The sequence below is a fragment of the Melospiza georgiana genome, chromosome 1 (genome assembly GCF_028018845.1).
Source record: "Melospiza georgiana isolate bMelGeo1 chromosome 1, bMelGeo1.pri, whole genome shotgun sequence".
Lineage (NCBI taxonomy): Eukaryota > Metazoa > Chordata > Aves > Passeriformes > Passerellidae > Melospiza > Melospiza georgiana.
In genome coordinates, this window is record NC_080430.1 from 9,482,592 (window position 1) to 10,599,569 (window position 1,116,978).

Here is a 1,116,978-nt window from a genome sequence, read left to right on the forward strand (position 1 = left end):
GTAATGGAACTCTAACTATCCAAGCCAACTAGTGTGGTAAAAAGACGCTGCAAAATCTCAAGAATCCAGGGCAAAAGGAGGAATGTTTAAAAAGACCCTTAAAGCAGCTATCTTTAATGGAATTAGATATCTTAGCTAAATAAATAAGAAGCTATTGCTTGTAAAAAACCTCAAAACCTCAGTGATTTCCCTTGAGGTAAAATCAGTAGAGCAAAAGAAGGAAAAAAAATGGACTAAAAAAAAAATCCCTCACCATAAACCCCAAAGGGACTTGTCAGCTCTACAGCAGAAATTGGAGAGACTACTCAAGCAAGAAGAGGATTAGGCTATCTCCTATCAAAGCACCCAGGGACTGGATTTTTACAGCAACTTAAACAAAAAGTGGAGTTTTGGGTTTGGATTTTTTTATCATTTCCAGCTGTTGCAAAGACTGGAGGAAAAAAAATACATAATATTACCCCTAAAGTGATGTCTTTCCAGCAGGACCGGTGCCTGTGTCGTCCTTCCAGGTCCACTTTAACCATTTTAAAAGTGCTTTGCACAGTGACCAAAGGCAGTGTGAAACATCTGACATCTTTGGGTAAATCTCTTAGGACCCACATCCCATGCTGCTGAACACCAGAGTGAGCTGGCCTGGCTGTGAGGACAGGACACAGTTGGTGACAAAGGCTCCCAGATGCTGTTTCAGCAGGAGAACTGGAAGCAGCCACCAATCCTTCCTCCTAATCCTCTCTGACCTGGGCTCCTGATCCCAGACACATCAGTGTTCAGCTATTTGAACCTGCTCAGGCTTCCACAGACACCAGGCATGGCCTGAGCAGAGCCCTCTGGCTCAGCTCTGCTGGGAGAACATGACCTGAGCTCTGTGCAGAGCCCCAGGCTCAACCCCGGGCACCTCCCTGTCCCACAGACACCATCACTGCTTTACAGCAGCAGAAATTGGGCAAATTATCACTGCAGTGACAGAAATTATTCCTTATTGAAAGTCAGCACTTTTTCACTAAGCCCTCAATTTGAGACTGTGCCTGTGCTCACGTGTGTCCTTGGGTCCAAGCACCGAGGGGAGGGCATTGGTTACATTGCTGCTCTGCACTCCTGCTCTGGCACAAATCCCCCCTTGCTCTGGTCCTCTCCTTCTTCACAAGGCGCTTCCAGGGACCATCTCCTCTAGGCTCAGCCCAGCTCCAGCCCTCTCTTCTTCATCTCTGCAACTTCTCAGGCTGGGCTTGGTGGCACCTTCCAGGGACACAGAGAAGTTGGTGCATCCCTTGTCTGTCTTGTTGTATGGCTTCTGCTGTCATTGGACAGTGAGCTGTGCCAGGGCTGTGTTACTGAGCATCTTCACCTGCCCATCTTCAGACCTGTGTGTTCAGTGACTGGTCCTTCACTGTCCCTCTGTGAGTCAGTCCTTTAATCAGTTTTCCCCCAAAGAGTGAACAGATAGGGTTTTAATTTGTAGTCTACTGGGCTTTCAGCTTGCTCTTCTCAAAGTTATTAATTCCAGGACAAACACAATTTTCTCTCTCTTTTTCAGCCCAGATTCTGGTGCTGTTGAGGTAATGTGTCTCTGTCTGTCTAGCTTTATATAACTGTCTCCCTTTCTCTTTCTTTTTTCCTTTTTTTTTTTTTTTTAATTTTCTTTGCCACTTTATCAACAGCTGGAGAAAAACCTGTTATCTCCTTCCTACGGGCAGGGCAAGAAAGAGATAAAAAAGTAATTCCAAAGCCAAAGCTCAAAGTCTACCTGCCTAGCCTTCAGCCACCAACCCTCCTTGGCTAAATCTGACAGTGTCCAAAGCCTGGGGCCTCACCAGGTTCTCCTTGGAGATTTCCTTTAACACTCTGTGTTAAAGAAAACTGTGTGTTCTGCATTCACACAGCCACCAAGTCTGGGCAGCAGCCTGAGCTCCTGCTGGGGGTCACCACCAAGGTGCTCCATGCCCATTCTCACCCCCAGAGCCAGCCCTGAAAAGGCCCCGTGCCTGAAGGGGGTCTGGATTTATGCTCAGGGGGTGAAACCTCCTGCTGGGGTGGAGTAGCTGCAAGTTCACCTCCCTCAGCTGCCTGAAGGTTTCAGCAGCATCATCTGCTGCCCACAAGGCTCTGCAGCTGTAGGGAGAAGAGTAACTGGGTATACCTCAGACAGCAATTCCAGGATTTCATAAATGTGGGAAATCTTGACCTTAACATTTGGCATCAGCGGAGTCCTCTCCATAGGAGATCTTCATATGGAAGTTGTGGTTTTAGCCCCTTACCCTATAACACTTTGTGAGCACAGTTTACCTTATCCTGATGCCATTCCTTAAGGTGTTTGACTTGCAACAGTGCTTTTTAGGCATTGGAGTGCTCAAGTTCTGCTTATAAATCTAAGCAACTCGTCCAAGTTAAAATAGGAATTTATTCTGAAGCTATCAATCCGGTTTGAATTTACATCACTTCTTTTTAACCTCAAGACTTGTAGAAACAATTGCCTCAGGATATGAATATTATGTTATCAAATAATTTTGAAGGATGCTATTGGTCTAGATAGGGCTGGATTGAGGCAAACTGTATCAAAGAATCCATTGCTCATTGCTCAATATGTGATTACAATAGATTCCATATCTTTACAAGTTTACATGTTTAGCTCCAGGCATTTTATTATGACTGGCACTAATGATAACCTTTCAAAATAAACATATCTGTATTGTTCCATATTGTTATTAAAGTGATTCTAACCCCTACTACTCCTAGTTTTCCTGTTTTAAAAATTCTTCTACCTGGGATTTGGCAGACCACTACTGTCATCCTTGAATTATTTCAGATTAATAATTTTGATGCCAGGGAAATATTTTACTGGTAACTCCCTCCCTCCCTGGAAAACCTATTCATATTTTAAAATCTTAGAAAGAAACCAGAAATTTGCAAGTTCCCAGCTGTCATTTGCTCATTATAGCCTACTTTTGGAGTGTTGCCAGAAACTCTCACCAGTCTGATGGTGATGTATATGTGGCACTTTCAGCATCATGTATAGCTGGGAACAAGAAATGGGCACATGGAAATCATGGCTGCTAATTTCACTATGAAAATGCTCTTTGACCTTGACCCCTGCCTGGAAACCACAATATTGTTAAGTTTCATGTTTTCTCTTCTCTTTACTTCTAATCTGTGCAGGTTTTATTACTAAATACACTTTACAGATTTCACAGACTTGGAATAAAATCATGCTGTTAGCAGGACACCCCCAAAGTCTGTCTGCCAGGGGTCCCATGGGAGTTACTTACTCTTTGCATGGCCTCAGAACCTTCCTACCGACCAAGCACAGGAGCAGAATTAATATTAGAAAGCCTAAACTCACTTTTAGTGTAGAATAATTGTATTTAAAACCATTAACCTAAATCCCAATTGAATTCATTTGGCAAAACTTGAGCCCTTGGAGTAGCACAGATACCATTTTTGTGTGTGTGTGATAGCACAGATCCTTGCTTAGGAAGATTTATCTGATATAATGACATAGGTGCATTTAGATTGTGTGAAGCAGTATGTGTCATAAACTGCTTGAACACTCGTTGCACGTGATGAATGAAATAACCCTCCTGGGCTGGAGAGAGATGTTGCTGTTACAGATTATGATACATCATATATCACATCTGGTTGTTATTGTTCTACCCAGGTTATTTGATGTGTAAAAGGGATAGCAGCAGCAGGAAAAAGTCCTTATTTTGGAAGAAACAGATGCTCTGCAAACAGGAGACAGAGCAAAAAGCTTAGAAATTGGGAAATCTGCTGGGAATTGGGAAATCTGCTGGGAATTGGGAAATCTGCTGGAAATCTCTCTGACAGTCAGAGGAAGTGCAGGAAGACTTGATTGTGTGGAGAAAACCTGAGGAATATTATTATAGATCAGTAACCATATTGTGGGTTGATTTTTTTTTCCCTGAAGTACACCAACTCGTATTCTGATTTTAATTCCTTTTGTTCTGAGTGCTCCTCTGGAAATATTGCCACAGAGGCTGCTTATCCCTTGCTTGGGTCTCTCAGGTTGGAGTCTGGTACTCAGTGCTACTGATATGTGTCTCTCCTTCCAGGGTGCACTAGACTGGGGCTCAGATCTGCATTTCAGGGCTCTTACACTCTCTAATTCTTGGGGAAAGGAAATCCTCCTAAAATTGCAGCCCAAGCACTGTTCTCTTAGTGTAATCTGTATAAAGTCATATTTTTTATTAAGTGGTAGCACAAATCCTCCAGTTCTCAGGTTTACACTTTTGGTTGGCCATGTATCTGTTGGCAGGCAGGGAGCAGCTTCTTTCAGCCAGAGCCAATTCCCCGTGGAGTCAACGGGTTCTGAGCCAGGCCAGCTGCCCTTGGCTGTGAACTGTAAAATAAATATTGCTCTTAAACACTGAGCATCTTGACTATTCCAAGAATGTCTCAAAAGCCAATCTAGGCTATGTCAGCTCTTCTTCATATGCAAAGGGGAAAAATCCCTTCAGAACTGAGGCATGGGAAGTATGTGACACTGAGATGTGTCATTGTCTAAACTCTGGGCAGGGTGGGATGTTAGGGAAGGTTTCCAGGGAACCAGAAAAACTTTCACAAACTTATTGGCTGACATCCATGGCAAATGTCATTCCAGATATGGCAGAGAATTAAGCAGCTCTAGAGCAAAGTGAAAGCACATCCAAAAATAAAAATCATAACACTTATATTTTAATGTTAAATGATAAAAAATCAAGTGCTGTAAAAGTCAGTGAGCGTAGAGAAGAGACTTATAATCCCTGGTAGTATTTAAATGAGTAATTTTCTCTGATTATGATTAAAAACAAGTCTTTAGATGCATTCAAATGTGTGAATTGTTTCCTGGCTTCCAGAGGGACCAGTCTTTAAGCTGCATGTAGTGTGCTGTGCTTTGCTAAACTGTGGTCAAAATTTCTCTCACCTGGCCAGTGATGTGAAAACAGTGTTTCTAGATTAAAGTGCCTATTTAAAATCTAATAAATAGATTAAAAGTGAGAAAAAAACCCAAAAACTACCTTTCAAATAACTCCACCTAGGACTCAAAACCTTCTCACTCAGGCTACATAAAATTTTAGAACTAAACATTGTCCCTTACTGATTCTCCTGTTTTACCTCCATTTGCTCTCTTTCCAATCTTCTCTGGGGCATCACTGGTTTTGATCCCAGTGTCCTCCCAATGCTGACAACATCTGGATTACTGGGTTCCTAGGGTGGAAAGTACCCATAGGTAGCTGTGTCCTTGGAGCACCTACAGCAGACAGTGGAGCTCTGGTCAGGGCAATCTATTGACTCACAGGAATATTGGAGATCATCCTGAAGTTCTGACCTGCCTTTGGCCACATGATCCCCGCTGGGCTCCAGAGCTCACCCTGACAGTGAATGTAACAGGGCCCTATCCACAGCCACCCTGGCAGATCCCTCGGATTCTGTGTCCTAAGCAGGATTTGGATCCTACCTTTGCTGTCCAGACTAAAACCCTGGCACAGCTTTGTGATTGGTCAGTTGCTTTTTGTTCCGTTTTTAATCTTTCCTCACAGTGTTTCCTCCTTTCCACATCCTTTCCTACTCATGGCAGGCGATAAGGCTGTTGTGCCTGTCACTCAGGCTCCCAGCCCAGCCATTGTATGAGCTGGGATTTGGCTGAGCTGCGATTACTGAAATCTCAATGCTTCTTCATTTCTGACTTCTCTATCAGCCAACCCTTCCCAGCACTGCCCACAGGTAAACCACTCCTCCAGGCACCCATTTGCATGCTTTAAGATCCTTGCAGGTTTCTTTCTGTTATCCCTGAGAAATTCAATCTTACCCTGCTCCTACCCATGGCCTACAAAATTCCAGTGATTCTCCAGCCTGGATTGCCTCTCACCTTTCTTTTTCCACACTGACACCTCTTTCTCAGACACTGGACATCAGCCTCTTGCCTTGGCTGTCTGGGCACAGCCTGGCCAGCTCCCACCCTTCTGCCTCAGCTTCCCCTGCCTGTCAAGGCCCTTCTCCCAGAGTGCCATCATTCCTGGTTCACTTTTCCAACAACAACCTGGATACTTTCTTCCATAGGCCCTAGGGCTTGGGAGAGACATCTTGCAAGCAGCCACAACATGACATCATCATCTGCCTTCAGAGCTCTTACTTTAATTATACTTTGCCATAAGGCTTAAAAAAAGCCCCTCATCTTTGACATAGTATATTATACAAATATTTTGTAATACAGAATAAATGTAGTTGTTAATGATTTCTTTTATTTCCTGTATATTTTTTATTTTTGATTATAAGCTCCTTGGGGTATGAACTGCATTCAGGAGTTTGTTATTAGAGAAAGCCAAAGTACATCATTAGGATAAATTAAGGAGGGTAATAACTTTTTCATTCAACAGAAGGACAGGCCTACATTTCCTGTTGTTTGGATATTGTGATCTCCCCTAGGACCCGTGAATGTGGACATCAGTTTACCTCATTCATTGGCTTTTTCCTAGGGTAACAGAGCATGGGGTGAGCTTTGGGAGATGTGAGAGCACCTCATTTCATTCAGTCTTATTTCAGCATAAAACCCCAGCTGCTTCTTCAACGCTGCACTTTTTGGAGAAGCCACTGGAGGGAAACCTCCACTATAAAACCAAACTCAGCTGCAACCGGCTCCAGCACTTCCAGCCCCGTCTCTCCTGCTCCCCCTCGGATGGAACACTCCCAACACGGTTGTTGTTTTTCCACTTACAGATTACTTCTGGTTTAAAATCAGAGAACTAACATGACATAAAGTTATTGGTTCTATAGGCATAGGAGGAAAAGAAGAAAGGAAAAATGTTTGTGTCATTTTAGACCAGAGTTAAAGCTCTCAACTTTAACAATGGGGAAACAATGCTGGAATTCCTGCTCTGGCAAAGCCCGGCTTGCAGGCACCTGTGCTGGCACAGGAAAAGAACCCAAGACTGACTGGGGAACAGCCACAGCTCGAGTCTGCAGCCACCAGACACATTTAGGCAGCCAAACAATCTCTGATGGCCAGGCTGCTCCTGCTGCTGCTGAGGGTTTTGTGAGTTATAGCCACAACAGAAGTGAAATTATCTCATTCTGGGTCCCTGGAAGCTGCAGATTTTCCCTTTTCCACACCAGGTCTACTCCTGCTATTGCAATCACGTTTCTCGAATCTAAATGAAGTAATATTTATGGCTATCTGCTACTTTTCCAGAAAAAAATAATAGTCACCAAGAAAGTGGCAATCTGGTGAAAATATGCCAAACGTATCTAAAACATATCTTTGTGCAAACATGATTCTATTTTTGTCTGAAACAGAAGGCAGGAAGCATTTATGATCCTGAGTACCTAAATTTATCTTGAAAAGAATATTTATTGAAGTCACCATAGAAACAGAAATTTGGAAGTATTAGACTTATTCCAGTTGTTGCAATTACTATTTCCTCCACAGCAGGATCTGTTATATTACAAATAATGAACAGCTCAAGATCTGTTATAATCTTATTCTAGATATTTTTGCTCTTTAATGGAAAACTCCCAACTTTTGTGGCATGAAAAACTTTCCTTTCACATCCTTGCTTTAATTCACTGATCAAAAAGAGAAAAAACGTTTGAAATATTTACTTGGAAGTAAAGATATAAAGAAGAAGTTTGCACATGCTGTGCATAATTTTTGGGCAGTATCCAGGAGCCTTTGTCAGATTTAAAAATGCTGTTTTATTTTCTGATTGATAAGCAAGGTCCATGACTTGGTACACAGAACAAAGTTACACAGAACAAAGAATCTGCTCAGCCTGGTGGCCCAGCGGTCACTCTGGATTGTGTCATCAGCTGGCACAGCTGCTGCTTGCAAAGCCATTTTAAAAATGACTCCATTGCTGGCTTGCAAAGACCATTTTTGTAGCTTGACTTCTTTAACCACAGCATCCCTCAGCTGACCCAGCCATGAGCTGCAGCCCACGCTCTGGCCAGCTCAGGACATTCCCTCTGGTTTTCCAAGGGGATTACACACCCCATGTTCCTGCTGGATTGCCTCAGGCTGACCACATCTGAGCTCCATTCCAGAACTACTGATAAAGAAGCATCTTACAAATGCCAAACTCTGAAACAGCTGGTTCTGTGTGCTAAAAAACAACTTAAACCATGAAAGCACAAAGCAGTCTCTGCTCTCATCCTTACTTTGTACAGCCTTTCACACCAGCTCCTCAGTGCAGGGGCTACTCCAGAGTTTCACTGTTTCCAGTGTGGATAACACAAATGTCCTATCATGGAAGCTTCACCTTTTCTCACTGGATGTATTTTCTGAAAGCCACAATGTAATCCTGTATGCACAGGTTATATTTATCACAGCTGGCTTAGGCAGCGACAGAATTAATTAGGAAGTGTCTCAAATGTCAGATCATTAAATGAAATTGTAAAAAGGTAAATTGTAGTCTTCAGCAAGCAGAGATCTCAGAAAATGATCCTTGAAACAAATTGCAATTGCTGTAAAATATTCATTTCTTCTTTAAAACAGGGACAGTGTGTATGGTTCCACATAAACACTATAACTTTCTAATTTGATGTGAAGGTCAGTATAGAGGTCGTGATGAAGAATTTCTTTTAGTCTCTGAGGAATGACTAAACACTGAACAAATATTTAATTTGCATTTTACATTACGATTGAATAGACTTTGCTTCTTCAAAAAATCCCTGTAGAGCTTATTTCAGTTCCTGTCAAAAATTTACTGGATTAAAATGGAAAAAAGACAAGATATACAACAGCTAACAGTTGACAAATTCTTCCTTTTTTACTATTTTAACAACAAAAAAAGTAATGTAATAGTCAAAAATGGGAAAATGCAGCATATTCTCTCTTTCTATTCTAACATGCAAAATTTTCTGGCCTGAAATAAATATTTAGTCTCGGTAGTAGAAATACATTTTAAACAGAGAAACTCTTGTTATATAGTTTTAAAACCATGGAGGTGAGGTCTGTTATTTAATGCTCTCTTTGATTCCAGGGACTAACAGGAGATTTCTGTATCAGGATGCCAATTCTCACCCACACTGCAAGAGGTAGCAAATTAAGACAGAAAACAGCATGTGGGGAACAACACATTATTTTCCTCCTTTCTCCCTCTTCCCTCTCCAAGTCAATCTGTTTGGACTGTGCCAGCTGTGGTGTCAGAGCAGTGTGTTATGAAAAGGAATGCTTTGAAGGGGCAGCTGATTAAATTTAAACACAGCTCCTGTAAAGCAGGGGTCTGAAATATGGCAGGATTTATTAAAGGGTCTTGTTTCTTAAGGTTACCCCCAAACCCACAGTTTCTGTGTGGACACCCATCTGCCTGGCCTCACTGTGTTAAAATCTGTGGCTCTTACACCTCCCACACTAAAAACTGATTAGAGGGTCTTGAGATTGGCCACCTTCATGGGAATTGTGCCCTGGAATTTCAACTCAATGTATGGCTGCAGAGATGGTTTCTACCCTCTCTGCTCTGCAGAACAGTTTAGACAACCTGTTCCTGAACTTAGTGAGTGCTTGCAAATTGAAGCCACTTTAGTGGAAGGCCTCCAATATTTTTTCCCTATAAAACATTTTTGACAGCAATGTTGCTGATCCCTCCTACAGTCCCAGAAGACTTTGGAACAAGGGAGTTCTCAGCAGAATAGTGAACACAGATACCTGTGCTGCTGTCCCTGTTTCCTCTGCACAGTGCTGGAAAGGAGAGCTCTTTCCCATCTCTTTTTCCAGCCCTAAATTCAGTAAGGAAGATGTGAACATGGCCTGGAGCACAGATGTGCCTCTCTACTCCCTGGGACTGTGCTGGAGATGGCAAGGGACAAAAGTGGTGACACTTGCAGATATGGAGCAGGATAACTTTGAAATTCAGGTTTCAACACTGCCCTTGTGACTCATCTTTGTTGAACTGTGTCAGCACATGGACCTGAGGGAGCAAGTGCAGGGGAGGGTGATGAAGATGATCAGAGGGTTGGAGCACCTCTTCCATGGAGACAGGCTGAGACAGCTGGGGTTGATCAGTCTGGAGAAAAGAAGACTCCAGGGAGTCCTCAGAGCACCTTCCAGTTCCTAAAGGGCTACAAGAGAGCTGGAGAGGGACTTCTGACAAGGACATGAAGTGACAGAACAAGGGGGAACAGCTTCAGACTGAGAGAGTAGGTTAAAAAGAGGTAATAGGAAGAAATTCTTTACTGTGATGGTGGTGAGGCACTGGCACAACTTGCCCAGGGAAGGTGTGGATTCCCCACCTTTGGAAGTATTTGAGGCTGGGTTGTATGGGCCTCTGAACACCCTGGTCTGAGTGGAAGGTGGCCCAGCCCATGGCAAGGGCTTCAGAACTAGGTGGTCTTCAGGGTCCCCTCCAGCTCAAACCATTCTATGCTCCTGTGATCCTGGTCCCCACAATTGCTATGGCAGCTCCACCCAAGCCATGATACATCCTCAACCTGCTGTAACAGAGCAAGTGTTCCCACCTAGAACCTGGCAATTCTCCAGTGCACCACCAGACTCACAGCGCTCAATGGGACTGGCAGAACATGGCAGTCAAAATGTCCCTAAAGGACCCAAAAGTGACTGATCATTGGTCTCTAATCCTCCACCAGTCTTGCAGAATTGCTTTCATTCAATCTTCCTTGTTTTTGTACCTGGTATCACATGGAGTCCTTCATGCATGCTTGTCCTATTGAAAGCACAAGCCTTGGTCACCTCTTAGGAGGGCACAGTGAATGTTACATGAGTGAAGTCTTGGATTGTTTTTCTTTGTGAACTGTTAAAGTTTCTTCAGGAGGACATAAATGCCTTTTCTGATGCTTCCACTCCTCTGTCTTCATTTTTGATGCTGAGGACATTCAAGAAGTGCAGGTCATGTTGCATGGGATGTAGGAAGCTTAATGCACAAATCACAGACCTTTGTTTCATTCATAAACAAATAAGAGGAGATTTTGTTTTCTCTTAAATAAATCTTTTGATTAAAAGGATGATGATGGGCTTTTTTAAAAGGAGATAGCAGTAATAATAAAAGGGTCTGTTTGCTTTTAGTTTCATATTATACAATGATTTGCCTGAAAGAGATATCAATTATATTTGTATAAGAACATTTTCCCCTCACTGGTTTTAGCCCCGTGTGTTGCACTGATGAAGGGGAATTGATCTTTGCTGCCCCACGGAAATGGGAAAACAAACATGAGCTCAGTGGTTGTATAAGATGTGCTCAAGGGCCATAATTTGAGCCAAGAGGAACACTTTGTGGCTCAGACCATGCAGACAAGTCTATCAAATGTACAACGTGTCATACACAGATTTCTGTTTAGTGGACCTTTCTGTCCCAGCCTCCACATTTATCACTGTCTCCCTGACAGGAGCTCTGCCCTGTTATCCTGACTTGTATGTCATTTATCAGTGTTAAATACAACAAAAGAGTATCTCTTTAAACCCCCTTTACCCTTTCACATGCTTCTACCCTTGAATAATGATATCTGTCTCTGCAGCCACAAATATTCCATTTCATCCTTTCCTTTGTATTACATTAGTTGCTCAAAAAATGATTAAAATGGCATTAGTGCACTTTAAAATGAAAATTATTATATTATTGTTGGAGTCATGTGTAAGAGAAGAGATAAAAGCCTTTGGGTGCTTTTGCCCCCTTTTTAGGCCTGTCAAGGCAAAAGAATTTTGTCTATATATGTATATACAAAAAGGCCCCATCCACGAAGTCAAAATTTGCAATGCCCCTTCAGCCCAAATCACACAGCCCCAAGCCCAAAGCTGAATTTTCAGCTGTGGGTATAAATAGCTGTGTCCAAAGGAAACAGTGTAAATTATGACATAAACACAGGCATTAAAATAACATTATTGATCTTTGAATATACTTACTTATACGACTATTGCATTTATTTTATTCAAGAACAAATAGGAAAAAAGTAAAATGGGCCACAGAAACCTTACAAAGGCTACACAAAAGGTGTAGCAACACTGAAAATAGTTGCTAGAAGAGATGTTTCCAAGCAGCATTTCATGACCATGCCTGCTGCCATGCTTTATAAAAACAGACTGCTTTTATAGGAAGTTGGTAACATGCTGGGAATCATAAGCTTCACAGAATTTATGTTTAGCTACTGCCTTGCTAGACATTTTATAGAGATGTGTTAGCAACTCTCTATAACAGGTATGGTTCAGGCTCAGGTTATTAATTATAGCTTGCAGATTCAATTTATAATCAATAAAAAACCCAAATGAATTGTCAGTTTGAAACTTTGCTTCTCATTTTCTCGTGTGTACATACACATAAATCATCCAGTTCTCACACCTCCTGCTCTATTTCCCAGACCTATTTCCCAGTTCTCTTTCTGAAAAGCAGAAAACACCTCATCCTTCATGTTTTCCCCAGCCTCCTCATGCTCCTGCACTGGTTGGATGTGTTCCCTGGCACTCCTCATCACTGTGCTGGATCCTTTCAGACACCACTTCCAGGATGCTGGGACCTGCATTCCTGGGCACAGCAGTGAAGGAATATCTGCAGGAGGAGAGAGCACTGCATGGCACAGCTCCTGCAAAATGCTGGCATGGGAAAGGATGAAAGGATCCCTCTCATAGTCCAGATCTGGATCCTGAGACAGACATCATTTGTGCAATATGTGTCAAAGCCTCTGTGACAAAGAGAGGTGAGATTCTGTATGGTGAAAGTATCTGATGCTGAAGGAATGCCCAGGAAAGGATTATTGGATAAAAACAGCTCACCTGCTCCTGAAGCTGGCACAGCACCAGGAATAGAAGGATAAATGGAAATGGGGGAGAAATTTGGAAGATAGGGTGTCTCCAGCAGCTCCTGATTCCCAGGTCTGGTAGCTGAAAAGGCTCTTGGGTGTCTAGGAGCTGGAGGATCGTTGCTATCCCTGAGCATATTTGTCTTTTGTATTTGTATCCTTGTGACCATTTGCTTTCAATGTGGTAATTAAGAGCTTGGCCATATATCCTGCTAATTGCCTTCTCTTGTTTTGCCATTGAGTTTACTTGATCCCCCTGCATACCCTGGTCTTAAATACACTTAGCTGAAAATCACTACATTTCTACTGAGTTGAGGAGGCAGGTTCTGGACCAGGTTTTCAGCTGAGGGCAAAAAACCCTACCAGGCTTACAAAGAGGACCATGTAATGGTGTTTGCAGCACTTGTGTGCTGGCATGGCACACTCTGGAATCTGCTTTTCATTGACAAATTGCTATCACAAACTGGAGATCTGGGAACAAGCCTCTCACTGAGGCTGCCAACTGGCACAATATATTTTCCAACTTGGGCAGGCAACTCCCAACCCTGACTGTCACAAGAGTATTTCTGGAGGGCAGTGAGGCAGTTTGAACCTCCTTTCTCGGGCTGTGCTGCAAAGACACCACCAAAAGACCCATCTTGGTGTGACCATCACATGTGTGCAATGCTTTGGATGACCTCCTCTCAGATAAAGCCTTACTCAAACCCACTATGGCAAGAGTTTTCCCAAAATGGGATAAACTGACCTGACAGCCACTTGCCAGTAGAATCAGTGCTTACTCCTTTCCCTTTCCCCCATCTCTGCTGTCTGTTACACACTCTTGCCATTAACCATATGGTAGGTGTGTAGCTCTCTGAATCCCTCTGCAAATGGATGCAGCTCATTCACTCAGAAAAACACCATTTTTTGTTCCTTGGTTACCAAAAAATTGCAGGAGATTGGACTGACAGGCAGCAGAAGACCATGAGAAGGGATTGAGGAGAACAGAGATGGTGCACAGGAGATAGTGGGAGCCATCTCTGAGTGTAGGAAAAGGGCACAAGACTCACATCTGTTTTTAAGGCAGGAGTGAGCCATTAGACCAGCTCAGAAGACCATGACTCTTACCTTGATATGTCCTTAGCTCTCCTAGGAATTTCACTCTTGGTACAGCTGAAGGCAGAACTGCTTCTCAGACCTGCCCTAGGGCTGGTGGCTCACAGCTGCACACAATCAGCTCATGACCTTTCACTCATTTCCATTGATGAGCTCCCATCTTATGGGGAGCTATTTTTTGGGTGTTAGTTCAAATATATCTTTGAATATTTTGCACCTTGAATGGATTTTACCCTGTTTCCATCACTTCGGTCCAATGCACCATGCAACCCCTCCTTGTTCCCCATATCAGCTCTTCTCTGTTGGGAACACCTCCCAGCTTTCTGCCATCAACAGAGAACATCAAATACTCCTGGCATTTGTGCCAACTCAGTGTTTGCATTTAGGATACATTTTCAACAATCCATATGGTACTTCACGTACCCTGATGGAGTATGGCTCAACCCCAGGCTGTCACTTAGTGAAGCCTTGGATGTTAAACAAGATTGGCAAGATTGTTATAACTTCCACTGAAACCACAAGGGGTCTTGGCAGGGATGAGAGTGTGTCAGGCCACTGCGCAGAACAAGTTTGGGACCAATAAGTCTAAGTTGTGAAGAAAATAGTTTGAATATGCCAGTGTTTTTTTAGGGTAAATTTTGTAGCTTTTTATTGATCAATACAATAGAACTCCCCCCCTGCCCCCCCCCCCCATCCTGTGTTTAAACAAAATTACAGTGAATTGCTCAAAGGCAAAACAAAATTCTCTGCTCAGCTGTTTGGCTCACATTCATCTCCCTTTCCTCCTATACAAGTGACATTTTAATTAACTGCGTCAGGTGGATGTGTAACATCTCTGCTGAAAAGCCTGTATCTGCTCAGCTGTGTGTCATAGCTTCTATACCACCAAGATCTACTAGAGGTCACGCTTTTGTGGCAGGAGTATCCAAATTCTAAACAAATACTTCCTAATACATAATCTGTCTAAGCTTTTCTTCTCCTTGAACAAATGTATGGAAAGTAGTGATTTACATTCACAATTTTTTCTAAAAGCAAGCAAAAAATTTTCTATAGCAGGATCAAAAATCAGTTCTTTGTGAGCAATAAACAGTTTTGCATGGGACTGGCTGGGTAAATGGTAGTGATTTTGTTCCTCGAGTGAGTGCTTTTAGCTATGAATACCTAAGTGTGCAAATGTAAACCGCTGCTTCTGCAAATATATGTGCAGCTCTGAGGTTCACTTTCTGTGAATGTTAATGGACACAGAATTCAATCACATGAATATTCAAAGAAAGTGAACACAAAAGCAGCACAAGGGTGGTTGAAGTGAACAGATGTAAAAACGTAAGCCCAGAATCACGGTTCCCCCCCTCACCACCGTGAGTGCCTTCAACTTTGAGAGCTTTACAGTATTGATCAGATTCTGAATTTTTCAGGTAAATGTAATGCAGTACAAGCCATGACACTCCACAGAGTCCTGTGAGGAACATATCAGTTGTGTCAGAAAGTCTGATTTGGATCTGAAGCCTTCCTAGTCAACTGTCAGCTTAGACCTACATGGGAACGCTGGAGCAGATAATACTTCTGCTGGGATGACAAGGATATGGTCAAAGAAGAGGATCCCTGGCTTTGTGAGAGTCTCTTGTCAACCAGGAGTGAGGGAAATGATGATGTGAAATTCTGTGAAAGGGAAGGGATGAAGGTGAGCAATATTTTTATTACTTTACAAAACAACAATGTATGGTGGGGTTTAAATTGCAAGTGTGTGACTTTAACGTCAGTGAACAGGAGGAAGAAACAAAGGAGGAATAGAAGTCTATATATATGCACTTATACATGTACTCGAACATACATTCTCAATCTCTCACCTTTAGACGTGCCCACTTAGCTGCAGCTGTGAGTGGGAACCTCTGAAAGAGTCACTGGAGCAGGAGTGGGCATACAAATAGAGTAAAACTCCAGGTGGCTGGAGTGCTGCATTTTGTTATTCAGGAACTTTCCTGATGCATTTGAATTTTACCCATAAAGAAATCACACAGACACAATCTACAGGGAAAGAACATTGGAGGCTACGAACAAAACCAGCTAAAATTAAAGAGAGGCAATTCAGACCTTTGGAAAAGTGAGTGGCATTTTCCCAAGCACATCATGAACACACAGTCAGTAGGAGCTCACCACACATCAGTAATGTGAGTAAATGGCAGCTCCTCTGAGGAAACTGAGGGGAAACTGAGGCACATAGGTGACTGACTGGAACTCTGATTCTGCAAAGCAGTTAAAGATATCCTTCAAACATGGGACATCCTCACTGACAACAAACATTATTTTCCTGAACTCAGTAACTGTTTGTCTCAAATCCCTTCTCCTTAAAAGAGATGTGATGGTTGTGCTTAGAATCATTCTATGGTTAGAAGTATGCATCAATTTAGTTTGGTGAGTAAAAAGCTACACATATGGCTGAAGGCCAGGAGAGACTCAGAGATGGGTTGAGACAGAAATATTGTTGAGAACATCAGGCACAACCATCACTGGGGTTTGATGGCAGTAGGAAGTGAGGAAGAGCAAGAACTGAGACTGGAGGTGACAGATGAAATACAAAAGTATGTAGGAAGCCTCAGGAAGATGCACCGTTGAATCTGTGTTGCTGTTTCAATGGAAATGAAATGCAGCATGCTTATTTACCATGCAGAGTACACAGGGACCAGCCTGGAGCTTCCCAGACAGCCTTGTGCTGCATCAGCAGCAGTGAGGGATACTGGGGAAAGGCTCATCTCCCCTCATTCACTTTGGAAGATGGGCAAGACTTGGCAGGGCAGAAATCAGCACATTCCTTTTCAGTATATTTCCTTTTAATCCTTTTGTTCTTAAAAACTAAGACAAACCTGTGCAGTGATTTGTGCAAGCTCTATGCTCAGAATCTTCATTTCTTCACGACACCTTCATTTCTGTCACACACCAACTTGTTTTTTAATAGCTACAGAGGAATACAGATTACTTATTTAGCTAAAAGGAAAGGTTTGGGTTATGTAGTCAATCTAGTAGGTCTTGAAGCCTGTTCTAGCAGCTTAACAGCTGATGAACAGACCCTCAAAAATCAAATCTAAATTAATTTTCAAGGAAATTAAATACTACCTCTCATTATACTGTCTTATTGGCACCATGTCAATGGCTATTTAACTGACACTCCTCCAGAAAAATGAGATCTGATAAAAATTCGCATTTCAGTTTACATTTTTTATCAGAATTTTAGTTTAGACTTCATAAATGTCTCATAATGATAACTGCAACTCTCTGCACAGTTGCAAGAAGACCTACCAAAGCTGTAGCACACAGCATCACTTATTCTCTGTGTGGCTCCAACACAGAGTAACTCCCTCTCTACTCCATCTGATGTCAGCACCTCCTGCCTCTTCTGGAAAAGCCACCAAATGATTTGGAGATGGTATAAACATGACTGAAATCAATTTAATCAAAGAGATTGTGCCCACTGATATATGAGGAGAGCCACTGGGGCAGCTTAGAGAAAATTGTGGGAAAGGCTGGTGCTGCCTGAGTGCTTTTCCTTATTCTTCAACGAGACAATGTGGTGAAAAAGCAGAATTTAAGCAGGTTGCAACTCCCCGAACTGGAGTAATTTAGGAAGCAGGCACATAGTCTGCACCAGCCACGTGGGGTCCCTCTACATTCAGTGAAGAGGACAGACACCTTCATCCCTCTTATTGTGGCTTCTCAGAGCTTATGCTGAGGGGCCACTGTGATTTTGGCAATCCTTCCTCAGGAAGACTTAATTTTCTTGGCTGGGAATTGCCAAAAATGCTGTCTTAAAAGAAAAAAATCTCTTTGAGTGTATTTTTCACAAAACCCCGTGTTCTTTGAAAATTTTCTGATCCTTCACTTTGAACAGTATCCAAACTGAAATGAAACCTAAACAATACCTAAACAATATTTTCCATATTCCACTACCCTCTGCCTTCTCTCCATTTTTCTTTTTATTTCCTTTGCTTTTCCAATGGAAGGAAAGTAGAACAGAAAACAGAGAGTGTGAGGATGATTAAGGCTATTTAATTAACCTGTTAAAGGCTTTCTAAACATTCAGCCAGGGATCTGCTCAGGATTCTCAGGGCAAGTATGGCTTCACCATAGGATATTCTCTGCAGGGCTGTATGGGATTAAGTGAGCAGGGTTACCTCTTCACTTTCTCCTCAGCCATTAGCCTGCAGCAATCTGCTCTCCACACTCTCAGGCTGCTCAGAGTTGAAGGGACACGAGAGAATTTACAGTAATGGCTCATTTCTGCCAGGTCTGTACCCTGGTAGCAGATAGTCCCTCTCTCCATCAACCTGGTGGCTCAAAGCAGGCAGGATGCTGCAAGGCAAACAGAGCAGCCTGGTTGATTATTCTGCAAATATTTTGCTTTTTCAAATTTGCTTACATACCAAAATATGGGTTTAGCTGATAAAAGCCAACAGCTCCATCAGAGTCCATTAAAATCTATCAGACAAATACTCAGTAATTTCCAAATTAGTCCATGGACTACAATACATTCAAGTCATCTTCATAATCTCTCTTGTAGAAAAGGCCCACTGCTATAAGAATTACCTAAACATGGATTTACCAGACAGATAGCTTGCAATGTAAATGACTTGTGTTTGCATAGGTAGAATGCATATCAAAATGCATGCTCAAATGAGAGACCATACTGACTGTCTCTGAGTTGTTATGGTCTATTAGATAAATATTATCTTGGTTCAGGATAGTGGTAGTTTTCTATATGCACAGTTTCCTAATAAGCCATATGGACTCTCAGATAAAATTGTGCCTTCAGATTTCAAAAGTGATATGGCTGAATAGCTGTAATGAGTACGAGGAGGCTCCTGTTAACCAATTAATCAGGATGTGTCACGGAATGCCCCCTCCCTGCTTTGTGTTGGGATGTGTTACAATACCTACCCAGCAAACATGCACTGCTCAGTGGTATTTTGGCAAAAAACACATGCCAGGGCAGGGCAGCCAATCCCTTTACAAGAATGCTGGTTGTATTAGAATCCCTGCACTTCCGTGATTCCAGTCATCTTTTTATTATTTTTCATCCTGTTCACACAAATGCACACAGATTTACAACCATTGCTCAACAATATTAACAGAAGAATTTTAATGGTGTAAAAGACACGGATTTCCATCACACATTGCTTTTTCTCACTTAATAATAATGTACTAAACACATTTTTCATCATCAGTAGCAAAAACTCAGTGGATTTACATTTCATCCACAGGGAATGTGAGCTCCAGGGATTCCTGAATAACCTGTAAAGTTGAACTAAACAAGCATAGGACACAAACCAGGAGAAAAACCATTTGTTGAAGCCAAGTCTGAGCTATGTAGGTGACAGCCCAAGAAATTTCTCCCTACTTAATGAACATGGGGATCTGTCCAGTGCATTTGTACACCACATTGATGTAGAAAAATATGTGGTGAATTCTAGTTTATTTCAAGTGACTGTTTCTTAGAGCTGACTGTTTTTCTCCTGGCTACACCTTGTGAATGAGGCCTCTTGCTACCACATAAAAAACTGTGACTTCAAGAGGACAAAAAAGGGCATTATTTCTGGATAAATCAAGTTTTGTTCAGCTTTTCCTCATCATTATGGAGTAAATTTTCTCCTGAAGAGCAACACAAAGATGTGCCTACACAGGATGGTTCAGCATTATGTAGAGATAACCAAGGCAACCTTAGGGTACCACAGGCTTTACGAATGACATCTGGTTTGCCTTCCCATTACTGTCCCCCAGACTGGGCAGCACACCAACCTGGTAAAAGGTTTTTTTACAAGATGTAAAATGATCTCCCAGCAGAAAAAGTGCTACATGGCTGCTGTATTGGATGCTCCCAGAGAGCTGCAGAGGATGAGTCTCACTTTGGGAAAGGGATAGTCCACATACAGGCAAGGCCACGAGCGCCATGACATTATTCCTCACAAATGGGCTTTGTAACTTTTGGTTTAGACCCTTGTTTTACATGGAGACCTCAGAAACTAAGGCAGCAGACAGCCTGTTATAAAAGTAATTTTAACAGGTGAGAAATGTAACTTCATTTGGTCCTCTGTTCCACGACTTCCTTGTTATCTTAATATTATTTAAAAGTAGCTCTGCTTGAATGACTAAATTTGTTCTCTGAAGCATGCTGCTGAAATGTAAACATCATACAACTTTGATTTCCTCTGAATAGAGAACTCATGCTGTTCCTGCAAAGAACATACAAGATTGCTTTTAGAAATCAAATGTTAATTATGACTGGGGATTGGAGGACACAATAAGCTTTTGCCCGTTCATTGTGGCCAAAGATAATTTCTAAGCCTCTACAAAAATTGTATTTTGCAGGTCTGTTTGGACTCCTGTATTTTATTAGGAGAGAAGTACTTCCAGCCCCTGGTCCTGGCAGAGGAAGCTGAGGCTGCAGGCACTGTCTAATGCTCTTGCCCACCTTTGCAAAGAGGACATCAGCATCTTGTCTGTTCTTGTGTTTACAGCCATCCTCCCATGAAGGAGTGTTAATATTTTCAGCTCTAAACAGCTCTGCTGTGCTGTAAACGTGCTGTTGAAGCTTTTATAGGCCAAGTTACACAATGATGTTTTTCTTTCTGCGTACATTAGTCTGTATGTCAAACTTCCAATGTGAAAATAATACTGTTGTAAGCCTGAAGCATTAAGAGGTGTCAAAAGAAAACCAATCGTAATCAAAGTTGCTTTATCTTCCCAAAAATTTGACCACAGGCAAATGAAGATGTGGCCTGGGTTTCCACTAAAACATGTAACTTAGCAAACCAAAGTTGCACACTTGGTAGAAGTTTTGGATTCCCTTTGCTTTTTCAGGCTTTAATAGTTAATGCAGCTTATTTTAACAATAAAAGAAATAAAGTGTGAAAGAGCTGAGCATTGACAGTATTTCAAAAGTTTGTTTCTGCACCCTTTGTTTCAGTGCACCTTTGGCACTGCCAGACTCTGAAGCCAGCAGAGCACTCTGTGGCCAGCCCTTCTGAAGGCAGCCCTCCCTTCCATTCTCTAAGGAGAGCAGCTCTCAGGAGATTTCCAGCACAGCCCAGGCTCTGTTCAAAAGGCTCAGATAGGCTTGAATAAACATCTGACCTTCTTGAGGAAGAAAATGTAAACTTCCCTCCCCTCCCTCCCAAGCTGGGATTCTTCTGACGTTCTTTTCTACTATTTGTCTTTATTTACCAAGCAAAGAAAATATGTTTGACCCTATATAAGAACAGAAGATTTTCAAACTTGAAGAAGTTTTCAGCTATAATGGAAACAAGCAAAGAGTTCACAATTGTGAATAAATATAAAGTTTGTGGGAAGGAAGTTTTAAAGTTTTTTATGCTGGGAAGAGTAAAAAGAGTAAATAAACCCCCAGGTACACAGCACATGATGAGCCCCATGCCCAGCTCTGGGTGACAATCGTGCTTGTAATTATATTGCAGGTTTTGGGGAAAAAGTGCAGAACTGTGTGGCTTGATCAGCCATGATTTCATGTTTTTATATTATTAGAGCACTGCTATTTTCAGTGAATTTTAATGTGTGCCATCAAACCCCAAAAGTAACTTAAGCAGATGTCAGTTTTCTTTTTTATTAAATGCATACCTTTTTTCTTGTTTTTCACTGAACACTTCATGTCCTCCTCCAAATTGTTCTAGGTTCAGCCTCCAAGAGAGTAGTGAGGGAAAATCAGGCCATTTAAAAATAAAATAGATTACTTCTGCACAACTTTCTTTAATCAAAACCATTATAACTGAAGGCTCAGAGCCTTGATTACACCTCTTCAGAGGGCACCCCTTGATTTTTGCACGACATCCCTGATTATTTTATTTACTTATTTATTTATTTATCAGCTTTTACTTTTGGCATTGATTTCTAGGTCACCGAGTTGAGGCTTTTTCTTGCTTTAAATGGACTTGCTTGTTTCTCACTGGCAGGTTATTTTTCTTGCAGGGGCTGTGAAGTAAACATGCCTCTTTTTCAGAAGACGACAGAAATTCCCGTGATCACATATTCTTGGAGTTCTTTCTCTTTTGCCTTCCCCTAGCCCCTGTGGTGAGCAAGATTGGACCAAGAGTCATTCCTCCCGACCTCTCCCGAGCCCCTGCAGAGCTGAGGGCCAAAAGGTCATTTTCTCAGGTTCCCTCTGGAGGGAGAATCCAAAGGTCATTCCCTCCCTCCCCAACCTACCCCAAGTGCATCTGAGAGACATTTAAAACTCTTTTGAAGAGGGAGGGAAGAGACCAAGTCCATGTGCTTTACCTACTGTCCCTCAACAGCCAGGAGATGTGTACCAGAGCTGCACATGAAATGTTTACCATAGAATCTCAGAACTGTTTAGGTTGGAAAAGACATTCACACCATCAAGCCCAACCATTTGCCCAGCACTGTCAAGTCCACCACTAAACCATGTACATGTCTTATAAATACCTACAGGGATGATGACTACACCACATCCCTGGGCGGCCTGTGCCAATGCCTGATAACCCTTTCATTGAAGAAAATTTTTCCTAATATTCAATCTAAACCTCCCCTGGCAAACTTGAGGCCATTTCCTCTTGTCCTACCACTTTTTGCTTGGGAGTTGAGACCAACCTCCATCTGGCTACAAGCTCTCCTGCTGTAGAAATCTATAAGGCCCCCCTATTCTTCAGGCTGAACACTCCCAGCTGCCCCTCAGAGGATCCTGATGCTCAAACCTACCCAGGACCGGCCTTGGTTTCTAAGTTTGGCACTGTGAACTTCAGCAGGGATGAGCAGAGATTGATCACACAGCTGTGACATGGGCCTAACCATTTCTGCCTCCTTTCCCCCAAATCAGTCTTTTCCTTTTCACAGTCCCCAGAATCCTTCTTGTCCTCCCAGATCTGGCTTTCACTTGGAATTAACCAGATGCCATTGGGGAGTTGTGTTAAACAGCTCTGAACATCCTGATGTTCCTGGTTCTTGGGAATGGGGCCGCAGGGATCATTTTATGAGTCCCCTTAGAAAACAACCCCCGACAGACTCCCACAGCCACACCCAGAGCTCCTGCTGCTGCTGCCTGCTGCCCTGTCATCCGTGAACCCTGTGGACCAGTTTTGGATTTCCCAAGACAGAAGTAAATAGTTAAGACTAGCTCCTCTACACTTCCTCCTCACCCCTTTCAAGGAAAAGTCTCTTCATTGCTTGCTCTTTGAATGATGAAGTAAAAGCGAGTGATTTCTCATCGTTAAATTCTTTGAGCTGCCTGAGGAAGGAAGGAAGGAAGAGAAGAGCAACACTTATTTCACAAGGTCCCCTGCAGAAGGGGGGCACCAAGGGTCACTTCCTCTCAATCTGTCCCCTCCAAAGGAGAGCAGTCAGGCTGTGTCAATGCCATGGTTCCTTTGTGGCGGGTAGGCAGCCGGAGGTCATCCTGTGCCCCAGCCCCGCTCTCGCTGGGACGCACACACGCTGCTGAGCCCCGGCTTTCTCTCGCACACGGGGGGCAGGGGAGATTAGTTCTTTTTTCCTCTCTCTGCTTTGTGTACAGGGAACTCACAAGTCACTACCTGGGCCCCTTTTGGAAAGAGACAATAGCAAAAGGGGAGTCCCTAGGGTTTTTTTTTTTCCTGGGGATTTCCAGGCTGCTGGGACACAGTAGGATTAGCTGAGCAAAGCTTTAAAATCCAAATAAAAGTGAAGTGCTGAAGTACAGGTTTCAAGCCACTTGGAGGTTTTGGTGACACTCTTTGCAAATCCACAGCAAATCCACTGACCTCTACCTATACATCAGCCTGAAATTTGGGGAAACACTGAGCTTCCATGAAGTACTTTAAGAAAGCAAGGATCACATGAAATACACTGGAAAATTCAGGTTCTGTGTTGTCAGACAGGAAACAGTAAACAAAATCACCTATCCTACTTGTTTGGGGTTTGAATTGTTGTAGTTGCCTCCTTCAGAGCCTGATCTCAATCTTTTGAAATAACTTATATGTTCTGGCTGAATTTTACGGGCTTTGGGTCAGGCCATGACTGGGCTTCTGTCCTTACATTAGTCTCTGGACAGATCTTTAAGGAGCTAATGTGGAATTTAGAGTCAAGAGCTATCTTTTCATAGGTATCATCTGTTCTTTCAAGTCTTTGGGTCATATTTTGTTCAGATAGAGATTGCAGTTCCCACTGAACTCACTGAGCAAGATTTTGTTGCTTCCAAAGCAGATCCCAGGGAAATAAGCATGGTTTAGCTGCTTACTTTGGAACAAGAATTTGGACCTAAGATGTAACTAGTAAATGCTTTTACCTTGTTAAGGTACCCTACAATTTCAGCCTTCACTATTTTAAATTACACAAACAGCAAACTGCTCAAAAGAGATGTGCTCTCTATGTACTCCTAAGACAAGAGCAGAGAAAACAATTCTCCACTTTCTGAGCAGAGAAACTAATTCAGCAGCATGAGTTAACATATGTGCAGAATCTCCATGTGAACTCATTGGCGAGATTGAAAATTCCTTTTGAAACACTCCAAGACCATGTACAGCCTTGACTACAAAATTGTAGTCAAGGCTTTCTTTCCTTTCTTCTTTCTTTTCCCCTTCCCCTTCCCCTTCCCCTTCCCCTTCCCCTTCCCCTTCCCCTTCCCCTTCCCCTTCCCCTTCCCCTTCCCCTTCCCCTTCCCCTTCCCCTTCCCCTTCCCTTCCTTCCCTCCCTTCCTTGCCTGCCTTCCTTCCTGCCTTCCTTTCTTAAGGCACCCCTGGCCTTCAGACTGCAGCCTGCACATCAGAGTCTGCACTGAAATAATTCAGGACTTTTCCTTTCAGCTCTTGACATTACACAGAGTTTCTATAGGAGCAGCAGCACTTAAATGTGGAACAACACAGTTTTTATGGTCTAGGTGAAATATCTCTGTGATGCTGTGAGGTGTGAGCAGTAAATGGTTACAAAATGCTTCCAGATCCCTGTCTAAGTGTGCAGTATTGTTACTTTACAGCATCTCACTACTGTGAAGCTCGGGACTGATGTTGTTCATTGGTGCATCAGAAAACCCCCTTACAAATGAAGATTTTAGCCTTTGCACATGAAGTGACAGATTATTCCACACACTGTGTTGCAGTGACACAGGTGGGGGTCCTCTGCCAGCACTGAGCCTTCCTCCCCACACACGGAGTCATTCAAGGATGTGAGGGGGACAGGGTCCTCTCTCCTGCACAGACTCACTTGACTCATTCAAGCATGAGTTCCTATTTCCACCTGTGCCTGTGGATCCATGTCTCTGCCCTGCGGCATTCCACACTTCAAATGGAGCATGTGAAGATTCTTTATGAATCGGGATGGTTTCGTTATTGCCACACAGTGCTGTTTGTTAAGAAGAATACAATGAATTTCCCTCATTGCAGTATCCTTTCCTCCTCTCCCTCCTCAAATGCAAATACAAATCCACTTAAAATGCAGACATCTTTTGACTTCTAACAGGAACTTTTATCCACATAAGAGGATAAGAAATTCATTAGCTTAAGTTGTGTGATTGTAACAGCTCATTAGAGAGCACTGTGCCTTTCACACTGAGCATGCCTTCCGTCCCACACAGAACCTGTCAAAGTAAAGGATAAAGGTATGGGACAACTTCACCATCTTGGAAGGCAATTTCTGATTTTTAACTATGCAGACCACAAGGTTCATTAAATGATTTTAATGAACAGTCACAGGCCTGATGTTCAAATCTTCATTTGTGTCTAATTACAAGCAAAATATAAAATTGGTAAATTGATCGTTCTTGACATGGGAAAAAAATTATGGTCATTAATTATGTTTTCAGACTATTTGTTATTAGGGTTTTGTTAAGCTAAAATAAATATTTTGATCTCAGGTTTGTCTGCTGCAAAATGCTGCTGTGAAAATCCTAACACAGCTTCTCTTCAAACAAGGGGGAAGCTGCCACTTCTGAACAGAAAAAATAGTAATTAGTCATACTAATTTGTTGAAAGAAAGGAAAGATAAAGAAGAGTTCTCAGCCATTTATTAGATCAAAAAAGTTAGTGATACAGTATTTTTTCATCTCTGGCATCTCAGAAGGCATGGCCTTGAAAAGGCAGGTAGTTTGCAACATTTTATAAAATATATGAGGGGAGATTGGAATGTATTTTTCAATCTTCCCCTGGCAGCCTTCATGGCTTTATTCAATTTATGCATCATCTCTTGAAGTTCAATACAGGGCACTGGGTCCCAAAATGTACTTTGAAGCATCCATAGCAAATCTTCTGATCTCTGCTCTCACTATCTGAGCAACATATGCATTAGAGTGGAATGTGAGATCAGCTTTTAGGTTGAGGGGTGAAGCGCTTACTTAGATAACCCACAGTATCTCAGCTTCAAGAGCAGTGCTCAGGTTTGGATAAATGATTGCTTTTCATTTTCCCTGAAGATAAAAGATACAGTTCTATACCAGGATTTACAAACCTCTCTACCCACATGGACATCAAGCATTTCTTTTAAAAGGTATGTTAAATACAAATATTCAAAGGCAACGATTTCCTTACGCCATTCTGAGAGAAATGATACTTTACAGAATGGGATGGTTGCAGTAAGGTACCATCGTGTGCCTTCAGTGAGCTTTTCTGCCTTCACTGCTCTTATTTAATCGAAACAAAGCTCAATCCCTTTCCTCCCCCTCAAAGAAGGGAAATTACACATTTTTCGTGTGTGGCAGTAGTACAACAAGAGTTCACAGAACTCCACAAAGGAATTGCACACAATGTGGCTCAATGCTTTCAGCACTTTTTGTTTCCAGGTACAACTTCTACTACAGCAAATTTTTGGGTTGTTTCCGCCACTGTTCTGTCACTTGTATTTCTGCTTTGTTCTCCTGTATGTCACCCGAGAGCAATGACTGTGTCGTGTGATAAGACAAGCCACGGGCTTGGAAGGGCAAAGCCGCAACGCAATGATTACTGCTGGAGGGTGCAGTGGAGGAAGAAATAATCTGATTTTTAAGCTGATTCTCTAAAAGTGATGCGTCATTCACGGAGCAGTACAGCACACTCTCAAGCAGCATTTCTGCATCGCGAAGATCAAATTAAAAAATCCTGAAATTCCTAAAAATAAACAAACAAGGAGATAAATAATCCGCTTCCTAGTGCCTGAACCCCTCAAGTTTCCCTCAGCATCATGCAGCACTCACAGTCAAGGATTGTACAGACACATTCCCAAACCACACAATCCCCTCACATCAGTTCAGGATTGCGCGGACACACTTCCCAAACATGCAGTCCCCTCACAACAGTCAAGGATTGCACGGACGCACTTCCCAAACCATGCAATCCCCTCATAACAGTTCAGGATTGTACAGACACGCTTCCCAAACACGCAATCCCCTCACAACAGTCGAGGATTGTAGGGACACGCTTCCCAAGCACTCAATTCCCTCACAACAGTCAAGGATTGTACAGACACACTTCCCAAACACGCAATCCCCTCATAACAGTTCAGGATTGTACAGACACACTTCCCAAACACGCAATCCCCTCACAACAGTCAAGGATTGTACGGACACACTTCCCAAACACGCAACCCCCTCACAACAGTCAAGGATTGTACGGACACACTTCCCAAACACGCAATCCCCTCACAACCCGCCCTCCCTTTGTGTCGCGCTTCCTGATTGGCCCGGCTGCGGCTGTAAGGAGCGCGCGGATTGGCCGGGCGGCACGCGCTGTTGCCATGGCTCTGTTGCTAGGGAGGCTCTGCCGTCTCCAGGCCCTGCAGGAAACATGTAATGAATTATGGATGCTTGGTTTGCTCAAAGAGGGCCTGATCTGTAATGCAGATGAGCTGCCAGGCCTCCCCCCCCACCTCGTCCCCCACCCCCCTTTTCTTCTAGGGTCTTAAAAAAAAATAGTTTAAAAAAAAATCGGGGCGGGTGTGTGGGGGAAATCAGTTTTAAATCAGAATCTGCCGTTTGCGCGTCCCCCGCCGCAGCAGCGGCTCCCGAAGCTGATGGCAATTCTCATGCAAAGGCAGGGCCAGAGGTCACTATCTGTTATTTGTTCAGGAAAAGCTTGTAGGATTTTTCACTGAACTCCATGACCTGCTGGGGTATTATTTTTCCCCCCTCTTTGGTTTGGAGACAAAATAGGATACAAACACCAGAAGTGGCATTTTCTGACAGTTGGAGAGGAAATTGTCCCCTCGGTGCGCGAGGAACGCTGCAGCCAGGCTGGCTTTTCTGGCCTCCTGAAGGATGCCTTTGCCCAGACGTGACCCAAGCCCTTCCATCACTGTGGCTGAGTGGCTCAGGTCTCTGAAAATGGTGCCAGGATCCCTTGGCTGTGGAGATTCCCAGCAAGTGCCACAGCTGTAACATGTCTGCTTCACTTCCAGCAAAACTGGACCTTGTTCCCCACAGATTGCTCCCCAGCTGGAACCCCCTGGCCCCGCTTGAACAAAGCCTCTGGTGCTTCATACCTGAACACACAGGTTACTACAAAGCATTTATTTCCCCTAATCTTGTTTGAATAAGAAGTAAGGTGGGTGTTATGCTCCAGAAATGATAATATTTTCCGATATGTAATGAATACTGATGTCAGAAGAGACACCTCTCTTGTGCTCATGCAGAGTTTAGTCTTGGTTGGGGTTTTTTTTCAAACTAGTGACAAATCATTTCAACCTTTTCTGTGTCAAGCCTACATGGACAAATGTGACTTGAAGAATTCCTAATTATAGCAAAAATAATGAACCTGATTCTTGTTTTGAATCACATTGTGTAATTTTTGCCAGACTCAGCTGAGAGTGGGCACCCTTAGCTGTCTAAATATTGACCTCAGCAGAGGTCTCTTTGTACCCTGAAGGTTTATCACTGATGTGAGAGATGAGATACCCCTGCTTCTCCTCAGAGCCCTGTTTTTCAGAGAATTCCACACTAAACAGTTTGCTCAGCAAGGAAATTACTGAGCAATTAGATGAATTTCTACATATTTTGTATTGTGGAATTTTATGCCTTTTGTACCTCAGATCCTGATTGGTTCGTGGTTCTTCCTCTGGGCGAAGTAAATTCTCCAGTAAGAGCTCTGAGATGAAGACAAAATGTATCCAACCCTCCTGTGATTCAGAGTAGAGTGATGCCTTGTTTCTAGGATTGTTAAACAAAATGTTCTGTTGTGTAAAAACCAACGAGCACTTAAAAAATAAGAAAGTCTATAAAACACTGCATACAGAAGAAGAAAACACTTATGGTGAGCTCTGGCCATCAGGCAGTCCCTAAGAGCTTCAGCTGTAAGGGGCCTTATGTTTTATTATTTTCTATTATTAAAATGTTTTCTATTGAAGAAAATTATTAAGGCAAAACTGCATTGTCTACCCCACCCAGTTTTGAAAGAGCTTTCATCAAATTCCATTTTAAAAAAAATCCAGACTATAGAATTAGAGAACCCATGGGGCTTAAAGTTGAGAAATATCTGAGGTATGTTTTACTGAAAAGACAGTATTAAAATTTGTATATATGGATGTATTAATTTTGTTCATTTTTAAATTTTTTTGTGTCAGTTGTTCCCTGCAACATGCACTAAAACAAAAGATATGTTAACAGTTTGCACTTGCAGGGAATGTAGGTCATGATTTTTGTGAACCAAATAACTGTGGCTTACACTGTTCATTTATTGATCTTCATTTTTGTATACAATACTTTAAGGCATCGGAAGATGATTATTCCCACACCCATTCAAATACATACTGCACGTACCATGAGATTTGGGGTAGCTTAAATAGTCAGCAGAGAGCCTGCAAACAACTTCTTAAGCACATAAGCAATTTAAACAAATCCATATTTCTAGTGCTTTAAATGGCCTTAGCATCTCTCCCATGCTTTCTATTGAGGAATCACAAGAAATTCAAGCAGCAGCAGCCAAGCTCTTTCTGTAAGTGTGCTGTCAGATTGTGGAGAGCTCTTGTAATGATGTTTGCAGCACAGCTTTTGCCTTCCTCCATCAGTCCAAACTTCACCAAAACAGTGCCTGAACCTTCAGGGCAGAAACACCTCAACTCCAGCAAGCTTTGCACCTTCCCCAGGACATTTTGCAGGCAGCTCCTCAGGAGGAACCTTGCTGAGTTCTCCTGATTAAGATTTTATAATTCCCTTTGCTGTGTTTGTGCGCTGAGGGGTGAAGGAGGGGCTGGAGGCCCTTGGGGTATGGACCTAACAACCTGACTCAAATGAATACAATACATGCTGGACAATAGTTCAAGTGTGAGAAGGTCTGGAGTCACCAACAGGGAGAAAAATGATGCAGGAAGCTTTCACAAAAGAAGCAGCTCTTAAAGAAAGAGCTGAATGAGGAAAGGGAACATTTTGGTGCATGATGAGAGGGAGGTTGGTGTGTGGCCAGGGTGGAGCAAGAGGGAATCTTCAGAAAGCAGGAGCAGCTAGGAGAAACAAAGGAAAAATATTAAACTTTTTTTTTCTTCATTCCTGTGGCATCCAATTGAAAAAAAAATCAATTTTATTTTATTGGAAAATAACAAAGTTATATTTTCCTCTAAATTTGAAATGTTATTGTTGTTATTGTTCCAGTGGAAGTGTCTTTCTTTTAGAAACAAAGGGCTTCTTTCAATTTGCTTTAAAAAATGCAAACTTTCTAATGCTCCTTTTCTATTTGGATTGTATAAACAAAAAAGCTTTGCATTTTTATCAATAATAGCTTTAAAATAGTGCTTTAGTACAAACATATTCTTCACAAAGATTCTTCTGTAATTTAAAACATTTTTTTTTAAGTAATTTCAACCAGTTTATGCTATCAGTAATCTTCATAGAGTTTACATTAATCCACAAACATTGTATAGTGTGATGAAGTTGATGAGAATCAACAAAGGATAAAGTAGAGTATTGCAGCCCAGATAAAGAAACCCTCTGTTTAATGCCAGCTGCTCAGGAAATGTCAAAAGTAAAGTGAGTTTCAGGTCAAGGGCACTGGGAACAGTCTGTTAGCAAACCCTAAGACAGGCAGCTCTTGTTATTAGTATGAACAAGGATATGGTGAGTTAATTTTAATCCACCCCTGGGCCTCCTTCTGGCTTCCCAGGCATGAATTCGTCCCATTTGGGCTCACCTCTCTGGGATTGCTGGGAGTTTTTCAAAACATACCCTCTTTGCTCTCTCTAATGTTCCCCATCAGGTTTGCTAAAGGCCAGGATTTCAGTGAAAATCCCCCTCCTAGGAGATCTGTGGGCTCACTGCCAGACCTTGAAAGTGAACAAAATTGTGGGCAACTGCTCTTTTTGTTCACTTGTCTTGACAGCAAGGATTTTCTTCACCCCTGTTTTTTTATGCCATATACCTGTGAGTGTACCTTGTTTATCACCACCTTAGGGAGTTTTACCTCTTGATACAACACTAAGCTGACCAGTGGAACATCTGAGGAAATAGGACCAAAGTGTGGGCTGGGTAATAACTGGATGAACCTCTCTATTGGTAGCCCTTTCATGAAGAATGGAGCACTCTTTCATGTGACTGGGAAGAAGAGGAGCTGGTGTGGGAGAATGAACATTGTATATGCTGATACTGCTTGAGAAAATGTCCCCAGCAAAATAAGAACACTGTTGACAGCCACTCTGGAATGAACAGCAAAGCAGCTTGGCTCTGGGAATTCAGAGCCATAAGAGGCACTTTGCTCTAGATGTCCCATGGATGTGCACCAAAAATACAAGGAATTTTACAATGATTGTTCAGAATTGTTCAGGTTAATGGCACAGTATGATTCTTTTCTTGCTGATGTTCTTTAATCTCTTCAAATTTTCAGGGATCCTTTAAATGCATCGTTGAAGGCTGTGTTTTGGACCAGAGGGAAAAATCCCTGTACAAAACTCTGCAATGTATTTTGTAACATGCAAACTGTAAATGTTCTGTGGGATATGACTTGTGCACCTTTTTGATAAAGCATTAGGTGAAAAACTTCTTCAGTACAAAGCATATAAGCTCAGCCAGAGCATTAGTCAATCTGATAAGGCCTCATTTAGAAATTGTCATAATATGCAAATATGTTCTCACATTTTATTGTTTGAATAGTGGGTATTGGGAGATAGAGATTGGGAAGAAACAGATGAGTGACTCAGAGGCTGCTGGTGCCATAATACTTTATGGTTATTAGAGCCAGACAGTCTTTCAGATTTGGTACTGTTTGCAGAGTAATTGTCCTGTGAGAAAGAACAGCCAATGTGATGCAATCTACCGTGGATCCAAACCCTTCTCTCCACAGTGACAGCATTTATTTCATCATATGTTAGATATTTAGAGAGGAGAAATTTACAGCAGATCTAATGAGCCCAGGCACTGGAGATAAACATTATTTGGCACATAATTTGCTTGATCTATTTAATTCTATCTTCCTTGGACTGAGACAAGCCCATGTCCTGGAAGTAGGTGTGTTGGGGTCACAGGGCCAAAATGAGGAATTTGTCAGTGTGTTATGGTAATCCAGGCTCTTCAGGAAACTCACTTTATATCTGTTTCAAAAGATCTCTGTACAGAGCAGCCAGGGGATCAGGCCCAGCTGGTAAGGGTTTGAGAAATGCAGGCCTAGCTTGACCAAGCTCATCTCCTCCTATGACAAGGTGACCTGAGTGGTGAGGGAAAGGCTGGAGATGTTTGCCTGGACTATAGTAAAGCCTTTGACACCATTTCCCATAGCATTCTCCTCCAGAAACTGTCTGCTTAAATCTTGAATAGGTGCTCTGTTTACGGGATAAAAACTGGCTGGATGGCCAGGCCCAGAGAGTGGTGGGGAATGGAATTACATCCAACTGGTGGCAGGTCACAAGTGTGCTCCCAGGGCTCAGTACTGGGGTCAATTCTTCTTAATATCTTTATCAGTGATCTAGGTGTGTGGATTAAGTGTGCCCTCAGTCCATTTGCAGGTGACACCAAGTTGGGTGAGAGTGTTGATCTGCTGGAGGGCAGGAAGGGTCTGCAGAGGGATCTGGACAGGCTGGACTGATGGACAAAGACCAGAGGTTTGAGGTTCAACAAGGCCAAGTGCTGGGTCCTGCATTGGGGTCACAACAACCTCAGGCAGGGCTACAGCCTGGGGACAGAGTGGCTGGAAAGTGGCCCTGGGGAAAGGACCTGGGGGTGCTGGTTGGTTGACAGCAGCTGAACATGAGCCAGGTGTGCCCAGGTGGCCAAGAAAGCCAAAGGCATCCTGGCCTGGATCAGAAATGGTGTGGCCAGCAGGACCAGGGAGTGATTGTCCCCTGTCCTGGTCACTGGTGAGGCTGCACTTCTAACCCTGGATTCTGTTTTGGGCTCCTCACTACAAGATAGACATTGTCCAGAGAAGGGCAACAAAGCTGGAAAAGGGTCTGGAGCACAAATATTATGAGTAGCAGCTGAGGGAACTGAGGTTGTTTAGCCTGGATAAATGGAAGCTCAGGAGAGACCTTATCACTCTTTACAACTGCCTGAAGGAAGGGTGCAGCCAGGTGGGGTCGGTCTGTCCTCCTAAGGAATAAGCAACAGGACAAGAGGACACAGCCTCAACTTGCACCGGGGGAGGATTTGACCAGGTATTAAGAGAAACATTTTTTCTTCAAGGGTTGTCAAGCACTGGAACAAGCAAGGAAGTGGTGGAATCACCATCCCTAGAGGTATTTAAAAGATGTGTAGACGTGGCACTTAAGGACTGATTCAGTGGTGGACTTGGCAGTGCTGGGTTAAGGGTTCGACTCAATGATCTTAAAGGTCTTTTGCAGCCTAAAAGATTCTGTGAAACATCTCATCCCTGCTACTCTGCTGTCTGCCACACAATCCTCTTTCACACAAAACTTGTTTACGAGACTGGAAAGAGCCTTTTTCTGAATGAGCCAGGAACAGTTACTCCAAAGCAACTGGTTACTGGCCTCCCCACTATTTGAGCAGCAGCTGTTGGTAGGATCATGGCAAGTGGAGCCACAGAATCTGCTTCAACAGCAGCTTGGTAGCTGCTTCAGCTTTCCAAGACAGGTGGCAACTGAGTTGTGAAACTGCAGCCAGCCAGCAGTGAGATGTCTAATATATCTCCAGAAATCACTGTGTGTTTGCCATGATTACCATAGTGACATGTCCCACTGTTTTGTCCATGCTCTGTGATCAAATAGAATCAGTCAAGATGTTGCCACTTATCCAAAACTGAAATAAAACAGTGAGATAAGAGGAGTAACAGCACTTTGGATGTGGATCCCGCATGCCATAATTCTACTAGATTACAAACAGCTACTGTTATGTATGGCCTGGGAAGAAAAGGTACCATGATGGATAGGTTCCTCCTGGAGAAAGGACTATGGTACCAGAATTATGGATGTTTCATAGAGAATAAGTGCCTGTGTTGCAGAGATGCTGATATGGTAACAGGTTGTGTGAATAAAAGCAGCATAGATAATTGGAGTGTAATAGTTAAAACATTACTCAGCTTATTTGCAAGCAAAAGCTCCAATTTACCTTCAGCAATCCCTGTGTGATGCAGTGGGCTGCTACATTGTGTATTGTTTGAGCTTTTTAATCAGATCTTGAACTTAAAGCTGCTAGCAAAGGTGGCAGGTTTGAATATCCCTGTGCATATATAGGAATTTTGTTGGCATTGTATCAAAACTCATATTGTGATAAAGGAAAACAACATCAATCCTTGACTTTTTAAGAGTAATTCTTCTAAACTAGGAAAACACCATAAGATCCTGTAGTTTGATTTCCTGTATAATATGGTCTATTCAGTTTTAGTTGATACACAAATATTTTCATGGTTTAAATGAAGTTTTTAGTTAGATTAAAGAATGTAAGTCTTTGGGGGTAGCAGTTGCATGCCACAGGCATAACACAGGTAGAACAAGCTGTAGTGCCAGGTATCTGTGAAGCCTCAGTGATGATGGAAGTTTATTAAATGGGATATGCCTAATTGATCACAATTACTAAAAGTAGTGCTTTCTCCCATCTTTGAGAGACCTGAGAAATTATTTCCAGCTCTAATCAATATGGTTCTGTGCATTTAAGCCAGAAATACATACATACTATCTAGGAACATTTGTCTCTGTCTGGTTAGAAGCCAGATCTTTGGTGCCTTTGTGTCAGTTACAGCAAGTTTGTAATTTTGAAAGCAAACCACAACCCCCAGACAGTCAAATAAATAAAAAAACCCCCCAATCTCCAAATGCCCAGTCATCTCCTTCTGACCAGTTGAGCACGAGAGGGAGAGGGGGAGGGGATCCTCTGAGCCCAGGCTTGCTCTTGGGTTGTATTGAAACCACATCTTTTAGGAAGGTGTGTGGTATTGCTTGCAACCTCCAGTCAGTCGTGAGACCCTCACCTTTACTGGTAATCTTTTAGTGTTTAATTACCCTGTCAGCCAGAAAGTTACATCTTGTTTCAAGGTTGGATTTGTCTAACTTCCAGCCATTCAATCTTGTTCAAGCTTTTGTCAACAAAGATTGAAAGCCCTTTATTAGGTATCTCTTCCACCAGGGAATACCTATATAAACTGATAGACTCATTGTATAACTTATCTGACGTTCTGCCTCTAAAAAATCACTTCCCAACACTTGCTTTCCCCACATCTTCCTGCCAGGGATTTCTTCATACTATATGCTGGATGGTGAGAAATGCTGTCTTCTAATACTGTCTTCTAATAAGAGAGGAGGAAAGATGAAGTAATTATCTAAGAAAAGAAGAGGAGAGGTTCAAAAGGAATTTCTTGGAAGTGGCATTTTCTCTTGATTGCAACTCATTTCTGCAATACTGATAAGCAGTGCCATGTCCTAGACCACAACTGGCATAAACCAGCCAACCTTCAGCAGTGGGGTCAGATACTTTCTGAGGACCTGTTGCTCTTTATAGCACTTGAGGATGTAGAAAGTGCTTTAAAGAGAAGCACATGGATTAGGTTCAGGAACACTGGCTAAAGCAGGGATAACCTGTGTGGTGCTCTGCAGAGTCACTGTGAAATCACAGAAAACCCCAACCACTTAATTTAGCAAGTCATGTTAAACACAAAGGAACAGTTACAATTTCACTACCAATTTGCTGTCAAGAAGTCGTGGGTCACCCTACCCCTCCAGTTATTAATTTATATAATCAGCATTTACCTTTCACATGATGAAAACCTTAGGACAGACTTGCCATTGTAGAGCATCACTAGATCAGGACAAAAATGTGATGCAGTCCCCATAACATCAAAATGTTGATCTGTAATATTAGCTATTTATACTGTAATATTCACTACTTGTAGCTGACCAGGGCTAAGTATTTAGTGTAAAAGGAGAAAGGAATTCAAAATAAGAAGGTGAATGCAGCTCTCCCCCAAGGAGGAGCCATGATTAGAATTCAACCTTTGCTGGTGGTGTAGTTTCTGTGTGTACCCTACGGGTGTAAGTTCTGCAGCAGTGCTTTGTTTCAAACATCTTCATTTTTCCTCTCAGGATGAAGCAAATGTTTTAAATTACAGCTGCAGCATGGAAGAGAGAATTCAACTGAAGCACAAATATGAGTCATGAAAGTGTTTGTGCCTTATTTTCAGGGTAATCACTAAACACCTGCTAAATTACATTTTAAAAAATTACCCAGTATTTCACAGTGGGTTTTATCCTCTTGCTTATTATTTTCTCTCTTAAGCCCCACTCTCAATCCTTGATCTGCGTGGGAAGATTGTCTCATCCATGCAGAGCTCCCAAAACTCAGCAGAGCTCTGCATGTACTGATGCTCTGCCCAGGCAGGGCTGATTACAGGACAAGGACTGAGGTTTGTGCTACAGGGACAGACCTTGGGGCCTTTAGGCAGAGCCATGGCACAGCACTGGGTACACCAGCACAGCATGAGAGAGGAAATCACTACCCAGAAAAAAACCATAGACTTTTTCTGAAAGCTAGTGCAGCAGAAATAAAAAACCAAAAGTGACTCATCCACACTGATTGTGTCTAAACTTTACTTTCCCACATGTTGCTGTTTCTTCTGTTAGCAACTTTAGTGTTGTAAAAGTACATCATGGAGAAGAATGCTGTAGATGGGCACTCTCCTCCCTGAGATGTGTGGTGCATACTCAGTTACTGAGACTCCTGGGAACATGGTGGAGAGCACATGCTCAGTTGTCTGGTTTGCTTTTCATGTTTTCTTTAGTTGTTTTTCAGTCTGGCACTGAGTGGGCAGACAAGACTTGAACAATCTGTAATTACATTGTGTCACAGTTGATGAGGTTACAAAGGAGTAAATATCTAGTTGGTTTTAGAGAGGATATTTTTAACAATACTCACTCTACATCTAATAGAGTGCATCTGTGTCCTCTGTGGGCACTTTGCCTTAGATAATGTAAAAGGAGAGCAATGGGGAAAAGAGCAGCATAATTATATCTGCATAGTCTTCAGCAGAATCAGTTTCTGCAAATACACACTTGACATTTCAACTATTTCATACCAGTGCTGCTCCTATTGATGCCAGTGGCATCTCTGCCCTTGAATAGAAATAGGATTGAATTCTGACTGTTGAATCTCCTATGACAAGAGAGGTGGAAGTTTCCCAGCATGACCTGATTGCCATAGGGAAAGAGAAAAGTTTTATTAGACCAACATGTCAGTAATTCTTGACCTGGGGTTGTGACTGTGTCTTGACAACCTTCCCTGCATTTGGATCACAAGGAGAGACCAGCAATCCAATATATTTTCCTGTTATAACATGGGTCACAGCACAGAATAAAATAGTTCCATCAGCCTGCCTCTGCTGGATTGTTACCTGCTGTGTTTCCACTTCTGCTAGCCAAATGTTGGCATCTCAGTGATACAGAGCAGCCTGCTCTGGACAGTATCACATGTCTAAAGTCATATGAAATCATCTTGCATTTATACCACTCAGAGCTGAGGGGAAAAATCCTTTTAAAAAGTCAAGGGCCACTTTCACTTTATAGTGGCAATGTAGAAAGTTTTGTTTGAAAGGCTGTTGGATACTGATGCTTGAGGTTCTTTGGTGAAGCAGTTACTGGACACACTCATGGTCATATTTGTTAATTATTTGTTCTCCAATGGCATCTACTAGTGCATATGTCTAGTGCAAACATCCAGGGTGACATTGCTTGAAAGCCCATCATTTCCAGCCTTCAGGGCAGGTGTGGGAACAGCCAGACTGGCTTCCATGAAGCAGCATCAGCTCACTTCAGCTGTTGCTCTACCTTTGCAACCTGAGGATGAGATTCAGGCTATTGGGAACATCCCCTGCCTCTCAGCTTCAACACTCAAGGTTTTGCAAGTAGATTGACCTTGAGCAACAACAGACTTCCCTCTGCATATTGTAATGAAATGGCAGAACTCCCTCAATAGAGGGATATTATTCCCTGGTTTATAGGAGAAATAACTGTTAAAAATACCTATCAGAAAATAAGACAAAATTGAGAAAAGGCGATAGTACACTTAATTTGCTAAAACTTGGACATAAGTGCAGACCTATTTTCTAGAGTTACTTGCTGAATTTTTGAAGAGATTACTAATAATTTGTTTTTGTTTTCCTAGCCTTGCTCTGTCTCTCTTCAGCATCTGACAATAGAACCACCTATACAATACAGCAGAAATGATCAAGAAATCAGGGGAATGGTTAGGTGATCTGCCTCTTGAGCAGCCTGCTAACAAACATCTTCTGAATGAGAAAATTCAGATGCAGTGTAGGAGAAATCTATCAGAGTTTGCTTGCTTTTTTCCTCCTCTTTCCTCTAGCCACAGGAGACCAAAGCAATCTCTATCCCCAGAGCCTGTTGTCCTATGGAAGGATTATCCCTTCCTCCAGCATGAAGGGTTATTTGTGTCTTCTTTTTATCTACTATTTACTCTATTTTCCTTGTCTTGAAGTTTTTCCCTCTCTTATTTAAACAGTGTTGCTCTGTTTTTGGCAGTAAGGAGAGCAGCACACAACAGAGCCAGGCCTGCCTTCATCTAAAAGGCAGAAAGAAAAGAGTCCTTTTCCTTCTGGCTTTAACACACTTTGTGAGATCTCTGCCTAATCCTCACCATTCCCTTTCTCTGCTTCTGCTCCTCCTTTGGGCTGCCCACTCAAACACTCCTCCTGCTACTCTTCCCCCTCCTTGTGCTGTAAAACCTCGACATCCAAGTAATGAATGCTGTCTCACCTCTTTCTTCTCACTCATCTGCCTGCAAGGTGAATGAACGCCCTCACAATGGAAGGAGGAGATAAGAAATTCCCCATGGAAATAGCACAGATACTTAAAATAATTTGGAGCAAAAATCCTTGCAGGTTTATTGAAAACACCCCCCTCGACACACAGAGATTTATTTATCTGCTTTACTGCATTTTGCTTACGTCAAGAGCTGGATTGCTCATGTACAGCCCCCTCGCCAGGCAGATAATTGCTACATATTCTTTTGTACTGCTGCCACCACCTCCACCATCGGGCGTTTTCCCAAACAATTGCCTGAGCAGCCTCGGAGCAATCCATCTCCCTGCCGACACTGCTTTGGTATTAGGGGTCTCCCAGGAGCAGGTGAGAGTCTTGCCTCTTTTCTTGAAAATCAAATGAAGTAAATGCACTGCATTTCTCCTTCGTTTTGCAGATAATTAGCAAAGATGTGAAATAAAGCCAGGGTAGCTCTCTGACAGCTCCAGCCTCTCCTCGATGGTATCTCGTTGGCCATCATTTCCATGCAGGCACACCAACCTGATGTAGTGTCATTTATCTTTACCTTTTGTTTACAGCCACTCAGCCACTTGTCACTCTGTGTGACAGTGCCTGTATTCAAGCCAATATGAATTTCTTTTTCAAGAAAGACTTATTGAGAGCAAAACTGATGCCTCACTAAGGATCCAACTAAACTGCCTTGCTGGCAAGACCTTTTCCTTCCCCATCATCCATTATATTCATGATTAAACAAATGATAGTGTAACCTGGCCTTTCTTTTTTTTTTGTTATTTCCTGCTCAGAGTTTCTTCCACGTGCTGATACTTATTTTTTCAGCTGAATTGTCATTAAAATCTATTGCTATGCATTATGGCAATAACAATTTATAGGTTTTCATTGATTTCCTTCCCCTGTCTCCAGCTCCTCAAGACTGGTTTCCTTCTCAGCTCCCTGAACATGGGACTGTTGGACTCCATTGCTGTAGTCAGCTGGAGATCCCAAGAGTGCCAGGACTAACCATGGTCCCATGATTTATCCTAGAAGGATGTCTGACAAATGTGACATCAGTGTGTGTGAGGCAGGGCATAAACAGCTTTTTGTATGTTGCTGTAGTCACAGCAGTGAGTTTTGGTTTTGAGCCTCTTCCTTTTCTTCCCTTCCCTTTTCCATGGCTGCACAGTGAAGATGAGAGGAGAAGAGCTGGATGCAGGGACAGCATCCCAGGCAGAGCTGGGCCACATCAGTTTATCCTCCTCTTACCTGCACTCTGTGGCAGTGTGCAGGCAGCAGCCTCTTTGCCATGCCCTTGGACAGAGGCAGGAGGATGCACTCACTCCCTGGGTTTCCTGCATTGTTTCCTTCTGGACAAGGGCAAAGCTGGAGGGAGACAAAGTGCAGGAACTTGTTTTCCATGGTGTGTACCAGAAGCAGGTTCAGCAAAGGAGTTTGCTACATTGTAGACAAGTAATGACTCTCTTTTCCCTTTTTACTGTTAATATATTCATTGCCAAAGTAAATATTTCACTTCCCAGTACTAATGCAGCTCAAGAACCAAGGACATATGTATTCCTTTCCCTAATGTCTCATACCCTAACAGCATATAATATCTAATTTCACAAAAAAGGCTGGAGGACTAAGGACATACCTTAAACTGCTTCCAGTCTGTCTACAACTTCAAAACCAAGAGCCATGTGCAGGGCCCAAATATATAACTGGATGAACTATTTTATGCAAAACTTCTGATGTACCAAGAAGTTTCCATGATATTAAATATTTACATGTAAAAAAAAAAGTCATCTCACTGTGAATTTTGCTTTCTAATTTCATAGGAAGTGTGCTTCTTTGTAATACTGTCAGGGTGCTATATTTCATTTTTTTTTTAATCGGAAAGTACATTTTAGCTAAAAATGGCACGAAAATTTATTCCAAAAAAGTTCTAAATTCTTAACATCAGATGAAAAATAAAATATTTTCATAGATGAAGCATTTTGTTTTACCTGATGTAATGGTTTTAAAATATTTTTCTGTTTGCAGATAAGTAACAAAGTAGTTTGAAATGAGACAGTCATTTCAACATCATTTTTTCAGAATCACTGGTGAGATAAAAAACCCATTATCTGTAAAGCTCACACTAGAAAATCTAATTCATGAGAGTTATGTTGAAAGCATCTTGTGATCTTTAGATGGTAGATGCTGGCACGTGTATTTAGTAAATATATGTGTATGTGTGTTTATATATGCACCCATGTGAAAGCATGAGCAGATTTTTATAAACAAGGGCATTGTGCCACAGGGGTTTGCCCTCAGATGTAGTGGCTTCATATAGCTCATGGAGAGGCATGCAGTCAGCATTATTGTGGATATTATTTCTTTACAGCTTTGGACTCAGGCCAAGACTTAAGCACACAGTTATATTTGAGTACATCAGTGCTTGCACTGAGCTTTGTGTGGAAGTTTTCCTTAAGTCTTTCCCAAAAATCTCCTATGAATACACAGTGTGGATTTTGTTACTGACCCTTTTAAGAGTCCCCCAATCCCCAAATTGTCTTTTGCTTTGGCAGCCATGGTGATGTAATACTTGTGTGTGCTGGCAGTGGTACATAGGATGCTGAAGGCAGTGGTTCCAAGCCTCTTGGAAAAGGTGTTCTTGCTGCCATCCCTGGCAATATCAGCAGAGATAAATTCAGTTCCAAGCCTTCTGTGGTGGGCATGAATCCAGCAACATGGCCCTGGGGCTGTATCTCAGTTTTGCCTGCCTCCTGGGTCAGGTTGGGCTGCCTTTGCCTTCATCCATGGACTTGATCCAGGGTGTATGGAGTGAGAGGTGCAGCAGGAGCAGCACAGCCTGCCCAGCGATGCCCAGCGTGAGCGCTCCTGGGGCGCAGGTGCCACCTCGAGCTGTAGGTGAAAGGAAAGGCAGGGAAAACAAGCAGAGCAGCCTTTGGCTGCACAGAGCTGCAGATCAGGTCCCCAGTGCCCTGCTCCCTGCTGATGGACAGCAGAGTGTTGTGGAGGCAGTGTAGCATAGCTTGTTTAATGCTGCATTATGGTAATGAATACCGGGGAGCCATTAACACGGGAATCTCGGATTGCAAATATAACAAACCACACACTTCAATGTTTTCTAGCAGTGTTCTCTTTGGAGCTGTAAGCACATGATTTTATTTTTTAATCAACTTTCATCCCAAAGCAAATTTTCCCAGTTAAATACCTCTTTAATCAATCTATTCACAAATGTATATATATTTATTTTTAATAACATTTTAAAATATTTGCTAGAAACATAATGACAGTTATTTTTACCCATGGTATGTTCTTTACCTATTTAATGTTATACAACCTTTCTAAAACCAAATTAAGCAAAAACATTAGCATCAATCCATTGAATTCAGGTGCTATTAAAATAAAGTAGATGTTTTCAAACACTAGAATGAATGGAAAAATATTGCCTTGACTGTCAGATTGCATTTCTTTCCCGTTGAAGCTAAGTGGGTTAAATTAAGTGACTAATTAACTATGCATCTGCACAATTAGGTGGGCATTTTTATTTTGTTTAACTTATACATTTATTTCCAACTTGTGAAAAAAGAACTGTAACAAGACAGAGGGAAAACATTCCCCATAGCACTACTGTAGTGTGGTTTTTACTATCATTTCCATTGAAGTGCTGCTGTTAATTACTTAGGCTTATAACTCAGGCATAAAAATTTGCACAATGGTGGAATTTATCAGAGAAGATTTTGCTAAGTTTTATTAACTGTTGTTTTTAGGTTAGGAAAGCTGAAACAACATCCAACAACAATAACCACATTTGTTGCAGGTGTTCTGAGTCTCTTTTTGTTGTGAACTGATTTGGTCCAGTCTGGCATTGGGATAAAATTTCCAAAACCATCTCTGGAGCTGCTGCCTGGACCTTTGCCTGTGGTTTGCATGAGGGCAAGGCAGGTGCTGCTTTGCATTTGAGGAGCTTCCCAGGTGCCCAAGCCAGTCTGGAGCAAAAGCAGCAATCACAGTTTCAGTTTTTTCAGTTCCCCTTCTGAAGTGCAGGTGGAGGTTCACAAACCTCCAGCAAACATTCAGTGGAAGAAGGGCACCTAAGGCTTCTCCACTTGGAATGAAGCTCTTGCTTCCCATTCTTTACACTGCTCCCCCAAAACTGCATCTGGCTGCAGCATTGTGCTGGATTTCTCACTGAATTTTCTCTTGCACAGAAAAACCAGAAGTGCTTTTTAGTGCTGCCATTCACCAAACCTCCTTTCCAAGATGGTTTTTATCTTGGTTCTTGCCAGAATTCCTGTCGCTGGATGGTACAAATGCTGTAAATGGACTAATATGGGCCCAGCAAGTGCTGGGACTGCTGCTTTGAGCTGAGCTTTTGAAAATAATGAGCTGGATTGTCAGAGTCCTTGGTCAGCAAGCAAGAGAATGAGAACCCTGCTGCTCCCCTGCTCAGTTTGCAACTCCAGCTGCTGGCAGTGGCAACAATTCAACTGAAATTCCCTCCAGAGAGAAAGGTCTTTGGCAAGATGGAAATGTTGAGATGTTTTTTCTCCTCCCCTGTAATTTTGTGCCTCTTTTGGCATCAGATGCCTTGTGTCTTCATACAAAAGTTCTTTTCTTTTTCTTTTTTCCTTTATTTTAAGCTGACATTTTGATTCAGCCTTAATTAAACCACTTTGGAAGCAGCATGACTCTGTTTTGGAATGAGTTGCACTGGTACAAGTTTTGTGCAGAGGCATCTTTGTTTCAGAGTGACTACATCCCTTCTGACAGTCCTCCCACAGCTAGCCCACCTTGCCTTGCTTCAGGCCTGCATCAGGATAGGTTTTTTTACCTGCATGAATCCTACTGCTCCACAAACATCTGAACAGATGTCACAGGGCACTTTTCATGCCAAGAGAAAATCTTTTTTGCTTTTTCTCCTCTACTTTTCTGCTTGCCTGACAATCCTCTTGCTCCTTTTCCCCCTCCTCCCCTCTTCCATTCAATTACTGACCCAGTGTGGATGTCGTGCCTCAGGATTTCTCAGGGCTTTTTTCTCTCCCAGGAAAAGAGCATGTCCAGTCCTCACTGGATCCATTCTTTGCTGTGACCTCCCAGTGTCTGGGGCAGAACATGCAAGAGGAAAACACTTGTGGGGACAAGGGCCAGCACCCCACTGCATCCAAGGAGCACGTGTGGCTTTACTGTGATACAAAGATGCTCTCTTGCTACTCCCTCCACCCAAAGTTGTGCACATGATTTTTCCAAGTTTTAAATAGTTATAAGTAGTGGTTGTTAAAAGATAAGTGATTGTTTTTTTTGGTGTTGCCCTTCAAACCCACCCTCCTCCTGCCCTGCTCATATGGTGCTCCTACAGCTTTATACTTTAAACAGCTTTGTTTTGTTCCAAGTGTCTAATTTTGCAGCAACTGGCCAAATATCCCACCTCTCCCTTCATGCCCATGTGCTTTATTTTTCTCTGTCTTGCCTCTTCAAAAAGCATTGTAGACATTCAAGTATTTTTGCTTAGCAGATTAAAAAAAAAAACAAACAACTGGTTCAGAAAAGCCATGAGTGAATTGCCTTTTAGGTTTTTAAACTGTATTTATAGTAGAGGAGGTAAATTGCCAAAATTAAACCATGATAACATGACAAAAACCCATGGAGATGATAAAGCAGAAATTCCTAGACATCCTCTCTTACAACTCCACTTCCAAGCCATGAACTCATTCCCACCAGCTTGGGATGTATTTCTGAGACTGGAAAGCACCTTCATGAGGAATTATTGGTTATTTTTAGGAAAATCCTTGGAAATTTTAACAATTGAGATTCAAATGGTTTATTATTAAGCCTAGTTATTTTAAGGTACACTTTTATAATCAAAAACCATATGGGAGAGCATTTAAAGAAAGAAAATTAGTGCTCAGTTTCTGGGCCAGTCTTTGGAATAATGGACAGCCTCTTCATAGGGCTGAACACTGTTGATTCAGTGTTTCCTTCATACCCCAGCAAGGCCTTTCTGACCACCAGCCTGGTATGTGGGCATTGATCCATTTTCCAGGCTTATGGAACCTTTTAAAGCAATATCCATTTCTGTTCTGCAGCCCAACATTTCAAGAAGTGAAAAGAAATCCATGGAGGTTAAGAAATAATTACAAATCAACTATTAGAATTACAAATATTTTTACCCTGTGCTGTTGCTTAGTGGATTGAAAACTGAGCCCACTTGGACGAATTAAATGAAATGTGGAAAGAAGAATGTTGGGAAGTGATTAGCTGATCCCTCTGTCCTGGAAGTCTGGTTAGTCACTGCTAGGAAATTCATAGCACCCCTAAAGCCAAGTAACCAAATACTGGATGCACAGGATGTCTTCCTAGAGCCTGCACAGCTACTTTGAAAAAAATCCAGCTGGACAGTAAGCATGAAAATGCTCTTAAACTGGCATTAAAAATATCCCTGAATGTGTTAAATAAAAATCTTCTATCAAATGCATTCTTTTAGGAGTGGGACAGAACTGAGTAAAGACATGTCAGGCAGAACTAGGTAATTTCTGGAATTCTGGCTCTGTGATCCCTCTCTTGAAAGAGAGACAACAGAAGCAGTTTAATTCCAGGAAAGGAGGCAGAGCAAATGTTTCTCCTTTGAGCAAGCAAAGAGAAGAGGGAAGCTGTGATCATTGCCTGCTCTGCCTGGGCTGCAGGGCAGCTCCAAGCTGTCTCCTGTGCAGGGCAGGCAGTGGAATTACAGCCAGCATAGTCCAGTGGGCTGCTCGCTGCCCTACCAGCTATCTTTAGTGGTGGGTATTTTCAGCAGCAGGATTTTGTCTTGTAATCCACGTCACACAGCACCTGACTGGCAGATGTCCGGGTACACAGGGAGGCTGGGGGGAATCAGTAGCTGGGGAGTGCTGGAGTTTTTTTGGATGTGACTATTTTGATCACATTTTCTTTATTCCAAGAGTGAACTACACCCACAGTTCTGGATGAATAAAAAGCCAGACCTTGCATAAAAACAATCAGTTTTCTAAAGTTGTTGAAATGGCAAGATCTTTAAAAATCTGTCAGTTCATTAATATATAATAAACCTATGCCAGCTTGCCCTGAAATAATTTAGTAGATAAGATCTCATTTTGCTGATAACTAAATGAGTTTTAGAACATTCCGGGTTTTTTTTTTTTTAAAATCTTGTTTACATTTACAATTCCTCATAATTGTTTATGTCCATTTAATGACTAAAAAAGCATGTCCACAATCTGTCCCTGGCTGAATTCCTCTGAATAGTTCACTCATTCAGAGCAGCATTGGCTTAGTGCGTTGGTTCAGTGACCATCGTGATTTTTGAATCAATGTAACACAGAGGAGGGTTTACATTACTGCTGCCACAAAATGTAATCAACTTCCTAGCATACTTGTCTGAAGAATTATTAAAGCATAGAATGCAAAGTGGCAGAAATAGAAGTATAATTCTAGTAAAATCATCAAAGGATGCAATAACCGAGTTAGAAAATGCAGTGACAGATCTAATTAACGAACTAAATTACAATTCAGTCCAAAAATAATTGTCATTAGAAGTAAAATCACATTTCTGTCTGAAGTGTCTCAGCATGTTTGCCATAGTGATTGCTAAAACTAGAAAGAAACCCACTCTCATTATTTTTTTAATGCAATTATTACACACAAAAATCAGTCATGAAATCGAATATGCCAGTTTAGCAAACAATTCTCAGCTAAGAGCCTTCCCTCTCACACCACAAGGTACAGATTTAGGCTGGCATTGCTGGCTTCCAGCACTTTGTTTTTGTGCTCATGTTGGAGTCAACATTATTTTTGGACTGACTCCTTCCTCCCCAAGACCTCTTTGTATTCTGACTTAAAACAACAGACCGTTTAATTTTAATATTGACCTAATTGCACATCTGAATCCATTGGAAGCTGTCTAACAAAGCAAAAATACTAACAGGACATGTGCCAAGTGCAGTTTAAGTTGGGTTGCTTTTAATATAAGCTGAAGAGCTTTTGTATTAAGCTCTAACAATGGCTAATACAGCTGCTGAGCTGATTACTTAAGCAACTTCTGGGTATATTCACATGTCAAATTTGAATTCCAAGTATTTTGCATACTGTTTCCACCTATATAATTGTCCACTGGCCCTTATCATTATTTATTATGCAAAACTGATTTTTTTTTTGAAGCATGAAGAATGAAGTAATTTAGTATGCAAACAGTTAAAACTCTCATGTGGATTCTGATTTCATATGTGTTGATAAATTCACTTACGATGACTGACAGTGTGAGATTTTTTGGGGTCATATCGGTCACTCTTTCCATGACACTGATGAAAATGATAAACTAAATGCCAGAAGTGTCCCTGGCGCATCATAGGATGAAATGTGTAAAATGTCAGTGTCTAGCCTGTGTCTATTAATAACTAAATATGATTGTGTGTAATGAGCAGAGATTTTCATGTTGATTGAAGTATGATTTCTTTTGATCTTCCAGATGTTGCTGCTTAGAAATTCATATTGCTCTTTTGCTGCTAAATGCATAATGACCTTTTAAAACCTTTTAACTGTTAAAACCCCCATTATTTTCAACAACATAGTCAAGTTTCCATCTTTTTTTTTTAATATTGATTGGAAGTTTCTCTCTCTTTCCATCCTCACCTTCCCTTTTGCTTTCTCTTCCTCTCTCTTTTTTAAACCCTTCTTTTCCTCTAATACATTTCTCCAGCAAAGTTCCTGACATCACACAGACTCCTGTGCTCAGGAGGGGCAGACAGCATAAGAGGGCAGGACCCTGTTGTCCCTTGTGTCACTTCTACCCCCTAAATGTCCCAGGCTGTTACCCAGCATTGCTGGAAAATTTGTCCTGAGCAACCATTTCAGGCAAACACCCAGGTCACCTCACTCCTGAGGTAGAAAAGGAACAAAGGCAGGTGTCAGAAATGAAGAATCGTGTAGCTGACATTGATAGTGGAGTGATCTGCTCTGAAGAAAGGAATTGTGGAGCATTGTAAGCTTTCTGCATGAATAATGCATTTGTGTCGCTCATTTTTGGGCTTAGTCACACCCTGCCTTCCACATTTGGCCCCTTTATGGTTGCACCTGTGCATGAATGGTGAGTGCCTGAGAGCCTGCAAGAATAAAACCAGTCCCTGAGTAAAGGCAGCAGCAGCAGCAGCAGCAGCAGCAGCGTAAACATCTCTTCATTATTCAGCTTTTGTGCCAATCCCACGTTGGCACAAGGCTGTCTCTGGCCTGTGTGACTCAGCCATGGGAATGCAGGAGCTGTTCTGCACCCTGAAGGTGTTTCAGGCACTTGACTGATTCGGTCAGCAAAGAAAGGAATCTCTACTCCTTGCACTTCTGCCAGTATGAATTTAGGATGCTTCATGGGCTCTGAAGGGGCTTCCCAGTGCCCAGGTTTCCTCCTCATCACTGCACCACTCCAGCACTGTTCACACCAAAAGGGCCTTGGGACATTACCCAGGCAAAACTCCCATTTCAAGCAGGGCCAGCACTGGCTTGAGACCTATTTCACCCAACCCATTTCCAGTATTTAGGAGAGGTCTGGAAGGAGAGCTGCACCTGGCTTGTTATGTTTGGAAAGGTGAATACTTATCAAGGGTCAAATCCTCTTTATAGCCTCACTCGGGGCAAATGCAGTGTCTTTGAGCTGGACTCCTATAAATCAATGTGAGGATAAATCTACTTGAAACAGTTTCACCAATTCACTGTAAAATGACTGTTCTAAATAAATACTTCCAAACCCTCCTTTGGGCCCACTAGGAGTTGGTTCAGCTCTTCTCATTACCTGGATGTTAGCACAGGGCCATGCCTCAGGTGTTTTGTGGCCTCTGAAATGGGGAGGTGGCTCATGGATCTATTTAAGCTGTTGTGTAACAGCTTAAGTGTACCACTTCTGCTTGGGCAGTACATAGGTGGAAGAGGCAAGAAAGCAAAGTAAAGCATCTAGCAAAAGAAATCCCACTTCACCAAGATTTTTACACCTTGTTCCTAGAAGTATTCAACATAGAAAACAAATTATTTTGGTTTGAATTACAAGTTCTGTGGCAAATATGATGCACAGAGCCAAATCCAGGAAGATCTAGACCCTTGGAGGCCCAGACCAAGTCTACCATGACAGGTAAAGAGTGCCTGTAGGAGATGATTATTTAGTGATTAAAAATGCTGTCTGTCATATGGCATCTTTGCAATGTCATTGTGAAGAAAGATGCATTTTTACTGGTGTCCCTGTGGTTTTGTTTGTCACTAATGCAATAGTGACAGTCCTGGGGCCTTATTGCTCTCAGCTACCTCTGGTTCCTGTGCAATGTACTGTGTCCTTCATTATATATTCTGGTCCCATCTGGTCTGACAAGCCTTCTCCATCCTCAGAAGCGATTACAAATAATAATGATGACAAAACCCAGAGAATTTTTGCTTTACTTTGAAAATGATTGTTTTGTGTTGTATGGTAGTGCTTCCTGCCTCTCTCTGGGGTCGCCTGGCAACCATTTGCAAGGCTCCTGCCATCAGCTCCATATCGAGCAAGGGCATCTGGAAGCTCGTTTGGGATGGAAACTGCTCCCTTTCACCACCCCTGCTGGCCTTCTGTGGGCAGAGGTGAGGTTACTGGGCATGCAGTGGATTCATGACCATCACTCTGATAGAGGCTATTTAAGCACATTGTAGCAGCTTCATTTGAGTGTTGCCAAAATATTAAAAGAAAAGCTGGTGATAATACAGTATCAACCACCAACACTGCATAATTAAGCATGCATTATTTGCAGTTGATGTTTGTCTGTTTAATAGAATTAAGGATAATTAAGAGGAAACAGTGAGGAGATATCTCTGCACAATATAGCAATCTACCAAAGCAAGTGAAACAGGGAAAGCAATGTCTCTGAGTAGGTTTGCTTACCCTGTATGGTGTTTGCTTCTTTGTTTCTTCAATGGGTCTCTTGCATATTAAAATTATATATTTGTATGTGTACATGTATACATACATGGGTTAAATGAGAAAGGGACAGATCATGCCTAAGACACATTAAGATTTTATAAGGTCATGCTCAAATTTTGAGAGTAGAGGCATTTGCTACATAGGGCTAAGAGGGACACATCCCAACTTTCTCTCATCCAGCATCCTTTCCTTTGTTTTCACAGAGATGCCCTGTGACTGCTCCTGTCTGATCACATTCCCCACTCTCCTCACCCTGAAGTTAACATCTCTGCACTGGCTGGAGTAAGTCCAAAGGCTGTTAAACACTGGTCTGGCCACTGGCTTTTACTGCAGGAGTGAAAGTGGATGAATGCCTTGTGCCCATCCATACCTTGCTATGAGCTCCTTCTCCTGACATCCCACCTCGGGGCTAAGCCTCCTCCCCTGGCTGTGGTGCTACAGATATAAATCACCTTCTGTAGCTGGGTAACTCTTTACTTTAAGGATCTGTTCCTTTAAGCAAAAGCAGTAGGAGCAGTGGAGGGAGTGTGGCTAAAGATGTATTTACTTGAAACATCCAGAGCTCTGAATATATCACTAGCATGGGCCAGAATGGCCTGGGGAACATCTGTGCTTCAGCTTTGCTCAACAAAGACAAATACGTCTCACCCAGTGCTTTGTTCTTATATAAGTTTCCATATTGGTAGAAATAATTCAATGTATCTTGGTAATTCTGTTAAGGCAGGCTCACCAGTTTCCCCACTTCAGATTCAATAGTAATTGTGTTGATATTACCTGCAGGTATCTTTGTAGGGTAATGCTGTTAATGTCACTCCTCCAGAAGCTTTATCAATACATTAATTGGTGCAGGAAAGTTGACAGCCTGCCCTTACAAGTGCCTGGCTTTGAGCAACCTGAAACTGAAATGATTATTTGAAATTATTTTCATTTTTGAGGCTAGTGCTCTGCAGAGGGACAGCAAGAAGCAGCATCCTTAAAAGGCAGACAGGTTTTCTTAGTGGGTAACTAATGCAATCACTATTTTTGTTTGTTCCTGTAGTGAACACATGCCCAAGGGCTTTGGTGAGGATTAGGGTGTCTGTGCTCAGTACCATGTTACAAACAGCTTGCAATCAAATGTGGATTCATATATAAGAAAATGTATGAATAAACTACTCCCTTTCAGAAAAATTGAATTCCTTTCCCAACACATCAATAAGTGTCCTCAGACAGAGGTGGTTGAAAAGAAGAGACAGTTGCCATGGTGTGCAGCAGAGCTTCCTGACAAGGATCCTACATCCTAAAAGACTCCAGCAAGGTGAGTAACACAGAGCTTTGGAGGAAAAATGTGCTCCAAGATAGAAACTTACTGCTGTGGCTTCATTCCTCCAGCACTGCCTTTGCAGACAGGCAGAGCTGGTGGTTCCCTGTGGCAGCAGTGGCTGGCAGACTGCCTTGCTTGGACCAGGCACGTGACAAAGTGCCTTGTCCCCAGTCCCTGCCTGGCCAGTCTCTATTGCACAGAGGCTGGCAGATACTGTCACAGACAATGATTACTCTCCTTCCCAGGCTTGTCCTGTCCCTTTCTCACCTCATCTCTTGTTCCCACTCACAAAGTTTTCAGGTAGATGGCTCAGAGGCAACTTAGAAATGCAATCTTCCCCCAAACTGGTGTCTCCCAGCTTTTCCTGTAGTGAACACATACCTCTAAATACTCTAAATATATGTATATTTTTCTTTTGGCTTTGCAGAATTGAATTTTACCTGTAGTAAGGATCAGCCTTGAGCTGACTTTGCACTCTTAAGCTCTGCTGAGAGCTGATCCTGAATTGTAGATTTTGCCTGGATTTTGCAGAGTTCTCTGAGGTCTAGACCTCCTGACACTGCACAAAAAGCCCTGAAGAGGTACCACAAAGGGGTAATGAGCACTACTGCATGGAAATGTGGTAGAGGCCCCATCCCTGGAAATAGGAATGCTGACAGGGCTCTGAGCAAACCTGATTTAGTGGAAGATATCCTTTCTCATTCCAAGGGGATTGGATTAGATGAACTTTAAAGGTTCCTTCTAATCCAAACTATTCTGTGATTTTATGAATCTATGAAAGAGGCCTGAATCCAGCTGCTCTAGCTTGCATGTATGGTTGAAATTTTAGGGGCCTGGGTAGAAGGAAGAAGAGATGGGTGCAGCTACCCAAATCCTTTTTAGATTTTTTTTTTTTTTTAGATTGCAGTCAATGCAAAGGCATAAGCAACAATAAAGACTTCCAGAGGTTGCTCCTGACCCCCATACTGGTGATGTGTGAGGAAGGAAGAGGAGACTCACTGGAAATGTTAGTTGTCTTTGTGCCTTTAAAATCTGCTCCATCACCCCTTTCTAGAAAGGCAGGATTCTAGTACTAGATATGGTGCCATTTGTTATGTTATAAACTATGTGGCAGACGTTAGAGCACTGATTTAAAATGGGGATTATCTAGCTCTCAGCTTTCTCCTGATGCAGGAAAAAATGTCCTAAATGTCCTCCCATTTCCCAGATCTCCAGCCCTGATTTACTGTATCCTGGGTGAGAGCAATCACCAACTCTTCTTTCCAAGCCACACCATGGTCTGTCATCAGGCATGCACAAGTTGTGCCATGGCTTTCTCCTAGTTTTTATCCAGTCACTCTGAACTCCCCCATGGTGCAGCCACAACAGCAACAGGGAAATGGCTGCACCACCCTGGTGCAGGTGTGAGAAGTTCTGGCCCATGTGGAAGCTGAGAGAGGGTGCAGGTGCCTGCTGGTCTGTGCTTGGGCTGCTTTAGGATCAGTAATCTCAACCATGCTGCCTGCACCAGCCACTGCAGCAAAGGCTGTGGGCAAAACTGAGGCTAAACCTGTGTGGATTTAGCTGTCATCATCCAAATATGAAACTGTTGAAAAGGAGCAGTTTTGACAAACTGGACCAGTGTCTGATATTTGTAAACCAGCATGTGTCTGTGTTCATATTTATTCACACCATTCTTCAATGCTCCAGTTCCTAGATTGGTGTGAGGATAGCTCCTTGGAAATTAATAACTGTTAGAGCTTTGTGGCTCAGTGAGTTGTTTACTTCCTTACATCATTAATACTATCCTTGTAGGGAGGAGGAGTGTTCAAAATAATAAAACACTCTTTCCTTCATTAACATGCTGAAGGCTGTGGAAGCAAAAGCAAGACACGACTGCTAGTTACTGTGGGGCCTCAAAATACACAGCTCCCAGCTGGTGCTTCAGTCCACACTCAGGTCTTTTCTCCTTGCTGTCATAAAAAAGTGATATAATCACACAAGCCCAAGTTTGCATCTTTTCTGGCATATTGACTGTTCTGCTGTTTGCCTGTCTGTCTGTATATGTATTGTATACACATCACTTAGAAAATATGCTGGATTTTACATATTTGGTGTGGGTATCACTCCTTGCAGGAATTCACCCTGAGCACTGGTCCTTGGTGGGGTGCTGCCTCAGTAGATGGCACTATTTCCTCTGGATTTAGGACCAAATCTGAGTCCAGCACCATTTGTGGGAGCCCTGAGGCCCAGTTTGAGTCAGTTATCAGGGCTGGTTGCTTCTGTGCAGGACATGAAGCAGCACTTCTGGCCCTGGGTGAGAGGGGTCTTGACTTTGACATCGTAGTCAAAATTAACTTCTGTAGTTTCATTCTGATTCTATAAATGTGTTTTGAAAATTCAGCTGGGTATTGCATTGGTCTTTTACTTTGCAGTCTAAAAAGTGTTGTCTGGTATTGAATATGTTGTAGTAACTCTCTTAAACTAGTTATTGCTAGCTACCCCAGAAATGGCTGCATTCCTACAGTAGAAATGTGTCCCTATACATTCCTCCCCTGATAATGTTGAATCTTAATTAATTGCTGCTTATAAAGTGCTTTCAGATCCCCAGAGGAAAAAAAATTGTATGGAAGTGCAAAGTATTGTTAATTGTTATTTTAGCACTTTAAAAGCATGAACCTGGCCCTGAAAACTAGCCACAAAATAATACACTAATTCCAAATTCTGCATGAGAAAACTAAAGGCCACAAGGGAATTTGAAAGGTTCCTAATTAGGCAAAACTCACAAGGCAGACAAAAACTGGAAGACAAAGGTTAAACAAAAGAGGCAAGAATATATTTCACAGGAATCCAAAACACAAGCAGAGAAATGCAGTGAGGGACAGACACTCTGTGTGGACCCGAGGCCAGGTGCAGATGCCCAGGGGAGATGCCTGCACATTAGCATACATCACTCTGCTAAAGGTGCTGGGCAAACCCAGGCCTCAGGGAGCTCAGCAACTTGCTGGAGTGACACCAGGGATTTGCTTGGCCCCTCTTGTTTTGCTGATATCACAAGAGTGGAGACAGAGAATTCGGCTGGCACTGATAACTGCCTGCCATGTACTCAGGGGAGAGGGTGATCATTTGTGTGCTGTTGGCTCTGCCCCTTACGGTCTTTGGATTTTGTGGTTTTTTCCACCCATATTGTTATCCTTGCTATTTTTAGAAAATTCTGTAGAGAAGGAACAAGTTGTTATAAATACTAACTTAAAATAAAAAAGTGAGTAAAAGCTTTGGGGCCGGATTTACAAGGACAGATCAGGATACTACCAGCCATTTTATGCTCTAAGTCTAAATGTAAATTTTTTAATGCTCTCCTCTTCCCTTTAATTAAATTTATTTAAACAGGAAATGTTTAATTCCCTAAATACAAAAGTTTCCACTGGACAGTTTTTCCAGGTGCTATGGCACTATGCTTGCACTGATAGACCTTCACTTGCAATTTGATGACTCTTGAGGTGCTTGACATCTGTTTCACTGACAAATTTTCTCTCTTTCCCAGAGTACCAAATCCTGAAGCCATCCTTTTCCTCCATATCCCTGCATCTTTTCACAAAACACAGCCAAACGCTGCTCCCTGCTACACATGCAAACCCCAGCTCTTCTGAGTATCCCTGAGACAAAATCCCTTTGTGTGTTTTGGGACAGAAACTCACAGCCAGTTTATGGAAACTTTCTGTCGTGGGGTGCTGACAGAGATAGAATGTGGCTGTCCCAGTCAACCCATAAATTATTCTCAATGTAATTTTCCTTTGCATTTGCAACTCAGTATGTAGAGACTAAGGCAGCCAGCCCTGCTTCTCCTCCAGTGCAGGTAAGGATCCAACCCTCAAGGCTGCAGAATCAACTCTTTACAGCTTCTTGTTCCTGTGCCTTAATGAATATGTATGTTTTTATTGCAGCATGGAATAGCTCAGGTCCCATGAGCACAGCAAGCAGGGAAATGTTTGATTTGTGAGCCTGAGATAGGGAGCAGCAGTAGTTGAAATTCAGGTGCCACAGGGATTTCTGTACAGGAGGAGAGCCATGGTATCTATATAATTTAGGTGCCAAGGAGGTCTGGAAGGTGGCTGGTTTGGAAGTTAGCACATAGACCAGCAGTTAGACACCTCCAGCACCCCAGTGAATCAAGCCCCAGAGGCTTCAGCACAGTATGCAATCCATATTCACATATTTTCATTATTCAAAAAGGTTTTTACCTTGCCTGGAAATTACGCACAAAGGGCCTAATTCTGGATGTTGCATGGATATAACCCTTGGCAACTATCACTGAAGCTGATCAGTAAAACAGTGTTTCACTTTTGCCTCTTTGAGAATGGGATTTGTTCCTCACCTAACCAGATAATTGTCATCAGACTATCATACACCTGCATAAGAAAGTGTCTCTTGTTTTACCATTGCCACAGCATTTCCTCTTTAGACATTCAATGCATATCTGAAGGCTCCACAGTTTACACAAAAAATAAAAAGCTACTCTTTCCTTGCTAGTCTCTTACTGATGTTACCTGTGCTCAGGATGCAAAAGTCAGTGTTCATTTCACATCCCTGGAAGTTGTTCAGGCCATGTTGGATGAAGCTCAGGGCAACCAGGTCTAGAGAAAGGTGTCCCAGCCTAGAGCAGGATTTGGAACTAGATGGTCTTTAAGGTCCTTCCCAACCAGACTATCCTGTGATTCTGTGATGAGTCTATGATTTTCTTGACATAAAATATGGCATATAAGTGTAGCACCCTTAAGCAAATGCCACAAATACTTTATGGAGAGGTATAGCATCTCTCTCTTGAGCTGATCTTTGCTTAGTACATGCACATTTTTAATGCTAAATATTCCCAAGAAAAGGTTAAGACCAGAGTTGGTTTTAATTTTTTTTCCTCCAATCAATCAAGCCCAGGTACTTAGAATAAGATTTTGTGAGGCAGCTTAGCCTTCAGTTCACATTCTGCAGAAATGTTATGTCCTCCCATACTGTGGTCTAACTGCTTCCCTTGCATTTACTCTGGTCTTTGGACCTTGTAGCAACCAGCCTGTATCACTACAGAGAAAAAACCCATTCACATACAGGAAGAAAAGCAGAAATGGATGTTTACTGCCCTAGCTCAGCCTGTGTGAGGGACATGGTGGGCCAGCACTGCCAGCAGCAGGGGATGCACAGGGATAGGGGCTGTACCCCAGAGAAATGAGCTGTGAACTTGCCCTCCCTGCCTGTGGAACTTTTCCCTTAGAGGTGGACAAGTGTAATTCCTCTGTAAGATCCACCTCACAAGCCTTCCAGCACAGCTCCCCATCTAGCATGCATTAATTAGAGCGTGCTGCCATTACACACACCACACAGCAGTCTGGGAGGGGAGTGGGAGAGAGGACCTAAGACGTGATGCTAGCTGTGACAGGAGGAAATGGATTGCTTTTCTTCTATGTTTCAGCCTAATTATTGTACTGAGAATCTGGCTTCTTTGGTGTCTTAGAGCTTTAGGGCTCAGTGCTGAAAGCAGGATAAGTGCCAGTAGCCAGGGAATGGGGTACTTGGTACAAAACAACAAAAACATCTTCATGAAGGCAGTGACCTGCAGGACTCTAATTAGCTCTGGTAGCAGCAGGGCCCAGCTGTGATGCTGAGCACAGATCTGAAGCTTGAAGGGACTGGCCAGCCACAAGCAGGCTCCATAGCTGTGCCAGAAAAGAAGGGAACAGAGGAAAATTCTGCCACAGTGACATGAAAGAATGCTCAGAAGGTGTCTTGGGCTCCTGTGCCAGCTGGCTGAGTGGCTGCAGAGCCTGCGTATAAAGACCACTTTCTGGGAAATGGAAAGACATCTATGTTTAATATTAGAGCTTGTGACTCATTTTCTCTATTTGCTACCCCAACTGCATAACCAAACAGAGTCTCCAATCTTCCTTCCTATGACCTTCAATCATCTGTTGGGAAGACACGTCACTCGGATGAAATGGAGAGAATTTATTCAGAAATTTCACTAACCGAGCTGAAGCAACCTCTGTGCTGCATTTGTCCATCTCTCCTTGAAGACCAAAGATGAGGTGGGTCACACAAAAGGCAGATTTTTCCATCAGTCTGACCTCACAGTACAGTCTCTATATTTTGTTGAATGCAGGAAGCTGATAGCCTTATCCTTGTCATGTTTTCACAGATCTGTGCCTCTTTTCATCATATTCCTCCAGGCAATTCCATGTCTATTTTGTACTTAACCTCATAGTTTTGATTTGCATAGCAGGTTGCCTATTCCTTTGCTTTTGCACAATTCTTTTGTTTAAGAAAGAATCCCATCCTAATCCCTTGAATTTGTCTGTGATTCTGCCAATAATCCCACAAAGAAAAAAAGGTGCAAAATATACAAAATCTCTCAGAACCCAGAGAAAAGAGTATCCCAAAGAACATCAGTGTTAAATACTGTTGTTTACCCATGCACTCCAAATGCATTAATAGGTTAGAAAATGGAGATGAGTCTAGGTTAAACAGACAGCTTTGTCACTTTGCAGATGACAGGCCTTTAGACTTACAAGATAAATAAGACAATTCAAGCATGCCTTTACCACTCAACATACTCCTCCTTATGTTCTTACAAAAGCTTATGCAATTGTGTACTGTTGTAAAAGGCACTTTCCTGCCTGCGATTATTTATGCAATCAGTAAGAAAAAAATTCATGATGAACTAGACTCTGTGGGTCAGCCTCTGATCATTCTAATTTGAATGCTGGATGAAGAAAAAATGTCACAGGCAGCCAGTATGCTGGAGAAGAGAAGATCTGCAGGGTCACTGACAGCAGACTGGCAGTGGGTTGTCACAGTAGACTTTGCTGGTTATTTGCTGTCTTTCTGTGAATCATCTGGTCTTTTGCTTCTTGATCACAGGCTTAGGCTCCCCTGCATGCAAGGCAGATGCCTCATTTGTGGGTACCAACAGGAGTCATGTCTTAGATGAGTGTTGAACTGCTCAGATCTGTTAAAACTGAGAAACTTCTGGGCACAGCTGAAAATACAACATGAATTGCCTCAGGAATACTGGTGTTCGAGGCTGTGGTGCCTGCAGATTTTTAGGTGCCCCTTGATCTCATGAAGAGATGGGGAGAAATGAGTGGTTTGATGTCTGGCTGATAGCTGGCAGTGAACAGAGTGCTGGGCTCTCATGAAATCCAGTCTATGATTTTGTGTCTGGTTTGGGCTCCAACTGAAGAAGGATAGGAAGAAACTGCAGCAGATGTAATGGAGGGCTACCAAAATGGCACAAGGTTGGGAGCTCTGGCTCACAAGAAGAGGCCAAGAGAGTTGGGTCTGTCCTGCCTTTGTAGAGACAAGGCTAAGGGACACCCTTGTAACTAAAAGGACTTGATGGGCAGCTGCAAAGACAGAAACCCAAACCCTTCTTAGTAGTTCCAGGCACTATAAGAAGGGCCAAGACCACAAAATGAGATTTGGGGTTTCAGTCTGAACATTAAGAAAAGATTTCAGCAGGAGGCACAGCAGTGGAAGAGCTCACCAGAAAGGTTGTTCAACCTCCATACTTTGAAGTTGGCACATCTTAGCTACAAAAAGCCACAGGCTGATCCCTTGTGGAGGATGAATAGAATGATGGAGACTAGAGATCTCCAGATGTCCATTGCAACCAGCATTTCTGTGATTCTGTGGCCTAGAAGATTTTTAGCACATTTTATAGCTGAAATGCAGTTCCAGACTTCTCAAGTGAGACTAAGTCAGAGCAGGAGACTAGAACACAAAGAAAAGAGAGCAAAAGTTTTGCTCTAAAAACCAATGCAGCAGAAAATTGAAGGAATTGTACCCATATGCTATGGGTGCTTGCCATTACATTGAATGGGCTGACTGTGAGTTTCTCATCATGATGTGAACTTCAGAAGGAGCCTGCTGGAAGGAAACTCTGCTTGCTGGAGTGGTGAAAATCTACCTCACCTGACAGCAGAACAAAGTCTTTCTACGCTCTAAAATGATTCTCACAGAGACCAAGGGGTGAGTGTGTGTGTGTGGCCCCTTCTATCTCTTGACAGTGGTTGTGCTCTGGAATAAAATATTGGCGAGAGAGAAGGAAATACCTTGAGGAGAGAAGTCAGCATTTATTTTACTGTGACTCTGTTCTGGAGGGAGCAATACTGAAATCTTAGGCTTGCAGATGTGGTGATAGCCCCCAGTTTAGTCTGCAACGAAGCAGTCTGCTGTCCACACACACACACACACACACACACACACACACACACACTCGTTCAAATACCCTCTAGCACCACTCACCACATACTTCCTATGTGATGAACACATTCCTCATGAGTGGGCAAAAGTAGCATTTCCAGGTTTTGCTGTGCTCCAAGTCTTTGCCCATCTGACACTCCGTGTCACCTAATCCCATGTGTCAAACTGAAGAACGGAATTGCAGCTATGGCAGGCACACAGCAGTGTGCATGAGTATGAAACCTAAAAAAGAAATAAACTTGTAGATCTCCATGGGTCTATTTAAATACAATATTTTATTCCATTCTGTGTAGCTTTTTATACAGTTCTCATCACCATAGCAACAGAGGTCCAGCTCTTCAAATGGAATTTAGGTATCCTTCAGCACCCAAATCTGTCAGCTGGGTGCTATTGCAGTCACAAAAAGGTTATTAAGCTTCCACACACTCTTGTGTTTATTCAAAGTTCCTGGATACAGGTGCTGCCCATAGATGAGAATATGCTAAGTGTTCCAGCTCAAGCTGAAACAAGACTTAAAGATCCCCAAATGCAGAATTTCCTCACTTCACTATCCAGTACCTTTGAAACCCTGGGAAGATGATTAAATGAGCTGTGGTTCACCCAGTGGACAGCCTAGGGACAAATATGGCCCTATATTCATTTTTACCTCTGCCACTCTTGCCACCCTGGCAGCCCCCTCCAGCTTGCTGGTTAAAGAACTGATGTGTGACAGGTGAGTTCAAATTTTGCTCTGAATCATTTGATGCAGAGAAATATGAGTCCTCTCCCACATCCTACTATAACCCTCCTGCCAGCTCTCCCTGTTTGAATGAACATGCTCAAGCAAAAAAATTTCCTCAGCAGAACACCTTCCCCTCAGGGGAATGGTTCAAATTTTGCCTCAAATGAAGCAAAACCAGGGAACTGAGCTGGAGTTTCCTGCAGCACAAGATTAACAATCATCTGTCATGGTTTGGTTCCATTATCTTTTTGTAAAGGGAGATATGTACGCAGGGGGATTTTTAAAATATACATATTTCTGTGCATATAAATTGTGTCCCTCTTTGTGTTCTTCTACTTGGATGAATGGTGTGTGTATACTTAGCAGCATTGCACAGACTTTGCATGCATAAATATTGTTGTGTACATTTTTTATTTCCCCTCCCTAAATAGCTCCATGTATGTGGAGTGCAGTGACGTTTGTGCTCAGGCAGTGAGCAAGGCTGTGCCCTGTGTGAGGGGGGAAGGGGATCTCCTTGACACAACACTTATTAGTATCATCAATCACTGGGGATGTCATTTCCAAATTCCCTTTCCCTTACCTAATTTGCTAAACCTAATTCTTTATCACACTAAAAAACACAGCATGAGAGATGGAAGTGATAATAAGAGATGGCTTGCTCTGCTGTACAGGGGCAACGTCAGCCTGGCACCTTCTAGAGGGATTTCCCATTTTCTCTCTCTTTCCATGTAGGGTGCTCTGTATCTGCTCAGCCCAGAGCAATTAGAAGCCCATTGCATCCCTCTTTTACTGTGGCTTTATTTACTTCTGGCTCCTCAGTGAGCTCTTTAGTTGCTGGAGTCCCTAAGTCAAGCATTTTGCTTGATTTGTCTGCTGCTGCTTTCTTGGCTTATTTGCTAATGCATCCAGTTCAGGACACCTCCAAAATGCACTTCATTAATCTCAACAACCTAAGGCTATATTTTTTTTCCAAGTCTGGCACTAAATTAGCCAAAGACCTTTATAAAAAACTTGCCTTATTGAATTTGCCAGTCCCGTCCTACTTGTGCAAATAATTGCATGTCTGTAAAATTTGGAGGGAGGAAAACAGCAAGCCATGTATGGAATCTAAACTACTGACTCAAAACTCCCATCCCTGCCATGGACAGTGCCAGGATCTCATCCTATATGTGCTGTCACTTCCATTCCATTTGCAAGTCCTCTTCCTGTCAATGAATTTAACTCATCAGAAATCATTGATTTCCCTGGGTTTGTTCACAGGATTGTCCTACACACAGACTCCTAATGGAATTAATGGATGTGGATCCTGCCCATATAGATTATAGCACTGGATTTGGGCTCAATTATTCATGGACGTGACTTTGTTTCACCAGCACACCTTAAAAAGACCCAGTGTCTTCTCTCAGTTGTTATAAAGAGGATGCCAGAGAAAGAGAACAGAAACATATGAAAACTGTAATAGTGAGGCAGGTTCAGAAGCCTTAGGAGGAGATGACCTTCAAAATTTCATGGACATTAAGAGAAAAAAACTCAAACCAGCTCTGTTTTTCATAAAGCAGGCAAGGTGCATCCAGTGTGTAAAGCTTTTAACACCAGCATAAAGAATCAGTGAAGCCTGACTCTTACATTTGATGAGAAATGAGTAAGACTCAGAATACAAAGTTGTCACCAATTAGCAGCATCTCAGCTAAAAGACTGAATATTTTTAGAAAACTGAAAGGATTCAAGACTTATTTTTAAACAAAGAAGGGGTTTTAATCAGATGAAGAGATGGATATTAGGAGGGATGCTTTACAAAAATCCTTTGGGAATTTGGTTGCTTAGTGCCAGGAGGAATGGTACTTAACTGGTTTTTTTTTTGTCTTTTTTTTTTTTTTTTTTTTTTCACTTTGAACATCTGTAATTCCCCCAGTGACTACACAGTCCCTTGAGCTAGACCATTGGGACTCCCTGCTCAGATGCTGTCATGATGACATCAATCTTGGTGGGAGCCCAGGAAATGTGGATCAAGGCACACCAGGCTGGAGATTCACCAAAACCAGAGTGTTTGTATGAGTCCAGTAAAACTGACCACACTGGGAAGGTCCTTCTCCCAGGGAAAAAATCTGAAATCTGAAAAAAAGCTGAAAAATCACCAACTCAGGCTGAGAGCAGTCAGGATTCACTGGAAAACTGGGAGAGAATGTTTGTGACACAGGAGCTGCCCTAACAGGAGATGTGCAAGGAAGGGTATCTACTTTGATACCTGGATTTGTGGTGCTGCACCTCACTCACCTTGAGCCCCTCCCAGGCAGTCAGGCACCAAAAGCTTTGTTACTTGAATGCTCCAGGGGCAGCAGCAAGAATTCCAGCCATGAACTCTGCTATTTGCCCAGCGGTTCTGAGACCCCCAAAACTGCTGTTCCTTTACGGAGAAGGTACCTGTTTGCTCAGCTTCCTCACTGAAAGCCATGTTCAAACAGCAACAGCTGAAAAAAAAAGGCTTAAACAAGGTATTTGAAATTGCAAAAGCTCTTCTGAGCAGGGATTGACTACTGCACTTACCCAGAGCTCTGTACTCAGTTCTTGGTTAGCTTTCAGGCAGCTCTGTAAAATTTATTCTCCAAGGAAAATATAAAATCTTTAAAGGCTAGAAAATTTCAGTATTTCTATGTGAGAAGTATCTAACATAAGAAAAAAACCTCTGCTTGCTACAACCCAGATATTTATGGTAAATGTGCTCTGATCTTGTGATTTCACACCAAAAGGGATTCATGCCACTGCCAAATGTCCAAGGAAAGGCACCATAAATCTCCTTGTGTCCCACTGAATATCCATAAAAAACCCTACCAGATTAAGTCTTCTTTTCTTCTAGCTGTAAATACCTAATGGAAATGCCTTTCAGCATAGGGAGGCTACAAGGAATCCAGCAAAACTTTGGCATTGAAGCTGCAAGTTTCTTTTCAATGGGTGTTTGCCTCCCCAGATCCAGAACTACAACTCCTCCCTACAGGAATGCTCCAATATTCAGATTGTCTGAGGAACATGGGTTTTGTTTTATTGTTTCTTTTGTAGAAGAGCTAAAGAGTAAAATATTTAAATAAATTGTAAGTGTAAAATTATATGTGATTACACACAGATAGTAAACCTCAATTCCTGCATATTTTGTGAAGGTTGAGAGAATTATTTTTTTGCATAAAATCTGCTATGAGGAAACATTTAAAAACATTTCACAAGTAATGTGGCCATATCAGCCAGAGGCAAAGGAGCAAACCCTATGCAGATGATGAATTTGAGAGCCATTTATCTTAGCTAGACCATAACAACTAACTGCAAAGATGGACAAAGCTCTTGCCCCCAATGTCTGGGTTTCCATTCCTCCAGGGCAGGTAGAATTTAGCCAGGTCTCTGTGGTTTTTTTAATCTGTAGAATATTAAAGAAGATGAAAAATTGTTGCAAAGATACAACTTTCTTGCATACTTTGAAATTAAATAATATTATACTCCATGATATAGAATCTTTTTGGCAGTTAAGTATCTTATTATTCACAGTTGGCCTTCATCAATAACTGTACTTCTGTTAGACCATTTAATGCTGTGCCTGGTAAATTTTCTCAACAAGTCTGGAAGATTTGTTGTATTCAGATCAATACCACAGCCATTTGTTTGGCATGCACTAAGAAAAATATTACTTTTGCAAATCCACCAAGCCATGTACTGAGGTGCCATTCAGGTAGGAAGGTTATGCAGGCAATTGTCCCAGTCTTCCTGCTGCTCAAAGGGCTGTGCAATAATTTTGGCCCAGGAGCCAGCTGTAGGCTTATTTAAAATATCAGCAGCTTTCACCTTGGTGCAAGGTTTAGTGAAACTCATTGCTTTTAATTTGCAGCTTTGAGAAGTGTAACCATCTATGTTTTATAGATTTTTCTTTTCCTGTGAGGAAACTCATCAACTTTGATGTCTGTAACTATTGATTCTCTGCATTAAGGGATTGGTAAAACAGATTAACCACAATAGCGTGTTAATTAAGACCATGTTTCAGCTTTCCAAAATTACTCTCTTTTTGCAGAAAGCTGATGAATTGACTGGCATTAGAGACCATCCAGCCCAAGGAGCCAGAAGGTACAGGTCACAGGGGAAATCATTCACATACCCAAGAGAAGGTTTGGAGAGAGTGCAATCCCATTTTCACAATGTCCTGTGTGGGTCTGTTGGATCCAAACCTTCAGTGATGCTAACAGGATATTCTGCATATGCACAGCCTGTCAGATCTTCAGCCAGCCTGAGACAGGATTTGCCATGCATGTAAATTCCAGGATGAGGGGTCAAGGCTAGAAACAGGACCTTGTCCCACAGAAAGATGTTCTGCCACTCAAAGCCAGTCTATCAGCCCAGGAACCTCTTCAGGTTTTCTATATTACCTTAACTAAAGCAATGATTTGCCTCCTTCCATTGTTAGCTCTCATGCTTCTTGTGCAGTCAGGCTTTACTCTTTGGAGAAGGTTTGTGTTGGGTTTGTCCCTGCTCCAGAGGGTGCTAATCTGAGGTGGGACACCATCATGGGTGCCCCTGGGTAAATACCTCTGCTCTGCTCTGGTGAGATTCCCCTTGGAGTGCTGTGTCCAGTTTGGGGGTCCCCAGCCTTGGAAGGACATGGACCTGTTGGAGTCAGTCCAGAGGAGGCCACAAAAATGATCAGAGGGTTGGAGCAGCTCTCCTACAAAGAGAGGCTGAGGGAGCTGGGGTTGTTCAACCTGGAGAAGAGAAAGCTTCAGGAGGACTTCTGGGGTCCTTTCAGTACCTAAAGGGGTGTGCAAGAAAGATGAGGACAGAGGTTTATCAGGGTTTGCAGTGACAGGACAAGAGGTAATGATTTTAAAAAGCAAGGGTAGATTTTAATTTGATATAAGGAATAATTTTTTAATGGTAAGTGTGGAGAAACACTGGCACAAGCTGCTCAGAGATGTGGTAGATGCCCCATGCCTGGAAACATTAAAGGTCAGGTTGTACAGGCTTTCAGAGCTACCTGATCCAGTTGAAGTTATCCCTGCTTACTGCAGTGGGGATGGGCTTTTAAAGGCTCTTTCCAACCAGAGTGTTTGACAAGCCAGTGATTCTGATGCAGGCTGGTAGTTAGTGCTGCTATTCATTCAAGTTTCACTTGCCTTGAAGTGTTAGTTCTGCAAATGCCCAATGCTCTCTTGATGTATTCAGTCAGAGAAAATGATGAGAGTTTGCTTTTGATGCCATGATGTGGATTGCTTTTTAAGCTATTCTGTCTGGGAGCGAGAGAAAGTGGAATCAATGTCCGAGGGGTGTCTCTGGTGGTTGATCAGGCTGGTCTGATCCACTGCCAGGCAGTGCCATGTGGACAGAGTCACCTCCAGCAGCAAAACCCCCTCTCCATTTCTTCCCCACCCTCACTACCTTGTGCAAGGATATCCAGCAGACTCTTGCCCCTCTTAATGTCATGCAAGCTGGAATGTCTTTTGTCCAAAAATCAAATATTGTTAGCACAGTACTTCAAGGTCATGTACTTTGCTGTGCCCAGTTAATTTCATTTTCATTTGGGTATTTAAAAAATGAAGGAACATAAGCTATACTGCTTTTGAATATTGTTTAAAAATACATTTTTCCTGGGTAGATGGGAGTGTACTGAGTGTGTGTATCTTTTAGAAAAAGCCTCAATTTTATCATTGCTATGATTTCCCACTTTCACTATTTTCTGGAAGGAACAGGGTTGTTTTGTTCAGAGATTATTTTAGCTGCTTCTATCCATTTTCCTTCCCCCCTCCCCAGAAAGCTTTCTTTTAATAACAGTTGTTTTTTTCTTTGCAACAGCTGGGAAGAGGAGTCCAATAAACCCCTCCTTAGGTTCCTTCCAGAAATAAAATAAAAACCCCATCTTGGCTGTCATTCAGGCCTGCCTTTTCATTAATTCTATTTCAATGTATTTTATGTGACCGTGTGCCTGCCTTTGCAACAGCAAGGAATCTCAGTGGGATGGAGCAGCTTAATCGATCAGCAATCCTGGTCACCCAGAAAGAGTGTTAATTGGCCTCAGTACTTGAAGCATGTGACACTGCCTGACCTAATCATCAGAGCTGGAGAAGTCAATAAATTAGAGGAGAAAATGCAGATGGATAAAATAAAGACCCAGCTCCATACAACACGCTGTGAACATCGTTCCTGAATAGTGCTATATGGAAAAGCCAAGTTAAGCATTTTCTGGATAAGGCCCAGGGGAGCCAAGAGCAAGAATAATTTCATGTTTTCAGAGTTTCACCTTTTAGTCTTCCATCACGTACACTTGATATGTCTCAGCAATTTGTCTGAAATCTCCTAACTGAACCTGTGAAAATGATTCATTCTCCCACTCTAATAACCAGCAGTGGAGCTTGCCTGCCTCCTGCACTCCCTTGGGGCTGGCCAAGCCAATATGAACTGGTCAGGGGTTTGGCAGGGACATGCCCAGGCTCACCTCCCTCTCAGAGAGAAGCAGCATTCCCACAAAATTTGATGTCTGGGTTAAATGCTGCAGGTGAGATCTCAGCTCCCTCTGCCACCGTGGGAGCAGGTGGGCTTTGTCACAGGGTCCAGCATTTCACTACTGATGGGTGAATAACTTCAGGCTGCTACTTTAGACCCAGAAAGAAGCTGGTGGGAACACCTCCCACAGAACAGCCAGAGAAGGAGAGCACCTTGTTCTTGGAGATAGGGCAATCCACTGTCAGGGCAGTGTCCTGTCAGCCTTATTGAAAGGCTGCAGGAGGAGGACTTTGCTCCCTGGAGCCAGCAGGGGTGACTTTCCAAGTGTTGGCTGCAAAGGAAGTAGCATGTGCAAGCCCAGGCTGTCCCAGTAAATATGGAAAGGACTGCCCTGGTGGCTGAAGCATGTGGGATGTTGGCCCACGCAGAAGCTGGTGGGACAGAAGAGTTCAGGGTCCCAAACCTGCTCTCCTATGTGGAATGGCTGTGTGGGGATAGAACCCTTAACCACCCTTCTGTGGGGCCTGGCAGTGTCAGGGTTGGATGTGGAATAATAAAACCCTTTGTCCTGCCTGCTCCAAAGGCAGTGAGTACTGCAGTGAGACCCAAACCTTCCCTTAAATGTTCAGAAAAAGAAGAAAATCAAAATAAATGCCCAGTAAATGCATCTGTCAGGCGATGAGTTTAAGGGAGGATGGTGTAAGGTGTGTATCACTGTGCTGGTTTTGTCTGGGATAGAGTTAATTTTCTTCACAGTTTCTAGTGTGAGGCAGTGTTTTGGATTTGTGCTGAAAGCAGCTTTGATAATGTGGAGCTGTTTTTGTCATTGCTGAGCAGGGCCAAACACAGAGCCAAGGCCTTTCCTGCTTCTCACATCACCCTGCCAGCAAAGGAGGCTGAGGTGCACAAGGCATTGAAGGAAGCACAGCCAGGACAGCTGACCCCAGCTGGGCCAGGGGTATCCCACACCATATGGCATCAAGCTCAGTACAGACGGGGGGGAACAGGAGGGAGAGGAGAACATTTGGAGGGATGGTGTTTTTCTTCCCAAGTCACTGCTATGTGTGATGGAGCCCTGCTTTCCTGGGAATGGCTGAACACCTGCCTGCCCATGGGAAGTGGTAAATGCATTCTTTGATTTGCTTTGCACATGGTGTGGCTTTTGCTTTGCCAGTTGAAATGTCTTTATCTCAACCCATGACTTTGCCAGCTTTTACCCTCCTATCAGATTTTCAGTTTCCTACCAGTAAGAACCACCTTGTGTTGGTGGAATCACTGTGGTGGGAGAGGCACTGCTGCCAGCCAGGTGTGGGGATGCCAGCAGATCCAGAATAACTCCCAGATCCCAGCAGAGCCAATGTGATAGTGAAGGGTTGGATGTCTCCTACATCAAAAATTACAGATGTCCTACCATGAGTAAGTGAACATGTGCCTGGTAGGAGTTCTGTGATGCTATTTTATCCAGCTATTTTCTGTGCTATTTTATCCAAATGTCTGGAGGGACATTTATCCATCTGTTGGCTGTCCACATAGCTGTGCTCTTATTTATTCTCCCTTTTTTTTTTCTTCTGTTGTTTATTTATGTCTAGACCTGCAAGAGATATATATCTCTCTAAAACAGCTCCAGAGATAGTTGCACAGATAAACATCTGTTGCAAGGTATGGTCCATAGAGAGAAAACACTGTGTTAGCAGAGAAACCAACACAAAATAGGCACAGGCCTATTATTTGCAACTGGTGAACTGAATGCATTTCCAAAAATAAACAAAGGTTAGGGAAAAAATGTCAGAGAGAAAGTTAGCAAGGCACTACAAACTCATTTGGTTGCCCTTCAAGTGCCAGAAGATGCTCAGAGACAGCAGAGCTTCTGATGTTAAGTCAAATATGAACGGAAGGTAGACTGGATTATTGTAGCCTGGCAGACTTGGAGGAGCTTAAGGAATAGGAGTAATAAAGTCTCCAGACCAGCCACGTGAAAAGTGCAAACCTGCCCTGTCCCCTCTGTCCATAGCTCACTTTTTCCCAGAGCCAACAAAAAATATCTGTACCATGTTCTTTACCTGCTGGCCTTTCATTGGGGCAGACAGGATTTTTAAATAATAACAATAAAGTTTTCCATTTGTATTTTAATAAGGAAACATTTCTTTTTATCAGATTACCAGGCCTGTCATGATTTACCTCTGAGCCCTTTGCTTGGCTAATGAATTTATGCCTCTGTCTCTGGGGGAAGAAGATCTTGTCATTTACAAAATGCTGCCATTGTCAGCATTTCTCATGCTGAGGTGAGGCAGGGAAAGAAATCCCAGCTCAGCTTCCTTGGTGCTGGTCTCTCCCTCCTCCTGTGTTTGGTGCTGTAAGACATCAGACCATTGTTCAGCTCCAACCCTCTTCTGCTCAAGGGCTGCTGTCTGGTCTCAGAGCCTTTGGGGTGAGGAGAGGCCTCAGTGTGCAATGGAAAACCTCACCCCTTTGTCCCTTCTCACACCAGGAGCTGCTTATTCTGTTACTACACAAAAGCTCCTTCATTGCTCAGCTTGGGCATGGAGTGAGTGGAACACACTCCCCTATCCTTCAGCAAAAGGTTGAAGAAGAGTGAAATTTGGGCCAAAACACAGTGAAAAGAAGGCTGGACTGTGGGCCAGGAGGTGATTCTGCATCTCTGGCATGGACACAGTGCATACCCATATGGCAACAAAATCCCCCAGATGGCTTCAAACTTTGCTGAAGACAGTTTGCCTTCCATCCCCATCTATTCCTGAGCCACTTCACACCATGCCAGGGCAGCTTCTCTGCTCTGGTTCAGGATCCAGAGTTGCTGTCTACCACCTTCACCCTCATTGTGGGTACCTGGTGAATTTCAGGGTGAAGGTGGCTGAGGAGCAAACCTGTGTCACAGTACAGGGGGCAGACCTAAGTCCTGGAGCACTATTTGGTACTGGTTTTATAGTCTCTAGCTAAAAAAGAAAAACAGATGTCGTTTTCCCCCTAAATTCAAAGTGCCAGTTATCCATAATCCTCACACAGATCTGGCCTGTGCAGGGGCAATCCTCCCTCTCAGCTTTGTGCTGCAGTCCTGCTGGCACACAGTGAGGATTTGTGGGAGCTGGTCTAGCAGCTGCCTTTGGCAGTGCCTCATTCCCAAAAGAGATGAGTGTCCCTGCTCAGAGCCCTGAACACACTGGGGAATGGCAGATTTCAGGGGAGACTTACAGCCCCTGGCCAGCTGGGAGTCCTTCCACATCTCATGATGCTTTCCTTCTGCAAGGGAGGCTATTCAGGTACATCCTGCCTGCCTGCCCAGCCTGTATTTTCCACTGGGAATACTATTTTTCTGCTCTTAGTCCACAGGTAATTCTGGGCTAAGTAATTTACCACTGTTTCTTTCTCTCTGCTGATTTGGAAGAAAGCTGAAAGGATTATCTGGGACTACTACTTAATTTTTAGCTGTTTGGATTAGAGGAAGCAAATCCCACCTTCTACACTTACATTACTTACTGAAGGGTAGGGGAGCAGATGGTGTGGGGAGAGGAAAGTGTGTAAGTAAATACTTATTAGAGGGTTTAGGAAAATATCTGTTAGTGGTGCACTGCTGTACCTCTTGTCTCCTGGAAGGTCTAACCTGCCAGGGCATTCCCTGACCCTGGATATGGGCAGGAAGAGTTTATCAAGTTTATCCTTATGCTTCCTTTCCTTCTTGCCCAACCCTCTATATCTCACTGTGCATTAAGGGGAAACTCAGACAAGTAATTAAATTACTTTTCCCTGACTTAAAATACTTAATAATATTAAATGAGCTTTCACGGAAGCCAAAAGTAAAAGCTATAATGGCATTTTCAGCCAGCATCAAATTGTTAATTAATTGACCTACATTAGAAATAGTGTAACTCGTGCAGCATCAGCCATCCATTCTGAAGAAACATTTAAAATGGGATGATCTCAGTGACTCACACTGGTCAGATGCAGCCAGACTTGTATATATAGCTACAGGAGTCTGCTCTAGGAGGGGGGACCAGCATTGGTTGTGTATGGCAGGGCTGCTTGTGTCTGCCATTTACATAAATCCTGCTTTTACAGGACTGGAAATCACCAGAAAGAATTGAGTAAGCTTTTCCAGGCCAGCATTCTGCTAAAAAAAGAACTTTTGTGGACATTTACATGGTTCTGTTCACATTAGATGTTGTGTGTCTTACAGAAAAGAAAGTTAGATGCAGAAAAAGAAGATCTGTGAAGATCTCCCAGGATAAATACCTACAACAAAAAAGGTGTTCTTTTTTTTACTGAGAAGAGCAAGGTTATTAGAGACTGGCACTTGCTCAGCAATGAGATGACAGCTCTGGCAGATCACTCCAATGTCCACCCATTCCATTCCTTGGTGAATGTGATGATACAGGAACCTCTGATGTAAGTTCTCTGCATCTCTCAGAGCATCTTTCCTTCAAGATTCTATTCTTGTGCCTCACATCCTTATGTCAGAGGGGGAGCAGCCTACAAAGCACATCCATCTCCATCTGGCCTCTTGGACACGGAGGATAAAGGAGGTGGAAGTTGAGCAGGGCAAGAATTTGGCACAATGGAGAATCTAACAAAGGTCTGGTTCAGCAAACAGAGACATAACAAAATCTTCCAGAACAAAATACCTGGATGTCTATGAGCCATCAAGAAATGTTTTATTTCCCAAGTCAGTTCATTAGCTCATCATGTTGTCACAATGTCTTTATTCTCTGAACTGCAGAGAAAAAATAAAGAAGGTAATTTAACTTTACAAACATAATCAAAGTGTTTCTTCAAAAAGCTCAGCATTTAGTGCTATAACCATAAGGAAAGCCAAATCCTACCTAACTGCTTAGGAACACAGTTTGGCTTGGTTGCCTGTCTTGAGGGTCTTTGTAATGGAAATATATGGCATGGGCAGAAAGGTAATTAATTTCAGATTAACCCTAACAGATCCCAGCTTGTTACTCCAGCTTCTATATTACCATATTTAAATAAAATATAATGAAAATGTCTTAGAATGAAGAGTAGAACAGATGAGAAAGTCAATGCTAAAGACCTTCTGTTCTGCAAGGAACATCTCACTGAGTGAGGTCACTTACCCAGCTCCTTCAACCAGGTGCAGCTAGACACACCAGATGTTAAATCAATCTCCCTTTTCAAAAAGCAAAAAGTATTCTTGCTTATGGAAATGATGTTTAAAGAATCAAAAGGTTTTTCTGGAAAAAGTGGAAGTTTGTTTTTCCCATTCAGCCACTTTCCAGAGCTCTGGTTTCCTTTCAGCCTTGGCAATGCTTTTATCAGGATCACAAAGCTGTGGGTCCACTCTGGCGTCTGCTCAAAAGCTCAGGTGCAGCATCAGGAACACTTCAAGAACTGCTCTTGCTGATGCTCTCTATTGTAATATCCACCTTCAGGAACAAACATTTCTAACTTGGACAATACAAATGAAACCTGTTGGAAATCAGGGCAGACTTCCTGCATGAAGGAAATGGATGCCACATTTAGAAACAAGTGCTAATGGAACACTGCTGTACACTAGGTTTTATTTTATGTGAACTCATGCTTTTGGCCAGTTTTCCCTTTTTTGCCCTCTTGTGTTGGAAAGCAACAGAGCCTGTGATCCCACACACCGCTGTCACTGCTGTGAGGTACACAAAGCCTTTTAGTGCTGCCCAGCACAAGGGCAGCTCTCCAGCTGTGCCCTGCTGTGGTCATTGCAGCACCTCGTGCCTGGGCTTGGCACACGCTCAGGTAAAGCTGCTGGAGTCACAGCCCTGCCCTGAATCCAGTTCTGACAGCAAAATTAGTATTTTCAGAAGCTGCTGCCTCTTTTGGAGCTGTGGGTTATCTGGGAAGCTGCTGTCCTGTCAAATTCCCTCTCATACCTTCAATTTGGGTAGAAAATGCAGAATCCAACTGCTAGACACATGATGTGGGACTCAGATCCCTGAATGTAAGCATCCAACATGATTTGAGGCACTTCAGGAGATTTCAGCCACCAGCACAGGGCTGGCAAACGCAGCACAAGACCTCAGATTGAGCCATTTGGCAGGAGAGCTGCAGGCTGGGCAGGGGACCCACAGCATCTGCAGTGACATCAACCACTCACCAGCAGGCACTGAATCCTGCCCAGAGGGTGGGATTCAGCTCACAGATTAAGAATTTATTTATGAATTCTTCCATGTGTGCTGCTTGCCTGGGTGTGCTCTGCAATGACAACCTTGGTGGTGGAACCCAGAGAGGGATTTGTCTGCACAAGGCATCTCCTTTTGGGGAGCTGGTTGGCAGTCAATCAGCATCAAAGGAAATTTCAATGAGATCTTCAAAGGATATTTTTTACAAAGAGGACCCAGAGGAGCTTGCATCTCTGGAGACACTAAAAGTGTGCCTGGGAACGACCCTGAGCTGTGTGCTCCAAGGGCTGTGTTGAGTGGGGGTTGCACTATCTGACCTCCACAGCTCCATTTTTAGCCCATCCAGTAGCTCTCCACTGACTCCATAAGGATACCAAAGCTATTTTATGGTGTCCTACTCTATAAGCACCATCCACAACCCTGTGTCTAGATCCTGCATGACTGATGGTGTAAAGAGGAGGAAGCAACAAGGCTTTTGCAGGGTCAAGTTGTGTTGCAAAAGCATCCTAAGAGACTTTGAAAAAATCAGTGAGTTTGATGATGTATGTGATCATTTTGTATTTGGCTTTCCTAAAAGCATTTTGCAAAAGCTGTATCATGAAAGGTTCTTACAGAAACTGAGTTGCCATTGCATTAAGGGTTAGATTTTTTATGGGTTAATGAAGGATTAAAAGTTAAGAAACACGTTGTGAAGAAAGGGACAATTTTTGTAGTGATGGTGATTCCCCACTTTAAACAATAGGAAAAAGGAAGAGGTGATACCGAGGTGGCAGAGTGTGAATGCCACACTGTTCCCTACCATTACAAAAACAAAATTAGCTGTGAAGTGTCATGGAGAGACCTTGTGATACTGTAGGACTGTGAGGATGGCAGATGAAATTACTGGTGATAAAGTAATTCATATAATGAAATACATCTTAACAATAAAGATATAAAGATGACCTGAAGAAAAGCATTTGGTATTGCTGTGATTGAGTGTCTGAGAGCAGAACCTCAATGGTCAGCAATGGAGAAGGGCAACAAAATGTTAGACATTCCAAAGAAGAGGAAAATATCTAAAATATCTAAAAACATCACAGTGACACTGGACTACAGCCTGGCCCCTGTGTACCTCGGAGTGTAGTACAAATAGAATTGGACAAGTTAAGGTGAAGGGTAGCAAAGGTGATCAAAGGCACAGGACAGCTTCTGTAAGAGGGGACATGAGTCATCTGTATGGATCAGGAGAAACTAAGGAGGAATGGGATAAGGATGTCTATAAATTCAAGGTCTATAAAACCAGAAATCACTTCACTTTTTCTGACAAGTGATCCAATGCAGTTTTGAGGGAATAGGTTTACAGTATAGAACGGAAATGCTTTTGTACTTAGCACATAGTAAAATTTTGATGTTCCCTGTTTCAGGGTATGGGGTGAATAGGATGAATCACCTCATGGTGAAGTGGAAGCCAAACCAGGTAATTCCCACTCTAAAAATGCTCTGTTTTCCTTTATTGACCACAGAGGAAGCTTATGATGAGTGGGTGGTTTGTGGAAGTCCATGAAATGCTGCTCAGTGGCTGGTTAAGATGAATCCCACCTGTACTATATGCTGGAAATTATGGGAGCAACACATTCCTGTATCTTTGAGAAGTGTGACCAAAGCTACTGCAGGAAAACTCTGGGGCAGTGCAATGTAACATTAACAGAATATCAGCCAAATAGCCCAAGCCTTACAAAGTCTGAATTCCCAGACTGGTCAGCCACACTGAATCTTTATCTGTATTGCTGATTTCCTGCATGTGGGGGGTTAACTGGTGCACTCTCAAGGGGAGAAATTAACTTTTGACTTAAGAAGAGTTTGCCCAAGGACTCAGTTGTTTCAAGTACACATAAACCCAGCCTAGATACCCCTCCCTTTGGCTGTGCAGTTCTTTGCTCAGCATCCAAAAGCAGGAATATCAGTCCCATCCCACTTGTTTTTACAGCTGTGTGCACCTGTGCAGTGTGAGGCCAGCACAGCACTGCCTGCATGAATGAAAGATGCACAACTGGTGGCTTTGGTTTCATCTAGAAGATTCCCAATGCTCCAGTATTTATACAGTTAAACACATTTCTCTTTTTGTCCTCCATTGGATGTTACTGGAGTTTTCAGAAAGCTGTCTTGGAGATGAAAGACCTCCTAAATTACACCAACAGGAAAATAGCTGTAATGGTGCATATATTTTGCTTCCAAGATGAAAGTCACCTTCTTACACTGAGAAAGGCATAGATATTAAAACATGCAACTACATAAACAAGGTTAAAGAATGTAAAATGTGATTATTCTAATGGGAAGGAAGCATGCTGGACCAGGACCACTTTAGGTTTCTGTTTACATTTTTCTAGTGATTTCCAGAAAGTGGAAAGCATATTTTAAGTCTTCTTCAAAACACAAGTGAAATTTCAACACATAACACAGGACCATGGAAACTGCCATATCAGGGCTGTCCAAACCCAAAGACTGCTCTGACAGCTGACAGTAAGTATTTAATGGGAAGATCCAAAACCTTCATATCATGAACAGTGCTTATGGGAAAATTACTTCCTTTACCCCAGGAAAAAGACCCTTTATTGAATGCTGTGTTTGTGTGGCAACCTTATACTTTATTTCTCATAACCTTATTTGATGTAACAGTGAGAAGTTTCCATTACCTGTTCAAATACTCCTATGAACTTCTACTATTTTAAAACTATAAATCCTTGGCCATTTTCTGATGGTCTGATCCACCAGCTTCCCCAAAACATTTTCCTGCCTTTAATTTTCCTGAAAGCAGGTTCCATTTAATTTCCTTGTTAACTTGTACACTTTGTGGCACAAGTTCTAGGTGATTTTTTTTTCCACTTCCTGGCAGTACAAGGAGGGTCCCTGTAACTTTGTGATTCTTTTTGGCCTGAACACAGAAACCCATCTCAATCAAAATCCTGTAAGGTGCAGTACTAAGGGCCATACACCTGAGCCAGAGCTGGCTGCAATCTCTGTTCAGAGCAGATGAAATGTGCATATCCAAGCCACCAGCAGGGCCTTTGTGCCCCTCCCTGTGAGCCTCCTGTTCCCACCTTGGATAGTCAGACCCCCCCCTCCAGCAGGAGACATCAGCACCACTCCCACCCCCAAATAAAAGCAAAGCACCAGCTTTTAATGCTGTATTCACAATACCATACTGCACAGACAACGTGACTTTATTCACAAATATGATCTTTACAGAGGTAGAACAAAATACTTTGTATAATCTTTTTTTTTAACTATATACATATAAAGAATATAATAGAATGATGAGAAAGAAAAGGTTGTAAACAAAACAATATTATGCCATCAAATACAGTACAAACAGCATGCATGAACAGCTTCAAATGAAATCTTGCTGGTGTAACTATTTTTTTTCTCATGTGGTAAATGAAAAGTAGTAAAGAGTCATGCTCTAATTGGACTGAGTATGCCACAGCTCTGCAATTTTGTTTTAATTATTTTTTTTTCTTTTACAATAAACCAACAGGATCACTTTCTTTTCACTGTGGTGGGGAATGCTTTTGTAATGCCCAATGTAATATTAACAGAAAAATATAATAATCAAATCTACAAAGTGTACTCTCATTTAAAAAGCAAAACCATAGAAACTGTACAGTTTTAAAAAGCGAATTATCTCAAATGCTTCTTAAGAGAATTTTCTAAAGAAAGAATAAAATATGCAGAATAAAAATGAGGAGAGCTATTGTTCTGTAACAAAGCTAATCAAATTCTTGTTTTCTGTTCCAATAAACAGGTTTTTTTAATTAATGACTATTCTGGAAATTATGAAGTGGGCCAGGTTTTATTAATGTTCCACTTGACTAATAAAGCATTAACTCCTTACAGGTACTATAGCTGTCATTCCCCTGGGAATGGATGGGGATTGGTTCTGCATGCATGCTGGAGACAGGGACAAGGTTTAGTCATGGGTGTAGATTCTAAAAATATTTTGAAATGTGTTAAACATTTAGTAGCTTCTATAAAAATAATCTGGCTTGTTTTGCTACTGGGTTGAGATCTGGATTTGTGATTTTCTGCTGAAATTCATTCCTGGCCAGGGACTTCCACTGGGATGGGACTTACCTGGGCTGCAGCAGGTCCCATGGCAGTGGCCAACAGCAATGGTTACAGGTCACACCTGAACGCCTGAAGCCAACAGCAAACCCCACACTGCTGTTCAGCCCTGTGCCTCAGGCTGAACCTTAGGGATCTGGGATCTGGGGAATGGGGCTGTCCTGCCTTTCCATTCCTCTAAGTCCCAGCCTGTGTCATGGCAAGGGCAAAGGCTGGAGGGAGCAACTGTGCTTTTACTCCTGTGAAATATCAACTCTGGTATCATCCACCTTTCTGTCCCTCCTGTCTGGACACACTGCATCAGCAGGGCTCTGCTCAGGTCCCTGCTCAGGGACAGCAGCTCTGTGTGCTGCCTGTGGGACAACAGGGATTTCTGCCTCTGACCAGTGAGGAACAGTGGGGTTAAATTGCCCTCCCTCAGGTTGCCCCCTAAAATGTAATTTAAAGGCTCAAGCACACAAACAGAACCTGTACACTCCGTTTGTCTAGAATGTGAGTGTGTCCAATATTAAACACATGCTGTTTGTGGCCAAGTCAGGCACCAGCCCCAGCTCCAATGGCAATGAGTTTGCTAAAGATTAGCAGAAAATTGAACAGAGAAGGGTGGTGGGTCTCATTGACTTTGAGCTCTCAGGTGATCCTGGTCTTCAGGCAGAAGCTCAGCTCACCCTGACAGTGAACATGGGGAGCATCCCACGTCTAGTGCAAGTGACTGGGGGCTGGCCTGAATAACATCCTTCACCAGCTCACAAGGATTAAGTTAACTTCAGTGAAAATAAATACCTGCCCTGCATGGCAAATCCATCTCTGTGGCTTCATCCATGGCTTTGGCATCTTCCTGGGAAATGGATAGTCAGATCCCTCCAGATTGCCCTGGTGCACCTGAAACCTGCGTTTCACTAATTGACCCTGCAGCAGATTATCACCCCCAGAAGCAGGGCATTTATTGAGAGGTGTGAACAGTGTGCTATGCACAGATGAAATATTCTGTGTGGTTGTTTACAGTCAACAGAATAAGCCTTGCACCTCTTTGTGGAAGAACTGTACAAAACATGGCTGAAATAACAGGATTGTCGATGACAGTCAGTGGGAGATACTCTAACCCTCTGAGTAAAACTGCATCTTTCTGTTGTGTAAACTGCTCTACAAGGATGAGTAAAACAATACATTCCTGCCCCATTAGCCTTGGGGAAGATTAATGCCCTCTAATCTACGCTAAATAAACTCTGAAGCATGAAGTCCCACACTCAGCTGCTTGTGAATTAATAGGGATCACCCTGAAATTGCTATTATGAAATGCAAATATTTGCAAAAGAACAATTAAAAAATATTCCTGAAGTGCAACGAAAGGCTCGTCAGTCATGTTGGTGGTATGCACAGGGACAGTCAGGAGGCAAACACTAATGAATCCCAGGGCAGAAATCTGTGGTAAAACCCCCTTAGCCCATTGACAGTGGGAGGTGGCACAGCATCTAACTCTGGAAAATAATTCCACCCAGTAATCAGAGAGAGGGCTTGGCTTAGGATGCCCCAGTTTTGATTCTTTGGACAGTTTGTTTGCATACACCTGTATTTTCAGAAAGCTGCAGTACGTGGCTCACAGTAAATCTACTTCAAACACTTGCTGATACAGCTCAAACTGATCTCATCTGCCCTGATCTGAAATTTTGTGTTAGCTAAAGTAATAAAAGAATCCCGGTAAACCTAAATTATCAAATGAAAAAGGCAATTTTCTCATTTATACTCCATTAGTTTTTTTAGTTATTGCTAGGAAAGCTCTAAAATGCTTAGGCCATAAAATAAACATGTGGCTTAATGTACAGTATGTGTACTTAAGAGGATGATGGCATCTGCAGTAACTGCTCTGCACTGCTGTAGTAATGGGATGCACAAATTAGGCAACAGTATATATCAAGTAAAGCATACAAAAATGTATGGCAAAAAGTAACAAGCCTTCTGCTTTTTTTTTTTTTTTTTTTTTTTTTTTTTTTTTTTTTTTTTTTTTAGGACCTCTTTAATTGCTAAAAAGAAGAAATCACCAATATCCACACCTACAACACAAAATTGCAACGTGGTTGATTTTGATTGATGCTCATCACCTCTGTGCCAGCAAAACTGTATGATACTGTTATTTTTAACATTTCACTGATTAGAAGTTTATGAAAGCTCCCCTTCCCAAATTAAATTCAATGATATATTTTCCAGTGTTGAAGTTAAACAATTAGCCTAATATGGTTTCAAGCACACAATACTCATAAGATTTTGGGAAAAAAGCACCCCAGATTCTTACATCATGGAGATGTAGGATAGCAGATGAAAAAGCATCCACATATTCACTTTTGAAAATGAAATTAATAGCCTAGATCACTTAGGTACCTTCAATAATTTTACTCTCAGACCCTTCATTCAAACATATCAGAGTACTTTCTATCAATAATGTAAATTCCTTTAGAAAAGTGCCACAACTGAACCTGTGAAATCACAGAAGCAAGATTGCATATCCAAACCATTTACAGACATATTTTACCATTACTTTGCAACAGTAGGCATTAGGCTTTTGAGAACACATGAATCTCTGAAATTCAATCTTTGTGCTGCTTTACCCCTTCGTGCTCAGTTCAAATAGGTGTCCTGCAGAACAAGGAGTGAGCAAAGCCTCTGCAGAAAGCTGCAACAAATGCCTGGATCAGACAGACTCGATGAGAGTCATAAAATGCAGATTGGAGATTTCTTCTTCAGCCAGGCTTTTACAGAAATACACTTTCCTAGCTACAAAGGATGGCACAGCGGAGCTTTACAGAGGGAAATGCAAAGGTATAAAGGGGAGAATCCCATTTTCTTCCTCAGTAATCCCATAAAACCAACAATCTCTTTCCATAACAGCTCCAGACAATTACCTGACTGCTGACAGGACCTTTCCCATCATTTGAGGGGAGCCTGTGCTCTCCTTTTCTGTGCTGTCAGTGCCAGGTACATGGCCAGAGTTGTGCTCATTATCCCTGGCATTCCATAAATGTGACCAACATGTTTTCTCCCCAGTTGCAACAACCATGCAAGCCTCTTTTATTCAAAGTTCAGACTTTCTTCCTCTCATGGCACAAAGCTGAAAAGTAAACAACAGTTAAGAAAACATTTGCTTGCCAAAGTCTGGCATGAGAAGGTGCAAGCTCTCCTTGCCAGAGCCTGGACCTGTGTTTGCTCACACCCACAGCAGTTTCATGCTCCAGCTTGGCACTGTATGGGAACAATCACCATCCTCTTTAGGCCCCCACTCTTTTTCAGCCTTTGAGAAGTTACAAAATATAACAGAACACTGTTTTCTGAGACTATATTGACTGCACTAATTACCCACAATATTGTATATTTGCTATTAAGAACATTAATGTGTGCTTTTGAAGTGTGACATTCAGGGCTTTGAGGATGTAGGAGGAATTAGATGGATTGTTCTGTCACTTAATCCGAGGCTTTGATGTACTTTAAAAAATTTGTTTAAACCCCAAAAAAACAGAATACACATTTTAACTGTTGAACTTTTACCAGCTAAAGCAGTTTGTAAGGACCCTATCACTATGTGGTTACAACAGAAGGTACACAGTTAAGGTCAGGTCACGGTTTCCAAGAACATTCACAGGAACTGAGGATGAGGAAAACGAGGGATGGATTCTGCAGGAACCTTCAGGAGACCGAGCTGCTCACTGGGGAAGGGCCTTGAGTATTGCATTCACTTCCTCTGCCACCGCTGTCAGAGCAAACTCAAACTGCTCCTGCGGAGAGAACAAACGCACACCCTGAATAATAAAACAAAACACTTCCCACAAAGCCTGGTGCTCTGTTCTGCAGCTGAACCTCCTCAAGACATTGTTAAAAATATGAATATGCAGGATGAACTGTACACTGCAATGGAAAGGAACAAAATGTTCTTGGATTATTGATGTCATATGTTTGACAGCATCTTGAAGCTGGAGTCATTTTAATGGAGGAAAATGTTAGTGGCAGAACCCAAGCTATTGGGACATGATGATTTATTGCCATTGCATGGTCAGAAGGGTTTGGGAGTAGCTGATCACCAGCCATTTCCTTCTGACACAGAGATGGGAACTCAGTACATACTGAAATATGAAGTAAGTGAGATGCTGTAAAGCACAGACTTTGGCTTTTCTCAGGACTGTTTCTAGTTGAAAGAATCTAAAATAAATATCTTCTCCCCTGATATCTATTATACAGAACAATATCTGGTTTTTGGCATACCTGTCATTGATCTTTTTAAACCTCTCTTTTTAATGTCCTTTCCACACTCACAAATTACTAAATTTTTTTAAGACCACTCCTACATAAGACATACTTGGGAAGGCTTTTCTCTGCTATTATTTGACTGTAACCTCAACACCCAAATGATTTACCAGCTTCTGTGCTGGGTTGGCAGAGGTGTGAAGGACACAGCCACGAATGGCTACTTCTTCAGAGTGCAACCCTAACATACTCCTGAACTGTGCAGTCCTACAGAAGGACAAAGCAGTTTTAAATCCTCAAGGTTAACAGGTGTTATATTTTCCAAGCAAGTGATTTTTTTTCTCAGTAATTTAGCTTACTGAAATAACTGACTGGCTGATTTGGAGTTTGAAACTTTCCAGTGGAAAGTTTTCTCGAAATATAGGCAAATCAAAGACACCTGATAAGGACTGTGGAGAAATTAATGGATTTTCTGGAAGTACTCCAGAGGTTTAAGCCAGCTGGGGTCAAGAGCTGCTGAAGAATCAACTCTGAGGATGCAGGTTTGAGATACACCCTGCAAAGCATCCCAAGATCACTGCTGGGATACTGTCTGTGTGTCCCATTAGAAAACTGGAGGTCTGTACCTCTGGCATCTCAGTTGGTGCTGCCAGGGCCTGTGTGGGATGGTTACAGAACACAGCCACCCCCAAAAGTGATCATTGAACCAATAACATTAATTTTCCACAGTGTTTCATTTTACTGCAGAAATGTGCAGGGAGGATGAGAGAACAAACTACAGATGTACAACTCAAAGTTCAGAAAGGCAGCTGACTCTTAATTCCTGCAATCCAGTGCCAGTCTTCTCTGCCTTGTCTTACCCAACTGCAGTCAGCTCCCATGTGGAGATGCTCCAGAGAACCAATGATGGGCACAGTGCCAGAGCAGAAAAAGCAGAATAAAACTCAGAATAATTTCTCAGCGACACTGCCATTCAAGAATTTTGCTGTCTGCTTGGCGCTGTCAAAGTGGCATCCATGTACACTTGCTGGACTGCAGCCAACAGCTTTTAATCAGACATCAATTCACCCTAAAGAGAAGGACTCATCCTCAGTAGGCACTGAAAATGGTGGGCATGATTGCCTAAGGCTCCCTGCACTGTCTAAGGGCTCTGCAATTAAAGGAAACACTGGGAATGCTGGGGGCCATCCAGGAGCATCAGTTGTATTTACCTGGAGCACAATGAGTGTGAGAGAAGCTGGAGAGCAGCAGGCTCAGAGAGGGCAAATTTGGGCCATTTTGGGGCAGAACCAAACTGGGTGCTTGTAGCAGCTCAAAAAGCCTGAGGAAGAGTGTCTGCCTCACCCAGGGACTGAACAACAGGCAGGGTGACCTCAATGACTGAGCAAAACAATTCACAGGGTGTGATCTGCACAGCCAGAGCTCAGAACTGACTGCAGTGAAGGGGCAGGAGAGCAGACACGAGCTGTGTGGGGACATGGCCTGTCAGGGATGGCCAGCTGAGCTCTTGCCCTGCATCCTTCTGCATGACACACCCAGGTGAAAGGCAGGGAGGGCAGCTTCCACTGGTGGGCATCCCCACCCTCCCAGGAAAAGCCTTCCCACACCTTCCACACTTCTCCATGAGGACAACTGCAGTTAGAGCAAATTAATGTCAGTAATTTTTAAAGGAGATCAGTTTGTTGTTTTGTACAGCTACACTGCCATTCACATATTCTATTTGCATATACAATTCATCTCTGCCTGGAGATGAATTTTAACATCTAGTTTTGCCTAGAAAACAGAGCTGGACAGGCATTCTGTGGTGTCAGTTTACCTATAATGCAGAGGTGACAATATACTTAATAAATAGAATATAAGTATTAAAAAATATATTCTAAAAATTCTGCTCTAAAAATAGAATATACTTAATAAAAAGTTACTATGGCTATGTTTCATTAAGTCTACAGATAAAAATTCCCAGGAAAACAGTGAGTTCATGTAGCATATATAACACAGTAAGGAATCTATCTGCTATTATAGATTGTGAGAGGATAGAGGAGACAGGAAAAATAAGAAATATATCTTTTTCCCATCACAGACAATACACTTCCTCCTTCATTACTTTTTCCTCTCATATGTGACATATCAATTCTATTTTACAATTCCCCTGCAAAAAAAAAAAAAAAAAAAATCCAAAAAAACCACAAACCCTCCATTATGCTTCTCAGAAATGCAGAATGTGGTTATGATAATTTCATTACAATTTATTATATACAGTGCTTCTGAATTAAAGATCCCTTCCAGAAGACAAAATGCTGCAAAGAAATCTTTGCCATGCCTGTTGGAAAGGTGGAGCGCTGCCTGCTGGAAACAAAATAACATTGCTGAAGGAAGTTGGTGTTTATTTTGCCTAGGGATATTCTGTAATTGGCATTTCTAACCTGACTTTTAATCCATCGTTTTAAATTACTCCAAGAGTCTAATATTCCTCATTTGTATTCAGTTGGGAAAGCACAGGGGTTTGTTTAAATCCATCAGAAAAATTCTCTGGGGATCATGCATTGCTAGCATGTAACCAGATATTTATAATTTGCAAGACATTAGCTTGAATAAGTGATTTGGGTGGTTTTGAGAAAATGACAATGATGGAAGAAGGAGCAAGAGGAGAGATAAGCAATATCCTGAGAAAATTTTTCATCCTGGATGGAAAACACAAGGTACATTTGTTTTCTGAAGCTCTTCCAGACAAACGTTTGGAGGGAAAAAACATGTCTTGAGGGAGATTTTCATGGAACTCAGGTAACTACTGCTGAGCTAAGTAGGAGAAGTTGTTCACATAACCTCATTCTTTCCTTCAGGAGCGATGATTTTCCTTCTGTTGAAGGCAACAAGCCATAATTTCTCTGCCCTGAAAAGGAAACTGGAATCTGAGCTCTATGTTGCCACAGAGCTGCTACATATTTTGAATGCATTTGCAGAGTAGTCCAGGATTTGCATCTTACCTCAGAGTAAATATATATGGCATTGGACACTGTGTGCTATTTGCCTTTTGTTCCAGTTGAACAATCAAAGCAGAAGAAAGACTTGTGCAATTTTATGTCTTCCTTGCAGATAAAGATTAGTTAGTTTTGACTGGCTCATCTTTATTTTTCAAGCATTTACTTAATTGGTAAATAATAATTAACACTCCCCAAGCTGTTCTTCAGCAGTGCTTTCCCCTAATATTAGTGGGAAATAACATAATTGGGAAGAGATTCAGGAAAAATGATGAACCAATGATTCCTGCAACACATATTTATTTCACCTTTGCCCCTCAGCCTTTTCAACTCCCTAAACACTGCAGAATTTCCTATCAGCTCCAGCCTGGCCAAGACCCAGTGCTGTCACATTGCTCTTGTTGCTCAGTTTGGGACTATAACTATCATTTGATATTTTATAAGGCCATAAACTGATTTATTTCACCTTCATACCAGGAAAGAGTTTTTTACTGTCATATTTGCAGCTCTTAACTTGCAGCACATATCCCACAATATCATTCCATACATCACTGGAATTGTTAATAACAGAAAGCTTCATTTCTAATTTAAGGGACTAGAATTGCACAATCAGCTACTATGTTTAAAAGTTTTACATTGTAGAAAAATGTCAAAACTATTACAACTGACAGGAATTTGAGAGTAAGGCATTCATCTCACCAAAGTGTGAAAATATAGTTGCCATGTTACATCCATAAAGGCTGATGCAAGCTCCTTCATTCAAAGATACTAAAAATTACTTGATTCCCTGCAAAACTTTATTTCCTTTAATTCAACATTTTTGAGTTCTTTTTTTTTTCAGAAAAAAATATCAAATGCAGCACTTACATTCTCTTTAATGAGTAGAAGCTTTAAAAAAATATTACAAGCACAGTTAAGCACAGATACTCTAAGAAAATAATCCATAGTTCAGGATGAAAGCAAGAACATTCTTTCAAATGCACATTTTCTTTAGCAGGCTATAGATTGTTGTCTTGACTGCCCTTCATATATGGTAATCAAGATAGATGCTGGAGATGTTACAAGAAAGAACAGTAAACACCAAAGAAAGTAACCTAGATAAATCTTCAGCATAAATAAACCTCAGTTGGGAGGGAGCCAAACAGAGTAATCAGCAAGCGACCTGCGTTAAATTAGGTCATACCCTTTCTCTTCTGTCATGAAAACAACTACTGTGAAAGACCTTTAATGTATTTAAAATCCCAGTGGATTTATTGACAGTACCTTTGTCTGGACCATGCCTGGTCTCTGGTCCCTCAAGTGCTCCAGGGTAGCAGCAATATCAATCTCTTTAGCACCTGCAACAAACCACAAATTGGGCTGAGTTCAGAGCACAAGATAATCCATGCTGCATCTGTCAATCTCTTGCTATCGGGTTCCCTTTGGGCTAACAGTCCAATTGAAAATTATTACATCCATCTCTCAGCAGACTTGGCAGGCAGCTGCAATTTTTGTCTTCATATAGAAAAATAAGAGGTTGGGGTACCTTTTACTAACATTAATTCAAGAGAAGCCAGAGAAAAACAAATTCTTAAAAATGTCTCTGCACCAGAGCAGAATATATTTTGTGGAACCTGAGGGTCTGTCATGGCAATACCACTGAGCATCCCCTTTGTCACTTCTAAGAGCATGCACTGAATTAAGGGCCTGAACCACACAAAGATTAATGCTGTAAAACCAAGATTTAGGTGACCTTTAGTCACCTGCAGCTGACATCCAGAAAACCTGTCTGTGGTTCCTAGCTCAGGACCTGTCAGACCACCTTGCTGTGTGGTCACTGTTTCACCTGGCCAGTCTGTGGCATTTGGGCTCCACTCTGGGTGTCTGGACACAGCTGCCCTGCAGCCATGGGTAGCACAGGGCAGGTGAAACAGGCACAGACAGCCTGGCTGGGGCTGGCTCCCTGCCCCACACACATGGAGGAGCTTCTCTTCAATACAAGAACTATGGAGATCAAAGCAAGTACTTGAGCCCCTTCCCTTTCTTATAATCCACAAAGATTACAGAACTGAAGGGGATAGGGAGATGCTGATTTTCTCCTCAATCTCCTCCAGTGCTGATATTTCAAGACCACCCTTCTCATTTTCCTTAAGTGCCTAAAGGGATTGAGAGGGAATCAGTATTTTGGTCCTTTCTGTATGAGCTTCAAGAATAGAAGCCTGGCTGGAAATCCTTTGAGGTGAAAAGGTCACATGCAGAATTTGGCTTTCTTGTATCTTCTCCCTTCTGCATCTTGCAAGAACATCTCATGGTGCCAAAGCACCAGGCAGATGGGCAGAGGGTCATCCTAATGCAAGTGTGGATCCTGCTCCATCCCTGCTCCCCTGTGTCCTACTGCCCTGGGTGGCTGTTCATCCTCCTGGGGCTGATGTGGGCCCACAGCTACAGGAGCTTGGAAATGTGTTGACCTGAGGTCCCTCCTTTTCTGTACATTCACTTTTGCCATTGGATGGTTTATCAAGGGCAGGGATTGGCCACAATTCTGGAATCTGCTCTGTTTTAAGGGATACTCAGTGGTGGGCTCTGAAGAAGATTTGTCAACTGCTTCCAGTTGCCTGGTCCTAAAAACTTCCCGAGCCACCCCCTGCCAATCTAGGACTTCCTCCTGGAGGCATTTAAATATCCCCAAATATTCACAGGGGTTTCAGTGGCCAACCTGGGCCATGCACTAGAGCACTGCTGCTGCAATGTAACTTCTGCACATCTAGAACACACACTTGTTGAGTTCCCTTGACTGGATCTGGACCCAACACTTACCACTTTTTCTACAACTCTTGTAATTTAAGGGCTTGTCTACCTGTAGTTGGGCTCATATCAATGCAAACATCATGCACCTCCTCATTTACCCAACTCAACTTTATAGCTCAGCACCATCTTTTAAAAAAATTCAGAAAAGCAATGAATAGTGAATGATTTCATTTGTTTTCCCTGATAAAATATATGAAATTATATTTAAAAATAGCATAAAGTCTACAGGAATAATTTATTTGGAGTATGTTCTTCAAATAAATGAAAATATGTTCTTCAGTTGTATTAGAAAATGAATGAATTATTTCAGTAAATATAATAGTGACAACTAAGAAATGGTGTCTTACAGACAGTTTTGCTAATTACCATGGGTTGGGGCATTGCATGCCTTTTGCTCCCCACCCCTCCCCAGGATTTACAGGGATGAGCTTTGAAAAAAAATAGAAGGTTTTATTTGAAAATTAAAACCCCTCAAATCTCCTTACAACAGAGCAAAGCAATACTTACACACTCTGTAAAGTCTGATAACACTGACAGTAATTATACCTTAAATCTGTTGCAGGTTTTGCAGTGGCAATTCACCTGGAAAGCATCACTAAAGGTACCCTCTTCACAAACCCTAACAATGGTAAAACACAGTAGCTCTCTTCAGTGTTTAATCTCACACACACATGTGCAATTTTGTGGGGTTTTCCTGTTCCACCACAGCTGTGGATGGAAGCAGAGCTATGTGAGTGCTGCACATGCTTTACAGCCTCACTTGATTTCCAGGAAACAAAACATTCCAGCAGCATCTTGGTTCAAAGTAAGAGGAATTCTCCTTTCAGAAATTAAAATTTGAGAAATATTTAAGACACTGCTGTCCATGAACAAGGCTGTCCACAGTTCTGAGCTTCCCAGGTGTATGCTGCAAAGATGAACCCAGAAATCCTCCACTGCAGCTGCCAGGCTCAAGTACCCATGAGTGTAACATCTCTGTCCCCCCACCACTGAGGGATGATCTTTATTTGAAAATACTCAACCCTCAGAACAAAAAGAGAAAATTGTTACACTCTTTAGTGGCCAGACAGGCTTCTTAGTTTTTGAAAGAGTTAATTCCTCCATTTCTGTGATGCAGACTGCAGCATTTACTAGTGAACTGACGTTTGCTTTTTTGTCATCATTAAGGGAATGACATGACTAATAGTATGAACAACACTTGATTAAAAAATCCTGGTTTAGCAAAACACCAAAGCATATGCATGCACTGGAACATGAGAACAGTCCTAGTGGGCTGGTGTGCTTAAGGGGAAGCTTGTTTTGAAGTGTTTTGTCAGTAAAGTCCCTAAAACATCAGTCTTTACTCGCTAGTGTCCCTAGCCCATGTGTTGTGATCAGCAGCTCACCCAAAAGCATTTCAGATGTCCTCAGCCATAGGTAATTTAAGGAAAAGCAGAGCAAATCAAGTGTCTTGTTGAGATACCAAGGCATTAGAGGCAATCCAAAGCAGAGACAAGGATTGGTTTGCTACATTGGTTTGTTTCCACCTCTGAATGCCTTGGATACTATGGTGATGGGAAATATGTGAGTGCCTGGAGAGAATGATCAATGAAACTTAGGGCTGCAAAGACAGGACACTGTTTCAGAAGAAAAACACCTTGGAACAAGAAAATTCACAGGACAGGAGATGAAATCAATGGTATAGGAAAAAGCCAGCATGACTTGTTCTCTCTCTGCATGTGTAAGCCTCTCTTCCTCCTCTGCATCTACATACTCTGCATCTATTCCCTTATTGTGGCTAAAACAAATGAGTTTAAATATATATTGCTAGTCCTCTATTAAATCTCATTTTGTGATGAGGGCTTTTTTCTATTCAAGCTTAGGATACTCTGCTGCTGGATTATGTAAATTCAGCTCACTAACACTGGCGTGTGCAATAGTCTGTAAAAAGTTTTCTGGTGACAGACACAGACAGAGATTTTCAAGGCACAAAGGGAAGGCTGAACCCAACCTGCCTTCACAGGTGAGAAGAGCTCAGTGTTTAAGTGCAGCATGAACCTTCAACTCTCTTTGGAATTATTTTGCTGAAATCTGACACAAATTCAACAATTTCTTTGCCATGCTGAGGCTTCCTCTTTCATTTGGGAATATGACAATATGGCATTAGATTGTACAGTACCCAATAACAATTTATTTATGCTTTTGAGCCAGTTAAGGTGACAAAAAAATACAGCACATGCTACATGACATCAGGAAAGAGGAATATTGCATCTAAGGACATTAGGGTCAAATCATGCTCTAATTGAGATGGCTGCAAAATATCCACACACTGCTAAGGCATTTGAAACACTGCTTATCTGGAAAACCCACACAAACTAAATTTGATGCAGTGGTTTAGAGCAAAAGCTAGAAGAGCTTGATCCACTGATTCCAATGATATCCAATTATTAGAAGTGTTTCGCTTAGGCTTCTAAACTATTAAGTTCAGTAATAGATGCAGATGTCAATTTATTGTCATATAACAATCTACAGGAAGAGTTAAAAATACTAGACTGGACAGCAAGTGACATTTGGAAAAGAAAACAAAATATGTCAAAAATACAGTATTTTCTATCTTTTCTTCCCACCAATATTTATGTGTCTGCCACTGGTTTCAGAAGTTAAAGAAAGTGATAAAAGAAGCATTTAAAAAATAAGGAATGGTCTTTTCACCTTTTGACTGTATTTTACTTTGCAAGAAATAAATTTGGGTTGTGTTTGTGACAGGCTTTTTCACAATGGATTTCATTGTTTTTTTTAAATGAACATACAAATGTAACTTAGTGTGAGACTGAGCTAATATTGTACCAACAGTATTGGGAAAAATGACTGTGCAATGTGCTATTTTTTTTTTAAACAGAACATACATTTTCAGTAATTCACTGTGAGCCAGATACTGCCAGCCTTCCCCTGCCCCTAGCAGCTCAGTGAGCTGGCTGAGTAAATACCTCTGAAAGCACTTCCACACCAGTGCAAGCCAGATTTTAACTTCAGTAATTAACTATCATCTTCCTAAAGGCTTGAAGCATTCACAGTGAGTGCACAACAACCCACATCAGGAACATTAACTGGATAAACTAAAAGAAAAGAGGAGAAGATGCAAGCTGAATGATATTTTGCCCCCAAGGAGAGAAGAGGTTTCTGAAGTTTAGGGTCATATCCTCTGCAAGCCTTTCTCTCCCCGCAGGCATGAATGCTGGATGCACGCTGGCACTTAACAGCTGGTGCTCCTGATTAGCAGATCTCAAGGGGTTAAAGTGTTTGCCCTTAAACAGTTGTGTAAGTGGAGGATCCAGCATGTCATAAAAACATGGGTAAATTCCCCTTTTCTTTCTTTTCTATGCAATAAATAACGACCCAGCCTAATTCTGCTGCAATAGGCTCCATGAGGTGACCAGCCGCTCACAATATTTAAAATCACCCTGAATTACCTAATGTTAGTTTTATGACTATAATAATGAAAGCTTCCCTCCTCTTCTCATTCCCCTAGACATGGCAGGGGTCCTATTTTGCTAAGCAAAGACACATGAGAAACACTCTGTGGAGGATGGTCCCTTCCACATTGTAGCAGTACTGCTGTCACTGTGATGGCACAGGAATATGACAATGTTTGTCAAGAGAATAGCATCTTTAAATGGATCAGCTGGGAAGAAAAAATGAAGACATATCATTAAAAAGTTTTTTTCAGGTTCAGCAAACTATAGAGTTTGTGTATCTGAAAATGTGCTGGGTTGTTTTTTTTCAGTTATAAGAACAATCACCATTTTTACATAAATGCATGAAAGTTTTAGCTTAATTGAGGTAATCTTTGAGATTTTTATGTAACAGGCTTCAGCATACACTGAAAGCAAGTTCAAATGTTCTATTTTATTCAGTACTAATGAAGTGTAGTGTAGATTCTGTGAGGCTGATAGAATTTTATATTAAAGCTCTGTCTTAAAAGGAATATTTTAGATTCTAGATGCTCTGAATTTCCTGTGTATTTATAAAAATAAAATGATGTTTAAATACTTCATCAAAGCAGTTATTTGTGGGGGGTTTCCTTTTAAATAGCCCAAACTGAAGAATTTTCTTTGTGAATGTTTCACAAATGCATTTTGCTCATAAATATTTAATTAAAAAGGATTTTTCTAGCTGGGAAAAACTTCCAGATATACCTCAAAAAGATATGATTATAACTCTGTAGAATGGCTATAAATTTGTTAGTGTGATTCCTAAAGGATGGCTTGGTCATTAGGGGCTATGCTTAGATAGATTTCAGTTCTCTTGCAGACTGAGATTTTGACTTCCTGCTAAATGATTTAGCCACTTGGGCTCAATCATTAAATTCACCCTATGTTTCACACCATCATTTATAAAATGAACCCTTTCCCCCCGTACCTAATGAGTTGTTATGAAAGCAAATCCATTAATGATTATAAGGTACTTGGACACTAGAGAGGTGAACACCTAGATAGATCCTTTTTCTTTTTTTTTCTTTTTCAATACCTTTTGCACCTTTCTCAGTTCTCTTTCTGTTCTCCTTGACCATAAAGTGATCACAATACTGAATATATGAGGTAGGAGTTGTGCTGAGCAGCTCTAAAGGAGGGGTTATTAGCACCTTTACCATTTCTCCTTCAGGAAATTATGATGATCAGTGTGGGGATAAACATTTATCCCAACAGAAAAAAAGAGAGTACTTAGAGTAATACAGAAATGAACTGTCAAACACCTTTCTTTTCGTAGCAGAAAGTATTCAGCTTCATTCTAGTCAGATATTACCTGCCTAATGCATCTTTTTATATTTATTATATTGTATAGATTTTGAATTAGGCCTTGAAGGGCAAAGGGACTTGTTAGCTAAGATTAAAAACTAGCTTGTTAAAATCTTGAAGGAACAGTGCCTACTACACTTCTTTATGCTGCTGTTGCTAGAAGGTGAAAAAGAGCCAATTAGTGTTTGCAGGATGCTGCTGATCGCAGCCTTTAGCCTCGGATCCTGCACGGCTCAGTATTCCCAGGCACCGCAAGATACACGTGTCATAATGTGAAACAGCAAAAACACACTTGAGAAAGAAAATAAGGGGAAACAACACAGTGCCAGTGAGGACACTAAGCTGTCTCATCACAGTGTGCCTGTGTTTAGGAAGAACACAAGTGTTTGTCATGTTTGGGTGATGGCTGCATGACTCATGTCTAACGCGGCGCGTCACGGTCAGAGCAAACGCGCAGCGGCTTTGGGCTGCCTTCCTTCCCTCCCCATCTGAAACTCACAAAGAGGCTTTCTTTGGCACTGCATTTTCTGGCCCTGTTCTGCATTCAGCTTTGCCACAGCAAGGGGATAGTGAACTAAGAGAGACCACAGGACAGACAGTAAATAGATCCCAGTATGTCAGGCACCTAACACACAAACATACCCATCTACACTTCTGTCTGCCATAGATATAGTGTATAGAGACAGAAGTGGGCTCTCTGGGGAGTTAGGGGGGTAAATCAGCACTCATGGACTATTACACTGTCACAGCCATGCTGTTTCCAATCTCTAATGTAGCTGGACATAGCACAGATATGCTGAAGATTTGCAAATCTCCTAAAGCCCTACATGCCTCCAGCTTCCCACTGAGAGCTTCTAAAGGAAGGCTCATGTAGCTGCCCCAGCAAGTGTTTGCCCCATTGAGTACTTAATGTTGCAGCAAAACATTTAATCACACCATATGAGGGGCAAACTCAATCTGATTAAAGAGAAAAGGCTCATAACTAGGGGGAGTGTAACACCACTTCTTCACTGACCATTAGTTTTAATAGCAAACTGGTAATATTTACTAACTAGCTTGGTCTCAAAGGCCCAACCTCATCTCATCTACTCCAGCCATCCTTGAAGTTGGAATTGGAGTTAGTCATCTCCTCTCTCAACAGCTAAGAGAGAGAGGGTAAGCTCAGATGGGCAATTCATTTGCCTGAGAATTATCCTCCAGAGGTGTGTATCATTCTCCTTGATGACAGAGGAGACCCAGACAACTAGGTTAGGTGAGATGCTTAACACTGGATGTTTTATGTGCCTAAAGTTAGCTGGAATGAACCTGGGCTGAAAAGAGCTGAGTTTCTGCTCTTCACTTCTGGCCTCATGAATGCTAGAATCTGCTAAAGCTTACGGTGTTTGAGATCTGTGCTTTGTGTCTGTAGCCTTCCCTATTTTCCTTACCTCCACACTGGTGATTTTGAGGGAAATGACAGAAGAAAGACAACATGGAACCACAATGAAAAGATAAACCAGCAGTACAGTATAGTGAAGGCCATGGAAGTGAAAAATGTGTCCTGTGAGTAACTGCTGTTTGTAAAGTGCTCTGCTGCAAAGAAGCAAGAGTATTTTCTTCCTTCAACTTGCACTGTCTAAGAGCCCACTAAATAAAAAATACTTGTAAGTATTAGAGATAAAAAAGAGGTCTGACCATCAGCTAGAAACTACAAAAATAAAAGCAATTTTCATTTGTAGCTATCCAGATGTCTGCTGATGCAGCTCTGCTCTTGGCCAGGAGGATCATTTGACACTTTTTGTGGAAAGAGAAAAACGTCAGCAAAATCCTAGTGAGGGGTACACTTTTAAAGATAACAAAAAAGATTAATGTATTCAGGTTGGCATTTTCATTATAAGCTTATTCACTCTCTGAGATGAAAAAAATCTGTGTGCATGTGTGTGTAGCTAGGGATGGACCCAGCCTATGCCTGAGTCAGTGAACTGTCTGTAATTTCAGACAAAATATGTTTGTGCTTCTATGCACCTAACAACCCAAATTAAAAATTCATTACCTTTATTAAAAAGAAAACCAAACCAAAACAACTTCAACAAAAGTACCCAATGGGCAAAGCAAGCATGTAAGTGGAGAAGGGAGTGCTTAAAGTAATAAAAGTGAAGTAATTAAAATGATAGTGACAGTCATGCACATAGAGTACACATTACATATATGCATTACATAACATGTTACTGTTTACACATTTTGTATTAATACTTTAAGACTGCATGTAATAAATGTACAAATGTGATATGGCTTTGTCAGTACACAATCCAAAGGAAGGTGACACTGCAGATGGAAGACATAGGTACAATCTAATATTTTAAAAAATTATACAGGGAAATAATGCTTCTAAGTTTTACACTGATTTTAACAGCCTTGCAGGGATAGAAATTCACTGCTGACATGTCAGTTTTTAAGTTAATATCCTTTGTCAATGCAGAAAAAAACATGCAGAAACCACTCACTGTAACTGAATGCAAATGGATGCTAATTTGAGGACCAATCCTTCCTCACTTCCACTGTGTGTGAGAATTGTCACATCACATTCTATACACGATAGGAATTGTTTCTCTTTTACAATTAGATTTCCTCCACCCTCTCCAGAAGTTAAAAGTAAAATGAATATGCCTAAATTACTACACAAGAACTGCTATAGAAATGGATGCTAATGCATTTTATTCCATATGGGGTAAAACATCCCATAATCACCTATTGTCACTGTAGAAAATACCAGTGCATGCATCTAAATTCAACTTACATGTGCATGTGCAGACGCACACATATAGACAAAGCACATACAGAGCAAGTATTGTGAATGTTCTGTTGCTTCCTGCTAATAGATGCTGCCCAGGATCAGCTCCCATGGAGTTTTACACAATTTGCTGCTTTTAGCATCTCTTCCAGAAACTCTTGGTACATTACCTGAAAGGCATTCGATCTCCATGTGATGAATCAAACACAAACAAAGTTAAGATGCTTATTGCAAAAATGACATTTTTGAGTACATGTCTCACTTGGCCTTAAAAAAAATCTTGAAGTCCCCTTTGGAAAATATGCATTTTCTTTCCAGGAGACACAGAAGTAGCTCGCCTACATAAATCTATTAAATTGTAAGAACTCCATTTTGCCTTAGATTCATTTTACGTTGCACGTAGGTGGTAAAGCTCTCACAAGACAGTACATGGAGTGACCTGAATAAAAGATGCAACTGTTATGGATTCACTCTTTAAACAGAGTTTATCCTTAAAAGTGACTAAACTGATCCAGCTCTAGAAACTGTGGAATAACCACACTTTAGCCACCAAATTGTACCCTTTACAGCCAGAAGACCACCACTGGTCAATTGAACAATCCTCTGCTGCATGAGATTAGCTACTGAAAAAGAAACAGTTTTACTCTCTGCATATAAACTTCCTTTTCCAAACATGTGCCCAGCTGCTTTCAAAGCAGCAGCACAGTGCTTCTACAACCCAGCTTTTTCACTTTTCCATATCCTAACCTACCCATGGTGGGAAAAACGCCACACAAATTCCTTATCTGCTTGTCTCCTCCTTAGTTTCAGTCAATGACCTCTTGTTTTCAAATTAGTCACTATCTCAAGCTGCTTACTGACATCAATACATTTCTTTCAGGGTCTTCCAGCACTCTATGGGGACCCCCCTTCGTGCTCCCTCTCCTAGGGAATAGCCCATGCCTGATCAGTCTTTCTTCACAATTCATTTGCCCCTAACCCTGGATAATTAGGATTGCTTTCTACCTTCCCTAATCCCAAGTAGTTTCCAATAAAATCTTCAGAATAGCAAGTAACTAAAGAAATATGGCTCTTTTAGGGTAATCCCTGACCAATTATATATATGTGTGTATATATATATATATATAAACAGCTAAAGAAATTGTATCAATAAAATGTTTGTTTTTTGCTTGAAATTTTTATATTCTGTAAAGGAAACCACCTAAAAATTCAGACCATACAACATACAGTGGGAAACATCAAACAAGAACACCTTCTCCATGGTCACTAATTCATTTCAGACAGAAGCTTGTAGAACATGCTACATTTTAATCTTCTTTTTATGAACTATTAATCGATGACTCCATACAGGCAATAACATGCAAAAAGCTTTAAAGCATCAGATGCCCAAATGTGTTTTTCAAAGGAAATAAACCCTATATTAAGCATCTTTTTCTAAATAGTAAGAGTTTGCTGAGCACCTCAGGCTGGACCGTGAAAAACTATCCTATACATTCCCTATACACTTGTGCATGTAGCTGGGGGCCCAGCTCTCATAGTGATTAATTATCTGCTGGGAAAGGCTGCAAGAACGAGCACTATTTGCCTAATTGTGTTTCCAGGGTAACTCATTACATAAAAGTTACAATACATAAATGCAACTCATTGGAAAAACCAGCCCTATAACATACGATATGTTTACATGGACACGAGCATCTTCTTTTGGAAACTGAAACAGCAGCATTTCACATTTACATGGCTGGCAGTACTGCTGCTGAGAACTGAGGCAGTCTTGTGGACAGCACAACGGTAAACAAAACAAACCCCAATTTTTTGGCTCTGTATTTTTTCTTCTGTGTTCCTAGAGATAATAATCTGTCTCACCCAAATCTCAAAGACCAGCCATGTAATTAATTCAAACTTAGACCCTGAAAACAATTATTATGTCCTGAATTTTTCTGCTGTAATTTTTTTTCCAGAATACCACTATTTCTAATCCCACTTTTTGACCTTCTAACCATTTTTACCTTAAAAAAAAAGGAAAGAAGAAATCTCCCATTTACACTATATATTCTCTCAACCTCCGAAGGAAAGCAGTATGTTAAATTTTGTTGTCATGGGAGAAGCTTGATCCTGGCTGAAGAAATATTTTCTCATTCACCAAAAGCATGTCAGAAATAGTCAGCTCTAGACTTGTATCAGAACAACAGAACAATAGAATTTTCTCAGACTTTGCATAAGGACTCAAAAATAAGCAGATTGAATCCATTTTAACACGAGTATGGGCAAGCATTTCCTTTCATAAAATCCTTTCAGAGAGGAGCTAACCCCACAACTTCATTATGATTGTTAAATCCAAACAGCAGATAAGCAAAACCTCAGCAAGGGTTCAGATTAGCCCAAATCATTTGATCACGATGAGTCAGAAGGCGAATTAAGGAATCTTTTGTTTTGCCTTAAAATGTCACGGTATAAACTGCATCTGCTCAGGAGCTGACTCACAAGACCCTCAGACAATAGGGTAGCAGGGGCAAGGAAAGGACTTGGGGAGATAACCTCCAGAGCCAGCCCTGGCCAGAGTGTGTGTGCTCATCAATTATAATCCAAGCTTTTGAATGCAGGAGAATAAACCGTTGGTTCGGCTTTGCTAAATCGAATCTTTTTTGCTGGGTTTTAGAATTTGGAAATCAATACTTTAAAAGGATTTTAAAATTCATATTCGCCTTCCCTTTGACTCATCTCATTTCAGCTAGTTCAAACACAAGAAAATGGATGGTCAGCAAACCCTAAGCAGCTGCTGGCTGAATGAATATCTAAAAATCAAACTATTATCTACACTATCCAAGCCTCACAGTTCAGAAAAATGGAAGTGGGAAGACTCATAATCTCTCTTTTTTTTTTTTTTTTTTTTTTTTTTTTTTTTTTTTTTTGTGTGTGTGTGTGTTTGTGTGCCAAAAACACTCAATAAAAATGTCTTGCAATATATCACACTTTTAGTCACTACAATAAGCCTGCGGGAAAGACACGAAATGAGAAAATTCTCAACTTTTCTCTAGATCACACAAAAAGAAAAAAAATCTGATCAGCTCAGCATTAGTGTGAGTTTGAGGTGAGGAAGAAATATCAAGTAGACTAAATCTAAATCATCTTATCTTCCCTAGTAACAAAGGATAAAACTTGTAAATACATCAGGAACATTGAAATTCTCAGCAGAAATCAGCCTCAGAGAAACAGACCCTATGAAAAATCCAGCTAGCATTGTTATCTACAAAAACAATCCATTATCATTTTCTGTATTTATTTAAATCATGAAAATGCACATGGGCTGAACGAAATCACTTCTCAGCTTTTAACTCAAAACTAAAGCTTGTCCTAAGATGGCTGTCACTGAAATGAGAGGTGATTTGTTAACTGTCTTAAAACTTCAACACCCATGTACAATTAGTTATCATAGTTAAATAGGTACCATAGTTGAAACATGGTAAATGGCATTAAAATGTGTTACTATAAGGCCAGATTTAACACTGTTTCATTTTTCTTATTGCCTTGATGGATACAGGATCATCGTCTCTGCATATCACAGAATCACAGAACACCAGGTTGGAATGGGACTTCAAGGATCAACTTGTCTAAACTTTCTAGGCAACAGCATATGAAGTTAGGAAGAAAAAAAATATAATAATAAACGACATGATAAATAGCTACATTAATTATTGGAACAATGAAACAAAAGGACCTACTTTGCATTGAAACTCCCAGCTGACATGACACAGGATACACACTGCTGCTCTCTGCCTATTCCAGTATCTCAGATTATTTCATGTGGATGTTGGGAATAAATGCACAGATACAGTCATTGCATTTACTGCACTGAGGACAGTGAAATTCATTAAGAACCTCCCCCAACAGCAAATCTGTCCCAGTGCCCCTATGAGGTCCTGCACATCCTTCCACCAGCTCAATTCATCCCCCAAGTACACCATGGGAGCATTTCTGCCCTCATTACCAACTTTTACTGTCCTGCAAGTGCCCTGAGATGAGATGCTTTGCTTCTTTAAATTTTCATTCCTCAAAATTCCCTTCCTCAAAGGGGTTGGGGTCGTCAAATTGATGTGGCACATGTCAAACACAAAATCCTCCCCAACTTGATTTCTTTTCCCCTGCTTTAGCTTTTAGGAGCAGGTCCCTTGTTGGTGGTTTTCAGCATCTAAAATAATATGAGGGTTGGCAACAGCAGGGTAGTAGAAGATATGAATTTATAACGCGTTTAATAGACTAAGTGTTAGCACTAATTCAATGAGCAGTAGAAGAAATTGTAAATGACAAAGGCATTTACAGTTAACTGTCTAAGAGAATGCAGGGAAGTAAATCATTACATGAAAAAGGAGCTCCTTTGCCCAACCTATTAAAGACCCCACTAAAGAGCCAAGGTATTTATTGATTGCTTTCTACTTTCCCACTGCTGAAACTAAGTACCCCTCTATTTACTTTGATTTAAAAATGCATTATTGTCTACTTTCTAATAAACCAGACCATAGAACAAGAAACTCAAATTATTCTAAGTTTATTCTCAAAAGTCCATGGTGGTTTTTTTTTTTGGTTGGGTTTTTTTTTTCCTTTTTTTTTTTTTTTGAAAGACTGAAGGCCTTAATCCTTAAAAGCCTTTTTGAAAGAAGGGTTCCTCGATGCTGGCCCTGCAGCTGGGCCCAGATTGAAAGTGCACTTACATTTTTATGTTCAGCGCTGAAGGACTCTGAAGTTAGCCCTCGCACTGCACATAAAAGCTTTGGAAAGGGCATTCTTTGCCACTCGTGCAATTCATTCTCTAAGAAAAGGAAATGGAAAGAAAGATTTCATGTCCAGGGCTTCAGGCCTTTGATCATTTGATGAACATTGGATCCTCAACCTGGGCCTCCAGCTTCTCAGGCCAGACAAAGAGGGCCCCGGCCGCACAGGCTGGGCCGCGGCTCCCGCCCGAACAAAACCTTTGGCGGCCGCACAGTGTGACAGCCTGGGAAAGGCCCACCTCAGCAGGGCTGAGATGCCCGCTCTGCCCTTTGATCTTTCATTTAAACTCCAGCCAAAGCACCAGGTCAGGGGATTTCGCGTCGCACACCCCCACGGGCAGAGGGGAGCAGGTCAAGAACAAAATGGGGGTGACCGATCTCCAAAAAGCCCTGTGACGCCTTTCTCTGGCCAGTTTCACATGACTTGTCTGGCATTGTGCAGCGCTAAGCCCACACTTAAAATGGAATTTGACATTACATGGTACAATGGAGTCAATAAATGGCATTCTTCAGTGCTTTTACAACAAAGTCAACCCTCCCTTAAGTGGCTGAAAGCCTCGAGCTAGAAAATACTCCTCATTTACTTCTATATGCCAATAAATTGCATATAGTTTAAATCTAGTTTTCATTATGGCTTCTCACTGCTGATAGCCAAAATGAGTGAACAAACACTTAACAAAGGTCCACATTAATTTTACGATGCACCATTGCTTCTATTTTTAAGGTCTAGATTGTCACGTGGCAAGTAACAAGCATTGGAAATATCTCCATATTCCTTCACAGAGCAAAAACCTATTTTCCAACGAGCATGAAAAACTAATCTCATCCCACTGAAAAATTTATTTTCAGTACAGCGCAAAGGAGAAGGCAAACATACAACTTCTTTTAGCATCAGTGGCAAGTTCCACATGATGCTTGCGGGCAGAAAATTCAGTCCATGTTTGATGAGACATGTTAACAAAATCTGGGGAGAAAAAAAAAGCTAAAATCTTCTTTCTAAAGAGACCGGATACCACCATGTCCCAGAGGACTGGAATATTCAGGATGCAGCAGCAGATGACTGCAAAGCATGGAGAGTATTTTTAAACTACATATAAAAATATGTGTGTGTTAGAAGATATTAAAAAAATGCAGTAAAGTGATTAGAATTCAAAGAACTAAATATTGTTTCTCTCTTTAAATTAGTATGTTTTTACATTTAATCCTTTTTCATTAAATACACGTGTGTGCATAATGCCAGATGCAGCTTAAGAACTCAGGTTAAGAATCAATAAAGGCAAATTTCTTTTTGTTTATTTGGTCAGTTTTACATGCTCACTCTCACCTTCCTTCCTTCTGAAGTGAGTATCAGCATTAAAATTTTGTTCAGTTCGAACAAAGATTATTTCCGAGTATTTCAAGTACTACCCATCAAGAAAAAAAAGGAATGGCCCCAATCTCTAGAGTGTCTATAGAGTGTTCATTTTAACAAACAAGTTTATGTTTAGTTGACAGATTATTTCCCATGTCATAAAATTACATATCACAGATGAGACTTCTAAGAAACAGGAAAGTTAAATACATTGTTCAATGTCGAATAGATAGTGCCAGAACTGGCAATGGAGATTTATTTTCAGTTCTCTGTCCTTTTCACTACAGTCTTTTTCCTTGTAAGAAACAAATCTGTGCCAGATACGAGGTCCTGTCTGGCACCACCACTTCTACACGTGTTGGTGGCAATGGGCAGCTCCAAAAAGGAAAATAATCACATCTGACTGTCATGGTGGGGCAGGTAACACCCATGTGGGCAACAGCCATGACACAGCCCAGGACCTAGCTCCTGTAACCACTAAATTAGGGCTGTACAGCCCCAAGGCATCTCTTGTAAAAACTGCAATAACTATTTTAAATGATAAATTTAAAAATTCAACTACTTCTCAACAGCACAAACACACCTCTCATTCACAAAGCATTTGCGTTTGGTATGAAAACAAAAATACAGAACATTCAGGAAAGAGTACAATTTGCCTCTAATTTATGCTCAGATTTTCTGTGAATATTGCTCCCCCACTGTTGTCATGGCAACACAAGCACATATTTCAGTAGTGAGGAAGTAACAAGCCTTTCGATTCTCACCTTTGGCCATTTTATTGAGAACCATGTCAATTAGAATGTAGGTTCCACTTCTTCCCGCACCATCGCTGCCAACAGAAAAGGAAAAAGAAAAAATAAAGCCTATCAGTGTGCATCTAGACTCAACATGAAGGTACCTGCCCTTAGTGTTACAGCGTTACACATGGTGGGAGAGGAGAGAATGAGGGGTTAAAGGAGGGTACTGAGAGAGGAGAAAAAGCTTGCACTGAATAAACACAAGCTGGTTGTGGAAGATTAACTACTACCCTGCATGGATAGCAGGGCTTTGTTTTGATTTTTTTAAGCCAAGTTGTGTTCATGCAAGAGAAACATTTTGAACAACACTGGAAAACCCTAACCCAGGATACCATTTCAATTAAAAAAGTGTACATCTAGTGACCTTGCAGTCACTTATATATGAGATGAAGAACTCAAGAGTAAGTTTGACTAGAACATTATCCAGAAAAGTCAAAAATGCTGCAGATTGCATTTGAGCACAGTGGTGACAGGGAATGCAGAGATCTGCTCAAGGACAAATATTTAATTACTGAGGACTGCAATCTTTCTTCACTACATATGAGTGGTTTGTTTTTTCTCTGTCCCTTTCCCTTCAATTCTTCCCTAGAAACAATGACCAGAAAGAAATATTATCTTGTAATTTTAAGAAATAGCTTTACTTTTGTATATCCACAGCCCTTCCTCAGAGATGTGAGACCAAGCCTCGGGAGGGGCAAAGCTCCCTAATCTGAATGCAGCTTGTGTCCCTTTCAGAGAGCAACGTGTAATTGCCAGCGTGATGCTCTTTTAGAGCTGCTGTTAGCAAACATAATTAAGACTTTAAGTAAAAGCTTTTTTTCTTTCCCTCCCCAAAATTTTTACAAAGGTGCATGTGTGACCCATTAGGCTGGTATGTAGTTTTATTAATTAAGCCATTATTTTTATTGATAGCTCAATTTGTGTAAAAGAATTAATGAAAGAAAAAAAAATAATAGAACAGCATGAAGCACGTTATTGCATTCTGTTTACAGTCAGGCTATGAAACTTAATTTCTGTAGACAGATTTTTTTCTTTCAGTTACTAGATCACTGTTTAGAGAAAAGGAGCTAGTGATAATAAATTTTTTCCTCTGTCTATGAAGGGAACAAAGACACAATCTTATTAGTTAAGCTGAATAATGAGAGACAAGACAGCAATCAGGCCCAATAAAAAACAAAAACTCCTGAGCTCATGGTAGATATTTCCATCCATCACAGTAAGGAAATAGCAAGAAATTTGAAGGCTCTTCATTGTGCATCAAATTGTTCCTTTCTCGCATTTCCTGAAGGCAATGCAGAGCAGCCCCCTCTGGAGCATTCAGCTCCTTGCATCCTCACTTGGCTGAGCCACACGTGAGAGACACATCCCCTCCCTCCTCACCCCCATCCACAGTGAAGTGCCACATGGCAAACATTCTGCCACTTAGCAGGGCTCTTTTTCTGTCTTCATGATCTACAAGGATATTTTTGATAAATAAGTCAGAACCCCCAATGGCAAACCCCAACATTAATGTTATTATGGTAAACTTTTCCACTGAACTGTCTGACAGCTTTCGTGTGCATCTATCACATTGTCAGGCCTAAAAATAGTCTGTGCTTAAAGAATTATTCAATCTCTGGGCAGGTTTCCACTCCCTGACATTGCCCTCTTCCTGCCCTGATTGCTAAAAACAAGTAAAGAAGAAATAAAACATAATTGAGTGTTAATAATATAAAGCAGACTAAATTGGGACGGCATGCAAAGAACATCTATAATTTTGAACGAGATGTATGTAATTGAAGTGCTGCTTATACTAGAAAGTGTGGCCATCCATTGTTAACTCATGGCTCAACATCTAAAACATCATATGGAAGAACAATTTTATGATAAAAACACATCCTAAGTATTAAATAGCATTAAAACTCAATTGAATTACACTTAAAACTTTTAGCCTACCACACTGTTTAGTGATTCATGTAAAGCTTCAATTTGCCCACTTTGTTTATATCTATATTAAATTCTTACACATACAGATATGTCTAAAGCTATTTTAGAAATTGTACTTGCCTGCAATGAACAACTACTGGACAAGAGCGACCCCTGTAGCACTTGTTTACTTTTCTGAAATAAAACAGACACAAGAAATTAATTAAGCATATTATTTACTTTTTCTTTCACCAACTGTCAAAAATAAGCAATAAGAAAATGCAAATATTACTGTCTTTGAAGGAATACTCAGGTTGATAGTTTCCTAATATAACAAGCAATTAGGTAGACAATCTTCTCTAAAGTTTGATTCTGGTTTGCTGCCTAAGAAATCCCAGAAAACATTCCATTATTACTGTTGTTTGGGCAAAACAAATGAGCTATTTTCTCAAATGGTTCATTTCTTAGCTCCAAAACTAATATTATCTTGAGATGCCTTGATTTTGAGGCAAACTTTGAGTTCATGAGCTTGCTCAAGGAAATATCAAGGGTCATCAAACTGAATATAAAATTAAAAAAGGCTATTCCACTACACTTTGTACAATGTGTGCTGATCTGTAACACCACTTCTTCCCAGAAAGGCAAATGCCAAATCTCCTGAAATGCTTCTTAAAAATTCTAAAATGTAATCTTATAATAGTAAAAATAACTAAATCCATCAGTAAGCTTTGGTTCTAGTGCTTCAGTTCTATTGCAAAAGTGTTATATATTTAATATTTACACATTGTTGTCTTCAACAGCTTCCTGGTTAAACATTTTCAGTGGCAAGAGAATATAGGTGGAATCAATCAATAGAATATAACCACAGAACAGGTTAGCTGATGTGCAAATTCAATGAAGGAATTAACTAGTGCTGAAGCAAACCAAGATACTCAGTCTAAGAATAGAGCCCACAAAACTGGTTTAAATCTATTTAAATTGCCTTACAAACACCAAAATCCCAAGCCCTCTCTTTTGCTCTAGGATATATTTTGCATGTCAAGAACGTTACAGGCCAAAAATCCATAAAATATGCACACATATGTTAACAAGGCAAGATGAATAAAGGCTAAAATGGGAAAGCATTGCTGCAAGAAATCAAAACCTTTCATTCAAATTATTTGATGAGTTTGAGTTTACTGGAGCTAGAAGGTCTTCTATAAAATAATTTCATAAGGCAGCTTCCAAAGGGTGCTCTAATAGTCCCCAGCTCAGTGTAAGTGTTACACAGGATCCTGATAACTAAACTAAAGGGAGCTGCTAAAATTTAACAGTGGTGTGATGTTATTATGAATTTTAAAGCATAACTAACCTACTGAATCATTTAGTTCTTGGCTGTTCATCTATTCACTAACATCTGTGCTGTGAAAACATGCACATATCTTTAAACACTGCTTACAGTATAGCCTGAAGATGCCCAAACTTCTGACAGGGTGTTGGGATACCTGGAACTCAACCCAAATGGTCTATGGAGGTATTGATGATATCACATGAAACTATGTTTTCATATTCTTATTTTTGTGACTTAAGATTCTAACCAAACTTGAGACCAATATTAAGTTCTTGTTGGGATTCCCTTTAAACATTTGAATTCAGAGACTTTTCACAATTCTTACTCTCTTGCTTAATTATGTAAATCATACTTGCAGAGACATTCTGTCTCTATTTATATTCCCTGGATATAAGTAATTAATGCAGTAGAACAATGTTCTCATTAAATGAGTGGTAAGTCATTGATAAGCACATGACCTCAGAAGTTAAATGGACCATTTATATGTCCATAAATATATCTATATGCAGGCAGTACCAAACAAAACTTCAACAACTTGGGCTACAGAAGAATTTTCACATGAATGAACCATTCAATTCCTGATGGTCATATCCTGGGAATCAGGTCCTTCTACATGATATCAAGCCTGGTTTGGTGGGGCTTTTTTTGTTTTTTAAAAATGTATACAGTAAATTATATTTGAAATGTCTGTACCAACATCTGATAAAGTCAGCCTGCATTCCCCAACTCGCATCTGGTCACTCTCCCCCCACCCCCATCAAGTGCATTAGTAAAGAGTTGTTTTTCCATTTCAAGTATTAAATAAAAGCTAATCACTACAGAGGGGTATTTACCGTTTCTCTTTCTGCTTGTGTGGTTCCTTTGTTCCTTGCGTGGCACCACTAACATGATATTTGCATGTTGTGACTAGCCCTCTACCAAAGTCCTAATATAATTTCAATGGCAAACTGGATCTAAATCTATCAGACCTCTCAGTAAATCAGACAGCCAGAGACACATGTTAGGGAAAGACACCTTATGTTTGTCAGTTTTATTGAAGGCGTTTCAAACATTTTCATTATCACACAATTCAGAAAACACATTAAAACAAAGGGTTTCAATCCAGCTGGTTCATAGCTTAGTCTATATATAGCTTTTGAAAATATTTAGAAGTGCAGCAACATCTCATTTCATTCTTAGTTCTGGCTAATGAGAGTGAGCTGAAAATTCATCAGTAAGCAAAGTTCTTGAATGTTGAAGAAAATATATATTATATATATAAATATATACATATACAGGAAGAATTAACTTAGAAAGAATGATTAGTAATACAAACCAACCCTTGGCTCATTGAGTGAAAAAGAAATCATCATGCAAACCATCAGCAAGCAAAGGTCAGAGGTCGTTAGAGGCTCAGAAAAGGGGTTTCCCACATTGTCCCTGCAGCAGAGTCACAGTTTCCAATGATCACTTTTGTGACTATGCAACTGGGCTCATATTACTAGCTGCAACATCACAAAAATGACACTGGCAACCGCTAATTAGCTGGCAAAATAAGAATTTGTCCATTTTTAAAGTGAGCAGTGTTAGTAAATGCCATTGCACACAGCGAGAAGTGATAGCATAATAGATATATATTTTAAGCAAAGCCCTCACATGTGATGCTAATTATCTTTTAGCTTAGCAGTCCCTCTTTAAAGTGTAAATGTGCTCCCTCTGGGCTTAAGAAATATTTAATGACACATATCAGTGCATGACTAACAAGCTAGTCCAGAGCAATAATGATTGGTCTATTGTTCAAAATGAAATTAGGACTCCAGAAGCATTTAAAACTGACCAGTGGTTTCCGTAGTAGCCTCACCTCTCAGGGACTGTCTTTTGTACAGATTTGTAAAATATATAGAATAATGTCTTTTTGACAATTGATTCCTACATTATGGAAGTATGATAGATTATTCAGCAAGGTTTAATGTATCTGCTAGATGCAAAATCATCTAAATCACTGTCTGATACAGAGTAAGAGAAATGTAAGCTTTCAGTTTTCAAAGAGACTTGCAAAATTTACTTCAATAAAAATGTTTAGGTCCATATTTCCACAGACTCTGGGCAAGGTAATTTTGGGAATCCAATTTTTCTTGGTGATGAATTATAACAAAATAGAGGGTTGGTTATGTATATGCTTAATTTCATATATGTATGTGAATATATAAATATACACACATATCCATATATATATACAAACACACTGAATGCACATAAAAACCATAGATAAGATTAAAAGAAATGAGAGCAGCCCCTTCCTAGCACTACCCTACTAAGAGTATGGTAGCACTGTCAGACATTTTTCTGGGGGCTTTATGACTCAGCTGTTGTAATCCAGCAGAGTCTGTACTTTCAATAGAAAGCTTCAGGTGCAAAACATGGATTGTATAAATGAATTCCAAATACATTATTTTAGCGATAGTGCATTAGTTTTTTTGTCATTAAAAAAGAACGAAAAAGAAAAAACAACCCAAAGATCAGATGACCAAGAAAACTGAGATTCATAGACCAGGCTATTGTGCATGCCAAAATTCCTTTTCAGGCGGAATTTTACTATGCATTCAGTACTATGAGTTCATTGTACAAAATCTGCACGTAGCAAATGATTACAGTACCCTACACTGGACTGTGAATACATGTGAAATGAACACTCAGAATTCAATTAAATCTTAACAGGTTCATTCCCATACTGGCTTAAAATACAAAGAATGGCAGCTCTGCTACTTTTCTCATCTAGTTATCATTTTTCTTTTTCAAAGTATTGCACAACACTTCTTCCACACGGCTATTTAACCCTTACACAATGTCACTCTAAGAGGCTCTTTCCTGGCAGTGTGAACTGTGACTTACTGCAGATCTAATCCTCTAGCTCATGCAGGGACCTCAATCCTTACTGAAACAAGTCAGAGGCGAGGTGCTCTGAGCTTCAGATGTCCCGGCTGTACAGGCTCATTTATGCTCTAGTTAGAATTGCTAGCAGATTTCCCACTAACTTTGAAAAGAGCAAAGCTGGATGCTGCACTGGCTCTGTGCTGCAGCCTCACACAGCTTAATGGAACCGAGTCACAATTGTCACTGCAAAAATTCACTACAGGCAACTTCCTCGGTACCACAAGCAAAGGGAAATCAACCTATAAAAATCATATTAAAGTTGAACCCAGAGAAGAAAACCTTGAAAATTCAATTACAATTTCAGCTCCATCGCATGGCTGTGCTTCTTTGCTCCACTACTGCTTTTGTGTTGTGACTCTGTAGTATATCCTACATCCTCACCTAGCCATACCTCCAAGTGACTCAGAGCAGCTGCACTCCATTACCTGACCTGCACCGTGTGAGATGTCTCTCTGCTTTGAAAAGCCTTGCAATATGTACAAGAATACTGAGTAGATGAAGGGTGGCATTTAGCCCTAAATTTTTAAGGGTAGGATTTTGCCAACAGACAACTGTGCAACCAGCTCCTGTTGGCTGTATGCCAGCTCCTCCCCTCGGGTGCAGATGCACGACTTCGACTGGCATCAGTCAAAGCTCCCAGCACTCCTTGAAAGAAAAAACTTTGGATCTTTGAGCGCTGAGCCCCGTATAATCACTTTGGGGGGTTGTAGATAATATTGTAGAGCAGAGAGAACAACATGTGATCCCACAGGCCGCTGGTGGATGGAGCACCAACTCCCCAAACCTCATGGAGATTCTTTTCATTAGTCATAAGCGCGTCGCTGCGGATTAGCTGGTACACGCTAACACCTACACGTGATGCACTGGGCACGGTTTGCAATCAAATGAAGATTATTTCGCTCCAGTATTTATCATGCATGGCTTTAATTTTCAAATTAAAATTTAGATAGGCACAGCAAACATTAGAAAAGGTGGCGAGGACTTTCACAGCTTTTGCCTTTGTATATTTGTATTTTAAAGGCACACTGACTTTCTTTAAAGTTCCAAAGGGTATTCTATGTCAACATTTTCATCTGCTTCCTCAAGCTTCCACCTTCCTGCAGCCAAAGGTCTGCAGACCTCGCTGTTGGATCCTTATGAGCAAATGGTACCATGGGAATGATGCTATCACCATATGACTCCATTGTGATTCTTTTTTTAAAGCTCACAGTTCCTAATTTACTTGTGAGAGTCCTGATATAAGGATCTTGGGGGAGCTACACAAAAAGCCTGGAAGTTGCACAAATGAATAAATACTTGAAAAACAAAGAAATACAGAAACACTGAGATTATACAAAGGGAGGAAAGGTATTGATCTCTAAATGTGAAATGAATATGTCTTAAACCCAGGCACCATCTCTGCGTAAGGCAACACTAAAAACATCAACCTATTGAAGATATTTCTCTTAGTCTAGCATTGTGGCATCACAGGCTGAGGAGCCCCCTTTCAACCCAAAATTCTTTAAAGGAAGAAAAAAAGCCCTAGTTCCCCAGATCTGTGTCATCTTAGAAGAAGTGCCATACTTTGTGCTTTACCTGCGGAAATCCAGAAGGGATCTGGTGGAAGCAGGAGCCCTCTGGTCGTTCCAGCTGAGGAAGTGGAACTGGGTCACTGTGCGGGTCTCATTGGTCTGCAGGTTCTTCAGGTAGAAGCTCCTCACGAGGAAATCCTCGCACCAGATGTGCTCAGAGACAAGATTTACCTACACACCCACAGGAGGGAACAAACGGAGATCAGCAATTCTGGTTGCAAGTCACGTCTCCGGGATTGCACGTGTAAGATTTCTGGGATGAAGGAATTGCATGAAAATTTTATTTTTATTAGCAAATTGGCCAGTATGAAGGGAAAAAAAAAATTAATTTAGCAATCAATGTAGCTGTCAGAAAGGGGTTAGCTGCCATTGCTCTTCCATTGAAAACATAAGAAAAATCTTGACAATTTTCATGCAAAAGAAAAATTCACTGAATTAAATTTTTATAACATTATGAGAATACAAAAGATATTTTGTATTGAAAATGTGTTAGACTGGCAGTTCCTTTCTTTTCAAAAATGTCCACAAATGCATTGCCCAGCCCACTCTCAGAGGTCTTAAAAATCTGAGTTGAATTCACATGAGAAGTAAAAATTCAGTTTCTTTTGCTATGAAGAAAAATAAGAATTAAAAAATGCAGTTTATTTGCAGAGCTCATCTTTTCAGAAAATTACTTTATTCCCATTTTAGTTTAAATAACAGCATTTCTTCACAGTTTCTCCACATTTCTTTGTGTTTGGCATTGTGGTATTAATTTCTTCCTCTACACAGCTGGACCACTGGAAAAATCTGACAGTTGTTGTCAATGTTGCATTGCAACATAACTTCTGATATGATATTTTGGGCTAGAAATGCAAAGCAGAAAATAAAAATATATATTTGTTGTTGTGACTGAGGCATGAGATAAATATAGATAAGATTAATTACTACAGCAATATAGAGGTTTTTTCTACAAAGATTTACATATGGCTATCCTAAGGCAAAATCCACTAGTTCCAAAAATACTATTTTCCTATAAAACATAAATACACGCTTTCATATATCAAACACTTGCAAAACCATTCAAAATGCAAACATTATTGTCCTTTTTAATACTGCAATATTTTACTCATTATTTTCTATGCTTGGTGGAAACCACCTTGCTGTTAAAGCTGCACTCCAATTTTTTTTGCAAACGCAGAACTACCCGAAGGCACACCAGGAGAATTTGAGTCCGCAGCTCGACCTCTGGGTTAAAACATCTCCAGCATCCTTCTGCCCTGGATGGAATCAGCACTTACTGTCACGTTTGCAAGCAGAATTTTTGTGCAGGTACCTCGTAGATGTGGTAGAGGTTTGACCCTTCGTCCGGCCAATAGTGGTAGCACTGCTTGACTCCGTTTTCCACGAGGGGTGTCAGCATGACAATAACGACACAGCCGTTCTCCCAGACCATCTGCAGACAAAGAAAGACACCGTGGCCACATTGTGACTGCCTAATTACTGCGTGACATGTATAATTACTGCACTCAGACACACAATCAAAATTTATTCCATTCACAGGAAATTTATTTCATTTTCATTAGACACTTTTACTCTGCAGCTGCTTTCAAATCCCTGAATAAACTGGCACCATATTTTGCAGGCGCCCATGAAATATTAAAGAATTTCCTGCGATTTCAATTCAGGTCATCCCCAAAATCTCTCCTTGCTCCCGGTACCATGTTCAACTGCTTTTGTGGCAAACTTCTAGATCCACTGACGGAACACTGAGTGGTGCTTGCAGAACACCCATCCATTTAAGATTTGATATTTAACACTGAAGCAGCACAGACCTACTAAAGTCACATATACTGAAACCTGTTTGTGTTCTCAACCCCATGGCTTTTTTCACTTTGCCAAGTAGCTAAAGCCATTAAAGCACAGCATTGCTGAAACAATCATGAAAGTTGCATCTGAACAACAGTAATGAAGAAAAGGCAGGGAAAATCTGTTTTTCCAGGAACATTTTGGATGGAGAAGTCGTCCCTCCAAATGCAGACTTATAAAAGCTTCGTTGCAAATGTGCATTACTTTCTTTTTCCTTCTTTCTTTCCTTCCAGCTTTCCTTTGTCTTCTTTCTTCCCTTTTCCTTTTTTTTAAATTTTGTTTTTATTTTCCATTCTCTTTCCCTCTTTTCTATTTCATTTTTCCTTCACCTTTTTTTTTCCACTCCCCTTCTCCTTCCTCTTTTTCTAGTTCTGTTTTCTCCTTTTATTTTTTTTCCTGGAGGTAGAATGCAAGTCCAACCTGTGCTGCAGACAGTCCAGTCACAGAGCACAGGTACAGAAACAGAGGAAAACAGAGTATCTTCACTGTCAGCATGATCACTTCATAATTTAGACCAGCCACAGAGTAGGATACAAGAATCAAACACATCCTCAACTAAAGGATTTGTGGATGTCTCTCACAAACAGCAGACAAGCAGAGAAGCTCTGGTCTGGCATATCTCTGTTCCAAACACAGCCCATGACTGAACAAAAAGGCTCCTATGAATTAATACCAAGCAGTATAATCACTAAAAACTGTTATTATTATGCTGTACATTGATGTTATATTTGCATACAACTTTCATTGTCTTTTTGCTAGCATATAAAATTACTAAATGAAGAGTAAACTGCTCTTTTTGTGAAGGGTTATGTTTATTTCACAGAAATATTTATAAGCAACTGTATTGACATGTAAATTTTGTCAACAAAAAAGGCCTTTGTCTAAACTGTGCAAAGATGAGATGATACATTCAATTCAAGGATTATTTTTTAAATTACATATCAAATAAAAAGGTTTCCCATTCATGGATAATGATGTTGTCTTCTCTTTTAAGAATAGCTTGCATATAGAGAAACAAATAACGTTTTTCTTCCCCTTTTTCATTTTGCAACATAATTAAAACTACTTTTAAAACCGGCTTAGAATTATTTAGAGAAATGAATCTAGGGTATACACAGAATAGGGTTATTTATCATTTTGAAAAGAAGTGGGGTAAAAAAATTATAGCGGAATTTAAGAATAATCTTTTTTTTTAACCCCTTCAAAAATGTTTTTTAAATAAAAATGTCTGTAATTTCCTCCTCCTCACTTTAAAATCTCACAATGCCACAAAACCATTTAAACATACTTTAAAATTATAGACACTTTACAGACAGATGTATATTTATCATTGGTATCTTTTTTGTACTGCATTTGTTTCAGGCCACAGCTGGAAACCTTCTTGATATGTACGGAGGATGATACAGATTTCTTTCATTCTAAAATAGTTTCACCTTTTTCAGCCAGCAATCAGACTAAGATAAGAATTCAAAACATGCATCTTACTTTAAAACTAGCCCCACTAAATCAGTACTTTCATCACATAACGATTTAATGTGCCTCTAGAAGGTATAGAAGCTCATTGAAGCCATTACGAAAATGAGGAGAAACACAGTTTTTATGAGTGTAATAAAAATACAATGATCTAGACCATAAACTAATCATCGAGCACTCTGCTTGTGCCACCCAAGTGTAACATTATAAAAGCCCACTCATTTAGAGAGGAATCCTTACAGTTTGGCAACCCTGTTCATTGGTTCAAAGACAGAGCATTTCATTAGAGAGGGGCTGTCTGCATCTCTGAAGATTTCATTAAGCATAAATCCAAATGAAAGTTAATTTAAACAAACAATTTCAAAGTTACACTGGGGTGTAATATTTCTTTTAGGTCATTGTGTGAAAAGTAGAAGTCAAATCTACTAAATCAAGAAGGCAATACAGTCTAGTGCCTTCCTTCCTGTTACAAGCAACTGTCCCTGCACGTTCTGTGCTTACCATTGAGATGGGATTTTCACTAAGGCTCACCACCTGTGACTGGAGGACTACAGCATTTTCATTGTTTCCTTGCTAATTTAAATATAAGGCCATCAGCCTGATATTTATTACCATATATTTCCAAGTAACTTGGAAGCAGGATGAGTCAAAGGCAGTTCACAGAGTTTTACATTGTCATCTGTTTACATCCCCATCTTTAAGCAATTATTGGGGTTTTCAGAAGCTGCATCTCCCAGCAGTTCAAACTTGGCTGTGCTCAGTGTCCAGGCACACCCATAAACTACAAAGTGGCCCCAAGAATGTGTCTTGGTAAAGAAAGAACAGGTAGCCCAGACCTGGTCTGCACAATCCCAGCACAGCCTCCGAAGAAGTGCCAAAGGGACATTTGAGCTGGCCTTGGAGAATGGAGGAAGTAGTTCAACTGCAAATATGCACTAATTCACATATTTCTGAACTTTGTATGCTTGCACAATGTGATAGAAGAATAAAGAGAACTTCAGGTCCTCAGGGCTGAGGTTTTTCTTTTTATGTAGAGCCCTGCAAAATTAAGTTTCTACAAAAACTAAATATATATATATACAACACATAATATACACATGTATATATTTGCAATATATAAATCTAATTTTATTTCCATCACTTAGCACAGGAAGGCTCATGTTTGTAATTCATGGTAATACTTTCAGCAGAAGAAGAAATGTTGAATGGGAGCAATAAAGCCTGAGTTCTGTACAGGAGCTCACTGCAGAGCCTTGCTGAAAAGGGAGGACACTGCATGATTTTGTGTGGCATCTCCACCTTCAGCCTGCAGGCCTAGAGAGTAACATGTTAATGATCTTTAATGAGGTTCTGCTGTATGCATCACTCTCAGAACACTTCTTGGACAAGAATAACACCACCCTGTTCCATTTGCTGCAAATTAAAGGCTGAATCCTGCAAGCCAAAATGAGCAGAGCATTGTGATCCTCAGAATTCCCTGTTGATGAAATCCACCAAGTGTAGAGACCTCATGCTGTGGTTATCCAGCATTGCCAGCCCCACATAAAGGGCTTCCACATTGGGATGAATTATATTTAGTAGAATTACTTGAAAAGGAGTACAGAATTGGTTTTTCACATAATGAGAAAAACAAAGTCACAAATAGCAGAACCAGTGTTACAACAATGCCATAAATCTGATAAAACATCAGTTTTTGATAGCTTATACTTTAAAATGTCCTTGTTTACTAGCTTGTAAATAAAATGGTTAATATGAGCGCCCTTTTTTTTTCAGACACTTCATCACTTTGAAGCTTCTTTTTATAATAAACGATTCTCCCCAAACTCCTTTTCCAGCCATTTCTGTCATTTTGGTGATGGGGAAATGACAAGATAGGAGCTCTGCCCAGACACACTTCTTTTAATGGGGACTAGTGGAGAAGTTTCTAAAATGCAATGATTTAAAAGTAGGAAATAGATGGGAAAATCAGTCAAATCCAGTCATTTCACTAAATATAACCTGCAAATCACACCAGCTGCTCTCTGGGAGTGACCTCCAGAAAACGACAGAATTTACCTTTTCAGTCTTTTTGGCTCCCCATACAATTGGTATAATTGGTAAATGCAAAGACTTGGAAAAGCAGGTGAACCAGCTAAGACAACGCAAATAATTTCTGAGGACAACAAAAACTCAATATGAATAAACAGGACTCCTAAAAAAACAACAAAGCGAGGTACTAACCCTTGCTGCATGAGATAATATTAATCCCATTAGATATTGTGAAAATAATTAACTCAACTGATGCCTTTCAAGCTTAAAAAGAAAAAGAGGATCTTTTAACTGAAGGAAAAATTTGAGTTGAATTTAGATTTTTGTTACCAACTACAGCTTTACAATGCATGCCAATCAGAAAGTCATACAAACATTTTTGTGAAATATTTTGTTTGTAAATGACATAACTTTAATATGAAATGGGTCAAATCTGGCAAGGTGAGAATGGCCATCTGCAAAATCATAACTGTGCCTGCCAGTTAAGCAAATCTATAAGTTGGATGATTAACGGTCAACAATCTGTATTTCATTAAAAAAGTATCTAACAGAAACTGGAAAAATGTCTTCAGAGAGAATCATATATAAGTAGACAGTTGTACTGTGTCCCCTGCTGTTTTAGCAACACTTGTTTGGAAGTCATAGGAAAAGGCAAATGCAAGATGTCTGTATGTGTTGCAATAATTTCTCTTTCTGCTTTCTCATAGAGACATAAACTGCTCTTATTCTTCTCAGTAGACTCCTAACGAGCCTTATTATTAAATAATTTAAATATGAGCTCTGTTTAGAGTTGCACTGCTGACAAAACCACATTAAGGAGCAAAAGTCCACCAAAATAATCAGAAATTAGGTTTTCCTTTAGTATTGAAAATGTGGAAACTAAACAATAAAGGGATACAAATTTTAAGGGACCATTTCTAAGTACCTTCTCCAACCAGAGCCATAATTAGAGGGAGTGTGGTAAAAGCAGACTCCTTCACTGAACGCTTATGGAATTTCTAATGCTATATTTATTTCTCATGGCTTGACAAGTTACTAGAGCTCTAGGGGCTACTGTTCTGTGCCTATGTCTCCCTTGCTGTTTTTCCTTTATTAAATTAAAATATGCATATTTTACACATTGAATTGCTTTCTGTTGGTTTTCATCTGCTCTTCTTTCTGAAGGTGAGAACTGATTAGACATGCAGGAAGTCCCATTCCAGGCAAAGAAAATAAAACTTGGGAATCACAACTGCTTGAAAGCACTGTGTCTGCACAGAACAAAATGCAGAAGAATAATTTAGTTTGTAAATTAATTTCAGCACTCAAAAACGTGCTGAACTGGGAGCACAGAAACCAGCATTTAGAGCAGACAAGGGTTTAGTACAATTGTTCCTACTCAGCCCATGGGCTTGGAACACTGATTTTGCTGGAAGACTCATTCAGCTATGGGGACATGGTCTCCTGCTACTGGGATTTGCCCTTGGAGACTACTGATTACTAATCCTTTTTACAGAGGACACAGTCAACTGACAGTATTCTGTATTTCTTTTGCTGAATTCCAAAACTGGAAGAGAGAAGCAAATGTTGGTGATTAGACATGCAGAGATTTATCATGTCCTGTAGATTGTGATTCAGGAATCAATTCTTAATATGCCATTGTGATCTGGGAGGAAACCAACAGTCAGTTCTTCTGACTGATGCTGATAACTTACTCCTGAACAGGGGTAGAGAAAAGTAAAAATAGTTTTAGATTAAGAAATGCAGGACTGGGGCAACAAAAAGCAAATGGTAGTTGAACTGCCTGGCTCATATTAGGGCTATGGACTTTTCTCTTGGGACCTCTTCTGCACTTTACATTTAACAGTCTGGCAATAAAAGTAAAAAATAATCAAGGGAACAGACATGAGGTTTCCCCAGTCACTACAGCCACCACAGTGCAAACCTCCACTCCAGTGAGGTCTCTCTCTGTTTGCCAGCAAGAGACAGGCAGCATTAACAAGAAGGCTGAAGAGGACTTCCAGTTTTGAGACTATTTCATGTACTGACAAGTAGTGGAGGCAAGACGAGGTAAAGAAAAGCATGGGTTTGACTCAGAATGTGGAGGATGATGAAGCTTTTCCTTGCTTCCTAGAGGAGCACCCCAGCCACAAAGGGGCAGCGCTTGAAGTCTGCCTTCCACCTCCTGTCTGACTTGGTGCTGCTCATGAGTGGTGTCAGCTCTGTCGCCATTGCCAGACTGAGGCATTGGGGGATCTATTTAGCCTGAGCTACAGATGTGTTTAGGCAAAACCCATGGGGTTTTCTGGTCTAAACTACGAGTGTGTCCACTACAAATGTGGACTGTATTTAACTTACTCTCATGACTTAGGTCACCAGGTGACTTTAATGCACTGTACCTTACCCAGCATTTGCAAAATGAGGAAAATCCTATTTCTCTACCCCTTCTGCACAACTTCTCTAATGTTCAGATAATGTTCAGATTAATTATGTTCTTCATGGAGGGAGGACATCACAGGAGCACAACAAATGCTTACAGAAGTATATATATCACATATTATTTCATTTTCCAAGGCAAATAAAGCATGGTAGGAAGTGCTTGTTCCCTCCCCCTATTTCACTTAATGTGGTAAAATAAAAAAAACATGAAAAAGTACTTCCCTCCAAAAAGGAGGGGAAAGAAGAGCAAACGTGGGTAGGTTTATGAAAGAAAGACATGATATTTTTCAGAGGGGTATTTTTCAGAGGGAAAATTTATGGCCTCCTACAGAAATGCCCATTTGGAGATGATGAACCTTAGCAGACATGCAATTTATAAAACCAGAATAATTAAGAACAATTTTTCAGTGAAAGGACAGTTGGTTCTAAGTATCCTGACTCTTAGAAATAGTTTCTTGCATATTATCATCCCTTGCTTCTTAGAATACTTTGCAAGTTAAGACATGTACTTCATGTCAAATATTTTGTGGAATTATAACCCAGCACATACTGAAAATAATAAAATTTTATGCCTCCAGAATTATTCACAACATGGAACTCCTGCTGCGAAAACTTGTTATAGATCAGAAATGTTCCACATCCTCTTTCTTTTGAATTATGTTCAAAGAGATGTTGAATTTTAATAGCGCTATGTGAAAGAGCTGAGTGAAATCTCACTGAAGCTGCTGGACAAAATCATCACCTTTCATTCAAGATAAATGTAAGAAACAAGCAAACTCTTTTATGAAGCCTGATAACTGAAATTACAGAAGTTATCATCAAAAACAAGAGAAACATGAAGTATATGGACCCGCGAGTTTCTCTAGAAACTGATATGCTTAATGCAGAGAGAGAGCATTAATCAAGGCAAGATGATTAATCCTGATAAGCAGCATAAATGTGTAAAAGGAATAAAGAAACCACCAGCACAGCTCAACAAACTAGCATTGTGATCCTGGTAGAAGAAAAGCTGAAAGAGAGGTTGGGGGTAAAACACTGGGTGAATGAGGTTTGGAAAATAGAAGTTATTGACTGTTATTTGATTCTGCCTTTGTTCAAGGAAATAAAACTCAGTTCTTTCTTTGTAAATAAAATGGAACTCTATCAAAGCAAAACCCTGTCCTGAGGATGAGTTTTCTTTCCAGCTGAGAAGAAAACAACCCACAGACCTGACAAATTGTTTAACCACTCAGGTAAAAATGGATTAATACCATGTGAGAACAGTCTTCCAGTTTTTGAGAAAGGGAATTGTGAGGTGGAATTCCCACTGAACAAGAATAGAATCAATGAAGGATGCATTTCTCAGAAATAGTAATTGGTAAAAGATGAAAACAAGACCAGATAAAATTAAAAGAAGACTTAAATCAGCTGGAGGCTTTTCAAAATTAATTAAAGTAGTGGCTGGAAAATTTCCAGAGTGGTCCAAGAGATGACAAGCGGGTAGAGATGAAATCTCTGCTTGAGCCGCAAACACAGAGCATCCAGACAGATTAAGAAGCCCCGTGGCAAAACAGATCAATGAGATGACTGACAACACAACTCCTGCAGGCTAGAAAGTTTTCAAAGAAATAGGTAAGCCAGGAAAGTTGGAACTAACTTGGCACTTGCTGACTTAGAGAATCTATGCCAAGAATCTAAGGAGCTGGAGAAGTAAACCAGAGGGACACAGATAACTGTGGAGGTTTTTTGCCATTAGAAGAGTCAGTATAAGACTATTTCCTTTTTATCATTATTTTTCTTACAACACATACAAATTCAAACACCATTTGAAAATAACCAATACCCAGGCATTTGGACCATCTCCAGCTCAAACACTGTGCCTTTGAAAGAAAAACTTCTCTCAAGCTGATCTCTCAGGTCAGCTTGGAAACCCAAATGAATAGAAAGTTTTAAAGAAAATTTTGAGACTGATGGCCAACTCTAGTGGCTCAAGTTAAATGGTACTGAAGAATGATACCTGCTCTTCTCCACCCTACCAAAAAGACTTATCTTCCAAGAAGTGGTCACGAGTGAGATCAGTGGAGCTGGTGCCTCTCAATCCCATAGTGGTAGTAGGCTTGGATCACACAGAATTCACAGAATCAGCAGGTTGGAAGAGACCTTAAAGATCTTCAAGTCCAACCCAGCCCTAACACCTCAACAAAACCACAGCATTGAATGCCACATCCAGGCTTTTTATAAACACACCCAGGGATGGTGACTCCACCACATCTCTAGGCAAACCATTCCAGTAATTTATAATCCTTTCTGTAAAAAACTTTTTCCTAATATCCAATCTATATTTCTCTTGGTGCAGCTTAAGATCTTGCCTGTACTAAGAATGCTGAACTACATGAGGTTGGACCAAGCACCATCAATGTTGTATGAAAAAGCTCTGCCTAGTATGAGAAAGCAAAGGCACTGAGCTAACCATGATCTTTGCTTGGATCTGGGCAACTTGAATACAGTAAATGGGAATTTGTTTGCTAAGTGTCTAACAGCACTTGCACTAAAATACTGGGCACTGGATCAACATAACAGGTTTTAGAGGGGCCTGTCAGTAAAACTAGAAAAAAAGATTGCCCAAAACTAAATTATCTGTTTGGTAAAACCTACAAAGTATTGTGACATTCCACAAATCCATTCATAGCAGGCCAGACTGCTTCCTACTGTAGAGGTAGTCACTGACTGGTGGCAGAATATAATGAAAGCTTAAGAGAAAGCTAGTTTAGAAACTATATCTGGAATAAGAGCATGAAATGCAGACAATCAGCAGAGATCAGAAGCAGTTTGGATTTCATTGTGGGTATCAGCTGTCTTGTGAATGCCAAGAAAGTTGCCTTACATTTGCAAGTAAAACAAATGCTCTGTGGAGAAGAGTTTTCTAGAAGTCAGCTTGAAAAGCCTTCAGGAATGGAAACAATTACAACAGGTTCTTGCTGGGGCAACCTTTCAGCCAAGACACAATGCAGTGGCTGATGCCCACTGTGCACTCTGACTGTTGGGAATCTCAGCAGCCAAATCTCTGCAAAAATAGGAAGCAATACATCCAGTAAATATTGCCATGAAGGTGATGTCAAGCTCCAAGAGTTTCTGATGGACTTGCTAAAGCATGACATTGTGCATTTAGACAAGGAACAGCAGAACAGTCCCAGATCTCTCTGGAGTCAGTTGCTCTTCTCACTATCAGTCAGAAAACTGCTTCACTGAGCACAAAAAGGGAAAAACAGCAATGCAACTCTGCAACAGCTGGCATTAAGTGGAGGAGGGAGAGGGAGGAGAACCACTGAGAAGATGTATCAGGGATGAATAATTGAATCATTAAACAATCCCTGGTGGCAGCATCATGGAAGCACCATAAACTACAGAAAACTGTACTCAAGTAAATATCAACTGATTGTGCCCTGACAGCAGTTAAGATTATTTTCCACAGCAAGTTTAGATTTCCTATGCTTTACATTAAAATAGGCACAATTAGGTGAAAATAGAAATTAACTTTTCTCCCGCAACTGGGCATAAACTGCAAAACCTTCAAGCCATGGCTTTTGACTTGTACACTGGATCTTCATTTCTGTGGTCGTGGATGCAGTGTTCGGCAAGGAGCTCCTCTCTCTTGGCCTGTTTATTATATCTGGTTGATACCCTGGGCTGTGTAAAAGGTTTGGAACAAGAACTGGCACACTGAATTGAGATCAGCAGGAAGTTTAAGAAAAGTGGGTCATGGACCAAACCAGGACACTGGCACAGGTAGATTGTTATGTTGAAGTGACAGACATCATCAAAACAAATGTCAAAAAACACCTTTTCTATGGAACCTAACAGAAGAAATAGTAAAAGAGCATCACACCAGAAATGCACACAACCATGCTCAAACCAAAGCTAAACCATGGCTCCCAAACATCTTTTGAGAAGATGTTTACAGCAAATCTGGTGGGGAGCTGGAGTGAACTTCCACTGATGGAACACTGGAAGAGAAATAGCAAAAAGAGCAGAAGGAAAGTGAAGACTCTTCCACACAACATAAAATGAGGAAAGAAAGTAAAGAAAGAGATTTTTTAAGTATGAAGTAGAATGAAGAAGATTGCACCACAGAACAAAGAAACAAAGTTGTAGTCTCTGTGACCATGCAAACAGGGTGCCTAACTTCAAACTGATGTGGGAGAAGAACAAAAGATATCCTTCATTCTATGCTTGAATTAATTCTGATTTCTGCAAGGCTTACTCAAAGTGGGCTTCTTAAATGCCATATTTAAAAATGAGAACTTATATTCTTCAACGTGTAAAGGGGAATTTTCCAGTCAAAGTACACACAATGTAGATGTACAAATATGAAAAAAATAATTAAAAACCTATGCCATAAAAATCATAAAATGTAATTAAAGAAGAGCTAACATACTATTTGATTTTGCATATGTAACTAAAAAAATACATTTTCAAGTATTATGCCTGCTAGAATGAACCCATGTGCCAAGCAAAAAAGATCAGTCTTCTCAATTCTAGCTAATTACCAAACAATGAGGACAAAAATCACAAGCTCCTTGAAAATTTAAGCCAGACCAAAAGCTCACCTGACTTCAAGAAGAAAGCATTTGCTCTGCCCTTCTAGAAAACAGTCCCAAAATATCTTGGACTGAGCACTTCAATATCCACGCACCCAAAATTCAACAACTTTTTTGACAATGTCCTGATTACTCATCAGAAAAATTGTGACATGAAAAGAGTCTTCAATAGGGATCAGTTAATAATTTCTAAGGATAGGTCAAGTGATGCAGATGAAGAGCTGATTTCAACAGATGCAAGCTCCTAAAATACAATGACACTTCTGAAATTGTCACACAGACAGTCCCTTATCTTCAGAACAAAAACTTCTAAATTCATAATGCAAAACAAAAAATAAAAGCATATGTTCCTGTTGATAATAAGCCCCAGCTGGCCTCCTCCCCAGGCAGCTTCTGTAAACTTTCAGACACAGTTCTGTACTTCCAAAGGAATATCTAACACTTGTATCCATCACACCATCACACACATCTACCCTGACAGTGTGTGTTGGTCCAAACCTGAGAGCTGCACCAGCACTGAAACACCTGCATGTAAAGTAAAATCCTAATTGTGCCTCAAGAACTGCTCCATTTAGCCCCAGTCCTGCAAAGAATTCTGCCCCTGCTTAAATTTATGCAGCTGGGTCCTAACTGCCTGTGGCAGGGGAAATGCATAAGGATTGAGGCATATTGGAGAACTGGGACATGTGTGGAATAGATTTCAATGGAAAATTCATGGCACTTGGTGTTAGGTCCTTTCTGATCTCAAAAATGACAATGAATTCTGGCTACACTCTTCAGGCCTTCTGAAAATCACTGAATCCCTGGCAGTAATTTAGTTACAGAGACCAGGCACTAAAATATGAATACTTTGCCCAGAGGTTCTCAGTATAATTCTCAGATAAACCATTCCTTAGCAGGGCTTGTATTACATATAAATGTCTTGAATATCCATGTACTAGACTTTAAAAAGGCATTTGAATTGAGGTTATTCCACCTGCAGTGACTCAAGCACAACATACTTTTACACAAATTACATTTCAAGAAGCACAGGAAAACTTGTGACATAAATTCAGTTTTCAAAAAGATCTTTAACTTACCTGCCAGAAGTCAGCAACAGTAGCAGGGAGAGGGCCCTGGGTGGCAATATATGCAGGGTTTCGGGGGTCATGGTCCATCTGGAATAAGGAAGAAGAACACAGACTGGATTTATTTAAAGGAAATCCCTTGTAGTTTTAGAGACAGAAAGTATGTGAGGGCAGAATAAGGGACTTCCTGAAGGACTGTCATGTCCCTCCACCCTTTATTGGCAAGCAAAGTGTTTTATTTCTATTTGTAAGCTCAGAGAATTTTCCCCCAAAAGACTGATGACACCAGAGGTGATGAGCAATGTCCCATGTCCTCAACATGCAGAGAAAGATCATTTATGGTGGCTGACAAAGGCATTTATTTGAGATCAGTACTTGTGGTTTCATAGCAACCTAGGAGCCTTTTGAAACATTTTTCTACACTGAATGTTAAGAATGCTCCACACATCTAAATATGTTCTCCATTTCCACCATGCCAGTCAAGGGCACATGTAACTAAAAACCAGCAAAAATGGGGAACAAATTCAGTTTCTGGCTTTTTTCTGGTTAGCTGATTTATCTAAATGCATGGATTTGGCCTCAATGGAGGAAGTTCTGCTTAAAGACCTTAATTATTACATTTAATTCAAGGAGCAGAAAATTCACTGAGCAGAAAAAATAAAGAATCTAAGAAACAAAGCCATCAGGAGTAAATAGGATTAGTGTGTTACAATGAATGTTTTCGAACTGATGGGTGGTTTTCTTGGTTCTAAATCTTAGGACCCATTCTGCTGAAAAAGAAGATCTGCTGATAGGATTAAAAAACAAACAAACTCATTCTAACCCTGAACTGGGCAGGACAAAACTTTGAACATAAAGAAAAGAGACCCATTTCAGCTCTGAGATGTGTGGGTGTGACTCGGTGACACTGAAGTCGGTGAGAGTTAACTTATACCCATGTAGCTGAAGGCAGAATTTGTCTCAATACACAGTTCTGTCCTATAAGTAAAGATCTGAATAAGAATGAATGTGAGTCACATTTGCATTAACAGGCATCTCCTGAATTTATTCATAGCCTATCAAAATCTTCAGTGATGGTACATGTCAGCGTAAAAAAGGCACCTCATAATTATGTGCAACATAAAAGAGGGAAGAACCATAAAAGAACAGATGTAAGTTATTCTAACAGAACAACAATATGATGAATGTTGCAAAAAGGAAGAGAACACTTTTATGTTTCTAATTTTCTGATGTATAATTAAGCTGGACTTAATATTAAAATTCTCCATGACAACACAACACAGGTAAAAGTCACTGAATCAATTTAGACTAAAAGCTTACTTATGATTCACCACCCATAGTTACACAAAAAACTTGACCAGGATGTCTATAAGCGCATCATTTTATTCCAAGTTTCATTGGGATGCTTCTCTTATCAGCCAGTAAACCTTCCCAACAAGCAACTGCTCACAAGAAATTTCAACCTTACTTTCTTTGCCTTTTGAAAAAAGCAATTCTGATAGCAGGACATTTACTGTTGTGGGTATTTTGAGACCAAGGAAAACTAGCTTTCTTCAAAAATCAGTATTAACAAAAAAGCCCTTAGGAAACATTTCAAAAGGAGCAACTTTTTTTTGGTTTCGTTTTGCTTTGTTTTGTAAGAATTGAGATACTGAACTGAACACAGCTGAAAACAACAGCAAATGTGATCAAGCAAAGTCAAGCTTAAAAGCAGAGGTTTTTTTTATTCTCCATTACAGTTGAAATGATTTCTTGTTGCTGTTTGTTTTTCTTTCTTTTTTTTTTTTTTTTTTTTTTGCATCCCAAAGATCTACAAGATTTAAATTTGTGGTGAAATGATTTCCTATGCTGGAACTAAAAATCTTAACTTAGAAAAACTGACCTACACCAAGGAGGATGTGCTACTCTCAGTGGAAATTTTTGTGGGCTGCATCCACTCAAAAATGATGTCATTTCTCCACAGGCTAGAGCTTTGCTTGGAAATGTAACCAACAGTAAATACACCAAACTTTAGAAAAAATATAATTCACTTTGAATTCTTCTAAATGATTTTTTTTTCTTATGTAGATATGCCAGAAAACAAAGGCAGAAGAAATCAAGGATGATGCAAATAGTGCTGTCATGGAGGAAATACATCTCAACATTCAGCTGATAAATCAGGAATAGGCCAATCTTGGCATTTCAGCATTAATCAACCTCTGTCACAAAGGTGCTGTTGGAACGTGGCAAACATTACAATAAGCACAGAGTGGTGAAGTATATCAGCAGTTTAACAATAATTCAAAAGACAATTACAATTATTACATTCCAAGCACATTGTGTTGCACAAAAAACAATTATGAGCAGAAACTCTTCTTGCTTGGAGCAAATAGAAAATGGCAGAAAATGCTATCACACTATTAAATGATCTTTAACTGAACAAAAATAAGAACAAAGTTTAAACTAATTAAATGAAATTCCTGGTTTCATCAATTTTGTATTACATGCACTGTTTAAAAGACCATGTATTTCAAGAAAAGTGTGAAAAATCCCTAGTCTGGTCACATTCAATTTAATATGAGTAGGTGATGGCAAGGGACAGTTCGTGAATGTTTTTGCTTTGTTCTTTACTATTCTCTCAAGGTCAGCAAGACCACCAAGGGCATCTTAATCTATCAAAGTTAACAGAAGTTTGAATAAAGAAATAAAGTCAGTAATGGGTTTTAAACTAACTAATCAAGGATCCAGTAAAAGACTTTTTTTTTAATGTCAGTAGTCATTATCTTCTTTCAAGGATCCCTCAGATTTCTCACTCCATGAAAATAAAATAGAAAATGTATTCTCCAGAGAAGAATGGAGAACTCCAGACTCCATACAATCAAGCATTAAAACAAAAATTGATTGTTTGCTAACATTTTACATCAGAACAACCTTCAGAAATCACCCTAATAGTAATTGTTCAAAAAGAACATGATTTTTCCCTCTATTTCCCCATCAAAGCACCAAGTTCACAAGGCTTACATCAGAATGGGATCGAACAGCCATTGTTGGAAAGAAAAACCTACAATTATTGCAGCTGTTCTACTATGGTGGAATTCTCATTTTCTGCTGCAGTACAGCAAAGGCAAGTCTGGTGATAATGTTTCAATCTATTTTTCCATGATTTTATATTAGGGGTCAAGGATTTCTATAATGGGCCATGCAATTGATTGTACTGATTTGCATCACTACCAGTATCAAAAGCAAAAGAAAAGAAAAATGAGGAGCACTGAGATTTCTTCTTGAAAAAGAAAAACTAGAGAAAACTTTAGTGGCACAACTTTTGTTTTCCTACAGGGTTTTGTAGTATAAGCTGACTTATAGTACCCTAAAGTAGGAAAATATATGAAGAACATTATCACAACTGGTTGCATCTTGGTAACATCAGACAAGGATTCCACCTTTGCTTTACTGCAGAATAAAAGCTGTTTTTTCCCCTCAAGAATTCTATTATCCAGCTGTCTTATTCTAAGACTTTGCAAGAATTCCCTGAAGAATGCTGAGTTTTGTTGAGTTTGTGATAGAGATTGTGCTGCTGCACGATTTCACTGATAATGCTGATGAAATACAGAAAAGTCAATACATTGTGGAAGTAAATCCTTGAGAGTGGTACATGTAGATTCTTGTTAAGCAGTCTTGTAAAACTGCAAATTGAAGTAAAAGCGCCAATAGGCATCAATGGCCATTTTGAAATTTCATGTAAATGATAATACTGATGAATTCCTTCCCTTTACCTTCCCTTTCAGCTTGTCAGATCTTCAATTTCCACAGAGAAGGATGCTGGGTGAGATGTGGTCTCAGTCACACCATATTTACCATATTTACCTTCACTTAAAACCTCTGAGTCCATCTGATATATTCCTAAATCATGAGATCAGAATGAAATCCAGTGTAGACCAAATACAACAGACAGGAAGTTGAAATCTGATTAACACCTTAAAAATTTGTATGGATTCAAGCTTCTGTGTGGTTTCCAGACTTGATGTGTTTACAACACCAAGAAAATCTACTTCCATACATATATTTATTACACAAAATATAGACAGTCTTCAAAGAAGAAGTGTATTTGTTTTTGCAAAAGAAAGCATATCCAGCAAATGCAGATGAACTTTGTAATCATTCACCTCAGCATTAAAATTAAAAAGGTAGACTAGTCCTCATCTTCATGTTTGAATTAAAATTTAAAACAATTTTTTAAATCCTTCCTTTTAAGCCCCTAATGGAATGAAAGAAGCAAATCTGGTTGCCTATGCCATTATGAATTTCAGAGTCTATTCTTGCTGATGAAATTTGTATGCTGTATTTGAACAAACTGTCATGCTAATGACATTCCTCAGTCTGGTGTCTTCAATAATAAGCAAACTGAGTTTTTAAATGTAGTTGATGGGATTTTTTCCCTCTCAGACACCCTATGAGGAAAAACAGAATTTCCCATTTACTTTCATGACCTCTGATTTAAAAGCAAAGATTGCACATTATTTACTACTGGATGATTTTCCTGAAATTTAATGAGGACTAAGTACAAATATGACAGAAGTAATTATCACAGTTTTATTCTGCACAGTCAGGGTCTCCTTGTGCTGTAATTGCAAGCCTTTCATTCAGCTGCCGATACCAGAGTTATTATCATAGTACTTTATGTTATTTCAGAGAGGAGGGAAACAGATTTCTACCTCACTTTTACCCTGCAAATTTATCCCAAGGACTCATTTTGCCTGGCCTCATGCTACAGCTAAATAAAAGACATATGGGAAGAATTTGGACTAAATCTTTCCTGATTCTCTTCACCCAGCTGCAGTGGGGCCACCAATATAACCCCAGTTTTCACATCCTACTGTGAAGTATTGAGGTATTGAGGGGGGGCAGCATTTTTTCAAAGGAAGAAACATGTGGGCAGGTGGCCAGCTCATTGTCTAGCACGGGGATTTTTTTTACGGTGTGCTGCTGCACTCATTTAGACTTCAGTGAAGGTTGAGTGAGCCCCAGCTGGAGACTGGACCACTGACCCAGAAGCTGGAGATACCCAGCAACACGTATGGCACTGGCAGCCTCCCTCTCTGAAGCTCAAAGAGAATTACTTTATTTTCCACTCTTCCTGCACCAGACAGCTCCCACACACAGGGAGGAAAAAGCCTCTTGCAGTCAGTTCATCCTGTACTGATCCTGTGCTATCAATGCCCATCTCACAACACTGCTCACTCCTCACCCAGGCTCTGCAAGGAGCAAATGCACCAGGAGCATCACTGTATTGACAGGATAATTAGTGAGGTTATTTAAGTTGAAAGAGTCTGAAGGAAAGAAATGGTAGGATTTTTGCAAGAGTGAGTGAAAGCAGTTGTGCCGATACTCCACATCCACTGTGTGCTCTCACAGACGCTCACTAAATGTGTGCCTGCTACCAGGAAAGATCCCGAGTAAACAGCAGCAGAAATAGCACAAATGTCCAACTTAGGCTTCACTGGCTCTATAAACATAGCAAATATTGCAGAATCAAGTGCCCAATTCAATATTGCAGTAACCATTTGAAGTGGGGAGAACAGAAACTAAATATCTCTGCCACTTCTATAATAAACCTCATTGTACCGAAACTACACCAGATTAACAAATATGTTAACACTAATCTGAAGATATTTAATTTGGCTCAAAATTCAGCAGTTTGCAGGGAATCCTTCCAGACCATGGGCTTGCAAAGCAGGGATTTCCTCCTATCAGCCCCCCACTTTATCACCCCCAGGAAACACATTTTGACCTATTGCTTTCAAAACAGCAAATTGACTACTGGCTTAGTGGAACAAACTCACGTAACTAACTGGAGCATCTCTTTCCTTGGAATAGCAGGTCTACACAAATGTCAGTTGTGGCACTCTCCTCACACTAGGGTCTCTATCCTACCAGAAAGAAGAGGAACTTGAAATTTTTTCTTGGCAGTTTTTCTTGGCTACGCAAGTTACTGGGCACTAATCCCAATCTAATGAAACACTTGTGAGCCCACTTATTTCTGGACATAGAAGTATTTCTGTAAGAGATACAAAGGCAGCCATAAGAATTTTTGGTTCATCAGTGTGACTTGTTGTATTGAACAGAACTCTTGAGTCTGGGAAAGCAACAAAAAAATAAATATGGTTCTAACCCTGCAGAAGGACCCTTATTAACAGCTGGATGGAAAGGCAAGATTACAACCCTTTGTAAAAACACAAGAGCTAAAGCTGTGGGAGCAGGGACCCTGTGCTTGCATGAGCCTTGGGAATCCTGAGAGAGCAAGCCTCTTCCCAGTTTTGTTAGTGGGATATCTTAGTCCTGTTTCTTCACTTACAACACTACTAAATCTAATACTTTACTCTTCAGTGTTATTAAAGAAACAGTTACACTATAATCCAAAACTACAACTGCGACAGACATATACACACATGCAAGAATCTACCCCCCTCTCCAGCTGAAATTGTGTACTAAAATAGTTAAACTGTGTCTACACAGACTTTTGGGCAGGTTGCAGAAGCCCAGTTTTTCAGTAAATACCCAGCAGTTGTACTGGTGTCAACACTGAACTCGCCTTAGCACTGTCTACAGATGCTGTAATTCCACTTTGCTAGCACGTTGTTGCCATGTGAGTTACAACCAAGCTCCTACAAGAATACAATATCTCACTTCCAGTTATCACCTCCCACTCCCGTCCTTCCCACAAAATCTCTCAGTTTCTACTATCAGATGAAGGGTTGACCAAACATAACTCACCAGCTGGGTCCTGAAGACACAGGCAGAGCACTGAGGCCCTGGAGCTGGACCTCTGTGTGCGATTTTACAAGCAGGATGGATATTCCTTGGAACATGACCTACTGTGATCCCCAGATCCTGCTACCCAACAGAGCTTGGTCTAGTCAGAGACACACCTAAAAACAGCCTAAAAGCTCCAATCTGTGCCTATCTACCCTTGTCCTCTGAAATGGAACTGGCAATCCCTCAACATGCAGGTGCTTTGGTTTCCCCTCTAACCTAAGGCAAAGACAAAAATATCCCAAAGGTGTTTTTTGGCTTCTGTGTGTTTTTTGACTCTTTGAATAAAGTGCTTTTATGTGTTGAAGGAAATGAAGCTTTGAACTCTGCTGAAACAAAGATCAGGGAACACTTTTTATGTAGCTGTTGGGTTTTTTTAAAAGAAAAAAGTATTGTCAACAACATGGGAAGGATGCAGCCTGTAATTTCATGCTGTTGCAAATTGTCAGCTGCCTTGCCCACACAAAGTCATTTAACTGGGGGAGTGATACTCCCCAGGAAAATGAGCCAGTAATGGCAAATACAGCCCACTGCAGTGAGATCTTATTCTCCATCCTAAGCTCTTTCTCACAGTTGCCCTATAATAACTTTTTGGTGGCTAATTAATGTGAATAAGAACTGTGAGAAAAAGTGACTGCCATACCAGCAGTCCCACAAGGTCAAGGACACAGTGTCTTTTCTCCCCTTCACTTGGAGATCCTGACACTTCCTTGAGATGCTATGACAGGGCAATGCCACTGGAATGACTGTACCTGTTCAGTGTCTGCAAATAGAGATCTTTTCTCCCTATCACCTTTCATGGACAAGAAAAGGATTCACATTCAGCTCACACAGTCATGGGGACATGGCAGCTGGGCAACCCTGGAGCATCTGGACCCAAAACCAGGACTGACCTACTTTGCAGTTGGAATTAATGTACAGGGGCTAGGGGATCCTGTTCTTGCTTTCCAAACAGAAAGCTCCTGGAAGAACAAAGAGAGCTACAGAACCACCTGACTGTGCTTCACTAGGGTCAACAGAATAAGAAAGTAAGAGGAAATGTCACTTCCTAATGCAGAAGAAGCTCAAAAGTCTGTGGAACTCAGCCCTCCATGCCTACAGAAACCTTTCCTCCTACTGTAGCTGGCAGGACAATGCAAAAAAGAACAAGCTATTTTTTCCTCTCAGGAGAAGGAAAAGCTCTAGTAAAATAAAGCATTGAATTTTATAATCTGTAAATTAATAAAATCTAATATCAAGTACAGAAAACTGACAGCATTACAAGGTGGAATGAGGGTTATCTAGTGACTTTTTCTTAGTAAATAAACATCAAGGGTATTGCATGCATATACATTTCTCTTCAGTTTAAAGGACAGGCTGAAGCACCAGTGTTCTGAGGTTCTCATAACCTGAGATTAGCAGTGAGGTCCCTGGAGTGACCCTATTTTGACAACAAGGAATGACAAGGATCAACTGTTTGGAATACTTCTCATAGGTTACCATACTTACAATGGGACTGGCGTTGATGTAGTCTGAATTGTCATGGCTACTTTCACCCTTCAGACATATCCTGGAATGGTCATCTGCAAAGGACAAAACAAGAGAAGTTTCTATACCAGTATTCCACCCATTTTATGTTAGACAATTCAGAGTCACATTAATGTGCTTTCCAAGACAGGAAGATAGCAAAAAGGATATTTCCTTCTGACTCCCAACTTAGCCATAGGGTTGATACAGCCACAGCACCACAGCCTGACTCAGGCATGAAAAAATGGGATATTCCACAAGCTCAGTATCATAAAACCTGTCTTCATGTGATGCTCTCTGGTGTGCTACAACCTCTCATAAGAAAAAAAGAGAATCTCTTCTGTTCAGGAAGTTTAAGATTTAAACTAGGCAAACCACTAAAATTAGTAAGACCCCCCAGTATTATAACAAACACTCCTGAGCTTGCCAGGTCATGGAAGAAGGAAGCTAATGGGACTTTGTCCACCTGGCTTCTCTAAAATATGAGCAGCAAGGACATGGAAGTACAGCTGACAGCTGGACAGTAAATTAATCTGTCCTGGTCAAAGACCAGTGCTGTGTGGTGTTCCACTAGTGATGTGGGGAGACAATCTGACTTGGAGATGACCATGGAAGAGACAAAATGCCAACAATTTGACTTAAAGTACAACTGGAGCACACAGAAACATCTTACACTTCAGACACCAGTAAAGAAAACAGCAGCTCTGGACATAGGAGACTCACTCCTGTTGTTTGCCCATGTTCACAATTACTTTATCACTTTTTAACTTGTAATTTTACTGGTGCTAGCTCAATTATATTTAAAGCTGGTATGCCCCAAACTCTAGTCTTTTTAGTCTTTTTTTTTTAATTATTTCTATATCAGAACACATATAATGGATGGGTTTTATTTGTCTGTACTCAGGCAGAGACAATGCAGATATCTGCATCTCTTCCCATCATCCAGACTCGCTTTCTGTTATGAGAAAAGAAATATTTCTATGTGATGAATCATTTCATCCTGATTTAGCTGTCACAAACAGGCCAAATTGTGTTCAAGAAATGCCATTTCTTTCCACTGACTAAAGAAAGAAAGCCCAGACCCAGCTGAGATAATTTTAGAGATGTCTAAGTCTACATATGAATCCCAAACAACTTGTACCTGATATATAACCAGCACAATTTATACTCCTCAGGAAACGTACCCTGCACAGTATATGGTAGAAACAGGTTGTGGAACTGTCCTTTCTAACCCTCTACAGCTGGACACAGACAATGATGTTTTGAGAGGACTGAGGATCTTTCCACTGATTTTTCAAATAGACAAAGTAAGAGCACATTGTCTGGTGGCCTGAGACACCACTCAACACCAGGATTCCAGGTTGGCTGTTAAGTACCAATCATTATTTTCATCATGAGGAATAAGAAATGAATTATCAAACATTCTAAGGACCATACAGGAAGGTAGAGACAGAGAGTTTGGGCTCTGCTTAGGCTTATTTAACAGCAATGCCATGGCAGTTCAGTAGATGAGCAAGACAAAGGGATGTTTGTAAGAGTGTTGTTTATAGTCACTCAATCTCACCCAACAGCATCAGCAATCTTCTCCTGGAATAAGATTAGTGATGAACAAGTCATGTCAAATAACTGAAGAGATATTCTTTACTATTCACATAAAATTCCTTTCCCTGCTAAGGTTTGAGGATGAAGAAGAGAAGAAAGGGAACACACCCATGAACATTATTCATTTCCACCTCACTTTGGCACCATTGCACAAAAAAATCCAAAACATCAATATGAACCTCTGACACTGAGATCTTGGGCTACCTGATATTTTTTATAGGAGGCTTTGCAACGAGCAATGTCACAGAGTGCTTGAAGAATTGCAGCTCTGAAGCCTTCTGGCTTTGCAGGAGGAACACAGGTTACATGCAATAAATGTGGTGTCATAAACCTTAAGCTAAGCAAGCACTCAGGATAAGCCCTGTTCATTGAATAGCAAAAGTGTTTGAACTAATCACCAAAGGAAACGTGTGAAATGTTTTCAGAGGGATGAAGGAGAGAGAGCAGACAGTGATTCATCAGTACTTAGCAAACAGATGTCAGGGTGACTCTCCAATAAGAGTCAGGTGTGAGATCAGTAACTAATAGATCTTTTTTTTTTTTTTTAAACACAGAGTTTTATCCAGACCCTCTGATTTAGTGTGCTATGTCATTATCTTGCAGTCTTGGAGGGTTTATTAGAGGGCAAAACACGTCAAGGCTTAGTGAAAAGGTGTTGAGACTTTGTATTTGCTCTTAGAAAAAGGAAGTGTGCAAAAAAGGTTGGACATGTTTTTCTGCATATATCAGGAGTTTGCACCCATGTGTGCTTCAGTTGTAGCATCAAACATTCATATTGACAATGAACAGATTGTGCTTGTCTATGCCTGTTATCACCTCAAAGCTTCTAGGAACTGGCATAATAGTTCTTCTGAAACAGGCAGGGGAAGAAGAAAAGAAAAAAGAAACCAAAAGAATACCGTGGACACCAGATTGTTATGTTAACAGTGAGCAACTATGGGGAAAATGCTGAATGTACAGCATTTTGTTTTTGGCAAACTGCATATTGATTAGGTGAGAAGAAGGAAATGCCGGAAATACAAGGAAGGAAGGTATGTCAGAAAAGGAAGATACACAAGATCAATCTAAATAACGAGAAGGAAAGATGAATGAAGAAATAGGAGAGGAGAGGGGTGGTAATAAGGAAGTGAGAGAAAAGACAAACAAATGCTGTTACTAGCTACTGCAATCTGGCCAAGCTACAGCATCATTTTAAGTATCTACAATAGCTGCTGCTGAATGCTGAGCTGCTTTGTATTTGCTATTGCTTCAGCCAAGCTACAGCTGAAAGAAAAGCAAAATGTACAGACGGATACATGTGACAGAGGGAGGCTTCCTAAATAAAAAGGTTAATATTAACCTGTAGCTTCAGAGAAACACAGCACAATGTTGGATTTTATATACATGTACAATATAAATCATAAAATATAGAGGACAGAGCATCAAGGACATGATATAAGCAAACACACATGAGTTTGCAGTATGTAAATCTCATTTACAGACTGTAAAAGCTACATTTTAGTGTCTACACATAGATATATTCATGTGAATTGCTTAATGGAGCTTGATATAGGTTGTTAAACTAGAACATGGACTGTTTGAGAAACTGTAGGGTAGATGAGACATTGCACAAGGAAAACAGACAGGACACAAGACCCCAAGACTTTTACCCTATTAGACCAGCATCTGAAGCTCACACAGGATAAACAGTGGCATCTCAAAGCTATTAATTTCACTATAAACCAAATACCAGCTGCAGCCATTGCACAGCTCTCCTGATGTCCCTGCACTGATTGGGTCCTCACTGGCTCTATCAAGGGCTTTGACACCTGGCTCACATGGAGACACTTAAATTCAGGCATCCTGATCTACAATCTCTCAGACTCATGCCCAGAAACTTGGTTTCAATGCCTCAATGTAGGTTTCCACTGATATTTGAGAGTCCTAAAGACGCTTGGTTAGCAGGCAGGAGGGTCACAAGTCTCCCACAGAGCTGGTGTTACACCTACTAGCTCTGCCTGGGTACCTTGAGTACTTTGGGCATCTCAAACAACACTGGATTCCTGTGCTTAAATGACTTAGTCAAGCACAAAATGCCATTACTATCTGAATTATTATCTGAATAATTATTATTTATTATTATTGACCAATACTACAGTAGTATGTCATCTCAATCTTTTACTTCTCTCACAGTGGCCCTGCAATTTAATGAAGATTATTTTTGTTGTTAGATGGAGATTGAAAGCTTGTAAAAATAAGACTTACATTCTCCCTCTGCCTTTTGCTTCCTTTTTATCAGATACTTCTGAAGAAATAGAACCAACAAATATAAGGTTGAAAAAGAAGGAAATATGGGCAAATTTGGGTTGTCTCAATCTGGGCATCACAGAATAAGGCAAATCTTACAGCAATCAACCTGGCACATCCTGCCTGGATCATAATTTTCTTCCTTCTAGATTTAGACTGATTTTTGGGGTTTTTTAAATACAAAGCACTACACAGGACTCCACTCAATTAAGGAAGTGAACTACTGAGAAATGAAATTGGTGCAGCCTGAAGACTATGAAGAACCATAATCTGCTGATTATCATTATTTTGTTCATAGATGATCGGCAGAAAATGGAACTTTTCTTTGCTCTGAACTTCCTTTATTTCAGAGCACTATTTGCACATGCATTCATAATATGGATAATGTACACAACCCTCTGCTCAGGTGTTCCCATCTCTGGTGCACAATCCCAGGCTGTGCCCTTAAGGCAAACAAGGCTCAAATCGGGGTGCATGTTCTGCCCCTAAATGCTTTGCTCTCCTTTAGAGGAAAGGCAAAGCACAGAGATAACCAGGTTGCTTAAATATACGCCACATCCCATGGATATGGTGGACAGCTTTTGATAGATGTTCACAGCAAAAAGTTGTTTTCCAAATGTTTAAAATACCTGTATATATTAATGGTGTACATAAATAAAAACATACAGTATTGACTCTGTTGAGATGGGTTCACTTTTCAGTGATGCAAAAAGAGAAAAAAAAATTGGAAAGCTTTTTTGGATCTGCTCATGTATTCATAAAAAAAATAGGCATCACTAAATTATAGAACTAAATATAAACACCGTGTGTCCTAAATTATAGCAATCTGCTTCTTGATTGGATAAAAGGATGCAGTTTTGTTAATCTAGAAGGTCCAGGTAACTTGAATTGTTAGCGTTTTTTAACTAGCAATTAATTAAGTGCAGTGTCAAGGTGTTCTGCTATCAAGTATTTTAGAAGTTTGTATAGAAAATAGGAAAGTTAGGCACAAGAATAAACTATGATAAAATAGTGATAATAACTAGATCAGTTATATAATCACTAAAAATAATATTGTATTGGTTCAGAAAGAAAAACACAAAGCAAATACAACATATTAAAGCTTATTTGAAGCCTTTCTAAGAGGAAATCTTCTATGTGAATTGGCAATCTTGTTCTACCTTGTCAAGGTGATTATGAATATGAAAGGGGTGAGGAAACACTAACAAGGCATTACTTGCTCTGTGAGAATACACTGAATATAACATAACAGCTCTGCAGAATATCAAAAGCATATCAGGTTTGCTTCTTCACACATTATGAAGAAAATCTATGGCTTTTTTGCTATAGTTTTAATGTCTAAACACAGTTTAAAAAAATGGGCAAACTGGGCCCTCTCATCTCAGTCTAATCTTAGAGTCTAAAATAACCAACACCTTATCAAAATTTAATATTGTTTAAACTCTATGCCATACTTTCCACTCATCAACAAAGTAGTAAGTAATTTAAACATATATAATATGACAGCTGTTTACCAGTGCACAGTAACCTCAGAAAGAGAAGGCAGGTAACTTTGTGCAATTCAGTCAAAAAGGAAAATTCCCAGTGCACTAATATTTGTAATAGAAGTTTCCACATTGAGGAAACAAAGCACATTTATCATTTTACCCTTTTAAATGTACTAAAACACTTATAGTTAAAACTTCAGATAAATTGCAGTCACCCTGTCCATGTCCAAATACCTTCACCAAATCACTTCAATGGCATAACAACGTGCCATGAAAGAAGCAATGGCTGAGAAACAAAGCCTGGTCAGGGTGGCTGACACATCCAGGAGGTACAATATGATGAAAAGAGAGAGACTAGCTGTCACCATCCCTAAGAGTATTTAAAAGACTTGTACATGTGGTATTCAGAGATGTGGTTTGGTGGTGACCTGGCAGTGCTGGGTTAATGACTCAGTGATGATCTCAGATGTCTTTCCCAACCCAAATGATTCTATGACACCTAAGTTAAAAATCTCTGCTCTTTAGCACTGTCACAGCCATGATACGTCTGGATTTGGAGGTAGAAAAGTCTAGTCTGAAGGTTTCTATCTTACAGCTCATTGAATCATGAAGACAGAGTTTCTACATCAGTCAAATAACCAGCACCAATTTCTGGCAACATCCATAGCTCCCATGCTGTCTCTGTGGCAGCAACCAAAACCAGTCTAGCTTAATTTATGAGCAGGAACTTGAAATATCTTAAGATGGTCTGACTGTAAGTCCATATTGATGGAACACTTTAAACAGGAAGATTAACTTGGATCAATACATATTTTCATGGAAAATTTTCACTGCCTATCGTGTCAGTTAAGTGCTGTTTTTTTTCAGGATGTAAAAGAGCACAGGAGGCTTGCACCACTTCAACTTTTGTGGTGACTTCTTTAGAACTTCTTCACAAGCCTGATCCCAAGCCACATGAAAGTCAGCAAACTGCTGCTGCTGCCCCAAAAGGCTTTTGACCAGCACTATATTTACTCAGGAGAATTAATACTGCTAAGTTGCTGTAATCCTCTCCTGAGTGGAAAAGTATTGCAGAAAGAGCCACTACATAAACAAAAGAGACAAACCCCGCTGAAGCAAATATGCAGGGACTGATGGGCTCAGTTAAATTACCATATCCTTCCAAAGAATCTTCACTCTAAATCTGGCTATGACATTTACTTAACGTGTTACCTGTCATTTCTCCATCCCTAAAGGAGGAATACTACTTACTCAAGACTCTTTTAGGGAAAATTAATGTTTTTGGGCACCTTAAAAATTAAACCAGCTATATATGTTTGCCAAGCTATCCAGCTGGATTGTGGGCACGCTGATTGAGAGCATTTTGGTTGCTGTGGACTGTGTATATATTCTCAGTTATATTCTCAGTTTCATTTTTGTTTCATTGGTTGCCTAATGAAATATGTGTCCATACATTACCAATGTAATCTATGAGATATATATATTTTATATATATATATATATGTATGTTTGCATAACAAAATTATGTTACTTTTATTTCAAGCTCAAAAGGCGGCTGCTTACAGGAAAGAGCAGATTTTGGGAATATAAACATCGGTTCCTTTTTTTATAATTATTTTTATTTTTGTGTGTTTAGAGAAGCCTTGCAGAGAGAAGCCAGTTAGCAAGTTTATCCACTGAAGCCTAAAGGAGCTCCTTCAGTACAGCTGAGTATTTGATAAACAGATTATCTGGCTCTGCCTACAGACTGCTGGTGTTACTGCTGGATGGACAAGAGACCAACTTGTCTTGGTCAGAAGGAGAAGAGACTTCTACTGAATAGCTACAGATGCCACTCTTGTACAGACAGTATATTCCAGCACTGACAATCACTCTGTCTATGGAATTTGGTGAGACAGCACAGCTGCAGCAGCAGTGTTATGTGGCACAGTTGTGTATTTTTGTAACATATATGCAAATTACAAGGAGATAAACAGGGTCTGATAAGACAACAGGACATGCACCCAGCCCATAGTTGTAGCCACAGCTTCCAGTACACACAGAAACCACTCCACATTGTTTACCTGCCTTCTGCAGCTTTCACACCACTGTGCAAAAATACTGGGGAGTGTATGCAGAACCAAAAAACCAAGATGCAAAGGGAAGTGTACATACATGGCACCACGGCCCGGGAGCGGTTCTTCGGCACGTTCTCCTCCTGCTGTGCCACGCTGCTCTCGTTGGGCTCAGCCTGGTAAGCACACAGAGCTTCCCATTCCTTCTCCAGACGGTTCTTGTTCTTCAGGTGATCTTCCATGTAGGACTGGAATGAAAAGAATATTGCATTAAGCAATGGCTTAGCTAGGCTGCAAGCTAAGCTTAAAGGATGTTTCTCAAAGCGTGGGAATCCTGAGCTTTGGGGAAAAAAAACTGGCTCAGTTTTAAGGTTCATTTATTTACTTAATAGAGAGTTGACTTCAAGCTTATTTGTGCTATAAAAAATGAGAATGATATAATGTACCAGTGCTAACAGAGAGGAAATTTATGAAACATCCAGTCACTGAGCTTTAGGAGAAAATTGTTTCTTCTTCAGTACCTAGAGAACATAAGCCCAAATGTCTTTTTCATCAGGCAATGGAAAAGAAACGAAATTCCATTACCAAAAATTACTGCAAACAACAATTTCTGTCAAAACAAAGGATTTTACAACCAAATTTCAAGCACATATGCATGTCACAACAGTGATAGAAATATTGAAAAGAATCAAAAAAGTTGCCAGGCTGAACTATTGTGGCCAAGCACTGGGTCATCAGAAACTCATCTTGCAGATGAACAGGCACAGAGAGGGCCTTCAGCTGAGGAGGTGTTGTTAATTAATATTAATAGTTGTTGTTAAGGATTGTACATTGCATTCAGTTAACAGTATTGGGAAAAGCATCACCAAAGAAAACTGTGGCAGGATTATGGGCCTCAAAGTATCTTGGTGCTGATCTTAAGCTTTTGCAGATCTCCCCTGGCTAGAGCTCCAGCAGTGGATAGGAATTCAGCTCCAAAGATTTGAGAAAAGTGAACCAAAACCCTTTTCCTTCACCCTATGGATCAGAAATAATCCAAGTAGGTGAGGGGAGGAGAGCAGAAAGGAGGAGGAGTGGGGAAACACAGAAATCTTCCTTTCCCTTTAACATGAAAATTAAGATAGTGACCACCTGGTACTTTAAGCCTGCTTATACAGGCTCATCATCTTACAGAGCCTTCCATCTTCTACTGCAAGCAAGAAACATCTTACTTTACACCCTGTTCATATTTGTAAATTAAACTCCAAATTGCCTGTACTAGGTAGGTTGAAATTAACATTCCTAAACAGATTTAAAAAGGACAGACTGTTCAGGAGACAGGCTCAGGGTGGGGTCAATAGCAAAGCTTCTTGCCCAAACATCAAGTATTGCTGGAACTAATACAGCCCAATCTATAGCAAACCTTGTCTAGAAAAAGCTCCCAGAAAGGATTCACTGCAAAGTACAAAAAGGACTTTAATTGCTTAGAAAACCCTTTCCATGGACAATCTTTCTGATGTTGAATTGTTCTTCCTAAATGTGCTTTAAAGAAGAAAGGCTCTCGTGCCCTCTCTACAGGTTTAACAGAAGGTGTAAAAAGCTTGCAGCTTGTCCTCTGCCAAACAGGAGCTCTGCAAATCTGTTGTGCCACTGTGCTTCCCACCTGGCTGCCAGGGCAGGATACAGCTCCCTGTTGCAGCTTGAACAGTTTTTTGATGACAAAGAGCCCCTGACACACAGCTTTGTTTGGTGCAGCGTTTGTCGGGCGCTGTCTTTGCACGAGGTTTGTAAATCAAACCTGGTACTGAAAAACCAATTCAAGAAGTGATGCTTCAGAAGGGATGTCTTTAAGGACACGGAAAGATATTGCATTAGAAGAAAGGTTTCTAAAGGAGGCAAAAAATAGTGGTGGCCTAGATACAATCAAAACACCTACTGTGTGATTGCTTTTCCTCTATAATGGAGGCAGAAGCATTGCAGTGGACAGAGCTGTGACCTGACCCGGTGTGTGTCAGGGTGTGGGTCTGGGAACACGTTCCCAGCATTAACTTGCAAGTTAACAGGAGGAAACCATCCTCTAATAGTTTATTTATCCTTGTCAAAAGGCTGTTGCTACTGGCAAAGGAGGGAGGCTAAAGATCCTATTCTTTTCTCCTAGTAATTCTGTGCCTGGCTATGTATACTGAAGCCATAGGGGAAAAAGAAAAAAAAAAAAAAAAAAAAGAATAATCCCTCCAGAGCAGAGACTTGCTGGTATATAAGAATTTTTATGAGGCAAAGGGAAAAAATAGCAAAATCTTACAATACCACAGAGCCAAGACTGCTGGCTTCAGAGCAGCTGTTTAGCATGCAGCAGAGATCAGGCAGTCAAGGACCAGCCTGTAGCATCTTCCCATTTTAAACCACAGTTTTATAATCTGATTCATTTTGACATGTCCATCACCAATGTCCCACAGACTTCAGGGACATTTTATGCAGATATACAGATCTGCCAACACTGAATCTCTCCAAAATCCTGGTAGACCCACAAAGGAAAGGAAAAGGGCCATGAACATTTGATTCCTAAGGCAGAACTGAATGTAGTAAGGAGCTTTCTGTTGACTCCAGCTTGTCTCTCTGATGATTTCAAGGATTGTATTTTAAAAAGAAATTTAATTTCCTTTTAAAATCATCAAATCTGTCACAGTTAAGGTAAAGTTTACAGTTAAGGTAAATTGACTGCTTTTATTGCACATGAACTTTCAAATAACTCAATGTTCTTTAAAAGTTATTACTTTTACCTTCATTTTTCAGGTAATCTTGAGTGTAAAGATACATGAATTTTCAAATGGAAACACACGGAAATCTTTACTTTAGCCAACCATTTCTTGTGTGGTTTCAATTCCTACATCACACGGATCAGATTCACAGAGCACTTCCTGACAGACCTTGAGGAGGGGTTTGACTACTTGAATGGACCCATGGAAGGCTCTGCCCAATATGGACATCTGCTTTACACACTTTTTTTAAAAGCTGCTGAGGAAGAAGCTTGCTTTAAAACATTCAGGAGCCAGACAATTCCCTCAGAGTTAAGTAATCTTTCATTTACAGTCCTTCAGAGCCCCAACGCTCATCCCCACTTTGCTAAACAGAAGCTTAGTGATTTTGAAACATTCCCTTGGGAGCTGCTAGATGTACATTAAATTGAGTGGAACTTCTGATATTTTAGAGATTGTATGTCTACTCAAATCCACTCCTTAATTAGGATGTTTTGATGAGACATTCTGCAATGTTTGCCTGGTGCAAAAGAAATTCATTACCAACGTGTCAAACACGCACATGATTGTCCTTGTCCCAGAGCAGCAGGTAAAATAAATAGAGGTTGTCACCACTGTTATTGCAATGCTCCTCAAGCCTGCTGAAAAAAGCAGAGGTCTAGCCTCACCAATATGGGCACAACAAGGCAAATCCTGTAATCCCAAGTATATGCTATTATTTAAACAAACACCATCTGCTTGCACAGGTCTTCTGATGCACCTTAAATTCCATTAACCTTAATTTTCCTTCCACAGGGCCTGACCTGTGAGGACAACTGGTAGCCCAGTCCCTACTTTCTCTTGTTTAGACAGAGGAGATACTCTTGCTGCCAAAGATGCTGTGGGGATGAGGAGGATGTGCTGATGTAATGAGGACAGAGTGGATGTATTATAAAATCCATTATTACTGTGTGAGACCTGCCAGTTGTAAGGCAAAAGGGGAGCTTTCAGCAAGAGGATGAAAAGCTGTCCCAGGGACAATGAATGGGCTGAAGAGTCACTGCCAGTGGCACATATTAAGACAGATTTTATGTGCCTGAACACAGGCACAAAGACAGAGCATAGTGGGCTGGTTTGGCTTTGGTAGAACATGGCTTTGTTAGAACTTCCTGTGTGCTCAGCTGATGTTGTAATAGGGTGTCAAACTACTTTGGTTTTCCTTATTTTTTTCACTACTCTTTTATCAAGAACGGTGTCCAACACATGCCCTGTGACTAAATAAGGTTAAAAATAAAACTATTAAATTCGAATTGACTGGTTAATCTTTAAATCATAGAATCACTTAGGTTGGAAAAGTCTCTCAGATCATCAAGTCCAACTGCCAAGTCCATCACTAAGCCATGTTCATCAGGACCACATCTATATGTCTTTTAAATACCTCCAGAGATAGTGGTGACCCTACCACTGCCCTAGGTAGCCTGGTCCTGTGCTTGCCAGGCCTTTTGGTGGGGAAATTTTCCTTAATATCCAATCTAAACCTCCTCTGGCACAACTTGAGGCCACTTCCTCTTCTCCCATCACTTTTTACTTGGTTGAAGAGACACAGTACTTTCTTCAGAGATAGTATGGTTTGCATCTGCGAAGATATTTGTTTTAAAAATTCCTATTTTATTAGCTGACATTCAATTGCCACAATTATTTCTGACAACATACTTCCAATACAGTACTTGAGTAGAAACCCTTCCCATGACTGAGGATGCATCTTTCAGTGCAAACACGAGCAGTTCTCAAATTGACAGACCTTGACAGGTCTAATCGAATTTCAAATGTCAGCTGAAGATGTGGATGTGAAATTATCTTAATCCTTGTGAATGGTGACTGCTCAAACCCACACTGTTCACCCAACAGTGTGGGAACCACTGCTTTCAAACTGCTGCTGCTTTTTCCAGAGATGCAGAGGGCCAGGCAGTGCTGTTGAGCTTCCCAGGCTTCCTCAGAAGGAGGAGAGGAAATTCTAGAGGAATTTGTCTTAGCTATTATATAGCAAATTGTGCAGAAAAAGACTATACTTGAAAACATTTGTTTTGTATTCTTGTCAGTTAATTTAAATAATGTGGTTTTTTGCCTTTGTTCCCTGCCAACTCATGGGTTGTATCACTCTGGCCCAGGATGCCCCAGAATTCTTGTTACTCTGCTTGAACTTCTTTGTGTTCTTTAGTACACATTGCATTGACTACATGTAAGAGCAATACTTTTCTGCATAAATCCAATTTGCTTTTAACAACACATATGGTTTTGTCCTTCCATTTTCTGGCTTAATACCTTATCATTAGTGGCTTCACAGTAAATTTCTCTGTTCCCACTCATATTACTCACAGTGCTATAGAATTCAGAGACAGAAGCAGCCTATCTGATTACTTGCTTCCAGGTCTTCAAATAATGTCATTTCTTGTACTTCACTAGGATTTTTCTAACATTTGGCTGTTCTGTATCTAAAGCAGAAGCCCAAAGCACAGTTCATTACTATTTCTTTGGACTCTGACTGTTCTGAACTATACATTGTATACCTGAAAATACACAAATATTTTTAATAAGGAACACTAGTTCTCATTTGAGATTTTTTTAATAGGGATGTCAACAACATTGCTTTTCTATTTCAAACTTAATTTGCTACTCATTTTCAGCAAGCCATGTATTTAAACTTTAGTCTGTTTGCTCAGAATATTCCTGTTCTCCACAATTTCTGCTTGTATATATTCCAGTGTCTTCACAGATCATGAATTAATGGATCTATGCAAATTATAGATATGTCTTCTTGTGACTCTTCTTCAAAGATAATTTCTTTGTTGTATGTGTTTTCAGGCTTAACACTTTCAAACTTTTGAATTACTCCTCTGTCATCACATCTGTGCAGAACTTTAGACTGTGATGAAAGTCATTGTCACTTCCACTCATTTCCACATCATTATTTAAAAAGTTAAATATAACTGGATCTAAGAGCAATTCCTGTGCTCTGCCAGACACTCCTAGACATAGCTTTCAATCATTACTTTTTGTATATCAACCTTTTGCCTCATTTCAATCCACATAATTGTCCTCTAAAAAACTGGCATTAATTTTTCAATTAACTATTCATGAGACAGTGTCACGACTTTATTAAAATTTGTAGTATAGCATCCATCGTTTTCACTTCAACTACTGGGTTTTGTAGTTTTACTTAAATAAAAAGCAATCAGGTTTGTCCAGGCAAGAATTGCTCTTTAGAAAATTATGCATATTCTTACTCATTGTTCAACTATCCAATGGAAAGGGTGAAGGAGATTAGCAAACACACAAAGGAAAGACTCCAGCCTTCCCCATCCTCTTAAATGACACCCTTACATTTATTTTCCTTTTATGCCCTTGAAAAATCTCTCTCTAGATAATCAGCAACTCCTTTTTAGTATGTGCTCCATTATTTTCTATGGCTGGAGTCTAGACTCGGAATAGCAACAGAAAAGTTCATTTCTATTCTCTGTTCCTGCTCCCCATTCTTCTTTTACAAAATTATTAATTTATTCTTCTATTTTGGCGCACACAAACTTGCCCAGAGCCGATCAAATAAAACTCCCTGAGATCAGAGTCACTATTACAACTCTGAGCCATATTCAGATCCTGCAGAGCACCACAATGTTTTTTCTACGCTTTTTAAGCATTTCTCACTTCCCACCAGTTTCAGCGTAACACTGAAGTTACTCTGGGGTCTTCTGCATCTTCTTGATGCAGAAGATCCGTCTTTCTCCCTGAGCTGCCCTGGTGCACAGACAAAAGGCTGGGATCTCACCCCACATTTCCACGAAGAAACTTCCAGTGGTGCTGAAACGTGGGAGCAGAGCCAAACTATGCCCATGCTCTCCTACTTTTCTTCCTAGCAAAGCAAACCTTAAATAAATAGACGATGCACTATCTCAATCAATTTCAGTCTTTGCATCAACTAGCATGTTAAAAAAATAATTTTTTGCCAATAGTTAGCTGTTCCATGGAAGTCCCACAGTTGTTTCTGGTGCTCTAATCCAACCAACCCCCAATAATGCAGAGCCTGTAACTGGTACCAAGACCAGCTCCATCTCTGAAGTTTCAATTTATAAATGTTAGTAACACCAGCTTTAATCTTAAACATCAAGTTCTCAATATTAACTGCAAAGAAGTGTGACTTTATAGGGGTAGTTATATTTGGCTTATACAGACATATAACATGAAAAGTTCTGTTGTGGCAGCTCATTGTCAGTATCTTACAGAACTTGTATCTGGAAGAAATCTCTGTAAATTACCATCTGGCTATAAAGTCTCACATGCTCTCAGTCCTGGGGAGTGTTCTGCATCCCTACTTCACTGGAACCAGGATTTCATCACCTGATTAGTCAGTCATTTCAGGCTAAAAGCTCCTTTCTCTCTTCTAACTTGTCCTGGGCTATCTCAGATCTCCTGCTTACAGTAACCACAAATGAAAAAATATGGGAAATAAAAACTTGGGAATTTGTATTTTCTCTTGCAAAAGACACTGAGAAATTATTTTTCCTCCTCCATTTGCAGCCATATTACTACCATGATGTATTTTGATCTAATAGTTCTTGTATTTCTCAGGACATGATTGCATCAGTGAAAAAAATAGTTTTGAAGCTTTTCAGTTAGGTACTGAAAAATACTATGGAGCTCTCTTGTAATTTGGCATGAAACACTACTAATATCATACATAATGTGGTAGGTGATGAAGGAAAACTTAAAAAAAAAAGCCAGAGTGAGGCAATTCACTGACAAAGCAACTATTCAGTGTGGTTGAGAATAATATCCCTAGATTGCTTCAAATAGGTTGTATTATTCAGAAATAATTTAACTTCCATGGTGATACCAGCCAACAATAAAAATGACATTCCATAGTTTCAGTTTCATATTTTTAGATGTAAAGCTCATTGTAGACACCTAAGCATGCACACAGAGAGCAGCTGTATTTTCAGCATGCCATCTTAAATAATGTTAAATTTTTGTCCCTGGTTTGCTAGAGAAGTATCACCTCTGCACAAGCAAGTGTGTGCAGAAGTATCACCTCTGCACAAAGAAAGTGCAAGGCATTTTCTACCAGACTGGACCAGTGTCCAACTATGGCAAGAAAGGCTGTAATTCACAAGCATGTTAGATGGCAACCTATGTTCTGTTTGCCTAAATTAATATACCCTTGATGCAGTGTACATCACCATCTCTCCTTCTCCTAATGCTCTGATAATAGAGTTTTGTAACTTGTAAAAGGATTACTTCAATCCAATCAGCAGGTGCTGGGATCAGTGTGTGTCACACAAACACTTGCTAATCCCTTTTCTTACAGCTCCCAGCTGCCAAAGGTGTTCAATGAAATCCCAGTGAAATGGATGGATACAACCTGGCCTGGACTGACACAGGTTGTCATCTCTGGAGGAGATCTTGGCAAATACATGTGCTGCTAAGAATTGCTTCAGCTGGAATGGTGGAGGCAGGTATATTTTAAAAAGAAATGCAGCTATGAAGTTAAACATTTAAAAAATTGAATGCTTAATTATGAAATATTTACTCTACCTGGCTCTCTAAATATAGCAAAAGATAAAGAAATTCACTCCACAAGGAATCCCTTCTTAAGGAATATCAGCTACTTAATGGTGTCTTCTAGGTCTTAAAATACAACCACCCTCATCTCCTCCTCCTTACCCCCTTTTTGAAATCTAAATTATGCCTCTGAATTTTCACCTCTGCAATTACTTTGCTTTAAATAAACCTCCACAAAAAAGGGAAGATGATTGCCATAAAAGGAATATAATTTGCTCCCTTACAATCCCTGTATTTCTATAGCTCCTTCTTGTCCAACTGTCTGAAAGTGCTCACATTACTCCTGCAGGGGAGGCAAGTATCACTGCTGCTTCACAGATGGGAAATGGAAGGGCTCAAACATTGAAATGAATTTCCCAGGGTCACAGAATATGCTCCTGAAACACTAATTTTTGCAGGAATATTCTTGACAGCTGTTTTTTAACCCCATGACCATGTTTATAGACATGGCTGAAAGTCAGGGCACCTTAATGAATCCATATCTGAGAATATTTTTGTAATTACAAGTATACCAAAATGTTCTGACTGTGATGGAATTAATACAGATTTTAGGTTGGGGATTTTGTTTAGAAGTACATGGTTTAAGTGTCTGGTGAGTAGGTAAATTTATTCCCATGCTGAATGCTGTTTATGCAAAGACATGCCAAGGTAAATAATATATATGTAGAAGATGAATTATCCAAAAGCAGTTTCTAAAATTTCTGTACTTCTTATAGTAGATTTCACTACAAAAATCTTAAATAATAAATAGCCTTCACAAAAAGGAATAATATTACTTTAAAAAATTAAGGTCTAAACCTCTTAGCCAATTACTGCTATTTCACAGCATGGGATATGTTGTGACATTTTGTAAAACCAAAAATAAATCCAAAACAAGAAAAAACTCAGTCCAAACCTCCCCATTAAAGACAGCTCTGCAGTACAGGAACTGGCACCAAGAAGAGTGTCAGCTGAATTCATCAACTGAGACATTTTGGGAAGCATTTCTGGTAGCTTTGTTAAAATGTAAAAGCACAAGCATGTAAAAACTAGCTGGAAAACTGAACAAAAATATACAAATCAAGTCCTTTGACTCTTTGTGATAAATATTGACACCCAACACCATTCTCACAGAAAACTGCTATTTTCTTCTTACACATTAAATAAATTTTTCTAATGATCCCTTCTCACTTCATTTTTTACTAATATTTTAACACCATACTACAATCCAAGACATATTTGTGATTCATTTATACGTCTGTTGTGTGTCTGAAATGAAAACTTTAAAAATATATTACTGCACACTAATTACCTGGCTGAAAACACAAAACCAAATTCCCTGGCTTCGTCTCACAGCTCTGCTAACTCAATTAAGCATCTAAATTTGGGTTCCCTGTTGGATACTGTATTTCCAAATTTAAATTTTAATGAATTACGGTCTGTGTTTCTTTTCAGAGCACTTGTATAGTCATCTTCCTTTACTATATATATAAAAATTACCAAGAGATAAATAAAGAATTCTGAAAACATCATGTTTAAAAATAATCCTCTCTTCAAGCGTGGTCAAGTTCTACAGAGATAATGAGACCAGTAAAACCCAGGCAACCATGACCAAGTATATCCGAGTGATACAGAACATGATGTGATTTATAGATAGTCTGGAAAAATATCACTATGTTAAACACTGGCCATCTTGAGGACAGACAGGAAAATATTTCTTTTACAGATATAATACCCCTGCTAAAGCAAAGGGATAAGTACTTACTTACTGCTACTCTTAAAAGTGTGAATAAAAGTCAAAAAGGGCTTCTCCAGGAAAAAATAATAACTCATAAAGGAAAGCCCATCTGCTCTTCTGGGGTTTTTTTTGGGTGGTGGGTCAAGGTAAGATACTGAAGTAATAGAGTTTGTACCTAAACACACACAGAAGTTGTAGAAAATTGAGAACATGCAATATGAAATCCAAGAAGTCTTGCAATTCATGCTACACCCACAGCCTAGAGGCAGACTGTGCACATAAGCACAAGTGACCATCAGGTTACCTGGGAGAAAAAGCAGGAAGGGAACAGACTGGATAATCAGCCTTTTCATTGGAAATCTCCTGTAACAGAGACCAGACACTTCAAACTCCATAAACATCTTCAATGATCACATCCTTGCACTAAGGACCATTTTGGAACCGTAGAAATTCCATGTTTGCACACAGAGAAGCAACACAATTAGTGAGCTGCCAGTCCCATGGATGCAGAGCAAACCCAGTGCAATAGTAGAAACAACAAGCTTGACTATAGAAGAGAGCTCAGAAAGCAGATGGAATGAAAAACTGATTTTTAAATGGTTGGACTTGATATTGGAGGTCTCTTCCAACCTAAATTATTTGATAACAGTAGGAAATGAAGACACTCTTTTTTCACAGAAGTCCTTTCAGGCCTTAAAAGAGATGACTGTGGGAGAAGACACTTCTGCCCTACACCTTCCATGTCACACTCACAGCCATGTTGAAACAACATGCAGTAGGAGAGTAAGCAATGCTGGCTGTGAGCAAGATGCAGCTGGCATCTGCCCAGCTCCCAAATCTGGAGGAAGTGTCCCATTTTTCAGGTAACCTTTTATCTATGCACCATGGGATTTCCAACCGACGCTGGCCTAGCTTAGTGATTCTCAAATATTTTTCTCATAAAAGCATTCAAAAGGGATTGTGAAGTGATGGTAGAAAAGCTTTAGAAGTGCACAAGCTGAAGACATCCTGCCTACTCCTGGGACTCTTGGGTTTCCATGGAAGCCAGTAAAGAATAACACTTTAAAGAAGTTTGAGGAACACTGGTCTAATCCACAGATGAAAACATTTGAAGTGACAGAGGGCAAAATAAGAACAAAGGAAAAACAATGTGAAAGAGGACAGAAGAAGAAGCCAAGAACATACTCTAGAGGTCAATAAAGAAGTGAAATGATGAAAGAAGACCCTATACTGCAAAGGAAGAAAGTCAGAAAAACAAAAACCAGAACACGGCTAAATGCTATGGGAAGAAGCAAATTTTGGTCATAACGATAGGTCCCAACATTTCTTTGCATGCTGTTTCTTTTCCTTGGAACCTTTCCCTTCAACTGCTGAACAAGGACAATACATTGAGGGAGTGACAGCAGTAGTTTTGAGTAGACAGTAAAAGTACAGCTGACTCTAAAACAGAAAGAAAAAGAACCTAAAATGTGGTGCATGCGCATGATTGCTTAAGATTTAGCAGATTGGGTTTGAAGAAAACGGTAATCAATTCAGAAGAGACTCCAAAAATGTGTGGAAGGCATCCTTTTCCATCATACTGTTATTTACTATAGACTGCACATCCTCTGGTTTTCTCAAGCTTTTTCAAGATGTATTTAATATTTTTTGGTCAGCTCTCCAAATATGGGATATTTTGCTCTTAGATAATAAGGTGAAAACTAAACTTGGCAGAATGAAATCTGACAAAGTCAAGTCCAGAATTCCTTTATACTCTCATGTCTTAAAAAAGTGTAATGAGTGGGAAAAAAAGGGCAAAAATACTGTCCTTTAACACAATCCTTTTTCTGTTAAAGCCAATAGGATGAATTGTGAGAGCTCAGCACAGGGACACCAGGGAATGGGGGTCTACTCCTGGCTCTGTTTCCAACCTTAAGGTTTGTCTTGGTCAACATGCTTCCCTGTCAGTGCCTGAGTTTCCTGACAAAAAATGACAGGATAATGATAGCAACCTTTAAAAAGAGCTTTAAATCTACTGATCTGAAGTAGTATATAATCATTGGCTTATTATTATTTTGGTTATTAAAGTGAGTTGAAAGGATCCTGGTGGCTTTAATCAGCATTTCTTTTATCAGGCCCCAGAATCCTACCTGAAGGACAATGTTTTTCAAAATTCAGTTATGAGGACACATATATGCTAAGTCAAATGCTGGTGGATACCCTCAGATACCACAGAGTATTCTTGATACTTGAACTTCTTGGTTCTTTAACTTTAAATGAAACAAAAGTCATTTATGGACTTCCAGAAGAAGTACTGTATTAGGCACCATTAGTACATTTACTACAGCAACTAGACACTACCATGATGTTTTCAATCAAAATGGTCCAATGCAAACCAAGACACCAAAAGGTGAAAGGAAGCAATGAAAAATGAAGAAAGCACTTTTCTCAGGCAGGCATTACACACACACACACACCTGAGAAGCAGCAGGACACCCAACTGCCTGTGAGCCAGCACTGCCTTGGGCATCTTAGCTTGCTGTGGTTAATAAACCCAACCCTTTCAGGTGCCTTCCCCAGCAGCAGATAAAGCAGTAGATAAACTGCTGCATCAGAAATACTCCTGCATTTAGAAAAGCTTTGGGTTTGGATTCTGCATTAGCTTCATTCTTGAAAAATTCCATCTTTTAAGTACACCACAGCCTACCACACTGTGGCTGTCTCTTAATGCCAAAGTCTACACAGTTTGTTATGATTCTCACAGGTTAAGAAGCACCCTTGATGCCTTTGGCCTAACACATAATACATACAAAACATGATTTTATATGAAAGTACTTCTATGGCTATCATCACTGCATGCTGTTTACCAACTGCTACGTTCAAGCTAAAGCTCCTTTGGAATTGTCTGACGAATGACATGAATGACCACTTTAGGACATGTCCTGCTGCAACAGTACTCCCTCTGCAAGACTGCTCCAAGGAATCTTGTAGGCCTACAGATAAAAGGGTAGTTCTGCAACCTGCAGTTTTTGGGGTGAGCCCACTGAAGTTTCATGTGCTCTACACAGAGGTAAAGCTTGGAGTAATCTCATGGTAGAGCAGGTACATGAGAGTTTGTTGTGTTGATGGTACTTCTACACACAGTCCATCTACTCATGCAAATAATGTCTTAAAGCATTTAAATGATCTCTATCAATTCTGCTGGTAAAATTTGTCACTGGCAAAGACATGTGACATCTTTTCCATTAGCTTTTCTCTGTAATGTGACACAGGCAGATTAAAAGGGTTCTTTAACACACATCTCCTCCAGTACTGATGTGGCTGAGACCACTGCAAATTAAATTTTATAAATTATCACTGCTGTGCTTTTCACCATTTATGTCACTATATATTCACAATTTCCTCATCCCAAGGAGCACAAACAGCCTTGTCAGCTTCACTTATTCACTGCTGTAAGAGACAAAAATTGCAAATATTGCAAGGAAAAGTTTTAAAATTTAAAATGCTAAAAAATTTTCCATTAACACAAAACAGTTGTATATATTGTATGTCTGCTCCCAAATATTTATCTATACCTATAGAGGATACTATTGCAGTTCATGGTATTTGTATACAAGCACACATGTGGGTATGAAGCACCCACCACTGAAGAGTCATCTCAAGGCACATGATACTAGAACCAATATACAAACCCTAAAAATATACCAGTATTTAAAGGCATAAGAAGGCCTAAATAAACATGAAGTAACACTGTGTCATAAATATAACACCAAGATCTAGGGCCTGATTCTGCCTGGGCTCCCACCCGCTAATCACTCGTCTGCAGACACAGCCGTGGGTGCAATTTCAGCTCTCAGATTTTCCTGCTGTAGCTTTTCTCCCCTTGTTATCTCAGCAGACATCTTCACTTTGCTGAGATGGATATTGAGCTACCATCCTGCTACACATTCTAGGAATATGCACACAGCAAGCAGCTCGGCATCAGCTCACACATGAACAGCCTTAGCTCCCATAAAATATTCATTCATTTAAAAAATATTTGCACCCTGCTGTCAAACTTAGACAAATTCATACTGAGCCTCAGAAAATAGCTGTTTTAATGGTAAATGATGTTCCAGAAACCTCTTTCAGGCTAAACACTCTCGTCAAAATTATTTTAATAAGAAAGATTAACAATTTCAACATTAGCTGCTAATCCCCTTTCATTTGAAACTGTGCTGATAAAATTCTTTGCTTGTCATTCAAATAGTAAGTAATAATTATAGATTTGGGGCCTCCATCTCTTGCTTCATTAATAGTAAATTGCATGGAAGTCTGAAGCATAAAGTCAGCTTTGATACATCTCAAAATGCAATTTCCATAGCTTTCCTTAGCTATGTACAATTAATTACAGAGTTAATAAGGGGAATATGTTAATGAAAGGGAAATTATTCACTCAGACCACCTGGTCTTATCAAATTTCTTTAATATGTTTCCTTCTTTCTGTGAATTTGCATGACAGCAAGAACACAAATCATGGTGTGCATTGCTAGTCCTTTAGTATTTTTATTTGCAACCAGCTAAAGTCCACTTAAATTAAATACAGAAAGAATGAAAGAAGTAGTCAGTGGTAAATAACTGACTGCATTTGTTTTCTCAAGTTCATTACCTTTATAATTTTAAAATAAAATTGCTTAAACAGCTTTATAATTACCAGACTCTCTTCAATGCTGAAGTACAAATATAATGCATCCAAAAAGGAGACATTGTCATCTTTTATTTTCCTTAAAGAAATGTGCTGCATGTGCATATATTTAATAAAACATGTACAGAAATGTGCTTCAATTCACTGCAGTCTGACAGCTACTAGAGCTTAGTTGCTATGTGCAGTGGAGTTTTTGTATGTTCATGGGAATATTTTAGTTGCTCCAAACAGCCCAGTCAGAAGGTGGCAAACCTTCACATAAATCATCTTAAAAATAACACTGTTGTGATACATAGAGAAATATTTTTTTAAAGATGGGTCAAATCCAGAAACCAACCATCTTTAATAAACCTTGATGGATTTACTACTGAGCAGACAGAGGACAAAAACATTTGAGGACCTGGACATCAACCCTCATAATGATTCCAGGAAGAAAAAGGCCAGAGAATAATTCCTAGAGCAATGGCAGGTTGTGTTTGGAGGAGGTGATGCTTGTGAGCAGTTTATCACCCCTCCCTCCTATTCTTAGTTCAATGCAAAGGTCCAGCATACAGCCAGCAACAAGAGGCAGCTCATAATTCTCCCTTGCTATGAATAGGGTTTTCTTGGCCAGCTTGGCAACCTAAAGCAGCATTAGCTCATGAGTTTAGGAGAAGAGGATAAGGGAGACATGACAGCATTGAGGGAGAGCTGCCAACTAAAAAAAAAAAAAAAAAAAAAAAAAGTAAGATATTACTCTGGTCTGAAACAAAAGGACAGTTACATAAAGAAGACAAACTCAGTAAAATTATTCTTTTATAAAGACATACCAGAGGGGTAAGGATGTAATATTTGAGGGTGGAATACTTTACCTGGTTTTGATCACAAAGTAAACCAGTCCTCTTTTATTGAACAGCAAATACTATGTCATCCACTTCCAAGCAAACTTCACAGATTATTTTAATGTTTATCTCCTTATTTAAAAATGTTTCCACAGCTGCGTCGTGGGTGCATATGCAAAATTTGATCATCACAGGAGCATTTTGTCTGTGTCCTACACATCAAATTTTCCAAATACCACCCAAATTCTGTTACCTTACTCAGAAAACACTGCCAAATTATGGTCTAATCCCAGAAGGAGTTGCAGAAAGAAAAGTACAAGTTTTTTTAATCTTGCCCTGAAGAACTTTGTTGAGTCAGTGGAGGGACTGAATTGTCTTCATAACAAATAACCAGGCCATGTTCAATAACTTTTGCTGGCATGGCCCACACAAAGAGAAAGAGCTCTCCAAAATTTTAATGTGAGTTCTGGGCATCCTAAACTGCAACTGGCACAGCAGTGCAAAAACACAGTGCCAATATTATGTCTCTTTGGAAGTTATGAAGCAAGTCCCACTTTCACCCTGAACTCTTTACACATTTTGAGGAGCTCTGAAGCTGGAGTCCCATTTACCACATGTCATTTGATCTTAGCAGTGTGCCATGTCTAGCAACCCATGTGAGTAATTTCTTTACCTCACAGTGAGTCAAAACTCACCACCTGCTCATATCTGAACTCTGCCACCAGCTCAGAAATACTCTGTAACATATATTATCATCTTGGGTCTCCTGTCTGAGAAGTCTTTCTGAATTGCCCTCTTTCTAGTATCCTTCTAAACAGGCATTTCCACCTGCTAAATCCAAAATATTATTAACTGCTGTATCTGCTACAATGAGCTATCAAGGATTTAATGCATGATGTGAGCGTGCCCAATAGGAAAAATACAGCAAGAGCACTTCATCTCTGAGGATGCATTTGAAGCCAAAAGACAAGATGTCCCAGATAAATATTCATCTCCAGGAGACCCCACAGTTCATGAGACTCTCAGAAGCAGATGAGTGTGCAGTAACATTCCTTGTCTTCAATCTGATCTATCAAAACTCAGATAATTTTCATTAAATCCCCATCTATTGCTACTTGCTACAGCTGATACTTGTCTTGCCTTGACATTACGTGGATGTCCTCTAGAAATGCAAGAAAGCTGGGTGAAACAGAAAAAAGTCCAGATAGCCACCAAGATTTGTTTCAGCCAAGAAAATGATCCTTACTTTTTCCTTGGTGCACACAGTTGCATAACCTAGTTTCGTGTCACATATTTCTCCCAATGTAACACTTTTAAAATCAGTAATCTAGAATATTAAATGTTTTCTTCATCTTTCTACTAAAAGCCCTAGGGAATGATGTAAGTTGGATAAAAGTGTTCAACCAAAGCAGCTTAAACAAAGCTGGAATAAACACTTTAGAGTCAAATGACAGAGTAAGATGTAGTCACAGAAATTTGGTGAGTTATTTCTAATAATGAATACATTAGGGGAAAACAACTGGCATGGAAGAATTTAGGGAAAAAATGTTATGAAATCAATTTCATATCATGTTCAAGAGGAATGTTTTTCTCAATTTAATACTGACTCTGCAATTGTCATTATTTCATAAGGCCCATATAACAAAATTAATACAGAAAATGGGGAGCAACTTATTATGAAACAAATAAAATGGAAGAATCAAAGGGTAACGTGTTCATGAATATTTTTTCTGAGTTTTATTGATATAATCTATGTGGTACATACATCCATTTATTAGATTTATGGCTCTATTAGTAGAGCTGTTTCCATATGCCACGAGATTTTTTTCCCTTTTCTTTGCAGCTTTTCTCTGCTCTTGTATCTCAAGTCCCAGCTTTAGACAAACACAGGCAAATGTTTCAAAACAACTTAAACATTTAGGGAGGGAAAAAAAGATGTAAAATGAAGGAATAAACCCTACATCAGTAGAAGATCTTTCAGGAGGCAGCCAGCTCTGCTTGTCCCTAAAAGCATGTCAACTCAGGGAGAGATGGGTAAAGATTTTCCCATCCACAGTGTTTATGTCTTTTTGGGATATTGGCTATCCTGTCACAGAGTAACATAATTTATAACGACCCTTTCCCTTGTGACTCCTCCTGTCCAACTGTTCATGATGAAATGGCCTTTAGGGCCAAAGCTTTCTTGGGACTTCATTTTGTGAGACTTCTACAGCTATTTATACTGGCACAGCTGAAAGATAAGTTGGGATTTAGACCCACTTAGCACATGTGTAAGGAGTTTATGCTTTTAGCTTAACTTTGCCACTGACTTTTTTCCCTTCCCATGTGAGGGAGGATTTTTTTCTGCATTTTCTCAGTGGCAAGCTTTTTTTAAACAGGGTATTTATATTCTTGAGATGCATGAAGAGGTATTAATGCTGGCAGAAGGAGACAGTGGGAAAAAGAAAAAAATATTAGAATCCATTTAATAACCAAACAAATGATTGTGACAAAGACCTTGTTTTCCATACCTGCACTCCTCACCTTTGTCCCTGCCAGCATTAATCACCTCTGCAGCATCTGTGTCCCCAGGCAGTGCACTGCATGCTATTTCACTCAGGAGATGCTCAGTGTGTATATGGATTAAGGTCAAGGTGGAAAGTACACCTGCTTGTAGCTCAGTGCTATATGTCCTTACATGCTGGAGCTTTTCTCTTCATTTAGAGAAGTGTTTAGTTGCCTTTTGCTCCCAATTTTATTGCCGCTTTAGGGATAAAATGAAGGAATTTCAGCAAGATGTAGTACAGGACCTGCAGATACCTTTTCTTGTTGCAATGTGTCTTCAGTCACTCAGTTCTACACTCTTCCATATTCAATTAAAAAGAATCTATAGCTGCTACCCCACAGAGCTTATCTAAAAAAGAATTCACTTCAAAAAATAAGAGTGAGGGGGAAATTGCTAAGAAACCATCAAAAAGTTACTATTCAGAGAGTACAGCATACCAATATCATCAAAAACCCCCAGGTTCAATCTTGGAAACTATTCTCTCCCTGCTACCCTTCCCAGTCCTACAGCAATCCTGCCAGTGATTCAGCATCAAAATTAAGTGGATGCAAAATTCAGCACCTGGGGTTTGCCCATTTTAGCAGCACCAGGCCCCCACCCCATGTCCCCAGCTAAGATTCTGTCACCTTCTGGGACACAGCCTGTCCCAGGACTTTGACAGAAAGTTATCACCTGAGGCCATCCTTCACTCCTCTGTGGTGAATGTCCTCCTGGTTTTACAGGCATATTGCCAAAGACAAGGGGATTAAGCAGACTTATATCTCTTAGATAAAAGGCTGTAGATTTCAGGCTCAGTTCATCTGTTCCCATCACCTCATTCAGCCCAAGTATGAAAATTTCTTCTCCTTCTGAAAAGTACAGCATCACAAACAATCACATATTATTATTGCTTTCAATACATAAAGCAGTTTCATACCCTCTGGGAGAGGACACCTAAGATTTCAGCTTGCAAAAAATACTGAAAAACACCTTTCGCAAATTCACACTTTCTGAAATTCTAATTTATGCATAATGCTCCAAATTTTGCACATCTGTCTTTACAAGGAAAAAACCTGCAAAACACAGAAAATCCTGCAAAACACAGAAAATCACTTCTGCTTCTGCAAATACCCTCTCTTATATGGTATTCAGATAACAAGCTCATAATGTTATCACCAAAGGCATACATTCCCTTATTGCAGGACTCTTCTTCATTTAAAACCTCATAAAAGATTACATTTTTTTTAACCAAAAAAAAGCATGGTAACACATGAAGCAGGTGTAGGATCCATCCCACCTTGGTGCTGAGCTTGTGCTACAGCACAAACAAGAGAGACTCCTTCATGTAAGCAGCAAACATCAAGGTCTCCTAATTCTCAGGAGACCTTTACAGCCACCTACTCATTTCATCAAGGGGGAATTTATGGACTCAAGTCAACACCAACACTTCATTAAATGCCTAAAACACAGGAGCCCAAGTTAGGGAGACTAAATCTCTCCTGATTACTTTAAAACCCCCGCTGGTTTTCTTGCTGGACTACAAAAGGAATTGTTGCCCTTTATTGGAACTTCTCTTGTCAGCCGCAATATAGACACACACATGAGAATAAAATGGGTGGAAATTTAAGTTCCTATTTTTTCCCTGGTTGTGACCTTCTGAATGATGCTTTCTTGCAAAACCAGCGGTGACCAAAATGAGGGTACACATCCTGAGCTGTTGCTCATGCTGAAACCAGCCAGTCAGTGCCACAACCATGACTGCATTAAACATGCTCCTCTAATTACACTTCCCAAAGTGCTTGGATTTTTTAGAAAGACAGAATCAAAATGTGCCATATGCGCCACCCTCCTGTTAGAAATGTGATGAAAAAGACAGTGAAAAGGAAAAAAAAAAAACAAACCCTCTGAATGTTGTTATCACTGTCCTTCTGGGCCTCCTGAGCCCTCCCTGCCTCCTCCTGCCAACAGCTCAAACCACCTCACGCTGCTGGCAGCAGTGCAGAGGCACTGCCTGGCTGCACAGGGAAGTGGCAGAAATGCAGGATTTTTCCCTTGGAAGGCTGGTTTCAGTCTAAGTGAGGAGATTGCCCCACAGCCACAGGGCTTGGAAGATTCCTGCTTTCTGCACACCTTGAGCACTATAAACAATGGGCTAACAAATGGAAAGTACTCCAAGAAAACAGTACCTGTGGCCAACCCAAGCTCCAACAAACCCTAAGCTGAGCTGACTTAGATATGACTGCAGGTATGACTGATAGCATTTTCCAGCAAATTCAACAGCTTTATAGAAGTATTTCTGACCAATGCTACCTCTGAATACGATTACATGGAATCATTCAGCAGTCACACACTTCTAAGCTATTTTCATTAAAGTTTTATTCTGTTTATGAATCAAAAGAAATTATTTCCTGCTGCCACTTTATACAGTAATCCATTGTTTTACTTTCTCTAGGGAGATTCTTACACCTATGAGCAATAAGGACTGAGAAGCCTTAGCTCAGCTAACTACCCCTTCACAGCACATTGTGGAGCTCAAAACCACATTTGCAGACTTATAAGTGCATTTACCCTGCAAAGCAAAGGGTATTTGCCATTCTTACTAGGCCCCTTGCTAATATTTGTCATGGCTTTTTTGGGCACTGAGATATTTTTCAAAGAAAATACCTAAAAAATTTAAAATGAAGAAGATTTTGGCAGAGGGAAATTAGAAGAACTGAAAAATGTCTTTTATTGAATGGCATAAAAGTTGCAAACTGTCTCCTCACTCTCCTCCACTGGTATCTGCAAGGCAAAGAGAGGAAGAGTTCACCTCTGCTGAGCTGCTTCTGTTGCTGAGGTCCAACAAGTTACAGGATCCCCAGAAGGAGAGAAATTCAGGTAAATAAGGCATTACAGAGCTGTGCATTTAATTTTGAGCAGAACATAAACTGGGTCAGCTCTCTGGTTTCATTGTGACCCACAGTGACACAAAACATGAGCATTTCTGATCAAGCCCAATCATCTGCTTCTGTGCAGTAGCTGAGGGATGCTGATCCTTCCATGTAAACCTAACCCAGCTTTGCCTTCAGCAAATCTTGTATTTATGGTTTAACTGCTTCCTTAAGTAAACACCCCACTGCCTGCCTGACCCTCCTATTAGGCTTGCCCTGATAGCAAAGATAAATGCATATTTTGATGCTGACACATATTTTCTCCCTAATTGTATCATCTGAGTCCATTAAGAACAATTTTTCCCCATCCTGTATGTCACAGCACATAGGCAGACTCCCCTGAATCACGGATTTTTGTTTGTTCAGGTTAGACTTAATAAATTAACTGTTTTTACTCTTTCTGTGTGGCTTGCACTCTTAAAACCCTACAGCATTTCTTTACCCTTCTTTGAACCCTCACCATGTAAGATATAACATCTGCTGTTAGATAGTTACCATATGCATGAGCTCATCCAGGGTTAAACAGGATTGACTGAATTATGGACACTGAACACCACAACAGTGATCTTGACCAATCTGACTATTTTTTGAAGTTTATTTACTGCCATATGAAGACAATTCCTTATTGCAATTTTGCAGAAATTTGCAGAGCCAGAATAAGTGGTACCCCTAGGCAACTTGATCTCCCTTAAGCATGATTTTGAGATGACTTTTTATGTTCCCCAATAATATCACTGAAAATGATTTTGCTCAATTTGAAGTAGTTGAAACTGTTTGCAAATGTTAAATGAGTATTTCCAACTACATAGGAGATCTTGCTCTAATTTCCATACAAATATATTACCTAGATCTTTCTGAACCTTTTTTGCCTCAAAATTTGTATTTATTTTGAGATTGGGCAACTGGAAATGTTTGGGGTTCCCAATCCTCCCACCCCCAGGCCCCAAGTATTTTACTTAACTATGAAAGGAAATCAAGTGAAGTTTAATTATAGTTTGGCAATAGTGGAACAGTCAAAACCGTAACAAATTGTTTTTCTGTCATGGTAACAACCCTTTCAAACTGCACTTGTCTACCGGATATTAACATAATAATTAATTAATTACTTTTGGAGGAGGATGGCAGCAATGTATTTACCCAGGATCATAAACTCTGAGGAAGCATCTGTTTAAAACCCTACCCTGCTTTTGCTCAGTTTTATAGCTGACTGGATCAAGGCTAAAGAAGGTCAGCAACTTGGCTGAGGTCAAATTTGGTTTTTGGGTTTTGCTGCCTTTATTCCTTCCACCATTACATGAGGTTGTCTTGTAAGAACTTGGAAAATACCTCAGAAGATAATACCTTCAAATATAAGTCCAGAAAAAGAAAGAAATTAAAAAATTATGACCTAAAAGTATGGCATGATGGAGAGAGGTTTCCAAAAACATGGCAAACTATCAACTGGAAAGGATGCTTACTTTAGGTAAAAACAGAAGTCAAATATACAAGCAAAATAACACAACTTTTGGTCAAATTCTTCACCACAACCTAACTTCTACTCAGAAAATGTCAATGCACTCTAGAGAGACAGTAAATATTTAAAGAAAGATGAAAATAAGGCACAAAAAGTAGAGGATTACTCTACAGCTCTCCCAGCAGGACAGAAACAAGCTCCACCAGTCCCAACCACTGGACTCTGACTCTTACACACAAAAAACTCCTAATGTGTCCATCTTCTACACTGATACTGGTGTCAAGCTGTGCTTGGAAGTAACCCAAGATTTCCAACATAGACTCCATCAATAGAATATATTTGGATCATTTCAAACACGAGAAATCCAGCTTGGAAGAAATTCATCCAAGGACAAAACAAAAAAATCCAGGCAAGACTTAAAATTCAGATCCCTTTTCTAAGGTGACAGAAATAAATTGCTCCATATCACTAATCTTCTGTTGCCTTCTCAGCTCAGATACCTCCACACACTGGAAAGACATGAGAGAAAGCAGTGAGCTGATCAGAAATTTGGCAGCTTTCTTCAGTTGTCCAAGCTGAGCTAAACATAACAGGACAAGAGGACACCACAGGGCTTTTTTTTCTTAAAAGCAAGCATGCAAACAATTCATATGTTCACGTTAAAAGAATGTTCCCAAGAGAAGAAAAACAAAAATATAATGAAAAACAAAAAGGAAATAAAAATGCCTGTTTTAATTGTACAAAGTTGATTATCAGTGAAGCTCAGGAATATTTTCCACCTGTGAAAACGCATCTTCCCTGTCATTTAAACCTCTCTTTTTCCAAAAGCTGAGCAGGTGCCTGAAATTCTGTCAAAATTTCTGGTGCCACGAAGATGAAAGTGCCTTACCAGGATCATGTGACCGGTGGAGATGTCCATGTTGGACTGGGCTGGCTCCTCACACCAGGATGAGGTGCTGCTGCGGGCTGAGGGGCTGGGGATGGGCCCATCACTGAACTGGGAGGAGACGCTGTTGATTCGGGAGGAGTGCAGGGGCTCGGGGCGGTCAGAGCTCTTCACTGCCATGCGCTGCCGGCATAGCTCCTAGAGAGAGAGAGAGGAGCAAACAACCCACAGTTAAGAGTAATTACAGGACAGAGTCTACTAAAGACATATGATTTACAATATGTTCCCAGGGCTGGAAGTGTTTCCCCCCTCACTGCAGTAATTTTTGGGTGGCTGTCTGTTCTGTTAAGCACAGCTACAAAGGGACGCTCAATGAAATTACTGCACGATCACTGCCCTAACCTTTCAAAAGTGCAATTATGACTGCATGCACATCTCCATATAGATAACCAAAAATCATATTTTAGAGCTTGACTCCTCCAGCAAATATATATTTTCTTTTCTCCCCCATATTCTGCAAAGCCACTTTTGAACCACACAACCTCCTGAAGTTAATGGGGTTGCACGGGAGTAATTGAGAGCACTGCTTGGCCCTGGATATGCAAACTCAGCAAGCTCAAGGCAACTGAATTGATGTGCTCTCCAATGTAAATCCTCCTTGATAGATGCCTCATTTCTCTTCATTAAAATAGCAAACTCGCAACACTTCCTCCCTGATGTGGGGCAGAGAGGATGAAGAATGACATTAACGAAGAATAAAAGCAGAAATCTGTCATTGTATTGTTTAAGCAGCTTTGGCGAAGAAAGAAAATTCAAGCTATCACACACACTAATGCAAGTCATGTTGAAACACCAAAATAGATAGCACTGGGAATACGTATTTTCAGTTGCTCTTATGCATAGAATTCGTGCAAATATACAGAATTCTGGTTAGGTAGCAGAAAATCCTGCTGGTAAAACCAACTCCTGATAATATAAAATTCTGATTCTTATAGGATGAGCAGACCCACAGTCACACTGTCATGTTGTAATGCTGTTCAAATCAGTTGTGGTGGTGAGATCACAGATATTGTAATAAAATGATCATTTTTAACATATGACTACTGTCCATGAGGGGTCCTTGGCTGCGAGGCCCCTTGGCAAGTCTATAAGATGTGGCCAAATTGCACACCCAGTGTGGGTACACATTTGTCTCAGATTACTCATTCTGCACAGATGAGTACTAACAGCTCAATCTTTTGCCACAGGCTAACAAAATAATACAGGCTGAAAAATTCATACCATTGGAATGCTATGGCTTTTGTTTTCTTATTCATTGATAATTTAATTGCAGCCCAAGTGCCATCAGTAGGACGATCTGAAAACCATTATTTATCAACTGCAATAAAATCTTTTTTTCAGACAGGAGTTTGAAATATAACTTAAGACTATGTCTGGGGCTTTTTATAACCTTGCAAACTCTAGGAGACTGAAGGGGGATCCCAATCCATGCAGCAGCAAGCATTCAAACAAACTCCCTGAAACCATTGTACAGAGTGTCCTCCTGTCACCACATGACAATGATTAAAGACCCCTTCAAATATTCTTTTCTACCAAAATTTCTGTCTTATTTTCCATTAGAGATGCTTATGTCGACTTTTACTATTTGATAGCATCTAATACAGGATGTATATGCATATATACATACACGTATGCATGCATGTACAAATTAAGATACACTGAGATAAAATTTGTATCATTTATAGACAGGATATATTTCACTGTCTATTACAAAAATACAGTCAACAGAAGCTTGGGAAGCAAAGATTACTAATTCTATGTGGTGTCAGTTGTTGGAATAACTGTACAGAAGACTGTCACAAGTGAAACTGCTACCTGACTCCATCATTGTGTTTTTGTATATTTATTGATTTTGTCTAGGCCATGAAAGAGTTTTTCTAATTTTTACCAAAAGTAGGTGTTTTCCACACTTGAGTGGTATCTATTCTGTCACTTGGTACTTTTTAGCTTCCTACTAACCTTAACATGAAAAATATTAGAAAAATAAATTAAACTTCAAAAATATGCTGAATTGAGTCACAATATATTGGTGTTAGATAGGTCAGTTAAACTATCAGTATTAAACCAAAGACTTTACTTTTTAATAAAGGAAAAAATGTCAGTGTGTCTCTTATTTTTATATATAGGAACAAAGGAAAAACCTCTTTTCCTCCTTTTCTCTGGAGGATCACACACTTTATAAGAAAGGCTAGCAATAGTCCTCAATGTCTATTACTAACCTCAGAATGACCCTGCAGTAGTGTAATTTCAAATCCCTGCTTTTAGCAGATTTTGGGGAAAAGTATAACAGAGCGGAAGCTTTTTAGACAGGAAAATAAACTGACAAAAAAACCAAAAAGCTGCTCAGATGTTTAGACATCAGCCATTCCTAGAGGGAATGGTTTATTGGACTAAGCAAAAGTATAATAAGTAAAGGTATAAAAAAAAGAAGTCTGTCACATAATTGCTAGAAGGATCTGTCTTCTGGCTAGCATGCCATGTGGCGTTGATATGAATTTATTATATTCTAATAGACATCCTGCCACTTGACTCACCCCAACTCTGTGCTAACAATAGCATTTGTACTCAAACAGGATCTTTGTTTTTAAGTTGATCTGTTCCTGCTGTTCATATCCTGCCTCAAGTCATAATCCTCTGCTTTTACAAGTGGTTGCTGTGGAAAGGATTATAGACCTCTGTTAACAAAAAAGAATTGAGATCAAGTGATCTCTAAGAAATTAATGTACCATTTGTACATGAATTATAATGACAAAAGAAACAATATTATAGACAATTGGTTCTAGAACAGATTAACCTCTAACCAAAAGATCTTTGTGTACATAAACTATTTAATATGTTACTAAGAAATGTTGTTTTATAATGAAGTTTAACATGTTCATGGACCTTGTGGAAGAAGGTGAAGTTGAGAATCATAACAAATTTAAATATGTTTAAAAAACATATACCTTATCTCAAATATTAACGTATTTCTTTCCTGACATAGATAGAGCCAAAACAATAATTCCCAGAACTGCTGTAACTGTCAAATACCTCAAACAAAGCAACCACGTCACTGCACTCTGCTGCAAAAAATGTTAAATGTAAACAGGAAGGTCAAATCATAACTGAAGCAAAAACGCTCCTGAATTTCTTGATTGGAGTTTTAAATCTCCATGACAATGGGTTTTCCCCTGCCTGTAAACAGAGGTTTTTGGTTTGAATTTATTTCCAGATCAGTCTGACAGCCCTCAACAGCTCTTCCTTCCCCCTCTCCCAGCCAGCCCAGCCCTGGCTGAGGAACCTGTCCCATCCCCACACACACATCAGCCACCTCAGCACAGCTCCAGCTTCTGCGTCTCCAAAGCCACCTCTCTGCCAGCCCAGCCATTCCAGCTCCCACTTGGGTTTCTAGCCTGGCACTGCAGGGATAACATGTTCAAGACCACCACATGTAAAAGCTTTGGTGCACAGGGTGTTCTGGGGAGCCACATGGGTTCCCCCAGGACATGCGGACGAGGGACATCCAGCTCAAAGCAGGGAAATGTCTTTATGTGGAATCTGGCCTTGAGATGGGTCATCAGCGTTCCCCTCCTACAAAAGGCATTGGGAACAGTGGGGTCTCACAGTGTGGGGCGTTTCACACCATCCCATGGAACTTTCTGAGCGGGCATCTCTTCACAAATGCACAAAGCCCTGGATGGTTCAGACCCTCGTAAGTACAATATCTGTCACCTGTGCACTTCTCTGCATGCTCAGGTATGCTTTGCCTTCCTCTCCAAAATATTTACTCTCACAAGCATTTTGCAAATCAGCCATTTACCAAACCACAACTAGAACTCAAACTTGACTAAAATGTCAAAGCTTCATACTGTGAGAATGACACAAACTGTATTTCTGTATTGTCTCAGCCATTAAAAATATTTTCTAAGAATGAATTCAATTTACTGCTGCATTTCTATATTTAGCAGAGTGGCTGAGGCTATTTCTGCCATGCTGAGACTCAGTAATGTCTAGCCATTGTTTGTGTATAGTTTGAGTGCCATTCTTCATTTAAAAACATCATTTACACCTAAAAAAGCAACCATAATGCATACAGTGAAAGATGAAGAAACGATCCTCCTGACCTTCAGGCTATGATCTAATGGATGGGTTGGACATAAACATTTATTTAAAAGGTAATTTGAAGTTTATGACATTATTTCCCATCACATGGGAATTGCTATCATACTGAGGCACTTACTCTGTTTTTTATTTCCCAACATTTATTATCAAACTTATATGGCGGTCACATGCAGTATATAATGGAGAAGTAATATCGCTGCATGACAAAAACTGCCATAACCAAGATAAATATTCTGTAAATAATGTTGAGTTAAATGAGTTCAAAGTACTGCACCATGATCATCCGCAGTGAGCTTTTTATTTGACACACAATTGATAACCTTAAACAAACCATAAACAGTATTCTTGGAAACCCCTCAATCCTCTTCACAATGAGGTTCTAAAATATTCCTAATACTTGGCTGTCCACACAGAGACAGGGAGAAGCATGAAGTGCAACTATTTCCTCAGGTACAACAAATAGATTTTCAAATCCATGCACTCCATTTGTGAATGAAGCACTGTGCAGCATAAACGCAGCTTATCCACATTTAAAGAAGGGCATGAAGAGACTTGCTGCATTTCTTTAATTGACAAAACTGAGAGCCAGTCTTGCCATCATGTTTTGTTAGGTGAGTCTCTGAACCTGAAGAGGTAAAAAACTCTCCTCTCAAACAAGGAGGCATCGAGTCTGTCCAGAAATGGAGCCCACAGATACCTGTCCAGGCTGGTTTGGAGGTGTGCCTTGCTTACCAGCAGAAGTGTTAGGCCACGTCACCAGCCAGTGACAGGCGCTGTGATTTCTGCCACGTGGCTTTGTGATACTCAGCACCCATTGGTGTCACAGAAGGGCAAGGCAGCAAAAGAGAGCTCAGAGAAATCTTCATCTGTCATCTACTGGAAAATCCACTTAAGGAAATTGGAAAATCCATTGAAGCTACAGTGTTTACTGAAATGTTTTAGAGAAAAATATATGTATATGCCCTGGTAAGGATTATGAGTATAGGTAACCATAGAACTAAAATCAGATGTAACAGAGGCTAATGAGTAATATTGAATCTTTTCTCTTGATTTACTTGCAAAAATGGAATTTGAGAAGCTCAGGTGACACAGTACAGGCAGAAGAGCTGACTGGAGCATCCCACTTAAGAACATGGCTAGTGCTCACCTGAGCTCTGCAGTCATTAAACACGAGCAATTCCCTCTCAAAGCTGCCTCCAGAGAGGATGCTGCAAATACTTAATGCAAATTCTCTAAGCAATGCCTTCAGGTATTCCAAGTCCAGCCAGTGATGATGGCACATGAATCATTCTCTTCTAGCTGGTACCAGGAGCATGAAAAATGTTCAGTCCAAAGCAAACAAAAATAATTTCATATCTAAAACACTGCTCTTCTTTCCTAGCCACTGTCACCTCAGATCTGACTAACAGGAGATCTAGGATCTGAGGGAAATGTCAACTTTTCAGTTTATTTAGAAAAAGAAACATAATTTCATGACTATATATTAATGAAAATAGATTTTGCAACTGATCCCCAAATTTGCACCAAACCAAAAATTAAGTCCAGGAAACAGGGCTAATATTTCCACATTTTAAAGAATTTTTTGTTTAGCAAATTAAAATAGAAACCACTTGAGTTAGTCCAGAAATAAGTGTGACAAAATTATTCTAGAATTAGCAAAATATAAGAAAGAATAAAGCTTTCCATGGATAATTATTAAGAAAATGCAGAGACACTAAACAAAGAAATTACTGTTTATTAAAAGTGATAGCTGAGTGTACACCAAACCCTTCCAACCTGACCTGCCTAATATTCTATCAATCAAGAAACAAATCTGCTTAAGCAGGCATGATCACAAGAACACTGTGTTAATTTTTTTGTGAAATGAACATATTTCTCAGATATTTTAAATTAAAATGCTGACAATTCTAAATTATTCAAGACTACACTTTTTAATAAAATGCATAATGAAGATTAAGAATATATGTAATCTATATGCTAGGTATGGAGGAATAAGACCTTTAAAACACCTTTTTTTTCCTCAACGTTAGTACATTTAATTCAACAGAAGTCTCATTCTCCTTTTCAAGAGGTATTATTCACAGGATGAGCTGAGGTCTGCACATGAAATCTGGATTTCACTGTTCTGCAATGGATGCAGGCATAAGACAATGAGATTTAAAAAATGAAAAAAATAAGATAACCTCTTTTTTTAAACAAATGGATCTAGGACTATAAACATCATTATTCTCTAACTAAATTTGCTTAGTGTTACTACAGGGTGAAGCTAAAGTCATTTGGCTGCCTTTGTTTTGCTTTTGCATACTTGATAAGCTTTCAGGTTTATAAATTTAACTTTAACTTATTTACTGTATTTGTAGCTTTGGGGATAATTACAGCTTTATTATCATTTATTTTTGAGTTATTGAAACATATTTTCAAGCTTTAGCTTGATTTTAGCATACTTTTTGTCCAGGAATAAAAGAGCTCCTTACATACAGGGAATATTTGCATGTATATTTTCTATCCTTCTCAGAAAAAGCAACTATATCTGATATCTGTGTCCCTTCAGAAAAGGGATAAAGGGATATATTGAAAAAATGACTGAGAGTAAGATTTTGAAAGACACAGCATCAAACATAACATTACACATCCACACTCTGGACAATTCGTTTTTATCTAGACTTGAATGTGATAGATCTTGGGAGGAACAGAAACAAAAAAAAAAAAAAAAAAAAAAAGAAAGAAAAAAGAAGAAAGCAAAATAAATTTCTTTGACTGTCAATGCAGCCTTCATGTGTCCAGTTCAGTTCACTATCTGCCCTCTTGTACCACATTCTCTATATCTGACTATAACTCTGAACCTTGGGACAGGGGGGATTACTTTGCTTGATTTTTAAATGATCTAAAACCCAGGGATGCTGTTTCTTTTTGAGAGCATCACAGCCAAATACAGGCTTGAGAATCATTCTCCTAACAAAACCTCAATTTTGATTGTGGCCTGTGAAACCTAAAATTTCAATTATTTTAGCATCGTGTGCACATTTGCACAGTCTTATCCTACCAAATTGAATGAGAAGCCATCGTGGTCTTGTACACATCTCCAGGTGTCCAGCAGACATAAAAACTGCACAGAACCAAAGATCCTGCCTATGCAATACAGCTTGAGAAAATAGTTTTACTTTTATTCTTTCAGCAACCTCTCATCAATGAAGAAGCAAACTGAATAGTCCAGAAGCTCCCGAAGGAGGCAGATATCTCCTACAAGGCTCACATTGCCAAGGAAGACATGACAGCATAGGTCTAATGACATTTCTCTGAAATAATGATAATATTGCCCTGCTATCCATGCCAGGAAAGCATAGGTATCTTTGGGGATAATACTGCTTTCCAGAGGGCCAGTAAAATTGAAGACCATGTTTAGGTTACTCAGCTGGGGAATGTTTTTCTATACAAAACCACAAAAGACCACTGAGTGGGACTGCATGAGTATAACAGTTTAGAGCCCTTATTTCTAAAAGTTTTGTGAAAACAGGACTCCAGCATCCTGGTCTTCACAAACAGGAGATAGACAATGAAAGGCTGTGATTCTTTAGGCTGATTTGGAAGAGTATCTTCTCTGCATGATGACATCATGGTAGCTTCCCAAAGAATTTAAAATTTCCTGGATGACTCCAAGGAAATCAGTGTGTGCTTAGAATAGGATATATCTGTAAAATGTGCACCTGAAGTCACCTGAGATCTACTGGTGTAAAAGCACCCAATTTTTTTTTTCTCAGGTTGTCAGAGTTTTACTGGCCTTGCAGTTCAGACAACTGCAATTCTGGAAGTGATGGTATATCACACTTACCTACCTGCCACAAAAAAAGTGATTTCAACCAGTGCTGGTTTCTAAATTGCATTTCCCACATTTCAGCTGTGCCTGCATGTAATGTTTTACAAGTATATGAGTATATGGCAAGTATAAATCTGGAAGAGGAAAGATTTCTTAAAGGAGTAACCAGAGAGATAAAAAATAACAAACTTCACCTTTGCCATGTTTTGTGCATCTTAACTAACTCCAATACATGCTCATGAGGGCACAGCTGCTCCTTAATATGAATTGGCACAGAAAATTCCCCACTAGCACAGTAGAGCCACAGAGCCCAGTATGGGTTACAAATAAACCATAGCAACAATTGAATTAACCATTGAAAGGCCATGCAGAACCACATGTAAATCCATCGTGTGTTTTGCCTTTGTCTAACCCACCCAAAGCCTGACCAGCTTCCAGCAGATGCCAGTGCTCTTAAAGATAACTGCCACAAATGTTTCCTTTCTCACTCCCAGCATTTATAGTTGCCTGGGGCCCAAAGTAGGCAAAAAATGCAGTCCCAAGACAGCTGTAGTTTCTCAGCAAAGCTATACATTAAGGCTGTGTAGTCCACTATTTTATTGCCCTGCAGGACTGAAAATGGAAGATCATTTCTGCTAGAAATAAGAATTCCCAGCAGCCAGTAGGACTCAGTGAGCACTTCCAGCCTGGAGAGAAACAAAATAGCCACTAGTTTATGTCTAAAAATGTTATTCTACCCCACTGCAAAGACTAATATTGCTTCTCCCTAAATCTGTGTAACTGCATTCATGGTAACAGAGTTTCTAAAAGCAGTCAGTGAAATCCTAAAAGAAAAAAAAGAAAAGAAATCTTAAAACTTCTAAAAATCCCCAAATGCTTTATTTTTTTTCTCCACAGAAGGCAGACATACACCAGAGGCGATGCAAGGATAAAGGAAGTATTTACCAAAGATGGCCATCAGTGACAAACTTTTTTTAATAATATCATCTATCATGATAGTCAAAATTGCCAGTCATTACCCCCTCCTGATATGAAAACTAAACTCACTGCTTTTCACCCACTCTCTACTGAAAAAAAATTAAAATCCCTCATCAGCTCTGCTGGGAAGACCAAATGCAAATTTAGTGCACAAGTGTTAAAAAAGGATCTATAAAGAACAAAGTTGTTACTAAGTCACAGTAGTTCATTAAGAGCCAAATCTTTGGTAATACAGAGAAACCCTATTAAACTATGGGAACAAATAGTATGTATGAGTTTCCTCACATCTCTGAGTACAGACATTTTTTCTGTCACACATCACAAAAGTTTCTTCAAGGATTAAAAAATGGTCAATATTTCTACACTTTCACTGTATTGGTGTCAGAGAAAATACTGGACAAACTAACAGGGATTTAATGTGGTACCGATGGTCAGACATACAGAAACCTCATATTTTGGAGAGGACAGCAACAGCAGCAAAAATGCACAATTTTTCTTGGGCTCTGCCATGTCTCTCTGTACAGCTGTGTACAGCTGGATCAGGGCTGTGCCCTGAGAGTGCCTGGACAGAAGAGACCTGCAGCCCTCTCCACTGTCCCTGACCTGTCCCATGGCACCTAAATATCCTAAATATTTAGTTCCACTAAATACCCTGCAGCAGCAGCAAGGGTTTAACGTGTGTGTTCATTCAAATAAAAGGATTTCCATGGCCATTACTGAGGTTCCTGCATTTTCTTTTCCCAAGCCATGCAAACACAGGGGGTCACTTCTCTCCCTTGGACCTCTCCACCAAGCACCAGTTTGTCTGCAAGATGTGCCACAGGAACAGCACAAGGGGACAAGTTCTAAGTAGGCCCATTTCTTAAATGGTCACACTCATATTTGGATTATCTTAAGACCTGCATGAAGCTACAGGCATCTTCTAAAACATTATTAGTTCTTTTATCACAGAATTTTTTTTCTCACGTGGCTCCTTTGGTTTTTGATATTCCTGCTAACAACTTGTGCATCAGCAACATTCTGTAGAAAGTGTTGCTTGCTGCAGTTGTATTCTGCTGATAGCTTTTCTTCTATTAGTCTTTTATTTTACATACTTAATGTAACTGAAAATCTTTGTCCTGGTGGCCAAAGACAATAAAAGTTTCACTCTTTTCTTCAGTTTCTCATTTTATATATTTATTTTCTTTTCTATACTACTTCTTGTTACTGTTTTAGAAGAAATAATCTGTCTTTTCAATCTCTCTTCATATGAATTTTCCATGCCCTTAATCATTCTTGTCACCTTTTCCTTGCTCCCTCCATTTCTGCATTGTCCCTTTGGCGATGGAGTGACCAGCACTCACAGAAGGCTCAAGCATTGATTTATCCTTAATTAACTTCTAAAGCCCTCAAAGAAGCAAACAAAATTCTTAGTTAACAATGCCTGCAGAGCAATGGGGTTGACTCAGACCTCCAAAAAGAAGCTGAAATTTGGAAGAGCTTGCTAGGCAACCCTTATGTATGTTTTAGCTTCACACCCAAGTGCTTTCCAGTGAGGTTAACTAGGAGCTGCAGTTCTTTATTTTGTTCTTGGGGGTCACAATACACAGAATTTCCATGCTCAAATTCCCATGTTACTATACATACTGCTATCACACAGTACAGAGGGAGATGTATGAAATAATTTCCCTATATAAGATAAATTTTTATGTGTACATTGTTTTGCTTCCAAAAATACATTCAGCCCCATCACATTTCTCCTTCTATTGGATGTAAATAGCCAGCCATTGGCACCTTGTGCTGTGAGCCACTGCAGCAAAACCTCTTCCAGCAAATCACTCCATTTGAGGCATTTTTCCTCCCCAGAAAGCCAGAATGAACTCCACTTGAGAAGCTGAAAAATGGTAAAATCCAAGTTTCTTTTGCCCATGCTGTCAGAAAGGCACCAACATAGCAAATTTTACCTTTTCATCTTTCCCTTGTTCTTTTCTAAGCAGTGGGGAAGATCAGTATGTCTCCAACATGGGAATATTCTCCCCAGTGTACTGCTGAAGACGAGGGGGGTGTTGAGAGCAGCAGTACCAGAAAATGGGGGGTGCTGGTCCTTAGGGCTCCAGTGCAGCCCACCTCAAACCAGCACCTCTGCTGCTCTCAGTGGGACCAAGGAAAAGCCCCCAACCTGCATGGAGGCTCCTTGGCTCCCCAAGCCAGGCAACTCTTGATGGGGGGAAAAACAGTGATTGTCATCAGCCAAGCTAAGCATGTAATCCCAATACCAAAAGTGAGTTTTATCAGGATGATGTTGAGCTGTTCTCACTTTGTAGAGCAAGATCAGCCCTTTCTGAGATCTCTTGAGTGGCTGCCAGAATGTGGTTCTGCAAAACAACAGCCATCCTATATAAAAGGAAAATGCTGGAATCATCAAGAAGCCTGCAACTATGTCAGCTGGACAGGAAAACAGAAAATAAAAACTGCACTGAAATTCAGCAGGATTTTATCTGTATGAAAGATTAAAAATTTAAAAAAACTATTGCCCTGGTCAAAATCTGTGCTTGTTCAGAATGCAGCCATCCCAAAGAACCGTCAATAAAACATCACTTGTTTGTCTTTAGTAAGAAGTACAGAAACTGGTCAACAAAGCTAGAGAAGACCTCATGGATTTTCTCCTTTGGATAAGCCACTTACACTAAATTTGATTTTCTCCCATTCAAAAGCTATTGTCTCTCATCCTCCAAATTAATTTTGTTTCTTTGAGGGATTTAACTTTTAGGAATATCCTTTTACAGTCTCCCTTCTTTAGTCTTGGTTTGGTTGCTTGCTAAGAATACAAGTGATAAAAACTGAAAGCTGCAAACCTGAACTGGAAGGAGAAGAGCTGCAGGAATGCCCCAACTGAATTTAAGTAGAGGAGCAACACTGACAGCTTAGAACATATCACAGCAAAAAAAAAACACAGAACAAAGAAGTCAGGTAAGCTGTCTCAGTCCTTTATCATGCCTTGCTGGTGTGCATTAAATCACTCAGATTGTCTTTTTCTAGTGGTTTAGAGAACTGTAAAAATTTAGATCTCTGTTGTGCATGAAATTACAAGAGAAAGAAAATATCTTGGATAGAAGGCTCCCATCCCTGGAGCCAGAGCTTTTTCTCTGTTGAGAGAAATGAAATTGGGCCTCTTGTCCAGCCAATCCAAATCACATTCTCAATGTCTGACTTGCTGCAGCTCAGCACACAGGCCTTCCATGGATCTCCTTGCCCTCACATGTCACACACACCCACGAGGCTGTTTGGTGTGACACCTCTCACTTGTGCCCTTAAGAAAACTGGAGCAGCACAGCCCTAGGAGAGCTCCAGCCTGCTCTACCCAAACTTGTCTTATAGTTTATATCACAATAGAATAAGCAAAACTATCAGTCCAATCTGAATATTCCTACTAGCAACATCCCTACAAGGGTCCCCACAGGGCTACAGGCAGAGGAAAGAGGATTTGAGACTTTTTGTCCATCTGTCCCAAGCAAAGCAAATCTGTCCTGTCTCAAAGCAGCCAAGTCTGTGTGGGCTTGCCAGGGAAAAACCTCAGATGGCTGCAGTCAGCCTCAAACCCTTCCCAAAGGTGAAGCACAAACACACAGTGCAGGAGGAACAGAGATCTTGGAGGTAAGATGTTGGTGGTTTGGGCAGGACACAGCCCTGCTCTGCCCACAGAGCCAAGCACAGCACAGCTTCCCTGCACACACAGAGGAGAAAGGAAGCAACACAGCATCCCTGTCCCTCTTCCCTTCCCCATCCTGTGAGACTGGTGTGCAGGAGGAACAGATGTGCTAACAAGAAAGCAGTAGGAAGAATGCTTTTATATACCTTACAGACTTCAGAGAATAAACTGCAACCTGTTCCTGCTCACAGGCAACATGGTCCTACAAGAACTGACAAACATCATCTACCACAGTTGCTTATTTACACAAAATTTCTAATCCCTTTCAGAGGCCTTGGTATAAGATTTATCCTGCAAAAAAAACCCCCAAAACTTTCCAGTTAAAAACTTTTAAAAATGTATTTTTTTCCTTCCAGTGCAGCACTCTGGAGGAAAATGAAAGGATCAGCAAGCCAGATTGCAGTGTTAGCTGCTGAGCATTCAGAGAACACACAATAGAAGAATGTGTCAAATCTGAAACGTGATAACAGAGATGCTGCAAAAGAAAAAGGAAAATCTTAAAACAGAAAAAAGGGTAGAAGTGTGTAGGAAAGACAGGCCTGATTATCCTCTACATTACATGGGGGAAAAAAAAAAGCCATTGAAGACAGTATAGTTATTCCAGAAAGAAATCGGGACACTTGAGATGATGTACGGCCTGGGACTGCAAATCAAATACTCTCCAGCCCATTAGGCAAGGCTGTGGTTATCTTTGGCTTCTTTATAACATACAGGCTCTGGGACATAATCAATTTACCAGGGGGAGACAATCCATTGTACTTATCCAGAACCAGCCCACGCTCAGCTGGCAAACAGCCTGTGGCACCACAGGGATGGGTGAAAGGGGCTCTGAAGCAGGAGCAGAATGCTCAGGAGCTGGATCCTGGGAGCAGGAGCCTGGACCTTGGTGGTCCAGGACAGGAAGTTAGGGTAGATAAAGCAGAAGGAATTCTCACCCTCTAAAACCAGGTGGCTACAGTCAAATTATTAATAAAACTGCCTATTGAGTGAATTTATTAATTTTTCTTTGTTTGTGCTTACTCTGCTAAGAAACTGGGGAAAGTTGGGTGGCATGACCTGAAATGGTGCCAGGACCATTCAAAATATTTACTGGTTTAATTTACCAGGCAAGATGCAGCCTGCAAGTCCAGAGCACCTCCAGCACATTTTCTAAGAAATGCCTGTTTGGGTAAGGACTCTGGATTTCCCAGTAATTCAAATGAGTCACTAACTTAATTTTGCCTCCTACTATTTTTACTTAGCATTTTCTTACATCCTAGATACACAGAAATTTTTCTGTGGGATGCTTGGGGCACGTTTGTCCTTGTTTCACTAAACACCAAGCTCAAGCATCATACTTTTGAAAAATAAAGTTGGCTAAGAAGAGAGGGTCAGCATCACCTTCACTCTGCCACTTTGAATGAGTCCTATGCAGAAAAATGGACAACTACTTGAAAAAGATAGTTTTTAAATGAAATTGTAGACCTGCATGGCATCATCTCATCCAAGCACTCCAGGATTTGCATATATGCTTATTTTCCTTCCACACCTGCAAAAAGCCCTTTCTCTCACCTGCCTACTCTAATGTAAGGAGTATTTCACTCCGAGGTGTTGCTGCACTGCCACTGCTGCAGCAGCCTAGGGTCTGGGCTGTGGAAGTGAAATCTCCTCTGGTAAGAGCAAGTCCATTTGTCCAACACTGAGTAATTCACAGAAGTTATTCATGCAGACAGGAAAAGGCTGGAGGAGAGGCATCAGTAAAAGCCCAGCAAGCCCCACTCCTACAGCCTGTGTGGTTCCCCCAGGGCTGCCCCTTGGCCAGGCTGGGTGTGCTGGAGCAGAGGGGCAGAGCAGGGACAGGAGGTGACAGGAGAGCCCTGCTCCTCCAGATACACACCACAGGCTCAAATAAAGACTTCCAGAAGTGCCCTCTGAAATCCCTACCATCAAGCTCCAGCCCTTAAGATGGGCATTTCTCATTGAGCAGTATTTTTCAAAGTTGATTTTAAATGCTGTTACCAAATAAACCCCTATTTATTTGTATCCTGTTTTATTGACCAAGCAAGTTTGATAAATTTCTACTGCTTTATAGATTCATGCAGTATTTTGGAATGCCATTTAGAGCACTGCTACCATTTAACTCAATTTTATGACTACCACAGGAAGCAAGGTCAGGGAAACGGCAGAGTCCACTGCACCAGAGGAATGGAGGATAGCTCTGAACACTAATCAGATAAAAAATTGACTAAAAGTTAAATCCAGATTTGTACACATCCTGTTTTGCTTCATTCTGTTTTGACTTGTCTGACTTCAAGGAAGTGTTTAAACATAAGGCAAACTCTTCTTCTAATCACCTTGAAACACTCCCCCTTCTCCTCTCCCAGAATCGCTGTGTGTGACTACTGTGAATTCTGTGTAGTCACACATATTTTGTACACTGTGAAAACTGTCTCACCTTAAAGTACAGTGGTTTATGTAACTACTCTATGTACAAAGTATCTGCAGGTTCCTGAGAACTTATTCTGAGACAAAATGCCAATCAAAGATAGACAAAATTGTTCATATAATACACAATAAGCAGACTTAAATGGACAAGAACAACTCTTCTAATTCATATACCATGCCATATATGCTTTATCACAAAAAATTACAGCTTATCCTGTAGCTTTACGTAGTCATGAGATGATATCGTTTTGCTTCTTTAAATAAGGACACAGGAAAAGAAAAGATTAAAAATGCATTATGCCCTTTGTTTTCCCAGTAGAGAACACAAGCAAGCCTTCACAGCATTCTGCCTTAAGGCAAAATTTTCATCTATCCAAAATCCTTACAAAATGTATTCCTTCTGAAATGTTTACTAAATACTCATGTACTGAATAACTTCATCCTCAGTGATATCTTTTGTGCTTAAGTGTAGGAGGGTCCTTGAAAATTAGGTGATATAAAGGTAGAAGGTAATACTTTATAGTACAAATTATCCTCAGTTTACCAGCTTCCCTTGGTAATAAAGGTGATGTTAATTGGAGTATTACTGACAACTTGATAAATAAGAACAGCAAAATTTTCCTTTCCCCCTCCCCCCCATGTCACTTAGCCCACAATTTCTAAGGAGCTGATATACAGTATTACTATAACATTAAGGTCTAATATTATAATAACAAGTTTGCTTTTGAAATTCCGTCTGGAGTGTAAAATATTAAGCCATATTAGAGGTAATGAGTTATCTGTATTTAAACACACAAACCATGCATGATGGTTAAATAGAGGGTTTTTTTCCAGCAGATTCTTTCAGTTGGAGTCTTTTAAAATATTTGCAGCAAAATATTTATTGTAATTGTTGCAAATAGTGTGTTCTTAACATCTCTAATAAAAAATACCAGCGGGATCAAATCGGTAAGAGCATGGAGAAGTTCTTAGGGGCTTTGAATCCAGCAGGATAATGTAATTAATAAGACTGTATTTGACAAAGGAATATATAATTTATACATAATACAATACATGTAATAATGTAGAATTTAACATATAATTTACAACTATATGCCTGCCAAATCAAGTTAATTGGACAAGTTTTTAAAACAGTTGATGATGTAATCCATCTGCATGTAACCTTGAATACTTCAGGCAGTTTGAGAAAGAACTTAATTGTAAACTGTTTGGTCTTTTCCTCCTCACTTTTGAAAGGAAGTTCTTTTGAGATGAAGGAAAATTAAAAAGAATGTTATTGACATGAAATATTAAAAGGCAAGCTTGCTGAAGCCAGCTTCAGAGCATTTTAACTTTTGCCTTTTAATTCCATTATGGGCAAGGTTTTGCTGAGCATTATCAGTGATGCAGAAGACCATGCTCATAGGAAAGTTCTGCAGTGCAAAGTATAAAATATGTTGATGATTTAACATGCACACCCCCAGCGTTCCCCACACAGGGGTCAAAAGCCAGGGTTCAGCTGGACTCACAAATACATCACCCTGAATCAAACAGAGCATCCCTAAATCGTAGCAGTCACTACCACACACTCATTACATTAATAAATTGCTCACTAATGGGAGCAGTGACAAGTAAGATGTGCACTTAGTGGCCCTGTTTGCTGCCTGCTCCTGATGCCTGAATGCCCGCTTTTCTCTGGGTTATGTTCTAAAGTCTTCAAAGTGCATGAAGAAAATCTGCTCAGTGTTGTGAAATAAATCAAAGAGCGTCTGCTGAAAATTCCTAAAACGCTTCTGCCCTAATCTCCTGGACCAGAGAGTGGGCTTGCAGAATGCTAAACTTGCTTTTCAAAGAAGATCAAAGCAATGCCAGCAACAATTAAAAGCAGGGGTGCAGGTGCGCGCATGCGCGGGGGCTCCGCGGAGGCACCAAGAGCCTCTTTTTAGTCATCCTTGAATGCTAACGCTGACTTATCTAATCATTCCACGTGTGCTTTGAAAGGACAGGAGATGTGTTTGTGAGAGACACAAAAACTGTCCGCCTTTAGGGATAAAACGTAACATTTTACAAGACACACTATTTCCATTAATTTTGAAAAGCTCCTCAGCTACTGTCTAATTAAACCAGCCTGTAATTTTGTTGTTTAGTGATTCAAAGATAAATGAAGTTTCAATTGTGTATCTATCCTTCCTCCTGTTACTTAGTCTTTCAATAGGCTTTCCCTACCTCAACACTTCGAGGGCCAGCTGCTTGCCTTACCCCAACACCTGAATAACCAGGTTTGGCAGCTTATCAGGAGCACTGCAGCAGTTTAATTTGCCTGCTTCAACTTTTATCCAGTACTGGTTGTCCTGCCCTCTTCACACAGTTACACAAGAAATACTTGTGTTAGTAGCTAAGTGGAAGGAGTGCTCGTGCCTGAGGGAGGGTGATGTTACATGACAAGTGCTACGCCTCCAGAACGGGGGGAGACTTAGCAGCCAACCTGCTGTTTCCCTGATAATATGGTTTGTCTGTTTTTCCCCTTCTCAAGATGGCATTTCACTGCACAAACCAGAAAGGGAATGAAAAAACCCCCAAGGACCGCCAATAAACAGCCATGGGAAAAAACTCTTCCAAGTTCACAGGATAAGTAAGGAAGGAGTAAAACCCTGAATGAACTCCCCTGGCTAAACTGGGTTAGGATGAAAAATGCTTCTACTAAATGCTGAAAATTTAGGTCAGTCTTGTTTATGTGAAGATATAAACAACTGACATTTTGAGAAGCATGTGAATCGAAGTGATATTTCTGTGTTCTCTCTGAATCACATTGGGCCACCAGGCCCTTTTATACCAACCAATTTCTTCCCCTTCAAATAAAAAAATAAATCTGAATTGTCATGTCAGCTGTAAGCAGCAACACTTTGGAGTACTGTGCTTCAAAGCCTAGTGGCAGCAGCCCTGATATATTTCATATTTTTAAAAAACATTGAGTTAACTGAGTGGCTACTTGGGAAACATATAACAGAACCAAGTAGGTACAGTTTTGAAAGCTGCTTGCCTCTTTCCTACCCCCATATTACAGAGGTTATATTATTCCCCTATAAGTATCAAGAGAAGATGAGGAAAAAGATAGCAGATGCCCTTCTGAGACCTAATTGATGTTATCCAAAACATGCATTACATCAGATATCCATTACACTTAACACAGCTCAACGTAAGGTGATTCTGACAATGTGAACAGGGCTCAATCCTATTTCTCTTCAAATCCACGCTAATAGTTTATTATATGCAGACCAGGCACAGCGATTCATTTTGATAAAATGCTACTTAGCAGCATCAAAACTGCCTGAGCATTTTGTCAGTAGGAAGTAGGGCTTCCTACTGCTGCCATTGAAACAAATGGCAGAATTCCCATTTACTTCCATGGGTGGAGAGCCAAGCTCTTATAAACCTTTGTTTTTAAGGAAAAACATTTTTCCTCCCACTCATGAGTACAGTTCTCCTGAAAACCCAGTGGAACTGTTTAAGAAGTCAGGTGGTTAGGACCAGGCCTAGAGGTCAGGAACAAAGAATATTAATACAGTCTTGCTTTTGAAAAACTGAGCAGCAACCTCGAAGCATTGCTGTTGTTTTCAAAACAGAAAATGTCACTCTCAGATTTAAATATGAAGATTTTAAAACACATATAAATCTGTGAAGAAAAAAGGAAGCATATATTTCATTTAATGTCTGGATTACAGATTCTTATTAAACAAACCGAGCTCATTATAAAATCAATATCAACCACTACACTCCCAGGAGAAATGGCAAAAAAGGTCACTCCAAGAAATTCAAACAATTTTCCTGCTGGAAGGGCACGATTTTAATTACAGATACTATTAATTAGAGCTGTCAGTAGGAAGATTGTCCTGTTAATTATCAGAAATTCAGTTTCAAGTGTGGTTTTGGAACCTGGAGGGCTTTTCAAAAAAATTAAGAATTCCTGTATTCACAATTAATGGAAGAGAAAGCCTACCTATTGCTTCTGTGCTTTAAATAAGCCAACAGCAAGTCACCTATTAAAATCAAACAAAAATATTTATGGGCACAATCTCACTGGCCAACAAAACTGATAAACTGCTGTTTTGTTCACACTTAATCCCAGAGAACACTCCTTTTTTTTGTCTACAGGAAATGCTCTTGCTCTCACTCTGTCTTGCTTTGGAAGTCATTAAATGCAAAGATGTGATCCAATGATTTTTTTTAAAAGTAAACATGTCTTTAAAAGTGTAAACCAAAACCATTCCTGAAGATACTAATTGTTACAGAAACATTCATATTTATTATTCTGTACTTAATTCTCTCTAGACCCACCCTGTGGAAATATACTTAATGCATTACATCTTTAATATCTAAGAGGTACAGACAGATCCAAACTTTGTGAGGAAATATGAGTTTATTCCCATAATACTCTCAACTGCCAATTTAAATCTATCTCAGCTCCAGGATACAGAAAGGCTAGAATGTCTGATCCTAAGCAGAACAAGAAAGTAAAATAAAACTTGACAAAAAAGCGCCGTTAGCGAGGCCCCATGGGTGCACAATAGACAGAGATACTACAGAGACAATGTTTACACATTCTCAGATTCTTTTTCCTGGTCACACTCCAAATATCTTGGGTAGACCAGGGCTGTCTGGTTTATGACTATAACACATGCACTACCACACCAATAACACACCAAGAAATAAGTGCCATATGATCTAAAACAAACTTCAGGAAGATACAGTGTCTCTCCACCCAACACTTTTGAAACTGAAAGAGAAAGCTGGAGATTTCTGATTTATTTCTGAGAAGCTGAGTGCAGTCCTCCAGCATTACTGGGTACACATCTGCTATCATTGTTCTCCTAGAACCAGTCCTGGTTTACCTCCCATCTATCAGCATTAGATTTCATTTTATCTGAATAATGGCAGAAGGTGGCAACAGATCGGGTCAAAGGCTCTTTTCATATCAGACCCTGAAGAAGTCGATTACTCAAAAAGAGAGACATCTTCAGATAACCGTGCAATCCATTCCTCATAAATGTTAAAGATTTTTCGTTATTAATAGTGGCAGGGGTGACAGATTATGGATATTAATGTTATTTTTCTGAGAATTTCAATGGCAAGGGCTGGGATTTTATTTTTTTTATGCTTCTAATTAGGCACGAATTTACAGCAGCTACCAGAATAGCCAAGATTAATACCCAGTAGTAAAAAGCTGCCACACCGAATCCGCGGGACTATGAATGGAACGGGGGCGGGGGGGAAGCGTCGGAAACAAACCCACCCCCACGACTCCCAAGGCGAGAGGGGCCCCCCCGGGGGTCTGCGGGCAGCGGGGCAGGGCCGGCGGAGGAGAGCTCGCTCTTACCTGGTAAGCAGCGGGCGCATCGGAGCCGGCGTCAGCCCCCAGGGCCGAGAGCTTCTCCTTCAGGCGGTGGTGGGCGCGGTGGCGGAGGCAGTAGGCGACCCCCGACGCCGCCAGGACCCCGGCGATGCAGGCGAGGGAGAGGAGGGTGAGGAGGAGGAATTTCGCGGACTGCGCCTCCTCCCCGCGCTGAGCGAGCGGCGGGACGTTGCTTTTCTGCAGGGAAGGAGAGAGAGGCAGCGCCTGAGTTGCGCGGTCGCGGAGCAGCGCGGAGCGGGGATCCCGTCGGGGGGAGCACCCGGCAGCCCTAACTTTCGGCCGGGGAGGGAGGCAAACGGAGGGACAGGGACAGGGACAGGACGGCTGCCGTGCCCCGCTCCGTGCCCTCCCCTCCGGCGGCTCGCACTCAACTACCGAGAGGCGGAGGCGGACCCGCGGGATGCGCGCAAGCACCGCCGAGCGCCCCGCGGCTCCGCTCGCACCGCACCGAGGGCCAGGGGCTGCGAGGGGCGCAGCAAGGGAAAATCCGGTATTGTTTTTTTCTTAGTGAAAAATAAAACACAGGAAAAAAAAAAAAAGAAAAACAAAACAAAACAAGTAGGTGGCGATCCTTCCTTTTGTCTGTTGTAGAGGGAAGCGGTTTAAAAAAAAACCCGATAGTTCCAAACTCCTCCAGATTACTATTATTTTTGCAGCAATAGGAGAGAATCCTTCTAGTGCATTTCACTTGTCTCCATGTGCTAAAAAGTTGTACAATAATTTCCCCTCATTAGCTTCATTATAACCTATATTAGCAACAATTAAAAACGCAACATGAAAATGAAAAGACCAGGCGCGCAAATTGCAGCAAGACTCATTTGGCCTGCATTCCCCCTTTCACAATTACCAAGGAAATGAATTGAAAAGCACGCCCCTGCCTCAGTCCTGGTTGCTACAAGACGAGAACAATTAGCAAACTCCTTTCCACCACCTAATTTCGCGTGGTAACAAAATGGATTTTTCCCCATGAATGCCTAGCCGGCCTATTCATTATCTCTCCTCTATTAGTAATTTTCTGCTCCGTATTCAGCTAGCCAGCTCTTAATTTCCTCCTGTCTTGCAGTGTACACAGTGGCTCTTATGTCAGGCCCGGTCCATTTTTATCTTGTAATCATAAAGGCCACCAAAGCAATTATCGCTGGTCTTGACTGGAAAAGCTTGTCATTAATTAGCCTCCTTGCCTTCAGTGCTGCGGATTAGCCGGGGCTGAGGCTGAGTTAATGGAAATGCAGGTTCAGTCAGACTCCCGGATTTTCCTGCCTGGATGCGCCGCGCGGAGGAGGATCGCGGCTCCGTGCGCCCCGGCGGGGCGGCGGGGGGCGGGCACAGGGCTGGCCGCGGCCACGGGCCATGTGCCGTCCGTCCGTCCGTCCGTCCGCGCGGCCACCGCCGCGCCCGCCGCCTCCCCTCCCCTGCACGGCCCCTCCCCCAAATCCCAACAGCCACCAGGAGGAGGGGGCTGCACCCCCCCCCGGGGGCTCCGGGGCCGCCCCCTCGCCACCGCCCCCGCGGCCCCAGCCGGGCACCGGCCCCGGGGGAGCGCGCCCGGGGCCCGCGGCGGGCGGGGGCACCGGGAGGGGCAGCACCGACGGCAGCCGCCTCGGCCCCGGGGGGGTGAAGGGCTGCTGCGCTCCGCCGTTAGCATCTCCCTGAAAGGCCCCGTCCCCCCGGGGCCAAGGGTCGCGATCTGCATCTCAATAGGCGGCTCCCGCCGAAGTGCCGGCGCCCCCTCGCCGAGCGCTGCGCCCCGGGACGTTAATCCTTGTCGCCGCGGTGTTTGCCCCCCGTCAGCCGGGCAGGGACAAGCCCCGCACCCCCGGAGTCCCCCGCGGGCCGGCCCCGCTCATCGGGCGGCCCCCGGCTGGGCTCCGGGGCACCGACGGGAGGAAAGAGGCTGGCGGGCACCTTCGGGCACTGCTCCTGAGCCTTACGTCTCTGCTATCTCTACCACGGTTTTAAACGATTCCTTTCCTTCGGGTGCCGTGTGACAGAGCCGCACCAAGCACACAGGGAAAGGGCTATGCGAGAGATACGATGACAATGATGCTGACAAAGTGCTGTCAAAAGCTCCGAGTAACATGCAGAAGAGAAAGGGCGGCAGGCTCTTTCTCCCACTGGAGTTAGAGCTATTTTAGATGTTGCTTCCAACTTCGCCAGACAGTTTTCCCCGCAAATCCAGGGCTGCCGTCCTCGGAGCTAGCTGCCCTTGACAAAAGAATTGCTCGAAGAGCCCCCCCCCCCTACATATTCTCAGCGTACAGCTGCACTCGGGAGCCTGAAGCACAGGGAAGAATTAGAAACCTTCCGTGGGGCGTTCGGCGTTGCTTACACCTTGCCAAGAGTCTGCCCCGGGAGAGTCTGTGCAGCCCTGTCCCTTGTGACAGGCTTCAGCCAGCGAGGGCTTGCAAAGCCGCTGCACGTCCAGGGGGAGCGGCGCCCACGCCCGGCCCGACCCCCGTGCCCCGGGAGGGGATGGAGGCCCCGCGGCGGGAGGGCAGGGCCAAGGGCCGGGGGCACGGCCGCTCCCCGCTGCCCGCCGGCGCCCAGCGAAGGGGAAGGGAGAGGGGAAAGGGAGAGGGGCTCTGCCGGGAGCCGCCGGCCCTTCTCCCATCCCTTTCCTCCCTCCCGCCTCACGGGGAGCAGCTCCAGAGCCACTGCCGTCGGGGCCCGGACGACTCCGCTCTCCCCTCCCTGCCTGCGGGGTCTGGTGCTCCGGGCCACCTCGGCCAGCCCCCATGCCGCCGCCGGGAGGGACCAGCGGCTGATCCTGCTGTCCCAGCGGCTGATCCTGCTGTCCCAGCGGCTCATCCCCCTGTCCCAGCGGCTCATCCCCCTGTCCCAGCGGCTGATCCCCCCGCGCCGTCCCGCAGGAAGCGCCGGGTGCGGCCGACGGCAAAGCCCCATCGCCCGGCTCCGGCTCCAACCCCGGGCCGCGCATCGGCGGCGTCCCTGGACCCCGAACCGCAGAGGGTAGCCCGGTCCCCAAGCACGCCCCATCAGGACACAGCCCCCACTGTCCCCAAGGCAGCTGGAGGAACCCGCTGCCCTTTCATCCTGCTCGATGACCAAACATCACATTATGAAACGGGTAAAAATTAATCCGACGTGTTAGTTACCAGCTCCTTCCCTCCTCCCACCTCTCCCCCCAGCCGCCCCGCTGCCTCTAACCAAGAGCACAGATTTCCCCACCTCGCCTAACCCCCTGATTCTTCCCTGCAAGAAGGCCCCAGCCTGAAATGGAGCCCAGGGTTAATTAGAGGCGTCCTGTCAGCCTTGACTTGAAATTGAAAGAAAAGTGTTTAAATATTTATGAATTTGACATTTACAGTCGGATGTCTTTTAAAGCAGAACACCTCTCCCTGTGCTGGTTGGGGCTGCCGTGGTGCGTGTGCCTGGGGTGGAAGGGGAACAATGGCTATTGCATAACAAGAAAAACAAATTACCTCCCCACCCAAGGCTTAACAAATAAATAGACCACATAAATTACACGCAATTAAATATTAAACTCAGCTACATGTAAGTATGCATTTTTAAAACTTCACATAAGAGATTATATTGACATTCCTCTGAATGATTTTCTCCTTCGAAAAGTGTGGAGTATCAATGAAGTCCCAATGAAGGAAAAACAACTAATTCCTAAATGAATGGCTTAGAAAGTGAATCTGAATGAAGAGGCTTTGGAGGTGTTCATCCAGCCTTGCTTTGAAACAGCCCGACCTAGCTTAAATGCTAGAAAGCAAAGAACAACAGCACACCTAACACACACAGCGTTTACTTGAAGTGCACTGATTCTGTGAGGGTCTGTGGGTTTTTTAAGAGGAAAGAAAATTCTTAGTGTCTGATCTCATGTAGGCTTTCCCGGTCCCTCGACAGAACACATTTTATATACACCCAAAAGTGAGTCATTAACTAGAGCAGCCATAACACTGGAGTCACAAATCACTGTTCTAATCAAAGCGCAGCGTCCCGTTCCGCGGTGTCATCCCATGATGCAGCAGAACAGTCGACATTTCAAACGAATTCCAGGCAAATGTCAGTAAATATTTAATGTACGCTTTCATGTAAATAAGTTCTCACACCTATGCTGGAAGTGTTGGAGAAAGTCTTTGTAAGAGCAGAGAGGAGCTCCCCATGCAGCGATGTGGAAACTCACCATCCAGATGCCTCAGCAGAATTACACTTCATTATTTACTTTAGGACATAGGGCATGATTCTGGTCCTTGCAAAATTCTAACTAAAGTTGAGGTTTTGTTTTGCTTCATAAATTTAAAAAGATTTCAAACCCAATCTGCCAGTTACTGCACCTGACCACTCTTCCAGTTAGCAATGGAAAAAATCACTACAATTAATTTTTAAAAAACTCATCATCTTTTTTTTGCAATTTTTTCATGCTTCGATTTTTACATTTATATTACACAGCTTTGTTTCCGAACAATAATAAAAAAATTGAAGATTTCTTAGTAAATATGGGCAAAAAGAGGAACTTCAGATTATGATTTGTTTCAAAATATTAGAACGTTAAGAAACTCAAGAGGTGCTATTTTTAATTTGGAATTCACTATAGAATCTAATAAATGAGAGAAGTGAGGCGGAAATAATCATGTATTAATTCTGTGCATTACAAAATCTTTTCAGAAGCTATTATCAGAGCAAGAGGCATTGTGGTTTGGATTCAGGGTGGGAGAAATCCTTTGTGCAACTGAAAGCTATTGTTCCTCTGTGCAGATGAAATTGTACTTGCAAATATGCCATTCAAGGAGGGAAAAAAGTACCTAGGCAGAAAAAAAAGAATTCTACAAGAAAATCATTAGTCTTAAAAATAAACTTCTCTAAAATAAGTTTTGGTTCATTGTTTGTTTGTTTTCTAAGGAATATCTTGTGATAACAGTTGCAGCCACTGACATTACATGAAAATATAAAGGATATGCATATTATTTCCTTATATAGAAAGCATGAAGAAAGGGATGGATGTGTGTGGGTGTGTATATATATAATGTGTGTGTGCGTGTTCATATCTATGTACACACACATCCCTGTATGTCTGCTCATTTATATAAATCTAAACTTAAATTCACTTCTAGTAATTTCCCTCTCCCAGAGGTTATCTGAGACATAGGTTGATACACTCTGCTGGTTAAGTTTTGATAGGTTACTAGAAAACCAGAGAAACACTTTACGTCAGGAGGAGGCTGGCTACCATAATCTGTCCCCAGGAAAGCTACAGAGAAGATTTTTTTACCTTTCATAAAGTAAGAAAACAAAACAGGAGGGACAGCAGCATCTCTCCCAGCTTTGGTAGCTGTGCCTCCTCCCCTGCTGTGCTCCCAGTCAGGTTAGGCTGGGGCAGCAGGGCCTGGGGATGATCACCTTTTGTGCTGTAACACCCCTTGTGTTCAGCACTGCACTCCCAAGCTGTTTGGCCCAAGCTACTTGTTGGTGTTTTAAATACTATCTTTGTAGTTACTGAGAGATTTCTAGGGCCGCTACCTTCTGACTCCCTGCTCACACACCCTCCTTCTCTCCCCGGAAAGCTCACCTGATGCCAGGATCACTTTCAGCAAATGTCAGTTCATCACCTGAAACGAGGTCAATTTAATGCTTTTACTCGGGAGGATGAAATCGGATGGGAAGGTACTTTTTGCTTCTTTTAGGGGTCGGAAAGATTAGACAAATCGACAAACACAAAAGGCAGATGGATTTCTGGGAACTGCAGCTTATTCAAATCACTGAGAAAGGTCACTGCAAAAGCCACAGATCTATTCATCTGTAGGGGTACAATGATCTTTCCACAACCTTCAACACCACAAAGCACTCTGGAGCGTCTCTACACCTTTTAGTAGGATTAATACCATGAACAATGACTGAATACAATCAAGAATTCACTGAGTTCAAAGATCCCTTGATCAATGGTAGATATTTTCTTCTGGCTTCCTAAAGGCAAACAGAAGTGAAGTTTCTGGTTAGAGTTACAAGAAATAAGAGCTATTATTCTGAATCCCACTACAAGGCGGTATTGAAATGCCAGAATGTCCAAGTACCCCGAAGAAGTTTGTGGCATGGAAGGAGTAAGGTTGTGAAAGAGGAAATTCAATGAGCTTCAAGATGTTCATGAGCATCTGGGTATTTTTTGAAGTCAGCAGTTAGGTAAAGAGTAAAGCACAAAAGCCTACAGCATCACTGAGACAGCGCAGGGGTAACACACAACTCAGGAAACCGGACAGCCACATCCATGCCTGTGGAAGAGGCAGGTGAGTCGGAGACGGAGGAGCACGGCCCATCCTGTCCGAAGCCGCACAGTGCACCTCTGAGGTGGCAGCAAGAAGAGGAGGGCGCGGAGACGGCGAAGGAACCACGGTGAAGAAACTTCGATCCCCGTCTCTAAGGACTCGGGGGCAGTTAGGGCAAAGCAGCAGAGTGGGTGCACCAGGAACCAGGCTTTCCTCCGCAGCCCAGGCTTTGTTAGCCGGAGTAAAACCGCGAAAGAGAGGGACTCGGCGGGTCTAAGTCACAGAGTGTCAGAGCCCGAGCCAAGAGGTCGGTCAGCGATAGCCGAGTTTAATCAAATATCTTCAGCTAGCAAGGGAAACACGAACCGCAGCGCCAGCGCTGATCTAATGCTGATGCTGAAGGCACATAATTCAGGGATTAGATAAGGCGACCTTACAGCCGAGTGCCAGCAAACGAGCCAGCTCTCGGTTATGTTGCAAGCACCGGCGGGTCCGTCGACGGAGCAGCCGCCCCGTCTCGCAGGGAGCCGGGCCGGGTCCCTCGGCCGTCCCCGCCCGGGGCCGGGGCTCCGCGGCCGCACGCCCACACCCCCGCGGGGTCCCGTCGTCGGGCCCCGAGCCGTGAACGCGTCCTCGCCCCGCCGGGCCCGCTGCCCCCTCCGCCCGCGCCTGTTCGACGGCCCCGGGCCGGGAGCATCCCCGGGGCTGCGCTCGGCCGGGGGCGTGCAGGGAGGCGAAGCGAGCCCTCCGTCCGCCCGCGCTGCTCCGCGGACACCCGGCCCGGCCCCGCCCGGCGGCAGCGGCTGCCCCATCCCTCCCGGCCGCCCCCGCTGCCCACAAGGCTCCCCCGAGTCCCGGCCGGGCCGCCTCGGGAGCCGCGGGCGCTCCCCCCAGCCCGTCCCCGCCGCATGTACCTGCTGCCGGCGTGCCGGGACGGGCCCCGCTCTGCGAGGGGTCGGCGGGCTCTAGCAATCCTCCTCCGGTGCCAAAACTTCCCCCTCTCCCCCCCGCCCCTCCTCAGCGCAGACAAAGGCGGCGGCCAGCGCAATTGCCCCTCGCAGCCCGCAGCCGCCTCCCGGCTCGGTGCGGCGGGGGCAGCGGCGGCCTCGGGCGGCCCGGTGGTCCCCGCGGGGCGCGGGCGGAGGATGCCGGCGCGCCCCGGCGCTGCCCTCCTTATATCGGGCTGCTCGCAGCCCCTGCCGGCTGCCGCACATGGCCCATCCACCGGTTGCTATAGCGATGCCTCCCCTCCACATGTTGCTGGCAGCAATTGGCTAAGGAGGTCTGGGCTGTGCAGAAACCCTTCGCCGGAGTGCGGCGATGAATGGACACGGGCTGTGTCACTCATTTGGAAAAGCTGTTTGGGGTTTCTGTTGTGGATGTGCGTTTTTTTTTTTTTTTTTTTTTTTTTGGTTTTTTTTTTTTTTGTGGTTTTTTTTTTCCTTTTGGTTGATTTTTTACGTGTACCCTCCCCCATCTTCTTCTTTTTATTTTCCTTTTTTTTTTCTTTTCCTTGGTGTCTCTCTTGCAAGATGGAAGTGGAGGGTAGAACAATGACAGAAAGCCAAAAATAAAATCAAACAAGGACACCAGGGAAAAGCTACAAATCATTTGCATCACAATACGGCAAAGGAGCCCACAACGCTTCTTCCTGAAAAGACTTTCCTCAAAAAAACCCCACAAATCTACACATTGCCGAGCAAAGAAGACCCAAACTTTCTCCCCTCTCCTCCTCGTTCTCCAAATGACACAAGAAATTAGGAAGGAGGAGTGTGTTCCGACCAGCCCCGGGACAGTAACGAAGTCCAGCTCGATAAATAGCGACGGGCGAGCGGGGCCGTGCCGTGCCCGCGCTGCGCACCCGTAACTCCTCGGCAGAGCCACGCTCCCGCGCAGGGGCCCGGGGCAGCACCGACCCTTGGATCGAAACGGACCCTGCAGTCTTCCCCATCTCCTCAAATTCCCTCATGCCGCCGGCAAACACGCTGAGCCCCCCCCCCTCCCCCCATCCAGCATCTGCCCACGGAGTGCCCCGGCTGCGGGAGCGGGACAGGAGCGGGCGGGGAGCGCCAGGGTGGCAGGTCCCTTCCATCCCCCTTCCCCCGCCGGTGGACAGCGCTCCCGCTTCCCTGTCCCCATTGTTTCCCGCTGTCACTGCGGCTGGGGATGGCAGCCAGGGCAGAGCCGGCTCTCCTCTGTCCGTGGAGGGGGCAGTCCTTTCCCTTTCCCCTTTCCCTTCCCCTTCTCCTCCCCAGCCGTCCCGCCCCCACGCCGCCGCGGCCGCTGTGCCCCGGCTCGCCCCGGCCCGAGCGGCGGCGGCTGCTCCCGGGCAGGACCGTCCCGAGCCGGGCACTGCACACACCGGACCCCCAGGCGGGCACTGCACATACCGGACCCCCAGGCGGGCACTGCACACAGCTCCCCTCGGCAGGGACCCCCAGCCGGGCACTGCACACACCATCCCTCGGCAGGGACCCCCAGGCGGGCACTGCACACAGCTCCCCTCGGCAGAGACCCCCAGCCCCGCCCGACCCTTCCCAGCCGCGGAGCGACCCCCACGGTGGGGCGGTGCGGAGGAGGCAGTGTGAGGGACGGGACGACCATGGCACGGCATGGCATGGCATGGAACGGGCATGGCCACCCGTACCCCACACCCCTGCTGTCCCGGGGCTCGGTCACTCGGTCGCCTGCCCGGCCCCGGCGGGCTTTGCCTTCTCGGCTGGCCCTGGCTCCCCGCGGCTGTCCCGGGCACACTGCATTAGCGCCCTGTAGCAATTCCTTTGCCCCCTTTTCCTCCTTCCTCCTTCCAGCCACCCTCGGCAGCCGGCACCTGGGTAAGGGACCAAGGAAGGGCAAGGGCCGCCTGAGTTCCCAGAGCATCCCTGCCCGCACCAGAGTGACACTTCATTTAAACTGCAGGACAGCACCGAAATGTCCTCACCATCCCCTGTACAGCGTCCTCCTGCCGGGTCCTGAAAGTGCAGAGTGGTTTTGCCATGGGCTCACCCCCACTAACATCTCGCCCACACCCAGCCTTCCCATTCCAGGGTGAGGAAGATGCTCTTTACATCACCACCGTTTCTGAAAAGAAGGTTTCCAGGCAGGAGAGGTTCTCCTCACCTGGCTGCTGTTCATACAAAATCCTTCACGTTCCCACAGATTAACACAAATTTGGCTTCTCCAAACATTTCCTCAGCCACGTTTGTATTGCTTGGACTGAAAGCATTGCTTTGTCAGTCTGTCATGCTGAGAGGACCCTCTCAGTCTGATGTTCTCCTGCCCCTGGAAGCCAGAGCATACAAAAGCTGCTCACTAACCTGCATTGCTTAGGTTGAAAGATAAATGAACCCGCCAAGTGATTTCATTAAAAGGACACGTGTGTTTGCATATTGATCCTTCTAATGAACTGTCTGAAACTGATAAATACTTCCATTATCTTTGCAGTTTGTATTTAGTATTTAAAAATATATTAATTAACATTTCCTGGAATAATATTGGATTTTTTAGAACTATCATGTGTTGAATGGGTTGAACATGAATTTGGCTGGCCAGGTGTCAAGAGACAGCAAAATATTAGTTAAATACTATTGTTTTTTAACAGTGAGATTTTGAGAAATTTGTGGTGAAATTTAAAAAACTTTTCACGTTTATATAATTTTCATTACTTTTATCCCATTCTAAATATGACCTTTGAAGCAATGATAGATACTTGTGAGGGTTATGTCACAGGGAGAAATTATTTAAACATAGATTGTTTAATGTGTTATTCATTAAAAATCTAGAAGGTGTTGAGAAATAGAAGAAATAATTTTCAATTGTTTACTCATTTTAAATTTAAAATCGGTTTTAAAGTATCTATAAAACTGTTGGTCACATATCTGTGAATTGACTTACTGATAAATTTTCTTATATGACTTAATTAATTAAAAAATGGGAAAACAAAACCCCCCCTGTTATAAGCAGCATTCCATTATAAAATTTCTAGAAAGTTTCATGTCTTTTTCTCAGAAAAAAAAGTTGACATTGAAAGTATAAATGACTTTGAGACAGTTTCTTTGGGTTTAGCGCATCTAAAAATACCGGTATTTTGAAGATTCACATTAACATTCATCCAAATTCAAGAGCTGTGTTTGAACTATGCCTAAACTCAAAATATTCTAAATCTTGCAATTTCAGTGAGAATGATGCTGAAACGTATTCCCATTTTTGCACAGAACAAAACTCTTGCCTGAGAACCACCAATGTTTGTCAGGACTCCCTAAAAATCTGTTCTTCATAACTGGACATTGAAAACCACACTGACCATTTTGCCTTGATTTCTGACTACAGATCTGTCTGCACTTCTAAGTTCAGCCACTTCATTCTGCAAAGCATGCAGAATGCACAGCATGAAATAGATTTCCATTCTTTTAAAGCATGTATGACAAAGCTAAAACACCATTTAATCTCATTTGTTGTTTTGTTTATCAGTTATCCTTTGGAGCCTTGCTCATTAAATACAGATCCAAATATGTTGCAGAGGATTTTCCATAGATTTTCTGTTCATGTGGATATTGAAATCAAAGTTGAATTTCCTTCATTCTGATAACCAAAACATTTTTTCCAAATATTAACTTCCTATACCACATGCATTTAAATTACTTTAACTTTAGGAATACATGTATTAAGAAAGAGGCAGAACTCTCATGTCTTGAAAACATCACACCTTTCTTATAAATAAAACCAATATCTCTAGGACCATAATTTAAAAACAGAGTTAGCAGAATTTTAACCTCTAGACTCCACTGAGTTTTATGTCTTATCTTCTCATGCTCATCTGTGAAGATCAACAACAGACACATTCTACTAGCAAATTCTAGAGCTCTTAGCTTTATTAAGAAAATTATTTCATTCTGGCTAAGATTTGAATCTAATTAATCTGTCTTGCAGTTTAAAAATGATAACTAAATTCAAGCTGCATACTATTCTTCAGAGACAGCTTAAAATATTAATTAAGTAAAGAGTGCATTTTCCATTTATTTTAATTACATTAATACAGTTTCAATAAATAAAATAGTTCTATGCTTCATCAAAACAAACTCAGATGCAAATTTTCCTGTTGATTACTTCTCTGTTCACATTGGCCCTCTTGACTGTTTATTTTTAAATAGGAAAGAGATGCAGAAATGTTTGGGGGTTCCCATTAGCAAAGTGAGGTCCAACAGTCTGAAAAGGTCAGTTCAGTCCTCCAGGGGGCTGATGTAGCCCTGTAAAAGTGGCATCCTGATAATGTATTGCTTATTAAGGTAATTAGTAAGATAAAACTGAATGAATTTATAGACATTTTTAAACAAATGAAAATCTTACTGTATTACATTTTTCTAGGAAACTTGAAAAAACCCCAAAGCTGTTGGATTGCTCTGATCCACTTGCCTTGCTTCCTGATCCACTAACAAAATATTACAAGACTAGTGGATAAATTGCATTTTAAATAATCAATTTAATTAAAGTTGACGTGTTCTAGATTTGCAGGTGCACATCTTTCTTGAGATAAAGCACAGGACAAGGCAGAGGAGTCTGATTAGTAGCTACATCAAAAAATAAGTGTAATTCTACCTAATTCAGTAATAATTTTATCCTTCAAATATTTGAGCAGCAGCATCAGATGAAGGAAAACTAAATATTGAAGACAAAGTTTCAAAATACCTTAGGAGTTACAGCAGGAGTTTTGAAACCTGCCCTTTATACAGAACATTTTGAGTGTCTTTGTAGGGCCCAATCCTGCACCCTTCATTTTAAGAAATCAAATACAAATCAACAGAACCAAACAGAATAGCACCTGGAACACAGCAGCAAATGTTTTCAGAGTGAGGATTTATGTAAATTGGTATTTCACAAAAAAAAAAAAAAAAAAAGCACTATTGAAACTTTAATTCCATTGTGATTAGGTTTATATTCACAGAATATAGATAAAAATATTAATCTGTTTTAACATGAGACTAAATACTATTATTATGAAAGCCTGGTTAAGAAGCTTCTATAAAAATGCCAATTTAAAACATGTTTAATGGCAAAACGAGATGAGAAATGCATGATTTTACATTGTGATCTTGTTATAACAAAATGTGGCTATCATTGAAATGCTGGACTCCTTTTATGCATCAGTACTGTATGTGCCAAGAATTCAGAGAACTGGGAGGTATCAGTTTTCTCCACTGAAACATCAGCAGATGAGTTTGTTAAAGTGCTATTTTAATATCATAATGGAAAGGGAGTTTGTTTCTTCTTTCCTGAGATGAAAACAAATGAGTACAGTTTAACTACGAAAAAGTATTTTCAGAACAGTAGCTAGTACTGCAAATCTGAAGGAGATCTGAAATCAAGATGTGTTTTTTCTGCCTTTGACACAGATATTGCTCTTTCTATCTTATCTCCTAATACTGGTAGCCTCAGGAAAAACATAGATTATGTTAGAAAATTGTCCTTCATTATATTGATCCAAATTCACTTCCAACCTGCCTCAATCTGATGTTAGAACATTTTTATTAGCTTTAAATTGTTTGCATTATAAATTTAAATTAATAAAATGCTTTTATAAATAGTTTAAGGTTCTGAAGCAGACTGTTTACAAAGTTCTTATGTGCTTCATACAGTCCTACTGAGTTTCTTTTGGCACTGACCTTCCATTTCTGACTGCAGAGAACAACCATCTCTGTGGAATATTCAGCAATGTCTTCTATGAAAACGGATGGAGACAGCATATAAACTGGTATATAAAGTTTTGAGAAAAGTCACAATTGCAGAGCACTGTCTGAAGTTCATGTACTGGTAGAACTCCACTTTATTTTAATTTCTAATTGCTGCTACCATTGGTTTAGGGTCCCTGATAAAAGCCTTGATTTCATGTTGTGACGCACAGAAACAGTAGAAGTCTGAGCAGCATTAGAAATATCACCAGGAATACTGGTCCTGGAGCTGGGCTTCAATGGATGATTTGGCAAAGATGGCAGACACCCAATAAAATCCTAAATGTACTTTCACTACCTAATAAAGACACCACCTCCACTCACACCCCACTTCTCTATTTTAGAAAGCAATTTACCAGGGTTTTCCTCTTTTTCTCCTCCTACTGAAGAAATGACAAAATGTCCCTTCTTCGTTGGAAGCAGGCCCTTAGCCAATGAAGCAAGTGGGCACTGTATCTGTGGCATTTGTAATATAACTAGAATCCTGAAAATATTAACACTTACCAAAAAGAGAAGGAAGATCCTGACACTTATAGGAAGGAGGATAGAGACTACATAACTTTCAGAAAGTCCCTTTCTTTTCTGAGTCATACAAGCATTTGAGAACATTGAAAAATTTTGCCTTTCCTGACTCCAGATAAAAAGAAGGTGACAGCATCAGTTTATGCAACCACAAGCTATAAAACCTAGAAAAACAATCATGTGTGATAGCATGCTAATGATAGTGTGCTACCATGAATGGGTCACATAGTCATTTTAAAATATGTGATTTAAATATGTAGCTTCAGATTACATATGAAATCAGAAAGGCTGATGAAAAAGCACCTATCCTATGTTTTCCACTTAATGAGACACACACACACCCAGAAGAGTTTTTCAATTGATTTCAAAACAGAGTTCAAATTCAAAATTCCATTTAATCCCCAGTAGATGCAGGTATGGTCCCTGAGCTTTTACCTGGACTCAGACACTTGGTGCTTGAAGTGATTATCATGAAGTCTCCTTTTTTTAAGTGGAAGAAGAAGAACAATGGTGCAATTTATATTAAGAGAAGCTTTCATTTTCAGCTGTGGTCTTAAAAGTGACACCAAGAGCTGCATCACTGTATTCCCATAACTTTGTCAGAGTTTCAGAAGGGCTGAGAGTGGAGGGGTCATGTCAAAGCTTGCGTAGACATGCACTGACAAGCCTCTCATGCAACACTAATTGCAGAGGGAAAGCCAGAACTTCTGAGAAGATGTTCTGTTTATCACCTTTTTTTTTTGTGATTTGCTCGGTCCTTTGAAAGAAAGACCTTCTTGCCTCTTCCCTCCTTTTAATCACTCTGTGTATGATAACTTTGTACAAAAAGTTTTTCAATAATTTTTAAAGATTTCTCTTAATTCAATGTCAAAGTTTAAATTGTCAATAATACATATGAAGCAGCCATTTCAGATGCAGAGCTCAGGAAAATTCAGGGGTTTACCATCCAAAACTATGTACAGCATTTAGTTTTTCACAATGGAATAGACAGTCTCCAACACAGCTGCTCCTAGGTTTTATGTGTTACATTTTCTTTTAAAATCAAGAAAATTAATGGGGAACGGTACTTATGGAAAATTTTCATCTGGAAATCCTTCCAGCCTCCCTCTGGTCCTGGCCTCAGAGCTCCCAAAGGCACCAGGGAGATCTCAGGATAGATATTAAATATACCCACGGAAGAGCTACAGGCTTGGTGTCTGGATCAATTATTTGGTGCATGAAAGTGTAACTCCCGCAGAGGCACTCAGAGGCCAGGAAATGTGTGCCACAACCAAAACTTGCACCTTTTCCTACTACCTAGCCCTGCTGATAGGAAAAAAGCATTGTAGGGTCTGACTTCACAGGAAAAAGGAAACTAAGCCTGAAAGTATTGCACTGTTTAAAAACATACACCTACAGGAAGTTTTAAGAGTTGTAGCTTAATTATTAATTAATTAAATCAATTAAAAAATTCTACTGTTCAGCCCTTCAAGGAAATTGAGAAGATGCTTTTGATGAAAGGGTGTGTGAAGATGCTCTTTATCTCTAATTCACTAGTTTTAATAGTTTTGTTTCTCTAGCTACTTTGGGATTGATTATCCTGTCTTCACTAAGCTTCACTGGCACTACTGGGGATTTCTTGGCTGTAACCCCACTATCTATGTTCCCCAAAACATGCTTGTGCCCTTCACCCTGCCCCCAAAACCCCAAGTCAAGTCCATGAAGCACAGAAAGCTCTTTAGGCCCCCAGCTGAAGGTTTAAGTGAGGTGCAACCACTCCCTTGGTCTCCTGCTGGTCTGAAAGGGCTTACAACAAATATAATTTCTTTTCTTTTATGTTCAATATTTTAGTTACTCTACTGCTGATCACAATTAAAAATCAAATGAAAAAATGTCATCCCCTTAGAAAAGTTACCATAGAAACAACACCAGAGAATTCCCTTTAAAAATGTCAAGATTTCCCTCACATTTAAATACAGACTCCCAGGCATTACTCATGCCCCATTAAAATGGCAACACATCCAGTGAGTCATTAGTTTAAAAATACATCTACAAACATACACTCTTTTAGGATAGAGATGTTTTTGTCTCAGTAAATGTATATCATGACATGACCCAACTTTTGATTTTATCTTTTCTACCTTACATCCCCAGAGAAAACTTGAACACTGTTGTCTCTTGTTCAAACACCTGATTGAGGAAGGAGAGAACAAAAATGAAGAGTGACAAAACACACAGAATGTAAGCAATGCCAGAAAAAGCTACCTGGAAAGGAAGAATAACTTTGAGAACATATTTACATGGTAGTAGACAAGTTTAATGGAAAGAAAATTGTCTGAAATGAGGCACAGTGCAGACAGAAAGAATTTTAATGTTGTACCTTAAAGTAAGAAAATTTTCAATTGAAAAATGTCCTAATTTAATGTAATCCAGGCCATGCTACTGGGCTTTATAACTTAGTGTTCATTTCTTTGTACCAATCTGTAGCATAAAATTAATCTCACATATGATGCTGCTCCATCCTCCTTCCATGGCATAGCTGGCAAACTCTGACATATTCTGGCAGAGCACAAGAAGGTCCTTCTGCATTAGACACTTTGATCATATGGAAGCAGAAGAAAATAAGCTGTAGTCAAAGTGGAAGGTGCTTCACAAGCAATAATAATGTAAATTTAAAGAAAATTCAGAGCTGGTCACAAAGAAAGCTGATAAATAGTTTATTCATAAACTCTTGCATATTTAGAGGAGATAATAATATAAAGGCATTGTGCCTTCCCTTTGCATTACTGGGTCTGCTGTAGATAAACAGCATGGCTGAATGGAACCAGATTAATGATAATAATGACAGTTTTCTCATTTTCTTTGTAGTAGAGCCAACCTGAAAATGAGGAAAAACAACAAAATTGAACTATTTTTTTGTTCTTCAGGCTCTTATAAAAATGTTCCATTTCTTTTTCTTAATGCAGGGAGTCTCAGAAATTTGCTTCTGAATTTTTAGTGCTAAAAGTCTTCCCATTTTTGCTTAGCCCTATTTCCTCCTTTCTTTCTACTGCTTTCTCTATTTTTTCCTCCCTTAATAAAAGAGAGAAAAAACCCATCAGAGGACAGCTATAAGGAAAACAATAAACCCAGTTAAAAAAAAGCACCAAACCAAACTATTTTTTTTCCTTTCAATATTTAGCTTCCACTGAGCACATAGATTTGCCAAAAATGCTGCAAAAATTCTCCAAATTAAAGAGAAATTTCAATTGAACTATTTTATTATTTTGTTTGTTTGGTTTTTGTTTGTTTGTTTGATTTTTTTTTACACAGAATCACAACATGGGGATGGTTGGAAGGGACCAATAGAGGTCATTTAGTCCAACCTCCTGCTCAGGCAGGTTGTGCTACAGCAATTACTCAGGATTATGTTCAGACATCTTTTGAATATCTCCACTGAAGGAGACTCTACAAACTCTCTGGGCAACCTCCTTCAGTGCTCAGCCACCCTCACACAAAAGTTCTTCCTCATGTGCAGGGGGAACTTGCCACTACCCACTTGTTAATTTATATAATCAGCATACTCTGATTGTTACAATATAGCTTCAGGTTTTCTGCTATCAGAATTGGGTTTTGTGTTCCCACTTCAACTGTATGACATGGAAAAAGAAAACGAACCCAAGGAATTACAGAGATTATTTGAAGGTGAGGAGCATTATCTTATCAGGACACCACCAGAGAAACATATTCTGGAAGAGATCCCACTCTTTAAATTAACTTAAAGATTTTGATTATAAATTTTCTGCCACTCAGAAAGATAAATTTTCATCCTAAAACCAGGAAGGGCAGTGCACACAGCAGCTGTAACCAAGGTATCCTTGGTATCTGGCTTCTGATTTAATTTATTACTATTTCTAAAATGAAAGAACAGGTTTTGGAAATATTTAGATATCATTTATATACTTGGATATAATTTTTCACCAGCACCATTCTCATGAAGGGTTATATTCTTCATTTTGCCCCAAATTGTAGCCCAGCCATGCTGCTAACAGGCTTAGCTCATTTGGCATTATCAAGAGGCAGAAATTTGCCACTGCCAGCATGGACTGAGGGAAAGGTTTAGTTATGAAACACAAGCATATTGTGGCAGGTTTTCAGCTGGAAGTTGATTTCAAATCTTTGGTAATTATGCTTCTATTCAGTGCCACAGAAGGAGTTTCACATAGCAATAGATCTGTTTGTTTCAAAACGCAGTTGTTCAACATTGTCTGGAACAGCAAAACACATTTTTTGGTTCATAGACTCAGTACCATAACATTCTGGGGTTCCTATGAGAGCTGGACTTCATATCTGGATGTCAAAGGGAGCTGATTTAAGTGCTGAAGCTGCCCTGGCAGAGAGCTTCCCACTGACCACACACCTGAGCTTGGGCTATTTTTACATGAAGTGAGAAATTTGCTAGAGGGAGGTGCTAGTTTCTTCAGCAGCCCTCCTCACCTTGTTTCTTCAGCAGGATGCATTTAATTTCCCCATTGTGAGAATTTCTCTGTGTTTACCTCGTCATTCATATGCCTTTAGATAGATACAAAATGGGATTAACTCAAAGCTTCAGCCCTGAAGCCCTTTCTGCGTGGTCCCATACCTCTGCCATGTATGAATAACAAACCTTGCCCTAAAACATGACAAAAATCTCTATGCCACTTCTCTTGTCTCCTCTCTGAGACACAAATCTCTGGAGCTGTAACAGTTTACACTGGGGAAGGTCTGTCCTCATCTATTTTTATTCACACGTATGAATCACACTTCCATGCACCACAGCTAGGAATAAAACAGTAGTCCACCTCAAAGCTTTAAATTACTTAGGGCTTAATTAAGAGGATGATAGAACAGATATGAAATTTAGGAAGCAGTCAAGTGGGTAAATTAATGTAGACACAAGCTCATGTGTCTGCTGTATACCTTAATCTGGCAGTTTCACACAGAACAAATTTCCTATCCTTTTTTCCCCCTAGACATAACACAGTGTAACAACCATGATTACCATTATATGAAAATTACACAATTTTGAAATTGCAGGGTTTGGAAACATGACTATCATACGTATGGCAAAGAAAAATGGTATCTTTCTTTATCAGTTTATCTCATCCATGAGTGGGTGTTGGATCTTGGCCCACTCCAGTTGCTTTGTGACACTGCAGTTTTCAACCAGCTGCAGGACTGGAGTAGGCAGGTCCTCGAGGATCCCCCTCCATCAGAGAGGCAGAAGAGTGGCTGTGTATGGATTCCTCCCAGCCTTTATAGAAAAGCCAATCCTCCAGGACAGGAACATAACATGAGGGCCTTAAAACCAGAACATCGAACTTCTTTGTAGAGACCCCCATTCTCAATTTGAGTGGTCCTCAAAATGGGAAATGTGTCAGGAAGAAGACCAGAACTCTCCTGTCTTATCCATGAATCCTACGAATCCTGCATACTCCTAATGAGTTAGAGCATTCATCCACATGGAAACAAGAGGTGGGATAAGCTTGCAAATGACTTCTCATCCCAACCACTTCACCTGGCTCTTCAATGAGTCGGACTCCATGTACAATTGAGTTTTTTACAAGAAATTTCCCCACTGCACTTGGTTATTTGCAATAAATGCAGAGTTGGGCTAAATTACAGCATATTACCCAGTTTCCTTTGTAGGACTTTGGTTCTGTCAAAGCTTTTACTCTGAAGCCCAGGTTACTTCAGCTGATGGAGCAGTAGAGGGGAGATGCTTTGGAACAAGCTCTGACTCTTTGCCCTATCAGACAATTTCTAGTAGAATACCAGACCAGTTTCTAATTTCTCTTGGCATTCCATCTCACCATTTATATCTTTGAAACAACCTCTCCATACCACTTTAGATTTTAAAAGGCAAATCATACGCCTGAAGGAAAATGAGCAGAAAGCCTAACAACCAGATCATCAAGGTCATTATTTATTTTCAAGCTGCTGTCCTTCTGTGGGTTTCCTACAGAGCCCTGGCTTTTGCTTTCTGTTGTGCAGAACAGAATTTAAGGAGAAGACTATGGATCCAAGACTATGAAGGCTCTGTTGCTTTATACCCTATTACAACACTGAATTAAGAGATCCAAAGTTAGGCTTTAGTCCTGGTTTTGTGTCAAACTAATGATGTACTAAGGAGGGGAAGAGAATTTCCCAAGAGTGTATTAACAAAATAAAGTTTTGATTGCAATTTTGTTAACACATTTATCAAAATGGATGTTAAACAAAATAAACTCTACATTTGGCCAGAGAGCTGCACCTCATTGTACTCAAGAGCTAGAAAACAATAATGTTATAAATTGCTTCCCAGTGGCTAAGAAAGGGAATAAATCCAAAGGGCTTTTTAAAGGAGAAGAAATCAGACAACTGTACTGTCTCACAGATATGGTGTATGGTTTAGAGCAACAATTACAAATGATAATTTTCAAGGGTGTATTCCCTGAAGGGTGAATACAGGCTCAGCTACTGTGTCTCAGGCTCATGCTGAGGAAACCTGGACTGCCAGCGTTGCTCCATCGGCTGCTGTGGCTGCATCAGCAGGTCACTGCTAATTGCAGGCTGCAGGGATGCTGCAGCTCCTCTCCTGCTGCTCAGAGCTGGGGACATTCCTTCCTTCCCACTCCCTCATGGTGTTTCCTTGGGGGAGGGCTCCTTAGGCACTCTGCTGTGCCTTTTTTCAGGAGAGAGGGAATGCTGCTGGGAGCAGACGTGATGCTGGTGCTGCTCGGAGGGAGGGCAGTCACGACTTGCCAGGAACTCGCACAGCCGAGATGAGCACGGCGCTGAGCAGCAGGGCAGGAGGCAGCTCTGCAGCTCCAGCACACCAAGGCACTTGGAGCAGGGAAGCAAAGCATCACCTCAGAACCATCCTCTGTGCCTCTAAAAGCTACTCTCAGCCCATGCTCAGACCCAGAAGTGACTTTTTGTCACAAGCTGAGTGTCATGCATCAGAAAACTGTGTAAGGGTGGAGTGGGGAGAGCTCGTGCTTGAGCACAGCTTTGGTGTCACTCAGAGTTGGGTGCTGGAGCCCATCACCACCTCTGAGCAGAAACACTGCATGGCCACCACGGGGAAAACTGGGCAGCCAGACTCACTGCCAGAGAGACCTGATGTGGATAACACAAATAATTGCAGATGCAGTTTAAAAAGTGGATATTTTCCTATACATACACAGATTCAGACTGGAAGCTGTGCTCTCTTGTGCTGCAGACAAACTTTCCCAAAGGCACTGGGCTGCCCTCACCAGGCACTGACTGTGTGTGACCACTGAAGAAACCAAACACAAATGCTGCAAGACCTTCATGATCACACAGAGATGGATATAACTGAGGGAGAGAGAAGTGAGGGCAGCTGCACTACAGTTTTGGATGCAGGCTCCTAAATCCTGCACTGAATTCAGTCCCAGGTTTTGGGGCAGCAGCTGCATTATGCATTTTCCTCAGAGTGCCAGCTCTCAAGCTTCTCTGAGTAGGGACATTCATCATCTACTGAACTGCTGGATTATTTATCATTGAGAAAAATCAAGGACTCTTAGTTATACATTAATTTAAAATATTAATATAAATCTATTTGTCAGTAAAACTCTCTAAATGGTTATGAAATATGTGTGGTGCAAACAGATTTTACTTAGAGGAACACCAAACCATTCCTTAATATCTCTTTTGTTGGAATTCAGCTTTAAACCCTGTGACTAAGATGTGCTATGTTTTTAACACCTCTCCAGTGGCTTGCTGCTTCTCTTTATTAAAAAGGATCCCAGCAGAGAATTTTTTCTTGCTGTAGATCACTATTGCCCCTCACAGTAGAAAATGTGTGCTCACACTAATTTCTCTACAGCAGATTATTATTATTTTATTGTGATGATCAGTTCTGAACAACTTGTCCTGGCAGAATGATTTATGCACCTCATTTCAATAAGAATAGGCCTCCATTTGATTTTAAAGAAAAGATGGGATTTTTTTTAACAACTGAAGTTAAAGAGGATTACAGAGACCTCTGGAAAAATAAAAGATGCAAACTTTTTATTTATTTCCTTAAATGTGCCTAATAATATTGTCAGCACAACAACTACAGGTTTATTTTAAAGCCTCGAGGTTGATATCACAGGCTTTTATTGGCAGGTATAGGCTAAAGCTGGGGGTATTTAGGCAGATAGGAGGGAAATAGTGGATTTTATGGACTGATTGGGAAGGAGAAGGAGGATTTCTCCTTTCTCTGGAAGGAGAAATCGAGATGCCTGCCTGGGGTCAGGACAAGGCACCTTCATGGAGAGCCCTGCTCATCCTCCTGTGGCCTGTCCAAAAAGGCAAATCACACTGACCTAAAACCATCACAGAGCTGGACCAATAAATCCACAGCTGGGGTTGGTACCAGGACACCTACTCCAGATGAGGGGGAAAATCAGTACCTTTCTTAAGTACAGGGTTTATCAGTCCTTTCTGAGTCCTCCAAGGTGCTCATCCCCAAATTAAAATATTTAATTTCATATATTATCCTCTCCTTTTCAAACTAAAGTATTTTGTTGGCACACAGTGGGTCAGATGGAGATGAAAGGATGAATGGGAAGAGGACAGGCTGATTTCCATCTTCAGATTCAAGCCAGATCTCATCAAAGCAGCATGAAAAGCCCTCCAGAGCTAGCAATGTCAGCAAAGTGATTTTTTTTCCACAGATTTCCATATGGTTTTGGACCTTGGGAAGGTAAAGTGATAAGTGGGCATTGAGTTTCTAGCTTTCTTCCCATGTCTGCCCATGACACTTAGTATAATCTTTCTTGTTATTACATTTATCAGTTCCTTGGTTTTCTTATTTGTAAAATGGACATGGCAGAACTTCAATCCCTTACAAGGTTGTTGTAGAGATCAAGTCATTAAAATTTATAAGATGCAGTCAAGCTTTTAGCCAAAAGTTACCATATAAATGGTGAAGATTGTAACAGAAGGAAAAATAAAAATTACATGTACAGGTTTTCTTGTGCTACCATAGCCATTTTCTACATTTTTCTTTGTGGCCCAAGCAGAAAAGTTATGGGTGGGTATTGGAAACTGGCACATCCTTTTTGAAGAAAGTGTAACTCCCCTTTGGGACCACCAAAGAGAGCTGTCTCTGGTCTGCATGGATTTCTAACAACACAAGTAACATGAGCTCACTGAATGTAAGGTCAGATCTCCAAGCTTACTGCAAGACTTTGATAGGATACTACCAACAAGAATTTCAAATTAGGACCAGGCACAGAAAAAGTAAAATTAAATTAAGCAAGATGTGCAAGTATTCTCCAAGTATTTTTACCCTGGATGAGCAATAAGCAAGAAGGACACAATGCAGTTAATTTAAATATCACAGCTGATAGACAGATGTTCAGACAGACTCCTGTAACAAATGCCACAAAGCAGGAATAAACAAAGGTGTCTTTGTGAAATATACCAAACCCAAAACACTAAGGGACAAAAATGATTTTTGTTTTTTTTTTGGTGGGGGATGTTTGTTTTGTGTCTGAGGATTCCAATAGGTCTTCAGGATGGCTGAATGGTTCCTTGTATCACTGCAGTGCCAACATTGCAATTTCATAATCTTCCTCAGATCTTACAATATGTCATGGATATGCAAAGTCAACTCCACCCAGAAGACGAAAAATGTAAAGTTTAATGAGATGGCTACTAAGGGATAGTTCCATTAAAAAATGACCAAAAGAAACTTCTGTTTTCTGTTTCTGTTTCAATGCAGCTTTGGGGAGAAAAAAAAAATAGAGAGATAATGGCTTGGCAAACCCCAAACATATGAATGTCTGTACAATGGATTTGTTACCTTCAGGTGGGTCAGAGGGAGGAACTGCTGCTCTAGCTAGGAAAGCCTGATATCTAATGACTCTTACATTCCAGCACCACAACAAAAAACCCAGCCCCAAAACAGAGGAGACACCAGATACAATGAGTAGCAAATTTAAGTTGGGATCAGCTCTATTTAAAGCTCTTGACTTCTCCTGGGAATGCAATTTAACCTCCCAGTGAAAGATTTTTCATAAGCACCCGAGGGATTCAGAAGGGCAACTCTCATTAATTTTTATTAGACTTGTGGAACCCTCACCCCTTGGGTACTTTGAAAATCTCCCTCCCTGTGTTTTTAAGTTGACTCCCCTGTTAAATAGGGATAATAATTACAACTGATCAACCTGTTTAAATAATACAGTTTTAATATCACTATTATTTTCATAGGTTATACTCAGCACTGAAATAAATGCATCATAATAAATAATGCAGAACTTTAACATCTGTTCTGGTTAGTAAATAATTCACAAGTCAATAATTAATTTTCTAGCTGTTCATTTATAATTCATAAATATTTTCCAAATATTCAGAGTCTGAAAATTTTTATCTGAACTATTTTATGAACTTTTCCTTTTAATTATTACATACTCACAATTTGTGTCATTTAGTTGGGCATTTAATTAACACAGTATTATGTTCCTTATCCTGAATGAGTAAAATTTTTCAAAGGTTGGAAAGAAAGTCACTGTCAACACCAAATCATGAATATTCACTTAGCATGACTTTTCAGTGCCCACAAAAGCTCACAATGCTTTGAGGACTCACCAGCATTTTCATGAACAGAATGATTTAGGGAGTCATCTTGGTGCAGTTACCCATGTCATGTAAACTTGTACTATGAGACTTCATCAGCCAACTCTCCTACTTCCCAGTTGTTCCATTAGCTGGTTCTCCAGTTTACTACCAGTGCTTACCTACTTCAACTATTTAACATCTGCATGATAATTTGGAGCTTGAGAATCAAAATTTAGTTTGCAATATTTTTTCTTTAAAAAGTAACAGTTTTTACAGGGGAATAAAAGCCCTTTAAAACATTTATTTAATAATTCTCCAAGAACTTAAATGCCTTTTATATCCTTTCCCATTAGGAAATGGGACAAAAGTAGCTTTGGCACATCAGACCCCAAAACTCAACCACTGCTTTTTATTCTGCAAAACATGCAGTGCTAAATACTGCAGACAATCATCTCCATCAGTGTGCATTTGCAATGAAGTTTAGCAGCAAAAGACTTGAAAGATTGAGATTATCCAACCTGAGGCACCTTCCCTGACCGGTTAAATTGGGGAACTGGTTTCTGTAGGCTTCTTGGGCTATGGAAAATAATGAATCTGCCCTGGCTGTGGGCTAAAGTGTTTTGAGGATACATATCTTGTTCTTTCTCCAGTGGCTCCACATGGGGCCAGAGCAACTTTGCACTTTGATCACTTCATGGAGAAACTGAGTCCTTAACTGCTGCCTAAAGAAGGCCTTGTTTCAAAAGCAGAACAAATAAATATTCACTTGAATATTTACTTTCCCCTTGAAAGGGATCTCTGCATTCACCAAATGGTTCTGATTAGGCTGCTGAAATATTCTAGAATCAAAATTGACATTTTTTGTCCGGTTCTCCAGAGGATGCAAACTATGAATCTATTTTACATCTGGATTTAAATGCTTGTTCAGAATAACATTCTGCATGCAGCTTGTGCCTGTGTGGGTGCATGGATAGAGGTACAAGGGTTAAAAATGTGTCTGGAAGACAGGCTCAGGGCACAGCCTTCTGTCTGCAGCCCCAGTGGCTGCACTTCTTTCACTAATTAGACCTTGATCAGACTAATCATGTATGCAGTCCTACTGAATGCAATGGGACTACTGCTGGGGACAAAAGTAAAAAGCAAGTTTAAGTGCTGCAGGTGGTTAGATCATCAATAACCAGAGCCAGAACCTTTCATATAGCAACTCAGGGAGAAGCTATCTTCTACCCAGCATTTCCATACCTATTGCTTCACCAGAACCATTAGGATTGTTATACAGTGAATATCCCTGAAACAGCAAAGTATCATTATAATGGATTTTTTGTTAAGAGTTCATAGCATCCATAAGCCTATTCACACAGCAATGTGCAGCCAGAAAGCTTTGAAGAGTGAGGTTTAGAGAGTGGAAAAGTAGCACAAAGGTAATTCAATAAGATGTTGGTCTCACAAACAGTATCAAAAGACTAACTTTTACATAGATCATGACATTTACTTTTAAAGTTAAGAAGATTTTTTTCTTATTCATATTATTTTCATTAGGCAGCTACACTTGTTACAGATTTTTTCCCACTTGGGCACAGATGAATGAGACAAAAAGCCATATATTTTAAACATTAATATAATGGCCTAGTACTCTGTAAATAAAGCTTTGTTGATTATCCATTTGCTTTAAGTGTCTCTTTTGTTAAGCCACCAGTTTGTAGGTCATCTCTGCCATTTAATCCAAAGTAGCTGTACCAGGTACTGGCCCTTGAACAGAAGCATCACCTACAGACGTAGGAAGCAGATAGCAGGTGTGTTCATTGTGCTCTGCCAGGAGGATCCTTGCAACTTTTAAAAGGGATTTGGTGACACCCAGGATAGGGTCTATACTGTCGTCCATGCTAAAATGAATTTTGAAATAACAAAAACACTCAGGGAGATGCCACTATAAAGGCTGTCAAAGGCAGTGCCACAGTTTCCTACCTTATCTTGTTATAGCCACATGTATATTTGTTTAGCAATGGACACATATGGATCGGAGGGTAGAGTTCCTCTCCTATGAGGAAAGCCTGAGAGAGTTGGGGTTTTCAGCCTGGAGAATAGAAAGCTTTGGGAAGATTTTACTGTGGCCTTTCAGTTCTTAAAGGGGCACTTAAACTAGATGAAAAAATTCTAATAAAAGGAGAAGGGGTAACAGCTTTAAATTAAAAAAGGATAGATTTAGATACAATATAAGAGAGAAATTCTTTATGATGAAGTTGATGAGACACAAGAATGAGTTACCCAGAGAAGCTGTGGATGCCCCATGCTGGGAAATGTTCAAGGTCAGGTTGGATGGGGCTTTGAGCAGCCTGATCTAGTGGAAGGTGCCCCCTCTGTGCCTGCCCATGGCAGGAGGTTTGGAACTAGGTAATCTTTAAGATGCCTTCCAACCCAAATCAGTCCATGAATATATGATTTTATGATGTTGGCCCCCTGTAGCCCAACAATCATTTAATTACTCCATGTACAATGGAACAACTTCAACAGGACAGCTTGAAAGAAAGAATGAGAACATGCTGGTGGAGTTACAAACTCTCAGGAGACCAGACATGTCAGTACATTTCTCAAAGCATGGAAATTAAATCTGTAGATCACCAAGGACTTGTCCCATGTCCTTGGTGATCTACAGGTCAGAAGATAAGGCACTGTCCATGGACAATGTCTCCAACTACTATTGTTTTCTTTTTCTTGAGATCTGTCTGATAGATAAAAATCTACAAATAGAATAAGGGTCAAGGTTTTAATTCCCATCTTCATCTCCTGATTTGTTTGTGTTTCCTTAAATATATGTGACTTAATCCTCTTTGGCTTCCTTATGCAGTTCCTGGTCAGTTTTATGGTTCATCTGCTGGATCTGCAAACCCTACACACTGAATGAGTAACCTGCATGGTGAACTTCTCACATATAGGCTTGGTTAATAACTAGTTGTCATTACTGAGAGTTTTCTTAACTAACAACACATAGAAGAAAGTTACTGTCAGAAATGGTGCTTATGAATTGTGTTGCTGTTATTCTGACCACATTGGTGAGAAATTAAAGCTGCATTATATCTAAAGGAATAATCTAAGTCACAAAGAGGTAATTTATTCCAGTGGCTAAAGAATCAGGAGTTTTGTGATAGATCCTGAAAGTAGGCAAACTTGGACAGAGAAGCCCATTCCAGGCAAAACTATAGGCAGGCTGACTGGGAGTGAAGGAATCCATGACAGTTTGCCCAACCTTTTCCTCTTGATTCTCAAATAATGTGTGGTTTGAAGTGAGAGCAAGTCAACGTCTCATTATATGCTGGGCCCTCCTCTTACAAGTCACATCAGCATGCAGATTCCCAAAGTGCTGATTCTCAAAGGCGCAGCAGACTTGTCCAAGCTGTTCTGAACATCAAGATGCATTTTATATAACATGATATTGGAAATAACTTCACCCAAAATGTCAAGTTTATCCTAAGTATATTTGATGACAAAGAGTTCCTAATAAATTGTAAGACTAGAGAAGCCTAAGGAGAAGGAAGCTTTGTAAGTCCTTTGTTGCAAAGGGACTAGCTTTAAATTTTTTTTTTCTGAAGTTATGACATTTTGCCTTTGGGTGATTTTCTTGGCAAATACTATAGACCAGTGTCAGAAGGGGAGGAGAAATAGAGAAACTGTACAATACTTTCTATTGTATGCATCACACAGTGCCTTTTGGTTCAGTAGACATAAACAGCTTTAAATTTCAAGGCTAATTCAAATTGGATTTTAGAAACACAAAGTCTTAAAATATTTGCACCAAACTAAGGGATTATACCCTTATCTTATCCTTAGAAAAGCTTTTGAAAAATATATGGTATCTCAGATTTTAAATTGGGTCTTCAAAACCCACTTGTCTGTAGCTGTGTCATCTGCTTGGTTGCCTATTGTCAAAAGGTAAAATGTTGTATAGAGAAAAGGATTTGCATAAATTGCTATCACCTGCTGGCCATCCAGGTTAATGAAAGGCAAGGAGAAAAATAAGGCAGGAAGCCTTTGAGCCTAATCTTTCTTGACTGTTTCTGTGCCAAAACAGATGAGCAAAATATTACTGTAGTGTTCTTAACTTGCATTCACAACCTGGGCCTGGCCTTTCCTATTGCTATCACTGAAATCTTTATCTCCACCTACTGAAAGCAGTTATCAGAGGGTGGAGGAACCTTTTGATTGCACAGATGCTTTTAGCCTTGTGCTCCCCACAGGCACCAGAAAAGATGTAGTACAGGAAACTGTGGGAACAAGCTGTACCAAGAGAAAATTCCCCTTAGTGGCTTGAGCAGAGCATACACAGCAATTGAACAGTCAGGCCAGAAACAACAACATGAACAAAAAGCACATTAGGAATGCTTGTACTCCTAAATTAATTGAAAACTTGGTAAAGATGGGTTAAAAGGGCAATCTATAGCACCCTGCAGCTACCTAAGGGTTAATGACAGAGGTGGCAAAGCCACACTCTGCAGCAGTGGTAGATGACCTATGGGGACAGTGGTCACCAGCTATGGCCTGGGAGATTAGGACAGCCCAAAAGAGGCTGTGGAATTTCCACCCTTGGTGTTTTCAAGATTTAGGAGGACCAAACCAGGACTGACCTGACAATGCATTAGCAGTAGCTGCAGTTTGAACTGGAGTTTGGCCAAGGACTGCTCATGTCCCTTCCAATCACCATTTCTGTGATCCCAAATCATGTTAAGTGAAAGTTAACATGGGGAATATAAGTATTTACACCAAAGATAATAAAAAGTATAGCTATTGTGAAAGCAGTAATTTTGTTCTAAGGGATAAAGAATGGTTCTGACAAATTACTACAGCATAAGGAATTTTACCAGTCATGTCAAATGAATTGATTTTTGTAGTGTCTGTTCTTTCCTGTTTAGACAATTCTCAAGAAACTACCATTAATATTCATGGGGATTTTATATTTACATCAGAAGAGCAGATAAAATAATAGACAATGCTCATCTACAGGTGAATATCATTTCAAACAGAGCCTCCGCACCACACTCTATTATCTAACATAGTTTGCCACATATGACTTTCCAAAGTACACGCTTTTGGGGGTGCAGCAGAAGAAAAGGAGAGTTGTTTTATTGCTGAGAATTTTTAAACAGCTGGTGAGATTGACCAAAACATAGCCTGGAAATCTGAGAGAAAAACTAACTGCACACCTATCAGGCTATTCTGGTTTATGTGCTATGACAAATACATTACCACATAAATTGAAACACATTTAACTAAGAATGATTATAGTAGTGAAGCCCTGGATTAGGCCCTGTAAGATGATCTATACATGGAAAAGGTGTTTGAGGTACATGTGCATTATTGTTCATGGGAAGATCAACTCTGCTGCGCTGGGACTGCTGCTCAGTTTGCCTCAGCTGCACCCAGCTCACTGCACAGGCTGTGCAATGCAATACTTGGATTTCTTTCAGGGAAATCTCTGATTGATCTGCAGGAGACTTACACCTGGGTGTATGAACAAGTACAAAAAGCAGTGCAAGGGATGCCCACAGAAGGTTAATCCATTCTTAGAAGTTGCTAAGTAACAGTACCTGGAGCTCAGGATCACCCATTACTTGACAGCTCATCCCTAAGACTTTGACATGTGATATTTTTTTTGGCTGAAAGCTGCTATTTCCTGGTAGTCCATTTGGGCAGTACAGGTTGAGGGGGGAAAGAGAAAGCCCTCAGTTGATTTAGATCAGCAGAGAATCTGACTTGTCTCACAATTGTGACGTTTGAACTCACATCTCTGTAAAAGCTCCCTGGTCATGAGAAAACACAGCGGCTTCTGGACTGGTATATGCTAATATACCAAATGTTACTCACTCTGGCTACAATAGCACTATCTCTTTAGAATGCAGAAAAATTCATTAGAAGGCAGGTGAAGTAAATTTGATTTTGTGAAGCTATCATGTGAGTGCATACAGAATGGAGCACACTTATGTTTTGCATACCCTAAGTATGTAATTTCTCTTTGCTGGAGGTTTTTTCTGTCTGCCAGGGATTTTTCCTCCACAGTTTTAAAGAAATAATCAATCAAGTCCCCTCCTAGCACACAGGTAAATAAATGTACCAGCAACTGGATTAAGGTCAAAATCATAACCAATGTTCTGTAAATACCCAAGATTAAAAAATGTATTTTTATTATTTCTGTTAGAAATTTCTCCAGTATTTGAATGCTGTGACATTTGAACAATAATAATCTTTTGGCTCTCACTGACATGTGCATTTTTATCAGCAAATACAGTGATACATGGCTTTCAGATTCAAAATATAGTTTTAGCAAACCTTTAAGTATATTAAGAACAAGGCCAAAGCCAAAGAGTCTACATTTGGTTCACAGCTGGCATTCTAATATTAGTGAATAATGATGTACAAAATAGAATATTAGCTAAAGATTATTTGATGTAAACAAAATGGCTATTTCAAAAGCATTTAAAACAATATAAAATACATCAATTAATGTAAAACACAATGAACATGCAATTCCTTGTAGTGAAAACATATTTTACAGGACTTTGGCAGACAGTGTGCATGTAACTGAAATAAAAATCAATATAATTTGTTGTATAACTTAGACATAGCTTTATCCTCTTCTACACAAATTAATATTTGGGTTAGCAATTCATATGCCAAGTCTCAGTTCTCAGGGATTAGAAACAGCTGAGATATACTGCAACACTGAGGTTTATGATGTGAAAATGCTGACAGACTCAAATAAAACAGCACTGCTGCTACGGCAGGTTGGAAACGTGATCCATGAACTATTGCTGGTTGAGTGTAAATGCCTGAACCTCCAGCTTCAGTCTAAAGGGTTCATGTTTGCCCAGAGGATGTTGCCTAGCCTATACCTTTTTGTTTACAACACTCTTCAAAGTGATACTGTACAGTAAGTGAGCTTCAAATCAGCTACTTGTGGAAATAGGCTGTAGTGGATCACCAGCACAAGGCTTGCATGACAGCTGAGCCTGCTTAACACCTTAAAGAAGGGATTAACAGATGTATTTTCTCAAGCTCTGTGAGCGAGCCTCCTTCCCTCTCCTATCCTTCTGTCTCTGGCTTTGCAGCACTGTGGTCCCTGCCCTGCTCTGATACCCCAGTGCCCAACACACCTGGTTACTGCAACCAGTTTTCCAATTCAAAAGCACCCCAATGGAAAAGGACATACTTTCTAAATATATTTTTTTCTGTGGCCTTACCCTGCAGCTGAAATGCCTAGATTATGCAGAAGCTCACAGCCAGACCTCAGGCTAATCCCTCTGGAAGAGGGGATGTTGTGGCTTTCACCCTGTAAAGCTTTTTGTCAAAGTCATTTTACAGTGCAGCATGTCCCTCTCACTGAGGAGCTCTTCTCACAAGTCCTGGTCATCCTAGGCAGTTACAAGGGATAACTCAGCCTCAGTCACTGCATTTGATCCCCACAGAGATCATTATGTTTTACTGGTTCCTCAGGACATGGCTAAACAGGGCTCAGAGTGCCTTGGGAGTATAAAGATGCATTTTTCTTTCAAGGCACATCTCTGCTCTGCTTTCTACAATACTTCTCCAAAGTACAAAAAAAGTAACAAAATAAAAACAAAATAGCAGGAAGTAGACTCTGTAATGCTGTACTAAGCATGAAGTTCCTCGAGGTGTGAGGTAATTGCAGCACCTGGCTGTCATGGTAACAGGCATGACTGCAATTAATACAATTTAAAGTGCACTATATGTGGAAGATGGTCGGTAAAATCTCCACCTGTTTGTTTATAGCTACTGCAGCCTTCCTGCTTATCCTATGTAAAAACTTTCCTGATACATCTCAGCTGGGCATCAGATTTCCTTAAGGGATTTCAAGCCTTTGTGCAAAGCTGCTGCCAGCCGTTCATAAACAGAATGACACTGAATTTCTGTGCCCTGAGGAATAACCCCAAACACTTAGAATTTGAAGAACTGAAAAAACCTTTGGTTTTCTGTAATGTGTGCTCTTGAATACCAGGAACTAATCTAACACTGCCTAAACCTCCTTTCAGCTCGGCAGCCACCCCATCAGCATGGCTCTCCAGCCAATGTCATGCTGCCCTGGAACTGTGAAAATCAATGAAGGTTAAAATCACACACATGAAGGCATTGTGTTGATCTGCACTGCCACTAATTTAAACCATTTGGGGAGGCTAAAAAAGCAACCAAATTATTTTCTATTTGCAATTCTAGTGTAGGGCTAATACACAGAGCAATACCTAGTATATAAAGAAATGTAAACCTGTCAGTTTGCTGCTAAGTGACCCAGCTTATACAGATGTAATTAGAAAGTTATTAAACCAGAGTCCCTTTAGCCATGGCTTCAGCTGAACAGCTCTGCTACTAATACTATCCATTAAATTGCATCCATTTAGAGCTGGAGCACTATCACTTTTTAATAGCACTACTCCTAACAAACAGCTAGCATATGCTGCTTTAAGCATTAATCTTTGCATGCCATTGACTACTTACAAACACAAAATACGTTAAAATTAAAAGAACTGCAGTAGCACTACCCTTGCAGGTTGTGATTAGGCGGTACTCCCTCTCTTTGAGGTGTACAGGTGCCAAGAGCCAGACCTGATCTCTCCTGGTCAGACCTGAAGAGGCTAGAGGGGCTACATCTTGTCCCTGGCTGCGGAAGCTCACCTGGGGTGATGGCCCACCTGAGCACAGAACTGTGCTGTGTCACCTGCAAGTGACCCTGCCAGCCTGGTGGTGCCACTGAGGCCTTTCTATGATGCCTTCACAGTTCCTTTATAGAGTCTGTGACCAAGAGAAGGCAAAGTTTAGCAAAAAACAGCCAGGTAAGACTTATGTCAAGGTGCAGCTGATTTATTTCCTGGGAAAGGTTTTGCCCCATACCCATCCCTTCAGAGAATAGCCCATGAGATCCCAGAAGAACCTGATTCCAAGTGGTAGTAAAACATGGAGATTTGTGGCATGAAATCAGATACCAGGTCTCCTCTGTCTAGTCCTTGAGAAAGGTTGAATCCTATCCCTAGGAAAGATGTTCTCATTCCACTGAGCCCTCTGGACATTTCTGAAGTCCACACTTCTACACAGGTCAATACAAGAGTTCATTAGATTCACAGAAAAAGATCTTCAAAACAGGTTCAATTGGAATGCAAATAAAGGCATGTGGCAAGACAACAAACTTCCTCTTTTTGAGTTGACCTTTTCTATTTCCATCCATTCTGACTGATCTGTATTAGCATGAAACACAGCATAATTTCAGTTGCAGCCCTTTTTGAAATCAGGTATTTTCCCAGCTCCCTGCTCTATCAGTGGAAGGTACATTTACTAGAGGTTGAATCTAGAAGCATCCAGGCTTCTGAGGTTGTACTGTGTGAAATAGTTTAATTAGGTAATGGTACATCAGTATTTTTAGGAGAACTTTAATTTATTACATGGAAGTGATCATAAAAGTTGAATGAGTTCTGAAAATAACTTGTTCTTTTCTGAGACTATTCAAAAACCTCATCTTTATTTTTGGATTTAAAATCTGTCTTAATTTTAAACTGTATAGATACAGTGCACTTAGAACATATATAATTAGAAAGAAGAAGTCTAGATTGCTCTAGATCAGGAGCAGTAAAATTTTCCTTAAGCTTGGTAGAGGCACTGAGTGTGGTTTAGCATTGGAGAAAAAAAAATATTTCCTTATCATAAACTGCCTTGCTTCTCATATTCTTTCAGGTATAATCTTCTGTCAGCTGGGTCTGCTGGATCTAACCTCAGTTCTGTAGATATCAAGACTAACAGAAAAGGAGGAATTCTCACCTTTAATAGCCTCTATGTAGTCTTTTCTCTCCATCTTCTCTTCTGCATTGGGTGTGATATTGAACTCTAAGCCCAAAGGTTAGAGCAAGTGACAGTGCCCACAGGTCCAATGCACTGACAGTCTCACACTTGCCATGCAGCTGTGGGGGGAATTTCACTTCCCCGGACAGTGCAGGAACTCTGTTTCTGATCATGTAGCTTTCCATATGGATTCCATCAGAAAGTTCCCTCATTTTGAACAAAAGCATCTTTAAAATGAAAGTGTTCAGCTCCTGTACTCCGAAAGTATGAAACACTAAGTGGCAAAGAGAGGGCCTGGGTTTCAAGCATTTCTAAGAAAGACCATGAGTTCCAGCAGGTAAAGCTACCTGGCATTGGACAGTAGAAGATCTTAGAAGTAACAACTCAAAGAACTTATGTGGTGCTAGGATACTAATAACTGCACAGGAACCATAGGTTCTGAAGCACTAAGAAGTCTATGTGCACTTCTCCATCAGAAACCTGTGTACTGAAAATATAAATGTGGAAAGAATCAGTACAGACAAACCTCAGCATAATGGAATAGGCTGTCTTTAACAGTGGAGAGGAACAATCCTTAATCACAGGTGAGCAATCTTAATTGCCCTGATCTTTGAAATAGCAGAAAACTACAGCACAGAGCACAATATGGCATGATTTTAGATAAGCTGCACAAAATTCTTTCACTGTTGACTCACCAGTACATGCTCTAGATGAGGCACGTATTACAAAAGAAAATTTTACAAGGAGGAAAGTCTCTTCTTCAATTTCTATTTGTTGAACAGTGATTGTATGATTGAACAGAAGATGCTACTTTTCCTGCTGAATTAGATGTTTTATGGTTCCTCATTATAGCAGTTGACTACATAAATCTATATGTTTTACAAGTAAAGGGCACAAAGGGTCCCATCCAAAGAGAACTCCTGAGCCTGCATATTACCCCATTATAATCCATATAACCAGCTCTGACCCAGTGTGGCAGCTTGCTGATATATTGCAGGAACAGCCACGTATACACATTGTAATACAGTCCAGGCTATTACCAATAAAAGTCAGTTATTTGGCCTCTGACATTTATACAAGCCATGAATATCCAGAAATAAGAAAGCTAGATCCTGCTTTCCTACTTCTTGTCTTCCTAATGATGCAGTTTTTTTCAAACTTGTTAACAACCCTGTGTCCAAGAGCTGTTCAACTCTATGCACTCATTGTGCACAATTCCATTTGCCTAAATAAATGCAAAACTTTCACTGAAGCTCTTTCAGCAAAAATTTTTTCCTCTGTGCTTTTGACACCTCAGTTATATTCTCTCTACACTGTAAAATGAAAAATCTTAGATGCTCTGACAAATAGTCCAGTTTTGATGTTTGTATTGTGATGTGCTTCCCTCCCAGGAATCATTTATAGTATAAAGCAAAAGCTGGTAGATCAGACCAAAATTATTTTTTTATATATACTGCAGCTAAACCATTTCAAAATAAAAAAAAATAAATGTAAAACAAAAATACATTTTCTTAAATTTTGCAAAGTAGAAACACAAGACTTTTTTTTTTTAAACCCAAATGTCCTCTATACCAGGCACGCTTAAGACATATTTTGTTTTACACTGACTTCAGCCACTGCAAATGTCTTCTACCAGGCATCTATGAAAATTTTAAATACTTCATTCAGCCTTGGCACAGGAGCTCCTAGATGCACTTGGAGGGTTTGATACCTTTACTAAAACATCTAAAGTCACTTGGTTCAGATAAAACCTGTGTAAATGGAGAGAAGCCTTATGCCATACTCAAACTGTCCAATCTCAGCAGTCTGATCTCCGCACCAAAATCACTCAAATTTAGCTGATTTCTGATTTAAAAAGCTGGTGGGACCACACAACTCATCTAACTTTAGACATGGGGTAATGAGCACTTGGAGAATTATGCCTATTTTAACACTTAAATGCAAGCCTTGCTGCCCAACCTGATTGCCACAGTTAAAAATGTGGGCTTGTAACTGTAAATCCCACTGACCAGGCCTAAAAAATACACAGCCCTAATGTCAAAATTGCATTCCAGAACAATGGGAGCTTGACCTAAGCCTAAAGACTGTAGGGATGGTGAGCAACAACCCAGCTGTGTTGTTGTACAGACCAGCTGGGCCTGACCCATCTTTCCAAGTGGGTAGGGAGCATGTAAGACAAGCACAATCCTAAGACAAACACAGAACAAGTATCTATGGGACAAACACCCTAAGAATCTGAAATCTGAAAGGTCCTTGACTACCAGCTTCAGGCCCTAGTATGTTTCTCCTGTAATGCCAGCATTTGTTCCCAGGCCCCCTCGTATCTTGCTGATATCTGAACCACTCACCTCCTACCACACTCCTGCCTTGCCTTTGTCTTTCAGACTTCTCCATTTCTGGGTCTTGTTTGTCAACATTTGTCTTTCACTCTGATTCAGCTGAGTTTAACCAACAGGCAGGACCACCTGTGCCCCAGTCAACATAAACTGAATCAAACAGCTTGATTTCCACCAAGTTTGAGAGCCCTGACTGCTGTAAATGTAAAATATAAGAAATTTGTTGAGACTGGGAGCATCTACACTCCGCTCTGCGGCGGTTTTTTTAAATTGAATGTAACATGATGAATTTTGGGAATGGTACATCTACTCTTTCCACAATATCAAGGGGAATGTTGGGGATGAGTTGAAGGGAGGAAAAAAATGTATTAAAGGCTATTAAATACAAAGATACCGTCTCTGGTGCAGGAAGTCCCTGGACCTCAAATCACCAGAAGATGGGGAAATATATCAGCAAAGTGTCACTGGCCCTACTCTATCCTGCTGCTGCCTGCAGTTGGACACAGACTTCCACAGTCCAAGGAAGATGTTCTTATGTGCCCAGGTAGCCAGGGGGCAAATCATTACCATCAATATAATTAAATGCATTTTTTGCTAGAGTGGGGTTGGAGTGTGTGTGGGGGAAGAAACTGGGAGGGCTGTAGGTGGGACTCCTACCATCTGCTTCATAAAATCACTGCTTGAGGTACCTGGCCTCAATGGCAAAGAACTGATTGATGGCACCAGCAGATATCTTCCAGAACAGTACTATCCCTGCAGGGGTGTCTCCCCATGAAGTTTAAGGTAATACCTTTCCAAATGACTGCCTCCTAGCCAGAGAGAAGATGGTGGTGCTGGGAAGAGGGGGTAACACCAAGCACCCTCTCAAAGGGAAGGCAACAGGGGGTCTACAGAATCCACTGAGTTAACTGAAGGGGGGCAAAAAGGGGACAAATTGGAACAGCACCCCCATCCCTGCCAACAGAATACACGTCTTTTGTTAGAGGCACCACAGAGCAAACAAAGTCCCAGGAACAAAGGGAAAGCTGAACTTTTAAGGCCTTTGTTAGCAGAGAAGACCTGAAAGTACTGAGCAGGGACATGAGTTTGGATGGCAGATGCTCCAACAGAGAGGAGCCTCCTGATAGAGGCTATATGCAGGGTATAAACCCCTGCTTTCAGGAGATGTCACTCCTTGGAGTCCCCCTAGCAGGGGGTGCAGAGTTAAAAAACACGTGGAAACTTGCTAAAAGGCTAAAGAAGATCACTCCATTTCTGAACAACCTGCAAAATACAGAGCCAGACTGTGCACTGACAGAGCAGCGGAGCCTGTTTCAGCTTTTCACAAAGAAGGACAGGATCAGTCATCATTTGAGCTGGGGTAGCACAAACCTGAGCCCTAACACTGTTGTTTCAGAAAGCAGATGCGTTTCTTTTACGCCCTGAACGTGCTTGCTCCTCATCTCAGACCCCAAGGGCTGGGGACAGGAGGGTGCCACCAGGCCCAGACGTGGGCAGGAGGTGCCTGAGGCAGGTGTGGAGACACCACAGCACGGGCGGCTGACACGTACCATAGCCTGGGGCTGCCTGGGGATAACCTGAGCATCTGGCAAGTCTATCTGCTGCAATGTTCTACACCATTTGTCCAGGATATTCTCCTCTCTCCCTCTGTGCCACTCTGTGCAGTGACCTGGTGGACCCCCAGGAAGAGTCCAGCTCCAATGCAATTAGCAGGAACATCAGAAAACGTCTCCCTGCTGCACAACTCCATACAGCCAGGGCACAGCTTGAACATGTTCATTCTGTGCAAAGCTTATGAAGAATTTGCATTAGAAAACAGAGACAAATGGAAATTTTGGCTTTCACTGCTGCTTTTAAAGGAAGTGCCACCCGAAGAGCTATTTACCTATTATCTAGATTCTGTTGTTGATAGTGCTAGCTTTGCAATATGAATTTTTAAAATTTATTTAAGGCAATATTAGGAAATTCACTTGACACCATGTAATTATATTAATAAAGAAATTTGTTTGATGTTAAATATTTATTCTTCTCTCCCTGTAATCATACTTTTGATGCTGCATACATTTAAAATGAAAAAATGCAATTTCAAATGTCTTCAACCTAGTTTTATGATTGTTTGTCAATCACAATCTATTAAACCATTTAGGTTCTGAGTGGAGAGTTTGGGTTTTGGTGTTTTTGTTTCCTGGTGTTTTGATTTTTTTAGTGGTCTGTTTCACTTTGGTTGGCAGAGCGAAAAAAGTAATTTGGATTTAGCATGTAGAATTTAACTAAGCTTTATTTATTTTACTGTCAAAAGTAATAATAAAGAGCAATTTAAGTACTTTGAAGATGTGCATTTAGTGGTCTTTGAAGCATAATCCCATTAAGATTAATAATGAATTGCATCTGAGTAAGACCATGTCCCTTAATGCTAATGTCTATTGCAAGGTGGATAAATCACTCAATTTAACAGCAAAGACAAATGTGCTGAAGAGCTGTAGTTACACTGGTTTACTTGCTGTTGGGAGGGTCTAATTTTGGTTTTTGTCTGTTTGTTTTGTTTTTGTGTAGCAGTGACTCCTGATCATTGAAAACAATGAAGTGCAACAGGCCCAGCATCTCCAGCCAGGCAAAGGAGGGGATTGTCCTGCTCTGGGCTGGGGCGGTGTCACCTCGAGTGCTGGGGCAGCTTTGGGCACCTCAGCATGAGATGGCTGTAAAGGTGTTTGAGATCACCCAAAGGAGAGCTATGAAGATGAAGAAGGGCTATAGGGGAAGCCATGTGAGGAGTAGCTGAGATGTCTTGGCTTGTTCAGCCTGGAGAAGAGGAGACTGAGGGGAGACCTCACTGCAGGCTTCAGCTTCCTCATGCAGAGAAGCAGAGGGGCAGGCACTGATCTCTCCCCTCTGATGAACAGTAACAGAACCTGAGGGAATGGCCTGAAGTTCGTGTCAGGGGAGATTCAGGTCAGATGCTAGAAAAAGGTTTTGTGCCCAGAGGGTGGTTGGGCACTGGAAGAGGCTCCCCAGGGCAGTGGTCACAGCACTAAGGCTGAGAGAGCTCAAGGAGCATTTGGACAATGCTCTCAGGCACACAGTGTGACTCTGGGGTTGTCCTGTGTAGAGCTGAACTGGAGTGGATGATCCTTGTTGGTCCTTTCCAACTCAGGAAATTCTGTGACTAGGTGGTTTGCATAAAGCAATTCCTAGAGATCACCAGCTACCTCAAATAATCATCATTCATGTCCCATGACTGCAAACCTCACGGGAAGAGTTTCACCATTACCAAGATTTCCCATCAAGTCTTGGTCATGGTCTGCACAGAAAGCTTGAAGCAGCCAAGATGGGCTGAAGAGCTAAATATGAAGAGAATGTAGCAGCCCTAGTTCTAATTTGGCTCAATAAACTGTGCTCCTGAGCAACCCATGGGGTCTTTCACAGACACCAGCATTCAGGATACCAACGTCAAACTTCAATCAGAGCTGCTGCAGGGCCCCAGAAGAGAGAGATTTTGCTTCTTTGCCAGGAATGGCAGCATGTTTGGTGATGTGCAATAGCTATTAAGTAAGAGTTAGATCAATATTAAGCATGGTTTGGCTATTCTAAGGACAAGAGGAAGGGCTGAGGAAGGACCCAAGGACAGACATGGACTCTACAAAGGAAAGCCCTAAGTTATAGCTCCGACTAGCCTGAGGAAGAATCCATTTCCCTCTGGCATCCTTTCAAGTCCCTGTAGCAGAGACCTGGTGGGACAGCTCTCCATTGCCACTCAGGGAGGATAAATATCACTGGCAGGACACCAGGCAGCAGCTCCTCCTGTGCCCTGGCATTACATTTGTGTCAGTCAGCTAAGCCTTCATCCTGCTTAATACATAAGACTAAAGAGATCACATTATGCACTGGTACAGCCACAAAATCAGTGCAGCTTTGCCCAGCAAATAATGGTATATGTCACTTCTGATTACAATTGGTTCAAGGGGGCAACAAACCACACAGTGTGTGCAGCCTTCAAAGCACCTATTAAAAATACACTTTTATGTTGTAATTGCTCACTAAAAAAGATGCATCGATTTCTTTCCCTCACATCTGAGAAGCAATTGCACAGACCTATTCAGAAGAATGCACATAATATACTTGAAAAACTAAGCGTGAAAAATCAGTTTAGATTTCACTGAGTGTGAATTTGGGGAGAAAAATTATCCCTCCACCTTCTCACTACTAATGCAGTAGGGTTTATTTTTGAATGAAGGCAATATGAGCTTAAATTAAATGTCAAATATAATTTAACATTAAAGCATGAAGTGGCTGAGCATGTGCGTGTCAAAGCTAGCAGCTCTTCTGAGTGGTTAATTGCTATCTACAAAATAATAACCTATAAAAAGATCTCTCATTTTCAGTAGTGAGGCTTAAATTTACTGTACTGGAATAATTCTAACAAAATAGAGCTTAGAAGCCTTTTTAGTCACCCATGCCACATGAAGACACACAATGACAAATAAAAACATCTGCAATCTGGCTGCCTACTTCTCCCAGAGATGTCTAGACTCCTTTTATAATCAGCAATGAGAAATAGACACTTCTAGGCTGTAGCTCATCTTGTCCTAAACTAGATATCTAAAATAGGCCAGAAGAATCACATCTGAAAAATGCCCGTTTCTCTCACTGACTGTAAAGGGAGCCAGCGGTGATTAATTCAGAGGTAGAAAGCTACAAGGCAATGGGTAGTTTTGATTATTTTCTGCCAAAATGATCAACTGACCAATTCTGCAATTACAATTTTTTCCCCCCTGACATCTGATAGGTAACTCTTATTAATGCTAGAAAGTGACTATTTTATGTGACATGCTGCCCACTTTAGAAAGTAGTCAAATCCTTGCCAAAAGAAACTCCCAGTCTGAGACTTTAGCTTTGGGGCAGAACTCCAGAAAGACATTACAGCAGCCAAAACAGCTAAAACTGAACAAAACATTCCCAAGGGATCTAACCTTCCATGCAGTTGCTTAATTCTAGCTATACAAATAGTCCCATGGGGCAGATAAAGAAAACTTATTAAATGAAGCGTTGGCTACCAGTGGGCAGAGTTCTGTGTTCTGCTGTACAATGGACTGGCTGGAAACCACCACTAAACCAGCTGAGTTCTACTTGAAAGAAGGGGCAGTTCCAGTAGAGGAGAAAAAAACCAAGAGGACAACACATTTTTTATGTTGGTACATTTCTTTCTCAAGATTAAGTTATGAACTAAGTTTCCCTTTAATTTTTTTTTGTGTGGTGGTATTCCTAAATATGCAAAAATAAATAATGCAGAATACAACTAGACAACATCCTGATGTGTGAAGTTAACAGCAAAAGCTGTCACTGACTTCAGTTGATTCAATCTTCAGTGTTCAATCAAAACAACTTCAATCTTTCAGTGTTTAGAACAATTAAAAATCTAATATTTCCAGAATGTGAAATAAAAATATGTTGTTATAATATCGCTATGCAACTATTTCTGCAAGAAGGAGGAGGAAGAAATTTGAGATAAGGAAAACAATAAATGATTTTTGCAAAGGCATTATCACTGGGGCCAATGAATATGAAAACAATATACTATAATTTTCATCATGATTTCTTGTTTGTTTCCAAAGTGTTATATCCACCAATACAGAAGTTTTGATATAAAAGTTGAGAAGGGTCATGCAAGTTACATGATGGAGAGTGTTGGGAATTAGCATAGAAATCTGAGCACTAAATACACCTTAAATAGCAAGAATTATGATATAATCATAAAACATGGAGTTAGGGTTCTAAATGCTGGACATAATAAGGAGCAAGTAATATAGATGAAAGGAATGGAGGGTAAGCAAGAATTACAGGGGAATGAGTACACAATTCTTGTCCAAAACAGGTGCCTCTAAGTGCTACAGCACTGCTTTTTTACTTCATGACTAAAAACTTTGAAACCTAAGCAAGGCCTAAGTGTCACTGAAAATCGCAGTGTTTGCTCTCCAGTGTCCAAAGTCAGCACAGACAGCGGGCAGGAGCCCAACACAGGACAAGGCCAAGGCAGCTCGTGCCCTGGTGCTACAGCCACGCTCTGCACAGCCATTGCCAAATGTGCAAATCTACAGGAGGCTTTGACACAGTGGCACCAGCCTCGGGCACGGCGCTGACATCCTGCACTGCTGCCAGCTTGGCCAGCGCTCGCCATCTCCGCGGATGCTTGGGCACCAGCCATGAGCTCCTCCTGCCCGCTGGCTCTGGCCTCAGGGCTGCCACGTTGGCAGGGCAGTTCTGAGCCCCCCACCTGCAGCAGAGGGCACAAACCTTGGTGTGCCCAAGCAACAGGGGCTGTGTACAGCTGGGGAAGGACAGCAGCCATGGCAGTGAGCCCTCAGCCCTGTGATCTCTGCCTAATAAAGACACTGAGGCCCAGATCTCTGGCTGATAAAGACACTGAGGCCCAGAGTGCTATTTCCAGCCCTGGCACAGTGTGTGCAGGACAATCCTCCTCTGCTGCCATCCTTCCCTTTGACATCCCATGAACAAGTACAGGGTTATTTTATGCTCCCAGCTAAGGTCCAAGTTGGTGTGGGCCTGGAAGAGACTGAAGGGAGACCTCATTGCAGTTCCAACTTCCCTGTAAAGGGGAAGAGGAGGGACAAACACTAATCTTTGTGGTGGCCAGTGACAGGGCCCAAACCTGAAGTTGTGTCAGGGGAGGTCTAGGTTGGATATTAGAAAAAAGCTGTAGAACCAGAGAGTGGTTGGGCTGTGGAGCAAGCTCCCCAGGGAAATGGTCACAGCACTGTTGTCATCATATTGCAAAAGTGGTGATTTCCTCATAGTCAGCTCCTCACAGCACTAACTCCCTCTACCTCACAGCACAGCCAACAAACTCCAACTCTCTTCTCAACCCACTAACCCACTCTTTTATAGCACTCATCCTTATTGGACACAGCTGTGGCCTGTTAAGGGCAGGCTTGTTCCTAAGCTTTGGTAATTAGTACAGCTTCAACTCCTCAGAAGTGAGATTACCTTCTCCCCTCTGTTTTCTTACATTCTATTCCCCCACACAGCACTTAGGCTGACAGAGCTCAAGGAGCCTTTGGATAGTGCTCTTGGGCACGTGGTGGGACTCTTGTCCCCTCCTGTGCAGGGCCTGGAGTTGGACTTGATGATTCTTGTGAGACCTTTCTAACACACACTAATTCTGTGATGCTTTGTATTCATGATTTCCAGTTTGATGACTGCTAGGAGCTTGCTGATATGGCTTCTCCTCCACATGTAGCTTGTGTTAAGCTGTTCACAACCTCGGTGCCTTTCCTGCTCTGTGACTTCTGGCAACCTTCTGCTGTATGGGGTCACAAAGGGACAAGGGACTATTTGCCCTGGTAACAGGAACAGGTGCACACCACAGAAAACAGAAAGTTGTGATAATCATATCTTCCTCATTTCAGAGGTACCCTGTATTTTGATATCTTTTGCCAGGTCAAGACAGGAAAAAACAAGGAAGACTGGCACTTTACTGGGTGTAAAAAAAAAACCAACTCAGTTTACTAAAAAAGACAGTATAACATCCAGGGGATGTTATACTGTGAGACAGCTTGACTCTGTGGAGTGACTTGCATTGACCTTGCATTTCAAGAGGGACAGGAACATCCCTGTGCAGTGATTCAATGATTACATGACGAGAACAGAAAGTGGGTCAGAAGAAAAGGCCTGTGTGGAAACAATGGCAGCAAAACTTGGGCAGGGCAAATGTTACTTAACCTGGCACAAGGTCTGCTAACAGCAGTCCAGCCAGGAATATTATCTATTTAACTGTTAGTAATTCAGAACTGGTGCAGTGTGATGTAGAGTAATCACTGATTTATATAATCTGGTTGCTCCTTTTTAGCTTTGGTTCTCAGCCTACTCTACAGATCTAGAGATCTCTACACCTGCTACCTGAAGTCTGGTAAACATCAGTGCCATGATACTTCATTAACATCACCAACAACTCTGTCTTCTGATTACCTGAGGTCATAATGAATATTTTAAAATAAGAAGTAAATACTTTGTCTGGCAAGAGAGTATCTGAATACCTTTACTGGTCATCATATTAAAAATCTACCTGCAGTATTTGGTGTATGGTCTCCTAGTCTTACACAAGTTTAACTCCATCATAAATAATTAAGAACTTTGAAACATCAAGATTTGCTGATTTAACAGAAAAGATATGTTGTAGCAGATAAAGTTCAGCAAATTTTGCTGAGGTGGTTTAGATATTACTGCTCTCAGTTATTTTTCCCATCTTTCTGCCAAAGTTACTGCCCCTGGACAGAAGGACAAACTAAAACCTGGGCCTGTATCTCAGACAGCCCCTTCAAACTGATGAGACATCAGTGTGCAAAAGGATGTCCTTGAAGTACAGATGTCCAGTCTTTTTCTGTTGACCTTGACGCAGGGCAGAGTTGAAATAAATACCACCATCAAAAGCCTTAATAACAAAATATATAACCCCAAAAATATATAAAAATGACCTCACTTTTCTTTCCCACTTGTTCTCAATGAATTCAAGTCATAGCCTTGTATCTGTGCAACTGTCCTGTCTCTGCTAGCTGCTAATTTTAGCCAGGGTACTCCATTATAGGGCAAGATGAAAAGCAAGTTATGAAAGGATGTGAAGCATAGCTTTCATAAAATTTATATATTTTTAAGTTCCTAACTCAGCTCCCAAATACCTTTTCTAGTTCTCTCACAATTCTAGCACACAGAGTGGAAACACAAAGTGCCAAACAGATGCAGCTATTTGTAAGAAAAAGCCAAAACCTTCTGTCCTCTCTCAATGATCTCTGACTTTCAGAATCTTGCCTTAACATTCATCAAATATTCCCTTTGTCTGCTGTCATCCCTCTTAAATACATAAAGAGCTCATTCATGAATGTATAAACTTTTGTCAGTCTCTAAAGTAAATGGAGTTTTCTTTTAAAATGCTTTAAATCAAACTCACTCAGTGCATGGTGCTCTGTACTGTTATTCTCCTTTCTTCAGAGACTGTGTCTGCTTTTGATCCTTTATTCCTGACTTTTCCCTAGCACTGATTTCTCTGTCAATTTGTGAGCTGTGCCCTGTGTTAATGTTTAGGCAGAGTATTTTGATGTTTTTCTTGTCTCATTTTTCAAAAAATTCTCTCCTAAAACTGGTGCTGATAAAGGTTAAAGATACTCAAGGAAAATGTAATTCAGACTTTTGTTCTCCCCCTCCATCAGCACCCTGATTTATTCTTTTATGAAGAAATAATCAAGTAAATGTTGAAGGTCCAGAGATTCCATTTGAGATGCATCAACCTCTTCACCTGCACAGATAACTATCTTTGGTTCATGCCACTACAATAATTAGGGCCCAAAGTCACAAAGGACCAAAGACCACAGTCCAGGAAGAAGTTTCTCTTTAGGAAGCAGTACTCCATTTCTAAATTTCCTACTTGAACCTATTGCATGCTGAGGGAAATATGATCTTGCATGGCTAAGCCATTTCTGTCATTCTGTGCAAGAATTCCACCACTTTGGATTCAAGAGTCAGGCCATCTCTTCCCAAAAAACCCATTCAGTATTCTTTAGACATTGCTTTGTGTAATACCTTTCTCTAATGGTTAAATCCTCTCTATTCTTCTAGTGACAAGACTGGCAACAAAGCAGCAGACACTGAATCAACTTTAAGACAGAACAGCTGAAAGAGCAAAGAAATCTTTCTTCAGTGTATGTGTGCATATATATATATATACACACACACATTTATTTTTGTATAAACTTTTGCATTACACTCGCAGAGATAGAGACGTCTCTGTTAAGAAGCAATGGAGAACTCCGAGATAGAGTAATTGGAAATGTGTCCTTCTGCAGCTCCTATTCACTGCTGGTGTTCAGCAATAAAAAGAGAATTGCAACCATGAATCACAAACACTACTGTGCTGTCTTAATACTGCCTTTCAAGAACTGAAAAGACAAATACCACTTAGTCAAGGAGAAACCCTCATATATCTGATACACCTCCAAATGCTCTGTGATTAATCTTTTTCTTAAAACCAAACAAAACAAAACAAACAGTGATTGAACAAAAAAATCCCACATCCGACAATCTAGATTTCTAAAGCTTTGATGGAATGAGGCCACTGGTGAGCAACAGTAGAACTTTACATAGAAAAAAACCCCAAACACTTTACTAAAGCGATCAAAAGAGCTATTCTTTTAGGTAGTTTTGGGGTAAATAAAACAACACTTACTCCTTTAAGTGATTTGTTTGCATTAATGATTCATTTGCATTTATTTGTCTAATCCCAGAGAGGTTATTGTGCTGTAGCATACTCACACATTCAATTGGGCTATTCTTTAAAGCCAAGTGGTGTGGCTTCTAAAGTGGGAGTGTGGATGCTGGATTGCAGCAGAATTGGAATCCACTACATAAATTGAAAGAGTTGGCTATTCTTTATTGTCTGTATCACACTTTCTTGTTGAAAGAACATCAACCTTTCAGCAGTGGGAAGTGGGTGGCCTGGGGAGCAGGAGGGATTCCTGAGGTGCCATGTGGCCCTTTGGGAATCCCTCTGAGATGTGCTTGCAAAAGCTCTGGTGGCTGCCTCTATTCTTGCTGTGAGCACTTTTTGAACAGCTTCCATAAGCCTCTTCAGGATTATAGTCTCATAGTGCTTAACTGGAAGGCAATGAGAGTTTGTAGTGCAGATCCTTCCATAACAACATGAACAGCCCTCATGCTTCAAGGTAGGATGGGAAGGTTTTGGTTAGGCTGGCTGCCACTGCCACTTCTGCCTAAATGCTCTTGCTGCTTCTCTTGCCCTGTATTGGGCCCTCATCTGTTATCAGGGAGCTGAACCAACAGACCACAAAGAGTATGAGGTTTTGTGCATTTAGCATCCTGGACTGGGTCAGCATGATTGATCAGAGGTTTAATGTAAGAAGGAAAAAGGATGCAGATAGCTGGGATAGGTCAGAAGAAAGTTTTTACAATGGTTTAACTATATTCTTAAAACATACTGTCAGTCTGTCTGTCTGCCTATCTATCTATCTATCTATCTATCTATCTATCTATCTATCTATCTATCTATCTATCTATCTATCTATCCTCCCCCATGTGGCAGGATTTAGGAGCTGTGGTTGAAAGAGACACTTACGTAAGTGCTAATGCAATCTGAATAAATGGCGGCATTTAGGCAGGGGCAATGTGGGGGTGAGACAGCCATTACATAATGTAATTGGAGATTTATCCACCAAAGCTTCACACTTGGAGTGGGACAAACTGGGTGTCCCAGAAACCAGCAGTTAAACAAACACTGAATTTGTAAACCCATTCAGAATTTGTAAAAAGTATTGTTGTTTTATTACAGTTATTTATCTTGATCGCGTTTGTTCTGCTTAGAAGAAATAAAACACAGGCGCTCTTTGCCTTAATTGCTGGGTCTATTCTTTAGTAAACAATGAAAAGTGATTAGAGATGTTTTTTGGCATGCATGGTCCAAAACCACCTAGTGAGAGTTCAAAGAACAAAGCAAATGCTTATTGAAAGAAATTACTCAGCTAACTAAACTTGTATATCTTCGAGTCAGACATTTTTTCGGCATCTTTACCCCATTTATCAATGCACAATTACTGTCACTATTGTGTTGTGTCATTAGGCGTAAGGTTACAAGTGCCAGTCGGAATAAAAAAATTGCAGTAATGTTGGCATAATTTTTCATTATCATCTTCATTAACCACAGCTAGTGGGAGTAAGAGTTTATCCTTGCTGTTGTCATTGTCATGACAACGCTTCCAAAGCTTGTCTGCCGAGAGTTCACCAGATACAAAAAACTGAATGTCCTCATTATTCCACTTCTCACACTCTCACCCATGCCAAGGGTGATCTGAGATGCACAGGGCCCTTGATTTATCCCCTGTGATTTCTCTTGACAGCCTGGTATGGTGTCTCAGCTTAAGGCAATCGGTCTGATTTCACAGTTTAATTACTGCTAATCTGAAGGAGCGTGGCCAATGCTAATGAGCCAGCAGCAATCAAAGCAGTAATGGCTAAACTCACCCTGTTTCATTTTTTTTTTATTAAAACATTCTTGTCCAGAAATAAGCAAGTAATTTCTCCTTTTCTGCACAACTGCAGAGAAAGAACAGATGAGCTTCATGTATAATTTGGTGTTATTTCAGAAGCAGACTATAAGATTCCTTTATATTTTTCACTTAAACCTCTGTTTAATGTTAGTTTCCAAACAGCTTTGAGTCAAGAAAAGGATCAATAATTAGAAAAAACTCATTAGCAGATCACTAGCTCAACTGCAGAACATCCATGCTGGCACACTGGGCCCAAATTTTGGATGGATGTCTCCTTGATTTTTGCAGCTGGGCATCACTGAATTATGCAGCAAATAGAAATATCTCCAATGGCACTGCAAAAGAGAACCTAGAATACCCAGAAAGGGAGTTATTGTAATTACAAATCTGGATAACAATCCACCCTGCAAAATGACCCGTGCCTTCAGTTAGCACCATCTGATAGCAGCGACTTGCACATTCTCCCATTTCTTGATCTTGTCTCCTATTGCTGAAATAAAGCTGAAGAAAAGCATGGAAAAAATCTTCAGAACTGATTTTTTGTCAATCATGCCACTCAAATACCTGGAATAACTGTAGGAAAATAAAAACTATTGGGTGGGCCTTACGTCTTCTTTTCCATACATCCTGCAGGTTCTGAAATTTCTTCTGAAATTTTCCTTGGTTTTTTTCTTCCTCAGTAGACCTTAAATTTAAAATATTTACCAAACTTCACTCTGATGATTTGATTTTGATACAAAACCTTTCACTCTCTAATGACTCTCCAAACAGAAAGTCACCTATTAGAAGCAAGAGCCCCAGCACGAGTGTAAATCCAGGCTACTTCAGCCACCTTCATGGAGATATTCCATGTTTACTCTGGTGAGCCATATGTGACTTATTTGGAATAGAACTCTTACTCTTTGGAATGAAGAAGGAAAGCTGTGTTTCGGTGCTACTGTGTGTGATACATGATATATGAATAGAAGGTTAGGCAATATTTTGCTTGTTACATGACATGGGAAGATGATGTATAGGGAAATCCTCCATAAAGAAAAGGGTTTAGAGCAAATTTTGAAGAATATGAACTGCTTGTCTTGTGCTTATCTCAAGCTTATCTGCCATTACTTGAAATTTGGTATTGCTCAGTTAACCTGAGGGAAAATAGTTTTTCACAATTTTGTGGCACCTAGGAATACCTGACTAGTGCACAAAACCACATCATTTTTGCAGAAAAAGATGTTTAATAAAACAGTAAATATTAGGATGTAGGATTTGCCTTTTACAGCAGCATCATTTAAATGCGTAATATAGCAAGACAATGGTCCTTTGTAAGATTAAGTCTATTATAAATCATTTAATCTTATCCATTCATTAAAAAGGTCTTCCATCCATGATTGTTTCACACTCACAATGTTGTATTCAAAATTACAAAAGTCCAGATTGTAATGCTACAGAGATCTGTTATTTTGCACTCTTCTAAAAATAGATATATAACTTCTTTTTTCCCTTTTTTTTTTACTCTGTCTCAGTACAAGGAAAATAATGCTATGGGTACTCACAAAATATGGCCATTTCCATAAGATATATGAAGAAAGAGAGTGTCACAAGAGGGGAACATCATTCTAATAATATTTTGTACTTCATCATAGCACTGTCAGAAGATGCCAATGGAGACTCTAAGTCATTTTAAAGAACCACTTCATTTACAGGGAAGGAGTTCACTCCTAATTAAGTTGGAAAGCCTCCAGGGCTTTCTTCAGCCTTTGCAATTCTGATTTCCTCAGAGAACTCTTGGTAAATCTAAGAGATCCAGAGATTTCAGTGTGATTAAGACCCTACAGACACAGACATTAAAATGGCAGTAGTCAAACTATGCCATAAACCTTACACTAAAAAAAAAACAAAACAAAACAAACATCCTGTCAACAAGAGCTCAGGTAAACAGAACTAGAAGTCTGTTGGAATGACTATAATACAGCATAGTTATGGAGAACAAATGGCAAAAAAGAAAAGAAGGAAAAAAGTCTAGGTCCAAATCACTTGTCTCCCATAGCACAGCTCCTAGGAGCAAAATTCAAACTGCTATGAAGGAATTACAATTCTCTTATCTTCTCCCTTAGAATGGTTCTATATGGCAAGAATTTAATCAGATGCCACCAAACTGATGTTGTATAGCTACATGAAAGATCGGAAGCCCTGTAAATAAAACTAACATTTCCATATAAGGCTAAATTCTGTGGTCTGTTTCACTGAGAAACTCCCCAAATCTATCAGTAAAACAGGCAGAGGAGAGAAAGAGCATAATAATAATAGTAATAACAACAACAACAACAACAACATACAACTCTAAGATGAGAATCAAACAACCCGATTTCCACTTACACCCCTATTACCTCATTCTGAACTAAACTATTTATGTCTAGCATGCAGTGGACTGTCCGTATATACCCACTCTGACACAGAAGGCAAGGAAATATGCATTCTTATTTGTAGTTTGTCCTTTTTTATTGAATATCCTTCAGAAGGTCTAGGTTGATAAGGAGTTGTCAGTCAAGAGTAAGTAGCAAACACAGGGACTTAGGCAAAATTGAGGCCTTGTAAATTTGGGTCAAAGAGAGCAAGCTGCACTGAAAAGAAGTAATTTTATGTCATTCTGAATAATGGAAAGTACCACAGCCATTGAATTATCCTTCTCTTCCCATAAATGGGAATTACTAGCAGAAGTGGAAAGCCTTTTTGTTACAAAAGCGATAGAAGCATCAAGTTAGAGATGTCATTAACAAATGTAGGGTATTTTAGTGAAGAGTGGTGTGATGGAGCCCGTGACAAAGGAAACACAATGATGAGAAAAGACTTCTAAAAAATGATGCAGGGACACATTAATCACATGGAGGCAATGAAAACCAAAGAACAGACTGTCAAGAAATCTCAGCTGATTTCCTTCCGGATGTGGTGAATTAGGAGGTCATCTGCTTCAGACAGCTATGGACTGGCATCCTGGTACTCTCCTCCAAAAAGGAACTGCTCAGATAATAATCTACCATAGAGGCCAGACCCAGAGCTGCTGAGACTGCACTTCTTGCACAGATAGAACTGCTTGATTTTTAAGTTACAATAAAGCAACTGCCTTCTATTATTCTAAAATAATGTTACTGCTGAGGTTTTTTACTGCAAGACAGGAGTGAGACTGCAGTATCAGGTCACTGCTGTGGAAAAGAAGGGATCTGAGTAATCACACAGAAGAGTCAGGAGAGGGGGCATTTGAAGTGAACACAAAGGAAGAAAATGAAAATGAATAAAATTGGAGTGATCTTCAAACAGAAACAAACGTCAGAGGCAAAGGAAAATAAAAGAAAGCAAACTTGGTTTGTTTAGCCACCAAGACTAATTCCCCTTCCTGTTAGAAAAGACCTTCATAGATCAAAGTATTAGAGTGCTCTGAATTTCACTTGGGCTACCAGTGATATCCTGATTAGATTTGTATTTAAACAGAATTCTCATACATTTCAATTATCAGAATCATTGGCGCCAAGTGCTCTTTCAAGTTAGACCTAAATTATCCATTCTCTAACAAAAAGTGAAAAGGCATACAATATTGATACCCAACATTGCTCTGCAGAGCCATATATTCTTTTAGCAGTCATGAGCATAAAGAGAAGTGTTCTGTATTCATACAGTTCCACTGGCAAACTTAACACTTGCTACAGCAAGCAAAAGCAAGCTCATTCTTGGCTTTTAATTTCTTTAATATCTAAAGGCTAGGCTTTCATCCTAGTCCTCAAAATTATTCTTTGGAATAATTCCTCCTGTGTGCCCAAAATGATAAAAGAAAATAATTAAAAGATACTACAAAAGGTACTGATTTTCATGTATTTGGGCTAGGCACCTTCTAAAAACAAGTGCCCTTGATGGTGTGCCATTTGAGGGGTAAAACCAGAGGCATCCCAAGCCAGGGCTCTCTTTAAACAATGATGTGTGATCTAGGGAGTTGCACATTTCCATATTCCTAGCAGTGAACAGGAATCTAATATCTATTGATACAGCCCTGAAAGATAAACTTGTTCAGTGCTACTGACAAACACTGCAAAACCACCCAAACACAACAAAGAGAAATGAAAGAGAACTCCATAGCAGGTCTGGCACCAATGGGAATTGTAGCTGTTACTAAAATGCACATGGACATATATAATGTGGGAACATTAATTTTTCACTTAAAACTCATCAGATTATGAGTTTTGTAAATATGTGCTATTCTGAACTTTACACCTACATTTTAACTCTAGGATTTTAAAATTACAAAGACTTTTTTGGTTTTTTCCAAGGTGGTTGCATATTGTCTCAAATTTTACTTGCTGTTATTTTGTATACCCTAGGGGTCATGGTGTTACTATGTCTGTAAAATTATGAAGAGCATGCAGGATAATAGGAAGAATTCATCAATGCAGTTTTTCAGCAAATAATCTTTCAGATTATACCAGAATTTTACTGCTCAAAGATGATTCTGAATCACAATACAGTGAGAAAAAATTCATCACTTCTTGATGCTATTGTCAACCTTTGACTCTTTTGTGCTGCTCTCATCCTCCCTACTCTGCTGAAAGCTGCCTCTTTGCACTGTGTGTTTTCTCCCAAATGCCTTCTAGAGTATCTGCACAAGATCCTATATCTACTCTCAGACACTTTCTTTATTATAGCAATTTTCTCTAAAGGATGATGCTGTCTACCTCATCTGCAAGACACAGTAGAAAGTAAAGATGCTTTAAAATGTCATCCAGATATATCCTTCTCACAGTCTCCTGCCCAGTGTCATCTGGAAGTTCTAGTTTCTGTGTGGGATCACATGCAGTTACCTGGGATAGAGATCAGCTATTTCCCCATCTCATAAGATGCACCTTTGAAACAACAACAACAACAACAACAACAACAACAACACACTATAATAACAATTAAATACCAAAGACTGCTTGCAGCTTTTTCTTTATCTTGATGAAGTTACAAGTGAAACAAATCTACAATATATTTCTAACACCACACCACCAACATCTCTGAATTATAGTTTTATCTTGTTTGATAGTTTAAATAATTTTAGAAAAATGTTAGTTGAAATGTTAGGTGCACACCTGCTGTTTCCACTGAATACTTTGTTTGGAAGGCAGGATAACCATAACCACAATTCACAGCTCTCTTGCACAGAAAAATAAACAGAAATTATAGTGTGAATTTATTGGTCAGGTTCAGGTCTTATTTCAAGTAAGTAAAATGTGTGGGCTGGAAAATTTAGATATAATTCATATGTGCAGTGCATCCTCCTGGGATCCTATAGGGTGTAACTGTCCATTACCCAGTTCTACCTCACCAGGTGCAATTCCAGAGTCAGAACCTCACTTTGCTTCTCATCAGTGAGAAGGAAGAAGATCAAAGGACCTTCCACTTCTAGAGAGAAGCAAGGTCATCATCATTATCAGTGACAACAACTCTAAATGGATGTACAAAACTTTTGCAGAGTTGGAAATGTGGCACAAAGTATCTCAGATGCAAACTGTTTTGTGTTATCCGAAGCCTCTGTGCACAATTTTTCCTTTTTAACCCTTCTGTACCAAACAGCAGCTCTTGAAAAGGATTCCAGCAGCCTCCCTGCCATTTTTGTGGCAATATTTAGTATTCACAAAGTCACGTTTTGAGGTGTCAGTAGCTGCATCTGTCCTTATTTGTGTGGTCCCAAAAATAAGGTTTGAATAAGACTTCTACTTACATGGCCTGGTGAGTCTGTCAGCCTGCAGCCCCAACATTTAGCAGATGGCCATGCTTAGCCAGTGAGCCACAGGAATGACAAAGAGCAGGAGCCATCTCTCCTAACACCATTCAGAAGGCACTGAAGCACAATTCTGAGAAGAGGCTCCAGGGTATTTATATATATAAAGCAGAAAAAAAATTATTCTTAATTCTAAACTGTTTAATCACTTCAGTTGAAATGATGAGCCAAGTCAGGCCATTCTACCTGCCCCTACTATTTAGTTGTCTCACATGACAGCCAGTGTCATCATCCTCTACAATAATCTCTGTAGGACAGAAAGAAAACCAAACACACACCTTCCATTTCAAATTATTTTTAGTATGTTGTCTGAGTCATCTTTGTCAATACAATCTAGAGGATAATGAACACCTTCAGAAAAGCTAACTCAGGTTACTCTTTCCATCACACCATTAAGCATATCTAGAATTCTTTAAGTCATGCCCTGTAATTTTTAAATGTTAAGCTTTGAACCCACGTTCCTCAAATAAGAAGGGATCTGATTTTTCTTATACATGTTACTTGCAAACATGAAAAAGAAATGTGCATGAGCAATCTTTAGGCTCCCTGTTTGGTATCTTCATTTGATTCAGTACATAGCTAGAGATGTAACATATGTTTAGACCTAGCTTAATTGCTATCAAGGAATTATTTTTGCATTGTTTTGTCTTTACTCTTTCCCAGAAATGCTAAAACAACACCAGTGGATGGTAACAGGCAGTGTCATAAACATTTTATACTTTATATACTGTGCATTAATATTCTTTGCTTGTTTCCTTTAAAATCTTCCTTAGCAGTAAAAGAGGCAATATCATCCTAGCTGGACATCAAGTAACTCATTAGTGCAATGAAGGCAGTCTGCTTCTCTCTTGTTTTAGACCATCCTGTGACTCAGACAATCTCATCTCGTTGGTTTACACTTAATTTGCCTCATTATCTTTTCAAGCATAAAAAGATGATAACTTCTTTGCTACATAAATAGAGACTCTGGACACAAAACCCTCCCCGCAGACAAAAAAAAATAATCTCCTGGTTAAGATGCTTTTAGTCTGTCTTTGCCTGTGTAAACCACACACACACACACACTCACACACACAAAAAATCTAGACCACACTGTAAGGATATTTCTCCTTTCTCCTTTGCCTTAGGCCAAAGGCACCTGGGCTACTGGACAAGTAAATTGCCCCTCACCAATGACCACTTTTAGAGTTGTGCCTCTTTGTGGCTGTTACTTGAGCCACTTTAACTGCTCTTTAGCTCTAGCTGGAGGATATGCCTGTTCCTGCCTCCAGTCTTCCTCCAAGAATCCTCAGCTTAACAATAAGAAAGCAAGGGAGTGTGATGGACCAAAACAAAAAGAAAAAACTCCCCAAAACAACTATCTGGGAAGCCTGAAAGATGGGGAGAGGGAGAACCAGTTTGTGTTTCTTGAGGTACCAGCAGAGCACACACTGAAAGTAGAGTGGGATGGGAACTTCTTCCCTTGAGAAAGATGGGAAAGGTACTAAAAGAAGGGTAATACTATTTTCCTGGCTTGCGCCAGGCTGGTCCATTCTCATCAAAGAAAGCATGTAAAATATCCAGACAATGGAAGATAGCTGAAAAAAGGATTCTTTTACTAATATGTCCTCATTTAGCCCAAAGCTGCCAGATCATATTCCCCTAACATAAACTTCTAGTTTCCATCAGTTAAAGATTTTGTATTTTTCTGCGCTGGAAGTTGTAACCAGACCATTGTATTTATCAACCTTTGCTGCACCTTTCTGTCTTGAATTTGTCCAATCTTTTCTTAAAGCTCTTTAAACATGTGGTATCCAAAGCATCCTGTATCAATGAAATCCTCAATTTATTTTGCATTAGGAATTAAAAGTGCTTTCCTGCTGCCTAGAAATTTCATGGTGCCCCTGCTTCTTATTCTGTGGTAGGAGGGGAAGAACAACTCCTTCCTATATGCTCTGGATCATGTATAATGTCGTACCTGCCTTTACATCTTTGCTGTTCACACCATCACACACATCATAAAACTCCTTTTTCCACAGGATGAAGAGATTTGGTGCATTCAGTCTCTACCTGTACAGAAACTGCTCAATTCCCCTGTTCAGGCTGGCACCTTCTCTGTAGCTCTTCCAGTTCTGTCACATCCAGCTGGAGACAGGGTAACAAAAGCTGCACATAGCTGATGAAGCACAGGAACATCACAAGGTAGAGCTGGAAGGTATTTTCTTTTCTGTTCTGTTCCTTTTCCGGCAACTCCTTTTTTGTCTGATGAAGTTGCATTTTTACAAGCTTCTGGGCTGTGTGCCAGCTTGATGTGAGATGACTTGATGTTTTTAGTATTATTCTTCTAAACCCTGACTTCTCAGCAGTCATGTGTCCTGTGGGATAGCTTCCAGGGAAAGAAATGAATTGGCCATGACTGAAGCGTCACTGCTACCTGTGTACCAGCCACCTCTGCTACAGATACCATCTCAAAGCAAGTGTTGCTGCTCTGGAAAGGTCCCTGTGGGAGAAGGCAGGTCCACACCATGGCTGAGCAGCTGCATTAGACACCACAGTATTCTAATGTAATTAGAAAACAGCTGGGAAGGAATAGTCAATTGTTTTTTGGCAGTCACGGCCAATTTTGCACCAATGCAAATGATGAATCAAATCCTGCAAGTTTACAATATCTGCTGAGAGCATAACAGCAGAAGCCATGCTAATGATTTTAAATCTTGTTTATGCCATTTTTGGCTGATGGACTAGTCCCCTGTCCCCAAGAGGCCTCCAGTGTGAAGGAATTCCCACACACTGCACCATAACACCTATGGGCAGGGGAGAGGAGAGCCAATCAGTAGGGTGTGAAAATCAGGCAGCCACCTTTCAGCCACAACTAAACATAGTGTGTTCTTCTTTTCTGGAGCAAAACCCATGCTGCTGAGCCATGCATAACCCAGCCTTGGCAAATAAACATAAAATTTTCAAGAGAGATACACAAAGTATCCCTTACAACCAGGCTGCTCCTCCCTGGTTATCCAACCCAGTCCACCCACTATAGAGCAATGCATCAGAAACAGCCATGCAGGAGAAGAGTGTTATTCCTTTAAATATGTTCCACATACCAGTTCTTTTAACAAATATTTACTTCTTTTAAGGCTATCAGACACAGCCTGTAAACTATCAACCTCTCCTAAAATATGTGCAACTTTACTATCTCAGTGAGGATGATAATCCCTAGGGCCACATCCTCTTGCTGTGGCCCCTCACATGATCTTTCCAAATTATTGCATGTGTCAGCTGGGATTGAAAATGCTTCATAGGAGGATAACTGCTAAAAATATATTTTTGTGTTTGTAGCAGTTCCTGTTAACATGAACAAATGGAAACCACTTAGCAATGTTTGCATAAGTGCAAACTTTGAGATAAAGATGTTAGAAACAACATTTCAAAATGGCCCTTTGCCCTTCTTGTTCTGGCCCAAAAATAGCTGCATGTAAGTCTTGAGAAGGCAGTACTTTTGGCCAGATAGTCAATAATTTTAATAGAACTAGCATGGGACAGAACTGCCATCCAAAAATGGATTCATGTTTAATCTGGTAATCTGATCCCATATGGCACTTTAAAGAGTGGGAGGAATTAGTGTTTGCTGCTTAAAGAAATTACCCAGAAACTGACTGCTGAAGACAGACCAAATAGTACCTCACCAGCATTCAGTGTGAAAAAGGCAAACAACACAGGAACAAGAGAAGTTAAAAGGTGAGCCAGCAAAGAAAGCCAAAATTTGTTTCTGCATGGCTGAGAAAGGGATAACAATCAGATTTTAAAGGCAATCTCACAAAGTACTGGATATAAATAAAGAGGAATTAGAATATATTGCACAAGAGGATAGAAGACAGTTTTAAAACCAAAGATAACAATAAGGCAAGCACATCTGTAAATGCCCATTTACCTTCTCTGCAGTTCTGAGGTGTTAAGAATGTGGGATTTTGTCCCATAGTTATTCCTAATCATGCAAATTCCTAATCACAAACTTGGTTCTGACACTTAACTGGGCTTTATGTCACAGTTTCAGGACACATTTCTGGGAGGCAAAATAGGCCAATGTGGCTCTTTCTCTTTGTCCCTCAGTCCTGCAGTTGTTTGTCTGTGTGACCTTGTGATGAACTACATCAAGAAACCGAACTTACAACCATTCCTGTTAAAGAACCACAAGAAAAGGCTGAATATAGTTTTAATATAGCTGAGGTCAACCAGTTCATCTATAGCCCTGCAAAAAGTGGCAATGGCACAACTGAGGAGCCACCCCTGGAGTGAACAGTTGGAGCTAAATGGAATAAACAGATGGAGTTGAAGAGGAGAAAAGCGGGAACAGCTCACGCTGCCTCTGATGCCAAGAGCGACGTCCGCAGAAACACAGCCTCAGAGCTCCCAGTTTGTGCTGTCTCTGGAAGTGTGTTCATATCTGCATAAACACAGTAAATACAGCCTTTGTGCTAAAAAAGAATTGTAATGGCCAGAGAATAAAAATAGCTGAGGGATGAAATGTGATGAACATCCAGAACACTTCAGATTTGGGCAGGCAGAAGAATAATGTCATGATGCCTTTTCTGTTCTTCGTCTATCAGGAGGCTCAGCTAGCCTGACCTGCCCCATGTTGGCAAACCTCCTTTCATGACTTCCACCTTTCACTTGGCCCATCCCCAAAAATCCTACAAGATATGAGGAGCCCTTCTGTTTTACTGAAATTAAGGAAACTGAAAGGCACCAAAACAATGGCTAGCAAAGTTTCAGATAAACCAGCGCATGGTTTGTGGCTTGCAAAAGTATTGGGTGTTTCTATAACTTGACATGGACATGTAGCATAGGTTAAAAACCAAAGAAAAGCTATTTTCACCCTTCACACCTCTCTGGAAAAGAAAGCATTTAGCAGAACAAAATGGTTGTTGTAAAATGAAATAAGATGTGACTGTTCCCATATGGGGATTACACAAAATAGACCCCTAAAGAATTATTCTGATGCTTACTTCTGGGGCAAGAATGCAGGATTTATCTGTAAAACCAGCTCAGACCAGGGCAGTGCAGTGGCTAATGAAACCCATGCCAATATATGTCCAAATCCTTTCCTTTGTGTCACCAGTTCAAGCACACCAATTTGTGACAGAGCTCTGAAATGAAAAATCACAGCCCAGTGCACAGAGATAATATAGACAATAACTAAGCTTTTGCTGCGTGCTTATGCACACATGCAACACCCAGCATTCAGCTCAGGCAGAGCTTGGCTGGCTCACCAAAGGCAAAAGCCCTGAAATAAAGAATCCAAATTGGGGGGAGAAAAAAAAATAAATCTCTTATGTGCAAGCTATAAATAAAAAAACTCACAATACTTTTCAAGTTTTATCCTGTGGTTCTGAACAGTCACAGGCTCTGGGTTCTGCACCAATGTCCAACAGCAGGATTAGTGCTATGGTATTATATCCTTAATGGATACACTTTTCTATTTATATATATTCTCTCTTTAGATAATATTTTCTTTATCTATTTGGTCTCTTTTCTCCTTATTTTATAAAAATAATTTGCAGAATAAAGCATTCTTTGTTTTGTTTAGGTGGTAGTTGAGTGAGAGGGAGGACAATATCCCTTTTTCTTTAAAAAATTAAAAATCCTTGAGTGAGATTCCCTAAAATTAAATATAACATAAGTGCCATAGCAACTTAAGTGTCCTCACTTAATCACACAAGTTTTCACAGTCCATGGCTAGTCTGGGTGTCAGAGCAGCATCCAGCAGCTCTGCACATTTTAGAAACTTCTTTGATGAATGAAAAAACCCCAAACCCTAGCACATTTATGAGAACAGTATTTACTCCCCAAGGGGGTAAATCAATACAGGTGTCTGTGCATGTTCAGCCTTGCCTGCCCCTTAATACATTTTTCTATCTGTGAGATGCAAAAGTGCAACAAATTCTCAGGGTCCCTTTCACTAAGGACTGGCCACTTCTGGCAGTTCCCCACTCTCATGCCACACCAGACACATTTACAGGATTTTACATGGATATAGATTCAGGCAGAAAGGTTATGATTTGCCAGGCTGGATTGAGCCAGGCTAGAGGCCTTTTCTAATTAAAAGCACCCAGGTATCACCAGGGACCTCTTCCAGGCTGTACTCGATTGTCCTTCTTCCATTTCCCCTTTCCCTCCTCTAAAGGCCTTGTTTAACTCTTTGCAGAAAAATGACAATAGGTGAACTGAGCTGACATAAAGGCAATTTCCCTACACTCACATTCTTTGTGCTCAGTTCAGCCAAGATTTCCTTATTTCACCCAAGAGAAAGGCAAAGAACACGTTCCTAAAGCCAGCATTTCATTTGCCCAGCAGTCTATTGGGTTCTGCCACTATTAGAATGTCCAGCTCACTAACAGCAGCGTTCACTTTCCATCAGATTTTGCAATAAAGTGTTTATTGACAGGTCAGAAAGGAAAAATGGCTGATTAAATAAACCAGAGCAACTGTAACCATAATCCTTTGCTGAACATACCCCAGAAGTGTCCTTCACATTCTGCAGTGTGATCAAGAATGTTAATAAATTACGGTTTTTATTTCAGGATTTGGCTAAAATAAGGATGATATCCTGCCTTTTTTTGACTGCAGTATTATTTTTTTATAGTCCTTATATTGTGTCCCTTGTTTGTGTTCTTTCCTGTTCAGGAGTTCAAGTTCTAATGACTTTCTAAGTGTCAAATAGAAATATCACCACTTTGCATCCCTGAAAGGAATCACATCAAGAAATCAAAAGGTTAAACTCTATTATCGGGAAAGATCAAGTTCCACTTGTATCTCTGCAAGCTGACTGCTTTTATGCAAGTTCACATTATTACTTAATATGAAAAGCACAGCCTAGAGATGGGACAGGAGATGTGCAAGACGTGTCATGAAAAAGTTGGAATTAATGGATGGGTCTCATCAATCTCATCTTGTATTTGTGATGAAGACAGTGCAAAGTGAATATACACCTTTAATAAGAAAGAGAATGTCAAAAACATGACAGTTATAAATCCAAGGTCAACTGTAGCCTTCAAGGAGTTTTCTTAAGCAGTAGTGATGGATTCTCAAATTGCTAAAAGTTTTACATAAACCAGCTTGACACAATATTACATGTTCCACAGCATAAGAATTTCAAGGCTTTCAGCACAGACATCTGAAGGAGATTATAGAACCTTGGCCTCATTATTGGCAGCCATATTAGTGAAGCCATGAAAGGTTTCCCAAAACCAGGAATGCTAAATTTTGCCAAACAGTGGCCATCATTTTCTTTTATAAACAACAGCTTAGTCTAAGCCAAAGCCCATAAAACTCTTGACAACATTACCAATGACTTTCAGAGAAAATCCATAATGTCCTTTTCGTATTGGAGGCCATGTAAGCATCCCACACCTCCATACACTGGCAAAGTTCAGCAGCTTTCAGGCTAGTATACAGCAACTATTTAACAATTTAGAGCAAACCTACACTTTTCTTTAAAAGCAAATGCAAAGTCTACTCTAAAACAGCATTTCCAGGGTTATTTTAGGTGGGTACAATATAATCACTTTCACAGTTCAACAGCATATGTTTTGCCTTCAATCTCTATATAGTCCCTCTGAGAACATAGCCTTACATAACTCTTTTTAAAAATTATTATTTTAAAGATGGTCCCTGAAAAAGCTTTACCTTGTTCTCCCACAGCTCTCTCAGTAAATCCCAAAGTCTCTAAAATCCATGTAAAGTCTCCAGCTTTCAGGGAATGACACAGCAGTTCAGAATAGGTTTTCCAGAAAAGAAACCTTCATGCTGCTGGCATTAAGCACTGCTCTTTGCTTCAGGTCCTGTAACTTCCCAGTTTCATCTTCCTCCCCAAATCAGCCATCATTATTTCTACACTGTTAACACTGCAGCTCATTAGTTGCAGTAGTGGGCAACCTAGATCTGTATTTTCCTCCTTCTACTGGTTTTCCATTATTCTCTGCCCATCCAAGTGTGTTTGTTCATTTCTGGCTCTTCTACAGGAGTTCATTCATGGCAAATCAGAGGACAGATGTTAGACACCAGAGCAGACAGATATAAATATATGTAGGATTCCTCCCAGTTTCCTTTATGAGAGATTCTTTTCCCCAGCATATATTGGGAACTAAATGAGGAAAGCAAAAATACAAATATTAATTCTGCAGAATTACCAGAACAGAGCATTAACACTTGTACCATGCCTTATACTGGCATCATTTATAGAACAGCACATCCAAGAACTGCAGCATGTGTCATGGTCTTATTTCTAGCCACAGATTCCAAATTTTAAATCTAGTCTGAAAGACAATTTCTGTGGGCAACCCATCTTCTACTCAAAGGAGTCCAACTTTTGGTGCAGTCTCTTTTCAGGGGACCTGACCCTTGGCTGCCTTGCCACAATATCGATACTTTTGCACAAAAGGTAAAATGTGCTACTCTTCCTGCTGTAGCACTCACTCCACTCTCCCCTCCTGCTGAGCAGGTGAAAATGAACAAAGAAGCTGCAAGGCTGCAGTGCTATAAATCCTTACACTTGCATTTCCAAATTGTTTCTATCAGAAACATAGCATTTAAAAGTCCTAGAAGAGAAGAGGTTATTTTTAAAGACAAAAAAATTAAAATTTTCTGTCAACACTTCAAAAATTCAAAGAGTCCTGTATAATTTTAATAGTATTTTTTACATTTGATGAAATTCTGAAAATAATAGTTACACTTTGAAAAAACCCAATATTATTAGCCTTAATAAAGTTTTTCAAGCATTTCCTTTCTTGGAAATATATTTTAGAGTTTTGGTTGAAGGAATAAAAAAAGTACCCTTTCCTTGTTTGACTTTTGTCTTGAATGAATTTGATCCTCATTCCACCCACTGTGTCCCCTCTGCTTCTCCTTGAAGCTCCTAAATGAGCTCTGGAGTGATCATGGCAAGGGGCTTGCCAGGTAATGGCAGCCAGAGGCAGCAGGGGGGGCTCACACATAGGGTTACTTTGCTGGCCTTGCATATTTTCATCTTCATTTTCACTCTTTACTGATGGTGATGGCAGAAGACAGAATTTCCATAGCAGTATTAAACTTTGGAACCTAAATTTTCTGATAATTTTCCTTGGAATTTCTGTACATGAATGCTTTTGATGATAATTTATATCTATTTCTTGCATCGAGACATTCATCAGTAAATCTCAAAGCACTTTAGAAAGGAGATCAATGTCATTATCATCATTTTGAAATTAGCTTACCAAGAGATTATTATTTCTGGTACAACGTGATTGCTGTATAAAAGCAGTATGAGTGCAATGGCATTTGCCTTTGTGCCATAATCTTAACACTGCTATCTAAAGATTTCTTCAGCCAAATCAGAATAAGACTGACTTAGTCTTTTCTTCTATCTTGGAAAAAAAAAAACCCTCACAAAAACAACAAAGGAAGGATTGAAAGAAATATGAGCCTTTTGACTAAAGGAAGAAATACAAGTTAACATTACTATATATTTTACTTAAATCCAGACATATAATTCCGAAAAGACTGACAGACATCAAAAAGAACCACATTCACTAAAGGAAAGCTTTCCTGCTTGAAGGCTTGCTGAGCCCCGTCCTTCACAGAAAGGGCTTCACTGATACCTTGTGGGAAAACTGGCCCAATCTTGAACAACACTGTGCTTTCTCTCTCTAAAGAGAAAATCCAGAGGCCTTCAGAGAATTTCATGCTAAAATGCCATATAGAGAAGTGTTTGCTGTTTGCCATTCTGCTGCAATGCATCCATGTCACGGCTTAAATGTTACCCTCACAGTGCAATGCAAAACTCAGGCAAGCCCCAAGACCTCCTTGCAAGACAGGGAAGAGGAAAGGAAAACAAAAAAGTAACAGCAGCCAAAGGATCTCTGAGCAGTATGTTCTTTTATGAACCCCCTTAGTACAGCACAGTTCTACTCTGAATTTTTGCATATTTTTTGCAATAAGTGCATGAGAAAAAACGTTAAAGAGAAACCTATAATGGTTAGTCAGAAATCACAAATTTTGCACTGCCAAAAGAAAAAATGTGGACAAATATGTGCTTAGAAATGAAGAAATATGTATTGTAAATAAAAATGAAAGGTGTGGGGTTTAATAACTTGACTGTTTCTACCATTCAAGCATCAGCCTCAAAACAAAAAGCACACAGAGCAAGAGAAAGTTCTGTAAATTTTTCAATATTCTTCATTAGACTCCATCACTCACAGCCCCCAGAGTGAACTGCATCATCAAATCAATTGCACCAAAGCCTCCTCTGATTTATGAAAGGCCTCACCATGGAGTTTTCATATAGTGGTTATTTAAGCACTGAAAAGTCTTACCTATAGATCCTCAAGTAATTACACACTGAGAAAGCTCAGGCAAAGCAGACTTTCAGCAAAGGGAGGCCACTGTAGGAACAAAAGCCTTTTTACAGCTGAAATCAGGCATGTATTACAGGTTTGTGTTTTTATAGGGCTGCATTAAGAGCTGAGCCCCAAGACTAGCACAAAATGACAGCAAAGGGACTTTTCCAGTGATAAATCTGAAGAGATATAAAGGCATTTCCAGGACCATCACTACGACAAAATCCAGGTACAGGTTTTTCCTTTACAACTCTGTTTAAATAATCATTTGGTAACCCGTGATGGCAAACATACTTTTGCATATAGTAGGTGCTACAAACATCACCTTTCTACTGTTCAGTTGGAATTTTTATTTTTAACGTTCTCATCTCCTTTATTTCCCACCCCCGCCAGCACAGTCAAAAAGAACAGCCAAGTTTTTGCTTACAGGATTAGGATCTGCTGCACTCCTGCTTACAGCATTTGGGATTTCAGGGGAGGTGCTCAGCCTCCACACTCATGGACCACTGTGTCGTAATGGCCTGGGTAAAAAGAATGCTCATCCCTTTTCTCTGAAACCTGTCCTGCAAACACAGCAGAAATGGAGCTTTACCCACTCTGCAACAGAGTAAAAACAGCATCAGCATCCTTGTCTTCACCAGTGGAAACTATTTTCCCCCTTCCCTTCCCTCTGTCCAAAGTCTCTCTAAAAAATGAGTTGGAAAAGTGAATCAGCCCTCACCCCTTCAGAGAATGGAAAAAGACCATGTTTATATGCTTTATACCCTTTTAAAAAATTTATACACAGTTTATAAGCGTCAACACATGTTTACACTCATTTTTAGGAGGGTGGGCAAACAGAAATTTGCAGGATCTTTGCACCAAACTCAAACAAACATAACCCCTCTGGTCAGCTTCAATCAGCTTGGATGGCTGCTGTACACTCACTGATATTTTGGAAAAATTGCTGTATTTTGTGACTCCCAGAGAAATCCACACCCTCTCAACAGCAACACCTAAATTGATCTACTATGCTTCAGAGCTAGCTGAAAAATAGTTGCACATCATCAAGTTATATAGAAACATATTTAATATATATGTTAAATCTCTACCAAAATGCAAAATTTAACACAGAAGAGTGAACTATTGCATCTCTGTGATGCACCTCAGGGGGCAACTCATGTGAGTCACAAGGCATTATGAAGGCACTGGTTTAGTTCTTACCTCTGCTGCTTATACACAGGGATATATTAATAAAATTACCATTTCATTGATGTCCCAGGACCTACAGCTACTTATAGGTGTCCTATTGTCTACAATTATTCCAAGTAATTAAATATCAGAGACTGTGTGTTCAAAGATTTATCTCTGGTTAAAATCTACCAAAACAAAGTCCCCCAGCTGCTGCATCCTAGCCATTGTCAAAGAAAATCTTAACCAAGGCCCCATTTGATTAGAAAGCACAAACTAGTGCATTATGGAGAGATTGGGAGGAAGACGAGGTACTCAACAGGAAAAAAAAAAGCTAATAAGATCTAAAACTGTCTGCAGGTGGGCTTAATAAAACATCCTTGAGTTTTAACCTGCATCAAGGCTAAGAACTAGCATGCAGCCAACCTGATTTAAGTTAGCAGAACACTTTTATTTTAAAATATTTTTTGAGTAAAACATTTTAAATGAGATTTTTTAGTCAAAAGTAAGAGAAAGCCAGAATAAATGTTGCTATTCTGAACAAAACCTTCTTGCAAACTGAAAAGGAAAGGTATTTTGAAATGGTAGTCCACATGAATTTGCACTGTACTTGTGTTTATACAGACCACTGTCTTCTGTCTTCTCCTGGGTCACCTAGCAGATGCTCTGAATGTTTATGAACACATTGTCCTTTGGAAGCTGAAACCTCATGAAGTCTTAAGATAGGATTTTCAAAAGATTGAATCTCTAACTCCATTTAGGATCTTTCCTATAAACCCTAATCCTAACTGCTTGATGGGGCTTTTCTCTGGATACCCTATCTTTACTATTTTTAAAATATAAAGGCAGCAGAGCTGAGGTTTGGCCTCATCTAATAGAACTCAGAATAAAAATGCAGCATCTGGTCACCAAGATTTTGCTCTCAAAAGTGACTGATTTGTCACAGATCAACCTGCAATTTGTTTTGGGGAAATCAAAATGCCACAGTGCTTTCCAGCAGGTGTGACTCACTCACTGCTTTCTCCCAGTGAACTTCCAGTGGCAAAATCACCATCAGGGTTGGCACTGGGTGTACTGGCTTCCCTGCAGCTGCTACTCCCGCACTGTTAATGACCTGTGCTGGTGTTGTATCACACAGAATGGCTGTGCCACGAGGCTCCCTGTGGCCTGAGGGATGCTGTAGCTCTCCAGCAGCACATCCATTACCTGATGTCAGACAGCACTGTCTCCAAGAGCAGCAGCATCCATCAGCAGCCATGAGTTAGGGAAAAAAGCAGCTGTTTCCAAATCTTTTTGATATGATGTGCAATACACTCAAGCGAACCTCCCTTCCTCCCCCCTGGGATATATTATAAATATTATGAATTTGTATTATTAATACTGTATGAGTGTTGGAATATTTACTGTAAGTGTGGGGCCTTAACATTTGTACAACTCAAGTGTGTCTAGGGAATCTCTCACTAAGTGCTGATATGCAACTGCTTCTAGATAAGTGTAAATATCACAGGACAAGATTTCATAACAGTTTAAGACAGAAAGTAAAAATATGTTGCATTATCCTACAGGGCTGATTCTGGAAAGTATGCAGCTGTATGACAGGCAGCTGAGGGGAAATTTTGACAGGGCATTAGGCAGCCAGTGTAGCAGAAGTGTAATAAGATCGTTAACGAACAAGAGATCAATAGGCTTTTAATTTCTGCACCTGAAATACTGTAAAATGCTCTCTCTAACGCGAGGTTTTTCAGGGAAGGATGTCAACTACTCACTAATCAAAGCTACTTTCTGCAGCAGTGCCGTGCCTCACAAACCACCCTTTAAGAAAGTGTTCCTGATTTACTTGTGAATCAAATTGCTCTCACAGTCCAATGTGGGATCTCTGTAATGGGAGAAAGCAACAAGGGAGGACACCTACTGATACATTACTTTTCTATTTTATTAGCAGGAACCGTGTTAAAGCCAATTAAATTTCATAGAACTGAGATCAGTTGCTCTCTTCTGGAGATTCCTGTGAAGGTTTAAAGCTAAAATGAAGAGTCTCCCACAGAAATCGTTAATTATAATTGTTCTTAATAAAGAGGGAGCACAAATGCAACCAGAATTTGAAACTAGTGCTGCTGATTTGGCAGGTCTGCTAACAAAGTTTTGTCTGCAAAGTCTGTTCTCAAAACTGACTTTAATAGTCCAGTAACATCAAAGCTGCTCATCACAAGCAAGACTATTTTCTGATTTCCAGTGCACATAAATGTACAACATTTTTAGTTAACTAGAAATTTCTGTCAAAACTTGGTATTTCATATTTCCAGCTACCAAGACCAGGAAATGGCCATTGAAATGCATTTTTCTCTTTTTGATGCAACGCCCAGACTGTTCTACTGGACCTTTCATAATTACTTGTGAAACAGGTATATTCTCAATTGTTTGTAGTTTAAAACATTCAAGAAAATTAACCTAGAAGAAAGTTTAAACTAAATTCCTAAATATATATATAGTTCATTCTTTTGGAAATAACAACCTTTTGGTTTTATTAATAATTAAACACCCCCTTTAGTCAAATTTACTCCCCTGCTCCCTTCCCCCCAAAATGAAAAATTGCATTTGCCAATTTTTTGTTTGTCATTCTTGAGAAAACATGATCAGCTGTTGCTCCAGTAAAGAACAGCCATACTTGTAAAGCTGCAAGTGTTTCATGGTTCACTCAAAATAATGCTCAGGAGAGGGAAAAGCCAGACTACACCAATGTACTATCACCAAGCTGCCTGCAACAGCTGCAAAATTCTTTCTAACCTCAGCATGCTCCAGCTTTTAGCTTTTGGGAGCTGCCACCCACCTTCTCACACATGCCAAGTCATCACTTCAAACTCTCCTATAGTTTCAAAAAATCAGTCTAAAAAATCCTCTCTTTTTAAAAATAATTTTAAAAATTGTGTGGAAATTTGCTTCTATCACCACCACAGTCTCCCTCTCTTCCCCTGTTTATTTCCCACTTTGTTCTGATAATTTTTGATCACTGGGCATATTTCTGCTCTGCGGCACAAGTTCTACAGCCTTACACTGGACTCTTTCAACCCAAACCTAACTGCCACATCAGCCTCCTCTTTGGATTTCACTCCCTTGGACCTACCCCACCCTGCTTTGTCTTTGTCTGCTTCCCTCTGCAGACTTTTTGCTTTTTACATTTATACTTATGTGTGTGTATATATATGCATAGAAAAATGAACATATAGAGATATCTTAAATAAATATACATAGATATCTTAAATAGTTTGATTTTTTTTTCTTGTGGGAAAAAAACATTCATACCATTAGAAGAGTTCAGAACAAGATTCTGATGCAATTCCCAGTCCAAAAATGTGAGTGGTGGTGAGTAGAGGTGTAGTGTCCCCTTTCTGCTCTGTCATAATCTTATTTCCCCTACACAAAGGGTTCACACTGTATTAGTCTGAATGTACCATGCAGTAGTATGAGCTCCCTAGCTGCCACCTTCTGGAAGAACACGTGCCACAAACTGCTTTGAAATTATTTTCTACTTATTCATACATTTGGCACTTTAAAGCTGTGATATATAATTTAATACAAAAATATAAAATCAATACTGATTTAGTTCCAACTATAAAGCAAGTTGAGCACAGATCAATTTTCATAACATGCTTATAATCATTTAAACACCAACTGATGCCTGATACAAAAATCAGAGAAGCATTTTGCTGGTTGCTGACTTATGGAAATAGATTATTTCTGTGAGATTAGGACTCTACATTCAGTAAAACAGAGCCTTCACCTTACAATCCTCTTCCTCCCCAACACTGCTCTGTTAGGGTCACTGTACAAGAAGCACTGGATAAGGACTTCACAAAGAACTATTAATATCCAGCATTTTATGCAGGATTAGCAATTTTTCAGTTCCAGAAGCTTCCACAGAGCTGTCGACCTGAAATTACATAATCCCAAAAAGGCTGGATTAGGTGGGCCATACAAAATTTACTTTTTAGGGCTGCCAGGGACAATATGGGTCAGCCTCTGCAAGCACTGCCAAGGCTCAGTGACCACAGGCCTTGCACTGTTGAGTATGAATCAATAGAATGGAGACAACTGGGCTGCTTTCTGGGCACAGGGACCCATTTTCATGGGGTTCCCAGTGAGTTCTTGTAAAAGAAACAATCTGAGTACTAACAGAAACGCATTCCATCACAATTGAGAAAGCCTTGTAAATTGTTAGTCCAGAGTCAGCTCCCATGGGGAACACCTCATTCTCAAACACAGCCTCTAACTTGCTGTATCTGCTGCTGTTAAACAGAGTCCTGGGCTTCTGGGACATCCCCGTGCCCTTTGGGCTGGAGCCTCCCTCCAGCTGACCTGGGACATGGAACCAATCAAATCCACAAGGGAATGTGTGAAGGAAGCTGCCCAGAGGTAGCTCATCACCTCTTGCTGCAAAAGTCAGATGTTTGCACCTCTGAGCTAGGTGACTTAGACTTAAAATTCACCCTGGATGTGAATGTGATAGAATGTTCCTGGGCAGCCAGAGCCTTGTGAGGAAAAGGACCACATGTTCACCAAGATGAGAAGAGACAGCAAAAGGTTCCAATTCTTCAGGATTGATTTCTATGACAGTGCTAAATACTAACCTCAGTGCAGTAACCACTCATTCAGTGAACTCTCAGCAATGGTGAGACCAAGATTTTTGGAAAGGGTGACTTTCAGGGCCTTACTGGGTCAACCCAGCCCTGACACACAGCTCTGGATACAAATCTCTACAGCTCAGTGTCCTTGCAGCAGGCAGGTCTCCTCCTCTTCCCAAGCATCTCCCTTCTCTACCCTTGCAGCAGACCTCTGACCCCTGCTACACCTGGAGTCCCTGACCTGGTGTCCTGATTTCTGCCACTGGAAAGGGGAACAGCCTTTCTGAAGAGATCAGCCAAGATGAAGATCTACAAATTTTCATTCATATTTTAACTAAAGCATGCAACACAACACAGCCTGCAAACAAATAAACCAGCTAATTGTAACTTTGCCAGGGTGAGACAAATTTCAGATCCTTTCTTCAGCAACGTTTCATTTTGAGCTAATATAATAAAGGATTTGTTGCCAGAGGAGTTGCCATTCAGTTTTGGGTAAACTTGGATAAGTGACAGCTAACTGAAGTCTACAGCTGCCTCAGACATTATGATATACAATTAATCAGACATCCTGATAAAAAGTCTTCCATTTCAGACCAAACTGACATGATCAGGGAAAGGAAAGGTTTTGCATAAGCAAAGTCTTTGCTGGAAACCAGCATTCCTCCATGAAGAGGTGTAAGCTGTGTGGAATGGAGCAGTTCATGAGCCTCTTCTCCCACTGTTTCCTAAAGCTTTAAGTGTGACTCCCTATATTTTAATTAAAAAGTTGGAAAAGCTCCCCATACCCTCAAATCCATTATATTTATCTTTTCCTAGTAAACTGTGTTTTGATTTACTCTGAGGACAGAAACATGATCAAGACTAGCAATCATTTCCCTATTGCATTTTTTTATTTTGATCTTATTTCAGATTAAAATAAGAAACACCTTCTTTAAACCAAGAATTTCAATAAAGAGATGTCACTGCTGCAGTGATATCTACTGACATAGACATTTCTTTACATTGAATTGTATTTATAGACCAAAAATTACTATCCCACTAATGCACAACTGGCCTAAAGAGGCAGCTCAGCAGAAGATTTTGTTAGTGCTGACAATTTACAAGCTCCTCATATTAACACATGAAGTCGTGTGGGATTGTGTGAAAGCATTTTTAGGGTCTATTCTGCTTATCTGCATAATAAAACTCAATTTTATAAATTTCATATCATCTAAAAGATGTCAGTCCCTCACAAATTAAACTAATATTCCAGCTGGAGAGACAAGAACTAATTCCTTACTGAAAGTCAGCATTGGTTTAACAACACACACCACTAAACAAGAAATCATCTTGTACTCTCATACCTGCTTCTGCAAAACATAATAAACCCCTAATGAATGGAAAAAGATGAGTTTGTTAGAGTGCAAGGGAAGCAGTTAAGATAGTCTGTTGAAAATATGAAATAAATTGAGACATCAACGCCAGTAAAAATAAAACACTTCAGTCATTGATGACTTACCAGGACCAACATCCCCTTCTAAGAGCGATAGTTTTCCAGCTTTGATGGAAAATGGATGAAAACTCGACCTTTTGTGGGATTTATTCTCCCACTGATAGTGGGGTATCCCAATGACAGCCTGTGATGGGTCCCATTTGGAAGAAGGAGGCAGCCCCATGAACCTTTCCCAAGTGGAGGCAGCTGGGGCAGAGCAGGTGAATTGGAGCAGAGCCTTGGCTGGCAGAGGGGTGTGAGTTATTCTGATCAAAATGGGAATTGTCCTTTCCTGGGTTTACAAACAAAGGACAATCCAGGACCTAAATTTGTATCTGAGACCTTGCTCCTTATGGTCTGCAGGATTCATGTTCCCAGACCCAGAGTTTTCAGTTCAAGTCTTGCTTGTTCCATTCTTTTGGAATAATTTCTGAACTTTGTAATTCTTTTCACTATATTTGAACAGACCTGCAGTCTTTGTTGAGAGTGCATTTACAATGTGGGGTTTTTTTGAATAGAAGCATCAATCTCCCAGAGGATGACTACTTGCTACAGCAAGCTAGATAATTCCTGGTAACACTTACATATTTTAAAGATTTTCATCCTTAAATAGTTATTTGTAAATACATTTTGTTCTCTATTGACTGTTTTCAGTTACATTCAGAAATATTAAAATCAGATTTTTTTCCAATGTTTCTTGCCCTTTTGCAAAATTAAAATTTTGGAAAAGAATGAAAAAGAAAACTCTTAAAAGTTTGTTTTAAATGAATTAAATCCATACCAATCATAAGGAAGGCATTTGATTAATGCCATAATCATTCTCAGAATGTCTTTGTTTCACTTAAAGTGCACCACACAGAACTTAAACATTTAAATGCAGAGCAAATATTGTCATATAATTTCATTTCCTAAGCATCAGTGTGACATTTTTCACCTCTAAATAATACAAATGAATCCGGGAACAATCTGCTTATAAATAAGCATGAACCTCTGGAAGCCCTGAATGATGAGCTACCACTACAGGCAGTGGATGTGTTTTCACTCTCAGCACTAGGGGCCTGACCCAGACCCTTGATGAGCATTGTAATTCCCTGTGTACACAAAACAAAACAGAAGATGAGTTAGTGACTGGAATCAAGTTCTATGTCATAGGTTGTCTTAGGAAATGGCATTTTTCAGTTCCCTCTCTTTTTGGGTGTTCAAGCCATACCTCTCTTTCCTTGTTCCTTTTATCTCCCTCTTGAAATGTATTTCAGAATCAGAAATGTTTTGTTCAGTCTACTTGAAAAAGAGTCATCTCTCACAGCTAAAGTTGTCTCCCACAGCTACAAATCCACATTTGACCTTCACACTGCATTTCAGTACTGCACTGCTTCATTTTTCACACATAATCTGATTTTATTATACAGGTCAGAATTACTCATAATGAAAAGTTGAACTAATAACAAGGGGCACAATTGATGCCTCTTGTCTCCTCATTAAAGCACAAGACTTTAGTTTATGATAAATGGAACCATAGCCAAATATACATGCATAGGTACCACCTATGATTTTTGCCTTTTTATATTTTTTTCCATTGTATTCTAATTTTCTGCATAGAAAGTAACCAAATGGATTTATTTAGTTTTATTTAGATTGCAAAGACTTTCATTTATCTGCTTGTGTAAGATGCTCCACTCCCAATACAATAGCAGCAGCACATTTTTTAATGCACAGCTCTGCATGAAAACAGAACACAAATCCCCAGCTCTCCACCCACTGTGCTGTGGAATCTGTGGGTGACAAAGTGCAGTCAGAAAAGCACATTTGCAGCCTGTAACAAAACAAATGTTATGATGGAGAAGAGAGGAAAAAAGGAAGCAATTTTTAGAAAAGGTTTAAACCATCATTTACCCTAGCAGGAGGATGTGACTGACTTGCCACTTTAAGGCTTTATTGATTAATAAGATTTGAGGATACAGCATAGTAAGAAAAGTTTCCTTCCTTTTTTTAAAATAAAAATAACTTCAAAAGATGGTACACAGCTATTCAAAGTCGCTCATATTTGCTTTGGGATTGAAATGAAGCCTTTGAGCATCAGGAATCCATTCCAGAGGGAATGAATGATGTATTTTGATTTTTAGACTTGCTATTGTACTTTTAACACATCTTTTGGCAATAATTCAAGTTCTTATTAGTTAAAGTTGGAATGACTTGCTTATCTGTGGTTGAACAGACCAAAGCTGAGGGGCCAGTGTTCCTATATGCTGCTGTGGAAAATGGGATGCTTACTGTTTTGAAAATACAAAACAAGGCTCCAGACCTGCAGTTGACTCAAGCCTGGAGCCAGCATAGATTGTTGTCAGTCCCATGATCAGAGGTTACATATTATTTAAAAGCTATGGGGTTTTTTTATTAAACTGAAAGAAAAAAGAATTGTAAGAGTGTGTAAATTGTAAATTATTTTCACATGAAACTCCTGATCTTTATTGTCAATGTACATCTTTGTCTGAGAGATGGCTTGACTGACAAATCTAAGACCTCCGTCTCTAACAAATAGCTCTAGAAAAAAAAATTAATTAATTGGTATAGAAGAAAAATGTGTAGTTAAATTTTATACTAGTTGAAATAACAAGTGTTTTCACAAATGGATTTAGGAAAAGCAAATTCTAATGTGACTGACATTGCCCAGCCTAAGCTAGAGACTTGCCCTGATGGAAAGCTGAAGCCAGAGAAATCTAAGACCAAAAGAGTTTTCATTTCTTCCAGCTATATTCTGTTTCACTTATTATTTCTTTTATGTCATGTACTAGAAAGGACTCCCTTTTTTTCCCCCACAACACTTTCATTAAAAGAGAAATAAAAAAACCCAACCCAACAACAGTAATTCAAAGCTCAGACAAAAAAAAGAAAGGATGCCAGATATCAAGAATGAAAGAATTTTTTTCCTTCTTTCCCTCTTAAAATGTCCTGGTTAAGAGTTCAAAGCCATTTTTTTTTCCTTATAGGCTAAACTGGAATGAAATGCCATGCCCAAGATTTGAAGTACAATTTTGAAAGTACATGTAGAATTCTAATTAGCAACAGCAGGAGAGACTGCATACCTAAGAAAAAGTATCATTTTCCTTCAGAGTCACTAGCCTTTGCAATTTTCATTCTTTAAAGAATGTGGATCAGAATTGAAACCACAATAACTAAGCTGCATTTTTCACCCATTTAATGTAAAGACACTGACCTAGACTATTGTTTCCACCAAGGATGCAGCCACATGCAGATGCATCCTTGTCATGTGGTCACAAGCAGGGCAGTAACAGACCTGGGAAGTTCAACAAAATCCTGTGCCACAAAATACAGCACTCATTAGGCAGGACAGCCCTCCCATTTGTAAGCAGACCCTTGTGATGCTTCCAGTGTTGCATAAGAAATGGAGGGCAACCAATGTATCTTAAAAACCTGAAGATTCTCTCTGCATTGAAATGAAAATGGAAGAAATAACAAAAAACTGTCAAAGAATAACTAGTGATGTGCAGAATTTTCTTTGTATTAAACTGAGATGGCATAAACCCATCATGATGGCTGTCTCTTTGCTATAAGATTTTCACTTACTAAACCTGATCACTCTATATAGAATTTGATATTTTCTCTCTGACATTTAAAGTAGTCCAGCCTCTTACTAAAGGTCTACACCAATTTTTAAATCATAATACTTCCACATGCCACAGGAAAGGGGCACATTCTAAATTCAGGAATCTCTGAAGTGATGATCTGTGATTCTAAGGTTGTTTGCTGCACTATGGACTTTACAAGGGCCATTATTTGTACAAGCCCCCCATGACCAGCATTCAAATTTCAGCTATCGATCAGTATTGAGTCCCTGGGGAAACATAATAAACAGCAGAGTTAAATAGAGGTTTTTAAGAGCCTGGGATTTGGGTTATGCCCTAATTATGAAGTTTGAATTTGTTTCTGTGTCTGGCTGTGAAAACAAAGCCCCATGCAGGCTATACTATTACAATCCCCACCAGCAGCAGAATGAGCAATCTGCACATTTGCTGTGACTCTGTGAGTGTTGTATCACTTCATAAAGATGCCTGTCATTTCTCAAAAGATACAAGAACATACTACAAGAAACCTCCACCACTCTAATTCAGATTTTTTTCTCTTCTGGAATGTACTAGAACCTCACATATTCCTCTATACAGACATGCTTTGGGTGACAACATACATTCAAGAATGGTTACGGTTTGCATCCCCAGCTTGGGGGGTCAGTGATTCAAAACCATTTATAGATTCAAAAAAGAACTGTTTGCACTGAAAATGCTGGTGAGCAGCCCATATGAAGGACTGCTCTTCAAGATTTTCATAACCTCTCTCATTTGTAGGGTTTGTTTTACTCCTTTGAATATTTTCGCTGTTGTGCTATTAGCTTTCTGTTAACACATGAAGTAAATTGCTGCTGTGCATTAAAGCAACCAAATTTGGCTATTTGAATGCTAAAATGACCAGTAGTTTCTGTTTATTTCATAGCTGATTAGAAATCTGCCTTTTGCACCAAAGCAGTATTTACAGGGTATTCATGTAGCAGACACACAGTGTAATCTTCTTTCTCTGCAGCTGACAGCACACAGAGATGTTCAATGTAAAACTCAATGATGTACAAAGAATTTGACTGCTATGAGATAACTGGTCCTTTTCTTAACCCTCTCCTGATGGATTATGGGAGGCAGACAAAATAGGGATCTGCCACCAGGCTGATAAGTCATTTCTGTCCTCTAAAATAGGAAAGCTGGGCCATATTAAAGGTGAAGCCATTTATAAATATAGTCCTGTGGGGAAGGAGATGGACAAAAGGTTGTATGTGATGTCTGAGTACCTATTAAAAGAAGCAGGAACACAAAAACTGAACAGATCAAAATATGCCTGTTTGCATATGCCTATTAATTCTGAAACAAACTTTTGAAGAACACTATATTCCAGCCTTAGAAACAGAATTGGGCTAACTTCACAGCAAAGCACTTAAATAAATTACTAGATTTTCGGAGGATATTTGAAACTCAAGTACAAAATATAATTGCCTACCTTTAGGCATAAAATAATGAAACTGATGACAAAATTACAAACTCTCAGCACCCATGAGTTCAAGGAAGGTCAAAGATTGAAACCAAACATTCACACACAAGTGATAATTATTTTTTCTTCCCCCTCCACCCCCATGTTTCTATACAATGTCATATGTGATCCAAACTTTTGCAAATGCAAAATATTGTCTTAGGCACAGCCATACCTGACACTTAGTGAATCTGATGGAAAAGTTCACTGTAACTGCTACTGCCTCTGACTTTAATCCTTCTATTGGTGGAGGTTGTCACAATAATATACATTTTCTCCTTTAAATAAATCTGCAACACTGGCATGTGTTCATCTCTCTAGGATTTAAGAGAGTTAATGAGATGGTATCTCCCCAGAAGGCTTTATATATGTGTTTACACTCATGATATGCACTCACAAGCATAGGCACATGGGAAAGTTCTGATATATTTTATAAGATTTTACCTTGAAATTGTCGTTGCTTAAAAACATGTAATCCTCTGAAAAAGCCCTTATGATGTTTATTTCAACTCAATAAACCACTGATGAAACAGGAAGTTGATTTTGGGTGCTCTGTTTGGAGGCCCACATCTAGCAGTTATAGCCAGTTTTTCATTCATTTATTTTCTACAGTTTTACAGAGGATAAAAGTGCCACAACAACCACAGAAACTGGGGCAGGCCCTATTTCTAAGTGAAAATTTAATAAAATTATTGACAAAATATTTTTATAAAAATAGTATGAAGAAAGTTACATGGGTATGTATTGTGATTCTGCATTTCTCTTATCTTCAGTTAAACAGCTAATCTCCTTACTGCTCTGTCCAGGATGGAAAAATTGAGAGACCTTGAAAATCTTATTTTTCAATGTAAATCTTATTTTAAAAATGCAGAAAAAATTCTCTGTCTTGATTTTTTTTTATAGAAGCCTCTTCTGACAAAACCTTTATATTTTAGATCTAACACTTTCTCTTAGGTGCTCTGATTAAAAAGGACAAACTTTGTCGACACATTTTCTTCTCCACAGGAGCCAGGGTTTGTTTCAGTTTCAAACTTCACTTGAAGCATCAGACATCAAACCTTTGCCCTAGAAATTACAGGCTGCACAGACAGTTTCTGAAGGACGTGCAGGAATTGTATTTGCATGTTTTTTCTGTTTCTAGTACTTTGCCTTTACTACAACTGAAATAACCACTGTGCAGAGAATGTGTAAGCATAAATAAAGGGAGTTGGAGTGATTAAGATCTAAGGTGATACTTATTAGATATTTAAATCCATTCAGTTTATTAATTAAAATAAATCTGATGACAGCCACCCCAAATTTCTTTTTAAAATGCTCTAGTTAGTCCCTTTCAATTCTGATTTCTGATTTCTTAACATCACCTACATCTGTAAGATAACTTGCATGCGAGTGGGAAGAGACAAATTTCTGTGAGTTGGATCATGGGGTAAACAATCCATAAAACTCTTCCCTCTGCCTTCTATCAGCAAGGATAGTCCTCATGGACTGACTCCTCTGTTGGAGAGGCAAAAAGGTGGTTTGGATGTTACTTTGTAGCCTAAAAGCCAGGTAGGCTCTTAGAAGGAGCAGGTTTGGGAGCCAGTCATGCCTTCTGTTGCCCACACTGACTGACATGCTACACACGCAGAAGAAATGTTTTAAATATTAAGATTACAGTGACAAGTGCTCAAAAATTAGGAAACACCAAAATCCATCTAGCTCATAAATATGTATTTTGCTCCTGTTGTTAATTACATGATCACAGACCCCTTTTTCAAAAAGTCCTCAGCTGGTGCTCTCTGAATGAGCAACTGCTGAATATTTTATCTTCACAATGTAGTTTTTGCACTAAGCCTTGGGGATAAAGCAAGAGAAGGTAACCTGCATTACCCATGAAGTTAAAATACTTGAGGAAATGACTGCTGTGAAGTAACTGAGCATGCTTTTGGTTTGCTCAGTTGGAGTAACTCTCCTGTAACCTACCCAATTAATTGCATTCTTGGAAAGTATCAGCTGGTCCCCAAAGGGGTTTCCTGGGACTGATACTGGGACTGATACTGATGCTGCCCCATCTTCCTAAGCAAACTGGCTGATGGGACTGAAAGCACCAATTTTGCTGGTGACACCGGCCCAGGTGGTGCCATGAACATGGCAGAAGGGTCACTCACCTTACAGACAGCCTGGACAGGGCTGGGAGAGTGGGTGAGGGAGAACACCATGAAGCTTAACAAAGGTAAGTCCAAAGTCTTGCACTTGGGCTGACATAACTGATGAGCCCAGCACACACCAGGTTCTGGGGATGGGGAGCAGCCTTGCTGAAGGGGGCTGGAGATCCTGGTGGGTCACACCCCAGCCAGGAGTCAGCAGGGCACCTCTGCAGCAACAAAGGCAAAGCAGATGTGAGCTGCATCCCCAGGTCAGCACTGACAGAGACAAGAGCTGTCATCGTCCCACTCTGCTCAGTGCGCCTGGAGCACAGCCCAGTTCTGGTCCCCACAGTTCAAGAAAGACACAGATAGACTGGAGACAGCCCAAAGGAGGGCCACAAAGGTGGTCAAAGGGCTGGAGAGCCTGCCCTACATGGACAGATTTAAGGAGCTATTTCTTTTGTCTATGGCGAAGAGAAGGCTCAGGGAGCACCCTGTCACAGTATTCCAGCACTTATGGAGTCTTTCTCTTCAGAAGGAGCCACATGGAGAAGACAAAGGCAATGGGTAAAAGTTCCAGGGGAAAGGTTTCATGTCAATATAAGAAAGAAATTGTTTACAGTAAGAGCAGTAATTAACTGCAACAACCTCCCAGGGATGTGGTGGAGTCTCCATTGCTGGAGGTTTTCAATCTGTGGTTGGACAGGGGGCCAGATAATCTCATCTGGTTCCCTTTCCCATGGAAGGATAGACCAGATGATCCTTCCAGGTCCTTTCCAATCCGGGCATTTTAGGCAACTTCAGTGGTAGACAGTGCTGCCATTTCTCCCTATGCATTAAATGTCTTGAATATTTTGCCTATATTTATTCCCTAGAATTAAATCCAATTGAAAAAATAAAGACAGAGGCCTATATAGAGGCAGGTAAATTAAATTAATTTGGGGGAAAAGAGTAATTAATGAATCTATTTTAATCTGAAATGTTAAGACTTTTCAAACGAAAACACATTGCTGTTCAATGTTCAATGAACACAGAAAGGAGTTTTTATGGGGAGACATAATTGTATAAAAGTAATTCAAAAGCAAAAAAAATAAAACAAAACCAGCTTCAAACTTGCAAATACAGATTGCCAGTTTTTGAAGACTTAGAGCTGTCTTTATGAATACAAAAGTGTTATCTATATGTAATTGAGATTATTACTGCTGAACCATGCATAAGAGTGATTACAACAATGTTTCACTGGCCTGGTTAGCTGGGGTGAAATACTGCTCCCATTATGGTTGCTAGAAATTTACAGGTTTCACTTCAGCATTACTGAATTTCTAAAGAAAATTTAGGAGTAGGGTGACTCACATGGTGTTCAGGCTTGATTTGCAGTGAAGATGCCATTAGTGAGAAAAAAGATAGAGCCCTAAATTGCTTTAACTCTTTTCAGTACTTGATTCTTCACTACATGACACACAAACCAGCAGAACTGAGCTGGAAACAGTCTTTTCTGCCTGGTGAAAAATTAAGGGGTTTCAAAAACCAAATTGTATTCATTAATTCCAACATAATAATCTGCATTTTGCCCTACAGCAAATTTTAATAAATTATTTGAATTACACTAAGCACTTCATTCAAATAAGGTACTGTTTTGGCAATTTTGAAGTTCTAGATTAGAATTATTATAAAATTTCAGAAAAAAGTTCATGCAGCTATGAAAACATACCCATGTGTGCATCTCAAAATTCCAAAGCTTATTTTTTAAAAAAAGCTTGAATTAAAATAATTCTTTGAAATTGTCTTCCATAGAAAACTTTTAAAACCACTCTCTAAAACAATTTAAAAAAAGTTTGACTAGTCCTGTGAAGTGTACCACACATGGTGCACAAACCTAAGTATTAATTCTACTTTTTTTTTTACCAAGCTTGGAAAGTAAAATTCTGACTGTTTTATGGCTGCATTTATTTTATTTTTACTATCATTTGGTTTGGGTTAAACATCCAGAAGTGCCTGGCTGGGACCTCAGGTCTATATAAATATCCACATCCAAGTCCTGCCTTCCTGGCAAACTGGAAGTCATGTGAAGAGCACCTGACTGTGCATCACTCCAACAAAAATCTTAGTTACTAATAGAAGCATTCCTTGCCATAAGATCTGGTGGTTTCCTAACCTGCCATGAGCCTTCCCAGCTCAATTCTCAGCTTCCCAGTGACTGTACCACAGGACTTGTGGTAAAATTAAGTGGAACAGATCTTAAAGAATAAGTTCTGTTGGTCACATCATTGAAGTGGTAAGATCTTCATTCTGCATGTAGCTCTGTTATAGGCCAGTTGAAGCACAAGGAAATATGTCCAGTTTGGGGAAACTATTGAAATGCAGAGAAATTGTTCTCCCAGCATGAATAAATGTTATTGGTTTTGGCTTATCTGAGTTTTCATTAATAAAGGTTAACAGATTTAGGGTGTGTTGTAACTCACAATTTTAGACATTGCACTATTTATTGCCAGTCTCTTTCTTCTTATTTTTAATTGCAAAGCTAGAGTTAAGGTAATGAACAAGAGCATTTGCATACCAAGGACAAGGGTGGGGACTTCCCTTGTTGCTGTGCCGCTGCAGCCTGCAGCTGATCTCCTTCCAGCACCAACCACCCAGACAATGCCACCTCCCTCTCACACACCAACACCTCACAACCTGTTGATATTCAACAGAGAAATTAGAGCAGACCATTTCATTTGCAGCTGTAAATCAGTGCTGGGGAAGCAATTAGAAGTGCCCTAAAGTCTGATTTAGTTAAGACCATAGGAATTACCCAAGAGACCAAAAATCATCTTGATTAGCACAGATCTGTTCCAGCAGAGACCTCCAGCAAGCATGGATTCATCACTGCCTTTAGCAAGAGGACTTGCAAACACAGTGTAGAGTGTCACATATAGATGATTGCTTTTGTTTACAAATAATCCTGTGTGCAAGATCTGAACTGTGCTAGCCCAGCACACAAAATCCTCCCCCAAAAAACAACAGAAATAACTCTGTACTGTAGCACTGCAGCTTTGGATGCAGTCTCAGCTTAATTAACAATCAACCCTTACACTTTGGAGGGCCACCTCTCAGAGCTGTCACACATTTCCTTCAGCACGCTTGCTTGCTTTTGGAGAAATAGCTGCAAGATTGACAAGTGCATGAAACAAAATTACCCCCCTCAAGCCAGAAAGAAGGTGTCCTCTCAAGGTCATGCTCAGACAAATGGCATGAGCTGTGTGCTAAATCTCCAGCAATTTACCTGGGCTCGGGTAAACAGAATCCTTCAGTATCCTGTGAAGCTCTAACGCCAACTCCTTCTCCTCCTCCTCCTCTGTCTCCCATATCAAATTCATTGTGAAGTTTCAAGGGGGAAAAGTACTCACAAAGGTTATTCTAAAGCTCAAATCTAAATGCATTTTTAAACACTGCTGAACTCACTGCAGATGCCACACACCAGACAAAGAGCTGCAGAAGGCCCACAATAATGCGCTAATTCCTTTGCTAGAAGAAAGGCAGAAGACTTCAATCAATCTCGAAATTAACTTTGCATTTAAAAATGTAACAGCCTCTGCACTGCATAGAGTGTCAATTCTTTTATCATGATTACTTGTTATGTGTCAAACCATTTAGTCTCACCTCCTATTGTGCTGTGATTGAGTTCATGACAGCAAACATACCGGCCATAAAAACAATGGAAGCTTGAATGCTGTCTGAGATATTTGTTTCATCGAAGCTGAATAATCAAATGCACATTATGATTTTTTGTCAACAACTTTAATTTAGTTCTGTTTAATTGATTGCCTGTGCCTTACCCATTTTTTTTCTCCATAAAGGAGGCCTGTAGGACAAACAAGAAGCAAGACAGCTAGCTAAAGCTCATATTGGCTCCCACTCTGTCTCAATGTAAATAAAGAAATGGCTGAAAATATTTTTGTGTATTTGTTTCACAAATCCTCCTCTTCTAGTATCCCTTTTGTCCATTTAAATCTTCTGTATCTGGCTGGTGGCTTCAAACTTTATGACCTGGATGCCCAAAACATTTTTAGTGAGCTACAAACCATTACTTGGATGGCCTGTAACATCTATAAGCTTGTTTCCTTTAGACATATTTTGGTGGTCCTAAGTCTGAAAATGTCTGGACTTGCTGGAGCTTACTACTCAGTGAGTGTGCAGGATGTGTGAGATGGGCAAATGTTCCCCTCAGAGGGGCTGGAATAGGAATGGAGGCAAAGCTCTCTCATCTGCTGTGCTGATGAGCACCGATGGGCCTGGTGGAGAGGATGTCAGAGCCTGAGGGTCACTGAGCTGCCTGGGGACAGAGCTTGTGAGCACCTCAGTGCTTCTGACATCTGCTGTAGGACTGCCCCAGTCCCACTCTGCGCCTCTGTGAGTGCAGAAGGTGTAAAAGCATATAACAGGCAGAGAGGAAAGTTTATAAGTGAAGTGGCCAAGGAGGGAAATGCAACATCTTCCAGCACAGTCGACCATGTTATTGGTTTTCTGACAATTACTGTTGGCCACAGCAGCAGTAGACATGGGATCCTATGAACTGAAGTTATCTTAGGCTTACTTGTTTGTTCTACTCTTTTAAATCATTTGTTTTCAAGATGTGGAAAGTTCTGAAATTCATATTGCAACCTTTTTATGAAATCCCTTTACTTGGAATCTTGTGTATAAAATCATTAAAGTTTGATTTTTCTAACAACTAAAGAAAGGCCATGTCCTGTAGCATACTTTTTATCAAATTCCAGATTGATAAAAAAATGTTTTACTTCTTCTTTGAAGTTAGGTGCAAATCTTACCTTCCCTGTTTATTGCAAAGACATTTTCACCTAGAGAATGAAAATGATACTTTAGCCTTGTGGTCCCAGCGTGAATATTTGAATACAATACAACTAGATGAAGAAATATGACAAGGTGAATATGTATAGAGTAAAAAAAAAAAAGGAGAATGGCCTGTTTTGGCTGTGGTTAAAAGCAGAAAACAGGGGGCAACACAGTGATGGAAGACATGAATTGTTATTCACTGTGAATTTTGCAGATCATTTTCTCTGCTTCACAACCTTTAAGTGCTAGTCCACTTTTTAACCTGCTCTGTAGATCTGAGAGCACTGCAGATCTGCCCACAATACTACTTTATTAACTGCAGATAATGAGGTATGTAGCACTTCAAATAACAATACATCAGTCAGCAGAACAGGGAGCCAAATGCCTGGATTGGTTTGGCTTGCTGTTTACCTTCGCTCCAGCAATTATAATGGCTTGAGGCTGAGGCTGGGAAAATAAGAGAGACACTATCATTTATCTTCTTTTTTTTTCCCCAAAGAAAACCTTTGTAAAAAAGAAAGGTAATGTTATTTTAAAATTGAATTCATGTTTCTTGTTTATTCTTTATTGTGAGTACATTTTTGTCCTACAGGCAAAGCCAGCTAAGTCAACCACTGCCAGAGATAATCAAAGGACTTTGGTTCTGCTGCCCACTTTGGCCATGGCATCAGCACTGACCATCCAGAAAGGGAAAATTTAGTATGTGACTCCTGCTGGAGGGAAGGTTGGAGGACACTATTTCCACTGTGTCCATATCTGTTCCTCACATCTCAGCAGCAAGGGCTTCACCCTCTCTCTCCATCTCTTTGCCACACTTGGACTGTCCCCTGGACTCTGGATTAGCAAAATTAAATTTTTTATTTTTAAAAAAACTTCAAAAATTTTTGACTAAATGGTGGCTCCATTTTTGATGTATTAACCTCTGAAGGATAGGATAGAAGGAACTATACCATCTAATTTTCCCAGTTAGACAATCAGGCCCCTAACTTGCTGTGAGAGAGTAAAAAGTGAGAAATATTGGGAAGATGAGTTTAAGAATAGAGAACAACTACACTGAACATTGTTCTACTTTGAAAAACTATAATGAAAGTATATTTTCATGTGTTTACTAGCTCATTTTTGAAAATAGATATTAAATTAAATCAGAATTGTCCCCACTCATATTGTCCAAAACTGAAACACTCACACAACAGCCATTCCAAAAATAAAGTATCAGTTGTGTACAGATATTTCTAAGGTCTTAGAAACAGTGTAAACAAATAAGTGTCATTCAGTTCATGCCATATTCCTGATGAAGACTGAGAATATGGTCAGCAAAAAGACAATTAGTTCTTCGAGATTTTATTTATTTTTGTGACATCAATATTTTCTGTCCATCTACATTTGTAAATATTTTAGACTAAATTCAGACATTATATAAGTGAGGGGATTATTTTAATACCTTCACAATTTAGTTACAAAATACCTCAAATTGCCTCACTGAAGAAAACTATTTCCCATTTTTGAAAGGGAAAATGAAAAAAAAAACCATCACTCCACCCTGCCTGTGGTAATTTTTCTCTGTTTTTGTCCACATTTGCTGTCTTACTCACAAAACCCATGATTAGTGAGAAAAGAATCCTCTGTTTTGCTATGATTTTCCATTCAGAAATCATGGCATAATCTGGACTGTGTTTGCTTTATAAGCACATATGGATGAGTGAAAATGGTTCCAAGACTGGGACTGTTTCAGGGGGAAATCTGAGGATAAGCTAGAAATAATCATTATATTACTGGGATTAGTTACAGAACCAGAGAGCTGTTTGCCCACAAGTAAGACATGCTGACACTCCTCCACAGAGGGGCTGGGAAGGGGCAGTGGGTCCCTGCAGGGATGAGGGATGCTGGTGTCCTCCTCACCTGACAGTACCAATGCCTGAGTCACTGATCTCCTTTGTGATCACAGCACAGGTCTTTCAACATTCTGCATGCAAAATCCCACAATTAGAAGGGCAGAACATCCCTCTTAAGGAAGATTCAACTCCTAATTCTGCAAATCTGGTCTCAGAGGTCAGACATGCACCCACCAATGCAAGAGTGCTGGGATTCCTTCCTTACTCCTCCTGTTGCAGCCATGTCTTGCTGTCAGAAACACTTCAATAAAAGAAGTCCCAATGTCAAAACCACACCAGTTGCAAAAAATGGTGGTTCAAAAGTCCAACCTAATGTGCCAGGTTGTCAGTGCTTCTACAAGCAGCACACTTTATAAACCTGTCTGAGAGGCCAGAGAATGTCTGAGAGCTGTCTGTTTGCCATCATCTTCATATTAATCTAATACTTATCCAGTGGTCACTAGCTGAGATTGGCAGTTTTCTGTCAAAGGTGTCGTAGTTTCAGATTCCAAATCAATTTAAATAGCAACCACAAAAAGACTGGCTGGAACTGATATAAGGAATGGCTTGTAGCATCAAGGTCTGAGGCTAAAAAAAGTTACTTTCTGCCTGTATTGAAATGGAAAAATCTTTTTGTATTGATATGGAAAACTCCTCTTGAGCACCTAAAAGCAGCTAGGGAGGAACAATAACTTCAGATTGCAAACACCAAGATCAATGGCAAATGAAACTTATGGTAAAAAGGGACAGTTATGGTCTCCTTTAGAGGAACACTGAGCTTGGCTTATTTCCATTGAATTGGCTATTGTGTTTAGAATTCACACTAGGGAATTGCAACTGTCTTTTTTGCAACTGTCTTCAAACCTCCTCTGTTTCAGTTCCCCAGCTGGAGCTCAAACCCAGAGATCAACCTCCTGGTTCATAAAAGGGTGCTGAGAGCAAGAAGGGAAATAGCCAAACACCTACCTGACACGAGCAATCCTTCGTAGCCATGAACTGGCAAAATAACGTCTCTTTGGAAAAAGAAGGGAAGTCAAGGAGACTTTGGACTTCAAAGATATTTTGTGATTAAATATGTGGGAAACTAATTTTGCATGGAGCTTTATCCCAGTTAACTTCAGGACTATGAGACCTGAGGGCAAGGTATCTCCAAATGTGTGTATAAATTAAAGAATTTAAATAGTCATCTGATTTTCAATTTCTAGATAGTTGTAATTCTCATCCACAAATTACTACTGGCTAACTGTTGACATTTACTGAAGTCTTGTAAATTAAAACAGGTCAAATTGAAAATACTTGCCTAAGCACTTAGCAAAATTCAGACTCACAAACTTATGTCCATAGGAAGGAGCATTCATTGAGAGTTAATAATGATAAAAGGAAGGGCTAAAACCTCCTTTCCTCCAATAAATGCATTATTGTGTTGTGCTGCATCAAACCAGCTGTTGGTGACATTTTCCAGTAAGCTGCTGCAAAGCTAAAACTAATTATGGAGGCAGAAAATACTGACTGAGAAAAAGGACAGGTAAGAAAGAAAACACCAAGGCAAACTTCTCACAAAATTCATCTTTCACATAGTCACGACCTTTCTTGAAAAGCTCCATCTCTGCTCTTTATATACCTAGAAAATTAGCATATCATTTGATAATCCTATGCTTTGATTACAAGCAGCTGCTTTTGATTACAATCAATGAATCACTAATTTGTGCTCAACCACATAACAGTTGGACTCCATCTATTATTCATTCTTGAAGTGGAGATCCTATTTAGAACTGGATTCTGAATTTGACTAGAGCTTTTTACCCCCTTGGCTATTAATAATTTTGTTTTGAAGTTAGGTCTCTAAGGTTTCATGATGGCCTCTTTTGTTATGATTAAACTCTGGAATAATATGCTCAGCTGTTACCCAGATCTATACACCTTTCTCCTTGACTGTATGAGTGGAATGGGCTGATTTAAGTTTTCCAACAATCACATGATACTCCTTTGAATTTCAAAATCTTTGGCTTTTATTTCCAGTACAGACTGAGCTATATTCACAAGGGATTCATGTGATATTTATTGCCAGTGGTTGCATAACATGAGATCTGTAGATCTCTGGATTTCTTTACAATGAAAAGAAAAAAACCTATATATATGTATGACATGATGAAAAGACATGCAAATGTCACAGGGCTTCTCAGTTTGAGGTGTTTAGCCTGAACATATTAGCCTGGGATATAATCCACCTTTGTCATTATATTCTATGTACATAAACAACCACATTCTCAGATAATTCCAAAACTTTCAAGCTCCCAGATGTCATGTTCAACAGCTTGATTATATTACTGCTAGTTCAAGATAAGGAACAGTATGTTTTTTTCTTAGATTACTGATGATATTGTTCATAAGAGTGTGTGAATGACTTCCACTGTGGAAAAAAACCTCTCTGATCTTAGCTGCTGCAAAATTGTAAGAGTAAAACTGTCTGGCCCACAAATCTGTGTGACTCCATCAACCAACACAAAGCGACACCTCATTTGATAAATGAATGATGATTAGACTCAAAATGAAACTAACGCTCAATGTGTTCTGTTTTCTATCAAACTCAAAATAAAAATAATTCACCATCAAGCAAGTCAATTAATTTATGAGCCTAGAATGTCAAAAAATGCCCTGTCATTCTGTTTGGGTGGTGGGACTGATAGATGGATGCCTGTAATTTAAAAGGTTCTATTCTAACTGTTAAACACGTTCAATTTATGCAGAAATACTTCATAAAGAAGCTCATACCTCAGAGCCTGAATATTGTCCTTAGTCTAAATGTGAGGAAGGCAGCTCAGGATTTGGGCTGAGCCTTGAAGAGCATCACCAGTGCTTGGTGGGGGTGAACAAAACCTTGATTCCCAGTCATGGGTTCTCTTACTTCTCAAACCCCTTATGAAATGTAGCAGAAACTGTGACCCTGAAATGCAGCTGAAAACCAGTCCCAAGTACCCTGGGATGATTTACCAAACCGTAAACCTGAGGAAAGAAAATATTAATATCTTGCTTATAGTGGAGGAGCATAGAGAAAAAAAAATCAGTTTTCACAAGACAGTCTGCTTGGAAAACAATATTCTTTCTTAGATTTACTCCTAAATTGCACTCTACTTCTGTGTGTGAGATTAACCACCCACAATAAAAAGCTGAGTGAACGTGAGATACCTTTTCAGTTCAAAATTATGGGCATGAGTAGTTGCAAGTGTAAAGTGGCACCCACAAACCAAAGATGCAATTAAAAAATCCCAGCTCAAGCTTGACACACACAGGCTCCCAGAGACCCCGGTGTAGTCCATATCTGTAATGATTGTTTCCTGCTCCTCCAGCCTCTGCCCATTGACTTCAATATGAATCATGCCTCGTGATTTTTTAAACAGTCAACAGAATGCTGTAATCTGTAACTCTTGCTCATGTTAATAAGTACTTAATCATCTCAACAGGATCTGGATACACATTGGGACTGCTCCTGAGAATAAATTACTTCCCATTGAACATAAGGACTCAGGCCCATTTTTATTTACACATTGTATGTGAGATTCACAAAAAGCCTGTGAAAATTCAGCCCGAGGTCTCATTGCAAGAGTTGCTGGGGGCTAAGTGCCTCTGAATAGCTGGCACTAGCACCAAACAGCTGACAATCAGTCAATCCATCAGACAAATTTTGCCCTCAGATGGATGTTGCTTCCACTGAAGTCAGCAAGTTGCACATACTTCACCAGGGAATTTGATCATAAAATAGCTGCTAAAGCAGACTGGCATTTTAGAGCTCCTTTTTAAGCAAGGTGCTTTGTTAGAAAAGTTGCCATGTAACTAAATGTTTAACCACAACCACATAGATTTGAAATGTCAGGGAGGAATAAGTCTTTGCAAGCCTTTTTGCTTCCCAGGGAAAACTACACAACTCACTAGGCCTTTTCCAAACCAACAAACAAACAAACAAAAGAAAAAGAAAAGAAATGGCTGCCTGCTCAAGAAAAACCTCTGTGAAAGAGAATGGCTGAGTGGAGCCATACAGCAATTCAGCTACAATGGCCAGTAGCTTCAAACAATACAAAGCCTGCACAAATGTCATATTTCCATTACTGGTAGACTGAAATCTTTCCAATAGAGTTGTTTCTATTAAGACTCAACATCACCACATGCTCTATTTGCTGTTAAAATGAAGTTTATCATGTCTGAAATCTTTCAATTTATAAACACATCCACAGGGCACAGGTGGATCACACACTGAAATTACTATCAGCAAACAAAAAATCCTTGCCAAAATGACAGAGTTTTGGTGGTCAGTGCCCTCTGTGTGGGACCAGACCCCAGGCAAAATCACAGCCTCTGCTTTGTAAGATAGCCCCTAGAAAGTCAAGTTGAACCTCTTTGGCTCATTGCACAGACCTAGGCTGAGGAAATCAGGTTAATGACATCTTTGTGTTGAACACAAAATGCTCTTCTAAGTTTTCTGGTTTAGCTGAATTTGCCTGAATGCAAGTGGAAATCAACTTGAGACCATGTAAAACTGAACTCAAGGATTCCTGAGTGGCTCATGCTGCTTCAAACATATGAAATAAAAAAGGTATAAAATTTTGGTGTGATTATAAAGGTACTTTCCTATGGAGACAAAACATAAGATGAACACAATTTTCATTGATGTGAGAGAAGCGCTATGAATTATCATTATTTGCTATGAACTATATACATATATATGTACTCAATGCTAGAAAATACAATAAATACAACAACTGTAATATAAAAAATACTCTATAGTGTATATATATCCATATACTCTCTCTTTCTCTCTCTCTCTCTCTCTCACTCTCTCTCTCTCTCTATGTATATATATACAGTGCTAGAAAATTGGTAACCCCATGAGGCAACCAGGATCAAGTTAATTCACCTAAAACCAGGTTCCTTTCTGGTTTACAGGGGCACAAAAGAGCTCTGGTAGTTTGCAGTTTGGGGTTCTGCTGTCAAAATGTGCTACCAAATGATGCAATACAGAAAATACATTTGTGGAAGAAATGTATTTCCCTATCAGGATTTTGGATTATGGTGAATCATACCCTAAATTTCTAGAAGCATGGTGTTGGTGAGATGTGGATGTCTCTTGAAATTTATTTTTGTTCATTTAAACTTCAGTTTCTTTAAATGAAAGGCAGACACAGAAATATCTACACACAAGATCCATGTGCTCTTTCATTCAAAGTTAATTTTTTTCTCCTAGTTTTATTTAGCATAAGCAAAGAATTTAAAGACAGTGAAAAAAAAGAAGATCATGTAATTAAAAATTCAGTAATTGCTAAGTTTTGAGTGCTGCTTTAGTACATGAGTGGGGCGGTATTTTAATGCAACTATTAATGAAATAAGTCCTCCAAGTTGGATGAATATGATACACAGCACTGAAAGACAGATATTTTCCAGTAGGAGCAATTATCTTGCATGAGATTTAAAAAACATTGGTGAAACATATGTGACTTGACTTTCACATGAGAGGTAATTGCACCTTCTCTAAAGTTCACTGTGATTCCTGGTGTTCTGGTGCTTTCCTCTGAAAATTGACTTCATCAAACTAACGATGTGAAAGACAAAACCTTTTATTTAATAGCTTTCCATTAACTATCATTTTGTCATCTTACTATAATCTTTGGTAACATATCTGACCAATCTGCCATGGGAATAAGACATTGTGAATTGGGAGAGGCTACTGAGAGGAGTAAATAAGTTTCAGAACCTATAGGCATCTCCATAAGATATTCCCCAGTCTGTTGTATGCCAAGAGACTTCATCCCTTTGTTTCCCTTATACCCTCACTTCTATTTAGAGCTTCCTTCTGAAGCTGAAGATCTAGGGGTAAACCAAGCTGTGCATATCATCAGATATTTCATAAGAATGAAAAAGAGGACAGGATAAAGGCTGTGTATGACAAACGGCATAAAAGCACAAAGCAAAATGGCAGGTACCTTCAGAAAACAGAATTATTCCCAGAAAAGCACTTCCCTGCACCCTAATGAACATCAGTCTTTCTGCCATCTTGCAGCCTAGTGCTGGCTGGTTTTCATGGTGGTGTATTTCTGGAGGCTTCTGAAGGAGACGCACTGCCAGAGCACAACTATGGCACCATTCTGATTTTTAAAAGCCCCAACACTATTGTTCCCTGATATCCAGCTGGATTGGACTGATTGTGAGTGAAAAGGATATAAATTAAAGTTGAATTTTTAAATATTAAGCCTGCAGTGATCTGAAAAACTGGACAGCAGGTACCATCAAAATGGACAGACATAAACTCTTCAGGGGTATATTCCCAGGGGTGGAATGCTGCTTTTCCTACTGATTTGCATGTCTGGAAGCACTTAAAAAACATCAGTAAGAGTTCTTGCTAGAACTGTCAATATTCACTGCCTGCTTCTCAGGGAGCAAAGTGAGTATAGCTGCATGGGCAAAAAACTGGTTGTGACCTTCATTTTCCAAAGTTTAAACCTGCAAAGAAACACAGTCACCATTTTGTTTCACCTTTGTAGAAGCATAGATCAGAGACAGCCTTTCAAATCCAGCTATGGTAAAAGTTTAATTAATATAATGTCAGTATTTCATATTGCCTTTCCTGTAAAAAATAAGATGCACCAACTAGGAATCTTGAATAACCCAACAGATATTTTTTTTAATCAGCTTATATTCTGATGCTTGAATTGGTCACAGAATCATCTCCCTTTTATTATAATTTTCTTTAACTGAGGGAAAAGAATAGCAGAAGACAGGGGTTTTGAGAGAAAAACAAACAGCAGAGACTAAACTTAAGTCTACATATTCCACCTGTGATGCCAAAACAAGCTATCAGATTACTGCATAAAAGGAACTAAAGGCATGACCTATACATTTATTTTTGCTCATGGCTTTCACTGTTCTGTTGGTTTTTATTGCAAGACTTAATTAAAATTAATAGCAAGTCAGACTGGCTTCAGATTGTTTGGAAACACTACAGAACAATTGGATTGTATCTCCACCTACTGTTAGTACTCAGCTTGAGAGGGGTGTAACTATGGCATTTAAAGCACGGGCACAAATGATGCTCTGGGATACAAGCAGGGCAGCTCCTGAGCAAAAAAGCAGCAGACAGAAATAATGGAGAAAGTTGAGTTTTGGCTAAACCCCATATTTTATTATTATTGTAAAAGGGCTGCAACTGGGAGCTTTGAACTTCTGTCTGCTGTTTCCTTTCTTGTGTCAAAATCTGGTGCATTCATGCAAAAGGAGCAAACAGCCTTTCCTCTTATTTCCGTACATTACTTTGGAGATTTTCTCCTTCTTTGTATCTATGGCAAAGTTTCTTGTGAAGCCAGGGCTCACAGAAGCACCAGCAGGCTTTGAAGTGCATAGTTTAAACACACTTCAGAAAAGGTTTCTCTGAAGCAACCTTGTATTTTACATTAATGAAAATCTTTCCTTTGAGATTATGCATATTTCCCTGCAGATGCTACCTAAGAATGTCTGGACTTCATCTTGCCATCCCTAAATATCCTTCTTTTTCTCTTGGGCTGAAGTAGCCCAAGGGCATTTGGTAAATTCACTGCAACAACTGCCTCCTAGATACTGTCCTGCCAAGCTCTAAATTTGGCATTTTGGGGTAAGAAAAAGGGTGCACATCACTGGATCTGCCCAGCCTGGCCAGTAGAAGATGGATATGACTTCAGCCTTCCTCATTCAGGGCCTCACTTACACAGAGGCACTCAGCTGCAATCAGGGCTCAGGCAGCTAAACTGATTCTCCAGGCGAGCAAAGGAGATCTGGGATTCTCCAAAGAAAAGATGATAGCACCCATTTTCATCCAGCAGATCAGTTTTTGAAGCATCTGACCATATGATGTGGGTCCCTGCCTTGATCAAACATGGAAACATGGATCAAACATCCTCCACCTCAGGGATCCCTCCTGCCACACAGCTGAAGCCTCCAGAGCTGGAGTGTCCCATGGAAGCTCCTCTTGGTCCATTCTGTTGGAACTCTTCTGCAGCCACATTTCTCCTCACAGAGAAAAGCAAGACAATCTTTCCAAGAATATTTCTGGGATTCACATTCTCTGAACCTCAGAGAATGATCAAAACAATTCTTATCTCATTTGCTGTGCCTGTGTTGTGCAAAAGTAGAATGCAATATGGACATTGTTTACCCAAAGTGATCGTGTTTTGTTTCCTTGGCCTGTCAGGGCCAAGTGTGTGTGTTGGGACTGTTGGCTGACAGTCATGAGTTCTGTGCAGTGTGTGCAGCTGAGTGCTTGGCAGATTCAGTTTAGATGTAATGTAATGTAGTGTAATATAATACAGAACAATATAGTATAATAAAGTAATTAATTAGCCTTCTGATAAGATGGAGTCCTCCTCATCATTCTTCTCCCCTCATTGGGGCATTCCTTGCAAATTACATACTCTTCCACTTTGTATGGCCCAATTAAATATTCATTGGGCCAGAGAGCAGTGAGCATCCCACTGTAGGTCAGTAGTTCTGTCAGTCCCAGGGGACAGAGTCCCATCTCTGCTTACATAGATGTTGATGCATTTTCTATGATGGATTTCCCAACACAGTCAGGTCAACGCACACCCAGGAGGGCCAAGCAGGTGGGTCAGATGCTGTGACGGGGAGGGAAATTTGGGCTCTGCATCCTGGATCTGGGGTGCAGGTTGAATCAATTTGCATGCCCAAGGAATGAGGGTTTTTATAGATTTACCCGCTCTTCTTGCTTGGACCAAAGAATCCTGGGAAGCTTTTCTTTAATTACTGGACTAAGTTTGGAAAATAAAGTTTCAGGAAAAGCCAGGATTATGGTTGCCTCATCAACTCTCTCTTGTGCTCTACATGTATTTTGAAATGATGGTTTATAAGTGCTCCTCTTTGCTCAGGGCATAGTATTTTTTGCACCTATATTTGCATTTAGCCACTGGCATTATTTAGCTCACATTACACAATGCCCTCTGTGATGACAGATCTCAGCTCTAAGGATAGACTAATAATTTTCAATATTTTCATTTCATTCTTTGGTACTCATTTTTCCAGTATACAAACACTACATAATTTTAATGAATTTCATATCCTGCTAGTACATGTGGGTATTATTCCCTCTGTACAAAGTGGATTTGAAGCACAGAGAGATTTATGTCAAAAGGTTCTCATAAATTTTGGGTACAGTCTGAGCTGTCTCTATATTTTTTAATACTTCATATATTCACATACACTCTTCAGTTCATACATTTGTTGTGCCAGTGCTCACCAAAACCTTGGGTCAAGCCCTATATGGAAGGTCTTGTACATCTAGAAAATGAGAAAAAATTGACAAAACTGGTGTAAGAAAATTGCCTACTGTCATAAAAGTTTCTCTGGTGAAAACAAAATTAATTTTTTAACCAAGAGACTATCCTCTCTCATTCACTCTACACTTTCTGATTTACTTAACAAAGGAGGTGGGGGACTATTAATCATTTGCTTTACTGCAAAGTCCTAGTTCACTGCCAGACCTGACTCTTCCTGCATATGAATGAAGCATGATTCTTTAATTAAATATGCTAGCTTAATATACATGGAAAAATGAGACAAATTAAGGATCTTCAAAAAAATGTAAGTCAGGCATAAAATTTTGAGGGCTCAACTTTGAATTCTTTTTCCAAAGAAAGTATTCTTTTTGGAATAAAAAATTATATCCACAAGATTTTGATTCTGAGAAAAAAGTACTCTCCCCTTTGTAGTTTAAATCTTTGTCTTCATACCAACTCAAATATAGCTTTTGTCACTTGACTTAATATCCATCATCCAGACCTATGTCATTTAGGCTACTGGAATCAAATAAAGAATCAAAGAATCATAGAGTCCTTTAGGCTGGAAAATACTCTAAGAGCATTGAGTCCAGCACTTCCAAATCCAATACTAAAACATGTCCCTGAATTCCACTTCTACACATCTTCTAAGTACCTCCTGAGATGGTGACTTCAGCACTTCCCTGAAGGAGAGTCACTGTGTAACCATTGGTTCCACATCTCTCTGCTGATGCAGGGAGTCTCAAACAAAAACCAGTAACTTTGCCTCCCTGGGGCCCGGGTACAAAATATTACTGAGAGACTTCCTGGACTGATTCAGCCCTCTGATTATTATCCACTGCTGATAATTCAGGCTGGCAGTGATGAGATTGAGAAGAGGAGCATTAAGGTAATCAGGAAGGACTTCAGGGTACTAGGTCAGGTAATTGACAACCAGGAGCACAGGTAGTGATGTGCTCAGTCCCTTTGGTGGCGGAGGATAAAGATGGAAGAAATAGGAAAATTCGTATCATTAACAAGTGGCTTAAGGGTTGGTGTCATCGACATAATTTTGGATTTTATGACCATGGCGAAACTTTTACAGCATCTTCTTTGCTGGAATCAGATGGGGTACACCTCTCCATTAAGGGCAAAAGGATTTTAGCTCATGAACTGGCAGACCTCATTGAGCGAGCTTTAAACTAAGCTCGAAGGGGGAATGGGAACCAGCTGAGCTAATTGGAAGCAGGCCCAAGAATTGTAAACGTAAGATAGGGGTGAACTCAGTTGCCCAGATGAAGTGCATGTATACAAATGCACGAAGTTTGGGCAACAAACAAGAAGAGCTGGAGGCCATGGTACAACTGCAAAGCTATGATGTAGTTGCCATCACGGAAACGTGGTGGGATGACTCATATAACTGGAGTACTACATTGGCTGGATACAGACTCTTCAGGAGAGATAGAAAAGGAAGAAGAGGAGGTGGCGTAGCTCTTTATGTTAAGCAAACCTTCGATGCCATTGAAATTGAAACAAAGGAAGAAGGTGTCGAATGTTTATGGATAAGAATTAAGGGGAAGGCCAACTACGCCGACATCACATTGGGAGTCTGTTATCGTCGACCTGATCAAGAAGAAGAAGTCGACGATCTATTCTATAAGCAGTTGTGCAACGTTTCAAGAGCATCAACCCTTGTTCTTGTTGGTGACTTTAATCTACCAGATATCTGCTGGGAATTTAACACAGCAGTCAAGAGGCAATCAAGAAAATTCTTAGAAACTATGGAAGATAACTTTTTGTTACAGCTGGTAGATGAACCCACCAGGGAAGGGACTACATTAGATTTGTTATTTACAAACAGGGATGGGCTGGTGGGGGATGTGATGGTTGGAGGTCGTCTAGGGCAGAGTGATCATGAAATAATAGAGTTTTCAATACTTGGCGATATTAGGAGGAGCACGAGTAAAACTCGTACATTGGACTTCCGGAGGGCGGACTTTGGCCTGTTTAAGAGATTAATTCAGAGTGTCCCTTGGGAAGCCGCCCTTAAAAATAAAGGAGTTCAGGAAGGGTGGGCTTACTTCAAGGCAGAGATCTTGAAGGCGCAGGAACAAACCATTCCTGTATCCCGAAAGATCAGTCAACGGGCCAAACGTCCAGCCTGGCTGGGTAAGGAGATCTTGGAAGAGCTTAGGAATAAAAAGAGGACGTATCAGAGTTGGAAAAAGGGTCAGGTCTCCAAGGATGTATTCAAGAGGGCTGCTAGAGTATGCAGGAAAAAAATTAGGGAGGCCAAAGCCCAGTTTGAACTCAGGATTGCGACCGCTGTTAAGGATAACAAAAAATGTTTTTATAAATATATTAATAGTAGGAAAAAAGGTAGGACCAGCCTTTGTTCCTTAATGGACACAGGTGGGAATTTAGTATTTACAGACGAGGAGAAGGCAGAAGTGTTCAATGCCTATTTTACCTCGGTTTTTAAAGAGAAGATGACTTGCCCTCAAGACTCCCGTCCGTCTGGACTGGTAGATGATTTTAGGGAACAGAATGGTCCCCACATTATCCAAGAAGAGGCAGTTATAGAACTACTGAAATGCTTGGACATTCACAAATCTATGGGACCAGACGGGATCCACCCCAGGGTGATGAGAGAGTTGGCAAATGAGATTGCAAAGCCACTCTCTATCATTTACCAACAGTCATGGATTACTGGTGAGGTTCCGGATGACTGGAAGCTGGCCAATGTGATACCCATTCACAAAAAGGGCGCAAAGGATGATCCTGGCAATTATAGACCAGTCAGTCTAACATCTATACCTGGCAAAATAATGGAACAGTTCATATTACGTGCCATCATGCAAAATTTGCAGGATGGCCAGGGTATCAGACCCAGCCAGCACGGATTTAGGAGGGGTAGATCATGTCTAACTAACCTGATCACTTTTTATGACCAGGTAACCCGGCTAGTGGATGCAGGGAAGGCTGTAGATGTTGTTTTTCTGGATTTCAGCAAGGCCTTCGACACTGTATCCCATAGCATACTCCTACACAAGCTAGCTGGCCGTGGTCTGGATAGGAATACCCTTTGCTGGGTTAGGAACTGGCTGGATGGCCGGGCCCAGAGAGTGCTGGTGAATGGTGTCACATCTAGCTGGCAACCAGTCACCAGTGGTGTCCCTCAGGGGTCTGTGTTGGGACCAGTTTTGTTCAATATTTTTATTGATGATATGGATGAGGGCTTAGAGTCTTTTATTAGTAGTTTCGCTGACGATACCAAATTGGGAATGAGTGTAGATCAATTAGAGGGGTGTAGGGTTCTTCAGAGAGACTTGGAAAGGCTGGACATATGGACAGAATCAAACGGGATGAGCTTCAATAAGTCCAAGTGCCGAGTATTGCACTTCGGCCATAATAATCCCCTGTACCGATACAAGCTGGGGATGGAGTGGCTGGATAGTGCCCAGGTGGAAAGGGACCTGGGGGTGCTGGTTGACAGTCGATTGAATATGAGCCAGCAGTGTGCCCAGGTAGCCAAGAGGGCCAATGCCATCCTGGCCAGTATCAGAAATGGAGTGGCCAGCAGGAACAGAGAGGTCATTCTTCCCCTGTACTCGGCACTGGTGAGACCTCACTTGGAGTATTGTATCCAGTTCTGGGCCCCTCACTTTAGGAGGGACGTCGAGTTACTTGAGTGTGTCCAGAGGAGGGCAACGAAACTAATAAAGGGCTTGGAACACAAGCCATATGAAGAATGACTGAGGGAGCTGGGGTTGTTCAGCCTGGAGAAAAGGAGACTAAGGGGTGACCTCATCACTCTCTACAACTTCCTGAAGGGTGGCTGTAGTGAGCTGGGGGTCGGCCTCTTTCTCCGGGCGACAACGGATAGAACAAGAGGACACAGTCTCAAGTTGCGTCAAGCTAGATGTAAGTTAGAAGTAAGAAGGAAATACTTCACAGAAAGAGTGGTCAGAAACTGGAATCATTTACCCAGTGAGGTGGTGGAGGCATCATCCCTTGAAGAATTTAAAAAAAGACTGGATGTGGCACTTGCTGCCATGATCTAGTTGAACAGTTAGAACATCGGCTGGACTAGATGATCTTATAGGTCTCTTCCAGTCTTGAAAATTCTGTGTGATTCTGTGTGAACTTCAGAACTCACTGTGAAGGAAGGTACTCTACATAATGTCTTCCAAATCTGAACCCATCTTTTTCCCAGACCCTTGGCTCTTTGCCTGCCCAGTTCCCCAGTATTAAAGTTTCTCTCCATGGTTGTCTTGGTTGTGCCTTTCCTGGCCAATTCTCCTGCAGACCAAGGTGTTTATTATCCCTGGTGGCCTTGGTACATTTCTTGTTACAAGATGTCATCCCTGACACCTTTGCAAAATCTTCTTAACGACTGTGTCCTGTGGAATTGCTGAAGCAGCAGGGAGGGAGGTCAAGGTCCACTTTAATAACCAGGTCTGTGTTACAGAAACGTCCTTTATTTATTTAGAAAAGATTTCTTCTATTTCTCACCCTGATCATGCAGGATCATGGTCCACAAGCCCTCAACAAGCTTTTGGCTACCCTACGAAATGGGATGGGATGTATTGCCAGGTGAATTCAGATGCTAAAATGCCACAAACTTCTTCGGGGCATGTGCAAAACACAGATATACACAGATTTATAACTACTTTGGAAAGGATTTCCTGGATTTCCATTGAAAAGGGGCAAAAGAGAAATCCTTGTCACATGGCTTCCCCTACCCATCTGCATCTATCAAAGGTGAAATGGATGAATCACTGGGACAGTTAAAAGACAAAAGCACCCTAACTTTTTCATACTGGCTTAGGTTCAGTTTTCAACAGTGCAATTTCAGAAATGACTGAGTTGTTTTTGTTGTAATTTTCCTAAGAAAATTCAGCCAGAGGCAGAGAGTACGTTAGGTACTTTCAAATTATTAAAGTTTGCAGCTGAAATTTCTAACAAGAAGTGCCAAGAAACTTTAATGGTTGGTAATTTTGTCCAAGGTATAAGCTATAAACAAAATAACTAAGAAAGAAATTTCAGTATGCTTGTATGTGGCATCTTTTCACCATATCCTGAAAGTTACCATGAACAGAGACAGTCTGTACCTCCATCAAAAGTGCCTTTTATCTTCCAGAGAAAACACACAGCATACAAATGTATCCTCTGTTCTGCTTCCAAAAGCAGAAGAACTTAAAAAACAGATTAAAAAAAAAAAAAAAGAGCAAATACTCAGTAGAATTGCACAGTTTTGAGCTCATGTGCTGCACTGTTTCAGATTCAAGTGAATTCATTTAGCAAGTGCAGTTGTCACAATTTTCTGTTAAGCTCTCAGGACTGGTGGGGACAGCCAGCTCAAAGACTTGTGCATGTGTAACAACCAACCTGTACTTCTGTCAGTCCCAAAATGAAAAAGAAAACTTCATGAATTTTGTGGGGCCCTCATATCAGACTGGTCTTGAGTACAATTATGATAATGGATGTAGGATTTTGATTCCAAATGGGTGCACACCTTGATTTTTATTTATTGGTTATGCTTTCTGGGTTATGTGTTTTAAATTAAGTCTGTGATTAACTTTGATGTGTCTATCAACACTAGATCATAGGCTTGCTCATCTAATACTGCTGGGAAGCTGAAATATTTTAATGACAATCTAGAAATGAGAAAAACATTAAAGAAAAAAAAATTACTAAGGCTCCAAGAAGGTAACATTACACTAAAGCCAACTCCTGAGATGTCCATGTACAACTCAAACATGCATCCAAAGACAGAGATGAACTTTAGTATTGCTACTGAGTCTATCAGTTATGGACTATCATTGGTATAATGAAAAAAATGTGAATTGAATTACTAACAGTCCAAAAATTTGATCTTTGCTACAATAACACCAGATCACTACAGAATTAGTCAATTATGAAGGTACAACACAACTATCACATCACTTACATTTTCAGATCTTATCCAAGCAGCAGTGTATAACTTTAAATAATTTTTGTGAGAAAGTCAAACAAGTTGACTGGATCCACTGAAGTGTCCTGGAACATGTATTCCTCATTGACTACAGCATAACATGAACTATCCTCACAAAGAATTATTTTAATAGTCCCAGGAGTCAATTTTATCTGTGTAGCACTTTAAAAGAAAACTGAAAAAGCATATGACAGTAGGAAAATGTGTTTTGTGTCTCAAAAGCGATGCAAAGATAATTATACAATTATTAACAGGTTTTGCTTTGTTTTTATTTTATACTGTATCTTTAAATTGAGCATTTGGTATCTCCCAATGTGTGAGGCAGGACTTCCTCCTCCTGCAGCCTCCTGCTCCAAAGCTGATTCAGAGTTATGTGCTGGAGCCAGGAGTCTGTAGGAAATGCAAGTCCTTAAGAAAATTAGCCTTGTTCTCAGGAAAAAAGTTCTGACTTAAAAGAGCCCCTCCCATGATATTGTAATTGTAATTTCAAATGTGTATGGGATATCTCCTTTTATGTTTTTCACTGATTGTGCTGATAGAGCAAGATAAAGAGGAATGTTGGGTTATTGCAAACAACTATAATTTTGATGTATATAATTCATTTTTAATAAGGACAACTTATTAAAATTTCCCCACATATTTCCCCTTAGAAATGTATTTAAAAGAGCCTGCAATAAACTACATTCTACAAAGCAAGGCTATTTATAGGCAAAAAACTGAAACCCAAGTATGCTGGTTTCAAAGAAATTGCTTAAGGAGGTGCATACTAAAAAGCTGAGCTTGTTTGTGCACAAAAGCTCAAACAAAGATTTTTACTGGTAATTCAGAAACTTGGTGTGCATGTAGGTGGGCTAAAAAATAGCAAGTATACAGTATTTCCATATCAAACAAATTTTGATATCAAAGATTGCTCCTGCAAAATGTAAAAAAGCAACAACTTTCCCTATAAATAGATATACTGTGTTCTGAAACAAGTTTTCAGGACTATTTTACTGGAAAAGGAGGAAGGGGCAAAGGATCTCAAATGAGATGTCCGGCCAGAGCAGCTTAGTGTGGCGTTTCAGTCCTGACCCTCTGAAAGCTGCCCCTGTGCTTTCCAAATCTGAATTCTCTTTCCTCTCCAGAGTACCTGACAAGAACTGTATTTCTCCTGTTCAGAGCTTCCACAGAAGATGTAGAATACAGTGTTTGATGTCATGCAATGATGTCCTTTCACTCTGACTGATAACATCAATAAACTCTCTTTACTGACACTTGAACAATCAGGGGGATTAGGACTGGATGTTAACACAGACAGAAATCAGGTGTTGCTGTACATCTATCTGCCTTTCCACCCCCTGCTCCTCAGCACTGCTTAGGATTTCATCCTCTGAGTGTGAAAAATTGAGGAAATCCATCAAGGAAAAACAGCCCTTTTCAGCAAATCCATGCAGCCTGGGCTGGGGTGACTTTCTCAGTGGTCCATTCCTTGCAGCAAATGAACATTGCAGCAAAGACAGAAAGGACAATGTTGCAAGAACCAGGAAGGTGTCTATTTCACCCCTTCTCATGATTGAAGAAATGAGAAATGTCATATTGAGATTCTAGTTCAGACATCCCCCTTATAACAAATGTACAGTATACTCCAGGATTGCTTCCTCTCTGAGTCCTGTTTCCAATGCCTGCACTGGGCACCTGCATGCCATGCTTGTGTGCAATTAATGGACAGGAGGTCAGGATGTGATAGGCAGGGCCAGCCAGCAAAAGTACATTAAGTTCCTTGGATGCTTCAAGGAAGAGAAATGGATGAGGCATCCATTGTGGCCTTCAGTATCCATTAAAATTGGGATGATATCAAGAATAACAGAATAATAGAAATTTAAGAATGAATGAATGATGACTCATATGGGTTAAACTCAACTTCTAAAAAATATATACTTGAAATATCTGGCCTGTAGCCTGCTGTGCATTTTTACATTGTGTTTTCAGAAATAAGAGGATTTTTTGGGGTTGATCAGAGGGAGCTGTACTTTTTGAAATGGCTTATACTGTATCTGTACTTTACATTACACTAATGGACTTCTCTGATGCAGCAATCCTAATCCATTTGGGCTGCTATGGATGGCTACATTTCTGTAAACTGCAGATAGTTTTGTTCCCAATTTAAACATGGATTTGAATGAACATTAGTGATGGGCAAACTGAAATTCTGGAGCTGCAGTTCAGTTTGAAAAGGACTGGCATATTTGTTTATCCAAACTTCCTGGCTTTACACAACACACAACTGCAAATGACCTCAGGAAGAGAAAAGCCTCTCGTGACACTTTCAGCAATTCATGTATTCGGTGAAAACTAAACCCACAGATGAAGAAAGTGCAAAAGGATGAAAATATGTAGTTCAAATTACTATTTGCTAAAGTTTTGTTAAAGTTTTGGGCTACACCAGTCTGCCAAACTGGAATTGTTACTGGTTTATTTATTCATACTTCTATTAAAATGTGAAGCCTGGAGGTTACCTGAAAGCGTGCTGACAGTATTTTCCTGCTGCTTGGCTGTACTTTCTAGTTTCAAGGGTGTGCTATATTGTTCTGAAAGCACCTTGTCAGATATACCAACAAAACTTCTGAAACTCATAGCATTCTCTGAGGGCAATAAGTCATTTTCTCAGCACTAAACACTTTCAGCACAGCAGTATTATAACAGAACCAGAGAATATTCTGAGTTGGAAGGGATCCACAAGGATCACTGAGTCCAACTCCTGGCCTTGCCCAGGACACCCCAAGAGTCACACCCTGTGCCTGAGAGCATTGTCCAAAGGCTCCTTGAGCTCTGCCAGGCTGCTGCTGTTACCACTGCCCTAGGGACCCTGTTCCACAGCCCAACCACGCTCTGGGGGAAGAACCTTTTCCTAATATCCAACCTAAACCTGCCCTAACTCAACTTCAGGCCATTCCCTCAGTCCCTGTCACCACAGAGAAGACACCAGTGCCTGCTCCTCCTCTTCCTCTCACAAGGAGTTGTATCTGCAACTATAAATAACAATAAAATGATATATAAAATAATAAATAGTATAGGACAATATAAATATACACTATTAAATATATAAATATATTTATTGTATTGATTGATTTGTATATTGGGTTTTGGTGTTTCTACAATTTTTATTTGGAGATGGTCCATGATACCCAGGATCATATCTCCATGCAGTGCTCTAAATTTTTAAGTGGGATCAGCATTTGATCCTATAGTAGTTGATTGGAATCCTGACATGCTATAAATGAAGTAGATCTATTGACTTCTAACCTCCTTACTCTAGGAATGGAGGCAAGAATTCTTCTCAGAGTGCCAGAAGAGAAGGAAGGCTAGCCTGTAGGCACTGTCTTCCTACAGAGAAAGCATGTACATGTCACGGACTGAGCCTTCAGAAAGACTAATGACAATTTGGACACTTGTGGAAAGAAGAAACAGAATTAAAAAAAAAAAAAAAAAAAAAAAAAAAGAGAATTTCTAAACATCTTTTGGGAAAAATGTTGAATGTGTTTTCAAGAGAATCCTTCTTGCCTTGTCACCAATAGAAACTTTATACAAGAACAAGCCTAAATTATGGCTTCTCCCCTCTGCCTTTTTCTCCACATCTCTCAAAGTTTTTCTTGCTTCAAAAACAGCAGTCAAGTAACTTTTGCCAAAGAGAAAGAACCAAAGATCTCTATGCTGCTACTTCTTTTTCTTTAAGTTAGGTACAACATTTGGTCCTATCTCACAGCCTCCTGTGTCTATCACTTTTTATGAATGGCTAAAAGCAGAAGTGTGCAATTCAAAAAAACAAAGCAGCAATTAGAAGGAAATATTTATAGTTTGATTATTGAGTTTGACAAAGCCTGGAAAGCAGACATGTGGCATAAATACAGATTCCTCTTTTTGGGTAATGGAAAATATTTAAAACAATTTATACTGGTTATTAAATAGAAAACATGATTGCAATAGAGAGATTTATGCCTAAAAAAAACTTCTAAAGACATCAAAGCTAACTGCACCTGGTGAGTGAAGTATTGAAGGTACTATCAGTTGTAACCAAGGTGATTGCAACCTCTGGACATTTCAACTCTGTTCCTGACCCTGTCAGGCAGTGCCCTGGAGTCCTCTGCTTTCTGGCCTGACAGAGTCACTTGCTATCTTCTGTATTATACAATACAAAGTGGGAACAAATGAAACAGATTTAAAACATCTCTTAAAAACAAAAACCATGACAGAAAAAAAAGGTTAATGAGAAAATCAGATTTTTCCCCGATAATTTATTTAAAAATTGCATTTTTCATAGAGTTGGAGATGCCCTTACTTATTACAGGAACACCTTCAACTTTGCACATTTCTAAATGCTGACTTGCTGTCCACAGGGTACTTGCAGAAAAACATATGGTGCACTCTGGACAATTTTCCCCCCTACTAGAGAACCACAGTACAGCTTTGGCAAGTAAGCATTTTAAGGATCAACACAAAAGTTAGGAGTTTATTTTCTGTGTTGGTCCAATTAGAGTTACCCTGCAACTCCCAATGTCTTTCTATTCTCTCACCTGCCATAGCTGTCAGGAATTTGGAAGTGTGTGCTCATTTAAATCCCTACCAGATTGCCTTAAAACCCCTCACACAATATGCTCTAGACTGTATTATTCTCTTCAAGAAGGTCTATGAGTCAGTTCCCTGTTTCCTTTCTCAATTAAATTCCATTTAGGCATCTTATCTGGTGCTGATTATTAAATGAAATTGCTTTTACACAACAAAGATGATGAAGAATATGTATATGAATCCCACACGAATAACTGGCAAACCAAGCACACAAGTACATACACAGAAAGAAACACATACCAAGATGAATATTTGTCCATGTATGTGCAATATAGAGAGGAAAACCCATTTTTAGCATCTGGTTTTGTATTTCCCTGGTTTGTGCAATAGTCTCATCTGTAAATCCCCCAAAGCACCTCCAGGATCTTCACCTAATGTGTACAGGCATTAGCATATTGCCACTGCAGCTGATAGGAGCCCTGTTTGCTGAAAGTCAAATGTGTTGAATGAAATGAAAGTCAAAAAGTTGAGACTTCTCAGCATCTGAAGGATGCAGGCTACAAGATAATTGGGATGCAGTTAAACTGGGATTTGGAAATTCAGCTCTATTCAGACTTGTACTCCTACTGATCAATTTTTTTCCCCCTGAGTCTTAGACAGGCTTGTGCCTGTGTATCTGATTTATGGTGTATGGGAGGTTACACAGACCCAGAGAACTCTATACAAGAAATTAGACTAATATAATCGAAGACCAGCTGGCAATACATGTTGGGCAAAAAAGGAAGATGTGACAACTTCAGCTAAACCAACAGACAGAATCACTTGATTTGGTCTCTGCACATCTTTAAAATCATGCTCTGTGAACATTGTTATGACAGGGAAAAACAAGATTTTTTTCCTTGTAAAATTAAATGTCACTCTTGATAGCATAATATCTGAAACATCATCCTTCCAAGTCCATAGCAATACTTTACACAGAAAATTAAACTCTCTCTCTGTTTATTGAGTGGATAATGCTGTCTTCGAATGTGTGAGAACCCCTGCTAGGTGAGAAATTAAAAAAGAAGCACTATAAAGTCTAATGGTATGTATGAAATACAAAAAAGAGAGAAAAAGGTAACTTAATTGGTACTCAGAAGAAATCATAAAACTAATCATGCAATTAATGTCTTAAAAAGCTGGCATATGAGGTGTGTATAATTACCAGAAAACAATGCAGTGATGGTTTCAAGGATTAATGAATTAATGATTGTTGGGGGAGGAGGATTGGATCTGCAATTTTAGATGTTAGCTTTAAATCTATGCTTAAACTATTACTTTACTTTGTTTACAGGAAATACCGTCACCATACACACATAGAGAATTTATCTCTGAAATTAGTATTTTTTTCAATATTACATTGGCAACGTTTTCCTCAAGAAAGATGTAGATGTGTTCCCTTTTCCTTGGTAAAGCTCCCCATCCTCCTCTCTTGTTCATGAAAATTGAGGACTCTTGGCAGGGAGAAGAGTTTGGGCAGCACATACATCAAAATGACACAAAGCCTAGAGAAATTCACCAATTGCAGGTGCCAGAATAAATTAAAAATATCTTGACATATATAAATATTTTAATTTTCTCTTTAAAATGTAAAGTGCTACACCACATATTATCAATTGTCCTTTGTTTTGTACACACATTAAAAATAAATTTGTGTTCTGGTGCTGATTGCTAATTTACTGATGATCTTATATATCAAGATGTTAATTTGTTGATAAAATGAGGTGATAGAAAATTACAAATGATTTAAGACTGCTGTACATCAAAACATAAGCATTCCTTTGATTTGGTTGCCAACTACAAAGATTTCAAACCATGGTATGTAAACATTGGTCTTTGTTCCTTTTTTTTTTTGCTGTCATGGGGTTCAAATGTGTGCATCTGCTGCTAGACGTGATAGCAATGCACGACGGATGGAGGGATGGATGAAAGGATTCCTTTCTTTAGGACAACAGAGTCCCAGAATTCAAAAACCTTCAAGGAAGGGCTGAGAGGATGGTCCAGAGAAGAGGATGCTGGCTTAGGACTGAGGAGATCCAGGATAACAAATGCATCCCCAGGGCCAATAGCCCATCCCTGACTTGGCTCATCATTGGTAATTGAAGGATGCAGATTACTGCCCTACCTTCGTGAACCCTTACAAAAGTAAATGCATTCAAGCTGCCAGGCAGATGGATGCTATAAAATAAGCAGAAAGGTGAGTAGTACAGATAGAAGCTTTAAAAGCTGTATGGCTAATAAGGTAGAGATTTTTAAATTTAAAAATGGGTGAATCCTTTTAAAACATGCCACTGTTAGAAATGTGAGCCCTTTCTGTGACAAGTTTGGCAGAGGCTGGGTTCCCACAATGTCTGTGGTGCTCCAGGACTTGATCTGCTTGTGGGTAGTTCAGGTCTCAGCTCAGCTCCTCTCTTCACCTCCAGATAATGCTCTCAGTTGGGGAAAGGAGGGAAAAAGAACAAGACAGAACAAAGCAAAGAAGGTACGGAAATGAGACTGAGAAGGTATCAAGCCCATTCTCTAGTCTGTTGCTGCCTTTCCACATGGGTTATGGACACTCACAGATCATTTCTATGTTCCAGCTCCCAGCTGTAGCAGTGGTTATGATACTGGCTGTACCTCAGAAGGGCTCCATCACCTCTCCTTTAATGGCTGGAGCAGTCACTCAGTGGCAGTGATGGGGCTTTGAGATAAACAGAATAAACATCACAGGTGAAAACTGTGTTTGCACATGTAGTGTCTGTGTGTGAAGGACTGAGGTGCAGCTGGGCAACAACAGCTCCTTCCTGTGAACAGTCACCTACATTGAATAATCTCTGAAATCTGTAAATCCAGATTGATCCAGCCTCTGCTTGAAGCAGCCTCCTTCTCATGTGTCTGCAGGAAGGCATCAAAGGGAACAGGATCATCATTTCTTGGTTGAGGCCTCAGGGCTGTCAGCTGCCCCAGAGAGGATCCAAATTTTTCTTTTAAAAGTGTGGTTTTGTTTTCAGTGCATTTTCTTCCTTCAGTGAGTTTGGGACTGGTTTGGTGCAAGCTAGAGAGTCTTACAGTAGTTTTGGTATTTCTAGATCACTAATTTTCTATTTTGGTTTTGCTGAAGCTCTGTGACCCCTCTCTGTGACGCTGACTACCCTGTCATCCCATTGAAGTTAGTGGCACAAGGCTGCTGGGAGGGCTGGGCAGGATCATATCTTGTTTTGGCAGAGCAATGACTTCACTAAACTTCACTACTGAGGGCAAATATATGCGTTTGTCAGATTTTGCATAGAGCTGGACTTCTGCTGACCTTTGAAATCACAGTTTGTGCTGTCCAAATAAGATTTATTATTGCTCTTTCTGCTGGACACAGGCAGAAGAGATATTTGGAGACAAAAACTACATAGTCTAAACCATATACATCATTATCAGCTTTCTCTTTTGCATTCTGCTAGATAAGCCCCGTCTTTCCATTTTTGCACCAATAATATAAACACTGATCTACAATACTAGGATCTGACCAACAAGAGAAACTATTTTTTAATAGCCACAAAACACCTGAGATGTGGATTTCTGAGTCTTTAAAAACGTAGAAGTGATCTAACCAAGTTAGACAAAAAGTGCTCATATTGAATATTCTTCTTGTGGCAGTAACCAGAGGTGGGTGCTTGGAGAAGAGTAAGAACAGGTGAACAGGTGGAGAAGTAAATCAGGACATTTGCACTCAACACTGGCCATGTGGTGATCCTCTCTCAGTCTCCACTCTGTAACATGGTGGGGTTTAATTTGGATGCCTCAGGATCTTGAGCTCGTCTGTGGATACCACCTGATCTGAAACTTCCTGTGATGTGAAAGCCTCCATTTCTGCCTCTAAGCGGAGAGAAGAGGAAGGGCATTCCTGAATCTCACATTCTAGAGGCATACCATTTAAATTGTCTTCATGCACTGAAATTTTGGAATCTCTTGACAAGTCAGAACCATCCCAACTCTTTCCAAACTTAAGATGTCAAGAGACTTAAAGCAAGTTCTAATGCATTCACTTTTATCTTGCCTAATAAAATGTCCAGGAAAATCTGAATTTTTTTACTGATGGAAATTTGGTTGCTATGCTTTACCAAGGGGAGCTGGAATTCAATATTTAACACCCAAGCATAATTGTGCGTTTCCTTGAGATGAGAAAGCAGGACAAGGAAAGGCTGAACCAACAAATCAATGGCTCCTGCAGTTCTGCAGGCTGTCTCCTCATCCATATTATCCTGCAATATGACACAAAGGTATTCAAGAAATTTGACAGAGTTCTGCTTTGCTCTGACAATCCATAAGATCAATAAAAATTAACTCACTCATCTTGATGAATTTCCCTTGACAAATATACAACATCAGGAAAATTCTACTTGTAGCACCAAAAGAAAATTACTCAGTAAAAATCTTTTCTAGACATCAAAGCCACTGACAACACTCAGAAATAATCAGAATGACTAATTTTCCTTTCCATAAAAGTTATTAAAGTCTCAAAATTTCTAACTGTCTATTTTATTATCTCAAATGTTAGCACTTCATCTCGATGTAACTTTAAAAAATCCTGATCAATTTAAGTAAATTTATTCTTAAAAGTTAAACATGAAAATACATGTTTTGATTAATATGACTAGGTAATGCATGAGTTAGAAAAATAGATTACTGGAATTTCTACCCTAAACCCACAGTTTACTGTATAAAAAATTTATGCTGTAAAGTTCCAAAAATGAAGCCTCGTTTTCAAAATTGCCTGGCATTTTGGATCTCATCTGACTCAAACTGTAGCTTTGAGTACTGACTAGCTTTGAAAATCAAATGACATTGACACATGCTAAACACTGAGCCCTGAATCTAAATAATTCAAAATTAAAAAGTACTTTTGAAACTCTAGTAAGAGCCTCGATAAAAGTGAAATAAAGTTTTCAGCACAGTGCAGAAAAATTTCTGAGTCTTCTAACTAGAAATACTCAATCATGACTGGGGGGTAAGACTGCTCTTACCCCCCAGTCATGATCTGCTTTAGTTTATGCTAATTTCTTTCACCCAAGCTGTTCCTTAAACCCATCTTTCCTGATTGTTTTTTTTCCTCACAAAGCAATTCAGCATTATTTAATCTTACATGACACACAGACAGTGACTTACTAATTAATAAGCCAAGTAAAGCAGGTAAACTAAATCACCTCTTAAATTAAGAAACCAGATCCTTTCTATTAGAGCATAAACATAATTTAAAACATTGATCTTAATAACTCATGCACTATTAAGGAAAAAGCAGGTGGCTTAGCGTTGCTAATGCTGAATTGATATTTCAGAAAAATATGAGAATCTTAGGTTGGTGTATTATGTACTTGAGTTGCTTTCTAGCTGTACCATCAGCATTTAAATCATGAAATTAGATTCCTATTCATGAGACACACTCTTCTGAATGTTAAGATGATATTATAATTATTTTTAGAAATTAAAGGATAATGTTTATTCCTGGTGGATACTATTTATTTTATTTTATTATTAAAATAGCATGTTTTTAAACATTAACTACCAAACTGCAGGAAGCAGGGCAGGTATCTCCCTGATAATCAGCAATCAAACATGCTCTTTCCATTAGCAGGTTGGGTGAAAACAGAGGCTAAGCTGGAGTCAGTGCACACTGAGTGCCCCAGCATTACAAGTTCAGGAAGGGTCACTGGTGAGACTGCAGGCAGTTTTGTTCAGCTCTGTTTTGCAATGCCCATTTAAAGTTTTTTTGTTGTTATTTGGGGTTTTGTTTTTTTTTTTTTTTTGGTTTTATTTTGGAGTGGGTATTTTTTGTTTTTGTTTGGTTGGGTTTTTTTGCTTTGTTTTTTCTTTTTTTTGTTTAATGCTTACAGACCTGCACTATAAAGCTCTTGTGCCCAATTTACAGCTGCTCAGGATCCCTTCCAGGCAGAAACAGAGGAGTTTGTCTCCTGCCTGCTCCCCAGACCAGAATTCACCCCTAATTTCTGCAGAGTAACATCATACATCCTACACTGAGAGCCAGCAGCTTCCACTCTGATACATTCAAAGAGCTGAAAATAGGGACACGCTGTCTCCTGCTGCACTATGTGCCAATTTTGCAGTGGTTTTTGCACTTTGATTGTGAAGATGTAGCATTTAAATACATATTGCAGAGCAAGGCTGAAAGCAGATGCCTAAATGGTGGTATACAGAATCCACTGTCACATTTTCATAAATTATGAAGGCAAATTTGTCCCAATGGTCACTTACTCAGAGAATTTTCCTAATTACCTCTCCTGTATTTTGAACCTTTGGATATTCATTCATCTTCCTCCTAGCCAAACAAAACCTTTGTTAAAATACTGGTAGTATTTGCACCTTGATCTCTTTTTCACACTGGGCACATTTAAATGATGGATTTAGTTACACAACAACAGAATGAAAATATCAGGGAAAAGAAATGCCACAGGAGGAAGAATTCTTTACACTGTGATCTGCAAAACATGATTATTAATTTAGATAACTAGTGTTTAAAATGCCTTACTGTAAGATCTGCAAGGACCCTGTAAGAAATAAACTCCAGACCTGAATGCAAATTCAGTCATCTTTTATGTCAACAGAAATACCAGTTCAAAGTTTACTCTTTTAGATTAAAAATAAGAAGAAAAATTAAAAAGCTCTACAAGCAGGGATATGCCCAGTACCAGCAGGAATTCTCTAGTTGATAAGTTAGTGGTATGGTCCAGGGCTGTATTCTGGCTCATCATCACCTGTGCCAAAATGATGTGGTTTTCCTACTGTAAGAGTTTTATTAAACGTCCTTGTTGATACTGAGGGTTGACAGAAATTGTTATGAATTTAACACTAGGATGGAGGCAGAGTTAGTGATCTCACAGATAATTTAACTTTTGACAAGTCCTTTCACAGGGAATACAATTTTCAAAAGGAGACCACAAAGAGTTCATGAGTGCATGTGAAGCAAAGTTGTCAGGGGCAGGTGCTGCTCACACCTGCCAGACAAGCATTTGTGTCAGAGCACACAGCACAGACTTCAGATAAACCACTTGCTATTTAGATGACATTTGTATCTACAGCAGTTCAGGTTTTGGAGGGATTTGGATATACAGGATCTATTCTTAAAATTATTCACTTAGGTGCTGTAAAACAGGTGTGTAAAAGAAGGGAATGAAACCTGCTGTTACCTAATGCCAATGGATGCAGAGGCTCTCAGTTCAAAGCTTTTGTTGAGTGTGAAATGTGGCAATAAAAGAGGATCAAACATGCAGTAAAATACACTTCTGGGAGCTAAAAAACCCTTAGTGCAATCAGTGTTAACTAATATGCTCACATCAAATTGAGAAACAATATGACCAGTGCCAGACAAGCTGTGCATGTGATGTCACTTCACCAACGAGAGAGTGTTCCACCAGTTCATGCCTGTGTGCACTCTCCTGAGGATGACAGGGAGGCTCCATTCAGAATGTCATTAGTAACTCCAAATCTGCCTGCTAGGACTTGAACTTATTTGAAAAGAATAACCACTTATTTGAAAAGAATAACCAAGGGTATCTGAACATGGGAATGAGAGACAGGAGTCTTTGGTCCCAGTTTTGGTCTTATTAGCTCAATTAACAAATAATTTCCCATATCTTTATGCTGCTGCTTGAAAGCTGCTTTTGATGAAACCAGAAGCAAAACACCTTGCTGTACTTTCAAGCAGGGCTCACATACAACGCAGTCAGTTAAAAAGCTAATGAGGCAGGGATGTAGCAACAGCTCCTTCCACTACACTGATCATCCACTTTACAAATGAACATGGTGCTTCTTTAAGAGACCCAAACATGCTGAAATGGTCCTTCAGTCAATCTCCAGCTATATTTGCCCCTCAAAACAGAAAGCAAGAGATTAATGATTTAAAGATGCTGTAGAGCTGACTGAGAGAAAGAGCTAGACACATGAAAAATGTTATTTTTGTGGAGAACGGCAGCTGCCATGGTGCAGCACCACTTTGTGGTCTGGGGCTGCTGCTTAATAAATGACAGCACAAATCCTGTTGCAATCCTTTAGGAAAACTTCTGCAAGACAAAACATCCTGTATAATGCAGTGATAACCACACATTAGAGAATGAAGCATAAATGGATTGTAGGGTAAAAGCCATCTGTTGTACCTGCAGTTTGTATTTACTACTGTATGATAAAATATCTCCAAAGTCACATAAATCATTGTGATATTCAAACCCAACCTCTATGATCTCTATTCAGAAACTGCAGCAGCTATCTTTAAAAGGGTCCTGCCCAACAATAACAAAATCTGACCATATTAATGAGATCAAAGCTTAAAATTACTAGATACTAAGTGATGGAAATTATTGTGCTGTTACCATTAATAAAATTCAAACCTTGCACCCATAAAACACTTCGAATTTTACTAAGTTATAAAAGGATTGGGTTTTATCTTCTGCTAACATGTGAATAGGAATTTGGCTTATGTGATGCAGATATATGTAGTCCACGGAATAGGATTTACAATAGGAGCATAAAACTTATAATAAACATGTAATATATTTTTGTCTTCAGTTCCCAGTAGAAATAAATTCATTTTGTACATTTATCTCTTTGTGAATTCTCCTAGACCTTATAACCATTAGTAGCAGATTTAAGTCCCATTAAAAGAGACAAACAGAACAAAACTCTGCCTGCTGTTCCCTGTGCTTGTAAGAATAACTTGCACAGGTCTGTGAGACACCAACTGCAATTTGTTGAAGCTTTAAGGAAGCCCTGAACCTGAAGCAAGTTATATGAAAGCTGGTCTGTGCTTTTAAGACTAGCAAAATCTCTGTGGTGGGTGTTTGGAACTCAGACTAAGGTTGTACTCAAGGAGTCCACACCAACAAAATCCCAGGGGGATCTCTGAAGAGACCACAGCAATGCCATGGGCAGCTACACCACAGCTTCCAAAGGGGACAGCTCTTAGTAGGGCATTGGCAAGCAAGGCTGTGCCCTTCCTTTTGGGATAGCTGCCAAGTGGGGTTAATGACATGGAATTAGACCAAGAAAGTGAACTCAAGGACTATAGGAAAGCTTCTTAATTTTCCTTCTTTTCCTTGCATGCAGAAACAAATGGGTGTAGTTGACTTTGTACTATTGGTGCTTTATCTTCCATCCTAATGATTCTAATGTATTTGTTTGAGACCTAATCAAAGCATTTCCTCCATTTCTTCCTCAGCATTTTCAATCACAACTGCTGTAGGCAGATGGTCCTGAGCTCCTTCAGAGCTGGAAGCAGGAACAGGGGAATAAGCTCTGTCACTGACTGTGTCCAGAACATTTCTAGTCAATTCTAAAAGTTTCTCTAGGACCAAACAAGATTGCACCCTCATGCAAAGCCTCTGGTTATATATAAAAGGAAAATAGCTGCAGAGAACTTTAAGTTTGTGTGTCAAGCTAGTTCAACCAGCCAGTCCACAAGGTATAGAGAAAGCCATGAAAATGATGGCGTCCCTCACCCTGTCCAGGCCTGGCAGGACAGGGAATGTGATTATGGGTGATTGTCACCCCAAAGACATCTGTGGCAGATACATTTATTACATGTAGAGTGTTTGATGCATGGTTTTGAGCAGGTGAAGGAAGGCAAAGAGAAATCATCGTTATTTATCATGTGCCAGATGGCAGGAACGCCAGAACCAAGATGGCTCTCCTAGGGACACACCAATATCACCATCAACAAAAAATTAAAAGGATAGAAAACAAATCCTTGGAAAAGGCATGAGACCAGATTGCACAAGCAAGTTAGTAGCACCCAAAGGAGGATATTTCCTTACAGCTAATGGGGTAAGTCCTGCCTTTTCTTTCTGCCTTCAAAAACTTGTTCTCATTTTCTAATAATGGCACTCAAAGTGCCAATGTGGAAAGGAAATCTGATATAGGGTTGGCAACCACCCCGTTTTGAGCAGGAGATGAGACAAGATGGATCCAGGGTTCCTTCAGACAATGTTTTCAAGACTGTTTTTGTTTCTTTAGATGCTCGTAGAAGCAGACAGGCTTTGAAATATGACAGCAATATGAGGAAACTTGACCATAAAAAGAGAAACAACCTTGCAGTCAGCATGGATGGGTATTACAGTCATGGTCATTCGGGACACAGGAAGAATAAAGTGCAGCTGACAGTTCACCTCTGTCCCTCTCTGGAGCTTCATACAGAACCAAATGTTGCATGCCTGAAGGATGGCTGGCTCACCTGGGCAGTACAGACATGTGTTTTTAATCTAGAGAATGCACTGCTCCAAATTTCACGAATGCATCATACAGAAAAGAGGGAGGATTTACAGGATTTTAGAGAGAACTGATCTTTGAAAAAAAAAAAAAGAACTGATCTTTGAAAAAAAAAAAAAAAAGAAAAAAGAGAAAATGGCAGAGTTTTAGTAGAAAGTTAAAAGGTCAAAAAAAATGGTAAAAAAAGTACCCCAAGGAAAAATATCATGTGAAGGGTTGTACCAAAACACTCAAGCACTGCTGAAGGCTTGAGAAAAGTGTGTGTGGCAGTCAAGTCCCACCTACACCATGTTGTAATATCTGAAATAGTGGGTCATGAATGTGCCCTATGATGCTGCTGCATTTGAAAGATCTTTTCTCTTGCCCAGTCCTAGTATGACTTGGGAGAAGCAAACAGTCAGTTCATTATGCAATTCACAGTTAAAATTTAAATCATAAAAAGTTCCAGAAAATTCCACAGATGTCTTTTTGACCCTTCATAATTTTCCCTTGGCAATGTACTTAAGTTGTAACAATCATCTGAAAGACATAAAATATGATGGGGAAGGTGGAGGAAAGGAAGCACTTACTGCTAACTCTATACTGGCGAGATAAACGCCAGTCATAATCTGACCTGATATTAATTTCTGCATGAGAAAGGGTTTTCAAAAGAAATAAAATGCTAAATACTTCTATGTAATTGTAATGAAAGTAACCTGTGAAGTCATGGGCTATTAACTAATCACTATACTTCAACTAACAGCAGCATACAGTTGCTAGGTAACCCCTGATAAGATGTGTGCATTGGCTGGCTGAGAATTGCTGGAGAAAAGTGATTCCCACTGCCAGCACCACCACCCAAACCATCACTGAGTCAAACTGATTACAAAGGAGTTTCTGTTTTGACTGATTTTATAGGAGATAAATGGTGACTACGTTGTGTTTAGACAGACGCAATCTGCACGCTGGTTGATAAAATCTAAAAAAATGCAATCAATGAAGTGCATTTGTTGCTTTTTCAATGGGTTCATTTACTCTTGACATCATAATGCTGCATGCTGCAATCCAGATGATTTATTTTTATATATTGCATTATATTTCATAAGATGTAAAGAGTCAGATGACTGGAAGCTGACTCTGAAAATCAATGAGGAACAGATACCTACTGGCATATATGAGCAGTGCTTCCCTTCTACAATTTTTTAACACTTTTTACTCTATTTCACACTATCACATTTATGTGTTTGATAGAAACCTGAAATTCAATTCCATTTGAGCTTTTTTTTTCTTTATTTTCATTCACCAAGTTGATATTAAATAAAAATGAATGCTAAGTCAATTCAGTAAATAGCTTTTGAGGAAATATTACACTGACTTGTTCTGAATAGAATAGAAATGAAAACAAGTTTCAAATCAAAACAGAGAAGACATCCCCAATATCAAGAACCACATGGAAACTACTGGCAGAAAGGAACAGGTTGAATTTTTTTATCCAACTGCTTAGCATTCAACGTAGTATCCATAAACTGCAAACTATTTTGGCAAAAAGACTTGATGACTTCTAACAGGGACCTGTAATGCCTAACCTGCCCTGGAAAATCATACACTCTCACGTAAATTATTTCAAAGCAATAAAGATAAATTCAAAGGTATTTCATCCTTCGAAACGTCTGAATTTTACAGTGTGGGAGAGTTGTCTCCCTCTTCTGGAGGGAGGGAGGAAGCACTGGAAAGAAAGTACAAAAACAAGAGATGACAACATTATTATCTTTTTCTTCTGAGCTAGCTTTGAGATTCAAGGACCCACCAGGGGTTTCTACACTACCAGAAGAGAACCACAGTTGTTTGCATACACTTTGAGTGGCACCACTATCTTTGTATCCCCATCATACACCTCCTGTGCTGGCACCAGCCAGGGCTCTTTCCATGGCAGACATTGCTCACAGCTTGATGCAACAAACTGCCCGACAACTATATTGAGAAACAGCTTGTTTGGTTTTTCTAATTTGGAAAACAAAGGCGCACTGCAAGCTGCGCTGACTGGGAAGTCATACATCTTTAACACAAAGTAAAAAGGAAAAGAAAAGAAGAAAACATCCTTTAGATATTGCAAATGCCTTCCTCTTCCCTTGCAAAGTGCCTTGTCAGCATGGCTGACCTCATACCACTTCTCAACATCAGCCAAAAAAGAATGAACTCTTTATTCTCTTTGTGTTCAAAAGTTGATATTAGAGAACTTGCCAGTAAAGAGAGGGTTTCAAACTACTAGAAAAGACTCTTGATCAGCTATGAAACTAATGCAGACTACAAACTATTCACTGCTTACTTAAGGCAGCAGTTGTCAGAGGGTTAGAGGGTTGCTCTGAAAGGTAAATCACCCACTGGGCCATCAGTGCATATGCTACATGAAGTGTAGGACAGAGGTTGGGAGACCTGCTGGGCTTTGAGATCTGACTGCTCAAGCTGAGTGTGCTCATACACTCTGTGGACACAGCCTCAGTGCTCTGTCAAAGATAGCCACAAATGGTTAAAGATCAATCAGGAATCCCCGGGACAGGCTTATCAGACTGACATGGAGTTTGGTGAACATTATTTGCATCATTTGCATCTGCAGCCAACACTGAAGACTGTGATATCCTAGTTTACTTGGTTATTTATATGACAGAATCATCTTGACACCTTAGATGTAACAGAGACCTATTCAGTCTTAGCTTTTAAACTAAATTCCATTTAACTATGCAGCCCCAGCTTTTGACTTTCCCTTTAATCAGTGATGGGAAATAAAAGGCAATTCCAATCATAGCTGGACTCTGCTGATTATAGAGCTCAGCTGACTACACTCCTATCACAGATGATTTAGTTAAGTGTCTGTACAGCTAAGTTTGGGGGGGATAATGTCACTTTTCTAATCAGTGGGCTCATATCTCACTGGAGGGTAAGGGTGCAGGAAACTGTGAGCCAGTCTTTCAAAGCCCTGGGAAAAGCCAGAGCCAGTCTTAGGGCTGAGATCCTGGAAACCATGGATCTGCCACTGCCCACTCCTCCAGTGTCCCATGCAACAAGAGCTGGGGTAAAGTTTCTGTAAATGAGCAGGACTGCACCCAAGAAATAACATGCATGTACCATTTACCTTCTCAGGAAATGATCCAACAAACCCCTGAGCATCTGCTGATCTGTCAGGTATTTAGCATGAGGGAATGCACCCTGGTGGTTCCCTGTACCTGCTACATCAAGGTAATTAATAATAAGCATTTAAAGAGACCTGGCATGAAGCAAGGAAAGGATCTTCCTCTGAAATCTGTACATCCTCTGCACAGCTGAGCAGGAATACTGAATTCAAATCCTGCGAATAAACCATTTCACTACAGAGGAATGGTTTATTTGTTCCTGTTCCTGTTCTCCTGAGCCAGAAAAGCCACACTTGACACAATTTTTCATTCTGCTCTCCTGACCTGTGGTCTGCTGGCAGTTGTTTTAGACTATGTTCTAAATTAAAGGCAGGTACCAATACATTATATTGTTGTGACATACAGCTATATTAAAGATGGCTTCCTTCTTCTGTTTCTTTTGGCTATTTGCTATTTCTTAATCAGAGACAGAATTTGGCTGAGAATCTGGGAGTCCCAAGAATGAAGCAGAAAATTCAGCAGAAATTTAATTGCTCAAAATGTATCAAGTTGCCATATTTTGTTTATTTCCTGAGATTCAATTACGAAAATTACCAGTCTGCAACTCAAAATTGCATGACAACTGTTGAACTTACAGTCTCACAAGGATATTCACCCCAGAGCACAACACCACACACATTGCTCCAATACCATCAATTAATAAAAGCTACCAGTAATTGGAAAGGGCAGAATAAACCCCACCCTTCCTTTATTCCCTGACTGGTTTAATGAGGATGCCATTCTATTGTCTCCTGGGTGGGATCTTTTGGTACCTCTGTTGTCACTGTTTTTTCTAAGGCACAGTGAGTACAAACATGGTTTCACTTCACAAAATGTCTCATTGCCCTCACCAGTCTGTTCATCCTTGTCAAATCAGAATTTCACACATTGTTTTCTGCACAGTCCCTAATCTTAGCAAAAGTTTCATTTCCCCAGTCCATTGCCACCGGCTATTAGTCTGGCACAAAACTCAAGCTCAAAATGAAAAAGATAAAACAGAGAAAAGACAGCAGACACAGCCACTATTGCTCTGTTTTGTCTTGTCAGACCTAACAAAATATGGTTAATAGCACTGTTGTGTTATTGGTGAGCCAGAGGGACAAGCAGGTGTCTTGTCATGTCCTGTGAACATTACCTATTCCTGAAATATTCTGTATCTGCCCATTAGAGTTTCCAAAGTTCAACATGTCAATAGACAGAGGAACAGTTCATTGTCACATGGGTAAACACCAGCAATAACAACATGGTATTAGCCACTGTGGACAGTACTGACCAACAGGGTCACAAACAACACCTGGATCTACTCCAAGCTTTGACTGTTGAAACCAAAATAGTAAAGTATTAAAATGCCAATTTAAAATTTCACACATTAATAATACATTTTTTAATATTATGGCATCCTGATATGATCTTATCTGACAGACTTTTAGCATTTTTGCCTACTTGGTACCAGCAAAGTAGAGAAATTGAACTTGTTTAGAAAGGAGACACAATTATTTTTATTTTATATATTTATTATATATTTAAAGATGTAATAAAACACCATCAGTATGTTCAAAAAATTATCTGCAGATTCTGGCTTATCTGAGTGAAAAACTCTCTTCTCTGGTTTAGAAAAGAATGATTTTCTTTCAGCATTCAAATTTGCATGCCAATATACTTTGCATATAATTTACATAACATAGAGTATCACAACCACTTTGCTTCTTATTGTAAAATCCAAGATCAGCTCCTAGCATTTCACAGCTAGGATTATTAAAACATATAGTTAAGTCAAGTCTGAAGATAAGCTTCCATCCTGATGATTTTGGAATTGCACATTCATGGGCAGGAAATGTGAGTGTCTGGTTCTGACACTGGATAGGACTTTGGGTCCTAAAAATTTCTCATGGGCTTGTTTTTAAATCTGGGTAATTTCATTTAGTATCTTTATAGCTTATATACTTTATTTTAAAATGAGAAAGGTGATAATTTTTATTCCCTTTCTTTCCTAATCTTGTATTTTTTCAGTGATTATCTTAATCACTCAAAGACACAGCTTTCCTGTCACTTTATGTGTGGGCAGGTACCCAGTGCGATTCCAATCCTGTCTAGAAAGCATTACTGTAATGCTTCTGTTAATCAAAACTACTCAGCCTTTTTTCAATTAAATGATTTATACAAAGAAATATAATTTGCTGCAGAATTATTTTTAATAGGTCCACATAATTTTTAGGGAAACTTAGAACAGGGAATTTCTTTTCATGTGAAAAGCATGATTTTTTTATTAATGTTCAGTTTACAGAAAGCTTTACCACCATCTATAGTTTAGTGTCAAAGCACTCCTATGGGAACCCAAAGTCCAAGCCTTCACCCATCTGACTCCAAACAAGAATCTCGATATAAACCAGGAGCTATGTTGAACAAATACCTGGGGTCATACCCAGGGTCTCATAAGCTATCTGGAATATTAAAACAGCTTAAAAAGAGAAACAATTCCAGGAGGCTAATACTCAGTGTAGCTAATGAGGTTCAGGTCACAGAAAAGAGCCAAGCAGAAAATCAGGGTGTCCTTCCTTCTACATGAGGGCCTACACCTCCCCTCAAGTCTGAGACCCAAATCTGGGTCTCTCTTGTGTTTCTGTCATGAAAAAATTCATCCAAATGGGAAAGCAGTAGTGCTCCACACTATCAACAAGCTCTGCAGCACACAGAACTGTCTCCTGCTGAGCACTGCCAAGTGTGCATGTGGGTCCTTTTGTGGGGAAGATCAGAGTGCACATCCATAAGGTGCCTGTGATACCTCAGCAGTGTGCAGCAGCAGCTCCCTGCATGAAGGTGACTGGAAATGGGACCCAGGACCACAGCTGAGGTCCATGTAGCACCTTAATACACAGCCACCTTAAAAAGTTAAAATTGGCTGCACGCTGGTGTGAGTGCTCAAATGATGTTGGATATATTGCTTACAGGTAGCACTGCATTGCTTATCTCCAGACACTGCTTTGAGATGAATTATGCCTTAATATAGATCTGTGGCTTAAATATATAAGACCAGGTTGGATGAGGCTTTCAGCCACCTGGTCTAGTGGAAGGTGTCCCATCCATGGCAGGAGGGTTGGAACTGGAGGATCTTTAAGGTTCCTTCCAACCCAAACCATTCCATGATTCCCTGATTCTACGATTGATGCTTCTCCAATCCATGTAAGAAGGCAAAGCAAATAAAGAAGAACTTGGTTCAAATGATGCTGCCTAACCTCAATGCAGGCTGCTGCTGTTCTGCTGCAGAAACTGATGAACTTCAGAGTCAATTCAGGGTCTTAGGAAAATGCAAAGACCAAAGGCAGCTCTCTAAGAACCCCTCTGATCAAATGGGAAAGAGTTAAGAGGGGTCATTCACACTCCTGGGGGTGCATGTTGCTGCAGCAGGTAGCACTAGAAGAATGGATGACTCTCTCTTTTTGGAAAAAGTAATGGAATTTCTCAGAAAATATCTAACTACCTTGCATTATCTGGCATCTGCACACCAGACACCTGTACAGCTGAACACCCATCTGCTATATATGCTGCATGCATTTCCTTTCTCTTTTTTTAGCTTGGCAAAGGAGTTGATTAGGAAGATAAGGTCTCTGAAAAACATTTTGGACAAAGATGCCAGCACAGATTGTACAGTTAAAGATATCAGGTCTGCCAATACATGCACACCACATTCTGCAGGCTGCTTATACTTGCTTCACAACAATTTACTGCACAAATTACTGGAATTCTGAAATATGCCATATCTTCATATTCCTATTTAGTATAGAGTTCATAAAGAAAGGGTGCAATCTCTGTAACAAGCAATATTTCTATTCTGACTATTCTCTTTTTTTGGTCAGTAGGAATATCCTTTCTTTTTGCTTACCTTTCTGCTCTCCTCTGCTACAGGCAATATAGCTGAAAGCTGCTGATATATTTTTGCTCAGTTCCAAATCTTAAAAAATATGCTTTTTGTATGGCAATTTCTCCAGGAATTCAATAAACTCAGTGCAGGTATTTCGAGTTTTGAGAGGACCGAGTCACACATTCCTGGTGTCTGCACAACAATCAGGAGCTGAATGGAACATCCCTGCATGTGTTTAAAAAAAGCCTGGATGTGGCACTGGGTGCCAGGGTTTAGTTGAGGTGTTGGGGCTGGGTTGGACTCGATGATCTTGAAGGTCTCTTCCAACCCAGAGATTCTGTGAATTCTGTGTGTGTGATTCTGTGTGATTCTGTGTGATTCTGTGGGTGTGAATTGCCCAGTGTCCAGTAGCACCCACAGGTCTGCCAGGTAAATGTGGGTGTCAGAAAACACAAGACCCTTCCACAAAAGGATGTCCTTCTTTATACACACACACAAATACATGTATGTATGTGTGTATATATATATAAATCTATATGGGTTTATTTGTAGCTTCTTAATGATGTGTCTATTTTTTTAAACAGGTCATAAAACCCCTGAGAAGCACAATGAAGAACAAGATTCAGTGTGCAACTAATGAGTATAATAATAATAACAGTAATATTAATAGTAATAGTAAATAGTAAGTATTTTAAGGCAAATACTTCTTTTAGGACAAACCAGATTTTCATGCTAGTAAACACACAAAGAAGTATGAAGAAATATTTTAAACTGAATATTTTACCATGCAAGTCTATTAGTTGAACAAATTACCTGATATAGCAAATACCCACTCTCACTTTTGGAAAATTATAATTTTTTTTCACATTATATGCTTTTTTATATGTTGGCAGTCAGTAACTGCCTGACTATTCTGTTCAGGGCACAGCACACAAAATACAAGTCACCTCTTCAGGCTGTTCATGTGCACACACAGATACAGAGATACACACACACAAAATCCTGAAGCAGCAAACTGCACTTATCTTCTTCCCATTTTTATATCATACATATTTCATTAAGCTTCATGCAGAGTGTCTTCTGATTTATGGTAATTGTCAACAAAAGCAAAAAATGCCGACAATTTTAACCCTGCAGTACTGAGGATTTAACTGGGATAAAATTAAAATGTTTGGGGGGGGAAAACCCCCCACAACACCCTTAACCACTGGGAGCTTGACCCTTGAGATGTTGTCAATTTTTTATTTAATTTTATTGTGTTTGTTGTCTGTGGAAGCAGATGCCAGCAGCAACATCTGATGTACCGGACACCTCCAGTGTTATCCCAGCATGCTCATGGCCTGGAGGACTTGGAGTAAGACTAATTTCCATATCAAACCCAATTTAGATGAAACATCTTGGTTTAAAAAAAAAAAAAAAAAAAAAAAAGAGAAAAAGAAAAAAAAAAGCCAGCGCATCAATAGCCCCTTGATTAGATTTTCATCTCCTGAGCAGACAAATATGAATATTTATTACCATGAATGCAGATTTCCCTCTTTCCATTGCTCTGATCTTGAATATTACCCACTGCTAATTTTTATGAAAATTTGGGCAACATAATGTTTTCACATAAACTGACAGTTCTTGAGATAATCCCATTATTGTTTGGTGGGAAATGACAGTTTCCGCTTATTCATGTGTTAACGAGGGATTAAATATTGTTTTTCATCACCATAATCTAAGATGGACTGGAAATTAAAATTCAAACATTGTGCATTAGCAGAGCTTTGAGGACTAGAATTTGTTTGCATTCACTTAGTAAAGATCTGTAAATGAACAGTTTAACAATCAAGTGAAATCCATATCATAAAAGCAGCATTGGCATTTTAAAAATGAAGTCATTACTCTACCTGCTAAAGGTAAAGAACCAGACAGACAGACAGTTTGCAGAATGCCATCCCTTTGGGAGAGCAGAGTGCACAGAGAGCTGTTGTGGTTCCTGGGCATTCCTGGACTGGGTCACTTTTCTCTGGCACAGGGACTTCATGCAGTTCAGAAGCCACTATATTGTTGTTTCTACAGAAACTTTGATTTAGTAATTCAGTGAAGTATGTTTGCATTCTTATTACAAAAAAAATACCCCCAACATTTCGCTTTGATACCAGTCAAAGTGCGCACAAAAATAAAACTATGCTTAGTCAAAACAACCCCAACACTTTTCTTAAAACTATCTCATCAGGATAAATCTGCTGATTAATGGAAAAAGAAACAAAAGCAAGCTCCAGCAAGCTTATTTAATACGAATCATCATGTTTAAATTTAGAAACTTGCCAAAAGTTTTCTGACAAAAATTTGCTTTAATATGTATAACAGATAAAGCCTTGCATTCTGAAGGAGTCTGAAGTGATGGACACTACAGCCATGTTGCCTTTGAGGGTGGAAACTTAGTGATGTACAAGTGCAAAGCAGTTCTGGGAAGGATGAATCAGAATGTGCTATCAGGCTTTCCCAGAAAGCAAAGACCTTAAGTTTTACTTAAGTACTTAAAGCTTAGTACTAAAAAACCTATAATAAATGACACAATTCTTTTAACCCACAGCTGAAGTTTTAATTCTATTATTTTTAAATTTTAACATGCCTTTACACCCATGCTCCAAAGGTGACCACACCGAAACTGCCTGCTGTGAATGGTCCCCGGCCAGGATCTTGCTTAGGTGGAGAAGCAAACAGCCCAAGAGTCCTCACTGGCACAGGACACAATGTGAGTGACTGACAACACCTTGGCAGGGCAGACAAGTGTTGGACCATGACAGGGTCTGGGTCCTGGTCCTGTTCATTTTACCAGCTCTGGGCCCCTGGTGTCAAGGATTCCTATAGGAAAGTTGGATACCTCAAGAGCTTGAATCTTAGAACCAGACCCTTATTCTCCTATGCTTTCAGACCCAGAGCAAAGGTCCTGACAAAGGTGTTTCCATGTTGACCTATGTAGGAACATTTCCAGCCCAGAGTCTGCTAGAGAGAGGGCTGAGAGACTGGGAACTGCCACGTCTTCCTCTCCTTAAATAGTTAAATGCGATTGAGATTGTTTGAAATCCACGTGTTCCTGCCAGGATCAAGCTCCTGTATGTGGATATGGAAGAATCTCCCTTTTCTTACAATTTCTGACCATCTAGGTCCCTCAAACTTTAGACACTTTAAAAGAATTTAATCTGCAGCCTCCCCAGCTGACCCATTACACCACTCAAGATTTTCTTTTCCTTTGAGTCATAATAACCTGGCTGCTCATAGAAGGAGGCTGCTGAATTTCATGAATCAGTAAGATATCTAGTACAAACAATCATGTTCTCCTATTTAAAGATTCTCTATTAATATATTGAGTGCAGGCTGCCAAATCACAGTTAAGGTGAATAATAACATGGATTCTTAAACAGAATTACCCTGCAGTTTGTTCTATGTAGCCAGTACTAGTGTCTAAATCTCCTCTCTGCAGATTTATAATGGTTTGTAAGGAAAACTCTGCTTTAAAAACAATGGCATGACACAGCCTAAACCCAAGATAAATCCTTAAAACAAACACATGCTTCTTTTTAACCAGTACAATGTTAAAAAAGACAAAAAGGAACAACACTGGTAGATGCATAAGTTCCTGAAGCCACAAGGCAAACTGTATCTTGTTTCATTTTACATGATACTGAATAAAAATTGAATTGCTGTAGTTGCCATGGCAACTGCCACATCACTTGGCACTTCTGCTCCTTTAAATCACACAGTGCTACTGTAAAGGAACTCATGAACCAATGTGACACTTGAATACTTGTGCTTTATATACTGTTTCAGGAGGAAAACATAAATCAATATAGACTGATAGGTGTCTCTGAAAATCAGGTTTGCTGTATTTTTCTTTACATTATAATCTCCTCATTTCCTTGTCGTGTTCTTTAAAAATTTGTAAAGAAGATGGAGGGCGTTGTCACAATCAGAGAACAAGAAAAGAAATTACTACTGACACATGATTTCCAAACTGAAGCTGTGACCTGTCATTCAGATGTCAAAATACCTCTGCTATGCAATATTCAAATCAAATACAGGAGATAAACATTGGAACTTTGCCCCTCCACAACCAGAGACGGTGTGATATGTGACAGAAGACAGTCTCAGGAGCATCCAGGCATCTTTTTAACTCTAAACTTAGCAGCAGCTTAAAAGGAATAACAATATACTTAAAGCTAAGCATATTCTAAATGTTTGTAGAATTGGGGCCATGACTTATATTGTCTTAGTATGCTCTGTATATAACATGCAGTAGCAGAAAATAATTGACAAAATAATGTGGTAAAATGCTACACATATTTCTGCTGCATATTTTTTGTTTTTAAACATTTAACACTTTTATTAACACTCTGGATGCAATTTACTTGAAAAGCAGCCCTCTAGTGGGCTATGTACTGTAATGAATAGTTAATAAATAGCATTAACATTATATCTAAATATTAGCTAGAATGCATTTTTTAAAAGCATACAAGGTCTTAAATAAATGAGCCATAGATCTTCATCATTCTCTTTGGAGAAATTTAATGTTCTGTTTAGCTTTATTCCTAAAATTTATTGAAGTGTTACTTCTAAATGCTACTGTGTGACTAAGTTCTGATTAGCATAACTTTACTATTCATGTGTACTTACAAACTGTAATAGTGAGATATTATTCACTGTTAGTAAAATTTCACATAAGTAGTATATTTCTAGTAGAATTCTATGGAAAATATAATCTACTATTTTTTAAAGGTTACACAGCTTTAGAATCTGTAACTTGTGTATGTGGAACAAGGTAAGTCTTTCCCATTATGCCTTCACCCAGAATATTTCAAGGACTGTACTCCTTAAAGCTTTTTATTTCATATCATTGCTCATATTTCTATATATAAATTTGCATGCCTTAAGGCAAAGAACCCCTCAGTGACCTGATCCATGCCTTGCCCACAACATCTCATGTGTCTCCAAACACTGCTCCTCCTGGAAATGTTTGTCTGCTGATCAACACAGCCCCAGTGATCAGCAAAAGCCAACAGCAAGAGCTGTCTGTGGGAACTCCAATCTCACATAACAGGAAAAAATAAACTTGTTGATCTCTAAGCCATGGGGTTTGTAAGAAAAAAAGCTGAAGGCAGGCATAGAGACAAAGCCCTGGTCTAAGAACAGTTCCCCTGTAGTGCAGAGGTGTCTGCCCTCACATGTGCCTGTGCCTGGCTTCGGGCTCATGAGTCTTGGTCAAAGAAGGATGGGTTTCAGTGGAAGATGAAAAACTTAGCTGTGTCTTGGGCTAAAACTTGAGTATTTGGACATGCACAGCTGCTGTTCATACACCATGGTCAGTCTCAGACATACCTCATCTAAGTGATCTTGGGTACAGCATCCCTACCAGTCCTGGGTACCCCTGGGCAGTGCCTGCTCCAGGTCAGGAGCTTGGCTTGCCAAGGTGTAGCTGTAACAGAGACAGCTGGAGCAGATCCCAGGCTGATTTGGTCTTTATAACCCAAAAGCCAACACGTAGCACTTTACCTAGTACTCAAAGATCAGAAATTCTTATTCTGATCAACAACTGAAAATGATTTGTCAAGTTCTGAACTCCAATTTTTTTTATGGATGTCCAATCTAATATCATTCTAGGTAAAATCTGGATGTATAGGGACAAAATCTGGCAACATTAAGGAAGGTAAGAAGCTAGAAACCTGCCTCAGAAGCCTGTACATCTCTGGAAAGTCTGTCTTATGATGTCCTCTAGCTTCACTAGAATTTTTAAACACAGATTTCTTTATTGTAGTAACATCACTTTATGCAACATCAACATAATTCTACACCTATCAAAATATCTATAAATGAGAATATCCTGAAACATGTCAAAATATCACTGCTCTATTTTAGGATATCTAGAGGTATGGTGAAGCATTCATTTTGCATACATTTTGGGTTATTTCCATTTGCTTTAGAAAACTGTTCTAATTTATATGTCTGCCATATGAGAGCCATGATTCAAATCCTACAAATGAAGTTATGATTCCAATGATTAGTTTCTTCTGCGCATTCTTACTGGGAAATTGAAAGAGGTAATTTAATATAACTTATTCTGAAGTGGGTGCTGTTTTGTCACTTCAAGACAGGAACAGTGCCATTCCCTGGGTTTGTTTCAGGCCTCATTAATTGATTATTCAAATCACAGACTCTTATACCCCAAAACTGGATTACACTTTCTTGAGCCACTGGAGATCCTGACTTGTTATTCTGAAACTGTGGTTGAAAACAAATTGCAGCCAAAAGCTGAATAAACATTTATTCATGTCACAGTAATTCTGGTCACAGCCAACCTGTGCATGGGATTGAACTTAAAAATACTGTGTTCCTGTAATAACTCAATGGTGCTTATGTGACGAGATAGAAGTAGTTCCTAAAGTTCATCCTAGGTTCCTAAATGATGCTGAAGGGATACCTGACATGGTGACCCCTGTGCAGGGCTGTGGCTCGTGGTGTCTGCTGAGCTCCTTGGGCTGGAAAGAAACTCCTGGGAACAAATCCAGTTACAATAATTTTGGTGTGGGATGGGGGCTTGTGCAGATTCCTGAACTCAGGAGGAGTCAGGTGGAGCTGTGCAGCTGCTAAGGAGGCTTTCCCTTCATGTGAGACAAAGAGATCCCCAAGATCTTGCAGGAGTGCTCAGCCATTCAAAGCAGCAAGTTCAACTCGAGTAGTGCTTCACATCAAGTTGGGGCAGAGGAGAAAAGTTATGGGTCCTGCTTAAATGCTGTTCAGCTCTCCAGTTTTTACCAGTATTGTGTCTTTCATGGTATTATGCAAATAGACATCTAAATAACACAGCACATGCAGTCATACTCTCAAAGACACAGCAGAACAGCTGAAGATGACCTCAGGACTTCAGAGATTTATTTCATGTGTAGGAGATCAAAAGAAAATACCTCAAAGCTTCATTGTATCTGAATAAACAAGAAGGTGTGAAATGCTCATGAAGGATTTGTCTGGCACAAACATGCATGACAATGAGTCCAACAAATCTCACATGGATACTGTAGAGGAGTTCTACTGGCTTTTTAGTTTTAGTTTTTTTCCAGCTCCTGTTATAGGTGCTGGAAAGCTGCAAATAAAAAAAAACACATCTTGGCAAATATAATTCCAGAGATAGTACTAAAGCAATGCACAGATCCTCAAGATTACAAGCTCAGCACTCGTTTTCTCTACAGCAGAGTTATTCTGGTTTTCTGGAATAATTGCCTTCTTGCAAACAAGATAAAATGAGATAAAATAATTCTCACTTTAAGAGTGTTGCACATCATATCAAACTCTAATCTAACTCTCTGGATCCCTGTACTGTTGAATATTCTGTTACAAATATTCAATGCTGAGGTGCATGTATGGTGGAAATACTGGTGAAATCTGTTCTGTAATGGCCTGAAAGAAACTCTGGTGAAATCTGTTCTGTAATGGCCTGAAAGAAACTCTGCTTGCCCAGAGTCCAAACAGTGCTTTGCATTTTATCATTCACGTTTGCCCTGAAATGTACAAAACTTTTAACTCAACATCCTGAAACATGAGCAGCTTCTGAAGTTGCAGCTTAAGAACTCATTTTTAATGCAGCTAAAGCAGAGCCTACCCTCCGCTGACACAACACAGCTAACTCAGGCCTAGCTGGGAGAATCACAAGCTGTGGAAATCTTTTACATGACATAAAGATGATGAACTGGATTGCAGCTGTGGTAGACTCCAGACCCATGTTGTTAATGACTATATAGCACATGTTTATGCAGTGACATAAAAGCAATTCATCAGCTCTCCCTGGACTTGACTGAATGGCTCAGTAAATTTGGTGTGAATTTCATAGTCTGTTGTTGCTTTTGAAATGTTTTTTCTTGAGATAGGGGAAAGAAAGTGATAGATTGAGGAGCTCTGAGAAGCGTTTCTCATCTCCACAGAGGAAGACACAGTTTCCTTCCAGCACAGCCAAGACCTGGGAAGTCACTAGTGTCCACACATTCCTTACTGAGACACAAATCCTGTTATCACAGATCGACTCCTAAAACAGATTCCACCATCCAGAGGCGCACATGAATTACTGCTGAGCTTAGGAGAGCTCCTGCATTTGTTTGGACAGTAGCTCCATTTGCCACCACCATCTGGGCTATATTCTCTTGAGGTATTTCAGATATGAAAATTGCCTTGCAAAATCAATCCTTTTTATTTTACAGGCCTGCATATGAAGATTATATGTCCATTAAGTTTGTCATGCATATCACCTGGTGTCCAAACAAAAAGGCCATTTCTCATTTTCTACTAAAGTTTTCATAAGTACTTTTGTTTAGAGCATCTTGACTTTGATTTACTGTCACCATTACATATAATTCCATTCCTAATTCCAGTATGAAGTAAAAAGAAACCCTATTCAACATAAAGCTCTTCCATTATCTTTAAATACATACCTTCTATTATTTCAATAATAATTATTCACTAGGGTGAATAAAACACAAACTGCAAAACTTGATTACCATAGTTAAATTTGACCTGAAATAGCCTGAATCTGATACTGTATCAACAGAAAAAATGCTTGGTCACAGCACTCCTCTATTTTTCATTTATGTGAGACCACAGAAATGTATTAATTATGTACACAATCATATCTGATAAGACTTAGAAAGGGGAATGTATACAGCTGGGAGAATTCACACCCAACAAAATACATAAGCAGCTGAATAAATGTTCTTTCATCACGTTACTTGGTCCAAACCACTTGGTTCTTTCTCTGCTGATCATCTTTTTTCAGAAATAACTTGGATTATATTTAGGCCAAAATGTCTGCTTCACTTGGGTTAATCAATTTTCACTTTTTGCCTCATAATAATACATATTTGGTAGAGTGTAAAGCACAAAATTCTGTCAAAATCTTCATTAATCCAAGTTGTATCAGTGTTTTTGTATAAAAAAATTATGACAGCCTAAATATATGGAAGGTGAGTTCTACAGTGACTTTTTCTAAACCAAACACAAGAATCAGGCTGGTGAGGTCTCTGGCCTAAGAACTCTTCAATTTTTCATGCTCTAGGAAATCCTTAAAGCTATAGCTCCAGCATATCCCTTATCTAACCATGGTTACAGCAAGGCTATTGCTACAATGGGCATTAATCATACGTTTAGCAGGTGAAAACTTCCTGCATTCCAACTATCTAAAAGGGAATTTTTCCTCCATTGACCACATATAATACAAAAACTGATTTAACAGTAAGCATCAGAAGTGGGCTTTCATTCTCCAACTGATTTTGCAGCAAACTAGAATCCATTCAATGACTGGAATTGGACAAAATACATGGAGGTATTTTATTAGCATGGATGAGTCCCATTGGGTAAAATTATACTGAGTGGCTTCCACAGCCTGTACCCCAATCCTGGTTCTCCTGCTATTAAATAGAAACCAGAGGCTGCAGACAGCACAGCCACAAACTTCAGCCTGGCCTGAAGTCAGGACACAGCCTGAGGTGCACAGCTATGCCCCGGGATGTTCTTCACAGTTCCTAAGGTTATGCACCCATAAGAAACATTCCTAGCTAAATCAGTTAAGGAGAGATGATGGCTTTCATCTTCTGATGATTTCACCTATCTTTGTTTCCAGTTCCAATTCTTTCAGCTTTGGCCCTCAGCATCACAGCAGGTCTCACTGTTATTACCCCTCCAAGACCAAGTCTTTCAGTAATGTGAATGAACTTGCACTGTGAACCTCACAAATCTCATCAAGTTCTTAGGCATGAACTGATAAAAATCAGAAATACAACTCCCAAAAATTGGTAAAGAAAGAAAGCAACCTATTCCTTGAGTATATTAGAAGTTAGTAATTCATTATTTTTAATACTGAGAATAATGCAATCATGAGAAAAAGACATTTGCCTAGCCCTGTAAGCATTCACCACTAGCAAAATTACTTAAATGAAAAAAAAAAAAAAGAGGTAACTGTGTACACAAAATTAGCACGAGAATTAGCAATCAACTGTAGTTCATACAAGGTTCTTAGCAGATAGCATCATGTTTATTAATAAATGATGAACTGCTTAGTGGAGTTTTTGCTTAGTGATATCACTATAATAACAGACACATGTTTTATTTATGTTTCAAGTTACATCCAAAATAAGCGAGACATTCAGATGTCAGATTCTTTCTAATATCTAAAGATTCTTTACCCCAAATTTAAACTTCCCCTGTTCTAGATGAGATAGCACTCCATCAAAACCAAGGGGAATAATATGACGACTTCAGTCACTGTGCTCATCTTTGGGGGATTTTTTTCCTGTGATACAACAAAGCAAAAACTGCATTTCTTAAAGCTGGCTGCACTTTTCTCATAAGGATGGTATTTTTTTTTCTCTGTGGGATACAGTGCTATTTGTGCAGCAGATTGTATTTTGACAGATGCAACTGTATCATAAAAAGGCCCTTAGCACCATGAGACTGGTAGCTCACAAACATTCATGAGCTCCAGAATTTCTTTAAAAATCCCAATAACGAAAATATTTTTGAGAATGTAAAATGCCTGAAAGCCACTTACCTCCCCCACACCAGTCTGCAGAATTTTCAGTCCAGTTGTTTTTTCAAGCCTCTCTTTGTTTATGGCTGTAAGGAAAAATGAAGATTGAGAGAGTTAAAGGACAGCTGGAATATGTATGATTTTACAGCATTTCCCACCAACCTTCTTTCCTTCATCAATATATTCACTACAGTTCATTCCTATTCTATCTATGGAATATCTTTCCCTGAGAGCAGCTCTGCTATTCAGTTTTTTTGAATGCATATTTATGCTATTAATTGCTCATTATTATGTGAAAAAGAAAGCCAAGCTAATTCTATTTTCCACAATATTACACACATTTAACTCAGATACAGAATTTGTTTGGCAAGTTCTTTTCTGAGGATACTTCCCACTTGCTTGCATTGAAGAGCAGAGCAGTAATTTACCATGAGAACAGCACTGTCACTGTGTAGGACTTTTCACAACAGATACAGACTCTTATCTCACAGGTAAAATAAAGAGTTTATTTCACACCACCAGGATGCAATGCACAATTTTTTTTTTTTATTTCATTTTTTCTCTTTATCAAGCATCTATATCACTAAAAGCATTAAAAACTACAATAAAGCAACCCGTCATAAAGCAGTTAAATAAAAGTGATAATCACTAAGGCTACAATTATACTTGCAACCCAAACAAGCTCAGTGCATGGGCTTGAGCACTGCTGTACAATTGCCCATTCCCTTAATCCCATGGTCTGAAATGGTTTGGACTGTGACTGTCAGCACAGGCCAAAAAAGTGTTCAAAAAACAGTGTTCAACCACAGTTCTGGGAACAACACAAGGATTAGATTGTTCCTAGCTGGGTGTATGGGTACTGCCCTCCCATTCTGGATGGGGAGATTTTAACCTTCTAGATGCAAACTTAGTCAGTTGGACTCGTGGCCAAAACCCAGGCACCTGGCTTGATTTATTTATGAGTAGCAATGAAGCCTTGCAGCCCTGTTAACCTCTCCCTCCTTTAGCTGCCTGTAATCCAAGTGAGTCATCTGGGTTCTCTCTGCTGTCTTTGGAAAGGGATGCACATTTAATGTGGTGAGTCACCCCACACATCTTACACTATCTGCAGGCATCTATCTCTTCTTTGATTATGAACAAAATTTGATAGATGCAGCTTCTCACTTTTGGTTGCCTGAAGCAAGCCTTCCAATCAGAAAGGTCAAGAAGTGCTAGGAACATACTGCACACTGTAAATTTACATGAAGATACTTAAGGGAATTAACTTTTTTTTTAAATTTGTGAAAGATTCCCTTTAATTGTTGCCACTTGAAACACTTAAAACAGCTCAGATTTCAGCAGACTTGAAGATTATCCTGAACGGATACATTATTGAGTTTGTCCAAAGCGCAACACAAATGACTTACTTTATTCCAGAGGTAAGTCTGATCATTAAGCTCCATCTCACCCCTTATGGCAAGATTTCTGTAAGAGTTTTTACATGCAAAGACTCAAGAAGTTACACCTCTAGCAATTCCAACACAGAAAAACTTTTCTGACTGCCTTCTGCAAGGGGTGAATATTGCTCTCAATTAAAAAAAAAGAAGAAATCTCTGCACACACTTTAGACCCACACTTTTATTTTTGCATCTTTTTAATATGCTGACTAAGCAGAGAGGAACCTGCTAAGTCCCAAGCTAAGAAAGCTTAAATGCATGTGTTGCTGAATGACAACCTAAACCCTGCATGCAATACTCACATACTTAACACCTGTGCCATGCTTTTTACATTCACAAACATATTTATTCCACACAGAGCCAAAGGGACCATGAGAAGGCAAATTGACAGAAACATGAAATACGAGACCATGTTTTGCAGTGTTGTATTTTTTGTGCAGTATGAATTTCCAAAAAAACAAGTAAATCTTTGAAAAGATATGCCATGCTACCACACTGACCGTCCTTGCACCCAAAACCGCATTAAAGGTAGATTTCTACCAAGTGCAAAAATTGAAGATTTATTAAATGAGAAAGTTCCACAGGCTCCTTCAAAGAGACTGAATGGTCCAACAAAGGATTCTTTGGCAGCTTAGGACAAAGAAAACTGCACAGCAGAGTGGCTGCAAAATAAATGGTTATAAGTAAACAACAAAGCTTAAATCCCACTGTGTAATTTCTTACCACATGAACAGTAAATAGAAAATATTGGGTGTGCTGAATCGCTGAATTTTATAATTACTATTACAGATTTGACCTCCTTTTCATAGGTTTCCTGCAGACATTAATTATTGAAGCTTTGATATTAAAAAACAACAACAAAAAATGTTTATTTAATAGCCCTGCTTTCCCCCTTGATATTGGCTGAAACACAAAGGACAGGTCTGACAGCCATGCTAACACAAACCCTGCCAAAATTAGGAGGCATGGAAGGCACGAGGTGTTATTGATTAAATCATAACTGGAAAATGGTCAAGCCCAGGCTCTGTCAGACTGTGGAGATAGACACGGCCGACAGTCTCAGGCGTGTACAGCTGAGAATTTTAGCTAACCTTGAACTCCACAAGTTGCCCAGGAAGGTCAAGAAATTCTGTCAAAAATGGTGCTGAAGCTGAAGCAGTAACCACGTATCAAGCAGCTGCTTCAGGCTGTGGAATGGTGAATACAAGCACTTAACCTTTTCTACACAGGACTATAATGGAGAACTTAAAACAAGAAGACACAGTCAATAGAGATAGATGGAAGAAGTGGTGGGAATATGTATTCAGATATTAAGAACATGCTACTAATTCTCTGAAAATTGGCCCAAATGTTTGAAAATATCTTAATATACTAACTGCTAGCTTTTACTCAAATGCCAGTATATAGCAGCAATGTACTGATGTTTCAGTAGCAAATTTTATGAAAGTAAAAATTACAATTCTGGGTAACACAGTATATTGGACATTTCATCAAAGTTATTTTTTTATGGTCACAGTTTAAAGTCCTATAATACTAATGGAGAACTGACAAACTCATCAGCAAAGAGGCACAAAAAAAAAGCTATTCAAAATAGAAAAAAAAAAGAAAAAGAAAAATACCCCAAGCAAATCCCTCTCAAACCAGTTAGCAACACAAAAATCCATTTTTTAATCTTCCACTGAAACAAAAACGGCTTCCAAACACACAAAAACGGAGGCCTTTAAATTAAATTCACTAGATGAAGGATATGCAAATTACCTGAAGAAGCGGAGCCCTATAATGTTCTCAAAATTCTGCAATAGCCTATTTAATTAGTATTTTAATTTATCAGAATAATTCTTTGCACTTGACAATTTATGCAGTATTCCATATAATTAAGCACGTAGCTACAGTGGAATAATTTTGCCTACTCTCTGTATACCAGTTATTTTAACCTGAAAGAATCTGTGGAAGTCTCTTCTGTGATCTAAATTACAATGGGGACAACTTAATGGCTTTGCTCTATTAGAGAGCATGATGAGGGTGTTACTGAGTGTTTAAGGGTAGGGATTGTCACTGCTCAGTCTCCACCAACCTGAGGGAGGTCTGATGTGTTTTCCGAGGGCAAACGTTTATTTCTTTAGCAAAGTTATCTGTCAGCGGCACAGGCAGGAATTGGAGTGCGTAGGTTTGGCAGGTTTAACCTCAGAGCCCATCAGTTATTAGAAGGAGCAAGTTATGGAGGGCTCTGAGCAGAGCTCCAGCCTCATTACTGCACTTCTGGAAGGAGGTTTTTTATCAAGCAGGCTGCCAAGCACAGCTGCACCCTCCAGGTGACTCATGGGAGCACAAACTGGCACCAGTGGGGGAAAGGGAACCAGGTTCAGCAGAATTTCAGCAGGAAGCCTCCCCAGTTTGTCTCCCAGGCTCTTGCAGGATTTACCTGCCCCAAAGAAGCAACCACCCTTAAATATGAAAAATGTTTCTGGGAAGATGGCATCACTCACAAAGAAAACTTGATTGTTGGTGTGTATCTGACTTTGAGTGTGTGCTGTATTTAATTGAATGTAGGGTAAAAAGGACTTATGGGCATATGATTCCCCTGTCTGCTATTACCTGCCCATTTTAGGATGAGCCAATTCCTGCTCTAGACTCACTAACTATATTGACTGAACCTCCAGTCAATAAATTGAGGGCAACTAATTCAGATTTACTGTAGGCTGTCAGATGAATTCTACAATCACTGTTTTCTTCCCATGAGCTTGTTGCAAAGTTCTGTTCAAAGAGCCAGCCACATTTAGAAGAATTTCATTTAATTTCCTCTCTGAGGAAAGGAGGAAGGGATTTCCAGAGAGACGGTGCTTATTACAGTTTTTAGCTTTTTAACAAGTATCTCTAAGACAAGCAAATGTTACATTTATTTACATGAAGTTGGATATTCTTTCTCCTCCCCTACAAGGAACCCTTGAATATTTGGAAAGCTTCTTCATAGCATGGTTCAGAGAGAGTGGCTTTGTCTTTGGCAGGGCCACACACTGTGCCATGCATGTACACAGCAAGTCAAAGCACAACATGGAATATTCAAAATGCATCAGCTCAGAAAAAGAATGACCAAATCAAGTGGGCAGATAAAGTGAGAAGAAAGGTGCCTGTCCTAGATTTTACAATGTCATTAGTGAGGAACAAGTACACAAGCTGCAGGCAGAAGGTATTTTGTCCTCCAGTCTTTACAGGATGATGGCATGAGATTGCTGCTTCATGTGTAATTTCTATTTAACTGGCAGCCAGGCCTGGAATGGAAATGGTTGCAGAAAAGTCAAAGCCACGTCGCTGTGCTAGCAACAGCCTGCTAAATACTATGTCATATTCAATTTTCAAGTCATTTTTCAAGTGATTTTAATTAGATATTGTTTCAATCTCATGTGCATTAATTTAATTTCTGATATCAACATTTCAGCTTTCAATCTGTTCAGATGCAGTACCTTGCTGCCTGGAGTAATTTAAAATATTGTTTGCATCTCCAGCAATTTTGAGAGCACGCATCCTTTACAACCTGCTGTAGCAAATAAAACCAGCAGATGGAAATTCAGACCATGCTCACCACTCCCTGAGCACCTTTGCGTTCTCACAGATTTTGGTATGAGGCAGCTAAATCTCCATGCTCACAATCAAGGAATTTTCCATCTCTGTTTGTATTTAATTCTGTACAAAAAATACACACAGAATCCCTTTCTCAGGGAAATAGCAACACTGCATGTTTTTCTAAGATGGAAATGGGGCCACACTTGAATATCTGTCAAGACCTGTATATTTTTAAAACTTATTCACTGAAACGATGTCACTTTCCCCACTCTAAACCATCTACCTCCTACATCCATGGCCAGGTAATATTCAAGGATAGAGTAGCAATGATTTTATACAGCAGGACCTCAGGTACCTAAGTCTTTGCATGGATCAGGGATGCATTTTAAACACATTCTTTCTGCATGACTGCTTGTGTTGACTTATTTCCACTTCTTCAATAAATAAGTGCTCAATTGTACATCTTCCTTTAACTTTCCTTTAAAATGAGCACGCTGCTATTCTAAAATCTGATATTTAAATTGCAATAAAGGAGTTTGGGATGTGTGAAATGACAATTTTTTATTTTTCTGGAGTTTTTTCTGCTTCATGATGGGATCCATCTCTACAAACTTTGCTGTCTCATCTAGGAAGTCAGTCAAATTCCCTGCCTTGTCAAGAGAAGTAAATAGATATCACCTGAGATTTACTTATCCCATCCTGAGATCAGTACAGTTTATTATTTTTTTACACACACACACAAACACACACACATATATATACTATATATATATATATATATATATATATGCCTGGAAATGCCTGCTGCATCAACCAATCCTATTTTTTTTTGTTTGTTTACACAGGCATTTCCTTGTAAGAAATACATGTACACAACCTCCAAAATACTTCAGCAGTAAAACATTTCAACAGACAATGCCATGGCTACAGAGATTTTTAAGGTGTGGTGTAAGGATGATTCTGTTTCTGAAGTATGAACAAACCCAGTTTAATTGAATTAGAACTGTGGAAATGAAAAACCTTTATCTATCCTAAATACTTCTTTTTGGAAGAACTTAAGGAACACAATATCAAAAATATTCTGTTAAATAATATGAGCAGACTGGTGCCCATCAAAAGAAGAGTTTTGAGTAATAACAAAAATAACCATGCTCTGGATATGTGTCCTTTGCTATATGTTGTATATATGCATATATGTGTGGATATATGTATATATATGTTGTTATATGTTGTATATGCTTTAGAAACACAAAATATATTTCAATGACTGCTTAACAGTGACAATTTTTAACACTACTGGCCATTTTAGCTGTGACAATTCAATGCTGCATATTATTTGACAGAGTGCAATGCATGTATGTATAACAACTTGCTTGCATACTTAAAACACTTATCCATTATTTATAGCAAAAGTTGTACCAGTTCAGCCAGTGTTAGCAGAAAATGAAAAAAAGAAGTGTCATTCCACTTTTCACATCAAAATTTGTTCACATAAATATTCCTTGACAAGTATCAGCTCTGAACAGCAAATTCAGATGAAACAACCTGCAGGGTGTTGAGCTGAAACTGGAGCTGGTTCAGGTAGACCAAGGTGTGACTACCAGTGCAGTGCTTCTCTGCAGAGAGTAATTTCTGGGTGATTGCTAATGATAAACTATTAATAAACTATTAATTGTCATTTCAAAGTCTCCCTTAGCTTAATGTCAAAGTTCACCATCATATGTCCAACCTTAACATTTAAAAACCAGAAAGCAAGATCTGTGGTCCCAGGGGATGGACGGGCAAAAAAACCACCTGGGCCTTTCTTGGCCCTTCCCATGCAGAGCACTCTTGGCCTCCAAGACAAGCTTAAGGCTACAGTTTTTTTCCTTTTAAATAGAAAAGTTTTTGGGATAACAATATAAAGGAACATGTTTTCTGCCTTTTTTTATTTATAGTCAAGAATTCAACAGATTGCTTTAATTTTCTTGGGCTGAAAATACTACCCAAAAAAATCAAGCAGAGAATAGCAATAACTCAGCTTTTCAAGAGTAGCTAATATTCTGGTTTCGTATCTGCTTTTTTCTTCTATTTAAATAGTCTCTCTTTCCATAAAACTCATTTTGATCTCTCAGGATATCCATTGCAGCTCCTCTTTGTGATTACTTAGTGTTAAATAAGCAGAAAGAACCACTGAAGTCATCCAGAGGTTGATCCTTACGGTTGTACCTTGTAGAAATTCAGGAAACCCTGTTATCTAAAACTAAACTGACCTTCTGTGATTTCTTTAGAATAGATGATGTGTTACTGGGGCAAAGGAAAGGACCAAACCATCTCTCCAGAAATCTACAAGATACTTTTTTGAGAGTTTCCATTATTTCTTAACACAAAAGAAACAGGCAGACTCAGGAAAAGAAATCCAAGAATACTTGCTGCATTTTTAAAGAAGCAATCCACACCTCCCCTAGGGTCTACCTGGAAAGTACACTGACCCCCTTTCATATACATAATATTTAAAATACTCATATTAGCATCTAATTATTAATCTTCATGTCCATTATGCTCTACTTTTTTATCATTCTCCAGCTTGCATCATTTTGAGTCTTAGCCTGAAACAGTAAGAAATGTATGAATTATTCTTACACTTATTTAAAATTTGTCAAAACCTTTGGATGGACACTGCAGTGCATTTGCGCTGGTTTATGAAAAATTTAACGGACACTATCACTAATTCTCAGCATGCCAAATGTTGTTTTTAATAAATACACATTCAAGAACTGTCATTTTTTTCCCAGTCATTTCCTCAGTTAATAAACAGCACCCTGTAGGTTCATTTCTTTAATGATCCAAAACACAACTTCGAGACACGTTATTTGTTATTCATCTACGACTACACTTAATGTCATCCTCGTGGCACAAATGTAACAAGACTGAGTCATAAAAACATTAGCAATATTTCAACTGAGTGGCTCACTAAATCATGAATAGCACAGCTAATGCACAAGGTCATTCACTAACAAAATCTATTTGCTGTGCCTCAGAATAAAATGAAAATATTTATTACCAAGGATGCCACTAGTAACAAGAGTCACAATAAAGCTTTCACATGAGAGTGAATAGGGACAATGTTAACTTGCCCATTGTTTCTCAGAACAGTTTTTCATAATTCTGCTTTCATGAAAATTCTGGAGGTTACTTCACTACATTTAAAAGGAATTCTTCAAAATCAGCAAGAATGGAAAAACCTTTATATTTCAGAAATATAAGCCAAATATTTTTTGAAGAATATAAATTTAATCATGCCATAAAAATCCATTATTTTTATCCTTGGGTGGGTGAAGTGCAAAATAAGGAAGATAAATGCTTGCCTACAGAGATAACTGTGTCCTAAATGCATTTACAGGATTTGAATGTGCCTGTGTCTGCAGGTATGCACATTTGATGGGAATGAGAAGGATATAACAGGAAGGATCTGAGTCTGTGAAGGATGGCTGCTTTGCAGTACTCAAAATATTATGATTATTACAACCTTCCCTACAATGCTTTTCATGGCCAGAATCACTGTGCCAAAGGCACTGTGCAAACATGCTATTAAAAGGTGGTTCCTGTGCAAAAGAGCTTATATCCACCAAACAAGTGGAGACAGTAATTGGTGGCGGAGGGGTAGAGATAACAAGGAATGGATATTGGGCAAGAGAACAGCAGAATGCCAAGGCTGCCTCCATCCACACAACATTCTTTCTCTTATTTTTTGGCATGGGAAGTGATGTGTTCAGCTAAGCCTTATAAATCCTTTAAAAGCTGCAGCACTTTCACCATTTCGCTGTTAGGGGCAGAAAAGACTTATTGGCAGGGTTTAAAATAAGGAGAAATGGCAGGAAAGGAGACTGATCAGCTCTCCCAGAAGTGTGAAAGCAAAGGCAAAGCTTTCCCATTCTGTAAATGGTGTGAAGGAGAGGTGCCTCCTTTGTGGTAGGTTTAACCCAGTGCTCACTGGAATGAGTTTCTGCTGGCATCATCCCTCTCCTTTCCTCCTTTATGGAAACATTTACTAGGACTTTCCTTCAATGTGTAGAAAAGGCTACCTGGGCTGTGCCACTCCCCCACGGTGCCAGTTCCATCTGAGCATGTTAAAAATCCAATTATAAACCTCTCATTGGGCAAAATACTGTTCTGCATCCCAGACCTGTGTGCTTTGTGTGAGAATCCTACATCCCAAAAGCAAAGCATTTTGTCATGCTACATTTTAAAAAAGATATCATAAGCAACTGCAGAAATATTCAAGCTAAAGAAGACAGGTGAATTGACAGTGAGAGGCTGTGGACTAATGCTGTGAATCAGGAGTCTGCCCTGCTGATGAAACTGTCCATCAAAATGCCAGCTACACCCTCTCATGAGTAGCCCCTTATCCTTTGTATTTTCCAAATGTGCATCATTAGTAAAAACTCCATTATTTAAACTAGTTGAGCCTACTTGGTCAATTTTGACTGACATGGTTTAGAGAGTGACCACAAGAGCAGTTCCATCAGCCAACACACGACAGCAGTAACCTCTCTCAAGGGTATGATAACCCCTTTCATTGGCACTGACTCATTCAGAAGGAGACATTGGCCCACAGCCTTTATAAGGCTGTCAGACTTGTATGGATTATGCAATTTAACACATAAGAATCATTACTGCATACAATTTTTGAGAAATGTAAATGAAATGTCTATCTGCTTTATGCATACATGGGCACAGGTCACTATTAGAGTGCCAGCAATTTCAAGCCATTTCTGCATGCTATTTTCAGGAAAAAAATCAGCACAATAGCATTCTTATGGCGTGAAAATCTATAGGAGAGTTAAAATCTCAGTGAAACATTTTCTGACTTCTGTCTGACTGCTGTGTTTGTCAGGCAGACACTGTCCCACCAAGACAGGCTGTAAAGTATCCCTAAAACTGTGAATAAAGCCCTGCTTTCTCCTCCCTGACACTATGGCCATAGCACAGATTTGTTTCTAGGGTTTCCTCTTCATGGAAATATATGGAAACTAGCCTTAAAAGAAATATTTGCCACTGAAAAAGAAAGGTGGCTATCGCAAGAGCAGTTTAGATAATGACTTCCTCGGGAAATAATTTTGCGAGAAAGTGGTTTGCATATTTCCTGACCCTCTTGCTTTTGTAGACTGCTGGATCCAGGTCTGATTTCTAAAGGACAGCATGCAGTTTTGAAGGTATTTTAAAATTCCTTTACATATCTATATCCCTATAGATCTATATTACACACCAGAGCCCGATACTTTATAAATACCCACAATAATCTACACACACACAAAACATGTGTGCCTCAATATAAGATGCATGCATATAGCTTATTCCACACTCTGCTCTTCAAAAAGGAATGCAGAACTGTAGTATAAACATAAATTAAGTATGAGGTATACATTTCCACCCATCAAGATTAATGTATATTATTATCCCTTGACCCCTTCTTAATGTTCCATTTTACCACGTTTCTAAAATATTTATATCATACAGGGTGTTAAATTATAGCAATTAAGACCATAGTATGGTTTTATTAATATTTCATCAAGAATGTTTCATAATTTGAATTTCCTTGGTGCCCTTCTGTTGCTTTGCTGAACACTGGGAATGAAGGGCATTTCTGTCTTTTTCTTCTTCATCTTTGCAGAACTTTACCAGCATTTTGCTTTTTCTAGCCAGATGGAGAGCTTTGCAGCTACTGCCTTTTTACCTGGTGACTGATTAATGAAACAGTTTCAGGTTTGTTATGGCCAGTTCTGTGTCTCCAACAAAATAAAGACATCAGCAAACCAGAGATGGTCCAGAGAAGGGCCAATAAAGGGACTAAAACAGGAATTCAAGCAGCGGCTCAGCCTGGGGTTTGTCTAGCAAAGACTTCACAGAAATCTAAATGGAAATTTAACTGCTGCTGGCTGCTGCTTGGGCAGGATTATAAAAAGGAGCCAGAATTTTGCAGAGACTCACACCAAAAGGACTTGAGACAAATTTCTACAAAGGAAATTCTCACTGGACAGAAGGAAAAAATTATTTTCTTAGTAAGTGATGACTAAGCACTGGGACAGGCTGCCACAAGAAGCTGTAGAATTCATTGATATTTTCACAATTCAAGTGGAGCAGGGCCCCAAGAACACAAATTTCAAATTTGGCACTGCTTTAGAATGGTTCTGGACCCAATGACCTCCAGAGGTCCCTTCTGATTTCAAATTTTCTCTGATTATAAATATATACATATAAAAAAACATTTAATACAATGATCTTCACAAGAAACCATTATTTCATCCCAACATTTCTAAAGTACTGAAATAGGTACTACATGTTTTTATGACGAAAGGCTGCTGTTCTCAGAAGTACCATCATGTGTCAGATCCAGCAGTTTTATTTCTGGATCAGTTTGTTCTTATGCAGCCAAGCACTTTAGGACACATTCAGCTGATGAATCACAACCCAAAAGCACTGGAGTGAAGAAGAGAAAGTGAAAAATTTGAGAAAATTCAAAACCAACTAACATTTGGGGCATACAAATCTTCATGGACATCACAGCAGAGCTGAACTAGGCTATGACAGCAAAACTGGAGATGCTGCAAGGACTAAACACAGGAACATTATGTGAATAGTGAAAAAAATAAAAGGAAAGTTTTTTTGAGAAAAGAAAGGTCTCTTCTTGAAGCAGGGTGATGTCACTGCATAAATGGCAGGTGGTTAAAGGACACAGTGAGTTTTATCTCAGCCAAAGCACGAGACAAACAGACACCAAGGGAAAGGAGAAAGAGAGAAGGAGCCATGGAAACACAGAGGGATGGGGGTAAGAAAAAAAACTACTCAGGACTTCAGGTTAGGTCTGGCCACTCCCTACACTTTCCAATCTGTAATTCAATGGCAGTTTCCAAATGTAGTTTTAGATATCCAAAAATCAGGCATTTAGTTAAAGTTGCTTTGCTACTTCTCTTATAGCTGATAGAGAGAGGTATTTCCAGACAGTGCTTCATCCTCTCCAATTCACATACAGTGTCACCATCCATTTGACATGCAGCCATGATACCCCAAAAGCAGCTGGGGGTTGATGCAAAGACTCCAGGAACTGATTTTCATGATACAGAAGTAGGTAGGTGATCCTTCCAGGAAACGGGATATCAAATTAATGAGTAGAAAATCAACATGGAAAAAAGGGGAAATCTCTCCTAACCACAGGCTGAGTCACCTAGACTACAACAAAAACCTCTAACATTTCAGAGTGGTGATTTCCTATGATTCTGAAAGTGCAATTTCAAATGCAAAAGTAATGTTGGATTTTCTCCTAAAAAAACCCCAAACTAGTATTTTTTCTCCATTTATATATTTTTTTAAATTTTATACAGTCTAAAATATAACACAGTAGTGAGTAAAACTAACAGAGACAGAGAGTGATAAAATCGACCTAGAAAAATTCAAAGTGAGAGAATAAAAGACTTAAATTGACAGTTGTAAAATATTTAATTAATTTTAAAATATTGAGTATGGTTTTTACTAAGTACAGACTACAGCATCTTACTTTTGTTTTCTGAATAATTAAAATGCTTTTTTGTACTGCAATTATGCTACAAAATACTTTAATAGATGAATTGTTTCACTCATTACTTGCAACCTGTTTCAAAACTAATTGAATGTTAAAGTTTTTTGTATTTCCACCAGAGGTCAAAAAAAAAAAAAAAAAAAAAAAAAAAGCAGAATTATCTGTACTACAAGAATCAATTTTGATTGATAAGATGTACAAAAAACTTCCTACCCCATAAAATTTGCTGAACAAAGTTGACAAATCATCAGGAGGAACAAGTACCTCTAGGGTCATGCTGAAAGGATTTGGTTGTTGTGGGAATTCATATAAATGGGGGCCCCAGCAAAGGAGTAATCTCTATATTACATTGTCACATCACAGGAAGGCTTGATGCTCCTTCAGGTAACAGGGTGACAAATATAAAAAATGAGCAATTTCAAGCATTTAGTTGCACCAAAGGTTGGATGAGAAATTGGATGTCCTGCTGCCTTACAAGTGAGGATAGGAAGAAGAAAGGAGGGTTCTTTTCCAGGTGTAGGATGGCTGAGGAGATGCAGGCAAGATAATTTACAGGTTTCCCCATCTCTTTGTGATGGCTAACTTAATTAGATGTTCTGTAATTTTGTATCTGGATAATTCCTTGGGTCAAGTTAGAAATGCAAATCCTACAAAAATACATCTTAAATGGATAAAAACACCAAGGTCCTGAAAATACAGATAAATGTAGGATGGAATTATATGCAAGGTGTATGTGTTTTGTGTGTATGATGTATGCTGCTGCAGTAGGACTTGCATATATTTGAATATTCATTAGATCTTCAATATTGTGAAACAAAATGCAATAAAGGCAGAAAGAGAAACACAGATAACAGGGAGAAGATGCATCTCTTTCATTTCCCTAATTTCACAGTGTATAATGATCTACCCATCTATTTTCTTATTTAAAAATACTAACAAGATGTTTGGTATTATAAATTACATTAAATAATAGACATTAATAATGCATTATATTCTTTAATCAATTACAGTCTTTAAATTAAATCCAAATATATTAATACTTAAATAATAATTAATATAAAATTAACTTTTAAATATAGCATTGTATTACTTGGTGGGAATTCCATTAGTAGTTAGAATACTTTAAGGACATAAGCTTATCTAAATCAAATTACAGGCACTGCTGACAATTTATTAAAAGGAATTACAATATACCATCTATTAGATAACTGCAACACATAATTCCATTATTATATAGATCATATTATGGCACCTACCTCATTCTTTTAAACTGCCACACTACTACTTGTGCATTTTTACTATGTACTATGCCACACTTTAAAATTATTTCAACAGCAGTAGTGCTAAAGGAAAACAGCAATTTTATAAAGCCTAATACATCTGAAGGGGAAAGCACTCAGAGTATCTAAATATGTTTTCTATGCACAGTTTGAAGTGCAGTTGTTCAAAGTGAAGCCCTGCCTTTGGTGTGGAACATGAAGTACTTGGGAGAGAAGAGCAGAGCAGCATCAAAGGAGGCCCCACCATCTGATGCCACAGAATGCCTGTATTGATTTTGGATTTTGAAAGGCTTCCTTTACCTTGAATTGTTTGCAGATCCAATGAAAGTCTGAACAGACCCCAATGAATTTAAATGCTGCTGTAACTAAAATGTAGTATTTGAGAAGGACATACAAGTTATTCTATTATTAGGCTTGTTATCAGCAAGCATGGTAGTAATTCAGAGACAAATATATGACACATTTGGACCAGAGAGATTAGAAAAACTACAACTATTACTTGTATTTACAATTGGGAAGAAGAAGCTACTTTGAAGTATGTTTCATAAAGTAGGCAGAGGTTGCTTTTTAACAACAATTAAATTAAAATAGCCTATTTTAAATTACTTAAATAGCCTATTTTTCTGACAAGTTAATATTATACAACATATTTTCAGCCTTCAACAAGTTACAAAGCAATTAAAGTGACTTTTGGATTTGACTTTGTCTTTTTCACACTTGCAGATTTTAACTTCATATACTGTTTAGTTTAATTAATTAATATTGACTTTCAAAAGGACCATGATTATTATTTTTTTACTTGTAGCAGAACCAAGAGATTCTTGTCGTATTCAAGATGCTGATCCCTTTTTAAACCTGATTGCTAGATAATACCACATGTGAAGACACTCCCAGTATTCCCTCCCAAGTGTTCCCTCCCAAGGGGGGGAAACATAGCACATATGTTAAACAAAATTTTTTGGAGAACCAGGGAAAGTGGTTTTATGAAAGGTAAAAACAAAATAAGTAGATAACTGTCTTTTCCTTCCATTATTAGATTTTGCTTCAGATTTATTTTAAAGTACCTATTTCTAATGAACACAATTCTTCCCACTGTGCATGTAATCAGCATCTGACCCAAATTCAAGCTCCCTGGCACAGTCTAGAGCACATACTTGGGGGAACCTAAGATGTTGCTAATAAAAGTTGCAGCTGGTACTCCTCTCACAGAAATTACTACCTTAGAGCAGAATCTGTGTTTGTGTCTGAGCTGCCAAGGTGGAATTCTGCATCTTGGCAGGCTCTGCCCTCCCTGGGCCTGGCAGTGACAAGGGACAGCTGGACATATGCCCCAGCCTGTTGAGCTGCCATGGCAATGATAGCCCTTGGCAAAATGAACAAGTAAGAGCCATATATAACATTTCCCATTTTGCAGCCAAAGCTATCAGAGCATGTCTGCCTCAGTCCCATAGCTGAAGCCATCCCTGTGCATCCCTGCATCTCAATACAGCCCAATTAATCTCAATTTATTAAGAATTCAACACTGAAAAAAGTGTATTTTCCCTGCTGAGCTTGCATTTTTTTTTCCTGTTTTGCAGTTCTATTTGAGCACTCATGAACTAGGCACAGTTTTGGTTACTTGGCTGATGATAGCAAAGGTGTCTGAGCTATTTTTTGGCTCTAGCCATAGTACAAAACAGTCACAGTATAAAATATATAAATATGAATTCATACAAAATTCTTTTATGCATTTGCAAGTTGTATCCAACATCTTGATCCTATGGCTTTGTCAGAGTTAATTTGAAGAACAGTTTTCTGTGCATAACTCTCAGGCCATAACTCAGAAGTTCACCCAGGGCTGGAGTGAGCTCGTAACCACCTCACTGATTTCACTGCCATGCTCCATATAGGTGCTGTCAAGGGGGAACCATGTCCTGTTGATTTTATATGGTCACACTTTCATGGGCAGTTGGTTCAACTCTCTCAAAATATAACTGCAGTGCATTACTTTCAGCTAGACATAAAAGTCATATCATGCTGCTTCTGCTTGGTGATTGGAAAGAGATTGCATAATATAGACACATCCCCTTTATACAGTAATACCTGCATCAGTAAAAGCCTTTGTCTTTCATAAAAGACAGGAAAGTTGCGAAAAAGTGAGATAAAAGTGATTTGTGTAAGTCACCAAGCAGCCTGCTGCCAAAACCAGAACCCCTCAGTGTCATGTCAGCTGTGAAAAAATATTTCTAAAAATACTCATTGTTTAACATGTCCACTCCAGTAGAGAACCTGTAATCAAACACTACCAGGGATGCAGGATAAAAATGATTAAGTGAAAGTAAAATGAAAATACACAGCTAAAGAAATCAGCTGGGCTAAAAATTTTCTCTTTTTTATGTTCAGCCTTTTCCCAAAGAAAAGTAAGGAAATTTTCTGTGGGAAAAAGAGAAACCGCCACTGGGAAAACAGCAGCAATCAGTGCACAATAAAATAGCATATTATGTGAAAGATTATTATAAATACATCTAAAAATTCATTGTACTTGATACTTTGGCCCATTTAAAAATGAGCTGATAAAGCAACATTGTTTCTTAGACTGATAACCAGCTTATTGGATTTCAGAGGGGTCAGAGGCTTCCTTGTTTATTTAGCTGAAGTAGTCTTTTAGCTCTCTGATCTCCTCAGTCTGTCGTTATTATTAGTCTTCCCTGAATTCTGCTTTTCAAATACCTTGTCTCCAGCTCACTTTGCATTTCCTATTCAGCAATTTAACCCTACAGACAGCTTATAAAACAAGATAAAAATCCATAAATTAGGCGTCCATGGGTGCCTGTGCCCTATATCTTTGTCAAGGATGATCACAATCAAACGCTTGTTTCTCGAGACAGCCTGCCAGCAAGCACAATTACAGGTTTTCAACTTGTCCTGCCATAGCACAAGGCAGGAGTCTCATGTAGGGAAACAGCTTCATATCATTCTTCACCTGTCTCTTTTCTTATTTCTACTTATTTTCTTTACAGATTGTCATTAATACTTTTTTGAGAAACCAAGACTTTATTAACAATGCAGTATTATTTATTTATATTCCTATATGGGCACAGTTATTTCAGAGACAGTGTAAGAAAATGGAGATTTTAACCCAGGGAGTTTGGCAGCTCTGCCATGTCACCACAACAATGAGAGGCAAGGTCCAAGGTGCCACAGCTAAACTGTGAGCATCCCCCCCAGTAGTGTAAACCTTTTGAAACACTGACTTTGTCAGAATCCTTTATTTCTAGAGCTGAAGGGAAAATCCTCACACCATTTTGTAGAGCAGAAATTTTGCCATGGGCTTCACTGAAAGTGAACGGTGTTGGGGCTTTTTCTTTCTTTTATAGTTCAGGAAGATATGCTAAGGACTGAGAATGTGACTTACAACCACAACTCCTAGCCCTCAGACAGTAGGAACAGTGTATTCAGAGACATCCTTCCTGTGAGTAGTAGCAATTTTTGGATTAATGCTGTGGACTACTCACCATCAGAAACAGCACCTATCACAACAGCCTCCAAATTGTGCTCTGTTGAGCAAGGAAAGATAACAATGATGTATTAAAAGTCTGTACACCTGCAATGGCTTTGGAACTCTCTGGTTTAGTGCTCCCACCAAAACTGTGCTGCCAGTTGCTCGCTTCCCCCTTCCTGTTGTCTTCATAGTGCAAAAGTTCTATTGTCATTACATTGCAGGGGTTCCATATTGCTGGAGTTTCACACCTCCTTGATGTTTCTCATAGGCAGCTCCTCTAGGCACTGACTCTTCCTTGTCCCCACAGCAGCCACTGACTCCAGTTCCCTCAACCAACCCATCCACTCTTTTATAACACTCTTCTTGTTGGCTACAGCTGTGGCCTGTTAAAATCAGGCCTGTTCCCAATGTCTAATAATTAACCCAGCTCCAACTCCTTAATGGGGTAAGATTAATTTCTATACTACCTTTATTTTCTTATATTCTAACCCCTACACCTTCCCTTCTCTCTGCCCCCTGCAGCGGGATGGAGAGGAGAGTTGGAGGCACAAAAGATAAAGGTCATGGGTTGAATAATGACAATTTACTAGAAACAGCAATGAGATAAGAAAAAACAAACAGCAACAACAGCAATACTAATAACAAAAGTCGAGAGAGTGGGTGTGTGTGGGAGTGGGTTGGTGGGTGTGTGTGTACAAAAATTAAACCTGCCCTGGCCAGAACCAGGACAGCACCACAGGTTGTTATGATGGACTTTAGTGTTGAGAGAGAAGATTTTCAGATTTTGGAGATAAAATGGATACATATTTAAAGATTCATCCTGAAGAGAGCCTTGGTACATTGCTGTAAGGAAAAATAAGATGCTGTATTAGTTTAGTGACTTTTTCTCTTAATTTCCTTTAATAGCCATGATATATTAGGAAATTCTGCCATGGTCTGAGGGCTTCCCTTTGCCTCAGAGCATCCTCCAGGATGGTTCTGTCTTGCAGCTCCACCAGGAGTACCCACATCACATCACATTTTACTTTGCTCCCATCCCTGATGCATCTGTCTCATCACCTCATCCTAATATGGTTGCTAATATGGTCCCCACTCACAGGCCAGGCTTGAGAGTCTCCCATCAGAGTCATCATGCCAAGAGTCTCTAGGTACAGCTGCATATTTAAGACACCTTAACTTCTCTCTCTGCATGCTGCAAAGAACTCAATATTGCAGTAAGACTCCCACCGTAATTTTCTATTTCTTTCCTAGAGGAATCAGATCTATTCTAAATATGAGCAAGCCTCTGGACAGCCAGGCAGAGCACTGACACAGTGGTACATCTCAGCCAGTAATTCCAATGCTGTCTCCTGGCTGACACATTTTCTGCTTTTCTAGCAAATATTGCCACTTGCACAAATGTTATTCCACTCATAACAGGCCTCCAGGCAGATTACAAACAATTAATTATTTCCCTTTGATTCCAACAATTCAGGCAGCTTTTCACTTTTGTACTAATGCACTCATTGAGACTGAAATGTCTGAACTTAAATCCATGGAAGCTACAGGAGATCACATCAAAAGTATTGTTTAGGTCAAAGTAGATAACAGCTCCTCTTTTCTGGTTATCCACAGAGCTTGTCATTTCCTTGCAGAAGGCAATGAGGCTGGTCAGACATGGTTAGCCCATGATTAATTCATGCTATCTAGTCCCAGTCATCATCCTGTCCTTCATGTGCACAGTAATAGCTTCCAAGAGAACACACTCCATAATTTTCTCAGGGTTCAAAGTGAAGCTGACCAGCCTCTGAATCCTGGAGTGCTCCTTCTTGCTTTTCCTGAAGATGTGTGCGACGCTGGCTTTCCTGCAGCCTTAAACCCCAGTTTTCACAATTTTCAAAGAGTACAGAGTGACATTAGCCACCTTTTTGAGCATCATTGTGTGCATCTGTCCTGACCCATGAACTTTCTTGTGTTAAGATTTCATAAGAGCTCTTTGACTCAGCTGTCTTTCATTATTGCAGATTGCAGTTTCTCTCCTTAAAAACTCTGTCTGCATGTATTGACTTGGGAGAACTTATTTTTGCTGCAGGTCACGATGATACTGAAAATTTCTGTCTATTCTGCATTTGCCTATTTGTACCACCTGCCCCATTCAGAAGCAGGCCTTTTTTATTTTCTTTTTTTCCTTTTCTTTTTCTGTTATTTCTAACACAGTGGTAGAAGCTCTGCTTGTTAACATGTGCTTCCTGTATACACCCTTTTCGCTCTGGAACTCAGTCCTTACCTCCCAAGCCACTTTCCTGGTACATCTCATTCTCCAGAGTACCAGGGAAGGTCATTCTTGAGCTTTCTGTCTTAGATACCCACCAGCTCTCCTGAGCTGGTTTTTTTTTAGAGTTCCCTCACAGGATCTTGCCTACCAGTGTCCTGAGAAGCCAAAGCCTGACCTCCTGAACTCCAGGGCCTGGTACATATTTTCCTCATTCCCCTCAGTCTTGAACTCCCTTTTTTCTAGGTCACTAATTAGCATAAGTTTAATACAATTCTATATGTTGAGTGCAGGAACATGATTTATTGCATTCTGTATGGATTTTCACTTTTACTTCTCAATTCAAATTGTGTTTGGACTGGATTCAGGGAACCTGTGCCTAGGAAGCACCATGAGTTTTAGGCATGAGGTTCCCCATGTAACTTATTTATATTGTACAACTTATTTACATTGTACAGGTCTGGGATAGCCTCCTTAAAACCACCACTTGTGAACATATTCCATAACTCTGAACTCCCTCTTTGGTTCAACATTCAATGTTTGGGCTCATTCACTGCAGTAGTCCACACCTTGGCACCACATGGTGTCATTTACAGTTTCTGCAAGGTATTTGCCTTTAAATCATACCAGCTGCACAGCTATAAATTAATTAGATGTGAGGCAGGAGAGGAGCATATCAATGAAACATAATGCTATCACAACTGCTGGTGACTACATTTCAGAAAGTCTGTCTTTCCCTGGTGAGGCTGAATCTATCCAGAACTGCTCACTGTTTCACTGCTTTAGTGATTTTCCTTGCCTTTCTAAAGAGCTTTAAATAAATTTCTGTAGTTCACCATAGCTGAGTTACTATGGACTCTATTCTCCCCAACTTAAAGTTATCCCTTGTGAGGATTTTAAGATTTTTAAGTTCATCATCCTCTAAATTAATCCAGGCCAATAACCCAAAGAAAGCAAAGGCAGCAATGTCTGGGGTCTCAGAGCTCTTGTGGCCTTAAAGCATTGTATCATCTCACAGAATTTCAAAGTCTTCAAACAAGTATTCAGTCCAACTGAAAAATCACTTGGTTTTCAGGACCCAAAGCTCTAGGGTTTTTCATCTCAACTCTTTAAATCCTTAATCTTAAAGGCTTTAGATTTGGAAACTCCTTCTCTTTTGATGGACCTTATTACTAGAACATGCAGGGTCAGAATCTAAGATTACTTTTTCTCATTTTGAATAACTTTATCTGCTTATTTATTTATTACAATTACTTATGTGGTTTTTTTTTTGTTCTGAGGACATCAAGGAACTGCAGAAGTGTTACTCCTTTGGTCTTTCATTACATGAAGCTTGCCAAGAGTTCATTAAAGCATTTCAAATAAATAAATGTCTCATTAGAGTTATCAGCATGTGACCCTTGATGCTCTAGCAGTTGCTGTAGCCTTTTCATCAGATAGGCAAAAATACTTTGAGAACTGTTGTATAAGGAGCTGCTCAAAAAAGCCAGATAAATGACCTTTAAGACAAGTTCAGTGGTTTGGTTCTGTTTTTGTTTTAATTAAAAAATTAAAATCTGTAAAATAAACAGGAATTCCAATCTCCTGAATGTAAAGCATCAAAGAGGGAAAATATATGGACCCCTCCCTATAGATCAAGCAGGAATTGTCCTATGTTGATCTTCTGCTTTGACTTTACTTTATTAACACAAATCCCCTTCAGAGCTTGCTCCCATCCCACAATGCTCCTGACTAATGGATCTGTTCCTGACTGGATGAGCCAGAAGGGGAAGAAGCAAAAGGCACAATTTCAAGCTGCCAATGAAGGACCATGAGGTTGGTTTGGGAAAAAAGAACCTTTGCTAGTGATCTGAAAGATACAAGTAAGTATGAAGAGAAATTATCCAAAGAAATCCATAGAGATTTATATACAGTCTTGGGGTGGAATTCAGATAAGAAGCATTAAGTTAAAGAAAAAAAATAATTCCTAAAGGTGAGATCTATCAGGCTGTGGAACAGTCTCCTGCTAAAAGTAGTGAGTGCAAAATGGTTTGAGTTACATCATTCAAATGCTTCACATGGTATCATATTCACACTGTCAACAGAAAGCATTTCCATTAAAAAAAAAAAATCACTATTATATATGTGTGTCAAGCACTCTACACTTAGAAAAGCAAAAGACTCTATTCACTTTTTCACTTGTTCTACATTATTATTTTCTTACTATTGGGAACACTTGTATTGCTTTTCGTATGTTTATTTGTTGTGTTTTGTTTTTATGCAGGTGGCAGACAGAAGAATTGGAAAATGCAGAGTGTTCATAATGTGGAGTTTCACAGGTGGTTTTTTTCATCTTTCAGAGAGTAAAGATCACAATGAAATTGTCTTCAGCAATTTGAATGTTTTATTTTTCCTGAATGGAAGAACACCTGAAGTGCTGAGGTGTAATTTGGTGCAGAATATGCACTGTTACAGTGCCAGGAATATATTTCTCATGGAACTATTCTCCTCTTATGGCAGTCAGAAGGACACTAATGACAACAGAAATTACACGTCTGCCATAGGAAACTGATAATGCTTCTTGCCCTGACATGGCCATTTGGCTACACTGGTATTTCAAACACTCTCAATCCTGTACTAAACATGGGACATTTCATAAACACAGTTTTTACTCACCAAAAATATACACATGTGGAAACACAGACATTTAACATTGTTGCATACCAATGCCTAGACTTTAGTAGCCTAATTCCTAGGGGAAAAAATGACTCTGTGTATATATAAAAACATACTTAACATAAAATTGGACAGAAAATCAACGGGCCCTTCAAAGAACACATCTGTTTAAGCAGGGATGTGTCATTCCCAGTATGCAGCTCCTGGACAGCTGAGGCCTTTGGTGACCAGAAGGGTTCCAGAGAAACCAAGAAGAGAAAACCAAGGGTAGCTCAGTTCCCTCTGCCAGCTTGGCTCCCCGTGGCTGCTCAAGGGCTACAGCAGCACTTTGATGGTACCTGGTAGCCCAGAAGATTTCTCACAGTAAATCTGTCAGCAGATATATGGTATCTTTTAACAGGCTACATTTTGTAGCCAAACCATTTAACCTGGCACTTTGCCTGGGCTAATTAGTCCTGCAGAGAAGATGGGCAAACCAGTTCATGATACCATAATGCAACAAGCCTGTTCCTTGAACCTGAGCTGGCCATGAAATGCTACCTGAGGCTTCTGTTCAGGGTGGAGCAATGATGGGATATTAGTTAGTGATGTATCCAAAGTCATCAGCCCACAGATTATGGGGCAAATGAAATGAGCTAATGGGAATGCACAAAAAAAAGTAAGAAACTAATTTTCTTTCCTTGTGTTTAGTCTCTCAAAAATACCACTCTCTCTAAGTGGATTCTCCTGACAGGACAACCCTATTTTCAAATCTTAGGGTTATGTGAAGGCAAAATCATGCAGGAAGTTCTATGAATACTTATCATGGTCATGTAAATTATTTGTCCCAGAAAATCACTAGAGCTATTTCAAAAATATCCATAGGTCATATATTTTCAGGTACATGAATCTTGCCTCAGCACCATTGCTAACTTCTCTTGGATTGTAATGCTGCATTTTTTCAAATTCACACAGAAAGCTGGCCAGAAAATGGAGAAAAATATTGTAGAAATTGAAAAAATTGTAAATCTCTTTTAGCTAATTCACTTTCTACCAATGGAATTCAATTCTACTATAAGAGAATAGGCAGGACATAAATGATTTTGAAGTCACAGTGAAGTCAATGATGAGCACAGAACAGAAAAGATATCACTTTAAAGTTAAAAAACACAGTTAGTACCATAAATACTAACTCTGGTTCTAAAACCATAGAAGGGAAGAGGCACAAAAAGCATACTTCTAGGATATTAACTTAGTTTTATAAAATATCAACTTAGTTTTGAGTCCTATGTGATACTGCCAGGAGAGAAACATGCAATTGGAGATGGCTGCAAATGGTAAAGTTGTCCTGCTCGAATCTTATGCTAAATTATCCCAGTAATTATTTACTTTCCTTCTGCATTTGCCATAATAACTATTAATTCCTTCAAAAAATAATGGAACTTGTAAGATTCTTTGATTTAACTTAATGTTTGATTCATAGAAAATATCAACTTAGAATGCAGGGTCGCTCAGAAATTTGTAACAACAAGATGACTTACACATGACAAAATTATTATTTCTAGTGGTTATTTTGGTATCTTTTCAGTATTTAAAAAATACAACTACTCTAGTAATTTCTCCACATTTTTTCAGTTGTATGGATGAAACTTGTCTTGCAGAGATCATCTAACACTTCCTAAATGCTTTCATTGTTTTACTGCTGCTACTCCCACTCAAAATGCAACAAATTGCTTGGAACAGTATTTAATCTGTTCACAGTCTTTAATTCTTTGCTTCAAAGAATGTTCTTGTATCAGAAGATAAATCCTACGGCTCTCTAAAGGATTCCCCTGAAACAAAGCTTTATACCTCAAACAACCAGGTCTCATAGTAGCACTTCCCTTACTAGCACAAGCACGCATGCTCACTCATGAGAACCAATGTGTTGTGCTCTCCAAACACAGAGAAGATGGAAATGCCAAGAAATCTTTGGCACATCAGAGATTAGGGCTTTCCATGGATCACCTTTGACTCAAACTTTTGCATGAGTTACGATTTGGACTACCCAAAACTGAGCAGAGTAATTGTGGCATGGCAGAAGGAGAAACCTCACAGTGATCAAGGCAAGCACACTTGTGTCCTGATCGCAAGTTTCCTGCCAAGGAGGGGGACATGAAAGATCACATGTGAAAACCGGCCCTAACTAATAATTATGGCTCACATTTTAAATGTAGTTGTTTTCTACTGTTTCATCTCTTTCTTAGAAAAAAGATACTGCCACTACCATCTATTTCTACTACACTCAGATCCAACATTCCATTGTGCCAAGTTATACAAAGACAAAAACCCCCAAACCTCTAACTTTAAAATCTGGATTCACAATAAACCACAGTTCAAAAGATGGATGTTCAAGCCCACACTTTATCATCTGTGTAAAGACATATGTAGATCTAGAAGGAAAAGCTCTGAAATATCCTGGATACCTATCAGAAAAGAAAACAGAGGCATCTACCTCTCTGCCTCTCTGTACAGACTACAAGAGTATATAAAATGACTAACTCCAACTTACAGGTCTAACTTTTGATGTGTAGATTAGGGCAGATAAATGCGCTCCATACTGTGAAAGAAAAAAGTGACTTAGAAGAATGGAGCAGAGTACAATCAAATATATGCATCATTATTTTTTATTACTATATAAGAAGAATTGTAAACACCATCTATATTCATCTCTCTCCAACCTGCCCACTGGTAAGTGATTTATGTTGACACATATTATAAGACAAGATTTGTAAAAGAAGGCAACAGCTTTAATTCAATAGATCATATAGTTGGGGGTTTTGCAGCTACAAGAGTGGGCCCAAAAAAAGTATTTTCATCATTAGAATCCTTCCTCCTCTCACATCCCTAAGGATCAGAACTGTAGGAATATTACCACACAGAGAAGATGTATGATGGCAGAAAAATCATTTGAAGAAGAAAATACTAGCTAGCAGGTTAGTTCTAGGAGACCCATCTCAAGTTAGCAAAGGAAAGGAGTTATTTTTATAAAAAATTAGAAAATTATACAGTCAGAGTCACTATGAAATAACAGGCCAGGATAAATACTGATTATACAACCTTGTGAGAATGATTTGCATTCCAGCACATGCACACAGTAAATTAGAGATTGGGGTACTATCAAACACAAACTCCTAAGAGGAATCATTGCATTTGCTGGTTCTCATCAAGTATTCAATCAGTGCAGAGTTCAAACCAAGCCAGGTCTTGACACAAAAATATATTGTTAGTCCATTACTGAACCGGCTCAAGTGAAAGTTGACCTTCTGGGAGTTGCATCTCCAGTCATCCTGGCAATCTCAGCTGGAATCAGAGTTAACCAGACAAATCATAACATCCACTCTGAATAGTCATGCACCACTTCCCTATCTCTGCAATCAACAGAGCAATCCCTTCTGTATTCCTTCCTATGGGACATGTGAAAAAATGCATTTCTGCATGCCCTTGTAACAACCTGCATTTGTTAGAACTGCAGAGTCCAATAAGCTTCACTGCAGACGAAAAAGCCAATAAAAATACTGATTAAAGTGAAAGAAATGGCTTCGCCAGTAAAGCACACAGGAGAACCAGCACTTCAGTCCTTGTGTGCTGATTGCCACATGTCTGATAGAATCGTGCTTCATCATTGGCTTCTTTATTGTAAAAACATAGAGGAAGGATAAGAGAAAACAGCTGGGACTTTGATAAGAAATCTAATATGTAAGAAAAATTGGAGCACAAAATCAAAAATAGTGACATTCAGAAAAAAACTCTCTGAACCTGCTTTAAAGGGGAATGTACTGGGTTGTGGGGTTTTTGGCTCCCAGAGTAAACTGAAAAGAAGAGGATAAATTCATCTGCTTTAGAACAGAAAGATGTTTGTGAAAAATGGAGATGACAATAAAAAGGTCCTTCAGCATTTCCTGGAGAAGGAGTGTATTGGGTTTGCAGGGCCAGGTTTTGGTAGAGGGGGGCCACAGGGGTGGCTTCTTGAGAACCTGCTGGAAGCTTCCTCCCCCCACACCCAGCAGGGACAATCCCAGCCAGCTCCAGGATGGACACACCACTGGCAAAGGCTGGACCAATCAGAAATTGTGGTAATACCTCTGTGCCAACATATTTAAGAGGAAAAAAATTAATTACTGCACAGATGTATTTGCAGACAGAGAGACAGAGAAGAGCAGAGTGAGAGCATGTGAGAGTATCAATACTTCAGATACCAAGGTCACTGGAGAAGGAGGGGCAGGAGGTACTCCAGGTACCAGAGCTGAAGTTCCTCTGGAGCCTGTAGTGCAGACCATGGTAAGGCAGCTGTGCCCCTGCAGCCCATGGAGGTCCCTGGAAATGCAGAGATCCACCTGCAGCCCGTCAAGGAGACCATGGAGTGGCTGTGCCAGAAGAACTGCACCCCATGGAAGAGTTGGAACTGCACCCCATGGAAGAGTGACCCACATTGGAGCAGTTCATGGAGATCTGTCTCCTGTGGGAGGCACACACACCAGAGCAGCAGCAGAAACAACTTGTGATGAATTGGCTGTAACCCCCATTCCCCATTTCCTGAGGACTGGCACAGGGAATGGAGAGCCCAGGCTGGAGGGAGGAGTGGGGAGAAGGTGTTTGAAAGATTTATTTTACTTCTCATTATTGCACTCTGATTTTGTTAGAAATAAATTCAAGTAATATCCCCAAGCTGAGTCTGTTTTTCCTGTGATGGTATGTGGTGAGTGACCTCTCCCAGTCCTTATCTCAACCCATGAACCCTTTGTTGTATCATCTCTTTCCAGTCCAGCTGCAGAGGGGAGTGATAGAACAGCTTTGGTCAGTGCCTGGCCAAGTCAGGAACCTGGAAGAGCAGACCAGTGATGGTGTGGGAATCACAGTGACCAGAAGCAGCAGTGGTGGCTGTGCTCTGCTGGCTGTTGGTGGCCCAAGGGACACCTCCATCACCATCACCTGGCTACCAGGCACCTGTTTTTCAATGACTTGCACTAGTGGTGCTGAGGAACAGAACTTTCTGCACTCTCCAATGGGTTATACAATTTTATGCTTCATCCCCCTACCACACGTCTCAGGAATGACATTCCCCAGAGAACACAAAAGCAGATACATGTGAAAAAAGTTACTGTGTGAGGTTTGGGAGAAGAGTTTTTTCCACTAGTGTCAAGTTAAAAGATGTTCCAGGTGAGAGGAAGCCAGCTGCGGCTGCCAGGATAAAAAGGCAGCTATTTGAACCTAATTTGATATTTTAATTCCAGCAGCCTAAAAAGCTTTCAGTTAACTAAAGGCCAAGTGATTCTCAGCAGAGGAAAATTAAAAAAAAAATCTGTACAGAGAGAAGGGCGCTTTTTAGTCCCTCTAAAGTGAAATGCTGTGAACCATACAATTCCAATTTCAACCTCCCACTTAAGTATTCATGTGGATATCCTTTGCACTGCAGTGGGAGTAAAGGCACTCCCAAAGTCACAGTACTACAGCTCTTTTTCATGGCAATATACTTCAAAGGAATAGGTTTACAGATCTACTTACAGCTGCTTAGGATCTATTTGAAAATGTGTGAGGCATCAAGGCTCATCTGACCTCACAGATTAAACATGATTTGTCATTTCTACAATAACTTGCAAAACCATCCCATGGATGCTCTTGTCCCCATAAATCTTGGGGTTAGCTAACTAAAGAGTGAATAGGAACTTTTGTCAGCCAGTGTCTCTGTAGCATGTTGGAACATCAGGGGTCTGATGTTCACAAAACCATTATAACAATTGCCAGCAATGCAAAAGAAGAGAACAAATATGGAAACTCGAACTGAGGAAGCACTGTCTTGTTTTTTGTGTTTGTTTTTGTTTTTTTTTTTTTTTTTTTTTTTTTAAAATTTTATGAAATCAGATCTATTAAAAATATATATTTGTGATGTAAGAGAATGAGGTTAGGAAAGATGGATAGAATAGGAAAGAAAGGTTATAATGTTTTGTTCTAGAGTTTATGACATTATTTCTCACAGGTAAGTAGAAGGTAAAAATGTTTACACAATCTAGAATTTAAAATGACTTCAAATATTTACTTTAACAATATGAAAAGTATTACTCTGTAACATTATTAGTCCTCTTGAAACATGTTTTTAGGCATATGAAGAAGAAGGATATGGATAAGTCAAGAGGAATTCACCAAAATTATTCACCAAACATACCTCACCAAGGTCGCTGCCTTCTACAATAAAATAAATGTATTTGTGTATGCGTTTCTCATTTTTAAGTGCATCATGACCAATAAAGTGAATACACTTAGAAATAATAGATATCTTCAAATAATTGGGCATAATTTATCTTCAGGTTTCAGCATCTGTGAGATATTGTAGCAAGAAGCTCTGCTTCAGGGCACCCATGTAGCAATCCAAAACTTTAATATATGTCACCAGCTATTGCTCAAAAGTACATTTTGTTCTGAAACACAAAACCCTGTTTATATTTTTCCTTTCATGAACACAAATATTAGGGAACTGTGATGGTTGGACTGGATGATCCTGAAGGTCTCTTTCAAAATCAATAATTCTATGATTCATGACTCCATGAATGTGAGTGGCTCATCCCTCCACTTAAGGAAGGCCCTCCTTTTCCCTGAGCTGTGCAAAACTTTAGGTATTACCTCATCACTCTCCAAAATGTGATTTTGGATTGTAGGAAACATATTATTCAATCATTTATAGCCTTGAAGGATTGTCATTTCATCCTAGACAAGGCATTAGTCATATATATGAGCCCATTGAGTTAGTCACCTCTTGGCTTGGCTGGTTTGATTTCCTGGGTCTGAAAGAGAACGTGCACATACAACACTGCTCTTTGAGAAGTAGAAAGGTATTCCACCACACACCAGCTTGTATAGTATTATTTTAAATACAGAGTATTTATAGGATAAAAAAACCCCAGTAACTGAAGGAATAGAATGGAATCACCAAGAAATGCTGATGATTTTGCACTGGGAGGGTGAAGCAAAACATCCACCATTTAAACACCTTTGTCTTCTGCAGAACAATATGGTGCAGGAACTCTGACAGAAACGCAAATGTTTAATTTACATAAATGTTAATTTACCCAGTGTAGATGATATTATTTTTTTAGAGATACACAAGATAACACAAATTAAGAAAGCAATTTTTATTCTACATTTGTCAAAATTCCTCACTATTATTGTAACACATGCTGACCTTGTAAAGACTAAAAACTGTGAAGAGCAGCTTTGCTGAAGTAACAAGAGCTACAATATTGTGAAAATTAACTGAATGGAAGGTAAAAAAATAGTCTCAAACTATCAGCATGAGAATATACTCTTTCTGGTGATAAGGAAAATAAAATTTAAAGGAACAAATAACTCTGACTTCCTGTCACTATTAATGAAATTTCATTTACCTTTTCTATTTAGCAGCTATCAGTCTTCATATATCAAATTTAATTTTGCAGTTATACATTATTTTTCAGTTGTATCAAGAAATTAACCTCATGGATTGTAAAGCCAGATGGGACCACTATGAGCATCTAATCTGACCTAATAAACCAAAGAACATTTTTCTTGATTAAGTTCAAGCTGAGAGTGTGTGTTCGCACACATACATATATATGCCTATTTTTTTTAATTGAGTGTCTGCAATTATAACAACTCAAGTCCTAATCTAAACCTAAGTCTGCTTAAACCCACTGGATTATGGATAAGAGCCTTAAGACTGACACTTCCAAAAAATAAAAATGGGTTTCCTTTTCTTTTTTTTGGTTATTTGATTGCCAGATTGGAAAGACAGTGTCCCTTGCCTTTTAGCATTCAACAAATGTATTTCAGTGTGGGAAAATAATCAACGTTTTAAAATTAAAATTCATCGTTACCTTTTACTTACAGCACCTGAATAATTGTTAAAAACAAGTAATTACCTGCATACCAGAAAGCACATTTAATTAGCTGCTCATAAACAGAATACATTTCGAAAGCCCTCCAGGGGGATAGGTGCAGAAATTCCATTAACCAAAGTTGCGCGTGAATTTGAGCACTTCAAAAATATACTCTGGAGACCACTTTTATGCATATTAGTTTTTCTGTTCAAAGTGCTTTCCCCTCTTCCATGTGTGCATGAATGAGAAGTTCTGTCCACCTACAGGGGTATGGGGTTTTATGAATGAAGGAACAGTGGGGCTTTTGCCTTTTTTAACTGAAGGAAACAAAACCATTGTCAAGGGTCTTTTCTTTTATAGACTCAAGGAAAAGTTATGGAAATTGCATCAATAGAAAATGGGAAATTTATATGCAAGAAATGAGTTTCATTCAGAGAGGGGCAGAGTTGGCAGTCACTGGGTGTCTGGCTTTGCCAGGCAGCTCTGTCATGGAGCATGAGTCACTCAGAACCTTCTCTTCAGTTTTGCTATAATATTAAGACAATAGCAGCACAGTGGAAAAACACATCACCTCCCTCTTGCCCTAACAATATTACAGCCACTGGGAGACACACACAGACACACACCCCCGCACCAGTTCTCACATGCATTCACTCCATCCAATTTTCCCTTCTCTCCAGCCCAAAACAAAGCTGCAGCCAACTTATTGAAGCTAACAAATGCGTGGTCTCTTTCTCTTTTAAAAGGAACAAGTTATCTGGGTTCCCTCTTGATGAGGTAATGTCAATCCTTGTCTAACTTATTTCTTTACTGCAGAAATTGTCACCTTCAAAATTAATGGTCCTTTTCAGAGAAGAGTGCCTATCGCAAAGCATTTATCTGATTGAGCTGGCAACATTTTCCCCAAGTACCATCCTCCATCAGGAAACTCTTTTTCATTGAAATCGAAAGTTTTACATGTATATGTTGAGTTTTATAGCATTTGCCAAAAAAATTTTAATGCCTCAAATAAAACTGGAACATTGAGCTTTCTTACTAGATTTTGTTGTGATCATACAGTCTTGTCCTATTTCTATTTGCACTTGTTTTGGAACTTAACTTCTAAATAACGCAATATTGTTTCCTATAATTCAATATTATATTCTAATGTTCTGAGATTGCCAGGCTGAACTCTTTTGACACTGCTGAAATGGAAGTTCTAGTAAGTTACATAGATGTCTAGAAATATGTTTACTTCAAAGTTTCTTGGTTCTTCAGTTGCAGTGGTTTTATTCAGTGTTAAAATATTGATATTTCACTGAAGAAGGAATTTATTTTTTGATCAAATGTCTAATAATTATGTAAGTAGGTAAGTGCATGCAGACAGTTGTATACATAATGGGATTTTTTTTCTCTTGGCACAGAGAGTTCAATGTCTTCTGAAATACATACAACACATGGAAAATTTTCACATACACATGTTCAGATATGAATTACCTGAAGGCTACACACATTACTGGTTTCCTTGCTTAAAGAAGAATTTCAAAGTGTATCTATTTGTACTGGTTGTAGCAAATTGTTTAAACCTATATATTTGCATTTGTGTGTGAGTCTCTGTGTATGTATTCATAGTCATCCAAACCCTTATAGTTAGGAATTTTCATTATACATTTATTTACTTTAGTAAATATTTAAATATTTTCCTCACAGTTTTATACATCATGTAATGATTTGTGAACTGTGATGACTTAGGAAAAATTAGGCAATCCCATATAGAAAGTCTTGCAGTTTGACTCTAAATGATATTTCAGAAGCTGAAGCCAAATTTCTTCTAGTATTATTGATTTGCTGGAGCCAAAGCAGCTGCACCTACAGGATCACGTATGTAGTTTGTCTCTTGTGATTTCTGCATTAATACACAATTTTATGGTAGTCTTAGACACTGCTTATATTGCAATAACAGTGTCAAATAGCCTAATCATAAGGTGATTGATTCCCTGGTAAGAAGAGGTGAAAAAGATGTCGAGTAGGCAAGATGATGAAGGGATCAGACCTCACCATGTGCCTGGAAATACCAAATCCCTCAGCAGACTCCTGTTTTATCCTAGGTAGCAAATGGTGATAACATTTGGAGAAAGGAACGCATTTAAGGCACGATTTTGCCAAGTTTCAGACACCCACTGATGGTGCTGTGGCCCAGTCTCCCAGTAGGTGCAATGTAAACAGAGACAGCTCTGTCTCCTCCTTTACTTTGCCTTTGAAACATTAAGCTCTACACATATGAAGCCAAACCTTCTCATCCTTCAGAGGAGAGATTTGTTTTTCTGTCTTTATTGAGCCAAAATTCATGTTCCTAATCCTTAGAAATAAAAAATGAAAAAAAAAATAAAAAGAAGAAAAGAAGAAAAGAGGAAAAGAAAAAAAAAAAGAAAAAAGAAAAAAAAGGAAAAAAGATAAAAAAGATAAAAAAAGAAAAAAAAATAAAAGAAAAAAAAAAAGAAAGGATGGGTCAGCCCAAATATGTCTCTGGCCATGAATTTAAAAATTCATCTTTCTATCACATTCTAGATAGAGCTGGTGAGCACTCACAGTCTCCAAACTGAGTAGAAATTTTATTTGAAAAGCTTTACTGTTTCTTTTGTACAAAAGACAAAATACTGTAGAACACAGAAAAAATGTTTCTTGTCCTTTTTGAGCATACATACTAAAAATAATGAGCTTTTCTTTTTTATTTTAAAAGTGCTTTGAAATTAAGAAAATAATTTCTAGTATTTCTTTTGATAGCAATAGTCATGATGAAATCATTTATGGCAAACACGGAGTTCCTTATGAATACCTTAATGGTATTTCCATCATTTCCACAGTATTTCAGTATTAAGTGACTGTAAAGTATCAGAATTTTCAGCATCAGCTGAGAGACAGTACATTTCACATCTGCATTAAGATACATGGATTAAGAAAAAAAAAAAAAAAGAAAAAGGTGTTTCATCGTTGTAAGAAAGCCTGTGGTAAAACAGCAAGGCTTTTCTTGCCTCAGGCTACAATAGCTACTAGTTTAACTCAATGGTCAGAGCACTCCCTGGAGAAACAAAAAGCCTTAATTCTATTGCTGGCAGTAACTTTCCCTTTGTTAGTGGCACATGTACAAAATTATTTTTAAAATAACACCACATGTATTAAACAGTCACTCCAAGATGACTTATAAAAACAATGTTCCATATGTGCAAATGAGATTTTGGCAAGCACAAAATTATATGCAGAAATTACATTTGGGCATGGAAAAGACTCTTTTCACTAACCCAGATAGATATTTAATTTCTATGGGATAAATTGCATGCTACCTATTCACTAACATAATTTTCCCGCTGATGATTGACATTTAGATATCAAAGAGGAAAAAAGATAGCATAACATTAGATTGCACATCTCGGAGGAGTAAAAGGTATTCATTAGACTAGGTATGCCAGCAAATGGCATGCTAAAGTCTTGACAAAAATCATGTCAAAAGTCATGTCAATCTTTTTTTTTTGCTACTTCAAAAGCACATCTGTCTGCGGATGACAATCACTCATTCTGGCACCTGAAATATAACAAATAATATCCACAGTGGAAAAAATGAAAGCTGGAATCAATGTGCGATAGCCGGCATTGCTGACCGGTATTCAAGGACATGAAAATGCAAATAGAGAGGGCTTGCTGTTCCCAGGGGGAAGGTGTGCAGCTGAGGGGCAGCGTGGAAGGGAGGAAACCGTGGCAAAGGAACTCAGGCCTTCACAGGCTGTTTAAATCCCCAGAAGGGGGGTGATGCACAAACAGCAGCAAAGCCCTGGAGCAGGGGGCAATTGGCACACCCTCCTCCACAGGGCATCTTTCAGCCTGTTCAGAAATTGTGTATCCTGGCTCCAGAGAGAACTCCAGCCAGTGCCTGCAGCTGAAATAAAGATGGTGCCTCTGATGAAACACAGTATTTGTGGAAGGGTTAATGCAGAGGGGAAAATGAGGAATCATTTTTTTAGACTTTTTTACACAGATGGAAAAAAAAAAAGAAGTCAGATTTCCTAGTGGGAGAAAGCCAGGACCTGCATTGAGAAAAAAGAGAGCTACATTGCATAATAACTGGACAAAAATTACTTTCTCCCACTAGATTAAACTATTTAGAAGAGATGCACTACATATGAGAATGTGTACCCTGCATTTGGGTCTAGTTTTGCTTCCCTTGAAAAGAATAATGCTAACAATAGAACAATAGCAAAATAAGGGAAGGAGGAAGATTTGCATTATCTGTGTTCATTAACCTAAACTATAATGCTTCTCTTAAATATTAAATACCTTTCTATGATTAGAAATACATTGTGAAAGGCTAAAGAAATAGATGGTGGATTTTTTTTAAAAGAATATTTCTCCACGAGACAATGAGAAATGCAACACAGCTCCTTTAATCCTGTAATCTCTCTGGTAGCAATCAGCTTGGGGTACATTTCAGTTTGTTCACTTGTCATCTACATTAAGAGTCCTTCAATGAGCTTTTCTTTTAAAGTAAATACAGAATGACACATTTATAATTAGATCTCCCTGACCATTTCTTTCTAGGTTTGAAGGATATGAGGTGTGGACATGTCATGCAGACCCTGCTCCTGATCAGTGTGCTAAGGAGCTTAGAGTTTCACCGTTGATTAGTGAATTGTAAAACAACCAACAAAATACACCATGGGTGCTGTTGGTTCAGATATTGTAACCTCAGTTATTCCCTGCATTCAGGAGCAGTCAGACACTCAAGAAATGTTTTGAACCACACTGAAAAACAAAAGGAGTTCAAACCATTCCTGAATTTCAAGTAAAGATTATTCAATCATTTAAGAACATAAGCCTCTGTGAACACAGCAGCAAGTAAACCCCCTGTGTCTGTTGAGCCTAAGAGCAATAAATATGTTTTAAGACTATTAAGAATACAGTATATTATTATAGGTTACTGTTTGTAATTCCTCTTGATATTAAAAAAATTTATTTAAATTCCTGACCATTCAAAATGTCCATAACATTATTTCTTACTAAGGCATAAAATGAGATTGTCTTGTTTGTTCCCTCTAGTTTTTAATCATTCATGTCTTTGGTATCTATGTGAAAAATTTTCAACAAATGTGTTGTATAATTTTCTTTCTAGTAATAGCCTAATGAAGCTAAATTTTCATTAGCGTTTCAAAATAAGAACTGTGTTCCAATATAGGGATCTATGTTTGCATGCTTTCTTTCTTAATATATATATGATAAAGAGGCTTTTTTTTTACAGCCTTAGAAGAAGAACCAGAGATAATTACCCCACATATGTTCCTTGGTTGTATGTATTCACTGATTAGAGGAAAAGACAAGAATCACTCCTCAGTATTTCATCTGTGCAACACTAACTTTACTAATGGAAGACAACTTTGGGGATTTAGTGAATCAGCAATGTTCTTGAGCTTTCTCATTTTTAACATGACTACTCAGCACAAATGTGGATCTCCTGGAGCTCCAACTCTTCCACTTCCATCATGATTATAATGTTAAAACAGACATTTGCCACTGTTCTAATCTCCCTCCCTGTACTAGGAAAACAGTAGATAACTTCTCACCTTATTCTTCACAAAGTCAAGCTTTCCATCCCAATTTTCTGCAGTTTTATTTTGTTCTGCTGTGTATACTTCATCACAGTTTTACATGAAGTGAATCACTTTACTAAATCCTCACCCAGTATCACCTAGTATTTAAACATCTATGTTCTGTTTGTGACTCAAACTGACTACTTACTACATCTTTTTGAACAAACCACTCTTCAAACAATAATACTCTTGCAAATTCTAAGAACTCTAATCCTTCTGTTATTGTAACTATGGGTACTCCAACCGTACTAAATAAAACATGGCCAGTGACTGAGCTTTAGCCTTGAGGCACCACCCAATCTCCTCCACACTTGGCCATGGGCCTCCTTTTGGCCATTGCACTACTCTGTGACCATAAGATGCAACTATTTAATATTTGTAGGGAAGTTTTGAGATATTTGGAAAAAGGAATGTGTTGTAGCTCACCAGAGCTTTAGCTGAAATATCTCAGTTGGCACCAATTCTCTCTCACACTAATCAAACCCTGGAAAGAATGATTACACCATCATTACATAGATTAGATGTCATCTAATCTTTGGGATTCTGAGAATGCTGCAGTCCAGTCACTGGCTACAACACATATTGTCAACTATTCTTAATCTAGCATTATGCTGCAAAATTAATTCTCAAGCAAGTAAATTTTACCACAATTAAATATTTTACTCCTAGTACACAAGAAGCAAGAGAAAATTGTTCACCGGTCTTGTGTAGTATTGATTTCCTTGGGCATTCTAAATGCAGAGTTTAAGAGAAAGATTTGTTTAAGATGTGGATCTAAATATGGATTTGGAGCTTGATTTCAGACATTAGCTCTACAATAGGGAGACTAAAATTCTTAGGAATATTACAAAAGTTAAAAAAAGTAAGAACCATTGTCAGGAAAGTTGTAAGGGTTCTAATATGACATAGAGAAAAAGACACAATCAGGTAAACAGGAAAGACAAGATCAAGAAGTATACTTGTGTAATGGAACAAAGGAAGTCTGTAGAGTTACTTAAAGAGAAGAGTGAACTGCTCAAACCACAAGCTACAAAAATAAACCTAACAGATACACTTGGTAAACATTGGAGCTATGGGGCTAGGTCTGAGAGAAGATGCAAAGAGAAAATGTTTGAGAGTTAGCAAAACTTCTGCACAAAGTAGACAAAATAAAAAGAACAAGAGAAAATAAAGGAAAACGGGACCCAAGTTTATTGGGAAGATGCCTTAGCTACCAACACATATCAATTCCCTGGAAGCTATAGGCCATCATCCAAGAGAAGAGGTTCACTATATTTTAATTTTTCTGTTCAGTTTTTAACTCAACTCTGGGGTACAATCTGCATAAATTAAATACAATAACTGAGCCAGAAGATTTCCAGCAAATACTGAGGAGTCATTCCATGCGAAAAGTATATTTAATAGTTCAAGTGAAATCTAAGACTGCAGCATTTGTCAGCAGGACACAGTCTGATTACACTGGGCAAGGCTCTGTGTTAGCAAATGTGATAGTTCTTTCAAAACCAAAGCAGTAATTAAAGTTATAATACAAGAATCAGAAAAACAAAAATCAGAAAACAAAAAATGAGAGTCCAGTGACAATGCATGGCATGTAAAAAAAAGCAGCTATTTTCTCTTCAATGTCTTATTACTAGTAAAAACAATAATAAATTTCAAAGGACACTGATTTTCTAAATTAATGGAATTACAGATGAGAAAACATGGGATTTTATTTCACCTTCATAGCATTTAATATGAGATCAGAACATCTCATACTGTTATAGCTCCATTGATTTCAATTAATTTAGCTTTCTGGCTAACTATAAATCAGAGACCAGAATCAGGACCAATTATCCTCAATGAGCACAAGTATTGCAAGGAGCCAGAAAAACTCTCAGGACTACTTGTGAGGAAAGAGCTTTCAATCTAGGGAATATTTCATGTGTCTCAGTGGAAGTCACCTAGCAGTGAGTGTAATCTTTGCATGGATTTTTATAAGACCATGTACTAGGAAAAAAAACCACCTTAATTGAGCTAATTTAGAAATGTTCTTTCTGATCAATGTATTGATTTAGTTATAATTTGATTCTCAGCCTCGTGATCATCTTTATGTAGCTCTCTAAGTGTATTGTGAATTTGAAATGGACACAAACATGTAATGAAATCCATTAACTAATAAAACAGTGATCAGTCAATTCATGAGAAATGGTGCAGATTTTTAAGATGAATGGCTAGTTTTACATAAGCATTGCATAATCTGTTGCTACAGCATTGTCTTGTTTAATAATGAGAGAATGATGGTGCTGTAAAGGACATGAATTTTATATTTATCACTACTTTTGGAGAAAAATACAGTAGCAGGGGATTCCTGTCAAAGCCACAAGAAGAACTGAATTTGTTCTTTTGTACTGAACTCTAAGCACTCACCAAAATACTCAATTTCTAAATATATATTCTCTCTTCACCGGACCTTTAATCAAAAAAAAGTGTTGCTTTGAAGCACTGATTCTATATTTTGACTCACTCATGATTGCTTTCATGTCTGTGAATCTGGTTCCAAATCTTAAAGCCTGGTCTTCTGCACCAGACAGTATCTTTGTAAGATGTGCCACAGAAATCCTGTTCTTAGAATCCATAAAGTTACTCAACGGATATGATGAAAACGAATGAATACCCTGTGGATGTATTCTCATCTCTTACGTCACTGTAATTCAAATCCTTCACAGTCTCTGGAATGAATCCAATTTAAATTAGATAATATTGCTGTCCTGATTTAAATTAGATGATATTGCTGTCCTGATCAGTGTTCCTGATTCATTTCTGCATGGTGGACAACCAATGTCCTGGGAACACCACGGTGACTGCAGATCTGATACTAGTTCTTTCCTCTCTTGGGAAATTTACAAACAACCAGTTTTCTGTTACATACCAAAAGCAGAAATACTTACGGTTTTTTTTTAATGACCTTCACATTGTGTATATTCTATGTATACAAATATATCGTATATATTTATATAAAATATATATTGTAACAAACAGTGGAACTCACTATAATTAGAGAACTTTTACCTTCCTGCACTGTTTTCCAAAATCTTAGTTCAGCTTGAGCTGGAGGCAAAGATTTTCATTCAGCCTCATCTTTAGGACTCTTATTATTTCCTTGCTGGCATGTGTTTGTCTATTGTCAGTTAGAATCTCCATTTTTTTACATTTATAAAGAAAAGTTAAACAATTCAACCAAACCCATAAACTTTTTTTTTTTTTCTTTTTCCTAGGGACCAAAGTGGCAGCTTTCTCATTACATATCAATTTACAGCTCAAAATCAGGAAGAGATCAATGCAAACCATCTGCCCCTTGCAAGTTTTAGCAGATCTCCTTTTCGTCACTCTGAGTAAAACAGAGGAAGTTATGCAGAGCATGTGGTCTGCTTTCACAAATAATTTCTATGGAAAACAGCAGTCAGACAGTAATACAGGCCCAAGGTGACCTCATTACTGAAATTTGTTCTAGCTGTCATTAGACATATCACACTGTGTCACTCAAATCGGGAAAGGAATAAGAGATACTGACACGCAGCACCGGTGATTAGAGATGAAAAATACTGTTACGCCATAAGAATCCCTTGGTGGAAAAGAAATATGTACAGTGTTTAAGATTCATTCACCCCCCCGATCTGTCACTACTACCTTCATGGCTGTATTCTTTTTCTACTTGTTAGTTCTCCTTCACAAGGGACAGCACCTTTTTTTGAAGGATATTTCAAAGGCCAATGTTCACTGGCTGGCAATCTTGCATAAAACATTGATGAATTTTGGTAGTGACACACTCATGTTGAGTAAGGATATTTGCTGTTGCAGCAGAACAACTTGGACAGCTCCTTTTTGAATTCATCAGTGCAGACTCTTGTGCCTGCCAAACTGCAGTCATGGGCTCATTGCTCAAAGTTGCAAATTCTGGTTAGATCAGGCTAAATTTTGCCATGATCCTCTGTAAATTGATAAGCTACAAGGAATGATACCAGAGACTCAGAGGATGATATCTCCTGACCAGAAGCCAAGTATGGTTGCCAAAGACCCTCGTGCTCCTACACAGTTCTGATTTCCAGCTTTCCCAGCTGGTGATCAAAGATCTTGATCAGTCTGGCTTTGGGGCCCTCTTACCCAAAGGATGCACTTCCACCCTGGAGAAATATTCTGCTGCTGTGGGTCCCCACAGGGACAGCATCCCTTGGGAGTTTCAGGACACACCTCCTGAAGCACAGAAGTTTGGATGAGATTAGTGACACATGCTAAAGTTTAGTGAATCAGAGGAAGAAAAAATAAAATTTTCACCTAAGTTACTCAGTTTTAAAAGTTTGATCTTCTGTGGCCCAAATATATATTTAATTATTTTGTATCATGCTTCCCATTTATGTCCTGTTAAATTGTTACTTCCTTTCCAATGCACTTTGCACTTTCTTAAATCTATAGTGAAGAAAAATGCTGAGCCTGAGTCAGCTATTTCCTTACAGAAATTAAAATATTTGCTTCTTCATTCTCTCTTGAAAATATTTATTTTGCCATTCAGACATTTTCCACAGGTGCATGTTTTCTTAAAACAATGGCTTTATGGTTAACAACTTCTCTCTGAAGTCCAACATTTTAATTGCTGTTCAATCATAACTGTTTAATCCCTTAAAACTGAAGTCTTAATCACCATCTTCACAAGGACCACAACTAGATTTTCAGTCAAATATAAATACAATCTCTCTCAAGCTTGTCATATTGCAGAATATGACATAATACAATATTGTCATACTCCCCTTTCACTAAAATTCCTTTCAGTGCTAACAGTACTTACTGCAGAGTGTGGAAATGTGTAATTGCATTCAATCACAATGTTGATAGGTTCATTTTTTTCTCAAGATGTATACTTTTTACCCGTATACTTTCAGTTTGTTGCCTCCTACATTTATTAGTCCTTTCTGGAATAGTGGCAGTCCTATTCTACTATTAACTTTACCGATAAAAGAAATAGGGCAATCTAAAAATGAGAAGTCCAGCCTGTGACAGCCCATCATACATTATAAACCAGCCTCAGCACATCTGTGGGTAAATTGTCTCTTGTGAACTGTTCTACAGCTGTTAGGGTTCATGTTGTTCCCTTATAAACCAGAAATAGGAATTTTTATTACCTCTGGCCATAATTTAAATTACATGAGGCCAACTCCATGATGTAGATTAGTGTACTGTCATGCAGTTCAGCTTTTATTTTGGCACGCTACAATGCAGCTCACACATGAACTCTACTGTCAGTGGACATGTGATGGGAACAGAAAGGATAAACACACACCCAGAGTATTAAAAATGCTAGAACAAAACCTTAGGTCTATAAAGAATTATTACTGTACTTGCACTGATTCTCATAGGTTATATTCTTGGCAGCTTTACATCACCAGACTGAATGGTTTGAGACTTCACTCGTACTCGACAAACACTCTAAAGGTCAGTGCTGTCACCCTTTCACTAAACATCACCAAAAATAGCTACATAGATGTTCCAGGAGCTCTTACTTTATTTATTAAATAAAATTTGAGCTATAAGGTTTTTTCCCAAGCCTTACATTGCAAAAAATGAACCTAGTTTTTTTAACAATGGTTAAAATTTATTATTTTCGAGTAATCTGTCCAAATAAGAAATGTATTCCACTACAATATTTTAAAAAATAAATTTACTTTTCAAATTCAAAATACATCACATCAGAACTAAGAATTGCTTTGCTTGTTATAAAAAATGTCACACACTCTCCCTCCTCCCTACATAATTTTTTTTTTAACTAGAAAAAGGGCTATTTTAAGAAATATGGAGATGTTGCAAAAGAAATAAAAAATTACACACCCCAAAATGAAGAGTTAGAAGAGGGAAAAAGAAGAAAATAATGTCTCAAGTTCCAGCAAGAAGCTGAAGCTGTCCCTGACTAGATGTAACCAGAAACTTGTACTTTCCCAAAAATTTGCAAGCAGATAAATTCATTTGGCACATTATACTTAATGGAAGAAAAACATATGTTATGATCTGAAATTTTATGTAAAAAGTCATATTCATTCATTCTTCTGTTAAGCCCTACACTTCAATATACCTTAGAGTGAGCTGCAGTTTATAAATTGCCAGGATGCAAAAGAACATGAATGTTACTCTAAGCCTGTTCCTGCAACTTTCTTTAGAAAGTCATAAACATTATGGCTAATTAACAACCTAATGGAATGCTGAGAAGGAAGGTCTTGCTTCTCTGTGCACTTCTGGGCTTGCCTTTAATTGGTAAGAAATTTCCAGGGCTATAAACAGAACATGAACTCTAAGCAACACTCAAAATTTACTTCTGGCTTCTCAACTCAAATAAAAATAATAATTATCATTAGCTTTCTGATTAATTTTCATAAATCATCATGGCTTGAATAGAGACATGCTCAAACCCAAGACAGATGAAGGATTTTTGCATGTCTCCTCTTTGATTTTATTCAGTTTGTCATTGTAGGAAACAGTCTCTAAATAAGTAATTAATCTTTCATTTTGATTGCAGCACAAAATGCATCAGACAATCATGGTATCACATCAGGGATCTGTGATGGTTAAGATGTGGGCCTATATTCAGGAGCTCTCAGAAGTCTCCTTTCCTGCTATGCCCCAGATTGAACCACATAACCTTGAGCTAACAGCTCAGTATCTCTACCTGCAAGAAGCATTTCCATCCTTAGTTTCTAGACACTGTGAGCCCAAGAAAAGTGGTGGTGGTGGCATCAAGCCTAGATTTGCATAGAGCTCTGGACAGCCCAGCCAGCATATACTAATTTTACTAAACCATTCCTTACTCTCACCCTCTCTATGAATAGTGAATTAATTCAAAAACTTAGTCCATGAGAAATATCTCTCACAGTTTTTAATCTTTCAAGATGTGACATACAACAGAAATAAGCTATGATTATTTTTGGGACTGAATAAACAGGAATATAGCTCCAACCAATCAATTCCTCCAAGGATTGAAAATAAAATACTGTTTTCATTTTGGTTTGGGGGCTTTTGTTGGACCTGTTTGTTTATTTTTCCCCCACAAAGAGGAACACAACTAGCTACTCCAGATGTGAGCATCCCCAATACTTGTTTATTAAGTGTGAGGCCTTGCTCCAGCAATTAAAACCTCTGGGACTGTATGCAAACCAGAACATTTGCATTTGGCCTTGAGCAATATACCTCCTGCACGACAGCGTGCTCCCCACAGTTTTGAACATGCTGACAGACTAAAGTAACCAAACCACCAGAGAGCCAAGGACTGCAACCTGCAATAATCCAATGGGAAGGGTTACAGGCTTTATAAATAATAACACGGTAAACTAGCACAAAGTCTGTGAAAGAATCAGGCTGTGAGGTGACCATTACTGTAAAGTTGGAAAGGTTTTGCAATGGATACCAGCCAGCCAAAGGTAGAATATTTAAAACAGGGGGAAACTCATTATTTTGAAGCTGATGAATATGATTTCTGTGATTGACCTTTCAGGGCCAGATTCTGATCTTGAGGGAATAGGCTGAGTGTTATCAACAGCATGGGCTCATGGAGATCTAATGATAACATGCCCCCATGACCTGTCTGGCCAGCTGCTGTCCCTAGTCTTGTACTTTATAATCTCTTGAAATTAAAATACAATTAAACATCTTTAGAAAAAATCTAAATAATTTCTAAACAAAGAGGCATGCGTCATCCTGTACAGAATCATAACAATAGTTTGCAATTAAATACAAATAAAAAGTAGGAAAAACTTTGAATCTGTAGTTATTGTAATTTCTACTTATTTACATGCCAGAAAAATTGCTTTATTTTCTTTTCTTTTTTTCAATCTGTGGACCTCAAATGGATATATTCTACTCCTAGATAAGACTAATTTTATTCCTGCAAAATCAATCAGAACATCATCTTCCTCTTTTCACAGAATCTTCAAAATAGGACTTGAGTGGACACAAGTGCTGGGGGCTGTGCTAGAGGCTTATTCTCATATCTGTGTAAACCACGTCTCTGGGGGACAGAATTAATTTCTATGCAAACCATTCATTTTCCTCATGATTTACCAAGAATTTTATACTACATATCCTAAAGTGAAATTTAAAAAGAAAAGAAAAAAAAAAAGGAAAAGAAAATAAATTAAAAGAAAAAAAAAAACAGAAAAAATAGAAAAAAAATATTGGACCAGGATAAATCTGTAAAAGAGGTTTGAATCTAGAATATTTTTTAAATGATACAATAAATTTTTGCTTATTTCTAAAAATTATATAACTGGATTACAGACAAAGAAACAGGTGTCAAAAGCAGAAATCAAGATCAATTTGGTTTGCATCCCTGAGCACAAAACAGAAGAAACTCTGTTTAAAAAGGCCAGTAAGGTTATTAAGAGTTACCAGAAAACACAAAAGACGTCCTCTTTGCATGTGAGCTACAGCTGCAGTAGTCAAATGGAGAATCCTGGCTAAGTTTGAGGGGAAATATGCAATATGCAAACAAGCCATAGCTTCTTTTCGATCTGCCATGCACTAATAGCTAACAAATGAGAGGCTCTTTCAAATGAGCTGGTCCTGCACGGCTGAATTATGATAGGCAAATGGGATAGGAATGAATTAAAGAGCAACACTCCCTGTCACAATATGCCTTTGCAAAAGCTACTTCCCTTCAGAAGTTATCGGCACCTGCCAAAGCCACAGGGATTACCCTTCCAGGATACAACAGGAGAGGAAATTTTGGCTCCTGACCAAGAAGCCAGAAACTGAAAAATGTCCTAACAAGTGAAGTGAGAAAGCTAAGCAAAAATTCTTTAAGGAAAGTAATAGATTTATCCCTGCCCAACCCTGACTCTTCATTGACATTTAGCCCCTGCACTGCAGCATTAGAACTTCTCACAGAGGACTAAAGAAAATGGCAAACAAATCCAGGCCTAACAGGGTATGCTTCATCACCCAGCCATGATTCACTGAAAACCAGCAAATGCATAGGGAAATCTGACCCACCAGTATACTCTGTCCCACTGGCAAAAATTGTCGACGTATATGTGTATGTCACATGGCCCAGAAAGCCAAGAGCCAAAGCCTGGAAGGAACTCCATGCCATGGGAGTACAGGGTTACAGTGGGCTGCTGCAGATTGCACCTGAACTGCTGCCTTGAGTTGAACAAAATACCCTTACACAGCTTGGGACACGTGTCCAGGGAATAACTGATTTGCTGGTCAAGAAATAGAGACTTTGGCTCCCTTTGGCAAGAATAACAGTGGGAATCCCCACCTGGTTGCCCAATTCCATTTACACTCCCCTATGTTCCAGCCTTCTGAAGGTCCTGAAAAACCTTAAAGCTCTTCAGATCCATGCAATGCTTTTCCTAATGTCCAAATATGGTTATTACTTGTAATGTCTAGATAGGGAACTCTTTGTACCCTCTATCTTCACCAGCTCTTTTAACTTGCTCACAAATAAATACAGCCACAGAAAAATATTCTGCTCTGAATTGTGTGTTGGCAAAAAAAAAAAAAACAAACAGTGAATAAGGGGCTGAACACGCACAGGACAAAGGGACAAACATATACAAAAATAGAGCCTTGACATACAAGAGAATTGATGGGTCTGATCTATATAAATACACCAAGGTCCTCCCTAGACCTGTATTTGATAGTATAGATTTAGTACTTGATGGGGTTTTTTTGTGAAAATAAGGTGAACTTTGTTTTTACTCTAGTGATTGATTCTCATAAAAGTTAAGTAGCCACCTATGAATAATGTTTACTTTAAGACCTCAGGTGCTAGTTGTCTCTACTATAAAGATGAAGATATAAATTCTGATCATCTAAGCTCAAGGTCAGTATTGTTCATCACAGTAGAAATTCTGTTTTACTATTTATTTTCAAAGTCTTGGAAATAATACCTGTAGTCACCACTCAAATTCACATATTCAAGAGGTGGGAAATGTCAGATTAAAACTGCTTATGGAACTCAGTTTGGACCCCTTGAACATACAGACTACTTTTCCATGGTAGCTGCAGTGCTTTTTATGCACACTGTGCATGGTATTCTGAGAAATGGTATTTGGGGAATGAATCAGGTTTATCTAGTGGATGAGGCTTTCATTTCTGTCTGCCTCATTTGTTTCAGGAACTGGAAGGTATATAATGAACCAACAAGGGACTACAGAATGGGAAAATAAGATTTAATGGTTAAGGCAGCTGCCACTGAAGAAGTGAATTCCATTTCTGGATCTGCCACAGAGCTCCTATGTGATGTTGGACAAATTACTTCACATTTCCCAGAGATGACCATTAATTTGATGTTCCTCGTTTTCTGGTCTTTATACAAGGCAACTGAGCTGAGCTATGGAACACTTATAGCTGCAATAGATACAGATTAAACTGTATTCACATACACATACAGATTGATTAAAATTATACAGACTATGAAAGAAATGCTATTTAGAAAGTAGCTGATACACTGTTAACTATTTTCCTCTGCCACCTGTAGGGATAAAAAACCCATGAATGGCCAGGGTATTATGCAAGTAATTTCATTACTGTGAGTGAAGCATTCAGGTATGATAGCTGTGAGAACAATGAAGCAAACAATAATTTTATATTCAGTGCAGGTCTTGAATGATGTGGTGGTGAGGAAAGCCCTGGGGCCACATCCTACATGAAGAGGATGGAAGCTAACTGCTGATGAAGCAGGGTCATGTGGAAACAAAAGGTATTAATTTTTAAAAGTATGTCAGAGTTCCTGCACTCCAAGGGGCTAAGTTCAGTTTCACAAGAGCAACCTTAGACCTGGTAGCATGTAGTTTCTGTATGGACTTGATTTTGCTCTTTTCATGTAGATATAGAGTTGTGTTGTTGAATATATATTATAGGTTTTATGTGAGAAGAGAAGAATCCAGGCACCTGCCCCCTCTCCCATATCTAACATAGACAAATGGCAGCTTGAATCTAAATCCATATCTCAAAGAGGTGTAGAAAAGGTGACAAATGTGATAAAGATTAATGTCTTAGATTTGGGAATGAACCTCCAGATTGACATGGCTTGAAATGAGAATGCAGATGGATGTGGCCCCACTGTCTGAAAAGGCTGCATGCAAGCTTGTCCTCAGAAACTGACTGCAAAAACACATGTTCCAGCAGGGAGAGAACCACCACTTGTTATCTGGACAGGACCCACTGTCTCAGCCCTTTCATTCAGGAAGAGCACTCAGGCTGAGCAGCAATGCCTGAAGCCACCAGTGGATATTCCCTGCTCAGTTCATGAGGATGTTAAACCTTAGCTGGTCCATGGGAGATGGGATGGGCAAGCTGAGGTGTGCCCTGGAGCTTGGCTTTTACCTCACTGCTCATCTGACCTGGGCAACTCCACCACTCTGTGTGCCCACTCTGGGACAGGACCTGTGGCCAGGTGACCCTGAGGTGTGACCTGGCTCACTTCTGTACATGCACTGAGGCAGTTCTTGTACACACTGAAAACATGGGGAGAATTGTTCTTTCCTCTTAACACAAACAGATTCTGCTGGAAGAAAAAAAGAACTGGAGATACTTTGACAATTTACTAAAACTTGCAGTTATGATAAGGAAATCAGAGTGCAGGGAAGTTCTATCTTGTTACCACCTTCCCTATTATATGAAAGGCATGAAAGAAATGAATATTGTGACAGGGTCATGACTTTGCTTATAAAACCTGCATATTAAGTGGTGGAAACGATTACTGCCAAATGCCTTGTTTTACTGTTCACTCTCTCTTGCAGTCTCCTATTTTCTGATACTTGCTATAGCTGACACTCACTTTGCCAAAATATATTACAGGCCACATGGAAGATCATATATCAGCAAATAATGGAATCAAGTTAAAATGCAAGTTTCCTATAATGAGCTGAGCCAGCCCATTTCAGCACTATGTTCAGGTGTTACACTGGGAGAGAAGATAGGCTTTGAGGTACATTTTAAATTTGATTGCCTGTGAGAAAAAAAAAATGCGACTTCAAAATTTCATGACAACATGCCTGCTTTTTAAAGCTTAAAGCAGTTTCATTCACGAGGTTTATAATTTGTCAATGTTTTTTCACTAGATTTGCATGCAAATTATGAAATACAAAACCAATTTAGTACAGCAAAGAAAATGATTTCAATCACTAAGGGAAATAAAAGTAACTTTTACTTAGAGCATGAGAAGAAAAGAAAAGCAAACAAGAGATTAAAAATATCGTCTCCTGATGAATTCCATTGTTTGGCCTAGAGAAGATTAGCCAGAAGAGTAAAAAATATTTAAGAATCTATTCATAAATATTATCAACCTTAAATCCACATGCTGAATAAATTAAACATTCCTAATATTTCATATCTTCATTCTAAGCTTTCCTGATCAGAGCAGACTAGAAGTTATGACCTGGACCTTAGGACAAAGCAAGGGCGAAATTTCCCCATTCCAAACTCCAGATGGCATAAATTTTCATGGACTCATTGAAGTAATTTCCTTTCTGGTAGTTTCCACAGTGTTAGGATTGAGTTCCACATTATTGCTACTATAAAGTACTTTATGAATGCTTTATATTTTGGATCTCACCAAACCAATAGATATAAGTTTAAAAAGCAGTGAGTAAACACAGCCATGATACTCCTAGATTATCAGGAAGCCATCACATGCATCAATTCATAATTGAGGGCAAAAAAAACCATTAAGCAGATCTACATCTGGTCCCCTGTATCTTAGCCAATGAAGTCCTTTGGTGTTCATGCCTCAATCAGAACAGCATTTCAATACCAAGGGTGTAGGAGAACCCACTGAGATGATCAGTGTAACATTCCACCGAAGTCCTTCACCCAAGCATGCATCTCCACATGCAATGTAAGTTTCTCACCTGGTATCTTACTGATATGATGAAGAAAACACAATTCCCACTTTAAAAGTAGGTCTAGAATCATAGAATAACCTGAGCTGAAAAGGACCCACAAGGATCATTGAGTTCAATTCCTGGCCCTGTATGTGACACCCCAAAAATCACACCATGTGCCTGAGAGCACTGTCCAAATGCTTCTTGAATTCTTGTCAGGCTGGGTACTGTGACCACTGCCCTGTTCAGTGCCCAGCCACCCTCTGGGTGTTTCCAATGCACAAACACCTACATGAGACCTCTGAGCACAGCAGAACCCAGTGAGGGAACTGAACAACAGCAAAGAGACACCTCCTGTCTTAGAACTCTAGTGAGATACTTCAGAAACAAGTATTTTTAGATATTTAGTAGGATCTTTCCTTCTTAAGAAAGACATACTGTGACCCACTACTTAAGGCAATACCTTGTGAAATGATGCAGAGGTACTTGCAGACACAGCAAACCATCACCCCACCTCAGAAAAGTAATTAATTTTTGTTTCACCAAAGCAGTTTCTTAAGATATGCTCCCCAGAATAGTCCTATCATCTGATAAATGTCTGGAGTGATAAACTCCTGATGAGCAAGTGTCCAAGCTCCTTAACACAAACTGTCAAATTGTTTTGGATCCATGTGAAAACACGGCACTGGGGACATTTGACTTCATTTGATAGAGCCATGACATTCACCAGCTCACAAGGATGTTTTCATGTCTAGGTGAAAAACTCATAAAATTGTTTCAGAGAACAGCTGTCATACATTCAGGCTGCAACTCAGATCTAAAAACCTGGGGTAGGAGCTACCTACCCTTGCACTACCTACTTTGAAGTTTAGACCAAGCCTCTGTATAACTCTGCTTTCCAGAAGCAGAGTGCAGATGTTTTTTGTTGTGTTTGTCTGCCAACTTCTTGTTTTTTTTTTTCTGGTTAAGAAACAAAAGCTCCTGAATTCAAGGACTAGCATCATCCCAGATAGCTGCAGCTCTCAGCCCCACCATGCTGCAGCCTTGGACTGCTGGCATACAAAAAGCAATGTTTTGTATTGCAGTGGAGGGTTAGACAGCATCACAAGGATCTCAATATGCATATAGTCCTACAACACAAACATGCACAGTTATTTCATGCATGAATTAAGCCTGCATGACAATAAGAAGTTCAGTTGTTCACTGCTTTTAATACTAATGCTGATCCTCAGTGCAAAATGACCACAGTTTTCTTTTTTCATGTGAAATTTACAGTGGAATGTTTAGCAGCAATTCATAATGTGGTGTATGGTGTGGATGTATTGAAACATTTTTAAATGCTCATTACTGCAAAGTGGAATCGAAGGGAGAATTTTGTATTCATTGTTTTGCAGTAACTTTTGTGTACTTTTCATTGTTAATATTTAACCACACTGTTGACAAATAGGGCTATATTTCCCTGAGATGTATTAGGCCAAGCCTTTTACCTACAGCTCAAGTGGTAAAATATTAGGAAAAAAAATAGCAATTCCTACTATGGAACTTTAATATAACTGCAGAATGATTCAATTTGCAATTTGTTTTAAATGTACAGCAACTTCTAGACCTACAAAATTAATACCAAGGTGAGCAGTTTACTTCCTTCTGAGTAGAAACTGAAAATAGATGTCTTCAGATAAGAAGGCACTGAAGTGGGACTTGAGTGGTATAACTTAAAAAAAACCATAAAATGTTGCCAGAAATAACAGATAACTGTCCCTGAAGTCAATGCCTCAGGAAAGTACTAATGAAGAGTTCATCAATGGAAGTGCCATTTTTCATACAAGGTATAAAATCTTCTGATCATTGTGTAGACATGAATGACCTTGGGTATTTTTGTTAATGCTGGAGACCTTGGCCCCTGAATTTGTGCCAAACTAATTTGATTTAATTGCACTCTGCACACACAATTCTTCCACAAACTTCTAAACTATTCTAGAGTGCTACCTTTTTCTTCCCAAATTCCACTTACCCTCCACTCTAAAAAATTCTAAATTTCTCTGCCTGTATTTCTTGGTTTGATTAAGTTGATTTCCTATATTTTGAGGGAGGGGGGAGGAAGGGTTCTTTTGAAACAACAGTTTTTCAAAATGTAAGATTTTAAGAAAAGAACTGTGAGATTATCAAACTAAATACAAACAGAATACAAAATACTCATAACACAATATGTGTGCAAGGATTTTAAATTCAAATTTGTTTAACATTCTCCTTTTGTGTTGGCTGTTTCTTCAAAAGTAAACGGTACCATCTGTATAGACCATCTGAACTGAACTGACCCTGAACAGGAACATGAACAGAATGAACCCACAGATAATCCACAGCACTTTGTTAAGCCCAAGGATGGCTAATTTACTTCCAGAAAATATGGACAGCAATTATTACCAGAAAACTTCAATAAAAAAAAATTGAGAAGAATTATTTTAATTTTGCAAACATTACTTTCCACAGGAGTTTGTTCTGTGGCATACTTTTCAGCAGTTCCAAATTATAAAGAACCAAGTCATTGGGGCTGGTTCTGAAACCAGCATCTGTTTTCCTACTCCTGTCAAAACCATTTACCTTTATTTAGTGTGAAGTTTGGCTTCTACATGAGCAAAGCCTCCAACACAGGGTATCACTACACGCCTGTGAGAATTGTGTGTGCTGCTCAGCATCTCTGGTGAGCTGCCTGTCCAGTCCCACATATGCTGCTGCTTCCACATATGCTACGAACAGCAGCAAATAACAATCAAAGAGTGGAGATGAAGAATAATTAAGTTCACGGAACAAGGCAAAACACTAAAGAAAATCAGAACACATCAGGATATCCTTGAGGAGATATTGGCTTCCCAACCTTGCTTTTGTGCCTGCTTGGTCCTCAACAGCTCCATCCCCACCTCCCCTCTCCCAGCATCCTGCCCTTGGGCACTGGTCCCAGCAGCACTGGAGACACCATGGAAATCACTGGTACAACTCGACATCCTCATCTGCTCCAAGTGCTCAGCTGCTCTGCAAGACCAGCCCCTGCTCTTCTGGAGCTTGTCTCCCCCGCAGGGAAGGCAGGATAACTCGATTTGCTGCTGTCAAGGAAAGGGGTGCCAAGCCAAGAGATCTGCTTCTGCTGAGCCCTTGGCACTGAAATCAAGCCTGTGGTTCTGTCATGCCCTTTTTGTTGCTTGGATTCATGAGGAACTGCTTCCTCTCCCTGCACAGCTAAACTGTACCACCGTGGGAGGCTTGAACTGTGTTTTTAAACAGGCTCCCTGCTGTTCTGTCACATTCTTTCTTCTTCTCTTTCCACAGCAATTTCATATATATTACATTCTAAAACAGAGGGCAAACTCCAGAAACAAGCATCCTGCACACAATTTTCCAACGTTCATGGCCAATTTGCTGCATTCTGCTGTGAATTTCATGACAAGGAATTCAGAAACTATTAATATTGCATTTGATCCTTCCTCCTTTTTCCCTTGGACCCACTGATGCTTGTCTATTCACAGTATGTGAAACAAAGGGGGGGAGGGAAATCTTCAAATTCCAAAATCTTCCTCCTTACTCAGTTTTACATCAATTAGATTAACCCTGACTTCTTGAAAATGCTGACTTCAAGGAAAAAAAAATTACAATTTGAGGATATAACTGACAGCACTACAATGGAAACACCAATTAATGTATTTAGTCATGTCCAAGGGTTGATCTATTGAAGAATTCAGATTATTTATGTTACATTCCCATTTTCAGTTTTCAATCATTTGGGTAATGCAAAATAAATGATGTGTTAGATTAGTTATTGGCTTGCATTTTCTTATAGTGAAGTGTTCTGAAAGAAGCACTAATGATAATCATTAAAGATAGGAAAAAGTTAAAATTCAAAGGAATCTCTCTAAGTCCCTCATTCTTTGCCAAATGCACACATACCTTTATATACATATATATATTTTTTTATATCAAAATCAGAGGCAGTGAAATAAAGAATGTCTTTGATTTCATTTCAAGAAAAATGTCAAATGCAGAGATGCATCCACTATCCTTTCCTAGATATCAAAGCTATTTTCAACAGAAGGGTCTCTCTGCTCAGCCAAAAATATAGTCTGTTTCCATACTGCAGATGAAGTCTGCAAAAGCTCAGAGAAAAGAGGGGGAAAAAAATCAGTTTTCATGGCCGTGTACCAATTTCTACAGGATGAAAGATGAAAGCATTTTTGGTTGAATCAGTCGGTATCTTTTAATTAGAAGAAGCATTTCCAGAAGTGTCTAGCTGTCTCTAGGAACACAAGTCTTGGTCACTGACTTCAATTTTGCTACAAAAAATATACTATGGCTTAGTGACATCTTTCACAAAAATGGATCGATTTTTCTTTCATAAAAAATGCAAGAAAACCTGACTTTCAAGTCATTTGGCCTTTTATTATAATATATTACATCCCATGCACTGTCTTGATGACATTTACTGTTTCCTATGCAGGATCCCACAGTATGTGTGAGTAGTCCGAAGTTCAAAGAGGGCAATCATTAAAATTTGACATTTATGTCAATGTGTGCACAGGGAGTTTACCTTTTCATTAGCTGCAAATATATATATATATATTTTTTTTTCTGGTGGAAAAAGCTGATTATGAAGTCATGAAAGACTTGGAGTGATTTTGTGTGATCCCAGTTGAGACTAATGGGTAATTCTTTATGATCACAACTGAGATTACTGGGTAAAGGAATTGATTAAGGATAGGTTTTTTTGTTGTTATTTGCTGAGTTGTCAGGAGGTGTTGAGTCATGCTGTGAGAAGTTCGAGTGCTGAATCTTCTGCTGTCATATACAGAAATGTCACGTTATATTACACAGCATGCTGAACTAAGTTTAAAAAAATCTCTGTACATCATATGGTAGTTTGGTAAACAAAACCTAGCAACTTCACAAATCTGGTTCCCCATCCAATTGTATCTTCTTTTTCATGCCTGATAGGCTCACATTTTTTCAGTGCACAAGTCCCAACATTTGTCTTTCTCCAGATGAACAAGTTGATTTAAATGCTGTAAGGATAGGACTGTTGACAGCCAAACTGTAATAGGTCTTTGTTTTGGTGCAGAAGTGTTTATCAAACTCCTCCTGATAACAAATTTCATCTGTTACATCTTTTCCTTGTTTAACCAGGGTACAACAGTCCAGAAAATTGTGCCTCTCAACTCATCCCAAAATGCTTTCTCTAATTGCATTGTGAAATTACTGAGAAGACAGAAAGATGATGTGATAGCCAAAACCAGTTTACAGACTCAAGGGAGTTTTATGCTTGGTCATGGCATGAAGTCAACATGAGGAGGCAAGAATGGATTTTTGTGCTGGGTTCTAATTTTAATCAGTTTAGCTGTGTTGCAGTGCAGCCCAAATCCCATGCACGTGGGTCTTGGCTGCCATACAGCCATGGTCCTGAACACGTGGGAGAGAAAAGGAGAAACACTCCAAGGGATAAAACTGCCTCTGAAAAAAAAGCATCCTGACCACTTCCCTTCCAAAGCCTGGCTTGAAGGAAACCAAGGACAGATGAGGACAAGGCCATCAACATTCCACTTACAAACTCTTCCTGAAGGGTTCCAGAAGGAAGAGGCAGTGGGACCATTGCCCAGCAATATCAAGCCAAAATTTTGGCTTAAGTTCTTATTTGGTTTTGCTATGATCTTGTTGCTCTTTAATCCTATGATTAAAAGACAGGCTAGACTCTCCAGGCCTTTAGGAGAAGTTTGCTACAATTATCTCTACACCCAGTGGAGGCAGTGAGCATTAAACTCATGTGGTATTTCCTCAGCACCGCAGCTACCACCAGCTATCTCATATTCTGTTAAAAGCAAGACCACACCATGACAGAAGTGGCCACACATTTATGAGGAGTAGGACAGACAGAGGTCTCAGTCTTGTTCTTCAGGAGCCTGCATTTAGTTACTCTTATTCAGGCTCATTAAAGTTGAATTTGCATTAGAAAAGTGGATCTAAAGGTCTTTGCAGACAACATGAGAAGGGAAAGACTACTCAGGTGAAAATAAAGAGGAAATTCCTACCTTCTAAAATCTTCAAAAAAGGAGATTTTCCCCAATTACAGCTGTAAAAGTGTCTTCTAGATCTCCATTCTGAACTTCAACATTTGCTAATCATTTGGGTGCTTAGTTAAAACAAAAAAAGTACTTTATTTTTCTCTTAATTTTTATTGATCTAATTTACCTCAGGAATGACAGGCCCTTGATAAGACTATTTCATTCCACAATGCAATGTCATTAAGGTATAAACTGGGCCAGCCCATAACACCCTTATGTGTTTTCCCATCTGTCTCTTTAGCAATATACAATGTAATGTTAGTTATGATATTTACCTAAAGACTTCTATTGCATCTCTGTTGAAAAAAATATTCTGAAAGTTCTTTTATACAGCATTTACACATAATTATTTCTGTAAATATTTTAAAAGCTGCCCAAAACAGGGAGGAGTTTTAAAAGGTTTGTGTCTGCAGGAAAAGGTTTTGCTTTGTTCAGCTTCCCACTGCCCTTTTTACTAACCAGCCTGCAGCTTCTAATGTGCTGCTGACAGCCACCTTTCAGATTTCTATATGTCTTGTAAAGACAATTACTGAATTTACCCAATGAGCCAGACTAGGAACATCCTAATAGGTGTGTGAAAGGCTAACAAGCTGGAAGCCTTTGAGGTGGTGTCAGTGTCTCACATCCCTTGATGTCAGTGAGTTGATAAAATTGTTACTAGCTCAGGAAGGCACGCACCCAGGGTTTCTCCTTTCAGTCATTCCCTTCAGCCAAGGCTACATAGTTAGGGGTTTGTATCTCAGATGTGGTAAGTGGGCTGAAAGGCCAGAATTCACTCCTCAGGAACTTCACAAACAAGGGAGTTTGTGTTACAAGGAGGACTGAGCTGTTAACAGGGGGAGAAACTGTCTCGCTTCCAACTCACCTATTTAATATTATTATTTTTGATAAAGGGAATGCCATCTTTAGCCCTCCTTCTACCTATAACCTGAGCAAGATGTTAATGAAAAGATAAGGCTTCTTTAAAGATTATTCTTTCTTGGAAGCACCAAGCACGATGCAGCTGTTACTGCATCACAGATGGTCTGACAAAGTTCATCTGTGGGCAGAGATATCCCATTCCTGTTCAGCCCAGCAAACTGCTCAAGCCTGGGTGAAAAGTTTAGGATTTAACTTCTCAGAGGTGACAGCCTCCTAGCAGTGAGTGGAATCAGCCATTCTCATTTCCCACCAGGTTGAACCATACCTAGGCTGAATGGGATGATTTCAGCTACAGGTTGCACCTGGTGTGAGCCCAAACAGCAGAACTCACCCAGAGCTCTCATCAGTAATCATTACAGCAGCAGTAATAAACTCACCAACCTTTATGTTCATAAAGCTGTGTGTGTGTACTCATTATCACAAAAGAAATAATGCAGCCATAAATATCACCACCGCTACAAGCCTTTAAGAGTTCAGGAGAACACAGCACTACAGAGTAGTAATCCAGGACAGCATGTAGAGATTAAACAGTTGAGTCTAAAAGTATCATTTGCATAGAGGCTGCCTACTGAAATTGAGCGTAAACAAAGATACCAGTTCTGGTATCTGTATAGAAAACCACTTGCACTGTGTAAAGGCCTGGGCTCAGACAGATGCAGAGCAAAGAGTGCCACCTACAGAACTGCTGGGAGCAGTCACTTCAATGTGTTAGGTCCCCTTTCCATCTGCAGACCATCTATGATGATGTTTAGTTAGCAGTGCTAACTAATCCAAGCTGCAGTGCTCTCAGAGCCAATAAATTAAATGTAAAGTGAAGCAACATAAGAGCAAAGCTGCTAAACAAAAGAGATGTTTGAAAAACTTTCTAATACTGCAGCTATAAGAAATCATCTTGCCAGCTCAGAACAAGCCTGCTTTGAATGTGCACTTCCCCCACGTGTTTGACATCCTAGTACAGCTCATTTAATACTTGCACAGAATCCATAACACACAAGAAAACCTCAGAAATGCTACTGCTGCCATATTGCTTTCATAAGGGTGCCCTCAATGAAAAGAAGCACAGAAGTTAAAATCTGTGCATTTCTTCCTGCTTTGCTTCCATCAGTCGAAGTCCAGGAATGTGCTGCTCGCTGGGGTTAATGGGATGACAGCTTTTTTGGTAACCAGGGGCTAGTTGGCAGCTCAGAAACAGATGGCAGGTTAAATAGTCTCAGCTGGAAGGAATTTTTGCTTTGGCCTTTTCCACCTCTCTTTAGACTAACACGTGACCATATTGCGACAGGAAGATTTTAGGTGGGGGTCAAAAAGTACAACAGACTTTCCTTATCCACGTGCAAATATTTCCCTGTCCAGCCTATAAACTGCTCTCATGCATTTAATGATGACCATGCAGTTGAATATAAAAATATGGCTGGACTGTGAACTCCCATTTCTATTAAGAAATATGCTTGTTCTGGGAGTGTTAGTACTCAGGTACTGGGTGTACAATAAAAAATTAAAAGAGGCTGCTGTAGCAGTGGAGAGAGTAAAAACATTTTTTTCTTTTCACACCTGATATTTGTAAAAAGTTTTAAAACCCTTGGGTTTTGTGTGTCAGATGGCTTGCATATCCTGAAAAATCAGACTATTTGGGGCTGAAGCTGGTCAGTCTGCTCAGCTCCTGTGTGTCTGCCAAGGTTTGAGCCAATAACATATTGCAAGAGCCAATGCAGTAATTATACAATCTGATGTCTGCATGCCACCAAAATAAACTCATAGCTAATGAGTGCTGCCATCATTTAGCAGGTTGAAGAAGTGTGCCATATTTAATGCTTTCTCCTGAGATTGCCCTCCTAATCTGAAAGAGATTTAAGACACTTAGAAATGTGCAGCTTCTCCTTTCTGCTGCTTTCCTGGTCACATTGGGCCTCTCTGCTCCATCCCTCAAATAAACAGAAAAGCTGCTTTCACAGCTCATCTCCAGATATGAAATTACTTTCACGGTGGCTGAGTGCTCTCTGCTATCCAAATTTCTCACAAAAAACATTGCTTTCATTTTCTTGTGCTACTGAGCTGAACAAAGATAAAAGAAGTCAAATAAAGATTATTGATTTATTGTTATCATTTCTCATCCCTTCTCCTCCTTAGGAGCATCACTGTGTATTTTACACCAACATATGCAGCAGCAGCAGCAATGCCACAAACGAGTCAGCTTTGTGACTCTCTGCAAGCTTGAGTTATCAGCAGCCACCTGTGCCATACGCCGTACTGAGGAATTAGTGATTTGGAAAATTATCCAATCCATACTATCAAATCAAGGGAAAGATCTCTTGTTTGCAATTACTCCCTCAGAGCTTGCTGCTGCTCCTTCCTGCATTTGATAAAATTCAGGTAGTGGAACTACAGCACTGGACCTTTACAGTGACAGTTCACTGGGCTTTATAAGTATATTCTCAATGCCACAAAAGATGATAGAATTATTACCAGAGGGTAATTATATTGATTTTTTTTTCCTCTCGGGTTGAAGGTAGGTTGTATAACTGGGAACTTACAGTTAAATTCCCATTCCTACCATACATACAGCCCAAAAGGAAGGGATGTTTGAAATCCAGTGTAGCAGAACCTAACACCCCCTGCCATGGCAAAAAGTACAAAATAGCAGATTTCTCACATCTCCTGTAGATGTATCATGAGGCAACTTCTCCAGAACCAGAAAGGGAACAGACATGAGGCCTTACAGGTGCCTTTTCAAAAGAGCAATTAACATGGATCCATTAAATATTTCTGTGAAGGGCAGTAAAATCAGGCCCCATCCCCAGCTCAAATTTCTTTTTCTTCTCTTTTTAGACACAGAAATTTGAAAAAGCCCCTGGAATAGCTGATGGGTCAGCATCTAAAATCTGTGCAATTCAAAAGAAACTCAACCAACAAACAAAAAAATGCTGCAAAATTATCACAGAGCAACAAGACTTTGAGAGAAATCCCACCAATAAAAGGCACCATCTGTACTTCATGAATGCAGAATTCAACATCAACATCTTGGAAACAACTAGATACACTTGTTTTCAGAACAACAGAGTTTACATTGCAGTAACTAAGTACACAACTTATCCTGCAGGATGTCTTTTATGACAGACTGGGAATAGAAACAGGCTAACACAGCTCCCCGGTTAGGACAGACACCTCAGGCTGTGGTAAAACATGACCTTTATAGATATCTAGCAAAAAAACATTTAAGAAACAGATATAACATCATGACCTTTTTAGATACGTAGCATAAAACATCTAAGGGAGAGTCCTGCCCCTCTTCCTCCTGCCACTGAAGCCATGGACACAGCAGGGGCTGCCCAGGGGCCAGTGGTGGCACTGGGAGCTGCAGGTTTTACTGAAGCCTGAGATGACAGCAATGGTGGCACTAATTACACTGAACTCTGCCACCTATGTGCCTGTTATTCTGGCTCTCCCTACAGCTGCTGGAGGGCAGGCAGGCAGCTCCAGAAGTGGGGTTTAAAATAAATGTCTCAGGCAGAATACAGGAATTCTAAAACATACTTTGTGAATTCTTCTTTGGGGACACTTCCATTGCTTTGACTACAAAGGGGCTGCTAATTACTAATGAGAGTTCACTTGGATGAATGGCACCTCAAGGGATGACACACACCCTCTGGGGTGACAAGGGACTGCTTCTGTGGCTCCAGCACACAGAAAAGATCACATTTTAGTGGAATTAGTGCAGGGTGTGGGATTTCCTCTATCAAACAGAAGCCAAGGCTTAACACTACTGCCCTGCACTTTTGCTTCTAAATGAAAAAATATCTTGTAAAACTAGAATTACTTCTCTGACAGACATTTGTTTTTCTCACATGAAAATAAGCCAACATAAAAAGCAAAGATTTGTTTTCATTAAGACTGAGCAATTGAAGACTTAGCACTGCCAATAACAGTGTTTTGCTGCTCCTACAGTCCTACCACAGTAAATCCCATTCCAGATACAGTCTGTAGAGTACTTTTAACAAAACAATGACATGTTAGTGAACTTTCAAAGGAGAAATTTTGAAGAAATGATAGCCCAAAGGCTAATCAGAACTGGAAAAACAGAAGTTAAATAAAATCTCCAGGAAGGAACCAGTGCATTGAAGAAATAAGGAAGAAAATAATTGTTTTGTAATGGCAAGATTCAAGACGCCAGTTAAGTCAAATAAAAGGTAATTAAACTCTGGGAAAAAAGTGTAGAGCCCCAATGGAAGTCAAGAGCCATGGCAAATACCCTAAAAGAGGAAAATCTGAGAGTCTAAAACTCTTATCTTTCAGTGAAAACCAAGTAAGAAATACTCAGAGGACACCGGAACGAGGAGAATGAGAACAATTTGCTGAAGACTATCACAGGTTAATGAAGCAGTTAAGGAAGAGAAAGGTCCATCTGAGAAGGCAAATGATCCTTTGCCTCAGTGAAACAGGAGACCCTTGCTCCTTTCCACTAATTAAGAATAAATTCTATCAAAAGAGAGGTGCCAGAAATTCTGGAACAAATATCAAGCTTCTGAAAAAGCACCTTAAAGTCATCTGAAGTGTATAAAATACACTCTCTGTGCTTCTCTCATGTGTACAGCACAGTGCAGCTGTATTTAAAATCAGTGCAGAGATTCAGAATCACTCCAGGGGATTGCTGACCAGTGAATGTAAATGGCAGCCCAAATGACTAAAACAAAACACTTGGAAGATGATGATACAGGGGCTAATCAGTGCTGGTTTTCTGAAGAAACACCATATCTTTTCTCAACACTGTATCTTTATGTATTATTTTCTAGAAAAACCATCTGAAATGCCCCAAACCACTGTTTCCACTCCCCTCACAAGTATTGTAATGTCCTTACCAACAATTGTGCCATTGTAATTGCTGGAGGACCTCAAATAGATTACAAGTACAATAAATTTTCCTTAAAAATATATTTCTATTTAATAACAAAAACTGTATAGCCCAGCTGCCATAATGTTTACTATGGAGGAGGCAGCAATAGGGGCACAACAGAAAAAACAAGATTTTCAAGTTCAGTTTAATGCCAAAGAAAACATGTCTTAGAGTTACAATCTTAGAAACCTTATGATATGTTGATAAAATAATGAAGAAAGAAAAACCTTTTGACAAACCTTATCTGGACTGCCAAAATTATTTTTCAAGGTCTGTTATAATAGATGAGTAAGAAACTAGAAAGTAAAGAAGAAAACTCTGCCCCAGAGAACAAATGACCAGAGGAGGAAAAAGCCAAAAGATATGAGTAAATGGTGCATTTTTATCATGGTGAAAGGCTAATGACAGGCCATCCTGTGGTTACTTTCTAGGTCACTGGCTATTTAATAGATTCATTAATAATCTAGAAAGGGATGGTGTGTAGGTAGCCAGAAAAAAAGGCACAATGCAATTTTTCAGGTTATCATGACACAGAGGACTGAGAAGCGAGTTCAGAGTTTTGCCAGAATATAAGTTTTCAGTTTTTGGACAATTTTGTTTTCAGTTGTCACCAACTAATACAGTATTAAAACCACAGGCCTGCTCCATATAGAATACAACAGTTTTAGCATCACTTTATTCTTCATGAGTTAGATGTTATTTTTATTTTACCAGATAAGGCCACAAATTACACATATTTTTTATTTCCTTTTCTTGCCTTTTTTTTTTCTTTTAGAAAATCTCACAGAAAAGAATGTCAAGTTTAGCAGTAAGACTAATAAAATAACAAGAAACTCCAGAAATCAAGCTTAATCCAATACTGTAAATTCATCAATGCTGAGATTAGACTTATTTGTCTGAGCTCATCTTCTGTCATATCCTCATCTGTCATATCCTTCTCTCAATGGAAGGGAAAGAAAATAATATATTTTTAAATTAATTTTTATTCTTTCAAAAAATAAAAATCAACAATCCTATTTTTAATTAAATTAAACACAAAAATGAAGCTTTTATTCTTATTATCACCTAGAAGTTGATTTTGTAAAGAAATACTCACACAAAGTTATTTTTACAATATAAGATTTGAGAGATTCACCATCATTCCATTTTGTGCAAATGCACAGGTACTAAAGTATACCTAATTTCTTTTTCCCTCAAAGCCCTAAGAAGAGAAAAACTGTCAAGGTCTTGAAATCCGCACAGCAGCCGTACCCTGTATACAAGTGTGGAATCATAAGACTGCTTCTTAAGGTCAGTGCAGCTTATGGTAATGAATATGGAAAGGTTACTATTGTTGTCTTTTGTTGATTTCTCCTCAAAAAATGCAAAGAACAAAAAGGTCACTAAGCAATGTTTCTAAGCTACTTTGGAATTTACTAATCTATCACTGAAGAAAATAAAAAAAAAGGGTTAATAAAATATACTCTAGACACAGAAAAGCAGATTAGAAGTGGCATTTAACTGTGAAACCGTCTTTAGACAGAGAAAAAATAACCCCAAAATCAGAAAGGAAAGCTACTTTCAGACTTTGATCACTAAATAAATATTTACAAACTGAATAAAGCTTTTTAAAGTACAAGGCTGGAGCCCCATAACACGTCACTGAGGAATACATCTGTGACAGTGGAGCTGACATCTCTCAGTGTAATGAGTGCTAGATGGAACGGTCCTATGGAAACTGTGCTTGTCCAGACCAGTGACAGAAATTACTGTGCTTGAGTTTTGCAGCCAAGCCTGTGCTGGAAGTGATTGAAAAAGCCAACAGGGTGACACTGCAATGGTGAGAAGAGACCCCAGCATGGTGCACTGAATTACCAAATTGTGAGATATCCAGCAGGGATACAAACCTGCATTTTTGAGCTTGGATAGCAAAGTGTTTGAATTAGGAGAGCTCAGAGGAGAAGCCCTGTCAAAGGCAGCCTGGATTGGGAAAGGGATAAAGGAACCAGGACTGCAAAATGCATCCAAAGGCACTGCTCAGTCTTGGGTCCAGGCTGGGAAAACTTAGATGTAAATTTAAAACAAAATCTCTGCCCTCTGACATGCTTCAGTTCTAAACAAATTATAAATGGGTTACAAGCCATTTTTTGGGTGCCACCAGTGTCTCCAAGTGGAGGGTTTGCAAGGCAGATCCACTGTGGAAACCCCTGGTGATGACTAGGAGCTATAGGGTCAGGAGATTACCTGAGAGAGGGATAAACTTCTAATTTGATCCCAATATATGGAGCTAGGGATAGAGAAGCAGAAGTGTACTTTGAGACGTACATTTGAAACAGCATGAATAAAAGAATAAAAGATTTTTTTCTAAGAAAAATTAGTAAGAAATTAATGGTGGCTTTATATGGATATTCCAATGTATCTGTCAACAGGATACACACATCATAGATTCTGAATTATTGCACATACTTGTATTTCTGTGGTTTTCACGTGTTGTGTGGCCCTTTAGCTTGGCAGTAACTTGTCTGCAGTGTTTGTGCAGTGTGATGACAGAGTGGAAGAAGCAGCATAATCTTGACATTTTGGCATTACTCTTCATCTATCTTGCCTTTTGTGGAGGTTAGTATATTATTTAAAATGCCAAATGCTCAGAACAATATAGATAAGCCAAATTCTATGAATTTTAATGGGAATATTTGATACTTCAAATTCAAAATAGGCTTCTTGTTTGAGAGGAGGATCAGCTTTGAAGGTAACTGTGCAAACAGCGACATCATCACACTGAGCTGGTTGGTAGAGTAAGTTTTAAATGAACAAGAACACTTAAGAAGTATTTTTGTGAAACAGTCCTTTCACTGATAGGGGATAGGTTAATCTATTTTAGAAATTCAGAAGTCACAAAGCAATGGATGGTTCCTATGTAATGGATTATGCTGATGGATTTATGTGATCATTTATTTGTACTTTTATAAAAATAGAGATTACAGAATTAAGGGACATAATTACACATGTTACAGAGGAAATAAGCACAACTAATTTATCTGTTTTCTGTTATAGAGAATGACATCTTTAACAAAAGAAGATTTAAATAGAATTTTAAAACTGTAGGGCTATTTTCTCATGCCGAGTATATTCTTTTGTGTGGGCACATATATAGGCAAAGGTTTGAGTCTGAATTTGCTTCTCAAGCCAATTTTACATTGAAACCACACATGATGTTATGTTCAAATGGAATGCAGAGAGAAGAAAAGAATTTCAGATTTCATCTGCATTTTCATTTCAGTATATATGTCAAATGCTTTGCCTTCTTTAAATAAAGGTCATGAAAACACAGAGATTCTCTTTTTATCCTAAGAGATTCTGTAAAACCAGGAAGATGTGGGTGGGATGATTTGGAAATTAATTCTTTTTGAAATTCTCTACTGCAGTCAATTCAGGATTGATGTCCTGAAAAGACAGTTTAACTCTCGGAAAGTTAAGCACACAATTAAGAATGAGATTTTGGAGAAAGTCAGCCCTGCATATCATTAAACAGTATCCAAAAATATGGGAATTATTTATTGAATAATTCACAAGGCATTGTTTTTGGCAAAATAAAAGGTATCTTAAATTTTTTTTGATAAGTTATTAGAGGACAAATGTGTAAGAACACAGCTGAAGGTCAGCCACATTCTGAAGACAAATTCTCTTCATTTTAACTTCTTCATCTCTCTGAAATGACAAGAGGTCATTTCACTTTTTCCTAAAACAAATCTAAGGTTGGTACCTGTGGCTGTGGTTACTCGGAGGGTGCTGTAATGATTGGCTCTCTCAGCCTTGCACAGGAAGGCAGAACAGCCATGCAAGAGCTGGACAAAATCAGTAAAGCACTGCAAAAGTGATGATGGCAATGACTCAGCAGTGATTCACCACCACAGCAGCCAACAAGGTATGAACAAGGAATGAACAAACTACTCCAGTACTGCTCCTGAATGTAACCATATGTTTTCACTCAATATGGGTAAAACAAAATTAAAAAAAAAAAAAAAAGTTTGGGGTCTTTGTAAAAAAAATAAGCCCCACAGTGTATAAAATATAGAAAAACACCTAAACCTCTTTTACAGATTTTTTTTTCTCTACAGATAAACTTATATGGAAAGGTTTAACTAAAGAGTAACTAGTAAGATTTCTAGAAATAATTATCCCCAAACAAAGTGAACACCAAATCAAACAGATGACTCAATTTCAATGATAGCTAACACAAACCAAAAAATTGTTCAAATTCTTTCCACACTTTAAATAGGCGAGGCAATTTCTAGAACAGACTATTCAGGTGGACTAGAAACAGATCTTTTTCTTTCCCTTCCCAGATATTAGAGAATCTATAAAAAACTTGAACTACTAGAAGAGTGAAATCAGTTGTATCAACAAGTACATGCTCAAGAATAAGAATACATGACAAATTTGACATAAATTCTTCCGCAGAAATGTTTCGTTATTTCTTGCATTAGACGGTAAAAAAGGAAAAAAATTTGAAAAATGGCACTTTTTTCCTCATCAGCCTGAAAACTGAAAATGCTTGGAATGCTTTGTTAAAGTGACCTTAATAAAATATTTTATATCAAATGAAAGAGTTAATTATGTTTTCATTCCAATCAAATTTATGAATTTTCTATTAAAACACAAGACTATAACTTTCATTGCATCTTGATGAAAGTATCCTTATGTTTGAAAAATGGTTAGACTGTGGTCTGTTCAATTAATATCAGTAAAAATATTTACAGCAGTAGAGACATGGAACACATATATTTTAGAATCAGATATGTAGGAAAGATTTTTTACTGAAACATAATATACACTTTTGCAAGCTGTAAAAAGCAGTAGTACTCACATATATCCTTTTTTCATTCAGGGGACAAAACTCAGTTTTCCATTTCTGCTCCCTTATGGCTTTTAAAGTGCAAATACATTTCCTGTAACCATGCTTTTCAAGCAGAAAACAGCCAATGGATTGTTTTTTTTAAAAAGGAGCTTTTTCAGAGAGAACCCTAACTGAAAGAAATGGGACAATTTAGAACTTTGTCCTTCTGCACTGAGGATTTGCAATTGACTTCACTTGCATTGGGATTGGGGCTCTAAAGGAGATGTAGAAATTAGCTTTGAACAGCTTACTAAGTAAGGAGCCCTAACTGCACTCCTTACTGATCATTAATAACTTGGTAATTTAGGGGAATAAATCAGGGTTTTCAAGCACCTTTCAGAAGCAGACTGGAGGACTGCATTCAAGGAATAATGATAGAAATGAAAGAATAAAATTGCAACCGTCTTTATTCCACTTAAAAAAAAAAAAAAAGAAAAAAAAGAAAATCAATTTCTGGATAAGCCCAGGGTCTTGGATACTCTTCACACAGCAGAACAGAAAGCAGTGTCATTATTTTTCTGAACATACATGAAGATAAATGCCTTAATCGGGGAAAAAGAAGCACATGATGGTGATTTGAAGATTTTTGGTTTTGTGAACAGAAGTAAGCTTTTGTAAAGAAATTCAGCAAAACTTCAAAGAGATAAAAAAAACCCAAACCACTCTAGCCTTTACTTTATGCATTTTTCTATCTCATCAAGAGAAGAATCAAACTCCTGCATGAAAATACCTGCTTTGTTCCAATAACAGGTAGCAGCTCCCTTCCTGAAGCCCTGGCACAAACAAACAGCTCAGAACTGCCTCCACGGCTAAGTTAGCTCACGGCTCTGCTCGACTGGAGCAGCTGCAGCCAGCAGCTCAAATCAAATTCATAAAATGCAGGGACTGATATTTTCAAAAGAAAATAACAGCTAATATAGATGAAAATAAAAGAAGGCTTGATATTAATCTCCAAGTTATTTAATTTTTAAAGATCAAAGCTTGGAATGGGGAGAGGGTCAAGCCTAGAAATGAAGCTTTCTGAGGACAAGGAGATTTGATGACATACTCAACAACCAAATTTTATCAGAGACAAGTAGGAGGGGAATGAACAGCAGGGATGGAAAGCTCCTTTCTGAAAATGTCTAAAAAGAAATCTTTGCAGTACCTCAGTTTGAAGATCTGACATAAACATGATTGCAGCTCAGCTAAAGAAACACCTGGAATCCTAGCATGAAGACCATTTTTACCCCTTTTTCCCAAAAAGGTGCTGTTTTGGGAGAGGTACAGCAGAAGCCTGATGTCTGCAGGACCATAGGTTCAGGCTGGTGCTGCTTGGTAAGATTTGCAGATGTCAAGACCTCACCACTAGGAAGGTTTGCAGGTCTGTGGTGTTTCCACTGTCCTAAGCTCTGACAATATGACAGATGAGATCACAATAACAGAGATGTAGCCCCAGTATGCTAATTATCTTATGTCCTCATTAATGACTGGGATCAAAACTTTGGAATCAAAGATTTTAAAGTGAGGAAATCAAACTTCAAACATCCTGGTAGGCAAAACAATTCAGACAGTTCCCTCATTTAATAGCAGTTATCTTTGAGCCTCTTATATAAATTTTCCTCTGCTTCAAGAACTTTCCTTCTTTCTTTTTGGTGGTCTTCACCATTCACACTCATTGAATGTAGGTGGATGAAGGTAGCTTAATCATTTCTGAATTTTTGACATTTCTTGCCTGTTTTCATATACTGTGTTCCTTAAATTTCCTTTTTTCTTATGTCTTAAATCCTCAGATGTTGCTCTGTTGAATCTCTCTACCTTTGGAGTCTCCATCTTCCCCTTGGGAATTCTGGGATTGGCCTGCAGGCCACTCACAGAGAAGGAGAAGCATGGCAATAGATTTATCTCTTCTTGTCTGGGCAAAAAGCAAAAACCTCAAGGGCTGGCAGTAGCCCAGAGCAGCAGCCAGCCCATCTCCTGTATCTCCAGCTCTCCCACAAGCTCCATGCCACGCATCCCCCCCATCCAGGAGGGAAGAGATGCACACCTTAACAAAGCTCCTCTGGCACCTTCCCATTCACCACAAAGCTGAGGATTTTTCTAGGTTAATCCTTAATTCCTAAAGGTCAAAATTATACCTGGTGGAGGTTGAGCTGAACAATGTGCACAAGGCCAAGGTGTCATTTTGGCTGCAGGATTTGAAAACAAACCCACAATCCTTCTCTGTATGACAGCTCCTCTATTAATTGGCTATCGTACAGCACCCATGCATGCAGTGCTGGTAATTACGGCAGAGTCAACACCCCCAGATTTAAAGAAAGATTGCTTGGTTAATTAGGATACAATTTGTTTTTGTATGCTTCTAGAAATTGCTCCAATAATAAGTTTGTGTACTATTACTACAAAATTAAAAACTGTCAGGAAAGCTGCTATAATTAATGTCTCTGACTTAAAGGCATAACTCTTGAATTTTGAGACTTACCTTTTCTAATGCTGGGAGAAAAAAAATTGCTTAGGTTTAAAATATTGAGTTTAAATCTGTTTCTTTATCAGGAAGATGAATATCACGTTTCTCCCTATTCTCCCAGGATAACACATCCTATTAAATATATCTTTTTCTAACTTTTTTTTTTAGAATCACTGCTATTTTGAAGTAACCCATTATTTAGAGACAAAAAAGTGACAAATTCCCTCAGCTCAGCAATACAAGAATTTCCAGCTTAAAGACCTCACCCTAAAAACTTTACATCCTCTATCTGACACATGGTATCTGCTACCAAAGCTGTGTATCTAAGCACTGCAAATTGTCATTTTTGGGGCAATGCATAGCAGGGAACAACAATAACGAAGGGGAAAAAAACCCCAACCCACCTGACAACAGTAGAAGCTACAATAATAGAGTTTAGGATGTAATCACTTAGCTGCTGTCTCTGACCACAGTGGTAGAATACTACTTTCCAGCTGAGTTTAGGCTCTGAAGGTCATTAGAGATGTGTACCAATAAACATACACTCTGCTATCAGATTAGCAGACAAAACAGTTTCCATGGCAACCCTTGGACCAGAGAGCTTGCCTGCATTCAGCATTCATTTAAAATATTTTTTTTTCCTCCCTCAGTCTCCTTGGAGTCAGTCCTGTGAAACACAAGTGCTTGCAAGCTCTCTAATCTGCGGCTGCCTTTGAAAACCCATCCAACGGGTGTTGAAGCTGAGCCAATTAACAGGACGAGAATTGGGTGAATTGCAGAGAATCTGGCAAGGCTGTGTTTACCAATTAGGGTTTTTTTTATGATGCAAATGCTGCACACCATGCAGCAGGAATAAAAGCCAGCTATGCTGAATATGAAACTGTTAATTGCATTTTTCAGAGACACGGCTACAAGGTGAAACTAATCATACAAATGATAACTGGGTTTTACCACCTACAGTGCTTTGGTATTGCACTTGCACTAATCTGTATTAAAATAGCCCATAAATTTTTACAGCAAAAGAAAAAGCAGGCCTTAGTATACCCTCCCGAATTTTGGGGGACATAAGGAATCAGGGAAATTAGAAACAGGTAATAAGGAAAGCAAACAAATTATTGCTAACAAAAAAATAAAGCAAGCAACTTTTTTTTAATTTTTAAGAAAAAATGCCTTTGTTACAAAACAAAGAGAAGTATAATCTAATCAGCTCAACTGAAAATCCTCCTGTTAAAAGAGACTGGTAAAGATGTCAATGAATAGGAAGATTTCTGAGGGAATCACTCCAATGGAAAATTTGGGATGAGGATGGAAAATGCTTGAATCAAAAGTCCTTAAGAAAAATAGATAGAGTATATTTATGGAGAGATTTATTAGATACTTTAAAAACAGCAGGGGAGTCCAATATATAAAAACCCGGACTGCTGACAGGATTTGGAAACATCCTAGTCTGAATAGGGACTTATGAGGAGGACATCATATTTAACTGGCTCAAGTTTAAATGCAATAATTCAGTATAGGAAATGGCAAATGAAATTTTTCATCTAGACTTCCCCATAAGTTAAGCCTTATTTCTCCAAGGGTAAAACCCACCCCAGTTATGGGAGCCCTCAATGTGAAATACTTAGAAAAAGTAGTTAAATTAAATCCTTTAATAAAATATTTGATGAAACAATGAAATTTGATTTTATCCTCGGGGATTTCTCAGGATGGAAAAATAAACCTAACAAATTTTCTACCATTTTCTCCAGTAAATGGGATGCTGAAGTTTTATCATTAGACAAAATTACGAGATTACATTTCTGATATGCACCTGGTGAATATTTAGACAGTAAATCTTGCCATTAATAACACTAAACCACAAACACTGCTACTACCATTACCTCATCCCATTGGAAGTTCAAGGTACTTTGAGCTTACTTGGCTGATTTTTTCCTGTGACAAGTTAAATTTAAACAGTGATGAGAAATAAAATGAGGTCTTAACAACATCTGAATAAGTATGTGCAGCTGTCTTAAGGTAGGATAAAAACCACAATAATTTTGGGATCCATATTCCCACAATGCTCTAGAAAATTTAATCATTTCTTCATTGAATGCTTATGAGAAAAAAAAAATTATGATCTTTCTCATTACTTAGATAATTTCTGTCAGTCACAGAGAGTCAGAGACACAAAACCTCCTCTCATCAATTAGTTTGTCATAAAATTATCTCTATGCCTGTACCTTTGTATCTTAGAACACAAAGCATGCAGCACAGCAAACAATTGGAAAGCACAAATATTTGCTAAACTAATGTATTTTGTGGTCAGCAATCACATGTACATGACACTTAGAGAGAAAAGAAAAGCATCAGGCAGAGAGGGTTTTCAAATGTTGCATTTGAAGAAGAGGATCAAAGTAAACACTGCAAAGAATAACCACAACTAGAGTAATACACTAGACAACTTCAATTGAAAGTGGCATGGCTTAAAGTAAGATAATAGGGTTGAATAATGCAAATGACCATATCCCATGTGGGTTTGCACAAGAGATCCTAAAACCACAGAAAATTAGGAAAAAGGCATTGAAGAGCAGATTCTTGACGAGATTTTCCTAAAAGAATAGAGAAAATGAGGACAGCTGGGAACCTTGAATGCACAGCAGGATGAGGGGCAAGGGAATGATTTGCTCTGTAATAAGAACTGAGGGAAACAGTGACAATTGTAGAAAGTGCATGAAGAAAACTAGCCAGGAATGAATGGCCCATGTGTTTCTGAACTGCACTGGCAATCAATCATCTGTTTTCCAGCAAAAGACAAAATAGAAATTTGAATCGCAACTGCTGCCAGGGTGTGCTTAGCCCACATCAGTCCAGCATTAAGACAGCAAGAGAAACTCTGTCAGACATGATAAAATGGTTATTAGAAGGGACATGTTTTCATGAGCTCCAGAAGACAGATGGGTCATGTCAGAAACGAACTGCATCTAAATGACATGCTTCTCTCCATTCCTTTGTGTATTTATTTACCTGAGCTTCTCATATTCGTGGGTTGATTCACAGGATGCTAGACATCCAATACCACTGGCATACACACATCTGATAGCTGAACATCTGAATTCTCTTCAGAACTTTCTTCTAACCAGGAATTTACCGCAGGTTTGTTCACTTCCACTGTCCATAATGTTAAACGACACAGATTTGTAAAATCTGTTTTGCAAGAATTTAGCAGCTATTCAAATGTGGCCAGAAATCCTTTTGATTTCAATTGTTGAAACGCATAAATTCAAAGACCTTGGATCTTGGGATTAAAGTGAAAGAGAAAAAAATAAAGTAATTGAGATAATGATCAAAGGATAACAAAACACAATTGTTACTGAAGATTATAAAGTGCTGAAAAATCTGACTGATTATCTCTGCAAACAAGCTATCAGATTGCTGGAAATTGTTGGAAGCATGGAGGCTATTAGTAAAAAAAAGATAGCTTAGCAATGAATGACAAAATTAGGATCTGCCTTGTAATCCTGAAGTTGTAGATAGATGAGCAGCACATCCTCTGATTCCTGAGAAAGAAACATTATTTTAAAATTACTGCATGAACAGCAGTTCAGTATCACAGTATGAGGAACCTCATAATTTTTGAATAAATCTTCCTGGCCATAGAAGGCAACTGTGAGGGTTAGGAGCAAGAGCAAGTATTTCAAGTTATGGTTTTAGAGATAGAATAAGTGAGATGTAGGAGAATTCCCAAGGCTTAATTGACCAGTTGGGAATAATTAATATGCTCAGGTTAATAAACTCAAGGAAACAATTTAGGATGGAAGATCTCAGAGAATAAAACTGGAATCTTTCAAAATTATCTTTTTTTTCAGGCATGACTTTTGTTTGCTTAATTTATTCTCTTTTTTTTTTTATTTTTGAAAATAGGAAAATTCTGGTTTTCACATTTAAAATCCTATCTTTTAAAGCTATAATGTAGAAATAAAAAGTTGCTACCACATTTAGAATACATGTGCTCAAAAATATTCTCTTCCTTGAAGACTGATATTATAAAGACAATAGAGGAGAGAAAGGGTGAGAATGAAACATGAAAGTCACTAAAATGGGTAACTGGACAAGGTTTTGTCATACTGTTGCTTACCCTTGAACATACTTGGCTTATCCACCTGCCTGGGGATATACTGCTCCTAATTCTTGCTATGAGTTAGTGGGGCTTTTAATATAAAGGATTCCAAACCAGAAAATAATTCACATTAGTGACCTGAATTAGGAAGAGATGTTCATCCATCTGAAGAAGTCTAAGAAAAGTGTGGCTACAATAACATCTATGACATGCATAAATCAAATAACACCAACATTGTCTATTGGTGGAACTCTTATGCTCCTCCATGTTGCTCCAGGTTTGCAATCCCATCATAATGAAGTAGGTATATACACAACAGCTAAGTATCCTGAGTATAGAGGAAATCTGATTGTTTATTATTTTCTTCTCAATATTGCTACTTTTAAGATGTAATATCAAAGGTAACAATCTTTACTATGTCAACAGGGAACTTCTCCAAGTTGGTATCATACAGAAATGTTTCCTTTCTCCCAGGCACCATGGTGACTGCAGCACTAAGAATAAGCACTGTCTAAAGAGAGATGAATGAAAATCTGAGTGTGGCATCCTGCAAGTCACAGCCAATAAAACCAATGAAATTTGGATTCAAATTATGTGGAAAGAATACTCACTGTAATTTTTTCAACAAGCATCTTATATGCAAGTATCACAGAGCTGGAGCCACAGCAGCATGAGTCAGGAATATCCTTCCTGTCCTTCAACCAACTGGGACACTTCCAACAGACTTCCACAGACAGTTGACATAACTGTGCTTGGCTCAAAGTCCAAATGCTGTGCTAGCCCTGGGGGTTGTAGTATTCTAAGGCTACAAGGTTTACCACAATATAATCATGATAAACCTGGTGAGTAAAACACCTAGACGCACTGCTGGCCCAAGGTGAACCCCATTGCTGTGATACATCTGCTTCTGAATTCTGATTGACTTGAAGAAAAATTTGCATTTTCTGAATTACAATGTTATGTCCAATATGTGTTGGAGTAATTCATCTGATGATTTACATAACTCCAAACACCTACTGGATGTCAAATTAGAAAGAAAAGCTGAAGACTGCATACCTTGAGAAACATTTTAATCAGGAAGTATTTGAATTTTTAATCTGACCCATGGTTTACTACATGTTTCTTTAAAAAGTTTTCATAATCCTAATGTGAAAGGAACAGTTCTTCCTCTATGGATCATTGAGACTCCAGAGAGAGTAAACTCAAAGTCCAGCATAAGTCTAAGTAGTATCATTTACAATAAAAAGCAGTAAAGTATTTCTTAGACTTACAAAATAATTGTCTATACCAATGTGATGTAATAGAGGAAAATAAAGTCCTGGTTAATCCTTGCAAGGTTTCCACAAGTAGAGTTTACCACACTCACCCCTAATGGATAGAATTGGATAGAATACTTTTATTTCTCTCACAAAATAGAAAAAAAAAATCCCTTCTAGGTTAAAAGTAAATGAAAAGAAGGGATGCAAGAGCATCTTTTAGTCTGTGTTCCTAGACCTGGGTTAACATTATGCCTTTCATTCCTTCAAATGATATGGTTGCCATGTCAAAAGCAAGCCAGTGTGCACAATACCTGAAGACCATGACATTTATCAAGAGTCTGAAAGGCAGAATCTTTAGCGAATGACATTATTTCACATCCTAGGTATACAAAACTTTACACAAAGTAATGCAGTGCTGGCTTGCAGTTTTGGAGTGATTGAGGGGACAGGGGCAGCCAGCTCAGACATCCCTGTGAATGTGAAGATTTAGGAGCAAAACAGCTCTGAGCAGGGGAGGGCAAACCAAATGAATGACCTGAGGCTCACCACAGCATTTGTGACAAGCTTGGTGATTTGGTTGTGTGGACTCACTGTGAACAAATGAATTCATTCAGTTGAGACCATCTGGTGAGATTATAAAGATAAAATAAACCAGGCTTTACAATAGGGAACACAGGTAAACTCAGTAATCAAGTTGGAAATATGTTTTTGAGGTGTTGGTACTGAAGATTTAAATTTGCATTGAAAAGCTTTGACCTAATTTTAGAATCTATATATAATTTAATCTATTTTATAATAGATTCAGTTAAAATACATTGGTTAAATGTAATTGTAGCTATTGAACCTGCACATAACTTAGATAACATCATGTAGCACCTTTTAGACTTAGCAAAATATATGACCTATAAATAAAGAATTTTTAGAGTAGATTTCTCTAGTTAGCAATCTACAATGTTAATTACGCAAATAAACAATACATCTTCATTTTAGTCTTCCCAAAGCAACCAGTGAAAAGAATGAAAGAATGGAAATGCGTAAGGTTTAAATAGAAAATTGAAAACAGATACAGAAACTAAAAAGAAAGCCAAAAGGGCAAACAATTCCCTTTGACCATTTCCTTTCCTTTTTCTAATTCTTTTTCAAAAAAATATCTTCTCAAATAACAGCAGAGTGAGCAGTCATGATTGCTAGAGCGGTTGCTCAAAAGTTGCAAAAGTATTTTCCGGCAACGGTCATGAGATTTTGAAAGTAAAAACAAGAGATGTACGGTGCATTTCATGTATTGATTGACCTTTGTATATGACAGAAAAGTACCTTCACTTTGTGAGCACAAATTACAAGAAGGAAGTTTAAGGCAGCACTTCTACCTTTGTACTCACAGACCTCAATTTTCTTTTCAAGACTATAATAAAGTCCAACCTGCAGTTCCACTACCCTAGTGTAAGCACAAATTGGCTGGAGTTTGACATTTCCTAGAGCTTCCCAGATTTTGGGAAGAAATGCATACTGACAAAAGTGTTATCACCTCCCACATGTTCCACTATATCCCAGCCCAGGTAGAAGTGGAGATCACAGCCCTCCTCAGGGAAATAAGAGCAGAAGAAAATTGTATCCAGGGCACTGGAGCCATACATTGACTGCAGCCAAGACTGAAAGATGAAATTTGCCCTCTTCAAGACATAGAAGAGGATACTTTCTTAATAGGCAAGGCAGGTTTTTTGAAATCTGGATCACAGGAAACAAGTTGTTCTAATTCACAAGTTTGTAACTGGAACATGAGGTTATATACAAAAAACATATCCTTTAAAAGTAGAGAAATACAGGATCAGAGAATCATAGGATGGTTGGGCTGGAAGAAGCCCTAAAGACCATCTAGTGCCATGGGCAGGGAAACCTCCCAGCAGTCCAGGTTGCCCAGAGCCCCATCCAGCCTGGCTTTGGACAGTTCCAGAGATGGGGGATCCACAGCTTCTCTGGGCGACCTGTGCCAGGGCCTCACCGCTCGTAACAGGTGAGTGGTTCTTTAAGGAATGCTCTGAGATTTAATGCCTACTTGTTCAGCCACATCAGGATGTCTTAGAGAGGAGGAAACAGACCTAGTTCACCTTTTATAAAGCTTCTACCCAGAAACACTTTTTCCTCAGCAATAAAACTACTTTGCTAGAGAGAACATTTTCAGGCTCATTCTGTCGCCCATACATTTTCAGCCCTGGCTGAAATAAGCATAACTGCATATCAGTTAGGAAATCCTCATCAATCCTTGAATTTCAGACAGAGCTAATTCTTTTATTGCACCATCTTGGAAGACGTGCCACTAGTCATTACATTTTATTTCTCTGTTTTCATTTCTAGTACTGCAAACAGTAATTCAAATTTCCTCATATTTCCAGGAATGCAGTCAGGTAAGGAATGGATCTGTAACCATACTTTTAATGATTGGCTCAAAATCAAATTGTTGCTGTAGATATGGATATTTTCTCAATATATTGCTAAAAAGGGGAGGGGAGGGGAAAAAAGCAAACCAAAGCCGGGGACTAAAATAATTCCAGAGATCAAGTACACTTATTTCTAGAAGGGATGCAGTATGATGTGAAAAAACCTTTATACAGTAAAGACCAGAAAGAAATGTAAATAAATAAAGAAGCATATATTAGCAAAGTCTAGCTTTATGGATTAGTGAAAGAGAAACCCCTCTATGGGTCCAGAATAAAAATTACCTTTCAGTTTATTTTCTGTTGTATAGGTTACTTTTCCATTTCAGTGACTTCAGTAACAGAGGCAATTGGTTGTTATTGACCATTTGTATGGGGTTTCATTGGCAGTAGCATTTTGAGGGAAAAAGTGCCTTTCCAAAAGATCCTATGTTGCTTTAAAGCATGTAACAGTTTCAGTATGCCAAATGCAGGTCGTGCTGTGAGCCATCACAGCAGTACACAGATATTGATTTAGATAGAGACTAGAGAGCTGGGGAAGATAGAAAGGGCACAGTGTGCTTTCTGATGTGTATGCATTATTTAGCTTTCATAGTTTCATCTGAAGTTAGTGCCTATTTAGATAAAATTATAGAATCGGTATCACTGCGCTCAATACAGGTACATCAAATTACCTCTGAACCAAAGAGATACAAATGATATGGCTTATTTCTCCTTGGAGCTACTACAAAAATGGCTTTTAGTGATGATCCATTTTTTTTCAGCCTGAAAAATATACCTGGAAAAAGTACCATGTTGTGACAAACAAAGAAAAATAGCATCTTACCTGCTTGGTTCCCAGAGAGTCAAACTAGAGAAATCTACCACGCAAATTCCACTGATTCTATTACTTATGAATGTCAAATAATTGACTTGACACAACTAATTGACAAATTCTCCAATACTGAAACACGCTAATTTTCACAGAGCAAGGAAGACAAAGGCAAAAGAAGAAAGTAAGGAAGAAGTATTCCACTAATAACACTCACAAGAGATCATAATATTTACGGCTTGGATTAAAGTTCCAATGTTTTATTTTTACTTCCATACTGTCTTACGATGTCTTAAACTGGGACAGAAAAATAGCAGACTCAAATCACCATAAATCATAATTTTGGGGGTCCATATCTTGTACTTGAAAATGAAATTACAATAAATTTTGCAAGATTTTCCACAAGCAGAAATAACCATGAGAAAAAGCTGAGACCCACATATGCCACTAAGAAATATTTTTAATAGTTTTCTGTTTAGAGTTTCATATTTTGCAATTCTTTCCAAACTTCTGTACTATAAGAGGGCCATGTGGAAATGACTGACAAATTCTAAAGTTTCAGAAGATGGCCTTTATCCTTATATTCATCCATTCATTCTGGCCCTGACCAACCAGCCATTTGCACAGGAGCATCCCTAATTAGCAGTATTAGCATCAGAAGGATTATTGTGTGAATAAGCACTTTCAGACCAAACTGAAACACACACCGGCTCTGATAACAAGCTTACAAATAAATATATTCACATAGAAACACTTATTTGACTTAGCAGGGCAGAAACATTTACTTCCAGTCACACACAAGCAGAGGATTCTTACACCGGAACCTCTGAGAGCTGAAACCTTCTAACAACAACAAGCCATTTTCTAATAAACAAATTAAATGTTTCCTGTTGTATTTTTCTACCAGAACATTAGATATTCACTTGATGTTAAAAATTACCTTACACTTCACTTGACAAGTGAGTTCATCTTTTAAGGATAAATAACCCAACTATATCTGTCACAAGCACCATCATCAACTGTATTGCACATATATATTTAGTAGAGGTTAAAAATCCCAACACACTAATTCCACCAAAAATGTGTGTAATGGCAGGTGATTTTTTCACTGACAATGATTTATTTTTCAACATGATAACAGTAAGAAATATTATCATTTTCTGAATACAAAAAACTCAATTACATATGGCATAAGGACTAGCCTATTTTAATAAAAAAATAAAAGTTTCCAATTATAATTAATATTGGTAATTATATTTTATAATTTAGAAAATAACTCAGAAACACAATATCGTTCTGGGCACATTTAAGGTTTTATCTTTAAAGTTACTATTCTGTACTTACTAGAGGTGGTTCTGACACAGAAGTAGACAAATAAATTACATTTTGCTGTGGAACTGCATGCAAAAATGTTGCTGTAGTGGCTTCTTTTCTATTTTCCATTGCTTAATTTAAAACTCCCTTGAAGATTTCAAGGATTGCTTGACATTAATTAATCCATTTCAATTCTTTAATTGATATCAAGCAAAACTTCAAAAGGGCATTTAAAATATTAAATATCCAGTACTTTATTATTTAAATGTGGGTTAAATCCTATTTTGTCTAAAAAGGTACCACCAAACCAACCTCCTGTGTGCTACACACAAATAACCCCACACTGGATCATAGGAAAAATTTATTGGGAGAATATTTCTGATAGCAAGCCAAAGTTCTGAATGTAGTGCTCTAAACCAAAACTAAGGAGATGGACATGTCAGGAGTGGAAGAACAGTCTTTCTCATCTTTAGACCTTGAAGAAAACACTACAATTATGATGCTGCAGTTCAGCAGCATCATAATTTGGAGCCCAGGTCCTGCTGGTCTTTTCTGCACACTTTTCCTGCTGAAAACATCACAAGGACAGCTGCTTTCACAGGATTTTTCATGAAGTCTCAGGAGATCTTCTTGTTATGTTACCACAGTACTTTGAATGACAGTCAGACAGCAAAAACAACAAGAACAAGATCCAAAGAGAGGAAGGAGTGAGGATTGGGATTGTAAAGAGGCAGGGAAGTATAAAGAAAGATAAGGGAAAATGGATTATGAAAAGGGAAGGATCATAAAAAATCAGCACAAAGAGGGAGCTGGGAAACCAGAAAACTAGATAAAAATAGAAATTAAGTGAAAATGTTTACAGTAAAGAAGTTTTTCAGATAAGAGAAAGGAAAAGGTGATGGAGGGGAAGGGGAAGGGGAAGGGCCTTAACATAGAAGAATTAAAATGGATGGTTTGATTAAGTCCTGACTGCAACTTGCAGTAAGAAGTAAGAGATGAATAGAAACCAGATGCTGTGCAACTATGAAGACAGACTAGACAAAATGTGAGTAAATGGCATTTACAAAGCAAACCCAGCTTTGAGTGTATGCGTTATTTTATTTTCCATTAGTAACAGAAACATGTGTTGAGTTTTTAGTATCCATTTATAACTTCACTGAAACCTTGCAGGAGCAGGTAGGACTAACAAGAGCTTGCCTGACACCTGACACAAGCCTGGTAAACAATGACTGATTTTTCTGTATTCACACGTTGTATTTTTGGTATGTGTTTCTTCCCTTCTCTGCTATAATGTTGACATCAAGCTAAAAATCACTCTCTACATGCACATACAAACACAGAAAGTCAAGATGCAAAAGTGTTTACTTTTCTTCACAACTAAAAATATTCATATTATATAAATTATACTCATGGGAGCCTGTTTCTCCAATGAGAGTGCATTTAAAATTTGATACTCTTCCTTTCCAGGCACTGGGGACTCTGGCATTTACGTGTGCAGTGACCATAATGGTGGATATTCAGATAGGAGAGGGAAGAGATGAGTCATGATTTGAAAAGAGGACTTAAAAAGGAATTAAAGGTAGCAGCAATCATTGTGTGCTTTAAGCCTGAACCGAGGGCCAGGGATGTCAAAAGGAATGCTTTCATTAGCTTCAGTGCCCTCTGACTCAAGTTCTTTTACCTTCTAGAGGGCAGGAAGGATTATGTTTTGGAAGGATGTGAGATTGAAATCATACACAGGCATTAAAAATGCCTATTCTCTGCCTCAAGTGTGGCACAGTAACAATTGTGGGATGGAGACTGAAATAAGACCGGCAACTCACAGTCATGAGAGCACAATCACACTCAGATCACTTACCAGAGTTTAAAAACATTATTATGTTTTTCCTCACGTTACCTTGCTACTTATTTTCCCTATTCTTTTCATTTTTAGGGATTAAGCACAGAGAAAAAAAAATACTAAAATTTTTAGTATTGTGATATTTCTATAAAACAATCACTTCATATAGACTCTTACAGTTAAGTAATGTTAACTACAAGGCAGTGTTTTGACTAATTGGCAAAATGACATTTCCTCAATATTACAGTCTTCCTTTTCCCCTCAAAATTGCAGAAGAAATATATGATTTTAATAGATAAAACTTCTCAAGTCTCCACAGACAAAAACAGCTTAATAAGATGCAAAATGTTATACTTCTTCCAGTCTGCCTCTCTTCTCTTTCTCCCCATGTCCAAATCCCCAGAATACATGTGAAAAAAATTAGTGACAGCATGAACAAAATAGGATGCCTACAAGTATGCAGATGTGTAATTTTCACACTTTTTTTTCTCATGTAGTTTTCTAGAATTAGCTTTCTAAAGAAAAAAAAGGAGAGGCATTAAAATTTCTAAATCTCTCTTTTCCATCTTAAAATATTAAAATATTGCTAGTACATGAACTGAGAGGGTTATGTCTATTTTTACTTTAGAGAACATAGATAAAAGGCAGGCAAAACATCTTTTTTTTTTTTTTTTCTGGACTGCTTCACATGCACATACACCCCTTTCCAGTGTTGTTTTAATCTCAACTGGAGGTGACTACTCATTTGTAAAAGAAAAGAGGTTAAGAGGCACTAAATAAAGATGACAGATAGCTTCATAAAATAATTTAAATTACTCTGAAAAAGAACTGGGTAGAAAACAAAGATGACGCTGTTTACAGTAACAATATTTAAAATGTATTAATTAAACCCAGAGCAGAACTACAAAAGGGAGAGGTGCTTTGAAGATGGAAAGCTCTGAATGCCACAGAAAGCTTTGAAGTTTCTCAGTTTCCTTTGTTTCTCACTCATAATACATGAGGACACTCTGCAGTAGCTAAGCTTTAACTTTCAAGGGACCTTTTTCTGTTTGTTCCACCATTAATGAGAAAAAAAAAAAAAAAAAGAATCATACCCTGCTCTTGCTCTTCATCTTTAGAATTCAAGGCGCAGCAATCCACTGCTGCCATGAGAGTTTCTGGTTCCTGTTTGGGAAGTCTGATTTAATCTGCTGAAGGTTACACTGCCATCAGTTGTGCCAAACCTGTGCCAGCCTCTAGCACAAATTAATCAAAGCAGTCACTCAGTACAACTTCTACTACACAGCAGAGGCAGAGGCAGCAGAGCCACAGCTTCACACTTGATCTTAAAACCAAGTCTAAAAGTTTTAGTTTCATGTTCTATTACTTTCCTTGCTGTTCCTCTCCAAAATGTTTTCTCTGACAGTCATTTTAGCAGAAAGTTAGATCAATAGTAGGATGAATTTTCTACTGCTACCTTACTCATGAATGAGGATATACAAATCAAGGGAAAGGAAAAGTTTGAGGAGTTTTTCATTTGGTGTACCTGGAAGCTGTCCTTGAGTTCAATATTTGAATATATTGAATAAAAACGATAATTCACACACATCTATAAGTTTCTTGACCTTCCAAGAGGAAAAAATAACTTAATTTCTTGCTCATGATTCCTGCAGCAACAGAGGTGATTCCCCTTCCCCTTCGTCCATCACACTTTATAGATGTAGGTACAGCAGTTCCACTATGTATAGTATGTGCATTATCTCCTGAGATAACATGATCACATTGTCATGCAAACATGCAAATCACCCCTTCTAGTTGCCATGGTTTTAAATTGAAACCCTGGCATCCTTTTATCATGGCCCAGCATAGCTTACTGTAAAAAAAAAAGGCAGCAAGGCAGCATCTACAGGCCCATCCTGCATTACACCAGAGGAATTCAGATAGCTTTAACCCACCTACTATTTAGAGGACTAAATCCTAGGTATATTTTTAAAAATTCCTCTAGAACTTCTGATGCTGCATCTGGGTCCTGTTAATTAAAGCATTTTTACATAAACTGGCTCACATTGCCTCTAATTTAAAACTAAATGAAAGGAATGAATGTCAGGTTCCCAGCCACAACACAATACCACTGGGAATGTGCAACCTTCCAGTTTTAGCACTCATAAAATACTGCATTAATGTGGTCAGAGCAGATTTATGTTAAAAAGGAAATTTAAAAAAGCCCGTTTTGTAAGTCTATTCATTGATTGCTTTTTCAAAGGCTTAGGAATGAAATACCACAGAAGAGGCGAAGTCCAAGGCGGGGCAGCACAAAATTCTGTGTCTCCTTGCTTGAAGTGCTCCTGTAACCCCCATGTATGAGCCAGAAACAGCACTCTGAGGTTCACTGCTCTAACTTATGCCAGTCCTGTATGAATGGCTGGAGAGATGTGAACACATCTGTTGGAAACAATATGAAGACCTTAAATTTTCCTGTATAAAATTCCCTAACAGCTGCTAAAAGTTTTGAGTGTCTATTAGCAAAAAATAGGTTCAAAAGAAGAAAGTAAGTGCTGTCCCATGTCTCAACAACCTGCATTTCACTGCTGGACAACTCATTATTGATTGGGTAGATTAACTCATTAATCTAACTTGTGGTGTGTTTATGAGAAGGTTAAATTTCCAAAGACCTCTGCAAGAGAATGGAGAGAAAGAACCTCCTACACAGGGTGAGTCAGAGCAGCATCTTAACTTAGATGCTCTCTATTGCCCTCTGGGAAATCCTCCCTCAGCTTGAGATCTGTGTAAGGTGATTGTGCTTCTAATTTAGCCCTATGAACAGTTTGGCCTGAATTATGGGATCGTAAACACCTTCCCCAAAGCTCACTAATACCTGCCTGAACAGGAACCAACATGCAGAATCAGCCAACAGAGAAATAAAATATGAAGGCCAGGTCAGACAAGACAATACTGCTTGTAGTAAGCCTCAAGAATGAAACCTGAGAGCCCTGGCTGTTCCCTTCTCAGAATAAGGGAGCCTGGATTTGATCCTCTGCATTAGTGAGCATGGAGGAGCTGCTGTTACTCACATGGATGTGAATGTGGAGGGATGATGCCTTGATCATTCTGCCTGTCCCAGAGCAGTATTTTCTACAGGTGTGTGCCTCAAACTCCAAAGGTGTAGGAGTTGTTGTTGGTTTGTATTTCACCCAAGACAAGAAAAAATAATATCAGCCAGGTGAGTCAATAAACCCCAAATGTTCCATGTCTAAAAACAAAGAAAACTAAGATTTAAAGTATTTGCTACACCAGAATGCTCACTGTTCTCTCCCCAGTATTAATATTTATCATACTTAATTAAGCTCTCTTTCACATCCATGTATACTCCAAGCCTATAATACTAGATCTTACTAATAACTATGGCTAGTACACTGACTCATGCAAACACAAGTCACACATCTCTAGAGTCCAGAAAGGTGGTCAGTTTTCATGACTGGAATTCCCAAGACACGAGCTCTGGCACTCCAGATTTTATGAAGTTTTCTGTGTTTGTGACTTCTTTCAGTAAGTTAAAAATGAATGTAACTTCACCTTGAATCCTCTGTAGCTTATCTACAGTAGCTTTAAGGTAACCTTTCCACTGCCTGTGGCACCCTCATGTCAGTGCTAAAGAATGGTTGTTGTTTTTGCTGTTGTTTTAGTTTGTGATTTTTAGAGAAATGTGATCTCTTTGTTCACTATTAAGACCACAGAGCATAGTCCAGAAGTGAGTATTCCACCATTTATTTCAGGACAAACCATTTGCTCCCAGTGCAAGAAGGCTTCCAGTGGTCTTTCTATACTTTTAAAATTAGGAATTGAAATTAGGAAAGATACTAGAAAAATGCTTTTCCACCCATAAGCACTCAGTCACAGGTATATGTATGTCTCAAACAAGAATTTTGACACTTTCAAAACAACCTATATCAAGTGCTATTCTTACCAAAATCTATAACATAGCATAATCTATAGCTCAGAAAGTCATAAATCTGTTACAAATATCATTATTATTTTTAAATAAAATTTCAGAAATTAATATTCATGGCTGTGAAATCACAGAAACCCAGCTACACCTGGGGCTTTTTATTACTCCCTTTGACTACTATCCAGTTACTTTCAGTTGTCATCTCTCTCTCCTCTGTAAATACCTTGGTTGATAGACAAATTAAACCAAGTACTTCATGGGCCCCAAAAGAAATTCTGATTTATGGAGGCTGGGCCTGGTGCACTCAAGAAGCCTCAAAATCCCTTTAAAGAAAAGTTAATGAATTTTTCACACCCAGGAAACACACATGTAAAACCCATATATCCAAATACTAATTTATTCTACTTTTACTTCAACATATGATACTTTCCCTGGGGGAAAAAAAAAAAAAAAAAGAAAAAAAGATAGCATATGACTTGTCTTAAGTAGGAAAAGCAGTATAATTTTAATGTCTATTTTCGTATTAGTCTCCTAAGACAAATGTTCTGCCCATCTGCCAGCATAAACTGAAAGGCTCCAAAGTCCCTTCCTCTCCATTTCTCACTGATGTTTATCCTCCTATGTTACTCTTTCTCTGAAAATTGTGCAGGTCCAATGATTTGGAAATATGTAACTGCCTTGTGGCTACTTTGTTTGAAGTAGCTTTGACATTCACATCCCTGTAACATCTTAGTCTTTGAAATCAATGGAGGAAAAAAATCATAAAGGAGACTTTATTACCACTGTTACTTCACTGATTTCAGACAAATTCAAGTAGAAATAAATCAAGACAAAGCATCCAAGACAGCATTATTCTGTTAGGAGCACTTAAGAATGTACTAATTAGTCCAAATTATTATTATGATATCAAGCTGCAAATGCAAACATTCCTTAAACACAGAGACCCAAATGCAATAATACAGTGCTAAAAAGCCAAAAGCAGGAAAAATACAAAAAGTCTGCCACCTGATAAAATATCTGATGTCATAAATAATTTGCTTAAAACCCTATCCCCAACAGTGACTAATCCTAAATGCTAAGGAAAGCCTATGCAGAAAAAAGGCCCAGTAGAAATAATTTCCAGAACAGTGCTGCAAAACAAGTCAGGAAATTTCTAAGTCAGAGGTGGTGTTTTACCTTTTGTCAATGAATATCTTTTTCTTCCACTAACTTGCCCATCAGGGTTTTTAAATCAACATAAACTTTAGTGTTAAAAAAATTTGGCAAGGTCTTTGGTTGCTTGATAGCCCACTGTTTGCGAAGCTCCTTCTTTCTGCTTGGTAACAGCTTGGTTCCACACAGTTATCAATGAGGATGCTGAATATACAATGTTAGTTCTGTTTACTATATAAAACATAACAAAACTGATGGTCCTTGGTTCCTTTTCTGAAGACAGAAGAAATATTCAAACCCTACACAATGACTCCATACCAGTCACGATTTCACAGGCCTCTAGCATATCTTTCCATCAGTCATATCACTCTTAGCAGGCTCCTCTTCTATTAAATCTTTCCCTGCACACCAGATGTTCCATACCTTTGATCTTCCTTGTCACGCCTCTCTATATCTCTGCCCATAATAACATACTTTTTGGAGGGGAGGGGAACAGAGTTTCATGCATTTAGGAACTCAGGCACAGCATGGTTTTGTATGATCTCTTATCTTTTTTCCTCTCTTTCCTTCCCTAACAAAGAATTTGCTTTTGTTGCTGCTATTGAGCACTGAACTGGTATTTTCATAGAACTATACATTAAAAGCAGAAATGTCATTCCCAAGTACTTATAGTTAGCTCACTGTCCATCGCTGTATATGCAAAGTTAACACTGAGGGGTTTTTCACCCCTAAGTATCCTACAATATTTATGAATTTCATTGGCTAATTTATTGCCCAGTCACTCATATGTCCTTCTTCAATGTTAAACAGTCTTGAATAGCTTGAATACCTCAACATCCTCCACAAGTTATTCTGTCCTTTTCACAGATCACTTCTGAATCTGCTGAAGAGCACAAACCTCTGTGGAATTCAGCCAGTGACACCTCTGCATTGTGAAAATGGAACATTTATTCTTACCCTCATCTGCCTCTCTTTTCACAGACTATTTATCCATGTGAAGACCTCCCTATTATCCCTGAGCAACTTAGCTGCTTTGTTGAGAGATATTGCTGAAAGCATTTGGAATTCCATGGGACTCATTATCAATAGTATCTAACACACAATTGTTACTGAATTCAAAAGCCTGAAGCTGGGAGGCAGGACTTTTCTTTTTAAAAGTTTAGCCATTCCTAATGTGCCATACACACCCACGTGCCCACTGATTTAGTATTTGGAATCATTTATTCAAATTTATAAAAATACAGATATTTGGTTCAGTGATTTGTCATTTCTGTCAATCTTCTCTGTGGCCTTTTCTACAAACTATCGTTATATTTAGTGTGTTCCAGTCTGTACCAATGGGGCTTCCCCATGTCACCTACTGACTCAGATGCTTCATTCTGGAGAATTTGAATTATTTTGAGCAACTATAATCTGGCAAAGGTGACCTATTATTCCTAATTTTGTCTATTTGTTCCATAGATTCAATTTCAGACATTGTCTGGGAAGTTTCCCATAAAGAAACATTAGTTCCTAAAAACCTTGATAAATACTTAAATAGTGAGCATAGCCTTATCAAATTAACATTTTTCTTTTTTTATTTATTTATGGTGTCATTCTCTTAGAGCTACTTTTCAAAACCTTTGGTCCAATGGAATCTGTGAAAGGCTTTCTGTCCCCAATGAGTTTGAAAATTGTTTACTATTGGTTTCTAAGAATCTGCAACTTGCTTGTTTGATCTTTTTTGCCTACTTTACTACATTTTCATACTTCATTTGTAATTAACATTCTTTCTAATTTTTCGCTTGAACATATCTCAGATTTCTTGATATATGTTTAAGTGACTTGCATTTTCATTCTGTTTTACCATGTTGTCTGGATTTCGGTCTTCTTGAAGTATTTTTACTACGTAGTAAGAATTTTTCTTGAATTCCTAATCTGATTTCTTTAAATAATCTCTGTAGAACTGGAACCCATTTAATATTTTTCACAGCTCCTTTTGTATATTTTTAGCTATGTTAATATATATTATTTATTTACACTTAAAGGGCTTTCTGTTTCTGAAATTAAGCACAGGAATAGCAGATTTTTTTTCATTTGCTGGCATGTTGAATCTAAGTACAACATGGTTTCTCTTACAGAGCAGTTCATTGAGAGAAACATTATCAGTCAAGTCTTTCACCAGTGCTCAGGACCAAGTTGAATTGCTCACAGATTCCCTGGCTGCCTACTTCTATCAAACAGTCATTAATGGGGTCACAAAACACAGATATGGCAATTACTCCAGACAGGACAGAGCATTTATAATCTCATTCAGCACATCACTGTATCCATTGCAATTCTATCACATTCCCCCTACTATCTTTCTTATTTTCTTGCTTGTTTATGTATTTTTAATTTTTATTTTTATTCTGTCTTCTATATTCATTTTCATAAGTAGAATAGCATTTCAGTCATAACTATTGACATGGCTTTTCATGATGTGCTAATCTGATTTGATTATGAGCTTCCTTTAATGTAAAAACTTGAAACTAGAACTCCACAAAACTCAACAAGGGTTGTTCTGTCCTTTGCACATTTTTTATCCCGGAGTCTTAGAATCATAGAATTCTTTTCACCAGATCAGGCTGCTCAGGGCCCCATCCAGCTTGGCCTGGGACACTTCCAGACAAGGGGCATCCACAACTTCTCTAAGCAGCCTGTGCTAGGGTCTCATCAAGCACACAATAAAGAATTTCTTCCTGATATTTAACCTAAAACTTCCCTCTCTCATCTTAAAACCCTTGTTCTATCACTATCTGCCTGCACAAAAACTTCCTCTCCCTCATTTTTATTAGCTCCCTTAAGGCTGCAATGAGGTGTCCCCAAAGCCTTCTCTCCTCCAGGCTGAACAACCCCAACTCTCTCAACTCATCTTCCTGGGAGAGGTGCTCCAGCCCTCTGATAATCCCAATGATCAATGCCATATATCTAGACACAATCCACCAACAGAAACATTGAGAATACTATTACAGTTCAGAAAACTATACTGTGATATGTAGAGATTTTAATGAGATTGCAGTCAGGCAACAAATATGCAGAAACTGAGGCAGAGGTCTTTAATACAAAGAAGCCTGAGCAATTTTTTGCTGTTGCCATGCTATGGAAATCTCAGGAAGATCCAAATGGTAAAATATATTTTTCATACATTATACATGCATACAAAATGTACAATTTCCCATAACTTGAGCATCCTTACTTTTCAAGGGAAAAAAAATGAACACATGTTCTGGCTTTACCTATGTTGAAGGAGATCCAGAATGTTCACCTCAAAACATTAAATTGTGCAGCAAACCCTCCCCACACTTCATGGCATGCAGAGGAGGTGCTCACTTTCCTGCCACCTTAGAAGGCTGACTCACACTGCTGGGAGTAAAGGAATGTAACTATTTACTAACTTTGTTCAGAGATAGTGAGGAATAGGAAATAAAAGCCAGTTACTGGTGGATATTAAGCATCTGGGCAACCAGAGATGTGTTTTTCATCACCCCATATTACAGTTTCTGCTTCAGAACTCCTCTCCTCTGTGGGCTGCACAGCACTTTGAAATCTTTATTAAGGCTCAGAAAACTTTCTGTGTTAGGCCTTCTTTTATTTTTTCCACTCAAAAAAACATCTAGGGGACGTTTCTAAGGCCACAGAAATTACACTGGTTACATTAAAGGTGTTTGTGACAAAATTGAGTTTAATATGTGGAAGACTGTGACAACCACCAAACATTTACTGTCTTCTCAGCTTCTGTCCTCAGCCACAAAGCAAAGAAAGCTACTGTAAACAAAATAATAATGTCTACAGCAAAATCCACATCTTAACTAGGTAATTTCCAAAATACTTCATCCTAATTATTTAAGTCAATTACTTCCTTATTCTATATTTCATATAGTCTTTTACTTTCCTGACACATGTATTACTAAAGAGTAAATTAAGGCAAAAACAAGAAAATTAAAATTATATATGATTATAATTTAATATTATATTATAATAGCACAACATATTAGTGTTATTACCAGAAAGTACTGGAGCTCTCCAAACCTAAAAAGCACTAATATACCAACTCTCTTCCTCCTTCTATCTTAGTAGTATATAAGGAAAAGCTCCTTCCTAACAGTCCTCTAATTATAATTAGGGTGATTAATACAAAAGCTACGTATACATTCACCTGAACTGTCTGATCCAACATATACATAAATAAATTACTCACAACATGAATGTTAGACTGAATGTGGGAGGAACTATAGGTATAGTCAAATATTTGGCAGTTAGGGCAGCCAACAGTAAAGAAAAAGCATTCCTTTCTCCTAGAGTCTCTATATATAGTTATGCTCCATCATCACTGAGAGGTACAAAACCAGTACACACAATAATCAAATTTCTGAGTTTTTTCCTATTCCACTTTGCCAGCCCCAAGCCCCAGGCCAGCATCTGGCTGAGCACCTCTGGAGCCAGTATTGCTCAGCTCCCAGATGGGTGGGGCAGGATTTACAGTGTGGAAAGAAAAGATGCTTTCTCTTCCCCTTTTTCCCCTGTAAATTCCCAGTAGTCTACTCTCCAGAGTCAGCTTCAAGGCTGGGAAACTGAGGTTCCCAGTCTCCCCAAGGTGAGATATCTGCAGACTCTTGAGGAACCCACTTTTTGGGGAAGACTCATTATGTTTTTTTCCTTTCCATTTATTTTCAGAAAGAGCTCAGTTCTCAGGATTGTCAGTAAAACATATTTCAGCTCTATCCATGTAACTAAACTCTACTGAGGTAAGAAAACTGAGATAACCTATTTATCCATTTTCCCCCACCAGCTAGTGCTGGTGGCTTCCAGCCCATTATTTAAAAGCTTTGCATAATTTTTCACTGCTTCCTCTCTATTGGACTGAATTCAGGTAAAATGCTTCCTTTCCTTGCAAGGTAAATCCCTGAATTTGGGAGATCCTGTGGCCTTACCTGTGTCTGTAATTGTCTGGGATTTGTGCAGTCAAATCTAAGTAAAATATTGGAAATTAAGATTACTTTCAGTAAAGGCCAGAAATGAGTAGTTGAATCAGTCTGGGAATCTATGTGTTCTAAACTTATGCTGTGTTATGCTAGAAATTATGCAGGTATAGTGATCCACAAGAGAGAAATTAGAATGAGTCTGATGTGATCAGAATAGATCCAGGGATACATTTAATAAAAAACTGATAAAGACTATCACCTTTAAAACTTTAATTACCAGGGAAATTCAGGTACATAAATAGAAGAGAAATGGGAGGGTACTGTAGGCTCATACATGCAGATATGGAGTAGCTAGTTTACACTGGCACATCTTGCTTTTGCTTGAAAGTGAACCACTGTCACCTGAAAAAGTCAGAGCTACTTATAAAAATATATATTTAAAAACTATATTCAAAATGCTTGAGCAAATCCCTAGGGCAGACAGAGCTGAAGTCTAAATGTCAGTGCTCTTTTGGAGACAAGATCAACCTATAACCTTATCAGAACACAAATTATGTCAGTGAAAAACATCCAAAACCTGCAGAGGCATTTGAGAGATTTTTGGCATTCTAATTTATGGATTTCAGTTGCTGTTTTCTAACTTTCAGGCTGCTCAGAAAAAGACTGTTTTTTCTTTTTTTTTCTTTTTTTTTAATTGGTTACAAAAGTCCTGGAAATCTACCACTTTTATCCTTGTGCATTTTGATGATGCATATTACTGATTAGGAAGTGTCTCAGCTGGTAATAAGTTCCCTTCATAATTTTTTTTCAAATGCTGTTTTTATGCAGTTCATACAGGAATCCAATTAGCATATCATTGTGACTGATTAAATATGCCTCATGTAAATTTACATGTCAAAATACATACTGTACTTAAACAAACAGACAAGGATGCCAGTCTTCTGTAAACAGCTTTGCATTCATAAGCTAACTCAGGAACACAAAAGCTTATATTTAAATTCTCAATGACTACCTGAATAGAGTGAAAGGAAGATAGAAAGGTAATGTTACTCATGCATGAAGTGAGAGAATGAATATAGACATTTGTTTCTCTTTGTCTCTGAAGAAAACTATTGACAAGAGATTCCCCATCTGCATATGAGGCTGTCACGTCAGATTAGCTCATCAGGTAATGGAAATTTGGCCTCTGATCCAGAAAAGGTCCCTATGCACTAGGAATCAAGACTGTTTCAAAGAGATTGTATTATCTTAGACAGCAGGATTAAATTAATATGGGAATGACTTCTACTGGAGGAAATTTTTTGTTAAACATGTGCTAATGTTTATTATGCAGAGCATCCACTTCTCATAAGTGATCTTTCTTGACATTTATTCATTACTTGTTGACCTTCCTTGCAACTGAAAAACAAACAAGTAAGTGGACCCCCTCTGAAGCACGGAGCCAAGACCTCTACAGATGCATTCATGCTAGCACAGATTATGAAACACTAGAAGAAACGACACTGTTGTCAGATAGATCATAATGATCCCTCAAAAGAGGAAAAATTCTTGGGGTCAATCAATAAGGACTGGGCTCACAAGTGGATGTTGTAGCTACTCTCCTTAAACAGCAAAGAGAAAAATTCAGTTTCAACACTTTTTTCAATGAAAATTCACCAATTTACATTAAATATGCAACAAAAGGAAGGACTTGGAGATGACTCATCAAACTGCTACAGTGCAATGTTCCCCTTGCTCTCCTGCACTCCAGGTCAGTGAATGTTCAATTATTCCATGCAAAGCCTAACAACTTCTATAGGAAAGGCTGAGAATCTCCTCCCAGAACTTTACTAGCATTGTGATTAAAGGTTCAAACTTGCTAAGGCCCAGGAAAATGGTGAATTCATATATTCATTCAAGTGAATTTCTGATAACAGACTGAGACTTCATCCATAGAAATTAATCAGGAAGAACTGATTATATAGATTTGCATCATGATTTGTTGTACAGGCCAGAGGGAATAAACACACAAGGAAGAGAATCAATTAGTTGTAGAGCAAAAGTCTGCGTATATGACTAGAGATATTCAGCAAACAATTCAAGTTGAAGTCCAGTGTTTTCTATGAAAATCAGATTAGGGTACCACTGAGCATTGCAGGAAAAAAAAAAGTCACCTTAGCCCTGACTTTAATGAGGTCTCACATGTAAATAAAATGTGGGTAATTGATCCATATAATCTCCTTCTGATTTCACACAAAACAGAAAAGGGAAGGAAAGAACAAAAAGCACAGAGATATTTTCTGTACAGCAATGGTGTGTCTCTGCCAGAGAGATAATCTACCCAATTGCATGTGCTTATTACTCCATCTTATGTGTATTGTAGCACAGAGAGATGAACTACATAAATCACTTCAGAGTCTGAAATAAGAAATATAAGTGAGAGGCACTTCAAAATAAATGTAGGATGTTGAAATAGTGAAATAATAGAAATATCTGGACAATGAAATAACATCTTGATATTGAAATTACAAAAAGGACAGGTCTTATATAGTATAAAATAACTATGTGCCCATGGTTGTTATTGATTCCATAAACTGTTTCTGTCACTTCATTATATATATATATATATATATATATATATATATATATATATATAAATTAGAACAGATTTCTACATATTCTAGTACCTAAAATCAGAAATTTAGAATAGTTTTTTGACAGATTTACTATTGACAGAATTAAATTCAGTTTATTTTTAAACCCAAATGTGAAAAATCTTTTTAACAAGTCTTAATCTACATCACAAGCTTTAGTCTATATTAATGGGAATCTAAATTGTGAATGTACTAAAATCCATTGAAAACAGGAATTTGTTGATTAGCTCTAACTGCCATCAAAAGGATAACATTATAACATTAATAGCAATAAGTGATGTAAAATTTTCAAATATGGCAAGAAGAAAACTGTTATTTTACTAGACTCAAATCAACTATCTAACAATTTATTTTATCCTTGCTGGAAACGTGGTACAGATGCTTAATAAAAGTACAAACCACTGTTGCTGGAAAACAACAGGAAAAAAATCACCAGAAGAAAAATTTTCTTCTTTTACCTTCCTAAAATTTAAGGATATCCCTTTATGAAACTTTATCACTATTTAACATCAAGGAACTATCAATGTTTTAATTACTGACAGAAAGCCCTAAATGAGCTCTTATTTAGATAATAATTTTCACTCTCCAAGCCTTAAGACTAACTTGGCATCTGAAATGTGCCTCTTATAGTTTGTGCAGAAAAGCCAAGGAAGACCTACACTTAATAAAAATGGCCCCAGGTTTTGGTGCTTATAACTGACAAGCATTAAAATGCCAGGGCATCAAATTCAGGGGAAGGTATGGGTGGAATTCAGTTCTCAAATTGAGACATCTAAACCTGAGTGTCTGAAGAGACATGCTGACATATCAGCTGGTTGCATAAGCTCCCAATGTAGTTAATAAAAGGCAGAAAAAATGGGGAATATTATCAGTAAATATTCTTAACAAAATGAGATTTTTGCTTTTGTTTATTGAGAGAAAAATTCCACTATTGCCCAAATATGCTGTGAAAAAGAATCATACATCATAGACAATTTTCTAGAGGGGTTTTCTCTTTCACAGCAGTGTGAAATTGCATATCACGTGAATAAAAAATAAGTAATTTCAGTTTATCTACATTTATGATTTACCTTACTGTATGAAAAAGAGAAATTAAAAAAAATACAAAACCCAGCTTCATTGGAGGAAAAATCTTTCACAAGTTAACAGAGCTGTATAAGTTGAATAAGTTTCAACTCTCGGTGCCATACGTGTCATACTGTGTACTTTTCAGAGAATGTATAACTTTTCAGCTGGTGACTTTGAGACTCTATTTTCCTGTAACAGGGAGATGATTCAGTCACAGTTCAACCAACAATGCATGTAATATTGTCTCTATTAAAGCTGAGAAAAATCACAAGAAAATACTGAAAAATTGAAAAGCACTTTGAGTAAAAGTGACAAATATCACATCTGTGATTTAGTAGCATATGGCTTTTTCCTTATTTTTTAAAGGCAATGACATTTAAAGCTGCTAATTAAGATATGTCCAAAATGGCATTCCTTGAATTTTTTTTTTTCACAACACAACTAAAATTGAAATCATTCTTAAAATAATGAAAAATATTGTTTAATAACACAGTAGCTATATTAGGAAGTGGCACAAACAAAAAGACCTTGCATACTTGATGAGGTTAATGGTCTAAGTTTAGCAGCTGACAGAATTACATTCACTGAAATATTTGTTCTCTTCAAGTAGAACATCACTTTCCCTCACTCTCCAAATTTAATGTTGTTGTGTTTTGGGTTTTTTTTTAACAAAGCATACACCAGAAGGTGTCACAGAAGGTCTGCTAACCTCCAAATATCTCCCTAACAGAGGCTGAGCTCGACACACTCCTCCAACTGGTTTGTAATGATGTAAGAATGGTTTCCCTTGGCTGCTGCTTTGTGCCTAAGTTTTCTTCAATATCCAGGAAAGGCGATAGACACACCAAAGTTTCTCCTAAAAGGACAAACAAACACGATGGGAATGCTATGGTGTGATGCTGAGCAGAGACTCGAGTTACAGTTTAGCCAATTCCTGAAGGGCTCTCCTTGCCTCTATTGCTACAAATATTGTCAGGAAATAATGAAGTGAGGATTATTTATCTTTTGAAATCACAAAAGCCTTTTCCAAGAATCAGGAGAAAGTTGAGAGGAGACTTTTAGAATGCATGCACTTTGGATTTCAAGTTTCACTGTTGTGTTCTGCTGTTCTTGTCAGTAATTTAGACAGAGATTTGCTTATACATATGCAGTTTGTGCAGCAAACAGCATTGCTTATCTATATTGGATAATTTTGTAAAATCAGATGCTCCTAGAAGAACACTCAGAGATGCTCCAGGCCACAATAATGCAAAGCACTTCTGCAGAGGTGGAAGGAAAACAGGTTGGGAGAGAAAGGTAAGAATAAGTGACAGTTTATATCAAAACTAATGTAGCCTTTAAATAAATCAATTTAAATATCAGTTGCAACCTACCAGAAAACATTTTTCAAAAAGACCTGCTGTTCCCACACATTGATGTGCAAACTGGTGACATTACTTCCATCACAAAATTCACTTGCCAAAAAATGGCAGCCTGTTTGGAGAGGAGTCAAAGGCAATGAGTGCTGCAGAACTGAAACTGCTACAGTCATTTCTGTAAGAGGGTTATTAAGTGCCCTACTTAATTTTTTTTAAGTGAATGGAGTTTGCTTTTAGCTGATGCTAGATGTGCACTGAAGTAGAATAAACCATTTGAAAATTACTTTTAAAAGCCACTGGCAAAAAAATATTACCCTTTGCCCTTTTCCCCCACTTATTTATTGTTGACTAAACACAGCAGCACATGCCCTTTGAGGTGACCCAAGCACCTAAGATATCAGTATGGGGTGGCCAAAGGTGACTGAGGGCCATGAGAAAACACTACTTTTCTGAAAGAGATTCTGGCAGCCAAAATATTGCTCAGTGCCCAGAATGCTACCAGACCATGCTGGGTTTGGTGAGGTACAACCCATCCTCTTTGCACAACAGAAAGTGGAAATTCCTTGCTTCAAAAAATGCTGCCCTTCCCTTAGCAAAAGATTTCCATGGCCATATTAATTCAGAAATGTGCTCTAAGGGTGCTTGAAAGAGATCTGAGGGATTTGCTTTCACTGGGAGACGTTGTTTAGTCCAAAATCTAAGCAAGACTCCTGTTGTACTTAATGGAGAACAACAGGATCCTCAGGGGGATGGTATACACTTGACCTGTCTTAGACACCAATCATAAGTGTGATAGACATGTATGAGATAGATGAGACAGAGGAGTTCCAGATGAGACAGACACCTCTCATGGGATGAAATGTATTAGCCTCTGGAAGCACTTATTACACTGCACTGATTGGAACAGGAGCCAAGGTTGACTGGCTTATACTTAAAGCAGCTCAAACGAAAGACACCTGAGTTAGAGGAGACGAAATCCACTCTTACATTTAAATTTGATTACAAAGAATTGAGTTAGCTGACACAATGCTGACCATGACTGATTGGGTCCGTGCTCAGAAGGACAAGTCCAATTCAGCACTGAGCTGCAAGGTAGCCACTGCAATTAGTTACCACAGTGCTAAACACACTTGGTTTTTTCCAAGGCATTCAGTCAACTCATTTTTAGCATGAGCAGGATAATCTACCAGTGAAAGGATGCAGTCTCAGAAATATGGGACAGTTACAAATGATCCACCTGAGGTATTTATGGAAAAAAATTACAATTCTATTCTGAACATTTCAAAATATTCAATGGCAATGAAGAGAAGATATTAATTTCCATTTTAAAATAGGAAATTACAAATGTTCTGATGAACCTATGAATTAGTTTGAAATAAAAATTAGAATTCTGCATTGCTAAACTGAAAGCTTTTTTAAAAAAGTATAAGTGTATGACTGAAAAAATCAACACATTCTGCCAATGTAAACTGACAATATTTGAAAGTGTTTTCTTTAAAATAAAATGTAAAATTAGCCTTTATACTGTCATAAGTTGAGTGAAGCTATCTTGATTTACACCACCAAAATTTATGTTGCCATAAGCACAGAGAAGGGAGTTTATGCATGTATTGAAACTTTTAAATTCCAGTACCCCTTACACATGTGAAGATATTTATGTAAAATAACTGGCATATAATTATAAAGAGAAACAAGTGACAGCAATAACGCATGAATGGTATTTTATGTTTTGCTAAAGATGACTAATGAACTAAATTTCTATGGAAATATAGTGTGCCTGACATTCTCATACCTACCCAATGAGTTCATAATGATTACTGCTATTACAATGAATACAAAATTAATGAATAATAAATTAAATCCTTACACTAAATTGATATTAGGAGCCTCTTTAAGTCATTTTTTGTAACAGTCGAGTCACAATCCATAATAACCTTCTGAGAATAACAAGTTATGGATTTAATTACAGATAAAAAGAAATATCTTCTATTAAAATGTGGGAAATTATGCCCTAAAAATTAAAAATGGAGCAGATTTTGGAAAGCAGCAAAGAATCTTAATAAACTAAAATAATAATATTAATGAAAAAGGAAATTAGAATGTCATGTTTTTATATGCAGTGTTTTCAAAAGAAATATGCCAGGGTTAGGATAAAAGATGTACTAGCCAAGCATACTTTTGAAAATTTGAAAAGGTTTATAACATACAAATTTAAAGGAACTCTCTCATTTCTATATACAAAAATCCTGTCAGGAGAATTTAGCTAACAATCAAAATAAGTGTCATGTCTAAATGTGGTAATCATCAGTCAGGATTCATCAGAAATCTAAAACATTGAAGGGAATTTTTGTTCTAACAATCTTCCCAGAAATCTTCTGGAGAAAAGATAAATGTCAGCTCCACAGATATATAGCATTTTGAAAGTTTAAAGACTCTTGGAAATAAAAGATGGATGATATTTTAAGGGGGCACAACCTTCCTCTGTGTCCTACCCCACGTAGTGTTAGAGGTTCTGTATAGCTGTATTTCATTAATCTGGACATCTCTCAGAATTAAAAATAATTATTTCACCACAAATCATAAACATTTTGATTTACCATGATAAATACCAGCCTCCAGAAGTGATTCTGACAAAGTCACTGTGATATCTTGGTCTCCCTGGCATGCTGCTGGAAACTTGTGGCTTCCACCTGCCTTGGCACAAGGGCAGAACCCATCTGCACATTTTGGAACACATTCAAGAACTCCTGAAGGTCTTGACAAACAGAAGATGCACTCAAGTGCATTTCCATCAGGTACAACAGTTCTGAACAGAATGGTGAAGAGTGGAAATCCCTCCTATAACTGAAGTTTCAGACATGAAAAATAATTTCAAGAAAGAATTCTGTGTCTCAACACAGAGAAGGACAGAGTCCATTTAAAATCATTTAAAGTGATTTTGCCCTGGAGTTGGTTTCTATATGAATGGCTGTATCTGGTTCCTTCAGCCATGTATCATATCTCCAGCAGTGCACAGAAGGAAGAGTATGGAAATCAAATACAACTGGTTTCACCTTTTTCAAAAAATATGTACACTGACTTCTAGGAATTCTCTCTTTAATGTGATAAAGGTGTCAAAAGAATGCAGAGTATCTTTAAATATGAAGGGTATAAATGTGCTATCTAACTTCAGCACATCTCTCCCACATAAGTGCCTGGGAGAGGGTAGGGCTTGAGCAACAACAGATTTCATATTCCTGCAGGGATCTACCCCAAACTCAGTTTTACCTCTTATGATACCACTGTTCATTAAACCAATAATGGTGATTTAATGAACAAGTGTGACTTGCAAGTTTTTATCCAGAACAGGCACTAGGAGCATGAAGGATGCTCATCAGTGGCACCAGTGATAGATGGTGCATTACTAGATGCATACTGAAAGCCCCATTGAAGCCTGTTCCCAAGGGTGTCAGAACTTGAAGGTGTCCATGGGGTAGTGAAAACCTGCTGTGACTCTCTGCTGTGTTACTGACCATTCTGTCATGACAGCTCCCATTTCCGCTTTTTCTCAGTGAAGAAATCAGAGATGTAAAGGCATTTTGAAATGAGGATTCTTAGATGCTAACTGCCTTCTGTCTAAAGCAAAGATTTATTTAACTGTATGGCAATATTCCACTAAGTTTGTTTAAAACTCTTAAGGGCAAGTTATAATTCATTTTGGTACATACGCCTCTACACAGAAGTATCTGCCAACTGCAACATTTTTGGTTGTTAGCTGCATAACAGATATCAGTTAATAATGGATATCAGTTTAACAGTTTAACCAAATTAGAACTCTTAAACTCTCTGATGCTCCTTACCTACATCTAACACAGCAAGAAACCAATATTAAGTGAAAGATGAATGCACTTATTCATACTGGCAAAGAGTATCACAGAAGCAGAAGCAATATATAGAAAAATATGTAATAAACATCCAAACACTGCCTCATCACCACTTTAATAATCAGAGAAGAGAATCAGCTTCCTTGTCCATACTGTCACTTAGGCAAACATCTACCCAAACCTGTTTTTCTAGCCTTATCACATTTCCCAGCTTCCATCTCTTTTTTGTCCCCAGTACTGATTTCAGATATTTAGTTATTCTATGAGAGCTTTGCTTCCAGCAGGAAAAAAAGCCTTGGATAGAATGAGAGGAAAAGGAACCTGACAAAAAAGCAGAATTGCAGGAGGATTGACAAAACCATTGCAAATGTTTGGATCCATAAATCTTTACATCAGAAAACGTGAGAGGGACATCTGATTCTTCAACATAAAGTTAAAAAGATATTAACTTACCAACAAACAACAGTTATTAACATGATTTACTAAATCTTAAAGAAAGCAGAGTATTTGGAGCTGCCAAGTGAAAAAAATTTTCTTGCCTAAATTGTGACTTATCTTCAAAAACACTAAGTTGCAACATAAAATAACAGGTTCTATATCAGGTGGATTTCTCAATCTGAAACACATTAAAAAATGTTAAAATACTCTTAATTTAATATAAAATAACGTAATAACCTCTCTGACTTCCCAGTCCTCAAGTGGAAATGATTTCCTATGCAAACCCATTTTACAGCCCAGTGCAGTAACCAGACCCAGTGTGGTTGATTTTCACTGCACATTTCCCATTAATGTTAATATGAGATTCACAGCCAAATTGTTGCATATGGGTGCAGGATATACCCTCAAGTTGTTAAATGAATGAAGAGAATGAATACATGGGGATACCCATAAAGAGGAAAAATGCCAAGGAAACAAATATCAGAATGAATACTATAATGCACAAAATCCATTCTGAGAAGGAAGGATGGGGAGGAAAAAAAGGAAGCATTTTCTGATCTCTTTCCAAAATGAGTTGTGTTGTGGGTTCCCTGAAATGATGTAACATTTAAAAAAGGCTTAACCATTTCCTATTAAACCTCAATCATGAAATCCAGAAGAAAAAAATTAACTTTTTCTCAGTTAAAGTCTTTGTTTCAGATTAACCTACCATTCTTTAGACCTAGGTTTAAAGCTTTATCTATTTTTGCTCTGGATTATATGCAAAGGCAAAAATGGTCAGAGGAGTATTTTCCTCAGTGCTACAGCCCCATGGCTCCTGATTGGTAACAGTTCAATAGTTTGTGTGGCAGAGCTGATCAAGGTTAAAAACTACTCAGCAAAACACCAGTATGTTTTGACTGCTACCAATGAAGTTCTACTCCAGCTCTGACTGCAACCACTGAAATATTGCAACTTTCTCTCATTGGGTTTAGGTGTAAGATTCGGCCATCAAATCCTTTCTTTCATTTCCACAGTACACACTAATCAGTCCCAAACCATTACTTTTTGATGGGCTGCATTCTTTCTCCATGTACAGTCAGAATTTCATGGTCACCAAATATCGATATTGGGTATTTTAGTTCATGAAGCAAAATCAGAGGGAACGAACACTTAATTGTGTGTGAAATCACTGCAGACCTGAGGGGCTGTCTGGACTTCAGGAGCCCAGCTGAACACCTTGAACTCCACTGAAACCTTCCCTATTTCTGTCTTTTATATGTATATATATATATATATATATATATATATATATATATATATATACACACAATACAGACACTTTCAGGAGCACAAAGAACACCATGATAAGCGAGAACAATAATTTTTAGTTTAGTCTGATAAAGACATAAATATAACACCAGGAAAAGACAATCAACATTATAAAACAAATGACACATATTATAAAAATCTCCATTGTTTTCATAATTGTATCAATACAATTACTTGTTTGGGTTTTTTCTTTCATATTTTCTCATACCTTGTAAAAGAATTTTAGCAGCTTAAAACTCCTCTCAGTTAAACAAATCCACTCACAGAGTAGCGCTGGATAAAGTGAAAATGCCCACAAGAAAAATGGGAATATTTTGCATGCGCTGAATTAAAGTTTTGCATTCATATATTTGAAATTTCCAGCAATTTTTTTATTTCCAGCACCTTTTTAAAGTAGAATAAGCGCATCCTTTCCCTTTCCTTTCCTTTTTATTAATATTTTTCAATGTAAATTAAAGATATTATCATTATTTATGTCTGTGTACATATATAGCCAAATACACACGTGTTATAAACATGTCTGATAAATACACCTGTATACACACATATCTATATAATAATACCACACACATATATATAGAATACCACATATAAATACACACAAATATAAATTTACTCTGCACCACAGATTTCCCATATTTCTCCATTTTCATATTGTATCTTTACTCCTAAGCACCCATTTAGCTAATTTTTGTGAACTCTGATAAATGAAATTACTCTGCTTTATTAGTTCACTTATGCTCAGTGCAAAACTACAGTGAAAACTGGTTTCCACAACTTCTAATTACAAAACATTAGCTACCTGAGACTTCTCCAGCTGAGCAGATTAGCATAGATCTTCTCTGCTGACAGCTTTGACCTTCACTCCAGCAAACACTTGTCAAAATGCCAAAAGTAATTACCTGGCTGTTTAGGAAGGAGTAATGGGGTGCAGCTACCTACCCTTTCTTGTTACTGATCTAAAATGTCTATAAAACTTTGCCAAGAGGCACCCTCTGGATTTTGGCATATACATTTTTTTCTCATCTGTCTTTTTTTTGGTCTTTTTTTTTTCAACAGACTATCAAATATTTGCTATATGATCTCCTGCCAGCCACTCCCATCACAATTCTGGGGGACAGTCTAAATAACCTACGAGATGGATCTTTCAACCAAAACCATTTTATCACTGTTGTCATCCTGATTTTGTTTCACTGATGCAACCAGGAAAAAATATATTTAAAAGCAGCAGAAGTAACACAGAGAAAAATTATCATAATTATCCTACGGTGATTGTACTGCCTATCCTCTGAATTAACTTATACATTATAGCTTTTTTTTTTATAAAAAGCCTTTTACTGTTGATATTTCAGATTTACAATTTAGAAAACTGAGAAAAGAGGATTTACAGGTACTACTTGAAAAATCTATGGCTAGATTAAATCTAGAGATGTCTTTTGACTTCAGCCAACATAAATTCATACAGTTTTTCTTAATCTGAAAAGTTCAAATTTATGGAAAATATCTTTTAAACATAACAAAGGGGTTTAACATTTTCCTGAGGACTAGGCAATTCTAGAAAGATTTAAGTATTTGCAGATTATTCAATGGTCAATTATCTCTAAATCCTGAAAACTACTTTTGTCAAACAATGGAAAACATCATCCCCAGATAAGAACAAGATCAAATGTGATAAATTTGACTCAATCTTATCTTGCATGTCAGAATGGATATGTGGAGCTCAGGAAAACTCAAGGAGGAAAAAAAAATGCTTCTTTAGCCATGGATAGTCCAGAAAACAAACAATTCATGCAAATCAAGTCCCTTGCTTTGTAGTCCCAACATTCCCTAACAACTGTGCACAGTATCAGGCAGGAGCAGCAGCTGCTGAAGGATCCTTCAGTCTGTAGGAAAAAAAGACTGCTTAAAATGAAGGCAATGTTAACACACAGGTCTGAACACTGCTGACAAGTGTGCCCTTGTGAGCACTGCCAAAAAACTTCTCTTATCTTCAAAAAGTCTCCCAAAGCTCTCAAATAATTCCTAGTCCCACTATCAAGAGCTCATTACTTCCCCTCTCAGATACATCCTTCCATGAGCTATCAGCAGCAGAAGGTCGTGCAAGTGCCTATTTTCAAGACAGATGATATGTGAATCCCCTGGACCTTCCAACTAAGCCTTTTTCAGCCAGAAACCCCCACCTGCCCCTTCATCCAGGGTCACATTTGTGCCTCCTTCCCAAGATGTCAACCTGTAAATCATGTTTTAGCAAGAGAACAAATTGCTCCCAAGTTCAGGGCAGCTGTCCTTACACTCTGTACCAAAACACCACACTTCTGGAGAAGGGCCTTTTCATGTTATTACTTTTCTCCAAGTAAAAGGGAAAACAGCCTGATTCTCAGATGAGTATATTGATTTTCTGTTTTTTCTCTTGTGCTTTAAATAACAACTATTTTTCATAGACTCCTGAAGTAGCACTGCTCTCACTCACAATTTTTATTCTTTGGCTCATATGAAAGCTATCAGCTAAAATCACAAGACTTCTAATCATCCAATTTCATATATTAAAAATAGGATATTTAGTTACATCAGATAAAGTCTATTTTCCTGTTTGTACCAACTGAAATAGAACACTATCCGTTCCACATTATCCCTGTTCCACATGGTGCCTAGTGTTTATTTGCATGCACAGTTAAAAATCGTTAGGTTAATCTTGTTGTTCCACATTTTGAGAAGTTATAATCAATCTGTCTAATGGGAAGGAAAAAAAGGTACTGACTGTTCTTTTCAGGGTAAAGATGAGGTTACAATGCTATCTGACCTAAATCAGAGTTTCTACAATTCCCTTCTTTATGGTTACCTTGAAAGTTACGTAATCATCGAAAAATATTACATAGCCAAACTATTCTTTATATAAAATCTGCCTTTCAATGCATTCAAAGATCAATGCATGATCTTGCATTACCAGATTTCTTCTGTTGCATTCCTAAATAATTTGTTGTCATATTCTTGGGATCTGCTATAAACAGAGAGAGCATCTTATGTGTACTGCACAAAAATGCATAAAACTTTATTAAAGGACTATAACATTTAGAGATGTCTGGAATTGTATTTATTATTGCTGTATATGTCATAATGCATATATATTTCAATTTTCCTGGAAAATGTGATGTTTATCATGAAAATGTGAAAGAGAAGAAATTTGGCTAAATAATATGGTGAAATACAACATTAAGCAATTGTCTTGGAGTCTGGGGATTTCTGCTTGCTTTAAGTCAGAAATAAAATTAGTTCTCAAATATTTTAGTGTGGGGACTTTTTGATGCTATGGACACAGTGGGACCCCCAGTACTGCTGCTATACAAAAACACAGAAGTATTTTGTTTCAGTCACACATTCTCTGTGCCATGGATTTTAGAGCAGCTATTTGTTGATTTGCACCAACTGAAAACTTTCCTACGCCTAAAATGTACAGGTCAAAAATCTGTGCATGGAAATCTGCAGCAAGTCTAAATGGAAAAAGACTTTCCACTACAATAGTCAAAAATGTATTGGGAGATTTCTTTGGCTTGAAAAAAAAGCACCTTGCACTCCAACTATAGGGCAGTTTCATCCTGGATTATCAGATCTGTAGGTGTGAAGAAGCCAGCTGCAAGAATTCAGTTATTTAATAGTATCACACATGGTAATATTTATCAAAATTTAAATGCTTGTATTTTTACTTGCTCTTAAATTAATTTTGAATTATTAAAGAGCTTTAAAATATTTTAGCAAAGGACAATGTGAATAAAGGAGACTTATGCGGAAGAAATCAGGATTTGCACCAGAACACTTTAAGAGATCTATCAATAGGAAAAAAATATATTTTTGAGTTTGTTACCAAGCAGCAAATACAGGAAGAAGCTTTCCAGTGTACTAAATTCTACTATCCTGACTTCCACCAATTTCCCCAGATTTACACGCAGGACCTATGTATGGCAGCTCTATCATCAACAACGTCTCAGTGATTCTGTGGACATCAGTGATGATTTCTCTCTCAAACTTTTACCCACCTATGACAAATATCACTTCATATAATCTATCATTTCTCTTTTAATGTAGAGGCAATCTAGGCAACTATTTTTGAATAAATGCCTAACATTTCAACAGCTGCAACAGATTTAGATATATTCTATTTCCACTATTAAAATGCATTTAGATATATTACCAGAGGGCTCTTAAAAAAATCAGCCTAAAAATCTCTATTAACCTCTAAACCATGACATAAATTACTTAAATGGAAGACTTATTTTACCAGTCTCCATAGGCTTGCTTATAGTTTTCAGAAAAAAAACACCTAACAAAATACGTGACTTTCAATCTAAGCTTCCATTCTGGTATTTCCATTGAACCTTTGGTACACTATTTTTCAGCTATTAATTATTGTATTCCACAATATTCTAATATCTACTCTACACCAATAGTGTGTTTCTCCTTATTTTAGTTTAATTGACAGTTTTCTATTAATAGGTCTAAATAAGAGGCATGAGAATGCAACAGCATAAACTATCATTGCTTTAAATTAAAGACTATTAACCACATAATGCTAATTAGCTCTTTTTGTTTTCCTCCCCAGTTCTACAAAATTAAGTAGCTTTACAATTCCCAATAAGCAGCTGGATTTAAGAGTTTATGCTGGAATAGATGACACGACTTTATAAGTTGAACAGGAGGAAGTTCTGCAATTTTCTATTAAAATAGAAAATGATTTTAAAGACAAGAAATATTTCACTCTAAAATTAGATACGTCACAGTTATTCTTAGAGGAGAGGGGTGTATGTTCAAGTGAATTCTACCCCTAGTTATCACAGAAATGAATACCATAATTAGAAGGAAGTCCACGGAGAAAAGTCATAACCAAAGGTACTTGTTATTCTTCAAGATTGAGACACATTTTCTGAATGGCAGCGCTTCTCACTTGTTCTATTTTTCAACAGAAGAACAAGGTGGGAAAGAAATGCCATCTTGAAAACTCATTAATCATTGCATCAGACATTTGGTACTGCAGAAGACAGTTCAGTTTCTGAATAATCTTCAAAACCATAATGATATCCTTTATTCAGCAATGGATGGATTTGAGGAAAATAATTCAGACAGATTTGATGATCCAGTAGGTGAAAGGAAATCAATCCAGTACAGAGAGCTCAGGAGGTGAAAAAGGACAATGTGAACTAAGGAGGCTTGAGTAGAAGAAATCAGGGTTTACACCACAAGACTTAAGAGAGGTAGGAACAGAAAAAGACTTGTCAAATCTTTACGTTTCACATTATAGACCAAAGAATTGTAATCCTACTTAAACCAGGGACATGGCAAGTGAAATCAGATGAACCTCACAGCCTCCTGGCTATGCTGTTCAAAGTTTCTGACACAGAAACTGTCAATTCTCTTCAAAGAAGAACTTCAAATTATTCACAGACACATTTTTTGTTACCATCTCAGAGAGCAAGATATCTTATTGCACAGTCTACAAAAATCTAGATAGAGAGAAGGAATTCACCTGAAGACTTTAAACTTGTTCTGTTTACTTCATCACAGCTGAATTGTGATCTGACAGTGACTGACCAACGAATACTTTCAAAACAACCATCACTGCTCACAGCTGTGGGGTAGAAAAATGAACCAAGACACTCTGCCAGGATGGACATATTGGTGCCTGAAGCAAGAGTTCATCTTGCTGAGACTTCTCACAAGACTTGCAAAGCTTACGCCAAGAATCAACAAGAAAACCAAGGCTGGCTACAGTGATTTTGCTTTTTGAAATTGAAATTTCCGCCTTTTGATGACACAGAATTCATATCTCCTGCACTGACAGATACCATGAAAAACAAGTTGGATGTTATTAGCAAACCAGCAGAAAAAATTTCATTATGTCAGCAAGAGAAGCAGTACACTGGAGACAGAATAAGGCATAAATACCTTCTTTACCAACTGGATGCAGACTCACAAAGAGCTCGGCCATTTAGTCATCCTAATTAAGAGCAGAACTATGATATCTTGGACCACCTTGGGCCATATGATATCTTGGACCATATCCAAACCAATCACTCACCAGCAGCTGGAAACACTACACAGGGTAAGTTAACTCTAAGGGGTTGAAAGTATTCATTTAACTCAAAAGGACTGTTTAAGGCTAAAAGCTAAGGATGGTGTTTTGTGTGTTTAAAGCCGCCAACTTCAACAAAAATATTCACATACACAATAGAACTTTTTGACAGTGAAGTTTTTTGTCATGGAAATTTCAGCTCAGCTGAGACATGACCAAAATTTGTAGATGTTAAATCTCAAAATCTGTAAGATTGCAGATTTAATCATTTGCAGTAATTTAAAACTGCTGAGAAATTCTATATGTTTTTAATATATTCCAGTAACTTTGAGGCAGTGTTTTTATTCAAATCAGCTTGCTGTATTGCATAATACAGTAAAATTTGAATAATAATACATTATGTTTTGCATTTTTGTGTTTCAGCAGAATTAATTTTGTGATGCTTTATTTTCAGAAGTAAATCCCTCACAGAGAAATGATTTTTAGACAAGAAGTTCATATGATTCAACAACCTATTCTCTAAGTCAGGTTAATAGTCCTATTCAGACCATACACAGTGTGAAAATGTGCATTTCACCAACAGGGCAACACAAAAGTAAAAAAGGCTCCGCCCCAAAAGAAAAAAAATAAAGCTAACCACAAAACCATCCAAACCAATGGTTTAGTTAAAAGTTATGGAAATTAAAATTGAAAACTTTTCTGTTCCCATATATACAATAAATAAATCTAAATTTCTGACCTTCCATATTGGTGCGTATCACAAGATATCTTAGGCACAAGAACATGCACACAAGACCTGTTAATTCCCTAATATCTGGTTATGCACAGCCTTTAATTCTGCCTGTCCCCATCACAACCACACCTACACTATGCCCACAGTCCTTTGCTTTTCAGTCTTCACCTGAACACCTAAAATGTTGCACTTCAATACAATACAAAAAGAAAAGTGAGCATGACTCTAACACTAAAAGGCATTTCAGCAGTGCTGTGCATCTGTGCCCAAAACTCTCCTACATCTCTTTTTCATGTGCTCAGAATATATATGACCATTACAGGCACCTGATGCCAAAATTCTGTGCTTGGAAACTTCAGAAGTTTCCACTTCTCTAATTATCACTGTCCTTGCCTAAATGATAGGATTCTAGACTACATATAAAGTAATTTCATTCCTCATTTCTACATCAAAAATATTACAATTTTTTCTATACAGTTGTCTTACTGATAATTGTTCTCTGCTAGGTTTCTCCTGACCTTTAAACTGAAGAGAAAAGAAATACACGTTTGTCTAAATGATGTCATGCCAACTGTAATTACTCCTAAAGCAGGTAACTTATGTCCTGAGAAATTTTATTTCTTCAAAACATTGAGATTAAATTACATTGCACCACTGAACCTGACTTATTAAACAGAAATAGGCCAGAGGACAGCTACTTGATGAAAGATGTATTCTATCATTTGAATGTCAAAGAGTGTGAAGCTGGCAACATGTTGGGTGTCCTGCTTTAGAACAAATAAAGTTATTGTTAATGTGAGAAAACAAGCTATTCACAATTTTAAATTACTCTGTTGTCAACTTCTCCATATAATTATATAGCCCTAGAAACTGAAAAAAAAAACCCAACCAAAAGTAATCAAAACATGTACACAGAATCGGAACCGTGAATTGCTGGGAAAAAAAAAAAAGTTTTATCAGTAAGAGTGTCTCTAAAGGATTTTAGAGAGTTTATTTTGCCTCAAGACATATGTCATGTGTGCACCAAGAAGAATAAATCTCAAACTCCAAGTCAACAGAGACAACCATTTTTATTATCATACTTCCATATCTCTGGTTTTTAGTGGATATTTTAAGTCCTTCACCTCCCTGCATAGCTGCTAAATAGTCCCATGTCTTCTCTAACCTGCACATTTTTCAAAATCCACAGAAGAGGATGGAAAACTTAGGCCTTAAATAGTGCAAGGAAAATATGAAATGTATCCATTTTGGTTACAAAAATATATGCTACATGAATAATGAGACCAAACTGCTGCACAGAAATTGTTCTTGTGGCTATCAGTGAGACTTGCATGTACATAACACCTGCACAAATAGATTCCTTTTTGCAAATCTGAATAATTTACATTCCTATATTTATTATGGCATCTGATTACCTCAATTTCCAAATTCTTTTCATTTCTAAGGATGTGACAGACTGTGAAATTCTTCTGTCCATTTGGTCTGTTCATTTTCTGTAAACAAGATCTGCTTTCCAAGCTCCTGGAGGGATGTCAAGTTCCCTAATAGCAGTACAGCATGGAACTATGCATTCACCTGTGCCTGCCTTGGAAGTATGCATTGATTTATTCTCCTTTGGCTTCCCTTGGTAAATTAAGTACTTGGAATGCTTTTCTTCAAGACACTGTTGACTTTAAAAATTTATAATTACAACTAGAGCCTGAAAAAACTTCTTATGTAAGTATATACTGCTGTTGATTTTTTAAGAGAATTTATTTTTGGTCTAGAGATCTGGAAGTAAGATGTCTGCTTAAAATAAATGAACTGATTAGTGAGTACATTGACAAGCACTGCAACTTCATGAGTTAGAAAGGAAAAATAAGATACTTTTTAAATTTAAAATATTTGAGGGATGGATAAAATTGTCAGTTCTTTTTATATTTTTTTATGTAAAAGACAAACACAAGGTTTAGTTATGACAATAGTATGACCACACTGAAATACCAAGAGGAACTTACGTAAAACTCCCATAAACCTCTTTCTGCAGTCATCAAATCCTGTAAGTTTTAATTTACTAAGCAAACAGAAGTCAAAAAATGCTTGATATATTAATGGAATAAAGAGTAGATAAAATACTAATTTAAATTGGTGAATCTGCAGCAATTCTTAGAATCATAGAACATTATGGTTGGAGAAGACCTCCAGACCATTAAGTCCAATGTTAACCAAATACCACCATGCCCTCTGAACCATATCCCAAAGGGCCATGTCTGTTTGGTTTTGAACACTTCCATTACTTCCCTGCACAGCCTGTTCCAGTGCTTAACCACCCTTTCAGTGACATTTTTCCTAACATCCAACCTGCACCTCCTTTGGGACAGCTTGAGGCCATTTCCCCTTGTCCTGTTGGTTGCCTGGGAGAAGAGACTGACCCTCACCTGGCTACAGCCTCCTTTCAGGCAGTTGTAGGGAGTGATGAGGTCTCCCCTGAGCCTCCTTTTCTCCAGGTTAACACCTCCAGCTCTCTCATCCACTCCTCACAGGGTTTATGTTCCAGATCATTCACCACTTTGTTGCCCTTTCTCTGGGGTGGCATTATTTTGTCCACAGAACCTCCTCACTTTTTCATTAGCATTTAAGTTAAGGAAGTTGAAAACAACTACTTTGATTCCAGTGGTAAGCAAAACCAGAATGTTGCATCTTGAGTTTTGCTGAAATAAACAAGTCACAGCATTCTTTACTTTTCAGAGTAGCTTGTTAGGAACAGGCCAAGGCACATCAGGAACTTTCTGGACTTGATAATGTTTCCACAGCCTTGCTAAAATTCAGTGGATGTCAATTCCATTAATTTTCTTACGTGTAAATTTTGAATACATGTAAGCCTCATTATCCTCAGCTGGAAAAACTATAAACTGCATTCTGATTTATTTTAAACCTGCTTTCTGCCAGTTTCATCTGTTCTTGCACTGCAAAAGCAATTATACCATCCTGTCCATATTCACTATGCAACTCTAGAGCTGACAGACCTTTCTCATACCATACTCTTATTCTTTTTTTCAAAATAAAGTTTCCTTTCTTACTGCACCACTGGTTATATGGACGACATTCCATACTTACAGCCATGCCTTCTGCCTTTCCCTGAATCTTTCCATTTCAACCAGAATTTCAAATCCATCTGTGGTATGAGAAGCAGTACTATATGTGGTATTTAAATAAAGGCAAAGGACATATTTACGAAAGAACAAATTATATTATTCTGTTTTCTATTCCATTTCAAATAATCCTTAAAAAAACTTTTACTCATTCAACTGATAATGGAGACTGAACTGTCATTTTCATTAAATTACCCATTATTACACTAACTACATTACTATGTAGACCTTGTATGCAAAGCTACTTTTTCTCCATATGAAATTTTTACAGTAATTTACAATGAAATTCATCTGCCATTTTGAGTCCATTCACTCAGCTTTATTCTACATTTCTAAGATCAACTTACACCTTTATTACTGTGAATAATTCAGTATTAGCAGGATTTCTCACCATGCTGCTCGCTCTCTTTTCTAATTCACTTATAACTATGTTGAATGTTACACTCTGAGCAGAGATCCTTCCACCTTTTTTTTCACTGTCTTAGCCTTTTAGAAAACTAATACTTTTTTCCTAATCTCCGTTTCTTGCCTCCTAACCAATTAGTGATTCACCATTTTTCTGTTCCATATTCCACATTCTAAGAAACAATTCATTTCCTTAGAAATTTCTGGGAAGACCTTGCCAAAAGCCTCTGGCAATCCAGCAGGCTCTACCAACAGCATTGTATTTGTTGGTCCTTTCAGAGAGATTCAAGAAGTTTACAAGACAGGGAAGATCATTGTTATGAAAAAGCCATATTAATTTTTCCCAGGAAAAAAAAATCATACCCATTGATGAGTCACATAATTCAGTGCTTATTGTAAATTAGTAGTTCTGACATTACACCTCTAGGGTTTTTGGACCCTGCTATTCTTTAATCACCAGTTAACAAGACCCTTCTGCAATGCAAAGGGTTCTGCAAAGGAAAATTCTGGCCTAGGAGCTACCTTTGTTTTTTCTGTAACTACATTCATCCATGGTGAAGCAAAAGTAGAATTTAATAAACAGATTGGAACTCCCAGTGTTTATTTACATGAACTTTACTTGTTTCTGTTTTCAAGCAATATTGCAACTTGTTTACTTCTGATTTTTAAAGTCTATCAATTGAGTAATTTGGAAACAAATCAGTCATAAATTCAGATACCTTGCGAAAATTGTTTTTTTCAGTCAACAACTCCATAATACAGTTAACAGCCAAGCTGAAAAGGAGCCAACAGGAGTCCTTAGAACAGTGGTACTTACTCAGAAGCAGCTTAATTCTAGAAATGCAATCTTTACTTCCAAGATTAACTTGTCATTGAAATAGTTGAAACAGCACAACAAAAAAGGCATATCTTTTCATTTTTTGTTCCAGAAATTAAGGCTAAGGTGTAATAACACTTTTGTTCTCTGAAAAAAAGTATCAGAAAAGTGATAATCTTTTACAAATGACTAATGTGTTTTTATGAGGTTTTGACAACACTGAAGCGTTTTTCACCACACTGGAACTTGATGACAAGCCTCTATTTAGTTTTCTTGACAAACAAGGAAGTCTCAAACAGTTTTAATGGACTTAAAGATGTTAAACTTCAATTTTTCACATGCCACTCACCTCTCAACTCTCTCCCCCTTTAAATGTCAGTCTTCTGGGAGAACAGGACGTGTCTGTGCTGTTTGCAGTGGTACTGACTGCTAAACAGACATGTGGGAGGTCACAGTCTGGGAAAGGAGGACAGGGACTTACCTGCTTCTCTGGCAACATCTGCAGTTGAAATATTTTGGAGGTTTGAGTGCACTCGGAAGGTCACAGCTGGTCCCAGCACGCTGAAAGAGATTATTAAAAAAATGTAAGATTCATAATCAAGAGACATGGCATAATATCCCTTATCAAAATAGGTTTTTAAAGAGAACCTATTAAGACACCATTTAGCCCTCTTCCTTTTGCTTCATTAGCTACATTTGCATACATTTTTATACCTCTTGTGGTTTCCTGTGTGTATTTTGTGCCCGTCTGAAAGAATTTCAAAGACATTAACTAAACTTCAGAACACTTCTGTAAATACTGTTCTTATTATGAAGATGGAAAAATGGAGGCACTGAAATTGCTATTCAGTGAAGTACAGCATAGCTCATCACTGGAATTCAGCATCCAAAGAAGATTACATGTACTTTCACATTTATATTCCCAATATCAACACAACTTCAGTTCCTGTTGTCACAACTGCAAGTCAGAGGGACAATATAAAAACTCAGAATATTTATCTTAATCATATTCTGCAAGAATATGTGTGGAGAAGGGATTCTGGACATATCTGATCCAATAGCTGGCTTTGACCAGAAAAATACCACAAAGTATTTATCATTTAACAACAGAGGGGATAACAACTTTTGAGAGGAAACAATTTGACTCTGTGAAGACCTTTCTGCATGTAGCCTGATGATCCTCTATGGCACTAAAATCTATAAGATGTTTACAGAGGAAGGAACTGATTAGCCAGATATAGAATGGCAATGTACTCAGGGCTTCACCGAAAAATATCACTGTAATTTTAAGGAAAAATAAATCTATATTTGTAATGTTGCATTCATTCTCCATCCATCCCAATAAACATCCTACATGTACATCTGATGAAAGGAAAGAAGAAATTTCAGGTTCATGTCCTTAAAACTATACTTAAATACTTAGCTACAAAACACATAAGAAAAATACACATAAAAATATAGTGAATGTATTATTGAATAAAAATTTCTGGGGAACAAGAGACTATACTAATTATAATGCAATCATTTACAGAGGAGAAGAGCATAGGGTCTGAAAAAAACCCAAAAATTGACACTATTTTATAAAATTTACTTACATAATACGTATTATGCAAGTTCCTAACTTTTTTAAACTCATATTATCAGAGAAAAGAATTATATTTATACTATGAAGAGCAACCCTTCTTAAAAGGTGAAGTGCATGGGCTGTAACAGCTTTTGACTTCCTATGGCAGTGCCTTAGGAGAGAATGAAATCTGAAAAATTTTTGCGTAAAAGAAATAAATTGAAAAATATTTTGTTGCAGGGCTTGAAATAAAGTATTAAGTTATTCTTTTAGTAACATCTTCTTCTTCTACAATCACAGAATGGAGAGCACTTAATGAAGTGTGCTTAATTGGATCACATATATCCTAGACAGAAATACCTTTAAACTTTTTCCATTTTACATAGTAAAAACTCTTTCTTAAGTATAAGACTTTGCTTTGAGGTTACAAAGGGAATCGGAGGAAGAATAAGAATAAGAAATATCCTTTCATCTTTTACTAGCAAAGCATGCACTGCACACATTTTATTCTGGACTTATCAGAGACTGCCATTAATCAATCATTTTTCTTGAAGTACTCCCGGGGGGAGGGGAGAAAAAGAAAACAGATTTTATTGTTAATGGACACTCTAAAAGCCTGGTCACTAATGGTCAAGAAACACTTTTAATAATGTCAGGCAAGTATAAAACATTTTTCAACATCATATCAATATTATAGATTAAAATACTCAACAATTGCAAAGTACTTTTTATTTGAGATAACTGCTGTAAAAAGTCCAGGCTGTTCTGTCACTAACCCTGAGATAATCAACCATAAAATGCACCTGTTTTAGGATATCAAACACTGACTCTAAGTAATCTTGCACTGTCCTTCTTTTTGTGCTGTCAGCCTAAGAGAAATGCTGATTCCTCTCAGGTGCTCAGATATTTACAGTGCCAGTAGCAGTCTGCTTTAAATAAAAGCAGCATCACCCCAGTATGCAGCTCTTGCATCACCAAGACAGGAAGGAAAGAAAAACCAATTTCAGGTATTCCCCCCAAATCTTCACTGCATGGTCCATTATAGCTGAGAACCTAGAACCAGCACAAAATTTAAACTACAAGGTAGTTATACGTCAGCTCTATCAGCAAACACAAAAATTTTCCTGCCCTCTTTCCCTCACTGGGATGTTTTACTTTTCCCTCTCAGCCACTCCCCACTTCCTCCCACTCGTCCTGCCCTGCTGCACTCCCAGCAGCCTTGCTCTTCCTGGCATCAGTAAAATCACACATTAAAACTGGATCATTTCAGATCATTTCAGTGACCCAGCCCAGGCAGTGAGAGACAGGCATTCCCAAGGAGTGGAGCCTGTCAGCAACCATCCCACTATTCTCTACTGACTCCACCTGGATAACCCAGGAACACGGGAAGATCTGAGTCATGCCCACATCAGTGCTGCCACAAGGACTGTAGTTCCTTCCTCACTGCTCAAGGAAAACAAGAACAAAAACAGAGCAAGGAAAATAATTCCTCATGCAAGTGGGATGCCACTGAGTTAAGACCATTCTTTTGCAGGAAAGAATAAATCTCAGAATCATTTGAAACACCCACTCATATGTTGCTCTGTGGGACATTGCTTTCCTCTACTGTAGCAATTGAATTCTTGTATGTTAGAAATCACCCGAGCACCAGATCAGCATGGCTTCGCTAGGAATATTTGCAAAATACAAAAAAACAAAGCAGCTTTTGTCACAACTTTTTGCACATTGGCATTCTGTTTATTTAAAAGCAAACAAAAGACCTTGAGATTACTTGGTCAAAATTGCATTTCTGCTTGATGTTTTGGGAACTGACTGCTTCAGGAGCTCATAAAATGAGATTTTTCTCATGGGGGCTTCTGGCAAAAGCACTCAATAAATAAACATTTCAATAACAAAAGATGCCCTTTAGGGAATTCCTCACTGTTCATTATGTGTTGGATGAGAACATTTAAACAAAACCAGTAATTATATGACTGCAAAATATTTTTAAAAGACTTTTTAACAAGAGGTCAACCAGCCTGAAAAAAGGTTTCAAGATGTATAGAATGCAACTCTGATAGGAAATTTGAGTTGGGTAGATGAGACTGTGTCAGACCCTCTGAAACCTGGCTACCATTAATGGCAATTGTCTTGAAACTGCTCTAAATACAGGAGCTCACTGTAGTGCACACATTTGGTTATGGGCTGATGAATTGCAAGCAAACCATTCCCACAGACCAGGGAGGTGCTGGGGGAGCAGAGGCATCACTCCTGCTGGTACCCTACCCCAGCCAGCACTCACCCAGCTGGGCAGGACAAAAGTCACACAGAAACCATTGACCAGGCTGAAACCTCACCCCCATCTGACGTCTGCTGCAACTGGGGTTAAAAATGCCAGACAGGAGTTTTTGTCTATCCCTGCCCAGAGCTGCATGCTACTACAATCACCCCCAGGTAAAACTGTAGTAATGTTATTCTGACACAAATGAACTTATACTCAAGTAAGTGAAGATTGTGAATTTTAGAAGGTATCTGGACTATACAATGTAATTGCACTTATCACTTTTTCCTTATACTTTCTTACATTTTTTTTTTTTAATAAAGGTAAGCAGTTCTGGCTTCAAGGATAATAAATAGTGACTTCGCCCCACACAAAATGTAATGTCTGTTGCAATGACCTGCTAAATTTATTGTTTGAACTTTACCAACTAATTACCCACCCTGTTGGCTGTCACAACTTCTGCCTTTTTTTTTACTTACAATAATGGTGCCTTCAGTCATAATAAGGGTTTTTTAAACAAAGACATTCTAAGCATATTGCAAATTGTCACCCTTATGTGCTGTTGTCTTTTATTCTGTTTACTAGAGATGAAATAATTACAGTGTTTATACCAAAATGACTTGAAGGTTGATTGCTGATTTAATAAAATCCCCTCCCCTTGGGTTTGTATTTCCCATCTGAAGGTAGGAGGGTGCACAGCACACACAGAAACAAAGAATATTCTTTGTGTAAAATAGAAATATTTCCTTTTGTTAATTGTTTTACAACTAACAGCATTCTTCTTATATTTTCCCTGTCAACAAATGAATGATGTGAATAAACAGAGCTGGAGCGTGATCAATATGGCAAGGTCCATATCACTTTCAAGCCGTGGGTTATAATTATATTTATGAATGACAGGATTTAAATCTCCATAAATTATGTGCCAGGCTTTGCACGCCTGTTCCTCTCCCTCGTGTGCGCGTCCTCCAGCGCTGCAGGATCTCACCGTGCGTTCACTGAGAGATGCACTCACAGTCTATCATACCCCCTAGTGGAAAAGGATCTCAGAAACAAGTGCCAACATGGCTCTCTGCACCCCTGAAGATGAGACATAGAGCTGATGCCAGATGGAAATGATTTGAGGTGGCATCTCATTTTTAAGACACAGGCAGAGTGCAATGTCTCAAGACTGGAGGAAAATGGGGAGATTAGGATTGGCTATTTCCAACATGAAACATTCTCTTAATGACCCTATTTAATAAAACAGGGCTTGCCTTAATAAAGCTCAGATTTGAAATTAAAGTCACCACTTGTCTATATGTTCATTTCAAAATCCTTTAATCTCTGGAGGTTAAGAAAAGCAATTAGTAACGCTCCAGAGGACTATGCAAAGCAAATTTTATAGCAGTGAAGGTAATTGTCTCAGGAAACGTTTGGTGGGCTTGAACTAATGACTTGCAATGTGTACACATTTCTATGCCTTCTGTGTTTAGGAATTTGAAGCTTTTGTCCATTGTTTATATTGCACTGAAACCTCCTTTTCACCTTCTCAATTTTGGAAAAATTAAGATGCTCATGTTGCTGTAAATGTTTTATATATTACATATAGAGGTATATAAACATTGTTAATGTCAAATCAAATCAATGGGGAAAAGCACATAATTAGCAGAGGCATTTTTGTACTACATTATGTTTCTACAGCATGAATTACAGAGGAAAGCAAAGGCAGAAAATTTCGGCTGGACATTGACACACAATACATGAATGGATTAAGAGATGTACAATGGCTATTTTTTTTCTCCTTCTGATATTCAGAGTAGTTGTAAATCAGTTGACCACTTGATTCGAGTTTGACCAACATTTTTGACCAGAATTGTTGACCAGAGTTTATTTTGTGAAGCATTGCATCATACTGTAGTTAAATTGCACAAGCAGGTACCTGACTGAGCTTCAAAGATTCAGGAAAACTTGCAAAGGATGTGTTGTGCTGATCTGCTACAAAATAACATCCCTGAACTGTCGAGTAGAGAATTATTGATCATCACTCAGACTTAATACTAAAAAGACACACATCTCTCACTCTTTAATATCTTTACTGTTCAAAGACTTGCTTCACTTTGCACCTGGACTGCAGAAATATCAATGTGGAGCTGTATGTCTTCTCACATTCCTATTGACAGGTATGTATGCACAGCCAGTGATCAATTTAAAAAATCTTTTTCAGTTTTAGCAAAATGAGTTTTTTGAGCCCTTCTCACGAAACTCTCAACATGCTCCCTAAAGTGCAGAATGATGCACAGTGTTCCAGAACACCCTGCAATACAGCAAGTAATATATTATCTATTATATTTATATCCTTCATATACACTAAGCAGGAACAGTTTGCACCATTCTCTGAAGTGTACTTGCACTAAACACAGCATAGACAGAGAAAGTTAAAGACTTGTTGTCCTGGCATTCCACCTGGTCTGACAGTGACCAGGAACTAAAGATGGAAAAGCAAAATCCCTGCTAAGGGAAAGACACTAATTGCACTGCTCACCAGGTAGTCCCTGATTTCCTATCACCACTTGAATTTCATTGCAGGGGTTTTCACCAGGCAGCTGGGAGGCTTAACAGGTAGACCACAAAGATTAGAAAGGTTGACAGTTTCAGAGCAATCACATCTTACAAATGCAGCTATATGGAAACAAAACTTAGGTCTGGATTTGATGGTTGCAGCCCAGATTTACTTCTGAAAGTTACATTCTTCATAAATCAGGTATGAATTATGGTGCATTATCAGGTGACTTATGGTGAATTATCAGGTATGAATTATTAGGTGTCCAAGTCTTGGATACCTTATTGTGCCCTCTTCTCTCCCCCTGACATAAGCACTGAGGAGTGACTGCACAGAGCAGCATTTCAGGGACAGAGAAGAGGCCACGACAAGGTGCTCAAATAATGAAATGCCTGACACACTACTGTCATTAGAATAATTTCCAGACTGAAGTCACAGGAAAGGGATGACTGGTCCAGAAAGGGACACTTTCCAATAACAGCAATCCTTGTCTGGTGGGTCTCTGATACTGATACTAAAAGATGGAGCTTTAATTATTTTACATTAATCATTAATTTTGTATTAATAATTTAATCTATATGCATCAAAATTGTGCTAAGTACACTGATCCTAATTTACATTGCAAAAGATGATGAAAGAGTATTTTAAAGATTTTACAACTTGCTTCATCTGAGGTGAAGATTATTTTGCTAAGCCTACAATTTAAATGATTTAAAAAAGAGACAACGCTTAATTTAGAGATTGATGCTACACTCAGTTTGCCCTATTTTTATTCTTCACAAAATGCAACTTTTGATGATTACTCAATATCTATGAATAATTTGCAGAGTTTTAAAATAGTTTTTCTATTAATCTGTCACAAGCCATGAAACTTGACATTTTCACCACACTGAGTACATGAAAGTTGCCAGCTTTGCCTGCCATGCAAATAAGGCTCTTAATTACAGTATTTAAAAGAACAAACCATACAAGTGCTATAATTTCTTACAGTAAAGAAAAACCTGTTTGGACCCTGTGAGGGTGGAAGAATGGTCTCAAAAAGCTTCTTAAATGTACAGTGATTCTTCCACTCCCCAAGGATTAAGCTAAAGTATAAAATTTGTGTCATAAAAAAGGAAAAAAAAAGCATTCTATTTATATTTCCATTCTCCTTCTTTATACCTTTGTATCTACAAACAACAGACATTTTTTATATTCATCCAGTAAGCCTTCAGTGCATTTTACTGGCCTCAGCCCTACTCACCCTGTACACACCTGTGTTGTTAATGGAACTGGCTGAAAGCACATATAAAATTTCTCTGCTGGGATGAGTCACCTTTTGCTCTGCTTGCACAAGTGACTTTCAATCCTTAATGAGGAGCATGACTCACATGTTAGGGCTGTTACAGAGGGACAGGTTCAGAATGTTCAGAGCTTTGATAGGATCCATGTAGGACACAAATTTCTTGCATCAGTATTAGGCAGCACAACCAAAGGAAAAAAAAAAAAAAACAAAACTTTGCTGCAGTCTTAGTTCAAAAGGCCACAAAATTCTGAGTGCTACAACCAGAGCTCTCCTGCTTGTCCTCATAAGGACCTGTTGGCTTCTCCCTTAGCTCTGAGAGCAACAATGAGAAGATTTTTTTCTTGAGGCTCCCCTGCCAGCTGTGAGGTAGAGATATTTCCTCGGCAATGGAGACACTGCAGGTAGAATTCATTGGGCTTTTTCAGTTGCACCTACAAATGCCTATTTGCTCTGTCTTTATGGCTCTTAAGGAATACAAACCCTTCCACAGGCAGGTTGTAATTCAACTTATTGACCTGTTTATGCAATATTTACTGGCTAGGCTGTAACAAAAATGCAAAACAATCCTTTATCTTTTTTGGCTGGGTCAGCAGGTCTGTAATGCTCATGCAATCCAGCCATCCAGGTCACAAAATGAGAGGAAAAAAAGTGTGTTTGTACTTCTAGGAGAATCAGGCAGGCAAGGGCAGGAGGATCAAGATAGACATAGATATAAAATTCTTTTTATATTTCTTCTAAGTGGTTATTCTTTTAAACAAATCCCTACATGAAAACCTTTTTTTCATTTCTAATATTAGTAATCTATTTGTGGTTGAAGCTTTAGTTCAAGAGTGAGAATCACAGTTCTCTGTTTCTATTCTCATATCTGTCATCAAGCCCTGTGCCATTTTAGGGAAAATGAAGCAAACTGCCTTGGGTTTCAATCTACCCATCTGCAGAATGGGAATTATTACCTGTCAATAATATGTGAAGTGTTATATAAATCAAATGCATTGGCACACACTCAATGACTTGCTTGAAAGAAAGGAGTATACCCTGCCTACCCTATAATGTTATGAACTTTGATTTTATTAAAAAAGGAATATGATGGCATTCTCAGTCACACAGAGAGATGAGTAGCAGAGAAATATGAAGTTAAAAAAGCTTAGACTTCAGAAGTTCACATATCTGTAAAACCTACTCTTGAGCAGGGACCTAGGAGCTCATGGAAATATATCAATAATAGTGGATTCATTCTGCTTTTGATTACAAAGGTGCAAATCCTCTGTTTTAATGAGATGAAATGTTGTAATGGAAAGCCAAGCACCATACATATTATTTATAAGAATCTCCTTAGATTTTTATGGTCTTTCTCTTTGCAACCTAGAATTCATAAAATGTTGCAGGCCAAAAACCTTCCTGTTACTTTAATGATTTTTATATTTTTCTAGGAGGAAAGTTACAGTGGAGAAGGCAAAATTATCTTGGTTATATGCACATTCACTTAAGAAAAGAACACAAAATGTATTGTACCTCAGGGGGAAAAGCCACAAGACTAATGTAATGTTAAGGTTGTGGAATAACTCATTTTTAAGTAAGGAAATGCATAGTTTAAATTTTCACCTTTTTTTTTTCCCTATCATCATTCCTCTAAAAAGTGATGAATTTTTATATTATAAATTAGTTGTCAAATAAGACAATATGTACCAGAAAACACAATGTAATTTCTTATAAATGCCTGCATGCAATGATTTACAGCAACACATTTTTCACATAATTTGTTTCCCAGACTCATTAAATCTGTGGGAGAAGTCAAGTTTGAATAAAAGGGGTTCCATTATTCCTGAGCTATGCTTTTATAACACTTTAAACAAGATTATGTCAAATAACCACAGTTATTTGTTTGCTTTTAAAGATCAGAGAGCAGATGAAAAATACTGCACAATTTTCTTGAAAGGTCTACCTTTTTATTGAGACTAAGCATGGTATAGTTCAAATTGAAATATGAATCCTGCTTAATAACTGGACAATAAATGGAGTTAAAAAAAAATATTTCTAGTTAATTTAGAGCATCTTTAGGAGTGCAGGATGAGTTATAGAACATTCCTCTTAGTAAATCTAAATGACAGACACAACAGAATCCAGAATCTGTCAATCTGGAAAAAAAAAAAACTTTGCAAGAATATCAATCCACAGATGTTCAACATTCAACACAAGAAAAGATTAATCACACCAAATAACGGAGAATCTGTACAATAGAGGGAATTTTTCAAACACAAACCTAACAAGACCCTGGTACCTGTCCTACCACTGCTCAGTGGTTAAATAATCCTCCCTCACACTGTCCTGCACCTCAATAATTTCCTGAGTTGTTCACATTTAGAGCATACACACACCACATGTCATAACCCATCAGCACAATGGAGTGAAAATGCCAAGTATTGTTCCAGTGTTTAGGTTCTGGATGACTGAATATGATTAACTGGTTGATTGAATTTTTCAGGTGTTACAAAAGTACCATGACAAACAATGAACAAAACCTGGAGTGCATGATTAGGACACTACGGCCAATGCACATGTTTATAATAGGTGAGGCTGGGAGATCCACTCACCACTCTGCCTGCCCAACACTTCCAATTTGGAAGTGTTTTAAGCTGCTCCAAACTTTCACCACTTGGTTTGATTTTCCTCAGTTCAGGTTCTTTTCACTGGGATGGTTGGCTGGCTTTTCTAATTGTATTTATTCCAGCCCAACCGTTCCAGCTCTTCCTAAGAGCAGGGATAATGGTAGGCAGGGTTTGGTTGTGTAAGGCCTGTTCTTTGAAAAGGAGGTGCAAAATGTCTCTAACCCCAGTTCTTGGAAACAAGAGATTTGAAGTATGAAAAGAATGTGCTTGTAACTATCCTCATGAAAAGCCTTCCAAATTCAAGCTTTTGTTAAAATCACCATTTACACATAACTGTTAAAAAACTATGGACATGCTACTGTATAACAGGAAAAGTCTATGACACTTCAAACACAGAAATGCAACCTTTCTTTATCAAATGTTTTTTTAATAGGATCCTTGAAATCCAAAGATAAATGGTGGCCAAGTAGTAGAGAAGACCTTCATTTCAATTTTATCAGACTTCAGGAGGTATGTTGCAAATGAAGTATGGAATAATAAAGATTTAAAGGTCCTCCTGTTACTTTAAATTCTGCTGGAATCATTCACTTCAGACTTAGACTCATTCTCAGTTCATTTGAGGAAAAATAATTTCAGGAATTTATTTATTTATTTATTTCTGTTAAAGGCCCTTGCCTGAATGGAGAGCTGATTGCTGGGACTGCTGAATGCTCAGGTAATGGAATGCTCAGCAGATTGGAGCCAATGGGATTCTGTCTCAGGGTAAGTTTGTTTCAGAAGAGGCTGAGTAAGCCCTGCAGTGAGACATCACACTGGACACCTGGTAGTGGTAGAAGCTTTGACACTAATCTTTTCATGCATAACTCCAGCTCTGGATGGTCCTAATAAAACCCCATATTTCATATGAGTTAAATATATCAATTCATGTTTGCCAAGCATTTTGATAGTGCAGTGAAGAGCACTACAGGAAAAGAAATACAAACCAAAACAGAAGGAAATGGGGTTTCTGACCTCAAAAAGCAGAATTTGAATGAAGTGCAATAAATAAAACCTGAAGTCACACATTGAACAATGAAAATAAAATGAAACATTGAAGAGTTACTCATTCACTGAGGATTTCTTTTCTGCTCATGAAAGGAAACATTTGGCTATAGAAAAATATATAGATGTGATTCAATATTTCAGAAGTCTATCATAATTAGTGTTATTCAAAAGATTTGCCACCTGAACAAAACAAAACAAGAAAATGGCTTGAGTTCAGTCCAAAGTCAATTTTTTGTTTATTCTCATCACCTAAATAAGTCAAGCTTAGTTAAATTTTGAAACGAGTTATTACTTCAAATTTATAGTATTTTCTTTTCAAAATGTGAAATCACATTGCTGTGTCTGCTACAAAATTTGAAAGATATTTATCAGCTGAAGTCTTCATATGGTTTCCTTGTATAGCTTCAGTTAGCCTGAATTTTTCATTTTTCATATAATGAAGTATTTAAGTAAACCTGAATTCACCTGTAGTCCCAGTGGGGGTAGGGAGCACTGTGAGGGGAAAGCTGAACACCCAGCCTGAATCCTGGGTGTTGGAGATTCAGACTCTGAAAGATGCAAGATTTGGTCTTTTAACTTAGTTTTGGATTCACAATATAAATCCATCAATTCACGATAGGGGAATAGTGGTTAAATGAAATGGCTTTGCAACCCAGGATGTTATATTAGATAATCAAAATCAGCCTTTTCAACTTAAAAAAAATCTATTTATATTAGCATTTCATATTTAGCCTAAGTGTTCTGCTCACTCTTAACATTATATATATAGATTATATGGTTATATAGTGAATTGTTACACTTCAAAACAACAGCAGCAGATTGAGATTAATGTAGTTTTATGGAATGAATAAAGAATGCTCTGCTAGAGGTTTTCTGCTGAAAAAATATATAGGAAAATGGAAATGCTGGCCAAGTTAGCACATCTCCTGGAAGTTCAGTTCTTTGAGTACTGAGTTTTGGTATATCAGAAAGCAAAAATGAGGAAACTGCCATTAAGATAAATGGGTGGGGGAAGCTAAAGCAGAACAAAATGGGAAAAAAAGAGACACCTAGAGCAAAAGATCTTCAATAGCAATTGGGAAAATCATATCAGTCTAGAGAGAATGTAATATTCAGCTGAAAATCTCACTTTTAACCGGAGGCTGAGAATGGTAGGATATAAGGCCTGAAATACTATGAAATCAGAATAATTTGTTTTCTTTCCATACAAAGGTATTCTCCTAAGTTCGGAGCTGATGTTGGCAGAAAATACCCCAAATGTGAGAACATTAAATACATATGCAAAAATTATTTGAATTCTCATCAGAAACCAGTTAAGTAATTTCCACACTAATCAATGACTTTGACTATTAATTCTGTGTCCTTTCCTCTACTTTCAAAGTTGAGCTTGGAGGTTTTGGTATTTTTATTATATTTGGATGTTTCTTGATAAAATATCATGTTGTGAATAACTCAATTATATGAAGAAAACCAATGTTGCAGATTGCAAAGTCATATTTTTTAAAAGAAAATAGATATAAACCCTCCTAAACAAAAGTACCCATCTGACTTCAATCCCTGATACCAGTCCAACAATCAATCACCAGGGGCATTGGACACTCATAATTAGATTATAAAAATCATAACTATAGTAATTTTACGTCTGCTTGCATAATTACATCAGCATGCTAATATCCTTTTAATGGTCTCTAATGATGTAATAAGAAATAATGGAATTTATTTGACAGCTACATAACCATTAACAAAACATATTAAGCATAACTATTACTTCCATAAAGATTCAGGCTGTATCCAAAAGTGACAACTAACATGTTGGATCTTATTTTCAATGTTGAAATATTTCTAATTATGAATTCCCTAAATCTATTCCCACTCATCTGCTTCACAGGGCGAGCAAAGTTTATGTCAATGTGAACTTGACAACAAATCAGCTGCAGAGATGGCCTGAATGCTCTGGAAGACAAGCCTGGGGATATCCTGTGAACTGAAGTCTATCCTTAAAGTTGGCAGGATTGTGAAAGACAATTTTATCTTCATAGAATAAGCTGATTACTACCAAGCACCAGCTAATCAAGAGCTAATATAGGGTGTTGGATTCCTATCCATGGCAATTGTTCACTTACTTTACTTCAAAGCACAGGGAAAAACTAAAAATGTAGGCAAGAGGGAAAGATATTTTGCAGAGAAAACTAACTAAAAGCAGTAATTTAGTAGTGAAGCAGTTCCTTTAAATTCTCTTTGTTTATTTTTGTTTCCTTTTTTGTGGTTTGTTTTTTTGGGGGGGAGGGTTTTTGTTTTTTTGTTTTTTTTTTGTTTTGTTTTTTTGTTTTTTTTTTTTCCCCCAGAGAAAAGGACTATAAACTGGTAACTGAGAATTTAAAGAAATTTAAAATAACTCACCACTTACCCTCTCTCCTCAGTTATTGCACTATTCCTATTTGACTTTCTCCATACTCTCAAATTTAGCCTGTGATTCTCATAAACATGTTATTACTCTGAAATCTTTGCAATTATCTAACAAGTCCAAGTCTACACTGTTACTTTCTAACCATTGTGAATTGTTGGGCAGAAAAGAGAGAATTGAGAATTCCAGACCAAGCAAATACTCAGGTCAGAGTTAAAGGAGGCTAGTATGACAAATTCTCACCCCTTTTATAACTCCTCTTTCTCCAGGCTGACTGAAAGTTTTTTCTACATAACTTCCCCATTCTTACAAAAAAATTAAAAAGAATCTTTAAGGAAAAGGGTACTTTTAGCTGCCAGTGAAATAAAATAAATCACCCATGATGCCTTATTCCAAGTAAGAAGCAGATTTCCTGAGAAATATTTCTTGATATGTCAGTGGTGACTTTGACATGACGTCAGGTTTTTCATGGAACTCCTCTCCATGAGATCACAGAGAAGCTAACCAGAGTATTCAAATTTTTACTGTTTTCCACTGATAGTGGTGCAATGTCAAGAAAATCACAAATCCAAAAAGTGTTTACTCTTTTCTTGGCAAGGTCTTTGTCTAAAGCTTCTACTACTGGTTTACCTACTGGTCAGCTCCACCTTCCTTTAGCACTTTATGGGTTTAACCTGAGTCAAAGCATCTCATTCTCTTGAACAAAAATAAATTAATTATGGATGAATTCTTCATTGATTTGAGATTTAGGATAAGCCTTACCAGATTTATAGATTTTTAAAAAGGCACAGACTGATAAAAACATTGTATGGATAGAAAGAATGCCCAGTCCTGTTTGGACTTCCTGTAATTCATGCCACAATTTTAAGGTACTGACCATACAAATATTTTCAGTACAGTCATGTGACTGCATATTAATAAATGCAAAATATGTAGCTAATTCTGCTCATTAAAAGAAAGGTCCATCACAGCTGGCTATACCACCAGAAAGATATTTTTATCATTATCATTAAAGAGCAAGTCTACAGCCTATCAACTGCAAAGTGTTGTGATTTATCAAATGATAAAAAATAACCAAAAGGATTCGTATTAAAAATTAGAAAGGTAGGTGAAAGTGTTCTTGTACTGTAAATAAATGAAGCTAATGAAGCTGAACCTCCTGATTCAGCAGAGAAATTTTCCATGGGATTTCTCCTTTAAATGTGCAGTAGACTTTATCTGCTAGTGTCCAAAGTCAAGGCTACAAAGTCTCCTTACAAGAAAGATAATAGAATATCATATTTTTTTCAATTTATAAACTCAGTATTCATGAAATACAAGCAAAAGACATTAATCAAAGCAAACAAAATATAGGAATATTGTCCTTCTCAATAACTAAAGCCAATATGCCTGGTATTTTCCAGGTTTCTGAAAAAATTTTCTCAACAGTAGTCCATTTCTCCATCCAAATATAGATATAGAAGGGGTACAATTTTATTGGTTTTTACAATCAAGAATAAACACTTCCACTAAAGGCAAAGCATTATCAGTCTATGGTTTTAAAAAGAGTATTAAACAATTAATTCCATTCTGTAAATTAAAACCAAACACTAGTTGATGGCAGCAGGTGGGGCTGAGACAGATGCTGCACTTCAGCTACCCAGACATCAGGTATTTACCTGTGTGCCCAAGATGTGACTTCCTTTCACAAAACCCTCCCACAGCTGACCCTTCTTTTCAATTACCTTTACATCAAACTCCTTGTGTTTTATACAGAGAGGATGAAGTTTTGTGAAGTACTTGTTTCTTCCAAAATGCCTTCAGAAAAACCTCAGTCTAAAACCCTTTACTAGACATGGCAGATCATAACCTCCTAGTTCATGACATTAACATGCAGAGCATTCATCAGTATGAATCATAGGAGTAAAACCAGTGCTCAGCATAGCTGAACTCCCTGTGACTTGTTAAATAATAGCTGACCAAAAAGCATGACCTAGTGTGCCATGTGCCAGACTCAAAGCCAGGCACCCAAGTTTTATCCATCTCTGATGTTTTTTTTCCCCCTGGCAATGCTGGGTAAAACTACCTTTCAGAATACTTTCCTTGTCTAGAAACTTAAATAAAGTTGGTAATATTTGTATAGCATTTGAAACAGATTATTTTTTCCCTATGAAAGAAGAAAAAAAATTAATTCTTTATAATTTTCTCAAAATAATTTGTTCCCATGTGTAGGGAATGTTACAAAGATCATCAATATTTTTTTCCCCTCTTGCCTGTTCTCCTTAATTTTGACAGTAAAGAGCAGATATTTCCTTGTAAGACAAACTATTCAAAAATAATGAGACATCCAATAAAATAAAAAAGGAGAAAATCCCATGTACATACTTGACATCATCGAAGACACTCATCTGCAGCTTCAGGAGATCTGCCACTTCCTTTATTAACTCCAAGCCCTTTTCCACACTCAGGGGGCTGTTGAAAGGGAGCAAGAAAACAGAGCATTAAAAAAATGGAACTCATCAATACTTGAGAGGCTAAAGGTCCCAAAAGAGTTATCACCTTGGCCTCTTTGAGTCTGAAAGCCACCACTAACTGTATTCCTGTCACATAGTGATCGTGATATCAAGGGAATTGGGATCAGGTGCTTCTTCAGGCATGATGAATCACCTGAATTTTCCAGCAATAAGACAAACAATAAGGTGCAAATGGAATTGTTAGGAAGTGTAATGGGCCCATGATGCAGCTACCAGTTCATCTCAGTCCTCAATAAAAATGTAATAAAGTAAAAGGACAGAAAGAAAGAAAAGGATTGACGAGACAAGGAGGGAAACAAACAATGAAAGTCAAATTGCAGGCTCGGTATCAAATGGACAAGTGAAAAGCATATTTTTAAACTCATTAGATTTTAAAATGAATCTTTGCCCAGTGAAAAGATACAAAATTATTATGGATTTGAAATTAAACAATGGAGCAAGACACACAGTCCAGAGGATACTGATTAGATACATAGGATTTAGCTTGGTGTGTGCATTCACTGCTAACAGAGACCCCTTTAAATCTTTTTAACCTTTGTCAATGCCACATTTACATTTTTTAATTTAGAAAACAGGTTGCAATCAAGCCTAACACAATATGACTGCTATCATTTTAAAAAGCACTTATCCAGATGCAAAATTTGTATTTGCAAAAATTTCAGGTTATTAGAGCTGATACAACTCTAAAGATGTATTTAGAGCATTCCATCCCTAATATACAGATCCTACCTTGCTTAGTTGTTCAGTACTGTGGAACCAAATAAAAAAGTATTAGGAAAGAAAAAAGATGCAGAAATGATATAACAGTGTCCAGTGAAAACAACAGAGACAACATTCTCTATCTAAATTGTGATCATAGATTTATTCTCAATATTGTTAAAGCCCCAAAGACCAAAAATTATACCTTACAAGCATGTCTAACTTATGCCATGGTAAAGCAGAAACAACTTTCCTGAGATTAACTCACAGGAAAAAAGGTTCTGTATTTGTTCCTCTGAGGATTTAAAATAAATAGAAGAAGGTGCCAAAAAAGCATGTAGTATTAGACACAATCTTTTCAACTGGACTAAGATTTTTCTCAAAGCTTTTTTCAAAGGTCACTATTTCTACCTCAGAGTTGAAGCTTTTTTATCGAATTTTACATCATGGTAATTCATTGCCACTATTTTATTTATTGTCTGCAATGAACACTGGGGGTTTGGGTTTTGTTTTTCGTTGCTTTTCTTTTTTGGTTGTGAATTTTTTTTTCCCTGGTTTCTGCATGCACTGCCCTAAGGGCACCTCTATTCAAATAATGGGATATCTCATGTGGATCTTGGTTAGCATGGAATTGCTCAGCCTCCCTTCATGCTACTAGCCCAAAATGCTCAGGAGACCTCCTGTCACACAACCAGAGGTAGCCCCTCTAGGCACCAGATAAATATAGAGATTTTCTAGATTTCTAAGACAGAAATGTTCTTCTGTGAAAGTAACAAAAGAATCTGATTGATTGTGTAAGGAAAAAAAATGTACTATAGATTATTCATAAAACTGTTATATTTCAAGGACTGACAGTGGACAGAAATGTGATTATTCTCATCACTATGAAAGCAGATTTTCATAGTTACTCTGGGGTTTATGTGTTAATTAAATCTTTTCTCCCAAAGAGGCTGGCTTAAATTTTACAGAAATGATTGGTGTCAGCAAGTGGGCTTTTACTGTAATAGCAAGCCTGATGCAGGCAAGGCTGCTGTGTCCATTGGTGCTGCTTTTAAACCAAGGGAGCCTCAGCCTCCTACTCCCAGCTCACCCCTCCCTACTGCCCTGAAAAAGCATTCCCCAGCTTCAAAAACAAGATATGGTGCAACAAGCCAATGCAGCAGCAGTAAATGGGGAGTGTAATCAGAGCATTTGAATGCTACAAACCAGCAATAATGCTGGAGGGGAAATGGGTGAGAAAATGGTGCAGGAAGGCCATTGTTTTGCAAACCTGAGCATCCAAGAGCAGTCTTAGTAACTCTCATGCAATATCAAACTCAAAGACAAAGGCTCACAAACTCAGATGCAGTTTGATAGGCTAAAAAATTATCATTCATAATAGCACAGGAAAGCTGCAGGATGAGTATTCTATGGAACCAATACTATTGCTGATCCCACAGTCACTTTTGAGGATTCCCATTAAGAATTATTACAATCATGATATTTACCAATGCAATTTTTCCAACTTCCCAACAGTGGAACATACAATCTAGTACTGTTTATTACAGTTCTGTGACAGCTATGTTGTAGCACAGTAGAATATTCAAAACCTTTCTCTAAAAATGCCCAGCCATGATTTTCCATGCTCAATTAAAGCTTTGCTTTTGTTTAGTGTTTCACTTTGCTCATTCTTGCATGGTTTGCATGGTGATTGCCTTTAACTTTGTTTGCATGGAGAGAACCACACCATTCCCACCAGCACAGTGCTAACCAAACTGACCTTGTAACAGCACTCTTCACCCACATCACCCATCTGACTTCAGGCTTTCACAAGGACAATCTTTCAAACATCACCTGCTCTCCCACCATGACCCTCCACTCGTCCTCAGTGCAAGAACTCAATACAACAGATAATATTTGTGATCTTTTACAGATTATCCTTAGTGCTCAGCCTGCTCAATTCAGTTTCTGTATTAGAGACTAGTGTTTTTCTTAGAAATATGTTTTGCCTATTGACTGTAAGGGTTCAACAACTATGGAATTAATTCAATAGGAAGTGTTAGGCAAACCAAGAAAGAAAGACAAAAATAAGTGTTGAGATAAGTGTCTCACAAATAGTGAGACACTAAACTGAAGTTGTAACAGTAGAAAGAAGGCTATTTAGACAACCCTGACAACTGAAATATTTTATCAAGGCCAAAGACTTGGAGAAAACTTGTGAGTAGTGTTCACGCTGCTTTATCTGATCTGTAAAAATGGTCAGCGCAGTTCCCAGTGGGGGATCTGGGAACTCTTTTGGTGCTGGGCCTTGCTGGCACTCCAAGCAGTGCAGTACAGCACAGAGGGAATCCCTGGGCTGTGGCCCCACACATTCCAGGGCCAAGGCAGGTCCAATTCAAAGCATTTTCTTCCAGGAGTGTGTGATAAGGTAGTTCAGAACACCAGTAACAGTGAATCCTTAAGAGAGAAATCACAATTTAGATATGCCTCAGAGATTCAAAGCATGAGCTGGTAAAAAAACAAAAGCACAAAAAGGACCTCTCATGGATGCTATTTACATTTTCCAAGCTCTCCTGAGGAACCCTTTCTATGTCCAGGAAAACAAATGGTTTCTGCAGCGCCTTTAACACCCTGCTGGATGGCCACTGGAACAGGCTCCCAGGTCACAGCACTCTCAGCAGAGCTCAAGTAGTGTTTGGACAATATCCTTGGGCACATGGTGTGATTTTTGGGGTGTCCTGTGCAGGTGCAGGAATTGGACTTCTGTGATCCTCATGGGTCCCTTCCCACTCAGGATATCCTAAGATTCTATGATCTGATTTTATCATTACTTTTTTTTATTGCCTTGAAGGTTTCTGATCACCTTCAGGCTAGATTTTGGCCTTAAGAAGAGTCAACTGCTGGATGGCAAAGCACCTTTTTACAGATGATATAGATGTTGCCAGCTGACATCTTGAGACAGTGCTTACTTCGGGTTTCCTACCTTTGCTGTCATTCCATTTGCTGTAGATTTCTCTTTTCCACCTTCTTTCAAGGTAACTGTAATAACAGCAGCTAAAAGAAAATGTGATACATCTCACTGTTTAAAATAATTCTTTTGAGGTCCTTTTTAAGTTTCCATCTCCAGCTCTCTTGGAAGATGAAAAGAGAGTCAGAAGGTATATAAAATTCATGTATAATGTACTTCCTTCCATTGCTTGATCTTCTAAAACATCTCTACCTGTAAGTGCTACCCTAATTGTTATTTTTTTAGTTGATAGATTCAGACCCTACTGCATCAGGAGCAGAACTCTGGCTCACTCAGATGCCAATTTCTATCTCATATTATTGGTAGAATAACTTTGACACACTAATGACAATGAATAAATAAGTGGGGAACGAAATATAAATATTTCCTTTGGGTTTTTTTAAGATACATAGATTGATAGATATAGTTTCAAAGTCTTTCAGAGTGTCATCTGCAAAATATTTCACTACTGTTTTTGTTTGATCTCACTTTTCAGGGCAGGGCTCTTGCACCGTTATACCTTCTGGAGAATATGGCTTATACCTCTGCTAAAAACAGACAATATTATATGGTAGTACTGTATTATCCCTCCAGATGAAATGACTCCCCAGCTCAGTTCAAGACTGATTTCATGATTTAACATCATGAGATAGTAGTGAAAACTTCTGAATCCATTTTAATAATGTAAAAAAAAAAAATTCATCCAATTGAGATCTACTAGATTAACCTAAAATAATCCTGAGCCAATCAGCTCCCTCTAAGTTCATACGGAGTTTTGTCTAATACACAAAAAAACCTCAAAAACCCAAACCAAACCACCAAATCAAATAAGGCAGGATCTAGCCTATAAAGCTGTTTTATTGAGAGATGAGTCTGAAATGAAAGCACAGGAATAAATATCTCTTAACTTTAATGCGAGCAGCTGAGCACTTCTGAAAATTAGTGCAATCCATTTAAATGCTCAGGAGTGGATTTGGAAACCCAACTTTATGTAATTGTCAAAGTGTCTCCACAAAGTGTACAGGACATTGAATACCAGAAAATTAGATTGTCTGGTGAAAATAAGATTTTGTATCTTCCAGTGTCTAGGTCCCTCCCAGTGAGAAAGCTGAAAACAGAAATATTTTAAGGAACAATCCACTTACAGAGGTAATTTAAATAATAGAACACTGAATGATAATCTTCCTCTGCTATTGACTATTAAGATTTAACTTTTCAATTTAAAAGAAAAATGCAGTGATGAGAAGTAATTTTTAAAATCTGCTCCCAGGAAGTTAGCACAACTTGGAACAATCCCATTAAGTGAGTTTCTCCTCAGTTCCAGATAAAAATGTATAGTAATGCTAGCCTTTTTTTTAAATTATTATTATTTTTAGTCTGTCTAAACAATCCCACTGTCTTCTGTGGTTTTATACATAAATGAGAGAATACCTGTAGCTAAACAAGTAACTAATGAGGAACAGAATATGTTTTCATCTGGGAGAGGTCTACCAAGTTACCCCAGTCAAGGCATCCTCCTGATCTGCAATTCCACTGTCCATAAAATGAAGGCAATTACACCAAATTTCCTTGTCATCTGCCTAGCATTGTTATATAAAAGACAATGTTATTATTTGACTTGCATCCATTCTGGATCTAACAGCAGAGGCAGCAACACTATTGGATCTGTATACCACTCCCTACCAAATATGAAGATGTAGTAGCAAATACTATGCCACCTAAATTAACTTAAAAACTTCACTTATTCCCCTACCAAAGATTTTGTTCCAAACTATGTTAGCACAGGGCCTCTGACTGATTTTAGAGCACATCTTGCTGATTTAGAGTATCTTTGGTGCACCTTGATCCCAGTGAAGTTAAGCTCTGCCTCACTGGTGAGCTGGAAGTCTTGCTGAAGTCCTGCTGTGGGCAATTAGAGTAGGAGACCAGTCTAATGGACCAGACTTGCTTCATGAATGGCCAGTTAGACAACTTTAACAGAAAAGTAGTGCTGAATATTGGATGCTCATCTCATAACCAGTTTAGCTTCATGTTCCAATTCTCTGAACAATGTTACAAATGGATTCCACGTTTTCAAGAAATTCCCAAGATTAAGTACAAATCTGATGAGCAAGAACATTTTGAATAATGGCCTATTTTTGACCTGGACCTAATGATTTATGCATTCAAGGCTTTAAGTTTCCCCTTCTGGTTAAAGAACAAAAAGGAAGCATGTAAATGAAGGCACAGGAGGAGTTCTGTGGGGACACTGGCAGCACGGCCAGCTCTGCATGCTGAGCTAAATGGAGCTCAAACTCTAATATGAGCCAGTGGGCAATGTCAAAGGGAACAAGAGGAAAAACAGAAGTAAACAATGATGAAAACTATATGTTCTGTATTTCCCAACATGCCTGTCAAAGCAATCCCATAAATTGAACCATTTTGGTAGCAAGAAATCTGATGCAGTTATACAGATGGCTTGATTGCTGGCGTTTGCCAAGCCTGCTCTCAGCCCAAGAAGAACAACATGTAGCTCAGTGTTATGCTGAGGTTATGTCAGTCTCACAAGCAGTTGCTCTCACTTGCTCTTCCTCCTCCCAATTGCCAAGGGCCATTGGAAACCCACTTATTGAACTCTGAAATGCTCCCCTAGTGCAGTTATTCAAATTATGTATTGTCTTTACCAGACTGTACCTAGTGCCCTTCCAATACTCTGTTTAGAAATTGTAATGCCGCACTGTGATGGACATCCAGTCAGCCCTGTCAGATTAATTCAATTGAATCATTTTCTGCAAAAATGAAGAATAATATACAGTACAGAAATGGGCCTGACATTGGGAATTGCACTCTTTAAACCTAAATGTCAGTCTAATCCCCCGTAAAATCTCAAGAAAGGTAGGGTTCAATACACCTAAAATTTGCTTAGATCAGAACACAGGCAATGATGGCCAGTTTGCCCATTTTCAAGAGTGATGAGCACTACAATAAAATTGCAAGGCATTTCCCTGCAAACTCAAAGTTGCCTGAATGCTTAACTACAGTATCCTCCCAGTAGTAAGTGTATTTTCAGGGCAGGTAAATGCCACTCACATCCAGCCTCTTTTGCTGTCCAAACCCAAGCACAGTGGCACGGACACTGCCATTTGTCTCCCATGGAGAATATTCAGAAGTTTGGCTACACCTGAGCTCAGCTTGAATAGTATTTAATACACATCTTAATCAGAGAATGAAGCAGAGCTTGAAACCAGCATCTAGGACTTTTGGGGAGGAGACATTTTATTCAGACATGCTGACTTTAAAACCATTTTCAATTCACACATGCTCAAAAAACTGTTTAGACCAGCAGTCTTCCTTACTTCTGAGTGCTGCAAGACTAAGGTCCTCTTCTGTCCATTATTTGTCCTTCTCTGATGCTTTTAGGTCTGAAGACAAACCACTGGGCCATCAAGAGGATGATGGACAGTGTTACCTCGCATTTCTGGTACACAGAGCACTCTTCCAGCATGTGGAAGTTTAAACTGCCCAGACCAGCTTCATTAAGGTCTCTTCCATCTCCTGCTTCACCTTCCAAGCCCCACAGTAATAAGCAGAAGACAGACAGAAGATGCTAGACCCAGTGCCTGTCAGCAGAGCAGCACTAGGCACACTGGATCCCTGAACATCTTACTTGTTTGGCATGTCTCAGTGAAACAGGGAGATGTTTTGCAGTCTGGGCTGTCTTCCGGAGTCTTCAAAGGTCTCTTCTAATCAGTGGAGGAAAGAAGGTGTCTAACCTCCCCGTGTGGGTATGTCTTCACCTGTCTCTCAAGAAGTTCAGTGATGTGAAATGAAGTGGATGACATCCCTGGGGAATATGTGCAGCATTATCCAGCAGGTTGGTACCTAAATGAGTCAGTCTGGCTTTCACTCTAAATTCTGAAATAACCACATTTCAGCTTTACACCTAGAAATGTGCCTTAAAGGGAAAAGATATTAAACACATGGGTAACAAAGCACATATCCAAAGCTCTTGAAAACAGAAGCTGAATGGATGAAATCTGTTGAAGAATTTAATTTCAGTAATCAGCTTTTATTAAACAATGAGAGCTGCACACAGATTGTGCCCTGCAGGCCAAAGTGTTGGGTTAGAATTCTAAGATTCTTTCTCATTTGGTTCTTTACTCCACGGGTTCACTTGTTAGCAAAAAAAATAGTCTAACCAGAAGACCTGCCTGGATGAGTTCACCAAAGATTATGGCTTCTTGTGGTGGCACTTTACTATAGGAGCTAATCTGAGTTTTGATCTGAAAAACATAATTTTGTTGGTCCTGCCTACCACTATATTTATTCTGAGTGTTTATATTTAAGATTTTTTAACAATCATTCTCTTAGTGGACCCAAATAGGAATGTTTTTCACACTGAAGATATTTTTAATAGTGATCTGAGAACTGAGAGTAATTTTTACACAGTAAAATTACTGAGAGTAATTTTTTTCCCCTCTAGTCTTTTTAAATATTGAATTTTAAGAAAGATGAATTTAAAAGTTTAAAACATTTACTTAAAGAAGTTCCACCTGGCCATTTCTCTTTGTTTTGATTGACATCAAATCAGCTTCCTGTCACTGAGAGAGCAACAGGCTATAACGGTATCACTTTCTTAATATGCAGCACAGTCTCCTTAGTACTGAAGATAAAAAGATAAACCTAAAAAAAGAAAAATCAAAGTTCAGAAATATGAGTCTGGAATACCATATGGAATGCATTAGAGAGTCAAATAAGGAGTCTGTCTTTAGGATGAATAATGTTGAGAACCAGTTTTCTCTGGCTGCTAACACCATTTGGCAGCAGTATGGACTTTGACTGGTGCAGGCAAAATTCCTGCTGGTGGGAAGCAGGAAGGGGCAGCCTGACCAGCTCCAGCCAAGCTGCCATCCTTCCTCCATGCCTGGAAAAGAGCATGTCATGGGGCTGAGGCTGAGTGATGAAACTCTGACGTGTGTGGAGGTATTTCAGAGCTTCAGTAAAATGTCTTACAGGTGTGCTAGGAACTGTCTATTTGCTTATTACTTGCTCTAATGAATACAAAATATTAAATATTAAAGAGGGGCAATGTTGAAACAGGTGACTCCTGCATTTTTAACCACCCACTTTCATGGGCCAGTGTCAGGCTTGATTTCTTTCCCATCCTACCTCCCCTCTCAGTGCACTGCTTGGCAAGGAAAAGTGGAGGATCTGGAATGCCAGGACCTGGGCACTGCCTGTCATGGGCAAGGGGCTGGTGCACACCAGCCATGACTGCTCTGCCTGCTAAAAGCAGTCAGGACAAATGGATAAAGAGCAGGAAAGCAATTTCTAGTTCCTGCTGCTGGGATTAAGAAGGAGTGAGAAGAGTCAAGCTGAAGGAAACACATTCCCAGCAGTACATGCTCACCCCAGACCCTGAGTCAGCTCTCAGCAGCAGCCACCAGCACAAGGCTGGAGGTTTTTTAGACCACCTTGAACATGCTACTGCCTGATTTTCTAAAACTAGCACTAAATACAAGATAGCCCAAAAGCAAGTGTTAAGAAATAAAGTCCAAGATAATTCTGCAAAAATTCTGAGGGAGGGTAAGAAGTGATCAGCTGGCATCCACCTCAGTAAGGACCACCTAAAAATCCTGGGAAAAACAGTGCTTGGACAGACAATAAACTTTAGTTTCTAATGAACATTAGTTCTTCTGTTTTCTTTTTATTTGGCTTGGGCATTATTGTATTTACAGCACTAACAATCAAGAAAGAAAGATTAAAAGACCCAAAGAGAGTTATTCGGTAATAGTATTCAAAAAATAGTATTTCCTCAGTTCCCTGAGGGAAAACTTAAATGGTGAAAGGGTGTCTATGAAATTGCCATTATTCAGGCACTTGCCCAAAACCCAGTCAAAAAGTAGCAAAATACAGATATTCTATCCCTGGACTACTAGGAACACCTGACCAAATAAATGAGAATATTATACATGAAAGAATCAGTTAGTGATTCTTTCTCTGACTCCAGAGGTCAGGAACGGTGCCACATTTTCCTTACATGATCCTCACGAAACACGTGAACCTTGTGTTTAAAAAGAGTATCAGTCAAGCCCTTTCCATGTGTAACATGTGCACTATAGGCCTAGTGCCAAGAACAGACAGATATCAGAAGTGAATTCCTCTCGCTTCATACCCTGCAGCAAGAGTATTCCTTCTGAAAATAAATAAGATTATGGTTATAATTCTAGAAACAATTAGTTAATGTGATCATGTATCTGCTTAAAAGTTAGAAAAATCTCTCTTCTAAAAAAGATCTCCTCCTGAGCTCTTGACCTCAGTGATCTGTTGTTGCCACTATATCGCAAGAGTTCTTTCTCATTACATTGCAAGGGTTCCATATTGCTGGAGTTTCGTACCTCCTTGATGTTTCTCATAGGCAGCTCCTCCAGGCACTGACTCTTCCCTGTCCCCACAGCAGCCAACTAACTCCAGTTCATCTCAACCAACCCATCCACTCTTTTATAACACTCTTCTTGTTGGCTACAGCTGTGGCCTGTTAACATCAGGCCTGCTCCTAATCTTTAACAATTAACCCAGCTGCAACTCTTTAGGGGGTGTAAGATTACTTTCTATACTACCTTTGTTTACTCATGTTCTATCTCCCTGCAATATGTATTACACAACTTTGTGTTTTAGAAATGTTGGGAAATGGGCCACTGCCTTCAGGATTTGCATGCTTTCTTTTAGATTTTCAAGTCTGAAAATATGTGCCATCATATGAAGAGCAGGATTCATGTATAGAGATACAACAAATCTTTTCTTCAGATTTTCCACAGCCTCAGAGCACACGCTATGAGGAGTTTAAAGAATACCTTTGCTTTTTCTTTTCTTTTTTTCCCCAAAGTATTATTTTTATTAATGTCTATTATTCTGTCACACTTATTCCAGCTGAATCTCATCTACCATTGTATTCCTTAATCCCTCAATGTATTTAAATCCATCTGGAATTTTTCTAAATCCTCCATAGTTCTTCCTAACAGAGACAATTTGCCGATGGGGTACCACTAATCTCTGTACACGCTGAGGAGCAGCAGCTCATGACAAATCTTTCTCTTCTATCTCATAACCAGCTCTTAATCCTCAGTGACACCCTGCCCCTTGCTCTGTGACTCACTCTCCTTAAAGTCAGTGTGAAGAGCATCCCATTTATGTCCTGTTGATTTGAAGGGTAGGTACAACTTCTGGTTTTGCTGTGACAGGAGCTTTTCTCTGGCAGAAGTCTGATGTATCTCAGCAGAAGGTGCTGAGGACCTGAGGGTCTTCCATGTGAGGTGATGCCACCAAGGAGAAGAGAGGGTCCCTGGCACTGCCTCCTGGAGGCCCAGGCTCAGTGGCCCTCACATACAAATAGTCAGGACTTAAATTGTGTAGCTTTAAATAGCAGCTTATCATCAATGTGGTCTCAAGTCTGTGACCACAGCACTTCTCCATCTCTGAGAAGCTGTAAACAACATAGGGAATCTTTTATTTTAAGGACACAGTTTAGTTCTTTTGAATTTCCCTTTTCTTTTCCTCTGCTAAGATTAGTAAATATTTTAACAAGCAAAATAATGGGAAACTCAGCTACTGATGTATGAAATAGATTGATGTGAAACTCCTTGTGTGAGAATTTCAGTAGTAATTGAGGCATGGGAGGGCTGCTGATGGTCCTGCAACAAACAGATACAGCTTTACCAAGGTTCCACGAGAGATTTTCACTCCCCTCTTCCCTCTGACTCCTGCCTCCTGAGAATTGGCTTCATGGTACTTTTTAGTACACCAACACCACTGTTTTCTGATGTGAAAGGTCATTTACCAAGCCTGGCAATGGCCAGCTTCTGAGCCACACACCTTACAATCCAAAGGAAGGATGCCACATTTGCCTGAGGAGGGAATAAATGGAGAAGGGTGTCATCTACTCCTGCCCCAAGGATGGAGCAAGTGCTTCTGCCATCTCAGGTTGCACACAGCCTGTAGGAAAAGACAGGGCAACACAGTGCCATGACTGCTGTTCTCATCAGGCTGGTAACCACCAGTATAAAGCTATCAAATCCAGCCTTCCCCAGCTCCTACTCCTCTTTTTCTAGACACAAAGGAAGTCTCAGTCATCACAAGAACAATGCCTATTATCCATACAATGGAGAAGAAATGGAGACCTTAGAGGGGTTTGCTGCAGGCCATAGAGGAGGTGAGTGCCATGGAAAGGACTACTGGGAACAGTTTTAATACCAATTTTATAGTGTTGCCATTAAATTCTTTCTGAGCCTACCAAGACTAAAAAGAATTTAGACACTGAAATTTTATTTATTTCTCTTGTCTGGAAGTGCCCTGAGAGTAACTCATCTGATAATCTATAATAAAAGTCCTGGGCACTGATGCTTTAAGTCCATGGTGTTAGAACAGCCTGCCTTGTGTGTCCAAGGTTTTTGTCCATGCTTCAATGTAACTTCATATATCTTGAAACACACATCTAAACACACATCTTCAGTAAAGACTTTGGGAGAGAATGCATTTCATGGATTCATTTTGATTTGAACACAGTCTGCATCTTACATTAAGTTAAATAATGATTAATTTTGTAATGGTTCACATTGATCCAGAATTCATGACAACAACTAAATAACTTCCAAGCACAGAGCTATTCACTGGATTGTTTGAGAGCTGCCTGACTTCACAGCACTGTTATTGTAATCATTTTAAGGACACTGCAATTTTATTGCATTGGGCTGCACTTTCATTTTTTCATGCTTGTTTCCTCAAAGGCTATATTAGCCATAAAACCTTTTTAAGCTTACTTCTGTTTTGACAGCTCAGCAAATTCCCACTTTCTGTAATTTTTTTCCCTCTTTTCCCACCATCAGTAAGTGTGAATCTAAACCTCTTAATACAGACAGATTCAAGTCCAGACCAATTTGTAACACAAATGACACTCGCTAAAAATCAATGGCAGTGGTTGGGCTATGAAGGTCAGAGGAGATAACAGCATCCTGGAAACAGGAGAATGAGAGAGAAGTTGAGAAGGTCCAACTCTCTGGAGTTATAATCAAAGTGTGACACTGTGCCAGCCTGTGCTTGCATTACTTCAAACATTCAGTACCTCCAGCTGTGTTAATAGTAACAAATTCATACAGATGCTTTGTCGCCTGCAGAAGCACAGAAATAATGGCAATAATCTGTGCCATGATTGTGTTGCCCTCCCTTCTGAGGCTGAAATGGACCCCACCAAAGCACTCTCTAATGCATTGTAAGCTGAATGCTGGAAACAGCTACAGGGTTCACTTGTCATGCACCCTGAATCTCTGATAAAAAAAAGCCTTGAAAATGTAAACCTGTTCTTTCATATCAAATTACTTCTTCATACAAGTAATTAGTAAATGAGATTGAGGAAAAATGATGATACACATTTTAATGCACTTTTGACTTTTAAATTCTTTCCCTTGCTTCATATCTTCTATCTTTCTTCAAGGCAGCATAAAGCCCAGACCATTTTATAATGCAAAATGACAAAGAATATCCAACAATACAGTGTTCAAAAAAAGGAGTTGGATAAATAAATACTGGCTCATAAAGGGACTAAAGCCTCTCCACTATGAGGACAGGCTGAGGAGGTTGGGTTTATTCAACCTGGAGATTGTGTGGGAACCTCAAGGCAGCCTTCCAGGTCTGAAGGGGCCTACAGGGAAATCAGAGGAGGCTCTTCACCTGGAGGTGTAGTGAAGGGATAAGGGAGAATGGATTAAAACTAAAAGAGAATAGGTTTAGGTTAGATGTTAGGAGGAGATTCTTTACTGGGACTCTGGCACAGGCTGCCCAGTGAACTTCTGCTTAAATTTATTCACTGATTTTCTATTTATGAAATTACTTCATTCTAATTTTTAGTGGTTGAGCATTTACATTTTGTACACAAAATGTGAGTTAAGAAATAATAATAAAAAAAAAGGATGAAACTTAAATTATGGCATTTTTACATCTCAGGACTGGGCAGAACAGCACTGATGAAAAAGTACTGTCAGATAATAGACTGCACTATGATCCAGTATGCTGCATTCCCAGGAATCTTGATCTTTGGCTTTCTTGTTCTCATTAATTTCAAAAGTTTAAAATTCATTACTTTTTCATAATGACCTGAATGGTACTTACCCAAAAAGCACTGTGATATCATAGAAGAACTGACCATATGTTATTGTGAGATTTTGCAGCATCTCAGGGTTTTAAGGACTCCCAATGTTTATAAAAACAAAGCACAGTCCCCAGCCCCATCCTTAATTTGGGCATATTTCATGATCAGTTCTATAGCCTGGAGTCAGCAGGGTGACCTGAACCTGCTCACTGAGAGGTGGTGGAGCACCTGAAGCAGCCGCTCTTCCAAAGACCTGGCATGGAAGACCCAAAGATAGGATGCTAGAGGCATGGAAAGGGGAATGAGAGAGTCTGGGGATGCCTGGCCTGGGAAAGCAGGCCAGCAGCCATTCCTGTTCAGCTAAGTGGAATAATACAGATCCAAGGGAGTCCTTGTGGTGCTAGAGGGCTCCAGGCACATTCCCAAAATTGCACCCTGCATCAGGACCAGGGTGAATGCTTGCCATCAGTCATTAGTGCAGCACATTGGCTGGTCACCAGGTACATTAATTAGAAAATTTTCTCTATATGTTCATCTAGAGGTAAGAATGCAGAGCTGGTCCCAAAGAAATGAGAGGAAAGCATGGGTGAAAGGAAAGCCCTTCGAGGAGGGAAAGATGGACACTGGGAAGGACTCTTCTCTCATAAAATGATCTACATCAGCAGGTGAGAATCATGTTCTGCTATGATATATTTCAACAGATTGTGAAAGCACAAAAGTTAAGGGCAGCTGAAGTAGAACAGATTATCACATCTCTGTGCAGATAACAGATAATAAAAATATACAAAGCTGAACACAGACATTAAAAAAAAAGGCATTATTTATTGCTCCCTGTGACAAAGCCAGATTGACTACTGCTTCTGTTATTTTCTTGTGGATGAATAAGAAGCATGAAGTATCATTTTCCTATGGGAATATATAATATCAAAATTGAGGCAGTGAAGCAGTAATATGGGGGATATGATCTCTGTCACTTTCTAAGAATCACAAGGAAACTGGAGAATTATAGATGGAAGAAAGATTTCATGTCTAGAAAACTCTAGGGACCGTAAATAATTATGCATGAAGAGTTGGCAACAGAAAATTCTAAAATTATGTCTCTCTACAGGTTTTGGTGCTGAGACACAAAGACCAAATTGTACCTACTGGATAATTTCACAGGAAAGGATTTTCTACATGTATTTTTCAGATAAGGGGTCAAGCTATGTTGTCAGAAGCAAAACCTTCAGCTTTAAAATCAATTATGGACATTTATGGAACTTATTTATACAAGGGAAGAGTTATATAAGAGAAGTAAAAAATCAGAGATAAAAATTTTAGTTTTTTCCCCTAATGTCAGCAATGCTGTTCTTTGGTGATTTTAACAGACTTCAGTAGCAACAGATTTTCTGGTTTGTGTGTATTTATAATTTCTCTTTGTTTTTAAAGCCAGTTGTAGATATTAAGTGAAGAATATGAACAAATCTCTTTCCCTTAATAAAATGCACTTTTAAGTAGAATAATGATTTCTAAAAGGACAGTGAGATGTACAGAGAGGATCAAATCAGTTTTTCTTTTTGAATAGATGTATTAAAAACAAGAACATTCTGTTATTATTTTCTAGAAAGAGCTGCAAAGCCTCATGGAATATAAATGCTCAGCTTCTAAGAAATATCAAGATCCAGTAACTGAAAATTATATCACCCCTGTTTCATTGCTGTAGATATTGTGATTAATTTTTCCTATTTATTTTAAATTTAATTTTTAAATGCAATTAAAATGTTTCCACCTGGTAGGGGAAAAAATAATGAAGATCATAAAAATACAATTATTTAATGATATGCCTAGGAAAACAGAAAACTTGAGGAATAAACCAAGACTTCTGCACAACCCAGCTTCAGGGTCCTAACCCGAATGCCATCCTGAGGAAAGTAATCATTATATGCAAAGCAGTACCATTTATCACATTTGTAAAGGTGGAGAAATAACATCAAGCATTTGCAATTAACCCAACCCTTCAGCACGTTAAATGGGTCAGACTAATCATATTCCATAGCAACTTCACACTATGAACACAAACCCCCTTTCTTCCCAGCACCTGAGCAGAATTGCAGCCACCTCCAATGAAATGCAGAGCCGTGCATGCAGCATCCAGCTCAGTCATCGTGGTGTGAACAGATTTACAACCTATGCAATCTTACACAGACAGTCTGCATTGAGAGCTAACATATGACAAAACATGAACTATCCTGGAAATGCATAACACAACAATGCCAGGAGTTGGCTCACAAGCTGAGAGAGCTGCCATGAGCTGTCTGTGATCTCGTTTTTGAATGAAAAACTTCAAGCACAAGCCCTCTGATAAATCACAAAACAGGATGGGTTGCTCTGCATTATGTGTCCAAGCATGGCTTCAGACAAGCATGACTTGATTTTGAAGCTTGAAAAACTCTGTGATAAGCAGTGGAAAGAGATGAACTTTCAAACTAGGATTTTTCTTAGTGCCTTTAAGTCTAGCTCCTCAATCTCATATTTGAGAAATTGCACGCCAGCTTGGCTGAGCATGCAGCAGCTTACATTTAGATTTACTGGAGGTGGCAAGAACTACATTTTCTGGAAAGTCAGGCTTTGGGTTTCCTCATGAGACACCCAGGAGGCTAAACACTGTGTAAATGTTTTGATTGTGGGATCTAGGCCCTCATTATAGAGCACATACTGCCAAACAAATGGGAGAATTGGCATGGTTTTTAACAAAAAAAAAAAGTTTCCCAACTGTGAAGAACTTCAACTTCAGAAAATAGAAAAAGTCCAAAGGCAAGACTTCTCTGACTAGAGAGCTCACACTGATGTATCCCAGCTATAACAGAGATACTTTATAACTATGGCAAAAGTAGAACAAAAATGAAAATAATATCCCATAGATTACTTTTTAAAAATAAGATTACTTTGGAATTTTAGAGTTAAAATTAATAAAACACTTCAAAGCAATTACACTGAAAAAGAAAAAAATCTTACACAAAGATTTGTGTAGAATAGCCATTTTTTGAAAGAGAAGAGAGTAAACAAAGTAAATCACCAACTTGATTGGTTTCTCAGAATAACAAAGTACTGAAGCAGCACAGTGGAGGATTTGCTGGGCAATTTTCTACACTGAAAGTGTCAATTCATTCCAAAGCTTAGCACTGATGGATAATATGGATTGGTATGGATTGCAGTGCTGCAACCATCTGAAAGGTCACTTGACAAACACAGCAGGAGTGACCCACTGTTCTTGCATTGACAATCAGACTGCCATTTTGACGAGTCTTTAAAGTATCACAAATCTTTACTTCACGTATTAGATGGAAATATTTATCTTTGATTTGTGGCACAATTAAATGCTGGCATCTTCTTAGCATTTCATGGAGTTCAGTGCAGCAGTGCTAATACCTCCTTGGATCATGCTTGCAAAACCTCAGAAGCCAACAGGGAATGGATCTCCCCATAAATGTCAGCTATAGCACTGAGCAGAATCATAGAATTATTTAGGTTGGAAAAAACTTCTAAGAACATTGGGTCCAACTGTTAACCCAGCCCTGCCAAGTCCCCCACTAAATTGTGTCCCTAAGTGACATAGGGACACAGCCTTTTAAATACCTCCAGCCATGGTGACTTCCCAGGGCAGCCTGTTTCAAATCTTGACAACCCTTCTGTGAAGTTTTTCCTAATATACTTATAGTCCTAATATAATTTGAACATCCCTGGTGTAAGTCGAGGCTTTTCTCTCTCAGAGACTTCCTGCCCTCCAGAAGATCAAAGCTCCCTCCTAAATTGGTTTCCACCTGAAAATTGACCGATGACACACTTGATCCCTTCATCCAGATCATCAACAAAGATGTTAAACAGAACTGGCTTCAGTACTGAGCCCTGGGGAGCACACTGGAGTCCACCCAGAGTTATAAATCTCATGGATGTAACTCCATTTCCCAACCACTCTCTGGTCCTGGCCATCCACCCAGTTAAAAGCCATTAAAAACGGTAAAGAAGGTAAATTATATTTGTGTATATGAACTCCTCAAGAACCAAGAATTTTTGGACAAATGACCTTCTTCAGCAAGTTTCATTGAATAATAACAGACATGATTCAGGAAAAAGCCATCAGTGGGAGAGTAGCTAGGAAGAAAACTAGGTAAGATGATACAGTGAGGAATCTCCAGGTTGTGAACACTGAAATTCAGAATGTCTCCCATTTCCCAGAGCTCTGGCAGTTCTTTACTGCATTTACGAGCCAAATAAATCTGAATAGTCAAAGGAGATGGTGTCATGAAACTCTTTGGAATAAAGGAGTCTTCCAGACTGATATGAGTTAAACGAGCTGGGGGAAGTAGGGAAGTAGTGTTGAGCTGGGGAAAAACTGTCTTGTACTGCTTCACATAGCATTCCTAGGCAGGAATGAAGAGGTGCAGTTAAAGGGTATTCCACCAGTTTCTGGTCTGTTTCTAATGTGCAGCCACATGCATTTCAATGCAACACAGTATAATAAAAACAAGAATCCTCCACAATCCTATTTCCTTCAATCCTATTAATAAGTTTAAGACAGTCAAAAGAATTAATACATGCTGAAGAAATTTCTGCCTCAGTTTCTCTGTGATGCTGGACAGTGATTTGAAAGCTCATCCTAGAAATTCCCAGTTTCTCACAGAAGAGGAATCACTATCAGTAATTAAATATAACATTGTTCTACAGAGGGGAAAAGGATGTTAAAGTGCCTACACGGTTCTATAATCCCAAATCCTGTAATGAACTGTGCATCATTAGGGAGCTAAAGTTGCCTTTTTGAAAGTCTAGTATTAAATGTCAAATTCATTAGTGGCATGACCTGAAAGCATGAGGTCTTTCTTTCCAAACTAGCTGCATGTGTGATGTTTGGAGTCCTATATGTGTTATTTTCAGATCAAAACAAAACCACAGAGAAAATACTGTGCTGTATTATTGTGTGTTGTTTTTCTGAAAGAATGACTCAGGCATTGATATTTAGACTACTTTCAAGTCAAATATTTAAAGCTCTCATCCTAACCATATGCACACTTACTGACATATTGGAAGGTCACTAGAACATGAGAAGATAGAGAGAGGTCTAAGTGAAAGACCTACAAATTTAATGTCTCCTGCAAGGGAGGAAAGGCAACTGTAAGAAAACTGAACTGTTTGCTCGTATTTTCATCAAAGTACTGAACAGCTTCCAAACAGTTTCAGATGTATTAAAAATTAGGCCTGTGGCATTTTCCTCTTGTACATTCATATTTCACTAGGTGGAATGATTTTATCTTTTCCCCAGTTAAAAATGCCATTCAAATTGGCTGTTGTACTTACTCTTTCACTGTCACAATATAGCCATATTCTTCCTCCTGAGAAGATTTCGCTTCAAGTTGTAAGCCTTGTCCTGTGTTCTTCTGAGGCTTTTCATTGGAGTTTCCTTCCTGCATTAAAGTATTCTTGATCCAGTAGCTGGTCTGGCTTGGGTCTTTGGAGTCAGATTCACTGTTCTTTGCAGTTGTCAGCTCCCTTGAGAAAGTCTCACTTTTTACATTTTCCACACCAGCACTTGTTTCTTCTGAGGAAGATGGGTCAGTTTCTTCAGATTTCTTAGTTTCTGTCTTTGCACGTTCTTCAGGAATAAGGTCTTTATGCATCTTTTCAGCTAATGCATTCTCATTCAAGAATCTAATCAGTTTTGCAGTGTTCTCCTGTATTAAAAGAATAATATTATTTTTAAAATTAAACACAGGAAGGTTATAGTCACCAAACCTGGATATAATTTATAATTTTTCAAACTCTTATTGCTATAGTAGAGTCTACTCATCCAACTGTTGCATGGTCATTTTCTTAATTTCTCTAAGCTGCTAGATTATGTTAAGAACATGCTGTTTCTTCAGTAATAATAAAAGAGCATTAAATTATGCCACTATATTTTTTCCAGTAGTTTCCATGTGTCTGTGTGTTTAAGTATTGACAAAAATGAAACTTTGTTATCAGCTAAGTTAATGAAAAGGAGAAAACACAGGAATGTCCATCAATATTCCTGGGTTGGGTCTGGAAACTCATAACTCTTTCATCTCACAAGCTATAACACTAGAAAAGGAACAGATATTATATGACCAATTCTGTTTCCCTTCTTCATCTCTAGAAATGGTGACAAATTGTATGTGAGTGATCCAACAAGCTAAAAATATGATCACAGAAAACCAGAATCTGTCTAATAAATCAACAATAAGCAAATGAGCCAAAGTCAAAACAGGTGCCTGGAAAAATTCATTAGCTAGTTTCATTACATAACTTTATTGCAGCCAAGCATTTGGGAGGAAATGATGGCTAATGGGCACTTTGTGCTCTGTGTCACAATAAATTCTATTCAAACATTCCCTATTCAAACTGTCACTAAGAAATTTATACATGAGATCCTCTGTAAGTCTGTTGTGACTACTGCACTTCATTCCTTGTTGATTTTCATGTGGGTGTTTAAAGCTCCTGCCACTCTATCTACGTGTGTTTCCCTTGCTTGGTAGAAGGACCAGAGAGATTTTATTGTGAACACAAGAGGATTTGCCCATTTATGAGTCATGCAGTATTAGCTTTTGATAGAGTACATAGTAGGGGAAGTTTCACACAGTTTTTGAAAAATATTTGTTTGAAATTTTTCTGCTGCATGAAACTGAGAAAAAGAAAGATGAATATACCTCAAAAATGGCTAAATATTGGACAGCAGTCCATAGGAGGCAAACAAATCAGTACATGCTAAAGAAATTCCTGCCTCAGTTTCTCTGTGATGCTGGACAGTGATTTGAAAGCTCATCCTAGAAATTCCCAATTTCTCACAGAAGAGGAATCAGGATCACTATATATATATACAAAAAACATTGTTTTACAGAGGGGAAAAGGATGTTAAAGTGCCTACATGGTTCTATAATCCCAAATCCTGTAATGAACTGTGCATCATTAGGGGGCTAAAGTTGCCTTTTTGAAAGTCTAGTATTAAATGTCAAATTAATTAGTGGCATGACCTAAAAGCATGAGGTCTTTCTTTCCAAACTAGCTGCATGTGTGATGTTTGGAGTCCTATATGTGTTATTTTCAGATCAAAATGAAACCACAAAAAAATACTGTGCTGTATTATTGTGTGTTGTTATCTGAAAGAATGACTCAGGAGGAATATTGTAAAAGTAATCTGGATTAAAATGCTAATTTTGATGTTACTAGCTAGGGTACGAGATGTAATGCCTAGAGATTTTGAAATACCTAATGTTCCCCAGAACTAAGAGCCAAAGGACAGGGGGGAACAGCATTTTCAAGAACAGCTCACTGCTCAAAATCTACGGATTTGAGGAAAAGCCTGAATTTTTCTGAACTTTGTGAATCTGTTTTGAATTCTGTCTATTTAAAAATTGGAGAAAGAGGGAAAAAAAGGACTTGATTTTGATTTTTGAACATCAAAACCCATTTTGCTTAAGGTTTAAATAAATGCTCAATTAATATTTCAATGCATCAAAACAACATGTGTGTTATTGCATCATAGCCACACAAAACTTAGAACAACTCTTATATTTCAGAGGTGTGAAATATATCAGGTTTCAGTGCACAGAAACCTGATATTCTGAGATGGAACATTTGTTTTGTTAAAATACTGGTACTCTACCTCTTTATCACTTCTCACACTGGCTTCATGCACTCCATTGTCTGTAGGATATGAAAAGCACAAACATATAGTTATGAAGGGCAAACATCATATACAAAACAAAGACTTCTCATAGGCTGCTTCTTAGCAGTGGTTTAAACATTGAGACATCAAAGCTGAAAGGGCAGAGTAAGGAGCACTGGATAATTTGTTATTGTTATTCTAACCCCACTTTGATAGCGAATTAATGTGAGATCAATAAACAGAGTACTTCAAGAGCCAATGTAATAGTGTTGTTTTGCTAATTAAGTGTCAAATCATCATATCAGTTTACCAATATCTGAGAAAAAAACCTAGAATAAAATGGCTCTAGCTTGCTGAATGGACATTTATGGTAAAGGAAAATGAAACATTTATTTTCCTCATACCTATTTTGGTGGGAGAAAATGATAGACTTCAAAAGATATCATTCACCAAAATCACGTTACAGTTTAACTACACTGATAATATTCAGCCATATCCTTAACCTCAGTCAAATAGCACTGGTTTTTTGCTTTATGAACTGAATGTCATTCATCTTTCTCAGCATGATTCAAGATAAATCCTCAAGTTTACTCCTTTTAGTTTACAACAAAATCTGGCAATAAGAATAACCAGAATATCCCTAACTAGTAAGGATTTCAGTATATCACCATGAAAACAGTGAAAATAATTTTTTATGACTTACAGTTCACATTTCTGGTATACTAGATATTATAACATTCCTAAAATAGAAAATAGATGAGCAGCAACTTATGTTCCACTGTGGCATTCACTCATTAATGGCAATTACTGTGGCTCCTGAATCTGCATCACCAGGAAAATATGTGTGCAGACAGAAACAAATAACCATAATAACTCTTCTTATTCCCTAAGAAGGAAAGGGAATGAGCAGGTTTGTACCTGTAACTTGTCACAGATTTTCTTTTGCAAGTAACTGTGGCACGTTAAAAATTATTATCGGTAAAACATATCTTTTTTCTCTAAATATTTTGAAATACATCTTATAATATAGTAATTTCCATTATCATTTTGCTTAAACATCTCATTTTCAAGAATAGGAAATTAGACCACACAGCATAAAGCAATTCTTATTTCAATATAATTGGGTGTGTAGGTTTATCTTGTTTGTGAAGCTTGAAGAGCAAGTGTTCATAAACAGTTGGTTTTTTTTTTTTTTTGGTAAATGAAGAACCTGCTGTAAAAAGCAAACAACAATCTAAAATTCCACAGCCTTTTGGGAAATACAGAAACTTTCCCTCACACCTTCTTTCAAACTGTTTTTTAGAAGGCTAGCACTAAGGTGAAGCAACAGAGAAAAAACAGGGAAGCTGTCTTTTGCTGCACTTCTAAAATAAATACCTGGTATATTAACACTGTTTTCCATTAATCCAGTCTGAAGCTCTGCCCTTCCTTGAGCATCTCCTTTCTTCATTTGTGCTTCTGTTTTGTCTTCTCTAGTTGTTCCAGCATTTTTTTCTGTTTCTTGCTGAATGTCAACACTTTGGATTGCAGTGGCGATAGCATCGGCGATTTCATCCAGTTCTGTCGAGCTGAGATTCTCCACCTTCACTTGGTGTTTCTCCAGGTCCTTCAATACATTTTTAATCAGTGCCTCTGGATCAGAAAACAACATAAACACATTAACTGCATACATGAAACACATGTGCTTATATTTTTAATTTTTCCTAAAAGATTTAGATAGCTTTCCGTTCTTGGAGAGCATCTGCTTTTTAAAGAAAGGTGCTGCATTCCTTACAGAAAACACAGGATTCTTAATGGATGTTAAAGTTTATGACCAGGTGAATCTGTGCCAGGACAGGGGGATGTATGCTATTATAACCCAGCAAGTTCTCCTAGAGAGAGGACATGAAATTATCACTTTTTCTTTACAAGAAAACAGTCCTCCTAGTCTAAATTGACACAAAATACTGAAAGCAAGTGTTAAAGTAGCCTAATTTCTTTTCTTTTTAGCTGCAAAACAGTACAAACAACATTACTGTTTCCTAGAGATCAGTTTTCTTTGGTAATTTGCTTTCACGAGATAAGTATATCTATATAATTTGTCCAGAGTTCTGGGAAAAAATGAGTCAGATATTTTTTCTTTCAATCAAAAAGCTCCTCGTCAATTAGAAGGGGATATAAATAAATGCACATTATATATATGGGTATGTCAAGGACAAAATTTCTAAATTTTATCAATTTCTCTTGGAACATATATATTTTTTCAAATACATATTTACATATATAGATGATATATAGAGATTATACAGAGATATATAGAACCTGTTTTGGTTTGCCAGCTATGAATGTTTTACCAGTCACATTGAGAAAAAAACAACACAGCCAAAGAGCAAAACACCTTTGATGTGATAAAAGTTTTGAAGGTAAGGAAATTCAAGGACAATGGGTATTAAAGGTGAGTCAGAAGATGAAGCATAACATCTCCCCAGGGAGGGCACTTTTCTGACTGCATTTATTGCATCTCCACTATCAGTCTGTAGAACTCTGAAAAATTCAGCCTAATGTAGTGCTTACTGCAGCACACCAAAACTATTTCCAATCATGCCTCTGTTCTGCTTATTCATGTTGATAAGAAATTTAACATATTTATGCATATGCATGCAAGAAAGAAAAATCTTTCACATAGTATTGTGTAGGAAGAGGAAAATAAGGGGGGCTTTTAAATCTGTGTTGAATGTATGAATTTGTATAGAAGCAGTTTGAAGGTGCCCTCCAACCTTTTTTCTCAACAATAACACCATCCATATCAACCCAGTAGTTGGACATCATCATCTGTAAGCAGGACTTTGGGATCATCCTGTCAGCTTTCAGGCTTACATAAAAGTGAATTTAAAAGTAGGGAAGCAAGGAAAACAATGTCATAAGAAGGGCTAAAAATAAGGATTTTTCTTTTTCCTCACAGCAAAGGAGGAAGAAGTACATAGAGACTAGAAAAGAAGTAAAAGTAGTTAACAAATTTCTACTTCAGGGAAGAGGCAGTGGAACATCTGTGATTTTGCAGGGAGACAAGCATTAAGGATTATTTTTCATTGGGAATAAGAGGCCAAGACCTTGGATACATCTGTCATTTTTGAACCCCTCAGTTTTAACTGAAGAGCTCACCATCAGCATCTCACCATCAGATTCCCAATTCCATCTCAAGGCAAAGACTAATTTCTCCTGACCTGACCCAAAATTCACCAAACAAAATAATGCCATTTTCCCTTAACTAATTAGGCCATAAAAAGCAAAAGAGCTTAAACAGCTTAAATAATAGATTTACTGTGAGTCTGAGAGGGTGTTGACACACAAGGAAGGTGTTTCTGTGATGTACTTTCTTTTTCAGGTAAAAAGGAAACATCTTTCCAATCCACCATGATGTCATTACAAAATTCTACTAATTTAATTATAAAATTCAGTAATACAAAACACAAGCTAATCTTGTAAAATGTTAACTTTTTAGGTTTCCTTTAAAAAACACAGTTATAAGTATACTTAATTGTGACTATCAATAAAAAAAGACAGGTTATATCTGTGATGTTACTTCAAACTGACAGCTGACAAAGATTTTGGTACCATACTGGAATAGCAGAGAGCTTTGTGCAGGAAAGCAAGTGCTCAGAAATGAGAATCAAAGATGTAAACTCAATCTGTGCCAAACTCTCTGGGCCAAGATTTGTGGAGGCAGCAAAATTAATACTGAAGTTTGATGGAAGCTTAGCAATACTTCAGAGAAAACTTTGAAAAGTTTCCCTCCATTTTACTGTATCCATCACTTGCTATGAATTTAATAATTTAGTAAAAGCATAGACCAAATGGTTTAGTTTAGGAAGGCAATTTACAAGAGCAAATTAATCCAAACTGCAACAAAATTTTTAAATACACTTGATCAACCTGAGTTCAAGACACTTTTTCAAGAAGCACAAGAGCTACCTGGCAGAGGGATCGAGAGGTTGTTACGCAGAGCAGCAATGCAGAAAACTAAGCTGTAGGAAGAAAACATTACTGTTGCATTACCACAGGAGCCTTGTGTCTGCTTAGGTACATTTGTGAACTTATCTTTTATAGAACTATTGGACAATATCTTGACAGAAAAGCCTAAATTATTGAAGCAGAACTAATAAAGTCAGCAACGAAAAGACAGAATATAGGTCAGATCCTAATCAAAACTAAAATTTCACAAATAAAACATCATTTGAAGACAAATCTTAAAAGAGAATTGTATTTCAGGACATATATCATTAAAAGAGTTATATTATTGTAACACAACTAGATTTTTGTTTATTTCATTTGATTCACAGCCAGCTGTCAAGATCAACTACTGAGCTACTCAACAACATGCAGGCAATGTACCCTTGTCATTTCCATTCCATTTTTTCCAAACTAGCTTTTTCTCTTTACCTATATTCTTAGCCCAGTCTTACCTCTCCAGTCCATCTTCAGACTCATCTTTAATATCCATTGTCAACAAAAAAGGCAATCTTATTCTCAAACAAATAGGAATGGGGAAACAGGACAAGGAAGGACATGAAAAAAGAATGGCCAAAGGCCCTATTCCAGATAATACTGACAGGCTCAGTGCAGGTTCCTCTGGCTCACTAAAACCTCAATATTATGTGGAGGAGCATCCTGCTCCTCTAATACTGGCATTCCTGCCCTGGTCATTGCCACCTGGGCACAGTTCATCAAACAGACCCCTAAACACTGCATTGACATGAGTAAAACTTTGGCATAATATCTACTTTTTCTGAACAGCTGCAATGTGACTTAAAACATCAAGGACCAAAGGCAATAACCAAAGCCAGTAAATATGAGGAACATCATGTTTTTAGTACCCCAGGAGGGACAGTCACCAAAGTGTCTGAAACAGCCTGGTGGAATGCAGGTCTGCATAAAGAGTCTTGCTAAATTCACGTGGCTACTGATATGGTATTAATCCTTGTCCATGGTAAATATGGATATTTACACTTCTTGTTATGGCACTTGGCCATGTTTGCAATGATTTGTAAATTACTGGATAACATTGATAAACAGATAAATATCATTGCATCTGTTTACAAACACCTTTGATTAATATGATGTATTTATTAAAATCAGAAAATATTGTTGGAGAAAGACCAAAAAGCAGATGGATACTGCAATGGCACAGCACTTAAGCAGCACATGTACTTGAACATGCATTTACCTGAGCACAGCTTTTATAGTCTCCCACTGACTCCCTCCTAAGTAGACTGAGCAATGCTCAGTCATGTTTCACAGGGCTTGCAAACTGCAAACCAGATTTCTCCCTTAGCTCCAGCTTTGCAACTGATGAATGCAAACTGCCTTTTATAGTTACCCTGGAACCATAATGGCAGTAAAAGCATACATGTCCTAGAAGATGTAATTTTTAATATAAGCTCCACCAGTAGAATTCCCTAGTAGGTAACAACAGCACCTTATGCAGGGAAAACAGCTTTATATTGTACAGCATATAAATGATGCCTCATATTCTGCTGGCACAAGAGTCAAAGCCAGCTTGGCTGACAACCTCATGGAATGGGAGCAGTGACTTTGTTAGAAATTCCACAGTGTGGTCTGTCTTCCTCAACCCCATCACCCTACTGACCACATGTTAGCTGCCTCAGCAGCTGAGCACCATATGGAATGGTGATCCCAGCTTTGCCAGAGCGAGGATGTATAAAAAAATATTTTTGTTCCATAAACACGGAAGTTTGCTATTTTTTAAAGACATCTGAATTACTAATTCTGTGACCTTTTCAAAGGAACAGAGAGACATGTTCTGTAATATTTAACATATAAAAAAATCAGTAGACTAGAACAAACCACACAAAACTGAGCCAAATTCTAAATATGGCTGGTGCAGAGGAGAGATTAACAATTCCAGTATTGCACAGTGACTACAAAGGCAGTGCCCACGCACATCATGCTACTCCTAGAGGTAACAACTTCCAAATCTGATAGAAAAATAACTCCACATTTCCTTCTTTTGTATTTCTCCCTCAGGGTGCCTTGTTAGAGAATTTACCTGCCACTGTTTTGCAGCAATTCTCAGTACTAATCTGCTCAGTACCTTCTGGATTGTTCTCCCAGTCCAGTGCCTTTGTCTAATCCTCTGTCAGATGGATCAGAGAACTGAGTACCCCATCCTTCCAGTTTTTTACAGTTCTGTAGTTCACAGAGTGCAAAAGAAAAACAACCCACAAGCCTAAAATAATCCATAAACACAAGAGAGACTGGAGAAAGGTTAAAAGCAGAAAGAGGTTGTGTGGTTAGCCTGGGAAACCTGAATCCAAACCACCTTCATTCCAATGGATAGCATTTTAAGCAATGAATATGCCAGGGTCTGTCCTTACCACTTTCTTGTGAGATTATTAAGTGGCTCAAAAATACAAAGGAAACCACATTATTTCCTACTCAAACAATTCATAATGCCTTGTCTATGCAACATTTAAAAGCAAATGCAATGGCAGAAGTTCCTATAGGGCATATTATGTATGAGAAGTCAAAGTAGTACAACCCAATGAATTGTGAAACATGTTATTCCCTGTAAGTGCTAAGCATTTTTTTCCCAGTTGGCTCCTACCAGGAAAGGTGAAGTGGAACAGCTGGAGGATAATGAAACCAGCATGTGCCTAGTTTGTTTTGAGTCTAGCAACAAAATTGTCTAACCTGTGCAAGAGACTTACAGTGCCACCTGGATTTGATTTTACATTATAGTTCATTCCTTGAAACCTATTATCTCTGGGCACCATACCAAGAATGCTTTCACTTCTGAGCATCCTTTAGGCTGCAAGCATTATCTTTCCTCTGCTGAAACTCTGACATTTCTGTGTGTTTGTGTGTGTTCTGGTTTTGGAGGATATTATTAAAAAAAAAAAAACAAAAAAAAAAAAAGAAATCAAAGAACACTGAACTTTATGGATGATAAAGAGGGATTCAAAGGAACCCTTTTACATATCACCAAAATCCATTGGGGAAGTGCTGACTTCAGTGTAACAGATACAAGTGCTTGACAATGGTTTGGGATCAACTCTTTCATTTTTCAGGCATCCTGAACCACTGGAACAACATCTATAGTTAGATAAGTTTAAAGAAACAACAAAATGAATCAGAATTATAAAGTCTACATGATCCCCAAGATTCATCTTATAAAGCAGTGCTTTGAGTGCAGCACAGCATGGGGATGTTACCCTCCATTTTAATTCAAATATTTGTTGAATTGTCATGTACAGAAAAACTGTGATACAATCATTGTTAAACAGCATTATCACAAAAAAAAAGATGAAAATCCAGGAAATGGGTTCCTTTTTACAGAATGTCCAGACAAAACTAGATGCAACCCCACCTTCTTGTTCACCTATCCATGGAATTGACAGACTCCTCCCCTGTCCTCCCGTCTTCCTCCTCTCCCTCTGGTTCTGCACCAGAATTCATCTCACAGTTAATTTCTGTGCTTAACTTTGAATTTTACCCATGGTCCTTGGATTTCTAGTTAAATAAAGAGACGTGGAACAAAACCAGGCATTTCTGTATCATCTATATATATAGTGTTGGATGAATGCATAAAAACAGATTTGAGAGCAAAGATATACCCATAATTATGCGTTGTTTGTAAAATGCTTCGAAAATATAATAAATTACATAAATGCTATGTCTTACTAAGTGCCATACATTTCTGCACGCATATGGAAGGTGGGCTGAAGAATGTGGGTAGATGTTTGCAGGGAAAGAGTAGCTGGAATGGTGAATATTATTACTTTTTTATGGCAGATATAAATATGCCAATACTAGGAGATGGATCAAATGTCTAATTTTATTTTCTTTTTCTCAAAAAAAACTCAGTAAACGTGAGGGAAACTTCAGGTAAGCAAAAAATTGTAGTGGTGTTTGCAGGGGACCCAGGATGAGGGAAGAGATGAGAATCTTGACTCAATGTTTCAGAAGGCTGATTTATTATTTTATGATATATATTATATTTAAAAAAATATATATTGAAACTATACTAAAAGAATAGAAGAAAGGATTTCATCAGAAGGCTAGCAAAGGAAAGAAATGGAATGATAATAAAATCTTGTGACTGCTCACACCTCGACGCAGGTGGCTGTCATTGGTCACCAAGTAAAAACAATTTCACATGCTGGGTAAACAACTCTCCAAACCACATTCCAAAGCAGGAAAACATGGCGAAGCTGAAGCTTCTCAAGAGAAAAGACCCTAATGAAAGGACTTTTTATAAAATATGTCTGTGACAAAAAATAAGTAAATATCAACTTTACCATCCACGATGCTCAGAGGGTCCTTTGGCTCATCCTGGGGAGCAGATTTGTGACTCAGCACCTCGGGGGTCGGCCTCAGCGCTCCAGGCCCAGGCCTCGGCTGGAGCAGCTTCCTCATCTTGAAATCTTCTGCTTTCCCTTTGGCCAAAGTTCCATGGAAAGGACTGCCCTGTGTGGAGTACAAGCTCTCAGCATACACCGGAGAGCCTTTAGTCCTGCTGGGAGGGCTGTCCTCGCTGCTGTGTGCAGACAGGTTCTGGGTGATGTACGAGTGCAGCGCGGCCATCAGGCTCCTCTGGCCCGCTCGCGGCTCCGGCGGGAGCTGGTCCGGCTGGCGCTGGCGGAGCGTCCTGCCACGGGCACCCTCAGGGAATTCCTGCTGGGATTGGGATGCAGGGGATGGATCTTTGGGGTTCTGCCTCCTGTAGTACCTGGCAGGGTCATTGTAGATGTAGCTCTAGAGAGAGCAGAAGGTGGGCAAGAGGAAAGGAGTCAGAATTGCTTTGTGATTATTGTTGTGCCGGGATCTGAGGTGGAACCCTCAGTGCTTTACCAGCCAGGAGAACAATAACTGGAACTTGTCATGCAAATGGAAACTGCAAACCTCAAACTGTTAAGTGTGCCTCAAAGAGGCACTGCTACTTATTGTGCAAAAATCCAATTCATCAAATTATTAGAAAGCAAGAGCAAGAGATTAGAGAGAGAATAACATAACTCAGTGTTGACTACATGTGAACTATTTGTATTCAGACAGACAAAGGAAATTTATTAAATCTACTTTCTCTTTGGTTTTACTTAACCTGTGAGAATTACTATTTTTCAGATTACTTACCAAAAACTAGCTTGTCAAATTAAAAATGTCATTTTTAAAGGAACATCAAGCAAGTAAAGCAATTTTTTTGCATATATTAAGTACTTTGTTCTATTTTAAATGAAATATTTTCCACTAAATTAAATCTTTAATAAATATATAATCTGACACTGTGGCAAAACAATGTTTAATTTTTTTTTAATTAAATTATTATTTTCAGGGAAAAGACCACAGCAAATTAAACAACAATGTTAAAAACATGTCAATCAAGCTCAAACTACATTTTTACTGAAAAAGTGCTGGGGAATAAAAAGTGGAAAGGTGGGTTTGCAATACAGTTTTCTATTTTCAGTTTCTATTCTCATGGAAACACCAGATGGACATTCTTTTTACTATCACTTAATCCTAGGGACATTTTTGCTATGATCACAACCTGAAGGCAGGCCTTTTAATTTTTTAACAAACCAGATCCATTCTCCTAAATAATTTCAAAAATAATTTTTCTTCAGTTTTTGCTAAATACAACTTTGAACTGAGAGGTTTACTTATATCCAGAATAATTCCAGTTAGATTGTTTATGATTAAATGAGGCTACATCCAATCCTGTATGTGTGCTGCAGGATGGGTCCTGCTTCTCAGCTGTGTTTTCTTGGTTAAACTGTCACACAAACTCCATCACAATGTGGCATCCTTAGGACAGGGACTACTTCAGCACTCACTGCTATAAATTATTGTGAATCACTGGTGTCCCTGTGCACTGATGACACAATGATTTAGGACAGAGGGAGCTGCAAAATACAGAGGGAGTGAAGACACTATACACTCCAGGGGACAGCAATTAGAAGGATTCAGACAGAAAAATCATTATTTATGTATTTGCTAATGTACTTTGTAAAAGCAAAATAAGATTGATAAACTCCTCCAGAGATGAAGAATTACTTTTAGATTTTATCTAGGTCCTAATTTCTGGACAATAATTTTGCTTTCCATCTGAACAATTTTATTTCTTCTGATGACAGCCAGTGGATTTTACAACACATGTTCATACCCATTTCTTTCCAAGAGGGTTTTCTTCCCCTTAAGAAATGATTGAAGAGATTCATTTCATGATTCCATATCATGATTTAAATAGAATTATGGTATAGGCAATTTTATTACAGAGACAAAAGGCACTTTGGCCACTTTGGCTTGTGACCTGCTAAGGCAAGGACTTGGATTTCTGCAGTTGGTCTTTAACACAGAAATGTGCTTTGTGAAAGCCAAGAAATTGGGCTGCAGTGAAGCAGTGTCAAAAAATACAGAGCTAGAGATCAAGCAGCTTTGTGTATGAAATATTTCAATGTCCCCTGGGAACTGTATCAAACAGCAGCAGTGCAGCTCTGGTTCAGTGCTCCAGCTGCAGGGTAGGCATTGCTCTGATCAGCTCCAAGGGGGAGCCAGTTGTCAAAATGCAAGTTGAACACTGTTTACATGCTTAATAGCAAAGCCTAAATGTGAAAAACTTCCAGTCAGATGCATTTATCTCCCTATTTGAACGGGTCTTTGCCTGGGGTAATTAACTCTCTAATGATACTGACTCCAGAGTGAGGAAAGCTGCAGAGGATGACACAAAGCAGCCCAGGACACCCCGAGCAGTTCACTGAGAATTCACATAAGCTGCCATCTGCCTTCCCCACTCCTGTTCTCTCTGCCTTGCAGCCTTCCAGAGGATCTCCTGGGCTCGAGGGAAGGAAGAACAGGGAGCTGGGAAAGGGAGAAATGCAACAGGGGGAAAAGGACATTCCCCATTCAGCCATGGAAAGACAAGAAATCACTCAATCTTGATAACTGCACCCCAGTTTGGATTATGTCCTATATCCAGCTCTCTATTTTGCCTCTTAACCTTTACTAGTAAGTGTTAGAGGGGAAGAAACTGCTGGGCACTCCCAAACCATGTGAAAGATTAGGGTTAGGAGATGTGGGCTGGCTTTTGATGAGCTATTTAACAAGTCCAAGTACCCTTTAGCATGAACAGATCAGTGATTTACTGTTCTTGCAGACAAGGAGCACATCAACAAGGAAAAGACCACCAACTCACCAAGTGATCATGCACAAACTGGATTTAAGTGTGTGCCCATCCTGGGCTCAGAGCTGCACCCCTGTCAGGAGGGGGCAGCCTCTCAGCAGCTTGACGGGTCACACTTTGGGCAGTAAGGGATGAAATATTAACAGTTCTAATTAAAGCAGAGCACTGGTAGCTCAGCTGTCTTCACTGAGGCAGCAGCCCTTCTGATGTAGTTTACTCTGACTTTAATTAAAGGGGTCTCACAGCTGTATGGCAATCTCCCACCTGCAGGAGAAAAAAATCCCCTCCCTTGCTGTTCCTATCTCAAACAAAACACCAGAAGTACATGTGACATGCAAGATAAAATTCAAGTAAAATTGCAGCACTGATAAATATAATCCGAAACTATGGATTTGTCTAAGTGGTATGGGGAAAAAAAATTAATTTTTACAGAAAAATATAGAAGAAAAATATCAGTAATATGTAATTTAGAATCCAGAGACAATTTACATCTCAAGTTATTAATAACAATTGCAGAGCACTGTGATTATCTCATTTGAAGTGGGTTTTGCAAAACCCACTCCTGAACATGGACATTGCTAGTTTGATTAATGTCGAAGTTAAATGGCATAGTCCATGTTCAGTGAAAAGAATGTAAATTCCCATATTGGTGCCTTTGGAGAATCTTCTGACATTATGGGGAAGCAGAGGGAAACATAAAGCTGGAATTTTTTGAAAGAAAATACATTTCTGGATTGATTACACATGACTCATAGGAAGTACTGTCAGTAATAGAACTAAAAAACCCCACCCCAAACAAACATTAAGTGAAATGCACAAGAATAAAAAATGCACTAGTTATCATATAGATGGTTTGTACTGAGAAGGGTTGAAATACAAGCCCTGGTTGCTATGAGGAACATTTCATTTTTTAATAAGTAAAATACTGTTCAATTATCTCATGTCACTGATACAAAGCCCTTGAAAAGTACTCTGAATTGATAAACCCCTCAGTTTAAAAAAATCTTATTTCTCCATCTGCACAGGATTTCCCTCTCCTTCACCACCTTTCAAATAAGCTATCTCAATAATTCACACATTACAGAAAATCCACACACACTAATCTTTCTGAAGATGGAATTGTTAGGGCAATGTCTTGTATGGTTTAGGTATGTAAGTACCTGACATTTTCTACATGAGAATTCACAGAAGGGCACACTAAATTACATTATGCAGACACACTATGCAAAAGTCTATGAACAACATGTTTTATTTAAAAAAATACAAATTAAAAGAGTTGTGCAGGACTAGATACATAAAACATAATGCTCTTCAATTTATCCACTAAAGGGCAGATTGACTTGAGTGTTTTGCCCATGTGCAGAAAGAATGGAATCAAATTGATAACAAAATACTTCCTTTCTTGCACATAAATTTACTAAATCTAGAAGGCATATAGAGCTAACAAAAATCCTTTCGAAATGCATCACGAAGAAATCTTCTGCCCTCAATTTAATTTATGTTTTTCTGTTTGATGCATTTGAGATATTAACCCATGTTTGCTACCACCTAAATTTGGTTGAAGCATGATTCCACCTACAACTCTTATTTACTTTGCCTATTTGAGATACTGACATTATGATCTCTGAAATTAGAAGATAAAACCACAACAAACACTGGAAGGCCCATCTTTATGGTGGGATAAAATAACATTTTCCAAAGACTACTAGAAATGAAATTACCTCAGAGCTTAACTCACTGTGTGGATTGAGAGAAGTTTAGGTTTTTGTACCAGACACAGTCTAGATGCTCTGTGACTCACACAAACTTGCCTCATGCAAACTCACTCACATGGGATCTACCTGTACTCATGTGAACCCCCAAAATAAACACCAGCACAAGGGCCACCACCTGATTGCTGAATCAAAGGGAAGCCTGGGAATTTGTACTGCTCAATTCACCTTTAAATTTACAGAAATCCACCCAACAATGAAACCTGAGTGCCAAACGGGTGTCATGGAGTGGATGGAGCATGAAAGTCCCTGGGGTAGGGCTGAGCAGGCAGCACAGCTCTGTCCCCAGAGCATCACAGCTAAAGCAGCAAGTCCTGTGACAACAAAGCCTTAATTCTTGCAGCTGGTGAGCTGCTGTGCCCACACAGTGCTGTCCTGTCAGGATATCTCAGCAGCTCCCAGCCACGTTCAGGCTGAAAGGGAGGAATTCCCTTGACAAGTTCTGCGTGCTGTAGATGTGACCTTACATGCTCTGCACCAAATCCAGTGGCAGCTTTATCCGAAAATAATAATTACAGCCAATAAACATTTTCAATTGTCTGAGTAATAATAAAGCAAAGGCTTTTTCTACCAGCTGCTAATGATTTTTTCACTAACTATAATATTATAATACTAGAATATTATAATATTCAAGAATTTGGAAAACTAATTCAGAATCCAGAAACTGGAAAAGAAGCCCAACCAGTACTTCCTGCAGTGATGGGACAACATCAGGCCATGGCCTTTCCACAGATTCACAGCTTTAAGGCAACAGGCAACACTACAGTCATCTCACTCGACCTACTGTTTCATTGATAATTTTCTGTAACTATCTTCTATTTTCTTTCTGAAAAATACAGTAGCTTTGAAACCTTTTAAGAACTACATCAGAGAAGGTGGCAGAGATTGTTAATTAACATCCTGTACTTCAGAGTGTCAAAAACTAGATCAAGCAACAGGAGACTTCAGAGTCTGCTTTGATGGAAACTATTCATGACTTTACTTCCTAATCCTTCTTGTGAAACCACAGTGCAACAGGACAGTCCAGAATCTGACTCTACAGCATTCAATAATCTCTACTGCTTTAATTTCAGTTGATTTCAGAATTTCAGAGATTTGGCTTCCACTCTTAAACAAAAAAAACTTCAAAAAAGAAAAAAGGGGGGAAAAAAAAGAAAAGAAAGGACAATACACTGGATTCTTTTATGTATAAGTTACTACTTAATAAAATAGCTTTTTAGTTTCAGATGTTCCCAGCCATTCCTGATCTCCTTTGGAATGATCATATCCACTTGCTTACCCTTCAACTATCTACAACAGAGTCTCCTACATGGATAATTTTATTGTCAATTGATGTAACTTATTGACTTCAGTTTTCATAAATAAATGCTGTTTTTTCTCCTTCCTTCTGACACATCTCCATCCTAGAGGTCAAAACATTTCCTTTGGTGTAGAAGGAGTTCTGGGTGGTCTTTCCTCAGCATTCACAATTGGTTCGTCATAAACAAAAAAATGTCAGCTCTACACACTGGGATACATGGCTTGTCTCCACAGATAAAGGATAAAACACCTGGGAAAAATGAAGGGTGGATGACCCCCAATAACTTGATTGATGGCAAGGGACCCCTGCCCTAGCTCCATGCAGGGCCATCACAGTGAGCCATCAGCCATCAGGTCCAGGAGTGGCACCCACCAGATGATTGATGAGAAAAGCTCTCTGGATCACCCTGAAAGGGGTTAACATCTGCAGGGGTGGGGGACTCCTTAAGGGATGCAGGACTCCTTCTGGGTGCCATCTTGTCATTGTCTGAAGTCCACTATGGGATGTTTAGGAAAAAGGAGCAGTCTGGAATGGCAGCATGTAACCAGCTGACCAATACACCTGTCTGACCATGTCTCATGCCTTTCCTGTCTTCTCAACAAACTCCATTTCTAACAATTCTCCTGGGTGGGAAGCTCTGTTCTGTACCTTGTGTCCTGTGGTGCTTCCTGGCAGTAGCTGCTCCACTCGGCCACTGCCTGGACATGGGGACACCAGACTTGGGGCATCTTTACCTCTGCCAGGCCACTGCACTCAGGAGCTCCCTGACACCACCAGCAGAGACCAAAGAGTGACAGTGAAGCCACAGTGATGGTAGAAATTGTGCAGCCGGTGATCAGTGCTGACAGATCTACCAGGGTGTATCAGCCTCCCTTGCCTGAGAACATTTTGCTCATATGCCAATAAGTCTGTTACTCAAGGTTTCAGTGAATGATGTTTAAACACATTTTCTGTAGGCATATGCTGGTATATTGAACTATCTCATTATCTAAAGATGAATTTCATAGAAACATGATGATCTTCATCTGCCAAAAGTTGAGCACATTAACACCAATTCAATATATTTATAACTCCAACACGTGAATCTGGAAAATACTTTTATCCTAAGAAATGCAAGTGAATAGAGATCTGCAGGATTGATGTCCACAACATTGCTTTACAGCCCCATTAAAAGCAACCTTCCATTTGCTGGACAACTGCTTGAGGTCAGCGGAGGTCTTTTTCCACACTAAAAATAAAGAAATTGTTGTTCCACTGTCCTGAAATGTCTACACCAACATGCTCACACAGAGGTAGATAAAGTAAGTTTAAATTTCTGTGAGCTCTACCCTTCCATTTGATAATTATAATGGAAAAAAAATAGAATGCACTTGAAAATTTGTATCAGCTCCATCATCTTCTATTTACTAATTACAATGTACTGAAGCAAATATTTGGAAGACAAACAGTAAACTTGCAGGAAAAATCACAGAAATGAACTCCAAACACATGGTATTTGGAAAAAAAAAAGAGTTGATTTTGAAGGGAAAGGTCTGAAAAAGAACTAAATCTTATTATCCAGTGAGTATTTGAGATTTTAAAAATATCAATCTATGTTTCATCTGGGAATTACTAGAAATTAATTAACTGCCCTTTTAAATAAGACTCCAGACTTGACACAGATCATTTATAATAACATTTCTATGGCACTTGCATCTTCTAATAATTGAAAAAATAATTAATCCTTTCCAGATACCTGTGTGATAAGGGAAATGGTGGTTTCTATGTTAGATGTTGAAATTCTGTCATTATATTCTGCATAAACTGATGGGTTGAGGGTAAAAGTACATGTTGGATCTAAGACTTGAGTAGGATACTAGTGCTAGAATGCTCCCTTGCTAAATTATTTGTTTAAAAAACAAATCACAAGTCACATTAGATCACCAGACTGTGTACACATGCCACACACAATATGATTGCAATTTTACTAGGCTTTGTAGCCATGATCCTATTTGAGCTTTAAATATGTCCTTCCAGAAAAAATTGCAATCTACACCAGATTCCTGCAGAACGGCCAAGAGGATGGAAATTACAGCATTTCATTTTATATACTTAAATTAAAACAGATGAATCACAACTTGAAAACTCTCTTTTCCCCTCCATTGATCATGGAATGAGTTTAGGCTGATGTGCACCAATACAGACATCTTTATATGGTCAAATGATTTCTGCTCCAGTGCTTATGGGGCTTTGTTTGTTGGGTTTTGGGGTTATTTTGGTTTGGTTTTGGATTTTGTGGGGTTTCTCATTGGTTAGTTTGGGGTTTTTTTGTGTACATGTTTGCTGGCCTTTTAAAGGAGGATTTATTGTTTCTATTTTGCTATAAAGAGCCATGAAGAGGAGAATGATCTGAAAGATGAAATACTTTTCTGGGATCTGAGGCTTAGCTTTTAGTGTATGCTTTACAAAAATTATTGCATGACCTCAGAAAATCTGTCTTACCTGTCTGTGAAGCAGGGGCATTAACTCTTCCATACTTTGTAATGGCTGCAGGTAAATGAATACACCAATGCTTGGGAAATGCTCAGATATCATTGCATAAGTATGCCAATAGAGAAGGCAATTCAGTAGCTTCAAGGAGACATTCCTTTATCAATTATTCCAGAAATATTTTTATGAAAGTGTTCATGCAGAACTGAATTACATTTTTATACATAGTCTCTTATATATGAAATATTAAATTTTACCTTTATACAAATAGAGTTTAAATGTATACACTGCAGGGAGCTTTTTTACTTTTTGTCAAAATTTTGATGAACTTCTTTCAGTCCTGTATTTAAATCAATGTTAGATAAACAAAGGTGCTGCTTTTTTGAATTAAATTTCAAGGTTAAAATGTGCAATGTATTTTCTTTCTAGTTAATCACAGTAATAATTATTTGCAGATAAGCTCAAAGTACATCTTTCAGCACTCGTGCACTCAGATTTTCTAAAATTAAAAATAATTATTTTAAATAATGATCACACATCTTAGTTCTTTTGGTGATGAATTACAAAGATTCAAACAATTGATTTTTTTAGGCCAGCAAATATATGAATTTTTAGTTTATATAATTGATATGATTTTTACTTGCAGCTTCTCCCCTTTCAGCACCATTGCACTGCTGAGCCACGACTCTCTGGCATTAACCTGTCCCTTCACCTCCTTGTTTTGCCTCTCATAATTCTGAAAAGGCCTTTAAATTTATAAGCCCCTTCTTTGATGTAAAGATCCTGAGGGTTTTTTTCCCCAGAAATCTTTGCTTTAAAATTTACATAAATATCTAAGATGTGGAGAATTCTGTAATCACAATACCTGCACAAGAAGTCTACCATGAAAATGAATGTAATTAAACACAAAGAAACAGTAACAAGAGAAAGTTAATTAAATTCCCTAATGTATCTGACATAATTTTCTTTCTCCCCCATCCTACCCACAAGGACCTGAATGTCACATTGGTCTGACAAAGATCTTAGCCCAAGGTAGGACCAACCCTATCTGAAGCCCTCCGAGGCCAAGTCAGGAGGAAGGAGAAAAAGCAATTCCACGAATCTTCAAGCCTGAAGATTCATGAAATTTCTGCAATCTTCATGAGATTTCTGCAACAAGAAATACAGCCACAGCACGGGTGTGATGGGAACTTCCTAATTCCTGCAGCCTGTCCAGCAGGAAGTACATTTGCGTTAGGTTTCAAATAAATTTTCTTTCTGTGATGAGTAAAAATTTTTCTCAGTCAGATGAAAGCAGCACAATTAAAATCTCCCATAACTATTCAAACACAGGCACACAGACCAGCAGCAAAGGCAGCAAGTTTTCCTTTACAGCCTCTGAGCTTTAGCAATACCAGCCATGTGCTGTCTTCCAAATCCAACAAAACCCTGAGCCTCAGTTTCTGTAGGAATGCCAACAGTGCAGTGGGTTTGTCAGGGGGTTGGGTGCTTTGATATGAGAGGAGTTTGTTCCAGCTGCAGTGGGGAAGGACAGGGCAATTCACACATGATTTGAAGCCTCTGCATTTCTCACCTCTGTAACTAAGATAAACCAATTCTCCTTAAAATATGTGCCTGGCTATTTGCTATTTTCCATACTGCATCCAGATTTGGTAGAAAGGAATCACAAAGACTGATAACTCAGTATTTTGTGAATGGTAAAACTTTCATAAAGCCCTTCCATAAAGTATGTGTAGGGAAGACTAAAACCAAACATAAAATCCCACTAGCTAATGCTTAAGTAACAAATGCCACCAAGTGCCCATTTCCTGAACAACTCTTTTCAGCTGAACTAAAGTGAAATGCTCTTTACAGCTGTAACCCTCAGGAAACAGACACACCAAATTTCAGATTTTCTATTTATTTCCTGGCAGAGTCACTGTGAGCTGGCTAGATTACAGCCTGCAGTAGTTACTGTCTGTATACTGAGAAATAATTCTAAGTCAGTGATGAACTTCAAGTGCTTCAAAAATCACCCAAAGAAGCTCTTGCACTAAATGGTAGACACCATAGGAATTTTGGTCAATCACATGATTTAAGTTTACTGGTGTTATTTCTGTCACTGTTGTATCAAGCCTCGAGCTGACAGTTGTTTGAGCAAGGGAAATAGGAAAAGAATTACCTGCTTTAAGTTTTGTGATGTTTTATTTTACAATTTTCTGCATAACTGTGTGAGGTGTCTATTCACTAATTTTGAAGCTCTGTAGTTTTAGTCTGATAATGCAAGTGGAAAAGAGTAGGGCAACTGAAGACTGAAAGTTTGTAAAATATATTAATGTGAATATACAAAATAACACTTTCAGAGTATAAGGAATATTTTAAAACCTCTTTATCTTTTATCTTCCTTTGTTTTACATTTGGCCAGAGACCTCTGATGTCAGGCTTGGATCCTGAATCCATGCAGGAAATCTGTCAAGAAGCACTAAATTTCTGCAAGACTCAGCTACATTTCACAGCATGCAAGGTATCAAAGCAACCAAAGCAGTGTTACCTCTCCTGCTTCCCAAAAGCAGGAATGAAGTGACAGAGGTAAATATATACTTGGAAGAAAATTATTTTTAAGAAGGGCAAAGCCCAAAAGCTGCAGTTCTAGGTAGGGTGAACTACCTCTGTCTTGTGCTTATTCCAATTAGAAAAGGACAAGAAAGTTTAAAAGATCAGATCTTGCTACAAATATTTAATGTGGGTTTGTAATCTACATATTAAGTAAAAAGATAAGGTACCAATATTTTGTGGAAGCTTGCAATTAAAGTGCACTAGGTAGCTATCTCCAATTTCAAGTGGCACAACCATGTCAGAGGTAGCTCATTCAGTTACTTTTCTGCCTTCTCTTTTCCAATTTTCAAATTTTATGAGTTTTTTTCTGCTTCTTGGAGCAGCAAAAATTCTGGTTTTGTCTCTTGTTTAATTGCTCCTTCACTAACAAAACAATGAATCCAGATAAAAATACTATGTCCCTCTGGCTTTTTCAAGAAGAGCAGTTGCGTTTTATTTGCTTAGGATAGGGAAATATCTCCAGGATCAGTTAAAATTCATGGCTGATCCCTAGTTTTAAAAATAATTTTCCTTTTTTTCTTCTTTTTTTTTTTTTTACTTTCAATTATAGGTAACACGTCTGACTCAGTGTCTGTTGTTTCAAAACGCTCCTTAGTAAATAGAAGTGTACAGTTTGCTCCTCTACGTGCTTCACTTCCAGATTTTCTCCTCTTTATCCCACTCCCCCAGGCTTCAGAGTACCCATCTCCATGGCAACACTCGATAAGGTTGGTGGGTGGTGTTATCACAGCAGGCTTCCCCACAGAAGGTCTCAGCCATATGGATTATTTATGAACTTGCATGACAACACCAGACCCACTGAAATACTTCTTGAGCAAGTTTTTGTTGAAAGCCACTGATTCAAAACAGAGCATCCTCACTGCAGCCAGGAGGGAAGAGAGGAGGAAAAGCAGCACCAAGGTGGTCCCTGGTCCCTCCTCAGAGCTGTCTGAAAGCTCCTCTTGCCCCAGATAAGATTTATGTGCCATAAATCACAGTTAGTATATCTAATAAGTCAGTCAGAATCTGGGAAGTTGTGCTTCTGACAAGAATAACAACCATGAGTAAATGGTTGCTACAACTGGTGCTGTTGCCAGGAGCTGTTGCAGATTTGGTGCCCCGACTTATTCTCTGAACTAAACAAAAGCAGTTTGGCTTTGCACTTTGGTTTCTTCACCTGATACTTTTCCTAAAACTTCAGTATATTTTTTGGCAGACTTTGTATTTATACTGAATTCATTGAAATAACACAGACAATTTCTTGTAAAGGATTTCTGCAACAGCAGCCTAGCTCTTTAAAATCAAAGTGTGCACTCTTTGCTTTTTGAGCAAAAGATATAGGGCCATAAAGGCTGTTGTATGGAACACCTTTGTGCAATAATTTTAATAAATTTATCAAGTTGCACCTTAGAGTGAGACAGATTTTCTCTAGGAAGGGGGAAAATGCTTTATTTCCCAAATAGGCATGTTTGTAGTTTTTGACATAGTCAATACTCAAAATTCAATGGTTGTGATTTATCTTGCCAGCTATCTGTACATCTCTAAAGTATACATATGAACCTTAACTGGTCACAGTAGGATTTCCTTATGATCAATAAGTAGGAAATGTTGAGGCACAATTTATCAGACCCATTATTAAAATCTGCTCAAAGATTTTATGAATTGCACCCTCAGCAACATAAACACCAGCAAGAACTCAAACTAGTTCAGCCAGGTTTTTGGAGCATAGTTCAGATGCAGAGTTTCAGATCTGCCAATCAAAACATTACTGGCTTTATCCCACTCTTCCTTCTTCATCACATGCAATCCATCCCTAATTAGGGTAAAATGCTCCAGATTTGATGAGCTGAAGCATTTACAATGCTGAAGGTGATTAATTTTGAGAAAACTTAGTGCACTTATGATAATCAGTTGGAGGAGGCAGTAAAAAACAATGTCTGGTCTTCAGGCAGAGGGGAAATTTTAAAAAATGAGAACTCAGAGACCAAAATCACAGAATGTAAGAACCACATTAAAAATACTACCTTGACAGAAGCTTTTTCACTTGTCTTCCTTGGATACAAATTTTTTGATGCAGACTGGGAGAGAATTCTGAGATATTTAAGGTATTGCTGAAGAGACTTGGCCAAGTTCACATTATTTTCCACATCATAATTTCTTTCATTATCTTCATTCTGTCCCAAGGTCCTGCACAGCAAAAGCAAGGAAAAGAAAGTTACCAGCCTGTCCAATGTACAAAGTGGCCAACTAAAAAGGCACTGCACACCACTGTAGTTCAATACATAACAGGAAAGTCACTCAAAAGCTTAGCAACCAGAAACGTATAGAAAATTCAATGTTTCAGCAAAAGCAGTCAAAAAATCTTGCACTATTAACAATTTATTTCATGCATTTTAGTTAATGATTCTAGAGTAAATCAAATAAAATGTCACATCAAGGCAAAGCCATATTCAAAAGCAAAGAAAATGCCTGTAAAAAGAAAATGCACATGATTAGATTGCACCCCAAAGAAATATGAGATGGTTCTAAGATTTAAAAAACTTGCTGAATGATGATGAGATTCAATGCCAATTTGGCCCTGCACCAATGTAAAGAATAGAAGAAAGACTACTAGATATGCAGAAATAATGGAGCCAGTAAACTCCAGTGAAAAGCTTGAAAAGGGAATAATGAGATGGAACAAATATCTCTTCTGATCTTCTCATGTGCCTGGGATTCACAGAATAGTGGTGTTTCCTGAGTGGTTTAGACAGATTTTGGTGACATTTGCAAAGAAAAGCTAGAAATGAGATTAAATGATGGCAGTGTGGAGGTGTTTATATGGGATTCAGAGTGCTGTGTGCAATGAATCTGAATTATTACCAGCTGTCCTCATCTATCTCAACAACACATAAATGGTGATGACAATTTAAATGTCAGCATCAGTAACTATTTCATTCCTTGTGCAAGAAAGCAGAGAGAAAGTTCCCAGCCCTCTTCCTTCCCTGTGAGTGAAGCTGCTTGAGGGAAATCACCTTTTGGTGTCACCATTTCCTACTCACATGCCCACGCACTTCTCCACTGAAGAAGAATTCCAGGTGGAAGAGCTTTACAGCTCAGTGAATGAATTTGTCTTTCAACATCTCTGTGCCACTGTAAATAAAATTTTATTCTACCAGCCCACATCTTGGCACTAATGCAGAGGCACAGCCTGAGAGAGCACCATTATATCATTTTCCAAAGCTGGGGATTAATTATATTACTTTAATCAAAAATTAACAGACTTCCTTCCTTGCTCACAGTTGAACCAAATGTGTGTCCCTACTAATTTAACACTAATAAATGTAATTAATAATCTAATTTACTGTGGTGGCACTGCAACCAACAGTGCTCACAGGTTTGCTCATTTTGAAACACCAGAAAAATCCTCTATTTCTCCCCAGTGTATAACAGCAGGTTCCCATCAGGGACACAAACTCTGGGAAAAAAAGAAGGGTTACTGCACAGAGCACTACAGCAAACCTGATATAATTTACCATCAGTCTTGCTTCCTTCTCATTCTATTTGCATTTTTTTCTTATTCCAGAGCTCTAAATTCTGCCTTCTGATGGAGTGTGGATATGCAGGTAACATTATCCACCTTCTGTTCAGCTTAAAGCCAGACCAAAACTATTCTGCAGTTTCAGGAAAACCTGGGCACTGTGCTTTCTGCTTCAGTAGAGATGAACTAATCCAAACAGGCTCTCTTCATAGGAAGGATCCCAGTCGCCAACACTCACCTTTCATTCATTGAATAATTCCAACACCTATCTTCTGCTTTCTTCACTAATTTTAAAAGGAAGGGGAAATGAAAAGAAAAACCAGACCAAATTCTGCCCCAAGGATTTCCACTGGAAATGGGAACTGAATGCACAGACAAAGGACAGGATTTAAGTTGGCCTTTCAAACCATTATTTACAATATATAGTCACTGTCACTGGTGGTAGAAGCAAAATCTGGGATCTAAGGTTTCTCATTTTTCATATGCAGACAATAATTGCACTCATATTTACATTCCACATTAGATGCAATATTTTATGCTATAAACATTTAAACAATTAAAATGTAAAAGACTACAAAGCTTTAAGTTTCATTTGATGACAACTTTATTGAGATACTATAAATACATCTGAAAGATTTAAAAAAAATTTTTCAGTTCACCACTATATCACCTTGTTAACTCAGGAATGAAAATGCATTAGCAAACCAATTATTGCTACTAAATTAAAATATTTCTTTTAAATATGACAAAGTCATGCTGGAAAATGGATGAAAGACAAATATATAAAAGCACTTGGTGAGTAGGAGAAATGACTGTCAGTTGAGTTCTTTTTGTGCACTTATTTGGAAGTATTTTCAGTTTTCATTTGCTCTGAAAGATGACTTTGCACACAATGAACTTAAGAGTATAAAGAAAATACCACATATAATTATTTATATACAGAAATAATTATGTATTTCCTACAAACTAGCATTTTAGAAGCTTTTTTTGTGGAAATATCTAAATCACTGCACCTCTGCTATTTCTGGAATGTTCCCAATTAATAGAAACCACACATTTTAGAATAAATTCCTCCCTTTTAAATGCTGAGAGTATCTTATTACTGCCTTAATGATGGTTTTATTACAGAAATAATACTATACCCCATCTCATACATTGAAGTTTGCTGGAAACGTTTGTGGTTTTGCCTAATTGCACCAATGAACACAACTGACATTTATTCCCTCTGTGCAGAGTGGACTTTTTTCCTTTATCTTGAGCCCTCTTTCATGAGAGGGTTTTTTGAAATTTAATAAGGACCCAGGAAATACCACGTACACTCCAGTTAGCCAACAAAGAAAGAACTTTCATCTTGAAATCAAACTCCCAGTTTCAGCATTTTTTTTTTGAGATGAAATCCATGTCGTCTGTTTCATCAGATTGTATATGCACTAATTTAGCCTAAGTCAATTTACCTTTCAAGTGTCTGAGTCTATTTTCTTGCTCTCACCAGCTCTGTAGGGATTAATGACTCATTAGTATGACTTCATATTGTCTTATTACACACGTTACCCTTAATAAAAGGTCTTCCTGACATAATGTTTCTTTGATAATTAGATACCTACTCTAAGTTGCTTTTTAAATTATTTAATTATTATCTGATAAGATTTTAGCAAGCACACTGAGCACACTGAACATATAACACACTTGATCAGAATCTACAAGACACCAGATTTCCTACTGTTCTCTGACCTACAAAACAGGTTGCAAATGGACAACCAGAAAAATCAATTAGTGCTTTAAACTGTTGGCACATAAGATAATGCTTTCAGAAGCACAGCTTGGTGACTGCAGAAAATCTATCCACAATAGGAACTGCTTTACGTGAACACATTTGAAATTCTGATGTTCTTGAAGTATCAATATACAAAATGTTGCAGTTTTTCCTAAAACGTAGTTATAGTTAAAAATTATATTAAAATTTATAAATTATATATAGTTAAAAATTGTAGTCGAAAACTTTTAAAACCAGGAATTCCTAAAAGTGAGCATTTGCTTTCAATCTAAACCTTAAATAACTGTTTATGTCTTCTTATATTTTTTATTTTTATATAACTGCAAATTGAGAACACTGCAGAATATGGCCTTGATATCATGAAAATCTGGCCTATTTTGTCTTACTCTCATGAATAAAAATTTTAGGTACTCTCTTAAAAAAAATCCCCAGAAGATATTGAAGATGATTTCTGATACCATCTACTGAGAGTAATCCATTCAATACTGACATTTTGTGTATCTAAGCAGTGAAAACATGTTTATGGATTCAACCACATGTTGTTATCACCTTCATGGTAATCTTTAGATCACTATCTTCTTTAGACATTAAGTTTCTACCTTACTGCACTTCTGAATGGTGCTGTGATTTTAAGAAATGCTTTTGAATCAGCAAACATGTGAAATACAGGGTCAAAGTCTCTGAATAAAATAAAAAAAAAAGTGAGGCAAATGCAGTTGAAGACACTGGGAAGTATCAATTACACCGCATCTTATTTCCAGAAAAAAGCAATCTAGAAAAGAAATGGTTCTGCAGTATACAGAAACCATATATTGCAGTACATGAAGATCTGAATTCCAACATCCAATATTTTGCCCATCAAGGCTAGAAGCTCAAATTTATCCCACTATATGAAAGTTTTTTTAACAAAAAGCCCTTTCTTTCCATTTCACTAGTTTTGAGAATGTATTTCTTAAAATCACATAAGAGAAAGCAAAATTTCTAATTTTTAATTGTTTTAAAACTTCATTCTGGGGTTTGTGTGGTTGGGTTGCATTTAAAAGCCTGTAGAACAGAACAGACCAGGTAAAAGTCTCTTTATTTTTGTAACTGTATATGAAGGTGATACAATTGCAGGTTCAACCATATCACTCTACAAAATTACTGATGTGTCTGGCAACCAATTACTGCAAAGTCAACCCTCAATACCTTTCAAGCCATGTCCCAAGACTACCACTAAGAATCTATGGACTGCAATTCAATTATAGATATATTTTGGAAGAATTTGACTTTGAAAATACAATTAGTCACTCAGAATGTCATTCAATACTTAGTCCAGAATAAAATATCTACTGTAGTTGAGCTTTTATAAGTTTGCCTTTTTGAGCCAGTCATAGGTAGGGATGGTTGAACCGACACTAGATAGTGCATAAATTGAATGAAAGGCATGATGTTTTGAATTCTGACACCTTAAATAAGAGAAATTGTATTTCCTTAACTTGATGATAAACAAAAGAACAAGGTCCAGGGTTTTAATTCATTCTGTCCCCTTAACACCGGTGGATGCCTTTACCATGCAGACAGTGGCTTTTTAAAAATTTTTAAAATTCTGCTTCTGGGCCAACCTCTTTCTTATCATTTGCAAACCTTTCCAAAACCCAAGAAAAACCACTACAGAAGACTTACCTTGCTGTGTCAGATCCTTCAGATGCAAATACATCAGGGCGTCGGCTGTGGATTTTGTGAATGGTTGAGAGTTCCTGACCAATAACATGCTGGGTGTAATCATCTCGCCAGGTAAAACCTGATAAATAATGAAACAAACAAAAATAGAGTGGAAAATAATCACTATTTAACAACTTGGAAGTTTGGCAAAAATGTGTCCCAAATAAACAACATTAAAAAAGAAAAAAGGAAAAAAGAAGCCTCACTTGGTTGGAACCCATGAGTGAACTGCAGATTCTTCTCTTCTGTATGAAATTCTTTTAATGAAATTTTGCTAATGAAACTTCCTTGCAATGGAAGGGAGACAGTAAATCATGCAAGGACATTTGGAAAGCCTTTGTTCTTAGCAGAATCTTAGCTAGGTGCAAACCAGTTTTAATAGATAAAAAAGGGTTATTTTGGACAGCTATGGAAATTATCCCAACAGCTGGTGTCTGTTGAAAAGTTACTTCATGTCCTTCCCATTCACAGCACACTGCCCCCTCTCTGTTTTCCCCATGAAACATTAAGGTTTCAAACACTGAGGACCAAGGACTGCAAATTTTAGCATAACACACCTAAAGGTCAATTTAAGTTATATTTAAAAGTTGTAACAAAGAACTTTTTAACTTTAAGGGATAAGCACAACTATGTAGGCAAATTACAGTGATGACTCGTTAAGTACACGAACTTCCAATCTCTCAATATTACACCTGAAATAATGATATAATCCCAAACATAATTGTTACCTGATTTGTAATGTTACAAATTTTTTACTTTGTTACCTGATTTTTTATGTTACAGTAACACTTTAGAGCATAGAGCTTTCTGATGCAATTCTCTGTAAATATCTAATAACTAAATATCTCACAACTGAAGGGAATCTCTGCTGTTATGCCCTGTGCAGCCCAATACCACAAAATCTCTTAATGAATATTGATAGAAGTTCCAGATATGGTTATCCTGATAATATCTTCCTGTAAGAAACCACCTAAAGAAAAATCCTCTCTAGCACCAGATGCAGTCAGATCTGGTTGGTAGAAGCATGAAGGGAAGTTGCTAGAACTTGGAAGGAGGATTTCTGGATCAGCCCCTATTCTGTGTACAAATTATAAGCTTCACCACCATCTGGAGTCATCATGAGGTTTTTTGGTGGAGGCAGACCCTTGGGATGAAGATGAAGCATCCTCGGCCTCAGCAGAACTCAGAACTTGGCCACTTCTCTACCTGGGATGGGTGCTTTATCCATTGGGCTCTTCAGATTTTTCCACTGCATCAAAGCAGAATTATTCATCTATTTACTAAATTCTAAAATTAAAAAAGAAGCCTAGGTAGGAGGCTGTTCTCTGTTTCTCTGTTCTGCCAAAGGAGACAATTCTGAGCGTGCAGAAGTAAAAATGACTTTAATAAATATCAAATTTTCATCCTAGAGAGGACATACTTAAATAAGTTCACTATATGTTTAGACAGGGCTAAGAAGCATTAAAACTATTCTGTTGTCTTAGATTTAGACAAGATTTGGGGGGGGAATAAAGAAAGGCCCCATTTGAGCATTAGTTAAGTGGGCTGCATCCCAAACTTTTGTTTTCATTAGTGAAAATAATAATAATAAAAAATTTGAACCAATGTAAGTATGCATGAAGGCTTTAACAAACAAAAAAAGCTTTCTAACATTCCACTTGTGATCTTCTTTTCTCCTTTCTTTAAATAAAAATGTTACTCAAGTTTATTGAGGAAACACTTCACCTGAAGCCATATTAGATGTTAATGGCTACAGTAAATGACTCTAGACACTCAGGAGGGGAAAGAATATCTGTCTCTCTCTAATCTGGTTTTATTTCTGATTCATCCTTTTCAAATGCAAATATCACCTTTTCAAAGGTGCCATGTAAGAAGATGGATTCAAATAGTTTCAAAAATCTGAATCTAAGGCTGCTCAGAACATGTTTTTATGTGAACACACATAAATGAGTCACCATGCACTTATGATTACTTTGATGTAGTGTAATTAAAATGATTTTTAAAACAAAGCTGAGATACATGCCATACCTATTTATATATATGTATATATATATATGTTCAACTTTGCTTCTCTGTTGTCTAGCACTACACATTTCTGTTTGTTTTATAATCTCATGAAGGAGAAAAAACTAAAATAACTTTCAATTTTAGGAGAATGTGCAACATAGAAAGTTCAGCTAGAATACATATATAGTAAAAACATTAGCATAGCCTTAAAACTACTAATTCATGAACCATGAGTCCAAAATTACTACAGTTTTTACTCTCTAAGCCAATACCAACCCTATTAAAGGCTAAAGAATATACAATAAAGAACATAAACTCTGAAGAAAAATACATTTAATTATTCTGAAGAGCTTTTTTCAAATTAAAGCAAGAAGAGTTCATCCATGGTACTTGCATACAAATAAGAAATTAATCTCTGAATTTTGAGAAATACAGAGTTTTGTGCCTACAAACCCCAATATTTTCAGTAAAAGAGCATACAAAACCATTGAGATGCCTGTTCTCACTAGTCAAGAGAATGGTATGTCTGTTATCTTCAATGCATTTTTTTCCTACTGCACTATTTTAACATCTTTTTCTAATGCATTTCAAACCAGTATAGATGCGCTATCATCCTTAATGTTGTAAAAAATGCAGCTATGGCACTAAAAAAGAGTAAATAGATGAAAGAAAAACAGACTAGTTGTTATAGAGCTAGAAAGAGCTAGAGTTAAGGGAATATGCCCTCTCAGCTGTATCTCCAGCACTTTTAACTCACTTCAGTGTCAGGACAAGACAAGGAAGAAAAACACAAATTTCAACTAATTCAAAAATCCCCTTTGCCAGTAATTCAATATTTCTGTCTCTTATGCAACAATCTCAGGAACTGCAGCCTGCCTAAAGTTAACCTCATGCCAATCATTTTCCAGCATTGTTTCACTTTCAAAAAAACATCTCCCTCACACTGAGCCGAATAAAACCGCGCATTCAAGAGCCATAATGCCAGGCTGACAGCTGCAATCAGAATTAGGGTTGAGAAGGAGCATATGACGCCGTATGGCGATTTCCTGTTCCCTTTGTCCTTTGTCCCTGTGCCGTCACAGTCCCGGCCTGGCCACCCAATTACTGCGATTTGTGTCCAGCGGCTGAGCAGGATCACAGCGGAGCTGGGCAGGGTCACAGCGGAGCCCTTGTGCGCGCGTTACTTCCATGTCACTGCCGGGGAGCGATGTGGGGGATGCCCAGCTCCTGATTATCCATCCCCCCCATGGCTGCAAGGCCCAGGCCCTGCTCTCCCAGCCCAAATTCCCACAGAGGGACAATGTCAAGGGAAGAGAAGGAGTCCGGCGGACACCGGAATGACGCAAACACCGTGGCAACAGCAGCGGACACAAAACTTCTCCCAGTCATTGAAGGTCATTGATAGGAGTGAGACCCCACTGTGAAAAAACGCCAATCACTTGTTTGTAAAATTTTAGAACTTTAATAGTAATAAAATGGTTATAAAAATAGTAATACAATTAGAGTAATAATAATTTGGACAATCTGTATTAGGACAATATGAGACAATAGAAACAAAGAGTTACAGACGTCCCAGTACCTATTTCTGGGCAGCATAAGCCCAGAAAAGGACACACATTAACAGAGGATTAACCCTTAAAAACAATAACCTGTTGCATATTCAAACACCTCATACATGATGCATAAATTCCATCCAAACACAGGATTCTGTCTGGTCATCCTCAATTCTTCCTCTTAATCCTGATGGTGTCTCCAATCTCGAGTGAGACAGGAAGAAGTTCATTTCTCCTGATAATGGTGCAATAAGTTCTCTTTCTCTGAAAGATTTAGGTGTCCTGTAACTGCTATCTCAGTGCAAGTCCTTTCTTTAGAAAGTATCCTACATAGCATAGCTCCTATTATAACATTTTGTTATAACCTAAAACTATATTTAACACACTACTTAAGAGAATTAATACAGCATAGCTTTCTAACACAACACATATATTATTAATTTTAATATTTGCGAAAAGCCAATCATAAAATAGGCATTTTTCACACCACAAAAAACAGCCATTGGTACAAGTTTTCCCTAAATTCCCTACACCATCTTCATTGCTGTCAGCCCAATGTTTAATTTTTTAGAAAATTTAATTGTAACTCCATAATTTAAATGTACATGAAAAGGGAATGCCAGTATAAAGACAGTGAAGACATTAATACCTTTATCAAACCCAACTGGAAGGTCAAATCTAATGGAGGTCATCTGGATATAACACAGTCTTTCATATCATCAGGTATCTCTCCAGGTCTTTTATTTCCACATGACAGTCTATTATTATTATTGTCATTATTATTAGTAGTAGTAGTAGCAGCAATAGTAATATTATTACCCACAACTACAAAAAAAAATAAAATTGTTTAGGTCCCCATTATATTCCCATTATTATACATAATGGCTGTGTCACCAGCAAGTACTCTTCTAAGAATTATTAGCTGAAATCAAATCAAAAGTAAGCATTTCTAATAGTGAAGAAAACAGTTTCAGAGGTTCAGAGTGGTGAAGAGGTTAGCTTCTGTCTACAAAACTTAAATAAAAATTATTTTCAAATTCAACATAAAATGTCACTTAACCTGCTTAATTGCCTTTGCTGCTATAGCAGTTACAGAGAATTATTGAAAAATACTTAAAATTCGAATATGTATTTCCTTCCCCCAACTGATCCATTTTTCTCGGCAATTGCATTTTTTGTGTGGTTTTGATTCTGTTTTCCATCTTAGAGAAAGTTGATGTCTCTCCAAATATACCTGACAACATCTTTAATGCACATAAATTAAAACAGCAGCTTCTGAAAACATTTATCTGCTACTTCTCTGTTAAACTTATTCTATTCAGACTCATACAAATTAATTTCCTTCCCTCTGAAGGCCTAAGCAAGAAAAACCAAAAGTTTTTTTTACAATTTGGAGGAGCTCTGGTGCGAATCAGAAGAGCTCAAAATAAGTCCTTTAAAGAAACAACAGTTCTCACTGCCCTGAGATTTGGCTGTTCCAATCTTCCTGCTGCTGCCCCTGACCCTTTTCCTGACCAGCATGGCTGATGTTGAACAGGGCTCTGCAGAAAAGTCCAGCAGAACCTTTGTCTGACTCCTCCAGCTCTTGTACCAATCAAAATCTAAAATTATTAGTTCTTCATCAATATATTATCAACAAAATTATTTTTACGTACCAAATTCATTGAAAATGACAGGAGATTATTCTAAATTTGCAGAAACCTATATACGGAAACTTGAATCTTCTTTGTCAGGAAATTCCCCTTTATAAAAGTCCAAAATCCTCAGAATTATTCAGAATTAAAAACAGGATATGCACTATTTCTGAGTTGTGACATTATTTTTTCTCTAGTTTTTGGTAACATTAGGCATTTTGTCCCTATATGGTATATTAATTTTTTTTTTTCTCTAAGCTACCTTCAACTGCTACTTCATTTCAGCCAGAAAACTCTCAGCTGTAGAGCTCAGAGACTTTCATCCCCCATGCCATGTGTTGCAAATTGTTAATGCCTGCTTTAGCTGTCAGAACGTCTGCAGAATTGGGAATGATTTGCTTTCTTCCCTATTTTCACAACAGACAGGTCAGGGTAACTTCTAGACAACAGCCTTCCTGCAGGCTGCCTTTGCACATTCTCCAGAGGAGCTGCTCTGTTCTCATTCCACACCGCCCCTTTCAGAGCTCAAGGACATACCCAGTAATGTGCACCTATTTCAGCTCTGCCTAAGTCAAAATTGCAGATTTAATGCTGAGGTTGCTGTGTACAACAAAATTAAGTCTTTCAATTGCTATTGCTGTATTTCCTATCTAAGATCCCAGCCAAAAGATAAAATCCTGGCGTTGGCTCTTGAAATAAAACTTCACCCAAAAGTGAATTTGTAATACAACTTGAAATGACAAGTTAATGGCAAAAAGAGAAATAGGGAAGTTATACCCAGCTCTTACACCACAACCTTTTAATTTTCCCATTTCTTTGTATTGGAATACTCATTTTTAGTGAAAATTTTGACTAAGACATTTTCCACAGAACTGGAAGAAATTCTGCCCAAACACTTTGTATTACACTTCCAGAAAAACTTATTTTAATTATTTTTTTTGCTCTGGTCTGACTTTCTGTTTGCCTTCTAGCGGACAACAAAATGTGGTTCAGAATTTATTTGAAGAAATGACTGGGGGTTATAAGCAGTTATCATAACTCTTGTCCAGTCCATCTCAGCTGGAGCTGTGGTCATCCTCTCCTGAAAGTCCTCCGAAGATTTTTTTGTTTCATTCCCTTTTCCACTGCCAGATACCAGGTTTGCATTGGTGACTTTTTTGCCTTCTTTTGGCGTTTCTAATGAGACCTTTCTTATATGGAAGAATTTCATTTGCTGCACTCAGCAGCAATTCACTCACAGGCAAAGAGCTTCTGTTTGAATGAACAGATGAAAGGGCTGCCTAAGGATTACAGCTTCAACTTTTCATATATTGTTTTATTATACATAAAAGTGATAATCTCCATAGAATTAAATTACAACCATGATCTGCTTACAGTCCTGATTTTAATTTACTCTAAGCAACTCTCCCAGAAGGTAGAGGGAAGGCTTTTCTCTTCAGTTTTTGAAATTTTTCTATTATTTGAAAAAGCCAAATGAGTGCTTCATTTGCCAAGGAGATTATAAAATGCTCTCACAGGACTCAGTATGTAATGTTTCCTTACCTTTATTTCAGCTCTTGCAGAGAGCTACAAATAATTGGGTTTCTACTAGAGAAAGTTTCTAAGTGTTACATAAGACTTTCCTGCCGCTGGAGCTGATAGCAATAATGGACTAATATGATAATGCAAAATATATTTCCAGACTTCCACACAGAGCAGGTTACTTTCCAAAGACTACAACAGAATGGATACATGATTCCCAAATCCTTGAGATGAATCCCATGCTATTCACCATGTCATATAAACCTTCCCACAAACTACTGACCCTCAATCCAAAAACACACACAGAAATGCTTTCTACGAAGGGAAGTTATCTTGCATTGCTACAACTACACATTAATGCTCAACTTTAATTTAACTCATGGCCAATCCCATCTTTGACTTGAATATCCTTATGTCCTGCCTGGGCTGTGACATAAGAACAATCAACTCTAATACATGGTGAGAAAAGGTGCACCCCATTTCCTTCTGTCCCTGGACTATGCACAGACATTTCCTCTGTGCTGTCAGCCCAAGGAGTTTTCATCAACATGAGGAAATATTCACATGCACTAAAAATAGTGACACTAAAATAAATATGAGATTACTTTCCTTGTTTCACCAAGCTTTGAACCCAAATGCAGTAGCTGGCACTCACACCAAGATGTGTGTAACTATTCCAAATTTAACACAAAAAGGTCTGATGTTATTTTGACACTGCAAAACTCTTTAATACATTAATCCTCTGCAATCTCCTTTTAGAGTAAGAAGTGATGATACTTTTTTCCTGTCGAAATTACCTTCATTTTTCTGTTCCTTTCTCTTTCCATCTTATTATTTCCTTCCAAGATGTCCTACACTACACTTTCATTCAAACTTGAAGTTTTTCTCAAACTCAGGATCTCTTAAAGTATGCATAAATTGGTTGTAATGCTACACTGTACAATGCTAAGAATGGAGATTTTGTCCAAATAGTAGTTATCAATGAATTTAAAACCAGCAGGTTTTCCTTCTCATTTTATTTTATGCAATTCATTTCATGCTATCAGTAGGATGACAGCCTTATTGTCAAAAAAATATAGTTCCTGGGAAAGTGTCTTCAGCCTGGGAATTAAAACATCACCTGTAACAAGGTAAAATTGGTTGAAAATGTGCTGGCACTTAAATCAGTACAGAAAATTAAGTGGATATACATGTTACACTTACTCTGGCAAATTCATCTCAGACCTACAGTTCGTCATGTATTTTTAAATGCTTATGAGCAGAACTGTTCTTTCAGCTCCACACAGTGGTTCTCAGCCCTGTTTTATGTAACTGTTGGACTCTCTTTGATGTTTGTGAAAAATCAATTTTGGGCTGTCAGAGCAGAGCTCTCAGCTGCACGTGCAGAGCCAATCCCAGGGGTGCCACCCCAGGCTGGACAGTGAGAGCTGGATCTTCCAGGGCACCTCCACCTTTGCTTCTGAACAAAATTCCCTCTGACCAAAGTCCAGAGCCAATACCAGGGGTGCCACCCCAGGCTGGACACTGAGGCTGCATCTTCCAGGGCACTTCCACCTCTGGTTTTGAACAAAATTCCCTCTGACCACAGTACAGACAATGCACCAGCAGCACAGAGGGAGGGTTACAGTGAGGCAGAGCAAAGGCTTCTCCAGGACACTCCCAGTCCATCTCATCAGGAAACTCAATACTCCTGAAACCCTTGCCCTAGGAAGGGCCTTAGGTCTGCCACTCATCACACTCTGTGCTGCATTATGACAAATACAAATTAAAGCAGGTAAAAGGTAATTTGTTTATACTAAAGGACTGGAAGAAACTCTACACAGTTTGTGTAGAACCATATCTTCCATTTTCCACTTTTAAGCCATTTCTCTGAGACTGCAAATTCCTCCTGGGAGAGGCCATATATTGCATACATTTGCAGAGTCTCTTTCTGCAGCAATAACAATAATTGTTATTGTTGCTATTATTATTAATAAAAGCCCAGCAGCTGCAGAAGAGAGGGCTCCCTTAGGAACTTTGTGAGGATCTTGGTGGCTGAAAGCTCAGAGTTTTCCAGGGAACTGAGCTAGCCAAGTCAGTTTGCCTGCAGCAAAGATGAACAATCTGCAGGTCATGCTGTTCCCCAAAATCTGATTAGAGCTCCTCAGGTTTCATTTTGAATTCACCCTGTGTAGAGAAAATACACACACTGCATTTGTGCAACCCTGAAAGGCATTTTCAGCCAGAGGAGTATTTGAATTATTTTCTTTTTTTTTTTCTTGTGCACATACAATTTTTGGGTATTGATCCTCTAAGCAGCTGCAATGGAGGGTGCAATTACTGTACATTGAATGACAGATAAGTTTTTAATTAAAGCCCTTTTAGTCTTTGCATCTCAGAGCTCTGATTTACATCTCAATTCCAATTAAAAAAATACTGTACCACTTGTAAGCCAAGGTAAAGTGTCTGCCCATATATTAAGCTGTTGTCTATGGGTAAAAATTCTATAATTTGATTATTTTAGCCAACAATGAAAAGGATTTCAGGAGGGAATCTCTGACTGACATGATTTCCAACATGGTGTTCATTTTCCCTCCCTTCTTTCATGCAGTTAGTACCTCAGTAAGCTTTAATAACATTTTTAGACAATTCATATAGTGCTGATTCATGGATTCCCACTGATGCTTTGTCAGCTGCACACACTATTGTTTCTTTACTGCTTTCTGGGTTTGATCTCTCTGAACACGTAAAATATGAGCTGTGACTCAGTTTTACCACAGTATACCACAATGCTGCTAAAAAAGTTTTTTTGAAAAAGACTATCAATGAATTAAAATATTTGGACTAGAAGAGCTGGCACAAGCTCATCAGATATGAACATAAAACCCCCTAAAATCTAAGTCTTTATGTGGACAGTATTTGGTGCCATCAAGTCATAACACACCACTCCATTCAAAAAGATTTGTCAGGTTTCTTGCTCATAACTCTAAAGAGCAGCTAGGTTTAAATGTAATTTACTGGAAACCCTGACATTAACAAAATGCCTCCAAAAGAGAAGCAGTGACACAACACTGAAATAAGGCATACAGAGGGACATAAAATTCCTATCAGTCCTGGGAGAAATTTTTTCCTTGTGAGTTTTATGCTCAGCTAAAATCCAAATATTCTAAAACCAAAGCTCTGCTAATTTCATGCCACTAAGGTCTAACGCTAATTACACAGACCTGCTATTCCCAGTGTGCTCACTATGAACCAAGAGAACTTTCTCTGGGCACAAATCATGGTTTGGGGTGCAGGCTGGACCTGCAGGCTGAGCCGCAGGAGGGGGAAGCAGAAGCACTCATGCCTTGTCTTGGATCTGCCCTTCCCCTTGTAATGCAACACCAGCTCCGTGGCTCATTTCTCTATCTGCATCACAGATATAAAAAAAACACACTTCCAGGGGTTAAAGTGCTACTGCATTTCATGAGACATTTGAATATTGTAGAACTGGGCAGGCATAAACAAGGAACAGTGGTAAAACCAGAATTCAGCAGGAGCTACTGCAGCGTGGCACAAAGTGGCAGGTACTTGGATTTTTTATGAACTTCGGTGTATTTTTACTATTTAAGGACTAATAACTAATATCAAGGAATTTAATATATTTTCAAAACCACCATTTATTCTAGAAATTTGTTCATCAGCAGCTCTGAATGCTGTAAAAAGCAGCAAACCTCCTTTAAAGCAATACTGAAGTGAAGCAGCAATGATGTTACAGCATTACAAAAACACTGGTGGATGCAGCTCCTATGTCTCACTGTTAGTATTGTTGCAGAGGATAAGTCTTCTGATCAGTGGCTCCCAGCTTTAAGAAATAATGATATATTTCTAGATAATCGACTGCTACCTATTACCATACTTTTGATGTGGTGGAACAGTCATGTGCCTTATTTTCCACGTCCTCAGGGTATCCTGGTTAAATGTCACATGCATTTTTCTCCCATGTTAAGAAAACAAAACCTGCATATTAATTCTTTTTAAGGGAGACACAAAATGCAATAAGAAAGGAACATTGATTATTCTATTCATCTATAAACTACTCCAATAGACATATAAATAATACTGGAAAATGTAATGTAGCTTTAATTAACAGCAGTGCTCCCCCCATATTATAACAGTCTTGATAGATGAAACCTGCTGCAATCAATCTGATTGCTCTGAGAGCAGTTTAAGCTAATTCACAACAAAAGGCATAAAGTTAAAAAGCCAGAATATCACATAATTTTTACAAGTATTTTGTTATTTAAATTAAGATCTCTGTGTCACTGACCAGATTTCTTAGTAGAGAAATTATAAGCAATCCTCACTGTAAATGTAACCAAGAGCTGAAGTGTCCAAGATCTCCACACACTCCTCCATGGTTGTTCCAAATATCAGAATAAAATAACAAAGAACTGCCCTCCTCTAACTGCAAAATATTTGTAGTCCAGCTGTCCAAATCTGTAGTTCACTAAAGCAATCCACCTACAAAATGTTTGCTATCATGGCCCCAAAAGGCACAAATCTTAGAAAGGAAAGAGCAATGAGTGAATTTCACATAGTGTTAGCAGTGTCAAAAAGCAAAAAAAATACTTTATCTAAAGAAATTATCAGTTTATTTTTACACTTCAAGACTATTTGTTGAAAGGAGGAAACTAGGATTAACTTGTTTCATTTACTATGACAAATAAAAGAGAAGCACGGGGCATTGCAAATTCAATGATTTATTGCTAATTTGCTGTTCCTACTCACCATTTATTTCTATGTCTATACATAAAGATAAACTGTATTTGTATATATTAATTTGCATGCATTATATGACATTAAAGAAAATATTTCCTTCTCTCAATTACTTCTCAGCCAAATGCCAAAGGTTCAAACATATGAACCGAGCATGTCTATCTTGACAGTCAGATAAGACTGAGCTTTTGTACTTTACATTATATTTAGCAGTGAGTCAGGTTTGGTTCATTTTGCTCTATGCAGTACCAAGCTATGCCCTTAAATCTATAATACTTCTAGAAACCAAATATATCCAATGTTACTTAGATAATTTTTGATCAACCTGCTTGCTTGAAAGTACATTAGAATTGGTCAAGATTTCCAAGATTACAGCAAAGATAGTCTTATTGATATGTCAGAAAAAAAAACCACAATTAAGTCTTTTTCACATCTGTTGTGTATTTAGTAAAACAAAATCTGTTTAGCTGACTGTGATGTTGATATTCTTTGTAGATGTAATGTTTTGGTTTGGGGTTTTTTTTTTGCTTGTTGGTTGGTTTTTAGGGTTTTTTTATGGGTTTTTTTTTCTGTGATCCCCATTACAACGAGGCTAAATAAGACTGTGCAACCATTCCAGATAACAACTGTGCAGGTGCCACCACTGCAAGGCAGGATGCACCCCCCATGTGTCCCTGTTCCCACAGCTCCTCTCCTGCACACTCAAAGTCCCCTGGGATGCTCCCAGCAGCACAGGGGCAGGGCCATTTATTTCCCAAGGCTCTCCCAGAGACTGGGCAGGTTATGCTGTGTGGATAAACACACTCCAAAAACACTTTATCTCCTCCAGTGCAGAAGTTGAGCTGGAAGTGTTGCCCAGAACAGGTCCTGCCCCAGTTTTGGTGCAGCCTTGGATGGTGTGGGCCTTTGCCACAAGTGGTGGGATGAATGGGGGCAAGGCAATACTCCTGTATGGGAACTTGTGCAAATATTATACTGAAAAAGTTAAACTAGACTCCATCTCTCCCCACATTATGGCCTTACATTGATAACAGGAATAGGAAGCAGAAAGTACTTTTTTATTATTTTCATTATCATTCACATTAATGGCATATCAACAGATCCGGTCCAAATCATGATCATAATGGTTGTAAATCCTGTTTACTTTTGCAGCAAGCTCTTCAAATGGCATTGAAGAATGCAAGGCATTTTTCATAAAACAGAAGTCAGCTCCTAGTCAGGTGTTTAGGACCCAGTTATCCCTAGCTATTAAACAAATCACCCTCATATATATAAGCTGGATATATTCCTTCTCCTACTATACTTTGCATTATTTTTGTTGGCCAGGGAAAATTTCCCTGGCACAGTTTTTACAACCCCACAATTAATTTGTCTTCATTTCATTGTTTCCTTAATACCACTATGTAGGCAACAGATTTCAAGCCTTTCCAAGTGGAATGAAGCAGAAGTGAGCTCACATCCCTAATAAATTGTTTATTGAATATTTATTTTTACTTGGATGACGCAGCGCTTGTGAATCCGCTGGTGGTAAAGCCCATGCTTACATGCTACAGCACAACATTTATTGAAGCAGATATTCCTGCCAAATCTATATTGCATTTATAAATCTTCAAAACAAGCTGGTAAATGTCACTTCTTCTTAAATGCTTGGCAGAATCAATGACAAGTGATGCTGCCTTTGCCCTTGAAGAATTCATGTGTTTGGATCTGAGTCCAAATTCTAGAAACCTGTTCAGAAACACACGCAACATAAATGCACATGCAATGCTCAAGAGGCACTGAGGAAAGGAAGGAAAAGTTACTCTAAATGCAAAAGTTCAAGACAAACAGGAAATCTTTTCTATAGCTTTTTAAGATTTTCATTGTAAGCTCTGTGAAATTCACAACTTGAAGTCCACTGCCTTCTTTCCATTCTGCATTGTAATATTTTGCAGTGGTCATCCATACACTACCCAAAAGCAACCAGCTCATTTGGATGTGGCTTTAGTACCTCATTAGACACCTCCTGCAATAAGTATATATAAACTAAAAATCCAAATATAGACTTCTAATATCTAATTCTCAAAACATGTAGAAACTATCCTGGCATAACATCAGGCAAATGCTAAGTACTGCATATTTGTGTTTCCTAAGCATGTATTCTTCTTTTTATGAATGACAATTCTGATTTTTTTAAACTATATCTCCAACTTCCAAGAGAAAGAAAATGCAAAAACTGAGCAGTACAGTAAGAAAATGTTCTATGTCCTCTCACTCCTTGCATGCTGCCAGAGAATTGTGGAACAGTCTGCTCAGTGTCAGTGGGATGCCCATCTCCAGAGTGGAGCTGCTCTGTTAGCAGCACAGTCCAGATTTGCTGTCATGCCTGACATGGCACAGCCCAAATGCTTTTCCAAGGAAAGCACTGCAGCGTCCTCGTTTTCCATCTGGTTTTGTACCAGCAATGGTTTAAAAGGCTATGGGGTAGTCAAGTCAGGGCTCTGAATTATACAGCAAATAGTATTCTTCAAGAGCACATCAGCTGGCTTAGGCTAATGACATGTTTCTGTGGAAGAGCTGCAACTATAACGTCTTTTTTGCCCATGGTGGATTTCTCAGAGTTAGGGGAAATTCCCTGAGGAGAAATGCTGTCAGCACAGGGCAAGGGAAGAGACTAGATAAAGAGAATCCATGGAGATCCAGCAGAGAAAAGTCTCTCTCCTTCCGAGTTATAATCCCCACTGCACCTTATACCCTCCAGCCACACAGAGTCTCCCTCCTTTCATAAGAATATTTTCTTCTGGGGAGAAACTGGATATGTGATTCTCCTGACTTGACCCACAGCTATCTTCAGGGCACCTCCCTCACTAGCCAGCAGGAGCATCTCTTTTCTTTTTAGCAAAACCTACATTTGCTTCACTCTCTAATGGTGCTGAATGTGTTAATTAAACAGAAAATAATTGGCAGAGCTTGTCATAGAAGTGACACTGCAATGACACATGAGATCTTGGGGCAATATTAATTGATAAAATACAAAGGGAAATGGAAAAAAGATTGCCTCAAATCAAGACTTTCTGTTTATTGGTAGAAGCCATCAGAGTTTTAAAAAATTAGTCTCCATCTTTTGACGGCTGTCAGGCTTCTAATTGCTTCAGATTGGAAAACTGGCTTTGAAATGGGAGTAGTTCAACAGGAAACAAAAAACCCAGAACCTAGATGGTGATGATGAGCAAAAATGACTTCTCAAGCATGCATCCAGGAAAATGAAGGACAAAAAAAGATTACGAGATACTTGCTACTTTTAATTTCCAACTTAAACAAAGCACATTCCCTCTCAAAACCCTACCTCCCATGAAAAAAATAAAAGGATAAATAACCTACAGAAATTTTACCCTATTCAGCAAAATCCCTGGGGATGGCATCTTGTAGTAGGTACGAAGAGGTTTCTTGGGCTACATGAGACTTTAGGAAATGTGATTATTACATTAATGCATCATTTTACTCTAAATAAAAGACAAACCCATTGCTTTTACAATTTCGACTTATGTTTGATGTCTGCACACAGTGATTTGTAAAGCTTATAAAAATTGCTTAAGCACACACTTCTTTTTCTCTAATTCCTGTATGCTTTGTTAAATAGTTGTCTTAATGCAACAACAGCAGGATATTTTGGATCTTTACAGGAGAGATGGATTACATGGCAGCCACTAAATATTGGCAAAAGCATCGCACATTGTACAAAGTTTTCAAATGTGTAATGCAAAGACTCTTTCATTTCATCCACCAACCCTGAAGATATCTCAACTGATAAAAAGAAATATTCCAGCTCCCTCTTTGAAAATTACTGAAAGCCAGGTGTCAAGATGCTGGAAAGCTGCCCTTTCATCAGCTCTCTTTGGCTATGTGACAGGGAAATGAGAACCTGTTGGAAGAAGGAAATTATTCTCTGTAAGTTCCTTCCCAGTCTGTGGCATTGACTCCATACAACTTGTATGTAACTGACAACCTTGACTTGGAATAATTTGGGGAAATATTTAATGTTTCCCAAGTACAATTAATTAAAGGGTTAGAATAAAATGGGAGAGAAGAAACACAACCTGTTTGTGGTATGGATTACAATGAAATCTAAATCTGATACAATTTCTTATTACACAAGAATGTGTTTACTCATCTCATGTTCTTCACAGTGCTTCCTGTATGTCCTTAAAAATGTTTAGGGTTGTATGACAGCAACAAAGTGTGACAGGTTCCTAATCTGCAAAACAACTGAAAAATGATGTTTTTTACAGAGGCAATCCCACATTTGCCTGCTCCCTGATTTAGAGTTTCCATCTGGGCAGTTGGCAGTCATTCCCTACAGCTCAGGCTACCTCGAAACACAGCACAGAGGCTTTGGGCAAACTCTGAGCTAAATACTCAGTAAGAGAAGATTTTTCTCCCGAAAATCACTTCCATCTTCAGATATTTTAATCAAATGAACAGCAGTTCAATTTCCATTATTCCAAAAGAGTAATCTAGAAAACCACTTGAAAGCTGAAATTATCATCAGAAGTTTGTTGTGTCCTAAATCATTAGATACAATTTGAAACAGACAGGTTTTGTCCATTCTTTTCTCTCTATCCTTTCTTCATCTAGAAACAGATTTTATTAGGAGAGTTGAAAAAAAAAAAACCCAAGAAATCTGTGTAACGAACAGAAAAAGCTCTTATTTCTAGAAACATTATTTCATTAGCAGCATTCTTTGAACATCACTGTTCTCTGCATTACACAAAAAAAAAAAAAAAAAAGGAAATGCAGTTGCCTTTTCCCCTTCCTACTTCTGCTACCATGTTGTTAATTCCAACTGCAAAGCCACTGACCCTTGAAATTATTTTCACATGCCTGGAAAACACATGTGCCTTTTCCTTACCTTTATGTTTCTACAATTGTTCCTTCAAAATTTAGTGTGTCCCCTAGAAAATACTGATTCACACAGGTGAATTAACAAATATCAAAACTTGGCCTTTGTTTTAGCCTTAGAGACCTAAAACCCCTTATGATGGAATTCTGAGTTCAGCTTGCATTATTCCTCACTAGAAACATAAAAACAGATTCAGCACATGTAACACTGCTGCAGCTTAAGCACAGCAAGATACACCCTGAACCTGCAAATCCCTTCTTCTTATTTGTACAAGCCAGGCTATGAAAACAGACCCCTCTAATGAATTCACTGAGAAATCCTCAGTAGAAGTAGCAACAGCAGACTTAGAGCTATAATATTTAAAGCAACTGCAAAATTGTGCTTTCATCAGGGAAGGAACAAAAGCTTTGTTAGTTTTGAAGCTTACATTTATATTCAGCATAATAATTCAAAGTATCATTGCCTGCCACTATTAGGACACAGAGGTCAAATATGGCAAGTAAAAAAAAGATTACATTCACAAGCTATACAAAAGAGAAAATAGGCTCAAATTGTATGAAGTGCAGTGACATTATTTAAATGTCTTTGTTAATCAGGGTCCTGACATAAGAGATGGTGCTGAGAAGAATTTGCTCTTCAGACTCTTCTCAGCATGGATCAAATCTGCTTAATATTCCAAACGCTGAGTCTAGCTGAACTGCGTTACCCCTTTATGATCTCTCATCTATTTTTTTTTCCTCCTTTGAATTCAAGATGCACTGGTATTTTCAGTTTTCATCACTGCTAAAGGGCAGGCAAGTTATAGTATAAACAATGAAGCTCCTTTCATGCCTTGTTTATAATGATTTATACATTATATAGCTGTTAGACCTGCAGAAAATTTTGTAGAAATTCAGAACATACGCCAAAAAAAAAAAAAAAAAAAAAAAAAAAAAAAAAAGTTTGGGAATGTTTACCTTCAACCTTATGTATTTTTTTTTTCAGTTGCTGGATGAGAGACAAAGAATAGGGCTATCTGCTGATTCACACATGAGAATATAAGAGTAATCCAGTTTCCATCCTACAGAGCCACAAGAGTGTGGAGCCCATGCAAAGCAAAAAACAGTGGGGCCCACAGAGCACTTAAAGTACAGATGCTGCTGTTTACTTATCTACACCAGCATCCCACTTGAAGTACACACATGAGGGCTGTGAAGGATGTTTCAGGTGGTCAATTTTCACTCTTACATGGAAGAATAGAAAATAAATAAAAATAGCAAAGTCAAGCCAGTGGTACATCTTAGCCAGTAAACTGGTCTCCCCATTCACCAGCACTGTTTGTGGGAAGCAAAATATGATTCCTAAAAATAAAAATTAGCCCTGGTCCTCCTGTTGGCCCCATACTGAAGAGGATGTGCTCTGCAATCACAGGAACAAGACCTTGTGCTCTTCTATCATTCCTTTTTCCCCCAGCCATCCACAAGCTTTATCCCTGCCAGCTGCTTTCCCATCACCCAGACTTGCTACCTGAGGGCTCTGGAGGCTTTTTTTGTTTCCCTGCCAAAACACTCAATCCATAAAAGACTTTCTCCCATTTCAAACAAGACATACAGCACACTGAGGGGACATGAAAGAGCAGCTGGCCAGTTTATTTTGATTTATTGGAAACATTATAGGATTGCCCAAAGGCCTTGGTCCGAGTCCAGTTGTGATCAGAGCTGTTCCAGCCTGTCTGCAGCAGTGCAAAGCAGGAAGATGGATGAGGCTGCTCGAGACAAGATGAGATCCAGCCCACCCAGGACAACTCTTCTCACAGTGGGGATTTAGGAAGGACACATTACTGTAAAGACCAACTGCACAGTTGTTGAAGATTTTGATAGCCTGACCTAACTGCAAGAATTGAGGAAGAGCAATGACACAAATCAGACTGTCTGATACCACCCTTTCAGGTGTTCAGATAAACAAAGTTTTCACACTACTGACCAACATTTGTTAAAAGCTGGGTTCCAAAATGTTCCTATTCAGAATCAAAACCAATTCAATAGTAACTGTTCGCTGCCTAGATTACCATATCCTGTATTTACACTTAATGGTTATTTTTTAAATTGCAGCGGGAGTGGAGAATACCACTTCAGCTTTGAGACAAGTTTCACCAAACCAATGTAGGTCACAATGGTCTCCTCCCATGATGCAGAGACAGTGGCATATTGATCAAGTGGCTTGGGTTAGACAACAGAATATTTTCCATGTTTTCAAGAGGTTTAATAGATATTTCATTATTTCCTGTCGTGGCTCTGATCCCTGATGCAGACATCAGCCCCAGTGAGAGCTTAGGGGCTATAATCAGAGCTTTGCAGGTTAGAAGGAGACACAAAAAGTTTTGGAAAGGCTGAATATGCCTTAATACCTTCTTCCATGACCAAAACAGATGGCAACAGCCAGGTGCTGAAGCTGATACACTTCTGGGAAGGAGAAGGGTGCCCTACATGGTCTATATGCAACATAATATAAATTTGCTGTGTTTTATTAGAGATTAGATATTTGCACTTCATTTATTTTAAAAGCCCTCAGAAGAACAAAGTAAAATATAAAGAATAGATCACAATGAGAAGAGGGAGATAACAGTAGGAAGGATTTTGAAATAGCAAGAGGGAAAAGAGGTTTAAACATATTTCTTTCTCTCCTTACAATTTTCTTCATGGTGGTTTTACCTTTTTCAGGACCAGCTTCAGATGGGGAGTATTTAAGTATCAAAAAAGAACTCTTCACTTCAGAGAACCAGTTTCACTAAATGTAATGTTGACAGGCACTGTACAGCTACGGTGTGTATTTGGGAAGACATAATAAATACGATCTGAAAAGGTCACATCTCACACAGGCACCTTTGACGACTCATGCAGACTCTCAAAATACAGCTCAGAAGTAGATACAGTAACACATTCCTTCCCTCCAGCGTTCACAGTAAGCAGGGCTTCAAAACCACTTAAATTTCTATTAAAAAAATCTCAATTCAGGAATATACCCCTTTGATTTAACACATTCCTAGAAAGGCAGTCATGCTCCTGTATTCCATGCAGCAGTCCACATTCAATATGGAATTATTTCTTTTCATAACAAAAAATAAAAATTACCATTTCCAAAGGAAGAAACAAATAGGCAGCAATATATTTATGACAACTTACTCCTTCTTGCTCACACCCATTGCTATCAAATATTTAAAAGATTAATGACACTTCAAATTATAAAAAAAAAATAAAGGACTGCAGTGCTTTTAAATAAAAATCATGTCCAACTTGATTTCTGTTCTTCTTTCTCAGCTATTGGGATTGAAGGGGTTAATTTATTCCCTGAGACAGAAGACCTTAGATAAGCTTGCTGGTTATGTAGGCATGTCTGGGTTGCTAGGAGTTTAAACTATCAGCTTGCAAATGGAGCTATTTCAGATCCCAGGTGATCCAAAGAATAGGTCTCCTCCTGCACTAAACGATGCAGGGATTATGTGGAAAAAAAATTGTATGTGATCCTGATCAGACAATACACTGTAACACATAAGCAGAAAGATGCTGAATTAAGGCAGTGTAGGCAATGGCAGAATTACATTTGTCTACCTTCTAAATGCTTGATTTGCAGTCTCAGGAGGTTTTTATAATATTATTTTTAATATTCAAACTATTGTGCATAACACACAGGAAATATGATACAATTCTGGGTAATAATGACACCTCTGGTGTGCAGCTCCTGCTTGTTAACTGCCCCAGCATTTTTCTTATTCGGACGTGGATATTGCAGTGGTTAATAATATAATATCTTCTGTATATCAGCTCACTCATGCATATGACCACTTGATTGCCTCACACACACTGTTTAACCTAATTATCATGAACACTGATGTCTCAAGAATTTTCTGTGCCTCCAAGATCTGCAATGTGGCAAACAGGCATTACTCTCTAAGCAATTTCTGAGCTTGGTCACAACACAGTAAACCTGTGCCACTTGGCTAAGCCTGATGCATCCTTGATAAACACTGCTGAACCACTGCCAGCAATGTTCTGTGCCCTATGATACAGCTTGCATTAAAGCAAAGGCTAAAGCATCTATAGAATAAGAAGAGCAGGAGCTTTGGGGGAAATGGAATTGTTGCTGTGGGGTTTTTCTAGTAATTTATACAAGCATGAGAAACACCAAAACTACTTAGCGGGGGGGGGGGGGGGGGGGGGGGAATGTAGGCTTGAGTTTAGCTGACAATGAAAGTAATCAGAACCTGCCACACAGTATATAAAATATGTGCAAACACATAGTTGACTTTAATTTATTGGTGCTAAAGCTCCCAGTGAATTAAACTGGAGTTCAGGGTGCTAAGCACCCCTGTAAATCAGGAGCTTCGTGCACGTGCAATTGTGGTCCTGGGCTGCCTGCTCAACAGGAAATCACTTTTATCATCACAGTGACTCGAGGAGAGAAGGCCATCATGACCAGAATGCTTTTCTTATCTTCTGAATCTGTGACTCTGTGTAAACTATTTCTACAGGAAATAAATCTGTAAAGGTGGCATCAATTATTACAGTTTCAATTAAGGTATTGAATGGCAGGAGGTGCCATGTGTAACAGAAAGGACTAATTTGAAAAGGGAATAATGTACATTTTTTAGATAAAGCTAAAGTAATTTTTTTAAATAATTTACCCAGGATATTTATTATCTTTTCAACAAAGGAGATGACAGTATCCATACACGATAAAAATCTTCTCTCCTCCTCTTCTAGACAAAGGTAGAGACACAAGGCTGGTTTGCGTATTCATCAGTTATTAGTTTTGCTACATCCCCAGCTCTTGCCAAAAGCCTCAGCTTTCCCCTTTTCCTTGAAAATCCATGTAAAAATCCTTAATCTGTGATTCTGCACTGAGAAACCACACAGAGATTGACAATCTGCCTGTGCTTGCACAAGTGTTTAGACCACCAGAAACTAATAGCTTGTGCACAATTATGCTAAATCATCTTCAGGTTTGCTCCCATGATACACCATTGTTGGGTTTTACATGAATCAAAAAAACAAGCTATAACAAACTATCTCAGTTGTAATGTTCTGGGTTAATACAGGAGTTTGAGGAAAAAAAAGCAATGACAGCAAAATTAATTTGCAGGAATTACACAGGAACTGGTCCAGTTTTCACTGAATGCAGCAAAACTACTCCATGTGCTCTATGCACTGCATTTAACCAACCTCCCAGAATCACCAGCAAAGTTGTTGGCAATGCAGGGCACTCTTTGCAAATGAGTAGTTGAAGTGACAGGGCTGCTAATAACACAATGTTTTACCTTTATATGGTGCCTGCCACCCCCAAGAATGCTGGAATATCTGGATCCCTGGCATAAGGAGTAAAAGTCACGCAAAGAGGGCGGCCCACTCATGTCCCTAGCACTGACTTCGGTCCAGGACAGCAGACTATTTCTCTCAAAAACCTGCATGAAGTTTTCCACTTCGACAAAAAGGAATCTCGCTGGTCTCTCAAGACATGAAAGAGCAGACCACATTTAACTTCATACAACTCAGATTCCCCTCATGCCCAAGTCTCTTTCCTGCCTATATTTCTTTGCTTTAACTTTTCTTTCCCTCCAGTCAACTGTGAACATATATATGAAGATTAGATTTTTGGGAAGCACCTTCAACTCGATTCACTTCAGTTGAATCTTCAAATGTTCAGCCTCTTCGACTATCAGGCCATAAATATGAAAGAAGTAAATATCTGTACCCTGCAAACCCTCTCCTTCTCTCTTTGTAACAGTGCTGCTCATGGCTCCCCCAGGGACTGATTTATCCACAAGACTGGCATTTTAAATTCAACAATGTGTGATTTATTTCATGGCCCTCAAAGATAACAAATACTCAGTTTTAAATTACTGAATCATTCACTTAACTTAGTATGCCTGAAAAATATCATTTTTATGGAAAGTAATAAATTGTAATTGCAAGTAATAAAATTGTAAGTAAAGAGAATGCCTGGATATGCCACAGAGAAAATACCTCATTCTGTAAATGAATGTCTTTAATTAATGATGATTTCTAATTGTAACACATTATTTACAGGATTAACACTTTTTGTATCTCTCTGTTAACCCCAATTTTAAAAGTTATTTCAGCTGTGAATGATAATACTCATTTCTGAGTCCAGCTTTCCAGAAGTAGCAGGAAGCAGAGAGGCTCTGGCTGCCAGAGCCCCTGCCCAGAGCATTTCCAAGTGGGCACAGAACTGCACTTGTGCCAAGGTTCACACACAGACCTTGCACTGTGAGGTGATGCAGGGACTCCTGAACACCACACAGGAAGAAAATGTGTCTGTTGAAGGGGCAGCTGAAGTTGCACCAGTGTAATCCAGCTCAGCATCCTGTGGGTGCTGCAGTGCCCATCACCGGCCAGCTCACCTGGGTGAAGCTGCAGTGCTGGACTCGTGCTGGAGCACTGGCCCTGTTGTAAGGACACAGGCATCTCTCCAGGACAATAAAAGCCTTTCCTAACTCCCCAAAATGGTCTTATTCAAAGGCCGTATCCTGCTTAAGAGACCAGCAAAGCTCCAGTTGTAGCTGGTAAGCTGTTCACACTGGTTGTTGCCACACTGCCTGTACAAAACAATGAAGTATCAAATTCATCAATGCTGGTGGCTGCTAGTCTGGTATGATTTATTAAGGTGAGATTCAAAACCAGAGCCTATATAGTCTCAAAATTTACTGGTGATGATATTCTCTCAATGTAAAATAATCCTTTGCACTGTTTATTTCCCATGTTTGGCAATAATGATACTGTCTCATTAAAAATAAAACAGCATCTTGACTTTCATTTTTCATGAAGTATTATTCTGTGATTAAGGCTACTTTTTTTTTTTTATTTGTTTCTACTCTCCCATTTGAATTTATCTGGATTCAGCTTCCAGCCTACTTCAGCCAAATCCTGTCTTTCTCTACTAGATTATAGAGGTAACCAATATTTTCAACACATTAAGGCCCTTCTGAGCTGTAAACAAATTGTCTCTCTTTCCTTGAGAAGGGCAGAACAGATGGAGCTCTAAATTCCTCACTAGAAGCATTCTCTCAAAACTATTTTTCTTGCCCATTTTTTTCTACCTTCTTCAGTTTGTCAATATAATTTTAAAAAATGTGGACACAAGACTAAAAGGATATTCCATTAGTTGCCTATCACAACATATATAGACAAAAATCACTTCCCTCTCCCTAAACCACTGTTTTAATCTGTGTATCCATGACCCACATCAGCCTTCTTTGCCCCAGCTCTCACAGAAAGCCCCAGTGAGCTGCTGGCCTGCTTTGACACTTTTCCCAACAGAGCAGATATCCTCATTGCAACTCCAGCCTCCTTTCTCCTTATTTATTTATCTTTTTCTTTTTGAATGGCCCAAGTTGGCAACAATTCTAAATTCTCTGGTAGAATTCTCAATTACTATTCACCATTCCAATATTAGTCATCTGGAAGTTTCTTTACTGGCAGCTAGAGGATGTATGTCTCCAATTTATTGACAAAATTGTGGATGAGAATTGAGCCAGCATCTATCTCTAGGGAATTTCACTACAACAATCCTATTTAGGTCTCATTATTATTTTGGGAGTGGAAAGCATTGTTCTATCCAAATAAAGAGTAAAAAAAAAAATCTAAAAAATATTTTAAAAATATGCAAAGCTTTTCTTTTCAAGGCATAGGAAATGAAAGGCTTAATTATGTAAAAATGTAAAGGCTGGGTATGAAAATACAACTTGTGAATCAAAAACGGTCCTTAAAATCAGGGAGAAAAAATCTTTTTCAGAAAAAAAGTCTTGTCTTTTTCACAATTCAATGGGCATAAGAACACAACATAATTCTGTACAAACAAAAAAAGAGAATGCTTATGTTTATACTCATTGGGACCACAAATACAAGAATCAACAAAGAATTTCAAGTAACTGCAATACAGTATGGTAGGCATAGTAGATGGAAATACACTGGTGCTCCATAATATGGATATTTTTTTTCAACATGGGCTCTGTCAAGGATATAAATCCTTTCTGCCTGTCTCCAGGGTCCCCAGGCTCAAAATAGCATAAGATTAACCTTCATAAAAGGCTTTTTATTTTGAGGAGGGGGGAAAAAACAGAGGGAAAAATGCTGTGTCACTGTGACAGAAGAAATCTGAAAACAGATATGAGTTCATAACAGGAAAAGAAGTCAAAATATTTACTAATTTTCAGATTACTAGAACTGCATGATTCAGGAAAGCACTGAAACATGAAGCCCATTCATTCCTCTCAATGTAACAAATTCAATTTACAGCAATACTAAAATATTTCTTGGAGAGAAAAATCTTCTAAGGGGTATTCATGTTACTCTCCTGACTCCTCACTTCCTCCTCCTTTGCTCTCTGCTAACCTAGAGAGGGGGCCAAGGCAGGACATCTCTGGGTGAAATTTGTCGTATAATCAGTAAGATGCCACAAAGCTGAATATTTGATGCTGGCTTATTATTCCCATTGTGCTTCTGCAGGTTATGTCTCCCTCCCCCCAGCCTGCTCTCTTCCCTCTCTTCCCCCTCCAGAGGCACAAACAATTTTAGCTCAAAAGCTGCATTACCTCTCATTTTATGAAATTTCTGCTAGGAATAACCTTTAACCCATACTTTGCCTCCTCCCCTTCCCTGCCAAAAGCTTTATTCATTCAATCCTTTTTCAACCTCAATTACTTCCCATGTAACAAATGGATGGTGTAGCAGTGAAGCACTACAGTAAGAACAAAGGTTGGTGCTCCATTGCAATCTCTTCAGGGTAGAATTAAAGGCAAATTCTCTATCAGAGAAAGCCACCTCTCCTCGATTTTTCTGTCACCACATTATTATTATACAGCTTGTCTCTGAAAAGGAGGCTCTCAGGGTGTCATGAACTCTCAGAGAATTTCTAGTCTACAATGCCTTTCAGTAAAAAAGAGAATGCTCCAGAGAGAAAATAACCTTTGTGCAAGGAAAGGTTTGTTCTGCAATATTGTCTGAGCATTGGCTTTACAGGGGAAGAAATGAATCTTTGCATTTGCATTAGCAGAGCGTAGGAGCTGCTCCAAAGGAGCAGGAGTGTGCCCAGCCTGAGCTGTGCTGCTCCCTTCCCTCTGTCTGAGGGATGGGGAGGCTTGAGCAGGGTTAGGCAGCACATGCAACCCCTCCTACTGATACCTGTCCACAGCAGAACACACAGAGATTAAGTCAGAAAACAGGAATCCTTTTCACTTCAAATGGTGTTCCTTAATTACACAAAAACGCCATGTCACTTACATCTCTTTCCTGATCTCATTTGAAGGATAAGGAATGAAAACATTCCTATTCCTTGTCCCTCATTCCTAAATTATTCTCCTATTTCCCCCCCTGATTTTAAATACTTTAAATGCAGGCATAAATTCCTGCCTCTTGCGAGCATGCCTGCAGCAGCAGTTTATGTTGTAACAGGACAGCAGCATCCTCATGGAGACAAATTAGTGATACTCCAAAAGAATCCTAAGGTGTCTTGTCTAGAAATAATAAAGACAGCTTATGGCAAGTGTCATTCATACAAATACACACAGCACAGACAGAAGTGAGAAATATTCTTAAAAGACAGAGGAAAGCAGGAGACAGATTCCAAGCTGTGCAAATTGTTCAATGCCCTTTGGAAAAAAAAGGAACTCCAGTAATTAATTTCAGCTAAAGATCTGCCCCTGAGAAATAAAAAGCACCTCTCAACCTGCTGAGAACCTCCTTTCATGAGTTATTTTAATTATACAAAAAACTTAGGAGGGCTATTATTTTTATTTCATATAACTTAATGTATTCCAGTGGTCAGTTTAAAGAATTTTGGTTTTCTATTTTGGTTTAGAGTAGAGTTTTCTTCACCCAAATAAGAACAAAAATGTTGAAAGGTAAAAGGAAGGTGAAATGGTTAATAGAATAAATGACTTATAAATACATAGGAAAAAGTAAATAACAGAAAAAGAAAATTAAATTTTGTAGTATTCAGGTTCAAGCTCAACAAGAAGTGTGATCAAAATGCATCCTCCCTTGAGAGTTACAGATTACTGAAGACAGTGGCACTTCATATGCTTTTCTTAATACTGTTTACAAATCACATCCTTCTGGGAGTTGTATAAAAAAAAATTATACTTCAAAGGCATGCAAGTGGGTTATTAGCTAAAGTTAATGGCCACCATTCCCACATATCTGAAAGGCTCCTTTTCCCCCTGAAAGAAAAATAAACCAAAGAAAAATGGTATCATGCTTGATGTTCTGCAAACATTTTAATAATACATAAGGCTGAGTTAGAAAGGAAAACAACTCAAAACCAAATCAATAAAGTCTGCAAAACTAAAAAATTTCAATTTAGCCTCCAGTTACTCTATGTCAGTGTTTACTGCATGTTTTACAGGCTACTCCACGTACCTGCATGCCTAGGATATTCTTAGTGCTGTAAATCCTTTAGATGCATCCCAAATGCTGAGATAACTCTATTTAAACCTCTGGAATAATAAACAATTAAAAAAGCCCCACTACTGCTGTCATTCAGTGATACCTTAAAAATAGCACAGCTAAGCAGGTGGTGAGTAGTGATTACTGCGCTCGCTGTCACCGACGACTGCAGATTGTGCACACAGCACATCTCCACCAAGATATCCAGTTATTTTTGTTACTCATCTTCTCCACTCCTACTCATCAACTTTACCTAAATGTGTTTTTCAGCTGTAAAAGGCTGAGTTTTTAACTGGAGCCTCCTCAAGGCAGGGATTATCATGCTAAACTTGGCTGCTACCTCTAGGATGTGTTTTAGACTGTAAACTAAAGTTTCAGCCTATGACATTGGTAAATCACTGCATGGCATCTTCAGAGTCAGATTGACCCTTAAGGGTAAATAGAGCAGTAAAGAGTTAAGCTCTTTCATTTCAGAAGATTTCTTGACAGTCATAAGTGCTGAAAAAACAAGGAAACTGGATTTGGTATGCAGTGAAAGGAGCAACCTGCAGGTTGTAAAATTTTAGGTTAATCATTTGTTAAATTACCATCTATTTTTTAAATTATTTCAAGTTCAAGTGGGATGAAAGATGAAGATAGACATAAATTAAGTACACTGCAGTTACCTGCAGCACTTCACAGTTCATTTCCAGAATATTTTGGGTCTTGTACTCTGTGGCTCTTTTTTATAAATGGTTCATACACTTGGCCAGCTCATCATGACAGTACTTCTCCACTATGAGGCAGGAGAAATCATAAAAGGCTTTTAAAAAGAAAGAAAAAAAAGAAAAAAAAAGAAAAGAAAAAAAGAAAAGGTTTTCAAAACCATTGTCAAAATGAGGGTCCAGAAATCAATTTGTAATTATCTGCCAACACATATCTAAAGGCTTTTCTGTGATAAGGGTGGTAATACATAGGGCTGTAATGTGAATTATTTCAAAGAATAAAAGACTGATTGTCTTCATGACCTATATAGCTTTTAGTGAGCTTTAAAACAAAATTACATTTTATACTACTCATGAATGGTTTTCTCCCTCCTCTTTCTCCCTTTAAAAATGCAGGGGTTTTGTCCCATCTAGGAGGCTTTCAGCTTTAAATAGGACCTGGCTTCTTCCAATGTTGATATATTTCGTTCCACTGAAAGTGAAGGCTCTGGATTTGCAAAAGAGTTGAAGCTTCCCCTGCACAAAGGCAATCCTTTCCAGTGTTTTAAAAGCAAATTAGAAACCATATGATCATCTTATTTTTACACAGATGCTCAGGGCTAAAAATCTTTTTTCTTTCCTAGAAAATTTTGAGCATGAAAATATGATAAAATAAATATCTCACAAAGTGCAAAACCACCAGGAAATAGCTCCTTTTAGGTAAAAAAAAAAAAAAAAAAAAAGTCAAATGAATATGGGAGAAAAAATACAGGTCTGAGTATTTGCAAAAAATTAATAGAAAAAGACAAAGCGCAACATTTTCAGAGCATGAGGGTCATGCTCAGATTGCTGTCCTTAATCACCTCTGCTCGTGGGCCCTGCTGTCACAGGGTGATTCCAGCTGCAGGAGCCTCCAGGGCTGGCTTTGGGTCAGCAGCACTCAGTGTGCAGTGCAGTCCTGCAGAGCCAAACCCTGAGAAGCTCTGTGTGCATCACCAGTTACAACATTCCTATGCAAAGTTGCCCCCACATGGTTTTACTTGTGCCTGTTGCCTGCTTGGAAAATGCTTTCCAGGAAGTCCTCATGGTACTTTCAGTGATTCATTATATTAAGAAAATCAAATATCTTACACAATTCATTTTGTAGAGGGTATGTCTCTACTAAATGACCTATTTTTTTTGAACGAATATTTGGTTTTGTTCCATTGGCTTACCCAGAGATGTAAAAATTCAATTATTACGTCACTGTATCAGTCTGAATTTTTTTTCAGTCTTAGGAAATAAGAGCTCCCTGGGATGAATACCCACATCCCACTCTTATTAACAATAAGCCAGATTCTTAACTCAAGTACCTGCTGTTGTGTATGTTGGGATTCCTTTGCACTAACAGCTAGGTTCTATTTTGAAAATGTGATTAATTTCTTTACCAATCTATGATTCTTAAAACTGTGCCAAAATTCATAATTATAGATCTTTAACAACTGTTCCTAACAAAATAAAAAATAATTCCACTGCCTGTTTGGTTATTTTTTCTGCTAATAGACCAACTTTGTACAGTAACTACCAGAAAATATTACAGAATCTTCTCTGCTTTGACTTCAAACAAGGAATTCTTTATTTTTACTAGTTTTAATCTTTAGGAAATCTTTTTCTAATCTATTAGGGTGAGGTCTTGTCATTGCAATATCTACTGATTTTTCCAGAGAGGATTTTTCATAATATCATTCCTGCTCCATTTTGTAATCTCTTCCTGCTTGTAACACAGCACATAATTTGTGCATTGACCCTCTATGTTCACAAACTGCCTTGAATTTTAAGGCCATATTCAGAAGCTCTGCATGAGGCCTTTTAAATAATAAATAAAAACTACAGTGCCAAGGCATCCCTGCCAACTTTTCTGCCATTGGCAGGCTCTGCTCATTTAATAACTTTGCTTTTCACTAGAGAGTAAACCTGTCCCCATAAGCCATATGTCTTTTTCCAACTTTTTTTTCAGCTGAACCTAAATTCTAAAGGGACAGTAAAGTACATAATGTTACACCAACTTGCTGATATATTTTCTAATGCTGCAAGCAAGGTTATGCAGCCTTTTCTCAAGCTCCAAATAGTTTCTATTGGGTCAAAAAGGTGGAAAGAAAGCAAGGAGGAGATTAAAAGTGCTTGCTTCCTTCTTATTTCTGACCCTAGTGAATTAATGTTGGGTTAAAAACATAATAAAAGCACAGACTGGACAGTTCATTCAATCTGATGCAAAACTACCCAGGAGACTTTGACCATTTCTCTTCTGTGTTACGACTCTTCAGGAAATGTTATCTCCTGAACACAAACAGGGACAGCTCAGAGGCTTTTCTAAGCTACAGCACAGTGAAAGGAAGATGTATATAATCAGCTGGCACAAACATAAGGACACAGAATTACCTTCAGCACTTTATCCCTCTCCCTGTCGTTCAATCTGACCATGGCATCTGGTCTGTGAACCAGCCAAATGTGGCTGAAGGGAAGAGACAAGTCCACAAAACTTCTCAAACAAACTTTGGAAACTCAGAAGGAAAACTCACTGCGCTGTTAATCAACTCTTATCTTTTAGGGAGAAAAAATGCAAATGTAACATCATTAAAAAAATGAAAACTTTTAATGAAAACAAGAATTACTCATACTGTTCCACAGAGGATAAAAGATCTCTCTTTGGATTCCACTCTAATCTACTTTCAGGGTAATTGTTAAAATGTTTGAAATATCTTATCTCTCCCTCCTCCCTGTTTATATTCTCAACTTCTTTAACACACAGATTGCTTTTAATTTGGTTGCTTGGGATGTCAGTTCTGTATGAGGCTCTCATTTAAATTCCAGTTATATGAGCATTTCTCAAGAAATAACCTTCTGTTCCTTTTTCTTTCCAAAGCCTTCAGCCCAAAATGCCCACCCCAGCTCTCATGTCAAAGGAAATTTTATTGTCTTCTCCTCATTCCATCTTGTAGGTTCCCTCCCACAGGTGTGCAAGGGAGTGGGTGCTGTGCTCAGACCCCAATCCTCTGCTCATGGCATGATTCTGTTCAGAGGAGCCATCTGGCTCCAAACCATGGGGTTAGATCCTGGTTTACTTTTCCATATTTCCGATTCTCAATGACATTTCTGTGCTAAGTAGTTCAGATTTTCTCTTGATTAGAAGTGTTTACCCTGAAGAGTGAATCATATGGCCTTTATGTAATTGTAGAGAATGTACACAGTAAACTTCATATCCTGTAAGGATTTATCACTATGAAATCTACTGTAGAGCCCTGTTCACTTCAGTTACTTTCCTGAAGTTGTCACTCTCTGTGCCTTTCAATAGTCCTGTATTATTGCATTATTCTTCTGACTGCCCTGAACCAGAGATCAGGGGAACTGAAACTTTCATGTCCCAGCAAGAGATCAGTGAAAGTTTCTCACCTTATCAACAATTTCCTCTAAGCAGTCACCCCAGTGCATAGGAGAAACAATAAGAGCACTGTAAACTACTTGAAAACATTCCCTCTTTTCTCTGGCTGTATCTACCTCAGTGGGAAATGATCCCAACGATACAGAACAGAAAAATGTGTTAGGCCTGACAATGTATCCTGTAGTTTGGGGTCAAAGCCTTTTTGGCTTTCTTTTCCTTCAATGAGATGCTGGGCAGCATGTGGTGGCTCAGCATGTTTGTCACCAACTTGTCACCTCCAATTCCCCAGCTTGTAGCAAGATGAGAGCTGAGGAGCACTAAGGAAGATTCTGTCACATGGATCATGGAGCAAGACCATGTTCATGCCCTCTGTACACAAAAAAACCTTATGGATGCTGGCACTATGTTCAGTTTCTCTCCCCTTTTTTCAGGCCCTGAAGTATTGATTGGTAAAAGGGCTAAAAAGAAGTTCATTCAGAAATGAAACTTTGAATGACAACAGGAGAAAACTGCTGATAATCAAGAGAGAAGCTGCAATAATTACCAACATTTAACTGAGACTCAAGTATGCAGGAATACTTGAAGAATCCACTGATACCAAGGTGGATTTTAAAACTACCCAACCTCTGCTGCACACTCAGAGGACAAGGCAATCCACATTATTCACATAAATTATAAACTCACAGTGATTCAACCCACCATAATCCTAATTTTTTTTCCACTGAACAATTTAAAAACAGCGTTTCTCTCCAAGTCCCATTTGAAGCTAAGAAGTTTTATCCTCCTATGTTTTCATTAATATTGACCCAAACCCAGTCATCCTCTCTAACTTTCTCTCTCTCAGCAATCCAGCCTGGCCCTCCAGTGCACTGAAGTCACCATTAGCACACAGCAACAGCTGAGAGGAACTCCAAGATCAGAGGTCACTCTGTGCTAAGATGATTCCCAGAATCCTTAGAAAGGAGAAAATAGCAAATACCTTTACTCAACTGTCCTCTCACTTTTAGCCTTCATCACCTCTCCCTTCTCCACTAAAACAGGTTTCTTTATGTGTGTTTCATTGCCAGCATCACCAACTTATGATTATTTAAAGCTTTATATTCTTCTTCCAACAATCCTAACAGCATGTTTTGACAACTTGAACTCCATGAATATTATCCTGATATTCCTAATGATAGGAGCATCCTATCATTAGCCGGGAACATAAGCCTGCAAAAGTGCAATACCAGGATTGCCATCAATGTTGGGGTTTTTTTATGAAATGTCTGACTGAGATCTCAAAGAAGCACTAACAGGAGGGACACTGCTGTTCACTGAACAAGTGCTGCTGACGTGCTCAGTGTGTCTGGCAGCACCACTGAGTATCTGGGTTTTGGAACATCACTATTATGATGCCTCCCATGAGTTGTTATAGAGTTTCCTTAGATTCAGTCAATGGGGGAGAATCAATCTCTCATTAAGTATTTGTACCATATTTGACACAAGGAGGTCCCATCTTCATGCTAAAATTAACACTATTTACATCAGCAGGTAAACCATTGACACAAAAGGGGCTCCTGCTTCCTTCATTATCTAGTAAACACATTTTTTGCAAGGTTCTGATTATCTTCTCCATCTCAGTAGGAAAATTGATCAAATTGGTAAGAATCACTATAAAACAAGAGCTAATTTTTCAATTCTTTTTATTTTAAGTATCTTAGACTCTGAAACCACACTCTAGAATCACTGTTGCTTCAATGGGGATTGGGAAATCTTTCTATTGGTGAAAAAATCACCATAAAACCACAGAATGGTTTGGTCTGGAAAGGACCTAAAACATCATCCAGTTCTAATCCCCTGCTGTAAGCAGGGACACCTTCCACCAGACCAGGTTGCCCAAAGCCCCAGCCTTGAACACTGCCAGAAATGAGGTTAAAGTGCTAAATTGCAGGGAGAAACATGAAAATTGTAACAGGACAGGAAGACATTCCTCCTGCTAGAAGACAGCAGAGAGGAACCCCAGTGGTTCACAGCACCGACATTTCTGCTGTCAGATAATGCCAAGTAAGAGTAACTCAGATTATGCAAACAGCCCCTGGGACAGGGCCCACACTCAGGTCACTGAAAATTTAACTGCACTGCATCAAATTTACCAGAAAATCACAAGGGCAATCACCAGATGATCACTGGCCATTACTAGAGCATGATCATTCTTTCTAATGACATCCCCAAGCCATGCAGGATGTTATCTGTTTTGGTCAATTGCCAGACAAAATAGTTTAACCAATATTAATGCAATTTAGAGTTTAATGCTCCCTCACCCAAATGCTTTCTCTCTCCACTCCAACAATCAACAATCTCTTCTTTCCATCTCATTTGAGGCAGTGATTTTCTATCAGAGAGGTACACATACCTGGGGTGATTCCTCAGCTCTACTGAAGGATATTTCAGCTTTAGGTCTGTAAGATGCCTAATGAGACAATTCCATGTACTGAGAAAAAATGTTGGAAAAGCAAAGCACAGAGCTTTACTGTAGTGCTGCTGGTTTTGAACAGGTAACAGTGACTACTCAAAAAGAAGCATGATTTGAATGCTGTAATAGCTTAGATGTTTACAGACACAGAGGTTCTGTTTAGAAAACATTCTGGAAATTACCTGACAGCAACCTGCTTTGCTATCCTTTCACCTAGGAAGAAAAGCTGTATAAGAAGTTCTGGGAGCTCCAGCCTGTCAGCTGAAAGACAGGAAATCCTGACAATTCTTCAGTTCCCAGGAGCTGAAACTCTGAGGACTTCCAAGTAGATGGTGCTTCTCAAGCCTCTGAGAGCTCTAAAATAATGACTTCTATGCAATTTATTTCAGAATTATCAAAGTTTCCCCCCAAGCATCAATCCATATTCCCCCAAGACAATGTCTTTGAGATGTGAGGATTTCTCAGAGATGAAAATCTCCAATATTTGATTAGTTCTACTCTAAATCCATTGTCCTGCAATTTGCTCTGGCTCAATACTGCTACAATGACATTGCTGGTTTCATTTATTCCAAGTTAGGATAAACAAGTGGAACATTTTTTCACATTACTCAAAATTTAAGAAAACAGACAACATAATGGAATTATAACTTCCTTTCCAGTGCATCTCACAGGTTACTTAAATATGAAAGTTGCACAATATGTTTGAGGGAAAGTACTTTCAAAGACAATTTAAACAATGACCAATGTGTAGCTAAACCTCTATCAGACTCTCTCATTAAAGTTTACAAAAATAAACCACATACACTCATTTTTCTTAGAAAATAATTCCTATTCTCAGCTTTTACCCTGTCCCCATTTCACAGAATGTCAATTCCTTTTGGAACAATGTTTTCTTGGTTTGGGGTTCTAAGATTACTCCTTTTTCTTTCTTAAAAAGAATTTCAGTACCCTAATTGACATTTCAACAGAAGGCCAAAATCCCACCATTACTTTTATATGCATACTTGGCTCACTGGAATGGCACTAAAAATGAAAGAATGAGGTCTGAAAATAGAAAATAAGCCAAAAAATGATCCATCATGCTATCTTGTGCTGAAAGAAATTTGGTTTTAGATTTGATCTTGCTAGTAATTCTTTGGAAAAAAAACAAACAAACAAACCAAAACTGGCATTGAGCAGTTCTTTCATCTAACAATGCATCATCTTGCAGAAAAGTCTGTGGAATGTTTCAAAGAACTTGTTTAGATATATTTACTTTATTGCCATGCCCATGAGAGAAGAGAGCTTTCTTCCCTGACACAGATTTCTATAATTCAGTTTCAGGCACAGCAGCTTCTCCTGCAAAATGACAAGCAGTTTCTGCTGGGAGCTGATGCTCTCTGCTCTCACTGGAGTTATCCTGGGCCTTCCAGAAACAAGCTCCTGCTCAGCCCCAGTCATCTTCATCACCCCTAACCTTTCAGGTGAGGGAATCAATGTCCAGTTCTGAATTAAGACCGTAAAATAGTAAAAATTTAAATGTGTTCACGCGGTTAAAAACATTACTATGCAAGCATATGAACATGACATCCATGCTGGCAGTGCCTGATGGAATGAATGTGATGTTTTACAGGTGATGGAATGTTGTGGTGGTGTGGTCCTTCCCCTCCCCTTCCTTTCCTGCTAAAGCAATAGCCACCAGTGGCCACCATGCATCTGGCTTGAGCTGAACTCTGGGAAGACAGAAAAAAACCAAAATATCTGAAGGCCAAACATCTTACGTGACAGCTGAGGGCTAGCTGAGCACATGCCAGCTGAAGTACATCCAGAATGAGAATCTGACTGCAAATCAATCATCTTATCCCACAGACAGGGACAGCCCAGGGCCCACTGAGCCCTGCACAGCAGTGGCCTCCATGCCAGGATTTGCCCTTGAGTGGGGACACCTCTCAAGGCCACACATGGAAACTGAGGGAATGCTTATCACACCAGGTACTCAGCAAGTGAAGTGGAAATAAGAGTGAGACTTTGGAGTCTTAGCTAAGTGATATAAAGGGTTAATGTGCACAAATAATCCTTTAGAATAAACCAATAATCAAGTCTGTGACTAAGTCTTGGACCAGCCACACCTAAACTCCCCTCAGAAAGCAGTTTAGAAGGGAGTTCTTTATAAGCCTCCTTACTCAGTGGTAGGGTCTTCCTGGGAGTTTTCTCTGACCCTGTCCTCCATGCAGTAAATAATCAAGTGTGCTTTGCCATTGAATCTCGTTAAACCACTGTAGCATTTACTATCAAACTTTGTTAAATCACTGGTTTATATCAATAAACATTATGCTACTTGTCCTACAAGTGAAGTGTGTCACTGCATCCATGACAATGTTCATTTGTTACTCTTATTGTGAGGCCAATCATTTTTCCCACAACACATTTTTTTTCCTCAAAATGTATTTATAAAAACTGTGGAGAAATAATGTATATTGTACAATCATTTATCTGAGACTACTTCCACAAAATTCCCTTGTGTCCCTTAAGGCAGATTAGATGAACTACCATTTAGTGGTATTGATGATGGATGCAGTAAACAGCTTTAGGCCTAGGAATATAATTTATGACTCCTAGAGAATGCTAGTGTAGCAAGGAGCTCATTTGCAGCATTTAGACAGCACTAACTATCAGTCTATGCCATGTAAATGGGAGGAAATAGGTTGTGTTTTGGGATGCAGAATGCTGTAAAAAAGTAAAAGGGCTGTGGCTCCAACCACAGCCTCTCCCTGGTGAGCACTTCCCAGCCACCATGGGCAGGGCAAAGGCTTGGACCAATTAGATAGCAATAACAATATAATCCTTGGAGACATAGACAGAAGAACATCTATCACTGGAAAAGCTTATTTTTCATCACTCTTAAAAAAATAAAAACAAACAAAACCCCATCTTTATATTTTCCTCTCAGTTTAATTTCTCCTAGGCAAAATTCCTGCCTGTGCACAGGGTGATACAAGACTAATTTCCCCCTCATTTCCCATTTTAAGACCATCCATGGGGAAGCACCCAATGATAGCCCAATTATTTATAGCTGGAATGGCAAGAAAAGTTGTTTTAGAGGGCATCTAAACCTTGAATTATCTATTCACTAGAGATAGAAGAAGAAGACTCAACCAAAGTACTGATTCACTAACTTTGAAAAAAGAGTGAATTCAACCGTTCATCATTCAGTCCAGGGACTGTTCATGCACCAGCTTCTCTACCAAAAACAGCTGCAAAGATTTAGGTAGGGAGGTTTTTAGAAGTTAGATAGTCCATCTGGAACTGGATGACAAATTTTAAAGCCCAAAAAACTGCTAGTAAATAAAAGGCAAATAACTCTCTTGTGGGTAAACTCACTATCACACTAAACAAAAAAATTTCCTCAGAGAAATGCCAGACAAAATAAGCATATAGTGCATTTGAAGACACAGGTCTGGGTTCATTGTATGCAGACTAAATTTTATCATAAGAGTTTAGATTCCCATGGTAAATTAGCAATAAATTCAAAATATTTCCTCTGTGGAAAGAAAAGAAAACCAGCAAACTGGATAAGGCTTTCACATTGTAAGGTAGTTTAGAACAGGAAGTCAATAGGTGTAAGCCTTATTTAGAAATCTATTTAAGCAATAATACTCAACCCACTCTACTTCTAATGATCAATACAATGAAATCACTAGAAGTAAGCAAAGCTCCAGGAAATAAAAAAAAAACATGATAAGCAGAAAGCTGATAACCTGAAAAATCAGATAGAAATTTAAGGTAAGGACTTAGCATTCGTAACACCAAGAGAGATTAAAATTGACCATAAATAGCATATCTACTCAATAAATGCACTACCACAAAGAGATACTTAAGGTGGCACTGTGAAAGCTATAATGTGTACAAAACAAAGCAGTGCAGAACTTAGCAGGGCTAATTAACCCAGGAACAGCACTGTGCTGACACAGTTATGCTGAACCCCATCCAGTCCCATCTATTGTTCAGTGGATAACCAGGATGCAAAGACATAAAAGCATACTCTGCTTCTCTAACAAAGACAAAAACATCTTGGACATTTTAACTAATTATTTTAACATTAAAATTTCAACCTAGATTCACTCACTTGAAGTGGCTGAGCACATTAAAAGATGAACCTGATGACCTGTTAATAAAATATTGGTGTACTCCCCTCTGTAGCAGTAAGGGGAAGAAAAATCAGGTACGAGATGGAAGAGGCGAACAGAGACTTCATTTAGAGTGCTCTGAGCTCATCCCATCAGCCTTGCAGCCTTACTGCAATCACAGTGAGATTTCATACAGCTGCCTGCTGCTTCTCACCTTGTTCTTCCAAATCTTGTGCAGGTGAGCCTGCCAATTAAACCTAAACTGAGATCAGGTGAAGGGGATCAGGTGCTTTGCAGCTCTCATTTTATCATATTTCCCTTTCCTAGTTAAAAGCATAATATGTCAATCTCTTCCCTTTACATATCTCTGCTCTGCCAGTACCAGACTTGGATTTGTTTCTTCTCAAAGAACAAAACATTTGCTAGAACTGCAACAGGATTTTGTTACAAAACCCACCAATGAGGCCTTGGGAAGAAGCTTTGTTCATTAACTCCAATAACAATTATAACTTCTTTGTACAGCTCCACAATTACCTCTTTGCCTGCAATAACCACACAGTGCCCTCAGTCCCAAATCCCTGGGCCCCACCTAAAACCAGAAATTTGTATAATGCAGCACCTCTCCTTAGACAAGACAGGTTTTATTCTTTGTTTGAGACTCTGTTTCTGTAACAGAATAGGGCTTTAAAAGCAAAATCCATGTTGGGACCATTCTGTAATGGCAATAGTATTGTTTTATTTCCAAAAATTATTCTATATTAAATAAAAAAATGCACATTTCATTTAAAAATTTTAGAGACGTGGTTTTCCCCCCAGTTTTTCCATACAGGAACTTATACAGACTTTAGCACAGACAGGTTTCTTTCAGAGCAGCACAATGCTCTTTACCACTTCCCTTTGGCAATGACAGGTCATTTTGAGCACTTGCCCATCCCTGCCTGGATCTGATGCTCTTGACACCAGACACACACATTTTAACAGAATTTCTAAAAGGGCTGTTTGAAAGACAGGTAACCTGACAGTAAAAAAAAAGTTACTAAAAATCTTTCACAGTACTTTTCACATGAAAATCTGTTGTGCAGTCACATTGAAGCTATGCATACTGTTAGAGCTTCAGCAAAAATGAAAAACAGAAGAGGGAAAAAAAAAAGAAAAATCACTTATGGGGAAGTTTAAAGAATCCTGGAGGATAATATAACATTTATCTAAGAAAGCAATCACATTCTTTGGTATTGAATATGTTATTGTACATAATGTAAAATAGTTTCCAGTGAAAATATTTTGAAATAACAAGTATGCTATTTGGTTTCATTTTAGATATATCTTAGTGTTAAAAAATAAAAGGAATAAAGAATTTTCTATGGATAATGTGGGAATGAAAAATAAGCTGCTAGTTGGACCTTCAAAATATTACTAAATCAAGCAGTATTAAGCATAAAATAATTTTTATTACTGTTACCAACAAATTTTAGTGTGAAAGCACTGGAAAATTATAGCATGCTTTTTTCTTTCGCTGAGATTAATATATTGCCCTCTGAGGGCTGGAATACAGTGCTTGTGTGATAGCATAAAACAAACCTGAACAGCTGATAAGGGCAAAGATTAAATAAATATAATGGATTTTACACGGGTGTGGGAGGAATTTGGTAAAGAAAATTGTCCAAATTAAGTTTGTGACAGTCACTGAAATTTATGTGCTGCTTCTTGCAAAAGGTGTCTATCATCTTTAAAATCCAGAGGCGATCAAGGCATTATGTTCTGCAGTGGCATCTGTGTCTGAAACAGCACATTCCTCTTTAGGGCCATGCTGTATTATGGATTTAATATTAAATAGACTCAGAAAGAAGAAAAAAGATAAAATGGAACAGCAGCAAGACAACTGCTTTGTACATCATCTTCAGTTTATCACTGGTGGTCTCCATTCAAGAGTTGACTGAACTCAGTTTCAATAATTAACTCCTGCATTGGTCTGACCTATTCAGAATTATATCAAAACTCCAACCCACCAGAATAATTATATTTCCTTTTCCAAATTGAAAAAAATAACAAGCAGAGCCATTGAATCTCTTCCTATCAGTACAGGTGATTTTTAATATTCCATACCATTTGGGGATTTCTCCTTTCCCCCCCTTTATGAAATGATGACACTTTTTGGTTTTGACATATTGCTCAATACCTAACGAGAATCTCACCAGAAAATAAATCCATAGTTGTTTTCATGACAGCAAATTACATGCCATAGTGTGACATTTAAATGTTGAATTTTAATAGCTTGTCAGCAGAAGTGAAATGCATTTAAAAAAATTAATATGTGAGAGAACAATGTGTCTGTCTATAAAATAATTCTGTTCGCAGTAGACATGAATGGTAAATACAGTGTCAAATGCATTCTATTTCTCAAAGAACATCTTCATTTAGTGAGAAAGGAGCTGCACGAATAGGGGTTAAATTCACCTCTCCTGCAGCTGCCCTGGATCTCTGCTGCAGTGATGCAGGTCGGGAAACTCCTACCAATATCCATGTCCAGGGCTCTCATGTGCAGGATCATTTCAGCAGAGGCAGTAAATGGTGAACTGGGCAGCTCAGTGAGGGAGGGATGCCCCCCTCAGCTGTGCCTGCCACACTCTTGTTGCCTCTCTTTTTCCTTGGACTGAAGAAATGATTGGCCAAATGTATTCTAATCACATTTAGTCACATGCAAGTGTTTCCTCCTTGCTATTTATTTTAAACATTTCTATCAATAAATTTTTCACTTGCTACTTGTGTTATGGAATATGTTGATATTTAACTTAAAACAGCACTAAGAAGAATTCCATTTTCATCCTGCATTTACAATTACATAAGTTTTGATTCCATTTCATTTCTCTTGCTTACATAAAAGGTCCTTTAGACTCTTAGGATTATTTAATATTGGTGTACAAAGGCGCTGTGACAGGTGGTATGGCCATCTTCACAGGTTGGTATATACCCTGACATTAAAGAAAATCTGACAACATTGTCAAAAATCAACTTCTTGATAACATGTGGGAATCTGAGAAAACAAAGTTAACTGCTGAAAAATGGAAATTTGTATACATTGGACAAAATAAGCTATAGCTATACTTTGCCGGGAACAAATTTAATCCTCTTCTTTTTGGGGGAAATCAATGGAAAGCTTCACTATGCACAGCTATGGGCACAGGAGCACAGGAAGGCTGTTACCAGTCCTAAAATATTGAAATATCTGAATGTGCCCACTAAAAACTCTGAGCAGTGCTGGCCTGTTTATCCAAAACCAAACAAGGAACAGATTGAACATCAGACAATGAGAATGGCTAAAGAAATAGAAAAAAGCTGACTTCTTTATTCCTTAAGGTTTATATCCCACCTCCATGGAAATAGCAACTCTCTCCAAGTATCCTCTGCTGCTTTCTCCTGCAATTATCCCATTCTCCTTAAGTCACCACAGGTCCTACACCAGAATCTGTATTTCTCACCTTTATTTACCCTTCTCATTCTTCTAAAATGTTCTTTGTCTTTCATATGCTCCCCTGCATCTTGTGGCTGGTTTCAAAATATCTGTATCACCCAGCCAAGCACATCAAGGAAATCCTCTGAATTCACTTGGGAGCTCTCCTTGAGCCAACCACCAAAGGTATACACTGAGGGCATTTCAGACCTTGGCTTTTTGTCAAAATTCAAAACATAATGAACCACTGTGCTGAATGAATGCAATGGGTAGGCAATGGTTATCCTTGTAATGCTACATTAAAAAAAAAAAATCAAACAGCAAAATCACATCAGGTAAATCAATAATTGAGAGGAATTCAATGATACCTGACTCAATGATTCTGGTAGGGGACTAACAAAGGGCATTTGTTTGAGTAAATACAAAGGTATTCAAGGTTCTATCAAACAGGAGCAAGAGGCTTCCTTTGCAAAGTAGGAGACAGCTGCCCTGCAGCACTTTTTCAGAGCCAGTTGCCACAGGAGGGGGAAATGTCCAAATTATAGAATCTACAGAACCTCCTAAGTCTCCTTCACATATCTTATCCTGACACTGTCAGAAATGAGGTACAGGCTTAGATAAAACAATAAGGAATAGGAGTTTTCTCACCTCCCTGAAAAATCAAAGTACACAGATCTAGGTGAACCAGTGCATTTATCTGATCATTTTGCAACTTGCATTTTTATTCCATTTACAGAATTCCATGTAAGAAAGTTGTTGGGGTTGGTTTTTTTTTCCCTAGCACTTAAACAGAAATATTCCTTCCTCCCCAGAAAGATTCATATGATTTCTGCCAGACTGTCAACATCAGTGGCTAAAACCTCACCCACAAAACAATCAGTGCAGGGGAAATAGGAATGCACAGTTCCTTCAATGCCTTGACAGTCTGTCCCCACCTAGGGGCAAATCACTCCAACTATTCCTGTTCCCCTTCCCTATTTATTTTAGAAGAAAGGCTGACATGTCAGAAACTTGGCTGGTTTTTACTGAGTATCTCAGCTACTACAATAATCATATTACCCCTTTCTCCAAAGCATGCCTCACTCAAAGAGGTATTAACTATAATTTCCTTCATACTGCCCAAATTATATGACAACAAGGAAATACAGATCACCTGCAGTAAATCCAAGCCTGTTAACCCAGGAATAGAAGAGTTGCGTTCATACCTAGCATGACCCTAAACAGATTTGTTCTCCTGGTGGATGTTGACACTCATGCTTTATGATAATAACTTCTTTTGAGTTAGTTTCCAAGTGTATTTTTAAAGGAGACAAGGACAAATTTGTTTTATTCTTTAAGGTTTATCTTTTCTATTTGTGGATAATACACTGAAGTTCTTTACTCAGGTTGTATAATCCTGTCTCCTTCTATGGGGCATCACTTGCACTGCTGGCATTGAAAAGCCAGTTAAAAAAAAGGTGGCACTAAAATCATATCCATTGCATGGCAGTGAAATTAAATGTCTTTAATCAGTCAAGCTTCTTTAGAACAGATGAAATGAGATTTAAATTGGATTTAGGATTTGCAATTAAAAATATTTTGGTCTGTCAATCAAGCCTCAGCCAATTAGTTAGCAACATATATATTTTATTTCTAGAAAACATGTGCAAACATGTTTCAAAACCAGGCAAATCAAAACTCTCTATACTGCCAGTTTCTAACTGAAAAGACTTTTAAAATCATTCTGAATATCTATACACTGAATTTTCATAAATACTCAGGCTGGAGACCGTGTTACACAAGTCACAATGTACACTGGAAAAGCCTGGTATTTCAGGAGTACAACCATTGAGCAGGACTGTTGAAAGCAACACTGCCTAATTAAGCAGCAGAGATCTGACAGAAATGTCTTCACTATGGCTTCAGCCTCCAACGTTTCAGAAGCTCACGTGGATGGTAACAAAAATACAGGCAGCTCCACAGCGAGGATGAAGGGTTGTCAATACAGTGACATTAGCATGCACTTTTGATTTTCTCCAACTAAACACTTAGTTTAATAAATTGAAACCATTTTACTGCTCTAAGTGGTAATATCAAGATATTGGATGAAAGGAATCCATAACAGAATGGTAATGAGGCTGCAGTATTGAATTTCCACCATTAAAATCCCCAGATAAGTTCTCAGTTTTCTGGACTTTTGATGGAAGGAAAAAATCAGCCAGAAACCCCAGGTATAACCTACTGATTTCCTATCACCAATCACTTGGAAAGTACAGAAGTGATTGAACTGAGGAAAATGCCTTTGTATGTAGCAGACTTGAGGTATCTAAAATTCTTGCCTGAAGCTGTATGTTCGAGCCCTGACAGAATGAATTGTGCATGCAAAGCCATACCACCCTTTTCTCATCCCTGTAGGGCTCCTGCCATAGCAAAATTACTGTCCATGTGCTGACCCACGTTGTTCCAGAGTTTCCATGATCTGCACTGATGCTCTTTAGGGTCTGGCTGCTGTCTCTGAAGTTGTAGGTTCTCCAGAATCTGCCTGTACTGAGCCTATTCTGTAGCAAACAACACAAAGTCTGCCAGAGGAGCTTCTAACACTATGAAAATACAGCAGAATTTGGTTAAAAGAATTAAAATTCTATTATTTGGAATTTATTAATTTTTTCACTCACCACTTTTGATTAAAAAAAAATACTAATGTGCCTAATTGAAACCAAAAAAAGTCTGCTTTGCTTTTCACAACTGTGTTCACCACAGGAATCAAAGACCTATAAAAATATAGATGACAAATAAGTAATTATAACCTTATACTTCAAGATGAAAAGGACAACAAAAAAGCTGTTCATAGGACCAACCCAACCTCAATTTAAATCAGTAAGCCTGCATCATGTACTACCTTCCTGAACTCAGAGATCTTAACAGTTGATGCCAGGCAGCTTTTTTCTATAATTTTTTCCACTGTTTTTTCTACATTGTTTTTTAAACAGTCTTTCCTTTACTCTTCCTTTTTATACACTGAAAAGACAATTTTTTTTTTTTATGCAGAAGAAGAAAATACCCTTACTGTAACAATCAATACAATTATCCCGTTATCCTACACTTTGGTATTTGCATTACTCTCCAGAATTAATTCAAGTAACTTTTGTTCCCTTATCAACAGCTCTTACATCAAAGTGGAAGAAAGAGACCTTACTTATTTATTTTCAAATCAGATCTGTGCTCCCCAGTGGTGAAACTGAAGAACAGAGTAAGTTCTTCATCACATTTTGGAAGGTGTTTTGACCTGCATGTTATTGCCAATGCTGCGAGTGTCGGTGCACAGGTGACAAAAATAGCAGCAATATCTTTTTTATTGATACTATATTCACTTTATCCCCCAATGTTAAATTTACAGCTCTCCCTAGGGAACTGATATCACATTCACATCCCCAGCATTCCAGCTGTATGAGGACCCCTCTAGAGCCAATATCAATCACACCATATGTTGGCCTGAAAAGCAGATAGTGCAGACAGGTCACCTCACCCTCTGACCTGGAGAATTAGAGTTTAATTATGAACACAGGCTCCACCTCCTTTGTTTTCAATTGTGGGACAGCACAAAAGAGGTTATAAATATTCAGAATTATCACTTTTACCTACTCTGCTTTCCCCTCACTCCCTCCCCTTCCCTGCAGTTCTTCTGATACTGATTCTTTTAGCAGTACAGAGAGATTTTAGTTCTGTCCTGAAGCTGTATCTCCTCTGGCTTTTGATCCAACAGCAGTGCCCGTCTCCCAGAAAGCACTAGGTCACTTGTAAATGCCTTTTTAAAGTCAATTCTGTTTTATAATGCCCAAGGCAAACAGCTATCAAAGCAGCTTTCTCTACCTCTGTCCCATTATGCTAAAACCAGCTTGGTGAGAATGGAAGGCTTAGACTTCACATAATCTCAGCAAGCACATAGCAAAAAAAGATGAACTCAAAGAACACTAAAGGGTTCAGATCCTTGTGTCACTACTGATTTCCTGTAAAATGTCAGCTAATCACCAAGGTCCGTGACCAAAAACATATTTAAGCATCTTATGTAGGTAGGAGACTTGCTACTGAAATCAATGGAAATATAAATATTTACATATCTCTGTGAACCTGACCCTTTAGTCCTTGCATGTCCCATCTGTGAAATGAGGATAACATTAATCCTTTATCTACCAGAGATAGAGAACACAAATGCTGAAAATTAAAAGGTGCTGAGATTTTACTGGAATATTAAAAAAAAAAAAAAAAAAAAAAACCAAAGAAAATACAAACAAAAAACCCCCAAAAATAACCAACAACCAATCAAAAAAAATTGAATGGTGGAAAGTCTTAAAATTGGGATAAATATGCTCAATTATCCTTCAGTGCCTTCAGTGCAAACTTTCTAAATACAAAGTAAAGATTCTAACTTCACTTGTGCTTTTATCTTATTGCTGCTTTTCTGGAATATGCTGCCCTGATTCCTCCACAGAGGCTGGCAGTATAAGATACAGCAGATGCTGAACCTTTTAAGTCTTTGACAGTTAAGGTTTTTTTCATAAATTGTAACATTAAGTCCAAACACTCTGCTTCGTGTTTATGCTGCCTCATTTAGATGAACCTGCTTCTTCAACAGGAACACAGAAGCAAAATAGTCAAACTAATTCAGTTCTGCATTATTTGCCTGGCAACATGTTTTTATGAGATCCTGGAACATTTTTGACATCTCTGTGAATAAGGGAGAGAGACCCTTAACACTCCTCAGCACAAAGTGTCTCCCATCCAGATGTGCCTGCTCTGCTGTGGACAGCATCAAATGAATTGATGCCACCTTCTCTGTCACTTCTCCAAGCACAAGGGAGGCACAGCACACCCTCAGCAAGTCTTGCTCTTATGTGGGCACTTCTACAAAAATTCATTGGGCAAAAAATTGATGAAAACACCTTGAGAAAAGCACTCGTTACCAATTTATGTTTACTACAGGTAACCAGCTTTATAAGGAGTTAGTGGGCAACCAAAAATGCTTTTTTAAAAGGCATCTTGTCCAAAATAACACCCCTTAGAAATGACCGCAGAGACAATTTAGGTAAGGGAGACACAGTTAGCCCAGATCCTGCTAAACTATTGTGGGACAGCATCTGGAGTACACTGGCACACTTTTTCTGGCAGGTTCACAACACTGCTTTTCTGCTACCAAATGCTTCCAAAAAAACAATCCTGAACACCAGCCTTGTCATTGATTTCATAAATAAAACAATACAAAAAACAAAAAACAATCCCATTTTTTTAATGTAGTAAAAACAACATTTTTCCTAGAGTAATGAAAATTCACTAAAGAACATTAAAAAAGAAGCTCAGTCCCAGAGACAGTAATGGAAAATGGGGCCAACAGCAGTGTTTCAACGCAGCCAGAATTTGATACTAATTAACAGCTATGTAAGAAATTAAAGGGTAAATGGACCTATTAGATTATCTACTAAGTATACTGTTCATAAAGAAACAGCTTTTCTAACATTCAAATGATGTATCATATGGCACAGTCACTCTGAATCCCAAAGCTGTCCATCCTTAGAGTCCATAGAATTTCTTAGTGAAAAATAAGCCAAGACACAGATTTCAAGGCAGATGGAATGCAGCTTCCAGGAACTTAGTTTGCAAAAGATTAAGGGGCAAATAATTGGGTCCTTTCCACAGCTGGATCACAGTTAATCTTGGGCTGCCAAAACAGGATTTGGAGCGGGTCCATGGCAGATTCCATTCTGCCCTTAACTTTCCTGTACTTTTCCATATCATCATCATCATTTCAGTGAAATCAGTTCATCTGTTTCCCTGTCCAATCCAGAGGGTGCTGGTGTTCTCCTTTTTCATTAAAAGCACAAACATAGGATGTATGAAAAATTCATACTGAGAATCAGTGGTGATACAGCCAAAGGAAGGATCCAGAAGACACAGTGGACATAGCTATGTGATATCTCAAAAAGTGATGCAGGACAGTGGCCCAATGGTCTATTACTGTGCAAACCTAAACCAAGTATCCTATGAAACCCACTCCTACTGTGTGTATCACCATTTACAAACCTTCTAGAAAACAGTTAGTTTAATTTATTAAGAAAACCAATCTTTACTCCTGATGGGCATAAAAACACCACATTAGGATAAAAATACTAGATCCAGGTTTTATTTACATAATCCTGCAGTAATTACAATTGAGGAGAAAGTGTCCTCGGTGTAGAAGGTGGAGGAGTAGCTCCCCCTGGGCTCTGGCACCAGTGCAGTTTGTCCTTGGAAATGCAGAACTTTTTCCAGTTGTCACTCTACTTCAGAATAATTTAGGCTCCTTTGAGAGGTGCCAAGACATTGTTCACAAAGAACTCTGGGAGTCCTGGCCAAAAGAGGAAACTATTTTAGAAGTTATTTTAATGGAAAACAGAACAGCCATCCCAAAATTGTGCCAAGTCATTTTCTCAAGAGGACTCAAGAATCTATATGAATAAGGGTATTTTCCTTGAGGAAAGACAGTATTCCAAAAAATGCCACTAATATTCAGAGACTGAATTTTGGAGACTGACTATCACTGCTCTATTAAGCACTTTTAAGGGAACCCTGTGCTGACAAGATGTAATTATTTCTCATCTTTCCTCCTATTTCATCACATCATGGCTTCTTTGCTTTAATGGCAGCTTTTAGTTGCTTCTATGTATTACAAGTAGTTTTTCCTTAGTAAAATACAAGAATTGTGAAGTCCCTAAAAAAAATCTGAGTTTCAGAAATGATACAAGGGAAAAACTTACATTTGCTTGGTGTCTTACATTTCTGAAATCTACCACAAAGCATCGGCTACCAATCACTGTCAGAGGAGGATGTTCAGCTGGATGAATCACCTGAGTGAGCTAACACTGCGCTTCATCATTTACCAGCCCAGAGCAATGGGTTTTTACACTTATCCAGACTTGTTAGCTGGCTAAACCACACAATTGCTTCTGGACCTTTTATTTCAGTCTGCAGAAATGTGTCAGCAGATCTAATGGCTTAGCAGGGAAGGGCAGGACAGATGTAAATATTTGTTTACATGTTTACATTTGTTTACAAAACCTAATGGTGTTTTGTTGCCATGGGGTAATGTCAATTAAAGCTTATTCAGACTCATCTGCAGCAAAAAGAAGCCAGCTACATGATCGGACTGTGCTTTTTACATCTTCCAGATATCATCTGACAAAGTCTTTTCCCAGCTTTGCCAAGACATAAAAACAAGTTGGATTCTTTCTGAGCCCAAACAGAAGGGAAGCCAAACAGAAATGAGTCACTCAAGGAACTCAAGGACTCCTTTTGAAGAATCCTTCTGTAGGTCAAGTTCACAATGCTCACAATTAGAAATGCTGGATGCAATGATGGACAATTGAAGGAAATGGCCAAAAGTTCAAAGACCCTTTATCTTCAACTTGTAAACAATGCAAATAGATACAGAGGTTAATGAAAATGATTGCTGAGGTTGAGAATGTAATTTTCCCTATGACTTGCAAGCTAATTCCTGGCACAAAGAGCCATGTAACCCCAACTGCTGTTGTGTGGCCAATCCTGATGGAATGAACACGTGTAGCTCTCCCCCTGTGCATGGTCCAGCTACAGCAAACCCACTGATCAAATGGAGCTTCCTCCCAACACACAGCAGCCTACACACATACACACACTCTGCAATGATTGACTTTTTATTGCCTAACTAACTCAATAAAACAAAGCTGAGGAATTCTGCAGCCTGGGAATGAGGGATGTACTGTAATTTGATATAAAGTTCCTTAAATCACATATTTATAGGAGCTGCAGTAGGCATTTCCTAAGTTGTAAAGATGTAAATATCACTTGTGCAACAACAAACTATGCTTATTATGAGAACTAAATCTAGAAATACTGTCCATTAATCAGCACCCTAGCAAAGCAGGTAAAGAGACTGATTGTTGATTATTCTGTATATATCTGTGATTCAATTCCAGATGAGTAATTTTTCTCTGAAAAATAGACACAGACACCTGATGAAGGCTACACAAATTGAAAGAGCATATGTAAAATATAAGATTCATTATTCAGAGTATAGAGTAACACAGCAAGTACCACCAGGAAGGAAATGCTAAGTCCACACTACAATTCATGAGGTATAATAGCCTCAGGACATTTTTTCTTCATCTCAGAACTGGTCACACTACTCTCAGGGCTCCTGCATTTTGTTGAAATTCTGCTTTGTGGGATTCAAAGGCCTGCAGCGACAAAATCAATATGCATGCTCCACCTGCTGCTCGCTCCTCACTGCACCACTGAAGCTGTAGCATCTACGCAGTGATGGATGCTTTGGAAACTCCTACAAAAGGTTATCAATGCTCTGACTCAAAAGGTTTCACCAGGTTTCTGGTATCATACGTGATTTTCATATCTGAAATTACCTGTAAAAGCATCTTGCCAACTTACCTAAGTGCATCTTCATAGGACACAGAGTCAGCTAGCCAGACCTTTTAGTAGATATATTTGGGAAATTATTTATGCAGGAGAAAATTTTGAAAGGGAAATTATTTAAAAAAAACCAAACTGTAAAAATTGATAAAATAACACCTGTGTAAAATAAATTTCTGCCTTGTTCTTGATGCCAACAGTGTCTACACCACTAGACATTGGAAGTATAATAGCAAAAAGCCATATTGACTTAATAATACTCTGCTTTCCAGAAAAAAAAAAAAAAAAAAGTCACACTACTTCAAGAAGTTACATATTAATTGAAGAGCTTGTTGGCCTATTGCTCAGCCATCCAGGAAGGAAACCAAGAGACTCAATTCTGGCCCTTCAATCCCTCAAGCCCTAGCTGGTCATAGTGTTGCAAAACTCAGTTTGGAACAGACAGTTCATCCAATCCTTCCAACGTCGTGGCACAGATCAGCCAGAAAATAAGGACATTTTTTTCAGGCATGTTTTGATTCCAGCATCCTCTACTTGAACTTCTGAGTATTTTTCTCTGTTTTTCCCTGAATCCTTGAAAAAGAAAAATTAAAATAAAGAGGAACATCTTAAAATACTCCTGTATGACAAAAGTAGAAAATCAATGTCATTTCCTTCTTAGCATCACCCACCCTCAGCTGCATCTTGCTCAGTAAAACAGCAGGGAGGTGAAAGCATCTAAAATGGAAGGTTTCATTGGAAAAATTGATGCTTTCCATAGCCTTAGCACAGAATGACTAACATAGAAACAGAGATAGGTGCTGTATTTTCAAATTAATGAAAGAGTACTAAATAAAGACATTTCAGATCCACTTTCTTTTTAAGAGGGAAAATACTGCAGTTTGACTATTTCAACAGATCTGCTTTTACGGCATTTATGTGAAAATTATAAAGATAAAATGGCTTTTTCTCTCCACAAAAAATAATATTACACAACTTAGTCACTAAAATATGAAAGACATGCAAACAGGTATCTTGTCCCTAGTTCAATAAAAGTGATGAAGTACAAAAAAATAAGTGAAATTATAGGATCACAAGAATGATCTCAAGGCTAAAAGCAGAACTTCTTCCAGTGAAGATGAGTTCATACCATCAGTTATCAGGCAAGGACCTGTACCATGATCTGTCCAACTGAAGTTCAAGAAAAAAACCAGGATCTATTCTAGCATAAGTTGAACAAAGAAGTTCATGCCAAAATAACACAGCAGGATTAGAAATTGCCTGAGCCCCTGCTATTCAACAAAGGTCAGAATTTGAGCGCTGATTAGTTTATGCTGCTACATGGATAACTGATGAGAGCCCAGAGGATTCCAGAAAAATAATTAAAATGTTGCAAGAGCAAGGGCCAGAGCAAACTGCAGCAAAGTTGTTTTTTTTTTCTTTTTCAGTGACCCTGGCACCAGGAATTTAAAATTGTTTCTCAGGTTCTGTTCAGTCTGAATAGGACTACTGAAGCTGTACCCAGAAGCTCCTTATCCTTGGAGTACAAGGGAATTCCTCTAAACACCTCTCCAGGGCCTGGAATATGGGGCTGAACTTAAATACTGCACTCAGTGAGACACAAAGGACCAAATTCAGGTGAATAAATGAAAGACAGAGGTAATCAGCCAGGGACTCCCCAGTCAATGGACAGCTAAAGCAATACCATGAGTGAAATCAAAGATATGATTCACTTTGCCCTACAATTTTCTGAATTTACTCCCTTTTAGGCACCCTAGAAGTGCTGGTTTTTCTACTGTTTATAAAGAGCCCAGGAGAGAGAGGCTGCAGAGGCCTCTGTGTGTGAGCTGGGGCTGCCCACCCCATGGGAGCTCACAGGGTGGGCTCAGCAGGGTCAAGCCAGGGTGGCAAAGAACCAGACTTCCAGAACCACCTTGAAAGTCACTGTCACAGGCTTCCAGAACCACCTTGAAAATCACTGTCACTGAGAATGGGATGGGATGTGCAGGGAAAATGGAATGGGATGTGATGGGAGGAGTGGGATGGGAAGTGAAGAGGTGGAAGTTTAACAGTTTTGTAAATTTACAACCCCTTAGCTATTTATATTGAGTCAAGCTGGCCCCCATGGAGCAAATGTAAACCTGCTTTCAACAGAGCTGCTAAGAGCAATTGAAATAACATCTCCATCCATTTAACACCAGCTGCAATTACCAGAATGTGGGTCACCTGTCCACACACTGAGCAAGGTGGCATAAGGAACAAGGTCTACCTCCCTGTTGTGCTACAGCTTTCTGTGACACTTAGATGCTGGCCTAAGAACAAGACATGAATGTCATGTCTTCCCAAAGCTCAAAGGAAAACAATTAGTCACAAGGAACCTGGAATGAGGTGAAGGATTGCAGAGGAAAAGTAACAATAAGGCAAACAAAGAGAAGGACAAAGTCATGTGCAAGAAAGCACAAAGAGATATTTCCACACCTTCTTCAGTCACCATAACCTGGTGAGAAAAATAGAGTGGATTTTACAGTGAACCACCAACCTTAGAACAACCTTAGAGTTTTTATGTTGACATATTTTTATATATTAATTTTCACGCTGAAGGAAGGTCTTTAAGACCCCCCAGAACAATGCCAGTAATGCTTTACTGGCAATGGTAGGCTGAGCCTTCAAATAGATTTTTAGCATAATGCAGGAAGGAAATTTGTTGGTTCCTAGAGGAGATGAATGCAGTAGTAAAGATGAAACAATAAAATTATTCAGGAATATTTCAGCAGAACAGGTAAGTGACCAATTTCATCTAAAATCTTATCAAAACATGAAGTGGGATTGCTTATATACTAAGTGCTAAAGTTGAGCACTTGATTAGACTGCCAAATCTGGGAGGACCAGAAGCAGATTAAACTTTGGATACTTATACACAGTGATCAGACACTGCAGAGCAAAGGAAAGATTAGATGATCATAACTAATCTAAATTTTAATTAAAATTTAAAAGGAGGCAGGTTTTGCACTGCCCACGAGGGAGAAAAAGCAGAGTTACAAGATGGGTTCAAGAGTATTTTTCTCATTTCTGAATCAAATTTGGTATCCACTCTTTCTAAGGTTATTCTTAGCTAAAAGAAAATTCTCTCAGTTTAAGTAACTACCACTGAGGACCACATTCCATTCTCGTTTATTGACTGGTGCAATTACCTCACAGGTTAATAAGATGGGTAGTTAGAAGTTTTCTGTGTTGATGAACATTTAAATTTTAAACTTAAATTTAGTGTCGATTCCTGAGCATTGAGTGCCCTCTGCTCAAGCCTGCAGGGACTGTCAGAACAAAGTTCACTTTGATGGGAGAAAAGGGAAGAATATTGTATCATTGTCTCTCCCGCATATATGCAAAAATGTTAATGCCCAGTCTTGCAGTTTTCAATGAAGATGTTGATGATGTCAGAGCCACCATAACCCAAAACATAAAATAATGTATTTTCCTTCCTATGTAGGGCTGATTGACTTATCTATTATGGTTTAATTGGGTAGAGAGTTTAACCCTTCTTCTATTTAGAAATGGTTTGAAATTCATTTCTAACTTCTGCAAAAGTATTTACTACGTATAAATATTTTATGGGGTGTTAAAGTGAATGATTTTTCACTTAATGAATTTTTATCACTATTTCTTTTTTTTCCAGAAAAGAGTGGCCTGGCCTTAGTCACATAGAGCTGACCTTACCAAATACTTTCAGTGCATGATGATACTCTTTACAGTTAGGATACATAGAGAGCTTTTTCTGAAATGCTGATAAATATAATCAGTCTATCAGGTTAGAAATGTATGGGTGATAAGTATTGAATACATATGAAGAGTCCTAATATGATCATTTAAAGAGCAATTGTCCAAACTTTTAGAACTTGCCTTTTACACTGCTGATCAAATGGGAACCTTGGAATTTCAGAGAGAACAGACCTTTATGATGGAGAGTTGTAAAGAGAAAAGGTATGTGAGTGAACAAAATAACTGACCTTTTGACCATGTAGAATTTTGAATTAGGTTTTACACTATTTTGCAGTATTGGCTGGTATTAAATCCTTCCAACATCTTGAATGTGACTATGAACTGGATGCCTGCTAAAACCTAATAACTATAAAATCAATGAAAAGCTCAATGTTTAACACTATTATGAGTGTCTATAAAATAGTGAGTAACTATAAAATTATCAGAAGTGAACACAGTTCAGTTAGAATTTACCTGGAAAAACTTGAATGAAACTCATCAGCAATTAGAAAAAGCTGAGCTGGAATGCTGAAGTCTTTTCATTTCATTACTCTCTCTACTGAAGAAGGGATGAAGAGACATCTAAAGACTCAATACAGCTTTCTAGGAATGTATCAAAGAACCAGAGGATGCTCAGGCAGGAATTTTAGCTCTTCAAAAGAGCCACATAAAAATAAAAGGAACAAAAAAGTTAAGTTTCTGAAACATGACAGACTCAGGAGCCTTACACTTTCTTTCCCAGTCAGAGGTTTTGCATTGTTGAGTAGCTCACAGATAAAATAAGGAAAAGGAAATCAATGATCTTACCATGTTAAAGAAATGTGAGAATACAGCAGGGGAGGGAAACGTCACAAACCTCAAAGTGGGGAACAAAATGTAGTTTAATGTATGCATGACATATGCCAAGTCAAGCAAGAAGAACATTCAATGTCTTCCTAAAAGACTGGAAATCATTTAGCAAAATATGTAGTGCAGATCCATGCAATGTTTAATTAGAAACCAGACAACAATAGGAAAAACACTAAAAATTTGGGGAAAACTCCTTTTTTGCCATTTTAAGGCTGGGAGAAGCTGTAAAAGAAAAACTGAGCAATGGAACACTGGAGGGATACTACAATTTTATTATCATGAACTGCTTTGTCTATCCATGTATAGGCAGAGCAAAACAGAGGAGGAGGCCTGAAATGCAGCGAGTACATGCTAAGAATCAGCATGAAAAAAAGCAAATGTACAATTTAAAAGGAAATTTAACATTACTCAGCCTTTTCAGGAGACTGCTGTGTTTGTCAGAAGCACACAGCCACGAGATAAAGAATGAAAACACCTTAAGTGGAAAATAAAAAGCCACCAACATATTTTATGTGTATATATATTTTATAAGTGAATATTTCTACTTTTTCTACAGAGAAGGGGAAAAAAGAACTTTTGTGGGAATTTTCATTTGTTGCTAAAATAAATAAAGCCTCAATCTTATCATGATTGTGAGAGGGACAAAATCTACCCACTGAAGTTATGTATTAATTAATTAAATAATGACTTTGACAAATAAGCCTAAAAGTTTCAGAATTTAGAGTACCTATTAAAAAACTAAAAAAATATGTCAAACACTGTCATTAAGAGCTGGCATCTTAAAAGAACATGAGGCCGTGTAGATAGAGATTAGAACTGCAGATAAGAATATGCAATGAATATAGAAATAGAAAAGGAAAATATTCCCTAGTTATAAACAAGTAAAAAAAAAGCACTGGTAGTGAAATGATAAAAAAATAGTTATATTTTGAATATGTAAATAGGCTATAATTACAGATTAATGGTAGAAAATGGCATAATTAGTCTGGATGTGTTATATTGTTATTCACAGTCCCCAAAAGTGGTGTTATTAGAGAATATAGCACCTAAAGAAGTAATCTCATGGTTGATTTGAGACTTGCTGATATTCCAAGTGTGGGAACAACTGATAATGAACAGCAATTTGATTGATGCATTTTCAAGTGTGTTTTACAAACATATTATACACCTATATCACTTCAAACCTAATGGTCCTGTGGAAGGGGTTAATTTTTTAAAATTATCTAAGAGAGTAAGAATGAAATTTAGAACTCCTTGTGATGTTATTAACAGGGGAACACATTCATGAATATCCCAAATACAAAGACTTTGAGCTGCTGCTCAATCCAATGCTGAGAACCATCCAGAGGATGCCTGCTGAGCTTGTCAGGGAAGTCCAAAATGAAAAAGAAGAGGCATCTGCAGCTTCTTCCACAGGAGGAAGAAACAAAGACAGTCCTCAGTTTTCAAAGATCACAAAAAGAACAAATTGCAAAAGAGCCAGCACATGAAAAAGACAAAACATTAATGCAAAGGTTAAAATCCATGAGGTGCCACACAGATCTAAACAAAGAAAGCAAGGCAGGAATTTATCAGCAGCCTTAAATATTTGCATTATACTATCACTAATTTCTAAGTTTCCTTTGGAAGAAGACCTGTAAAATTACCTGGCCACAAAGAATTTGATATAATTGTCACTGCTAGTTGGTGTAAACATGACACAAGGGAGGCATGCAGACCTTTTCTCCTTTGTACCAAACACATTAGTTAATGTATTTGTTTATCAAAAGCACAAGTAAAAGCTCTGATTGGTCATTCTATTTAAACAAGAGAATGTGGCGCTATCACAATGACATATATATCTTCCAAAACAATAAAAAATAAAATTGTGCAAAATCAAAAAGCTTTACGCAGTGGTGTTGTGGATGCAGATAAAACACTATGTACATTGCAAAAAGCTTTCCTCTGTAATTTTTAATATCTTTCCCAGGATACATGGAATCTGTTTCACTCTAATAATTTTCATAATTCCAATGCACTCTTCATAAATACCAATTTCCTGAAAAGATCATTTTTCACAATTATATTATATGGTATCTGACAAGTCAGTGCCATGTCAGATTATGTCTGGTAAGCAGAGCAGCCATACAAAGAAGCAAAGAGAAAAAAAAATAAAATTTGTTTTGTTTGATTCTGTGCTGTGTAACACATGGGCGTCCAAAACAGGATCTGCTGCTCTGTAAATAAATCTTTTTGCTTTTTCTGAAACTCATTCTTTTCTGAACTTCCATTTATGTCTTTGAAGACTGAAAAATATCAGTGGTGCTTCAGCCCTTAACAAAGGCAGGAATTTTTTTTCAATCTTTTCAGCAGGTTTTTGTCCATTGAGCCAAAAAGTGAAGGCAGTGTGACAGTGATACCAGGAGAAGGGAAATATGTCCAGTCCCAGCTGAGTTCCTCTGGTGTAGCTCATCATGGGAGTTATGCTTCAATTCCTGGCTTCAGCAGCCATCTAGGAGAAGAATTTTCTCCATAGACAGATGTCTGGAGCAGGCAGATGCCCAGGAAATTAGATGTAAGCACACTGCTCTCTGCCAAAGAAGAGTTTGCCTTCATTTATATCAATATTTCAATTTAAAGAAAAACCTGCTTTCTCCTACCTCTCAGGGTTTCACGTTTCTGTATTCCTCCATAATGATGTGATAATCACCTCACAAATATGTGCAAGAACTGCACCATTCCTTTTAAGTTTATTTCAAAACTGAGCTTATAAAGACTTGCTTTCAACTCTTACCTTTCTTGGAGTAAAAAATTATACTTTTTCTTGAAAAATAGTCCTGAGTGAAAAAAATATTTAGCAACCCTTTTGTAATTCACAAGCTATATGTGACAGGTCACATTCATTTCAATTTTCAAGCTAACCAATTGTAAATCATTTCAATTTTTTAAACAAATCTGCTGTAAGAGTATAAAATTATTTCTAGCAAAGTTGTATTAATCACCTTACACTTAACTGGTTAGAATTAATTTAGGACAGATAATTTTTTCTCCCTGTCAAGAGCTTCCTGCATTGCAAAGAAAACAAACAAGAAGGAAAAATACTATTTTTTTCAAATAGCCTGTAAAGATGTTGCCTATTTCCACAGTCCATGAATCTCTCCAGAATTTCTTGCTCACTTAAGCTACATGAATTTAAAAGCACATCCTACTCTTTTTGGTTCTCTTAATATTACTGTTGATATCTGAATATCTTAAGCAGGACTTTCTTCATAACAGAGCGAAATAAACTATTTTGTTTTAAATTATTATTTTGAACAAGGTGTTATTGCAAAAATTAAGTGACAGCAAGCATACTGAGGAATTATTTAGGAATGACTCCAGCTCACATAAAAATAAAGAAAGAATATACATAACTGATCTGTTTTTCAGTCACTCTACAAATTTCCCACAGAGAAGTGAAAATAGATGTAATTCAATTACATTTTGAGTAAAAAAGAAAACAGAAGCTGAAATACTGATTATTAGTCTAACACACTTTGTTTTCAATACACAGCAACCTGTCAAGCTGTGCTAGAAACAGAGCCCTCAGAGCAGGGAGTGAACACAAAACCTCAACTTCCAGCTCAGGAGACACCACAGACACGGTGAGAAGGCACAAATGCACAAAATACTTCTCTGGGCTTGGGATCTTATTCCATTTTTCCCCCCAAACATGCAGTGCCCTCTCCCAGAGGCAGAATCCCAAGTCAGCTGGGCACTTGTTGTGACCCTGAGCAAATCCTCTTGTCCTGATGTTTTTAAGGAATTGCGTCCTTCAGCCTCACCTCTGAGCTCGTCCCTCAGGGAATGCCCATGGCTGTGGCAGCTCACACTCACAGAGCTGGTACCACCTTATCATGGTGCTATTTCTAACCCCTGGAACTGTTTCTAATCCCATGAAACACACATAAATGCCTTTTGGAGCATGCAGTTGAAAAATACTACTGTTCTGATTTATTATTGCTAATGGTGGCATTTCAAGTACTGTTTATGCTTCATGTTTGAGTTATGATGTCCCATGCTTAGCTCTCCTATCTCATTTTTTCATGACTCTGATGTACAGGTCAATAATCAATGTGGAACTGTTTCCACAACCTTGTTGAAAATTTTATTTTAGTGAATACTTTGCCGTTACAATATAAATGTCACTATTGTAGGGACAAGAAGAAAACAAAAAAAATTGATAAATTTAATGCACTTAGGTAAAAAAAATAGGAAAAAGTATTTTCTGCATTTTAGCTTAAACAAGGAAATGCACACATGATTTATCATTCTTGTATACTCCATAAAATATCTTCTTCCAAGCTGGACAAGAGGATGCAGAAGACCAACCACAGGGATAAATATCTCCCTTTCCTTCAGGCACTACTCATTCACCCCTCTACACTGATGCTTCCTTCACTTCCATTTTCAATTGATTCAGACCCATCTACGTGGCATCCTTTTGACTGTCTTGTTTATCAGACAATGAAATATGTTTCAATTCCTCATAAATTATTGTGGATTATAATATAAAGTACCATCAGCTCCAGAAAGTGATTTGTCATGTTTCAGCAGCAGTGAGAAGGGTTTTTCCCATACAGACAGACCCATTTATAAACACTGAACCTTCAGAAAATCTTCATGAGGGTTTGAAGGACTCAAGGACAGTGTGAGTGAAAATGACATGAGCAGGGGTATTTGAATGCTAACAGATCATTTCTTTGTAGGGAACTGTCTAATATTCCAAGGCATTCATTTCTATCATCCATCTACCCAGTCAATAGTGCAGACAAAGATAGACTCAATGTGTAAAGAAGACATAAAATCTGTATTATTATGAAACCTGAATTCAATTTTAGTCAAAGTCCTTTATTAAATAGATTATCATCAGGTGTGTCACTCATCTAAGCCTCTGTCTTATTCTTCCCCATTGTAGTAAACATTTTGGGTTGGCAGTCACAAATTCTATTTGCTATTCACATCACATTGTCCTTTGTTTTATACATCTCACCACACACTCTTCCATTTGGGCCATGATTCAAACATAGGCACCACTTACTTACAAGCAATCAGCAAAGAAGGATGAAAAAAAAATGTACATTTTACAAGGTCTTCTATTGCTTTTAAAAAAGAAATCCTATGGAAGTAGATGTCAACAGACTATTTTCAGGGTTGGGGAGGAAAAGGAAGATCTTAGTAATTCTGCAAGAATACATCAGGAAGATGTATATGTATATATATATATGTATGTATATATATATATATATATGTATATAATGAAATAGAAAAAGCAAGTCATATTAGAAAATTAAATAAATAAGAACCTAGAAGACCACTCAAGTTAATTACCCTCAGAATATTTTATCCTTAACTGCATATACATCTAATAAAAATAGAAAGGGTTCAACATGGGCATGACTAAAATTTTTACTAATCACTACACCAGCTGTACAGTCTTTCATGGGAACACTGTCCTGCTGTTTACAGAAAGTAGAGAATAGATGCTGTCCCCTACCCATTCCAGGGAAGGTGAGCACCACCAAGCTGAGCTAGACAGAACTCTTTTGGAGATAACAAGAATGGGGTATTACACAAATAAAGCAAATAAGACCTCTGAAAAAATTAGGCCCTTCCTGGTAGTTGCCTGAAATATTAGTGATGTCCTGACAATATTTTTTCCAGCTTTACTGCAGAAATGCTTATCCCATTTTAAACACCCTGTGCAGGAGAACTGTCAGAGTGACCATCACAGCCAGAAAACACCACCTGAGGGCTGGATGTCTTATATCTAACAGCACCTGTAAGCAGCAGAGTTTTGTCTGAGCAACCTTATGTCAGTAATCTATCAATTTGATAGTATTGATTCTATTCCTTCCATATTTCTGTCCCCGCTAAACAAAATTTGCAAGGTACTAAGAGTAAAAAGAAAAAGTTATTTTATGCCATCCATTATTTGAGCAAGAGCATTCCAGCATTCTCTTATGTTTCATAGATATATTTAAGATTCCCTTCATTGGGATACCTAGAAACCACAAAAACAACTTGCAAAACTTTTGTAACAGTTTGAATTCACACATTTGTGTATGCATCTATGAATATCACAAGTAAAGCAGATAAAAGCAAAAGTCCTTTATTTCCACCATGGTTTCAATCTGTGTTTTCCATATCATTTTCCTGCTATAAGAAACTATGAGACAAGACTAAATTTCAATGTGCAAGTTTCCTTAAAAGAATCATACTGTGGTTTCCTGCAACAAAAAAGTTAAATGCAGGGAGGTGGGTTGTGGATAACAACAGTCCTAGGAAGGGTGGGTTTATTGAGCAGAGGAGCACTTAAAAGGGGAGGCCACATCAATTCCACTGAAATAACCAAAATCTTCTGGCGAGGTGGGAGATGGAGGCAGGTGAGCATCCTTTGAGATGGCCTGGGGTATCCCATCCCCTCTGAATGTTCCTTTCACAAGGACATCAGTCACCTTCAGATCTCTGACCTCTGACATCCTCACAGGAGAAGCTTTACACAGGACACCTGACCTATATTCAGGTGATGTAAATAACTGCTGCCTGTCCATGTGCATCATCACTGTAGGTATTTATTTAGGTGACCTAATGAGATGAATGTGTCCTCTCCTCCTCCCTCACTACATTCAAACAGAGCCCAGACACAAGTTTTTTCACTCATAAAATGTTGCCCTGACAACAGAGTATTTTCATAACTTTGCTTGCATTACTTAGCCTTTAGAAAGTGACAAGTGAAAGAGCCACAAGTACTATTCACATGTAACTGTTAATCAGGCAGGAGCTACTACAATCAAGTTTTGCTGAGTTTGTCTCACTTGGATGGGCTACTAGACAGCAAATAAACCCCTGGAAAATTTTTAAATGCTCTAAATAAGTGTCCCAACTAGAAATTCAGTCTCTAAGAAGGGTCCAAAACTTCTGAGAAACCAATTTTTTCTCATAATAAACTACCATCATGCTAATGCAATATTACTATTTTGTCATTGTAGCTGGAAAATATTTAGGTACCAACACCTACACAGATGATGCAAGCGCAAAGTTAAACATTCCAACAATACTCTTGGAACAATTTGGATAACAAGAATATCTTGGTCCAGTGACTGTCTACAAGAGATGTTTAGTTCATATATTAGTATCTGAAAGGTTTGTTCACCTTACTGGATTTCACTTTATTCAAGTTTTTATTTGTTAGTTCAAGTTATGCCATTCAAAAGCTAGAAAATCCTTTCTGGCTTTGGAAAGAGCAGAGAGATTAACATTGGAAAGGTGAACAAAAATTAAAAGAAACAGACCAGCTGCAGCTGGCAATGAAATCAGAGCAGTTTTTTATCTGAATTTATTAGAAAGTTCAGAACTGTTTTCAACTAACTGGAAGTTCTGTGTTTTCTGCCCATGCACCCTAAAATATGCTGTGGTGAAGAAGGCAAACTCTTTTTCTTTCCTGCTGATTTATTTATGTGACACCAGCACTCATGGATGCTAACATTTTCCAGTGCAGTGTCAGTCACAGCCATGTGCTACACTGGGAGGAAACACCTCTGCTGGAATTGCTTCCCCAGCTCCTCCTGGCAGATTCAGTCAATCCAAAGGCTTTTGACTTTTATAAAGTGTGCACCAGCAGGGCTGAAACACAAATGTGTTCAAAAACTTCTGGAGACATCACCTCAGAGGGAGCACAAATAATTGTAACCCCCAGTGCATCTAACCCCAGAGCAGAGCTTTGACTGTACCTCTGTGTGAGAGCTGCTCCAGGATGATCCTCAGGTGCTGCAGAACAGGGGCTGAAATGTCATATTTATAGATGTCTATTACTGGCACTTGCTGACATCTCCCAAATATTCCATCTGCAGGAAAGAGAAAAAAGAAAAGGAAAAAGACACATTTGGTTTTCTGAGAGGAAGAAGGGCGTGATGAGATGCGCATTTCCAATGTCTCCTAATTATACACTGAAGGAACCTTTTAAAAGACACTTTAAAAAGCTATCAAAGGACCACTGAAGTCATGAGACAGAATATTTTCTATCCAAATAAATAAATACTGGAAAGAATATTAGTTGGAGGAATATCCTATTGTATGAGATAGGCATACAGTTTATTTTATGAAGTATTTTCAGACTTCTGCTTCCCAAATCTTTAGATGTAAGACTTCTTTACTGACAATTCAGTGAGAGAAAATCCTAATGTACAATGCCTACTATTGATGTGGATAAAACGTGCAGCACCCAGAAATATAAATATTAATTTGCAGAAACTATGTGGATTTGCTGAAACATTTTTAATGTGGGAGCTGTGTGTTAGGCATTGGTAAATGAGAACTGAATCCATAATGGCTAGTAAAGGCTCATTTCAAGAAGTACCCTCTAATGAATGCAATAAAAGAAAGCTCCTCACAGAACAATGAGATATTAATGTGGCCTAATTTATTTAGCTCCATTCCATTTGTCTGAAATGACAGACTCTTCTCATCAATGTCTTTTCAAATCACACCTTCTAATTAATTTAGCTTCTTATTAGTCTTTATTTAGAGAATTGTTCATTTTGAGGCAAGCTTCCTGTGTATGTGTGGGAGGAACAGGGAGTTCAAACATTCAAATTACCTTTCTCCCTTTCATACAAAAGCCTAATTCAGAGTCTAGGTGCTTCACATACAATCTGACCATCTGCAATTCTGGGTCTCTGAGAAAGAAAGTGGTTTCATTTATTGTTCAAAATAGTTCTCTTCTATATAGTGATCCAAAGGAAGCAATTTAAATGCAACAAGTTTAATTAGCAAAATATTCTACTGCAATCCTAGTTTTAACACAGTAATTACTTCTGCTCTGATACTACATCTATGCTCCAAAAGGAGAACTGCATCAGATGAGCAGAAAATAAGGGTAAGCATTAATTTGCAAACGTCCATTACTTTCTGTGCTACTTTACAGAGCTAAAAGACTACAAATGGGAACTACTGGCCCAGCTGTTCACTAAACACAAATAATGGCATAAAAGAAAATAAACCAAACCAGGATGCAGAAAAAGGGCATTATTAGCCCACACTGTTAAACACAAATACCTCATTGAAATTAGCCAACTTTTTCTTTCTTCTCCTTTCCAATCCTCCTGTCACTTACAACTGTCAAATTAAGTTAATTCAAATTAAAACCCTACATCTGAATCTAATTTTGCTATTGGAAGCTAGGTTTAATTTGGAAACCACATAGACAGATAGGGTTTGGTTTTCTGACATGTAATGTGAAAAGCAGCCTAACAGCAGATTAAAATATTCATCTCTGTTTAAAAACCTGCTGCAGTTGAAAATAAGCAAAGTATATAAATATCAGCCAACTTGTAAATGGATGGATAGCAGGAATAGGGTTTTGATTCAGAAAGGAACAGAAGAACATCTCAGTGTTTAGGAACAAGATTGTTCAAAATGAAACATAACCTGACACAGCCAACTGTATTTTGGAATACCACCATTACTGGCTACAAACAATTACTACAAAATCTATGTTTACATAAACAAACAATATTCCATGCATTTTTTAGAGATAATTTACCTTAAAAATAATTCTAATATTGTTTTGGAGTCCAGAAAAGCATACACATTCCATAAAAATGAAATATTTTTGCATTAAGTATCATTTAAGGATATCTCCATGGATGCAAAAACTAATTCACTCACAAACTCTAAAAGAGACCAAACCGTTTTCCTAAACTCAGAGTTTTCAGAAACCTTCAGCCTACTTCCCTTGAATAGAACAAAACCCATTTAAATTCTAAAATTAACAATTAGCACATGAGCCTGAGCTGCATTATACAATCTACCAAAAACACTGGGACAGCTTAGGGAGAAACTGCAAGTTACTTTGCCTTTTGTACTTGAAATATGGGCATAATAAGCTTTGGAGGGGCTGCAACCACAAATAGCACTGGGCTCTGCTAAATGCAGCACAAGGAGAGAGGAGAGAGAGCAGAATGCCCCAAGGAGTGGTTGGCAAATACCAGCTCTAAAATACAGAGGATCTTTGTGCCGGGGATTACAGCGGGACTGGAGTCGTGCAAATAATACATTTCATAGTTCAGCTGCTTTTTCTGAAAAAGTAGGAATTTTCCCAGATTTTTCTGTTTGCTTGGAGCTTTCTCTTTTTTTGATTGGGGTTGGTTTGTTTGGTTTTGGGTGTGTTTTGAATTTTTCATTTTTTTTTTTTTTTAATTAATAAGGTTTCTGTGGCAAGATATAAGACCTAAAAATTAAATTGAGGTTGGGCATTCAATTTTAAGGGTATCTTTTAAATAAACTCGCTTTCAATGACACGGATTGCAAAGGAAGAAAAGGCAAGGGAGAGCCATTTTACCAAGAAAAATTGCCAGAAGTGCCCCTCTTTTACTTTCAAGAAACCTAAATGGGAGATGCGGTGTAGGAAATGGCTTAGGTCCAGCACAAAGCTCATTTTTACTTGAAAAACAGATTAAATTAAATTACAGCTAATATTTAAAATGTCCAGCTTAGTCTACCGTGCACTATCCCAGTCACTGTGGGATTTACAGAAAGTCAGTACATGGTGCATCCTTCTGGACCCTGCTGTGCCACCAGCTGGCCTCAAACAGTGAGAGGAATGTCCAAAGCTGTGCACAACGCAAAAAGGAGAGTGGAAAAGCTCCCGGATTTAACTGAAGATGTATCAGGGCAGGGAAAACTCAAAGAGTGAGGGATGTTTTAATAACACCATAGCTGCTGAGAGTGTGCTCATTCTGAACTTCACTGAAGTTGTGTTAGGAGAGGGAACATAACATGCAAAGGACATCTACACTTTACACCAGCCCAGAATGAGGGAAGGGTGAGACTGAGCAATAGGGACACATGTTTGTTATTAAGGTGTTATCATTTGCTGTCAGCAAAAAGTAGTATTTTTCATAATAATATCTTAACAGTTATAGTTAGACCAGGAAAAATCTGCATTAAAGCATGCTCATGTTGGCTCTTAGAGAGCTGCTAGATTTGTTTTCAAAGAAAATAAACCAGAAGAATAATACATCCATACACCCAAGGGAACAGTGAAATGCTTCTTTACCCATTTGGCTCTTTTGCTGATAGGCTTAATATTTGAGAAGAAACACAAAAATAAATTTTTACAAGCTTTTATTTAAAATCTTGATTTTTGACAAATTATTATGTACTGAAGAGTTAGATGCTAAGATTAAAGGACACAAATTTACTGTAACTCAAGTGCCCAATAAGATCTCCAACAGTGTCAGATGTCTCTTATTAAAGACAACTTCCTGGAGCATGGTAAACATATTCACACTGAATACTTATCAACTTCTAGTAAAAAAATGCAACATATAAATTAAATCATGAGGAAGTCAAGACACAGGTTCTGGAAGGCTGATCACTGAGAGAGGTCTAAAAGGAAATGGAAAACACCCATCATTATTCATTATTATTGGCTATTTGTCCTGAATTAGTGCATATATATGATCTCCATTACCTGCTGAGGAAGTACCACGTTACATTCATGATTGACATCCAGGTACTGAATAATGTAAAAGGACAACACAAAAAAATATAGTTTGAAACAGTTTGAAGAAGAGCTGATTGCACCAGTTTGTTGACTTCATAAAGGAGATGGGCATCAAGTGCTTAAGAGTTACTAAAAAATCTTTGGAAACTTGTGCTGAGTGTCAACCTTCATCTTGAAGGCAGCACTGTTTATTGGGCAGCTGATTCATGCAGTTCTTTATAGGAAGTCATATCTCAAAAAAAAAAATCATGTTAAAAAAACTGTCCTTGGCAAGAAACATATTCCATCCTGGAATCACTATGTGTGGCCAATCTGGTGACTGAAACCAAGATGTATCCAAGATATGGCTTAGTTTTGAATAATACCAGCAAAAAATTCTTGCTGAGTGTCTTTTGCTACTGAGCAAAGGTGTGAAGACTGATAGAGATACTGGAGTTTGTCTGCAGGAAGCTGAAAGCTTGATATATGTAAATTAAAAGATTGTGCTGTGCAGTAATTAATTATTTAGATCTGCATGCAGTGAAACTTTGACATGGCACTGACAAGTGACCTTTGCAAAGGAGCCTTCAAGCAGATGCTTTGAAGCACCTGGTTCTTTCTGCTCTTCAGACTCCTGCAGCAGCAGAGAGGAGCAGCTCTCCAGACAGTGTCAGTAGCCACGCTTCAGCTTCCTCACACTAATTACCTGACAATTGTTAACAAATTAAAGCTCTGTATAAAATTCAAGTTTTGCCCCATACTGCAGTCATTATGCTCTGTTCCTGTAAAAAAGAAAGTCCACAGACCCAGTGGTGTGTGTCAAATGGCAGCTTCTGCCACCTTGGCTTGCATCATTTGTGCTCTTGCAGTTAACGAGAGAAAATACTGTAATGTTTTCAACGGGCATCATTCTCCAGCAACTTAACCTTCGGTAAGAAAAGAATCCTTTCTTCTCACTGAATATGGACATCACACTCCTTCCCCTAGCTAGTAGTTTAAGGTGCTGTAAGGTCCAGGACTAATAAAAAGGTCAGTGTTACAACCCACAGTAAGAGCCTGAATTGCCTACTGGAGAGATTAAATCCTTTTCCAATGGGAAGCATAATATTTGCATCTCAAAAGTCTCAAGACACTGAACTTCAAGGTCACAGATGTTAAATGTTTAGGAAGTATGAAGGAGATTGTTACAGTATTTTATTATTCTCTCCCTGCTGTTTCCCATAGTATGGAGTTCCTTTTCAAAATCCCTTTTCAAAAATTAAAAAGAAAAAAAAATTAATGTTACTGTTCCTTGAAGAGGACATTAAGTTGTATGCCAGGAAGCTTATTTCAAAAGATATAGTCCACAAATCCATAGTCAACATTTACAAGTAAAGTCTTCAGCAAACAGCTTATTTTAATATTCCATCTATTAAAAATATTTTTTCGTAACTTATATCTCTACTTTTATATTCACGTTGCAAGTAAGGTAGAGCTAATACAGATAGAGCAGCAGTGGCTTCTACAGTGTCATTTCTCACACAATGTTTTGGAAATGTGAGTCCAGTGCTTCCAACAGCAAATCCTGCAGTGGCTGAGCAGAAAAGCTGCTGTTTGCAATCAGGGGGAGAGCAGCCTTCCAAGGGGCAACATCCCCCTGCTCAACTTTTAAAACCTTTCTGTCATTTTATTTTGCTTATCTCTGTAGTCCCTGGTTGTTTCCCTCAGTGGCCCTTGGCTGTTCCCGTTTAGGAGCAGTAATAGTGGCATCTAGTGGACAGGGATCAGTCCTGGAGCCCAGGCTGCTCACCCCTGAATTCCCTGATTCCAGATCCATCATCCCAGGACAGAACTGAGCACCTCCAGCCACCCTCCACCCGCGCTGTCCTTCCCTGTCCTGATGGCTCACAGGCAGGTGGAAGAACTTAGGGCAGCTCTTTAAAATTAGGAGATATTATTTTAAAATTAAAGGCTACCATATTTGTACCATATTTCTAGAAAAACGCATAATAAAAGACAAGTAAGGAAAGTGCATTGAAACTGTTTAACAAGTTTGTGGTGGCATCCTGCCTTTGCTACTGTGTGAGGCACAAAACATAATGCAATAAAAGTAAATCCTCAGCTTCAAGGAAAACATGGCATATTTTTGTAGATTTATTTTGCAAATATAATAGAAACACCATAAAAATCAGAAAACAATGAAGTAGAACAGTCCAAACATGATTTTTTTTTTTTATTTTTTTTATCCAACAAAAAAATTGCCATCCAGTGGATAACTAAGAGTCCAGTAAATTCACTCTGTTTCAGCAACTGAATAAATTGCTACCTGGAAGGTAAAGGTAACTTTTAAAAAATTCTGCTGCAATCCAGATCACCAAACAGTCCTATAAAAGAACTCTAACAAGATCTAATGCCTCTTCTCACCTTTCTGGACCTAGATATTTAGGGAAAAAGGTGGATAGTTGGTCTACTTTGAAAAATTCCCCAAACCTGAAACCCCTGAATATTTCTGGTGATTAAAAGAATTGGGAAGGATGTTGGTGATTATGAAAGTGCCCATATTTAAAGATAAAAGCTAACATTAACAGGAGCATTAGTTAGCTGTTGTGCAAATACTGTGATAGGGTTGGGATTTCAAAGCTCCACATCATTCTGAGGCATGAATGGTTCCTCTGGGAATTAGGGTCCCCTTGTCTCAAGGAGTAATTTGGACTGCAAGTTCTGGAGGACTCAGTCTTTTCTTAAAAAAAAACCAAAAAACCAAACAAAAAAAAAAAAACCAAAAAAAAAACAAACAGGAAAAAAGAAATCTTCAACAGAAGAGAAATATAAGTATTATATAATTTTTCTGTGTTAACCTGCTAATTTAAGTGCTGGATTGTACAGTCCTAAAGCATTACACACACTTAGAGATTTTTTTTTTTAAGTTACAACAGAAATATTTAAATTTTAGAGAAAGTAACTAAAAACTCCTCAGCACAGCAAAAGGAGGGAAGGAAAGGCCTGTGAAAACTGAGTTCCAGACTAACAAAGCAAGAGGAGAGCAGGCTTGCCGTGAAGGAAATACTGCCTGCTTTCCAAAAGCCCCAAAGTTATTCAACTAAGAGACTGAAAGGTTCAGATTTCAATGCCTACTTTATGTGACTCAGAGCACAGAAATGAAGCTTAACAGGCCATACTTAGGCCTTGCAAACATTGAAATAATGGCCATGCCTTGGGAGGAGAGGGCAGGAGGGACTTTAAGGAAAGGAAAAAGTAGAGATGAATAGAAAGCAAGCCTTAACATTCTGCTGCTAGAGCAAATGTTCAAGCTGAATAATGCTTCAATAACTTGGTACTTCTTAGAGAACCACATTTGAACTTCCCACAGCTTAGGTAGCCACATAGCATGAAAGTTGTGTTTTGGCTCTGTGATGAGGATAATAAAGGATCAGAAAATGGTGACTGAATCAACATCTCCCACATCCAGATAACCACTACAGTCTGTAAACCACAGGAACCATCTGCCTCTAATTCTGATCAGAGGCAAATCCAGAACACCTTTGAGGAAAAGCCCAAGAAATTCTAATTGTAGTATGTTGAGAGGGCTTTTCTAAGCAAAGCTACGCTTTCTGTATTAGCTGTGATGCTTCTAAGAAAGAAGAGCTTGCAATCAAAATCCTCTGTGCAGCAATTCCCTTTCTGGTCAATACTGGTAGTAAGGAGAAAACGGAGGAATTATTTAAACATATAAATCCTCCTCCAAGAGGGTAAATACTTTAAATTCAAGTATAAATCAAGTATTAGTAGTCTTAAAATAAAGCTATCTTTTCCTTTAACCTGTTTATCCACTGGACTGCAAGATTAACATGCAGGTTTACCAGACATTGTAATTTCAATACTGAGAAATCTAAGCCATGTGCCCTTCCCCATTTAGAAAAAGCCTTTTTCCTAGAAAAAAAGACAGAATTCTGCATCCAATTCTGACCATGTCATTATCAGAAAGATATGAATAAACTAGAGAAGTTAGAGAAAAATGAAAGCAAGGAGGCAGTCACATAGAGCCTTAAGCATTGAGCTACCTGATTCTTTACAAGAAACATTCAATGTTTATGCAACCTGGTTGATTAATTATTTATGACATTATTGGGAGAAATGGAGTGAAAAGACAAAAATGAACATTCTGAATCAGAACAAGTTTCAAGCAGGGAGAAACTATTCTGGAGCTGTTCAGCTTCCTCCTGGAAGAGTAATGGAGCTCCTATTGCTTGCACGGTTTAAAATTAAGCCAGAGCATCAAGGAATGGTGAACAATTGAAAATGAACCATTTTTTAAAAATTTATTTACCCAATATTCATTTATGAACAGAGGTTACTGGAGGGACTAAGAATTTATTTATGGAATCAATGAGATGCAAATATACTAATGCTTATTTATGTACACTAATTTTCCAAGTATCACTGAGATGTACTTCAGTCACTTCAAGGATCCCCATTACATTTTTGGTTGGTGCCAAGAACCACTTTGGTTCTGGCAATGTCTTCACTGTGTGATCAGACTGTAGCTGCTCTTGCATCTGTATTCCCAAGGCAAAAATAACTCTGCAAGGAAACATGTTCAGCAAAATGCATTTCTGCATTAATTTTAATTTTGTATTAAAAACAAAGTAGTGAAAGTTTTAACTTGTCCTAAGTGCCAAGAGCTTGTATTTTAAGAGTTGGTTATTATGTGTTTGTAGGAGACTCTGCTCTCTTGAAAACATGACTAATGGCCATTCCATTCATATTCACAGCTGCAGTGTCTAATAGAGCAAACTAGGTTTATTTCTGTCCTTTGCCAAACAAGAAGCTTTCTAGATCTTTGCAGGACAATATTTATTGAGACAGCAGATTGCTTTTGTAAGCTGAGTTACTGAATTTATTCCTAAATGGAACTGACTTCAGATGTGAATGGAATTATATTAACAAAGATCTCCATCTTTTTCCCTAGCTGCAAAATATTTTTTAAAAATATGGAAAATTATGTGAACCTAGAAACATCAGCAGAAAAATTAAATGTGATCCTTTGGGGTGGGGAGGACAAATCCTTATAAACAAGGAAAACTTCAGAGTGCTGCACCCTGGGGCCTGATTACAACTGTTTGGATCTATCTCAGAAATCTCCACACCTTGCTCAAGTCTGACCTACAGAAGCCACAGCACATCAAGCTGCCTCTGGCACCTTAGGCTTGGGCACTGGAACAGCCAAGCACCTCCCTCAAACTTTGGCATCAGGATGCCCACAGTTTCAACTGAACAGTTTGAAGAACATGAAAAATCTGACAGTTCTCAAGAAAATTGTGCTTTGAAATAGCTAAATGTGATGCTACCTACCTCAGACCACCTATCAGAAGCTGCATTCAGAAAAGTTATTTTTGTTACAACTAATTTGAGGTCCTGACACAGCTTTTCCCCAGCTGTGGGACAGACCCAGAGCACTGCCTGCAGCTTTGCTGATGGCAGCAGGTGAAGGGCAGCACAAGTTACAGTCCTCCTTGCCTGGGTCAAACCCCAGGGTTCAGCCTGGGACAATGTGAGGGCAAAAGCACAAAGAGGGTTTGGGGATACATGGAACATATAACAGCAATAAGTGGGAGCAAGGAGGTGACATCATTCAGTGTGCAGCATTGGTAAAGTCAGCATGGGAATGCAGTTCTGCAGTCCAAATCTGAAGATGAATGATAAATTTTGGACAGGACATTGAGAGAGGCAAAGGAGATTATTTATGGGCTGGAAAAAGCCCTGTGGGGAAATGCCTTTTCCAGCACAGAAGTCCCCAGCACAGCAGATGATCTTTAGTCTCTCTAAGTAAGCCTGCAGACAGATGGAAGGATACAGGAACAGGGATTGGGAACAGGGCTGGGAGCAGTTTCAGAAACTCTCCTCAGTTTTTTGTGCTACTATTCAAAATAACTTTTAGGACCAGAAATATCTTAAATTATGATAAGAAGGGATCTGAAAAGCAAGACTTCTTTTGCTTTTGCAATGTGTACAGAGATCCCTCAATATATGTGACATGTGCAACCCCAAATTGCTTCCTATTTTATTTGCAGAATACACACAACTGACACAAAATACCTAACATTTGTGCAGACTTATAAGTTGTAATGGGCTTTTACAATACTGTATACAATTAAGCCCCAATCTTTACCTGGACTTTGGGGGCTGGATTTAAGCTGCTTACACCCTTAGAATATCCTGCAACTGAAGTGGTTAAGTACAGAAGTTGTACACTCAGCACATACATTTAAAAGAAAACAAAATAAATAAAAATTATTTTGAACAAAATATTCATGCTACAAAAGGATCAAAAAAGCATTCATCAAAGATACAAAATAAAAAAACTTGAAAGCCAGGACTTTTGAATCAGCAAAGTTACTCAGTGAAATAATACTTTACTGTTGAGCATCAAACTGTATCTTTCTAAATTCTTCCTGATACTATATTGCTTATGAGGTGCCTGATTCTTGATTGGAGTAAAAAAAACACATAGAAAATATTAACTCTGTTTGTTGTTGCTTCCTCCATTCCAGCAGAATGTTCTTCCACCAGAAACCATCACTGCTTTTTAGAATGTTTTGATAGATCTGACAGAAAGGGGTTCCAATCCCACCTGAAGGAAAATGCCTCTACTCAAAATCTATTATTCTGAAGTTCTGCTGCATTATTTACACCAATCACACACATTTAAATAATAATGCTGAACTCAGGACATTTATTAGATGAATAACTATTCACCCAGATCTCTGCACACAGATGATTTTTCTTAAGGATGTCAACTCAAGAGTTTCACTCTTTTGCCAGTGCTTTGCCATTCAACAACCAGCCCAGCCCATGCTCCTCCTCCTCTGTGGCCAACAGAGAGGTCTGCAAAGGGCCAGCAGATCCAGGGTGGTGGTGTGGGCAGCACCAGAGACCTCCCCAAGGTCAGAAACACAATCAGAACTGCAGACTCACTTACATAAGCAGAGGGATAAGCCAATATTTTTAAAATGAGAAAGGAAATAGAAATGCAAATTTTGAGAAAGGAAAAAGTCACCAGCTTCTCCCCCTAGTCATATTTCAGCACTAATATTCCAGTCAGCAACAATGCTTCTGTCATGAAATGTAATGTGGATATACTGAAACCAGAGAGATTTCCAAGCCATGTACAGACAGAAGCACATTTAGATGTATCCAATGTTTTTGTTTTATATACAGTAGCATTTTCTCCTTAAGACATCACCAAAATAGTCAATTTGTAATTTTTAATCCAACTTCTGCATGCCTAGTAGCTGCAGTAATTTTACTTTATAGCTCATGTATTCTTTGAATGTCACTGAGAACAGCAGCAAAAGAAAACTGTTACTAATATTTGCTACTACCTTCAGTGTTTATGAACGTCCAGTGTAGCAACAGGACATCCCATTTCTCTCACATCTGGAGCACCACCCTTTCAAATAAAAATGTTCACCCCTAAGCCAAGAAACTACAGTCCATAAAAACACCTGCAAAATTTGAATAAATTCAAGATTTTAACGTCAGCACCCGAAGTGTTTTGCACAAATTTCATTTGCTGCAAAGTTCATATTCTGCCCAAACCACTGACTGCTGTCATATTTGGTGCAACTTGTTATGGGTGGAAAGATAAGCAGCAGGGCAGCAAAAAGAGGAGGTTTATCTCTGGCAGCTAATCTCCTCAATCAACAGCACTCAGCTCTGCTTAACAGCCGTTGCCAAGGAACGGGGACCAGCTTTTCTTATCGGCTTCATAATGTTTCATTGACTATTCAGACTAGAATAGAAAGCTGTGACACTCAGGGTTATAAGCAGCACAAAATGAAAATGGCATATTATGTGGTTTGAAGAAGAGAAGTCTTTTAGCCCTCACCTTATCTGGACAGTGACTGTTACTCAGGGAAAAAAAAAAATCAAAAAATCATCTATCATTTTCTGCTATGCTTACTTTAATATCACAAAACAAACAGAAAAATATACCTACATAAATAAGATTACTTTTTTAACATTGTTGGCAGGTTCTCAGCAATTCACTGGCATCACTGATACATCTTATACAGTAAGACAAGGGTTGTGTAGATCTCCTATTACACTACTGAAAAGCAAGTGTTGGCTGCTTATTCTAAAGCTATTGCAGCAACTTCAATGCTTTGAGGTACTTCCTCTCCTAGGAGCAGGGATGTTCCTCAAACCTTGATAACCACGACCAGAATAAGAAAATCCATGCAAAACCAACAATGTTTCTTTTAGAGTATCACTGCTCTTCTCTCCTCTCTTCATTTCTGCACAGATTTTGATTCTCAGGCTTAATATTGATAGTCTTCATGTACTTGAACAGGAATAAAAAGGCCTTATTGCATCTCTTCTGATTATGAATTTTTAGTATAATAACCTTTCCTGAGTATCTAGTTACTAAAATTTAAATCTGAGGCCATCCAGATTCATGATGAATTGTAACTGTCATTGTATTTGCATCTTATAATCAGCATATACAGAATATCATTATCCACCACAGGAAAAAGTGGCAAATAAGTAAAAGAAGATGCTTAGACACATTCACTGCATCAGACTGAATCACCTAATGAAGTACATCCAAAATTAGAAAATAAATGTGCTTACCTTTTTTCTACCCCAATAAATGACTAACCATGCTCAAGGCTACATATGCAATGGGCTATGAGCCCTCATATTTATAGATGTCCAGAAACTGAAAGAAATATCCTGAAACACATTTTACCACCATGGACTTCTCTACTTTTCACACAAAGTTAGGTATGGACTTAAGACAAATATTTATAAGCATTTAAGGCTGCAAGTATTTCTGCAGGATGTCAAGCTACCCAGGCTCTTTCTGTACAAGTTCCAATTTACCAGGCTACTATTCAAGATATGCCTAAATTTCCATTTATTGCAAGCCTCCCAGGGGCTACGGGGAACATTTTTATGCTTAAACATAACTACTTGCCTAAGCAGTTGTTTTTACTGAAGCTTCAGACTAGCACAGCTCTCTTGTTTTTTCACAGTTTTAGGAAAAAATGCAAAAAATTACAAGCATTTGCAAAATGTTTCTAGAATCATACCACACCCTTCAGGAAATGTTAAAGCTTTGCTGTAACACAGAGATGTAACACAGATGTATGAGGTAGAAACACAAATTTTTTTGGCATTGAAGCTTCCTTTGCAGATGTGATTTTAAAGTACTGCCCATGCTTGGGCTGAGGTGCTTTGTGTGGTTATGGTACAGTGGGATGGCACTCTGGGCTCTTGCATGGGATACATGAATTCATTTCACAAAGGCATAATTGTTGTCCTTTCAGTGACAAATAACTTCTGAAATATCGTCCCAAAGCTAACCACACTCATAGTAGTGAACCTGCAGTTTTATCTAGAAATGTCCTTAGATTATCTGGTGCAGGGTTATCAACTTCTCTACTCTACTTCATTTCCTTCCATTTTTTATTATTAATGAGAACAGACAATTTTCAAATAAGTAAAAGTATTCTTTCTAAGAACAAACAAAGGCAGAATTTCTTTTCATAGTAAATGGCCTAATTTTTATAAAGAAGTGTTTTTAAATCTGACACATCTTACCAAACCTTGCATGCAAGATTGGACAAGTAATTTAGGGGTATATTTGTGACAGATTTACTCCAAAGATACCAAAGAAGCACATGCTGTAGGTCATTTGGCTAAATTAAAAACTAAGTCAATAAACTGAAGAGATAAATGCCTTGATACGAATGAAAGCATGAGGCTGAGATGACTGGATTAACCATAACAAAAGAACAAACTAAAAAAAACTTCATGGATTCAGCCTTAGCTGAGGGTCTTCTATCACTTTGCATCCAGTCTGACTTTTTAGTGAATGAATGCTAAGAGGAGGTGCTACACCTATTTCGACTTGTTTGACTATAATCATGAAGAGAAGATTCAAGTAGAGAGGTAATGGGTTTTCTTCTATCAGTCAAACAAGTAAAATCATAAATTTGAATCTATTGCTTTATCATTAATTGAATGTATTTGGAATTACTATTGTTTAAATAATTTGGTCTTATTTATGCTTAATTTTTGGTGTGAAAACACCAAAATATGTTTTCAAATAGTTTTGCTTCACAATGCTTCCATGAAGATATATAAACCATAGGAAAAAAAAATGGGCACATTGTTAATTTTGGTTCTTCTCACTTTTGCTTTTTGCACTGAGGCAGGGAGTGACTGTGAACACCTTGGTCATGGAGAGCTGCCAAGCATCACTGCAGGGAAATGATAATACAGACTGCAAGAAGCAGGATGTGTTTCAACTCTTTAGCTCAGAAGAAAATGCAGCCTGACAGAGGAGAGGCCTCTTCAGCTATGACCACACAGTGCCACACATAAAACTCTGTAGGTGACTGCAGGACTCAAGTTTCAAGTCCCACCAAGAAGGGGTCCCACCTTGGGGCCAAGTGCTGTTGTGTAAGGATGGATACATCCTGAAGTTGTTTTTTAAAATATTACTACCAAAAAACCAACTAATTCTCTGGCAGTTCATAAAGAGCATCCTATCTCAAAAATCCATTTAAATTTCTTTGAATAATGTATAATTGTTCCCTCACTCCTGTGCCATATCAGTAGTGACATTCCATTTGAACGTTCACATAAGGATCCCTAAGGGCCAGGTCTTAAAAGCTGAGCACAGACACTTAAGGAGCAAAGGAATAAAAATATCAGATAAGCACAGACATGGAGATTCACAATTTTGTGTGTGCATAAAATCAGTCTCACAGGTTGTGTCACAGGCAAGTAAATACTAACTGCACATGCAGATATGGGAAGCATTTCCATATGCTACCCATGGAATATGGGTAGACTACAACCAGGGCAGAGGTTACTGCTATTGCTTTGACTTCTGTCTGGTAGAGATTCTGTTCCAAAACTGTAATTTTAAAATCCCTGTTGTTTTGTGTCTGTCCCTTTGTGGTTTTGGTATCTGAAGTAGAAAAAAAGTGGGAAGGAATTGGCTGTATAAAAACCAATACTACTAAACAGAGAGTGGAATAAAAAATTTTGCAAAATAACCGAGGAAAAAAACTTACTTCATCTCAAGTGTAAAATATTATACTCAAACCCAACAGTAATTACAGAGATGTGCAGTTTTCACACAGATCCATCATTAGCCATCATTCAGGCAGAAGCATTAGAAGTGGCCTCTTCTTACCCACAGGCAACGCCTTGTGCTGAGCTGCCTCCCTACATTTAAGGAATTGATTTTAACAGCACTCTGGGTTTGTGTTTCTTTTTTCTTTTTTGTTTTCTTTCTTTTTTTTTTTTTTTTTTGTGTAAGAAGGCTTCAGAATAATTTCTACAAAACCAACATGGATCATCTTTAATTACTGCATTGCAACCATGGCTATTTAAAAACCCAGTCTCAGCAAAGGAGATGACAAACATTAATGAGCAGTAATGCACACATGGTATTGTAAATGAAAGGATAATGAAAGCAATTTATTTGAAAATTAAAATATGATTAAGAATGGCAGTCTGTACTAGGACCCAGATGCCAACAGAAAGCAACCAATGTGCAAGCAGACTGTCATTAAATCAGGAACCATGCGAAATTGCTTTCATTTCTTTGACAGTTTTTAATATAAAGTATCTTAACTAATAGGCAGCACATATACCCTGGAAGCCACAAGACCTACGGAGATTTTTAGAAGAAATTAAGAACAGCACAGGGAAAGCCTCCAAGAGGAGACTCTCCAAGAGAGAAAGAGAGTGGAATATATTTGGAAGCAATTTCTGATTTTAGCAAGGATGAATTACACTCTGCATAAGTGCCTCTCTACATTGGCTGTGGACAGCCTGTCAGTTCCCAGCTCACACTCAGCAGAGAGCCTGAAGTGAGGTCAGGTGAACCTGGAGCAGATGTCCAAAGCAGGTGCTCACGTCAGCACCTGAAGAGGAGCAGGACAGGGGTAAGCCCAAAAATTAAGTGCACGGACTTAGCTAAATGCATGCAGAGGAAATCTAGAAGCAATTTGGCCACAATAATTTTCTCCTTCATATGTGTTAAAAAGCCTTTCTGAGATTATGCATGTATGCTCAGGATCTAATTTGGTTCCATCTGCACAGTGTGGAATGCTAGAACAAGTATCCACCACTTCAAGGACCTCTGAACTTTTCTTCAAATCCGAGTATAAAATACCTTGAAAACATGAATTATTATTATGTATTAAAGTGAAAATGCTCTTTTCTTTTTTGAAGTATGTGTCTACCACAAGCTGACACAACAACAAACCATGCTCAGAAGACTGCTATTAAGTTGTCACATATACTCATATTTAAGCATTCAAGTTTGAGAATTTCAACTAAAATAACTTCCTCAGAGACAATATGTCAGGTGGGCTTGAGGTCCAGAACCAAGTATTAAACTGTATGTCTCCAAGACTTACAAATATATCAGGATGCATGGAAAAAAAATCACACAGAATGGTTTCTCTTTTATAAAAAGTTGGTGTTCTGCTGAGCAAAGCAAAAGGACTGCTCCATCTTGAGGGTTCTAAGCCCACTGGTTTTGTTCCAGATGCAGCAGGTCAGGTATGGAACATTTATCAGCCCAATTTCAGAAGTTAAACATAACTGTTTGGATAGATGTTCTCAGGAAAATGAGGCTCCTGCTAAGACACAGCTTCTGTTACAAAAATCCACTTCATAAATGTATTAACCTGGAACGGACACAGCACAACCAGCTGCTCAAAACAGACAATTATACCTGGAGTGCTGTGTGCAGTTCTGTGTGGGCTCCACGATTTAAGGATGTGAAGGTCCTTGAATGCAACCTCAGGAGGACAACAAAGCTGGTGAAAGGGATGGAAGGTGTTTCTTATGAAGAACAGAGAAGGGCTTTGGGTCACCACAAAGGGTGACCTTGCCATTTTCCACAGCTTCCTGATGAGGAGAATTGGGAAGGGATGGGCTGAGTTTGTTTTCCTGGGATCCAGTGATGGGATCCATGGAAATGGTTCAAAACTGTGCCAGGGAGGGTTGGAGTGGACATTAGGAATCATTTCTTTGCTGAGAGGGTGGCCAAGCACTGGAACAGGCTCCCTAGAGAGATGGTTGATGCTCCAGGCCTGTCAGTGTTTAAGAGGCATTTGGAAAATGCCCTTAAGAACTTTTTTGGTTTTACTTCTGATCAGCCCTGAAGTGGTCAGCAAATTGGACTGGATGATCCTGTAGGTCCCTTCCAACTGCAATATCCTATTCTAAAGCAGAACAGAATACTCTGCTACTACAAACAGCATTTTGTTGTATATCTAATGAAATGCTTGTACAGTGTTCACAAGATATGTAGAGTATGGAAAATCAAGGTAACCAGTCAATATCTTCTTTCATTACCCTCTTTCTTGAAAATATTTCATTTTATGTACATAAATCATTTATTCCCCCAACAAAAGATACACCAGAAAAAAATCAAATTTCATCAATATGGCTCCCAAGAAAAACTATTTTCCCCTCTCTCTAAGGTATGATGAGAACTTATGCACAGTAAACACAAATCCTTCTATCAAGGATGTAGACTATTGAACACTTCAGGCGTATTCCATCCATTTTTGTCCCGGATATTACATAAGGTATGTATTTATTATAACTGCAGAAGTAAATATTTAACTAACTAAAACAAAACTGGCAAGATTTTAGGGGTAAGAGTGGCACCCCAGCTGAGCTGCACTGGTATCTTCTCACCACTAACAGCACAGAAAAGACAAAGAAAACAGTTTTATCTGCAGAACTCCTTGTATTAACAAAGGCTACTCCCTGGCCAGAATAGATTTTCCCCCACACCTCTTTTCTTCTTCTTTCTCTACTATTGCATTGCCTTAGATATTACTAAATTTTACAAAGATTCCTAGAATTTTCAGCTTCTAATTATTTCTTTTCTGTCAGTCAAGCCAATCACTCATATCTTCTTACAAACTGCTTCGATCTCTGTTCGAACAATGCCACTTTTGGGTAGGTGACAAGGGCTAATCATCACTGAAAAAAATATAAATAGAACCAATGGCTGCTTAAAACTATATTTTAATCCTTAGGAAATCCACTGGGATATTAACAAAAGATGGTTTTGTCTGCAAAAAGGCATTAACATAGCCATTTATAAAACTAATAGGAAAGTGAGCAGTGCTCCAGTAATAATGAAAGTACACTGCAGAATAACATTATGGAAATAGGATACCAAATTGAAGAATTGACCTTGGGGCCCTGGCTTATCCTGGATGAAGATGACTTGTGAAATGAAAATTTGGCTGTAATTTGCTCTTGCTTTCCCTAAAAGGTTGAAGGCATTTCTATTTCAAATGAATAAAATGACTGTTAATTTCCTAGCATTAAGCAGGATATTCTTAAATATAGATATTTAAGGGGTTTGAAATATATTTTCAAGTCTTATTCTTAGAAAACTTGAACTGGTTTTCTTTGATTTCTACCACAGTCGATTTCTAACAGTTAATTTTTAAATCTCCAGGGAGAAATGTGTGCTACAGCTGAATCACTTGGATGCACTGAAGTATCAAGTGTTTATTCTAAACAGGATTCATTGGTCTAAGCATTTGATACTATAAGTGAACATGAAATACAGAACATGAGGATATTCCTTCAAATAATCCTATCACTTTCAAATAATGGTAAATAATTATTATCTGTTACAGAAGAAAGCAACAGCTAAAAATATGAGCTTGATAGCTTTGTTTAACATGAGACACTAAATTTTGGGCACCCCATTTCGGGAAATGGGAAAATGTCACAATATGGTGGCTGAAGCCAGAACTGAATAATTTGAAATAAATCAGAAATTATAGGAGGATAATACTATATGCAACGTCAAAAATTTGCATAAAGGACTGTTTGTGAAGGTAGCAGGCATATATCAAATACCACCAAGAACCACAAAGGAGAAGAACATGTGCTGTAAGATCCACAAGTCTTAAAACACGCCTTTTACATCATTAGTTTTAATTATTGGTATCGTTGTACTGCCTAGCATCCTCAATAATTGTTCAGGGAATATGTTTAAAATACAAATATAAACAAAAAACCACCTCACCATCTCTATATATTGACACATAAGTGTTTGTGTGTCTCTCTCTCTACATATAGACATATACTATAACTATGTAATTTACATATAACATACCCACATAAAATAAAATAACAATCTAAAATACTCTCCCCCAAGGAGAATTTATGGCATTCAGACACAGATCCATGAAGTAAGAGCTTGGCAATACTGGGCAGAATGGCCAGTAACACTAAACACTGCTCAGTTCCCAGAGCATACTTTGTATGCTCCACAGAGGAGCATTTCAAGAAGGAATCTGAAGGACATCTTTAAGTCAGCTCATGAATGGTTACAAACAGTATCTGTCAGACATGGTGGGTATGAGGGAGAAGGGCAAAGGTGCTTATTTGAAAATGAATACAAAGAGGAGAAATCCTGAAGTAACTGGTAAATGAGAGAAAGGAATTAAAACCTACATTACTTATTTTATAAAAGAAACCTAATACATTCAGAGTCTGTATTCAATATAAGAAAAAAATCTCAGATTACATGTCTAAAGACAAAGAGTTTAAATTTGTTACTATTGTACCAAATCTCAAATTTAAAAAAAAAATTAACAAATTGGCAACCTCTTAGAAGATGTTGCTATTCAGTATTATTTTCATTTGTTCACTAAAGTGGAATCAAGTGTAAACAGTGATAACCTTTCAGAAAACCATGATTTCTAGTATAATAGTATTCAGTAGCAAACTCTCTTAAAAATATATTTTTTTCTTGTTTCATTCCACAGTCTATTAATATTTGACCTAATGCTTTACACCAAAGATAACTGGACAGTTCATGGGCTCCAGAGGGCTCCAGCATTTCAAGGCACAGCTGTAGGAGTCAGTGCACCTCAGGTTGGCTTTGCCGGGACATGGATCACTCTGTGCTGCCTGATGTAGGGTTACACAGTGAGTCCCAGGCATTTCTGTAGCCCCTATGGCCAGGTATTTTTAGGAAGACAGCACAAACAGCACTGGATATTGATTCTCTCCAGAATGTTTTCCTTGAAACATATAAGCCTCTCACAAGTACCTGACAGCATTAACAGAAGTGCAGTTTTGTGTAAGAGGCAGCTTAGCAACTAAGTTTAAAGCCAAGCAAAGGATGAGAAAAGTGAAAGGAATTTCCTCTGTGTTGCATAGAACACATTTCCTCTGATATAAAAATACAGCAAGCTTCACCTTCTCACTGTTTTGTTCAAAGTTCCCGTCTGAAAGGTGGCTCCAGATGTCTTGGAAGAATCCTCTAAGTCTGGCTCTGAACCTGCTCATGAGTCATTAGCTCTCATGCTAATGCTGGCCTTAAACAGAACTGTTATCTCCTTTATCCTTTATCAGCCACATCGCCCTGTATCACCTGCCTATCTGGCACAATCTCTCAAGGTGTAATGTGCAAGGCCAACTAGGATGCCCTCCTCCAGTTTCCTCATTGATTAGAGACTTCACTCTCTAACCTTATCAACAGCCTTTGTTTTCCCATCCTCCAGCTTCAACTAAATTTTCTTCAGTACATTTAAAACAAAATGTCCATATGGGTATTACAGGTGATGTTTTGTTAATGTTATGCACATTGTTACTTGTTTCTCTCTTCTTCTATGTCCCAGATAGGTGCATTCTAAAAATGTTCATGGTCTTTCATAGTAACACTGTAGTAAATAAATGAAAATTACATACAAGCCCCTCTCTCCCACCATTTCCAACTGGGAATGTTCTAATAACAGTCAAATTTTTAGTCCCTGGCTGTATCAACTTTCATTCTGTACTATCCATATGAGTTTATCCTTCTACTTCTTAAAGGTGCACATTCTTATCATTGTAATATTCTTCTTTCCTTATCAAGAAAGAAGCACTGTTTCCAGACAATACTATATTAATATTGGCCCTAAAGCCAATAGTAAGAATATAAAGAGATCTTTTAGGAAATCAATTCTTCAGAAATTCTTTTACAAAGCTCAGTCCAAGTACTTCTCTATTAATACTTCCCATTGACATATTCTATTAAGACATTGTATTCACTTTATACAATTCCTTCAATAGACTTTGTACTCTGAAATTTAAATAAAAGTTTCTTATACAGACCAACCAATGCTCTGCTGACTTCCAGTTGATGCCATTGCCTCCATTTCCTGTCTAGAAACTTAGTTTTCCTCCAAAAATAAGAGGACAAAGCAAAGCAAAATTTTTCAGGTTCTTGCCATTCATCTTGGGTAGATTTATATTATTGTGTTTCCCTTTAGCTCAGATCTGATTCCCCAGCTTGTGTTTGCCCTCAAACATAAGCACAACTCACTCTGCTCCACCTGTGCTGCTGTCTCTACAACACCTGCTGCCAGAACTACCATCCTGCAAAGTGGAATGGAGATTGTACAGCAGCATGGGTTTTCCTTTAGTTGGAGTAATTTCTGGTTTTGCCAGTGTTTATTCATGTCAGTTAATGTCAATCATAAAAAAAAAAAGGCAAAGCATTAATAAAAACATGGTATTGTCTCTTTTGAAAACTTTCACTGGCAAATCTGTTGCTGTCTTATCACGTGGAATATTAACTGACAATTGTAGAAACTGTAACTTTGTACATCTCTGTGCACTTACAAGGCCTTGTTTGGAATAACTGCTTCCAGATGGATATTTTATTGACATGTCCACACAACCTCAGCCATTAACTACACAACAGAATATATATATATATATATAAAATAGTACATACATCTTTATTCTGAGAGTACATTTCTTGACTAGTACTTAGAGGATTAAACAGGAAAGCACTGAGGGAAGAATCAGAAGAGGTCTGATATGCTATCAATGATTGTTTCAGCAGATTTCACAGGCTGAAAGAGAAGCCTAATACACAGATGCCCTGAGGAGATGTTGTGCTTCAAACACAGGCTCTTTCTTACTCAATCAGCAGAAACCTCTCTGTCTTTTCCAAAATACAGTAACTGAGCTGATAGCAAAAGGAGGTCACAGCTCTGCACACTCACAAATTGACATCTCCTTTCCAATACTTGCACACCTATTGGTTTTTCAGGAAACCACTACAGCAAAGGATACTACCATAGTGAACATGATTTCTGAGCCTCTCCTATACGGCTGCACTTAGTAATATGTTAATAATTTCTTTAGAAAACAGATGTAACTATTACAAAACAACAGCATGCTTGTAGAGAGATATAAATACAGGTATTTCTCATATCAGTTTATGTAATTCACTACCAGATAATGGTATTATGTCAAAGAGTTCTTAAAGAAACACTTCAGTTGTGATTCATGAAACTAAAGAACATGAAAATTCCTAAATAGGATTAGGTATATGAAGTCAATCTATCATGTTTCATGATAAAGACCAGCAATGTGGTTAGGAAGAAATTTCTGCATTGAAATTAGCATGTGGATTGACAATTGTATTTGTTGAACCTCAAAGTGCTCCCATTTTATTCTATCAGGAGGAAAACTGTTAAAGATAAAAGAATACATCCATTTTTTGCTGGCTTGCAAGTTCAAAGATAAACAAATAAAGAAAAAAATCCTGCAGTTTGTTAAAAGCCTGAGACACAGAATATTTCCTTTCTACTTCAATGTAATAGCATTTTTATTACTAGACTTAAGCTGGAAGTCTAACTAAAACAAAAAAAAAAAAAAAAGAAAAACAGAACTGACAAAAATAAATGACAAAAAGCTTTCACTCTCTTCAGTGTTCAGAAAAGTGAATTAACATATTTATTGAATTACATTGGCAATGAAGACAGCAATATATTGAAATTCATTGATTTTTTTTTTCTTGACTTAAAAGCAACACAGATGCTTATTACAAAACAGCGGTTCCTCTTCTCATTTTTATCAACCCTTTTTTAACAGCCACTGACATTGACAGTTTCAAGCTTAATTGTACATTCAGCATGTACTGTTAATGACATTAGATAAATGGATCACATCAGAATGCAGTATCGTCAAAAGAGACCACGTGCCAATCTTACAAATTTAAAATCAAACAAGCTACTCTGTAGACCCTGACTCTTCAAGTTGTTTATCAACTGAGTACTAGAGAATATTTTGAATGTCATTATACATCAAAAGATGAAAGATGTGCCTACCACAGCCCATGTTCCATTTATACAATGAAATTTAATTACATGTTATAACTATGCTGTCTTAGAACTACGGTAATTAAAGGGGTACAGTACATTGGTGTTTTATTCATTGTAAGCCCTTATTTTCAGAGGGCTTAACTCAGCCATGCAAATTCACTCCCTTATCAAAGGGAGGAGTCTGTCACAAACACAGCAATGCTTGCTGCCACTATGCTAAAACAGAGTTGAAACTTATTTGCAGCATCATTCAGGATGTTGTGAGAATGAGCCTTAAAAATATTTTCCATTGCAATCTATAAGGCCTCAGAATAATACCTATTTAAAATACCAGTTTGTGTTGAGATGAAAGTTTGGTTTGTAGACATGTCTAATCAAATCTCTGAGCAAAACACTCCCAGCCTTATGCAAAATATTTCTGCAAGCCCATTATAAGCACAAGCAGTGAGCTTCCCAACCACTCTGGATGCAAAAAATCTATGTCCTTAAGCAGCAGGATGTTTGGATAAAATTTTCACCTGTATAGGCAGTTGCAAATTGCAATCCTCTGCATCCACATGGGCATCTGAGCAAGACAGGGTGGCTGAGGGGAGGCAGCTTAATTGGCTGGCCGTGCTCTACAGGGAGGTGCTGAATTAACACATCTCACAGATTTCCCAGTCCTCATTCCCTGCTCTATAAAACCAGCCCTGCCACCACAAGGCTCCCAGACCCCCCAAATTATGCAGGCTGCCTCCATGTATGTGAGGTAGCATGGAATAGCTGGATCTATCCTCCATGGTGTGTGCAGATCCACCATGAAATAAGCACTGTGCTTCCTTCCCAGACAAACTCCCTGTTCGTGGGCTCACTTCTTGGATTTCCAGTGAAAATGAAACAAATTCTTAATATCAATTCCCCATAAACTATTGAAGACTCATGTTACCTTCATTAGCCAAATCTAATATTTCACCTGTTCCTAGTGCAAGGATATGTGAAATGTGTGGGTGAGAAGCCTTCAGGAAATCTAATCTCACCAGGTTTCTTTCTTCCACTCAAGTTATGTAGTGTAAGGTGTGGGGCATTTCTTTGTGTATGTTGGGCAAATGCTTCTTTCTCCAAACACACGTATAAAATACAGAAGCACAAAGCATCAATAAAAATCCCTTTATCCTCAATCCACTGAAGGAGGCATATGATTTCCAATAAGCAGTCATCCAGTGTAGCAAAATCCTGTGACAACCAACAAAAGGGGCAATTTAAGGATGGAGCATTGCCTTGCCTCTGCAGATCTAAGACTTATTTTAAGCTTTTTTTTTGTGTGCGATCAAATCAGCATCAACCCAATTATGCCTAAGATCTATCTTCTTGTTAGATGGCAGGGTCAGTCACAAATGAGCAGCCTCTTGCAATTTTCCATCAAATCAGCTCTGTAATTTGAGAGCTAATGCAGACATCTCATGAAAACAAATCATCAGAGAGTCGCTTCTCCCCCTCCTTCCCAAAATGAAGCGTTCGGAGGGATTTGGGTTTCTCTTTAAAAGCCAATTCTCATCTCTGTGAAAGTCAAGGCAATCTATAGTAAACAAAAGTCAGTCGTCATTTTTAGACTTCCATGAATATTTCAAACCTCTGTGCACATCTTCTGCAAAAAGCTTTCTCACTTTGTTCAGTAAAAGACAGATTATCAACTTTAAGTAAAAAATACACCCTGGAAGTAAAGGTATTTTGCAAGAAAAAAGACATTTGCATGAAACTGCAAAATGCAAATCTGTTGTCATAAACTTACTTGCTGAGAGTTCAGCACCATATAAATAAAAACAGAAAAAAAACCCCAAACCTTTCTATTAAGTATGCCACATAGTCCACAAATACTGCAAATCTTCAGAAAACCCTTATTTCTAATGAGGGGAGAAAAACACTGTGCATAATAAACTACAGACAAACCTAAACTTGAGCTGTCCAAGTCACCCAACCTCTGACATCTTTCTGACAAACAAGCCACTGACTCTGTACATCTCAACTGCCAAGGTAAACAGTAGGATGATAAGAAAGACCCCTAAATTATTCAAAGTGGTTTCTGGGCTTCAAAAGACTCCTTCACTTTGTTCCTTTATATATCTACAGCTATTTAAGTTTGCCTCTGGCTCTGACACAGACAGCATTGTGCCTGTGATGTTGAAAGAGAGGAGCAATTCTGTAAGTTTGGGCAGACACTTCTCCGCTGGAGCACAGGTAGAAAAAGATGGCCACTTTGGCAGGTGTTGGGATACAAGGATTGTGACTAAAGAAATCATTCCCTTCTTTCTGCTTTTTTATTTCCAGTTTCTCACTCACTATAGCACTTCTATGTATGAGCTTGCTAATCTCTAAGGATCAAAAAGTAAGGTGGAATCATAGAATTGTTTAGGTTGGAAAAAAACCCTCAGATCATTGAGCCCATCCAGTAACCAGCACTGCCAAGCCCAAGGGCTCACCTGTGCTGAGAACAGGGGGACAATCACTGCCCTGGTCCTGCTGGTCACACCATTTCTGATACAGGCCAGGATGTCATTGGCCTTCTTGACCAACTGGCTCATGTTCAACTGCTTTCAACCAGCACCTCCAGGTCCTTTCCCCAGGGCCACTGTCTGCTCTGTCCTCAGCCTGTAGCACTGCCTGAGGTTGTTGTGATACAAGTGCAGGGCCCAGAATTTTGATTTGCTGAGCTTCATACAATTGTCTTCAGTCCATTAATCCAGCCTGTCCAGACCCCTCTGCAGAACCTTCCCACCCTCCGGAAGATAACACATCCAGTCAACAGGGCATCATTTGCAAACTGAATGAGGGTGTGTGTACTCAACCCCCTCATCCAGATCACTGACACCAACATTAAACAGCACTGAGCCCTGGGAGCACAGCTGTGCCCAGCCACCAGCTGGATGTAACTCCATTCCCCATCACTCTCTAGCCCTGACCACCCAGCCAGTTTTTTACCCAGTAAAGACTACACCCCAGAGCACTCAGCTTCTGCTGGAGAATGCGGTGGGAAACTGCCAAAGGCTTTACTGAAGTCTGGGCAGACACATCTACAGCCTTTCCCTCATCCACTGAGGGGGTCACACTGTCAGAGAAGGACATCAGGTTGGTCAAGCAGGACCTGCCTTTCACAAACTCATGTGAGTCAGTTTCTCTTTCTCCCAAAGGTCATAAACTCTCCCTTTTTCTTTTGATTTCCAGTAAAAATTCTCTGTTCAGCCAGGCTGGTGTTCCTCACCACCAGCAAAGATCATCTTATGGCACGCTGGATGGCCTGCTCCTGCAACTTTAGGATTTCCTTCCTGGATCCTTTTGCATTTCAGGACAGTCTTCCAAGGGACACTGTCAGCTCCTCTCACAAACAGGACAAAGTCAGCCCTCTGCAAGTCCAAACAGCAGCAATCCTGCTGACCCCCTCCTTACTTTTCTGAGAATCAAAAACTAATCAGTGCTATTAACATGTGCTTTGACTGCCTAATAGCATATAGACAGCACTTCCAAAGGTGGGCTGGGGCTTCTAAGGAGGAAAAAAAAGAAGATATCAGAGTCAACATCCTGCCCTAATTCACAGGTCTACTGCTGGTAGAGCCCACAAGTGTTATGCTGCTTTTTTGTGCTTCTCTAATGTCAGCAGCCCCATTCTTAACAGCAGAACAATAGGCTGACACTGAGCTTAGGCAGGTTTCTAGCACGTTGCCTCTTGGATAAAGACATCTTTTTATTCTCATATCTGCAGAAAAGGAAATATCCTTCTAAGGCCTGCCAGCTGCTGGCAAAAGGCTCCAGAGCATACAGCCTTTCATACAGTCTCCCACTGAAGTCAATGGGATCACTCACATGAATGCAAAGTTGCTAAACCAGGCACTCCAGAGGGACTGAAAAGCCATCTGCTAATTAATTTAAAAATCTATTTTCATGAGATATTGAATATACTTTATGTGCTTCTCTGTGTGCTCCTCAGATTTATATCCCAAAATGCAGAAAAGGACCAGGACCTGAAAACTGACAGTCAGGGTGAGGATTGGGACCTCATACCAGGACAGAAAAATGCTAATGCAGAAGCTCATAAAAACTTTATTCACCAGCTAACCACTCACAATGCAATGTCACCAGTGCAGTCTAGTTTAATAAGAAGTTTCCAGTTTGACCCTAAATTCATTATGTGCACAGTAGTGCTGACACAGAGACAGCAAAAGTGGAATGGCAGCACTGGGGAGAATTTTGATGCCACTGCACTTGGAAAGATCTTGGAAAATCAGTCATGACTCAAGGTCAAATCACAAGTACAGTCAAGCAAAGGATATGGTGCCTTGGAAAGCAACACACACACTCCCCTCAACTACCATCTATTCCCAATTTCCATATCTACAAAAAAAAAAAAAAAAAAAAAAAAAAAAAAAAAAAAAAAAAAAAGGCAAGGGGCAACAAGAGAAAGAAAAAACCTCCCCCTGTCCTCTGGAGGATAAGCATTTTATTTTCTTCCAGTTAGAGCCCTTTAAAGCTGTTTTTCAACAGTGGTCTGGCTCTGTCTCTGCTTCTACTAGCTCACATCAGTGAGCTAAGACTTAAAAGAAGTGAAGGTTGCTTTCTCAGATAAAAGGGATTTTCTAATGCCTGGCCTTCTGGATGTTTCTTGTGTAGTTGTTTGGCATTCAGAAACACTGCCTGGTTATTTCTATTCCAGAAATCTTCTATACCTTAGCAAAGGTACTGCCATGCTCCACACACTCACTGGATCCTGTATGCTCTCCCTATAACACTGTGACATATTGAGAATAAAAATATTTCTCTGCAAGCCTTATAAACAGGCTTAACTTTTCCAACACATCTGCCACAGTAAAGTTCACATGCAATACCTTAGGTAGGCATTAATGTGATGTGATATTGTCTATACAAACACACATTATGTATTGCATAACAGCATAGCTAGATATACTATGTACCTTTAGCATAATGCAGGCTAACACCCAAATGACATCAATTTTGGAAATATAAGTTCAGCATCAACAACTACTAGCTGTATGTAAAAACCAAAAGCTTTTAAAAATCAGCTTCTTGGTGGGTCTGCTAAGCTGGACACTGCAGATATCCACCATCCAAAGGAGATTTTGACAAATATAGATGAAAGATGTCAGACCTTCATGTTGTTTATTTTTAAACATAGATTTGAGGTCCTTTCAAAGATTTTAAAGGTTCTGAGCCTGTGAATGTAGAGAGTATAGTAACTAAATATTTATATTCACTTCTAATAACCTTAATGCCCACAATAGTGAATTTTTTAGTAATATTTTACAACACACATTTTTTGAGTTTGTGGTGTTACACAAGGTTAGTGACATCCATTTGTGATGGTCTTTCTGTCTGCATCTCAGAATTACTCAGTAGCAGCCAAAAGAGGACAAATCACCCAAGTGAAGATGTAGCTGTGGTGCAATTTCCATCATGACTTTATTCATGTGAAATAGGGGCAGGAGGAGAAAAAAAGCAGCAGGAGTTGATATAGCATTTACAGCCAGGGCTGTGCCTGTGCCTGCATTAAAAGTCATGTCTCTATTTCTAGTGCCCTGGATCAAAGCAGATGCTGTCTGACTTGCCATTTATTTATTCACACTGGGTTTCAATCTACAAGGTGCAGCAGGAGCAGAGTACTGGAGGGTTATTTAATGTGGGAGCTGACAAGGCTTCCAGGAAAAAAAAAAAAAAGTTTCTTATTCAGTAACTAAATCAGTAAGAAGTGTGCTTAAAATTACCCCAAACACACTTCCTTCTCTTGGGTATTTTCATTCCATGTCAGACATCTGAATTTTCTTCTTACATCCAACATCTTTGAATCAGATTGTGCTGATAAAATCCTGCAATTCTGCAAAAGCCTTTTAAAACCAGTAAAGCCTCACAGAATTTCCCTTTTGCAGGGGCTGAACCAAGGCTTTCAATGAGGCCCTGGCTAATTCCAAATTGGTGAGCAGCAAACCATAACTAAGGGCTGACAATAAGGAATATTGCTACATGGGGCAGCAAATGTCAAGGTCCTGCCACAAAATCCATTTATTGTATGCCTCTCACAGCAAGAGCTGCACCTCAGGAACACACCAACTTTGACTGCATACTGAAAATCACAAGTAATTGCCATTAAAACAACCTGTGCATTTCGTTACACAAATATATGAATTCTCAGCACACAAAGATGTAGAATGAGAAATTATCTGTATTGTCCAAATGACAAAGGTGTAGGACTGAGGTCTTTTGATATTATGTTTGAAATGGAGAGAAATACTTTCATGAAAATTCAAAGTTCTCACCTAATGAAATGCAGAGTAAATTATCCTTCTCTTGCATGTTCTTTTTCTCTCTTCTAGGAAAATGATGAGAACAAATTTCTAAATATAATAGTCATATATGGGATCTAGAATGTACTCAAGTTATAGGGTAAAGAAATCCAAAATAGCAGCAATTACATGCACTACAAGAATATATTGTTCTGAAAGCACCTTATAGAAAATTTGCAAAGATATGCACTTTATAGCCTGTAATGACAACTGAAAGAAAAATAACATTAATCTAGGAAAAAAACCCAACCCTGCCATTGTCAGAGCCCTGATACAACTGTAATTCAAGCAGGTTAGGATGAAGATATAATACAAAGCAAAGCACTAATATTATTTGCTTTTTCTCAGATCCCTTTTTCTTCTCAGTGGCTTATGCCACTACAGTTGCAATATCAGTTATTTTCCAATCTTCTGCAAATGGAGAAGGGGGAAGGGGAAATAAAACATCTCTTATTCACTCATGTTTGGATTTTCAATATTTTTTTCCCTTGATAGCTTCTCCTTTGAGCAGCAGCAGTGTCAATTCCCCAAGGGCAGAATTCAGGTCTCAGAAATATGTACACAGCATACAAATCTTCCCTAATGCCCTTTCCAATAGTTTGTTAAACTCTGAGAAATGTTATCTATGGAAATACATATAAGCATTTCATAAGCCCAAAGCCAGATACTGATGCCATCTGCATTGAGCTATAACAACCATTTATTGGCTTTATAGAAAATGCTCATAGTTTATACAAATAACTAAGTTTGAATGGCTCCTGCCAAGATGAATACAGCATCTATCAACACACAGACTTCTCTGTGCAGCCCCAGGAAGTGTCTTCCAAGTCCACATGGAAGTGTTCACAGGCTGCAACTTTGTCAAATGTTTCAGAAATTTCTGGGCAGGCCTGACTTCAGTCTTCCAGCTTTCTACCAAGCTGAAGAAAGTCCTTTTTGTGCAGCTACCCACCAGCCTGCCTCAAGCCTGAATCTATTCCCAGTGTCACTGAAGGGCAGTTCTGCTTCCATAAACTGTGAAGCTCTGAATCATTTTGCCTATTAGGATGAAAGGTTGTGCTGAATTTGTAGTGTGTGGCATGAGAAAAGAGGAGTAACCACAGTCATAGTGGTAAAAAAACATCCCAACCAGAAAGAACTTCTAAGTATTCCTGATTACAGATTAATCTGCTGATGCACAAGCAATAGATTGAGGTCATGAAATTTAACACAGCAGACTTTTACACAGTCCATGCCACTGTTGCACTGTATGGAGTGAAGATGATTTACTGGGCAGACTGCTATTAAATCAAGTCGGAAGGTTTGCTGTAACAAAAGCACCATGCTGACAAGGATCTCACCTGCATGTATTGTTCTCAATTTTCAAAATCACCTGCAGATAGCTACCATGAGCAAAAATTCAAACATTAAGCAAAATGACAGCATCTACATTGGTACAATTCCAGCTTACCTCTGAGTAATATTTCAACTCTAAATGCTTCATTTCAACAACCATCCCAAGGCCTGAATATCTTTTTTTTTTTTCTCCACATATACTTCTAACAAGCATTGAACTCTGCTTCTTCTTCTAAACCTTGCCCTTCTAGTTTATTAGTTTAGTTTGAAGTCACAGCCTGCAGATGAGCCAACATGAGTCTTTTATCAACCAAATATTATTCTGGTATTTTCTGAGAGAGGTTTTACAAAGTTGAAACACTTTATTGAAATTATTTAATGGGTATCATTTATCACTAGCAATGAATTTAGAATTTCCATATTCTCAGCCTTTACAAGTCATTAGCTAGAGATAGCAACACACATGTCAATGCCTTTAGCTTTGCTCACCTGCAGAACAGTCCTTATGAACTACATCTCTGAAAGCATTTTCTTACTGGAGAATGGAATTCATTTTCAAGGCACTCATTTAGAGCCAGGACTGACAAATATAATGAAGCAGTTCTCTCTGCAATGCTGTCTCAGAGGGATCTCTGAACACCACCTCACTGCAGAAACAAAGTCCACAGCATGAATTAGTGTTACCTAGATGAAATATAAAACCACAATGCCACTAACAGCAGTAAAAGTTCAAAATAGCCATTAATTCTCTAATTGTAAGTCTGGGTATCTGAAAATAGCATACATACCCAGAGTGTGAATGCTTTTTGAATGCCTTCCCTATTCTTTAGCCTTTATATATAACCTTGACTGAAAAAACCCTTCTTAATTTTATTAACACATGATATGCAAACTAGATACAGAGATAGATACCATGGGTGTGGAGCACAATAATTCATCTGATAAGAGCGCAAAGTCTATCACCAGTTACTAAAAATACCTATAGGATCATTTTATTTATTTTAATTAGCCACTTTCAGACAAAGGCTAGACAGTGATTGCCAGAGCTAGGCTTCGACTGACATGGCAGAAAGTGATTATGGCTATAAGCACAGAGTGAGCAGAATAGCACATTCCTAGATGTGCTTTCCAACTCAAAGAGGTACTTGAACTTTTCATGGAAGTTTGGCTGAAGCCCAAGATAAAAAATGCTGAAATACTAGAAAAGATTATACTGTTGATTAAAGATCAAAATTTATAAACAAAAATAAAGACTACAGTTATTTTATATTGGGTTTAAAAAACCAACACTGAGGGGGTTACTGGAACCAGCCACACGTCCCATAGTAACAGGATCAGTAGAGGAACAAAGCCCATGTTGCTGTCAAAACATGCTAGCCTGAGCTATCATGCCAAAAAACACGCTCTCTAAACTGATGTGCTAAATAAAGCAGGCACTCATATATTTTCTAGATATATTATCTTCCTTTTTTATATATATCCTTTTATATTATCTTCCTTCCCTTAATTTTACATACAGTGCTGTCATAAGAAAAAATTGGCCAAGTCACATGGTTAAAATGAAATCAGAGTTGAAGCAGTTTATTGATTTATTAATGGGACATAATTAACTGGCAATCAGTGAGCTATACATCCAGGATCAATATCAACAAAAGAACAGATAAACCACAAGGCCAGGCACTCACCAAACAATAGCAAATGCTCACAGTTTTCTAAACAGTCTGCTACTGCCGGATCCCCAAAATTTCTAATGCCCAGGGCCACATTCACAGTTCCCTGCACACACACAGCCACCCACAGGCAGTGAACAAGGATCTCCCTTTTTTGGGGTACAAATTCCTATTTATAGGCACCTCCTTGAGATGTGGGGGCTCCAGCTCAGCACAAACCCATCCTGCTTTCTTCAGCTGCATAATTTGCAGGCAGGGAACAGAAATATTTCCCAGAGGCAGGTGGGAATGCCCAGGGCATGTCCCAGCAGTGGCAGATTCCCACAGCCTCAGCAGGGAGGAAGCACCATCTGGGACAGGCTGGGGCAGCCTCCAGCAGGGCAAACACCATTTTGGTGCTGCTCTCTTCCCACTTGTCTCCCTCCTATAGCAGGTTTTCATGCTTCTTTTACACTTCTTTTCAAGCTACCCCTCTTGTTTGTTTGCTTTGAAGCTCCCAAAAGTCTCTAGGTAACTCCCTAGTTACCCTTTCAAACAGCTAATATTCCTGTTAAGCAAACTTTGCTATTTTTAATTTCTGCTTTAGCATTACCAGGCTCTGGGCAAACAACCTTTGAGCAGTTTTGGGTGTTCCATTCACACCAGCTGTTTACTCTTGCATTGCTCTTTGCATTCCTGCAGGCCGTGTTACCAAGAGAAGGAGCCACGCTGACTGATTTCCTGTTACCAATAGGTGATTATAATTAATAAAACTTTTTTTGCTGGGCATAGAAGAGGAGATGTGATAAATGAGACAGAGTTTAATGGTTGAGTTCAGCCAGACTGCAGCAATGTTTATGGCTAGACCTGTTAGCACTCAAAACCAAATAAGAATTAATATGAGTGCAGCCCTGAGGAGAAGGATGTGGGTGGATGAGGAGCTCAGTGCGATCTGGCAATGTGCACTCACAGCCCAGAAAGCCAAATGTGTGCTGGGCTTCATCAACAGCAGTGTGGGCAGCAGGGGAGGAAAGGGATTCTGCCCCTCTGCTCTGGTTTCCTGCACCTCCAGTGCTGGGTCCAACAGAGGCCTCCAACATAAGAAAACCATGGAACTGCTGGAGCAAGTCCCGAGGGCACAGAGATGATCAGAGGGCTGGAGCTTGGGGTTGTTGAGTCTGGAGGCTCTGGGGAAACCTTGCAACACTTTCCAGTATGTAAAACAGGCTGAGGAAAGCTGGAGAGGGACATTGGGCAAGAGCATGAAGTGAAAAACCAAGGGAAATGGCTTCAAACTGGCAGAGGGCAAGTTTAGATTAGATGTTAGAAAGAAATTCTTCATTGTGAGGGTGATGAGGCACTAGAACAGGGTGCCCAGAGAAGTTGTGGATGCCCCATCCCTGGCAGTGTTCAAGGAAGGGGCTTGGAAGAGGGTCTTTAAGGTCTCTTCCATCCTACTATATGATTTCATTAATTTGTGATTACAAGTGATGTTTTTGTGAAAACTCCCTCTAATCTAATGTACCCACAACCCTCAGGGATCAAAAAAAAAAAAAAAAAAAATTATTTGTACATACTCAGTATTGACAGTTTCAGCCTTATTCTCCCTACTCCTCATTTCCCAATTGGTGACATATCACTTTTCCCCATTCAATGAACTAATTAATCATGTTGAAAAATTGTAAATAGTACTGTAGTGATTAATATTGCAAAATGTGACAAATAATATTTAGGGACCTAGTACAGGGTTTGGATATGCTGTGCAGCATACACAGACTGATGACAATAAAAATAAATATAGTTATGAAATACAGAATAGGTACTATTTATTCAGCACAGAGAGGCACCCTCAGATGCTTAAGTTCAAATTGCTGCATAAATGTGGACTTGCATAAGCAGAGGTCTGGTACCATGCAAGAGTACTTTTGGTGACTTGGTCCACTGATTCTCAGCCTCTTCCAAGTATGAAGCCACAGGTCAGAAAACTGCAATTTTCTCTCCCACTTATGCCCAAAATAAGTAAATTCAGAACGTTAGATAATAAATATCACTTGTGACATCATCCTAAAGGGTAAGAAGCGATTTATATTTATATGAATAGACATGGAGAAAAATATGACCTATGGGAATATGTTAAATGTCTTCATGTGAAAATCAGAACTCTAATATTAACAGAAAAATTGTCTCTCTGAAAGATATCTTCTTGCATCCCAACCAATATCAATACACACATCTGCTAACATTTGTGTTGAGTAACTAGATTCACACACCTGATCATCTTTCAAAAGGGCAAATGCCTTGGTTTCATCAACAATATACAAATACTTGAAAGGAAAAAAAAATATAATATTATAGATCTACTAAACTGGTTTGGAAGCCAGCAATATAAAAATTCAATTTCTGAAATTCTCTGTGGTTTTGAAACAAAGAAATATCACTGTTGTTACCAATTTAAATAGACTTTGCAGCTTTATTCCTGTGGGCAGGGAAATGGATTTCAGACCATGGCACATGCCTGGGCAGTAAACATCTCTGAGGAAAAAAGGAGGTCACCAGTGCCTAAAGTAGATTTGGGAACTGTTTAACTACATTTCTTCTTGATATTCATCAGCAAAGCACCCAGGGCATCTATTTGACTTTCCATTGTTTATTGCAATTTCCCCTCCTGAGAGCTTTAGGCTTGACAAGTCCCAGCCCCAGCCCTGAAACCAAAGTCCCTCACGAAGAGCAGTGTCCACATTCAATGTGACTCTGGGATCCCACTGAACCTCAATGCCTAGCCCTGAAATGCTTCTGGGGTTGGTCTTGACACTCAGCACAGCAGACAGAAATCTCTTTGATAGAGATTGACTTTCAGTGAGTTTAATAAAGAAATAGTTCTGCTCATCCCAAACTATATCATGTGAGGTGATTGACTTTCATGACATTGCATATGGGTTTGACATAGAATAATTTTGGTAGTTCTAATTTTTTTACTTTCATCAATAGAGTATTCAGTTGCAATTTTTTTTCTTTCCTCTATTTTGTTTTGGTTTTTTTAATGAGTTTGACCTTAATTATCAGAATAAAGGTCTGGTAATTGGGAGACTTCTCTGATGAATAATAATTCTCCTAAATTCACATCCCTCTTAATGAAAGGCATGGGAGCCAGGAAAAAAGTTTCAATATTGTAACTCAATAGAAACAAATCAAAACACTACGGGAACTCTTTTTTTTTTCCTGTATATTCTTCACCTCACTGAAGAAGGATTTATTATATTGTTAGTGAATGAACCACTTCACTTTCCACCAGGCAATGTTGGGCAATTGTTCATTTCCAATAATTAATTTCATAACTAGAAAACAAAAAAGTGCACAGGGTTTTGTAATTGCTTTTTCCCCAGAGCAGAGAGGGCAGGAAAAAGAATAGTAAGACTAACAGAACAAAAAGTTAAAGAGTAAGAAATGGTATACACAGATACTGTAAGATTATTATGCACAAAAGAAATGAAATATTTCCAACAAGAAGCAGCACTTCTCATCACACCAGCAAAGCTAGATGGAAAAAGGCCAACTCAGAAATCTCAAAAAGAGTGGAAAATATAGGTTTCAGTGATCTAAAAGCTTTTCTAAGGCAGGAAAGAAAATAAAAGTGGTACGAGAAAAACTCTGAGCATAAGTTTTGTACTTTGACCTTGGCCTTTCTTGCCCATGAAGTTACATCATGCTTTTGACTTTACTGATAGCAAACTGATGTCATAGTACTGAGATTTTATTCCCCTGCACATACCTAAAAATAACCCTGTATTTTCTGCAGTCATAGATATGATTGGTCACCTCAATTAATTCTCCTGATGCCCTCTGACTGTTTAAATTGTTTTTTGGAGAGTGTATTCAGACTGGGGGCTTCTAAGCTATTAATGCTTTCATGGAGCAGCTGGGATGGCTCAACTTGTGTTTCTTCAGCCATTCAGGACAGGTAAAATGGGGAAGGCAACCCCATGCAGCCTTTTACTGGCAGAGCATTTCCACAGAGGGAAGACAGAGTAAATGTGAGAAGAACTGGTCTGGATATGCTCCTAAAACTCTAAATCTGTATTAAGGTTCAGGAGGAAAAATTAAGATGCTGTAACTCATTCCTCTACAGACACAATAAAATATTCAGGAAAAATCCTAGTTTTTTGAAAACAAATACAGCTGTACAGCCATGGAATTCCATTATTAAGTATTCACTAAGAATGTAGCATACACTTAAGTACTTTTGCTGAATATTCCATATATTTCCATTATTTTCCTTCTATTCTCCTCCATCCCAAATAAAATACTACACTCAGTGTAATTTTATTTCACATAATGTAATAAAAACACTCTAGTTTAAGGACACAAGCAAAAAATCTACTTTCTGTCTTGCAGAATTTAAATTTGGCATTCCACAACTTAAATTCAAGCAGAAAGATATCTTCAGGCAAATACAAAGGCATCAGCAGTGGAACAACATAATTTTTAAATCATAAATGGAATTTCTGACTGTTGGCATTGGAAGGACTTTGGCACAAAAGCACCATATTTTATATTCAAAATGCAGTAATTAATTCCAAACAAAGCCAACAGCTCACTAGTGATACAGTTCTTTCTAAATTTTCTTCAGACTCTTCATGGTAAGAAAATAAGCTGGTTTCATTCAGTAGCTGCAAACATTTCTACACAACTCCACAGTGTTAGTCAAACTGACAACAACTGACTCAAGTCTGGCTGGCAGTTTGTGACACCTGCTATTCACAGAGGGGGAAAAAACCCAAACCAACAATCCACTGATCATGTCTGCCTGGGATGCTTCATTTCCAAACATGTCTAAGCTTTCAGGTAAAAAGAATTTCCTGAGAGAGAAAAAAAAAAGGATTAAATAAAACTCCCAAGTTTGCATATTTGTTGTGAATATGTATATGAAATACCATTAGCAGAAAGAAGGAAATTGATTCTTGTTGAACTTTTTCCAGCCAACAATTCTGCTAAAGATTTTCTCTCCTGCCTTGCATTTTTAATGTGCTGTACAAGGAGCAAGATTTGACATGGCAAAGGTATCCTTGCGATCTACACATAGAGAAGAAGCGATAGGAAAAATACTGACTTCAAAAGAAGTGGCTGCAGCAGAATATTAGTGAATTCACTGCCAAGATAACATCAAGCCTAACTTGTATTAAAAGTGCCTACAGCTTTTGGTCTAAATTTCAGACATATAAGTTCATTAGAAAATGATTTATAATGCTTTCTTCTTACCTTGTCAGTTCAATTAATTCCTAGGCTGAAAAATTGAGAACACCAGACTGTGGAACTTTTTAAATTTTTTAAGATATTAAGTAATGTGACAGGTCACAAACTTGAGTTGACTTATGAGACATTCCTTCATCCCACCATTAGACCACCCTTCTGGCGATATATTTTATTAAATTATCTATTTATATATATATATATGTAATACATATATTATTTATGAAATTATTCCTGTAGATCAAATATACAACTGAAGTGTTCCTGCAAGAATCTGTGCTAGTTTTCTTCCATTTCTGTAGCTGAGGTTTAAGACTAAATACCAAAGATACTGAGGATCTGAAAGACTGACTTGGATTATCATTTGAAATTTCATTACTAAAAATATTACAAATGGGACTGACTGACATGAATAGGCTTTCTCCATATGACTACTCTTTTGGATTTACTACTTATTTACAAACATTCCCTTTGTAAAAATAAGATTAATCATTAACTCAGTTCAAAAACCAAAGGGTAAGAGTTAAAAGATATGGCTAGTAGGTTTTTTCTAGCTTTCTGAAGTTTTTTTACTATGTCCAGAACAGAACACATTGAAAATATTTAGCAAGATGCAAGTTCTGCTAAACTGCTTCCCTTCAGCTGGCTGGGATACCAACATTGCAGGAATTTGACCCATTTTCTTTGAGTCTGCTCTAAAAGCAAAAGGCACAAGTAAAATGGGAAAAGACAAAGGCTATGAAGGGGAGACCAAATTATAATAATCAATTCCAACTCCCAAATTCATGTATGATCTTTAAAGCAGAGCTTTCATTCTAGGGCTAACCTCAGAGCTACACCAAATTCAGTCTTAGCTTGATCCAAGTATCCACAATGCACATCCCCATTCAGCTCATACCCACTGCAGTTCTGCCCCAGCTGGCCAATATGCAAAGGATTCCATGTATTATCCCAAGACTGCTGGCACCAGCCACACAACTCAGTTGGCTACTGAAAATCTTGTTTCATCCTCACTACAATTCCAATTTTCCCCCTCAATTCAGTTAACTACTTCCACCTTAAAATATTCTAGAAACTGTTTCTCTGAGTTGAATTTTAGCTTTTCGCCAAGAATTATGATCTTTTGCAGACCTGGATATTAGCACAAGCATCCTTTTGGGACAGAGCTGCTCTAGGGCTGGATACAAGGAGCACATGGCAGTAACACACCCACTCCCTCTCTGGGTATGGAATAGTGTGTACTGCTGAGGATAACCCATGCCTTGCTAAGGATAACCCATGTCTTGCTAAGGATAACCCATGCCTTGCTAAGGATAACCCATGTCTTGCTAAGGATAACCCATGTCTTGCTAGGGATAACCCATGTCTTGCTAAGGATAATCCATGCCTTGCTAAGGATAACCCATGCCTTGCTAAGGATAACCCATGTCTTGCTAAGGATAACCCACGTCTTGCTAAGGATAACCCATGCCTTGCTAAGGATAACCCACGTCTTGCTAGGGATAACCCATGTCTTGCTAGGGATAACCCATGGGGCTTTGGTGGATTGGACCTGTAGAAGAATAGTCTGAAAGTTTTGGAGAATGACCACAAATGCCCCTCTGTCTGCAGTGGATTGAGAAGTTTTGTGCAATCAAAGGGACACATCAGTATTTGTATGAGGAGCCTGTCCCTGCTTCTTGACAGAATTACAGATAAGCACAATCATGCCATCCATCATCATTTACAACAATTTGCTTTTATATTTTTATCTGTGACTTGCTTGCCTCAGATTTCTAGAGCTCAGTAGATCCTTGTTTAAGTAGACAATGCTTTGCATGGCTTTCATTGGGATAAATTTCTTGTCTCATTTCAGGGTTGCACACCCAGTTACTGTCCTCAAGGAGTTCCCAAGGAAACCCAGCACCAAACCTTTCATCATCTGGTAGGTTACCAAAACTATTGGCAACACAACATTTCTAATGAGGTGCTGGAAGATACAGTGGGGACACAGTTACATACTCACTACATGTTGTGAGCTGCAATCTAATCCATTTACCAGCCCTGAGAACACTGACCTGCATCACCCCAACAACATTAAATGTTAAATTTTAAAAAGCCTTCCAACTCAATATAGATGTTTTCAGGCTTGGACAATGAACATGCTGGGCCACTCAGTGAATGCAGGTCTATATTAACCTTGCACAATGCTGTTGCAGAGATACCTTGGATCAATTAGGTTGCTTTTATTTAAAAAGCAAATGTGTTTGCTCCATAGCAAAGGTGTCAGTAAAGCCATAGTCTTCAGATTTCTGCTTAGAAATATTTGCAGGGTTGTTTTGTTTCTGTTACAAGTCAAGACATCAACAACATTCAAAAGAGCCAAAATGCTATGACAAAAATGTCTGAAGTCTTTGAAACAGATCAAAAGTACAGTGATTTGTTTGATCTAATTTGCTTTAAAAGTGAATATTGAAATATTTAACATGCTTAGCTCTCACATAAGAAAATTACTGTGCTATTTCACTCTTTCCTCTCTCTTTAGCTTTTTTCCTGTAAAAACATTACTTCTAGATTTAAATATGGTAATCAACAGGAAGAAACAAAATTAGGATTGTGCAGCTATATTCCATTCCACAGTCGCTGAATTCACTTAACCTGATGATCAAGATGCACAGTACATCTCACTATTTGCTCTCATGTTTGTAGGAAATTAATATTCTAGCTAGGTGCACTCAGTGTGTGACTGAATTCACAAATTATGTTAGCAACAATAAAATAAATAAATCATGTTTCATACTAAGACACCATGGCTATTTTTTAGATAAAAATTATCCTTGAAAACAGACATAAAGCATAATCAAATAGACCAAGAAAATAATAAAAGAAAATCTCAGAAGTGTTTGAGTATTTGAGATAAAAGACATATAAAGCAACTTTGCATTTAGGGGGGAAAAAGCCCACTTGAATAAGAATTGAGAGAAATACTGAACAGGAGCAATACTTTAGTGCTTCAGAGTCTCTTTTTCCTTTCAGTGATCCCAGTGAAACCAGTAAGAATTGATACAAACATGTACTGGAAGAGTGACAACAAAATACACAATAAACGTAATAGGAGAAACCCAAAGATTTCAAGTACACTCACTATGTGATAAGTTAGTTCATTGGTATTTTATAAAATTCTGTCAACAGTAAAGCAAGAGTTACAGAGGAGAACACTGAATCAATTTTTCTTACCAATATGCAAACATTTTCATAAACCACCAAAGAAATGCTACCATTCATTTTTCATACTGCATATTGGAGCACTACTATACTACTACATTCTTTAAAAAACTTTGGCACAGTCTAAATCCCTTCAGTCCTTTTATCTCAGCCATAGAACATGCATTCACAGTGGGATTCCATTTTACTGCCTAAAAATTTAGTTTATAAAATTCTTCTCAGTCACTAGTGGGGTTCAGCAGGGCTTAATTTCAGGGCCAGTGCTCTTCAACATCATAAACAATTTGGATGCAGAATTTGAAGGTATATGTAACAAAAAATCAGCCCCACATCTCAGACACTGCCATGTTAAGGCACTGTCACAATCTTTTCTTAGTGACCTTAATAATCCTTCTCACATAATATCCAACTGCAACACAAGAGAAACTTCTGCTCAGTGCATGTGCAAAAGGGGATATTTTTTACAGATGTCAAAAACGTCCCCCAGTTCTCTTAGGGCTGGGGCCAGTAGCAATGTCATTTCCACACTAATAAGAGAAAAGGACTGGACTGACACAGTGAAATCAGCATTTCAGTGGAAATGACAAGTGCTGTGATATTGTCCATGAATTGGATTCAGAACCTGGCACAGGTATGGGACAGTATTACCTTCCTCCCTACCCTTCTGAAATAATTTTGCTGGCACTACTGTCAGAGTCATTTATCTGGGTGGGAATCACTGGACAACCTGGACAGTGCCCAGCACCTAAAACTGGTGCCCTGCCTGTGCTGTTCCCTGTTCAGGAAGAGTTTGGCCTTAGGGCAGAGCAGCATTCCAACACCAAATGTTTCCCTTTGTCTGAATAAAGCTTTAGAAATTAATTCACAAAGCAAATATCTGGGGATTACTTGGGTCATCCCATCTCTCAGGGCATTTCATTTTACATGTTTTGGGACTGGTTTTAAATATTTTAGAAAAATGTTTTAGCAACAGCAGGAAAAAATACAAAATCCAAGTTGAACCTAAATCATCCTCAACAATCAGCCTTTTGAAACAGAAGCACAAATTAATCCAATAATAAATAGGCACTGGAGCAGGTATTTTTCTACAAGTCTCTGCCAGAAAGTTATGCAGAACAGGAGGACTGTACAGGACTAAAAACTGGGAGCAATGATGAAAGACAGGCTGTACTCAGACTAAGCCATCAACCATGCCTTTCAACTTGGCACAAGAAAAATTAGGGGAAGTTTCCTAATTGGCTAAACCACATCTGTCTAACATTCTGACAAAATTAAAAAGAAGTCTGTTGCTGTCACTGTGGCATGCTAATAGAGATCAGATAACTTGCATGATTATAAGACAGTCATTTTTATATATGTTTTTATGAGAAGTAGCATTTCCATAAGTCTAAAGCTCTAAGACCTTGAATGACACAGCTCTTTCCTGAGTGCATTATAATTAATGGCTCCACAGATTTATTTCACCAGGATGTTCCTAGTGAGCTGGGATGACAGAATAGTACCGCACAGATACAAATAAATATTCCTGCATTTGATAAAAAAAAAAAAAAAAAAACAAAAAAAAAAACCAAACAAACAAACAAAAAAAAAAAAAAAAAAAAAGCCCAAACAAACTAAAAAAAACCTAAAAAGTTCTTTCTGGACCCTTATTTTCCCCTTAAAATGCATATTTACTCAATGCAATGCAACATCATGTCAGAGCCAAGCTCAGCCAAACCAGTACATTTATAGAGCACCATGCAGGGATATTAGCTGAGGTCTCAGAGAGAATATAACCTCGTTAGAGCAACATTGTGCATGGGCTAATTAGGCCTGCCTCTCAAGCAAAGCTAATTATTCCCAGTACAGCACCATAGTGATACTGCTCTGCTGCTTCTGGGTTCTGGAGCTCAATTTTTCAGCAGTAGCTCAGGATCAACACCCCACACTGTATTCAAAATTATAAACAAAATAATGAGAAATGGATGTATCCTTCTGAGATAGCAGCATGATGCACGGCACTGTCTCAATTAATCTATCAAGGACATCAAAATGAAGGATTATCATGTTTGTGCATTGAGATCTTCACTTGTGTAGGAAATTCCAGCCCTAGACCAACAACTGTAGCACAGAGAAAAGTTGGGAACAAATATCCCAGGACTGGAGTCCAGAGTGGACACAATCATCTCATCAGGCACATGTCACACTCAGTAGGCATTAAGAAACAAACAAAAATTGGTAAGCAAGGCTAAAGAGAAGCTCCAAACTTCCATTCTTCTTAGAAGACCAGCTTTGAGTAAAAGCTAGCGCAGAACAAAAGGTTCCTTACTCTGCTGGCAAGGTCTCAAACTCTGCCAGTGCCAACAGAGCTCCTGTGCTGTGGTGAAGCACTGAGCACAGTTAACCTGAGCAACCTCAGGACATCTCACCACGAATTTCAGGGCTTAGGAGAGTTCACCTTTGCTGCTTCAGATGCTAAAGCTGAGAGCAAACCTGTGTCAGCATGAGACCTCACAGAGTCCAAACCAAAAAACAACAAGAGAGCTGGGAGCAGAGCCAGCTGCCCTGGAAACACGCCAGGTCCCAAATCTGGATGCAGTTACAGATGGGACTCTGTGCATCAGGTGGGTTCAACACAGAACACAGTGATCTGCACCAAACAGGGAAGAAGGGACCATCTGACACACTGTATAAAAGGAATTCCAGGTTTTTACATAAAATACACATAGAGGAGTCAGCACAATTTTTGTGCATAAGTTGGAAGTTTTGTATTTGTCCAGTGGATAAGTTTTCTTTATACCTTAATTCAGCTATCTTCCTTTAAAAAAAAAAAAATCTTTGAAATCAAAAGGCAAGGAGAGGTCTGTCACATCACCACAGAACTGCACACATGTTGTTCTCACAGATTTCTAAGAAGCAGGCTCAGGAAGAAGAATGAAGACTTAAACTCCTCCAGGATTTGAGCCCTGCATTGCTGACACACACTTCTGTGATAAGACAGAATTGCCAAGAGCCTGCTGGAAAGACAGGGGTTTTGTTCAGCTCTTGTTGTGATGTCAGGTAGCAGCAAATCCAGTGCTCAAAAGAAACTCTAGTAGGAAATGTGAAATAATAGAAATGTGATGCCAGTATCAAGATTTGAAATCACAAGTAATATCTTCTAATGAAAAAAAAAAAAAAAAGAAAAAAGAAACAGAGCTGAAAATCCAGCTTGGTCTCTAGCATTCCAATAGAATTAAACAATCAGTTTTGATGAGGGGAGCACAGGGACAAGGCAAAAAGGCACCATCAATTTAAAGTCAATTTACCTTTGTGGTTATTGGGCTGTAAATGAACACCTCTAACAGCACAAGCAAAGAGTTCATTTGGGGTTTTTACTTAATACCTGCTTTTTATAAAAGATAGTAGGCAGAAATTCGAAATCTTGGCCAATATGTAATAAAATAAGTCACAGAATACCAGGATTAATTTGGTTCCAACCCCTCTTTCTATTCGATCTGTTCATTCCAAATCTTTTTGTTTGTTTGTTTTTGCTTTTTGTTTTACCCATGAATGGAAGATCATGCATGACATTGCCCACATCTCTCATGGCACTGTTTAGCCCCCTACCAATGCCCAACACAGCATTTCAACTTCAGCAGAAGAGTGGCAAATGCCATTATGACCAGTAGGGTTGGACTATTACAAATTAACATGAAAGACAGAAAGAGCAGAAAACTTTAGACATTAAGAATCGCTGATTTAGGGAGCAGAAAGAGGAGAAAACTTGTTTAAAAATAATTAAAGCATAAGGAACATTTTAAAAACCCAGCCAATAGAAACATAAATACTTGTAACAACAGAACATTTAAATTTTAGCATGCATATTCATTTTCTACCACATTTTCAGCAAAGTTGATATCTGTTGTGTATCAGTTGACAAAATGCAAGAGTTTAGTAACTCAAAGCGTATCCCATCCAACCTCTGCACTTCTATCCTGTTTAACCTGCTAGTGCCCGATTGTTTCTGATAAAAAGATATCCTATAGCTTGCTGGAGCTGGTGATGTGCCAAGTACTCAGTGACACAGTGACAAATTGCCTTCTCTATTCCTGACAAAATACTCCCTCTGCTGTACAATGCACACTGTTACATAAAGCCCAATGCACAGCTATACATATTTAAACTAAGAGCATGTCATGGGTATAGATAGGATTCATAAACCAGAGAAACAATTTACTCTTCCAGAATGGTCTTACTGAAAATAGAAATAACATTTGTATAGTAAAAATGAAAATTTATTTGTGGCTTAGCAAACAAACAGGATGATTACACTACAATATAAACTATATGGGTGCCTGGGCCATAAAGATTGTAAAAACCTTAAGTTACTTAATTTTGTAGTGAATGTCAGAAAATAAAAGGTCAGAAGTCCTGTTAAGACATACATAAGTCAAAACAGAAATATTTAATATATGGAAGGCAGAATGAAGGAATTAATTCAGCCACAGTTTTCTTTTGCTTTCCTTGTATTTTACTGCTTATATTACATATCCAGAATTTGCCTTGATTCAAAACTGCTCTGTGCCTCTGTTTCATTGTGCTTCTATAGAAAAGAGTAAGGAGGCCAACAGTCTTGTTAAGCTTTCCAGTCTTGTACTGGAAAGCTTAACAATTCTTATGGGCTGGAACAAACCTTTTGAGATAAATTTTCCATTTAGAAATGATGACTTGGAAAACCCAAGGCTTTCAGGACACCTCACCCGGAACAAACAGAATCAGCTGTGTCAAGGGCACCCCAATGAAAACCTGCTTGTGTCACGTAAAGCCCAGCCTACAGAACTCCTGGAGTGGCATCCCCATGCCATCCATGGCATGGAGTCTTTGTGCCAAAAAGCATGGAATGATCTCTCCAAGATTATATCACAGATCTGTTTAATATTCAACAGACACAATCTCTCCTCTCCCTCAGGAGCTGAACATTTCTAGAAGAGCACCACAGTACATGTACAGCCACACAATAAAACATATACCTATAAACAGAGGTATAATCTTCAGCTTTTAAATAAGTTAAAATAAGTTTATAAGGGTAGAGGTAAGGGGAGTTTTGCATTCAGACAGTCCACCAAGCTCTTTCAATGTATAATAGTAGTGCCTGACACAAACACCTTCTCTCTGCTCCAGGTTTTACCACTCATACAATTTCAACTTCTAGAAAGGCATTTAAGAAAACAGTAATTGGGGAAAAAATCATCTACATCTCATGTTTTCATTATGTATGTTTTGGGCTTATTCCACAGAGGTGTTAAGAAATTTAAGTTCTGAGGTCTATCTTAAGGCATATTGTCATTAAAAATTCAAATTTTTATCTGTCACAAAGACAACTTAAAGAAATTAACCATTCCAGAGTAGAAAGATTAATACGCTGCAATAAAAAGAATGCTGGCTTATCTGGGAATATAAAACCAAAGAGAATTTCTCCCCAGAAATTCCATTAAAAGAATTCTTTTTAAAGTACAAGTTAAATAGAAAATACTTTTAAGCATATTAAGTAGAACTCAATTACATGAGGTTTTTTAAAACTTTAACATTAATAGTTAATATAACTTTTTTTATTTCAGAAATGCATCAAGTATATAAAATTATCCAAAGAGCTGTAGTCAGAAGAAATTCACTTCATATTTTCCTCCCAGGAAGCACAATAAACATCATTTTCTCACGAACAAGAAACAATTGCAGCTAGCTGCAGTGTGTGCCAAATTACATATACAAGGGGAAAAAAATCTATATGCTCAATACCACAAGTCTGAGTTCTTGTGTCATATGGATACACACCAGGAAAACAACTCCATGCAAAAGAAGGACCAGGGTGTGATTGATTACAGGATCACTCTCTAGTCCATGTTGAAGCAAGCCAGGACAGGCCCTTTGCAGTGTATCAGGACTGCCACGGGATGGCAGAAGGAACATCTGATAATTCACTGCTTTTGTGAATTCCCAAGATGCTGCTGAAAACCTGTAACCAGCTGAATCCTCTGCTGCCCCTGTTCTGCTGCACTGCACAAGCTGTCCATTCTATGCAGGGTCTCACACAGCAGTGTGAAAAGCCAGAAACATTGCAAAAATTATCAGTGGATTTAGGGCTAGTCATTTCCATCTTACAATCACTTCAGAGCTACAAAAACCTAGTGGCAGTTTGTCAGGAAAGAGGAATCAGCTGAATTTTCAAGTTGGTGTCAAGTGGGACACCCCCTTGTGCCATTCTTGCAGCAAATTACCCTGTGATGCACCTCTGAGCACACAGCCCCACTGATGGAAAACTCTGTCAGGTAAATCTTCAGGCCTCCAGTTCAAAGGATGTGTTGTGTGAGCACAACACCAAGGAAATGCAGGATGCTGTGGTGAACAAACCACCAGCACACTCACATCTGAGTCCTCCTTGGCCTCAGGCACAAACCCATCTCAGGAGGTATTTTATTTTTCCTTTTCAAGCAGTTTACTACCACTAACAGGTATTTAAGAGATGCAGAGCAACTTGGAGACAGTCACTTGTTAAGAGCCTGAATGAAGGGGACATGTGCCCTAAATTAGAGCTGGCTTGCATGGGACATCATTGCTCCCAGAGTTTGTATTTTCTCCCTGTGCTCACAAAATTAGCAACAGCCTCAGGATGAGCAGAAGTGGCTCCTTACCCTGCTCTTTACCTACAGCCCTGGGACAGGGGGCCTCCAGGATGCTGCAATGGGTCTCCATCCACAGCAACCTGATGCTCTACAGGGGAAAGTTTGGGGGAAAAAAAATAAATAAACCTGTGGGAAACTTCTAAAGTTCAGGAAAAGGAACCACAACTTTGTTTCTTTAAGCAGGGATTATTGGATCATACTTTCATCTTTCCAGTGTAGCAAGCCAAGGAGAGAAAATTTTCATCACAGACCCCATGGGAGATTTTAGACAGAGTTCTTCCCCCTTGGAAAGTAATATTACAAGATTTCATCTCAGTGCTTTTGATCCTCACTGAAATGATGAAGGGATTTGTTTTTTAGGATGGATGGATAAAGTTTGTTGTAACAACAGTTGAGACTCACTTCTTTCCTGCTGCATCAAGTAATAGCCTGAATTACATTTAATTTCTATCTTTTCCCCTTGTTCTCTACCTACAAAATCAAAGATTTTCACATTTAAATTGCTATATCTCTTTCCCTCTGAAAGAAAAAGACAAGGAAGTAACTGATATTGCAGACAAGATCTCTGCTTTGGTGAGAAGAAAACTGCTGCTTGCTGAAAGAAAGGAATTACATTAGTTTCAGAATACTGACAAGAACAAAGAATAGCTTTTTTCCTGCGTTTTGGACTAGGGTTCAGCAATTTCAGTCAAATGAACAATTCTTCCATTTTAGCTAATCCAAAAGAACCAAAGTGCTGTTTCTACTACTGAACTTGAGAAAAATGTTAACCATATCCCCAGTCCTTCCTGCAGTATTTGGAGTGTAACATATTTATTTGGAGTGTAACATATTTCCAGTTGTTTTGCAACAGACTTGCTAATTATCTTCAGTTGGTTCTAAAAATCCTTTTCCCCAGCAGAAAATCCATTTCTGGATTTAAGCAAATGGAATTAATGAAAGCCTCTGGAGCAGCTTTTATTTTTCCAGACTCTACTTGTTTCCTCTTGCTTCTTCCTTGGAAAGTACTGAACTCTGCTTTAATAAGGCACTGACTTAACCAATGTGAAGCAACCCAAGAGCAGTCTGAAATTAATTCCAGTGTCATCCATCCCCTCCCCTGGCATCTGAAGATGACACCTCGTGGCAGGTTCTCCTTTAGCAATGTCTTTTAAGAGTGATACATGATTGCAATTTCCTTCCATTTTCCGGGACTGCCAGCATAACAGCAAGCCTGGGGGCTTTTTTGGGTTTGCTGATACTTTTGATGGTGACAGATAAACACCTTTAACACTTATGGTAATATCAGACAGTGTGACAGAAAAGTACCCAATTTTGACCTGTTCTGCAATTCTGTGTAGAACTGTGTCCTCATTTTAGGCTGCACCACTGGCAAAGCTGCTGGTTTTTTCATCATTGCAAGCTCTGTTTTTGTTATCTAACTAGGCTTGAAACTTGCTACATTTGGTTAAACAAACACATCCTGGATTCCAGCTGGCCCTTTGGGATCTGCAGCTACACAGTGACATGCAGACCTTGGAGGGTGCAGCCATTTCTAGAACACAAACCATGTGGGATATTCATTTTTCCCTCTTCTTTTTTATTTTTCTTTTCTCCAATAAAAGAGAGTGCATTTCACTTGAAATTTTCAGAAAACTCTTTTTTGATTTGCTAGACCAGGGAAGTACACAAATGGGCACTGCAAATTGCTTTTTCCTTCTTTCCTTCAGAGAATCTTTGAAATTGCACAGATTGCCCTAAAAGCAGCATTAGAGTCTATACACTGGCTCTGGAAACAGAATCTTCGCTAACTGCTTTTTAACCATGTTTTATTCATAACTCAGTGAGGGTTTAGATTTGCATTTGAGCAGTCTCACACACTTCCTAATGGTTTCACAATCGAAACCTCTTGCTTTTCTGTTACCTGCCATTGATTGCTTCAAGGGGGTTTAATTTATTGACTATGAAGACAGCCCATAACATTAAATAAGTTTTCATGTTCAGCCCAACATAAATTTGTGCTAAAAATAAACATGAAAGGAAAAGCATTGCAACAGTACATCATAGACTGGAGCAGCTCTCTTAAAATAAAAACTGTATCGTGAGCATGGATGAATCAAGAACAATTGTAACACCTCTCCACCGAGTGTGTCACATACACTTTCTTTTTCCCCCTCATACATGAATCAAGAATAATTCAGTCCTTACATCTTGACAGGTGGGGAAAAAATATCACTTTGAAGTGAATTTCCAAATATCACTTTGAGTTTCATTTCAGAAAGATAGGTGGTAGATATTTCAGCAGGGTTCTGCTTAACTCACTCTGTCAAGAGACTGGGAGTGTTGTAAAGAAGCACAAGGCAAATCAGTTCTGATGGCTCAAAAATACCCAAAACCTTCCTGTTCCCATCAACTTTCAAAAGTCTTGCTCTAGCTTTTTGTCTCCATGAGACATTGAAAACTTTCCTAAGCATTTTCTGTGATGTTAGCACTTTTCAGAATGTAACTCACTTCACGCTATAAATTAAAGATAATGCTCAGCACCTTTACCACCAAAAGGCAGTAGACCCCAATCTGCTGGATTCTTACATTTGAGGCCTCATTATGGGTCCTCCCTGACCCTCAAAGCTCTGAAATGTCCAAATTTAACAATCTACCAGTAAACATGAGATAACCTTTGCATTTGCTCATTCTGCTTTTCACACAAGAAAATACCCCAGAAGATAAAGTAAGCCTAAAGCTAGAAGCATGTCTAAAACAATAAAAGGGAATAAATTACACCCATCTTAATGAAACTTGAATCTTCATTTAAATTTCACTTTTTATTTCACTTTTTTTTTAAGAAAATTTAATGGAGCAAGTTGGTAGAGGCACTCCAAAACCATGTTTTTTAATATCAAATTCTGCATACCTCAAACTTCAATTATCTCAAGAATTTCACAAAAAATATTGGTAGTGATCTCACATAAATCCATAAGAAAATGATCTTTCAGCATTAAATCCCACAGTCTGTTGCAATGTTCTTCATATCAGTTGCCTTTTCAATGACCAGCAATGAGTTTCAGAATAAACATCCTTCAAAGATTATTGGGATCACATTGTTTTAAGGAAACAAATTACTATATGTGAGTTTATTTACTATCTACTCATTACAGTAAATATTAGTGCATTTATCCTCACTGTATTGACAATGTAATACCCATTTTCATAACTACAGTAGTTGAGAGAGAGAAGTCATGGAAATGGAAATTTTTATTTCAGAACACAAGATGGCAGCCTCCAAAAGGGAATAGGAAGTCACCCCACATCACTTCCAATAATTATGGACCACAGTGACTGCAAGGGTCCAAGCTTTACCATCTCCTTCACATGCACTCATCACTGAGATCACTATTAAAAACCAAGAAGCAAATATGAAGCTAATATATATTCATTAAGAGAAATGCATATTAAAAGTACCTTATGGAAAATATTTTGCACATTCCCATCCTGTGACTTCTCAAGAGGCTTTGCTCCCACAGGCAAAAAATGCACATTAGTATTCCACAAGCAAAACTGGCAGGTAAAATTTACTAATACACACGTGTAAGATCATCCAAGAATGATTCCCAGATTTGCCATGTAAAAAAAAAAAATTCAATAAATGCTTCTTCTCATAAACAGTCCCATTTTATACATGTATGACCAAATCATTATTTACAGGTTTGCAGCTAAAAGCCAGATTTCAGTTAGAAAGCTGGGTAAAACTAATCCCCAGTAAACTTCATTGACACTGCTGATTAGCTGAGACTATGCAAAGTATGCTTTAAACTAGCACAGTTTACTTTCCTCCTTAAGCAATATGCAAAATATTTGCATGTCAACTCCATGGATGGGCTTCATCTTCTGAAACTTCTACTTAGCAAAGTCAGACAAATTCTTTCAGGCCCTTGTGTACCAGAGAAGAAGATTAAATTACAGGTGTTATAAGGAAACCTGGGGGGAAAAGAAGCTAAAAAGCTATTTTTTGCTTTGTTAGACTTCCATCCAGCTTATTTGCACAATTCTGGGTCAGTCATAGGTTGTATAAATGAACCCACAACAAAGCACAAGTAACTACTAATGCTGTTCCATTAGAATTCATATCACAGTAATAATAATAATAATGACTTAATTATGTCCTAATAAGTAAAAATATCTTTTAAATACATGTATGACCAAATCATAGCATAATTATAATATAAAAGCTACTTAGCTGTTTTTCATCTTCTTAAGCAATGCATATTCCGAAACTAACAAACCTAAACAGCACAAAATTAATTACCCTAATGGCTAATTAATAAAGAATAGACACCTCCCACATCAAATACAAGTGACACTTTCCCATTCTCTTGTAACCAAAGCTTTTACAGTCTCTCTTCTTTCCAGAAGCAAAGTCCTTTCCTTCAAAATTAACCCTGAAATCCTCATCCAAAGGCACCAATTGCCATCCACCGCCTGAAGGAGAAACCTAGAGCTGTTTAGGCTAAATACCTAAGCCTCTGAGTTGCTAAAACTATGTGAAATTATCCCACATTCAAAGCTGAAGCATCCAACTGGATAGGTCCTGTGGTGGCAATACAGAATACAAATGTCAGTGACTAGAAAATTAGATTTACTATGTACTTAAGACATCAGTTTAGAACACACAAGGAAGCAATTAGAACAACAACAGGAACCCTACAAGAACCACTTTATCTGGAAGATTTCTATACTTCCCCCACAAGCCACGTGACACCCCAAATGAATTGCAATGTAAAAGTCCAAAGGAAACTTCCTGCTGAAGTTTAAAGACAATTTAAAGCTGGAGGCTGGGCTGCAGGAGCAGAGTGTGGGCAGGCAAACCCTGTTTGAGAGCAAGGGCTGCCTTGCTGCAGGGAGGCTCAGCACTGGTGTGACAGATGGCAGAGCACAGCACACACCCGTGTTCTGGCACACTGCAGGCACTGCCTAGCATTGGGCTGCACCTGTGTCTTTCTCCACTCAAAGATTAAAGTCCTGGGAAGCTGAACATATTTTGCTTCCATTTTTTGTCTCTTCCACACAGTTCCGAGTTGGCTCTCGATTCTCCGAGGTCTCCACCCAGGCCAGCTGGCAGCTCAGGAAAAATGGGATGTACATTCAGACCTGGTGAGAGCAGACAGCCCATCACCCACCTCCAGGCAGATGCAAAAATCCCTAATCCATTCCTATAGGCTGTGTCTCACCAGGAATCTATTTACATCCTCATTGTCTCAAGCTTTGGACATTTATCCTGGTGCCTCCTCTTGATATCCCATGATGTAGCTTAAACTATAAGGTTTTATTGTCACTACAGGGAGACCCTTTTTCTTCCCTACCAGGCTTTTCTTTTTCATGTCACTGATTCTTTCACTGGTATTTCTTCATTGCTCAAGCAGATCCCTTCCAGCTCCAAAAAAGCATTGCTCCCTGAAATGCTGACTGAAGTGGAAGTATTATCTCCCATACATTCACCATAACATTCCCTGCTAAAATACCTTTGGGATGCTTAATATTTGTGCAAAAAGATGACAGGGCTGACCCCAATGCATTGCATTTTATACCCCAGAGTGTTTCCTCCTCCTTGGTGAGTCTTGCCCCTTCCTTTGAGCTATTTCTTCAAATATTTTTTAAATCATTTTGGATTTCAGTGTCTCCTTTCCCATGTTGCCAGGCTCACCTGTACCTCACCAGCAGATTCCATAAGCACATTCTGAGGTGTATTGTGCAAATCATTACAAAATGTTGAAAAGCACCAGGTAAGCATCTCCAGCCAAGCAGAAGTTGCTGGTCAGTGACTGCCCCCAGGAAGAGATTTGCTCAAGTCATAGCATGAAAGGACTCAGTGCCAGCAAAACCAGGGGATTCTGCTGCCCATGGGGTCTCCAAAAGTTGCAGGTCCCCTCCTGGAGTGGTTTTGCTGTACCAGGTTAATGATGCAGCCACCAGGTTCAGGACTTCCACACAGACAGTATCTGTACAATTTCCTTTTGTGAATCCAAGTCTCAAAAACCACAAACTCATGATTTAATCATGTTTACTGTGCATGCTTAGCCCAGTCAAATGATAAAACTGGGTCATAGGAAATCTTTTTGGGGTTTTTTTTTTGGACAAATGCATCTTATCTGTTTGTTGCTATCCTTTTTGCTTTTTTCTTTTATTTTTTTAAATCAGATAGGGACTTATAACCAGGTAGATGAAGTACACATACTTTAGCTTTCCCCAGAAATTAAGGTTATTTTTTTTTCTGGAGCCTTTCTATGACTTCTCAAAAATTGCTGCTCTAAGACTATATTGAATAAATTTCACTGCAAAGCACCTGGAAATAAAGTGAGGCAATCTCAAATTATCTCACATAAATAGTTTCTGGCTTTTGCTGCTACCCAGTTACAGCAGTGTTGTTACTCCTCTGCTGCATACATCAACTATGCAGAGCTAATATTTTTTGCAGACATAGTATTGATGGAGGGAGAGCAAACCATTTTTGTCTTCACAATAAACTTCCATTTTTATGTCTACACTGGGTAGCAAAACAACTTTGTATTAGTCCATGCAGCCATGGATGAAGCAAGATATGTATGAAGTTTGATCTCATTTTTTCTCAACTAGTCACAATTTTGTTGCATTGAAAGGTTGTATTTGTTTGTTCAGCTTTGCTTTTATTCCTAATGAGAAAGAGTACCCCTAAATGGGTTGGAAAAAAATAGATAGAAAAGCCCTGGATGATCTGCCAGAATGTCAGGTCTCTGCTACTGCAGAGGCTTTTCACAACAGAAGATAAAGGTTAAAGTGAAATCAGATGGATGTACAAACCTGCACAAAGAAAACAGGCAGAAACAGAAACTCAAGACAGTAAGACAGTTTTGTGGGAAGCAGCTCAGCCATGATTGTGGGAAACAATCAATAACTCTGACAATGAGGAATACTGCTGAAAAATATAACAGTAAAAACAACAACAAAGCACCTCAGGAACTGAGGATGCAGCAGTGAGGGTCAATAATAACTTGGTTTTGAAAGCACCTCTACATTTGCTTTGTTTTAGAGGATATTGTCAGCACTGACTAAAAATCTCTGACAACATGTCAGCATGATTTAAAAAATATCCAAACAAACAAACAAAGTAGCCTTCACCTCTTCTGCCCTCCTTTTCCACAAAATGGTCATATATATTTCAGGGTTTGGTAAGAATTTCAGTAACAGAAGATGGTGTTAGTTAGTAGTGGTGTGGTTAGTGTTAGCACCTTCATTGCTTTTCTGTCAGGAAATTCCTTTGATTTTGTACTAGGAAACATATTTTAGACAAAACCTAAGTTTGTATGGGGTTTCCATAAGAAATTTCATATTGTAAGTTTGGATGGGGTTTCACATTTCAAACTTCACATTTCGAACACAATCTTTGGCACAAAGACTTAGAAAAATGGAAGGAGGAAGGTCTATTTACAGTACTGTTTTATTTCACAAGACATATGTTTTTGCAGCAAATCTCTGCTTCATCCTCTCTGAACACACTTTGGTTTCCACAGAGGAGTGCACACACTCATGTTTTTCTTGGAACTAAGACCCAGTGGCTTTCAAGTCCTGGCATTGGACCAGAGGTCTTCCAAGGGAAAGTAGCTCCTGAAATCTGTGTAAGCCTGGATCTCAGGTTTGCAAATCAAGTGTTTTGCTTGCTAGGTCTGCTCCAATTGCACCACATTATGTGCAAACATAAACACAGCCAGAATCTAGCTGAGAAACATTTTGTCTTCCTTCAAAATCTATAATCACATTTACACAGTCTCTTTCTCTTTCCTTTGCGAGAAAACATTCTGTGATACCAAATGTTCCCACACTATTGATATTTACTCGTTCTGGGAGTTTTGCTCTCTCCAGAATGATAAAGTTCCTTCCTAATTAGGATCTCCTCATACTAAATACTTTCTTCCTTAGATTCAACCACATTTTCTGTCTCCCTCTTGTGGGAGAAGGACTGAAGTCACACAGGAGAGTGCAGGACAATATTTGAACAATGGCGCTTTTCCCACTGTGTGTTTTGAGTGCAGCAATCCTATTTGTTCACATTTCAGCACAGCAGCTAAGAGCAGTGCAGCACCAAGCTGTAACACACACAGCTCTGTCCCACACCAGGCCCCAGGCTAAGGTCTAGGATAAATGGAGGAAGAGCCCAGCAGGGCTGTTACAAGCACACAGTTTGCACAAGAGTTACTCCAGCCACACAGACGTATCCTCAGGGCTGTGGCACAGACCAGATGGCTTTCCATTCACATTTCCTGCTGCTCCCATCACATGGCCATCCTTAAAAGGATTTATTGCCCAGTAACAAATGCACCTATTTTCCTGAATAAACTCCCAAAGAAGCATGTTTTAATATTCTTGCTAATTACAAATGTTAGCCTTGGTTCTTTGCAAAGAAACAGAGAGCAAGAGGTGAAAGTGAGAATAACAAGGAATTAGAGAGATGCTAAAAGATTTCCTTCCATCAGTGCAAACCATGGATGACAACAGGGATAGAACTACTCTTGACCTACTTTTGTCAGAAAATAAGAATGGAACTCTGTCACATACTTTACAGAGATGAGGTGCTGGAACAAACACGTAGGATGAGAAGCAATAAGGCATAAGCCTGGTAACATCATCATCATCATAACCAAGATTCAAAAAGACAATTATGCCTGAGGTGTCACATGCAGGCAGGACAGGGTGAGAGAGATGGCAGGTAATTTTTTGACTTTGCTGAAATCAGTAGGATTTATGCATCAATCTGATTCAAGGTGTTGTGTTTCAGCATTTCCACAGAGCAAATCTCATGGACTAAATTGTATTGTTTGCTATTTTTATGACAGATCACCAACCCAACTTAGTATGGGAGACTCAAATACTTGGTATTATAAAGCTTCCATGCTGGTATTCAAAAGCTTATTTTGCAAATAAATTGAGGTCAAGCCCCTACAAACCATAAAATGTTGTACATGCTAAAACCTGAATATCATAGCATCTCCTATGTCATACATATGCCTTGTAAAATGAATTACAAATATTTTCAGAAATTACACATCTGCTCTAAAAATGTCAGATCTTGCTGACACTCGGAAAAGCACGGGAAGAGTTATGGGAGCAATATGCCACAGATGAAAATTCTCCAATGAGTATGTTTTGATTAATGCTGCTGCATTCACTAATGAATGACAGGCAAGGTCACAAGTAATTTCAGTGGTCCCGTATACTACAACCTTTGTATAAAGAAAGTCCCATAAATTCCAGAAGCTTTTCCCTGAGATTTACTAAAATACTTCACAAGCCAATAGCATCTATGAAGCTGTGGAATTTACCTCAGATATTTGGTTATATAAAGTCATAAGAACTCATACCTCATATTTTCATATGAAAGATCAAGAAATCTTAGAAGTCTCAAAGTTATTAAACTCATTTTTCTTTCTACAGTACATTGTCTTACTTGCACAAACTTAAGAGCTAAAATGAAATGTTCAGCTTTAAACTAATGAAGCAAAAGTCTGAGGACAGGGACTACCTGGCAAAGCTGGATCATTATGTTACTTTGCCTACTGAGACGAGCTTAATTAAAATGTGCCTTCAAAAACTCTCTATTACTTTTTATTTGAAAAGTAAATTATAAAACACCAGAAATCCATAAGTCACTTGTACCTTCCTGCCACTCAGACAAACCGCATTTACACAAGACTTAACTCTGGATATTAGGTGAGATGAGCAGTGAGGAGTTTTTAGTTTATTTGCATTTCACAAGGTTAAATCCCCACAAGGGAATACCAATTTCCTACCATACCTTTAGCAAGTCCACAAGAGCATGGTTAACTGTTTGAGCTCCCAACACATTCTTCACTCTCATGCTAAAATTCACCTCAATTCACTAACAGCCAAGAAAGATTTCTGTCACATCAGCTCTGAAGCACTCCAGCTTGTTTGTAGCAGATGTTATTTCCAGCTAAAAAAGAGCTCTACCCCCAAACTGCCCTCTCCCAGCAGTCAGCATGAAACACACAATGAATAAATATTTTCTATTCGGCCAATAGTTTTATTTACCACTATTCTAAGCAGCTTAAGAATGCTAAAAGTTGCTTACTTTCCAGACATGTTCAATGCCACCTGATTTTATTGGGGTCTATATCAGCTGCAACTCCTGCTTTTAATCTCAACCACTCCTATTTGCATAGCTAAACAGAAACAGACTGCTGCAGAGGAGGGAAGAAGGAAATAATACATTTTATGCACTTAGTACCTGGCCATCTGGTACCTCAGAAATGTGTTCAACTTCAAAACAGCAAGAAAATAAAATGAGGGAGCCAAAAGAGGCTTTGCTGAAGCAAAAATGCATTTATTTATATAAATGGCAGTTGGCAGCTGATGCAGAGGATACATAAATCCAGTTGCTAATGCTCAGGGACTGTATGAATAGAAATGCCATAGGTAAGCAGTAGCAATAGAAATTAGAATGAAGTCTCTGTCCAAACCATCCCTATTGAAATTATTTTTTTGCCTCCAATTTTCTCTTCTGTGTGTCACTGGAGGAGGGGCAAGAAAACACAACCCTTAAGGTGCTTCCCTTCACCTAGGGAAGAAAATACAAGAAATGCAGTCATGTTTAACAGCTTCAGTGCCCTCACATTTGGTGGATGTCTCAGGAGAAACAGAGAGAGTAGGTGACATTTCTCTTTTGCAGACTACATGACTGCAGTACTGAAGAGAGAAGGGTCATTCTACTTTGACCAAAAGCCATAAATCGGGTACAGATAAAAGGGTTAATCTGCAGAGAATGGTGATGATTTCATCACAGAAAGAACTCAGATTGGAGAAGGCCTTTTACAGCTTTCAGCAAACTCCTGAACTTCTCTGAAGCTCTCCCTTTTTTGCCCCCTGAAAGAATCATGGGAGAAAACTGCATCAAGCTGTGTTTGATATGAAGCCACAGTTTCCTGATAGCTGCAAGGGAGCTATAATTATCCAATTTCCCTATATTAATGATTTTTAAATTAATTTAATTATTTTTAAATTTCAATTTTTTTTCAGCTCCCATCTGCACTTGTCAGCAACTGAAGTTCTGTGATTCTTGCCACACACAAAAAACCACCAGTAACAGATGTCAAAATGGCAGAAACAGAATGGTGCTACTATACCTGGTTGGGGTAGAAATTATAAAGTGGTACAGGGTGATTCTGGAGGTAAAGGTAAAATCTGTATAATGTAATCTAGATTAGATACTGGTTTTAATAAAAAATACTATTTGTTATGTGAGTTCACCCAGATTAGGAAGCTGTTTGAAATTTACATTTTTTTACCAGACATGCCAAAATATTTTGCTGCCCTCAAAGCCAAATCTTGTGACATTTCAAGATGAGAATCTCAGTTTTTACTGTCAAATAAGTTCATACCTTAATCAGCTGTTCAGAAATTGTATGGAAAATGAAAGTGCTCAGAGGAAGGCAAAGCATCAGCATACAACGTTCTCTACCACAAAAAAAATTTTAAAAGATAAAAAAGATTTATTAAAATTGTATTAAAATTGCCTTAGTGTTTAATCTAAGTTTATTGCAAATGGTAAAACTTGACCAGATATAATGAAATTACAGTCTTCAAGTAACACCATTAGACTGCAAAACAGGTACTAACTAACCTTTGCCAATTCTGAGTGCAAAACAAAGCTAAATCAACACTGTCCTTGCAGTTTGTTTGCACTTTGTAGGCATACACAATTCTATAGGCATATATTTGTATGTGTATATATACCAACAACAGCATTTTATAGGTTTCTAAGGCTTTATAATCAATTACATCAAAAAAAGGAAAAAAAGTCAAGAACACGAAGTACAAAGTTAAAGAGAGCTACCAAATGCTTGCTGGAAGCAGAATACAGCAGGACACTTTGGGCTGGTTATTTATATAAAAGCATGTGACAGCAATAGAGAAATACACTCAGCAGCTGCTTCTGGCAGAAAATAAGGGCTTTCCAAGACCTGCCATAGGAGCTATAGGTCCAAAGATGGCAAAATGGCCAAGGTCCTGATTTCTTCTTAACAGAAATCCAGTGAAGACTGGATTCTGGAAAGCTTAATTTCATTGTTCCTAGAGATGTGGCAGGTTGATAAATCACAAAGTCTTCAAAATAAACCAATTTAGAAGCCAAGTAGTAAGTGGGAATATAAAAATGGCAACAATACAATGGTACAAAAATCAGAAAGATGAAAGTGTAGCATATAACCTAAAGGAACAGGTAAAAAGGACATGTTATAAAGACACAGGAATAGTACGAAAACAGTCATGAAACCGATGGTTCAACCCTTCCCAGTTTCTCCTTCTATGGTTGCTAGATCACCTAGAGTTCCCCCAGAAAACAGTCCACAAATAACAGTAGTGAAAAGTGACAGGGGTTAATGGTTCTGAACTAAAGGAGGGTAGATTTAGACTAGGTGTAAGATAGAATTTTTCTACAATGAGATTGGTGAAACATTGGTCCAGGTTGCCCAGAGGTGGATGCCCCATCCCTGGAAAAATTCAAGGTCAGGTTGGATGGGCTCTGAGAAATCTGATCTGGTTGAAGATGTCCCTGCTCATTGCAGGGGGGTTGGACAAGACAAGTTCTAAAGGTCCCTTCCAACTCAAACCATTACACAATGAAATTCACCCATGTAGCCTTGGAAAATATTTGTACAATTTTCTGGCTACAAAAAAATGGAAAAAAAAATCCTTCAGTTGGTTCAAAAATAAGAGCTACCACAGTTATTCCACAGGAAAAATATATGGATTGTTTTTAAATTATTAAACAATGCATGGATTTCTCTGGGACCTTTTTAATAAAAAAAAAAGTGCACGAGAATAAGAATTGCACATTACTCAGGAAAATTACAAATAGATGACCATGAGAAAACACTCAAACTGCTCCAGCTTCATTTTTCATTAGAAAGAAACCTGTAATCAGGCAATTAATTACTATGCAGTAGGAAAAAGAAGAAAATGAAAGCTAAAATGAAGTAAGTGAGCATTTAACCATATTCTAAATTTTCAAATCACAGGCCTGATGAAATTAATTTTTAGAAAGCACATTAAAGGAAATTTAGAACACTTAATTCTTAAGAGGACTTGTGGGAAAGAAATGTAGCTCAAGGAGGTTGGAAAAAGCAAATGAAAATACTTCTCTTCAGAATGAGAGAAAATTGAAAGTTTTGGGAAATAGAAACTACTCCGTTCAAGCTGAAGTCTCAGAAAAACACTGCAGCAAATAAAGAGCATGCAGAAGATAGGACAAGTTACATAAGTAATTTGAATTTTTAAATAACAGATTGCTAAATTAAGTTGATTTTCTCCATGACAGATAAGAGCCCTTGTGCAAAGGAACAAGTCAGTAAATGTCTTATTTTCACCTTAGCAGGGCTTTTGGTACCATCTCACAAAACACTCTCATTAGCAAGTCTAAATGAACCCTCTAAAATTGGTAAAACTATTTTGAAAAACATATTTAGCTCTAGAAATGGATAAATGTCAAAACAGGATGGCAGAAAAGGCAGTATCAAGGCAGATTGTGAAGTGGGTCTGCCCTGGTCTAGTAGTACTTATTCAGTAATTTCATTAATCATTTAAATGATGGAACCTAGTGAATGCTTATCAAATGTGACATTTCTCTGCACACAACACAGGGCCTGCAGCTTCTTTCAAGCCCCTAGAAAACAAGATTAGGATCAAAATAATCTTTTCAAATTGGAAAAATAGCATAATATAAAGGACATGATTCAGTAGGGAGAAATTTGAGATGCTATGCCTGCACCTAGGTAGTCATTATCAGCTGTATAAAATACAGAAAAATCATCTTGAATCTTCCTGATGAGAAATTTAGGAATTTTAATGGACTATTTACATGAGACATTATCACACTTTTATAAAGCATAAAGTTTAGTAAAATGGTACTTGTCTTTTCTGAAAAGAGACATTGTTATGAGTCCTAATGTATTTAAATGTTCAAAATACTTAGAAATCCTTGGATGGAAAACAAAACACAAGTTTATAATAATTCTGTATATTTTTTGTGAAGTACTTTTTTCTTCCACAACACAAAAATATCAGGTTCATGCGAGGCAGACTCATATAATTATGTAAAACTATCAGTCAGGGATGAATCATCACCAAAACAAGGTCTGACAATCTCTTTTCACAAGTAGATGGAGGAGCAGCTAGTAGCCATCTGGAAGCAGCAATTTCAGATGCTCACTTGATAACTCAAATCAAGTACAAGACTTACTTTCCCACCTTTGGAGCAGCAATGCCATCCTCAGATCCATATTACCAACAGAGCATGAACATACTTGCTCATCACAAGCAATGCTTCCAGTTGGATAACTGTAGCTTTAAAAACTTGAGCAAAACTCAAGAGAGCAAAGATTTAAATAACTTGCCTCATAACAAATGAAGCAAAGTGGATCCCTCCTGTTGTTACAATTATGCTTATAAATAAATATCTCTGGCTTCCATTAAATGTTCCTTACCTGACTTATTTTCTCTGCAGTGAATTTTTTTTCTGTAAAGTACTTAATTATTACAATTTTCAGATATCTGTGAATTAATAGTTTGGTTTTTACTTAGACCAAGGGGAATGGCAAAATTGGCAAAATGAGTCCTCCTCATATCTTTAGTTTCTACAGTCAGTGTGTCACTGTCATATTTTCTGAAAAATCCCTTTGCCAGGATTTCTTCTCCTGGGAAGCTGAGAAGCCTCAGTGAAAAAGGAAACCAATATTATCTCATTTGCTTCTCCTGTGTTTGCTGCTTTGGAAATCTTTTTATCCAAAAGGTGATTGATTGGTTTCATGTGAATTGTTTTTATTTAATGACCAACCACTGTCCGGCTGTGTCGAGACTCTGGAAGGAGTCATGAGTTTTCATTATCATTCTTTGTAGCCTTCTGTATCTTGTTAAGCCTTGTATAAGTATCCTCTCTCTATTCTTTAGTATAGTTTTAGTAAAGCATTCTTTAATAAAAAATATCATAAGATAATAAATTAGTCTTCTAAGAACATGGAGTCAGATTCATCATTGCCTTTCTACCGCAGAGGCATATAATACCACAAAAATACCACACCAGTGTAACTTCCAGCTGCTCATCTATAAGATTACAACTCCTAGGATTCTTTAAGAGAAAAAGATTTTCACAGAGAAAATATTTAGTCCTGGGAATAAAAGATGACAAAATCTTTATAAATCTGCTAATTTTTTTTCCACATCAAAATAGCAGATGCAAGCTTACAGCTAGAATTTTAAAACTCCTTTTGATTATTTAATGATCATACACACACACTGCATCTCTAAACCTGTTCTAATTCCTGGCCTTTGCTGAGTTTTAATCCCACACACAGATATATTAGTACACATGCACAGAGCAACCTGAAGCAAAGGCAAATGATGGATGAGCTGTGAGGCCACATTGATTCCCCCTGCTGCAGTGCAAGTCAGGAGTGAAGTACAGCATTCTTATTAGAGATGCTGTCCATTAACTTTTCCCTGCTCTACAAGTCCTTAGTTATAACATATTAGCAGTGCATGCCTGAGTGAGCACTGCTCTAATTTGAAACTGAAACAATGCTTGCATCCCACCGTGAGCAATATTAATTAACATCTTTCTGCTGTTTTCCCTGAACTCTCCTCCTGACATTTCCAGGTAAAGTTAAATAAAAATGTATGTCAATATGAAAAAGCTGGCTATTGGCAAATGCATCATGTAATTGAAGTACTGGATGTTGAATGTCAATTAAAATAGTTTCCCTTTGGAAACTGAGTGTGTTTATCCATAATATATCATGTTATGGTCTTTGTTAATAACTGTGATCATAGCAGGCAGTCTTTGCACATTTGACAAGTTGATAATATCACAAAAGATATATGTTTGCTTAAGGAAGCTCTTAAATAAGGTAAAAACTCATTTGTTCATTTATTGATAAACCAGCTAAGTCCAAAAAATAAGTAAATAACTAAAAAATTGCAAATTGAGGTGGTCCATTACTGTTCTGATGACAACCAGATTAAGCAAAGTCTGATTGTGAGATGCAAAATTCAAATGATGCCAAATTAAATGTTGTCTAGAAGTGCTTCATATTTGAGAGGATGCATCAGTTGGTCTTGAAGTTTTTGTTTTTGTTCTTTTTTTTTTTCTGAATGTAAAAAGGCCATACTGAAACACCTTCTAAAAATACACCTTTTTCCATCAGAAGTATTATGTTCCCATATAGCACATAAATAATACAACCATATCAATCAACAGTAGCAGCCACGGTTGGCTTTTTTTCTGCTGTCTGAAAACCAAGCCAGTAGGTTTTTTTAATGGAGCACCCTTTTTAGAAAACAGGTTCTTTGGAATATAATTATCTAGTTAAAAATATGGGGGGAGTGCCAAAAAATAGGTTCTGATCACCTTTAACAAGATGAACTCAATTTGTAATTTAACTAGTCCCCATCTAACTTAATATAACTTGGCAATACATTTTCAATCAACATGTGAGTACATTAAGTTCATGTAAAATTTAAAGAGCAAGAAAGTGAATTAATACACAAATATAGTTCAAGATCTGGGAGATATTCCCATGGCAGGCAGAAACAGAGCCTTGTGTGTCACCTGCTATTGAGCACATATTCAATTCCTTACTATAATTTAGTAAACTAACAGATTTCTCTCATTTCCTGTGTAAGATATCTGCAAAAGGATGCAAATTTATTACATCACACTTGTCACTCCCTGTGCAGGGTGGCACACAGCCAGCTCCCAGTTCCAGTGCTGGCTGAGATGACAACATCACCAAACTGCAGGAGCTCAATGTCCACTGATCTCCCATTTCCAGGTGAGTATCACACAAGACAACTTACACTCAGCTTCCAAAGGGATTTGATCACCTGCAAGCCCTGAGATTCAAGAGCTGGTTCTCTCTGGATCCAGGCACAATCTCAGCTTTTGTGGCTTCACCTGCCTTCAAAAGTCCCAGCTGTAACACTGTGGGTTTGTGTCCAGCGGCTTCAAAGAAGCCACATCCTCAGGTGGTTTACAAGCCAAACATTTATCAACTACAGCAAATGAAAGAAGAAATGCAATGCCTAAATATTGACTGCAGGTAATGTTTTAAAAACATGAGGTGGCAGAGGTTTCTGAGCAGATCCTGGTGCAGTGCCAACCAAGCTATAATGGAACAGTTCCAGCAAAATTCAGGTTTTTCTCATTGTGAGGGCTATTTCTGCTTTACTTCTCTGCTTCAGAAGCAAGATAATTCTTGTGCTTATGTTGCAGAGAAGCAGATTCTCTGGAAGACAAGCGGCAGAGCTCACATTTCTTCTGCTTGGACTTAACCCAGAAAATTTGCAGGAGGAGTGGCTACAGGGATTCATGTAACAATTTCTAAGTGTTTTCTGACAGCTGGTGAATGACCACTGCTAATTTATGAAGTACTGTGATTAAAAAAAAAACAACCAAACAAACTAAATCTAAAATTACACCTCAAAATGCAAAGTAGACCTCACGTCATCTACTTAAATCAATAAACCAAGAACTTCATGGAGTCTCACATTCTATTAATTAGTGGTGGTAGGACAAAGGGAAATTTTTTATAATGAGAGTTTTTTATGTAGTTCATTCTTTGAACTACAGCAACAGTACTTGTTTTATGTAAATAACTAGTATTTTGTAGGCTTTGAAAAAGAATATGAGAATGTAGTTGAAGGAAGGAACATATTGAAAACAAACAAACCTTGGTTAGTGTTGTGGTAAACACCAGTGGAGAGTTATGACATCAAGTTCTACAGATAATTGCTGCAGTATGCAAGGTTAAATCCAGCCACCTTCAAAATATAAAATGATTCAAACTAGTCAGAAATATCAAACAGCTTTCCCCAAAACACTTCAGTATTTGCACAACAAATTTTCAACAAACCCACTTACAAGTAGGTGCAATTCCCACAATACTGATGTCCATGTATTTAGTATAAAGCCCAATGACTCACAAACAAATGTGCTACTAGGTATCTTAATTGCTGCCCTTTCACTGAAACGAAGACTTTTTAATCAGATATAAACATTCACCAAAATGTTTATATCTGATTCACCCAGAGCAGTTTGCTGCGTAACACCAAAACAAGATACTGCTCTACTCAGGAATTTCAACATGCTATGTGCAACACTCCTTGCACCATCCTCAAATGTCCTCAGACTTATTCATTTTAAAAATCAGCTGGGAACAAGTCAAACATCAAACTCATTGTGTTTTGTCATTAAAAGGAAATATATTTATTTTTCCAGTTTTCCATAGTTATGTAAAGAATATCACCTGCTGCACTCTATACCCATGCGTGAGGCAGGACAAAAAATAGCAGGAAAAAATCTAGTTGTATTTATGTTAAAACATAAAATGCACTGCAAAAGATAATGATAACCTCAGTATAAAAGCCCAGAACTACACTGTCCAAGCCACTCATTCTTACACAGGCTATTTACTTTTTTAATTGTTCCAACCTGCAGTCAGTACAAAAAGCAGTATTAAAATCAGACAAATTACTTTATTTACAATATTCTCATCATAGATCTGAAATCATGCCCTCCAGTCCAAATCTGTGATATAAAAGCAAACCTTTTGAAAGACTACAGAATGCTTAACATCCAAAAAATATCACAGTGACTTGGCAGTGTACCAACAATGCCCAAGCCAGTCACATCCCATGGGCATGCTCAGAAAAAGGCATCAAATTCCTTTTCTGCACCTTGTCAGGGCAGGAATTGCAGCATCCCCCAGTGGGAATAACCAGACAATTAAAACTACAGCACACATTTTTACACAGATTCAGCACAAGGATCACCCTCATTTACTTGAAGACTGTGAGAGCTATGTGCCAGTGCAAATCCCCAGTATGAAGTCACTGGGAGCCAGAGTGCAACTGAATATGCACCCCATGCCCAGAAAAGATGAGCAAAGCTCTTTATTTTTCTGATTTGAGAAAATATGATCCCCACATTCTTGGAGACAAACTGGAATGGCCTCTGAGCAAGGCAGGAATCCAGGTCACTGAGTGTGCTGAGAGCACCAGCTGTACCCAAAGGCACAGAGGGAGGGTATTCTCAGTGCCTTTCTTAAAAGCAGCTCTTGAATGGCAGGAACTTTGAGGAAGTTACACTTAGGCATATATACATTATTTTTTTAATAAATGTATTTTCATATATATATAGAGAGAGAGACTACTGACTAGCACTTTTACTCAGAAAATCTATGTTCTTCAGTCTGAAGGTGGTTCACTCCCTGATTTGCCCTATCACAGGACAGTCCCAGGCCATTAGATTTTAAGAGAGGTTGGGACAACTCTCCCTTATGCTGAAGCCATGTCAATGAATAGAAAAGCTGCATGGAGTCAGAAAGGGAGCAAAAGGAAAAGCATGACTCTGCACCCTAATAGGATATTCAGCTGGAGAGAATGCAATTATAATTTCCAGCTCCGTCCCCCAGGATTGTAATGTATTGTACATTGAGTAGCTATTCAGTGAAAATTTGACATAATCTTGGGAACAGGACTCAATCACAGCATAACCACAAGGGTACAATCCTGTTCCCTTGTCTTCTTTTCCCAGCTCTGAAAATCTTGTCTTTCCTACACAATGACTTTAGCAAAAGGCGAAGTCTGGCTTTGCTCTGAGCAGTCTGGAGCTCAGCAATTATTGTGCTGCCCCAGGAGTTAATAAGATCTTGGGCTGTACTTGTGGGTGTTCCTGCTGACACTTTTTAAACTGCTGGAATGTCTAATCAACCATGGCTGGAGAGGGGAAGGGTGCAAGGCAACAGCTCCCAGTGCCAGCAAAGGTCTGTCCTCCCTGTTTGCTTGTGGTGCCAGACTGTGGCCAAGGTTACTCTGTGTTTTGCTGCTCACTTGCCCGACATGACTGGGACTTGCTCTACCTAATTAGAGCAAGTTTCCTTCACAGGGGGTAGGTTTCCCATTTCCCTTTCAGACAATCAAAGGCAGGAGACAGGAGTTATCCTGGGGAGTGCTGACTGCATCAGGCACTTGGTACCTGCCGGATCTTTTGGTTTGCCTGCCAGTACCAGGAACTGGCCATTATCCAGGACAGCATGGATGGGATTCACAAGGTTAAAAACAGCTCTCAACAGCAGACCTAGTCATCCTATCCACTGTGTTTGCAGAGCTGCAGTCAAGGGAACAATTTAACTTTTCTCACTGAAAAGATCTAAAGCATGTTAGATCAGTATCACCTAAAACCTGCCTGTTCTACTCTCAGCTATATGCCAACATCTGGGCAACCAGCTCAGAGGCTGATATCCAAAATGCAAATATCTAAGGTTAAGGCTGATTAATCCCCCTCCACATGAATCTTTCTCTGATTTCATCCTTTCGCCTTCTGTCTGCTGACAGGAACGTACTGACCACAGTCCTTCTTTGGGCCAAAGCAGAAGACAAACCAGTCCCTGAAATACACTGGTTATTTTGTAGCCCTTTGGGTAGATTTCAGCTTGAGTAAGCACTGGATCAAATCCCATTAAGAGGTTCTCTTCCAGTATCTCACTCCCTACTCAGCTCTCACTAATTTAAATAGGAAATTGAAGTAACTCTCATCATCAGAAAGTCCAAGTACTCATCACAAATTTGCAACTCAGCCATAAACTGAAATCTGTATGGTGTACCCAAAGGAAAAAATGAGAGCACAGTCCACCCATTAGATCTAATGAAAAATTTCAAAAGCCCATCACTAGTTTTGCAAAGAAAATTAAACATACATACCTACTTTTTAAACTGTTAAAGATGTTTTTCAAACTGGAATGTCAGATTGCAACTTGCCTATACCATCAACGTTCCGGAATCATATTCTCATCAGTTTTTGACAAAGTATAATTGAATGGACTAGGCTAGGAGTGGCCATCACACATAACCCAGACTCTTTAACATGGTAAGAAAGCTGAAATAAGCCCATAAATTATTCTGAGACAAAAAATTATGCAGAAAAGATTAATTAAGAAACATGAATAGATTGCCTCCAAAAGTGAGGCACTAGACTTGGCCAGGAAAAAAGTTCACTCCAAAGAAAGCAGTGAACAGAAGATTAATTTACAAAGTGACCCAGGACTGAAATCTCCTGGTCTCTCCCAAACCTCCCCTGCTCAGGATATTTTAATGAAAATCCTCCTCCATCCTCATTAATGTAAAGTGCAGCTCTGCTCTTAATGGCAAGGCTATGATGAATGCAGCAGCTCTGCTCTAGGAATTGGGTTATTTAGATCTGAGGTGGTCACATCTGATGAGGGCCATGTTAAAAAGGACAGTGATGGCTCAAAGCTGTGTCACCCACTGCAGTATGCAGCTCAGAAACAGGCCAGAAACAGTGCAGGACATGATTTGTCTTGTTCCAAAATTATATTCCAGATGCCCTTTAGAGCAGTTACAAAACCTTTATTCCTGAACTGCAGTCTGTGTGCTCCTGTGCACTGACACAGCAAGTGACCCAAACTGCCCCTTTGCTTTGTAAAAATTGAACAGCCAGAGTTCAGGCCAGAAGAGATGATTTGGCCATTTAACCAAACTGCTCATGCCTCTCACATTCCAGCTTCACTCCTCTCTTCTTATCAACTGCCCAAAATGGCAGAAAATACACATTCAACTCAAATATATTTAAAAAAAAAAAAAAAAAAAAAAAAAAAAGACAAACCAATGAGGCTTATTTGAGGACAAATCCTAAATAATCTATTTACATCTTCTCAGTCTTTGCCCACCAGTTCATATTTAGATTCCTCTTTCTTTGAAGAGTTACTCTTCAGGTTACTCTCCATTCTCACACCATGAATTATGCTAACCTTTTTTTGCCATAATGCCAGAGGAAAACCTGTATCAAACCAATATTTATACTGGATTCCTGTCCCTCTTTGAGAATTTTTATTCCCTTAATAATATTAACAGTGAGATTACAGTGACATTACAGGGGAGTTTTCTTCACCAGAGATCTTGGAAGGCAAGAGAGAGCACAAAACATGAAAATATAATTACATTCTGCATATCTCAAAAAATAAATTTATGTTCATTAATAGATTTAAATAATGTAATTGATATTTTATATGTTAATTAAATTAAAAATTATTAAAGAAGCAGAATTTAAGGAAAATCAACAAAAGCTTCATAACCCACATTTTGGCTTAAATAACTGTGTTCTCAAAGAATACTAGATTATCACTGCTCAGCTTTATTTATGCTTTCCACATCCTCAGAATCCCTGCCTGTCTCTTTTTGTTTCCTATGTCCATTGGAAGGAGGCAAGGAAGCTCCTTTCCCTCTTGCCTGTGTTGTATTTACTGCATGATTGGAGCTGTACAAGCAGTGAAAACACAGAAATGTGCAAGATGTGAATATGTTGATTATGCATTTATATAAACACACACCATACCCTCAAATTCACATGTTTACAATTGCTTACTATTGATTAAAAAAAAAAAAAAAACTACAAAAACCCCAAAAATCCCCAAGTCCATCTCTCTGTTCACTACAATATCTGTTGCAATTACAGATCTAGTCAGCTTCCTAATTTGCTTTCTGAGAACTTAAACTACTGCTCAACTTCAATTTAGGTGCCAATTTCATTGCAGATGTTCAGCTTGCTGCTTGGTTAAAGGATTTGCAGTTACATTCTGTAGATTTGTTCTTAACTGTCAGCTCTACTATCAATAAAGCAGAACTAAGTTCTGGCTCAGTGTCATCCCTGCCTTCTTGAGTTATGCATGAACCTCAGCTATTTGTCTGTTTGGGAAGAAAAGCTGCTGCAATATGGGAGCTTAATTTATTGAAAATGAAGGAAAATTAAGAAGTTAAAGAGATTTTTTTTTTTTTTAGCTTCTATACCTTAGTAAAAAACTCTTCATTTTTTTATAAACTATATGTGTTTATAGGTGTATTTGTTGGTGGATTTTAAGGTGTTTGAATTTTTTTTTTTTTTATTTTTGCTTGCAGCACCTGGTCATTCAATATTCAAACCTTGCTAAATTTAATTATGATACTGTACACCTGCACCTCTTTCTGCTGCCAGAAAGTATCTCTCCCTGAAAATAAAAATAATAAAATAAAGGAGAGAAAAAGCTGACCCTGCACTCCAGAAGGTTTGTGCCTTGGCATGGCTGCCCCTTGCATTACCAGCAAGATTTCTTTCATTTATTACATTATTACAGCTTTAATTTCAGAAAAAATTCAAGTAAAAAAATCAATCTTCTTCCAAAGAAGACTAATGATAACCAGCTTGCAAACACTTGCAAAAATTTGAGGTTTCATTTTTGGCACTATAATGAAGCAATCCAGAGCCTACCAAATGTATCAGGAGTTAAAGGCAGTGCACAGTTGGCACTTCCCACACTGGGACACTGGATTTTGGGTTTTTCATTACATCATTCTACTTAATGTTGAATTAAGACTACTACTTGAGTATTCTTAATTCAACATTAAGACTACTTGTTTATAGAAAAGTGATGAGTCCTTCCAGCCTTTAGGGGACAGAAACAATCTAACCTACATATGACATGCAACAATCCCAGCTGCAGTTCTGGGCAGCAGTGAGATCAGCAAGTGCCTGGACAGAGACTGATTTATCTTTGCATTCCCACAATGAGGCACCCAGCTCTAAATAATCTGAATCCTCTCTGAAAAGCTTTCCCCAAACTTTCTTCAAAATTCAAATGAAACCATAAAATCCAGTTTAAAAATAGATATTTACCTATTCCAATACTACTGAAATTTTATTGAAGCCTGGCCAAAGTTTCAGGCCTATTTCATTGCCCAAGCTCTGATCCACAGGAATTACAATTATGCACTAGACTTACACCTTTACAAGCCTTATTCACTGCAAGATGAAAGTAGCCAGCTAAGTAGCTGCATCCTCCTACACCACACACCTTACAGTGAGTCAAGCACACCAAAATGGTTATGCAATTTAATTACACTCTTGGATAATCTCTTTAAAAGCAGGTTGCACTTTTAGAGATTGGATGCCACGTAAACCCTTCAGAGAAGTGCCATGAGTCCAACACTCATTGCACAGACAGCACCATTTGGTTCTGTCCCCTGCTAGGACCAAATTGCCCTGTGAGGCAAAGAGTTTCAGTTATCACCCATTTTGCATACTTAATTCAAACAACAACAACAACAACAAAAAAGCTATTTCTAGCAAATATTAAACCTCCACATATTCTCAAAGCAGAGAAAGTTTAATACAGTACCATGATTGTAAACAAAAAAAGCTCAACTCTTGCACAGAAGTTCCAGTTTATTTTTATGCAGCCTGTTTCCGTTTTAGAAAAGGCTCCTCTTTGGGGGAATTACTTGATTTTTTAAGAGTACAACTATTTATTCCCTAATGATATCATTAAAAGGACTCATTTACTCTGTGAAGAATGCAGTCCAGCCAAAATATGTTATTATTACAGACAATGGTGAGCTTTTCCACGTTCCCAATTGTGTTTTAGGTTGCTGACTCAAACACATTTAATAAAAGATAGTAAGGACTTGATTTATTGCTCAAGTCTCTCTTAATTACCTCCTCTGAAAAAAAACCAAAACAGAATTAATTTGATTTTGACCTTCTATTCATTTATACTATTTAGTTTTTAATGTGGAAAAATTGAGCATTTCAAACCCCACACTTCCCATAGCAGCACACGAACCACGATGCAGACGACAAGTTCATTAAACTCCATTATTTCAAATGAGGTTGCAGAAGAGAAGGAGCAGAGGCCATGGCTCAGACCTCTGCAGTGAGAGCCAAACTGAAATGCCCACAAAGCATGGAAAAATAATTCTATTTCTGGAGCTGAGCTAATAAGGAAGATGCTTGGCCTCAAAGGTAAGGGAAAACTGCAGGCAGGACACACAGGGTTTGTTCACTGCTCCCCAAAGAGCCTTTTGAGGACTCCTGTCACCCTCCCTCACAGAAATATGCAGGCATGGTCCTTATCCAGGCAAACTGACTGAATCCCAAAGGACCCTAAAATCAGAGAAGAAAGATCTGACCCAAGGAGACCACATGTGCTCAGGGTTGGGAAGGAAGAGACAAGAATCATCCCAGATGTGAATTGCACCCTAAAATTCACCTCTGAGGAGAGCTGCTTATGGCAAGTACATCAACAGCACCATGCAGCTGCACAGGATCCAGTTTCAAGACCTTCATTTTGCCAGAAGACAAATGAAAACAAAAGTTTTTGTCTGTTGCTGACAAAATTTGGTGTGCTAACTTTGCAAAGATAAGTAGCAAATTTAAAGGAAAGTCTGGAATTAGTGAATGTAGCACAGCATTCACAGAATTCAGGCAAAGCGCTTAATTTTGTGAAATTTCTTTCACAGAAGACTTTCCCCCTCAGACAGCACCGTGCATGGTTTCCTCAGCTCAATATTGGTGCAATTTACAAAGTAAAATGGACAGGGAATGAATAATTTACATGCTTATGTTGAAATCATTACCCTAGCTTTCCTGTTGAGAAAAAAGCACAAAACAAAACAAATGAACACTTGAATTTGTCACAAAAAATAGCTGACTGCTTGGCACAACTGCATTTCTCATTTTAAATTAAAATGAATGGTTTCAGATGGATTGATCAAAGATATTTTTCTTCATTTAAGGTATTTACCAAACTTCATAAAGATACATTATACATGCTAGAAATACAACCTACCTCCTCACTTCTGCTCTACAGTTTTCTTCTTCCTTTGCAATACAATAATCCCATGCATGAGAATTGGAAGGTGGAAATGCCCCAGGAGGCATTTACATTTACTTCAAGTGTCTCACTAACAGAGCAAGCATTGCAAATTAAAACATTTACTATACAGAAGTTAATATGACTGCTGTTGCTCTTCAAAGTATTTCTCAGAAACACAAAAATTACACCTAAAGATTCTACATGCTATATCAAACACTGAAAAAATTTTAAAACTTACATATTTTATACTCCTTAAGCCAGTGCTTTGTACCTATGTGTTATGAAACACTATTTTATCTCCTAAAACTATTCCCTCATTCAAAGTTTTCCCCCCCATTTATTTCAATGTAGCTGTAAAGGGGGGGGGGGGGGGGGGGGGTCACTGATTTCTTGGTGAATAAAACTTTTGTGAATTCAAAACTTGTATTTCCTTGTGGATTTCCACTATAGGATCTGAGATAAGAGTGCAAGATAGAGCCATAAATGAATATGTGTAAGCAGAGGTTGCAATTCCAATAGCCTCAGCAGTAAATATTCTCCTGTGTGGTTTGAGCTGGGTCTCTAATGGTTGTTACACACTCCATTTCTGCTGATTTATATGACACATACTTGGTATAACTTTGTGCTGACACACACCTGAACAAGTTTTTGATAAACACATCTGCAACTGCAGAACACACCCCCAGCTGTAGAAACCTGTCCCATTTCACACTTGTGCTAATATGGATTAAACTACTCATTTCTATATTCTGTTTGTGCTCTCCTACCACTTGACTGCTAGTCAGAGAGTGGCATTTGATCTCTGGCATTTTACACTGCCAACAAAAAAATCCAAATGGAATCCTCACCTCAAAACCTGAAAATTCAGTTACCACATCAGGACCCCAAGAAGAACAAAGTTTCCCCACTCTCACTCTGGCTTTCCCAAACACAGCTAAATGAAGATAAAAGGAAAGCAGTGGTAAAAAAGGACAAGCCCAAAATGACCCTTCTGAATGCACTCCTCCTTTGGCACTTGTGGCTGCTGGGGTGTTAATTAACAGCCTCCTCACACCAGTACAAATCAGCCAGAGCTCACTGTCACTTTTCCAACCTCTTGGGTAGGATGAAAGTTTGACAAGAAAATATCACATATGTATGCTTAGCAGAAAGATTTTTAAATGTAGTGTCTGATGAAGGAATAGAGATGGAAGCAAGTTTTGATATAGACGAATTGCTGAGCCAGTCCTACTGGATAACCAAGACAAAGGGTGTGTTAGTTAGAGAGGGTTTTTATGGCTTAGAGCAAAGGATAAACCTACCTCAAACAAGGTGTTTTTATCAAGCAGAAAGATAGCACAGGCAACAAGTTAGCAAAGTTGCAAGTAGAAAAAAGGTCTCAGAATTTTCCCCTGTAAGAAAACTGAAAAACAACTTCTAGCTTAAACTGTAATGTACTAACTTTTAGTGATTGGAGAATAGCAACATGAATATGGTAATTATAGTAGTTATGAGAGGCTATAGATAAAAGTTAAAGTATAGATTGGTTCTGCTGTATTAAGATGCTCAGCAAAGGAAAGTACATAATGCAATGTAACCAAAACCAAAGGGTCTCCAGGCCTGCTTGCAGCTGGAGCTGACAGCTGTAGGCACAGGCTCTGTCACCCATGACCCTGGACTGCTGTAACCTCTTGGGTGGAATAAACTGCATTTTGGAGAGCTGCCTGGAGTCCCACATCTCTCATTTAGACTCTTACACCAACCCTTTTGGCAAGGCAGTTCCCTGCCTGCAAGCAGGTGCCTTGTGCAGGATTTGCAGCTCCTGAGGAGAGGCTGCAGAGCCCCCATGCCTGGGCTGCTCTCCAGTCAGCTCATCCAGAGATGCTCCCACTGAGCTCATCGTGCCTCTCAGCCTAAGGTTTACTTTTCAGTCTCTCTGCCTTTCTCTGGCACAGGTACAAAATATTTTTCCATACCATCTGCTCATCTATGATATAAGCAGGGTCAGCAAAATGTTACAGCAAAGTAATTTACACCTATTGGTGCTGAATTCTCAATAAGTAACACATCAGTACTAAGATGAAGCTATCTAGTGTCTTCCTAAGGTGGACAAGCCTTTCTGGGAGGCTGCCCTGGCTGCACACAATAAAAAGATTTACCAGGTACCACTTGCTCCAGCTACCTTGAACACTTAAAGGCCAGTTATGCTGCTCTTACACTGTAAGAATCTTAAGAACTCAGCTCCACAGCCTTCTGGTATGTTGCCTTTCTATTAAAAACAAAACCAAAACCCAAAAAAATGAACAAAAAAACCCCAAATTATACCCTCTCCCCCAAACAACAGAAGTCATCAAGTCTTTCTTAAATAACTGAACCAAGATGGGTTGTGGGGGAGAGGTGGCTGCTTTGTTGTGGTTTTAAAACTCGAGTTTCAAATTCCCTTTCCTTGTGCTGTTTCAGGATTTAGCAGAATGGCCCAGACTATGAATTTTGCCATTGAATCAGCCCTACCCATGCCACCCCTCGGGGACATTCCCAGGGCACATTTGGACCCTGGGCTGTGGCTCCTGTGTTCCCCAGGGCTGCTCTTGCTGCTGAGGGATCCCTGCCCCAGCAGGGTGCACGAGGGAGAGGCTGGTGAGGAGCCAGAGCTGCATTAATGCAGAAAGTAAAAGGTCAGTGCTCAAGGAGGGACTAATGAAAGGGAACAGGAGGAGAGAACAGTTCATTCTGGGGGAGAACATACTGTTTGCTATTTTAAATTTCGTGCGAGGAATTTTCTCTTAAAATAAATTATTGGATTTTTTTTCAAGACAACAGTACTGCTACACAAATTCTTTTTCAGTAAAAGTAGTCCTCTTATAATGAAAAGCTATGAAATAAAACCCCACTAAATAATTATAATGCAAAACATCACATTTTGCTGAAACATTTCATTTCCCCTCTAGTACTACCCAGAAGAAAAATATTAAAAACTGTAAAATTATTGATGAATTTTTTTAGTTTTCCCTACTTTTACTTGCAACTATTTCTCATACAAAAGAGCAAATAAAACATACACTTTTGATCATAGGAGGCTTTATTCTGCCTATTACTGACCAAGGATGAGTAGCTACTTAAAACACAGTTTGCATATATTTGTAACACCTTGCAAAGAAAAGTGCTGACAGACCCTTAACAACAGCCCCCCTAAACACCTCTCATATAAATTCATCTGTTTAATAAGAATGTCCTCTAATAAGCAGGTCAGAGAACTGCAAAGCAAACAGGGCAGCTCTGCTGCTGCTCCCCAGACAATATTCTCATCTCATACAAGATAACCATTATATTATATACAAAATTATTAGAAAATAAGTCATTTTAGATGTACATTTTCTGGATGGTGAACACTGATGTATTTTTTGCTTTAGAAATTAATTAGTGTGTTAAAGCCATACTCTTGGAGGTGAGCGCTGCATCTCCCTGGACTCTCTGAAAACAGGTCCTTAATTCTGCATCTGTGATTATTACAGCAGAATAAACCTGTGTGTGTATGGGAGAGGGAAAGAAGGGTCAGAACTGTCCCCCAAAAAGAACAGAAATTTTTCAGTTTTCCCAAAACCCTCTAATTTTGTGGATTCCCACAATACTGACTATGAACATGATAAAGTAATGGTCCCAATTATGCTCCCAAGGTACCTTCAGAAAAAGTCCATTTGATAGTTTTCAGTTTGCTGTTGAGAAAAAAAAAATAAATATGAAAAGTACCCCCTTTGCTCTGTTCTTAACATGGTTACAACAGTCTCGTGCTGTGGGCTCATATCCAGCCCCAGGAGATTTCCCAAAGCCCCATCACCAGCCTGGCAGGATCACCTGCAGCCAGGAGACACCTCCCAGCACCAGGCACAACCCAGAGGAACTTCACTTGCCAGTTCCAGGCCTCCATGACCCCCAACACAAATTCTGGCCCGCCTGGCAATCATGTTCCTGTAGCCCGAGATGGGCTGCAAATCTGAGCCTTTGCTGGGTCAGGAGAGGAAAAGGACATTCCTCAGCAAAAATGGGATTTTTGTTCCTGCTTATGGATTTTATGATCATCTGAATCATCATGGGGTGTGGAGATGTGTGAAGAGCAGGACAGACACTCTTTAAACTGGGTTTAAATTCCAGTATCACCTTAGCTCTGCGCTCAGAGATTTCTGAGGTCAGCACACAGGACTCCACAACAACAGACCCCTGGCTGACCACTTCAGATTGGCACAAAGATCACAGGCAAGCTACACATGGACACATCAACCTGCCTCTGGTCAAGCAGAAGACATAACCCAGCTTAAGCATCAATCCTAGTCCATCTTTTTCAATGAAAAGCAAAGTCAAAAAGCTTGGGCTATTCCTGGGATGAAAGGAAGAGCCACTCACCAATGGCCAGACAGGTTTTCACAAGCTGTGTCAAGCTCTCCAGGCAACCCTCTTCATCCTCATGCCCACTGGCCTGCACAGCCCATATAGGACACAACTCTTGAAGGGTACAAGGTGAAAAGGTGACCCCATATCCTGCCTGCCAGCACCAGTCACAGACACTGAGATGGACAATCCAGCCACAACAGTCAGGGAACAGAAAAACACAAGTGCTGCTTTCACATTAGCAATATTTCTAATATTGCTAGAGAGGAGGAAAACTAAAAGGCAGAGACTCATGAGAACAGCCAGGCTGCCTGCTTTTGCTCATGAAGATGCCAGGATGAGGAAGGAGGCTGGAGAGAGCAGCCAGGAGTCTCAAACAAAGCTTAGGATTTAGAAGAGGCATCCTGGCCACAACAGAACAAATAAGGTAGATTTGAAAGAATTGTGGTGCCATGAAGGTGGATTTGGCAAGAATTGTGAGGTCATGCCCAAGACCACAATTTCCTGCCCAGGTAAGAACTTCTTTTAAATTTGTGAGTTTTCAAAACCTGTAGTAACTATATCACAGACATGGATAACACAAACATAGCAGTAATGTCTCTTTTGTTTAGTCAGAGAACATCTCAATGCCAACTTTCTTTGACTTTTTGCACATCACATTTGCCTGCGTTTATTTGCTTACAAATACAAATAAACATTATTGTAATACTGATAGCATGACACACACCAAAAAATAATTAAAATCACATTTCAACAAGTTATTTCTAAGACTTACAAATTTTTCCTGATGTACCAGTGACCTTACACCCTACAAAAAGAACCCAAATACTTTTGAACAAACACAGTATTAGTCACTGCTCCCCCTTGCAGCTGATGCTGAATCATTCTAAACAGCAAAGATTCGCAGAGTTGCAGATGTCCACACAAATACTGTAAAACTCTGCCATCTTGAATTGCCTAAGTATTGGTGAATTTGTTCTTTCTTTTCTTTGTTATCTGCCAGCTCTATCAAATTATCTGAATATTCTGCAGCTATGAAATTCTTTGCTACCTATACTGCCTATTACCAAAACCACACCTGAACCCATCAGATTTCCACAGTCCATTATGTCATTCCACCTGGCCATTGCACAACAATTTCACCCATTCACTTCCATTCTCTGACAACTAATTTTACTGGGAAAGGTACATGGCTGAATAGATGACAGATTAACCAGCATTTCTGCTCTCAGGGTAATCTTAAGCATAAAAATTCCTTTGGATTTCCTATCAATCACACATAATGCCACTACATCTGCTAATACACTTGTGTCACAGGAACAAAAGAGAACACACATCAATGATTAGAAATTCAGTACTAAAAGATACTTTTGAAGATCAAGCTGATCTGAAAGCACACATTTTTAAGAGAGTAAAACTTTTTGGAATAATGAATTCCCCTTTGCAACTTCCTTTCTTACCAGTTCCCCATTGTCTGCCACTGAAATAATGATGGACATGCCAGGAAGGCCATTAGGTAGCTCTGGAGCAGAACTTGGCATCTGGCTGTATCCATTCCTCGAGGATTTCCCACAGCATCAATGGAGCTGCCTTTATGGCACCCATCCACCACTCCACATTGGCACCAACCCCTGACAGAATACATTGCTCTTAAGTAATGGGGTTTTTCTGCAGACTCACAGGTTATGTTGCTCTGGTTTTGCTTCTCTTTGCAGTAATTTCTGTCCTGACACTGTGGGGCTGTCACTGGAGCCTCTCCTGCTCCCAGCTGTGCCCTGCTTGCGCCCTTCAGCCCAAGCTGGCAACCTCACACAGGCATCAGGCAGAGATGCTGATGGGATTGAGAGGTTCCCTTATGCACCCAGCTGCTGCTGAACCATTGCCAAAGCAAGCAATGAGAACAGACTAAACCTATCTGAACAGGAGTGGGGATTGACAGAGGCAGACAGAAAATGAACCCACTGTGCCTGCTACTGCCTTCACCCAGCACTGGCGACAGACAGACTCTCAACTCCCACAAAGCAGGTAAAAGTCATTAAAAAACAAACTGCCACATCAGCTCATAACATAACTTTACTTTTTTTAACTGACTAGGGAAAAAACCAAGCAAAAAAACCAAGCTGACCTCCCACAATACCTACAGGACAAGAGGTCTGTCCATGCAAGTGTTTGATGTTACAGCCTTTTCTGACATGTTCTTGCTTAAACTCTCGCTTTAGACAAAATTTTAATTTCCTATTTTTTCATACTTCTTATTCTCTCAGAATAAGACTTCAAAAGGATACAAAATATTCAGGAAAAGAAACATTCTTCTCATTATGTGTCTATCTTGGATTTTCTTCCAGTTTTCTGGCCTTGAAGCTCATCCACTTCTCCCAAGACTTTTGGCCCTTTGCTTACACAAGCACCCTTGATCCAAATGAGCAAACAGTGGCTCATGGAATAAAATTAGGGACCAACTCTATAAATTATTTTTCCCAAGTGCCTTTTACCTTTCCCCTATAAAATGCAAGTTTGCTATTTTAAAAGGAAACACTCCTGTAAAAAGATGAAAATAAAATACTTGGTATATTTTAAAATGATAAAAAATTACGGATTGATTTAAATGTAAAATAGGAGTTAAAGGCTGTTTACAGAAAAAGGTATGTAGACCTTATTTCTGAATATATACAAAAACCCTCATTAAGTTCCTTTTTTTTACAGTTTTTTTCTTGAGAATTGCTGGTGAGATATAGTTGCACCAAATATTATTTCTCTTTCAGGTCCATATAAGCTTTTAGAAATGCCTAAGCTACTCATATACCCTGACACCTGACTCAGGAGTCAAGAACTAATACAGTAAGATCTGTGGAGGGCTCCTCTGAACTTCAGGAACAAATATTTGAAATTAATTTTAGTTTGGGTTAGCAATCAACCCCATAGATTTCAGAATGGAAGCAGAGTATAAGGGAGTGTCATTGCAAACAGTGTCCAAAATTTACCTGAAGAGATCTGGTATGCTAAACAATTTCTGTGCTTTTGACCCACTTGGTTGCTGCAGAAGCCAGCAGGTAGATTTATCTGAGAACACAACAGAAACAGCTTCTTTATGCCAGTCTTGATGAAGCAAAAATAAAAGTTACTTCCACCCCCCTGCTCCACCATCAGGTTTTCTCCATAGGTGTCCTTTTCACATCTCCTCACCCAACTCTGAGCTCCTTTCAGTGCTTCAGAGTTCCTCAGCTATGGAGGCAAAACTAAATTTCACTCTTGGTGACACCCTGGCATGGAAAGGTGAGGGTGTACATGGGAAAGAGGCTCAGAGGAAATCAAGGTTTCCCCAGACTCTTATGACCTTTGGCATTCCCTCATCTCTTCCTCCATCCTTTGCATGCCTCCAGGCTCCCTCCACAATCCTAAAGAACTACTTTTCCCCCATTCAGGATCATTTCAGCATCCCCACACTTGATTTGCAAAATTAATTGTCTTCTCTTTCCTCAAGTAGCAAGTGCTGCTCACAGAGAGGATCCCAGGCTCTGGCAAGGAGAAAAGGTGCCGGGTCACAGTCAGACTCTGCTCTGATAAGGCCAGGACAGCATGGTCAGATGCAGAACAACAGCTCACTGTGACCCAGGTGAGCAAATCACAACTCCTGCTGCCCCTGTCCCCAGTGCCAAATCTGCTGCAAGGACAACTGAAGCCAGAACATCTCATCACCCCCTTCCCTTGAGAGAATGAGCTGAAGTCCTAAGTTGAGTCTAAACTTGATTCAGATATTGCCAACAGCAAAAGTAATTTTGAGTCTAAATCTCACCCAGATTCTTTTCCACCTTCCATAAAAAAAACCACTAATCAATATTTTCAGAGTTATTTCAAGTGCAGAGGTGTGAGATGGGGGAGAGTCAGCTCTGGGCACACAAAGCTCAGACCTGTGCAGAGCACAGACCCAGCCCTGCCAGACAGCACAGCTCACGGGCACAGGCAGTAAACAAGCAGAAATAAATCAGTCTGCTCCCCCATAAAATTGCTGCCACTTGAGTTGCAGTATCTCACACACTGATACTGTAGATAATTTGGTTTCACCTTGATTATGACCTGTATTAGCACCCAAAGTAATAAAATCCTTCACATTCTCATTTTACTGAAGCCAAAGGACAAACCTTCTGCAGTGACATATGGCTCTGCTCCTCTGCAAGTATGTTAGACTGCTTACAAAATCTCCTTGTCTAGCAAAGGATAATGCTTTTTAAAATAAATTACCTGCATTAATTTGTATTTTCCACCAAGAAAACCTCACATATCATCATAATCGTCTATCTATACAGATATATGAGTTTCTCACATTGTTTGCACTTTTTTTCTCCTTTAATGGGGTGATTTTGGACTATGTCATTGATTATATAGCTGTAACATGCAATTTTTTCCAGCACAAGAGTCAGCTTGGGGCTCTCAGACTGCAGAGCAATTCCTGCATAGCTCAAACATTAAGAACAGTCTAGGGGACACGAATTGAGATGAGACCAAGTTTTGCAGAACTTTGAAAACAAGAGGTTTTTCATAGCTGACTAAGTGCAATTTTCAACCTCAGAGGATTTGGTATTACATACAGATTTTTTTTTTTTTTTAATCCAAAAGCTTTCTCTGTTGTGTGTGTATTGATACACTGTAGCATATACTTTGGGATACTCACTTTGATTAAAGACTCTCCTGCTTTTTTCCAGGATGCATAAATTCCTCTCTATACGCCTGCAAGATGACCAGCTGCTATGGGGAGAGCAGAGATTATTCTAGATCTCTGTTCTAGGAGCAAGAAATACACTTCCACCTCTGTGAGACAGAGAAAGACACAAAACCATGGTCCCCAACATCCTGCAGGAGCTGTCTATAAAGAGCTCCTTGTAGGATTTCTTTGTGGCCAGGGACTATATTTTATTTCTGTGTGATGAGAAATTTTTTCTCTGCTGAAAGAAGCAGGTTCAGATTTAAACAATTAGGCAAGAAAAGGTGAGAATAAAACTATTTACGCCTCCACTTGTTTTTCCACCTAAAAATTCTACTTCTGAAAATAGCCATATTTTCTTTGGATGAAGAAAATTCTGTTTATTACTTGTTTTTAATAAAACATCTTCTATCTGTGCCAACGACTTTTAAATAGCAAACAGGATGTGAACTGCATGACATACAGGAGTGGATTTTGTTTAGCAAATGCTTAATGTCATTGTCATGGTTCCTAAGAAAGCAGCTTGCAGTGGCACTGAAATTTGCAATTAGTGCAGCTTAATTAACAAATGCCCATTTCCCCTTTACATCTACTGTGGAGACACTCAAGTTAAAAAAAGGGAAATATTTATTCCTGTACTACTGTACATGAATGAAATGCATGATGAAAACCCCTTTAGCCCTAGAATTCTGAACTATCATTTCCTTTGGTCTATGATGATCTAATGAAGTCATTCTCCCCAAAACTGGGGAGAAATCATAAGGAATTATTTGAGTCAACTGATCTGCATCATTTGTAGGAATCTTGTCTAAGCAAAGCAGGAAGGAACCACAACATTAACTTCACAAGCCATTGCAGCCCTGTGAAACCATGTCATGCTTTAACCCAGCCAGAACTTAAGCACCAAACAGCTGCTTTTCACTGCAGGATGGGGGGGGGGAGAGAATCAGTAGGGTAAAAGCAAGAAAACTCCTTGGTTGAGATAAGAACATCTAAATAATTGAAATAAAATAATAAAAATACATGGTAATGGGGAAAAAAAAAAAAAAAAGATAACAAAACCAAGAGAATAAGAGAATTAAACCCAAGAAAGACCAGTGATGCAAATGGAAACACTCTGTCACCACCAACCAGCCGATGTCCAGGCAGCACCTGAGCAGCAGCTCCCAGGTTACGACACTGTGGGGTGTGGGACATGCCTGAGGCCAGAGCTGGCAGCTGGGTCCCCTCCCAGACTCCTCCCTGTGGGGTTGTATGAGGAGCAGGAGAGGCATTGATACTGTGCAAGCCCTGCTCACCAGCACTGAGAGCATCCCTGAATTACCAGCTCTGATTCCAGCACAGATCCAGCACAGCCCCATATCAGCTACTGGGATGAAATTTAACTCCAGCCCAGGCCAACACAGTATGGTCTCTCAGAATGCAAGAATTGGTTACTGTGTTGGCAAAGAGATGCTTGGGGATAGAAAAGAATTCTTTCTGATAGACTGATTTTTCCCACAGATTTTTGAAATGAAATAGCATTTTTTAAGCCCCAACTTTCTTGCCTTCTAAAATGTGCCATTAACCTCTATGCCAGTCATAACTTATTTTCAATTACCATGCCAACAAAATACATTGAGACAAGTAAATCTTTTTTGGCATCATATGTGAAGGGTAATATTTCACAGAATAACAAAATCATTTTAATCAATGATCTTATTTCTGGGAGGGGAATAACCAAAATTTTGGGGCTAGTATAAATCTCTTGAGATATTTGAAATAAAGCCCAGAGAGAAGGCCTGACTTCTAATTGGGAATGCAGTGGATCCAGGGACATGAAATGGGCACTAACTGCCTGATTATCATCTTAGAGAACATGCATTGATAATTTGTACTGCAGCATGAAGCACATCCATCAATCCTTCGCCACTGAGAAAAGCAGTGGGGAAAGAGGGATCCTTTTCTGCCCAAACTTCTTTCAGAGCTCTTCATTTCTTCAGTTAAAATAATTTCTGCCTCAAGAGCTTGGGTGGGGATCTCTAACTGCAGGAGCAGAAAGACAATGGAGAAAAGAAATCTTAGACAACTTCAAACATTTGTAACAAAAACACTGTGGAAGTTTGACATATAAAGTTAGATTTACCATAACAGAATTGAAATTAATAAAAAAGAATTTGAGACATGGAATAGGACTGGTATTTCTTAACTGTATATTGATCCATTTTTGTCCAAGTAGTATTCACAGAAATTTTTAAGTAAGGAAAAAAGAAGTGAAAGAGTTTAAAAGTTAAATATTTCTAAAGCAATCATTCACCAAACACATCAATCCAAATTACAGGTAAAAATAGAGAGAAGACTTTTCTAACAGGTACTGTCAGTGAAAGAACAGTTTGTTCCATTAAATTACTCAGCTTAAGCCATCACCACAATTCCACTAACATGAAGGCAAGTTGTCAGCAGAGTAGGAAGTCTTAATTACTGTAAAAATCTAGTAAATCCATACATCTCTAACTTGGAAGTGAAACAACATCCTAGAAACCTAGAAAGAGAGATTAAATCAGAAGACTAACAGGACATTTATAATTTGGAAAGTTTTGGGGATTTTTTAAGTCACAGTAAACAAAAAGCTGCCAAGTTTGCCACTTAAAGCTTGAAAATTAATTAAAATTTGAAAACAAAAACACTTTGAAAAACCACTCCTCATTCAAAGAAAACAAATGGATTTAATTTTGGAAATACAAAAGCCATTTAAACTGCTTCCACTGTGACTGGGTATTGTAGATTGCTTTCTTTAAGTGTTCAATAACCTATGAAACTGTTAGCAGGCTTGCCATCTAAAAATTCTGTCCCCCAGTACCTTCCCTATCTTAACCCCACAGAAATAGAGATGCAGCAGCATAATGTGGAGTAAAGAGGGAGGACTACAGGACAAAGACAAAAATTTGAAGGAAAGTCTCAATAGTTTTCAACTCCCCTCAATTTATTTTTCCCCACCAGTCCATTATAGTTTCTGGTTGGGTAATACACTTCTTTCTCATCTACTGTAGAGTTTATGATAGAGAAAACAGCAATTGCAGCTCAATAACATACAGAGAGGACCAAAAATAGACATTTTTGCCATTGAAAAATTGCACAGTGGGCAGCTGTCCAATATCATACCTGTCCTGTTACTTCCAGGAAAAAAACTATAGTACAACCTTATCTCTGGAAGACTCATTGATATAATGCAGTCAAAAGTCTAAATACAATCTTAAGAGAGTTACCACTAAATAGAATTAATTAGGTACACATTTTAAACCTTACCACAATATTGCAAATTCATTACTAACACAAATGTTTAGTGCATTACATTAAAAGCATTTTCCATTGTACCTTGAAGAGTTACGAGTCCAAACATGAAATTTTGCATTCTCTTACTCAGCCTCAACATCCACTGCAGTTACCAGCCTTAAATCACACTGGTCCTACCACAGGGCACCAGAGGAACATGCTGACACAGCAGCAAATATTCTCAATTTGTGCAGAGCAGCCAAAGCTATTTCAGTAAAGACCAAATTACAATAAATAGTTTGGGACCATAAAATATATTTATTGTTCTGTCTACCTCTAGAGCAACTTTTGTTGCTGTTGCCATGGGGTTGGAGGGAATGAAGGAAAACTCTGTTTAAATTAAAGGCTTGGAATGTCATGTAATGCAGGATGACTTTCCATTAACAGGTCTTTACCTGTTAATCAACAGCACCATAGTTAGTTCACTTTCAGATTGTTCTTGCTTATTGAATGAGGACATATTATAATAAAAGCCTCTCACAGTTCTTTATTACAAAGCATTTGTTCTAAACACTAGAATAGAGAGGATATATTTTCTCATTCCCTTTGGAAGAATCAATCCAAATCAGGAACTCTAATAGTAGGTACACAACCTGGGAATAAACTTCCACATTATTTATTTTTAAATATTAAAAAAAAGGAAAATTTTTATATTATATATTTATTATTTCCATATGCATAAATGTGTAGCTCCTTTGGAATATTATAAAGGAATACCTTCCTCTTTGGCCTCTTACTTGACAAAATGGATGCCAATAATTATTGCATATATTTTTCACACAAACTGTCTTGAGACAAAAATCCCTATTTCATGCAGACTCATCACTTTTGCTCTGCTGCAGTGGATACACTTTCATGTGAACCATGCAGTAAAGTTTTCTGCTCATTTCTCCCATAGTCTCTGAGAAGCTTCTTAGCCAAGACCACAACATCCTCCCCCTGAAAACCATAAATTTTTTTTTCCTATTATGTTTACTGCCTAAAGGCAGGTTGAGAGTCAAAAGACTATTACTGCTTGTCAAATGCTATGAAGTCAGAAACCAAATGATGTTCACTAAATTATTATTGTAATGCAACAGCAGTCAGGTGATGCAGAATTTGTACAGTAAACAGGGAAGAATTTTAAAAGAAAATTTGAAGAAAAAAAGAACAGAAAAACAGGAAAAAATTAAAGGGATCTTCTGCACAGCAAAGCTTGTTATTGTGAAGAATCATCCAGAAGAATGTTATTCAGAATATACTTAAGAAATCGACAGCTTTGCCTCCTACACACTCAAGAAAATGCAGAGTGAATAGTCATTCATAATTGTCCTTGCAAAATTGGTAAATTTGGAAATTTATTTGATTCGTGACCTCATGTCTTCAGCTTATGTGCTATAAAATAGGATTACTGAAGTTTTCAAAAAGAAAGAGAGAAGCAGCATGAATTTTAAGAAGCACAATTTTTCCACGCAGAGGATGGGTTCAAAGTTTTCTAGGCTGTCTTCTTTTAGACACTCCTATCAATGCCTCAGTTAATTACCAAAGTACCTCAGTAATTAATCTGATTGATCCAACTAACCACTGCTACACTGAGATGTAGTCACTGATATTTAGGGGGACAAAGGCAAACACCTTCTGACAGAGAATAGATGAAGCCCAAAATAAGCAAATAGCTGTTAAGCACTTCATTTTTGGAATGACATATTTTTAATCAATTGGAATAATAAGTGGAAAGTATCCTTTAACACCAGGAGAAAAGGTCCTATCTCACTCAAATCTGGGGCTGCCCAAAAACCACAATATGGTCGTGTAGCCATCACTGCCAAATCATTTCACATCTGTTTTAGAAATGTTCATTACAACCTTTGGTTAATTTAAAAAAAAATATGCTTTTTCTTTGTTGGTGGTGTTTTGGTTTGTTTTTCTCTTAGTAAAAGTGAAGAGCTAAAGAAAAAACAGTTATTCTATTTTTTCAGAAGCTGTAACCAAACATCTTAATCATCATAAAGCAAACCACGCTCGTGAATATCCCTTGACACAAGAAGAGGACAAACTATGATGGATTTAGAGCAGAGGCACACTGCTGCAGTGTCCCTCCAAACCAGGATTCATTTGCTTTCCACCTCATTGCCAGAACATTATACCTTGGTGTTCTCTTCTTCTCTCCAGACCACACTGTCCTTTTCAGGCTCTCATGTTTCATCATTCATCAGGCTCAAACCTTTCTGAGACTCCCTAATGCCTTTATCAAACAGGCTGTACTTTTCCATGACCTCTCAAATGTTAAAATAATTTTTTTTAGTGTAATACAATAGTGAATTAGGGAACATCTCTGAACATGCAGCTATGTAGTTTACCCAAAAGGTGTTAACAAAAAGGTTCACACACACAGATAAGATACATGACAAAAACAGTATCTCTAATACACAAATATATTTTCACGGAACATTTAGCATGCTAGTTTAGCATACATGTTCAAAGTTACCCCAAATTGTATATATAATGCCTACATGTCCAAAAAACAGCAGAAAAATAAGATTTGGTTGTATTTTTTTAATTAACATCTCATAAGGCTAAAGACTTCATAAAACCTCAAATATTTCAGGGAGAAATACTAAATATTAAAAATAAAAGGAAAAAAAGGCAACTCCAAAAATTCCAGAATTTTAATCGTACTTAATATCAGACCATTATATTAGATTTTAGAGATCCATCCATCTTATCACCACAAATGCATCATTTTGAATAGAGAGATACCAGATAACTGTGGTTATTCTCCAGTGATGTCAAACCTTCCACCACACACACCCCACATCCCCCCAGTCAGCAGGGGGGGAGGGTGGAATCTTATAATTAAAATTCTTGAACTGAACACCAAAATGCTCCCAAAATCACACTGGTTAAACCATTTTCTTATAATGCTTGCCCTGGTTCTGTGAAAGCCAAGAAAATGCATTACCACAAGTCACAACACTAAGATAGAACTAAAGCTCCCTTGTGGCAACACAGCAGAATTCTTGCCTGAGCTCTGAGCAAAAGCAGGTCTGTCCACATGAAATAGCACTGTGCAGCACTCAGCAGCTCCAAAACTTATTTACTAGCACAGGACACGGGAATATAAAGGATTACCTATGGCTGGTGGGAGATTTACGGCTGCCTCTCCCCCCGGTGCTGAGCAGCACACTGCCAGTGAAGCCTCAGCAATGCTTTTCTGCCCTGCAGGAGCTGCACCCCGAGATTCTCCACATAAAGAATACCCCACAAAAAAAGTTTTTATAAACAGCAGGGACAGTGAATAACACAGTTGCATTTTCACACTAAACATCTTTTCCTAAGAGGAGTAACTTCACCTTTGATCACTACTCCACTTCTAATTCTTCCATTGTGCTGGGCATTTCTGTCCTACCATCACACAGGCAGCTGCTTTAGCACCACATTGAGACAAACACAAGACACAAATACAGAGTTTAGAAGATAGATGAGACTTTTTTCAATGAGGAAAAAATCCCACCACACTGTTTCAAAGTATAGGAGATGAAGTCACCATTGCACTGGCATTTTAACCTTAAGACTTAAATGCTAATTTTTCACCTCCAGTACCTAAAATTGCTCAGAGGAAGTGAGAGCTAACACACAAGAGAACACAGGCAAATGGGAAATTGGGAATCTTCCTCTCAAACTATCTCCATTTCATGTAGTTGTTCTTATTACACAACTGTCACACAACCTGATGAAGAACAAGTGTGGGGAACAAAAAAATTGAGCCAATTTCAATCCTGGTGTTTATTTCCACAAACTTGTTTCAAAACGTGCATTGATTTCCTTAAAAATTATAAAGTATTCCTAATAACTGAGACACGATCTTCACATGCACAGATTCTCAGGAATATTTAGGTGTTAACTCACCCTTGATTTCAGTTGAATGAAGTGTGCAAATACTTCTGAAGATGTGGATTTTCAGAGTACCATTATACAATGGCAGATTTTAAGCTTTACTTCTTGAGCACCACACAAGATTGTGACTTCTTCTGACACAATATTTTAAAATATTCTTTGAATAAATAAAGTGTCAGACAAGTCCCATTATTTCATTGAACTGGTACAGAGGAACCGTGGGAAGTAAATCCTAATATTTAAATAATTGGTCAGGTTTTTATAACAAAAAAACATCCAAGTGCAAACATACAGACACACTCATTTAGTTCAGAATTCAGGTAAGAAATTACATCAGGTGGTATTTGAACTTCAGGTATTTGTGAAGAATCCCCACATCCTTGAAAAACACATGAATTCTCTACAGACAATACAGCAAGCGCATGCAGAGGTACCACTTAGTGTTACTCCTCAGAAGTCTGAATTTAGTTATAACAAGCACTGATGCTCACTGAAAGGGCTCAGAAAGCTTAGGCCCAGATTTATAGTGTCATTTGACAAAAATTCAATAGCTTTTGGAGAGCAGTGCCTTGCCAACACAGATGTTGCCGCAGACATCTGTTAGCTCAACAATGCTGAGGTGCATCTCCCTCTGCAATCCCACCCCACCAGGCAATGGTCTGGAAAACCTCAAAGCAGAACACATTAAGTTCAAGAAACCATTTCAGGGATCCTGACTTCTCTCCCTTATCATCTGTAGCACATGTTTACTGTTTATGGCTCATCACCAGCACACACAATCACTTATATCCCAAATGTTCAAGGAGCTCTGTAGCTGAGGAAGAAAATGCATTAATATTCAGAACTACCTGCAGAGATCCAGGCTTGGAAAGGTTCATGATTTCGTACTGCAATGCCTGGGTGCCTCTGCCACACCGTGCTAACCTAAGTCCCTCCTAACAAGTGCAGCTTGCATACATAAAGCAATATTGATTCAGCTGTGCAGAGCTGTTTGCCCAGCCTTTCAGCAGCACGGCTTCTCCAAACACTGCTGCAGACATCAGAGCTGTCTTCCGAGCAGAGGGGAGGTGTTTGTCAGCCAGGCTCGGCTCAACCGCGCACTCTGCGCCAACCACTGCATTTAATTAGCTTCCCTTGCTTGGCCTCACAGAGATGTTTTCCACTATCTGATCTTGTCTGCATGAACCCCATTCTGATTTCATGCAGGATGGAGGATGGCAGCCACAGCCTCTTTCGTAAATAAACTTGCCCTGTCTTGTAAAGGAGCTGTTGATAGGAGCAAAGATATCACGGTGTCCATGCCCGCATAAAGCACAGTGCAAAACTGCTTCCTGAAGCAAAATATCTGGAGATTAAAGCTAAAGGAAAGAATGGCACCCTTCTAAATAAGCGGTTCAAACAGTTTAATAAAGAGAGGACATAAGGGATGGTTATTTTGAAATGAACACTTTTATCTGTACCACATGGTGTCTTTCCCAGTGGCACTGCTAGAATTCAATAGCACAATTTCATGAGAAAGAATAAGAACTTGTCTTTGTTTTGCTGTTCACAGGAGCCAGTTTGTTTAAACCTTCCAACAAGGAAGATAAACAAGCTGATGTTTTACATGAACTGCTTTATCTGTCACTTAAAATGCAAAACAAAACATGACATATTCCTGCTTATCCAGCTGTACTAAATTTAGTATATAAATACAAGGACTATTCAAGGGTAAGCAAAGAATTTCTGTCTCAGAGATCCTCTAAAAATTCCTTCTTGATGCTTTTTTCTTTCCTTTTCATACAAACATATTCTAGGCAGAGCTGTTAAGGAAAAAATACACTCACAGGCAAACTCTTCTGCTTGAACTTGTAACCCAGACAGCAAAGTGTATATGAAGGTGTGAAAGTCATACCCCCTTTACCTACAGCTGTGTCACTGCACATACCATCACTGCAAATACTATTCCTACTTAATTGGAATTTGATAACTATAATAATATAAATATTTTTTTCTTCTATATATCTTCTTTACTTAAGATATTATTTGCTTCCTGTTGTATCTGTAACAGCTTTTCAGAATTTATTGGGGAGGGCAAGAATTTCCAAGCTTATAGTATGCCAGGTTACTTTCTATCAGAGACTGCAGATCACAGGCATATTCACCACCTTTCCCATCACCCTTTTTAGCTGCAGGCTTTCAAGCTTCAAGCATTTTAGATGGGTGAAAATGTCAGTTCCTCCAGCTCTAAGAAAGAAGCAGTGATGTACCAGAAGATAAATAAATGACATCTAAGTCAATTCACCTCTCAAAGTTCTGGCTTTGCAAAGAAGGAGTCCAGGAAAACAAACTCAGTCTTTTTGCCTGGCTTATCCTTATGCCATTAAAATTAACATGAAACAATATGTTCCTTCTTAACCACTTGATGAGTCAGTGCAGCTCAGAAAACTGATAAAAGGTTTGTGGAAATAAATTAATATTGCATGAATGCTGCTGGAGCTATTAAACAAGCCTAAGCAAGAACCCATCACTGAAGCCAAAAGAGACCTTTACATGATGAGAGAAAGTGGCAGAAAAGTCAACAATCATTATTACAGCAAGTCCTTTGCCCTGCAAAAATGGCATGTGACCTAAACAGATGTAAGCAGCCCTTATCTCTGATATAAACAGCTATGCTGCTTATCTCAGATCTCACCTTTCTATTACATTGCTTTTAACAATACAAAACCCATTCTTTTAACACCTTTTTTTTTCTTAATGGAAAGGAAAATTTATCAAAATATTTCAGTAAAAATCTCTCTCCAGAAGAAATGAGAGGGGAAGAAGAGTAGGGGGTTTTTAAGCTATGAAATAGCTCAGTTATTGGTGTTTTGGTTATGCTTTCACAAGTATGCATAAAATAGACTTGAAATCTACAGTTGATGACAGATATGAGACAGCAAATACTGTGACTTATGTCTTCAGTAGGCAAACTTAGCTTTATTTCTGCAAATGTGGTCAGTTTTCTCTGCCTCTGCTGAAGGCAGAGAAAAAGATGAGAATTATCAGCCTTCCTGCAGGATTCAAAACAGATCTGCAGATCACATGCTACCAAAAGCAGCTGCTGCTTCTTACCCACTTTCACACTGTACTTCAGAAATACCCACTTGTGTGACAAGAAAGGAGGCAAAGCTTTTCCAAGTACACTCTGCTTCTGAGCACAGTGACCTCCACAAACTTCAGTTCCTGAACTCTCAACCCAGCAAAGCACTCAAATTTTAATATATCAGAATTCCTGAAAATTTCAGAGGTACAGGTGAATCAGCAGTACTTTGAGCACGAAAAAATGTGAAGGATTGCTCAGAAGCAAGAGGCCAACTTCCTCTCTGCTACATATAAAAAATTCTGATGGTTTCTTAGTACTTCAATGTACGATCTCCCAAAGATCCTGTTTATTTTCTCAAGAATGGCTTAATCTTCACTTGCATCAAAGAGAGCATTTAAAATACATGCTAGATAACATTTTCCCAGTGGACAAACAAGAATGAAATATTTTACAGCTACCTTAGACACTTGGACAGAATCCCTGCAAGTATTCTTTTAAAACAAGATCAGACATTAGAAAATATTATTGATCATCTGTCTTACTCATTACTGACATTTCTTTAAGTTAGTTATGCCAAAACATGAGTAGTTCTACAGAAAAGGTCCATGTAAATTCAAAGATACAACTTCCATAATTTAATTCTGCATGGTAAAGAGTGTCATATGGACATTTGATGAAATGCATCATGATTTAAGAAAACAAGTAGAGCAAGAAGTCAGGAAGTTACATTTACAGGAACAGCAAAGTCTTCAATAGAGAGATCCCTTAAAGTGCAGAAATTGCTATCATCTGTTGCATAAATTGCCCACTATGCATTGTCTGCTGCATATAACAGTTGCCTATGATTAAACCTGATTAAATCTGCTTGCACTGGGGAAGACTCCAGTCTAGGCACTGGAAAATATTGATAGTCACCAAAATTCAACCTGTACAAATCTGTCACTGCCCTTCCTGGTGTCAATGATGGGAATTGTCAATACAAAAGACTTATAAATTTGCATTAGTCTGATGTTAAACAGTACTGGAAATTTAATCTCATTTCATCCTAAATGTTCATTAGCTAAACCTTATTAATATCTTAATTTATTAATAGACCCATATTATTGTTTGAGCTTGATGGAAAACAAAGCCTCTCCTTTATAATATGATGTCACAAACAATTTCATATACAATACTTAATTTAACTATTAACCTCCCTTATTACAAATATACATATTGCCATATATTTCTATATCAAATGACACTGTAAAAACTACTCCCATCCTCCTTTCACCACATATACACATTTTATAGCAGTTATTGCTTCAAACACCTCTCTCAAAACATCCTCTGTCCTTCACTGGGAATTAAATCATTTCATATAACACATTTCCAACCCTCAACTATTATTAGAAAACATCTTTTGTACTATTCCATTAGCCTCATTCATATGTTGTGTTGTCTTTTTGGACTTACTGAAAATGAATTATGCAGGACAGTAGAAGAAAGCTGTTCCTGCATAATTCAAGTAAAATCACAGAAAAAGGAAGCAGTATGATCAACAACTGCAGTGTTCCTTTGAGACTTTCTTTCTTATTATATAAAATAAAAATCTTTTGAAGAAGAGAAGACTGATAATTACCCAACATCATCCTCTAAAAAGAGGAGCAAACTGAAGGTAACAAAACAGTTATTTTCACCCATATTAAGACAAATTAAATGTTAGCATATTTCAGTGTGCTTAATTAAATTAAAATCTATGTCGCATAAATGGTTTTGCTCAGGGTTGAGAGAAATTTTTTTTAATCTATTAAATTTTTCCTAACTGCTGACCATAATAGTCATACCTGGTAGTTTTCCTTTTCCCCTCCTTCTCACTCACATATGAATTTGGTTTACTGAATCAAACACACAGCAACTACAGAGTGGAGGGCAGACCAAGCAGCAAACAAAAACTGGAAGACTTACCATTAACACAGACTTCATAAGACTTGCAAAGGTCATCCTCAAACAGGCAGCCTAAAAACACAAAAGAAAGGTAAAAATTAATAGAGGTGTCAAACTGTGAATAATTAGTGCATTGAAGACCTGTTAATGCTGTGAAAAAGTCAGACATTTGGTGGGCCTTGGGAGTTCAAACTGGGCAGTAGAGGAAGTCCAGAACAGGTCTGATTAGACAGCACATCTAACTAACTGGCTATGTCCAGAATAATCTTTGAAGTTTTCCTCCCCTCATTTCTCTCCTGAAGGTTCAGGTTTTTTCCCATGCATGTCTCTCTCATTATTAATTTGAGGGACTTTATGTTCTCTTAATTTTGAGAACATTATTATACCACAGCACAGTAATGCTGCAGTACACTGCAAGAATATACACCAAGAAACCAAGAGCATCCTGACAGTATTGCCACAGCAATGAGACAAGCCTTTAAATCTGCCTATAAATTACTCAGGTTAAGCTTGAGTTTAGTAACTGCAACACTGACCATGCCTAAGACTTCAGGAGTGCTAAGTCCTTGGAGAAAGGCTTCCAAATTAAGCCACCCCTACCAACACCCTAATACCTCACAGACAGCTGACAAATCAATATAGGCCCATGAAAAATTTCCTTGGATTTTTTTGATTTAAAATAGCAAATTTGATCCTGAAGTTGCTGCTTGATGAGCCCCAACAACATAAGCTTCATTCCTCATCCTAGAAACTTCATCCAGGCTGGCAATACCAGCTCTTTCACTTGTACACATCTTTGTGGATAAAATATTCTGTTCCCTTGTCACCAAACTGTTCTGGCAACCAGGCATTGAGACAATAGTTGTTTTTGCTTTTATCCTCAACCAAAATGAGTCCCTGCTGACAGCTGTGAAGGCAGCAGGGAAGTGGGCAAGATGGGCCCCTGCTCTGGTCACTCCACACTGGGGCACAGGGACAAGGATCAGGCGCAAAGGCACTGTGAAATATCCTCCTACTGCTAAGGGCACTCGCTTTGTTTCCCCAAAGTAGTTCCTTTATTTTCTGACAAAGCTAAAGGGCTAGGACTGGAGCAGATCTGGGGAATGAAGCTGTATGTTGGACACAAACACTGCCCTTAAGAACACATTTTCACAATTAAACCTTTTAATTTTCCTGGAAAATATCTTATTTATAAATGGCCACATGGAGTCATGATATTAAGCAATATTGAACTTTTCCACACCTTGCATCAAGAAACCAGCAGGAACTACACCAGTCCCAAACCAATGAGCAAATCCTCTCTCCCCAGCCATGCCTATCTCCATGAAAGCACAAAGTACAGCACCTCTAATCACCAGGGAGTCCAGTGGATTATATAAAATACCCTTAGAAAAAGAACTGAGAGGCTCAGAACCCTCTGACCATGAATTACCTGGCTCCTAATCCTGCTAAAAGAAAAGTTTTGGTGAGATAGAGTGACTTAGGAATTTCTGAAAAGGCTTTCAGCAGATAACTGTATTAGCACATCATGAAGCCTGAATTAATATGCTATGTGTCTCAGCAGGATTTAGCAGCACATGCTAGGTCTGAGCTAGACAAACCCAACTATGTGAATTCAAGACATGCTGGAGAACAAACATCCATCCCACACCTGCCTGCAAAGACACATAACCTTACACAGATTTACAATATGCACACGAATAAGAGTTCTCTCATCCTTTTACTCATGTGGCAGTAAACTGTGGATATACATTTGGTACCTTTTGAAAGGGAAGTTTCAGACAAGGAAAGCTTCTTCACACACAGTATGGCAGAATGGATGTACCTACACAGTACACAAAGTGTGGCTTGTAACATATTCTTGAGATGTGGATGATTTTGGCCCAGACAAGTCTGCTCTAAGAACCATTTGACCTGAAACAGTGGCTGGAAACTCACTGAAGATACCTGACTGCAGCCCTGCTACTGACCCAGCCAAGCAGGAGGATGCCTGAGCTGTACATTGACTCATAAAGGGCATCAGACAAGAACAATGAGAGGCAGTGACCAAAAACATCCACACAGAGCTCACAGAACAAGAGTCTAATTAAAAGAATAACAATGCTCACTTTAGATAGGCATTCTTGCAGAAAAAAAAATAAAGACTTCAAGCACCAATATAAACTAGACTTGGAATGTATACTTCAGTGTTCCTGTTTCCAGAAATCTGAAGTTAACGCTTCAAAAAAAAAAAAAAAAAAAATAGAAGGTTTCATGGCTAGAAAAAAATCAGTATTCCTTTTTTTTTTTTTCTGAGAGGTTAAAAAAACAATTAAAACCAAAAACCTGAAATATCAGTGTCCAGAAAAGGCTGCTGAATTTGTCCTGTGATGGAGGGAAGACAGTTTTGTGGTCATTTCCCATCCTGCAGTGCTGTGGAGCCAAAAGGTGTCAGATGAGAAGTTGCAGCCAGGAATATTTCTAGTGGAGTGGCACATTCAAACAGTGACAGGTTCACCTGACTCCAATGATTTGAAGCACCTGGGAGCTGGGATTAAAACCACCTGCTGTCTGTAGCCACCTGCCAGAGACAGGCCATCCTATAATAATGCACTGAGATTCTCAGAAGCAGAAAAATACAGATAGAAAATTAACAAAACAAGCCTGCTTAGGTACAAAGAAATGAACAGTCATGCTACTTCTCTACAGAACTCTGATTTTGCTTTATTGACTAATAAGTTTTCCAGGAAAAGCATAAAACAAAACTGGCATTATCACGTTTTAGCTTCTCTTTTAATAACTGTTGTTTATTTGATGCTCACTGCAGCAAGGAATCTGATGCAATCAGACTTGTAAACCCACGTCTTGGAGAGCAAACTAGAAAAGTCAATGCATAGTAAATTATATCCATGTAGAATTACTCTAAAATAGACAAGGACCTCCAAAATGCCTTGAAAAATATTTCGTTTCTAGTTATTTATTGCTAGAGTTGATTGTTATGCATATTTCACCCAACCAGTCAATATGCTAATTTAGCTACTAATTTATCTCCTGCTATTTGCTGGAACACTAAGAAATATCATATTTCATTTTAAATACCATCTACCTACCATTAGTAATGGTGGCAATAAGTCAACTCTGAAGAGTGAAGTGGTATCATCTCCAAAATATATTTAATTCAGCTCATGCCTTATGGGAGCAAAATCACATTGCATTTTCTATCAAAAAAATCTCCCTACCACAAAAAATGTCCCAGTACACATAAACTGTTGATACATTACTTTCAAACACCAAACCTAAAGCCCCAGTCTCACTTCACACAGCAGCCCTGAAATAACAAAGTTTCCACACAATTATCCAGCATGCATTGCCTTGTTAAATGTAGAATTTAGAGTTTTCTTATCCAACTTGCACTGACATTCAACTTTTTATTAACACTTGCATGGTCTCCACATCTCAATAGTGACAGATCAGGTTAATATACTGTATATAATATACACTACAGTATATTTACCTGGTGTATTATTTAATAGTCACAAAAAGAGATTCCATAGGGCCTTGCAAATTCTTCTGCCTCCCTTTCCTCCCCGTCTACATCTCCAGTGCTATTTCTCAGAAAGGCAGCAAAACATAATCACAAAATACTGCTGCAAGTACAGGACCTAAAAGTTTATGTTTCTTTTTTTCAACTTATTCTTCTCATGAGACACTAATAAAACTATCTCCTTCTCTTCATCATACAGCAGTTCTGCTTTCCTAAAGAAAAAAATAGGAAAGTTTAAATTGCACTGGAACATATTGTTTGTTTTGACTTATACAAGGAGCCTCTGAAGGTTAGGACAGTCAATGCAGCAGATGAAGTCACTTGAACTTCATCTAGAAGAAACTGTAAAATTTCTCTTATAAGGAAAATATTTTTCAAAACTGACATTGACTGATGATTCAAACAGATTATATTATGTTTATTTCTCTGTCCTTTCCCCCTGTTAACCAACTCATGATGATCCTAAACTAACAACCTCTCCCAAGAATGCCATCAATCCTGTAAGCATTTTTCTAAATTAAAATTTAAAAGTAGGTCATAGATAAACTCCCTGTTTATCAAAAATTGTTTTATAATCATCAAAACAAAAAGCCAAATAACAGGCAAAACCAGCTACATTTCTTCTGAAATTGGGAAAATACAAACCTTTTAAATCTTTTGTGTTATTGAAGGATCTCTACCTTTTCCTTTCACTCTCTTACTCTAATATTCATGGAAGCACTTAACGTCTCCTCACATCTGCAGACCTTAACAACCCCTGGCCCATCACAACTTCAGCCAGTATATGTTCCCTTAATCAAAATATGGCAGCAGTCTTTAACATTTTAATAGTCCAGAATAAAAGTGCACCCCTCATTTACCTCTTTATTTCACATTTGGCTGCAAGATGTGGTCAGGAGACCTTGCAGGGTGAGCTCATCACTGCTGGTGAGGGTAAAAAACAAGGAAACACCTGGGCAGGTCAATGCCTCCTTGGGTCTTTAGCCCCAGCTATGTAAGACTCTAAATAGTGAGTCACATTATTTTCCTATAGTAGGATTAATAAATATGGTCCAATAATTGTATTTTAGATGTGCTCAATTCACACAACTGTGATAGCTTTAACTAAAGAAACCAAGATGATGCCCAACAATAATGAATGATAATCTGAACACATTGGTAGGAAAAATGAAATGAAGTTTCTTGCAGAAAACTGATGGGAGAAGTCATCTGTTAGAGAGAGAAATATTCTGCTCACTAATAGAGGTGAGAGATAAATTTGTTCAGTCTGCTAAAGCTGTGACCTATTCAACATATCCTCATCTGTCTGCCATACATGTGTGCTAACAAGTCTAGAATTACCCAAAATTGCAAGAATATCTGGGGAAAATGTACATCAAGCTGATCACAGGCTTTAAGCAAATTTCATCCCAATTTCCTAAAACCTGGGGTTACACAGGTATGTGCACATGCAATGTAAGTATATACTCATGACTCAAAACTTACCAATTGCCTGTGAAAAATCAAGAGATTAACTGCCTTCATTACTTTAGTTTCATTTTGGCATTCACTATGATAAAAAACCAGGATACTCCTTGGCCCTACCTTTTAAATTTTCATTCTTATCTCCTTTGCTCCTTTTTTCTGTTCCAAACTCCTCCATTCTCTTCCTGAGAAGTGTTTCTTTTTTAGCTCCTCCTCTTCCAGAAAACATCGCCCCACCACCAGGATGCAGCTGATCCTCCCTGGCCCTCCCAAACACGTTCATGCCATTCCCAGGCACTGCCCCCACTCCACTGTGCCCTCTCCTTTCCCTCCTGCAGGTGAGCAGCTCTGTCACCTGTCAGTGTTTATTGCTGGCAGTCCAGTCCACCCATGCCCACATGTGTCCTCTATTGTAAAATCAGGGAGCCCCGACAGAGGAAGGAAAATGATGAATCTGACTCCATGTTCTCAAAGGGCGAATTTATTAGTTTATTATACTATATTATATTAAAGAATACTATACTAAAGAATACAGGAAGGATACTTATTGAATGTGAAAAAGATAATAATGAAAACTCCTGACTCTTTCCAGAGTCCTGGCACAGCTTGGCCACTGATTGGCCAAAGAGTCAAAATGACTCCCACCAGAATCCAATGACACAATCACCTGTGGGTAAACAATCTCCAAACACATTTCAAAGGAGCAAAACACAGGAGAAGCAAATGAGATAAGAATTGTTTTCTTTTTCTCTGAGGCTTCTCAGGTGAATAATCCTGGGAAAGGAATTTTTTCAGAGAATGTGAATGCCACAGCCCTCCACTTCCCTTCCAGCACATTCAGCCATTCCCCATCTCTCTCCCTTCCATTGTGTCACTGGGAGAGAACTAGGGGACAGGAGGTAAAAGAAGGGCAGAATTTGTTCTGTCTTGCTACCTCAATTCAGAGCTCTTCAGAGCAGGTGTAGGTTCAGTTACATTCTGGTGTCTCCTGAGAGTCTCAGGATATCCAGAATGCTCTACACTGAAAAAGAGACTTGATCAAGCCCTCAGAGCCTGTGGTGGTTTATCAACAACTGCTTGGATAATAGTTTAGTGATGAAAGAACAGTAAATCAATGTGGTCAAGAATAATATTAAAGTGGCATATAATACTAAAGGGGTTCTTTCTCCCAAGAGGGAAAGTGAGAAAAATATTGTCAGCATAAAATATACTGAGCTTTGATCTTCTTTCTTCACTCCACCTTTTATGAGTTTAATATGTGCCTGATGTTTTTGTAATACTGCAAACTCTTGAGAGAAGGGTTTTTTCCATTCTTTTTTAATTATGTGCATGTACAAAGCTTCATACAAAGGAGCACTCATCCCTGGTGAAGAATCCAGGCTTTACTCTAATCCAAATTAACAGTCATAAAGATGACAAAAGAAATCCCTGCAGTGGTTAACTGCAGGACTGTGCAATCTTTTACATGAAAAGTTTCCAAAGTAAAGTAAGGCAAGATTTCCCATAAGTGCTACCATATGGTGCTAACACTTCCTCATCTCAGATTTACCCCTTCTTTCAATCATTTTTCATACACACTGATTTGTATATTGAAATATGACTCCAGCCAGAATAATTCATCACAGAATAGAGTTTTCATTCACTTAGGAAAAATTTCAGTACTAAACCTACAGCCAAGACTTGCCCCCAAAGCCTCAATGACATTACAAAGCAGAACTTCAGTTACCTCCTTTATATCACTTGCCCTTCAACATGGATTAGTGCATGAAATAGCAACATAGACAGACATGTTGTGGTGTTTATTATTATTATTTCTCACTATGTAAATCTCTACTTTGTCCTTTCTGCATTTAGAAGAAAAAATTAGATCTTTTCCTTTGCATGTAAGTAGTCTGAGCATGTTCACCACTAAGGAAAGGAATTGCTTTGTAGTGAGAACACCATTAGCTTATCTGATTACTAATGCCATGATTGCAATGATGGAGGGCTTTTCTTCTGGGGAGCACTGAGAAAAGGTCAGTACTAAGAATAATTGGAGATGTGAGCAGTAATAACAAGTCATGAAGAGAAGAGACACTGAAAGTCCATCACTAAGAAAGCTTTAGAACAGCATTTGCATTTGCCCAGGGCTCAGAAAGTGGCTCATTCACCATTTGATGAGCCATTTTGTCATTTTTTCACAGTAAACATTAAAAGAACTTGCATTATCTCTTCTGAAAAATTACAATGCTCTCACTGCTACAGTGTCTCTTCTGCAAAATTACAATGCTCTCACTGATACACTGTCTAACTCTGTTTCTTTAGCAAGAATGCCATTCTCTCAAAAGAAAATGGGGAGCACAGATATAATCTGCCAAACAATTAGATCCACTAATACTGAATTATACTGAACACTATTTATATTGTAAAAAAAAGATTAATCAATTCTTGCAGAATAAATAGACAATAATTTTAAAACATTTCAAATATTATCTATTACGATCATGACTGAAACCTTTTACCTTTAATTGTGGCAGAAGGCGTCAAATGTGATTTACTCGAGTACATCACATTTACTCAAGCTCCAGATAAAAGATTTTTGCCATTTTGGTGCCCCATAATGGGAAAAAATAGCATATTTACAATACAAAATGAAGGATCTGTTATTTCAGAATTAAAAATTGTTGATTGAAATACTCACAAACTGTAGACATAATGTCATAAGGGTCAGAGCAGGCCTTCAGTAACTGCAATTAAACACCTTCTGGTCACCCATAGCTAAAATTAAATTCATTTCTGGGCAGAAACTAAAATCATCCAATGCCTACTGAAATCCCAACTGCAACTAAGCAAAACTTACTTTTGTGCCTGGCAGAGATTCTAAAAGCTGAACACCATTGAGACTAAATTCCATTTCACTGTTTAAATACATCAACAAGCAGCCTGATTTTTTTACCTGTCATAGCCTGTAAAATATCCTTGCCCACAAAATCTGCTGGCAGCAAAACCTTCTGGTATTATCCACAGCCAAAAGATACAACACTGAAGCTTCCATCCAGCAGAGTGTGACATTACCAGCACTGCCTTCCTCAATATCATTGCACACAAGCCAGCAAGCATTGCACTGCAGAGGCCTCTGTGATATTTATTCTGTGAAAGAGCTGCTGCCATCATTATATCTATCAACCTCATTTTGCCCATCACTAACTGCCAGTCTGTTCCAGCATACTTGTTTTACAAAATTGCAGTACAGGAGTGAATTCTAAATCCTAATTATAACATAATTCTAGATGGTCTTCCACAGTGAGGGTTAAGACAAGCTGGGTCAAAGAAGTAATGAACCATTAGCTAGAGGCAACAGGAGCTCTGTCTGGAGGTTATGTGCTTTGGAAGATAACTCTTTCAGGTAAAAAATCCAAAACACTTACATGGTTCAGAAACTTATGTCCTATTCTCTGAAAGTACTCAATCTTTAAGAGCTGGATTCGGTGACGGGGTTTGTTTTTTTTTTTTAATGGTTTTTAAAGTTATGTTTTCTGTTTTGGGAAAGCTCCCATTATTTCCATAATCAAAGGAAGGAAAAGAGACATGTTTCTCATTTCCCTCTAACAAGTGCCAAAATTTTCTTTTCATTATTTGGCAGACATTCTTAATGAGTATCTTCTTGGTGCTTAAAAAAACATAACCAGAATTTACAGCAATTCTCATCCACTTATATTGCCTCAAACTAAGCAATTACCCAATATTTATATTGGGTAATATTCCACTCCCAACAATATCTTAAGCAGACTTCAAAGGCATTTTTTGCAGAGGACCTCTCTGCTATTATTGGCCTTTATGTTCTGTTTTACTTAGAAAACAGTGCAGCATCTTTCAACCAAAGATGCCTGTACCAAGAGCTGCAGTATGACCAAACGCCTGTCACATAGGATCCCCTCTATTTTCCTTCCTCAGACTTTTTAAAAAATCCCTCTCCTTTTTGCTTCACCTCTATTTCACAGTTAATTTGAGCTGGGTTACAATTTTTGGGTTAAAATTACGATGTGGACTTGTTGAAAACAACTTGGAAGGAGAAAAGAAATACATCATTCCAAGAAGTCTGAGTGCAAGGGGCTAGTTCAGAGTCATTTATTGCAGGCAAGTAATTCTAATCTGGACAACAGCACCCATGGATGTGGGAGCTACTCTTACAGAAGAGCTCCAAAAAAGGAAGGCAGGACCCAAACACTGGTCTAAATCTGTCTATTTCTCTGTATCCATATGGAGGTCTGATAGATGTAGAAAACAGTAAAAATTGCTATTTGGAAAAACAGCTTCATGCCTTTATCATGCATTTCTGAATCATAATGTTAATTTAGAGTGTTGAAATCACCTGTGTTCATCTAATGGAAGAGACACTATTATATACACTTGGTAATTTCTTTAATAAAGAGTTTAAACAGTCCAGAGTAATCCACATTAATTATTCATGTACTGGAGAAACATAATGAAAGTCAATGAAGAAAGTCAGAGTCTCTTGGAGTTCTTGAGGGAAAAATAATAATATTAGGTAAAATTCAATGGACTGTGACATCAAGATTTATCTCTACAATTTGCCCAGGGAATTTGAATTGCGAATGAAGCTGCAGCCTCCTCTAGGATGGAACAGAGTTATGAAAAACAGGTCACGCAGGGATATTGGTAACACAACAGAATTAACAGTTCTTACTAAGATGCCCAAAACTCCCTTTTCACAGGAAATAAAAATCATAACAGTGTTTATCTACTAGATATTTTTTAAAAGTTACCAAGAACTCGGTTGTCCCTATCAATACAAATTATCTCTTGACAAACAATCCATGTGCAGCACCTTGTGGCTTTGTTCAAGTCCTGTTGGGCTGTTGTGTTTGAAGCCCCCACATGGGCATCACAGTGACAAGGGACAGAATTAGGACAATGCTCTGCTATGCTGATAAAGAATTAAATCTATTCTATATTGATTCAAAATCCATTGCAGACAGATGTTTAAATTTATCACAGAGTTAAATGATCTGCTTCTACTTACTTTTGTGAAATTACACCTATTTGAAAGAACTGAGAGTGAATGGTCTTGATTTTGACCAGTAATTGAGCTCTAATTACTCCTGACTCACCCTGATGTTTCTGAGGCTGGCAGCAGAGCCAGCTGTCCTAGAGTACATCCTGCTGTTGTGTCTGTGAAGCAGCTCTGCCTACTCTGTGAGACCAGTGAGATGTTTTTTTCCCTAGGCTAGTTGTTGAGAGGCAGCCACAATAATGACACACATCAGAGATGTAGTTAAGAAAAAGCCTAATGATTAAAGCAATTTGGGGAGGAAGCCAAGAAAATTAGAGATGATTCTGAAATATGACAAATAGCGTTCATGCTGAGTAACACCAGAATTCATCTTCTGTTTCCTTCCTAAAAAGTACACAAAAGACTATTTTTCTCTGACTGGAAAAACAAGAAAAATATCATTAGAAGACTGAACCTCTCAGATTCTAGAAGTTCATCTGTTGCACTCCTTTAACCACCAAGGAGAAATTGCACTTCAGCAAATCCATTTATGAAGGAAAAAAATCTGAAGGCTGGATGCTGTCAGGAGTTCATATAGGTGCGTTTCTCCATTAAGAGCAGACAAAAGCCTTTGCTACACTGTAGCCATAGAGACACCAGCTCTCATTAACTTGGCCTCCAATGCCTGGTGATTTTGATGGAATTGAAGTATCTGAGCAGGGAATTAGGGCCCAAATACCTATTTTTTTCTTTCTAAGTGGTTTTTTGGGGTTTTTTTGTCTTTGCTGTTTTTCCTTTGTAAACTTTATTTCCATATTACAGACTTCTCTGTGCTCATTCCCTATCCTCTGCTGGATATTCTTTGCTACTGAGAGTTACCGGGTAGGAGGCACACAATGGAGAAGAGAAAGGAATGGGGAATTTCACATCCCTATTCACCAATCAGGAACTTCCTCCACTGCTCCACCAAGCTGCTCTGAACTCCAGAGCTGGTTCTGCCTGCTGAATCCAGCCTCTCCCTAGTAACAATAATTAGCCTAGAGCATACACGATGAAAACAAGAATGAGACCTATTAATTCATAAAGGAATTACCAACATTGACTTCAGAGGGGATTTTTTGTTTTGTTCTGGTTTTCTTTTCTTCCCTGTATGGAAATAGAGAATCAAAGGGGTTGAGGAAACTTAGAAAATTGGAAATAGTAAAAGGTACAAATTCAGAAGAAAACACTGGAGGGAGAACAGAGGTAATAGTGACCACTTCACTGTGCAACAACTGAACAAGAAAAATTTACAAGAAAAGAGGAAATGGGAGAAAATAAGAGGGTCTGAGAAAGGAAGTGCAGGAGAATAATCTCCACAGAAATGTCTATAATGCGTGATGTGTTAAAAGTGATAAAAAGTCCAAGGTGCAGAGATAAGCCAGAGGCAGAGATAAGAACAGCCCTGCATTTCCCAGCTAGCATCTTACACTGACTTTACAGGACTCTGTCTTGGGATTTCTGAGAATTTAGAAGAAAGGGACTCCCATTTCTTGGAGGCATCCTGAGAACAGAAGTTGTTTTACAATAATCCCATTGATAGTTTTGCAAGTCGATTCCAAAGATTCATTAATTAAAGACTTGATTTTGTTTTTTCCTCCAAAAAATTCTTGATGTTAATATTTCATGAAGTTCCACACATGAGCCTTCAGTCTGCAGTTGACCAGCATTTGCATAATTCTATGAGACATGATATTCAGCAAGGTTTAGAATCAGTCTGGCACCTCATATGGGAGCCCTCTTAAAAATTCCTAAATTATTCTAATGAACCAGTATTATTCAAAAAAATATTTTTCTTCCTTCAGGATTTGAATTTCAGCCAAAACATTAAAACATAATGTTTAAAACTATACTTGGAGAGTTTCTATTTGATGAATATATTATAAATCTAATTTTGTGTTGTTTCTGAATCCAATACTCTACAGAAAGCAAGGAACAATGTGCATGCAATGCTTTCTACATCAATGCAGTGTTTACAAAACATCCTAATTATAAGACCTTAAAAAAACACACACCAAAAAAAGCAACAAATAAATCACCCAAAAAATCCAAAGCTTTGTGACCTTTATTCTCTATTCTACAATCTATATATCATGCAGCAGAAGTAAAGGCACAAGAATACTAAAATAAGGCCCAGATGAGTAAATGATTTTTTTTTTCTAATGTGCAACCTCATTTGAAGTATTCTTTCAAACCAAGATGGGACTGTGACAAGAATGCCTGATAGACCTGAAATTTTTTCATTATTAGTATGTCAAACTAAAATGTGAAATGTTATTACGCACTACTTTGTACAAGGAAACAGAACTCATCTACTTCTCTTCATTGAGCTTTGTTAAAAATAAAACTTAACTATCAGATTTGTATCAAGCACTGGCCTGTTTTGAGAAGGTGGCTTCAGTTTCCTGCAGGCAATTGGAAAGTATCAGGTCAAGGATCAGAACAAGAATCTCTGTATCTACAGTTCTCTTCCTTTTGTATAACATCCTGGAACATTTTTACAGAGAGGCACATGGAGGTGAAATAGTGCTCATGGAATATTTTTTAGGATTTTTACAGCTAAGACATTTTGGCTATCAATTCAACTTGCCTTTAGCCATTTATGTGGTGACAGAACAACAAAATCAAAAGACCTTTTGTGTCATTTCTTAAGTAATTGCCAAAATTTTTAGCAGTTTTACATAACTAAAAAATTTTACATGTAGGTTCAATGAACAAACAGTCCTCAAGTGGCACAAGTCTACTGGAGAGTTACATCAGAGTAACCCAACCTATTCAACTTCCCAATTTAAATAAAATATGAGGACAGGGAGCAAATATGAGGAAGGGGGAGAGAGCTGCTCATACATACTTGTATCCTCCTCACCTCTCAGAAAATCCTCACTTTCCTTACACTCAGCAGCTCTGCCCATTGACATCTGATGATGTAATAATACACAATTTATGTCATTCTGGATTAAAGGTAAAGCACATATAAAAGATAATTACTGCTCAGTTAGTGCTGCTTTTAGTTGTAATACTTTAATTCTATAATGGATATGAAAGTGTCCACAAGCTTTCATATCACAGCGGGGTACTGGAGACTTTTATCATTCCAGATCTTCCAAGCCTTTACCTGCACTGTTGGTAAAACCTTCTCTAAAGTTGCAATTCCCTTGTTGTCATTTTTTGACAACACTATGACTTTATTCTAACCCATTCTCTATCTCCACCACACCTGCCTAAACCCAGACCCTACAGTTGCCAAAAAGGTCCTTAAGGGCAGGACAGTGACCTTAGGCCATGGATTATCCCACCAGCCCCTACTTTCCCAGAGGTGTGAACAGCTTTATTGCTACTACTGATAGTCTAGTGTAGAACTACAGAATGCCAGAGCCAATCTCAGAAAAGATTACCCAGTCTTTTTTCCTCTCACAATCCATATGCTCACTTCACAACACTTGCATTCCCAGGTGGATAACTGATTCTTTACCCTGAGGAAGTTAAAAAGAAACATTAAAAAAGCAACTGAAACATGTCACACAGAAAAACTTACAAGTTCATTACTTCATAGAAGCTTTTTTAATATAATTTTTACTAAAATATCCTAAGAGATTTAGGGTGACTCACAAATGCCTAAAAATATGGAAGCTATTTTCCTGCTGCGTTCTTTTTTTCCTTTATGATGAAGGGAAGCTAAATGTACTTTGCTTTTGTTTCTTGTTATTTTTTGCTTGGTTTCTCCCTCCCCTTTCTGGAGAATAATAAAGTACATTGTGTTTTCACTTGCAAAGCTCCTGAGTGTGCAGTGCCTGCCCCAGCGGGAGGCACGGCACACAAAAGCACGAAGCACACAGCTGCAATTACACATCAAAGAGGATTGCTAATCTCACTAACTGCTGCACCTCTGCTCTCCCACCTCCAGTCAGCACGAGGCACTCTGCAAAACTCAGTATCAGAGCCTGTCTTTGCAAACTACAGGTATAGAAATCTGGATTATACCTGTATAGATACAAATTTATTAAGCATGTCTATAGGATATATGTATTAAAAACATATTCATGATTATTGTTATTATTGCTATTACTGCAATAAAATGGGGTTGGAATCTGTTGTCAAAACATTTTCTTCTACTGCCATCTGAGATACCACAGCCTGAGATATCCACACAGCACTGAGAGATCTGGTAGGAGACTCAGTCCTTTCTGGAGTGTCAGAGACATTAGGCAGAATACCCACAGCACCTGAAACAACTCAAGGTGCCCTTTGTGAGGCAACTGAACCCAGACTTCTTTTCTAAAATAATCTAAGCATGCCATGCCATACAATTTCTACTTTTTCAACTTGTCTTGCAGGTTTCTCGTAGTGATCTTCCAGTTACCTGAGACAAGACCTCTCTACTGTGTTCCATAAGATGTCAGAAAACCAAAATTCAGCCTCTTCAAAACTGGTACTTTTGTCAAGACTCAATCACTTGAATATGTTTGAAAAATACAGATTCAGGCAATACAAGCACTCAAGAGGAAGGAAGAACTAAAAAAGGAGGTCCTGTACATTGTAGTGAACTGTTGTCATTATATTGCAAGAGTTCTATTGTCATTACATTGCAAGGGTTCCATATTGCTGGAGTTTTTTATCTCCTTGATGTTTCTCATAGGCAGCTCCTCCAGGCACTGACTCTTGTCCCCACAGCAGCCAACTGACTCCAGTTCCCTCAACCAACCCATCCACTCTTTTATAACACTCTTCTTACTGGCTACAGCTGTGGCCTGTTAAAATCAGGCCTGCTCCTAATCCTTAGTAATTGGTCCAGCTGCAACTCTTTAGGGGTAAGATTACTTTCTATACTACCTTTATTTACTTGTGTTCTATCCCCCTACACTGAACTGCTTCATGAAGTTTCCAGGTTTGCTGAATGTCTCTGCCTGACACCAGTTCTGTGGGCATTGTAACCTTGGCTTGCCTGCTCCTCTGTGCCTCCTTTTCCACTGTTTCAGGTGGTCATATTTCCACAATATATAGTGGAACAGTCACCAAGGGGGTATCTTGTTCCTGGCAGAGGCACTGACAGGCCTTTACTGATTTTTGAAAAAAGAAGTTTGGATCCTAAATGTTCAGGAATTAAAGCGGTCTGGGAAAATGCTTCTGCTGCATTATAGAAGAGATGCTGTTCCTCAGCTAAATTAGGAATATGAAAGTGAATTAACTTTTCTTTATACTTGAAAAGGGAGAAATATGCTTCCCCTTAGCTACATTTTGCTCTAGTCACAGTGAATGCCTTCTGTTATTAAATGAGCAACTCTGTGAATCAGAAAACTCCAAGCTGGAAAGCACACAGTTTATCCTGGAAGTAAGTATGAGGGTAGAGATGGGGGCCTAGGACAAGAGAGAGTAGTTCCACATGAGCTTTTAAAGGAGAAGGTAGAAAACAGCTAAATAACTTTGTATTATATTTTTAGGATACGTTGCTAAAAATACTTGACATTATCTGCATATTGTTGGATATTTTTACCAAAAAAAAAAAAAAAAGAAATCTAACATATGAAGATTTTCCTTGGAGACCTAAGGCTCAGAGATGCAGTCACCATGCCAGGTCACTGGCACATATTAAAAGACAAGTTGGTGTGATAGAAACAAAACTAATGGGTTTATTTTTAAATACAAATATTTCATAATGAATATTCAGCAAGACAGCTGCAGTCTAAAAATCATTCTGGATACAGAAAAGAATGGTTTTGAATAATCATTGCACATATGAAAAAATCCAGAACATTCCTCACAGGTTTACCTCTAGCCTAGGCATTTGAGATTATATTTTTTTGCTATGTGTGATATCTATACCTAAAGAGTATTTAAATGCAACTTAGAAAAAATAAAAAATGACACATCAGGAAGTAAGTAAGATTCTTGATTCCAGAAATAATCATCTGCCACTTGAAAATTATCATCTGTGGGAGTAAGATGATGATTTAGGAACCTTAGCCTGGGGGCTTTTCTTCTTTCAACTCAATGAGAAGGTAGAATCTCATTCTGTACTTGTGCAGTTAATATTAGAACCAAAATTATTTTAGTGGTGTTCACCCTACCTATGCTGGCTTCTTAAAGAACAGGAGAACAAAAGAAATTAACATTTCAATCTTCTTTGAATCACTACTTAGTCATTGTGAAATCATGGGGTAATAAACCAGACTGTGGAGAAGACTCTCATCAAGTACACATACACACACAACAGGAAAAGTAATTAAACTGCAAAATTCAAGTAGGAAAGCACCCACCACCCTCAAATCAGGATGGATGGCTTCATAATTGTGTATGAAAAGGCACTGATGTTCAATACCTCTCCCATCTATAAATTTGTTTTAACTGTACACAGAGGAATGAAATTCAGCCACCTTAAAATTAATGGCAAATTCCTACTTGTTGCAACTGGAACCAAGAATGTTATTTTGCAGATATATACTGCTGATCAAAACATGAAATTTCCTTGTTGGCTACACTGAATAGGTGTGAACAACAGTTAGCATATTTTTAGACCATCATCTATGCTGGTAGCAATCAAGCTTAAAAATGACAAAGATCTATGCTGGTAGCAATCAGACTTAAAAAATGACAAAGATCTCATTCATAGAAAATTTCCAGACATTTCTCTTTTCAAATTATAAACTTGAGTATCACTTATTGAATTATTCATTCTGCACTTTCTGTGTAGCACAAAAAGTAGGCATGAAAGCCATCTTAGTTCAGAAGGTTAATTTTCATTTCAACAAGTGAGAGATTCATTCTCTATTTCTGTGCCCCACTGCATCTGAATCCCTGAATGATCCCTACAGAAAAAAGTGTAAAGGAGCAAAACTGTAAGGCTATTTCAAGTCTATTTCAAGTACTGTAGGAGTTTGACAGTATTTCATTTTTCAGCATATGCTAAAACACCGTGGGATGACTTTTAGCTTCTGCAGCTTCATGCAGATAAATATGGCTAGATAGGATCTGGATGTTTCCTGCAGTCAGAGAGATGTAAGCACAGCACCAGCAGGTTCCTTTCTGCAGCGAGGTCCTAATAGAGAACAGCCATGCAGGAGCCCTCCATACCCAGTCACAGCAGCTGGAATCCAAGCACAAAGAAACAGAGACCACATCCAAGCTCATTTGCCCTGCTCACAAAGAAAGGCTACACAGGAGCTGAATTATACTTTACTACACCAGCCTAGTTCACTTAGGGCCAATTCCTCAAACACTGGTGGATGACTAATTTATGATGACTAACTGAAGAGGTCTCATTTTTAAAAGAAATGGTTCAAAGCCAGAAGAAAAAATGAGATGGGGAGGAAAAAAAAGAATAAATTCCTGTTATGTGACCCACTTCAAGCTTAACTCTGTATATGCTATTCCTACACAGTCAACTTTTTGGTCCCATTTTATTTCCTGTTCTGTTGGAGGCAATGCTGTCAACCATTTCCAGCTGAGGCCTTTTCAGTTCTGATACTCCAAGGGCTCTTTTATATCTCCTCAGTTCAGTAGAAGGAAACAGGCAACAGAAGATAAAATGTTTTTCTTCCCCTTTTATGACTCTTGCCATTCAGCCAACTGAGGTGGCACTGATGGCACAATAAAACCACCACCATGAAACTTAACGGGTCCCACAGCAGTGAGGAAATTTTAGGAACATCAGGCTGGCCATTTGCAACAGGGGAGCTCTGTCTGGCCCTGGATTCTGGCTATGAAAGTGGCCATCAACAGATGTTCAGGGAGAGAGCATCAGAAAACTGTCCCAGTGAGAGGCAAGACACTGCTTTAAAATCCAGAGTTAGAGGCTGTGTCTGGACTGGAGTGTCTAAAAAGCTTCAATTTACCTCCAGAGCTCATTTATTCCTTTGGTTTCCATAAGACTCTTCAAAGCCCTAGTGACAGGCAGGTAAATAAATATTATCTGCTTTTAAAAGGCAGAAGAAAATGTGTTATATAATGTGTGCCAGATGTTGTGAAAACCAAGCAATTAACAGTACTAGCAATGGTCCATGTGCCACTTGTGTATCTCATTTTGCCTTAAAGATCTTACAGTCTAGACAGATGGCATAAAATACTCCAACAGAACAGAAAAGTGTCTAGCCTGACATTTGTAAAAGTTTTTGGTTTTGGTTGTTTGGTTTTTTTTAAATACAGGAGTACTGACCACTTTTTTCTTCTACTTTAATGCATTAGGCCTCTGGCTCCCAATATCTGTTACAAGCCTATTAGATCAAAATGATTCCCTGTTTTTCTCTTACTTTCTCAGTATATTCCCTTTCCACCATAAAATAGTCAGAATTTTTTTTAAGCCGTGAGCAGAAGATGAACTGTTTTACACAGCAGAAAGCATGGCCATCTTCACTGCACTCCAATCACTTCATCAGTAAAGTGAATTTATTATTTTCTTATTCTTCAGTCATAAGTCCTAAGGTATAAAAGAGCCAAATACTAGAATTTTGTCTAGGCTGGAAATCAGGTTTCAGTGTGTTTATCTCTCTAACTTTGAACAGTAATTTTTACTTTCAGTTGAAAGCAGACTTCTGGGATGTAAATGCCAAGGAGATTTAGGTAGGGTAGGGTATTTTGTGCCCAAATGAGGAAAGTAATGCAAACATGTATAGGTTATATCCAACCAGGAGCATTTTTCAGGCTTAAATTTCCTTACTTTATACACAAACAATATTTTCAAGTTGAGCATGTTAAAAAAAAAAATCACAAAGTTTTACTTTTCTTTGAATGATTATAAAATTTCTGGCTTTTCCTTTCCAGTGGGCAAATACATCATGCTTCTGATTTAAGCATGCCAAAGAACTTGCCAGTTCAGCTTTTCCAAGAAGATGAATCTTCTTGAAAGAACAAAACTTTTAGTTTAAGTTCTAGAGATGAAACTTTTGGAAATGTATTAGCATGTGACAAAAGAGATCAAGAATACAACTTTTATACTCCCCAAATAACCTGTGTCATCAGCACTCCCATAAAAGCACTCACTTTTCTTCTGCACTGCTTTTCAGCTTTTAGGTGAGTAGAATCTTTTCAATACACCTGAGGATTAATTATTAATGCCAGTAGAGTATAACTTCTAATGTTTATGACATAAAGCATAACTTCTAGTGTTTATAATTGTTCATTACAGGTCTATCACCTTGTGGAAAGATAATTTATTCTTGATAAATTTATCCTTGATACTTATCCTTGATAAAAGAGCACAGAGCACCCAACTGTAGCAATACTGATGAAAAATGTCAAGGGGTATGAGAGTTGCCTGAAGTTGCTTGTATTCAGCTTTCCATGTGACAATAACAACCATAATTAAACTACATTGCAAGAGTAATTACAACTTACATACAGATTGAGGGGAAAAAAAAGTGTCTGAAGGTGTATTTCCAGCTAAGCAATAAAATAATTACACCTATGATTGCTATATAGATTTCAGAATTTCAAATTCAAGCAAAACCTTTTATATTCAGTTAAACAAGGACACAAGCCTCCCACTTTGAAAAGGGATAAAAGATATTTGTCACATGCTCTTCACAACACTCTTAACAGCCTCCCTCAGCAGAAGCCTCTCATCCACAGCAAAAAAAAAAATAACTGTAGATAACATTTAAACTGATTAACATGCTTGTGCCTTCTGTTTTCCTCAAAAGAAGTTTCCATTCTGCAGAGGATGACTTTAAAAAATGATACATCAGTTCCTTCATTTTGTGAGCAGTAGTGGCCATTCTGTCACCTGATTAAAATCACATTTGAGAGCCCTGGACAAAAGGCAGAACATTTCATTATCAGCAAACGTCTCCTGCTTGAACTCCATCTATTTTTAGCCACTTGTGCTATTAATCAGCAGCATGGATCCCCACCAGGGTAACAAGCCCAAGTTCCTGACACTGGCCAAACAAGAAATGGAATAGAAAGCACAGCAGGAGCAAACTGAAGGTGACAGCCATAAGATAGGAAAGAAAACAGACCAGGAGAGAACCCTGCTCTATGGAACAAGCAGGACTGAAACCCTTCATGTTTACCTTCCCTGTAATAACTCTGCACAAGTGAACAGAAGCAATGCAGTAAAGTTTGTAGAAAAGTAAAAATTACCCAATCAAAAAAAAAAAAAATGGTCTGGAGGAGGGCTAAATCAAAGCAGAAGTATTATTGACTGCTTGGGGAGAAAGGATAAGCACCCAGGAATCTGAAACCAAGAATCAAATTGCAAATCTGTAAGAAGCCTAAGTACTACAGCAGATTTTTATGGTTTTTAAGAAATGCTTTAAAAGTTATTTTGCTTTTATTTCTTAGTGACTGAAAAAAATATTCAAAACTCATTTTACTATCAGGTAAAAAACTTCATTGAAGATCTTGTCTCCATCTTGAATCTGTATTACCTCCAGACTTTCCTGCCCACTGGATGAATTTCATAGTACACATCATCTGTGCAAACTGAGATAAACACACAACAGGAAAATGGAAGATTTTTACCTGAACTCTTATTTCTAGTAATTCTTTTCTTCATTAATACATAACCAAAATGCAAGGAATTTTGTACTGGTATTGCTTGCACAGTATAATTTTCCTCATGAACTTCTAAAATAAAAATTAGGAGATTTTCATTGCCTTGTACAGTTTGCTCCTAACCAGTCCTCACAGTCAATATACTGCTTGAATGAAACAAAGCCACATGCTAAGAATAGCAGAAACAGAACACTGAGGATGATACACGTAGTATGAGTACAGGTCAGGAAGAGTCTACCAGAGGCTTCTTAAACTGAATTTACACTATACATTTCCCAGTCATCCTGGCATGAAAAGGAGACTTCTGAAAGAAAAAATTGGAATGTAAACTTCTTTGTTAACAACATGCTTAAAGCTCATCTTGATTCAATTAATTAATATCATTTTCTAGTGTCCAAGAATTTAGGTAGCAGATTCAACTACTTTTTCATGCCAAGAGAAAAAATTACTATATAAATATATAAAGAGATAAGTTCTCTGCTCTGCCAGAGAAAGAAATGCTTAATGAATCCAAGGCTATTTAAAATATTTAAACCCTTAGTAAAACTTCACCAGTTACCCTAGCAAGTTCTTAAATTACCAGGTGGCAATGCCTCTGACTGCACACATCTTTTCCTCCAGAAAAAAAGTATGTAGGTTTTGTCATATATAGTCCAAGGGTTCTATTGTCATTACATTGCAACTCCATATTGCTGGAGTTTTGTACCTCCTTGATGTTTCTCATAGGCAGCTCCTCCAGGCACTGCCTCTTCCTTGTCCCCACAGCAGCCAGCTGACTCCAGTTCACCTCAACCAACCCATCCACTCTTTTATAACACTCTTCTTGTTGGCTACAGCTGTGGCCTGTTAACATCAGGCCTGCTCCCAATCTCTAATAATTGGCTCAGCTGCAACTCGTTAGGGTGGTAAGATTACTTTCTATACTACCTTTATTTACTTGTGTTCTATCCCCCTAAATGTAGGGGCATGTTTGCCATGTGTCATTTAACACCACCATCATAATTTGCTAGGAATGTCTTTATGGGTTCTTCATGTACTGGAATTCTGATAAATTACCCCAACTTGTGCACTTTGTTAGCATGTAGCTGTACTGGTCCCAAATCCCAAGCTGGGCAGTAATATTTGCATTTGATTATAACAATTTTTATCTATAGGAAGGAGGGCCAACATGTCATCTGAGAGCGATAACAGGGTATCCAAGACTGAGAGGCATCCTGGATCCATGGCTACTGTATTACTGAGCTGTATTATATCTAGGAAAGCCAGAGAGGTAAATTGCACTGAATTATCAGCAGCACAGGTTACTGCAATAGCTTCAGTTCTCCTACTGTTCTCACAACCTGGCTGAAGTCAGCACTGGACCAAAGACCAGATGGCTAATCCCAAAGCCAGAAAAGATGAAGGAAGTATTGTGGAAAACATGGCATAATTTGCATTATTGTGTAGAAATTCCAATACAGAGAAGGACACAGCAACAGTGAGCCCCTTCCTAGCACATCTCAGAATATATATTAATTATACATTAGCATTTTTTAAAATTTAATTTCCAGGTATTTATTAAATCAAACTTCCAAAAGCTAGAGTGATAGATGTGACCTTATACAATCTTAAATAAAGTCTTACTCACTGAAGAGACATTGAGACAGAGAGCTGGGGGAAAATGGGCTTATTTTAAAAACTATCCCAGTGTATGAGTCAAAGGGAGCAATTTAAAAATTGGAGTTTTCAATCCTTAAGTGCCAAAGGCTGCCACAAAAGATTAGGTCCATATGACAAAGGAGGCTAATGTTGTGCTGTGCTACATTTGAGGAGTGTTTCAAGGCAGTGATTCAAGGGGTGATCCTTCCCCTCTGCTCAGCACTGGTGAGACCACACCTGCACTGCTGCACATGGACAGAGCCCAAGGAAGGGCCACAAGGATGATGAAGGCACTGGAGAATCTCTCCTGTGAGGAAAACTGGGACAGCTGAGACTGAAACTCCTGGAGAAGGCTTGGGAGAGATCTTATGCAGAAATATCTGAAGGGAGAGTGCAAATATGGAGCCAGGCTCTTCTCAGTGGTGCCCAGTGATGGGACCAGAGGCAAAGGGGACAAAATGAAACACAAGAGGTTCCCCAAACTGAAACACAGGAGGTTCTCCCTGAGCATCAGGAAACATTTTCACCAGAAGGAACAGCAGCACCAGCACAGGTGGCACAGAGAGACTGGGCCATCTCCTCTGTCAGAGGCACTCAAAAGCCAACTGGACACAATCCTGAGCTTGAGGAGGCCGTGCCTGATCCTCTGGGTTGGACAGGAGGACCTCCAGAGCTCACTGCCAACCTCAACCATACTGTGAAGAAAAGGCTGAGTCAGCAGTTAAGCTGAACTCAAAGAACATCACTTTACTTCTGAGTGCCCACACAGAGCGGGGGTGTTTAACAAATGTGGCACAACAAATCCTCTTTAAATTCACACTTTTAATAATTCAGGTTATCTTGTTTATGTAGGCACTTGCAGAAAAATCCCAAAGCAGCAATATTTTCATATTTGGGGGATGTGTTTACTTTTTTTTTTAAGGAAAAGAAATCAAATTATCTGCAACTGCTGCAGATCTGTGCATCAGCAGCTGAAGAGGCCCTTCCCACTTAATCTATAGGACTATACCCTTTGCTAAGAGCAGTAGAAGATTGAGAGCCTGGCACTGCTTCAAGCTGACCTTGAGCTTGGAATTAATTTTTAAGAGTCCCTTCTTTCCTCTCATTGTTCTTTAATAAATTTTAAGCTTTACTTCTTCAAAGATTGCAAAGCTGGTGTGCAGTTACACTAGGGTTGTTCATTGTGTTATTCCATATTGGAGATAAAAGTGCAAAGAAAACTTCCTGAACAAAACATCTGTGTGAAATAACAGGGCAGCCAACTCATCAAACTTAGATTATTAACTACATCAGAATAATTATTCCACAAATTGGGGGATCAGAGCAGTTCTGTACTTTCATTTTAAAGATATCAAATAGTGCATGCATTCCTTAAAAGGAGTTTCTACCTCAAGCTGTGAGTTACAAGAATTTAGCTTAAGCAAAATGAAAGCCATGTGCCAGCTAATGCAAAGACATTAACCAGGTAAATGTTGCAACAAGAATAAAACAAAATCACAATAAATACTCCTTACTTGCTAATCTATTTTATTTAAAATGGGTATACATGTCAATGAAAGACCTTCCTTATTTATAAATGGAAACAATTTTCCAACTGAAAGCCATTCTTCAGCTTTTCTTTACATCAATTAATATAAATTTTCCTAACTTACTTTCAATAATGAGAAGGCAGATGTACAAATCTAAAAGCCTGTCACCGTTTCAATTTTAAGACTGCTCAAGGAGAAGGGACATCACACTTCGGGGGATTCCAAGTTGTCAGCAGTGCCTTTTTTCACAGCTAGGTCCCTGCCAAGTCATTTAAAGGCAAGCTTGCTATTTTACACATCACTAACACCCACCCATCCTTCACATTTCCCTCCACTACTGCCCTTTTGTATTATACATCAAAGCACAGACCTCTTAAGTAGCATGATTGGAAAAAAAAGAGACACTAACGTTACTTACATTCCATCACACTGTTACTCCTTGCTTTTACTTGTCATTCCCTTTGAATCCCCTATTGATGTGACACGTTGGGACGTGGACATACTACAGATGCAGCATGATTCATCAGGAGTACATGGCTCCACTTGCAGCACAAAAATGTTTTTAGGAGGTACCCGAGTTCGTTGACTCCATGTTTCTCACTAGGAGGGCATTTTAACAACTGTTTCCTTGGCTTTCTCAGGCCACTTTCCCTGCATCCCTGCTCTGCAGTGAAGGATTGTGTTCTCAAAGAGCTGTGGGCAGTGGGCTGAAGTAATGCTGGATTGTCCCCTTCATTCTGCCTTCAAATACCCTGAGCTGGAAGGGACACACAAGAATCGCAGAAGTCCAGTTCCTCACCCTGCACATGAACCACACTGTGTGCCTGAGAGCATTGTCCAAATCACTGAAACCAACCTGCTAGGTGGCAGAAACCAGAGCAACCTAACCAGGACAATGCAGTGACTAAAGACAAAAGGACAGAGGGCAAAATAAAATAGTCCTAATAGTTTGAGACAATAATAATATGTAATTAAAGATTTTAAAACACACTGTTGGCAGAAAATGTTCAGAGCCAGTGGAAACTGATCTGACCATCTCCTGAACTCCTGACACCTGACAAGTTAACAGAGTCATTTGTGCCCCTTTAGCAGCTCCAGCTACTTTCATTTTCTAAGAAATAATATCTGTCCTGGATCAAATCTTTTAATGACACAAGAATATAATATCTCCTTGAAGATGAGTAGCCTTGAGGAGCTTATACTGTGGCTCTGTCTCAGGAAAAAAGAAGATATAATTATCTGCAGAAATAGAAGGGAAAAAAAACGCTGGAAAAGGACTTCATGAGCATTTAATACTGGCATAGAGTGCATGGTCACAGCCCTGACTGTTCATTCCTGTCTCTTTCACTTCTGGCTGGTTTCAGGTGGGTTTAGTTCTCCCAGCCTGCAGAGGACAGGGCAGGATGAGAGCAGCACAGGAGCAGAGCTAAATGCCAGCTCAGGAGAAGACAGATCCATCAGGCTGCTTTTTCAGCATCAGGGCAACTTCGTGCTGCCTTAAAGTGTGCATGAACTGCACTGTTGATACTCGTGTTGCCAGAACTGAAGAGTACTATTTTGTTCTGTTGTCCATTTCCTATAAAACCTTAGAATTCCACAGGATGAATATTCAGATGTATTATTCCAAGTACCTGACTGCAGGTTCTGGCCAAACTAAAACTGAAGCCAGCTGTATTCCTTGCAAATTACCCTCTCTGCTGAAAGCCCAGTGCCTTACTACTGCTTTGAAATTTCATTACTCTCTGTAGTTTTGTCAAGTTTGCTACTGCATACAAAGAACATAGGCTTTCATGATAAAGGAAACAGAAATATACTCTGTAATGTTGTATGAATTTTGCTGTTTCAAATAACTGAGGACAAATTTGGCTTCCAATTTCTTTAAAAAGTTTGTCTAACATTCTCTACAAACTCCTCAAACAGTAATTTGTCAAAAGCTTCACAACTGAAAACTTTGAGAAATAAGAATCTTTTAAGCTACACTACACAGGCAAAAAATCACAGTTATCAAAGGAGGCTTTGGGACAAACCAGATGATGGAGAGAGATTTCTTACAAGGCCATGTAGTGACAAGACAAGGAGGAATGATTTCAAACTGAAAGGGCAGGCTTAGATTAGATATTACCAAGAAATTCTGTACTGTGAGGGTGGTGAGACACAGGATCAGACTGCACAGAGGAGCTGTGGATGCCCCATCCCTGGAAGTGTTCAAGGTCAGGCTGGATGAGGCTTTGAGCAACCTGGACAAGTTAAGGATACTTTTCCCCATGGCAGGAGGGTTGGAACTATATGATCCTTAAGATCCCCTCCAATACAAACCATTCCATGACTCTAGCACAATAACAGGGCAGCCAACTCATCAAACTTAATTGCCAGCAATGAAATACAAGATAAAATTACACAGTATTAGTTTCCAACAATAAGCTTCCACTGCTCACAATTATGGAAGAAATCTGTGAAATGTGATTTAGATTACAGTACAAGATTGATCCTGACTTAGGAAGCATCTCATAATATTTCCAATTTTTGCAATACTGAGTCTATAATATTTGCAATCCTATTTCAATATTTTAAGATGTTACTTGATTTTACTTCCATTTTTATTTGAATGAAATTTCTAAAATCCTAACATATCAGAGCATGCCTCTATCCCATTTCTGTTTGAAATTTATGGTTAAGAATTATTTCACTAGAAAGTAGGTTATAATGTAAAGAATGTGTTTGAATGGCATTCTAAAATGTAAAAACTAAAAGTTGTATGAACAATAGGAAAGGTAACTGGACATTGAAATAACTACAGCCACATAAAAAGAATTCAAGACTGGAGGGACAAGTATTGAATGGAATGACAGAATTAATTACAGTCTAGGCCTCAGTTTTTACTAAAATGCTAAATCAAATTTTAAAATAATCCCACAGTTTCTGCCAAAATTAAACACTACTCCAATTTTAGAAACCTAAGTAAACAAGTGAGAGTGGCAGTACTAGCACACTCATAAACCTCAAAAATTCCAGGGTGCAGACAGGAGAAATTACTTTTTGTCCCCTCTGATTCACCTCAGTAGGAGTCTGGAGCAGTTTGCTTTAAAAGCTGTTCAGTAACCAAATGTGACAGTCCCAAACTGCAAATTGAATGATAGCGGCTTCCTGCAGGAGGTCAGTGCTTTAACTCATCCCTGTATTTCCAGTAAATTCAACAACTAAATATCACACATCCATGGGACAGATTTAAAGCAAAGAGAAACGTGTCACCTGATTTGAGATACAGCCAAACAGAAGACAGAGATGGCTTAAAGCTGTGATTCTGAGAGATCCTAAATAGCACTGTGTTATAATACCTTTAGTTAGGGATGATACAAGCCACAGAAAGTATGTTCAGAGAATGAAGAATACATTTTTCTCCTGGGATGCTTGTAAATATTTAAAGTTGGGGGAAAAGACATAGTAATTTATTGGTGATTGTCAGAGGAACAGAGGAAGAAATTTTCTCACCAGTAAATCACTGCTCTTTCTGCCAAGAAGTAATCAGTCATTCCACACTACTACATCTCAGCTGCTCTGACTTGTCACTGTGATCTATCTCCACTTTGAAAAAAAGTTTCTAAATACAAAATTTATAATACCTTGTAATTAGTGCAGTTTATTCCTTAAGCTCTCAGAGAGTTACTATTGTTGCTCAATGGAAAAAATATAATTGGCCAAGTTCAATCCCAACACACTTTATGCAGAATGCAAATCAGAGCAGTCACTGGTCCTGTGATGATGAAAGGGAACAGTGCAAACCACAAAACTGAATCCTTGGGGATGGAACAGGTAAGGAGGACTGAGAGCATCTGCTATCCTGAGCTTCATCCAGAGCACAAAATGAGAGGTGAGAAATCCCAGATGACCTCACTTCAGAAGCAACTGGTATATGTCATCTTAGTTAAAACCTCTGTTTCCAAAGCTGGCAGCTCTGCTCCAGGCTATATGCAAAAATGGAAAAAAAAAACACCCCAGAAATAAAAAATAACATTAATTAAACCTAACATCCCATCATGAAGAGAGAAGTAGAATATCCTGGCAAAGCAATCAAAAAGAATTTACATTTTTGGTCTAAAACTTTTCTAGATTTTTTTTACATTTTTAAGTAGAAAAATAAAACTATAATTGAGTTTCAGTTAAGATTTATGAAAATTTATTATTCATATGAATAAATCTAATCAGAAGCATGACAAAACAAAAGAATTAACATTTTCAAAAGAAAATTTTTCCTCAAAATGACAGCATTTCCTTACATTTAAAATCTCAGGATTTTCATTTCAAACTTTTCCAGAGCTATATTCCAACTCACTTCCATTCAAGAGCCTCACAGATTATATTAGCCTTTTTTTACCTCCACCATTTTGTCTGTACCAAGCTTTTCCAACCTACATTAATATAATTCTACTCAACACACACCTACTGATTCCTACTTTTTGCAGTTATCAGCAAATTTGGAGATTTAAAACCACACTAGTTCAGAGCATCATCTCATTAATTTATAATTTAATTTTTCTAAGTACATCCCATTTGCTGTTCTTTAGTTACCATTAATATCTATGTGTAATCTCATGAAAAACTGATCTTTTGTTTGTTATTACAGTAATTAAAAAAAAAAAAAAAAAAAAAACTAACATGCTCAATTTGTATAAATGGTCTTTAAAAGTCTTCCTAGTGTTGAAATGAGTTGAAATCTTCCACTTGTCTTGATGCCTATGAAATTGGATTTGGGTAAAACTGCCCTCCAAACTCAGGCAGTTAATCAATGTCCTCTGCCCCACAGCACTACTTGTTTTAGAGCTGATTTACTTAAACATTATAAACAAGATAATAAAGAAGCTTAAATGCAGGAGTTTTCATGGGAATCACATCTGTTTCCTATTGATTTAGAAAACCTTTGTTACCCTTAATTTTCTGCCTCTCAGAAAAAGTAGAATTACAAAATATTTCTCAATATCATTAAAGTCCAAAAGGTAGAATTTTCACTATTGTGAAATATTGCCTTTGTTAGCATTAATTAATTAGCATTTTATTAGCTATTAATGAAATTTGTCATTAGTGCAAACTAAGATTAGAATAACAAAATTTAGCATGTAAATGATATTTGCCAACACAGAGGATAGACAAACAGAAGTTCACCTCTTTTTAGAATTATTACTTGGGCCAGAAAGATTAAAAATTCCTAAATAGCATGGAAAACATAAACATGAAGAGAGAAGTTCACCATCCTGTCAAGCCACAAGAACATTTTTTAAAGAAGGACTCATAAAATTCTAGAAATTAATAAACAAGACTGTGATATCATTTTTGATTTAGAACTTCCTGAGCTGAAAATTTCTGAAGGCTGGAAAAGTAAAGTAGAGAAATGTGAATATGTGCTTGCCCTATTCTTTTGTACTCCTTTAGGTAAATGCTATAGGCCAACAATGCTACAGGTACATGCCAAATGCAAGAGAGAATGCATGGGTGGTGTGGGACCTGCTCTCATCAGGTTCACTGGTAAGCACTGATGTTCTACAGTTAAAAACAGAACCAAGGTTAAATCAAATAAATATAAACCAAAAATAGCTATAGGAGTTCCATGGGATATTCAATTCCAAGTCCTATTTCTAGAGAGCACATGGATACAGATGATCAGCTGGCTACAGATCTTGGGGAAGGGATTTGTATTTTAATTAGAAGAAATGGTCAATAGGGTAACCAAGGAATGCTGGAGATCATTCCAAACCTTTGCTTGAAATCCAAGTGTTGCAGAAGTTTCTTGTGATGAATTTGACAAAAAAAGGCACATTCTCACAAAGAATGGAGCTGCTGTGATGGGTGACCAGCAGACACAGCAGTCACACAAGTCCACAGCTCTCCAGCTCACTCTGAGTGAACTCCCCACATCTGATCAGCTGAAAGGCCTCTGGCCTTGACAGACCATATTGACCATAATGGGATCTTATTAATGGGAGCTCATTCATTACAGGCACCTACAAGGACACATCTACACATGGGTGTCTCATTCTGAAGCTGAAACCAGCCACACTTAATTCAAATGCGCCTTGACTATTCACATTTAAGTAATGCATATTATGATGCTTTTATGATTTTATTATCTTCCAGCCAGCCTTGAATTGCTGACCCCATTTAGCTTTCCAGATAATAGCTGCTTGATGATTTGCCAAAACCAAAATCATGAGTACAGATTGTTCTTTGCTGAATTGATTGATTCAGGACTTATTTTCAATATCATGTCTGCCCCATTTGCAGATGTTCTGTTCTCCTTAATAAGGACAAGAAAACTGACAAGACTTGTTAGAAAATTCATATCACTTCTCTTCTGCTATTCCAGTCTGCAGCTTGTCTGAGAACTTGCTGCTTTTCTTTTTCTTTTTTTTTTTTTTTGTCAGAACCAATAAATCCTACACTTCATCCAATTTTTATTTTCAGATAGGATTTTCAAAGAGACCTAAGGGATTCTCAGGTTTTATTAAAAGTCCCTGGGAACTGGGCTTTTAACTTTCTGAAACTTCTTATCTTGCCCCTGTAAGCTTTCACACTCTGCAGCCCTGAATCAACACAGACAGAAGTTACTCACTGACACAAAGCCAGGCTTAAAGGACAGGTTTTAAATCAAGGAGCTACTTACCTGACCACAACCAAAGCTGATGCCTGTACTATTGCAATCTTGCTATCAAGCCGTATGATTCCTCAATACATAACTTCAAATGTCAAGATAACTCTGGGATGCTGTTACCTGTCCTTTCAGGCTGCTCCTAAAAATAAATGAAATGGGCCAGCAACAATTCTCTGACCCTGGTATTTATCAGCACAGCATGGCTCACATGCATTTGGCTGACTTCTCTCACTCTGTCTCCTTTTTCTCCAAAATAAAAGAGCTGCATCCTACCTCCCTGGATTCTTGGGCTATAATATAGTCCCAGACTTTGCCTGGGCATTGTCTGCAAATGTACTTATTTAACACTCCAAATTGCACCATGGACACGACCAAGCTGGCAGGAGTTTGGATGATCCTATATCCACGCTCAGGCCCAAAGTGTGCCCAGGATTAGTTTATTAACAAAGACATAACCTCATTCTCCTAGAGGATGGTTCAATTTAGGTGACAGATTGTTTTTTTCCCTGGAACTGTAAGGAGAAGTAGACTTCTTGATGGGTGCATTTCACTGAAGTTTGGGTTTTTTTATAAAGCAATTATATTCTTCCCTGGGGAAGTAGCTTTGTCTGTCCTCTCTTAGCCTGAAGATACAATGACATTCTCTGAAAATGGAAAAATCACTCAAAAATTACTTAGTTGTCTCTTCAGTGTGGTGGGCTCTCTCTACCCAGGGTTGGCAGTGTCAGTTCCACAAAACAGCCCTAACAAACCCCTTAACAACAATATTTTGAGAGATGTCTGTTTCATTCACCATCACAGTGTAAGTGTCAAAGTTAAAGGTGAAGGCTTGCAGTCTCAACATGGAAGTTTAACCACAACTGAGACAGGTGCCAAATCCAGATGAGAGTTTAGAGTGTTGTTTCTCAGTCCCCAATTACTGATGTGTATTTCCATTCTTAAGAACCCCATTTATAGCACTTAACTTCCTGTTTCTTGCTTGGAAAACTCAGTTGCCTAAACTGAAATTGCTTAGCCATACAATTTATATGTATGTCTGGAACCTAATAGCGACCAAATTCTCTGTATCTAGACCTCAACATTTTTTGCTGCCTTTTCTTGCCTAATCCTGATACCACTTTCCACTTTTCCTGTGCTATTGTCATTCTCAGCCTCTTCTTATTTCTCTGGTTTTAGTTCACTCATTTTGAAACTATCAGTCATTCCTTAAACAACATGCTGTGTTAGTCCACATCCTTCCTTTCCCCTCTTCCTTCAACAACTTTTCTGGGAGAAAGGTGTTCCTTATCTCAAGTCTGTTATCTGTCTCTCCTGCCATATATTAAAAAAAAAAATGTTGCCTTATTATATTCTGATTTTATCCTTCACTCAATCTTCTTCTAGATATCCAAATCATGTATTTTATATATGAGTTCTTCCTTATGCAAACCACCATTTTACTGCAATGTCCTCAGGGCTCTGAGTTCTCTTCCCCCTCCTAGAAGCAGCTCAAGGCCAGTTCAGCTTTCAGCTGCTATGAAAATAAAAGCTGGAACTGGGGACACCCCAGTCCATCTCTTGGGAGCTGCTGTTCAGCTGAGACCTCGTCCCCTGGTCTGAAATGCACTGGAGTTCTTCTGCCACCACATCAGTGCCTTGGCATGCCTCCCATTGATCCAGACCTCCAGATTTCATATCTCAGCCTGATCTCAGGCCTTCCTCATCACCGCAGGCTTGCTGTGGCCCAGAGCCTCAGCCAAACCCGGGTGGGGTGATCAGTCTGTCCTGCTTGCCTGCTCAGGTGTGGTGGGACTGGCTCCCTGTCCTGTGCCCCTCCTCAGCTGCCCAGGGAGCAGACTGCCTCTGCTGTTCCCTGGCAGATTCTTTTTGAGCCATTCCTCATTCAGACTTTTACTTCTGCTGAAATAGCACTTGGCTTCTACCATGTGAGAGATAAATACATACAAAAAGCCCTTGCTTCTTTTATTATTCTGGATTTAAATACTTTACTTAGATAGTGTGCATTGATGACAGAAGGTTTGGCTTTTCTCTTTAAATCATCCTTCAGGAAATATGGAGATTATTCCCTTTTTAATAGGCATCTCCCCTGAATCTAACAATTTCCTTTTTAGCACCTTCTAGTGCTTTCCTTCTTTCACATGCCTTTCCCCCTCAAAGTTACAGCTTCTAGTCTTAAATCAAAAACATGCCTTTCCAGTCTTTCTCTACTATCTTTACTACTACTTCCTTGCTTACTAGTATTGACTCCCTGGAAAGAAATAGCTAGACATAAACATAATCTAGGAAAGCCTAGTTTTCTTCAGTTGTCACCTGTATTTACAACTCCTCAAATCTACTTTGTGTACACCTACACTCTTATAATTCAAATGTGAAGATGTCCTACAAGACTTGGTCTTGCTAGGAAGCCTTCAGTTATTTACTATTGGTACAGATACTTTTCTATCTCTTGGTTTTTACTTTTTCATATATATTTTTACCATTTTGATTATACTTCAACAACCTCTATTCCCTTTAATATCCATACAAAAGACTATAGGTTCACCAACTTACTTTGTTGCAAAAGCTATTTCACTATCACACCCTCCTATTATTCTTATCTAATTTTTAATTTAAAAAATGAAACATAAGATCATGGAGTCATAGAATCACAGAATGGTTTGGGTTGGAAGGGACCTTAAAGATCATCTAGTTCCAATCCCCCTGCCACGGGCAGGGACACCTTGCACTAGACCAGGTTCCTCAAAGCTCCATCCAATCTGACTTTGAAGCCTTCCAGGGATGGAGCATCCACAGCTTCTCTGGAAAACTTGTGCCAGTGCCTCAGTAAGGAAGGCACTCACCCTCACAGCAAGGAATTTCTTCCTAGTACCTGATGGAAACCTGACCCACTTCATCTTAAGACCATTCCCCCTTGTCCTACCACTACATACCCTTGAAAAATTCCCTCTCCATCTCTCCAGTAGCCTCCTCAGGTAATGGAAGGCACTATAACAACGTTATCTTATTTCAGAACTCCCATACCCCCTCAGCAATTTCTCATAGGCAGTTCCTCACAGCACTAACTCCTTCTTTCCAACAAACTCCAACTTTCTTCCCTACCAGCTAGCCCACTCTTTTATAGCACTCATTCTCATTGGACACAGCTGTGGTCTGTTAAGGGCAGGGCTGTTCCTAATCTTTGGTGATTGGCACAGCTGCAACTCCTCAGGGGTGAGATTACCTTCTGCACTATTTTCTTACATTCTATCCCTCCACACGATAAAGTCACCCCAGAGCCTTCTCCAGGCTGAACAGCTCCAACCCTCTCAGTCTGTATTCACAGCAGAGCTGCTCCAGCCCTCTGATCATCTTTGTGGCCTCCTCTGGACTCACTCCAGCAGGTCCATGTCTCTCTTATGCTGGATGCAATATTCCAGGTGGGGTCTCACCAGAGCAGAGCAGAGGGGCAGAATCTCCTCCCTCACCTGCTGCCCACAGCGATGCAGCCCAGGATGTGGTTGGCAATCAGGTACAAATATCTCACTGTTTACTCCACATAAAAGCCTCAATGGTTCTCTAAAGCCTCTCCTGTTCTTTCATGTCCAGGAATGCATTATTCTCCTTTTCTCCATAAGTTTATTATGTAGAATGAAGGATACTTATGCAAAACATGGGACTAAATTAGAAAGTACGTGCGATTTTAGCTTTTTTAAAACAAGTTCTTTGTTTCACAACACAAAGGTTGCATAAAAAAAGACTGTGTTAATTGGGCCCTTGGAACACATCTTTATTAAGAACATTTACTGTCAATGATTCAATCTTTTTATGAAAGAATTTATATCGTCATAATCTGCATTTGTGTAAAACCCTTTGCTCTGAGTCATTCAGTTGATGGCTACTTTCCAAAATGCTGAAATTACTCACCACAAATCTACTGCAGTGACAGAAATGTAAGTTTTGAATAATGGATTTAAGAAGCCTATATTACATTTTGGCTCATAATCTGTATTACCATAAAAGAGACATTAAATATATGTGTGCAGTACAGCAAGCCCCCAAAACTCATCAATAGGGTGACAAATGACATGAGAAATTTAAGGTTTTGAGTTTCAGAAGTCAGTTGGGACCCAGTTTAGAAAATGTTAGTCTTATGATCACTGAAATCTAATCTTTAACACCAGAATTATTATTACATTCAAAGGGAATGTTATTTGAAAGCCTTCATCTACTTTTCAGAGCAATGAATAAACCTGGTGACAAATTTGAGGTTTTCTTGATGAGCAAAACTAACAGAGGATGCAGTACCTTTTTCCATTTTTCTACCCTTCTTCTGCCTTCTTATTCTGATATTCCAACCTTCTCCCATGTTCTGCATGTTAAATACAGGCCAAAGGAAAGCAAAGGAGGACAACCCTAAATAAAACCCAACAGGTTTCCTCCCCTTTCTGAGCTCCAAACAGGGATTATAAATTATTTTCTGAGTACAAGAAGGGGAGAAGGAACTGGGAGAAATTTTGATAGAGCAGCAGCAAAATGCTGAGGGTCTCATGTGCAAAGCAGCCCTGGGGGAGTGGAACAGGGTTACTGTTAATGTTCTTATTGCTTCTGGTGTTCAGAATGCAGCTGGGCATTAGTAGGCAGGACTCCTGAATTTACTTAATTCTGTCAATAATTCACAGCAAAGGACAAAGAAATGTTCATCATGAGAATTAGTGGCCTCACCACAATGATGAATCAGCCTCTCAAATGTTTTAATATGTAGTGACATAGGGGTGGTGGGGCTGGGGGGAAGCACAGAGAGTAGAAAAACAAAATAATAAGTGTTTTTTGTTTTTTTTTTTTTCTCAAGGGTGAAGAATGCTATTAAGCCTATTGGCAAAATATCCATCTTTTTAATAAGCCTTAAATAAGTAGCCATGGATCTCACCTGCAAATCATATGGTGAGAATCATGAAGATAATCATGGCCCTGGTTGCCAACTTCACAGTGTTTTTTTCTTAGCCTAAATGTTAATGCATGTTTCTGCCAACATAAATGGTGAAATATATTCTGAACCAGAACAGTACTGCCAATCTAACCAGTATAATTAGTATTATGTCCTATTTTTATTGTGCTTTTTGTATTTAGGCAGTAGAAAATCTAGAAACTTATTATAATGCTAGACTCTCCATTCTAGAATGAGATTAAAATATCCTAGATGTATTGGGAAGAGTAGGCTCTTCTGCCTATGTTGGGGTTTTTTGGACACTTTGGTGAAGTTTTCATTGAAACAGTTCCTTTCAATCCACATATGCCAATAACAATAAAAACAGACCTGGAATGCCATTGGTCTTAGTCAAAGATTATGATGAAATCAGGAAAAATTCATAACAATGTTGTGAAAAGGGAGTTTGGCTTTCTTTTTATTTAAAAAAGTAATTTCTATCATTTGAAGTCATGAATAGTCTCTCACTATACACTGAAGAACCTGTCTACACTGCAGAAATAAGACAAATATAAACTCATTACTCTTTTCTGGCCTTTGGAAGACGTGTGCATTTGAGAAGTTTTTTAATATAGGCTTACAAGCACTGTCATAAATTATTCAGAGTTTGATTTTATATTGGATTTGTTCCACAATGCAGTGATCAAGCTGGACTACTTTCAGAAATGAGAATGGCAGTTTCTGTGAAATGCAGAAGTTAATAAATCCTGGTTTATTGTCTATAGTGTGTCACTGTGGGTCAGACAATGGGTCAGACTTTTGGTTTATTAGTGCAGACTCTGATCACTGTGTTTTGCCACATAATCAAGAATGAGTTTCTCAGTTCACTTCTAGTTTTTCACTTAATGAGATAGAGAAGAGACCTTTCATGAGTTTTGGCTTTTCTATAACTCCACAGGCTTGCAGGTTTTGCACAGGATTTCATCATTAGCAGATAATTACCATTAACACTTTCTGCAGTTTTGCTCTCCTGTTCTCACTATAGTCATAGAAAGGCACTTCATTTGACATCTACTTCACTTCCACAACTATTTTAATAACAAAAACTTCGATAATTTTCAGTGGATTAGGAATAATCTATTTTGCTCAGGAGATAGCTTGCCTACAGAGCAGTATGGTCAAAGAAAATAAATTACTGTGCCTTCCAGCTTAGAGTAGATGGCGTCTCGTGTATCTGAAGGAAATGTGTCAGTAATACATTAGTGCTAAAATAAACATCACATAGGCAAAAATATTCCTCATCCATTTTGATGAGATGTGACAAAATACATCAACTTTTCTTAAATACTTGTAGATTTTCCTATATGTTTTCCAATACTGTCATAATCTTAATATTTTTTAGTAGAATATTATAAGTCTTTCTATTTTCCCTCTATCCTCACACTCCTCTTCTTACTACTGGTGATGTGGGCTTGCCCTTTCTCATGATTTCCTCATCGATCTTTTCAAAACTTGCTTTACTTAATATTTATGATAACATTCTCAAAAAATACATTCAGCAGTTAGAATAGAATAGAATAGAATATTTCAGTTAGTAGGGACCCACAAAAATCATCTAGTCCAGCTGGATGACATGCAAAAAATTGTCAGTTAACCTTCTAAAATCTCAAAATACAGAGATTAAACCACAATATCCACATTAACAACTGCAAGGAAAAACTTCTTCTTTCCTTCACTGTAAATAAAATTTTTAATGTAAATAGAGCAACAGAAGAGAACCATATTCTTTTCAGATTCAGGAATAAATACAGCCCATCTGAATGAGGAAGCTGCCCATCTGGATGGGAATGACATGGAACTGGCTGGATTTAGCAGCAGGTATAGATCCCTTCATCCCTTCAAGGAACCTATAGGGGTGCCAAAATCCTGAACAGAAAAACAGATGAAATATAATCGAAACAACAGAATGAAAGCATGAAGAAAACAAAGATCTTCTCAAAAATAATAAAGCTGGGTAAAACCAAATGAAACTCTAAACCAGTCCAGTTTTACTGGGGAGATGAGGCTCATTTTACTCATGTTGAACCATGTATAAGTTAGATCAGCAGTATCTGATCTCCCTGTGATACACAAGCACTTCAGAGGAATATTCATCAACACAAGCAGCAAGAAAATTGTGCTTATGAGCTGCCTTCCATTCAGCATTCACACATAATAATTTTGCACAAATCATCTCCATGACTTGTGCAACTTTACAGCATATAAAGCTATGACTTTTCCTCAAAGTCAACATGCATGCCAGGCTGCCTGGAAAAGGTATGGGATTCCCAAGATTTTCATATGAGTTTTGCAGTTGTTTGTTTTTTGAAGTGGAAAATTACTGATAAAACCTCCAGCCACTCACACTTGACTATGGATATAACATTTACCTGCCTTATCCTCAAATCCTATTTCCTTTGAAGTATAAGAAAAATGTTGACCAAGCTGGGGATATGCCTGCGGTATATTTTTCTTTTAGGCATATTGTAATTGATTTTTATACAGCCACGCAAACATACTTAAAAGCTTCCATCTGATTTTAAAGTATAAAGATACAGGTGTGGGCCAATCCCCCGCTGTCTTATTCCAAAAGAAGTCAGACCCTCTCAGAAAAAAAACCTCTCAGAAGGAGGCTGCTTCTATCAGATGCTCTGGCCTTTTGCTCAAGTCCTGGTATGTAAGATAAGCTTTTCATTAATGCTCCAATTTTCCAGAAAGCTTCCTCATACTCCTGAGCCAACAGGACTCTGGTCTTCTGCCTTGGGTATCGTCCAAAGTATTAACAATGATTGCTGAAGTTGCTTAGTACCTCAGTAAATAAACGAGTTTTATGTTCTACCTCCCATGGCTGCCAGCCATTGCCTGTGTTCATTGCAGCAGCAATGGCCAGCAGTAGGATTTAGCTGCTACCTTGGAAGAAATGGATCTGTGAATATCTCTTCAGAAAAACAGTTCATCAGGCTGTCCTCACTTGCGTGGCAGTCTTAACACTGGTTTTACTCTGGTGTTTCACTGAGAACTCTCTATTTCAAGAGCAAAATAGATTATACTAATTCTAATGAATTATTTTATTATCTTCTGTTCTCTTACTAAGCCATATATTAAGTTCATGAGTTAATATAAATTAACTCATGAACAGCATTTTTTCAAATTAGCAGTAGTGGGTAAGAAAGACAAACTGGTTTGGATTCCAAAGGAGAACTGCAGGATGATTTATTCACACTGATTAAATTAAACCCTGAATCTTGAATATCTTTTATAATTAACTATGTGATTTATCCCCACTGGTTTATTGGGTTGTTTTTGCTGCATTCATTTTTTTCACTTGTATACACTTTAGGTCCAATACAATATGTACATTTTAATGGATCAGACAAGCCTAATGGCTCTTTGTAGTTTAGCTTTTCTTTCTCACTTTAAATTGTGTGGTTTTTCTCAGTTGCTATGTGATGTCTGAAAATCAATTCATTAAAATGCACACTTTTCTCATGCAACTGCTGCTTCATATTTGAGTGGACATATTTGAAGGGCTTTTTTCAGCTGAATAGTGCTGTGCTTCCCCAGCAAAGAAGCTGGAAATGGTTTCCAGCTTGGGATCACAGACACGTCACGTATGTCAATGTTGATCTTTTCAACTCACTGCTAATAAAGCCTGAAACAAAAAACATGTAAAGATAAGAGATGGAAAAACCTACATCTGTGGAAAAATAAACCTTTTTTATCTGCCCAGCCACATCTGCATCTTCATTACTACTGCATCACTGAGAACAGACATTAAATCATAAATGGCTCTAGTAAGATGCTCAGCACTTTCTGTCCAAAGATAAATGTAATTTCCCAGTAATTTTAGAGAGGGTGGGGATTGTGAGAGTACTAAAATCTAGTTGGATGAGGAGAAATAGAGAAGGCTGAAGCAGTGACAGTAGTCTTGCTATTTTTAATATAATCACTAAAGACATATTTTTCATTAAAATCCCCAATAAGGATGGACATTTAACTCTCTCACATTCCTCAGAGAACCAGTCCAATCTTACTGTTCTCCTAATCCATTTTACAGGTAATAAAGGAAGACTGACAAATCCCATATTACAGAGATTATAAACAGTCAGTCTGCTACATATTTACTATGGAATAGCAACAAAGACAGCTCCTGAGATTATTCAACATCTGCCAGCTAGTTACAACTAAATCACAGGAGAATTTCTGGGTATTTCAGCCTTTCAAGTGGGAATCTAAATTCTATGCAAAGAAGTCTGTCTCACATTGCTTTTGTATTAGGTCTCACACCTCAACAAGCTGTATTTTGCACCTTTTTTTCTATTCTTAAAAGGAAAAATCAACACATAAAGCTGTATCAAAATCCATCTAAAGATTTCCTTCCTTAAGCAAGAGAGAGAAGCCAAACTGCCAGTTCTGGCTTTCTACTCAGTGTCCCTCACTCCAAGATGAAAGGAAATATTTGAATTATGAGTGAGTTTCCTGTAGGAAGAGGAAGGCAGAGGAAACCAAATTGTACATGGCCACATACAATTTTATACAAATCAGAACAATTGACAAGTACACACTGCCTGAACAAAGATATGCAGCAGAAATGAAACACAGCCTGTCACTGACATTTATTACAACACTTTCAGATGGTCACAAACACCATGTTCAGACCTCACCCAGTAAGGTGTTTCTGGCCACATGTGTCATTTCTCACAAATCACTGCCTCATATTAAATTCTTTCAGTATATGTTCATGAATCAGTCAACCTGATATAACTGCTCCAGCCAGGCTCTGTACATCTCTGTCTCCTTCATATGTGTCTCCTTCTGAGCTGCTTACACTTGGAAAATTGACATTTGTTGGAGCCAGGGATGGTAAATCACTATTAACATTGCGGCTAAGCATGAGTGTGGATTTGTAAGAGTAGCAAAATCTTGCTTGGAAGCTAAAAGAGCTCTATTTCTTGGGGAAAAATTTATATATTACTCTCATACAATTAAATTCTTGCTCTATATTAAATCTATTAAAAACCAAATATACTTACTTAGTCTTAGACATCACCCTCAAATTGGTATGTCCACATTACCAGCTCATCAAAGAACTGCATGTATCTGCAGAAGGTGGAATTTATTCTGTAAGACCACCTAAAATAACCCTTTATTGAGTTACTCCCTTTATCATAAAAAGCTTTGGAAAAAGAAAAGAAAAAACAACTCAAACTAAAGCCTCAGACATTTACTATTCCAGCCTGTAAAATAAATAGATACAGAGTTTTCATCTAAGTATAAAAATCTCATTCAGCTTTTTTCTTACTGTCCTGTAGATCAGCCAGTGGAGCTCAATGTCTCCTTTAATCTTCTCTTTCTTCATCCTGTTCTGCAGGTAGGTTCCTCCTCATTATATAAACTCAACAATACTCTGTGAAAAATCATATTTGACAGCTCATTCCAATCTGTGCCTCTAGGACTGTGTGAAGCAGCAATTCTCAAACTTTTTTGGAAATGCAGCCCTCCTTTGGTAGCCTGTCTTGGATATGATAGCTCCCCTCCTTGACAGCTACTTAGGTTTAACCTAATATGCAGCCTGATCCAGGAGTGCCAGATTTCATAATTGTTAGCAGAGGACAGGCTCCTTCAGGACTGAAGGGAGAGAAAAGACTGTAATTACTAGCTATAGGTTTTTTCCTTTTCCCATGGAGTTGTTAACTATCAGCAATTAAAAATAGGTACTGCTACTACTGGGAAAAAATGGAAATATCTGCTGCTAGTAATGATAGCTGCTTGTAGTTCTCTTTCCTGGAAAAAAATGAGCTGCTCCTGTCTTACATGGGTAGTGCTCCTATGCCATACTCCTGGAATCTCATCATAGTGCTGCATGGCAGAATTACTGCCAGAATGAAAATAATGGATTTATTCCTCAATTTAAAAGTAAAAAAATCTTTAAAAACCCCAAAAACAAATGAAAAATCTCCACCTTGTTTTTAAATACTTGATCTAGCCAATTGTTTCACTGAAGATTGATTCACCAAAGATATTATTTCAAGCCAATCTCAAGACCAGCTCTAGTTCAGTAATTTCAGAACATTGCAAAGAGTCCTGATGGAGAAATCACAATGTGCTTGGGGTTTTCTGCTATGCTGCACCTTAGCAGTGAGGTCTGCAAAGAAAATGTGGGGATCTTGAGAAAAAATGTCCTTGCAGCCTCACTGAGACAAAAGACCTGCACCCCAGTTTCCACTGAGAACCCAAACCAGCAGCAGTTCCACTGGTTAACCCCTGGTCGGTTCATGCAGACCACAGGAACAGATTCAAGAGATTCAAGCTTCAATTCAAGATTCAAGCTCAGCTTTGAGTATCTTTAGACCTCAGAATGAAATAGATCAGCTGAAGAGTATGTTGAGAGAAGCAGAAAGCAGCATCTTTATCATCTTCACTCTTTTGGAAATTATGCCTAAAGCCTCTTGATATTCCAGCTCTTAATTTCTTTTTGTTCTTACTTGTAAAATGTTTGCATTTTTTCCTCAAAGTGCATCTAACAAAGCAGGTTTAAAAATCAAACAATTTGATTTCAGGGTGACATAAATTAGTCACAAATCAGTCCCCAGAAATTTATGTTGTACTGGCTACACTGCCTTTTACTATGCTTCAGTTAAAGCAATTTTATATCTCAAATTTATGGATTCTACTCCAACAGTGTCTCACCCTTGCATTTTACTTTGTATCTCCAGTGTTCTCATGTTCTAAATGAAGTGATATAACTTTTAAATGGTGTTAAGTCACTCAGATTTTGACTACCAGAAGCAGAAATGTCTCCTCTAGAAAAAAGTGGCACCTCTGTCAGAAGGTAGGCTTTCCATCACAGGTGGTTGCACCACAAGGGTCATTCTATTCTGGAATTAGGTAAACAAATCTTGTAATTTGGATTTAATTCACTAGTGTTAACTAAACCAATAGACATGGAAAGTTTTTAAATGTCCATAATTATGTAGATAGAACCACACATATGTGCTTTATAATTTAGGTTTTCCATAATTCATATTTTTTAAAAAATCTCCTTTTGTCTCTTTTCCTACACCAAACTGCCCTCCATAATGGTTTTAGCCTTCACTTGGTGAGCTCTGGGAGTGCACTGCACCACAGCAAAGATTTCAGTAAAACTACCCCATGATTCTGAGGGGAAATCTCCCAACTCCCACCAAGGCAATTCCTTCACTCTTTTCAGTAACTATCAGACCCAGAATCAGCACACCTTACCAGTAAATCTGGCTTCATAAGTGATAGATTATAAGTGATTACTTGTGATAGAAACTATCACAAGTAATGGTGTGATAGTTTCACACCAAGAGATGCATGATAGTTTCTAAAACATAAGACCCTCTAAAAGGCAGGCAATCATTCCTCAATATTGGTATTTCTAATGTTGCTGGGAAAATTGAATACAATAAATATTATAAAATAAACTAAAGAAGTGGTCTTACTAGGTGAAATAAAAAATCTTCCCCATAAAACAGCCAGCAAGTTGTCTGACCAAGAGTAGCAAAGGTAGGTCAGTATTTGGGTGGCATGGGGCCACCACCAAGAGCTGTCCCCCACGTCACCAGCCACACAACAGCATTCTCTGCAGCTCCAGTCATGCACTTATCTCCAACAGCTTTCCTTAGTGATCACTGAATAAATTCTCTCTTTGCTGCCTTCTCTGTCCAAACCTTTCCTGGCTCTCTTTTGTTTCCTGTCATTTGGCAAAGCAGCTGTGACACTTTTGCACCATGAGCTCAGCCCAGCTGGAGCTGCCCATGCATTAGGAGTGGCTCTGCAAGGACATGCCTTTCCTCAGGACACTGTGCTAGCACAGCACACTGTCTGGAGGCACCTCCTAACTACGACACTTCTCTCTAATAATTTTGAAAGGACAGAAATATATCAGTAGCTTCATTACTTCAACAGCTATAACATAAAATTTTCAATAGCTAGGAAAAAATACGTGCAAGAATATGGAATAAAAGAAACCTCTGCTGCTTCAAAATAGCTGCTCTTGCCTTACTTTTTAACAGATAGCTGCTGTAGCTCTTGGCATAAGAAAATAATACTATTACTTTTTCACATTGAAAGCCAGCAATTTATCTCCTTATTGACATTTTAAGTTACACAAATTTCTACACCATAAAATGGAAGCAAAATACAGTGAAATTATTTTATATCTCCAGTTTTATCATCCAAGCCACAATTGCTCCTGCTCTCAAAGGAAAATTTTAAGTTTACTGCTAGTGAAAAGTGTGTAATTTATTTTTGCAAAACACAACATGAGCTGAGTGTCAATCAGACCACAGCTCCTAATGACTCACATTCCATTTGTCTCTACAACGCCTGAATTTCCAATGGAAAGGAAATGTTTTTAATAACACAGTTTAATTTGTTTTCTAGGTATGCTTTTGTTGTTACATATAAGATTCTATTTCAAACAATCTAAGGCAGGTAATCCTTTCATGCTTCTGTGGTCATGGCCATTTTTTTTGCTATTGCTGTATTGCCTACCAGTAATTTTTAATGCAATTTGTATGAAACTTAAAGCCAGCAGCAGGGAGTGAGTCATACGGAGTCATTTTTAAAAATAATAAAATTTTATTGTCTAATCATTAAAAAAAAAAAAAAATCAGAGGACAAAGTACTGTCTGAAAAACTTTCTGTTCATTTCTGAAAGACTACTGTATTTCAGCCTCTTCTTGCTCCCTAAAAATCTCTGCAGCAGTTGCAGAGTGTGAGCAGACAGAAGCTCAGATCATTTCTGCCCATGCAATATGGGGAACACCTGCTGCCTCCCTTCCCTTTGATGTGGAGTTTGGCAGTGAGTAACAAGACTGAATCTCTGTGTGAGCCAGTGATACAGTGCCCACTGGGGCATGATTCTGTACTGACCTCAAGTCACAGGACTCACTCTCTCATTCTCTTTTGCCAGTGAGAAGCACCACAGAAAAAGCTGAAGAAGGCATAGAAAGCTGCACTGCAGCAAAATACCAGGCCAAAACCAATAACAACCCCTTTTCCATCAAAAGAATAAAAATTCATACAGTGCTTTGGGGTCAAAAGCTATTATTGCTATATTTTAAATTCAGATTAGTCAGATTTTTCTCTGTGTAACCTCTTTCATAGCAACCATAAAATCAGCTGGGCTGATTTGGACAGTCTGACCTCAAACACTGCAGAGGGAACTTGACAGAAAAGTGCAGAAGAATGCAGAGGTAGCTCTGGTGCTTTGTAATGCTGGTTGGGATTTGCAACCAGAGCTCTGAAGAAGAATTCAGTGTGGAGGTGTGTGTAAAGCAGTGAGTATCTAAGGACAGTGAGTAGCATTGAGCACTGCTCAACCAGAACATGAAAGCATGAGAACTCTGGGCCTGATTTGATATTAGTAATATATACATGTACATGCTTGCACATGTATGGAAAATTGCCACGTGTTGAGGATTGCACTATCCCAAAATGTATCAGCTTCAACTGAGCACCACAAGTGCCATGTGATAGGGGGCTACAAGGTGATGCTCATTCATTCTGATTTTCAACATAAAACAACTAGATGCTCTCACTTGAGTACTATCTTGAGAGTAAATAACTCAAAGCAAATAGTTTTGTTCTGTTGGAACTCCACTAGAAATGTCACTACATTACTAAGACAGAACAACAATAAAAGACTTAGCAACCTCATAAAGTTCTGCTGGAGCTGAAAACCACTGTTCTCAAGGGCAAAGTTGTCCTTGGAAAAATGAACTCTTTTCCAAGACTTGCTCAGATGAAAAGCACGAACTAGAAAAATGTCTTATGGCAGTTAATTTAATAAATAATTTCTCTGGTTTACTATTCAGGGATTTTATTTGTTCCTTGAGTACTTCAGTATTTCACAAGCAAGGTTTCAAAATCAATTTTAAAATAGTGTAAAAGGTAAAAGAAAAATTTCCACTTCACTTTTGTTATTATTTATAAGAACCTCCATCCTTTCCTTCTGCAGCCGGTACAAAAATAATAAGAAACATTTAGCTATGCTTTCTTATATGACTACAAGCCATAAATGACAAAAGGATGAATACAAAATTACCATCCACATCAACTTCTACAGTCAACCCATTATAAAATGCATTCAATAAAACAACACTTTGCAATCAAATGAGATTTTAACTTAAGCTGATAAGCATTTTTGTCTTTGTATGCTGCTAAGATGGGCAAGATTTTCTTAGACCTTATAATTTGACATAATTAAAAATTGCTTTCTTTTAATAATAAAACTACCATAAAACCATTTTACTCCAGAATTAATAGGTACTACCATTCACACTGTGTGAACAGTGGAGGAACAGTGAGGAAGAAAAAAATCTGTACAGCACACATTTCACAGTAATGCACTCTGTCAAATGAGAGTGACTGATAGATTTCAAGGTCAGAAAAGACCATGGTGAGCACATTCTACATTGAAAACATCTCAGAATGTCACCACCATCATCAGGTGGTCTCTGCAATCAATCAAACAATTTCTGTTTGAATTAAAGTACTGTATTGTATGCCCCATTTGAATAATTTTGATGGCTCATCATCCCAGTGATTAAAACACCCTCATCTTCTAGCAATAATTTATTCAGTTTCAGGTTAAATTTTCCACCACTTATTATGACCTTTTTCTTGAGAAATTTAATGAAGTTTTTCCTTTATCAGAACTACAAAGCTGTCAAGCAAACTCCCCCAAAGTCTTCTTAGTCCAGATCTCCATGTTTCAAAACCAACTTTTTGTGTAAGTAGAGATTTTATTACAGTGGACATTACAAATATGTTTTGGGTTATAGAATCACAGAATAATTGAATGGTTTGGGTGGGAAGGGACCTTAAAGATCACCCAGTCTCAAGCTCCCTGCTGTGGGCAGGGACACCTTTCCCTAAATCAGCTTCCTCAAAGCCCTATCCAGCCTGGCCTTGAACACTTCCAGGGATGGGACATCCACAAATTCTCTGGACAACCTGATCCTTGTCTCACCACCCTGATAATAAAGAAATTTTTCCTAATATCTAATCTCAATCTGCCCTTCTTCATCTTAAGGCCATTCCCCCTTCTGCTGTCACTACATGACCTTGTAAAAAGTTTCTCTCCAGCTTCCTTACAGGCCCTGCTTCAGGTACTGGAAGGCCACTATAAAGTCATCCCAAAGCTGAGCACTTACAGCTTTCTCAGGCTTTCCTCATAGGAGAGCTATTCCAGCTCTCTGAAGATCTTTCTGATTCTCTGGACTCCCTCAAACTGTTCTATGTTCTTCTTATTCTGGGGACCCCAAAGCAGGATGCAGCTCTGCAGGTGGGGTCTCACCAGAGCAGAGCAGAGCAGAGGGACAGAATCCCCTCCCTGCAATGCTGCCCACGGGGCTTTGGATGCAGCCCAGGACACATTTGGGTTTCTGGGCTGTGAGTGCCATGGCCGGGTCATGTCCAGCCTCTCACCCACCAGCACCCCCAAATCCTTCTGGCCAGGGCTGCTCCCAATCTGCTCACCCACAGCCTGTGCTTATAACAGGGCTTGTCCTGACCTAGGTGCAGCACCTTGCACTTGATCTTATTAAACATCATGAGATTCCCATGGGCCACTTCTGGAGCTTGTCCTGGTGCCTCTGGATGGATCCCATCCCTCAGGCAGCCAAGCACACCACTCAGCTTGGTGCCATGTGTAAATGTGCTGAGGGTGCACTCAGTGTCACTGTCTGTGGCATTGGTGAAGACACCAAATAACACTGGCCCAGTAGAGACCCCTGAGGGCACTGTTTGTCACTGATGTCCATCAGGATCTCAATCACAGACCACTACCCTCTGGATGCAGCCATCCAACCAACTCCCTACTCACTGGACAGTCCACACATCATTGGAGAGAGAAATCCTTTTCTCTCCAGTTTGGAGGGAAGGGTGTTGTGAGGGACTCTGTCAAGGCTTTATGAATGACACCTGCAGCCCTTCCCTTGCCCACTGATGGGGTCACCCCATCATTAAAGGCCACTAGATTGGTCAGGCAGGACTTGCCCTTGGCAAAGCCATGCTGGTTATGCCAAATCACCTCCCTGTCCCCCATGTGCCTTAGCACATCTGCTAGGGGATCTGCTCCATGATCTTCCCAGGCACAGGTTGAGAGTTCCCAGGGTCCTTTTACCCTTTGTTAACATGGGTTAACAACAACATTTTCCTTTTTCCAGTCACCTGGGACTTCACCTGACTGCCAAGACTCTTCAAATATCACGGAGAGTGGCTTGGCAGCTACACCACCCAAATCCCTCAGGACTCTGGGATCCATCTCATCAGGCCCCATCAACTTATGTATGTTCAGATTCCCTAGGTGGTCATGAACTTGGTCTTAACCTACAGTGGGAAGCACTTTGCTTCCCCAGTCATAATCAAAAGTATAATTTCAATAAAAATACAAGTGATATTAGCAGCAAATTGTTTACTTACTGCAGATGAGGGAAGTATCCAAATACCAACTGAAAGAAAAACTGTTTTCATTTTAATTTACCTAAGCCACCAACTGACTCAACAACCCACAAAATGACTCATTCAGATATAGGTTTTCTCCACATCTCTCAATCATTTTGCATAAAATGTTAACTTCAGAAAAGATAAGTTTTCTCAAATGTCAATAAAATTATTACCATCTTCAGAAGTGAGTTCCATGGTATTTTTATAAAGAACTTCTTGTGATTATGTGGTTTTGGATTGCTGTCATATCCAACTATTTTCCAGCACATTGACATGTGCAATTGACATGACTAATATGTAACTTTATGAAGTTTTCTCTCTGTTGCTCTCTTTCTGTGTGAATTTCTCTCAGTCTCGCCATTTCAGTTCCAGTGGCACTCTTATACACAAGGGTGGAGGCTTTGAGCTTGGTCTGTAGGAAACCAGGGCTCAAAACAGAATCTAACTCACCTCTGCCTGCACTGCTGAATTCACCCAGTGCCTTCTCCTGGATTAGCAACTCTGTACTAAAGAAGGGTAACTTTAAACCACAGAGTATTATCCCCATGTAATCCAGATGAGAGGCAGTGAAAGGATGTAAAATCCAGCTTTGGTCATCATCTACCAGCATGAGAGATGGAATTATAGCCAGCTGGACATGGAAGACAGGAATTCTTACAGATAATACTGTGTGAGATCATCATGGATATAACAACAATTCTTGAACTTCAAACAGATTCAATTCTGAGTATTTTTTAACTTTCAAGAAAAGGAATACCTGTGTAAAACCAAGTATTCCCTCCAGAACATTGTAGTTTCTCTGCAGTACTGTATTTTGCTTTTACAAACTGTACCACTCTGAGCGTATCTTATGTGGTAAGTTCTTATTTGGAAAATAAAATCAATACATACACAGATTGCTTCTGCAGCTGGCAGTGGTATTGCATATGTTTCTCTCATGTAATGGATAGGGACACTAAATGTAACAGTTAGTGACACAGTATCATTTCCTACCTATGTATTTTTCAAAAATTCTTAGGATCATGAAGAACAAAGAAAAGGACATGTCCTCATTAGCTATTCAATATGGCTACAGATTAGAAAGAAAATCACCTTGCTTTCCATAAATAAAAAGCTTTGTATACAGAAATCAAGCTCTGCAGAAATCTTGATTACAGAAAAATATGTTAATGAGTACTACAAAAAGTAAGTTCAAGGATAGTGTGAATCTAATGCTTTTACATCACCATGTTCATTTAGGAATTTTTTAAATTAGTAAATTAAATATCTCATTTACATTGCACCAAGATCAGAGCTGCCACCACAGTTTGCTACTTGGTATGCAAGCATTACCCACATTTTCAACTCATAAAAACCAGAGAAATGTCATGATTTGCCTAATGTCACATAACAGGAAACAGGAATCAAATCCTGTTGGATGGCCACTTGACATTCAAAGCCCTTCATAATCTGCTTCCTAATATTTCTCTCTTCTCCCATCACCCCCACTCTCCAGTCAAACAACTTGAGTCCTCCAACTCATTTTACTCTCATTTGCTGTTGCCTTTCTGTTAATAGATTTGGAGTTCCCTTTCTGAACCAAGTTAGAGCTTCTCCTCTATGCACTAATGCTCATCGTAAAACCCAGTCCCTCAGGGCTGTCAGGGGCCAGCACAGATGTCCCTGTGTGTGACCAGTTCTCAATCCTTCCCTACCCACATCCTTGGACTTTTCAGCCCCTCAGGCCTGCTGCAGGTGGATTTTCAGCCACAGTAACTACAATATTGCTCTTTCTTCAATGAGTTAAATATTTTTCTTCTTACTACAGTACAGAAAAGGATTCATTGTCAAATTAAGTTAACAGAACCAGCATATTGTTAATCATCTTTACACTACTATTAATTTATGCAACCTCTAAATCCTTGCATTAATTATACATCCTACCTAATTTGTCAACCCCTTCAGGCTGGAAGTGCATCTTTTCAAAGAGCTTTAAAATTTTCAACACATTAGGTGGCAACAAAGTACTATATATTTCACTATAGATATTTAGAAAAATGCAGTATCTCTATATACTAAGCAGTTTATATTAGATTTAAGACAGGATTATTTTCTAATAAGCACAGTTGAAAGAAAAATCCCTAAAACATATCTCTGAACTTTTTACAGTAACCCAAGATAATTTAGTACTGGAAAAAAAACCAAACTATGCTGAACATGAGCAAAGCATGAAAATAATCATCAGAAATGATGAAACTTGTTACACTGTAGAAGAAGAGGGAAGGAATGCATTTGCAGCCAAGTGTGTCTGCACTGGTGCATTTGCATTATTATATACCATGGCTAAAAATGTTTTGAGCTTAGAAACAAGCTGGAATTTAACTGCATCTTTTCAGTTTAAAGTTTATAATTGCTTATTATGTTTTCATTGTTTATTTAGAACTAAGAATTTATTTACAAACAAGAAGATTACTGTTTAAAAAAGTCAAAATAATTCACTTTTCAAAAATATCATTTAATCCCAAGTCATAAAATATTCCATTACTGTAGAGCCAAAATGTCCTTCAAGAGAAGGAAGACAGTGCTATCCTTTTACAGAGCTCCTGTTACTGTGGTTATTAATTTTAAAAACATTTAAAAACTAGTTTAAAATTTTTAAAAATTGTGTTTCTCTTAGTTTTTAAAACTTCTCTAGTTTTAAAAACTTGCATGAGAATGTAATATCTTTTTAGGTGTTACAAAGGCACCATTAAATATTACAAACCTTAGCACTACAAAGTACTCTTAAGACAGAGGATTTGGAAACTATCCCATTTGAAGTTAAGATGCAGATCTGAAGTTTAAAAAATTCATGGAGATATTTCAGAAAGTTTGGACGGAAGCTCCTATTTCTCAACATTTCTCTAACACAGCCTTTGCTCACACTTTGCTGCTTCTGCAGTTGAAGGAAATGAAGCCAGTTTGCCAAATGTTCCTGGAGTAGCACTCATCTCCTCCTGACGCAGACACGTAAAATAGGTCAGATCAAATAAGTCCCATGAGTGCCTCTTCCCCTTCAGTGACTATAAATGGGACAGAGTGACTGACTCAGCTGCAGAGATCTGATGGGAGAGAAATCCCACACCACACCACTAACAATCCTGCAAGTTTCTCAAAAGAAAAAAGTGGAAATGCTTCTTATCAAAAGCAATTTAAGAAAAAAAAAACAGTTTTTAAAATATCCAATATAACACAGTCTTATTTCTGAGAGAATACTAAATTGCTGGAGTTGAAAAGGAATCTGGTACATGTTGCTATTTCTCATGAGGTTTGTCAATAAGTGTAGCTTCCAGTCTGTCTGGGATTAAAAAATAATTGAAAAATTGTGCAGAACCCATTTTGCTGTAATTCTCACTAGAGGACAGGTATCTACACATTTTGTGATATTTTGTAAAAGCTGGAGCTTTTGAAAACATGTAAAAACACATAATTTTTTTAGTGAAATCAACATATTCTTTGAAGACAGTTGAGAAACATGATTTCTTTTCCTGGTATTAAAAAAAAACTAGACCAGGTGGCAGACACCTCAAGAAGCAGAAGTAAAAAACACCACAATTTTCATGAAAATTTCAGTCACATTCTGCCCTTGTGTAAGAAAAATTAAAAGATTGCTTTAGTTTGGGTTGTTTGGGACTTTTAACAAAACCAATTGACTTCTCTGAACATTCTGATCATTATATAAACCAAAGTTGATGGAGACTGTCAACAGATCTTTCAAAGAAAAATGTAGTTTTCAGAAAATTGAGGTTCTACAAGATAGTTCTAATGAAAAAAAAAAAATAATTAAAATATTTCATTTGAGGTAAATTTAACACTACAATGCATCTGAGCCATATATGAATGGTGGGAATTTATATAAAAGAAAGAAGTTGGACAGGACTCTGAGCAACCTGATATGGTTAAAGATGTCCCTGCTCATTGCAGGGGGATTGGACCAGGAGACCTTTAAAATGTCCCTCAGAACCCAAACCATTCTGTGATTCTATTCTGATTTTGTGACTTTTGGGTGTTTCAAATGCCCCTTCCAGAGGCCTCTTGATCAGGTGAGCAGGGCAGCCTGGCCCTGTGACCAGATTGGCTTCTTGTCACATCTTGGACACATGAGATCTGAGGATACAACTTCCAGGATGAGGACGGGCAAATCCTTCCCTCTGCCCTTGGGCTGACAAACCTTGCAGTTCAGGCTGAAAAAGTTCAGTGTTAACCTAAAACCCCCAAATTTTAAAATATTTCAGTATTTTACCTGTTGCAAAAATAATATTTAAAGTGGTTTATTCTATTAATACACTTTAATTTTCTATTTTATTTTTGCCCTGAGATGGAGCAAAAACAAATGTTAAAACATGACAGGCTCCTATAAAGAAAAAATTCCACATCTTGAGCAGATAAAACTAAAACCTCTTCAAGGAATACTCTCTGCTGCAATTAAGGAATGAAAGCAAAAAGCCACAAAAACTATCCAGGCAAAACCATCTCAAAATAGAATGTATTTCCTTGTTGTGTTGGGTCATGTAAAACATAAATTTAGTATCTGTACTACACTGAAGAGTTTTAATCTAATGATCACACAAAACCAGTGGCTCAAGAAGTTAAATACAGCAGCCCTACACAGCCACACTGCACTTGGGAGCAATTTGAGATCCTTTGCTCTTCAAGCAAAAATTCACAATCATTGCTCAAATAACCTACATACAACAGCCAGAGATTTAGAGGAACTGCCATTTTATGTCACTGCAGTAATTTTTGAGGAAGAGTCAAATGTTTCCTTCATTATTTTAATTTTAAAGAAAGTGATAAACACATTCCTATAAGCTTGTTTTAGAACAAACCTGTTCTGATAGCTGGAAGATCCGAAAAACTCTTGTTTTAAACTGCATATTCCAATAACTAGAAGTGCTATTAAAAGGAGCAAAGCAGTCTTATTTTTTTAAAAAAATCTTTCATCTTACTCCTTTAAAGAAGCCTTCAAAAGTTATGCTTCTTTAAACTCTGTGACTTCAAGGTGTCTGTGACAAAATCATAACAGATCTTCTTGAATCTGAACTGCCTTTCTCATTAATATTATCATCCTTGGTTTGTTTGTCTCCACACTAATTTTTTAAGACTTTGTTCATTTGTGAAAGTAAACCAAGGCAATGAAAAAAAAAATCGTTCAGCTGTGGTTATAATATCCACCAATTTTACATAGGATCATGATAAATCAGCACACTTATTTTACCTCTTTCTACTTTATTAAATTGCCTATTTTCTGAGTGCCTTATTGAGCTATTTTCTCTTAAAATTCAGCACACTTGCAATTGAATCTTCCCTCTCACACAGATGTCATGCACAAAGATGCACTTTTATTATTTCACACCCAAGAAGTAAAACAAATCCTAGTTCTGTTCCTTCCCATCACCTAAAGCACAGAAATTAGCTCAAGGCCACATTGAAATCCCACCTGCACTTGCACATTCTAAAGTCCATGTTTTCACACAGTGGTGAATACAGAACTGCCACCCAGCCTGAAAGCAGAAGCAGAAGATGCAGGGGAGGCTTAGCTGGGTAGAATGATCCAGCTCAGCAGACCATAATAGTCTGTGTGTTCTGCCTTGATGTGACATTTTTCTATTCACACTTTCTTACCTGGACTGACAGCAATTTACAATGCAAATACACAGCTTTTCTCTCACCAAGTTAGTTACATACCTTCCATGGCTACAGGAACCCAGTGGGAGCACTTTAATATAGAGACTTCTGGCCAGAACACAGTTATAAAAAACTCATTTAACTACTGTATTTTCTGCCCACACTTAGCACTGCATTAGCAGCTCAGTAGCAAAAATCCATGGAATTTTGTTTCTCATGAAATATTTCTTATTCAGAGCCTGATGAGCAAGTCCTAGCATAAATTTTGATTCACGATTACTGTGAATATATCTATTTCTTTTTGTTCTAAGGAAAGTTTCTGAATTCCTGCACCTAGAATCTTTGTCCACATCAGAATTGTTCTGTCATTCTTCAGAATGCCCTCAGCACTGCAGCCTCCTGGCCCCATCAGTCTGTAAGGGAACCCAAGCATTATTCAGGGCTGCTATTTGTGCTTACTCAGTTTGCTCTTGTCAAAAGGGGCAAACACTACAAAGAATCAAATCAGATTAAACCAAATCATTCTCTGACAGAAACCAGTGGCATTTGCTGAGGGAAATAAGGTAAGAATGGGGCAATAGATCATAACACTCACATTGGTGTGACCTGCCCAGCTGCCAGCCATCCATCACTGTGGAATATCCTCAGATCTGCCAGGCCCAACACCAGGCTGGAGAGCTGATCCACCAACAGAGGGTCCCTCAGCAGATCCATGAAAAAACAGGAGTCATCACTTTGTTAATATTTTAAAGCCTTATATAATGGAATGGCAACATACTTCTGAAGGTAAGATAATTTTAAAAAATCACTATCTAAATCATCCTTTTTGTCTTTGCACCACTTGACTATTTTTTGGTAATTCATCCAACAAATACCATATGTGACTTTGAAAGAAATTCATACTGTGAAATCTGGAAGATAAAGTCAAGAAGGACACTGAAGCTTTTTGTCAAATCTGAAAAATACTACTTTCCTGTTGCTACAGTAACATCTTCCTAACAAGACCTTTAAATTTAAACACTGTCTTAAGAGAGTTCTAGGGCAAGTTAAAAAGCACAGTCAAGCTCTTCAGAGGAATCCTGCTCATATTCAGCATGGGTAAGGATGGAACAGAAAAGGTGAACTAAAGTTTTTATCTATTTCCATAATGACTTCTCACTTGCTGAGGTCTGCCCTACTTTCTTTCCCCTTAGCCACCCAGTAGTCTCTCTTGTGAGGAGAGAATTCTCAATGGTCTCTAAGGATAATACCCTACTAATTTTTTATCCTAGAGCAACTTATCATCTTCATTAAAAAAAAAAAGCTTACATTTGCAAAAAGATATATTTGCAGAAATAAGTTTTCACCTCCTGAGATGAAACCAAGAAAAAGAAAGCTATTTCTAATTTGTCACATATGGAGAATAACTACACACAGATAATGTACGAACTGAGAAATTGCAGAGTGAATACAAAATTCATTCATGAGGCACATGGGGATTCTGACAGGAATTTATGTTTATTTTTTCTGTAACTATGCAATTATCTCACTGGTCTGCAAGGTAAGGTCCAGAGCTCAAGTCATTCTTCTGGGGAAGCACTGGCAAAATGCATACTGAGAATCATCTTGGGAAAAGGAGGAATAACCTCTTTCAGTTTTCATGCAGTTGTAAAGCATCAGTTAGTGGATTTTTGGCACCAATCTGATTTCAGAGAAATATTCATTTGCATCTTTTTACAGTCCTTCCTGGATGTCAGCAGACATCCTACTCACTGGAGAAGAATGAAAACCAAACCTAGCTCATCTAGATTTGTGCCATATCAAATTTTAAAAAGTAAGTTAAATACACAAAGTCTTTTTATTGCACAAGGCACTACAAACAGCAGATTCAAGGCAATTTTAGGAATTTCTATCTAGTCCCATTTTAGAAACCTTAGTTATAACTATCTTACTTGGAAATGCAATGAATTCTTTGAGTAACCTTGAATATGCATGCAAGTGACAGCACTATGAAGTTGGAATTATAAGTTTTTCTAGTGTGTTTAATTTTGATGTCATCAAAGTGCTCACTTACCAACTAAAGGAGTGAAATAAAGGTCTGGACTCTACAAAAATTCACAGAACAAAACTGCTGTGACCTATATTTTTCCATGCTGAAAGCATAAAGGGTGAACACTCACATTTACTAAGTGACAACTGCATTTACTTATAGTTGTGCACATGCTTAACTCTTAACTCTTAACATTGGCAATCAGTACCAACATTAAACAGACAGACTTAATTACAGCTTTCGGGTAATAAACTATTGCAGAAATAGCTCTTCTTTGATTTATGAAGTGAAAAAGTATAATCATAATAATTGACACACATTATCCACAAATGAAATGTGACTAAAAACGAATTATGAATAAATATAATGTAAAATACTGTGGTGGGAAGAAGTGGTAAGAAACTGGATTACTGAAATTAACCCATTTTCAACAGAGCTGCCACTTCAACTTTTATTTACAAAAACTAAAAAGAACAACTGTTGCATACTGACTCCAACATAACAGATAATATTAGAGTACTCTCACTCCCAGCTGAATAATGTGTGCTCAGGAAGAGTTGTACTGGCAGTGTGTAAATGGTTTGGGGGGTTTGTTTTTTGGTTTTGGTTGGGTGTTTATTCTCAAAGTGGTGTTTAGTTGATATCTGTACAACTGGGAAGGACTTTCCAAAAGTTCCATGGCAATGACGAAGCTGGCCAAACAGAGCTCTGTTAGCACAGCTGAGAGGAGCTGAAGGGCTGGAAGGTGGGTGGAAATTCCAGGTATGAATGGGCCTTCTCCCAAGAGAAACCACAGCAGAAAGGCAGGGTGCCATGTAAAGTCAGTATGCATTTCGGGGCATGAGACTTGACCAAAAATAATCTGTCCCTGGGAAATGTAATTAAGCAATCTGATAATTACTTTACTCTGACAATAAAGAGTAAAGATTACAGGTTAAGGAATGTTATGCCATCTTCCTCTGTACCTATTTTTTGTGTGATAGCTGTTTTACTGAACACTGCAGAGAGTAGAATACTTGCTTTTCATTTGAACATGATTGTTGTCTAGGCCTGGGGAGTGACCTAGGTGTGCCCTCATTTCCCAGAGTGACATTCCCACACAAGGTAACACTCACACACCATTCTGTGGGATCAGGGTGTAAAAGGGAACTCCATCAAACCACCAAAGCCCATCATCTGACAAGAAGAATTCCCCACACTGAGAAGAATTAAGGAGAGGGTCTTTGTCAAATAGAAGAAAAACATGGGAGCTCCTGAGCCAAGTTTATCTTCAGACTATGACAGAGGCAATGGAAAACTGACTATAAAGAAAATGTTCAAATATTTATTTGGTAATGCTTTGTCTCAAATAGAGCTAAACATATGCTATCAAATCAGGCAAGCCCTGTATAAATATTTGGCGTCTTAAATCCCCTTAAATCCAGGAACCCTGGATTAATACCAGTGGCATCAAAAGGAACTGAACCTGCAACCCCTCTAATATACACCAAACACAGAAACAAAGTCAGGAAAACTGGTGAAACTACTCATTAAAGGTTGTATTTTATATGCCTCTCTTGATAGCAGAGTCTCCTTGTGCAGAGATGAACTTTCATCTGAAAACAACTTGATGTTATTCTAATTCCAGATGGACAAAAAGAAAGGCACTGAATGACAAGAGTGTTAGGTGGCCAAACATATGTAGCATAATTCAGATTCTGGCAGCTTCATGCAGACTTAGGTAAAGCTCATCCCCTTTTAATGCCCTACTATTTAATTTAATCTCTCTGGCATGAGCCTCCCTAAACTGCAAGAGAAAGAATCACAACCACACTCCTTTTCCAGCCATCAGTGGGTAGCTGATCCTTTCAGAGCTCTTCCCTACCTGCTAAACTGTGAAAACAGTTCCGTAATCTGAAGAGGATAACATATTGTCCTAGAATTCTCTCAAGTAATTCTTCAATTAGGAAAGTTTGACAACTGGGTGTGATCAGTTCCTTCATTCAAGCTGAATCAGATTCTCCATCAAACCTGTGAGTTGCACTTTCTGAACCAGCAGCCATTTGACAGCTGTTTATTCTCAAGCCTGTGTGTTGTGTCCATTTCCTCCTCCCTGCTCAGTTATTTACTTTCAGATTACAAACTCATTAGAGCAGGTGTTACCCAGAGAAACAAAAGCAAATGGACAGAAAATAACCCACCCTCATCCCTAGATCTCTGCTGGGCAGCATGAAACCCAGCACATGTAGAACTAAAACAACCTTCCCATTCTGCTTTTCAAATGCCACTTGATTATAGCATTATAAATTTTCTATTGTCTGAAAGTGAGAGTGATTGTTTCCAAAGAACATGATTGTTTTCTTTTTCTGCAGCTCTTACAATGGATAGCTTCAGTTAACTTTGGGTTTTCCTTCAAAATTTCAGTTTTCATTCTTGTCACATTTATTCTGAATATACAATTTTTATAGCTGGTTTTTGTCCTTGGAATTTATCCCCTGCATCTAACATATGTTGGTAAGCTGTAATTATGAGCTGACCTAGTTAACTAAAATAAATTTCCAGGTAGGTAGTACTAACAAGAATATTTTAACCACTTTAAAATTGAGGTGAGACAAATTTGCAGAACCTGACCCTAGTTTTCAAGAGGGAAAAAAAAAGAAACGCAGCCAAAGAGACACAAAAATTTACTGAATACTCTGCACTGAAGAATATTTGGGGTGGAGTTATGTCTGTCAACTGTGTTGCTACCTCCAAGGTGACCTACCTAAATGCTTGATGATATTTAGCTTGGTATCTTGTTTTCAGCTATCTCCAAACAGTCATGACAGATGACTAATTCCCAAATTTCCTTTTCCCCTCCTTTTTTTCTTCCTTTAGGATGTTAAAGTAAGAACTGGGATAGTCACCAGTGAGTACAGCCATCTCCAACAAAAGGAAGGAGTTGCATAATCCACAGATTGAGGCCATGAAGATAAGAGCCAGTGCTCAGCTGAGGAGCTGGCCAGGTCTCAGAAGAGCCTTGGTGGGAGATTTTGCTAGTTTGAGTAAAGCATTGACTGATTACATACTGAGACTACTGAGCTTTGCTGAAATCTAGAACAGGAAGGAAGATTTCATGAGTAATAGCTCAAAGGTATTTGATGGTTAACATCTACCACAACAGAGATCAAATAAAGCTGAAATGTAAGTATTTTATATATAAAGTATTCCACACCACAAATTAAAATTATAACAAACCATTTTTCCAAGAGAAATAAACAATAATGTATACATTCTTAAAAGAAATAGAATAGACATTCACATTATTTGGTGGTGATTTATCCACAATTATCAAGGCCTATAATCTTTTATGCAGTTTTTTTAATTCAGCACTGACGTGCAAATACAATGGAATGTCTGACTTATAAATCTATTCTGTAAGAGAGGCCAGCTTAACAGGAGACTATCTTTTACACAGACACAAGTCTAGATTTCATGCCTTTGAGACCTTAAGAGAAATAGTGGCATAAACTAATCCTACCTCCAAAACCCATGTCCCTGTTGCCATGTCATGGACACCAGCACCAATACCAGCACTGGTTTCACTGCCTGCAAGCATGGCTGTGGTTTAGGTCCTTTTTTTTTTATTTCAATAGCAAGATCAACAGGCACTGTCAGGAATAACATAAAATTTTGTTACTGCCATTCTGTACTGCAAAGTTGCAGGCTGGTAGAGGTTGAAAAACAAACCACAGACAATTGTTTAACACACAAACTCTTCCTCAGGCCTGAAGATGAGATTTGACCTTGCAGGTAAAGTAAAGTTGTTGCCTGAAGCAACTGCTCTGAGTTTAACTGAATTGCATCAACCAACTAAAAACTTGTAGAGAAAAGACAACTTCTGCTCTTGGGGAAGAGCAGAATAGGAAGAGAAGAGGTTATAATATCTTCACATCTTTTAGGGCAGCAATAGACAGACAGGTAATCATCTCCTGCAGAATAATGTGAGCAGATTTCTGTGCACCAGAAATTCAAAACACCTCATTCAGCATCCACTACTGATTTTCATAAGGTACCTTGTAGAATATGTTGAGGTTCAAACTTGAGAGATCAAAGATTAATTGGGGAAGAGGGAGTAAAAAAGGGGGATTACAGGTATCTGGATATTTCCTGAGTTTTGTAGAACTTATTAAGTTCATTGCAGTTTGTAGCGTGTGTTTGGTCCCCACTGCTTTGTTTTCTATGAGGACATCTGGAAGTATGTGACATTTTGGAGGCACAACTATCTCTGCACATTACCTTGTTCTTGCTGGCTGTGATTTCAAGTTTATGTAACCATCTTTGCATGCTGCTCAGCTATGACTGAAAGAGACCTTACACCCACTACAACCAGCTGTACTTCCCATAAAACTTCTAGTTACTCATTTTATATGTAAAAACAGCTTGTTTAATCAATGTGTTACTTGGAAGCAAAATAAGTAGGCATTGTAAGCACTAACCCTCTGACCAGAGACACTGTGTATCAACAAACTAGGTGTGGTATTTAAGTACCATTTACTGAAACAAACTATAGGGGGGGAAACCACAGTAAACTGTGGTAATTTACTAAGCTACTTCTCAAGAAATTCCTTCTCAAAAAGAATAAAATCTATAAAGTTCCTCTAATCTTTTAAGAAATAAAACTCCCTAATTGTTGGATGAGTGCAGCCGTTCTGAATGGTAAACTCTTACTGGGAATGCAGGAATGTATTGACACTATGGAATGGTTGAGGTAAAAATAGAACCCTTCCACCACCTCACAAATATAGGCCTTAAAACTCAGATAAGAAAGCTCATTAATTTATATACACATTAACATAATGACTGTCCATAACTCAGGTCTTCATGATCCCCTTCCTTCATGTCTCTAATACCAGACTCCCCTGCCTTCTTCTTTGTCTTGCCTGCAGACCTCCTGCACATTTACCTGCTTTTTTCCCCTTTGCTTGCTCATTCTGTTATGCTCATTTCTCCTCTGTCTCATTTGGAGGTCCTCTTCACTTGTTTGCAATTACCAGAGGCAGATTTTCTCAGAGAAATTTCTTTCAAGTATTACAATTATCCATCAGCCACCTCACTTCGGTCCCTTATGTGACAAACCTGCTTGGCTACTCACAGAACCTCCCTAAACAGCTCCCTGGCAAGACCTAGAGATCTCAGAAAGGTTCTGAAGAAATTTAGGAGGTGAGCCTCAAGCAGCCTAACTTTAGTTTAAGCTACTTCATTAGTCTCATCTAGTGGGGAAAGACAGGTCAATCACTCTCCAAATGTGTTCAGCTCTCCCCAAATTTAACCTGAGCATCTGATCTTTGAAGAGCTGAAGTGCAGTACCTACCTTGCAGACATTTACAGATACTTGTCCTAGCCTGGGAAATGAATTGAGATAATACTAAGTGAAAAGCAATAGCTGCACGCAGGGAGACATTTATTTGACCTGTGTTGGATATGTACAGTTGGGTAAAATTAATTGAAATTTATAAACTAGAAATAGGTTAAAAGGAGCCTAGAGTGATTAGCTCAATTAATTACATTTAGTTAGATGATTCCCAACCCTTACATAAAGAGAAATAAATCCTTTCTATTCCCAGAGCAGTTTCTCATAGTGTATATGCATTTCTTGACTTCATTTTTTTGCCACCACTTTGGGCTGAAAGAATGAGTTAATAGTTTTATTTGGCAAATCCCTTATCCTTCTAGTCACCTGCCTTCATTTTCTCATGCCTCAAACTGATACACTGAACAGCTCAATTTTGCTGCTGCAATTGACTGTCTCTTCCAAGAGAAAAGGTAACTCTATTTAATCTTAAATTTACATCTTTACAGATCACATATAACTCACTAATCTCCATTTCTGATCTCCTATTCTAAAGATTTAATTTCTCATTCCAACATGCTTCTCTCTATTCCTTGGCTTCTCTTCTGCTTGCTTCCCTTCTCCATCTGCATCTTCACCTGCTTACTCCTCATTTGCAAATATAAAACTGTTTGACCAACAACAATATTACTCACTGCATTCCTGGATTATTAATAATGACCATGCTGAGCCCAACCAAATTCACATCCAGCTCAGCACTCCTGTGATGGAAGCTAGCAGTGAACTTTGCCTCTTGGTGACTTTCCACCCTCTGCCAAATTTATGACCAAAACCAAATCAATCTTTCCTCCAGTTACTGAACTTCCTCACAAATCTCCCTGTGTTGCCTAAACACAGGTTTTAGCAGGACAGTAGATACACTGATTTTGTAAGAATAACTGCAGAGATTTTAGCTAAATTTTAGGCTACACTGTCAGTGAGATGAGACTAAAATATGTATCATTCTCAGGCAGCTGGAATATACACTGCCTTTTGACTTGTACAAGCCTTCTTACAGACTTGGATACATATGAATGATGGCAACCACCGACATCTGAGCTCATGTTCTTATGCTCTCTTTCCAGGCAGTGGAAATCTGACTGACACAGGGGACCTCAGCTCCTGCTTCTCAATGAGCTCAGCACCCCCAGGGACTGCAGCTGCACTTTCCTCTGTGGCAGCTCAGCACAGAGCTGTCTGTAACCCACAGTGCTCACAGTCACTATGTACACAGGCCACTGCCTGCCTATCAGCAGTGTGTCAACATGACCTGCCCTGGGCTGTGTCAGCAGAGCTGCCCAAATGTTCCGGGATCCAAGGAGGAGCAATTCCCCCTCAGCAGGCTGGCTGACGTCAGGGCACTGTGGTGGTGTGCTCTGGGGAGCTTTGGAAGGGCTGGGGCACACTCAGGTAGGAAGCAGAGACAAGATTATCTTGCCAAAAACTTCTCTGTTTTCCTTAGTCAGTAAGACAAACAGGAACACAGAAAAACTCCCAAGGAATCCCATCCTATCTTGGGGCCTCTCTCTGGTCACGGTGACCCCGAGAAATATTAGAAATTCTCTTTTCCCAGCCTGGTGCTCAAAGAAGGAGTCAGAGCTCTTCAGTTCTCAGTCTCAAGGTTGTTTATTGTATCTTATCTATAAAATATTTTCTTCTGTCCAGCTGAGGTCCATCCAGCAGGACAGTTCCAGGCACTCTGCCTGCCCCAGGGCAGTGTTATGTCTTTATACTAAAAACTACATGTACAATGTTTACAGTCACTTCCCAATACCTATCACCTGTGTTAGACAGTGAGCTGCTACTCTAAACCAATCTAAAAGTGCCAACATCACAGCAGAAGACGGAGGCCAAGAAGAAGAAGGAGAAAGGCTGGACATGCCCAGGTCCCTCCATCTTGCCCCCTGAACCCCCATTCTAAAAACCCCAAAATCTACTTTTCCACCCCATGATAAATTCACTGTCATTCTACTTAAACTTTCGTGGCTTGCAGATCTTCATCTAAGGTTGGTAATTTGCTCCATGGGTCATAATCAAACCCACAGGGGCATCTTGGGCTCTGTGCCAGGGTCTCTGAGCCCCCTGGCAGGGTCTGGGCTGCTCAGGACAGCCAGAGGGATGTGCTGGGTTCTGACAATCCTATGGACAGCCTTCAGAACACCCTGCAACTGCTTCCTTTGACTGACAGAAAATAATTCACTTCCTGTCTACCTGCAACTTTGAACACAAACAAGTTACAGTAAAAAAGCTACTGGAGAACAGTCATGGCATGGTGCCAATAATATTAATGCATGTTCTTACCTGAAATTCAGTGGAACTGACAGATAGATATGCCTTGATATCAATCTACCTTAAATCTGCTTTTTAATGTAACTAATAATTTAAGAAATATTTCTAGGATATGCAAAAATATTTTGATGAAGAGGAGAATCCAGTTTCCTACACTGAACCCTTCACATCCTGAGCACACAGCCTTGTCTTAATTAAATTATTTTGCTGTTATTTTTATTTTTTACTATTATATCCTAAATTACACTCCACCATCAATAATTACATTAAAGACATTATTAAAAACTAAAGTGCCTATGAGAAGTTCCAAATGAATGCAACTGGAAAGTCATGCAATTCTTTTTGTACTGAACAGATTGTAAAACTCTAATTCTCCTCCTTTCCCAGCCAGTCTGCTACAAGCCCCAAACCAGAACTTTGATCCAAATGCTATTGAAGTCAGTGGGAAGGTTGACATTGGCTTCAGTGAGCTTCAGCTCAATTACTTCAAGAAGAAAAACTTCAGTCCTCATGGACCTTCAGAGCAGTTAACAATGGTGGCTGAGAACAACAGCTCTGGTCGTGTTGTTCGGGTAACATCCATCCAACAAGAACTCAACCAAGACACACTTCTTTGCCATTCCCCATGTGACATCCACAGACAAAAGCTCTCTGTTGCTGCCTCCTTTGGATAGTATTCAAAACACTGAATGAAATGCAGAAAATCTAAATAAATAATTTTTTCACCTGTCCTACTCTTTATTTAACTCTCTTGCAATTTAAGAATCAACACTGGAGAAATGCTTTTCACCAACAGTAACTGAAGTTCCTGCTGTTGCATTTTCTTAATTCTGATCAACTTTAGCCACTTGCAACTCCTAACCCACCTCTAAAATATTTTTTTCAGTGGTTAAATATGCATAAAGTATTTTGTGAAAGTACTAAACTTAACATACAACATTTTTTAAGTCTTTGAGTAAAGTTTCTATCCTCAATTACATTTAAATCCTAGAGAAATGTAAGACACTGTAAGTTTCAGGAACTCACAGCTAAAGGAGTATATTTTATATTTATAAGCTGAAATGTGACTTGTCTTTTTGTTAGCAAGTAAAAAAGTAAATTCTCACACTCATTTGACAGACAAAAATTCTGCCTGTGATTACTTCAATACAAGTCTGAAGGAACTTTTACACAGTGTAGGGAACAAATTTACGTAGAGTGTGGAACAAGTGTTTCTGGAAATTTCCACAGCATATCCATGTACTCATTTAATAGGAAAATGCATACTGAAAAATGGGATTGCACACAGCACAAAAGATCAAATTATATTGCAAAATTATATTCACTGAAGGTTATAAGCATCATTTTACACATTAGAGGTCAATGTGAAGGCACTGCAGCAAGCACATTTACTCTCTTCTGGAACATATGAGGACAACCCCTGCTATAAAGCAGCAGTGGTTTATACTAATGAAAGAACGTGATTAAGAATGCTCACAGCTTACTTTGTTATTGAGTTCTCTGCCTCACCCAGCCTACCTAAAATGAAAATAAAGTACCTCTGCAACTTTCTCAATCAATTAGTCTACTTAAAAGGCTGCACAATGAAAATATTTCAGTAGTTGGAGCTGCAGTTTTTATTGAAGGTACTGCTTAGTGTTATGACCATCAACAGAAGACTGGAATAACCCAAACCTTTGGAATTGAGCAAACATGATCAGGATGTATTTTTCCACAGACAATTATATGTAAAACACTTAAGAAGAAGCTCCATAATCTTAAATGAACTGTGTCTCATAAATTAATAAAGATTTCTTTGGAATATTAAACTCCCAACCCCAGAGTTTCATTAAAGACTAATGAATACTACTATGTACTCAGTTGATTTTTTTTCTGTGAAAAAAGAGAAGAATCTCTCTCCTGGCCTAGAATTAGGCAAGGAAAAGAGAGAGGGAAAAGACTTTACTTTTCCTTATTTGTTCACATTTAAAATGCTACTATAAATCATCACAGAATGATGAATGATGAAGGTAAATGTCAAGAAATGGAAGAATATGTGCTTCTGTTGGTAATTGCACCTTAACAAAACACGTCAACACGGGAAGAATCTACAAAGCTTCATGAATTATAGAGGCAGAAGAAGCAGGAGTCTAAATCTTGAATCTTAGTTATCTACAACTTTAAAGCTTCTAAGTTCTTTAAAAGGTTTGTAATTATGTTGCAAAATAAAGGTCAACATTTAAAGATGTTCACTATACTGGAAAGCGCAGACAAAAGTTGACCATAAAAAAGAGGGAAAGAATGAAATTGGATGAATCCATTCCATGAAATGGTAAAGGTCATGAACTTCTGCTCCTCAAACAACTTTTAGGAAGAGTTCCTGAAATAATGGGAGAAAAAACCCAATAAAAATACGTTTCTATAATTATTTTGCTCTTAAGGCAGCTTTCAGCACACATTCTAGAGGCCTCATAGTGCATCTGTCTGTCTTCAATTTTCAATTACAGAAGATAGAACTGTGCACAAGAAGAAACCAAATTAGTATCTTTCACATATAACCAGAAATAATCTCAAAAATTGGATACCTTGTACAATTACAGTTATGTCCCCTGATTATGTCTAAAAATTGTACTCCAAAATTGAACAGAATCTACAACAATAAATAGTTTGAACTCAAGATTAATGAGATCTGAAACACTGGTCAATAAAAGAAACAAAGGAACTCTAATGGAAGAGACAGCTAAAACCGTTTCACTTCAAGCAATGCAAACATTTTCCTGCATCTTGTCAAAAACAATCAATCCCTTCCCAACCTTCACAGGGATCTCTGACAGGTCAGTGAGGTCCCTATCCCAGCAAGAAGTAGGGAGGCTCAGCATGTTTTGCTGCCTTTAAAATGCCTCCAAATTCTACCTCCAGAGCAGTGGATTCACTGTGTAAAGGCAAGGCTGTGCTTCCCCCAGTCCCTTCCATGCAAGGACAGCCTTAACTGGCAGGGAGGGATCCTTGCTGAGGCAGGAGCACGGGGAAGCTGGAGGGAAGTGACAAACACACACATTGTTTTTGTGTTTCAGCTACAACAAACTGAAAAAATACCCTGTGACCCAAACTGATTTGCAGTTTGTGTACATCTGACTACTTTGAAAGCACAGTGCAGGCTATTGTATTATTAGAGAAAAAAAATACAGCTATTACTTGCAATATTTTTATGCAAGCTTTCCCTTCAGCAGATTAGGAGAAATAGTCCATATCTATAGCAACCAGGAGAGAAGAGGGATGGATAAATCCAGTCCAAGCCATTTCTCCTTAAAACCTTGCATCACTACCTTCACTACAGCAAGCATAATAGCTCATTTTTATTGCCACTTGACTGAAGCCTCATTATAAACATGGTCAGCTGATTTTAATTCCTTCTTAATAAACAGAATGTACATGAGGAAAACTGCAGCAATATTCGTCTGGAAGGCTTTCTTTGTTTCTTAAAGGAATTTAATTTTTTTGTCTTAGAAAAACATTTCTTAGGGGTAGTTTGTTTAGCTTTCACTCTGACCTCCATAACCACCCTAGGCAGACATTAAAATGTGAAAAAATACAAAATTCTCCTAGTCATGACCTTCTTGACATAAAGTGAGCTTTGGGAAGATACTGTAAGTGAAATGAGACTGACTCTATAAATAGATATTAATATTAATAGACAATTCAGGTGAGCATACAGTGCAGAATGTCTCAGTGCAAGGAAAGAACGGCCAGGGAGAGCGTCACAGGAGAATTGCATCGATGTGAAACAGACAGAGTTTGTTTCCAGGATCCCTTCATGCCCGCGTGGGTCACTTCCCAGGTGGGGATGCTGAGTGCAGCTGGTACCTTCTAAATGAAGAAGGGGTCGGTCAAGAATGTCTCAACACAAAGCTGATGTTTAATGGTCTGCACTGGGCAGCACTGGGCATTTTCTGACAGCTCCGAAAGAGCCTTAACCCTGAGCCAGGGCTGACTTCCACCTCCAGCAGCACGACTTGGAGGGGGGACTCCACCAGAGGCAGCATCTGGGGGATTGTGGCCCGGAGATTTCCTGTCTCCAAATATACGGGCAGTTCGGTGGGCTGAATCCAACAAACCGGGAGAAGAGTTAAATATGTGGAGGCTGGAAGCATTTTCGGGGACTCGCCACTGGCGCACCTCGATTTTAGGGGCCTCGTGAGCGGAAGTTTTCAGCATGCGGGAACAGCGGGCGAGAGCCGGCCCGCAGAGCTGTCCCCCGAGACGGGACACGCCGGGGGGCAGGAAGGGCGAGGGGCCGGGAGCGGGAAGCGACAGACCCGGGGACGGGCACCGGGAGGCGGTGCGGAGGCAACGGCGGACGGGGCCGCTTATCCGGAGCCGGCGCTGAGGGACCAGAGGACGGAGCTCCGGAGCCGGCACTGAGGAGCAGAGGACGGAGCTCCGGAGCCGGCGGTCAGGGACCAGAGGACGGAGCTCCGGAGCCGGCGGTCAGGGACCAGAGGACGGAGCTCCGGAGCCAGCGCTGAGGGACGGGCGGACGGGGCCGCTTACCCGGAGCCGCTGGAGAAGGACGGGCGGACGGGCCCCTCAGCGTCCGCCGTGCGGGCGCGGCCCCGGGGCCCTGCCGAGCCGCCAGCGGGGAAGCTCCCGGGCAGCAGCGCGGGGTGCGCTCCCCGCCAGCCCCGCGCCCCCCGCCCCCGGCCCCACTCACCGATCCGCGCCTCGGCGGCGGCCCCCGCGGAGGGCGGCTGGATGCGCGGGGCGGCGGCGAGCACCTGCGGCAGCGGCGGCGGCGGCAGCAGCAGCAGCGGCAGCAGCAGCGGAAGGACGGAGCCGAGCGTCCCCATCATGCCTGGCCCATCGCATGCCCCGCTCCCCTGCCCGCCGCCGCCAGCCCTCACTCCATGCCGCCCGCCCGCCCTGTGGCTCCCGCGGCCGCTCCCCGGCTCCGGCAGCCGTAGCAGATTCAACACCCAGGACAGCGACCAGCGCCGCCCGCCCCCGGCCCCGCCCCGGCCCGCCCGGCTGCCGTGAGGGGGGAGCGCTCCCCGCCGCCCGCTCCGCCCTGCCCGCCCCGCCGGGACCGGGGAAGCGGCTCCCCCGGGGCAGCGCTGGGGCTCCCCCGGCCCGCACCGGCCCTGGCGGAGACCGCGATCCTGCCCGGCAGCCCCCGTAAAGATGGCTGGGCATGAGAAGGGAGTTAATGTGCTTGTTTCACACACCTGTACGGGGAGACAATGGAGCCGTACAGAGGCAGTGGCCATAAACTGAAGCACAAGAAGTTTCACCTCAACAAGAGGGACAATTTCTTGGCGCTGAGGGTGTCAGAGCACTGGAACAGGCTGCCCACGGAGGTCATGGAGTCTCCCTCTCTGGAGACATTCTAAACCCTCCAGGACGTGTTCCTGTGTCACCTGCTCCAGGTGACCCTGCTTTGGCAGGGAGGTTGGACAAGGTGATCTCCAGATGTCCCTCGAGATGTTGGAAGGGACATCCAAACCTACAAATTCTGGGATTCTGTGAAACCAGTCCACCCTATCAAAGTTTTGTCCTGAAGCATGTGCCAGCTGAGTGGATCCTCCCTGTGGTCTCCTCAGCAGCTGTTTGTGTACCAATTCTTCCTCCACAGAAAATTGCTGGCTATTGCAAAGGATTTAAAGAGCCTTCAGGTAAACACCTCTGTGAGTTTTCCTGGGAGACATCCACAAGTGTTCATCCTCCCACTCCTGTCCCCAAAACACTCTGTGCAAGTGGGAGCATCAGTCCAGGCTGCCAGGAGGGATCAGGAGTCTCAAGCTCATGGAGTCCCTCCTGGCTCACAGGCTCTCCTTTTCTCACAAATTCACTGTAGCAATATTACTCAGCCTTTAATCACAGCCACCAAGGTGACACAGCACAGGTGCCATGTGTCCATACAGGGGGATGTGTTTTTGGCCAGGACAGCCAGCTCCATGCCACACCATATGATGTTGGTCCCAGCTCCCTCTGTCACCTAAACATCTGCTTTATTCCTCCCTGAAGTTTCAGATTCCCACGACCTTCAGGTAGACAGCCCTAACTACACCTGACCTGCTTCATCTCTGCCTTTAACCAGACTGAGACATGCTCGAGGTATTTAAAAAGAGAAACAATTTTAGTACATGAAGTGGCTTTGCCATAGAGCAGAAAAGCAAATAACAAAAGTCCACAGAACAGGCTAACCCTGGAAGAGCAGAGACCTTCCTCCTTGCTCACTTCCAAGACTTGGGGCAGGGGGGCTGGATAGGAGCCCATGGGGAGAACAAGGGGCACTTACAGACAGCTACAGACAACTCTTGTCCTCTCAGTTCTGCTCTGTGGGAAACCATGAACCTCTGTGCTGGAAAAAAAAAAATCATTGCTTCTAGAACTGGTGCAAAGTCACTTCCTTTCCTTTGTGGTTAAGGTTGGTGACTCAGATGCAAAAAGGGCAATACTTGATTCAGAAAACAGAAATTTCAAAAAAATGTATTGATACTGGATGGTCTTTTCAAACATTCCTGCTCTTGAGGTCTGTTACATGACTGTTTATGCCTTGCAGGAGAACGGTTTCACAAAGCCAAAAGGTCCCTTTACCTCAGAAAAATCAATTCTGACGACACTGAGAGAAATCTGAGCACTATAAGAGGAGAAAGAGAAAAGGAGGGAAAAGCATTCTGTGGAAAGGACAAGATGAGAAATGAAAGTGCTGAAACATAAATTAGGATATTCTCATGGGTTATGCAAACCATCTGGCTTTAAAAGCTAGTAGTGGGAACAAGGAAAAAGGTCATCAGAATTAGCAGAGAACTGCAAAACAACTGAAGGTAAGAAAGCAGCAAATGGCAGGCACAGCGAGAGAACAAGTTGTACGTCAAAATACAAAACAGCAGTGATATTGCTGGGAATCAGGGCAGCTCTGCAAGGAAGGATTTGCATAGTTCCTGTGAATTTATGATCAAATACTATGCAGATTTTAAAAGGAAATTAAAATTCTCATAACCACTCTGTGCAGAGGATTAGCAAAAAAACGACATTTGTTCAAAAGCGTTTGAAGCAATGTGAAAAATCAGGACAAGAAAGGGCATTCATTGAGGACAGGAGGAAATCCTTGAATATCCAAATCCAGTAAAAACAGGAATCAGGTGTCAAGGAAAGAGTAAGGAGTCAATCAGTAGGTGAATTAGGCATTTGGAGATAACTCAAGTAGCAATTCTCAGGACTGGGAAGTGCAAGGCATTCCCTGCCTGGCTGTATTTTACAGTTTTGTAGTAGACTTCACCTAACAAAGATACACAGATCTGTCTTAAAGCCCCAGGAGCAGACAGATTGAAGTAATGTGTATTAGGTATAATGAATTTTGTTAATGAAGTGTAAAAACTGCAAGGCTTGAGTCTGTGTGCAAATTAGATGAAAAACAGTACCAGAGTGTAAATAACGTGTCACATGCATCTTCCTTGCTGCTTCACAGTCATTTCATCAAGACAATTATCAGTGCCAAGGTTTTCAATAGTTCATATAATAAATTAGGCATCCATGCTTAGGTCTACCAACCTTGTGAGGTTGTTTTGATTGTGGGCTTTCTTATATTTTCAAAAAGTTTCTGAACTGTGGAAAAAGAAATCCTAAAGTGTGCAAGTCATTTGTGAAGATTTCTAGAAAGACTAGAGAAATGACTCCATTCCTGAAGTCAGGGATATTGTGGGGCTCAAACACAACTGTGGAACTTCATAGTTTTGGAAAAACAGTATCAGCAAATTATTTCTCTATGGGCATATTTAAATATTTTTGCTGAGGCATTCTAAAGATATTGAAAGGTAGGGTGGAGTATCAGCTCTCCTTGCTAGTGTGTCTGGAGGTGAGGGTGAGGCTTCATGAAAGAATGACATTGGGAATTACAGAACTGAAAAATTCAACCCAGTGAAAATCCAGTCCAACACACTGAGGTTTAGCATGTCCTTAATTGCTGGAGCTAAATCTTTTAATGATGCCCATTTAGATGTGAAAAACATGCTAGGCAAAGTAAAAACAGAGCTGGATAATCTATATGATTTTATGCATGTGAAAGATTTACATCCTTATCCATGGCAACCACAGCTGAACAGGAGATTTTTCAAGGGAACACTTTTCTGTTTGAAAATGCTGTGTTGTCTGACTAAGGCTTTTCATGAGAAATATTCATGTTTTAATCAAAAATTCACTAGTAAGGGCTAGAAAAAAAGATCCAGAGGGGGCCAGAAATGATCCCAGGATGGATAATTACCTCAGTAGCCAGGACACCTGTGTGGCCTGGTGGTATTTTAAAGGTTTAAATTTTTGCTCTGGTTGATTCAAAGACATGAACTAACCACTGGATATTTAGGTCAGCCTCTCTCAATTTCACTGGGCCATCCAAGATTATATTAAAAGCAAATGGCCCTGTTAGAAAAGACCTTGTAGGTAGTAGTTTAGCATGGGAGAGGCAAGAAGATCATTATAGGATTTCTTTTGTTGATTTATTACTGTTTAGAATTAAATATTAGGAGTGGTCAATTAATCAGCTGGGAATTGAGTTAATAGTAGAATTTTTTAGAGATGTAAGAACAAAAAAGTGCCAAAATTACACAAACCAGACATTGATTGGGTGTAAAAAAGAAACACAGGGTTCAGTCAAAGTAGAACATTGCCAGAGAATAAGTTAGGCCTAAAGATACACAAAAGGAAAATACTCTTAATATTGTCAAATTGTAAATAATTGTGATATGAATCAAATGTTGTAAACAGGATTTAAATAATACAGGATAGTTAGAGGGTAAGTAATAGAACTTACAACACACAAAGGTCACCTCTGAGTTTTACTGTGTACCTGGTTACTGAGGTTGTGTTTGAAAGCCTTTACAGGTCTGTTTTCAAATTTCAAATGGGAATTATATTTATAAGCATAGGCACACCTGTGTGATTGTGGAAATTGTATATTTTTACTGGGTAGAAGTGCATGTTTCATCCAAGGATCACAGAGCTATTTGTCAGTTTATCCAAGTATAAAGAAGAGCCTGAACAAAAGGTCAGTGCCAGCTATGCTAACTACACTCTACCTGCACAGACAAACAAGCCCTTAGAGAGAAAAAAAAAGCATTAAAATTATCTTCTTCATTTTCTTTCTTGCTCTCATCCTCTTGTCCCCTCCACTCTCCCCTCCCCAAATCCAAACTTCTGAGCACATTAATTGCAGATCATTTGTCCTGCTAATGGGCCCAAAGTCCACAGGGAACAATACCTATCAGGCAGTTTATCTCAGATTCAGTAACCTGGATATCTTGGCAGAGCTTTAAGATGTATTGGGGGGTTAAGGGTGAAAGAAGAGAGGAAGAGATAGAGAGGCTTGTGGTGTATCTGTGCCCAGAAAAGACAGAATTTATATTGTTTTATTATTTCCATTTCTGGCCTGAGAGGATGGAGGTAAAATCTTCAAAGCCTTTAGATGTGTCCACAGACACTGAGGGAGGTTTTGGAGGCTCTGATGCACGTGTAACATTCACCACACCTGGTGAGCGAGCTCTTTTGGAGGGCAGAAAGAGCTGCTTGAGCAGCAGTGATCCTCCTGCACCTTGTGTGTCATTTGAGGACTTCTTGCACAAGACTGTGAAAAATGAGGCCACAAACCCCATCTCTAGAGCCACATCTTGGGGTGCCATGGTGCCAAGAGGGGCAGCAACAATTGCCACTGTGCAGGTTGTTGGTGTGAGCAGTCATAACCTCTGCTTTGGCAGCTGACACACACTGGGCACTCTGCAGGGTGATCTCACAGAGACACCCAAGCAGTGACTGCAGAACTGTTCACACTTTATGTCCTGGCATGCTTTAGTGACATTTATTCACTACTGTTGATGAAAAGTTTAAAGTCACAATATTTATATTCAAATTATGTGAGGGGGGGTATTTCAACTGTATTGCAGAGACTGTAATAGCCCTTGGTATTAAAAATATCAACAAAGTTTAATAGAAATTTTGACCTATGCACTAAAACATAACTTCTCTTACTCATCTGTGTTGAAAAGTATAGGTGTGTCTATCTAGCTTTGTGTATTTGATCCTTTCAGTAAGAGAAAATTTATAACTCACTCCATGTAAACATTTTTTAAAATATAGAATTTAAATAGTTAATATTTTAAAGCAATTAAGAAGGAAAGACTTTATTCTGCAATAGTTATAAGCAATATGTCTAAAAAGCCACCCAGTGCCTGAGACAATGAATGTTTATAGCATAAGAAGCTCTATAGAAGGCTGGACTACTGAGACCAAAAGCCTCAGTCTCTCCATAAATTTCAAATTCCATAAATTTGGTGGCTGTATTCTGAAGTTGGGGACAAAGTTTTAGGACAAATGGGTAGAAAGTTCCTAAAGGGAAAAGTCTTAAACTGGTGTGAAAATGTATAGTCCAAGGTCATGTCTGCAGTGGCTGTGGTCTTTTTCAATTTTTGAATAATTAATTGTGTAACTAAAATTATTTGAGAGGATTTTAGCATTTGATACAGAAATTACCAATTTCAGTATTTTTTATTTAATGTCTATAAAACTAGCAGAGCCTTAGAAATTTTTTAATGAATTCATACTGAATACAGTTTAGCATGAAAATAAATATTTGCAGGGTCTAGAAGATATCAGACTGTTTGATGGAAGCTAGTGGTATGATTAACTTTATGAATATCATAGCAATTCTGTTATATCTAAGAATGATGTTGCCTGGCTGTTCTCAGCTATTTTAAAGTTTTTTTTCTTGTTTCCAAAATTTTATTAGAAAAAGGCTTTGCTCTGGTGCACACTAAAAGTTTTACTCTAGATATTTCAGCATCACTGAGGAACAGGAGTTCAATACAGAGCCAGAAGGAAAAATCCTAGAGAACTGTGCAAGTGCATGACTGATGAAGTTTAAAAAGGAAAATAAAAAGAAAAAAGTAGGTTGATTTTAGTTATGACTGCTAAGATGTGAGCCTGTCTTTTATTCCCTGTGCTGTAACTGAATGATAATGGTTTTTATGTTTCTGGAAAGGAGCCTAAAGTGGAATGTTCAAGGCCTAAGAGATGAAATGCAGCTAGAGAAAATTACCAGTGAGAATAGCAGGAGCTGTGACTTACATTAACTGAAGACCTAAACATCTTTGTATATGAGTGCTCAGGGCTGACTTCCAAGGCTGTAAGAAGCCTTGGTAACACACCAGCCACTTCAGTGTGCATGTGTGAGGAAAATTTCCATAATCTCTCCTGCTGCTTTGCTAGGGATGCTGGAGAGAGCAGCTTCTGTTAATGTAGGCATTTGCAGGTCTGGATTGAACCCAAAATCATTTAAGGCTCATCTAAAATTCTAGCTGACTTGTTCAAATACCACTGCTGGTGATACCTACAGGAAACAGGTTGCTGAAGCTGTTTGGTGTGAAGCTGATGGAAGAGAAGGCAAAGGTGGAGTGAAGCAAGTAAAAATGAGTGAATGTCCAGAACCTGTGAAGAACAAACCCCTGGTGTCTCAAGGCAGGGCTACAGTAACTGATGATCCAGCTCTGGGGACATTCTGACATCTTCATATCTGGTGTCATGCTATAAAAGGGAATTTGGGCTTTCCTGGGAGAGGGATGGCCTCTGTGAGAACAAGCACAGGTGGCTGAGGTGCTCTGGAGCTGGTCCCTTCTGAGTGGGAAAGGCTGAATTTCCTGCTAACACTCACTGTCACTCAGTCCAGCACAAGCTGAACTGGGACTTGCCTGTTTTTCAGTCTCTTGAGGCAGATTTTGAAACAAAACCACATTAATATCTGCTGATTTTAATGGGCATTTACAGCGCAGCTTAAAAAATTGCTGTCTGAGCACACCATGATGGGATATCCAAGTGAAAGGATTAGACAATTGTAATGCTTTTGGATAATAGGTTCTTGTTCTTCAAAACCATCTTGAAACCCTTAGGTGTGCAATGAATAATTAGATTTGGTTGCCATTGATCAAAATGGATTTGAAATGTCAATAGGGAGCCAATTTTTAAAATTAATTAGGTTTTTTAATGGGAGGGAATTCAAAAACACTTTAAAAATTCTGTTTTCATCCAGTTTTGTTAATCTGTAAGACTTGATACTTGGTGAATGGATTTTACAAGAAGTAACTAATCCCCTGGGATAGCCACTCCTCTTGTACTCAATTAAAGGATGAATGAGATTACTGCACTTTGTCATTCTGAAAGAGTTGGCCTGTAGCTGATTGAAGCTGCTGGGGAGGCTCTGGTTATGTCCCCCACTTGCTGTACCTGACTCAGAACCTGCAGCCTGGTTCCAGTGCTGAGCACTCACAGCTGAAGATGGGTGCCTCAAGGCAACAAGTGTTATAATCTGACAAACATGGAAAAAAATCTGTGGAAATTTTTTACCTTAGTGTCACTGTGCATTTTGAAGACGGTGATAAGTAAACCTACAGGGAGCTGGAAAGAGACATGAATCACTGTGAGATTCTGGGACTGCAGTGGGAAGTGCAAAGGTAATGTCACTGCAGAAGGAGCTGGCTGTGCACAGCAGGCAGCAGGCTCAGTGTGGAGCTGTGTGCTGAACCATGAGGGGATACAAACACTGCCCATTTGCTGTGTCATCAGCAGCAAGGGGTTTGCATGATCCACAGAGCAGGTACAGGAACAGTTTGTGTGCAATGAGTAACTTCTCTTAATGTGATTGAAGATGTGTCACTTGACACATAATCACATAATCACAGGAGACATTTAAGCTGTCCACATCTTCATTTGATATCACTTGACTTTTGAGTGCCTGAATTTCAGCTCTAATAACACTCTTAAACCACGTCTTTATGTGTTTCAAAGAATTACAGAATCTTTAAGGTTGGTAAAGACCTCCAAGATCATTGAATCCAACTGTTCGCCCAGCAACCCTGTGTTTGCCACAAACCATATCCCCAAGTGACACAACCACACATCTTTTGAACACTTTCAGGGATGGTAATTTCATCCCTTCCCTGGGCAGCATATTCTAATGATCAACCACCCTTTCAGTGAAGAAATTCCTCCTAACATCCAATCTAAACCTCACCTGGCACAGCTTGAATCTGTTCCTCTCATCCTGAAGACATTCAAGGGAGGATCTGGTTTCACAAAGCACAAAGTGCAGATTCTTGCATTTTTCAGCCCCTTGCTGTGCTGGTGAGAGGAAGTGTGGGACAGCAAACTGTCAAAAAGTCACTTATGTCACTCCATTATTTTCTCCAGCAACTCTCTCTGACTTTGGCTGCCTGTTACTGGAGACAATCTGCCTTGGGGGTAAGCTCATCCTCAGTGTTCTATTCAGTTCTCCATGTGCTATTGTCCTAGTTACTGTAAAACACAGAAGCAAACCTGGTTGTTGCCCAGAGGTTAGAATATTTGCTCTAGCTGCTGTGTGTCTATAAGCTTGGAGAATCCTTGAGGATATTTTCTTCCTGGTACACTGTAAAGGAAATGTAGAATTGACCAATATGTTTGATAGCAACTCAGAATGGAGCAGGAGCAACAGAGCTCAGATCCTTTTCACTGCAGTTTTATACAATGTTTCTTGACATGGGTTATTTTGAATAGCTAAAAAGGAATAAAAAATAAAATAAGCACATAATTTCCAGTTTAAAATATTAGCAATTCTTGCTGCAAGCATTCTGGTATCTCAGAGTACAAGACTACTTGGGCCTATGATGCATTTCTTTTAAAGGAAGGTCACTTTTTGAGGGTACGCTGTGATCAGGAAAAAAAAAAGATAGGGAAAGTTCATGGTAATGACAGCTGGGGAGAGGAACATTGTTTAGGCTACACTGAAATTACATTATGTGTCTCTGCAAGTACAAGATTATGTTGAGAACAATCATGGGTTTTAGAGAAAATATTAAAAGTTGAATAATAGAAAAGGCAATGCTCTTTTTCTGTTCTGAATCACCACTTTAAAAGCCTTGCTGTTGCTCCCTGTTGAAGTTCAGAGTGTTCCAATGGAGCATCAAAACCCAAACAAAAATACCTACTTTGCTTCTCTAGGGAATCTCCCTCCTAGGCTGGGCATCTCTCATGAGCTTTTCTGCTCCCTATAACAGAGCTTCTACTGTGCATGACAAAAAGGTACGCAAACAGATGAACAAGGTTCTTGCTCTGAGGTGTGAGATGGGTACTTAATATTCTACCATTTCACCTTCTAGATTGCCAATAAAAAAAGGAAAATTATGGTGAAGAAATGGTAAAGGCACAAAATTCTACTAGCAAGAATCACATTAAATACAATTAGAAAAAATACTTGTAACTGGCATTTTCTTTCATTAGCAGATGAATAAAATTAGATATAAAAGAGCTGTCCTAAACTGGACCCACAACAGGAAGCTTGAGAGCCTAAAGGATGAAGATGGTCTTCACAAATAGGTTTATGAAAAAAAAAAAAATTTGCTTCCCTCTCACTATAATTAAAACAAACAAACCAGCAAAAAAGCTCCCCAACCAACAAAAAAAAGAGGTTTCATGTATTTTTTTCCACAGTCAGTTTATTTCCAGAGTCAAAAGCATCACACCTGTTCAGATGTGCTAATTGCCCAGGAGAGTCTTATCAGATAGCACAGATAGAGTGCTTTCTAATATTAGATCACACTGAAACAGGCCTGCTTTTAAGCATTCAATCAATGCATCATGATGCACTGATAAATTAAAAACTGCAGGCTGGGTTCCCTGATCTCTATGTGCTACTCAGGCAGTTTAAGGCTCTGTGATCTCAGCTGGGAAGATAAGAATCCCCCAGAGGCTGGCTGACCTGTGATGGATGGCTTAGGAACCAAAGTTTGCTGTCAATTCCAGTGTAGATCAAATCAGGGAACCAGGAGGCTGTAATCAGATCCCTTGAGCTCTTTCTTGCATCAAACACTTCTCAATTTCATGGCAGGTAGACTGGTTTTATATCCTTTTTGAGCCCTAGCATAACATTAACTTTTAAAATTCTGACAATGAGACACCTACAAAAGGAGAAAAAAATCTGATCTGGAAGATGGTAAACCCACCTTTAACTTCTTTCCTTTAAAAATCAGATTCTTGGGACATAGAGAGCACCATGCAGTGTCCATCTCAGACATTTTTGCTACTTGAGTTTGAATATAGGTTGTTGTGATCATTACACATTTCCCAGCAGCTCTTGTACACGAGGCAAACTCATCTGCTGTGCCCAGTGACCAGCTCAGGCACTGGCAAACAAGTGTTTTACACACTGTGGGGGGACAGACCCATGGAAACCACTGTCCTGCAGACCAAGAGAGCAGCCCATGAGAGGGAAACTGGGGACAGAACAGAAAGGTAATGATTTTTGTCAGGAAGGACGATCCCCTTTAATAAAGGATCACTTTTAAATATAGAACAAGCCTTAGAAATTCTCTTTGTGCAGAACTGGGAAAATGCTGAGTAAAACTATTGGTAATATATTGGTAGTGTCCACCATGGAGGATGGTGTAAGAAAGGACAGAGATTTTGGCAGTGTGATCAGCAAAATGAGCCTATCCAGTCAAAGGAGCTTTTCCTTCAATGCAGGACAGTCACACTGTCCTCAAATAGCCTGAACTAGAGCAGGAAGTAGAGTTACTTCAGGTTGTTTTGTTTTGTTTTCTTTTGTTTTGTTTCTAAGTACTGTCCTAGAGTGGTCTAATTGAATTTGTACCTTCTTACAGATGCTGTATTTTTCCTTTAGAGGCTGTTCTAAGAAAATAAAGTTGCAAACAATTTTTTTTAATCGCCACCACAAGATTTCAGAAAGGTCTGTGCACAAAGCCTGAATTTCTCACTAAGAAGCTTGTGCTCAGGTACCATTTTAGGCTGTGGGTAAGTAAGGATGTCAACAAGTAGGAAACAACACTAAAAAAAAAAAAAAGCCAAATCAATATTCTTTATTCAGATGGAAACTGAGCTAACAAAAACAGTTTATCTAAATGTTTAATAATTACCCCAAAAGGCAGGAAGCATACATCATTGCACATTGCAGAGAACTCTGAAGGAGGCTGGGCTGGCTCTATCCCCTATGTCCTTTGATGTGGGCATGGGGTCACACAGGATTCAGGTACCTCTCCAGCAAGAACTGCCAAAATGTACCTGCTTAAAATGTAAAGCTTCACAGCAGAGCATCTGCTACTGCAGCACAATAAAAATGGATTAACCCAAGACAAGGATTTATTGTAGGTGTAGTGAGATGGGTAAGGAACCAACTGAACGGAAGAGGGAACAAGATTAACTGAAAAGTAATTACTAATGATGTTTTGGAACAGCATCTTATTTAATGTTTTTATTAATGATAGCACAAAAAATAAGAATAAACTAATGGAGTTTGAACATATATTTGAAACTGGGACAAGCTGACAGAGTATAAAACAAAATCCTAGAATTTTACGTAGGAAGAATCTAGTAAAGTGACATCCTAAGTAATGAAATAAATAATTGTCACATCATGTGTTTGAGAACCAAGTTATTTAGCTAAGAAAAAGGTGGTCCTCTGCTTAAAAAGAATGACACAAGAGAAAAAGATTGGTAACAGCTTCTGCTTACTAGAGTCATGAGCAGTAACAAAATAAAAGTAACAGAACTCCTACTGCCCACTGTTTTCAAACAGAGGTGACAGATACAGCAGAGAATGAAATTTCCTCAGTGCCACAGCATATCATTTTTGCAACTTTGCAAGAACCATAATGTGGAACTGGAGAGACAAAGGACTCTGATTAGAGAAGACCCAGAACACGTCTATGCTGAACACCCTAACCCAGTGAAAACCCCCCAGTGATTGCTGAGTAAATGAAAGCCAAAGCTACAGCACTGCTGGAAGCCTGGGGCTGTGCCTCAACTCATGCTCAGACAAGAGCCCAGGACCAAGAATTCTTATCCAGAGCAGATTAGGCAAGGTCTGTGCCTATTTGCAAGGGTTTAATGAACCTGAAGAACTGCTGGCCTCCTGTGGAAAATTCTGCAGCTGCTCCTGAAAGCTGCCCTTGGCCAGCTGCTTGTGCAGGTGCCAGCACAAAGCCAAGCTCTTCTCTCAGACACAGGCAGTGGCCACAACAGGGGCTGCTGGCACAGGCACAGCTGGACTCTGCCATGGTCTTGGTCTGCAAGAGACTGGAGCAGATCAGCAAAGAATATGGGAAGTTCACTGCTGTGTGTCCTGGTTTCACATCACACTCATCAGGCGTGTCCTTCACTAAGCACCCTTCAGGTAAGGTGAAAGGTTTTGTCAAAATTAGTCCAATTTCCTTCTGAAAGTCAAAAGACCTCAGAACGCTTGAGAGCAGCACATGGGAGTTTAAATAAAAAGTGAGTTTCAGTTCTCATGGAGTAAACAACAGGTGCAAGGTGGATTTTTTTTAACTTCCTTGGCTATTTTGAAGGTTTGTGTGCTTGGATCTGTACATGAAGGCATTTATTTGCTAAGGAAGAAGCTTGAGAATTTATCCTGCCTTTTCCTAGCTCACAAGTTGAAGCTGTGATAGGTGGCAGATGCAGGGCTTTGTTTCCCATCCAGACAACAAAGCAAATGAACATGGTCATTACAAAAAGGGCCCAAGTCCTTACAAACAATGTTGATTACTGAAAGTAGTTTTAGGTTATTGCTTTCTTCAGTCTCACTGATCCTGAATGCATATGCACAAAGGGAAGAGCTCCAGGCACGGCACTCACAGGTACAAATGTGTCCAGAACGTTTCTTCTGCAGGCAGCTCTTCATCACCTGCCAGTGCCAGTTACCCAAAAGTGTCATAGACTGGTGTTGTCTTGCTCATTTTTCAAGAAATTTTATTAATGAAAGTCAGGTTCAACTTCTTCAAAAAGCTGAAGAGATCTCAAAGGGTCTGTCTCAAGATTAAGGCAAGTTTTCAAGGACACCCAAAAAACACCACGTCTTCCCCAACAGCACTTTTGATTAATAAGATGAAACAAATTTGTTGTACAGGTTTACAAAAGATAACAGCTTGAGAAATGTTCTATTTATTTGTCTCTTCCAAAAAGAAGGAAAATGTAGATTTAAATTTTTGCACGATTAAAGTTTGCAATGAGAACAGCAAGTGAAACACAGAACCCCTCTGATATTCTGGTGAAATTTGCCACAAAGGCCTAAGGAGAAAGCCCTGACAGACCCTGACTCGAGGAATGCCAACACCATTATTTGTGTTGCAGAAAGCCAATGTTTTTTCATGGCAGAACAGTTTAGTAGAGCCGGACTAGAAACTGAGCTGAAATATGTTCACCAGCTACAAGACTAACAGAAAATTATTTCAACCCTCTTAAGAACCACTTGAGTACCAGCCACCAGGAAAACAAAGGTTTATCTTTAAATACTTTACCCTTCCTAGCAGTATCACCTCTGAGTTCTCCAAAGGAAATCCACATATTTCTGATGTTGATGGAATGACCTTTATTTCCTACCTAGCTGACAGGGCTATTGCATCTGTACCATGAATTCCATGAATAAAACAAAATTATACACTGAGGAAAAACAAGGCAGTAAATTTGGATTCTTTTCTAATCTAATGATATGAGCAAATACTGAGAGACTGAGAAGCAAAAAAAAGAAACTTATTTACATATTCATTGAGTAATTTGTATAATCACAAGATTTAAAAGGTCATTACCGGAACACCTGCCTGTTAACAGATGTAGAAGAATGAAGGCCAAAGAACACAGTTTTTATAAAGATGTTGATAGATAAACAGTTGGCAGATTTGCAGCTACCTGCTGGGGCAGCATTCGTTCCTTTGGTCAGGCCACTGTTGTGGATGAGGTACATCTGGAGCTCATGAATCCATGCACACACTGACTATCCTGTTGCAAAGCTTGCCAGTTGTTTATTAAGAACTACATTGCTTTTAAATATCAACATTCCAGCTAAAACAGCTTTTATCCAGTAGGGAAGTTTTATGTACCAAGGTCAAGCATGGATGGATCTGATGTTTGCACTGACAGCAGATATTGAAAAATCCTTACAGTCTCTTCCCATGGACAGAAAACCAGCAGAGCAGATGCTTGTTTAGACAGATGGGAGGTACAGCTTTGCACAAATCTTAATCAAGAATGAAGAGCCTGTCTTAATTTGGCCAGATTGGTTAACTTCAGTGTCAATGCCCCTCAGCAACACTGGAGACTCAATAGCCATTGGCACAGGCCCACCTGAGAATCACTTCACTGAACTGTACACAACCAAGAGCTTTGTGCCCAGGTCTCCACGTCTAAGCTGGAGGATGCGACTTTGGTCTGTGGCTGAATTGGTTCTGGAGATTCCCATTAAATCTCTTAAACCAGACAAAACTAAAGCATCAGGAGCTGTGGTTCTGGCTGAGATAAATTCCTTCACAGTAGCTGGTATAGGGCTGTATTTCAGATTTGTGCTGGAGACAGTGCTGATAACACAGGGATGTTTCAGCTATTGCTGAGCAGGGCTTACACAGCATCATGGCCTCTCTGCTTCTCACCCCACCCCTAATGAGGCTGGGAGTGCACCACGAGTGTGGAGGGGACACAACTGGGACAGGGGACCCCAAGTGACCAAAGGGTTTTCTCACACCATCGGGCACCATTCTTAGGAATAAAGTGGGCGGAAGGTGGTGCAAAGGGCACTGCCTAAGGACTGGCTGGATGGTTTTATTTCCCTTTCTTTTTACCTCTTTTCCTCACAATTTGAAGAAGTACTATTATTTTAACTTAATTATTCAACTGTTTCTTTTTGACTAGTGTCCTTTCAGTCCTGCCCCCATGTCTGAAGGGCTGGAGGCAGTGAGGGAGCAGCTGGGTGGTGCCTGGCTGCTGGCTGGGCTGGAACCACCCCACGACCTCAGACATGCAATTTACAGGTATCTCCATTAAGGCAAAAAAACATTGTGCAACGAGCATTATTTTAATCTTGATGATGCCTCAGGTTTTAGCTTTTCTGTTTTTCAGATTCTGTACAGCTTTAGTTTGTAGTTCTGAGCTTCATGTTAGGGGATGGTGAGCTCTCTTCACAGAGCAGGCAGACACAACAATTCCTTCTCTAGCTGGGGACCAAGGACAACCAATCCAAATCTCAGGCCCAAGAGCATAAACAATGTGGACTGAAGAGAGAAAAACGAGAAGGATGGGACTGCATGGGCTAAAGCTGTAATTGGACAATTAACTCCAATGTGCTAATGGACCAAAACTTATAATGGTCATTCATTTTGTGACCATTTTGGTTCATCCAGGGTATAGCCCTAGGTGGGCTCTTGTACTACCCAAGGTGCATTACACCTTTTAATAAATACCTACTTTATTCCTTTAACATTGTCTAGCCTCTATTCTAGGTCAGCCTTCACAAGGCATCAGTGGGAGAGCATCTGGTTGCAAGAAGAAAATTAAATATGCGGCTTAGATGCCTACATTATCTGCATCCTTGGTACTAACTGATCAAAATAGCTATAATTTTTAAAAATAGTTAAATATAAACCAATTTATATATTACTCAAGCCTATGTTTAATAGTTAAGACATTTCCCCCTATTGTACTGGGTACTGAATCATCTGAATATTCAAGTCATGAGGAAGCTCAGGGGAGAATCCAATCCCCAGCTCAGCAGGGCTAACTCCAAAGCTGTGACACCATGGAAGGTCAGAGCCCTCCCCCCTTGTCAGCCAAGTTCTGCACATCTCCAAGGATGGGCATTCCACAGGCTTTCTGAGCAACCTCTTCCAGTTCCATTTCCCTCTCATAATGATTGTTTTTCACATCCAACAAGAAATTCTCTTGCTCAAGTTGTTTCTGTAGCCTCATATTCTCCTCCAGTCATCTCTGGGGAAAGTGTTTCCTTTACCCTCCTGCAGGCAGGAGCAAGCAGCAAGAAGCTGTCCTTTTGCAGGTGCCTGTGTGGGTGGTGCAGGATTTGTCCATCAGCTCCAAGTCTTGGCTGAACATCAGGAGATGCCCCTTGGTGTCAGCTGTGGCTCCCAGCTGCTGTCACCTGCCATCAGTCCGAGGCTGCTGCTCACCCTGTCACCAACCAGCCCTGGCAGCAGGGCCTGCCCTCAGCAGTGCCACAGCCACAGCTGCCAATGTCACCCCTTAGCAGATTATTCCTCCACTCTGGTGCAGATTTCTACTCATCTTCCAAGTCTACCCATCCATCCCATCTCTCTCCAGTTTGGCTGTAAGGATACTGTGTAAGACTGTGTAAAAGTCTTTGCCAAGGATAGGAAACAGGACATGCTGTGCTCTCTCTTCTTCTCCAAAATGGAGGGAAGTCAGGTTGGTAAAGCCTTTGCCCTGATAAAGCCATGATGGCTATTCCCAATCACCATTTTGACCCTCACACATCTCAAAGTAAGATTCATTTCCATAACCCCTAGGAATATGCTGTAGTCCTCCCAGGAACTGAGGTTACATGCAACCTCAGCCTCAAGAGTATCTATGATACAATTATTATTTGTTTTACAAAAACAAAGATACAAAAATACTGATTTTACACTCACACCAAGAAGACATTTTTATACAGAACAACCCCATTGCAGCTGTTGAAGAATCTTTACTATTACATAATTTCTATATACACTTTTATACATTTTGCTTGCTTTAAATGTACAGAATAACAGAAAACAGTTTTAAGCAATTCACAAGTTTACAAGGTAAGTTTTTTACAAAGCAATACACCTTCCCTCAATTTTCATGACGAAAGCTTCTGCGTGGTCAAGGATTGAAAAACTCATCCAAAATTTTCAGAGATGATTCACACAGGAATCTGAAATGCCATAACGAAAGAATGCATAACAGAATTAGAAATGCTAAATGCCAAATCAATCCTCAACTATTTGATTCTCAGAGTACAGCTACCACATGATTTCTTTGACAAGTTAGTCTGTGTTAGTTTATTAAAATGCCTTTACAAATTACTTTTGAAATAGCTGGATTGGTTTTCTTTCAACTTTTCCATTTTTCTCCTGATCATCTCGGTCTCTAGAATAACCAACAGCAAGCCAGTTTAAATTACTATGTCAATTCAAGCACATTTTCTAATATTTCATCATCTAGTTAAAGAACCCACTCGTTTTCTGCACAGCATTGTTACTCTTTTGTTTAAACAAAACAGTGAAATCCTTTACAAGAAATTCACTCTAAGACCACTTTTCATTCGTTTGCTTTCTTCATTTCTCCCTCACTCTTCAATAACTATAATTTTTCTTCTCACCTGTGGCAATTTTTTTCCAAGCCTGAGCTTTCAATCTTGTCCTTATTAGCAGCTGCCCCCTCGAGCTGCCCTCACACTCCTCAGCCCTGCTCTGATCTCTGATCTCACACCCCTCTCTGCAGTGCCTTTAAGCCAGAATGAAACTCCATTCTCAATTAAAGGTAGTGTTACAAGGTTCTACAGAATTAGGAGAATTAGTTATGTTCTGTGGGTTTAGGCACAATGCTGCTTTGTATAAATTTTATTTCCTTACAGTTGAAGGCTAAAAGCCAGTGGATTTGTGATGTGGGACCATTGGCACGTTGGCCAAAAGCCATCACTTGGGCTCACTCTGCTCCTCCCAAGCTGAAGTCAGTTTTACCAAGTACCTTCCTAGGGATCTTAAAGATGGGAGGCAGAGAAATCATGCCCAGAGTTATACACCAAAACAATTCAAGAGCAATAATTTACAGACACAAGAGAGTGCAATTAAGAATCTGAGAGCTAGCTAAATGATAATACTAAAAAAAATATTTCAGCACAGTCATTAGCTAAATTTAAATTCTAATATTCATATATCAAAAAGCTAAATAAAATAAATACACTTAAATACAGTATTAAGTTATTATCCTATAGCACATTAGGTTTTACAGAATCTAATATTTCTCTAACCTCCAAATGAGTGCATTGACAGCTTTATCTGCATTTTTTTTGTTAAGCATAAATATTTGCATTTTATAAACTAATGTGTGTGCCATTACTCTTGAGGAAATTCTCTCAATACACAGTATGTTGTCCAGAATTTTTAAATGCACTGAACAGCATTTTTAAAATACAGACCCACAGGACCATCTGAAACCACTAGCTCAGCTGAAGAGGGAAGAGTAAATTGCAGTGAAAAGTTTTGCTTCTGAATTAGTGCACCAATTCCTTGTATAAGGGCAGCACCTTAATTACCACACCAGACAGCTTTTTTACTTTCATTGCTAGTATGTAAGAGATTACTCCTAAGTCTGAAGTTAAGATGCTGGCACAGAATGCCAGTTCTCTTGGGAAATTAAAGAATGTCACCATTTCCTGGTATACCTGGGTATTGAATAAAATAATCCCTCAAGGAGTTATTAGGAGCTAATGCATTCAGAAGCAAAAAATAGTAATACTATTAAGAATGAGTTAAAACCCAGCAATGTATTTTAGCCAGCAGCAGCACAGTGATGTGTGTTAGAGGACTGTCTTCAAATTAATGACCAGAGCTCTAGCTTGCAGCATACCATAACAAAATTTGGTGTTTGGTAAGCAGAGCAGGATGATAAAATAGTTTACAAACAATAGGGCATGGTTTAGAGCATGCATAATCACATTTTAGCTACATGAGCACACCAGCAGCAGAGCACTACGAATGGCACATCAGAAACCACCAGAGGCCCAGCCCAGTCTGACGTTCTGTCTTACTGGGACACTGCAAACACTTCCATTCATGGTGCAGAACCTGACCACTGCAGAACTCCCTCCAAACCTCTTCCCAGCATCAATTATTTTACCCTTCTGGACTGAAAAATTCCCCAACGTAACTGTACAAATATGAAACCCCCCCAAATTCCGCAAAGCTGTGTGACAGCTTCTGAATTTTATCATAATGCAATTCCAATTCATAGAAAAAGTCTTCCCATTATCATATTCATATCCCTAACCCTTGAATTTTGTCTGCAACTGCCTCCTGGGTTGTATTACACAAAGGTAGCCACTCATATATCACAAAATTAAAACACTGTGTAGCATCTCATTCTCCTCATCTGCCCCAACATGCAGGTTGATTTGTCCCAGTTCACTGGGCAGAGACAATCATATAGATTCATAAAGCAATTATCTGTGTTCTCACTGAAATTTATAGTCACTAGTGCTCTCAAGTGGCAGCAATTATTCACTTTAATGTGCCTATTTATTTAATCACGTTAAGATTCACTTTAATTTCACAGCTTTTTTTACTGTCTTGATTAGAAGAAGTGCAAACTGAAACACGATATCCTGCTGCTCTCCTTCTTTTCTACAATGATTATTATTATTATTATTGTTAAAAATATTCTAGTAGGGCACTTGGCAACCCATTGTAAAATAATTTCAAGGGGAAAAGAATGGGGTTTTGTTTATTTGTGTTAGATTTTGTTTCTAAGCAAGGTTCTGACCAAAGGACATTCTGTTCACAGCCAAGCAGCTCTCCAGCTTTCCTGCAGGTCTCTTTTGGGTACTGAAGGGGCCCAGAGCACCATGCTCTTGATGGAGGCACAGCTCAACCACCAATGCCATGTCAAGTCACTAAAATGTCAGAGAACAAAGTGCTTTAGGCCAAGGATCCACAAGAAGAGCACACTGGGGAAGAGCTGTGCAAGAAACTGTTGAGTAAATGAAGCTCCTATACAATGAGGCTCCTTTACAATGGGATTTTTGGCTTGTTTGGGAGTCCCTGCTTTGGTTTCTTTATTTTAAAGTCTGTCTACTCTACATTCCTTGTTTGACTCAATAGTAAGGATCACTAGTTAGAAGGATGAAAGACTGCAAGGGCCTCTGCATGTTCAGGCCTCTGTGGTGCATTACAAACTTTCTCAGAAATTTTGGAATAATGTCCATAACCCCAGTCTGGTTTCTTCACATTCTGTATTTGAGCTTATAATGTCTCCTTTGCACACTTTTTGATTCCATGGGCAGTTCAATAACTAGGCAGAAATCAGCTGTTCACAAATTGTAAGACTTAATCAAGTTTGAGACACTAAAGGCTAAAGCATTTATCATGGTTCTCTCAACAGGCCTGAGATAACTGATTGCAAATACAATGCAGCCAATCACTTTCAAAAAACTTTTCACAAAAGATACACAAGATATGACACTTGAAATCCACCATCCAACAAAAAGAGCAAAATAAAATCACCTGTGGAAAGGTCTCAAAGTCATTGTTATATTCAGTTAAATTTTTACTGCCTGCAGAGGTTTGGATTCATATGCCTAATGCTAAAGTGGGAGAAAAATCTCCTAGTAATAAGAGTTACTAACTGGACTATTTGCTTTATTCTACCCCAGCTGCAAACAGACCTGGATTTCAGAAGTGAATCCTGCAATATACAGATCAAGTGATAACACATTCAAATTAAATGAAAAAAGCCTGAAGCTAAATATGTAAAGATTGCAATCACAGCAGATATAAGGGCAGGAAATTTAATACTGTGCTGGGCTCAATACCTCCCACTTCCCCCCCAGTATGTTAAACCTTGCAATCAATCACTCAGAACACTCTAACAGTGTTATGTAAGTACAGAACAGAGCCAATTATTGCAGAGGGGGGATAGGAGAGCTCAGTGCTCCTTTCCTGCAGCACACCCACCTTTCAGTGCCTCTGGATTCTTCTGTGGCAGCATCCTTGCACATTATCAGCTTCCTTTGAATGGCAGGTGCAATATCCTTTAGAAGTGAAGTTTTGTGCTTACCTATTTGAAATGAGTTGAAATGTTGGACAAAAATAATAATTTATCAAAAAAACCCCAACCCCACCCTTCCATATTTTCATAAAATAACTTTAAACAGAAAAGATTGCTCAATGGAATATTAGATTAAATTGGATTTTCACTGTCCTGGATTAACTACTGTGTATTTCAATGCAGTAGCAAAAAGAAAGATGGAAAAAGGACAAAAATGTTTTAACTGACCTTTAATTACAGTCACAATGCAGACAGTAGCTGTTAGACTAAAAATCCCTTCAATTTCTTCTGAGAGAATGCACTCCATCAATTCATTTAAAATTGACCTAAGGAAAAAACATAAAGAAAAAATATGTTATAAATCACATTTCCTTCAAAATAGAACTGAACAGAACATGTTTCTAATTGTGCTAGTCTGCCACCACAGCTTCAAAGACACCATGCAGGACAAAGCAGCATGACTGGGTAACTGAAAACTATGTGCTGCCTCTGGATCTGAGAATATCAAAGCATGGTAAATTGCTTGGGAAGAAAATAAAAAAGTCTGCAAACAGAAAAAGTGGCTGTTAAAAGAAGTGAAGAGCTTGTGGTACATTTTAGGAAAGTCAATCCATGAAAAAACTACTGGTTCTACAGGAATTTAATTTCCAGAATTTACTGAAATTTCTAACTCAAATTCCTACAAAAGTTTGAAAAAAAACCATTCTACGACTCCATTGGTTTGCTAGTGCCTACTCAGGCTTAATTAAAATTTGATCTTAAATGTGTTTCTCATAAATATTAAAATAGCTGTTTTTCCAATTACAACCCAGTGAAGATCATTTATAACTAAACAATGCTCTGAAACACATCCAAGCAACATTTTAGTTACTGAAACTATGGACAGAATAATAGAACTATGACAGCAGCTCCTTGTAAAATACTAACTCTATATGTATCTTAACAGATTTTGTGACTTCTAGCAAGAGATGAAAGTATTACCAGCAAACTCTAGTGGTGTTTTGGGATATATGTCAAGGTAAGAGAAATGAAATGAGTCTCAGATGGGGTCCAGCAACCAAACTAAACTGCAGTAGGGAATAAGTCAATAGCACAGAATGGAAACTAACTGGTCATTGGTGTTTGTGGTAAAAAACCCAAATTTAACTTTGAGAAGCAATTCTCAAAACCAGAGAAAAATAAAAGAACAAGAGGGATAAAAGAGGAGATGGAAGAGATCCACAATCCTGGTACTCCTCAGAGCACAAAGCAAAATGTTCTGTGAAGAACTAAAGGGAAAACTGAGAGCAGCAATGTTACAGAAACTTTCCCTAACATATTTCAAAAAACCTTTAGCAATATTATTATCTGTTATGAAAACTGAACATCATACATTGCCAGTCCTGACTTCAATTGTTCTTCAGGCTTTTATTGTGCTAAGATATCAAAATGAAATATGCAGGTAAGAACCAATTCAGTAAAAACATTTTGCAGAAATTCAAATATTGCTTCTAAGAGCTGAGAAAGATGAAAAATCTTCAGCTTCAGAAACAAGCCTTATGAAGTTGCTCATGCATTGCTTCAGTTTCATTGTATCATTGTGGACTAATGTGACCAAGCATTGATTCCATTTCAGCTTGCTCTTTAATTGCTAATGGACAGAAGTGGGATCAGTCCTGACTTGGTTGTCATCATTGTTTGGGTCACTAAGCACACTCCTAACCTCCATGAAGGAATACTGGAATTTCATTAACCTGTAACAAGACTCACTGAAGCTGCCTTTCCCCACCTCCCTCTGAAAAAGGGTCATATGAGCCTGCAGGCAAAGATAAAATAGAACAGAACAATAAGCTATTTAAAAATACATATAAGGTTCAGAGGTAAGTAATTGGTTCCTATACAGATATTCCCTACTAAAATGAAGGCTACTCACACAATTGGACAGACACTGCCAAGCCTCCCAGTATTATCACTGCTAGGGGGGTTGAAATTCAGTGCTAGAGACTGGTTAGTACTGAAAATGAAACAGATTCTGAAGAACTCAGAGCAAGATGACTCTGAGCTCACAGAGCAGGAGCTCACATCAGATTTTGTAATGTTAGAGGCTTTCATGTTGACAGAAAGATGTCTGAAATACTGAACCATGCACTACTGGACTCTAGTTATGGCCTAGCAACACAGATTTATAAAAGAGCCTTAAAAGTAGTCTCAATTCTGAGGCACCAGTAGAACCAGATGGAAATTATCTCCAAATCTTTACCCCAAAAAGAGAAATACTAGAAGATACATTTTTTTCCCCAAGTACACAGAAACAATTTGGCCCAAACTTGCAGTTTTCTCCACCAAGAATGGACAAGATTCACCTTGATTACTACAAGAAAAAGTTTCAGAAGAATTAACTGATTTTCTGCATCTCTTTTGAAAAGGTATGTGTAAAATAATTGTTTCACTAGAAGAGAACACCTTTAGCTGCTGCCTCATGGCTAGATTTGCATTATGTGGACTATTGCTGGAGTCTCTGGAGTCTTTTGTTTTGCAAGTTCAACTAGAATTAGAGAAGGATTGAGAAGAAAACAAACCACCTCATAACAGCAGAGACAGGGATACTCAGTGCCTGTCAGATGAAAGAAGAGGAATTAGTTGTGGTAAGTCAGGGAGAGCAATAGAACTTCTAAGTCCCTTTGTAATTTAAAACAAATCTGGTGTGTAGAGTCATGTTAAGAAAAATTGAATATGAACAAACCATGCAAAATGAAATTCAATTGTGACAATTTTAGAAGATATTCAGGGCCCCCACTAAATAGAGCAAATATTCTCCCAGTTTAAGTGTTAAAAAATAAATAACATAAGCTCACTTTTGGAGGCTTTCAGCACTCAGATACTTCCTATTTTGAATGTTGTGACTTTAATACAACCATAAGTACATGCCACCTTGTTGCAGATGTTCAATCAAAGGATTAATTCTATTTCTGGCATATATTTTATCTCATCTTAATATCTCTGTGTTGAGGGGACTCAGCTTTATAAGTGTCTTATGAAAGAAGCAAGCCAAGATGTATGATTAAAAAACTCATAATGATTAAGTCTTGTAAATAAGAAGCACTCTTGGTTAAAAAATGGACTCAACCCCAGCAATCAATACCTACAGGCAATATGTCAAGAAAAAGGGATTATTAAAAAGGGATTATTAAATAGTCCAGATAAATTTAGAAAGCAACCAGTTCTTCAAGATTTATTTGAATTTAGAAATTAAAATCTTATTGACAACACATAAACTGTTCTATATTAGCAAAAATCTTGGAAAAATTAATATAGAAACATTTACCTGACAACATTAGCTGACTTCATAATTACAGCCATTAAATTGCTTGAAAGAGGGGGAAGGTCTGAAATAGCCTTTGGCATAGTCAAGTCATTTTCACTGGAAGCCTAAAAAAGAAATAAGTCAACAACCATTGTAGCTCAAGAAAGATGTGTATGCAGAATATTGTATTTCAATAATTACACTAACCAGGACCTATCCTTAAACAACTGGAACATTCACAAGTATTCTTTGAGTGGCTTTAATTCAACTGTGTGGTGTCCAAATAAACAAAACTAATTTAAATTAGAAAGAGTGAAACTAAAGCACATGAACAGTATTTGTACCAAGGCAGATATTCTCTGCAGTTGCTGTCACCAGAAGTTTCACTTATCTAGACTGGTGGTCACTCTTCACAAAGGCACAGCCTGTTAAACACAAGTGAGTCCCCTCTGTGGCTCCAAGCTGAATTGTGCATTCCTGATTTCTAAATGTAACTTCAGTGACAGTGATTTTCTGGATACCTGCTCTTTTTGGTGTAAAGTTCTGAACAGATGACAAATATTTAGTTAGAACTGAATTTTGATCTACAACAACCTGGGGGCAGGGAAAAGCCCAGCTCAGATGAGTGACTGGAATGAACTCAATCTATGAATCTCCAGTATATTCAAGCCCAGAAATGTTCCTTCTGCATCACGTGGAAAGAGCATCTGTCCCCCCCAGCCTGTCAGCTGAAACATCAGTATCTGCAGGCAAACAGCTGGTACTGCTGCAGTGCCTCCTGCAACAGAACCTTGGAACTGCTCTGTGGTTCCTTCTGGCAACTGTTCCTTGCTCTGTTTCTGACACATCCAGAACCCACAGCAAAAGCACAGCCTCTGCTGAAGAGCCTCTGCTCTTCATTTTTAGTTCTCAAAGCTTCCAATCTTACTAATCATATTTGCTCCTAACATTACCTGCATTAGAAAAATGGGGTGGGAATGTTGCCCTTCTCCTTCAAGGAGAGTTGTAGTTCCTGGGACTTTCAGAACATGAAATAACCTCTGTCTACACATTCTTTTCAGTATTAGAGACTCTTTCTTGACTTTCCAAAGCAATGCAGATCAGATATTTGGAAAACCAAAGGAACCAAAACCAAGATGCAGCACATGAAATGTCTCTGTATGGAAGCAGAGAATGCACAAATGATCAGTGCCAAGCAGGGCATCAGCCTGCTTTGAAACAGGGCTACAGAACCTTATGGGACCATTCCAAGAGCAGGGAATGGGAATCTGTCACACATCAGAGGTTCACTTCCCAAACTCCCTAATGCTGGGTGGGATGAAGTCAGGTATGTCCTGTCCTCCTCCTTTCCCTGAGCTCTGATTGCTGAACACAGCATTGCATGCTGAGGCATAAGCCTTTGATCAGTTTGGCTGCATGGTCTCAGCTGTGTTCCCTCTCAGCCTCCTGCCCACTGACAGCCTCACTTTTTTTACAGAGTGAAGGTGAAGGAACCAGGGAAATATTGACACTGCAAAGCACTGCTCAGCAACAGCCAAAACAAACTGGTGTGTCCTCAACAATGGCTTGGCCACAAATGCCAACCACAGCAGCACATGGAGGAAAGCTGACTCCTTCCCAGCCAGAGCCAGCACAAAGCACAGAGGAAATATCCCAGAATCCATGTTATTAATCCCCAACACTGCCTTACTGCCAAATTCTCCTGTCAGAGGCAGACACTGAAATAAGCATCAGGACAAGTCTGTTCCTACACAGCTGTAGTCAGAAATCTGAGATGAACTCTAATATGAAATTATAGCAAATAAAGTTTCCTGTTTGTTCCATGCCAACACACACAAAATCCTCATTTGCAGTACAAAGATCAATTTTCTGAATAAAGCTCTGTCATTCCAACATAACATTTAGAAAGCAGAAGGTGTTAAATAGAAAAAAGAAAATCAGGATTCACTTTACCTTCTGTAGCACACAATTTATCTCTGCTACTATTGCAGCCAGGAGAGTGGAGAGAACACCCTGGTGAACTGCTGGGAATGTGGAATGCCAGCACTGCAGTGCATGGATGAATTCTCCAAGAGGCATCTGAATAGAGCGAATCAACTAAAACCAAAAAGAAAAACACATCTGTTTTTTTAGACTGCTTAAGTATAAATAATCTATACCAGCAAACCTCTCTGTGAAGTGCAGACCACACACACCTTGAAAGCTTTTGAGGTGTTCTAGTCACTTGGGATCAGAGGGGAATCAGCAACAACTGGGAAGTCTGCTCAGAAATTTGAGAAACAAAGCAGTGGTTCTTACAAAAAAGAACTGAATGTTTTTCACAAGTCCTGAAAAGTAGATCAGCAAATTTCCCAGACTGATCCACCCATTTCACTACTATTTAGTATCTGCTTTAAAATACAAGAAGTCTACTTTTCTGTGAAGATGTGAGATTTTCAAGAATGTTAGAACATCATTCATATTTTGAAGTTGGTATCATTCAGACTAAAAGAAATAAATAATAAAGAAAAATTTTCCTCCCTCCAAGATCATAATGTATATAAACAAAACCTTTGCTCTGGATTGAGAAAGTTCATCTAATTGCAGATAAGATTAACAGCCTAGAAGTATCACCATGTTTCAGAATCACTGGCAACAGAATGCATTTGTTCTGAAATTTACTGGTTGTTCTGTCATGATGAGACCAAAATGGACAAAAAAAAAACTGGTAACAAGAAAACTTGGAAAATTTAACTGAAAATTTAATCATGTGTCTACCCAAACACTTGGTAATAGCGAGGTAACAACCTCAAAGTGTTTTAAGTATACCCCTTTGCATAAAAATGATGGATTCATCTACATATTAGCAATTATGTATCAATTTGGACTGTAATATCATACCTGAATTCCTTTTTCCTGCTCTTTCTTAAGTCTGTGTGCCACACATTCTAAAATTTTCTGAAAGACGTTTTGTAGAGTGTGGAAAAGATTTGTCACTTCCTCTGTCTCAGTATTCTGATTTAAAGAAGCTTCAATAATTTCTTTTAGAGCACACAGCAACACTGGAGCACAAAAGCTACCTCTCTCTAGAGAAAGAAATAAATACCATAATGTAAAAGTTGCAATATTAATCAGGTACAACCTTAGAATGGAACTCAGTTAGATACAACAAATAGTGAGAGTTTACAAGTGTAGACAATACATTTCATTTCTGAGCACCCTTAGCTGAAATTTTCACACAGTCCAATTAACATTTTAAGTATGAATCCAGTGTTCCCTCCAAGTCCTAAAAGTTAGGGATTAACTAACTTGCTAATCCAAGAAAAGCCAGCCAAGTATAAATGCAGATGTTGCTGTTAGTACAAAAGAGGGTACCTGTTTGCATAACCTGAAGAGCCATTTCTAACAGGTGTGCTTGAAATGTGACATTTCCCAGGCCCACCATTATGACATCTTTGCACACTGTCAGGTAGGCCTAGAAGAGAGGTGCAAAATTATAGGAAACCCAAACTTCATGTAAAGTAATCATTCAGTAAAACTGAAAAATAATAAAACTACAAACTCTTAGCCAAGGTGCCCTGAGAGCTGGTGTTCCTAACTGGAGTGACTCAGTTCACAACTCCTGAAAAGCATGAATTCCAACCAGTCCTTCAAATGCTTCCATTGCCCTTTCCCAACAGTAAATGGTTTCTCAAAAGGCAGCAAATCCTCTCTTTTTAACTCAGGCTCAGTTCAAAGGCATTCATACTTATCATTTACTGAGGCAAAATATGACATCTCTACCTGCCTTTTTTAATAGCAAAATTAAAACCAGCAGACAAAAAGAGCTTTTCCCTACAGACACACAGTTGTTACATACTAAACAGATTATGAGATGGAAGTACAGGCAGAGTAAGAACTTTTAATCAGTCTGTGTATATATGAGCTGGGTTGTTCAAAGACACTGCCTGGAACCAAAGTTAGCCAAATCTTTCCTTTCACCAAAATCTGGTAAAAGCTCAGTGTTAAAAATCCACCTTGGGTTAAATGAAATGTCAGAAGAATGCAACAGAAAACAGCTCAGAACTAGCTAAAACCTCACCCACATTATATCATCAAATGCTTTCTTTGAAGGGCAAATCAAGGTCAGGGGTAAGGGACACTGCAAGTGATGGCACAAATGCCAGTGCAGTTTGTCTGCACACAAATTGCTACACCTACAGCTTTTCAAATTGAAAGCAGCTTGATTTATATTATAAGAATCATCTAACCTGGATAATGAATTCAGAAACATCACTGTGTTTTGAAATACCATCCTCTTGATCACTTGCTAGTATAAAAGGTACAACTTGACTTTCTATCCAAGCACCTGTCTCCTTCAGAAGTGAAATGTGATCTTCTCCTTCTTCAGAAAACTGAAAAAAAAAACCAAAGGGAAGTTTACCAATTGTCTCTCCAGTTGTTTTGGAACTTCCTTATACTGTCAACTGTAACTTCAGCTTATTTTGGAAAGCTATAACCATACCTTATGCTGAAGATGAACAGTCAATCTGCAAAAGAGGCTGAAGGCTCTTAGGCTGGTTGCTTGATTCCAGCCACCAGAATCTGTTCCTTCCAGAAATGAGCCAAGAAGTTTCTGAAATATCAAGGTTTACATTTATAGTTTTCAGAAAAACCTTTCAAATGTTTCTTTACTCAATAGCTTTAAACAAAAGGTTAAAGAAAACCCCAAACCCACATAAACAGCAAAGCACCAACCCCAAATAAGCAACAAGCATACTTTACTTCCATTTTTCAATGCCATAACTGATTTTCAGACTATTCCTTATTCACATATTCTAAAAGTCGGGTCCCTTAAAAACACTCAACACTAGATCAAAAAAATTTTGAGACATCTAAGACTGAGAAGCTGGCTTAAATCTGCCATCTCTATAAACAATTCTGAACTATTATACTTCTAGTTTAGAGTATTTGTTGAAATAAAAATAAAAAAGAAATAAAAATCAAAAGGATTTTTTTTTTTTACAAAAAAGATCTTTTTACAAAGGGAGAGGGCATAATGAACCTCATTTATTTGTTCTTGCAGGCATTTTAGTTTGACTCAGGCAATACATGATGTTAAGCACTGATTTTATAAGCACTGTTTATGAGAAGGAGAAAACTACCTTTGCAGCACCGAGGATTTTCAAAAGCTTCTTCAGTTTATTTTTAGGAACAGAAAGTAGGCAACCACAATTGACAGGATGAGTCAATAAATACTCAATGTAATCAATTGCTAGGTCTGGCTTGGATTCCTGTGGTACATGGATCCGTACTCGACGCCCAGATGTTTTAGCATTCTGAATAGGAAGGAAGCACAAAACCAGTACAAACCCTGTTAGTATCTGACTGTAGAACTGATTTCAAAGCAGAATAATACAGCATTAACAAGTCTTGTTCTATTCTTAAAAAGCATGATGCCTTAAAGCAGTCTGGCAATTCCTCTATTCCCTGTGACATGCATTTGCACACCTTTGTTGGAGTGAGTGAGTCAGAGAGCCAATCACAGGCTAATTCCAAAATGTGCCCCACTTGACCCCAGCGGCACAGGCAGTCGATCAGGGTAGAATATTTGTTTTGGTCAGCTCCACTGTCAATATTTCTGAGTCTGGAAAGCACACCACAGCTTAAAAGAAAACAGACAAAGAGATACATTATCTTCACACCCATAAGTGCAGAAAACAATTAGTAAAATACAAAAAAAAGGATTCACCAATGAGACAGACTTGAACATCACAAATTTTACTGACTTATCACAGTTTTAGTGTCTTAATTTACCCAAATGGGTATTTAATATATCAGATTGCGAAAAATAAACAAATACAGCCAGCAAGAAACTTCTTGTCATTTGCATTTTGGATTTCCAAACAGTACCTGAATGTAGGAATAGCAGCAGGGGGCATAAAGGATGCCAGAATAATCAGTGGAGTCATGCACCGCTCATCCTAGGATAAAAGAATGACACTCTATGACACAGAGGTACATACATGCAAGCAAAACTAAAGACAGTACTGAAAAATTGTGATTACAGCTCCTCAAATTAAGGATTTCCCTTTTACAGTACAAATGGAGCTGAAAGGAGCTCAAAACAATATGGCTTGCAATCTGAAATGTCTGATTCCTGGTTTTGGAGGTCAATTACCAATTATCATACCCTTCACTTTCTGACAAACTGCCAGAATAACTACCATGAATAGTCATGGCTCCATTAGGTTAATACTCATTGCAATAGAAATAGCAGCTCCTCATCATTTTTTTCTACTAGAGACTAAGGTTTAATTGCACAGCCATGACGCCATCTAACTCCTCTCAACCTTAAATGCCTAAATTCATTCACAAGACAAACTTATTAAAAAGACTAAAGAAAAAGGTTGTTATATAAGGATGGCATTGTTTAATGCACTGTTATTCATTACAACATGTCATAATACATGGTCTAGGCCACAACATAATCTCACTCAGCTTATACAGAAACCAATCTATGTTAAGAACTCTTCAAAAATGGTTTATCTCTATGTCCAAACTTCATGGAGACAGCCAAATGAAATGATCATCTACTTGGCCATTCCAAGATCTAAAACCTTTTTTTAAAGCTCATATTTTTAAAAGAACTTTTAAAATATATTTGTAGCTTTTTCAGGAAAGAGACAGGCAGCTTCAGTATGTTTGTAGCCTTTTAGGAACTAAGCCTCTGATGACAGGTCCTTTTAGATCCAAGCTGCATACTCACTATGTAAGAATATCAAAGTCAAAGAGGTTGCTTGCTAAAGCTGGATATCTTGTCTGTTCACCAGACCCTTTCAGAAAGGATGCTACATCCTCCACCAAAAAAGTTTGGAATGTCTTTGACAACTTCCAAATGCTTTCAGGGTAGAGAGCACTTGTGTCTCTGTGCTGCAGAGTAATATGTAGCAATGAGCTGCTTTTCACTCTCTGATTATCTAAAGCAAAGTTGCAGTGGAGCAGCCACCATATTTCAGGACACTTCAGCATAAAAGCCATCAACTAAGAAAAAGATATCCAGTATGTAATCCTGCCAAATTCACTCTGGGTGCTGCAGCCACTATTGGCCACTCTCAGGATGGCATCCTCCTCAAGAACTACACTGAAACAATCAGAGCAAGGAGACTGAGAATTTGAAAATGACTGATTGTAATTAACTGACTATATTGAATCCAGGCAATAAAAAAATAAATGCATCTACAGATTATTAGAGAGTAGATTTAAATTAGCAGAGACCTCAGAATCACAGAATGGTTTGGGTTGGAAGGGACCTTAGAGATCATCTTGTTCCAACCACCCTGCCATGGGCAGGGACACCTTCCACTTAGCCAGGTTGTTCCAGGCCCCATCCAACCTGGCCTTGAACACTGTCAGGGATGGGGCACCCACAGCTTCTCTGGACAACCTGTGCCAATGTCTCACCCTCAGAAAAAAGAATTTCTTCCTAATATTTAATCTAAACCTAATTTCTTTTAGTTTGAATCCATTCCCCTTGTTCTGTCATTACATTCTCCTGTAAAAAGTCCCTCTCTGTCTTTCTTGCAGGCAATTAGGCAAACCCCAAAGCCTTCTCCTTTCCAGGCTTAACAATCCCATTTCTTTAAGCCTTTCCATTTAGGAGAGGTGCTCCATCCCTCTCATCATCTTGGTGGCCATCCTTTGGACTCACTCCAGGAGGTCAGCAGGACATGTTTGGCTTTCTGGGCTGCAAGTGCACTCTGCCAGCTCAAATTCAGTGCAAAAAGAGCCTCAGCTGCTTCAGCTGCAGCTGAATCATAGAAGTGGTGCTGGTGGAAGAGTCTGGAGGACAATGCGTAGAAAAACATGTGGACTCCAATGTACACTGAGTATTAATTCTGCAATGGCTCTTTTGTATTTACTGTTTTCCAAAAGTTCTAAAACATTCAAAATAATAAAACCCTAGAAAAACCCTGCAAGGAGAGCAATTTATTGCATAAGTATTTTTGAGCTGACTATTTGGATAATGGTTCATCACTCAGACACTGCAGCTGGAGAATAGTTTCTGCCCATTTGTGGGATTCCAAGAAAATTGCTGCTGTTTATAGTTTATAGCAACAATGAAAAAGAATACTTAATGTCATAAAAACAGATAAAAGATATAAAACATGAAAGCATCAGAAGAAAATACTGAGAAAATTCAGGAAAATCTAGGCCTTCTTTACCTGAAATACTTTAAAATATTCAGGAAGTACAGAAGCAAACTTCTTGATAGCATATTCTTTGGCATCCTCATTATGATCTAGTGCCTTGTGGATGCTTCTCCAGAGTATTACAGTGATCTCCAACAAACTTGCCATGCTGGCCACATCATTTACTGACAACACATTATTCAACACCTGAAATACAAACATTTAGATGATATTACCAATGATATTTTCAGATAGAAATTTAAATTAAAATAAGGCTCTAATGACACTAGAAAAAATCCTTCTAGATTCTTTACAAAGACACTCTCGTCGCTGTAGAACAGGAACTCCATAACTGAGTTTTAATCTCTCTAACTTCACATATCTTGCAATAGTAATTTTAAAAATAATTTACTGCAAAACCAAACCAATTTAAAATCAACACTGGAATTAGGCAACTATTAATTTAAAATAAGCTTCATATTCCTTCTATCTTTTTCTAGCTACTTCATCAGATTTCTGCTACTGCAGGACATGAAAATCCAATAATGTTTTTACAGGGCTTGCAAGGGTTTTTCAGGTTGAAGAGAGAGATGAGAATGTTGACTTCATGTTCAGGAAGCTTGAATTATTATTTTATTATATATATTACATTATTACTATGCTAATAGGAATAGAGAGACAAATTCTCAGAAGCTTGCTAAGCTAAGAATAGAAAAGGAATGAATAAACAAAGGAGCTCTCTCTGATTCTGTTCCAGAGAGAGCTTGGTCTTTGATTGGCCCTTAATTGTACACATCCAATGGGCCAATCACAGATGCACCTGTTGCATTCCACAGCAGCAGATAACCATTGTTTACATTCTTTTTCTGAGGCTTCAGCTTCCCAGAAGGAAAAATCTTAAAGATTTTTATGAAAAGATGTCTGCAACATAATGGCAATTCTCCCCTTCCAACTCTAGAGATGCCCAAGGACATTCCTTTAGACTTTCTGCCATATTCTGTCTCACATTAAGCACCATTGAAAAGTAGTTATCAGAATTTAGAATAGAGTGGACTTTCTTACACTGGTGTTCTCCTTTTCACTTCCATCTTCATCATCATCCTCATCCTCACTGCCATGAAGACTGGCTTTCATTGCTTTCTGGATGCAGGCGTTCAAGCAGCGCCGAATGGTGAGCATCAATTTAGCTACATTTAAATGGAGCAGGAATAGATGAGACATTTACTATTTGTAAATGTTGGTAAGAAGTGCTTCTAATTACAATGCTGGAAAGCCAGTACGAAAAAGTAGGCAACAGAACCAGAAACAGCTAGGAAAAAAATGGAGCAAAATTCCTTGTATAGGAAATGGAAAAAATGTGAACATGTTTTATATCTTCAAGTATGAAGAAGAAATGACAATATTATCATCAGGCTCTGGAATTTTACTGTTAAAACAGTATACTAAAAAACCCCAAATAATCACCACTTTATCAAATCAGAACCAGAAGAAGCTTCCACAACTCCTACATCTAATCTGGCACAGCTGTTAAATTAATGACCCACGTTCAAGAACACATTCCCTCCGATGTCAATGTTCATTCCTATGTCAATTCCCATTCCCTCCTGTGGCAATTCCCATCCTTTGGAAAAGATGTAGCCCAACCACTGCACTCCTGAACAAGGAGCTCAGCTCTAGAAAAAGTGAAAGGGTTATGCCACTCTGGTGGAAGTACAACAAGCTGATTTCACAACCTTATCAAGATGATCAGGGAGAGGCAATGGTTTGGGCATTTCACCCAAGTCACTCCATGCTGATTACTTGAGTTTTAACAGAACTCCTCTGAAACAAAATTTTCCTGATTTTACTTGTTTCAATAGAACTTTTCTAAAAAGCAGGACGTGCTGGGCAGTACATGCCCTCTTCACTGAAACTTTCAGAAGCTTTCTGAAGGAGGGCTTTTTAGATTTTCTCTGAGCAACTTGGAAATCCTGGTCCACAAATCCCAGACACTCAGATTATCAGATGTTAACATTTTTCAGTTTCCGTATCATCTTTCACATGAAGATCTCAAATCACTTAGGGCATCAGGGTATTTTCTACCTTAATTCTACATGAGAAATAGGTATCAACTGAGATAATTTTAAGGTACATGTGGGGAGAAAGGGGAATAGAAAGGGGAATAGACCAGGTACCACCATGGGAGTGCACAGTACAGCATCATAAGAACAGAGATGAAAAGTTTTGATCTCCTCACTGTTGAAAAAGCTGATAACTTTGCCTGCTGTGCTTATTGCTGGTGTCAAGAATTTCCAAAACTACAAACTAATACTACACTAAACCCCCCAAAAAACCAGCCACAATGTACCCCTGTTACAGAAATAAGAAAAAAGCATTTACATGGCATGATATCAGTAACCCCAAAAGCTCCCAAGGTTTTGTGCTTTACCTATATTGGTGGGGGCAGTGAATTCATAGGCATACTGATAGAACTTCCTGGCTGCTGCAGGATTCATCTGGATGAGGGTGACACAGCGCTCACACCACACATCCTCGGGCTGGGCACTGGGGAAGAAGGAGTTCAGCAGGAGGTTCACGATGCGCCGCGACACCGGCCGAGAGTCCGCCTCCAGCCGGGCCAGGAGGTGCTCCATGGGACAGATATTCCAGAACTTTGTGGAGTAAAAAGATGTTCAAAGGAGTGAGACAAAAACAGAGGAAAAAAACATCACCTTCATTGAGTGATTTCCATGGTAATAGTCTAATCAAATATAAAGAACATCAACCAGGAAAGCATGAGCATCTTTTAATCTTACACCAATGTGTACTGGAGGTCAAATTCTGCTGCAATATCATTCTGCTGTGCTGACGTTTAAAATCTCCTGGTATCTCTGACTCACTGCTAAAAAGGTGGTTCAAGCAATTCCACTTCACCTGCAATACTAATGCAATTCCATAGATACAGGGAAGAATTATTTACACTACAAGGATATCACCATAAATACAATTATTACCATTATGTGCCATGTTTCATATTCTCCTCACAGGACAAAGTAGGTCTAAACTACTCACAAGTACTGTGTTCTTAAATGGATCAACACCGTTTCCAAAACCATCCCAAAGCTTACATTACTAAATACTGAATGCATCCCATTCTTAGCAGAGCTCTAATTTATTTGTAACACAGAAATCAAATGCTATGAAATTCAGAAAGACTACACAGCTGTTTGCCAGCTGTAACACTACATTTGTAGTTTTTCTGAGAAGATTCTGAATTAATTATGCTGGACAAATTAAAATTAAAACAAACAAAAAAGTATTTTTCAATGCCAAGGAACCAATTTTACTCTTTAGCAGAAATATTTGCATCAGATAATTACCCTGTGAATTTGAGCGATGGATGTCCCTATTAAAACTGTCATAAAAACTAAGTTTAAAGTGATCCCAGGACTTCCTAGAGATACACATTACAGTTTTTAAATCAATAGGGACTTATTGAAAAACACCTAACACTTAATAGGATTTTTTTTCTTTATATAAACCTGATCTTTCCTTCCCCTAAAAAAGCCCTAACATAGAGAATTATCTTTTTTCTCTGTCTTCAATTGCAGCAAACTCAGGATAATTCACAAAGTGACCTCAGCCACCCCTTGTATGACTTCCCCTCTGCACCCTTCACCACCTTCAGAGCCCTCCTCTGGATGCCTTCTAATAGTTTTATGTCTTTATTAATCTTAGCAAGAGACTAAACCATTGTTAAATTAAAATATAAAATTGAAATTAGGAAACTATAAACATTAGAGAGTGGAATAAGAGCTCAAAGATGTTGTGATGCCTGTGGCTGGACAGTGGCACCCTAAATAAGAGTCCACAGCAGAATACAAAATACATTAAAAATCACTGTAAAGGACATGAAAATCCTGAAGGATGTGGCCACAAAATAGAAGCAGACATTATAAAAATAGAAGAATCAGAGCAAAAAAGCTACTTAGGGTTAAAGTGTTAGCCATTTAGAAGAGTTGGGCAGCTGAGGAAAGTGGCTGTAACCCACTGCTCTCCCCTGCCCATCCAGAGAGAACAAGGCCCCACAGAACGCTCGGGATACCACAGATATTAAGAGTATTACCAGAGCAAAGCAGGTTATTTTTTTTTTAAGAACACTGCAGCAGTCTCAAAATGTACTTTTTATTTTTTTTTTTAATACATGCCATGATTTTGTCTCCTTGCTACTTATCAAGTACCATTATCCTACCTTGGCAGCCTTGGTAGCCTTCACTTTGAGCAGCATTTCCACAAAAGCCACTCGCACCTTCTCAGAATTATCATGCAGACTGTGTCTGGTTGCAGGCAGGAGCTGCTCCAGGAGTGGGTGACTTAGTTTGTTGTCCAAAATTATTGGCAGGCACTAAAATTAAAAAAATCAAATCCAGAGAGTGGAGCTGAAAAATCTGTAGCTAAAAATTGTTGAAGAGGACTGTGACACTTGTCATGTTAAACAAAGCAGGGGCAGACACTGTGCATGCTTGTTTTTGTAATATTCTTTGGTAAAATCTGCTTTGATTACTTCAAATTTGCAGTGAACTCTGTTCAGTGAACTCACTTCAGCTGAATCAGCTTCAGACCTACACTCAGACCATGGTCTTGCCCTCTGCCTGAGGACACACCAGCTCTCTAAAATATGACGATTTCAAATTAGAAATACTTTTTTTTTTTTAACAATTAATTTTTAAATCAGCACTTTCTGCTTATCCAGGATAGCTCCCCCATGAAGCAGTAGTGGAGCAAGTGAGGATTAACAGGATGACAGCTTCAATCTGAGGCTGAAGTGACACAGACAAAATCTTCAAGTGCAAATGTTGATTAGGGAGTTCATTTTTCTGTCCAAGCTATCAGCTATTTCTCACATGCCAGAAAGATGAAGATGAACTATTTCTAACATAGTGAGCAATGCATGGGAGGAGGCATGACCAGACCAGCTGTGGAATTACATCCATCCAAACCTCAGACACAAAGTGGGAAACAAAATCCCAATTGTGCATGCCTTGGGATGCCTTAAAGCCAGTGATGTAAGAAATTCTGGAGCTGCCTACATATATTTTCAAGTCTAAGCGTTATTTCTAATAGCTAAATAAAATTAATTATTGGGTCCAAACAGTCTGTGTACAACTGGAATTGAAAACCTTACAGTCAGAAAGGCAATCAGTTACTATTTCAAAAGACATTTGTGTCTTCCAAACATGTGGCTTTTATGAAATGTGCAAAACTTCCATATAGGAGGAATTCTATTGCCTCAGACATTTTGAAGAACAAGCTATTTCCTTGATTTAAAGTGGCCTATACTAGAAACCTGTACATCAAGTAAAACAGAAAAATGACAATCATGATAAAAAACATTTACTTTAAAAACACAGCATCGAACATCAGCAGATGTTATATCACATGCCAGATCTCCAGTTATCTTTTTTAAAAGATCAGCAAGAATTGTTGGAGGAATCATCTCCCAGTACTTGGATATGATCTGAGTAACTCCCAGTATCCCTGTAGAGCGAACAACTGGATGGGGATCTTCTAAGAGACTCTAAAACAAACAAAAGAACAACACTGTGAGCATTTGGAAAATTGTGACTCTACTGCTGTTTGATCTGAGCCTATCATAAACAAAAGGCATTCCATTACATTTTAATCATTATGAAAACTGTCATACAATAAAAGAACTGTAATATCAATAGTCCCTCAAGGAATTTTACTATGAAGAAAATAAGGAAATTTAAACCAGAAGCAAAATTAAGGTAACTACTGGCCAATTTTTTCATTGGACTTTTGAATTTTTTCATTTTAAATAAATCAAGTCTTGCATTTGTGACTTAATGAAAAATATCTGGATTTCTATTTATATGAGTTTACACTGATCACTGTTCCTATGGAACAACATAAGAACTTTGAAACTTTCAATTATATGATGTGAACTCAGGAATCCCCCAACATTTTCTTAATGAAAATACTATGCTCATTCTCACCCATCTGGACTGGTAAGGAGATTTTTAGGTTCTCTCCATTATACTTAATTTCACAAGTATTTAGTAATACAGTACTGAACTTTGATTGAGTGCTTCCATAGTAACTGTGAAGCTCTCCCCCACAATCCTAGGTTAAGTAAGGATCAAGATCATTACTCATGCATTTCATCTTTCAAAGGCATCTCTCATTCACAGAATAACGAATAACAAACCAAAATATTTCCTTTTTAGAGTTTAAAGTGGTATATAGCATCTGCAGAAAACATACTATAGAAATTTAAAATATTAGTTTAATTTTGTATTTTCTGTACCACAGACCTCTATTTCCCTACAATTATTCAGAAATCCCATACATTTTAATTGCATCAACAATTTTGTTTTTAGTTAGTTCTGACAAAAGTTTCATTTTTAACATTTTAATTTCATTAAAACTTACAAAAAGTTCTTCAAACTGTTTCTGAATTTCACTGTCCATCTCTTCAGCAGTAAAACTGGGATCACGAACAGGAAAAGCATCCACAAACAAAAACGCTGCATTTGCTCGAACTTCTGAGTTTCTGGCCTGTTACAATGGAGAAAAGATATTTTTTCCATAAGGATCAACTGTTAATATCCAAAGGTGTATCCTGTCAAATACTGTTCTCCAAACATTTCAGCAAGTGTTTTTAATTAAGTAGATGGAAGAGATTAATTTACAAATGGATGGAAGAACTTAAAGTCACATAAGAGTTTTAATGTTTTATTTACATTTCTGCCCATTCAGTAAAACCTGAGTTATTGTTACAGTCAGCTTTCAAAGCACATCAGCTGCAACAACCCTGAGGAATCACAGTCAGAGCCCTTCTGCTTTCTGTAAAGTGAATAAATTAAAAGCAGTTGGGATTTCTCTTGGTGGCCTTACAGCTCCTCTTCAAGACAGAAGACTCTTGAATTCAATCAGACTGGATTAATTAACTTGCTTGTCAAGAGACAGGTGATTTAATTGAAAAGCTCAAGCCTGTTTCTTCAAGAAAACAGTATTTAGTGACTAAGTACCAGAAAGCTTGGAGCGTAACTTATCCAGCAAAAACTTATTCAGTTCTGCATCCCTGCACATAAGGATTAGGAACATGTTCTGAGCTCCAGGCAGCTCATCAAAAATCTATGGGAAGCCTCACAACATTTTACCACATTCAACAATTTTCACTGTACTCCACCATGTATTTTACTGGTTATACAGACACAAACACAAAAAAGGGAAAAGAAAAAGGTGTATATTTAGACAATCATTGAGTGAAAGATAATTGATGCTGTGGACTCAAAAGACAGAAAAAGAGAGCAGGCAATGAAACCATGAAGAAATTCAAGGCATCTCAAGGAGAAAGCTGAAATCTAACCACCAAACTACATTTTATTTATCAAAGATAGCAGTGCAGTGATGAAGAGCCTCTATCGACTTCTCTTGGAAAGGAGACTTGGAAGGAAGAATTTTGTCCAGATCTTGTGTCCAATAGAAAAATAAAAGCTCTCAATATAACAAGCAAAGTAGGCCTAATTTTAACAGCAAGATGAGACAGTTCAGGGACATTCTTGACTATGCTAATAATTTAATTATCTTCTTCCCTTGTCATAAAGCACATTGAGATCAAAGCAGGGAAAAGGAACATGGCAACAACCATGTAATATTTAGACTTAAATAAACTAATGACAAATAAAACCAGAAAAAAACACAATAGTAACAATTACTTCTAAATAAACTAATGACAAATAAAACCAGAAAAATACCACAATAGTAACAATTACTTCAATTACAATCTGGTTTAGGTTTCTCTTCTTGACCAAGCCTGATGTGGTGGAGTAGGACCATAACATGCCAAATTGTTCAAGTCAACAAAATTACTAGGAATTTGGAATTGGATACTACAAAAGCAAACAAAGCACACACATACATTCTTTAGTTAGGGACTTGTGTTTTCCTTTATTTACTATGGATAATGCAAACAGTTAAAAGGTGACAAGACCTAATTCTTAATTCTATCCTATAAAGTTATAGAAAATCCTTTAACTCTGAGCCTGTCTATATTTAAGAATTAACACATAACAAGATAATATGTGAATTCAGGGTGAAATAGCTCTTCTGCACTAACATTGCATGTGAAAATTAATTCAAATGTGGTTTTGTGCAATAACCTAGACCTTGTCTACCACAGCCATTCCAGAAAGTTAATTTCCATAAACTTTTAAAGTGCATTACACTGAATTCTATTAAGCTCACTTTTAATTCTGAACTGAGTACCCACAGTTCAAATTCCTGCCTTTAATTAACTGGAGTTTATCCCAAACGTATTTGCATATTCAGGCTTGTACAATGTCTTCACAGAGGTAGAACCTAAGAGTTTAAATTCATGGTCTGTTTTAATCCACACTGACTTTTCCATGCCAGAGCCTGCAGTAATTTAAATAACTAATATTTCTTTTACCATTATGCTTTTACTATTCTGAGGAACTTCCAGAGCCTTTTAAAAATATAATTTACTTTTTTCTTCAGTTAATTTTCACAGCTTTCTTTTAAACTTTAACTGGTCTTACAGATTCTGAAATTAACTTCATATTATTTAAAACACTGCTCTCCCAGGACATCTTAGTTTAAATGTGTGGGATGTTAAAAAAATATTTAAAAAGACAACCAAACACTTTAAAGGAGTCACTTCCTCCAACAGCTTGAATTCCTGGAGGAGTGGTTCTTGACTTTTTCAGCTTGATAAGAAATAGCTTAATCACTACTTACACTAGATAATTGTATTTTTATATCCATATATCTTCTCATACTAACAACCAATCACTGCACATCTCTTTTATGTTTGTATGACTCTTGCTTTTCATAATAAGAACACGAAAAAATGATGAAGAAGTTACATATGGGCTTATATTATAAAAACTTAAGAGTTGCACAAAGGCTTATAAAACTGTGCTGGTAAAAGCCCCAACAGAACCTTGTGCAATCTAATTACTTGCAAAACAAGCAATTGAAGAAAAACCAGAGAACTGTATTACAAAATGTGCATTCTCAATTTAAAGATTTCAGAGATGAAATCAAGTAGTTTCAGCATCCACAGTTCTGGAACTCGCTGTGTTCTTACAACTGAAGTATTTTTGCTCTCTGTAAGGAGGAGTAAACAGGCCTTGTGTGTCCTTTCTGTTTCATAAACAGTGTTCTAGAACAGAATTTGTTCTTCTCTGTATTAAATTAGGGATTTGGCTAAAATAGGAGCATCAAACTAGTTATCTAAAATTAAACTGACACTTCAAGCTTTGGAGTAGAATCCATAACAGTTATAAGAACAGTTGTAAGCTTCCCCTCTTAGTTGTGTATTTTAAACTACTGGTGATTCTGAGTCATAGCACAGTTCAAACCACCAAACACTTCATGCAGTATTACATGATTTGTTCCAGCCTTGGAACCATTAGTGATGTGAAAATTATGAATAACAGCTGTTAAAAATTTCAGCTACTTGTGGAATCTGGAATTCTCCCATTGTCTTACTGCAAATCAATCAGTAACCTTTTTTTTCCAGATCACACATCTTCTGTTACATTCCTCCAAATAAATGTATGCAGATTTCATAAGGTTTGACAGAATCTTCCTCCAAAAAGCAGTCTAGTCTCACATCTGAGTCCTGGCCTTTGGCAAGTGACTACAACCCTTCACTGACAGGCAGCAACTCCCTTGAGAATGGAACAGTGTATTTTGTTAACTTACCAAAAACCAGTTAAAACCTCTATTCTTTTTAGGGACAGAAATGGAGAAATTAAAGGAAGCCATGATTTGTAGCTATCATTCTCTGGCATCAGGACACAAATGTTTCATCCAGAGGGTTCTTGTTCATATAAATTCTAAAAGGATGGGATCCAAGATTTAATGTAACACCAAACAAGATACTGGCCTAGCAATGACTTTTCATATTCCCACCTCCACCACAGGGTTCTGTTGAAACCAAGCAGATCTCAACTCTTTCCTGCAACTCATAAAATCCATTATAAACAACTTCTGAAGTTAATACTAAATACTTTCAACTTTGAGAATTTCAAATGCCTTTCTCACGTCTAAAGAAGATGCTTATGACCAACCAGTAAATGAAATTGTAAATGTTTGCCAGAAATTAACTTGGCTGTATGTGTACACTCTCACAAACAGGGATTTCATAATTTCAGACAAAATAAAAGCTGTCACAAAGAAGGAAGCTTGGCTCCTCTTGATCAGAGAGTGTAACTGAGCAGACAAACTGCAGTGGGTCCTCCTTAGTCCATGCATGCAGTCCACAGAAGGACACACACACCATGAAAGAACTACAAATAAGAAATTTCATTCTGAAAGCACATCCATACCATTAATGTCTGTCTATACAATCCAAAAGTTTTCCTAAATTAATACTCCAATAAATTCATTCAGATGTACTCTTAGGCTGGTAGTTAATCAACAGGTGAGACTAAACCATCCTCTGAACTCTTCTGGCTTTGATGAATAAAACACTGATAATTCCCTAAAGATCTTGGAAAAGATAATACCAGATTACACAGAATTTTCAGACTGAGAAGATAAGAATGGCAACTGCAATCCTGGAAAGCACTCTAGGTACCTGTAAACAAAACTGGATTTTACAAGTAAATTATATTAACAAATTAGAACATTATTGTGCATGCTATGTCTAATTACAACTTAAAAAGTTGCTCAGCTACATCTGTGATGTTAAACACTCATTTTGGTTTTTGTGGCCATCCATTTTAAAAGCAAATAATAAAAACAGAAGATGTGGAAGGGACCCAAAATTTAATAGCTGGAGAAAGACATTTATATTTTCTGAAAAGGATAATTACCTTTAGTGCTCTCCAGAGGATGGGCTGATACAATCTATAGAGCATTTCTTCAACTCCTTGACGGACTTTACTTTGTTTATGAAAATAACTCAGCATCTAAGATAAAACAAATAAAACAGGATCCAAAGCCAATTTTAACATTCTACATTCAGGAAGTGGTAAGGAGTTGATGCATTTCATAATTATGTAAGACTAGAGCTTTCATACTATGAAAATGATAAACCTAAACATGCTAATTGACCCTGTATCTTATTAGGAAGTCTCAAAAATATTTCATTTAAAACAATCTAATTAATATAATATTTTATAATTTTATAGAGTCATTAAGTTTATATAAAGATCTACAACTAAGAAAAAAAAACATGGCTAGAGAATTGCACAGCAACACCTCATTTTTGTTACTATAAAAATTATTTTTAAAGTTACTGGTAGAAGTACTCTGAAACTTGAAATTATGAACTACAGATAAATAAGCTTTTTCTCTGTTAAGAACAAAGGAACTTATCTGGTAAGTGGAGTTACCCAAATACACATGTAAAAACCTAATACATTTTTTATGCATTGATGAAAAGCAAGTATCAGCACTCTTTGCAACACAAAACTGTGCTTAATTAGCTAAAAATCCTGTTATTTTCTGTATCTGAATTATGCAGAAAAGAAAGAGAAAGTGGAAGACCAGAGCAGAATATGAGAAAGGACATAATGTAACTTGATTTGAAGAATTCCTCCACTTTGAAACACTGAGCAGTTTGAGCTGTGTTCTAAGGTTGGTAATTAATCAGAAAGTGAGACAAGATCATCCTCTGAACATTTCTGGCCTTGATCAATACAGCACTGATAATTCCCTGAAGATCTTGGAAAACAGAATACAAGATTACACAAAATTTGAAAAGAAGCTGACCCTCTCTTTAGTGGTCAGTTCAAATTTATTCCAAGACCTACTCCTCCTGCAGCCCAAAGACATTTATTCACTGTCCTCTTTCAAGATCATAAGCCCCAGAGTCTGTAAAACATGAAATGCCCTGTCAAATGCCTGCTCCATCAATCAGGAATCACAGGACACGGAAATCCTATAGCTATGAGAAAACGAAACAGAACAAACCCCCTAAAAATCCAACCCAAAACAAACAAAAAACCCACTCTAGCATTGTACACTGAATGTCAAGCTGAATATTGCACACAGCAGACACTCTAGAGTCTGGGTATTTGGAGCAAGCATGGGGGGGGAAGGGGCATTGATCAAATACAAATGTCCTAAAGAGGCTTGTGCACTTCTCATTCTGCTTCAAATGCTCTGCTCATGACTGAAAGCCACAGACAGACAACTAGAATCAAAGCTTGTCCCTATAAACCTATATAAATCCCCTACACACAATCAAAAGAAAAAAGCCAAGCTTCATTTCAGACCCATCACTAAGTTTGCCTCAAGAAGGCTATGACTGTTCATCCCTGTGATCATCTATGGAAAGGTCAATTCTGCAGGTAAAGAAAGCTTAGACAACAGACAGCAAAACCTATTCCTGACACTGGAAAATCCCCTTCTACTTTTGAGCAGCAAAGACAAATCTGGTGCAAAAGTATAAGCAGGTTCCTCCTATAATTTGTTCTAACATTATTTCTCAGAATATGCTATTTTTTAAGTATTTGTAGTGGGTTGGCCCTAGTCACCAGCTGAACACCCACAGCCATGCACACACTTATTGCAGCAACTTGTGAGGGTTCCTCAGGGTGAGAGATATAGATGAGAATCTTGCTTCCTGATCAGAAGGCTGGATTTATTAATTTATGATATATGATACATTATGACTATACTAAAAGGAATAGAGAGAAAAGTTGCAGAAGCTGCTAAGCTAAGAATAGAATAGAATCTAAAAACAAGAGAGCTCTCTGTGAATCTGTTCCAGAGCTTGGACCTGTGATTGGCCCTTAATTGTAAACATGGAACATGAGCCAAATCACAGGTGCACCTGTTGCATTCCACAGCAGCAGATAATTATTGTTTACATTTTTCTTCTGGGGCCTCAGCTTCCCAGAAAGGACAAATCCTAAACGAAAGGATTTTTATGAAAAAATGTCTGTGACACACACTCCCTGCTCAGTGGGGAAGAAAAAGAATTGGAAGAGAAAAGCAAGTTCATGGATCAAGATAAGGACAGTTTAATGAATGAAGCAAAGAGGCCCAAAAAACTCCCCAAAGGAGTGATGCAAATGCAACCACTCACCACCTGCCACAAGCAGACCAATACTCAGCCAGCATTCCAGCAATGGCTGCCTCCCCAAAACCCACTTTCCCTCAGTTTGCTGAGGGAATGATGTTGTGTGCCATGGAATATCCTCCTGGTCATTTGGGAGAGCTGTCTCAGCTGTGACCTCCCAACTTCTTACTCATGCCCAGCCCACTCCCAAGGGAAAACATGGGGAGGAGAAAGCCTTGAAAGCACACAGGCACTGCTCAGCAGCAGGCAGAACATTGCTGTGCCACCAGCACACCCCAAACAGAGCCTGCTATGAATGAAAGTATTTCCATCCCAGCCACACCTGGTATGGTATTTTAGTATGAAAAGGAAATTTGCTAATTTGTAGCAACTGATCTCATTTTGATGCTACTAGGTCATGTCATGCTTTCCTGGAACTTACCTCTCTAACTTTGGAATGAACAGAAGAATTTCTGGGAAGATGAATTCCATGATGCATGAAATCCTGAATGCAGTTATATTCAAGTACCTACAGTAAAACACACACATGCTCCTGTTAACACAATAAAACAAGAATAAGTACTGTAGCTGTTCAGCAACTACATTTTCCCTAAAACAAGAAACTGAAAATAGTACCTGCTATTATTTCTTACTTGGCTTCTGCCTTGCCCAAAGTTTTCCATGCTGGGGGCCTCAGTCTGCCTCAACTGATTATCAAAATTTCAGAATCTAGAATTAATCCAATTGTCAGAAGCTAAAAGAAGGGTAAATAAAAGTACTTTGGTATCTGAAATTTTGCTCTAGCATTGTTGTGATCTGTAATTATGCCATTAATAATTTCCATGGAAATCCACAAACACTAGATAAATACCTGAGCTATCAACTATACAGATTTGCACATGCTGAATAAAAGCTTCAGTAATTCAGCTAACAGGCATGTTTATGAAAAACATTGTGCATATGCATATTTGTGTGAACCAATATTTCAGCAGCAGAATTAAAGGTGTTTAACTGCAGCCAAGCTGATCTCAGTGGGAAAACATTCAAAGCATGACATACAGTTACTCCTTGACAATGCTGAAGGGGCTCTTTCCTTAGGGAAATGATTCTTTAAGGCTTGTTAAAGGAACCTCTCTGTAGTGGAAAGTCATGAGTCTTTCCCACCCTGAAATTCAAAACCATCCAAATGAAATTTCAAGCATAGTGTTACCTCTGTGAATTCTCCTGACACCTTCTTCCAGGCCCTGAAGTAAACTTCTGAAATGCATTCCACCAAGGATCTGTATTAACATAGAGGAAACACTGTCAAGAAAGCATACTAACCATATCTATGCACAATTCATAAAGGTGAAACATGAAGTTTTGTATAAGAATCAATATTCTTCTTAATTCTCTGCGAATTGGTTTTTAGAAGAAAATCTCTTTTTCAAGTCTACACCCATAACTACCAAGTTAACTCTTCATTAATGAGCACAAGCACTATTACATGCTACTTGAAATATCTCCTATGGTGGGAGAGTCAAAACATTCAGAGAGATATTTTACCAGTTATGTCATGAAGAATGCCTGGAATTCTTTAGAGACATGTACAGGAATATATTATTCTACATGAAAGCCTCTGATTTTAATACACAGAATTACTTCAGCAATACTTCACCAAATAATCAAAGAAAAAAAATCTCCATATTTTTCATCCATCAGCCAAGTTCTCAGGCTATGATTTATCCTGCAAGTCACCTCTTATTAGAATGCCTTACATAGAAACCTAGAAAATTCAATTAGAGATTGCTTGTAGGAAAAAATAGGAACACCCTACCAAAGAAGAAATGGACCTGCAACCCTCACAGAAGCACTGCAAATAATGCAGTCCAATTTCTATCCAAAGTCATTTGCTTTAGCTAATGGCAAATCAACATTTACTGCTCCTATAACTGTACACCAGGCACGTCAGAGCTCCTATGAAATGAAGTTGCTGAAACAATATAGCAGTAATATTCAGAAGATTTGTGAGTTTCTGGTTATTGATATATTCTTTCAATACACTAGGTATTTTTAGAGTGAGATAAACAAGATTTTAGACAAGCTCTTACTAATGAAGTACTCTTACTGGGATGCATACCTTGGAAAGAACTGTAATTGGTTTTTAACAGTTCCATGTATCATTTTAATGAAGTTTACATTCCAGGTGAACAAAAAACTCAAGAGTCTTCTTCCCTGTGTGGGGAGGGGAAGAGAGGAAAAAACAAAGAGAACTCAAAGATCTGAAGAATATGCAATTTAAGAGCTACCTCAAAAATCAGCAAATACAAAGGAAATTACATCTTTAATTTTAAAATGCATAGGTGAAATGGAAAAAAACTATTTAAGATTCTTAATTATTAAACAGAATTCAAGCACTCCTTTTATTCATAGTGTAGAAAGAACACAGAACAAATGAACACATGGATCACATATCTGCCTCCACTCTTTCCATGTCCTTTCTGGTTTGGTGTGCCTTCAGTTGAGCAGCATTCCAGAATGGCAGCACACTGTGCAGTCAGCACCCCCATGGAGGCTGCAGCACTGAGCTCTGCCAAGTGCCAATATCCCAAAATCATCCTGGGGTGACACTGAAATGATGCTGAAGGCATAAATAAAACACTACAACTCTACCAGCACTGACACAGACATTTTTTCATAGAAATCCTTTCTTTTAGTATTTGTCCTTTCTGGGAAGCTGGGGCCCCAGAAGAAAAATGTAAACAATAATTATCTGCTGCTGTGGAATGTAACAGGAGCATCTGGGATTGGTCTTCTGTGAGTGTTTGGATTTGCTGACCACTCACAGGAGAGTTTGTCCTTGCTTTCTGCTGGACACAGAACTTTGTTATTCATTCTTTTCTATGCTGTTCTTAGCTTAGCAGCTTCGGCAACTTGTCTCTCTATTCCTTTTAGTATAGTTATAATGTATTATATTTCACATATTAATAAATCCAGCCTTCTGATCATGAAGCAAGATCTCTTCTATCTCTGTCACACTGAGGAACCCTCATCAAGTCATTGCAATACCAGCACTGCATGCAGAAACAATTTTAACCAAGCCACAGAGAACACCTGGGCCACTGAGGAAATTCAATGTTCTGATCAGCAAGGACAATTCCTTTCCTCCTGCCACATGAAAGGTAATGTTGTGAACCTCCTGGAGCTGCTTTCATTCATGAAAACAGAAACTATTTTTCCCAAATCAGTTTTCTTCCATTTTAACAAGTCAGGAACAATGATGACAAATCTGATGAGCAATAGGATTTTGTAAAAGGCTGTGGATGAAGGAAATAAGCCAATGATCTCCCAGAATCAGCAAAATCTGCCCAAGGAATTGTAGCCTTATACAGTATCTGTACAGGCAGCTTCACTCTGACTTAGCCTACAGGTGAAGGTAAGAGTCCAAAATGGCTGATCACACATAAGGGTGAGTCAGTTGTAAGGGTCATTTGTATCTCTCAGCTTTCTAGCAACAATTCAATTAGGAATCAATAAAGGAAGTGCAATAGTAAAGAGCACATTGACAGAAGTGCAAAAGGTCACTGAATAAACAGCAGAGGTTCAGAGGCACTTCCATGGAGAGCTGGGCCAAGAGTTGTGTTCATACCTAAGACCAAACACAGAAAATTGAATGCCAGACACATTTGGAGTTGGAATCTCACAGAGTAGAGGAGGGAGATGGAAGTACAGTCAGTCAGAAACTGCACTGTAGTGAATTGATAACTGAAATGCCTTTGGGTGAAGAAGTAACTCAGAAGCTCAGAGAAATCAAGACCTAATGGCTAAATACAATGTCAAGATTTTTGGCTTCAGGTCTGGTGGAAACCTTCCCAACTCAACAGGGGGTGTCTCTATAAACATAGAGGAGTCCCACTTGGCATGTCACACATCAACATCCCTGACAAAACAAAAGGTCAAGGGAGTTTTGACCTTCAGTTCTTCCCTCAACAAGGCAAGGATGAGGACAAACTCAAACTCATCTCATCTTCTACAACCCCAGCAGCAAAACAGATGACAAAAAGCCAAAAAAATAGCTTTCAACCAATTCTTTTTAGCCTTAGGTTTCAAAAGATTGAGCCTGCTCCTGAAAATGGTAAGTGCCTCTAACTGAATCTGCTGCTTGTGATTAATGGATCTGCAATAATTACTGGTAACAACATTCTCATAATTGTGAGAGATAACCTGGTGATAGGTGAATGAGACTGTGAACTGTCATCTTTGGGACTAATGCAGTGTCAGTGCTGGGTGTCTGGTTCTGCTGTGCTTGTGGACACAGAGCATGACTTTGTTCTGTACACACAGAGAAGGTGAGCAAGGAAAGAGCACAACAGACCCACCTGTAAAACACAGGAACCTGCTCTGCAGCTGTTTGACTGGAAACCCCATCTGAACAAGAATGTTTTCATAAATCACAGAGAGAGAAATTCAGAGGATCACTCCACTCATGATAAGCCTCTGAGAAATATTACTGTGTGTTAAACAGCACAGCCTGGGAAGGCAGAAACACTGAACACCCTGATCTTGCAATGAGGTGTAATAAATGTGCAGTTCTCTATTGGTTTAATCTGATTTAGAACAGATACACTGCATTCCTGACCCTTCCCTTCCTTCAGTCTTGCATATGATGAACCATTCCACACAGTTAATCTGTCTGAAAAATAATCTCACTAGGAGAAAACAGCCACCTCCTTCAATCAACCCACAATATTGCTGCTTGAACATTACACTGTGAAAAGGAAAAGAGGAATGCTATTCCATGGCAACACAGGATCATTGCAACCTGGAGTTATAGCAGCTTAAGCTACTGTGCTACTGTGCTCTGGGATATGTACTCTGAAAATCCAGGATTACTTTTCTTAGGAACTGTAGAACAAGTCTGCAGCCATTAAAGGGAGTATTAGGCCTGATACACAGAAGCTCACTTTCAACTCAAAGCAATTCATACATCATGTTGATACTTGGTGTTACTATATGCATTTTAGAAGCAATACAGGATGCAAAAAAAAGGTTCAGCAGAGCTACTGGGGGAGTGTTGGTTGGTTTCTTGTTGCCAGAAGAAATCTAACATTAGTGAAATGAACCAGGAAGGGAAATTAGAGAACATACATGAGGTATGTTACCACAACTGAACTCCCACAGCACGCAAATGCCAAACAAAAGGACTTGCAACTGAGGTACAATGGCCTCACAGCAACAGGAAAATGCTTTGAACACTTTGAATCTCCTGTCTGCAGAGCTGGGAAAACCCAAGTTGGTTACCATTCTGGATAAGTACTGGAAGTTCATACAGTGAAGTTGGATTTCTGCTCACAAACTGAGACATGTGAATTTGGATGTTTAAGTCCCCGAACTGTTAACTGTCTGAAGAGTGTTTTATGTGATCAGCTGTTTAGTTACTGTTTTGTGGAGCTGAATTGTTCTGTTGACTCTGCTGACTGGGGTTAATGGCACACCCTACACACAGAGCAATTTCACATGCCCAGATGGTTTTCCAGAAGGCAGAGATCTATGACAGTGCTTTATGTGCCAGCCCCACCTGGATGTCTGAGGCAGCTTAGGTCATTTAATGCAGCATGGGTCATTCACTTAAGCAATCAAATCCTTCCCAGGACCTGTACTGATTATGCTCCTGCACAGATGTCTAAATTTATTTCACACACTTAATTTAACTGAACCCTGTCCTGGGATCTTTCCAGAATGGGTTATGGTTCTCCTTTTATTTTGAACTATTATCCTTCAGGATGTGAAGTGCCTTGGTATGGGGCTGGCACAGCAAGGTTTTGGAGGTGGAGGCTGCAGAGGTGGTTCCTGTGGGAAGCTGCCAGAAGCTTTCCCTGTGCTGACAGAGCCAAAGCCAGGGGGCTCCAAGGCAGCCCCACCACTGGCCAAGGCTGAGCCCTTTGGCTCCAGCTGGGAGCTGCTGCTTTCAGTCCGTGCTTCCAGCCAGAAAGCAAAGAATCCACAATTCAGGATCTAAACTATTAATGAGCAGAGAGTGCAGTAAGGTGCTCTCTAGATCTGCCTAGAAAGAGGCAGGCAATTAATGCATAATGATAATGCAAAGGTGACAAAATGGCAAGAACCAGAAATCCTTGGGAGAACAAAGAGAAAAATCTCGTGCAGGGAAGCGAAATGTGCAAAGCGTGACCAAATCTGCACATTCTTGTGCAGACATAAACTTTCACTTTAATATGCCAGGAAAAAATATACATTACTGAGTCTGATTTTTAGTCTACTTTCCCCCCACATATTTAAAAAAATCCCACAACAAAACGTCAATTTTATACTCCTTCACTCAAAGATTCAAGGAGCAAACTTCCTTCAGAAAAGCTGTGTAGTAATTAACATGTTCTACTAAAAGTCTCACATAATGTGGAAGAAAAAAAGAACTACAATAATTTACATCTAAAACCTAGATAGCAGTTGTATTTTACATATGTAATTGCCAATCATTTACTGTGCCTATATGAAGATGAAATATTAAAACAATACAGTGGATTCAAATCAAACAGAAAAAAATACAGAATGAAATATAGAAAATGCATTTTAAGTACTGTGACAAAGAACACACACAGGTACACACTTTTTCCAGATGGCAAAAAATGGCTTAAAATGAAATACACCAAGGACACAAAATCAATTGTGAACTCTGTCAATAAAGCCTTACCTACCTTTCCTCTTTCCACACACATTTTCTCTTCTTCCATTCCCACCTCTCATATTACCTTGGTACATCATTATTTTAGTCAAAACTAAAACAGCTTAAAATATATGTAAGTAACCAAAACCCCACCAACTTTGTGGCAGGTATCCAAACCCTGCTCTATCAACCATTTCACCTAATTCCTTTGCTATCTCCATTTTTAATATGACATATACCACAACCATGCACCAATCTCAGAGCTCATTTTATGACAGAAGTTCATGTATTCCACAGAAAAAGGAATATTTATTTTACATATGCAGGGAAGAGATAGAACTTCAGAGACAAAGTAATGTGGTCTGGTCACCTAACCAGAAAAAAGGCTTGGATGCCACAATTCTGGTGCACAGGCACAATCTAAATAATAAAACAGCAACTGTTCACTGAGAGAAATCTATGTAGTTAAATAAAGTAATTCTTATTTTTCTGCCAAGTTGGGTTCTTTTTATGCTACTTTTAAAAGAGAATATGGCAACACATTCTTCTAGATGAAGTCATTTAGAAGGAAAATTATTTTGCTATAGTAACTTGTCTTGAATAAAAGAAGAACTGCTATAAAAGAAAAGAAAAGAATTACACCAGGGAATGATTTAAAGTATCGGGGGAAATGCACTGGAAGCAAAGCACTTGATTCTTATTGCCTCAGGATAAAGGAACTGAAGATTTAGACATAAACTTTCACACTTTAGTCTGGAATAGAAACAAGTTTTCTAAATGAAACAGTATCAACCATTTATAGCTTGGAGTCAGAGCTGATTTCTCTCATGTTGCTACCTACTGTACTATAAAAAAAGACAAACTGCAGAACTATTAAAAGCAACCAAAGCTCACTGGCACAAAACCACAGTAAGATAAAAGCTGGCTTACCTCTTCTTTCTTAATGTGTTTTACACTCATAAAACACTGAAGCAACAAGTCTTTGACTTCATTACTCTCATCTGAATCATAATCAAAACAAAGTAATGTCTGATGTAGATTCCATACACGAACTATATCCGCACCCTGACAGGGAATAAGAAGCCCACATTAGACTGGAGAAGCTTTGCTTTAATGCAAAAAGCTTTGATTTAATGCAAAGCTGCATTGAAAGGATTTTAAATAATGAACTTGAAATGCATTGTTACAGATTGTGAAATTATGAATATTCATTTCATCCTATTACTGGGAAAAATACATGTAACTGCAGAAATTCTGACTTCCAACAAATGAAGATATGCTCAAGAAAAAAAGCTGCCATTCCATGCAAAATATGTTAAAACCACATCATTGCACTTTTTAAACTTTATACAGTACATGCAGTTAACAGGGAAAAACAGTAGAAAGAAATAAGGATACATCCATTGAATTAGTGCAAAAAATGTGTATCACAATGCACCAAGCAACTCAAACATTTTGAAAAATGAAAGAAAAATTATTTGTAGAAAGATAAAAAGCAAGAGAAAATGAAGCTTCCCACAAAAGCTGTTTCTATGCTTAGCTGAACATAGTACTTAATATCTGAGTTGACAAAAAGTTAATTACAATAAAAACCTTGGCCATTGGACTGGACAAAAGAGTGAAAAGATTAAAAGGAATGCAAAAAAAATTAAAATCCAGTTCACTTGTGAAACTGATGCCAAAAACCTTTAAAATTTGTTCTAGAGAAGGCAGTGTTTTATTGGAGGGATTATCTCTTTTGAAATATTCAATAATAACCTGAAAGTTATTATTGAACATAGCCTCAACACAGCCTCAGCCTACCACAGCAGCTTTATTCAGGCTTTTCCTCAGCAGAATGACAAACAGGGTCTTCCCCAGCTGCTCCTTCCCCTCCAGTCCCTTCTCCCACCACATTTCACACACACGTTGGATGGCATCCTGTAGGTTTTTTTCAGATGTAGATAATGCAGGAAGGATACCTACAAGAGTAATGGGATAATTATTTACTGCAAAGAACCAAGTCATTCCTGTAAAACAGCAGTCTGCCAGCTCCTGCCACACTTACACACTTCCATGGCTTATGCTCACTGCAGTATTTAGGCAACTCTAAGCTTTGGCCCAAGTTTTGGATCAGTAACAATGGAATATTGAGTTTCCTTTAAAAGTAATAAAAATCAAAGGATAATCAAAGTTACCTTCCACTGGGTGAACTGCTGGGAGAAAGAAAAGTATTTGCATTCCAACTTCTAAATTGTGCAGCTGATTTCTAGGTAAACATTGCCTTAATTTTGTCTCATAAATATGAACTCAAACCAGTACCAACTTTTCTCCTGTGAATTCTGTTTCACAGTCAGATCAAACAGCCTCTGTAAAATGCAGCATTCTGTACAGAGAAGCACTCACCATTTAGGATAAACACACATTCCACAAGAGCTTTGTAGTTTACATTTTCATCCACGGCAGGTATGGAAGCAATAACAACAGCTGCCACTCCTTGGATCACTGCTACAGTCTGTTTCTGAAAGAAAGCAATGCTGAGGAAACACTTCTGCAGGTTGTTTTGGGCTCAGAAAATAACTCAAACAAGAAATGAACCTTAGCAACAGAGAGCAAAGCTGAAATGTTATTATGCTTCCTTTCTGAAGAACGAGCATACTGGCACCCAAAACCTTTCAAATAAGAGGTAAAGAACAGATTTTAAAGTACATCTTTTCAAGAAGTTTGAAAAGGGGTTTCAGCTCCAGCTAGTAGATAACTTTGAGACTGTGCATGTGTTTCCATTCCTGCACTAAAATCCTCATCTGCAACCAACCCACTCAAACACACATCAATATCAGAGCTGAAAAGCCCTAACCAGCAGGGTCATGTGTAACTCGGAGATGCACATCTGGTGAATTTCACTCCAAGTGTTGATTCTACAGACCTTGGAACAGATGACTGATTTTTCTACATTTGATTTCTCTAATGATTTCCCCACTGCATTTCTTTTCTTCCCCCCAAAATTAAATAACCTTTTCCCCCAGTATTCTCAAGGCTACACAGACTACAGCACAGAAAATTCTACATTTGTGCCTTCCACAAATTTAGAATACATAGAATTCTATGTATTCTAAATTTGTGGAAAGCACAGTTGAATCTAGATTTCATTATGTTCATCAAATAAAATGAGGTAGTGAAAAAAAAAATCAGGTAGTGAATTTCTTATATGCCAGCTACTTAAACTTAACATGTGCAACATTAACATTTGTTTACTAACATAAGACATAGAAAAAGCCCATTCAACTCTACTGAGAAAACTAAGTCACATCTTTCATAATTTAAATTATCAGAAGAGCTAGTCTTTTAGAGCATGGACCAATCATAAATTCAGCTTAACACTGAAATTAATAATTAATAAATTAATTAATAAATTAAGTCTTTTTAAAAAATGGGCAGGAAGGTGATATTTGGAACTGGTCTTATTTCATAAGCCTTGCATGTTTTCAGATGTTATGGAAATATTCCATTTTATTTCCTAAAAAACACAAAACACTCATCATGTTTTCATTTTACAAGATTCTTACCATTTCTGGAACTATCTCAACTTCCATGTCATCATCATTTCCATCATCTCCAGTCCTGTGCCATGTTTCCACAGGGTTCTCCATCAAGCTCTCTGTCAGCAGCTGTGTCAGTCTCTGCCATAGCACTTCTTTCTGCTTTCTTGGCAATTCTTGAAGTAGCTCATTCAAGTCAAAATGATCACATGTATTTTTCTATAAATGGTCAGAACACACCACACAATCCCACATCAGCAAAGTGGCTTATACTTCATCATCATCTTTTCTACATTTAATCTGGGTTTTTACATTAATGATTAACTTATATTCCTCTCCAGTTAGAGGCAAAATACCTTTTAGAAGTTATATTTTTTTTAAATAGCATAAGAAACTCCTGCTAGTTAACTCTTTATCATGAAGCAAGAGTTCTGCCTTTAAGAGAGAAGTCTTTACCCTTGATAGCAATGAAGACAATTCCATACCCTTGGCTAAGATGCTCAAAACTGCACAGAATTTAAGTCCCTGATTATGTCTTTGCTCCCTTAAGTATCAATTGATGATGGCTATTGAAAGAAAATCCTTAGGCAAGGACTGGAAACAGAGCAGTCAGCAGAGCCATAGGGACAACACTTGTCACAGACATATTTTCATTAAAATCCTTTCTTTAGGATTTTTCCTCTTTCTGAGAAGCTGTGGCCTCAGCAACAAAATGTAAACAATGGTTATCTGCTGCTGTGGAATGCAACAGGTGGATCCATGATTGGTCTTGGGTGAATGTTTGGATTTACTGACCACTCACAGCAGAGCTGCTCTTGCTTTCTGCCTGGACACAGACCTTTGTTATTCATTCCTTTTCTATTCTTAGTGTAGCTAGTTTCTGAGAACTTTTCTCTCTATTCCTTTTAGTATAGTCTTAATGTAATATATATCATAAAATAATAAATGCAGCCTTCTGAACATGTGTAGGGGCCTGAGTAAATGTATGTATTATAAATATATGTATGGCAGTGAAAGATCTTTGTATTGTATTAGTGACCCTGCCCTGATTCTAGTTATTGTAAATGGGCTGCAGCTGTGATGTCCTTGATTGGGCAGCAGCTGTAGCCCATGGAGGTAACTGAGATAAAAGGGGGCGGGGTGGTCAGGGAGAGCCTTGGAGAGGAGCCCGGACTGAGAAGCAACAACACCACTGCTGTGAAGATCTGCTGTGAGAAAACCACCCAGAAGGTATGAGACTCAGGAAATATAATTATACAACAATATGAATACAACAAACATGAGGTCAAGATTCTGGCCTCTCTCTTCACCCTGACAAACCCTTGCAAGCCCGGTGACAGCACTGATTTGAGATCTGTGCACATCAGAGCTCTGCACACTGCACTGTGTTAAAGCCCCTCACCAAAGCCAGCTCCTGAGCCCACAGCTCCTGCTGAGGCCCTGCAGACAGGGAAGGCACCATCACCCACTCTCCAGTAGAGACTGCACCACCAGGCTGATCTGAACTCTTTCCTAGAAAGAACTTTGCTAAAGGAATTTACCTCAGAGACACAAGGAGTCTGTTAGCATCAAGGAAGGGTAGGCAACCTGCTAGGAAAGGGAATATGCAGAGAGAAAATAAGAAGGAAGAGCAGGCCCAGCCAAGAGAAAGAACAGCCAATTTCTGAGATGCAATTTGCAATACAGAAGTGAAGGTTCACTGGATCAAAAACACTTCAGAGGAAATAGAACTCCCATAATCTTGAAATATATCTATTTTTAGTTTGCAGATACACTGCAAGGCATCAAAAAGAGGAAGTTGAAGGTAAAAACTGAAAAGAATGAAAGAAACAGCAGTAGGTATTACAAGTTTCCCAGAAGGGTATGAGAAGAAAGATCCTGTTAATATTTATAAGAGAATTTCTATTCAATTCTACAACTGAAAACAAATACAATAAACCAAAGGCCTCACAGGGAGTTCTGCAGCCCTGTGCTTCACACAAACCCAAAAGACAGGATATTAAGATTGTACCATTTTGAACAGAAAGAATGAATCCATAATAAGATCAGAGCTTTAAGATTTTTCTTTGGGATGATATGAGACAGAATTATTCCAAAATCTATGAGGAGAAAGGGTGACAGTGAATGATAATCATATCTGTGATTCCTATTTTTCTAAGAAATTCTGTATTTTCTTGAATTAGAAAGGGATTTAGTGGGAAAAACCAACAGCACCTGCTCAAGATCTTAATGAACAGCACCACAATATGACACTGTTAAAATATTACAAAGGAAAAAAAGAAAAGCCCACAGGCAACCCTGAAGGAAAATTAGCAAAGCCCTGGAATTTTAGAATACACAGATGAATCTAAACAGTGAAAGTGCAGGAAAGAAAAATTCAAGGGGGAAGTAAAAGGGGGCTTGGGACGTGTGTAGAAAACAGACACTGAAAGAACTGATGCTAAAAACTGAACTTTGAAGAGTCTAAAAGGCAAATTCTAAGGCTAGAGCACCAACAAAGTAGCAAATATAATACAAAAACTAAGGAAAGCAGTGAAGCTTTTAGTGCTGTTTTATTTAACCACAGCCTCCTCCAGAAAAGCAATCAAGAATTTTTCAAGGGAGATCCAAAAAGGAGGATCCTCATACTAAGACAAGACATGGTCACACATCCTCCATTGCTGCAGGTTTCAAAAGGAAATTATTAAAGGAATTGAAGTATCTTGGACAGTCAAAAAGTCATGTGGATATTCATGTTCCCTTATGCTACAAGGGCATGAAGACAATTTTAATCAATTTACTCATTGTAGCTGGTGACAAAGTTTCCAGAGATATTGGCAAAAGCTGAACACTGCTGCAAGAGAACTCCTGTGAAATGGTGATGGAAAATAAAAGGATGAAAAAAACCCAAATAGCCCATGGCACATTAAAATATATTACTGAATGCAGATGGCAGAATCAACACAACCAAATCAACTGGAAAGGAAACACTGCAAGTGAATACTAAAGTGAATAGTTTTTTGCTAAAGTGGATAGATTTGGAAAAAAATGGGAAGGAGACTTTAGGCAAAGGCAGTCTGGTAATAAATTTATCATCCATAAGTACACCCAGGCACACAAATGAAAGAAATAGCAAATTTCTTGGGGAAAGATTCAAGGATGTCTGGGAGACAAAGTCTGTAAGCTTATTACACAGAAGAAGATTGTGGGTTTAATACAGTGCTGCATGAAATCAGTTCATGCCTCTGGGCACACAGAGGCAACTGATCCACCTCACCCTGCCACAGGTACTACCTGAAAATACCCATAAGAAAGCTCAAGAAACAAACTGCACAGTACCATTTATGGCAGCAAGCAAGAGATGTCTGGAAGAGCTCCTCAGGTATATTTAACACCAGACAGATTGAAGGTGAGTGGGAAACAGCTCAGTGCAAATTATTATTTCTCATTATTATGCAATATATACACAAAGTGAGAATGAGCTTTTAACAGTAGATTCCAGGGGATTTGTTTGGTTGTTCCTCCCTGTTCTCTCCACACTTCCTTTAGAGAGACCAATCCACCCCTTCTCTAAAGCATTCAGTGATAAAAAGAACAATTCAAGTAAAATTAAACACGGACCAAAGAACAAGTGGACAGCCCAAACTACCAAATGAATGAACAAATACTAGTGAAACACAATTCTGCTATGTTTGTACATTAACTCTTATTTATATACCAATAAACTCTTCCATGGGTTGAAATGTAACAATGTCAACAACAACATGTAATCAGTATTTGTTTAGAATTACACAAATACTAATATTTTACTTTTAAAAAACAGTATGTGGCACAACCAAATACCAGAAAATTATCTGGTTTATAAACATTCATTCTTCAGACTCCACAACTTTTTCAGCCTATATTCCTTCAAGTGCCATTTGAACTTATTTTTTATAGCAATCATCCCCATCTGCAAGTACCAGACAGACAGTTTCTGTCCCTTTGTCACATGATTTCTGCACCTGGAACAGACTCACGACTCCAGAAGTGATAAATGTACACACTGGCTCACTTACAGGGCTCTGAGTGTAACGCAGGAAGTCTTCAATTGACTCTTTAGACACAATTTGCAAAAATGCTTCGCGCTTCATCCTGGAATCCACTTTATAACCAAAACATAACATTAGAGAAGGTACTGTCAATGTACTGTAAATCATATATCAGTTATATACATAGCATTTATATATATATTTATACATTACAGTAGTTACACATAGTACTGTGTACTACATAGTTAAAGTAGTTTTCCCCTCCAACATATTTTAGTTATCTGAATCAGTATTTGGATTCACAACATCACTAGGCTTCAGGGCTTGCTTTCTTTTTCGGTCTTTTTTTTTTTAGTAAGTCTTAAAGCAGAATAAATTGCTAATGGATACTTTGATTTTTAAAAAGCACAATGCATTCTCCAGCTCATACCCACTATTTAAGCTAGTCATAATTCCCAATAACAACACTATTTATTTGTATCAGAAGCACTGAGGGGTAGTAAAATGGTCTATTTTCTCGGCTATCAAATGAAATGGAAATGGGAAATGGGCAAGGCCACCAAGAGCCTTATTTGCTTACATAAACATTCCCTCCATCCCAAGTGTCTCCTCATGTGATTCTCCAGGTGGGAAAGCGACTTACACAGCATTTAGTGAGTGTGAAGCCACACCACAGAACGGGGCGGGGGCCGCTCCTGAGCCCTGTCCCGAGTCAGCCGGGGGCTCCGCCAGGCCCCGGCAGGGCAGGCAGCGGGGAGCGGGACGGGCCGCTTACCTGGGGCTCCCTCACAGCGGCCGAACCCTCACGGACCCGCGGGACCCTCAGAGCGGCCGCACCCTCATGGACACGCGGGACGCGCTTCCAACACCGCGGCGCCGCCTCTGCGGAGAGGAACGGAGCCGGCAGACACGCGCGTAGAAGAGCCCGCGGCGCACGGCAGCACCGCCGGAGGAGACACGGACCCCGGGAGCCGCTCGGAGGGGACACCGGTGGGCAGCTCGAGGCACCTGGGGACACTCCGGAGCACTCCGGGACGCCGCCAGCCCCCGCCCGGTCCGGTCCCTCCGTCACCCGCCACTTTTCGAATCCTCCCGCGGCCGACGTTGCGCGCGCGCCGCGGAACTCCCGTCTCGTCTCGCGAGAGGTCGGCCGCCGCCCCCGCCCTTTCCCGCGCGCGGTGCCGCTGAGGGCGGGGTGGGGGAAAGGCGGCCCTGGAAACCCACTCGGGACAGGGGATCGTGTTCAAATGTCAGGGAACCCCCTCGGGACAGGGGATCGTGTTCAAAACTCAGGGAACCCCCTCGGGACAGGGGATCGTGTTCAAATGTCAGGGAACCACAGCACAGCGTCAGCTGGGCTGGAGAGGCTTCTGAGGTCACCGAGTCCAACCTGTGACCGAACATCATCGGTCAGCTAGACCATAGCATTCAGTGCCAGTCCAGTCTTTGCTAAACACCTTCAGGGAGGGCGCCTCCACCACCTCCCTGCGCGGCCCATTCCAGTCACCCGTTCTGTGAAGAAATTCCTCCTAATGCTCCACCTGAACATCCTCTGGCGGAGCTTCAGGCTGTGTCCTGTCCTGTCGCTGGCTCTGCCGGGGAAGAGCCCGACCCCCACCTGGCTCCACGTTCCTTTCGGGAGCTGTGGAGAACCATAAGGTCTCTCCTGAGCCTGAGCCTCTTCAGGCTCGCCTCCCGCTTCCTCAGCCCCTGCCCCGCCGGCCCCGGCTGCTGCTGCCGGCAGCTTGGCCGCCCTCAAAGGCTCCTTCATCCGCTGCTTTCTGTCACGGCTGGTGCCGGGGGAACATCCATCAGTTCCCCAGAGGCAGCTGCCACGGTTCAAACCCACTGCCCCGCTCGCTGTTCCCTTTCTGTACTACCTGCCAAGTGCTTCCAAATGGGGGGAAGGCCTGCTCAGTTAAATTCATGTTCGTGCTTAAGGAGCGGTGTTCCTTCTTCCATGGATCTCTGGTTAAGTGAACATAACTGCTTTTACAAAATATCACGCATTTGATTACACTGGTGGCTTTTTTCTCCAATAATGTTATTGTTGCTATTGTTGACAGCTATGCTTTTACTCACAGTCCCGGTGAACAGTGTGAGTACTTTGCACTCTTCATCCAAAAGCAATGAAGAGTTAAACAGCCTATATGCCAGAGTGCATAGGAGACTACGTAAGCCACATGATATTTAGTTTGATAACTAACTCTAAATATTTTTTTTAATATATCGGGAAATTCTATTTCTTCTTTGCAGTGTTGGAAATAGTTAGAGTCAAATTTTGAATTCTATCATATTCCCCATTCCATTTGTTTGAGCTCTTCTGCAAACCAAAGCTAGTCAAAGTCTCTTATTAAGGCCTTAGTTTGTGTCTTTCCATTTGGCATTTTCAGCAGCATTTCTCAGTGTTGGCTGTTAGAAGAGAGAGGTGCAGAACTAAAGTAATTTACTTTCAGTCTGTAGAAGCAGTACAGTGTGTGCTGCTTTTCTGTGCAAACAGAAAACCAACTATAATTTCTATAGAAGTTCTCACATCTGGTTAGACTTTTCAGGATTGTCATTTTAAAAAATATTACGTAATTTAGATTTCATTTAGTATTAAATGTAAAATTTCGCTCCTTTAAAAGTAGCATTTACATCTTCTGCTGTTTTAATTTTTAACATAGAATCTTCCTTATTTATCCTGCCTTTCACAGTTTTAGTTCACATTAAAAATCAATTTTTTTGCATTTTCTGCTACATTTATTTGATATGAGAAGTTGGCTTGTGTCAGATCTTGTGGACCTGACTTTATATCCCAAGTCATGTATTCAGCTAAGTGCAAGGAGCCTGTGGAACAGTTTGCTTGGAGTAAGTTGCATGAGCAATCAGCATACCTGTAGAATTGTAAAAATAAATAAAAAAGTATAACACCTGACATTTTTACATTATGCTAATGCCTCTCTATATTAAAAATTTCCTGCATAAATTAAAAATCTTTGCCATTTTAGATCCAAGCTGATGGATTTATTCATCGTGACTCATGTAGACTGAATATTTCATTAATACCTTGATTAGTCTTTTAATTAGATGCTACATTAGTCACCTGGTTACTGTTTATTTAGTTGGGCACATATCATTTTAGCAAACAAACTAAAACATATTTTAGTTTTTAATTTCTGTTGCATAGCAACCACAGAATGGTTTTTTCACAGTATTGAAACTAGAAGTTGACACAGATAACAACAGGCTGAATAACACCAAGTGATTCATTTTAAAGGACCATATAGAGAAACCAGAGAGACAGAATAATGTTTTCTAGGTTTTTTCAAGAACTGTGCATGAACTGCAAGCCAGTAATAAACCTACAACTCTATTTTCAGTTTCTCTAATATTCTCTCTTTCAAGAGTACCAAATTATATGCCTCTCTTTGACATATCTGTTCATCTGTTCAAAATAATCTATACCCTGTGATAATAATCTCATATTTATTATCATTTTCCTGTCAAGTTAAGGCAAAAATGAAAAATGGGCCTTTCGCACATGGTTGCTGAGCAACAGCAAATAAAGATTTGCTTTTGTGCTCCTGCTTCATGAACCAGTCTTTATTCTTGTTGGTGGCCTGCGTTAGAGATCTCAGTCACAGATGGCTCACACCAGAATATTGTTTGGACTACAGCAAGCATTCCATTTCAACCTCTAAGAGTCAACAATATAAATAAAAAAATAAACAAGTGGTTCCCTGAACATCAGATGCTTTCTTGACAATATTTTCTTATATTTACAATGTTATTTTGTAGATAATAGTTTCTTATGAGATTATTTCACACATTATCTACTACCATGCTGGAGTTGTAACTTCTATTTCTTTTTCTTTGAATATGTAATAAAATTTGTTATAGTTAATACAGTATGAACAAAATCTGCTCATCCTCTGAAGCAGGCTGTTAATAATTTACATGCGTGCATTTCCCTTGATTTTTTTTTTTTTTGATCTTCACATACTTTGATAAATAATCCGAACAGCATGAGAGAGAGATGAAGTTTCACACTATTCCACTTCTCCAGATCTCCCCTTGCCTGAAGGTAATCCTGCCAATCATGCCATCCTTTATTCAGAGGCGACTGTCACTTCTCAATGCTGGTGTGATTAGACCGTGAAAAGGCTTATTTCCCTTAAATTATTAATATTAACATGAATCAATTTTAGAGTTTAAGAGATTAACTAGGGAAAAAAAGTCACCGCAGAAGAAAAAAAAATGTATCCTTGTTAACTCGGACCAAAACAAGGAATAAATTGCGCGGAGGGGGTGCAGAGGCCGCTCGGGGGAGCCGCCCCGCGGGAGCTCCGCGCACTGCCGGCCCCGCACGGAGCCACGCCCGGCCCCGTGTGAGCGGGGAGAACGCGGCGGCTTCTTCTTCCTGCCTTTGTTGTGATGCTTCATGACAAAATGCTTAGCTATTATAGCGTGAAGAGAGCTGGAGCAGGGAGACAGGCTGGGAGAGCTGGGGGTGTTCAGCCCAGAGACCTGAAGCCTCTGGAGAAACTTTGAAGCACCTTTCAGTGCCTAAAGGATTTACAGACGAGGAGAGGGAATTTTTTAAGAGCAAGGAGAGACGGGACAAGGGGGAACGGCTTTAAATTGACAGAGGGCAAGTTTAGATTAAATACTGGGAAGAAATTCTTTATTGTGAGTGTGGTGAGGCATTGGCACAGGTTGCCTGGAGAAGCTGTGTGTGCCCCATCCCTGGCAGTGTTCAAGGTGAAGTTGGGTGGGGCTCTGAGCAGCCTGGGCTAGTGGAAGGTGTCCCTGTGTTACAGGGCTTGCAAGGGTTGCAGGGTGAAGAGATAGACGAGAATCCTGGCTCCATGATCAGAAGGCTGGAATTACTAATTTATGATATATATTACATTAAGACTATACTAAAAGGAATAGAGAGAAAGGTTCAGAAGCTGCTAAGCTAAGAATAGAAAAGGCATGAATCAACAACAGAGCTCTCTCTGATTCTGTCCCAGAGAGATTCTGTCTTTGATTGGCCCTTAATTGTAAACATGGAACATGGGCCAATCACAGATGCACCTGTTGCATTCCACAGCAGCAGATAACCATTGTTTACATTCTCTTTCTGGGGCCTCAGCTTCTCAGAAGAGGGAAAAATCCTAAAGAAAGGATTTTTCACAAAAGATGTCTGTGACATCCCTGCCCATGGCAGGGGTGTTGGAAATAGATGATGTTTAGAGTCTCTTCCAACCCAAACCATTCTATTGGTCCTATAATTATTATTTGCCATATTATTATGCCCTTACTCTTATCACTCATTACTTATAAAGTGTTACAAGTCATTGTAATTTTTCTCTGCCCACTATTAGTACCATGAAAATGGAAAGATTTCTGAAATGTTATAAGATACAAAAAGAAATTACAATAACAGTATTTGCATAGCTGAATCCATCCCACTGTAAAAAAAAACAAAAGGGAGTGGAATTTTTCATTACAATTGCAGCAAACATTTTCTAGTATAAAGTCATTGTCCTCATTCAGAATACTATGTATCATTGAGTAAATTTATAATACTAGTTTGTCAGATAATTTGTTTCAGATATAAAACACTGCAGTTACAAATGCTATGTCTGTATTACTTTAACCCTGTTAAATTACATTCTGATAGAGATTTACTGCTCTTATAAGTGTCCTGTCTCCTTGCAGCTCTCATTCTATTTTAGTCTTTAAGAGAAAAATTGCTTCTAAGGTACAAAATCACTGTTATTATTAATTTTACAAGTGCTCTTGAGGTTTCATTGTGATAGACATGCATCACTTAGATATGACACCATCTCTGTTCCATCTGTCTAGCACAAAACATGAAAATGCAGTACAAATATCAGAATGGACATGATTTGCTCATCCATATTAGTTTATGCATATATAAACACACAAACACACAGCAAACTGCTTTACATTGCTTGGGCATTACCAACATTCACTTGTCTCTCACATCTGTGTTGGCTTTGTCAGCAGGGCTGTTCCCCCTGTCCTTGATCCAGAGCAGGCACCTGACCAAAGCCCACTGGGTTTTTTTACAGGCTGCATGTCCTGCTGCCTTCCTGCAGAATTGACAGTGGTGTGGTGTCAGCCTGGGGGGAAATGTGGAGCCAGGCACCCATGAGGGCTTCCATTTCCACTAAGTTTAGACATATTTGTAATTTATTCCTGTTCTGGCCATCGAACAGTTTTATCGTCACAAGACCTGTGTTTTAGCAAACTTTCTTACCATGTCCTTAAACAAAGGAAAAGTGATTCTTATTTTTTCTAGTAGAATTTTATCTGTCTTCCCTTTACCCCCATGTTGATTATACTGTTCCATGATGGATTTAATTGTTAGCTATCCTGAGTTTCTAGCCATATACTTGAATCAACAATAAATACTTAAAGCACAGGGATGTTTCAAATATGCTGGCCATTTTCCATGTCCTGAACTGTAATTTCACTTCTGCCTGCTTCTGATTAATTTCAACTTTTTGCTCTTAATCTCATTAAAGTTGTGTCAGCAACTCAAGGGAGTTCTAGAATCAAATCTAATTTGGTATCTAAGGCATGAAACACCTACAGTGAATTGCTGACAGAAGCATGTAGAATTTCTGATGAACTGAGAACCTTAATCTTCCAGAAGTTTCATGTTTCCTCACATCATTTTTTAAAATTTCCCTGTGCCTCATGACTAAATACCTCTACAAAACCATTTTGGCAAATTGAATCCCCCATTATGAAACTCAATTCTTTTAGGATCTTTGGTGCCTCAGAGGAAAGGGGGAGAGCAGAGCACGGTGAGGATCATACCTGTTGTTCACTGCTTTTAAGCCAAGGTGACTTAAGGCTGCACTCCCAAACATGCCTCTCATCCAAACCACTTCCTTGTTGTACAAGAAAGTGCAAGCAGCAAAAAAGGGTTCTGAGAATAGGGACTGCACTACCATCTAGTGGAATATGACAGTACCTTCAGGAGTAAACACTGGGCACTAATGACTGTACATGGAAGAACTTTAATGTCGCAATGTGAAAAACAAGATAAGCAAAAAAAAAAGTTTTAAATTAAGCATTTTTATGTCTCAAATAATCTGAAGTTGAAAAGGCATATTGAATAAAAAATATGGCATAGAACAAGGTTGCCTAAAACTAAGATTGAAACTTGTCAAAAAGCTAATCTTAGTATTTTCAACTTTTGATTCCAACTTATTTTACATGGAAATTAATTAATGATTTAACAAATAAAACAAAGAACCAACATTGCTACCAGTACCACTCATGAGTCATGAACATCCATTTCCATTAAACCATTTTTACCTTTATTTCATTGTCATCACCTGGATAAATGACAGCTCTGGAGACAATCCAAGTCCTTTGTTTGGATGCTGTTGACAATTTATCAAATGTATCCAGTGGAACTCTGAGCTGAAAGTTCCCACAGAGCTCCCATTCAGTGGCTGTCATAGTTACCTGAGCTCAGAAAATTTCATGATTCATGCAAAACTAGATAAACTTTCCTATAAATTGTAGGTGGAAAACATTGCAACACAGTAACTTCAACTTAACCCAAGAGACAGCAACAACAATCATGCAAAATACATCAGGGATTTCAGCCTATCAGTTGAAGCATTTCTCCCATGAGAAGTCTGCATGAAACTGTCTTGCAAAATATTCTGTATTAAATTATTAATCATTGTGACATGCTTAGTAAGCTCTAGTTGTCAGGCTCTCAGTGTTTGTAGAATAACACACTGGCCTGCAAATTCAACTAGAATAAAAGAACAAAAAAACTTGTTTGAAATTTCATGCTGGAAACAACCTCTGTTAAATGAATGCACCTTTTTTGCATTTGAGGATCTTGTCCCAGTTATTGAGTAAAATTACTGACCTTCATTCAGTACCTACAATTACCATTTTGCTAGCATTATCTATATTACAACTCAAGTTCTATGCACAGTTGAATGTATTTTTAATTCCTATCAAGTTTTTGCATCCTGACTCAGCAGAGCTTGCAGCTCCCAGCTGTGTGACCCCTTGTTTCTGCCCAGCTGGGGTAGCTGCACGCCCATCCCTGAGAGCTTGGGCTCAGGAAGAAGAATGCCCAGGAAGACCTACAGCACAGGCCAGGAGTACACAGAGCTCCAAATTACTGAGCTTACCTTAGTGTTTAAAAAAATAGACTTGAGAGCCATAGAATTGAGGTTGGAAGGGACCTCACCAGGTCATCTAGTGCAACATCCTGCAGAAAAGAGCTACTTTGCTTAAATAATTAATAAATAAAATTGATCATCAATTAGGTCCTTAGTATTCACAGGACACAGCTGGGTGCAGGGACATCACAACTTCCTTCTATCATTTCTTGCACAGAGGCTGAGGTGCTTGGTGCCCAGCTCTGAGGGTTAGGTCACCAAGCCCTGCAGGAATGGCCCAAGGGTCTCCAGGCCACAAAGCACCCCGGGCTGGAACCAGCCCTTCCAGTGCCTGCAATCTTGCCTAGCTTTGGGCTGTCCTTGGACATGTTCCTACATGGATCTTAAAGGGAAGAATGATCACTGTTAGGCCTTAATTCCCTTGCTGTAAATTTCACAGCTACTGAGGACTCAAAGATTAACATGAAAGACAGGTTGGCTTCACTTTGGTGGTGTCTGAGGAAACTGAGATGCAGGAGCCTGCTCAAATTGGATTCCACATTGGATGACTGGCATGCAGCAATATTCCCTGCAGACAGTGAGAACGGAGAGTATCACCTCTATCACATGAATACAGATTAGAGATCTTTCCTCCAGAGCTGCCGTCTACTCTGGCAGCTAAATTTACTGCATAACACTGAAAGAAATACAAGTGGATTTTTAAATTTCTCATATTTCAGAAGGTGCCGGAGAAAATTGTTGAAAGCCTGACTGCCTTAGAAATCAGTAGGGAATCATACAACAGTTGGACACTTTAGGATATATAAAGCCACCATTTGGGATTAAATAATCTGACTGCTTCAGCAGCCAGCTACAAATGGGTCCAGGACAATCTGCAGTTTTGGTTCTTTCAAAGGTACCATCCAACATTCAGAGTTTGTCAGGGTAAGAATATAAACAATTAAATTGATTAAAAGAAGTACTTCATAGGAAACAAATTTTGTACTCAACTCTTAGCTGAGAAAATACTGAAAATAGCCACACTGGTAACTTTATTGGCAAACACTGCTCCTAGGTGGGGGCTGGATGAACTAAAAGGCCAAACCAGTTTAAACAGTACAGCAAATACTAAGAAGAATCCTGGGCTGGGGTGAACCCATCAAATTAATACCAAAGCCATCTGCAGGAGTGCCTTGCACAGTTATTTCTGCTCTCCAATGAGATCTCTGAATACACAGGCAGTGCTGATCCAGGTACCACCTGTCTTGCAGGACTGAATGGAAGGCTTGATCTTGACCCAAGTGAGGAAAATGCTGACACCTGATCAGTACTGGCATTGCCAGGGAGTCTGCAATCCAGAACCACCTTGCCATGAGGGACATGTGGAGACAGCCATGCTTTTCCTAGGCTTTAGCTCCCTTCCCATTGATTAGCAGATGATTTTTATTCTGGTAAGAAATGGACATATCCCCTTCTAAGGGAAAAAAACCCCTAAATAAAAGTGGAACATAATTTTGTAGTTAGTAATATTAAAGATTGTCCGGTGGGGCCCATTCTAAATGGGATAGTGACTGGTTGATGAAGTTTTGCAGCTTTTACTTATGGCTGATGAAAACTGACTGAATATGAATTCAGACAAAGTATAGCTGTTTATGGGAAGAGGTAGCATAAGTAATTATAGAATTATAACGAATTATAAATTAATCTTTCATGCAAAGAGCATGATTTCTATGGCATTTTTTCTGTAACAGATAGAGGATATAACAGCCTTTTTCTTATTTATGCAGTACATCATCATATTTTTCATCAATTAACCTTACCATGCTAATGAAAGAATAGGAAAGAATGCCATGGGTAGAAATCTGCTGATTCTAAATCTAAGGCAATTAAATACAGTTCTAGGTCCTTTTGAAAGCATATTTAAAGACAATTAACAAGTGCTAGAATTATGACAATTTGTTCAATTGATCAGTTTCAGAGAAAAATAATATTTAGACATTGAAGTTGAACAAAGGACCTACTAAATTCTTATGTGTGAATCCGTTCCAGATCAACAAGCACAGAAATCCCCATGAGGTGTCCTGCACTTCTCACGCCACTTTCTCTCAGGTAAGATCCAAAAATCTGCCTACAGACCTTACAGCAAGGCTCCCTAGGTCACAGGAGTCTGGCTACAGGACTGAAAATTCAGTTCATTGTATTACCAATTAGAACAGGGATATGCAAGAGAGGAGAGGGTGTGTGTGTGTGTGTGTGTGCAGAGGCAAGCAACACACCAACCTCCATACGAACCATTTATTGAATAAATACATGCATCATAATGTAGAATTACATGAGCAAAAAAGGCAATCTGTACAAAATTGATTACCCTTTGTTCTCATTTTAACTCTCACCATTTGCTGCAGCTCTGATAAAGGATTCAAGACAGAAAATTAAAACTCTTTTAGTCCACCTCCGAGTGATATGCATGCTGATTTGAGTTTGAGTTGTACCACTGCTATAGTTAAGAAAGCTGGTTTTCTTGTCAGTGAAGCAGAGTAATTCTAAAAACAGTTTCAATAGTACAGAACATGTGTTGGTACATACAGGTAACAAAGCTTATTTTTTAACCATGTCTTAAACATCTTCATATGTTCATATTTTAAGGCACAGGATAACAAGAACTACATGAAAAGCTATCAGTTGACATTGAAGAAATGACTTGATAATGAGGTGCAATTTTTGCCCAGAGGCAAAACTGTCCTTCCCACTTCCATATAAATGGAACAACTGGAATTTGGTAATACAAAAGTTGCATCCACTTTCCAAAGAATCAATCTCATCTAGGCACTCACAGTCTGATCCAAATTCACTCAGGATAATGTTTCTGAAGATCTGGCATCCAGAACTGATTATAGACTATGGGAATTCTAGTTGCTGAATTGCAATGACAGTTCAGTTTCTTCATTTCAGATTCCTAAATGGAAAATGGTATCTCTAAGAACCAACCCCTAATTTTAGGTAGTGAGCTATTTTGAAAACCTGCCCTATATTCTTTATTCAATTACTCACTTTGTGCTATCCTTTCACATTTGCCTGAACACAGCATTATTTTCCACCTTCAAACTTTAGAAGACAGAATTTTTTTTTGTTCAAGTGCAGTTTTCTGTCCCCAGACTTCACTTAAGACTTGGAACAGTGAATCAGTTTAACACCCTATTTTTTGGCTGCAGATCAAACACTGTGCAGTCACTGGCCAAAATGTAGAGAAAAAATCCTTCCACCTCAGACTGAACAAAGGCAAAAGGCAATTATGTTGAACTGCCACTCTTAGACCTCATTTATTCAGATTAGCATTTGGTTTCTGCATTTTCATTGCATTAAGAACAATTCTCTGTCTTTCCATTTTTAACATCTTAATGGAGAACTAGCAAAGAAAATATGTATTTCATAATATATTTTCTATTAATTGATGAGTGAATATATAGCTACTCATACATTCCAATATACAGTGAAGCCTTCAAATGGAAATGTTTTCTTACAAAGAATCTCTATTGCCCAGCCTAGTAACAGCAGTTACAGTACAATTTACAATGTAAGGTTGTTAGATAAAATTGTTGTGTATAAAATGTGGCAATGGGAAGGCCATCACTGTATAGAGGTGTATGGTGCAGGTCACACATAACCATAACAAATGTTCATGTTAAATTGAATTTAGACAAACTTAAATTTTTAGACTTGAAAAAGACAAAAAGCTACATCTATGGTAGGCACTTTGGTACATCTAGTAATGTAGACAAATTCTACATCTAGAGTTAAGGTTCTGTCAGTTTTCTTGCAATAAAGCTAATTTCAGGAGTTTATCATTCCACGTTAAAATTCTTTCTTGGCTGAGACATCATTCTAGAATCTTAGCTAAATAATATACTTTGTCTAATTGCATACTTCTCCAAGGATGAGGACACTGGCTTTGCAAAAGCCAAGCTGTTCTCTTAGATTCTTAATGCACTTTTTTTCTAACAGTCTGAAAAAACTTACCAGAAAAAGAAAAATCAGTTCTGAGCACAAAAATAGAAGTCCCATAATTCATAAAATTAGAGTTATGAGCTCAGCTGTTGGGGCTGATAGTCTCCCTTCAGACCCTGCCTGCCTGGATCAGTGTGTGCTGACTGCTGCCTCCTGCCCAGGGCAATGCTGCAGGAGAGCAGCATTGCTCAGAAACCTGCCTGGACCATTGATGTGCAGTTTGTTCATGCACCAAACATACTAAGCAGCAATGAAGCAACTGTCAAAGACAGTCAATTTTATCTCAGTTCCCCACTTTCTTACCTACTGGTGTTTATTTGAGGATTACAGAAGGTATCACATAACATACTATTTTAGCACGGTACTGTGTAATAAAAATAACATATGTCTTGTACATATGCCTACTATATGAACTTAACCTGCAAGCTGATTTGTCTACTTATAAATCAGTGAAACATGGTGGTAGGGACAGTTTAAAGTGGCTAGACATCTTTATAATACAGAAAAATCCATGTCCTCATACCTTCAAAAGATCACATGTCTAGTACTCCAGAATACAGGAATAAATAACGAAATCCAACTGAACCTGTATAATAAAACTGTACTGTTTGTTATGTTTACTCCATTAAATGAAAACTCAGATTTAGAAACTGTTATTTGTGGACCTCATCCTCTATTTATACAATATTTATAGAATTCTCATTTTTATTTATAATATTCTATAGCATGATTTCCCAATAATACATTTATATATAAATATTAAAATGTTAATGTTTTATACATTTTAAGCTAGCCCCACTGGGCCAGAAACACAATAAAGTAAAAATGTTTTTCTGCAGTTTCATTTTGCAGAGTATCACAAAATGATTAAGACCATTGTGCTGCAAAGACAAAAGAGATTCATCTGAAGAAATTAACATGCATTTAGAAGAAAATATCTTTATCCTTTATCTAATTTTCTTCTGAATTCAAACCAGCATGAAAGAATTATAAAAAAATAGTATATATTTACATGGTACAGTATACCTTGGTGAGATATAAAACAAGGCAGGAAAACAGCAGAACATGTTCTTTTCACTTTCTAATAGGTACAGCCATCATAAAGATCAATTGAAACACAAAAGGTTACTTTACTGTACTATTGCACATTACAGTAACACATAAAACTGTTTAGCAAAATAAAATACAAAGTTTAACAATGAGGATGGCTATGTCTACATAAAATGACAAAGTGTTATAAAATTATTGGGGATGTGTCTAAGAACTAAATCAGTAAAGCTATAAAAATAACATTGGTACATCTCTGAAAACAACGCGTTAAAAATATATAAAGGTTGGCAAAATTATGCATGAGGAATTCCTGGTGTCCATGGGCCTAACTTGCACCCTGTGGCCTTGTACCATCTTCTGTCAAATCATACCTGAAAAAGAAAAAACCAAAGGATTGGTTTTTTACATTTAGCATGTACTATTAAAACTATTATTAACAAAGTAATTACCATTAACTACTATTAACATTAACTACTATATAACATTAACAGTGGTATTAACATTAGCATGTAGTATTACTATTAATAAAGGAAATGTTATACTTACCACTGGGTCCAGCCTTTAGCAAGTTCTTCAGATGCCAGAGGTATCAATAACTGTGGAAATTTAAATTACCAATCAGTGCACTGTGTGTGCCTTTCATTCTAATTCTATTACAGATAAAAACCTGACAATCCTGTCAACTACAGTTAAGCAATGCCATTGGTACGTGATGTATTTTATATCCTTGTCATCACAGCTCTCTGCTATCTGCCTAAAGTTTCAAGTTGCTGTTTTTGACCTTAAAATCCTCACCCTTCAGTGGTGCAGTCCCAGAGCACAGCACAGCATTGCAGTGGCAATCAGCAGATGTGTTCCTAACTAACAGCCTTCCAGATGAACAGGAAAATTGAGGACACTGCTCACCATGAACAGACCATGATTCTGTATCTCTCATCCTCTTCACAGAGCTCAAATATGGCAATTTGAAAGGGTGTAGGAATTTACTATTCCATTTTCATGCCCCAAATCACGTGTGTAGCAATCGGGTGATTTAACGTGTGCCTATAGAACACTGAAGTCACAAACACAGCAGCTGGTGTTGGCTTTGGGAATGTCTCCAGTAGCAGCTCCTTCTCATGGATTTTACAAACTGGGGATTTAATTACTTCTGTATTTCCCTAAGTACTTGTCTTTCCAGTTTTGTCTGAACATTTTCTGAAATATTGCCTGGTTTCTACTGGTTCTTTCCTTTCTCTGACAGCACGATTAGTAAGTCTGACAAGCACATTTCTTTTGTTACTGTGAACTTACTACTCCCTAGAAGAGACTACTGCCTCATCTTTCTAAGTCTGGCTCTGCAGATTGTTCCTTCCCTTACTGAAGCCTGACATCTCAGGCACCTGTAATTTTTGAAAGCTTCATTCCTGAATCAGGCTTCAATCAACACTAACTCATATGTCAAGAGGATTTTTGTTTTATGTAATAAGCTGGATTAACAGAATTTGCTTATTGTTAACTTACTTTGCCAAGCAGCCCTTTATCTTTGGACAGGAATCCACCACTGTTCTTCACTGCTACATCTAGTGTTCTTCTCTGTACTTCAGGCAGGGAAACACTGAAATCAAACCTGACAGGCAAAGAGATGTATTAGAGGGAATTCTGTACCAGAGGTCCGAGTTCAGCTAAACAGCCACTCAAATCAAAACCAAACCATCTTCCTCCCCAAATTAAAAAGTGAGGTCTGAGACAAATTTAAAAAAATTCCTGTGTTTTGCTTAAATTTTTTCTTGAAAACTGTGATCAATATCAACATCAAATGTTTGAGACTTCTTTTACCTTTGGCATCTAGAGACCACTGGTAAAACAAAACAAACCCATGAACAAGACAAAAGGAGGCAAAGGTGAAGAGAAACTTTTCTCGCTGACTAGAGAAAAGAGAATGTGGAATCCTGCTGTACTGACAGCTCAGTATTAGCATTTTCCAAAAGGAAAAGACTGGTCAGTCTTACTGATCCTTGGTACTTGATAACCAGAGCTCCTTTTCTTTCTTGTCTGGCTAAAGAAAAGTATCAAAGATAGCTCTTTGCTAGAGCTGCAACTTAGACAAAGTCAGGACAAGGTTATACCACAACCCACATCAATTTGTCACTGCAGTTCTTAAATAGCTTTATTGCTTTGCAATACACTTTCCTTGGAAAGGCATGGTAAAATAAATCAATTACCTGGAATGAACAGGAGAGAGCTGCACTACCAAGAAAATCTGCTGGAGTCTCTAACTAATGATTTACAGATTTGACAGAATGGACTGAAGTGGCGTTTTCCCTGAATTCATTTGCTGTCAGTAGAGAAAGGTCTTTATTGAAAACCAAAGAGTGGGAGAATAAGGGGCAGACATGTGAGGGAAACTACTTTCAAAAAGATGAGTGCAAGGATAAGGATTTTTATGCAATATAATATTGCACAAGCTGTTACAACTACCAACATATGGGCCAGGATATAACCTACAAGGAAATTTCCTGCCTCCCTGGATGCTGAGAAGTGCCACAGAGTGACTGAGCAATGTGAGCATGCACAGGCTGGCAGCATCAGCCAGGCACTCAGCCAGCCAGGCTTTCTGGCAGGAAGGGAGAGCAGCAGCCCTGGCCAGCCAAAGGCACTCGTGTTCTCACCACCTGCCAGGAGAGCGAATCCTGCAGCTGAGCTACAGCACAGGGCCATGGAACTGGTGTAGGAAGGCAGCAAAGACAGAAGTGGCTGCTAACAGCAAGAAGGGCTGTAGTGATAACAGGGAATAGAAAAGGATAGAAGAGCTCTTACAGCAGAAGAGAAAGGTATGATCAAGTCTAATGCTGCCAACCAGGAACTTCAACAGCTCACCCTTCAGTAAGCACAGAAATCTTGATTTGACAGCTTTGTAATTACATGATACAAAACTACTACACATAGTTTAGAACTTACATTTGATCAAACACTGGGTTTAATGTCTTCTTTGATACATGTGTTTTTCTTCTTCCTGATCGTCTCTTATCAGGCAATAAATACATTCGCACATAGGGGTCGGATCCTTCTTCAGAAAACGCTATCAGATTTCTGGGGAAGTGAAAACCAAGGAAAAGCACTTAGAAAATCAACAAAACATTGCTGAATATAAATGTCTACATTACCATCACTTAATTTAGAACATGAAGCACTTCCCCTGCACAAAATGGAGTGACTTGTACAACACCAAATGACCTAAGCAGAGAGTAGAGGTGGGAATGCAATGTTTCCTAAATTCTAATTTGAAGTTTGGATATGGCTTTTTAGAGATCATGTGTTTTGGTCATTCTGTAAAATAATCAGTCTCTTAGAAACAGCTTTCAGATACTGCTGATAAAAATCTAAATGTCATTTTCATTTAAAATCTGACAGAGGCATAATAGACAAATATAAAATCAGAGCAAAATCTTCCACAAAGTTTTTCCTGATTCTGAGCACAGCTCTGAATATTTTTGTATTTATGCATATTTTATTTCAAAAAGAAGAATGATTAACCAACCCACTTAAGAGTAAGTCAGAATAGGACAAACTTTATAGAGAAATATGCCCAGATATGAAATAGTGTATGGTATGCTCACCTGCAGGAATGCACCACCACAATCAGTTTGTTTCTTTGTGAACTGTGACGAATTGTTAGCTGAATCTGTCCTAATGGAGACTGCCCCAGAGTTGTTCCACTGCAGGAAAAAAGAGAACATTATGCTTAGTTTTTAAAATGCACATTAGAAATAAGACTTAACTGAGCAGTTTTCCCAGAAATCAGGTATTATCCATTTAACTTCTCTAGACCAATGGGAAAGAAGAGAACCCATGTAAGTCTGTGAGCACATCCTCATCAGATTCTTGTGCTACAGTTCCTTGGCCAACAACTCTGCTCTCCAAAATAGGCCAGGTATTCCTGTCATTAGGAATATGGGACTTTCTTCATTACAAGTAAAGAATTTGCCTGCCCTAAAATAAATATCAAAGCAGCATCTAGGAAATTGGAAAGAATAATAGTGCTAACTGCAATGAAAACCTCAGGCATGGGCCACTCTTACCTAAGGCCAGAAGCCAATTAGATCAGCCCATTATTTTCTGAATTCTCTTATCATAGAAATGTAGATATTCTTGGGATTAAAACAGTGATCATTTAAATCCACAATTCCTGTTGTAAAAGCTCAATATAAATACAACCATTTTACTTTTCTATAGTTCATATGAATCTTCTATATTCATATGAATCTTCTATGAAAAGAAGATTAGAAAAACTTATAGGTCATGTTTAACTAAAAAGCAAGCACCATGTTTAAGAACTTGTGTTTTACAGAATGGTCAGCATATGCAGTTCCCTCATCTCCATGAAATGCTCATTTTAGTTTGTGTGAGCTTTCTGTAAGTATTTTCCATATCACACAGGACTGTGTGTGCCATATTTGTCACTTCTCAGCCACCTGAAGGATATCTTATCTTCAAGGGAGAAGAGTGCCTATTTTGTGAATATCTACTACAAAGTGATTGATCCATTAAAATTCCCAAGTCATTCACTTAAAAAAATAGAATAAAGATTTAATTTCAGTATTTTCTTAGTTGAAATTAAAAAAAAATACTCAAAGTGCCTAAATCATGCAATAAAGGACCTCATTACCTGTAGCTTTACCACTCTTACCAAATGATAAAGTATGGCATTTGTGCATTACATGAGGAGTGGTATTTCAATCTTTATCACAATTAACAAACTCTAACCCAGTTTTGGACCAGGAGAGAGATTGACAAAGTCAAGACAAGTTAGCATGTGACTATGAAGATAAATGGGGGTCTGGAACACATAAGCAGGTGGTGTATTTATACAAATTGTAGAGACAGCCAACAACAGACTCAGCTGCAGCCCTTCCACTGCTTAAAGTAGGCATTTTAGAGAAGACCAAGTCAGAATCCTCATGGCTGTACACAGTAAAATAACAAGAGACCATAGTCAAGCTGCAGCAAGATAAAGTCCAATAGAAATAAGGAAGAACATTTCAAAAGTGGAGTGGTTAAGCACTGGAGTTGCTGAACAAGTTATGGCATCTCAATCCTTGGAGATAACCAAAAGTTGTTTGGACAAGGCCCAAGAAACCTAATCTAACTTTGAAGAGGAATCTGTTTAGAGCAGAGGGATGATCAACCAGAGATTCTGTCCAACCAGAGCAGAGGGATGATCAACCAGAGATTCTGTCCAACCTCTGTAACTCAGTTGATTCTATGACCTCTGACAGAGAAGATGAATTGGTTCAATGCCTTGCAAATAAAAAATAAAATCTTTCTACTAGGATTCACAGAGAAGCTCGATGAATAGGGAATGAATAGTTTCTAGTCTCCTATTCAGAGCAGGATGGCTGTACTTGGTAAGTAAAGGCATGTAAAAAAAAATCAAGAATTTAAGAAAGCATGTCTGCACCAATCTTCAGTGACTGCATAGTAACTGACTACCCATTTAACATTCTTTATAGCCTAATATCCCTCTGAGTTATTTTAAAAGACCAACCATTTCCAGCTTAATTGGCTTAATTAATGCTAATAGGATTCAGTGGTGAAAGAGGCAACTACTGCCATGAAACTACAAAGTGCAGCTATGAGAAGAAGTGGGACTTAGATTATCTAGCAGACGATCACAATGGTAAAAAACTTCTAATTGCAGCGTCTGTCTGAGCCACCAGGAAGAAGCAGAAAATCCCAATGACTGAGCAGTAAGGAGCATTTCTGAAATGTGAATTGCTGCTCTGGTGGCCCTCTGTGCACGGGCTGGGAAGCGCTGCAGACGCCCCGAGCCCCCCGTACTTCTCGAGCTGGCGCAGGCGCTGGCGCAGCTCCTGCGTGGCGATGGGCAGCGAGATGTCGGAGGCGATGCTGGGCGTGGGCTCCTTCGCCGACAGGTGGCTGGGGGAGCACGAGAAGTTGGAGGCCTGCAGGCTGGAGGAGCTGCGGCTCAGATCCGTCGGCCACTGCGGGCTGGCGTTGGCAGGCTGACTCTTATCAGCCGCGTCAGTCTTTTTATCACTGTCAGTCACTGGGGATGCTGGAGCGGGCTTGTTTGGGTCAGATGTTGGTGAGACAGGAACCTGAGGCTTAAAAGATGATTTTCTTGCATCTTTGGAAACAGATGGCCTTTTAACTTGGGCTGAGTGTTGATGATCTGGAGATCTTGTCGGCTTTTCAAGAGAAAGGACCTGGATACAGGAAAATACATATTGTGTTGCTATTTTGCAGTATACAAATGACAAGAATAATGGTTGGTGACAGGTTGTAAAGTTAGGACACTAAAGCGGGACCAAAACCATTTACAATTGCTAACTCTACACTATGAAATACTTTACATGACAAAGCACATCTCCACCTTCTTCATGGTAACTTCATTTCACAACTGTGAAATTCTCTGTTTATTAAGAATTATTCTCCTCATTATTCTCTTCCCATATTCTACCCACTTCTGGTGTAAATGCTATTTACTTTCCAGTTCCAGCCATCTGGAAAGATATTCTGTAATTTTTTCTTCTACTGTTTTGAAATTTAATTTTACATCACAATTTTTTTCTCATTGATTGTTCTTACTTTCTCTTTTATACATAGCTTTAATTTATTAATGACACATAAGCAACAAAGTGCTTTAGAAAGAAAAATAACAGAAGTGTGACTGTTTGTAAAGAGATATAGTACCTCATTAAACAAGTAATTTAGATGGAGAAAAAAGACAAACCAACTTTCAGGTTGCAAGTTTTGTTTTCAAAACTCCAACATGTCTGAAGGCTGGTTTGAATTTTTCCAGTACTATGCAGGTACTTCCTTTCCTTATACACTTCACTTTTTAAAACCATCAAAACCTCAGTTCCATTTCTAGATAGAGGCTTTTTCACTGATCTGTAGCCCACTGGGTTCAAAAGAGATTTGAAGGAATTCAGATTCCAAACATGATTTCCAAACCTTAAACCACAAGAGACGTTGTTTTTAATTAATGCAGGTGACTGTTGCTTCATTTTGAGCATTTTACAGTTTTCAAACAGAATATATTTAAATTAGAGGCTATCTCTGTGTACTGATGCACTGCACACCCAAGGACAATTTGCAGGTGACATCAAAGGAAATGTGCTGGCTTCTTCAAAAGCTGCTAGGAGTCACCACAGGAGTGGTGTCACCACAGCCCAAATATGCTTTCAGATATTTACAATGGGAAAGGTTTTAGAGTACCCTGAGTGCAATCTTCATGTTTATAGTGCTGTTGGGACCAGAGTTGCTCAGCTGGAATCGCTGATGCATAGTTAAATCTTCACTCTCTAGCAACTGGCTTAGAGGCAGCTTGAAGTTCCCCAAGGAACACTGGTGCTGTTCATCCCTCACCTGAAGAGACACAGAAATTAAGTCACTTTGTATCATCTGCTTTGTAAGAATTCAAAGACAGAAAATACATTTTTATTTAAAAACAAAAAATACAAACCATATTGAAAGTAGTTTGTTCTTAAACCAAGTTTCCCTGATTTTAAGATGATATTACATTGAAGGAGAAAAAGACAAATATACTCAATGCCTCATTTCTTCAACCTTTCCTCCTACAGCAAAAGTAACAACCATATCTACATCTACCAGACCTATGAACAGAATAACTACAGTGTTTCCAAACTGTCTGTGTGAAAATTAATTCCCATAGCTTTTAAAGGAAGAGTGACTAAGACAGTCTTTACTCATTTACACTTCAGTCTCTTAGAACTATGTAAAGGACATGTCAACAGTGTAAAGGGATACATTTGGATTAAGTGAATATTTCATTGGTGTGAGAGGGGAAAGATTCCTACTTCCAAACTGGTATATCAAATTTAATTTTGGATTTCTTTTTAATTAGAAAAGACAGCCATTAACTATGTTATTCATGTGAGAGCCTTTCTCACATGAATAACATAGTTATAATCTTTCTTCCTTTTAGTAGTAAATGGAAATAAACATTTCATTGCCTGGTCAAAAAAATACTTTAAGTATTATTTTAACAATGTTCACATTGTATTTAGCCTAATTTCATAACAGCCTTTAATGTGTGACTTTTACTGCTGCAACATCCTAGAAAAGAAAGGTTTCTAAAGAGAGTGAGACACATACCTCAACTTCAAGATCTTGTCTTTTGGGATTGTGTACAAAAAAAGTAAAGTTTTCCTCCCATACTGGTTCATTGGTCTTGTATCTAATCTGAAGTTAAGAAAAAAGGAAGTACACAAATTATCAGACAGTTTGTCTAATGGAGGTGGTGTCAAGAGATGAGCACATTTTTCATTTTGGCATTTTATTTGGTGTATGCAGAGAAGCAAGGTCTGATGAGGAACAGCTGGGGGAGCTGGGGTTGTTGAGTCTGGAGGAGGCTCAGGGGAAACTTTATTGCTCTCTGTAACTCCCTGACAGGAATCTGCCTGAAGGGAGGCTGTAGCCACTCAGCCTCTTCTCCCAGGAAACCACCAACAGGACAAGAGGACACAGTCTGCAACTGCACCAGCGCAAGTTTAGGCCAGACATTAGAAAAAAATTCTTCACAGAAATAGTGACTGGGCACTGGAATGTGCTGCCCAGGAAGGTGGTGGAGCCACCATCCCTGGAGGTGTTTAAGAAATACTGGATGTGGCCCTTTGTGCCATGGTTTGGTTGATAAAGTGGTTTTAGGTCACAGGTTGTAATCCTTGGCTGCTTATTGCCAATTTCAGTTCTGGTGGCACCTTAGTGTGTGTATATGCTCCATGGTTTGGTAGCCAAATGCCAAGCTCACAGACCCACCAAAGATGTGGAGGCAGAGCCAAGCCTAGAGTAGGAACTCACCTTACTCTCCTGTGCCTTGTGTCCGACTGACAGCAAAACAAGTGGGTTGGGATTGCTGTTCATTTTCTTTCCTGACTGGTAAAGAAAAAGCAAAAACTTTGCCTTCAGAATAAAGCAAAACCTCTCCCCTCTGAAGCTTAAATGTTTGCATCTTAAAAATACAAATCATATGCATTCTACTACATGCTTCTCTATTATTCTCAGTGTTTTACTCAGCTGGCTGGAATGGCAGACGGGCGAGTAGCTGGTGAGCACATCAACATGAAGGCATCCAACTACCTGAATATGCTGAAGCAAAATGCTACTAATAAGCAGGAGTTTTAGACTCATTTCCATTTTCTTTAAATGAAACTGGTAAGATGCAAATTCTTATCTTTTAATGAGCATCGCAATCCCCAAAGCTAATGAAGCATAGTTAAAACTGCAAAATGAATATTGCATGCAGATGGAAGATATGAAGAAAGCACAAACTCAGGAACTTTATATACAGTGCTGTAGAACTATTAAACTGGATGTGGTATCCAACACTGATGTTCCCTACTTTTCAGTTTGGGGGAAAAGAATATGCACTATAATGTATGTGAGGGATATTTCTACAGTTTACCAAATACTCTTTATTAGAGAATCAACCATCTGCCATATCTGAGCCTTGCTCACCAGCTGTATAGCATTACATCAAACTGTGAAAACAAACAGCAGTTTAGAAACAAATCATATATACAAAGGAACATTCCAACTGTATGTTTCTTTCATGAATTTCAATTTAATCTAACAAAAATTCAATTCAGAAAGAAAATTTAGACATGAAAGTTAATCATCTCAAGCGGGTGTTAATGCAGTTTAAAAAGCCTAGAAAATGTAGGATACATGGTTACTTTGAGTTCTACCCTGTAGAAAAATCAGATATATCAATAGAAAGTTAGTTAAAATCTTCTTAATGCATGTAAGGTCACAATTACAACCAAGTGATTAAAAATTTTATATTTTTAAATTAAGAAAGTGCATCACTTAGATTTTTTTATCTGAACTTACATTTTGGACATCATACTTCCACTAATAATTCTCAACTTTAATGTCACATACTTTCCTTTAGAAATGAAGCTGTTAAGAAAGCACTCCTTTCTTGGATGAATGCTGCCTTTCTTTTTTTATGATTTCTAAGAAAAAAATATTTAGTTCTCTAATAAAGCTGAATACAAAGATTTACAGAACAGAGACAAAGCCATATTACACTGCAACTGATGGTGTTTTAAAATAGTAGGTGACATTATCTTCATTTTTTTCTTTGTCCACAAAATGATGCTTGAAACTTTCTTCATAAAATGATGAAAGTACAGGAGTTCATAAAAGACCCTGTCACTCATGCTGATATGTAAATAGGAATAATTTTAAATCAAATTAAGCAGGTAGCAATATGCACACACATAGAATGCACCTCTTAGACCAGGTACTGACAGACTTGTTGTTGACAGCCTATTAAAGTCTGTCCCTTGTTCAAGTTCTTCCAGCTGAACATTAGCCCTTTCCAAGTTTGCCTACCAAAAAGCTGGCCTAAATTTCTTTAGCAGCCATATAAAAATGTAAAACCTACTAAAAATATCTAGCAGGAACAAGATTATTCCAAAGCAATCCTTCAGAGCTGAGTGATAAGGTATCACTCAGTATGTGGAAGATGTCTTAGCTTTCATGTCAGCTTCATTCTTTAGTTACTACCACAAATCAGTTCCCAGCACTTTTCCCCACTCTTCCTGAGCAGCCTGCACTCCACTAATCTGATCTAGAGTTCAAATTACCGCAGACCACAGAATTTTAACAACATCCTGACACTGGCCTCTTGAAATCAAATTCAAGTGAAACAGAATGACACTAAATTTGTATCTGGCAATAGAAATCCCATCCAGTGTTGGAAGCAGAGTGTTGCAGGCATTCGTGCATTTCCAATTACTTTTGTGACCTTAAATGGACAACTATATTAATGTTACCTTCAGGGCTTTCTGAACAGCAGCCTTCTTCAAGCCATCAGGGTTAAATTCTAATGGATTATTCTTTTAAGTCAGGAGAGAATGAACATAGGAAGGGTTAATAAGACATGCAATGAAGCAATTTCACTAGGTTAATTAATTATGACGACAACATAGGACAAAGCAGGGGGGAAAAGAATCAACCTAAAAAAAAAAAAAAAAACAAAACAACAAAAAACCACAACATCTTTCAAACAAAACAAAATAATGAAGGACCACCACCACAACAACAACAAAAAAAAAAATCGGACAATTTTTTTTCCTCTTCTCCTCTGGATATTTTATTCTGCTTTAAAAGTAATATACCCAATTTACCTTTGCTTCTATTTCTCTGCTCATTTTTTTACCTTAATAGAGATAATTCACAAAATATTTTTATTTAATGCCTGATGCCCTATGAACTGCCTTCTTAATGATCCTTTTAGAATTTGTTTGAGCATATTTTCACAACTCAGAAGCTTCTCTGATGATAAGTCAAGTAATTATGCAAAAGAGTCCTTTTGTGGGAGAAATTACAACACCTAATTGATAGGGATTTATATAATGATAAAAGTCAAATTTCTTTAAGCCTCTTCAGAAAAGTGATGCAAACACTGCATGCTAACTAGAATGAAGGTCTGCTACTTTACTCAGTTGAATGAAGACATGTAAATACACTAAAAATAGGAATTTAAACTGGCTAAGCAGGACAAAACCTCTCACTGCTTTCCATTAAATATGGAAATTTTAGAATTTTATTTTAAGATTAATATATTGTTCTTTAAGTGACGCAATAATGTCTAGAAAAAATTGCATTCACTTTATAAGAAATAATTTCAGAAAATAAGATTTGGAAATAAAACAGACTTCAAGTTATGTACTTATGGCTGGCTTTTTCTTTAGAGACACATTTTTGTTTCAAGGAATAATTCTTTTTTAGAAGCTGTAGATTGTGGCAATAAAAAATTGCACAGTGGCCTTTTAAAACATTCTGGTTTATGAACAGGAACTGGTATCAATGCTTTGCCAAAAGAAATGCCTTTCTGAAATGAAAATCTAAGTGACTAAAATTTGAAGAGATTTAACCTTTATGCAGAAATATTATTTTGCAGTTTCTTTTGGGATGTCACATACTCCAGTTGGCCAAAATATTACAAAGATTCCTGGCATCCTGCTTGAAAATTTATATTTCAGAATGAACATACAATATCCAGGACAAAATCACAGAATATTTTGAGTTGAAAGCAATCTACAAGCAAGGAACTTATCAAGTCCAACTTTTAAACTTGAGAAACCAGAAATAAGGTTTGACTACTTTTTGGGGTATTTTTCTTGGACATTATATTTCTTAAAATAAAATAATGGAATTTTCCACAGTGATTTATCTGATACATTAGGAACTTAGTATTGTACTTAGAGAACTTCAAAGATGGAGACTGCACACTATCCCTAGCTGAAACTAATTTAAACTTATTATTCCTCATTGGAACTAATGCTTAACTGGTTTTCATTAAGAAATTTTTAAATGCTCAACACATACATTTCTTTGCTGGAGTTGAAGCACTGTTCCCTGTTTTCTGACAAAGATAAAAGTGTCGCTTTGTTTGCAGCAATTGTGGATTCCCCATCCCTGGAAATGTTCAAGGCCAGGTTGAATGGGGCTTTTGAGGAACCTGATCTAGTGCAAGGTGTCCCTGCCCATGGCACAGGGGTTGGAAGGAGATGATCTTCAGGGTCCCTTCCAACCCAAACCCTTCTGTGCTTCCATTATTTATTTCCATGGGCTGAAGTCCCTTTCTCTGCCAGCCATGGTCACTGTCTCTGCCATCATCAGTGCTGTGCTCCAGACCTTAAATTGCTACAGCCAAGATCAGGGCCCTGGTAATGGCTAAGGAAACAAAAAGAGTAGGCCATTAGTAATGGCTAAGATAAGAAAAGGATTAGGCCATGCTTCTCACAGGCTGCAATCCTCTTTTCTACACAGAGCACAGTGTTTTCTTTCATAACAACATGACACAGCATGACTACAAATCTCTTTCTGTAGAAAGATCTCTTTTCAAATCTTTCTTTCTATTTCTGTCCCATATTTATAAGGATGCAATGATTGTCCCCTATAGAGAACCTCATTATTTCAGATGGCATCTACAATTCACCAAAAATATTTTGAATCTTAAACTGCAACTCAACTTACTGGACTATTTTTCCTTCCCATTTGCACCTGCATATTCAATACAAATATTTCCCTTCCTATCTTATTATTTCAAGGAATTTTAGAAGTCAAAACCAAACCTATGTGATCATAGATAAGGGCAGGCAACCATTGACTCCTGGATATTGAGCATATCTCAATTCCTCTGGAATCATAGCAAGGATAGGCCAACAGGGACATCAGCTGGGGCAAATATCTTTAAGCCAGGCCTCAGGTTTCAAGGGAAGAAGCTGCAGGTCCATGAAGATGGTGGCTGAAAGGCTGGGAGGAAGGAGACTCAGAGGAGGAAAGGGGATACTCAATATAAAAAGGGAAGGTCTTGCTTTGGGTGACAAAATAGTCTTGGTATGGTTCTGAGTGTCTCTGCAGTAACAGGAAAAGAGGATGGGTTATCCAAGAAATACACTGATAATGACACTGTGGAATTCTCTAACAGCCAGTGACATTTGCAGTGAATCCTCATAACAAATCCATAAATTATACAAGCAACAAAGTGGTTTGTTTTTCAGCCAGCTCTGATTCAATATGATTTGGAGAATGACTCATTACTTCTTTAGACTCACTAAGTGTTGCTTGGGCTATCTCTGTGTGCATCCTCACTGGATAACCAGAAGACAGCCACTACCTGTAAGAGCTCATTTAAAATATGGATAATTTATAAATTACACAGACACCAAAACTGTTATAAACTATTGATTATCATAAAACTCATGTTACTTCTGGAAATTAAACTAACACAATTCTTATACCTTAACTTCAGCTAAACAGATTTACATGGGTGACTGTCTTGGTGTCACAAACCTAGATTTGCAGCAGTGATTAAACTATCTAGAAAGGAACAGAGATCACTCAGAATTTTCCTCTCCCCATAGGAAGTGAGCTCCCTTTTCAACACTTCCCCAGTAACTCATGTTCCACGTTAGAGACTGGGCTTGCAGTGGGAATGTTTTATAACCGCCAATGTTTAAGGATGTCCTGGGAACAAGCGCAGTCCTAGGGCTGCTGGAGCTGGTTGTATCCCTGGGCTATTTCAGACCTGTCCTGTCCCCTGGCCTTCAGCCACCTCCTCCTCCTCTGCAGCAAGAGCAGCCCCCAGGACACTGCAGAGCCAGGCAGCTCCCAGTGCTGCAGCAGGGAATCCAGACCCAGCTTTCTTTGCTGTTCCACTCTGCCTCACAAATCGGCTCAGGGATTTGGAAAGTTTTGTCTGATTTCTAAATAAATGCTCTATACAGACAACCTGTCTTACCACAAAGATCCTAAGATCCACAAAAAACATCAGGGCTACATTCTTAATCCAGCTTTTTTTTTTTTTTAATGATAATTACTTTTAAGATATATCTGGTATAGGTGTAACTAAAAGAAATAGAAACTCCTTAACATTTTTGGATGTTAAGATGATGGAACTGTAGGTTATAAATTGCCTTTCTCATTCCTTTATTTTAAACAAGATTATAGAATGGTTATAACTTTTTAGAAACTTTAAAATTAACTTCTACAGAGAAATGAACAGGCTTTTGCTGGGGTTTGGAAAGGTGTTTTAAAATCAAGGATTATGATGTGGCCAGCCAGTTAAAATTTATCTGCACAATCTCCAAAGACAAACCCACCTCTGTCTGGCAAAAAAGATACTTATTCTGAGCAGATTCTCAGTCTTTTTGAAGATACCAAGGTTGTACTTCCAGATGTAAGTGTAAGATACTCAGAGGCTCATCAGTTTTTAATAGTTTTGTAACATTAAATTCAAGAAAAAAGTATTACTTGTTAGTTCACCCTAGCCTGGATTCTCCCAACTACAGACTAATTTCCAAAAAAGAAAAGGAGCTTGGGAATTTGCAAAACAAGGAGCATCATGGAGTGAGATAGAATTTACAAGGGAATTTATAGTCTGGGAAGCACAAAGAACTGCACCCATTTTTAAAACAACTTGAACCAGTGTGGAGAGGTTACAAGTTCTTACAAACATTGAGTGTGTCACCTTTTGAAGAAACTATTGGTTGCAATTTAATTATTTTAATTTCTTTGCAATAAAAGCCAACAATTAACAAGCACGTAGTGTGCTAGTACAGTATTCATTTTATTTCTCAATGAATCAGCAATTTAAGTTAAATGTAAAGAGCTTTTATACCAAACTTTATCTTGGGTTTTATCAAAAAAGGTTACTTACTTACCCAATGATATGCTGATCAATGAAATTTAAGTAGCCTTTAAAATGCAATAAAAATAGCACAAAAACAATGCACACTTGTTGAAACCATGCAGGAAAACAAATTGCATGCTCTCATTCCACTAGAGTGAGTGGCTTTAGTAGCACTAATCCACACTCTGGCAGAGAAAAGGTACAATACAAACAATACCAGAGAACTCACAAATAGTGCTCTATAGAGTGAGGTAGTGTTTTCACAAAAGACTAGTCCAGATGCTCTCCTCTCTTTTAAGTATCCACACCCAAAGTTTCCCTCGTAGATACTCTTAGGAAGATGGAAATGGAAGGAGAAAGCAGAGTGATGGGATTGTGGCAGAATGAATGCATAAGCAGCTTTACTACACAGAAAAGTTAAGGAAAATAGTCAAAGGATTCCAGAGAAAACAGCAAGAAACAAAAAGTAAATATTTCTCATTACAAATAGTTTCATCCATTAAATGACTTTCTGTAGCACAGCAAGGTGGAATGCTTTTAGAATTTTATTTTTTTCATTAATTATTCAAATATATTAACCCACTTTCCAGGCTCAGACTTGGTAGTTCAGATTTATATGGCAGATCCAACTAATGTTTACTAACTTAGAGACCAGCCTTCTACACCATTTCTATTTCTTTTCCAGATCAATCATCCCAGTGTGCCAGAAACTCTCAGCTATGATGCAGAAGAAAGGCCTGAGTTGTGGTAACTCAACACTGTAACTCCAACAAAACAAGGCTGAAGGCATGACCTAAAATGTACCAGTGATAAGCATTCACTTAAGGCAATTTTCAAGGTAATTCCTGTAGAAAACTTTTCACTGTAACATTAAAGTGGTGCACAAAAATCTTCAAACTATTAATAAGGGTCAGTGTAATTTTAACCATTCTGTTGAATTCTCTGTTCTCCATAAATACAAGCAATCCAAGAGATTAATTTGCTATTTCTCTACATAAACCCTATGACTGAACTTGAGCAAAACATGAGAAATCAACAAATTTCATGTTTTTAGTCTTGTAAATGGTGCTCCATATTAGAATCCTATGGCCATAAAAAAGCTCTATTACTACAATTAACTGCAGTTCCTGTAGAAGTTCCATGACATTTTCTTTCTAGAATGCACAGGAATCTTTTCAGTTCTCCTGCATAAAAGTAATATTCCCATGGCATTTCCCCCAATTTGACATAACTGTGAAGCCTTTTGGTCTCTGGTTTTGGAAAATTTGATTTAACACAATATCACATTATTCTTTTGTAGTAAAGTTGTACATGGAATTTGCAATTGTTCTATGTTACTTTCTGTTATATTCTTTACAACACTGGAAAGAAAATTACTTGAAGTTAAATACTGAGTCATTTGTTGCAACTGCTTTTCTGGGCTGGTAGAGGAAGAAGAAAGAGGATTAAACAGGTCCCACACTATGACCATCATTCTCCACCCACCCAAGCAATTCTTATACTGTAGACAGAATATCAAATGCAGCAATAGGAAATTTGGGATGCTGTTCCCAAATTTCCTAATTTATCTGCTTAGTGCAAAGAACTCCTCCTTTCTGTGCCCTAGAGTTTAGAGATCTACTGATTAAATGCACTGAAATTAAAATACTGTCTGCAAAAACTGGCAGAAGTCGAGACTTGCAACCTCATCTTTCCAAAGGAAGGAGACAATGTTAGAGAATGTTTGTTTAAAACAAACAATGTTAGAGAATGTTTGTTTAAAACAAAAAAAAAAAATTTATGACAAAGCCTCAGTATTTGCTGGAGCATGTAAGAGAGAATCAGAGCTATGTAGAAAAGGTTGGAACTGGTGCAGGAGAGAACTTTACACCACTTATTTTAAGTAAGAGGCTTTAGTGTATTTTACCAAACATTAGCTTTGTGGCTGTTTCAGTAAAATTCAGTAGTTGAACACGAAGATACATAAATCAGTTCAACTGAATCTAGTACACAAAACAGATGGCAGACAGACTTTTTCTGTCTGTTGCAGTACTCTGAAACTGATACTAAGCACACCATAATTCTATTCTGTTCCTGCTTACTCTGTACTGTAGTAATTCTAACTTCTTTTCTGCTAAGTTACAGATTTTGCCTGAATTAAATATACAGTGAGGTTAAAAAGGAAACATGAGGATTCCAACTCTATTCCAAATTAGTCTTTTTAGCTTTTAAAATAGCCTAGAAATACCACTTCCAAACTCTGCTCTATACACCCTGGAACAGACATGAAATCACTAGTCAGTCATGTAAATTGTTTGGGCTACTAAGGTTTTATTTGTTACCACTAGGATTTAACTTAATTTTAACCTAAATTTCAGCAGAAAAATCTGCAAAATGCATGCATAAAAATCCAAACCTTCAAAACTGTATTCTCTGATTAGTATTTTAGTCATCACTTCCAGAACCTCTCATCTAATAGCAATACTGAAAACCAGCAAAACTCAATTAAGTTTCACTTATCTCTTTACGGTAGGGTTAAATTTATTATTGCTATCAATTACAACCAGGAACAGTACTTTACTAACCTGAAATAAACTCCAAAACAAGTTATTTCAGAGTCCCATAGGATAAATCCATAGAGAGAACATGATTTATTTCTATGTTTTGCACAAGCAAATAAACCACCCTGCAAGAAACAGTCTGATAGAAATCTCATACAAGTGTTCTGGCACTGTAAAATCAAGTGCACAGGATTGACTTCATGGTGAGGACTTCAGTACCTTCAAATCTCCAGCAATACCCTAAGCCAAAGCAAGCAAGTTCACCTGAACTTATGGAAGTGGGTTGTTTCCCAGTTAGTTCCTTAAAATTCCTCATGCTAATCCCATACCATGTATGGAAAACATCATGGAATAAAAACATGCAGCCTTTCAAGTCCAGGAAAGGAGCATTCTTTAAAGAAAAACCACACTGATTAAAGAATAATGTTTTATTAAATATATAGCTAAAGACTATGCTACTAAAAAAGTGGACCTTACATTACATGTCTTGAAAGGAGAGGAATTATAGAGAAGATGGCACAATGTGTGTTAGTAAAGCAGTGTCACACTACCAAGCAAGACATGCTGGGAGTACCCAAGAGACTCTGAGACAGAAGGGTATCCATGAGAACATAACTTACAGGCAGATTTCTTGCTGAGTCCAAATACAGAATAAGCAATGCAGAGGAAAGCCCATCATTAGCTTGGTCTTTGTCAGCTCTAATGCTTGTTAGCACCTAAAACAAAAACACACTGTAAGCCTTCCTGGAAAACAAGTGTTACTATTTCTGTCTCATATCTGAAAAAATAAAAAAAAAAAAAAAAAACAACAAAAAACCATCTTCCAAAAAGCAAACATTCACAAATTCAGAGCATGAAACATAAAAAGTAAGTTTTCAAGACTCATGCAGACATTTCAAAACCATTTGCATGGAAATTTGCACCCCATTTCCTACTTATTTTTTTAGATCGGACAGATTGTAATATTATATCCATCTTTATCTCCCAAGTAATGAAATGTTAGCAGATATTCTCAAACAGTAACATTAAGAGAAAAGAAGAGAACCACAAAAGCATTTGAAAATCTTATTTAAACCATTGACACTTATGACTGGTTTGAGATTTCTAAAGACAGACAGCTTGGAATAAAGCTGTTACTCCAAATTCACAGCAGCTAGAGATCTGGTTACACACTTAACAAATAAACAAAAAAGTCACAACAAATCACCCCAAAACAATTAAGATTAGAAGGAAAGTAATGTGTTCCTTTAATACCTTGTCTAGATTGTCAGCAGTTGGCATCAATGTGAGCCATTCCAGTTTTAAATGCAACTTTCCTTTGGACACTTCATCCAAAGTAAACCACTGAAAATTAAGCAAAGTAATGTGAAATAATCTGGCAAACAAATCTATGATTGCAATTAGTTCTTCAGGACATTTAGGAAGCACTAAAGTCTGCTAAGAATCTCCCAGAGCTGGAGTCCACATAACCTGAAAAGATCTGATCCATTAAAAGGTCATATTTTGCATAAAGTATTACAATACAGAATGATAAAACCACCCAGACAAACATTATACATTATATATAAAAGCATCTTTAAAATACCAAGAAAATTCTTAAAGTTCCGCAAAGATGTTCTGGGAAAACAAACCCTGCACAATGTTCCTACAAAATCTCTCTTACATATAGGATAAAAATTAGTCTGCCCAGCAATTAACTATTCTCTTGCAAAAAAAGCTTCTCACCAAACATCTAAATTACTATTTTTTGCATTTGCATAGGAGTAACTTTAAAACCTCAAGACCAACAAAGAATGTCATTATTTTTCAGATTTCACCAGTTTAGACAGCTCTTAAACCACTGTACTGTTCATCAGGGCATGTATTTCTACAGCATTAAGGTTATTCTTGCACATAGAGGAACTATGCCCAGGAAAAAATAACCCAAGAACAACAACATGTACAACATATGGGCCTTGTTAAACCAAAAATGACTGAACTCCATTACCTCATCTAGAAGACGCTCCTTTTCAACTTCAATTAAATCAATCATCAAACTAGGAAAATGGAGAAAAAGAAGCAGTATTTTAGCCAAGAAACAAAAGATCTAGCACAGAACTCAAGCCTCACCCTGATTATCCACCACTGACATCAAAAGAGCAGAATATTATTCTTTTAGCCCCTCAGAAAAGAAGGAGCAGAGAAGGAAATGGCTGAGCAAAGATGAGTGCAGGGTTTCAGGAAAATGCCTACAACAGAGCCCACTTTGTAACCATGAGGGAACAATGTAACTCACATGTGTATGACCCAACTCTCAAAACAGAGAGCACATCCAAACTACCCACTGGAAATAGCACCTATGACCAAATTCATGTTTTGGCAGTGTCTGGGAGAATTCTAGTTCACACAAGCAAAAAATGTAGCAGGGAATCTGCTAAAAATTAAACAGAGCAGACATCTGCATGCCAGTGCATGAACATTTGTCTGGCTTCTTATTTTATTAATACTGATGTACACATTAGGTCACTTCCTCCCACCATCACTTCAGTGTAAGATTAGGGAAGTGCAAAGAAAAAGAAACCTTTGCACTGCCTACTTCTTAATTTTAATGAGAAGTAGGTACTGTTGCTTCTGTTAAGAGAGGAGGAGCTGGGAAAACAAGGGAGTTCTACTATGGAAAGCAACAATGGGAAGTTCCAAAACTCGGCAAGAAATAAAGGTGACAAATTACTGGAGAAAGAAGCTGGCTAAACCCATGAAATGTTTATGAGTGAACACCTATGGCCTATGGAGTCAAAGAGTGAGTCATGTTTGTAAAAGCATTACAGTAATTTTTTTCCTTTAATCAAATAGTTAAGATCAGCTCTTAAGAAGAAAAACAAACTCAAGACAGTCATTTAGAAGCTATGAAGATGAAGAAGATACAGAGCTATAAAAGTATATTAACTTTGCCTGAAGAAAGAATTAAGACTTAGTGCTAGCTCACAGACATTAAAGAAGCTAGAGCACAATTCTGGGTACCCACAATACTCACCTGCTTTTTTCAGAAAAGATGTAAACATATAGATGTGTGTATACACACCCAGGCACATTTGCATATAAATGAATTTACACATATGAAGTAGTTAGGAAACTACTTACTACCAAGATAATTGATTTATAAATACAATTAGATAGCAGAACAACTGCAATAAAATAAAAACAATAACTGAAGAAAAATTACAATATTTCATCTCTTTCCAATACATACAAACATATTCTCCATAACATTTACCTCCCCAGGAAGTCATCTTTATCTGGATCTTCATCAAAGAGCTCAATCTCTAGCTCCTGTCCTGGATGTTCATACACTAAGGCCTGGAAGTTCAGTGAGAGGGCATTATCAGTAAAACTGACCAGCTTGGTTAAATGGCATAATAACAGTAAAACACTGAGCTGCAGTAACTTTGTACAGTAAAATACATTAGTAAGCAAATGCTTTTAAAAATTTCAATTTAATGAGTAGAGCAATTTTAAGAGCTTTTCAAATAAAATTTGTCAATGTTGGCTCTAAAAGCCCAAACTAATTTTTCAGAATTACTGATGCTCAGTCTAAACAAAAAAAAAAAAAAAAAAAAGGTATGTAAATAAAGGGAGAATTTCTGTTTTGTTACAGAACTTTGGGCTTCTAGAGGGAGACATCAAGAAGCTCCTTAAGGACACCCCTTAATAACCTCTTTAACAAAAGAAGAGGATATTTCTTTTTTTTTTTCTTACATAAAGAAGAACATAAAACAAGGTATTTTTATTGGCTATACCTCATAAACTTCATTCCATTTTGGATTGAGATTTTCTTTGATGACCTTGCTTTGGAAAATTTGGTTGCCCACACGGATGATTCCATAAGGATCTGACTTTCCTTTGACAATCCCTTTCAGATAAGTATCTTTCCCCTCTAGGTCCTGAGCTTCAATAAAGTGTATCCTTAGAACACCCTGAAAAAGGAAAAGATGAGTTTGTATAGTAATCTGAAAGCTTCCATGTCATCACAATTTACACAAAGATGTTTTATTATTTCCATTGCCATTTCCTTAACATGAAAGTTATTCTGGACATACTGTAAATAGAAGATATCAGTGATGATCCACACACTCAATAGACCTAGCACTCAAGAGACTCCTGAAAAGAAAAATTGTCATCAGCCATCAGAAACATGCCAGTTACATCAAGAAATATCAGGTTTCTGGAACTGAGTAGCAAAAAATAGCAACAACTGTTTAGTGAAGGACACTAATAGTAATTTTCCACAATAACGTAAAACACATGCTACTTTTTAATCTATAATTAAACTAGATTGTAGCAATCTAGTGATTGTAAAAGTTTAAGATTTTTTTTAAGTTTAAGATTTTTTTTAAAAGAATAAATAAATGAATAAGTAAATAAATCTTTCTTGGTGGCTTTTGAAACATTAACTTCACAGAAATTGTTTATAAATTAAATCAGTTATTATCAGTGATTGAATTCACAGCAACTTGTACCAGTGCAGTAACTGTATTTCAAAACTCCTCCAGATTGCCTTGAACAGTTACTACAGAAGAAACTAAATGCCCAATTATTGCTGTTGACAGAAACCTGCTTACCTTTGGTATAGGAAACCTCAGCTGAGCAATCTGCACTTCACTGACCAGGGGGACTGTAATTCTATTTGGAAGGACCAAGTAGTTGGATATGATATCCAATATTATTGTATCTGATAAGCCACTGTTGGAGAAAAGAATCCTCAGTTACTTTAAAAAAATATTCCTTTTGCTGCTTAACAACCTAAATGGAGAAAATATTTGCCTTCCTGGGAGAGCAGAAGACACATTTGGTTTGTAAATGTAAAATAAAGGATTCTTGCCCAAACGGCCACCAGGTGGAAGCAGCTGACACCGAACAGCAGAGACCACAGGGATGAATACAAAGTTCCCATTTCCCTGCCACAGCCAGATTTCCCGCTCACCCTTGCCTTTTAAAAGCAGCCTGGGTAAAAAGGAATTGCATAAGTGCTCTTGCCTCTAACGCATGCAACCAAGCAGATGGTAACTGTTTAATTACTTTTGTACTTCAATAATGATTTATCTGTCCTTGCAAGTTTGGCTGCCCCTTCCTGTATTGTTATGAAAGCACTTGTCCTCTTGAGCTGGGAGGACCATCACTTAAACCACAGACACACAGAACACAATGTGTAAAACACAGTAAAACGTAGCCTAGGGAAGCAAAACTGGTTCTGTTCAGTGAAAAGGGAGTGGCAGTGCAACCACACTGGTAATGAATCACATAAAACCCAACCCCACACCCCTCCACAAACACAGAGAAGAGAGCAATTTCCTAAGCTACAAGGTCACTCAGCTCAGGTCTGAACTGACAACAAATCATTGTCACACCAACAGCACTGGTTGCACACACTGCCTACGCAGGGAGAAGGCAGAACACAGAGCACAAGCACCCAGGACATCCCAGGAGGATGTCCAAAGGTTCAGAGAGGTCATTAAAACAATACTTGAGATACTTTGAACTGCAGAGGGACATTCTCACTAAAGCTGGTAGAGCTGTGAATTCTCCTAAATACACACCATGATTCCTCTTTTACAGTCTTTGTCAAATCAAGATGCAGATAATGTTTGATTACTTGGAACATTTTTGGATGAAGCACTTCTGTGTGAGCACCTTGTGAAGTTTTCTAAGACTGAATCTGAAGCTGGGAATAACTCTGACTCAGGAGCTAGCATATAAAAACACAAAAACTGCAGTGAAACATGATATGTGTTTCAGTTTCATTTGGAAAGAAAATGTAGTGATGAGCAATTAACATTATGCTAGAGATGGGCAGCAGAACAAATCCATTAAATACAATCTGGCCCACTAGAAATGCACACTGATTTTCATGCCAGAGATCTGAAACCTGAGCAGCCTGCAAGCCCTTGGCTGCCCCTGGAAATCCAGGTAACTCCAATACATGATGCAACATGGTTGACTGTAATGGTGCTCAGAACAACAGGAACAGAAGGAGCTCAAGGCTGCATCAAAACCAATGGACAGGTCTGTGCAGGCTTCTGGTTAGAAAGAGGAAACAGTGGATAACGTTAAGATATTGCTCAAAGGAAAAAAGTTTCCACTCAACTTCTGAGTTAATTCACATGTGCCCTAAAGAATCTTCCTTCTCCTCCCTTTCATGAAGAGCTTATCCAGTCACATTTCCAGAGGTTGTCATTCTATGTGAACCCTAGAAATTCAGTTTCAGTAAATTTTAAGACAAATACTACATGTTAAGTGAAGATATCTTCACTTAGCTATCATTTTAACATACTGCTTTTCAAACTTTAAAGTTTCATTCTGCCAAACCTCTCACTTTCAGTGTATGCTCTCTGAAATGAGCCAAGAAAATAGAATTCATTATTTTGTCAAGAGGTGACAAAAAATTGAAGATAAACATCTCAACCAGTCTTAACATTAAAAGGAAAAGAAAAACCAAACCAAAGCTGAAGTGATGGTAACCACACAAGCAACAATCTCACTTTTGAAAATTCAAGTCTAATGACAACACTCTAGTATAGAGACCAGGTAAGCTTTTTTGTTCCTGCTTTTGTTAGTGTCCCTACTTGGTAAGAAGAGAGAGCTCTGCCTTTATGCTCAGTCCCTTAAGAACAGATGACTAATGGAGAAAACCAAGTGACAGAAAGCAAAGGAGCTGTGCAAGGAAAGCAATGGTACCAGAGCTTGCCCTGCTCTTCTCTAGTGTTTCATTAAAATCACAAACTTTATGTGATCACAGGCATAAATAAACCTCCTCTGGACTAGCATAAGGTTCAGAGACTGACTAATGTTCAAATAGAGCTACAGCAAGTCTCCTTAAATAAGAGAAAGAAACACAGCCCAAGTACTGGAAGGACTCACAATCCTTTATGGCAGAACCAAACCCCAAATCTGGTTCCAGAGGTCAGTATCATAATTCTATCCCAACATTGCTGCTTGAATTACACAAAAAACACCTGAGAAAAATGAGGCAGCATTATTAAAGTTTCACCAAGTTTTACATAGAGAAACTGGACTCCTAGAAGGTAGCAGATGCCCTGAATTTAAATATAGGGAGCTGGAAAAGAACACTGAAGATTGCATGCAACTAACTAATGAATTAAATGAATTCTAAAACAAGATGATGCTTTCAAGCTGTTTAAATCTCATCTGGTATTAGCCAGCTGGGGTGCACCTAGATGCAAAGTATTCCTCATGAATACAAGGCAAAAATTGCAATCTTTTGCATTTTTTGTTATCTAAAGTAAGTGGTCTGATCTATGGAAAACAGAGACAAAACACTGCAAGCAACAGAGAAAGATGCATTAATATAAACACTTATGTTGATGCATCATTAAAAACCAGCTTCCTAAGATCATAAAACTTTAGTCAACGATTCTATGTACAATTATTTTTTCAGTTCAAAAAAGGGAAGAAGTGTAGAATGTTTCATGTAAGACTGTCTTTAAAAGCTCAATTTCATTGTAGAAAAATAATTGTTAGTTGCCTACTCTTTTGTATTGCTCTCTACTTAGCTCTACTTAATTTTTACCAGTTGTGTATTTTTCCTGTGCTATCTTTATCCATACTGCAGACACAGCAAATTTCTGACTGCATTGAGTGTTTTCACTGTGTCTCAAGCAACCCAAACATCTTCCCATCAACCACATCCCCTCCTGAAAGCACCTGAGTATGCTTACATCCTGGCTCCTCTTCACACAGAGATTTTAATTCCACTTCTCCACAAGCTATACTAATGGAATATGAATTCCTTGTGTGTCCTTCTCCTTTGTGGGATCATATAGGAAAAGCAATAAAAAAATAGCTAACAGCTGACAGAGAAGCTTCCAGCAGCTAATGCTGAAATTCAGTTAGTAGCAGACATTTGCAAACAGAGTACAATAAGCAGTTCAGTGTGCAGCCAAAAGCCATAGGATTATAAAGGTACCTGTGGTAGCAGCAATTTCATTGTTTATAACAACTACAATATGTCAAGTTGTCAGACCAAAATACACAACTTATCTATACAGATAAGAAAAAAAAAAATACAGCACCAAAGAAACCTCTTGGCAAGGCAGAGCATGAGTCACCCCAGTTACAGTTACTATAGAAACTATACCACGTCTAGGTGGCACTGGTTTGTGCATATGTGGCCAAGTTTGGTTGCTCTGGAAACCATAAACTTGAGATATTTAGCTAGACTTTGTTTACATCTGAGGTTTTGTGTTTGCAGTCAGGCAAATATGTAGCAGGATGTGAGTCTCAGGAGCCTAGTAAAGTTAAGTGCTAAATGTAAATTTAGTCGTGTTATATCAAAAAGGGGAATTATTACTCAGGAGCTGTATTTTGGAAGCCATTTTCTCTCACTCATCAAGAAAGCCTCTTTCCTCAGAGACAGACTTGAAACATGAGAAATTCTTGGAGCCATTAACCTACTTAATGCAAGTTCTAATTTCAAACTGTTCAGCTGGGATTCCATGCAATGGCTCCATGTGTCTAAGGAAAGCAGAATTCACTTCAGTCATGCAATTGATTACTAAGGGATTAATTTAATAACTAAATTCAAACTCCTGTTTTGAAACAATAAAAATAATTCTGGAGTCAGCCAACTCTTGAGAGTATGGGATCTAATAAAAGGGCTAGTCACAAAATCCAAGTGTATCAGATCTACCATTATCTCCTTTGCCATTGTCTCCATATAAAAAGCCCTTGGGTAACTATTAAAACCTGATAAATATGAATATATTAATGGATTTAACTTAATCAGGTTTATAATGATTGAAAGCAGCCTAATTTGCACCTCTATTGAAGCTTTTTAATTTGGGATTTTATCATGTGGTATTAGGAAAAGCTCTGAATAAGCTAACACATTTTATTGCTATATACAGTGAATATTTTGGTACTCCACTTGATCTTCACATAATAAACTGAAAGCTTTAAAAGTAAACACTTGAAGATATTAGAAACTTTATTTAGTTTGAATAGTCTTAAGGTACTTCTAACTACCTTTACACAAGCAAATAGAGATGGATTGGCATACAAAGCCAAGAACCAAGATGTCATGAACCCACTTGCATGAAAGGAAGGCTCTGATGATAGATGGCAGGTAGGAAATTCATAAGATTCTAGAAAGGCTGAGAACACTAAAAGAAGTACATTATAAATTATATTTTCAAACTATTTTTCACATGATCTACTAGATATATTTTTTGCATACTTTGACTTGTGGTGAAATCACTACCTTCTGCAAATTGAGCAATTTCATATAATTCTACATTAAGAGAAAACTGCTCAGAGTCATCTAACCTAGAAACTATTCAATTTATGGTCTTGAGATTTTCTGGGCTTTACGTGGGTGCAGATACACTGCTTAAGGTATACTCACTTCAGTCCTGGAACATCCAGAAGATTGGTCAGTCCAGTCCAGTTAATTTCCAAAAGCTGTGAATTGCAGAGAAAAGAGGGAGGGGGGGGGGGAAATGACAGGAAAAAAAAAGAAAAGCAGCTTAGAATTGATAATACTGAAGAAATAAAGACAATTGCTACAGATTCTGATCAGTGGAGAATTAAACAGTTTCCAGGATTTTCTCAAACAAACAAACAAAACAACAAAACAACTCTTCCATTTTTAAGAATTTTTAGATACATTTTTTTAATGTTATAAAAAGTTTTACCATTCTCTTATCCACTCTTCATATAAATATACATCCCCAATATACACAAATACACAGGATCTACTCCATACAATCCATATAGAATAATGAAATGTGATCCTATATTCTGGAGAAATATTTCTGGGGTCACCATAGACCTGTTAGAGATGAACAATCATTAACATGCATTTGCAAATTATAATAACCTGAAAAAGAACCCCACATGAGACCAGGAAAATAAGAGATCTAGAAGAGGTAGTCAACAGAATGAATGAAGAACTGGAATGAAGAAGGTGGCAGGAAGATGTGATAACAGCTTTCAAACATAAGAGGCTGTTTTCAAGGCACAAGTTCATTTTACCACTGATAAAGGAGAAAGGCATCAACAGGATTAAGTATCAAAGAGAGAAAATTTGTCAGAAATAATTAAAAGGGATAACTCATTGCTAGGCCATGCATGCTTTGTCACTGAATATCTTTGCAGAATATTATGCTGTATAAAGGTACCTATTCTGCTTCATGATTGCTGCCATTAAAAACTAATTTAAAACATCCTTTTTGATCCTATAATATTCTAATTCTAGATAACAAAACCAACAGATCTGAGTTCTCTTAGTTCTCTCTTCACTGAATTATTTCAATTAATGTCACAGAAGTTACCAGAGTATTTAAGCAACACATAAACCCAAACCCACCCAGTTACCAGCATGTTTCCAAATCCAACTCACTCAATCTAACTGCACGAGAAAAGGATTTTGATAGTCCTCAGTTAAGAAACTAATTGTGGCAGTCCAGCTAAATGCTAAAACAAAACAACAAACCTCTGCAAGAACAAATGTTGTGTATTTTCACAAACAGATGAGAATCATCACCCTAACTTCACTTTCTTTTTTAAAAATAGCACATACCATTCTTTTACAAAGGATCTATTAATAGTTTAATTAGTGATTTCCTTTGTGAATACTTCCAGTAAAGATAAGACATAATAGATTAACTCATATAAGGAACACCGTATATTGTTTAATACACTTTATTAATGGTGGCAAGTATTTCAACAATGTTACCTATGAACAATATTACCAAGCCTACCTATAACAAACAACTAAGCAAGGAAAAAGGAAATCATTATCCTTTCAAGGAAAAAAGTAAGATGTAATAACCAGACCAGATATTCCAGAACAAAAGGCAACACCAATCATGGGACCTACATGAGCAAGGACCTACATGAGCACCATGCCCTTGCCACAAACAGGGCTCAGGCTGTCCTGGGCCTCATGAAGATGATTAAGGGACTGGAGCATGATGCCATGAGAGATGCCCAGTACCTTCATTATTTTTGTGGCCCTCCACTGGACTTATTCCAGCATGTCCCTGTCTGCTGTACTGGGGAACCCCACACTGCACTCCAGATGTGCCTCACCAGTGCTGTGGAGAATGGAAAATCTCCCTCAGCCAGCTGGCAACGCTTCTCCTACTGCAGCCCAGGATGCTGTTGGCCTTCTTTGCCATAAGTGCACATTTCTGACTTCTCTTCCCCCTTCTATCCAACTAATCAGCCTGTATTTTCTTCAGCAAAGCTGCTTTCCAGCCAGTCAGCCCCCAGCCTGACATGGGAGACAAGGTTATTCCTCTCTAGGCACAAGATTTTACATTTCCATTTGTTGAACTTCAAGACATTCCTGCTGGCACATTTCTCCAGCTTGTCAAGGTCCCTCTAAACATCAGTACAACTATCAGGTGTATGAAGCACTCCTTCCAGTTTTAAGCAAGCAAACTTGCTGAGAGCACACTCTGTCCCAGCATCCAGGACAGCCATGAATTTGTGCTGGCCCCAGGTTTTAACCCAGGGTAAATCACTACTGATGGTCCTCCAGCTAAACTTCATGTTGCTAACCCCAGCTCACTGACCCTGAAGAGTTTAGCCATTTTTCAACCAAGCTGCCCATTTATCTCTTCTGTACTTAGCAGTTTACTTGGGAGGATGTTGCAGAAGGCTGTGTCAAAGCTTTACTGAAGTCAGGGTGAGCTGTATCCATAGTTCTTCCCTCATCCACCCAGCCAACCTTCTGATCACAGAGATTACTGCCTTGGTTTGCATGATTTCCTGCTCATGACTCCCTCCTAGCTACTCCCAATCATTTTCTTGCCTCCTCAACCTTACCAGCAGGATGGAGCTCACCACCTGAGCCCCTGTGCCCCTGAACTGCCTCCAGAGCCACACTGCAGTCACCTTTCATGTTCTCCAGATCTCAACACCCTGGAAGTGGTGCTGATCCCCACATGGAAGAGCAGCAGTGGGCAATGGTCTGAGGCCAGGCAAGCTGTAACAACATGCTGAACCTGAGGTCCAGGCAAGCACAAACCTCAAGAGAGAACAGGTCAGGATGGGATATGGGGCCAGGAGTCTCTCAGAAATGACCACTTCCCCTTTCTCCTGGTGCTTCAGTGCAGTTCAGGCTCTGCTGGCTTGGATGTGCCAGGCCCTCCTCTGCTACGCTGGCCCCAAATCTGTCCCACAGCTGCAAATCTGCAGATGGGGTAGGAGTCATCTTCCTTGGGGCAGAAAATTTCCATATTTCCCCATCATGGGATAATTCCACCCAGTAGTTTCCCCAGAAAGTCAGAGATTCTGCTTCAGACTAAACTCAGACCAAGCCATCTACCTGATCATTTACATTTGTTATAGATGAAACCAGACTGTAAGAATCTAAAGTGAAAAAATTCTTCAGGAGTTCTACAGAGTTTGCTGACTTTCTTGACTGATTCCTTCTTTAGGTGAAAGCACAAAGCTATCACTGGTTGCAGGACCACTTTGTATTCAATATCTTTTTTAATACCTCATTTACAACTAGTTTTGCCCACTTTCTATTTCTATTTCTAATCCACTAGCAGGATTTTACTGAGAAAAGGTTAATGCTCCTTTATTTATGAAATACTTGCAAGGCTAAATGGAAGTACTGCCTTTCAGAAGACAATAATTTCTTAGCTACAACCCATACTGTGTACTGAACAGTCTTTTTATTCTTCCTTTTTGAGGTACTATAATTTTTTCTACATGGTTATGAATTTAAAGCTATGAGGTTTTTAATTTACAAATGTAAAAATCAATTATTTATTGAAAATAATTTCTTGCAAAATGGTTTCTTTTACACTGGTATGCAAGCTTTATTTGTACAGTTCTACAAAAGCTATGAGCTAGAACACAGAATATTTTCATTTAGGAAAACTAAGATTCCAACTTAAAAATTAATTGTGCAAATTACTGTATTTGTATATGTTCTCAAATCTTCTCCTTATCTTAAATCTGAAAAAAAAAGTTAAGAAACAAATAATTGAACCAGGATGAAAATTCCAACTTAGTGTGAATAATTTCAGTTTTATACTACTTCCTCAATCATGCAAACCCACAGATGTTTAAGTAATATAGCAAACAAGTAGCTTGGTAGTAGCTGATAAGACTAACCACAAATTGAGTATTCAGACTAATTCTCTTGTTGTAATCACAAGTTTTGACTGTACATTATAAGACACTTTAAAAAGCTATGCAGTCTACCAAGCTTCTAGAAATAGTAATTTTATACTGTTTTAAGACAAAGAAGCCAGTTTATTATATGATTTATTTTTTCTTTATTCATAGGCAAAATAGAAGCAAATGGACACCATAAATACCTTCCAAAAGTGGTCCCTATCCTGAGGTGCTCATACCTTCATCCTGTATTTAACAGTTTTACATAAATAACCATGTTTTCAGATTAAATAGCAAATGAGAAAAGATTTGCATTTCCTTTTGTTTTCATATTTTGTTCAGTGAGCTGCATACAGCAATTAACACACTATGTCCTGTGCTGCCTCCTAAACAGCCTTCACTGAATAAATGCATTGAGCAACACAATGCATGTTGAAATTCAACATTGGGAAACATCTCCTTCACTGGACTGAAACATTTATCACAGTGGTTTCTGCAGTAACTGCCACAGCCCTAAAGAAAGCCAAGAACAACCAAAGAGATGCCACTGAGAAGTGACACTTTGCATTGATGCGACTAAAAAGCATTTCAAAAGGTTGCAACACGGCCTATGAAACAAAACAGGGTCTATGATACAGCCTCACTGTCAATATTTTGATTATTACACACCTCTGCTAAAAAACAAGCCTACCCATTCATTCCATCATCAGTCCTTACAGCATGAAACATGGAAAAACAATTACACAAAAAACCCGAGATGTTTGCACCCAAGAGTGGTTACTTAGACAAGAAATACATATAATATCAGAAATTCTCTTCATCCACTTATGGTACAGGAATAAATACAAAGACCAATTTCAGAAATGTTAAAGACAAATCCTCTTCCATTTGAAGCTGAAGCTCATAAATTAAAAAAACATTATTACAGCTAAGAACTTTACAGGGTTATTAAAAAAGCTTTGCAAATAAATCTTAAGCCATTAAATGTTTTGGAAGGAATATGAGCCTTCAAACTCCTGCCATAATCAAGCTTTCACTGTTTGGGCTTTAAAGGTAAATTCCCCTGTCAGATAAAGTTTTTGGCATTCACCCACCACAGAGTTTCCTTTCTAGTTCTACCAGAAGCACCCAGCAGTAACACACACACTAATCTTGGTCTACAGGTATTAGGGAGAAATTATTTTTGTTTTCTCCTCTTCTGTTTTTTTTAGTGTTCTATCTCCCCCTGTCCTCACCCCATCGTTCCTTTCAATAAAGTTGTTTCAAGTCTGCTCTTGGTTTCCAAACATTAAAGAGCAACTCAGGGGAAAAAAACCCAACATCTTTATATCTGCAAAAGTATAGAAATAACACTGACAGCAGACACACTCACAGCAGAGTGAGAAGAAAGGAGGCAAAAAATTTCTTCATAAGCAGGAGAGAGCCCCCAGCCACAGTCCAGCAAAATAACAAGGGGTTTTCACTCTGTATTTTGGGCACTGCCATGCCATGACTTGCTGGAGAAGAACAGGACCCCCTAACATGTGGTGCTGACAGAAGTTACAGCAATGTTGTCATCATAACTAACTGAAGAGTGCTTTGGAGAAAAAGGGAGCAAGCAAAGGACTCCCAGCTGATGAATCTTTTATGAAGCACCAAACCTGAAAAGTTTCCATATTTAAGAAATAGCTTAACAATATGATTTCCTCCTCTGTCATCATTTTAAGCAATGCATAATTCTCTTAGTTTAGCTAAATTCAGAGAATGCCAGCTGGTTCTCTGCAGCAGAACTAACAGAACAATTTTCCAGAACACTGGAAAAACTGTGGGCAGAATTTGTAAGTAAATGAAATTGTGCCAGAAGCCAGAAACGATGGTGCCTTTCCACAACACACTGCAACTAGAGAGGTGATGTGCCTTGCAAACTCTACCCAGCAGCTCACTGCACAAAGGCAGATTCCAGACACCAGTTACACTTTCCAATGAAGTAGTCTGTGTCTTGTGACTCAAACCTCTTACAATTCTTCCTTTGCTCAGAGAGGTGAAAACAAATTTCGTTATCTGCCTGAAAGCCAAGAAATTCACATCTTACCAAAGCTCTGTACTGAGAACTAACACAATGCATATTTTGGAAGAGGTTAAAAAATCAGATTAAAAAATAAACCCCTTCAGCCAATAGGAAAAGATAGGCTAAAAACTAATGAGCATCTCTATACACATTGGGTGTTCTCAAGACCCTAGAAACCTTTACAAAGGGAAAAATATGTACTGGAATGTAGAATACATAGGTCCATAAATAAAGCTCACAGAAATACAAAAAGCAGCCTCTAAACACTGCCAACCTTGTGGCTTGATTTGGCTGCCATAAACAATACTAATTCTCAGAAGAGAAGCCACAGCACATTTTAAAATGCTGATTAACAGCTTCCTGCTAAATGAGTTATGGAAGTGCAATACTTTTGTAGAAAAACTGAAGCTCTACTACAGGCCATGAGGATACAAATCCATGGGATAAGATGTGATTCTTCCCAGGAATGTCTTACAAGAAGGGAACTAATATGCCCTCTGTTGTTGCTTGTGAAAGGCCATACCAGACATGGTACAATTTGTTTGTTAGTAGAGCAAAGCCCATCACCACCTACAACACTGAAGTGCTGGCATTGCTGTAATAATTTAATATGTAACATTATCCAGTGTATCTCCCAGGAAATACACAATAAACTCAACCTTTCAAACAACAATACAGAGTAGGTGCTGTAGTATTCCCACTGGTCTGTGCAGGAAACAGCGTATCTCTGCACAGAAATGGTGTTTAAAAGTTTTTCAGTGGTAACTCTCTGAAGATTTCCACGAGACAACGGCTAGAGAGGTAAGATGTATACTTGAGGGGGTAGAAGACACAGTAGGCAAGTGAGCTGAAGGGACCAGAAGCAGGATCACAGTTGACTTTGCACAATCCAGTGCACCTGCTGTTCTCCATAGTGTCAGCCACTCACAGCTTTATTCAAGCCAATTCTCTCCTCCTTCTCTACTCCTCCCTACCCTTCTACCAGTCTGCATTGTGGTTCACACCCTCACACCAGTCTCCTGACTTTAGTGAGCTGGCTCAGGCAACTAAAATACATCTGAAGGACAGGAAATTGGGCTTTTCTTATGGTGTTCAATATCCTGCCAGCTCATGTCCCTTAGCCAGCTTCCTCCAGCAGCAGAAGTTTCAAAACTGGTTTAAAAGAGACAACAGCATTGAATGGGAAGGCACAGGGAGAAAAGAGTAAGGTACTGTGGAAACACCAACTGTGATGGCCCTTAAAACATCCCAAAATCTAAAATCACTGAGAAAAAATGTAAGTTGTAGCAAATTTTAAGTATGCTGAGTAGCAATGAAAATCATTCACTTCATAAGCAACAAGAATGATTCTTAACAAATGTTATTCTAACAGTAGCTGTGCATGAGCCTTTACCCAGGTGTTCCGCAAACCTGACAGTCCCACATGTTCCAGATGCATTCTGTACATTCCACATAACCACTTTGTTTATTTCCAGCCATTTCACTGGACTCATTATGGCTGCAAGCACTCCTTTTTGAGACTAATTTTCATTAGGACTTATAATTTTGAAAGTCCCATATAGGCAGTTTTCCAAAGGGAGACAATATTAAGTGAAATTCAACCTTATAAAAAATTAATCAAACTACAGGACAGAACCAATCTATAAAGTGAGCAGAAGGAGAGTAGTACTCAAGTCATCAAGTGGAAGGCAAAACTGTGAATCTGAAAATGAGAGCTTTGGAAGAGCTGCCCATTTTTCCTGGAAGACATCCTGTTTTGCAGCCATTGTTCTTTTTGGAACATTAGTATTTTTATGTGTTTCCCTTATTGGGAGGGTTTTGGCTTTTATTAAGAGAAAACGGTTGGGTTAGGACACACCCTCAATTCTGAGTGTGCCACTGAACAAGCTTTTGAAAGTTACCCATTTACAGTACAACTATAAGCCATATAAACTGTAACTGAACAGCAAATCAAAATAACTGTGCACTGATTCATGCTAAAAGTAAAATGATAGCTAAAACTTTGAGAATCAATCTGGTAAATATACATAATGTTAATATAGTGAGAAAATGCAAAGAATCTCACAAATCCTGACTGTTAATCCAGTGCCACCTTCTCTCTAGCACTGACACTCAGAGATTTAAAAGACCACTTCAAACATTAGAATGCACATATTTCCCTTCCTTGAAATGTCCTACATATTTGGATTTATAAAATAAGCTGATGAAACTTTTAGCACTTTCCTCACAATAACAACAAAATACAGTATAGAGAAAGTTTCGTAAGATGTAAGAACTCTTGGAAGATCAAAAACTTTATGTATTACTCAGAAATATGAGACTGGTAAGCTCATAGGCCATGTTGCCTTTTATAGTCATTAAGTCCAGCAAACAGATGATACAGAGCAAGAGGAATTGTTGCCAGTTACTTTAGACTGGAAAATATGAGAACAAAATCTAATGCCAGCTGCCAGCTAATTCCTCTTCTCTTCTAACAAAAATATTTAAGAAAGGCTTTCTTTGGCTGCAGCCATTTGCTCTCTAGTAAGAGAACAGAATTTGGTTCTTGCTATAATAAGGTTTATTTTACATTTTTCTACAGAGGTTGGAAAAATAAACACCGAGAAAACACACTGTGGTGGGGAGAGGAGTCTGTTTGGAGAAAGCTGAACAGCCATGGATAACTGTCAAAGTAATGGCCTATCTTAGATTATTTTAACCATTCACCTTTAGGCTTGCTCAGACCTTGACCACTACCTTAGTTTTTAAATGAAAGGAGGGTGAAAAACACTTTTAGCATTTTTGTAACTGAATACTTTTGGGGAGGCCTTGACTTTTTAGTCCAAGCTGATACTCTGCTCTACCTTCCATCCTTTTTTTGTCCTATTAATAAAGTGCCAGGGGTAGGACAAAAGACAAAATTACTACGGACAAATTATTTCCCAAAGTTCACAAACTGACCCCAATGAGGGGTGTTTCACTTGACATGTTTCCAGTTTCTTTGCTCAGGTGCAAATTGTCCTAGTTAAGCACTTTGCAGATGTATCACACTTAGAGAAGAGTGGGCACAGCTACCAGAGTTAAAATCTACTGGAGAAGGCTCTGGGACTACCAGAAGTGAAAGGTTTGGATATCTCCTACCAGAGCAGGATTCTGGGGAGGAGAGCAGTGCCAGGAGCTGCTTCTAAGGATTCCTGGGGCTGATCTCTCCTCCTGCCACTGCCAGCTTTCCCATCTCTCCCCCAGAAGGCACCAACAGGACCATCTGCAGGAGGGACCCCAGGGCAGTGCAGATATTCTGGGTCAGGTCATGGCTCCAGCACTAAGTGTGTCAGGATGGCTTTGCAGAAGGACTGTACAAAACAGAGCTGAGAGACAACACAACACATCTAGACAATGAAGAAATGCTATTCCTGTAGGGCAAAAAGAGGCAGCACCTCTGTCCACACAGCTCCACTTTTCTCCCTGCTCCTCTAAACCAGAATGTTTGCAGTTAACTTGTTTATTAGATGGACCCTGGAATGAGCTGGGGACTGTACTGTGTATGGAAGTTGTTTAGGAGAGGATTACATAGCAAAATTATATCAGAGAATATGCTAACAATTACATAGTGCAAACCAGCATAAGACAGCATTCAATCCTTTTCAGGGCCATGCTTACTTTGTTAGGATAAACATGAAGATTAACAGTTGTCCTACAGTCATGGCTCAGCCACAGATTAAAAATGAAGTGAAACTTAAGCAGACATCTCCTTGTGTTTAGGTTCATTTCAAAGAAATCTGTAGAAATCCAAATTTAGTTCATCCCAATGTAGTTTCTCAACTATTTCCAAATAAGAGCAATGATGTTTTACCAGTTTTGCATGAACTAATTCACTTTTACAAAAACACTGACTAAATCAGGTACAAAATATTTCCAAATTCTTGCATATTTTACTGAGATTTAAGTCTCCATTCCTTCTACCCAAGCACACAGATGAAACAAGTCACACAAACACACAAGTGACGTAAGTTTTTTCTAGGCCACACATAAACATCTAAAACCAAACCTATTTTTCAACTATTTATGGTATTTATGCTATTTATGGTAGCAAAAATTTATCATGGGACATTTGTTCAAAAGAACTGTATCACAAAAATGTATGTTGTTACTTCACAAGAAAGTAACAACATACCTCCTAAAGCTGTTGAGGAGGTATGCATCTCACCCCCCCAAGCCTAGATAACTTTTCAGAGTTTCAGACTGCTGATGAAACCAAGATGATCACTTTGTGCTGCTTCCAAGTGTTTAAACCCATGCACTTGCAATCTGTGACCTGCCAGTCTGAAACTGTTAAACCTTGACATAGGAAGTTTTAATGTTTAATTAGAACATCTTCAAGGAAAGCATAAGAATTGCCACGTTGCGCATATTTTCTGTTAGGCTCTTAGGAAGACTTATTTAGCACCAAACTTCAAACTGCTGCAAGTGCCTCACACACCCATACACAACATCAAAGAATTTTCCACCAGCCAAGTGCAATGTGTATTATGTTATCCTTTATACTTTTACAAAAAAAGATTTGGTGAAGTGCTGTGCCTAAAACTGAAAGTATTTGAGGGCTGGTCTCTTGTTTACACATGCCAGTTTGGCTGTATCATTTTCATACCAGCAAGACCTTGCTGGCTCACCTTTGTTTCACTGTTATTCCTGCCCAAACAGGCACTTTGGCCGATGACCTTCTCTCTGCTTTCCACTTTTGCTGCTATCATGATTATTTTGAATTCCAATTCCATCTCACTATGTGCTTCATGGTAAATGTAATAGAATGTCACTGGCAAATGTAATAGAAATTGCCACTTGCTATCTAGGAAAAAACTTCACAGTAGGTGGGTAATTTCCCATTTTAATTTGTGCTAACACCAGCATTGGTTTTCTTAACAACCTTGCACAGATTTTGGGAATTTTTAAGTTAGACCTACAGAATATCATGAGAACAGTAACAAAAGCTTTTTTACAACCAATCTAGATGGCATCTGTTATCTTTCCTTACCCACAGGACTTGTAAGAAAAGTTTGACAGCTTTCACAAAACACACTTCCAAATTCCAAGGTAATTATTATCCATCTTGGATCCTGCTAGCATTCATAAAATTTTTCCAGTCCTTATCTGTCAAAGTTCAAGCAAACAGTGATTTCCCAAACTCTTTCCTTTTGCTGCTTAATTCTTGCTCCATCATTTTTAACTACCATCATCAGCACTCTAAACAAAGTGGAAAGGGAGGTAAAAGTGCTTACAGGTTTCCTAAGGAAAAAAAGGGATAGTGCTCCAATTAGGGGCATGTCTCCAATTAGTGGTTCCAGGATAACCCTCATGGTGCCGTGGATCTGTGAAAGGAGAAGAAAAAAAAAAACAGTGAAATTTACTTATTTAAGTTTTAAATAAATTTATTTGCTGGCAAATAAAGTTCACACGTCTAATTCATTAAATTATTGTTTACGGGAAAACTTTATATATGTATATATATAAAATTCTTTCTTCATATGTCATCCAATTCCCAAAAAATTCATACAAGCATTTAACAATTGTGCTTAAAAATTCATTACATTCATCTGTATCATGCAGTGTCATGTTGGTAGTAATTTTTTAAATTGTAAAGTAGATTATTTCTACAGCTCCACGTAAACAAATGTGACACAAGAAGCACAGTGCCACCACAGGTACCAGAGCAGAATCAGGTAAATGCTTACAGGTCTGTCAAGACACATGTAAAAGAGCTAATTCTGCTCCTTAGGGAGAGATCTGTTATCAGGAAGTTCAGGAAATCTCAGAAACAATATCAGAAGATAAAGCTACTAAGAGTAATTGCATCAGTAATTCTATCTGATGCTTAGATACTACATGAAATAAAGTTTTAAGCTCTGTGCTGCCTTTATAAACTGATACATCACTTAAACATCAGCTTGATATGAAATTATCTGCAGCTCTTCCTGTAGTAAATGTTACATATTTGTTCTACATATTAAAGGAATTTTTTTCTTATGTTAAGTCATACAACTGAAATTCTAATGCAGTATCAATACTATTCAAATGAGAAAAAAAAATTAAGCTAGAAAACTACACAATTACTGTTCATTTCTTATAGATTATTTAATCAGAAAATAGTGATTTAGTGATATGAAAATCAAAAGAAAAAAAACTGAATTTCACCTGTATGCTTTTCACACCAGCTCTGCAGAAGTATCTCTTGATCTCCAAATCAATTTCACAGTTTCCAACAAAACTAAACCAAAAAAGAAAGTATACATTTCACTTTTATGACCTAAATTGCAATAAACTGTTAGTTCTGTTTTGCAGTGTCATGACAACATATTTTGTTTCCCAGTATATCCACAAAAAATGCATGTTAAAATATTAGAACATAAAACAATGCCAGTTTGCTTAAACATCCCTTTCAAAACATCATTGTCATCAAAATCACTCAAATTAATACCTAGGTTTGCTACCATCTCCAGAAGGATGCCTAATAGGAAACAAGCCAGAGGCCCTACTTTTGGGAAAAAATGGACACAGAACTCATACTCCATTTCAGGAAAGCTCTCCACAGATCTCATTGATAGTAAATGTACCCAAATCCACTCTCATCTAACATAATCATGAGAAGCACTAGACAGAGATGGTAGTTATGCTAAAAATGAAACTTGTCTGAAATATTCATAGACTTGCAAAGCCAGTTGTGTTTAGAATTTCAATAAGCAGGGCATGCTGAGCTGAATGATCTTCTAAGCAAGTTCTAAGCCAAAAACAGTTGAGCCCTTTCTGAAGGGAGAGAAGTCAGGAAGCAAATTAGAGAGTATATTAAAAATCATGCATATTTTTCCCTCAACTGTTCTTGCATCCCATTTTTGGGGATGCAAGGTCAAGTGATTGAAATTTTCCAGATGCTGCCCTGTATTTCAGATTTGTCAAAGTTGGTAAAAAGAAGTCCCATCTATTTTGCCCATATTACAAGGCTACAAGATTATTCACACACAACTCAGGCTTGGATTTATAACTGCTTTTCCTCAACCATGTACCAGCAGAGCTGAGCAACTTTTCTCAAGAGCTGGTACTGCTGTGAGACACATTGGTTCTGAAAACAAATTAATTTTGAGACTCAACAAGGAATTCAGGAAGAAAGCTTGAAACTCTGATTTAGCATGGAATTGCTCAATGATTCTGTAGAATGAGAGCTAAAAGCAAAACCCAGCAGTTGAATACCATCATCTCTCCAGGTAGGGAGAGATGAGCTGGACTAGGACACTCTCTAAGAAGATAGAGGCTGTAACAGAAGCAAAAATTGTATCTGAAAAGCTTTCTGAACAGACTGCCCAGGTAAAGAAAATGGAAGAAGGAGCCAAGAGGGATGGAGATGAGCCAGATTAAAGCCAGACACTGCTGAAAGGAAGGGGAAATTGTTCCCTCTGCAGCGCATCCTGTTCCAGGTTCTGCAGCAGAGCCCAGGTTTCTGCACATTCGTTCCTCAGACCTGGCCTGTACAGTGTTAGCTGTGTTTGGGAGTATGAAGTAATCTTATTACAAAAATGTTTGGGGAATTGTGAACAAATGGAATTGCTCTCTTCATTGGCTATTCCAGGCTCAAGTCAATATAGAATAAATTACTTTTACAGTAAGAGCAGAACAGCAGGATTGCTGTTCCCTTCTCCTGAACCTGAGGGGCACAAAGAACTACCAAAGGAAAAAACAAGGTGAGAGCTGCTGCATTCCACATATCCATTATCCAAATCATCTGTATCCTCCTCTGCTCTGAGTGTGGTGGTGCTGTCTTTGGGATTCCAACAAATGCAATTCTTATCAATCCCTTAAACAGAAATAAACAATAGTACCAAGATTTTCCTGTAAACATCCATCATTGGAATTTATTTTCAACTATTCAAAAGAAAAGACTGCGCAGAATCTTTTTTGTTTAATGGCCAGTTTGGAGAACTGGAAGACAACAACATGATGGGGTCTATGTCAAAGGAAGGTGACAGTTGCTTTCCTTGGAAAGAATGTAGTGTGACTGTACAGTTTAAAAATAGGTATGTAACTTTTAATACACAATTTAAAACTATGTAATTTCTATTTTTAATCTATCTAACTATATATAGAGATAGTAGAGATATATATAAATACACTCCCACATATATATATATATAATTGCATAACAACATGACACAGAGAAGCAAGGTCAATTAAAACCTGCAACTGAAACCTCAATCTCAGCACTCTGCAGCACCAGAACTATTTGTGTTATGGAGACTGGGAAGCAATATGCTTGTTTGAAAATCCATAACAACATGATGACAAACTGAAGTAAAAATAGCAACAAACTGCATTTGAGGGGACTAAGTCAACAACATTTAACTTTATAATAAAGCTAAATATGGTTTTATCCCCCAAGATATTTAGCTGGGTCCATTAACAGCTGATGCCTACACAATTCCACTGTAATACACCATACAACTTGAAAGCTCATTTAGTAAGCAAATTCCATACATTCAGATCATAACATCCCAGAAATATTTATGATCCCTTTAAGGTACAGAACACTGAGGTAGATCACAGTTTAATGAGGACACTCTTGTAAGAATATTAACAGCAGCTGTACTGAATCAAAAGAGAAGCGTGATGTACTGCATGTGGTCACTGCAGCCCATGGGAGATACCCAGAATAAAAAGAAGAAAAAAGAAGATGTTATAGCAAAAATATTTCCTATATTACAGTGATATGTGGCTCTGTATACTGGACTATCTAAATTGTTTTTAGAAAGTCTTTAGTCCCTATTTTTACATTTGTCCTCTGCCAGCATAATGTAGTGAGTCTCCCCATTCAAGTATTCCACGTTTGAAAAGATCTGCCATGTGTTTTAATCTGCAGCCTAAAACTCTTTCAGGGCATCAGTTTTTTTGTATCATGAGAAATTGAAAGAACTCAGGCTATTAACAACTACTTCTTCAATCTCTCCATCTTTTTGCTTTCTTTGCTACAGTTAACATTTGAATTGACTGGCTTTAACTTGCTTTCTGTTGATCCATAACCTTTACCCAAGTATTTACTACATTCACACACTTTAGCAAATGTAAGATTTCTTATTAACAATTTCTCTAGATTTTATCTTCATTTGCTTAAGTGGTTGAAATTTTTCCCTTGCCCATATTTGTCATCAAGAACTAGACTTTTAAACTGTAATGAGTTTTAATAATTTTTTTTAAACATAAACTCCAAAGTAAGGGAAAGGCAAAGCATTCCCTTCACAAATATGGTTCTCAACCTAACCTTTAAATACATTCTCCAGTGCTTTGTGGATTAGTTATTCAAGCTACTTAGAGTGAAGTTCTTAATTGGACCCTGAGTGATGCACAAAATGTGCTCCAAAGAGTTCTGAAAAATACTCTGAAGCAGTGATCATAATGCACTCAGTATCTTTGCAGAAACAATAGAAACTAAACCAAAACACACTCCTTTTGCAATTTAAATTAAAAGCAGACAAAAAAAAAAACAAACCCTCAAGGATGATGCAAAAAAATACTCTTGAGTTTTGGAGACACATTGAAACTCTTAAATGCACTATGGAAGGTCCAAAGCAAATGCACACACCCCACCACAAACAACTGACAGCAGAAAGGGCTAAAAGAAGCCACAATAGTGGAACTGCAGGATAAAAGGGGATTCTTAAAAGAATTAATGTACTTTAAACTGAAAAAAACATAAATAAAATCTTTCCTTCCTTCCCTCACCACACACCCCACAGGGCTTGGCTTCCTACAACTATTCTTATGAATGTTTAGAGAGATTGTTTGAGAGGTCCTTCTCAACTGTATTTAGAGAATGAAGGGTTTATAGAAGCTCCTAATTTTAAACTTAGAAATAAATTGAAGTTATAACAAACTAATTTAACTGGATATTAAAATCTAGAGGGATAAATACTCCAAAGGATGGACTTTTCTCCAGCAGTGAGACTGCTCTTTATAATCCTGCAAAACTGCAATAGAAGACATAATTTAAAGTTGGTATCTGTATTTAACTCTGTATCTAAATGTATCAAGAGGCACTTATTCTTCCTGTTAGGACTGAGACAATCCCAGTGATAAGACTCTCAGAGGAGAGAATAAATCAAGCTATTAAAAAGCAAACAACATTCAAACAGTAACAACTGCTACAGGGGGCCAGGGGGGCTCTCTGTTTTAACTTGCATACTAAAAGCCTTTGAAAAAGAGCCCTTTCTGAATGAGGTGACAAGGACAAGTCTTAAATATGAAACAGGACTCCTTTGATGATGGTTTTGTCTAAGCCTTAATTCCTAGAAGCTGTGATAGCCACTCCAGAGCTCTCGTTTCCATTTACTTCCTGGAAGCCTGTGCCACCTGCATTAGGGACAGGATGCTGGGCTCAACAGGCACCCAACTGACCCAGCACAATTATTGTTATTTAAACCACTTCAAGGAATTTATTTCAGCCTTTTAGACTGGATTCTATTGCAGCTGTCTACCACTTATCTAAGCAGATTGCAAGATAATGCAATAAGACAGATTTCCTTCAGGTCTGTGTAACAGGATATTATTCCTGAAATTTTTGTACAAACCTACTGGCCTTTTCACTTTATCTGCTTCTTGAGGATGAGTAGAAATGAAAAAAAAAAAAGCAAAACTAGATTTACTCTGTCTTCCTGTGAATAGTTCTGCCTTAAAGGGAAGAAGTGGTTTTGGAACAGAAAGAGCTTCTTAAAAACAATTTCTATGGACTGTTTGGTCAGATTAGATTGTTTTCCTGAGGGCTTATCTCTGAAGAGGTGAGGCTGCTCTCCCAGCTGCTGTCAGAAGTGGCAACAAAGAGAAAACTGCAGGAAGTATCTCCATTAGGACTAACACATTCACCCAGTGCAATAAGCTCTCAAGAGCCAATTCTGCTGTACTTTGTCCAGCAACACCAATCCCTGGTTTGAACAGCTGTCTTTTCCCTACAGAAATAAAGTGATTCAATTCAATACAGGCTGGGCTCTGCTCACAAATGCAGCCCCCAGCTGCTCTGGAACCCTGGGAAGGAGACAGCAGCCTTTTCTCTCATCACTCTGGGGCCTACCCAGCTCTGCCAAAGCAGCAAAGGCTTCAGCATAGCTGAGCTTTACACAAATAATTCAAATTTAAGAATAACCACGTTCAAATTTTGGAGGTGCCTCTGAAGCTGAGATGCCTGATGACCCTCCTGGCTGCTGCAGGGAAGCAGTGAGGAGCACAGAAGGCTGTTCCTTGCTGGACTGTCAGTGACTGACAAATTTGGCCTTTCCATAACCCACAAACAGGCAAAAGTAGCCACAGTAACACAGACCTAAGATGATCAAATGCAAAAACATTGCTGGGTTCACTGACTGAACTTCCAAAAGCCTCTGCAACTGCAGATTGTGCTGAGAATGACTTGGGTAAATGTAGGGTAGACCTACTGAGAAACCTATATAAAAGGAGTCATGATGAAATAGCAAAGAAAGCTGAAGCAATGGAGCAGTGTCATTTTGGCATTTTATAACACACAGATTTACTCTGGTAAAGTAAACACAATTTCTTCTGTACCTATCACTATTTTTCCTAATACTATGCTTATAAAATAATAAGTAACTGAGAAAAGTCAAATACCCAAAATCTTAGATTTCAGACTACATGTAATGGCAAAGTATTAATACATCAAAGAAAAAGTCAAAGATAGTGCTTTATCTTTGGAAAGTATTTTTTTATTAACGAACATGACTTTAATGATGAAACCACACAGAGTTGATATTCCATCTCCCTCAGATAAAAGCTGTTTACAGCATGCATCTTCTTCCTCCATTCATACACAATTAGAACTAACTATATTTGCATATATAGAACTAACTATATTTGCATAATGAAGCAATTCTCCTTTCAGGCCAATGTAACTGCCAAATCAAACAATGTGCAAATTATATAGCAGGAACCCCATTGTAATATATTAATAAAGTTTACCTGATTTGAAGGTCCAAAATGATCTGCCTTTTGTCCACATTTTCAGTGTACACTTTTACACCATTTATCCTCAGAGGCTGGAACAATGAAGCAAGTAAAAGTTGGATTCTTCTACAGAAGTAAATTAAACTCTTAACTTTGAATTAAAGGTGAATATAGACATATTCATGTCTGAAGTTAAGAACTTACTATAAACATTAAAAGGTGTGAAGTAAGACTATCACAATTTAGTCCAAACTCTTATTTCAAGGGTAAAAATTACCTCGCTAGGATCCAGTTAACCACAATCCTTCCAGAATTACCCTGGGTATGGACCACTAAACTTCAAGATTTACAAAATATTTAATATCAAGCTTTCTCTCTCCCCTGCATAAATATCTGATTTCTCTGCAGAGGTGTCTAACATTCCCAAAGCATTCTTTTCTGTGTAACTACAACAACAAGCTAAATTTAGCTCACAAAAAATTTCCTTAAGTGGAATTTAGTGAGAATAGATGGAAAAGAATCTGTAATTCCCATAAAAGTTGTGTCAACCACTCTGTGCTGTCTCTCTAAATCATTGTTCAGTCTCTCCCCTCTCTCCCTCACACAGAATTAACACATATCAATCACTCAAGCCTCAAATATTCATCAAACACTAGGCAGGAGAGGATGACTAACAACCTCACATTTGAGTTTTTCCTTCCTTGAAAAATTTTCATATTTCTATTTACACCTTTTTGATAATTTCTGTAAAATCAAAATCTCACTGCTGTGTTGGGGCTGTGCAGCTCAACCAACTCAGTCAAGGCTGCAATATAAAGTAAGAATAGCTCTTTGTCATGTCCAAGGTTACTCAATTCAGCTGCAGAACCACAAAGAGGTCTGGGAGCTAATCTAAAACTTACTTAAAAGGAATGCTTCAGTCTATAATACAAATATATCTAGGGCAGGACAGAGGCCCCATGTGAAAGGTTTTACAATTTAATAAATAATAAATCAAACACACAAAAGGTGCAGTAAAGCATAATGAACTTTAACCTATATGAAATAGTCACAAAGAGAGGAAAAACAATTCCCCTCTATCACACCTGAAACTTAATTTTAGGTTTCCTAACATTTGAGGGTGGGGTGTGGGGGTGTTGATTTTTAAATCCTTATTTGAAATTCAATTTATGACAAGCAATAAAAACACAAAAGACAACTTCAAACAAAAGCTGTTGAACTGCATCTCAAAGCAGTAAAGCTCTGGTTAACGTAGGGATGATTAAGTTGTGCTGAAGTTGCTGCAAGCAGAGGGGATCATTCTCAGCTTGCACTGGTCAAACAGGCTCTCCTGCAGGCATGAGACCCCTTCTTTCATGGGCTGGAACAGAAGACAAATATCTGTATGCCCCTTTATACTGTGATTTGTGCAGTCCTTGAGAAGCCAGGCCAGCAGCCTTGTCACTGACCCCACACATAACATGATCAGAAGTGTATCTGTGACAAGAGAACTGCACTTGGACCCTCTGCCAAAAGGATAATGGTCCCTGCTCACTAACATGCTCACATGAACAATATTAAAATTACACTGCTGTGAGCTCTTCATGTGACCAGGCATTGCTACACTGAGTCATCTCCAAATTCTCTGTCAAGTTTGTGAAGCATAGATCCCAGGAAATGCAATAAAGCCTCTGCTAAAAAACCCACACATTTTTTATTTTAATGTTACAACAGAAATCAGAGTCAGGCTTACGACCAAGTGTCACAGAGAAATATTTCTGTGCAGATTTGAACAGGCTACATGAAAATGTTGTGTAAAAGAGGGTCTCTTAAAAAACCTCCCCAGACACTGACCTGATGACCAATATCAATCTTTGTAAAGCTGAAGGTACTGAGGTGGTTGTTTGCTCCTCTCACTGCTGGCTCTATGGTTTCTCGGAAGAGTTTCTCAATGAATTGACAAATAAAAGGCCACATCTGTTTTACAGTCTAAAGAGAAAAAAAAAATCTGCTTGGAAGTACAGTTCTAAAATACATGAATAAGTTATAAATGTAAAAATCAGAACTTCACTGCATCTGAATTTTCTATCTGAAAATTCTATATTGCTTTTTTTCTTACTATTTTCTCATTAATTCATGTTCTTCTGTGCTCTTTGAATGAAAGATATTTTTTAAAAAGTAAGCTACATAGATTTATGTCTTAGATTATCACACGCACAAATCAAAACTGCAAATTTCACTTATTTTTAGATTGTAGGTCAGGAACCTACAGTAACTGGAAAGTATCCCAGACAAGTAGAAAATTAAAGATTGTGTTTACAGCTGCTATGACTTCTATGCAATTATAGCTGTCATTACTGTTATGCCACTTTAAGTCATTCATAAAACTCACATTTTCAGGACCATGAAACTAAATTTAATCTTTCTTGTGACTAACTGGATCAACAACCAGAGACTTGAAGTGTATAAAGCATGAAGTCAAAACTATTCTCTTCTCAGATTCTTGCCTCATCTTTTATTCTCATCTCAGCCCTCCCTCCTGCCCCTTCCCATTTAGGTGCAATGCTTCTCCTTACCTTGTTGAGCCATTCTGCTCTCTCTGTGTCTGGAAAATGCACCTAAAAAAAACCAAAAACACAAAACAAAAAATTAATACAAATACAAAACACTTTGTAGTTAATTGCATCCAGTCATTTATAATGCCAGAAAGCTTAGGGATCTCTCTAGACAGTGGACAACATATTGAGCAGTCAACAATCCTGACAAGAGAATTAAAATACAAGCAATTAAAATACAAATTCATTTATGAACTAAATAAATATATGCTTGGGCTTGTTTCTAGTAGCAGCACCTGGAATAAAGTAATGCTGTAACACCATGGACAAACTAAAAAACCAGCACAGCCAACCCAGCTTGTGTCAGCCAATATTAACACGACACACACGACTGCCAGAGTCCCGACTGTACTTCTACTTCCTTTCATTCATGCCAAATCTTCTTCAATGGCAATAAATCATGGCTATACATATTTAATCAGTGAAGTTGAAGCTCAGGAATATGGATTTAAGTCTGGCCAAAAGTCCTTTGAAAGACATTTCTAGTGATTTCTTTCTTTAAACAACTGCAGAAACCAGTCAGAGACAGAGTGATAGTTTATATACAGGGCAGAAAGTGCCCATGGCAACAGGAAAACATCAATTAAATTCTGGATGAACAGACACAGTTTTCCAGACATAGGAGAGCACAGGTAGTAGCTTTACCTTTTACAAATACACACACCAGAAAAGCCCCAAACAAAAATCCCCTCCAAACAAAAATAAAGCCCTGAATAAGCAGAGCTAACAAGACTTCCCTTAGAAACTCACAGGCTGTAGAACAAGATGCAGATCACACTTCCCAAACACAAAGAGCCTTTGAACACACTAAAAAACTGTGACCTACATATGGTGACTTTTGTGAAGCAGTGTCTCTACTGAACTGAACTGCCAAATCTTAATCTCTTCATAGCATAACAGATTGCACCATGGCCTCAACAGCAGTTATTTTTATTATGCATATCCCAGATGTGAGGAGTCAGTGAAAGAGCTACTCTTTAAACTGCATTTCCAACAAGATGAATTTGAAAGCAAGGCCCATTAATGACTTCTTTCAGTTTTTATTCACTTCTTGCATTAATAATCAGCACTAACATATTCTTCATATACTCAATCTACCCTCAGAGCAGTCCTTAATTTCATCTAAACCCCCAAACTTTTGCTATATAGGTTTTGCTATGCTGCCCATCAGCAGCATAATAAACAGTGTCAGTGTTATCTCTCCAGTCTGTTTATTTTTCAACAATCCCAGGTCAATAACAAAGGTAAGCCCCATGTTTCTACAGATAACTAGAGAATTACAAATGCTGCTGTCTTCCACTGTCAAGAAAGGTTCTCAGCATTTTTTTCAAGTATATCACATCTCTCAAAAGCTTTACAAGTGATGCTAAAGTCCAGTGATCTGTTTGACTGAGAAAAAATGTCATCATTTATTTTACTAAAGTTAAAAGAATAGAATTATTAATAGCAGATGGAACAATTTGGAAACGATGTAATTTTATTTGCTTAGAATTAATTTCCTAGAAAATTATGGTGGGTAGAATGTCATAACTCTGAACTTAAGAGGCTTGGGGATGGTGTCCACTTTTTGAAAACAAAAAATACTTATTTTTTTTTTACTTTTGCAACACAAGCAGTTACAAGTATGTACATGAACTTACAGCTGAACTTACAGTTTACACTCAGTTTTTGTCTTGTAGGGTTCTCATGTTGCTCCCAATGGTAAAGAAGTTAAAGGAACAGAAAGAATGAACACTGTTAACCCCAACACTAATAAATAACACTCAGATCTTTCCTTTAAATATTTGCCTCTGAGTCTGGAAACAGAAAAATGCCAATTCTCAGTAATAACTTGTGCATGACGCTGGATCAACATGCTTCCTTCTGATTTAGGAGGAGATCAGTGATGTTCAGTTTCACAGGGTGAGAGCTGCACAGCTGTTCCACATAGGGGACACCAAAGTAATCCAAGAGGAAATGCTCAGTAGCTGCTACACCACTTAGACAAGCACAAGTCTCTGAGGCTGGAAGGGATCTACCCAGTGGTACTGGGGCAGCTGGCAGAAGAGCTCCCAGAGCCACTTCCCCATCATTTACCAGCAGTCCTGACTAACTGGGGAGGTCCCAGGTGACTGGAGGTCAGCAAATGTAAACCCATCCATCCACAGGGGCCTGGGAAACTACAGGCCTGTCACCCTGACCTTGGTGCCAGCAAAGGCCTTGGAGCTGATCTCCTGTTATTACAGCATGACTTAGTGGACGAGGGAAAGGCTGTCAATGTGCTGACCTGGACTTCAGTGAGGCCTGACATGTTTTCCCAGAGCATTCTCCTGCAGAAACTGGCTGGTCATGGCTTGGATCAGTGTAAATCAGCTGGGTAAAAATCTGGCTGCATGGCCAGGCCCAGGGAGAGTGGGGGGAATGGAGCTACATCCATGGCTGTAACTCTGGCCAGTCACAAGTGTGTTCCACAGGGCTCAGTGCTGGGGACACTCCTGTTTACTGCCATTATCAATGATCTGTGTGAAGGCATTGACAGCACCCTCAGTCTTGGTGACACCAAGTTGGGTGAGAGTGTTGATCTGCTGGAGGGCAGGAAGGGTCTGCAGAGGGATCTGGACAGGCTGGACTGATGGACAACGACCAGAGGTTTGAGGTTCAACAAGGCCAAGTGCTGGGTCCTGCATTGGGGTCACAACAACCCCAGACAGTGCTACAGGCTGGGGACAGAGTGGCTGGAAAGTGGCCCTGGGGAAAGGACCTGGGGGTGCTGGTTGGTTGACAGCAGCTGAACATGAGCCAGGTGTGCCCAGGTGGCCAAGAAAGCCAAAGGCATCCTGGCCTGAATCAGAAATGGTGTGGCCAGCAGGACCAGGGAGTGATTGTCCCCCTGTCCTGGTCACTGGTGAGGCTGCACCTGGAATCCTGTGTTCAGTTTTGGGCCCCTCAATACAAGAAGGACATTGAGGTGCTGGAGCATGTCCAGAGAAGGACAGTGGAGCTGGAAATGGTCAAGACTTAGCTGGGGCACTTGATGGAGCTGGAGTTGCTTAGCCTGGAGAAAAGGAAACTCAGAGGAGACCTTCTTGTTCCCTACAATTATCTGAAAGGAGGTTGTAGCCACATGAGAGTCACTCTCTTCTCCCATGTGAAAAAGAGAAGATAAGAGGAAATAGCCTCAAGTTGCACCAGGGAGGTTTAAAATGCATTTAAGAAAAATCTTCTTTCATGGAAAGAGTTGTTAAGCATTGGAACAGGCTGCCTAAGGAGGTAGTAGAGTCACCAGTGCTGGATGTATTGCAGCTGTGGCATTTAGGGTCAGTGTTTAGTGGTAGATCTGGCAGTGTCAGACTAATAGATGGACTTGATGATCTTAGAGGTCTTTTCCTGAATTCTATGATTCTAACAGGCATTGCAATGAACAGCAACAAAGTAAAATAAATAGAAACAACAAATTAAACACACAGATGAGGAAAGGAAAAGAATATTCATGGAAATACCAAAAGCAAACCTGTTTGCTGTGAGTAATGCAAGATATAACAGTTGTCATGTTCACGATTCATTTTTAGTCTTCTGTACAAGTATCCAGTTGACATTCAACAGAAAAGGCACACTAGACTTGAGAGAGGCTTCCTGCTCTAAATATAACCTCAGCCCAGATGAAATTCACCTTCCTCCAAAGGGTGATCCAACTTCCCAGCCTCAGAGTATAGACTTCTGAAGGCACAGGCCACATCCCCTGCACCATGCACACAGCTGACAGCAATGAGGAAAAGAGGAAGCATCTCTCTTGCACCTATCAAGCACTCTTCACATTCAGTCCCAATTTATGCAGAAACATAGTTTGGGAAACAAAGAAGAGGCCACAGACACTCAAATCTACCCATATATGCTAATTTATTAATTTTTTATTTTATCTACTCTACAGTCTTCATTAAGACCTTGCTTAACAGGACAGGACTCTTAATATTTCCACAGATTTAATAATTACTTGTCCTTTGGTGTGCCACACCTATCATGCTCCTACAGTTACATGAGTTGGCACTAAGCCTGCTCCTCATTTATGTAAGCCTAGTTTACTCCTGCAGTTGCATGTGATAATAGGCAACAAATAATACAGTATCTTCCATTCCTGTTTCTCATCTCTTTTCCATTCTTGCTTTTCTGCTTGCTCACTCCTATTTTAATATAGTTCAGTTTGGTGCCTGTTCTGACACTCAAAACAGAAAGCAGAGAACCTTTTTCTTCAAGACTCTGAAATTTTCACTCAAGCCAACCTTGAATCAAAAGCTGGGCTTTGCTTAATCCTTAGATGCTCCAAACCCAGGCTGTCTGAAAACAAAGAATAAAATATTTATCCATCTACCAATCCCATATGTTTTCAGCCTGCTATATGAGACTGCAATACTAGTGGCAAAATTATTTTTTGCTTTAAGACTTTTTGACTTCAAATACAATTCTATGCATAGACAACAGGAAAAAGCCTGAGGGATAGAAGTTGGTACACTGGATCAGTCAGGACTGACACAAGAACATTGAAGCAACTGCACAGACATTTTTATGGCCAGAAGCAAGAATCAGACTAAGTGATGTGCAAAATCTGTTAATTCTTTTATAAAAATCTATTGACAAGCACGACAGAAAGTCAAGATTTCAGCTAAGACAGTTAATGACTAAAAGCATTTCCCTCTTGGCTTCTGTTGTTAAATTACTCAGGCAGGTTTGGCAAGTAGTGTCATTTCAACCACTTGGTGTAGCAATTCATTATTCAAAGCAAAGTATAACAAGAGAGAACTGATGGAATAAATGCCCCAATGACCACATTCAACTCCAAAAACATCATAATATTTCATGTTCCAGGAAAGTTCTATTATTAAATGTTATCTTGCAAAATATTTGGAAGTGCTCAAAAGATGCATTTCTGTACATTAAAAAGACACTATCTGGCTTTCTCACACAACTGCTTGTGCTTAGCTCTAAATAACTTTCATATTTACTTTCTACTTCTGATCTGCACTTTCAAAAACTTAATTCAGAACACAGTATTTTTTGTAATGATCAATAAATGAGCAGAAAGAGCCCAAGGAATGTAGTTCTATTGTCCTAGAAGACAGTAAAAGAAAAAAAGGACAAAAGAAAACCACTTACAATAACAGTAAAACCAGCAGAAACGTTTCTTATTATTTTATTTTTCAAACTCTCTTCATACTGGCTAAATTGACTCAGTTTTCTGGCCAGACTATCACCTGCATCTTTCCAAGAAAACAAGGCAAGACACAGAATAGTAACTATTACACTCAAATGCCATGGACTAAGGATTGGTGGGAAATTCTGAAGAGTCAAATAGCAACCAGCAAATAACATGAAATGAGGTTCAAAGTGCAAATAATATTAATGCCTTAAATATATTTTTTCATTCACATAAAGGAAGTTTCACTTATCTACATAAATGTCCTTAAAAGCAAGCATTGACAAGAAATTCAGAAGGAAAGACATGACAATACCCCTCTGTAAGTAATGTTGAATTGCTGTCAACACAGTCACAGGTACTAATAATCTACTTTAAAACATAAATTTCATAATAGCTGTTACTATTCACTGATACCATCATTGTAAAACATTTTTTTTAATTATCTTTGAAAGTTTTCTCCATCCTTAAAGGTATTTATGAGACAACCCTAGTTAAATGTAACATTTATTTGATGATTATGATTAACACATAGGCTCTAAATATTATCTACATAACTCAACCAAAAATCTGAGGACCTACACTGAAAGCACAAAACTACAGGTATTGACCAGAGAGTTCCAAAAACTGAAAATTTAATTTGCTACAAACCAACCACGTTTCATGAATTGTGTATTACAGCAATGGAAGAAATGGAAGCAATAAAAGCAGATTATATTTAAAGGGAAAAAACTCCAACAACAATAAATAAAAAACCCCAAACAAAATCTCCCAAAATTTTGAGCTTCTTCCATTTTACATTCAAAGATTAAAAGTAAGAATTCAAATGCTCTCAGACACATGTTGTGATTCTTGGGGTGCTCTCCATAGGGCCAGGAGTTGGCCTCAACAATCCTGATGAGTCACTTCCACACACTGTAGAATATTCTACATAAAACATAATGCACTATGATAGCTATGTTTAACAGATACTTATCTGAGTCAGCATTACTTTACTTAAGCTTAGTTCCTTCCCTTTGCACTGATCATTTGTTGTTCCAGATGTAAATATTAAAGAAACTATACCAGTCACTTTAAGGTCACACAGTATAACCAAGTTTCTTTATATAGTTACAAAACAGCAAAATATTCTTGAGCACTTTTCCAGCTATTTCACAAATATCTCTTCTAGTAGATGCTGATCCCTTCTGCTTATTTTGGAAAGCTAAAATTACATATAAAAATCCTCCATCCTCCTCTCTAGCAAAAGTACATTTGTCTAGTTTAAATGTAAAAACGTATGAGGGTATCACAGTAAGTTTTCATAGTCTCTTCATATATAATCTGTGGGTAGGGAGAGACCATACCACAGAAGGAGATTCAGGACAGAAGCCCAAATTAGGTGCTCTAAAACCTTCTGAATGTACAGCATAAGCAGTTATTTAACCATTAAGCCTAAAGCCAGTGGTGTGGCAAAAAACCAAAACACACTAAAATTAAATTTTCCTTTGAATTATAGCTGACAGTTTGTCTAAACTCACTGCACTTGTAACTCAAAAAGGCCAGACAAAGTAACTAAAAGAAGAAGCCCAGCACAGATAGAATAAATCATGTCATATAGTGATATTCAAGCTCAATTTAACAGCTATTCACTCCAGTGTTTTCCAGTTGGCAAAGCAGGCTGGCCTAAGGACATGTTAGGTAAAATAGAGCTGAGCAGGGCTAATAGCTTAATCCCATGTATTCCAGCCAGCAATCCCCTCTCAGTCTCTGAAGCAACAAGGAGCAGCAGTAGGTGAATGATTTGTTCCCTTCCACTTTTGCCACTTGCCAGAGCCTGGAGAGGCTCCTCCTCACAGCCAGGCTGAAGGGAGGACCCCTCCTTTCTGCCAGGAGCTAAAGAAGGGGACTGGGAGGGAAAGCACAGCAGCCAGGCTCTGTCACTTCAGTGATTCACCTCTGGGGTTAACTGAGCAATTCTCCCAACTTCCAGCAATACCAGAAATACCCTGGCTCTCTCCTCTTCTAAGGAAATCCCACAAAATATTTACTGTTACAGAACTGCGGGATGCAATATTTCTGAAAGGAAAGGTTAAATGCTAATAGTGAGGGTACCTTAGAAATCCTGCAGGCCGTCGTTACTAAACCAACAATTAACTGTTATTCACATTACTTCTGCTAATCAGATTCAGTTTCTGTTTAGCATGCCTTGGGATGGATTTTGTGTTTGCAGTTTTAAAATGATCAGCTTTTGCACAGCAAAATTCATGCTCAGGACTACAAATGTGGTGTGTTTGCAAGTTTGAGATTAAGCCAAGACTCTCAAAACAGTTTCCCTGAGAATCATTACAGATGAGGTGCATGTGCCCCATCTTTCAACAGAAACTTCTGCAAGGTGCACAAGCAGACTGAATATAGAAAATCAGCTTTGTCAAGCACACTATTTATGTCCATAGGACACTTCACAGAATTCCAGCTAGAAAGAGCCACATAAATCAGTATCAAGTAACCTAAAATTGTTACAAAATAAGCAGCAGAGGTTTTGACAATAATGGCCCATAAACAAACAAAGAAAAAAATGTTTAAAAAAAATCAAACATAAGAGAATTAAGGGTAGAGGAAAAAATAAAATGACTCCCCTCCACACAGAGAGTACACACGGAGAGTAAGATATAAAGGAGGTGGGAAAGGAGCCTAAAATTTTTGCCATGCCTCTATGATCATGATAAAACCTCACAGTAAAACAGAAATAATGGAAAAAGTGGAAACATACTTAAATGAAAGAAACAGCTGTAATACCAAGCAAGGTTAAGGACTGTATTTATTTATAAACTGAACATAAGCCATTTAAGTGCTTGGACAATACATTGGAAAACAAAATAAACCTTTATGTAAGAAGCAATTACATGGCCTTTGAGTCAGATTTGCACCTATAAGACAAAAGTGGCTTTAGAAACACATACCTGGTACCCCACCAAATGTTCCCAAAACACTGTACCAGCACAAACTCTGTCACCCCACGTGAGCTGCCTCTATCAGTTCAAGTCCTGTGAGGTGCCACAGCGAATTACAGACAGCTGTTCAGCACGAGTTTTCCAAGGTGATCTCTGTATCCCGCCCTACCCTGAGCTATCTGCTTCAGTCACTGTGAGCACCAGGGTGGAAAGTAATTTCTTCAACAACACAGCAATTAAAGACAAAACACGCTGGTGCTTGGAGAAATTGAAACAAACAGCTTTTCAACACCTCCAGGGTTTAATGGTAACACAGGAAAGCTGCTACAATAGAATTCATACACCTCAAGTAACAAAACTGACATTCTTTGTAAGGTATAGAAATTTGTATTTCCTTACAACCTTCCTTGTTATCTTTGTTCCTCTTCCCTTTCTTAAAGGTCTAAAGAAAAGCCTAACATACAGAGTAGTTCAAATCTGGAATAAACAGGACATTTCAGCATCCTGGTATGGCCTGAAGGACATTATTTCTTAATATACATTCATAAGTACCATATCTGGGGGACAAGGAAAACAACTAGCAGCATACAGGCTGTGTCTTGTAAAGTCAGGCTAAACCAGACCTTCCCAAAACACTGCCAAGAGCCACCACTGCCCATACACACACCCACTGAACCTCACTAGAGCCCAAACTCCACAGAGGGATCCCATATCCAACCTGTCTGCTGTGCTAAAATTAAAGCATGCCATTAATTCAAACTATAAAATGCCTTTTTTTTACATTTTATCAATAGCCAGAAATGTATCTGTATTTCTCATTTAAATAATACAAATATGCTACTTTGCTAAGATTATTTTAAAAATATATATTAAATACAAATACAGGACTGTAATTGAGAGTGTTGTCCCTCTGTTTTCCTTCTCATTGCAGAATTCATTGGAACAGCATTTGGAAAATCAGCAATCCTCCAATTTCTGCTAGCAGCCCATCAAAAGCCTAATCAGCTTATAGCTGAGGATTCAAAATCCATCCTTATGCAGCCCTGCAACACCACCAGAATATTCTCACCTGGATATTCTCCCCAATTTCTATGGCAAAAAATGTCTTTGGCAATGCAAAATAATGCTAATATTTGAAAAATATTAACCCTGCCTAAAAAGAGGCTCCAGAGCTCTGATATGACTGAAAAGGCAGCCCAGAACTAAGTGCTGCAATTCAGAAGTGAAGGATGCTGAGCCATTTCAAAGCACAGCAGTTTCATTTTTTTTATGCACATCTTTCACTTCAACATCTATTAAATATGTTTCACTCAGTGGCAGTGTGACTTGTCAAAAGCTGCATTACTTTTCAGCAATTCAACTCACCAATACCAAAACTAGATACAATTTGCCTAAGTGCTGCTATTTTTGCAGAGATGGAGCAAGCATGCCATAATAGAAAGTTACCCAGAGACCTCCTACTTAGCAGCAGCTTGCTCTAACAAAATCCTCTGGGATAGGCATTAGAAGCAGCTGCTCTGGAAGAATGACAGAACAGAAGTCTGCTAGTAAGGGAACTGGAAAATCCTGCTTCTAGCCTCACACTCAGCCTCTGCAGCCCCAGCTGTAGGCAAGAGCTCCAGCCTAGAAATTAAAAACCAATCATTAACTTCCAGAAGCAACCAGGCTTAATCACCTCACAAACAACATGAAACAAAAATCTCCTTCTCCACCAGTAAAGGTTAGAGTTTCCTTCCAAATAGGTGGAAGTACATTGGCATGGTTTTCTCTGCTATCTGGGTGCAGAATCTACCCTAAACACAGCACAGGATGTCTGCCAGGGGAACCACATGGGTTTGCTTTGCTCAGCTGTTACCTCTTTCAGAACAGAAAGCTTGAAGCTTTTAATGCACTGCCACAGATACACCTTCTAGCACAGCCTAATTTCAGAATTATCCTCAAGTACGTGTATATTACTAATATATAGCATAGCTCAGGCTTCAATATAGAGATTACATCAACTCTGTAGCCAAACTGCTTTATTTTCACTGCAGTTTAATATCTTGTAATTTTTCCTGGATTGCCATGCTCACATTTGTTTTTCCCTTTCCACCTCAAAAAGGACAAAGGCAAGTTGTCAGTGCTTAGTCTGGAGTGAGACAGGACAGTAAAAATAATAATAAAGGAGTAGAAGGCACATGGGGGGAATAGGTTGCAGGAACCTTTTAATGGTTTCCAGTTCTGAGGGACTGACATGCAGAACCTCTCACAGCAGACTGATAACCTAACACAGGAGGAGACATTTTTCACATGCAGCACACCTCTTGAGCACATCTTGAAGTGAGGAAACATAGGAGTTTAGGTTTAACATTTTACCTGTTTACTATGCACATTTACAAAAGTTTTTGTCTATATCACTTCCTCATTCAGAAGACCAGAAGCCAACATGAACTCTTAGGACAAGAGGATGCCCCTTTTCCAATCTCACCTCTATAAGCATTTACAGCAGTAACAATTACAATTGTATTTTATAAATGCTGATGTCCAACAGAGGGCCAGGACAAGCACAGTTTAAAAAAAATAGTAGCATAAGACTCTATACAAGCAAAATATCAAAAACTGGATTTATACTGACCATAGTCTTGCTCTCACAGACTGTTACAGAGAAGTAGTGCAACCAAGGTTTACAAAATGAAACATTTAATGTTTCATAAGCCTGCATTAGCACATCTCCAAATTCCCACAAGCATTGCAATTACTGAAAGCAAAGACCCAGATTTTAAATGTTTAAACTGCTAAAAGGCATAGGATGAACCACAGCTCTCAGGACTCACCAAATTTTACTACTTAAAAAAGTCTTGCAGAGTACTCTTTTTTGACATTATTGACTTTACCCTTGTGTTCCCAGGAGTAATTTAATTTCTTCTTCTCCTTCTACAAATAAAGTCTTAACACCTTGAAATTCAAGCTTTTGCTTTTTAAAATAAAATTATTAAAGCATTAGCACGATATTTTCAATTTGTCACATTTCAAAAACATGACCTCTTTTGTACTTTCAAGTCTCTATAACAAATTCCTTTTCAGTTCCCTTGAGAATCCAGGCATGTTCCCACCCCACTGCATGCCAGAGTGTCTTATTCTCTTGACAGTCAACAGAAGACAAATTTTCCTCTCTGGACTGCTAAACATTAGCTTTCAAAACAGCTTATACTACCAGTGTCACAGCACAGCTCACTATTCTTTGAACTGTCTACAGCTGTGAAAAGAAGTGCTGGGCTCTGCACCAATTGCTAGCCAGCCTTGTTGCTGGTATCTACAATAAAACATTGAAGGTTTCTTCACCTTTTACTCCACTGACCTGCTGCCCCATTCCCTGAGCCTGCAGTCAGCTCTGACCCAGAGACTGATTCCTGCAGCAGGGAGAGCTCATTCCTTCAGCACTCACTGGATTGCACAGTTCATCTCCCTAAGGGAGCCAGGCAGGTGTTCTGTGAGAGCTAAAATGGGCATCAGCTTTCAGAAATGGCAGGCGTTAAGAAGCTGTGATCACCTCCTGCTAGACTCCTCTTTCTCAGGCAGATTAAATCTTCTTCCCTGACTTTAGCCTGAAACATCTCCATGATGAAGCCCTACCTTCTATTCTTTCTAATGTAATCTATAATTCACAAGACATTTGAAACAAATCTATGTGATCTATGACAAGTATAATTAGCTTTGAATTTGTTGGGAATAAGCAAACTGCAAATTTGTATTTGAAAATACAAAAGAGCAAAATGGAGAACTTGGATTTTTATTTTTTTGGTGGTATCCAAAAAAATGCAGCATCATGACATAAAAATTCAAGCTAGGTTAACCTAGAAGTCCTAAGAAGTTAATCCTAAGAAGTCAAACAAGTCTGCAGAATACACTCAGTAGTTAATGCTTGTTTTGACTGACTCTGACCCAACAGCAGCAAAGATGTTTAACTTCTACATACTGCACTGAATCCAGTATTATCCAGCTAGAGCTTATTCTTAATGTTAAAACACTTTTGAAATATAATCAGAAATCATGCAAGATATAACAGGCATTTTAAACTCCCTGTTTCATTTCTAGTTGAAGCACTAGAAACCCATTATGTAAAATCCAGAGAGTATTAAGAATGCAGAGCAATAGACCAGGAGTTCTGTGGAACCTGTAAATAATCAGTGATTAGCCCTCTCTGAAACTATAAAACTCTGCTGATAAAGTAACAGAAAGCAGAGCATTCCAATAAAGTGAAAGCAAAAAGAGCTGCAGTGTTTAAATCAGGTCTCAGTTAATGCAGTGACAAATGGTGGGGAGGAAAGCCCCAGTTAACCTGACAGCACCAGGCATCAGATGGCAAACTTACATGTGTAACTCCTTCTGGCTCTTTCATTCAGGCCTTTAACCAAATTCTTATACCAGGTTCACATACAAAGCTCAGTATTTCTAACAACTAGGTAGATGCTAAAATTTTTAAGGTTTATAAGATTTGCTCTCCTTTCTCTCTAGAACAATTTTGTCCCCTTCAATGGGCTGTGTATCAGCACCCCTCAACAGTGTGTATAGCACTGTTCTGTAACAGAACTATTGCCATTTCACTGGCAACATTGCAAATTCTGCACTAAGCAAGATCAAACATTCAGCTAACACAGCAATCAGAAGTGATGTCCAAAGAAAAATCAAAACTAAAAGAGTACTATGGAGTTATCCTTCCCTGAATGCCCTCTCAGCTTCTGCAAAGGATGGCTGTAACCCTTAGCAGCTGCTGGCATCCTCCAGCACCCCTTCTGCCTTGAGGCATGCTTAGCCCCTACCAAAGAAAACAAGCAAAAAGAACCCACAAGCAATTCCATTTAATGAATACTCTTCAGGTAAGTATACTTAAAAGTTTTAGTGCAGCCCTTAACCTCATACAGATTCATACTGAAAATACAAGACCAACAAAATATGTAATTGGAAAATACTCTGACCACTGAATTCCAATCCCCTACAATTGCAGCACTCATTATCCTATTTTTGTTTATAAACTCCACCTTAAAACCATGGAGTTTGCTACTGTTCCTCAGAACAGAGCAGGAAGGGCAGCTCTGGTGTGTTTTGGTAGGCTGGGTTGCTAAGGAAAGACACTGAAAGCACTCCCTGCTAAATCAAGTTTCTAAACTAAGGAATGCTACATCATATGCTTGAGCTACAAGGTGGAATCAAAACCCAGACTGCCTCCCCAACTAAATTAACTATTATCCTTATCCTTAAATATCAGTCTTACTATTTTGACTCTATATGTTAACAAAAGGTACTTTAGAGGAAAAAAAGTCCTCAAAAAATGACAGAAGCTAATGTTCAACATAAACAAAAATCCCCACCCAGTAAATCCCCATTTTGCTTTTTTGCTTTGAAACAGAAAATGTATTTTCATTATTTATTGAAAAGATTTTACAAAGACATAGAAAGATTTTTAAACTTGCACCCATGGCCTTTAATTCACACAAATCACATTTGGACAGCCTATCTTCCAGCTGAGTATCTATCCCATGACTGAGCTTAGCACCTCTTATCCGAGAAGCTATTTTAGAAAAAGCAGAGTAAGTGTACTTAAATCAAACCTGCACAAGAACAGGCTGCTACTGAAACTGCATCCTCTGAGGAAAATTCATGTGCTTATGTTACTGGGCTGGCACATACAGCATCTGCACAGTGGAACATGCAGCAAGTTGCAAATCTCCTGGGCCTGCAATGTCTCTCTACAACTGTACAATAATTTTCATCACAAAGTATAATTAGTACCAAAGTACACCATCCACAGCACTAGGAGATTTTTGTTCATCCACAAACAGATGGACACTACCTGGCAGACACATCACAGTCTGCAACATATTGAAGTTCACAGCTAGCAAAAAGGAAGATAAAGCCCCCTCAAGCGGAACTGCAGTAAATGAGCACCCAAGGCTGGCCTGTACCTTTTTCCAACAACACAGTATTACATGTTTTAGTATTTTAGTTAAAACACACCTGGATGTTGGACAGTCCTGTTGATCCTTGGACTTGTGTACACAGCAACATTTGTTCAGTCACTTACCCCAACCACACACGTCTTTACAAATCAATAAAGCCAAGGGAAAAGAAATACTGCTAATATGTAGGAAATCTGGACTTTGAAACCAACATTTCATCTTTTGGAGGAAAAAAAGGAAAAACAGTGATTAAGTTTCAAGATGGTGTCATCTTTTAAGACATCAGTAGTAAATACAAAAATACAAAACACTACACAGAAATTAAAAGTTCAGTCAGTTTGCAATGCTCCCATTCACCCTACCAAAATTCCTCCAGGCCCTACTTCCAGGAAACATCTCCTAAGATTCCAACTCCCAGCAGACACAGGACTCTCTCATGTCAGGACTGCAAACCATCACTGATACAGTCTTTTGACGTAGCTGTCTTGCAATGCTCTGCATCAAAACATTCTTCAGACTCTGTTAAAAAGCTTTTCCATCTTAAAAAAAGCAAGCAAAGTTAGTGATCATAAATTCTAAAAAATGTAAATCCTCTTTCTAAATTAAGGTCTTTTTAAAACAATGCTGGAAACCAAAGAATTTGCTTTCTCCGGTGTTTTGGGAAGTTTAGCATTTGGCCATATATGGTTTAAATGACACTCCATTTAAATTTCTCTGCTTCTAATGTAAATTCATTTATGTTATTTGCATATTTTTGTAGAGGAGTTCCTGAGTTTTTTTGAGAGACTGTAATCTGATTTTCGCAGAAGCAGTTACAAAAGCAGCCCTTCAGTGGAAGCACAGACTGTAGACAAACTACTATCTAGAGTCTGTACCTAAGGTTTTCAATAATGCCATCAGTTCACCTCTAGAATGGGCAGTCAAGTGTGCAGTGCTGACCTGAATGACATAACTTTGCTTCTACACACTGCAAACTAACCATGGGCAGCAAGCAGCTGAGTGATTTAGATTCAACATCTCCTTGGCCTAGGAGAAGCAATGTTCCAGCATTAGAATTGCTGGGTGTTTGACAGACAGGATGGGGAGGTAGCAAGAGTGAAAAAAAGGGAATTGGATACATTATCCCCCTTATAAATACAACACAGAACAGTCAGCTCTCCTGTTACTGATTATCATCAATGCTGAAGATAAGCCAAGCATTTGGGGATCTCTTGAATATTCTTTACTCCTGGCTCAACTCTTACAAACAATGTTCTTTCACTTTGCCATTTAGCAGCAAAAGTAGCCATTATAAATCAATACCATTTTAATTAATGACAGCAGTAGGCTGTGTCATGTTATAGAGACACTGCCTCCAATTAATCATAACATTACACATTTAAGAGTCTTTTAAGACTGAGCAGTTTATAATTGATACTTAAGCTCACAATTTCTGTATTTTAATCTGCATCTACTGTCCCACTTTGTGTATTTGTACAATCCATAGCTGGAACTGTGATAATCAGATCATACCCACTAGATCTTGGTTGCAGTTCATGACAAAAAAAAAAGATGAAAAAAACTTTTTACATCTCAGCAATGCTTTTACCTATATATGGTTTCAGAGCAATTTCAATGATTTCCAGATTTTAAGATTCAAATTTTGTTAATCAGTAGGCAATTTCAACTGATGAACTACTTTTCTCTAATTCTCAAAATTCTTTTATATGTTCAAGAATAAACAAGTCACTCTACACCTGCTTCATCATCAATAAAAGAGAAATAAAGGCCTCTGGAGAGATGTATCTGACATGTTGAAGATTTCCTTATTATCAGTACAGTCCTCTGGAGATGTGTATACTGACCATAAAGATAAACTCCAACTAATTTGCACCTATATGTTTAAATTTAAGTTCAGCAGATTCTAGCTCTAAGGGGAAACCAAACACCTAGTGCCTAAAACCCAACTTAGTAATAACTCTGTAAATAAAAATAAATTTCTGCTGATTCTAAGACAACTGACTGAACTGCCAACAACCACCTAGTAAGTCAGTTGTCTAAAATCTAGCTCCAAGAAATATTGCCCATGGCAATGCCTATTTATTTTACTGCTCCAAAGCAGAGCTTTCCTTATGCTGAATTTCTCTTGGACAGGTTAATCTTTGTGCCCATGCAGAGAAAAATATGTGCAGCCAAGTCACTGTCAGCTCTGAAAGTCTCAGCAGATTTTGTAACAGATGCTAGTAGTTTTTTTAGAAGTTCTACCACAGAATATTTACTACATGTAATAATTAAAATCTAACAGTTGTGGCCCAAATTATTCCTTGATAAATTTAAGCATGTAAAAAGCAGCAGTGTAGTTAGGACCTCATTATTGTAGGTTCTTATTATATAGAGAAAAGGGACCTCCTGCAAAGAGCTCTGTTCACCCCTTCCCATTCATCAAAGGCAGGTTCCAGGGACAGACCTTCATCTCTGGAATGAGGTGCCCAAGTATGGAACCTAAATTTCAGTTTGCTACAGAAGTGTGACTGTGTGTACTAACTGGCAACAGATTTTCTTACAGGTTTTACTGTTCATTGTGCTGTTCCAGGCCTGACTGCCAGCCCTGTACAGCTACCAGATATTCTCAGCAGTCTTAGATCTGTACTCAGCTTTTAATCACATGTAATAACTTTCTTGCAAAAGACATCACTTGACTTAGAAGAATGCAGTGATGACAGTTAAAATGAAACCAACCCCCTTGAGTAAAATGCCATAGTTATTTTCAGAGATCTGCATAAATAGCAGCTAATTTGCAACTATATCCTCCCAACTCAAAAAAGTATTTTCAAGAATTTGATAAAGTCTTTTCCATGTACAACTAGGCTCTGAGAAGAAAACAAACAACCAAGTCTTTTATTTCTTTACAACATCAAGGGATGCTGAAGTCAGGTCCACAACCCTTGTTACCACATATGATTTTCCTTATCTGATATAGTCCTGACTGCTCAAGGTATTTGAGAAATCATTACGACATGAATACTCAGCTGCCAAACTTCTCATTTTTTAAAAATACATTAAAGAGTTCTCTTTTAACTGAACAGTTTAAAATTGTATTGGGTGTATGTGGCAAGGTTTTCAGAGCAGGTGGAGGGTCAGGGCCACCAAGGTGGCTTCTGTGGGAAGTTGCCAGAAGCTTTCCCTACAGAGAAATTTCCCTATTTCCCTCCCAACAGAGCCAATGCCAGCCAGCTCCAAGATGGACTCACTGCTGGACAAGGCAGAGCCCAGCAGCAACTGCGGGATACCTTACTTCAGAAGAAAAACAAAAAATTATTTCACAAAAGTAGTTCTGTCCAGGGAAAAGTGAGAACATGAGAGAAACAACTCTGCACACAGCAAGGTCAGTGAAGAAGGAGGGGAAGAGGTGCCCCAGGTTCCAGAGCTGAGATTCCCCTGCAGTCCATGGAGGAGGAGGTCGTGAATCAGGAAGAAAGTGAAGCTCAGAAAGAAGGGAGGGGTAGGGAGAAGGTGTTTCTAATATTTACTTTTCATTATCCTACTCTGATTGGACTGCTAAAAATCTCTGTTGATTTCTCCAATTTGAGTCTGTTTTGCCCATACTGGCAATGGTGAATGATGTCTTTCCCTATCCTTATCTCAACCCTCAAACTTTTCCATTGCACTTTTCTCCCCATCCAGCTGAGGAGAGGAGTGACAGAACAACTTTGGTGGGCATTTGGCATCCAGCCAGGGTCAAACCACAACTGAAATTAACTTGTAAATTATGTTGGGAAATGTATTTATTTCAATTGCCACAAGCAAGTTAGTTTCTTTTAAAATAGTGACATCTCAAAGCCCTTGTCATTAACTAACCTGGACTGCTTCAAGTCAAGAGCTTTTTCTATTTTACTTATTCAGTGGGAGATCACAGTGTAAGAGCTTTACTTACACATTGCCTTCTCCACTGGAACATGACAGGAATGTTATTTCCATATGGCTGACAATGCAAAACAACCACAGTGGCAGAAAGCAGAGCTGGAGTTCATAATTTTGCTGGAAAAGAAAACTAGAACAAATGAAAACCCTCCAGACAACTGGGCTTTTCAACCATTTCCCCAAGCACTGCAAGTCGCCAGCAAGAAAGCAAATGACCTTGTAAGTTCTTACATGTTAAAACTAAACTAGAATCTTATGTGTTACATGGGAATCAAGACTCAGAACTTGACAGCAAAGGAAATTCCAGAGTGATTTGTCAGAGCTTAAAACCCATTAATTTTAGGAACACTGATGAACTAATCTCTCTCTGGTAAGTGAATATATTCTACTGCTCTCCAATAAACTGAACCTACAGTTTACCACCTTCTCCCTGAGGACAGATATGTGAATCAATCTTATTTCAGTCAAGGATAAATTCTTTAAAGCTCCAATCACTTCCATCCCTTTAGCAGAGTTCACTTCAGGCACAAATACCTCCACTTACACTAAAAAAGTTTTACAAAATATCTGCTAAATATTTTACATCGCAAATACAAACTCATTCAAAGTGAATGAAAATGAAAGTTTAGGTGTCTCCCACCAGAGCCAATACAGACTGCTTTCCAGTATCCCTTCAAGTCTTCCTATCGCCCATTTCCCTTGGCAAATGCTTTAATATCATCTAAAATTACCCATTAGTCCTCAATGGGCCTGTCTACACTTATTCCCAAACAAGAACTGCCACATACAATTGCCTGCCACTCCTGCATGGTATCCAGAACACCAATGTGCAGATCCTCTCCCCAGTCCCTACAGAGGTTCAAGCACTTTGTCAGGTTTACTTTGTCAGACTTCCTCACTGGCTGTGGCAGAAAACCAAGGAGTTCAGCATAAAGGCAGCAGGCAGAACAGTAACAACTTGTGTGCACTGGAAGTGAATCACAGAACACTGAAATATTCTTTAAAAGAACACTTTTGTAATTCCTCAGCTCTCAAATAGCAAAATTCAAGTACCCAATCTTAAATGAACTTTATTTGTAAACTAAGCAACCTCCAAATCAGATCTGCTGTCAGGCTGTCACTATGGTTCTGTGTGTAATGAATTATCTTAATGAACTCACAAGAGAAAACTTCATTAGAGCTTTTCTTTTGGTTAATCAAAAGTAACAAAAAGAACATATTGGTAACATTTTGGTTATTCACTTGAATACACAAAAGATAGGACACAAGGGAAAGAAATGTCAACTATAATTGCAAAACTTTCAAAACACAAAAGACCTGAGAAACAATTGTTGGCAAATATGTTTTCTGTTATTAGACATCTGAAAACGAGCATATATTATATGCAACTTCTTATAAAGCTTTATATATAGCCAAATGTACCAGAAAATTAATTCCCATTATAAACACTTACATGAACATGACAGAAATAAGTGATTTTATCAAATGCACAGAGACAGCTTAGGTACATTCACATCAACACTGTACTCATACCTAGCACACTCTTAAAAGAAAAAAAAAAACCCAAACACTTTCAAAAGCCCAAATATCTCCCCTAAAATATAAACCAATATTAAGATTATCATGAACAAATAGAGAACAAGAAATTACCACAATTTAATCTAATATCAATCTCTATTGAATATTCTTTTAACACATACAAGTCAGATGACTGAGGACTGGTTTTCTGTTCCCCCCATGAAACACTCTCTTATCATTTCCTGGCTGCCATTTGATATTTAACTGGCAGAGGGTGGGTGGGTGGAAAAGAATTCTTTTTCTAGTTCAAGTATTTTAGGAGAAAGTCATTGAGTGAGGAACACCACATTTTAGGATACAAATTTAGCCTGCATCATAAAATTTATCACTAGACTAAGGCAACTTCCTAGCCACACACAAGAGAGAATTTAGCATTCTAGTTCAACAATTAGCAAGATGAATCAACAGCCTGGGGGAGGAGGGAAGACTTGTCTCAAAACAAATTACAATTTTTCAAAATTCTGGACCAGCAAGCTTACTGCATTAGGAAATATTAACAAATGAAGAGAAGACATTTCCTCATTTGAATCATTTGTATAATTACATTCATTACATTAACAGTCAGCTTGAAACATGCAGAGAGCCCAAAGATCCTAAATACCAAGAAGTCCTGAGAGTTTGCCCATAAGTCTGCACAAAACCTCACAGCTCAGAGCATGTCTTCTCATACTCTTCCCTGCAGAATAAAACAAATCACAGGAGTTTTTGTTGAGCTTTTGGATATGAAGCTGTAAACTTATTCACTGGTCTGCAGAGTGTGCTAAGTGAAGAAGGGCCTCTGAGAAAGCACAGACACGTGGGTTTTTTTCTATCAAGCTATGCAGATCTGAAGTAAGGCATGAAAAACTACAAAATACAAAGAAGCAGTAATAATGCTTGCAAATAAAGCAAGCTGTGAGCTCTCTGAGCTGTGAAGTTCCATTTCAGCTCTCCCTGCAAAGTTTTCCTCCACACAATTCATTTGTTTTTAGTAAGCTATTTTTAAAAAGATCACCCACAAGCTTTAAGAGCAGAATTTGTGGATCATAACACGGCATAGTGAATTCAAATCTGAGCAAGCAAGGTTTTACAGCTACCTTCATGCTTCAGCATAGCCTGTTTTTACTTTTAAAAATGAACCAGGAAAGCACTGCATTCTTAGACATTCACCTTCTTCCCATCTTCCCACTAAGGACTGACAATGACAGAATACAACATAATGGATTGTCAATACATTGAATTTTTACATTCTGCGTTGCATCTTTCAAAATTTTCTCAGAGGAAACTATTTCAGTCCGCTTGGATAATTCACTGAGCCAGTATCTAACTAAAGGAATGCAAACAAAGGTTATGAAAACAATAGTGTAGTCTGTTACTAGACTCCAACTGAAGTTTTCACATAAACAGATGCCAAAAGTTATGCAATTTACACTGCAAATGTAAATCTCCCAGGTAAAAGTGCAGCAACTGAACTAATGTAAACTCGACCCAGGCTGCTATACGATAAGGACAGCCAAATGACAATGCAATTCTTGTCTGTCATATGACAGTTATTTTCAGCCAAGTAAAACTAGTTTCGTGTTTCTAGTATAGTAACAACTTCATGGCACATAAATCCAGGCTGCTTCAGCTGAAAACCATTAGTCCTCTTTCAGATTGTCAAGTCTTAAGGAAAATTCTCTAGTCACATCAGGGTGTAGCAGACAAAACTTTGTGCAATGACTCATTATATGGGAACGTTGGTCTTACAAAGGTTATTTATATAACAGGAGTTCCATTTGAAAAATAGTGTGTTTTAACATTTGCTGCACAGAACCTTTAATACTATCTACTTAGCTGACAGGCATCCAAATCCTTCAAAAGGTGTCATCATTACATCCAACAAAATACCTTTCTAAAAACAGCCTCTTTTTAATTTCTTTTCTTAATATTTAAGCAAATACTTGTATTTTATGCAGAAAAGATTTCTTACCATTTGTAAGCCATAATTAGAGACTGAAAGCTAATTTAAATGACAGCTTAAAACAAAAAGGAAAATGATAGAATAATTCAGGTATGAAGAGACTTCTGGAGTTGATCCAATCTAATCATGCACTAAAAACATGATAAAAACTAATTAGGCTGAATCAAAATATTGAGAGTTCATATCCCTGATAATTAGATAAAATGTTAAAAAATGTTATAAAAGAAGTTAGATGTGCAAATTGACTTCATAAACAGCTCCCATTCAAACTTTGCTTCTCCACAAAGACATGTCAGCAGCATTATTTTCCACCCTTTGGCTAAGAACAGCCTCTTTGTGCAGGCCATTGCTCCATCTCACTTTAAACCTGAGCACAGGCTTCCGCCCCTTCCCTTCTGCAGGCACTGGCACTTTTGTGGCCTCATAGTAAACTCATGAAACTCATCCAGCTGAACACCCAGCTTGGCAGAAAACTCACAATTAGTTGGCCAAGTAAATTCTAATGTTGGCACAAGGTGGCACTGGGAAAGTGCAGTTGGATGCAGAACATTCTTTTTGTCAGGAGAGTGCACATTTACTTCATTTTGAAACTGCAGAATCAGTCCCTTTACTGACCCCCCTGATTCTCTCTGCCACAAGCAGGAATGCAGAGAAGATCCTACAAATAAAATTCAAATTATCCTAAATAAGGACTAAGTCAAAAAAGCTTTAATATTTTTGCTGTTGCTCTAACTTTTAACTTTATCACAGGAAGCACAGAAAGAGAACTAAGCCAAACCAACCAACCAAAAAAAAACCCTGTGCCATTTAAAATGAAAGGAAATTAAAACTCCACCAATGCAACAAAAAGACTGGTACATGAAGCTTGGTAAAGCTTTTGGGAATTAAACACTGGGGATGGGGATCAAATGATGTGCAAGAAGGCTCAGGAACACCTCTTTTCCTCCCTCTCCCAGACACCCCATTAATGGGATTCAAGAGATGGGACACAGCTTCTTACCTGAACCCTGACATTAGGATGGAAATTTTAAGGTCTTTATAAAGGAACAAGGGATCAAAGAGTATCTTGGAGTGCTGAGGTAAATGGAACACACTTCCCAAGGCTGATGTGCTGGTCTAACACAGGCCCCTAAAGCCAGGAAATTACTCCTAACTCTTGAACCTTGCTTTTGTAACGAGGTCCTTACAAAACAAGTTAAATCTGAATTAATTCCAGTCAATGGAGTAGAAGCCTACTATCAGATACGTCCCTAGCTGATGGGGCAAGTTTGTACAACCCCTCTTTCCACTCTTGATGATCCACTATTGGCAGCTCAGAAACAGAGAGAATGTGGCATATGCCAGAAAAAAACCACAAATCTGGCAACTGGGTTTCACCATTCACACACTTTTAGCAAATGCTTGGTTTAATTCCTCCCTCTTGTTTCTTATCAAACATTTTCTTTCTCAACTTCACAGAACTCTCTCCTCATTCAACTGAATAAAGTCTTACCCAGAATCAAAGTACCATATGATCTAAAAGCTATACAAATGATAAAGTGTCAGACTTCTCTAAACAGTTCAGTTCCAGAATTTACTGAATTCAAACAGTTGTTTCAAATAAAGCCACTCTTGCCCTATTCTTATCAAAACACTGTTTCCCCAGTGTTATTCACATCTCAATCTACGTTGAACACACCTACTCTGTATAACCTTTATTTCCATTAAGTGTTCACAAACAGCAGTGAAAGATAAGGATTTAATTTTCTTCTTTGAAGTGGCACAGTATTTACCCTGAATGTGCCAAAGCAGCCCTACACATCCTACATTTGAAAATCTGCAGCCCTTTCAAGCTGGGTACATAACCCTTAGAACCCTGCTAGGCCACAGGAAAGCTCCAAAGCTGCTGGTGGGGTGTCCCCTCTCCACCTCCTTAGGAAAGGGGAGGATCAGATTTAATTTATCCTTTCCAATAGTAGAGAAAAGCAAAGACAAAGATAAGATACCACAGGTCAAACAACTCTGTACCTAAACTAGCAGTGTTTGACACCAAATCTGTTATTTATGTAGCATGACCAGAATATGATTCTTTTTACTGATTTCCTTTTATCTACATATCAGAACATACCAAATCAGTGGTATAGATAGATTAATTAATAATCATTAACTTTTGCCTTCAGAACCTTATACACAGTTATAAGACTGTGACAAGCTCATTTCAAACACTACAGAGGATATTTAGAAATAAGTGTTCTTTTAAAACTTGCTATTATTCAAAAGAAAGGTTTTTTAAAAATAAACATATTCAGTATGGGTATATGGGCAGCAAAGCTCAAAAGAAGCTATGCCAAAGGTAATTTCAACCACTAGAGAACTAGTGATGAATTGATAAATGGGAGATAAATAATTTGGTTTATATTAAAGTTTAAGTCAAAGAAATTTATCTTACAGAAACAACATGCCACTCTTCTTCCTTTTTGAAGAAAAAGAACAGGACACCAAAGAACACTTCACATGTATAAAACAGGCTTTCGTTACTATAAACTGCAATGAAAATGTTTTGACAATAATCCTGATTCAACTTTATTTCCCAGAAAGTTCTCATGTTAAAAAATAAACAAAAAAAAATCTTAGATGGCATACCCCACCACACTGTGATATGCCAACAATCTCAAAAAGCAGTTGTAATTTAAAATGAAAAGAATCTTGTAGAAGATGCATAAAAGGTTGACTGTTATCCCAGGTTTCTTTCTCTTCCACAAAATCTCAGTCCCTACAGACAAGATCTTTCTGACTCCTGCAATCTCATATATGATTTAAGATGGGCCAGTCCTTATATGCAAAGGCACTTAGGCATGGAAATGACACTAGCAGACTAAAATGCAAAATAAAAAAAATACCAAACGAGCAAACAAAAAAAACTAAAGAGACATGTACACATCTTCCTTAGTTATTCAGACAAACTGCTTATTGAAATTTACAGTAGTCCCAAAACACAGTAGTAATTTCTACATAATAATAATAATTTCTTGGATGAAAAAATGATGTAAAGCCTGTGTCACCTACAAAGAGTTCAAGAGGTGTACTAATACTTTCAGGTTGATGTTTTTCTTTAGTTGTTTGATATCATGTTCATAAACAGCAACTCAACATGTGGGTTTCTACCATAAATATTTTGGAAATTGATCTTTATAAATGAATCACCTAGTGAGGCTCACCACATTACTACATGAGAGAAGGTGTTTTGGGACAGACATGGTCTCAGCATAGCTTTAACACACTCAGATTGAAAACTCTGAGAAACAGGGAGATAGGATCAATTGTCTAATATCTTTTTTTTTTCCCTTTAGTTCTCCATTCCCAAACCCATCATTTACATTTCTCCTAACTATGGGGTACTCTTAGGATGTCACTCAAGTTACCTAAATTCAAGAAGTAATACTGAAACAATGTAAACTTCTTCCTTTAAGAAGAAAGCCCAACCACAAACACACACACAACCCACAACACACAGATGTGCATATTCACATACTATGAATCAGCTAGAACAGAACACAGTTTAAAATGAAAAATAATCAGGCAGAAGAAGGACACAGAGCTCAGTTGTTAAGTACTCACATGTTACTACATCTCTTCACCCTTTCCAGATGCAGGCTGGCAGCCCAGAGCCATGGCCACCTGCAGTACTCACCACCCAAACTGATGAGATCTTGCCTAACACTAAGTTACTGCACATGGGAGTCATTTTTCTTATAAATCACCCCTTGGTAAATTCCATCTCACGTATTTAGCTATGCTGGAGAATAGATCAGAATAATGTGTCAATGTCTCAGTGGCTTCAAATTTCATGTGCTGCAGAAAAACCCTCCTACAGTTCCTGCAGCTGCAGCAGCAACCAAAGGTATGAGAGGAGGAACATCTTTTTCTTCTATAGCAAGTAACACACATTGCATTGAAGTTCACCCGTTTATCAGGTTTGCTGAGTACATAACATCCATCAGCAAGGGATTCTTTGGAGATTCCTGTCCTGAACCATCTATCTAAGATTTAGATAGCAAGTTTGATTCTGTATCATCAAGAAATCTTCCTATCAGCTACACACAAGAGCAGAACCACTTTAACCTTCTCTGCAAATGTCACTCAGTACAGGTGTGATCCTGCAGTTAGAGCTACCAAACCACTTTTCTTCCACAAGCACTGGCTCTGCCTTTCCAATAAATACCAGTGAAAACCAAAGTCTTTGTTGCTCTAACCATATAATTAGACATTATCTCCTTTCTCTAGGTGAAGCAGTGGCACAGCAGTTCAGTGGTGACCCACAATACTCACAACCTGCAAAAACTTCATGCAGCTTCCCATGAGAAAGAAGACCTACCATTTTCTTTAAAATGGCACTCCAAGTAAGTTTAATTTAAAAAGTGATGACAACTATTTAGATTTAGGCAGGCTTTTTCCTTTTTCTTAAGTAGATGAGAAAATAAAATAAGAGAAAAAAAAAAGAACATAAAATCACTCCAAACTAGAGCAGAAATTTAAGTGTGTAGGACCCAAAATGGCACAGCAGACTTGTAATTAATGTTCTACCATGCCACTACATTTACTACAATCACATACAGTATTTCAGTTTCTGTATAATACATACTTAGGCTTACCAAAAAATGTCTAAATCTGTTTTCAGAATAAATTCTTTTAAAATGCTAAGATTTGTTCCTATTTTGGTCACCTGCTGATTGTTGACAGACTGCACATAGATACAGCTCCTGGTACCAGGCCAAATTTACATTTAATCTGGGGAAAACAAATTCAGCATGGCTTTTTATCTGTATGTTGAAGAAAACAGGAGCCAAAGTTTCACTAAACCAAAAACATGTTGAACATATTGGCATGTTATAAAAGTGGCACTAAGAAACAAGAACCACTGCTAAAATGGAAAAATTAGATTAACTTTTGTGGCTGATCTAAGAAAGAACAAAGTAAATTTGTTATTATTAGATTACTAAATTCCATTACCATTTTTAAAATAAAAGGCAACATGATACCTGGCCTTTAAAAACAAGAGTCCTGCCTTTAAGTTTCCTACCTTTGCTCCTCTGTGTACTGATACCTAAACTGCAATTTTGACTATATACATGTTTGTAACTAAATTACATTCATTCCAGTGTAAAATACATCTGGTGCATAAAATGCTGCAAATAAAGAGAAAATGTCTTTCTGTAAAGACTTGTTCATGTCTTAAAATGTCTCTATTTAAACACAACTTTGATCTCCAGTTCTTTCTCATTGCAAGTTCTGCTGCCTAGTTCTAAATTATTTGAATGAGCACCCATCTCTGCTCCCTCCTACCCCATATAATCCATGACACCTTTCAAACACACAGCACAGCTATAACTACATCTTAGCAAGTCTATGAGTACAGATCTTATTTTTTTAAGACAGTAAATGTTGTATTTTTCAATGCATACTTCTTTGTAGTTAATTCTGTGTTGACATTTTAAGTGACATAACTTGTATTCATGTTGAATTTATTCATTTTATATGCACAGTACAGAATATTCCTGATGTATAACCACCTGCTCATGGAAGAAGTAAGTCTAATTTAGGAAACTAATAATTAACATTACAAATGCTATCTAGTGTGGTGGCACAACTGTATCATTTCCAAACTGCAACTGAGCATATTGCCAGCAGAAAAACATTCTCTTGAAATAATCACTTTCTCAAAAATAAATAACTCAATGCAGTATTACTGAGTACTTAACATGAACCACTAAAGCAACAGACAATACCAAGGTGTGTGGGGAAAGGGAATCACACCTAACACACCAAGCTAAAGCTCTTCTCCAATCAAGGGCACAGAAAGATACCACATGTCAAGTAAGTCTTTCAAGTACCACATAATTTTAGTAGAAAGATTGTTTATTACACCTCAGCATCAGTCCCAGAAGAGTAAAAAGTTTCCTATATTTAAACCACAGCACTGTCCTACTCAAGCAATTTAAAATTTATTTCCATAACAGAAACCAATGGAAAATCCTTCAGTTTGGAGTTCATACTGAGATGGATAAAGCTCATCCCTACCAGCAATGTCAGGTTCCACCCACTAGCTGTTACTTCAAATATGACTGAAATTCACAAACCTCCAGGAAAATGCACATAATGCAGAAGGAAGAACAACAGCAGTTTTTCAAGATGCTTTATGGTAGCAGCATTAAGGACTATGACAGCAGACATTGAAGACCACTTTTGATTTAAGCAGCTTTTCAGAAGTCTTCTCTTTTCCAGATTATGTTTATTCTGGAAGCTACTTTGATTTGAAAGAAGGATGCTTCCAGAACATAGCAAATACATCAACAAAAAGAAAAGAACCAAGACCTTTAAAATTTAAGAATATGGATAAAGAAGAAGGAAAAAATAACAAAAAAAATCTACATCCATTTGCCAGCTGGTGTCTGAGAGGGTCACACTTTTGGGACTCTGCATTTTGATCAGTTGCTGTCTCACAATGCCATAGGATATATACAGGTGCTTGCAGCCACCACTAAACTTTTTTTTTTGCCTCTGACTTCAAACAGGAGGCCCCTTTCCAAATCTTTAGTTATTTGGACAAGTCCACGCCGAAATTAATTGCCATTTTATCAAAGGTAACAAATTGCAACTTAAAATAAAACTTACACACAGCAATAAGTTTGAGTATCTACATCTTAGTTACCAGCAGACTGTTACTATATACAAGCCTCCACTACCAATCTAGCTTCAATTAATTCATTCTAAATGCAGTGTCAGAACATTTCCATTATATTGCTGTGTGATTACAGGAAAAACCAAACACAACACACATTACAGGTAAAGTAAGAGCTATTTGCTACATTATTTGAGACTCACATCTCTGCTTCAAGAGGTAAAAACATTTAATCTCTCCTGTACACTGCACTTATTTTTATAATGATCTTCCATCAGAACTTTGGCAAAAGATATGATGGAAGAGGAGTAAAAGCCTCCAGTCTCACACCTACCCACTCTATTCTCTGCTATAACTTCCTCAGTAGAGCTAGAACAGGTCACATCAGGTATTGCAATCTGATGCCATGAAAACAGCTGCTTGCACTCTTATCATCTCAGCACTGCTGGATGCACAGTCACTGCAAAGAGTCCCCACGGGAGATGTGGGTGACTGTAGGTCAGCAGCAGAGAGAGCCAATAAAGGAATCACACAGAAAGAATCAGCAGAAACCCTCAGGATTTGGGGTGTGGGCACAGAGAGCAGCGAGCTCTGCCCAGCGCATCACGGGGCAGAGTGGGGCACAGGCAGGCCTGGATGCACACTGGCACTGGCAGCTGCATCAAAAACATCACTCATCCTCCAAAGCAGAAATTACAAACGAAAGGTATTCAACTTTGAAGCCAGATTTAAGCTAAAACAGAAAAAAAGTTAGTAGTGTTAGTTCTGAAGACCTTGTAGAAAGCCTAAAACTTCCAAAGGAAGATTTAGAGAAAGCCTTTAAAAACCCCCACCATATCAATGCACAAATAAAGCCACTACGGCCCCTGTCCCTTAGTCCTCATGTCACAGCCCTGAAACCACTCAGAAACACCACCTCACCTCTGGTTCATCCCACGTTTGGCAGCACTCTACTGAGAGACCAGCCAGCATTAAGAGCCCGATTCTATTTCCCTCCCATCTCAACTTTGCAAGGAACGGCCCAAGCCGCGACATCCGCGTTCTGTCTGCAGAGACCGCGCTAGAACCGAGCCGTGCGCGCCACTGGCACCTGAGGGGAAGGAAACCCAAACCCTGCAGCAAAGTTTATTCCTGCCAGGGGAACCCCGGCCGCGGCAGGCTCAGGCTGTCACCGCCGTCAGCGCCGCGGGCGCAGCGGAGCGGCCGGCGGGGACACGGAGAGGCCACCCCGGCGGAAGGAGGGCGGCGGGGAAGGGACAGGCTGCCCGCCCGCTCCCGCCGCTGCACCGTCTTGGAAGGGGCTGGAGAACCGGGACAAGCAGCCATGGGGCGCGGGAGGTGCAGTGCCCTCACCGCTCCCGCCAGGCCGGCTCCGGGGCTCCGGCCTGCGGAGGGGCAGCGCGGCGGGGCCGGGTGTCACGCAGGTCCCGGGGAGGTACCAGGCCCGGCCCGCCGGGCGCGGGTGCTCGCGGCAGCGCCGAAGGGTGTTGGCCACTCACCCACGCAGGCAGATCCGCGGAGGAGACGCTGAGCCGCACCGCCTCCTCCTCGTCCTCCAGGAAGGCGAGCGCCCGGCCCAGGCGGGAGCTCTTGCCGCCGCGGTGCCTGCGGATCCAGAAGAGCCCGCACAGGGCGATAAGCACCCAGCTGAAGCTCAGCCCCAGGTAGCCCAGCACATACACGGGGAAGATCAGCACGAAGCTCCTCGCAAACTGCGACACCAATCCCGTCACGTCCACGCTCAGCAGCGGCGGAGGCGACTCTGGCACGGGGTCCGCAGCCGGCGCGTTCTCCGCGGCGGGCTCGGCGGCGGACCCCGTGCCGGGGGGCTGCTTAGCGGCTGCCCCGCTCATGCTACCGCAGCGGCGGCTCCTACTGCTGCTGCCGCTCCTCCCGCTGCTCCTCCTCCTGGGGCGCTGGCTGCGAGCGGGCAGGGGGCAGGGCGGCGGCGGCGCCTCCTCGCATCCCGCGCCCGGCCCCGCTCACCGCGCTCCGGCACCACCCGCCGCCGCTTCCGGGCCCGGCTGGCCCCGCTCCGAGCGCCGCTGCCGCCGGGAGGAGGCGACTCGGCCCCGACCGCCGCTATTGGCGCCCGGCCGCCGCACGAACGCCTCTGCTCGCCGCCTCCCCCGCCCCGGGCAGCCTCTTCCCCTCCCCTCCGCCGCTCGCTCATCCCTCCCTCGCAGGCCTGCCCGGGACCCGCGGCCGCTCGGGGCCACGGCCATGGGGAATGCGGGAAGGGCAGCGCGGCTCTGGGGGACACCGCAGGAAAGGGGCTCTCGGTGGGTGGCAGGAGCACAAAGAGCGTGTCGAGGCGTGTGTGCGCTTCCTCACGGGCAAACCACTCCGTCTCCCGTTCTCTTCGGTCACTTTCGCGGCTGGATGTTTCTACCTGTTACGCCCTTCGATGACAACCTTCTTGTCTCGCTTTGTTCGCTGTTGATGGGTGTTATTAAAGGAGAGACTGATCGATGTCTCGGAGGAACCAGACGCTGGTCACTCCGCGCCTGAGTTACAACAGGTGTTTCCTGAAGTTTGGCTCACACATCCTCACATAAAGCTGCCTCTTCTGTCATCCTGTTAACACACACGAGTACCGAGGGTGGCATCCACTGTCTTGGGATTTGTTAAACCGAAAAATCTGATTTTATAACAGGCTTGTGTCCTGTATCCCTTTAACACCTGGTTCTTGCACCGTTCCTCCTACCATTTCTTTACCTTTTCAAATAATTTTGACATAGTCACGAGTTTTGTAAGAGGCAGCTGTTGCTTTTCCTTAGCTATCAGGTCCTAATCAGTTTGCTGGTACACACAGATTAAACTCAGCATTTACCAGAAGTTTGTGGGTTTTATTTGTTTTGAGGGTTTTTTGCCCTTTTTTTTTTTTTTTTTTTTTTTGCCTTTTTTGGCTTTAAATAGCTAACCTTTCACTTAGTGGGAATGCGGATCCTTTCTCCTCTCTTCAGATGCCAATTTTCAAAATGTGTAGGACTTTGAGACTTCAAATTTGCAGGCAGTAAAGAGGGGAGAATCACTTTAGCCAATAGGCTGAAAAGTTATGAAAACACACACAAGTGGATAAATAGAAAAGCTAAATAAAAGCTTCATTTTCTTAGGAAGTGAAAGTAACCTCATCTCAATTATCCAGAGAAAGTCAAAAATGCAATGGCATCAGAGGAAAAGTTGTTTGCTTTTTAGAGTTAGTGTGGCACAACAGAATTGGAAAAAGAATCCATGTTTTGACAACTGAATGTGGTGTAGTGTTTTCTCATCTTTCCAAAATCCCTCCATGCCAGCCATCAGACTCAATGGAGCACTCGAAGTTAAAACAATTTCTGGCCATGGACTCCTGCTGTTCTTTACTTTCTCTTTACCACTGACACTGTATTTACTCCATCTGTGTATTTAGATTACTCGGGATGAATATTCAGAACAACCAAATGATACAAAAAGATGTAACAAAATCAGTGATTTACAACTAGGTGGTAATCCAAGCTTTGAAATTATAATTTAGTTTGGGTCTTCTAGAGAACTCAAAACACCTGCAGGCTGTAACTGTGAAGGAACTGAAGAGCACCATAAGGCTCTAGGAAAGCTTGTGACCTTAAACTGAGGGTATCAAATATGATGCTGTGAACCCTTTGGACACCAGTGAAATTAACTACAGTAAATTGGAGTGATTTTTTGCATTTATGGAATTCCTCTTCTAATTATTTACTCTGCTTATAATGTGACTTTAATGTAACTCACTCCTGAGTTTCAGTAACACCTAGTACAAATGGCCACATTGTTTGTTGGCTCCCTCCATTACAACCAACACTATTAATACTCTCATTTTTTCAAGTCTTTTGTTCTCAGCCTTGGACTCCATTGTCCACTTAATTTCCCTATCCGGCCTTACAGTGTCTGAGTCAGAAAACAACTGTACCACAAATTAAAATGAAAATTCAAAATGAAGGGAAAAAAGTGATTGAATTAATGTGATATTTGGCAAGTAACCCTTTACCACAAGCTACATATTATTCTGCTCTCATGTATGTCCAGCATGTATTTTGAAAATGAGCTGGATATAGAATTTAGAGAAGTTCCCCATGCAGTCAAATTTAATAAAATGGAGAAACAAAACAGGAAATAAAAATTAATCTTGTAGTAGCATTTAGAATGACAAACATAGTATAACTGTAGACCAGGCAGCCTAGCATTGGTCCTGCACAGAGTAATTAATCAATGTGGAAGTTTGATTAATCAGAACTAAAAGTGGGTGATTGTGTGCTAATCAAAGAGGAAAACAGAAGTAAGATCTCGTAGCACGAATTTGATAATGTTTATCTGTAACGTCAAGGGGAAGTTCTGATAAAGAGTTTACCACTGACTTCTAAGAACCTTTGTAGATAACTCACTTGGGCCCACACAATATTTTGATGAAGAAACTGGATGGTAGGAAATTAGCATAGCCATTGTTGTATAGAGACAAAAGAGTCTTGTTAAAATCAAGATATAAACTCTGCTGCTAGGTGATAAATTAGGGTTAGCTACTTCATTATAAAATTTATAATAAAATGTTCTAGATAAACAGTAGTTATTTGTTTATTTGAATCTTTTGGTGCAGATAAAGAGTTTAATGATTTGCTCAAGAATCTTGGAAATGTTAATTCCCATATTTCCTGATACTATACTTTAATATTTTAAAAATGTAAAAATTAAAAAAAGGTAAAATTTAAAAATATGTAATTTTAAAAGGTAGTCTTTTGTGCATTAGGGACTCCTGAAGATAATAATTTATGGCCCAGAGATTGCTCTGGCTTCTTCTCAAGTATCCTCTAGTCAATTGTATCAGCTGCACAGCTGATTATATTTATTTCATTTAGATGATATTTATTCTTTCCATATCCTGCCTTTTTTAGGCCTGTTACATTATTAGAATTTCAGTTCATACTTTTTGTTAGCAACATCCCTTTATACCCATTCTCAGCCATATGTGTTTGCCTCTCTTGCCATGATGATTTGTTTGCCAGCAAACACCATCACTACTCTCCCAAATAACTTCCCAAAAGATCTTGTTTGTACATCATTTTTGACCATGAGAAAAACTGGGAAAATTCAGTTTATGTGGTAAAAAAGGAAACCTAATCTTCCCAACTTCTTTGGAGTTTACACAAGAAAACATGTTTTGGAAGCAATTTTAATTGTTACTCCATGACCATTTACAGTAACAGTTTATTTCCCTGAAGGATAATATATGGTATTACACCTAATTTTACCCAACAGCATTATTTCAGTCTAATAAGACTACTTTGCTATTGAAGAGAAATCTTTATTGAGTAGAAATCTGAGAATTTTTGCTGAGGAACATAATCCTTAAAAAAATTGAATTATTAATGAAAATATAATTTACATGAAATTTTATCCTAGTAGATTCTCATGATGGAATACTCTCTATTTCTGTGTTTGATTTTATGCAGCTGTTACAGCCTGCTCCAAGTTATCTACCCTAGACCATAAATATTTTTTGCCTGCTTCAATTTATCTAATATACAGCACAAAGAAGAGCCAAAAAACTCTAACATACCTGAGCTTCTGTTTGGAGAAAAACCATGTGTGTCTGATCCCTGCTATCACCCAGGCTGGCTTCAGTTTCACTGAATGCATAAATTGTACTCTCATGACAAGATCCTCAAATATTTATTGTTACTGAAGACAGAAATACTTTCCACTGAGATGTGTTTCTTAACAAGTTTTCACAATAATTATAGTCTCCTTTTTTCCCCCTCATTGGATTCTTAGGAGTTCAAAACTACAGACACAAACTTTACTGCAGTAATCCACGTTTTTGCTGTTTCTATTTATGAACCTGAAGGACTAACAAAAGTATTTTGATATTTTGCAGATCATTTATGCATGTCTGCTGATAGAAATATTTTAATTTTCTTCTAATCTTCAAAAGGCTTCAGCAAAATGTGGTTTAAAAAAAGGTGGGGGGGAGGAACCCTACAAAGCCTAGGTCCTAACAAGTTCATTTCTTCATGAAATTAAAAAAAAAATAAAAAAGTGTTTTTTTTCCTAATAACAGAAGAGTCTTGATTTTCAAGCCTGGTGTAAAGTTGCCATTTGTCCCTCTGAGGGGTAATATTTCTAGTAACTTTTTGGTATAATACTGTGATGTGTCATTCCACAGAGGTGAAGAAAAATGCAATAATGCTTCACAGGCTTAGAGGAACATCAGCAGATATAAACAAACAAATAAAAAAAGTTTATTACTGCAGAATATAAAAAACTGTGCTATTTTATCTCCCTGTTTTTCAGATAACAGTGCAGGTGAAGAAGGAGATATATGTACCAAGCCAGACAAGAGAAAAACCTGTAGATGCTAAAATGGTAATAAAATTCTCTGGGCTACCAAACCCCTGCTTTGCAACACTTCTCTTATTACAAAGAAAATCTAGGGCATCCTTTTATGATGGCTTTTTTAAATTTTATTGCCTGTATTCACTTGAGTCTAACACACATTTTATAAGAACTGTCAAACCACTGATGTATTCATTTTCTCCACTACATTGGTGACACACTGTAGTTTATTTTAATATATGGTGGATACATTTAAGGATGCACAAATTTTAGTATTGTTATTCCAAACATGCTATTCTACCTTGTATTCTCATGCAGCAGATAAACTTCTGTTTGATCCCTAGATTTAAGGTTTGAAAAGTTCTTTCCAAACCCTCTAGTGGCACTTTCCCACATCTGTATTTTTTCTTGTCTGAGAGATGCCTGACTAGTATACTATCATAAGGCTAAGAAGAAAACCTATTAGCAGCCAAAACTGGTATTTTATTATTTTTTTTAATAGTAAATACATATGCATGTTCTAAAGAGTAGACAAGAGAAACAGAACTTGAAAAAAAAGCTGCTTCTTCTTTTCAGTTTTTGGCATCACTGTCACATTTGCTTATTTAGTTATATGTATTTACTATATTGTTGTTTAAAAAAAAATCCAGTTGAAGGTTGTTTTGTCCTTCAGTGTCTATACACAGGACAGCATTTCTGTAGAGATCTCTTCCTAAGCAGATGCCCAGTTCCGTATTATACAATGTCACCACTACAGCTAAAGAGCTCTTTGAGATAATCCAAGATGGCTTTTGTGCCCATTTTTATATGTTCAAGGAAGAAAAATATAAAATCATAGAATTACAGGAAAGTTTGGGTTGGAAGGGCCATTTAAGATCTAGCTCCAAGTCTCTTGCCATGGGCAGGGACATCTTCCCCTAGTCCAGGTGGCTCAGAGCTCCATCCAACCTGGCCTTGAAGCCTGCCAGGGATGGGGCATCCGCAGCTTCTCTGAGCCTGTGCCAGGGCCTCACCACCCTCACTGTAAAGAATTTTATCCCAATATCTAATCTAAACCTACTTCCTTTCAGTTTACATGCACTCCCCCTTGTCCTGTCCCCACATGACCTGGTAAAAAGCTCCTCTCCCCCTTCCTTGCAGGCTCCCCTCAGGTACTGGAAGGCCACAACAAGGTCACCCCAAAGCCTTCTCTTCTCCAGGATGAACAATTGCAATTCTCTCAACCTTTCCTTGTAGGAGAGGTGCTCCATCCCTCTGATCATCTTTGGACTGTCTACAAGAGGTCCATGTCTTTCTTCTGGGCATCCCAGGGTTGGATGCAATATTCTGGTTGCAATATTCTCTACCAGAGAGGAGAAGAGGGACAGAATCCCCTCCCTGCCCTGCTGCCCACGGGGCTTTGGATGCAGCCCAGGACACGTTTGGGTTTCTGGGCTGTGAGTGCCATGGCTGGGTCATGTCCAGCCTCTCACCCACAGCACCCCCAAACCCTTCTGGCCAGGGCTGCTCCCAATCTGCTCACCCACAGCCTGGATTGAAATTGGGGTTTCCCCAAACCAGGTGCTTATAGATTATTATTGTTCTGCTACAACCAGATAAATAATCCATTAGAAAGGTTATAAATATTTTAGTATCCATAGATGTTTATATTTAGTGGATACAATTTAGCCCTTAAAAGTCATACTTACATTTAATGGTGTGTTTGGGCTTTTTTTTTTTTTTGGTTGGATTTTTGTGTGTTTTTTTGCTTTTGTTATTTCCAAGAAAATATCAAAACTTTTTTGGTTTTTTTTTTCCCTCATAATTGCATCCTTGATTTACTTTTCTGCTATATGATAAAGGAAAATATTTCACAGTTTGGACAAGTAGAAACTTTTACAAAATTTTTATTTATTCTGGAAATACGAACACAAGGCGAGATATCATGGGTTTGTACCTACGTGTCAACTGACTATTTAAGGCCAAGTATAAAGGGTTAAATTTTATCTCTGAAGTCAGCCACAAACTCCCATTGAACTATGTCAAGAATGTTTCTAAAATGCAAAAATGTATCTTCCTTTGCTTTCCGCCCCCAGTAGTCAGTTTCCTACAATCATCAATATTAGCAGTAGCTGCTACATATTAACTTTTTTTTTTTCACACTCTGAAAATAGGGAACAAAGTTAAAAGAACCCAGACAAATTTTCTTTTGGCCTTTTAAATTGCGCGTGTTAATGGGTTGTAAATATTTGTGTGAATATTTTTGCCTTTCCTGCAGGCAACCATCGAGCTCATTCCAGGTGTGCTTGGTGAGCTGCCACTTGTGCTTTGTTGCAGAGATCAGCTCTTGTACTTGTCACTGGGGGAATATTATTAGCATTTTAATTTATACAACTCTTCTTCATACCTACCTCTACCCAGCACCTGTATAAGTGGCAGATTAAGCATAGCACCCTTCTCACAGTTTTTTTGCCCTGCAGTAATTATGCACAACTTTATTAAAAGTGAGTCAGCCATGATGAGGGATGGTTTCATAATACACTTCACCTGGAATAGGTGAGTGCTGCAGAGAACAACAGTGCTTGAGGGCTGTGGGGATGTGTCCCCATCCCCAGCTCACAGGGTCTGAGAGCAGAAACCCAGCTGGGCAGCAGCTCAGAATCACAGAATGGGCCAGGCTGGAAGGGAGCACAGTGGGTCACCTGCTCTTTCCATCACAAATCATTAACTCATCCCTTTTCAGCAAAAAAAGGTGATTGATGTACTGCAGTTAGTGAAATTAGAATATGTCCAGTGGGTCATCTGGTCCAACCTCCCTGCTCAAGGAGGGTCACCCCAGAGCACACAGCACAGAACTGTGTTCAGATGGTTCTGAAATATCCGGCGAGGGACACTCCACAACCTCTCTGGGCAATCTGTTCCAGTGCATGATCACCTGCCCAGTAAAGAAATTCTTCCTCATGTTCAGGTGTAGCTTCTGTGCCTCAGTTTCTGCCCATTGCCTCATCTCCTGTTGCTGGGCACCACCGAGCAGAGCCTGGCCCATCCTTTTGGCACCACCCATAGATATCTATACATTTACTAGGTCCCCTGTCACTTGTCTCTAGTTGAGGCCGAGCAGAGGCAGCTCCCTCAGCCTTTTTTCAAAGGAGATATGCTCCCTCAGCCTTTTCTCAAAGGACAGATGCTCCCTTATCCCCTTCGCTGCCTTACGCTGCACCCGCTCCTTGTCTCCCTTGCACTGAGGAGCCCAGAGAAGGACACAGACCCCAAATGTCCCTCAGTAGAGCCGACGAGAGGAGCAGGATTTGCTAGCAGTGCCCTCCCTGCTGCACTCCCCTGTTCTCGGCCACAGGGACAGCCGGAGCGGGCCGCCCCTCCCGCGGCCATGCCGCCCCTCAGGCGGCGCTGGCGCATCCATCGCTCGGCGCGCGGCTGCCGGCCCTGGTTGCCGGGCGGGCCCGCACGCAGCGCCGATCCCGGCCCGCGGCGGCGGACGCGGCCTCCCGGCCCCATGGACGGGGACAAGGTGAGCGGCAGCGCCGGAGAGCGCGGAAGGACCGGGAGACAGCGCCGCAGCCTCGGCTGCTGCCCCCGAGAACCCTCGCGGCTCTGCTGGGGCCGGCCGGGGCGCTTTGTTTGGTCGGCACGGCGGTAAATCCCCCCACAAGAGGCAATCCTTTTCCCGAGGCTGAGGGGAGGCTGTACCGCCCCTCATTCCCCTGCTGAAGGGGACAGCTGGTTACGGAAATACCCCTTGTTTCACCTTCTAGATAAAAGCGTGTTTAATAATTGATGCTCCTGTAACCACTAATTGCCGAGCTTTAGTTCTTCGGGAACACACGTAACTTCTGCATTAAGGTGTTAAATTATTGAAGGTTTGTGCGAGTGCGGAATAAAGGAAACAAAACCACATGGCGTGCTAGCAGCAATGACTGGGTGACACTGGCTGAAGTAGGCGTGCCAAGGCAGCGAGCTGTGATGGAAAAGTTCAACTTTGATCCGAAATATCTCAGGTGTGTCGCTGTGGGAGTGCCAGAGAGCCAGAGGCAGGAGCAGCCACACGGAGTGAGGAACCCTCCTTTGGCTGCTTCTGTCATCCTGCTCTTGCCTATTTGAGAGCTCTCATAGCTTTCTTATTTCTCATACTGGAAATAAGAACGATAAACGTTTACATGCAAAAAATAAAGTACTTTTCTCTGGCTTAAAAATTAAAGACAGAGTTTTGTCTTACTGCTCTTCTGTTTCTTTAGAATCACATTTAACTGAGTTCTTAAATTGGTTAAAAACATTATGTTCTGAAAACCTCTTATCTTTCTAGTTATGAGTGATGAAACAACCCCCTGTCGATCTCTTTCAAAGTTTATCTAAAGCAACAAGGTTTCTTTTTCCACTGACTGCTTTATCTTTAGATTAAAAGACAGATTCTTAACTGGTAAAAATGTTCGCAGAACTTTTTCAGTTCAGTAAATGTGTGGCATTTCATGTGTGCTGAATGCTCTAGGTGGATGAATTAAGTTAACCCCAGTGTCATTTAAGTAACAAATCTTAATCTGGATTTAAATGAGTATATTAGTACTTCTAAATTAGCAGACAGGTGAGACAATTCAATAAATCCTTTGAAAGTTTGTTTGAAACATTATTGTGTGGACATTTACTTACAGAGGGACAAAGGACTCAATCCTTTATAAAATATCTCATTTTCCCTGTTTATTTATTATACTTCTGCAAAAGCAGAGATTTAAGTGGAAAATCATACACAAAAGCAACAGCTTCTGGTTGTGGTGGGGAGGTGAAAACTGCAGATCCAGAAAAGTGACAGATGCACATTACTGGGTGCCAGAGAACCACCTGTGTGTGCTGTGTGCTTTTTGCCTCAGCTTTGAAATAAAGCTGAAGCAGCCTCATCTGATGTTGTCTGTTGGTCATGCTGATTTTATGCTATTACATCATTAACATTCTTTGTTTGCTGATACATGCCTAAATATTGTCTAAATCCAAAACATGATTTTAAATATGTTACTTTTGGACTATTCTGCTCTCTTCCCATCAATATCCGTCCTTTCAGCTTAACATTCATACACAAGTTCTGTTGAGTTTCTTAGGCTTTGTTAAATCTTGACTTAAGAAAATTATCAGCTTTGTTTTTACTTTCTCATCTGACTTTCTGCAGTAGTAAATATTTGCATTCTTTGGGTTTTTGCCTTTTTTAAATATCAGAAGAAAATAAAACTGAAAGGGCACTTTCTGTTTGTAACAAATTCTGTCTTCTTGGGACTTCTGATTAACTTTAGAAGTCACAGTCCATTACAGTCTTCTATAACATCCATGATTTTTTTTCATGTAGAATGATTTAAAAATATATATATACTGTTAAAATACTGCTCCCATATAATGAATTACCAAAAAGAAGAAAAAAAATGGGCACCATGTGTTTATTTTGTTCCACCAGTGCAGCTCATCATTACCATTTTTATCAGTGATTATTTTGTTAATCTTCAGTAGCTTTTGCCAAGTCTAAATTTGAGAATAAGGATAGCCTGATCATGTCACTTTGGATATGGTCATCATCCTCCAATGAACTACTTAAATATTCAATAGATTAAAATTCCTCCTTTCCCTCAGTGATCTCAAACAATTTGAATTTTTATTTAGTTTTTGTAACAGCAGTCAAGCAGCCAAGTGAAGGAGCTCTGCAAATGCAGATAGAAGAAATAGAATTTATTTTACTGGGGAGCACTCTACTGAAACCATGTGTACTTTGATTGGTTTCATTATCTTTTTGCTTTTTACCTTCAGTGCTACATACTAATATTTCATGTGCAGTCAACTTACACATGCAGTCTGAGCTTCAGGCTTCTTCCAGGTCCAGGAAGGTGAGATTAACTGCAAATAGGTATTATAGCTAAAATCAAATTATTGTTTGCATGATCCTTTCACTGAGACTTGCCATGTGTACCTTGATCCTTTCCTTAGAAATGTTTCATTGTTGAATGATTTACTTCTCTCTGCAAATTGATTACTCAGTCTTTTCTGCATTTTCTCTTCTAGAAAAGAACTAAAGAAGACACTTGGAAAGCAGAAGAACTTAGGAAACATCTAAAGGTGGATTTATTTTATTTCTGCTAGTCTTGATATTAAGCTGCCTTACAGCACTAGAATTTATTGGTGGTCTAAATGTAAAGAGTTAACTCTTTGTTCTAAATTAGATAAATGGAAATAATGCATTGTTACAGTAAGCACACAGCAGTCAGTGGGATCTGATTTTCTGGTCACCCAAATCCAAGTGACAGCTCTGCTTTATATATATTATTCACTTTCCTAAAATATATATTATGTACTGTATTTATTATCATCATCTATCATGTTTGGTTTTTGTTTTTAAACTGGTTAATTACATTGTCCCCTGGTCAAACAGGCATTCAAATAGGCTGCAGTCAGTTACATCATTAATGTTTACATTATAATTGTGTTGTATTTTTTAAAAGCTGTTTTCCAATATGTGTTATTCAGTTTGCTAGGTTTTTTTCAATAAGCACAGGCATAGTGTTAGTATTTACAAAGTAAGCCTAGAACTATATCAGCATTTTAATTGTTAAATGGGAAATTAACAATTATTTGGGAAATTAAATACATATTTAGTAATCCAGCTTTTTTTTTTCACATGAATATACTCCTAGCTTTTTTTTTCACATGAATATACTCCTATCAAAATAGATTGCTGAATTATAATGATAATTTTTTAAATTTTATTTCAGGCAGCACTACTAGAGAGTCAAAATGAAGACCAAAAACCCAGAGAGAAGAAATTGCAAAGAGAGAGGAGTGTTCATGACATAAACCCTTACAGACATGAATCCAGAGGCAGAGAGAAGAGCAAGGAGAGAACAAGAGAGAGAGAGAGGTTTAAATCCAGTGAAAGGGACAGGGATAAAAGGAGAGAAAGGGACAAAGAACAGCAGAGAGAAGACCGAGAGAGACACAAAGATAAGGTGCCAGAGTCATGGTTGGAGGAGAGACACAGTGCACTGAAATACAGAGACAGGGACACTGATAGAGAACGAGACAAAAAGCACAAGACATATGAGATGATAGATCCCCGAAATTATCTGAAATCATTTGAAGGAAGAGATACAGAGCATCACAGAAGAAGAGAAATCAGGCATTATTTGGGTAAGTAACTTTGGGTTGCTGTTGAACTTGGAAATATTTTATATTTATATAGGAATGTTCTGAAACCATACCCCATCTGTGCAGAGAGAATAAAACAGGCAGGTGTGAGTACCTGCTGGCATGTTCTATTTTGATGCTTTTAAAAAAATTCTGATGCTTGTTTCACTTCCTCTGAGGAGAGGATGGATGTCACTGGTTTGGTTGGTCAGTGCCTGGACACTGTCCTGAGTGATCCCTTCACTTGCAGGGTGGTTGCTGAAATCAGTAGCACGTGTCATTACTCTTACCATGACACAAGACTGGAGGGATTCATTAGGAGAGAAGAAGGAGTAACCAGCTTTGGAGAGAGAATTTCAACAGAATTCCTTTTTAGAAAGAGCTTATGTAAGAGAAAACACATTGCTAAAATACAATTTTCTACTTGCTGGAATTAATTACGTACAGAGTTTGAATATTATAAAATCTGTTCTCTAATTTATACATCTGTTTTCTAGAGGAGGAGAAAACAAGAGCTGAAGAGAGAGAAAGAAGACATAAAGTACAGAAGGTAAAGGAAGTTAGTGAAGTGTCTCCTTACCAGAATAAGATAAAATTTTAGAATAATGAGGAAACTGGATCAGACTGTGTTTCCCAAGAAATCCAAGAGATGCATAGATAGTAAGGTGATGACAAGTGTACAAAACAAAACCAAAATATATCTCAGCTACTCAAATTTAAGGACATATTTTATTCTCTTTTTTTAAGTAAACATGAAATAAAATTTTCATGCAAAAATGCTTGGTTTTGGTACAGCTACATCAAAAGTTTCCATCTACTATTTATGCCCTTATTGCAAGGGTAATTGATGAGTGTACATCCTACTTTAGACCACCTAGTAGACAAGAATTAATTTTTTGTGTGAAGAACATATAATTCAAAGAATTTTCTGTAGCAAAGTGTGCAGTGTCCTAGAAGAAACACCAGAATCTCATAATTTAAAACTTGTTATCATAGGAAATGAAAAAAGTGGCTGGAAGATCCATGGGACACAAAGATTAGGTACTTAAAATTCAATCATTTTAATGGTCAAATCTGCATAGATTTGTGAAGATAGAACTGTCTTGGAGAAGTTTTTAAACATTTAATATTATTTTCCTCTTTTCAGGATAATGATTTAAGAAAGCAAATTGAAAAATTTTTGGCCTACAAAATTGAAGAAGGTGAACGTGTGCGCAAGTTAGAGAAACATCAAGAGCTGGATAAAGAGAGAGAAAGAAAATACAGAGAAAAAAAAGAACATTCTTCTGGGACAGAAAAAGAGAGGCTTTCTACAGAGAAAAGTTATAAACATTATGGAAAGGAAGAGGAGGAAAAACATAAAACAAAGAAATCTAAAGAAAAATCTTCCCATGGAGACAGAGAAGGGTCAGAGGCAGAAGCTGATGAGAGAGTAAAAAGTAGAGAAAAGGAAAGAAAGAAATATGATCTAAAGGTAGGTTTTGCTAAAACATTACCTTATCACTTACTTTATTATTAATATATTGTCAATAGGGGAATGATAAAAATGCTAGGATTTTAAGTCAACACTTTCTGAAATTTGAGGCTAAAGTGGTAGATGAAAACACTACATCTGCATTTAAATATGCTAATTCAGAATTGATTCCTTCCTTAAAATTTAAACAAAAAAAATTGCCTATATGTTAGAAACATCTTTTATTCATAAAATTCTTTCTTGTTATGACTTTTGAAATTTTTGCAAACACTTTGAAGTGAAGATGTCATAAGGCTTTAGGTCCATTAAATTTATTGGCTGCCTTTATAACAAAAAAGATTTTAATAGATGCTACTTTTATGTTGTCTGTGAAGGGAACACATCAATCCAAGTCATAACTAGGCAGGTGAATATAGACCCTTTATATTTGTGGGGTTTGCCTCTACTTCTGAAGCCATAGAATATCTTTTATGTTTCTAATACAGAGCATGATGTTATATCCTAGACACTTAATATTATGTTATATCCTAGAGACTTAATCATTAATTTGTAACTTTTAACTGATGTTTCATAAGTATTGATTCAAGAAAACTGAGAGAAGGAATCTCTAGCAATTTGTAACTCTTAGAATCAAATGAATTTTCTATAGACATATAGACATACAACAGCTAGATGGTCTCAGGTAGTTTCTTCTGCTGCCTAAAGAGTGAAGATGTACAATCTTCTGAAATAGAAATTCAGAAATATATTTTCTAGTGACAATGAGTCATTTTCAGTGCAGGGGCCCTCCATAAGTGATTCCTGCAACTGACTGACTGCAGCAGAAAACAAAAGTCTATCAGGGGCTTGCTCAGTGTGTGACTTCCTTGGAAATGTACTCAGGTTGCTGTTAGAGAACACACACACTGATGCCTCTGTCCCAGAGTTATATTTTGTTTTGTGTTTCTGGATAGAGACAAAGACCTTTATCTTAAACAACCTATTGAATACATTTCCAAACTTAAGCAAACCTGCATAATACAGAATTTAAGATCCAAGTCCCTCTACTGGGGATTACAAGTGTCTGAGACTGTTCTGTGTCCCCTCTGTCCAGTTTGTGTGAATTGTAGTACATACTGTTAAAGTCTCATACTGTAATTTTTTGGAACAGGCTGGCCACAGCCTTCCAAGGTCAGCCCTTAGGCTCTACCAGTTTTTGAGAGCATCTTACAAGCAATGACTGAAATAAAAAATAGTCTGTAATTGAAACAATTCATTAACAACCTTTTTTGTTGTTTGATGAAAGTACTACTAACACAGGATCATATATATATTCCCTGCCAGCTTTTCTGACTCATGAATATTGTGACTTCTTTCACAGAGCAGTGAATATAAAAAGGAGGAGAGGATTCAAGAAGAAATGAGCCATCAGCTTGTAAGGTAAATTCAGAGATTTAAAATAATTATATACTAGATGGTGTCTACTAAGATTCAGTCACCACCAAAGCAATGAGCATAAATTCTTAATCTCACATATCTGGGGATAATGTTTTTTCATAGGCCCAATAGTACAGCAAAAAAATCTGTGTGTTGCCTCTAAGATGATCCAGATAGAAAAAGGATGTATTTGTATTCCTTTGATTATTTTTCTTCATCAGGGTAGCAAGAGATATTTTTTAGTCATATATATATTAATCTGGGCACTTAGTTTCAGAGACAGAAATGCTGAATTTTAGCATTTGGAAATTCACTATGTAGTCATGTGGACACATGTAAGGTTCATGATGAACTACACAGGACTCTATTTTGTTGTTTAGTTTAATTTGAGTATCAATATTCAGCTCCTATCCTAGATGATATCTGAAACATTTTATATATATATACATATATATATATATATACATATATACATACATATATATATATACACATATACATATATATATATATATATATATATATATATATATATATATATATATATATATAGCAAGTTTGCAGTTGAATATGAAAGGAAATATTCTAGTACCCTCAGTAGGATCAGTTAAATTAATTTCAGGGTTATATTTCTAAGTTTTAGTACTAGCAAATAGAACTCTCAGACAAGTTTCCTGTATATTCTAGTACTTTGAATTCTTTATTTCTTGAGCCTTGTAAAATTCTTTCTGGAGTCTAATTCTCTGGGTCCATGGTTGGTTGCAATTCTCACTTTTAAACCCTAGTTTATCCTCCTGGCTCAATACAATCTGGGTTGTTTGCTTCTGGGGACACAGGCAGTGAAGTCACCCCCAGTGGCTGAGTATTGTTAATGTTCAGCATGGGACAAACCACTTTGGCTGAAGTGAATTTGTGGAAGTGTGATCCTATGCCAAACTGAAAAATGAAATATTTCAGAATACACACTTTGAGGTGCTACCTGGCAGCAGCACTCAGCTGTGTTAGCAGTGCTGAGTATTCAGGCAATGTTTTGAAGCTGTTGCTGCTGGGGCTGTGGCTGAGTCATTGCTTGTGCATTGCTGGGAAGGAGAGTTTAGCCATTCCTGGGTGGCAGGGAAGGCAGTATGGTTTGGTGAGATGTCATGAAACCCTGGTTCAGCTTCAGGCACTGTTAATGTTCAGTCACTCCAATTTGTTATGACACAATCCAGCCAAATTTTCATTTTTATTGTTGCCTTTTCCTATGTTTGTCAATCCCAACAGCAGTAGATACAAATACCCGCATAAGAAGTAAAAATATTTTCTTCTAGAAGTTTGATAGTCTCTACTTACTCTCTATGTATAAAATAATCAAATAGATTATTGAGGAGCAAAGCTTGTTGTTGACTTGCTCCTGCTCTCTGACCCTGATTGTATTGTCCCCATAAATAAAACCCCTGAATGAAAAACAGGTTTGAAATCAGTCTTTGATTTATGGCTTTTGAACATATTGCACCAACCTGATCTTCATCTCTGCTTTGCTGCAGATATTAATACAAGTGATAAATGTGTAGGGTTATGAATTTTTTTTCCTCACTACTTTTTCTTGCCTTTTGATGCAATTATAGGTGTTAAATTAGTTTCTCAATTCTTTGCCAGTTAATCACTTGGTTCTCTCATTATCCTTTTGTATCATAGAGATCTATAAAAATATTTGTAGAAATATTCCAGTTAAGTGGACATTTCCAACTGTTCTTTCCTGTTCAGGAAAAAAAACCCTTTTTTTTTTTTTAAACTAAAACAAAAACATCCCCAAAACCCAAAACTGAAACAGAAGTGCTTTCTTATAAGTTAACCAATAAAATTGTTGTTCTCTCTATGAATAGGACTGTAAAAGATAAAGGAAAACTCATTGAAACAGAGGACATGGACACAAGACAAGAGGTAAAACTAAAGAAGAGGAAATGATTTTTATAGTTTGAAATTATTTATTTTAATATTTTTAAATGGACATGTGCAGACAGAGCCAAATTTTCAGCAAGTCTGAAGCTGTATAGGCTTGGGCTTATTTGGGACTGTTTGTGCAGATACAGCCTAACTCTACCATATCAATTTAAAAAAGTTTTATGTTGTTTTCAACTTATTGATTCAGCTCATCTTTAATTGAATTTCTGTGGTAAGGACCTGAATTTCATTTCTAGTTTGTGGAGAGAAATAGGCAGTTCAGTCCTCTTATGTTTGGTCTCCTTTTCCATTATCTTCTCTGTCTTCATTGGCAATAGGAGGCAACACAGGAGGGAGAAATTCCTACTCAAGACCTGACTCAACAAGGACACTGAAATTCCAGGGATTTGCATTCTGTGTTGTTGGGTTTTTTTGTATATTTGTTGCTCCAAATGCCACAGCCTTCAAAATATTCCAGCATAATTTCCCAATCCCGTTTTGTATTGACAATATATAGATTTTCTCTATAAATTCTTGAAAGTAGGAACCCAGACAGTACTGACAGGTGGAGGTTTTTAGTGTGTAAAAACCACATTTGTACCAGATGCTTCTGTGTTATTAATAAAGCTGACAGCTCTGTAGACATTTTCTGAGATGATCATAGGTAATAAAAAATACAAAGTAGCCTAAAAGCTAATAAACACCTTTGTTGAGTGTGTTACTAAAGGGGTCTGACTAAATGGAATAAGGATTTATTTAAAAATTGTATAAATTAAACTATATGAATTAGTTGCTACAATCTTGCAGGCAGAAGAAATCAGAGAAATTTCTCAGAACTAAAGTTATACTGGGGGATTCAGTCTGTTAATTAAACACTACAAATGTTGAAACCAGGAAAGTTGCCATAAGTAAATGGCATTATTTTAATCAAATTAATAATCTAGGGAAAGGAAATGTATTTGAAGTTCTTGCAGGGATACCATAAATCTTATTCCATGTAAACAAAGTAGAGGGTTCAATGTTAGCAAAATTATTTACATATAGAAATTATCTTGTTCTCCTGTTACATCCATGTCTCTGCTTTCCTGGTTTCAACATTTGCACTATTTTATTAAGAGTGAGTCCTCCAGTATAACTTAGGTGTAGGGATAATTTTGTCTAGTCCTCAAAAGGGTAGGGCAATCTTATTTGTTGTTAGCACCATCAAAGAAGTTGTAGGCAGCACAGCAGTTTTTATATCTTTTCCAATAAAAATACTGTTAGAAAAACACTTGATCTCCCTAAGATAAAGTTTTGTTCTGTTTTTGAGTTCTGTTTTTCTTCCTGTACTATTAGTTTAATTCAGCAATTAGTGCTTGATAATATAATTATCTGTAAACTATCTATAAACTTCATGCTATATATTTGCTTGAAAATGTAAAAATATCTGAGAATAGCAACTATTAATCTATTGTATGCTAAGATTTGTCAGATAAGAGATTTTTTAGGAGGAAGATTATTTAATGGCTTCATTTGTTTTTTGGATTTAGGAAATGAAAGATACACACATCTGTAATCCAGACACAGAATTTAAGGATTTTTCCCTCAATTATGAAGATGACTTTGAAGTAAGTAAAAGTATACAGCTGTCTGTCTGAAGTAATTCTTAAGTATCAAAAAAGAGAGTAACTTTGTTCACAGAAATAAACAGGATGTTACATGGCTTTTAGTTACTTTTTGGTGACAGTGACCTTAATGTGGCTAACAGTAGATAGTGAGTAATTAAAATGTTATGTAGAGACTCCCTGCTATATATTTAGTTAGTTTTCATCAGAGGTTGGGAGTCAAGTTTTGTTTTTTCAGTTGAAGTGTTCACAAAATGTTTTCTCTGCCTTTGTGGATTTCAATTATTTAAATGACTTTCTGTGAAGAATGCTGAATTAATTAAATAATCAAAGCTAATAATTTCAGATAAAAAATATAAAAAAGCCTGCTCATTTATCATAGGAAAAAGGTATTGACACACAGCTTTCACTTTACTAATTTGTTTCGTTGAATTCCCTATTTTTAGCTCTATTTTGTCTACTTTAAAGTTATTAAGACACAAGAGAGTGTGGGATGTGCTTTCATTGTGAGCTGAACTAAAATCCTCTTTGTTCAGTGAGGGTAGAATTCATCTCCACTCATGTCAGGAGTGATGATTTCCACTATTGAGCTGGTCACTGCAGTAGCTCTTTACCATTCAGTGAAGAGAAATAAGCACATTTAAGACTTGTTCATACATGTTAGATGGTTATTTTAGCATGACATGAATTGTCTTAGTTTGAGAATTTGTTAAAGGATGACCCTTAGGCATAGACAGGGAGTGTGGCAGTTTAGTAAATGTGAGCCTGCCATTAAAGGACAGCTTGAAGTAAAACTGTCAAATCAACAACTTCATTCGTGCCTACACATTTATGCCACTGAACACTGTTATATTATTTCTTTAAAGAACACATAATTCACCTAAACTTATAGTGCCTGCTTCAGGATATTAAGTAAAAACTATTTATGGCACTGTAGAACAACACTGAGATTATCTTCTATTGATTAAAATTACTGCAGTAATTTTAATAGTTAAAGGTAATTATGAATAATTAGAAGATAATCTGATCAATCTTTAGAATTGATCAGATTGTTCTGTACTGCAGAATGAAAAGATGCTATTTTCTTTCCATCAGTTATTCTAGAATGCATTTCAATCAGAGGATTTATAGATATCTGCACGAGGTTTTTATTTTGACGTTTTATAATTTCTGTAAAAGATCTTGAAAAGTGTATCTATAGTTTGTGTTTAACAAGTATTGGAAGTTCTATTACTTTCAAAGGTCTATGAAGATGATTTTGAAGATGATGAAGACAAAAGTAGTGAAGTAGAAGATGCAGAAGAAAATCTAAGAGAGGTTCAGTTTTCCAGAACATCAGAAATTGAAGAAATTCAAAGAGCAATTACTGAAGAAAATGATAGAATTTTTAATCCATTGCCAAAGAAACTGGAAAATGAAAAAAAGGAGCCAGTCATGGGTATGTGACTAGATAGCAGCCTTTTTATATTAAATGTATGAGTAACACATACAACTTACAAGTCAGCTGGCCACTTTTTCTAACAGTCTGCCTAAAGACCAAAATCTGGTCCTCAGGATGAATCATGTACATTTGTGGTAAGCAGTGTAACGTCCACATTACTAAACGATTCACAGGCATTACTAATCATTTAAATTGTGAAAAATAAAAAGTACAGAGTGACATTTAATGCATCTTATTTTGGGTAAGAGGAGCATATGAGAGTCTGGATTTTGAAAACTTGAGGAGTGCTGGAACAGTTTGGGGCTTCCGCTGGCATTAAATTCACCTTTTTCTTTTAAGCAAAGTTGAAGCAACTGTTCTGGAGGGAAGGCTAGAAAAATATCAATACTACTCAAATATATAGCACTTTATCACTTTTAAATGCAAGCTCTTTCTGAAATGTCTGGAATTCAGTTGATCTCACTCTTGTGAGTGCCAGAGCTGCTTATTTAAGTACAGTTCTTGTTCTCCTTTGCAGTCTGCACTGAAGTGAACAACCACATAGAATCATTGTGCAAAAGAATATTAAATAGCTTTTTAGTCTGGTACAAAGTTATTACAGAAAGGAAGAATAACATGAAGCTCCTGTAAGTCTTTACAGTAAACCTTAAAGGTCTTTTCCAGCCTAGAAGAGTCTCTGTCAATAGATTTCAGTTAATGGTCATTGTAGCAGGAACCAGCATACTGTAATGTGAATTTCTTCTTGCAGAAGATTTATGCAATTATTATTTATCTAGTGAACAATACAGAATCAATAGAGATTTTTAAATTTCAGGATTTTAACACTTGGTGGTTTATTCTTAATTACACAACACATTCTTTTTTTGATGAACTTTTGATTTTGTTTGCTTAAAATAGTGGTTGATCAGTCTGGCAATTATTTTTATAAGTTAAAAAGCATTTTACAAGTGTTGCCTAAAGAGGCACTTATCCTTTGAGGAAGTGAAGCACCATTAGTCCTGACTGGAAGTTGGCTCTTAAGGTCAATTAGCTACAACCTAGCCAGGAAAGGGAGTAAGACAGATGTGACATCAGTTGTTGTAGTTGGTCTGTTAACTGTGGCTTTTCAAGGAAGTTTCCAATGTTTTCCTTACTCATTTAAGGATATTAGTTAAGCCTGTGTTGGTGAGGTTCTCCTCTACCTGAGCTCCTACTCAGAGGTGTAGTATGCACATGGTGAAGTATGTGTGACTTGAATGCAATCTTTAGGACTGATCACAGAGGGTTTTACTGTACACTGGGGAACAAAGCACCTGCTGATGGCAAGAGAAAGAGAGAGACACTTTCTGCATAAGTCTTCTAAAGTAAAAATTACAATGGTCAGTTATTTTGAATTGATTGATAAAGAACCATTGTACATGCTGGCCCATTACTGATGTTAAACTGAAAATGGTGGCAGAGCCCTTTGTGTAACATGTGAACCAGGGACTTTCAATAGTTGTGTTGTAACAAATCTGCTGCTTTTTAGACTTACTGCTTAACATTTTCATGCACTTTTAAGTGTGAACTGTAACACTTTGTTTTACAATATCACAGAAAGGCAAGATTCTTCTGTCAGAAGCTCTTTTTGTGGAATATTCATGGATTTCCAAATGGCAAACCAAAGACAAAGCAGCCGAAGTTTGGCCAGTAAGCAGAAGTAAGTGTATTTTAAATAATCCACAAAAAATGGCAGCTCACTATGTAAGATGCAGTTGTTTTCATTATGTTTAAAGTATATGTGACTTTTATAGTATAAAACTTTAAAGTATATGTGACTTTTATAAACTTGAGTCTTATGGAATCAAATACTTTATTAACTAGCAGTAATTAGTTTTTAAGCATATATAATTTGCAGGTATTGCTACATGTCATTTTGTAAGAGAAATGTATCTATATATCAGTTTATGTGCATCATTTTATTACAGAACGTGTTGCCAGGATTGTAATTTCTTTGTTTAGTGCTTCAGTCATTTAATTAGATACTGACTTAAAGTACTAAAAAGCAATCCTTTTATCTACCATCAGATCTCTGCAGAACTGTAACTTATTGAAATAATCAAGAATATATGGTGCATATAGTTGCTTAAATAGCACATTCCCTTTCAGAAATAACATCAATTACTGTAAATACATGTTATTGCTGATCTAAAATTGATCTAGATTTCAGATACCTTAAGGCATATCTTTATTTTAAAGAAACAAATTGATGCCTGCTTTTTGTGGAACTTGACAGGAGCTCTAGATTTGTCAGAAGCACTGTGTATATCTCCAGTTTTCTGTTACAATGTTTGGATGATAAAGCAACATTATTAAATGTTATTGTTAATGCCAGACTCCACTGTTTCATGGCTTCACATCAGTGGCTAATTTTCACATAAGGGAGATTTTATTGTCTAAGTTTTTTAATTCACATTGCCTAAAATTATAGGCTCAAATTTTACACAAGTTCATTGTCTAGGCTTCCTCTCTAGACTGTAGAGACAGATTAAGAAACTCACAAAGGCATCTCTGGAGAATTGCCTTCTGGAATGTTTGTCAGCCTCTGCTGATTAGGTTCCATGACTGATTATGACTATGTTTATAACTCTGTGTGCGTGCTGACAGCATACACAGCCTGAAGATAATGAGCATTTTCATGGGAAGAGGAAGGGGTTGTGGAATTCAATGTTGTGATAATACATTACTACCAGTAAATAGATTGAAAGCATCCCATAAATAATTTTTGGAACTTGGGAATTGTAAATTATAAGTAAAAACTCATTAGTTTATTTTTAGGATTCATCTGCATGTATCATTAAGTTTTGAAACTAGTAAGAAAATTTTATATGTTTGAGTTACATCTCAGCAATCTATGCCCATGTTTGTGAAGAGAGGATGATACATTATGAAGCACAAGTTAAAGTAAAATGTGGCTAAGAATATGCAATAGATGTCATCAAGTAGCAAAAAGGAGATGTGAAAATTGTCCTTATGCATAAAGAAAAATTCACTTTAAAATACTGATGAAATTGTAGCTCTTGTTCCTCTAGTCTTGTCTCTTTTCAAATGACATCTTGCCTCAGCAAGAAGCTGTAACTAGAAAATGCATCTGCAAGAGTGTTTAGATATGGAATTGCTATAGATGCATAATTTTATCTGATTTGTATTTATGTATCACTTTTAAGTACATTAAAAACCTGCAAGTGCAGGAGAGAGAAAGGGAGACTGCAAAAATTGTCTAATTATCAAAGACTGTATAACAGCAAGAGCCTGTAATTGACTTGTAAGCAGACATCTTTGTGTAATTCATGCAGTTCACTCTAGAAATGAAATATCTTAACAGCTTTATGGCATTAAAGTAGATAGATAGTTGTGTGAATTGTGACAAGGACTGTCAGTCTTTTCCTACAAATGTGTAACAAAGCTAGGATGTCATACAAGATCTTTATAAAGCATGTACACATATGAGTGATGTGAGTTAATGAAATGAGTTTAGGAGAATTAGCCACTGTCCTAACTATAGAAGAAAGAGACATTCATCTGTTACCTCACAGAACAGCTTTGGAATACTTAGGCAAGATGGTCTGCTGAGCTTTTGATAGTTTATCTTTAGTAATAAACCATTTGACATTTGCCATTTGCAATTAGTACTGAATTTTCAAATATGATCATTATCTCAATGTAACATTAAATGAAAACTCTAAACAATAGTCTATGTATTTCTATTGTTACATTTTTATCTGCTAATTAATTTTGGTACAACTTCAATTCCCATAGATTAAAGCATTGTTAGATATAAAATCAGGTTGTCATTCTTTAGGATTACCAAATATTTGTTCTTAACCATTTTTGTGTTTCTCTCTTGTAATTTTTCCTGAAGAAAACGGACTTCAGAACTTCTCCCACTAATTGACCTGGATTTCTCAGTTAGTTTTTCACTACTGGATTTGCCCCCTGTCAATGAGTACGACATGTATATCAGGAATTTTGGTAAAATGAACACTAAGCAGGTGTGTAACGAATACCTAGTAATGTTTCAGTTCTCAAAGGGCTGATTTTCCTTCTGGAAAAGAATTTTCCTTAAAAAATAAAGTTTCTAAAGCTACCAGCACATAAGGTAATAAATTAATCATATTGATCTCTCAGCCTTAATTACTATAAAGCAATGATCTCAAAACTTTTGGCCAGACAGGCAATTTCCTTTCTGTATTAGAAGACAACTCTCATTTTCCTTCCCCATTTCCTGAAGAGCTTTTCACCTGTCTGTGGCTCACTGTCCCCAGATATGCTGGGTTTGGTGTTTACATGTCTAGGAAGACATTCTGTATTTTTGTAATATTATTTATTTAGCACTCTGGTGTGAAATGTGGTAAAATATGCATGCATGAAATAGTGACATTGTGTTAGTATGCTCAGATCTGAATTCACAAACAGAAGAGGCTAAGCTCTAAATTTCAGTTTTAAAATTACTAAGTTCTATTCAGTTATGTGCTGTCAGTCTTAGCTGTATCACCCCATATATTGATAATTTAATCTTTCTACTTTAGGCATATGTTCAGTGTAATGAGGACAACCTTGACAGAGACATTCAGACTGAGGAAGTTGAGACACTGGAGAAATGGACACAGCATCCAGGAGAAAGTGCTCTTGTATCTGGAGGTGAAGAACGTCTTAATCTTACTAACAGAGGAGTGCATGTCATATAAACTTTCTCTTTGCTATCCATTACTTGTGAGAATCTGTACAGTGGCAGGCTGCATTGATAGCAAGCTGACATAGGCACTCTGAATCCTCATGTGGAAAGTATGAAAAATAAGTGGCACAAATAATTTTTCCTTCTGGCTTGATGTTTTTATTGGCAGCAGAAATGAGTCTTCAACAGATCTTGTCCTTAAACGCTATTCTTTCTATATTCTTTCTGAAGATAAGTTGATTCCTGCCACTCTCCTCTTGCTCAAAAATAAAATTCTCCTTACACTTTTCTTAACTCATTCTCTTTTGAAGCCTCAGGTTTGGTTTTTTGTTTTTCTGTTTTTCATAGGTCCCATAAACAGCCAGAATACATCAGTGAATGGAGCTCCAACACCTAAAATTGATTCACAAAGATTAGCAAATTTTCTCCGGTCTGCATGCCAGGTACACTTACATCCTTAATATCCCTTTCAGCTGGTTGCATAAATATACAGTGTGATAAATCACTTACAGTTCTTGTTCTGACTAATTTAAATTAATTACTTAAATAATAGTTGTTATCAAAGAGAAAAATCTCTCTGCAAAGGAATGGAATCAGAGCTGTGCAACTTTTATGTCTGTAAAGCTGTATTTGCAAAGTTACAAAATTAACAAGACAGTTGATAAAAGTTTTATGAAATTATTCCATGTAACTTTAGAAAGCTACAAATAGCAAAGCTGGAAGATAAGATGACCCTTTTATTTCTATAAATGTAATTATGTTTGAAAGGTGATTGCTGTTTTGCTAGAGGAAGATCAAGTTGCAACACAACCCAGGAAACTAAGATCTCGACAAACCAGTCTGTCTATTAGTGATAGCTGTTTCCAGTTAAATACTAACCAGCCATTCCTCCATGGTAAGGGAACTTTATTCTACACCTTTTAGTGTACAGAGTGATCTCTTCTTTCTTATGCAAAGTGCCATGTTCTTTGTCATTACTGTGCAAACAGCACATATCAGGATATACAGATGATGTAAACCCCACTTTCCTTTTTATTGCACTAATCAGATTGGTTTCACATAGGGAACATCAGAGCATCTTACAAGAAATATATTTCATCTCTTCCTACCAGAAATAAAGCCAGCAATTAACATGATGGGTGTAATTTTGTAATTTCTTATTCCTGTTGTTGAAGGACCATCCCAAGGGATGTAATTTTGTTTGGGCTCTTTATGCTGACAGTTACAAATAAAGGCAGATTATTCAACAGGGATACTGTGGCCTGATATATTTGTAAAGCAATTATATCTTCTCCATATAAACAATAGCTGTTGAGATGAAAAGTGAAAAATAGAGCATCTGTAATTATGGTAGGAAAGCCTATTATAGCACAGAACCCTACATCATCTAACAGGAACATGTTAGATGGAGATAAAACCAAAAAAGCCTGGCCTGTGCTGTTTCCTGTTTGAGACTCAGATTAATTTTCAGTATAAATACTGGCATCAGATCAGATTGGCTTGCTTATGCCCAGAATAATTATTCTATTAATTTTTTGACTCTTCCTTTTTGCTTCCTACTTGTAGTATTTTGAATTCCTTCTCTAGTCTGTACTTTTTTATTGTATAGTTTCAAAAGCAACACAATGTTAATAGAAATATTCTTCATAATTGCATCTTAGTTTGTTTGTTGCTATAGTAGCTGAATATGCTTTTTCATCTGCAGTGAATATGCTTTTTCATTTATTGCTTTTCTTTCTTGGCTTTTTTTCTTTAATGGTTTAGGCCGAAAAATCTCCTGCTTGTATGTCTCCCAAGTTCAGAGGCAGACAATGCTCTCTGCTCATGGATTACCTGAAAAGGCAGGTGTGGGTTTGCTGAGCAGAAAGAGCCTTATATGTGTTTGGAACATCTGGCAGCCCTCCAGTCCTCAGAAAGTTTTAATATGTGATTCAGAGGTATGTTTTAATAACGTTGTATATTGTCCATCAATATACAATGTATATTGTCCATCAATATACAAGACTTTATTTAAAGATTTTATTTTTACTTGAGGACTTTTTTTGTGTTGCTTCAAAATATGCCATCTTCTATCTTCTGAGAAGCACATTTGAGCCTAGTGAAAAAAGACTGTTCTTGTTCTATTCTGTGCTTCAGAACCAGATTGTAGTGATGGTCATGGTGTTTTGTTGGTTGTTTGGATTGTTTAATTTTGACTCTATTTCATGGCTGAAGAATGAATAGAAGTAAAACATCTGGTTCAGATGTTGTTAGGACTTCTCTCTACTCATCATTTCCATACAGTTGAGTCACTTCTTTCAGCTTTCAGCTTACACAGTGATTGTTTTGAAAAGGGGAGGCCTGCTGAAGGTCTTATATCCTACTTCCCTTTTAAAATAGATTTCCTTTGTCCCATAAACACGTGTGATCTGTATTTCCTGGGTTTCCATGTTCATAAACCTATTTCAGGCTCATCAAACCATTGATCTTTATCATAATATCAACCCTGCATGCTTTTACTGTTTTACAGGTGATGTGTTGCTGCTTTAGTCCCAGTAAAGCAACATTAGTTTTTGCTGGAACAGCAGATGGTTCATTGTTGGTGTGGGATCTTCGCGAAGACTCAAGAATGCACCCTTGTATGGTGATCTCAGAAACTGAGTGGACATTTAGAGTTCCCACATTTTCCACAGGTGAGCATCTGTGCATCCTGGTCAGGCACTTTGTGCACAGTGAAATTGTCACCTAAGTCTTGATGTTTCTGTAATGTTCATGCAAGATATCCTAGAGTGAGGAATAGCATACAGCAGTAGTTTTGTAAATAGTTTTATTGGGAGTGTAGGTTTAGGTTAGTTGTTAGAAAGACATTTTTTCCTGTGGGATTGGTGAGGCCCTGGCACAGGTTGCCCACAGAAGCTGTGGATGCCCCATCCCTGGAAGTGTTCTAGGCCAGGCTGGATGGCTCTCTGAGCAACCTGGTCTAGAACAACGTGTCCCTGCCCATGGCTGGTGGCTGGAATGAGATGATCTTTAATATCCCTTCCAGTCCAAACCATGCTGTGATTTTCTGATTTAACTTTGGCTGTAGTACTACCAGTTTTCTAAAACACCCCACTACACACATTTACAAAATCCTCTTTTCTTCACAAGTGTTACTAATTGCAGCAGCCACGTAAAAGTAAACAGTAGTTGGTTATAGATAGACTTTTAATTTTTTTTTAGTAGGTCAAAGATGCTTGGTCTTCTGTTGCAAGCTGGTGGTCAAATGGATGTGTACAGTTTCATGTAGTTGCTTATGTAAGCAGGCAGGTTTAATGCTGGGTACTTAGGAAGCTTTAATGCCTTCAGTCTTAAATGAGATTAAGTTCATTGCAAAGGACAAGTCCAGAAATCATGGGTATCTGACAAAGAACACACATTGAAATTACTCTAAACACACATTAGCCTTAAAATGTTATTAAAGGGCAAATACATATTCTCTTGTGGTGAATACTGTTTCAGGATTTTTCAGGATACTTTCTACTAAGAGTAATTTTTATTCAATTTTGTCTTCTTTTATAGTAAACAGTGATTTATTTCTACCCCTATTGTTTATGGAGCTTGAAATAATTCTTTCCATGCCAACCCTGAAATGGCAGATTTTAATGAAATGTCTGGTATGGTGTCATAAATGGTGCATCAGTCACTTGGAAAATGAGAAGTGAATAGAAATATTGGAGCACTGATTTATCTAGTAGTATTTTGGTAATTTAGCAGTTTACAGTATTGTATTTGAAACTTGTGCAAAGTTCATTATTTGCCATTCTTTCTTTGTAATCATCATTCTCCCATAAGCTGAAAAGTGATGAAGATTTTGTTGTTTTGTTGTTGTTGTTGTTTGTTTTTTTGTTTTGTTTTGGTTTTTTGTTGGGTTTTTTTTTTTGTTCTTTTTGTTCTTTTTGGTTTTTTTTTTTTTTTGTGGAAAGTACTATGTTTAACTGTCATTATCCTCATTTACAGATGGCATTCTAAACTCAGTAAACCACACCTCTCCCATACTGGCAGTGGAACCTGTCTCAACTTCTCTCAGCAGTAACCACAGTTATGGGCTCTCAAGCCTCTCTTATCAGGAGGGTATGTAAACTGCTCTTCTAAGCATCTGACTGCTCTTCTAAGCATCTGAGCCTTTCTTTATGTATCTAGTGAAACAAATTTAGCATAGCCAAAATCCAGTTTATAATCCCAGTCTGCCTCTTAAGTTGTCTGTAGTATCAATTGCAGTTTGTTTTCTGCTCTCATTTTTATGTAGTGTTCATTCAGTGCAGCTTCACATCAGATGTGGCTGTGTGCTTGTTATAAATTCTGCTTTCTAGAGAGAAGAAAGCAGAATTTCCATGATAAACAGTTATCACTCAAAAACTGTGTTTGGAAGAGTCTTAGTACTTCTCTAATGTCCAAAAACAATCCCTGTCTGAGTCAGTGGAGCAACTTGCTTATAGCTGAAAGCACTTAAAATATGTGGCTGTAATTGGTGGCTTTTCCTGTGCCTTTTGCCTGTTCTTTTTATGACCAATCTTTGCAAAGAAACTCTAATCCTCACATCCTCAAATGCTCAGACAGTGTGCTAGGGAAGACATTATCACTTCTATTACAGATTTGTACTTTGAAATCCATAGTGGTTTGAAGAAATGTGCTGCCTATTGCAGGTTTTAGAAGATTCCATCTGTTTCACTTTATGTTCCCTTCCAAAGTCCACACAGAATCCAGACATTTTTAAAAAGATGCAGACTGAGATCATTTGCCTTTCTGGTAGGACAAGCTGCACATACTGGAATAGACAGAGGTATAGAACAGCCTGTTTGAGTTGGAAGGGACCTACAAGGATCACCCAGTCCAACTGCTTGATCAATTTGGGGCTGACCAAGTTAAAATGTGTTAAGGGCATTGTGCAAATGCCTCCTCAACACTGACAGGCCTGGGGCACTGACCACCTCTCTAGGAAACCTGCTCCAATATTTGACCACCCTGTCAGTAAGGAAAGTTTCATGCCTTTTTTTTCCTTTTGTAGAATTAGAGCACTTTCCCTTTTTATGCAAATGAGAGGATTGTAGAAGTTTCAGAGGATGTATTAATGTAGGAAATGTTTCAAATCCTTTGCTATTGTTCAGGAGGGAGGTCAGTGTATGAATAAAAAATTGTTGCTATTCCATCCATAGAAATGTCAAGCCCTCCATTTCAGATAGCTTCAATGGATGAAAATGGAATCCTCAATATGTGGGTGAGTATGCATGAAAGGAGAGAGTATAATGTATAATAAAATACTTCAAATACAATAACCCAAATTCAGAATTTCTTAGGAGAATTGCCTCCCTGAAAAGTACAGCAACACTAACCATTCTGTTGGAATTCTCCTTAAAAGTTTTGATCTGACCCCTAATGTTATCTTTTGGCAAAAGTATTAACAGGTACATGAATTCATGAAAAAAGGCAATAAATTGCATTACTTAATAAAAATATGGTAAAATATTTCCAGTTACCCATTAATAGTCCTCAGTTATCTTTCACCCACCTACTTTAATTTTAAAATCACTGTGGTGTCAGAGATGATACTGAATATAGGGGAGAAATTAAATTCCTAATTTCTATAAAACAAATGTTAAAGAGATAAAAAGTGAAAATCAGAGGATAAGATTTCCTTGCCTAAAATATAATGGTTAGGAAAGTACTAGGTCTATTGCTCTTAATTGTTGTCCTGATAACTCTTCTATCATATGTTTTACACATTTTTTTACCTGATGCAGCTTTGGTTCAGCTGCTGAACCTGTGAATAAAAAGGGATAAAAGTATTTCACCTCTGTGTCAGTAATCAAGTTCCTTAAAGCCTTAACTTACTTTAGTAACTGAAGTCGCAACAGATTCAGGCCAAATGATCTACTATTTTTATTTCATTACAATTCATTTTATTCATGTATAGGAAAGCACAGGAAATGTTGTTTAAAGTGGGTTTTTTGGTGACTGACCAAGCCAACAAGATGCTAACTAGCAATTAAGTGTAGAATGTAGCTTTCCATATTGTGCTTTCCATCAGGAGCATCAAGCAGGCATGTGAAGATATTTTTAGAATTGCAGACATTGACAGGGAGTAGAGAATCTACCTGTGGTCATTGTAATGTTAGACCCGCCTCTCCAAATACCCCTTTAGAGTTTTACTTACTATTATAACTTTGAATTCTGGTAAATATTGATTGTTTATTAATGTTAAATATTGATTTTTCAGGTAGTTGTTGAATTGCAGAAAGCAGATCTAGCTGGTTCACAAACTGACTTAGGTGAGTACTGTACTACTGTTAGAGGTAGAATAAAATGCTCCACTTTTGAGACTATGAAGTTGAAAGAGAGAGGAACAGTCAGTGATGCCAAGAAGTAGTTTAGAAGAAGGCAAAATTACTGAGGAAAAGATTTATTCTGAATAATTCATAGCTGACGTTTGGGGTTATTGGTTAGGTAGGAGAATAATTTTCACTGCTATCTAAATCTCATCTGCTAATTCTGTATTGGTAATTGGCACTAGACAGACACATTTTTACAATGTCAGAGTAGTTTTTTGAGTTGTCAGCAGTAGGGTTTTTTTCCCAAGAATGTGCAATTCTATGGCTTTGGTCCTCCTCTTTGTACTTTAGTTTTAACCAAACCTGTTAAAGTGTTTTTGTTGTTGCCTGTGTCTCCATTTTGAAAATTGTCCTGAAAGCTTTTTTTTAGGTAAGATACTTAATTCAGCATGAGGAGTTTTCTGTGGAAACACTGAAAAACCAAGTCCATTCAGCCCTTTTTGAGTTATGTAAATGAAGAAAATTACATTCTTTGTTCTTTAAACAAATTTACACTTACATGCTTACCTAACTGGAAAAGGCTATGACTAAAATCCTTTTACATTTGAAAATACATAAATAAACAATGAAGTAATGGCAGCAAACTAGAAATTTTGATTAGTTTCTACAAGCCCATATGCAATGTCAGGCTATATTAAGCTGCTAAAGCTGGGTATTATGTCTGTGGAGAGGTGCATTTTAAAGCTGTGGTCATGTGTTGATACATTTTTACTGCAACCAGCAGTAAAACCTTTTCCTCTGCAAAAAAGTTTTGTCTTTGAAGGATTTGCATTATTTATGTTGTTCTCTGCTAACAAGTAACATAGACCAACTTTGTGGATGCATTATTGCACTATCTCATACCTATAATTCATTGTCAAAGATCCAAGTAACATAAATGTGCATCTTAACCATTTCTACAATTGAGTCTTAGTGCAGAAAAAGAAAAGTATAACTATGTTTCTATTTCTGTCAAAGACTGTAACTCTTCAGATTTGAATTCTGAAGCAAACAGTTGTAAATGATGTGAGATTCTTACATGTCAAAGGTTGTATTTGCAGTAACCTAATTATGAAATATCCTTTTATTTATTACCTTACAATTTAATTTATTGCTTGCACTTTTTTAATGCAAAGCGCTTAAATCAGTTCAAATAATAATTTTTTATAATTTTAGGTTTAGTTCCTGGAGGGAAAGTGAAGTTAGTACATAGCTCAACTATGGAATTGAGTAACAGGTAGGAGAACTGGGGCATTACAATTTTACATGTTATTTCACAAAGCTAATTTTTCCTATACTTTACTAATTTGCTGTTGCATAAGATATATTTAACATTATTTTCTGTTTGTGTTTTTTTTTTTAATACAAATTGCTTCCTAGATCTAATCATAGACCCTTTAGATGAAGAGTTTCTCTATGTACTTGCACAGCTTTAAGAGTGAATTCTCTGTGTTAATGCATCTTTTGCCTTTGCCATTTTCCTCAGCCTTTTCCCAAAGGATATTAGCCAGAGAATGCCGCAGACACTGACTATTAAATTTCTGTCTTCTAATCCCAATCACTTCATTGTTGGAACCAACATTGTGAGTACCATCCTGGGATTCATCTCATTGTTAGTTTTTTGGTTTGGAAGCTGCCTTATTTAGTTGGAATTTTACCAGTAGACTGTATGAAATTTATAATTTGAGCCTATATTATTAAAATTTGTTAGCTATTAAGGATCTTTTAAGTATCAGCTCATGAATTATTTAACTCTTTCCTGCAATACCAATAATGCAACTTTTTTTGTTGTTTTGTTTAATTAATTTTCTTTATATTGTTCACAGGGTCTGGTAGGCCATGGTACAAGACATGATTTAAAAGTTGTTCCAAAGCTATTCAGGCCCCAGGAGAGCAGACTGAGATCAATAAGCATCACTGCAATTGATTTCTTCCCTTTTGGAAAGCCACTGTTTTTGGTATGAAAACATTTTATACAAGTTTCATTTTTTAATTACTTGCTGAGGGAGTATTTCTAATTTGATATATTTAACTACATGTGTTAGTAGATTTACCTCACTAATTCAAATCTGCCATGAAGGGTGACAAAAAAAATCATAGAATAATAGGATAATTTAGGTTGGAAAAGACCCCAAAGATCATCAAATCCAACCTTTAACCTATCACTGCCAAGTCCACCAGTAAGCCATGTACCTAAACACCACTTTTTATATCTTGTTTAGTTTGGTTTGTTTGTTCATTTGTTCCAAAAGGCATTTTCTTTTTCTCTGTGGTGTAGGTTGGCTGTTCAGATGGAAGCATTAGACTACACCAGATGACATCAGAGCATCCCCTCATGCAGTGGAATGGCAGCACAAAGGGCCAGCCAATTATTGCCCTGCAGTGGGCTTTGACAAGACCTGCTGTGTTCTTTGCCCTGGATGCATCATCCAATATTTACATTTGGGATCTTCTGGAAAATGATTTGTTGCCTGTGGCCAAGCAGACTATGCCATCAGAGAGGTGTGTGCTCTTTTTTTAACAAAATATTAATATTGCTGCATGGGTTTTTTGCTTGATTTTAAATTATCATTAGAATTTGCTTTTCTAACTCTTATTTTGTGAACTGCTGAAGGTGTGGAAACAAACTACAGTGAGCTAAATTTTGACTGTCTTCCCTAGGCTGAAATTAGTCTTACTGAATATCCCTCTAACTAAAAGTTTTCCTTGTATCCTTGTTAACTGTAGCAACACATTGCTAGTTTTTGGAGAAATTACTACAATTTTAAAATTTTTTAAATTTTAAATTATTTAACTTTTTAAGTTATTACACTGTACTGTAAAATGCAGTCAAACATTGATCATTTCTACAAGCTTGAAATAATTTACAACCATGATTAGAAATTGATGATGAATTGCATGGGGGAAGAATTGAATGTTATATTTACATTAAATGGTTGCAACTGGTGAAAAGCTAAAGAACATGATGGGGTTTGAGCAGAAAATAAGAATCATTTAGTTGACTCTAAGTAACCTGATACAAACATGTTTGAAATCACCAATTTCTATTTATTTTGCCCCATTTAAAAAACATTCCCTTGTTCTTTTGATTTCAGGGTTGTAACTATGACTCTTCTGGGAGAGCCAGAAAAAGCAAATGGATTGTTAGGCATTGTGCTGGCCAAGGAATCTGGACACATAGACATTCAGTATGTAAAGAAGAAGTGGGCATTACCTCGGCCTGAGGAATCTGAAAAACTGTATTCTATTTTATTGCAGTCTTTTTAGAAACAGGGTTGTACAATTTATTGCAAAATGTGTAGTTTATTTTTTACTTCAATTAAAAATTTTTAATGTAATTTGTATATAACTATTTGTGTATATTTTAAAGACTATCAATACAATATTTCAAGTGAAACAATATATTTTATCATAAAAATGACAGAATCAAATTTACCATTATTGCACTAAAAATGTGATGGCTGTGTTTCATTATTGAAGGTACTCTAGATGTATATATATTTTTTAAAAATAGCAAAAATACATTCCTATAAATTGCACTGTTGTTTCTCTTTATTTCACTGTGAAATAAATCACAGCAATTCTTTGGCAAACATAAAGTTGTGTTTCTGTACAACCTAAATGTGAGGAGATTTCCACCTCTGGGCCTCAACATTAATGCTTGGTAAAACTTCCTTGTGTCTACCTAAAGACCATATGCAAACATGTCAAAACACAAATTACATCACACATATCTATCTTCTGATTTTCACCCTGAAACTGTACAAAAGGAATACCTGACTAACTCAGGTTCTGAGATGTACACTCCCTGTTTGGATCAAGCTATGTGAAAAATATGCCTGGGAGATTTACTGAACTTCTAAATCTGTTGGGATTTCTCACATAAAACAGAAAGTACTTACCTGTTTAATTCTGCACATAATTTCCACAGCTCTTGTAGTGAGGAAGAGGACAGCTGTCTATAATATGCTAATTTTTGTATGCTATTGAAAAGGATTAGACCAAGATGAAGGACTGAAAATGTGTTTTGTAACTTAAGAAAAGCCAGCTTAAAGAACATGAGTTAAACCTTGATTAAACAAGCTCAGATTTAGTGAAAAAAGAATTCACAAACAATGCATTCAGTATTTAGTAAACAGATACATTTCAGGTACGTATAGATTGAAATATTTCTAAGTTTCAATTAATTAATTGCAAACGTTTTTCTATGTAAATTTTTACTAAAGTTGAGAAAACTCAAACTGGCCACATGATGGTGCCAAGTCACAGCAGTAAAAAATGAGTTCTTTATAAAAACAACATCCACCACTTGGGCAGTGAGTCTGTTGTTGTCCATTGCACAAATCCAGAGAGCCCAAAGAACTGATGAGAAATTAATATTTTAGAGACCATTTATGCAAATCCTAGGTCCTTGATTAGTCATGGGCTTTGTTTTTAATGTCCATAAACACAAGTGACCCTTATCTTCATTGCTGGCAATATATTACAAGTTAAATAAGAATAACTTTAGTAATCCAGATGAAGAAAGGGCAGGTAGTTTTTCCAGTAAGATATCAGAGCATCTCTGATGACCCCTATCATAAAAAAAGTCAAACCCAAATCTCTCACTCTTTGCATCCCAAAGTGAGAGACACACACTCCACCACTCCTTTCTCCCAGATCAGTCTTCTGAAAGAAATCCAATATAATTTCATCATTTTCAGGACTTGCCATCCTGAATTTTCTCTACTGTAGCCAATTCTGTACATGGAACCTGTAAGCAAAGGGTTGGGATTTTTCTGCCTTGTGCTGTGTGCAGTTGTGGTGGGTTTTTTCAACATGCAAAAAGGAAAAAATAGTGTCAGGTTTTGCACAGAAGTACCTGTCACTGCTTTTGAGCAGCTGTTGTTAGGTATGCTTGAATTCAAACATCCAAACATATTTTATTATCTTATGCTTGTACTTCTTGGAGAGTCAGTTCCTGCAGTGGGCCTGTGCTTCTTGCCTAAAGGATTTTCCTCTCTTGAACTGGAAACCAATGTAAGAATATCAGTAATAATAAAATCATCCTGGGCTGAGAGTTGCTGGTACAAGAATGTGAGGAAAAAATTTTGTCCTTTTTTGCATGCTCTCAGTGGGTAAAGAGTGCAGGCCATGCAGTGTTAGCAGCTGAACATTTGGAGAAAACCATTTTGGAGCACATATCAGCAAAGTGGGAAGTATTGGCAGGCCACAGTACAAAGAAATCAATTCCATGCATAAGGATTTAAGAAATTGTTTCAAACAAAACATTTAATTTTCCATCAGCTACTTCTAATCATTGTCAAGTTATATAAGATACTGGACTTTATTCATAAGAAGGCAACATGATTAATTAGAAATGAGAATCTTGTGAAAGAAAAAAAAGTTCACTGTATTTTCATTTGGATATAATTTTACTGGTACCTCTGGTTCTTATGCACACATATTCAGTTGAACAATCTTTATGCAGAATATAAACATTGCTATCACAAAACATTTCAACCAGACCCATTAAACATTTTTTCCCAGCTGTGGGCAATTTTGGAATAAACACTCATAACAGTATGAACTCTAGTTGAAATTGATCCACATAATAGAGAGCATTAAAATGATATAGAAGTTCGCCTATATTAACAGCTTCTATAAAATATGATTACTTGCTCTTAAACCAGCAAATCCTGGCAGCAAGGCTGATAAATTTTAAATTTGCCAAAGGCCAGAAAGTTTTGGATAAACTGCTGCTTTTATTTTCCACTTTATGAACATGCTTTGAAAGCCTTTTCTATTTGGAACATAAATATTAATACTGTTTTTATTCCATTTTGTCAACTCACAGATGGGAAAATCAAGTTTTCAGTAGCTGAATAGTAAGTTACCCAAGGAACAGAGTACTTGAATCAGATGGCTGATTTCTCACAACTGTTTGGAAATGCTTCTATTAACCTGTCAGCCTGTATTTCCAGCAGAGCTTGGGAGAACAGGAATAGAATGACTCTTCTTTAGTCCCAGAACATTTATTTTTATTTGTACTGAAGGTGACCATCCTACCCAATGCAATTTTGCCTTAATTAAGTATAGCTGTCATTTAATTAAGTCATATTAAAGGATACAGGTGCTCTGTAGCTTCCAAAGGAAGGGAATATTGTGCAACCTGGAATATTTTTACCAGAACATATTTAAATTGTAAAAATAGAAGCTTTCTTCTGAGGAGTTGGAAAGCCCATCTAGGTCTGTGTTAGGTGTAGAATTTGGCAGGACTAAAGCAAATACTGAAGTGTCATTAAATTGCAGAGACTGTTGGAATAGGCCCATGCAGAATTCACTTGGGATGTAACCAGAGCGTGGCCATCAGTCATGAAATGCAAACCAGGAAAAGTTGTGAAGATACCAGGACAAGGAAATGGCCAATGAGACATATTTTCATTATTAGCTTCTATTATATTCTATTTACAGACAATTGCTTGTTTGTCTGTGTTTCTGAGCCTCCTCAGCTGTGAGGAGGGAGGCAGGTAAGACTGAAATTGTTTGATGGCATTGATGGGCTTGATTTTGAGCACAAGGAAATCTCTGCTTTTTTCCTCATATTGGTTACTGACATAGTGTCAAATACAGGCTCAAAAGGACTAACATTTGCACATAGTCAGAAAAATCTGTATTTTTCATGGATGCAGCTTAAACTTTTTAACACTGTGTCACTAAACTGATGGAATTTCAGCTCCTAACAATTTATATCCTATTATAAATTAAAGTAGCCTAAGGGCTCTGTTTCTTAGTTTTACCCTAGTGCAACCCAATTGAAAATTGCAATGATACCCTATTAAAAGCAGGAGTAAAGCAATACAGTAATAGCCTATACTACCCATTGACATTTAAAACATGATTATTTTTCACCTTTAGTTGAACCTTTGCTTCCCTTGGATTCATTAAATTTTGTGATATATTTGCTGCCCTTTTCTCCCAGATGTCAAGTGGGTTTTACTTTTAGCAGTCTGAAATATAACAGCTCCACTGGAAACTAATCCCATGCACAGGTCAGACAATCTGTTGTTGCTGAATAGGTTCAATACAGTAAATAAAAAGCAGGTAGAATATATTATTAGTCTTTTTAGTCAGGCTTTGAAGTGCTACAGTGTTCTTAAGAGGCCTTTCTTAGCTAAAAGCTCTGCTCTACCAGCTGATTATCTCACTGCTGTTCCTCTTTTATGTTGTCTGTCTTGTGACCAGGAAAAACCATTCAACTCATCCACCCCACAATTGTTTCATATCGGGGATTTCATAACTTTCATCAAACTCCAACTGCAATGTTTTGTCTCTGTTATAGAAGAAAGACAGGCATAACACAGCAGTTCATTAGGCACATAGTTTAAAAGTCACGTTTTTAATCTGCTTGGTACTTCTTGGGGAAGAGAAAATAAGAGCTGGGTAAAAAAGTTTTGTTTAGGGAGATAGGGAATTCTTCCAGAGCTTAGAGAACAATCCATAAGTCCACAATCAGACATTTGCTGTAATTTTGAAATAGCAGAGTCAAACAGTGAATGTTTACAGGGAGTTAAATGAAGTTGGGCATTACCCTGACTGCAGTCAGAACTCCAGATTTCTAAGGCCATATCTTGAAGGCAAAGAATTAAGAGAAAAATTTAATAAACTTTCCTCATCTAGAATAACTTTTATCAATCATTTGGGAGTCAAGTTCTATTGCAGTATTCAAATAAGTGACCAATCAAAGTCTGCCTCACAGAGTTTATATGAGGTAGGTGGAAAAGATTTTTTTTGATAACTCCATTTGTTTGCAATGGTGATAGGATTCTCTTAATGCCCATGCAGTTGAGCCAAAGGACAGGCTGATTAACACCAGAAAAGTAGGATAAAGGAAAAAATGCACGTGAAACTGCCCTTCTAACCTTAACTTAGAAAATTGACAATTACTTAGGTTACTTTAGATATCCAGCTATTTTTCACATTATGAGACAGTGTCAAAGGGCCTCATTTAAAGATTAAGTCACCCAAAATGATGAAATTCACATTGAGTAGAAGGAAATTCCTCCATTGGTGCTGTGGAATGCAGGACATAGGTTAGGCACTGCATTACTATAGATTCCCTAAATTCCCTGAGGCTTTTGCTTTACTTGCTCCATACTTAGCATTTTGGCAGTTCTGTAAGGTTTGTTCATTAAGCAAATTCATTACTAATTATGTGGGTGTTGCATGGGGTCCAATGGAAAGCTACCTATCCACAATCTTCAAAGGCATCCAGCATAGTTTACATTTGTTTAAGTTCTGATTTGCATTCTTTTCATACTTTACGAAGATAAGGATTTCACAATATACTGCGTTTCTTCCTATCATTGCATCCATGTCTTTAAAACCAAAAACATCATTTCTTTAATGTCTTTACAATGTAATCTCTGAAGTTTATGTCTTCCTGAAAAATCTATCCATACATGAAAATAGCTGTATTCAGACAACAGGTTGATCTTACCCCACCCACAGGGCCAAAAGCAAATGCTGAAGGAAAAACAGAGTAACAGTGGAAGCCAGAGGAACATGCAATTACACTTTTCTTCCAAGTTTGGTGTGTCTTCCAAGCTTCTGGCAATCTGGAAATCAATTCCTTGGTGGCAGAGGAATTTTCTGACTCAGATGGTAGCAGATCACTGTGCTTAAGGGAGGAATTTTTTTCCCAGTGATTCATCCAATAGCTTTTAAAAACGAGTTTTATTTTGTCCTGAGAATATTTTGTGGCAATACATTCCACCAAATCATTAGACTGTGTAAATAACTACTTCTGTTTCAAGCCTGCTGGCTGATCAGTTCACTAACTACGTCCTACATCTTGTATTATCTGAAAAGGAAAATTGTAACCAGGAAATAAGTAGGAATATTGTTATTTCTCATAGTTTCTCTGTCTATTTATCTGCTTTTAAAAAGTCTATACTGATTTTCTTATCGAGAAACTTTTCCAACTACACCTCTCTGTTGAGACGAGTTTCATTTAAACCGTGATTTAAGCTCAAATACTTCTCTTTCAGCTACAAAGGTGTTTCCTGTAACAGTCATGCCTGGGAATACCAGTAAATTGCATCAGACCCTGCTCCAAAGACACTTGTTTAGATAAGGAAAGTAGATGTGTGTTGAAATTAGCCTTGAGCTAATTATATCAATCAATGGAAGTTTTAAATATTAATGCTACTTGAAAAATATAAATATATAAAACAAACAAACAAATATTTCTCTGTATCTACCTCCTAGACACCTCTGCCCAAGCAGATCTAGAAGAGCAGAAATCAAACTATAATTAAAAAAACAAATTTTGCTGTTGAATGATTTGTAATATCAGGTTGAGTGCTCAAACTAGTCTCATTTACTTGAAAGCACTTGGAGTCCTTCATTGTCCCATGATGCATGGTCACACCATCTTCCATCATTTGCATTTATTAAAGGGGAAAAAAAACAACCCACACTTGAAGTGCCTAGAAATTGGCTTTCAGAGCAAGAAATGTATGAGCTGAAATCTAGTGGAAGAACTCAGAAGAGGGACATGGACCCCAAGCCTCAGATAGCTGGGACATTTGGAAATACTGGATTATTCAAAAATCGCACCCAGACAACTGGAAGTACCCACCAGTCTTAAAGTTGAATTGGGTTTATATTTCATTTATCAGTGTCTTTTTTTTGTCACTTTGTAATGAGGAATCTGACTGCTCATCCAGCCCATTTGAACCATTGCTGGTGTGCCCTTGCTTTGGATGTGCTAAAGGTGATCCTAATTGAGAAACCCACAAATTCAAACCCCACAATTGCACTGTGTGACAATCCCCAAAGAATCTAGGTGTCCCAGCACGTGTCTGGGGTGTCCTTGGGCAAAGGAGGTTTGAGAAGGAGTCTCCTGATGGATACACAGCAGTGCTGCCACTGCCCTGAGCTCCAGGCAAGCCCTGAGCAGTGAGCTGTGCCTTACAGAGCCAGCTTTACTCTGTGGCTCTGAGGAGGTGCAGTACTCCTCTTGGGATATCCAGAAAAGGCTCTCTGCTCCTGGAACACAAGCTCTCCAGTACTTTCCCACAACTTCATCCCTCTCCACTTAGATACGTGCAAGCTATCAAGGCGGGTTTGGGTACAGAAGTCCATGTTTGGTAAGTTATTTTTAGTTATTCTATCTATTGAAACTCATCCAGAATCTAATCTACTGTACCAGCAATGTAAGACGTGTTGTGAGAAGAGGTCAAGCATTGCATTTCTGCTCAGCTTGTATTTCAGAGCCTCATATTAAATTCTGCTGAAGGTTTTGGGGGTTTTACAATACCATTATTTATTTGTGCCTCTTAAAAAATTCCAAACTAACTGCAACCCTTTTATATGCTGCCACTGCTGTGTTTCAAAATTAAGGCTCTTCTAGGGGCTTTGCTGTTGCTGACACCCAACCCAAGGTTATTCACATTCTATCAGAAAAGAATTAATGTATTTGATTTCAAGCACTTTCATATTTTGGTTAAAATAGTTGTCACTCATTATTTTGTCAGTCTGTTGCATTCAAGGCATAGCAATACCCAACTAACCATATTAGTGGACAAAATCCATCAGAAAGTTTGATGCCTGACATGAAGAAGACTATGGCTCATAAAACTCAGCTACTCTAAAAGAATTATCAACTGCTGAAATCACTTCAAAGTAATTTTCTGTTCCAAATTAGAGTGCATCTTTGCAGCTTAATCAAGTAATTTAATTTACAGCCCCAGTTATTATTTATGGCTTATCATTCATATATTATAAGCAGTTTGCTGCAAACTACATTTGTAATGTTGATAGGTACATTAACATACATAATTTAAATCAATACATTTTAAGAATTAGAACATCCCTAATGGACTAGTTAACAATTACTGTGATGCTTTCAAAATGTTGTTGAAGGCACAAGCTGTCTGCATTAGAGCACATCTATCAATTTGCAATAGTAGCAATAGCATTGCTACCATTGCTAGTTAAAGAATGCCTCTAAAACAGAGTAAGATCATTAACAGCAGGAAGGAAAGGAAGGGGAAATATTTTATGCAAGTTTCTTCAAGGATAGGCAGATATATCCAAATATAAAAAGTTGCCCATAGAGAGTTTTAGAGTTCAGTGACATGTGTGTTGACAGACACATAAACTAAAATACTGCAGTGCTGGATGATGCAGAAGGACATAATGGAATTGCTATTCTTTGTCCTCCATCTGCCTGATAAACTTCTGACCATCATCTGAATAAAAGTTCTTCTGTTTCCAACTCCTAACTGCAGTGACAGCCCAGTCACCCTGCAAGGAGCTTCAGAAATGTCACTCACTGTATTTAATGCTTAAACACCATGGAAACAGCTGCCTCAAAAGCCTCATCCAGAACAGCACAGTCATCCCTGCTCATTGAATGTACCTTTCCAAGCACCAAGTTGGGAGCCTGTGAAAATAATTAAGCCCAGGTGTTTGAGCAATATAAATGTGCTGCTGTAATGGTGCTGTAAAGGTATTTTTCACACACCTGTGAAAAATAAGTATAAAATACCTGCAAATAAGTAGAAAATAAGCATAAAATTTTATCAATCTCCCTTCCTCTAGTTCTGCAGGAAGGAAAGGGCCAAGACAAAGTGGGCACTGACAGATGAGGGCCTATGGGCTTGGCAGGATTCAGCTCTTTGCCTATTTTCTCAGCATATTCTGGACAGCTGAGTGGAATTCTCTCATCTGGACAGCAGTTTTCTTTGTTCACACTCATGGTTTTTCCTCCTTGTTTTGTCTTCATTCCAGCTTTCACTCCCTTGTCCACCTTCTTGCGCCAGCACTTTGTGTACAACCATACAGCCTGTCAGGCTGGTCCCAGATCTGCCAGTTGGCTTTCCACAGCATCCTCCAACCATCCTCAAGGCACTCTAAATGAGGCCAACAACCCTCTAAGATATAATCTAAGACACCCTCTAAGATATAATGCTTCCCTAAAGAGTAATCCTTCCATACAGCTACAGGGACTACAATCTATCCTCTCACCATTTTGGATCTTGCCTATTTCAGTTCCCATTGCTTTCACATCAATGAAAATAAGTAGATGAATAAATTAAGTTGTCCAAAGAGATAAAAATTGTTCCTGAGAATTTGGATGATGCAACATTTGTGAGGTAAATCAGAATTTGACATTCTGATTTGCAAATGGCACATGGAAAATTTATGGTTTTTTCACCTCAATGAAAAGCTGATGTTTCAGCCTGCTGCTGAATTCCATAATGGGTATTCAGTGCTTTTCCACCATCAGCAAATCCAGAATTTTCCAAACTTTACTCTGTTACGGTTTTAAATACCTTTTTGCTTTTGCCCTCAGGTTACAGATATTTAACTTTCAGGCATCCACCCAAGCTCACAAGCCTCCACCTGTGGAATGAAAGAGATGTCCTCCTCAGATCTGCAGATTTACCTGTGCCTCAAGCCTGAAGCTTTATCTCTGGGCTATCAGTGCTGGCAGCCTTTTGCATCTGGGGCATGGAGCAAAGCTTGAGCATGACTTTTGTTGGAAGTTCACAATATTTCCTGTTCATTCTCTCTCAAAAAAATGGGAGAGCACTGAGTGAAGGCTGGCATGGGCTGCTGCTCTGCCAGGGGAAAGCTCCTGCTGGGATACTTCAGCCTCAGTAGGAAAGGGTAAGTGATGGGTACCTCCTGCAAAGCACTGTGCTGCTCAGCTCAGTGCTGCAGCCTTAGGAGGTAAATACATTATGGATAACACACAGATATCTTCAGGCATGAGGGCTGGTTCCATGAAAGAGCACAGATAAGAAACCCTGTCTCTCACCTCTGAGTTTTTCTGTGTTTGCATTATTTCCATTTATAAAATGCTAAGAAAGGGTCAGAGGCATTGGAATAGCTGTAAAAAGCCACCATCCAATGGTTAATCAGTGGTGCAGCTCTCCTGGAACTTTTCCCACTCAGTTTGCACAGAAGAACCCACAGGTACTCCATCACCCATGCAGATATCTTTGGATGGTGGAGCATGCCAACTTTGGCTGCACATCTGGGCTGCTGCAAAGGATATGAGATTTTGGGGGGCAGTGCCCTTTCCAGGAGGGGATAGAAATACCTGTGGTACTAACTTGACCCCAATTCCACGGCCATCCTTTCTTGTGTATCCCTGCAGTATTTTCAGGGACAAGAGACAGTCACAGGGATTGAATTTCACATTCCTTTGTCAGTTTTGTTTGGGGTAAGGTGATCACTTCAGCTTTCTATCTGTAAGAAACAGGGAAATCCACAATCAAAGAGCAAATGCACACTTTGGAGATGGACACTTACTGGTAATTGAAGCAGTCAAAGAGTACTGATGTGAACTGCTGGAAAGAAACGTTCTAGTAAAAAAAACATAAGGAATAAGTTCAACTAGGGGAAACATGAAACTTATTATGAGAACCTCGGTCCTGTCAGGCTCTAACTAAACTAAAATCAGAACTGGCACATGGCTATGTGCTTGGATCCAATTCATTACTTGACAGATCAACAGTCAAGAAAGCCTAATCATCAATCCTTCATTAAAATAGTTTGTGCTTCTATGTCCCAGCTAATAAAGATCTTGGAAAGAAGAACTGTTAGTATGCAGTATGGAGAAACCTGGAGTGTGGGAAAAGTGCACATTATGGATGGAGGGCAGCATCTCAGGCTCAGCTGCTGCTCAGTGTGAAGGCTCAGTCTGTGACCAGTGATGATCAGGAGAGGAGACAAACAAGGACCATGGAGGCAGCTCAGAGGGAGCTGAGGAGCAGTTCCCAGGGTCAGGATGAAGAGCTCTGCAGAGAAATGGGCACCATCTATTCAAAGCACCAGGCCTGGCTTACCCTGGTACTCATAACCTGCTTTTAACTTCAGCATTGTTAAAGAATGCTTTTATCCTTTTATCTGCTCTCACCACACTCCTGTCCTTAGCTCCTGGGGCCAGCACTGGTTCAACCATCAGAGAGCACACAGGGAAGGATCTGCATGCAGGAAAACTCCCCTTGGATGGGTGTTCTCCTCCTCCCAGCCTCTGCAGGTGGAGCACAGGGAAGAAGCAGCATGTGCAGGTGGAGAGGGGCTGCTTCATGGTCTGGTTTCAGACATGTGGCTTGCTTCATCTGCAGTCCCAGACAGCCAGGATTTGTGCTGTTTTTCTTTCTGATGTCAGCTGCTCTTCCTTTGCATTTACCTACCAAGTAATTGTGATTAAGAGCCTTTTATCACCAAAAAATTTTGTCATTGTCATGAATAAGTGGAATAATGTAAAGCAATTAATTGTGCTGAAACCCACACTCCGAAATGTCTGAAGTAATTAAACGTGTTGTTATAATGAAATTACCTCAAAATATTTTCAATCCTATGCAAGCTGATCTTGAGGAGGAAGGAAGCTGGTTGACAATACTCATTAATGTTTATTATGTGACTTTCAAATGCTCAGGAATGGACGTGTTTGGAGTGGGCAGAGGGGCCAGCACGGTGCCTGCTGGCAGAGCAGCCATTCCCTGGGAATGGGTGGATGCCAGCTCCCTGTGGTGCCTCCTGCAGTGACTTTGCTTGGATTATTGCCATCATCTTCTGTTTCAGCAAGAGCACTGAGTGCAGCTCTGGAGCAGCTGCTGACAGCTGGGACAGCAGAACATGTTTGCAATTCAATATTTAAAACAACTATCCTACATTTAATGACCTTGAGACTGAAAAAATGATAAATTGGAGAAAGATAGGAAAAAACCATTTTCCTTAAGTGTGGATAAGCAGAAGACATGTGTTGCTACAGGACACAAAACACAAGTGCACACACTGCTGTTCTCAAGGTGGAGAAAAAGGAAGTTTAGTTTCTGACTCCAACATTTATAGATTTCCAAAAGTGACAGTGGATTGGAGGGGGACAGTACCACCTCTCCAATGACACTGGACAGACCAACAGTCCATCAAATTTCTTCTCCTCCATAAAAGAATGCAAAACAATGAGTTGTTTACAAAAAGTGTGTGAGAAAGTTCGCTACAAGAATGTCAACATCAGAAGGCTTAGAAAATCTTAAAAAATCAGGGTGACAGACATGGGCAGGGAAAGGCAGGTGGGAATTTCAAAAGCATTTCAGTGAATTTTGTGCCATTTTAAAGGTGCTACCAATACTTAGAAGATTGTGAGAAGTGTCAAGTTGCCAACAGTAACCTGACTGACATTTTCTACTGGAACTGTACAACTCCCTCCTTCTGGTTTCTCTTGAAGTTTCACTTTCAAAGCTTTTAGTTAAAGTTGCTTTTGCACACCAAATGTTGCTGTGTGATATCTTGGCTGCACCTGTCTCGTGGTGAAAGCTGTCTGACATTTGGAACAAGAAGTTTAGGGCTGCAAGTTTGCTAAGAGGAATCACAGGGATTGAGGTGTCCACTGACATCAGCAAAGCACCAGTGGTTGCAGTCACCTTGCCCCAAAGCTCAGTGGGAGAAATCATGCATCCCTCAGCCTTCTGCAAAGCCAAGAAGTGCTAAAATATGAAAAAAATCAAACCTAGTAACTGATTCTGGTGTTACTTAGGAGAATTCTGAGATTTGCTCTCCTTTACCCACATCATCCCTGCACCCTGACATGTGACAGCATGCAGTGTCACATGTCAGACACTGAGGGGTACAGGACCTTCCTCTGAGCATCATAACCAGAGGGGAGAGACTGCATGCCAGGGTGAACCAAATCCCAGAGAATGGTGCCTATTATATGGACTGTGCCTGAAGATATCACTATAAATAAAGGGGGGAAATGCATGCAAAAGCAGTAATAATCCTAAATAAACTGTAATATTCCAAAATATACACCTGGAGAAGATCCACTGTCAGGTGGAAAAAAGCAAAAAGAATTTTAGAGCAGATAAATGCTGATCCTATTAAGTCTAGCAAGGAAGGAATGAGGCATCCTTCAAAATCTGTTTTAAGATAGAATAAACTTTTCCTTCATAGCTCCATGATAACTATCAAAAGTTCCTGTGCCTTTTGTCTCAGAAGGGTGAAATCAGAGTGTCTCCTCCAGAGGCCAGGTTGCATCTGTGAAAGTATGGGCAACATTTTAAGTAAAAATTACATTTCTTTTCATTTTTCAATACCTCCTGGAAACCAAAATGCCAAGATAATACAAAGAAGAATGAGGATGTGTTCCAAAATTGACAAAATGCTATGTAACATCTTCAGAGAGGCTGGACAATGTAGCTGATAAGAGTCTCCTTAAATGAACATCAACATGAAGGGAAAAACTACAGGAAGGACTTTTTCAGTTTTCATACAAATGCGGCAAAACAGGTGCTGGTAAGTAGTGCTGGAAAGACCTCTGAAATGCATGGGCACAATTTGAAGTAAATTCCAGATACTTCCATCAGCATCATGGGATATTCCCAGCTGTGAGATTGTGATTTGGTTTGTTTCTCTGAAACTTCTGCCCAAGGGACAGAGGATGGTGAGGGGCAGGACCTGACCCGGCTCAAGGGGAAGCAGCTCTGGAACTGAGCACAGGAAAGGAGTTCCCTTTTAGAATGTGGGGGCTGAACTCAGCTAATCTGAGTCCTCACACCCAAATCCTCCACAGCCAGGCTAGTCATGGCTCCTTATTCAGGTCCATTGAAACTCAGGAATGTTTTTTCCTTTGGGGAAGTGGGGTTAAGTGGAGTGAGTAACCTCTGCTTGCACGTACACAGTTTGCTGCCAGCAAGTGTGGCCTTTGCTTGTCTCTGAGAATAGTGCTTGTTGATAGCCTGAAGTCATAAATGCATTTATTTTGCATGTCACCACCACCCCTCCTGGCCGTGATAGTGCTGCACCCACCTATCACACAGAACTGCTGCATGATGCTCTGCTGAGTGCTGAAATTCTTCCCTCTGCAAAAATAACACACAGGTCAGCCCACTTGTTTTCAGCTCACAGCTTTTCACCACCGTGCAGTACAAGCTGTGATGAAATATCATTTAAATGTCTTTTGACACTTGCTACTAAGAGCACAGCTTGGTGCCTCTGCTTGTTGCTGGTGTTTGAACTTCTGTAAATTTTCTTCCACTGGCCCACAGAGCCCCAGGAGGTGGGAACTGTCCTGGATCCTGTGTGTGCCTGTGGAACAGAATATCCCAAACACACCAGCAAAGTTCAGATCCCATCAGCTGCCTTTGGAGACTGGTCACATGGTATGAGAAAGAAAAACTACATAAGCTCAGCACCAATTATTAAGGATGAACTCACTGCAGACTCAGGGAGGGAAGTTAAGCTGCCTTTGTTTTGTGTGGCACAGAGATCATTTCAAGAGGGCTTTTTTTTGTGTGCTTGATAACATCACTGATCATTGTTGCAAGTGTAAATATAAACTGAATCCTGAATATCTGTACATCAGTGTTTGTTTTCACAATCAGTGCCTGGCTGGGATTGCCCTGTACAACCCTTCAATTGCTTTTTGAAGGTACGGTTCATTAGTGCACACAAAACTTGGTTTGGGTAAAAGCAAGGGAAAACACATTTTTCTCTAGCTCCTTCTGAGTCCTCAGAGCCAAGTTAGCTCCCTTTGACATTAATTTAGCTTAGAATCACCAAACCCTTGGTCAACTCAGGTTTGTTGGTTAAGCGTAAATTTCAGAATTCCCTGGAAAGCAAGTATGAGCTGCAGTGCCTGGCTGAATCATTGCTTTGTCTCTATTAAAGAACCAAACCTCAACCATATCTCTGGGTCTCTTCTAGGTGGCTTTAGACCTTTTCTCTGCTCAAGAGGGAATAACTACTCTTGTATACTGGTCACCAATCACACACATCCTACATGTAGAACAGAAACCTCTGAATGATCCAGCCTCCAGTTCCAGCTGCATTTCCCTGCCTGGAGCTGCCTGACCTCTGTCAGGGAGGAGCCTGAAGGTGAACCAGCTCATATTTGCATGGGCAGTGAGGAAAGAGGGCAGATCTTGCTGCAAAACTGGCTGTGCCTCACCATGACAGAACAGACCAGTTTTCTCTGTATAATTTTGCACATGCTAAAGTCTGCTGATAAGCTTCCTCTCTTTATCTTATGTTCATAGCCATGGTGGCAGTTTGTGTGAACTGCTCCCAGGAGGAACAACACTGTCACAGATGGGCCAGAGAGTTCAAAACAAAGGAACTCAGATAAAAAATTATTCTAAGCATCTGCTTCTTGTCAAATGGGTAGGAGAAGATACGAATGCTGAGCAAGGATGGTCCTTGCATCAGAACAAGTCACATTGCATGTGCAGACAGCACAGCAAATTTTGGCTTCTGGACTTGATTGATTTCTGAATCTGGGACTGTCCCAAAGGTCCTGTGACAAGTCAGGTGGTATAAGCTAACTCATTTCACCTTGCAGTTAAGGGAAGTAAAAAGCAAATGTTGGCTCAGCAATGGAGATGGATGGAGAGCCAAGCAGCTGTAGCTCAGTTTCTGGTTGTTACAGAATATCCCAGAGGATAATGAAGGAAAGTCAAGCAGAGAAATATGAAACACCTGAGTGTGCAAATTCGACAACTTTTCCTCCTACTGATTCAATTTTTGTTGCAGCAAAGAGATTGGAAAGCTAGTTCAATTTTTTTGTATGTGTTTGCATATTTTCTGGAATTCACAGGTTTTGATTAAGAACCAGTTGACCTCATAACTCATATGGGTCCTGCAATATCTTTCTCTAGGACTTTTTCTTCCCAGTATTTTATAATTCAAAAGTGCAGTAACCACTTATAAAATGAAAAATCCTTTCTCCACTATTCTTTTGTTTGACTATTTTAAAAATACAGACAACGTTTTCCTATTAACTCGGCTCAGTTTCTACTTACCTTATTTTGTTCTACTATTGATGTATCTTCTACAGGCCTGGAAGGTTATTTTTATATGCCAAACTGCTGTTTACAATTTTATCTTAATTTTCTATGTTGGATTTAATGTATTTCTATTTAGTAATTTCCATCATCAAGACACAATTTAGCCAAGCTGCCCTTTGCATATTTATTAAAGCTAATTATAAAAATTAGCATCTCCTACCTTGTTAAGAGTCTGTACCTCAAATTATTAGAACAGAAATTCATAAATAAGGTTTGGGAAACCCTTTCGTATGACTCTAGTTAAATTATCTGTAGTGATAATAGTGGAGTAGACTTGAAAAAAAATTGATTTAAGAGAATAATGCAGAGGTTTTGAATGTATTAATACACAACAGTAAGTATTGGAAAGTTAGAATAATTGAGGTTTACATCACTGTGTGCAGACCTATCAGTTTAGGCAGAAGTCAAGAGCTCAGAATATGAAAGAAAGACAATAGAAAGATTAAAAGTGAAAAGGAGTCAGTAAAACATACCCAAGAATGTGAAAGAAAATGTTAGTCTGAGCATCTCAGAGCATTTTGAGGAGCCTTAGAGAACAGGCTTTTCAAATATTCCTTTTTACAACATGCTGGGGTGGATTAAAAGAGGTTTATTGTTGTTATCTTATTGTATTTCATATTTCTAGAGTCCCATACTGGTGCAATCTTATCTAAAGTCCATACCTTCTCGCTGGTTTTCTACCATGCCACTCTTCTCTGCTGTGCAGTTCCTTACGGCTTCACAGGGGCGCCTCCCAGGCTCTCGACCCACCCCCTTTTATCCCAGTTATCCTCACGAGCTACAGCTGCTTCCCAGCTGTGGACTTCACAGCTGTAGCTCTTTTGGAATAGCTAGGACCCGCTTATCCAATACATAGGACTCTCACTTCATTTCCCCCCTTTTTTCTATTCAAGTACAATATATTCATTTCCTTACAATACATGTTTTATCCCGAGACTCAATGGCCTCATACACCACACAAGTACAATACACACATTCCCCCATGACTCAAAGGTCATGTACAACACACACAGCTTCTTGACTCAAAGGCCATATTTCTCACAGCTCCTGGCTGCCACAGCTCCTTGATTCAATAGCTATATTCTTCTCTACAGCTCTAGGCTGTCTTATCCTCCACAGCTCCTCAGGCTGCTACAGCCCTCAGGCTGCATACCTCCATCACGTCAGGGTCACCGCTGGTTATCTTATTGTATTTCATATTTCTAGAGTCCCATACTGTTGTAATCATATCTAAAGTCCATACCTTCTTGCTGGTTTTCTACCACGCCACTCTTCTCTGTTACACAGTTCTTCATGACTCCACCAGGGCTCTCAGCCCACCCCTTTTATCCCAGTTATCCTCACGAGCAACAGCTGCTGCCCAACTGTGGACTTCACAGCTGTAGCTCATTTGGAATAGCTAGGACCCACTTATCCAATACATAGGACTCTCACTACAGTTTGTAGGTACTTCCTGACTGGCTGTGTGCAACTGAAGGGAACACATGGCTTGTGATGCCAGATCCTTAGGAGGGTTTGAGAGTGAGCCGGTCAGTGAGGTGAATAAAACAGTTTTCTTTAGTCTCCAAACCTGTTTGATCAAGCTGCACATTTTGGAAATCCCACTTGTTTTCAAACTCTGGGACATCTGGAATTGGTAAGAAAGGAAAATGGTGGGTGAAATCCTGAAAAGACTGCCACGTAGAGAATTAAAGGCCAGTGGGATAATTAGCTCCAAGGAGCAGGTTTTGTATTCAAGACTGACCAAACAAATGTATATCCAGGGATGGAAACTGCCTCTGTCTTGGGCTGTGTCACCAGCTCACACAGGTAAGGTAGGCAGGGCTGTGCTGGTGGTGGCAGGTGTGTGCTGGTGGCAGGTGTGGCATCTCATGTCACTCCTTCAGTGCTTGCTGTGTGTGGGGGTGGATGAGATCCAGGCTGGGCCATTTGGCAGGGCTGACTCTGCAGTGGGGAGCTGCAGGAGCTGGGAAATGAGAGGAGTGTACAAACCTGCACAGGGCTGCTCTGCCATTTTAATGAGCATATTAAAGGCCAGTAACAGAACTAAGGAGAATCTCCAGGGACTTTTTGCTCCCACTGACTTTGTGAAGTTTCTCCAAATGCAGCCACTGTCAACCAAGCCTGGCAGCTTGGTTATATTCCAAACAAGGACGTGAAGGTATGGTGCACAAGCCCAGTATGCCTTATATCAAGCAGTGAAAATAGTTCACAGCTGTCATGTCTGGTCAGATGAGCTTTTACAGACTACAGAGAGTCAGATTATTCATTTAGTTTAAATGCGGGTTGTGTTCCCACACAGCTGAAAACGATGGAATTGTTGCAGACAGTTTTCAGTTAAATGTTTATGGTTTTTTTTTATTTTTTTCCTCTTGTGCTTCTCATTTTTCTAGAGTATTAAGTGAAATATCCAGGGCAAATTGCTGTACTATAGTAACAACACTGTGAAATAAATTGAGCTGTTTAAAGGGAATGTAAATATAGAATGACTTGCACTAAAAAATAAAATTATTTCAAATAGCCATTAACTATTTCTATCACAATTCTCATTGAGCAAAGCAAATCTGTCATTGATTGACCCGCTCCCAGTAATACAGGACCACTTTATACGTTGCTATTTAAAAGACAATTCAAAAATATTTGTCCTTTTTCTCTGTTTTCTTACTGCTCCCATCCAGCAAGACACTTTCATGGCATCAGTTTGGGTGGTGCCATTTGGCCCCTGCAGAGGAAAAAATGGACCAGTCGTTCGGTTATGCTGGCTACCATTTAATCCTGATTTATTTTCTACCTTAAGTCCTGACATAAACTTTCAAGTTTTGTGGCTTTGCAAAGACAAATTGAAACGCCACAGAATGCATTTGAATACCTGCATGTCTTCCACTGGGTGATTAGGCTTCTGTCCTGACTAACTTCACTGGGTGGCAAGAGAGGGTTACACTTACCCTCTCTTGCAGCTGGGGTACCTGGTCTGACAGAGCAACCAGGAAAATCTAGTTAATTGATTTTGAAGATGAGGTTAATTGGTGTTGAAGAAGAGAATCGAATCTGTCCAATTATTTGAATTTTTACCTGGGCCAAGGGCTGTATCCTCCCCTTTCTGTGCTAGCACTTATTCTCTGCAGCTGCTTGAAAGAGAAAAAAAACCATTTAGCTTGAGATGGATGATTTTTATTTCCATTAAAGTATAGAAATTCTGCTCTAGTGCTGAGACTTTGAAATGCACAGGAGGCTTATGTGCAGCAGGACAGAAGCCATCTCCAGCTGTGGAATTGGCCAAAGTCATGAAATAGGAAGTGCTTGTTTTAAAGTGAGCAAGACACTGTCCTGGCTCACAGCATAAATTATGGATCTTCCCCTTCCTGCGGGCCTGCAGTGTGTGTCCATGGCTGAACAGACAGTCCTTGGCCACAGTGCCTGCATAACAAAGGAAATGGAAGATTTTCTACCAGGCAGAGCAGTCATTTCTCACTGAGCCTTGTCCTTAGTGACATGGAGTGTGTTCTGGGGATGGATGCTGCCACTTTAGGGATCTTAATCTGAGAAAGGAACACTGTTTAAAAGCAATCACTGCTGCACTTCTGACAGCCATCCCAAGTAATTATCACCTTGGTAGATGAAAGGGAAACACAAGTCAAAGCATTTGAGGATAACTCAATGTCTAAAAAAAAAAATTATTTAATATTTTCTCATTCCAAACTGCACCATCTTATTGACATTATGGCCAAACTCACTCAGACCAGACTTTCTGCTCCTCTTCCTCTCCCATAGAAATACACCATTGGTTAAATGTGTATCCAGACCTGGTCTAAAGTCCAGTCTCCTTTAACATTCACAAGGTAGAAATTAGTACTCAATATTACTTGATATGACAGTAAAGGCTGCTCACGAGAGCAATTTTTCACAGCATAACTTGCTGAGTTGACAATTACTGTGAAATGCAATTATCATGAGCCAGGGACAGCAGAGGCATGGAGTGACTTCAGGGACAGGAGAAGCCAGAGGAGGAGTTGGTTGTCCTGACTGGCTGAGCTCTGTCTCTGTAGAGAAACCCTCAAAACCCAGGGAAGCAAACCAAAAGACAAAATGTGTTTGTCCTTGGCTCCTGGCTACAGAGTGCTCTGGAAAAGAGCCCAGGAAGAGTAGCACGCCTTCAGGTGCCATGGGAGATACATGGCATGAATGTTACAGCCAAGAGCAAGCTGTAAATGCAAGAAATGGAGAGCAGCCATTAACAAGGCACCAGGTTAGTTTAAATTAGAGAATAGTCAAGCTATGGCAGCGATACAGATCATATTCCTATAAAACACAAACCTATCTCTGACCCTTACAGAGCTGCCCCTTTATATTTCATTGTCACAAAAGTTACTAACTGCAAAATACTGCTTGGCCCTCATAAAACTGTACTCAGTTTTTGAGTGCTTTATTTATGGGATAAGTGGTGTGATGACATTTTAAATGCTTTCTCTCTGAATGGAGATAATGATCTAATGATTATTTAAGTAATTTTCTCAAACAGTCCTGCACTGAATAAACTGAAATATATGAAAAGTATTGCCATGCAAATGTCAGTGAAAGTAATTAAGCAGTGAGAAATTTAAGAAGGTGTAATTTGTTTCATTTTCCCCTCTTCTGTGGAGATTTTAAAAATGAGCAGAACTAAAATGTCCTGGGAAATATTATGAGATAATCATATGACATGATTTAAGGAAGGTTTTCCATCTCCATTGCAGTTGATGCTTGGTATTTCTGTAAAAAATTCAGAATGAAGTAAAAATGAACTGTACACTGGATCCCTAAAGTAATTTAATGGCATGCACTCACTTCTGAGTGTAAACTGCTATATCCATTAGAGCAGAAAATAGTTTATCAGGGGACTACTCACTGGAATGTTATTGAATATTTCAAAATAAAAAGAAATAGCCTGTTAAGAATTTTGTCCAGTGATTCTATGAATTTCTGTTAATGGAAGATTTTTAATACAGGTGAAGCTATATGTTTCAGAAATTGTTTAATATAGTTAGTTTATCAGGAGAGGTCCTTCAGTCTTTACTCCACAAAGATGATGAACTAATGACATAGATTGAGCTGATCCTTGAGGACAGGAGTGGCAAGTCAGTTATTTTCATGCGGTCTTCTACAGAGGATTCCTTGATTCTCTGATCTTTAAAAAAAACAAAAAACAGTCAAATTAAGATTTAAAAAAGGACAAGACAGAAGTCTTCAGAACTAGAATAGATTTTATAATAATTCTTTCTTTAATTATAATATATTCTTTCTGTGTTTTTTTTCTTTAGGTTTGGTGTGTATATCACTGAGAAGTTCTATTTCTTTTCTTGTATATAAACAATAATGCAAATATAATAATGCTGATCTGTCTGTATCTGATTCATTTTTGTATATGCCATGTTCTCTACTCAATGAATTCACTTGTTAATTTTCTATGCAGAAGCTTGTATTTCATTAGATATTTTTTCCCTCCTGCAGGCAGAAATAGCTCTGAAGAAACATTTATCACTGATTCCTGCAGAAAATATTCTTGAATTGTGAGCAGTGTAGTGTTTTTTTTTCTTCTGATTTCTTGAATTATTCTGTTTTTCATGTAAAAGTTATTTCCAAGACAAAATCTTGGAATGTGTGGCCCTCCATTCAATTACAACTGGTTATTATGTTCAATTCTTTTTCTGCCATTAATGAGGCTGCAATATTTTGTTAATATTTCCATTAATTTATAGAGACTATCATGCAACTTTTTTATCTTGAAGAAATTATGGCTTTACTATTTGTTTAAACAGATATTTTACTAACAAAACAAAATAGAATTAAGAAACCACCTGTTGGATGTAGGTAGTGTTTTTCCATTGTTAAGGTAGTGTATATGTGTGTGTATTGTGAATATACAACATCCATATATATAAATGAAAATAAAAAAGCATTCTATATCAGCAGCTTAAAAGCTGAGGTTTCTGTAGCTGATGATGGAAATTATATTTGATATATTAATACTTTGCTTCAATGCACAGAAATCTGCATGGCCTTAATTAAAAACAGACTTTATCCTATCACTAATGGGAATGCACTGCAACATCCTTGCTGAGTGTGGGATTCCTGATACAGGCAGAGCATGTGCGTTACCTGGTGAGTGTTCTGGGAAAAAGAGGTGGCAGGGATTGGAGTGCTGCAGTTTAGAGTTGCTGAGAAGGCACAGCTTCTCACCAGGTGATGTGACTTTTCTGGTAGGGCCCAAACTCAATTTTTATTTTCAGGCCATGAACAAGCATAAAGTTTTTTCAGTTGAAAACCAGCTAACCAAATAAAAACCAGTGATTTCAAAACCTGACCACTTCCTAACATCCCCAGAGTCAACAACAGATAAAGACCTTCAGGAAGAAGGTCCCCACGAGGTTGAAAAGAAAAGCATTTCCCCTGGCCAGTATCTTACAGTCATGTCCCCAGTCCCCTGTGTCCCATACATCCAATACAGAAGTATTTTAGACAAATTGAGAAAAAACTGTTTTAGCACTCCTCTCATCTAGCAAGCCTTGGTTCAGTGGGCAGAACCTTTTGGACTGGCCATGTTCAGTCTGCAATTGCACATGGGCAGAGAGGGATATCCCAGTTCTCAGCTAGCCCCAGTGTGGAAAATTTTGCTCTGAACTTTGATTAACAGAAAACCCTTCGGAATATCTGCATCTTCAGAAAGGATCTGGTTCATAATTACTTACTCAGGACTGGTGAGAAATGCTGTGGGCCTCAGCAAAGAAACCAAAGTATTCACTGTTCATGTTCTTTGTGCTTCATATCCTAGTCATGGCTCTGGGCACCCCAGTCCTACACTGATGACCTGTTTACCTCCTGCCCTTGGTACAGTGGGAATGTCCCTCACCCCACACTTCATTTGGACTGCCAAACAATCCCAAGGCCAAGAACAAAAGGTCTTCTTTGTGTTTGATCTTCTGCGAGCATATTTCATTCAGTAGTTTCATAACTACATATTTTAAAAACATTAGTTGGATTTATCGCCTGTGATTTCATGATCTTCTTCCAGGAATTCTCTCTTTGAAGCGCTTTTCCAGGGAATATTACAACTATGTCTGTTCCTTTGTAAAGTCACTGACACAGCTCTGTCTTTCCAGATAGATAACACAAGCAGTTCCCAGGCTGCTATAATTTAAACTCATCTCTTAAGCATGCACCAGAGCAATGTAGTGAATAGATATCCCTGATGTCTTCTCATGCTATGGAGACTCCAGAGCCAATGGTTTCTAGGAAAGGAAGAATCCCTGCCAAACTTGTACCTGGTCCAAACCCTGTGATTTGTCCTTCAGATGTTGGTACTCAAGGACATGGTGCTCCTGAGAGTAAAATTGGAGGATGGAGTTGGGGTTGGATATTACAAACTCAGAGTTGGGGTTGTTCAGCCTGGAGAAAAGAAGTCTCTGGCTTCTCTCTCTCTTTTTTTTTTTTTTTTTTTTTTTTTTTTTTTTTTTTTTTTTAATAGAGAAAAGAAGCTCCATCCCACCTGGCCTTGAACACTTCCAGGGATGGGCCAGCCACAGCTGCTCCGGCCAGCCTGGGCCAGGGCCTCACCACCCTCACAGGGAAGAATTTCTTACTAATATTAAATCTGTGGATATTATAAACTCAGAATTTCTTTGAAGATGTAAAATCCTCCCTGAAGAAAAAGAGAGGTCCAGGGATTCCTGTACTCATGAGGACGAGACAAAGGCCATAGTCCCAGAGTCACAGTATTCCTGTGATTCTGACATTGGTGTTCATCTTATTACCTCCATTTCTATATTTGTGCCTTGCAAAAGAAAATGAGAAAATTCTTTTGCAGAGAATGAGAAAAGAAGCAGTCTCCTCTCTCTACAGGTTTTTTTGAGAGCAGCTTTTCTGGAGGTGAATAACATCCCAGTCTCCAGTTCAGTTCAAAGGATAAGGGAGCATTAGCTTATCATCATGATTCCACCCTGAAGTACTGAACTAACAACCTGGGTTCTGGCTCTGAGTGTTAGCATCTTGGCATGTCATCTGCTTCTTCTCTGAGTTGGCTTTGTGTGCTTGGTCTGCCATTGTAGCAGTAACCACAGAACACCTGATCTGATGGAAACAACTCACGAGAGGAAACCCGAAAGATGCATTAACAGTGGGGTATTGAAATACTCTTCTAGGACTGAACATAGAAAACAGGCTGGGGTGGAAGGGACCTTACAAACCGTCTCATTTCAAGCCCCCTGCCATGAACACCTTTCACTAGACCAGGCTTGTCAAAGCCCCATCCAACCCGGCCTTGAACACTCCCAGGGATGGGGCAGCCACAGCTTCTCTGGCCAGCCTGGGCCAGGGCCTCACCACCCTCACAGAGGAGAATTTACAACTAATATTTAATATGAATCTACTTCCTTTCAGTTTAAAACCATTGCCTCTTGCCCTATCCTTCCATGCCCTTGTAAAAAGTCCATCTCCAGTTCTCTCAAGCAGCCCCTTCAGGTACTGTAAGGTGTTTTAAGGTCTCTCTAGAGGCTTCTTTTCTCCAGGTTGAACAACCCCAACTCTCTCAACATACGCCCACGTGAGGGCTGCTTCATCTCTCATGCCCCAAAAGGTCCCATTTCTTTTGAGGGACCCTGGGATATTTGAACATTGAGATTTAGCAGGTTTAAACTACTCTTCTAATGAGGGAATAAATATTCCTAAAAATATTTAAAAGCTTGATTGCAGAGGTTGTAGAAAATGTTTTCTTTACGTTGAGACAGATAGAAATTTGAAACATGCTAATTATTCTGAAAACTACTAGGAATTCAATCTTGACTTTTATCCCAAATGCTGTAATCCCCAACACTGTTTGACGTGGATTTGTTACTCTTGTAGGTGCTCTTTGTGTTGCTCTTACTGATAGCACCACCATTCCCACAAAATATACTGCATTTTGTTCTTTAATGATTAATCTCTCCACTTTCCTATTAACAAAGCAGCAAATGGGATGCTGGTTTCCTTCCTCCCTACTGAGCAGATCATTTTATGCAGTTTGCTCACAATAGAGAGTAAAAAATAAATAGACTGGTTACTGTGAATTGCTGCTATGGATACAAGGATCTTCCCTTGTCGCAGACATTTTTTCACAGAAATACTTTCTTTCAGATTTGTCCATCTTCTGGGAAGCAGAGGCTCCAGAAGAGAAGGTAAACAATGATTATCAGCTGCTGTGAAATGCAATAGGGTGCACCTGTGATTGGTTCATGCTCCATGTGTACCATTAAGAGCCAATCACAGGGCAAGCTCCCTGGAACACAGGGACAGAGAATTCTCTTGTTTTTAGATTCTTTCTTTTCTTATTCTTAGCTTAGCAAGCCTCTGCAACTTCTCCTCTTTATTCTTTTAGTATAGTAATAATGTATTATATATCATATATCAATAAATCCAGCCTTCTGATCAAGAAACAAGATTCTCAGCCTTTTCTCTCACCCCCAAGCGACCTCCTCAGGTCGCTGTAATACTTCCCTCTCTCAGGGTTCTGAGACTGCATGGAGTACTTGTTAGCATATTAGCCAAAAGGCATTCAATGCTGAATATAGCTCTATTCTATTAAAGTCTACTGCCCATCTCATTTTGTTATAGTCTATTCTGTAGAAACAAATGCCAAAGGTTTGTTTTCCCTGTAAACTGTTAAACTTCAAAACTAAGACTTACAAAGCTTTAGTGTTGATGTTAATGAGAGCTGACAGCCTCATAGGGAGCATAAAAAAGACCAGAATTGACTAAAGAAGAATTTACCATACATATAAGCCTTTGCCACCCATGTATCAAACATTTAAAAATTACTCTTTAAACAAAATTTGGAGGAAATTAACTTCTGCTATTGTTTGTACAGTGATCCTTATGCTAGTGCTGACATATTTGTAGGTCACAGCTATTTAGTTGCAGAACACCAAACAGTGTCTCTTGCCTAAAGACATCCATCCCTTTGATGTCAGAGAGCTCAAACATAAAAGCAGCAAGATAAACAGGCAAAAGAGATCAATTTAATTCACTACTGGAAGGATATGGGTTGTACTTCTTAATAAGATTAAATAAATGAACACTTAAATGACTGCTCTCTGTGAAATGACTTGATTTTTTTTAATGTATCCACTCAGTGTTGTATTCACAGAAAATCTCACATGAAGGATAAAAAAGGAAACTGTTCTTGCATGAGTTATTTGGCTGTGGTAGAAATACAATACACAGTTACTGTGAAAAGTTACTGATGTTATTCTGTAAGTCTCTGATACTTTCATTTTAGGCTCTATGTAGGTGATGTTTTCAAGAGTCTTCACCACTGAGCCATGTAAATGATGCAAATTAATATTTGTATAATTGAACTGTGCTCTAGCACGCATGAAAGTATGAGTTATAGTTATAAGATTTATCCAGTTTGCTTGAAAAAAATCCAGCTTGAGAGGTGTACACTGAATATTTGCACACAATGAACACCTCAGCCAGGTCTTGAATGTTACTTTTAGTGTCAAACCACAAGCTCAAATAATTGGAAGAGAAAACCAACAGAAGGTAACATTTTAACAGTATATAATATTATTTTCAGGACCTCTGATAACTAACCATACAGAGTGTTTTATGCCCTCTCTTTACTCTGTTGAGCTTCTATAAAATAAAATGTCAGGACCTTTTCAAGCTCTTGCTAGTTAAGATAATGTTTATTGTAAGGAAGTAGACCACTGCAGTCTGGGACTTGCTCCAAAGTCTATTTAAATCTCTTGAAAAACCAGGTGATGATTTCTTATACTGTATCTTGGGCACATGCTTCATGTTCATGGGATTTATAATCAAATGTGTTTTCCCAGCAAATCAAGCACGAGTGAGTTGCTTGGTCAAGGTCTGTGAAAAACAACAGATTATCCTGTCAGCACATCATGATAATTATTTTGTGCTGCTTGGTTTCTGAGGCACTTCCTTATAACTTGAACCAATTCAATACTAACTCATTGAATACACTAAACCTTGGATATTTTGCCATGAAATTAACTTAAATATCTTTTGGGTAACTCAGCAGCAATTCAGCTGGTATTGCAAATATCTTTATCACCGTTTATTTTCCATAGTGTCCCCACAATTTGATGTCTTTTACTGGAGTTACTGAATGAGAGATTAACAGTCCAAATATTCCACTTGTTTTCCTGGGGCAGTAAATGAAATTATTTTTAAAAATCAATTCTGTTTTTTCTTCCCTTGGTGTTTGATCTCACAATTATCTTCTTAATGCTGAGATATGAAATGGTCATAAAACCAAACTTTGCTTTAAACTCATTGAGCAAATTTTGAGACTGTCCAAGAAGCAATTTAATTACCTGTTTTACAAATTGCACACAGCAAACACAACCACAGACCACAAGACATTGCACAATTACAGGTTTTGTTTAAAAACTGTCAGAGCAGGCAGGCTTGGATTAATCTGAAGAGATATATTTACTTTGAAACTTATGCCTTGACTTACTGATGCACTCAGCAGATGAGACATTTCATGGATTACTTTTAGAGTAAGCATGTGCTAATATTTATAGATAAATGCCTGCTAAAAACGTGTTCAAGTTGCATTTTGATGGAAACCTTCATGAAGCAAACCCACTCATGGGAGCTGTTGCTATGGCATAACACATGATTAATGGGGAGCTGAGGATGAGCCTTGATCTGTGAGGGGCTCTTAATGAAAAAGGCTACAAAAATTCATATTAAGAAGGAAATTTATTATCTGGCATTGTTCAGGAATAATCCTTACTAAATCCTGAAAGAACAGGCTGTCATGGCTCTGAGAGCCAGACCTCAAGGCACTGACCCTGTGCCTGCAAACGGAGCCTGCGTGGGCAGACAGGAGCAATCAGTGAAGATTTAAAGACTCTATTTAAGAATTAGATTAAAATTGGCCAAAAGGACCAAACAGACTTTGGGAATACAGGCACAAGGTCCATGGTCCAAGGAGGAGATTGTCCTGCTCTGCTGTGGCCTAACCTGGAGCATTCTGTGAAGTTTTGGGCAGTACAATATAAGAAGGAAAAACTATTAGAAATTGTCCAAAGGAAGGACATGAAGATGGGGAGGGCCTTGAAGGAGAACCAAGAAGTGACTGAGGGCACTTGGTCTGTTCAACCTGGAGAAGAAGAGGCTGAGGGGAGACCTCAGTGCTGTCACAGCTCCTCATGAGGGGAAGAGGAGGGGCAGGCACTGATCTCTGCTCTGTGCTGATAGCAACAGAACCCAAGGGAATGGCCTGAAGTTGTGTCAGGGCAGGTTTAGGTTGGATATTAGAAAAAGGTTCTTCCCCCAGAAGGTGGCTGGGAAAAGGAACAGGCTCCCCAGTGTGACCGTGTTCACAGGGGTCTTAGGATGAGGGAAGAGACGAGGATCTGACTCCATGTTTCAGAAGGCTGATTTATTATTTTATGATATATATTATATTAAAACTATACTAAAAGAATAGAAGAAAGGATTTCATCAGAAGGCCAGTTAAGAATAGAAAAAGAAAGAATGAAAACAGAAGCTCGTGTCTCAGACAAAGTGTCCAAGCCAGCTGACTGTGATTGGCCATTAATTAGAAATGGCCACATGAGACCAGTTGCAGAGCCACCTGTTGCATTCCACAGCAGCAGATAATAATTATTTACATTTTGTTCCTGAGGTTTCTCAGGAGAAAAAAAATCCTAAGGAAAGGATTATTTCAGAAAAGACATCTGTGACACCCCAAGGCAGTGGCTGTTGTCTTTCTATTGCAAGGGTTCCATACTGCTGGAGTTTCATACCTCCTTGATGTTTCTCATAGGCAGCTCCTCCAGGCACTGAATCTTCCTTGTCCTCACAGCAGCCAACTGACTCCAGTTCCCTCAACCAACCCATCCACTCTTTTATAACACTCTTCTTGTTGGCTACAGCTGTGGCCTGGTAAAATCAGGCCTGTTCCCAATATCTAATAATTGGCTCAGCTGCAACTCTTTAGAGGGGTAAAATTACTTTCTATACTACCTTTATTTACTTATATTCTATCCTCCTACAAGTGGTCACAGTAGCAGCCTGGCAGAGATCAAGGAGCATTTGGACAATGCTCTTTGGACAAGGCACAGGGAGTGACTCTTGGGGTGTCCTGTGCAGGGCCAGGAGTTTGACTCAATGATCCTTGGGTCCAACTCACAATATTCTGCAATCCCCCGATTCTGTGGAAAAGACTAAGAGTGCCAGAGGAATTCCAGATCACCACATTTTATTTAAGATATTAATATGGCATTAAGATTTGTTTTGCAAATAATTCAATCACTGCCAAATCCTGCAGAAATGAGAGAAATACCTCAAATAGTCAAGTGGCTAAAAGATACAAATGAAAACTGAAAATTTAAGGTTGATTTGAGGATTTTCATTAAAAAGGTGAAGGTGGGAAAATCACAACCCTGCTTTATCAAAAGTAACAAATCATTTATAACTGACATGAGCCTGATGCCAGACACTTCCATGGCAATAGTGTGGTATGCTTTTTCTGAGAAATGCTTATCTGAATATCATGCTTCCTGTACTGGGAAATACTCTAGAGAAAAGTAGCCCATTATTTCCATAAGTGAAGGTTTTGCAAGAAATATTTATTGCAAAAGCACAAAAGCACAAAAGAACAGAAGGAGAAATAAATTTTATTGCGTCAGAGAATTTAAATTCACTTGAGTGTATGGTACTAAACTCTCTTAAAAGTTGAATCATTGTAGGTGCAATGGCAAAATACACAACAACTAGTTAAACATCAGCAACAAATGACTGAAGTGCCCCTGAATAAAATAATGTAATTTTTTAAGGCAGTTATAGAAAGAGGGAATAATAAAGTCTGTATTCCTCCTTCTCATTGTTCCTGCAGAAAATGACCTTTCCATTAGTGCAAGATTTGTTTCCTGCAAGTTCTGAAATTATGGAGTGTCATAACTGTACCTGAACTGCAATTATGAGAAAGCCAAAATCAGAACAGCTATAGAAGTGTGTGTGGGAAAGATCATCAGTCTTAGATATAAGGAAAAAAACAAATAGCAAGGAAAGAACCTGTAATATGGAAATAAAAGTGAAGAAAAAAACAGAATGGAAAAACCCAGTGTTTTCATGATTAAGGCAGACTTTGGGAGGACTTGGCAAGGTGAATACTGGCTTATTGTCAAAATAACAGTGATTAAAGAGGTCTCTCCTCACCACATCATTGTTCTGGCAGGTCAGTGCCTCCAAAAGCAGCTGTGCCTCAAGATTATTGGGACTGGGCAGAGAGGGGAAACAACCACAGACACTCAGTTGCCACAATATTTTCAAACTGATAATGGCACTCAGTTAAACTGAAATAGGGCATTGCCTTATCTTTTTACTTATTATTAATTATTATGTATTTGCAAACAGAAAAATAGTGGGGTTTCTGTTGGGTTTAAAACACATAGCTACCATTGACCACGTGTCTCTCTAGAAAAGTCCTTCGTTAGATATTTTTCTTACTTTGATGTAACCAAAAAGAATTCTATGAGATTATTCTCCTGCTCATATTTTTTCCATTTCTAAACTATTCTGATAATCCCTGATAATCTAATAAGCGTGAATTGCTTTTCACTGAAATTCCTCTCATGGTCTCTTAAATATTTCTGATCATAATGAATGAACTCCTAATGAATAGGAGTTATGGCTAGTATTTGAGAATTCAAATTTCTGGTTTAATTTATTGAAATAAAACAATTTCTATTAGAGGAAAAGGCTTTCTGTTACAACCTCTGCAAATACAACCACACTAAAACTCTGTGGTTCAAGTAACTGTTTTCAGTAATTGGTTTTGGTTTGGGGTTTTTTTATTTTTTTGGTTGGGCTTTTTTGTTTTGTTGGTTTTTGTTTTGTTTTGCCTTGGATTGTGGGTTGTGAGGTTTTTTTTTTTAAATATCCTTAAGAACCGTATTACTCTAATTAAGGGGTGCATTGATTTTACTTGACTGTAATTGCAGTATTTCCTAAGACGGGGGCAAAACCACATAAGAAAAAAAATGAGGGGCTCATAGAGAGACAGATGTAAAAAGAAATGTATTATTATATACAACTTTTTACATTCTGTTTTCTACTTATTGTAAATGACTTTTCAGTCAACTCAAAATACTTCTGCTATGTCATGTAATGAAAAGAGAAACCAAATGTTGCAGAAAAGAATATTCTACTGACTGAGAGATTCAGATTCATGTTCAGTAATTCCTTTTGCTCAGATATTTCATGTAAATTCATGGGACTTCTGTGCTGTAAAACTTCCAAGGTAGCATGTTCTGAAAAGAAGAAATTGAACACATTATGAACAAGATTCAGAGATTCCTGATGCATTCTCTTCTGAAGTTCATTTTGCTTTAAGTCAGTTTTGTTCTGGAAGGTATGCCTGTCAAAAGATAAGCAGTAAAACCCCCAGCTGTAGATCTACATGGCATAAAATGAGTCACAAATATGGCAAAGGTGTTCACTCAAAAAGGTGCCTTTAGATAATTTTGTAAAAATGCTGTCTTGCTGCTTAGTAATGGTCAAAAGTCAAAGAGAATATTAAAAACGGATCTTCAATTAAGATCCCTTAGTATGTATTTCTTAGGAAACAGTAATCATAACTAAGTCACAGAAATCAGTGGTGGAGCCATTTCTTTATCACTGTGTGCAGCTCTGATTCCCTTTGGGAAGGAGATGCAGCAAAACTAGAGATGATACAGAGAGGGCAGAAGGGCAGGGTCAGAGGCACAGAGCATCCACTGCACTGGAATGTATTGAAGAGTTGTCATGGATTGGTCCCAAGAGGCAGCTCAGCCCAGGCACTGGATCTCCCTCAGCAGGAAGGAGACAGAAACAGAAGAGTGAAAGGGAGAAAACTTATGGGTTCAGATAAAGGCAGTTTAACAGGCAGAATAAAACCATACACACACAAGCAAAGTAAAACAAGGAATTCATTCCCCCTTTCCCACAGGCAGCAGGTACTCAGCCATACCCAGAAAGCAAAGTTTCATCGCACATAACAGTGACTTGGCAAGACAATCATTCCAGATGTACCCCCTTCCTCCTTCTGCCCTCAGCTCTTATTACTGAGATATCATATTTTATTACTGAGATATGACTGTGGGACATCCCTTTGGTCACTGGGGTCACCTGTTCTGGCTGAGTCCCATCCCAGCCTGTTGTGCACTCCCAGCCCTTGCTGGTGAGGCAGTGTGAGAACTGGAGAGGGCCTTGGTGCTGTGCATGGGCTGCTCAGCATCAGCTGAAACATTCCTGTGTTATCAACACTGCTCTGGTCACAAATCCAAAACAGCACCCTACAGACTGCCATGAAGAGAATTAATTCAGTCTCAGCCAAACCCAGGAGGGCTTGCAGGCACTACCTGGTTTAGAAGAGAGGCACTCATCACTCTGGAGCCAGCTCGTGAGTGGGGCAACAAGCGAAGAGTTATTCATGACTTCCCATAACAGAAAAATTTAGGGACACACAATTGGATAATTAAGTTACAGTGTTAAAATAAAAATAATTGTTTTTTCTGACAATACATAGCAGAATTGTCGTACTCAGATTTTGAGGATGCTGTGGCAGTCAAGATGTAATTGTGTTCAGTTCAGGTAATGGAGGACAAGTTTATCACTGAGGACTAACACTGGATGCAACTCTGACTCAGTATGTTTCCGTGCTTATAATAAGATGGAAACTGGGAGAAGGGACTCAGGAAAGAATACATTTACTCATACTATTCTTCCCATTCCTTTTCCTTCTTCATTCACCATAAGTTCCTGCCAGAGGCAGAATAATCACCTGGGCTGATCACTGGGTCAATAAAATATTGCATTTATGTTCTTATACTCCACAAAGTTTTTAACAGGTAAGCACCAGTCAAGACTGAGGGAGGGAGAATCATCATGTCTCAGACGTGCTGGTGTGGCTGCAACCACCTTGAAACATCCCACTCCAGGACATCAGGAAGCTCAGTTCACACTGCACATAAATAACATCTCCATGAAAAGACTGAAAATGCATCTGTAAAACTAAAGCTCTTTGGAGATGGCAATTAAACAGCGTCACCTTGGCAAGCAAATATTTAGAAGAATGGAAAAATCCTCATTGTTTTCCACATATTTATGTAAGCAGTAAATGCAGATTATGGGAGGATGTTATCATAACCCAAGCTCACAACCACCTTGCTATTCTCTGCAATTGCCAGGGGAAAACATTGCTGCAAAAACATAAAGATAACAGCTCAGTTAAATTTAGTAGACTATTTTAATCTTAAAATTCAGCCTCTAAACACATGTAATTGATAGTATATGAATGAGTCATGGAAACTTGCTTTTTATGAAGAAAATTACTAATGTTCAGTTCTGGCTCTTTTCATTACTTTTTATATCACTAGCTTTCTTCCAGTATGCAATTTAGTGATCCTTGATCCTCAACATTTACAGCAATTTAAATGTAATTCAGATGCTGGTAACATGGCTTCTGCCATTTCAAATGTTCATGAGTTTCTGCTTCCATTTTTGCTCTTTATGAGCAAATCATTATTTATGAAGGCTTTAATGATAAACTCCTGCTTTCCTTAGGGTGGAATGCATCCCTCTCACAGACAGCTTGTCATATCTTCTGCACTGCACTTCCAGTCCAGCACAACAGGGAAAGGCAGCTGTGATCAAGGAGAAAAGACACTGGGAGCAGAAAGGCACAGGAGCTTCTGTGTGGTTATTAATTGTTGTGGTGTTGTTGTGGGTCCCATGATGAGGTGAGAGAAGACTTCAAGTTCTTAGAAGGCTGATTTATTATATTAATTATGATATTATATATAAAAAATTGATAAACTAAAACTATACTAAGGAAAGTGAAAGGAGACATGAGAAGGCTAGAAAAGAATGAAGAATAAAAACCTGTGAGTGTGTAAAAACCAGAGTCCTGACACAGCTGGACTGGGATTGGTCATTAAGTTAAAACAATTCACATGGAACCAATCAAAGATGGACCTGTTGGTAAGCAACCTCCAGACCACATTCCAAGGAATCAGATAATCATTGTTTACATTTATTTTCTGAGGCTTCTCAGCTTCTCAGGGGAAAACTCCTGGTGAGGGGATTTTTCATAAAATATGACAGTTCTGGGTGATGCCTTGATGAGCTCAGACAGCAGCTGATCACAGAGTCACAGAATCTGCTGAGCTGCAAGGACCCACAAGGATTATTGAGTCCAGCTCCTGGCCCTGCACAGAACCAGCCCCAGGAGCACTGTCCAAACACTGGAGCAGTGATTTCAGAAAATGTGGGTTTCCAAGTGAGACATTTTATGCTGTTGTAGTGATGTGCTCAGGATCTTTAACTTAAAAATGTGCTAAAAGGGCAGGATAGGACTAGGAGTCAGCCAGGATTTGGGATACACCTACCTAGATCTTTGAATTGTAGAAAGTGTCATAAAACAAAAACTAATTTGGAGGGTTTTCAACAAAATTTCAAGATCCAGTGGAAAATAGTTTCAACACATTAATACTTTTAAAAAGTAACATAGAAGTGAAATATCAAGAAACCAAATTTATAAGGGATTCTGGGGTGGCTCCAGTCTGCACTGTAGGAGAAGTTGCAATGTTTTGCTTTTTACTTTTCTTCCAAGCTCTGAATAATTTTGGATTTGAGAGATTCCAGCATGCTGATAAACTGATGGCAGGTAAGGAAAGAATAGAGAGTAAAAATTTTCCTCTTTCAAGAAAAGCAGGTTACAGAGACTATCTCTCCTCCAGAAAGATTTCACAAGAATAGTCCAAGTTAGACTACAAAAGTTTAAGTAAACTAGCACATAATACATGAACAGGTGAAAACCAGCAAACCAATGGCTGATTGGTTTGCATGCAACCCTTCAACATGTCCATTTAAAGCTTTCAAAAATGTCTGTATAGTTCTTGAAGTTTCTGCATTCTCTCTTCATTTTCAGTGTCAAGCCAGATGGTCTGCTGTTAGATTTGGGGTCATCTCCATGCAAATTTTCACCAATATCTTAAAAAATTCATACTGTTACTCTTATTTTGAATAAAGTTTTTGTTGTTTTATTTTGGGGTGGTTTTTTTTTTGTTGTTGTTGGAGTGGTAGGAAGGAGGCAGGAGAAGGAAGCTCTTTTGGATTACAAAATATGACTCAAGTCTAAGGAAAGCTGAATTTACAGCCAAATACAGAGCTGATATTCAGAAGATCTGGATTATATCCTGGACTGCCATAGACTTCCTGTATGATCCTAGCATATGAGAAATATTCAGTTTTCTCCTAGGAAAAATGTGATTAGTTCTATCAAGGTAATAAACTGGGAGAATTTATTAGCTGATATTTTTCAAGTACACTGACATATTAGTTTGATACAGTATAGAGCCATAAAAAATGGATATAAATTATATTTCATCACTGTGCATAACAGGGCATCTACACCTGGAACTTATTCTCTTTCTTGGCAGGAGTCTAAATTATTCATGCACTCCACATTTTAACCATTAAATATTAGTATATTCTTATCTCTCACTTGGTAAAATTAATGCTCTTTGATTTGTCTCTTCATCATCCATTTTCCAGCCCTTTCTCTTGAAGCTACTAAATTTTCCCTATATTCATACTTCACCAATTGCTTTTATTCTATGGAGGTTCAACTTGCAGCTCCTCTGAAAGGCCACAGGTAGGACTTTATATTGTCCCCACACATGGGCACAGGGTGACAAGTCTTTATTTTTGGCTTCAGCAGCTTCTGGCCTCCTGTTTCCATCCCCTTTCCTTTGTGGGCAACTCTCAGTGTGCCAAATTACCCATTGCACATGACGAAACAGAGCCAGGAGATGCTCTAAGATAAAAAAAACCCCATATTTTTCAGGGTGATTTTCTTTTGGGATAGACATGCACAGACAGAATGCTGCCTTGGCCAAGGTACCAGAGAGAAGGTGAACTGGTCAGCAGCAGATCTTGTGCCTGTGCTAAAACTCACTGTGCTAAATCTCGCTGCCATTCCCTTCCCTCCCCTGCTGGCCCAGGGTCTGGTGAAGGTTTCTCTGCTCCACCTCCCTGCTCCTGCTCTTGAAGGGAAGGGAGAGGCAGAAACCAACCTCAGCTTTCAGCTCCACTTCAGTGAAACTGATCTCACACCTAATGAGAACTGACAGCCCCTGCAGGATCATTAACCAACGAGTTTGACTGCTTAATTAACTGCCTGATCAGTCTTGCTCCTTTCCAACAAAAGCAGTTCAATTGTCCCTTCCAGCTCCACACAGAAGTAAGCTGGTCTTTCCACAAAATCACCCAGAGCTGCCAATACCTGGGGTATGCCACACTATTTGAATTCTGGATGTCACCCTCAGAAATAAATCCTGAGAGCTGCAACCCACAACCACAGCCAACATGCCCATGATTTATTCATGAATGGAACAGGATATGAATGCAATCCTAAACATCATGTATTAGGGAAAGGAATATTAGTCAAATTAAGTAGCTTTGTTTCAATTTCACCACCTGTGGTATCTTTAGATCTTTTTACAGCCTCACAGGCAGAAAACAGCTTTGAATCTGGCAAAAAAAAAAGTGCTTTGAAAATTATTCATATGATGCTACAAAAGGTTTTACTAACCATTTTCAAAAGGACATGATATATGAAAGCAAAAAAAAAAAAAAAGGTGAATAAAAGCATAAAATGGGAACTATTACACAGTTTCAAAGAGAAAATTTTCCTTATTGGGAAAATAAGTATCATAAGACAGCAGCCAGAAACAAACAAGCAAGGTTTTGTAGCAGAAAAATGGGTACAACAAGGCTTTCTAGCTTGCACGAATGAAAGAAAATTCTGTTTTTTGGTCCTGTTTATATAGAGAGCAAAAAGCAAGAGAAGGCAGGAATCTTCAAACTTCCTCTTAACTTCCAAAGTTAATTCCACCTTAAATGACATTGGGATGAAGGGGCCAAAGAAATCTTTATAATTAAATACATTTAATTATAATATTAATTTGCAATTTTATTTGTTCTTGCAAACATGTAAGGTTTCTGAAAAAGTAAAGTCTGAGACATTTGATGTGTGATGAAGCTTTTTATTTTTCTGGGAGTGGAAATCCTGAACAAAATCATCAGTGCATGGGATTCATTTCATCTGTGTAAGCAGCCTGGGAACTGCTATCCTTAGGGATGGGGAGGGCAAAGGGCACTTTCCAGCCATCAGCAATGGAAAGAAAATGTCTTGGTGTGCAGGAAATGCTTCAGCCCAGAATTCAATAAGGAAATGCAAATTAAGGAATTTGGAGGCTTCAAACTAATGCAACTCTTGCATTATACAGCAAGGAACTATTGAACTTAGAGAATGCACTGATCAGCTCAGCAAACAGAGCTGAAAGGAAAGGTCCCCTTTAGAAAGGACAATCTACAGTGGGTGGGATTGGCAAGCAGAGAATCAGTCTCAGGAGAGTGTTAGAGAAGAGCTGAAAGGTGCCTCACGTGTCTGGGTCTGAGTCGGGAGCTCCTCTGGGTTAGAAAGAGACCAAGCAGACGTTGATCAGGAAAAACCTTGATGGGTTTTTCCTGAAGATTTTGCTGTATGTGGCCATGGATTTGATGGTATGCTGTACTCTCTATGATATAGCAATGCATTCAGAAATGTTTCCAAATAGATAAAAAACCAGAAAATCCTGTGGTATTTGCTGGGTCCCCAGGACGAAGGAGGAATTGATGACTCTGACTCCATGTTCTTAGAAGGCTAATTTATCATTTTAAGTACTTATATTATATTAAAGAATGCTATACTAAAAACTGTACTAAAGAATAGAGAAAGGATACAGACAGCAGGTTACAAAGAATGATCATGAAAACTCGTGACTCCTTCCACAGTCCTGACACAGCTTGATGGTGATTGGTCACTAAGTAAAAGCAATTCACGTGAAACCAATCAAATTCACAAAACAATTCACATTAAACCAATCAAACAACCACCTGTTGTATAAACAATCTCCAACCACATTCCAAAGCAGCAAAACACAGGAGAAGCAATCAGATATTTATTATTTTCATTTTTCTCTCAGTCTTCCCAGCTTCCCAGGAGAAGGAATCCTGGTGAAGGGATTTTTCAGAAAATACGACAGTGACAAAAACCCTCTTGAAAACTAGCAGACCTACACACAGTTTATACTCAGTTTATAAAAGGCAGTTGCAGTCATTTTACACCAATTGTTTCTTTCTGCAGGGATATCTCATAGAACCCAGTTGAATGATTCTCTGAGTAAAATGGTATTTGAAGTAAATTTATGAGAATCTGAACAGTGTACAGATAAAGAGAAAGCCTCACTTTTAGGCCCATAGAGTTGTCTATTTCTGGAACACTAATTTTATCTGAAAGCAAATCTATGTATTTCCATCACTGCTGACTTGAGAAAGTGAAGTCCAAAATTTCTTAATTTTCCCTGTCCAAGACATGGCTTTAGTAACAATTATTGCATTTGGATTGTATGACTTAGTGGAGATCCTTGAGTACTTTAAATACACTGAACATTCTCGAGTGCAGTCATTAATTGCACAGAAACTTCTGCATGAATTCAGTGTCTTGTGTCAGTGGTTTAAATCCTATTTTTCAGTGTTCAGGCATCATCTCTGGGGTTTGTTAATTTGGTACTAAAACATCATGTCATAAATCACAAAAAATGTTGCTGGGTAATGGGGGGCCACAAAAAAAAAGACAAAAGAAATATTATATATTGGAAATAAAGCTTAGAGAAAAAGCAGGAATTAATATCAAATGTCATTCAGGATTACCATTCTGTACAAACAGTGCTATAGATTGCTGTTCTTATTGTCCATCCATAGCATAAAAACATTTTAAAAGTAGGTTTGCATTGCAGGTTGCAAGGAAAATCTAGTGGGCTTCTCTCTCCAGTTGTTTGAACTCATCTACATTACAGTGTCTGATTTTTAAAGAATGTTAAGTGATACTGTGACCTAGATGGACTTGTCTAAGTGTTTACTTGCTTACTCAAGTTAAATTCAGCTAGAAGCTTGCTTCAAGTTATTATTCACCAAGAAAAGAAGAAAAGAAGAAACAGCATTGGGTCTAATGCCTGTCTGCATCTTTGCTGGTTCTGTATCCTCAAACTCTGAGACTGCTTTCAATTTACTCAGTATCTCTCCTTCTACAGTAACAAAGTCATAGGCCTGGTAGGAGTATTCAAAGTATCTCCTGAGTTCCACTTATTAGTAATTAACTATGATAAAAGCCATCTTGATTTAAGTAACTGCCATGAAATTAAAGCAAACATTTGTGAGGAGATATCTGAAAGAATAAACAGAAAATTTGAGCAAAGACAGTGAGACCCTCTGATGTGTGAGCCAGAGATCCTGATGGAAGCCACAGCTGGGAGGTCATACTGCAAGTCTGGGGCTGTCTGCTCTGCTGTCCAATGGCCCCAGACAAGATTAGGGTGATTTAATCACTCACTGAAAAAAAATCAGCTAAAGCCTTCAAAGAGCTCCCTCAGCCCTGCAGCAGCTGATCCAAGCTCCCCCCTGATGCTCTTCTAGTGGGCTGTCAATTTATGTCAGCACCAGGATCACTCAGGAGAGGGTTCAGAGCCCTCTGTAGTGTTTCAGAGCCCTCTGTGGGGTTTCAGAGCTCTCTGTGGGGTATCAGAGCCCTCTGTGGGGTTTCAGAGCTCTCTGTGGGGTTTCAGAGCCCTCTGTGGGGTTTCAGACCCCCCTGTGGCCCCTCCTTGGCTGCCCCTGGAGGATGGGTGCTCAAGGCTCACTCCTGCTGCACACTGACACTGCTTTGGTCTCCAGCTCCCTGCCCTGGCACTCTTGGCTCGGTGCTCCAATCTCTTTCTTCCCTGAAGGGTGTCATGACTGCCTTGTCTCAGCTGTGGCTGTGATTTTGTTTTCCTCCTGCCATAACAATTCTGAAAAAAACAACAAGAGACAATAAATATTGTATCCAGATAACAATGTCAGCAAACATGTCCATATAAATTAAAGGGAAATATGTACAACATCATAAAGTATTCACAATATTGCAAAAAGAAGTAATTGTTTCCTTGGTGAAGTGCAAAAGATGAGTTACAAATATGCTGTAAGATGGGTAAGTATTGATAAGGGATTCTCAAGATCATGTATAATTTACACAATGGAAATCATAAAGCATAGGCAGGGATGAGCAAGCACTGTTGCTCTAAAGGGTGTTTATGACCAGCAAAACACCAGATCAGCATCCTAAGTTCTGCTGATGTTTCAGGACTTAAGTTTAGGCTTAAAGCTTGAGATGTGTGCAGCTGGAGACCTGAGTAAGCCTGAGAGAACGTGGTTCTTTTGTAGGAAATGGGCACGTTGTGGTGGTGTTCACAGGGGTCCCAGGACGAAGGAAGGGACGAGAATCTTGACTCCATGTTTCAGAAGGCTGCTTTATTATTTTATGATATATATTGTATTAAAAGACAATGATATATTAAAACTATACTAAAAGAATAGAAGAAAGGATTTCATCAGAAGGCTAGCAAGGAATAGAAAGGAAAGGAATGGAATTGAATGATAATAAAATCTTGTGACTGACCAGAGAGTCCGAGCCAGCTGACTGTGATTGGCCATTAATTAGAAACAACCCCATGAGACCAATCACAGATGCACCTGTTGCATTCCACAGCAGCAGATAATCATTGTTTACATTTAGTTTCTGAGGCCTCTCAGCTTCTCAGGAGAAAAGATCCTAACAAAAGCATTTTTCATAAAATACGTCTGCGACAGGCACGTATTCCTAGCTGGTATCAATGTGTCGCTTGTACCCCTAACAGAACAACAATACAGTAGCTGAAAACTTGAATACTTAAAAGCAATAAAAATTTATGGTAAACAGATATCTAGATGACGTGGGTTTGGCTCATTGCAGAAGATGAACTAAAACATATTGCAGAAGAGACTTATTTTGGAGCAGCAATTAATTCCCTTCAAACGACTGCTATATGCAGTGACACCTGTGGATCTCATTGGAGGAATTGTACACAGGTGTTTGTCCAGCCAAAGCTTGTGACAAACATCTTCCCTGAGAGGGTTTCTGCCCTCTTAAGTTGTTCAGTGCCTGTTGCTGAGGGACATGAAGTACAGATTGAATAAATATGAAGTATTTAATATGATAAGAATATAAATACATGAAGTACAGATTGAATAAATATGTCAGGAACAGCAGAGACAAAGTTAAGGCTGGGATAGGTCACAGGTCATCTTGCAGGAATTTGACTCAGGATGTCCAAAATTCATGGTTTTACAAAGGCAGATGGCAGACTTTAAGCTGTGTTAATAACAAAACCAAATGCTAACCATTTTCAAGTAGAAAATGGAAGGGCAAATTATCAGTTGTGCTCAAAAATTGACTTCCTACTTGGCTGGTGCTGAGCTATGCTTTGATACTTGGCAGCCTGCTGGCTACTGGGATTGCACCTTTAGTGAAGCATTTGAAATTAAATAGCTACAAACTGGATACTAGTGGAAGAATTAAAGCCAAAATTATTGTTTTTTGGTTTGAGAGAATCATAAAATAAATATTCAAGACATATGAAAGTCTAGAGAACATTATTTTTTCATTAGAGACTTTGGCTGTGGAAATCACAGCACACAAAATCCATCAGCTGACACAGTTAATGTCACAGTGTTTAAGTTTGTTAATGAGATCAAGATTCATGATTTATGTTTAATGCCCCAAAATATACTGCCTTATTAGCTTATTGGTACAAAAAATGTTTTCTTGGTCTGGTGGTGTAAAAGGTTTTTGCCTTTTTTGTCTTAGCAGGTGAATCAGTGCTTTCCAATTCTCTAATTTACTCAGAAAAGTTTTAATTTTTTTTCATATGTAGAGAGCTAAATAATGGCCTTCATGTAATCTAAAATGTGTAAAATTTCTATGTAAAAGGACAGGAATGTAGACCATCTGTTGGTAGGTGGATTGTACCTGAACATCTGAGTTTTTCAAACTGTATATCTTTACAGCAAATTGGAGGAAAACTGGAGAGGTTTTATATGCAGTGTATGTTTCTGAAAATTTAGGTTCTACTTAACTTCACACACACAGAATGGAAATTATTTAGCAAGATCATTCACAGTTCCTCATGACATGGTCCTCAAGTAGTGAATGACTCAAAAGGGATCTTCAGCACAGCTCCTCACTTCCCATCACAACATTTTGCCCCACTTTGTGCTACATGTAGCCTCCCCAAACCAACCCTCCTTTTCCAGGTCCATTGTCCCAGAGCATAACTGTATTTCCTCAAAGTTAGATCCTAGCTTTTACCTCAGTTTACATCCAACTTTACATCCTTTTTCTTGATGTTTTCCCCCAACTTTACATCCTTTTTCTTGCTGTTTTCTTCTAATTTACCATTTTTCACTAATATGAAAATATACATTTTCCAAATGTTTTAAAGCAGTGAAAATCCAGGCAACCAGAAGTTGGTTGTGAAGGTCAGAAGCCATTTTCCACCCTATGAGCCAACCAAGTACTTCAGTATCCAGATTGTCCAAAGAAATTACTATTTTTGAAGCCTGATGACACATTGCATGAGGAAAGTTAAAACCACTTGAAAACATTGCCAAATGCTGAGATGAATAATTACAACTCAGAGGAAATAAACTATTCAGCCCAGACATTTGGAGAACATATATAGCAGTACAGTTGTACTATTCATGGATCATTATATGAATAGGAAATTGGAAGAACTTTTCCAGGCTTGTGATGAATACAGAGCACAATAGAGGGAGAAGATGAACCGAGACTAAAAGTCTCTTTGTAGTGCTCACATTTCTTCCAGAGCATCTACGTCACAGCAGCTTCCATTCATGCAGGCACAATGGAGCAGCACCAGGCTGAATCTACAGCTGAAAGGGCTTTAATAGTGATTTTTGTAATAGCAGTTGACAACAGATCAAAACATAATGATTTTTGTGACTAGTTCATCTGTCTTAAATCTCTGATTTGTATAGGTTTATAATGCTTTTCCCAACTTTTCCTGTTTCTTTCCAAAACTTTGGACATATTAATGCAGTTAAGATTCCATATGGGAATGGAATCTCCCTGATGGGAGTGGAGGAAGTTTAAGTGTATGGTTCATGAAGTCTAATTCCCTGTTTCTTTAGAGTCTAACATGTGACTCCTTCTAAGCCATATGAAAAGGAATCTAAAAGTGGAATTTTCCAGAGATGCCATGAAGATTTTTCAAAACCTCACTCCTCTATTTATTGCAAATAACTTTCTAGCTTCCAGCCTCAGTTTATGTGATGCCAGTCAATATTTGACTTATATGTAAATTTGTATAGGAACCAGAACCATAAAAATACCTGCTGCTTATTTTTGTGCATTCAAGAACAGTTGTAATTCAACTTTAATCCTTTAAATCATTATTATATTTGAAAGCATTGCTCTAAATTAAATATTTCACTGCAGTGAAGCCAGAAAGGGTTGTAAAGTATTTTTCTGCTGGATATCACGAGAGTGGATCAATAAAATCAGGGATCCCATGGTTTAAATTAAGATTCAGAATTTGTAAGCTGCTGAAAGAGTGGGAAAACTTCACCAAGTCTATGACACAGTCCTGTCAGAGCAGCAGTGAGAGGGAAATTCTGTATGAGGGGCAGCAGCAGCCTTGCTGAACCCTCTGTGGGGACATGGGACTGTCCCCTCATAGGCTCCTCTGGGGCAGGGCATGGAATATCCAAGAGGCAGGAGCAGTGCTTGGGCTGGGGTTTTAGCCTTGCATTCACTCAAAAAGGGGAATTATAAATAAAAACCTTAACTGAGATGTTTCAAGTCAGACAGAAATGGACTAAGCCTCAATGATAAAAAACCCCAATATTCCCTGTGTCTTTCAAGCTGCTCTCAGCTCATGTTTGGGGCATCAGAACAAGCAACCAGAGCTATACATTGATCAAGGTATATGCTGGGCTTTTAAAAGGTTTTTGAAAAAAACCCTACTTATTAAAAATATTAATTCCATATGCTTAATGACAAAAAGGTACTTTTGAGTGTCTAAATTGATAAATTATCCTAACTTGAGAAACAGGATGTTATGGCCTTCAAAGGCAAAATGAAAATGATTTTTAAAAGATGTTGTGTGTTTGAGGGAAACGCTGTTTTTCTTCGTGTTTTTGTTGTTGAGTAATAAGGTCAAGTTAAGTGTTTTTTGAAACAGGCCATATGATTTTGGTACTTATCTGAATAACAGAAGCTATAATCTGCAGGAATGATGAAATTGTCCAATCCATCACCTGGCTAAAGCACAAACATCCTCTATAGCACAATTTTGTGTATTACTCAGATTATGTTTTAATTTCCAAATTGCTTCTCATGAATGCAGTTCTGTCTAACAAAATGTCCCCTTGTACTCACAGTCCATTATTAATTATACTGTTATAAACTTGCTTACTAATTCCCTCATTATTTCCCTCAGTATTTTTTCATATCCTACAGAGACAGGCAGGCAAAGCCCTAGGCACTAATTAAAAGCAGGTGAAGAATATAAGCAGGAAACCAGGGATAAGCAGTGGCCAAGGGGTATTACTAAATAAAGCCTTTCTGAACAGAGAATTTTACAGCTTAATGGGATTGTGTTGAGAAGCAGTCTCAATTACAAAGGCACCAACTGAGAAATCCAGAAGGATTTCAACATAAAGCACAGCTCTTCATTTAGATTTCTGTTGCCTTCCAAATCCAATATCCATATTTAATGGAATATCCTAGGGTAATTTGAAGGATATTACATGAAAAATATTTATTTATTCTGTGTGAGAAATCTATAATTATTTTGTTGCAACACAAAGTTATTTAATGGTTTGATGCAATGTATACTTATTTATTAAATTGTTTGATACAATCATTCAACCTAAACTGCATGTCAGCCAGCTCATAATATATCCCAGTCTATGCTAAGTTAAGGATATTAAAATATAATTGATTGCAAATAATAGAACTTCACTAACTGATAGAATTTTATTTTATTCAGTTGGACACATACGGTTTGGTTATTTAGGACATTTTAAGCATTGTGCAGGGAACCCCTTTGCAAACTGGAATGACCTGTACCTTCCCAGGGTGACTGCTTTAAGAAAGTCACCCCCAGCCTCCACAGACAGGGCAGTGTTGCAGGGGGGCACACTCAGATTTGGCCTTTGCAGAGCTGCAGGGTGTGGGGAGATGCTGCTTTTCCTGAGCATGGGCTCTCAACACCCTGTTGCTCCTCAGGGTCTGTGTCACCCCTTTAGATTGTCACTCTGCCACCTAAGGGCTGCCCTCTGCCTTGGTACGAGCTGAACTGGGAACAGCGCTGGGATAGCACTGGAACTGGGAGACAAATGGGATTTGGCTTATGCACTGCTAGGGGAAAACAAGATGTTCTCTAAAAGTAACCTCATTCTACAACCCTCACCAAACTGGAACACACACACAAAGTTTGCAATACCTTTTCTCCGTCTGCTGTAGCTCTTTGGTTCAGCTCTCTTACAGAGATGAAGACAGATGCTCTTTCTGACTCTTCCACCCTCCCATCCACTGAACTCCTTTGCCTTTCCAAGTGTCCCAGTTAGGAGCTCCTTGGTGCAATCAGAGGAAGGGCAGTGTGTGTTCATGTGCAGCTTGTGCTGTACTCACAGCTGCCTGTGAGCCAGAGTACAGAGCTAAGAGACCCCTGCAGCTGATACTGCCCCGTGGGACCATGCAGGAGCTGTCAGAGAAGTGTTTCCTTCTTTAAGCTGCTTCTGAAGTGCAGACTCCCTAATTCTTCCCCTCCACAGTACCCTGCTTGTATTCTGGGAAAACCAATCCTCTAATTATCCAGAACTTTTGTAAGGGATCCACTTCTGCACTTGAGAGGACTCAGACTTGCCATTGAAACCTGCAGGTGCTGGTGCCAGAACCGATGGGAGCTGGCCCAGTGTCCCTGTTCCTCTGCAGCCTGGCTGTCCTGCATGCTCTCAGCAGCTCCAAAGCAGCTCATGCAGACACCAGGGTGACCTGGCTCTGAGGACAGAGGGAATGCCTGTGGGTGAGGACACTGAAGTGCTTTGCAGACATGCTGTTGGTTGCCAAAGGGCCCAGACTGACACAGCTCCCACAAGAACTCACACGAGGTGGGAGAGGATGGGAGCTCAGCTCTCCCAAAGGCTCAGAGGAGCCCTCTGTGTGTGGATTCTGTGATTCACAGAGACACACACAGGAGGGGACAGACTCTCTGGTCCATCAGAGACACCACAAAAGGCTCCATCCATCCTCTGTCCCTGCTTGGTGTGGCTGCCAGGGCAGGGATTGCCCCACAAGGTGCCACCTCCTCCCCCACATGTACTCCCCTCTCTCTGGCCCCATCAGCAGCACACCACTGCCAGGCTCCTCCTTGTGCCCATCCCCATTCCAGGTATAGAAAAAAATATGTATCTTTTAGAGAAAAAAAACCCATGACAGATGGTGGTGCCTCTACAGCAGAGGCATCACAGCTTCCTTTGCTCTCACTGCATTATTATATTGTACTCCAGACAGACACCTGTACTTCTGACAGATAACTGGGCAATCCAGTTTTGAGCAAGCTGTGATGAATCAAAAATAGCTGCTGGCCATGGAGATGGTGCCACACACAACACATGGGATCACTTGGCTCTGCTCTGGCTGAGTGCCATTCTCATGCCCCTCTAGGTTACATAAAGCTGCATATTCCTCAGTGAAGCTAGGGGCTGCTTTTCTTTAACATTTGTGTCTAACAGCTGCTGAATTAAAAAGTGAAATATTAACTTAGTCACATCTTCAGCATGGCCATGACCCACTGAATCAGGAAGAAAACTGCATTGTTGTACACAATTTAAAAAAAAAAAACATAAATAATGTAATTTTTGTGCAAAACTTTTAAAATTTTTATTCTCTGATTCCTCTTCAGTCCATTATGGTGTTATTGACTACTATTATCTGAAATAGCATAAAGATGTAAACATTTATTTGTTCACAGCTTTATATATAACATCTCAGAGAAGGCTGTTAGGTTTGTGACATTAAAAACTGAAACCAGAAAAGAACAAAAAGAGCAAAACCAGAAGAAAACAGTGAATTACAGTATGAAATCTATTTACACACATTAATCTATACAACATCATAATCTGTACATTTTGTAAAAAATAATCACATTCATTTACATCATCTTAAATTTTTACCATACATGACAGATATAAAGTTATAACAAAGATGACAAAAGAGAAATTTGAAGTAATACTCATACATACATATTTTGTGCCAGGACAAAAAAAGCTGCAGGTAATCATAAACTTATTACAGTGCTTTGGGACATAGAGGGGTTTGGGACATTTCAGTCACCTTTTAAATCTGACAATAGAAATGTTCCTGAATTAGATTTAGCTACAACCTGCTATCCTGGGGCAGAACCATGTTCAACAGAGTGGTAAAACCATATCAGAGAATGCTCCTTTTAAATGTTATCCTGATGTATTCCTATAACATACATCTTCAAACACTTTTTAATTTTAGTATTTTTTCAGCAACAGAATAGCACTGCATCCTAACTTCTGTATTTGGTCATGTCAGGGTAGCACTGACAGCCCACAGCTGATAGAGGCACTCATGGTAACATGAAGGTACTTCTGTTGGCAAAGGTATTTCCTAATCACTAAGCACAGACAGAAATTGTTCAGATGATGACCCTTACACACAGCAGCAGACACACAGTCTGCAGGTTAATTGCCAGTTCTTTCTTTTTGTCAGACATATTTAGGGCTTGATTTCTCCTTAAGGATGTCTGAAAAAAATCTGAATAGGACTTTATCCCAAATCACTTTGCTGAACTGGGCAAATTCACAGTTAACAGAAGATGATTTTTAGAAAAATAGAGGACAAATGATGCAGATGATTCATCTTAGTCTTTGCACATGGACTGTGTGACACGTGCACCTGGCAATGCCTTATTTCATCAATCTGCCCCAGACAGAGTCTCTGGTTTGCTGAGGGTCTGTGCTGGTTGCTTTCCCCTCTGGCACGTTAAAAGCAAAGGGAAGCCGAGGGGTGAATCAGGACACGAAGCAGATGCTAAGAGTGGGGTAGGATGGCTCCGACCTGACTGAAGAAGGTTTTTTGTAATGCTATTTGCCACCAATTACCTATTGCTGCTACAGTACACTCCATCACAAGCTTTGATAGGGTATTCTTCTGCTGGCTACCTGCAGTACAATATAAAGAAATTTTGGGTACTGCAAAGCACTTTGTTTAAGCATATGGCCCCTCCTACAAAAAGCAAAACCAAACACCTTACCCAAAAAACCAAACATTTGTTGGAAGCTGAGGCCAGGCAAAACACAATGGGACACAAACCTGTGAGCTTTATCATGGCAGGCAGGGACACCTGAGCCAATGAACTGTGGGATCCTCCTCTGCCTGACCTTTTGAATTACACTGCACATTTCTCAGAGGATAACTTTGGCCAACCCAAGGTAATTGGCTTAAAGAGGAGTATCTGTGTAAGACTACCCTGACAGTTTAATGATCTCCTCTGGAGGGATACATCTTACCTGATTCTATCTCTGGAGTGAGAAATGTAAGTACTAGCCAGCTACCCCAGCTCATTTTATAGTAAGTCAGAGAAAACTGGGTCCAGCTTACCTGCCTCAGATACCCAGCTGAACATGGAAGGAACCATTTTCAATAGTGCCTATTTCTCTATCCTGACTGTGAAAGGCACTTTAAAAGTGTCTTTAACTCAGAGACAAACATGCAGCTTTTAGACAGCAAAATCAGGGCAGATGAATTTCACCTGAGTTTATCAAGCACCCAGCTGAAATTGACTCTGCAGAGGAAAATTTAAGTCAGTGTCCATATATGTATTGTTAATTGTGTTAAAAGTGGAGAGCAAGCTGTCACTGTGTTCCTCAGGCATTAGCAGCAGGTAATGCTGACAGAAATCACTCAGAATTAATGGTGCCTCCAGGGGAGGTAAAGCACAACAATTATCCAAGGTCCTGGGAGTGAACCATATTACCATTCTTGTTCAGTAAGTACAAGCTGTGCTTCTGGCTTTTCCGTGGGGATGGACAAAACCCCCAGGTTTCCTGCCTTGAATACTTTACAACTCAGTTTGGACTCTGAAGCAAGCAAAGGGGAAATAACAGTAAAGGAATAAAGAAAGGGCAAGGTTAAACTTTTCTTGCAGCCTCTACTTCCTCCCCTGCTGCTGCTAGGACTGAGTGAGAATTAGGATTAGAGATGACAGAAGCCAAATGATTTCATTGCAATGTTTTTTGACTCTAAAGAGTCAAAAGAGCATAGAGCAAGAGCAATTAATCCCACGCTTCTCAGCAAAATGCAATGAGAGTCAAAGCCATGAGAAGCTGTCTTGTTATGGGTGTTGTAAAGATGATCAAACCCTGATCAAACACTTCCAGATTTGTCAAACTGCTCTTCACCTTTTACTGACATTTTTATATCTGTCCATGAAAAGGCAGCTGCCAAACTGGTGATGATAGGGTTAACGCTGTAACTTTGCCTAAAATTATTTGGAAATCAGAAATTTTCTGATAGTAAAAACAAATGAGTGCAGTGCCCTCTGTGTCTTAACGGCCATGACAGTGCTTGAACAAAGCATTATGAAGTTAAACTGCCTCACAAAACAGTATTTAGATTATCTGCATTTATATTATTAATAAAGGAATGACGTTCTCCAAAGTACTGAACTTTTCACTGGTATTAAAGAAAAATATATACAGCACCTCTCTCTCCTGTGTCCCATTTTTTGCATGTCCACACTGTCCTTTACAAACTTAGTGGTACCTCTATGTTCTTCCACTGCAAAATTCTCCTGTGGCATTTCACCCTACATGAAAAATAGAATCAAGCCCAAATCATCTGCACCCTGTTAAAGGAAACAATGCTGGTTTGTTGCAGTATAAAATGTATTTTCTTATTAAGGCTTTTCTTTTTTTATAACCCAGAAATAATTAAAATGCAGATTTTTTTCATGCTCACCTAATTAGAACAAAGGCAGTTTTCTCTAAGATACAATGTGTTATAAACACACATAATTGGTGATGCATCATGCAGAACAGACTGATGGAAATGATTGCCTGAAACATCCATTTCTGTGCTATCATTCTGTCTGTGTGTCAACTCGCTCACATAACCTCATTTGAGCACAAAGATGAGCACACTTGAATGCCTGTCACATGTGCCTTTCTACCCCAGAAATTAAGGGGAAAAAGAACATCCTGCACATCTCATCTCAGGGAACTGAGCAGTCCCAATGCCACTGCAGACAAAGAACCCTAATGTGCACAGATGTGTTCAATTTAGGTGTAAAAGCAGCTCCCACTGCTCCAGTGGGTCTTCATATATTTTCAGGTAAGAGCTTGTGATAAGTTTCTCAAGAGATCCAGGAAACATACTAAATTTCAGCAGTGTTTCCTCAGTCTAAAGTCTTTGGGAATATATTGAGTTTAAAGAGATGTGTGGGGGAACACCTTTAGACCCCATGGGAATGTTCTTGGGCTTCCACCCAGAATCTCATAGTTACTCTGCCAAACAGAAAACTTTATGAATGATCTGAAAGTGATCCATAGCTCCTCTAAATTCACCTTTTGTAAGTAACAATTCTTTGAGTGATTGTTGTTTAACTCAAATTATACCTGCTGGTATCATGTAACATTTACCAGGTTCTGCAGTCATGTGGACCATGGGGCTCTTTCTATCTTTGGTCTGACAAAACTTTGTGTGACTCCATGGCAATCCCATTAAAACAAATTGTGTTTGACTGATAAACAGCTGGATTAAATCAGACCAAGAACTGAAATACACTGAGACAGCTGCTGACAATATTCCCAGTACTGGTAATACTTTCAGGGATGTACAAATATGCCTGCCAAGGGATGCCCTTGCTGCTGTTCTTCCCTTTATCTGACAAGAGCAGGGACCTCGGATCCTGCTGGCTCCAGAAAACCTGTTATCTGAAATATGAGGGCAATGGTTTGTATGGAGGTACTCATGCAAATACAGATTATTCCCACTTGAAATGTAGGGTGGACATGGTTAAACGTCGGCATGGGAAGAGAACATCACTGGTTTATTTCTTTTAAAGAGAGGAAATGTTATGTATGTTTTCATAAGACTGTCAGTTCTCTGCCTTTTTTTTTTCAAACATGGCTACATAAGAGGCTTGTCATTGTTGAAAATTCCTTCTTTATGCCTTTTATGGTAATTTTTAGGGATTCTGTCTAATTTTTTTTTTCCCGAGTCATGGCCATGACTAAATTTTAAATAATTTCAGATAGATATAGAACTGAATAAACTTTAAAGAATTTACATTTTTTGTTAAATGTGAATTGCAACTTCACTGCAATATTCCTTGTGTTTTGCAGCCAAATATGTAGCTCCTAGAGGCAGAGTTCAATGACAACACTGTAAAAAATGATATTTTCAATGTGTAATGAGATATCCAAGGCTGTTTTATCTATGCCAGGCTGCTTTAGCAATAAAACATACTTCTTCAGAAAACTGCTCCATGAAAGATCAACACAAATCTCTGACTTTAAACAGAAGATAACAACTGAGAACTGAGAATATTCAGAAGTAATATAGTAGTTTTTTCTGTATGGCCTGTAATGTAGCCCTACACTCTGCAGCCAAACATCAAACCAGGCACTTTTGAAAGTAACAACAGGATTGGAATCAAACTCTATAGAAAGTAACCTCTGAAATGTGTACCATTAGCCTAGAAGTACTACCTTTTTCCCTCTCTTGTAAATCATGTTAATGATTTCCTGGATTAGCACACTGAACTCCCAGTGTGGTTAATTATGGTCTTAGATTTTTTATTTAATTTTATTTTCCATAATTAGAAAAGAATTTCCTAATCCTCAAGGCAATGTTTCCTTAAGTATAAATAAAGTGTACAAAATTTTCTTGCTTCCCATCTTAACCCTTACATGTGCCAAAGAAATCTGCATTGAGCAGGATACCCTGCATAGATCTTGTAGCCACTTTGGAAGGTAAAGGGACCTTTATGGAAAATGAATTTTTGAATTGTCACTACTAGTAAACTGCAAGAGAACATCAGAATTAATATGATACCATTTGAACAAAACAGAAAGCATCCATGGGGCAGGATTCTCCATTAATAATAGGTTGGCAGCACAAATCAATTCTCCAAATACCAACATGTAGAAAAGCAAAGCACTAAACTGTACATGTTATAAAATATCACATCAAGCTGCATAATGAATGATATATCCCACAGTTTTTCATGTTTTGGGGGACCTAGCTCATTTATATCATGGTGGTCTCAGTCTGCATAAATGAGTGAGCTCTTGAATTCCTGTGGAGCTGGGAAACACTTTCTGATCCATTTCGGGAAATGGACGAGTGCAGTCTGTAGTCTCTGCCTGCAGTCTGCTTCCAGCACAAGCTCCTCCACTTTCTTTTCAGCTCCCCCTGCACCTGTGCTCAAAAGAAAATGCACAATATGAGCTGAAAATTTTCTTCTATGTGAGGAAATCCTCCATGTCTGTTGGCTGTCACATGGAGATCTCTAGGAACAGAATCATAGAATGGTTTGGATTGGTACAAACTTATAAAGATTCTGGAGTTCTACCCCCTTCCATGGGCAGGGACACCTTCCAGCAGACCAGGCTGCTCAGAGCACCATCCAGCCTGGCCTTGGGATGGGGCTACCACAGCTTCTCTGGGTAACCTGTTACAGGGTCTCCACCACCCTTATAGAAAAGATCTAAATCTACCAATATCAGTTTAAAAATGTCCTGACACTACACGCCCTGCTAAGAAGTTTTTTGCCATCTTCCTTATAATCTCCCCTTTATGTACTCCAAGGTGCTACAAAGTCCCCCCCTCCTTCTCCTTTCCTGGCTGAGCAACCCCTACTCTCTCAGCCTGTTTTCATAGGTGTTCCAGGTGTTTGTTTATAGTGGCCAGAGGTGTTCCAGCCTTCTGATATTTTTTTTGGTCTAACACATCCATGTCTTTCTCGTACTGGTGACAATTCACCTCTCTTGACCTTTAATGCTGGATAGAGGTTCAGCATTAACTTTTTGGGCTACAAGTGCACATTGCCAGCTCATGGTCCAGCCTTCATCCCCTAGTTCTTCTCTGTTGGATGGCTCTCTTGGATCCCTCAGTCAGCCCTGCACAGACCCAGGTGCAGGACCTTGAACTTGGCCCTGTTGAACCTCTCAAGGTTCTTTCCCCCTCTCACAAGCCTCTCATGGTCCCTCTGGATGGCATTCCTTCCCTCTATAGTATCCTTTTACAAAGGTCACATAACTGAGGCAAAGACTGCCTACACTGTGTGTGAAGAGGTGCCCTAAGGTCACATTCAAAAATCAATTTTGTATCACTTGTGCTGCAACATTAGGTTTTGGTATTGAGCTATTTATCTCGTGTACTTGAAGCATAGAATCAAATGATTAGCCCAAAATCAGGCATCTCATGAATATCAAAGACCAGAACAGCACTCAGGAGAGCTAAATGTTAATTGTCTGTGCAGGTGTCTTCTTCAGACAGATTCCTTCTGTCAGACACTGCATAGGGACTGAAATCAAAAGGAATTCTTTGCATATTTCTCAGTTGAGGCTATGAAAACCACGATGTGCTGAGCACTTCTGAAAATCTGTTCTGAGGTTTAGATACTGACAGAACATTACCCCTAAATATTTACTAAATGGTATTTTCAGATGAATTTTCAGACATGTTGCAGCTCACTTGCACATTGCTTCTAACAGAGCTACATCAGATCACACCAGGAGAAGACACTAACACCTCAGTCTGCAAGGAATTCAATTTTAAACAGCTCTTAAAGCTCTTCCCCCAGCTTCACTCATTTTTCCGGTTGTATAAAAACGATCATGAATATATTCCACTAATAGGAATGCAGACATCTTCTAAAACAGTTTTGTGTATCAGAGCAGAATTATGGGGGCACTCATACATTTACTAAAACCAATATTTAACATTCTCAGTAGGAAAGATGAGACTTACTTCACTGTTCAAAAAACAATACAGGACTGCAACAATCAACCCCTGGAAAGAGACAATAGTCCTTAGTTAGTAGGCAGCACTCACCTAGGTCAGTAAAATTTCTTTTGATTAAAAACCTTAAAATTTACCTGAAAAGATCCCAAACACAACTCAAAGATTATTTTATAATTGTTGGAGCTGCGGTCAGGAAACAGAGCAAACACTGTGTAGTGAACTCCAAATAAAGGAATCAGCAGCAAGGTGGACTTTGCAAGTCTCCTGGGTAAAGGAAAGAGACAAAGCTGCAATTTAATGATGAGCTCCTGTTTTACTGAGATGAATGTGTAACTGTAGAGTTAGTCTGTACATTGCACATGCACAGTATGCAAACAGCACCTGGGAAATGTAATCCAGAATCATCCCAACTAAGAGATTTTCATGAGCCTCAAACACTAAAACTTCATAGCTTTACTGATGGTGTTAAGCACACGAAATTAAATAATTTTCAATGTTGTCAATTACATAAAAAAATTTAGCAGAAGACACTACTTACTGAAGTTAAGGAAACAGAACTTTAAATTATTAAGCAGAACTGCTCTGACAAAGCTCATGAAACTACTGGAATGATAAATTGCTACTTTTACCTTATCTGTCATTTATTTCACTCTAATAACACCAGTTATATATAATATATAGGGCCAGCCATGGACAATTTTGGATGTCTGGCATCAGATAAAATTTGAGAAGTTATAATGTTGAGCTCCATAATTCATCACTGTATTGATGAATATAACTTGATTCAACAATGCAAGGATGCTGTTGTGAATTCACCTATTTTAACAGAAAAGTTAAGGTACTTCAAGTAGTTTTACTTTTTCTATGTCAGTCTTCATGGCCTTGCTTTGTTTATAATGGCCCAGGGGCTGCATCTATTTATGTGGAAATAATTTCTGACAGCAAAGCTTCTCAAAATAGCAAATCCCTCACATCTAAAAATGATACCAGAAGCAGGAAAAATAGGGATTCCTTAGCAGAAGAAATTCATTTACAACTGGAGGGGATGACACTGGCAGCAAATTTCCTGATTTCCCAAAGGAAATGGAAAACTGATTTTATTTGGACTTAGCCTTGTCCACTGCAAGAGTAAAATAAACAACTAAAAGGATGGAACCAGCTACAAGCAGGTTCAGAGGAAGGGAATAAAAATGGTGACTTGCATGAATAGTATTAATTTTAGATTCATATTTCACTTTCACTCCATGCTTGACTTAGTAATTTTTGTTTAGTTGATGCTACTTCCTCTATACTGCACTTACATTTTAGTAAAAGAAAGGGAAAAAAACCCATCCTTATTCTTCTCTGCATTTAAAAAAATGCATTTGAAATTTTATAAATGAGCCTCCCAGATCTTTTAATTTGCTCTGCAGATGCAGTTTCTGGAGGAGGTTAATCTACTTTCCCATGGGTATCAGCTAAAGACCAGAAATGCAAACTTAATCAGGCAATCAAATGCTAAAAGCAAAGAATTTACGGGGATGAATAATGAAGGACAAAGTTGATAATAATGTGAATATTTCATATTATAAAGTACTACAGCAAACTGTGGAAAGTAGCAGGACTGAAAGTAAGGGAATGCCTGATTTTCAGAAATTAAATAAACACCACATGGAAGCAATGAAAACTTTATGTCACAAGAAGTAAACTTGAGGGGATTTCCTGCCCATAGGTTGGCCATTGTCCTACATCATAATGTGGCAACTGCACAGTTCCATCTAGATTCAGCAAGCTCTCCCACATGTTTAGATAATTGAATCAGCAAACACAAAACAAGACCCCTTTAGCTCTGCAAAACAAACGTGCTTGACAGTGCAGTTGTGTTGACTTTCCCGGGGCACATCAGAATTTTTCACTTTTTGCACCAAACGTCACATTGTCTGCAAACACATAAGGTCCTGCTTCTCTTGGCTTTAAGGATATTCTTTATTTCTGCATAGCATGTTTTGTCAGCTATTGGAACAGGAATTCAGTATTTTTAAATGAAGGGAAGGTGTTATCCAGGAGCACAGTGTCAAAGGCCACTCATATGGCTTTGGATTTTCAGTGTTCATGTGAGGTTTTGTCACTGAAGTATCATATTGGCATCCTGGACTGTCAGAGTCTTGTCTGGGCTTTAAAATAAAACCTTCTACAACAGACTTGATAGCAGATGATTACTTATCCAGCAGCTCTTATAATAAACAACAATAACCACAGATATGGCAATAAATAACAAAACCAATTTCAGCAATGCATTTGAATTGTTCCCCAATATCCCTTGATTTTAAAGGTGTGGAAACAAGAGATATTTTGGGATTTGATGCTCACACCAAAACACAAAAGAGGAAAGTCTGAACAGAAATCAAGTTGTTCTAAGCCAGAAACAACTGGTTTCCTCTAAAAAAGTAAAGATGCTATTTTAAATCAATATGAAACACTATTTAACTTTTAAATTTTTGGTAAAAATTTCAAAATTTCAAAAATTTCAGCTCTTAAAATATATGTAAGCATTTTAGAAATTAAAAAAATGTTTTAAGAAGGTTGAAGGAAAATAATTTTAAAGGATTTTAAACATTTCTTATGTCAAAATTAAATGTTTATATGTCAAAAGGAAAATGTTACTTTCTATATATTTTGTATCAGCATACTCATTCATGGATTAAACTCAGATTCTGGTCTTTCTAAAATTAAGTATTTTTTATTGAATTAAGCATTTGATAAAAATATATTTATCTCCATTTCAGCATAATTGTGTTTATTAAACAATATCTAAAAGTAGTTCTAAATTAAATATAATTATAGAAAGACAGCAGTTTTTGATTTTCAGCGGATGAAAACTTAAAGAGATTATTTTGCTTCTGTCTGTAATATCTAAAAATATGACTCACTTGTACTGTGACTGGTCATTTCCTCCAACATCTGGAGATCTTAACTTCTGCAGTAAGATTCTTATAATGCTAATGAAAAGTATAAAATTCACCTGCAAAGAAAACAAATATAATGGTAATTTCTGAACCCTCCACTCCATCTGCAGCAAAAACAAATTCTTATCAAGTCAGACAGGAGCCAAGTCAGCATGGGAGTCGTGCACCTCCCTCCAGAGCCCCTCAGTGCCAAACTTCTCGTGTTCTGAAGCGCGACTTTTGCCACGTCCAGCAAACACTGCAAGCGCAGTGCTGCTGCTCTGGCTGGCAAAAGTCTTTGAAAGCTCCAGTTGTCAGAAGTGTCCTCCTTCCACTACTTCAGCTCAGGACAGGTTTCCCAGCAGGATGGGACCCTGGGTGTGGTTTTCTGCAATCAAGCACTAAATTGTCACATCACTAATTGTCCTAAATTGTCACATGGATTCACAACTGGAAGCCCAGAGGCAGTTTTGACCCTCTCTTGCTCCTCACTTCAACTTTCAGTGTTTTCTGTCTGAATGAGGGTTAGAGAAGATTGCTGCACAGCTGATCTGTCTACTCCAACCAAGCACAAAAAGGGCTTCTCACAGGTATTTGACTGTTTTGGATATTGATGCTGACATTACAAATGAAGGAATCACAGAACAGCTGGGGTTGGAAGGGACCTCTGAAGATCATCCAGTCCATCTGAATCCCTGCAGCCTAATCCTCATGACAACCCTCTAAGACAGAAGAGTAGCATTTCATTTTGTATTTTATTTCATATTTTAGTTTTCAGAAAGGCACTTGCATAAAAATCATTATGATCAGAATCTAATCAGTCTAGAAAATTGAAGTATAAAATTCAGTATATCCTAAGTCTCACTCCCATTATTTATTCAGCCCTGACTTTCAGCTTCCTCTGGTCACCATCCCTTCTGGTGTTGGATTCTTGGTGTGGTCTAGAAAACTGCACCCTAAATACATGCTTAATGTCCATGCTGAAGTAAGGGAACAGTTGGAATCCACACCTTCAGAGCTACAATGTGTGCTAAAAACTGCAACTCCAGCTACTTAAACTGCATCAAATGCACACATCTTAGAATGAATTCATCTAGAGAAAAATTTATATCATGGTGAAAATGAGAATTTTCTTGTTTTAAACTAACTCCATCCCAAAGCACAAAATTAGGAGGTGGAGTACCTAACCAGACAGTGCCTGTCTCACTGCTATAAATCTCTGCTTCATGTATTGGTGGAACCCTTCCTTCTCCTAAAAATTTGGCTCCAAGCTTTTCAAGTTCAATGAATTTCTGTGTCTTCTATAAGACAACCTATAGAATTTGGGATACTAATAAATAAAACAGTCATGGCAACTGCACGTCCCTCTGTTTTTTACATTTTGTTTGAAATGACAGGTGAAGGGTAGTGAAAGGAACTGAGAGGGATGAAATAAAAATTTAGGAAAATTATATCTAATATATTTTAAAAAAAGAATAAAAAAGAAATGTTAGAAAATATAGGATTTTGCTGAACTTAATGTACAATTTTTTTGCAGGCAGATGATAACTTAGAGGCTTACCTATAAAGGTAACAGACACAAATCTGTTATTGCAGATTTTATCTGCAGACTTAATGCAGCTGAGTGCCCACAGCAGGGAATATTAACTTGCCATACACACCGGGGCCAGTATTAGTGGAGAAAGAGAGAATTGGGGTAACAGCACATTCACTTGGAACAGCCACATCCAACTGAGTAACTCTGAAGTGTGTACAGCATGAAGTGTGAACCTCTGCCAAATGACTTCTCTCAAGCCAAATTCCCAGGAGGAAATGCCAGGGAGGGCTCTGACACACTGAATTAACTGAAGCCATTCTCACTGTGCAAGATGGTATCAGAACCTGCTTTCACAAAGCTGTTGGATAGATCAAACTTTGCTGCCTGACCAGTACTCCACTTGACTTCTCTTCACTAAGGTCCAGCTGCAGTTCAGGTCTGCCAAGGCACCCTGGGATAACATCCTGGACTTCCCAAACTTCCAGGACTTCTTTGGAGCAGCACTGCCTTCTGGCACATGAAGTCTCAGATAATTGTTCAAACTGAGCATCCAGAGAACAGGGTTTCCTGTAAACACCAGGTGGTTTGTTTTGCTTTTATCTTCCAAAACATATTTTTCCTGACTCTGGATTGTTCCCCATTCTCCAGCTCCTTTGAGGTCCAAGTATTCCCTTCCTGCTGTAGTTCTCTTTCATGCTCATTTCTTCATAACATAAAACATCTTTGAGGCCTTACTTTATTCATTTCACACATATGGCCTACTCTTCTTTCTCTTCAAATGCAGAATTCACCCTGATAGTGATGACAGGAATTTCTCCCAGAATGATTTTCAGCAGGCACAGATTGAAAGACAAGCCCAAACTTAATGCAAACTTCTGAAATCTTGTGTAATCTTATAATGCCCTAGATCTTCTGCTTATAATTTAAAAAATGAATCAAGTATATCTAAATACATTAATTTTGCTCTCTGACTATTTTCAGAAATGGACATATAACCATAGTATATTATGCCCAAAGTTAATTACACAATCATTACAGGAACATTATTACACTAGTCCAGTAATTCTAATGAGTTCCAAACAAGAAAGCCCTGGGAAACATTCTCAAATGGTATTATTTTGCAAATATTCATGTTCAATATATATTTTAGCAGGCTACCCATTAAAGAAAGATATACACAGCCATAATTTTTTGACTAATATCAGATTCTCAATTGCAAGACTATCTATTTACACACAAAATCAAATCTGCAATTCATTGAGAAGTATAATTAGATTTTTCCTTCCTCCAGGCTCATAAACAGGAGAGATGTTAAAGAAAGAACAACACACAAATAAAAGCAACTGCTAATTTAATAGGAGGCAGATAAATTTTGAAGGCAACAAATTTTAATGGCCTTGGCATCTGTTTAACATTTCTCCTGCAGCACAATTTCTTTTCATTAAAACAGAATTCTTGCCTATCTGTAACTAGCAGTAAAGAATAATGGCTACATGCACTGCACAATGCTGAACAGATCTATAATTCATGCTTCAAATTTTACTTACTATAATAGAAATTAAAATTGGTATTCGTATAACCCACCAGGGACCACCATGCTCATTTGTATCCCAGCAGCTATAAAAAAAAAGAGGGAAAATCATGTTGACATTAATATCATCTGGCAAGCAAGACCTATGAAAAGTATTTCTTATAAACAAGTCAAAGCATACTAAAATATTGCCTGCATTAGCCCAGAATCTGGCATTCAATCCCTTCCTCCTATTAATTTTATTCCCTTTGTTTTAATATGCACACTTGATTTCCCCACCAGGAGCACTGTGGCCAGGTGTGGATTTCTCAGCATAAGAAAGATGTGGCTCTGTTAGAGCAGGTCCAGAGGTGATCACCCAAAGGTGACCAGAGGGCTGAGGTACCTCTCCTGCAAAGGCAGGCTGAGAGTTGAGGTTGGTCAGCCTGGAGAATGCAAGGCTCCATGGAGAAATCATTGTGACCTTTCAGCACTCAAAGGGGACTTATAAAAAAAGAGAAAATTACATTTTGACAGGGCAGGTAGTGATAGGACAAGGGAGAATGGTTTAAAAATGAAAGAGGAGAGATTCAGATGTCAGGAAGAAATTCTTTACTCAGAAAGTTGCAGAATCATTTTGGTTGGAAAAGACCTCTGAGATCATTGAGTCTAACCTTTGACCAAGCACCACTGGACCATGGCACTGAGTGCCACATCCAGCCATTTCCTGAACTACTCCAAGAAAGCTGACTCCACCACCTCTGTGCGCAGCCCATTCCAATGCTTTACAACCCCTTCAGTGAAAAAATTCTTCCCAGTGTCCAAACTGAACCTCCCATGGCACAGCTTGAGACCGTTTCCTCTTGTCCTGTCACTGGTGGCCTGGGAGAAGAGACCAACCCCCACCTGGCTACAGCCTTTGCTCAGGCAGCTGTAGGGAGTGACAAGGTCTCCCCTGAGCCTTCTTTTCTTCAGACTAAAGATCCCCACCTCCCTCAGCTGCCCCTCACCAGACTTGTGCTCCAGACCCTTCACCAGCTCTGTTGCCCTTCTCTGGACACACTCCAGCACCTCAGAGTCTTTCCTGCAGTGAGTGGCCCAGAACTGGACACAGGTCCCAGGGTGTGGCCTCAGAGAAGCTGTGGATGTGCCATCCCTGGAAGTGCTCAAGTCCAGACTGGATGGGGCTCTGAGTAACCTGAGGTGGTATCACTGCCCATGGCAGGGAGGGCTGGAACAAACTGGTCTTCAAGGTCCCTCCCAACCCAATCCATTCTATGATTCTATGAAATCAGCTAAAACATCAAGCACGCTGGGCTATACCATTGGACATCATGGAGGGTGTTGACCTTTGTGGGAACCAAGCTCAGATTCACTTTGTGTAAGGACACTTCTCCAGTGTGCACTTAATGCTGACCTCTGTGTAACAGGAGGAACTAAAGCAACTGACAGGTGTAACTGGAATTACATAATTTTGTGTGAGGCATGTAGGTTATAGATGCCTGGAACTTGTTTGTGAAAATGTGAGACTGAACCTGAAGTTCTGTCTGAAAAACTGAATATTTAATTTTCACCCTGGGCTCAGTAATTTTGGTCCAAATAGTCTTAAGTGCTCTGAAAGGTTAGTCAGATTAGAGATTAATTACCCTTTGGACTTCCTCTGTAATCATAATGACAAAGGAAAAAAGAGTTTGGCTTTGGTTTACACATTAGACATCCTGCAAAGAAAGCCTTGAAATTATGTAGGATATGATTTTTAAGTCTAATTGCAGAAAAAATTGAAAAATAATAGTTGACAAAACTGGACTATGCAAACTGTTTTTCCACTAGTTAGGAATGTTCTCCCATTCCTTGGGAGCAGCAGGATCAAGTCTGATTTTCCTACAAAATTCTTGTCTCAGTTCCCCTTCACATGCCAGGAAGCTCTAATTAGCTTTAGCTTTACCTGGCTATGTGCATCTGACACACCCTTACATCACCTCACTTTTGGGAATGTAATTTATCTGTAGCCCAAGTTATCTACACTTCAATCTCCTGAGTTCCCAGTTAGCAAATGAGCATGGCCAGTGCCTTCCTGCACACGTTGCAGCACTGAGCCCAAGGACCCCACTGGTGTTTCAAACATTATTTTGACTTCCCAAGCAGATAGCTCCAGATGTGGGTGTGCCAAGGAGTAACAGCAGCCATAACTTATCCCTGCTCTCTCCTGCTCTCCGAGTTCTTCAAATAAACATCAAGCATAAAGCACAGCTGAAGAGCTCCCGCACACCTGCCCTTTTATTGCCATCACTGAAATTTCAGTTCTGTGTTTGTCCATTCCATAACAGCAAACCACCTTTGTGTGAGCAGCACCACACCCAAGGCAAGGATTGCACAGGCACGGGGGGATTTAAACTTTCTCTCTCACGCACACTCACCCAGTGTCCTCTAGAATGATCCGTGTCACTGTCCATGTAATAATGAATATCGTAGGAATTCCTGAAAAATGCCAAAGATGTTTAGGGAATGATCACAAAAAATGCAAGTCCACAGGGAAAAAAAAAGTTCAGCCCGCTACTAAGCAGTTATTCCCCAAATACACAACATATAGCAAACAGCTCAGTGAATGGAAGGAGAAGTCCATCTGATGAGCTACATGATTACATGTATACATCAGTAATGTATTACAAACAAAGACTGCAGGGAAGTGAGTTTGTTTCTCATAGAAATGCAGCCATAGTTACTAATACATTAAAAAAAAAGCCTTTCTCAGGTTTCTTGCAAGGTGTCAGAGTGACTTACAGGGAAATAGATACAAGTTATGCATTCCCAATGCACCTCCAAGGACTGCAATATAAAATAAAAGTATAAATCATTTCATAAGGAACCTTGTCCACACACTGGTTTATTCCCATTTCCCAGCAACACCCAAATGTTTTATGACCACCTATTACTGGAAGTATTAAAATGTTCCATATAAACATCATGGCACTTTCTGTAAATGAAAGGAATCTATATATTTAAAACCAGATGGACAGTATTATTGGGCTTTTCAAAAAGGCAAATTGCATAGTATAGCTCATGGCTGCACAGCTAAGCTTTAATTTTCCTCACAAATCAGGACACCTGAATTATATGTTTTGCAGTGGCAGCCCTTGCATCAGAGCAACCCCTGGGTGTGGTGCAGATGGCACAGGTGAAAGCTGACCAACACACACACACACACACAGAGAAAAAAGAACATTACTGGGAGATGGGCAAGTTCTTACCCCATCCTATCAGCAGGTAGATGGTGAAGTGTCTGTTGGGGGAGAATATTAGCACAAGGAGGATGTGGAGGTAAAGTCCTTCTACCAAGAGCCAGTAAAAGTTTGCCATAACACCATACTGAAAAAACACCAGAATTGCCTTGCAGCCCACCTGAAATATGAGAAGAAGGATCAAATTTGTCACAGGAAAGATATATTATACTATTTTATATATATATATATATATATATATATATATATATATATATATATATATATATATATATATAATATTATTTTTGTTACTACAGACAAAAATCTTAGCTGTCTTTCTAGTATCAATAAACCAGATCCAGTATAAATTTTTATCTTCAGTCAAGCAAATTGCAACATTGCAAATGTTACTGTATACATTAAAAGAAAGTTAATTATTAGAAATTATTTAGTTGTCTCTCATTGCTAATTCACTCAGAAAGCTTGAAAATTTCATAGGATAAATATAGAAAAATATGGTGGTTATCAACAAATGCACATTTCCAACAGTTGGTTAGTGAATAGCTATAAAATTAAATTATCATCTACTAGGAGCCTAATAAATGTATTAAAACCTCACATGGCATCCTAACAAAATAAAAATTAACAAAGAAACTACTTCATGATTGTTTTCAAAGCTAAATGTGAAACTGAGTGAAAAATATAAATTTATTTTATTAAGTCCCTATACTTGGAACAAAAAGTTGGCTGGATTTTTTAAAAATAATATTTTCCCTTTAGAAAATGTTTTAGAATTTCTTAGTTAACAAAACACACAGACATATATCAAAAATTGTTACTTATAGTCTGTGTGCTGCTCTTCAGAATTAATTTTCAGATGTCTGTGCTGCTGATGTTCCACAGTGCTGGCTGCTGCTGCTTTGGTACTTCCCAATGGGAATCTGGGATGTGAGAATTGAATATGAAAATGTTCATATGGACTGAGAATGTGCCAAGAAATGTGATGATATGGTGAATGTAACAGACTACACAAACTGGACCAAATAAAATCTCTAGTTTCCACTAGCTTTACTCACTTCTCCATTTTAAATCCCCTTCATACCTGCATTTTTCTGTTAAAATTCCATGTGCACCAGATACCTAAGCAGGTAACTTACTCATTTTCAGTGATCAATTCCTCTCTCTAAGCATAAATGTTTATTAAGAAGTGAGATGCAATCACCAGCTGCTAAGCCGGAAGGGCACAGACCTCCTCAGGGAGATTTCTTTGTATCCATCACCCCCCCAGGACGTCCCAGATACCTCAGTGCATCCCAAGTAACATCCATGCCTGTGCACATGGTAACGCAGAAAACTAAGGAAGAGTCCAAAGGCTTGAATTCATTTCACCTGATTTTATCTGCCAACAACCAAAGTTTGAAAGCAAGCTAACTTTGGTAAGACTGATTTTACCTCTGGTCTTTGGGATATCCACTGCAGATCAGCAATGGGCCAGAAAATGTAATATGGATAAAATTAAGCATTTCAAAATGTGTGAAAAGTTGAAATTTTCATGCAAGTTGAAATTTGGTTTTATGCTTAGGACTCCTTAAAATCAGATCAGCAGTGAAAATTTTGTAATCCTTTATAAATCCAATATTCCCTTGTTTTACATTCTTAATTTACATACCCGAACCCTGCATCAAAGTATTTTCCCTTCCCCCTGCAGGTAATCCTGTATCAGCTGTGTTTGCCCATGCTGAACAGTGAAGGTATCTATCAGTAAAGTTAGCCAAAATTAATTCTCTATGTAATCCAGAGCCAGGACCTACTTACAGACCTTATGGACTGTGTGTTTTAGATCTCTGTGAGTGCAGCACAACTGTGGAACACCACACACACGTGGCAGAAGGGGCAAACCCCACGTGCTGTTATGTGTGAGAGGCAGCACCAAGCCAGTGCTTGATAGACAGACCAGCCTAGTCAGGCTGGTGCCAGATTATCCCACACACAATGCAACAGGAATTAGCCAGCAGCCCACAAAATCTGACACATTTAAACAGGAATCTGACTTATTTCAATAGGAAAGTATAAGGCTTTGTAGCCAAGAATAACTGGAGAATAAATTAAATTGCTGAAACCAAGTAGTATTTTGAGAGTCCACTGAACAGTCTTTCGAGGACCTAAGAACTTCTGATCATCCCTGGCAATCTGTCTGCTATCTAATTTGCCTAATTGGGGTCTACTAACTCAGTTCCTGTTTTTCTCCATTAGAAACACTCTAGATTATGAATTCCTATATACAGCTTGGTATTCACTGCTAAGAACTTCATGTTTTGGGACAATATGGCTTCATCAAGACAAAAATATCTTATTCCATTTTTTTTCTCACAAGCTTAAACTGTAGTTTATTAAAATTAGAAGGGATTTTTGACTGAAACAACAAAGCAGCAAATGGGGCCTACCATATAGAGGTCAGTTTTTTAACAGCAAGACTTGAGATTTTTTTAAGCCCTGCACATGAAAACGCAGTAAACATATTAGCTTGCCAAGAATGCAGATGATAACACTTCTGTCATAGCCCAGAAGTACCGAGGAGTTAATGAAGACAGCTCCTGCAAATATTTAATTTCCTGAGTTATTCCCTCCCTCCACTGATACCTGTCAAACTCCTGGACCCCTGATAAAGCTGCTGGAACACTTCCACAGCATCTGCTTTTTATCACTCCCAGCTGATGGCACTCCTGTTTGTCTTCAACCCTCTCAGCTGATTAATACAGTGGCCATGTTTATTCTGAGCTGTATCTGGTTAAAAATTGTCTTGGCTGATGACAAGTTGTCCTTCATGGACACACAAACAATGTTAAGGTTTCCTTCTTGTGCTACAACCTTCTTTATCTGGATACATCTAACACCCCATTTTCCTAGTCATTATATTCTCTTCAGAATTGTCTGCACTGAAATCTTGGTCCTCCTAAATATTTAAAAGGATCAGGGAGGAAAATTCAGTGACAAAACAATGTTACACCAGGTAGCAAATGAGATTTATTACCCATGAGGTTTGATCCTCTGGACAGTGAGCTGTGTTGGAGCTGGAATAGAGAATATCATCCTTGACTAAAACAGAGATTGCTCTTAGAATGAAAGAGAGGAACAGGTTCAGATGGATGTAGTTCCGAGTACAATGAAGTTTTCTAAAAAAGAGATTTAAAAAGAAGCATTTTAGTTTATGAAGCAGAAACTGTTGAACAGACTTCTATTACTCTGTGGACATTTCTTAGCAATATGAACCTTGAGTAAGAGCATACCCTTTCCTTTTCTGTCATTTTGTCAGTGCTGCCATGCTGTTTTTTTTCATCTCTTGTTTCTGTTCAGTATCACAGATTAAAAGATCCCAGTGGTATTTCTCTCACATTTTAACATAACTTAATAAACTGCCATAATAAGCTGACAATAAACACAGGCTATCCTTCTGTGTGTGCACTCATTCCAGTGTTTTTCTTGCAAATACAACTTTGATTATCCTGGATATATTTCAGACGTGCTCTCACCTATTATTTTCTCGTTTCATTCTTTTATTAACTCCTGTATTTTGCTACATAGTGACTTTTGATCCTATGATGATGGTGTATGCAGGAGCAATTAAAAATGCATTCAGAACATTTGATCACCCATCCTTTCTATCCAATGAATGTAAAACTTCTTTTGTCTGGCAGCCATGTGAAAGCTTTACAAACAAATGACAGATAAAAGATTCCATGTAAGTGGATGAGTACTCAGGGGAAGCAAGCTATAAATTGAGGGCTTTTCCCTTAAAATACAGTCCCTTCAAGATTTTCCTGATTAAAATATTCTTTTTGTAGAAAATCTCTAGAAACCAAACTGCTAAGAGGTATTTGTGGTCACAACCAGCACCTTGAGCTGCGCCTGGAAATAGACAAAAAGCCAAGGCATTTCAGCAAGCATGAGCAGTGAAATCATGAAAATGCAATAGGTGTAATGGCAGTGTGCAGTGGCAACTTACAGGTGTTCTTCCAGTTGTGATTTTTATCAAATATAATAATAATAATCCACTCTGAAAATACTGAAGCAAGGATAATTAGAATGAGTGCAAGGAAATAAAGAACAGATCTGCCATGCTAGCCCTGAATTTAGCAAAGGACATAATACCAGGCTGAATTTTGAGGAGTTGTCAAAAAATGCAGTGATTTCTGAGGCCATGCACATCCTTTGCTGAAATACCACTATTATGTTGGACTGCATCACGTGTTCCTGTGGAATTCAGAGATACATGCAAACTGCCAATAGGAGGAAACTATTTTTCTTGAATAACTCATGTAGATGATTAGTTATTCATCCCATTCAGTAGCTCAAAAAATAAATGTTGGATATATACAAGGCTGTCAAACCAGAAATTAATTCTTAATTCAACTCTCTGTGTTGGGAGGCCCCAATACTCCCTGCAAATAACAGAGAAATATTCTTCTTGAAGGGGGTTTAGAAGAACATATGTTGCCTCATGAAAAAAAGTCTGGTTTTCCCTGACTCAACTGGAAGACTGGGAAAAAATAACTCTAGTTGGATATCTAAATTGAAGTTGAAGGTTTTGAGTACACCTCTTAAATGCTTGATTTGTTACTCCTGACTTCTGGTGATGGGTGACATTCAGATGTCTCTAATTCTCTGTATTAAATGTGGTTTCAGCTTTTAGCAGTTTTGAAACTGCAGTAATCTGCATTGGGATCTGCCTGGATAACCATGACTGGCTCAATTATTTTTTAAAAGTATTCCAAACATAATTATGGGTTATGTATCTGCTCTGATTGGACTCTGAAGATTTAGATTTTCAGAAAATTTGAAGGCAGACTGAAAGGCTTAGAGAACTCATCACAGGAATATTTCATGAGAGGAATGAGGCTCTAAAAACAACATGCTGTTATTATGTATTATTTGTACTTCCTTTCTACCAAAACTGTGAGATGCACTTTCTTGCCTTTCTTGGTCCTAAGTGGAGCAGAAAAGCTGTGTGAAGTTCATAATGGAGAATGTAAAGGCTATTCTGTTAGGAAGGTGGAAGTGATACATAAAGGCATGAAGGTGGAGGGACTGAGAAAAACTGTGATACTGATAAGACCAGTAAAAAGTTATTTTACTAGCTGAAGATTTAAAAGTTATTTTACTAGTTGAAGATTGGCTTCAGTCTGAGAAAAGTCACAGAAATCAGGCAAAATCAGCAGGCAGTTGATTTTCCTAACACTGCCTAACAAAAACATTACAGACTCAGCACAACTATCCACACCTTTACTACTGTGCTTGGAACTGGTGAGATTTGTACCTTGAGCATCATGTTCAGTTATGGGCCCCTCATTTCAAAAAGGACATTTTTGGGGTGCTAGAGGGTGTCCAGACAAGGGCAATGGAGCTGGTGACGGTCTAGCAAACATGTCTCGTGCAGAGCAGCTGAGGGAACTGGGGTTGTTTTGTCTGGAGAAGAGGAGGCTCAGGGGAGCCCTCATTGCTCTCTACAACCACCTGAAAGGAGGATGCAGCCAGGTGGGGGCTGGTGCCTTCTGCCATGATTCAAGCGAAAGGATGAGAGGAAATGGCCTTTAGTTGCATCAGGGGAGGTTCAGATTAGGTATTAGGCAAAAATATTTCACTGAAAGAGCGCTCAAACATTGGAATGAGCTGCCCAGGGAGGCAGTGGAGTGAACTGTTTTTGGAATTGTTCAAAAGGTGTTCGGATGCAGCACTTGGGGATATAGTTTAGGGGTGATTATGGCAGTGCTGGATTGAAGGCAGGAGCAGATGATCTTGAAGGTCTGTTTCAACCTTGGTGATTTGGTGGTTCTGTGATTTACAGTTGGACAAATTACTGATTGCCTTTGATTGCAGTACCCCTGGAAACCACTCAGAAGCTCTGCAAAATGTGGCTGCACTTCTGTACTGTATATGCTGGGAAATGCCTCGACGAAGGCAGGAATGATGAATCTGACTCCATGTTCTCAGAAGGCTAATTTATTATTTTATAATACTATATTAGATTAAAAATACTATACTATACTAAAGAATACAGAAAGAATACTTACTAAATGCTAAAAAGATAATAATGAAAACTTGTGACTCTTTCCAGAGTCTCGACACAGCTTGGCCCCAACTGGCCAGAGAGTAAAAATAACTCACACCAGAATCCAATGAAACAATCACCTGTGGGTAAACAATCTCCAAACACATTCCACAAGAGCAAAACAGAGGAGAAGCAAATGAGATAAGAATTGTTTTCCTTTTCTCTGAGGTTTCTTAGCTTTCCAGGAGAAAAATCCTGGGCAAAGGGATTTTGTTGGAGAATGTGAATGCCACACTCCTGTCCAGTGGTGAGATCAGTATACAACTAATTCTCAAGAGCAATTCAAGGTGTTGATTTTGATAACCAAATAGAAAATGCTTTATGTAATCACTCCTAAATTATTGTTCTTTCTTACGTGGGTTGTAATGCCTGTAAATTTGCAAAATGCTTTGAAAATTGTTAATGTGATCATTGCTAGTAAAAATCTGGTCAGCATTACATTACTGTCAGCTGTTTAACTGCAGAAAGTGTAAACTCAATGCATTTTCTAAATAATTGAGCAATCAGACAACAGTTAAAGATGTCTTATCATTGTTAATATTTACTCATGAAAAACACATACCTGAAAAGACAAAGAATTATACTTCCTGTTGTAAGAGCAATCAGAGATACACTGTGTCCAAGGGTATAAATTGCTTTCACCCTCACATAGAAGTTGACCTGTACAGAAAAATATATATGCAGAAACTACTTACTGATACATCAAATTGTCTGTGAAAATATGTAATTGTCCATTAAATAACTCTGAAAGCTATAGCATGATTTTAATTCTTTGCTCCACAGTACATGATGAGAATGTTATATCTCTACCCCAACACATTTTGCAAGGCAATATCTCAAGACAATCGACTTCAGTAGAAAATTCAGCCTCAGAAACTCAGAACATAGACACACAGTCTGGTACCATTCCAGTTGATTATACCATGTCAATGAGGTCAAATAAAGTATCAGACTCATCAATTTCCATGAACACAATCAAACTGGTAAAAGCAAGTCAGTTTGAAAGAGTGGATTATCTCTAAAAGAGAAAATTTTCCTCATTCCTTCTGCTCTAGAGTACTTTGTAATGCAGTTCTACACAAATTTAATTTTAAAGACATGTGAAAGTCTCATTAATTTCTCATTCTAAATTTTCGAATACTTTATTAAATGGTGACACAAACCCTTTCTTTAGTTAAGTTACTTGCTAAAACTTGGAAAGGAAGTTTTTCAACAGAGGAAAAGCAGGCTGAAATGCACAGTCTGCTGATTAACTGCATACATCTGTAAACTCACCAGCTACACACTACAGGAAGTCCTATTCTGAATAACAACATCAAGAAAAATAGGGCTAAATATTTTCAGAATTAAACTCCTTCTCCATTTATGCCTACAGCAAAGTCATTAGACTGACATTAGTTTCCACTCAAGTGAAATAAAATATTAAAACAGTGAAGTTTTTAAAATTACATTATGAAATTAAAGATTTTAAAAGCAATATAGAACATGCTACATATAAGAGACAGAATTTCAATATTTAGCGCACATGGTCACCATTTGCCTTCCACAATGAGGCTGGTAAAAAGTAGCAAGGAAGCAACACTTGTAAGTAAATTGACATAGTCAAAGGAATCTCAAATTACTTTAGTATATTTATTTTTATAGCACTCAAAAGGCCAAGTAAGGAGGTTATTTTAGTAATCCCAATTCATGATGAAATTATCTGAACAATCCCTTTGTAAACGTTATGCAGATATGGAAAAGGCAAAATGAAATGTGAAATGAATAAAAACTCTTGCAACTTCTCCGTTGTAGATATGGTGAAAGTGGAAAACTATGGGAAACAACTGCCATGGATCTTAAGTGCATTCATAGCAACTGCTATGTTGTTACATATTTCAACCATTAGATTGTACAATAAGAGAGTCTCTTGTATTTTGGTATAAAGAAAGTAGCTGTTCAAACTGCATTAGGATGATTGAGACATGCCCAACAAGAAAGCTGCACTGGTTTAAATTTTTCATAATTGCACACCATTTTGAAAATTCTGTCTAGATTTGATTTCAGGAAAGCTCCACTGACTGAGATACTTGGAACTGGAAATCGAAATTGCTTTCAGAATTCATAAAAGAAGGAAAAAAGGTGGAAACCCTGCATGAAGTTACTAACAAAGCATCAGTTGTCCAGCCCCAGTGCTGTAACAGTGCCTTGAATTTATCCTCTGGCCATGTCCTCTGAGCTTGACAGAAACTGTCAGGCTGCTGCCCATGAAGTGACTCTGTCACTTCGCCCTGCTAGGGAGAGCAGAAGATTTTGTCTTCTGCCAGAAAAAACCACAATATTTCATGTAATGTTTCTGGCATTCTGTACACACGCATGACCCCGACAACAAATAGTCTGGCTAAAATCAAAACAAGAGCCCCGTGTGTTTTCAGCCCAGCAAACAGCTGTCAGCATCAGCAGGACTGAGTCTCTCTGCTGGCCATTCCTTGGCCAAACAGATGAATGGGAAATAACTGCAGGGAAATATGTCGGGATTGAAATTAATCAGCCAAGACTGCTTGGACATTACCTTAATAATGACAATGGTCATTTTACTGTAGCTAGGCATGAGAAAATAAGAAGTAATTACACAGTTGAAATTATTTTATCATATGATAATTATTATCCTTATTTTACACTTGAAATGGTAGAAAAAAACACCTTTCTTTTTTCTCAGACATTTTAGGGGTTTAGGTTTATAATGGAGAGAAATCTTAGATGTTACACATTTTTCTACGATCAAAAATTAACCCTGCTTCTCAAATAGTTGCAAAGGTAAGTCAACACTTACCCATTTTTAATCCATTGCATCAAAAAATTATTCAAATTTATGTGTTTTGATTTTCCAAAAAATTTAGATTATTAGAATGCATCTTAGAATGCATCTAATCACTTAATTAGCATGAAGCACTTTATCAGACTCAGCACCAAGGATGATGCAATCATACTGCTTCTTACATTTCCTGTATGAACATAAAATATGTGTCTTGATCTGCCTGTAAGACATCTATAACTCCTAGTGACTTCACTAAAAAAGTAAAATTAGTGAATGATGTTCTCAAATTATATGTCAGTTAAAAACAAAAACTCCATAAAGACAAAGAATTAAATTCCACATTTAATTCTATGCTATGGCAATCGAAAACCAGGAAATTCATGAGACTAATATTGACTTAGTCACAGCTATTAAATATTTGTCACCCATCTGTATTTTAGCTAGCACCCTTTAGAAACAAACTCTTTGTATTTTATTGGTGGAAAATAAACAGGCAAAGCAATGCCAAATCTGATAGCACAAAAACCAGTGACTTTTATAAAAAATGGGATATCTTTTTATTTCTTACTGCTCTGTGTGAACCATAATTACCCATGCCTCAAGTAACATTTAGCTTCAACCTCTAAACTTAAAATATAAATGTGCAAGATTGTCAGGAATAAAATGACTGCAACAAAGGCATGGATTGACCAAAAGAGAATTTGAGAAATTATATTTTCAACATATTTTAACACAGAAGAAATATTATAACCCCTTCAGATTTTATAGCTCTTTTCAAAGGAAAAACTGATTCAAGTCTTAGACATGAAACTGAAATCCCATTATGAAATTGAAATGACATGAACTTTTCTGCAGGTCTAACAAAATCAGAACATTGTAATAACAGCTGGCCTCTGCAAAACATTCACATGATTATTTAAGCAACGCTGACTGCAAAACTGGAATCCAACTATTTATTTTTAAACTTCTGAGGAAAACATCAAAATTACAACCACAAAACCAAAGTCATTAGGTGGTTAGGCACAGAAAAAAATCAGTGGCTTATGATTTTCAGAAAAAAATAATGGAAATGGTTACAGGAAGTGTAAATGCTTTCTAAAGAGCTAATCCTAAAATGTTTCCTCTTTTTTTTGTGGCTACTTAATGTTAATAGGTTTTAAAAGGGCATAAACACTGACACATAAAATGAAATTGGATTAGTACAAGTTTGCCTAATTTGTCTTAAATTTTTTGAAAAGTCTATTTTTAGGCACACTTGTGTTTTGTTTTCTTAGAAAAGACACCTGTTTCAGCTAATGCTTCCTTTAAATTCAGTTTCATGTTATTTTTACTAAGTTCAGGAGACAGAATTCTTCTGTTTATTTACAAAATAACACAGAAGAGCAGAGACACTTCCTAGGCAAAGCTGTCACCAGGCAGATCTCCCAACCTCAGCCTTGGTTTGGAAGGACCTCTAGGGGTGAGAAGATTCCTCAGTGCTGAAGGAGAAAACACTGGAGAAAGTTAAGGGCTTGATTCTTTGGCCAAAGGAGTTTTGCTGTTGACCAGAAATCACCCTTAATGTAAAAGAAAAGCCCTCAACATTTTTATTTATTTCATTCATAAATATAATTTATCATTGCTAAGGAATATAGGACCATTATCATCCCCATGGACTCTTCTTTTTGTTTATTCTGTGGGTGAATATAATCCCATAATACTGCACCTAGGAGCTTCCTCTTTACAGATATAAATACTTACAACTGTATTAAAATTTGTGATCCTAAATTTTCATGATTCATGTGTCACCATTTGAATATTTCATAATATTTGAATATTCATACTCAAAGAACATATCAGAAAATCTTAAACTTTACAATATAAAATAAGAATTGGACCTAGCAAATGAGTTCAGTGCCTTAGAAACTCTGAATTGAGCAAATGCAAATAGAAGTGGAGTAAGGAACCCTAGTTCTTTCCTTCTGCAAAACTAACTTCAACAAGGCAGTAGCCATTTTTAAAATCTTGTAGTTATACAGGAATAAAGATAAATTGAGATAAAGAGATCAATTACATATTGTGGAAATTTTAACTTTTTCTTATAGGACACTTCTACACATTTTAAAATTATGTATGTAAGAAGAATAAAATTTAGTAAAATACATGTAATAACATTGATATTCCTCATGGTATTTAATAATCTTCATACCAGTAATTAATGATACTTTCTGACATTTTTCCTTCAATTCGCTTTGAGCCTAAACACCATCCAGAAAAAAGATGAGATCAGCAGTGTCATAAGCATCTCTTCATAATAGTAGCTTCATTAATTTTAATTATGCCAGTCAGAAAGTCATCTTATTCAAAGTTCCCTAACCATCATGGGAGAGATGATGACTTTAAAAATGCACAAACTTCCACATTTTCCTATGTAAATGTGTATCAGCAGATGTATCTGTGAATGTGAACACTCATGGACTGGAATTTAGCAGTTTATTAACATTCTGCAATTAAAGCAAATTCCCTCTGTGCTCTACAAGAGAGAATATCTGCTAATATTCAGTCCTAGTCCTCACTTGAAGTCAATGAAAGATTTTTGCACTTACTTTAAGGAATACTCATCTCTTAATCAAACCTCATGGAAAAATATTAATGAAAAAAGCAGCATAACATAAATAAATTTAACATGACTTACAGGCACAAGGAAACACACCGGTAGATGTCTGCCTTGTGTCAAATTTTGGTGAGAGGCAAGGGCTCAATTTAGACTCACTGCAAACAATGCATTATTCCAGAGCAATGACCCACTCCACAGACATCATAAATGCATTGTTGGAACAAGAAATTCTTCTAGCTGTCCTGAAAGACTCGAGACTCTGGCAAGGGGCTCAGAGACCCTGGCAAGGAGTCAAAACCACTTGTGCTTTCAATTTTAACCTATGGAAACAATTACTAACTTTGTGCAAAGAGTTACAAGCCACAAAGGTTTGAGTAAAATGTTAGTGAATTTATCACCAGGTGAAAATGTAGAATTTTGAAGTTTTTAGAATGGGTGTTTAGGAGGCGAAATAGAAGAATCAAGGCATGTACAGTCTTTTGTTTTCTTTTTTTTTTAGTTTCCATCTTCTGCTGTGATAGTAGCACTTTTAGGTTAGTCCAAAGTAAAGACAAATTGTCTAACATAGATGATGGCTATTAGAAAATTATTGTAAATAATGTACACAAAGTTTTTAGTATAAAAAGATAACACCACCCCAGAAGCAGTCAGTGTGCCGTAAACTGACTTGTTAGACAAATCTCAAGTCAGAGAAAGAATGTTATAGATAACAGAAAATAAACAACTTTGAGAACGAGAGCTAAGAAATCTTTTCTTCTTCGATCTTGAAGCTAAGAAAAAAGACTTTCTAACACCTCGAGGTCATCTCGACACCAAAGACCCCGTCAACGCATCTGTTTTCTAAAGGCAGCTACAGCCAAGGCCTGCTTGTGTCACTGCCTGCACTGCCTCAGCCCCCTGGTGTGGGGAGGTGTTTCTGCTGCTCATCCAGGGGGATGAGAGCACTCCTGGAATCGGGCAAATGGGGGATGCCTCCTCCATGGATGATTGTGGGGCCCACAGAACCAGCCAGGGAGAGGGTTCCAGCCCACCCCTGGAGAGCCAACCCTGAGCCACAATCTTTCAGCTTAGGTTGAGCAGAAAGCTCATCCACCCCCAGAGGCCTTAGCGCTCATATGTTGATTTCTCCCACCCCATTGGCCCTTCCCCATTGCTCCGCCCCTGCACCCATACCCTATTGGCTCCCCAGTTTTGTCCCGCCCTCCCTTTTCCTATATAAACCCCTGTTTTGCCATGGCCCCTTTCAGTTTTTGGTCCTGGCACCTTTCACGGAGGGCTCTGCTCTCAGTAAAGGCCGTTACCCTGTGCAAGGCCAGACAAGGCTCCGGTCTCTTTCTCTGCAGAGTCCAGAAGAAGCCTCAGCAGAGCATCACTCCCAGGGCTGAGAGAAGGACGTGCCTGTGCCCCTAAGCCCTTCTTAGGATTCTTCCTCAGGAAGGCCATGGCACCCTTCACTGTCAGTCCACCACAGCAGATGATGCTTCTACTAAAGGCACAAGCTGCAACAGTATCACCACACTTAAAAGCCCTGAGGATCCTTCTCTCCATGTTTTTCTCTTCCTCTGACACTACATATTCAAATCACACAGCCTGAAACCGGGGCTTTTGTGTGATCTAATAAAGCCTGGCCTAAGATCAGACAAAGCTGTATTAACTGATTCAGTCATTATTTTAAATAAAGTGGACACATTTCAGTGCTGTACATTCACCAGACATCTTGCTATATATTAATAATGCTGACAGAGTTTAATACCTTTTGACAACAGCAAGGACATGTCTCCAGCTTGTTCAGTCTAGGTAGCAGATGTCAAAGTATGTCAAGGAAAGACTGCAGTGAGGCTTGAGTTGGGTTAACACACCTTGATGTGTGTTTCTAGCATGGTCAGCTCAAGCTTGCTTTTTTTGCTGTTTGCATGTTGTACTGCCACGAGCTCCACAGAAATATAAAATAGAAAAAAAAGATTCTTATCTAAGTACCTAAGATGAACCTAAAACTTGATCTCCAAGGTTAGCAGCAACTAGTTTACTTGCAGAAAAAGGTCTGGAAGCATATAATAAAGGTTTAGATCTACACTTTGATGACATAACAACATAGAAATACTTTGTTCAGAAATTATCATTTTTGTACTTTAACCCCAGTGGCAAGAAAACATCACACAGCCACTCTCTCCCTCCTCCTCCTGCCATGGGGTGGGGAGCACAGCTGGGAAGAAGGGAAAACCTGGGTTGGGATAAGAAGCGTGATGCCCAACTCCATTGCTCAGCAGCCCCTGACTGATGCCCAGCCCATCCCTGAGCAGCAGCTGACAGCTCCCAGCCAGCTCCTCCTGGTTTGTATACTGGACATGGCATTCTGTGGCGGGGAATGTCCCTCTGTCCAGCTGGGGTCAGCTGTCCTGGCCGTGCTCCCTCCCAGCTCCCTGTGCACCTGCTTGCTGGCAGAGCATGGGAAGCTGAGAAGTCCTTGACTTAGGCTAAGCACTACTTAGAAACAGCAAAACATCAGTATGATCAAATTATACCAAATAATCAACATTATTTTCACACTAAAATCAAAACAGCCCTGTACCAGCTATTAGGAAGAAAATTATCCCAGCTGAAATCAGGACAGTCCTATTGATCAAACTGATCCCCCAAAATAATAAATAAGAGCAGTAAAGAGCACTAAGATTTAACCTAGAATAAGCCAAGGGTTTTGTGTCAGGCACTTACAGTTATTTTAATAATGTTAAGCAAATAATTTATTTTTATAGAACCTGCTAATATGTCATTAACATGAAATAAAAATGGAACATTTTAATTTGAACATAAAATCAATGCAAACTGTGGAAGCATGCAAGATCTTTCAATGAGGAAATAAGAGGTGACATGTTTATGCTATTTTGTAATAAGCTTCCTCATTTCAGTGCATTTTAAAGCATTGCAATTTGGTACCTGTTAACAAATTATTCAGTATTTCCTCACAGATCTATATAACTTAAATTTTCTCTAGAATATTCAAAGCTGCCCAAAATAAGTGCATATCTGCAGAGAGAGATGTGCCTCTGTGTGTGCATATATGTATACAATATGTAGAATATGTACAGAAATAAACCCCCTTTAGGTTAAAGATAAAAGTCAGTGTCTTAAAAGACAGAAAAAACCCCCAAAGGAATAAATACTTAGTTGGAGCTATAATAGAAATTCATTCAGCAATGAAGATGCAAGCACCAAACTTACACCAAGGACAGTTTCTACTCCTCTAACACTGTACCTTCAAAACAAAAAGAACACTTAGGACTAACTCTGGGAAAAATATTTTGCCACCTTCCCTAAAATATTATTTAATGTAACCTTGAGGACACTCTCATATACTTCATACCCCATACTGTAGAGCACGTTGTTTTGTGACATTTTTATGCCCAGAACACTCAGTATCCAAATATTAGGACTTTATTTTTAGCTCTCATAGTTGAAATATTGGAATCAAAAGAAACCCAACAAACTATACTGATTTATGATGAGTAAAGGCTTTGGTTTGAGGGGCTATCATTGAGCACCAAGATCTCAATTCAAGAAGACATCTTCAGTGAAAAGAAGTAGCTGGTGCAGAACCTCAAATGCCTCCTGAAATCTCACTACTGCATGATACTTGCGTTTTCCTATTTTCTCTATTATTTATATTGTATATATGATATTATATTAATTGTATGTTTGCCAATAATTTTCCAGTGCCTGCTTTCCACATCCCTCTCCTGATTTTCATCCTCACACTTTTATTTGCTTTTTGTCAAGGCTTTTGCAAATGTTGCTGCTATATCCTATTTCTAGTTGTCTAGGTTAATTCCTGCAAGTATATTCAATGTTCATTTCATTCACCTTCTTTGGCTTACTAATGAATATGTCAAACAAGAACTGCTTTTCTATTATACTAGTTAATCTTCTAACTGTTTTTTTACTACTTGAAATATTATATTTTGGTAATTTCAATTTTTATGTTTTCACCCATTTTCACACCACATGGCAATTCCTGGGTTGAGTGACAATGTTTAAAGTGGCAGTTTTAGCAGTAATACATTTGTGTTCCCAAGCTGTCAGATGACACAGATGTTTTAGAATTTGCCTTCAAAAAAGTTGGGAAAACAATATATTCTCTCAATTTTTCTCTATTTTCAACCTACAGTATGTGTTTGGGCTTTTAAATACAGAAAAAATGCCAAAACCTTCCTGGCTTAGCTGGAATACCAGTGCATATCTGCAAGCCAGACAGAACTGATCTGCTACAGCTATTCCACACATACTAAAATCCAGGGAAAAAACCCAACTGGCTCTCATGAGAGGGCTTAATCCATCTTGGGTAACAAGAATTTTACTGACACTATGAGCTCACCCTTGTAAACAAACTCTTGATCTGTTAGCCTCAGCAAGAAAACAGACAGAAAATGCATAAAACATGATGGTAAAAAACCTTCCCTCGACAAAGAGACAGTATCTGCAAAGTGAAAAAATTCAGTTTTCTATGCATAGGGCATTTAGGATACCTTGATAGCTTTCTGAATAACTTGTGACTGCTTGCACAATTTCAAGTCCAATATAAACCTGCCAATAACTCAAATGAACTAAATCAATTATATTTTAATTATAACTTTAAGACATAGAATCAACCAAGTGGTGCATGTAATAGTAACAGACTATAGCAGATTATTAGCATTAGGTTTTGAGGTCACTTTTTAAAGATATTCTTTTGCAATAACAAACTTCTAGAAACAACACAATGCAAAACATATGGTGCACCAGCTGAGTAGCACTGCAGTGTTAGATATACAGATGCTTCACTGCAATTACCAACTGTTTATAGCCTTGAGTTTCAAACAGTTACTGAGTTCCACATTCCTGATTTTATCTCATTAGACAACTGCAGTCCAAGCGTATTGCAACCAATGCTATCAAAAATTACTACAGATCTTCATTAAATCTCATTTTAATTCAGTCTGAGTAAAATGGGATTTATTTGGAAGCAGAATTTGTACTGAACACCATCATCTAAATGAACAGAAAAAGTATTTTTCCTACCTTATAATCGTCCTCGTAGTCATTATATCCACACGTACTTAAGATGTCAGGAAATATATCCGACCATCCATTACTCGTACAATTTTTGCTAATGTTTCCTGTAAAGCCAAATTAGAGAGTTTAAATTAGAAAGATTCAAAACTCTCCTCGTCAATGACTCCTTAGACAATCTAACTGTGTCATTAGCTGATCACAACCTAGCTCTTTTTCCTTTGTTTCCTAGGATTCAACCCAGCCATTTCCTCTCACGTGCTTTTCATTCACATTCCTTTGGCTTTTAGTCTTGCTTGGAGTTGCCTTTGTACTACAGAAAACCAGAAGTAAACCCAAGACTTTTCCTTTGGTATAGCAGCTATTTCTGTTACACATCTGCAAAAGCCTAAACTGTTCTGCTGTTTTATTTAAAATACTCGGAAGGGAGCCATACACTTCACTCTGTAAAGGGGCTATTTGTAGGTAAAGTAATTTGAAAGAAAAGTAATTTCAATGAGAGTTGTTCTAAGCTCCTATTTAAGGCTTTTGAGAAGCCAATACCAAGGAATCTACTGAAGACTTACAAAAGCTCTTAGACATTAAGGTGATGACTTGCTGCTACAGCAAATGTTGGTAAGTTTGGTAAAGAAGTTCAAAGGACAAGTTATGTCATAGACTGAAGAATGAGGTAAAGATGCATGCTAAATTTCACCCTTTGAACCAATACTGAAACAATGTAGTACAGGCAATGTACAGGACATGTGGAAGTATGGCTGGAAAGGAATTTTGAAGATTTATTAATTTCAGAAAGTTTCTGTTTGGAGCTGACAGAAAAAGTTGACTCTTTCTGGAGATGATGTCACACAGATGACATGGGGGCAACCCATGATTCTACTTCTTAATCTAATTAAAATGAATTAATTTTTATGCAATATGGAACAACTTCAAGAAGGCAAAACAGAAAAGCCTCATGTCAAATTAAAGAATAGTCATTACACTTATTATAACTTACTATGTTAATTCATAGCCAACTTCCCCTCACATTTCTTAGAGCAATTTCTATATCTATGATACTTGAAATCTATAATAATATACTGCCTTGGTTTGGAGTTTACCACTGGTTTGTAATTGAATTAAAGATTCCTGGTTTTCACCATAGAAAAAGAAATTTACGTGCCATAGGTCAGTGTTGGTCAAGAATAACCAAACTTGTTTATATACACTCCAAACTAAAGCTTTTGTGATCTTTATTTTGTTGATTGGTTACTGGAATTTCTTCTTTGTATAAAGTCTTCAGTGGAAAGTTGTAAATATCCCATAAGTGGTTCACCAGCCAACAACCAAATCTTTCCAGCTAATAAAAGGCCCTGACCTGAACCCACAGTCTCCTCAAAGAATGGGACCACTTTTGCCGTTTGGCATAGAAATGACATTTTTAAAAGAAAATGTCACCTATTTATACACTGTGAAGAGTCTTCACTTTAAAAGTACATCAAGATTCTCTGACCAGGCAGAGCAGAGGAATGTGTTAACAGAACCACAATTGCGTCAAAGCCAGTTTTGCAAGAAAAAACTCAACGTACTCAAGACACTGAAGTATTTTCTACTTCAAATACTGCAGTACCTTCTAACCTAAAGAGAGAGAGTTGGGCAATGTTCTATGGAAGGCAATGTTTATCTCTACGCCATCTTTTCATACAATTAAGTATTTCAGATGCCAGCCTTATTTAAAACCTTTAATTTGACACATACATTTGAATAGTAACTTTCTGAGACTAATAAACTTGTAAAATACAGGAAAAACATTATAGGATAATATGATTGCTTTTGCAGTAAAAATTCTTTTAATGACAAGTTACTAATATTCAATACACAATTAGAGTACCACAGAAGGAATTTAGAGCCAGCTCTCCAAAAGTTCTAAAGATGAGAATAAAACTACTTTTTTAAATTCACAATTTAAATTGGGAAGTCCTTTAAGAAACTGATGGCATTTAAAAGCCTACTTGAAGTTTGGAATATTTGCATAAAAATAAGGTAGTCTAGATCATCTTGTAGTAGCAAATCTGGCTAAATAAAAAGAATGAAATTTCTTGTTTGAAGGTATTTTTATGATTTTCCACTGTAAGAATGAAGTTAATTTGTAATGTGCTGTGTATGAATTAAATAAACTACATATGCCTGAGCATAAACAATTTATGAAAGTACCAGGATGCTTAGTTAGCTCTTAATTGAATCAATCATGCAAAATGTTTTTTGTCTTCCTTCTCTGAAATTTTAGAAAGACTAGGTTTAGAAAATACTCTTAATTGAACAGGAACCCCTAAAAATCAACCTTGTTAGGTTCCACAAGCAGTAAGTAAACAGGTTGCTATGAAAAAAAGCTGGATCAGGAAAAAGGATAGCAAACTGTAAAATGAAGAAATATCTCAGTCTTGCTGACACTATGGTGATGTGAGATAGGGTTGTAATGCACTGTGAAGGTTTCAGACTTAAATATTTATTGCAGTTGTTTTATAGTAAAATGAAAATGTTGTTGTAATATAACTAAAGTTTGTGAAATAAACTCCAGGGAGAATGTGCATGCTCTAGCTTTTGGCAAATAGACAGAAGCAGTGTGATTTAATTCAGATTTTGAATTTTTGATATTTATTAGTTTGCCTTGTCTCATGACAACACTTTATTATCTTTGTTTGAGTAATTTGCAAACTTTTATAGATTTCACAACATTTAGCAACGATTACACATACTTTCCCCTTTATAAATTGTTTAGACTATCCATGATAAACTAATCAAGATTCACCAGTTCCAGGAATGAAAACCTCTGCTCATCTGTAGATTGTTTTACTTATCTATTTTTTACTAGAACAAGACTTATTCAACAGTTTTGAGTCTAAAGGTATTTTAGTTGTACCCCAAATTAGCCTCTAAGTTAAAAGTCATATTAGGGGGACACCAATCCCCCACTCCTTTCCCCCCCAAAAAATAATTACATAACTGTGATAACTTTTTCATCTTTCACCAGCTTTTCATGACAATGGTTTCCCACCTGAGCAATGGGGATGTGATTTTTCCATCCAGCAGCATTTTGAGATACATGTGAAACACTGTGTGCATCATCTATTTTCAAAACCCCCCTCAAATGCCACAGGACAAAATATGATTTATTGACAAGATGGTGCAGAAGATGGGAGACTTAAACCAGTTAAATGTTTCAGCAGTCTGAGACACTGATGAGCTCTTTACAAGTTCCATTAAAAAGCAGAATAAAAGGTTTCATAATAACTACCTTAAATTGCAATAGCAGTAATTTTTAGGTATTATCTGCTAATGTGGGCTCTTTATTCTCATGATGGCAAGGCAGAGCTCCCCTCCTGAGACACAGAGGGAACAACCTACATGTGGCCTGCTGGCAACTGTTAGAGATGTCAGTCAGGCTCAGCTGCCTTAGTAATTAACAAAATAGGTCAAAAAAGAGCAAGCAATATCAGCAGCTTTGGTGAGTGTCACTGTATCAGAAATATACTTAGTATCTAACTCAAAGAACCCCAAAAAGAACACAAAGATGATAATTTGGTCTTTTCACGGTGTATCCTGAACAGCTCTGACAAGAATTTTTAATCTACAAAGAAAATTAAACCCCCAAATAAACCATTTTTAGCACATTATGTTAAAGAATACCAGAGAGAAGCCAGTGAAAATACACCTTAAAATAAAATACCTGGTTTTCCAGAAAAAAGGCTGAATACTTTTGGGCAAGGGACAGTGACAGTCTCTCCAATCTTCGCGGGACGCCAACAGGTGATGTTATCCCAAACTCCAACACATCCTGAAACAAAACCAGTCTTAACAGCCTTGAAAGCTGGGTTTGCTTATAAAGACCTGGTGCAAGCTTTGGAAAAGATGGTACTTTCCATGAAAACTTAAAAGGAATCATAACAGTCTGCTGATTAATTAGCCAATTTTGAGGTCCGTTTGCAGAATGTCTCATTAAAACAATGTCATTGTGATGTGAGGATGCTAAGAAAAAAGTAAGAAAGATTAAAAAGTAATTCCTGAGCACTGATATGGATTATTAAGAATTGCAAAATTTTGAGAATTTCCTAATCACAGTTAAAATGGAGTTTTCTATCAAGCAGATTGAACATCACAAATAAATATGCAAGAAGGTAATTGGACTCAGCACCACATATGACAGGCAGGCATTATGTTTGGAGAGTGTTAAGAACAATAGGCATGGACCTACAGAATAATCTCTCAAACTGAAAAACAGACATTTGAACAAAGAATGTTTCTATATACTGGTTTCAGGAAGGGCAGGGGGCTTCAAATTCCATAGATATATTTTATAGTGGTAAATGCTTGTTACAATTAGAAAGTAACTTGCTACAGCTTTGCCTGTGTTCATATGTGGCTCAAAGGTTGTATCTTGTGAATGAGTGTAAATCTCCCTATAGCTTCTATAGGCATTTGGCTCAATCGTGCCCTGTTTAAAGGTGTCTGTTTATAATGCATATCTTCTAAGCTAAACAAACAGCTATGAAAGTTTGTCAACACAAGCCTTGCAAGGACAAAGAAGTAAGGAAATGTTACGCATATTATCTCAGTTCAAGCTATTAAAAAAAAAAAGAAATCGTGCCAAATTCTGTGCATTTATGGCTTCAGATAAAGCATATAAAAATTTTAGTTTGTAATTAATGTTAAAGACAGAAATCAAACTATTATCCCACTGGTGTTATCTCCATAAGATTATTAGCAGTATAAGGGACAGTTTGTTCCTTTCAGTAGAGAACATAAAACTTGGACTGGAAACTGCTCTCAGCCATATTATTTTCAGAATATTTATAGTATTAGCTATTCATTATTAATTTATTCTATGCCAGTGAGGTCATACCCAAAATCAAGCCACATGAGTTAAATGAAACTTGAAAAGGAATATTTAGAAGTTCTATATTTGTATAAAACTTTTAGTGCAATTAAACTTGGACAGCTTGTGTTGACTTAAAATATGCAGCATCCTGCTTTCAAAGTTTAAGTTACTTTCAAAGCACACGTAAACTAGGGAACCAAAGAATGTGTAACAGGACCAGCAGCTGGATTTGTCCCAGGGCTGTGTCCTAGCTGCAGCACGAAGGGAAGCCAGTGGCACAGTGTTCCCATGGGCCTTGCTTTCCTTTGGAAACATCCATCCAAGTGTGATAGCTGTGAGGGAGCCGCTGAGTGGCACAAGAACAAGGTCTGGAGATGATAAATGAAGATGAGAGGAGGGTTATGGGAGAAATTCTGCATTTGATCACCAATTCCACAGAGTCCTCTTTATGCACTTTCCCAAGGAAATGCAATTCTCCAGAGGATTCACTTGCTTATAGGGATTGGGTCTTTTTTCACTCCTCTTAAGATTGTACAGTTCTAAATGCAGCATCTGTTCTATATTCAGAAAGATTATGCCAAAAATAAGGATTACTAAAGGGAGAACTTCACAAAGTTTATCTCTATGTGTAGATAACATAATGCCTTATCCTCTACTGCCCTGTGTGCTGCATCAGCCTCTCTCGGCATTACCAACAGTGTCCCTGAGAGATCTCTGATAGTGGCTTGGCCATCTGTACACAATTTCAGAGGTTTACACTGAGCAGGTCACCTTCAGAGCCTTTGAAATGGAATTTCAACATGCTTAAGTCCTTCCTGAGTTGCAGTTCTGGGTGAAAATCAAGCCCAAATCTCTATGATGCAGCACCAGAGCTTACTCAAACTAAAAGAATGTTTACCTGAACCAATTCAGGTCATGCTTGCTCCCCAACTGATTTTAAGCCAAAAACAACATCAATAACATGACATACAAGTAATCAGAAAGACAAAGAAACTATTTTCTTCATCTGCCAGCACTCAGAAGTACAGTGACAAAATGAAACTCTTTTGGCTTTGATTGATGGGCTCCCTGAGCCAGCATAAACAAGCCCTGGAGTACACAAGAATAATTATCATCTTGTAAGACCTCAGACGTTTTTATTTCAACCCCATTTCCACTAACAGTGAGAGCTGAGATGAGTCATGAAGCTGTTCATGCACACCCATGGAAGGTGATGACTTTCTCAAATTTTCCCTTTTGTTTAATCCACTCTGTAAAATGGTGGCCTTATTACAGTAATCTGCAAACAGCTCAGAGGACTTGTAAATTTTTTCTATGCTACTGTACATTGACTGGGCTTAGGTTTTGCCAAACAGGCAGCTGAACAGCATGGACTTCAGAGCTCCATTGCTGTGTTTGCCACAGAAAACACCTTAAAATCTTATTCAAGCCTCAGTTGGATGAAACATATAGAAAAATTGAAGTTCAAGTCCTATTCCTACCAAAATTCATCAACACAATTTGTATCAAATCTCAAAGCTTGCTGCAAGGTTTTGATGTTCAAAACATCACAAGTCAGTAATGGTTTCTGGAATATGGTTTTTTCCTTTATTTTTCCCCCAGTATTTTAGGACTTTAAAGTCCTTGATGGCCCAGGTGAGAATGGTAGTGTTTCAGATTCCTCAAATCAAATGGATGAAGTAACACCAAAGATTTATTTCCTGCATGTAGACTACATTCAAATGCATCAGAAATCATGTGAGTGAAAATGAAATCGCTGTCACCAGAACTCCAAGAATATTAAGCCTCAATTTATGATTATCTATAGGCTTATTGGTAATGGTACAGGACGTCTGAGAAAACTGCTGAGATGCTGGAGGCATTTATAGTCACTGAATGACTACAGTGGGCATCTGAATCTATTCTGAATGCTGAAATGGTATTAATTACTGGTGTAATTACTGCTGGAATTGCAATTGTTAAACAGTAATGCATCTTCTGGGCTTTCAAATCACACCTTTCCTCATCGCCCCTTCTTCCAATTACCACAGATTTTAACAGTGTTTTATTCATATATCTTCTTTTTCTCTTAGGAAAACATACTCTTATGCAGAGGGGGGATACATTTAACTTAACTTCATCTTAAAACAACTGAAATTAGGCCAGGTTAATTGCTCCCAATGATTGCCTGTTTCTTTCCAGTGACCACAAGGCAGTCTATGGTGCTTTAAATACCACACAGTTGGGAAGTGAAGGTGTGGTAAATGCTATGTAAATGTTTCTGTTTCCCTACATAGAATATCTAACTTGATCAAACTTTGTATTCTCCTCTCAACTCGCTTTCTACAACTCTCTGTCCAGCCATTATGCATTCAGAGTTAGGATTTCTGGACTGTCATCCATCAGTGCATCACTCATAAAATCATTATCTAAATTCTCATTTTCTGGAACTTTTATCAATCTCTCACATATGTAGGCCTGCTTCCTACTGTCTCTGAAGAATATTGATCAAGTCAGATAAAAAAAATATTCATATTTTTAGGTTTAAATAAGGTCTTACATTTTAGTTCTGGTAACAATTTTACCAGTAAAATTATACTTTCTATAGCTAGATTTCTATTTCTTTTTGTAATTCACTTTTAAGTCAAAACTTTAATTGCTCCAATGTTTATTTCATGTAATGTCTATAATTTTTATTTATACTATTTTAAAGTATTCTAAGTACCAGATGTACTTTAATGTACATCTTTTTTTTTCTTTTATGCTCATTATTGGATTTAGTCTCTATGTTTCCACTGTGCTTCAATAAATTCTTAAGCATTGAGTGTTTTTGTCCTTTTACTTTGATGTGCATGCATAAAAAGTCAGTCCAGCTTAGATCTGTGTTAGCTCCTCTTTTTCTGTATGTCTACTATTATATTCTTTAGCTTTTTCTTTAACTATTGGGCTGGTTCTGGCTGGGATAGAGTTAATTTTCTTCACAGTTGCTAATACAGAGCTGGTTTGGAACAGTGCTGAACAATGGGTTTTTGCTTCCCCTATCAAACTGTTCTTAACATAAAAGTTTCCAGCTTTTACCTTCCCAATTCTCTCCCCAGTCCTGCTGGTAGGGGAGTGAGTGAGGATCTGTGCAGGGCTGGGTTGATCTCTGGGTTTAAACCAATAACAAATCTTAGCAAAAGTAGCAAAGGCAAAAAGAAGAAATGTTCTTCATCCCTGATTCTGTGGTGTCTAGAAGAGCACTCCCACAGCCTGCATAGAACAATCCCTTCTCAATGTCTTCATTTGCACCATTCATTTCTCTGATGTGCCATTCACAGAATATCCAAGGAAACAACCAAACTTCCCTGAAATCCTTTGCTCAGTGACTTGCCCAAAAGTCTCTTCTCCTGTTCCTCCAGAGGACACTCAGATGCTATTGTTAGCTAGTTTCAATGAGATCACTTACTTTATTTGAATGTTTGGTCTTTAATGCTTGTCATGCATTTGCAAATAGTTCATAATTAAAGGAAACATAACAGACTATAAAACTACATTTTGTTTCCCATTTTCTTCAGCTTACATAAGTGCTGCCACCCCCATGCATCATGCTGCTTTTTGAGATCTAGTCTTTGAGCAACAGGTTCACTTACCTACATGTGCTTCTTTGTCTATAAAACCATCAAACACTGGGGCTTGTGCTGGAAAATTTTGTTTATAGACACATTTTATAAATATATATAACCACTAGGTGGCACTTTGTATTTGGATTTAAAAATTGTCACTTCCAAGAGAGGTTTAGCATTTTTCAAAACTGTCTAGGCGTGCATAAAACATGAAAAAACAACAGAATGCTTTGAAAATGAGTCAGAAAGTCGACAGCTAGCCTAGGGTTTATTTTTCAATGTTTTGATTTTTGTAGTTAACTTGGCAGAGCAGAAGCCATCTCACCTCTTATGGGCAATGATTTCTAGGCTGCAGGTCTGTGTGCCACAGCGTGGAACTTGGGTTGCATGGGAATTATGAACATATATGGACTGACATTCCTTCTGCATTTTCACACAAGTGATTAAAAACAAAAACAACGAAAAAGAGGTGCTGCACAAGCTGGGAGCAAAGCAGAATTGCTCAGAACGGGAATAGGAATGAGACAGCCCCAAAAAAGGCTGCCCCACTGAGGATATTTCCCACCTGATTTTGTCAGGGCTCTGAGAGCAGGAACAGGCAGTGATGGCTCTGCCTTCATCCTCCTCAGAGCCTGTGCCTTCCTCTCCCTGCCCAGCCATCCCAGGGCTCTGCCCAACCCTGGTGCCCTGTGCTGGGCCCTGTTCCCCTCTGCAGGCTGATGTCCCTGTGCCAGGGAGGTGACACCTGCCTGGGGACACCTGCCTTGACCCAGGGTAGGACCTGCCGCACCCCGCCTGCCCAAAGCCCCTCTGGGTGGAGCTGCCTGCCTGCAGTCCTGTGGCAGTACAAACTCTGGCCGCAGGGGGGTCTAGAAGCAGCTCCAATTACTGCAGGAAATGCCAATGGAAAAACTTTTAATTTCCAGTCAACAAACACTGGACAGCAAACAGAAATTTGAAATTCTACAGTATACGTCAGATTTAACTAGTTTAAATAAAATGATGAAACCACAGAGTTTATCTCATGTTAACCTAAGATATTTGAAGCTCATAGGTGCTTCAAAAGCCAGTTCTAGTACCAGGAATGGTAAAAATACGGTTTCCAAGATTTCTAAGAGATTTCTGGATTTTCACGAAATTAAACACTTCAGAAGAAATGTCTTGTTATCCTTTTGAATAACAGTTTCCCTTTGGACAATCAAAAATCTATTGGCCAGCTTTACACTTAATGTAATTTACGTATTTTTAGGGTTCTGTGGGGAAATATGGAACTTGCCAGCTAAACCTTTGAAAAAACCCTCTCAAACAAGAAAACAAACTGTCATCCAAATTTTTCAGGTAAATCCTGCTTTCCAATTATTCAAAATGTCCTATGGAGACAAGAGCATTTATTTTTGAATGACTGAACAGCATGCTAATCTTACGATAAGAACATTATTTTCTATTCTTACGCAAATATATTAATGTGTGTATAGTCAAAGCTCTAAGAGGTACTCTCATCTTTATGTTGCCCCAATTCTGACATGCTGTACATTCTTGAAAATTACCATTAAAAATTAATCTCCTGTTCATATAAATCCCACCACAAAATATTAACTGTCTCTATTAAGAAGTGGACCATATATTTCTGCTAGTATGTATTATGTCTAACCCATATGCTATTTGTTGCATTAGCTGAAGCTTTTTCAGTGTTTTGATACCCAAAATTCTTTCTTGTGATATTTCAGCTTTGGATGTTGTAGAGAATAGACTGCCATGGCCACAGCTGTCTTTGTGAAGTGCAAGACTATGCTAGGCAGTATTTCCTTCAGAATCTTCTGGAAAACACAAAAAATTCACTTATGGATGTGCATTTCCTTCTTCAGGGCTACAAATGCCATCTACTAATGTCTACTGCCAGATTTCTATTTACATTTTGGGTAGAGCAGAAATTTCAGATCTTCAAAATCATTGTGGGCACCTGGTGCTTCTCTTCTTTCCAAAAGGGTTTGTTATTGTCAGTCTTAGTACATTTTGCTATGTAAAATAGCAAAATTTTTGAATAAGGCTGACCAGGATGTTTTCTTGGCCATCACCATTTTATTTACAGTTTGTTACTTTCCAGTAGACAACTCATTTCATTCAAGGCTCTTTCCCACCTTTCTCACCCAAACTCCTTAAAAGACAGAGCTCTGTCTCTCTTCTGCCCTCAAATATTTAAGTACAGCTTCCACAAAGCCCAGACATTGTCAATACCATAAGGGTCAGTTTTATGTGGTGTTGTTAATGATGACACTTCAATCAGCAAAAGCCAAAACATAAAAATATCCAAAGCAGCCCCTTTAGCTTCCTTCATTAAAAAAAAAAAAAAAAAAAAAAAAAAGAAAAAACTGTGAACTAAAAAGTAGCAACCTATCTGGAAAAGCAGCAGCACAGAGATTTAAGAAAGCTAAAGTTGTGCTTCCAAGAGTTCCTGGTGCTGCATGAAAGAAGTTCCATGACCCCATCATCTCATTTAATTCTACTTTGAATGCTACCTCAGAGGACTGTCAGCATCACTGCAGTCTGAAGTACTGACTCATTTCACAGAGAAAATAGCTTCAAAACTAAACAAAACCTGATGCAAGACCTTGATGAGACAGGGAGCATAATGATGGGGAAACCTTAAGGAGATTCCTGTTCATGTAGCAAAAAAAAGTTCCAATCTGTCTTTGTGTCAGTCTCCTATTTTCTAATGTGGAGGATGGAGTGATCACGTTGGTGTGGCTATAGAAAGAGGTGTGTGTATTATACACAAAGGTGTGGGGGTGTGTGTAAATGCAAAATATGCATCTTTCTTCCAGGAAAAACAACCTTAGCAGGTAACCTGATCAGATAAATTTGACTTCTGGGCAACTTTCCATGGCTCTGACATTTGAATGTTCATCCCACTGTTCTGAACAGCTCTCTTTCATCCACAAGATCATGAGCTCAGTGCTGGAATCACTGAGGAAAATTCTATTGACAGTGCAATTCAGGAGATTGGATTATACAGCAATATTGGTCCCTCTTGCTTTAAACTTACAAAGAACGAAGAGCATAATTTTGGTGTCTTGTCTCTTTTAATTTCCTATTACAAGCTGCATTATGAAGCTTCTCTTTGAGAGGTTTATGAAATTCTTTCCAAAGCCATTTTTCTTTTTGTCTACATCCCTTCCTCAAAGTTAAAAAGCCATATCTAAAATTAAAAATGTTGTCTGACGTATGGGTCTCACAAAAACATATTTTGGAAATCAAAATCTGAAAAGACACATTTAACTGTGCAGCCACTCAATCCAAGATGAATCAAAAGTCCCTAAATTTAATTCTTTTCATAATGAAATATTTTTTAGAACTTTTAGTGGTAGAACCCTGTTAAAAAAACCCTGAATTTTAACATTTTTGACCATAAGATTTCATTTTTTTTCACTTGAAGGTGAAGAGAAGGGGGGCAGTTACTTTATAAGGAAAAATTGTAAATACTGAATAAAGGCAGAAATTTGTAGGACAATTATTTTTTGCATTAAAGTAATTACTTTAGGCCATGAGTAGCAGATAAAAAACAAAACAGGTTTTTCCATATAGATCTCAAAATCTGTAGCTATTATGAGCAAGTTAGAATGCAATTCATCTGCCCTTCAAAAATAAAGAAATGTGCCCAAAGATAGAAGAACCTCTCCTAGGCTTCCAGCTAAGGTGCATCCATATCTCAGGGGTCAAATTATAGGAGGAAAGAAGACAGCAAATGGGGATAGAAGCTAATGCAGTCTGCATAAAATAAACAACCAGATGTTCTAAAGAGCACTACAGGGAGGAAAGCCCTGCCACAGATCTTTGGAGAGTGGCTTCTCCCCTAAATGGAGTGTAATGCTGTCCACTAACGGAAAAGTATGTGCTAATGCCTGAAAATCCCACAAAGGGTGCAAAGCAAGAGGTTTGGTGTCTCACAGTTTGACATGGGCAAATGAGCAGAATTTAGAGCAACCGGGTCCTTTGGTTTTAGCATATCCTTAGCACTGTTCAAAGGATGCTTGCACTGGTTTCATACAATGTTTCTTTGGAAAACACACTACCGTGTGAAACACACTACTGAAACCATGAAGTGCTTCATAGACTTCACAGTCAGTGATTTTAGGTGCAATGCAAAAATTACTCAGCAAAATTCTTCGGCCCATGTCTTGAGACAGCTCAGGTGTAAGATCATTTTATCATGTCAAAGAAACCCAAATAGCCCTTAAATGTTTCCTTTTTACCTTCCTAACTGGGAGCTAAGAAGATTAGATATTTAATACATAAATGTCGTCTAATTCAAAGAAGAAACAACTTGTCCCATACAATTTTTGGATCCTCCAGAATTCAGAAGCTGTGCATGCCAGCCAAATTCTGGACCATGTGACATAGAGGTGTGAAGGTGTCCCAGGTGCCCAATAAATTAATGAAAATATTCCCAATGATTTTGATAATGGAGGTCCAAGCCTTCTGTGGAAAGTCTCAGGGAACCCTTATTTCCAAGATCAAGACAGTTCCTTCACAAGACTTCATTAACATCTTTTGTAGTCAGGTAGCACATACTAAAGTTAGAGAAGTATGACAAGGCCTGTACAACCATCTTTCCCATTCAGGAAAACGTGGAATATCATTTGGGAATTTATTGTAAAGAACTATGTTTCAAATGTGTTATAAGTTACATGTGGAGCTACAACTTGGACTAGTTCCAGATGGTCAATTTTCTTTAGGAGTTCTACTTTTTCAGCTGTCAGAGTATTAATGTTCAAAAGAATCCTTATTTCTTTGTATAATTACAGAGGTCTTACAAGAAGAATAAGGACACACAGAGAATGTCTATTTTTGTACATGTAAATGCATATATTTAACATAGACTACTCTCTGGAGGTTCTTGGTGAGGTGTCTGTAACAGAAAGCATTGAACAAATTCTCCTGTAATATTAAACATGCAGTTTTCATAAAGCAGGGGCTTTATTCCAGTCTCCAACAAAATGGAATATTCCCTTAGTTTCAGATGGGTATTCAATAAAATGCCTAAATCCTTTCACTGCTGGTTCTGCCACTGTCTGCAGCGTTGAATAACACCATCAGACATCCTGTGTCCTCCCAAGACATGAGTTTTCTTTCACAGCATTTTACTTCAGGAGACACCGCTTTCCCAGTTGAAAGAAAATACTGACAGCAAACTTCTTTCTTCCCCTCGGGAACCCAAAATAAAACTGCTGTGCATCACAAAGATACCCTTGGAGCATTTCAGCATCTGGATCACAAAAGTCCATCACAAGGAAAGCCTGACTTTCAAAGCCGTGTAACAGCTAACAGGGAATTTATTGGTTCATGATTTAATTCATTAAGCTGGCCTACTAATTATTTCTCCATCTGGCTTCGCACCAGTATTATTTATGTAACAGCCATCTCTCTTCACTACTCATATATAAATAAAAGCCTTAAATCTAGATTAATTATTCCAGTAAAATTTTGCATTTTTAAAATTACTGATCTTGATTAATAAAATGGAGACATTATAATAAAATACAAACTGTTGATGATCCTTTGAATTTTTTTTATACAAATTAGTATTAGAACATGCACTGGGAGAGTTACACATTTAAATTGAGGAGAGGTGGAAAAAGCATCATAAGTTGAGACTCATGTTTATGCTCAAAGAGCACTGCAGATGGCAGGTCTCTGAGGTCCCATAGTTATCATCAGAGTGTATTCAAAACAAAATGAACACAAAAAGCCCAAATAAGCCACATATTGACAATCTGAATTTATCTGTCCCCTTTTTATTCCGCTTGCTGAACAAACGGCTTTACCAGCAGCTTCAACTTACAAGAAAAACGTTATTTTTCCATAAACTTGTTTTCTCCTCCCATGAGAATGTAGGAAGGAAATCTAATAAAATCTAAAAAACCCAAAAAACAACACCCCACAAAAAAACCCAAACCAAACAAACCCCAAGTCCAAAAACCTAACAAAACCCCTACATCTACTATTCTTCCTTCCACTAAATTACACTTTGATCTATGGCTAGCTATATATTTATCTTTCTATGAAGAAAGAAAATAATAAATGAACAGAGAGAGTTGGAGTTTTGGGCATAACACAACTGTCTGTTTTTCCCTTTGCACGACTCCATGGTCCTCTAAGTGAGAATCTGATTTTCAGTCTGAAACACTGTCCACTTGGAAAACCCAGAGATATTTTCTGCCCCCAGCACTTTACTCATAGCTAGGGAGAGATGCTTGGCTCCAAGGCTTTCAGCTTTCCCTCAGATTTGCTCTTCCTGCTGGTCCTGTCACCACAGCTGCTCTGCCAGTCAGAAAATGCTACAACAGCATCTCAGCACACGAGAACGTGTTTGCTCCCAGCTGGTGTCCCAGCACCTGCACAGCTCTCACCACATGCTTGCTGCTGCAGTGCATTTAATGCGAAATTCCATAAATCCTAACAACCGTAAAACCCCAAGCACAGTTCAGACAACTACAGAAACTGCAATCACAACAGCAAAGAAGGAAAAGAGAGAAAATCTTCAATACTCCAGTTATCTCTACATTACAGTTTTCTTACCCTTGTAGTCCACTGGCTTTGCATTCTTTAGAAGCTCCATACACCTGGTTTCCTCCTTGTGAATCTCCAGCTGAAATCTGCATTCTGGATGGACACCATTCACCTGTGTCAAATTAACAAAGGGGTTATGTCTTGAAACTAGAATGAAAATGCTTCATGAAGAGTGCAACTACCAATACGGAAAGCAACAACTTTAACTGGCACAGGTTTCACCCAAGCACGTGCTGGACACACTCAATGCCCATTTTAGCTTCTCACACATTGACATTTCAGAACAAAATGTTGAAACACTCTACTGGCTTCTTCCTCTAGCATTCATTTAGCTTTCTAGTGCATTCGTCAATATTGAGCCAACAGATCTTTTGCTCCAGAAAAACTCTGAGCTGAAACTGAAAAAGGAGAATAGATACATTTGCTCTTTTCCCCTTTTGTTGTAACTTAGGGAGCTGAAAGTTTAATACAAATCACAGAACATGAAAATTGATCAAACTTCATTCTCTTTGACACGGTAAATTCTGCTTTTCTTCCCTTTGCCACCATGTATATTTTATCTCCTGAAGGCCCCAGGCCATGATTATTTGATTCAAGCAAATGCTACACAGGAAGAAAACCCCACTACTTAAAAATTAAAGCACTAATGCCTTTACTGGTTCAAAGCCCTTCCTTCAGCTCCTTGGTTTTCAGAAAAGCTTATGTATGTCCACAGGAAGAGACAGGAATGCAGGAGCAGTGGAGAGAGAAACAAGACCCTGGAAAGTTGTGCTGGGGTCAGCTCAGAGAGGCAGTCAGAGCTCACAGAGAAACACAGGGAGTCTGAAAGAGACTGCATGGGAGAAATTACTGCAGGAGGTGGCAAATGGAAAAGCTGGAAAAGTCAGTGGAGCTGATGGGACAGTTTGATTAGCTCAAATGAAATCACATCTTAAATAAATAAAATGGGAATATGCAGTACTTCAGTCATCCTCACACCTCACGCTTGTAATTACCAAGAAAAAGGTGGTGTCTCTCCAAGTTTCTGTCTTTCACAAATTTAGGAGACATTTAATAACAGAATCTGGTAATGATCTCTGATGCATGACACAGCAATTTAAAAAAAATGTTAATAATTAATTAAGTTGTGATTCTGGGCTCAGAACCTCAGATCCAGAGTTAGGACTGAGAACCTGGTGATGCTGCAGTCTCTTTGTGGACAAACCACTTGCACAGCTTTTAAAAATACAGTGCAAGAGCCATAAGCATAACAGCAGGGGCTGTTATGAAAACTCACAAAAATCTGTCTCTTCTCCAAATGTCTCATTTCACTGTCTGCAACATCAGAACCTGACTTCCTTTACCATGTCTCTTCTCCATGTTGAGTATTGAAATTACACGTTTCAAATGCAGAATTCTTTTCCTTTCAGAGACACATATTTAACATAAATTAGGGTTTCTAGAATTTATAATTGAAATTTCAGCATTATACTGAAAATATCTACATTTTGTTATGTGTAATCTTTTTTGCAGATAGCAGCCATGTAAAATAAAAGTCCCATGTATACACAATGTTTTTAATAGCACTTTCCTTTCACAAAACTTATTTTTGGCTATTTTTCATTTCCAAGTGCTAACATTCTGTAACTTGACAGTGGATTTCCTACTCATCAAGAAGTATTGCAATTACTGGGTCTTGGAAAGGAAGGTTCATTAAATAAAAATGTTAAATAAATGAAGAATAAGTCAAAGTAGCTACTGCAATTAAGAAGCCTGCTGAATAAACACTTCTCTTTCTGGTACCTCTGAAATATCAATGGTTAATAGTAAAGTTTTGTTAAAAATTTGTTATTACCCAAAGGTAGCATATTACTTTTCACAGCTGAGCTACATGCTAAACTGTACTGTGCTATGTTCTAATACATCCAGTTCATCCAGATGGACTTCACAAAGCTAAAGAGATTTAAGGTTCCAGACTATGTGGCTCTGACTACATCCCGAAACACATCAAGACTTTGAGGGCACTCACCACTTTGTAGGACTTGTGCTCATCCATATTTTACTCTGCTTAACCAACAGTAGGTTATCCTTAGTCACCAATGAATACAGAACTGCATGTAAATGTGCACACCGAGCTGGAAATCCAGCTCAGGAATATCCCTGCACATTAAGCAGCTTACAATTTCTAAAGCATCTAGACCGGCTATTTGATGGACATTTCCTCTGACAAGCAGCTTGCACCCACCTTCAGTATGGTTTCCCAACTTTTGGTGTTATACAGTAACAAAAAACTTAAAGGGCCTTAAAAAATTTCTTTTTGTGAATCATATTTCCATCAATGTAACTGACTTTTACAAACTACTTAAGAAATGCTTCAAAAATATAAAGATGTCAAAAGCAGATGCCCTAAAGAATACTCCAATACTCTGACTACTTTGTACATCGCAATCCCACTGTACAAATCACAGAGCAGTTGTGGATGTGGGGCTTTTCCCCCTACGATGACGGTCAGTGGCTTCTGGACCGCTCCCGGGCAGCGCTCTGTGAAAACTCTCCGCAAACCAGCGGTGTCCCCCGGCTGTGGGGAAAACTGCGGGGCTCGAGTGGCGGCTCCGCGGGGATGGGACCGTGCCCGGCGCAGCGGAGCCGTCCCGGGGATGCGGAGCCGCGCCGGGGATGGGGCAGAAGCGCCGGGAGAGCGCCCGGGGGTCCGGGCGGGGGCTGCGCCCGCTGCCCTCGCGTTCTCCTCCCGGGGACAGCCGGAGCCAGCGGCGAGGGGCAGCGCTGTCCCGCACCTGCCGCGCCGAGCCCCCGCCCCGCGGAGCTCCGGGACAGCCCGGCGGGCTCCGCTCCGGCTCCGCTCCGGCTCCGCTCCGGCTCCTCAGGTGAGCGCGGCCCGCCCAGCCCGGCCGGGCCCGGAGCGCTGCCTCGGGCGGGCTGACACTTACCGGCGCCAGGCTCCAGCAGAGCGAGAGCAGCACGATCGGCAGGGTCCTCATGCCCGCCCAGTGCCCGTCCCAAGGCGCTCGGCGGGCCCCGTTGGAAGGCGGGCAGCGGGGTCCGGGTCCCGCCCGGCACCATAGGGCCCGGGGCCGCTGCCGGCTCCCCCGCACCTGCCCCGCTGCGGCGCCTCCGCTGCCTCCCCGAGCGCTGCCGTGCCCGCCGCCGCTGTGCGCGGAGCTCCTCCTCTAGCCCCCGGCTCCTGCCCGCCCGCCCGCCCGTGTCTCCCCTGCCCCTCTCCTCGCCTTCCTTTTCTCCTCCTCCCTCTCGCTGCCGCCGCCGCTCCCCCCATAAGAGCCGGGAGTCGCTGCCCGGAGCCGGGACCCCCCGCCCATCGCTGCGCCCCGCAGGTGCCGCCGCCGCCCCCGGGCTGCTCCGGGCGCTGGATGCTGCTCACCTCTCCCAGGTGCCGGAGAACCCCCTCTTCCCCTGCTACACCCCCGGGGAGCTGGGTGCCCGTCCCGGCAGCGCATCCGTGCCCGCACCGGGCTGCCTTTTGCCGGTGAAACCAGTAAGGTCATCGAGCACAGACCCCTCAAGCCAGGCACGCACGCAAAACGTGGAGGGGTGAGTGAAGCGGTCCCTGGCAGGGCCCGTTTTACCACCGTGTTACTAAATCTTTCTTGCCCACAACATTTTTTTTTTTTCGAGTTCTCAATAGAGAACCAAGAGTTTAAGGCAACTACATATATTCCCTGGGCAGTTTACCCCAGGCACGGATCTGGATTTTGCCTCACAAGGCATAGAAAGTACACAGTTAAATGACATGTTAGCACATACATTGTGTTACAGAAAAAGAAGTGTTTATATATTGGCTTTTAGCTGAGAATGGGAATATATTACAGTTGTCTTTCCATTGAATTAATATGTGTGGTAATGTAAGTATTGTGTACTAAAAGGGGCTGAGGAAGCAGCATAAAACTCACCTAAACAGCTCCCCAAAAATCAGCTACAAGCAAATCAAGGACACTTCTATGAGAAAAGCTAAAGAGAATTTTAATTTTTTAACGTGTATGCAAAATTTGTTTTCATATATCAAGGAGAAATACCTGATTATAACATCTTTGGTATCATAAAAAAGAAATACTACAAACTAATAAACAGTATTATAACCTGCATGCTGAGAGCAGAGGGAAACACTAATGTAGAAAGAAAAACTTGTAGGACAGTATATTTTCAGGTAATAAAAATATTCTCATTGTAGCAGAAAAGAATACCTCTTTGGATTGACTTTGGGCTGTATGACGGGTGGACTGAAGGGCCAGATTGCATCTACCGACACAGCTGGTTTGCAGAGGAGACTGGTTATGCCATTTGCTCTAAGATTCCCAGGCAAACTCTCTGATCAAAACTCCTGGACACGGAGAATTGCACAATGCAGCCCCTCTGACTCCTGAGACCAGTGTCTGAGATTCCTCCTCAGGCTTTTGGTTGACACAGGCATTCTGGATCAATTTCTTGAGAGCTATCATTCTTTCCAAAATAACAACCTCAAAACCATTTCTTTTATCATTCATTTATCTGATCATTACTGCAAGGCTTTGGAAAATCCCTCCAGTCTTCTCTCTTCAGAAGTTCTTTCTGCCATTTGTGATGACTGGCATCCCGCTAAGAGAGCAGTCGTTCTCATGAGTGGAATTAATACATGCCAGGGCTCATCAGGTTCACCAGCAATAAACCCCAGGGCAGTGGCTGTGCAGAGGAGCCACCAGGCAGGCTGTGCCCCAGCTGGGCTGCCCCAGCAGCTGAGGACACAGGAGCTGCCAGACACCAAACCCCAGTGTTTAATTCTTCGAGCAAATAATTCATTAGGCTGTTGAAGCTGAGTAGCCTGGGAAACCAATTAACAAATTACTGTTAACGTTCTGTGTAGAAACAGTCTTGGGAACTGTCATCATTATTCCTTCTGTGGAATGATGGAAACTAATATCTCAAATATTAATAGTCCACATATTCTGGAAGTAGCAAAGAAATTTTGAAACTTACATCTGTTCTATCAGAAGATTGCACGCAGTCAGATTTTTGTGATGTTTTGTTTTCAATGAATCAACATCTTTAGGTGAAAAGAAATACCATCAGTTATTTCTCAGTGCTTTTCTCTGTTGCTGTTCCCAGTGACTCTTTGACATGAAAGAAACAGCAGATGAAGGAGATGCATCAAATACTAATATTTTTGTTTATATATAGCTAAGGGGTTTTTTTCTGCTAAGAAGAAAACAAATTCTTGATGGATGAAGTCCAGCAATCATGGTTCAAGTTCTTTTCACTTAAACATATCATGGTTCTGTGCTCTGTTACAGTGGATGTAGAGGGGAAATAAAGAACAAGAATTAAATTAGAACAGCTGTTGATATATAGAGGTAAATACAAATGAGACTGATAATCTTAGTCATCAAAGAACAGATAGGTTTATGAAAGAACAAAGGAATCATATAAATTTAGACAGAGTTGATTTGATGACATTTCTGAGAAGGGACTGTCAAATTTAAAGGAAAAATTTTATGGAGGTATTCATGAGGCACAGGACTGCAAACACACAGAGAGAATGGCGTCCAAACATGGACAGACATAGAGGTGTCTATCACAATAGAGGTGGTAGAGAAGTAAATGCATTTTGACTGCAATAAATAGTATTTTGGATCAGCTGAGCCTGGGTGTTCCTCAGAGGGCAGTAAAAGTAGAAATAGAAAGTTCACAGTGGCAGGCAGTGCCAAGGTACGGCAAGTTCTCTGCTCTCACAACACATCCAGGACCAAGAGCTTTTCCTCAGTTCCAGTTGTTGGAAGAGTCTGCCTGCTGAGGAAAGGTGCATGCCAGTAGAGCTATAAGTAACAATTACTTGCTGCCTGGCCATCTGTCTGTTTGGAATCCTCTAATACCGTGCTGGCAGTAAGTGGCTGATTTAGAGTTTCCATACTGAAGTAATGACACCAATCCTCTTTGAGCTCAAGTCTTACTTAAATTGTTGATGGAGTTCAAGATGCTTTGAAAATTTGTATTTTACCCCCAAATCTTCTTTGTGTTCTGTGTATAAAGCCTCCAGATCCACAGCTTTCATTGTTTAAAAGGACTTTTCTTTTGTTTAATCATCTAACAATTATTGCTTACATAATGCATAACATAAAATTGCCAGAAATACTTAAGCTGCATGAAAAGTTTTGAAGGGTTTCCCTCAAAGCATGTGTGCAAGCCATCCTGAACAACGTGCCTCTTGCAAGCCTGTCTGTCTCTTGAGCTGCTCAAGCTGTTTCATGTGCTTTGAGCCCTGCTTTCCAGACCACAGAGAGTTTATGTGGAATGCTGTACTAAGTCCTTTGCTCTTCCTAGGTGTTCACACTTTTCAAACACACTAGGTCTTCGTCAGATATTTCGAAATCTCCCAAAGGCACTCTCTACGGTCATCCTGCATTTTTTTATGTTGTTTGTTTGGGATTTTTTTTTTCCTGCAGCCCAAATATTTAAGGAAAGATTCCATCAAGCCTTGGAAATAGATTTTAGAAAGGTTTTCCAGGGAAAAAAGACTATGACTAATGTATGTGCAGTTTGTATCTTTTATACTTGAGAAAATTAAAATTCTGTAAAATTTTAGTATCAGTAACTGTTCACAGACTTGATCTTACTAAGCCTCTCTCAATGATCACATAGAATATAACAAAGAAGGCTCCAGGTCTGAGTGAGGCAAACAGTTTGTGTCCTGCTCATGAGCTGGGATTTCAGACCTTGGGCACGCGCCGGGGGACGTGTGGCTGCAGCACCATCCTGTGAGAAGCAGCACAGTCCAACTCTCCAGCATCAAATACTGTAGCTGCTGTAAGAGGAGAAAATGAAATTCAGGTTCTCTATGTTTTATCTAAAGATCCAGATGTTGTCCAGGAGTTCTAAAATTTTGTCACCATTACCAATCATATTATGTGTCCATAATCTCTTGAACCCTCTGTTGTTTTCTAGGCAGAGAAGCAGCGCCACACAGCCAGAGAGTTTTCTAACAAAAGGTTGTCCTCAAGTGTGTCACCTCAGCTTTTTCATTCTCCTCCCTCTGAGCATCCCCAACAGTATCCTGCTGTGTCTGGCCATGAAGAGAACCTTTATGATGTAGCTGAGGGTGCATCTTCTAGTGGAGAGGCTCAAACTGCTCCACAAAACACTTTTGGCAGTGGCCTGTGCAGTGGCAGATGCCAATATCAGCACACCAACTTCATCCCAACACAGAGGTTCCCAACCAGTGACAGTAACATGGGGAACCCTCCAGAGTTGTCTTTCTGTATTGTGTGAGTAGCTTGGCTACAAAAAGGTGTTTCTGCAGATCACAAATGCAAAGAAATTCAGTGAAAACAACAACACTTTCCTTTCTGGTTTGTTAAGTTCAGGACTGCTGAATAGCTTCTTTCAAGTGATGTCTGTAACTGTGAAATCCTCAGTCAGAAAATGGCACAGGGTCTCTTTTCACTGAAGACACAGAATGTAGTCTACAGTACTTTGTGTAAAGTATGCAATTTTGTTCTTGCTCTCTTTCAAATTTAGAAGACTTCCATGTAATTTCAAAAGAGTGAGAGAGATCCCTTTAGTATAATGAACTCTTTCAATTTCTTGGTCAGGGTATCCAATTTTTCTGATTTTCATTATCCTCAGATCCTTATTATACTCATTAAACTAATAGGCATTCAGTTACATTCACATGTGTAGGTGAAGTAGAATTTGATCTTTTAAATTTATAAGTTAAATTTAAAATAAAGAAGTCGGGTATTTGGCATAATGGAAAGTACTTGGCTAATGCAAATTTAACTATTTGTTTCAAAGCTCCAGATTTGGTCAGTGCTTTTTTTTTGAGAGTTTACTGGACATGAAAACATCAAATCTTCTGACAGCATGAGAAGAAAATTCTCCCATTTAATTTTAGGGGTTTTGTAATGATTAGTTAGTATGTTTGGTTTTATTACTATTTTTTTACAATTTAAAGTAAAGGGTAGATCTTCCCCAAAAATCTCTAAAGACAAAACAAAAAAACTACAGAAAAAAATAACTGATGAAGTGGTATAAAAGGCTTTAGAACAATAGACAAGAGTAAGTGCAGAAGGGAAAACAAATGAAAAATAAAATAAAATACAAGTAGTGTTTATCAAAGAGAGTAAGTACTAGCATGAGATGGTACTTTACTGGAAAAAAAAGTGAGAAAATATCTTTCTATACAAAGAAAAGTCATTAGATTTTTTCTAGATGCCTGTCAGTAATGTGTTTGATATATTGCCATAGAAATTACTAGTTGAATTGGTAGAGCTTATTTAAACATCTGTTTGATTAAAATGTGATTAAATAAGCCTGACTAATAATGATGATGTATAGACAGGAGGAAAAAAGGAAATAGCAAAAACATTCCTCAGAGATCAGGCCAGGGTCCTGTTTTATTCCTTTCAGTAATTATTTCCATCTTTGACGAAACAAAATTTGCTGCTGATTCAAGGTGTTGCCAGTAGTAAGGGATATTCAGGTAATCCTACAGAACTGGATCACCTGAAAATGAAGTCCTAAAAAGTAGATGGAAATTTAATAAAACAAGATGGAATGTCATGTGCTAAAAACAACAAATTAATGTTACCACCATAAGCTAAAAGGCAATAGCAGGAAGTCCTTTGTGTGCATGTCAGTGTGTGGCAAATATGAGTATTAATGTGACATGGCTGTGAAAAATAGATGTGATCTGAGGACACATGGGACAGAGACTTGTTGTAGAGTTAAAAGGCAATGAATGAGGTCAGGTAACACACAGAGGTCTGGTCAGGTCTTATCCGGAGCTCTGCATTTAAATTTAGCAATCTGCAGTCAAGAAAGATTAATTCAGCAGATAAAGAATATATTAATGAAGACCCAAGGATTTTAGAGAATGTTTGGTTCAATTGCCTGTGAAAATGTAAACTGAGATTAAATATGTCATCAGGAAGGGAACACTAAAGGAAATTTGGCAGAAAAAATGGGTGGATTAAGCTAGGTGAGAGTAAATGCGCAGATTCATAACCAAGTGCCTGTTCTAGATAAATATTTTAACAGTGAAGGCAAAGAATTATTTTCTTTTCAAGATAGAACATGATCAGCCAGTTGAAAGGATTCTTTTGTGGCTCTGTGCACAAACAATAAGACTGTGGTTTTCTCTAGGTCTTTTCCAAGCCCCTATCCTCCTTTGTCATAACTAGTCCTTCTCCAAATTTTCTGTCAAAATCACTGTTCTACAGAAAATCGATTACTGGAATTTTTTTCCTTTTACACAGAAAAAGTTGTTTTCTATACAGAGTGCACACCTTTGTGGAAAATTTTATTTTTCATCAAAAATCTGACTATTTTTGCCAGAAACACAAATATTTAGCTTTTGGATAAATATTTCTATTTGGGGTTTTTCAAAACGAGCATAAATTTTGCTAGAGGGGAAACAGAAGTCACTACTAGGCCCTACTTTCTGAAAATTTTTTGTTCAATGGAACAATCTCTTGGAGCAGAGCAGATTTTAGGCAAATTTGCAAAAACTTCATCTGGATCTTCATGTTTTGGTAATGTGGGTGTATTTGTATCAGGAAGCCTGTACTGGCCAGTTCTCCAGAAATAGGGGAAAATAAAACATTTAGATTTGTACTAAAAGATGATTAAATAAGAGATGAAGAATCCCAGTCATCACTAATCTTGGTAAAGGGAGAGAATTGCTTTTATGTAGTCAAAAGATTAGGTGCTAGTTTTGCATTATTTTAAATCTTGGAGTAAAGCCAACTAAACGTATAGTGAGTTTTCAGTCAGAGTAAGCTGCAGTTCAAAGTGGTTTTGATTGTCAAATTTTTGTATCTTTAGGATAGAACATTGTTTACACTGTGGTGGGTTTTTTTTGACACTTCAAGAAGAAGACTGAAATGCCTTTGATATTAAGAACGTCATTCTGTCAAAAACTTTGTCTAACCATGAGCCTAATGGATATAAATAAAACTACAATTTTAGAAAGAGGAGAGATGAGATTTGAGTGTAGTTATCAATATGAGGCTTGGTTTCTGTGCTTAGCTCAAGCCTACCCAGGAGATAGGAAAGGAAAAATGTCATCATTGATGTAATCGAACTTTTAAACACTCTAAAATTACTGTCTCCATTAAGAGAAAAAGTCATCATGTAGCAAAGCAACAACACTGTAAGTGAAGCCTAATTGTCCAGTGTAACGTGATCTGAATGACAGTCTGATCAGGAAAGGATTACTGAGGCTTGTATGAAGAATTTTCCCACGTAGCAGGAGGGTAAAAGAAATCGATATTGCCAAAACAAGCCCTTGTAATCCACAGGAATGTTCCATAGGCAGAATCAGTACCACCCACTTCAGGTCCCAAGTTAAACAGAAAACACCAGAGAGGCAGGACAAGGCAGGGCAGCTGTGCTTTGGGCTGCCAGCATTAATGGGTGAAGACAGATGGGCATTCAGGTGAGCAGGTGTCTCTCTGGAAAATGCAGTATGAGGAGCAGAGGTGTGCTTTGTCCTTCTCCAGATTACATTTTGGTGCTGTGTCTTGGATTGGGATTGGCTGCCTGGCTTGAAAGGGTTGGATAGAAAATGAGAGCCAGACCCATGGTGGCAGAGTGGTCCAGCTTCAGGGGTCACAGGGGGGATGTCATTGAGCAGAGAGCCTGGTGGATTGGACAGCCAGGAGTTGTGTGCTCAGACTTCCCATCCATAATCCTGGATGCCTACATTTCCCACTTTCTGGAATAGTGCATTTATTGCTCTGGTATTACACAGAATATAGGTATTAACAACTATGTCTCTGAACATATGAAATGAAGTGCTTATAGGCCCTAGATGCTTGCATTTTGCTGGAAAATGGGAGTCCATGGATGAGATCTTGCCCCATATTGCCTCAGTCATTCTTTTAACAAGTGCTAACTAAACCCTGAAAATGTAATTCTGAAATCCCTTTATCTCAGGTCCTAGGGAGGCGTTGAGAGTCCTTGAGTTTGTGCAGCTGCACTAGATATTGAGAAAGCTCAGACTGGAATCAAGGAACCCTCAAGAGAAAGTTGGGTATTGCCTTAATCCTTCATTTTTGGCCCAGCCCTGTTCACCTTGAGATCAATGGCAGTTGTCCCATTGGCTTCAGCCAGGAACAAAATCAAGCATTTGGCTGTAAAACCATGTAAATTCTACTCAAATCTAAAATTTCCACAAATCATGCTGCTCTTTTCAAGGTGAGCACATAGCTGGCTGGGCTTCTGATCACCAGAGGAATGAATTCTGATTACCAAAGGAAACAGACCCTTCCTTTTTTTGAGTATCCTACATCAGCTATAGTGTGGGGCATCTCATGTACCGAGGAATGAGATGCACTAAATATGCCAGTAATTAATTAGCTAACTCAGTCTCCACAAGTGAAATGCCAGTTGAACTTTTTCCCACTTGCAATGCTACTTTAGACTGAGAACCTAGAAAATTATTCTAGAAGTAATTTCTCTTCTTTAATATATACTGTTTTTAATGGAATTGTGCAGAATGATTAGTGTGAGGCAAATGTCAAAACACCAGACAGAAACTGACTCACCAGTCATAGGATTTAATATTAAGGTCAGGCTATGGAAATAACAATGGCGCTCAGTCTTGATTATTTTGGGCCTTGTGCAGTGATTTACATTGGAGAAAAATGACTGGAGTGGATATAATGTGCTAATTTTCCAAATTTGGGAGTATTTTATATATTCCTTCCACACTTGTTAGCAATGACACAGGGCACAAAGCAGTTAAAAAAAGACAAGAACACTAAACAATGGAACAAGCTCAGAATGTCCTGGAAGATTATTATGAGCAATTGTCTACAGGGATTTTAAGGTTTACTCTTTTTTCTTTTTAGGCATGATTGAAATGTTGACATTCAGTCCAAATAGAGCATGGCAAGAGCACACAAAGTGCACGCTTTCCTTTGCTAGTCATTCCACTTTCCCCTGCTTTTTCTTAATGCATTTGCATGTGCCAATTGGTAACAAGCCTTTAATGTTGATGCTTTTTATTTTAAAAACAGCTTTCATCACAGAGCTTTGATTGCATGGACTGCTCTGTGGTAAATGAGCTCTAAATTACATTATGCTTGAGCTAACTGCATCTGCCCGCTGCGAGTATCTCAGTCCACAGTGACACAGGAAGACATGAAATGTTGTCAGGTCAAATGCTGATACCAGCTCTCGTGCAGTGCTAAGCTTCCATGTTAATGACACTTGATACTCCTTCTCTATTACTGAAACAGCCCCAAACTCTCACCCTGTGTCTTTGTAAGTTCTGTCCCTTCACTGCCAGTCATCACTCTGTGCTGCTGGTTTGTGCTTTGGTTGTAGAATGGTGATGATTTACAGGCTTCAGACTCAAAGTGTCATCTACTCATGTTCTCAATTTTTGTTGTGTTTGATTATTTCAATGTTTATTGGCATGTGGCCTTTCTCCACTGCTGTCTATCTGCCTTGTACTGGCTGGACACTAGAGAACATTGGTAGCAATTTCATTCTTTTTTCCTCTACACTTTCTTAAGGTCATTTTCCAACTCACCTTCATCAAGCCATGATGATAACTTGTGGCATTCACATCCTCTGAAAAAAATTCCTTTGCCCAGGATTTTTCTCCTGGGAAGCGGAGAAGCCTCAAAGAAAAGGAAAACAATTATCTCATTTCTCCTCTGTTTTGCTCATGTGGAACTTGTTTGGAGATTGTTTACCCACAGGTGAGGTGACTGTTTCATTGGATTCTGGTGTGAGTTGTTTTGACTGTCTGGCCAAGCTGTGTCGGGACTCTGGAAAGAGTCAGGAGTTTTCATTATTATCTTTTTAGCATTCAGTAAGTATCTTTTCTGTATTCTTTAGTATAGTATAGTATAGTATAGTATAGTATAGTATAGTATAGTATAGTATAGTATAGTATAGTATAGTATAGTATTCTTTAATACAATATAGTATAATAAAGTAATAAATTAGCCCTTTGAGAACATGGAGTCAGATTCATCATTCCTGCCTTCGTCCAGGGCATTCCCAACAAATACAATAATAACTTATCTGGGAGCGCAGTGTTTGGTCAATATATGGATTTTAGAATAGCCAGTGGCTATGATTTTGAATGCAGTAGCCACAGCAACTTCAGTACAGCTTCATTTTGAATATATTGTTCATAGAGGTCACTTACCTAGCTGAATTTGAAACTAAGAGCCTTTCAGTTATTTCTGAATTATGAGTTTCTGAAAATTAATGGTACGTTTTTCTATTCTCTTGTAGATACTCTGAAATATGAAGGGCTTGCCATTCTGCCAAGGGCTGAGTGCATTGATTATGTTAATGCAGAAGGGAAGAAAGATGCAGATGTGACACTGCAGAAATGATGCATAAGGGAAAACTCAGATTCAGGGAGGTAATACAAAGTTGAAGAAATAGTCAGTTGATCATGGAATGATCCAATCCAATAAATGTTTATGGAGTGATAAAGTATGGAAGGGTCTATAGAACGATACTCAACAGTCATTTTCTATGGAGTGTGATGCCCCTGAACCTCTCAGTTAAAGAATAAATGGTGTCTCTGTGTAAGGCCTAAATATTAGTGTAACTTTCAAATTTGGTAGAAGGTACATAAACAAGAATGTCACACATTTTATTTTCAAAAACAAAAATTACATTTAGGGCAGGAAGCTCAGTTAAAGGGATAGTCAAAGGGTAAAGCCTGGCAAGCAGCAGAGGCTCTTCAAAGATACCATATGGGAATTCAGGCCACCCCATTTTAGAAAAATAAATCCAAGCATGGTTGAGCAGAAGGGGTAGGGAATGTTAATAGATGCAAGAACCTTCAAAAGCTGAAAAGAGAATAACCAGAAAAATCATAAAACTCCATCTAATACACATGAAGAAGCAGAATAGGAAGGAGATGAACTTCCAAGTGGCACCACTACTAATAAAGTCTTTTCCACACACATCAGAAGCAGCAAGCCTGCTGGAGCATCAGTATAGCAAACAGAAGATCAAGATGCATCAACATTTTTAAAAGATAAGCCTTAGAAAAAACCCCAAATGGATTCATTCCACCTGTGTACACACTGAAGGAGTGAGTATAGAGAGCTCACCATGGCAGAACCTTGATCATAAGTGATGTTCCAGGAAAATCTGTCTGTAGTCAAGATTTTTGTAGAAGTTTATGGAATAAAGAGACAGGAAGAACAGTAACTACCAGATCTGGCAATATTCCCAAAAGATCTTAGATGAACTTCCAAGTGGAAGAACTGAGCTGCTAACTGAGCTGCTAATAGTGTGTGATGTTTCAGTTAAATCTTTGGTGCAGAAGGCTGGCAGTAAGATCATATGATACAAACTTTTAAATGGTATTCCAGGGAATGAGGATGGATGTCATGAAGATGAATAATGAAAAATTACTGATAGTCTCAATACAAAGATTAGTTAGGACGTGAAATTAAACTAACAAGTTGCCTTTTTCACACAATGCACAGGTTATTAGACATTTCCAGAGGACGCTTGTTGCTAAAAATGTATACAGGATAGAAATTGAACTAATTAATGGAAGGAAAGCTAACAGAGGTTAAGCAGGAAGATATTACCACTGGCTTAGGAAATACTTTAAATGCAAATCACTGGATTCTGGGAGAATACTCATCAAAGACCACCTGTCCCATTTTAACCCTCTTCTGTCCATATTTGCTGTTTCCTGCTGTCAGAGACAATTTTTGATTAGTATGGAGTCCTGATGGTGTTAGCTTTTATGTTCCAATGGTTTTATGAAGCAAATTAATTTTTGCTAGCTGTTTTGCTGGTAATTAATAGAAAGAGGGCAGATTCCTTCTCCAGAATCATCCTCAATAACCAGTATCTGCACAGGATTTGGGATTAGAAGTTACTCCCTGGAAGATGAACAGATGAGGCCAATAATTCCTGTTTATTTAACTCTTCTTCATCTCTACCCAAGATATGAAAGAAGATACTGAAAGATAAAGAATCAAATAACAGGAAAGGGAAGGCAGTATCAAAACTCTGCCTTTTAGTTTTGTTTTTTTTTTCCACACTAGTTTGAGTTTTCCCTTTTGATTTTCATACACTTTCAGTAACTGTATACACATTAGTAAATACTAGTTTAAAGTGCACATTTATTTCTTGCTGACAGGCAAAATTATTAATATTTTTATGATAATATATTTGTCATCCAAAGTTTGCATAAGCACTTTTTGTGTCCACTTAGTTGTAAGGAAATGGAAAACTGAAATCATACCAACCTCGAAAGAGTTTATTAAAGGGCAGAAACAGCAACTAGAAATATGTGTTAGCCAAGACTGTTGTACACTGTGTTCCCAAACTAGCAAGCACAGAAATATCTATTTCGATTGATATTTTATTTGGCACATAAATTTACTCTTATACCACTTATCCCATAAATTATTCAGGTACAACATACTTCATACAGTCTATGGATCCCCTCATGCTAGAAGTTTAAAAAAATATTCACAACTGGAGCTTCAAAGAATTGCTGCGTATCTGGAATGACCCACAGAATTTCTGTACTCTCCCCCAAAAATTTGTATTAGCAACTTATTACTGCAGCATGGCTGGCCTGTCTCAGAGGCTGAACTGAAAGATCTTCCAAGATGGTCTTTATTAGCTCTTGGCAGCACAAACCTGATATTCCTGTGGTATATCATGTTTTCCTAAGCCAAACTAATGCAAGGAATGTCCATTTAACACAACTCCTAACACTGGTTGAACATTAAAAAGTGATGGAACAAAAAGTAGCCAGAATATACAAAAAGAGACAATAGGCCTCTCTAAAGGAAAATCAGTAGTTGGTTTTCCAAAGGGCCATGTGGAAGAAAAGGATGATGCTCTCAGGTATAATGCTACAGGTAAAACCATGCTTGGGAGATAAAGGCTTGCTTACAACTCAAGCACAGAGCACATAGGGGAGAATGACTCTTGCAGACCCTGCTAAGACAGAAAACCCTCCTGAAGGGAACTGTCCTCATATGAATGTCTGGTGATTTTGGACAGTTGGTGAACAGCATCCTGGAAGAGCTTCTTGTTAATGTTTTTGTTAATGACAGGGAAGCAACTGATTCAAGCAGCACCAATTAGTGATTTGGGAGCACGTAGTTTTCTCCAGTGCTGGGTGAGTAACTGGGTAGAAAGAATCAATTGCTTCCATGCTGCTGTGGGGACATGGGACACTTTTTCATGGACTTCAACATTGCTTAGGATTTTGAGCTGGTAGGGGTTCCAGATTGCAAGGCAATGTATTACTATCTGTATGGCAGTTGTATTTTGTCAACTGGGCAGTTTTTCCTTATCTCTTCCACAATCACTCCTCCCTTGGGAGGGGACACCTGCTGATGACAGGCTATTGAATGTCACTGCATGGCTGATAAGAACTACAGCATCCCATTGGAACATGCTCTGCCCAGAGGGAGGAGCCAAGCATTCCTACCTGGATATAATCTGGAGATTCTGGAACACCAGCACAGCTTCTCCACTGGATTTCCCAGAGGAACAGCAGCTGCCTCTTCTTCCACTGGATCTTCAGAGGAAGACTGCACCCTGTTCTACAGGATCACTGCTCCAACAGAACCACCCCTGACACTCCAGGAGGGCTGCAGCCACAATTCCAATTGGACTGCTACCAACACCCTGTTGGTCTGGTCTTGTTCTAGAGCACTGCATTACTTTATTTTGTCCTTTTATTTTCTTCCCTATTAAAGAACTGTTATTTCCTGCTCCCATATTTTTTTTTGCCTGAGAGCCCCTTAATTTAAAATTTATAGCAATTCAGAGGAGTAGGGAGAGTTTACATTCTCCATTTCAGAGGAGGCTCCTGCCTTCCTTAGCAGACACCTGTCTTTCCAAACCAAGACATAGGGCTGCTGCAGTAAAATAGATATGGGGTGTCTTGGTAAAAACTCTGTGCGCAGAGAAAGGATTATTTACTTCCTTGAGTCTCATGAGCCATATATGGATATAGTGACATTATGGCTGCCTTTGGCTGTCTTATTTCTAAACTATCCAGATCTCTCTCACAGTTAATTTTTAGTTTTTTGGAATCAAGGAAAATATGGCAGAACATACGTTTAAAAAACGTTGCCCAATGAATGGCCAAAAGGAAAGTTCTAAATGGAAAAAATCCCAAAGGCCCCAAAATCTATTGCTAATGGACAAAAGAGAAATGGTTTTCAGAAAATTCCAGGCTCAGTCTTGGTACTTGCAGACTACCATGATGAGAAGAGTTGCCAGCTCCTGCTCATTTTTCTGGAAGATTCTAATTTTCAAAAGTGTGAGTCAATGTGTTGCATGACTTTGGCTATGATTTTAGGACCCCATCATAAAAATGTGCTGCTGGGTAAAGACTAACCAGCTTTATCACCACAAGGCTGGATTGAGTCCCAGTACAAATGCTCAAATTATTTAATTATCTCTAACTATTTATAATTAAAAATGGATTTCAGTAAAAAAAATGTGTATTGTTTAGCAACATTTTCTCTGGAATTTCCCAGAAAGAGAAATATGAAGAGAAAAATAATTTTCTGCAAGGTCAGTATTGCTGAGATGAATACATATTCTTGTTTATTATTTCTGTTTCAAACTGCTTCATTCCCCTGTAATAACTTTCCCTGGGAGATAAATCTAATCTCCAAATCCTTCCTACTGAATGGTAAACAAATCAGATAAAACAGCTATAAGCTAGTTTCATTCACAAGCAGAAAATGGAGATTTTAAAACATATAATTGGATATCAGGACAAAGAAAATTAAATACATTCCTGAATGCTAGCACAGGTCTTTTTTTCCAATTCCTCATTCCAGATGAAGTGAATTATCCCAGATTTTCTGTTTGAAGGCTTTGGTAATGATGCTTGGTTATGAGATCAAATATTGGACATAGGATGGCTTTCATGTCTTTCTACCTCATCTGCACTCACCAGCTTTAAATTAAGTTTTGCCAGAATGGGTATTGCAAACATTTCAAATGTGCCTCAGAGATGGCTTTCCTGAACTCAGTCTGTGGGCTGGGGGCTGAATTTTACTTTCCTGAGCCTGAAGGCAACATTTGGTCTTCTCTTGGAAAATGAAGAGAGGCTCTTCTTAAAATTTTCTTGAGATTAAATTGCAGCATCTGCTCAAAATACTGAGGGAAGTTTGAACCAATAAAGTTACTGCATTTCCAAAAATACCAGGATTGAAGAAAATGCACAATTCTTCAGGGGATTTTTTAATTTTTAAATTGTTAATTAAACAAGAACTAAGATTTCTTTCAGCACTTCCCAAAATGAGGTTTTAGTCTCTCTCATGAACTGCCTTCATGCCTCCATTGTATATACACAAGTACACATGTGAATAAACTTGGTATATAAAATACCCTTCACTTTCCTCTCCAGCCAGTAAAATATCTTCTGCCAATTCCTGCCCCTGAATGCATAAAAATATTAAGACCAGCTGTATTAAAATTACTGGATTAAAAAGATGGCAGAAACTTTTTGAAATGCTGTCAACACAATTTTGATTAAGGTTATTTCAGTTTCATAGCAGCTAATCTCAAAATAATAATAAAAATTGTTTTCAAGGCTCCAATTTCTGTAGTATTATGCTGAAATTTTCATTTTAGACACATATTTTTATAAACATTTATTTACGATATTTTTCATTCACTGGACATGGAGAGAAATGTCTGTTTATTTATAGACTATATATGTCAGCTGAGGTCTCAGTCTTTTAAAAGGAAAACTTCTCATGTCTTATGAATTCATACTAAGAATTAAGATAAAGGGGTTTATTGGACATTGCAAATTTGAAACCCTGTCTTAAGGTGGTCTGCAAAAATTGTATCTGGTTTTCTAAGGCTGTGAGCCTTTTTGGGATGACACTGGTGGCATGTATGTGCTCTCTACCATTTACATACATGAAAAAGGGGGATTTGAGGAGAAGACTGTTGGGGTGTTGTTTGGTTTTAGTGTTGGTGGTTTTTTTTCCTGTTAACTTTAAAAAACCTCAATAAATATCAACTCTTTGTTTTGTTTAATTATTATTTTGAAAAATAAGGATATCATCTGTTAATACTTTTTTTCAGATGTGATGCAAATATTTTTTCAAAAGGCCTCCTGAAGTTAAGTACCAAAACATAAAGAGCCACAAACATCCAGAACTTTTTCATTGGTATAAGAGAAATTTCTTTCTGTTCTGAATAGCTTCAGTTTCTGCCTTTGATGTCAGGATGTCACTTCTGATGTACAATATGCCACTATTGTACTAATCTTTTCAGACAGACTTTACTCTCTGCTCATATTAATAAAAGGGATATCTGCAACCTCTTAACTGCAACCTCATTAAAAACCATGTACTATTGAGAGAAGAAATTTTATTGTAGCTTGTGTTATCTAGCAAAGAAAATCATACAGGAAGAGCTGAGGTTTTCTAGAAGTATTTAACACATTTGATCAAATTACTTAAAAACTTGACACCAAAACTTGCCACAAAACTTTCCAAGGTACAAAACTTCTGTTTTAAACATCATTAAGGTCCTAGAATCTTAAAATACAAATAGGATCAACTAGGAAAAGAAGTAATTGCTGGACCAATGGAAGAGACCAGCATTTTAAAGGATGTGTGTTTAGCTTTAAATGAGAGCATTGGTGAAGGGAACTCACATGGAAGAAAAATCTTGAGGGAGGAATGCATTCATCAGTGCCTAATAGGGTAAAGTTCCCACTGACATTTTCCCCGTGTTTAGAATATTTCTAACATTTCTGTATTCCATGAATTCTCTTTTTCATAGCAAGGCCAGAACTACTACTGAGTTCTTCTCTGGGGATGGATAAACTGATGGAATTATTCCCTTTTAATTTAGCCATTTTGATAATATTTCTGGCAACTTAGGATCCATGTTTCTGCAGTAATAGGATAGTCTGGTTTTTGGGGGTTGTACTTGAATGCAAAAAACTCCCCTTCATACCACATATAAAAATCCACTGTAAGAAAAGAAAAAATGGAATTTAACAAAATATTATTCAAGATACAGCTTTTTTAAGTGATAAAATTAGTTTATACTGTTCTAAGAGTACATCTTCAGGTCTAGCTTTATTTTAAGCATTACCTGTAGTTATATGATCCTGTATACTGGCAATGGTAATGACTTCAAATCTGCATATTCTTTGCCTTCAGAGCTCAGCTGATATTTCTGTTTTCATAGGTAGGGTGAGACACACGCACAAAAGAAGAATAAAATAGTAAAAACACCATAAAATAAAGAAAAATAGTAAAATATTACCTATTGTATCCAGTTTTCTATATTTTACTATGTTTCTGATTTGCATATGATTTTGAATATAAATACTCATATAGGAAATATTTTGGGTTTGGTAGAATCTTTATATTGACAACCAGACAAGGATTAGTTTGAGATTTATTACTTCTCTTTTTTCTTCAATGACCTGCTATGCTTCTTTTGAGAGGAATAAAGACCACATTGCACCTTGGAAGTTGCAATTCAACCTGGCTCATGGAAAAGGATGAAAACAAAATGTGTTTGTAATGCATTTCCCAAGCACTAAAACTGCAAACCCAAGGACTTAAAAGTTTCAGAAGGAAGACTAAAGGTTACCTCTAACTTTCTGTTGACCTTCTGGGTGTGTGCATTACAATTCAGACCTTCATTACATAATGGTATTTTTTCCCCCAGTTATCTATCCCTCATTCAGTTCATGTACACAGCATAATTTCTTTTATTTTATTCAGTATGTGACCTTAGACATCTTGCTTAATTTGTGCTATCCAAACCCTCCTTAGAACAGAGATTTGTCAATTTTCTCAATGGCTGTTCTGCTATGCTCAGTGTCAGAGTGTTTGGATACTTCACAAATGGAATGGATTAATTTTCACAGCACCCAGCCGAGGTGGTACATTATTAGCACTTTGTAGGGACCTAAAGATGAAGATCAAAAGGTGACTACCTAATTTTGGGTTCCAAGCCAAAATGCCTGCAGCCTAATTGCTTAGGCCTTTCTATGGTACTTTTCCAGCAACATACAAACTGCAATTTTAAGATACTTTGGTGTGAGTGCTTCAGTATGTCCAATGAAATCAACACCGAACATCAGGCAGAAGCTTCCAGAAGGGCACCTCTCTTACTGGCATCCTGCAAGGACTTCAGGGTTCACCTCCTCATCCCCACACTGCTCGGCCTGTTACCTGCTCTTCTGCCTCTGACTGGCCAGACTTTAGGGGGAGAGAGGGAAGCCAGGCTGAGCTCCAGCCTCTGTGGTGCCACTTAATTCCTGTAATTACTGTATGTCTGTAAGAGACGGTCTGAAGTTTCCCTCATTTGCCTCATGACTGTCACAGAGACAGAGACCAAGGCCTGAGGACAATGGCTGGAGTTCTGGCCTAGTTGAGGTGGATGCTCTCCAAATGATTGTTTGAGCTGTGTTTGCAGTGCCACCATGGTACCCTGCTTCGAGCAGGGTTTGGCAAGGAGGGGCTTGATATCCACTCATCACAATGGCCCATGAATTTCCCCACCTCTTGGCCAAATGAGCTTTCTGGGGTAACTTTGGTGGTCCCCCATGGAAAATTCCTGATCTGCAACTCAACCACTATGATGGATGGAGATTGAAGCCCCCTCCCAAGGACTGAGACTGAGACCCCTATAACTCTGACACGGGGGGGCTGGCCTGACTGAAGCGAGATGTTTGCCAAGTGTTGCCTGCAGATGTGTTCCCTGGATCAAGAAAACAATGGGGCTCACTCACTGCTGAGAACATGGACTGTCTGTACCTGTTTTCAGTATTCTTCATTGTCTTTTACCTGTTGCCCCCTCAGCAGAGGACTATAAAAGGCCCCTGAGTTAACCAAGACTTTGAGATTCTCCCCGATGTGACAGATCCATTGGCTGGATCATGAGGATTTCGTCTCTCCATTGGTAGCTATGCCCCTTCCCCTCTCTCTCTCTCTCTCTCTCTCTCTCTCTCTCTCTCTCCCCCCCTATCCTTTATTCTCCTTTTTAAATCCTTTTGTCACATTTGCTGTGGGCATTCAATAAAGGTGCATTTGTTTTGATTCACACTGAAACGCCCTCTGTGTTGTTTTTTTTGCACTCTGAGATCAGTTAACAAGCCATCACGACCCCTGCTTGTACGAGAGGATCAGAGGATTGTGACAACCTCCCAGGGCCCATTTGTGACCCTACAGACTGCTGCTTCCTTCATGGTCTCATCTTTTTGGAGGAACAGCATAGAGAGAACTTCTTTGACATCCTAGGCTCCAGGCCAGGCCTGCCAAAATGCCCCAGGTATGTCATCTCCTGGGGAGTGAATGACACCTCCTGCAGGAGGCCTTTTTCCCTGGCTAACGCAAAAAAACCACGGCAGAACCTCGCAGGGTCCCTCCATGAGAGCAGCTGGGCAACCTTCCATGGTTTTTGTGAATGTGGGAGGTCTCTGGGAGATAAACCATTATCACACTAGCTAGGACAGAGCATTTCCTGTCTCCCCAGGGAGTGTAGAAGAAGAAGCCCTGATAACCATCTTTAAATATTAATTGAGGCCTTTGCTGCTACCAGAAAAGCACTTTCCACTGTGACCTAAGAAAACAAAACAAACAAGACAGCAAATCTTATCTCAAGCCTCCCTTCCCTTGTAGTTCAGCCTTCAGCTCAAAACAAGGGCTTCTTTTGTCCCATAAAACTGAATGAGTAGAAAACAACCAAGCAACCCACCCTTGGATAGGAAAATAACCAAATGAACTCCAGGACATCCTTACCTCCAGCATGCAACAACCTCACCCCCCCCAGGCTGTTCTACACACACAAACTCTTGATTGTTGTTATCATTCAGCTTACATGGCTCTGTGTCAGTGGTGGCAGGAGGAAGGTCTTGGGCCTAAATGTTCCTGTGATAAGTATAACAAGGGGTCCCAAGGTGATTTGTACCTTCTTATTAGAATGTAAGCAGTGAAATAGAGAAGAAACCAATTTAAACTTTATATAAAGAAGTGGTCTTTCCCTCCCTGGTGTGGTGAGGCCCCAGGACAGAGCTATATGTGACAATAATTTTAGAAGGAGCAAGGGAAGGGAAGTTTTTGGGTGGAGAGGTAAAATCAGCCAAATGTTTTGACCAGAGACAAAGGAAGGGAGAAATTCTCACCCTGTTGTCTGTGTCTGCAGTGCTCTGGAGCCATCACAGGAGTGTGTGGGAGTGCTCCCACCAGCCTGGGAAATTGCTCTGGGTGGGCAGGACACACAATGAGATTTAGGTCTCCTGGACCTCTACATAACAGTTGTGCATGTGACACCTTTTCACATTTTGTTGTATTTCTTATCTTTTGAATGGCTGAGTTTTCCACTATTACTGTACTTAAGTCTGGATGTTAGGTCAATTTCTGAAAATGGTAAACTAACATCAGCTTGTATTATTCCTCTTAAAATGCTTGAAGTGTTTGTCATGGATTTCACCATGCTCTTCAGTAACATGTCCAGGATTCCTTGTTTCACTAATTATACATAACTTTTGTATTATGTCCTGAATGTTTTTTCTCTGTTTCTTCTGTTTCTTTCTTATGTGCTTCATGCAGACTCTCTCTCCCCCTTGCTCCCATGCCTTTACTTTTTCTTCCATACAATAGGTACATGGAGAGAACAGCAAAACCTTCTTAATGTTTTTAGCACCACCATGAAAAAAGAGCAATTGCAAGGAAAAAACAGCTCAAGCTGTGCAGGTGTGGACTGCAGCATACTGAGTGTTAACAAAATCCCAGGAGACTTACCCAGTTATTAGATACTGAAAAGTTTCCATTGCTGACTGATTCTTTTTGGAACTTCACAATATACAAAATTTTGTAAGATTTACTTAGGAATGCTCACCCTCCAAACCACAAAGGTCCCCTAAATTCATTCAGTGGAATGAGATTTTTAATGTGCAATTGTTACATGCACACCTCCAACACCCACTCACAACCCTCCCAAGCCTGTCAAAGTTTAAGAGTCATTTGAATAATGCCCTTAACAACATACTATACTTGTGATCAGCCCTGAGGTGCTCAAAACATGTCTTGTAATGCTACTTCAGCCTTATCATCATGATGTTGGTGGGCTTTTAGCAGGCAAACCTATTAATCTGCAGTATTTCTGCACTTTTTATTAAAGAGTTAATAATTGCAGCTGTGTATGACAAGTAAAGTGCTGGAACCATTTTTTAGAGGGTTACAAAATAATAACAAGAGAGTTTTGAATATTTTCTCTGCACTCCTGTTTCATTGGCAATTGGCAAGTTGCAGAGACTTGGGAACAGTAAGTACCTTTTTGAGGAATAATTAAATGAAACAAAGAAACTGCAGTATAGATGTCAAGAGCTTCACAGTTATTAATAAATTTGTTCCATAAATCCTTGAATATCCTCAGCATTTTAGAAACTGCAGTGGTGAACCCAGATTAGATGGCAGCTCAATACAGTACCAAAATCAGGCTTTTTGTACTGAGTCTGGAAAACCAACATCCCTAAATACTTCAAGAAAGCAATCATCTTCCCATTTCAAGGGTACTGCTCAAAGCTCTCTCCTTGGGTTTGCTCTGCTTTGGTTTCATCTCTGGCTGATATTTCTGAGTATCAAACCATTGTCATCAAACCTATGCAGTGTCAATGAACTCCATGAAATTGCCAAGCACACAGCATTTTTAATCAGTAAGAAATCCATGCTGAATATTACTTTATGCTTTATGAACAAATAATGTTTTATAAATTTATTTAAAACTTCCCAGAGAACACTACTGTAGAGATATGATTATCTAAATAATTTTGCATAATAATTTAGTGTCGTTTGAATTATATATTTTAAATGTTTTTATAAACTTAATTAGTTCACATAATCTTCCCTAATATTTTTTTAATTGCAATTAAATTGCATGGAAATTTTACATAGACATTGGTATGCTAATTCCTGTAAATTCCACATTAGTTTGACGGAGTGAAAATATTTTTAAATCTGTAGTTAAGTCTACAAAAGCATGTCTGGTTTCAGGCACATTCTTATGGAGGAATCATGCATTTCTTACTTACCACAGTCAGTCTGGACAATGTGCCTCTAGCAGTCCACTCCCTTTGTCCTTTCCACCTCTACACTAAGCCTAAATACCCGTGGCCTGATGGAAGGCTTGTTTATTTGTTTTGAGCTGATGGAATATTTGTAAATATACATATTTTAATAAAAAGTGTCTGTACTGTCATGGCAGAACACAAATGTGACAAATTGGAAATGATGCCGTATTTGCAGGCACAATGGAGCAGCTCCAGGTGCCAACCAGCAGGACTTCAAGTGGATTTTCTCCATGAAAGCCAGTATTGTGGTTGCTTTTTAAGGCCACATGGCAAGTCAAGACTTCAGTCTTCACCATGGGCCCAATAATACCAAAAAGCAGAGCTTGAGTGGTGGGCTCAAGTTTTGAGTGAACTGATGAGTTTTATGAACTACTTCAAATCGTTTTAAAGCACTCGCTGGAGTTCAAGAATGCGCCAAGCTGTTTCTCCATACACAACCAAAGTGTTTTGCTTTGTTGCCTTGGTGAAAGTTTATATGAAGACTTATACTATCTGGCCCTAAAATTTTTCTGTCACAGCCTGCCTAAAATCAAAAGAAGGGGTGTAGGAAGAAGACAGGATGGCTAAAAAGGAATTAAATTAATACCCTGAAGTAATATGAGACAGTTTTGTTGCAAGACTTATTTGCAAAACTTCAAGCTATAGTAATCCTTTACAAAAAAAAAAAAAAAAAAAAAAACACTACAAGATAGATATTTTGGATTGCTGACTGCTAGTGGTCATTGGCTGTTGTTTCATTAGTTGCATACTATGTCTCTTCTGACATTTTCAGATGCTCTGAAAGATTAATGAGGAATATATCAAGAATTGTCTGCAAAATCTCAGGGCTGCATTGTGACACTGTAAAACATGTCATTGCAGATGAGCACCAGTGAACTGTGTAAATTCACAGCTACAAAGTGTTTCTATAGAATGGAAGAGGTCAATGTAGATTAGATATTAGGAAGAAATTCTTTACTGTGAGGATGGTGAGACACAGGATATGATTGTCCAGAGGTGCTGTGGGTGTCCCATCCATGGAATTGTCCAAGGCCAGGTTGGATGAGGCTTTGAAGTACCTGCCCTAGAGGAAGGTGTCCCTGTCCAGGCCAGAGGAATTGAAACTAGATGATCTTTAAGGTCACTTCCAACCCAAACTCTTCTATGATTCTGTGATTTAACTACTTTTCTACAGTCACTGTGTTACAACTGTAACATGGAGTCAGGAAGAGTCCAAGAGGTTTTTCTGAGGGAGAATTGTGTTCATCTGTATCTAATGTAACATTGGATGACTTTCTCCACATGAGCTATTTACTAGCTAGAAAATATTTTTTTGAGTAGCCCCAAACCCCTTATAATTGCAGACAGAATTCAGACAGAAGTGGTTAATGAAATATTACTTATTATTCCCTTATTGCATATTATAGAAAGTTATTAGTAAACTCATTTTCTGTTTATATTAAGATAATCTGATCAAAACAGTGAAACAGAAATCATCAGTTAGAATCACAAAATACTAGAATAGGTTGAATCATTTGATACAGCAGTTGGGCTTTTACCCAGGGAATGGAGAACATGCATTTTCTTTTCTTCTTTAGAAGTCCACATCCACCTCTCCTTTCCAAGCATCTCCCTCTGCATTCATAGCCTGCCACTGACTTTGCTGTACTTATCACAGAAATGATGTCACCAAAAGATGACCACACAGAGAAAGGGACAACTGCCACCCTGTGCAGTCTTTGTCTCAGTGATAATATTGATATTTCATATTTTCATTGCATAACAGTAGAGTCTGAGGTCTGATATTCAGATGAAACATTTTGTTCATAATTAAAAACATATAATTTAATTTTTTTTTATGTTAAGGAACGATCATAAAATTTTGTCTTTTGTTCTTTCCCACTGATTGCTTGATTTTATGAGATCTACCAAGAAATGATTATGCTCACTGTGGGCATTTATATCTTTGATGTCTTCCTCAATGTGCAAAAGCAGGAGAGGCAATCATAGAGTGAACTGCTCTCAAGAATAAACAATTGCCTTCAGTTCAAGAACTGGAATACAAGGAACACTGAGATTGCAGCTTATATCATCTAAGGAAGTTGGGAGGAAACAGTGATGTATGCTGTAATTTCTGGCCTGAGTCTCCAGTGCTCTAATCCATATACTACTCACCAGAGTGCCTATTTTCTATTAGTGAAATAGCAGCAAAAGTATTTTGTCAGCCAGATTAACAACATTACAAATTAGCAGCATTTGTATTACATTTGTATTTTCACAGCTCCTGTCAGAGCAAGATCATCTTATCATGCTAATTGTACAAACAAATGTTTCTGATCTCTAGAGCTAACAGGCTGAATTCAGACACAGTGTACAAATAAAATAAATGGAGAGACTGGAGAAGAGGACAGAAGGGAAAAAACTATAAGGACAGTTACCTGAATAGACCATGTACATGCATAATTGAGGCTTTATTTATAAACTAGAGCTAAGCATGAGATACTAAGTAGGTTCATAATCCCTACTGGCCAGCTGCAGAGCTGTTAGAAGAAGGACAATTTGTCTTTAAGGAGACTGATCCTGCACACCACTCTGTAGCTGAGTGGTATTTTTAAATGCCATAGAGTTTATGCAGTTTCTTAATTCTGCTGGCCTTTCCTTCCTGAGTCACGTATGCAAGATAAATTCATACCTCTTATGGCTATATACACTCTTTAATCTTCTTTAACATTTACAGCACATTAGGGAAGTCCTTTCCCACCTCACACTCTACATGGAAACTCTACATGTGGCAAAAAAAATTCACAGCTAGAAAGGAGATTTGCAGGAGCTTCAATCCCTGTGCATCCCATGGGAAGGGGCTTCATGGTTCAGCTCCTGAGTAAGAAGGGCTCTGTGCTGGGATGCTCTCAGGAAAGCCCTAAAAGACAAGCCAGTGGGAGCAGAGATGGGCCTATCCTGTTCTCATGCTTTTAACTTGGCTTCAGCAGCTGGTCAGATACCAGGCCAGACAGATCTCTGGATCTTCTCAGTCTGAGAAGTGCTGTCCTTGCATTTCTATGCTCCTGTCGGCTATCATCCTATATTCTTACACTAGGAGAGGCATCTCAGGTCAAAAACCTTCTATCTTCTAAACACCATCTCTCTCACTCCTCTCTCTGCCACTTTCTTAAACGCACCTCTCTTTCAGCTTCAAGCTTTTGGGCCACCATCTTTGTTTTCACACTGCCCCAGGTCCCTTGGGACTGGAATGGGAATAGCCAAAATTCTATGAGAAAGCCTTTTCTTGGGCTATTTACAGCTTATCCAGAAGCAGAAAGAACTTTGAAAAAAGTCATGAAAAACCAGTTCTCACAAGACTATAACCCAATTTAGCAGATAAAACAGATTCTAATAGCTCCATAAACTATCCAGCCTTTTGTCTGGTTCTCAGTCCTGAACTTTTCCAACAGCTTATGGTTTACTGACCACCATCTATATTTAGTATCAATATTATGGCATCCAGATTTATTTCTCTATTGGGCTGCCTCCATGAACATAGATTTTACCTTTCTTTTTGAACACAGTGAATTTTAAAGTCAATGAAGAGAGACAGGTATTTAACTTACATACTTTGCATCTTCTTCTAGAGCCATAACAGAGATAACACACTGGACCTGACCTTCTTATTTAGACACCTACTCCATGCCTAAGGTTTAGAGTACTGAATATTTCCTTCAGCTTCAAAGGAAAAAAATCTTGTGCCAAAACAGGACATTTCACTATGGAAAGTCTTAATATTGTGGTTGCACTCAACAGCAAAACTTGCTTTTCAGGCCATAAGCAAAGTTAATTGTGAAAAAAGCAGTTTTCAAGCTTCCCTGTAGTGGCTTTTCAGACAGATGGCTCAGAAGCTGTCCAGAAGGTGAGAAGAATGCTCATTTTCATATTTCATGCCTTGCTAAATGAGAATTGGTACTGGAGATGATCCAGTGCTTTAGTTTCTAGATTTTCCCTAGAAACTAGATCCAGCAGGGTTATAAGATATCTACAGTCCCTGATTGCAGTGTTGGTCTCAGTAAATTCAGTGGCAGATCTCCCATTGACTTGAGCTGCAGTCAGGTTTTTCCCAGAAAAGTTTCTCAAGAAAGGTGTTTTTCCCTTAGGTTCTTTAAAAATTAATTTTACAGACATTTGAAGCAGTGATATGATTCTAAGGAGTGTCCAAACCTATTCACTGATCAGAGAATCAACCCTAATTCCCTGAATCCCACATGAAAGTGAGCTTTTGCTCCTAAGTTTTGAGCAGAGGAATTGTTGCCTACTCAGTAGTGTTGTGGTACCCTTCACTGGAGTTACTCTGGTATGAAAGGCCTTAACAAAGGCTGATTTACCATATTGAAGTCTGCATTGTGTTCATACCCATCATTGTAGTCATACCCATCACCATTAATTATAAACCTAGAGAGATTAGGAAGGAGAAATGAATGGACTATTAACCTTATGGGAGCAGGCTGTAGTTGTAAAACAAAATTATAGAATGAGAAATAGCAGTGAAACTGGTGAATTTGGGGGTTTTCAGACTGAATGACAAGATCCTTGGTGGAGTATAGTGCATTATTTCCTGCATAAAAAACATAGGCTGAAAGATAATCTCTTTTCAGGCTACGACTCAAATCTCATGTATTTGCAGCAACATTATAGCTACCAGCTATCTCAGCAGGCAAACACAAGGAGGTTGTCACTGGGGTTTTTAACAGAAGGTTTAGGGACCTGTTTTCTTTGCACATCACTTGTGTGGATAATGTTTACTTTGTGTCTATGGCATAATAAAATGGTTTGCTAAGTTAATTCAAAGTCCTTAAACTGTCTCTTTGCATAGATGTATATCTAGACCAAAATATAATTAGACTCTATGATGATCAAGTGAAAGAAGGAGTAACTAGGCTGAACAAGTCTGCACTTGCAAACATCTTGCATTGCACATGCAGCTAAAAGAGACTAAGCCAGAGACTAGGAGAGGGAGAGAGAGGGGCAGATTATATGGAAATCCATTGAGAAATAATGACAAATTCCAATTGGCTTTTTCTTCCTCTCCTTGTGAGTAATTAGAGATGTGCTGGAGAAACAGACAGCTATTTCAGGACACAGGAATTTCCACAAGGTGGGTGGGATCTGGGGGCAGTGGTGGGGAGGAGAGCAGTGGCAAGGAGCCACTGGCCATTTGGTGATAAGGAAGGAATGTAAGGCCAGTATGGGTGATGTCAATGTGAAAAGCTGGCACAAAAACAATGGAAAGCTTTGGTTATTTGTGAATATCCAATGCCTCAGTCAGGAGGTGACTCAATTGTGTTTGCTCTTATGCTGACCCAAGAGCAATCCTTGTCTGAATGATACAAATATCTGCTCTGCTCTGTTTATAGTACTTTCAGTCAAAAATAGCCAGGCCAGAGGGAGTCATTTAAGGAAAGCATTTTGCTTATGAAAATGCATTTTCCTGTTTGTGTATAATTTGAATACACATCCACACTCTCACACGTGCAAAGCCACGTCTCACAAGCCAGTTTTTTCCTAAAGCTGCTCAGTAAAGAAACTACTCATAATACTTTGTCCCAGCTTTGCTCACTAGCAGTGTTTGGAACAATGATCCCAGGTCAAAATCCATTGGAGTATATGGAAAGATGCCTATTGACTTCGCTGAGATTTGGATCGGGTCCCAGGTCTTTCCCTATTTAGAAGGTGGAAAATAAGCTGCAATTTCTCAGCTGTATATGCTGGACTAACTGGGCCTGAAACTGAGTGCACAGAAAAGCTTCACATACCCAAGGCTGTACCTTGCAAATGAATCTTTTGTTTCTGTCTGTTCATGGATCATTGGCTTCTTCAAAGTCAGACAAACAAATAATGCTCCTAGTCATTGGGTTTTCTGTCATTACAGGGTTTGGCAGTTGTCATCTGCAAAGATGGAACCATCCCTGTGGACATGCCAGAAGATACCAATTTGGTCCTCTGCAATATGAAAAGTAGTGGTTTTTTAAAAAAAATTAGGAGTAAGAAATACATTTTAAAGGAAACTTTTTCAGATCCTCTTCTGCAAAATAGATATTCCTCATGCATCCTAAAGGCTTGAATAAAAAGAAGCATCCATGGCTTAGTCCTGGCATTATCAGATAAACTTCTTCCTAATGTATGGTTTTATCAAAGAGGATTTTCAAAACATTTTTAATTCATGACAGTGAAGCTTTCACACAATGAGGGATGCATTGACCATGCTTTTCTGATCCTCTTCATGAAAATTAACTGACTACACTCACACTTCCTTTTTTTTTTCTCCAGGCTTTATTTCATTGTTTTTACTGTATTAGTAATCCAGAACATCAATTTTTGTTTTGTTTTTAATTGAGACATTACAATTATTATTCTTGCTCCTAATAGGGGGGGATGGAACTAGATGATTTTTTAGGCACCTTCCAATCAAGCCCATTCTATGAACAGACATGAATAAGAATAATAGGCTTTATTCTATCGTTCATATTTGAGAAGATTTTCATTTCAAGACTTTTTAGCATCACAAAGAGTTTTTCTGTTGATTCCAATGTGAATTTCATTGTTCTGAGGCCCAGGAGAAGGGCTGATGGGGGACAAAGGTAGCTTTAAGCTAAATGTCAGCTCTCTCTTACCTCTGCACCAGAGGAATCCATTCCAAGACTCCTGTTTTATGCAGTGATACATTACTAAAGTGACATAATTATGGGCATGGCATAAGAGTTATGATATCCTTAATTATTCATTTATTTAAATGTTTAGGGATTACTTTTAATGTGACAGATGTACACTCTTGTCAAGGCACCAGCTGAAGTGTCTTGAAATTTCTTTTTTTAATAAGGTTATTTACTTCTGGAAAAAAACCCCCAGACATAGACTGTTGTAGATTTTTTTCCAGTTTAAATGTCATTCAGACTCATAAGAGAGTTTGTCTAATTTTCTTATCTTCATTATATTTTGGTGACAACTTCATTATTTTAGAAAAATTAATGATTACTCCACTTGCCTGTGTTAAACATGAGATGAGCATTATGCACTAATTATAAGGAATGAACTACAACTGACGTCAACAGAATTTGTGTGACTGCACATATTATAAATTAAATCAGAATATTATACAACAGCTGGAAGACAGTCTAAGAAATAACTTTTTGAATGCCATGGTAAAGGACATGCTGACTCACACATCCATTTAATTCAAGAATCTCTGCACAAATAATGTTCTTGTCTACTGACTTTTGCATAGCCTGGGAAATGTAAATGAAATTATTTCCATGCTAGCTCAGGCCAAATGTAGTGATTCCCATTCAAATGCATCAGTTTCACTCTGATTAGGAGCTGGCTTTAACTGCAGTGAAGTCTGGCTTGGGCAGAGCCTGGAGAGCTCAGGGCAGCACTCACACCCATGGTCACTGTGTGTGTGCAGCCAGTGAAGGCTGGGAAAGGAATTCATCACCAGCTCCAGGATTTGGAGAAACAGATGAAGTTCATCATCCTTCTTGTTGTGCTCAAGAGCACATTTTAATGATCTGTGATCAGAAAGGAACACCCCAGCTTTTGATCTTCAGCCACATTGATCCTGCTCCTTTCTGGGTATAGAGGATTTTCTAATTTTGCAGCACTACATGAGCTGGGCCAAGCTGTGCCTTTAGCAGAGATCCTGCAGACAAGAATGGCAGGCCTGGAAATGTTGTTTTCTGAAGTGAGCAGTGGACTCATTTCTAGAGTGAGGAATTTTTTAAAGGGGCTGAGAGTGAGACACAATTTGTCCATTCACACATCTGATCTCATAAGCACAGACTGAGTAGTGTTCACTGCACTCTCGTGTCCCAGTGCAGATATCAATGTGTGCAGACATTTGAGATCAGACCTCTCCAAAGCCCCTCACCTGTAAGCTAAAACAAGAATCACCACTAACATCTGTTCAGAGCATACATGGTAACCAGAAATATAACCAGTCTTCCGTGTGCACAGTCTTTATTGTCTCTAGCACACTGACATTCAGGATTCTGTGGGATAGTTTGTCGGGAAGAGTGGCAGAATTAAGTGAATTTCTGCTGAGAATCAGCTCCTGCCAGACTCATTCCAGAAAATGGAATATAAATTGTCCATTAGCCAAACACCATTTGTACAAATCACTGGCCTCATTGATAATGTTATATTGGAAGCTTGTTTTGGTAGGTCATTCATTATATTTAAGGTAACATCAAGGACCTTTATTTTCTCTGTTTTTTTAAGGGAAAAGTTTTCTTTTTTTGCTGTTGCTGTATATTTTTCATTCATGCCCAAAGAGAATTTACTTTGGTAGACTGTAAAGCTACTTATGAATTTGATATGGCAATTCAGTCTATAAAATCTGATCCTTTATTCCAAAAAAACTTGGGTTTTACATGTAGCATGTAGTATATATATTTTTCTTTTTATTAAATGGTCAGTGAAGACTATATTAATATCCTGAAAGACTCTTGAATATTAGATACCAGAAATTGCTGGTTTATTCCTGCTGCTGGCACAATGATTCTTGGCTGCAGGGGTGCAGACTGAGTTGTGTAACTGAGAGTCTAGAGCTGTGTGCTTGATGTTGCATTTTCATTTGCTTTTTCATGCCGTAGGTCAGGGTAAAAAGAACCCATCTCCCTGAGCACAGAGTCAGCCTTCAGGGGCTGAGAGGTCCCACTTCAGCCCCCCAGCACGGGCAACTCCCAGGAAACAGAAAATGTGAATGGAAAGACTGTAATCCTTCTTGGAGAGTAGCAATCTTCTTGAACACGTATCTTGAGAGAGCAGTGTCAAAACAGTGGTTTCATTTTTCCTGAATTTATAGGTTATTCTCATTCTCTGCATTTACCTCCAAATAGCACAGAGCAAAAGCTGGGACAATAGTCTTCTTTTGATGTGTCCTCTGATCCTTTGATAAATTTCATCCCAGAATGAAAAGGGAGGGAAAATGGTATTTTTCTTTGCTTTTCATTGTGAAAATAAAGAAGTTTCCTGGTAAGGAAAGAGATAAAATCACTTGGCACAAATCCGTCTAATTCACACTGGACAAATTCAGGACAGTTTTATATACATATATCAACAAGTAATGATGGAGGAATTTCCTTATAATCTGACAATATTATCCCAGACTTCTAGTAACAAATACTGTTTAAGTTTCATTTAATGGAGTGCCAAGTTTGCCAGAATGGTAACCTAAGGGAAGCTTAGGTGCCGATATAAATATATTTTACCTATAAAATTTGATATCTTCCATATCTATATCTTATAAACTTTTATCTTTTCATACAAAAACACTCCTGACAGGCAGGGCAGGATCACAGACATCACCCCTGTTCCTGTAAAATTTGTAGTTTCAATTACTTTACATCAAAACACGTTTATCTGAGTGTATTCAAGATATCAAGGGCAAGTTTTGGGAGCAGAAGTAGGTGTCTTTTATGAAAGAAGTTAATCTTGGTGGGAAAACACAAATTTGGGAAAAAGATATCTTGTTAACCAAAAGAGCAAGACAATAGAAAGTTACTAAATTGTAGCAAAACAAGTGAAATTTAAGTGTGCTTAATCTTACTGCAACTAAGTTGTTTTTTCTCTATTGGTGACTTTGATGAAGCCACCTGGAACACCAAAGTTTGTCATTTTCCCCAGGTATATAATTTGTGAAAATGGAAGTATATAGTAGTTTCTAATTACCTGCTTTCTGTGTCTTGGAGCAAATTCAGCTGGAGCAGCTTGCACCACTCCTCCAGGCAGCTCACAGCTTTGCAGGGAGCACATTGCCCTGAGAGATGGGTGCAGAACTGCTGAGATGGAAACATGATTGGGTTTCTTTGTCTCTTTTAGAGCTTTGTGTCCTGTAGTACAAAGGCATAAAAATAGGGAAGTTTCCTACATTTGGAGAAGGAAAAGAGTTTTACTCGGGAAGAAAAAGAAAGCAAGAGTGACCTACTTCAAAGAATGGTTATGGACTACAGAACTTGAGTATACAGAGTGCACTGGGGAAAGTGCAGCAAGGTGGGTTGTGTGTCACAGGTAACTTCAGGGTTTCATTTTGGTCTGCTCGAGGGGTCTCCATGGTCAGTGAGACAAGAGCTGGGTGTTCATCTTCCTGTGCAGCTTGGTGGGTGCAGTGAACTCTGTTCTGGGATCAGGCTTTAGCAGCTCAAAACTAAGCCATTTAACTATTGAGTTCCTAAATCTTTAGGTGTATCTCTAAAGCTTTCTGAACATTTCTTATCCCAGAAGATGTGAAGAAATAAGGCCAGACAACAGTCTAGGTCATCTAAGGGTTGAGAATCAGGCAAGAATCAAATTGCCTTTTACGGCTGGAAAAATTGCTGGAATAATTGCTGAAAAAATTGGAACATGTGTGGTGAAAATGAACTTTATCAAAGAACATTCAGGAATTCCCAGGGTCTGATGGGCTCTAGTTTCTGTTCACTACTGAAACCTACCCAGTGTGCTAACCTTATCACTCCAATCCAATTTTTATTATATTTATTTCTTAAATATTTTCCTCTACAATGTTTCATGTGTGAATAGCAACTGACATGTATTTTGTTGAGATAAAGATTACCATCCATCCAGCACTGACAGTCAGTCCCTATTTATGCTTCCAACAACATGCAACCTTTGAAAATTCCCATAGCTACCTGATATTTATAGGCACCTTTATTATCCAAACCATAATTTTACTTGTGGGAAAAAATACCCTACATTGCAGAATACCTGGTTTGTTGGTTCCACTTTAGTATTTATCTGAATTTATTAATCTTAAATGGGATTCAGTTCACCTGAGAGGAAAATATTTGAGTGAAACCTTTTGGGTCACCTTTTCCCAGCAATTTATAGAAACAGATAGCAGGGGAAAAGCAGCTCATCCCAACAGTCTGGGATGTCTGTTTCTTTTCAGATGGTGCCTTTGACCCACCACTGAGATGGAGCTTCTTAGATATCCTGCCCACCTTTTAAATGGTGCTTATTAAATGAGGTGAACTTTAACTGCTAATTTACAAAAATATTTCATACATTCTAGGTAATATTTGACTGATATCAAAATTACATTTACGTTCTGATTAAAAGGGTTTAACTTTTCTTTTTAATATTAAATCTTGGCTCTCAATTTTTGCAAACAAAAATATTTTAATATAAGGAAAAAAGAGTTAATGGTGACTTTAATTTAATTGCACAAACTTACAAAAAGAATATCAAGTCTATTCTCTTTTAATCTGTGTTTTGTTTCTGGGTTTAATTGCGTTCAATTTCCATTCACAGTCCTGTCACAGTAGTGTCACAGTAGTGACATAGTAGTCACAATAGTGTCCCTGTCCTGACACAGCAGTGTCCTCTACGCCTCTGTTTTTAAATGTGAAAATGCCTGTGCCAATATTGAAGTATTTTGGGTAACAAAGGGAGTTTTGTCAATATGGGAGTATTACCTCAAATATGGGACACAGCAAGGACTAGACATGCAACTAAATAAGACAGAATTTCATTCCAGAAAATTGAAAATGGAAAGAAATAAAAATGAAAAGAAAAAAAATGAAAAGAAAAAAAAGAAAAGAAAAAAAATCCTGTCAAGCAAATCTGGCTCTCTTTTTATTCAAACCTTGTTAAGAGATTTCCTAGGAATGGCAAGAGGACTGGACTCTATCCAGACACAGACCTCAGCACTAACATTCTGGGACCTCATTTGGTGTTGAAGAGAGAGGATGTTTTAATTTTCCTTTTCTGATATAGATATAGAGGAGAAAACTTCCTATCTGCAAAAGACAAAGAATTAGATGAATTCCAGTCACAATGTACAACAATGGCATTACTACCAATTGTTCTGCTCCCCAGGCACCACAGCTGTACAGCTGCTTATTCCCTGTGTGAGGAAAGAAGAAACAACCTGAATCCTCCTGGGATGTCCTTGGATGTTCTGATTACATTGGAGAACTGGTGGGATTAAAACTCTGACAAATTCCTCCTTTTTTATTATTTTTAAATTTTATTTTCATTAAATTTTTTGCCTCTATCTTGTGAGCACAAAGATTGTGGACATCTTTTGTGGCTTCAATTCCCTTGGCCTGTATTTTTCAGTATACAGGGTTGTGTGCCCTGGAACTCATAAAATCTTTGATGAGAAAAGCAATGATATAACTCAGATCCTTGCTTTAGGTGGTAAGGACTACTACAGTAGGTTTTTTATTATTTTTCAAAGTGTTCTTGGCAATCATTATTGGAGAAGCAGGGTATCCAGTTCTCATTTTGGTTTTACAAATCCACCAGTGCTTCATAGCAAATTTATCCATGTTTAAATCCCTGAACACCACCAATCATCTATAGAAAACAGATGAAGCAATATCTTCTGTTTCTGAGACTGCAGTGACTAAACAGACTATGATGGACCTTTCCAAAAAGCAGGGAAAATAAGCAAAATAAATAGTTAAAACATTGGCTGAATTTGGCTCTGAATTACCCTGATGTAAACCAAAGAGATTTCTTACACTTTGAGTGTATAAATTTCATTTGGGTGCTATGTCTTGAGATAAATAAGCAATTTTTTTTGAAGGAGGTCTCTAAGAAAATCACAGATTTTGCCATATTGATGCAAAGGCAGAAAGTTGGAGTTCTGGGACACACAGCAGAAAGAAAAAGCTCTTAAGGCTCTTGAGTTCTGCCAGCTCTCCACACTGTCAGCAGAATTGTGGGCAGTATGGGATGTATGAATATATTTCTTTCTCTTAACATTCTTCTTTACTCTCTTTGAGGGAAACACAAACACAGAACAAAGTTTCTGCTGTTTTTATCTTTCAATTCCTCAGAAACTGGACAAGTTTTCAACCTGCAGATGCCTATTACAAACTTAAACTTGTTTAGCTTCTTTCTTGTACCCATTTAACCAATTCATCATGTCAAATGCTCCATGTTGACTCAAGAGTTGGCACATCTGAAAATATTTACTTCCCTGTATTTTTAGTTATTGTTTTGTCTCATCTATCATTTTCAAAAAATACACAGGAGGTGGACCAGTCTTCCCATCAAAATATGATTGATGTGAGAATAGTCTTAAAACATACCTAGTAATTTAGGAAACAGATAACTGTTATGCTGACATTTTCCCTGAACATTTGTTATTTGCTTGGATATGAGAACTACCATGTACTGCATAATTTACTTATTAAGTTTCTTCAGAGAGCTGAACAATAAGATCCTACACCAACTCATGAGACCCAGCCAGCATGGTTTGCTTTCTTGCCTAGGATCTTTTGATTTCCTAGGCGAAGTTGCTCAGAATATTTTCAAGATTCCTTTTTCCTATGCATTAAAATCCATATATCAAAATATTGTACAATCTATTGTGTATGCATACTTTCTTTTGTTTGGAGTTCATTTGAATTTTTAATTTTATTTATTTAAGAATAAAAAATGATTTTGCTTTCAGAAATGCATTCTAGAATGTTGGTTGTATGACAAAAATCCTTTTGCAGTTTTTTGTAAAAAAAGGAAGCTCCACAAGATGTACATTAGAAGCAGCCCAGAATGATGTGATTATATTGCAAAGCAACAGAATTTTTTTCTGTGAACCTTCAGTTTTGGAGCTTGTAGGAAAATTTTGGATGAGATACCATAGTACTGATTGATTGATTGATTGATTGATTGATTGATCTCTTTTTTGGTTTTAGGTTCTGGTTGTTTCTTAAAGAGCTTATTTTAATTTCCTCATGCAGATCTAGAATATCTAACATATTTTTAAAAAGTTGGTTTTTTCCTTGAACTGTAATTTAGATAAGCCCTTAGTAGTAACTTATCTGAATCAAGTTCTCTCCTTCCTCCATCTTCTAATCTATAATATCTGAATTTATACATGAACAAGCAGAGGGAACAGGTTGCAGCTGAGGGAAATAGATTGACTTGCTTATCTCTAAGAACCATACCTGAGCCAGGGCATACCTGCCCAGGTCTCAATCTACAGACAAGCTGATCAGGAAATTATGAACAGATTACAAAAAAAAATATGATAGATAGTCATGGTAGCGCAACAAAATTTTGAAATTTTCCTTTGCTGGCTAAACTGACATTTCTTCCTTTGAATTCCTTCTCCCTCACTTCACTTACAAAAAAAAAAAACCAAACAAACAAAAAAAAACCCCCAATAAAACCTAATGGAAAAGACAATAGAAATTGCAGGATTCACTCAACTAAAAGTATTTTTTTCACAGAGAAAAAAAATCAAAAAAGCTATCAGGAAGAAAGAAAAACTTTTAAAAATGTCCTTTATGGTAACCTTAATCATAAAATAAACCATATATCAAGAATGAGAGAATGAATTTTCATTCACTCAAGCACATAAATAAATGCACATCCAGAAATGTCTTTCCAGATTGGAAAAAGGCAGACTGAAACAGTAATCCTTTCACATTCAACTCATATAGCAGAAAGTCAGAAAAAGGATTCATCCTGACATATTTATGGTTTAAAAGCTCTGAGAACTTCACATATTTCAAGGATAATCACGTTCAGAAGGGACTTAGCCTTGGAGCAGGGTATGTATATTTATAGTTATTCCATAATTCTTCCAGTACTAAGAAGTGAAACACTAGACTACTTTTTTTTTTTTGGTTTTTGTTTTTTTTTAAGCAAAGTAATCACTGATTCATTTAGGGATGGCAGCAGTAATATAGAGACACAAAGCCCCAGAGACAGTGGAAACAGGAGCTTTGGTTTTCTGGACATCATGCTCAAGTGATCCCACCCCAGCTCTGGGCACACGGTGGGTCACTGGAGTGGCTCCAGGAGAGGCTGTGGTACCACCTCAGACTAACCCCAACACAGCTAAAAGCAGGATTGTGCTCTTCTATCTTGCTCTGTGAGAAATGTATACATTGATACTTTGGTTTCATGGAATCCCAGAAATCCTAGAAACACTTGGATTGGAAGGGGCCTTCAAGATCACCCAATTCCAAACCACCTTCCCCAGACAAAAGTGCAACCCACTGCACCGGGCTGCTCAGGGCTCCATCCAACCTGGCCTTGAACCCTTCCAGAGATGGGGCACCCTCAGCGTCCCTGGGCAAAAGGAGAAGCTGTAACTCACCTCACAGCAGATGGAGGTGATTTTTGAAAGTGCTTCTCTTGCTGCTTTGAGCATAAAGCTCAGCCCAGGCTGGGACCATGTGAGGAGGGTTTTCTCCCATTCTGGCCCCAGCCTGGCCAGGCCTTGTCTGCAGTGCCTTCACAGACAATTTCAGCTCACAGCTCCAGCTCAGGGCCTCTCAGCAGGGCAGACACCATTTTACTTTAATTTTCCTGCTCCAGGTATGAGGAAAAAGGAATCAGACTTGTTGATTCCTGCTGAAAAGTGAGGGAAGGAAGAATGATAAAATAAAACCAGAGGTCAGGGGTAAACTAAAGAACAGCCACAAGGGGTTGCCTGCCAGGAAGAGAAGGTGGGACCATTGGCTCCTGTGGAAGGGCCTAACAGTGGGCCTGTTAGCTAAAGGAGCGAGAAGAAGCTGAGAAGCAAGAAGAAGCTGATAAGCAGCTCTCTCCAAAACTGTAACCAAGGAGACCGAGAGAAGAAAGATAAAAGAATCTTGCAGCTAGACAAAGTATTTTTAAAAAGTTAGTTGAAGTCACTGTAACTTTTCACCAGTAGTGTTATGTTGACTTATTGTAGCCAATAGTTAAAGAAGCAAAAACAATTAGAAAGTGTGTAAAAAATCAGCCACGTTCAATAATAAAGAGTTGTCATCTGAGACTGTTTGTGGTCTCTGCTTTGTGTCGTTACTGCCTCGACAGCCACAGGCTCATGGTGGAAGAAGGGCTTACCAGACCTCTGTTCCTGACCTGTACCCAGCAGGGCTTGTCAAGGCAGCTGTGGCTTCTCAGAGCTCAAAGGCAAAACAAACAGGTTTTGGTCCCACAGTGTCTTTAGAGGACCGTGGTTCCACCTGTGCCATCCTGCAATGAACTGGTCTGGGTGTCCTGGTGGATCTCATCCACCAGCTGAGTGTCCATGCAGGCTCAGGCTCACCCCTTCACCAGCAAAAACAACTCTTCTGGGCTGTATGTGGGCAGAGGGGAGAGAAGGTGTGTTTGTCATTTTCAAAAATAGTTCTCCTGAAAGATAAGCTAACCCTAATGACTTTCAAAAATTAATACTGCGTATCACCAATAGAAAAAATCTAAGAACTTTCTATAGGCTTTCCAAAGTGCCACTTACAACTATAATTCAACTAGCAATTCAATTTTCCAAGGCCTAAATTCAGGATATGATGTGTGAAAACAGCCCAATTCAAAAGACATATGAATTAAATGGAAATGCAAGCCTGTGTGATTCATTCTGTCAGCATCATCAGCTTCACAAATGCAGGTTCAAAATACCCAAGGTCAATATTTCTCAGTTATTAAAGTGAAAGGAAACTGCATTCACGAAAATCAGCAGTAACTTCAGAGCTGTAATGAGGGATCTTGTGAGAAGTAACAACTTCTTTCTTTCTTTCCTCAAGACATGAAAGGTAACTATAACAGCAAAAGCCTGACTGTGAAAACAGTCAATGGCTTGCCTTTAGTCTGAATCTGGATTCTCCCATACAATCAGAAAAGAGCTATGAAAAAAGAAGAAAAAATATTACTATTCCCCTTCTTTTACATATTTATGTTCTCAAAGTTCCCCTAAATCTTCCTGCATGGGAAGTTACTTTCTCTGACAATTTTCCACATTTTCCTGTCAGGCAGTCATATTCCCTGTAGCTTCATTCCAGGACGTGCTGGAATTAGAGAATTTTAGGATAAACCTATAAATCTGTTATAAATTAATCTCTGCTTAATATTTACTAATTTTCAATAACTCTTACAATTATGGACACTTCCAGATGTGAAATTGGAAATTATTTTCGAAACAAGGATTAGTTTGATCTTTAGTTACTAAATTTGCAGTGACCATATTTCTTTTGGTTCAATGAATGATGCAACTCCAGTTCAAAACAGCTTTTCATCTGATCATTTCTCATATCCACATGAAAGCAAATTTTCTCAATACCCATTGCCCTTAAGTACAGTGCCAAAATTAGAAAATATTTGGTTTTTATGACTGTATTGTTTTTACGACTACTTATTAAGCATTTTTTCTTACAGTGCTGTTTCCTGTTAGCTGATTGACATTAGTAAAACATAAATGGTGTTCTGTTGCTGGATCACTCTGTTCTCACTTTGTCTGACTTCATCTTAAAAACTTGTATTTTTAGTGCCAAATGCCACACTGAGAGAACCTCTCTGACATCAGTGCTACTGTTGTTGGCATTGATTACACTTCATCTCTGCAAGATCTGCCCTGGTAGAAAACCATCTAATATTCTTCCTGCTTATATAATATTCCAAGAAGGAGGCTATCAAATATTTCTTTAAAGAATTTGTTGCTGTTTTTGATATATCTCTGACATAGTCTTTTATGGCTGAAAATGTGCTTGAAGACTGATGAAGCCTTGTTCTTGCTAAGTTTTTCATTCTTTTTAAGACGCTTTTGTAAGTAGCTTATTTGTCTTATCAATTCTGTTGTTGAACTTTTCCTATATTGAGTTTCATAATTTATTTAGCTCTTAATACTATAGAAGTATGAGAGCCTTGTGATTTACTACATCTTTTAACATTTATATACATTTTATTAGTATTCATGTAAATCCTCTTGGATTTTCCTGTGTTGATTTTGCTTTACAGTGAAGAATTGGGAGTTTTTTCAAGTTTTTAAAGATTTTTTTTAAAAGTGTATTTTGGCTGATTTCCTTTGGTTAGTAGTGCTCTACATCTACCCATGCTGAAGGATTGCCTCTGTAGAAACTATTATTTTTCCTGGATTTATGCTACTGTCATAGAGAAAAGGCTCCAAGATGTCAGTGTTGATGGTCTGTGATGAATAAAGCTTTCTGCATGTGAAATCTTTAGTTCAGTTTGAAACGTGCAGTAAATAGGTATTCTTAGTCCTCTGTGGTCAAATTACTCTTTTCCAGCTTCGTGTTTTTTCCTTATGTTTCATCTGCTTTCTTATAGTTTGTTATATTTGGTTCTGAGGATTAGGATTGCAGCAAAGCCAGAAATTCATGTAAGTTTTTTCCAATACATACATGGTACCTGGTAGCTCTGTTGGGAGCATTCCAAATTACTTCATGTATTTCTTCATGAGGAAATATAATTCATGAGCTTTTGTGCCAGAAACAACTCAGATTTCTGTGCATCATTCTAGTTTGGAAACTCATGCTATATTTGTACATTTATTCTGAGTTGTTTTCCCAGCCACTGGGTCTGAAGTTTTGTATTAACCTTGCTGGAGATTTATTTAAGCAAACTGGGGTTGGAGCTTATGTGAAAACAGGAAAAGTTTTTGCCTAGATTCTTTGCTTAGTTCAGATTTGGTTTACCTTTCTTTTTATTTGCTTGTAGATTCTTTTTTTCCTAATCTAAAAATGAAAGTTCCCTACCTTTAGATTTAGATAAAATTAAAGGAATGGAATGAGACACAGTCAGTAAGCAAATTTAGAGGTAGATCTCCCTTTCCTTCCAGTCAGTGATCTCTGGGGGATGCAGCCAGTTATAATCAGTAGTAGACAGGAAGGATGCCATTACCATAACCATGTTAGTTTCAAATATATATTAAATTTTATTTTTGTACAGTATTGTTGATACGAACTAGGAGTTAGTAGCACATGTTTTTACTTCTCTTACCTCCAGTGACTAATTTGTATTTCATCTCCTGCTGTACATGACAGGAATATACTGCCTTGTATTCAAGAGAGAGTTGAAGCAGAGCAAGTCAAATTGGAAAGAGGCCCTTGGAATACAGTTACATTCACCATATGGTATGAGTTATTATTATGCAATTTTCATAGGTATTGGTATAAATTAAAACATTTAGAAGGGCCTTCTTAAAACCCTAGATGTTATTAAACAATTCATCCAAATCCCTAATCCCTGAAAGGCCCTTTGGACCATTAATCAAGCCATGCTGGCTTTTGCCCTGCACATTTTTCTTCAGACTAATCCACAGAAACAAGCAAATAAATTACACATTAAAATTTATGAGTACAAATTTTTCCTTCCCTCTAACTAACGTGTACCATTTTCCCTAGAGAAATTCCCTCCTGCATAAGAAATTAAAGCTTTTAGGCAAAGAATGTTTCCATTGTCACAAAGAAAAACAGAACCATTGCCATAGCCATGATATTTTCAAATATTTAATAACAGTGAATACTATATTGCTGATGTGAATGAGGGCTTATTAGCACATGTAGCCATAGTAATGTATTTAACCATAGTTAGCTCCTGAATGTTGCAGCACTGTCATGCAGTAGGAGAAAAATTCATTCATTAATTAATTCTTTTTTTCTGCTAGAAAGGAGATGTTGTAACAGTTTGTTCTTTAAAGAAGCCTCAAAAGGGAAAAAAACCCTCAAAGCAGCAAACCTTTTGGCTCTTTTGATCTCCTGGCAGCTGAAATCAACAACTGCAGAACCTAGGGACGCTTTGGTTTCCAGCCTGGATGATGGACTACATTTGCAGGAGGTTATTATCTGTTTGTTGGAAACAGACAGACAAACCAGATGCTTGAATTGAGAAGGCTGTCTCAGTTCAGATTAAAATTTTCCTCAGTTTCTGAAGACTCAGCAAAACTCCAGCATAGGTTGTTATTTTAGTCAAGAGTAACACTTTGAGGTCAAAATGTACCTTTTAAAAATCATAAAATTGTGGACTTAGGCATTTTAAATTCCTGCTTGATAAACTACCACGGTATTGTCTCTGGAGGTTACTTCAGCATATGTATTAACATCATTTTTACATCTGAAGGCTTTTACATCTGAAAACCAGATTATTTGTGCAGAAAAGTAAGGGCTTTATCTTGTCCAAGAATATACCCAGTGCAGTTATCTGCTACACTATAAATACACATTGTAAAAGAGAGAAAACATAATTATCTAATGCCATTGGAGCTGATGGTTAGAAGACAGTTATTTTCTTGGAGCCTTGATTAGCTCTATATTAAGCAAAATTATTGCATCAAACACTTGAGTCAAGCAGGCCTTGTTTTAGCATAATGTATGTAAGAATTTTTTCAATATATTGCTAATGTAACTTTCCACTTGTAGAATGGAAGGACCTGCAAAGGAATAACCAGTCCATGGTTGCTGAATTTTCATCTGGTACTTGTCCAGCCTTTGAAACATGTAAATTTGTATGTGGAATGTAAATTTGTATGTGGAATGAAAATTTGGTTGTGGGCTCCCTGCAGTAAAAGGCCTTGCAAAGCAGAGAGCAGTGGGCTGAGAGTCTCTTTGCAGTCAAGCTATTCAATGTAATTTCACCTTCCTGTTTCTCTGATAGGCTCATTCCTCTGAAAGGCAGAAAAAGGGAGACTTCATTTCATTTGAATTACCTGGAAAACAGATTTACTGAGCTCAGCTGAGTATTATACATAAAAATAATAAAAGAAAATAATTTTGGAATCCTGATTTCAGTCAGACATGCAATAAGCTGGCAAGTGGTTTTATTCTACACAGTGCAAAAGCAGAAAGTTTAAAATTTTTTGAGTTATACAATGATGAAAATAAAATATTAGAAAGTTTGCATTTTCTCATTTTATCTTCAAGACAGTTTACTTAGGGGACTTGACTTTTTCAAACTAGGGGGAATTCTAAGCCTGGATTATTAGACAAATCATGTAGATGTTTACTAAGTAGCCAGACACCAAAGCAGAATTTGGAAGGGAAACAAAATCCATTTTTAAGATAACACTCCAGTAAGTCTTTAAACTACAGAATTCATCAAGCAACTCCCTGTTTGATCCTGAGTGCTCCACTCCAGCTTTTCAATTTCAATGTAAAATTGACTTTTCTGTGCAAGGAAGAGGTTTCTCATGTTCCACCGTGCTTTGAGGAGAGCCTGCTGTACTCCAGAAATGAGTGCTGCCACTTCCACTGGCACCAAGCTCTATTTGTTCTCTGGATATTTTGAAAGAATAAGGACAAGAAAGTCTGTCATGACTTATTCCTGAATTTTCATCCAGAAAGAGATTTAGTGGACCCAAGAGATAACACAGCTTCATAGTTTTGGGGAGAAAATAGTTCTCAGGAAAGAGGAACATTTGTTTTTAAAATAACTCAGTGGCAATTTGGGGCAGCCTGGGAATAAGAAGGCCTTTTACATAAAGAAAAACCAGATAATTAATAGCTAGAGTTAGATAAATGTTTATGACCTAGCCACATTCTCAATTTGGTTAGAAAGAGACAGAATTAAAGAAAAAAAGAACATGAATACAATAATTTTATTTTAGTCTTTCCAGATCTGCTTTAAAGATTTAAGAAGCTCAGTGATGCCACTGAGATTTTCCATGCTTGGTCTAAAACAAAACCAACAGCCAAAATCTGGATGCCTAACTCATTATAAGTACTGGAAACAAACATTATTTTTGACCTAAACTGGCACTACTTGTTCTCCTAATTTAGAGGAGGAATTGAGGGGGGTGCTATTTATTTTGTTTGTTTGTTTGGAAACATATATGAAAATTGCCAATGGCTGTGGGAATGGGCACTCATAATAGCAGCTTTTCATGTTTCTCTTGATAAGCTTAATCAAAGTATCTGATTAGAACACTTCCCTTAGCACTTCATGTATTGTTTCTTTGGGAGCACAATAGATGTAATTTCACTCTTTCAGACTAAATGATTTTCATGGTAATTTCATTGCCATTATCCATCCCACACGTGGTGGTTCTGTATATAAATGTGTCTGACCCATGGCTTCTCACTCGTAGCCTGGAAAAAGTACCTTCCAAACATAAAAAGGTACAAGCTAATAACAGCAAGTACAGATAAAAAGACATAACTTGGACACAACAAATTTGATAAATAGAAGCTGAGTAAGAGAAGCATTATGAGACCATACCTGATTACTCTTCAGTGAAAATAATTCTTGCAAATATATCATATAAGTTAGCTCTTGCTAGATTATTCTACACCTCAAACATTTCATTTTTATAAAATTAAATATTTTAGATGTAGAATAATCTAGGCTGATGCATCTAAGAACTGTCTGTAGAAGATATTTAATAGGATTCACCTTTGGTTTCACTATTCAAGTATTACAGCTTACTCTTACAGCTTACTCTTATGAGGACCCTGATTACAGGGAAATTCAAAATTCAGGATTCCCTTTAGAGTGCACAAAGCTCTCCTGTTTGGCTGTGCTGTTCCCCAACACTGTGAAGGGGATTCTTCTTTGGGGTTCACAGCCAGCACCTTTTCCTGCAGTTCACCAAGTTAACCCCCTGTACCTGTTCAGTCCTTTCTCATAACACAGACCCCACCTGAGGCTGAGGTTGGCGTGGATAAATGGGAGACCTGAGTTGGCTCTCTCCCTTCAGGTGGCTGAAAACAATGGAAACTTGAAACAATGTCTTCCATTTTGCAGGTCTGTAGCATAAAAACTGATCTATTTGGTTTTGTCACTCTGAAATGCAAAACACATAAATGATGGACAGAGAGGACTTGAGAATGAGCTGAATTTCAAGAGAGCTCTTGACAATTCCACTGGATGATTATATGTGAGGTAGAAAACAAGGGACTCGTGCTTCACTTTAAAAAAATGCATTAAATAAAGAGTGACCTCACTACTTTTGCCCTCCCAGAATGTTTTCCCCTCAGTTTACAATGCACTTCTTAGTTTTTAAGAGACTCTACTGGGCTCAAACTTCTTTTGCTGTTATAATTTGTCATTTCACCAATGAGGGAGGCCATCACGCCTACTAACCTGGTAGAGTTGGCTTTCCTGTGTATAAGGTGGCCTATGCCTGTGAAATACTCAGATCAGGTCAACACTGCACCTAAAATTCCTCTGAAGGCTTCAACAACTTGAAAAAAAATCACTAAAATGTAATGGTCCATGCTCATATGACTAGAGCTAGGCATTAAGGACCTGTGCTCAAGAGAAAAGCTTCTTTCTCTAATGCATGGTAAGAAATATCCCTTCATTCTTCCTTGGGAGAAGTAGCAGGAGCTGTTCAAGTTGTTTTAAAAACATCTTATATTTTATTTATTTTTTGTTGTTATTCTTATTTTGAATTTCACTTCAGTATGTGTGTTTGACACAGAGTGGTGTTGACAGGGCAGGTAAAAGGAAAATTTCAAGTTGCTTCAATGAGGAAAAGCAGTTGTTGCAGAACAGCTAGTTCATTATCTTTAATCCTTTAACACAGAAAGTTTTACTGTGCTTCAATACCTCTCATATTTTTTTAATATGATTTATACAGAGTTTGGTTCCTTTTTTAAAAGGAAAGAGAACTTTGTAAGAGAGGTTTGAAACTCAGAAAATATACTAGGATGCAGTTTTAAATTACTTTGCACTAATCTAATGAACACACTCTCCCTTACTGTGGAGTGACAACCTACCATATTTGAGCAATCATGATAGAAAATATGCCACAAATGTATTCATTATTTTTCCCAAATACATAATATGTCATGAAGAAACCTCTGCTTTACCTCAGCCAAACCTGAATTCCTTGAAAGACCACACTGAAATCATCCAGCCTCATCAGGCATCCTGGCTCTGGGGTAAGGTTTCAGTTCATCTTGTGAGGAGATCTCTGGTGTTGAGATGACCCCGAGGTGTTGGAAAGTCTCTTTTTCCAGCACCGAGACTGAAGAAGAAGAAGACAGAATTCCTCAGCTGTTGTTCTCGAGGTTGTTTGTCTGCTCTTATCTCATACATTGTCTCTCTCTGACCTGCTAAAGTCTGTCCAGCAGGTCGGGTTGAGGCACACTGCCGACCCTTTGGGCAGTGTTATCTTTTTATACTAAAACCTGCATGTACTTGATTTACAATAATTTTCCAATGCCTATCACCTATGTTAGACAGTCTGTCTCTACTCTAAACCAATCCAAAAGAGCGACCATCACAGCAGAAGATGGAGACTAAGAAGGACAAGGAGAAAGACAGAACATGCCCAGATTTCTCCATCTTACCTCTTGAACCCCCATTCTAAAAACCCCAAAATTCCACATTTTCACCCGGTGATAAATTCACTGTCATTCTACTCAAACTCTTGTGGCTTGGAACTCCTCACACAAAGTTGGTAATTGCATCCATGGGCTAAAATCAAAGGCACAGGTGTCTTTGACTCTGTGCCAAGGTCTCTGAGCCACCTGCCAGGGTCTGGAGTCCTCCAGGGCAGCCAGAGGAATATCCTGGGTTCCAACAATCTTGGGGCAAACTCCACATGGGGAGAGCACCTTGGATGGCAGCAGGTCTAACACAACCTCCTCTCTAAGGGCTGTGTCTGTTCCCAGTGCATCCCTTGGGTCCTGACTGCAGCAATGTGCCTCTGGTATTCCCAGTCCTAAGTCTCTCACTGCTTTCCCCATGTTTGGAGGGAATTTCCCTTTGTGCCTGCTCCATCAGAACCATCCACCATCCATCAGGGCTTGAGAGCTGGAGCTTGGGCTGTAGCCAATGAAGATTTTTGTTGGTTCTTGGTGCTTGTCCTCCAGAGGACTTTGAGAGCAGTTCTTAGGCCTCCTCCCATGGCCTGGGTGGGCATCCAGGTGAGGGTGGGCAATGCAATGCCATGAGATGTCCCAGAGCCCCCTATACCCCATGTGACAGGTTGTCACCAAACCACAGATGGGATTGTTGTCATGGAAACAAAAATGCATTGAAAGACTAAAAATAAAGCTGTCCAGACAAACTTGATAGTTTTTAGGCAGAAAACTGGAGTCAGAGACTGACATGGATGTACTTGGATTTTAGACTGGCATTTGCTAAGGATTCATATGATAGTCTAGAGAGAAAATTAAATCAGTTTGGCTTGTTCCACAAGAAAATTGGTTCAATCAAAAGCAGGCTTGTGAGCTACTGACAGTGAAAAATTATAAAGAATGTAAGAAGAGAGAAATTGGCTGGTGATACCCACAAGAATCAGTATTGAGCTACCTGTTTAAAGTTTGGATAAAGAGATCTACAAAATTCTATAAGGAATAGTGAGTTATTCAAGATACACCTAGAAGAGAGAACATTTTGGAAGGATTCACTAAAGTAGGGAATAACTAATTTGTATCCCAGTACTAACTGCTGTGAAGTGAGTATGTGGGTGCTTATTAAAATACATGACCAAATTCTCCAGCCTTCCCAACCCAAACACTTTGGGCTGTTCAGTGGAAGCTTTCTGTAGATAAGCCTGATTTTACATGAATGCTGCCAGCAGAATAAGGATAAAGGTCTGAGAACTGGGCCTCTCCTTGGTGGGAGAATCCAAAAATCCTTCAGTCACAATTTTCTCACATTTAGACCTACATTTTCCAGTATTTCCTTTAAAGCAACCACACCAAGTAGCAGCATAGCAGATAACCCAGAGCTGTGGGTCCCTGGGCTGATATCCAGTGATGCTTTGAGGAACACACAAGATCCTTCTCCGTGGTGAAGTAGCTCAGTGTATAGTGGCAACTTTATTCAGCTGTGTTAGCATGTGTGATTGAATCAGATGTCTGCTAGTAAGTTTTATGATAGAAAAAGCTCTTTTACCTTCTTTATGATGAGAATATTTTTACTCTCTGGTCTCAGATTGTGCTGACACCTCAGCTGTGGAAAGCATGGTGCTAATCAGGTAAATGGGCTATGCAGAAACATTTGGGATGGCTGTAGCTGTTTCATCCTTGACTTTACTATAAATCATTTAAGTCATCCAACTGTTACAAACATCAACTTTAAATAACACCAGCAGCTAACTTATAAATACATCAGTAGTCAAGGCTTGTTCCCATTTGGAAAAGTGGTGAGGTAGCTAGAATAACTGATCCATTATAAATCCTCAAATGCTCACTGAGACAGCCATTTCACTTAATTTCTGAAGATAGAGAACCTTTAAGTCATCAAAACTATCTTCATTGTCACTGAGCAGGGATTTTCAGATAACTGAAAATTTATTTTATATCTCTTCCTCAGTCTTCTGACCTATCTATTATTCAAGTAACAACATTTTCGTCTGCTCTTGAATTATTTAAACTGTTGTGCATGCAGACAAACACACTTCCCCAGCTCTGCAGCAAGATTTTATTATAAGCATATACTTGTGTCAAATCACATGCATTGGTGAACTTAAACACTGAACGCATCCAACACTCTGATATTTCTTGGATGTAAACCCCCATCAATACTATTTAAAAAATACTTAGGGCTTTCACTTTAGATTTTCTATACTAATATCTTTTTTTGAAAAGGAACCAATCTGGCTGTGCTAAGTGCATATTCTCCCAAAAGTTAATGCATGGAATCTCAGGCTGAAGGCAATTTATATTCATGTTTTAAAACTACCATCTTAATCAGAGTATTAGTGTTATTATCATAATGCTCATTAATGTGTTTCTCATAGATAATTTAAGTATGAATCAATGGCCAAAAATAACTCATTCCTCTGAGATCAAATAAATTAAGGAACTGAAAGATGTAAACAAAATCTATTTATTTCAAATTAAAGCAACATCAGCATGTTTAAAGTTTAATCTGAGACTATTATGCAATGGTAATGCAGGGAGAGCTAGCTTAGGAAAGCTCACCCTGAAGTATGCAATGCATTCTTGAGAGATTCAGTTTTGCCATGTAGAAGAGAGAGCATTCTAACTGCAAAATGCATGAGAATGGTTGGGACTACATTGTAAAACCTCTGTGGTGACAGAGAGAGGCACCTGGGGGAGTCAAGGTGATTATATTCAAAATTATAAAGCAGAAGGCCCATTACAGACACTAAAAAAACCACAGTGGGGTTGAACTCCAAGACAGGTTTCAGACACTATGAGAGTCTTTAAATGACTGGAGAGTCTCCACCTCTCTCTTTGCCTCCAGGAGAGGAGAATAATACCACTCAAATAATAAGGATTATTTTTGGTACAGTATTTGCCATTCTATTTTTCATGGATTGGATGTGTTCTCTAATACAGAGTCTTCATCCTTCCCCTTGAAACCATTGATGAGACACAATTCAGAGGCCCTTTCAAACCCCCCAAAATCTCATTTGTGCTGTTCTGAAATTAGTTTGAGGAGGTTTCCATGTGGTTTCAATAGACCATGGCATTAAGTATACTGTTCATGTGGAAACCCCTATTTCAACCTGTTTTGGACATTCCATACATCTTCATGTTAGAGGTATTTTGGCATATAAGTAATATTTTCAGAAAATATCAACAGTGATACACATTTGGCTACTGAGAATAAAAAGAAGTTTCAGATGAAAGGATTTATGGGTTTCACTTAGAAACTAGTGTTCCATGAAAAGAAAAGAAAAGAAAAATCTTAGACACTTCTAGTAACACAGATCATTTCAGAAGTACTTGTTTGGCAAAGGTTTTCCAATTATAAACATTATAAATGTAGGTAGAAATAAGCAACTGCTACAGTGAACAAATTAATGCAGAATTTTTATGAATCCTTTGATACTATAAATATGTAGCCATAGGATTGCATAAAACCTTCTACATTCTGCTATATATTTTCTACTCTTAAGTTATTTAGTTTGTGATAAAATATTGGTTTCTCCTAACCACTGCAAAGGCTTTCTGAGCCAGAGATAAAACAGTGATGCTTCTTCCAACTCAAAAACATTCTGTAGAAACTGGCTGAAGTTACAGTTGAGTGTAGTGGCCTCAACTGACATTTTAAAGATTCAAAACTTTGTATAAAATATCACTTGGAGACCTCAGATTTTATGGCATGATTTTTTAAAAACTGATTAAGATTAAGTTCTCTATGGCTTTTGCTATATTTATTGTGCTGGAAAGCTGTTCCAGACCACAGTGCTTTGATAGGTAAAACTAACCCTGTCTTCATCCCACTTGTGTTCCTAGACAGTCTGGATTCATTATTTCTGTTAGTTATATTAAGTAATACTAAGAGCACTTGTTTTTACTCTATTTTGATATATTTCCAAAGCCATGATGATCCCTCTCAGCATTTGCTTCATGTAGTTAAAGAAGATGAATCTTGCACTCTTTTTTCCCTCTAGGTTGCCTGCATTTTTTTCATGGAGACTTGAATACAGGTGATTAAATTTGCATGTAATAATCCATCAGGGTCCAGCCCTGCCTTCCACCAGGTCATCAAAACTACTCTTCCTCTAAAGAAAGGACTCAGCCTGCAGCAATCCTGCCTTTCATTTCTGATGGTTGCACATAGCAATGGACCAAGATCATCCTGCGACCTAAGCCAGCCAGATTTCTTTTTATTTCAGTGCAAAGAGGAAATAAGCAGCTCCAGCCAGTGAACCAGTTTGTATCATCCCTATCATCTATGTACAGTGTGCATTGTATCAGCTCCCAGATTTGCTACTTCAGCCTGAAAAAAACCAGTTAAAATCCTGAGGATCATGAGGGTGACTGCAGCCAAGTGATACAGAACTCCAAAGCAGACTGATGGGGAAAACTGACCTCAAGAGGGTAAAACAAGGAATGTTATTGTAGAGAAAGTCATAACATGCACCTTATTATGGTGTTTTACCCTTATGTACATGTAATAACATAATGTATTCATAACTGCACAAAGTCATCTTAATGTAAATAAATCACAAGTTAGGGAAAAAGATACCGTGATAAATCTTAATATTGGAAATCCACAAAACTGGATTCAAATGTGTTCAAACATTTTCCTTAGAAATACAAGTAACTCGGTGTTATATAATAAATAGTGTGCAAAAATTTAGGGGAAAGTGCTATTGTAATGCAGCAAAATAATCTGTTCCTTTATAATAAGAAAAGCATTTTGAAATTAGCTTCATTTATAACATGAGCAGTCATGAGTATAAAAATAGATGCATTTTGGCTTTTTAAGCAAATTTTGCCCTCATTTCAGAACACAAAGGGACGTAAATCAGTTCGTTCTCATGCACTTGTGTGATACTCTGAGGTATGTGTATCCAGCATGGCAGAAACAGGTTTAATTTAAAAAAATATTATTGTTTTCATTCACATTTTCAAAACCTTGGAAGTTTTCCTATCCTGATTAGTCCATTTTAGGGGAAAATCTAAAGCTCTGGGTCTTACACTGCCTGAAAACTCTCCTATCATTGTCCATGTTACAGGCAGTTATCTAACTAGAGGGGCCACTGGTGAACTAAAGAAGAAAAATGAGTATTCTATTTTAAGAGACACATGAACCTTGCTGGAATTAAAATACACTGGAAATGTAACCCCTGAAGTGGCAGAAGCCTTTAAATGGTTTTCTGAATTTTCAATGGAGCTGCATAGACAAGTAAATTACTTTTACTGGAATTCCATCAAGCCCCTTTCTCCTAAAATCCAAATTCCATGTTTTGTTTTTTTTTTGCCAAAAGGTTAACAAGTGACACTCAACACCTGCAGCAGAGTTTCAAACCTGAAAACCCCCACAAGTGCCCTGCCAAGTAGGCTTACAGCCAGCTACAGAGTATTTTTAGAAGACAAGAATCAACACAAGCCTTGAGTTTTCCCCAAGCTGAGAAGTAGTAATTTTCCTCTGGATTCTTCATTCTTGCTGCAGTACAAAATACCAGTTTGCCTCGATCAAACTGAAACAAAATGATTTAATCACCTTGCAGTGATGAAGATGCCAGTGTTAGGAAATATTAGCGATGTCTGTTAAAAATCAAAGAAAGCCACCTAGTCCTCCCACCCCAGAAAACTCAGAGACTAATGGATATTTCTTTGAATCAGCAACTGCCATTGCTGCAAAATTTAGTCTCAAATTATAATTTATTATACTGAAAATAGAGAATCATGATTTATCACCTGTGCTGCCTGTTTTGAGCTGAGCACTTGAATTTTTCCTGCTGGAGAATCTTTCCTCATTGCTGGTGACATCCACGTCCCAGAGCTGCAATATACAGGCAACAGTTTGTCCTGAGCAGTTTTATTCCTGGGGTATCTGTAATAACACCCAGATCACCTTTTGCATGATTTTTTAACTGCATCCAATGAATTTTTCAGCAATACTACATCTTGTAACTTTCCCTTTCTAGGCTTAAAGATAGAAATGGAAGATATGCAGGACAGGAAAAGACGGAAAAGAAACAAAGGAGAGTTTGAAAGAAACACCATTGCTCATGTGAACTGGCATAAAGTGAATGAACCAGATTTTGTTTTGCCATATTTTACTTCATGTATGGGCTTGGACGAAAGAGAGTACCTGGATTCACTGCAAGAGAGTGCCTGGGGCAGTGCCATGAGAAACAAAGAGAATCAGAAAGTTCTGCTAAGGACGCAGAGTGGCTCTGGCTCCTCCAGGAACAGTACCTGCATGCTCTGCTTGATGATTCAAGATGCAATTTTTACTATGGTCCCATTTCACGGGTGGATTTTGAAGAGTTGCGGGAAAAAATTGAGTTTTGGAGGCTAAGTTTTTGGGGAAAAAAAGAAGAATTTATCAACAAATTGACACATTCCTCAAACCGTTCCTTTGCCTGCCTCTGCCCCTCACTTCCCCAAAAAGGCCGATTTGTTTATTCCAAGATAAAACTGACAAATTCTGATGTGTTTTTCCATGTTAGCTCAACTCACCATCCTTAGCCCTCTTTCCTGTGTTTCTCCACAGTCTCTAGTTACTGACCTAAAGTAAATAAATACTCCTGTCTCTCAAACCATTCTTTTTGTATGTTCTTCAGTGAGTCCTTGTCTTTTTCCACCCCCCTTTGGGGATCTCCTATAGCTCTGTCTTTTCTGTGTGTCTTTTTAAAGTAAATGCCATCTACAAACAAAAATTCTCCTTTGTGTCTACCCTATATTCTGTGTCCACAATTGGGATTCAGGTGTTCACGTGTTCACTAATCTGAATGTAGGTGTTTATTTCTGAGGAACCCATTGAAGGGTATATGTGTAGTCTGAAAAGCAAGGCAATAATATTTCAAGAACTGTATAGTTCAATTAATCCAAGTGCTAAAGAACAATATCTCTGGCAGCTGAATGATGATCTAACTGTGCATCTTTCACTATGAAGGGTAATATCTACATTGCAGCTATTGAATGTTAGATAGGACAAATCCTATACTTTTGTCTAAACTAGAATTCTATACCCTCTCTAACACTTCTTTATAGACATTCAAGCTCAACATAGCCACTATAAAAGTAATATTTTTCATCATAGTTTTTTCTCTTTTCTCATAGACAGAAGTATTAAGCCACTGATCACACAGGACCATAACCTGAGGCCTTTATTCCCTTCTGACATCTCTAAAATACAATTTCTGATTCATTCACTCAGGCTTATCCAGGCTCTGCTGTCCTGCATGTGGCATGCTTTCTTGGGACTGAGTAAATCCCACGCCTCCCCGTGGTATTTGCTGGGTCCCCAGGAGGAATTGATGAATCTGACTCCATGTTCTTAGAAGGATAATTTATTATTTTATGATAATATATTAAAGAATACTGTACTAAAGCTACACTAAAGAATACAGAAAGGATACTTACAGAAGGCTTAACAAGATACTAATGAAAAACTCGTGACTGCTTCAGAGTCCCAACACAGCTGGACCATGATTGGTCATTAAGTAAAAACAATTCACAGGTTGGATAAACAATCTCCAACCATATTCCAAAGCAGCAAAACACAGGAGAAGCAAATGAATAATTATTATTTTCATTTTTCTCTGAGGCTTCTCAGCTTCCCAGGAGAAGAAATCCGTGGGAAGGGATTTTTCAGAAAATATGATGGTGACACCTCCCCTCTACACCCGGAAGATAATTTTCTCTCTGATGTTGCTTCTCTCTTTCATATGAAAGAAAGGCTTCTTAGAATTTTCCCAGCCAACAACAGCATTTTTCTTCTCATTTGTCCCTGAAGCCAGCTTCTGGCTTTGTTCAGAGCATGTGGCTTGCTTGTACCTGGCTAGATTTTCAAAAAGCAGCTTTATTCTTTCTTTCCAGCCACTGCTAATGTTCAAGAACAACCTCTTAAAGTATGTGCAAAACTTCCCAGTGTGTCTTCAAACCTTCTTAAAACTTTTTTTCCATTATATTTCAACAGCTCCTTTGCTTGTTTGATAGTTTCCTGCAGCAACTGTCCCCTCTCCTGTTGATAAACACTTGTGAGAGTTTTATTGATCTGCTGCTTCTTCTTCCACATCAAATCCAACTTGTCAGGGTTTTGGCTATGTTTTTCTCCTGTTTTCTGTGCAGCTCCTGAAACACTAAGTTCCCAGGACATGTGCTCAAGTAGAATATATCTCCTCTAGCTCAGCAAATATACCAGATTTCAGAAAACTGTCATAGTGGAAAGATCCAGCAGTTATGGGGGTTTTGAATAATATGTTCACGAAGTATCTACTCTATTCCAGAATTGATTTTTTAGTAGTTATTTCTTTTCCCAGCAGAAGTTTCACTTACAGAGCAGAAGAGATTGTCAATTTAGAGCACATTTATAAAAGTATACATGACTTTTTCCAAGGCAGAAGGCATTAAAGGAAGTTTCAAGTGTTTTTGCCACTGTCAGTCAGAGAGGAAGGAAAGAAAACCCCACAAGTTTATTTCATTATTTTTATTTGGATTTATTTTGCATTCTTGATTAACTAAATCAAATAACAAGAAGAAGCTGCTGTGAATATTCTCCAGCTGGCATGGAGCTATAGGGGTAATTCTGCATGTGGATTTTCTAATTTCCCTTGTGGAAATAAAGCTTTTAGTGCATAGTGCACTGAAGCAAAACAATGAGAGCAACAGATGCTCTCAAAGTGTTTCTTAAGTGGACAAATGGCCTTTATAACACAATAGAGACTCAGAGTGTTATTTATCAGAAGCTCTGTAAAAGCTGACATTCAACTTTATCTTGTGGAGCTGGAGTCCCACTTTCCTCTTCTGTTTTAAGGCAGCAGTTTGTTCAGAAACGTGCAGTCCTTACATGAGATCATTAAGGTGCTACATTAAAGATTAACAACAATTGTTGAAAAGTCCATTAGAATGGGCTAATTAAAGATGAACCAAACAATGTAAAAAATTCAACTATGACTTGCTTCAACTAGTCAAAACACTGGTTCAAACAATTAAAAAAATAGTAGGATACTAAAAGGAAGTCATATTAGCACAAGGAAAACACTGTGCTTCATTCCCTCCTCCACCTACTTCAAAAGCACTACACCTTGTTAACTGGTGTATTTCTCCTCCTGTGCTGCTTGGATGGACCTAATGACCAAGTACACCAAGTGTTTGTTAACGATTTCTCTTTCCTTTTGTTCTACACAGGTATAGTGATGCTTTCAACCTCATTATTTCCACTTTACTACAAGAGATTCAAAACAAGATAAATTCAAAAGAGAGGCTTCCTGCTCTCCTCTACAAAGGAAAAACAGAAGATAAACTGAAGTGATTATAAGATGAAGGCTGCTATATATCAGAAATTAAATAATGTTCCTTCTAAAAGTAATCAGAACATATTAAAGCAGCAAACATAGGGTAACCAAATGTAGAACTAAAAGAGCAGTATGTCTCTCTGTGATGGAAATCACAAAGAGGAAATATCCATTCTTTTTAAGAGGCTTAAGCTAATGTAGAAATAAGACTAATAATATGCTTTAGTCACAAGAATAGAGTCACTGCATGTTGTCACAGTGGTATAGGTTTACAGTTGCCCTAGTACAATAGATACCATTTTCTGATTTCAGTTTTTTGGATTTTTTTTCTCACAGTAATTCTTAGTTTTCTGAGCTTTTTTTAAGACTGGCTAAATACTGATATGTGGTTTTGTCACACATGAATTGTTATTGTTCTCAAGTTCAACACCCCTTAAAGTGTAGTTTGGGTATGAGTAATAATGTGAGCATCAGTGCTTTAAGAGCCTTACAAGAAATTTTTAAAAGTATGTAATTTGTAAGTTCAAAGAGAACTGAATGTGGAGACGAAATTTGTTCTGATATGAAGCAATTCTGGTTAACTGGGAAGGTCCCAGACGGCTGGACCTGGCACCCACATGTCAGAAGGGCTGGAAAGAGAGCCCAGGGACCCGCAGGTCTGTCAGCCCTCAGTGCTGGGGAAAATCATGGAACAGATCACTGTGAGTGCCACTGTGCCCAGTTGTGGGCCGCTCACTTCAAGAAGGACATTGAGGTGCTGGAGTGTGTCTGACAAAGGGCAGCAAGGCTTGTGAGAGGTCTCATGAGGAGCATCTGGCAGAGCTGGGCCTGTCCAGCCTGGAGGAAAAGAGCTCAGTGGAGACCTCGCTCTGCACAGCTGCTGAAAGGAGCCAGATTGCACCTGGGGAAGTTCATGTTAATACTAGGAAAAATACCTTCACTGAAGGAATGGTTAAGAATTGGGACAGGTTCTTCCAGGTGGTGGAGTCGCCATTCCTCAAAGTGTTCCAAAAAAGGGTGGACATGGTACACTGGGATATGGTTTAGTGGGCCTGTTATTTACCACACTGTGCCAAGTAGATGATTTCTGGATGATTAACAGAACTATCATTGCATTCTTACATGCAGGCTGGACTTACCTTGCTGCCTTTGAAACACTTTTCAATTGTCAAAAAGAACAATAAAAAATGAACAGAACTGAAATTTGTTCAGTCAACGGACAGGCTTGGTGATTTTGTCTTGGAGGTGTTCTCTGACCTTAATGATTCTATGATTCTTTGAATGGAAAATAATAACTCTTAAAGAAGGAACTCAGTTTCAGCTGTTTGAAATTAAAAGCTATCTTCTGAATGTAGTAGCTCAGAAAGCCTAAGATTTAATTCGATTTTTGTAAAGTGAAATAATTACAACCTTACACATTTTCTTAGTGCCCTTTTTGTTGTTCATGTTGTTCATGTGAAATACTTTAATCTAATGAAATTCCCTGGATGCTGAGAACCAGTTTGAGGCTAAAATCAAGGATGCCTTGAGGAATCAAAAGAACCAAGGAGTCAGATGGTTTCTTGGTGGACCACTCAGTTATGCACGGACACACAAATTGCACCAAAGCTGCTTTTGGAAATGCACTCTTACTGAAGCAAGCAACTAAAAGATGAAATGATGCATAGATGAAATGCCAGCTGTCAGATCTAAGTGGTGGAAATCTTCCCAGCATGAAAAGCAGAGCCTGGTACTGTAAAAGTATACCAAAATATAACAGTAATATGTAGCATGTGACAAGTCTCAAGTTTGTTGTGCTCAATCCTTTCAGCTTTCTTATGAAATGACAATGTATATTTTTTATTAAAAAATAGATAAACCGAGGCTACTCTAGCACGCCAGAAATTGTAACAGGCTACATGTGAATTCGGTTCTTTAGTATTATCATTGTGAAGCAGGGTGGCAGAAGGCCAACTATTGCTAATTGGGGAACAATAAAGATAATTACTGCTAACTGCATCTGAACAGTCACCAGACAGCAAAAGTTTCTCTTTCATTAATGGCTGACTCCCATCCTGAATTTCATTTCAATTCAGTCTGCTCTGAACAGTGAAAAGTTGGAGTATAACAAAATCCTCTCCAAGGCAGCTCCTGTAGCAGCAGCTCACAGGCTTCTGTCAGCTCTGGTCTCTGCTCTGGTGTAGCAGCCAGGAGCCACATAAACCAAACTGCTATCCTGGTTTTTTCTTACCCAGGACAACTCTCCTGAACTCTCATGGAGACTTGTCGATAAAATCTTTCAGGTTTTAAAGATTAACACGCTATATTCAAATGACCCTTACTCAGCTGGTCTTCAAACACTCTAGGTGCTGCCAGACGTGGAAAAAACAGAGATGGGCTGCTAGACAGTGTTTTGTAGGACTTTTTTGAGACAAAGAAATGTCAGATAAATTTCATATCCCCTGAGGTCTCAACAGGAATTGTGGAGCTAGCTAACAACTAAGATTACACTTAAGATACACTAGAGTTTTCTCAAAATTTATTCTAAGTATGCAGATCTGACCCTGCTTCCCATTTTCTGTTGTAAAATGAGCTTGGCACATGTCAACTGTTCTTACATTTACACATCACAGACACAAAAGGTTCTTCTATTATACATATGAAATACTTTTTGAGTGTAGCAAAGTTGAAATACACCACATTAATTTAAACACTAGAAAGAGACCAAGTGGTCTCTCTATGCCACTAAGGTTTCTCCAGAAGGATCCATCAGTTTTAATCAGACACTTGCAACCAGACACATCTTGCTATCTCGAGTCCTCTCTCAAGGCCCCATGAGGGACATTTGTACCACTTTCCATTAACAGAGTAAAATGGAAAACAGCATGAATTCCAGAAGTAACATTCAGTATGTTTTGGTGATCAGATTCTTGTCATGCATAAAAGTATTTTAAATCAGCTAATCCACTGAGGACTGTTTGCTGAACTAAACCTATGAGAATAACTAGCTGAGGCCATTTATATGGAAAAAGAATAAGAATTAATGTAAATTCACCACTTTAGCTATTGTTCAGGCCAGCAGTCATATGTAACTGACCTTACAACATTTGGCCAAATAATGGGCTTATGAACATTCAAATTTTGGAACACGGATCAGAGGTTTTGGAGGAAACAGTATTCACTAACTGATTCAGGATATGGATGTTTACAGGCTTATGGCATCTTCCATGCATTTAGAAATCAAGAGTCAATCACAGGATTCTGTATAACTTTCAAAACCATGTCAGAACAATTCAAAATTTATCACAATCTAGAGACATTACTGCATAATGCATTAACATTTGGCACTGAAACTCTTGCAAAATTTTCTAATTAATAACCTGTAAATTAGTCTTTTCTTGTATTGAAATGAATTATATAAATCCCTGTGTTATTTTAAGCAGAATGTATTTTGTCATTCAGTGCTCTCTCAGCAGGAAAAATAATTTTTTTTTTTGAAGACAGGACTGCAATTCCACAGCACACAATTTAGTTTCAATAGTGGGCACAGGACTTTGCTAATGGGAGTCAGCTTTCATTATTTCAAATGCTAGTCCAGGTGATTTGAATCATTCAGTAGGAAATTTTGCATTTGTTTTCCTCCTTTTGCTGGGCTTCTCTGACAGGAAAATGGCCATTCTGTCAGAGCAGAAGATAGCATCTGGAAAAAAGAGCAAAAGGGAGAAAAAAAATTATGCAGGTCAGGTTAAGAGTCCTATTCTTAAGAAAACAGACTCAAAATAGACCTCCACCACAGAGAAGGTACCATGAAGTATCATAATTTACATTTTTCAAGCTACTGCTATATCTTCATAAAGAATGGGAAAATTACTGGATTTGTTTTTCTCTGTAGCAGATGCTGGATTAAACACTTTCCCAACAGAACTGGATTTCAAATCTAACCACAAGGCAAAAGGACTGTCTTCACTGAGCAAAACAAGACACTTTGGAGGGGGGTTTTGATGAGTTCCTATTCAAAGATAAAATGAGTTAAAAGGAGGAACTTTGTTCTTGGCAAAGGCCTGTTAGTGCAGGGGCGGAGGGCTGATCTTGGCCCATTCCCCTCTGGGTAAAATGAAGACTTTTCTCTTTTCCATTCTCCCTTGGGCCAGCACCCACATTACTTACAGAAAATAAAAGGCCATTAAGAAATTGGTAGGAAAGCAGCTTAGTTACTTCTGAAAAATCCCTTGCGTTTCCAGTAGGTCTTTAGGAATTTAAGTGTATATCTGCATACTCCAAGACTGAATCCTCTTTAAAATATTTAAATAGATGAATCACATTAATAAGCAGGAAATACAGAGATAAATACAGCTTAGAATCTATGACAAGAGATTTAAAGAATATTTTTGACTCTTTTCTACTTCCACAGAGCTGAAGCTCAGGCTCAGCAATATGAAACAAGTGAACCTAATGATAATAATAACATTCATAGATTCTCCTTTAGCTTCCCACAGATCAGAAATGGAAAATAAAGTAACCCAAGATGGGTTTATAAACTGCTTGCTTGTATTGAGACATGTGTCATGGAACTTGGCAAATTTTCTCAGGTCACAGACTTTGCTACCACAATGCAATGTGAGCAGTTTAACCAATTGAAGTAAAAATAATCATTTCCTATCCTTTAATCATTACATGTTCCTAAACAGAGCACAGATAACTCCCCCAACATAGTACAGAGCAAGTCTTGCAAATGGGATTTGTTAAACATGTGTAGTAAGAAGACAGAGAACTCAGTAGGTTTTATGTTGAATTTGCATTTCCAAGGGCAGCCTCAGATTATGCCTTTCATTTCCATAAAATGGACAGGAGGACTGGCAGATGTTTTCCTGGCTAATAGAAGAAAGTATTTCCCTGGTAGCATCACCCTTAATTGAGGGCTCTGCTTATCTCACTCCTAAACTGAGAGAGGAAGACTGCCTGAAATATTTTGTAGTTGCAGCTACTGTTCAAATTAACCTCTTTGAGATGCTGAGAGCAAACTTCCCTGTGCTCTTTGGAAGCCAGCATGGTCTCTGAGACTCTTTCCCACTCTGAGAAGTCAGTACTCATTAGTCTAATCTCCTCACTGTGATTTAAAGAAAGCTTGGTCTTGCAACTGATTGCAAGCCATGGACAATGGGAAGGCTGGAAAAGTTCATCTAGGCTTTAATTACAGCTGAAATAATGCTAACATTTAGAAGACATTTAACAGCAAGGTTAGCAGATGGGTATTCCTGCGGAGTTCTGTTCATTTTTTTATTGTTGTTTTTGACAATTACGAAGTGTTTCAAAGGCAGCAAATTAGGTTCAGCCTGCATGTAAGAATGCAATGATAGCTCTGTTAATCATCCAGAAATCATCTACTTGGGACAGTGTGATAAATAACAGGCAAACTACTCAGCCAGTTCTTGGAAGCAGAGCCTCTGCTTTGGAACAGTGTGAAACCACAAATACTATCCATGTGCAAACAAATGTGACTTACAGTTTATCATTTATATTCGTGCTGCCCTGAAAATGTCTTTCCTCTTCCTGGATCATTAGCTTGTCCGAAAAAAAATAGAATTACACACATCTTAGAAGAGGTCGATAGAGGAGAAGCAAATGACAAAAATTAAACAAAACAATAGGCTGTGTTATGTTTCCATGGAAAGGCAGCAAAGGGAAAAAATGAAAGTCAAAAAAAAGAATGACAAAAGGATTAAACAGAACATAACCAATATTTCAGTAAAGGGTGGCAGGTTTCTCTTCCCTTTGCAAATGTTTCTCACGTGTCAATTGTTACAGGTCTTAGCACGGGCAAGCTGGGCAGAGCTTACCCACAGAATGACAGAATGACAGAATCAGCTAGGTTGGAAAAGACTTTGGAGATCACCAAGTCCAGCCTATGACCTAACACCACCTGACTAAATAAACCATGGCACTGAGTGCCACATTCAATCTTTTTTTAAATGCCTCCAGGGATGGTGATTCCACCAACCTCTCTGGGCAGCCCAACCACTCTTTCTGTGAATAATTTTTGTCTAATGTCTGGCCTAGACTTCTCCTGGCACAGCTGAAGGCTGTTTCCTCTTGTCCTGTCACTGGTTGCCAGAGGGGAAGAGGCTGATCCCACCTGGCTAAACCTCCCTTCAGGCACCTGTAGAGAGGGATGAGGTCTCCCCTGGGCCTCCTTTCCTCCAGGCTAAACAATCCCAGCTCCCTCAGCTGTTCTTCATAGGGCTTGTGTTCCAGACCCTTCAACAGCCTTACTGCCCTTCTCTGGATGTGCTTGAACATCTCAAAATCCCTCCTAAACTGAGGGCCCAGAACTGGAGACAGCACTCCAGGTGTGACCTCACCAATGCCAAGAACAGGGGAAGGATGAGCTCCCTGCTCCTGCTGGCCACACCATTCCTGATCCAGGCCAGGATGCCTTTGGCCTTCTTGGCCACCTGGGCACACCAGGCTCATGCTCAGTTGCTGTTGATCAGCAGCCCCAGGTCCCTTTCTGCCTTGCCACTGTTCACCCCACTCCCTCATTCCCTCATTCCTCTTTACACACTTATGTATTTATTTCACAACTTAGTTTGAAGATTGCTTTTTTCATTTCTCAAAGCCTCCTCCATGTGTTCAGAATTACACTAGCCCAGGAGAAAAAGATGGTGATGGCCCACTTACATGAGTGACAGACTATTACAGATGTAATTACACCCTGAGTCTGCATTTGCAGCATATTCCCCCTCACAGCCTCAAAGCTTCTCATATCTGAGAGCTCTTCCAAGGAGATGTTGAGCTTGCCATTATCTTTAGAGACATGGCTGAGTGAGAAAAGCTACGTGGATGCTGCTGTTTATACAGAGGCCTTGGCAAACAGAATCCAAGGCAGATTTTCACAAAATGTATGACCCTGGTAATTGCAGAAGTGAAAAAAGAGTGGGCAATTTGGAACATAATACCAGTGGGCAAACACAACACACAACTGTTGGGCATGTTAGGGTGCCAGGAGAAAGTGAAAATTAGACCTGAAATGCCAACATTTACTTTATGGTAAAGGTTCAAGGAATAGCTGTGTGCTATCCCCTCTGATTACACATGGAAATCCATTTTTGCAGTGTGCTGCTCTGGTTTTGTATGTGCCTTTAACACATTTGCATTTTGAAGACGCAGAGCAGAGTTTGCTTTTTTTCCATGTACAATCAGTTATGGGGGCTATTTTTACCAAGTATTACAGCCATAAAATAAACATGATTTTAAATATTTGGGAGCTCTTTTCTTTTTTTCCCATGCTGCATTTATGTACATGGTTTTACGTTTTATTTTCATTTTGCTGGCTCCAATTCAGAAAAGGAGCTAAAGTGCAGAAAGGATGATAAAAAGCAGACACTATAGAGATTTTGATTTTCTGCATTTTTCTTTCTTTTGCAGAAGTAACATTGGAAATCAGGATTTACCTTCCTTTAGAAATTTAAAATAAAATAGAGAGAGAAAAAAAAAAAGCAAATTTGTACAGAGGAGATGCTTATTTCTTGTGGTCTGTTTTCAAAAGGTTAAAAGTGGCAGGTTTCATCTGCTGTTCTGATAAGAGCACAAAGATTTGTACTGAAAAAGAACAAATTAGAAGATCATGAAATAGGTCATAACCATGGGAGCTATGTCTAGCATTAGTGAAAAAAGCAGTTGCAAAATTTCTGTGATGTAGCATTTGCAAGGGTTGTAGCTCCAGCCTGGAGGCCAAGAACCAGCCCCTGGTAAATTGTCACAACCCTACTGAGGTCAGAAATGCTTCCTCAGTTTACACAGGCTGGCCTCCTGTTTAGAAAATCCTGAAAAATATATACGCTTTAATTATAATTACCTAAACATATAGGCCTGGAAAACCCTTTACAGAGAAGCTGAATATTAATCTCTGATCCATGAGAAGTTTCCCACCAAGACTGAGTCAAACATTTGCTCTAAAACATTTGTTGTCAAATGTGCTCTAGCAGAAAGTAGTACAAATTAAGTCGTGTTCTAGATGTTATATTGGAATTTATAAAAGGTATAATTTTTACACCTTTTAAACCACAAATTCTTCACTGGGCACAGTACCAAGCTTAGCAATTGCTGTATGAGCTAATTATCAGAATAATTTCACCTTGCTGTTCATCTTAGCAGAGCAGGCTTGGGGCTCCAGGATTTTGTCACTGCAGAGTGAGAAAGTGTTTTCTGGTGTAGCCTAGGATGTGATTGCTTCTCAGTGCTGTGGGAATGCTCAGGAAAACATGTTTGTGTTACATCTGGGGGCTGATGCTGCTATGTCTGGTTTCTGTTAGATGAAATCCTTTATCCTGTCAAAGTGCAGCCACCCCCATTAGGGAAGGCACAGTTTCCCTGATTCCCCCTTGCAGTGCTGGGACCTCTGGCCACCACGGCAGATTTGTTTATGTCACTGTCCTGTCACACCATGCCACCCTCTGGGACATGCTGGGGCAAGAGACCTTCTCCTCTGTACCTGCTCTGGATTGCATGAAGATTGCCTAAATGTTAGAAGTAAGGGGAGATGAATAAGCTTTTGGTGTCAAACAAACATTGAGACACTATTAAAAGTCTGCATCTCAGGCTCTGTAACCTGTGTTAGGTGTGGGCAAGTGGCAGACCTATACTGACCATTAATCACCTTTTGTCAATGCCTTTTCTTAGAGCATTGCACTCTTTTGGTGAATTATGTCCAAACAGGGCTACATTTTTACCTGTCTTCTTGTAGCCAAGATTCTCTAATAAATAGTTAGCTGAATATTTGTCACTGTGTGTATGTATGGCTTATATACATAGAGAGGATTTTATGTTGCTTACTGATTATTGGAAAAAAATTGTTTTAAATTCACTGCAGTAATGTCTGTGCACCTTTTGATTAATATATGGCCAGAGACCCATGCACATGGCTGTGCCACAGCCTCAGCAGGATGCCAGGGTTACTAGTCAGGAGCATTTACTTAGCAGGAGATGGGGAAGAGGCTGTTTCTGAAAGATGCTGCCAAGAAATCTCGGCAGACACAAGCCCTCTGTGCAGCACCTTGCAAAAAGATTTCAGCCTCTCATAATCCATGGTAAGGAAGCTACAAATGGCTCACTGATTTAACTTTGTGGAACTATGTGTACCTGCCAAAGGCCACCTAATGACAAGAATTTTAACTTTGAATTTTTTAATAAAACTGCTTTGACAGGAACATCCAAAAGATCCACAAATTTTTTTCAGTGTTTTCGTTATGTTCACAGAAAAGCAAAAAGCAATCCCACACACTAGCAAAAACACATATTACACAACATCTGATAAATGGAATATGACTATTTTTTAGTTTTTCCCAAGATTCAAACCTGTGTGAAACAAATGAAGAAGTAGCTGTCATGCTGGGAGCTCTTCTAGAAAAAACCCCAGAATTCAGAGGTAACACAGCTCTCAGCAGCACCACTGAGCACTCAGGACTTCTCTCTCCTTCAATTAATAAACTGGTCTTAGAGTATAACAACTACCTGCTTCACAACATTTTAAAAGTACAGAGTTCTTGTTTTTAATCTAGATGGATGGCACATTTCATCACTAAAGTTCTGATGGTCAGGAGAAGGATTCATTTTTTTAAATGGCTTTCACAGTCTGTGTTATCCTATTTTTTGACTGTCTAATCTAAAAGTTAAAAGGACATCTACAAAGCTGTATTAGCCTCCCTTTCCTCTCCAAAGAGCTCTCAAAAGCTTAGATCCTCCTATCCCTGCACAGCGAGCTGATGGGTGGGTCTCTGCACCCAGAGGGGAGTGGAGGGAACTGAAGGCAGCCCTGAGGCCCACAGACACCCAAGCATGCACTTGGGGTGAGGAACCTGCATTTAGATTCTGATTTTACACTGCTGAGCTAACCCTCTTTAGAAATGCCTTCAGGGATAACAACCCTACCACTTCCCTGACAGCCTGCTCCAATGTTTCACCACATTTTTGGTGATGAAATTTTTCCTAATACCCAATCTAGACATCCCCAGGTGCAACTTGAGGCCATTTCTTCTTGTTCCACCACTTATTTCTTGGGAGGAGAGATTGACATCTACCTTGATGCCTGAGAATGGCTACCTAGAACAGAAGCCTTTAGAAGGATAAAGTGGGTATTTATTAAAGGCCTTCCGTAGATACACCTTGGGCAGCCAAAAGCCTCACAGAGGCTACAGCCAAGATGGACAGTGGGCACGGGTTTTTCAGACAGATATAAGTTTGGTCTATTTCCATTTCAGGCATTAATTCTGCATTTACAGCTTCAGGTAATGAAGTCATATTTCCCCAGTTTGCCCCTCCCCAATTCCCTTCTGTTTATGCTTTTCAGGCCAGAGGCTGGGATGGTGACCTTGGTTCTCAGGCCTGGAAGGAATGGTTTGTGAAGAGAGCTTACTAACATGGTATATGGAGTTCAGAGTTATGGATAATGCAGTACAGGATCTGAAAAAATATAAAAACCAAAATCTTTAAGCTTCAACCTTGCTACAACCTCCCTTCAAGGGGCCCCCTTGGCTTGGTTTAGCCAGACAAATGGTTGTGGAGGTGTGAGCAGAGCTGGAGGCTGAGCCCATGCCAGGTAAGAAAAGCAGGAGCAGAGAGGTATTTTTCCTGAGAGACTAGTGGCAGCTCAGTGAGCCAGGAGGATAAATACTGATATGACAAGGTAAACACTGGCATGACAAGGTGTAAACCCCAAAGGGGGGAAGCAGGGTGTAGGAAGATGGCAGCTCGTCAGCACAAGGATCAGCAGAGGACAACTCTTCCCCCAGGGTTTGTCACTGGAGGCAGAGAGATACATCAGTGCTCAGCCTAGCAAGCTACAAGTGCATTACTCAACAGAGGATTGCCCTCTTCTCCTAGGTGGGCATGTCCCTCTGAGTGTCCTGCTCCCAGCAGCAGGTGATGGACCAGATGTGACCACAGGGAGAGGTTCTGCTCTGCTGCCCGGGCTGTGGGGGCTCCAGTTCTCCCAGCTGGACCCCAGGTGCCAGCCCAGCTTTGTTCCCTGCTCAGTGACAGGAGTTCACTGCTCTCCTGATCTGAGGAGCTTTCTGCAGCTGGCCCTGAAGAAAATCTGCCTTCTGCCACATGTTCTAGTGCTGGCAGTTCAGTCCCCAGCATGAGTCCAGCTCACTGCACAGAGATAAGGCCATAAAGACAGGCAGAAAAGCACAGACCAGGTTGTGATATTTCCTTCTGGCTTGTGCTCTGATGTGTCCATAGCCCTCCTGAGCCAGGAACTGGGAAGGACACAGCAGATATTTCCCAGAGGTTACAACAGTGCAACTCTGGCCCTTCCTGAGCCTGCCCAGCCAGACCAGGGTCTGTAGGTCAACACCCAAAATATTCACTGCCCTCTACACATTGTGCCTCTTGTAACCCAGATCCTGAGCTGGCTTAGGCACTTTCACATTAACACAAGAAGAAACTCTATTTCTGCTGTTTCTCTGCTTGGACAGCAAACTCTTATCTCCTCTCATGTCCCAAACCAGGCAGACAATACCTTGGTTTCAGCATTTCAGACCCCAAACTCATCTCTCTTCCCCTGGGACGCCTTGCACCACCATGGCTCAAACAGCCAGCCTGAACTAACAGGGCTTCTTTCAGTTTCCTGAAAAGAGAAAAAAAGGTGGACAAAATGTTTAAGATTCAGCCTTGAGAAAGAAGATTTCTTAGTTATCTGCTTTCTACAGAAATATTTTCATTGGATTTTCAAATGAATCTTAAATTACTGTAAATAATGATTTCAAGTCTGTAAACTCCAGCACTTTGCCCTTGGATGTAGTATTGTGGGCCCCAGTAGGTGAGACCTGCCAAAGGAGTAAGATAAACACTTGAACAGGTAACCAGCAGACAAGTTTTTTTTGAGAAATTTTTCTTCTATTATCTCTTTTACAAGGAATTAAACACTTGCTGGTGACCCAGAACTCAGTAAAACTGAGACCAGCCTCTAAGGTTGATCAACTGCAAGAAATTAAGTGGCACATGTGGTGAAGTCAGCCTCTCTCCACTGAGCTGGAGTAACTGCACACAGTTTTCATCTTCTGATAATGTGAACTAAAATACCCTTGCTTAAACCATTGCAGAAGGTTCCAGTGCACAAGTGAAGACAGTTAGTAAAATTATTTTATGTTCACTGCAGTGGGATTCATTTCTACACAGGCAGCCTTCATGCCTGGGCTTCAGGGCAGCCACTTTCAGCTGACAGTGGCAGCTGAAAATGCTGACAAAGAGCCTGTACCCTCTTTTGAAACCTCCAGCCCTTTGCCTTGAAGAAAAGCTCTGGTTTTAAAGTCTCTCCCATCCATTTTAGGCCAGTGTGTAAGGCAGACACAGAGAGGAATACTGCATGCCTTTCTTCTCAGCTTCAATCAGGGTTTGAAATGGCCCTAGGAGTTTTACAGAGCTGGGCTGCTGATATTCATGTTCTCTTACCCTTGCCCAGCTGAACAAGCTGGCTTTGCTGTAACTTCCACATGGCCTGCACAAGGACTTGGACACTTCACTACAGCTTAAGCTTTAATTAAATCATTATGAGATACACCTTTCAGGAAGTGGTCTAATTGAATTTTTTCTTTAGGCATCTAATCTAAAGGAGTAACTGAGATATTATTCTCAAGATGGAAAATTATCCTTACTTTTTGTTTCCACAAATACCTGTGAAATGTTCTAGTCTTGGTTTTTATGACCAAGCAGCTCTATGGCATTGTGCTGTTGTGTCCTGGGTGTGTTTAATGGTCCTTTGCTCACAGCCACCTCTTGTTTTCCACACATTCATTCATTTCTTGGATGAAAACCAACAGAGCTCCTTTACATCAAATAAGGGAATCTCTCATTTCATATGCAGCATTACTGTTTATATATCAGCATTTGCACACACATAACCATGCATAGTATATGTGCTGTATGTGCAATACAATATTATAATATAGCAATACTCTGTATGATTTTATATATTTGTCTTTCCCAGGGCTGGAGAGGAACTTTCCTCCCTGTTGCCTTTAAGATTAGAGAAACTTGGTTCAAAAAGTCTTATAATGCAGGAAGGAAGAGGAATTGCTTTTTTTCTTCACTGCTCCAGCTTTCATTCATACACTGGAAAAATTAACCAGTATATCTGGATTCTTGGCCTACCATGACCTGGATATCAGTGCCCAAATGAGGAGGCCATATTTTTTTTTTCCCTATGGAAGCTGAAAACCCTGGGTTTCATCCCCAGTGCATGATTAAATGATTCAGTGAAGTGTTTTTCTTTTTAAAATATATTTATTTCCAACACAGTTTATTTCGACCAGTGCCTCTAGTCCAGGAGCCATCTGTGACTCGCATGAAAGACATGTCAATTCCCAAAGAATAAATAGAAAAAGGTTTATCCACTACAAATTTTTTAATCACATCCATTTCACTTAAAGATTTAAATTGTAACCTGGAATTTGATCAGTATTTCTATTAACTTATTCCTTCATCTTATATCAATAAAGCAATTATTTTAACTAATGAAGATAATGGATTATGAGAAAATAAAGAACAACTAAAAGAAGAAAGCCATCTATATATATATATATTTAAGTTGCACAGAGAATATAAATTTTCTCAGTTGTGAAAACATGGGGTGAGTCACTATGGAAAAAGTTAAACGTTACCCAGAGAGAAAAGAAGCCTAATAAGAGATGAGTTGAATGGGTTACATGCCCTTGATTCCTCCCTCTCATTGTTTCTTTGTCCTAAAACAAACCTGACAGTATATCTTTGGATCATCAGGTTAATGAAAGATATGTACATTGTGAAGGTCAAATAAGACCTCTGGTAAAGAAGTTTCACCAGAAAAGCCTGAAGCAATTTGAATTTTCCTAATGCACCCACTAAAGAGGCAATTTGACAAACATAAAGCGCTCGGGGCTCTTTGTCCACACTTGTCAACTGTTTTTTGTTCAGTAAAAGCCCAGTGGAAAGAAAGGGCTTAAAACAGTCATTTTGTTATCACAGAACTCAGAATTAATCCCATGCATCTGTACCCAGTGGTGCTTTTAGCACTGCTCTTTGGAGCTGCAAATCCCCCATACGAGGAATGTGCAACCTACTCGTGGGAGCTCATCCGGCCGCCCCTCCTGCTCCTGCTTTTAGAGCCACCAGGGGAGCACAATGTGAAAAGGTTTCTGGAAACAAACAACCAGATTATGTGCAGTATTCTCACTCCTACTTTTCGTAATGAACTTCGTATTTCTCAGTGCACGCATTATTTTTTATGCATCTATTTTTATGTTCTATTTAAAAACTTAAAGAGAATTGTCTACTAACATGCAAGAGGAAAAACCTCAACCCATAGCTCTGTGAACGTAATTTATATCAGTGGATTTACAGATCAATAGGAAGGAAATAACTCCGTGTTTCTCAGTGTTTTGTTTCCTGATTTTTTTCCTAAAATCTTTGATCCTTCATTCCATTCATGCAGAAAATAAGGATACTTAAGAGCTGGTTTGTCAAGTAAGACCAGCGGTTCATTAAATGTACTTTCTCCTCTTCCTGTGGAAAATGCCAAATGTTGGCTGGCATGACACTTTTTGACAGATAATTATGGATTTCTTTACATTGTTGGGGGGGGGGGTGTTGGTTGTTTTGTTTTTGTTTTTGTTTTTTTTTTTTGTTTGTTTTTGGTTTTGTTTTTGGTTTTTGTTTGTGGGTGTTTGGAGATTTCTTTGGTTGGTTGTTTGGGGTTTTGTGGAATAACCAACCCACAGGGAAATACCAACTTATTTACATGCTTCAATGGCATCTATGGAAATATTTGGAGACTTCCCGGAAGCCCAAGGCAAAATGAAAACTGTAGAGAATCTGTAGAAATTAAAGACAGCTGCAGGAAATGGACAGAACCCTCAGAGGAATTGCCTTATGGACTTGTATTGCTAGCTTAGTTCCACATTTAAGAGATGAAACGTTACATTTAGGAACAATTATTTCCACACTATGGCAATAAAAATTCATTACATGTGTAGAGTCTCATAATTTTTGATAGTTTAAAATTATTTACTTTTGTTATCCTTTAATGCAAGTATCTCTTAGCAACTAATAAACTAAACAGGATTATCCCCTTCTGCTGTCTCTCACAGATTCAGGATGGGCTCTGGATGTGGCACCTGGATCCCCATTTAGATTGGCTTGTAAAAACTTTCCAAGAGAGAATTGGCTGCAACTTTAATCCGAGTCAAAACTTACCTCAATGGTAAGATGTGAGATCCTGGGGAATGAACTCACTTGGGAGGAGTCTATAATGCTTCCCAAGTGTTCTGGGCACAGAGATTTTCTTTGGAAAGAAATGACCCAAAAAACCATCTAGTCCTTGGAGAGTAAAGCACATTATTATATATGAATATATGTTAAACTTATTTTTTTCCAAAACTGACCAGCAGAATTTTAAGAGGTATTAGTCATTAAAAATCTCTGGTAGGAAAGAGAGGCAGCTGTCTTCTGATCATTACAATTACTGATCTTTTTCACAGAATTTAATGCGTAAAAATTGACTGGACTTTCAAGAAAAAATACACTGGCAAGTCCAGTTGTCAGTGTAATTTACAAAAACCCCTTAAACTGTTAAATGCGTATTCTTAAGAACAAAGTTTGACCTTGCTTCTTCTTGGATTACTAATAATTCATTTTCTTGTTTTCCAGAGGAAATGGATTTGCAAGAACAAATAGCTCAAACTTGCTCTCAGACCTTCTATCTCTAATATGGTAAGGGAAAGATGAGCTGATATTAGGCTGCATCAACAGATGGTTGATGGATCAACTATATTCAAGGAGTGGAATTATAAGGGAGTCTATTTTGCAAAAGGAACGGAGAGGAAAAACAGTGGCTTGATGCAGAAATGTATTGAAGATACTTTGCTAGCAAGAACTATTCAGAAGATTGTGATTGTCTCTCAACATCAGATCTTTCCTATAGGCTCATTAATTCTACATAAGAAGCATGCACCAGGATTTATTCTCATTGAAATATGTCGCAATTTTAGGGGGTTTTTCCTATGCTATCTTTTTCTCTTTTTTTTTTTTTTTTTTTTTTTTTTTTTTTTTTTATTATTATTTTTATTTATTTATTTTTTTTTTTATTCTATGATTCTGACCATATTACATATTCTGGTATCTTCTGCTTGTCTTCCATCCACAGAGCTGCAGGAGGAAGTCTGAAAAGCCTGACATTATTTTTTCTTGCCAAGTCTGTGCTGGCTGTTGCTCAGCTCTACCTTCAGCTCCCACCATTCTCCCTTCTGTCTGACTCCAGTGCAGTTGCTCTTGCCTCCGTAGCTTTGATTCCAGCACCCTGAGGTCCTTTCCACTGACAACACTTCTTGCTGTGTGTAGAATGCAGTTATCATTCCCTTGGTTTGTCATCTGCACACTATGACTTGCATTTCCTTTCTCCCTCCATTTTATTTTAATATTTTAATGTTTTTCTATCACTTGATTCATTCTTTGCCTCTAATTATATTCCATCCCTTTGAGTGCTCCTTCAATTTCTCTGTTGTCTGTTTTCCCTCTGCTTCTAATCCTTCAGACCACCCTCTGACTTCTTTCTCCTCTTCCAAGTACCCCCACAGCTATTTCCATCATCCTGAGAACCTATCCTTTAAATGCCATTCTTGCTAATTCAAAAAAACATACGAAAAACCTCTTTCACCTCATCTCCATCACATTACCCTCCGCCACTGAAAATGAATAAACTTTCAAATATCTTTGTCACTTCTGAAAATGAAGAGGGAAGATTAATCACTTTTACTGATTTAATTGGGGACCAATGAGCACTATGGTAATCCAGGATTAACTTCTTGGAGTTCTTTTTTAAAGCATGCATTATCATATTCCTATTTGCTAGTTTGACAGATCACAGCAACATAGTCATAACTTTTTACAAATTGCCAATAATCCCAAGGCTTCTGTCTTCTAAATAAGGCCATTCTGATTTCCCAACTCTTATAAAGTAATTATGTTTTGTACCTCATTTACAATGAAAATGGATGAATTCAGTCTAAAGAAATAGGCTTTTTCAAAGGAAATCAGATGGAGGGAAAGTAGCTTTGCAATCTGAGAATTCACACAAAGCAAGCAGCTGATCTTGCCTACACACACTGGGAATTCTGTTAAAAGGAAAGGTCTAATTACACTTTGGACTTTGAAACCAAATAATTCAGCTCTTTGTAAAGGGACATAATTCTTCTGAAACTGCTGACATGGGGCACAATGTGCATTACTTGCCATCTTTTCACCTACAATCCAAAGTTATGAAAATGTAATAGAATATAGAATTTTTCCCATTTTTTAACATCAGAATTTTGGCATTTTCTTTTGCAGCATTGTGTCAGGGAAAAGGTTTAGAGAAATATCAAGCCAGGATAACTAATGAAAATTGAAGGGCTTGTTTAATCCCCTAAACTGTGGCAAAAAACTCAGAGCAACAGTATTTATGCTTCAAAAGTACCATTTGAAGAATTTGCAAATGGTATTTTTAAAATATGACAGATGACCTAAAGAGGTAAATCCACTTAAATCATATTCTTTTAAACTAATTGTCATTCTCCCTATTCACAGCAATATTCTCCATTCACGTATCACAGTTTCCTGTAACAGGCCAAAAAGCTCCTAAGTTAATGCTGACTGCATCAGTGATGCACAGCATGGCTGGGGATGCAGGAGAGAGCTGTGTGCTCCAAAAGGAAGATTCCTCACAGGTAGGACATACAGCTGGACTCTTCAGATTCTCTGGATGGGAAACAGGTGGGACCTACCTGGCTCCAGTCTTTGGGCAGGGAAAACCTGTGAATGTCATCTCAGAAACCTGGGTACCAAAACGTACCAGTATATTAATGAAGGATGGAAAAAGGGTAATTTTAGGCAGGCTAATTTTTTAAATCTTATCTAACTCTGTATTAATAACTGGCAAGTATTTAAAATCCTTTTTTTATCCCATTGAGGTCTCACTATTCTATCACTTGGTAGTCCAGACTGATTCTTTCTGCTTTCAACTCTTTTCAGTTTCACAATCTTTTAAAAAAATTCTTAAACAACTTTTATGCTGCAATTATGAATTTAGAAGTTTTTGATTTTTTGATTCTTTAAAGTACAAGGACTTTAAGTGGCTCCTTCAAGCAGCTTCATACTTGGCAAGCAGTGCTTTATTCCTGACAATATTTCTAATGTTCATGGATTTATTAAGGTTGGAAAAGATCTCCAAGATCATCAAGTCCAACCACTGACCCAGCACTGCCATGTTCACTAAATCCTATCTACAAGTACCACACCCACACACCTTTTGAGGACTTCCAAGAATGATGATTCCACCCCTTCCCCGGGCAGCCTTGATCTTGTTTGTGGTTTTACTGTTTGTCCCTTTTTCTTAGTGCCATGGACTCTGAGAAATGTTACCCCGTGACCCTTCCCCCTTTCTAGAAAAGGGCAGCATGAAGTTAAACCTCCTGGTGACTGGGTCCTCCCCTTCTCTTGGGTCCCTCTCCCTACACTTGGGCTCTTCACCAAACACCGACTTCCATTCTGTGCTGATTCTTGTGTCTCGATTTAAAGCAGCCTGAATGGCATAGTCAGCCTATTCCTGCAACCAGGCTGCTTCTGAGCTGACTGAAAAGCAATCAGGAGTACATTGTCTGAAAAAGTCCAAGCTTTAAATGTCTTCTTGGTCCTTTACAGTCAGATCATCAAACAGCTGCACGGCATTAACACAAGTGCATTGCAAACGTTTATATTCTGATGAAAAGAAAAATTCTGTTTCATCCTCGCCTGCCAGAATTGTCAGTGATAAATGACAAAGTGTAGGAAAAAATAGAGAAAGAAAAGGACAAAGAGAGAATCTGCTTCTCTCTGTGTTTACAACTGGACCAATCAATTATGCCATGGTGAGGCTCACCCACCTGCACAGGAGGAACTTGTCCTGGCAGAGCACCCACTGCCTTGGGACAGGGCACTGCAAGGAAAGGCCTGCTCTGCTTTCAAGCTCTGTGCACAATTTAAACTCCAGTATCACATATAATAAGCCTCTCTCAGGCAGATCTGCAAAAAAAGAACAGTGCACTTCCTGAAATGAAACGCATTTATAAATCTGTTCAGATGCTGCATTCCCAAAGAGGCAACATGCTTCCTAAATTTCCCAGTTCCAAATGAGGACATTTTGGAATGAAATCTCCTAGTTTCCAAAAGCTCCATAGCCTCAAAGTCCACATGTGCTTGGGCCATGCCCAGAACAATATGTCTCAGTAGTTCTGAGCAATTAGGCATTTAGGTAATTCCAAAGTTTTGAAAACATCCAGAAACCCTTCTGAGGCTGGATTTTGAAGTCCTGACCTGGGCTGGATTTGTGCAGTGCTCTGCTGTAGAGATGGGATGGCCACACTGCAGGGTGGGAGGTGAAAGAGAAATTATCTGCCAGGGCATCTCAACCCAGCTTTTCTAATTGACAGTCCTAATTCACCAGGTTAAAAAATTGATTTTTTGACCTGGCTTGTGGGAGAAGTACTTGGATGAATGCGAAAAACAAACATGCATCATGTATATGATAAAGAAAAGGGTAAAGTGAGAAAAGAACAATTATTTTTCACCCTCACGGTTCATCTGGGACCAAGGGCATCTGCTCTTCAATCCCTGCTCCTAAGAATATATACACAATCTGTTTCAAGATCTTATGTTCTGGCTTGTAAAAAATGTGTTTTTAAACCCAAGAAGTGTTGGAATACACAGTGAATGTGCACTTAAAATTGCTGCATTTGGGATGTGATCATTTTTAAAGAAGATAACATCTGTTTGAAAGCTGAACAAAAATTGAGCTCATGCATTTTCGGGAACTTATTAAATAACATAAGACAGATTGTCTTTCTTTCATATAAAACTTTTTTTTTTCTTTAGTAGGAAAACTACAGACACTACACAAAATGAAGTCAAAGGCTGCTAACACTTCCACTCTACAAATAGTTTTTAGTAGTAATTGCTGGATCAAGCTGGGAGTAGTGCTGATGTGTGGCCACTGAAGAAATAATAATTTAATGATAATGATAATGATAATGATAATGATAATGATAATAGTATTAAGGAAATTTTTAAAATAATATTTATCACTGTCCCTATCTCTGCAGGCTTGTTTTGCTTTAGCAGTGATAGACCCTGCACACACAGCTGGTACAACAGGATTTCAGACTCCTCTCTACAGCACGCTTTAAAACTGTGAGGTGTTTTCACCTCTGTACAGCAATTGAGTTCTGGAGGTTTGATCTTAAGAAGGGAAAACAGCGAGAGTTTCTGCAGGATTATTGCAGCTGGTATGTTAAGAATCAAAGGATTTTCCTTTTTACCTTAGGTACCTCAGGCTTACAAGGGTTCCATTGTAAATAATGTGCAATAAGTAGCTCCTGATGCATAATAAATGTAGTAATTTGTATCTGTAAATCAGACACAGTGTGGGTGCACATTTTCCTTCTCTAGAGGGAAAAAGAGACCTTTGAAGCCTCCTGTGCAAAGGGACATCCCACTCACATCATCCAAGTGCTTATATTACTTTTCTAATTGCATATGAACAAATACATACTGATCTACTTACAAATAAAATTATAAAAAACCCTTTTAGTCAGAGTGGGACATTAGTTTCTGATAAGCATGTGATGATATGTTTGGTTTATTATTTAGATTATGTATCAGTATAAAATATTTAGTGTAACATAATGATCTGAGGACAAAAGTGGGCGAGACTCCTATTTACATGGTACTCTTGATACATTTAGTACTCTGAACTGAAAAATCCAAAAACCCAAACCAGTCCTGGAAGAAAGGTGTCTCAGGTGTGACCCAGAGGAGTCTCAGGCTGAGGATACAGAGAGGGGACACAGCACTGCTCTGTCAGGGCAGGCTGCACTGCCAGGACTCTCCCCTTCTGCCTTCCATAGATAAAGTGCACATAAGCCACTCAGGCACACTGAGTCCCCTGGACTGAGAGTCCTCTTCCTCTCCCCATTTACAAGATTGAGAATTTACACATTTTCCACCAGAAAACTGAGAGTAGGAGAAAATTAGTTACTCGAGTTTGTGGGTGGGTCTCACTAAATGGAGGCAGTGGCAGCAGAGATGCATTTTCCTGCAAAATGAAATAAGATAGCTGTGGCTTTATGCTAGCAAGATCTACCTTCAGTGACTCCAAGACTATTCATCTGACTTATTAATGCTTTCTTTCTTTTTTACCTTTTTGAAATGCACTTCTGTAGTTTTTTTACCCAGAATATCTTCATCTATTCATCTGTCTGCTTGTAGATGTTTTTCTTTTCTCCTAGGTCAGTTTGCACCAAGATATCAGTATTTCACCATTTTTGAAGTTTCTTCCTTATTAGTCACAGGGGCCTCTAACATTGATATGCCCAGCAGTGAGGAGGTAGAATGGGGATTGCAAGCTAAAAACCTGCTGAGGACTTTTTAGCTCTGCTGGGACCCACAGCCTCAGTGCTGGTGAGAAATCTGAGGAGCAGGAGTTGCTTGAAGAGGGGAAATGAGATGCTTTTGAGGTTTGTGATAAATGACATTATTGGGATGAACAGCCTTTGAGGGTCCAGGTCAAGCAGTAAAGCACGGGATAAGGAAAGGAGGCAAGTGAAAGAGAGAAAAAAAACCCCAAAAGACAACTGGTACAGCCAGGCCCAAATAATAAAGCTTCTGGTAATCTCCGCCCTTGAACATGCTTTAAAGCTGGAGAAATTCATCACACTCATGCAGTAGCACAACTATTCTTCATATTGTATAATAAATGCTGTCAGCTGCATAAAGTGACCCCATTTGCAACCCTCAGGGAGAACTGGACTATTTTCTCATCACAAAACACAGATATTTATTGGACAAAAACAAATTATGGGACTTGAATGTATTTATTTTAATTTGTTAAGTGTTATTTTGTGGACTTGAAGGGATTTCCTATAAAAATATTAATCAGTGGGGAAACCTTTTTATTTTCTAAGAAGTACTTTGTGCTGCTAAAAACATTTGCTAACATGTGCAAGCAAATGCAACAGTGACTTTTCTGTCAAACTCAAGCTTCTGATGCTCTTTTCCTTTGCCAATATGATTCACAAGAGCTAGGCAAAGGATTGAGTTTTTTCAAATTCTTTAGTTTAATAAATTTCTATTCTAGTTAAGTGGTGTATTCTCATTGTGGACCACAGGTGCTGCAGTTTATGTTTGACCAGTGTCAGGTTATGTTTTGATTCTGGGGCAAAACCTTAGGAACACCCAAGTGCTTGGGACTGGCAGTAGAGCCAGGCATGCAGGAGCAATGTCCAGCATTGTTCAGGCTGTGCAGAGCTACAAAAAGTTGGTTCACTGTGAGCCTGCCAATACTGTGAATATCTGAAATGGTCAAACCTTCAACTAAGCTGCAGAAGAAAGCCAATACCCCCCCTCCTCTGAAGTACTGGTTCTCTCCCTCTACTATTAAACCTTTTCTAGCCAAATGAACAGAGATATCCACTGCATAAAATTTTAGGCTTTGCCTTTTTTGCTTTGTCATAACTCTGTTTAATGGCAGTTTGCCATTATCTGTGTTCTGAAGGATCCTGAAGCACTCCACAAATCATAATACAAATTATTAACTGGGGTTACTCTGTTAAGCACCCAGGGGCAGCTGTCCCTAAGGCTCTTCACTGTTCCTTTTTAACCACTAAATGTATTTTGACCTCACAGTTGGGTTTTTTAATTATTATCCTCTGAGTCTTAGTATAAAAATCCTCTAGACAGTAAAATTCAGACTGACAAAAATTTTTTTAAACATGACATTAATATGTGCCACTGTAATACCTTATCTTGAAACACTCAACTTGAAGTAAAAGTACTTATCTGTTAATATAAAATAGTTCTCCCAATATGTCTATAGATATATTCCCCAGGAGAGAGAAAAGGGAGTAGAAATGTCAAAACATCCATTCCCACCTGGTTTTAAATTTGTCTTGTTCCATTCACTACAGACATTGTCTTGTTTTTCACATTTCTCCAATAATCCAATACTCAAAAGACAAAGGGATAATTCAGCCAATTTTTTATTTCAATAAAAATTACAACTTACCTGCTACAGCTACGTTACAGAGCAGGTATGAAATCTACAGAAGTTTCCTAGCAGTGACTTTTAAGTTCAAGACAACTCAAGATGTCTGTAGTTCCTGCCCATAGAAGGTTCTACTACTTTTCACTCTTTATCACTCATTCATTATTCACCATTTTCAATCAGAACTCCTCTCATTGCCCTTTTCAGAACAGTACAGAATTCCTGACTGTACTGAATTCTACTGCTCCTCCTCATACTATTAACTTATTCCATTATCAAATATTGCCACTTTTCCCAAGCAACCACTCCATTTGGATGCATGGGACAATTATTTTCTGAATGGCTGACAATAGTATCACAAATCTCAGCAAACTGAACCCATAAACTTATTTCTTAAAAGGGAGAAATTATCAAATTACATAGTGTGGTAGAGATATAAATGGAGATAATTTTGAATCTTCCTAGGCTGTGATCACAAAGAAAGGTAACCTGGCACTGGTTTGGTGTTATAGGCCACCCTTTAACAAAGCATGAAAATCACATCATCTTAGACCAAAAAGAACCCAAAAACCCCAAATCAACCAACCAACCAAAAATCCCCACCAACAACAAACCAACCCAAAAAAACAACAACCAAACAAAAAGCATTTTATCCTTATATAACTGCATTTATGGCAAAAGCATCTATCTACCTATCTAAAATATACCAAGGGTTATCAGTCCCAAGCAAAGAATTTGCACTTTGATTTTAAAATGTATCTCCTTGCAGCACACTCTGGACCCAGTTCTCTTGATGGAAATGTCTGCATAAGACATTTATTGGAATCTGAGTCATTACAGGTCCAGTATTCAGAATTTTAAAATAGTATTAAAAAACACTTCTGGCAGAACTGATTCTGGACCCAGGGTATGGGAAACCCAGACTTCAATAACCAGAGGACAAATATGCAATGTGCAATAGAAAAGAACTCAGAAGAAATTGAAAAAAGTTTTGAGTTAGGAACCTGTGAGAGAGAAGAAAAAGAGAAATATTTTCATCTGCAGGCCTCAGATTAGTTTTTTCTACCAGCTCATTTAGTTTATGATTGGTTTAATTCCCTTTTTTATTTTTTTGTCTCACTTAATACTTACTTTTGGCATAGCAATTTAGGTGTCCATCAAAGCATTGTGAATTCTTGGTGCCAGACAGCTAACATTTGGGAGCTGCAGCACTGAATATTTCATTGGATTTTTGATTCTTTTCCCAAGAGAAATCATAGTTACAGGATGCTGTGACCAGGAGACCCATAATTAGTCCTCCAGCAGTCATCAGCTTCCCTTATACAAAAGTGTGACCTAACCAGACTGTGCTCCTGAGCCTGTATTATCCACTTTGATTCCATGACCCTACTGGTCTCTCTGTGAAGCACCCTGGACTCCACAATATGCCTTGGCTGTGTGCCAGACCAAAAAAAATGGTGGTTATCACATTTTACACAGCTCCATGACCTCTTGGAGGGCAACAGCAAATTGCCAGTGCAGCTGTCAGCTGGGAGGTTTGTTCTGGCTGAAAGCAAATGTCAATAATAATCAGCATCTGTTTTGGGTCTCACACTGCTGGGCACATCTTCAAGTGTGCAGCGTAGCTCCAAGTGAAGCCACTTATTTAGCTGCCTAAATATGGATCAGGAATGCACATTTATTGGTTGTTGCTGATCATATGCATGAGAAGTGATGCATCTCCATTGCCATTCCAACCACCTTGGACTAGGGATGACTAAAACATGGATAAGAGGAAAGTTTCTATTAAAATTATTGTATGTTAATGCATAGTGAGTTCCTATACTATGATACTGACTAATGTTTGAACCTTGTCCTGTTTCATAGAGTAAAAGAAGTCTGCAGCAAGACTCTAAGGTACTAAATCTAATATTTATCATTCCATTTCCATTAGAAATCTCATAACATTTCTTGCAGTTTCAGACAAGAAGAAACTGTGATAAAAGTTAGTCTAACTTCTGGTATAGGGCCTTTTGCTAAAGGCTTGACCTACTGAGGACACTCCAAAATGACCAGAGCAGCAGAAAACCAATTAGGCCAGATCACCTTAAATGATCTTGCAGACAGTCCATATCCCACAGAGAGGATAGGGGAAAAGCCAAAGTTACCACCAGATTGAGAACTTGCACTTCAGATCATTCTGGAAGAAACCAACTTGTGTCTCCCAGGGATTCTGCCACCATGCAGGTACAGCCCAGGTGACACCCCTTGCTCTCCAGCAATAACTCAGAGTCCCTGAAAATATTTTATATCCATCCCTAGGTCATCACATTTTAAAAAATATACCAAGAATAGAACTCAAGTTAAGGTGATCTACCATTAAAGTAAGGAGAGCTTCCTAGAGAAATTCCCTCAGTCCTTTTGAGCTGCCATTTGCCCATGGAAATCCAGGTAAGTGCAGAATTAATCTCTTCAATCTCAGTGTCTGGTGTCAAGGATAACAACATTACACATGGACATAAATAAAAGTAGGTTACTCTCTGTACTCAGATGGATTCACTTTTACAGGACACAGTTCTTGCTCACTGTTCATTCCCAGGATTTATGGCTATGTAATAGGTTTCTTAGACAAGGATTCCTGTGATATTTATAGTCAGTTTTTTGGGGGTATTTTACCTCCCCTTTTAGGCAAGAGTTTCAGAACTCCTCTAGTATTTAACCTTCTCCCCTTCTCTTTCTCCTTTAGACAAGAACACTTTCCTCTGCTCCTTTCCTCCTGCCAGCTGAGCAGCTCTGGTGAGGAGGTGTGTCCTCAGCAAAAGAGAGGCTCTGAGCACACACACTTGTGCTCATTACAGGTATCAGTGAAATTTATGGAAAACTGAACATCTCATTGCTCCAGTCTCCTTTGAAAAATCAGCCTTCAACTCTTCTAAACATCAAACTCCCCTGAGTTCCCTCTTTCTGCTGCCTTACACTTGTGATGCAGTCTCACATTCAGACTCCAGACCCATTGCCAGCCTCCATGAAGAAAATGACGAGACATTTGATACTTATGTGTCACCTATATTTTTCAGGTTAGCTTAAGAATCTGTATCCTGCCAATATTTTATTTATCCTTAGACTTTAAACTTCCTCCCATTTCAGTTTTTAAAATAACCTCATTACAGTGCAGTTTTTTAAATGATACATTTGACTATTCAGCAAAAGATAAATATCTTCAGATTCATTTGCTGCCTGAATCTTCAAAATGAGTGTAATAGATTATAAAGGAAAGGGAAAAAATGTCTGTCACTGGCTGCATCTGTGTGCACATACCACCCACTTTAATACCCAAAGAACTTGTTATGATTCTGTTATTCCTAAGACCCCATAAATTAAAACAATAAGACAGATAGAATAAAGTGTTACCAAATCCTAATCTCTAAAAGTGATGCGAAATATTTTCCAGCAAATAAAAGCAGAAAGAACTAATGATCCAGAGCTTTTAGCCTATTTATGTGAAAGATTTAAATAAACCTATATTTTAAGTCTTGATCAATTATAGAAATGTGTGGTCTAAAATATAGTCTAAAAAGTGTATACATTGGTCTCCAGCTGAAAAATGTGGACATTTTCTAGTTAAATATTTTGGTGGGGGAAATTCACTCTGCAGTGTAGGGTATTCTATGATAACTTCAAAAGAAATGCAGCTATTTCTGGTTGTTATTACAAGAAGCCATTCATAGACTTAGACCTCTTTGGAAAGAATGCTAACAATTTCAAATGTCATAGGCCAGTATTGACATGAGCTTTGAAAATGGATCACATTCAGTGCACTGATTCAAGAGATTTCTTTTGAGGTAATGATTAATTCCTTTATACAATGTAATTGTGTAAGGATAAGCAAACTCACCTTTTCATCAGAAAGAGGAGGAGGATTTAATTCATAAGGAAGGTTTTTCACCTTGTTTGAGAATCCTTTTTTGTCTGTGCAGGATATAAGAGCAGAATAGATGGTACTTAAACCTTGGATGCTTGTGACAGAGAACAAAAGCACAGATTTCTCATCTTTTCACAAGTAAAAGAGTCACTGTCACAGTGTTTCCTAGAATAGGGGCTCGTCCTCTCTAACATCCTTATTATTTAATTTATAGGTGATAAGGAGGAGGGGGACATTGAGGCCGCCAGGTTCAGAGGGAGGTGCTGGTGACCTCACCCCAGCAGAAGGGATTTATGTGCTGCTTTATGCAGAGGGGGATGTTGGCACTTCCAGACTTTGCAGCCCTTGGGACTCCTTTGGCTGGACAGTACAGGTGACTTTGACAATCTCTGGGCCAAGGTGCTCTGAGCAGCACCTCTGACCCACTGAGTCCCATAATGTCAGAAAAAAAATCTCTAATCCTATAATTGATTACTTTCTTCCTAGTCTAAATTTAGGACCTCAGTGAAATTTAGGGGGGGATACCCCATGTCCTTCTGGAGCTAAGGGAGCCCAAGGCCATTGAAGATCTCAGATGTCTCTACACATCCATATGTGGGCAAATGAATTAAATACTGACCATTACTGCTTTAGATACAATAGAAAATCAGAATTTTAAATTTTTTTTTTTAATGTGCATTCAACATATGTTAATTCTTAGTAGTGCACTCAGAATCTTGCTTGCACACTTTTCCTGGTGTCAGCTGAAAATCTCACTGGAATTAGCCCCTTTACTTGTCCCCTGCAGTCACTTGTTGATCTCTACTGCCTCACCAGATTTTGTACTTTTTGTCATTTGTTCTTGGCTCAGCAAATGAAGATTAGTTTAGAAACAAATATAAGAGGATTAAATACAGATGCTAAATAAAGTAACACATGTTAATGGCCATCCTACAATTTCTCCCACTTTAGCCAAAATTGTCTCTAACAGTGAATGAAAAGAAGAAGATGGGAAGCAGATGTTTTTTACTGCCTTGATTGTAAACTGGCCTGACACTTCCCCCCAAAGAGTTCATCAAGAGAGTTTGATTCAGTGAATCAGTCCCAAACCCAGAGCTGAGGCACCAACACAGCCAAAGTGATCAACTTCTTGGACCTTATGGGGGAAGAAACCAACAAACCAATCAGAGAAAATATTTTTCCCTTACAAAGACACATTTCTTTTCTGACAGGCAAATACTTAAAATAGCAAAGGAATCCTGAAGGATAGTTACACCTCACATTAATATCCCTGCGAGTCAACTTTAAGTTTTAAGCTTTTCTTTAAAATAAAATTTAAAATTTGCTTTACTCTGGAACATGTTCCTTTGTAAGATGAAACAGTACCATGTGGAAGGAGCTGAGATACAGCAGAAGACAGAAATAACTGATGCCACAAGTCAGTTGTGGGATATATGCTGGGCTAAATGAAAGGAGAAAATGAAGACACAAAAACCTGAAGTAACTAATCTCAGTTAAATTTTAAGTGAATTTTAGTTTAAAACTGTATTCTAGTAATTAGAATTGGGCTTATTAAAGATTCAGAAGTTTTACAATGAGATAAAAGTAGGCTCTAGTGTTAGATCCAGATCTACAAATACAAATCAAAGCATAAAATAGAAAAAAAAATATTTTAATGCAGTTATTTTAATACATAGCAGTGAAGATCTACAGAAACACTACTTTAGCTTGTCAGAAAAACAAATTGGAATAACAGTCATAGTTCTCATGCAGAGAACATAAATAAATAAAAGAAAACTAAAAACCATATGTCCTTATTTTGGAGGAGGAAAAGTAAAACAGCCAAAGAAAGGATAATAGTGAAAACAGCATGGAGATAAAAATATTAAAGAAATGGGATATAAATGCTGCTACCAGAATGTTGCATAATGACTGCTTTTATGCACAAACAGAACTAGAAATGTTGCTTTCTTGCTTTCCAAGAAACCTCCAGCAAGTCCAGAATGTGACATGATTAAGCAGGAGGATAGTTTTTCCCTCTGAGAATGGGGCACTTCATGTTCTCCTGGAGAAGAACACTGCTCTTCTGCGGAGCTTTTCAACACTCCTCACGTTCTGTCCATTTTCTGCCAGCCCTGGGGAATTGAGCAACACATTTAAGGATGATGGAACTTGAGAGTTCATCAACTTCAGATTTATAGAGTGACAAACAATTTATCAATCACAGTCTGGAGTTATATTTACTTTTCCCAGCAAATCTGCAAAATTTCAGTCATGATTATTTTCCTGGATTTTTTTGATGCCCTTTTCTTTCTGAGATAAGATGGAAAACACAGACTCCACGCTGGAAAGATGGATTGTTCTACTACATACTCAGTGGTGCAGATGAGTATTTTCCATGCCATGAGGTACAACCCCTGAAGGAGCCATGATAAAATCTGAAGAAGATTAAGGCCTGCTAAACGAAGATTTTGACAAAGGGAGAAGAGAGAAGAGAGAAGAGAGAAGAGAGAAGAGAGAAGAGAGAGAAGAGAGAGAAGAGAGAAGAGAGAAGAGAGAAGAGAGAAGAGAGAAGAGAGAAGAGAGAAGAGAGAAGAGAGAAGAGAGAAGAGAGAAGAGATTATCACTGCTGGAGCAGGGGCAAGCATATGCACTCCCTTGTCCTGCCCCAGTTGTCCTCCTTGTGATGGACCTGTTGGCTGGAAAACACAGCTCCCTGGGAAGTGTGAACATTGCAGGCAGCAAATATGGGCTGTTCCTGGACAGGGATTCCATGTGGAATGTTGTAGCAGCCCTGCAAGCCAAAGGAGTGTTCTGTTGTATTCACATCCCCTGTGGCCCAGCTGTGTGATCCCCCATCCACATCCAACTTCATGTCTGGACTGTGGCTGTCCATCCATCTGTCCATGCTGAGGACAATATACCTTAAAATAGTGGCTGCAATGGTGGGAAAACATTTCTGTGATGGGTTGATATGTGAAGAAGGGAGATGAGTCCAGTGATGGGGAAGAGGTGGTTAAAGGAGGACAGATAAGCCAGAAGAGAAAATATGTATATAACACACCTAAGAATGGTATTTCCCCTCTCTGGGAAGAAGAAAGCTTTATTTTTAAGAATTTCCATTTGTGTGAGTGACCTACTATCCCATGGTAGTCTTCTACAATGTGTTAACAGGACAGGTCACTGGGGTTACGTCTACATTAGTAAACTAACCAGTAAATAGCAGTGATAAAAAACACAGCCCAGTGCTATGCAAGTGTCCCCTCCCACCGAGAGTGAGCATCCAACCCCCCTAGCAGCAAGATGCCCCCATTTGCATCATGTCCTGCATCTCACGGCAAAAAACCACTTGGAAAAAGAGGCAGTCATGCCATTGGTTTCTCTGGGTCTGGATTGAAGGCACTTGAGACAGTAGTTCATGTTTGGACTTAGGTGTTTATTATTTCTTATCAGTAACACAGTCTCACTACTGTGAGCTTGGCAGCTTTTCATTAGAAGGCACAAAATGGCCAACAATCTCTTGTTCCAAGGTCTTTTAAGACTAAACTATCCAGTTAAGAACTGACACCTGGATTATTTTCCCTTTTAATCCAATAACTGGTCCCAAATGCCCACAGTGCAGACTTTCCGGCCCAATTACAAAATGCCACCCAAACCCATGAAGAAGGAGGAAGAAGAAGCATGAAGAAGAAGCCCAGGATGACACCTTGTGCCCTCCATCTTGCTTCCATCCACAACACACTAAAAATCCCAAAACCTCAATTTCTCACCAAATGATACACCTACACTACTCTCTATAATCTATTTCACACTTTTGTGGATTCCAGTCTATCTTGAAGTTTAGAAAACTTTCTCCATGAATGAGGGTCAAAGTCAGTGCTGCCCTGAGGGTCAGGGCAGCCCAGAGCCGACAGGGAAATATTCCCAATGCCCTGGGTTTCCACACATGCCGGGCTAATCTTTACAGTTAATAATAGAATATCTTCAGAGAATCCTAAAAGTTAGAAAAAGTTAGAAAAGACCTCTTCCTCTAGCAGTGTCGAAGGCCTTGCTGAAGTCCAGGCAGACATACCAACAGCCTCTGCCTCATGCCCTAGGTTGGTGACCCAGCTGTCCTCCCCACTGTTTGTGACTGTTGTGGTGCTGGGATCCTGCCCCCTGGTTTACTTGAAGAGACAGAGCTAACAAGGCTGGTGAGTAGAAATGAAATCCTTACCATAGTTGTGGCTCTCCTGGGCAAGGTGTCACACAGCTCAGGGGACAGGAAAGGCCAAGGAATGGCTTCTGTTATCAGTGTGGGGACTACTATGGGCCAATATTGTGACCGTGTTCACAGGGGTCTGAGTATGAGGGAAGAGACAAGGATCTGACTCCATGTTTCAGAAGGCTTGATTTATTATTTTATGATATATATTATATTAAAACTATACTAAAAGAATAGAAGAAAGGATTTCATCAGAAGGCTAGCTAAGAATAGAAAAGGAAAGAATGATAACAAAGGCGTCTGTCTTGGACAGAGAGTCCGAGCCAGCTGACTGTGATTGGCCATTCATTAGAAACAACCACATGAGACCAATCACAGATGCACCTGTTGCATTCCACAGCAGCAGATAATCAATGTTTACATTTTGTTCCTGAGGCCTCTCAGCTTCTCAGGAGAAAAAATCCTAAGGAAAGGATTTTTCAGAAAATATCATGGCTACACAGTATGGGTCAGTATCTGCCAACAGCAGTCAAAGCCTAACAATGTCATAATACAGACAGAGTAAGTGTGCACGTTTTTATTTACCTAGGCTTGGAGACTGATGGCCCAGGGATTAATGCTGACAGGACTTATTGTACTCCACAAACTTTGAAGAGGACTCATGAATATTTCTCATAGCTCAAAGGAAACATTTCAGATAGCATTCCAGCTGCACAGGGAAAGTAAATACTTAAAGCTTATTCAGAGGGATGAGGAGGAACAAAACGTGCAAATTTTATATCTTCTACAAAACAGTAATTTAAATTCACAAAGGTAAGAGTTTCTTGTCAAGACACTAAATAACAAGATACTATTTGATAGAAAATAGGCCAAACTGCACCAAGAATAGTCTGTGGTGATTTATTTTACAAGAAGCTCCAGTGAATTGCAGCTACTTAATCTAAGATCATGTCTACTATTAGGGTTGTAGGAGGATGCTTTGTTCAGATTTCCCATGATTTGATTCACTTCTTTATGCACTTCAGAGTGCATAAAGAGTTTTCTTTGGGTAAATTCAGAAGGTAACTGCAAGCACATTCCTTGTGGGCTCCAAAGGCACAGGATAGCTCAGCCCAGGTGCCCTGGCCACTGCTAATCCAAAGCAAATCCCACAGAAATGTGTAAGGTATGGACACCAACACCAAATGTTTTACCTGTCTGCTCCAAACATCTGCCCTATTTGCTGGTGTAAACATAACCTAGAGTGCTTTCTGTCTACAGCTCAGATACTAGCATCTTTTTAACATTTAAAAAATTAGTAGCACAAAGAGGCAAAGCAAAAATTTTTATGTGCTATTTTGGAAAGAAGCAAGGCACAAGCATCGTACTATGACACATATTAAGAAAATTCAAGGCTTTGACTCTTCCTAGGTGCAACTTAGCCTTCCATTCCAATTGACTGAGCCAATTTTGACTTAGCCAGACACCCTGGCTGCATGCAAACACTGTTACCTGTGTCCAGTGCTGCCATACCTGTGAGGTATATATGGATTATTCTCACAGTGCAGTATTTGATTTCTGCAGAAATACATGTACTGGAGTCTGTGAAGCTGCACAAAACCCATGGAGCTCCAGGTGCTCACCATTCTAATTTCTTCATTAGCATTTCCATTGAATAATGGGCAAAAAATGCTTAAAACCCATTAAATGGGCTGTAAGGGAATAATTAGTGGTCATCAGCATAATTTATGAGTATCTGAAATGAAAAATCTTGGAGTTTACATTTTTAGGGCATTTGCAAGTCGCATGAGCAGATCAGAGCAGACACCCCCATAAGCAACCTTCATTTCAGTGTCTGCAGATGTTGGTAGCAAGTTCTTTGGGTCAGTACAAGAAATATTTTCTTTAAATAGCAATTTTCAGGTGCAGAAGTAAGGCCAGGCACAGCAGTTAAATATTCTCTTGTGACTTTCTAAATATAGGCACATGCATCACTGAGTTTTATTTCTGTACAAACAGGATGCTGTCTGTGCATGGCAGAAGTGAATCCGCTAGTCTAACCCTTAAATGCCCATGAAATGCACTTATCTGAGAAGAGAGGTGTTATGTATTCTCCACAGGCTTTATAAAATAAGATCTGAATATTGGGTCTATTATGCTGCCTCATGTGTAGAAGCATCTACTCTTTTGTAAGAGCACAATAACACTTGAGATAATAATGACAGAAAGTTACTAACACTATACCCATGTACAGGATTATTCTTCCATTTTCATTGCTAAGCATAAAAAAAGGTAAAAGTTAATAACTGAGCTTGAGTATAAATTCTTCACTCCCCTTGCAGATCAGTAACTTCTCTGAGTATTTCCCCATGCATACACATCCAGTTTTCACATTGTGGACCCAGACTACAGGAGCTTATGCCTGAGAAGTTGGAATAGCCATGAGATAAAATCTAATGAAACCGAAATGTTGTATCTGAAAGGGTAGCTGAAAATACAGGAGATGAAAACAAATGAAACAAAGCAGAACAGCTTGGTTGGAAATGTTCATCCCCTTGGTTGGGGATGAACAAAGTGCACAATGATCAAGGTGTTGAAACAAGACACCAGCATCTACAAGAAACAGGTCACCAGAAACCAGATGAGCAAACTGAGACTTGGGGTCTACTTTCCAGCAGATTTCTATGCTTATTTCCTAGTGACAAATGACCCTTTTAAGAAAGAAAGAATATACCTGAGTTACTTTTTCCCCAAACAAAGGAGACAGCTAATGGAAAGCTGGAGGACAGAGAGAATCACTTATGGCAGGGGAAAGAAAAACAAAACTGGAGGAGGCAATGTGATAAATTAATGCAAAGGGAGCCTGACTAGGAAGTTCACACTTACTGAACTATCATGAACGTGAATAAAAACCAAAGTCATTCTTCAAAATGTAAACACAACAGAGATGCACATCAATGTTCCCCAGCTGTTGTGCTATAAATAGCATAGAAAAGGTAGTGGGAGGTCAGAAATCATGGGAGCCATCCAAGGACAGGTTGAGGCTGAGAGAAGGCCAGATTTGGCAAACCACAGAAAGCTGAATTTGAGTAAACACAGGAGCACAACATTCCTGGCATGAGGAATGAGCCGTTCATGGGAAGGTTCTCTTGCACCCCTCTGGTCACCCTTACCACCAGCACAGCAGGTACAGCTCTGTGTTCTGCCACTGCACTTCTGACTTGGCAATGTCCTCTCAGACAGATGTTTTTTCCATAATTCCAGCTGTCAAATTCTCAAAGCAGGGTAAACAAGATCTTGCTGGCAGCTTTCCTCCATCCTGGATCTGTTCATGAGATCTCATGGCTAGATCATTTCACAGCTGCTTTAGCAGTTCTGCAGCTTATTACACAAATATTTATTTTTCAGAAGGAGAAACAAAGTGCATTAGACCCAAGTTTGAAAAGCTTTGTTTCTTCCAGCCCCTTCCTGTGGGGGCTTGACAGGCTGAAACAAGTGAGTGTGAAGGCAGCACGGTGAACAGCACAGCGAGCCATTAAAAGGTAAGAGTAACACCCAAGGGCTGCGGTGCTGCAACATCCCAACAGCCAGCAGAGCACAGGGAAATGGTGCAACTTCAAATTCCATCAGAAGGACCTCTGCAGCCCCAACAGCTAAAAGAAAATTACAGTGGTCTTTTGGAAAACAGCCTTCAGCACACCCCACTGAAGACCAAGTGAGGCTTGGACATGAGCCATCGGCTGTAGGGAGATGCCCTCTGATCCTCAGAGATGCACCTGCCCTGTCCCTGCAGAAGAGAAGGGTTTCTGAAAGTATTCAAAATCTCTCCGTGGCCTAGTATCTCAAGTTTTTTCTTCAAGGCAACCTAAGGTTTGAAAACAAGGTCCAGGTTCTTCCATCATCATTCAGACTGAAAATGCGTGGTCAGAATTTTGGGAGTGAGGCACATTTGAGCTGGGCACATTTGCATCACTGAAAACAACCAGAGAGAGGGCCTAAAAAAGCAGGTACCATTAAAGAAACACAAGATTACTCAGGCCCTGAAAATTCGCACATTACTGACTGCCTTTGAAAAATTGTGGCCACACCACTGTTTTCACGCTGTAATCATGCATCAGATAAATCCAGATCTCAAAATGATGCCACACAGAAAGGGTCAGTCTGGCTTGACTCCAAGGGGTTCATTTAGGCATTTATTTCCATTTAAATCATATGCAAACAAAGTGATTTCAGGTTACGAGGAATAAAGACAATTTGTTGTACAGCAATGGATATATACAAGGTATGTCAGCTGTTTTTCTTTCTCAGATAGAAGAAATTAAGTATTTAAAAATAGCTAATATGATTAAGTAGCATTTATTGGCTATTAGTGGCTATGCAAGTGCAGTTCTTACAGTATCAATACTGTTTCAGAGCAGCCAGATTTAATTCTGCTCTGTAAGCAGTGGTGTCAGGTACATGTTAATGTATTCCTTAGATGGTAAAAGTGGGAAAAAGTCACATTGTCACTTTAGGGGAGTTCACAGTTGTTGCTTTTGAAAGATTAATTTTCATTTTGAAATGTCAACAAATTTCATATAAAATGATCAAAAGAATTCCCCCTTGTCCCGTTTTTATTTTTTAACCTTTCTGTGTTGGTTAAACTAATCTTGTAAAGGTATAATGTACTATGCAGTAGACTCTGCAAAACAAATTCCCTGCAGATGCATAAAGAAATAATGTTAGGCATGCAACACATAGTAAAATTAGCAGCACATTCCAGGCCAGGATGCATATTTCACCAAGAAACCAATGTCAAAAGTTTAGCAGTGGTATCAACAATCATCTTGGGAACCAGCAGTGCCAGAAGCTTGGATTTATGTAATTTCACTGACCTGGATTTTGGGGTTTCCAGCTTAACTGGAAACTTTGCATGAAAATACTGGTGTGCTATATCTTAAAAGTGGCAATAAATATATCACCTCACTTTCTCTATTAAGAAGACTGCATCCATGTTGTCTTCCAAAGTGACATTTCTGAGAGCTCCCTTTCATGGCATGGTGGGACAGCAGAAAGAGCAGAGCATGGCACAGACTTCCCTTCTGCCAAGCAGGCTTGATGAGGTGGAGTGAATTTCCCAGAGAAAGCCCTGCCAAGAGTTCCCTGCCCGAATCACTTGGGCTGGAAAGTCACATTGTTGTTTTCATTCCCAGCTAGATGAGAGGTACTGGAGACAAAGCTCACACTGCCGAATTCAGCACAGAGACACAGACCATTAGTCAGTCAGCTGTGAAATGTAAATAATTTTTGCCTTACAGAATATCCTCCCTGATTCTGTCAAAATCCATCATGCACAACTGCTTATTCAAGCAAAAGGTAACACAAAGTAAATATCCCCCAAACTTACAGTCTAGCAGTGTACATCTTAATTTCAGTCCATCATTCTTCTCATGACACTGTGGTAAAAAACATTCTTCTTCCAATATCAGTCTGTCCTGATAATTTTTGAAATAACAAAAGTTAAATCTTTTAAAAATCAGAGACCTCTGGTTTCCCTCATGAACTGAATTGGGAATAACTCTACTGGCCTCACAAGCCAGGTTACTTCATTCCTAATTGCAATCAGGGATAACTCTTGGCCCACAATCAGTGAAGAACTCAGTAAAGGCCAAACCATGGACACCTCCTGATCTGCTTTCCAGGAGGTCAGTGACCCCTCTGGGAGCATCCCCTCTGCCTTTGCAGCAGTGAGAAAGGGACAGGAAGAATCAGCTTTGGGAATCAGCTGTCTGGGCCTTATTTTGTTATTTTCCTCATTGCATTCATAGGCTGACCATGTGCAAAGTTGAATTTGACTGTATTTCAAAGATGCAAAGGGTCATGACAATATTTACTGCTGGATTATTTCAAAGGTCCAGTCCCAGTGCAACAAGAAGTGCAGGCTCTCTGGGAAACATGTGAACCTCCTGAGTCAAGCACATACTTACCACACAAGAAATACTTACCAAAGCTGATATTTTGACCATTTGGCTTTTCCAAATTGTTTGGAAAATTATTTCCATTTTGGCTTTTTCTTGCTGGGCCTCAACCAGCAAGAGTATGACCATAAATTGTTCTTTCAAATCCTCGTAGATGGAAACTAAATTTCACAGAAGATTTAAATAAAACTTAGCAACTTAGAAGAAAACATGTATTCTGCTAAGCCACATTTGGAGTTATTATAAAAAGAATACTAGCATTAGCTGAAAGTTAAAAGAGCTATAAAATCAGATTAAATTGAAAGACTGTATCAATTTACTAACAGAAGAAAATAAATACATAGAAACATTGAGAAACAGCTAAATATGGTAAATAATTCCTTGGAAAGGCAGAAAATAAAACTTAATCTGAATATCTATTTTGATACTAAAGCTGCCAAAACCAATACCTGCCTTTAGCAAGCAGATAAAGTCAGGCATAATTGCATTAAAACCATCCATAGGAACAAAGTCTCCAGGATGTCAGCACTGAGCCTTGAGTTCAGCACTTTTTGTCTTTTTATCTTTCTTCCACTTATTGGTTTGTGCCCTAGGACAAGGAGAGATTCTGACAGGGGATTTTTACAGAAGCTGTCAAGCTTAACATTTTGGTCAGTGATAGTGAATGCTTTCTTTAATCTTATGCCATCTAACATGTTCTATGTTAGCAGCAAAGAAACAGCTGCCCAGGTTAAATGTGATTGCTTCCATCAAATTTGAGATCTTTTTTTCCACAATTTTCCCTCAAGGTGCACAATATATTCATGTGACCTGCCAAAGCATTCAGAATGACAATTTAATTAAGAATACTGCAGTATTGAAGAGCCTCAGAAGAAGTACGGATATTTTTTAAACAGAGAAGAAAAGAAACAAGTCAGAGAATACTTCCTTTTAAGGATTCAATAATTGATGAATGAATTAATTTTCATTAATTTTACAGACTAATCTTCCCCACCCAATGTTGTCATATGTCTCCTAGGGTAGAAGTTATATCAAACCTTGAACTCAAATTATATTCTTTCATCTGCTAAGTCATCACACAACTTTAAGATTTCCAGCTGCCTTGGGAATTGATTAAAGCTCCTTAGAATTATAAAACCACAGAATCATTTATGTCAGAATCAACCATGTCGAGTTTGTCAGTGGTGCTACAGGCAGCTTCTATTTGAAATAACAAAAAGATGTAGCCACATACTCTCTTCCCCATACTCCCCATTATCCCTCACATCTCCCTCTCCTTTCCCCACCCCCAACCCCCCACAGGTGATTAGATTTGTCCTGAGAATCAGATTCTTTAAAAAGAAAAACCCATCTGGATACTCCTTTTCATCTAGTCTTAAACAACCAGATTACAACAAACCTCCTGTTCCAGATTCCACCAAGGCAAATTCTACTGAGCCAGGGATGATGTGGTGATTGATGTGCTAGCACTGGAAAATTGAGGAAGGTTCTGAGAGTAGCTTGGAAACATTAAGGAGGGAAAAAGTTCTTTGTAGGTAATGTAAATAATTTCTGTCATTAGCTCCTATTTCTCATGACACATGGCTCTTTCAGAAGAAGTCCATTTTGAATACAACTGGATGTACTCATTTTTCTTTTCAGGATAAGGCAGATTCATTTCTCAAAATCTAACTTTCATGTCAACATATGCTACACATCTGATGCTCTTTTTCTGTCATTTTCCCCTTATGCATCTGCTGCTCTTTCCCCTGCTCTAAACAGTCAGCTTTTGGTACTCAAGGGCCATCCTGCACCCAGGGTGGTGCAAGGGCTGCCCACCTTCAGCCACAGACTGGGCACTGCAAGAAGGATGGCTCAGTGCTCCAGCACTGCCCTCAAATCCCTCAGTCTCTGTATTCTGACTCAGGCAGTCAGAAAGAAATGCCCAATTGCATTATAACACAAGTTCCCAGTACCAAAGCATGTAAATGAGTGTATGAACATGTGAAAGTGCTTGGTTCAGAAGGTAAAAAGGAGAGAAAGAAATTCATCTCCTGAATAAGGTTATTGGTCCCCAGCAAAGCTGGCTCAAGCAATGTTTTGTTTTGTGTCTGAGGAAGAGTGAAACCTAGAAAAAATGGCAAAGCAAATTGCTCGATGGACTGATTTGAATTCTGCAGATTACTTTTTGGTTCAGGGTGGGGAGTGTTTAAGGGCACCCCTCTGCAAACCCAGTTTCCTGGCCTGGACATGACTGGAGTCCTGCTTTTCTACCCTTGGGCACAAGGAGAGGCACAAGGCTGGCCCAAGCACTGACCCTGTGTGTCCTCCAGAAGGGAGGCTTGGACCTCACTCCAGCCAAAGGGAGGACACAGCCACGTCATGGTGACCTCTCTTTGGAGCAGCAGTGCAGAAAGCACAGCCTAGCACCAGGCTGGTGATGTTCACACCCTACCCTTCCTCCTTCTTTTGCATATTTAAGCATTAGCAGTGATGCAGCCACTGTTTCTCCCCCCTCAGAGTGGGTACCAGAGAGTTTAAAACTCAGGAATGGGTTGGTGCCCTCTCTGTTGCAGCTGCCCTGCAGTAACACTCTGGAACAGTGGCATGCTCCACAAACCAGGAGAAGATGACTGAGTGTCACAACCCATGCCTATAACATTTAATTACAATTCAATTTTAAAAATTTGCTACAATTTTTTACCTAGTTCATATACACAATTGCAATCAGAAATCAGCCACTGTGCAAGCATGACTTACATAGAGTTTGCAATTAAAAGGGCATCCACATGTACACCCATGTCAAATCAAGGAGCTTCAACCTCATCATAACAATCCTCAGCATTTTCTGGTTTGTTTTTTACAAGTGTTGTACAATCTAACCCTAATTAATCTTCATGACAATAAGAAACAAAAAGGATAGATTTATTTGGGAGATATACAAAAAATCAGATGGCAGATCTGAGAGAAGAATTTCTGAAGAAGACAGTCTTAGTCCTGTGCTAAAATCATAATTTCTAATAACTTTCCACATATAATTAATTTGCTAATTTTGGTCTAAATTTTCCATCTTTTGACTCCAGTAATTATTATTAGCTGATGCAGTGTCTGTAACGTAGTCAACACTTCCCAGACATACAACCAAGAAAAATTATTTTTACAAGACTGCCTATAAAAATACATTACATTTTTGAGATTGCTCTGGATTAGTGAGGCTGAGAGATTTTAAACATTGGTATGCACAATGTATGCAGTAAAACTATGTGGATTGGTAAAAACAAACTTTTTTCTTGTTGTTTATTCCAGTTACTGAGCACAGCATGCTCTAAGTTAGTAAAACTGGAGTTTCACTGACAATGGAACTGTTTAAAATTGTATGTTTTTCTCCCTTTCACAGTCTGATGTCAGTCTCATTAAATAATAGATTTTTACCTATCTACCCACCTTTAGTACAGACAAAACAAGCTACCATTAACTTCTGGCAATGAAAGTGAGAAGAGGATTTAAGTCAACTATTTTTATATCTCTATTATTTTCTGATTCCTAGGAACATTAAGGTCCATGCAAAACTAAAATCACATTTTCTTCATACTTATCAGAAATCTATATTTATAAATGCATTATATATATATATATATATATGTGTCCATTTATTCTATATATTTATATTTAAATACTTCCAGATGCTTATATATTTTAATAGATATTTATAGAAAGTACTTCACAGAAATAGCAGAAGTGAGCTTGCCTGTCAGATTGTGTCTGCAGCTGTCTATTCTCTTCTGCCATCATGTGGGTATTGCTGAAGTGCAGGAATGCAGCAGCTGCTGGGAGAGCAGGAGGGGATGAGAGGGTGAGAAATGCTCCTGTGCCCCCCAGGTACCTGGGGCAAGCTGGGGGAGCTGCCTTCTCACTTCCAAACTGTCTGGCAAGAAGCTTGAAATCTGAAATTCATCTCATACCTTCAGGTCTTTAACAATCTAAAAATCTATGGACGTTCATAAGTAAAAGTTAAAAAAATAAAGAAACATAAAGTAAAATAAAATGCCAAATACTTTTCTGCAGAGTTGTTTTATTGGAATAGAACATTTCTTGGGATGATTGTGATATTTTGGGTGTTTTTTGCAAGGAAGTCCAGGAGCTGAACTCTGGATTCTGGTTTTTCTCAGGGACCATCCAAATCTCCAGAAATGCTCTTTTTTTTAGAGGTCATCAGACATTAAGGAGCTGTTTTATGGATATGTTCTCAATATGGGTGTTTCAGATTGGTGTACTTAATCCTTCCTCCCTGTGATTATGCTACTGACAAAATATATCAAATGTTAGATGTACACAAGAGAGTTACTTCAAAAAAAGGTCCTTTTGACTTTACAACTAGTTAAAAAAACAATTATCTGTCTAGCTCCTGACTCAAAAATGTTCTGCAAGTTGTTACTTCTCTAGTAAAGGCCTAAATGGGATAAAAAAAATTATTTTATTTATTCTATAATTATTTAAAATCACAATCACTCCAGAACTCCTGTATAATGGCATTCAAATTGCAACAGTTTTCTCCTTAATTAGCAAGAAACAAATCTGATACATCTTTTGGCCAATGCTGAAGGAGAGTTAATGCAGTAAATGGTAGCATTTAAATACTGCATTTGAAGACTCACTGTGTGGAGATTTCACTCTTGCACAAACACAGAGTGCATAGTTTCTCTTTCTATTGGAAATAACAAAAGAGGGGAAAAGTAAACTTATGTCTTGTCATTAAACAAAGGATAAAATAATGCCTTTAGAAAGAAGCTACAGAAGTGTCAGTTTTTTCCCCAAGTATACTCTACATTTGCAAATAGTTAATATTTTCTTTAACACCAGTTAATCTACAAATATATTTTTGACTTTTGGATAACAGCATGCTTAATACATCTGCATGTCAAACACTGCACGTTTTACTTTGATTCACCCACTTTAATATAAGCTATCATGCTCCAGACAGCTGCTTTTTCTCATAGCTTCCCCCATAATTAAAACTTCTGCATAGTTACAGAGCAGAAAGTGACACCAGAATCACAGAGCAAAATGTGCATTTCTCAGGACTAAATGGCTTCTGTTACTTGCTCCAGCCAAATATAAACCATGCAAAAGTACACTAACTTAGCTTCTAAAAGCAAATGTCTTCTCAGAGTGTTCCACGCTAGTAGTAAACTCTCCATCTCCAGATTTTTCCTCCTTTACTGAATGTCTGAAGTAAACAGTGAAAATTGTGCAACTTTTATTCAGGGTGGTAAATACAATTTGAAATAATAACTCTCTCCAGTACAGAGACCACTTTCCATGACCTAGATTATTCAATATAATATTTTAACGCTAAATAATTTGCTGCAAAATTCTCACCCTATATAGCAGCGCTCTCTATATTTATTCTTAAATATCTGCAAGCATTTTGTAAATATTAACACATTAACACTAACTTTATAAACGTGTTAGCATTTTAAATGCCCTAAGAATTACACAGGTATTTATAAGGGCAAGAAGTCTCCTGAAAAATTATGTACTTCCAATGCAGGCACTGCAGTCCCTAAATATTCAGTGGCTGGTGTCAGAGGTTGATTTTAAAAAGCCAAGTTGATTTTTGAGTTGCTCTGTACAGTCAATGGGAAGAGTCAAGTCAAGGTCAATGACTGAAAGGAATTAGGTCCCTCTAAGGGACCAACAAAAACTGGACAGTTCAACAAAAACAGCTTACAACTAGAAAACAGGAAATGTCTGCAGGAAATCAAAAGGAAAACAATATAGAGTGCAAAGATGTATAAACTGGGAAGTGCAGCTAGGAAAAAATTTGCATGGTCTGAAGAGGTGTAGCAGAAATAGTAATGGCTTTTAACAAAGCAAGAATGGTGGGTTACAATGTGATACCTTAATCTGGGTGTTCAAAAAGTTTCAAGACTTTAAGTAAAGGATGTGATTTTTTAAAGCTATTATCGAAGCCCTAAAAGCTTTGTAAACTGATCAAGACCTAAATGATGTTAGAAATACGGCAAACTGCAACTGGAAACCAAAACCAAATTCCCTGTGTACTGTACTGTGCAACATATACAAATGCATGCATAAAATGGTTTGGATCAATAAATGATTTGGGTGTTTTTAGTGCTTTCATCAAACTGGCAAATGCTACATCTGCTCATCATCTCCTCCTGCCAAGCAGGTGGAACATTTAAGAGCGGATGGTGATCACTGCCAAGGTTTGCTTAGCAAAAAATCCTTTGCTGTTTCAGCTATAAATAATGCTCACCACATGTTTACTAGGCAAGGTCCTGATTCCCTTTCATCTCAGTTTGGTGAGAGACAAACCAAGTAATATTGAGAAGTCTTAATTAATCCACATGTAAACGCAGCAGATGCTAAAACTCAATAGGAAGCCAGAAGCAGCCTCACCAGAGAGAGAACACTCGAGTCCTACTCATTGCCAGCAACTTAGCTCATACATTTCACATGCACTCAGCATTATATAAAAAATACAGTGACTAAGAAACACAAAAATAACTATTGCAAGAGGTCAGATTAGTCCAAACATTCCCTCAAAAGAAGGCTATAGTCAGTGTTTTCATTTTTCTCCTTTTACTTCACATTTCTTGTGTTTGAGGTTACACCATAGCTCAATTTTAAGGGTAAAGTTGTCCTGGAAGCCTCTTCCATAATCTGGTGGTTTGGTCAACCTCCTGCAATCCTTGCTGCACCAAGACTGGCCTTTCAGCTTGCTGGGTTGGTCTGTGGCACTGCAAACCCTCAGAGTCCTTATGGAAGGGCTGTAGAGGTGTCTCCTCCTCGCCTCTTGAGGAGAGGAAGCAGCAGGAGCTGTCCTGGGGTGCACTGGGTTCAGGCACCTGCTGAATGTTATGGTGATCTGAACAAGATGGAAAATGTGGGAGCTCCAGACCAGAATCATGGCAGATTTTAGCTGTGAGTGGGGCACCTATTTTCCCAGAGGATTCTTCCTATAATCACTGTCATGCCCAACTCTGCAATCCAAAATGAGATTGTCCAGAACATTTGAGGATGTCTGAAATGTAGGCCACTAGAGCCTTTTGTAGATTTCAAAAAAACACTGTGGGCAGCCTCTTTTGTTTGCACCTAGAGTGATTTGTCCTTGTTCTAAGAGTTAATGTTGTGTTTGGCTCCTGAATGCCATTATCCTCCTTTGCTTGCCAGTCTTGATGCCCCCTTCATCTTTCTTCCTCAAGTTTAGTTTTCCATGATGTCAACAGATTGCAGGGAAGCTGCTCTGCTGATCTCTTCATTCAGGGACTGAATAAATGAGACTTGCTAATGTTACATTATTATTATTTTTCAAGTTCCCAGAGCTATGGAAAGTCCTGACAGCTCATGCAGAGTACAAGGCTGTTACTACTTATCTTTTACTAAAATACACTAATGAGAAAATTTCTCATCAGATCTCAACAAGAGTGTTTTGTTCCTTATAATGTAATGTTGACATATTTGTGTGCTGCTGTTCTGGGCCTGGATGTCAAAGCATATTAGACTTGTACATTGTAGTCATGAATTTGGTCGGTAAAAATAAATTAACACTTGCTTTCCACAGTTCCAGTTGTTTTCCAGTATTTTCAATTCCACTGATGGAATGTATGCAAGCAAACATCTGGAAAAATATTGGCATAGATTAGTCAAGGTCACCTCCCTAATCTGAAATTACCAAGAATCTTGAAATAGAGGGAAATTCAGGAGGATATTTGAAAACAGACCAAGTTTATCTCCAGGGTCCTATCCTAACTCTTCCTTAATTTATCAAATATCTGGAAAAGCAATGACTGTAGCCATCTCATTAAACATAGAGATTAAAACAGAGTTATTCTGAGTTTAAACTGGTGGCAATGAATATCTCAGTCTCCAGTGATAAATTGCATGTCAGAGTTTTCCTCTCTTTTCAGCCTGGGCAGTAACCCCAAAGGGCCTGGGCATGCAGTGCTCATCCTAAGTGTATCTATAGCACACATCCACCTCTTCCCAAATGCAAAGAGGATGGATCATATCCTCAGACATGTACTTCCTAAGCAGGCTTCTACCCCAGCTGACAGTAATGAACTCTGACTGTGGAGCAGAAGTTATTTTTGTCTAAATGACAAACTGCCATGTCCTGTTATCTAGAAGATTTAAGGCCTGACACAGTCTATTTCATCTAATGGAAACAGTTTAAAAGGAGAAGACAGGTTAACATATGCCAGTAGGAATGGATATGGAGCTGTATTTCCCCAGGTAGCTAGGAACTAAATATCAGTTATTTTTCTAACCGTGGTGGTTTTTGTCAGTTCATTTATGTCAAGGTGTGCTTAAACTTCAAAAAACTACTGGTGCTAGTGTCCCAGCATCCCCTTAGCTGGCCACTTTTCCCAGGAGAAGATAGAAAAAGGCTGAGGCCATCACAAGTGAATACTCCTGACTGACCAGACATTCTACCAAATGAGTGACAACCACCATTTTAAACAAAGAGAAGGGATGATGAAAGCAAACACCTCGTTGCTTCTTTTTGTGTTAGAAATGGGTGGTTGTGGAGTAGTTCAGACTAGTGACATCACTTGAGATGAACCTCACAGTACAATGCAGTTACCTTTTCCTGAGTGTAATTTCATTTAGTATTTAGCTCTAACCAGCCTTTTACCTTTTGTCTGATATTTTGTATTTTCAGTGTTGTAAAGCAGTGACTGCATTTTTGCTCAGTTTTATGCAGTTCTTGAGCCATGATTAGGATTCCTAGAGCAGGTATTGCTACCAACATTGCACAACCAGACATTCAAAGTGCCCTTTGCAGGGGCTTCTCTGTCAGACTCGTATTTCCAAAATTCAGCACACAGGCAAGTATTTGGCCCAGACACTGAAATTCCACACAGTGTAATAAACCATGGGAGTATGACATGTCCTAGAAAGACTCTGTGCCCTGGTTCAACTTTAAAGACTCCTGCTTTTAATGGAATTTTATCTTCCCAGACATTATGAAATCCACTGAAATGAAAATACTTCTTTCAGGTTCCTGGAAGTAATTAATTCATATATACTTAAAATAAAAGGTAGATATTGTAGTAACTGTAACTGTCAGAAAAGAGGACACATTAGACAGGCTCAGGAAATACAGGCTGTGTTCCTGACAGGCAGCTGAGGAGTTGCAGGGAATTAACAGTGCTGGGGCTGGGGACATTAAATTCTTTTATATCATATTAGCAAGAACCAAGGACCCTGAAGCGTGGTTTAATGACAGGATTCAAACTTTACAAAGATTCACGTTATCCTTTTCCAAAAGTATTTGAGCAAGAGGAGACTATGACTTAGTTACACAGAGGTGAACCAAAAATTGCTGCACTTGCCAACACCAAAGAAATTCTTTTGCAAACATTGCAGTCTTTACCTTCCTCGTGAGAGGAAGAGGAGGGGCAGACTCTGATCTCCTCTTGGTGACCAATGACAGGACCTGTCATTAATACCTTGAAGTTGTGTCAGGGGAGGTTTAGGTTGGATTTTAGGAAAAGGTTCTTCCCCCAGAGGGTGGCTGGGCACTGAACAGGCTCCCCAGGGCAATGGTCACAGCAGCAGCCTGGCAGAGCTCAGTGAGCACTGGGACAATGCTCTCAGGCACAGGGTGTGACTCTTGGGGTGTCCTGTGCAGGGCCAGGAGTTGGACTTGATGGGTCCCTTCCATCTCAAGATATTCTATGATGCTATGAATGAAGTTAGAAAAAATAATCATGCAGAAGCAAAGTAGCAAAATGCTGTCATACATATGTAGTAAATGATTAGTCACACTGAGAACCTAAATGAAGCATGACAAATCACCCAAGATATACAAATCACCTTGAATACAAGAGATTCCACTAGACACTTCCTTCTTCTGGGTCCATCTGTATCAGGAAAAGCAAAACAGGAGTCCACAAAAGTCCTGATAATGGGTGAATGAGATGGGCCAGGAATATTTGATGGCCTAAAGACAAGTCCTTGTGTCAAGATAAAACTCTTCAAGCTGTCGGTTTGGGGGAGTTTGTTTTCTTTTTTTACCTATAATGGAAGTGGCAGATTCTGTCTATCTGGGTCACAGTTTCAGAAACTCTTGAAATGTTTTTGAAAAGGACTCTATTATTTCCACTTTACTTTTTGCAAGCTCTACACACAACCATACTTAATTTTAATATTTACTTAAGGGGACACTAAAACATCTTTTCCTCTTCCTGTCACAGAATGGTTGGGTTGGTAGGAATCTTGAATTTCCCCTGTCCATGGGCAGAGACAACTTCCACTATCCTGAGTTACTCCAAGCCCTGTCCAATGTGGTCTTGAACACATCCAGGGATGGAGAAGCCACAGCTTCACTGGGCAACCTCTTCCAGTGCCTCACTGCCCTCACAGCAAAGAATTTACCTATGTCCTATGTGTCCTTGGATTTCTTTAAAAATATATTAATTTTCAAATTTTCTTTATTAAGGAAAAAAAAACTGGTTTTCATTCTAGATACCAATGCTTCTGTTTCTGTATATAGTATTTCTGTATCTATCTCTAGATATGGGTAAGAACAAATAGAGACAGTGTTTAGGTATGAGTAAGCTGAAGGATAATACAAAACCTTTGCACATATTACAGCATCTGAGTTTGTAGTTCAGAATCTCTGGCTGTTTGCATTTACTTCCAGTGTCTGGACCTGCGTACACTTTGCCTGGAGGGACATAACGATACAGCAGTTCTGAACTTGAAAATAGCTTTATTATATTTTTATTGGATTTTACCTTTAAAGTAACTATCATTCTCTATTGCATAACTCTCATATTCATATTTGCTATCTGGTTATTGACTGAATAATTCAAAATCCCTAACATTGCAATATGTGTGCATTAACAATTATAACAATTTTTAAAAATGAACACAGCTTCTAACTGCTCTATTTATCTTAAAAATGAGCCCCAGTCAAAATACTCATATGCAGGTCTCAATTTCCCTATTTTTCAGGTGATAGAGATGTATCGCTGGCTTTTAACTTACATCCCGTTTAAATAACCTTTGCAATTTTGGTTTTGCTCGTTTATCTTCATCAGACAAAATAAACTTGAGGATTCAAGTGACTTTGTTTAGAGATTCATCAAAGAAGACTAAAAAATACATTTTTATGATGTACTGTGCCTGGGCTGAGCTGAGGAGCAGGTGTTTGGAATGCATGCAGAAGGATTCACTTGCTGCCAGTGTGTTTAAAGCTGGAGAAGCCAGCCAGCACTGTGCTCCTCAGCTTGTAAACTCTGCTTGCTGATGTGATGAGAAACAGTGAATGTTCTGCTTACAAATTCAGACCCTTCATCCCAAGAGGTTCCTACTAGATCCCAGTCTCTGTGACAAATCCAGGCTCTTTTCTCATGGCCCATATATTTCAGAACAAAAATATATGTCATATGTGTGCCTTCTGGAATTCCCTTCTTGTGCAATGGGAGCAGCTCTTTCAGTCACCACGAACACTAGTCACAGGGCTCTCTGAGAACCAGGATGGAATAAATAGAGAATTGGAATATATATGTTATTTTTTCTGTAAATTGTTCTCTTTTGCTGTTTATAAGACTTGTCTTCCCAGTTTATATGTCAATGTAGGTAAAATAATAACTGCAAGACAATAAACAATGTACTGTGTGAAGTCTAACAAACTGCAGCTGTGTGAGAGCTGCAACCAGAGTTCCCCCAGTCACTCTCCACTGCCTGGCTGGGATCAATGCACTGAGTAACCCTCTCCAGTCAGTTCCTTGGCTTGGGGCAATCCCAGGCACAGGCTGAGCAGGGAGTGGATTGTGAGCAGCCCTGGGGAGAAGGACTAGGGGGTGCTGGTTGATGAGAAGCTCAAAACTATAGCATCATATTTTTATCTGTCATCTGGGAGAAATGATGAGGAGGACTCCATCTTATCAGAAGACTAACTAATTACTTTATTATACTATATTCTTCTACACTATATTACCTTATATTACATTACATCTAAACTGAATCTGCCAAGCACTCAACTGCACACAACTGCACAGCATTTCATGACTGTCAGCCAACAGTCCTGACACACACACCTGGATTCAATTGGTCAGTGAATCAAAACTCTCACACCAGAATCCAATTACCAATTCCCTTCAGGTAAACAATCTTCCACAATGCATTCCACTTGTGGACAACACAGGAGCAGTAAATGAGATTAGAATTGTTTTTTTTTTCTCTCTGAGGTTCGGAGAATGTGAAACCCAGAAATATTCTTGGGAAGAATTGTGCCTTGTTTTTCTCTGTGAAGAGAAATGTGGTGACACAAAATGACCCAGCCATGGGCACTCACAGCCCAGAAAGCCAAATGAGTCCTGGGCTGCATCCAAAGCACCGTGGGCAGCAGGGCAGGGAGGGGATTCTGTCCCTCTGCTCTGCTCTGGTGAGACCCCACCTGCAGAAGAAGGAGAAGGAGCTGTTGAGGTGAGCCCAGGGGATGCCTTGAAGATGATCAGAGGTTTGCAGCAACTCTCCTGTGGAGACAAGCTGGGAGAGTGGTGGCTGTTCAGCCCAGAGAAAAGAAGGCTCTGAGGGGACTTTGTACCAACTCCTCATATGTACAGGAAAGCTGCAGAGGGACTGTTTCCAAGTGGAAAGGACAGGTGAAGCACCAGGACAAGGGGCAATGGCCTTAAACCGACAGAGAGCAGGTCTAGATTAGGTATCAGAAATAAGTTCTTTACTGTGAAGGTGAGTCACTGGCACAGGCTGTCTGGAGAAGGTTCAGCTGCCCCATCCCTGGAAGTGTCCAAAGCCAGGTTGGATGGGGCACCCTGGCCTAGTGGAAGGTGTCCCTGCCCATGGAAGGGGCATTGGAACTTGGTCTTTAAGGCTGCTTCCAACTGGACCTATTCTACAATTCTATGATTTACTATTGAATGCATTTACATAAATCAGGGTAAAGAATGACATCGTTTTGTACCCTTTTTCCTTCTTATTTCTTACTTCAGAATTATAAACAAGCAAAAAAAGCCAACTTTCACAGTAATATTCTTCATGGATTAATAAAAGTATGGATGAAAAATGTTAGGTGGAGCAGAGCAGTTGGATGGAGCAGAGGAGCCTGCAGACACCAGAGTTTGCAGAGACAGCAGAAGGCAAGGTATTTTGAGACAGCACATATATGAGATTTTTAGTAAAGTGAATGATGCATGGCAGGGAGCAGATCAGGAGATGAGAAAATGCAGGAGCCTGCCTTATTCTGCCTGTAAGACATTTTGAGAAAAATAGAATATATCTTCTGAAGAATTAGTATGGATGGGAAAAGTCCAAAATTATTAGAACCACTATTTTTCTTCATGGTATTTCATGTTTATGAGGGAAATAAGGGCAGGAATGCCACAAAACAGCTGTTGCTATGTACTCTATAAAATTGTACTTTTTGCACTGTCTCAAGCCAAGAATTAAAGAATCATGACAAAACCAAATAGAAAAAAAAATACTGAAACTGCTTCCAAGAAAACCAAAACCTGAAGATACAAACTAATGAGCTTATACTACCCAAACCTTGTTTTAAACTACATCAGCTCTTTGTCACTCAGGACATGGTTTATATTCTGACTTCTGAAACAGTTGGAATAAATAAATCACCCAAGCAGCAACTCCTTGAAACACAAATAAAATCTTCTTATGAGTTGACCTGATGTATTATTACCAGAAAGTATTTTGGCTCCTGAAAAAGTGGCAGTGATCACTTGAGTTCACAAATTGTCAGTTCCTTCCAAGATGCCAGCATATTACCTCCAGAATATTTGAGTTCCAGAAAGACAACATTGTAAGAGATTTTATCAGAATATTTATGAAATTAATTACTGGAAAAGCCGCTGTTATTTGTTTTATTTAAAGGAAGTTTATAGGTGAAAACTTGTCTAGTTTCTGTATACTTGTTAAACAAAAGATTCGCTGTGTTTCTTTTACAGATGGGCTGTGTGAACTATTAAATATTTTTCCATATTCATTTGGAAAAATAACTCTAAGAATGCCATTAACTTCACATTTCTCCAGAAAAAATTTATATACACTGAAAAAAAAGTAACTGATTGTATTCTTAACCACTGTAAGAAGGTTACAAATTTTGCCTTTTCAAACATTCACTAATTCTATTATTCATGCATATCTATAGTGGACCCCGTGGTGAAGTTTTTCTACCAAAAACCTTCAGGTTTACACAGAAGCAAATAAGAGAAAAACATTTTACAGAACACAGAGGATTTGTCATGCCAGGCATAAAGACAAAACAAGATCTGTTTTTCAAAGCTACAAGCTTATTCTCCCATGAGCTGAACATTGGCGGAAATTTTTACAACCCTTTTAATCTGTCCTTGACACTTTTCCTTCCTAAAAATATCTGGTACATCTTGCTGGCACATCCAGGGCTAAAACCCTTATGAATTTATAGTGAACACACAAAGCAGAAAATCTGTAGTTTGGTGTGATGTCAGTGTAAGGAGGACACACACAAACCATTGCAAAGGCCTCAGCAGCTCAGCTGGGAGCTTACAAGGTTTCCCTATCCTCATGCATGAGGAATGCGACTCCCCACGAATTCAATTGTGGATCAGATTTGTCTCTTGAGATTAAAGCCCTCATTAATACCTTGGGAGGATGTGAATTCAAAGAGGGAGTTTGACAGTGATGAATGTCACTGTGCATGCTGAGAACTCCTGCTGCACATTTCATTAACATGGATCTTGCAAACATGTTCTTGCTATAAATCCACTCCAAGTTTACAAAAAACTGCCACAAGGCTTGTCACATTTTAAGGTTTCCTGAATTTTGAAAGATTTTACTGGTTTGAAAAAGATGTTTTGGATAACATTTTGGCCACGGTGATGCCAAGAGGAGTTTTGCTGATGATTTTAGCAAGGTGTGGCTGACCCTGGCTGGACACCAGGTGCCCACCATGGACCTCCAAGGGGTGCAGGGGCACAGCTGATCTCTGGGGTTTTCAACACAGCCTGGAGAATGAAGAAGCTCCATTCTTGCACCTGGAGCACCTTCCTCCCCTTCTTCACTGATCCTGGTGTCTGCAGAGTTGTTTCTCTTGCACATTCCCAGTGCTTTCTCCAGCTGCTATTGCACAGTTTTGGGGGTTTTTTACATTCCTAATTATGTTATCCAGAGGCACTTGCAGCTGCTGCTGATGGGCTCAGCCTCACACAGCAGTGGATCTGTCTTGGAGCAAGCTGGCACTGACTCTATCTGGCATGGGGAAACCTTCTGGAAGTTTCTCTCGGAAGCCATCCATGTAGCCCCATGCTGTCAAAACTTTGCCATCAAAACCCAATACACAAGGCCAGAATTTGCAGTCTAATGGCTGAGGAGGATATCTGTAAAACCAGCAAGTATTCAATCTGCCATTGGTAGAGCTTGAACTGATCTGTGTTAACGTGGCTACAGCTCAAATCTGCAGTCTTCACAAAATTCAGTTTCTGCTTACAAGCACTGGTTTATGCAAAGAAACATCCTATTTTAACCTAAAAAACGATAGCAAATTGCAACTCACTGTGCTCTGTGAACTTTCTGTGAATCTGTATGAAACAAAAATAAAGCCCAGAACTTGTGAACTGTCTTACTCTGTTATCCCAAACGCAGTTACAGAGTTTCTTCAGCAGAGGAAGACACAGCAAGGAAAACACAATGTGTTGAGAACTGAGTGAAAACTTGGGGACAGTCCTTGTCCTTTGGTTCTCCCAAGCACACACACCTGCTTGCCCTCTGAGTCCTAGAAAAACCACAAGTCAGTGAATGTGGTGGTTTGCTGTGCAGGCTGCACCAGTGAGACAGTGGCTGTGTCCTGATGGTTAACAATGAGATGCCTTCTCAGATGGGCACAAGAAATTCGGGGCAGTGCTCATCACCTGCCTGCAGCGTGGTCTTTGTTCCTTTGGGGCTTTCTCTGGATGCTCCTCAAAGCCACAATTTGCGCGGCAACGAGGTGCTGAACAAAAAGAGAACCACAGTTTTGTCTCATGAAACAAACCAGGACGTGCCACCTTCACACAAGCAGTCTGACGCTCAGGACCCCTGGAGACAGAGCAAGTTTTGTTCTTAAAGCTTATTTGGCTTCAAGGTTACAATAATGTTAAACATAATTTCTTTACATGCAATGTAGAATTTACAGGCATTAAACTGAAGAAGCAACTTCCCCATATATTAGAAATATTTGGTCAAAGTTTGGGATTTGCCTCAAGGCTCTAAAAATTCTAAAAAATAGGTCACTCAGAAATAGTCCAAGTGTCTCATATTCCCAGTTACTGTTTGTTATTTTCCCAAAAAAAGATGAAACAAACCCCCTCCACCATACCATCTTTCAAAATACTGTGGAAATTATCCTAGTGTCAGCTACACACTTCATAACATCCCTACCAGGAAACTGGATTGTCCTTTTCTGGGGAAAATAAAATTCATCATATATCTTTCATCCTGTTTTTATCCTCTTTTCCTCTTTCTCCATGGAAAATATTCTCACCTTGGCTGCAAATTTAGATAAAGTTTCAGTCTGTGAGAGGAAAATTATGTGGTGGTTTGTTTTTTGGGTTTCTTGGTTTGTGTTTGTTTTTGGGGTTTTTTTGTTCTTTTCTCTACTCTTTGGGTTACTTTCAATCCTTCTTGGAGACCTGATATAACCTTAGTTTTCTACATTTTTGCACTTGAGTCAAATATCTGACTGTGATAAATGGCCACAATGAAGCTCCTTGGAAAATTGAGCTGTATCACTCCTGCCTCTGTTGGAGAGCTCCTATATAACAAGATTATAAATGCTTTTTCCTTACTACCCCAGCTCCAACAAAAGGAAAAAAAAGAATTATGAAATGTTGGTGTCCTCTGACCAGCTGATAGTCTCATTTGCTATTTCTGTTCTTAAAATCTGTTACTTTATTTAAGAGCTGTTATTGCTTTTACATGATGCTTCATTTGAAAAGGGCTACATGAAAAATGCAACTCAGCTAATTAGCATAACCAGCTTAATGATAAAAATTTCCCATAGAGAACAGGGGAGACATAGAAGGAAAAAATCAGCAGAAATACCTGATTTATTTTTGTGATCAACTACTGACTTGTGGTTATTTGGAAAAATTCAGAACAAGCAGAACCAACACTGGCAGGACAAGGCAAAACTAAATGAAATCAAATGATATTCCAGTGCTCACAATGAAACCATTGCACACTGCAGCTGATGTTAGGATTTCAATCCTCAGAAACAGAGAATTGATTCAAATGCTAAGGTCTTTTGAAATTATCATACACGCATGGACTTCAAAAGATGCAGATTTTGATTCATTTCAGCTCCCACCAAAACATGTGGGCTTTGAGGCCATCATTTAAGGTATTTAATCCTCTTACCCGAATCTTCACAAAATTAAATAGATTAACAAAATCTTTTAAAGCACAGAATATTTCATGTGATCACCTCAGAGAGCTAACACAGGGTGCCCATAACCACACAGAAATCTCCAAAATCTCCACCTCTACCTGAAACTGCTTTGCCACTGCCTTCCAACACCTTAGAGAAGTTCCAGGGAAGCTGGAAGCTTCTCCTCTCTATGATGCATGGTAACAGGTCAAGAGACAGCAGGTACATGTTGTTCCATGGGAATTTTCATTTGGATTTAAGAAATAAGATTATTCATCTTGAGAAGAATTAAACACTGAAACAGGCAGCCCAGCAAAGTGGTGGAATCCCCTTGGCTTAGAAATATTCCATGGCTAGACACTCCTCTGGAAAATTGAATCTGAGGCCTGGCTGTTGGCTGGAGATTGGTACACATGATCTCCAGAGGTGCCTTCCAACATGGAATTTTCTGTAATTCTAACCCATAATTCACCAATTGTATTATTTTTTAAATTATATTGGTCGCGCTCAAGAAATAATAAGTTGTGAAAGGCACATGTTCACCTAATATATGAAAACATGACAGAAATACAATCATTAAGCTCTGTCCGTCAGATTGACTTCCAACATTGGTTGGAAGCCAAACCAAATGTTCAGCTGGGGTGAGAACCTAGAGACCCTGGTCATGAGTGCTCTGTCTGTCCCAGCTGAACTGGGAATGCCTGGGCACAGAGACCAGGAGGCAGTGAGGGCTCTGTATCTGTGTTAGCAAACTGGCATTCTCTCCAAAAGAAAGACCTGCAAGCCAATGCTGCTTTGGGCAGGCCAGTCCTCACTGCCAGGAGCTCCTGAAAGTTCAACCTGGGACAGGCAAGGCTGCTGCTAGATAATGTTCAAACCATTTATCAGACAGATAACAGCCGTTCAGGGACCAGAAATGCCCCTGGGCAAACTGGGATTTTAAGCCTAAAAATATGAGAATAGGAAGAAAGAGGTCCTTATTTCACTGCAGACAGGCCAGCAACCAAACACAAGTTAGCACAAAGAATTAATTCATTCCACTACAAAGAATAAGTTTACTTTCAAACCAAAATAAAAAGTACTTAGTTTGTAGAACAGGTATGGTAAAAGTATCTTATAAGTCTGTAAAAGATAAAATTCTACATTATTAATGGTTTTATTAGTCAAGGGAAGGGTGGAAAATTAAACAAACAGAATGTCCTTGCTGTCTGAAAAGAGATAAATTGCTCACATGAGTACATCCAGTGTAATGGTGGATTGAGACTACTGCTTTGACTCATCACTCTTTTTTGCCTGGGCCCAAGCTTATCAACAACACCATTATAGAAGTTATTTCCTAAATCTTCAACAGGCTTGTATTGGGTTTGTTTTGCCCGATTTTGGTGGTGGAGGCCTACAGAAGTGCTGGAAACTTCCCCATGTGTGAGACAGCCAATGCCAGACAGCTCCAAGGTGGCCTCACCAGTGGGACAGGCCGAGCTCATCAGCAGCGGTGGTGATGCCTCGGGGCTAATGTATCAACAAAGGGGAATTAAAGTGCTCAACTTCTACAGAGAGTCAAGAGAGACAGGAGTGAGAATACACAAGAGGAACAGCTCTGCAGACACCTAGGTCAGTGCAGAACGAGGGGAGGAGGTGTTCCAGTCCCTTGCAGCCTCTGGTGCAGACCATGGGGAGGCAGCTGTGTCCCTGCAGCTCCTGGAGGTCCATGATGGAGCAGGGATGCACCTGCAGCCCAGGGAGGATGCCACACCAGAGCAGGTGGATGCCCAAAGGAGGCTGTGACCCCAAGGCAAGCCCATGCTGGGGCAGGTTTGCTGGCAGGACCTCTGATCCCCTGAGGGACTCATGGTGGAACATCCATTTCCTGAAGGACTGCACCCCATGGAAGGGGGTACAGGTTCCAGAGTCCCACATGCTGCTCAGCGGCAGCTGTGCAGGCTGTGCCACAGCTTTGGCCTCTGTCACTTGCACACAGGGCAGACAAGGGCAGGGAACACCTCTCTGCCTGAGCCCAGACAGGAGACATGCCTCCGTCCATCAGTCTGTCAGGGAAGTGTGTGTGCATCTTCCCTGCCTACTGCTGCTCCTTCACAGAACAAACGGCCTAGAGCTGGGCCTGGTGCTAGAAATCTTTCCCTGTTTTTCATAGAAGCAAGTCAGACTGGCCAGGATGTCCATTTATTGGGTTTTTACGGATCGTCCTGGGGGAGCAGTGGTTATACAGCCCCCTGCTTTTCTGTACAACCCACTTCAGACACTTTCCCTGGCATGGTGCTGTGGACTCCTTTGGGCATTCAGAGAGATGGGAAAGAGAACCCAAAGGGATTAGAGGAGTCCTGACAGCAGACACAGTGCTGAGAACCACAGCATAGATGAACAACAGCATGTTCATCTATTACTTTTAAACATCTCTCTCACATGGTGTCTGAGGTGGAACCATCCCACTCATCCAAAACCAAACACAGCAGGGACTTTCACACAGCACTTTTGCCCCTGCCTGCTCCACCTGCCTCTTCCACAGCTCAGCTGCAGCCTCAGGCATCATGTCACAGCCATCCCTACCACACAAAAGACATTTCTGTGTAACTAACAGACTGTTACCTCAGAGAGCTGAGCCTGGGCTCAAGGAATGAGGGATAATAAAGGCTCCATGGACACAGCATCCCTCAGACTCAGGGGATGATCAGCAAGACTCTGCACCCAAGGAGGGTGTGTGCTGGGGATGGAGTGGATCTCTGAGCACCTGCCCTGCCCAACATTGATGCCACATGAGAGGAGGGGTGTGTAGAGCTGTCCTGCGGTGTGTGAGGAGCCCCAGTGCTCAGCTGACAGCACATCCCACTAAGGGGTTTGGCTGCAGGGCTTGAAGGATATGCAGGCGAGTTTGGCAGTGTTTTGTGGCAGGTGAACAAATGCTGTGCGTGTTCTTACACTGCCATCTTGTGACACGCAAAGGTAACATTTGTACAGTGATACTTCACAAATACATTTATTACAACTATTATAAAATGGGAGTTACAAGCAATTTCCACTAGCATGCTACTGAAAACTAATGCCTGCAATCAGTCTGCTAATTAGTTACAGGTCATTCATTACTTTGAGTTTTTTCATCTGAAATTTTGAACATTCGTGTATCACTACAATTTTGATCATTTTTTCAAACATGACAAAGTCACATTCTCTTAACATCTGTATCTCATTTTGGACAAGGATCAAGTCTGGGAACAATGGAGGCATTTTGAAAAAGCCATGGTAATTATAAAAAGCCAGTTAACTTTTTTTGTGTTATTGTTTTGTCTTTTGAGGGGGAAAGCTGGGAGGGTTTGAAGATTTCAAACATCCTTCCTTTGCCAAAAAGGATCTTTCAGAATGCAGTGTTTCTTAGGATTACTTGATGCAACCACTTTCTTGGAAGTTTCTTGGAACTTTCTAGCTGCCAAGGCTTTACCTTCAGTTCTCAGATGCTGATCTCACACTCTGCATTTTTTGGCACACTGATTATATAATAGATTGACATTTTTAAAAAATTGTTCCTTCAGGTAGTTGGTGGCATGAGTGTTAAACTGCTTTGAAAATTAGCACTAAAACCTTAAACTGACATTGTCTGCAAGCCAAAGGAGGGACTATAACCTGGGGCTACCACTCCTGCTGTTATCTAAGCCATGAGAAAGGCTCTGTATAAACTTCTCAAGCAGATTCAATTACAAATTGATTTTCAAACAGTTACCTGTTTCCAAAATTTTCATCAAAACACCAGCAATGCTGGAATTCGAGACACTTTAGATTAAAAATTAGGGTCAGTAGAATAGTAATGACAAAAGGCAGTTTATGAGATTGCTGAAGCAAAAAATATACAGTTCCACAGCAGATGCTGAATTCCAAACTATTTTGTCATATAGGGCTCTATGCCTCTATTCTGAACTACACAAATTACCTGCAAAGGTAAACAAGGTAAAAGGATGCATTCAGGAAACCATGGATTAATTCCCTCAGTAATCAATGCACCTGAAATTCCCCAAATTACCAGAGATCTCCAACTGGAAGCTGTTCTACAGCTGTGCTGCCTCCCCTGGAGAAATTCCTTTTGTTCATTGCCAAAGACACTTAGAGGTGACATGCAGTGATAAATTCAGTGATATCAGAGTGCACAGCCTCTGCCTCGAAGCTCGAGTGGAAGGAGTGCACATTGTTAAATGGAACTGGGGGGAAGCAGTGGAGAACTGCAGTGCAAATACCCTTGTGATAGGCCCAATATAAACATCAGACTGATGTGGCCTGACTGTCCACCAATTTCCCACAGCCCCATATGGAAGGGCAGTGTGGATAACTTATTCCAGAGACCTTGTTCTCTTTCTGTTTTGAGACATCTTTATTTTGAGAATTAAAATTGTAGAATATATAAATGTAAAGGAAGAAACAAAAGGGGCTTCTACTTATCTCCGCATCTACATATTTCTGGTGATATAAATCCAGAATATATGTGTGTGTGTGTGTGTGTCTGTGTGTGCATGTATATATATATATATCAAATAGATATAGATAATAGTATATATTATATAATTATTATAATGATATAAATAGTAATTATACATATAATTCTATTTATATATATTATTTATAATAATTATATAGTAATGTGTATATATTATATATAATGATATAGATATAGATATAGATTACCATTGATGGTAAACTTTTTCAGATTACTCTTTACTTGCACATATAATCATAAGTATGTTTTATTCTGTCCTTGGCTTTGATATATAGTTCAAAAATTAAAAAAAAAAAAGCAAGCCCACATTTATGCTTTAAAATTTCCAGCATATTTTACTTATATAATTAACTTTTAAAGTAATCTGTATTTTTACTGACAACTGCTACCTTTCCCTGATGTGTGACAGAGCTCAGTGACTCTTCATAAAATGAGTATCTGCTACAGCAGGGTTTGGGATTTGTCTCTTCCCGCTCTTCTGGACATTTAGGAGATGCAGTGGTCTCTTGATGTTTGACTGCAAAATAAGGAATGCACTGTAACACACAAAGTCCTAAACTTTCTATAGAGAACGCTTCTAAATAAGAAGATTTTATTTATCCTTGATTTATGGTATTCATCTCACCTAACTTCAGGCACCAACCATGTGCAGATTTACAGCTAAACAAGTCATTTCAGTGTCTTTTTACAGGGAGTTAAAATGTGTTTTGGGACTGTGTTCTGCTTCACTTCAGTTATCTATCTGGAGAAGAAAATGAATTATACCTAGACCATAGTGACAAAAGTAAGTACTTCTCCACACACTACTGTAACTAGCTTAAATGTAAACCAATCTTTGCTTAATGCCGTTCCCATCATAAAACCAGAGTATCAACACATAAATAAGTATCAGTTTAAACAACAGTTCTAGTTTTTGTCTCAGTTCTTCATGTCAGTCAATGTTGTATAATTGTAACATGTTTTATCAGGGCTTGTTGCAAGACTTACATTATCTAAATTGATTTGAGTCTGACACACAGCACAGACACCTCCCCCAAAGCCTTTCCTAAAGCTGAATTCTGTAATCTGCAAAGGCTGATGACAGTCACTGCACAATCTCTAACATGTACCTGCATCTGGGCCAGCTTAGAAACAGAAAGTTGTTTTTTATATGGTGGAACAGTGGCTTCAGTAGAGCAGGGGGGAAATCTACAGAAGATTTACTCAGTCTCCTGGAGGTTGCAGAGGAATAGGAAAGAAAATCTTTTCCTCATTCTTCTGAAAGAAAGAGCTTCAAGCAGACAAATTATTGAAACAATAGTCCAATCTTCTCTTGATCTATTAGATCTTGAGTATAATATTATTATTATTATTATTATTATTATTATTATTATTATTATTATTATTATTATTATTATTATTACTACTACTACTATGTACTGTTAGCCAGAATTTGGCAGGGTTTTCAACCACATTCACTGGTTCACAGAGAGGTATACAGAAACTCCTAAGAAATGTTCTGCCATTATCAGCAGAATATCAGAGTCCAGCTGTGCAACATAGTGGATTTATAGACATGAAAGGTTTCAATTTTACTGAATGATTAAAAACATAGATTGAAAAATTTCAACATCAGAAACCATTTTTACTGGGTACAGCTGGTTGGTTGGTTGTCTGGAAACTTACTTTACTTGGTTAAAAAAACACCCAAACCAAAAAAATCAACCTTTATATGTCAGTATAATTAAGATAAAACTGTAAATTATTATTATTATATGCATCTAAGTATTATTTAAATTGTACTCAATTTTTACAGCTCAATCATAATTGCATTGTCCTTACAGTATTAGACACACATTGCTGAAATTCTTTTTGTTAACGCCATCTAACTTAAATGATTTTCTCTATGGCACATTTTGACAAAGCTTTGAAACTTAATGAATTGAGTTTCACTTTTCACTTACAAAATTAAATCAAAATACTGATCAGATTCTAGAGAGTGAGAAATAGAAGTAATAGTTTCTCTTTTTTACAGGAGAAAAGCTAGAGTTTTCATACTGTTGTGAAGTCATGCAAGGTAACATTGAAGTCCAGGCAGTTTGCAACCTTGACAGGAGCTGGCAGGTCAAAATAAGCTTATAGGTACAGCTTTCACTTGATCTACTAACTGATGTGAAAGCTAAAAATAGAGATTATCTTTCAATAGAATTCAATTCACCAGAGATGATTCAATTAGGTAAAGCTGAAATCAATTTTTTCGCCCAGAAAAAAAAAAATACAGCCAGGGTTATTTCAAAAACCACATTTGTGATGTGTTTAGTATCTACCATTCAAGTCACATGCTACAATAATCCTCAGCAGCCTAAAAAAAAATCTGAAAATCTAAGAATCAATTAGGAAGTTTCTGCCCAATTTCCTGAAACGCAGCTTTTGTGGTAGCCTGTGTGGAGCTGGAATGGTACTGCAGCTGCTGAAAGTTTTCAAGTGAGTGCTATTGAAAAAAATCATTAGCAGAACTGCAGATTAGGAGAAAAAAACAGTCTGCCCTAATCTTTGAGCAGCCTATTTTCCTTCAAGCACACGTGTTATTATCTCAGAGTGCTCATGGATTTGAACCATGTGTCCAGGGACCATGCCTGTTCTGGGACCTCTCTGAGGGATATTCAGTATTTGCAATTGACCCCTCATTGACCTTAACAAGTTTTGGGTTTCAAATACAGCACTTTTTTGGTTCATGTATAGTAGTGAGTTGTGGCATAAAATTTAGGCTGTGAAAAAAATCTGAGGTAGACTTGATAAGCCATTATGTAGGCATGGTCTGTATGTATGCAGTTTGTCATGCTGGAGAGATTGCACTATCAGGCAGTGTCAGAAAAGAACAAAATTAAATTACAGTAAAAAAGGAATAATCACAATGCTTTGGAAAATCATCAGTAACATGCTTTATGTAGTTAAAAAAATTTCTTCACAATTTTGTTCAATTCATCTTTCTTTGAGTCTCATCCAGTAATGCCTCCCTCCCACTCCCTCTGTCTGGAATAAGAATCTAATTCTTTAAGTACTTTCTCTTCAACTTACTTTTCAACTCTGTCCCCACAGCTGAAATTTCAGTGACTAATTGAACAGAATTTGGAATCCTTCCAAGCCTACCTTGTCCTCATTGGTTTGACAACGTTCCTGTGCTCTGGTCATTAGTACAGCATGACCCTGCAGAACTAACTCAGCCATGAAGCAAGTTAATCAGTAAATGAATAGAGTTCTTGAACAGAGAAGTTTTATCCTGAGTTCACCAAAGCAATTATGTGTTAATTAATTCTCTGCCAGGCACAAAGTAAGACAAATATAGGAAGTATGATCTTGAGAGAAATTATTTTCTGGGGAGAAGGTCAAATCCTAAACTGATGTAAATTGTCAGAGCTTGCTTTACTTACATTGAGCCATTATGATTTATACCTTCTGAGGATCTGGCCCAATTATAAGAGGATTCACTTTTTAAATTTTAATCTTAATCCTAATAACCAATAGTAAACCCATGCCATATAAGTCTTTCTTCAAAGAAAATTAGTTTCATCTGAAAAATTGCTTCATATGACTTAAATCATAAACAACAAAACTGGTATATATTCATATTCTAGATATACATAGAAGTTTTTCATTAGACAATATACAAATATCTAGAGCCTGATTTTTTAAATGTTAAGTTCTTTAAAAATATATAAATATAACTTAGTAAACTGAGACAGCATTAAAATCCCCAGGAATATGCAGACTAAATGTTGAAAAAAAGCTTTGGACTGTATCTTTTTTAATATTTGAAAAATTAACTCCTGTCAACATAACTCAACTGAACCATAGTTCAGAGTGCTGCAGCAGCAAAACAGTTTGCAAATCTCAGACATCAAATACATCAAGAATCTCTTCTTGTTCCCATTTAAACCACTAAGACATTTACCTTTCAGTTAAATGGAAACTAAAGCAGATTTTAAACCAAGCAATCTCTTCTTTATTTCAGAACTAAGTTGTTTGGTTTTTTTTTTAATTGGACAATGAAGAGTGTTTCCAGGTTTTCAGATGTGCTTTTTGTAAGCCTTTGAAGGGATTTAACATTCAGAGGAGTGACAGATTTAGTCAATAAAATCTCAAGGCACCATTACTTCAAGTCACTTTGGAATGAAGAGAGCATCTAATCTACCAGCAGAACCCTAAATGCACACAACTCATTAATCCTACAGTTGAGAGTCTAGATTAAAATTGATTATGATCAGATTTTTTTTAAATGAAAGCATTTCATATGCTGGTCCTGCCAAAGGTGCTGTTGAGCGTGGCTGTCCTTCTCAGGAAGGGTGATGTCAAGTCTTTGTGCTCCAATTCCATCAGCACTCTGTTTCATTGCTCTCAGTTGTGTTTTCAGGTCTGTAATCATGTGAGAGTGAGATGAGAAAAGCCTTTTTCAGAAGAATTGCACAGGTGTAGCTGAAAGCAAACTGCCTCATGCCAAAACTTCGTATTGGAGGTGCCCAAGGGGTTATGATTAATAAAAGCTTCTAAATGTGTAACACTGAAATGTCTTCACTGGGAAATTGATTAAAATTCCTCTGAGCTAAGCTAAGTCAGACATATGTATCTCATCTATAATTTTGCTATAAAATCTCCTGTAATACTTCAATGTTTTTTGCATTGGTGGTAGTCAAACACAAACAGAGCAGTAGTGATAGATGTGTCTTCTCAGAAGCTATTATTACTTCCAAGCTCACTGCAGTACCCCCAAAGGGGTGCTTCTGAGATTCTTGTCTCTTGGAGGACAATGGGATTCGAGTTGTTTGCAGACACAGCAGACTGAGCAATCAAAGGTGACAGAAAGGTGTGTTATATGCCTGGAGGCAACCATTTTATTAACTACCACTACTAGTCCTGGAAATATTCCTGTTGTAATTGCTTGGAATCTGTGGAACCAGCTAGTTATTTTACCACTCCTGGTGATTTTCAACATCTAATAGTTATGAAATGCTATTCCTTTGTTTGCGATTAATCCCTTGCTGAAGGATATAGCTTGTTAAGGAAAACTGAGTGTTTTAAAGAACATAGAAAACATTTTTAAAAAATTCAATGCCCAACTGCCCTATTACCCACCTAGATAGCCCAGTTCCTTTTTCAGAGCACATTAACTGTTAAAACTATGAGTATCTGTTATATGATGAAACAAAATGACAGCATAGACCTTTATCAATAGGCAAAAGCACTTCAGAGAGAGGAGCCACTTCCAGTGGCTTTTTGTAGCAATGTGGATCTGGATAATCTCATAAATTCTGCATGCTCTCTCCATTCTACTACAACTTCCCACAAAACTTGTAACAATTTTTTTCTCTCTCTTCCTCTCTCTAAAACAAACAAAATGTGACTGTGTGTTTCCTTAGTTTCATTTTCCCTTCAAAAAGGGCTTGAGAAGGAAACCATTGCAGAACAAAACAACAAAATAATAATAAGCATTTACATATGATCCAATAAAATACAAGAAGCAAAACTAAAGTTGCACACTAAATTAATTTTTATACATACATATCACATCCCTTCTCCCTGCCTTTTCTTTCTCCAACCCTAAAGACAACAGAGTAAGACCTTTAGGGAGGAAAATAATTTCTCTATATTTTCTTGAAGAATCTAGTGCTATGTGGGCCTAATCCCTTTATGGCTTTTGAGAGTTAAAATAACACATAACTTCTAGCTGTCACAACAGTAAAGTGAACTGGAGCCAAAAGAAAGCCAAGAATATCTACAGGGACCACAGTGAACAGGAATTAACAAGTTTTGTGAACTTCAATCTCCCAAAATGTGCCAAAAATTCAAGTTCCTGCTTGTTTGCAATTTGCTGCATATAAAAATTACTTTAATTATTTTTCTTCATAATGTTCTGCAATTACACAGCCCTTTCATGCTCAGACGAGCCCACTTTTGTGATAACAAACTGCTTAAGGTAAAGAAATGAAAGGTAAGGAAACTGTCTCCACTTGCAACATTTGTCTAAGCAAAGGTAGTGGAAGATTACAGAAATTCTCTATTACTTCTCTACAACCCCACTACATTCTTGAAATAACATTTTGCCTATAAAAAGTAGGTTAAAATATTCTTTACATTCCTTTTGCTCCTTGACCATGACATATGCAATCTTTCATAATATTTTTTCTGAAGAAAATATGCATGTTTCTTCCAAAAATTATGTCAAGTTTTCTCCTTTAACAGATGGTGACAGTAGTCCTTATCATATTTCCTCATAGCCTTAGATTTTAAGCAAAACATTTTGGCAGATCAAGAGGTATAAATAAAGATTCAGATGTTTATTGAACACCACATAATTTAAATAAATCATATTTATGAATGTCTGGCTGAGCAGAATTGATTGCCAACATATACCCTTTGGGCCTGAGTTTGTTATCTGATGTTTATCTCAGACAGGAAAATATAGCTTGTGAATAATTTATCCCTATTTGTACTCTCCTTTTCCCCTACTTTTCAATTTTTTTTAAAACCACTATTTAAAGTAAAAAACCCCATTTCTTTGAAATGAATTTTGCGTGCCCCATTTGGTGTGTGAGAATCTGAAATTATTAAAACCCAGTTATTACCACACAAATTAATCAAATAAGCCCTCAATAAATGCCCCATTTCCTCTCCACAGAAATGAATGAAATAAACTTCATAAATTGCAACACTGGACTTTCAAAAATTCAGCATTTCCCCCTTAGTAAGCAAGCTGCAAAAGTATGAACTCTCTGCTAAACAAGCTCTGAGTTCTTGAGAGGTGTGATGCTGGCAAAGTGCACCAGCAAATCAGATAGACACGAGTGCTGTGAAGGGACACTACAGGAGCAGTGATCCTTCAGATCCCAGCCCGGGGCAATCCAAACTTTGCAAGCCACGCTGACAAACCCAGGAGGAGTGCTCACATCCTCACCAGTACTGCTAGTTCTTCCAAGCTGAGCTTTATTACTTTACTCCCATAAGTATTGTCAACAGCTGATCTAGTATAATACTGGCAGTGTCAGGAAGAAACAGAGAAAAAACATTTTCAAGACTGCAGGCCAAATCACAGGACTGACATTGATAGTAGCCTGGCAAGATAAGCAATCTACAGACCCGAACAGAAATTACAAATATTACTTAACTTGCCCATGTTCTTTCAAAAAGTAGAAAAAGAATCCAACAAAGACTATCTATGTATCTCCACAAGATATAAGAAATAAATCTTAAA

The 1,116,978-nt window shown here is 38.8% G+C and overlaps 5 protein-coding genes and 2 long non-coding RNA genes across 11 annotated transcripts; 2 read left to right on the forward strand and 5 right to left on the reverse strand.

Moving 5' to 3' along the window:
• Nucleotides 1-48,965: 48,965 nt before the first annotated feature.
• On the forward strand, nucleotides 48,966-51,101 carry LOC131093904 (uncharacterized). The gene is made up of 4 exons (XR_009115629.1): nucleotides 48,966-49,051; nucleotides 49,386-49,530; nucleotides 50,071-50,149; nucleotides 51,033-51,101. It is a non-coding gene; the product is annotated as an uncharacterized LOC131093904 (long non-coding RNA).
• A 24,782-nt stretch (nucleotides 51,102-75,883) lies between these two features.
• Nucleotides 75,884-714,292, reverse strand: PTPRN2 (protein tyrosine phosphatase receptor type N2). The gene is made up of 23 exons (XM_058038495.1): nucleotides 714,090-714,292; nucleotides 646,371-646,421; nucleotides 552,082-552,195; nucleotides 490,416-490,533; nucleotides 485,481-485,643; nucleotides 472,466-472,922; nucleotides 465,546-465,800; nucleotides 464,166-464,206; nucleotides 461,846-462,219; nucleotides 442,561-442,647; nucleotides 426,973-427,052; nucleotides 315,141-315,205; nucleotides 181,865-182,077; nucleotides 161,450-161,644; nucleotides 138,226-138,373; nucleotides 130,679-130,752; nucleotides 122,414-122,491; nucleotides 110,306-110,425; nucleotides 108,995-109,161; nucleotides 103,318-103,371; nucleotides 101,239-101,303; nucleotides 85,289-85,362; nucleotides 75,884-80,581 (listed from the first exon to the last, which is right to left on the reverse strand). Exons 1-23 carry the CDS (start codon nucleotides 714,226-714,228, stop codon nucleotides 80,510-80,512), a joined length of 3,204 nt encoding a protein of 1,067 aa, XP_057894478.1. The 5' UTR covers nucleotides 714,229-714,292; the 3' UTR covers nucleotides 75,884-80,509.
• Nucleotides 185,394-189,164, reverse strand: LOC131092032 (uncharacterized). Its single transcript, XR_009115454.1, has 2 exons — nucleotides 189,042-189,164; nucleotides 185,394-188,523 (listed from the first exon to the last, which is right to left on the reverse strand). It is a non-coding gene; the product is annotated as an uncharacterized LOC131092032 (long non-coding RNA).
• Nucleotides 714,293-731,017: 16,725 nt separating the features above from the next.
• NCAPG2 (non-SMC condensin II complex subunit G2) lies at nucleotides 731,018-773,764 on the reverse strand. The gene is made up of 27 exons (XM_058033415.1): nucleotides 773,690-773,764; nucleotides 769,680-769,871; nucleotides 768,520-768,634; nucleotides 767,938-768,095; nucleotides 767,065-767,199; nucleotides 761,593-761,687; nucleotides 760,684-760,753; nucleotides 759,916-760,002; nucleotides 757,279-757,374; nucleotides 752,861-752,986; nucleotides 751,806-751,985; nucleotides 750,660-750,812; nucleotides 748,857-749,079; nucleotides 747,491-747,615; nucleotides 746,462-746,635; nucleotides 744,150-744,220; nucleotides 743,748-743,901; nucleotides 743,402-743,575; nucleotides 742,762-742,872; nucleotides 742,508-742,651; nucleotides 741,633-741,732; nucleotides 741,159-741,343; nucleotides 740,232-740,375; nucleotides 738,300-738,403; nucleotides 735,224-735,321; nucleotides 734,902-735,004; nucleotides 731,018-731,102 (listed from the first exon to the last, which is right to left on the reverse strand). The coding sequence occupies exons 1-27, from the start codon at nucleotides 773,762-773,764 to the stop codon at nucleotides 731,051-731,053; spliced, it is 3,444 nt and encodes a 1,147-aa protein (XP_057889398.1). The 3' UTR covers nucleotides 731,018-731,050.
• Nucleotides 773,765-784,078: 10,314 nt separating this feature from the next.
• ESYT2 (extended synaptotagmin 2) lies at nucleotides 784,079-864,346 on the reverse strand. 4 transcript variants are annotated; one of them, XM_058019738.1, is made up of 24 exons: nucleotides 863,917-864,346; nucleotides 834,265-834,306; nucleotides 833,543-833,677; nucleotides 831,725-831,801; nucleotides 825,917-825,989; nucleotides 825,004-825,093; nucleotides 813,968-814,023; nucleotides 809,169-809,289; nucleotides 808,347-808,523; nucleotides 807,824-807,906; nucleotides 806,558-806,606; nucleotides 805,825-805,914; nucleotides 805,191-805,286; nucleotides 802,260-802,361; nucleotides 797,664-797,726; nucleotides 795,682-795,756; nucleotides 794,977-795,063; nucleotides 794,077-794,226; nucleotides 792,673-793,061; nucleotides 790,452-790,550; nucleotides 789,793-789,924; nucleotides 788,356-788,461; nucleotides 787,399-787,448; nucleotides 784,079-787,223 (listed from the first exon to the last, which is right to left on the reverse strand). In XM_058019738.1, exons 1-24 carry the CDS (start codon nucleotides 864,268-864,270, stop codon nucleotides 787,178-787,180), a joined length of 2,742 nt encoding a protein of 913 aa, XP_057875721.1. In that variant the 5' UTR covers nucleotides 864,271-864,346; the 3' UTR covers nucleotides 784,079-787,177. The 4 variants fall into 4 exon arrangements, with proteins under 4 accessions (XP_057875721.1, XP_057875750.1, XP_057875730.1 ...); XM_058019767.1 differs by lacking the exon at nucleotides 863,917-864,346 and adding an exon at nucleotides 863,339-863,406; XM_058019747.1 differs by lacking the exon at nucleotides 802,260-802,361 and having other exon boundaries at nucleotides 863,917-864,345.
• Nucleotides 864,347-872,174: 7,828 nt separating this feature from the next.
• DYNC2I1 (dynein 2 intermediate chain 1) lies at nucleotides 872,175-898,328 on the forward strand. Its single transcript, XM_058023970.1, has 24 exons — nucleotides 872,175-872,270; nucleotides 874,793-874,846; nucleotides 875,500-875,914; nucleotides 876,409-876,461; nucleotides 877,059-877,385; nucleotides 878,746-878,804; nucleotides 880,667-880,724; nucleotides 882,254-882,331; nucleotides 883,571-883,766; nucleotides 885,345-885,447; nucleotides 887,650-887,779; nucleotides 888,317-888,428; nucleotides 888,811-888,905; nucleotides 889,231-889,357; nucleotides 890,227-890,399; nucleotides 890,972-891,134; nucleotides 892,441-892,554; nucleotides 893,637-893,698; nucleotides 894,698-894,749; nucleotides 895,965-896,025; nucleotides 896,275-896,371; nucleotides 896,615-896,746; nucleotides 897,067-897,290; nucleotides 897,884-898,328. The coding sequence occupies exons 1-24, from the start codon at nucleotides 872,256-872,258 to the stop codon at nucleotides 898,053-898,055; spliced, it is 3,072 nt and encodes a 1,023-aa protein (XP_057879953.1). The 5' UTR covers nucleotides 872,175-872,255; the 3' UTR covers nucleotides 898,056-898,328.
• Nucleotides 898,329-944,509: 46,181 nt separating this feature from the next.
• VIPR2 (vasoactive intestinal peptide receptor 2) lies at nucleotides 944,510-995,841 on the reverse strand. 2 transcript variants are annotated; one of them, XM_058031717.1, is made up of 13 exons: nucleotides 995,767-995,841; nucleotides 992,400-992,502; nucleotides 981,091-981,198; nucleotides 977,397-977,494; nucleotides 967,514-967,611; nucleotides 963,877-964,018; nucleotides 960,873-961,023; nucleotides 960,042-960,102; nucleotides 957,662-957,731; nucleotides 954,563-954,654; nucleotides 951,788-951,917; nucleotides 951,660-951,701; nucleotides 944,510-950,105 (listed from the first exon to the last, which is right to left on the reverse strand). In XM_058031717.1, the coding sequence occupies exons 2-13, from the start codon at nucleotides 992,437-992,439 to the stop codon at nucleotides 949,935-949,937; spliced, it is 1,203 nt and encodes a 400-aa protein (XP_057887700.1). In that variant the 5' UTR covers nucleotides 992,440-992,502; nucleotides 995,767-995,841; the 3' UTR covers nucleotides 944,510-949,934. The 2 variants fall into 2 exon arrangements, with proteins under 2 accessions (XP_057887700.1, XP_057887691.1); XM_058031708.1 differs by lacking the exon at nucleotides 995,767-995,841 and adding an exon at nucleotides 995,318-995,489.
• Between the last annotated feature and the right edge of the window lie 121,137 nt (nucleotides 995,842-1,116,978).

Excerpts from the sequence above, each read along its gene's own strand:
- ESYT2 (XM_058019738.1), bottom strand. The coding sequence starts at position 864,270 with ATGAGCGGGGCAGCCGCTAAGCAGCCCCCCGGCACGGGGTCCGCCGCC. Across the intron at positions 805,915-806,557 it reads AGGAGCGTCTTCTAGATGAG|TGGTTTACTTTGGATGAAGT; the intron begins GTAATGGAGTTC and ends CTTAATTTTCAG. Across the intron at positions 805,287-805,824 it reads CTGCTGACAATCTAGACAAG|GTGCTAACAAGCATTAGAGC; the intron begins GTATTAAAGGAA and ends TTTTTGTTTTAG.
- VIPR2 (XM_058031708.1), bottom strand. The coding sequence starts at position 995,368 with ATGAGGACCCTGCCGATCGTGCTGCTCTCGCTCTGCTGGAGCCTGGCG. Across the intron at positions 977,495-981,090 it reads CCTTTTTTCTGGAAAACCAG|GAAACATTAGCAAAAATTGT; the intron begins GTATTTTATTTT and ends TTGGCTTTACAG. Across the intron at positions 964,019-967,513 it reads ATAATTCTTTGTCTTTTCAG|AAAACTTCATTGTACTCGGA; the intron begins GTATGTGTTTTT and ends TCTCTTTTTTAG.
- DYNC2I1 (XM_058023970.1), top strand. Across the intron at positions 896,026-896,274 it reads ACTATGGAATTGAGTAACAG|CCTTTTCCCAAAGGATATTA; the intron begins GTAGGAGAACTG and ends CATTTTCCTCAG. Across the intron at positions 897,291-897,883 it reads CAGACTATGCCATCAGAGAG|GGTTGTAACTATGACTCTTC; the intron begins GTGTGTGCTCTT and ends TTTTGATTTCAG.
- NCAPG2 (XM_058033415.1), bottom strand. The coding sequence starts at position 773,764 with ATGAAGCGCGAAGCATTTTTGCAAATTGTGTCTAAAGAGTCAATTGAA. Across the intron at positions 769,872-773,689 it reads TGCGTTACACTCAGAGCCCT|AAAAATACATGTGATCATTT; the intron begins GTAAGTGAGCCA and ends GACCATTTATAG. Across the intron at positions 744,221-746,461 it reads AATATTTTAAAGTATTTCAG|GATGAGCGGTGCATGACTCC; the intron begins GTAAAGAAGGCC and ends CTTTTATCCTAG.
- PTPRN2 (XM_058038495.1), bottom strand. The coding sequence starts at position 714,228 with ATGATGGGGACGCTCGGCTCCGTCCTTCCGCTGCTGCTGCCGCTGCTG. Across the intron at positions 442,648-461,845 it reads TATATTGTGACAGTGAAAGA|CCCCCTGAGTGTGGAAAAGG; the intron begins GTAAGTACAACA and ends CCCTTTCAACAG. Across the intron at positions 315,206-426,972 it reads AGATGTTGCCAGAGAAGCAG|CCATAAACAAAGAGAGGCTT; the intron begins GTAAGTCCCTGT and ends TTTTCCTTACAG.